This window comes from Bombus pascuorum, chromosome 13, assembly GCF_905332965.1.
Source record: "Bombus pascuorum chromosome 13, iyBomPasc1.1, whole genome shotgun sequence".
NCBI lineage: Eukaryota > Metazoa > Arthropoda > Insecta > Hymenoptera > Apidae > Bombus > Bombus pascuorum.
In genome coordinates, this window is record NC_083500.1 from 5,943,078 (window position 1) to 6,935,588 (window position 992,511).

At 33.9% G+C, this 992,511-nt stretch overlaps 94 protein-coding genes, 15 long non-coding RNA genes and 1 pseudogene across 204 annotated transcripts; 54 read left to right on the forward strand and 56 right to left on the reverse strand.

Annotated features, from left to right (window-relative positions):
* Positions 1–1,567: 1,567 nt before the first annotated feature.
* LOC132913604 (endoplasmic reticulum mannosyl-oligosaccharide 1,2-alpha-mannosidase) lies at positions 1,568–5,128 on the reverse strand. The gene is made up of 11 exons (XM_060972037.1): positions 4,659–5,128; positions 4,384–4,551; positions 4,152–4,308; positions 3,895–4,080; positions 3,667–3,815; positions 3,392–3,580; positions 3,124–3,311; positions 2,895–3,021; positions 2,658–2,822; positions 2,440–2,589; positions 1,568–2,361 (listed from the first exon to the last, which is right to left on the reverse strand). The coding sequence occupies exons 1-11, from the start codon at positions 4,755–4,757 to the stop codon at positions 2,143–2,145; spliced, it is 1,797 nt and encodes a 598-aa protein (XP_060828020.1). The 5' UTR covers positions 4,758–5,128; the 3' UTR covers positions 1,568–2,142.
* A 3,789-nt stretch (positions 5,129–8,917) lies between these two features.
* Positions 8,918–9,908, forward strand: LOC132913601 (uncharacterized). Its single transcript, XR_009659412.1, has 3 exons — positions 8,918–9,171; positions 9,481–9,549; positions 9,814–9,908. It is a non-coding gene; the product is annotated as an uncharacterized LOC132913601 (long non-coding RNA).
* A 5,948-nt stretch (positions 9,909–15,856) lies between these two features.
* On the reverse strand, positions 15,857–32,476 carry LOC132913801 (sodium-dependent nutrient amino acid transporter 1-like). 3 transcript variants are annotated; one of them, XM_060972365.1, is made up of 12 exons: positions 32,403–32,476; positions 32,229–32,326; positions 24,094–24,177; positions 23,680–23,766; positions 22,228–22,477; positions 20,955–21,192; positions 20,194–20,568; positions 19,185–19,374; positions 18,161–18,337; positions 17,795–18,071; positions 17,299–17,393; positions 15,857–16,977 (listed from the first exon to the last, which is right to left on the reverse strand). In XM_060972365.1, exons 2-12 carry the CDS (start codon positions 32,235–32,237, stop codon positions 16,804–16,806), a joined length of 1,956 nt encoding a protein of 651 aa, XP_060828348.1. In that variant the 5' UTR covers positions 32,238–32,326; positions 32,403–32,476; the 3' UTR covers positions 15,857–16,803. The 3 variants fall into 3 exon arrangements, with proteins under 3 accessions (XP_060828348.1, XP_060828347.1, XP_060828349.1); XM_060972364.1 differs by having other exon boundaries at positions 32,229–32,444; XM_060972366.1 differs by lacking the exon at positions 23,680–23,766 and having other exon boundaries at positions 32,229–32,444.
* Positions 32,477–70,049: 37,573 nt separating this feature from the next.
* On the forward strand, positions 70,050–80,637 carry LOC132913508 (sodium-dependent nutrient amino acid transporter 1-like). The gene is made up of 9 exons (XM_060971910.1): positions 70,050–70,351; positions 71,654–72,014; positions 73,530–73,779; positions 73,892–74,266; positions 75,086–75,275; positions 76,700–76,876; positions 77,229–77,328; positions 79,011–79,282; positions 79,833–80,637. Exons 1-9 carry the CDS (start codon positions 70,349–70,351, stop codon positions 80,004–80,006), a joined length of 1,902 nt encoding a protein of 633 aa, XP_060827893.1. The 5' UTR covers positions 70,050–70,348; the 3' UTR covers positions 80,007–80,637.
* LOC132913507 (sodium-dependent nutrient amino acid transporter 1-like) lies at positions 80,309–89,946 on the reverse strand. Its single transcript, XM_060971908.1, has 10 exons — positions 89,825–89,946; positions 88,438–88,524; positions 86,780–87,056; positions 86,440–86,662; positions 85,562–85,933; positions 84,603–84,969; positions 83,046–83,145; positions 82,773–82,949; positions 81,622–81,716; positions 80,309–80,590 (listed from the first exon to the last, which is right to left on the reverse strand). The coding sequence occupies exons 1-10, from the start codon at positions 89,837–89,839 to the stop codon at positions 80,444–80,446; spliced, it is 1,860 nt and encodes a 619-aa protein (XP_060827891.1). The 5' UTR covers positions 89,840–89,946; the 3' UTR covers positions 80,309–80,443.
* Positions 89,947–91,714: 1,768 nt separating this feature from the next.
* Positions 91,715–100,545, reverse strand: LOC132913493 (sodium-dependent nutrient amino acid transporter 1-like). 2 transcript variants are annotated; one of them, XM_060971892.1, is made up of 9 exons: positions 100,385–100,545; positions 99,553–99,678; positions 98,694–98,934; positions 96,187–96,424; positions 94,349–94,723; positions 93,382–93,748; positions 92,723–92,999; positions 92,073–92,167; positions 91,715–91,875 (listed from the first exon to the last, which is right to left on the reverse strand). In XM_060971892.1, exons 1-9 carry the CDS (start codon positions 100,394–100,396, stop codon positions 91,738–91,740), a joined length of 1,869 nt encoding a protein of 622 aa, XP_060827875.1. In that variant the 5' UTR covers positions 100,397–100,545; the 3' UTR covers positions 91,715–91,737. The 2 variants fall into 2 exon arrangements, with proteins under 2 accessions (XP_060827875.1, XP_060827874.1); XM_060971891.1 differs by lacking the exon at positions 100,385–100,545 and adding an exon at positions 99,766–99,878.
* On the forward strand, positions 92,993–93,745 carry LOC132913502 (uncharacterized). Its single transcript, XR_009659394.1, has 2 exons — positions 92,993–93,228; positions 93,278–93,745. It is a non-coding gene; the product is annotated as an uncharacterized LOC132913502 (long non-coding RNA).
* On the forward strand, positions 98,038–105,316 carry LOC132913497 (uncharacterized). Of its 2 annotated transcripts, XR_009659386.1 has the most exons (5): positions 98,038–98,606; positions 98,703–98,777; positions 98,843–100,146; positions 103,468–103,699; positions 104,250–104,374. XR_009659386.1 is itself a non-coding variant. In XM_060971898.1 (3 exons), the coding sequence occupies exons 1-3, from the start codon at positions 102,489–102,491 to the stop codon at positions 104,578–104,580; spliced, it is 630 nt and encodes a 209-aa protein (XP_060827881.1). In that variant the 5' UTR covers positions 102,450–102,488; the 3' UTR covers positions 104,581–105,316. The 2 variants fall into 2 exon arrangements, 1 of the variants encoding a protein (XP_060827881.1); XM_060971898.1 differs by lacking the exons at positions 98,038–98,606; positions 98,703–98,777; positions 98,843–100,146 and adding an exon at positions 102,450–102,581 and having other exon boundaries at positions 103,468–103,673; positions 104,250–105,316.
* On the reverse strand, positions 102,119–106,700 carry LOC132913501 (uncharacterized). The gene is made up of 3 exons (XR_009659393.1): positions 106,615–106,700; positions 102,580–103,657; positions 102,119–102,471 (listed from the first exon to the last, which is right to left on the reverse strand). It is a non-coding gene; the product is annotated as an uncharacterized LOC132913501 (long non-coding RNA).
* LOC132913496 (intraflagellar transport protein 46 homolog) lies at positions 104,700–107,478 on the forward strand. Of its 2 annotated transcripts, none has more exons than XM_060971897.1 (4): positions 104,700–104,819; positions 105,827–106,065; positions 106,232–106,423; positions 106,574–107,478. In XM_060971897.1, exons 2-4 carry the CDS (start codon positions 105,851–105,853, stop codon positions 107,148–107,150), a joined length of 984 nt encoding a protein of 327 aa, XP_060827880.1. In that variant the 5' UTR covers positions 104,700–104,819; positions 105,827–105,850; the 3' UTR covers positions 107,151–107,478. The 2 variants fall into 2 exon arrangements, with proteins under 2 accessions (XP_060827880.1, XP_060827879.1); XM_060971896.1 differs by having other exon boundaries at positions 104,734–104,819; positions 105,499–106,065.
* Positions 107,479–108,101: 623 nt separating this feature from the next.
* On the forward strand, positions 108,102–112,399 carry LOC132913492 (H(+)/Cl(-) exchange transporter 7). The gene is made up of 12 exons (XM_060971890.1): positions 108,102–108,538; positions 108,803–108,910; positions 109,097–109,295; positions 109,370–109,623; positions 109,711–109,888; positions 109,953–110,477; positions 110,544–110,713; positions 110,782–110,961; positions 111,064–111,273; positions 111,348–111,593; positions 111,678–111,758; positions 111,830–112,399. The coding sequence occupies exons 1-12, from the start codon at positions 108,383–108,385 to the stop codon at positions 111,929–111,931; spliced, it is 2,409 nt and encodes an 802-aa protein (XP_060827873.1). The 5' UTR covers positions 108,102–108,382; the 3' UTR covers positions 111,932–112,399.
* On the reverse strand, positions 111,920–113,118 carry LOC132913499 (uncharacterized). Its single transcript, XR_009659387.1, has 2 exons — positions 112,912–113,118; positions 111,920–112,286 (listed from the first exon to the last, which is right to left on the reverse strand). It is a non-coding gene; the product is annotated as an uncharacterized LOC132913499 (long non-coding RNA).
* LOC132913498 (uncharacterized) lies at positions 113,020–113,888 on the forward strand. The gene is made up of 2 exons (XM_060971899.1): positions 113,020–113,156; positions 113,237–113,888. The coding sequence occupies exon 2, from the start codon at positions 113,263–113,265 to the stop codon at positions 113,773–113,775; it is 513 nt and encodes a 170-aa protein (XP_060827882.1). The 5' UTR covers positions 113,020–113,156; positions 113,237–113,262; the 3' UTR covers positions 113,776–113,888.
* Positions 113,889–114,569: 681 nt separating this feature from the next.
* Positions 114,570–117,890, forward strand: LOC132913494 (uncharacterized). The gene is made up of 2 exons (XM_060971894.1): positions 114,570–115,245; positions 115,701–117,890. Exon 2 carries the CDS (start codon positions 115,896–115,898, stop codon positions 117,162–117,164), a length of 1,269 nt encoding a protein of 422 aa, XP_060827877.1. The 5' UTR covers positions 114,570–115,245; positions 115,701–115,895; the 3' UTR covers positions 117,165–117,890.
* Positions 117,891–117,988: 98 nt separating this feature from the next.
* LOC132913495 (diphthine methyltransferase) lies at positions 117,989–121,458 on the forward strand. The gene is made up of 4 exons (XM_060971895.1): positions 117,989–118,170; positions 120,040–120,639; positions 120,698–120,827; positions 121,063–121,458. Exons 2-4 carry the CDS (start codon positions 120,057–120,059, stop codon positions 121,424–121,426), a joined length of 1,077 nt encoding a protein of 358 aa, XP_060827878.1. The 5' UTR covers positions 117,989–118,170; positions 120,040–120,056; the 3' UTR covers positions 121,427–121,458.
* Positions 121,459–122,181: 723 nt separating this feature from the next.
* Positions 122,182–163,419, forward strand: LOC132913490 (uncharacterized). Of its 2 annotated transcripts, XM_060971888.1 has the most exons (16): positions 122,182–122,343; positions 151,614–151,832; positions 153,251–153,555; positions 154,597–154,668; positions 155,453–155,676; positions 155,768–155,865; positions 156,020–156,331; positions 156,413–156,799; positions 156,870–157,108; positions 157,211–157,491; positions 157,593–157,749; positions 157,831–158,033; positions 158,120–158,268; positions 158,332–158,643; positions 158,717–159,126; positions 159,236–163,419. In XM_060971888.1, exons 2-16 carry the CDS (start codon positions 151,719–151,721, stop codon positions 159,795–159,797), a joined length of 3,825 nt encoding a protein of 1,274 aa, XP_060827871.1. In that variant the 5' UTR covers positions 122,182–122,343; positions 151,614–151,718; the 3' UTR covers positions 159,798–163,419. The 2 variants fall into 2 exon arrangements, with proteins under 2 accessions (XP_060827871.1, XP_060827872.1); XM_060971889.1 differs by lacking the exon at positions 154,597–154,668.
* LOC132913500 (uncharacterized) lies at positions 142,599–150,522 on the reverse strand. Of its 5 annotated transcripts, none has more exons than XR_009659389.1 (5): positions 150,353–150,522; positions 149,539–150,233; positions 146,295–146,548; positions 145,900–146,228; positions 142,599–143,466 (listed from the first exon to the last, which is right to left on the reverse strand). It is a non-coding gene; the product is annotated as an uncharacterized LOC132913500 (long non-coding RNA). The 5 variants fall into 5 exon arrangements; XR_009659390.1 differs by lacking the exon at positions 142,599–143,466 and adding an exon at positions 144,897–145,679; XR_009659388.1 differs by lacking the exon at positions 142,599–143,466 and having other exon boundaries at positions 144,897–146,228.
* Positions 163,420–163,884: 465 nt separating the features above from the next.
* Positions 163,885–183,655, forward strand: LOC132913504 (RING finger protein unkempt). 5 transcript variants are annotated; one of them, XM_060971902.1, is made up of 12 exons: positions 163,890–165,490; positions 165,875–166,084; positions 170,712–171,134; positions 171,215–171,438; positions 171,797–171,939; positions 172,024–172,200; positions 172,291–172,483; positions 172,561–172,832; positions 172,926–173,135; positions 173,229–173,384; positions 173,453–173,614; positions 173,878–183,655. In XM_060971902.1, exons 1-12 carry the CDS (start codon positions 165,432–165,434, stop codon positions 174,034–174,036), a joined length of 2,388 nt encoding a protein of 795 aa, XP_060827885.1. In that variant the 5' UTR covers positions 163,890–165,431; the 3' UTR covers positions 174,037–183,655. The 5 variants fall into 5 exon arrangements, with proteins under 5 accessions (XP_060827889.1, XP_060827885.1, XP_060827886.1 ...); XM_060971903.1 differs by having other exon boundaries at positions 171,809–171,939; XM_060971905.1 differs by having other exon boundaries at positions 163,890–164,141.
* On the forward strand, positions 166,091–167,283 carry LOC132913509 (uncharacterized). The gene is made up of 2 exons (XR_009659395.1): positions 166,091–166,257; positions 166,373–167,283. It is a non-coding gene; the product is annotated as an uncharacterized LOC132913509 (long non-coding RNA).
* A 1,032-nt stretch (positions 183,656–184,687) lies between the features above and the next one.
* Positions 184,688–186,591, forward strand: LOC132913549 (histone H3.3A). The gene is made up of 3 exons (XM_060971972.1): positions 184,688–184,818; positions 185,250–185,383; positions 185,468–186,591. The coding sequence occupies exons 2-3, from the start codon at positions 185,256–185,258 to the stop codon at positions 185,748–185,750; spliced, it is 411 nt and encodes a 136-aa protein (XP_060827955.1). The 5' UTR covers positions 184,688–184,818; positions 185,250–185,255; the 3' UTR covers positions 185,751–186,591.
* A 294-nt stretch (positions 186,592–186,885) lies between these two features.
* LOC132913551 (uncharacterized) lies at positions 186,886–188,298 on the reverse strand. The gene is made up of 2 exons (XR_009659410.1): positions 187,997–188,298; positions 186,886–187,508 (listed from the first exon to the last, which is right to left on the reverse strand). It is a non-coding gene; the product is annotated as an uncharacterized LOC132913551 (long non-coding RNA).
* On the forward strand, positions 187,634–190,229 carry LOC132913550 (histone H3.3A). Its single transcript, XM_060971973.1, has 3 exons — positions 187,634–187,870; positions 189,033–189,168; positions 189,253–190,229. Exons 2-3 carry the CDS (start codon positions 189,041–189,043, stop codon positions 189,533–189,535), a joined length of 411 nt encoding a protein of 136 aa, XP_060827956.1. The 5' UTR covers positions 187,634–187,870; positions 189,033–189,040; the 3' UTR covers positions 189,536–190,229.
* An 84-nt stretch (positions 190,230–190,313) lies between these two features.
* Positions 190,314–197,989, reverse strand: LOC132913548 (nuclear distribution protein nudE-like 1). Of its 5 annotated transcripts, none has more exons than XR_009659408.1 (9): positions 197,594–197,989; positions 196,741–196,922; positions 196,007–196,297; positions 195,779–195,915; positions 195,528–195,713; positions 194,853–194,995; positions 194,390–194,564; positions 194,112–194,182; positions 191,711–191,823 (listed from the first exon to the last, which is right to left on the reverse strand). XR_009659408.1 is itself a non-coding variant. In XM_060971970.1 (8 exons), exons 2-8 carry the CDS (start codon positions 196,824–196,826, stop codon positions 191,766–191,768), a joined length of 972 nt encoding a protein of 323 aa, XP_060827953.1. In that variant the 5' UTR covers positions 196,827–196,922; positions 197,336–197,988; the 3' UTR covers positions 190,314–191,765. The 5 variants fall into 5 exon arrangements, 1 of the variants encoding a protein (XP_060827953.1); XR_009659407.1 differs by having other exon boundaries at positions 197,530–197,989; XR_009659406.1 differs by having other exon boundaries at positions 197,336–197,989.
* Positions 197,990–202,720: 4,731 nt separating this feature from the next.
* LOC132913315 (abscission/NoCut checkpoint regulator) lies at positions 202,721–204,994 on the forward strand. The gene is made up of 6 exons (XM_060971568.1): positions 202,721–203,058; positions 203,233–203,429; positions 203,725–203,953; positions 204,035–204,190; positions 204,261–204,398; positions 204,466–204,994. The coding sequence occupies exons 1-6, from the start codon at positions 203,011–203,013 to the stop codon at positions 204,652–204,654; spliced, it is 957 nt and encodes a 318-aa protein (XP_060827551.1). The 5' UTR covers positions 202,721–203,010; the 3' UTR covers positions 204,655–204,994.
* A 2,427-nt stretch (positions 204,995–207,421) lies between these two features.
* Positions 207,422–233,311, reverse strand: LOC132913314 (BAG domain-containing protein Samui-like). 4 transcript variants are annotated; one of them, XR_009659360.1, is made up of 4 exons: positions 222,365–222,888; positions 218,998–221,162; positions 216,828–216,969; positions 211,458–211,568 (listed from the first exon to the last, which is right to left on the reverse strand). XR_009659360.1 is itself a non-coding variant. In XM_060971566.1 (2 exons), exons 1-2 carry the CDS (start codon positions 233,140–233,142, stop codon positions 209,460–209,462), a joined length of 2,283 nt encoding a protein of 760 aa, XP_060827549.1. In that variant the 5' UTR covers positions 233,143–233,311; the 3' UTR covers positions 207,422–209,459. The 4 variants fall into 4 exon arrangements, 2 of the variants coding, with proteins under 2 accessions (XP_060827549.1, XP_060827550.1); XR_009659361.1 differs by lacking the exon at positions 216,828–216,969 and having other exon boundaries at positions 211,431–211,568; positions 219,411–221,162; positions 222,365–223,054; XM_060971566.1 differs by lacking the exons at positions 216,828–216,969; positions 218,998–221,162; positions 222,365–222,888 and adding an exon at positions 232,969–233,311 and having other exon boundaries at positions 207,422–211,568.
* A 981-nt stretch (positions 233,312–234,292) lies between these two features.
* On the forward strand, positions 234,293–235,727 carry LOC132913316 (uncharacterized). The gene is made up of 2 exons (XM_060971569.1): positions 234,293–234,627; positions 234,703–235,727. Exon 2 carries the CDS (start codon positions 234,784–234,786, stop codon positions 235,633–235,635), a length of 852 nt encoding a protein of 283 aa, XP_060827552.1. The 5' UTR covers positions 234,293–234,627; positions 234,703–234,783; the 3' UTR covers positions 235,636–235,727.
* A 423-nt stretch (positions 235,728–236,150) lies between these two features.
* Positions 236,151–240,099, reverse strand: LOC132913313 (uncharacterized). The gene is made up of 10 exons (XM_060971565.1): positions 239,676–240,099; positions 239,218–239,523; positions 238,512–239,152; positions 238,235–238,447; positions 237,787–238,110; positions 237,514–237,712; positions 237,282–237,454; positions 237,114–237,211; positions 236,785–237,046; positions 236,151–236,723 (listed from the first exon to the last, which is right to left on the reverse strand). The coding sequence occupies exons 1-10, from the start codon at positions 239,803–239,805 to the stop codon at positions 236,208–236,210; spliced, it is 2,862 nt and encodes a 953-aa protein (XP_060827548.1). The 5' UTR covers positions 239,806–240,099; the 3' UTR covers positions 236,151–236,207.
* A 723-nt stretch (positions 240,100–240,822) lies between these two features.
* Positions 240,823–245,202, forward strand: LOC132913321 (solute carrier family 35 member F6). 2 transcript variants are annotated; one of them, XM_060971577.1, is made up of 8 exons: positions 240,823–240,970; positions 242,060–242,157; positions 242,219–242,366; positions 242,441–242,788; positions 242,890–242,974; positions 243,054–243,212; positions 243,279–243,433; positions 243,531–245,202. In XM_060971577.1, the coding sequence occupies exons 1-8, from the start codon at positions 240,926–240,928 to the stop codon at positions 243,696–243,698; spliced, it is 1,206 nt and encodes a 401-aa protein (XP_060827560.1). In that variant the 5' UTR covers positions 240,823–240,925; the 3' UTR covers positions 243,699–245,202. The 2 variants fall into 2 exon arrangements, with proteins under 2 accessions (XP_060827560.1, XP_060827561.1); XM_060971578.1 differs by lacking the exon at positions 240,823–240,970 and adding an exon at positions 240,977–241,116.
* On the reverse strand, positions 244,398–254,702 carry LOC132913318 (ATP-citrate synthase). Of its 2 annotated transcripts, none has more exons than XM_060971574.1 (11): positions 254,563–254,702; positions 248,837–249,191; positions 248,567–248,760; positions 248,178–248,488; positions 247,713–248,031; positions 247,199–247,631; positions 246,794–247,119; positions 246,198–246,717; positions 245,800–246,105; positions 245,283–245,700; positions 244,398–245,201 (listed from the first exon to the last, which is right to left on the reverse strand). In XM_060971574.1, exons 2-11 carry the CDS (start codon positions 249,176–249,178, stop codon positions 245,110–245,112), a joined length of 3,261 nt encoding a protein of 1,086 aa, XP_060827557.1. In that variant the 5' UTR covers positions 249,179–249,191; positions 254,563–254,702; the 3' UTR covers positions 244,398–245,109. The 2 variants fall into 2 exon arrangements, with proteins under 2 accessions (XP_060827557.1, XP_060827556.1); XM_060971573.1 differs by lacking the exon at positions 254,563–254,702 and adding an exon at positions 251,615–251,773.
* Positions 254,703–254,786: 84 nt separating this feature from the next.
* On the reverse strand, positions 254,787–257,435 carry LOC132913322 (serine/threonine-protein kinase 16). Of its 2 annotated transcripts, XM_060971580.1 has the most exons (7): positions 257,170–257,286; positions 257,041–257,098; positions 256,652–256,886; positions 256,359–256,563; positions 256,137–256,291; positions 255,927–256,061; positions 254,787–255,857 (listed from the first exon to the last, which is right to left on the reverse strand). In XM_060971580.1, the coding sequence occupies exons 2-7, from the start codon at positions 257,055–257,057 to the stop codon at positions 255,741–255,743; spliced, it is 864 nt and encodes a 287-aa protein (XP_060827563.1). In that variant the 5' UTR covers positions 257,058–257,098; positions 257,170–257,286; the 3' UTR covers positions 254,787–255,740. The 2 variants fall into 2 exon arrangements, with proteins under 2 accessions (XP_060827563.1, XP_060827562.1); XM_060971579.1 differs by lacking the exon at positions 257,041–257,098 and having other exon boundaries at positions 257,170–257,435.
* LOC132913324 (uncharacterized) lies at positions 257,420–258,052 on the forward strand. Its single transcript, XR_009659362.1, has 2 exons — positions 257,420–257,658; positions 257,798–258,052. It is a non-coding gene; the product is annotated as an uncharacterized LOC132913324 (long non-coding RNA).
* Positions 257,754–262,674, reverse strand: LOC132913319 (ATP-binding cassette sub-family B member 6). Its single transcript, XM_060971575.1, has 12 exons — positions 262,536–262,674; positions 262,397–262,434; positions 261,527–261,998; positions 261,253–261,452; positions 260,979–261,141; positions 260,566–260,774; positions 260,341–260,487; positions 260,047–260,270; positions 259,688–259,968; positions 259,511–259,611; positions 258,926–259,427; positions 257,754–258,850 (listed from the first exon to the last, which is right to left on the reverse strand). The coding sequence occupies exons 3-12, from the start codon at positions 261,833–261,835 to the stop codon at positions 258,461–258,463; spliced, it is 2,526 nt and encodes an 841-aa protein (XP_060827558.1). The 5' UTR covers positions 261,836–261,998; positions 262,397–262,434; positions 262,536–262,674; the 3' UTR covers positions 257,754–258,460.
* Positions 262,675–262,995: 321 nt separating this feature from the next.
* Positions 262,996–265,303, forward strand: LOC132913320 (testis-expressed protein 10 homolog). The gene is made up of 5 exons (XM_060971576.1): positions 262,996–263,196; positions 263,255–264,434; positions 264,508–264,745; positions 264,815–264,969; positions 265,090–265,303. The coding sequence occupies exons 1-5, from the start codon at positions 262,996–262,998 to the stop codon at positions 265,191–265,193; spliced, it is 1,878 nt and encodes a 625-aa protein (XP_060827559.1). The 3' UTR covers positions 265,194–265,303.
* A 25-nt stretch (positions 265,304–265,328) lies between these two features.
* Positions 265,329–277,111, reverse strand: LOC132913317 (polyamine-transporting ATPase 13A3-like). Of its 2 annotated transcripts, none has more exons than XM_060971572.1 (18): positions 276,516–277,111; positions 272,969–273,085; positions 271,507–271,574; positions 271,264–271,431; positions 270,995–271,065; positions 270,659–270,925; positions 270,247–270,451; positions 269,623–269,821; positions 269,196–269,307; positions 268,919–269,108; positions 268,635–268,835; positions 268,355–268,540; positions 267,878–268,252; positions 267,645–267,786; positions 267,399–267,547; positions 267,085–267,313; positions 266,917–266,998; positions 265,329–266,594 (listed from the first exon to the last, which is right to left on the reverse strand). In XM_060971572.1, exons 2-18 carry the CDS (start codon positions 272,982–272,984, stop codon positions 265,547–265,549), a joined length of 3,708 nt encoding a protein of 1,235 aa, XP_060827555.1. In that variant the 5' UTR covers positions 272,985–273,085; positions 276,516–277,111; the 3' UTR covers positions 265,329–265,546. The 2 variants fall into 2 exon arrangements, with proteins under 2 accessions (XP_060827555.1, XP_060827553.1); XM_060971570.1 differs by lacking the exon at positions 276,516–277,111 and adding an exon at positions 273,185–273,292.
* A 6,701-nt stretch (positions 277,112–283,812) lies between these two features.
* Positions 283,813–286,523, reverse strand: LOC132913506 (uncharacterized). Its single transcript, XM_060971907.1, has 2 exons — positions 286,359–286,523; positions 283,813–286,196 (listed from the first exon to the last, which is right to left on the reverse strand). The coding sequence occupies exons 1-2, from the start codon at positions 286,389–286,391 to the stop codon at positions 284,031–284,033; spliced, it is 2,199 nt and encodes a 732-aa protein (XP_060827890.1). The 5' UTR covers positions 286,392–286,523; the 3' UTR covers positions 283,813–284,030.
* Positions 286,524–286,648: 125 nt separating this feature from the next.
* Positions 286,649–287,786, reverse strand: LOC132913510 (protein dj-1beta-like). The gene is made up of 4 exons (XM_060971911.1): positions 287,579–287,786; positions 287,214–287,372; positions 286,962–287,151; positions 286,649–286,897 (listed from the first exon to the last, which is right to left on the reverse strand). The coding sequence occupies exons 1-4, from the start codon at positions 287,759–287,761 to the stop codon at positions 286,776–286,778; spliced, it is 654 nt and encodes a 217-aa protein (XP_060827894.1). The 5' UTR covers positions 287,762–287,786; the 3' UTR covers positions 286,649–286,775.
* A 1,007-nt stretch (positions 287,787–288,793) lies between these two features.
* On the forward strand, positions 288,794–300,860 carry LOC132913376 (arginine-glutamic acid dipeptide repeats protein). 7 transcript variants are annotated; one of them, XM_060971665.1, is made up of 8 exons: positions 288,795–289,036; positions 290,072–290,213; positions 291,966–292,325; positions 292,454–292,534; positions 292,611–296,016; positions 296,821–297,099; positions 298,793–298,991; positions 299,087–300,860. In XM_060971665.1, the coding sequence occupies exons 2-8, from the start codon at positions 290,166–290,168 to the stop codon at positions 299,151–299,153; spliced, it is 4,440 nt and encodes a 1,479-aa protein (XP_060827648.1). In that variant the 5' UTR covers positions 288,795–289,036; positions 290,072–290,165; the 3' UTR covers positions 299,154–300,860. The 7 variants fall into 7 exon arrangements, with proteins under 7 accessions (XP_060827655.1, XP_060827648.1, XP_060827650.1 ...); XM_060971667.1 differs by having other exon boundaries at positions 291,984–292,325; XM_060971670.1 differs by lacking the exon at positions 290,072–290,213 and adding an exon at positions 291,826–291,900 and having other exon boundaries at positions 291,984–292,325.
* A 143-nt stretch (positions 300,861–301,003) lies between these two features.
* Positions 301,004–303,022, forward strand: LOC132913385 (transcription factor 15-like). Its single transcript, XM_060971691.1, has 3 exons — positions 301,004–301,900; positions 302,236–302,584; positions 302,831–303,022. The coding sequence occupies exons 1-3, from the start codon at positions 301,824–301,826 to the stop codon at positions 302,867–302,869; spliced, it is 465 nt and encodes a 154-aa protein (XP_060827674.1). The 5' UTR covers positions 301,004–301,823; the 3' UTR covers positions 302,870–303,022.
* Positions 303,023–305,098: 2,076 nt separating this feature from the next.
* Positions 305,099–314,372, forward strand: LOC132913378 (atrophin-1-like). 2 transcript variants are annotated; one of them, XM_060971674.1, is made up of 7 exons: positions 305,099–305,298; positions 306,136–306,433; positions 306,516–306,651; positions 306,749–306,868; positions 306,953–307,053; positions 308,010–308,423; positions 308,991–314,372. In XM_060971674.1, exons 2-7 carry the CDS (start codon positions 306,221–306,223, stop codon positions 310,443–310,445), a joined length of 2,439 nt encoding a protein of 812 aa, XP_060827657.1. In that variant the 5' UTR covers positions 305,099–305,298; positions 306,136–306,220; the 3' UTR covers positions 310,446–314,372. The 2 variants fall into 2 exon arrangements, with proteins under 2 accessions (XP_060827657.1, XP_060827656.1); XM_060971673.1 differs by having other exon boundaries at positions 306,149–306,433.
* A 105-nt stretch (positions 314,373–314,477) lies between these two features.
* On the reverse strand, positions 314,478–318,145 carry LOC132913380 (lipoma-preferred partner homolog). Of its 3 annotated transcripts, none has more exons than XM_060971684.1 (6): positions 317,634–318,145; positions 317,214–317,352; positions 316,545–317,004; positions 316,134–316,471; positions 315,645–316,060; positions 314,478–315,570 (listed from the first exon to the last, which is right to left on the reverse strand). In XM_060971684.1, exons 2-6 carry the CDS (start codon positions 317,346–317,348, stop codon positions 315,318–315,320), a joined length of 1,602 nt encoding a protein of 533 aa, XP_060827667.1. In that variant the 5' UTR covers positions 317,349–317,352; positions 317,634–318,145; the 3' UTR covers positions 314,478–315,317. The 3 variants fall into 3 exon arrangements, with proteins under 3 accessions (XP_060827667.1, XP_060827666.1, XP_060827668.1); XM_060971683.1 differs by having other exon boundaries at positions 316,545–317,028; XM_060971685.1 differs by lacking the exons at positions 317,214–317,352; positions 317,634–318,145 and adding an exon at positions 317,102–317,200 and having other exon boundaries at positions 316,545–317,028.
* On the forward strand, positions 317,511–327,361 carry LOC132913379 (protein Malvolio). Of its 8 annotated transcripts, XR_009659370.1 has the most exons (13): positions 317,511–317,636; positions 322,703–322,899; positions 322,996–323,118; positions 323,212–323,438; positions 323,539–323,677; positions 323,753–323,908; positions 324,030–324,188; positions 324,278–324,328; positions 324,411–324,793; positions 324,870–325,077; positions 325,151–325,221; positions 326,101–326,223; positions 326,593–327,361. XR_009659370.1 is itself a non-coding variant. In XM_060971675.1 (12 exons), the coding sequence occupies exons 1-12, from the start codon at positions 317,600–317,602 to the stop codon at positions 326,657–326,659; spliced, it is 1,818 nt and encodes a 605-aa protein (XP_060827658.1). In that variant the 5' UTR covers positions 317,511–317,599; the 3' UTR covers positions 326,660–327,361. The 8 variants fall into 8 exon arrangements, 7 of the variants coding, with proteins under 7 accessions (XP_060827658.1, XP_060827665.1, XP_060827664.1 ...); XM_060971675.1 differs by lacking the exon at positions 326,101–326,223; XM_060971682.1 differs by lacking the exons at positions 317,511–317,636; positions 326,101–326,223 and adding an exon at positions 322,052–322,076.
* LOC132913382 (prostatic acid phosphatase-like) lies at positions 327,355–330,659 on the reverse strand. Its single transcript, XM_060971689.1, has 7 exons — positions 330,186–330,659; positions 329,866–329,964; positions 329,275–329,697; positions 329,068–329,191; positions 328,788–328,999; positions 328,537–328,717; positions 327,355–328,453 (listed from the first exon to the last, which is right to left on the reverse strand). The coding sequence occupies exons 1-7, from the start codon at positions 330,273–330,275 to the stop codon at positions 328,329–328,331; spliced, it is 1,254 nt and encodes a 417-aa protein (XP_060827672.1). The 5' UTR covers positions 330,276–330,659; the 3' UTR covers positions 327,355–328,328.
* A 309-nt stretch (positions 330,660–330,968) lies between these two features.
* LOC132913383 (acyl-CoA-binding domain-containing protein 5) lies at positions 330,969–334,848 on the reverse strand. The gene is made up of 6 exons (XM_060971690.1): positions 334,530–334,848; positions 333,023–333,216; positions 332,782–332,944; positions 332,502–332,641; positions 332,063–332,413; positions 330,969–331,990 (listed from the first exon to the last, which is right to left on the reverse strand). Exons 1-6 carry the CDS (start codon positions 334,588–334,590, stop codon positions 331,847–331,849), a joined length of 1,053 nt encoding a protein of 350 aa, XP_060827673.1. The 5' UTR covers positions 334,591–334,848; the 3' UTR covers positions 330,969–331,846.
* Positions 334,849–337,013: 2,165 nt separating this feature from the next.
* Positions 337,014–339,531, forward strand: LOC132913384 (uncharacterized; annotated as a pseudogene).
* Positions 339,532–340,004: 473 nt separating this feature from the next.
* LOC132913381 (odorant receptor 4-like) lies at positions 340,005–343,674 on the forward strand. 2 transcript variants are annotated; one of them, XM_060971688.1, is made up of 5 exons: positions 340,005–341,492; positions 341,586–341,892; positions 342,069–342,329; positions 342,471–342,834; positions 342,961–343,674. In XM_060971688.1, the coding sequence occupies exons 1-5, from the start codon at positions 341,276–341,278 to the stop codon at positions 343,015–343,017; spliced, it is 1,206 nt and encodes a 401-aa protein (XP_060827671.1). In that variant the 5' UTR covers positions 340,005–341,275; the 3' UTR covers positions 343,018–343,674. The 2 variants fall into 2 exon arrangements, with proteins under 2 accessions (XP_060827671.1, XP_060827670.1); XM_060971687.1 differs by having other exon boundaries at positions 342,471–343,674.
* Positions 343,675–345,502: 1,828 nt separating this feature from the next.
* LOC132913386 (uncharacterized) lies at positions 345,503–345,746 on the reverse strand. The gene is made up of 2 exons (XR_009659371.1): positions 345,675–345,746; positions 345,503–345,604 (listed from the first exon to the last, which is right to left on the reverse strand). It is a non-coding gene; the product is annotated as an uncharacterized LOC132913386 (long non-coding RNA).
* A 2,861-nt stretch (positions 345,747–348,607) lies between these two features.
* LOC132913764 (zinc finger protein 423 homolog) lies at positions 348,608–480,693 on the reverse strand. 2 transcript variants are annotated; one of them, XM_060972296.1, is made up of 11 exons: positions 480,160–480,693; positions 458,872–458,952; positions 458,587–458,649; positions 428,591–428,662; positions 363,814–364,052; positions 360,374–360,448; positions 359,900–360,042; positions 352,204–353,926; positions 351,060–351,998; positions 350,617–350,841; positions 348,608–350,422 (listed from the first exon to the last, which is right to left on the reverse strand). In XM_060972296.1, exons 1-11 carry the CDS (start codon positions 480,197–480,199, stop codon positions 350,045–350,047), a joined length of 3,978 nt encoding a protein of 1,325 aa, XP_060828279.1. In that variant the 5' UTR covers positions 480,200–480,693; the 3' UTR covers positions 348,608–350,044. The 2 variants fall into 2 exon arrangements, with proteins under 2 accessions (XP_060828279.1, XP_060828280.1); XM_060972297.1 differs by lacking the exons at positions 428,591–428,662; positions 458,587–458,649; positions 458,872–458,952; positions 480,160–480,693 and adding an exon at positions 370,655–371,751.
* Positions 480,694–482,716: 2,023 nt separating this feature from the next.
* On the forward strand, positions 482,717–483,601 carry LOC132913769 (ragulator complex protein LAMTOR4 homolog). Of its 3 annotated transcripts, none has more exons than XM_060972302.1 (3): positions 482,717–482,809; positions 483,073–483,152; positions 483,246–483,601. In XM_060972302.1, the coding sequence occupies exons 2-3, from the start codon at positions 483,081–483,083 to the stop codon at positions 483,483–483,485; spliced, it is 312 nt and encodes a 103-aa protein (XP_060828285.1). In that variant the 5' UTR covers positions 482,717–482,809; positions 483,073–483,080; the 3' UTR covers positions 483,486–483,601. The 3 variants fall into 3 exon arrangements, with proteins under 3 accessions (XP_060828285.1, XP_060828286.1, XP_060828284.1); XM_060972303.1 differs by lacking the exon at positions 482,717–482,809 and adding an exon at positions 482,816–482,981; XM_060972301.1 differs by lacking the exon at positions 482,717–482,809 and having other exon boundaries at positions 482,816–483,152.
* Positions 483,602–483,607: 6 nt separating this feature from the next.
* On the reverse strand, positions 483,608–485,221 carry LOC132913768 (coiled-coil domain-containing protein 130 homolog). Its single transcript, XM_060972300.1, has 5 exons — positions 485,032–485,221; positions 484,619–484,934; positions 484,271–484,531; positions 484,049–484,181; positions 483,608–483,962 (listed from the first exon to the last, which is right to left on the reverse strand). The coding sequence occupies exons 2-5, from the start codon at positions 484,928–484,930 to the stop codon at positions 483,724–483,726; spliced, it is 945 nt and encodes a 314-aa protein (XP_060828283.1). The 5' UTR covers positions 484,931–484,934; positions 485,032–485,221; the 3' UTR covers positions 483,608–483,723.
* Positions 485,222–487,141: 1,920 nt separating this feature from the next.
* Positions 487,142–490,890, reverse strand: LOC132913554 (piwi-like protein Siwi). Its single transcript, XM_060971981.1, has 7 exons — positions 490,739–490,890; positions 490,456–490,664; positions 490,179–490,361; positions 489,912–490,082; positions 489,544–489,823; positions 489,112–489,467; positions 487,142–489,032 (listed from the first exon to the last, which is right to left on the reverse strand). Exons 1-7 carry the CDS (start codon positions 490,803–490,805, stop codon positions 487,977–487,979), a joined length of 2,322 nt encoding a protein of 773 aa, XP_060827964.1. The 5' UTR covers positions 490,806–490,890; the 3' UTR covers positions 487,142–487,976.
* Positions 490,891–491,007: 117 nt separating this feature from the next.
* On the reverse strand, positions 491,008–494,254 carry LOC132913557 (uncharacterized). Its single transcript, XM_060971984.1, has 3 exons — positions 494,050–494,254; positions 493,012–493,049; positions 491,008–492,951 (listed from the first exon to the last, which is right to left on the reverse strand). The coding sequence occupies exons 2-3, from the start codon at positions 493,034–493,036 to the stop codon at positions 492,443–492,445; spliced, it is 534 nt and encodes a 177-aa protein (XP_060827967.1). The 5' UTR covers positions 493,037–493,049; positions 494,050–494,254; the 3' UTR covers positions 491,008–492,442.
* A 215-nt stretch (positions 494,255–494,469) lies between these two features.
* Positions 494,470–497,195, forward strand: LOC132913555 (HEAT repeat-containing protein 3). Its single transcript, XM_060971982.1, has 6 exons — positions 494,470–494,911; positions 494,986–495,246; positions 495,328–496,265; positions 496,348–496,630; positions 496,695–496,868; positions 496,955–497,195. Exons 1-6 carry the CDS (start codon positions 494,768–494,770, stop codon positions 497,063–497,065), a joined length of 1,911 nt encoding a protein of 636 aa, XP_060827965.1. The 5' UTR covers positions 494,470–494,767; the 3' UTR covers positions 497,066–497,195.
* LOC132913556 (uncharacterized) lies at positions 497,058–514,884 on the reverse strand. Its single transcript, XM_060971983.1, has 7 exons — positions 514,648–514,884; positions 504,715–505,031; positions 500,305–500,375; positions 499,807–500,065; positions 499,204–499,332; positions 498,838–499,114; positions 497,058–498,743 (listed from the first exon to the last, which is right to left on the reverse strand). Exons 2-7 carry the CDS (start codon positions 504,906–504,908, stop codon positions 497,766–497,768), a joined length of 1,908 nt encoding a protein of 635 aa, XP_060827966.1. The 5' UTR covers positions 504,909–505,031; positions 514,648–514,884; the 3' UTR covers positions 497,058–497,765.
* LOC132913558 (uncharacterized) lies at positions 505,030–508,107 on the forward strand. Its single transcript, XR_009659411.1, has 2 exons — positions 505,030–505,720; positions 506,128–508,107. It is a non-coding gene; the product is annotated as an uncharacterized LOC132913558 (long non-coding RNA).
* A 3,579-nt stretch (positions 514,885–518,463) lies between the features above and the next one.
* Positions 518,464–521,162, forward strand: LOC132913653 (activating signal cointegrator 1). Of its 2 annotated transcripts, none has more exons than XM_060972145.1 (10): positions 518,464–518,963; positions 519,038–519,150; positions 519,223–519,341; positions 519,420–519,519; positions 519,595–519,862; positions 519,933–520,239; positions 520,326–520,489; positions 520,592–520,713; positions 520,779–521,000; positions 521,075–521,162. In XM_060972145.1, exons 1-10 carry the CDS (start codon positions 518,896–518,898, stop codon positions 521,143–521,145), a joined length of 1,554 nt encoding a protein of 517 aa, XP_060828128.1. In that variant the 5' UTR covers positions 518,464–518,895; the 3' UTR covers positions 521,146–521,162. The 2 variants fall into 2 exon arrangements, with proteins under 2 accessions (XP_060828128.1, XP_060828129.1); XM_060972146.1 differs by having other exon boundaries at positions 520,809–521,000.
* Positions 521,163–523,033: 1,871 nt separating this feature from the next.
* Positions 523,034–526,217, reverse strand: LOC132913652 (uncharacterized). Of its 3 annotated transcripts, none has more exons than XM_060972144.1 (5): positions 526,004–526,217; positions 525,549–525,689; positions 525,276–525,475; positions 525,016–525,195; positions 523,034–524,932 (listed from the first exon to the last, which is right to left on the reverse strand). In XM_060972144.1, exons 2-5 carry the CDS (start codon positions 525,679–525,681, stop codon positions 523,589–523,591), a joined length of 1,857 nt encoding a protein of 618 aa, XP_060828127.1. In that variant the 5' UTR covers positions 525,682–525,689; positions 526,004–526,217; the 3' UTR covers positions 523,034–523,588. The 3 variants fall into 3 exon arrangements, with proteins under 3 accessions (XP_060828127.1, XP_060828125.1, XP_060828126.1); XM_060972142.1 differs by having other exon boundaries at positions 525,935–526,216; XM_060972143.1 differs by lacking the exon at positions 526,004–526,217 and adding an exon at positions 525,802–525,928.
* A 90-nt stretch (positions 526,218–526,307) lies between these two features.
* LOC132913667 (biogenesis of lysosome-related organelles complex 1 subunit 6-like) lies at positions 526,308–527,454 on the forward strand. The gene is made up of 5 exons (XM_060972167.1): positions 526,308–526,501; positions 526,659–526,769; positions 526,832–526,919; positions 527,022–527,108; positions 527,191–527,454. Exons 1-5 carry the CDS (start codon positions 526,437–526,439, stop codon positions 527,305–527,307), a joined length of 468 nt encoding a protein of 155 aa, XP_060828150.1. The 5' UTR covers positions 526,308–526,436; the 3' UTR covers positions 527,308–527,454.
* On the reverse strand, positions 527,394–529,412 carry LOC132913656 (GDP-fucose protein O-fucosyltransferase 2). The gene is made up of 8 exons (XM_060972149.1): positions 529,143–529,412; positions 528,923–529,059; positions 528,738–528,863; positions 528,411–528,678; positions 528,137–528,329; positions 527,892–528,069; positions 527,691–527,820; positions 527,394–527,615 (listed from the first exon to the last, which is right to left on the reverse strand). Exons 1-8 carry the CDS (start codon positions 529,289–529,291, stop codon positions 527,465–527,467), a joined length of 1,332 nt encoding a protein of 443 aa, XP_060828132.1. The 5' UTR covers positions 529,292–529,412; the 3' UTR covers positions 527,394–527,464.
* A 206-nt stretch (positions 529,413–529,618) lies between these two features.
* Positions 529,619–574,633, reverse strand: LOC132913640 (liprin-alpha-1). 14 transcript variants are annotated; one of them, XM_060972112.1, is made up of 23 exons: positions 573,213–574,633; positions 571,751–572,155; positions 544,425–544,526; positions 544,165–544,329; positions 543,801–543,875; positions 543,601–543,696; positions 542,618–542,815; positions 541,360–541,647; positions 541,136–541,279; positions 540,341–540,497; positions 539,892–540,253; positions 539,564–539,806; positions 539,314–539,496; positions 539,151–539,243; positions 538,911–539,071; positions 538,519–538,566; positions 536,743–536,998; positions 536,510–536,655; positions 536,199–536,429; positions 535,825–536,088; positions 535,582–535,738; positions 535,387–535,503; positions 529,619–535,291 (listed from the first exon to the last, which is right to left on the reverse strand). In XM_060972112.1, exons 2-23 carry the CDS (start codon positions 571,997–571,999, stop codon positions 535,202–535,204), a joined length of 3,825 nt encoding a protein of 1,274 aa, XP_060828095.1. In that variant the 5' UTR covers positions 572,000–572,155; positions 573,213–574,633; the 3' UTR covers positions 529,619–535,201. The 14 variants fall into 14 exon arrangements, with proteins under 14 accessions (XP_060828095.1, XP_060828093.1, XP_060828098.1 ...); XM_060972110.1 differs by having other exon boundaries at positions 540,341–540,500; positions 571,751–572,046; positions 573,213–574,632; XM_060972115.1 differs by having other exon boundaries at positions 541,154–541,279; positions 573,213–574,632.
* Positions 574,634–575,226: 593 nt separating this feature from the next.
* On the forward strand, positions 575,227–576,059 carry LOC132913668 (uncharacterized). The gene is made up of 2 exons (XM_060972168.1): positions 575,227–575,429; positions 575,762–576,059. The coding sequence occupies exons 1-2, from the start codon at positions 575,288–575,290 to the stop codon at positions 576,049–576,051; spliced, it is 432 nt and encodes a 143-aa protein (XP_060828151.1). The 5' UTR covers positions 575,227–575,287; the 3' UTR covers positions 576,052–576,059.
* Positions 576,060–576,329: 270 nt separating this feature from the next.
* Positions 576,330–578,789, reverse strand: LOC132913664 (uncharacterized). Of its 7 annotated transcripts, XM_060972161.1 has the most exons (9): positions 578,638–578,789; positions 578,536–578,568; positions 578,417–578,461; positions 577,988–578,053; positions 577,773–577,910; positions 577,634–577,705; positions 577,491–577,560; positions 577,382–577,413; positions 576,330–577,300 (listed from the first exon to the last, which is right to left on the reverse strand). In XM_060972161.1, the coding sequence occupies exons 1-9, from the start codon at positions 578,728–578,730 to the stop codon at positions 577,283–577,285; spliced, it is 567 nt and encodes a 188-aa protein (XP_060828144.1). In that variant the 5' UTR covers positions 578,731–578,789; the 3' UTR covers positions 576,330–577,282. The 7 variants fall into 7 exon arrangements, 5 of the variants coding, with proteins under 5 accessions (XP_060828144.1, XP_060828143.1, XP_060828142.1 ...); XM_060972160.1 differs by having other exon boundaries at positions 576,330–577,413; XM_060972159.1 differs by having other exon boundaries at positions 577,382–577,560.
* A 142-nt stretch (positions 578,790–578,931) lies between these two features.
* On the reverse strand, positions 578,932–585,575 carry LOC132913659 (charged multivesicular body protein 4b). Of its 2 annotated transcripts, none has more exons than XM_060972154.1 (5): positions 585,243–585,575; positions 584,554–584,731; positions 584,227–584,477; positions 584,090–584,147; positions 578,932–579,641 (listed from the first exon to the last, which is right to left on the reverse strand). In XM_060972154.1, the coding sequence occupies exons 1-4, from the start codon at positions 585,421–585,423 to the stop codon at positions 584,092–584,094; spliced, it is 666 nt and encodes a 221-aa protein (XP_060828137.1). In that variant the 5' UTR covers positions 585,424–585,575; the 3' UTR covers positions 578,932–579,641; positions 584,090–584,091. The 2 variants fall into 2 exon arrangements, with proteins under 2 accessions (XP_060828137.1, XP_060828136.1); XM_060972153.1 differs by lacking the exon at positions 578,932–579,641 and adding an exon at positions 582,337–582,407.
* LOC132913643 (pyruvate dehydrogenase phosphatase regulatory subunit, mitochondrial-like) lies at positions 579,357–583,161 on the forward strand. Its single transcript, XM_060972126.1, has 12 exons — positions 579,357–579,655; positions 579,861–580,092; positions 580,163–580,426; positions 580,491–580,653; positions 580,728–581,009; positions 581,066–581,368; positions 581,464–581,603; positions 581,657–581,862; positions 581,934–582,075; positions 582,167–582,436; positions 582,572–582,744; positions 582,817–583,161. Exons 1-12 carry the CDS (start codon positions 579,357–579,359, stop codon positions 583,058–583,060), a joined length of 2,718 nt encoding a protein of 905 aa, XP_060828109.1. The 3' UTR covers positions 583,061–583,161.
* Positions 585,576–585,821: 246 nt separating the features above from the next.
* Positions 585,822–587,599, forward strand: LOC132913662 (dual specificity protein phosphatase 3). The gene is made up of 4 exons (XM_060972157.1): positions 585,822–586,184; positions 586,505–586,683; positions 586,750–586,973; positions 587,054–587,599. The coding sequence occupies exons 1-4, from the start codon at positions 586,164–586,166 to the stop codon at positions 587,248–587,250; spliced, it is 621 nt and encodes a 206-aa protein (XP_060828140.1). The 5' UTR covers positions 585,822–586,163; the 3' UTR covers positions 587,251–587,599.
* Positions 587,192–592,315, reverse strand: LOC132913646 (kinesin-like protein KIF23). Of its 2 annotated transcripts, none has more exons than XM_060972130.1 (15): positions 591,908–592,315; positions 590,668–591,243; positions 590,426–590,596; positions 590,151–590,349; positions 589,941–590,079; positions 589,669–589,868; positions 589,496–589,600; positions 589,335–589,420; positions 589,143–589,273; positions 588,963–589,066; positions 588,801–588,905; positions 588,586–588,732; positions 588,375–588,524; positions 588,074–588,310; positions 587,192–588,003 (listed from the first exon to the last, which is right to left on the reverse strand). In XM_060972130.1, the coding sequence occupies exons 2-15, from the start codon at positions 591,183–591,185 to the stop codon at positions 587,815–587,817; spliced, it is 2,481 nt and encodes an 826-aa protein (XP_060828113.1). In that variant the 5' UTR covers positions 591,186–591,243; positions 591,908–592,315; the 3' UTR covers positions 587,192–587,814. The 2 variants fall into 2 exon arrangements, with proteins under 2 accessions (XP_060828113.1, XP_060828112.1); XM_060972129.1 differs by lacking the exon at positions 591,908–592,315 and adding an exon at positions 591,443–591,568.
* Positions 592,316–592,578: 263 nt separating this feature from the next.
* Positions 592,579–593,987, reverse strand: LOC132913660 (large ribosomal subunit protein eL13). The gene is made up of 4 exons (XM_060972155.1): positions 593,884–593,987; positions 593,308–593,457; positions 592,974–593,223; positions 592,579–592,904 (listed from the first exon to the last, which is right to left on the reverse strand). The coding sequence occupies exons 2-4, from the start codon at positions 593,448–593,450 to the stop codon at positions 592,638–592,640; spliced, it is 660 nt and encodes a 219-aa protein (XP_060828138.1). The 5' UTR covers positions 593,451–593,457; positions 593,884–593,987; the 3' UTR covers positions 592,579–592,637.
* Positions 593,988–594,075: 88 nt separating this feature from the next.
* Positions 594,076–597,702, forward strand: LOC132913645 (leucine--tRNA ligase, mitochondrial). The gene is made up of 8 exons (XM_060972128.1): positions 594,076–594,307; positions 594,394–594,601; positions 594,690–595,083; positions 595,180–596,063; positions 596,143–596,499; positions 596,573–596,813; positions 596,894–597,131; positions 597,319–597,702. Exons 1-8 carry the CDS (start codon positions 594,209–594,211, stop codon positions 597,532–597,534), a joined length of 2,637 nt encoding a protein of 878 aa, XP_060828111.1. The 5' UTR covers positions 594,076–594,208; the 3' UTR covers positions 597,535–597,702.
* LOC132913665 (gamma-glutamylcyclotransferase-like) lies at positions 594,582–598,547 on the reverse strand. Of its 2 annotated transcripts, none has more exons than XM_060972165.1 (4): positions 598,372–598,547; positions 597,927–598,225; positions 597,753–597,857; positions 594,582–594,746 (listed from the first exon to the last, which is right to left on the reverse strand). In XM_060972165.1, exons 1-4 carry the CDS (start codon positions 598,474–598,476, stop codon positions 594,731–594,733), a joined length of 525 nt encoding a protein of 174 aa, XP_060828148.1. In that variant the 5' UTR covers positions 598,477–598,547; the 3' UTR covers positions 594,582–594,730. The 2 variants fall into 2 exon arrangements, with proteins under 2 accessions (XP_060828148.1, XP_060828147.1); XM_060972164.1 differs by lacking the exon at positions 594,582–594,746 and adding an exon at positions 597,231–597,476.
* A 207-nt stretch (positions 598,548–598,754) lies between these two features.
* Positions 598,755–602,175, reverse strand: LOC132913650 (atypical kinase COQ8B, mitochondrial). Of its 6 annotated transcripts, XM_060972135.1 has the most exons (12): positions 602,046–602,175; positions 601,872–601,922; positions 601,484–601,718; positions 600,790–601,326; positions 600,480–600,699; positions 600,197–600,406; positions 599,975–600,090; positions 599,745–599,907; positions 599,483–599,685; positions 599,255–599,407; positions 599,065–599,165; positions 598,755–599,002 (listed from the first exon to the last, which is right to left on the reverse strand). In XM_060972135.1, the coding sequence occupies exons 3-12, from the start codon at positions 601,673–601,675 to the stop codon at positions 598,828–598,830; spliced, it is 2,070 nt and encodes a 689-aa protein (XP_060828118.1). In that variant the 5' UTR covers positions 601,676–601,718; positions 601,872–601,922; positions 602,046–602,175; the 3' UTR covers positions 598,755–598,827. The 6 variants fall into 6 exon arrangements, with proteins under 6 accessions (XP_060828118.1, XP_060828120.1, XP_060828117.1 ...); XM_060972137.1 differs by lacking the exon at positions 601,872–601,922 and having other exon boundaries at positions 602,046–602,159; XM_060972134.1 differs by having other exon boundaries at positions 601,872–602,148.
* A 973-nt stretch (positions 602,176–603,148) lies between these two features.
* On the reverse strand, positions 603,149–605,735 carry LOC132913657 (homocysteine-responsive endoplasmic reticulum-resident ubiquitin-like domain member 2 protein). Its single transcript, XM_060972151.1, has 4 exons — positions 605,268–605,735; positions 604,528–604,919; positions 604,074–604,448; positions 603,149–603,998 (listed from the first exon to the last, which is right to left on the reverse strand). Exons 1-4 carry the CDS (start codon positions 605,400–605,402, stop codon positions 603,716–603,718), a joined length of 1,185 nt encoding a protein of 394 aa, XP_060828134.1. The 5' UTR covers positions 605,403–605,735; the 3' UTR covers positions 603,149–603,715.
* Positions 605,736–605,859: 124 nt separating this feature from the next.
* Positions 605,860–610,708, forward strand: LOC132913642 (putative uncharacterized protein DDB_G0277255). Its single transcript, XM_060972125.1, has 8 exons — positions 605,860–605,964; positions 606,269–606,311; positions 606,545–606,675; positions 606,764–609,637; positions 609,713–609,876; positions 609,959–610,163; positions 610,231–610,353; positions 610,421–610,708. Coding segments are annotated over exons 1-8 (3,657 nt in total). The 5' UTR covers positions 605,860–605,962; the 3' UTR covers positions 610,536–610,708.
* A 183-nt stretch (positions 610,709–610,891) lies between these two features.
* LOC132913649 (slit homolog 1 protein-like) lies at positions 610,892–623,349 on the forward strand. Of its 2 annotated transcripts, XM_060972132.1 has the most exons (5): positions 610,892–612,997; positions 619,385–619,745; positions 620,374–620,688; positions 620,817–621,149; positions 621,229–623,349. In XM_060972132.1, the coding sequence occupies exons 2-5, from the start codon at positions 619,386–619,388 to the stop codon at positions 622,606–622,608; spliced, it is 2,388 nt and encodes a 795-aa protein (XP_060828115.1). In that variant the 5' UTR covers positions 610,892–612,997; position 619,385; the 3' UTR covers positions 622,609–623,349. The 2 variants fall into 2 exon arrangements, with proteins under 2 accessions (XP_060828115.1, XP_060828116.1); XM_060972133.1 differs by lacking the exon at positions 610,892–612,997 and having other exon boundaries at positions 618,843–619,745.
* On the reverse strand, positions 613,236–619,075 carry LOC132913647 (IQ and AAA domain-containing protein 1-like). Its single transcript, XM_060972131.1, has 9 exons — positions 618,916–619,075; positions 618,693–618,845; positions 618,483–618,616; positions 617,762–618,022; positions 617,392–617,693; positions 616,334–616,838; positions 615,663–616,006; positions 615,314–615,562; positions 613,236–614,488 (listed from the first exon to the last, which is right to left on the reverse strand). The coding sequence occupies exons 1-9, from the start codon at positions 619,059–619,061 to the stop codon at positions 614,039–614,041; spliced, it is 2,544 nt and encodes an 847-aa protein (XP_060828114.1). The 5' UTR covers positions 619,062–619,075; the 3' UTR covers positions 613,236–614,038.
* A 119-nt stretch (positions 623,350–623,468) lies between the features above and the next one.
* On the forward strand, positions 623,469–624,825 carry LOC132913666 (adenine phosphoribosyltransferase). Its single transcript, XM_060972166.1, has 5 exons — positions 623,469–623,610; positions 623,684–623,784; positions 623,933–624,164; positions 624,262–624,340; positions 624,426–624,825. Exons 2-5 carry the CDS (start codon positions 623,702–623,704, stop codon positions 624,563–624,565), a joined length of 534 nt encoding a protein of 177 aa, XP_060828149.1. The 5' UTR covers positions 623,469–623,610; positions 623,684–623,701; the 3' UTR covers positions 624,566–624,825.
* A 26-nt stretch (positions 624,826–624,851) lies between these two features.
* LOC132913672 (uncharacterized) lies at positions 624,852–635,620 on the reverse strand. Its single transcript, XM_060972171.1, has 11 exons — positions 635,544–635,620; positions 634,699–634,904; positions 633,994–634,201; positions 633,419–633,576; positions 633,139–633,279; positions 632,897–633,059; positions 632,599–632,832; positions 632,403–632,517; positions 625,615–627,022; positions 625,306–625,535; positions 624,852–625,231 (listed from the first exon to the last, which is right to left on the reverse strand). Exons 2-11 carry the CDS (start codon positions 634,803–634,805, stop codon positions 624,939–624,941), a joined length of 3,057 nt encoding a protein of 1,018 aa, XP_060828154.1. The 5' UTR covers positions 634,806–634,904; positions 635,544–635,620; the 3' UTR covers positions 624,852–624,938.
* On the forward strand, positions 627,458–629,562 carry LOC132913671 (DET1- and DDB1-associated protein 1). Its single transcript, XM_060972170.1, has 5 exons — positions 627,458–627,472; positions 627,971–628,134; positions 628,511–628,649; positions 628,734–628,795; positions 628,878–629,562. Exons 2-5 carry the CDS (start codon positions 628,114–628,116, stop codon positions 628,983–628,985), a joined length of 330 nt encoding a protein of 109 aa, XP_060828153.1. The 5' UTR covers positions 627,458–627,472; positions 627,971–628,113; the 3' UTR covers positions 628,986–629,562.
* Positions 630,030–631,422, forward strand: LOC132913658 (protein KTI12 homolog). Its single transcript, XM_060972152.1, has 5 exons — positions 630,030–630,388; positions 630,466–630,727; positions 630,806–630,944; positions 631,021–631,083; positions 631,217–631,422. Exons 1-5 carry the CDS (start codon positions 630,229–630,231, stop codon positions 631,412–631,414), a joined length of 822 nt encoding a protein of 273 aa, XP_060828135.1. The 5' UTR covers positions 630,030–630,228; the 3' UTR covers positions 631,415–631,422.
* A 3-nt stretch (positions 635,621–635,623) lies between the features above and the next one.
* LOC132913655 (phosphatidylinositol 5-phosphate 4-kinase type-2 alpha) lies at positions 635,624–642,544 on the forward strand. Of its 2 annotated transcripts, XM_060972147.1 has the most exons (9): positions 635,624–635,996; positions 636,811–636,908; positions 637,355–637,465; positions 638,299–638,487; positions 638,989–639,127; positions 639,219–639,518; positions 639,592–639,767; positions 639,844–639,986; positions 640,051–642,544. In XM_060972147.1, exons 1-9 carry the CDS (start codon positions 635,859–635,861, stop codon positions 640,236–640,238), a joined length of 1,482 nt encoding a protein of 493 aa, XP_060828130.1. In that variant the 5' UTR covers positions 635,624–635,858; the 3' UTR covers positions 640,239–642,544. The 2 variants fall into 2 exon arrangements, with proteins under 2 accessions (XP_060828130.1, XP_060828131.1); XM_060972148.1 differs by lacking the exon at positions 638,299–638,487 and having other exon boundaries at positions 635,631–635,996.
* On the reverse strand, positions 642,532–646,955 carry LOC132913644 (kinesin-like protein KIF23). The gene is made up of 15 exons (XM_060972127.1): positions 646,673–646,955; positions 645,939–646,508; positions 645,683–645,853; positions 645,414–645,612; positions 645,214–645,352; positions 644,952–645,151; positions 644,769–644,873; positions 644,601–644,686; positions 644,337–644,467; positions 644,159–644,262; positions 643,997–644,101; positions 643,765–643,911; positions 643,429–643,698; positions 643,116–643,355; positions 642,532–643,044 (listed from the first exon to the last, which is right to left on the reverse strand). The coding sequence occupies exons 1-15, from the start codon at positions 646,681–646,683 to the stop codon at positions 642,859–642,861; spliced, it is 2,664 nt and encodes an 887-aa protein (XP_060828110.1). The 5' UTR covers positions 646,684–646,955; the 3' UTR covers positions 642,532–642,858.
* A 396-nt stretch (positions 646,956–647,351) lies between these two features.
* On the reverse strand, positions 647,352–648,142 carry LOC132913669 (CDGSH iron-sulfur domain-containing protein 3, mitochondrial). Its single transcript, XM_060972169.1, has 2 exons — positions 647,998–648,142; positions 647,352–647,744 (listed from the first exon to the last, which is right to left on the reverse strand). The coding sequence occupies exons 1-2, from the start codon at positions 648,058–648,060 to the stop codon at positions 647,391–647,393; spliced, it is 417 nt and encodes a 138-aa protein (XP_060828152.1). The 5' UTR covers positions 648,061–648,142; the 3' UTR covers positions 647,352–647,390.
* Positions 648,143–654,083: 5,941 nt separating this feature from the next.
* On the reverse strand, positions 654,084–659,195 carry LOC132913673 (uncharacterized). Its single transcript, XR_009659421.1, has 5 exons — positions 659,108–659,195; positions 658,619–659,034; positions 654,899–658,546; positions 654,378–654,741; positions 654,084–654,289 (listed from the first exon to the last, which is right to left on the reverse strand). It is a non-coding gene; the product is annotated as an uncharacterized LOC132913673 (long non-coding RNA).
* LOC132913651 (uncharacterized) lies at positions 655,532–660,440 on the forward strand. The gene is made up of 7 exons (XM_060972141.1): positions 655,532–655,632; positions 656,080–656,287; positions 656,793–657,050; positions 657,528–657,891; positions 658,323–658,552; positions 658,870–659,193; positions 659,835–660,440. Exons 1-7 carry the CDS (start codon positions 655,532–655,534, stop codon positions 660,216–660,218), a joined length of 1,869 nt encoding a protein of 622 aa, XP_060828124.1. The 3' UTR covers positions 660,219–660,440.
* A 14,368-nt stretch (positions 660,441–674,808) lies between these two features.
* On the reverse strand, positions 674,809–727,898 carry LOC132913661 (ADP-ribosylation factor-like protein 4C). The gene is made up of 4 exons (XM_060972156.1): positions 727,555–727,898; positions 686,350–687,234; positions 684,460–684,675; positions 674,809–682,507 (listed from the first exon to the last, which is right to left on the reverse strand). The coding sequence occupies exons 2-4, from the start codon at positions 686,558–686,560 to the stop codon at positions 682,311–682,313; spliced, it is 624 nt and encodes a 207-aa protein (XP_060828139.1). The 5' UTR covers positions 686,561–687,234; positions 727,555–727,898; the 3' UTR covers positions 674,809–682,310.
* Positions 727,899–729,785: 1,887 nt separating this feature from the next.
* LOC132913686 (28 kDa heat- and acid-stable phosphoprotein) lies at positions 729,786–731,407 on the forward strand. Its single transcript, XM_060972193.1, has 5 exons — positions 729,786–729,980; positions 730,133–730,230; positions 730,596–730,724; positions 730,794–730,924; positions 730,999–731,407. The coding sequence occupies exons 1-5, from the start codon at positions 729,971–729,973 to the stop codon at positions 731,213–731,215; spliced, it is 585 nt and encodes a 194-aa protein (XP_060828176.1). The 5' UTR covers positions 729,786–729,970; the 3' UTR covers positions 731,216–731,407.
* Positions 731,408–731,637: 230 nt separating this feature from the next.
* Positions 731,638–734,530, forward strand: LOC132913682 (lysophospholipid acyltransferase 7). Of its 2 annotated transcripts, XM_060972187.1 has the most exons (7): positions 731,638–731,743; positions 731,841–732,120; positions 732,622–732,893; positions 732,971–733,122; positions 733,196–733,404; positions 733,475–733,796; positions 733,870–734,530. In XM_060972187.1, the coding sequence occupies exons 2-7, from the start codon at positions 731,912–731,914 to the stop codon at positions 734,089–734,091; spliced, it is 1,386 nt and encodes a 461-aa protein (XP_060828170.1). In that variant the 5' UTR covers positions 731,638–731,743; positions 731,841–731,911; the 3' UTR covers positions 734,092–734,530. The 2 variants fall into 2 exon arrangements, with proteins under 2 accessions (XP_060828170.1, XP_060828169.1); XM_060972186.1 differs by having other exon boundaries at positions 731,655–732,120.
* LOC132913688 (serine/arginine-rich splicing factor 2) lies at positions 734,511–738,718 on the reverse strand. Of its 2 annotated transcripts, XR_009659422.1 has the most exons (5): positions 738,469–738,718; positions 738,113–738,256; positions 737,326–737,523; positions 737,103–737,192; positions 734,511–735,515 (listed from the first exon to the last, which is right to left on the reverse strand). XR_009659422.1 is itself a non-coding variant. In XM_060972194.1 (4 exons), exons 1-4 carry the CDS (start codon positions 738,648–738,650, stop codon positions 737,186–737,188), a joined length of 531 nt encoding a protein of 176 aa, XP_060828177.1. In that variant the 5' UTR covers positions 738,651–738,718; the 3' UTR covers positions 736,018–737,185. The 2 variants fall into 2 exon arrangements, 1 of the variants encoding a protein (XP_060828177.1); XM_060972194.1 differs by lacking the exon at positions 734,511–735,515 and having other exon boundaries at positions 736,018–737,192.
* Positions 738,719–739,375: 657 nt separating this feature from the next.
* LOC132913677 (transcription factor stalky-like) lies at positions 739,376–751,420 on the reverse strand. 2 transcript variants are annotated; one of them, XM_060972179.1, is made up of 8 exons: positions 751,283–751,420; positions 750,242–750,397; positions 749,110–749,561; positions 748,449–748,695; positions 747,352–747,537; positions 747,010–747,259; positions 746,719–746,918; positions 739,376–746,636 (listed from the first exon to the last, which is right to left on the reverse strand). In XM_060972179.1, the coding sequence occupies exons 1-8, from the start codon at positions 751,418–751,420 to the stop codon at positions 746,502–746,504; spliced, it is 1,764 nt and encodes a 587-aa protein (XP_060828162.1). In that variant the 3' UTR covers positions 739,376–746,501. The 2 variants fall into 2 exon arrangements, with proteins under 2 accessions (XP_060828162.1, XP_060828161.1); XM_060972178.1 differs by having other exon boundaries at positions 749,110–749,564.
* Positions 751,421–751,783: 363 nt separating this feature from the next.
* LOC132913691 (uncharacterized) lies at positions 751,784–753,299 on the forward strand. Its single transcript, XR_009659423.1, has 2 exons — positions 751,784–752,140; positions 752,435–753,299. It is a non-coding gene; the product is annotated as an uncharacterized LOC132913691 (long non-coding RNA).
* A 152-nt stretch (positions 753,300–753,451) lies between these two features.
* LOC132913675 (thioredoxin domain-containing protein 11) lies at positions 753,452–757,477 on the reverse strand. Of its 2 annotated transcripts, XM_060972176.1 has the most exons (11): positions 756,967–757,477; positions 756,514–756,724; positions 756,207–756,437; positions 755,913–756,119; positions 755,599–755,796; positions 755,286–755,529; positions 755,090–755,201; positions 754,723–755,020; positions 754,428–754,658; positions 754,150–754,343; positions 753,452–754,086 (listed from the first exon to the last, which is right to left on the reverse strand). In XM_060972176.1, the coding sequence occupies exons 1-11, from the start codon at positions 757,176–757,178 to the stop codon at positions 753,588–753,590; spliced, it is 2,637 nt and encodes an 878-aa protein (XP_060828159.1). In that variant the 5' UTR covers positions 757,179–757,477; the 3' UTR covers positions 753,452–753,587. The 2 variants fall into 2 exon arrangements, with proteins under 2 accessions (XP_060828159.1, XP_060828158.1); XM_060972175.1 differs by having other exon boundaries at positions 755,090–755,529.
* A 21-nt stretch (positions 757,478–757,498) lies between these two features.
* On the forward strand, positions 757,499–762,583 carry LOC132913676 (uncharacterized). The gene is made up of 10 exons (XM_060972177.1): positions 757,499–758,523; positions 758,595–758,875; positions 758,959–759,151; positions 759,218–759,332; positions 759,425–759,592; positions 760,782–761,031; positions 761,114–761,302; positions 761,385–761,573; positions 761,656–761,833; positions 761,919–762,583. The coding sequence occupies exons 1-10, from the start codon at positions 757,729–757,731 to the stop codon at positions 762,189–762,191; spliced, it is 2,631 nt and encodes an 876-aa protein (XP_060828160.1). The 5' UTR covers positions 757,499–757,728; the 3' UTR covers positions 762,192–762,583.
* LOC132913690 (uncharacterized) lies at positions 759,363–760,680 on the reverse strand. Its single transcript, XM_060972196.1, has 2 exons — positions 760,164–760,680; positions 759,363–760,041 (listed from the first exon to the last, which is right to left on the reverse strand). Exons 1-2 carry the CDS (start codon positions 760,229–760,231, stop codon positions 759,735–759,737), a joined length of 375 nt encoding a protein of 124 aa, XP_060828179.1. The 5' UTR covers positions 760,232–760,680; the 3' UTR covers positions 759,363–759,734.
* LOC132913689 (thioredoxin, mitochondrial-like) lies at positions 762,452–763,910 on the reverse strand. The gene is made up of 4 exons (XM_060972195.1): positions 763,808–763,910; positions 762,942–763,074; positions 762,746–762,869; positions 762,452–762,673 (listed from the first exon to the last, which is right to left on the reverse strand). Exons 1-4 carry the CDS (start codon positions 763,893–763,895, stop codon positions 762,560–762,562), a joined length of 459 nt encoding a protein of 152 aa, XP_060828178.1. The 5' UTR covers positions 763,896–763,910; the 3' UTR covers positions 762,452–762,559.
* Positions 763,911–770,555: 6,645 nt separating this feature from the next.
* Positions 770,556–772,819, forward strand: LOC132913692 (uncharacterized). The gene is made up of 2 exons (XR_009659424.1): positions 770,556–772,479; positions 772,574–772,819. It is a non-coding gene; the product is annotated as an uncharacterized LOC132913692 (long non-coding RNA).
* Positions 772,820–774,928: 2,109 nt separating this feature from the next.
* On the forward strand, positions 774,929–779,299 carry LOC132913683 (protein yellow-like). Its single transcript, XM_060972188.1, has one exon. It carries the CDS (start codon positions 775,298–775,300, stop codon positions 776,585–776,587), a length of 1,290 nt encoding a protein of 429 aa, XP_060828171.1. The 5' UTR covers positions 774,929–775,297; the 3' UTR covers positions 776,588–779,299.
* Positions 779,300–783,158: 3,859 nt separating this feature from the next.
* On the reverse strand, positions 783,159–783,404 carry LOC132913693 (uncharacterized). The gene is made up of 2 exons (XR_009659425.1): positions 783,266–783,404; positions 783,159–783,188 (listed from the first exon to the last, which is right to left on the reverse strand). It is a non-coding gene; the product is annotated as an uncharacterized LOC132913693 (long non-coding RNA).
* A 64-nt stretch (positions 783,405–783,468) lies between these two features.
* LOC132913678 (ubiquitin carboxyl-terminal hydrolase 22) lies at positions 783,469–788,970 on the forward strand. 2 transcript variants are annotated; one of them, XM_060972180.1, is made up of 7 exons: positions 783,469–783,764; positions 783,894–784,507; positions 785,596–785,728; positions 785,822–786,037; positions 786,098–786,512; positions 786,589–787,155; positions 787,238–788,970. In XM_060972180.1, exons 2-7 carry the CDS (start codon positions 784,388–784,390, stop codon positions 787,293–787,295), a joined length of 1,509 nt encoding a protein of 502 aa, XP_060828163.1. In that variant the 5' UTR covers positions 783,469–783,764; positions 783,894–784,387; the 3' UTR covers positions 787,296–788,970. The 2 variants fall into 2 exon arrangements, with proteins under 2 accessions (XP_060828163.1, XP_060828164.1); XM_060972181.1 differs by having other exon boundaries at positions 783,692–783,780.
* Positions 788,971–789,111: 141 nt separating this feature from the next.
* Positions 789,112–792,645, forward strand: LOC132913680 (hexosaminidase D-like). Its single transcript, XM_060972182.1, has 9 exons — positions 789,112–789,470; positions 789,559–789,613; positions 789,972–790,187; positions 790,256–790,604; positions 790,677–790,751; positions 790,820–791,015; positions 791,072–791,347; positions 791,437–791,523; positions 791,590–792,645. The coding sequence occupies exons 1-9, from the start codon at positions 789,442–789,444 to the stop codon at positions 791,762–791,764; spliced, it is 1,458 nt and encodes a 485-aa protein (XP_060828165.1). The 5' UTR covers positions 789,112–789,441; the 3' UTR covers positions 791,765–792,645.
* A 417-nt stretch (positions 792,646–793,062) lies between these two features.
* Positions 793,063–794,791, forward strand: LOC132913685 (uncharacterized). Its single transcript, XM_060972192.1, has 4 exons — positions 793,063–793,464; positions 793,531–793,726; positions 794,094–794,306; positions 794,368–794,791. The coding sequence occupies exons 2-4, from the start codon at positions 793,541–793,543 to the stop codon at positions 794,581–794,583; spliced, it is 615 nt and encodes a 204-aa protein (XP_060828175.1). The 5' UTR covers positions 793,063–793,464; positions 793,531–793,540; the 3' UTR covers positions 794,584–794,791.
* Positions 794,792–795,072: 281 nt separating this feature from the next.
* On the forward strand, positions 795,073–799,989 carry LOC132913674 (intraflagellar transport protein 140 homolog). Of its 2 annotated transcripts, none has more exons than XM_060972173.1 (6): positions 795,073–795,405; positions 795,484–795,731; positions 795,784–796,120; positions 796,196–796,412; positions 796,489–799,459; positions 799,533–799,989. In XM_060972173.1, the coding sequence occupies exons 1-6, from the start codon at positions 795,142–795,144 to the stop codon at positions 799,843–799,845; spliced, it is 4,350 nt and encodes a 1,449-aa protein (XP_060828156.1). In that variant the 5' UTR covers positions 795,073–795,141; the 3' UTR covers positions 799,846–799,989. The 2 variants fall into 2 exon arrangements, with proteins under 2 accessions (XP_060828156.1, XP_060828157.1); XM_060972174.1 differs by having other exon boundaries at positions 795,802–796,120.
* Positions 799,990–800,022: 33 nt separating this feature from the next.
* On the reverse strand, positions 800,023–814,275 carry LOC132913681 (nuclear autoantigenic sperm protein). 2 transcript variants are annotated; one of them, XM_060972184.1, is made up of 3 exons: positions 814,030–814,275; positions 801,388–802,113; positions 800,023–801,156 (listed from the first exon to the last, which is right to left on the reverse strand). In XM_060972184.1, the coding sequence occupies exons 2-3, from the start codon at positions 802,111–802,113 to the stop codon at positions 800,500–800,502; spliced, it is 1,383 nt and encodes a 460-aa protein (XP_060828167.1). In that variant the 5' UTR covers positions 814,030–814,275; the 3' UTR covers positions 800,023–800,499. The 2 variants fall into 2 exon arrangements, with proteins under 2 accessions (XP_060828167.1, XP_060828166.1); XM_060972183.1 differs by lacking the exon at positions 814,030–814,275 and adding an exon at positions 804,446–804,831.
* Positions 803,631–813,499, forward strand: LOC132913684 (uncharacterized). 3 transcript variants are annotated; one of them, XM_060972189.1, is made up of 5 exons: positions 803,631–803,775; positions 805,572–805,796; positions 810,238–810,345; positions 810,741–810,878; positions 811,615–813,499. In XM_060972189.1, the coding sequence occupies exons 1-5, from the start codon at positions 803,697–803,699 to the stop codon at positions 811,872–811,874; spliced, it is 810 nt and encodes a 269-aa protein (XP_060828172.1). In that variant the 5' UTR covers positions 803,631–803,696; the 3' UTR covers positions 811,875–813,499. The 3 variants fall into 3 exon arrangements, with proteins under 3 accessions (XP_060828172.1, XP_060828173.1, XP_060828174.1); XM_060972190.1 differs by lacking the exon at positions 803,631–803,775 and adding an exon at positions 805,204–805,298; XM_060972191.1 differs by lacking the exon at positions 803,631–803,775 and adding an exon at positions 805,474–805,492.
* Positions 814,276–815,399: 1,124 nt separating the features above from the next.
* On the forward strand, positions 815,400–821,835 carry LOC132913114 (uncharacterized). 2 transcript variants are annotated; one of them, XM_060971091.1, is made up of 5 exons: positions 815,400–815,517; positions 816,330–816,394; positions 820,726–821,058; positions 821,428–821,581; positions 821,659–821,835. In XM_060971091.1, exons 1-5 carry the CDS (start codon positions 815,493–815,495, stop codon positions 821,718–821,720), a joined length of 639 nt encoding a protein of 212 aa, XP_060827074.1. In that variant the 5' UTR covers positions 815,400–815,492; the 3' UTR covers positions 821,721–821,835. The 2 variants fall into 2 exon arrangements, with proteins under 2 accessions (XP_060827074.1, XP_060827073.1); XM_060971090.1 differs by having other exon boundaries at positions 821,428–821,834.
* Positions 817,993–818,444, reverse strand: LOC132913161 (uncharacterized; the record flags this gene model as incomplete). Its single annotated transcript, XM_060971190.1, has 2 exons — positions 817,993–818,277; positions 818,343–818,444. Coding segments are annotated over 2 exons (300 nt in total), but the record flags the coding sequence as incomplete, so codon positions are not given.
* LOC132913113 (uncharacterized) lies at positions 821,780–824,964 on the reverse strand. The gene is made up of 7 exons (XM_060971089.1): positions 824,824–824,964; positions 824,046–824,280; positions 823,128–823,257; positions 822,835–823,046; positions 822,629–822,775; positions 822,030–822,203; positions 821,780–821,952 (listed from the first exon to the last, which is right to left on the reverse strand). Exons 1-7 carry the CDS (start codon positions 824,837–824,839, stop codon positions 821,844–821,846), a joined length of 1,023 nt encoding a protein of 340 aa, XP_060827072.1. The 5' UTR covers positions 824,840–824,964; the 3' UTR covers positions 821,780–821,843.
* Positions 824,965–825,411: 447 nt separating this feature from the next.
* On the reverse strand, positions 825,412–849,143 carry LOC132913153 (uncharacterized). 4 transcript variants are annotated; one of them, XM_060971168.1, is made up of 4 exons: positions 848,827–849,143; positions 834,678–834,764; positions 831,959–833,016; positions 825,412–828,758 (listed from the first exon to the last, which is right to left on the reverse strand). In XM_060971168.1, exons 1-4 carry the CDS (start codon positions 849,075–849,077, stop codon positions 827,566–827,568), a joined length of 2,589 nt encoding a protein of 862 aa, XP_060827151.1. In that variant the 5' UTR covers positions 849,078–849,143; the 3' UTR covers positions 825,412–827,565. The 4 variants fall into 4 exon arrangements, with proteins under 4 accessions (XP_060827151.1, XP_060827153.1, XP_060827152.1 ...); XM_060971170.1 differs by lacking the exon at positions 848,827–849,143 and adding an exon at positions 837,698–838,248; XM_060971169.1 differs by lacking the exon at positions 834,678–834,764.
* A 140-nt stretch (positions 849,144–849,283) lies between these two features.
* Positions 849,284–893,463, reverse strand: LOC132913155 (ATP-sensitive inward rectifier potassium channel 12-like). 5 transcript variants are annotated; one of them, XM_060971178.1, is made up of 11 exons: positions 885,714–887,118; positions 885,230–885,289; positions 877,614–877,728; positions 875,573–875,811; positions 874,106–874,379; positions 873,677–873,869; positions 872,934–873,155; positions 867,914–868,155; positions 866,424–866,713; positions 865,632–865,887; positions 849,284–849,530 (listed from the first exon to the last, which is right to left on the reverse strand). In XM_060971178.1, exons 1-10 carry the CDS (start codon positions 885,914–885,916, stop codon positions 865,632–865,634), a joined length of 2,094 nt encoding a protein of 697 aa, XP_060827161.1. In that variant the 5' UTR covers positions 885,917–887,118; the 3' UTR covers positions 849,284–849,530. The 5 variants fall into 5 exon arrangements, with proteins under 5 accessions (XP_060827161.1, XP_060827162.1, XP_060827160.1 ...); XM_060971179.1 differs by having other exon boundaries at positions 885,744–887,116; XM_060971177.1 differs by lacking the exons at positions 885,230–885,289; positions 885,714–887,118 and adding an exon at positions 891,876–893,463.
* Positions 893,464–895,256: 1,793 nt separating this feature from the next.
* Positions 895,257–921,625, forward strand: LOC132913157 (coiled-coil domain-containing protein 137). Of its 2 annotated transcripts, XM_060971184.1 has the most exons (5): positions 895,257–898,074; positions 899,559–899,712; positions 899,781–900,426; positions 900,497–900,707; positions 921,472–921,625. In XM_060971184.1, the coding sequence occupies exons 2-4, from the start codon at positions 899,636–899,638 to the stop codon at positions 900,704–900,706; spliced, it is 933 nt and encodes a 310-aa protein (XP_060827167.1). In that variant the 5' UTR covers positions 895,257–898,074; positions 899,559–899,635; the 3' UTR covers position 900,707; positions 921,472–921,625. The 2 variants fall into 2 exon arrangements, with proteins under 2 accessions (XP_060827167.1, XP_060827168.1); XM_060971185.1 differs by lacking the exons at positions 895,257–898,074; positions 921,472–921,625 and having other exon boundaries at positions 899,407–899,712; positions 900,497–900,854.
* On the reverse strand, positions 898,195–898,930 carry LOC132913159 (uncharacterized). The gene is made up of 2 exons (XM_060971187.1): positions 898,835–898,930; positions 898,195–898,663 (listed from the first exon to the last, which is right to left on the reverse strand). Exons 1-2 carry the CDS (start codon positions 898,853–898,855, stop codon positions 898,277–898,279), a joined length of 408 nt encoding a protein of 135 aa, XP_060827170.1. The 5' UTR covers positions 898,856–898,930; the 3' UTR covers positions 898,195–898,276.
* Positions 900,844–902,637, reverse strand: LOC132913158 (BLOC-1-related complex subunit 5). The gene is made up of 2 exons (XM_060971186.1): positions 901,742–902,637; positions 900,844–901,664 (listed from the first exon to the last, which is right to left on the reverse strand). Exons 1-2 carry the CDS (start codon positions 902,053–902,055, stop codon positions 901,169–901,171), a joined length of 810 nt encoding a protein of 269 aa, XP_060827169.1. The 5' UTR covers positions 902,056–902,637; the 3' UTR covers positions 900,844–901,168.
* A 42,891-nt stretch (positions 921,626–964,516) lies between the features above and the next one.
* Positions 964,517–968,132, reverse strand: LOC132913164 (uncharacterized). Its single transcript, XR_009659338.1, has 2 exons — positions 966,661–968,132; positions 964,517–964,853 (listed from the first exon to the last, which is right to left on the reverse strand). It is a non-coding gene; the product is annotated as an uncharacterized LOC132913164 (long non-coding RNA).
* Positions 968,133–992,511: the final 24,379 nt, after the last annotated feature.

Here is a 992,511-nt window from a genome sequence, read left to right on the forward strand (position 1 = left end):
AAATTTAACTATTATAAAATTTCCAAATTCTACTTTTTATAATAACAAATTATATTTCATTAATATATAACATTGAGGTACATAGATATAATGAAATTATTTGACAAATTATATATAATTGTATTTTATATAAGAAATGTATATTCATACAGTTTACTTTTCAATGGCATTAAAATTTTGTAAACATTACTAAAAATATGAATACATATTGTCGATTGTCTTGCAAGTAGAACATATTTAAATAATAAAAAGTAACATAAAGTGCAATTTAATAATCCACAATAGTGTAACATATGTAACTGACTTAATTAGTTTTATTACTATTATTACTACTACCACTACTATTACTACTACTACTATTTATATTTTCCCTGTGAAATGAATTATGCTTGTTGTAAAGTGGAATAAACATTGTATTGTACAACATAATCGAAAATATGTACACTTGAAAAATGAAACCGCCAAACAAATATATATATATATGTATTAGAAGGATAAAATTTATGTTCATTACTACTTTTAGATAATTTTATCGAATGCTTAGTAACATTGAAGTTACCTAAATTTGTATACTGCATGGACAAGTATGCATGTCTAAAAATAACATCCTAACTTGATTCTAAAAATTGAATCAAGTTTTTAAATGGAAAAATTGAAAACTTTATTTTTCTTAAAAAAATTTCTTCTGGAGGATACCATATTTTGCATAACATTCTATATACAAGTAAAAATGAATCATTAACAAATCCAGTTTAGTTTACATAATTTACATAATTTCAAAAATCATGTGAGATGTATACATGTGAATAGTTTAAATTTTTATACCATAATGTTTCGTAATTTTTTGTAATTTAGAAATAGAATTGAAAGTTTCATCTCTTTAATGTAAAATAATTATGCTGATAATACGCAATTAAATCTACAATGATATCTTCACTAAATGTTGATAGTCCAGTACTATTTCAATAACTTTTTCATAAATAAAGCAGCTATATATTTTGTGATATATTTTCATGATATATCTCTTAGTATCTTAATTTATTGATTGCTCTTGTTTATTTCAATAATATCTATAACAGTGATGTAAAATTTTTTGTTAATATTTTATACAAAAAATGTGCAATAAATAAGGCTTAAATTATGATGAAAAATAATGAGTTGAGATTATTATAAATTTTTAGTTACAATTGAAATTGTTCAGTACATAATATACATGTATTACGTATAGAATATTTTATTATAAAGATATTTCTATAATAAATTCTAAAAAGTAATAGAAAGCCCTAATCATCAATTTATATCACTTAGTAATAAATTAATCTTTGTTTTCAAGTATCATACATATTTATGAATGAATTACTTTAACTAGAAGAACTAAATATTAGATTATGCAAAAAAATAGAATATTGCACATTTGTTAACAAGAAAAAGAAGAAAAAAAGAGAAGGAGAAAGAAAAAATTTGACTAGGATTTTTAGGAGTAAAGTATAAGTAACTTTTCTTATTTGGAGGTTGTATCATTTTAAAAATTTTTGTTTCATTAAATATTGTAACAGAAATTCCTGTCTTTTCTCTTTTTTTAACTAAATAATGTAGATGATTTGTATTATTATGTTGCAGTTAAATGATTCTGTAAATATATGAAGTAATTCTACTTGTCTTAAAAAAAGAAGGATTTGGTATATCAGGCTAGGTAAGAGAACAATTATTTTCAACTTTTTTTTTTAAATATTGTACTCAACAATTCTTATACACTATCAAAAGTGTGATTTGGAATATGTTCTGTATTGTTTTTATTAAGTTACTTGTCATGAAATAGATTATAACGATTAATTCGAAAATACACCTTTGAATTGGGAAATCAGTAAAAAATTGAGTAGAAACAGTTAATCACTAGCAGATGCATAAGTTCTGTGAATAACGGACAAAAAATGCTTTTATGAAAATGTAAAATGTTTAAGAACTATCCCTAGAAGATTCTGTAGCTTAAAGTGAAGAGCTATTTCGTATTTTAAAGTACATTAATTCGACTAATTTCTTATCTGTGTATGACATCAGGATATCTATTCACTGGCCTCAAAAGGTATTTAAGATTTCTCTAATGGTGCAAATTTATACATGAAATTTTGTGACCAAACTTGATTATGATTCGTATATGGGTAGTGGATGTCCTTCAGAATTGAATACCCATCTATCCAAATCTATTAATTGCCTTGTATCATCAAACAACAAGTATAAGTATTTCAAAGTTTCAGCAAACCAAAAACTTTCTGTCATATCCTTTTGTGGTGTATTATAAATGATCCTTACATTACCAATGCTGGTGTACCCCTTTTCCACTTTCGTATAATTTTCAAAAGCCTATTAAATTATACATATATATGTATGACTGAGAACACAATAAAAGTTTCATATTTAAGTTTTTACATAATTACTTACTTGGAATATTTGCCACCCCCAGTCTTGAAATGTTTTATTTCCAGTAAAATACCACATGTAGAAAAGACTTTCAATAAACTCTGGTCTGAGTAAATTATGTGCATCATTCATCTTCACATACATATCCATTGATTTTTCTCCATTTGAGTTCTAAAATTATAATATCCTCGTATCCTTTTATGATAACCTTTATTCAAGTAAATAACTATTATAATTACCTCCGTATTGAAGTACGTGATTTCTGGAGCGAGAAACGTGGGTTGAATCGCGTACGTTTGATAACAAGTTCTTACAATTTCATTAGCTAAATCCATATGATCAGACGATAAACCATGATGTACTCCTAAAGCTAATGTACCTCCCAAGTAACATGTAAGGTGATCCTATAAATACAGCCATTATCAATAACATACGACATATTAAATTGTTAAAAACGCTTTTATTTAAAATTTTACCATTTTTGGTGTTATTTCTTTATGTGCTCCAACTAGCTCCGCTATGAAAAGATACTTATTAATTGCTGTACGTTTTACTAAGTGTTTTTGAGTTCCAGCAATACCTAACAGATAATCATCTCGTAGGCTAAAAGCATTTACAAATTTAAATGATTATCATAAATTCATGAGACAAGTTCAAGAACAAGAAAAACAAATTCCCAATGAATAATAATAATGAAATACTAACTAATTAATAGTCTTCCCAGTTTGAAGCCACTGTTTCAATAAATACTCATAATAACTATCACCACGAGCGCCAAGCGTAATTGTTGCATGATCTCTAAATTGCCCAGTATTAGCGTTAATGAAAATGGGTACTAAACCATCGTATTTTTCTAACTGGTGTACATGTTCCGAAACTTTTGCTACTGCTTCCTGAAGGATAACAATCGCATACTTTCTTATGTATAATGCAAATAATAAAGCATTCAAAGCTAATATTTATCCGTAATTACCTCGAATTTAGGGTCTCCTGTACTACGACTTAAATCACGAAATTCCAATTGAATGGAAGTAACTTCGCTTGTACTGCTATCAGGACCCCATTTAGGACCATGCGCAGTTTTAGTACCAAGATTTACGTCGGAATAAGGAACACCAGATGAAGTAGAAAACGCTGGCATCATACGTTCCCCTAACGCTGTCTACGATTTATAGTACGTAAATTTTTATAGCTAAATTTCTTTCAGTAATATATCATTATAACTTTAAAAAATCAGGGACAACTTACAGCCTTACTTAAGAAAATCTTGTCACCTGAAAGATGATATGCGGATAATAGACCTCCTAATACTCTAATCGTAACTTCAAATAAATTAACATCTCTGTTTGAAGTAAACACTAAATTTTTCTCAACCCATAGTTTGGCTTCTAAAAATTCTGTAGATAAAAGGTAAATATTATTAGTTTTATGGATGTTTCTTAAATCTATATAGAATATAGATAACATGAATATTACCATTATTTAAGCCCATTATGTACATAGTATCAAGAGAATCAACTATAGTAAGCCCTAAGCCAAACCATTCATAATACTTTCTTGATATTGGTTTCACATTATCATATCCCCAAGCATATTCTTTATATCCATTCCATGAATGTTTAAATGCTGCAACTACAGCTTTTTGTCTATTATTTTGTGGTCCTAAAAATAAATAATTATAATGTTATTAACAAAATCAGCTTAACAATTATGTTACAAAGATATAAAGTTACCATTAAATTTGAGTGTGTTCGGCTTAGGTTGAGGTGGTTCTCCAATTTGATCATCATCCACCTGGTTTATTTCTGGTTGGAATTCAGGTTCCTCAATGACCTCCCCACCTCCCTTATGTTCCTGATTTACATTATCTACTACAATATCTTCTACTGGCTAGAAATTATATTTTTTGAGAATATAAAAAGACATTCTCCTAAACAACAGTAGTATTTATTGAAATAAACATACCTTTTCATATTTAGGAGTATCTTGCACTACCTCTATGTTATTGTAATCACTTTCATCTAAAACTCCATTTTTGTTATCGCCAGGTAACAGATAAAATATAACTAATATGATCGTAATGACTATAAAGTAAAGAATATTTCTCTGAAACCTTGACAATTGATTCCATTGCTGAAGAAACAAAAGATTTTTAGTTTTACACTGAGAACAATTTTTTAATAAAAATTTTAAAGAAATCTATAGTATTTGTATAGGTAAAGAATACTTTAATGACTTACCCTCCAGAGACTACGTGATGATCCTCGCGAGAATGTTGCACTATCCTGGATATTTAAACTGATATAATCCGATTTTCCTAGATCCTTCGACGGAAACATATTTCGTTAGAGGTTATGTTGTTCTGGCGAACGCAATGATAATAAGAGCCAGAACACTTTAAAAAATAACGATCCCACGACTGTTCACTAATTATAAAGGTCTTCATTTATATTGTTCGTGTTAAACATAGTTGATAATTATTCATCCGGTAAACCGTAGCAAGATAAACTCACCGTGCGAACACCGCGAATCATTGATGCCGTGATGTCAAACTCTGTTATATTACGATTACGATTACAAATATTGATAATTGTAAGCTGTAATTTTAGCAATACCGTATTATATACGCATTATCGTATTTTATACGTGTACGGTGGTTTAATCAAATTTTATTGTATTATAATCTAATCAGTAGATTTAATAAATTAGTAATGTGATACTTAGTTATACGAGTAATGAATGATTGACATTACATTGTAGTATTAAATCATATTAAATACTAATGATTTATGAATGATTTATAGCTTAATATGAATTTACAAATGTTTAATATTAAGTAATTATAGCTATATGTTTGTAAACAGTGTTCTATTTTTTAAGATAAAGGAATGTATATTGTAAATGACACAAAATAAAGTAAAAGAAAGTCTATACTTAATATTGATTAATCATTGTTAACGTTCTTGTCAGATTGATATTCCCACTTGATTTTAATTTTCTAATTAAAATCAATAATAAATTCTAATAAATCATTAATAAAGTAAGGAATAACTTATTGATAACAGTTAATATTACATTAACAATATACTGGTACCCGGGCATTCCTTTACAGTGCAATCGCTGATTTAATTCAAGGTAAGTATTTTATTTGTTATCAATCATTATTAGAATAAGTATTCGTATTTCATATATAGTGCTCTGGCTAAAAATCGAGAAATGTTAACAAGAATATAGAATGAGCAAGGAGATATCTCAGACGGTGTTAGGTAAGGAGAGTAATAGTGTGTGACAAGGACAGACATACTTTTCCGCCTAATTTATTGAATATTCGTTAATTACTAATTACTTTTTTCTGGGAAAAATTCGTCTATTCGTCTCTGATGCACTGATATATATTCTATCTATATTCGATAGTTTAGTGCTCTGATGATACGTAGCTGAGCCATCTGCGCCCTGGTGGCAGAAATAGGAATTCAAATTTGAAATTAGACCATTTCACGTGGTATCATATTGAAAGCTGACAGGAACTGCAGAGAACTCGTCATGAATGTGAAAAATTTCATATACAATATAGAGTTATTGCTTCAAAATAGTAAATATCTCAATTCCGTTTATTTTATATTTATAATCTAATACAATTTAGTAGCAATCTGTCGTTTTTCAATATGAATAGACGCGATTACTAGTTCTCAATGAAAGTTGTCTACATCGAGAAGTACAAATCACATATTATTAGAATGAAATTCTTGACTTTTTTCCTTCACTTCGTGTGATTCTCTGTGTAACAGTTGAATAAAGTCGAATAGGAAACAAGTTTGGAAGAACTTGTAGAATTGTTCCGTCTTCTTCGATTTCGATGATTTTGCAACATATCGTAAAGCCTAACATTTTGAACTATCTTTCCCTATACATGTAACCGTCAGCTGGCCTTAGTTTTCAAGGTATTCATTATAGTCGTAAAATAAAATGTATTTTTTTTAAATATTGAAGTCCTCAAGATACTGTCGTTTATCTTTTTCTAATAAACGTCGCGATTAGAGACTTGTTTGGATAGTTCTGCTCGTCACATTATTAGAACATTGTGCAGCTTTGTTTAACTGACAAAAATAGTTATGTTATATTAACACGAAAATATACTTGAAATTGTAATGACGGCCATCCAAAGTATCAATTTTAAAAATCAGTTTTATTACAAAATATTCATAAATATTTTCATATTTCATTACTATTAATGTCATATTTTTTGACCTGTGACAAGTAAATAATGGTTAGCTGTAGTTTTGAAATAGCAGTATTTTCCAAACAAATGCTCGATAGAAAGAAGAAGAAAAATATGATATAGAATATTTTACTTCCTTTTTTGTATTGCCTTCCTTTAATAAAGTTTTTCTTTCAGAAAATTTTTGCGGTCGCGCACGATGCGATCGGTAAAGTCAATAGAGTTTGATTTTTAGAGTACAATAGCTCTCATTTAATTTAATTATAATAATCAAACGCGATATTCAAGTCAATATATTTTCACAAGTTTGTTACCAAAATGAACGCGTTAACAGCTTGTTTTATTTCTTTTTTGTATCTTTTTGTTTTAAACATTCGCTTTCGGTATTAAAGTCGCAAGTTTCGCAAGAATATAAAACCTCTTCTGAATCTCCTGGGTTTGTGCATATTATACTTCAATTTATTTTATTATTCATATTTTACTTGAATTACTTTTAATTTCAATTAAAATAAAAGATTTTTAATATCGAAATGCACAATAAAAATGTTGAATATATATATATTCCAGCTTTCTATCTATTAATCAATTTTGTTTAATCAAGTGACAATGTTAAATGCAGATATCTTCGTTTCAGATTCATTTTTGTTCGTCAAAATGATATCAAATCATTTGTGTTTACCTTTTATACCTTTTACGTTCATCTCACTGTTCAGCCTAACGTATTGTTTTCTGTTTTGAAACATAATATGTCTATTACTGAAAACATATCCTTAAGTGTAGGTGTTCCAGGAATTTGACGAATCCTATTCGTGTGTGCACGGATAGTCAACAACTCCATCTCACTCCTCTCCAACCGAAACTCGTTGGTTAATTCGCGGTACGGGGTGTCAGTTTAGCGTGGACAATCAGAGGAATTAGACGTATGTGCACCCGTGTCACTTCGTGATAGGTGGCTTTGGCACTTCGGTAGACATTTTTCTACCGTTCAAATTCCCACTATCATTACTTTCATTTAATTGTACGTTTTTCTTCAATATTTCGTTATAATTTATTATTTAATTATCTTTGTTTCTACGATTGTCTTTTTGGTTGCCCCATTTGCCGGTAGCTCATACAATGAGTTTTCGAAACACAATTTGATCATTGTTTTATTTTCAAATAATTTATTCTTTTTATATATTTGTTTTAATATTTTGCTCTATTTCTGTGCATTACAATTATTACAATTATTACAGATTACAATTATTTGATTCCGAGGAAAGCTTTGATGTATCAGAGGGATGCTGCGAAATTTGAAAGGACGGGATGAAAGTCAAAAGGACTCCATGGTAATTAACGATAAATTTGATAACTTCTCGTCGAAATGAGGTAATATTTCATTTATTTTAATAAAGGCAAACGTATTTATATGTTTGTTTTCTTTTATTAGTTAGGTAATTGATAATATTTATTCACTATGCGATTAACTCCATTTATTATAAATATTTTGTGGTATTAACTTAATTAATATCTAATAAAACAAATTCTATATTTACGGTTTATTAAGAATACCAAGATGAAAAATCAAAATTAACGAAATTACTTTTTTCTTTCGAATATATTAAATTATGTTTCCGAGGAAATTGAAAAGATTATTTAATATAAATTTGACATAGATTTTCTCGATTCTGTTTCATTTGAGTAAAAAATTCAAATAACTTTTTCATTTTGTTTCATTACTCGAAAATTGTCTGTAATATAATATTGACTATTAACTTTGTCATTTTCAATAACTTCTATTACATTCGAGAAAGTACGCTATCACAGACAAGTTTGAACAGGTTCTGCGCATCGCGTTTTTTTTCGTATTGCGCAGGTTTGTTTAACGGTTAGAAAAAGTACGCCATGTTACATTAGAAGGAAGTCACGTAATGCATAAAGTATTTGTAGCTGTAATGGCGGACATTCGATTTGGCGGGTAATTTTTACAAATTAATCGTATTATGAAATATTCATATATATACATATTTGACAATAACGCTTTGAAAAATATTGTAAATAAACTAACGATATATTTTCTTTCGTATTCTTGGTATGATATTTCTATGTATATTTTCGTTTTCTTGATAAGATATATGATTCTACCTATTGTAAATAAATAATAATTAATTTGTAGTTCTAAACAAGCAGTATTTTCGTAAACAAACACTCGACAGAAAAAAGAAATAAATTTCTTTTCCCTATCCCCTACCTCTTATAAAGTTTTTCTTTCAGAATATTTTTGTGACCGTGCGCAATGCGGTTGGTAGAATCAGTGCTTGCTGCGTTAAATCACATTTAATATTGACTTAGAGCATAACAACTTTCATTAAATTTAATTATAATAATCAGACGCGAAATTAGAGTCAGTGTGTTCGTCGATTGTCATTTGACTTAAACAGACGCGTCAATAGTCTATTATTCTTTTTCTTTTTTTTTTTTTGTTACACATTCGTTTTCGGTAGTAGAGTCGCAGGTCTCGCAAGAGGATAAAGCCTTTCCTGGAGCTCAAGAATGTAAGTTTTTCGCACACTGCATTTTGATTTATTTATCGAACTAAAATCTTAAAATTTTGCTATTGAAATACACAACAAAAATGTTTGGTATCGTTCAGAAATTGGTAGAGACTCAATTTCTAAGTCTGTTATTATTGTGTTAAAGTTCCACTTTTTATATAGTAATTAAACTTTATTAGAATTTCAAATCTTTTTATTATTAAAATTTCACGTTTAAATAGAGTTTTATTTTTCATTGTTTTAAGTTTTCTAACAATCACAAGTACGTTTTCAAGAACAACTTATAATATTTAACATGTTTTGTTACAGGTTTTTCATAACTTCCATCTTTTTTCCTCATCTTTGGGAAGGATGTAGCGGTGTTTTAAATTTATACATGTAAGAATCTTTGCACATTGTATTTTATTAATTTTATTCCTTGTATTTCGCTGTAATTATTATTAATTAAAAACTAAAATCTGGTTTTAAATTTTTATATTAGAATTTGTATTTTTATTCTAATTATAGTTTATTAGAATTTTAATTTCTTTTGCTATTAAAGTTAAGTCTTCATAGAATTTCATATTTTGTTGCGTTAAATTTTTTGATCAACCTTTGCTGTATTTCTCAAAATAAGTTATAATAATTCATATTTTGTTAAAGGTATGCCACTTCTTCCCCTTCTTCCTGTTCCCTGGAAAATACTTAGTGGTATTTCAAAAGCCAAAAATGTAAGTAACTATCTATTTTGTATTTTATTTAAGCCGATTTACGAGTAAATTAAAATATTCTATGCTTTGTTACAGTTTTCGTCCATTGAATTCGACAATTCCAATTTGATGATGGCTTGAGGACGAACTTCCTTGGATCAAAACAACATCCAAGGCAATATTCTTCACATCTAACCGTGAGTCGCATGTATTTGTGTTCCTCCGGTCACTCAATCATGTCGAAGGATGAAAGGTCCGAATCGACACGGGTGATTGGTTGTATACGTAGAATTTTTGACGAGCATAGTGACCGCGGGTGTTTATACCCGTGAGTAGTAACATTTTTTGTCTATATTTTATTTAGTTCAGGATAGGTTTTCTTGCACACCGCGTTTTTAAATGTTGATGATAATATATATAATATATATAAGTATGGTATTTACATATTGCAATATAAAGTATTTTGCATAAGTAATATAATGTTGATAATAATATAATAATATATTATGTTATGAGATATAATTAGTATATATATGCATATGATTGAAAATTTGACAATATATTCATTATAATTATTTATAAAATCAAAGTATTTTGTAGTGAAGAAGTCTGATACTCTCAGACTTCGTTAATATGGAAATTCAATTATGATTAAAGTTATTATAATGCTGATAAAGACTATAAATGATATTTATTCTAATCTTTTACTTTACGATGGTACGGAGCAGTTTTATTATTTGGGTATACACAGTATAATTTCAGTAAAATTCGGAATATGAAATACGAAAGTATATGGTAAAGTATAACTTTGACTGTCCGTTATGTCGGATGTTATCAAATTTCACGTGCAAGAAAACACTTCGCGGCAGGCTGATATCAGCATCAAAACAAATTTCGAACGTTTCTTTATGTTTTCAAAGATGTGTTTTGATAAAAATATCGCCTGAGGATATTTAGAGTAATAGAGTTCATTTAGAGTCATTCATTCATTGATATAAATATTACTTGCATTGAATCTTAATTTGTATTTAATAAATATCTGTATTCTTCATTAATTTCCTTCATTTTAGTTTAATTGTTTATCAAAATAATAAAGTAAAATACAATATAGAATTATTAACATTTGAAATGAAATTAGATTGCAAAATCAAAGAATATTAGCCCGTTAGACAGAAAATATAATAGATAGGCTAATCATATTTTTAGCATAGGATTTTCAGATTTAACCCCTTCCATGTTCCTTGTCAGAATCTCATTCACGTGCCCAAGTGCTTCTTGGGTGGGAGGAAGGCAATGGGCATGATGAGTAGTCTATAAGCTTAACAATTTTTTCAGCGACTGACGTTGCGTTAGCGTATCGTGCACGACGTATTTTCCACTGTGTGTGTATGTGGTTAGGCTGTGGAATTGCGTCGTTGTTGCTATTCATTATAATTTTGAAATATTTATGGATTTAGAAATATGAATCCAATTACCAATTACCAATTGGAAATAGCAGTGTTAATAAATAGGTATAGTGGATTACAAATAGTGATATTACTAATTTCAGTATTTTATTAAACTGCAATGATAATTACATTGATTAAAATACGATGTTCTGTTCTAGTAAAATTATTTCTTTATATGACATACATATACATGATTATATACGATTATGGATATTTAATTAAAGTTGAAATTTAAATATATTTGGATAATTAAAGTTGAAATATATAGAATATTTTTACGCAATGGTCACTAGCCATCGTCAGTCGATTTCAGGAAAATGGTACGTACATTAGAGTGTGAAAGTTGTATGCGAAACTCGGGTGTCGGAGGCGTCCCGGGACGTCTCTCTAGTGTAGGCCTTTGCGCCCGGGTTATGTGTGAGAACCGTGGAGTGAATGTGTTGGTGTGCTTGTTTTGCCATTTTTTTCAGTTTTAAGTAGAGGTTTCCGGGTAGGATAGGTAGCATATTTTCTGGTATGAATGTTAACTATAAGTAGGTAGGGCCGGGCAGGTGGGCACAGTCTTTCATCGGGTAGGCGCGTTTTCGCGTGCCCAACCTGTTTCAGGAAATTTGATTTGAAAAATTGACGGTGAAGCTAGCATCACGAATGGAGCATACCATTTGTCTTGAGCCTTGCCTATCGATTTTTCGAATATCGCGGTCGTGGTCGCGAATGGGTTCCGAAACGAACGTTTATTGCTCGAGCTTGCACATGCGAACGGACAGCGGTCGCTATGATCGTTGGTCGTCCATGTGCACTGGGAATAGCATCCGCGATTTATCTTTTTATTTTACCTTTATAAGTTATTTTTTATTTTGCGATTAGAAAGACTCGAGCCTAGATTTAAGTTACAGCGGGCATTGCGCCCGAAGAAAGAAGAGGCTATGAGCGGAAGAGGCCCGACAAACTGTCATTCAAGAGGGCAACTACCAATGGTTCTCCATCCTCTGGGTCATCCAGAGCATGGAAAGTCATTCTCGTTACTACTTTGTCACTATGCTCGCTTTTAGTATTTGTAGTAGTAGTAGTAGTAGTAATAGTTCTTTTTTTTTCTTTTTTGGCCGATGTATATATCGGTCCACCATCACATTGGGCAAATCGCGGTTTTTCTTATTAGTGTCGCGAGAAATTAATTACGGGTTGAATTAGAGTTGCGAAATAACATCGCGGCTTTTTATTAGTGTTGCGAGAGAATGATTACGGTTTGAATTAGAGTTGCGAATTACAATATCGCGATTGTTTTTTGCAATTTTTATTATGAACTTTTGGAACTTTTTAGAGAATTATACGTATTAGAATTTATCCTGCTTTCTATTGTTTAAAATTATAGTATAAAAATATTAGTTTTTAATTAATTTTAATTTAATTAATCAGAATATTTGAAGTAGCTTTTTCATATAGTAAATGATAAGTTTCATTGAGTTCACTTTAAGAGTTAGCGTTGCGATATTATTCCATCGCGATTTCTAATTATTTTTCCTTTTAGCGTTGCGATAATGAATGATCGCGTTTTGTTAAGTAGAGTTGCGTTTACAAAATACCCAAAACCCTTCGACTGTATTTGTCGAAGACTGTTCCTGAATCACTCGATACAGCTACAAGAGTTGTACGAATGTGATCGTTCTTCAGCAACCTCCTAAATAGTTGCACTGGAATATGTCAGCCTTCCACTACATTGGGCAAATCGCGATTTTTTTTATTAATGTCGCGAGAGAATGATTACGGTTTGAATTAGAGTTGCGATAAAATGATAATCGTGTTTGCTTTAGAGTTGCGAATTACGATATCGCGATTTTTTTTGCAATTTTGAAAAAAGAGAGTAATACATATTAGTTTTCTTGTGTCCTTTAAAATTTTTCCTTCATTTAATATGACATTTAAAATTATTAACGTTTCATTAACTTTATAATATTGCAATTTGTACTAGCAAAGTATAATATTTGAACAACCTTTTTCTTCATATATGGATACTAATTTTATTTTTGTCTTAAAAATTAGTGTTGCGACTTTCTATCGCGATTTTTTTAATTAGTTTTCTAGTTAGAGTTGCGTCAATGACTTATCGCGTTATTTAAAGTAGCGTTGCGCTTATATTATGCCCAATCTTCTTCCACTGGACTGTGGAAGCATGTTCCTGCTCCTGGATCATCAGATGCAGTTTCACCAGTAGCCTCTTGTGTGGCTACGCTGGACCGTTATTAGTGTTGCGAACATTTAAATCTGAGTGCATAGATTAATAGGTATTAGTGTTACGCAAATAATTCACACGGAAATATTTTTTCTCTTTTTTTGCCAATAATGAATTAATGAATATTGCAAATATGATGAAGCACTCATCGCGATTTGATTTTGAGAATTTTCTATTTCATAATTACATATAGTAAATTAAAGTTTGCGGAATAGAATGAATATTCCATTCATGGTTTATTTTCGGGGATTGTATTGAGTGGATACTTTGACGGCCCTTCTGGCTTTTAGAGTCATTTCTTTTTCAGCTCCTTTTATTACTAGAGTGTTTGTAATTGAAAATACTGCTAAGATATGTTTGCTTAATAATAATGAATATTTTTGCGGAGGAATACTATTATTCTTGAACGATATTATTACATATAAAGTGAAATAGATGTAGTGAAATATTTGAATATCATTTCCGTATACTAATGCATTATTAATCTATTTAAAAGACATATATAAGTAAGAACTTCCAGTTTATCTTTCTAAAACTAATAGCAGTGAATGTTCGTTATTATAGCCTTATTTTGTAACAACTGATATGAATTTATTAATTTGGTTAAAAAAATTATTGTTGTCTTGGTTAAATGAAAGGTCATTTGATGGTTTAGAAGTAAATAATATGGTTCTAATCGCGTTTTTTTCATCTTAGTATTTCAATTCAATCTAAGTTCAATTTTTTCAATTCAAATTTAAATCCAAATTTTTAAGTTCAAATTGAGGTTTTGACGATTTGATATTTCTTGTGCCTAATGTGTCCTTCTTTCAGCTGCTTTTTTAAAAGTACTAATCCAATAATTAAGTATGTTCCAGATTTATTAACTCGTAGAAAGTGTAAATTATATATGGAATTTTAATCATTATTGAGAGATACATATGAACAAACGACTCAAATACGGAATAATAGGTATTAAAAGAGAAGAAACAAATATGAAGAAATGTTTAATCATTGGTAGTTAATTACATATATCTCATAAAATTGAAATAACTTTTTTGTGGTTTGTATCTGTTTCAGGATTCATCGTGAGATCGACTGAAGAACAATTATATCATGTATCCCACACAATGCTCCAAACAATTTCTCGTTCCTTCCCTTTATGACATTTAAATTTTTGTGTAGATAGGTTTCTTTTATATGGGATCCCTATAAATAGGCTTCCAAATTTTTCTAGTCAGGACTCGTAGAAAAACTGTTGAGAATTCTGATACGTAGGATAAATAAAAGGACCTCTAGATTTCTAATGAGTAGGGTTTAAAGAGATCTCTAGGTTGGTGGTAGGAAGGTTTCTACATATAAAGACCCTCCTAGGTAGAGCTTATACAAAATTTTTTATTTTATTTTAATCGATTTAAATTCAAGTTTGTTTCAGAAATGTCTACAGGTACAGTGGGAAGAGGAAGTAACAAGAGTATTTCAAGCTACAAATAGGATACGCTTTGGAGGAATCATTTCATAAAATACCCCTTCTTCCAGCCCCTTTATTATATTAAGATATTTGTGTAGTTAGAACTCATGAGAGCTTTGGGTTTTTATTAGGCAAATTAAATTAGATTATCAATTAAGTAAGGGTTTTCTTGAAATTAACAAATAGGATGCTTTCAATGCTTTTAAGTTGCTTTTAATGCTTTCAGTGCTTGCGGTTAGTTTTGGGTTAAATGCATGCATAATTAAAGTACTATTTAGTAATATTAGTAGTAGTAAATAGTGCTAGTAGTAGTAGTAGTAATAGTATTTAAGTTTTATATTTTTTACTGTCAGATTTAACTGTTCGCGTCGGTTTTATAAACGTTTCTTTTGATGTTCCTTTTGCACGACGATCAGAGGTTTGAATGTTTTGCAAACGCACATCAAAAGAAGAATTTCCTTAAACTTTCGAATACAAAATTAGTCAAATTTTGCGTAAAAGGAAGGGTGGATGGGATCGTGGATAGGGAGGGTCTCCACTCGCAGCAACCTCCACGCGGTGAGACCTGGGTAATCGGCATTATTTCATATATAATTACTAATCGCATTATTATATGACATTAAATGGAACTTCGTGTATCAAGTTCTGAAATATTGATCTGGAAAAAGATCGGCATTTCTTACTCCATCGTGGAATATTAATTAATTATTGAATTTATGGTGTATTTTCGGAATCGAATAGTAGAGATTATATCACAAACAGCTTTTACTAGTAATAATTTTCACCAGTAATTTGTTTCAAATTAAGTATTTTTACGAAACGTCTAAATGCACACCTAGAAGAGCAATGATATTTTATTAATTACAGATTTTATTGTTGCTAATCTCTATTTATTTGTAAAATACATTGTGATTAAAACCTATTCGAATGTTAATAAATAAAACTATGTTCGCTTAAATATTTCCTAAATGCAGTTTATAGCACAAGTCCTATATCTCTTGTAATTAATACTGTATTTATATATATGACACCAAAAGGAAACTATGTTTCGTTCGAGAACGACAAATGTATGTATATTATTTGTAAGTGTGCATTTAATTTATTAAATTGTCATTATATACTTCTATATTTGTTTGACCGTTGTTTTAACCCTTTCAGCCGCAAATACTTTCTATGAGAAAGATTTAATTTTTCTTCAGTTTCAAGTCCTTCAGGTTAATTGTGTCAATTGTTAAAGTAAACCGTGTCAAAAAAAAGAAAAAGACATGTAATACATACGTATTTCTTTAACAAAATTTATAACACATATTAACAGATTCAAGGAAATACTATGAAATAATACTTGTTGCTTTGGCAGCAGTGAAAGAGTTAAATATTCGTCAATTCTCGTTTATCTGTGATAAAAATAAGCTTTCTTACTAACAAAGAGTGTCCATACTTTACAGAAAGAAAAAACTCAATCGTGTTTTGTTCTATAAGTCTACAACCTAATTACAGCGAAAAAATACGCAGGTACGAATTATTTCTAAGACGGCAAGGTTGAATCGAAAGAAATTCTTCGAAAATGAACGTATCTATTGTGTTTTAGCGATTTCGTCATGTTTTTTGTATTAAACGGTTTCTCGAAATCGATTTATACAAAAGATGTGTATGATTTTTGTAGTTGTATATTATCTTCTTCGTTTTCAACAAAATCTATCGTGTGTCAAGTTTATGTCAGACAATTTCATTTTCGAAGCTGCTCCTTCGTGACAAATATTTTAGCAGTCGTTGGAAGGAAGATTGTTAATTATCGTGGAAGGTTTTTCTTCTTCTTTACACGAGCTTATCTTCCCAGCAGAGTATTACATAAACGAACTGTTTGATTCTGGAACATTCACGTTTCTCTCGAATTTTCCTTTTGGTCTCCTTAAATTCGTTCCAAGAATCCAGTTCTTTGGAATTTTTCGGTCCCCAATCTGACGAAGGTTCAAACGCCGACTTGATCATCTGTGAGATTTAGAAATTTGGTAATTATTTAATGAAACTGATATTTAAATGATTTTCCTATGAAACTTTAAATTAAACCAAATAATTTCCTAGGGTGTTCCGATGAAATTTAAATATAATAATTTTCTATATTATAAAGTTGTTAATTGAAATATTATAATTTCCTGTTGTGTAATTTTAATTGAAATATAAATATGATAATTTTCTATGTTATAAAATTTTGATTCAAATATAACAATCTTCTATGGAATTCTGATAGAAATAATTTTCCATGGGATTTGAATTTCTACTTAAACGTAATCATCTTCTTTTGATACAAACCTCTAGTGGAGATAAATTTTTTTTCGAGATTATAGCGTAAATCATCCAGAAAGGAACTTGCAGTATGCCAAACGTGCAAATTGTCCAGCCTGCAGCTGTAATTAGAATTGTAAATATAACATAATTGAAAAATAAAAAATTGCAATATAATAGAAAATTATGAGTTATATTTGTTTGCAGAACATTGTAAGATTTCATTAGTGATAATAATGGCAAAAAGGTAATGATAACAAACTCGTATTAATCCTCTGCAGGAAAACTGGGTCTCAACGATTAATAATAGCGGTAACTGAATTAATTGAGTTAATTTATTCTTGTAACTTAGTTCATAAAATATATTTTGTATTATGCAGACAATATTAGTCATATTAGACAATATAAAGATACATTTCAATTTAAAAGAGCTTTTTAAATGGTTTGTTAACCACGTTATTGACCATGTACTAATTAAAATTAAATGTTAATAATAACTAATAATAATAAAGCAAATACAAACCATGAGCACTATCAGGATAAGAGATACCACTATAAGTCAAAGGTTTCAGATTGATTATGGTATACACTAGGATCACAGCCAATAATATTGGAACAATAAGAGTCCAGCAAAGTCTCCAATAAACCGATGGCCTTCTTTTTAACATGTACTCCACGTCGTCCAAAAAATTCTCCAAGCCATATATCCAGAAAATTCCAATTATCTCAAGAGTAGCCAAAATAAACACGATAAAGGATCCAGCATAGTAATCAACCAATTCCAGTATAAACTGACCACCCTGTACGTATTTAAAAGAAAAAAAAAACTATGCACATTCATTATGTTTATTTTGACGATAATGTAAATGATCATTGATATATTGCTTACAGGCGTGCAATAAATAATTCCAGCGCAAAATCCAAAGGTGCATGTACCGGTCACTATGTATATGTACCTCCAATTTGGGAATTGATCGCTGATAATTGTGATAAGAGCACCGGCCAATGCGATGGCACTTCCGATTCCGAGGACGTAGAGCATCAAGAAAAAGAGTACCGAGAAGAGCTGAAAATTGTGAAAAGTAAAAGTTATGTATAAAACTTGTATATGTGAAAATTATAGTATATATCATTGGATATGACTACAATGGTTTAAAATTTTGTTTCGTTTTTCTTTTAATTTAATTAAATTTCTATGTAATTTAATTTGCTGACAGAGAAGTAAATAATAAGATTTCAACATAACAATAATAACAGGAAGTTAATAATAATACAATTCAATATAATATAAGAGGCTTATTTGATTTATATATCAACATAGAAATATATAAATAAACACTCTGTCTTCAAATTTACCCTCATCATTAATCTCATTGTCAGCGGATTATAAGCAGTCCATAGAGATATATGTGTACATGTATCTATATATATATATACTACATTAAACTATGTTGACATACCATATTAGCCTAATATAATACATATAACAACATAGTAATTATTAATTAGTAGTAAGTAAGAGTAATGTAATATAATACAACAAAATAGTGACATAATATAGTGTACGAAATTAAGAATAAGAACGCAGCAACTTTCTATTGTAATAGACTATAGAACAGAAGTACAAATAAGTTATTATTATCATAAATATACTAAAATACACGTAACAAGTAATAGCTAAGTAATAATTAAATATTTCACTTTTTTCAGTGAATTACAACCTAACAAATAAAAAAGAAATATAAACCATCTACTGGAGAAACAGAAATAATGAAATAAATCACTAAAAGTGATTAAGGAGAACTCTTTTACGTTTGAACACATCCTTTTATCTCTTTACTTGAAATCACGTTTATCGTGCAAAGGGAAAAATAGTGGTTACATAGCAACTAAACGTGTACTAGATTCCTTACTTGCGGTAGAACATTAAACTTTGCAATGGCATCTGGATAAGAGACGAAAGCAAGACCAGTTCCGCCACGAACAACGTTGCTGATGTCTTCGGTACCTAGTTCGTGAGCTAAATTTCCAAGGATACCAAAAATGGTGAAGCCAGCTATTAAACTTGTGAACGTATCCAACGTCGTTACAACTAAGACATCTCTGGAGCAAAAAGAAAAAAGGAAAAAAATGTCATTCACTCTGAGTTTCTACGATGAACTTTAAACGTGAGAGTTAGATCGAGTTATTCTGATAAAAAATGTAGTAGCGTTCATAAAAAAGAATTGTTGATTTTGAAAGATAATGATTTGAAAAGAAATCTACGCGATGATGTCCTTTTTCAATTAAATTATTAAATTTTATAGTTTTAATGGAAGAACTTTAAAAATATCACTGTAATTGAAAAGCAAATCTTGATTCAAGACTACTTTTTTGAAATTGATTTACATATATATATACACTATTTTAGTGCTGTGTTTTATCTTTTTAGAATAATAGATGCATGTTTAAGAAATTTGAACGAGCAAAAGTGCACAGAATATTAAATATCTAAAATAAAATATTCGTTATAATATTTAATTGGTAAAACAAATGGTTATTTACGACATATTGTTTACAAAAAGTATTTATTAAGAAAATTAGAGAAGAAATACGGATTTGTAACCTGTTATCCTTTAAGTAAAACAATATCTTAGAGCTAGAGTAAAAAAAAAATAGTGAAAGGAACTAAAAGCAGATCAAAATTGAAGATCATTAATTGAAAGAATAATAAAATATGAATAAAATAGAAAAAATTTTAGTTGTTTTAGTGAATTATTATTTTATAAAAAAACAAAAGTCAACAAATAAAACCTGTACTACATATCTGAAGTAATTAATGTATGAATTGTTAGTTATTCTGTTGAATTACCTATTTGGTTAAATACCTGAACTTTCTAGAAAAAGATAAAATAATTTAAAAAAATAAAAGTAATAAGTAACCTGTATATGTTATGTCTGAAGTCATTGTACGACGAGTACATGACGACACCGCCGAAGCAGACCGACAGTGAAAAGAAACACTGTGTAACAGCCGCGTACCAGACGTGTGCATCGAACAGCTTCTCCCAGTTCGGTTTTATAAAGAAAATGATCCCGTTCACAGCACCGTCTAAGGTAACCGCTCTGACCAGCAAGCTTATCATGATGATGTAAGGAAAGATCGCGAGGAAATAGGCCGCTTTCCCTGAGCTCTTCACGCCACGTGCCAAGACAGCAAATATGCAGCCCCACGCAATAAACAAGCAAATCGTTAGACTCCAATCTGGCAATCCGATGCCATCCTGGATAGTATGTTTTTCTTTCAGCACAGTTTTTCTGATGGTAAGAGAAAAAGGAAGAATGATTTGTTATTATAATATGAAGTGATGTCATCTTAATGGAATTATTATTTTTTAATGTTATTTTATAATTTTATAGTTGGGAATAAAGATTGGAGCGATAGATTGTTTGTTTAATGGAATCATGTTTGCGACTAGGAATGGTGGAAATATTGTAGATATTGTATTTTAAACATTCCATATACTTACTCCAAATATTCCAAGTACTTGATATATTCACAATTTCAAATTCAAACAAGTTATATTTGCGATATTAGAATATTTCAATTTTTATCCCAATTTCCAACTATACCAAACTCTAAATATTTCAAATATTCAATAAATATATTTACTTTCGAGTTGTTAAGATTAAAAAGGTTTTACCTGAAGAAAAATTCAGCAGAACTGGTCATATTTGTACTATTTCGTTTGGTGACGTTATAAGAGTTTCCCGAATCGGCGCAAGAATTTCCCCATTCTTCCAAACACGTGGACCAAGGCAGTGATGATTGGAAGCTTGCAATGAGGTAAAAAAGGGTTATCGACATCAGAAAACAATAGTATGTTCCTACCGCGAGCATCGAGAACATTTGTGCCCAGCCAACACCTCGAAATCCAGGTACTGAAATTAAATGTTCAAATTATAAAATTAAAATCAACAATGTTTCAAAATTAATTGATATCATTGTAATTGAATGAAATCGAATTTATTTTCCAGTCGACGCATTTTGTATTCGGAATAATTATAATCGATTCTTCGATAAAACCAAATTTAGATTTCAAGAATTCAATTTTTTGGAAATAACTATCGAATTTCAGAGTCAATCTTTAATTAGACCTAATATTGAAAAAGACTAATTCCAAGTAAAAATGTTAAAATTAATGAACATCTTTTCTTTTGAAATTATACGAATTCTCCTATTTAAATTCTTAGAGTGACCCATATTCTAAAATTTATGTATATTTAAATAAAGACTGATTTCTTTATCTTTCGACAACAATTGACGTGTCGTAAGAATGCGAGAATTCTGGATCAGTATACTCGAGTGGAAACAATAATGACTTATGGAACATAATTTAACCCATAATTTAAACCTGTTACACGAAGCATACACCGGTATACGATCCATATAACAAACGACTTTAACTTGCGAAACCGGTCCTCAATGTTGCACTTCCTGCTAAAATTTTTACATTCTTGGTTCATCATGTATCAATTCCCGTCGTGAAATGGGATCGAGAGTTTGAAAGATCTAATTAACTTTTTCAGAATTCTTTTGATATTGTGGGGAAAACTCGTTTTACGTATTAACTATTAACAACCGAAACACATTCTTCTGTTGATTGTGTAAAGAAGATATAATGTATCAAAATTGAACAGCAGTTTGAGAAAAGCACATGTATCATTTAGTTAGTAAATAGCCTGTTAAAATATAAAGGGTATGAAAGTGTTAGATTATGAGTAATCTAAAACACTTTGAATAGTTGTTTCCATAAGTATTATAAAAAATACTTTTTTTATAGGTATAACTACACTTTTAATATTATTTATCAAAGAAGAAATTGAATATTAATTTGAATTAATTTTTGTAGCAGAAAGTGTATCAAATAATAATAATAGATAAAATATTTATAAAATATTGGTTTGATATCACACCTGCTGACCACATTTTCACCGAAGACCTACTGCTGAATTGTCCCATGATCATCTCCAAATAGTAAAATGGTTTCCCAACGAGGAACAAAACGATAATGTAAGGTATTAGAAATACCCCACCGCCATTTTCGTAAGCTGTGAATGGAAATCGCCAAACGTTGCCCAGACCTATGGACATGGCGATGCAGGACATTAGAAATTCTAATCCATTGCCCCAGGTATCTCTCTTAATTTCATTTTCCGTTGTAATCTATGAAAATTTGAAAAAAAGGGGGATTTAAGGAAAGAAGAAAAGAGACTCGGTATTTGTAAAACATTTTGATTAATGTTTATGTTAAATATCAAATTACGATAATAATATTAAGTTAAATATGTTATAAATTATAATTTTATTAAATTATTTTTTAGGATCAACGAAACCGACCAATGTTTGATTTGCAATGATCTGGAGTTGAAAATTGGGGAACATTTTCTGCTCAGCTGTATCCAGCACCGAGCTTACAGACGCCATATCTGAAGACTATACTCAAGGATTTTAGAAAATGTAGATGAAGAACAAGTCAAATCAATTTACTATAGTCTATATATATTCTATATATTATAATTATTATATTAAATTATTATAATTCGCATGATAATAATGTTATAAAAGCTGAATCACCTAGCTACGTGTCAATTACGGCAATTTAGGTACGAAAATACCAACTGATTGTACGACATAGAAGACATAACAAATCATAGTAGAAAATATATATAAAAGCTATGGAAAAATGACAAAAACAGAGCAACAATCTCCATATGCAGTGAAACATAAAAAGCATTAAGGATATGTAGCAGCAATAGAAGCAATAAACTATCTGTATTTAAGTGTATCACTGTTAATAAGAAGAATTATTGCACAGGTAAGATTGGCTGGCAAACTAGGTTGGGCAACGACAATATGACAAGGTCTGAAATATAAAATAGATGAGAACTTATTATATGTTAACTATACAACACCGGAAAAATAGAGAATAGAAAACACATACTAAGTGACTGCACAATATTTACATCAGATCAATTACACAAGGAAGTAAGAAATGGATAGAAATAGTAACAATAATAACAGAAAAACAAATCTGAGAACTGGCAAACTTCATAAAAGGAAGCATGAAGTTTAGAGCTTTCTGCATCAACGAATAGAGAAATAGCAAAGACTGACACAGAAGATGTATATATAGTAATCTACATAGTAAATAAGATAGAGATATATTTAAATAAGTAATGAATTAAGATTTAGCTTTAAAGAATAAACTAAGAGGGAAAAAATGTGCCAAGTGTGCACATGCGCAGAAACATTGTAATAGGTATAAGCCTCTATGCAATAAAGGAATATAATGTTAATATTAATGTTATAAAAATTAGTATTTTTAATTTACTAGGTTAAATTTCTAATCGCTTTGATCAACGTACTGTTTCATCAGAAAGTATCAAAGAGAGTGGCAATTTGCGATCTTCCTCTAATTCATAGGAGAAGCTGTAGGAACTGTTATCTTGAAACTGAAATCAGAATGAAACTCTATTTTGATATTCTTTATTTTTCTCTTCTTCATCTCTGTAGATTGTCATTCTTGGTATTTCAATTTTTTCTATTTCTAGTACAGAAATTTCAAGTTAAAGATAGAAACTAAAATCAGAATTATGCAATTGTTATTCTGTGATTATCTAGAACTTTGTATAGTTTCAGAAAGACTATTTAAACTGGGCTATTGGAAAATTATTATCAATGCTTAATAGTTTTCTTATTTTCATATTGTGCAATAATTAAGTTGTAATTTAGTAAGAGTATAATTATTGGAAATATTAAAATTATTAATATTTATTTACCTTTCCATTGTCACCTGTCATGGCACGTTGAAAATTGGTAGTTGTGTGTCCATCATCTCCAATGAAAGCAACATTCTGTCGTCCCTGGTACGAAAACATTATTAAATGATTACACTTACTCTTTGAAACGCTCACTTAAATCTTTAGTATCAGTCGAAAAATATTTACAAAATTCACAATCCCAAAAAGATTCGCAAAGCATTTGATCGATTATTTTTTAAACAAACTGCATACGATAGAGTTAAAAGTAACTTGAGAGAACCATGACACAAAAGAACTGTGTAATATCCCTGTATAGACATTTCCATTTACCTCGCAAGGACACTTTCCACAATCTGAAATACTACACACGACGCAAGTTGCAGTTTAAATATCTTTCAACGTGTATACAGTGAAGTAAATTGTTGTTATCTTACAAGAATAATGACAATAAATATAATAATAGTATAATAATATTTCATAAAATGTATGTATATTTCCTACAAAAAAATTTTCGTCTCTTCAATGAAACAATTTGTTGAGCATTATTATATGCTGTGAATATTTGTAAGACATAGTTTTAGTCAAATAACTTAGTTAACTTCTTTTTTGTTTCGCATTTTTGTTAACAAATAGGAGAACGTAACAAATTCGCTAATAAAATGTGAGATATTGTAAAACATATCGACAAAGCCGAGTATAAATGATATTCATATATTAATCTTAAATAATATAATAATAATAATAATAATAATAATACATTTATATTTGAAACGAACATCTATTTCAAGCGATCAATTTAAAAAAAGAATTTAAAAATAATTCTATTAGCAATACATTTTATGCCGAATACACAAGGCCAATGATAAAAGACTTCTTTTAGTTTTTATTATCGAAAGATAAAATTAAAAGCGTAAGTGTCAACTTTAAATTAGATCATTTACCGCTTCAGGTCGTCCATTACAAAAAGAATCGTCGAAAGTGAAAAGCTTTGAATGCGACGCATAACATCGTACAATTACTCCCATAATTGCCACTCGGCATTGTGCGCACGCAATACCACGACATCATACCGATAAACATAATTGTGGTCGGAACTGCATACCTCTACAACGCTCGATCAGCGTGGAATACGTGACGTTCTATACGTTTTATGCACTTCGGAAATCATCCAACAGTATTTTGAAACATTAGCTAGCTGTGAAACTATAGAATAGAAATCATCCTTCGAAGGAAACAATGTATGCAATCAATCGGTGCAGTTACGATCATATATTGCATATAAAGTGTATCACACGTTATGATCTATTTAATAAAGTTAAAAAAAAATATCGCAATATAATATGACGAACCGATTTCTAATGATTGTTGCCACACATTTGTCTATGAAAGGAATATGTGCTGAGAAAATTATGAATAATAATTAATAGAAAATTTGACGAAATCCGTATTGAAAAATTGTATTACTCTAATTAACAATGTTTGGCTTTATTGATTAAATTTTCATTTAAATAATTATTTAAGTAGAGAGTAATTTGTTATTTGAAAATTATGATAGAAAAGAGAAGTAAATTATTTAGTATTTGAACAAGCCTAAATACGTTATTTAAAATGATGAAATTAATTGTTATTTATAAATACAATCTTATTTTTCATTCGTCATTTATCGACCAATTGAACAAGTTTGTTTTTACACGAATATAATTGTTCAGTGAGAGAGATTACCGTAAATTGCAAGTAGTAATTTCTAATAATGTTTATTAGCTGAGGCGAGTAGTTTTAAAAGCAAGTGTAAACTATAACCATATTAATTACATAACTATAATAATTGTATTAATTGCACGGCTTTTTCATTGAACAAAATGAGATAGATAAGACAAGCCCAAAAGCTATTTATTTTATATTATGTATTTATGGGAAATTTGAAAATGTAAAAATACTCTGCCATCTAAAGTCCCAGCTTTTTCATCATTTTTATAAAAATACAAATTTGCATAGATATTTGCAGTCTGACAATAATCTAGCTATATAATGATATTTAATATAATTAAACTTCCTGATAGGAATCAACGAAATTTAAAACATCAAAAACACATTCCTTGAACACAATTCTAATACACATCTTTTATATCAACAATAACATTACATAAAATCTCACAGAGATTAAAAACGTAATTTGTAAGATATTATTTTACTATTTTCTTGTTTCGGTATAGCAAGCCGTGAAATCATTACTTTCAAGAGAAAATTCGTTCTTAGCAAGATTCATTTTTTTTGTATTCTTATTTTATGGGATTTCGCAGCTCATTATGAAAATAACTGGTCAAACAACTTTTTACAGTCGTAGCATAATGTCAAAGCTAATACTACGTATTATTGGACCTTCTAAATAATTACAACTTCCGGATGTCGCGTTATTGTCATTGGCATACTTTCATTCATGCTTTTAACACATTATATTTAAAACTTTATATAGAGTAAGAATCAGAGACTTTTTATATATCAATCAAATGATTACGTATATCTTGAAATAATGGAAGAGAAAAGAAATTTCGTTACGAAAGTAACAAAGAAACTCACGATCTACATATTTAAGACATTTTTCTCTGGCTAACGTATTATGACATCATGAAAGCGATTGTGCCTTTGCTTTCGTATTTACTCGTAGTTCTAGTAATGTTTCGCATAGGAATTGATAACGACGCGGTAGAAACGGAGAGAAAGATGATTATTTATTCTCAAACTCGTAAGCACATGGATAATGACAAATATTTTTATACATCGATGAGACGAGATTGACGAGATATTTTTATCATTCTCTTTTTAAACCTTCGGCAGTGTGATAAAATGACGAAGAATTTGGAATGAACGATTTAGAAGATAACTACCTTGAGTCTCAAAGATCACTGAATCATTCGATTCATTATTCTCTATGTAAATTCGCGATTAAAACTGTTAGGATAATTACCTATTTATATATATATTGAAAAAATTAATATAAGAAAAAAAAAATATATATATATATATATAGCTTCAAACCTGGGAAAAAAGACACGATAGATTATCAGTGAACTTGTTATTTTATGTAACGAAGAAAGTAGTTATTGTGTTAAAAATTTCATTGGAAAATAGATAAACCATATCGGATATTCAAGTTCGATTGAAAGTGAAAGGTGCCCTAAAACTTTTAAGCAGGCATTCTCGAGCAACTGCTGCAAAAAGTCGATCTTCCGTGGTTTACATAAATTAGAAATACATTTCAAAAACACGTTCCTAAAATTTTAAAGGTGAATTCGAGAAAATAACAAAGTTAGAGCTCGTTTGGCAAGACGTGTCAGTGGCCGGCGATAGGTGGTTATACAGACTGTATCATAATATGTGGGACCCACTTCAAAAGCGGACAGGAGAGCACAGAAGCAGTGAAAAAAAGTTCATACGAAAATGTGTTCCGCCTGAGCTTCTTTTAAAGTCATAGCCATTTTAGTGTTCCAATGATGCGCAATTGATTACCTTCGTATAAGATGCTTGATACAGCTACCCTTGGTCTGCATGCAAGCGTGCAGTCGTCTTATCAAAGAATTTAGCGATCTTTCAAAAATTCCAGTCATTCGTTGAATCTGTAATCTGGTTTACTCAAAAGTTTCTTTCGTTTTATGAGGAAATAGTAGATGCACAACATTTTTTGTTTTATACTATTTTATTAAATTATATTTCGTAGTAATCGAACAAAATGGATCATACATAATTCAGTAAAATAATATAAAACAAAATATGTTGCGCATCTGTTATTTCCTCATAAAACGAAAGAAACTTTTGGGACAACTTAATACTTCAATACGGGCAATACGTGTCGAGTGCACGATTATTTTCAAGTTGACGCAGAAATGAAAATCGAATGGATTTAAATTTGGGGAACGAGCAAGCCAGACAACAGGTCCTGCACGATCTCTCGAGGAAATGGCGAAGCTAAGTAGTTGAAGACTATTGAAAATTGAAACATAAAAATGATCGTAGCTTTGGAACAAGATCAAATAGAATGTTCATATGAAATTTGTTCACTGTTTTTGTGTCTCCTGCTCATTCATGAAATGGGTCACACATGTTATGATACATCCTGTAGAGTGTGTAATATGCGCACGAAATGCAATATTGAGATGGATAGATAATCTGCACAGACTATACGTATGGGAGCGTTATTTGACTTCAAAGACAGCGCGATAGTCTTCATAAGACGGTTTAGTTACCGAATTTAAGACCTTAAGCGGTAGATACATTAAAACTTCATTAAAACGCATTTTTCAACGAAAACATGTTTTTGAATTTGCTGTTATTAGTAGCTTGATAATTCATTAACTAATCTATTTTTATCTTTTATTATATCTTTGACATTTATTTCATTTCTTATTTATAATATTCTTTTAATCAATATAAGCTTAATTTATGTATCTAGTGGTTGTTTTACCAACTCAATGACTAATTGACTAATCAACTTCAAACGAGGCTTATCTTATTCGTTATATATTTTTCTAGGGGTTATATCTTTGATTTTTATTTCATTTCTCATTTTTAATATTCTTCTAATCGATATAGATTCAATTTATCTACAACTTAGAAAAGTTAATGTTTGTTTGAAGCTGTACAACTTGTCTAATTTTTTATAATCTTTAATCTATTTTCTCACCACAAACTTCCGTGTAACTAATTATAACAAACTTTTTGCATTTTTAGATTCTGATGATCGTACCAAGTGCTACATCGTATGCCAATAATAATTACATCGTCGGTATTAAACTACTTCAAATATGTACTTCAAAATAAGTGTCTATGACAAGTGATAAATAAAGAGGTATGGAAAGATAGCAAATCTCAATGAAGAAGCTAACACAACACTAATTATAGATTAGAATAATCTGCATTTTACATTCGCAATCCGCAAATCTGCATCTGCGATTTACAATCTGCATAATTATTTTACACCAAAAAATTAAAGAATGAAGATGAGTTACTTGAAAGAATAGGTAATATTAGATTTAGCAACGTATCGTCTAGATTAAAACATAAAATACCATATGAAAAATCATAAATATTCTATGAAATTAATGAATAACAACAATTCAAACTAATATATACATATTATTATTTGATATACATCAAACAATAGGTGTATGTGTGTGTGTATGAGTGTGCACGAATAGAAGAAGACGACGAAATTTGTTGGGAGGAATACAAAATTTAACTCGAATGTCTAGGATGCACCCAGGAAGGAAAGCTTTGGCTTTAGTTTCGTCTTTGCAGGATCTGTCACGTACTGCGTTGACTTTTCTTTCCATAGAAAAAGAAAGGTGATTTTGATGCGATTGTTTCGTCTTTGGAATTTCGATATGGAACTAAAAATTTTTCAAATTTAAATTATGATGTAATTTTTCAAAATTATGAAAAACAGAAAGGACAGTGCGTTTCCGGTTTGACGCAGGAAATAAAAAGATTGGCGCAGTCTGGATTTTGCGACTGTTCCAGTAGAGATTTGGGATAAGCTTCTCAGTCTAAGCTTCGTCGTTTCAGTTCTTTTCCCCTGCAGTCGATGAGAAAGTAAGCAGGCTCGCCACAAAATGAGGTAATTCTTGCCACGTTATTTTTAAAATAAAATTAATAACCACGTATATTTCTTAAGTAACGAGATCTTCCTGTTGATTTGAAGAAAAAGAAAGATAATTGAATTTCACCTTGGTTATTAGACTTATTAATCAGTATGACCGTTAAATGGCTACGTCATCGACTGCAACTTGTTCACCTTCAAACTAGGAATTGCAAAAACATTTGCGTGGATGGTGCCAGAGAATGGGTTACACATGAAGAAAAGTAATGGTATTAATATGTTGTAGTACTATCAATTACATTGAGGAAATTTCAACTCTTTACAGACCAGCCGTAAATGTCGTAAATGTTGGAAATGTTAAACTGAATAGAATCATAATCCACGAGTCATTGATATATTAAATTGATATACTAACTATCATTGATATAGAATATAATATTTGAAATTATAACACGAGGTAATAGTTGCAAATATTGCATTGTAAGAAAACTTTCACTTTAAAAGTAACAAATATTCTCAGACATTTTCTTTCATTTTACCGAAAAGATTGATACAAATTCATCTAAAAAATTCATAGAAATAAAATTGAAGAAATGGAATCTAAATGGTAATTTTGTTTCGTTTATTAAATATTCTAATGGATACTTTACTTTGGCTATTTTATATATTTCTGCAGATATGTTTTCATCCTTTAAAACATTATCGTTTTCTCTATTTTTCTAGAAATCTTCATATGACGAACAGAATTCATACAATGAGAACTAAACAGAGGTTTAAATCGTCTTTTTATCGTCCATTAAATATTGAACAACGCTGATATATTCCTTACATTCGTCCAAATTATATACATTCTGGCTATCTTTATATCTTCGAATTTCCCATGAACATATGCAAATTTGCCTCGTATAGTGCAACAAATACTGCAAATACTACACAAATACAAACAAAATCTACACATCGTAAAATCTTGAAAATATGAACTCTATCTCTAGCTGCTCAATTTTTTGGCTCGAAAACCTACATTTACCGACATTACATATCGAATAGAGTTCAACGATACTAATTTTAAGCTTAGGAATCTTCTCATTCAAAAATTATTACGCGAGAAAGATTGCAAAATTCCGTATACCTTCCCTCGTCTTATGCGTACTAGATCTTTCGTCATTGTTGACACTGAGTATAACTGGATACTGTCTCTGAATAGAAAAAGTAATACGAATAGTATTATTATTGGTTACACTATACCGCGTGGTCCGTAACTGTTGGTACGATTGGATACAGAATGATTGTATAAAAAAAAATAAGGAAAAAATATAGACTAAAGGTTTTTCATATCATATTTTTTCGTTTTAGAAAAATGATCGATTTTGTAAATATAACAATTATACTTAAACTTTGCTAATTACAGATCAGACAAGAATAAATAATCGACAGAAGATTAAACTACACGCGAAAGTAAGTGAAAACTGTAAGATAAAATTTTGTCATAAGATAGTTTTTTTGGGGGGGGGGGAAATAAATTTGAAAATATATCACATTAGTATCTGGCAAATGTTTGCTATTGTGTCCAAAAATTATTAGAGATGGACATTTTCCTTATTTTACTAAAAAAACATACTCGTATGAAACAAACAAACAATAACAAATCTAAACAAGTGGGATTCAAACAAAGATTTAAATCGTCTTTGTATCGTTTATTAAATATTAGACAACGAAGATATTCCTTACAGTCATTGCAAATGACATTCAAATATATATTCTGCCTATCTTTACCTTTTTCAAATTTCCCATCAACATATGAAAATTTGCAACCTACGACAGAACTACACGTTGCAAAATCACGAGTTCAGCGAGTGTTTAGCAGACTATCCTTTAATTAACTTTATTTTCATGAAAATGTTCAAACTTTATTTCCTTGAGAATAAGAGCTCGAAAGGAAAAATTTTATTTCACAATTTTCACTTGTTCTCATACGTATAATATCAGCTCGTGTTGGATAGTTTACTCACAGCTAGTCTGCACTTCGCCAAGTTTAAGTATAGTTGATCAATTTTCGAACTCGATTTTCTCAGAAAATGTCATACGTACAGATTTTACTCCACATTTTCGACTTATTTTTTCACTTTGAAAGATCACTCTGTACCAAATTGTACCATCAGTTACGGACCGCTCTATACGTTTTTCCGGCATTAACACTAGCTTAGAGATGTTGCTTGACAAATCAATTGATATATCAATAATAAAACGATATTCCGCTAATTTGAGCACGGTACGTGTTTAAATCAATAATAAAATCTGTCTTTTAAATTTATCACGTTAAAGTAAGACACACAATCAAGAGTACCAAACTTTAGAATCACATAACTTTTGAATCAATTTATTCGCAAAACTCAAAACAGTCATATTTCGCCTCTATTCATCTAGTATTGTCAAAAACTGCAAAAGAAGCGTAAGAAATAGAACAGTTACCAGACGAAAGGTTTGCCCTCGCGAGAAACCAAAGTTTCGCTATTTTATCAAAAAAAAAAAAAAAAAAAAAAAAAAGAGAGAAATACGATACCTTCCTCATCTTGATTGATTCAGCAGGTAAATTGCGACACGACAGCCGAGAAAAACGCCGAATATCCAATGAGGAGGTTGACAATGATTCTCGTTGAACTGAAACGCGCGAAGGATCTCGAGTTTATAACATTGTGACATCTATAGCAACGATCACACCAGGTATATACATCACCTTCACGAGCATCGAACTTCTACTGACCCGTGATATGCCGCAGCACGCTGACAGAAAAATAAGCGAGGTAGGGATCGCAAACCTAAACTCGATCGGAATGGGGGAATCTCGGCCCCTACTCCTCTCTATCCCTCCTCTTTCTGCTCTCCTTTGTGTAAAATTTTGTCATCAGGAGTATCCTGACCTTGATCGATCTTGATGAAATGATTGATGGTCGTTGAATTCATATATTGATATATTAGTGTTATCGATATATTATAATGCATATCGAGCTCGGAGAGTTTGCAACGAAATAGGAAAAGGCGATATGTGTTAGATCAGGGATATTGATGCATTTTTGGGGGAATTTTAAAAGGGTGATCTTTGCGTGACAACGATAAAAGCAAGTGATTTCTATGAATTTTTTTTTAGATTTAGTCCCATGCAACCTGTAGTTAGTCTAAAACAAAATTCAGGGAGATCACCTGTTTTTATTGTTGTCACACAAGAATCCTACCTTAAGGTTTCAAGAATTTACGAAATGTATATAACATGTAAAAATATATAAAATGTCTAAAGTAGAGCACTTGTTGTAATATTTAACGATAGATATAAATTTTATCCAGATAATATGAAGAAAAGTATACGTATTTCTTCTTATGTTATACATATATTCTTTCATATACCATACATTTGGAATGAATGAAGGAATGCATGAATGGATGAATGAACTTTAACGGGGAGAATGTTTGCATAAAGAGAAAGCATGTAGTGGACAAAGAGGAGGGATAAACAAAGAACTGATATATGTTTGTTATGTCATTGTAGTTATTGGTAAGTTTAGTTTTAGTTTTGTTTTATGTTTATAAACTATGTAAAACTAATTTGTAGATCATCAGATTGATATAAATGAATACAATATTATCCATTTTATATTACGCTTATTGACAGTTTTCTAGTGCTATGTCTTTGTAAGATTCCCAAATATCCTGAGATGCGAGGGTCATTGAAACAGAGGAGTGAAGTCCACGGACCAAGGAAGGTTTATAACGAACCTTGTTTGATTATAGACTTTCTTGCATCAAGGATGAATGTAAATTACATTGGTTGCCATAGTTGGACACGAAAGAATACTGGAAGAGGAAGTCGAAATAAATGAAACTCGTAACGAAGGCTAAGGTTTCTCTACTTTTTTCGTGGATTAATTGTCACAACGTCTTAAAGATCTTGTACTTTCTCCTTTCGAATATTTCTTGGAAATTTATTATAAACAATATTAAGTGCAAGAATTAACGGATATAAAAAGGAATCCTATTTGAAAGAAGGTGATTAACGAAATAAACGAAAGGTACAGAATGGACATGGAGGCTTTGTTTTTCTAAAAGTCAAATTTGCAAATTCTTTTTCAGTAGTTAAGTAGTTTTAGAGTATGATGAATTAAAAGGATGTAATGCATACAGTTATAATATGAGTAGAATATTCGAAATAGAAATTTCAGAATTTCCCACGAATATCATGGGATTCGATGCAATATGCAGAAATTCGCGTGCTAAACGTCCTTCACAGGTAGTTAAGGGATAAGAAGATCTATGCAGGTGAAAGTGAACGGCGAACCAGTTATATCTGCCGGAAACTGGTTAACTCCGATTGTAATTGCCTACTAAAAAAATTCGTTTGCACCGTTTATATATGTACCAGATTTTAAATTCATAAGTTTCATATGATTGCGTAAACGAGGAAAGGAAGGTCGGTAACCGAATGGTGATTTGAAGACGATTAAACGTAATTTGATAAAGTTAAATTAATATACGGAGTAATCATAATTGATGGGAGAATTGTTTTTTGATCGTCGATAACCATTATCGATTATGCAATTTTTGTTTTCCTTTCAATAATAATTATATGTGAGAGAATTTCTTTGTGGCTGTTTATAACTATTATAGATGAAAGAAATTCATTTTGGTTACCGATAATCACGTTATCGGTGAGAGTATTCCTTTTTGATTATTTTCGACCATCGTCAATTTCCGTTAACGTTACTAACAATCAGCATCCAGACGAAAGTCATCAAAGACGGGCTCTCTACTTGTTTGTTACACAGGGTGAAGCATTTAAAGTGGAATATGCAAATATCTCGTTTATTATTGATAGTGTGAAGAAACTCTATAGATCAACGAAGTTATACTGATTAAACCAGCATGTGTAATGATGGAATTTTCTTCAAGTCATTTTTTAAGGTAGTCTTTTTAGCTAGCCATTTTGAGCACCTTCTATGATGGTGAGCAGTTGCGGATTATTGAAATACAAAAATGACTATAACTTTGAAACAAAATCAAATAGAACACGTGTTCGTATGAACTTTCTCGTTAATTTTGTGCCTTCCGTTGATTTCTCAAGCACGTTACAAACGTTACGAGAAAGGCTGTATATTTCAGCACAACAATACGATCAAAAAGTCATCGACTCTTTAGAAATAGTTTAGGCGATTAACGATTGGTTCTAGACAAGGAAAACCTGGTGCAGAATTGTTTGGGAAATGGTACATCTTTTGTTCCTCAAACTCGGTGCGCTTTATTATTTTATTTCCTGTGAATCATTAGTTGGTCGGTCACTCGGGCTTCTTGCGCGGTCACCTTAGGGTTTGTCGCTACCTCATGCGGCTGGTATTAAGGGTATTAAGGGTATTAAGGGTATTAAGGGTTGCACTTTCTCCTTCTTCGGAACATGCCTTACTATTCTCTCCATTTTCCTTCATCTCGAGAAAATGCCAAGTCAGTAAATTCGAATGTCCATCCCCAGCAATTTGCCTAAAGGTTGGTTTAACGCGTACAAGAACACCTTGAACGCGTTCTTGAGTATTTAACCCTTATCCATCTCTGATTTTCGCAAATCTATGTGTCTCTCGTGCGTCAAATTGACACAATGACAAAACATCGGTGAAACGAAAAGATAAATAATTCATTTCGTTCCTATGGATTCTCTTTCGTTGAATTTCATTCGCACGTCGAAGTCAGAAAGTTTCAAAAAAGTTACTCTGCCTTTGAAGGCGCCAGTTTTTATTACTTTAAAATTAAGTTTCTTATTCTTTAAATATTCACATAGAATATTTTTTTACATACATATATCAAATTTAATGACTTCAATATATACTTTGTTTACAGTACAATACATACGGGCGTGACTGTAACTATGGACAGCTCTTTGTTTCCTGATGTATTGCAGATATCAAAGAATTTTCATATGTCTTGAATTTTGCGAAGATCATAAAGAAAGGACATTTTTGACAAAGAACATTTTTTATACGTAATTATTTTTCGAGAGATGAAGGTAAAGTTTCCTTCTTTTTTTTTTTTACATAAAGCTATATATTTTTCTTCGCATGATTTGATAGTTTTTTCCAAGTACTCAGATACATCTTTTTCGTTTGTTTTTAGTTTCAAGTTTATCTTCCTTTGGTGAATATTCACAAAACAAGCCTCAATTCATCACAGCAACAAAGATATCTTCCTAAAGGCTAAATATCAGAAGATCGATATCAGATGCTTTTTCCAATGACCAGTTTTTGCAATCTTAAATCACCGATTCTCAGACGATGCTCAAACCTGAACAAAGCTCCTATAAAACATACAAGAAATTTGTGAAAGTTGGTACTTATCACAACAATTAAATATGTCTTAATAAATATGGATCTAAATGTCATTAGCAGACTGCGCATATTTATGCAAATTCACGTTTTACCATCCGCAATATAACTTCAACAAACAAATACGCATTTCTCTTACAAGTTTACGCGCCGATCCTCTCAACCTCAAAGAGACTCGATTAGAGACATGTCGTAATAGTGTATACTTCAAGAATTTTCCGTACAAATTTGCGTAACACGGTCCATTCCACTGGTGAGGAATCATTGCCTTGTACCTTACGCAATTAACGCAACGATAAATCAAATTGATGAATTTTATCTGGTATCATGATGGATGAATTCTTTTTTATTACAGGATACCGAGTTTATCACCATCATTACATAGATAAAGTGGTCATATTCTGACTATATTTTGGGCATTTACCACAATACGATTGCGGTAGGAAAGGAAATCTAAATCAGACATCATTCAATTCACCAACGTCTCTTATTTCTACATCTTCATGGTACGTTAATTTCCTATAATGAATTGATTTAAAGAGCCAGTAAATTTCCCGGATCTCATATTCCTCCATTGTTTGTAATTATTGGACTGGTGCCTATAAAATGTCGCTTCTTTTTTTAAATAACACTTTAATTTTATTGTTAGACACTTGGGACTAGGATGTTTAGATAAGGAAATTTTCGAATAACGGAACAATTACTATCCTAATGTTCATCTGCATGTGTGTATTTTAAAAGAAAGTCTAAACGAAGAGTGCTTGTAGAAAACACTGTAAGTGCCAAGAAACACGTTTTTCAGGAGAAAAGAAAACTTATCCACTAATGTAGTTGAAGTTCGCGAAAAAGGAAAGTGCATCTATAGAAAATGTGCCACCTTGTAAAGAAAATTCAATGTTCCATTCATATAGATTGATAGCATACGCAAAAGCTAAAAACCAATTGATTAATGTTTATTGGTACTTATACCTTTTTTTATAGAGGCGGCGTGACACTATTATTTAACATTATTAATAACTATTTAAAAATGGAAATTACATTTAGATTCTACATTACAATATTCTCATTTTCCAAAATGGAAGTAGAATATTTCCCAATGAAAAATCACAATTTTCCAATTTTATTATATACAATAAATATTAATAAGAGCATACAAATAACGAAATTAAATATGATTTGATTAAAGACTTATAGGTGGAAAATCTTTTTAGCTGCTTTATCTTTTTTGCCAGATTTAATTCAGTAAAGTTACGTTCCTTCTATGCCTCTTTTACCATCTTCATTCTATTCCTAAGGCTTCGAATACTTCAGAACGTTGAGGAATATCATCATTGCCATTATATTCGTGTTTCAATTCGTTATTCGAAGCGCTCACTAGATTAGTATTATGACCAACTGAAGAAGATTCATTACACTGAAACCATTCTATCACGTCAGCGTTATCACAATCACGGAATTCTGGTATTGTATTCAATGCAGAAACAGTTTCGTTTACATCAATATTATCGTTCGCTTCTTCCTATATCTTCAATGTAGTTCATTAACGTTTGTTAATTACATGCTCCTTTTAGTGCCACACGTTTAATGTCCAGTTAAGCATATGGGACCATACAATTCTTAAAAATAACAGCATTCCTTTAAATCTAATTGCTTGCGAAATTGTACCATACTTTCGCCAGAATAGAATAGGATAAAATATTTTATTTTCGCCTATCTGCTAGCTTTGCGGTGTCTTCCAATTATACGAACACATAAACAGGAACACTTACACGCTAGATCAGATTAATACGTTTTCGCCAGCAGTATCGTTGATCGTTAACAAAAATTTTTGTAAAGAATGTAACTTTTTACATGCGAAACGTGTTCGGATAATAAAGAATTCAAGAAACAGGGGATTTATTGTTCTTTAAAACATCATGTTCAATTAAAGTAATTTCTACATGATTCAACACATGTTCACGCTAACTAATTTGTTTCATTATACAAGATTTATGTAACAGGCCACCACGTCCTCATATTCGAATGAATATTTTATGACCTCCTTCACGTAAGACTCGATTATAGATTGGAAAATCCGAGTAATGGGAAAGAGATTGGAAACTATCAGCACCTGACTATATAAATACGATATAACTCACTCACAAACCAGAAGAGACAAAACCGCTGTTACTCGCATCAACCAAAGCCACCAAAGAAAATCTTCCATTTGAATCTATCGAGAAAAAAAGACTCGGGAACGATTTGAAGGGAGAAGTTCCTCCTATAAGAAGAATGCAACGTGTCAGTCGCAGTGGACTATGTTATTTTATTCTGACGTATAACGCACATAGGAGGCACAAACTGAAACCATGTATTGCACAAGGAATGTTAAAACTGTATATACAGTATGTTCGTTTCAAATGTTTATACGCGACTATTTCTATAAGTATAAAAAATATAGAAAAATGTGTTGGACAAAAGTTGTATTGTATCAAAGGGGACATAATCTGGTGTGATTGATTGTATTGTAGATGGTCAAGTAGAGTCGTACGACAATGATAGACCTTTTTTTTTAATGGAATCATACAACTTCAAATATAGTAATCGATTCGTCTCGATTACCTCCCCTACAAAGAAGTATTAACTTATTTATGTTGAAAAATTATTAGTTTATATGATATTTTAACTTTAATTTGTGAAACTTAACGTATGAAAGAGAAGGAAAGACACGTGGCGGTATTGTTGTGTTTACGTTGACTTTGTCCTTCATACATTAAATTTTACAAATTTGTATTTAAAGTTATATAATTCCATTTAAAAAAATGTATATTATCTTCATATGACCTCTACCTGTCTATTTACAGAAAAGCTAATTATACTAATTATGTCCTCTTTGATACTATACAACTCGTATTCGAAACATCTTTTCGTATCTTTGATACTTACAGAAATAGTCGCATGTATGCACCTAAAATATTGACATACTGTATAAAAGAAAGATTTACGTAAATTATCAATCGTATCTCCAATTAAAAAATTCATGAAAATTTCTTCATTTCTTCTCGAATAACTTATACGTATTTAAATTGTCTAGATGTGACAAAGGAAGTCTTCAACATTCCTAAATTATTAAATTCACATCAACAACTTTTATGGCAATTTTTCCAAATTTGAGCTCGTATAAGAAACTCTCACTAATATTTTCACTATTCATAACAGCGAATAATTAGATTTTGATATTTTTGCTACAAATAATTGACTATTGGACAACATTTAATGCTTAGTATGTCATCGAATTCCTAAATTTACGAATTTAATCCTCTTGGAATTTTCTAAAGTTGATTCGAATAATTTAGAATCACTCCAAAAGAATGTAATTTCTGTGGAATTTGAATAATTTGGGAAGAATAAAAGAAATAAAGAATGAAATTCCAAGAATATTTCTTTCCTAGCTGAATGATTCAACATCAGTCATAATATTTATGTTTGAGTAACGCAGGTTATTCGTACTTCCCATTGAAATGTTTCCGTGCTAGACTAACCGGAATTCCGCGCGCGTTATGCCATGAATCGAAGAGTTGTCAACCGGAGAATGATGGAATGAATGGTCAAGGATTTCCCAATTTCCCGGTCAAGGCAGTCTTCGTGCTTCTGAACCTTGGAAACGAAGACCAATAAAATTGAAGACTTGGAAATGAAATTCTATGGAATTTATTAATACATTCTATCCATATTAAATCAACGCAACAATGTCTAGGCAACACAAGAAAAGAAGCAAACGAAGAGTACTCTTTTCTCACAGACGAATCAGAGACACAGACGAGGTGCAGGATATATTAGGTGTATACAATAGTTTTAGTCTGCTCCTTTTTCAATTTTCTTTTATTTATACATAATATATGCACTACAAATTAATGTTTAAAATATTTTCCCCTATTTCGAATAACTAGCTTGCAATTTATGTTCAATTCAAACGGCTAAATTTCGACCAATAGAAAGGACTATTATAAAAAAAAAGGTAGACGAAAAGAACAGAAGGACTAAGGAGAAGAGCAAAAGTGTGTTTTCGTCCAGTCGCGGGGAGACGCGTTCGCTTTGAGACGCGTCAACGGGAGTCGTAAATTCCCGTTACGATGTACGAATCGACACCGCGAGCAGGGCGATCCCCTGATTTCAGTTACGATAATAGGGGTGGTTGTGTTGGAATAACTGTAGTCTACAGTTATCTAATATATATTTATTTATCACCTTTAACAACACGTGGAACTTACAGATATTATTTTGAGGTTTTACCCGAGGGTTGAGATGTTAGCGCGTTATAGCCCGAGATCCTGACTCAAATTAGTAAACGTGACTACCCGATGAGCGAAAGAACCGTCCGAAGTATGTTGACTGTCCGCGGAGTATAAGAACAGTGTACTTGACTGTCTCTACTTAGTATAAGAACAGTGAGTGACCCACCTCGTCCTATTTAGGAAGAAAGCTCGGTGTGGGTGTACCCTTGCTGAACTAAGGACGCGGATTCGTTATTCACACTTTTCGGTAGAATAGTGAGGGTAACGATCCGCGATGCCCATTGGTTTTGGCCAATATTAATAAACTCAATACGAGGAGAAAGTCTCCTGCAGATATGGCTCATGGGTGTCCTTGTTCTTGGGGAAAACCCAGCAGTTTCGCAGGGCACATCTGCTTTCCTCGTAATTAGCGAGAGTGCGCAATAAACTTACGGATTTTGGGACCCTCCATAAACCGATGATGTTTATATGACCATAGTTTAATTAACAGATGTGGTTTATGGGGGTTCCTTGGGCCTAATGCGGGTCATTGTGACGATGGGTAGGCCTAGGCGGCCTGACCAGGAGGGATGTCGCGCGGACCATCTCACGCGACGTAACAAAAAGGATCACCGTAAACTTACATCTTACTTTTTTTTTTTTTTATTTTATTTTGGTTATTTTACAATTTGTCCTTGCGGACATTTGGTAAAGTGTTATATCTTGTTGGTGAAGAAAAAAAATATAAATAAAAAAATAATATAGCATGTGGGCGGCTACCCCCAGCGGGGTGCCAGCTTCGTTTTTTTTCTAAGTTATATCTTTTATGATACATCTTACTTGTATGGATAAATATATCGATCAGGTACATCGATCATTATAAATACCCCATCAGTGATCAGGCCCCAACAGCACAGTGGGGTCCACCCCCACGGGTTCGATCAGAATTACGGAGGACGTGAAATGCAGGTCCCTGTTCAAGTACCGAAGTACCAATCGGACAGCATTGCGGACCCGCGACTCAATCGTCGACAGATTTACAGGTATCACCAGCGTGATCACGGTCGATGGCACTTAACGATGATACCAATGACCAGCAAATGGGCCTGCGATTTAACACACTCCAACGGAACATGATGAACTCGGGGAGGGACCGCTGAACCGTATTACAAAGGCAAGGCCCCAACAGCACAGTGGGGTCCACCCCCACGGGTTCGATCAGAATTACGGAGGACGTGAAATGCAGGTCCCTGTTCAAGTACCGAAGTACCAATCGGACAGCATTGCGGACCCGCGACTCAATCTTCAACAGATTTACAGGTATCACCAGCGTGATCACGGTCGATGGCACTTAACGATGATACCAGTGACCAGCAAATAGGCCTGCGATTTAACACACTCCAACGGAACATGATGAACTCGGGGAGGGACCGCTGAACCGTATTACAAAGGCAAGGCCCCAACAGCACAGTGGGGTCCACCCCCACGGGTTCGATCAGAATTACGGAGGACGTGAAATGCAGGTCCCTGTTCAAGTACCGAAGTACCAATCGGACAACATTGCGGACTCGCGACTCAATCGTCAACAGATTCACAAGTATCACCAGCGTGATGACAACGCCCGCGATTCGAGGCAAACAACGAGCAGTCGTCGAGACAAAAGGTGTGTTTGGGCAAGCTATGAATCCAAAGAGTTGTCCAGTGCACGTTGACCCGCACGTACCCGGGATACGCTCGAGCGTGTACGCCACGCCGCAGTTTGAAAGAACTGAGCGATCGCGAACCGATAAATCGCGGGAACAATTCTTCCAATGTGGTAAGCGAGGGGATCAAGGGAGACGAGATTTATATTTTTCGTTCCAAGATGGATAAGTATCTTTGTACGGAATGAGCTTACAATGCACATAACATAGGTATCTATCTTACGATTAATTAAGGCTAAAACGCACGCATCCCACGATGTCCCATGGTGTCCCTCGATGTCCCACGTTGTCCCACGATGTCCCTCGGTGCCCCCGCGGGGGGGCCTTAGTCCAGTCTAGATCACCCAAACTATTTTGGATGATCAAGACCAGACTATATTCAAGTAGTTTTTAGCTTGATATCGTTTTTCAAATAATAATACTAATATTTAAGATAGTAGTTGGTGTATTATTATTTGGAAAACGATACCAATTACCGGGACCCACCACGAGGAGGTAACTACGCTCGGGTCCCATTTACATAAACAGTTTTTAAGCATTGGTAGCAGAGATGTCAAATTATTTTATAACAAAGATGTAGCGTGTATTGAAATTTATTAAGTAGAATGGTTGTAGTACGTGGATTTGCATAATCATACTTGAATATTGAACTTATCATCGAAGAAACGAAACCATGCAAGATACCAATTGTAGTGCGTATGGATGAATGGTGAGTTGTCGCTGCTTTCGATTAAATTGCACTTGCTTCCTTCATTCCACGAATACGGTGCTGTTTCCTTGATTTTGAGCAGACATGGAAAATTACATCCCATCCATAGACACTCAATAGGTACACTCTGCGTTACCATTGTTTTTATATGAAATAGTGAAATGAGAAATTAAATACTATATTTAAAATTAAAAAATAATGCTGTATAGAAATAAAATAGCACTTCAGGGACTTGAAAGATTTCGTAAATATTAAATAAAACGAAATATATCATTAATTTACTCACAACGAATTGATGGTATTCATTTAAATCAATGAATATAGAGTTGCTTCCAATTAATGGTACAACTGTTATAAATTAAGAGCATAATTACTTTGAATTAATGGGAGGATATGGTTATAAATTATTCGTATAATAGTTAAGAATTAATGGAGTAATTGTTTTAGATTAATGGCTTAAATGTTAGAAATTCATGGCTTACCTGTATAAAATAACAATTTAAATGCTTTAAATTAATAGTTTAAATGTTGTAAATTAATAGCTTAAATGCATAAAATAACAGATTAAATGTTGTAAATAATAGCTTAGATGTTGTAAATTAATAGCTTAAATGTAGTAAATTAATAGCATAAATGATATATATTAGTAGCTTAAATGTTATAAATTAATGGTTTAAATGCTATAAATTAATGTCTTAAATGCTATAAATTAATGGCTTAAATGTTATAACATAATTATTTAAGTGTTGTAAATTAATGGCATAGACGTTATAAATTACTAGTTGCAATGTTATTGTTTGGCTTTTTTTTTATTTACCTTATATTCAAATTCTTCTTCGACGTTCACTCTTCGGGAGCTCAAGCAGGAAAGAACTCGCGCGCGACTTGCGTGCTCCTTATATAACTTGACAAGGTGTGGGGGGGGGATATTAATCAAACGATGTTAATCACGAGGGACGAGATTTATATTTTTCGTTCCAAGATGGATATGTATCTTTGTACGGAATGAGCTTACAATGCACCTAACATAAGTATCTATCTTATGATTAATTAAGGCTAAAACGCACGCATCCCACGTTGTCCCACGTTGTCCCACGTTGTCCCACGTTGTCCCACGTCGTCCAACGACGTCCCACGGTGTCCCACGGTGCAGTCCGGTCTAAATCATCCAAAATTCTGTTGGCGGCTTTTGGTGACCCAAACTGGACTGGTGCGTAGTTCTTAGCTTGGTATCGTTTTCCAAAGGTTAATCAACAGATTAATTTTTGGAAAACGATGCCAATTACCAGGTCTCACCACGTGGAGGTGACTACGCACGAGACCCGCCCATGATTTATTTAACATTATGCATCGGTCTCGACGTTCAACCTGTTGGCAGGAATGTCGAGTTCTGACTCTACGTGATCATGGGCCTGCGTAAAGAGATAGCTGTTTCGTAGCCTAAATGCGAAACATATATCTCCAACGCAGCGGTTACACGAATCTCTACAAACGTAAAACAAAGCTTACACGACGCAATATCTATCTCACACACAACGATTACATCGATCAGTACAAACATCATACAATAATTCGCAACCCTATAGGAAACATTCCGTATCAAAGATACATTAGTCTAACTTGGAACAAAAGAAAAGAAATGAGGCTACTATGGAAAAGGAGATCCAACAATCAGATTATGAAAGAAAACGCGATCTCTCGAAAGAACTAACAAACCTACGCAACGTACCCCCGTGCACCAGATAACCCTAAGATTCAGCCTAACCCAAGCATTGACCTTCGCCCGATTCCTGTCACGTCGTTTGGATCTTATCACGGTCGATGGCACTTACCGATGATACCAGTGACCAGCAAATGGGCCTGCGATTTAACACACTCCAACGGAACATGATGAACTCGGGGAGGGACCGCTGAACCGTATTACAAAGGCAAGGCCCCAACAGCACAGTGGGGTCCACCCCCACGGGTTCGATCAGAATTACGGAGGACGTGAAATGCAGGTCCCTGTTCAAGTACCGAAGTACCAATCGGACAGCATTGCGGACCCGCGACTCAATCTTCAACAGATTTACAGGTATCACCAGCGTGATCACGGTCGATGGCACTTAACGATGATACCAGTGACCAGCAAATAGGCCTGCGATTTAACACACTCCAACGGAACATGATGAACTCGGGGAGGGACCGCTGAACCGTATTACAAAGGCAAGGCCCCAACAGCACAGTGGGGTCCACCCCCACGGGTTCGATCAGAATTACGGAGGACGTGAAATGCAGGTCCCTGTTCAAGTACCGAAGTACCAATCGGACAGCATTGCGGACCCGCGACTCAATCTTCAACAGATTTACAGGTATCACCAGCGTGATCACGGTCGATGGCACTTAACGATGATACCAGTGACCAGCAAATAGGCCTGCGATTTAACACACTCCAACGGAACATGATGAACTCGGGGAGGGACCGCTGAACCGTATTACAAAGGCAAGGCCCCAACAGCACAGTGGGGTCCACCCCCACGGGTTCGATCAGAATTACGGAGGACGTGAAATGCAGGTCCCTGTTCAAGTACCGAAGTACCAATCGGACAACATTGCGGACTCGCGACTCAATCGTCAACAGATTCACAAGTATCACCAGCGTGATGACAACGCCCGCGATTCGAGGCAAACAACGAGCAGTCGTCGAGACAAAAGGTGTGTTTGGGCAAGCTATGAATCCAAAGAGTTGTCCAGTGCACGTTGACCCGCACGTACCCGGGATACGCTCGAGCGTGTACGCCACGCCGCAGTTTGAAAGAACTGAGCGATCGCGAACCGATAAATCGCGGGAACAATTCTTCCAATGTGGTAAGCGAGGGGATCAAGGGAGACGAGATTTATATTTTTCGTTCCAAGATGGATAAGTATCTTTGTACGGAATGAGCTTACAATGCACATAACATAGGTATCTATCTTACGATTAATTAAGGCTAAAACGCACGCATCCCACGATGTCCCATGGTGTCCCTCGATGTCCCACGTTGTCCCACGATGTCCCTCGGTGCCCCCGCGGGGGGGCCTTAGTCCAGTCTAGATCACCCAAACTATTTTGGATGATCAAGACCAGACTATATTCAAGTAGTTTTTAGCTTGATATCGTTTTTCAAATAATAATACTAATATTTAAGATAGTAGTTGGTGTATTATTATTTGGAAAACGATACCAATTACCGGGACCCACCACGAGGAGGTAACTACGCTCGGGTCCCATTTACATAAACAGTTTTTAAGCATTGGTAGCAGAGATGTCAAATTATTTTATAACAAAGATGTAGCGTGTATTGAAATTTATTAAGTAGAATGGTTGTAGTACGTGGATTTGCATAATCATACTTGAATATTGAACTTATCATCGAAGAAACGAAACCATGCAAGATACCAATTGTAGTGCGTATGGATGAATGGTGAGTTGTCGCTGCTTTCGATTAAATTGCACTTGCTTCCTTCATTCCACGAATACGGTGCTGTTTCCTTGATTTTGAGCAGACATGGAAAATTACATCCCATCCATAGACACTCAATAGGTACACTCTGCGTTACCATTGTTTTTATATGAAATAGTGAAATGAGAAATTAAATACTATATTTAAAATTAAAAAATAATGCTGTATAGAAATAAAATAGCACTTCAGGGACTTGAAAGATTTCGTAAATATTAAATAAAACGAAATATATCATTAATTTACTCACAACGAATTGATGGTATTCATTTAAATCAATGAATATAGAGTTGCTTCCAATTAATGGTACAACTGTTATAAATTAAGAGCATAATTACTTTGAATTAATGGGAGGATATGGTTATAAATTATTCGTATAATAGTTAAGAATTAATGGAGTAATTGTTTTAGATTAATGGCTTAAATGTTAGAAATTCATGGCTTACCTGTATAAAATAACAATTTAAATGCTTTAAATTAATAGTTTAAATGTTGTAAATTAATAGCTTAAATGCATAAAATAACAGATTAAATGTTGTAAATAATAGCTTAGATGTTGTAAATTAATAGCTTAAATGTAGTAAATTAATAGCATAAATGATATATATTAGTAGCTTAAATGTTATAAATTAATGGTTTAAATGCTATAAATTAATGTCTTAAATGCTATAAATTAATGGCTTAAATGTTATAACATAATTATTTAAGTGTTGTAAATTAATGGCATAGACGTTATAAATTACTAGTTGCAATGTTATTGTTTGGCTTTTTTTTTATTTACCTTATATTCAAATTCTTCTTCGACGTTCACTCTTCGGGAGCTCAAGCAGGAAAGAACTCGCGCGCGACTTGCGTGCTCCTTATATAACTTGACAAGGTGTGGGGGGGGGGATATTAATCAAACGATGTTAATCACGAGGGACGAGATTTATATTTTTCGTTCCAAGATGGATATGTATCTTTGTACGGAATGAGCTTACAATGCACCTAACATAAGTATCTATCTTATGATTAATTAAGGCTAAAACGCACGCATCCCACGTTGTCCCACGTTGTCCCACGTTGTCCCACGTTGTCCCACGTCGTCCAACGACGTCCCACGGTGTCCCACGGTGCAGTCCGGTCTAAATCATCCAAAATTCTGTTGGCGGCTTTTGGTGACCCAAACTGGACTGGTGCGTAGTTCTTAGCTTGGTATCGTTTTCCAAAGGTTAATCAACAGATTAATTTTTGGAAAACGATGCCAATTACCAGGTCTCACCACGTGGAGGTGACTACGCACGAGACCCGCCCATGATTTATTTAACATTATGCATCGGTCTCGACGTTCAACCTGTTGGCAGGAATGTCGAGTTCTGACTCTACGTGATCATGGGCCTGCGTAAAGAGATAGCTGTTTCGTAGCCTAAATGCGAAACATATATCTCCAACGCAGCGGTTACACGAATCTCTACAAACGTAAAACAAAGCTTACACGACGCAATATCTATCTCACACACAACGATTACATCGATCAGTACAAACATCATACAATAATTCGCAACCCTATAGGAAACATTCCGTATCAAAGATACATTTGTCTAACTTGGAACGAAAGAAAAGAAATGAGGCTACTATGGAAAAGGAGATCCAACAATCAGACTATGAAAGAAAACGCGATCTCTCGAAAGAACTAACAAACCTACGCGACGTACCCCCGTGCACCAGATAACCCTAAGGTTCAGCCTAACCGAAGCATTGACCTTCGCCCGATTCCTGTCACGTCGTTTGGATCTTATCACGGTCGATGGCACTTACCGATGATACCAGTGACCAGCAAATGGGCCTGCGATTTAACACACTCCAACAGAACATGTTGAACTCGGGGAGGGACCGCTGAACAGTATTGCAAAGGCAAGGCCCTAACAGCACAGTGGGGTCCACCCCCACGGGTTCGATCAGAATTACGGAGGACGTGAAATGCAGGTCCCTGTTCAAGTACCGAAGTACCAATCGGACAGCATTGCGGACCCGCGATTCAATCGTCAACAGATTTACAGGTATCACCAGCGTGATCACGGTCGATGGCACCTAACGATGATACCAGTGACCAGCAAATGGGCCTGCGATTTAACACACTCCAACGGAACATGATGAACTCTGGGAGGGACCGCTGAACAGTATTACAAAGGCAAAGCCCCAACAGCACAGTGGGGTCCACCCCCACGGGTTCGATCAGAATTACGGAGGACGTGAAATGCAGGTCCCTGTCCAAGTACCGAAGTACCAATCGGACAGCATTGCGGAGCCGCGACTCAATCGTCGACAGATTCACAAGTATCACCAGCGTGATGACAACGACCGCGATTCGAGGCAAACAACGAGCAGTCGTCGAGACCAAAGGTGTAATTGGGCAAGCTATGAATCCAAAGAGTTGTCCAGTGCACGTTGACCCGCACGTACCCGGGATACGCTCGAGCGAGTACGCCACGCCGCAGTTTGAAAGAACTGAGCGATCGCGAACCGATAAATCGCGGGAACAATTCTTCCAATGTGGTAAGCGAGGGGATCAAGGGAGACGAGATTTATATTTTTCGTTCCAAGATGGATAAGTATCTTTGTACGGAATGAGCTTACAATGCACATAACATAGGTATCTATCTTACGATTAATTACGGCTAAAACGCACGCATCCCACGATGTCCCACGTTGTCCCACGATGTCCCTCGGTGCCCCCGCGGGGGGGCCTTAGTCCAGTCTAGATCACCCAAACTATTTTGGATGATCAAGACCAGACTATATTCAAGTAGTTTTTAGCTTGATATCGTTTTTCAAATAATAATACTAATATTTAAGATAGTAGTTGGTGTATTATTATTTGGAAAACGATACCAATTACCGGGACCCACCACGAGGAGGTAACTACGCTCGGGTCCCATTTACATAAACAGTTTTTAAGCAGTATTCATTTAAATCAATGAATGTAGAGTTGCTTTCGATTAGTTGTACAAGTGTTATAAATTAAGAGCATAATTACTTAGAATTAATGGGAGGATATGGTTATAAATTATTGCTACAATTGTTAAGAATTAATGGAGTAATTGTTTTAGATCAATGGCTTGAATGTTATAAATTAAAGGTTTGAATGTATAAAATAACAGTTTAAATGCTATAAATTAATAGTTTAAATGTTGTAAATTAATAGCTTGAATGCATAAAATAACAGATTAAATGTTGTAAATAATAGCTTAGATGTTGTAAATTAATGGCTTAAATGCTATAAATTAATGGCTTAAATGTTATAAATTAATTATTTAAGTGTTGTAAATTAATGGCATAGACGTTATAAATTACTAGTTGCAATGTTATTGTTTGGCTTTTTTTTTATTTACCTAATATTCAAATTCTTCTTCGACGTTCACTCTTCGGGAGTTCAAGCAGGAAAGAACTCGCGCGCGACTTGCGTGTTGCTTATATAACTTGACAAGGTGTAGGGGGGATGTTAATCAAACGATGTTAATCAAGAGCGACGAGATTTATATTTTTCGTTCCAAGATGGATATGTATCTTTGTACGGAATGAGCTTACAATGGACCTAACATCGGCATCTATCTTATGATTAATTAAGGCTAAAACGCACGCATCCCACGTTGTCCCACGTTGTCCCACGTCGTCCAACGACGTCCCACGGTGTCCCACGGTGCAGTCCAGTCTAAATCATACAAAATTCTTTTCGCGGCTTTTGGTGATCCAAACTGGACTGGTGCGTAGTTCTTAGCTTGGTATCGTTTTCCAAAGGTTAATCAACAGATTAATTTTTGGAAAACGATGCCAATTACCAGGTCTCACCACGTGGAGGTGACTACGCACGAGACCCGCCCATGATTTATTTAACATTATGCATCGGTCTCGACGTTCAACCTGTTGGCAGGAATGTCGAGTTCTGACTCTACGTGATCATGGGCCTGCGTAAAGAGATAGCTGTTTCGTAGCCTAAATGCGAAACATATATCTCCAACGCAGCGGTTACACGAATCTCTACAAACGTAAAACAAAGCTTACACGACGCAATATCTATCTCACACACAACGCAACATGTATCTCACACACAACGATTACATCGATCAGTACAAACATCATACAATAATTCGCAACCCTATAGGAAACATTCCGTATCAAAGATACATTTGTCTAACTTGGAACGAATGAAAAGAAATGAGGCTACTGTGGAAAAGGACCTCCTACAATCAGACTATGAAAGACAACGCGATCTCTCGAAGGAAGTAACAAACCTACGCGACGTACCCCCGTGCACCAGATAACCCTAAGGTTCAGAATAACCCAAGCATTGACCTTCGCCCGATTCCTGTCACGTCGTTTGGATCTTATCACGGTCGATGGCACTTAACGATGATACCAGTGACCAGCAAATAGGCCTGCGATTTAACACACTCCAACGGAACATGATGAACTCGGGGAGGGACCGCTGAACCGTATTACAAAGGCAAGGCCCCAACAGCACAGTGGGGTCCACCCCCACGGGTTCGATCAGAATTACGGAGGACATGAAATGCAGGTCCCTGTTCAAGTACCGAAGTACCAATCGGACAGCATTGCGGACCCGCGACTCAATCTTCAACAGATTTACAGGTATCACCAGCGTGATCACGGTCGATGGCACTTAACGATGATACCAGTGACCAGCAAATAGGCCTGCGATTTAACACACTCCAACGGAACATGATGAACTCGGGGAGGGACCGCTGAACCGTATTACAAAGGCAAGGCCCCAACAGCACAGTGGGGTCCACCCCCACGGGTTCGATCAGAATTACGGAGGACGTGAAATGCAGGTCCCTGTTCAAGTACCGAAGTACCAATCGGACAACATTGCGGACTCGCGACTCAATCGTCAACAGATTCACAAGTATCACCAGCGTGATGACAACGCCCGCGATTCGAGGCAAACAACGAGCAGTCGTCGAGACAAAAGGTGTGTTTGGGCAAGCTATGAATCCAAAGAGTTGTCCAGTGCACGTTGACCCGCACGTACCCGGGATACGCTCGAGCGAGTACGCCACGCCGCAGTTTGAAAGAACTGTGCGATCGCGAACCGATAAATCGCGGGAACAATTCTTCCAATGTGGTAAGCGAGGGGATCAAGGGAGACGAGATTTATATTTTTCGTTCCAAGATGGATAAGTATCTTTGTACGGAATGAGCTTATAATGTACATAACATAGGTATCTATCTTATGATTAATTAAGGCTAATACGCACGCATCCCACGGTGTCCCACGGTGTCCCGCGATGTCCCACGTTGTCCCACGTTGTCCCACGTTGTCCCACGTTGTACCACGTTGTCCCACGTCGTCCCACGTCGTCCCACTTAGTCCCACGTCGTCCCACGTAGTCCCACGTAGTCCCACGTCGTCCAACGTAGTCCCACGTCGTCCCACGTCGTCCCACGTTGCAGTCTAGTTTAGATTATCCAAAATTCTTTTCGCGGCTTTTGGTGACCCACACTGGGCCGATGTTGTCCAGCGTTGTCCAGCGTTGTCCAGCGTTGTCCAGCGTTGTCCAGCGTTGTCCAGCGTTGTCCAGCGTTGTCCACCGCTGTCCACCGCTGTCCACCGTTGTCCACCGTTGTCCACCGCTGTCCACCGTTGTCCACCGTTGTCCAGCGTAGTCCAGCGTTGTCCAGCGTAGTCCAGCGTTGTCCAGCGTAGTCCAGCGTTGTCCACCGTTGTCCAGCGTTGTCCAGCGTTGTCCACCGCTGTCCACCGCTGTCCACCGTTGTCCACCGCTGTCCACCGTTGTCCACCGTTGTCCAGCGTAGTCCAGCGTAGTGCAGCGTTGTCCAGCGTAGTCCAGCGTTGTCCACCGTTGTCCAACGATGTCCACCGTTGTCCAACGATGTCCAACGATGTCCAGCGGTGTCCTACGGTGTCTGATGGTGTCCCACGGCGCAGTCCAGATTAGATTACCCAATATTCTCTTCGTAGCTTTTGGTGATCCAAACTGCACTGTATTAGCGTAGTTCTTAGCTTGGTATCGATTTATTGTACAATGTTTGTGCTGATCGATGTAATCGTTTCCCAAAAATTAATCAATTGATTAATCTGCATAAATTATTACATCGATTAGTACAAATATTGTACAATAATTCGCAACCATACTGGCAGCATTCGGTAACAAAGATACATTTGTCTAACTTGGATCGAGAGAAGGAAAATGAAAATACCGATACTGCATATACAATTTAGAATCTTGCAAAATGGACATACAACTCGTTGTGCTAAACTTTTGAAGATATCGAAAGTTATAAATTGTGACGATGCCGTAATATACTTCTCTTAATAATGTGATATCAAGAACAATCAGACTATGAAAGAAAAATCATTTGGACCTCTAGCATATATATTTAATATGCTATAAAACGTTGAAATATGTAACTGAAATGTATTTTCTGTAAATTAATAAATCTGAAACAAACTCATTTACTGAATTTGATACATATAAAAGAAACAGGCATCTTTAAAACGAGAACATTTTATATATGAAAAATAAACTACTAATAATGGTCAATTATAGATCAAATTACTATTGATTAAATTTTAGCTAATATAGAGAATCATTTGTGTCTTTTTAAACGAAAGTAGGGTTACGTCGAGAACAAGAATTTTAAGTAATTGAATTTAAACTGAATTAAAACTTGAAAATTTCATATGCAATAACTAAGATGAGAGAAAATCCGATTATTATAAAATCACTTATTTTGTCTTTTAACTTTCAACGGTATCTGTTATTTCCTACAACAACATAGTGACTTGCAACATAGTGAACCGAAAGATATGCGCATAAATCATATTTTGCAGAATTTTTGCTACAAACGTGACGATAATCGCGAATGAACTTTTGTTTCATGCAAATGAAATTCGAATATTTATAAAAATACTGTTACTCTTATGTTACTGTGAAAAGATAGAAAATATCGCGGCCGAAAGGATTCTAACAGCTATGGTTCTAAGAACGAACAATCATCAGCATTAATTCTAATAGCAATGTATTAAATTTTTTAAAATATTTCAAGCCTTCGTAGCAATATTAAGATATTTCATTATAATACTTTGTTACGTGTTGAAATCGTTCACAATTTCATACATGTATATATATATTACATTCGTAATAAAGTACTATATTTTAACAGTCATGGTAACGTTAACGCTGATACAGAAATAAGTCTTTTAGCAGTATTTTCAGTAATAAACGTACTAATAAGGGGCGCTGAAAAAAAAAACAAAGCAGTAGCCAGAAGGGCTACAAAGATTCGATCGTCTTCCACTCTATATAAACCCGATCAACACGCCGAGAGTGGAACTGAATATTCTTGTTTCGCAACGCTAATTTACCATTAATATTTATGAAGCAGAAAGTTCTCAAAATCAAACGCGAAGAGTGCTTTGTTATATCTGCAATATCAATTAATCTATCATTAAAATAAAAAAAAAAAAGAAAAGTTTGAAAATTCCCGAACCTTGAGACGCAACGCTAATAAATTTAAATCTACGCACTCGTATTTAAACAATACGCAACACTAATAGCGAGGGATCGTACTGCAACCATTTAGGAGGTTGCTGATGAACGATCACACTTGCACAGCTCTTGCAGCTGTATCATGTGATCCAGGAACAGTGTCCGACAAATACAGTCGGAGGGTTTGGGTATTTTGTAAACGCAACTCTACTTAACAAAACGCGTCCATTCGTTGTCGCAACGCTAAAGGGAAAAATAAGTAGAACTCGCGATGGAACAATATTGCAACGCTAACTCTTAAAGTGAATTTAATGAAAATAATTATTTACTATATGAAAAAGCTATTTTAAATATTCTGGTATTGCTACTTGCAATACTATAAAATAAAGTGAACACTTTTATAATCTAATTTTAAACAATAGAAAACAGGAAAAGTTCTAAAAATTGCAAAAGGCAATCGCGATATCGTAATTCGCAACTCTAAAGCAAACGCGATTATCATTTTATCGCAACTCTAATTCAAACCGTAATCATTTTCTCGCCACACTAATGCAAAGCCGCGATATTATTTCGCAATTCTAATACAACCCGTAATTACTTTATCGCAACACTAATAAGAAAAATCACGAGTGGAGGGCTGACATATCGCAGTGCAACCATTTAGGAGGTTGCCGATGAACGATCACACTTGCACAGCTCTTGCAGCTGTATCGTGTGATCCAGGAACAGTGTCCGACAAATGCAGTCGGAGGGTTTGGGCATTTTATAAACGCAACTCTACTTAAGAAAACGCGATCATTCGTTATCGCAACGCTAACAGGAAAAATTAGTAGAACTCGCGATGAAACAATATCGCAACGCTAACTTTTAAAATGAATTTAATGAAAATTACTACTTAAAATATGAAAAATATTCTGGTATTGCTACTTGCAATATTATAAAAATAATTGAAAAATAAGATTTTTATAATCTCATTCTAAACAATAGAAAACAGGATAAATTCTGATACGTATACTTCTATAGGAAATTCTAAAAATTCATAATAAAAATTGCAAAAGGCAATCGCGATATCGTAATTCGCAACTCTAAAGCAAACGCGATTATCATTTTATCGCAACTCTAATTCAAACCGTAATCATTCTCTCGCGACACTAATAAAAAGCCGCGATGTAATTTCGCTACTCTAATACAACCCGTAATTAATCTGTCGCGACACTAATAAGAGAAATCGCGATTTGCCCAATAGGACGATGGACCGATATATACATCGGTCAAAAAAACAAAAACTACTACTACGACTAAAAATACTAAAAGCGAGCATAGTGGCAAAGTAGTAACAATAATGACTTCCCATGCTCTGGATGACCCAGAGGATGGGGAGCCATTAGTAGTTGCCCTCTTGAGTGGCAGTTTACCGGGCCTCTTCGGCTTATAGCCTCTTCTTTCTTCGGGCGCAATGCCCGCTGAAACTTAAATCTAAGCTCGAGACTTCTAAATCGCAAACAAAAAAAAAAAAATTTGAAAATAAAAATATAAACCGCAGAAGCTGATTGAAGTGCACATGGACTGACCAACGATCACAGCGGTGATCGTTGCTCACTCGCACGTGCGTGCTCGAGCGATAAACGTTCGTTTCGAGCCCACTCGCGACCGCGACCGCGAAATTCGAAAAATCGAAAGGCAAAACCAGAGACGAGAGCATGCTCTACTCGTGCCAGTTTCACCGTCGATTTTTCAAATAAATTTCCAGAAACAGGTTGGTCACACGAAAACGTGCCTACCCGACCAGAGACTGTGCCAACCTGCCCGGCCCTACCTACTTATAATTAACAGACATACCAGAAAGTATACTACCTATCCTACCTAGCGCTATATTTAAAAAATGGCAAAACAGGCACACCAACACACCCGCTCCACGGTTCTCACACAAACGCCCGGGTGCAAAGGTCCTACACTAGAGAGGACGTCCCGGGACGCCTCCGACACCCGAGCTTAACACAACATGCATACTCTAAGGTACGTACCGTTTTCCTGAAATCGACCGACGAAGGCTAGTGACCATTGCGTAAAACGTGATAAACACGTCTGAGGAAATGATATCGTTAAAATAAATGTAAGTAAACTTGGAATTATAATTGTAATTTATGGCAATATTAAAAGCGTGGTTGCAGTTAATCGCGTGGATGATATTATCAGAAATTATGATTGTATCGAGACGTAAATTGAATCGATATATGTCTCGACATTTTTAGTATTTGAGATTGTAACGAATGAGAAAAAACGACGCAATTCCACGGCCTAACAACACATATACATAATGTGGAAAATACGTCGTGCACGATACACTAACGCGTCGTCAGTCGCTGAGAAATTATTACATTACTTAATTCGAGATCATCGTGCCCAATGTCTTTCTCCCATTCAAGTAGCACCTGGGCACGTGAATGAGATCCTGACAATGGGCACGGAAGGGATTAAACCTGAAAATCCTGATCTAAAAAGATGATTAGTTTGTGTAATTTTTTTTTAACGGACTAACGTTCTTTGATTTTATATTTTACTACTTCGTTTCTGATTAAATCTACTTTATTAATTTAATAGTAACTAAGTAACTCTACTTTATTAATTTAACAAATTAGAGCAAAATTTTAATATTGCAAAAAAGGTAGCGTTAATTGAAAAGGATTGAGGCTCGATCAAATGGAATTATTAACTCTAAATATATTATTAAAAAAGAAATAATCTCAGGCGATCTTTTTATCAAAGCATATATTCGAAAGTGCAGAAGCAGTATTCAAAATTATTGCTTTGATTCAAAAATCTGCCTGTCGCGAAGTGCCTTCTTGCACGTAAAATATTACACATTCTTGTACGGAAAAAATGAATTTTAACTTATTCTAGCCAAAGTGAAATAAACGAACGTGACTTAATATTGTCACGATCGATTCATAGCTAAAAATCAAGTATATTTATGTCATACAGGTATATTCGTGTAGATATTTGCCATTTGCAAATATTCATACGGAATATTAACATGCGTATTTATAAGTAACACGAATATATTTTCAAGTGCATATGTTGAACCTAATTATTGAAAAACTAATTATTATAATCGCGATGTGCAAGAAGACCTATCCTAAACTAATAAATTTGAAAAAGGAGTGTTACTACTCACTGGTATGAAGAATACCCGCGGTCACTATGCTCGCAAAAAATTCTACGTAATACAACCAGTCACTCGTGCCGATTCGGACCTTTCGTCCTACGACATGATTGAGTGACCGGAGGAACAGAAACGCATGCGACTCACCGTTCGAAGCGGAGAAACAGAGGACGAATATCATCAGGAACTGCGTAGGGTCCAGTGGTGGAAATGGAGGTTGCGAAGAATCTGCTACAGAACAAAACACGATGAGTGATTGCTGATTATTTAAAAAGTTGGAGATAATGAAAAATGAAAGTTTATTAACTGTAGTAGTAACTTTAGTAATAATAAAGATTGAAATACTAATAAATTTTGGTAAGTATAAAAACTGAAACTCTAATATGAAAGTAAAAAATCTAGATATTAAGAATCTAATGATTTCTGAAATACGTTAGTCATTTGTTTCATAATTCGGTACTAAGACTTTAACACTTATTTTATTTTAATGAAAGAATTACCCCAGAAGATTCTAATCTGCCAAATTTTCAATCAAATTGTATTTCTTAATTAATAGTGATCAAAGAAAAATATACAGAATAGACATAATCGAAGTACGATATGTAAAGATACTTACATTCCTGGCCTAAAAAATTCCCAAAGAAGGTAAAGAAGTTGAAGCAGTGGTATGTCTATCACAAAACATAAGATATCGTTAATATCGTTAATACATAATAACAAACTCGAAACATTACCAATAATAAAGAATATACTCTAATAAGTATGTAAATTGGAACTCTAATATAAAGGTTTGAGAACAAAATATTCAATGATTTTTTATGTGTATCAGATAGTTTTATTGTATTTTAATGTTAAGACTTTAAGACATTATTTTAATTAAAAAGGATATTTACAGCTTTCTAAATTATTCATCATTTTTATTTCATAATTAACAATATTTCAAACAAAATATACTAAATAGAACAAATTGAAATACAATATATAAAACTACTTACATTCTTGAGCTCCTGGAGAGGCTTTATCCTCTTGAGGGAGGCACTGACTCTAATACCGAAAGCGAATATTCAAAAGAATAAATATATAAAAAAAGAAAAATAAAAGACTACGTTACCGCGACCGCTTAAATTATTATCGGCGAACAAGAACTCTAATATCGCGTACAAATTTGATTGATCAAATTTTATTTCTTTCGCGTGTGATTATTCGATCGAATTTAATCAAAACTATCGTGATTTTTAAATATTGAAAAGAAACTGTTGCGTAGCAAACACTGACTCTACAAACCGCATTGCGCGCGGTCACAAATGTTCCCTGAAAATAAAGCAGTTTTGGGGCGGGGTTGAGGGGGTGGAAAAGAAGCGAAACGTCGTTTCGACAATTTTCTTCTTTTTCCTATCGAACATTTATTTAGAAAATACTGCTATTTCTTTATACTTAAAAATTATTATTAAGAAATTGGAACAAGTATGAAAATGTAAGTTGAAAATTGTGAGATATTTCTCGATAGCGAAGAAATGCTTACGAATATCGTGAATGCAATGCAATCGCTTGCAAGAATTATACTGTTCGCAATTAGAATATATACTGTGAATTTTCGTTATTAGAATACGAAATATACATACCACTAATACACTATACTCGCGAGTTATAAATATTGGAAAATATTTGTAAGAATTCAAAAGTTCGCCACTAAATATACTTAAGGAATACTTGACAAACGCACGCGAAATCTTGTTTCGAAATATTTAAATCTAACTGTTACCAAGTTGCAAGTTTATGACGTTAGAGTAGCAAATTCACATAATACAACAAAAGAAATTGAATTTCATAAGTGATTTATTGAGATATAACTCAATTTGAAATAATAAGACAATTCGTTAAAAATTTGTTTGAAATAAGAGAATGATTTCATAAATCGGAAATAGAACAATAATTTATTTAATCGAAGCTATTGACACAGCATATACAATTTCGCGTCTTGCGAAAGGAACATTTGAGTCATTGCACTAAACTGTTTAATATTCTCCAACATCACCACAATAATCTTCCCTTAAAAATGGGAAAATAAAAAGAAGCTCGGACATGCAGACAATGAAAGACAAATCGCGGCGCGAACTCGTTCGTTCGCGATATTTTGAAAGAATCAATGGATTCTCGCGACGCACTCCCGTGCACAAAATAATCGCAAGATTCAGTGGCAAAGAAGAATCGAATTATATATTTCATTCCAAGTCAGATAAGTATCATTGTACAGAATGAACTCAGAATGGATTTGAGAGTCAAGACATATTCCACGTTGCCCCACGTTGTTCCACGTTGTCCCACGTTGTCCCACGTTGTCCCACGTTGTCCCACGTTGTCCCACGTTGTCCAACGACGTCCCACGGTGTCCCACGGTGCAGTCCAGTTCAGATTAACATTATGCATCGGTCTCGACGATCAACCTGTTGGCAGGAATGTCGAGTTCTGACTCTACGTGATCATGGGCCTGCGTAAAGAGATAGCTGTTTCGTAGCCTAACTGCGAAACATATATCTCCAACGCAGCGGTTACACGAATCTCTACAAACGTAAAACAAAGTTTACACGACGCAATATCTATCTCCCACACAACGCAACATGTATCTCACACACAACGATTACATCGATCAGTACAAACATCATACAATAATTCGCAACCCTATAGGCAAAATTCCGTATCAAAGATACATTTGTCTATCTTGGTACGAAAGAAAAGAAATGAGGCTACTATGGAAAAGGAGATCCAACAATCAGACTATGAAAGAAAACGCGATCTCTCGAAAGAACTAACAAACCTACGCGACGTACCCCCGTGCACCAGATAACCCTAAGGTTCAGCCTAACCGAAGCATTGACCTTCGCCCGATTCCTGTCACGTCGTTTGGATCTTATCACGGTCGATGGCACTTACCGATGATACCAGTGACCAGCAAATGGGCCTGCGATTTAACACACTCCAACGGAACATGTTGAACTCGGGGAGGTACCGCTGAACAGTATTGCAAAGGCAAGGCCCTAACAGCACAGTGGGGTCCACCCCCACGGGTTCGATCAGAATTACGGAGGACGTGAAATGCAGGTCCCTGTTCAAGTACCGAAGTACCAATCGGACAGCATTGCGGACCCGCGATTCAATCGTCAACAGATTTACAGGTATCACCAGCGTGATCACGGTCGATGGCACCTAACGATGATACCAGTGACCAGCAAATGGGCCTGCGATTTAACACACTCCAACGGAACATGATGAACTCTGGGAGGGACCGCTGAACAGTATTACAAAGGCAAAGCCCCAACAGCACAGTGGGGTCCACCCCCACGGGTTCGATCAGAATTACGGAGGACGTGAAATGCAGGTCCCTGTCCAAGTACCGAAGTACCAATCGGACAGCATTGCGGAGCCGCGACTCAATCGTCGACAGATTCACAAGTATCACCAGCGTGATGACAACGACCGCGATTCGAGGCAAACAACGAGCAGTCGTCGAGACCAAAGGTGTAATTGGGCAAGCTATGAATCCAAAGAGTTGTCCAGTGCACGTTGACCCGCACGTACCCGGGATACGCTCGAGCGAGTACGCCACGCCGCAGTTTGAAAGAACTGAGCGATCGCGAACCGATAAATCGCGGGAACAATTCTTCCAATGTGGTAAGCGAGGGGATCAAGGGAGACGAGATTTATATTTTTCGTTCCAAGATGGATAAGTATCTTTGTACGGAATAAGCTTACAATGTACATAACATAGGTATCTATCTTATGATTAATTAAGGCTAAATCGCACGCATCCCACGGTGTCCCACGATGTCCCACGATGTCCCCCGGTGCCCCCGCGGGGGGGTATTAGTCCAGTCTAGATCACCCAAACTATTTTGGATGATCAAGACCAGACTATATTCAAGTAGTTTTTAGCTTGATATCGTTTTTCAAATAATAATACTAATATTTAAGATAGTAGTTGGTGTATTATTATTTGGAAAACGATACCAATTACCAGGACCCACCACGAGGAGGTAACTACGCTCGGGTCCCATTTACATAAACAGTTTTTAAGCATTGGAAGCAGAGATGTCAAATTATTTTATAACAATGAAGTAGCGTGTATTGAAATTTATTAAGTAGAATGGTTGTAGTACGTGGATTTGCATAATCATACTTGAATATTGAACTTATCATCGAAGAAACGAAACCATGCAAGATACCAATTGTAGTGCGTATGGATGAATGGTGAGTTGTCGCTGCTTTCGATTAAATTGCACTTGTTTCCTTCATTCCACGAATACGGTGCTGTTTCCTTGATTTTGAGCAGACATGGAAAATTACATCCCATCCATAGACACTCAATAGGTACACTCTGCGTTATCATTGTTTTTATATGAAATAATGAAATGAGAAATTAAATACTATATTTAAAATTAAAAAATAATGCTGTATAGAAATAAAATAGCACTTCAGGGTCTTGAAGGATTTCGTAAATATTAAATAAAACGAAATATATCATTAATTTACTCACAACGAATTGATGGTATTCATTTAAATCAATGAATATAGAGTTGCTTCCAATTAATGGTACAACTGTTATAAATTAAGAGCATAATTACTTTGAATTAATCGGAGGATATGGTTATAAATTATTGGTATAATTATTTAGAATTAATGGAGTAATTGTTTTAGATTAATGGCTTAAATTTTATAATTTAATAGCTTAAATGTTAAAAATTAATTGCTTAAATGTTATAATTTAATAGATTAAGTGTTCTAAACTATCGGTTTAGACGTTGTAAATTACTAATTCAATGTTATTGTTAATATTTTTTGTTTATTTACCTTATATTTAAGTTCTTCTTCGATGTTCACTCTCCCGTAGTTCAGGCACTAAAGAACTCGCGCGCGATTTCCGGGTTCCTTATATACCTTTACAAAGTATCGAAATGTCAATCAAAGGGTAACGATCTTTTGACAAAGCAAAAGACTGTTTTTCAATTATAACAAAATCAAATTGTCCAATTTCTTAATTTTTATCGTAAATTGGCGCCTTCAACGATTTCATACGATATCCATTTTTATCGTTTTAATAGTTTCCACAAGCTAAGACTAAATTCCCACTTCTTTGATACTAGTTTTCGGCTATCAATTAGTTTGAACAAAAAGGAACAAAAAGCCTAACGGCAGTCGATGACATTACTGTGAAATAAGTTAAGGTATTAAATAATCAGACAGATAAACTTCGTATTAAACATTATATTATATTATCGATATTGGTTCATTTACTCGTGCTAATTACAAAATAAAATGTTCTTTTTTCTTGAATAACACCTACATCACTGTGTCCGATATTTAAAATTCTTATTTAATGCTTACTTAAAAGTCAGGTACCTTTCTAATTCCTCTCAAATTAAACGATTAAATTTACTCGTTATTGTTGTAACATAAAATGACTCTTTTATCTTCAATAACGCATCGATGTACGTGATACAGTTTTATTTATTATAGTGATTATGTAGCAAATAATATGAACTAATTGGCTGTAATCGCCGTTAGGTATTTCTTCGTTAGATCTATCAAAGGATCTATTAGGCTGTTAGCGAGAGACTTATTGATTACTTGAAGAACGGTTTGGTTGTTATAAATTAATGTTTTAAATGTTGTTAATTAATGTTTCCATTGCTATAAATTAATAGTTTAATTGTTATTAATTAATTGTTTAAATGTTTTTTATTATTGGTTGGATTGTTACAAATTAATGGTTTAAAAGTTGTTAATTAATTGTGTGCTTGTTATAAATTAATGGTATAACTGTTATTAAGTAATGGCTTAAATATTACAAATTAATGCTTTAATTGTTCTTAAGTAATGGTTTAAATGTTGTTAATTAACGGTTTGAATGTTCTAAATTAATGGCTTAAATGTCATACATTAATAGCTTAAATGTTATGTTCTTGTTTCGCAACGCTAACTTACTATTAATATTTATGAAGCAGAAAATTTTCAAAAGCAAACGCGAAGAGTGCTTCGTTATATCTGCAGTTTCAATTAACCTACCGCCAAAAAAGGAAATTCCGAAAATTCCCGAAATTTGAGACGCAGTGCTAATAAGTATAAATCTATGCACTCGTATTTAAGCAATAGGCAACACTAATAACGAAAGATCGCAGTGCAACTATTTAGGAGGTTGCCGATGAATGATCACGCTTGTACAGCTCTTGTGGCTGTACGTGTGATCCAGGAACAGTGTCCGACAAATGCAGTCGGAGGGTTTGGGCAGTTTGTGAACGCAACTCAACTTGACAAAACGCGATCATTCGTTGTCGCCACGCTAAAGGGAAAAATAAGTAGAACTCGCGATGGAACAATATCGCAACGCTAATTCGTATAGTGAATTTAGTGAAAATTACTATATAAAAAAGCTACTTCAAATATTCTGATATTGAAACTTTTATAATCTAATTTTAAACAATAAAAAATGGGATAAATTCTGATACGTATAGTTCTATAAGAAATTCTAAAAATTCATAATAAAAATTGCAAAACACAATCGCGATATCGTAATTCGCAACTGTAAAGCAAACGCGATTATCATTTTATCGCGACTCTAATTCAAACCGTAATCATTGTGTCGCCATACTAATGAAAAGCCGCGATGTTATTTCGCAATTCTAATACAACCCGTAATTAATTTGTCGCAACACTAATAAGAAAAATCGCAATTTGCCCAATGGGACGATGGACCGATATATACATCCGCCAAAAAAGCAAAGATTACTACTATTACTACTACTACTATTACTACTATTACAAATACTAATAGCGAACATAGTGACAAAGTAGTAACAATAATGACTTCCCATACTCTGGATGACCCAGAGGATGGGGAGCCATTAGTAGTTGCCCTCTTGAGTGGCAGTTTGCCGGGCCTCTTCGGCTTATAGCCTCTTCTTTCTTCGGGCGCAATGCCCGCTGAAACTTAAATCTAAGCTCGAGACTTCTAAATCGCAAACAAAAAAAAAAAATTTGAAAATAAAAATATAAACCGCGGAAGCTGATTGAAGTGCACATGGACTGACCAACGATCACAGCGGTGATCGTTGCTCACTCGCATGTGCGTGCTCGAGCAATAAACGTTCGTTCGCCCACTCGCGACCGCGACCGCGAAATTCGAAAAATCGAAAAGCAAACCAGAGACGAAAGCATGCTCTACTCGTGTCGGTTTCACCTTCGATTTTTCAAATAAATTTCCAGAAACAGGTTGGTCACACGAAAAAACGCGCCTACCCGACCAGAGACTGTGCCAACGTGCCCGGCCCTACCTATGTACTTATAATTAGCAGACACACCAGAAAGTATACTACCTATCCTACCTAACCCTATATTTAAAAAACGGCAAAATGGGCACACCAACACATTCGCTCCACGGTTCTCACACAAACGCCCGGGCGCAAGGTCTTACGCTAGAGAGGACGTCCCGGGACTCCTCCGACACCCGAGCTTAACATAGCATACATACTCTAAGGTACGTACCTTTTTCCTGAAATCGACTGACGAAGGCTAGTGACTATTGCGTAAAACGTGATAAAACACGTCTAAAGAAATTATATTTTTAAAATAAATATAAGCAAACTTGGAATTATAATTGCAATTGATAACAATATTAAGACTGTGATTACACTTAATCTTGTAGATGATATTATCACAAATTGTGATTGTATCGAGACGTAAACTGAATTAATATATATCTCGACATTTTTAACATTTGAAATTTTAACGAATGAGAAAATGCGACGCAATTCCACGGCCTAATAACACACATACATAATGTGGAAAATACGTCGTGCACGATACACTAACGCGTCGTCAGTCGCTGAGAAATTATTACATTACTTAATTCTAGATCATCGTGTCCAATGTCTTTCTCCCATTCAAGTAGCACCTGGGCACGTGAATGAGGTCCTGATAATGGACACGGAAAGGGTTAAATCTGAAAATCCTGATCTAAAAGTATGATTAGTTTGTGTAATTTTTTTTTAACGGACTAACGCTCTTTGATTTTATATTTTACTACCTCGTTTCTGATTAACTCTACTTTATTAATTTCATAGTAACTAAGTAATTCTACTTTATTAATTTAATAAATCAAAACAAATTTTTGATATTGCAAAAAGGGAATGGAATAATTGACTAAATATATTTCTAAGAAAGAAATAATTTCAGGCGATCTCTTTATCAAAGCACATACTCGAGAATATAGAAGCAGTGTTCAAAATTATTGCTTTGATTAAAAAATCTGCCTGTCGCGAAGTGTCTTCTTGCACGTAAAATATCACACATTCTTGTACGGAAAAAATGAATTTTAACTCATATTTTAAATTCTAGCCAAAGTGAAATAAACGAACGTGATTTAATATTGTCACGATCGATTCATTGCTAAAAATCAAGTATATTTATGTCATACAAGTATATTCGTGTAGATATTTGCCATTTGCAAATATTCATACGGAATATTAACATGCATATTTATAAATAACACGAATATATTCTCGAGTGTATATGTTTAATCTAATTATTAAAAAACTAATTATTATAATCGCGCTGTGCAAGAAGACCTATCCTAAATTAATAAATTTGAAAAAATAATGTTACTACTCACGGGTATGAAGAATACCCGCGGTCACTATGCTCGCAAAAAATTCTACGTAATACAACCAGTCACTCGTGCCGATTCGGACCTTTCATCCTAGGACATGATTGAGTGACCGGAGGAACAGAAACGCATGCGACTCACCGTTCGAAGCGGAGAAACAGAGGACGAATATCATCAGGAACTGTGTAGGGTCCAGTGGTGGAAATGGAGGTTGCGAAGAATCTGTTACAGAACAAAACACGATGAGTGATTGCTGATTATTTAAAAGGTTGGAGATAATGAAAAATGAAAGTTTATTAACTGTAGTAACTTTTGTAATAATAAAGATTGAAATACTAATAAACTTTGGTAAGTATAAAAACTGAAACTCTAATATGAAAGTAAAAAATCTAGAAATTAAGAATCTAATGATTTCTGAAATACGTTAGTCATTTGTTTCATAATTCGGTATTAAGACTTCAACACTTATTTTATTTTAATCAAAGAATAACCTCAGAAGATTCTAATCTGCCAAATTTTCAATCAAATTGTATTTCTTAATTAATAGTGATCAAAGAAAAATATACAGAATAGACATAATTGAAGTTCGATATGTAAAGATACTTACATTCCTGGCTTTTGAGTCACTGTTAGAAGATTCCCAAAGAAAGTGAAGAAGTTAAAGCAGTGGTATGTCTATAACAAAACATAAAATATCATTAATATCGTTAATACATAATAACAAACTCAAAACTTTACCAATAATTAAGAATATACTCTAATAAGTATGTAAATTGGAACTCTAATATAAAAGTTTGAGAACAAAATATTCAGTGATTTTTTATACGTATCAGACAGTTTTATTGTACTTTAATGCTAAGACTTTAAGACTTTATTTCAATTAAAAAGGACATTTACAGCTTTTTGAATTATCAATCATTTTTATTTTATAATTAACAGTATTTCGAACAAAATATACTAAATAGAACAAATTGAAATGCAATATATAAAACTAGTTACATTCTTGAGCTCCTGGAGAGGCTTTATCCTCTTGAGGGAGGCACTGACTCTAATACCGAAAACGAATATTCAACAAAATAAATATATAAAAAAAGAAAAATAAAAGACTACGTTAACGCGACCGCTTAAATTATGATCGACGAACAAGAACTCTAATAGCGCGTACAAATTTCTTTGATAAAATTTTATTATTCTCGCGTATGATTATTTGATCGAATTTGATCAAAACTATCGTGATTTTAAAATGATACTGTCTTCTTTATTGAGAAGACAGTATTGCATAGCAAACACTGACTCTACAACCGCATTGCGCGCGGTCACAAATATTCCCTGAAAATAAAGCAGTTTAGTGGCGCGGGTGGGGGGTGGAAAAGAAGCGAAACGTCGTTTCGATTATTTTCTTCTTTTTCCTATCGAACGTTTATTTAGAAAATACTGCTATTATTTTACACTTAAAAAATTATTGTTAAAAAGTTGAAATAAGTATGAAAAATATTAATTAAGAATTGTGAGATATTTCTTGATAGGGAACAAATGCTTACGAATACCGTGAATGCATTACAGTCATTTGCGGGAATTATACTCTTCGCTATTAGAATACATACTGTGAATGTTCGTTATTAGAATAAGACAATGTTATAAATTAATGGCTTAAATGTTGTTAATTACTAACTTGAATGTTGTTCATTACTAGCTTGAATGTTGTTAATTAATGGTTTATATGTAATAAATTAGTGGTTTGAACGTTATAAATTAATGGCTTAAATGTTGTTAATTAATAATTTAAATTTTAGAAGTCAATGGCTTAAATATTGTTGATTAATTGTTTAAATGTTGCTGATTAATCGTTTAAATGTTGTTTATTAATGGCTTAAATGTTGTTAATTAATGGTTTAATTGTTATAAGTTAATGGTTCAAATGTTATAAGTTGATGATTTATTGTTATAAATTAATAGCTTAAATTTTGTTAATTAACAGTTTAAATGTTGTTAATTTATAGCTTAAATGTTGTTAATTAATAGTTTAAATGTAATAAATTAATGGTTTAAATGTTATAAATTAATAATTGAATTGTTTATAAGAAGAAGTTTTCTTTCGATCTTTACCGTTTCGGGATTGCAACGAGGAATGACTCCTGCGCGGTAAGATTTTCTTTTTATAGGTCACGTTTATATTTGTCAACATTGCGCATGATTGGTTGCATAGTAACGATCATTGTTCATGTTATAAGTGATGTTTTTATTACAATGCAACTGAATTTAATAATTTTCCAATTTTTATTGTAAATTTAAGCTATTAATAATTTATTACAGTCATGATAATTATAATTTTTCTATTTTTCATTAGCTGAAACAAAATTTACGCTTTTATGGTATTAGTTTTTAACTTATAACTGTCTTAAATGTATATAGCAAGTGCCACTTTATCACAAGAATATTCATTTTATATCAAAAACTGAAGCAGCCCAATATTCTTGATTAGAAATAACGACAGTATATACATATATACATGTATAGATTTTGATTAGTGTAAAGTAATTAAAACTTGATTTTAGGAAATTTCTAATTCTTAATCGTTTATAAAGCTCCAATCGTCGAAAAATCCTTCTTCTTCCTCTTCACTCTGCGACAACACTGGTACTTTCTCTTCCTCGTCCTTCTTTAAATCAATTTTTGAAAACGTACATAGAACAATTTTTATGAAAATACAAGAATTGTACATTACACTCACCTGTAGCTTGGTTTGTTCTCTTTCGATCATTAATTTCAATTCGAATTCTTTCTTTCTGATCTCCCTTTCTTCACAGATCTAAAATTTATATTAATAAACTTTTCCAGAGATGCATTTATTACGAATCTTAGAATTTCTTAGCTTTTGTGTTTCAAAGTATTTAACTTTATAATTCAAGAGCCAGTGTCCAAGATATTCGACAGGATCGAAAGGTTTCCTTGTAATTACATCACGAAGAGCATATGCCAAGGGTTTGCTAAGCAAGTGTTTCAAGTAAAGACTGTCCGACGATAAATATTCGTTGGATGAAGATGGTAAAGACGCGAAAGAATCGATTTCATGTGGACATTCTGTTTCCGATTCCCACAATTTCCGTAATTCTTCTGTTTCTTCAAAAGTAAAGCCCATCGCGTTTAGAAGCCTACATAGAAAATTGTAGTTTTCTTAAAACGAGGTAAGAACACTATAAATTAACATAAACAGTTCCCGGCTTCATGGAATTAGTCCATGTTTAAATAAATTAAAGCTAATTCGCAACCGATGTTAGAAATGATATAGAACAGTTAATATTGTGTTGAATTAAATTTGAGTTAGGTTACCTAGTTTTAAACTATTTAATTTTAATTTAATTTTAGCTTATCATATATGTAAAGTTCTGTTTTATTATACTCTAGTCTATTTCGTTCTATTGATTGTATAAAATATAAAGTACAAAACGAATAAAACAAATGTTTGTGCCCCGCTTTAAAAACGAACGATATCACTTGAAGGTTAATATGTAAATTTATTCAACCTTCGAAATTCCTCGGTATAGCCAAGTTTTAAAAAAGTATTAATGAAGCTCTGACTCATCGATCTTTCACGCAAGAATTTCACGATTTCTTCTCGTGGAGCTAAAGTTTCTTCCTGTGCTTCCTCTGGATCATCTTGTGCAAGTCTCTTCGATATTTTCTTCGATGTTTCAATTATTTTCGCACGTTCTTTGTGGCTAATTTCTCCAAAGAAAGTCTCTTTCGTTTCTTTCGTAGTAATTCCCACATTTTTCAATATTTCATCCGCCTCTTCGCTAATCTCGTCGAATTTTCCTTCTTTCAATTTCTCCAAGTCAGATCGATTCAAACCATGTTCCTCTAGAATTTTTTTCGGCTGATCGCATTGAATTTCAAATAATTAATAACCTAATAAATTTTTATATATGTATATAGATAGATATATAATACGTCGTTTAGTTTTGATTGCTTTTCATCTTCATCCGATTCCATCATTCTGTTCTTCTCAAGGTTATGATTATTTTGCAAAACTATTTTATTTCTTTATACCAACTTCATGGCGCGAGAGGATTAATTCATTTGACTATATATATATATATATATATGTATATGTATATATGTATATGTATAATATAAAATTCAAAATTTACTTTTTCCATTTTTCTAACAAAAGATTTTTCTTTATTTCTTTGCGATTTGATCGCTTCATTTATCTTAAAACGAACTACACCTAATTTACAAAACAGATTATCGCTTTCTTACTTATATTTGTTACCTGTTCGTTACCTAAGACTGTAATCGGCGAAAACCTAACACAAGAATAACAATAACAATAATAATAAATATTAATTCAGAAAAAAGGAAGATCGATTTAAAAAGTTTCATCAACCATGCTAGAAGATTGATTTATTATATTGGTTTAAAATTACATACATTCTTGTTTTATGCAATTGCGATAAGCTGTATCTTTCAAACGGTTAGAAGGAAAAGGAAACTTTTCCTTGAAAAGTTTTGACACAATTTCACATTCCTGTTGGATCAGTCGTTATCAGAACCGCGAGTACGAAACTGCAACGTAATCTATCTGTTTGGATCACAACTGTTTTATCAATCAAGGTTTCCTGAGGTGTTCGTCGGGGGTATAATATCGATATACGTACAATACTGCGATATAAGAGGATACGCGTGATGTCGATTGCGGAGAAAGTTGAGATCACATTGCTAGCATCTTATTGTCAATTCTCTTTCGTTTCGTTGATTTCAAGTTGACATTTTCATTTCGATATCGTTCCTTGTTTCTTTATGATATTTCATTCTAATATTGTGCAGTGAACAGAAAGAACAAAATGGTGAGTGATCGAAGTGTAGTTGTTTCCTATTGTCGATATTTATGGGAAATACAATGGTTGCGAATATTAGATGAATACAACCTTATTTAGTGGTAATTAGGTACTTTATGTGATAAATAGAAACAGAACGAAATAGTAAGTGATCACATCATGTTTCTTTCCTATTGTCGATATTTATGGGAATTGTAACGGTTGTGAATAGCACATGGGTAGAATTTTAGTTATTGGTAATTAGGTACATTTTTATGTGATAAATGGAAAAAGAACAAAATAATGTGTGATCAATGGTCGTATTTTCTTCCTATTGTTGATATTTGTGGGGAATATAATAATGATCGTTAAAAATTGAAAATATAAGTTTTAGATAAGTGCAGGTCTGTCACTTGTATTCATCTGATGAATAAGAAAAATTAAAATGGGGAAGAAAATTATGATCCAGATATCAGTAAAAAAATCTGTATTCTAGAAATTACTTTATCTCTTTCCACGTAATTCCTTCAATTTATTGTTAGTTTTATCTTTGACATTTCGTGGCTTACTACATTTATCGATTGAAAGCTGCCGATTATTCAAGTTGAGGTAGCAAGAAATCCAGCATACTTATAATTTACCTCATCAGACGTGAACGAAGAATTGCAAGCAAACGATAAACATCTTCGCCTATGTTTTTACCAGGGCAACACCGGCGATAGCGAGATTTTGCTCACGCGATAACGATCGTTCGACGGCCCTAAAGAGCTTAAAATTTAATTCATCGCTATCTATCGACGGCACAGTTTTATTGCGACCGATTTGCAATTTTACACGATATTTGTTCTTCTATTTGTATATTTGTAGAAGCTTTTCGCGAATACGCTACGCGTGCTATACGAAACATTTTGAAGTTTCATTAGCACTATAACGAGACTCGACTATCGTGACTATATTGATCAAATTAGAAAGCAATCTGAAAATGTATATAGAATTTTCAACGCACAATTTTCTTGAAGAACAATGTTCAATGTTGTGATAATAATTCCTTATTTTCGTGATAATACAAATATTTATTATCGACTATTAAGTAGAGATAAATATCGTTCCTCTAAATTCTCGTGCTTCTGCACGAATAATTCTATTGTTACAGCATATACGTTAACTACATAAAAATATTCTCTACACTTTCTTCACTATACCCACATTCTTTGATTAATTATTTTAATATATAGACGCTTAATACCATACTGCATAGAATACACTGTAATAGAATACAATAGAGCAACAGTAACTTACACAACGACAACAGTAATTTGTAAATCTTTATAGAATAACGAAGGCCATCGAAATCCAGCATTCGCCATGGACGAAACGGGGAAAACGAAATCACACGACGGCTCAAGGGAATCAATCGTTAGATGTCCGGAAACTGTGAAAGAAACGGAAGCAAGAAGCACATGGGACAACCAAATAGAGTTCTTAATGTCCTGTATCGCGATATCGATAGGTTTCGGTAATATTTGGAGGTTCCCTTTCACTGCCTATGAAAATGGCGGTGGTGTTTTCTTAATACCTTACATCATCGTTCTTTTCGTCGTTGGCAAACCATTTTATTACCTGGAGGTGATCCTTGGACAGTTCTCTTCGTCCTCGTCGATCAAAGTTTGGAATATTTCGCCTGCGTTTGCTGGTAACTAGATAATTTTAATGATCCGTTATAAATAATTTATTTTTGTTAAGATTATTCAGTGGATGGAATTAAAGAAATGCGTGAGCAAACTGCAAGGTATTGAAAGTGTATATATTGCGAATAGTAAATTACAAAATATGTGGTACTATGTAAGCCGATCCAGATCCTCTCGCTAGCAACGTTACCCTGAGACTAAAGACAACTGCCTCAACCAACATCGGACGTGTACCGCTTATGGCCTTTCCTAAACGCATTCTTTTGTCTATGCGCCTTCGAAGACCTTAGGCGGTTGAGAAACCGAAGACCAGATGTTGAGTTTTCTCAGAAGTGACGATCACTTCAACAATTTTCAACGATCATATTTTATTAATATCAAACTAAAGTTATTTTGATTCTCGGCAATCATATTTTATTTATTTTATTATCAGTACGAAGTAATTGAAAAGTATCGAGACGGACTGATCTTTCTTTTAAAGTCCTTTTCTTTAAATGAATTTAGAAACGATACGATTCTGTATTTTGGAATCGTTAATTTCATAAAACACAGCGCAATTAAAAATTTTTACAAATTACAATAGAGCCTCCCTTATTCGAACTGATAGGAAGACGAAATTGTTCGAATAATAGAATTTTTGGATAATAGAACGATCGCTTTTCTAATATGAAATTTCATTTATTCAAATACAGATTAAGGTGAATTGATAGTTTCTATAAATATTTATAGATCTCGTATCTTTCAAATCATAGAATTTTTTCAACGCAAGTAACTGCATAGAGTTACATTCTTTTTATACTTGGAACCATCGAATACCCCTTTCGTGTGTCACGGATGCTTCGTCACGTGAGAACACCTTTTCGTTACCACCTCCTTTTGCAATTTTCATTCGTGTAAAATCATCATTGTTATCAATAAAATTATTTCGTTACGTCAGTATATTTAATGTTTCTCTTCTGCTGCCAGCATTAGAGGAATCTACGCGCTTTAGATAATTTTCAATATGTCTTTTTTTGTTTTTTAACATTTGTCATTCTGGCTTTTCCAACATGTATTTTTGCTAATTCCGTTGCACCTACAGCAATTTCGAATTTTCCAATCATGTCGTATTTTGTCTCCATAATTGCAACGCTATTAGTTTCATACCAAGTTCTCATAATCAGCATTCACTGAATCGAATAAAGAAAAAGAATACATTGTATATGAACATTGATAAAATGTGTACATATTTGAAACGAAAAAAGGCATCCGCTACTGAGAAATATCCTTTTCCGATAATAAAACGTCCAGGTATTATGATATTCGGTTAATTGGTATTCGGATAAGAGCGGCTCTACTGTAATTGAAATTTCTTACCGTAAGATTTTTCTCAATAATTTTTAAATTTTATTGCTTGTCTCCCAAGACGGTGTTTATTACGTCTAGAAGAAAAAATTCAGGTCATAAAATAATAACATTATCAATCGAATAAGTAAATAATGTTATCATCAAATGACTGTACCAAAGAATTATTGTCTTAGGTGTTGGATGGTCGCAATTCTGCTCGAACGTGGCAGTGATGACATATTACAGCTCATTGATGGCTCTTACGCTCTTCTTTTTAATTGCGTCATTCTCAGCTGAATTACCCTGGGCGAGGTGCAGAGAAGAATGGGCTGATTATTGCGTCGATTCCAGCCAAAAGATCGATAGTGAATCGGTCAATGTTAGCATGCTTACTAAATTATTATATGAGAAGGAACGCAGAAGTTCCGCGGAACTCTACTTTCTGTAAGTAACATTACAAAAAGCAGAAAAAAGAATAAATTGAAAAATAAAAAAAGAAAGTTCCTGATTTCTATATTTTTCTATTTTCAATTTTTGTTATCTGTAATAATTCCAGGAAAGTGGTTCTCCAAGAGAAGGATAGTATCGACGATGGAGTTGGACTGCCGGATTGGAAATTAACGTTATGTCTGCTTTTTAGCTGGCTTTGTGTTATCCTAATAACGTTCCAGGGTGTGAAAAGTTCAGGAAAAGCTTCGTATTTTCTAGCTATTTTCCCATATATTATCTTATTGAGCCTTATGATCAGAGCAGTGACCCTGGAAGGCGCTGGAACTGGGATTCTTTTCTTTCTTACTCCGAAATGGTCGAAACTTTTAGAGCCAAGCGTTTGGTATGCGGCTGTGACACAATGTTTCTTCTCTCTTTCCGTCTGCTTCGGTGCTATTATTACCTATTCGTCGCACAACGACTTCAAACATAACGTATACAGGTACACGAAGTAATTCATTGTTATTTATTAACCATTTGCACGCGGCTTCTGAGAGGACATTGTAAATCTAGCAAACAACTTGGATATTTCCGTCTAAGGGGACACGAAGGGATTGCTGATGATTGTACAAGTTTTCTACTATGTTTTTTAGTTATTTACAATTAAAAATCGGTCAAAATACCCCTGCACACGAGCAAATTTTCTTACAGGAACGAAAGAATGCGGAGTGCACAGTATAGCATAAAATTACACAAGTTCCAACTTTCTAAAAATATATGTTTTCTTAGAGTTCTGTCTTCACATTATATGAAAAAAGAAATAAAGAAATGAAATATATGAAAATATGCCGAAATATGCCGAGTGCAAAGGGTTAATTATACCGAAAAATGTTTCAGGTAAAAGTTGAATGACTTCAAGGGAATCATGTTTCGATGATGTATAAAATAACCACCGAAATAATAACTTTTCGATACAAGTAGATAAATCAATTTTTATACAGAATCTGTATCTCTGTTCTATTAGAATCTATTATATTCGAGCTACATCGATTAATGCATTAGAAAACGTACAATTACATTTATAAAAAAGAAAAAAAATGGAAACAAAATTTGCCTTCTCCTACAGAAAAACTACAATCAGAAAAGAACATGAAAATGTGTTGCCCTTGAAACTATTCAACTTCTATCTGAAATTTATTCACATTTCTCAATATGATTAATAGCGTGAAAAATATTTCAGCTTCAACTCTTAGGCGACTCACTATAGTAAACACTATAATAAAATCAAAAGAAGAAGAAAATTGTTTTCCTCGTGTTTCAGAGACGCACTCATAGTAACTAGTCTCGACACTTTAACGAGTTTTATAGCGGGGTGCACGATCTTTGGGATTTTGGGAAATCTGGCTCATGAAATGGGTATGGAGGATATCGACAATGTAGTGAAATCTGGAGCTGGCCTGGCGTTCATCTCTTACCCTGATGCCATTGCAAAATTCACCTTTGTACCTCAAGTAAACATAAATGAATATATACAGGGTGCGCCGTTAGAATTCGGACAGAATTCAATTTGTAGTTCCCACCATATTAGAATTCAGATGTTTGTGCTGATTGACTCTGAAGTTAGTTAAATATGTCAATAAGTCTTCTATAACCTCAAAATGACAGAACTCGTTAAGCAAAACCCGGAATACGATAGAAGAGCGGCGATTATAGAAAGTCTTCGCGCCGGGAGAACGCCGGTCGAAATTATAAAATTCTTTAGCTACCCAAGATCGACGGTAATTTAATTTTGTTGTGGGCAAAACCAAATTTCCAGCAAGTGTTCACGTTTTGAGCGTTGTCTCAAGTGAGGGCGACGTCATGCCTCCGCACTTCTTCCAAAAAGGCGAAAGAATCACAAAGGAGGTTTATTTGGAGGTCCTGAAGACAGTAATAAAGCCGTGGATGGAAATTACGGCTTCTGGAAGGCCGTATTTATTTCAACAAGATGGCGCACCTGCTCACACAAGTCATCTTGTTCAAAATTGGCTCTCTGACAATGTGGACATGTTTTGGTCGAAAGATTTCTGGCCTCCTAACAGTCCCGACCTAAACCCATTGGACTATTACGTGTGGGGCGTTATCGAGAGACAAACTAATAAATGCAGGCACCCCAACGTCAACTCCCTACGAGCTGCTATCGAGTCAGAATTCGCGACAATTAAACGCGACCAGTTGAAGTCAGCGTGCTCGCGCTTTAGAGCAAGAATAGAGCAGGTCATAGAGGCAGAGGGTGGTTACATAGAATAAAAGTTCTCAGCAAGGACCCTTTAAATGAGATATAACAACATTTTCATGTGTTTTTGTGTATTGACTTAAATAAACAACTTTCTGCACAAAACTTCTTTTGTCCGGATTCTAACGGCGCACCCTGTAGTAAAACGAATATTAAGAAATAAATATATTCTACAGTTAGTTAGAACATGTATAGATCTTGAAACAACTAAAAATCTTTCCTTTCGTTCGTTCTATTTCCTTGTAGTATTTTTTAATTCTTTACCGTTTGATGTCTTCGATTAAACAAAATTCTTTTCCAAGTATTTCATGTGTTACTTTAGTCCTTCTTAATCTTGTGTATGTCGAAATTGAATGAGAATGTGTACGAAACATCTGTGGTAATCAATCTCATTTTGTAATGGACAGGCAAACACTAATTATATATATTTTTTGATATAAAATTCTCGTAAACTAACTCGAGAATAAGAAAGTTTTATTCTATACCTTTTTCTTTTTTTTTTTTCTACAAGGAATCATGTCCTACACGCTTTCACACGCTATTCGGCCAAACCCTGTATATAAAGCTTATTAATACTATTATATAATTATATATCTTATTATTATATATTAAGTATATATAACCCTTAATATTTACAAAAAATACATTTATCTGTTACAGTTCTTCGCGGTTCTGTTTTTCGTGATGATGTTTGTCCTCGGCGTGGGAAGTATCGTAGGGATGGTGTCAGGAGTAGTAACTTGCTTGAAAGAAAAGCTTCCAAACATGGAGATCTGGAAAATCGTGCTTTCCGTCTGTTCAATGGGATTCGCTGTTAGCACAGTTTACGTTACTCCGGCACGTAATTTACAAATATTGAAGCTTCTACCGTTCTACCATCTGCCTGTTTCTTTCTTCTTGTTCGAAGATAATCTGGGTATTAAAATAGTAATACAATAAAATTGAAATAATCTTCAAGCATTTTGTTATTCAACCACACTTGAAAGATATCAATTATCAAAATACAATTACGCATACAAGTAGATACATTGTACAATATCTAGTTAACTTTCGTGATTTCGAATTATTTGTTTTTTCGTCGATGAATAATAAGGAATAAGAAGATAAGGTTGATTTTCACGGCAGATTGTAGAATCGTATTTCTCTTTTGACACTAATCGATCAATGATAATTCATTAATTCTACACAGGGTGGACAGTTTGTATTGACTTTGGTCGATTACTATGGTACATCGTTCGTCGTGTTCATCTTGGCTTCTTTTGAAATCACTGCCGTAACATGGGTATACGGTTTGTACATATGTTGTATTTCACGTTGTGTTCTACATTGTTGTATTTTATATCGATCTTACATTTCTACTGTCCATATTCATTCGAAAGTTAAATCGAAATTTTGTTATATATCCATTTAACACTAAACCTACCAGCGGCGGTCAAATTGACCGCTCTCGAACTTCTACACAAATTTAAACCATATTTAAACTTTTTCATATCGCTTTATAATTTCTCACTTTTCCTAAAACATACATACAATACATTTTTCGGTATTTACTTTTAGTTTGCTGTTTTATTTTCTGAGAAAAATTTCTATCCTGCCTTGCCTACTGTGAGCGGTCATTTTGACCGGCCGCAAAATATTTTCGTTATTCTTAAAATAAAGGCAATCAGTACAAAGAAAAGGCAATCTCAAGGTCAAATGACAAACAAAATCAGTAATAACAAATAATAACAGCTGTTACACCCATCATCTTGTCATAAAACAATCCATCCCTCGATCAAGATGGCCACCAGCTATCAAGACATATCAATTCAGGCGCATAATAATCCTAAGGAACCGCCATAAAATTTAGCATTTTTCACAGTCCATTGTTACAAACATTTTAAAAATCGAGAAGTTTCTCAGGGTTATTGGTCATTGCGATAAAACACGAAAAAAGCTTTCCCAACTCTACCCTCGAGTAACCATTGGTGGATAAAGACCAATACTCATCAATATTTTTGTATAAATAGATGCAAGTCCCAAACCTAACAGGACATCAGTTCATAATATTTTTAGGGATATGCTGAACGGCATATTATGAAAGTACAAGTAAAGACGGCATTTTATCTTATCATTAATCACCGTACAAGGGATCATATAATAAAATGTAAGTTAGAAGAAGCATTTGAAGTATTGGGGACTAAGAGGGGGCTAGATGCAACAAAACTAAATGCATTTATTGCTCTGCTATATGCTATATACTATATACAAAATTTAGATGTCTCATATTTGTGGAATAAAATTTGGAGACCTGCATTTTTTTCAAAAACAATGAGCAGGAATGACTTTGCTGAAATTATGAAGTTTATACGATTTGATAAGAAGAGCGAAAGAAGGCAACGTTTACGAACCAATAAATTTGCAATGGTATCTACAGTATGGGGCCAATTTACAGAGAATTCACGAAATTGTTATAAATCTGGTGCATACATTACTTTCATATAAAGAATCCCGGGAGAAAAGCCATGCAATAAAACTTTCAATAAGTTCAGATTCATTACTACAAAAAACTTGTCAAGTATAAAATTGTAAAGGTTACAAAATTACGAAAATTTGTTTAAGACGCGGGAAATATTTATGCGGCAAATGTATATTTGATAATAAGATAATTTAATTTCTATTTAAGTCTATAATTGAAATTGAACAAAAGTAAATTTGGACGAAATTTGATAAAAGTTCATTATTTTATATACATTTAGTTATAAATTAACCATTATCTAAATTAAATTATAAAAACTATTACTTTTTTAATCACCGGTCATTTTGATCGCACACTGTAGGAATAGGTATACACGAAGTGTCGGTAGGTTTAGTGTTAAGGTTTGAAGTAAAGTTTCGTAAAATGGAAATCTCACAAATTAAGAAATAATGAATTTAAAAATAAGGCAAATTAACAGAGTAATCAAGCAAATATCGTGTCTTTTTAAAACAGGTATTGAAAATTTCCTAGACGACATCGAATTTATGCTGGACAGAAAAACAAGTAGTTACTGGAGGATTTGCTGGTTCCTCTTGACACCATTAATTTTGATACTGATTTTTTTTTACACTGTCGTCACTCTTTCTCCCTTGACTTACGGCGGCACAGGATATCCTGCTACGGCTCACGCGGCTGGTATAGTCATATTTTGCTTCAGCATTCTTCAAATACCATTCTGGATGATCGTGGAGATACTGAAGAACAGAAACTTGCCATTATCAAAGGTACCGCATTAAATTCTCTTTCACCATCCATATAATTTTCTTCTTTAATCCATCCTTTTTATTACATGTACATATAATATTGTTTTTATAATATGTTTCAGTCATGATTTATGTTTATAATTTATGTATTAGGTTGTCTCAAAAGTTTCTTTCATTTTATAAGGAAATAATAGATGCACAACATTTTTTGTTTTATATTATTTTAGTGAATTATATACGATCCATTTTGTTCCAACAGATTCATACATAAGTTCCAATAGGATCATATATAATTCAATAAAATAATATTAAACAAAAAATATCGTACATCTATGATTTCCTTATAAAACGACAGAAACTTTTGGGGCAACCTAATAAAGCCAAGACCAATTTCTCTAAGTTATCAGGCTAACATAAATAAATACATGCATACATATACATATATACATAAAATTTAGTACAAGCTTAGATAAATGTTGTTTGAGATGTCAACTTCAGATAATGAATCATTTCGGCCACTGCGATCACTTTTAATAAGTTTTTACTTTGGCGCGTTGTCTTTCTTTCGTAGAATTTAAGGAAATCTTTTCTGTCAACATCGAAATGGGGACCGATAGAAACCAATTACAGGAAAGCTTGGCTTCGCTTCAAAGAAGAGAAACTAAAAGAGAGAAACGCCAGGACAGAGCCAAGATGGCTTCAATTGATATACACTTTAATTTGTAAGAACGACAGAAAAGATTAGGTAGTGATACGAGATCTCCATAGAAACTCCACTGAGTACAATTTTATACTTGCGACGTGTTTCCGCGTTTATATAAGAAATTTCAATATGCAACAATGTAAAGAATGTAAAAAAATTATATAAGTTATCCAGGGTTGAGTGTTCGTTATAAGATTTAATAAACGGACAAGAATTTCTTTAGTTATGCTAGTTCATAGGAATGTAAATTTGCATGAACATCTACAGTCTAATTGTTATATATATTTTATGCTATTTCTCTGCTTCTTTTGACTCTTAAGTCTGCAAGGATTACTGAAGCAAGATAAAAATTTAGTATTTATTTGTATAAGAACTTAATATTTATAATACATAATGTGTTCGTTGAACCAACGAGATCTCGTTATTTTCATCGATACGATCGTTAACAAAGAAGATACGGAGAAATCGTGTGCTGACTATTAATCCTCTCCGACCAACAAAGCTACGATTCTCCACCTTTTCTTCTCCAAATTCATCCTCGCTATCCTCTTTGAGTCCTTGAATTCCTTCCATTCCTTGAATTTTACAGGATCCTTAGGTCCCCAATCGGCGCTCGGTTTAAATATCTACGAGGAGAATATAGAAATAAAAGAAATATTCCAATTTTTCGTAATGCGATAGAGCATTCCTTATCCGAACACTCGTTATCCAAATATCATAATTTCCCAACGTTTTATTAGATATGATAATGTTATATAAGATAATATCAGAAAATAATATTTCCCAGTAGCGGATGCATTTTTCCATTTCTATAAATATGTACACATTTTTTAAATCTTCATATATGATTTAGATATGTACACATTTTATTAATGTTCATGTATAACTCATGTATGTTCACATTTTATTAATGTTCATACATACCGTATTCTTTCCTTTATTAGATTCGGTGCATTCCGATTATAAGAATTTAGTATAATAAACTAATAGCGTTGTAAATATCGAAACGAAATACAAGACGTAATTAGAAGACTCAAAAGCCGTTAAGTACAACGAAATTAGTAAGAATACGCGATGTTGGAAAAGCCGCAATCGCAGACAATAAAAAGCAAAAACATGATATTGAAAATTATCTGAAGCACGTACAGTGGCTTAAATTTCCACAAAGCCATATATTTCTTGAACAAATATTATAATTATTCTATTCTAACGACAGATTTGTATATGATAACATTTGGCGAAAACTAGAAAAGGAACCTGTGCGTAAAAGTGGTTTCAATACCATTCACAAAAAGAATTGAAGATAATAATTTTATTTGTAAACACGACCATGGTCCGGTGATTTACACATCGAGACAGACAAAACTGTAACTACAACGAAAGGAATATCAAGGTTTTAACATGGCCACCTTGTTTCTCAGTGAATTATTATATTTTAAAGAGCGCCTGACTTTATATAAATTTCACTTTTTTTTCTTCTATTAAATTATATTCTTAAGTTTTTTTCTATTTTTACAAACGAAGTTGTATATGTTCCTTTTCTATTTTTCTAAAAATGATATCATAAACAAACTTGTCATCAGAATGGGACGATTATAAGATTTTAACAAAAGATACAGTGGCTTTATGGAGGTTTCGAGTTTCTCTTAATGCTTACATCCAAATAAGATTTCCCTTCGTTCTTGATCTTACTAACGAACATCCAGATAGGAAGTTGAATCACTCCTAGTCCCAAAATTAACCATCCAGCGACTGGAAAGAGAATTAGAATTTTTATGAAACGAGATCAAACGAGGTTTAATTGAAATATGCTAGAAATATATGTTTGCCATAAACGATACACAGAATTTCTATATTTTCATAAGCGAATTTCCAAGCTTCTATAATATACAGTGCCGTGAATAATTATACACTCAATTCTGTTTTTGGATTTTTCATAATGTTAAAACAACAGTCGACAAAACCATCTGTATAATTTCATATTACGATATAAAACGAAATTGACGATACAACAAACAAAAATTCTTTCAAAGTTTGGAAATAAATAAAATTTTCTCTCAAAATTGTGTTTTTCGCTATGAAACAATATAAACTCGATATTAATTTTCTTATATCTTCATTCAATATTTACTGCGTTTTTCTTTATTTTGGATCACTTCTATTAATCTGTTAGGTACGGATTTAATTCATTTCTTAAGTTCAACGATATTTTCTGTACAGGTGGTGTTTCTCCTAATCGTAAACTTTTCTTTTTAAAATTCCCCATAGGTTCTCGATCAGATCCAGATCAATACTCAATGCTGATCATGGTAATAGTTTTATTCCGAAATTTTAAAAGCACTTTTTCGTAGTGACGTCTGTCTGAATAAGAGCATTGCCTTATTGAAAAATTGTCTTCTTGTCTTCTATTTCAATTATGAAAGGCAATAATTTACTATGTAACATCTCCTGATATCCTATATCGTTCAATTTGCTCTTTACAAAAACAATTTCACTTAACATATCCAAGCATGATCACTGTTTTTTTTTTTTTTTTTTTTTTTTTTTTTTGAAATATCGAAGAGATTATACCGAAAATGTGTTCGAGTCTATAATTGTTCACAGCACTGTATGCTTTGAAAATAAAGATTTTTCTATGCAAGCTCAACTTGAGCTAAAGCTTGTTGAAGCTAAAAATTCATAGTCACTTGTTGCATCTTTCTTCCGATAGCAGGCGAATCAAGCAGCGATATTCTAAATTTCGATCGACATAAAATAAAAAAATGTTAGCGTCAAAGATGTTCTACCGTGTAGAGGAATTTATCGTACCATAGGCAGAAGTCGGATAATATTCGCCGTTGTACATGATCGGCGTCAATTCAGAAAGGAAATAAATAAGAATCGAAAGAAGCGTCAATGGAGTTAGGTAATACCAGCAGAATCTCCAGTAAAACGAAGGTCTGCTTCCCACCATAAATTCTATATCGTCTAGAAAATTGTCGACGCCTGTAAGAAAAGTAATACTAATAAGTGAAATAACCGGTGATTGCTCGAAGTGTTTCTTATAAAGTGAAAAAGATTATAAAAGAGACAAAGAATTACCGTAGACCCAAGAAATAGCGATAAGCTCGAAACAAGCGAGAAACACTATGATGAACGTGCCTCCGAAGTAGTCTACCAAGTTCAAAACGTATTGACCACCCTGGAAAGAAATTCGATTAAATCAAATTAAATGTTCTAACAAGTTCTTCCTCAGAATCAAGTCGTTCAAAACAGACCTGCTTCTATTTGATATTGGAGAAATATATTCGATGAAAATGACAATATAGTTGAAAGAAGAATATTTTCTCAGAACTGAAAATATTCAAAACGTCTTAAAATTTACGAACATATTTTAGCTTTCACTAAAATCGCAGTTTTGTATATAAACAGCAAATTATAACTACTTTTTACGCATGACGAGTATACTCGTCAAAAGTAGCTAACTGGTTAATGGCCAGCGTTTTACTTACAAATAGCACGTACAATAGAGAAAGAAATCAAAGAGGGAAAAGTTTTATAGCTTTCTATGACCAATATAATGGCGTATAACATTTTCTTTATATTTGCAATATTTTTCAAGAAACAAAGGTTCCCTTCGACTTTTTCAATAGAGTGTTTTTATAGAATTTAATGCTGAATGTTTTTATGTATTTCATCCATGTGACGTACAATGACAGTCAACGTTAATAATGAAAGAATTATTTCGAGTATTACGTGCCAATGTGTGTTTGAACGTACATTGTTTTTTCACGAGTGCTACGCTAAATGTTCAATATGATCTTATTGCACGTGAATGCACATCTCAATTCGATGAATAATATTTTTCATAGCTATTGCTAATATTTACCGAGATGTTAATGTACAGGCTTGAATATCATGATCCAATTGTGAATAACAACAGAAGATTAGTCAGAAACAACGTGCTTGGTCGTATCAATAAAAAACACTTGTAAACACATTGACACGTAATACTCGAAATAATTCTTTCGTTATTGATCTTGTGTGACATGGATAAAATGATCGAGATACGCGCTTTCATCCAATTGTTGTGCAAATCATAATTGTGCCAAACAAATCATACTGATACATCATTTTTTAACATCCTCCTTCGTTATGTGTCTCCAATCTGTTGGAATAATGATTGTATTTTGACAAGTAGGATTTAAATTCATAGCGACAAATTATATACTTTCTGTCGTTGATTATGATATAAAAGTAATGAATATCAAAAGGTCAACGAATGAAATATCGAAAGAAGCAGATTAAAATTCCAGTTTAATCACAGACCAGTGTAATTTTATCTGATAATGATAATATTTTGTATAGGATGTGCCGATGTGAGCCCAGTTTGAGTTACCCTTATCAGACAGATACGTTGTGAGAAAGTATTCTTCTTTTCGGCTGCATATTTATGAAATGTATGCTCGCGAAATGGAAACATAGGAAAGACCTAATTGACTGCACTGCGACGATGAAATGTCGTTAGTAGAATCGAGGAATTTGTAATTGTGGAGCCAAAAGAAATTTCGTATACGTCGCCGATCTGCTTGAACAATGATATGGACCTATATTATAAATCGCTGAAATTTAAATAAATACTTTGCACGAGACACTTACTCTCGTGCAATAAACGATTCCAACGAGGAAACCGGCGGATGAAACCCCAGCAGCGATCTTCCAGTTTTTGATATTTGGATATCTGTCCTTGATAACGCTGTTGATGACTGCAGTGAATGCCACGGTAGTACCAATTCCCAAGATAAATAGCATCAAGAAGAAAAGCACGGCAAATAATTGTGGGACCACGGTAAATTTCGCCAGAGCTTCCGGATAAGAGATGAAAGCTAAGCCTGTTCCGGCACGAACCACGGTGCTTATGTCTTTTTTGCCAGATTCGTGGGCGAGATTGCCTAGAATCCCGAAAATAGTACATCCTGCGATCAGGCTCGTGCCAAAGTCCATGATCGTAACCACTGTACAATCTCTGAAAAAATATTTCCTTTTTAAATCTCTGGAGCGGAAAACTCGCGGCCTACGAGCCGCAACTTTCATCTTTTTAAACCTCTTTCATCATCAATTAGAAAAGAATCTTCGGAATTTTTAAACTTTAATATTTCGCGATTGTGTAAATTTGTGAAATTCGTGGCGATCTGTTTATTTTTGTAAATTTTTAAATTTTCCAATTTCACAGGTCTCGAGTTCCTGAATTTTAAAATTTTCAAGCTTCTTTCACATTTGACAAATTTTTGCATTGCCAACTCCTTTAATTTCCAAACTTTCGAATTTCCTATAATTTTGCGAACTCTCCATTTTCCTAATTTCTAAACATTTCTATTTCCGAATTTCCAATGTTTCGAATGTTCATGTTCTTAAATTATTGACTTCTTGAATGTACGAATTCGTCCACTTCATCGATCAATCAATATCCAATTGAAAATGAACTCTGTATTAATCAATCGCAGGATCAGAAAAATATTTCGGAATATCGTATGTATCGACAAAAAGTTAACGCGTTATTTTACATCAATGTAAATATTATCTGGGATCAGATAAAATGTTGAACGATTTGGAATTACCTCAATACGTTATGGTCGAAGCGATTGTAGGAGGAATACATAATAACAGCCCCGAAACAAACTCCAAGAGAGAAAAAGGATTGGGTCACGGCTGCGTACCATACCGATGGATCGAAGATCTTTTCCCAGGTTGGTTTGAAGAGGAATATTATTCCATCTACAGCTCCTTCCAAGGTAACTGCTCTTATTAAAAGACTTATCATGATCACGTATGGAAATAAGGCGAGGAAATACGCTGCTTTTCCGCTACTCTTCACACCGTTGCTCAGCACTATGAAAACGAACATCCAACTGGCGAACAGAGATAGAACCAACTTCCAAGATGGATATCCCAGTCCTTCTAGTATTCCAACTTCGTTAAGAACCACTTTCCTAGGTGAACGAAGAAGTGGAGAATTGATTTTAATAGTAGAAGTTTAATAGAATTAATTCTAATTTTTAAATTTAATAAAATGAATTTGTATTTATAGTATTTTTTAATAATGTTTTGCCTGCCAGCTTCATTACGGAGTACCTTATTACGTAATTAAGGGGAAGAAAACTTTGTTTTTTAATAGTATAAGTTTAGTAGAATTTTAGAAGAAATGATTCGAATTTTTAAATTTTAATTAGATTAATTTCTATAGTATTTTGTAATAATATTTTTCATCACAGCTTCGTTAATGACTACTTCATTAGGTGATTAAAGGGAAGAAATGATTCTTTCGATAGAATTAATTCTAATTTTTTAATCTAATAAAATTAAATCTTGCTGTTGATGATATTAATTTAATAATATGACCATCTTGTAGTACTCGTTATGGAGGAATAATTAGTGGGAGATTAAATTATTCAAAGTGAAAATTTATTAAAAGATACGATGTTCCTTGATCACTCACCGAAAGTATAAATCAGCAGAGCTGCTTTTGCTGCTAATATTTGTCACTATTTCCCTGTCAGTTGGAGCGCTGTCGAAGCAGATATCTTTCCATTCTTCCCAGCAAAAGGACCAAGGAAGAACTGATTGAAAACTAGCCAGTAAATAATATATCGCCAGTGCCATCAGAGAACAATAATACGTGACTACTAAGAAAACGGAAATCGTCACACCATAACCGATGCCTGAAAACACCAAATTAAACATCACTGCAACTCTAGACTTATTATTAGAATTGTAACTGAAGCAAAATGCTCTCAAGTTGTTCGCATTCGAATAATTCGATTTATCTGAGGATGTACCTCTGAAAGCAGGTGAAATGGACCAAACTTGTACACAAGACCTGCTGCTAAATTGCCCTAACGTCATCTCCAGGTAATAGATTGGTTTCCCGATAATAAATAGAACTATGATATATGGCACGAGGAATGCACCACCACCATTTTGATAGGCAGTGTAAGGAAACCTCCAAACATTTCCCAGACCAACCGAAAATGCCACACAGGACATTAAAAATTCGATTTTGTTATCCCATTGAGCTCTCTCAGTTTCTCCCGCTTCGACTGTCACTGTCGTTGACTGAAAAGGTATATGTGATCGGATTAAAGCTTTCTGGAAGTTTGTAGAAAAAATTTATAGAACAAGTGTACAGAATTCTTAATAGACAGCACTAATAATGATTAAATAAGAATTCTTCTAGAAATATAAAATAATATTATCTTGTATTGTATATCTCGATTTTGTACAATGTACGATTGTAAAGATAATTGTAAGGCGTAATTCTTCTGATTTCTATTAAGTTACTATTATTATTATTATCAGTGCTTGAATGCTAGAATTGGATTAAAGTCTTCCTGAATGCTTACTAATAGATCTCTTAATTAATAACTATAATATTATGATATAATATAATGTTATTCTGTATTATTATTTAACAATATTAGTCAGTCAAGATTGTCAATCAAATAGTACATAGTAGTATAATTTATTTTTATCCTTCCGGTCATAAAAGGAACTCGATTCTCAATTATTTTCCTTATTGCCTTGCATTCTCATTTATTCATAGTACACGCGTATCCATCCACTCGCACACACACACAGCCTTATTTTGCCCTTATTTTTCTATCACGTATATCTGCTGTTTATCATGGAACTAACTATTAACTATTATATATGTCTACTATCTTCAAATAGTAATAAATAATTCTAAGCCAACCACTTTCTTTTTTCAAAGCTATTGAGCCGAACAATAAAAATCAAATAAATAGATAGTAGAAAATAATAATAATAATAAATCGGAATTCTCCTGAAAGCATAAATGAAATATTTTATATTTGGATAATAATATTCGTTATTGTTATCAAATATTCTAACAAATGAAGTATTATTTTTAAAAAATTGGAATTCTTCAATCCCTACTAACATCAGATACACATCGGTCGCTCAATTTACATCTGACACTTCTTTTACACGCGAACTTAATTAATACGTGGCCAGAAAATATATTCTCCTAGAAGTCCAAACAATCAACGAACCTGAAAATTTCAACAAGATTTAATAAGAATATCAGAAAATTTATGAGAGCTTAATAAAGAAAAAGATCAGCAATGAAAATGATGTGGATCTTGCAAATTATTCAAGCGGCGAAGATAATACGCTTGTGCCAATTAAAAAGAAAACGTTGAATGTTTTGAATTACAGTAGCGATAGTGACATTGAATACAATTTACTTTCGTTTTTGAGATGTCGTTATTGCTTTTTTGTTGTTGAGCTATTTGAAATAAATATATATTTCTAAAACTTATTTGTACTAGCTCTTATTTCCAATATTCTTCTTTTATACTGACAGATTTTATTTGCGCGATTTTCATTCGCGTAAAACGAATGCACGTGCAACGGATACTCCGTGTAACTTGAGGGACGAGTGTACGATACCAAAGAACGTGAAAGCAAAGCTTACCCCATTCTCCAGCGGTTTCTCGCTTCCAGATATCATAGAAAGCCTATAGGAACCTTCCACGCCATCGTTGTTGTCGATGAAGTGATTCTACAAACAACAGGCAATCTCAATCATCTTTCCGTCATTATTTTACAATTTTCAACGATTGCAATTAAAGTCTACAGAATTTTCAATTACTCTGCCTGTTTATGTAACCCCGTAACCGCAATATATCAACGAATATTTCTCTCTATTTCGACTATTCTCTATTTCGACTTCACGGGAACGTTCCGTGACTAACGAATAATTACAGTCAGATATAAATCCGATAGCGGAGAGGATCCCGAATAAAACGCCGCGTTTCGTCAACAATTCTATCGAATAATGATAAAAGTAAACAAGAATTTCATTTCTGATCTTCGGAATGATTTCGTTCCTTTGTTTTCCCTTACAGATTAACGAAAGTGTAATAACTGTTTTAAATATAAAATATACACAGTGAGGTAGTTATAAATAGATATTTCTAACAATTCAGCTGATACTATTTTTTTGTTTACACAGATTTCAGATACGTTATTGAAGAAATAGAATTCTAGGAATATTACTGTTTCGCCAAAATATTTGATTCGATGGCACGATAATATTAATTTAGAAATAGTACAGTACTTATGTAAATGATTACATACCTAAGTGAGTCGTGGAAACAAAATCTCCTCATTTACAAAAATTGTTGAATATTTATTTAATATTTGGCAGAAAAAGTATATTTTATACGTATCTTTTATGTCATGTCTTTCACAAACAAATAGAATCGCAAGGAACATAAAAAGATAGAAACTAAGCAGAGATTAGTTTGGCGAAAGGAAGTTTTATATGATTTCGAAATTTTTATAGACTTCTAATATATTTTAAGCTTAAATCGAGATAATTCAAAGTTGAATAGCATAGTTGTGCGTATGAACCAGTTAAGACGTATAATAGAAAGATTTACAACTGCAATTTAGATTAGACTGCTATGAGCTATACCTATGTTTCCAATAACGAATTATAGAATATTGTGCGCATTCATCGAGCTTCAACTTTCTGTGTATCAATAACAATAATAATATCAAAGTCAACGGTAATGAAACATATAAAATCGAAATCATCTCCTTCAAAAGATTGGCAATCGATACTATTTCTTTTCTTACTTCTCTGCAAAACATTTCTTATTTTATAAAATAAAGTTCGTAAAATAATTCTATAAAGGCAAAGTCTACGTAAATCTTAAATCTTAAATTGCGTGAAATAAAATCTGTGCGAATTTTTCTGTTAAGTCTATCTAATAACAAACTTTCCTCCTCCCCTTTTTTTTTGGTTTTGATTTGTATCACATTCACGTAATCACGATCAAATGAAAATTACGAACCTTTGTGCAACGCATAATCACTCCTGCACGCGGTTAGACTGCACGAATCGTTGCCAAGTGATCTAAGCGCGATCTTTGCGAGGCAAGAGCATTTGGAAGACTGATCGACGACTGTGTTCACTCTCATAAAAGTATGTCGTGAGAAATCTTGAAAAACACAGCCATATAACATTGTAGCAGCATTTTTCCAAGTTCGAGCCATTGCACATGGATTTTCTTTTCTTTCCCTTTCCGGACTATCTTTTTAATACTGTTGTTTTAATACTAAAAAAAAATTTCACTCTATGATTCTAGTTTTTTATAAATTCATAAAGAGGAGAAGAAAAATTTCACTCTTAGCTTTTTATTCCTACTACGATTATGTAACAATCTGTGATCAAAAAATTTACCATTTTCTATCGTTCTACGATTTCATTTATTCCCACGTGCAGCTCACCGTACGAAATTTCCACATAAATAAACATTTCTTACTAACTCGTGTTGTCCACGTTTAATCAAACGGTAGATGACCAGGATCTCGTAATTTTAGCGCGTATAACTCAAAATTGAGATCTCCACGTAATTAAAAAGTTCCATTAAACTCTTACTTTTGAAATTTAATCAAACGAGCGAACGTTCAGGATTTTGTAATCTTAGTACACGTAGCTTATCATGCGGCATTATATCAAAACTATACTTTCCACCTAAATACAAAACTCTATCAAACCATTGTTTCTTAAATTTAATCGAATTGAAAATCTAATGAAATTTTTCAAATTTAGTCAATGGGTGTCTAGAAGCCAAAAGATCTGGCTTCCATAGAACCCATGCAATCAACAGAAAGTGATTAATGATTACGAGTGCACGTCATATCTCATACACAGACATATACAAATAAAAATGGACACGTTTGTTGAGTAAAATTAGAAGTACGTTTATATTCACAATTAACAACACCTCGCTAAGGACTGTACACAATCTGAAAATCATGTTAGAAAAATCTGTTTCGCGTGATGTACAGTGTTTTTTAAATCGAACACGTCAAACGATCCATGACATAAGCTAGACTGTTAGACTATTACACGATACAGTCAACTGGTTTTCATTGGCAATTTTAAAAGGAATTCTTCTCTGTATAATGCCATATAGTTGTAAAGAGAGCAAGAAAAAAAACCACCGACGAATGAAAAGTCACAGTGTTCCGATTTTTACTGTCCACGCTCGAGTGAGTTTAAACACGTTCCTTGCAGGCTGACTCGTTATTTATGGTAATTATATGAGTGCTTTCGCGTACGACCTTTATGGAGATTAATTATAAGCCTACCAATCATTTTTGCGAAATTTCTCGTAAGAAATTAGATTCCACTGTTTACCTTGTAATTTTTTACACGATTACACGATAAATGTGGCTTCTTTTCGCTTGCATCGATTATTTTAAAGTCATGGAACGTTTGATTATGGAGAATGAACAATTGAACGTGCTATATGACGTAATTTACAAGGAATTTATGGGAGGGAAAATCGTGCTGAAGGTATTGAATGAAGTTTCGATTATTTAAACTTTTATTATTGAGAATGGACAACTGATATGACAAACGATGTACGTTTCAAGAACTTTGTTATTAATTTATTGTAAGAAAAATTACACAAAAGATATTAAATTCTCAGTATTTAAAAATCATGAAATGTTTTATTATTGAGGATGAACATAACTGAAATGATAAACGATGAGTGTTTTAGGAAACTTGTTGTTAACTTATTGCAGAAAAAATTGCACACTAGATATTAAATTCTGATTATTCGAAAATCGTGAAACATTTTCTTATTGAGAACGAACAATTAAAATGAGAAATGATGAAAGTCTTAGGGAATTTATGAAAAAAAGTTATGAACGAAAGAGATAAAATCATATAGACGTGCGAATCGTTTTATTTCTACTTTAAAAAAGCTTCAACACAACCACCACGATGCCGGAACTTTTTTTCAGCTACGAATTCTTTCCATTCTAGTCGAGTCTTAGGATCCAGAGGTCCCCATTTCTCTTCGCAGGGCCTGAATGCTGCTTTCACGGTCTGCAAAGGAAATGTACCAATTATTAACAAAGTTCAGAGGGTTCAACCTTTTTTCTATCTTTCAAGAATCTTTCCGATTTAACCGAAATCGACTTAATCAAATTTTGCTTGATTTCCATTCGATATAATCTAAGAACAACAAATGTTGATAGTATATAGGATGAATGAAAATTTATTTACTTATAACAGACACTTACTTCGATCAATGATGATGATCTTAGTTCCACTAGTTTCTGCAAAATGCAGCCAACAATCGCGACGACTCCTAAAAATAGCAGAAACCAGCCGATTCCTACCAAAAATTCGATTAATTATAAATTAATATAAAGTGTATTATATATATTCAAAAATTATTAAATACCAATTGATAAAGTATAATAATTATATTAATTAATAAAGTATATATTCATTTATTCAAGATGTATCATAATATATGTGTCATATTTTTTGTATATATGTGTATCATAATACATGTATAATAATATCGTATATGTAGAACTTGACGAATGGACAGGAGACACAATAACGATGGAAAAAGTTTAATAGCCACTGTAATGTTTCAATAATCCGCAACTGTTTAACTTCGTAAAAGACGCTAAAAATCGCCACCCTTCGTATTTATACTGTGACCTATACTATAACTGAATACCGAGTTTATTTCATTTTTGTAAAAATATGACACAATATGACGATATGATAAATATTGTTCTTTGAACAGCTAACTGCGTTCGATTTGTATACATGTCGATCCAAAACTTTATTTTGGCGCGGTTAAATAATTATTTTCTAAAAATCTTATTTCAGACTGAATGTGAAAAAAGCAAGAAAGAGAGAACATTTTGCTGACCATAAGCATAATTCGGAAATGGTACGCCGTCGTAAGTGGGTGATTCGTAAGTGATGATCGTGCAGATCAAAATAAAGATCATCAATAGCGGTGCGATCACAGCCCAACAAAGTCTCCAATAAAATGACGGTCTTGAACCGAGCATGAACTCAGCATCATTGAGGAAATTCGACAGACCGTAGATCCAGAATATCGTTACTATTTCCAAAACAGCGACGATGATCGCCACGAATGTGCCACCATAATAATCCACCAGTGTTATAAACCATTGGCCACCCTTGAATCATTAAACTTTCTTTAACATTTAAAACTCTATTACACAAAATTTGTAAAAATTCTCCTTTTTCTCTCCTTCAAAATTAAAAGAAAATACATTGTTTGTCGTAGTAATTATGCTTTCTCTATTCTTCGATTCTTAATTAATAATAATTCAGCTGATTAATAATTAAGCTCCTCTAAGTTCTGGCAAATTTCTTTATCTATTTTTCTGAAGAAACACCCGTATAGTAAATTAAAGACTGTAATAAAGTTTTTGTAGATTCTTTTTAAGCTCAGAACGATAAGAAATCAGGCCAGAGACCTACAACGCTTTACTAAAAGACTAGTATTGCCGGCGGACGGTTGATATTGATATTTTCAAGTATGTAAAATATTCTTACAGGGGTGATATAGACGAGGCTAATAAAGTATCCAAAAATTGAAACGATCAGCACCAGCTTCCAGTTTTTCACGTTCGGAAAATGATCGCAGAGGATGTTAAAAACAGCGCTGCAAAGGGCCACGGCGCTTCCGATGCCAAGAACAAACATCATCACGAAAAACAAGACGGCAAAAAGTTGAGGAACCACCTGGAACTGGGACAGTGCTTCGGGATAGGAGATGAAAGCCAGTCCTGTACCACCGCGGACCACTTTCGATATATCCGTGGTGCCCATTTCGTGAGCTAGATTTCCAAGAATGCCGAAAATCGTGCATCCTGCTATTAGACTGGTGAAGGTGTCCAAAGTCGTCACTATCATCACGTCTCTGTCGAATGAAATAAAATATAGAATTAGAATTTAGGTAAAAATTAGAGTCGTCAAGTTATTTATGTATTGTTATTAGTCAATTTTGCGGATTTTTATGCGTGTATGGTAAATTTAAAAGTACAAAGATATGGAGAATATACGTAATATGGAAAAATGTATAAAATATACAAAATAGAGTACTCTACCCGTTATAACATTTAACGGGTGAATTAAATCTATTTCGGTTCTATTTCTTCAGTTATGAGCTGCGTTCATAAAAATACGAAATTGCATAAACATCTGCAGCCTAACAATCAATATATTAAAGTCAATAAAATAATAATAATATATAATAATAATAATATAATAAATAGTATAATAATAAATAAAATAATCAGTATATAAAAGTTTCTTTCGTTTTGTAAGGAAATAATAAATGCACAACATATTTCGCTCTAGATTATTTTATTGAATTATGTACGATCCATTTTGTTCTATTGAAACAAAAAGAAAATGTACAAAATGTTGTGCTTCTATTATTTCCTTATAAAATGAAAGAAACTTTTAGGCAATCCAATATTATGCACATAAATCAGAATAATTGTTTTGGGAATTTTACCTGCGAATGTTGTGTCCGAAGTTGTTATAAGAAGAATACGTGAGGATTGGACCGAAACAAATTGACAGAGAAAAGAAGCATTGGGTGATGGCAGCGTACCAAACACTTGATTGCCATAGTTTGTTCCAATCCGGAGTAATAAAAAAAAGAATTCCATCGGCTGCGCCTTCCAATGTTACCGCTCTAACTAACAAAGCTATCATAACGAAATAGGGGAAAATGGCAAGAAAATATGCTGCTTTCCCTGTACTTTTCACTCCACGACATAGGATACAGAAAATCGTTGCCCAGGTTACGAAAAGACCCAGACAGAGCTCCCACGAGGGTGTTCCAATTCCATCTTCGATGGAGTCATATTCGTTCAGGACAATTTTTCTGGAAAAACATCAAATCATGTGTTAACGAAGATGTACGTACATATATATACACTATTATTCATTAATTACTAATTCATTTAACTTTCTTGAATTTATCAATTGATTAACTTGGAAATTTATTATTAAACATAATTTCATTATTAACACTTAATTACATATTGAAGGAGGAAGATTGGAAGAAGAAAAATAGAAAGATATAAATTGAGTCTCGTGGAAGACAAATTGGATAACTCCACTTTTCGTTAATTTCTTAATTTCATCGTATATGAGTTTATTTGTCGTAAGAAGATGCCACAAGCATGTAACGGTGAATTCTAAATGTGTGTTTTCGGGGTTGAAGTGTTAGTCGTCACGTCTGGCGGTAAGTTACGTTCAACTTTTCCATGGAAACGTTAAAGTAAATTACACAGAAACGTGGAAGGAAAGATTAAAAGGTTCAAGAAGAATTAAACGGACCAAGGCTCGGATTGGGCATTGGTCAGTAAGCAATGACAAGGATGCGAATGAACTAAAAAATCTCGAGCGAGTTGACTGTATGCGCATTAGATTGATGGTAAAACAGAAGATGAATCAAAAGGATTTGAGCGCCTTGTCGTCTATTTTCGAAAATTAGTAAGTTCTTTTTTTAAATATATTGTAGATATACTTTGTAAATTCCTTTAATACCAACATATTATGTTTTCTTTGATAATAATAACAAATAAATTTCTTATTACTTTCATTCATTATAGTAGTACTGCATATTTGTACAACTTGCAAACTGAAAATACTCGAAACGAAAGAAATTGCTGAATAATTTCTCGAAAACAAATTTTCGAAATTCTTTATTATAAAATTTATTATAAAATTTCTCGAAATCCTTTTACAGCTGTTTTATCATCAACCTGAAACATCGAATACCATCTTATTGTGAGCATTTAGCATCGAACATTAGGCATTGAGCATTGACTATTGGGCATTGGCCCTGGAGTAGCAATTAGACACGGATTAGCTACAGATTAAGAAACTGCCGTCTGAAGCAGACGTTGTTTTTTCGTAAGGAGTAGACAGATACATACTTCTTAACGACAATGAATGGTTTTGACGATTTTACGACAAACAACCTGCTGTTACTTAGCCTTACCTTCATTCGGTAATTCATAAAGTACAGTAAGGCTAAATAACGGCAAGGATTTCAGAACTTGGTAGGAACATCGGCAAGGTGCTTGAGTGAACGTTTGGAAAGTAGATAATAAACCGGCGATTCGAAATCGCCGAGCTACGACGCGTCGATGACATAACTGTTCAAAGGATGTATGAGATAGTCTATCAGTGGCAAACATATTGAGTATTGAGTTTTGAGCGTTGAGTATTTTGCTTCGAGTATTGAGCATTGAGCATTGGACTTCTCATGAAAATGTTTTAATCACGTTAGTGATATAATTAGTAATTAAAATCTGTGATTAAGAATGGTTGACGAACCTAAAATATAGTTCTGCAGAGCTGCGAAGAGTTCTATCATCGTCGTGCAACAAACGTGTACTCCTATTTACATCCTTCGGAACTGTGTCAATGCATTGATCCTTCCATTCTTCCCGGCAAAAAGACCAAGGTAGTTCAGATTGAAAACTAGCCACCAGATAGTAAAGTGTTAAACTCATTAAACCGCCGTAGCAAGTGACAACGGAAAATGCTGCGATTGCCTGGCCGTATCCCAAACCTAAGACAGCATTTATATCAACAATATCCGACTTTTATTCTAAGAATCATTAAGAGATATTTGTCAGTTGTGTAAGAAATCGTTGGAATAATTGTAAGTGAACTCTCACATATTTTTTTGTAACCTTAAATAACTTTTCGTAAAGAAATTTTTAATAATTCCGGTGAAAACTCGGTCAAATTTATAGAAATATGGAAATTAATTATATCGATTACATTAATAGAATGTGCAAGCAGCGATATTCTGATACAGCATAATGCTCGTCAAGGACAGAAATACTTCCTTGTCCAACTTTATGTATTTTCATTAATTACCCTTTTCCTGAAATAAATTAATACAGTTTTGGAATTGTAAAATAAAGATCAGATTGCAAGTAATATTCCCATACAATTTTAGAACGGGATATTTATTTAATCAGTCACTAATTATTGTTACAGTTGCAGATTACTGTATATCTGCATGTTTTTTTGCAGAATCTCTATAAGAAAGAATAGAACTTTTATATATATTCATTGATCTGTAACAAACGAATGAAACAAAAGTAAATAATTAATTAGCTATTAAAAATTATCGTAACAAGTGGCATGACTACTGCGATACATATCTCCGATTTCTTATCAATATTAATATTAATATTAAACTTGTATGCGAAGATTAATTTACATTCCGTGGAAGCTTCTTTAGAACTTGTACTTCATTCTTCATACATAAGAGTTCATGCATAAATTAATTACGTATAACGTGAATTCTGTGAAAATGCATGGCGTCACTCTTATGCAACGACTCCATACGATAATTGTTAACGAATATTTGAACAAACATACCGCTACAAAATTCTGTGTAAGAATTCGTTGCGTTGAGATCTTTATTACACGACTTTATTATACAATTCCAAAAGTGGACGAATTCTTTCCTGACAGAAAAGCAGTTAATGAATATTCAATAAATTAGATGGAGAATTTCCTTATATCTGCCCCTGTTGCACAGTAATGCGCTTCTTGTCTTACACACGGCATAAGTCTGTCCTTGTCGAATAGTAGCGTGCTCCTTAGCTAACACCTGCTTAGATACCACCTTGCACATTCCATTTACCTACATACATATATTCGTGTTGCTTTTACGCAATTCAAACCAACTCCGATAGATGGCAGCACCGAAGTGACCATAGAAAAAGAGGACAGTATTGTGCGACAAGGACAGACATACAGTGGCGGTCACAAGAAAGTTTTAAATTGAGACACTTTGAATTGTGTAGACTGTGTAACTTTTATGCTAACAATTTTTTACCATATTGATAACAGTCATCTATTCTATCGTATACGTTACGGTAGATTCTCGATTATTCAAAGCAATGCGGATTGGATCCACCTTGAATAATCAGAAATTTTGATAATACGGAAAAGTCTATCAATGTTCGTAAACCACATAATAAAATCAGAAAAAACATCTTGATAATGCAACGTTGCAGATGTGTATAGATTTAATTAATTATTTAATCGGTTAAAAGTTTGTTAAGATGCTTACACAATACCAAACTATTTACGCTTTCGTACTCTTCGTGTTAAAATTTCGAAAAGAAAAAAGTTATGATAAAATTCAAAGCACCTCAGATAATACGGAACTTCGGATAATAACCGAGACCCCACTGCATATTTATTTATTGCTCTTATTAAATATAATTCCATTCTGTAAAATTATGGTGTATTTTTACATTTCTTATGGTATAAATTTCTTTTCCGCAACTGTATGTACTCGCGTCAGACAAAGAGAGCGATAATGAGTAATAAGGATAGCAATAATGTTTAGTTCGGTTTTTCACCACTACGTGGCGATAGTGTTTCAATGTTCTATACATAAATCAAACAAATTTTCGTTAGTGAAAAAGATTAATTAAGAGCATTAGTTTGCGAACTTCTGCAATTGTATTTGGATAATTGGACCCTCGACTTTCCTTTTTATATAATTTGAACTTCGATATACATTTATAAGAAGGTATACATTTTTTACGCAAATATTCTGAGACGATACAATGAACTTACGCATTATTTACGTTATATCAAATTGATTCATACATTTTTTCGGATGCAGTACAAGCACAATTTAAGTTTCTATAATTACGTAGAGTTAAACTACACAAATTTTTATACGTATAGTACGTAGACGGAACAAATGTTTATATTATGTAAGTATATATTTCATTTCTCCAATTATATTTGTAAAGATTTGCAAAGTTTAATGAAAATCCTCAGTCTACTCATTAATACATTACCTTTCATAGCCGGTACCATGGCCCAGGTTTTCGCGCATGATTTGCTGGTAAATTGACCGAGGAATCCTTCCAAAAAGTAAAAAGGTTTGCCGACAAAGAATAGCACGATTATATAAGGTATTAGAAATGCACCACCTCCGTTTTCATAGGCAGTGAAAGGAAATCTCCATACATTTCCTAGACCAACGGAAGCAGCGATACAAGCCATTAGAAATTCTAGACCACCTCCCCATTCTGCTCTCTGAGAAAAAGAAGTGATGTGCAAATTGGTTTTACCATCATCCAGTGGCGTAATATTGAGATAAGTAGTTAGCAAGTATATGTTAATCAGAATAATGGTAGAAAGAGACCTCGAATGAAAATCTCAATAATTATAGATAAATACTATTAAAAATATTCTACTTCGCGAAAGGTTCAATGTTTTATATTAGACTGTAAATGTTTATTTATTTGTGAGAATTGAAATTAATACAGGATTTAATTTCAGAGTGAGTCGCTGTAAAAAAGTTTAGATTAGAAAATTTGAAGAGGCAAAAATTTATAAGTTCAGAAATTCTATAGTTAATATAACTTTAATGTGAAAGTTACAAAACTCGAAAATTCCAAACTACAGAAGTTTAAAAATTCCAAAAATCAAAACTTTCTACCGTTCAACAATTCGAAAATTTTGCACCCCAAAAAGTTACAAGATTCGATAGTATCAAAATTCAGAGATTTAAAAATTTCAAGCTACAGAGGAAAAGAATGAGAAAAAAATATATTAACCAAGTCAAGTTAATTTGTTTCACGAACGCAATGTTAAGAAGCAAAATCCCATCGTTTAAATCGATCGGAAAAGTAGTAAAAATTGATCACATACAGAAGGATTGTTTTCCGATGTTACTTGTTGCACGTCAGGTTCTCCTTTCGATTTTTCGCCATTCCCTTTTCCTTCCAAGTAAATATTTTCCATCTGGAATGCCTCATTAGCATAGCCATTTTTCTTCTGAAAATATTCTACTCGTTAATTGAAAATTTCAACTCGTAATCGGACGGATTACTCAAAAATCCTAGTCGCTATAAAATCTCTCACATAAGTTCCATTTTCGATCTTCTCCATCTTCATCGAGTATTCCCAAGAATCTCCAAATTTCTTATCCTACAAATATTCTATTCCACCACTAATAATCTTAAAGGAGGATCACTACTTTCCTAGCAGTTCATAAAAATTATTTACCAATCATCACATGTAACGAAATCACGATATCATTTCAGAAAAAATCGATGAATTCCAAAACATAGAACTTATCACGAATTTTTCAAGAATTCACTTCACTTCACTTCATTATGAAAATAAACATTTCACTGAGATTGGAAAGGATAATAAAATACATAGTAAGTTTAATGGTAAAAGGATAATAAACGATATAAAAATTGAATTTGGACACTGGATTGGGAGAAAGATAATAAAATAGTAAGTTTAGTAATACAAGAATAATAGATGATATAAGAATTAAATTTGAATACTCGTAACTTAATTAGAAGAATACTAAAATAGAATATTAAGAATAGCAAAGATAAATAAATCCTTCTTCCAGATCGACGAAATAAAAAAAGAAGACAGAAAATCGAAAAATTATTAATAAAATGATTAATCAAAACTAAAGTAAACTTAAGTTAAAGAACCTATTTTTTCGAATACAGTTTCTTACTTTTAATGACATTTGTCATAAGGATACTTTTAAATGGGATTGTTGAAGGATACTCGATCAGCTAGCTCGAACAAGACTGATGCAAAAGTGACTCGTGCAAAGTAAAACTGAGTTTTAGCGCGCGAGTAGATTAGATACGTACGATCGTTAGTAGACGCTCTCTTTCGTAGCACGAACTTCATCTTAGTTTTGTCAAGGTGTTTTATGCACGATACCGATGTAGTACGTATCGCACGTTGTTGAGTATATTCACGTTCAAGCCATAAAAATTGTATCATGTACTTCTCGAAACAAAAAATCAATGTTTAAGATTTGTTGAGTTTTCTAGCTTCAAATTCTTTCTCAGTAACTATAACAACTTCTGATTTCTCTGAAAAGTACTTTTTTCTTTTTATAGAATTCTTTGAATGGAAAGAGTAGTAGCTTTTTAAATCTTTATTCTCTCTACTTGAAATACTAATTTTGTGATAAAGTATGTTTGAGTAAACAGTGCTTTATTTTTCCTTATTTTGATAATATTATATTAATATTAATATTAAAAGTTATTAATATTAAAAGAATATTAATGTTTTATATATTTATTTAACTTTTTGTCTCTGTTTGATCAATGTAATGGAACTTTTATAACAAAGAATGAAGTGGTCTTGCGAAACAAGTGTAAGATAAATTAATTAAGAATTTCCTTATTTTTATAGTTCTTGTCAATATTAACAATTTATTATATCTTTTCATTTCTTTTTAGGTACCATTTTCATAATACTGAGTTTATTCTGAAGAAGCAAAGCCTCCATAAATAACACGTCATTTTCACGTTGAAGTAATTTTTAAATAAAAACATTCCCTTTATTTGAAGTTTACTAAATAATGTCACTTTATCGATAAATTTTATTGATCTGATATTGCGGTTCATAATGAATTCAGGACAATAAAATCGGGTAATCCAACAATCATTCCTCGAACGTGTAAGCCTCAAAGCTTCATTCAACGATAAAGAATCGTAATCAGCTTGTTCCTTTATCAGCGTAGATAGATCAGCATAGAATAGGCCAAAAAAACGGTGCAACCATAAAACGCACGCAACACTGTCTGCTCTGTCGGATATTCAAAATTTTTCCTTTAGCTTTTTAATTTATCTCAAATAATTTAATATTGAAAAAAGACAAGAAAGGAAGAAATGAAATCTATTTATGAAAGTGAAAATGATACCTCTAAAAAGTTAAAATAGAGAAGAAAGTAAAAAATAAAAGTTAAGAAGCTATAAAGAAGTTATGGAAGCATAGATTCTTGTTAACAAAAATCTTGAATATGGTGTGCTTCGTGGAAGATGCTAACGAAATATACCTGCCACGTGCTTGTCTGCTCACTCATATGCAATAAACGTGAATTGATAATTTAGATTAGTGGGAATTGCTGAGATATTTTTTGATTACGCGGAAGATTCTCTCGGCGTGTTTGAAATTTCATAACTTTGTCTCATCAATTTCACTTTCAATCATAAATTACAAATTTTAGTTATAAAGTTAAAAATTCTTTCTTCATAAATTATATTTGTCAGATACGAAGTATATATAATACTCACATATTCTTTCTTCCAAATTTTTAGGTGGATCTGTCAAGATAGCTGCAATTCGATATCCGTTTAACGATATATTTTAGAACACCGTCTATACAGAGACGTAAAACGGGACGTCTGACAAACGAGGTTGCTTTATATGCAAAAGTATAAATCAACGATCAATAATAAGATTTCAATATTTTTATTATAAATCTTCTTAAAATAATATATACATAATTCACATCAAATTTTGTTTTCTCTAATATAATTCTTTTATTTCATTTATTTGAAGTCACATGCACCTTTATGGGTTAGGTTTAGTTTATACAATGCTGTTTTAGATTTACTATATATACAAATATCTCTTGAATATTATAATATTTTCTATATCGATTTCTATAACAAACGACAGTGTAATCTTGAATCGCGAAGCTTTTGTCAAATTCTGGGCAGTAGGTAGAGCAATGTGAGATTTTTGTGGCAAAAGATAGTCGGACAAATTTCCACTGTATCCACGAGAAGACGAGGGAACCTACGATCGAATTTATAATGATCAATCAGTGGCAATCGATGATGGACAACCTGAGTGACATTTATTATCTCGTGCGGTTGATAATCCATCAAGTTTCCATATACTTACGAGTAAGATCGCGTGATTAACCTCCTTATTACAAGAACAACGGAACATCCAGATGTCAATCAGTATGATAGAAAAATTACTTAAATTAAGAAAGCTATTTTTCTGTAGTATTTATTAAGAAGAAAATAACGTCGCGCTTGTATGGGACTCTTTTTTATCATATCATGAGTGGAATCCAAAAATCCCAGTTTCAAGGCGCGGAGATCATCATTTTACAACTTATGCGTATATAAAGTTTGTGTATATTGCACAGTTTATTTGGATACCATATTGACTTTTATCGATAAAGTCATCAACAACAAATGATACTAACCTCTCTTGCGCGTCTAATCTTTCGCTGATTTACTTACATCTGACATCAATATGATTCTTAATAATATTGATGAAACCTAACCCAAATCAATATCAATTCATTCTGTTGTTCTCTCATTGATATTGTTGTGTTATAAGTAGTCACAAAGGTTAGTTTTAAGATTCGTTATATCTAGTTCATCTATCTGTCTTTGATTTATATTTTATGTTTTATTTTATATATTCTCGATAAATGTCATTGATGGCTACTTTGCGATGTAGACTATGTAACAGAAATTAAAGTAAATTGTTCTAAAATTATCTGAAAGTCTCATAGGTCAACTTCAACAAAATGACACCAATTGATGGTTATCGATCGAGCTCTTGATGATGTAATAAATCATGTATGTCTCCAAGTAAACACTGCAATATGCATAAACTTTGCATACGCATAATTCTTAAAATAATGAACTCCGTGCTTTAAAACCAGTACATATGTAAATACTTTCCAATCTTATTTGTCAAAAAGTGTGAAGTATATGTTATACAAAAGAAAAATCACAAATTCGGTGTGTGTCCCAAAACAAAATGTTTTAGGATGTGATTCTCTATAAAGTCTTCTGGATGGCAACAAACGACAACTTCGATTCTTCGGATACGAAACTTCGTATCACGTTGAGGAATATTACGACAGATGTCGTAGCTTTTTCGGTCATCTGTGCCGTTCTTTTTCTCCTCGTGGTTCTCGCGTCCAAGTATGAAAAGGATGAAAACCAACTTTTTACACCTGTGGGAATAGAAACGTTAGTTTATGCAATGAATTATTATGGTAATTATCATAGTGATTGATGCAACAGGAAAAGGAAATGGATAATCGCGAAATTGTCATTTTAATTTGAAATGTTTGCTAGTCTAGTGGGAATAGAGTCATTTGATTAATTAAATGGCAGATTAGGGTACAAGGATGCGTAAGAAATAATCCTACTGTTCTGCTTACTTATTCTTCACGTTTCATATTCTGTGAAATATCTTCTTTTCAATTTCTGAAATACTTAATTCATGAAGAGTATGAAATACACAGAAGATAGTAAATACATATATCAAATACTAATTCGAAATATTTAAATACTATTTATATCTCAGTAATATTTATTTAAATGTAATTTTCATTTCGGGTCATAAATCTAAATATAATGATTTTTAATTTTTTTAATTTTTAGAAATTAAATAGGCATTCTTCTTAGCCATCTATATGTATAATCAACTCTACTTAACAAAAAGAGAAACTAATGGAGTTGCTCTATCCTACATAACCTCAATTAAAAGAAAATCAAAAGCTTTCCAGTGTACAAGTATTAATTTTTCCAATTTATTTGTAGAGTCACAGTAGATCATCCACAGGATCCATTCTGCGTTTCAAACACGAATTCCAATACGACAAACTGTTCCCACGCTTGCGGCGATTCGATATTACCGCGCAGACGAATTTCAAAGAGAAATTTCTCCGAGGAAGACATAATCAGGGTTCGTTCCTGTAGCGAGAAAAGAACCACAAGGATTCCAAAGAAATCGATTTTCGGCCTAACCATGAGCCAACCACAAAATTGTCAAAGTACCCAAACCACTCGTGAAATATTCCATAAAAACAACCAAAAATGGTTGATTAGACGGACAAGAAGCGGCCATATTTATGGAAAATATCCTGTATAGCGAGAATTATGATAATTTTTGAAATTTTGATTCATTTACCTCAAGAATGCACAGAAAACTTGAACAACGTGAAAAAAAATCAAATGAATTGAATTATTCATAAAAATTTGCATCCAAACGTTGAAACCAAATGCACAACTAATCATAAAGATAGTGAACATCGATGTTACTATTATGTGCCTCGACTGTTGAACATTCCAGACAATTAACGATGGTTTAAGATTATCAGAAGAGCGCAGGTAATGAATCATTTCTCAAGAATCAATTTTCGACGTGAGCTTCGAAACAAATGATTAAGCATGAATACCTCTATGTTTATTAATACCCATCGCAGATCACTGTTTGCCATTTTTATTTCTCTCTCGCTCTTCTTTCTGTTTCTTTCTTCTTTTTTTTTTTAATTTATTTAAGCAGCGTTAATTGATTTATCTCACGAGACAATTTTCATTTTTTCAGAGATATATCATTTTACAAAAATTTTTGAAATTTTATTTTTAAGATGTTAATATTGTCTAAGTGTACAAGTTTGTAAAACGTATTTTATTCTGAGGAAACTTCAGTAATTGGTTTTTGTAAGAATGAATTGTTATTTACATGAATTTTATACATTGCTTCGTATAAAATTTTATTTACATTCTTGAGATTTTATTTCTTTCATCGTTTAATTTGTTACTATTGTATAACGTGACGTTTGTATATGCAGTGTTTGTTTTACGAATAAATATCGTTTGATTTTTCATGTCTGTTCGATTGATTTCGTCAAAGATGAAATATTAATTTTTATTGGATGCGTTATCGATGAAGAAATACAGTTGTATCTGATAAAAAGCGTCAAGTGTCACTAAGCTTTTTATATTACCGGTTATAAAAATTACATACTAATGTGATGTCGCAGGATTAAACTGATTTCGTTTCTAGGAAATATTGATCGCGCATCCGTTTCGATAATCTGTCGATTATTTTTATTTCTGTCTAACATATTGTACTGATATAGAAGAACATAAGCCGCATATTGTTATTATAGATGATTAATTATATAAACAAACAAATCTCGCTTGCGCGCAAAATACGAATATTCATAAGAATATGTTTGATGAGAATAATCAAGCCTGCGCTCATCGATCCACGACGAAACCATGGAAACAGCCAAGGCACAGAAATCAAAACAATCTTCGTTTGAAACACCGATTCCTACCAACGATTTCACATAATTGTTTCCTCGGGAAATCGTTCTGAATTTTTCAAGGAAACGGATATTCATTTTCGAACAATGGATATCAAAGATAGCAGCGACGAAGAAGAGATACATGATATATCAGCGTTCACGAAATTCGACGAGAGTATCGAGGTACGAAACGCTGAGGAGATACAAAGTCCAGTGAATCGTAGACCTACCAGTTCGAGGAGACCCAGACAACATCCGATGAACGAAAGCCGAAGTGATATAGGAATAAATTCACCTCGCGAAAAATTCAATTTTCGAAGGTAATTCAATCAAGGATTAATTGGTACGATTCTTTAATAATTACATTAATAGTATTATAGATGTTAATTCTCTACTATAATCGTAATTTTGTTGTTTTGATCGTAAGATTACAAATGAAATGAAAATTATATTTTCTTTAAAACACTTGCAATAAAATATTTACAGATACTCGGATCATGATAACAGCTTTGGGAAATCCATGGGAATCCATAGTGATCCATCAGACAGTGAAGAAAGCGATGATGATGATATTCAAGGAACGAGCAACGCTCAGCCCATTGAAATTTATAACCCTAAGGATTTTGAGGATTTAGAAGTGTCTACTGAGATGAAGGAATTATTTCAAAACATAATGAGGTATCGTCGATCACGCCTTCTTAATTCGTCGATCTTTTATTATCTCTTAGAGATTCTCCTATCTACTGCAAAATACCTTGTATACCATTCAGTTCTTTTATAGTAATAGTAAATAACGTAATGATAATTGTGTTATTTATTTTTCATCAGGTATACTCCGCAAAAGATCGAATTAAATTACAAACTCATACCATTCATCCCCGATTACATCCCAGCAGTGGGTGACATAGACGCTTTCATCAAAATCCCGCGACCAGACGGCGTAGAAGACAAAATCGGCTTAACAGTTTTGGATGAGCCTTGCACCAATCAATCTGATCCAGCTGTCCTTCATCTTCAACTTCGTAATCATTTACGAAGCGGAGGAGGAGCGAGACAAACGGTGGTTAAAAGAATCGAAGATGCAGAAAAAAATGGAAAGTCAATCGAAAAGTGGATCGAGGATATAAATCAGCTTCACAGAAGCAAACATGCTCCCGCAGTTAACTTAACGAAACCGATGCCAGACATCGACTCGTTGCTTCAACAATGGCCACCGGAAGTTGAGGACAAACTTAACGAAGTAGAATTGAATTTCACGCAATTGGACTGTCAACTACCAGAACTTATCGATCTTATATGCAATCTTTTGGATATACCATCGGAAGAGGGCATGAGATTGGAGGCATTACATATGCTCTTTACGCTTTATTTGGAAGTTCGAAATGTCAGAGCGCAGAAATATTAATTGTAAGGAAGGTTTAAATGTACTGTGATGAAGATATAAATAGGGAAATTTTAAACTAAATTTAATTTGATTTAGTTCGTAATTATTACCTGAGATAAGAATTTGATAGCTATTTTGTATCTAGAATAGCTCAAAGTACGAGAAATGTATTTTAAACTTGTATATATGTATATGATAGAAAACAAATAGGAATAACATTTTTCCCTATTTATATACTGTTATCTATAATGGAGATTTGATTATCAATTTTATTTTATGAAGAATAATAATTTCTATCAATTGTAAAGGATTATACATAATTAACAATAATAACGAACGTAAGAGTTTACTTTCATATAATCTGAATACCATGTTTCCACTCAATGGAAAGAATTTACATCCGATTTACGCAACTACCATTTTAGATAATATAATCAGAGACCACTGATTTACAATTAATTACATATAAAAGGAAAAGTATTTCGATTATGACAACATCATTTACACAACATATTAAACAATGTCAAGTACATAATACATTATGATCAAAGAGAAATGTTTGACAAGTGAAAGGAAAATAAGAATTTATCTCAATTTTCCTTGTTGCTCAATCTAAAACCGGAAATTTTATAATATCATATATCTTTTCCTTATTACTACTTTCCTTACATTTACTATATAATCACACTTTTTATCTTACAGAGTGCATTCTTTTCTATTCCAACTTCCAATAATTTTAACACATACTATGAAATTTCAAATATTTTGACTTTCCTCGTAAGAAGCGCTTGTGCATTTTCTTATCCAAATAACAAACTTCCGGTTTCACGAAATAATAAATCGAGGGTTTCCCAATTATTTTACAATTTTTACATTCCTACAAATTTCTTTCTTAAAGAATTTAATCTTTTCAAACCAAGTTTTTCGAAGATACGAATATGACATCTATTACAATATGACACATACTATGTGTGCATATTTAAGAAAATGTACATAACCTTTGATCAAATAAGTATGACAAATTCTGTAACAATGAAAGTGTAATCATAAGTTGAGCACCGCTTTCACTGAACGTGAATCATAGTATTAATCACGTGATTGACAATATGTATACATAATACATATCTCTTTTCTTTGGATAAGTTTAGCGTGCAGTAACAGTGCGTAACGACGAAGTTGTATCTGTACTTAGGCGATGATTTTTCTTTTTGTACTTTTTAAAATTTGATTACAGTGACAGTGGTTGAAAGATTATGGACGCTTCGACGCATATAAACGTGATGATAAACAGCAACATCGATGACAGTGTTGACAATTGCGTGAATGATGAAAATGACACAGAAAAGCTACTGAAACCAAGAAATAATTTTGCGTCATATTCAAACGATAACATTAACATTCGATTTCGGGTATGAAATATACAATAATCTGATAATGACAATAATCTAACGGCAAAGTGTATCTCTTCAAAATTTCTTTCTTACTTTTTATTTGACACTATGAAATAACCTAGCTGACACCTGTCTGCTTTCACACTATTATGTATAAACACAAACTCTTATCTTTTATAATGTTGATAAGATAAAAAAGATTCTTTCATATGAAAATGAAGTATTGTATAAGTTTAGAATCTTATAATTATTGTTTATGTTTTAATCTTGTATTTTTGACAGAATGTAGCATCACTGAGTATTGGGGAAACACTTTCCAATAATCCAAGGAGACTTAATACAGAAGAAATTCCTCCCGGTGCTACTAATTTCCTATCAACTAATTACGAGGTACTTTGTCTTCGTTACATATACTTTGTATATAATTTTCTTATTAATGCTTATAATTATAGTTATCTTTAATTTTGATGAATTTTCTGCATCAATCATTACCAATATCTTATCTTAAAAGTAATTAAGTTTCAAGGAAATATCATATGTAAAATACATCTGCAATTTTTATTTTTCTTCTTTCAGAGTTTAGATTATGATCCCTGTGAGAATTATCTTCTTCAAGATGAAGAAAGAAAAAAAGGCTACAAGTTTATAGTTAAGAAGAACTTTGCCAGATGGTTTATTTTCTTATTGATAGGTATCTGCACAGCACTTATAGCTGGTTTTGTAGATATTTCTATAGAGGAATTATCAAACCTAAAGTATGGTTATTTAAAATTGTGTATCCTTACTACTGTATACAAATAGAAAAGGTATATATATATAAATTTGATTGTTCCTTATAATTAATAACAGATGTAGATCAATGTGTAACAACAAACTGTCTATGGCTGCCATATCTACTATGGTTAGCCTTAAATTTTGCACCTGTTTTAATAGGCGCTATTTTAGTATCCTATATAGAACCTGTTGCGGCAGGTAGTGGTATTCCACAGGTAAAATGTTATTTAAATGGAGTTAAAATGCCTCGAGTTGTTCGTATAAAAACATTAGCAGTAAAAACAGTAGGAGTAATTTGTACAGTAGTTGGAGGACTTGCTGGTGGAAAAGTAAATATTTTTTATTACTATCTCTGTAGTATAATTTATTATAAAAATACAAAAGTCTTTCAATACAGAATAAAAATTATATTCTAGGAAGGACCTATGATACATTCTGGAGCTGTGGTAGCAGCAGGAATATCACAAGGCAAAAGTACTACATTTAGGAAAGATTTTAAGGTATTTCAATATTTTAGAGAGGATCATGAAAAACGAGATTTTGTATCAGGAGGTGCAGCTTCTGGTGTATCTGCTGCATTTGGTGCGCCAATTGGTAAGTGTCAAAAAACATAGTATACATAATACAAACATTAATTACTTGATTAAAAATAATTTAGGAGGAGTATTATTCAGTATCGAAGAAGGAACCAGTTTCTTTAATCAAAGTCTCACATGGAGAACATTTTTTGCTAGTATGATTACAACATTTACGCTAAACATCATCCTTAGTACGTATCACGGACGACCTGGTGACCTTTCTTATCCAGGCTTACTAAACCTTGGAAAATTTGAGACAATTCCCTATCAGATTTACGAAATTCCTCTATTCATGATAATGGGAACAATTGGTGGATTTTTGGGCGCTTGTTGGAATCATTTAAATTATAAAATCACCTGTTTCCGTTTGAAATATGTAAAACAGAAATGGTTAAAAGTAATAGAAGCTCTTGCAGTTGCTGCACTAAGTGCAACAGTGGGTTTTAGTATGATTTATTTTCTGGACGACTGCAAACCATTAGGGCGAGATCCTACAAAATTTCCCATTCAAATGTATTGCAAGGAAGGTGAATATAGCGCAGTTGCAGCTTTATGGTTCCAAACTCCAGAAAGTAGTGTACGATCTTTGTTTCATGATCCTAAAGGTATGCTGATAATGTGTACATATATAGAACAACATAAGATGTATTTAATCAATTTTTTGTTTGTAGGTTCCCATAATGATATTACTTTAGCTATCTTTGTTGTCCTCTACTTTTTTCTGGCTGTTGCTACCTTTGGTCTGTCCATGTCTAGTGGACTATTCATTCCATCCCTGCTGATTGGCTCTGCATGGGGTAGACTAATTGGATCAGGCCTTGCAAAAATTTTTCCAAATTGCGTAAGAAACGATTATGTAAATAAACTCAAAATATTACAGAAAATATGAATTACCATAAATTATTGCAGGTCGTTTTAGATCCTGGGAAATATGCTTTATTAGGTGCAGCTGCTCAATTAGGAGGAGTAGTTAGAATGACAATAAGTTTAACCGTTATACTAATAGAAGCCACTCAAGGAATATCCTTTGGCTTGCCACTTATAGTAGTTCTTATTATGGCTAAATGGGTTGGAGACTTTTTCAATGAGGCATGAAAATATATTATATTACTCTGTATTTTATGTTTTAAAACGTCTATGTATTACTCTATTATGTCTATGACACAATTTTTATTATTTTTTATTCTATAGGGTATATATGATATTCATACACAAATGGCTGGAATTCCTATATTACCATGGGAAGCCCCACCGTTATCAAACAATATATACGCCAGTGAAATAATGAGCCACCCAATAGTAACACTAAAAACTGTAGAAAATGTAGGGCATATAGTAGAACTTCTTAAATGTGTAACATTTAATGGGTTCCCTGTAGTTGATCCTCCTAATAGTGATGAGGTACTGAACATTATATTATGAAAAATATATCAAAAAATGTATCATTTTGTTATATCTATCTTTTTTTATTCCAGACTGAAATACATTCGTATGGACGATTTCGGGGACTAATTTTACGTTCCCAATTAATAGTATTACTACAAAATAAAATTTTTAACAGAAACTTAGAATATTGGGAAAAGTCATTAAGTGTTAAATTGTTCAGAAAAGAATATCCGAGATATCCAACAATTGATCAAGTGACCATAAGTGAAGAAGAAAAGACATATATGATAGATTTAAGACCTTTTATGAATCCTTCTCCTTATACACTACAGCATGTTAGTATTTTGTTAATATTTTATCTATAGATTATTATATGACAGATCAAAAGAATGTTCTTTTATTAATTATTTCATTTTCAGTCTGCGACACTGCCACGAGCATTTAGGCTCTTTAGAGCTTTAGGTCTTAGACATTTACCTGTAGTCAATGATACAAATGAGGTACTAACAATTAATGTATTCCGTAAAAAATGTCTACTATAGAAAAATTGTGATTTTGAATCTTTTTGTAGGTAATTGGGATTATTACAAGAAAAGATGTTGCCAGATTTAGGATATGGGAACATAGAGGAAGAATGGGTCTAGATGAACTTCTAATTACTAATAAAATTTAATATTTAATTTATGGAAAACAGTTTATAATGATATTATGTACAAACATTATGTTTTTATATAAACATAGAAGAATTTTTATATTTAACTTTTCAGTAAAGAAAATCTAGGTATTATAAAAAGAAAGTAAAGAGGCAAAATCAACCAAAGACACAATGCACATAATATTAATTATTTATAAATAATTGCCAACCTAGCCATGACCATAATTTGAAAAACAAATACACTGGGATAATGATCAACGATAAAAGAAAATAATATTCACATGTTGAAATATACATTGGAATTAATATCCTGTTATAATCACCTCTACAGATTATAATTCATGTGATCGAGTATTCAAGACCTATGTACAACCTGCAACAAGAAAAGGTTTATTTTGTAGAAGTTTTCACTTCTTTTACCAGTATAATTAAGTCTCTTAAAATGATGGATTAGATTCTAGAATAAATTATCTAACATTTACTATTTATTATGTTCAAATTTATACACAATATTTATATATTGTAGAGTATCTACAAAATACAAATATTTTAGAAAAAGTAAAGAACTGAAAAAACAGTTTGTATCCTAAATAGTTATGCTTTATATATACATATACATACATTATACAATGTCTTATCAAGAACTTTTTGCTAAATTAATAATAATTTTTATTTTCTCTAGTATATGTCTATATCTTAATATAAACTAACTTGATAAAATATCTTGGCAAATAAGATTGGCAAAGATTACTAAATACTATCAGGTATTAGTAAAATTATATTTTGCGCACTTCCCGCATAAACGATATCAATATCTATAAAAATTAAAGATGTAAGAATTGTCGCCAATTAATTCCGAGTTCCTATTTCGGGAATAAATCACCTTGAGATAATAATATGTACACGGCAGGAGAATACTATCTCTGTCTAATCTGCTATAAATCGTGGCTTAAAAGTTTTTTCGCGAACAATAAAAAAGATTCTTAGTCAGATCTTACGTGCAACTATGACGATATCTTCCTCCTCATAAGTGTTCATAATAATTGCAAATATTTGAGAATGATAAACGAGTGAAAGGCATTAGAATGCATTAACGCAAGTGTTAATACGGAATTAATTATAATTTATAGTCGAAATGCACGTAATTCGAATATTTAACAACGGTATCCACGACGGTTCGCCATTTCAATGATTGGTTTCTGAATTATCCACGCTTGCGCGTACATCAATAAGAATAAGAGAGGTAAATTCAAATAATTTTACGGGTGATTTTTTTTTCTCTAAACTGTATACCATTATATAAATATATATTGTTATTGGAAGACGGCGTTGTATGTAAATTGAACGAAATGAACAATTACAAGTGGAGTAGAAAAAAAGGTACTTCGCAATTAAATAAACAGGGTAATCCAATAAAAGAGAGGAAAAAGGATAGACACAGACTATTAACAAAACCTCACGAAACAGAAGAAGAAGCTATAATTCGGAGATTTCACGATGCACAAAGAATGGCAAGATTTCGAGCTAGAAAGAAGAAAGCTTTAGAGGATGTGGAGGCACTTAAGACAGAATTAAACAGAAGAAATATTACTTTTGAAACTATTGATTCTATTGTCTCCATAGCAAAAATGAAACAACTTCAAACATATTTCCCTATACAAAATCCATCAATTGTACATTCAGCTTGTGAACAAAGTAAATATTCCGAATTATTGAAAGTCATTGAGGAATTAGGAAGGAACATAAAATTAACATATGCTGGTAGTAGAATTTCAGTAGAGAGATTAAAACTAGGTATCATAAAAGCCAGGATGCTGGTAAAAGAATGCTTAATGGAAACAGAAATAAATTCACAGCAATAACTAGCAACATATAAGTAGACATAATATAACCTATTGTTATGATTCTATTAGAATGTATAAATATCTTATTTAAATTTTGTATAGAGATAAATATAGCAATATTACGAGAGTAATACTCAGAGATCATTTACTGTTTAAACAATAGCAATAATTGTGAGTGTTATGCTCATAGACGCTTCTCTTCCATTAACAAATGATAAAACACGAAAAGAATTACCTTCACCACTGAGAAGGATATAAATGCTATGCAATACATGATCATTAAAAATAAAAAGAATTCGTTGATATAGTAACAATAATACTCCATATAGGTTATGAAAAAAACACGTGTGAATAATAACCCTTTTACATACGAAAAATAAAATTTAATAAAATTCGACTACGATTAACAATGGTATCCCAATTAACAATAATGTCCCATATAATTAATATATGAAAACTTACTTCCGATATAAAAAATAATAATTTACTTGCTTAAATTGAACAAACTAACTCTTCACAAATAAAACACGTCAGCTAATTTATCTAAATTCATATTGGCAAATACAGAAACGATAGAATTCGAAATAATGCCAATTGTCTCGTAAGTTAATCTGTATCATTATATTCAATTATCACGTAATATTTGAAAAGCGTTTCGCAATAAAACTTCATTGAAAATGTATCTTCCCGGCAAGTTGACCGTTAAGTCTCACCTTGTCGTCTGAAAGAACCGAAAAGAAAGCACGTCAACATTTTCTCATTCTCTTAAAGGAAACCGGTCTTCTGAATCGTGAAAGAAAGACTTACCGTGAGTCGAATATATTCCTTTTTCAAGAAAACATTTAGGTGTATTTTTGTTAATCGATGGAAAAAAGAGGAGTCATATCGTATCGCCATTCGCAGAGACGATAGAAACGGTCGAGCATTCCAAGCATCTTTGTAGATTCTTTGGAGACAATGTCGTATATTTTAAGACGCGGCCGGTTTTGGTCAATTGTTTTGCGGTCTCTCAGGTCGTACACCTGTCCGTCGTGAAGTTGCAGACGGGAGTAGGAAGGGGTTATGGTCAATAAACGCAACCACGTCACACGCAGCCTATCGGCGACCCCGCTTGGCCCCTTAAAGTGGCTCCGAACGAAAATCTTACATGTCGGCCGATATTGCTTTTGTGCGTTTGTCTGCGATATATCTTAAGAAAAACCGTATCAATTCCCCTAGAAACAATAACAACGTATGTGTTTCACCATAAAGAAGATGCTATTATAAAATGGCAACGGTCCAGGACGTGATTTAGCCTCGCACCGGGTTAATCGTGCGTTTCAGTGAACTGACCGAATTGGATCCGCCATTGTTGTGATTGGTGAATGTTTCAGAGAAGACGGCGTTCTTAGATTGACGCGCATGCGCGTTGCGTGCTACTTGACGACGCTCTTCTTTCGAATTTTGGGGAGACACACGCACACACACGAAATCGACGCGGGGGCACAGGTAGCAGAGCACGCACACGCACAATATAACACCTACATACATACGTATTTCGAAAACAGTATTCGCCGCTCGATTTTTGCGCACGTGCTATGAAATTTTTTCGAGCTTGTTACCCGCGTCTTTTTTAGACATACCAATTAATATTCACGTTATTCGCTTTTTATACGTTAAATAAAAACAGTTCGAGTGTTTCTTAAGAGAGAGTACAGGTTGATGTCCTTTCTTTTCCTGGTGAAAACAAAATTTTTAAACGTTATTGTCGTTAATCTTGTTTAAACGAAAATTTTCGTAGGTTCGTAATCACAACATTCTAAAATTTAATCGCGCCTAAACAAAACGAGCGATAACAATGTTTATTGTGCTTGATATTATGTAAATGAAGCATTCTTATCTTTTATGGAAATGTCTGATCAGATGTATTCTAACCAATTTTATGATTTTCTTTTTTATTACAGATAATAAGGATCACTTTATATATGAAGAAACATGTAAGAACAATTAGTAGAAATAGCAAAAGAAAAGAAAAGTTACTTACGCTTAACCAATAACGCATGCACAAAGTATATTTTCTGAAAGGTTTGGTATTTGAAATTGACAAAAATGAGAGTCCATATAGATGATGATATCCATACAGTGCTTAATTGCATGTTATGCCTAAGGCTAAGAAAAAATCTTACCTTAAAAAGGTAAGAGAAATGCGTGAATATAGAAGACAAAAATTGAAAGAAGAAACATTAGAGGAACGTGCTATTAGATTATATACTGCTGCTGAGAGAATGAAGAACGCTAGAGCTAAAGAGACAGAAGAGCAGGCAGCAATAAGAAGAATGCAGGAAGCTCAGCGCATGGCCAGGCATCGTGCTAAAAAGAAGCGCTGCTTAGATGAAAACTTAGCAAGGGAAATTTCGAAAATTGCAGAGTTGTCTAAAATGCCAGATGCAGCTACGATAGCTCAAATGTCAGAGATGAACATGAATAAAATCTCTGCAGAATTGAAACAAATGATGGAAAGAGGAAAAGTACCAGAACATATAGTTCAAATGGCTCAACTTGCAGAGTTCAGCAAAATGACTGAATTGAATAAAATGTCTCAGGATATGGCTAAAAGATATGAGATGGAAAAGATGGCAGAGTATGCCAAGACAACAGAATACATGAAGATGCAAGAAATTGCAAAGATGTCTGAGATTGCCAAGATGAACGAGATGGTAAAACTCTCAGAAATTGCTAAATACAATGATATCACAAAAATTAACGAAATTGCGAAGATGAATGAAATGATGAAAATGTCTCAAATGGCAAAAATCAATGAAGTTCAAAGAATGAATGAGATAGCCAAACTTAACGAAATGGTAAAGATGACGGAAATGGCGAAATATAATAATGATATAACAAAATTAAATGAAATTGCGCAAATTAACGAGATGGCTAAAGAAATTGCAAAGATGAATGAAAAAACAAAAATGACCGAGATGATTAAAATAGCAAATATGCAAAATGACATTACAAAGATGCCTGAATATTCGAAAATGGCAGAAATGGCAAAATTGACCGAGTTGGCTAAATTAAATGAAATAACGATAACGAAATTAAATGATCCACCACCGCCACCAAAGGTACCAGAAATTCCTCGAATCCCTGAACCTGTGATTACTGTGCCAAATCCAAGAAATTTGCAAAATGTTCAAACTGTTCAAGTAGCGCAAGCTAGCCCATCCAGTACAATAAACTTTCCTACTGTGCCTGGTCAGGGTAAATATGCTCAGTTACTGGTTATTATCGAGGAGCTTGGAAGAGACATTCGCCTTTCTTATGCTGGAAGTCGCAGCGCAGCTGAACGTCTGAAGATGGGTATTCAGCATGCTCGAATTCTTGTACGAGAATGTCTGCTAGAAACAGAACATAACGCACGGCAATGATCTGCCGATATACTTAGCGATTAGATTTTTAGTCGATTATTTTACAAAGTAATAATATGTACATTGTATGCAGTACAACAGTATATTTTAAAGGGAGTGTCTTAGCATCCACAAAAACGTGTATAGAATATATAACAATTATTATTTCCTATTATATGATCTTACTAGTTTGTATGTTTAATAAAAGAAAGTATGAGCAGCTAGTTGTTTTAAATAATGGAAAGATTAAGAAAGTAATAGCTGTATAACTTAATATCACTTTCAATAATCAATAAAAAGATTTAAAATATGCACTTTTGTGGATGCCTAAAGAAAATTAATCAATCAATAGCGCATAATATTGGATATAAATTAAATGATATGAAAAAGATTCGTTTTTCACTTTAGTTGATTATTTTTATTAGAAAGAATGTAAAGACGACCATTTTCTATGCAAAGATTCAAATTATGAAGGTATTATTCCTTCACATTAAGTTCTCGATTAGTGAGTAGGAAACATAATATTAGGCAGGGAGAATTTATACACTGTGAAGAGCCTTCATTTATATTTTCTAAGGAAAGTTTATTACTGCATTTTTTGGTTGATATATGGGTACCTAGTAATTACCTACAATATACATGCAAGAAAAAGAAATTGATCAAACAAAATGTACCTACGAAAAGTATAATCCTTGAATATTACCGATTGCAAGGTATAACTAAATAAAAAAAAACAGTTTTGTACAATATTGTCTATTAATTTTATACCCCTAAATCAAATTTGTATACGTATTTGTAGTAAAATATGTAATTTGAATTTGGCGCTACATGTAACGGAATGTAGTTTCTAGCCTTTCCGTAAAGCGCTGTTAAAATTTCAGGTACGTGTACATATGTATGCAATAGTATGTACAATAACGGTGGAGGATAGAAGTCAATAGATTTAAGAATTTTTTGAACATTGCGCTTAATTTTTATTTGTACTTATTTATTTACCGCGTAAAATTTTACTAACGTATTCATTAAGGTGAGTTTCATATAAAATGTAAAATATAATTACATATTTAATTGAAGGTTATATTTATGTTTATTTTAATTTCACTGATCATACTAAAATCTTCTCGCATGATTTTCTTCAATTCTAAAAATTGTATTTTTTATATAAACTACATTTGCTTTCCGTATATTAAAAATTAATATATTTGTGAGATATAAGTAGTACATTGATGAAATTGTAACAGTCGTCTTGTGATATCTAGCTTATTATAACTTAGATTCTCTTCATAAATTATTTGTTAGGATATTTATTTAAAAAAAAGACAGTTAGAGAAGATGGAAGAGGAACGAGGAAATGTAGAAGTTTCAGCAAAGGTTACAGAGCCATTACTCAATGTACCAAATCCAAGAGCTCTTCAACAAACTGTTCCTTCTCTACCTGGTCAATCAAAGTATATACAGCTGCTTAATGTCATAGAAGAACTTGGTCACGAGGTTAGACCTACCTATGCTGGCAGTCGTACTTCTATAGAAAAAATTAAGCGTGGTATTGTACATGCACGTATCTTAGTTAGGGAATGTTTAATTGAAACTGAAAAAAGCGCTCGTCAATAGGGCAAAAATTTAAATTAATTTTTAAACATAATAATCTGTAACTGACCAAGTACTCGAGAAGTATTTAACTAGAACGTAAAATATCTTATATATTTTTTGCCAAAGATGATACTGCATATGCATTTTAAAAGATGAAAGAATCAGATAACAATTTATCTACCTCAAACTTCAAATTTTAATTGCACAAAAAGATCATTAGTGTGAATAATAGTCATTAATTAAACATAGGAAGTAATTTTAATTATTTTTTAAAAACTCGTTTAAAAAATTATGCATCATTATATATCTATTTTATAAAGTAACAAATTATTTATTCTTTTTTATATTATCAAAGAGAGTACAATGGAAGTAGCCATTAGATTCTATAGTTTATTAGTTATAAGGTAATTAATTTTATGTGAATAACAAATACATAGCATATTCCATAGCCAAAATTATTCTTTTATATATAGCTCCTGATAATAATGACTGATTATTGAAATGTATCTGATAGTGCATTTTATATTAAGAATGAAGAATATATGTATCAATTCTACATAATAATTTTAAAGTAAAATTTTTAATTAAGTTATTGATAGTACAAATATATTACTCAAATGCAATGAAGGTAAATAGAAACTTATGAAATCAAGTTACAAAGAACCAATATAGTATTAAATCTTAACAGTATATATTTAGAATAAGATTTGTATGAGTATACTGTGACGTACTTAAATAACTATGTGTTATGAAAATATTTAAAGTGAGAAGATGAAAAGTTCCTATAACACGTAAATGATCTTTGCTCAGAAATGTATGAATTTACTATATATAAGAAATGATGATCATGTCTCGTTCCTAAAAATTAATTATGATATGATCTCAATCATAATAACACACTCAGACCAAAAAGTACAAGTTATATGTATGTCAAGTTTTCAATGCAAATAAATAGATCAAATAGGTTTTTTATAAATATTTATCACAATTTTTTAAACGTTTATTAATAATATTTAACAGAAACCAACTTCATATCAAATGTTTTCAAACAAATTTTTATCTTTAATAAGAATAGTAAACATAATTGGAAATAGCAATACTACATTATATACAAATGTAATTGCGTGCAACCTTAAAAATTTTGAATTTGTAATAATTTAAATATTGTATGACGTATTTATATTATTCATTAATTGTAATATTTATACAAATAAAGATTTTTGCGTGTGAATCCCATAATATCTCCCTTAAAATAATTTTAATGTTTTTAGCTTAGAACCTTCAAATTTATCGTTTCGTGTTACAGATTACAGAAAATCAAGCATGTTCCGTACTTTGGATACTTTCGATACAGAATTTTCCGCTGATTCAGTTGAATGGTGTCCAATAGATTCCTTCAAAGATGTATTTGTTTGTGGAACGTATCAATTAATGAAAGACGAGAATTTACCATCCAATGTGTCATCAAAACGTTTAGGAAGAATTTATCTATTTCAAATTGTACAAAATGGACGCTTAATAATATTGCAAAAATTAGAAGTACCCGCTGTATTGGATATGAAATGGGCGCATGTTACATTACAAAATAAAATTTTACTCGGTGTTGTAAACTCTTTAGGGCACTTACAAATTTATCAACTTAAAAATGACAACGAAAAGATAACTCTAGAATTATTAGTGCAAAAGAGAGTTGGCGATGAAGTACTTGCATTATCTTTAGATTGGTGTACCGGAAGATTGACAAATGAAGTCAGTTTAAAAATAGTAGTTAGCGACTCAAAAGGTTTCGTCTCATTGTTTGAGTTAAACGAAAATGAACTTGATAAAATTAATTCATGGTCAGCACATGGATTTGAAGCATGGATTGCAGCTTTTAATTATTGGGACACAAACATTATATATAGCGGTATGGAAGTAAATGAAATCAAAATTTATTTAAAAAATTAACAATAATTATATTTAAGGTGGCGATGACTGTAAATTTCAATGTATTGATACGAGGATAAAGACTCGGGTTTCAAATAATGTTCACGGTGCAGGCGTTACAAGTATTCATAGTAATGCAGCGAGAGAATTTTTATTATCATCTGGAAGGTGCTGTAAAGCTTAAAGTACACTAGAACTCCATTTATCTGAACTCTTTGAAAGATGCAATAATAATTCATCGATTCTCTCCGCTATTTATGATTTTCCGTTCATATAATAATTTATATTCAAATAAATAGATTCAATTAGCAGAAATTCATTTAGTTCAATAAATGAAGTTCTATTATAGAATAGTAATATTAATAAGATAACAATTTTGAATAAAACTCTCATAATGTTTTAGTTATGATGAAATATTGAGATTATGGGATACGAGAAACTTGAAGCAGCCAATTTCAAATACGAATCTAGGTGGCGGCATTTGGCGTTTAAAATGGGATCCCTTTAAACGAAAATATTTGTTGGCTGCTTGCATGTATAGCGGATTTAGAATAGTCGACTGCGAAAACACTGAAATACCGTCTGTTATTGGCGAGTATAATGAACACGAAAGTATAGCATATGGGTGCGATTGGAGTTACTTAAATAGCGAAGAAATATCAGGACAAATACTCGAAAAAGAAACACAATATGCATTTCTAATGACTACTTGTTCTTTTTATGATCATGTTTTAAAATTATCCGCATTATATTTAAAGAATAACTAAAGAATTTTCAATAAAGAAGAATCGAAAATTTATATATCTACAACAGGTAATTTTTATTGTAATGTATAAAATTCTTCTTTTATTCTCTATAATACTAATCATTTTTTATTGTATTATTTGTTATGCACAGATAAGAGAAAGTTAACCTATTAATCGGTACTTTAATTTGTGAGATACAATATTTTCTTTATTTATAAACCTCGTATCATTTCTGTTAATAAGTTATCTCATATTTGCATTTGCAAAAATTAAGATTGATTAAATTGGAATTAATTTCTCTTTATCAACTCTTAGTTTCATAATTATACTAGTTTTTTGTTAAGAAATGTTCCGTGAGATTAATAAGTTAACGAAAACAAGTCAATATTAGTTAAATTGGTTTCAATCTTTAGAAATATACACTAATGTGATATAATTTATTTCCAACAGAAATGAAATGAGACAAAAATGTAATTATTATGTCCAAAAGATTGACAATTTAAGTGACGATTCAACTCTTTCCCAGTTAACAGGTGAATTAAGACAAAATAGATTTAGGTGGGTTTTAATCTTTGAAAATATAAGTACGACATAATTTATCTTTGAAGTGAGGCGTAGGAATAATTATTATATGCAAAATATTGGTCATTTAAATATTTAGTAATCTCTTCCCTGGTTAACAGGTTAAATTTGAAGAGTTACGAAGCATGCGCAAGAAAAATTAAAGGATCTCGGCATCGCGTCGCTATTCGATGAACGTGGAATGGTTTAGAGAGTCGCTGGAAGATGGCAATGTGGCAGTGCGAGCTGCATTTCGCCGCGGCCAGTTCGATAAAAATCAGTCGTTCACAGGGGCTGTTTTGGCGTGGTGTCAGTGCTGTGATTTCTGTGACGAGTTCGCGTTCAGTTCCGCGGTAAATTATCAGTGATTAGTTTTGGTAAGTAAATTTTTATTTCGTCGAAAATTTCAATTTCTACATTCATTACCATGATCCATGGCATTGTGAATTTTTCTTGGCTCGATCAGTAAAATCAGCTGTGGAACTGTGCACGTCCTGTCCCTGTGGAATGACCTAGAAAAGATTTGGCGCGTATCCTTGCAAAATTTTCGGCCCCCTTCTCGAGAATCCTATTGCGTGACAAATATCCAACATGCTCATTGAATCAAGGTTAGAATATAACGTTTGACGGGATAAACTTGCAGGGAAAGTAGAGCGACAGTTTGATTCCCCAGTCGTTAGGGACAGGCCGCTTTAGGAGAATTTAATCGAGTTTCGAGACCGTCGTTGGTCCATCGATTCATTAGCGAATTCATCTGAAAACCGTGGCCATTCAACGAGCTCTTCATTCTTTAACACAGTTACGTTTTTTCGATCATTTTACCGAACCGAAATTGTAGTTTTCTAACGTTGAAAACTACCTGCAATTTGGAAAATATTTGAAAAATCCATTGATGTGTGAGATAAGAGATAGATTAAAATATAAAAATTGAAGAATCGTAGCAGAATTCAGGCTTCTTATTCGAAAGAATTGTTTCTAGAATGCATCACGCTGCAGTAACAATTGTTTAAACAATAATTAGATCTTTTACAAACATATAAATATTTATCTCTTTGACAAATTTTATGACTTTAAACAAATTTCATATTCTGTTGTATTAATAGAAATTTTCGAACAGATAGAAATTAAAACAATCTTTATTGTTTTTATTTGTAATATTTCGAATGACTGTTAAAATTCTACAAGAAATATTCATGATGCCATCGTGATTTAACCAATTGTTTTTGGGTGGGGTGAATATACGAATTGAAGCCAACCATTACTGACAAATTACGAAACAATTTCGATTATTCGTATACATCAAATTTAGTTTCATATTTCGACCCTTTCAAGTTTGTTTAATTAAACGGAAAAACGATACATTGGTGTCATTTTCTTTTTCTTTTTTTTTTGCGAACACACAAGTGTCTCAAGCTTGAATCTCACTTGACAGCTACGGTTCTTGTTGGATACGGTGAAGGTTACTGAACAGCATATTAATTATTCTCCACAGCTTTTCATCGTTAATTTAGATGCAATCTAACGGTCCCTTGGTTCTGTACCACTATTTACCCATTCTTTAATTCTTTTACACTCGACGAATAATTCTATCAGGTAAACTGTTCTCATTTCTCACATTAGGGGTCGAGATTATGATCTGATATTGTTATTTTTCTTCATCATCTGCTTCATTGTTCCAAAACGTCGGTACTCTTAATCTTATGTGTGTAATTATTTTTAAAATTTATTCGAATTGTACAAGGACTGAATTTATCGTGATGGCCATTAAATCACATGAATTGTAGAATATCTTTGTAGATTGATCTGACAGATTCAGAAATATTCCTATCTTTCTTGTGATATTTTTTATAATGGTAGAACTTTTTCTTTACTTTGACTCTATATTACAATATATCGATTAGCTTTGTTATTATCGTTAGTTGATTTTCTAAACGATGGCTATTCTTTCAAAAGGATATTGGTCAGGGTGAAATAAAAATAAAATCTTTGCAATCATTGTTTTCAAGGTACGAAAGATATACTAGAAATATTAGAATAATTGAAATGATCAATTCGTAATTTTCCATACAGATTCTATAGATTACATTGTTTATTTATATTTTTGAGTTATTTTTTGAAGATTTTCTGTAATACTTTTTAAGTGAAATTTGTTTTACATTATATATTTTTTCATATATCTTTCATTTTGATTTCTTCATTATAAATTTATTTGCTATTAATCCTGAGATCCATTCGAATTGACCGCGTAAGAAGGTGGCGTAACAGGACTATTAAATTCTGCCTTTTTTTCCCTATCAGTTATTAGTATGTTTGCAGGTTATGAGATCAAGGACGAGCGAGATATTGACACCGACCAGAAATTATATCCTTTATGGTGGTCAAAGCCTATCAATCTTTCTTTCCGGCTAAAAAAGGGGCGTTGCCTTTTAGGATATTTTGGATGAAATCGCATTCGAAAATTTCGCTACTTCTTTCTGATGGAGATAAAACAGTTTCATTCTTTTGCATGTCCGCGATGACGTATCTACGTGCCCATCATGTATATAGTGTATGTAGTTATATATATATATATAGACAAACGTGCGTGTATATGTGTGTAGGATACTGTTTAATCGATTTTGTCTTGTACCAACGTTATCGCATGAAAACGGAATGGTGTGTCGAGAAACCGACATGGAAATAAAAGAATATGCTGTATTTATGTATTATGCAAAAGTATTTATCATTCGTGCATTATATCATTTTAGAAGAGATATATGAATGTTCGACGATTATTCTATGCAAATAGATGTAAAATAGAATTAATTATGCATGTTACGGATATGTATCTTGCATCTACAGCTTACTATCGATAAAATTATCGATAAATATCGGTAATTCGACGTATAGATAATAACTTTACCTTAAAGATAGTAATTATACTGTAATATATTGTACATTGTAGTTCAGGCATCTAATGTTCGATTTATCGATATTGTAGCGATAACTAATTGATAGTTGCACATATACTTATCGTTCTGATATCGATAAATGGAACAGAGATGACTGAAGTGATTTGTTTTGTATCCTTCTTCAAGTTAAGATATTATTGATATGTCGATAGCATTTTGCTAGCTTCATTCATATTTTCTTATAAAGATCAATTAGTGTATAAATAATTACATTAGGAAAATCTGTGGAACGATTTAATTGAATACATCTGGATAACGATAAATTATCTTATTATACATATTCCGTTTCTCGCGTTATTGAATTTTTCCTCTTTAATATCTTTCATTGTAACGAGGATTTTAAAAAATCCTTCGCGCTGAAACACATTTTTTAATCAAAATGTTTGGGAAGTATCTCTATTGAATCTGTTATATTAATTTATTGTTCGTTACTCGTACACTAAGTTTCTTGAATTTCTCTCCTATGATTGCATGATGTTTTTTTTTTTTTTTCATATTTCGTGCGTATACGAGTAGAGACATGGTCCACAGTATGGGAAGGAAATGACGACGGAAGGGGGCTTCTTGTCTAAGATTCCTCGGTATGCGGAGCTCATTAAAATCGAAATTTTTCAATCGACGAACGCCTCGTTAATTAACGAATCGTTGGGTACGCGATTGAAAGAGCACACGCTAATATAATAATTATCAGGGAATTTTAAGTCCCTAGACATTAATACTGCGGTACTTATTTTCGTAAAAATTAACCGACGTTATTGTTGAACATCATAGGGGTGATTTGAAAGTTAATAAACGACTGAACGGATATTTATTAGAAAATTAAAATCTAGTGAGAGAAATCTATTGAGGGAATAGCGATGTCTGCCTTCATAAATTAAAGAAATTTATTTTTAATTGAATATTGTGTATAACAGAGTTTTAATTAAAAATTATGTATCATAGAGTATAGAATGGAATAATTAAGAGATATACAGGATAAAGAGAGTTTAGAAAATTAGAAATCTAGTAACTGTATGTGGCATTAAATTATTGTGTGTTATTTAATTTCAACTTTCGAAAGATTCGCGTTCGGAATTAATAATTTTTGTATCTACCCACCGTGTCCTTAATGTTTTTTAAATGCGAATATATGACGTTTAAGAATCATCAACTTCGCATTAAGTTGTGACGTAGATATCAAATCGAATCTCAGACTTGCAGAATTTATCACGAACGGCGAAGGGAGGGGGGGGGGCAGATCGAATTAGGAAACTTACTAGGTTTATTACTGGGGCGACGACTAACGGAAAATCAGAAGCTCGCGAGATTTACCGCTGACGCACACGATCCGATCTCTCCTACGTTATAAATTAAATTCCCCGTTTATGGAGAAATATCGTGGATACATTTTTATTCCGCTGCTCTATATGATCGTAACAAGTACGAAAATAAATTTATCCGACATATCCAACGAAGTCTAACAAACATTTATTAAAGAACATTTATTCGTTTAAAACAAATTAGGTGAATAATCGTAACTATAAGATTAATGTTATTAAGAATATACAGTGACTGATAAAAGAAAGTTAAGAATTAATGAACATAAGCAACTGGTGTTTTAAAAATTGTTTAGCATACTATGTCTATTTATTTGTTGCTCTTATTAAATGTAAATGCATCTTGTAAAATTATAGTGTCTTTTTATACTTCTTGTTCTATAAACTTTCTTCTATCGCTACTGTATTTATTACAAAGTAAGGTTAGGATTCAACAACATTTTTAGTTTATGCTACCGCAAGAAATCTATATTACAAATGTTATTATTAGAAGAGTACGATTGATCAAAATTTTTTCGATTATCTATATTCAACATAGAATGTATTTGATTATATTCGAATAATTATACGCAATCATTCAGTTAATATTTTAATATATTGTTTCTTAGGGCCTCGACTATTTGTTCAAAACGAATAAGAAGAGGAAATAGATGAAACAAGCGTTTGTACGATCGCGACGAATTGTTCAGGAAACCAAATCGCTCGCTGGAATTGCACGTTCGTTCGTTGCATCCTGCTCTGCATCCTTCACGCGTCACAGCGATTCGTTTTTTCGCTTTCTGCGTCGTTGCATTCTCGTGGACGATCCGTCGGTTTGCCATGCGTGTGCGTCAATGAACACACGTGTGACCTCCGGACGATTCTTTTCCGGCATTGCCTCCTGGAGATTTTGCTACGATCAGACTTTCTTGCAGTTTACAATTTTATTCCCTGATGAGCAGGCAAAAGAGTATAAGTCAAATTATGGTCACAACAGCATAAGTACGCTAATATATTCTACATTACTGTTTTTTACTTTATTCGAATTATTATTACGAAACGTCTTATTTTCATTTCAATTTTTCATTCTTTTCATATCTTTGTTGAAACTTTAGCACTCAAAGCCGTCTCATTCACTTCTTTCGTACATCTTAGGCGTTGACGTCTTCTAGACGCAAAGAATTATACGTAATTTTATTTTGAACTATTGGGTTGGCAACTAAGTTTGTAATTTTGTCATTACCGGTCACTTAATGACAAAATCCGCAATCACTTAGTTGCCAACCCAATATATGGAATGGTATTTTTAGTGCGTATCGAGTTCCATTTCATTTGTATCTCAAGCGGTTAAAACAATCAAAGTAACGCTTAACAATATTCTAGAAACTTGGAAGAACATTCAAGAATTTTTTGGGATTTCCTAAAACACGAAGACCTAGAAGAGACTGCATGGGATAAAAGACCCAGTGTGCAGACGACAGTAAAAATAAAGTTGCAGGCGGAGGGTTAATTGTCATAAGCACTGTTTGGTCAAATAAATATAAGTCAAGTTGGGATTAATATAAGAGGCAACGTTTTTAAAGAAAAGAAGAAGGTTTCTGAAGCGAGTATGATGTACATATAGTCTTGTGTAAATGCAATAAGACGAGGTATACAGTGAAGGACAGAATAAAATTTAAAGGATAAGCGATACGAAAAATCACCATAATTTTGGAAAGCAGAGTTACAATCGATAAGGACAATTAGATTATAAATAAATATAATACACATAACTGTCTTTAACACGACAAAAATGCTTAACTTAGTACAACAAAGGTACCAATAATGTAGTGTATGTGATTATTATACATAAATATGAATTTTAAACTTTCTTCTTGTCTGTCACTGTATGTTACCAGTTTTTACGTTCAAAATCTAACATCTTATCTTACACTTCACTGTAAATGTTATGGGTGCTTCTCTACAAAGCTAGTAATTCTGACTTATACTCTTTCGTCCATCAATCAGATGTGTACATATTTGAATCTAGTGTGGCTTCCAAGGTGAAATATATATAAATTCGCATGGCAGTCTACGTGTTAACCGCAATGACTGTATAGAATTTTCCTGTGATTTCGTATCCTGACTTTCCATCGTCACTAAAACTCTAAACTACTTTGTGATGCTACTGTTCTTCATTTTTCCAGCCGCGTGCGATTCAGGTCAATCGACGTTCACCCCGCGAAAACGCCTTAAAAGTTTGCGGAAGAAATAGGAGGAAAAATGATGGGGTCCGCGGTAAATCCTTCGAATCTAGGTCGAAGCATATTGTCGCCAAGATGGTGCGATTCCGTTACGCAATTTTTAACCGGCAACAACAGCAGAAAATTCTAAGGAAGATTTATTTATGAAGCACATCCGAAACTGGGCCATTGATCTTTCTCGTGGAAAAATGAAATCACTAGAAAATATAAAACAGATTTATTATTCCGAGTTTACGGTTTTCTTCCACTTAGAGTTAGACTAATCGGGTTACTTTAACTGGTATTCCTCTGCTTTCCGGGTTTCTTTTCGCTTCTACTCCGCTATGAGATACATAATGCATCGGGTTATTAACTGTTATGCTAATATATCTTCTTATTTCTGTCGTGGAACTCTAAATATGCTATAATTTTCAATACATAGGTCGTATGTGTTTAATAAGTTTGTTTTTCTTTCGATTATACATTCCATATATATACATGGAATTATATTCCGCTTATGTTAGCTGGAGTGTTAGCTGTAGCAGAAGTTTTTATAGTTTTTGTATCATCTACTGATGATGCTTCTGTGATTTTGATCTGAATGGGGATTAGTCGGCTCAGTGATAAATAATAGATGACGAATTACTTAGTAAAGATCACGGATAACTATTCGCTTTGCGTTGTATTGAATAGTGGAGAACGTATAACGAAGCATATTTCATATCCACCTACTGTACATTTTATTTTAGAAATTTTTAAATTGTTAAAACTCGAGGAGAATGTCTACATATGTGTAAGCACGTACTAGATACATTTCATCAAACATTAAAGAAATCTTGCAAAACAATGATTTCTTAAAAAAAGATTTCTATTTAATTTTCTGAGAAACGAAATCTCATATAGGAAACATAGTTGCATGTTCTGAACTTATTTTTCCACGTAAAATCATCCTCTTTTCTGCTGGACTTTTGGTTGCGAGATTTGGACGAGTTTTACAGTCAGATAAGGGAAATCGACACAGTCAGAAATGAATGGATCAACCACGAAGTGAAAGCATCCAGTGCATTCTGCAAGGCTCTTGTTCCATGAATCCTCCTGACTTTCTTCTTTTTTTTTTTTCTTTTCTTTTTCCGGAATATCACGTGGTTGCGTTTGCTACCGGGACAATCGACGACCCCGTTGTGACCGAGGAAGAGCAGAAGGGAAAAAAGCAGAAGAAAATATCGGTTTTTTCACCACTGGCGCAGTCGCTGCGCTCGCGTTTCGCGGTTCTTCGTCTTTGTCAGGGAACTTTTCCCCGAGGCGGACAGAAAATTCCTGAAGTCCATTTGAAATCGAGAATAACGAGAGATTTAATCGGAGAAAAATTATCTTTAGTAGTAATGGCCTCTATACGCGTTGAAACATGTTGCGATGCATACATCGACACTTAGGTTTCATGATACATTATACGTGTTACAGTGTATGTATCAGCAACTTGTAGTGGCATAATATACGTATTTATTAAGTTCAGCCGGTCGGCCTTGAAATGGACTTGGCTACGTTGCTTCTTATGTCACTCATACTACATTCTTCCAAGATTCTTCACCAAACAAAGATCTAAAAAACCCATAACTCTTTTTTGAAGGATGTGCGAACGAAAGATGTCTGGTTGGACAAATGTGGACAAGCAAATGTGGCTGTTTGGTTTATCGTAGAAATTCGCATCTGGGGCTGTCAACTTCATTCAGTTCACGATCTCATCTCCGCGTAAAACGGGCCTTAGAGGGACTTTATCCGATAGACGTTGAAAAGCAGAATCGTACACACGTAAATACTGTTCATAATCACTCGATACATCCGTTCTTAGCTCTTTTAATAACGTGAAATTAGAGAATACGTTTCTGTTGATTAACCATACTTTTGTTCGTTTCTTTTTAGCTTTTAATTTTCTTATCTAGTATTTAGTGGAAGACTGCACAGCAGTAGAAGGAATGAACGCAAGTGAGCAAAAGATTCTAAGGGATGAATGATGGGAATGAGTGGAGAAATGATTAAGGAAGATGGAAAGAATAAGGGAAAAAGTGATGGAAGAAATACCAAAGATTAGAAGGTGCAATAAGCAGTCTGTTAACAATAGAGGTGGCTTGTGGAAACAATAGTTTTAGAATAGGAAGAACATCTAGCGCAGATTTTTAATATGTGTATCTAGATTAAGGATAGCATAAGAATAATGTATGGAAGGACGAGTGAGAAGATCAGATGAATCAGCGTGTGGTTAGAAAAATTGTAATCAAATTCTTGTTCAAATGACCGGTTTCAAAATTTAACTTAAAATTCTATATTCATCGTTATTTCTTTTGTTCATCTAACTTTATGTAAATTCGTATATTAGCAAAAATTGAGAAATTGATTAATCACATAATATAAGAATTTACATAAAGTTAGATGAACAAAAGAAATAACAATGAATGTGCAGTTTTAAATTAAATTTTGAAATCAGTCATTTGACCGGGTCTGGTAAGGTTAGTGTTAATGAAATTACGTTTCCCCATTTCTTTTTTAATTTGCCACAGTCATTATGAAACAACAGAAATTCATTTCATCTTGTAGTATGCAAATACTCAATACAATTCCTCGTTTTCCACCATGGAGCCGACATAATTGCAAACCTCCCCTTTCTTCCTTCTTTTTCCTACTTGAAGGGATGGAAGATAATTGTTATCGCGGTCAAGCTGCGCAGACCGCATTGAAATTTTTTTAGAAAAAAAAAAAGAAAAAACAGAAAGGAACGAGAAACTAATTGTGCAGTCGAGCTTTTTAATATTACAGTACAAGTTAAACCATTTTTTAAAGTAGGAACTTCATTCAAGCTTCAGAGTGGTCTGGCTGTAAAGTTCGTTCGATAAAATGAAACCATTGGCTTGCTATTAATTATACGAATATATTTATTACGTAATCGTATTACACTCGACCACTTTACGTCAAAGATTCTCTTCTTTATATGTATAGTGGTCTTGAATATATATATATATAATTGTTAATATATCTTACTCTATACATATATTATACTGGATGAATCAATAAGAAGTACTATCTAAAATAACTCGTTAGCTATCTGTTTCATCGAAGAACGTCTTGAATGAATTACGTTACATTTCAAGAGACTCGTTGGATGGATGCTATTTTATTTTCCAATATCTTATCTCTTCTGATATATCAACCTTGAGTCTTTTAAACGACATCATATATTTTTTAGATTATATTTTCATACATTAGACTATTATAAGAATATTATTAGAATATTATGAGATTTGTTCGCTCTTTGTCGTAATTGATTTCTCGTAGGCTTCTATCTGCACTCTGTGACTCACAAAATGATACTGCATTTAGATTTCGTTTTAGCTATAGAGAACTCATTGTAGAGGCAGTATATTTTTGAAAAGTATTTCTTGAGAGTCTTCGACAAGACTCCGTTGTGTTTATGCGTTACCTGACATGTACTCTGTCAGATTATTCAAGCGCTTACGACCAAGCCAAACACATACCGCATTTAGATGTATGCAACTATAGGTGGTTAGATCTTACTTGAGTTCAGAGCTAAGGTCCCAGGCAGAGAACATTAGAAAAAGATGTAAATTTGTCGACCAGTCAAATGATCGGTCGCGATAAATAAGCCAGGCGATGAATTTTTCTTAATAAAAGAAGGAAGCGAAGGAGAAAGTTAAGAAATTGATTAATCAGATAATATAAGAATTTATATAAAGTTGAACAACAGAAATAACAATGAATGTATAATTTTAAATTAAATTTTGAAACCGGGCCTTGTAAGGTTAGTGTTAGAGGGTTCGCAAAGATGAATTGGAATGTAACCGCTTATGGATCGTCCGTAAATGGATAGATTAGGATTAGAAATTGGGATTAGGTCGTACAATGCTGGTATATATATTTCGTTGGACAGAAACAAATGATACTTTTCTTTTTAGCAGCGTTCCTTCGATAAAACGGAGGTAGTTGTTTCTTTAATAAAACTCGACGGGAAAAAGAAAAACGGACAAATATCTCTGTTGTGTCTAAACCATACGGTGAAGCCTTGGCAAAGGCTTTCTTAGAGAGATAGCTAGGAACAAGTGGAGGAAAGCGGAAGATTCGTGTACCGTCACTTTGCCATTCTCCTTCGACTTAAAGCAGTTAAATAATTTAAAAAAGAAATTAATTATTAATCAGTTGTCTTAAACCTAACTTAAATCTTAAACCAAAAATGTAAAAGGACCCATAGTCTACAATGCATTAGGGTAATATACAGGGCAATACGAAGACGATTTCCTCGAAAATGAAGCCACAAATGAAAAAAATTTTTTCCATATTTTCGACTTATTTTCTCATGTATAATCACCCCCTCCAGGTTGTGCCATCAATACTGAGACATTCTGTGTACAGATATTGACCCTCTATATAATGATTGAGCATTTGCATAAGAAAGTAGGAAGTATAGTATAATGCTTTTCATATGCAATAAAATTTATGTATGTTTCAATGGTCCGGATATATTTCTTCCGAATACGATCATATTTTATTATAATCTACATATTATATATATAAATAAATCGGAAATAACACGCGGTATTCGATTTTATACGAGCAATGTAACTTGATCCAAAAATCATAACGCAGTAGGCTGTGATTTTTGCATGTTGTCAATTAATAGGAACTTGTAACAGGTCATATAATCATTACATACGTATAAAATATCATCCAAGCTTTGCAAGAGAAGTTATTTCACTCAAAAGTGTCTATATCTTTAAATTATTACGTATATCCTTTCTTGCAAAAGCATCGGAAAAGATTATATTATTATCTATGTACATAGTAGTAGTAAGAGTGAAATTTTTATTTCAAGTTTCGCCAAAAAATGAACCCAGCTTTGCAAAAATGAAATAAGAATTGTACTGTTGCTACTACTGTGTACATAGATAGTAATATAATCTTTTCCGTTGCTTTTATAAGAAAAGATATAGATATATTTAAAAATACACAATGATATTCGACAAAACATGAACTTGGCTATACAAAAATATTGTATATTCTTATAATTTATTCTAAATTTACATAATTATCCATGTACGTAATTTATACAATTTACGTTTATTTCTATTAATATTCTATTAATTTCTATTATCAACAGTTAGGTGAGACACCCTGTATACGATTGGTCACACTGGGAGAAGCTCGATATCAAAAGAAAAGACATGAAAAGTTCAGAGAGACACCCTATAGGAACCTGAGACTAGTTGTCACCCCAGCTGATTTCCCGAGCCCGTACAATCTAGCGTAATTCAAAAGTGGATGGCGACCCCTCGCCATTCGAGGGTGTACCATTCTCACCCCTGGGGGTGACATTGTTACGCGGACTGGTGCATGCGAGTCTCGAGAATGCAAAATCCATCCTAATATTTCATGCAGTCTGCTGACTGCATCTCCCTTTCTATACAGGGTGTTTCGAAATGTTAGATTTTGCACGATGATTAGTCGACGCATTTGTAATTCTTCGGGCTTCTATTGTATTTTTAATAATAATACGTTGCACTAGCTTCCGACGTTTCGATTCTTCCTCACTTCTTCGAGTTTGCCCTGTCTGTTTGCACGCAAATATGTACAATATCCATTCTGTGTAAAACTCTAATGCTAAATGTATTGGAAATACTAGTTTGTAGAATTTATACTTAGAAGGCAAAGTTAATATTTACTTAAGATATTAAGGTATTGAGTTAAGTAATTAGTAAGATAAGAGTTTAGAATGTACAATACAAATGTAAATATGTTGTAAGTAACCCGAGGAAAGACAAGCGTTATAGTAAATAATAAAATAGAAGATAAAAAATATATTTAGAATGTAAAACAAATCCTGGAGGTTTGTTCCTCCCTAAGGGATCTACAAATGAAATCTTCAACGTTTGTTTTCCTTACTAAATACTTTATATATTCTATAAATATAGAAGGTAGAACAAATCTTTGAGATTTGGTTTCTTCGCAAAGGATTTTCAAATGAAATCTACAAGATTTGTTTTAGCTTGTATATATATTATATATTCTATAGATATGGAAGGTAAAGCAAATGTCGAAGATTTATTTCCTTCATAAAGGATCTTCAAATCAAGTCTTCAAGATTTCTTTCACCTTCTACATATAAACTCTAGATATTTCGTACACGCAAGAGTTTTATACAAAATGCATGTCCATATTTTCAGTTAATAAGTGATTAATTCATAGCATGAAAATGACGTAGCTTCATCTGATTGAGATATTTTTCAGAAATAATTAAACCTAAAATGAGATGAAAATATTCCATTACAATATTAAGTATTTATTATATAGTACGTTTCTATTATGTATTCTAGTTATGTATATTATTGTATACGTTATATTGCTGATTAGGTACCTTCTATCTCTCAACAATGTTATTCTATAGGATATCTCAGGTAAAAACCTCGAATCTGGGAAATAATAGCGTGGAAAAGTAGCGATGTTCTTGGAACTTCTAAGTAAGAAGGGAGGGTAAATGTTGATATCCACGTCGACGACACCATGGGAGTGGTGCAGGTGCACATATACTATGTATCTTGCAACAGATTGGATAATGGGCTTCTTAACAACGTAACGGAACGCGGTGTGTGCAGTGTTAACAGAACGACAGTGAAAAAGAGCGAAAGAAAGAGAGAGAGAGAGAGAGGGAGGGAGAGACATGCGAAAGGTTTCACGATGAGAAGAGATAGAACTGTGTTGTATGTGTGTGTGTATGTTAACGACACACATTGAACGGATTGAAAGAGCAGACTGGATTTAAGTGTCGTTTCCAACGAGCTGATCCTGTTTGGAAGAACCGAAAGACATCGTCGAGACACTCTTTCTTGGTAATAGTGAAATCACTGTTATATGCATGTACCATGTTACGTGTACTATGAAGGCCTGTTATTTAACTCCTCCGCGATGCAAATGAGCGTTTAGATTCTCCAGAGGCTTTCTTAACCCTCTCTTTATTCATTCTCCACTCTATTCTTCTCCCTTGGAATAAAAGTATGGTGTTTTAGAAATATTACGAGACATACAGGTATAAAGGGTTTTTGTCAGATAGATCTTTCATTTTATATTACACTAAGATCTACACTGTATCTGCAAGAATTTTATCTAATACATGTCGATTATAGTAATATTGTATTCCTGTATTTATTGCAGTCTGATGGCCTAGAGACTGGACCTGGTTTTACATACATGTTTTGTAGACATAAAACAAAATGTTAAACTACATTTACAGATAGCTACAACAGTACATATTGGTCATAGTTTGGGCTGTAAAAATTATACAGTTTTAATCTTATTCAGATTTTATCTTTCTCCTTTTTCTAAGTAGGAATATTATTGAAATATAATTTCATTCTAAGGTACAATACAAATATACAGTTTAATTCAATACAGGGTGGACAATATATAACTAACTTATTATTTCCAGTAGTTTTTAAACAAAATACAAAACAGCAGTCCTTTTAATGTAAATCATTTATTAAGATAATAGTGTCCGGATATATATGGCCAGAAATTTATCCTGCTATATGGCCAGAAGTTATCTCTAGTAATTTCTGGAACTGCAGGATCAAGGCAGACCTCGGCGTTATCTGTGATCCATATCGATGTAATTTAATCTGGTATCGAATGACCAAAGTAAGAAAATATATTTCTCTTATTCTCTATTATATCGTTACGAGACGTAACAAGTTCTAGTCGAATTATCGAGAATCGTACGATCGAAATAATATCAAACGCGAATATACATTTTCGACTAACAATTTTTAATTAAACTAAAGAAATATGTAATATGTTATTAGAAGCAAGAAATGACCTGACTACTTTTCACTCTTATCTTTGATGTATCCATGGCAATGTGAACAAGAAGTGGAATAACAATGAATGGATTAACAATTGAAAAGGCTGTTATAGATATTAAAGAGACAGCTCCATTTTCCAGTAATTTGAGTAAAACAGTTCAAACGAACTGGAAATCAATTAAAATCGAATCACTTATTGAAACTATAAGTTGATGCTATAAATTTAAACTAGAAATTCATAGTCAACTGATGGTAATAAACTTTTATACTTTTGAATGTAAATCATATACCTTTCTTTCTCTGTAATGAATAACTAGGATGGAATATTCGAATTGCGTGAAAGATGGAGAAAGATTGTGGAACAAAATCGCACCTACGTAATTCAATAAATGTAGATCGAATCGAAATGTAAATCAGAACGAACTTTCCGACCGACCTTTTGAATCTTTTCAGTCGTTCCAAAAATACGCGGCAATTCAGATTGTACGCTTGTCAAATACATACGGTCGTCAAAGCGATACTTCGTATAATTTCGTATTTCACCAGCTTCTCTTCTCGTTGCAGTATCGCAACGAACAGCGTTGCCGGCGTTCGTAAAATTTTTACTCGTGAAACATATACGAATTTAAATGAACCCGATCCTTCCGCGTTCCGCTAGATCGTTTCGAATTAAGCGAGCGTTTCCGCGGAAACCCGTTATCGTGTTACGGACACGAAAAATCCACTGACCAGGAAATACAAGTCGAGCAACGGTGGTAGAGTCGTGCATCATCGAATTTGAATAAACTCGATCCTTCCGCGTTGCGTTCATGTTGGTCGCAGCGGTCCTCGTAATTTGCATGCGAACGCATCGATTCTGTCCACCTACACGCACGCGTTTTCATCCACGCGTGCGCAGTGTATACGATATTATCGTGTCTTTTTTTTTTTTTTATCTTATATGTGTGCTGTGATGAAATCGTGAAATCGGTTAAAAATCGATTTACAATTTTATAGTTTCATATGATTGGTTAAGTGATTTGTAAAAGTTAGAAGGTTTTATCGTAATTTGCTTGATTCATAGAACGTTGCGAATTGTTTCGTTGGTATTGCTACGGATTATACGAGGCACACAAACCACACTGATCGATATGAATGGAGTTATTATCTTTTGAACTGATATTTTTGTAATATTTTACAGTGGTTTAATATATTCTAAATTGAAATTTTTGAAATGTTTTAGATTGAACTAACGTCTGTTAGATTTTAATTTTTCAAACGTTCCCAATCACGTTAATATCTTTTAAATGTAAATTTTTAAAACCTTTTGGATCGGATTAGTATTTATAGGATTTACATTCAAAAGAGTACAGTTGATTCGCAGTGCAAGGCAAATCAAAATACATGTAACATATAACAATTATAAATCGAGTCTCTTTTCATAACCAGGGAGACTGAAAAATAAATTATTATTATTATTATTATCTTCTAGATTTAAATTTCTTAAACGGTTTAAACCTAAGTTAAAATTTTGAATCGAAACGCGATCGTCTCGTAACAACGCGAGAAATTCGCTAGGTCATTAAAGTCATCGAACTCGATCGTTTATGAGCGTTTGAAACGACTTGCATTCACGCAAAAGATCGAAATTACTTTCTGAAAAACTCGATAAAACGTACGTGTTTTATATTTGTTGAGATTTGCTCGGATCTGCAGAAGTCGCGCCTAAAATATTGCCTATTTATTCTGGGACACCCTGTATAGTATAGCTGTTTCCATACATCCGTATCTTTGTTTCAGTCTGTATTAAAAGATACTGATAGATAGAAATTCCCTCGGTACATTATAGAACATACAGCTTTCTTTTCGAAATCAATTAAGAACCACCAAGGTGTAGGAAATAGAAGAAACATCACTTTTTAATAGAAGAAAATATATCGATTTCCCAGAGGGGAATCCCTTTTTGCTTTCGTTGGATACGGCGGCTTGCTTACACCACCCCTGGGGATATGTTCGAGGGTCGATACGACGGAATCGAGTTTAGGCACGCATACTCAAACACGTTCTCTGGTACTTGCTCGAGAGAAAGCGTGTGAACAGGTTTTGCAGGAAGCTTTTCGATAGACTTTGAAACACTTTGCAAGTAAATCTTTTTTTGGATATCCAGTCGACTGGGATGAAAGTGCTCTTCCTTCGTTTTAATATTGAATTTTTATTCCATTTCTAACACGCTCACCAAAGCCTATTTATTCCTGTGCTATTTAGCATTATATCTAATTTAAAATAAATTTTCTCATAAAATTAATAACAGTGGATAATTGTGTATCTTTCGTTGGATGTAATTTAAGTTTATCACACGCATAGAAAAATTGATTCAATTATGAGAGGAGAAAAGATTCTCGTTAGTAATCTTTCTTCGTTTCTTAATCTGAACAAATTTCTTCCTTAATTTATGCCAAATATAATAATCAGATACCATGAAATTTATTTGTGAAATTCCATTTTCTCTTATTAGCAAATTTGTTACCCTCGTGTAAGAGCATTTATCAGTGTCTTGTAAATTACAGCTTTTAATTTGTAAAATTTTACTAACGATTTATTAGTTGTCAATGACGGAAAGATACTGAATTCGTACGAATGTTCATTGTCGTTAGTTATCCGTGTCTATCCTCCGATACGGTAAACCGCAGATAAAAAAGCAAATTGGCTAAAGAATCTGAGTACCGAGGTTGTACATTTTTCTTTCAGTATCCAGATATCTTTCCACGCGTCGGTCTCGTTCTCCTTGGACGTTTAAATTACGTCATCTTTGACACAGGAATGAATTGAACGACTTAAATCTTCTAATAGGACACTATTTATTCCATTATGAAATGTATCAAGTCAGAAATTTCGTAATACTTCCGCCTTGCAGTTACGATTTCCAATTTTTAATCCTCTTCTCGTGAAATTTCTCTTCAAAGTTATTTCGATTGTTAATGGGTAAAATATAGTTTCGGTTTGGGCCAGGTTTTCGGACCCTGAACCGCGAAATACAACATTTAGTTCAAGTTACCAACGATTAATATCAAATTCAAACAGGGTTCTCTCTTCGGATCTATTTAATATCTTTAATAATACGACGAATGTTTAATTCAATTTCTTTTATTATTACATTTCTTCGCCTATATTCGCAGACGTACGTATTATATAAATATGCATAAAAGTCCGCAATCTATTTACCATTATTAGCTCTGCGATAGAATGTGCATGAAAATCCACCGTCTATACCTACGATTATTAGCCTCGGACAATTATAAGAAGCTTCCTGGAACCGGAAATATCTGCCTCACAATTGATGTCGACTTCGGTTTCCATTCCAAGCCCATAATGCATCGATAAAGTCCCTCGTTTCTCATGCTTTTTAATAAGTCTGATAACAAGTCCCTTTCGACCGATGCAAATTGAATAGACATTCACTAAAAACCGATAGATCGATCGAACCGGGTCTACCAATGTACCTGATGCAACCTGAATCGTAAAAAAAAAGAGAGAGAAAAAGAAAAAAAAGAGGAGAGAGGAAAAATTACGGTCGCATCAGGTTTGCCCGTTACGGGGCATTGTTGCGTGTTTCGCTATTATTAAAAACCCTCCTCGGGGATAACCGAACGTATCCAGGTTGTATAGGCCTTGTTCCTTTGGTAAAGTCGAGTATAATCGGCGTCGATAACGAGCCACCCGGTGCTCCAGATAGAGCCGAATCGTTATTGGAAATATCCAGGGCTTTCTTCCATCGTTGCATATCCTCTCGAGTGTGACCCGTATTTCACGGAAGAGGATCTCCCGCATTCCTCTTCCTCTTCCGTTTCTCTTCCGAGTCTTCGCCCTTTGCAGGCTCGTGTACAGGGTCGAAAATGCTCTTTCCTTTGTTCGATTGAATTTTCTGCTTTGACATGCAAAGGATAAGGCAGTTTAGGGAAATTTAACTCTAAAATGACACCGTTGTATGTATTTTCATGCGTATACTATTGAATACTTTGGAAAGATTCTGTTTCTATTCTTCTTCTTCTCTGTTAGGTTAGATTATTCGAAAGCTTAACGTTGTTGAGCCCAATAAAATTTAAAATTATAACGTTGTATTATTAAAAAAAAGAAAGGAGGTAATTGGTGGTGAAATTGCAGTGAAAAGGAAGTTTGAGTATTTTTTGATATTTGGTTGTTTTGATCAATTCTAAAAAAGAAAAATATGACGAGACAAGAGATGAAAAGAAGAGATTCTGCGACAAACGAACTCGGTGGTTACGCGTGGCTTAGCCAGCTTCTAGAGAAAATCGTTCTTCTTTCTCGTAACCGACCTACATTTATGAAACAACCGTCTCCTCTCAGCCCAAATTTCTCGTTGGTCCTCCAGTTTTCCCTTTGATTCCGCTCATAGCAAAAAATATTTTCCTCGACGTTTTCTGAAAAAATCCCCGTTAGACAACCAGGAATCCAGTACTAGAATTTATGATCAAAAAGAAGAGAAAAATTTTTTGGGAGAAGTTGGAACAGATATGTATAAAAATTTCAGGGATAGTAAAAATAAAATAAGAACGTTTAATATTTATTATTCACTAAATTTAAAAAGTATATATTTATTTATATGTTCAAATATTCATTTACGGATATTTAAAGCTCAAGAAACATTGAATATTTTAGATGTTAATCTAATTGAAAATATGCAATATTTTAGAAATTCGTAATATTTGAAATTCACCAAATTCCAAATACTCTGTATACCTAAAATCCCAAATATTTAGCCATTTATCAAATTTCGAATGTCCCATATTCGCCAAATTCCAAATACTCGATATGCCCAAAGTGCCAAATATTTTACATCCATCAAATTCCAAGTACTCGATATTCCCAAAATTTCGATTAGTTCACATAACCAAATATTCGAATTCTCATCATTCAATTACTCAGCTATAAATGCAAATCTGTCATAGTTTCCCAATCAAATGAACGCGCAAGGCATGAATATCGAGATATACTCCAACACTTTGACGAACGTTTCGCCAGCTTGTCGGAGATTTATCGTCGATCGAATATTAAATACGTGGAACTGGCTTAAAAGCAATGTACGTCGGCTACACGGCTATACACAAGAGTAATGAGACGACCGAGGCACCCCTTTATGTATCGTCTACCAGTACAATGTATACGAGTCATTGTATATATACTCTCGTGTGTTACGCCATGGTTCGTGTAATTTTACACGGCGTAACATTCGTCTCCGATTTAATGGAAAACAAAAGAACAACATGGATATTCCTGTTTGTCTGGAGAGCAAAAAAGTCATGCTTTTTAAGTAAAAAAGGTTATGAGAACAAGAAAAGAACGAATAACTAGACTCAAGATACGTCACTACTTCAACATTAATATCTTATCAAAAGACTTGGTTATATTAATTAAATGAATTTTACCATATATGAGCTTTTTAAAAGAATAATGCATTAATTTTTAATCCATTTATTTGCCAATTTAATTAATTATTTACCAAACATATTAGCAATTTAATTTGAAGTATTTTAATTCGTTAATGTTCAAATGATCTTTCCTGTGATAACCTTGTTATTGTGCATTAATAATCTAGTAAATTTGGTTTTCTAGTAATAATCTAGTGATAATTTCTTTAAAATCGTCTCAGTATATTGGAACATCTCTGTTATAGCGTATAAATATATTCAGAAATAATATAAAAATAACGTATAATAAGGAGTGATAAAATAAATACGCAAATGATTATAAAATCGCCAAATTTTGTAAGCAAAAATCTTTAATACTATGACAGGGATGGAACATTTTGAACAGAATAAGTGGGGAGGCAGTTTCTCCAAGATGATTGTAACTTTCACGACGAAGATTGCACGCCTCGTTGTCTGTTACGAATCTATGAATGGGCTCCATTCATTCCATTTGCATTTTTACTGACCGATCGCATGTAGCTTGCTTCTGTTCTCGAATGCAACGCCACAACCTTAATCACGACTGTATCATATCGAATTAAAATAACTGAATTTTTATGTGAACTAATTAGACGATAATTTTTCTTCAAGATTCTATTTGATGATTCCATTTAAAGATTTTATTTGAAGATATTTCGTAGAAGATTTATTCGTACTCTTTTTATCGATAATTTTTCATCTTTACATGAATTTTTTACATGATAATATGTTCCAAACGAATATCTCAATTTTTCTTATGGTCTTTGGGATGATAGAGAAATTTTCTTTTATTCAGAGAAAGGCGAAAGTAATGATTTGTATTTCTTTGTGTTGTACTAAACAACGAGTGAATGTTTACCCACATGATAATTTTAGTGATTATTTCTTTAACTTGTAGAACTGGAAATATAGAAGGAAGTATATTTTCTGGAAAATACATAAAGAGAGTACAAAATGAAGAAGTAGAAAAAAGTTTTACTATTGAAATGGTAGAATAGGTACGTTGTATGCAATGTTGGGCATTATTGAATAAATTTTATTTGTTATTTCAAAGTCTAAATGAAAAACAGGAATAAATTATTTGTTATTTGGGTAAGCCTAAATACATTATTCAAGATAATGAAATTAACTGTTAGTTACAAGTACGATTGTATCTTTCATTTATTATACATGTTATTCTCTACATGTTACATTCATATTGCAGGTATATGGTGATTATTATCTGATTGCATAACCTGCAAATTGGAGATTCTGTCTTTTTTTAGGAGGTATTCGTATGGGATTTTCGTGTGTCTGATTCTGAATCTTGTCGTAATTGACTTTTCTTTCCTGTGCAAGTTGATGCTCGGGATAGAAGTTCATAAAAGTCTCCTATGAAGTTATAATATGAATTTCCATAGAAGTCCGTAGTCCAATAAAGACAGTCTTCGTTGGAAATTTTGTCAATTGAAAAATTCACACGTGTGACGTGACTTTTGGTCCATTCTATATAAATTAAAGACCAATAAGAACAATATTTTATTTTTCTTTTATTTTATTTTATTTTATTTTTCTTAGTTGTAATCGAAAATTATTCGTTTACGATCTTCTAAAAATACCTGCCATGTTTCATTCCCTGCTCCAGTTACCTTGAAGCAAACTTTTTCCCTTCAAGTGTCCGTGATATACACGCGAAAACCAAGTGGCCCGGAAATAGTTCTCGCCATAGCACGAGGAGCCAATTACGAACCTGAATGAACACGAAGAACTTCGTTTATTGCTCCAGCTCTCTATCGATTTGATTTATTAATTCTTCTTTAAAGAAAAATTCGCGCTCCTTCTTGGAAAACGAAACTGAAGCTCGTATTCAAATTTGCTACTATATATATTTGGTCCATGATCGGTACGAGCAAATAATTCCGCGTTTGAAGTTGTGCTGTATTTGAAATTGTATATCGTATTATATCGTAATGCATCTATATATCGTATCGATTATTATGTATTATATATAATCTCTTTGTATATGTGTACGCTTTATGCATTTTGTTTTTATCGTAATTTATTCTTTGAAGCTAAATTTTAATTCAACGCCTATCTAAACATATCTATATCTTCATTTACTATACAGATATGTACTATAATTAAAAATTATTAAAACAAACATATTTCTCTAGAATATAAAATATCAAAATCCACATTCTACGTCACGATAATCATTAACTTGGTTCACCATAGCATAGCTTCATGCCAGATAATTATGATTTTCTAAGGAGCACATGGAAACGTAGAATAGCTTTGAACTTGGCTTTTGCTAATAATCAAAGAAAACTCAGGAAATTTTGCCATGAATCTTGGCCAGTTATGTTTAAATATTGAATTTTTCCACAAAAGAGATGAACTTGCGAACAGATTCTTTCCACCATCATATGCCCCTTGAAATAGTGTAATTTTACTCTAAGAAGCTTAGGTGATCCCATTTAGCTAAGATACACCCTGTATATATACCTTGCCTTATCCTGTCACCCTTAATTACCCTTATTTGAAACAAAAAAATGTGTCAGAAAAGAACTGTATGATATCGGGGATGAGGTACCGTGCTTTCATCCATTTCACCTTGCGACGATCTTGAAACATCCAACAGAGCTGACATTAAGATTTTTAAAACAGATGCCTCCATTTCTCGTTACGTACTCCTTTAGTTGACGTTCAAGCGTTTTCAAAACATTGGAAACTCTTGCTCTTTGCTGCATTCGCTGCCGAGATGTAAACTTTCAAATTCGATAGAACAATACAAGGTATAATTGCCCAAAAGTGACTACTTGGAAACGACCGACTATTTTGGACACGCCAGAAATTTCATAGTAGCATTATGAAGAACATCTTTATGTGTCGCGTCGTGGTGTATATCGGGTAATTCTACTGCCGGCGGCATATCGGATTTTAAAGTTCATATCTCGATTACGGATATTTCAAAAGGCACGAGTTTATAGCATTTCGAAGACGTCTAAATGTCAGCTACAAGGATATGTAACAAAAATATGGGGTTATTCATTTAAAAATAAAAAGTAAAAACACAATATGTCACCTTCTATATCATACAACTTTTGTCTCAAACATTTTTTGTATCGTCACAAATAGCAAAGTAAGTAAGGCTGGAAAAAATAGGAGCAACATTCCGTATATATATGTATGTATGTATGTATGTATACATATGTGCATGTTTATTAGACTATAGTTTATACAATTGCAGTTATCAATTCATAACCTAATCTGTAACTTAGCTATATCTTCTTCGCCTAAGGTTTCAAATCCAAGAATTTATAATGTATTGGAATCATGATCGATTTAGAGGCCTTGTTCCAGCAGCCTTTGGACTATTACAGGCCGAAAGAACCTCGTTATTCAATCGAAAAGTTAGTTCTATCGAAAATGATGATCGAAGAGAATTAAAACTTCCTCCTTAGTAATTTGACAGGCCTCGCATGCAGCATGCTGAAACTGCAGTCAAGTAACATGTAACGTATTAGAAGCAGTATAGACTGGAATAGCAGTGCTTGTTTTAAGGTTAGGAGAGCTTGCGAAGCTCAAAGTGGGTCAAAAGCCAGCGTGCCCCGGTACACTTGCCAACCTACTTGGAACGCATTCGAGCAGAGTCGGAAATGTTCTTTTGCATCGCCTCTGTTACCACATACACCAACATAATTGTTCTAATCCAAATCAATTTGCATGTAATAAGTTACTAAGGTAATAAAATGGTATAAAATACTCTCTTTACTAAGTACATATAAGATTTTAAAAGGCAATTTCACAAAGCAGCTTGTCTAGAATACAGTCAGTGTTGTGGCACAGAAATAGAGTAGGTTTGTGCGACTGTGCGGTAACATTCTACTTAAAGTAGCTTATTCGAGTGTCCGACCTCAGACAAACCATTGTCGGTGATCATAAATCATTTCCAGAAACTTACTGAAAACGAAAACGTCTTTATAAAATTCAAGGAAAATATTCTCAATAAAAAAAATATTAAAATATAATAAATTCCAAAAAAGGAACGCTGCAAAGACTCGTTTTAACATCGACTGCACATATTACATTGCTATTTTATTCTGTTACATCACGTTATTTAACTTCTCCTTCGTAATTAGCATGTACCTAGCTATCTATCCTGTTTTAAAATAAAACTTACTTCTGTAAAGGCTCGATGGATCAGTGAAGAGTAGTTAGAACCGATACCGTTCCTCAACGATACTGTAGAAGTAACGTTTCAACGAGGAAAGAAATAGAAAACTACCGGTAGATCCCCTGTGCATACTCCATTATTCTTTTTCCTATATCTCCCTCTGTTCCCTGTAATACCTTCGTATTGACTGTCTTCTTGTAAAGCGCCAGACAGAATTTTAAATCTTGATACGAAGACAGATCTTCCTGCTCTGTTTTCCCCGTCCTCTGAAAGCCCGGAAGTGGATGGGAACACAAAGCGGAACGGTGAAACTCGTCGATCACTCGAACCGTGAACTAGAAGCATTTGGATAATTAACACGTCGCAGCCATTGCGATAGACGATTTTTCTTTTTCTTTTACCTTTGCCTTCCTCCTTCTTCTTTCTTTCTTTCAATTATTTTTAATTCGTTCCTTTCTTTCTTTCTGTTCCGTTATCGAAGCGTTGAAGTTGATCGCCGCGAAAATACGAATGTCTACAAAGTCGTTTTTCTAATGTACAGGGTGTGTAAATATTGTCGATAAAAGTCATCATAAGTCTGACAGTCTGACGACTTTACCACCTTCGGTTTGACGGAGATTTCACCCGAAAGGTCCGCGCAACGTTGTCCTTGAACCTGAAAAACAAAGGCCAAAAGATCAGTTTTCTTTACTCTATCATATTAACATCGCGGGCATCAACTTTGAAAAAAGAATCATGAGTCGTAACTAAACCGTTCTCCTGCAAAATGAATGTACGGTTCCATTGGCCCTTGCATCGATATTATTTACTATGTGTTCATATTTCACAGGCAAATATATAGAAGGTAAATAGCGTGGCATTAACAAGGAAACAGGAAATTATTTCTTAGCAAGTGAAGTAACCGACTCTAAGTAGCACGAAGCTGACCAACTTCATGATTTCTAAATATTACAAAATTACTCGCTCTGTGAAGAAACCTTTCTAATAAGAGTTAAATGACGTCAAAGAGATTAAGATTTGGTACTACATATTAGTTATTTTGTAAGTGAATACGTAAAGGACATACAAAGATCAACTACTAGACAACGTCAGTAGAAATAATGTTGTAGATGGAGAGTTAAGTTTGGGACACTCTGTATAAGTAACAATCTTTCTTGTACGTAGTCTTATTTTGTACTATCCCTCTGAGTCTTATTACTATCCTTATTGCTAGTAATTAATATCACATTGCCCTAAATGAAACTGTGCTATCTTAGTGTTCTAGACAAATTACTTTAATTCTCATTGCACACTCTGTATGAAGCAGCTCAATCTTTTTACATTCACTTCGACGTTTGCTTTCACAATTTGCCTGCTGTTTTTTATTATTTAAATTTGTCTATATGACAATCGCTCTAAGATCTCAAAAGTAGAAAAGAAGAACAGATTAGAATATTTCTTTGCACTGGGACGTTTTAATTAGACTAGAACATACAGAAGATCGAGAGTCGTTAATTATTTTGCAACGAGTTTCTAAGAGAAATTTTCATTTATTTTTATCATATCGGTTTCCTTTCTCACTCTTTCTCTCGATTGAATTTCAACAGCCATTTGAATCCGATTAATAGAAAATCCATTACTAATCATATCAGATCATAGGCTTTGACGCTGGAATTGAATAAAATAATAGTATACTCCAGGCGAACCGGAGTCAATTAACACAATTAACGAGGAAATGATACAATATCGCAATTAATAACGTGCTCCTAATGCCAGGAATAATGGCAGCCATGGGAAAAGAGGCATGAAGATTAATGAGGATGAGTCGCGAACAAACGAGATGCCATAATCGTTAAATTACGTATTACAGGCATTGCGATTTTCAGTAACAATTAAAAGATACTTGAAAACGTGTGTACCATTAATATTCCTTTTTAATTCTTTTAATAAGAATTACAAATTGAAATGGTACAGAGGAATTTCAGCACAATGCAATAAGTAAAAAACTCTGTTTAATAACCTGCTACGTATTTACCTTAGAAAAATCTTTCGTCAAAAGTCTATCGAAATAAAGGAAGTTACTTTTCATAATTGATATTAATTTCTCTATCATATCTGTTCTTAATTAATTCGAAATTTCGATTCAGTTTTTAGTTCGTCTATCAAATCTAAGTATCCATTACTGGGAAATATTATGTTCAGATAATAAACCGTTCGGATATTAGGGTATTCGGCTAATAGGTGTTCGAATGAATGGGGCTCTATTTTGTGTACAAGCAGGAGTGTACGTACTTATTTTGAACATGTTCTGTAAACTAGATAGACAAGACCCGAGTGAAAAGATACAGTAAATCGTTTTAAAGCGACAGGAAGCAGTAGATGCGTATTATTTCCAGATATGAGGTATCGTTGTGTCCCAGTGGGAAACACGAGACGATGTTGGTATTCTGCCAGTTTGGAACAATGTGTAGGTCCCTTGTAAGGATAGGAAAAGCCGAACAGTGCGGCGAGGTCGGTCTCTTCTTGACACGAAAGAATGATACTCCGCGATAATTACGACCTGTAACTACAGCGTGCGCTTATTTATCATGCATGCGACACGGGGTCGGATTAAATGTTAGCTGCACGCTGAAAGGAGTCGCATTTGCATAAAAATGATGGAGAAATCTGCCAGCTTAAAACTATCATTAATCTGTTAACCGAGAATGAGAGATTAAGTTATCGTAAATCGAACATTATATATTTATTATAATTACATATATACAGAGATAATAGACAGAGAACTAACAAACAGAGAATATATACAGAGATAATCTAATGAGATTATAAAAATAAGAGGGTAAACTGTAGTGATGAAACAACAGATGTTAATAGAATTCAATATTATAGGATAAGACAAATTATTAAGGAGGATAAAATATAACTAACAATCTGATAAGATATTAATAACTACAATGTATTTTATTTATATAATTTATATATATATATAAGATACATGTCATTGTAGTCACTAATATCTTACCGGGTGATATGACGAGAAGCAATGAAAAAAGTTCATATAAATATATGCTCTATCTGCCTTCGCCTATGAGACATAACGAATTTTCATAAATGCAAAACTTATTGAAGATGTTGAATAAGCTTCCCAACAAATTCGGCAAACATCAGGAACCATTCAGAGTGTAACCGGGTCTATAATAAGACGTCTACAGGTTTGCCTTAAAACGCAAGGTGGTTATCTTCTTCTCCATCTTCTGTAAAGATAATTAGATAACGCAAAATCAAGAGAGAAAAGTTCGTCGTATCTCGTAAACGAAAACGGATAGAATATATGTCTAGAAGAAGGTTTTCTATCCTTTCTATTATATGTTCTGTTGCACCCTATATATAAGAATAGGCTCAGTTTTACAAACTTGATACGAGTACTATATACGAGTTTTCAAAAATATTATAAAATCAAGTCCATTTTCCGGCCGTGAAGCCGAAATTACATAAAATATATAAATATATACTTGGGACTAATTAATCAGTGTGAATGCTATAATAAATACAATGTTGTGCAGATATTCTTCACAGCCACCATCACCACAGCCAATAATCACCTATTGTATACATATAACGATATCTCGCTTTCCAACTTGTTTCATAATAGTCTTAATAATTCACCTTTAACGACAAGCTAATCTTTATTGTCGTGATGAAAAATGAAGTCGCACGAGGGGTCGAAACGCGATCATCCGGCTTGTATGGAAGGCTTCGGTTGAATGCAGACTCCCATTAACCGATTATATCCCATTAAACGATTAACATTCTGAGCATTCCAGTTCTTTGCCCGTCTCTTTTGCCCGGCATGTACATTGAGTAAAATCTACTTTTACGCAGAATACACACGATTCGTGTTACGACGACTTCCTTCGAGGAATTTCGCATTCCTTTGCCTCTGCCTATTTCTATCTAGGTTTGCAATTTCCTAAAGAAATAGCGTACTTCGCAGGATTTACTGTAATTAATCGCCTTATACAGCAGCTCACGTGATACCTAACGTTAATCTCGATTCGACATAACCTAAAACTCTATCTTTTTATGTACTATACACTTCCATTCACGATCTGTGTCACGATATTACTACATTACCAGTATCAGCATAACGTGCTAAAAAGTTCGATTCCCTATTTCTCTTTATTTTCCTGGACGGTATTACGTCGTATTGTAGATTGAAGGTTATATCGCTGTCATTTTTAATCTTTTCGTTGTGGTGCCGTTGGTGAAAATTCCTTTAACGTAGGTGTGTCAATAGTTTTTAATGAAGTACTGCTATTTTAATTCTATGTCATACATACAATATTTGTCATTTTATGTACCTAAAATAATCGTATTGATACGATAATGTTATTACAGTAAAGTTAATACGATAGAGTAAACCAATTTTTACTACATGTAATAAAGCAAACACGCTACCTTATTCTTCTTCGATACTTACATCCAAAATCAATTTGTTACACGTACCTGCGTTTATATATACTCCCGGCTATAAGAGGACACCTACTGTCTCTAACAAAGTATGATGTTTAGCAGAAATTGATTGCATCACGATGATTTTATTCCCTCATCGTCCTATTATAAATAAAAAAGATATAGCGATATAAATATATATTTCTAAATACAATTATAAAAATAATGATCAATATAATAATAAAATATTAAGTATAATTAAGTATAATTTTCACGATTGCTTAATTATATAGAGACATTATAATTGTTATTAAAACAAATTTTAAAAGTTATGGTATGAGGTCTCATTCGAATGAGATTAATATCTTTAATTAAAAAATTTTAATTTAGAATAATCATTATTGATAAAGGAAACTTAATTCTGTTTACCAATAATCAATATAAATGATTAGTTACTAGTAATTATTATCGATGAACCGCATTTTACTTTAGTTACCGATAACTATTATCGGCGGTAAAAAATTTCTCTCGTTACAATTACAGTTATTGTTAATTGTTATTAACATTACTTACAATTAGTACCTATTCACTGAGAATATAGAAAGATTAATTGTAGATATTATGTATTTTATTAGGCAAAGAAAAGATATGAAAGTATATGAAACGAGGAATAATCTAAAAGATATTGTAGTACAATGTGCATTATCAATGCATGTGTTAATAAAAATATCTAAACAATATCTTTTATACTATTCTTTGTTTCATATATTTTCATGCAGTTTCTTCGTTGTATAAGATGCATAAGTTCCATAATTTAGGCATTTTATCAGTTATGTTAATAACAACTGACAATAATCAAATGTAACCAGAGATAATGTTGTCGTCAATATTAATTGACGGTAACCAAAAGCATTTGTTGCCACCGATAATAGCTATCGGCAACCAAAACAAAATGCACACTATCGATAGTATGTTGCTGGTTACCAAAAGAAATTGCAGTCATTTATATTGGTTACTGGTATCCAAAATTGAAATGCATTCGTTGACAATGGTCGTTCCTAACCAAAAAGAAATTTTAATCATTTGTAATGGTTATTCGTAATCAGAACAATTAAAAACTAATATTTTTCAATCATATTGTGTTTTGAATAATTTCTTTCACATTTATTCATAGCTTTTATTTAAATAAAAATTGATTTTTACTCAATGAGTTTTCCCAAAAAAATGCTTAGAATAACCCTTATCTTGGATCTTTGATTATACATATGTAATTATAATTGATATTTCAGGGCGTGGAATGATAAATGGTTGCTACCAGCAGCATGGTGTATGAGGAGATAGTCGGTATACGGGGTAGCTGACCCCAACCGCCGCGCACGCTTTTCACGCGCGAGATGCCCCACAATTTGAATTCCGCTTCCGTCAACTCCGCCAACACGGCACCAAATCACCAGGCCTACAACCAACAACCTTGTCACCGACAGAATGGAGATGGACTTCAGCCCGAGGTACATTAATCCCATTGAACAGAAAATGATATTATGAAGAATCCCATTTAACAGAAAATAGACTTAGATCCTTTATTTGCTAAAAATGCCAGGTACTATCCTATTTGCGTTTAATACTATATTATCTTCAAATTATCTTTAAATAATGTTTTAGATGTATGTATTTGTCTGTTAGATTTCTGTTGCACAACGAAGGAACCACATTGGACATTTAATCTGACGTTAATTACTCGCTTAATGGTTATGCACATTACGCGTGGAAAGAGTATAATGTTTCTGGAGCAGAAAAAATAGTTTTAGTTTAGTAACATCAACCCGGAAAAAGCATCTCGTTATTCGTTTAATTTAAACGATGAACTTGATGTTATTATATTTTATAATAAAAGTAGTGTAATATTTGTATTCAGCTATAATCATACAGTATGGAATATGTAATTCTTGTCTCCTATTGTATTTGCATGTAACAAGACATATTATGGAAATAAGAATTTTCAGTGATAACGAAAAAAGACGTTATACAATCTTAGTATTCGGATATATTAATTAAAATATGTAAATTCGATATTGCACAATGTAAAATGTATTAACGATAATAACACTGCAGCACACTGCAAAAAATTATTCATATTTAGATTATAACATTTTAGAATTGTATCTCAGTGCGGTTGGGAACTAGTTATTGTTTACTGTCCAACTGAATTAAGTAATAGTTAAGAGACTAAGCGCTTCATTTTTAAAGCAGTCACGAATTTGCCCTTGAATTTTATTACTATAATACACAAGTTCATCCAAAGAAAAATATCCAATGAGGAATACTGTCGTGATTTTTAACGACTATACGGTTAATTAATAATTGCATAATATCCATCCAAGGAGTGCTCCAAATTAATAAGTACGTCTGATGGTAAACAGAATAATGCAATATATAAAGATAAGAAACCTATTTTAATGAAAATGTATGTATATGTAGCATTCTTTGTTACAAAAATTGGAAATGCAAAAATTGGTACAGGATAACATAGAGAAAACTTTCTTAAATATTAATTTGCTATATTAGCTTCAGTTAACACATATTTATTCGTTACTTCAGAAACATTATTTTATTCTATATGAATAAAATAGTAGAATATAACCGTAACATCTATCCGGAAAAGGCGTCTCGTTACTCGTTTAATTTAAATAATCGAATGTTCATGCATATCTCTAAATGCCACAATAATCATAGATCAAAAATCCTGTTTTCAAAAATTTTAAGGTTTCACTTACTTTAATCACATTTTATATTCATCCCGTCTATTGTAAAAAGCAAATAGTTAAATAACAATGAATTATTTAAAGTGTATATATAATTGATATTAATTGATATTAAATTATATACAATTGATATTTTACGAAGAAACCTATTTACTCTTTATTAGAAAGAGCCGGTGGAGTTCGATACGTCTCATTTGCGTGGTGCGCCAGCCGAAGTCGAGGCACTGGTGCACAACATCAAAGAAGTTGCGCAACAGTTCCTCTATCACTGGAGAACATTCCCTATCATCCTTCCACCGGCACTGTCCACGTGTACGGAGGGCGAAGACACGCTTGCGAGAAAGAAACACCACCTGAAGGATCTGTTCGTCGCGCCCAGCTTCGACGAATTAGACTCAGTCGCCGTAGACAGCAAGGGTGAACCAAGGAGATTGACCAAAAAGCAGCTGGAAAGCATCAGCAAACGAGGGTAGGTCTTCCTATAATAACGAGATATCCATTTAAATATTTATCTTTATCTTTGTAGGTAGCAGTAGTGTCAGATTCGTAAGCTCTCACGTTAGGGACGTCTTTAAACCTGCAGTTGCGATACTCGTCGACCAAGTGCGAATTGGATTCAGTTTTTTCAAGCAGTACTATCCAAGACTTGTAGTCACTAGTGAAATTGGAGTTGTAACTTAGAAAATGATTTAATTTAAGATTTATGGTTTCACGTGTTTTCTGCTTAGATTTTGTATTTAGATTTAGTCAGGGAACGTATTGTAAATAAAAGAGTAAATAAGGCATATTATGCGTAAAAAAACACAAAAGATTTCCAGTCTTTTATGAATCACATAGTAGATAAAATAATATTTAAGAAATAAAAATAATCAACTACACCCCTAGTATTGGACAGTACTGATTTAAAAAATCAAATGATAAAGATTAAAAATAGGGCTAAGAATATAGGCTAAGAATTTTTGGAATCTTTAACGAATCTTATTGCAACTTAAGGATTAATGACGTTTATACTTAAATTGAATATGCTTCGAAACACAATATCGTAGCGATTGTATCCCCTAGAATTAGATATTAGCGACTTTTCTGCGCACAGTATAAACATCGCGAGTACTTACTAACAGATATTTGTTTTTAAGGCTTGAATGAAGCTCTCACTGATGCTAGTTTTTTCTAGGATGCAAGGAATATACGTATATAACATATATAATTTCAGGAAATACGTAAATGTTTAGAAAACATCATGTGTATAAATGTCATATGAGTTTATCGCTTACGCAAATTTGAAAAAGAACAAAAGAGGAATTTGTGATAATTGAATTCCCTTGCAAAACCTTAGAGGAATCTTATTTTTTAACTATTCAAATAGTCAGCCTTAATGTATATCACTTCGTTTTGATAATATAAGAATAGTGAGCGAACCAAACCCAAATGGTGCCTCGTTTTCGTAAGGATGTGTAAAACCAAACAGCCACTCGTTTGTGTCTGATATTTTCTAACAATTTTTGTAAAGCTTTCAGAAGGAGAAGTACGGAAAACCGAAGAAGCTGAATGCCACTCAATTGGAGAGCATTCGAAGATGCGGGTATGTCATACACCAGCGTCACACAATATTCAAAGTTGACCAAAACAATGATCGTTACCCTGTGCAATGATTTTGGAGACTGGGATCACTCATCTCTCACGATCATCTTTTTTTTTTTCTTTTTTAACGAGGAAGTTATATCTCTAAAAACCCAAAATCTGTGTAAATGATACCACAAAACAGCATGGTCTTCTCATCTTCATCCGAAATTCACCCTGACAACAATTGGCGATTAATTAATTGATCGATTTCCATCGGACAGAGATCAAATATATAAAACGAGGGATTGCCAAGTGCACGAATTCACTGAAAAAAAAAGATTTATATCTGGTCTATGTGTGAAGGGATTTCGTAGAGATAACACAGCTTATAACAAATAATACTTAGGCAATCACGGCATGATGTAAATCCTAGCTGTTAAAACACAATTAATATACGGTGTAGGTTGTGTTTTTTTTATTTTTAAAGCGTTTAAAGTGTGCTTGTACTATAGCGAACAATTCTTATCACTAGCTTTAGCTCCACAAATAGGGAGTGGAGAGTGTAAGGTTCTTCTGTTTTGGTTATTCACTAATTAGAAACGCTGCAACAGTGTAAAAATTTTGTACATATTCCAGGATATGTTTGTTCTCTATGTACGTATATATGTTAAATGTATTTTTTCTTTTTTATATATATACATATATTCACAATGTAGACGTAACATTCTGTTTTTGGATTTTCTCCATATTTTTTTTCCTTTTATCCCAAAGTCGATAGTGTTAATAAACAATTTGTCTTTCAGGGAATTCGAGGTAGACTCGATCAATTTCGCTGGGCAGACGCACCGATGGAGATTGAGCGGACTTCTTCAGCGTGGACGAGACAGAAGACGAGATGCATTGCTTCGGGATCTCGCTTTGGCAACTAGATTCCTTGTAGTTACGGCAAAAGCCAGACTGGTCTCCCATTGCTTCAGTGTTTCGCAATCTCTGAAAGCTTTACTAACAGGACTGTTACGGCTTCTTGGTATGAATTCATTAAGAAAGTCCTTTCTATCTCGAATGAATTCGCAAGAGGCAATATTATTTAAGTACAATTGGACGTTATTACGTTTTAGATATTATAATTGGCGTACCATCGCTTCAAGCACATAATTTGGATGCTAAAATCAGGGAGGAGAGATGTCGGTACTTGGTTGCCGAATTAGTGTGCAGGGTAAATTGAATAAGTCCTCTAAAATATTTATTTCAGTTACATTGGATTGCTACTTTAAACAAAGGCTATGTCAATAGAAATTATAAATAAATATATTAATATGATGAAAAGCATTGCTTTCTAAGATCTTCATAAATTTCACTACAAATTGCAGCCTGAGTATGAAGATTCTCTGGAACTTCTATGTGGTTTCGTACGAAAACAGCTTCGACGAGCGACGATGGAGAAATTCGAAGTGGAAAGAGAATTATCACAACTATTACCTATCCCGGTTCCTTTCGTATTTGGAACACCCGCCGGAGCAGTGGTTGATCTTAGATTATTTAGCAGAGACATCATCAGAAAAGCTTTACCGATTTTAGTTGCTATTTTGGAGAGAGAGACACGAGGCTGGTTTCTTCATTTCAGAGAAAGACTGATTTCTGAGTTGAGAGCGCGGAAAAAACCGGATGAAGAGATAGAAAGAGTACGATTACTTCTATATCAATCACTATGAAGTTGTCATAAATATGTGCGATGTATTCTTATTGATAGTGATCACCTTTAGGAAGTCAACGAAGCTGTTATGCGAGAATATTTGCAACGAGTGTTCTCTAACATCTTATCGCATCCAGACATACTCGATCTCGGTAACGGAATAGCTCAACTGTTGGTTCAGCAAGCACAGTCGGTCGTATTAATGCATCGAGCCGTGAAAAATGTGCAGCGTAAACTGTTGCAAACGAAAGAAGCGTTGAAATGCCATATAGAGAACGAACATCCAGTTTTGTCGCGAATAGAACCATGGATGCGCGATAGAATGAGAGAAGTTGAGGAGAAATTTATCGAAGAGTGCGAATGGAGCGCACACGAAGAAGCTCTCACATTATGCACTCATCAAAATTTACAGCAGACAGTTTACTTTCTTAATCGTGATTTAACATTTATGAAAGAGGTACGTAGAACTGCAGATATTGTCATAAACACTTATTCGCATATGAATACAATGTGTTCGTTTCTCTCAGCGTGAACCAGTCCTGTTGAAAGAATTGCGCAAAGTTAAAACACCCACGAGGAGCTTCCAATGGCCGACACAGATATGGCTTCCAAAAAACTGGATTATCAGACGCAATTTTCAAGGCCAGTCTGAAATCATACCAACGGTGCTGAGCAATACTCCGACATCTATCACAACACCTCGCGCAGATCCGAGTCAGCCTGTCTTTTTAGTTGAAAGGGAGATTGTACACACAACTACAACAAGGTATATTGTAACAATGAAGTAATCATTCTTTAACATTAGTAGATCATTGTCTTCCTGTTGTAAATGTATGAAGAATTAATTGGTTCTAAAATTTATAAACAGATGGCCTATGTGGCGTTGGATTAATTACGTAGCCAGAACATGGTGTTGGACTTGGAATGCAATGTTTCTACTAGGTGTGGCAGTGCCGTGGTGTAGTCCAGTCTCCATACGAGCTTTGCTACTCGTACAACCCTTTACTCCCGATCTAGAATTGAGTCAATTGAATGGAACCTTGTTTCCTAGAAAGTCGTCTCAAATGCCCACTCTTTGTTCTCGGTTGATAGCACTTTGGAGACATATTAGTAAAAGTCGGACACATTTTGAAACAGAACCGGACACTGGTAAATTCAATAAACTAATAGTTCTATGTTTTCCTTTTTATTGTTGAATTTATTGAATGATTATTTGATCATTAATTAAATAACTTTGTTTTTAATCGTAGGATTTATTGGAAAAGGAATGACAAGGCATTTAAATAGATTATGGAATTATGGTGTTAAAGGTCTTCTAGGAACACTTATTATATTATTTGTTTTTCCTGTCGTCTGTATAGTCACGAGTTTAGGATCGCTTCTTATTGCACTTACTGCAGTTTTATGGTCCGTTGATTATACTATTACATACATCATAATATTTTTTAATTATAAAACGGTAACAGTTTCTCTTTTTTGTTAATTTAGGATGCCTTTAATTACTTTAGCGTTGCATGCATTCATGGCACTCATAATGGATTTGGATAGCCCAGAACCAAGTAGAAATCGATATTTGGTCATCATGGAAGCATTAGTTTGGAATATCGGTACACAAGGCTGTCTACAACCAATCGCGGCGTTAATTGTAGCTCTTGTTTTGTGTCCTATTATTTCTTTTGTGATACTTACAGGTAAAATATAATATTCTTATTATAAATTAAAAAAGCAATCTAACTATGAAGGATTCGATTATTTAAAATATATCACTATCTCATAGTTGCTGTGATACGTTACTGGATTAGAGTGGTCTGGGACACGACTATGTTCCATTTAGTAATAAAGAACAGGGGTCGTATACCGGCCAGTGATAGTTTTGTGGTTAAAAGAATAGCTGGACCAGGACTAACTTCTGATTATTATTATCAAGTAGGTATTACAAATTAATCACTGAAATAACTACAACGTTAATTGTTCCATTCTTATTTGTAGATTAGACCTGAACAAGCTTTAGCTGCATTCGAGGCAAAACTAGAGTTAGACGAATTGTTAGCTTTCCAACAAGAGACAGAACGATTAATTACACAACCCCAAAGGGATTTCACTCAATTTGTAGAAGCCTGTTTTGGCCCGTTCGCTGCTAGCCTTGCCAAAACAAAAGATCCGTACAAATCGTTAGAAAAGGAAGCCAAAGATCTGATCGCCGTATTACACGAAAAATTAGACAGACGTAGAAAAAATTTGCAAACTGGTCTTGGAATGGTCGTAAGAAGTAAAATAAAACTTACTACCTTTGATCTAAAGGTAATTATCGGCCAAAGCATCTTTGATCCCAAAAATTATTTTACAATTTTATACATTTAATTCCATCTTTAAGGTGGTAATACAACAAGGGGCACTTATGTTAGAACGCCTTTATCCCAGTCACGTGTTCGCGAGATTATCAGGGAACGAAGAAGATTTCTGGGAGAACAAAGGTTTAAGCGTCGGTGACTGGGCTGGTTTAGCTGGCCTCATGTACGCAGATATTTTCAGTTTAAATTTCCTTCAACCTCTCGATGACGCAGATACGAAATTCAGGCTAGAACCTCATCCTGGAGTCGATTTATCGCGTTACACAGATATGGTCCATAGCACTGAAATCGGCGGAACTAATGGGCCAGATTTGCTCGGCGCAGTTTATGCACCACGTGGAAATATACAAGTGTATAGTCCGTACCTAGAAGTCTCAGCTTTTAACCCACGCGCTAAACAGACTAGTAATAGCAGGAAATCAGATAAGCGATGGTAAAAAATATTTTGAATTTTGGATATTACTAAATATTAAATATTAAAATTTTAAGTATTATACGATCAGTATGTAGAGTCAAATTAAAGAAGTTGTTCTCATTTACAGTGATACTGGAGGACTTTTAACATCGACAAAAATTAGAAGACGCACAACGTCCACGAATGGTACAACAGAGGCACGCTGGCAGCCGTGGAAGCGACAAATTCGTCCTTACAGTGCAGAAAAGTTGCTTATTCCACTTCCTATTCCGCATCCAGCACACATAGCTGTTACCATTCATAATCGCGATTCTGAAAATCCGATTCCCCTCGATTCGGAACTTTGTCAGAATATATTGAAAGCAATCGAAGAGTCACCCGGTGAAATGTCCACCGAATATGTTAGTCGTTACAGAGGGGCTGCAGATTCTAGTTTCGATTCGGTAGCTTCACATTCTTCGGTTTCTATTGAAACTGGCTTAGACAAAGATAACGATACTCAGGGAACGACGAACACCGATAAAGAGGGCGAAACTTATCATTGGACGCTGTCGAATTGGGGTGGTGGTATGACTAGGAGAAGAAACAATTCTGGATCTATAAAGGTCGATCTTGCATCTCCCGAAGACGTTACTCTGGACACAGATACCACCAGAGTGATGTTCAGTACGTACGGAACAACTGTTTGAACTGAGTTTACTGTTACGCCAAGTAAATATACTATATATAATAGGTGCAAGTAGAGACAAATAAGTGTAACTATGCAAAAGTCAGTTTAGACATAGATCTTTTGTTTATACAATTTTTTGAAGAACCCTGCATTTACTCATTTCATTTTTACTACACTGAGGTTGATTAAATAAAATTGTTCTTCGTCGAAAAAAGACAAATTTTAATTAAAATGTACGAAATGAACTTTATTTAAAAAAAGACGAACGTCGGAAACCGCTAATTCGAAAGATTATTATTATAGATTCAGTTGCATTTGAATATGTAATTCGAGAGCCAAGACTAGAAAACATTTTTTTAATTAGAATAATGTCTTATAATTCCAATAAGCCTCGTTTTAAAATCACATCAAGATGTGTATAAAAATACATACAAAATTTCAGAAATGGTATATATACGTGCCTGTTGTAGCACATTATCAAAATCATTTTATCTTAATATTTCGCAGATCAAAATCAAACATAGGAAAAATAAACGTTCTAAACATTCGAGATAAATGTTTTGTAGAATTTACATTAAAATATACATATTATTATGTATAATTATCAACATACCAATATCACTTTCATTGCAACAACAGAACATCATCTTCTGTGCCTAATCAGATGTCTTATAAATCCATCTAAATTAGTACTCGATTAATTTAATTAATCAGTGGTAACTATTAAAAGTATTAATTTCTATTAAAACTTAAGTGAACCATCATGGTTGATAATATAATAATTATATAGAATGTGCTCATCTGCAAAGTCTGGGATGTCATTACAGATTCATAATTTTTATGTATACAGATTATAAGCAAAGTCAGATAATTAGAATATTAGCGTATGAATGGCCAGTGCCGTTAAAAAGAAAATCTCTTTAAATCTATGTTAAAGAAGTTATACAACATTCTTATTGACATATTGTATATAGATAGTTAATTGTATAAATAAACTTGTTAATGTAATAATAATTCAAATACATTTTCTTGTTATTCATGCTAAAGGCCATTCAAAGGAATACATAAAAGTTTGCTCTCTTTCGATATTTACATAATTCATGTGAGATAATATCATAGGATTATTTCATTATAAACTGTTTATAAAATATCAAGCTGCCAGTATATCGCTTAATCTGACAGTAAAACAGTTCGAAACAGTTACAATTTATTTACACTATTCTCTCCTAAGAATATACAAGCACAATTTAAAGAATTCTGTATTTTTTAATTAGTATTATTCAGAATTACAAATTACTAATTGAATCTTACATATGATAACTAATGATGTATATTTATTTATTTTGAACAAATCTTATAATACCTGTAAACTTTTTTAAATATCTTCTTTTACTATACCTTTTTTTTTTTTTTTTGTTGATTTTAATAATAATGTGTACATAAGTTCATTTTATTATATTTTATAATAAATGATACTAGTGTAATATTTGTATTCAACTATAATCATACAATATGGAATATGTAATTCTTGTCTTCTATTGTATTTGAGTGTATCAAGACATATTATGGAAATCAGAATTTTCAGTGATAATGAAGAAAGATATTATACAATCTTAATATTCAGATATATTAATTAAAATATGTAAATTCGATATCGCACAATGTAAAATGTATTAACCATAATAACACTGCAACACACTGCAACACTGCAAAAAATTGTTCATATTTAGATTATAACATTTTAGGATTGTATCTTAATGAGATTGGATGAAGGAAGCATAGAATTTTAAATATTTCATTTTACTGATATTCGAATATATTTAAATATTGTCTGTGTTAAAGAAAAAGAATGCATTTTACAAAATGCAATTGATTAGAACCTTAAAGAATACTCACTAAAATCCGATAAAGATACTTATAATAGATATTTATCTGTAGATGTTGTAAACCATAGAAATATTAAGAAATAACGATTATACAATCTTTTGACCAGTTTTTGTTTGTTGTCAAACTGAATTAAGTAATAGTTAAGAGACTAAGCGCTCCATTTTTAAAGAAGGCACGTTTTTAAGATTGCCTTGAATTTTAGTACTATAATGCGCAAGTCCATCCAAAGAAAAACATCCAATGAGGAATACTGTCATGGTTTTTAACGACTATACAGTTAATTAATAATTGCATAATATCCATCCAAGCAGTGTTCAAAATTAGTAAGAACCTAAATACGTCTGATGGCAAACAGAATAATGCAATATATAAAAATAAGGAACCTATTTTAATGAATATGTGTATGTAACATTCTTTGTTGCAAAAATTGATACAGCATAACATGGAGAAAACTTCCTTGAATATTAATTTGCTATATTAGCTTTAGTTAATTATACATATTTATTTGTTACTTCAGAAACATTATTTTATACAATATGAATAAAATTGTACAACACAATGATTAAACTAGCCAATTCTCTGAAACACAATTTCTAGGGAAACTAGTAATAATTTCTTCTATCAAATGCACTTATCAATAGCAATACAAAACTAAATCTGTTGTACATTATGAAAATTCTAATTTGAATGTTTCAAAGAATTATTCAGGGATAATTTCAAAGAAGGAAATCAGAATAGAATACTCAAATAATTATTTCTTATTGGAAGGGAAATAAGAAATGCGTAAACGAATGAAAATCGGTAGTACTACGTATTATAATAGATTTAAAAAAGAATTGTAGGAAACGTTGTATCATGAATGTAGCATTAATCAAACATGCGTACGTACAAACCAAATGTGTATTATTTTCATATATTGTAAAGGTATTATATTTTTATCAGTCTAACAAATGGTTCACATTTAGTTTGTGTCTAGGTATGTTAGTGTACTACAAGACTTTATTTAAGTATGTAGCGGACAAGAACGTAATTGTACAAAGCCAAATACGTTATGAACGATAAATTAAAAAAAAGAAAATACATTTGCAATATTATATCGGAACCAATAACGAAACTTGAAATCGTATCTAAGTATAATAAATTTACGTAGAAATTAAAAATTTTACGTAGGTAGATTATAACTGCGAAACATTTACTATTTATAGTTATTATTATACTATTGCTCGTGTTTGCTATATATATATATATATATATATATATATATATTTTCATTTTGAATTCCTATTCGAATGTAAAGTTGTACAAAACTATGATTGCGTATATCATAATTGCATAATGTAACATATTAGCAATATTTCTTGACGATTTATTAAAAAATTTTACTTATGACGGTTCTTTTTTATCACGAATAATTATTTATATTAATCGTCATGACATTAAAAAAAAAAATGATTCCCTTTTAATACACGCTTTAAATCATTGTACGTATGTTTCTTCTTAATACTCTCTTTACGTACTTCTTTACGTTTTTGTATACATCAAACGTAAGTGTGATAAAAAGAATGCTTATATTTTAATGCCATTATCTTTTTTAAATTAAAGACATAATAAATTTTGTCAAAACATAAGCATGCTTCAAAGAAGAATCATAGGAGTTTATGAAGTTGGAAATATTGCATTATATCTACTGTGTTAATGCAACAAAAAATGAATTACATCATACAATAAAATACAATAAATATAATACAATATAACAGTATATTAATTATATTAATACAATCTTATATTAAATATTTGAGTAAAAGGGGAGATTAAAAATTAATTCGACAATTATTTAATATATTCAGAAAATGTCGATTTTTATATTTCAAATATATATATGTGTGTAATACTTATATATATATATATATTTTTTTTTTCTTATCAATGACGTATTCGTTCTACATTTTACTCAAAATGCAACAGAAGGGAACTATTTCATTCAAAAAAGAAATATCCATGCACGAAACAAATCATTACAAATTATTCACATATTACGAACAAAATTTGTTGCGTATCTGCCCTCTGATTGGTCGAAATTACGTATTTCGTTCGTAACACATATTCGCTCAATTACGCATGCTCAGAAAACTGGTATTTCCTCATATGTGTGACGTTTAAGCGGAAATTGTAAATTTGAGAAATTTATTATAAATGCAGCGACAATTATGAAAAAATGAAGAATTGTAAATCAAAAATAGAATTGGTCTTGTAAAATCACTTTGTAAGAAAAGTTGAAACTTTTGCTCACAATGAAATGGAAGCTTTTAATACATTTTATTCATGAAAGAGGGGGAAAATAGACGAATTCTTGGTGATGCGAAAGGTGATGTTAAACGTTGCATATCACAGATACAAGTCACGAAGCGTGGTCGAGACAAGTTTAGACGATCATCGTCGAAGAAAAACCGATGAAGCTTGACCGTACTCAACACAGGTATCTAAATATGTATCGAAATTGTTCTAAAGAACCGATAAGAAATGATGATTCATACGCGTAACCTTTACGATAACGAGTTACGTTAGCGAGCAGCTGAAAACGTGCCTGTGATATACATTTTAAGTATTGTGTGTTAAAAGCCCAGGGAGTTGTGAAATGTATTAGATCAGTGACCAAAGAAGTAACATAGTATACAAAATCCAGTATGATGTAGAAAGTGAAAGTGAGAGTGTGAACAAAACTGAGGCATTTCAATCGAATCGATATACCGAATCACATACCGACATGCAACTACGATGAACAAAATAAATAGGCCGGACATTTTCACGCGTGTCATTTATGATTTTATATTTCGCAACGCAACGCGTATTAGAACAAGCATTTACTGATTTATTCTCAATTTATTCTATTACTATTTTTATCAGAACTTATATACATTTATTTTTCAAGAAGTATTAAATATCAATGTAAGCCACATTTGAATAACAGTAAAAAATTAAGCAAGGGAATAAGCGAATCTATTACAAGAAAAGGAAGATATCGATAGTACTTTATATATAATTCACACGAAGCATGTATCGAAAGTATATTCGGACCTAAAGAAAAGGAAAGAATTTTCATTAACACGAATCAACGTACAAACTACATGTATAATTGATATATTTATTAACAGAATATCAAAAATAAGACGCAATCGGTATTTACAGAAGACTTTGTTACACGATGTTGACTCAACTTCGGTGAGAACGTAGCATAGAATCGGAACTCGATCGAGGTCGAGCTTTAGTAATCGATTGTTGCATTTTCGGCGTCCTTCTCTTTTCCACACACAAGAGAACCCTAGAATCACATACAAAAATAATTAAATCAGTCTGAAATAGGACCTGATACAGAATCGATAAAGTGTAGAAAAATCAAATTCTTATTGTAAGAGGCCGAGCATTGAGCACGGGTGCGTGTTTACGATACGGAGTGAACCAAAACATCAATGACCTTGAAAGAGGAGCAGTCACGTGACTGGGAGAGAGCACAAGGATTGGATAGTTTCGGCGCATATAATGTGTATTGCGCCGTGCGCACCCTATGTCCCGCATTCCGTGTCCGATAGATGGTTAAGAGTTTAGCGGGGGGAGAAGGGGCGAAAGACAGACTACGCGACGGCTTACGACGACGACGACGACGGGTACGACGACGACGAGGACGACGAGAAAAAACGGGAGAGGAGAGAGAGTGTGACTCGGCCCTCGTTTGTGTGTGCGCGCGCGTTGCTCGGTTGTGTTGTCCAAGATGAAGTCCGACTCTAAACCTTTGTTGACAGCTCAGGCGGAAAAGGCGAATCATTACACGTAAGTAAGCGCCGGTCGCGCGTGCTACGTGAAAGAAAAAAGTGTTGGATAAAAAAGAAATTTCGGAGAGTACTGAGAGAAAGAAAGAGTGCGTGATTCGGATAAAAATTAAATATAATAATAATGATAAAAAAGTGAAGTGCTTAACAAAAAAAAAAGAGAATTCTAATGAGAATATAATATAACAAAAAAATACACGTAATGATAATACGTATATGCCTATGTCCATATGCAAATAAAATAAAATAAAAACGAAAAGAGAAAAGAAAACGAAAGAGAACGGAATAAAAGAGGGAGGGCCGCGCGAGCACAGCAGCGCGGCATCGACGCGCGCGTCAAAATACGCCACGAAATAATGTGTAGCTCTGTGGATTCGCATTCCAGATACTTGAAGGAATTTCGCGTCGAACAATGTCCCCTCTTTATACAGCGCAAATGCACACAGCACCGACCCTTCACGTGCTTCAACTGGCACTTTATGAACCAGCGGAGGCGAAGACCGGTGAGAAAGAGGGACCGCACCTTCAACTATAGCGCTGATAATTATTGCACCAAGTATGACGAGACTACCGGCATATGTCCAGATGGAGACGAGTAAGTTTATCTATCAGTTAGCATTGTGTATACATTATATACCATTTTTACCGTGGGGCTACGTTATCGGTGGATTACTCGTACGTCGGTAGAGGGTATTATGAGTGATACAGTTGTGTGTTTCGTTAATTGGCCACCGAGATCAAAGCTTATCTGGCCAGTTATCGAGAGAGGTATGTTTCTGAGAAATCTCCAGTATCTATCTCTTTATTGGATAAGACCTGAGATATCGATACATCGATATGTTTGTTTATTTTACATATATAATATTAAAAAGACTCACTTCAGGAAATCAGTTTGACAAAGGGGTGGAAGTAGAGGCGGTCAGTTAGCGAAGCAAAATTCTGGCCAGTTAACGCGACATTACTGTATCTCTTATGTCAGATACATCGATTTGTCGCAATCAGCCGACGGCATCAAAACTCACGTAGTATTTAACATTTAATCTTTCCGTATTAAAAGATTCTTATTATCATCCTTTCACTTTGAAACACCTACGAATTTTATAGAGAAAAAGAGACATGGTTATCTATTATTCTTTGTTCGCTATATACGCGCGCGCGCGCGCATATGTATGCATGTATGTATGTATGTATAAGCAGATTAACATTGTTCTCTGTTTATAAAGCATGCAACTCAAGTTTGGAAACCGTAAATGAGTTTTAAAGTATGAATGAAAATGTTTCTTCGTGATCGAGTCTGGTATCGATGTGAAAGAATAACAGAGGGGTCTATCGGATTTCTTTGTGTCGTTGACACGCGCGTGTTGTAACATGCATCTGCGTGGTAATGCGTAACAACATAACATCTCTTTGAGAATAACCTATGTAACGAAGAGGAGGCCAATTTCGACGTAACTTTCGAGAGCACGCGTATGTGTTATATATATAATATATAACATATATATATATATATATGTACGTAGCGAGCAAAAATGATCGAAACATTACTGCGCTTTCATATCGGATTCGTGTACGACAGAAAAGCAGTATGGACGTGTATAGTAGACATAATAGTTTCATTTATTTACACACATCTTATGGCTAGATTACAGATATTACAGATATAGTAAATTTATAGATGCAATAATGTAGTTAATATTATATGAAAAGAAATTAGGTGGATAATTTAATATTAAAAATGAAGAAATTATGCAAAAAGTATTCATTATAATGTTTAATAAATGAAATACATCTTAATTTAGGTTTCATTTGTTTATAAGAATATGATTTTATATAAACATCCGTAGTAATTATTTTATTTTATTTGTTATTTTGACTTCTACCTTAATGAAATAGTGCAATGTATATGTAGATATTATTTGCAGATATATTAATGACAATAAAAAATTAATAAACATAATATTGCATATATGTAAACCGTGATTTATTTATTGCATACATTTGTATGTTCGTATTATATTTAATGCATATACAAACACGCAGAAAAAACAGATTTTTCTAATAAATTGTTTTATATTTCTAAATAAGAAACTAAAAGAGGACAATATATAGGAAATTGGTACAATTTATATTTCTAAAAAATAATAAGTATAAACATTCGGCTATCACTATCGATTATAGATTTCTATAGATTTTAATAATTTTTGCATTCTTACTCAAAAAGTAAAACATATTTTTCATAAATTTCTTCAGTGAAAAAAATGATCAACTCCATTTTTTTAGCACTGGAACTATCAAAGAAGTCAAGATGTCAAATCCATAATGTTTCTTGTAATTCTATACATTTACAATATTATATTTTTTGGAATTTAAATAATTTTTGCAATATTTGTTCTTTTCACTTTTACTTAAGTTATCGGTGGTTCTATTGTTAAAATAAATAAATTTTATAAATTTTTTTCATAATACAGTATGTTTTTAATTAAAGTATTTATTCAAAAGAGTTCAAAGATTCAACGGTTATATGTTTCGATTGTCTCATAGAATACGTATGTTGAAAATTTGACCTAAATTCTACAGGCAAGGAAGAAAAAGAATCAACTGTTAATAGGTATATTCATTGATTCTGACTAGTTTTTGCGGTTCAATCGCGAGTCATTATTTTCAAACTAATTAACGCAACGTGTTTTTGGATTAATTCAATCGAATCGAAGCGAGCAAATTAAGACATCGCGAGTCATGTTCCTCTTGTTATGAATGTATGCTTACACGCTTCCAGTCGCCATTGCTGATAGAATATAGCTACCGTCGGCTGTTAACCTGTTGTCATCCATTGTAGATAACCCAACGAAACTAAGCAGAAATTTCTCCATGCTTTCAGGCGTATAACTACACTTTCTTCCGCGGCCATCTTTTTTTCGAGGTTATCATTTCCTCTATTACACTTTCGTCCCTTTGCTTCTTAATTTGTATTATAATATTGTAACACTTTCGATATGAAATATTCTGAAATCGATATTAAATATTTGAAGTATATAAATGGTGTCTAACTGTTCACTGTGAAATATGAAAAAGGAAATATATAAGTATATTTGCATAATATTGAGGCTATTAACTCGAATTTGTTTAATTCTAGATATCCATGCAGGATATGATATTGAGACATAGATTTAGGTCATTGTTTTAAATTATCTTGTCGATTCCTTGCTTGATAAAAATTTATCGTTGATTTATTATTCTCAGAATATTATTTTTAAAAAGAGTATTGTTATAATCATTTCTTATTTGTTAATTAATATTGTAGAACTCATATGTGTATAAAATAAACAAATAAGAAGTACAGACGAATAAGTAGACGTTGATGAATGTTCTTTTAGGACGAACGAATAAAATTACGAGAATTATCACCAAGAACATTAAAACCTATTATCTGTTAATAAAAACAAACGAAACTAGTTTCTTTTAAGACTCTTGTGAAACCGTTAATAGACGAGGTTCAGTGTAAAAGCTTATTAAAAAATGTGCCAGTAATAATGTGAAAAATGTTTATGAATTATTTTTATGCTTAACTCTCTGACATCGTTAGATGGATTAGATGAATGAAAAAGTTTTCGTTATACTTGCTACAATTTGCATTATTTGTGCATTACAAACAAATTGTGCATTATTTGTTATTATTTATTACCTGTTACTATTAATTTTATAGTATTTTATTAACTTTTGCTATTACATTATATACTTATTAAGACATACCACAAAGATTTTTATATTAGAACTATTAAAAAAATCAACACAATCCTTTCTAAATTAATTTATTAACATAAATATTTGAAACATGTTTTAAAAATTTAAGTAATAAAAATTATCATTATTTTTATTAGTATATTAATATTTATATCCCTTTTTACAAACAATGTACGCTAAAATAGATTTGAATATTCTATTGAGTTTGGAGAAAAATATAAACACAAAGTAGCTACATTAACGTATTTAAGAAAGAAAAATTAAATATTTATTTATTCAGGAATGAACTTTTTTTCTATTTACGTGAAAATTACATGTTTTGTTCAATATAATTTACAATAATTATCACATCAACTTTCCCTCTGAAAAACACAAGATTGTGAGCGGTTTTTTAATTGATAACTAATTCGTACACGGATATATTTGTCGTATTATTAATTATGATAAGGGTGTGCTGAATATTCGTTGTTTGCAACGTTATATTTTTAGTTGATTTTCTTCATTCATAAATCATCATAAGTTTGCGATAATGGTTACTGTAATCATTTATTATTCTATTTTTATCTGAAATAAAAATTCGAAAGAATTGAATTGAAATCAGTCGTGATAAATTAATCTTTTTTTAAATGTTTTTAACATTAATCTTATGGAAGATTATAATGTATTGTTAAATAAGATTTTATATTTTTATTTCCACAATACAAAAACAATTAGCTAAAAAATTATTTTATTTTAGATATTTCTATATACATTTTATGCAAAAAATAAATGAAAATATCTGTGATCAGTTTTCCCTCCAAAATATCCAGCGCCTCGAGTTTTCAAACAAAGGAGCCTACTGATATTGATTTTCTCTTACGTGGCATGGTGGCAACAAAGAATTTTATGTGGTAATCCTTGTTGCTGCACCGTAAAATGTTCCGAAACCATTATGGCACAATTATAGCTCAGAAAATAAAACTATCTATCGAAAGTCCAAGGTCGTATTTGTTTTTCTGATAACTATTGTAAATTTTTTAATGTTTACCGCACTATATTGCATTCTTTTCTAATTTAAGTTAAATTTTAAAAGATACAATAACTCGCGTAAAGTACGAATGCGCGAACCATATTAAGTTGTAGTTCTTATTAGAAAAATCAGTGCCTTGTAATGTCCAAAAATTATTAAATTCAATTTGTATAGTCTCTTATATAATCATTACACAATTTATCATGTATTATAAGACCTACATTGAATATGTTGTTATCAAACCATATTTAATAGTTTTTGGTTGATATTTAGTCTAATATTGAGTAGTATTAAAATTCAATTCTTTTGAATTAATGTATTTGTATATCCTAATTAACATTAATTTAGTAAAATTCTATTAGTTTATAATAGTTAATTATTCAATAAGTTATCTTCATTTTTATGGTACATTTCTTATATACATTATGGTGCTGTTCTTCAATTAATTTACATAAATTTTATTGTTAAACAGGTGTCCGTTTCTTCACCGTACTGCTGGCGACACAGAAAGACGTTACCACCTACGTTATTATAAAACCTGCATGTGTGTCCATGATACAGACACACGTGGGTTCTGTGTCAAGAATGGCCCTCATTGTGCCTTTGCACATGGTAATCATGATCTTCGTCCACCTGTCTATGACATTAAGGAGATACAGGCGCTGGAGAACCCTGATTCTGATCCTAATTCATCTTCTAATGGACCAAACATACTTGACAAAGAAAGGAACTTAATGAATGAAGATCCAAAATGGCAGGATACGAATTATGTACTCAGTAATTACAAAACAGAACCTTGCAAACGTCCACCAAGACTTTGTCGTCAGGGCTATGCCTGTCCACAATATCACAACAGTAAAGATAAAAGACGTAGTCCACGCAAGTACAAGTACAGGTAAGTAATTGTCCCTACATTTGAGAAAAACTTTAAAAGTAACTATTTACAAATGTATCTAACTTGAAACTTCATTCCAGATCAACACCATGTCCTAATGTAAAACATGGAGAAGAATGGGGTGAACCAGGCAATTGCGAACAAGGAGATGCTTGTACATATTGTCATACACGTACGGAACAACAATTCCATCCTGAGATATACAAATCCACAAAGTGTAACGATGTACAACAAGCTGGATATTGTCCACGCGGAGTCTTCTGTGCTTTTGCACATGTTGACCGTGAGTGTACCCTCATAAACCGTACGTAAAACAGTTACTACTACTTTAGTAAGTTTCGTGCAACTTTTTTTTTTTTAAATAATATTTTATTGGCTTCATTTACAATACTTAATCGCTTGATATGCAATTGATTAAAATAAATTCATGTAACGCGCAAAGTTTAGTAATGTATAAAAGCGCTTGTAATTGCTTCTATATTGAAATTATTTAACATTTTATATTTGCTTTTGAGAATTCTTTCTCTTTTTTTCTCCTTCTTTTTCTTTCTTTCTCTCTATTTGGTAAACATAGGCCTTTTGTAAATGATTAAACTTAGTATTCAAAATTGCTTCTCAAAATTGATATATTGGGACGTTGGTATGGTGTGCTGATGGAGCAGTGTTGCCAACAGAAGAAATGAGCCTGGCGAGGGACATGGCGGTACCTATAGATTGTGGCACCAATCTGGCAGATATTCTAAGCAATGCGCTTCCACCCGATAAGCGCAGTCATGAGAAGGATAAACAACTTAGTGATAGTAGTGTAAGTCTACTGTGTATCTAAAAATAATGAATTTCTTTTAGGTAATACTTAATTTAGCGATATCATTAAATATTTGAATTACAGAATGGAAGCGGTGAAGTATCAGAATCAGCAAGTACTAGTAGCGTTGGCAGTAACAGTTCACACAGTAAAGCTCCTGGTGCTCAACTCCATAACTCCAATTCTAATAGCACCGTAAACACTTCCAATCAGCAAAAGTTAACAAGCATACTTTATAATCCCAGTTCTCTTTTGCAAGTTGTAAGTTTGACGACCATTTGATTGTGGAATCAATCAAATATCTATACATTTAATAAAGGTCCAGCAAATAATTCTACGAATATTAAACAGGGTGAAATACGAAAACAAGTGGTTGCAATAGACAGTGATCCTTTATTAACGAAAGCAGAGAAAGCTCAACAGAAACAAAGCCTATATATTGCATATAGTTTGAATGGAACCTTAGGGAATCATTCATTAGCAACTACCGTCTCACCACTTTCAAGTTCATTTTACCCAAATGATACTGTGGAATCTGTAGTAGGTAAGGTAAAGTTAAGGAAAAATAAAGGAAAAAGAATATTTTTACCCAGTTTTAATCATGATTTCTTTCCTTTTCAGGAAATGCATTAGATGAGTTACATCTAGATGACCCCTTAAATTTAGTAGAATCAATTCATAGGGATACTAATTCACCAATTAGCAATTCAATATCAGCAGGCCTAGCAAGTTCTGGACTATTAGGTAGCTCAGCACCAGTTAATATTCCTGGAATGAATGAACGTTCAGTTCTTACGAATTTTTCGCCATCAACTTCCAGTCCACTGCAGCATCTACATTCGACTGGTTTTCTTACTGGATCTAGATTTTCTCACCAGGATTCAATAGAATCGGTAAATGAAGTATTTTATTCTGTTCTCTCGTCTGTTGCAGAAAAGAATGTCTTGGCACTATTTTAATATTTTATTTTGTTTGGTTGATTTCAGACTATGCCATTTATGAATCAAGTATCAGATCCATTTAGCAATCATATTTCACAGCTTAGCAGTTCAGCTTCTAAGCTTAGCGGATTTAATAGTAGCTTATTTGATTTTACGAATCAAGGAATGTCTCCATCTCGTACTCAACCTCTCCCAGCATCTCCATTGGTTAATGCATTTTCCATTAGTCCAAGTAACACAGGATCTTTATCTGAGGTTAGAACTCCCCCACTTTTTATTTCAGCATTATTATTCATGAAGTAAAATAAAGTTTAAAGGAGACATGTCGTTTGCATTAATCTGTCTTAGGTACAAAGGCTCAGGGAGGAATTAACGTCAAGTCGTGCGCAACTAGCAACGTGGGACGAACGTATTAATCAAGCTAGAGCTGCTTGCGCTGCATGGCAATTAGAAAGTGAGGAGGCTAAAAGAAAAGCAAGTATCGCTGAACAGCAGAGAGATGAGGTAAATAGTAGTTATATTCGTTTTTTCCGTGAAATATATAAAGTTTGCGATATAAAAATTGTTAACAGGCCTTGTTGCAAGTGAAAGCATTAAGGGTAGAAAATGAAGCGTCTGGTGGTGGACCATACCTTCACACATTGAGAAGAACAAGTGAGCTCAGATCGTTATCGATAGCCGCATTAAAATCAATTCAATCACAGCTTCGTTCGGATCTCGAAGAAGTAGAAAAGGTAAAACAAAGTTGTTATGCCGGCTTGAACAGTTGGTATATCAAGCGTTTCGCGAATAATGATTAATTTATCTGAAGAGGATGCGAAAGAATTAGATTCTACAGCTACCTCATCTTCATCAAACAGAATTTTCTTCTATTATCAATTAAACACGTTCCAATTGGCAATCAAGAGTATCTCTGATAAAATTGTAAAGTCTAATCTATTTGCGATCGATCTTATTAATGGAAACACTATAGGTAGCTCAGTTGTTGCCGTTCCAGGTGCTGTACAGAGAAACGGCAACAAAGTGCATGGTTTGCGAAGAACAAAATCGCACTGTTACCCTCTCACCCTGTAACCACTACGTGGTCTGCTCGACGTGCGCTCCAAATCAACGAGAGTGCCCGTACTGCCAGACTCCGGTTGTCTCCACAAGTTAGGTCCGAATATTTTGTTAGAACGCCCGTTGTTATAATCTCCATTCTTTCTTAATAACCAGGACAAATATCCTTATAATTCTAATGTGAGTAGTACTAGGATTTTCAACGTAAATTCCCGGTACTTTAATTGCGATGGTATATAAAATGAACAATTAAAAGAATTTGTATTGCGATACATGTACAACCGCAATAGAAAAAAGAAAAAAAAAAACGATGAACAAATTTATTCAAATATATAATTTGACTGTCGCCAAAGTGAATATGGATGTGATAAGACTTCGTTTCCGTAGTCTCTATTTGTCATACATTTTTGTGTCAACAGTCATGCTACTATATAGCTATTCATCAAGATTCAGATATCACATCCTTTATATTAAGGACACATATTAATGATCTTGGAATGGAAAACTAATTAATATATAATACAAGATACATTTACTAGCAGGGTGCTAGCTAAATAGTTAGCATTTAATAACACGCATGTGTGCCACTTACACAAACAATGTAGCGTGAAGGAAAAGATAAACAATATAATCATAAATGATGGACAAAATTTTGGGACCTCTAAAGTATATATTTGTTTAAAAAATCGTAATACCATAATTAAACGCAACAAAAGATTAATGTCCCACAATATAATAGTTATAGAATAATTTCACTCAATTGTTGAGCTGTTAAACGTATGTCACAAGAGATGATATTTCTATTGTATTTAAAGATATATATTTAAATAGGATTTTTCAATTGACCCGTACTGATGGTAATAATACAAGTATTAACAAATTTTATAACCTTGGTTGAAAATGTAGTATCGATACCTATATTATATAAGGAATATATATATATATATGATTTCTAGATTTTTATACAAAATAATAAAATTGCTCATATTTATAACAAATAACGAATTGGAATTCGTGAAAGAAAAGTATGTAAGAAAATAATACATTTGACAATTTCATTGTTAAAAGAAAAGGTATATGTATTATTTCAAACTTACATTGTTCTTGACATTATTTTCTTTGTTTTCCTTAGATATATATGTACACATATATTTTTTGTTTTTCATCTTTTATAATTTCTATAAAATATACTTAAATTATAATTCATTAAAAAAATGTTTTTATACTTTGGATACATCGAAAAACAGTGATAGTTGGTAGTTAAGATTTTTATACAAATACGATTTCTTTATTCTCTTTTCTTTTTTCCTCTCTTAATAGCTGATAATATATCAATTAGTAGGTAGTTATTTGTATATGTTTCACTATGCTTCTCTTCTGTATATGGTATGTAGTATGTTACATTTTAAACTTTAAGTATGCTTAATATACATATAAATGAATATATATATGCATATATATGTATATGAATACATTATATACTTACTATTGAAATTAAATAGTGTGTGATAGTAATAAAGAAATGTAATTTTGCAACAAAAGTACATTACTAAATTAATTAAACTCAATTTTTGTGTTATAAGTTTTTACATTTTTAGGTGTAAGAAATATTATGAATATTTAGGATTTTTCAATTTAATCAAAAGATGAAGGAGTAACTTATATTTATGATACCAGCGATAATTATGTGACATACGTATTACAGCTCGATATAAATGACATGCAACTAAAAAAGCATGCCAACTAGCTTTTTTCAATGAAACGCGTGAATACTGCGTTTTGTACACCGGCTCTATGAAACATTTTCATTTTAAATATGTAGCTGGTAATCATTACATTATAAAGCGACTATACATTCATGGTAAAGAAAGAAAGAAGGTAAAATATTGCCTAAAGTATAAATGAATAGTATAGATAGGACAACATTATCAAATTTTTTCCTGATAGACATAAAACATTACTATAACCAATTTTAAAGACTATTATTTAATATTTACGATATAATTAAAATTATTTTAAATGTATAATACCCTGCACAAATTGACATTTTCTCAAAGGACAAGTATATTTTTGCAGATTATTAGAGCTTTTTCATATAAGTCATGAATCTTGTTTAAAACAAACACAATATTACCAAATGAGAATACAAGGTATAAAAAAGTACACAAATTTCATTAAAACAGAAAAAAGGGTATTATAACAAACTTTACTTAATTATTTAAATATTTAATAACTCGACAATGAAGCTGATTGTTGTTTCTCCTTTCTTCAATTATCTTCATAGTTTAGTATCAAAAAGTGAGGCCAAAAAAGAAATAAATGTTTTTATTAGGTCCGTTTTTATTACAAATTATTAATATTAAAATATAATAGATGTTACTAAAAACATACAATTTTGCGTATCATGGTATAAACGATCCATCAAAGGATTATGTTTGTAAAGAAAGGAATGAAATGGAATGAAAATGGTAAAAAAACAAAGTGTGTAACAAAGAAAATGTCAACATAAAGTGAAGATGATATTGTTACAAATACCAACTATGTATTATATTTCATCAAGTATGATGAATAGATGAATATTTTAATTTCTCCCGCGAGATCGTATATATCATGATATAATTTTCAAAGTACTATTTAGAATTTAATCAATTTAGCACTATAATAATGCATTTTTCAATTGTGTTTTTAAATGCATTCTTTATAAGTACTACAATCACAGCAGGTATGATAAAAAGAAAACGAGGTATTTATCTCTTCGCATTCTTAGAATATATTTTATCTTAAAAATACTATTCTTAAATGCGATTCCTTTTTAAATCGTCAATATTTTTTATGGCTGTTATTATTGTTATTTTTGCTTTCATAAAAAAAGAAATGTTCACACACTATCATCTTATAGAAATAGTAGGAGATTAACCAATTAAGATACTAGTTTGCCATTGAAAACTGTACTTATAAAGAATGCTTATTTCATCGACTTCTCATAATTATAATGTTCCCTCCAATGGGTTATATAATTAAATATAATAGTAGCTATTGAAGATTAATTATCTCATGCTTTAAAATCAAATAAGAGTTTAAGCAAAAAAATAGCGTAATATAATCAAGATCAAATGTAATAGCAAGTTTTTTTTATTTTTAATTCTTTTTTCTTTTATTTTATATAATAATGAGGTGCATTATGATTGTGGCAAGTCGTATGAAAACCTAGGAAAGATATTCCTGAATGATATAATATTAAATATTATAAACAATTATAATATATATATATATATATATATATATATATATACATATATATATATGTATGTATGTATGTATGTATGTATGTATGTATGTATGTATGTACGTATATGTACTATTTTACTTATAACAATAACACAATTAAAATATTAATTACTAAGAGCATAAATTATTGTGAAAGCAACAAATTTAGCTACAAAATAGGTTAATAGGAGATTAACAAATAAAAAAATTAGTTAATATCGTGTACTAAAGAAAAAGCATACAGTTGAATATTTATATAATACACTGCCCCAATTGTTGGTTTTAATGATTATTTTCCTTCATGTTTTTGGTATACAATATGTAACTCGTTATGAGATAGAGACTCTTCTAGATACTGACACGTTGTCTTTATATACTTATAAATGTATAATAATTTTTTTCTTACTATAATTGAAATATTATATGTTTAATATATTGAATCTCTTAAATGTCAAAAAGCTATATTTGTATAAATGAATCTTTATAAAGTTAATGGTAATTACTAAAATATTAACAATATAGTTTGTATTCATCTAACACTGCACAAAGAAAACCAACAATAGGGCAGATCAAATTGAACAATATATTTTTGACAAGTTACAATAATACAAATACAAAACGTTACATGCTCTGTTTTGTGCGAATGATTCTTCTCTTGTGTTAAACATTACTAGAGCCAGAAGAGCCATATTGTGACCGCTTGTTTATGCACTAGTTGAACGTTACAGAGATTGCCAGTTGTTTCATTTTCTTTTTAAAAGGGGAAGTATTCGTGATCAAAGAATAGGCAGATGATGGTTCCCTAATGTTGAGAAAGAATTATCTGCACACTCCAGGCGGCAAAGGCTACACATAATCATTAGATTATTGTACAATAATGAATTTCGTAAAATAGTAATATATAATATCTAAACAAAAAAAAAAAAAACAAATTTGCTGAACATTTATATTACAATTTATAACTAAAGATACTTGCTATAAACCTGTATTACCTTTAATCACTTGTAATTTTGATATATGACTAATGCATTTGTTATTTAGATTATAGCAGTATGAATTCCGATAAATCAAGAGTACTCTGACTAAAACTAAAATTGATTTCTATCAATCGTAGAATGTGTTCTTGTTTGCAAAAATAACTGCTCAATATTTTGACAAAGAAAAAACAAACTAATAGTAGATACATTCTTTTTCTCATTCAATTACTATTTACTACTGTTTATCACTATATATTTCGTATTCATCTTTTAGCTACTGTTTAAATCTATCTTCTCTCACATTGTTTTATTTTCTTCATTCTGCAAATGTGGACACATTGTTAATAATAATACAATTTTACCGTGTCTGGTGTTATTACGATTATTATGGAAACGTATGCTCTTTAAAATATTTATATTATTATCAGTTAATATAATACTGCAAAACTGCTTAGATTGTAAACTCGTGTGTATTTTGGTTGTGCAGGCTTTTAATTGGCAACTTTCTCCTAATTAAATGGTAGAGTTTCTTTTTTTCATTTTATGGTATGCAATATGCAAACATTCTTAATCAGACTGAAATTAACATGAATCTGAACAACACACAGACACACATACACATAAAAGAAAAAGAAATCGAGTTCTACAATACTGATATCTAAGCATTTTTGTATTAAATACGAGGTAGCAAATGGCTGTACAACTGTGATTATGTAATAACAATTTCTCTACTTAGATCTTATCGTTCGGTATGTCGGTATTTATGAAGATATAAGTATTTTACATACAAAAACAAAAAAAGAAGAGAGAAGGCTGTAAAACTTTCAACTGTGCTCATTGACGCACTCATTGACGAATCCTCGGCGTGCATTATTTATGATCCAATTATTAAAGGTATTGACAATTAAGAAGAAAGGAACTTGTACATTCGAGCATAAGATACAGCAAGCCCATAAAACTTTTGAAATCACTCTGATTGAAGCGATGTTGTATTCTCAAATTATGTAAGAATCGTGAAGATGTTTCAATGACAAACAGGAGTCGTTTCATTCTGCATTATTTTGACATGTGTTCTCTTTCTATCTACTCCGCATTTTTAAATTATTATGCATTTTTTATTCTTTGCTGTCAATTACTAAATGAAAATAATATTACAATTTTTGCTAGTGACTGAACATTGAAAAGTTATAATAGTACATTAAAGGAAAAAAGAGTCACAACGCAAAAATTGAGCTAATCATTTTTAATAAGATTTTTGTAACGATTACTACCTATTCATTCTTTTGAAGAAAATGTATCAGTCATTTGCATCCTCATATTACAATATTTCATGTCTCGTGTCAAAATAATGTTAACAAAATTGCGTCACGAGCTCTTACTATATCACAGAAAAAATAAAAGAATCATTGGTTATTTATTATTCAACAGTTAATGGTCTGTTCTATATTTAAATTCAAGTATCGATGAAAATAAAGGAACTATACAAAAACAAATGGTAAAACCAAAAGAACAGTTAGTAAAGTGCACAAGGTACAATCTGTAAACAGTGCCATTTTCAACAGATTTATGAAAGTAATAAAGTTACGTTCTGCGAGAAACAAATGTGATCTGTTAATGTTTCTAATTTCTATGGATAATTCTGCATTTCTGATGTGACGGAGATTCAAACGCTGATATTATTTATTCTATCTCTTGTTAAAGCTTCAATGTCCAAAGCTTGTATAACTATTAACACTAATTTGTTAATTTATAATGAATAATGTTAGTGGCAAGTTAAAAAACACACCTTTGAAGAGAAACACAAGAAAACAAAAATAAAATATGATAACAAGATTTATTTTTCGTGTATTCAATAATAAATTGATGAAGCTGTTATTTTTAATTTGCAATTGACATTATTCGCTGAAATGTACCTTAATACTTTAAGTTGAAATTAGATAGTGTGACAATTAAATTCAGTTAAATTATGAATAACTTAATTCTCAAGGTTTACTGGTAGTTAACTCGATTTCCGCCCCCTTAGGTATGCAGGATTGTGTAGAAATATGTCCGTTAAAATATTTTAATATTTTTGCAATATTACAACACCGTCTTCCGGCACAATAATATTTGCATATAGCCTAAAGCGCAGTAATAAATAATTTGAAATATTGCGGAAGGAGAGGAAATATTTATTACTAAGCTAGCTTGTCGTGTATAGACGTTGTTCTCTTACAGTGCAAAGAAACAAATTTAGAAACATTTAACATAGATGAAGAAAAAGTATATTCGTGCTATAATGAAGCATGTATCTATATTGCGATAATAAATATTTTACTGAAACTGTTGTACGAACGAGAAGATATTTTCTGAAACACGATTGATCCATTTTCTTAAAATATAGAACTGGAAAGCAGCAAAGAAGATATATAACTTTTTAATATTTAAGAGAAAAATGAATACGCCGCTCGTACAATAAACATTTTGTGAGGTGACCACAATTATTAAAAACATAGTGTAATACGTTTATTGTAACATATTTATTTCATAATCTCATAAGAATGAAATATTAATACCAGTTATTGAAATGCAGATATAACTATAAAAGTGTGTAACAGAATTCTGGGGTTTTACGTTTTCGTCATATTTTAATCTGCAACACATTATAGCAGTATTACAAAATCTATATATTGCAATCATAACATTACAATATACTGAATAATATATTATAGGAAAGAAGCTGCTGTTAACTTTATAAAAATTGTACATGAAAATTCACTTCTATAAAAAGATGGAATATTGTATTCTAACAACTATAATTATTTGGATGATAATCTTTGAAGAATGTAGAAAATATTTTATGTACAATTTTTTATGGTTCGACTTTTCTTATGCTATTATTTGTACAGAACATTATTTTAAATCAAAGAAATGTAAGATTGAGAAACAATGCCTCTGTAAACCATTGATAATGGTCACCCTCATAAAAAGGATATAGTAGACATAATTGAAACAGCATTTGCAAGATAATAATGATAGATTATAAAAAATTCATGGATATATACGATTGTTCTGGTTGTGGTTACTTCTGTATGTGCATTTTTATACAATGATTGTGAATCTGTATAGGCTAAACGCATATCATTGCTAATTTTTCTATAAATTCAAAAATTATATGTATTGAAGAGTTATCTTAATCAAGGTGTGCAAAATTTTGCAACTTTTAGCAGAGGCGGGCAAAATTCTATAATACATAAAGGAAAACAATTTAAATAACGTTTTTAAATAAATAAATGTTTAACACATAAGATCTGTAAATGTGTCCATGAAAGATGAAAAATAATACTGTTTAAACATTTATAAATTTATTCATAATCATAGTAGACTTATATCGATACAATTTTCATTTATTCTTCTAACTAGTAAATTTTGAAAACAATTATTTTATTTAATGAATACCTTATTTTTGAATGGAGTAAAGACAAATGTGTAGCATACAGTTTTATTAAACAGTTTAAATGTGTGTAACTATGTAATGTATAATATTTCTACATAAATAATAATAAAGTATTCATTTAATTATGAATACTTATTTTAATAGAATATCAAGAACAAATATTTAGTAATAATAAATTTTTTATATAATAAATAAGAAAACTTAAAATACGAAATATTAAAAAATGAGGTAATGCCCGTTTCTGTACAAAGTATTGCAATATTTCAATTATATTAAATCGACGTTAGTTAAAGGTGCTGCCAATAAGAAAAGAAAAACAAACACATACACTATCAATTAGTCGAAGTATAAAAGCAACCAGAAAAATATTATTTTAAGATGACTGTATAGTATTATTGTCGTATACCAAGCATCTCGTACAACAAAATGTTAATATATAGTGTTTCGTATTATAACAATTTTTATAAATAAACTTTTCTATTCGACTTGAGAGATGAAACGTTAATTATGGAAATTTATGATTTCATTTACAAATTTAATATCAGTGAAATCAAAAATGTTTTATCTTTTATTAGAATGTTAATCTACAATTGTTTTACATTTTTAGTTGATTTAATATAATCATTCAAATTAAAAGCAGAAGAATACTGAACTCTTAATTAACAAACAATTGTATAACCGTTTTTCGCAATCAAGTCGAATGGTAAACATTATATCATAACAGTTAACAATATTTGGTATTTAATTATTAATTATGAAAGAAGTGGTTGGTGTTATAGATCTTATATGTCGTTTAGAATGTCAGGCAGTACCTTGTAGTTACTAAAGAACAAAGTATTTTGTATATTTATCGATACTTTTTATTATGCATTAAAATTGCATTTATTATGTGCAGCGGTTAATACACAAATGTGAAGTTGCTGGATCGGTTATTCATATCACCTTTTCTATTCTTTCTTCTTGCGATTGAACAAAAGAACCCAACGAAAGGAAACAATGAAATATTTATGTGATTATCATATATAATTCTGATATGTTCTATAAGTATGTAGTATTTTCATATAAAAATTGTATATATATTTAATCGTATTTTCAAGTAATCTTCTTTTTTATATCAAAATTCAAGCTTGCAATTACTGAAGATTGTCCACATATTCTATTTTGTATGACAAAATCAATTTTGTGAATTTATATATATAAGTTTAAATTTTTAAATTTTACAGTAAGACTATGTTTCATTCATGTAGAAGGTAACAAAAAATGTTGGACAAATTGTAATTATTGTTTTTATTTATAGTATTAACGAGACTTCGTAAAGTAGAATATAATTTTCACATTCCACGTGAAGATTTGTTATAGAAGTACAAAAGTAATATGGGCTTGCATTTTTGATGTTCGTGTCCTGCCAAAACAGATGCAATTATTCACAAACCAATAATATACTAGCATCTGCACGATAATTGAATAAGATTTCATATCTGGTCGCATACCGAAAGAAAGACTACTTGAAATGTAAAGAAATAAAATGCAGTAAAAAGTTTTCGTTGTCGGTTAATCAATTAACGGTTGTAGGCGAATTCTAATAAATGTCAGTACAAATTGAATGATGAAGAAAAAAAAGTGAAGCATCATTTGTGTGCAAATGACAAAAAAAAAAAAGAAATAAGAAGTTGATATTGACGACACGTATTTTTGGCAATACAGTTTTAAATAACATATTTAAATTAACAATATAGCTGTAGTTGGAATGTTAGTAAATAAATTTTGTTCTAATATTTTCTTGATGACTGAAAGTTTATACATATATGTATGTGTGTGTATATATAAATATATATATATATATTATGCATATATTTATATGAATAACATTGATTTTGACGAAGATATAAGGATAATGATTATCTCATGGCGTAATTTGTAGAACAAATGTTTATTATTGCTTCTTATGCTATTATTAGGTAGTGAACTATAAAGAAGAATATTGTACATCAATAAAATTGATCATTTGAAAATAAAATATATTGATAACTTCTGTACCATGATGTTAGCAAACTATTATTTCTATTATTAACAGTAAATAAATACAAAAGCAATTATATATTAAATAATTATTGAACTTTTTAATTTATCATTTTCTAATTTTCACAAATTTATTAATAAAGTTTAGTTTATAGTACTTCATTATTTAAAAATATGCCTAAATATGTAGTTACCATCTATATATAATTAATCTCATTTTTAGATAGTGTAGTCATCTTCTTTCATTTATTATAGAATATTAAATATAATTATATTATCAATATATATAAATCATAATTGTTAGAATCAACATATTCAAGAAGTCCATACGTTCATATATATCTATTTATAACATGTATTTTGGAACTTTCTTTATTAAATATTATATTACGTTGTGAAATACTAACCCTTAAAGGTTATCATGAATGGAATTTCACCTTATGTAAATTTTGTTTTAATATAATCCCATAAAGGTACCATCGAAATTATTTGTAACTACTGCAAATAATAATTTTTTTACTCTTCATCTAATATCAAATAACGATAACAATAATTAATTACATTTATTTGACTTCATTGATTTCTAATGTAAAAAATCTAGGGTACAATTTCATCTACGATAAGATTAAGATCATTTCCTTCCATGATAGATGATATCTTGCAAAGATTTACTTATGCATACATATAAATATGTACTAAAAAAATAAATAGTGCATATGTATGTATTCGTATGGATCAATGCACTAAATTGCAAGTAGGTAAATATAGTCATGTGTGTCATGTGAGTACCTATATGTATATGCAGATACATGACGCACGTAATTACATATGTGTTTCATATATACATATATGTATACATATGTTTCTGAAAAATATATGATTCATACATTATGATATTACACATTGGAAATACTAAAAATTATCGTATAATGCTATTAAAATAATTATGAAGTTATAAATTCCATAACAAATACGTTTATTCGTCAGATGCTGACCAATCGCGAACGGCGTTACGAAATAACAGTCAATTCTGTGTTATGTATCTGAATACGGTGCTGCCGCCTATCTTATACAAAACCAAACTACGTTTCTGAAAAAGCATTAACCGACACATTAGTCTAATACCGTCGAACGAAAGAGTTTGGTGGAGGTCCTGTATAATAAACCGATTGTGTAGCAGGTACATTTCTTTGATTTTGTATTGAAGAAACGTAATAAATTAAATATTCATTTTCTTGCTTATATGCATTGTTTATAAGTAATTCTTTTTGTTGTGAGAAAGGTTATAGCAGTTCATGGTGTACAAATTTCTTATGTATTACATATCAGTGCTACATGCAGGCTTATCGCCATTTTGTTTATTGTGTCTGCTTTTGGAGGGAAACCGGATCTCAATTTATTTTTATTAACTCATTCTTTTTGAAAACTTGATTTTGTAATACAATTTGATATATTTTCTAGCTAACTTGTAGTAATTAAAAGAAATTTGGTATTTTTATAAAAGAGAATTACACATTGATCTTTTTTCCAGCAGATTTGTAATTTATTTTATTCTTTATTTTTTATTCATGATTTATAATAAATACTAACTAGTTTTGTATTACTTCAAAGTGAACAATGGCACGTACCAAGCAGACGGCACGTAAGTCAACAGGAGGTAAAGCTCCCAGGAAGCAACTTGCAACTAAAGCTGCACGTAAAAGTGCACCATCTACGGGAGGTGTAAAAAAGCCACATCGTTACAGGTAAAAAGTGTTATATGAAATTTTCGCTTGTAATGCCATAATCAACAGTGGATTGTAATTCTAATTATGCATTTTATTTACTAGGCCTGGTACTGTAGCTCTCAGAGAAATCAGAAGATACCAGAAATCGACTGAGCTGTTGATCAGAAAATTACCATTTCAACGTTTAGTTCGTGAAATTGCACAGGATTTCAAGACAGATTTGCGATTCCAGAGTGCTGCAATTGGAGCATTGCAAGAAGCTTCTGAAGCATATTTAGTTGGGTTGTTTGAAGACACAAACTTGTGTGCAATTCACGCCAAACGCGTTACGATAATGCCTAAAGATATTCAGTTGGCCAGACGAATTCGCGGTGAACGCGCTTAAACTGTTCACATTTCAGATTCTTTGAAGTCTTTCTTTTTTCAAATTCATATTGTTTTCATATTTGAATGTTCTTAAAATCAAATTCATTGTAGCTTAGTTTCTTTCTTATAAGTCATTATAATAACTATAAGTAAGTTCACTGCCAAGTTCTATAAGCTCTGATATGCAGAGATTAAGGATATGTAACCATCATCATATCAAATAGTTTAGCCGAAAACATATATCATTTAAATATAAACGATATACGGAAAGCACAAAGCGGAGTATGTAGCTCATAACAAATAGTAATAGTACTTTGCATAATTCATATTTTATTATTACATATAACAATAAGTAACGTACGCGATGTATAAGCAATACAACAATATGTAGATTTAATATTTTACAGAAAAAGTCAGTTATATTCGCTTCCGTATTTACTTCGTGGTTAATATACTTTCTAAATACAATTTTCTATATTGATATTAAGTTAGATCATAGATTAGATTAAATTTATAATATATAAGATAGTTCGTATGTGCAAGTAAATATACATAGTAACATTTCACAAAGGAAAGTCAAGTGCTATTGGATTATGTATGAGAAGTGTCATGTTATCTACATGTTGTTAATTGTATTTACATGATTGGGTTATCAAAATTGATTTGCACGTATATATTTCATTTTTATAAATTAACAAATCTATCACCATAAAATTATATTTCATTATTAATTAGGTTATTATTTTAATAATTATAATGATAGTAATAAAAAAATGCAATTCATAACACTAAATTAATGTAAATGATCTATAAAATTTTTTAATAAACTTAACTTTAATTGTTTTCCTGACAAAATGAAATCATTATTTTTTAAATATATTTTCCCGATTAGAATTAAAATCTATAACCACAATTATTTGTCAAGAAAGTATTTTTTAAACAAATTTGTTTCACAAAAAATTCGTAAACGTAAATCTTTTTATTGCTATTGTTATCAATTATCGAATACATGACATTAGTATGATCGGTAATTATAAGGATTACGTCATCAATGTAAATAACATTTTATATTTGTATCAGTATTTTATTATTTTTTGAAATGAATATTAGTATAACATATGTTTTATAAACGTACAATGAAAATGCAAAAGACATCAGAAATTCATCGATGTATATCATTAATAACAATTAATATCTGATATTCTGTTTATATTTACAAAATATTTTTGTTACAATAAAAATGTAATTCAGATCATGATACCACAAAAAATCAAGAAACTTATTAATATAATCGACTTTAGTACAGTTCAATTTCCGCCGTTAAGTTCAATTGACAAAAGCGCCAAAATTCAATAATTTCACCAGCTCGACATCGCTCTACATCGCTCGATATCGCTCGACATTGTTCGAACATTATTTACGTTTAGACACACAATGGCGTCTATTTTTTCCGAACAGAAAACGTAGAAGAAGCTTCCAATGGCCAGAATAATCACACAACGTCCATTCCAAGAACATGCATCTGGAAAAGCGATAAAAAATTACTATCTTGATAACTACTCTAATATCAAGATGACGTGTCCTTATACGTATCCTCTACAGATTTTCCATATCTTTCTGGAGGTTTCCACGAAATGACTGATTTCATTGTAGCTAGAATTACATGACAAAAGTCGCGAAACGACTCTGCCCAGCTCTATAAATTTCAACTCGGTTTTTGCAATCTATTACAGGATAACACCTCTCAATACTCTACAATGCTCATGCAAATTCTTCCCTAAAACAAAAAAACATATTGATTTACTTAATTTGTACAAAGAATAGGATGACAATTATTATTCGCAAAAACGAGGTTGCTGCTGTGAGTAGTATCATGTATATTACAATTGACAGGGTTCTTCACAGTTCGCACTCTAGGCGTAGGAGGCTGAGCCAATCGCATGTGTTACACTATGAAGCTCAGCTGCTATCCGACATCCGATTGGATGCAGTGCACCGCGGGCTTACGTGCCTCTCGCAATTTAATTTCTAGGGGTAGGGACAAGGGAGTCGTGACTTGGGAGAGCGTCCACTGCCATCGAAGTGCAAGGAAACGGATAGTGCTAGCTGTCGATTCTCGTAGAAGTTTTCCCTTAATTGGTATGTAAATCTGTCGAAAATCCATTTCATTTATGATCGTGTGTGATTACCGGTATCAAGAAGTGTATAGACGTAACAACGTGTTTTAAAAAGGTGTGAAAAGTGCTGGGAAACTCGAGTTATTACCTCCGAACGCGACGTACTGTCGTATTGCCTCCATTTTGCAATTGACGTTCCGTGGAGGGAATCGTTTCACGAGCCTTTCTTACAAGCGACGCTTTCAATTCGCCTCGAGTTCACCAGTGTCATTCGTTTCGTTTTATTTCATAGACTGTGATAATGTTTACCATGAAGATGAATAGGAGATTAGGGAAACAGTTGATTGTTAAGATGATACATTTTTCTGGTTAGCATGGGTTTCAATCGCGTCGGTGCAAGAAGAACGAAAGTTTGTGCATTGCGCAATGCGCAGCGTTCCTCGGTGCGCGGTTCCTCCGCACGAACAGCAACGGAACGTACCCCCACCCTTTCCACCCCACCATCCTTTTAAGTCCCACTCCGAAACTTAAGTTTACTTCAGTTATTATCAAGCGTACCCTTTAACCCTCCAGTTCCCATAGACACCTGCAGGTGCTACTTTTTAGTTATTTTATAACATATGTGAATTGATAATTTGTAGATTCTGTTGCATTCTAGTGACTTGTTTAGTATCTATTTTAATATTTTAATTTATAATATAATTCCTTTTTAGCAGTCTCAGAAAAGATGTTTTGTGTTATCACAATGTTAAGGAAAAAGTTTGAATCTATATTATTAAAGTCTGTAAGATCACAAACTAAGATTTGTAAGATCTATATAATAGTATTTAGTAATATTTTTCTGATGTTTGAATTTTTATATGTATTTGAAATTTAATAGCACCAGGTGTTATCTTTGAGTATCGTGAATATTTTTTCGTTATTCAATATTTCGTCATTACATATGTCAAAATGAACTTATAAACAATCAATTGTTTTGTATCGAAAAACATAAGAATTAACAGAATTCCCTTTATTGCATTACAATCTGAGCTATGGGAATTGGAGCGTTGAAATTATTTTTTTCCACTTTTATATATGATCAATTACAACTTTCTGTTTTGGAAAGATTATATGATTAAAACAGTATTTTCAAAATTTCTATTTAAAAGAAATTTTTGTTAATCAAGCTTGTACTGTTTTAGAATAAATAATGGCACGTACCAAGCAGACGGCACGTAAGTCAACAGGAGGTAAAGCTCCCAGGAAGCAACTTGCAACTAAAGCTGCACGTAAAAGTGCACCATCTACGGGAGGTGTAAAAAAGCCACATCGTTACAGGTAAAAAGTGTTATATGAAATTTTCGCTTGTAATGCCATAATCAACAGTGGATTGTAATTCTAATTATGCATTTTATTTACTAGGCCTGGTACTGTAGCTCTCAGAGAAATCAGAAGATACCAGAAATCGACTGAGCTGTTGATCAGAAAATTACCATTTCAACGTTTAGTTCGTGAAATTGCACAGGATTTCAAGACAGATTTGCGATTCCAGAGTGCTGCAATTGGAGCATTGCAAGAAGCATCGGAAGCATACTTGGTTGGTTTATTTGAAGACACAAATTTGTGCGCTATCCACGCGAAACGTGTTACAATCATGCCCAAGGATATTCAGCTGGCTCGACGAATTCGCGGCGAGCGTGCTTAAACAATATGTAATTCCCATACATACCATTTACTACTATTATTATTATCATTCGTAACAGTCGTGAATGAAACATTTTCATTCCAAACTACATATTATGTTGTACCCTATAAGTGTACAAGTTATGATATGATCATCCTTTATAATATGTATCTAAACTTCAGATTTCTGGAAAACTAGATACAAAGATTGGTATAATCTGTTTTTAATATGTAGGTAGTTTTCATCCTTTGGTATTACTGTACAAACGTAGAAAGTATGTTATTTCTTCAAGAAGTTATCAGCTACAAATCCTTTAATTTCATTCACATCTCTTTTGTCATTTTGCACTTTACAATGTAAGAATACTTATACAAAGAGCGATAAAAAAAGTCTAAACCGGAAGGTAAATGATCGTGATAAAAGACAAGTGAAATTGTTAATTCTTCTAAAAGTACTCTTAAGATTGAGTAAGATCGAAAATGTTTAGTTTCTCATTACAGTTTTATTATATTCGTCATCATTATCATTATTGATAAAACACTTAGTGAAATATGCATTAGAGAGTAAGGCAGTTTCTTTGTAGGAATTCAACGTAGTGTTTACCATTCTAGAACTCTGGTTGTATGAAAATTACATAAGGTATTTCAATCAGTCAACTATTCATTGTTCGTGTAAAGATAAACGTTTCATAAATAAATCTTCAAAATAATACTAACTTACCTTTTTTTATCTTGTTAAGAAATATGCACTGTTACTTAAGATAGAAGATTAGGTTTTAGGAACATTAATCCTACGTCAATTGAGAGATAGTTCACAATATTTTTATTTTACAAATATTTCATTTTATACTTTTACAAATTTATGTTACAAATATTGCGTAATTTGTTACAATTTCTCATTCGAAAGTTCACTTCCCAGTTAATTAGCGCAAATTGGTAATATTTGTTGTATTTCAATATAATTTTCCATTTTTCAATTTTTATTTTATATATTAAGCGAAACCTACAAATTAATAATTTTCGATTCACCCGATAGTATAATCGAATGCGTTAAATTTTTAGTTGTATTAGTATGATTCTACTTCATACAAATATCTTAGAACTTGAAGCTATTTATAATTATACAGTGGCTTAAAGCACACAATTATACAGAAATAAATAATTAAATAGCTTTTACACATTTTAAAGTATAAAATTGAATTATTTTACGACATAAGAGGATATCTTTTTGTTATTAAAAAATAGACATATGTATATAAGTACCTAAATATATATATATATATAAATATCTAACTTCCTATAAAAGCTAAATTTTGCACTAGTGTTATAATATCATTTCTAACATAGCTGAAGTTTTAATTGTGCTAGAAACTATACATTCAAAACTAGAGCTCACAAATTGTTTATTTAAAGGAAAATACTTAGGCAAAATTTGATTGCCAGTTATTTTTCAGATAAAATTTTATAAATATAATCTTTTTTCAATAACTAGAACATTATTTTTATGATAAAAGGAACAAATTACATTTAAGAAAGTTGCATAATTGGAAAATTTAAATATTTTCATAAAAAACACATATTCAGACATAAGTTGAAGGCATTGGCAGAATACAAATATGTAAACATAATAATACAAAATACATAATAACAAAAATAATGGATCTTCTAAAAATACACAATATACAGAGCAGGTAGTTTCTTCTGGTTACTGTTATGATGAAATGTTAGTAATTCTGACAAAAAGAATTTTTCAAACTAAAATTTCTTATAGTCTGTTTGTGAAGTAATAAAAAAACAAATATAAATTTTACGATATGATAATCTTTTGATAAAAATCTTTTCCAAATTGCAAAATTTTATCTGAAAGATAACTGGTGTTCTCCCTTAATATTATTTGTGAATATCTACACAACGTAATGGTAATAATTATCTAGAATTATCACTTATCACAATGATGAATTTTATTAAATTATGATATTAATACTTACAATCTCGAATGTTTATTTACGAATTTCCTCTATAAAATATTACCAAGTATACTTCTGAACCGTGATGAAAAAGAGACAAGTAATCCTCAAAAATTGCAAACTTCATGTAAAAGGCAATTAAATAATTAAATTAAATAGTTTTCCTTGTATCTTATAGAAATTTGTAATAAATTAACGAGTGAGATTTTTTAAAATTAAAATAACACGAATTAGTAGTCATACGAATATAATGCATAAATTTATTATTGGAATATTATCCGTTGTTTATAATCGAATGTGGTTGCTGTTGCCAGAGGCAAAACCTCGAACTTGCCGTCTAGTCCTAATTACAAAAAATCCAATATACTTTTGTTATCTCTTTACGGTTGGAAACATTGTTTATAAACATTTAAGTATAATAAACAAATATGTTTATTTAAACCAGCATTTCCCAATCTTATTCTAAAAGTATTTCATGCAATATAATACTTAGATACTTTAGAATTATTTCTTTTTTGTTTTAAATTGCTTATGTTATACCTAATATTCTTTGATTATTTTGTTTAATAAATTAAATTATACACAACTAGTAGTGAGAGAAGAAGCAGAGCAAATGATTGAGAAATGCTGCACACGTTTATGAATTGTGCATAAACTGTACAACATGCGTATGAAAGATACCTTGAATAATAATTCAATAAGGCTCGCTTTCTTTTTTTCAAGATGTTTCTTATTTACATTAATTATTTGATGTTAATGCATAACTTGAATGAAACAAAGACGAGATGTAAGTTCTATATTGTGCAGATTTAATATAATGTAAGCAGTTTGGTATAAAAAATATTCTGGTCAATTTTATTGTATACAATTTGTGAACATTACTAACAAGAAATACAAGAAAATGATACATAAATATCATGCAGGGCAACATGTTATGAATGCAAAAATTAATAATGCGATTAATGACGAGTTCCTTCATAGAAAAAGTTTGTTAATTGAAATTTCTTTGTTTTACATTACAGAGAATAAATTATAGACATCAATTTAAAAGTTGAATTTTCAAAGAGTACTATTCCATTCAACATTAAAATTTTAGTAGATTTTAGAGCCATGAATTTTTTTTACTTATCACACAATTTTTTTACTAACTCTCTTTTTCAGAAACAAAATATTTTAGTAACAAATTAGTCATTATAATTGATGTTACATACTTTGCATCAGTTCGTCTTATAATCTACAAAAATATTTTAATTTCATTGCACAAATCATTACTTTCAAGAAGTATATACAGTTACTATATACAACTATATATATACTATGGAATATTTAAGTTTTTTAACTTATTTCCACATTAGTGATACATAAAATTCAGTAATTACTTCTATTAAAATCTAGTAGCTTTTGAAAAGATTTTTTTCTGAAAGAACTTAATAATATCAGGGATACTTAAATTACGTTTATTTTATAATGTACGAAAAAATTAAAAATAGAAGATCTTCTTTACTAAAATTCACATTCATTTCAATTTAGAAAGATAGACTTTAATTTTAGAAGCTAAATTCTGTAATGCAATTAATTCGAAAATCTTGGTCTTTAAAAATTATTTTTGGTATATCTATAACATGTATGTATACAATAGTAAGTGCTTCTATTGGTCTTACATATCAATCATACTAATATTCTACATACATTTAATACATACGTGGACTATACTATTTGAAGTAGACATTAATTTGATTGAAGATCTTAATAACCATGTTGAAATTTTTCATAATTTGTTATAAAAAACTACAGGATTAAATAAAGAAGCATACTTTAAATTAACTTAATGTATTTTACAAATACATTACATGTACTTTAAAATGCTCTAAAATTATTTGAACCTTTTTTTTAAAATCTGATTATTAAGATCTTAACAGATTACAATAAAAGTATATTGTACTTTTTAAATCACAAAGAAAAGCTAGACAGTTAATTGTAAGCCTGTTATATTAGACATACATTTAAATTAACATATAATAAACGATAATGTTGAGTTATGGAATCAGAAAGAATTATTAAATGATATCAGAGGAAATGAAATTAATATGAAAGCTCTTGAAATTTAGCTTACTTTCTAATATCATATTCATTAATTTTGATCGCTTTATCTGAGGATATTACTAACAACTAGAACATACAGAACAATTTACACATACAGACATAAAAACAAGATGCTCCATTTTAATTAGTAGCATAAGCAATAAAACGAGCTGTTCGAAGTGTGATGCAGTCTTCTTAATAACTTGAACATTTATAACAATTAAAAAGCTACAGAACTGGGATCATGAAAAGCTATCATTATCTATAAATTCGTAAATTAAATGTTCACAAGAAGCACTACGTAACTAAAAGTAGACATAAAACTAATAATAAGTACAGTTGATTTAGTACGACTATCATGTATCATTTTAAACAGTATTATTTTAAATCCCTTCATTAAAGAAAATATTTATACAAAAAACTTATTAACTTTTCTCAACATTCATTCTCGGATGTTTGATACATGATATTTCTTGCTTTGAATACACGCAGTGCATAACATTATAAAAACAATGACATTTTAAAATTATAATATTGTTCTAATGTTACCTGTAAAGATCACGAACGGCTTGATCCTCTCGAGATGGATTTTGACATGTATTTAACTTATTCTCCAACGCCTATATGATCAAACATTTATTGTTAAATGAAATACTATCATTCTTCTTAAAAATATTATCATTATTTACCCTTATTCGAAATATTAAGGGTTCTTTAGAGTTGGTGATACTAGTTACATGGAAGACAATTAAAGCAGGAAGCAAGGAACCGTGTGTGATGTGTACAGAAAAAAACATAATAGAAAGCAAAAGAAATCAAATAAAGACCTGTACACATAAAACTTGATCAGCACTTGGTTGATCTAGGTTGTTGCCGTATACAATGAGTAGGTATGTGAACCTGGACGGATGGTAAATCAGTAGGTGTAGTGGAAATTGTTTTTTTCCCACCCGGACAAGTGCACTTTACCCTTCTACAGTCCATGCAGATCCACCTGTCAAGCTACCAAAACACCAGCTACATCACACTACCAGTATCATCAACTGATGATTAAAAAGTCTTATAAGTATTTCATATAAAATAAATCTGGTGCTTAGACAAAATCAAAAGGGAAATAAACCATACAAATTAAAACAGTTGCCAGTGCAAAACACAATATTTACGGCAACTAAAATATAATGTTTAAAACTCAGAGATACACAAGCCATGCTTCAAGCTATTCTTGTACATCAAAAACGCTTTTGAAACAAAAGCACTGTAATATATATAGAAAATAATGACTATACTTACACCAACTTTTCTCATAAGGTCACCAATCATATTCATTGCTAATATTCTTGTGCAGGGTGCCAATGGCGAATTCACGTTATTATTATTATTATTATTATTATTATTGTTGTTTCCAGTTACACCACCTACAACTCTGTTTCCAACTAATTGCAAACAGGAAAAAAGATACAAATTACTACAGACAATCACTGATAAGATATCAAAATAAGAAGTAAAGATACTATACTATGATAATTCAGTACAAAAAAAAGTATGTATTTGAAGTATAATATTTAAAAACTAAAATAAAGAACAAGTTTGTTAAAATAATTTTTATTTCATTGATAACAATATCATATATATAGATATATATACAGAAAGATGAAATTAATTAAAGCGTATAAAGATATATTAATCAAGCACAAATGTTAGACCAATCTTTTGTTTAGTCAACCTTAAATACCGATAAACAAGCAAATTCAGTTATCATAAAAGAAAAAAATGTCAAGTAGTTACAAAAAATATACATTACATTAAAAAGTTAATTAGATTAAAACTTTTTGTCTGTTATCCATTTAATGTGTTAGAGATAAGTACTTTTTTTGCTGATTATTATCCTTAATAATGATAAGGATCAGCTTTTAGGCCCAAAGCAAAACATGCGCTTAGTTTTACGAAGAGTATTATGGATCTTACTTTTTAATGGCGAAGTTGCTGTATTATTTGAAGGTATAGATTGTGGTACTATTGGGCTACTAGGCGACATATGTGTTTCCAATTCGACTTGAAGTTTATTACTATCAACATGATTACGAACTCTATCAGCTGACTTATCATTGTCTGGTTGATGCCTTTCTTGAACTTGGATTTCCTGTTTTAAATCTGTAATGAATGAATTATTAGAAATGATTTAATCATCAATTATACAAATCAATTAGTTATTCGACCTCTAATTTCATCCATTAATCTCTGTACTATAACTTTTAGAGCTTCCTTTTCGTCAAGTTCTGATTCTAACAAAGCATTCTTTTCAATGGCAGAATTAAGTTTGGCTTCTATCTCCTCCTCTGTTACCCTATTTATTCTACAAAATTAAGATGGATAGAATACATATTATATTAAATATTCTACATTTACTTAGCAGATGTAAAAATAACAATCTAATTTTCAATTACCTATGAGCTCTTTCCAAGTCGTCATTTTTTTGTTCTAATTCCCTTATGTACTTTAATAAATGGTCATGTTGAGTCTGTAAGTCCTGAGCTTTCCCTTGAAACATTGCACAGTCTGCTGTTTGTTGATCTAATCTTGTTCTTAATTGTTCAACTTCAGTGGCTAGTCTTGTGTTTCGTTGTCGTAATTCCCTGTTATTCTTTTCTGCTTGTTCTAAGGATGCTTCCAGTTCTTTCTCCAAGAGCTGTGAATTTTCTTGAAATTCCTCCAACTCTCTTTCTATATCTTCTTTCCTGTAATATTACAATAAGATTTATTGAACGCATTGACCAAAGACTAATTACGAGACTAATTTTTTTATAAGATTAATATTTATGAAGAAGCATTTGTGAAGAAGCATATGAGTCTCTGAGAAGTCAAACTAATTTACTGTTTATTAATTTCTTAATAACTGTTTAACTTTTAAAAAACAAATTACTTATCTTCATAAATTTATTTGTTCTAAAAATAATATAAATAATAGTGAATTGTGAGGTAAATAGTGAAAAACGATATTTGTGACATCATCACTTTTTTATACTTTTAAATTCATGGAGTTTTAAATGTATCTTCTGAGCAACTCATCATATATAATACATATAAACATACATACATATATAATTTTATTCTATAGTTTGCAATGAATATATAATAATACACTACATTTTTAATACACAGAAATGTAAAAATAATTCACCTTCTATGTATCTGGTGAGCAAGTTCCATCCAATATTGAACTTCATCATCTTTAGACACAAACTGTGGTGGATCAATGTCCATCATTTTAACAATATTCTGATTTTGTCCAATATCTTAATTAACCTTGAATGTTAAACACAGCTCTAAATCCTTCTATTTCATTAACGAGACGATAGCATCCTATACAATAAAACAAATTTACATTACACATACATAGGCTTAAAGTACCAAAAATCCATATACTAAAAATATTACAGTCAAAAATACAAATCACAAAATAAATTAAACTTTTGAATAACGTACAAGAATTACAGTGACAATGTCGGTGAAAGTTGCATTCGCTCGAGAAAAAATATTTTATTACTACGCGTATCTTACGTATCTATACACTTCGAACGCGATGTCAAACTAACCTATTATTACCAAGTAGATAACGATCACGAGACGACAAAGAACAGCTATATGCAATTCTACGATGCGCATAATAATCAAAAAAGAGTTCAGAAGATTAAACAGCGGGTCATGTTACGCATAATAAGAACGAGATTGAAATTAATGTGTGAGAAATGGAAAATCGTAGTAGGGACACTTACGTGTATCGTTGGGAGAGGGATAAAGCGAATGAAAATGGTCCAGTCCAGTGTAAATAAAGCTGTGATGCGATCGAATTGAATCTAGTGAACGAGATATTCTCTAAGGAACTGAATGAAGAAATGTACAACCATCGATAATGTGTAGGCGCATTAAATGAAGTTGTCTCAAGATGCATACATATAAATACAGGGACCTTGAGAAAGCGTTTAGCAGGTGTAATGTAGAGTGTATGCCGCGTGTGACACAAATGTCATTACCACAATTATGACTCACGAAGTCGAGACGATAAGGTAGAGAGAAATAATAATTGATCTTGTCACGGTTCTTCGTTGCTCACTGTGAATAGATTGTGTCAAAATCATCTGATAGATCGATCGTTGATCGATCATTAACACTTTAGTCACCATTTACATTTACAATTGAATTTATAGTTCCATTAACTATTTATATTTATGACCGAATTTATGTTTCCAGTGAATCGGAGATTTTTTAAATGAAGAAAACGTGGAAAAGTTTACATCGACAATCACAAAATGAAGATAGTGGATAGAAAAAGAAACAATTGTGGTTGTATATCTACTTTCCACCATGGGTTCGATGCGTTCAATTCGTTCGATCACACTCACACGACTACGACGTAGTGAGGTGGCGTTCGCGAGGTAACAGGTTACGAGATACGAATGTATTCGATATAATGGCGCAGAAAAAATATAGAGTGGTAGTTTTTAAAAAAAGTGGTATGTTTTAAATCTAAAATGAGATAAAAAGAAAATTTGAAATTAGTATTTTGTAAAAAAGGTTGGAAAAGAAGAATAGAAATAAAAGAATGAGGAGAAACTCGCTGCACCTATTCTAAAGGTTCTATTTTTGTTTAATATTAAAGTTTATGAAGTCTAAAGTCACGCATAAAAACGAACGTTATTTGAAAAATCGTTTTAGATAATAGAAGTTCTTTAAATTTAACTTTTTTACGCGTTCGAATTTATTTTGACTTTTCTAAAAAGAATAATATACAAATATAAAGCTATTACATACGACGAAAAAATTAAATTTTATTCAATATTTATAAATGCAGCTCTAATAATTTTTACGAATTACATAATAAAATTACATATACAATAATATTTTATTTAATAACATTTTATTATCCTCCGTAAAAAATTTGCATCTTTTTCTATTTCAAATATAGTTACATTTTATTTTGCAAATTCTCGTATGCTTAAGTATTTTAAAAATATTAACGTTTATAATTTAATATGACATAACAATACGAAATTCTCTGAAGAATTGAAGCAATGTTATAAAATAAATTAGTATTTATGTATTTATTTATTAAAATTCTAGACAACATTCGCATGTGCTTGTAGTGATTTCACACACTATTTTCTTACTAAATAATTAATTATTAACAATTATTGCATGTAGTATATGAACAGAAGCATCCTCCCATAATTTTTATATTATATTTATCCTTGTCGTATCTCCTTCTTGCGATGTAGGTTTTACGTGGTTGCACAATATTGAGTTCTTTGTCTATGGGTACACCATGTATATCTATCTTGTGCTGTAAGTTGCGATCCTCCCGTCTTCTCTAAGTGGCAGTACATGGATTGTCTGTAGACAAGGAACGCAATATTGTGCGACAAAGTCAGATATATTTAGCGTGTGGGACAAGGAAGAAAATAATGCGGAACAGCAAAGACGGATATATACATATAAACATGTCGGGGGGTAACGTTATAAGTCAGGGCGTGTAATGAATCTTTCTGCGAGATGTCCATCGTTGTTGTATACCAGATAATATTTATTGAAGCGAATGTATTGCAAAGGTGAACAAGTGATATCTGTGAGCGAATAATTGAGATGTAGGTGACGATGAGTTTTGGTTCGATGAGGAATACACGGTCAACGGGATGACCATTGCGATTAGGAACTCGATGTACGTGTTCACTGGGCTAGTCGAACTTATCGGATTAAGAGCCAGTCCAAGTGAAACTGCCCTTATATACTCCTCTCCGTATCTCTCTGTATCCCAAAAGTCAATCTTTGTTTTTAAGGAAAGGTATTTAATTACTTTATACCTCTGTTAGGTACACGTCCCTGCCGTGATCGTGGCTACGTTCAGTGACTCGTTATGTCACTTCGAGCCCAAGCCCATTGTCATAAATCTCGGACAATCATAATTGACAACTCCTATACAGTTATTTCTCAGTTTCGTTGTTTAAGTACAGCTATAATAAGAAGTCTGGACTAAAGTATTGGGAACCTTTCCAAACATTCCAAAAGAAAAGCCCCGGTGTCCTTTCATCTCCGACAAATATGTGTGTGTGTGCGCGCGCGCACATGTATATATGTATATATACACACACCACTTAGGCAAAGGGGGTGATAATATGCGACAAGGATGATGAGACATGGTCAGACGATACCGAACGCCATTTCTTGGGAACAATGCAGAAATAAATCTTTTATGTATATACTATATATTTGATAATTAATATATATTAAATAATTGCAGAAAGTCCTTTACCTTCTTATTGCCTTTGATGAGAAGCTGTTGATTAATGCCCTAATGATCCTTTCTGCTAATCTTCTTAAGTAATAATTATCCAAATTAGTTACCAAATGTTAAAAACCAATGGTTAACCAAAAAGTATTCCAAGAATAGTCTTTCTATGGCCTCTAAGTGCGTCCTATTTCAACACAATTAGTTATGCTTTACTGATAACATCTTTAAAAATAAAAATAGCTTTTTATATTGTCATGAATTTTATTAAGAAATTCTTCAATTGAAGTTACGAATGGCTATAAATCTTCTTGTTATTCTGAAATAAAAATAATGATGAATTTAACAAATTTTAGACAAACTAAAAGTTACTTACATTATAAAAGATAATCATCTTATTTTAAAGTCTTAAAGAAAAGCTAATAAGTTTCCCTTGAAACATCTTAAGAATTGGTAATAAATAATTATATAATAACAGTATACATAATAATATAATACTATTTTAAAAGAAAATATGTAACAATTAGTTCAAAGATCATTAACCATAATGCGAAGGGGGAAACAGCGCTGTTTATTTAGAATAATAATTTATTCTGTTTCATCAAATTTTCATCAAATTACACGAATTTCTTGTCAAAGACAAAAAGACGAAAAACGTGCCGCAAATTGTTTCATATATTTTATACACTCTTAAAATAAATGTTATACATATACATACATATCTTAATATATTATAAAACACATTGTTGGTATTATATTATCATGTAAAAATTAAATATAAAAAAATAAATTAAAGTTTATATAAATAGGTTATAAGGATCAGTTAACAAATATATTGTATTACACATTTATAACATTAGTTAAGTAAGACAGATAAATAATCGCGAAGATATTGTTAAATTTTAACTTTTATATAGTATGTATATTATAAAAAGACTTTAATACGCGTTTAATGAAAGTTAATCAAGTGATTAATTATTTAATAGCCTGCCCAGCATTTCTAAAACTACCAACTCCAATCCTTTAATGAGGCGTATCGCACGGGGGACTTTAACATAAAATTTGGAAAGGAGAAACATAAAAAATAGTTCCGCCTTAAAAAATAGCCTTAAATTAGTTGTAAGTTTGAATAATTCATCTGCTTTAGTCTCACGCTTTCTATCTCTCCTATTGTTGTTCATATCATCCGTCCTTGTCGCGCATTGTCATTTGTTCTTCCAGTTGTCGTCTGTATCGTCTGTAAAAACATACGAATATATACCTGTCCTTGTTGCACACTAATGCTTTCCTTGTCTACGAATATGTAATGTGTCGCCATCTACTATCCGTTGCGCCAAGTTGCGGTTCCTATCCCTGCCACCAGATGGCGAAAAACATACGAGTATATACCTGTCCTTGTTGCACATTGATGTCTTCCTTGTTCCACTCACGTCCTACTCTGTCCTTCTTGCACATTGATGCTTTCCTTGTCCATTAACAATTCATGTGCTGCCATCTAGCACGAGTGGTAGGAATCGTAACTTGGTGTATCCGGCAGTAGATGGCGACATATTACATATTCGTAGGAAGGAAAGCATTAATGTGCAACAAGGACAGGTATATACTCGTATGTTTTTCGCCATCTGGTGGCAGGGATAGGAACCGCAACTTGGCGCAACAGATAGTAGATGGCGATATATTACATGTTCGTAAACAAGGAAACCATTATTTTGCGACAAGGACAGAGTAAGGCTCGAATAAGAAAGGCATGAATGTGCGACGAGGACAGATGATATGAACGACAATAGGAGAGATAGACAGTGCGGGACTAGGGCAGATGAATTATTTAAACTTACAATTAATTTTATCTTAAACAGGTATAATAGATTGCGTTATAGTTCCTCGCGCGATACTCCTCATTAAAGGATCGGTATCGGTAATTCTAGAAATGCTGGGCGGGCTATTAATTAATTAATCATTTGATTAACTTTTATTGAACGTTTATTGAGATCTTTTTATAATATACCAGTAACAAGAGTATTGCGATTCTACAATGTTTTCGCGATTACTGGCTTTTCTAATTTTCTTAAATGATTATTATTCAAATGTTAAAGTCCGATAATTAACAAACAAGTATTCCATAAAGTTGGGAATACTTATAAATCTTCTCCTTTTCTTATCCAGAGAAGAAGACGCAGCTGACTTAGTTAACAAATTTTAAAGGAACTAGAAATTACTTACATTATAAGATAATTACGTTAAAGATAAAGTCATCTTCTTCTTATCTTTAAGGAAAGTTGTTAAGTTTTACCTGTCATATATCTGAAAAAGGATAGTTAATAATTATATAATAATAGTATAAGTAATAGTATAACACTATTTTAAAAGATATCGTTTGATAATTAATTTAGGTATCGTTAACTAAAATGGGAAAGGAAAAGTAGTAAGAGCTACTGAGCTACAACAATAATTTATTTTGTAAAGAACTATCTTATCGACTAACTGAGCCTAGTGAACAGATTATTGTATTTGCTGCCTTTAAATAATAATAGCAGCTTATAATATCCATCAAAGTCAGTTAAACAATAGTTAATCGTTGAAAATTAAACAAAATTAGAACATGGAAAAGAAAATGAAAATGATGATAAACAATGTACTCAGTATAATACATTAGTTATATATTGTTATAAGTATTTTCGAATTCTATACGTCAAATATTTCAAGGCTGCAGAAATAATGTCAATAATTTTTGGTTTCCTAAAGTTTAACCCTAAGAACAATAATGAAATGTAGATTTAAACACTTTGGTGGTTTTCATTTATTTAATATGATTGAAGTTAGGCATTAACATGATACAACTTGAAAAACTGTAAGATAGTGACAAAATATTTCTCAAACACAAATTTCTTTTCCTATGTTCATTATTTCAAAAATTTATTTCTTTATCTATTACTTTTATTGTTTAGCAATATAACGTATAATTAATTGAAATAAAATACTTGACAATAATTTTGTTTAAAATGAAGCATATATTCTCTTTCTCTTATCTAGTTTCGAATTTGGTACTGTAGTCGATTTCTATTAACTCGAACGTTTGTACGTCAGAAATTTTCAAAGATAAAATATGTTGAATAATTTTCTGTTACATTTGTGATGACATCGTATTAAAGTTTGAAAAGTAGATTCAGCATGTCTTGTAATATTTGTCAAACGAAATTTTCCTTTTTCACAAGAGAAGTAAGTTATCATTTTTGTTAATAGAGTCGCTTGCAATTTATAGGTTAAGTTGTAGCATAGCATCACATCATTTCTTGCATATAGCTTTTTTAGTTAGTTTAATCTGACTATCAGAAACTAGAATAGCTTTTAACTTTTCTTTCCATTGTGTTTCATTGTTCTGATATTACTTAGGTTGCTTGCCCCGGCTGTGGTTTTTCATGTTGCAGTAAGTGCCTCAAATATAAATGTAATATTCCAGATAAAGGGGTGAAAAAGGTCTGTGGACGTTGCTTTAATAAATATAATTTTACAAGTACCTCAAGCTTTAATAATAATATCGAAATGAATGGCCACGAAGAACCAATGGCTCCAGTGGACATTACAAAAAAGTAATATATTCTTCAAAGATAAGCATAAAAATATTTATAATTACAGTCACCACAGAAAACTTTTATGTATATATTGTATATGTTAGATAAAACATTTTAAAATTCCATTATAATTGTAACAAGACACTATTGTCATGATTATATTGGTCAAATATATATAATTAAATACATAATAAATATACATAACCAATATATATAAGATGTATAATATATATATTTATAAATTTCTGCAAGTATTCAAATACTTTTGTGAATAATTATAAGTAAAATAATTTAATATGCTTGATTTATATAGACTGGACTTGTTAGAGAACCCTGTGAAGCCTCCTATTGTAATGTACAAACATACAAATCATTGGGATAGATTTAAAACTGGATTAGAACCAGCTGATCAAGAGATAGTTGAAAGATTAAGAAAATTGAAGGAGGAAGACAAAACTACAGCTTTAAGTGTAGATGAGATAAAACGGAGATTAGCATTACTAAAGGATGAAGACCCAGATGTTAGGCAGCACAGAATAAATGTATGTTAATATGTAATAAAAGAATACCGTCAAATTATTGTGTTTTAAGTATGATCTAAACAAGTATATTATTCTTTGTAGATGCAGCAAGTAGATACCAGAACAGACCAACAGAAAACAGACGATTTAATACAGGAATATTTGAATCAATTGGAACTATCCTCGGGAAGCGATTCGGTTAGCGAAATTCAAGCAAGGCTAAGATCACTACAAGGCATTAGTGAAAAACCTATAGAAGTATAAAATCAATAATAAGCAATAAGTTTTTACGATGAACAATAGTATAACCAAATTTCTGTTGTTTTAGCATTCAGCTAATGATGACAATGATGATGAGAAACACGTAACAAAGAAATTAATTGGGAAAGCTTTGGCAGAAGCAGAATTGGAGAAAAAATATGAGAAAGACTTAGAAGAGGATGAATTGGAAGAAATGGAACTCGAGGTATGTGAAATCGATTTTTATGGATAATTATGTACATACAGTGTTCTGATTAAAATTTAACAAACAGGAGGCAAAACATACTGATGATGAAGATGAAAAACCTAGCTGTGTAATGTGTGAACAAACTGAAGATTTACAGCGATGTTTAGGTTGTCACGGCGATCTATATTGTCCTGTATGCTTTGAAGATAATCACGACGATTTGGAGTTGAAAATGCACAAAAGAGAACCAGCAACAAGACGCAATCAATTTTAATGGCTAAAAATTTTAGAGAAACGCTTCGCAATGACTCACATACAGTTTCATTGCTAAAAACACTTTCTGTATAATTTTTACGAACAATACCTATAACCAGCATCGCGATTTTGATATCAGAATACTGTCATTTAAATAGAAGCATTCCTCGCAAAGTACACATACACATAAAATAAATAATACATAATTATAGTAAGCTGTAAGTTTAAAGTCAAGATTGTGATTGTATTAATACGTGTCATTGAAAATTATTGTCGCATTATATCTACTTTCATAGTAAATAATTTTGTAACAATCTCAGTTTAACAGATTTAATAACAGATATTCACGCTTTTGCTAAGAAATAAATTAATCTTCAAGAACAACAAATTATTTGTTCATATAGCGAACTCTTCCTTTATTAATTTCACCACAAACAAAGTTGTTGAGCAAATAAATACATGGACTTCAATTAAATTTATAGCTTGCTATCGATATTTAAATTCATTAATTCTCAATATTATACATATTAATCGATCTTGATATTTAAAAATGTTTGAACTTTCTATATAGGATAGTGATTCATTCTAGATTGGAATTTGTTTTAGTAGCTTGTTACAATTCTTTCTGCTCATTCTAAGAATATTATCTTTTTGATTTAAATACCAAAGTGAACTCATCGATCCAGACTAGATGTCAGTAAAGACGCTTACTGACATCCTCACGGGGATTTCCCGAAGGTGGTCTGTGTTGCGGCGCAAAAACCTTCTTTTCTCAAAGTCTAAGCAGGCTTGCTATTTTTAGATGACATGTACGCATCTATCGTGCCAAGATTTCAACCACGTTTGGTTACTAACGAAGAAACCATTTGTTCTTCTTTCCGTCCAGTTTGTTTAACAGTGTAATCTATCTTTAAATATTTTTTCTTTAAATTCTTATTATTTAAAAATTGTCATGAATAATTAATTAAAACGGCTTGATATTTTTAAGTCAAATAAACTTAATTGTATAATTGTAAGAAATTGATATGAACAATGTTTTTTAAAATTTATATATGTATGCAGCTTTATAAAAATTGGTAATTTTTTGCTATTTGTAATTCATGCTCTTTTTTTATAATATTGAATACTTCATTTTATTAAGAATAAAAAATGATTTAAAGTAGATACAGAGTCTTTTTATATATTATTTTATATTATCTTTTTAAGTGTACTGAAGAATTTTAATAAAAATAAAAGGAAATCATTAAAGTGATCGTTATTTTTTATTCATGTTATACTTAAACATTGATTTAATAAATTGACAAATTTGAAAATCCATCTGTCATTTTTTAACAAATAAAAAATAACCTAACCTATAATTTTAAATTTCCTAAGTCGTAAAAAGCTATCCCATTTGTTATAACTTCCCTTATTATTTCTTTTATGATTTTTGCAATTATAAAAAGTACTATGTACCAATTTTTCCTTAACAATTTCCCTTTTTAGCTTGCGGCTAAATTGGTTATGGTTGCAATATTTTAAGGAAATTTTACAACTTTAAACAATTCTCAGGAATTTGGCAATGAAAAAGCGTATACATGTAGCGGGTGTTGTTGTTAGCAGGTCGTTGGTACTCAGAATTTTCGCTACAAGAGCTGCGTTCTTTGAAAAAAATATTTCATTTTAAATAATTTTTTACCTTTGTTTAGGTTGAGCATATATATTCACATTTTTCAGACACATCGTCATTTTTATATGAGTTTTGTGAATATGTACATATATAGATAGTAAATGACTTCTTTTTATGTAAGAGACAATACGGATTCTTCAATTTAGAATTTCTTTGTCGTCGATTTGGTTGTCCAAGTGAACATTTTATCTTTGCCCCTATATAGTAATAAAAAGGGGATTAAAAGCGTTTTAAGTATTTCCAAAATATTTCGAGAATGATCTTTTACGTAGTGACATTTTTGCTTCGGTTTATTACACTGGACGCGAGCCAAACACTATTCCGAATTCGATATTTACCAGTTCTCTTGCAAAACCTTTAGCAAAATCATTTTATAAATCAATATTGTCAACTTACATTTACATTTTAGTTTTTGTTCATTATATCTCTAATATTTTTCATTAATTCTATTATTTCGTTTGTATTTAATTATTATAATATTAAATATTTTGTTTGGTAACTAACTGATTTATTCGTATTGTAACTATAACAAATTTTCTAAAATTATTTTATACAAACTTTTATAGAGAAACTGGTTTTTCATTCTTTCTTTAATGGTAGAAGTTCATTTTTTCTTGTATTGAGATACATAATACATATTTAAATATTTCTAAAAGCAAAGCTACAAAAATTGCATTTGCAATACAAAAATTAATGTTATCAATGATATTCTTACTTATAGTAAGTACTACTGTAGGTAGTAAATATTAAGGTACTAAGTATTTTTTACTTGTAATTACTTGTAATAATCTATTATACATGTATACGTTAAATCTAAAATCATTTATGCAATTTTTTTTTAACCAATATATCTTTAATAATTTTTGGAAATACTAATATGTCTCTAATTATATACCATTAGAATATAACATTAGAACACATCAGTCTATCATGAAGCTAATGGTATAATTTACAAGTCAAAATCGGACTTATACGACTTTAAAAAAATAGACTACACAAATGACGTAATTCATGGACGCAGAAGAACTTGGTTATTAACACAGGAGACAGGAACATTTTAATATGATTTAATATGATCTGATTAGGTTAGGATCAATGTATGATTCAAACGAGCAGATTGTATTTTCAATCGAATGCGTTTGTTCATAAAATAGTTACATTTTCGTCGCACTTATACTGATGTTCTACTGATAGTTAGATCATTTATTCATTCACTCTTTCTCACATATCTTTCTTTTGTATAATACATTTATTCTTTCTTATCACACACACACCACACACGTGCGCACTTCTCACACGTCAGAAAAAAATACAAAATTTCTGCTTGAGAGCAAGTGATTTCTACAGATTCATATGTACGTAAATATCATACAGAAAAAAAAAAAAAAAAAAAAAAGAAGAAAAACTGAGAAGAAACAAAAAAGGAAGAATAATGATGAGTAACACCCTGAACAAGGAACCATAGAATAATGCACTTTATACATTATTGTTATCGACAATTTTTCTTTTTTTCAAAAGATAAGAATCAAGTTTCTTAATATTGTTAAAAATCGAACAATGATTTAAGGTAACTGTGAACGGGCTACATCATTTTTCATAAAACGAACACATACGATCTTAATATGTACATACATGGTTCGTATATCACACACAATGGTTTCGTGATAATAGATTTGCACATGGGATTGAAATAAAGTGGCTCAGAAATTCACAGATTTCATACTACACAGTAAATCAAATAAAAGAAAAAAAACGTAATTGATTTACCTAGAAATTGATTGTTTCAGGCTAAATTGTATGTAATTTGATTTTTATACAACATACATAACTATGTTATGAATTATATGTGCTTGGAGTAAAAATGTTGCATAGTAAAAATAATTTTATTATCTTATAAATACTATAAAATTAGTCAATCACTTCCACATTTCATATTAAACTGATGTTCTTCCTCTTTAGTATATCAAGGAAAAAGCTTACAGAGATATTTCACAACTATGTGAAGCTGTATAAAGTTTTTTGTTCATTCTCTTTATTATTGAGAATCTATAAATTCCTGAACCATCCTCTTTTAATAACCTATTATATTAGGGGCACGAAAATCGTGCTCGAATCGTTCAGCAGACGCACAATAAATTATAAATAGAAATAATAATAATAATAATAATAATAATAAAGTTAGTTTTATCATGCTTCAGGCCGTGCGCTGTAATACTAATAGTAAGAAACGGATGCGTTCCATTCTTGAACGTTCGACTCCGACATCCTCAACGCGTTTCCTTGTGGATAATCGTTATCATTTTCATTATACAACACGTTTAAACATTTTCGTAATCGTGTCAAATTCCTCCCACTAATCTTATTATCAATACTGACTACATGCCAGTCTCGATAATATATAGAACACTAAATATCGGTTCCTAAAAAATGCTTTTCATTCCTTTGCTTTTACTCAGTCATTATCTAACCAATTAACTAGTCAATCAATGTCTCAATAAAAGAAAAAATATATCTAATAAATAATGTGACTAATTTAAATAAGAAGAAATAGTAATAATAAAAACAGAGAAAAGAATTGTTCCTAAAAGGAGACCGATATTTCAGTTTCTTTGAGTGCAATCAAACTTTGCACTGAACATTATCAAAACGTGTAATACAATTCCTTGAGTATTCTATGTTCTTTCTCATATGACTTCCCATGAAATCAGCACGGGTGAAGAGTAGAAATCAGGAGGGACAGTTTCGTCCAAATGCAACGCAACAGCGTGATAGCCTTTTTGTGCTGGATATTCGTTGTACGATTCTATATGCTATAAGGTTGTCTGAACATATATACTCTTCTCCTGTTTGAACCTGACTGCAACCACTTGAACGAAGGAGCAACGAAACAGAACAGAAGAACGTTTCCGGCCGGCGTGGTTTCCATGCTGACGATTGTACGATTTTCACGTCGATCCACGCGACGTTCCTATCGATCTGGCACCAAGAATGATCGCAAAACAGAGAAGAAATAACGACCATCAAAAGGCTTCTCTTCGCTTGTTCTCCAAAATAATGATATTCTGCTCTGGCGACAACCGACAGAATAACTTGCTCGATGCATCCTTTGGTCCAATTAGAATCGTGACACTTTATGTTTCTTCCTGCCAGCTATTCTAATTTGCACTAGCCTCAGTGTTCTCCGGAGCTGGCAATGGTATAGGTTTATCAGACACTGGAGCAGCCTGTTTCTTTGTCTTCCTTCCTTTTTTTGACCTGGGAGACTGCTTTACCTCACTACTTTCTATCTCCATTTTCTCCTCTGTTTTCTGCTGTTGTTCTTGGCCAGGCCGTTTGATATCAGTTTTCTCAGTTTTCTTTTCCTTGGAAGTGTTTTCTACTTTCTTATCCTCAGAAACATTCTCTATTTTTTTTTCTTCTAGAGAATTTACTTCCTTATTCCCCTCAGAGGGAATGTTCTCAGTAGTCTTTTCAGCAGAAATATCTGTTTCCTTTACTTCAGTAGTGTTTTCCTGTTCTTTTTCTCCGGGAGCGTTCTCTACTTCCTTCTGTTCAGTTACAACAGCTTCGTCTGAAATTTGCTGAACTTCCATGGACGTCATTTCCGGCTTCTTCGCTGGAGTCGTTTCAATAGGCTCGCTGGAAAGCTGCCGAGCATCCTGTTGTTGACTCGTGGTGTGATAAGTATCAGAGTTTTTTACTTTTTCTGTAGAAGGTTCGGTAGCTTTTTCAGATTTCTTTGTTGGAGATGATGGTGCAGGAGGCAGTGGGATTGCTTCCTTATTCTGAGACTGATCCTCTCCTTTATGATGCATGCCCAGTGTTCCAGTCTGTTCAGTCTCTTTGGTTACATTAGAAACTTCTTGTTTCTCCTGTTCCTCTGACAATACTTGCTGCGATGGAAGCGGTGCCTTCAACTCCAGTAAACTAATCGTTTCCTGTATAGTCTTTATCGCGTTCTTGCGCGCCTGTCGAACATTGTCTCTACCCTCTGTCTCTATATCGTCCAATTTAATCAGTTCCCTAGTAAGCATTTCATCTAGATAAATATATTCTTTATCTGTCCTCGAATTACCACTATACTGTTTAACTTGTTCAGCGAGAGAGTCTACTTCCTTCTGTACAAGAGCTACTTTTTCTAAAGGATCCTTTGGAACGGTAGGTTTTGGTGGTTCCTGTTGCTGAGGTTGCTGTTGTTGTTGAGGTGGAGCCTGCTGTTGAGACTTCTGTTGCTTGGATTGTTCATAATGCTGCTGCTGTGGTTGTCTCTCAGTATAATATTGTTGTTGAGGCTGTCTTTCGCAATACTGTTGCTGCTGAGGTTGTCTAGGCTGCTGGAAAGTGTGTGTCTGTTGTTGTCTCCTGGAAGGATGCTCAAAGCCGCTTGGTGGCTGATAGAAAGATTCTTGGAAGTGTGGAGGCCGTTGATGGGGTCTTCCACCAAAGTGCTGACCAAATGTTCTTTGAAAGTGTGGTGGTGCATGAAACTGTGGAGGGGAAGGTTCTCTTCTGAAAGGAGAAGGTGCTCTTCTGAAGGAAGACGGGTCGTCGAAACTTCTTGGTAGCACAGGTTCGTCTCTACCTTCAACAAAAATTGGAATATGCCTAACGTTACTTTGCTGCTGAGGTTTCTGCTGTTGTTGCTGAGTTTGTTGTTGTGGCTGCGACTGTTGCTGCTGTGATTTCTGCTGCTGAGGCTGGTTATGCTGTGGCGTTATGTCTATCCTAGAAACGTATCTCTGACCCTGTGGCTGCTGCTGTGGCTGTTGCTCTTGCTGTTGAGGTTGTTGTTGATTAGAAGACTGTCTATTCTCCGGAGGAGCGGACATTGAACGTTGTCCACGATTTCCTCTGTCAAGATTTTCCATGTTGTGATGGTGCTGACCTATATCCACAGTATTACGTAATCCGTATTGCGGAATTTGACTTTTCTTATGAGATTCTTCGAAATTGGAGGATTTATTTTTCTGATTCTGGTTAATGTCCGCTTCACCGTGCGAACTGGATGCACTGATTCCGCTGGCAGCGCTACTTCCGCTTGCTTGGCTTCGTGCGTCCTCGTCAGAGTAACCTTGTTGATGATTATTACGATCTCTGTTTCCAGAGTCGCGATTTCGGTTACGGAAAGAGCCGTGGAAGGGGATGTCACCCCAAGGTGGGCCTAACAGATGGTCAGCGAATTCTGGGTGGCGGGCTGCTAGATCGTCCAGATGCGCACGAATATCACTGCGTCGTCCGAAATTGTCGTCGTCGAATGGAAACCCCTGGTAACAGGTAATAGAAGTCGAAGTAAGGAATTTGTGTTCTTTTTTTCGGTTTTCTTTAGTAAGTCTAAAGTGCGACTTCTGAGGTCTGTATATGTGGAATACGGAATTTTATTTTAATTTATTTATGTATTAATCCATTAAAAACCAAGGGAAAAATGAAGAGCAAAAATTAAGTAGTAAGCAAATATTTTTTTATCAAGCTAAAAGGAATTAGAAATATTCGTATTAATTTAAGGTATTAGAATAATAAATACTTATAATTCTCAAACTTCATAAAATAGCAAGATCTTGATGAAAGAAGAAATATCAAAAGTGATATAATCATGAACGAAATGTTAAAGTAATGCAACATTGGTTCTTAATGAATTCTTATTATTTCGATATTCAAAGTTCAAATTTTGTTTTTAATATTCGTGAAATGTTTTCATTTTTCTATGGCTATTAGAATGTTCTTTTTTAATTTTTTCTTTAAAATTTTAAAAGACCTCAAAAGACGTCTCTATCGACTAATATAACGATGTAAGTTAAAGTTTATTTACTTAAGTTCTGCCGCTTAAGCTGTGAAATAAGCCGTGTTTCAACATTTCTTTGCGCGTTAAAGCGATTTCTTTCTCTGTAAGTCACAGAAAGCCTGATACCGAACACAATATAAAAAATATAACAAATAGGAGGTAGACATTCGAATAAATGGTATTAAAAGAAAAACGAAGCGTAAAGTGCAACGCTTTGGTAAATCTGTATCAAACTTCTAAAAAGATCTATGATTCCAACAATGTTACAAGATCTCACAATGATGTATTATTAAAATTAAAAGCCATGCACAAAGAGATTAGAATGTTGTATACATTTACAATATTTTACATACGTGAATATTAGAAAAATACTTAGAAGATTGGTTTTTACGATATCGAAAGAGTAACCATTAACGTTACGATCTGGGGATTAGTAGTATGATAATTGACGCCATTTCGAGAAATGCGTGATTTCGCGTGGATGTTCCACTCGTGACGACGTGTATTACGACCTTTACGTCATTGAATAACTATATACAGTGGCTACATGATGTACACACGTATGTATATACATACGTGACTGTTGCATTGTATTTCGTAGTTTCACCCACAGAAAATAATTCGGTCGAAGGAAACCGTGACTTCCTTAGCAAATAGAAATGATTGTTTAAACTTTCCTTTTCTTCCTTTAAGAAAGTATATACTTATGTCTAAACGCAAATATATAAGAATCATAGAAAATTATAAAAAATTATTAATATATAATATTTTCTATTATTTGTTTGACTTTAAATTTCTATCTTTTTGTTTGATATTTTTTATTTCAAATATAAAATTACTGACAACTATTATAAGCATTATATACAAATTTCACAACTAAAAGCTAACATTACTACTTTAGCAATTATTTGCTAGTAAAAAGTAAAATTTAATAGTAAAAAGTAATGTTTCACAAATATAGATCAATCAAAAGCAGAAGCAGATAGTGCTGTTTAATATTTTTGTTTAATAAACATATATCTAATATCGCCTTGATTTTTTGACGAAAAGCTTTAAAAGTGCAATGATTGGCCACCTGCAGGCGAGCAATTCATCCTACACAAACTATTTTCTTAGAGTCTGAGTGAATTTTTGTTTTGTTTGAGTGACTTCTCAATATGGAAAAATGGTGCTCCGAAATATTAACCAATTCATTTTTTAATAAACAGCAGTCTTTTAATATGTATTATTTTATTCGGTTCTAACAATACCTAGAAAATACCACAAAAAGCATTTTTATTCTTGTGAATTTATGTGCAATTCAAGTCATAGGACCTAAGCTTACATTTTTCTTTCTCGAGTTCATATATTAATTTCCAGTATTCTTTGCATATCTTTGACTAAAATATATAGAAAGTCTTTCATTCGTATGTCGATGCCTTTTAAAGGTGCACCACTTGATTCCGCTTATGAATCATGCACACCCGTTAAACGTTAGGTCTGTCTGAACTTTTCTTTCGCTTCTATCGGTTGCTTCTTTTCTTCATTATCGACTGTAATCTAATTCCTATATATTAAATATTATAAATTAAATAAAAAACGGAGAACCGAATAAAAATAACTTTTAGATATTTTCTGACCAGCAAAATCCATAAATTAACCTTTATACGCAGGTTTTCTCCGTCTATTGTGTGTGATCGAGTGTAATTGTTATTAGAAACACAGAATTCAAAAAAAGATAGACAGATCTAGCTATACGTATAAGGGCAATAAAATAGTGACAAAGGGTTGTACATAAACTTTTACAATTTCGTTGTAAAGAGAAGTCTTCAATTTTCAAATTCATAGTAATTTATATCTTTAAAAAATTCATTAAGCTCCATAAAACCGTTTGACTCTGTGAAATTTTCGAGAATTCTCACGTCGTATAGAAGATGCGCGCGCAGCGTAAACATTAAAAGCGCAAAGGCACGAGATATTTAATTAAAGAATTAGTCTATTGTCTAATTCATTATATTTAGAATTGCTACATCTGAATCAGCTATCATCTTTTTTCTTTGTGTTTCTTTATTTTTATCTTCAATTCATCATTGTGTGTATAGTTGCTAAATTAGGTTAGACCACAATTAAACTCTGTCATTAATGGCTATTAATAGTCCTTTGAAAATTTATTTTGCCTTAAATGAAATTTCCTAAGCAGAACCATTATACTAATCACCGTTCCAGTTACATTAAGGAAAGTTAATTTTTGAGCAATGTTTTTAACATTAGCAAGTTTAATAATGTGGAGTGATATATAATAATAACAATAATACTAAACTATTTTGACAAATTATAATTTTGTAATTGTCTTTCATTTCAGAGATATTTGTACCTAACTCTCTATATTTTATATGTATTCTTAAATTTTTTCTTTCCTTTGTTATTGTATTTTAATAGTATATGATTATTGTAGTGGGTTAGAATGTATTCGAAAAGAAGTTTAAAAATCATTAAAGAAGGTACTAGATCACGTTCATGCAACACTTCCGATCTGAAAATTATGAAACTTGTTAATTATTATGAGATGCAGTTCCAGGAACTGTGACTGAACTACTCTGCATTGAATATTCATTCGCATGCTGCATTCCGCGCGTTCCTTGCCTTTTATGCGACTTTTTAGGATTTCATTGTTGTGTTTTCCTTGTGTATATGTATGTGTTCATACACTGTAAGTGTAAATTACATGTAACTGACTAACAATAACCTAAACTATAACGAAAAATCTATTAAACCAAGTCAATACAAAATTTTTAATTAAATTAATGATCTATCCACTATATTTATTTTACAATTTACATTTTAATAGTTTTAAAATAACAAATATCATAAATAATATAATTATATTTATATTCTTATATTTATATTATATAATTATTGTCATTATTATATATATTATAGTAATAATTATTACATAATATAATAAATAATTATAAAATAAATAAAATAATTTCTGATACATTTTTGAGGTTAACTATAATTAAAAAGAAAAATTCTTATATTGTTATAAACAATTTTAAATTATTAAGAAACAATGTATTTTCCATTATAGTATGCTAGAATGGTAATTTTACACACATTTTGTATGAGCAAAACGCACATGTAAGAACACAAGGGAATCAAAGATAAAGAAAAGTTCACGCCGCTATGGTTATCCATAAAACGACAAACTGGGTGAATGTCAGCGCCGGCTCGATATAAACGAAGAACTGTGTCACGGTTCTTTGAATCAAGCCCACGACAGACGACGATTTATAGTTATTTCCTGATTTCCTCATGGTATTCTTCAGAATATACAGTTCATTTGCTTTTAATTAACATAGAAATATTCTTCGAGAGAAGTAATAGAGAAATAACAATCAAAAGAATAGTTATTTTCGTATGATTTATAATTAAAAAATGAAAGTAGAAGAAAATGCAAGATAAATTATTCTATCTTCTAAATATTTTTATTTTCAGCTTGTATTAGTAAGAAAAAATAATTAAATTGGATTATGTTCTCCTTTAGAGAGAATGAGGAATTTTGAAAGTCTGGGCGACATTCACTATTAAAATTTTATGATTTTGGAATAAACAAATTAAAAGCATTCTCGAATCTGGAAAGGTACTGAAAAAGAATGAACAAGAGTGTTAGAATTTTGGAAAAATCTAATTATAGAAGTCATGAATATTCACAGCAAAAATGTTTAGTTTCTGAAAAGTACTAAGATGATAGCAAAGTAAAAGAAAAAAGCTCAATTGAAGGAATAAGTTTCTAAGATCGTTAACAATACAAAATTATTAAAACTCAAAAATATAATGAGGGAATATGAGAAAGATTTACATTATTTCTTCTCGAGAAATAGAAATTATTAAAATTTGTAATGTAAAAGATCCTATAAATCTTATACTGCGAAGATTTTTATGAAATACCGGAAATATGTCGTATAATGGATGAGTGAAAGAGAAGGAATACCAATTTGGTTTTACTTCCGTTCTCCAATGGATGGATAACGCCTACGCGACATATGTCAAGGCATCATCATCGATAGTATTAAAAATAATGTTTATCGAAACCGGTTTCTTTTTTACGTGAAAAGGGGCAGCCGGTTAGATCACAGGTAAAAATACTCTGTTATCGTCTTTTCGAGAAGCTAGGTACGCCGTAAATGATATTAAGAAGACAATTTCCTATAATTAATGGCGGAAACGATATAGCGAAGCTCTCGTGCAGTTGACCAATGTGGACAAATATAAACATTATAAATGACTGATTACAATTTTCCTTTCGTTTTAATAGTTACTTTGGGTTATTTTGTAATAACCTACATATATAAGGTATTTAGAATTAGCAGAATTATTACAATATAAAAATAGCGATAAAAACCATAGATATGTAGAAAAATAAAATATGAAAAATAAAAAAGAAAAATAAAACGCATTTTGCTCTTCATATAGAAATAGGAAATTTTTAAGAAAATGTCTTCATTTCTGTTCTTTAATCTGTAGTTAACGTTAGGTTAAGATTACTTTTAGGTCTTATTCCCCAAAAAATTAGTGTTCGTAAATATATAAATAAACGTTATAAGAATACACAAAAGGTAGATTTGTTCTTTTCAAAGATCAGAAATCAAACTATGAGTATTAAAATACTAAATATTTATACCACAATCTATGATTAAGCTACAGTTACAAAAAGCATAGCATGCAGCTATCCAAATAACTGTTATTTCTCCTTTTATTATACCTTTTAATATATGAATTGAACTTTTACTGCACGAGATCTTATAGATCAAGATTCCTAATCTTCCTAAGTAATATTCGCTTCGATTCTAACCTCAAAGATCCTTCCAGTATCGGCAGTATACTCCAAACAATTGTGTAATAAACTGAAACAATTAATCTTTGTGCTATTATTTTGATTGAGAAAATTCTTTGGAGAACAATGAACATTATCGATGATCAGTGTTGAATTTCAAGAGAAAAGACCATTTATGGCCGCAAGATATTCAAGCAAGCCTAATACGGCCGAGTGGTCGGACATAAACGAGAGGAAATAAAGCGCGTAGTCAGCGAATGGACCGCGATTATGTTACGTTTTTTGTCTTTTTTTCCTCTTGCTTCTTTCTTTCTCTATCTGATTCCTTTTGGTCGCAGACAGAGCTACGGAGGAGAAACGTCTCCGTTAGTTTATTATTAGCGTCAACACGCTTATGTTTTGGAGGAATGGACCTTGTTCTAGAAGAACACGTTAGAAAGATTCAGGACCGGCTTGGGGCTTGATCAGACAAGAAGACGCCAGTCAAATCGAATATTTGTACGAGTGCTATTGCACTGATAACTTCTGGTTGGCATACCATGAAAATGATAATATAATAAAATGATCTGTGAGATGATTTTTCTGGAAGATCTTGATGATGAAAATTTTATCTACAGACTTAAAGTAGAAGTATAGACTTCAATTTACGGTAAAACGAGCAATGGTTCTTATAGCAAACAGATAGTAAAAGAGTAAAGTATTACAAACTAATAGTCAAACAATTAAAAGTTATGGAAAAATAATATACTAATAAGTGAGTGTAATGAAGTCATAAGAAGATTTCATATTACATAACATTAAGATTCTATAGAGAGCCTACGGAAATTCCAGTCAAGGTGTCAAAAAACCTATATTTCATTTTAGCAAGTAAACTATAAAAAAATGTATAGGGGTACCTGGAATATATCATTATATGTAGCTAGTAAATGGAAATTTTTATACTATATTTTGTACTTAACTGTACATGATTGAATTATACTGATTTTATAAAGTAAATCAATATTTTTTCATATCTAGTTTTCAGCCGAGTTTTGCAAATAGATATTTATACCTATATATCCCTATATATGTGAATTGTAAATCGTCATTATAAAATTATCATGGCACTTACGAAATAGTTCCAAAATTGCATTCCCTGTCAATTTAGGAAACTCTTGAATAATCGAACAAAAAAGTGTTGTAATTTTAAGAATCCTAAATTTTATTTTGATTGAAATCAGTAACATGAGTACATAAATTGTATTATAGTAACATCAAGTTAGCGAGGAATTTGTTCATCTATCCTGTTCGTCCGGAGAAAGTGTGAAATCCACGGGTCGACAAGTCGACGTTTTCGAGACGGTAAAACCTACGTCATTCCTCGCGAATTCTATTTCTAACTTCCACGCGATCCCGCAGAACGCAAGAGAGAAGGTCGAAAGCGACGTTAAACGCAAGAATCGAGAACATCAATAGGCGTGCGTATACCTTCCCCACGTTCCCTATCAACTAGACAACTCCCAAATTTCCCATGGGATAGGGTAACATCGATTATACTATCCGTTCAACAAATTCATCAATAAAAAGAAAAATAATACAGATAGTAAAACAATAAAAAGTAAATAAATAAATAAATAAATAAAAGTTCATTATATTAAATAGAGACGAATCATATAATAATTCAAATATGTAAATTATATCGAAAAATCGATGATAACTTATACATGTAGAAAGAAGTAAAACAAATCAAAAGGTGCGCAATACCACTTTAGAACGATCTGGAAAAGTCTTGGCATAAACGTCACGAGTCGACTATATCAACGTTTAGATCGCATGATTCGACATACAGGCTTGGAGCAACGTCATAAGCCGATTAACACAACTTCTTTACATTATTCTTGTCTGATACTTAAGTGTACGTTCGAGTAACGAACGAGTTATATTGTAATATCAAGACATCGAAATATAGACGAATAAAAATAACGTATACCGTCCAGTACTCTCAACTGTAACACGTTAAAAAATCGTATATTCGTTCCGGTTGTAACAAATACATACGTATTATGTACTGCGGAATATACGATGGGAATGGCAAAAAAAAAAAGATGGCACCACTTACGGGAAACGGACGATCCAAATCAATCGGTTCTCCGAATTCGGATGCTTTGTCCACGATGACAGGCGAGTCCATTTTTTGGACCCTTTGATCCGTGCCTGATTTCGAATACGTGGTGTTCCTTTTTTCCTTCTTTTTTCTCAGGAGATGCGATTTTTTTTTAATATGCTGGTATTTTTTGTCTCACACACTAAGAGGTTAAGTTCGTACCTCTTTTACCGTTAAGAGCTCGCTCTGCAGGTTAAGTTTTTTTTTATGTATATATTTGTTTATACGTTTTCAAAAGATCAGCCAAGAAGCTCACTAAACAACAGTGACGGCGTGTTAACAAAAAAGGCGAAACGAAAAAATAAACGTTTGGAAAAAACACACTTTCGTTCTCTTTCTCTTTTTGCTTAAAGATCTTGCAAAGTTACCCGAGTCAATTACGTGCGACAGTTGTCTTTAGCCTCTCTCCCTTCGATCTTCTCTAGGTAGCACTCTAGCTTTCTGTCTTCTCTTCCTTTTGCTTTCAGATTATGTAATTGGACCACTATCGGCGTTACTCCATCTATTTTACACTTGTATCACTCACTCGCAAATAAAAGATTCTGCATTAGAAGAAGGAAATGTTCTCTTGAGAAAATCCTCAAGATGCACGCGTTACGGAACACACTCGTTTCAGGTCAATAACGAAACTGTCAGCGCGCTCCCGGAGCAACTTAAATATATTTGTTGTGTGGGCTGTATTAAAAGCCACGTGACTACCACCGAGCGCAGCCGAACCCTCACGGAAGTTATCGAACGAACACACCAGACGCTACTAGAACGTTCCTCTCTGTTTGGCTCTTTCGAGAAATCATTTGGTTTTCGCGCACTTAAACGGCACGCGACATTCAAAGCGAAGAATGACAGAGAACGCTCTTACTGTACTTTTTTCAGACATTCATAGATAAAGACGATTGAAGTTGAGATCGACCTTATCACTGATTGTCTAAAATAAAAAATACGTTTTGTCGAAAAATATATATATTGGAAACATCATAAAATTCGTATTATTTTATGTTCATATATAATCTAGTAAGTTTTTCTTGTTTTGTGAATTTTTAAATTTCTAATAAATAAACAGAGTTTTTAAATTACGTAGAGTGTTAGGATATTTATGATTTCGAAAATATTTATTTTTTTCACGTTGAAATCGGTTTGAAATATTCTTTCAGCATGATTTATCGTCTGTGCCAATTGTGGGTTGGTATTGTCAAGTTTTTCCATTTTTCGTTTTACAATCAACCTACCGAGCAAGGCTGTACTCTGGACTTGTTTACCTATATCCTTTTATAGTAAGCATGAATTCCCTTCACATGTTTGTATTCCCATCCGAAAAGTTGGTCAACTCGTTTTCCTTCCTCGCAACCGATAATCGCACTATATAAATAGATCATCATTAATCGAGTAGAATTTTCGATCGTACTATAGCCTCAAAATTTGACTTATTTTTTTTTTTAAATGTAATATTAACCATGAATCACTCGATGTAAGTATAAATAGACCGTGTCTGATTCAAAGGCACTGTTTCAGCGTAAAATATATATAGACTACATATTGTTCCCAATAAGAACTAAATTAGGCGGTTAATAAATAAAACCCATATGTATTAACGAGATATATTTTTAGAACTCATCGAGCTTTAAATAGGATCGTTACTGTAATTCTGATAAGATTCTTCTGACACTATATGTAACGTTAAGAGCCACTAGCAATTTTAAATGGTAACTAAAGAACTCTCCATGACCGAAGGAGAAATTTCGTCGAAAAATTCCAATGAAAATTCAACACTCACCTCGATCCAATAATTATTTCGTAATTAATGAGAATTCTATACATCGTGTTTGTTGCATAAGCGTTTGGGGGAATGTTTTATCACGTAATGTCAACTGATTATATGTCAACTTGGCTTTACGATTTCAGATGTATTATACCGCTGAAGTACTAAAAGTCAGCCATTGAAAATTAGTCATACGATCGCAGTATTTGGCCCCGATCCAAACCTCTTCTGCTGGACGTGAAAATACGTGTGCAGGTCGTGTGGCCAGGTATCATGTAATATAGGTGCTTTATAATCAAGATATTGCATCGTGACGCAACAGCAAACCGAGACCTTGCTCGTCGTGACCTAACTTTATCATCACCTAATGATAAAATTTCATCTTATCTATATTTGCAATAATATAGTAGTATTAGTGAAATAAATGAATTCTATTTGAGTTATGTAATTATAGATTTGTTTAAATTTCAAAATTAATTAAATATATACACTTATCTTTTTTTTTGAGAATAATCGTTCTATATGGAAGAATTCAAAATAATATTTACATTAAATTGATATATATAATATTAAATTGGTATATATAATATTCTAATGTGTCTAATGCGCCAGTAAATAATTCAGAAGAATTCTATTTAAAGCTACATGTTTAAAGTACCGTTTTGCATCGTGTTGATCAATATGATAAAATTTGATGATAATTTTTTTAAATATCCAAGGATGACGATAGAATAATTAATACTATGATTTCAACCGTGAGAACACTATATTTAAAGGCGACTGCAAGTGACATAATAGTACGTAGAGTACATAGAGTATGTCTATACAGTCGGTTATGCCATTGAGATGTAATTAATGGTACATAGAAACCTTTGAAATGATGCTTGATTGGATAAAGGCCAAGCAAAGTAGGGATAAAATTTCATAATATAATGCGCGATTTTCAATTACCCTTCGGAAACTTCCATAATTCATTAAGTAACTTTATATAAGTTTTTTTTTTATCTAAAAATAAATGTTTTGTATCATATTCATTCATATTCATTCATATTCATTTAAGATATTTTGTAATTGATATTTATTTAAGTCCGCAATATACAATATCTTAACATTACCTGGAAACGTTTCACGAAAATATATTTCTACTTATTTTTATGTCTGCTAGCGAAAAAAAAGCGTTCACTATATTAAGCATGATCCATAATAATGTTAGAATGTAATTTATAATATTTAATGGTAACGCGCCAATGCTGCAATCATAAAAAGCAAAGAAAAAGATTGACGTAATGATGTAAAAAATGTAAATTCTCGATCTTCATTTATGAAAGAGCGTTATTCTTAGAATGATTATTTATAATAATATAGTGAATTACTTTTGCTACAAATATAATTATTTTTACGAAAAATACTATCTTTTTATCAAAATAATAAGGTTATGCAATCCATTTGGATATCTTTAATTAAAAAAAAACAATATAAATTAAATTTCATCTTACAAAATTAAATGTGGCTTAAAATATCAACAAAAAAGTATCAAAAATGGTTTATTACTCGCGCTATACGTACATTTAATAAAAGCGTGAGCAAGCACGTGGTACAGAGTCGCGAAACATCAAATTATAATTCCTTTACGATCACCAAGGTGCAATTTTGTCTATGCATAGTGGAAATCGTGGAATCAGTTTCCTGTGGAATATTTTCGAAACGTAGTAGAATCAGATTGAAACTTTCAATAGTGTCGAATGTTTATACCACGCTTGACAATAAGCAGGAAACACAGATCGAATCGTACACTTCGACGAACATGTCGATTTGCACATGCATGAGTACACAACGGCAATTCGCTCGACAGATGACTCACTTCGTGTTCCCCTACAATCTACAAGATAGAGATTATGTAATCGATTGCTTGGCAATACATCAGCGAACTGCCATCTGCGGATTCTGTAGAATTCTATACGCGAATATTGCACTTCGGTGATCTTGCACGTGTGAGACAATACCAAGAATAAATTGTACGTGTGGTAGTCCTCCATGGTTTTCGAACGCTTTATGCTTTCATGTACAACTTATTATCACGCACGATCTTCATCTCTGACTTTCAGATGTTTCGAATTATTCGTTTCGAATCACCATTCAAGGATTCTTATAAGATTGCAGAAGTGTGATATACATAAATGCCATTGGTATTTCTACCTTTCGAAAACGTTTCGGTTTTAACCTCTTAATGCTTAAATTATGAAAATGAAGTTTTACAATAGGGGTAGAAAATAGCGGTTTGTTATATATATATATATATGTATGTATGTATAAATTGCGGATATTTATGCAGATCCAAATTTTTATGAATACAACTAAAGAAATAAAATTTAAATAGAGATTTGCTTCATTCTTTATTAACAGATGTTTTACTTTGAATACTTCATATATTTTGGTATGTCATCATGTTATTATGTATATACTTACATTGTGTGCATCTTCGTGCTTTTAAATTTTATAGAATTACATAACAATCCGCAATGTAATTATGGATATGTATCACACGATAAATATTAGTATAATTTTATAAAAATGATATATAAATTTGTTACGAATATAATAAGTACACCGACCAATTAGAATTACAAATCTCTCATTTAATCTTCTAATTTATAATGATAATCATATTGGTGGTAACGAGACGGAATTTCTTTTATAGCGAGATTAATCCACGAATAAACCTATATACACGTCTTGTGTAATATGTGAAACAAATCGTAAAACTGCTGGTTTCACTCATCATGCAGAATGATTGAAAAGATTAATGCCTAATAAGAGCCAAGTTTTAAGGTTAGGAGCAGACTTTTAACAGAGATGGACATTGAATAATTTAACGATAAGATCAATGAGAATAATTTTCATATTCTTTTAAATTTGATAATTTACTGTAACTGAACGTAATGAAACTTTGACTTTCTTTGAATATCGATAGTTCAAAGCTGCGTGTCAGAGTCATGGCAATAGAAGGGAATGAAATTTGTTTCGATTCATTAAAACGATGATACGATGTTTAAAAGAGAAGATCATCCTTATATATTCTGTACGAGTCAAGTCAGGAGAGATAAATAAAATTATATATTTAATAGCTCAATTTAAATGTTTTTTATAATGATACAAATATTATAAATTATTAGCAAAGGTGAATACCATAACAGGAGTTCGAAAAAATGTTTTATTACTTGTCGTGTTTCCGTTACGATCACAAATTACAAATTAGTACATTCACACTTCATACAACAATGAATATTAAAATATTTTTATCTGGAATTTTTATTTATACAACATATTATTTATATTATATTCAAAAAATACTTTCATCTATGAAATTGATACACAGTCAAAACCGAAATGGTATACATATATCTTAATAATTTTTGTGAAGAGTGTTGCCATCTAACGGTTCAATAACTAAGTTGTAAATATATAAATTACACCTTTCTTATGATATAAACGATTTTGTAGTTTTTGAAGAAAAAGACGTAAATTGCAATTTGTAATTTGTAAATTGTCACGTAACAAATATGTATGTATTAATGAAATATTATCCAGTTAATAATTCCATCTTTTCATCTCTTTACAAAACTCGAACTAGATCAAACGTTTCTCACGGAGACATAAAAGTAAGTATAATCGTTAATATTCAAAATCGATCGAACAAATCGTGGATCATGTTATTCGATATGAAAACTTATTGCAGTCTCGTCTTCGATTTTGTTTCTCGATCTCATTCACGCGTTTCGATCACTCGCACGATCATCGATAATGATGATCGATGATCTACGGTGATCGATGGCGCAGCCAGGAAACTATGAAGCTTGAGGAAGTGCTCGATCGCCATTCCTTAGCAGACTGAAGTTTCGTGACGTCATAGAGATGACCGTAGAGTGTAGAGAAGTAAAGACTGATTTCCTTACGGGCTTACGGGTATCAGCATATCTCTACTATATATACTATGCTATATATGCATGCATTCTTGCACGCATTAGGCCCGCGTGTAAACACATACTACATACTTACTTCTAAAATTCTTACTGCGAATTTTTATGCAATTTCATATTGTTATTAACATAACTAAAGAAATGGAACCTATATAAGAATTTATTTCATCCATTACATCTAAGGTTCTATCATGATACTTACATATATAATTTATTAAAAATAAATTTGATAACGTAATCTAAAATCACTGATCTATGAATTTGATTTGAATACGATTACGATCTGTTATGCATTTTTGTATTAAATTATTACTATGAGAAGTGAAAATAAGAATGATCAATGTGTACACTTTCACACGGAACTGCGCCGTGTTTCACGCGCAACAAAGCATGATGTGCACGTGTATCGAACGATCAAAGAGTGAAAGGAAAAGTGGAGATTACTACTACAGGTCGAACGCATACACTCGTAATGCTCCATTGATGCAACGAGTATACTAGTCTCAACACGTCGGTCAACGCCACGTTCTCTTATTTTTTTACTCCGATCTTTGAGATTTTAAAATTGATATAAGCCGCCATTAAATAATTTTGAATCACTATTTTACCTCACAATCATAATAGTCTCGGTGAAATATTTTGAAATTAGAGAATCGGAAATTTTTACGAACTAGACTAACAACAGAAACATTTTAGATATATTTCTCCTTTGTTCTATAAATCATAGTAGAGTTCTCGCGAATTTAATAATTAACTTAGTTATTATATTAAGTAGATATTGTATAATGTACAATATATTTAAATATCGTAGCATTATATTTAATGTATACAAAATAATATATATTATATAATGATATTAAATACATAATGTTTAGTTATTAATTACTATGTATTAGTAATCAGTTGTTTCTTTTTCTCAAATGCCGTATATGCCTTATATGAAATAGTAAACAATGTAAAACTTTTGGACATTGGTATAAAAGATACTAAAAGTTTGTTAATAGATGAGAATCAATATTGTACGTTTGAAATACTTCAGCCAATTGTAATTGATATAGGGCGTGGCGATAAAAGCTAAAAGCTCGCTAAAAGCATCGAAGGTCGAGGACACCATAATATCAATCTTCATGCACAAGGACTATGTAATTTTCGGAGATCTTTGAAAAAACATTAGACATACCTCTTAGGAAGCGTGTAAAGAATTTGATCGTTCGTGCAGTAATATTATAGCAGCATTGTCATACTCGATGTATACGAACAGAAATGATCTTCGAGATAAGACACACAACAACCTACTACAATCATGTCTTTACTTTTATTACTTCTTTCTTTGTGTTTGCAATGAGAAAATATCTTCAAGAATGTACTTCGTATAATTAAGAATGTTCTATAAATTCGTTATTTTTTTAAGAACCATATTCTCGGGAATTATTTCAAAATTCAAAATATATCTTGTATTATTCCTGAAACATATAAAATAATATAAAAACCTCTAAAGCTTTTGCGTTATATTTAGTATATAATATGTATAGAAAGAATTTGTGAAATTTTATGTTGTTATAACATGTTTAAGAGGTTTGATAGGTTTATTTATTTCCTTAGAAAGTCCATTTTATTCCATCCTATTATTAATAATTATCTACGTATTGAGAATAGGATTCAGAGTTTTTACTCTGTATAATGTCCTAATTTTAATTGTCTTGATTTTCTATAACTAGAATTTCTCTACTTATAAGAAAAAATATTGTAACTTCTTCCTTCTGACTATTTTTTAATTTAATTTTAAATTTCAAAATTGATAATTGCTATCAATAAATCCTTTAAATACCAACATTATGATACCAAATACTTTTCTCATGAATAAAGGAAATTCCACGATTATAGAAGGTTAAATAATATGTCAATTCCCAAAATTTGCAGCAGGAAGACACGATATGACCCTTTCCCTTCGAATAATTCGCAGAACTGGCCATAAAGCGGATAGGAATGCCGCTTCATGAATGACGTTCACCAAGGAAAGTAGGAGGGATAATCAAGGGTCCGCGACGTGGTTCTTAGAACGGAGAAAGAGAGCACATTTCAAGACGTCCCTTTCCACGCACGATGAATCCCAATGACTTCGTGAGTCATCGCATGAAAATTGCAGTGGGTGTAACGAGGTGTCTTATCTTGCAGTTAGCACCAAACTTTGCCTGGTTCAATCGGAGACGAGTCACCATTGATGCATTACCACGAAACATCATGCACTATTACAAGTCATAGGAAAGCTCCACTATTAAAAAATTATAGGAATAGTATCATCTAATTCTGGATTATTACGATGGAGTACCACATTCTCCACTTCTTCCATTTTCTTCTTCCTTTTTCAAAATATAAAATTAGAAATTTTTAACATTTAATTGATCTCATTTTCTTAAATCTTTAAGGAGAGAATGGTGTGTTGTATTATATTATTCTTTTCCTTTACGAATTTAAATACTTGTTTGTCTTATCTTTCTTCTAGTTATCTTTAAGAGAGATCATATAGCGCTTGTTTATAGATGTTACTTCTATTTCAGGACTGGTAATTCTTTATTATCTGTACTTTTTAGTATTTTTCTGATATGAGGAGACATATCCAGTAATAGATCTGAGTTCTAGCCAGAATCAATAAAATATTCCCTTGATATACTTTTACCCTCTCCAAGCATATTTGTCTCCATAACATTTTCCACGTCAATATCCAGGACGGAGAAGTGAATGGGAACCGCAAAAAATGAAAGAAAATCGGCTAGTGACGGCAGCAATCTTACTAGAGTAAATATTGATGCAGGGGTCCAGACGGATGACTACGTTCTATACCAGAAATGATCATTTCTATCGCACTTTCAAGACTTCATCTAGAAAAGAACTTCATAAAAAAATTTGTATATCTTTGCTGAAGATGAATCAATATCGGCAACATTATAAAACAGAATACTTTGTCGTTTCTTTAAAAAAAATTATGAAAAAACAGTATTTTTTGTCCAAGTTAGAGGAAATGTTCTTTTAAGAATACAGACTGATATAAAGAAGAAAATGTATATGTTAAATACACGTAAAAATACTTTTGACCAGCATTTGCTGGTTCTTTCTCGTATGAGAAAGATATTTCTGAAAATAAAAAGTGATATAAAAAAAGAAGTAAAAAAAAAAAAAGAAAATAAAGGTAATAATAATAATCTGTATCTCAAGTTAGATAGAATTATTCTTTTAAGAATAAAAAAATATATTCTCATTGAATTGAGATACTCTTCCTTTTTCCCAAAGTCGGTATAAAAAGGATTTTGACAACTATGAAGTAATGTTGCTTTTTTTCTCTCGTAAGAGATGCATATCATGACGCAATGTTCACAATTTTCAAACACCATCGGCATGTTCGAAGACCTAGGAACGTTCTGGACGACGAAGTCGTCGCCGACGCCAGAGCCTCTGAAAATAGCTGCCATTGATTCCCTCTCGCCATTCCAAACCAAGAACCGTTCGATCCAGAATAATCTGTCCATTTGATCCGTGACACTTTCCACGTACACGTTAAATTTCTTGCAAACCATCAGAAATTTTACATTTGCAGAATTTTTTAGATTTACTGGAAGATACCATCTTGATCATGCGGCTAAGACGTTTATCCTTTCTTCTATCTTGTTTCTTTATGTTGTTAGTATTAAATATACTTTTATGGTAGTAATTAAGAAATTATCTTTCTTCTCTTTTGTCCTCGTTTCTTCTTTGAATTTCCCCCTTTCTGAGAAATTTTGCGTACCATATTTTCATGCACATAACTAAAGAAGTGTAAAAACAGAAAATTGTTCATCCATTTTTCACAAATCTTATAATGAGTTTGGATACTTTATACATTTCTCCTCTAGAATTTTCCTTGAAATTTCTCATAAATAAAATTGAATATCTCGCATTAATTCCATTAACCCTGACTTATCTTCTAATTCCAAAAAAGAAAAAAGATATTTTCAATTCAATCCTCTATTTTTAAAACATAATATATTTTCCAAATAATTCCAAGTCCACTGAGCTATCAACCGATTGAAGAAGTTCGAAAATCAAGAAAGTCCACCCTAACTAATATTCTTCCAAAGAAGATTGCAACGAAGCAATGCATTCTGGCTTCGTATCATTACTTTAAAAGGAACGCACCCTCCATCAGAACGATCTTATCGATTGATCAATGAAACATTTTATTGTTGAAAACAGAGAAGGGTCTATGGCGAGGCGAATAAGTGGTAAGTCATCTCCCTGGCGGGCGTTTGGCAACAAACACGTTATTTCTGGGTCCTTTGCCGGAGTCTGTCTGTGCTTCTGAAAAGCCAACGATATCAGCCCGATGTAGAGCGACTGCTCTCGATGGTAGAATTGCGAAACTTACCGCACGTATACCATATTGATCTCATTTCGTACTCGTGTACCGGTACGTCGTCACCCTCTTTCTCTCAGAAGGGACGTTTAATGCAATTGGGGTGGTTTTAATAGCCCACTAGCTTTATATACTTCAATGAATAGAACAGAACCCTCTACAGGGATACAAGTAAGCTCGAGTAGGTCCTTTATAGATAATATACTCTGTGAATTCCTTTGTTGCACACTTGCTAGACTACTGGTTTTGTATTAACATATTAATAACATTTTATTTGTAATTCATTCCGGTCGATTTACATTGCTCAATTCTGTTTCTTAATATTGAAGTTAAGCAAAGAAAATTACAAGGACCAGCTTAATATTCTTTCGATAGTATTTCTTCTTTCATTTTGATTCTACAGTTTGATGAAATTTGATGAAACAGAAGTATTTATCAATATAATAAATTACTTATTCAGTTCGGTTTCTTAATAACATAGTTGTGAAATTCCAAGGACTTGATTAATATTTTTCGAGTAGTATTACTTCTTTCAGCTTGATATTATAATTTAACGAAATTTGATAACATTGAAGTATTTGTGACAGTATGTTAAACTAATTTTTTCTGAAATTATAAACAGTTTTTGTGTATCTTTGATTTATATAGTGAACTTTTGCAAAGTATTTATTATTTTAAAATATTTTTGGTATTTTAAGAAAACAACATGTAAGTTACATTTTTTATGTTTCCTAATAATGTGCAACTATTATAATTGGTTCTTAATGGGCTGAAATTATAGTGATTCTTCTTCATAATATTTATAGTATCAAAAAATCTAAGAATTTTTATATTTCTAACCAGTTCTATATAAACAATGTCTCGTCCAATTTATTGCTCCTTTCTTAAAAAATTTCTTAGATTTTTAAAAATATTTTATTCTCAAATATCTTGTACAATTCCGTTTGAGAACTCGCGAATAGATTAAAACCAGCAATTGTTTACCGCATGTAACTGGTGGGAATCTTTGTTTTTCGATAAAGGTATGATTTAGGTGCAATTAAATTTTTCCACGAATACAAAGATATTGTTGTATCGATAAGCAAAATACCAAAATTATATTTTTTATAACAAGAATCATATATCACATTTCTTGAAAACCTTATGCTTCTATATTTTTGTATATAAAATCAGAAATTCCATAAAGACGCTTCTATTACGGGCTATTATCGTAACAAGGAAGGTTAAATATAACTAGGGAAAAGACATTGTGTTTCTTGCAAGAAAATTATCATTATATGGTTAATGTATTTCAGAATTGGATAAAGACCCTTTTATGACGACCAGAAACAGCAATTTCCGCCATTCTCATAAATCGACGGTCATTTGAACGCTTTTTCCCCTCAGAAAACGTTTAGATTAATCGATTTTGTTTCGTTCATTATGCACCAAGATGGCGATCGAAGTTGAACGAAACGAGGACATACGAAAAAGGAGGGAAACCCATGGCCTCCGTTTGAATCATCAATCGTTTTCCTTTTACTATATGAACAATTTTAATTCCATATTCACCCTACAGTAGCATACTATCTTTTTGAACATGATGCCCGCATATTTAATCTATATAGAAAGTACTAAAAAAAAAAGTTTCTTAAGTAACTTTCAGACATTTAGCTCAGAGCTATAAGATTATATGTTAAAACAATTTTATATTTGCAATTATTTTACTTAGACTTTTTCAATCGAATGAAAAAATCCCATTTTCAAAAAAAAACTCTTCATAAATTTGTTGAATTTGAAATAAAAAGCAAATGATGGCTGATACTAAGCTACTTGTTTCTTAAGGCTCTCTTTACATTCGCATAGGTAGATCGATATCGACGGTAGATGAGTCTACCTACTGTCTATATGAACCGATTAGTGCATTTTTAATCTTTATATATACATACTTTATGTATACATACAAAGTGACACTGAGGTAAAGTAATCGTAATTTTAAAACTATCTTATCATTATATTATGAAGTTATCGTATTATTATATTTCCCTTCTATATATATCGAAATATTAGTTTATTTTCACAACAATACTCTAAAGTTCGTCGATAAAAAAAATAATACAGGTGGATATTTTATTGTGGTATTCATTGGGACAATCTCGATTATCACAAGATTACCGAAATATTTGATCGTTAAATTGTCTTGTTTACATGAGTCTAAGGTCACAGTTCGAATTGAGTAATATTACAAGGGATACTGTATCCAATATATTGAAAATTTTTCGTTATTCTTTTTAATGATAATTAAACAATTATTGCAAGGAACACATAATACGTAGAGCGTTGAGACGATTACGATAAAATAATTGAAAAATTTTCACGGTACCCGATACAGCTGTAACGGTCACGCAACCGCCATGAACTATGACAATTGGCTCGTTGACAACGCGGAACAGGTGATTCGGCATAATGAATACCAAATTTTTGCAACGTTCACATAGTGTGGAAGAATAAAATAATAAAATCCTATATATGCATATATATATATATATATATATATATATATATATATACACGTATATAAGTACGTATGTAAATATTAAAATATAAATTATATAATACCATTAACCTCATTTTAACGCTACGCTATCAAATTAGTTAAAATGACTGGTATCAGATTTTTTGTTTTTGCAAGTATATTTGATGATGTCAATATTTACTTTTATTGTAATAGAAACACACTTATTTGGTTTGGTCATTAACTATAAACTATGACATATTTAAGCATAATACATTTAAGTACATACATATTAAGAGCTAGTAGTTCTTGTGTTAAAACTAAAATACTTGTCATAATTAATTTGTAACAACACGATTTCGACAATACTATACTCAGTGCAAGAAACATCACCCTATATGAAAAATATTGCACTTATCACACATTTATATATTTTCGAATCTTTATACATCAGGGTACTTGAAAAATACCGATCACCAATAAACACGAGTTTTTTCACTTTTTGTCTTCTGAAAATATCGGCATTGTGACAAGAATAACCGACAAGCAGAGAAAACTAAATACATGCTGGTGAAACGACGTAGAAATTGGGCCACTCTATAAATAAAGAATTTTCGTACAACACATTCAAATCATGCAAGAAGGAACACATTTTTTCAACATACCAAAGTGACTCTAATGAGGGTATAAAGAGATAATAATTTAAGAAGTTGTTCGACGAAAAATTACCCGTTAACTTTTTGATATTTGGTTTTAAGTTTTGATGTTTTGAGTTTGTATCATTATATGTATAGATCCATATAGTATTTAGTAATATCTTTTTAATATTAAAATTTTTAGTTGCATTTGAAATCTAGTGTTATTGGTGAGTATTTCTGGGCGTATTTCAAACTTAAACTGATAGAGTATTGATATTGCAATTCTACCATGTTGTTACTTATATTATCATTATGTTGAATTAAACTATTTAAACTAAACTAATAGTGAAAATTACTATTTAAATTATTAAATAAAATGAACAAAATATCGTAATTTATAATAAATACATTTTACATGAACTTGAAAATAAACTTTTGTATCAACAGAAACAAAAATTAACGCTGTTCTATCATAATTTAACACTGAAATATAAAAATCTGAAGGTTAACAAATAAAGTACAATTAACTCTTAAAACCGTGATGAGAAAACAACACTTACGCTTAGACATAAAAATCATTCCAGAAACTTAATTTTAACAATAAATATTATGTTCCACTAATTTGCACGATTTGATTTTAAACGGAGATTTACGTAAAGAAGAGGCAAACTCACCCTTGAGAAAGTGGAATGTCGTTCAAAGGGATCCCGTTGCGATCTATTTGTAGGCTCGAAGAAAGACTTGCTGTCTTCGTCGAACTGTTGTTTAATCTCTTGCAGAAGTTCGTCGCCGGATTTACCACGTAGTCTGTCGCCGAATTTCGGCCGGTCGCGAAAGTAGAAAGACATAGTTGGGTCTACACGCGCACAACTGTTTCATGCACGATCAGTGAACGTTACACTTGTTGCCTTTTAGCCAACACGCTGTACCAAATTTAACTTGAAATAGTTTCCTTTTTTTCACGATGGTCACGAAACGAGTCCTTCGTACAATTCCCCTACGAAGCGTTGCGCGTGACTGAAAGCTCGCGCCGAATCATGGCGAGAATAATCAAAGAGCGCGCATGCTCACACCGGCCTGTGTAATCATATCTTTTCGGCGCGAAACGTGCGCTTATTGGCCCGTTTTCAATTGTCGACCAATCACAGCGCGCATATCGTCACCGATTTATCTCGAACTACTCCGATATTCGCGATGCACGTTCTGATGCACACAAACAGTACGCATCTTACGATCTAAATTTAATCGTCAGCTATTTAAGTTTTGCATTTTTTTATTTATAACACCAACGCCGAAATGTCCCGTGTAATACTTTCATTTATCGCAACGTAATCGACCGTCACACTACAAGAAATTACGTGCCGCCTTATATAACAACCGGTGAATAAACGAAAATCGGAAAATAAATAATACGATCTTTTGCTGTTAACCTTTCTTTAAAAAACTACAATCTGTTGTATTATGTTGTATTATGTAAATAAAAATTTTCGATTTATATCTCGACGGCTTTTTGCACAAATATTGCATGTCCATTTTTTGTGAAATTTGAGTTTTCATATGCAATAAATAGTTCTAGCTTGCTTTTTTATGTATAAAAATCATATTTGTATCTACTTCATAAATTCGTAAAAAATTATATTTTCTTAATTTTTTTTTAATACATACATATAAAAAGATATGTTCAAGAACCATGATTCGCCTTTGTCACTTTATGTTCTTAAAAAGGATAAATGCACAATTTGCAACCAATTTTATAATAGCATTGATAAAGATAAATACAGCGCAAGAAGTATTTATTTAACTATAAAGCATCATTGAATTTTTTAAACTGTTTTTCTCGAAAATACTAAAATAAAAATTAATCTCTTGAAATTGTTTTTCTTGAAGATGCTAAAAGCGAATATTTTTTGTGCAGTAAGCCATCGATTTGTTGATCTATTGTACGGTTTGATATTATATAAAACATAGTTTCGTTTGCACTAAAGAAAATTGTTAATTTTTTTAATTTAAACATTTTATATTATATATTATGATAACATTTTACGCATTTGCATGTATTTTATTTCACATATTACATGTCGTTATACATATGTAGACACATATATAGTTATATTGACATAGTATCATAGATCTTCACGTGGATGTATGACATTATTGTCCAATAGACAATATCATGTAAAATATAATAAATTTATTTAATCTTTATATGATCTACATAAAATTTTATTGCGCGATAAGTGTTATGTTCATTTATAATCAAATATTGTGGTCTATAATTCTTTCGATCTCCCTATTGGATATTTATATAACCTCATAAGTACGATCTTTTGAAGGTAAATCTCTAACTGTATTATTTTTTTTTAATTATCGTATTTAGAAATATATGAAATATTGATTTTTATTAATAGGTAGTCAAGAAGATAGATATATTATTCTTAACATTTTATATATTGTTTGCTTTATGAAGATAGAATTGCAATAGTTACAGAATGTCTGTGTTCTACCAGTGCATTATTTGTCAGCATCCAAATGCTACTGTCATAGATTTACATAATCATCATATCCAACATCACAATCCAATAGAGTTATCGCAAACTATTATTAATCTTCAAGGCTTCAAAGTTGTGAATGATATGAAATGTACAAAAAAAAAATATTTGCAACCTATAAATTTAGGTGATAACAATAACAATGAAAATATATACAATCATGTTTTTATTAAACCTGAACCAAAATATAAATATAAAAATGAAGCAATTAATTCACCAAAAAAATTCACCCATGATAATTGTTCGATAAACTGTAGTCAATTTATTGCTTGGGAACGTGAATTGTATCAAAGAAAAGAAATAACTGATGAAGAATTTTTTAATATCACTGAAAGTCTTTGCACTGATCTAAATAAGAAGAAGCATAGAGGAAGGAAGAAAAAAGATAAAACAGGTGTAGAAGAGACAAATATAAGAAATATGTTACAGCAAATCAATACAATTATAGGAATAGAGAATACAACTGTGAAACAAGTAAAGACTGAGCCTTGTGAAACAGCAACAACTTCATTTTGGAATAATATAGATTCCACCGTTAATACAACTATTAATGAAGAATTTCTTGTACCAAAGATAACAAATCCAATAGAAAATACTGAAAAAAAACAGTTTACAGCTTTGGAAGTAGTTAGCACTAATACAGATACAGATGTTTTGACATATCATTCATCATGTAATAACTTTCCTTGGAATTCTATTATTACTGTGAATGCTGATGAACAAGAAATGTCTGTTGATGGCAAAAATATTTACTCTCAGCCAGAGCAAATTGACATTGCAAATTTTCTTTAAACATAATATATGTGTTTTAGTTATATGGAAAATTATAAAGACTGAATGAAGTACAAATAATACAAACAATGTCTTTTTATATTATTATGAAATCTGATTAGTTTGTAAGTTTGTTACCTTCCAGATTTATGTTTGTGTGTAATATGAATATAGATGAAAAAATTTTTTATTTTCTTTTTATTAATAAAAACAATGTTTTATATAAATGAGCATAAACAATTTATATAATAATTTTAATATGTTTCTTTATATGTTAAATACATAAGTATTCATTCATTTTATTCTATATCAGCTGCATAAATAAGCACTGTATGAAAATTTCGTTTTATTTTTATTATTCAAATTCTATGAGAAAAAATCCTATTATAAATGTTTCTATGTAATATATAAATGTACTTATAATAAAATCTTATTTTTATTATAAAATTTATAACATGATCTTATTTTAACTGTGGTGTGATGTCATAAAATTATAAATTTAAAAGTAATGTAAGAACAAAAGGTGCATACCATACTTATGTAGAAGATCTGAGTTTTTATTTTGTGCAATCTATAAGGGACATTATTCATGATTAATAGCAATCCATTGAATTAACATCTCCTTTTTTGTACATTGTTAATATATCATCCAACGTTGAATCAAAACTAGTGGAGTACGTGGTCAACCATCGCTCTTTCTCTTCAATATATGCAGCGATGTCCATATAAAAAATTGTTTGGAGAAAAACTTGCCTAGTCACACACGGAATATATTGAAATGTTTTCTCCTCTGATTTTTGCGTTTTACTATCGGCTTCTATTGAATGTTTGTATATAGAAGCAAGTAGATTTGCATCATTAACATCTAGAATTTCTTCTATCACATTATTAGAATTACTGAGCATCTCACAATTGGAACTTGCAACGTTATCCGGTGGTTCGTACTTAACATAAGAGGTATCCAAAGTGGCACTATCTTTGGGTAGAGGCAATGCTGGTAAAGGTTCATTAAGTTTGTACTTCAAAAGGAATGCTTTTAATTTGTTTATTATAGCTGCTGATGTTTTGCATACTTCAAGATCACTGTCTTCTAGAGTAACTAAAAGGACCTAAAATGCAATGTAAGATGTGACTTATTGGTTAAGAATTATGTTATGTAAATCTACTTACTCTCAAGCAATTTTGTTTCGCTAATTCATCTAATGCTTTATTAAGTCTCCGTTTTATCTCAGTTTCATTTAAAGATACGATTTTCCTGTGTTCTTTTGAAAACGTTACTTTTGGAAAATGACCATCGAGTACACCTTGATCGGACAAATGCGATGTTATAACGTGATTCCAGTATTCGAGAGCACTTATCTTTACTTCCCAATGAAGATCAAGCACAGCAGTTTTTGCCATTGTCAATATCATTGAATCGATAATATTTTTCCTAAAAAATAATTACTTTATCAATGAGATTGATATGACTGACAGCAGTGCTGCACAACATTACTCACGGCCATTTACGATGTACATATAATTCCTTCAATAGAATTACTGCTTCCTTTCTGACTATGGCCTCGCTTTCATTGTTGAGTAGCATTATTGCAGTATTCTGAAGTAAAAGAATATAGTTTTATTATCAAATATTAATCGAAAATTATATACTTTTTAACGACACATACAGGTAAATCAAATTGCGATAATTTTTCTTTCCATAATTTATTTATACGAACAGTAGTTGAAAGAAAAACTAAAGCAGATGCTCGAACATAGCTTTCACTGTCTGTCTTGCTAATTTCAACTGCTAGCTGTAGAAACTCATTTGCCAATAAATATTCTTGAAACGCCGGATATTCTACAAATATTTACGTATATTACATATAAAAATAACATTTTTCATAAATGATTACTTACTGTCTTCTGAAATTATAGCTATAGTATTTAAAACTTCCAGTACACTATCCCTTACTTCCCAGTTGACATCATGTAATCTTTTAAACAATGTTGGCCCAATTTCGTTCATGTGACTATCTGTTTCTATTAACAATACCAAATCAGGTGGCATAAAATTCTGAATTGCTAACTTACATACTTTTAAAGCTTTCACGCAAATCTGAAAACAAAATTCAAGCATATTTATAATGCACGAATTATAAACCATCTTATAATGAATAGATCTAAACTTACTATAGGCAATGTTCCAGGGTGATTTAAAATTTCTTGAGCCAATGATAATAAACATATGGTTTCTACACATTCTTGCCATTTTAGCTTAAACTTCTCTGTCATGACTGCTAAACCATTTAGAAGTGATGATAATAATGTAGGATGATCAACTATGGGATCCCCTTCTAAGGGAAACTTATATACTTGTTTCCTTGGACTATTTTCCAAATGTGTTGCATTAGTCATACTATCTAAAGTTTTACTGCATGCAGTTTTACTGCATGCATCTGGCACACAATTTTTTAGGACATGACACATTGCTTGAAAGACAATAACTGCAATATCCTGATATGAGAATACATACATATATATATACATATACACATATGTAGAATTATTAGATATAACTATAAACAACATATTGGTAATAATTTATAACATTATTATCAAAAATTTTTCTTGTACATACCCTATCCATGATATCCATTATTTCTAAAAGCATGTCAATATCAACTTTGGCAATCTGTGCTAAAGGTACATCATTTTTAAGTACAGCATCTCTTACATTGTATCCCAATCTTTGTACAGCTGTACACGTTACATCAAACAGTTTGGTAACAAACATATCAAAAATATCAGAATCTTTATATGTATGTTTAATGCATAAAGCCAAAGGCATAATCTATTTATAAAAAAAATATTTAAATTATTTACCATTATGAAAGTATAAAAAGTAAAGTACTCACCATTATAGATATAGCTTGATGTTCAAACTTATGTTCCTGACTGAAAGAAAATTCATGCAATGATTGTAACTTTTTCCAAAATATCATTAAAAATTTGTTTGTCTTTACTAATTCTACCACATATGCTTTGGAGAGAAGCATTATAGATATATAATTCAATTCAGTGTAAAACTTCAGTGCTGTTTCAGTTTCTGTTTTTTTCCCTCCTCTAATGAATTGTTTAATTGGAATGAACAAACATAGAATGAATAGTTTATGAATATGTGATAAAAGTTTTGTACTAATACATGCTTCAAACAGTGCTTTTACCCTCATTTCTAAATCAATGAGTTCTTGGCATAATTCAGGTATTGTATTATCCATATTTGCAAACAATGTATTCTCAATGATACTGGTTAACAGATCTAGCGTAGTACACAATAGCTTATTTTCTTCCAAATAATTATCTTGCAGCACTTGACATGTTTGAATGTCAAAAGCATTTGTTATCAATGGTGCTGCCATTGCTAAAATAACTTCTTTACAAAAATTAACATTTTGTTGTTCATGTGAGAGCAAAAGCCACAAAAATTTATGGCTTTCGCGAGTAACATATAGCGTGTGATTCCAATGTGCATATTTTACAACATCTTTCCAAGCATCTATAAAATACAAATTTTATCATCTTATAATTCTATATACACATTAAAAAACACATATTACTTACCAGAATCTATAATCCATTGTCTACCACTTCTATGTTTGATTAAATTAGATAACATTGTAATATAAGCCATTTTAATAGATACTGGTAAATCATCTTTACGTAGGTTAAATATGTCACACAATCTGTTGTACACATCTTTAAACTGCCAATAATGAAATCTTAATTCATTACGTGAAACTAATCCTATGAGTTTTAAAGTAAATATAGTTATAGGTTGGGAAGGAAGGCACTCAGAATTCCATGTGTGCAGTGCTTTTAATACCCATTTTTGAAGCAATTCATAATTCTCATAATTATTTGTGTCACCTGGAATTAAATGATAAAATATATGATGAAATATAAATTATATATGAATACAATGAATAAAAATGGAATAAACATAACAAAGATTAAAAAACGAATTCTTTATAATAATTTTACTATACATTATGATATGATTTATAAAATAGTTTTCTTACACTCTTTAATATCTTCGGAAATGTGTGATAATAGAAGATCAAGATAGGTAGTAGACACAATATTATAATTAGGCAACAGAAATAGCTCCAAAACTTCGGTTAATCTTTTATTGCTATTTAGCGATGACATTATGTTTTGATATGAAATTTTTGTATATTTGTGCGATACAAAATGTTTTTTTTAGTTTCTTTACTTTCTGTTCATGCTTTTTTGTCCGCTGATAATTTCAAAATACGCACATAATATTATCATCCATTGCTTTGAACAGCAAACTACTATTTCTACCACTCACATATTTTCTGCGTTTTATAACTCAAAAATCAGGTATGTAAATAAAAACTTGATTCCTTAATTAAACGATTTACAGATAACTGAACACTTGCATGACCCGAAATAAAGAACTATTTTCAACAAACTTATAGGGCAATCATTTAGTGATCTTGTTTATTTTTGGCGGGCTTTTCAAATTATCAGTAATTGTATCTCTGATGTATCACAAAATAATAATATATCTTTTTTTTTTTCAAAGAAACAAAACTATACATAAATTTTAATCATTATAGGAATATATTTTATTTCTTAGGCTTATAAAAGTATATAAGTAGAATATATTTCTTTTTCCTTTAATATTTTATTCTTGTAAAAATACGTACATAGGTATTCATATACTTTTTATGAACACATTACGTGTGCTATACTTGGTTATACGAAATATTTTAAAATTTCATTCGCGTCATAATGACACTCAATTATCATAATTATATTGGTAAACTATTAAACAAATGTGAAAGTGTTTAGAAGTTGCAAAATATTTACTCTAAATTAATAATCTTATATTATATATGTTACAATATATTATATTATATAACCTTACAATAGTATAATCTTATACTTAATAAAAAATTAATATACAGTATGAATAGTCATCATAAGCATATAATAAGTATTAAAATGATCCCACTAAATACTGAAACTTGTTAATATTGTGGATGGTTACCTGTTTAAATATTTTTATGATTTCTGCAAAATATATAATATATCAATGCATCTGTATGCATCTGTATGCATATGTATGTATATGTATGTATACAAAATATATATATTGCGTCAAATATCTTGCAACTTCTAAATATTTTCAGAATTGTTTATTATTCCGCAGTCTAATTATAACAGAATGAAATATTTACAAATGTATCATTGCGCGCTTAACATACAAAATATAGAAAATTGTTGGAATTGAGAACCTTTAATGCTGAGATTGGTATGTTCAGATTATTCCTTCAGTAACGTGAATGTGAGTAACAGTTAACAGTGCTACATTCACCATTTCTGTGGTGATGTCTATTTATCGTGCCTTTGTCATTTCCGTGCAATGAACTCGAATTTGTTGCTTTATTTTTTATAAATTACAATAGTGGTTTATTATAATTTATAATAGTGGTAATACCATTTTAAAAATTCAAAATATTATTCACTAATTCTATTCTAACGACAAATGCACTTAATTTTACAGTGCACTTAATTTACTGTAACTTAAAAATTTTGAAAATTATCATTTTTATCGTATTTACTATCATATATTTAGGAATCTATATTATAAAAGTTATTTATATCTTAATCATTTGGGTAATAACTATATTTCAATATTATAATAATCTCTTGTTTGTTGAAAGATATAATCTGACGTTTATGAGCTTCTCGTTATTTATTTTCGGAAAATCTCAATATTTTCAATTTTTACTTATTTGAAATAAATTATATGATTTTGATTGATCTTTAAATTATTGTACGATGTGAGCTGTGCTGTAGTAATAAAAATATTTGCTCGTCTTTCGTTTGACAATTATAAATTTTTATCTTCGTGCAATGAGTCGTGAATCATTTATTTCCTATTAGTACACGTACCTTAAATTTTCAAGTAATCATTGTATTATAGAATTTAAAAGAATTTGATTTTATAATATTGTTTATGAATATGAAGATATGAAATTTCTATAATTGTTAATCAATATCAATATATAAATATATATCTTTTTTTAAATATGAAAGTTATCTCTAATTATATTGTTACATTAAAATAAATTCTTTTCTGATGCCCTAATTAAAAGTACTAAGTTTATAGGAAACATATTTCATAATTATATTCATGAAAGCATTTAATCATTACTGAGAATAAGCATTTACATTCTTTTATTGTTTGAAAGCATACTATCACATTACCTTATTTTTATTGAGTTAATAATCACAGATATAAATTTAACATTGTATACACTATCATTATTAAAAATATCTTTGAATTATCATTATAATTTTAATGTATAACTGTTTCTTATAAATATATCTTATAAATAAATTCTTATAAATTTATAAATTTTGCTTTTAGAGATTGCAGAACTATTTAAAAATGGCATGGACACGCTATCAATGTACTTTAGCAGCACTTATGGTTGTTACTGGATCTTTCAATACTTTATTTGTAAAGTATGTAAATAAATTAATTGTCAAACTATTAAATTATGAGTAATTAAATTTATATTTTTAGATATGCAGATCAACAAGTTGTACCAGATGAAAATGGTCAACCTAGGCATTTTAATCATCCTTTTATGCAATCATCTTTCATGTTTATTGGAGAGATGATGTGTCTTTTAGTATTTAAAATCCTTTATCATTATTATAGTCGCAGAGGAGTAAGCATCTTTCATTGCATATACATATATTTATTAAATATGGAATATCTAAAATTGAATTTATCATATTAAAGGATAATTCTGTGGACAGCAATCCGTTAACTAAAGGCTCACATGTATTTAATCCTTTTATTCTACTGATTCCTGCTTTATGTGATACATGTGCTACTTCTATTATGTATGTCGGCTTGAATATGACATATGCTAGTAGTTTTCAAATGTTTCGTGGTGCTGTTATAATATTCACTGCTGTGCTCTCAATGGGTTTTCTTAATAAAAAACTAGTTAGTAGGGAATGGTTAGGTATAATAATGGTTATAATTGGTTTAGCTCTTGTTGGGCTCAGTGACATAACTATGAAAAAATCCGATGTCAGCACAAATTCTATTTTAACTGGAGATTTACTTATCATATGTGCACAGGTAGAACTTCATTTTATATGTTTTATATATTTTGTATATTTGTATATTTTATATTTTATAGTTGAAAATTGCTTTAATTTGCGTAATAATTATTATCATAGGTTATAATAGCTGTACAAATGGTAATAGAAGAAAAGTTCATAGCAGGACAGAATATACCAGCGTTGCAAGCAGTTGGCTGGGAAGGTTTATGAAGTTTCTGAAATACAAGTTTCTGAAATATCTAGTACATAAAAATATATTCTAACAAACATATTTTATTTAGGTATATTTGGATTCATTACTATATGCATTATAATGATTCCGCTTAACTTTATACATGTTCCACCTCCTTTTGCTGACAATTCGCAAGGAACCCTTGAAGCTACTAAAGATGCATTCATCCAGATTGGAAATAGTGGTTATTTACTGATGGCTATAGTTGGTTAGTATATATAGACATATTTATTCTTATTTATTAAAATTTATTTTTTAAATGATCTTCTTACAGGTATATCATTCAGCATAGCTTTTTTTAACTTTGCTGGTATTAGTATTACTAAAGAAATTGGTGCTACAACAAGGATGATATTAGATAGTGTTCGAACAATTATCATATGGGCTTTCTCTTTAGCATTTAGGTGGCAAGCCTTCCATTATTTACAGGTAAATTTTATAATTGATTTTTTCTGTTCATAATGAAATTGTATCATCTAAAATTAAAATTAAGTCACATATAAACGTGTACCTATTTAATTTTTAGCTCATTGGCTTCATTGTTCTACTCATTGGAATGTGTTGTTATAACAACGTTATTATTCCTCAACTAGTAAGAAAATGTAGATATCGTTTAGGCCGTCATAAACCACCACTAACTGATCGTGAGCGAATTATTAATACAGCAGCAGATGATATTCCAGAAACTCAATAAAGATATATTTCTCTTTAAGTGTACTTGAATGTCCACTATTTTGTAATGTTGAGAACTATTATATAGTTTCGCTAAAGTCTGCAATCACAATAATATGTAAAATGCTTTCAATTTGTTTCATTTGCAAAATTCATCAAATTTATCAAAATTAGTACCTTTGCAAAGTTAATTAATTAGCACAATTCTTGTAAAATGTATATTATAGTTAGAAAAATTCGAATTTTTTATTTATCTTTTAAGTTGAATGTGAAAAATAAGTATTTTCCCAATTTTTATACAAATTTTTTAAAAAATTGCATTAATTAAAACAAAATTCTCATTGTATAGCAGAATCTTGTAGCAGAATCTCAAGGTTCTACCTATAGGTGGTATTTTGAATGAAATGAGGGTATTTTATACATATACGTAAATATATTTTACTACTGTAAAAAAAATGTGTTAAAAGATGTATTATTGCAAGGAAATATTAAGTTATTTCTTCATGGTATATTTCTGCTCTCCTTATTTTGTAGTATTCATAAATAGTTGAACTGAAATTTCTACCTATGAAGTCTAATTAAATAGGTTTTATTACTCTACCTACTTTGCTTTTTTATAAGTTTCATACTTATTAACAAATATACGCGTGTAGAACACTTATTTTCTATATTCTATGTATAGTTAAGATATTAAATTTTGTAAGATATTAAAACAGAGGGATAGTATTTAGAGTCACATGTATTTATTATTTCCTACAGACTTTATATATACGTGATAAACTAATTTGTGCAGAAAATTGTTAACGTAGCATATACACATATTACATATGTGTATACAGCACATGTTTATATATACATACATATATACATATGTATGTAATAATGATATACAAGTACGCATGTTTAAGCACGCACGTATACCTAATAACATTCTCTAAATAAAATAATATTGACATTTTTATAAACCAGAAAAGATTATGTGAATTATAATCTTCCGTGAATTATAATTATGAAAAAGAAAATAATAATGTACTGCACATTAATCAGCGATTATAAAATATTTTCAATTCAAGTTCTGTTTTCTGACCACATTACAAATGCTTTATGGAATGTTTTTTTGTAAGACTAATTTTTTCTGTTTCACGTATTCATATCTAAGTTCTGGTCGCCGCCAACTTAAGTTTAAAATCGCATTTATATCGAATATAACCCACTAGCGACAAGGAAAACTAATTTATCATACAAGAGGTTTCACTTATGCATTGATATTATAGCATTTAATATCAAACCAAACATACGTGATACTTTTTCTAATTTCTCACAATTATGAGCAAAACATGTAAGACATAACCATCAGAACTATCTAAATTTCTTAAATGAATACGCAACATTTATTATGCTTTTACGACAAATAATGTAAATGGAAGATGAATTCAATTATATTGTTCTGGCAATACATAAGAAATATCATCCCACGGATGTCGATATAAACCTTGTTTCAACCTTTTTTGATCCATGTAATGGCCTGCAATAATAAAATAATTATATTGTTTGAGTATCGTGCGTACTTTTTTATACATCATTGCACTGAACCAGGAATACTTACCAATAAAACCTATACTTCTACCAAGAACAAATAAACTATTTATAGCACCAATTTCGATATATTCTTGTGCTTCTTCTCTTGTGAAGCTTCCGCTGTTCCTCAACATATCAACAAAAGCACAAGCAATTATACCATCCACATTCAAGATTAAATTAGGCTTCTTACTCGTGGTTATTTTTTCAACTTCCAGTGCATATTCTACCAACGGTCTGGCAGGGAAATGCTCCATTACATATTCTTTAATGAGTTTTACCCGCATGTCTGGATTATTTATAGACTTTATACGATGACCAATACCCATTATGAGTTTGCCCTTCTTACGTGTATTATTTACAAACTCTTGTGGATGTAATCCAGCATCATATGCTTCAGAGAACATACGAGCCGCACCATCCAATGCACCACCGAAACGATCACCCTATGATTAAAATTTTTGTCAAATATTAATATTATTTCTTACATGAAAGTAATACACAAAAATAAATAACATAGTATAAAATTTCTTTTTTTTACTTACGATAGTCAAAAGACCAGATACTAAAGAGCTAACTAAATCTTTACCAGCTCTTGCACAAACAATAGTGTTATGTGCCCCTGACACGGCAGGCCCGTGATCAGCTGTTAACATTAAAGACATTTCAAGAAATTTACAATACATTGGCGCCAAGCACCGTTGGAACCACAATAATGAAACTACACCACCAATTCCTACGTTCTGTTTAAGAACTTCTGTTACAGGCATTCCAGCATATAATAATTCTTGGCCACGTTCATCACATATCGAAGTCATGAATGAAGCTGGTTTTCGTATCAGACCGAGTTCCTAAAAAAGAATTAAGTTGAGGATGCTCTTCATGATGCTTACATATGTATACACATCAATATGTAATTTAATAATGCAATAGTTGAACATACCCTAGCCCAACTGTAATCCATAGGAACAGTGGGAGGAGGAACTTCCGGTGCAGGTACTATCACTCCCTCTTTCACAAGATTATTGTAAACAGTCTGCATTAAGTCACCTAAGCTATCAAAACTGTCAGGAACAAAAGCACCAGCTTCTTTTAATGCAGCATTTTTGGCAGAAGCTGTTTCTAAATTGCTATGAGCAATAGATCCAGCATGACCAAACTGTACTTCAGAATTGAACATGCTGGCACAGGTACCAATGCACCAAGCGATCAATGGCTTTGTAATTCTCTTTGTTTTCAGTGCTTGACATACTTCATACTCTTCCACACCACCAACTTCACCAAGAAGTACTATAAGTTTCACTTCCGGATTTTCTTGATAACGTATAATGTGATCCATAAATGTTGTTCCTGGATAACGATCTCCGCCAATTGCGACACCTTCCAATACTCCATTAGAAGCTTTGGAAATTATATTATTTAGTTCGTTAGACATACCTCCAGAACGAGAGACATATGCAACACTAAAAATAACAATTTCTTAGTATAAAGCAAGATTTGAGAAAAAGTATATTATAATATAACGAACAATGGTGGTACCTGCCAGGCCTGTAAAGTTTACTATGAAGAATATTGTCCATCATTCCACCGGTATTACCAATTTTGAAACAACCAGGTTTGAGACCTCCAACAGTGGCTGGACCGATGATAGTAACGCCTTTATGTTGCGCCATTAAAATTAACTTTCTCGTCATATTCTCAGGTATTCCCTCAGCAATAATAGCAATTGTTCGAATTTGAGGGAATTGCATGGTTTCCACAGCGCTTTCGTATGCGGATCTTAAGGACGCAAACGTGACCATAACGTCAGCATCTGTGTGTTTAGTCATAGCGTCTTTCATTTGTTTATAGACAGGAATGAGTACCTATCATTAAAAAAAGAAATTGTATTATACTTTCAACAAATTTCATTCAATAAAATGAAAACAATTATTTAAATTATACCTCTTTGTGACCCCAGTAAAATTTTTGTTTATGGTCACCCGTGAAAGGATATACAATGGCAGCTACGGATGGTTCGGATCTACGACAAACGAAGTCAAAGTCTAACATACTCTGAACAGCTCTATTTTGCATTCCCCAGATAATGGATCTGGTTTTACAACTGAAGAGCTGTTTGTGTGATGATCCGTCAACAGAGTCGCTTGCTTTTAGTTTGGACTGTTTAGTGGGTGAAGAGGAAGCACTAGCAGAGGGAGCTGAAGGACCTACATCTTGTCCCGAGGGTAGCAAAAAATTTGCAGTTGAAAATTCCTGCGCTTCAGGATCTGGAATTGGCTTTTTGCCTAAGGCCATTGCGCATATAGCTGTCATGTGAGTTTCTGGACCGAATACATAAACGGGAATACCGAGTCTTTTACCAACTTCACGTATAATTCTAGAATTCGACATATAAATCATTTGTTAAATATTTGCTAAATATGATAATTAGAATTACATTATTTAAATGTATTTATACCTTAGACCTTCTTGATAATTAGGCCCCGCTCTTCTTACGAATATTTTTACATTATGATCTACGAGTTTAGGCTGGTACTCTTGTAGTGCTTTTACAATACCTTTGAAAGTGGCAGCCACATTTGTAAAGTTAGCGATACCACCACCAATGATCAATACTTTCCCCTCTTGCCGTTTTTCTTTTGTCATCAAGCTCAGAATGGTTTTTGCGTACTCGTAAGTTTGTTGTTCGCTAGGTGCACCAGAATATTCTCCATAATTAGCTAATTCATTCGCGGCTCCCAAATCGCAAATAGTGTCCGAGTATATCACGGATGCTCCTGGAAGAAAGGTGATTAGAAAATGAAACATACAACCGAAAGCGATAAACCTTTGTTGAAATAAAACAAACGATTTGACAATCACAATTTTGTTAGAATAAACTCGATTAATCACGTAAATGATACTGCTGTGCGCTTCTACTGACCACCGCCAGCAACCATTGTCCATATCCGACCAGCTGGATTAAGAATAGTCAATTTCAAACTAGCTCCAGATTTAGAATCTAAATCGGCGATGTAGGCCTCTTCTGGATAAGCATCCCTTCCAAATGGTGGTGGATAATCAATATCTCCCCAGTCAGGTCTGCAGATGAAGTCCGCGGTTGTGTCCAACTTTGCAGCGAGATCAAGTATATAAATTCCATTTTTTGTTACCACCAATGGGTTTATCTCTAAGTAAGTGAAATATAAGTTAACATAAAGCTTATATAGAGATTCTACAAATTTGCCAATCACTCTGAAAAAAAAATATGAACATTCATTACCAAGAAGTGTATGCAAAATGAGAAGATAATATACTTGGACATATTTTTACTCTTTTTTGTCATCTGCTACGTGTATTAATAATTTATTGATTATAGTAGACCGATCTGGTGCTTCTTCTCCAACAGGTACATCTAATTTCAAGGCCTTTGCATCAACATCTCCAATGTCAACACCACCTTCATGATGGAATAAAATGGTATCAGCATTTCTGTGAGAATAGATACAAACATAGGCTTCTTCTTCCTACAAATGAAAGCTCTATTAATATCTATTCCATTAGTTTATATAATATATATATAGTCTAGTCCTATTAGTTTACTTGTTTGTGAGGAACAAAAGGCTCGATGATGAATGTTCTCAGTTTTCCAGTTGTATTCCCCACTTGTTGATCTTTGTTCATTCTTTCTGCAATCCATTGTTTTACCGTAGCCAAATCAGCATTCACTTTAATTAACCCAAGCTTTCCTCGCCGTTTGATCAATTGATCTGGTTTTACCACTAATTTTTCAGTTTGGACCCATGGATGCTCATTCACAATGTCTGTCCAATTTGTGTCTTCTGTAATGGTCACAAACCGACATTTCACTGCATTTGTGCCAGAAGGAAGTTTGCGATTAATGAGATCTTTTCCAGTTGCTTCACGAATTGCTTTCGCTGACATCTTTTAAGAGTTCCTAAAAATAAATACAAAGCGTGTTAATAGAAACCTATTATAAAACATAAAAAATTTAAGCTTTTATTTCGAATAGCTTTTTGTTCTCAATGCTTAAAGAAAAATATTTTATTATTCAAAATTCAAAACTCAGGAAAATTATAGTATACGTTTCCAAAAAAAAAATATATGAAATAATATTTGGTTTTATAAGGCTTCGAGAATTTAAATTGGACGATTGTAAGAAAAAGTCGGCTGACTGCATTACAGAGACCATAAAAAGGGATTTATTGAGATAGTATAACTACTATTTAACTTTATCGTAAACCAACCTCTTTTTCACGAAAAAATTTACAAAAAATGATTCTAATATTTTTCCTTAATTTAGGAAGAATTAGTAAAAGTTCTTAAAATATCGGCAGATTCAATGTAATAAACAATTATAAAATAAAGTTTGAGGTCATATTCTTTTCCCGAAACGTTCTCTATTTTACGTCATATACTTTGAATAATATATGCGTTTTTGTCAATAACCATTCGAAGTTACACAATCATCGAAGTATATTATCTGCAATGTATTCACATCTTGGCATGTATAATAAGACACATGGTATAATCCATCAGACTGTAATGTAAAAATTACGAATAATAAATAACTTATTACTTTAATACCTAACAATGATATAATAATGATAATAATACCTAACAATATAGATAAAAGTAAAAGATTTTAATATATGTAATAACTCGAATGTAACAAATATTTAGTGAACTTTTCCAATCTATGAAATATACAGATAATTATCAATTATAAACTATAATTTATTCTAGAAGATCGTAATTATAAAGTTTATATATAGAACGTTACATAGAACGTTCTAAACAAAATCTAAAATGCTGATGTAAAGTATGAGCAAGATAGACACTATCCGTCAGGAACAACTAGAAAAATTATAATTTCAAATGAGATTTGCAAAAGAGAAAATATATTAGTGTCTTGTTAACTGACCGCCGCTAATCATACCACAAACATTTTATTTGAATTATTATTTATTTGATACATTATACTAAATTATGTATACAAAAACGATATTATAATTTAAAATAAGTTCTATTAATTCGTTATTTTAATAGTAAGCAATGCAATAGAATGGCTTACACTACAGAAATCTTTTATCTATAATATATAAAAGTTACAAAATATTTAATGCAAACTTATTTACAAATTTATTTAATAAAAAATTAGTACATAGTATGAATACAGGTATCTTAAATATATAATAAATGTTACAGATGGTTCCACTGAATATTTCAGCTCATTAATGTAACGAATAATTTAAAATTTAAATACTTGTATGATCTTTACGAATTATGTATTTCCACTAAATATACTATGACCTATATGTACATTTTCAAATTCGTTTCAGACTTTAACATGATCATGATAGTCGAATCTCATTACTATAATTATAAATTACGGATATTTGTGCAAATTTATATTTTTATAAATATAATTTAAAAAATGAAATCTACGTAAAAAATTGTTCCACCTACTAAAAACTATAGCATTACACAATCGACATTTTATATACTTGTTCATATTGTATATTATCTATGCATTTTTGTACCATCAAATTTCTCATAAATGCATAAAAATTTACAGTCTATTCACTACAACGTTAACAAAACTTCAGGATATTTCGTATAACACATATAATATATTCGTAAAAGATTTCTATAAGTATTCGAATAGCAAGCTAAAAACTATTCATTTTTATTTTAAAAGAAAAAATTAATATGATTAATAATTTTCTATTACAAATTCTCTCAATTAAACAAATTTTAAAAAAAATTTACGTTTTTTATTTATATTACTCTTCCAGTGAAGGAACAATCTATTGAGTTTAGAAACTTGGTATCTCGGGAAGGTTATCGAGTATCACTGTCTGTACCTATCTATCTATTTCATGCCGTGGCGGAATTCCTGATATATATCTTCCCTTGCTAACTAACCAAATTCGGTCCCGACTAGCAGTCACTTAGCAAGGCAATACTGAACATAATGACTTCAATATTTCATTAATCCAATCATGAAAATCTAATTAAGACCATCATCCATGTCACAAGAAGTCCATGTCTGAACGATCGCATAAAAATATAGGAGAGTAAGAGAAACTCGAAGAAACACTTTCACTTTGACACTAGCGACTACATGGTATTTCACGTCATCATATTTTATTTTTTCATTTTCTATATTGCAATAGTCTATATTATTTTATTGATAAGTCTACATTAAGTGAAATTATATAAATACTACAAAATGTTTCTGTTCATCAAAATGATGAACTGAAATTTGAATATATTCCTATTGCCTAGTGTATTATTGATGAAATCACAGAAAAATAAATATATAATAAAAGAACTACAAAATGAAACTACACTCACTTTTATGCTCCACCTATTAAACAAACGTTATGTAGACTAAAAAATTGATATTTTGTAGCACTAAATTTTGTAACCTATTCAAAGGATAACATAGAACGTCTGCCACGCAAAACCGCTGGCAGTTGACTGAATGTTCAAAGTGACACTGCGCGCATATGTAAGACCAAAAGCTGACGATATCTCAAGATATCGTACGATTCTGCTGTTTTTTTCTCCCACGGATCGTATTAACCCATTTTCGTCTTTTTTCTCTTCTTGGTGTCATGCGTTATATTCTTTACAATTTAAAGATTAGAATATAAAAGTGCTCCCTTACTTGGAATTATGTAATCATGGGGACAAGTTCTTTTGGTTCTTATTTAAAATTAAGCGAATTAGATTCATTTGTAAGTTTGAATAAAAAATTGTACAAAATTTATCTAAACATTTAGTTCAAGATAACCTTGTAAGTTCTGAAGTTCCTAAATTTTTTTCCAATTAACAAAATTTCTAATATTTAATCTGTTTATTTAATTGACAATTTTTCATATACGTTTTGGTCATATTTTATCATTTAGTTAATAATTAGAATACTTCTCTCTTGTGCAAACATAATCAGAAAGGAAAAAATTTGTATATGTAGTTTTTTTTAATTTATCGATATATCATATCTGTTAATTTGTTATTACCTAATAAGAGAAAATTTTTAGTTTTTCTTTTTTCATATATATTTAAATTTAAAAGCGTTACGTGTCATATATTCACGGTTATAAAATATAATGAAGATCTTGTGAGTGTATCTACGAGATGATAACGCAATATTTATTAGAGAATTGAATACATTTCATTTGACTCCGTTTTACATATATTGCGGCTCGAATTATAATGTTCAAATTCAAGAATCATACGAGAATTAACTATTCATCACGTGACTTATAACGCGATCAGTGGTCTCCACGTGGACAGATAATAAAGGTTCTTAGACTCTTTTGATTATTATATAATTAATCCACGATTTAATCATTCGAGAAATTACTGTACAATATATAACTGTATAATGTACTTAAAAATACATTAAAAATATTATATACTTAATAGATATGTATATATACTTAAGAAGATTTGACCATAACTAATGAATTTATATATAAAAATATTAATCTTTGAATGTTAGTATAGTACACAAGAAAATTATTAAATTTAAAACTTAAGGGCGAATTGAATGAGTTAATGCTTTAATTAATAATTATGATTTAATTACAAAGTTTAGTTGTATATTAAAACAAAAAACGAATAGTTGATTGAATTTACGAATTAATATCTAGGAACTCATATCAATTATTTATTATATGATGAATTTTTTTCTTACAATCAGACCTTGGCATCGCTTTATTAGCGATTATTTCATGATAATCACGCTTCCATTTATTTAAGTTACCGGCTTAGAAAAAATAATAGAAAATCACTATCTATTGACTTTTTAAATAATTTATCATCAGATAAATCTACTATACAATTTGATATCTAGTAGTTTATATTAACTTTATTGAATACAAAGTCTGACTGGAAAGTCTGATTTGAATCTTATATAGTCGTAAATTTCTCTTACAAAATATCAAACGTTGATACGTAATTTCATAACTACAGGTTGGGGTTAGGTTATATGTAGTATAGTACTTATGTACACTAGTTATTTATACAAATTAATATCTTTATTTCTAATTCTTACTATTAAAAGAAAGAAAATCTAATTTGAAAAAACCTATTTTGATTTTATTTCTACAGTTATGTCCATAAAAATATTAATTCTTATGAACATCTACATTTCTAAGAATATCTGTAGTCTATAGGGTGCTAAGAAAGTTAACAAATTATTCCTAACCATGAAAAGCGGACCGAATTTAACTAATAATAGCTTCATGAAAGTTTCGTGCTTATCTTTCTACTTGTGATCGTCGCCTACATTGAACTGAAATTTAACCTTGACCTTTTCAAGTTGCCGACTCTTGAAAATAATACTTAACGACAATTCTTGAAAAAAAAAGAACGAGAAAAAAGATAAGGAAATTGGAAAAAATGTATATAAAGATGTATATATACAAACATGAGAATTGCTAATGTTAAATCTAATAAACAAATTGTAGGATAATTCCTTTATGATAAATTTATGCCGCTTTTTACTTGAAATTCATAATACCAGATAATGGCAGCATAATAGCACCACACAAGATTTCTTGCGTAAATCATCAGCATTTGCTACGTCACGATAAGACTAAAATTTGAATATATCATATCCTTACAATAATTTGATTTAACAAAAGGAAGCACACAAAAATCGTACTTAGAACCTCTGAAATATTAGATTGTTTAAATATTTATGTAAATTATACATTTCACTACAAAGTAACATCTTTTAAAATGATTTTAATAGATGAAGAAATTGTACTATTTTCAAAATTATAAAAAACTAAGGTTATGTTATCCTAGTGTTTGATACAAATTATACTTTGCATAACAAATTTAACATCGAATAAAAAAGAAAAAGAATCACTTCTATTATTTCTAGTGTCAATTCAATAATCCATTTTCGATTTTAATATTGTAAATACGTTAATGTCAAAGATTGTTAAATTGCTAAATATTTGTTACCGGAAATGTTTCTTATGAAATTACCTTCACATAAGATTAGTTTGTTATTACAAAAAGTAATTGGAAACCTATTTGAATGAATTATTAAATTTGTAACGATATAATTGTTAGATTCTTAGATCTTTTATTGATACAAATTAAAAATTCCTTACTTTGACCTCTATGTAAGGTTAGTTTGTTACTATGAAAAGTAATAAAAATTTTATTTCGGTATATATGTATATATACATATATAATATGTGTGTATCCATATATAATATGCGCGCGCGCGCACACACAGAGGCACGCCCACAGACACACACACACACAAAATTACTTACTAATTGCAATCTGTGCACAGATGATGATATTAAAAATAATTTGAGAAGCTTTCACTATTTGGAAAACAAGTGAGAGATGTCTACTTAAAGTACAAACTCATGAAAAAAAACTACTTTAAATTACTGTAGCGATATTACTGGTGTGAAGTATGGTTCAAAATTATCGATGCATCCTTACGATCAAAATCACACTGTTCACGCTCCCGTATTAATCACTCTCTTGATAAATTAATAAAACACAAATTTTATTTTACGATAAAGTTACATAAAATTAATGGAAAATATTATTAACGATATACAAATATATTCAAACTTTATCTGATTATTATGACGTATTCGTGACGTAGCACTAATACGTCATATCGTACGATTCTTCTAACCACTATCTGTAGATAAATCTTAGATTAAATATTATCGAGTTTTGCATACAATAAGCTTAGTTATATGAATTTTGAAAACGTCCAACAAGAAATACAAAGACGTTAATAATTATTTATAGCACTAAATACATAGCAATGATAGCTTTTATTTTGATCAAATTTCAAGAAATTTTCATTCAATATGCATAATTAAAAAAAAAATTCATTGCATTATATATATAAAAATATATACAGTTATGAACATTTTTGCATTACGTGATTGTTGCTTTGAGAACAATGTTTTATCTCTGAATTTAAATAATGTATGGCCCCTAGTATTTTTACAATAAATGCTTGATTCGCAGCAGTGTATAAAGTAATACATATTTAAGTCAACTTATATGTAAAAGTTGGTAGCTAATTAGATAGCTAACAATATTCTTTATATATATTAACATATATTATCGTATTTGTGTTTTCAATAATACTATATAAATGTGTTATAAATCTGGAGCATTATTTAAAATTTAAAATGATGATATTTACATATTTAAAATGTATATAAATCGCTTGCTTGAAAAAGTTATTCTCTTATTTCATAAATATCTTGCTTCTTTTTTTCAGGAATGAAATATATCAAAGTGATATATCGAAGTAATACAATTATTTTCAGTTGTTCAATTTAAAACTTTCATTTTGTGTTATTGCATTACAATATTGCATTTCTCTTTTTGCAGGACAATAAACATTACGTATGTATAAAAAATTGCCTGTACATAAATGTTTGAATAAATATTAAAATTATTGCTTTTTACATGATTATACTTTGTTTTCTAACTTCGAGATATAATCTTGTACGTTTTCTATAACACTGTATATATAAGGACGTTCCATAGGATTTACCTTTAACATTGATAAAATCACATTTTGCATTTCCTATAAAATAAAAGGAATTAAACGTTAAACTTTTGAAAGTCTAATAATTGTAGTTAAGTATTATTGTACCTCCGTATATGGAGCATCTTCTGGAAATGTAATATTTGCGCTCATTACAGCTAAAGCAACACTATCTCCTCTTTCATATACCGCGTCAAATGGCGATTTAAAATAACACAATGCATAAAGAATGCATCCTAATGACTGAAACAATATATATATTTCAATATATATTAGAATTAAGAATAAATATTTAGAATTATGAATTATTGATCTTACCCAAATATCTGTTCGTTCATCTACCATACAATAACTTTCAACATTGAATAATTCTGGTGCTTTATATGGCATTGAACATCTTTCAGCTGCTAAGTCCTGTAAAGTTTGTGCTGCTTGTGAACCACATATCTTAACTCTGGCTGGAGCTACAGAACCTACAGAAGTCAATCTTGATTTAATAATCATTGTTTCTTATTGAATATTATAATAAATTAAAAATACCTAGATCCATTAAAATGGGAGTATTTCCATCATCAAGGACAATATTTGCAGTCTTTAAATCTCTGTGAGCAAGAGGTTCTGGAGTTGTTTCGTGAAATGCTTTTACACCTTCACATATTTGTAAAAAAATATTTAAAATATCTAGTGCACTCATGTAATCCTTATTTTTAGCACGTCTTTCCAATTCATTTGCAAGGGTACCTCTCTAAGAACAAAAATATTTATATTTTAATTCATTCAAAGTTAATAAACATATTACTTGATATATATATTTTATTGTAAGAATAACTTACATGATAATAAGGTAAAACAATCAGTACTTCACTTGTTGCATTAGCAATAGGATCTGCTGTTCCTTTATAGGTAGAATCAATACATTCTATAATATTTGGATGTTTTACAAGATTATAGTATTCTATTTCTTTTGCTGCTAATCTCTGATCTTCTAATCCATGACAAATGATCTTTTTAATAGCATACTTCTTGCGAGTCATTGTATCTTCTACCAAGAGCACAGTGCTAAATCCACTAAAATTGCATTAAAATCATATTATAAACAACGAAAATATCTTATGATATTCATTATTAAATTCAATGCATCTACATATAACTTAGGAAAATTAATTTTCATACAGCACAAATGTGACATGAATTAGGTTAAATGAGATATAACAAAACTTACTTTAACAATGCAAGCATAATATATTATATAAAGTATTTTAAAATAAAGGGCACAGGCTCTATATAAAATTTGCATAAATAGATAAGCTTTAGAATAATATATAACATTTGATTTCATGGTTAGACTTACCCTTCTCCAAGATGTTCACGAACCGTGTATTTTCTTGAATTTATCGTTATTATTTCCTTTGAGCATATACAGCCCATTTTTAAAATCAAACTTAAACCAAGGCTATTCATTCTTAGTTATTCATAATAAAAGAAAGATTCTACTTGATGTATTATCTTTATTCATATGCAAACATCTTGACACACATCACATACGTTACCATTGAGATTAGTGATCAGTTTAAGTTAGATCATTGTACGTCAGTTGTTTATAAATAATTTTTGGTGGATACGTTCTTTAAAATTGATCGTGTTCGAGTTTTATAAAAAATTTACAAATGTAAAACTTGGTATAAATTTTACAATCGATATTGAATCTTCCTCAATTATTCTTTTATAACAAAAGAAAAAAATATTGTGAAAATTCTACCATCAAAATTGGATAGAAATGAATAAACTCCATTTGTGATTTCTCAATATGGTTACACAAGAAACGAAAATCGCCTTCAAAGTAATTCTTTTCATCTCAAGTAAATTTTACCTGTAACATTATTAAAAATTTAAGACGAGTGGTTTAAGAAAGCTGAAATGTACATTTACTACAAATTTAATATAAAGATAATGCTTTTATTAATTGTTTATATTACTAGGTAGTGTACGCTCTAGTATGGTTATTTTTTACAAGTTATTATTTTTGGGGTGCACAAGAAGTAACTATAACAACTTCAATTGATGAATCTGGTTGGGTACCAGATGGAGCATTTGCATCTGAAATTATGCAAACTGGAGCACAGCCTGAGGAGCAAAGCGCTTAACGTTATTAAACTTGCATAAAGAAATTAACTGTGATAAATTTTAATTATCTGTCTCTGATACAATAAATGGTGTCAAATAAATATAAACAATTGAGTAAAAATGTTTATTTACAACTAAGTATGGAACTGATGACGAACTCTAGTTATCATAAACATTAGTTTATTCATTCTTTTAAAAAATGAGACTTCAATGACATTTGCAAAAAACATCTACAATAATTAGACCATTTTCAAGAATAACTCTATACATACATACGTATCATGCTCTGATCATAGTAATCTACAGAGCTAAGAAGTTACTATCACAAATTCTTCATATAAATTTAAAATAGATATTAAATTAAAATGTATACGTTTGTTTAAATTTATATCTTTTTAGTAAGTTACCCATGTAAGTAACTTGATACAAATAGATTTCTGTCAGTTTTCACAAATAGATAAGTAATATACATTTTTAAAAAATCAATTATTAAATTTAAAGAATAAAATCAAACGTAATTATGATTTTAATGTTTTGCTTTCTGAAGCGTCATCGTTTGAATCTTTGGTAGCCTCCTGATCATTTTGCAATTGTGCTTGCCACATGGAATGATACTTTCCATTATAAGAAATCAATTCTTCGTGTTTGCCTCTCTCTACAATTTCTCCGTCTTGCAAAACAAGAATTTGGTCGGCATGTATTATCGTAGATAATCTGTGTGCTATAATGATAGTCGTTCGATTAGCACAAACTTTATTTAACGCTGCTTGAATGTTACGTTCTGTTTGCGTATCAAGTGCACTTGTTGCTTCATCTAAAAGTACAATCGCTGGTTCTTTCAGTATCGTACGGGCGATAGCAACGCGTTGTTTTTCTCCGCCACTTAAACGGAGACCTCTTTCACCGACCTATGCATAAACCAAATAAAATAAGTATGACGAGACATGAACAAATTAAGAATAATTTTATTATTAAACCCATACCTGTGTATCATAACCATTTGGAAATGAAAGAATTCTCTCATGAATGTCCGCGTTTCGAGCTGCTGATATCACATCCGCATCTATAGCTTCGATATGTCCATACTGAATATTGTACTTTATGGTATTATTAAACAATACTGTATCTTGAGGTACAACACCTATAGCTCGTCTCACGGAATCCTGAGTGACGGTTTTAATATTTTGACCGTCAATCAAAATTGCACCCTGTTCCACATCATAAAATCTGAATAATAGTCGTATAATAGTAGATTTCCCTGCTCCAGATGGTCCAACCAATGCAACAGTCTTTCCTGCTGGTACAACGAAGCTAACATTTTTTAATATAACTTTTTCAGGTGTGTAACTAAATGTTACATTCAAAAATTCTAGTAAGCCACGTTTTACTATTAATGGACCAGCACCTGGAGCATCAATAATTTCTTGATCTTCTCTCAGAAGATCAAACATATTTTCCATGTCAACAAAATTTTTTTGTATTGCACTGTATTTAAAATAAAGAAATATAATTATTTTAAAATAGGTAATATAATTTGATGCTTAAGTAATATTGGCATAAATACTGACCGATAATATGTTCCAAACCAATTTAGTGGCACGTAAAGCTGAGTGATATAACTCGCAAATAAAACATAATCACCAATGGTTAAACCTTGTTTGGTTATAACCTATAATCATAAGTGAATTATATGTATTTGTTAAATATTTAAATTTTAAACAATTGGAATAACTTTTTGTACTAACCATATGTAAGCAAAGTAATGAACCAGCAAGTAAACCGCTGCAAACAATTATATTTTGTAAAGTATTTAAAATATTTAATGTTATCATTGATTTCCATTCTGCAGCTTGGAATTCCAATATTGCTTTTCTATAACTATCGACTTCATATGATTCTGCCCCATAATATTTAACAGTTTCAAAATTAAGTAAACTGTCTACACTTCGTGCTTTTTGAGCATTATCTGCTAAGTTCATGCGTCTCTGGAACTTAGTACGCCACTCAGTAACCAAGATTGTAGCAGCTAATATACAAAAATATTGAAATTCAATAAAAATTCTGTGATTTTAATAATGGATAATGTTAAAGATGTAGTATTTACCTATATAAAGGCTCATAGTCAGAAATACAATTAAGCCAAACCACTTGTTGAAAGCAACAACAAAGAATGCAATAGCTACAATGATATCAACGATTGTTGGAACAATTGAAAATAAGATGTAATTGAGAAGATTGTTTACAGAGTCTGTCCCGCGATCCATAACTCTTAAGACCTCTCCAGTTTTTCTTCCTAGATGCCAACGTAAACTTAAGCTGTGTAAGTGTCTAAAAAAATGTTTAAATATAAAGGTTAAATATAAAAGTATAAAAGATTTTACAAAAAAAGATTATTTACCTAAACAATTCTACTTCTATTTCTCGAGTTGTATACTGTTGTATACGAATCCACAGAAATGACCTAAGATTATTTAGTAATCCCATACCACCTGTACCACCACCTTGTAAGAATTTGAATGCTACATATATTAATATAAGATCCCACCTGTTATTAAAGTTAAACATTTTATGAAATACACCTATTTATTTATATTTGTAAAATCTTAATGAAAACTTTGTATACCTAAATAATACAGGAATGTCAGTGACACTATCCACAATTTTTTTATTATAAATTGGGACATATAAGTTTATTAAACGTCCCAATATAAGTAATCCAAAACAAAAAGTAACACGGAGTTGGAGCATGAAAGATTTTGGCCATAAGAATGGTGCCAAAATTTTTATCTTATACCATGCATTCTTCCACGTAGAACTGGTATCCTCGGGTCTCTAAAAATATTGTCAAAGCTATATTATCATGAAATACAAAATTTAATAAATAATTAATGTTTAACAGATAACTATTTATATATTGATATAACAAATTTCATTTTCTTTATATATTCAAAACTTTTATTTAATCCAATAGCAATTACAAAACCTTTCTTCAATTAAATTCAAATCATCCACTAAGATTATATTTCAATGACTTACACCTTGATAATATCTTGACCGGGGAGTTGGATCATTATTTAAAGTATGATATTCAGAATCTGTATTGCCAGTTATTCCTGGAGCTTTGAGACCTAGAGCAAAGATAATAAGGTTGCTGACATAACGTAGAATGAACAGTGCCATCTCAATCTGGTCTGTTAATCTGTAAATACCACACACATACATAAGAACCATCTCACCAGATGTAATAAACAAATATAGATAGTTCCTTAATCATTTGAGTATTTAGGAAGCTTATTGCTCTAAAACTTACGTGTTTAAATGAAACCACCATTCAACTTTACCAATATTAACAAACACAACATTTTCTGCAACAAATGCTAAAGTCCAAAAGCCCAATAATACAAGTCCATGTCCTTGTGGTGGCACACTTGGTAACAGTTTATGCCTTTCTACCTTTAGTATGTATATTGAATATGGATACACAATTATTGTTAATACTGTTGTGAGAATCTAAAAATTAAAATTCATTATATTCTAAAATTAAAGAATATTATCAAGAATAAAAATTGCACATAATCCGTTACCATGTAACCATATATTTTATTGTCATTCAAAACTGTTCCTTGTAGAATTATTCTTACTACACTAAGTATTGGAACAAAATAAAGGAAGAATTTTTGAACATTGTACAATTTATTTCTAGGTAATAAAGTTGCAGCAGTTTCTGTTCCATATTTCCGATACATCCAAAGTTGAATTGTACCAAAAATTAATAAATATGAAGAAATAATTGCAATACTGATAGTGTCCATGAAGCATTTGGACATTCCATGGTCCACCCAAATATCGGAAAAGGTAATATTTGGAGGACAGTAAGTCATTGTATTATTCATCTTTGACTCTTTCAAACTTAAATTTGCCACTAGAAGGTCATAAAAGTAACCCTTCAATGGTAATGTTTGTTATTAATTACAAGTTTACACTATTAATCAGCGTATTATTTAATTCATTCACAATTATTTTAATTCATTGTAACTTTTAGTTTATTGATAACATCTGAAAAAGTATATAAGGTACATTATATGTGTATTAAAAACTTATATTTAGATAAAATACTGTATCATAATGAGATTATATAAGTTTTATTATGTTTAGAATTAAAAAATTCTAAATATCACTAGATACTCCAATGCCACATAAAATTCATATATTTTTATATAGGTTTACAAATTAACATTGACATTAACTAAAATATATCATAATCAAAAATATCATACTTATAAACATAAGATAAATCATAACATTATATTTTTATAATACAAATTAATTTCATATTACATCATTTCGCATTAAAGAATAATTACAAAAAAAGCTGCAACAGTAAACAATTTTTTCTAGAAATTTATGATGTCATTCTATTTCAATGTAAAACATGAAATGATTAAACTACTTACCTTTTTTTTCTAAACACATTTGCTTTGTCACGATAAACCTATAATCGAATTAATGTTTTGTAAGACTGAAGATGCAAATATTTTTCTAAAACGACCTAACCTAATATATATAGTCGTAGAGCTTAATGAATCTACTCACAATAATACTGTTACATGAGGATAAGACATCGATTTCACGAAGTAAGAAATCTTTTTAAAGACATTTACAAATTATTTTCTCTAAATTAAAGAAATTTACATTATATCCAACGTCAGAGTAGAGAAATGCACTTCTACATGTCACTTCAATGTAATGTATATATGTATATTTAAAAGCACATGATATGACTAAGTAGTTATGCCTATACCTCGTGGGTATATAATATATAACTACGTTTTTATAAGACAATTTTGAAAATACGAGGTGTTTCTTATTACTTTTGCGATATTGTATGCACTTTTTTAAACCAACCTACTATATAGTAAGTAATGACTTACATAAAGTATATTTTTTGTACTAAACTAAAAGTTATATGAACATAACCTAAAACAAATATACACACAACAACTTTTATTAACCAAAATTTGACAGAAATTTATTTCGTTTATACTAATTAGTCATGGCTAAGGGTCATAAACATTTGAAACGCCTAAAGTCTGAAAAAGCAAAGGTAAAACTGAAAGCAAAGAAAACGAAACATTTACCAAAAGGATTAAATGTCACAGATCCTTCATTTAAAGTTAAAAAGATACTTATACGAGAACAGTTGAAGCAGCATGATGAGACGGACATACTTAGCAAGAGGAAGCTTAATATTAAGGTATTACTCTGTATTTATAATTCTATATTAAGATTCAAAATAAGAATTTGATTTTTAGGAGTTATTGTCACGTTTACAACATCATAATTCAACAGTTCGACAAGATGCTGTAAAAGAATTAAAAGAAATTTTGTCAGAACATTCTTTAAAATTATTAAGTTCACAATTTGAACCACTTTTGCAAGGTATTTGTGCATTGTCCCTTGATAAAGAGAGAGACATTAGACGTAACTCTTTGAAAGTTTTGAGTCTAATCCTTGGACCAGTTTCTTATGATCAACTTAATCCATATTGTGATGTATTGATTTCCTATTTGGGATGTGCTATGACACATATCGATCCTTATATCAAAGAAGATGCTTTACTTTTCTTGGATGTACTTGTACAAAACTGTAGCAATATAATAGCAAGAAACAGTTACAAAGTATTGCCAAATTTTTTAGATATGATTTCCAGATTGCATACAGAAATGAAACCTGGAAGACAATTAGTAACAACCTTAAATTCTAAAAACACTAATGTTAAATGGAGGATAAAAGTATTAGAAAGACTTGCTACTATGTTTAATTCTATTGTTACCTTTTTTAAATCTCAACAGATTATCAGTTCAGATGAAAATGCAAAAGTTGTAACTGTGAATAAAAATACTAGATATATTCCTATTTATACAAATATAAATTCTCAGAATTGTGAAGTTAATTTTGAAAGAATTGACAGTGAAGGAAGAAATAACAGTAATAATACTTTAAATGCAGATGAACTTATGAGTTATATAGAATTACTCATGCCACTTATATTTGACAGCTGGATTGAAGTATGTCCAAATGAGAAAAATATTGACTACTCTGCACTTTTGATTTCTACAGAAGCATTGGAATTATTAAAAAGTACTGTAGAAATAATACAATTAATAATTGAATGTATAGATATATTATACGCAGAATGTGATGTAAATATGAAATTTTGGTTCAAAAGTAATTTCCAGGATTCTTACACAAAGAATTTTGTTTCAAAGTTTCCATACAATAAATTAGGCGTTACAGGATGTTTCCTTCCTTCAATAAGAAATAGAAAACGTCAACAAGATTTTGCTATAGATAATTCATATGACATTTGTTTAGGATATAACTTAGCAATTTGTCAAATTTATGTATGGTTTACATCGATCCAAAGTGATGATAAAATGATGTCTAAATTAATGAAAAATTATTGCACATCTGTAATTAAGTATTTAAATGGTATAGTAGAACCTATTTCTAGCATTTTCAATTAAATTGATAAAACATATGTTAATGCCTTTTTCGTTAATAGGGAAACTTGAAATCTGGTCTGACATAAATAATACTGTATTACCACAATTGACTAAGCTTCTGAGAACATTATTTTTAAAAGCAAGTAAAGTTTGGTACAAAAATCACATTGATTTAAGTGAAACTTCACGATTAGTTGTAAATGCATGTTGTAATCAGTCAAAAAACGAAATGCAGTTACAATTATTTTCTATGATTAGCGAGATAATGTTAGATCATACTTTACATGAATTGCACAGGTAAATAATTCTACAATCTCTTCTAAACCTGTCTCTGATGCTTTTACAATAATGTCTAATTTATTATAGGGAAAGTGCATTTAAAGAATTTATCTCAACTTTGCCAAATCTCTTGTTAAAGTCAAAAATACATGAAAATACAATACAAACAATAAATAAAATTGTGCTCCGTTATAGAGATTGGATTCAAAAAGAACTTGTGGCAAATTACAAAGATATTATAGGTAAATATAACCTTTTAAAAATATTAAAAATATTATATTTATCATTACATATGGTTAAAAATATTATATTTATCATTGCATATACGCTTATGAATAATGATATTATTATTCGTATTACAGAAAACTCTAAAAAGATTGAAATTATCGGATCCGAAGACAACAAACAGTCTCGTCTTATGATATGTAATTTGTTTTACTTCTTAGATAACCAGATTTTCTACTAAGCAAAATAAATATATATTTCACATACATTTTTGTTACAAATTCCTACGAAAACTGTATTTTTCATGTTTTAATAAATTACTAATAAATTACTATTAAAATTTAAAAAATATTATTCGACATTGAAACATTACTAGTAATATGCAATCGTTAATTTTATTAAATTATTAATAATTACTTGATAGTTATTACAAACATACACTATACATGTACAACAATTACAAGCATTATCTTGAAAATGTTTGTACCGTTTTACAGCACCACTCTTAAAGTTTCGAAAATACTTCGTAATATTTACGTACATATATTAGTACTAAAAATTGTAAAATCGGGTAAAGTATTTTCAAGGTACGACTTAAACTCTAGTTACCATATTTGTATTTCGTGGTGATTCATCATCAACGAATGAGTAGTTATCAAATGCGTGTAATCCATCATTATTTTTAGACTCTATTGTCCTATTGTTTTGTAAATTTGTTTTAGTCTCATTATTATAAGAGTTTTCCTCTGGATACGTTACGTTAATGATATTTTCTACGCTCGGAGTTAATGGTAACGTTGGTAATTCTTTACTGAGCGTTGGCCAACTTAAGTTGTTCTTTAGCTCGTGTTCTACTCTCAAATATTCCTTCTTAGATTTCTCAGGTTTGTAAAATTTCGATTTGGATTTTTTCTCAATTAAATACTCTATAACAAACGTTTCAACGAAGAAACAAACTACAAAGTTCGCAAAAGCGAGTGCTAAAATAATAATCCTCCAGTCGTACACTGGAGGCAAGAGTAGTTGAAGCATATTTACTATCCAATTTGCTGGATAAACCGTGATATAAGCGCAAACGATGGTCAATAATATTATGGAAGATGTAAATGCAATATTCGTATAAATGGCTTTTCGATATGGCTTCCCACGTGAAAATATTATAGCCATCGTTATATACTGGAACATAGAAACGCAATAAACGGAATAATTCTCATAACACATATATCCAGTGTCAGTGTTGTAAATGAATGGTCTAAACCATGGAAAAGTGCGAACCGCATGATAAGCGATAGTTTGAAAAATCGTCATTATCAACATATGTACAGACAAAGAGAAGATCGATGTGAAACTTAGCAAACTAGTCATAGGAGGTTTTTTTACTAACTGCTTTTCGTACGCTCGAGTTTTTCCGAAAAATGAAGCAAAGTTAACGATAAGACAGATATCGATGAACAGAAACTCCAAATCTGTCAGATCCGAGTCGATCGAGTAGAGAATAATGACAGATAAAAATTCTGTCAACGAATAGGTGACCATAAATTTGAAAATTCCAAATGACGTAACTAATGCAGCACGACCTTCCTTTATAACCTTTGGTACGCAGGTTATATCCGGTACTTTGGATGTGAAGGGGCTCGCAACGCTAAAAACGATATTTCGCTGAATGTTACTACACAAATATTCAGAATAATTCTAGAAATTTAAGCTAACTCTCCTTGTAAATAGAAAGTTGTTTCTTGTCTCCAAGTGTATAATTAAAAAATAAACTGAGAGCAAGCGTTGGCTAAATTTTTAGAATCACTATATAGCATAAAAAATATATGATAAATCACATAAAATAAAATAAAATAAAATAAAAATAAAATACATAATCATGTATGATAAACTTGTTATATATGAAAGTTAAATCGTCCGTGGCTGTTATGTAAAAAAAATGATGTAATTCTTTAGCATTGAGATATTACCTAGATTCTGCTTCGGATAAGGATATGCCTGCGTGTGCAGCTCTCAGAGCACCGCAATCATTAGCACCATCTCCACACATAGCTAGAATGATTGTAAAACATTTTGAAATGGCTATTGTACAGGGTAATGAAATTAATGTACGGTAAATGTTAAATGGCGATGCATACCCACATAATAACCAAGTTGCATTAATTCCAACACTAATTGTTGCTTCTGATCGCTGGTCATCCGGGCAAATATTGCACCACGGACGCAAATTTTTGCTATGATGTCTGGATAATGCTCACGCAATAATTGCCATGACTGGCCTGTTAATGCGAATCGATAATTAGTGTTGCCTATATTTCGTTCTATATCTTTCAATTCCAGTATGTTAAGTTTTTTATTATGAAGACTCTGGAAAAATGAAATAGTCAGCTGTTCTCTTCAATTTTTTTGAATATCAATTTTAAAAATTTGCATTGGAATTTAAGGAATTTACCAATTTTGAAGACATTTCTTGAGCATTGAAATAAATCTCAGGCTGTGATTTATTTTCTTTCATAACTACCGTCACATCTATCACAGATTCTTGCGGCGACAAAATGCCACATTCTTTCGCAACGCTCACTGCAGTCTGAATGTTATCTCCTGTGAGTGTGAAAAGTGACTAAGTCATTTTGCTATCCAACAACTAATACTGATATGTTGAAATGCCATCGTACGGAAATTGCTAAACTCTAATTACCCGTAATCATTAAAACATGTATGTTAGCTGTTCTTAGCTCTTTGATCACTGGTATAGTTGGTGCCTTCAACCTGTTTTCCATAATAACTAAACCTAAGAATTCAAGGTTCTGTTCGACCGCGTCTCGAGGTAATTTCATTATCTGTGCAGGATATAGGAAATGTAATCGAAAATCTAATTGAATATAGAAAATTGGAAGTTTATAAAAAGAAATATCAAATCAATTATTTTACCTTATTACTATTTTCGGGTAATTTCGTTTGTCCCATAGCTATCACTCGATAACCCTGTTCTGTGTAACGTTTTAAACAGATCATTATATCTTTCGGTATGGTTTCGGGTTTGCTTAAACTAAGTATCATTTCGGGTGATCCTTTCGTGTAAGCTTTGTACGTATCGGAACCCAGTACGCGTACTATCACAGACATTCGTTGAAGAGAGCTCGAGAATTGATATTGTTGCACTATTCCAATTTCCGATATTTCGTTCATATTTTGCGTGTAACTATTGTTTTTCGGCGGTTTCACGATTGTTGGTGCTACGAAATCGTATTTATTTGAATGTTCGTTATTGAACTCTTCTAATATCCATCCTGTACTTTCGAACATCTAAAACAATAATTAATCTAAATCAATAATTAATAATTTTTTCAATGATATTTCGATTCAAGGATGATTTCTGTATAATTGTAATTTATTGTAGTAGATTACCTTAACGTCTAAAGGATCTCCGCAGAGTGTACCATTTATTAATGTTAAGCCATGACAAGTTAACATTCCCTCAAAAAGAAGATGATTGTTTAATTTGGGAATAGATCTTTCTGCTTCACCGAGAACACCATTTGTGCAAGGCACAATACCCCACATATCTAAACCATCTTCTGTTAAAGTACCAGTCTATACATAGAAATATACAAAAGATAATTAACTAATATTATATAATATTCTCAGATATAAATTATATAAGTTATGCAGACTACATTCTTCTAACCTTATCGAAACAGATGCAATTTATACTGCCAGATACGTTAATAACTCTATTATTAATACAGTATATTTGTGCTCGTTTCAATCGTACTTGAGCATATAGCTTTCCTACGGTCATTGCTGCAGGTAATGCTGGTGGAATTACTATTGTTATTATATCCAAAGCTTTTATCACTATATCTCCCGCTGTGATTCCCCTGGAAACCTAGAGAAAAGAATATTTGTGCAATATCTTATTCAAGAAATGCATTAAGCGTTTATTCTTGGAAATGAAAATATAAAATGTACCTTGGTTACAATAGTGTAAATGAAACCGCATGTTGCGATAAGTGCTAGTATGCCAATAAACTTGTAAGAATCTTGATCGAACTTAAAATCTGCAGGGGGTGGGTACAAGATAGCAGCGACCAAAGAACCTTTATTCGTATGGAATCCTGTTCGAATAACTCGAGCTAGAACTGGTCGGTCGTTGTAACTTCTAATGACGAATGCGAATTAACAGTTAAAAATAGTTTACAATTTATAACGTATGCAGCAATTATGCACAGTTCGAACAAGGTATTACCTTGTTTGGATAATAGTGGTACCGCTATACATCGTATGATGAGAGCATTCTTTAGAGTCGTACAAAACGTGACGTGATGGTAGTGGGGTTTTCGTTACGGGTACAGATTCCCCTAAAATTTTATTCAGTAAGTGAAAACTAATTAATGCAGTAATCCATAAAAGTATTCGAACACTTGTACAAACTCTTTACGAATGTTATTATTTGTGTTAATACGAAACATTTTGAAAACTACAATGAGACTATCATGATTGATAGTATCATTATCAGTATTGATAAAATTTGAAACAAATATGTATTTAATACAAGTTTTATATAAGTTTTATATAATACAAATAATATGTAAATAAAAATGTTTTAGGTAGCTGTTCAAAAAATTTCGTGAAACATTTACAATTAGTTACAATTAGTTTATGACTAATCATACCTGTCAGCATCGATTCGTTTAAAATGCATTGTCCTGTTAAAAGTACCGCATCGCAAACGACAGTGGCCTGATGCTTGGGTAATTCTATGATATCACCTGGTACTAAATCACTGCTCGGTATATTTTCTGCCACTTTAGAGTTCCTGTACACGCGAACTGTTTCCGTGGATGTGACTGTACCGTGAAGATTGATTTGATTCTGCAAAACGTTTCTCGTTTCAACATGAATATAGGATTCAAAGAGGTCTATGGAAAATTTACATTCACGCTTTGGGCTTTAGACATTTATAAATGGACTCTGGATTGCTGTAAAATTTCTAAGAAGAAATTACCTTACATACACTGTTCCAGTACATATTATAGAATAAATATAGCGAGGTTGTAAGAACTAGGAAACAAATAACTAGGAAAGGCCTTCAGTTTAATTATTCAGGAACAAATGTGAACTAGTCTTTTCTACGCATTAGCCTAATCTAGATTAGTAAAATATGACATTATAAAGACTTTTGATAAAGCTAATAAGCTGCTCGGTTAACTTTACTTCAAAATAAAATTCTTTTACGACGTTTTACTTAAATAATGCCTGTTTCAGAACGCAATAAGGTTTTAGAATAGCGTTTTTACCTTACGAGTTTGTATTATAGAGCTGATAATTCCAAACAATGACATACATATGATTGCTGCGGTATAGTATAAATAGCCTTCTGCAAACCACACACACAGAGTAAATACTTGAAAAATGTAAAATGGATTCAAGACTTCTAACAATAGTAATACGCCTATATTTTGCACAGGAACGCCGATTTCATTGCTTCCGTATACGATCCGTCTATAAAGTAAGAAGAGATATCAGAATAATAATCATTAATTTCGAATAATACTCTGAATGTTAAATAAAAAATGTATGTAACGAATTAAATATGTATAATGTAATACGGCGTTTTACTTGTTAAAGTAATTGCTTAATTATTCCGAATCTTTTAAAATCATGATGTGAACGCATAAATTATCACTTATTAGATTACTTTATCATTACCTAAGGCATTGTTCTTCCTTAGAGAGTCCATGATTATTATTAAGATTAAGATCCGAACACAGTGTGTACTTGTCTAGGCCTACCAATCTAGAAAATGTATTTTGTGTAACGTCCCAGATGTAACATTGTTTTTTGCACCAGAAAGCTTTGACCTCGTACATTTCACACTGTGTACCATTCTCTAAATTAATCTTCAACTTTTTACATCTGATTTTCTCGACGAACTCCTTGTCATTGCTACCCAAATCTCTGAATAAATCCTGGGTACTAATAAAAAAGAAAATCTATTTGTATCTGTGAAGATTATATTGACAGGAAGTTCAGAACTGAACCAACCTGATATTCTTCGCCGAGATAGTCTTCACATCTTTCACGAAATATGATTTATATTTTCCTTGATAGTTATCCTAGATACGAAATTATATCCATAACTATTAATTAAATAATTTATGTTAATCCGAAAGATTAGTTTCTTGGTGGATATTTTAAATAAATATGTTTTGAAGGATGAAATGGTCGAAATTTTGAATATTCGATACAATTAATATTTATATTTTTAAAAATTGATAAAAAATTTCTAATGATGCATAGTTCAAAATTCTTACAGTTATAAGCAATTTCGTGGCACAACTCAAAGAGCACTTGTTGTGAGTAGCATAGAGATGTAATTGGGGATACCAGTGGAACAAGAGTCTGATCCACCCGATGGTTAATACGTAAGAAACATAAGTTAGGATACTTTTTGATCTGCTCTTTTCGAATCCATAAACACGCTAAAAGCAATATATCAAATTTAATCAAGATATCTGTGAAATTGTACTATAGAATAAATTATTATAGATACTCACCATGTCTTCATCCTGACCAGTATGAATCTTCTGCCACTGCACTCTCGACGTTTGGTCATCCTTTATCCCTAAACAGAGAAAATCATAAAAATATAATGATTTCGCTTTTATTTAAAATGTTAAACTGTGAAATATTTCTCAATATTCGATACATAGAATGTGTATTAATGAGAACAATTTTTCGAATAAAACTTTGCTATTATATGTTTTGTAGAAGATTACGTAACAAATAACTTTCATTTGAGACACTTTTCTCTTATATTTTTACTTCTGCAAATATTCAAGGTGACAACTTTTATTGAACCACCTTATACATGTGTACGAATACTTCAGTGAAAGCTTTTGCTTCTGATAATTATACACTATGAAACATTAGTGACCTACATGGTGTGGAACGTATTAAACATGTAACTAAGTCGTGCAGTTTATCGATACGTATCATTTTTGATATAATTTTTTTTATTCAGGCAATAATAATCGAATCGATATCAATTAATAGCAAGTTATTTGTAGTTGTAAAAATGTCAGTGTTTTCTTTTTTTTTTTTTTAGATTTAATGGTAGAACTCAAGTGCAGATTTCTGACGTCTTACGTTATCGTTGCGATGAATCAAAGCTGTTCGCACGAATCACTCGAAGGAAACGTTTTCCCGTTAGAAACGATAATTCCTTGGCAAACACTATCCGGTTATGTCGCGATAGTGTTCGCTAGTTATCAGGTCATCAGACGTGATTGCATCTTAGATAAAAAAAAAATATATTTATAAGGATTCTGCGGAAATTTGTCATTAGCGATAACTGAGAAACGTGCAACAGCGAATTTTCTTATCACTCGCAAATAAAAATTCTTTGGTTATACGTATTTGAAGGTTCGTGAATCTCGGTTGTTGACGTTATTGTCAGTTCGAAAGATTAGCGAACACATGGATTGATGTCGTTTACAAACAATTGCTTATTTTATCAACGTATCATTGTTTTATTTACTTTCTTATTTTATCATTAAAATAATATTTTATTTGCTTCAATATCTCCTTCCGTTTCAGGATGTGTTTACAATGACTAAGTTGTGGATGTTTATAAAATATGAAATTTATTTTTTTATGAGCACAAAAGTGAAAGAAATGAAATCTACGTAGAGATTTGTTTCATCCGCTAAATATCATAAATATCAGTAGTATACTCTGAATATTGTACATATTCTTGAGTAATAAATCCTTGAATTTTTCACAGATACATAAGTAAATCTGAAATCTATATAGTTTAATTTCTTCTTTATTTGATAAAATATATAGATCTCTAAATTCATGGCGGTATCATAGAGATTCTTGTCATAACTATTTTTGAAAGCGATATCTTCGATTCGGCCTTTCCAGCGAGAATTTATACGTGAGAAGACTCAAAAATCAATAGCAGCAGAAATATAATCAGAAGATGTTTTCGAATATATGTCACACGTGACTTACCATTGGATGTTGTCATAACTTTAAACTTTTGTTGCTGATGGTCCTTTCGAGTCCTCAAGTTCTTTCCTTGAACTTGAGACGCCGTCAAATACGGATTTCCGCTTGTACAAGCCGCAGCTAGAATAAAATGTAAAATTTTCACATAAATGAAGAATACTTTCTATTAAATAATTTTAGAAAATCAATGATCTTTCGCTTATAAATAAATAATCAGACGCAAAAGAGATGAAGAGATCGTGTTTAAATCCATTGTAAATGAAGAACAGGTGACCATGTTTTTCGCGAGGAATTAAACGGCGTACGGAAGGAATACTAATGCGACTATTTCGTGAAAGAAGACACTGCTAGAACAGACGTCAAATAGGTAGTTCGACACTGAACATGATTACAGTGACCGTGCACTTGAATTACGACATAATAAGTTGTTGGCGAGTCAAGTGGCGAAATTACAGCCAGCCACGTGTACTGACTAATTTATGCAATCTTATTCAAGTTTTCGATCAAGTATAACCAAATGCAAGTGGAACAACAAGACAATTGATGTTCATCTATGTACACCGGTGAACAGAACAATTAAACTATTCTACCTTTTAGACAGTACTTTTTTATTGTTAGCAAGACAGCTTTTTTCTTCACACTGCCTTCATCGCTATTTTTAACACTGAGTCGACAAATTAAAAAATGTACAATATCATATAGCAAGGATAAACATGTTTCTGCAAAAAGTACACTCCACGCATAAATCATTCCAATGCAACGATAATTCGATTTTGGGTACCATAGAATTTCTAAATAATCTTCAGAGAGTCTATGTCATAAAGACGAATGATCCATCATTTATAAAACTATCGTACAATTATCTGTAATTAAAGGAAAAAGAGTTGAAATATTTATTCAAAGGAGTGATTAATAGACTATGAATGAGTAATGGTAAAAAAAATTTTGATAGCTATTTTTGAAACAACTTTTATGCACAGAACTGTTCTTTAAAGACTTATCCTTCTTTTGATTGACGTTTATCTTAAAAGAACAGGCAGCATACAAGCGATCTAATCTGGCTTTTACTGCATAAATTGAAGTTCTTAGCACGTTCAGTCTCGCCACCTTTCATTTCCTCATTTCTGATTTAAGATCTCCGTAGACCTTGCAGAATTCTTTTTTTTTTCGTTCAGCTCCTTCGATCAATGACGATATAAACGTGTTCGTAGTTAATTTTTTCGTATCAAAGCTTCGTATAGCAAGAACAAATTTCACAATCAGTAATATCAAACAGAGTTGTGGACATTTTTTCAACAACTGTCCAAGGTTTGATTGTATCGGAAATCAAATTGCGATACATTTGAGAGCTGCATCATGGACATATATTTTTTTCTCTGTGATATCATTCTAGCGTGAACCGGTTGAAGAATAAGATAAAATAGGATTGAAAGCACGTGTCCTGTTATTTCACTGTTATCTTACAATAATCATGCTTGCTAAAGTATTCTTAGATGATTGGTTCTTTTATTTACCATCTGTTACACACGCGTTCATAGTATGCTATTCATTCATTGCAGAAAAAGATTCTAAGGTGTAGGCTGTCGCAATATCTTTCGCTTGAACGTGATCGTCATTTTTAACATAAAATGCGGTTAATAACGATAATTTGTTTTTACATTTTTCTAACGTCATTTAGATCTTGATATAATCGAGAAATAATTACGATCCTGACTTATACGTGAACGCATTTTTATTTAATGGCATTCTAGGTACACTAATAGCTCTAATTAACGCGATAAACTTCATCTGACTTCGTAGTAAAAATTGTATAGAACGATAAACATTGCTTTTAAATGACAATTCGTGTTAGTTCTGTATTAGAGATTTCCAAGTTTCTATCAACGGATTAAAACTTTATAAAAGAATAGCAGAAAATATCTGCAACATATTTCAGATGTATTAAAATTTACTACAACAAAGGTAATACATTTGATGGTAATTTCAGGCACTTCTTCTAATATAGAACAATATATGGCCGACATTTTGTCAAATAAAAGATATTATTAATATATTGACTTAGAAAAAGATAAAAGAACGCAAAGCTTATATGTAATAGCACATTTAATTGATTCTTCGGAAAAAAAGACAATTTGTACATTTGAATACGGTATGTAAGTACTTTCTTCAACATTCTATTGTAGTACTTAAGTGTATTGTAGTTAAATAGTTTTTTCGACATTTAATTACAAGAAACCCAATAATTTATCGACTTTATTCTTCCATCTTATAAAAAAAGTTATAAAAAACATTAATTTATTCATTACTCTGAATGAAATTTATGTTAGGGCACAACGTATAGGCATTGACAAATGAGTGTAAAGATAATAATTTGTTTTTTATTTATGTTGAAGTACATTCTAGTGATAACAAAAGTAATACATTTAGACTTAATTTATCAGTAATCAGTACATATATTTCAAGATAAAAGAGACACAATAGTATCGTGGAAATAAGATATTTGTATCGCTATTACTCCATTCTATTATGTATAAACATTATCTACTCCATGCAATGCCCATTTTATTGTGAAATGTGTGTCACGAAAGGCTTTTATGTGAACGGTGTTATTTACCATATCATTAGAAATGCAACTCGCGCTTCTATACTTTTAGGTACAAGTCATTGCATAACGCAATACCCGCAACTTTAGTAACTTGTTCTTTCGCAAAGATCAGTGATCTGTGAATGAGAAATGGAAAAGAGAAACAGAAGTAACGCAAAAATTGATGTCTCATAGAAAAATTCGCGATTGCGTGTATCGATTATAAAAAACTACTTTTCCTTTTCATTCGTGCTGATTTAAATGTTCAAACTCTACTGATTGATGAATTAAACTGTTACTTTCACTATGGTTGCTTGTTTCCGGTTCATTTTTATCGATAACTAGAATAAATCGGGGAATATATGTATATCGTTACGTTATTTGGAACAATCGGGAATTATATTTTGATGATAAAATTAATCAAGATTCTATAAAACAAAAACAAATGAAAGATTAGTTCGTGAAGTGTGATGGTACAATTAAGTAGTTGGCGATAAATAAATAGATACTAAAAAATATTTTTACTTACTGATTTGCTTATCGAAATAAGTACAAAATTGTGTGCAGTTTACGTTGTAAAAAGAGTACAAGAAATAGTCTTCTATTCTTCATTTATTATCGAAGAATGCAATTATCGCGACATAAGTTGATAAATAATATCGCAAATTTTATGTTGTTTATGCTATAGTGAATACACCCTAGAATGAGTGTTGAAAACGTATGAAATATTTACAGTGGCTACAAAAGGAATTTGTACATATTCTTATTTTGTAATGAAGCATATTGTCATCAGCATCTATACATTCCATATTCATAGTGTTAATTTTTTGTAGTCGCATGAAAGTACTATAACAAGATAAGAAATTTATCATACTTGAATCTAATTAATTAATATGTGAGTATTATAGCGAATGCAATATTGTGCAAATAGCTTTTGTAGCTGTTGTATAAATAGAAGAAACATACTCGAATTTTTAGTAATCCTTCCCTTGGTCCAATCCCTTTATTTTCACGGGGACGTAGTCCAAGGCTTGTGCACGGGTACGTGCATTCCCAACGAACTTTTAATCGAGCAATTTTCACCGCTACTATATCTTTACAAAAAACGCAAAAGATTTACAAGTAAAGTTCTTGGCTATAATTTTTTTCTCGCTTCTGTGTTCGATAGTACCAATACTAAATCGTAAGCTCACTATGATTACGACCTATTGATGCACGCGATAAAGACCGAGGAAAATTTTACTTCTTTACTTCAAGGATCATTAAAAGGAAATATCGAAGTCAAAATCAACAGTGATATATAGCGAATCGTGTATGGTATCAATATATCGAATTGTAGCAGGAAGTGCCACAAGGCCAACGTTTTAATCGTGATCGAATCGAAAATTGATAATGTACACTCTACGAAGATCGATCGGGAATATCAAACGTTTTGTTAAAATGGTTTCGTGATAGTACAGAGAAATTCTAGATAGATTCGATCAATCGAAGTAACCTATCATTTCAACGAATGCACCACTCTATCTGTTTCGCGCCACGCACCCGGCTATACTGTGCCATTCTGTACCTCTCCTGTAACTCTGGTGTACGAATTTATCCCCTCTCGGTCGAGCTATCGACAATCGCTCACTTTTCTCGCGGCAGAACTTACCGATAGATCGCACACCGATACATATTTAACTCTTTTTCCTGTGGCGACACGTGACTTACGTCAAATCGACGAACTAATTCCGCAAATGGGAGCAGGTGAAAACACGATTATTTGAACAAATCAAGAGCACGTACAGTAACTTACGAAAGTATTCGAACACTTGTAGAAACCTTTAACCACTATATTTTGTGTGTTATACGAAACATCTTGAAATTTCAGTAACAGTGTAATGAGACCGGTTATCACGGTTATATTGGTACAGCTTGAAATAAATCTGAAAATGTACATGGAAGCTACAATGTATTTAGTGGAAGTACGTATTTTGTAAAAATCACAAAAGTATTTAGATTAGTATTAATAGAAATTTGTTTTATCTAATAAATATCATAATAAATACTCTACTTTGAATATCTCATATATTTTTGCATATTATATGCATTATGTGCATTCTTGTACCTTCAAATTTCCTATAAATACAGTGGCTACTAAAAATATTTACATATAATCGTATTCATTGCAACATTTATGTAGTGTTTAACTAGATCAAAATATATTAAATAGCATATCATTTACTAATATTTTCATACAATTACAAAAATTTGATACTACGAAAATGAAATATAGGATCTGATAAAAAAATGGCTTGATTGAAAAATAAGGCTATGTACAAATACTTTTTGTAACCACTGTCTATAAAGCTGCAATTTATTAATAAGTCTAAATATCCAGTACGATCATCTTTAACACTTATTACATGTTTTAAATGGCTATTTTTGTGTTATATTAATATTTTACTAAATATGTTTGTAGTAACTATTTTGTAACTTCTATATATATTTTCAAATCAGTTTCAGATTTAACAAAAACAATGAGTAATAACGTAGTAATGAGTATAATATAATAAGTTCCCATTAGAGTAATAACGAAATTTCAAAATGTTTTATATAACACCTATAATGTATACATAAAAATTTTCTATAGTAAGTGTACAAATATTTTCGTCAGTTTTAATTTTGTTTGGATTTTGCTGATATCACTTCATTGACGTCAATAAGTCTGCGAGATGGAAATTCATTCACTCGATCGTTTCGTGCATCATATAGCACGCGAGATACTGTTCGATAAAGAAATGCCTTTCACTTACATATATCCGGAAGTATGGCAATGATATTTTATTAATACACTACTTATTGATTTTACTGATACATTGTATGTTTCATTGAAATAATTTGTTATCTTGTAATATCTTGTAATCTCGTGATAAAAGAAGATAAGGATAATAATCGAAATTTACATATTATTAATTAAAATTAACTGTTGGTATAAATCATATATTGATATTTCGGAAATATAAGAAAGATGAAAGCTTTTACTTATAAAAAGCATAAAATAGTTCTTAAACTATTTACCTCATTATTGTACAGAATTATATATATCATCAAAATAATTTGTTGCTTTATAATGAGAGGAAAAAATAATGTAATAGAAGAAAGTTATATATGATTAATTATAAAAGAGAGAAAAATCGTTGATGTAAATCATATACCGGTGAAAAACTTATATTTAGAGATTATTATTTATTTTCTAGTTTCACAACGTTCCACGTAAAAGATGAATTACGATAGCAACTGCAAATTATGAGTAGCTGCAATGCGTTGACAAGTACTCGGAGAAGCAAGTTAACATCTACTCGTTAATGAAAATTTCGCATAGTTGTTCATATACGATGAGATTATTTCGCGTTTTTCAATAACAGAGGTAATGCATTTAGCTTATTATAAAACTTGTTTTTTTCTTTTATTCTGTGAAACATTTTATTTTGTCTCGACAAAAATAAATGTCAATCGACAATGTTCACAGACGATTTGTTAAATTAAACATGTAATTGATTTAGTGCTTAATCACTTAAATCACTTTGTGTTATTCTGAAATCCGACTTTATCTTAATGTCGTTTTTATATAATTGTGTTGAAATAATTATATAATTTATAAAATTATTTTACTTTAATACATATTTGATATAAGTTCTTTTTAATATTTTTTTATTTCCATCATTTTCTATATTGAAATATATTGTTTTACGTCTTTCCTCGTGCATTATTATTTAGGACACACATTAATTTCTTACAGACAAGACAGTAGCGCGTGGTTTGAAGGCCTAATTCTATTTTGGCACTTAAATATCTAAGCTTAGCGTTTAATATTCACAATATTTTCCTTGTCAACTTTCAAATATTAATGGCGATTTAATAATGATAAGGGATTGTCAATACGGATTAGTTTTGCACGTGATGGCAATTAACACAAAACGCTCAAATAATAATAATAATAAGAATAGATACTAAAAGTGTTTATTGCTACAAAATTTTAAATTGACGCAACTTGAACGCTCAAAAATTTTGTGTAAACTTGGTCTAGACAAAAAAGGAGCCTATCTAAAAGATTTAAAATATTTCGGGTTTTACTTCTTTTTATGAACGTCGAATTTTAGTTTCTACTATTTGACGAATAAATAGGCCGAATATATGATATGTAAATAATCATATATTTTCCATTTAGAAATGGGTGTAATAAAATAGAGCAAGCATACAGTCTGAGATATATTTATCAAACAGCGATATTTCAGATAAAAAGATGTGCGAATAATATCACGAAAATGCCTGATAATAACATTGTTACGTGTCACGCTCATTAGCAAAGACATCCTCAACATGATCGCTTATCTCGAGACACACAGTCTAACATGAGCCACTGTCATTTGCGGTAATCTTACCGGTTGCTGATTTTAATTTCGAAAATTATTGATCATAATATGTTATTTTACGACATCCGTGTTATTATATCATGTCGTAAAATCTTGCCGGAACTAATGGTCAATAATTCTTGAAAATCAAAAAGTGAAGGAAGGATAAATATTTATTTATTGCTATTTCATTAATCCTTACGATTAATAAATAATGTAATGGCGCTAAAGATGTAGTTACTTTACAGGCTAGTGAACTTAAAATAGCGAAAGAATCATAATTTATGAAACTAATAATTTGTATAAAGTTCATTTTTTCTGCTTTTAGATAAAAAATGAGAATGGGAGAAATATTTTGAAAGTATGGGTTTTGAATTGTATAATGTACAATATAATATAAAAATAAAACTTTTAATCAATCAAATGAAGGTATTTATAAAGATTACAATCAATCGAGAGAAGATTACGACAGTGCTCCGATCTTAAACGTTTTCTAAACAAAAATAAATATTTTTTGACAAATGTGTCATCGTAATATCTGCATTGCATACCCTTATAAGATTACTGTCTCGTTTGCACCTTAATCAGTCAAGCTTATCGAATGTCTCTTTAAATTTATATATGGCGCAATCTATATTTGCAGGTATAAGAAAACAGTGAACTAAATGAGCTCCAAGCAATAATAAAGCACATATACACATACTTTAGACATTTGTTTTATTAGAACAAATATAAGGTTCATAAATTACCACATTGAAAATATTCTTAAAAATCATCAGTATATGTCTGAAAAGCTACAAATTACTCTCTAATTAGAAAATGCTGCAAAAAACTCTGTAATTTCAAATTCTTATGATTCTATTTGAAATCTTACATAAATTATATGGAATTTTTTGCCACGCTGAGGACGAGATTAAAGATTCAAAATTTATCGATGGAATGGAATATGAATTATTGGAAAATCTATCTACAGAAAAACACTTTTCAGATCAGTTATAAGATTAAAAATTTTATTTTCTTTAGAAATTTTTAAATCAATCATGAAAAAAGGAAGCGAAAAAGTAATTTATCACAATTCAAAGTACAATGAATAGGAATTAGCTCTGAAATCATTATTTCCACTCTTTGCGTCGATGATGTTTGTTCGTTTCTTATCATAAGATCAGATATCTGCATTACTTTCTGGTTTAACTAGCGGATCGTGCAATCGCAAATTAATTTTCATTTACGTGTTTTCACCCGCATGCTCATATACTGTATGATTTTATTGTAACGCAGGTATCTGTCTCACGAAACTAATGTGAGTAAATTGCACTTCATAATCACACGATCGTACGCCTAGATGCCTACCATCGGATAATCAGGGCATATCAAGGTTGATCCAATAGATCCCCATTGGCGTACATGCGGGTTGTATTATAAAGATCTCACTTATGAAGATTCTGCATCATCAGTCCTACGCTTATGATCGGCGAGGGCTGATATCCAGGCTAATGTCAGTGAAATTAAGATCATTGCTGATGCAAGTCTGCACCTTCAAGTGTCCTCGAAGTATTCAATCGCCTATATTATTTCCAAATTTCACTAGTTATCTCTCTTTCAACGTAATTTGCATTAAATAAATAATATTTAGATAGTTCCATTGAAAAATATTTAATCTAATATCGCAAAATACATCCTCGACAGTATTTTTTAAATAACAAATTTTTTGCAAAAAAACAACATATTATCCACTTCTAAATGCGCTAAAAAGTATGAAATAATTTCTTTTTTATTTATATTATATTCGGACACATATACAATAATGGTTCAGGTCACCCACTTACTTACAACACAACATATTCAATATATTGCAATTTTTTCGAAGACGGCGCAAAATGCCGTGAAATGTTTCTAGTTTAGCAATACTTGAGGTCTATATTAATAAATCTCAACCTGTTTATCTTTATATGATTTAAATTTCAACAAATGTAAATTTTATTGCATTAAATTGCGTAATATTATAGCACAATGTCACCAAGAACATGTTTTAATAATGGCCAAATTGGTAAGCGCCGCTTGTATCGGATATTGTATTTGTAGCGGATACAAATTGGAATGTATTAATAGTGGACAGATTAAGAAAATTATGTGTACATCAAGCTAGTCACTAACTTAAGATACAATCATTACAATTATCGATATTGTATAATTACAAATAGAAATAGACTATATATTAGTAGCATTTTTAATTTTGTATTGCCTTCGAAAGGGTTGCAATATACGTTTAATATGCTGTTTAGTAAGCGAATGAATGACCTTAACCGTTGTTGCATATGTGTTGAAATAGAATATAAATAAAATAGAAATTATTTCATACTTTCTAGCGAATTTCGAAGTCGGTAACATTCTTTTTAGAAAAATGTTTATCTCACATTTGTTAGCATAGCGATCAATATTACAAAGCCAACGTAGAATGATCTTCATTATCGTTAAGAAGATGGTAATTTATTTTTATCTATTTATTATTTATTTCAATTTTTAATCCTTTTAAACGAATCCGGAGAATAATGTTTTTTATGGCGGAAACACGAGTTGAAGCCTATATTGAAAATCACAACTGTTGAACAATTTCTTCATGCAGAGTAAATTATTGAAATAGCGCTCGCAGGCTGCTGCTTTGAATGCAGTACACGAAGAAGGAGTAATTCTAGAGGACCGTTGCATACAATAAAATCAGCCAAGGAATCACGAGTTATGTTGGGACGAAACATATCAATTTCTGATGGTTTGATAAACGACGCAATGAAAATCGTAAATGAATTTACATGGCCAGCACTTCGAAGAAATCAACTAGAAGTGGAAAAATTGCCGGAGTATCAGTACTTACATAATTTGACGGGGAATTCATTGCAAGCAGATTCAAAGATACTGATAGCTACATTTCAATACCTCCAGTAGTAACAACGAAGGTTATGGAGAAGTTGAGCGAAGAATATTACCCTTAATTCTAAGTTGGATAGTAACAGTATATAAATTACAAGAGACTACACTAAATAGAGTACTTGATCTTGGCAAAAAGATCTACGTTGCTCTTAGTCGTATAAAAAATTTGGACAACCGCCCAATCTTATCGCTTCCAGCGACGAGTTTATGAAGAAACTATCAGACACAATGAAATAAAATGGGTGAATAATAATAGGTCATTTGCAATAACAATAGTTCACAGTAAACAAATTGGACAAATTTTGTAAATGGGACCAATCGATGAATTAGTCCTACAAGATACAGGCTTCATCTCGATAATTCAATCCAGAGAATAATCGACGAACATTAAAATTAGATTTTTGCAAAAAAGGTAGTTTACAATAAACAAACCCAAACATTTTTTGGCGGGACCAGTGGGAGAACATGTCCTACGAGATACAAAAGGAATCATCCCGATTGGTCAAATCGTTTCGTAGAAATCGGTGAACATACATGAAAAAGAAAAAGAGGAAGAAGATTACTTATCAAATTAAGATACCTCCCTTTTTTTTCGAAGTCGGTATAAAAATAATGCTGATCATTGCCGATCGACCGATTTATGATTGAAGATTGTAATGATATTCAGTAGTAGATAACAGGAATGAGAATTCTCTTGGTCAAAGCTATCATTTATGTCAGTAAAACAACGTTTATCTGGAAGTTAATGAATAGAGAATCTTGAACTATAAGATAAGAATGCATGGAATATTTAATGCTACAATGATACAACAGTTAATTTTAGTATCTTGTTTCTAATTGTCTGTTTCGTAATAGTGAAATATACTTGAATATGTAAATTCATACTCATGATTTTATTAACATGCTTTATATTATTATATTGAAGAATTTCTGCATTTGCAATATTCCGTTTAAAGTAAAAAAATATATTTATTCTTTTATGTACAAAAATTGAAGTATGTAGTATTTACAAGTATCTTATTTCTGCAATAGCATGTAAGTAACACAATGTAAATGTATGTAAATATAAAATTTTTCAAAACTTTTCGGTTTAACAATATTTATTATTTTAACCGATTTTCAACGAACTGTTAAATTGCTCGCGAGATTGTGTCAACGATGTTTAATTTTTATTACTGTAATTACTGAAAATGATGTCCATATCTAACTGAGATAACATTTCGTCGTCAGAGTCATTTTCGGTATCGCGAGGTTTATCACACATAGATTTTGAAGTTCCGAGAAGCTCTTTTTCTGTCAACTTATCAGGTATTTTTGGTGAATCTAATGTAGCTGTAGATGCAGAATTTTCTGGAAGTATCGGTGTATCAGCATTTTTAAACTGCAGTAATTTAGATCGTATAAAAGGAGGAGAACGTTCCACTTCTTTATGACAAGCTGAAGAAACAGTTTTTTCTGGGCATTTATCAATACCTATTTTTTCAAACAACATATCATTTAATTTGTCAGACTCAATTCGTTTAAGAGAGATATTTGCTGCTGTTGAATGCTCAGCATTTGTTTGTAAAATTTTTAAATTACGAGAAAAGAATTTTTTCTCATTTGTATCTGGAGTAGATCTTTTCAAAGATCTTAATAAATCTTTAGCTCTTTCTATATCATCATTCTGTACGTTATCCTTTTGTTTTGTTAGTGGCAGTTTAGATTTTTGTTTCTTACTTTCTTCCTTTGCATGCTCTAAATTCTTAGACATTGAAGTATTAAAATTTTTTTCAATCTGTGTGTCTGTAATTTTATTGAAAGACACTGAAAAAGATACATCAGTGTCAAAATCCATTGGTTCGTCTGTATTTTCGTCTATTTCGTTCGAATTTGTAGAGAAACTTGAATCTTTTTTAGTAACACTTTCTATATTCTTTCTGAAATATATTGGCTTTTTATTATTACTATTGTTTTTCTCAATAAACTGACTATCACCTTTTGATGAGTGTGCCTCCAAAGCTGTTGCAGAAATGCAAGCTGCTTTCTCGTTTCCTTCTGTCTTCATTCTACCATCTAAAATATTTCCAAAAATTGCTTTCATATATTCTGTACGTTCTATTGTGCCTTCACTAGTATAAATTGCTAACAAACTGGAGGGTGAAATTAGAATTTGATATTTATTCAAAACAAAAGTTCCAGAAGTTCTTAAAAGACCTACATCATGTAATAGTATAACAACATTAGGTTCTAACAAATCAGGATATTTAAGTGGTATATCTTTGTGTATAATTCCATGAATTTTATCCGTGAAATCTTTCAAAACAATAGGGGGATTATCATGACTATAGTCTATGTGTTCTATTATTCCTGCCAAAAATTCAACTTTTGTACTATTGAAACCATTCATATTTGCTGTTTGTTTAGTAGTAGCAATATCATAACCTTTCAGAAAATTATCTGGTAAATCACCCAACATTAATTGCCAAGGACCTTCTGTAAATAGATTTTTTGTATTTTGAGAACAATATTCAGATAGATTACTTGAATCAGTCTCTTTTGTTGTCATCTCACTTTCTTCCAAACTATTTAAATATGAAATACATGATATATTACTGTCTATATCATCTGGTAATAACCCAGCTGGACCAGGAAATTTTCTGATTAATGTCATCTTCTTATTTGACTCTATTTGTGGTTTAAATATAGGTAAATAGTTCTTTGTAATATCATTTTTGGCTTGTATATTGTCTATAGGGTTCTGCTTTAACACATTACATAATAACTGTTTTTTTGAATTCTCAAACAAAGATGATTTAGAATTATCATTATTTGACCTATTTTCAATTTTAGAAGTAGTCTTGAAGATTTGACATTTTCTTTCATTATTGAGTACTGTATTTTCTAACTTTTCATTAATTTTTGGTACACCTTTTTTTAACTCTAAATTCTTTGTATTATTTTCTATCACTTTATCCTGTATATTTTTGTTTTTGAGTATTCCAAGTACTAAATTTTTCCTAGGTAATTGATTATTTTTACAGCTTTGTACTTGATTCACAGAGGTGTTCGATGAAGTATTATCACATAAATTTTTCAAATCACTGAACGCATTTTTAAATTCATTCTTATTAAATATTTCAAGAATTAAATTCTTCCTTGAGTCTTTATTTTCATCACATGTCTCTGTACTTTTGTTTGTGGTACTTTCTTTCCATGATACATCACGGTCAAATGAAAAAATTGAATCATCATTTATATCTATTTTACGTCTTTTAGGTTCACTTTCTTGGTTGTCCTTTTGAGAATAATAATTATTTACTTTCTCATCTACGTCATTCAAGAAATCCTAAAAATATACATTAAAAGATTATTTGTGTAATTACTTTGTTATTTTATGGTCTATCTGATATGGTATCTCATAAGGACAAATAATATTTTATTTAGAATATTTTCTACAATTATTTCACAAAACTTATAAAATTTGAAACAAAAAAAGCTTTTAATTTACCTGATCAAGATCCCAATCATCACTCTCAAACATTTTTCTCAAACATCAGTTTTGTTTTAATATATTTTTAATTTATAGAACATTTGTCTTTTCAATAATTAGTAACATACATACATTGGTTTGTATCGACACGTGTAAAATGTCAAATATTTTAATCATTGACTATGTAATAATGAAGATGTTAAATTTTCGATAAATTTGGTTAAAATGGCAACCGTATGGGCGGGAATTTTGAATGGAAATACATTTAGTTACTGAATTTATGCAAAATGGAAAATAATATACGATAATTACAATATATATTAATTTATTATTAAATTCAAATTCATAGTTTTAATACATAAACACAATCATCCATTATGAATAACATATGCATATAATATACATAACATGCTTGTGCAAGGGTTAAATTGATTTTTACTCTGTATACAACATAGCTTTTGCTACATTATCTGCTGTCTGTTTGTCAATCAATTTTTCAGCAATAACTAAGCCAAAAGCAAATGCAGTTGCTGGGCCTCTACTAGTAATCAAATTACCTAAAATGTATATAAATAAAATATTTGTTGCATAGCAAATAGAATTTTATGAATAGATGCATACCATCGATTACAACTTTATCTTCCAAATATTTATAATAATCTGCCAATTGATCTTTCATTGCAGGATATGATGTGACTTGTTTTCCTTTTGCAATGCCATGAGCCTTTAGTGCAGTTGGTGCAGCACAAATAGCAGCAATAAGTCTGTTTTCTTGTTCTTGCTGTTGTAGTAACTTTCCTACTTCTGCAGACTAAACAAGGCAAAGAAAAGATGATTAATATATGTTCAAACATAAGCATTAATTTTACTTACATCTGCAAATGCCTTTGAACCACCTAAACCACCAGGCAATATTACAACATCATATTTCTGATTAACCGCATCTTGAAGTTTTGCATCAACACATATTTTCACATCACGGCTGCATTTGACACATGAGCTCTCAGTAAGACCAGCAACAGTAACATCAATCTAAAAATACAATTTTTAGTAACAAAAGATTGCATAGAGCTTTTTTTCACAAATAATGATCTATAAATTAAATTAATATTTCGTGTACTGACATTAATGAGAAAGATGTTATTTTTTGTTAAGTAGTACATTTAACAAAAAATTTGCGTGTTAAAATCTAAAACGCAAATATGTAGTTTAAGGTTATATGCAATAAAAAAACATACTCCAGCTCGACGTAAGACATCCGTTGTTATTACGGCTTCCATTTCTTCAGAGCCATCAGCTATTAACAAAAGTGCTGATTTCTTACCCATGTTTACAGTATATTTTATTTTATTCAATAGAATTATCGGAAATTTGCAATTCGATTGTACAAAATGTGAAAGAGCACAGCACAATACTGACATGCGTAACTAGATATTGATAATAAGAGATCATTGGCGCTATTGATACTCTATTGCTAAATATAATAGTCTAATTTTAAATAAACTTTCTCATTATTATATTTTTTCTATTTTAAAGGTAGTAAAAAGATAGTACAAAATAAAAATTCGAAGATCATTTCTGTAAATAATTTCTTTATATTTAAATTTCTATAACTAAATGATAATTTGTTTCATAAAATGTAGGAAAGTATTGTTTTATTTTTATTAATAATGTTACACAGGAAAGAAGATGCAACAGTCAGTTCAGCTAATTAGATATTTATCTATTTTATAAGTAGTGAAAAGATACTACAAAATTAAACTTAAAAAGAAGCATTTCTTTATTTTGAAATATTTAGAAGTAAATTATTATTTGTTTTATAAACTTTGCAAATCATAAGTCAATATTAATACATTTTTGTATATACCAATAACAAATATGGTGATGAAATAAATAATAAACTTAAAAAATTGCAAGTCATAATTATCTTATGTAACAATAATAAAATCCTAGAATTATAAAATAGAAATTCTAAGAGAACATATAATATAATATATAATATATAACATATAATATATAAATACTCTACTTTGAGTAGAGTAGAGAGTATTTTCCATATTATATGCATTTTTTCGTCATCAAATTTCCCATAAATACATAAAAATGCGCAGTCTACTTATAACCCATAACCTGTAACATTAAATTCTTTAATATTATTAATTATCAAATAATTATATAAGACGTAAGAGGCCTAAGGTCATACTTAAAAAAATCTACATCTAACATTTGTAATTTTTAACATTAAAAAAATTCGTACGAAATTATCTTCGAAAGATTTCAAATCGTACATTCAAATTGGGTTATCTTCTTTACATATATTAAATATTCTTTCAATTTTTTTTATGATATAATTCTCTACTCTCTGTGATAGAACAGAATACAATAATTTTTCAAATTTTTAAATTGCCACCGAAAAAGTATTGTGAAAAGGAAACGAAGGAATACGCGGAATCGGAACGCACCCCCACAGAAGAAAAACGAAACAAAATGCAGTACAAGATGGCTGCGTTTGGGTGTTGTGGCTACTGATTTGTGTAAGATTATTCTGTAGTGCTCGATGGTTAATTAGTAGTGAATCTTAAAATATTTATCGATTATTCATTGGTGTGAATCGCAGTTGTGTATAACGCTTATGTGTGGAAGGAAGTTGCGTTAGGGGGAACAATGCAAGCACGTCGTTGAAACATTAATCACGGGTGAGTTTGCCTTGAAATTTTATGGCTTTTCACTTTATTTTAACGATTCTCCCGGAAGTCCGGCAGGACGAGGTGCGATGTGACGAAAAATTCTATCACGTAACCTATAATCTATGGAAACGGGATTCGATAATTAACTTATCGCTCGAACACGGTGTTCCTGTTCTTTTTTCGTATTTTCTGCATATATGACGAAATTGTGTAAATAGTTGGTTTTTTTCTCTCTATATTCTCACATTGCACGTCGATGAGTCAATGAAAAATTTTACAATGTCCATCGCTCCTTGGCACGCTTTAATCGCGTTACAATGACGATAAAGCGTCTCGATTTTATATGTAAAACTCATTTATGCCAACTATACCGCTTTCACCGTGACTCAAGACCACTTAAAGAAAGTAGAGATATATATTGTAATTGCTAGTGTGTTAAGATGGGTTATTGAAAGAGGATTTGGTTTCCTTTTTGTAAATCATGACATTGTGAACATACGACTTTTTTTCACTATTGTATACATGAGACGGTTGATTTTTTCAGGATTTTGTTCATGTATACACACACACACACACACACACACATATGTATATGTACTTTCATTAATTTCAATTGTGTTGTATAAATTTATACTTTGTTCAGGTGTTGATGAAACAAGTCGTTGGATGTAATTTTTCAAATAAACATTTGATAGTTATATTTTATTCCTTTTGTAGGGTACTTTCCATATTGATATCTTGTAGTTCAGAAATATTTTAGTTGTATTTGAGACAAGAAATGATAGAGCCATTAGGGAGCAGAACATACATAGGAAAAGGTGCTTCAAAAGAAAATGACAAATGACGTTATAAAAACTTACTTGTATCTTTAAGGTATTATTTGCATAATGTAGCTATTACTTTGAGGAAAATAAAACATAATGCCATAATAACTGACATCATAATAGAAAAAGGGGTCATTAATTAAAAAAAAAAGAGGAAGCATGTTAGCAGTACTTTTTCTTAAACAGTTATTATAAATATACTGATAGAATAACTATATAGTTCAGGGGGTGGATGATAGGAATTTACTGAAAATCCAAGATAGAAGCCACTTGAAACGCTGGAGAAAGACGGTGGAGCTTCGGAGGAGGAGGAGATGTCTGCCGGCACCCAGGGCGAGATTCGGGTTGGCCCTTCGCACCAGGTTTGCCATATACCTTGAAAACCTTTTTTGCTACTTAGCTATATTGCACAATGTACCTAACTCAAGGCTTGTTCTCCTGAAATGTGTATTCTGAATGTATAGATAAGGCAGAGTTCATCATTGAAGCACCAGGTAATTGTGACACCATTCTTTTCACAATACCTAATATGTTCAATGGTAATTGCTCCTCATTTATGTATTTCACTCTTCCCTTATATGTAACTAAAATTAGGGTGATATTCAAGTTATTTGTTACCTACATTGTTAAGTATATGTATATTTAAGAGTTGTTGAAGGACTTATAGTTTTAAACAACTTTGTATGGAACAGAGATGTTTGAAACTGCGTTATTAGTAACAATATGTACGTATTAATTGATAATATGTGTGAATTAAATAAGCAAAACAAGTAATTTTTAAGCTAATAGTTTTTCGTGAATGTAAGAAATGCTTACTTTATACATTGAAAATTTTGTTTTTAAAATAGATTATCATATGTATATCAGATGTCATTAATAATTCATAAACACTGTTTATCCATACTATAAATATTTTAGTACCCAATTAGTTTACATATCTTTAGAAAAACCAAAAATGAAGATATACTTGCGTAGTTCTTATAAGAATGTATAATTATTTTGCAATGCTATTCAGTGTAGTCATCATATTATTTTCAAGAATTATTAAAGTGCATGGCGTGTACTTAGTTACAGGTTTAGAATAATTGAAACACCAGTGTTTTCTTAGTGCTTGAAATTCATATTCATAGGAAAGATTTTCATTCAGAAGTTGCAGTCTTAATATCTATCTTATATTTATACATATTGAAAGAAAAAATTGTAGAGTTGAACATTATATGGCACAAATACCTACCTATTCCTTATACAGCTTTGTTGTATGCCGATGGTTCAAATAACAATGATAGTTATTCTTTAAGTCACAATTATAATTTTTTACTTGCTTAACAGTACAGCCACAACACTTAAATCACATCGCAAGTACTATCCCTGAGTTTGCTACTGTTGTTGGAAGACCCTAAATATGATGAAAGTTATTATGACAGAGTATTCTAACAATAATATTATAGGATAATATTGTATAAGCGTAAGATTAACTTTATATTTATAGTGGTTTTCAGTCACGGTGAAATTATGAAATATTTCATTTTTATGTAATAACCCATTGGTTACTTGAACCATCTACGAAATATTAAAGTTAGGAACTTTATGAAGAAGTATTTAGTCGCAGAATAATCATTTTATCACAATTTCTTCTCATCTTGTAAATGTCATCTTGTTACATTTGTTTGTGAAATAATTGTCTTTCATTCGTTAGCTATGATTTTCTTAATTCATGTTCATCTGCTCACATTAGAAGATATGTTACAGTGAATGTGTTTTTTGTTCAAGTGGAGATTAACTTGTAGCTTTAATTTATATACACATGAATATGACTAATTATTGTTAAATGGTACCAAGTCTCAACGCGTGTATATAATAATTATATGTTATCTTTTTAACTTGTCTTGTTTCTCATGCTTATATATATACGTATATTTATAATCATTAGTTTGTACACAAATATAAAAGTACTCACGCTACTTCTCGTACCAGTATTGTAACAAACGGAACAGAATGGAAAAAAATTATACTGGCTCGTGTAGTTTCGAAAAGCAAGCCGGAGTATAGGTGCGTACAACTAACTCGCTTTGGCATTGGTGCTAACCACGCACAATCCCGAATTTTGGGTACAGGAATTGGTTTCTTGTCAGGCCCGTTTGCCTGAGTATCGGCCGGGTATACCTCCTGGAGAGCTGCTTCCTGATCCAGAGTTTTCTAAAGAACGAGAGGAGCTAAGATGGATTCCAGCTATGGCATTGGACGGGGATCTTCTGATGTACTTAAGGGCAGCTCGATCTATGGCTGCGTTTGCTGGTATGTGTGATGGAGGATCCCCGGATGACGGTTGTGTGGCTGCTTCCCGTGACGACACGACTATCAATGCTCTGGATATCTTGCACGACTCTGGCTATGATCCAGGAAGAGCATTGCAAGCTTTGGTTAAATGTCCTGTACCTAAAGGCATCGATAAAAAGTGGTCTGAGGAGGAAACTGTAAGTAAAAGTGACAAAATCTGGAAAATTGATTAAGTAGTTTCTTTATCGTGATTGTACATATGTGATCTCATAATTGGCAAGGAAAGATCAGACTTCCATTTAATTGGTCATCGATCTGTCTATAGAAACGCTTCGTCAAAGGACTTCGGCAATTTGGAAAAAATTTCTCAAGAATCAGAAAGGATCTCTTACCTCATAAAGACACGGTAATGAAATTTGGGAGAAAGTAAAGTGAGACTTGAGAGAATAGGTAGCAAAGCTTCTTTTTTCCTTTACTTTTAGCCGGAATTGGTTGAATTCTACTATTTATGGAAGAAAACGCCAGGAGCGAATAATAACCGACCTCATCGAAGAAGGCGGCAGGGTTCGCTTAGGAGAATTCGTAACACGCGAAACTCGCGTGCTGGCACTCCCAAAGAAGAGGTGCCAACTCCACCCAAAGATACTCCACCAGCTAACGTCAATCAGAAGGAGCCTGTCTCAGAACCGGAAACTGTACCTGTTGGGACACCTGCGAGCAATAATCCTGGTGGAGAAATTAGTTCCGTAACAGAAGACGATAACTCGGAAGAGGATAGTGATTCCAGAGACACAAACACTAACGGAGCAACGCATTCTTGTCAACATTGTTTTTCAACTAATTCGAAGGATTATCAGGTAGCTGGCAAGGACAGGTTATTGCTTTGTACGGAATGCAGGACACATTTGAAGAAGACCGGAGAACTACCGCCTGCGCCACCATATCTGTTCCGCCCTGTGCCTGCGGAATCACCAGATAGCCCAGGGAGAATGCGTACAAGAAATAAGGCCAAGGAAACGCCTAGACCTGCAAGACCACGACGTACAGGAGGAACGGATACTCCTGATCAGGAAAAGCAACAGCAACAACAACAGACGCCAGATAAGAATAAGAAAAAATCTAGTAAACCAGAGACGCCGAAGAAAGGTCAAAAACGACCTCAGACGGATGAAGTGGACGAGGACAAGGAGTCTCAGAAGCGAAAACGTCCTGGTGAACGTCCTGAGAGTCCTTCGGAGTCTCTCACGACCGATAGCAACTCTCTCATGGATGAACCTGAAAGGGAAGGAGAAGGTGATACGAACGAAAATCAACCTACTCCTGTTACAGTGCCAACTGAAGAGCCTGTTAGTCCAGCAGTAACCACACCGGAAGAGCCTTCTGAACCAACTCCAGTTTCTACCCCCGTACCAACGCCTATACAGACTTTACCAATTTCTGTTCCTGTTATCCACACCTTGGAAAAGAAACCGTTATTGGAAGAATCAGTAGAAACAAAGGATCAAATAGAAGATGTTCCTTTAGCTATGAATCAGCCATTAAAGTTGGAACCTATGCCAATAGAACCAGCCATGTCACCATCTAACGAAGATATGAAGGAGCCCGAACAGCAGCTGAATTTGACCACGTCGCAGTCGTTAAATATAAACGATATGAGTCAAAATATGCCACGTAATTTGTCACAGTCGATGCAGAACAGTGGTATTTGTGCTTCGACTGGTTCGCAGGGCATGCAGAATACGCAGATCATGTCTCCAACGCACCAAGGACTGCCACTTAATATGCAGTACACACCCAATGTTCCTCCTGTTCAAAATGTGCCGCAAAACTTATCACAGAGTATGCAGATGCCGCCGAACATACCGCAGAATATGTCAAATGCGCAAAACATGGGACCAACGCAAAACCTTCGAGCACACGGTGAGAACTTGTCAAGTACTCAAAATATGCCTCAAAGCATACCGGGACCACCATTGAACCTCAATATTTCGCAAAGCATACCAACGAACATGACGCAGATGCCTCAGTTGCCGAGTTCGCCGCAACCACTTGGCTTAACCGTCATGTCTTCTGAAAACAGAATGTCCGAACGAATTTCCGACGACAGACTACCTCCGGAACGGATTAGAGATAGTAGGATACCTGATAGAATACCAGAGAGGATACCAGAAAGACCAGAAAATAACGAGCCTGAGAGGAATGAATCAAATAATCTGTTCCAACCCATTCAGTCAAGTGGAATGTTATCCATGGAGAAACCGTCACCGATGTACAATTTAGCTGGAACGCCACCGATGGAGCCTCAAAATTTGAAGATCAAGCAAGAGATTATTCCTCCTGAGCCAGATCCGCTTCAAAGTTTAAAGGAAGTCAAAGTTCCTGGTTTTCAGTCTGGTTTTCCTGGTCCGAGTTTGGAGAATATTAAAAAAGATCCAGATAGTTCCAGCAAACCACCAACACCTAGCAAGCACTCCATACCAACCAGTCAACCTGTTCCTCAAATACAATCTGTGGCAGCTTCCCCAACGCCGACTCTTCCACCACCACCTACATCTATTCCACAGCCTGTGATGCATCCAGCTCAGCAACCAAGTCCTCATATGGCTCATCCATTCCACCCACACCATCCCTTGATGCATCATTCATTATTTACCGCCATGCATCCATATCATCCTCATGCTTACCCAGGTTATGCTCCAGTTGGTGCTTATCCCTCGTTTCCACCATATCCTTACGGTGTTCCCCACGCAATCCCTCCTCCATCCCCACAAAGAAGTCAAGAAAGTACAACTATGATGACGGCACATCATTCAAGCACGAGTTCCAGTGTGACAACGAGAGAAGAAGGAGAGAATCTCATCGCGACGCATCATCACTCTTCTACAATGCATCAAGCCACGGCTCTGCATCACGACAAACTGTTGACCATCTCCTCTCACAGTTCTCATAGTCACTCTTCGTCGCACAGTTCACATAATACTCAACGTAAGCCATCGCTAGTTCCAACCACATGTCTGACATCCAGTAGCTCAGCGCATCATCACCATAGACCGCCGCAATCTCAGCCTCCAGTCGCTCCTGAACCTAAAATAGAACCTGACCTCGTAGAACAAGAACAAGAAGAACCACCAAGCCCACGAGGCCCATCTCCAGAGCCTCGAATTGAAGATTCTGAATGTCATAGATCACAATCCGCCATATTTTTACGACATTGGAACCGAGGCGAGAACAACTCTTGCACCAGAACAGATCTAATGTTCAAACCTGTCCCAGATTCAAAGTTAGCAAGGAAGAGAGAGGAAAGGTCGAGGAAGCAGGCCGAGAGGGAAAGAGAAGAACGTGATAGAGCTGCGGCGCAACAAGCTAGGAAAATGACCACGCCTGAGAAGCAGCCAGAAACGTGTAAGCCGCCTAGTCGTGGTCCTCTTGAGCCTGTCGTGTCTCCGTATGACAGATATGCCGCAAGACCGGGATCCTACGCTGATACTCCTGCTTTGAGACAGTTGTCCGAGTACGCTCGGCCACACGCTGCATTTTCACCTGCTAGGCATCCTGCGCCACCAGATCCGATGTTACATTACATGTATAGTCCTGCTGCCCGAGAACGCTTAGAACTAGAACATTTAGAACGTGAGAAGAGAGAACGAGAGATAAGAGAATTACGCGAACGAGAATTAAACGATCGACTAAAAGAGGAGCTTCTGAAGGGAACGCCTAGACCTATGCCAGCGCCAGTGGATCCACATTGGTTGGAAATTCATCGACGTTACGCGGCCGCTGGACTCGCTCCTGGACCGTCAGGACCTCCTCAGGCTCTTCACCAATTCAGTCTTTATGGAGCACCGCCTGGGCCCAGTCAGTTGGAAAGAGAACGTTTAGAAAGACTAGGTAACGTTAACTCTCTACCAGTAAGGGTCTACCATTCCCCTCGAAATGCGTATCTTTCTTCTCGCATATTGGACTGAACGCAAAATTAACTATGGATGAGTGATTTTAGGCTTTCATGGCCCGGGTTGCTGCTGATTAGGATTTCAGATGTAAGCTGTAACTTTTCAAAACGTTGTTCCAGTACTCTTAGCTGCATTGCAGCTGGCTTTATCATGTCAAGTACAAACTTGAGTAGATGATTACAAATTAGAGTTTGTAATCATTTACCATATTAAGGCTATGGTGTTAAATTTCTGATGCAATTAGCTACAATACGGACAAGAAGTCAGAACAACTTTTCAAAAGAATACATTTTATATCCGAGAACCTCGAACAGCGATTATGATTTTGATTTGATTGAGAAAATTGGCGAGATTCGACCGAGTTTAGAATCTAAATCAGCGTTGTCCAAATTACAATCCCAAAACTCATGGAGCTTATATTCTAATACCATAAATATATGATTATTCTGTTGTCAAAGCGAAACAAAATTATTAAAGTGACTTCATTTGGTGGACAACGTTAATTTAGGGATAAAGCGAGATAATGATTGTTTTCGAATGTTAGCTGCTTCTTGTGTTCGTCATATAATTACCAAATGATCAAGTAATGATGTAAGACGCAGCTATCGGTCGAAGATCTGACAGAAGAGTGCCGCAAAAAAAATCAAAAAAGAATTCATTGTCGGGAGAACTACTACGTAGCTGGTTAGAATTAAGAGTACGACTGGGACAGTATGTTTGATCGAGGCGCTGTCGGGTTTAGGGATACCGACTGCAGCCGGCGGGGGGCCAGCGGGTGCAGGGGCTGGCCATCCCGTAGCGGCTCATCACCACGGCCAGCTGGACGAGCGACTGGCTCTAGCTGCTGACCCGATGGTCCGGTTGCAGATGGCTGGCATTTCGCCCGAGTATCATGCTCACACTCACGCGCATACGCATGCGCATACGCACTTACACTTACATCCGGGACAGCAGCAGGCCCAGCAACAGGCTCAGCAACAGCAGGAAGCGGCTGCGGCTGCAGCTGGATTCCCCCTGCCTGGTAGGTCCTATAAATCAGGATGTTTGAGTACGCTCCCGCACGATGATCGCTCCTTTCACCGACTATCTCTATAATCTTAGAAGCAATAAGGATTTCTTTTATATATACATGTGTATAAGTATATCACGATTTTACTTTTGCTCATAAGAGCATAGATATTAGACTTTTTTGATCATGATTAAATTTGATAAGTAGATTGCGGATATTTATGCATTTATAGAGAATTTAAAGATGTACAGACTTAATATAGAGATATGTATAAAGAATATCCATATTTATATTTATATCATATATTCTATTTCACTTTATATTTTATATATATTATATTTAGAAAGTGGAATAAATCTTTGCATAGGTTCCATTTTTTTAGTTGTGTTTATAACAATATGAATTTGTATAAACATCTCCAGTCTACTGAGAGCATTTCTATAATTTGAAAACGTTTACGAGCGATTAGTTCTACAATTGTAATTTAATTTTGTATTGATACAATTGAAAATGTAAAATCAAGCGTAAATTAACATATAAGAATCACATATATTCAATTTTTAAAGTAAAATCGTAAAGTTAGGAGATGATCTTATAAGATTTTTTGAGTAGTAAGATTTCTCTGAATCTTTATTTTTCTTTTTTGTAAGATAACGAGTCCGTGATCGGTAAAGCGGTCAATTGCGTGTAAGCGTACTGTAACGTGCTTTTCACCTAATCAATTTAATATCAGTCACTCTAACTTAAATGGAAAGCATTCTAACTGCCACCAACAGCTTACCTTTTTCATAAAGAAAAAGACAACAAAAATATAGAGAGAAATATAAATTTTTCTCTGCGGCAAAAATTTTTTTTGCATTTTTCTGTCGCTTTTCTCGCTATGCCATATTATATTAACTTGAAACCAGAGCTTATCGATCATCGAGCGCAGTTTCTGGGTGAAGGTACGATTCATCAATAAAGATTCTATGAGTTTTTAATAGCGTGAATTACCTTTAAGTAAACTGCAATGATTGTGTGTGTGGTACGTGCGTGAATGGGAATGACACAATGTGTCTGTACTGCACAAACATTTATGATATTTAATATCCATTTATGACAATACTCTTTTAAAAACTGCACATTACTTGTATAATTTATCAACATTACAGCAACATAACGTCTATATGTTTTTATTATCATATCATCCTATTATAACATCTTATTAATGTCATATAAATCTATCCAAAATCAACTGATTGTTCAGGATCGTTTAAAAGTAATCATGCAAGTGTAGTATTTGTATTAGTCCCTGCAGTATGAAATGTGATATTTAGATCTTACAAAATAATTTTGTATTAAATTTGTTTTTATTATATATTACCTGGAAATTAATTTTTAAATTTACTAATTAATTTACTTCTTATTGGTATTTTCATCTATGCTAGATAGTAAAGGTATTTCTGTGTATATTGCAAGGATTGAATGCGAGATGAAGAAATAAGAGTTAATCCTGTTTTGGGCGACCAGTTAATTTTGGACAGGGAATAGAGAAAGAAGAAAGTTGTTACAGTGCAGCGGCATACGAAACCAAAAATATCGTCCAACAAATCTCACGCTTCATCATGCATGCCCGTCTATCTATAAGTTTTCTCAAGGCTTTATTTATCTTATGAAGGCAACACGATCGTCTTTTACAATTTACTAATGTTTTCTATCTCTACAGCGGCAGCTGGTGCAAATTATCCTCGACCAGGCTTAATGCCCCGTGACCCAGCACTGGCTCTTCATCCCGCGGAACTTCTTGGAAGACCGTACGCAGATATGGCGGCGCATCACGAGCAATTACAACGTCATCTAATGATGGAACGCGATCGATTCCCTCCTCATGCATCGCTTGTTGCACACCACGAGGAATATCTAAGGTTCGTCCTTTGAAATCCATAACAAAGCTATACAATTATACGTATGCTTGATTTAGACGACCAGTGGTATCGGACTAACAAAGGGTGTTTTTTAGACAACAGCGCGAGCGTGAGCTTAAAGTTCGCGCACTGGAAGAAGCTGCACGTGGATCACGCCCTTAAGTGTAATTGTATTTATATATTCTAATGATTATCCTTTACAATTAGGGACGCGACGGTCCTCGTTAGAAACAATTAACGAGTACTCGTCAAACGGTGATCGAGCACAAGACGTCATGCTTTGCAATTGAAAAAAAAAAAGATATAAGAAAAAAGGTGCAAGGAAAAAAAAAAAAAAAAAAAAAAAATAGAAACGACCTTACGTTTATGATCAAAAATTATTTTTACGGTTTTTCTTTAAAGTTAAGTAATTAACGAGAATATAAAAACGTAAGGACTGTTACGACGTGTAACTTTTTAGTGTAAATATGACATGATTCAAAGGATAGAGCTAGATTTATCTAGCACTATGGAGGATTGAAATTTATATATATATATAAATATGTGTATGTGTATATATATAAATAAATATATATATATTTATATATATATATATTTATATATATATATATATAGCGACCGCTTGACGTGTAAATTTGTTTGAAATTTATATATATATTATATATATTATCGAAACCACGATATTACCATATGCTCAAACGAGATTCATTTCCGTTTGATTTCATTTCTCACAGCGGTGATAATGCCAAAGTGTTCAGAAGAGAAGTGGTTCACCGTGTTTCTTCTTTTTTTGTTTTTTAATTCTTTCGTGCTTACGTGCAGGAAAGTAAATCGTTGTCCGTTTATTTTACAGTTTACAACACTCAATTATGTACCGACGAACACAAATCGTGTTTTTGAGACGAATAATAATTTTATAATCTTTAGAATAGCTTCCCGAACATGTTAACTGTCTGTGCATAATGAAGCAATTCATAAATGATTTTCTCGCAGACTTTTCGTGTTTTAGCGTATTATAAGATGTAACTTAAGTTTTAAATAATTATTGTAATTTCTGTGTCGGACAATTTGTATATTTTCTATATGTATCCTTTTAAGATTTTACTCTGAAGACCACGAGCGTTTGATACTACTTTGATCGAGCGGCTGATTAGTAATTAAAGAACAAAACACAAAAAAATGGTAAAAAAGCAAACTTTGTAACGAAGTGACCAAAGTTAAAAAAAGTTTGTAGAAAAATGATGTGAGCGAACGCATAATCTTTCATCGTGTGTAATGTTCACAAAAATATGCAAAAGTTCTGTATGCACTGTGCAGGCACTGGAAATTAATGCGTGTTTTCAATGAAAGAGAAAAGAGTAAATGCTTAAGAAAAATGATACTTTATTCTGACGACGATTCGAACATATAAATTTTCTGCTATATAATTAATTCAGTGTAATGTAATTATTTAATTAAGTAAAATATTTCATAGGAACATCCAGTTTTATCGTATCTTTTTTTCTCTAATTTCTTCACAAAGAAATATTCGATATCATTTTCAGAATGAAAAAGTATGATTCAGATGTGGAATGATCATTGTACTGTCAATGTCTGCTTGCACTTATGAGACTATAATATATTTTTCCTATGTCACCATAAAACTATCTGTGGGAGAATTATATACATTTGCGTTAATACAACGTAATCTCAAGCAGACAGTTTTTTCTTCATTAATCTGTTACCAGAGAAAATAGGAAAAGTGAATACGTCAAATGGAAAATTTTATGTGATCAGAAGATCAAATCATTGTATAATTTCTTATTACCAGTTTGCCTGTCACTGGATTCCCTGGACAGAAAATAAATGCCTGTCTTATAAAATACACTATTTTTTCGTGTCACGGTAATTTATATCCAACGCTATAATATTCTACGAATTTATAAAAAGGCCAGTCATGAATCAGTCAGAAACTAACATCAGACCTAGCCTAATTAATTTTACACATGGTATTTGTTTTCCTCGCTCTTTCTACCGGTCGTCGGTTGGTTTTTATTGACCGTAATGTGAAACCCAGCCTCCGACCACTTTACGTGGGAGTCATCACATCTATGTATGTTTCTATGTTATGTCTGTAGAAGGAAACAAGTGTCACGTTGACCATTCCGAAACTATTTCCTATGTTACAAAAGCGCAAACTGTTGAAAGAATATTAGAAAAAATTATTTTCAAGATACCTCTATATATTAATAAGAAGGTAATCATCAAGAGAATTATTGCTAGTACTTAATAGTTTTGGGGGACGCTTTTAGGATACTTTTCCAATTTCTTTATATTAATATAGCTATTAGTTACCCAAACTACTCATTTCTGTATTTTTAACTAGTTAATCAATTCTAATTCTGTAATTTATTTAGTTAACAATTTCTTTTTTTGGCTGCTATGCATGATTTGACAAAAATATTTAATTTCATGTATTTCAATTTTTTAAAAATTGAATACGACTTCAGTAAATGTTACTTTCTATTATTTATATATACATACTTATTTTGTTATGTTTATATATATTTTCAAAATTATTATTAACGTATTCTGTTTTTACTAGCCAAACATGGTGCAAGTGGCTCGTTCGCCCCTAATCGGATGCACGTGTATTTCACATGTGTATTCTAGTAAAGGGAAGGGGTAGGGTGGGGGTTAACAGCAACACACATCGGGGAAGAGGGAATCCTGGAGGAAACGAAGGAAGCCACAGCGGCTTAGTCATTCATAAACGAACCGCTAGTGTGGTCGGACGCCTCTTTTGAGTTACTGTAGTTATTTAACGATTAACTGATAACGGCACAGTGCAGCATGGCTGCACGAAAGAAAGAGGAATCATCAAAGCAACGTTATCAAGCGAACGCACGTGAAAGGGATCGCACTCATAGGTGAAAATATATCTTTAATCATAAAATGATCATCTTTTTTTCTAAGATATTAAAAATATACTTTTTAAAACATAATAATAAAACAATTAAAATAATGCTTAAAATGTTTATATACTCTGTAAAGACACAATAATACAAACTTAAAAGTTAAATTACAGAGAATGGGATACTGTACTGTTCAAAGTAATTAGAGGAATATTTATTTGAATAACTTGTTAATGACAAATTAATAAGATAATTAAATTATTATATATGTATTGAATTATAATTGTAAAACAGAGCTTCTCTAATTACTTTGAGTAGTGTGTAAACGAGATGTTCGTCTTTTGGTTCAGGAGAATATTCAGTTATGAAAAATTCGCGAATACTCTAAGCGAGGGTAAGGAATCCAAACGCGAAATTCAAGAAATCCAATCTTCGCTCTGCAGTGTGAACACGGCTTTCAGTACCTTGAGAACTTTAATACCAACGGAACCTGCGGATAGGAAATTATCAAAAATAGAGACATTGAGATTAGCGAGCAGTTACATCAGCCATTTGGGTGCTGTTCTTGTTGCTGGTCCTATAGATCAACCGTGTTTACGCGTTGAGGATAGCAGCGGACTTTACGGAACAAATTATTGGACTGATTCACAAACAAGGCCGCAAGTCTGCACTTTTTGCCTTGCTATGCACAAAAAATATGTAAGTTAATGATAAATGGTAATATAACAATAATATTATTAATTATCGAGTTACTTTTTATTTACTTAACAAAACTATATATATATAGTAAAATTCATTCTTTGTTATAATTTACTATATTATTTCGTAGATGAAAAAAATTATATATTTCGAAAGCTATATATATATTTTTTTTTTTTATTTTCATAAAAATAAAATGTGGATCTTGTCAAAAGGATTATAACCTATGATTTTTGTAAATTTCAGAACTTAAATATTACTTCAGGAGCAATTTCAAATTATTGAAAGGAGAACATATGTATACTGTTTTTGAGAAGTCAACATCTATCGACCTAAGCAATGTATAAAGATTAAGATATATATAAATAATTTACTGTACATTTCTTGTATATATACGAGTATTATTAAGTTTAATAAAGTTTATATTGTATCTATTAACTCTATCGCGTTTGTTACCCCAGATTTATATTAAATATTAAATAAGATATAAAATTAAAGCTATGACTAATAAATAATATTTCGTAGCTTGTATTCATATACAGGGAAATAAATGTGAATTCTTTAACCTATGTATTCAAACATCATTTATTTTTTCATAACATTTGAACATCGTATATCCGTATAATTACCAGTGCTACTGGAGTCAAACTAATGTTGTGATATTTCATAGAATATATTATTTGACAAAATACCTGCTTTTTTTAAAGTAAAAATTCATCATAAAAGTTACTGAATATATTTCTAGTAGTAATAAATGTGTAAAAAATTTATTTATTGGGATATTAATGAAGTTACAGATGACATAATGATGAGAGCGGTACGGCGGCGAATGTTTCAGTCTTTCGAAGTCAACAATGCTGTGAGGAAGCACATTTTAGTTTTTCTCTCCGTTCTCGTTTCTCGTTTCAATTTCAGTGTTCTTATTCGGTTATTCATCGCGGGCTAGTCCATAGGTAATCATGTTCGCTACTGAGAAGCAATCCTTTGAATGTCTACGCATCAAAAATTAGGTAAGCTTCGTGAATAAAGGAAAACCAACATGAACCATAGTAACCGCAATCAATCACCGCCATTGTGATAAAATTGAATTCATCCACAACTTCGGTAATTTTAAACAATATAGATTTAAAGTTAAAAAAACACGAATGCTTATGTAACAATAATTTACTATTATATTAACTTTACTGTTGGGTGTAACTTTTTATATGAAAGAATGCTCCAATCTTGTTGAAAAATGTACTCCAAATTTCATAGTGTATCTTCAAAATTGACGAAAATATGGTAAATTTTGTAAACCAATGTAAATGGATAAAAATTATTATTTAAAAAATTTAAAAAATGAAAATTCTTATTTTTCTCAGTGCTATACAGTTAAAATATTGTATATTAAATAAATAATGAAAGAAAATGATAATAAACAGCGATGTTTATTATATTTTTCATTTTATATAAAAAGGATCTGAAAAGGCTATAACTTAAATTAATTTATTATATAACATATCTTATATGAGAAATATTGAACTTTTTAATATCGTAAACTGTCTTGAAGAAACGGAAACTTGATATATCTTCTTCAATATTTCTTTCATCCAACACTTCAATTTTACTATACGACTACGTATGACAATTCCACTATATACTACTTATTAATAGTTATATGTTCCTAAACTACGGCGTTAAAAATGAATTTTCTGAATATAACTACAATTTTCACCAAACATGAGCGAATGTAATTTAGAAAATTTGTATCACGTGAGACAAACGTCATACATAATGTACTGCAATATATGATACTTTATGAAATTTCTAAGATTTATTTCTCTTTCCTTTTATAGCAATATAAATTTTCTAAATATATAACCACAATTTTTATCGAAGAGCGATCGTAAATTAGAAAATTCAAATCGGGCGTGATAAACACATTTTACTACATACTTCAATACATTATACTTTAAGAAATGTCTAAGATTCATTTTTCTTTGCTTTTATAACAATATAAATTTCGTAACTACGTGTATAAATTACAATTTTCTGCCAAACAAGGGCAAACGTAATATAAAAAATTCAAATCGTATTGTTCAAAAACATGATGTTACATATTTTAATACATTATATTCCAAGAAGTTTTTAAATTCATTTCCCTTTCCTTTTATAGTAATATCAATTTTTTAACTATATAAGTACAATTTTCCATAAAACGAGAGTATTTATACTATATGAAATTAAAATCCTACCTCTATTATTCAAATCAAATGTAACAAATATATCATATTATGTATTTTATATATATATATATATATATATATATATATATATATATAAAATATCTATATATATATAGATTCTATTAAGTTTTAAGAAATTAAAAACATTTATTTCTGTATTTCGGAACGTGCACGAACACGTATCGACGAGGCGGAGGATCTCGACCGTCGCGTCAGTCTGACGAAATCGAGAATTTAAAATCTGGAATATTAGCGCCCTGAACGGCGCGTATGACCGCCATCTTGTAAAAGTGTCTGTAGTGTTTGGAGGTTTAGCGAGAAGGAACAGCAGCTTCGCCGGAGGCTGGAAGTCCTTTTGAAGTGGTTGCAACGGTCCTTGGCAGTCCCTGGGCACCCAGGTGACCTCGTGCGAGGCCAGGGTACCTTCAAGCTGCTAGGACAACCTCACGGCCGACAAACTCATTTACACGCCCGACTGTCGCGAAGATGGTGAGCATTCATACGCGAAGATTTTGCATCTAACCCTGTGACAAAATTCATTTTTCATACCGTGAGTACGTTCTCATTAACCAAGGTGACGTTACCATTGCTTGAGACAGTGGCGTATTAGCCTCGTTCTCCTTGTCAAATAATCCCCTATTAATTCATTGTTATCGATGCTTCGAATCTCACCTATTAGACGAACAGTTCTGTCGCTTGTCAATATTTTTAGGTAGCGTTCGAGTTAATGCCGTCGCATCGACGATTTCGATGCGTATTATCGGCACGCTTCTTCACGTTCGTCCCTGATGCTTTCGTATAGTGAAACGATCTAGCATAACCTACGTTTATTTATCGTCATAGAAAAAAGAACGATAATAATGTACGGATTGACGAACCAATTGTTTTTGTTTGAATGCAGGCTTTCAGATCACTGACAGTCCGATTGGTTTTATATTGATATTTGAATGTCTTGTATATGTGTACAAATGATCGTGGAAATTGTAGTTTTCATAATTACTTCGGGATCGTGCCTATTTCCTTAATGAGTAACATGTACGCGGAAAATGTGACATTTACATAGTAACTTAATTAAGCACATGACTTATAACGAAATATAAAGTTTTATTGCCTAAATTTATTTTTACATTATTTATTATTATTACTTTACCCTTTATTATTTTATCACTTAGTAACTTTTTGGTGTGTGTATAATCGAATGTGTTTGATATAAAATTTTTGTATACTACAACTATGTTCTAACATAGATATTCTATATTTATTTCATTATTTTTAATTATATTCTTGCATTCTACATATATATTAGCTGCGTTGTTTTAATATTAGTCATGTTATTTAGAGTTCGGCATCAACGGGTGGTACTGAGGGGTCTAGTCCAGCCTCTAGCCCTGCCTCAGCAACAAGTCTCACAATGGCTGCTCCAAAATATGGTACCTTGGTTCCAAATCGCATCTTTGTAGGCGGTATTTCAGCTAATACCAGTGTAGAAGAACTTGCTGAACTTTTTTCCTCTTATGGCAATGTAAAGGCTACAAAAATAATTGCTGACCGAGCTGGTGTTTCCAAAGGTTATGGATTTGTTACATTTGAAACTGAGGAAGAAGCTAAAAGACTTCAGCAAGAGGTTTGTAGTACATATGTTTAATATATTTAGTAGTTAAAGATATAACAACCATGGTAGTAATGTGAAATTATTTTATTTATAGTCTGAATGCATTGTATTAAGGGAAAGAAAATTAAATATAGCACCTGCAATTAAAAAACAACCTTTCAATAGATCTTTGGATGGTGGTTCTGGCTCGCCACCCTCTGTGCCTACTAGTACTTACTATTACCCAAATGGTTAGTGTAATTATATTTTGTAATGTCATAAATTTAACTTATTAATTAATTACAGTACGTAAATATTTTATTATATGAAATTTTTTATTTTTACCAGGTATGGGGTTGACATACCAAAATGGCATGACATTTTATAACACAACAGCTCCAACACCAACAACACCAATTGCTCCACCGACCGATCCAGCAACTATTTATCAAGCTACCGGAGTGTTCGGTAAATTTCACAAAAAGCCATAATCGTAATTTTTAGAAAATCGAAATGTTTATGTTGATCGAACGATTTGATTTCGATAATTAGGACCACAAGCTGCTGGTCATCAAACTTTCACGCCTGTGATGTACCCGTGTCCTGCTCCATCTCTTTACATGCCACAACAATATCAGTATTCGCCTATGCCGGTAGGTAACGTAACAGATAATAGACTATGCCGACTTCTTTCTCTGAACTCCTTTTTAATCTTGGGTCCTTTGTTCACACCCTATCATATGAATTGTCTATGGGTATAGCTTGTATTTATATTAAACGATAAATCGGTTGCGGTTTGACAGACAAATGGTTTGATGGGAGAAGCCATACCACCGGCGTTTCTACCCAACCCTCAGCAAATGCCTACTTACGTCCTTCTCGACGCTATACAGTATTGAGGTCTAAAGGTACATGGTCTATGCTAAGTGACTAGCATGCAGCGCATTATCTTTGTGCGTTTTCTTTGTTGGACTTCTGCATGGCCTATCAGAATGCATGCACCACTTATCTTTTTTTCACATAATTAACGATTTGTATTAATAATCTCATATACGAGTTGCGCGTATGAATGAATGTAAATTTCCCATTTAGTCTATAAGTACACATTTATTGTGCTTATGTTGCAATAAAAAGAATTTTATTATCGTACAAAATGTCACAAATATGTTGTTTTTCGTATAATGTGTTGTATTACAGCATAACGTTATTGATGATTTCACATTCACTTTTTTAAGTGCGCATTTATTTATTTTTATATTGCGCAGAAAATATGGAAAGAGACATGTATGCCATTCATTGCCTACTATGTAGTAATCTTCTATTTAAAAGACGAAAAAAGATACAAAGTATAAAATGTATAATTTAAATTATAGGCATGCACAAAATATTAAGGTAAAGTATTTGGTACTTGAGTGTCCTGAAAACATCATTTGACAGCAGATTTCATCTTGTAACCTGTATATTGATCTTAGTACTTCCAAATGAGATCAACGTACAAGATGATTATATAATGTACGATATTTTCTTCTTTCTTTTATTCTAAAGATAGATCATCCCAGTATATTCTTTGAATAATTAACTGATCGATGATATTTTTCTTTCTGTGCAGTACGAGTGTTATGCAGGGGCAGTCGCCGCCGGAGCTCATCAGTACTTGTATCCAACGAATAACTCGCAGAACAGCACGAGTGGCGGTAACAGTAATTCCGGAAGTGGTAACAATGGCACAGGGGCGACCAGTCCACCAACGGGTCCTCCACAGCCAATTCCATCTTTACCCCCTCCGCCACCGACGCATTTCTATCCTCCTGCCGCTCCACCACCGCATCATCATCCACCGGTGCCTGCAGGTCCTGCACCTCCCCAGATGGACCACATTTATTATCCGTTCGCAGCTGGGCCCCATCCACCTCCTCCATCGCATGCCTCCATGGGATTGACCGATCAGCAGCTATTACTTCTCCCTACTGATGCCTCATGTCAACAAACGTCTTCATCTGATGGTCAGGTTGCTCCTCAGGAGGTAAGTCACTATCTTTACTTCTCTTTTTTTTAGTAATATATAATAGTTTTCCATAGAATATAGTACATAAATTTTAATGATTATCAGACTATAAGGAAGCCTTTTATAAGGTAGATCAATAGTCACAATATTTTATTAATTAATGCTAATAATAATTCTAAGCGATAATTGTAAAATCATAATACGAAATTATGTAAATAATTATAATAGTTTTCTCCTTTAATTTTGATTTATTCTTTCCTGTAGTAAATTTTTAAAGGTTGCATTATATCTGAAAACAAAAGAGAACCGTAACCTTTTTTCCAACCACTGTTGTGACTATTGGTTCATCCTACATTCACGCGATTATTTTTTAAACTGCTAAAGATATAAGAAAACATCTCTTTGAAAAGGGAATCTTAATACTGAGATGACTTAATTGTTTCGTGCTAGTGTAAATGCAACATCATTAGCGTGTATAGAGATGTATCCATGATACATATCATGTAAATCGATCGATCATATTGACTAATTAAGAAAAAAACCAAGCAATGGACGGAAAACTACCATCTGTGAAATAAATCGTAGGATTCTCGTTCGACATCAAGCCACTCGGAGCAAGCACATGGTGAAACACAGGCTGCTTCAGGGTCAGCCACACCCTTGGTGTCCTTAATGCCCGTGAAATTTCCCATGTCCGGTCGTTACACCAATTATCATCCAATCGCGATACACACCGCTAACTTGTACAGTTCCCAGACATGTTTAAATGAAACTGACGATTGCAGTGGCAATCAGATGCATTGCAGGGCAATCGTGTATCATCCGGCAGCCGTTTACATTCCTCACACACATACATCTCCATTTCATAACGCATCCGGTGGTACCAGCCTGTTGCCGACACCTCCGTCAATATCACAACAGTTATTCGATTCTTCGAACAAGAATCAGTGTTTCAATTCCAGAGATTACACGAAATCCGGGAACGTGAACGGCCAAAATAACTATTCAAAATCGCAGAATCACGGGATCGCGTTGTCTCATCAGAATCCGTTCTTTCGAGCTCAAAATATAGGGAATTCTCAACCGTACAAGCATAGTAATATAGATGGAAGCTATAAGTACACCACGCCGGCGATGAGCTCGCGATTCTCCATGCAGTATAGCAAAAAGGCGGTTGGCTCGAACGTGGGCTCCCCGGCTTCCTTCGTAGCACAAAAGTCATCGGAGAATTACAACCAAAAATCGTTTGGTTCGAATACAACCAGCGGTCAGCCATATAGTTGCACGAATACACAGAAAATGTTTAATCCAGCGGCGAATTTCGATTACGCGAACGGCCGTAAGACTAATAGCGGCGGTGATCAGTATTTCGAGAACGCAACAAAACCGAGTAACTATCCCAGCCGTAAAAATACGACGAACTATAGAAACAACGGGGTGATCGCCGGACAAACCGATGGAGGTAATAATTCCAATAGTCAGTCAAATGATAAATACGTGACTAATATCGAAAACGAGAATAGTAATTCGCAGGGTGTCCAAGGGACGGAGAATAGTAGTTCGGAGAAGCCGGTGAGCCCACCGCCAGCGCCCTATTCGCCCATGACAAGACCCCTTCCAACTTTGTCACCACCCACCTCCCAGGTCCAGTTCTACAATCCGGCGCAAAACCGCTATCAGCCATCCTTAGCCCCGTCCCAGCATCAGCAGCAGCCACAACAGTCGAACACTCAACGTCGGTACACCATCGCTCCTGCGTTGACCGCGAGCAGAAAACCGACGGAGAAGTACGCGAATTCCAATTCCCAGGCAGCTACCACAACGATGTTACGGCAGAACAAGTACAAGGTTAATGGAATAATACAGGCCGGTAACAAAGTAGCGGACGATAGTCTTGGAGGAGCTGGTGATGCTCCACCAGGAGTTGGAAGAATGCCGATAACACCACCCGGAACGCCAAGGACTCATCCGGGTCATCCTGCTGGCGACCAAGGTCAGCTGAGCGACGCGTGCCATCAGATGCAAGCTCTGACCCTTTAAAATTCGTTCTCTCGATATACATTAGTAACAACACGTATGCGTACACAGGCTCGATTCGTTTTTCCTCCCTTTCTTCTTCTTTCGGTCCTAACAGTACGTGTAATAACGGTACGTACGTGTTTAATATAATAGGTTAGTGACAGGTAGATAAAGATATAGTTAGGTAGGTAGATAGAAGCATCCCGATTTCGAAGCCGTATGAAAGAGAGAAAATAATAAATTAAAGAAACGTGATTCACGAACGATCCCAATAATTAATATATTTTGAAAAAAAAACCTGCATAAACAGCACGAATGCGAATGAACTTGAACACATTCGAAAATACACATTTGCTCTATTCTCTTGTGATCTCAATCCCAAATCTATAGAAAAAAGTAAGAAAAGGAAACGGAAACAAAGGAAAGAACGAGGAAAATATGCAGACTAGATAAAAAACTCCATAAATGTAAATGTAAATTATTGCTCTTCGGTAAATTATTAAATGTACTAAATTGTTAAGCATTTATAAAAGAATATATTATATATTATATATATTATATATATATAAGATAAAAAAATATATACGATATTTAAAGATTATTATATTAGTTATGAAAAGAAAACAATATATACGATTAATATATATTATATATATGTAAATACATATATACGTATACTCAGGTGGATGTGTATATGTACCTACATATATATATATATATATATGTACGTATCTATCGAAGAGAGCAGATATAATTATAGTAACGTGAAACAAAGGAAATAAGAGAAAATTCGAAGTCAAGCTATATTATTATATATATCTCTTTAAATAAAAAACCGAAATGTTTAACGAAAGAGACGAAGAAGAAAAAATGATAACAATTCTATCATAATAGATAATACAGATATGCTACACATTATTTAAAATCTATATATGTTATATATGCAGTATTTAACGTTTATGCGCGATAGGCTCGATAAACCATTGAATCTCACGAGCAAGGCTAGAGTAGGATAGATGGATTACAAACAGATGATAGGACAGAAGAAAACATACAAAAAAAAGGAAGTAATATGGTAACAACAAATAATATGTTATTATCGTACAAAGACGAGCGATTTGTTATGTGTTCAAAGAAAAAAAAATGGTAGTGATGTCGATAAACGAGATAACGATGAAGCGGAGGGTAATAGGGAGGCAGAAATAGAGTTGATTTCATAAAAAAAAAGACGGTTGCTCAAGGCACTGCCACATCTCTCAGTTTTGATTTTCTACCTGATGGTAAAACCAGTACTTATAGTTTAATTAGAGTAACCGTGAACAAAACAACTCATTCTCACGCAATTTCGAGACGCCACAGTAGAAAAAGAAATAATACACTGATTTACATTTCTTCTTTTTTTTTCGACAAATTATCCGCGCAAGAAAGACGCAGGAGGAAATATTTAAAACTTAACAAACAAAAAAACAGAAAAAAGAAGAAAAAGACAGATGGTCATAAAAATAGCTGTTACAAAAAAAAAACGATGAAAAAAGAGAAAAAGAGATGCCCTAAATACCCGAAAAACGAATACGGTAAAAAGATATACCTTTAAAAGAACAAAAAAAAAAAAAAAAATAACAAGTATGTAATAATGAATTAAATAAATGTGTCGGCTGTGAGCTTCCAAGCAAATAACAATAATTAAATTATTATAATATAAAAGGTTAAATAATATTCTACCTAATTGTTATGAACGTATAAATTTCTTTTATCTATAACGAGAAATTTGTTATCTCATATCTCGCATATTGTAGCTATTATTGTCTATTTAAATGAGGAAAACGAAGAATGATAACGAACCGAAGGTTTGTGCGGCGCTGTGATTTAGACGTCGCGGCGAAATATATAGCGGTTTATGTAAAAGAGAGAGAAGGGAAAGAATAAACAGAACGGAAGAGTAAGAAATAAAAAAAGGGAGAAATATAATTCGAGGGACACGTAGATGAGACGACAAAGGCCTAGGACGCATATAGATTACCCGTGAGTCGTTACGAAAAGAAATTAATTTGTTGATAAAAAAAATGTAAGAGTGCCTTCTATTTGTTTTCGTGATTGTATTGTTGAACATTTGTTGCGTTACGTTCCAAGAGCCTCTAATGTTGTTATAAGAAAAAAAAAGATGTTTGAAGAATGTTGTTCCTCTATTTATTTATTGATTTACGGGCCCCAGCACGGCCCAAAACCAGCACCCAGCGAATTTGAAAGTGTGAAAGTATGCTGTTAGGAGAATGGAATTCGGGAAAGGGAATTTAATTAGAAACAAGGACGATTTTAAGGAGATATACAAAAAAAGGAATGGTAAAAACGAAAACGAAGTTTAGTAAGTGCGAATAAAAAATAAAACAAAATATGGAAACATCGCATACGGCATTCGAGTCGCATGTCCCCCTTTTTTCTTATTCATTAATTATTATGATCGTACAAGAAAATAAATAAAAAAAGAACGATATTATACATATGTAATCGAAATGGAAAAATGATAAAAGAAAAAAAAAGGAACAGAGCAGCTCGTTTCGGCACCTATTTCTATGTATAATACACAAGAAGATATCTCAGCAATATACAAATATAAATATATACATATAGATATATATATATATATATATATATATATTATAAATATTAACGAACGAAAATAAATAAAAAACGTATACCGAAGGTATATGGAATGCGAGTGCGATAGGTGCGTATTTGGGTGTGCGTGAGCGCGTATCTGGATAGGTGGCTGTGATTATTGCGTGCAAGTTAAAAAGAAAACAAGATGAAAACACAGAGAACATGAGAAAAGAAGACAGTTTACGTGTGTAAGCATCCGTGTGTAAGTGCATTAATGTTGTCTCTCTCACACACATATACACACTACACACGCATATTTCATACACGTATACATACCTAATTAAATAAATAAATAAAATAAATATATATATATAAAAATATATACGTCTATAACGAGAGGTAATACAAAAGCAAAAAAAGAGGTACAATTCTATGTTTAGTTTGGTACTGATTTAACAAGCGAAACGAGACGTGTTTAAAAACAAGACGAGTCGTTTAATTGCAATTATTATACATGTACTAAATTCAACGTAGAATGGTGCTGATACGATATAAAATATAATATATACTTCGCAAAGTATATTATAATATAAAAGGAAATCTAAGATAGATATTAGCGGGTATGCGTAGTTGAACATAGGAATATAATTGATGTATATTACATACACGGTGTACGCGGTGTGCTTTCTACGATTGTGGATTATTATACGTTCACAATATGTTGCGTGAAATAGGTTTTGCCTACGCATGATGAAAGGTTTTTTGTTATTTTACATGAGCAGCTATTTATTTTTTTATTAATTCGATACTTTAGCCAAATTTTTATTGCTGGTGTAAGACTGGCAATGATTCGGTATTGTTAAACCTACTTCTAAGATAAATGAACTTGTGCAATCTCAAGAAACATACGGACTAGATTTTTTGTTTTGTTTGCCAATCAGCGATTGCACTATTATATTTTATTGTAATTTGGAAATTATGTATATGGAATTCATTTGAGTTCATTTTTTTGTAAAGTGATCAAATCATATTCCACAATCTATAAAGCATGCCTCCTAAAACACAGAAATTGATGTATTAAGAAAAATAAAAAACATAAATTATACATAAATGATATGTAGGTTGTACAACAACAAAAAAACTAAGTACTCGATGATAATAAAAAAATATATTACGTATAAGAGATGCATATATTTAAAAACAAAATAAAGACATCTGTGCATGAACATTATATAGATGGAAGAGCCATAGCAAAGAAAAGGTATAGACTAAAATAAGTGTGTCTCTCCTGCAAATATATAATAATAAAATCTCATTAAAAATATGAAATATACAATGCTCCAATACATATATATTGTATTTGTGTATTTACCTTTCTCTTTAGTTCGTTTACTTTTTCATTCTTTCTAAAATAAGAAATAATTGAACTAATGAAGAATAATTAAAGAGCACGCGTTGTTTTTAAATATAATCGATATTTTATTCAATATTCATTACAAATACATTTTACAATTAATTTCTATTTGCTTTCTTAGTCTTTTCACTTGCTAAATAGATAATATAATTTAAGGTATTTGCACTAATACATTGTATTAATTCTATCGTATCACATGATTTATCGTAAAGCGGAAATCTAAATACATAACGGATCCAATACATTGGACTAAACATTTTGTATATTCTAGATCAATAGAAAGAAGCATATAAATTGCATAATCTCTATTTCGCATTGACGTTATGAGGATATAGTCACACATAAATCTAACATTGCTCTTAATATTAGGAATTGAATACCTTGTCTTAATAATATATGCAATACATGACTAAATCACATTATAGTCAATAATTATACTTATTACAGGAAATCAATCCTGACTACAACATACGTGCTCATAGTTTAGAATTTTTTGTTAAATATTATTTGACATAATTCTTAGATATTTTTGAAATTTCATATATGGCAGTGTAAAGGCAGTAACATTAACCCAGTTCTGAAATTTTTTCAAACTTATCCAATCTGAGTCAATAATACATACGGATATATACTATTTCTAAAATATAAATCTTTTAAAAAGGTATAGAAATATTATGAATATTTAACGTAATTCATCTCGAAGTATCAAATAATGAAAAACCTACTCATATTCAATTATCAAAATGGCTTTAATAAAAAGGTTCCTCAAAAACATATTAAATGTCGGATGTTTTATAGAAACTTATCTCTAAGTATAAAAATTCATAAAACGGCAACTGTAAATATAACAATCTAATAAACCGTTTCAACGATCATGCCATTTATAATTCAGTCGTCATATGTGACGTTAATGCTTGCACACGAGTAGCATTACAGCTTTTGCATAACACATGGTCATCCAAAGGATAGCATCCACGTCCCTCGGAATCAGAGGATAAAACCAACCCACAATCCTCGCATTTGTAACACTGAATATGAAAACTACGATCTAACGCTACAACGCGCACAGTTTCCTCTTGTCCTGGTTCTGGCATAATCGGTAACTTACAAACGCAACAACGAGGTGCAAATTTTCTGCAATATAAAAACATTCATTTTTATACTTTGTAAAATTAATTGTTTTATTTGGTCAACCAAATGCTACTTACTTGTGGAAACATTCTATGCAATGAATCTGATTTGTAGCGTCTACCGTAAATGGTATACCATCCAAACTTTGCCCGCAAACAACACACGTAAAACAGGATGGATGATAAGGTTTACCTGTGGCTCTTAATATTCTATCGAGTATTGGTCTAGTACAAACGCAGCACTTTTCCAAAGTATTCAAATAATCTTCCTCGCAATAGGGTTTGTTTTCCAGTGAATAGAAGGGTTTACCTTGTAGGTTAACCTTACAAACATAACAACAGAAGCAGTCAATATGGAAAACCTTATCCATCGCGGAACAACCGGTACCTTCGCCTTCAACTTTGCGACCACACTGGGCACAAATCCCATATATATCACTGTCTTCAGCGTTATCTTCCATTCCTTGAACTAACAGATCAGTCAAAACGTCTACCTGAAACAAAAATAAATTTTTTGGAGAAATATTTTTTCACAATGAAGGAATTAATATAATAATTTTGACATACTTCCTTAACTGGAGAGACTTTTCCTTGGGGCTGAGTAGATGTAGCAGATCCATAACCAGAGTACATGGAATAATTGCAAGATAATTGTGACGGTGGTCTAGGATTAATTGGTTCGTATATAGATTCATATGTAGAACTGGATTGTGAACTTGGACCATAAATATCATTTGGGTAATTGTCAGGTGGAAAATCAGTTTGATAAGTAGCGCGTCTAAGTTCGCTATAACTAGATGACACAGGACTTGGCGGAGGCGGTAATTCTTCCGGTGGTGGCGGGAAGGAACTACCCGGCACACATGGTACATATTCTGAAGGTTCTGGTGGTGGTGGTAAGTCATCTGTAATATAATAATTACTTGATTTAATAAACTAATAAAAATGACTTTTGATTACATTTTCCATATATCTGACCATTATTGAGTGCAGAAGGAATGTTACAATATGTATTTTCTGGTTTAGAATTCCATTGAATATTGCTGTAGATAATGTCTTTTTCAGTTTTAACTGTCTTATTAACTGGTATAGATATTGGAGGATCTATATTACTATATACGATATTTCTTGTTGATCTTGAGTGATCTTCAACTGGAACTTGAGGAGCAGGCATATTACCAATATTTGAATAATGATTTTTTTCATCATATCCATATTTTGGTTCAAATTTTTCATCTGATTGGTGCACATAAAAATTCTCATTGTTCTGGTAGTTTTTAGGAACATCTTTTCCATTCGCAGTGGATGGTAATGAAAAGTCATTTTTCTCTATATTTAGTGGCACATATGGTGAAGGAGAATTCACGTATAAATTTGATGATTTTTCATTTTGACCAGAATTATTAAGTACTGTACTATATGATGGCACTGATGCAGCCTTTATAGTATAACTTTGTGGTATCTGGAAAATATTTTACCCCATTAAATTCTGTATAACAAGATGATTTAAATAAATTTTATTTTGTTAATTTTACCATTGATGTTTCCATATAATAATGGAACAGTCATGGAAAGGGAGTTATAGTTATGAAATATTGTTAGTGAAAAAATTACATATTTATTATTATATTCATATGATCTACTGACCTGTGGTTGTGATTTTTTTGGTTTCGGAGGTACAGCTGGTCCCACTTTTTTTCCAGACTTGATGGTTTTAATGCCATCGCCATGATTAATTTGTAAATTTGCAATTTGCTGTTCTAAATTACTAACGTTAGACATTTTCCTGAAAATATCAACAGCATATAAATTTTTAACTTTTTTTGTTTCTATATTATAGAATATGGATTCTATACTAAACATTTACAAATTCGATAAGAATCAAATGAAAGGAAAAACAATATATTTAAAAAATACATATTGTATCTATGTTCAAGCTAGTGAAATAATACTACCGAAGGACGTTATCGTAAAAAATTATCAGTTGGAAAATATATCTGTCAAGTAGAAGTATAATATTACCTGTCTACAAAATGGAGCTTATACCATTAAAAAAGTCATTATTACCTGGTAAGTTAATGAATCGTATACTCCCTCCAAATTCGTCGTTTTAAGTGTTCTTCTGATACCAAAATCGTACAATTTTTGGATTTTACGGAGTTACCAGATATATTTTGTGCTCAACCGTAACACAACTGAATGGCTGACTCATAAATCCCTTATCTTATTGCTTTAAAAATTCCTTTACGATGACTTTTCCATACATATAGTCTTAACCATAGTTCTCTTTCACTCTTATGGCACGACATTCAACCAATAATCAGGATTCAGTTGAGATGATTACTGTTTAAACAAGAAAGGAATCGTCGGCAATTTTCTATATGTACGAACCAGCTAGCCAATAATTTTTTATGCAATTATTACTTTCTGAACGAATCTGAACGTTTAAAGTACCAACATTACTTCCAAAAAATCTTACCACGCCCTAAATCATATGTCACAATACTGCACATTGTCACATAGACTAATTAAATTAAAAAAAATATATATTGAGTATTATTATCATAAATGCATATGATGACGCATATTTAGCACTAGGGATTTTGACTTTAAGTATTCGATATTTATGACTAAGAATTTAAATATTTTGTAGAACTATGTATATCATTTCTATTTGTCATTTGCGATATGAATAATTTCCTGTTTAATTTGGCATGATTAATTGAGATTAAGGTCATTCTTCTTTTTGGTTTCATTTGATTTTTTATATTAATTTTTTTCAAATGAAAATAGCTCAATTACATAGATTAGTATTGCGCGCCACTTTTGAAAGTATATTTTCGATACGATACAATTTCTTTCTTTAATTGTATGATGGTAACAAAGTAATCGAAATGCAATTTTTGGTTTATTTAATTTTCTAATATACTACTATGCTAGAATTTTTAATGTTAACTTAAAATTGTTATTCTTGGCTCATAGATAACCGCAATAATTTACATTAGAATACGTTGTATTAAAACATATATATATACACACTTTATTTTATATATATATATAATATATATAATATATATATATACATATATATGTATATATATATATACTTTATTTTTATTTAATATTGCATACTTTACGTGATAGAAAGAATCATTAATAATTTTTATTGTGTCAAATATAAAACATTAAACAAGAGTAAAATACTTTAAAAATTAATATTTTACTTCAACAATGTCAGTTGAAGCTTAAATTTGATTTTGCAATCCTTTTGTTCAACATTGTGCGTTTTATAAGCTAACAATTCCACAGTTGAAAACGCGAAAACCGGAAAGAATATAATGAAATTTTGCAACACACGTGGAAAATCTAAAGAAACAGTTGAAAAATTTATCTTAATTACCACAATGAGCTAATAGACTGTAAAAACAGTTGAGTATCGTGCCCTTAAATATTACTGCTCTAGTTTCCCGTTTTTACCACTTTTTTCACGGAACATTAAAATAGTTGTGACATTGCATAAGGTAGAACAAAAGGTTGTCTACCATTGTTATGATCATTTCAATTTACAATTGGGTCAAGGGAATGGCGTTATTTTTTTAACAAGCTAACACGTGGTAGCAAAAGATATTGTTCTCAGAGATTACGATTCTTAATGATCACGTATACTAATAATGTCGATAATTTAATGAATAGATATTGAGAAAATAATGTTTACATCAATGTATATCGTTTACATTAAATTGAGATTAATAAGTGTACAATCATTATTGTGTTTTAAATACTAATTCACGATATTGTGATGTACATTTTTTGAAATTTGCTTAGTATCTCTTATCTGTCTATCTTCAACGTGTGTTATGTTCATTGATATATTTATTACCTTCATCCATAATATTGTGATCTTATTGAAATTTTCGTAGAATCTCTTATATGTTTATCATTTGTTATTATTTTGATTAAAACAAATCAGAATTGCGAATTCACAATTGCTAGGACTTTTGTGGTGACTTGATGAATAGTCAGAAGAGTTAATTATAGATTACAAGTGTTAGATAATTACAGCAGTAACTGTTAGAAAACGTTCATCGCGTACCAGTGACGTTAGTCAAGTTAAAAAATGTTAAGAGAAAGAAAAAAAGAAGAATTTAGAAATCAGAATTCTTGTAAGAAATTATTCTAATTTTACCAAAGGAAGTGATTTACATTTATATGTATACAGATATCAAACATTTATTTCAAAACGGATTTACCTCGTTGCTCAATCGAAATAATATTTACTACAGTAATTTCCTATCTAATAGGACAGATAATATTGCAGTTAATCGTAATATGAAATTACGTAGGATCAGAAAATATAAATAAAGCAAAACTTTTCTATTCGTTTGATATTAAATTTTCCTTGTTCGTTGGGCTTACCATGGTGATTCACGTAGGAATAGGAAATATTGACGGATTGTTTCCGATAATTTATGCGTTGCTCATTGTCTACGGCTATTCTTATTTTAGTAAATAGGAAATACGATCGAAGATGTACACTGAATTTATTCATTAAAAGACCTTCATCGCTTTTATACGTAACTACCTGACAATCGAGAAATTACAATTCGGTAAGATATTTCATTAAATGGGTTTATATGTATATTTCATATAATTCTTGTTTACTACTGATTGACCGCTATCTGATATCTAACACAAACATTTGCTTGATATTCCAAATTAAATATTTGGATTGAAATGTCCTCAATATATGCCGCAGCCAATCTTACGTATAACAATCTTATGTAATGTTAATATCTCACATTCTTGCGAAATTTGGATATCATTAAGAAATACGATTGTTTAAAGAAATGTTTTCGCCTACCGATTTTCACAATAAAAGAAACGCGTTCTGGAAGCGAGCAAGAAACTCTTAGCTTATCTAATCGTGCTTAATTAAATTTCGATATCAAGTTACGTGAGAAGTTACAGGAACATATAAATTACATTGTTTTTATTAGAGTATCAATTAAAAAAGTTAATATACACTAATCACATCACCTAACCAGGATTTTCTTCTTTTTTTTGTCGAAGAAAACAATTTTCATTTTCTCGATCTTTGTCGTCGATTTATTTACTTATAATGGCTACGAAAAATATTGGCAGATAGCTAGATTTTCCAGGCAATTTTGATCAGGTTTTATATGTTTCATTTTTATAATATCAAATTTTTGTATTCATATAAAAGTATTATTATTATTATTCTTTTTTTTTGTCAGCCCAACGGCCTTAAAAATAAAAATTGGTTTGTTGAAAGTATTACTAAATGACATGATATTTAATATTCTTGGATTTAATTAATTAGTATGTGAATGCTATAATAAATATTACTCCAAACGATGGTAATAATTGTATATTTATAAATATTTTATACAATGAATACTTTTAGGAATCAATATAGATCCACATTATCGTAGATTAGTACGTATTGTAATCGATAAAGATTTACCAAAAGAACTTAGATACTAATCAAATCTCCAATACAAAAGAAATGTATCCATCTTCTCTTATCAGAGAAGCGATGAAATAAATCGAAACTAAGGCTATGATTACAATAGATACGTGTTTTGATGCCCTATCATTTTAACAAATAAATCATAGAGAATTCTTGAGTATAATATACATCTCGGTTACCAAATGTTTTACTTACTAGAATGATGAATCTATTGCAACCATAGCTTAATACAGATCCAATCTCTATCCAATCTTATAGACTTCCTTCCCAACAAATGCTTTCGATTTGATTTAACAATTATCAAATTAATCCAATAAAGATTTACTGTAATAATATAATTAAATGCAATAAGCACTCCTCAGTAAGGTTGATTAAAGGATTAAAGTTATCTGTGATTGAAATGATCACTTAGCTGACTTAGAAACTGGATTAAATTTTAGTCGAACAAAGCAAGTGATAAAAAACATTCTTCTCCAGTTGATAGTCGAAAGAATAGAATCTGTTTTTCTTCGAGCTTCTACAATTCGAAAAATATTAACTTATATACAAAATTTTTAATTTTTGTTTGTTAAAACTTTGATAAGAGGAAACCTTCATAATCCGAATTTTATCTTTTTCCTCAAGTGATCGCTCAAATACAAGTGCTTTTTAAAGATAGGAAGACAATGCATATAGTAAATGAAGATAGAGGAATGAAAAGATGAAGAAAGTATCGAGAAAATGAGTGACTTTAATGGCGTAAATACGAATTCATAGAAGTTTGGAGTTGCTTAAATACTCATTACATATTAATGATAACGAAAGATATCATGTAAGAGTTATAATAATTAACTCTTATGATATATCTCCTGGGGAAATCCTATAATTTTATACGACTACATGTATTTCTTTGTATTGTGGCAGTAATAAATTCTCTGTGCATACATATATGTATTCCTATTGTTAGTCACTGACACTCATGTTTCGGGCATCCCCGCTAACATCATATTTGTAATATTTTATGCAGAGAAGGGGAACATGTAAGAAAGATGGCTGCATGTTGTATGTCTCGTTCTCGGTACTCTCGTTGCTGCAATATTCTCAAATCTCGCAATAGTTAGTGACTGTCGGGCTGTAGGTGAATAGTGATCACTAGTGGCTATTGTAGTGATCTCACTTGGCTAATATTTTCGTGCTTGGTGTACTATATACTGTGCGTTTTTACTTCAGTTATGTTTCTGTTTTAGTTATACGGAAGCGTACTTTCTTTCTTTTTTTAATTTTATAAGAATGTAACGTTCTATCTGTTTTTATATTTATCCAAATATTTTGTCGGTAGTGATAAAAAAGATTTATGTTTATTTCTATATTTCATTAATTTGTCTTATGTTATACTTAATTCCTATATTTCTGTATTTAACATATTTCATTAAAATATTTCATTCGTATTTGATCAAGTTTGAATACGTATTGCATTCAATAAGACACTATTTCAATCTTTTATTGCATTGATCATCACGGTAATTAAATTATTCAATTTAGACGATCATTGAAGTTAATTTTTATATAATCCGGTTTACTTTAATACTATAATATTGAATACTTTTAAATATATGTTTAAATATATGAATGTTAAAATATGTAACAAATTAGTAACTTTTTTCAGAGGGATCTTATCAATATACCATGCAGAATAGTTACATTATCGAGCCTCAGAATGATCCAATATTCGCAACAGCATCTCATGTGCATCAGGAGGAAATGCAGAATAATAAGAGAGCAAATGAAAACACCTGTTTGACACCCAATAACAATCAGACGTACTTTGCTGATGAAAAAGTTCACATACCAGAAACAGAAAATGTAGTATATATTGGTACCAATGGAACTTAAAATAATTAATTTTTTATGTTAATATGTGGATTTTTAACTGTATCTATTCTAATTTGGTTTTTGCAGGGTTTCTTTAGTTTTAGAAAATTATGGGCTTTCACAGGTCCTGGATTCTTAATGTCCATAGCTTATTTAGATCCTGGAAATATTGAATCTGATTTGCAATCTGGCGTAGCTGCCAAATATAAGGTATTTTTTTAGTTATTCCATTCATTGCTTATTTCCATGTATGGTTTACATTTCTTTTTATTTTTTAAATTTATTTATGTTCTTTTTTGTTAGTTATTATGGGTATTGTTAAGTGCAACCATTCTTGGCCTTATTATGCAAAGATTAAGTGCAAGGCTTGGTGTGGTAACAGGTTTGCATTTGGCAGAAATGTGTTACAGACAATATAAAAAGGTACCCAGAATGATTTTATGGATAATGATAGAAATAGCCATAATTGGCAGTGACATGCAAGAAGTAATAGGGACAGCTATTGCTTTATCTTTATTAACAAATAAAGCGTAAGTTACGAAATTCTCTTAATTTTTTAATGTCATCTATTCTTGTTCCTCTTATGTAAGCTGTTATTCATAAATAATGTATGTATCTAATTTGATTTAGGATTCCTATATGGGGTGGTGTTCTTATTACGATAATTGACACTTTTACATTTTTATTATTGGACAAATATGGCTTAAGGAAATTAGAACTCTTTTTTGGATTTCTTATTACAGTAATGGCTGTCACATTTGGATATGAGGTAAAATAAATAAATAAATACATATATGTGTGTGTATATGTGAATGAAAATTATTTTATTATTTCTATATTTTAGTACGTTGTTTCTGCCCCACCTCAAAATGAAGTGATAAGTGGAATATTTATACCTTGGTATAAAGATTATGATAGAAATATGTTGTTACAAGCTGTAGGAATTGTTGGTGCAGTTATCATGCCACATAACTTATATCTTCACAGTGCTCTTGTTAAAGTAAGGAAAGAACAAAGAGTATAAGTAATCTTTTTTATGAAATTGAAGAAGTAGGCATTCTGATGTATTAAATATTTGCCAGGTGTTAAATAAAAACTATAATATAATCTGTAATTTCTAGTCAAGAGACATTGACCGTAAAGAATCCAAAAAAGTGAATGAGGCAAATATGTATTACTTCATTGAGGCATGCATTGCACTTCTGGTATCTTTTATAATTAACGTATTTGTTGTCGCGGTGTTTGCGGATGGTCTTTTTAACAAGACTAATTTAGAAGTTGTGAGTATAATAATTAAGAATTCTAAATGATATTTTGTAGTGTAATTATCTTTTACAATATATTTCATACTTGTTTCTTTATATTTTAGTACAATCTGTGTGAGGCTAACAATTATACAGTAGGAATGGATACATTTGAGGTAAAAACAAAATTAGATTAATACGAATTTGTTTACCTAAAAATTTTAGCTTTCTTATTATATCTTATTTTATTAATTACAGAAAGATAATACAACCATCTCAGTAGACCTTAACAAAGGTGGCATATTTTTGGGCTGTGCCTTTGGTGCAGCAGCAATGTATATTTGGGCTGTCGGTATTTTTGCTGCTGGCCAATCTTCCACGATGACAGGAACGTATGCCGGACAATTTGCAATGGAAGGATTTTTAAATCTTCAGTGGGCTCGTTGGAAGCGAGTACTTTTCACGCGAATGATCGCTATCATTCCAACCTTCCTTGTCGCATTCTTTAGTGACATTGATAATTTAACTGACATGAATAATATTTTGAACGCAATTATGACTCTTCAGTTACCTTTTGCAACACTGCCAACGATAGCATTTACTAGTAGTCCTAAAATTATGGGTACATTTCGAAATGGATTGTATGTTTCATGTTTTTAATTTTATAGTTGGAATTTTTTAGGTTCATACGACTTTATACATACTTTTATATTTCAGAACTAGTAAAATTGTGACGACAACATTATCTGCTGTTGTAATAGCTATAAATATATATTTTGTAATAGATACTGTCCAAGATTTGCCACATCACTGGGCGGTAATAGTTGCAATTACAATATATTCTATTTTATATCTTCTATTTTGTCTTTATTTAACCATTCATATGGCTGTGAGTATGGGCGCAACTTCTCTTGGTAACCATTGGGTATGTATGCTATTAAGTAGGGTGATTGATTTTTAACTATTACTGATTATTTTATTATTAACTTTTGTTATAGTTCGTAAAAAGATATATTGGAAGTCCTGTAAGTACAACACTTGGATTATCAAACCCTGCAATATATGCAAGGTAAGAATTGTATAGATTTTATGTATAACAAGATTTCGTTAGTTAATTTAGTTAATTGTTTTGTAATACTTACTACCTAAATATGAAAAAATTGCTATTTCTATTTATATGATTTACATATATTGTAATTAGCAAAATAATATAACAAAGTACGCATTTTGTGTCGAATTATATAGTAAATAACAAGAAATGTACTGATAAATTATTTTTATAAAAATTGTGAAAATAATTGTTAGTCGATTTAATGCGCATTTAAATAGTAAAAAGATCCAAGTAATATTCATAATATGATATTTTAATCTTACGTTTTTTTAATGGATTATAATAATTTGCATGTATGTCATGAATTGCTCTCATGCTTAAGAATAGTTTGCTCATTAGTACATCACAATAGTCATAAAGTTTATTAAAGTAACAAATATTAAGCCACAAAATCTATTCAATATAGTATATTTGAAACTTTAATACGTTTATGTAATGTTATCTGTAACTAACTGCTACATCAAATTAATCATATTGTTCACGAAATTATGGTTATGGTTACACACTGAACAGAAAACGTTTTATTTGCAGACATGTATGCTTTATTAACATTGTATACATTTTGTAATAAATACTAACAAACGTGTAACGCAAATTGTGTGCTTGTGTGTTTTTATTGCATCTCTTTGTATTTTTTAATAGGATATTTAAATACATTTTTTACATTTTTGATATATCAAATATGAAATCAATTTGTATCTCATAGCCAGAAGAAGGAAAAATTTGTTTTAATATTTGCACAAAACGTACTTTTCTTATATTCATCACAATCTTCTAAATATTCAATATATTATATATAGTTAAGATCTCGAAAATTATTCCTTTTTACATTCATAGCTTCTTCAATACGTCAGAAACATCATTAAGACCATAATCGAGTTTACATCATGAATCTGCATCTAACTACTTAAAACCATATTTCAAAAGTTGCGTCTTCATCTGTCTTCAACTTTATACATGGTATGTACTTTATATTAGATCTATTTTTTTAATATACAAAGTTTTTATAACCAGGGTAAAAGTTAAAAATAGAATTAATATGATAATATAGAAGACTTCTTTCAAATACTTTTATATTCAGGGTTTTGCACTATCATTGTAATCGTATTTGTTGTAATTCTGTTAATAATCCGTTTTATCACGTGAATGATTAACTTATTTTTGCATGCGCATTTTTAACCAATGCAAATGCGAGCTTATAATAGTAAGGTTTTCAAAATTTCTTAATAAAAGGTAAGAAATTTTTATAAGTTTTTATTTCAATTAAGTAAAATTTTTAAGTTACTTTGTTGACTTTTATTAAATAGATAAAACTATGTGATGTTTTAGGTCTAATCCGGCATTTAACATCCAAGAAAATTGGTCTGGAAGCTTTAACTCGATACCGGAATACTGATAAAAATCTGACGCAAATAAAACATGGTAAATAGTATTCAATACTCATGGGTTGCATTCTCATAGAGTTAGCATCATAGATTTTAAGATTTTATAGAATTGAAAATGATAACTTCCTATAAAATATACTCCCCCAATTTTTTTGTAAAGTTAGGGCTTTAACATGTAAAATAAGCAAAGCGCGTTAATAACAGAAAAATACGTGATGATCGTATATTTGTATATATATATATATATATATATATGTATATAAATTTTATTAAATAAATTAAAGTCATATAAATTGTATATAAAAGAGGCTTGTACAAAATATAATAAAAATTTAAAATTATATTATGTAAATGATATGTAAACTATAGGGATTATGTTATCTAAAATAGAGAATTAATAAAAGTGGTAAACTGATGATTAAAATATGTAAATATGTAAAGTCCACTGATGCTGTTTATATTTTATGTGTATTTGTACTACTATTTAAGGACAGTCATTTATATGTGTGTTTTGCAATTGTATCTGTTTAATACTTACACGTATACGACATTGATACGAGAATCAGTTGTTAAATATCCGCTGTTGAGAACGGGCAACACGCGCTATGTAAAAGCAAGTATGAGATATTCTTATATTTCATGTTATGACCTACAAATTATCTAGAGGAAGATATGTATTCGTTTAAAATACTAGTAAACGATCGTGTTTGTTTACAATACTTGATTTATTCACATTTAAATCTCACAACATTAATTTTAATAGGACACAATTCATATTTGTAAAATAGTTCAGTTTAAGAAAATCAAATTTTTGGATTACTACCAAGTAAAATGTTTCTTTTTCGCCCTAAATATTATCCTTTCTCTATTTTGGAAAAGTTTAATTTGTCTTGTAATTTCTCATTTAAAAAATACGTTTCAAATATACTTCTATATAAACGATATTACAAAAATGTAATAATGATGTAGTTGAATATACTTTTTCTGTTTATAAGTAGTTTTAATTGTTGCAACTTAATGGAATATGACTAGATATTTTTTCAAATACCGCAGAGAAATATCCCTATATTTTACACCCAATTGTTTAGCATTAAATAAAAACTAAGGTACCCTAAGTTAATAAACCGTATTCCAGAATTTATTACTTTCTAATCGTCATTTATTAATAAAAGGTATTTTTAATATCTCAATTTTTTCCGAATTAATTCGTAGTCCATTTACGGTCATTACAGATAATTTTTTTATTCATATTATGCATAAAACTCAATTTAAATAAAAGTTATTGAGAATCTTATACCCTTTTATCAAACTATTAAAAATCATTATAACAGTCTTTGTTTTGAACAATTCATACATATAAATAATAATGTTTTTTCATCGATCAAATCAAACGATTATATTTGCATTGAATCTGTCTGATTATAAACTGAAATATTTTATCATCAATAAATTTAAAAATTATCACTAATAAAACATTATAAAATATAGAACATTTTTTCATAAATATTTTACGCAAACGCATATCAGACTTATTTTTCAATGTATGTAAAATCAAATAAGAATTTACCATTTATCTTATTTTTTGTTAATTATCAAATTATTGAATATCATTAAATATCATGAAAACATTGAATATCATGACGAAAGCAATACGTCATTTTTTCGTAGTATTATATTCAATTATATAGGTACCGTTTTCAATCGAAGATAATATTGCTTATGTTCCGGTTTATAATGCCGATAAATAAAGGCAAATACAGATAAAATGAATAAAACTAACATCAATATAGAAGATGTCAGTATTGCTGGAACGAAACAAGGATTAAATGAGAAAGTAATATATAAAGTAGTATATAAAAAATACATTTATATTGTAGTAAAAATTTACCAATAATTGCTGTCGTATTCGTATTATATCCAAATGGTCCCCACTCTATTGCACATTCTTTTTCCCAATCTGTGGGTACAACATCTTTTGTTAGTGCAATAAATTGATTTAAGGGACACATTGTAATACAACCGGGAAGTGTTAAAAGTTGTGGTTCTTCACTAGTATTTTTATATGATATCTGAAACAATATATTTAATCAACAATCTTATATCATGATTTTCAGTCTAATTATTATTTTAAGCACTTACCGTTACAAAATATTGATCTTTTAAATTTACTCTTAATTCTATTAAAATTGTAGCAGTATATGGTGGGCAATGTGGTTCAAAAACATTCAGAGTCATGAGCAAATTGGCTATAGTTTCATCATGAGCACTATACATCCATACTTTTCTATCAGGTACTAATGCATTTTTCGACTTTTTTTCCATGTGGTCTATCATTTCTCCAAGTAATGTTCCTATGTTTTATATTTCCCAAATTATACATGGCCTAAATTTTTTACATAACAAAATGAATATTACTTACCCGATTTTAGTCTCTGAAGTATTTTATTATAGGCGTTAATTGTAAAACTTTTTACAACAATTGGCATAAGTTTATCTGGATATACTGACTTTGTCCATTCTGGCAATGTTTTGTTATAAAGACTCTATAATAAGTTTAGAGTATATGAGATATATAAAAATACTTATTATCAAGTGAGAAGTACAGAATGACAGTAACATAGTTTACCTCAATAAATAATGTATCATAAAGTTGTTTAACAGATAAAAGAGATGAAATTTTATTTCCTGTTTTCTCTGTAAGGTATACATACAATCTCTTATTTTCTTTATTAATTTTTTGGATTTCTGGAGAATTAAAAACTTTTCTCAGCTCGTAATTATATCTAGGACAATATTTCTTTGCAGCTAAAACATTATCTTTGTCTTCAGGAATAGTATGCACTGGAATAGGCATCCATTTGATATTACTCCATACTTGTTTACTAACTGGAGGATAAAGTCCAGCAAGATGTGATTCAGCTGACATTAAGGTACGATCTACATCTGTACTTTGAATATAAATATCATATGGAGAATATAGGTCACTTAGTAGATGTGAATAGCGTTTGCGGATCCAATGACCAAGTAGTAAATGCTGATATTTTCCAATCTGATATAACAGACATATATGAGTGAGGACTTAAATATTTTGAAATTAAAAAGATTTTAAAATCAAACAAAAATTTGCAATAACATTAAATGCAACAAAAGTAATACAATAAAGAAGAGATCATTAAATAATTAAGCTATATATATATAACAATTAAGAATTACATACGTTTGTTAATTGGCCATATGGGACTTGCCACAAACTTTCATTGTTATAAGGATCATTTGGATATGGTCTTATGGGTGTTCTATCTCCATGTCTGTATAACTGCAAAATAGATTGTAATATTTTTAATAAACAACGGCAATAATTATTATTATAATTAAGATGATTATAATATCTAATTCATATTGCTTTATGAAAAAATAAATTTCATATACATAAATAATAAATTAATTTCATACAAAATACATTTCAATAATACGAATAATCAAAATATAAAATATAAACATTATTCTCATTTTTTGAAAAAGCATACTTTAACTTACAACATTTGCGAAAACGATAGTTCCAAAATCTGTATTTTCAGCATGTGACAAATCCATAACAAAAAGAGCCAGAATTATTGAAACAAACATATTCCTTTTAATATTTTCAATATGATTCAATATGATTCACACTTTTAAACCTCTAATAAGAGGCTTCGCGGAGAAAATTGTATATGACAACAATTTATCGATTACTGCAACCTGTGGAATACTCTAAACAATATACGTTCCAACGTCTGTTATTACGACTCATACGTTACTTCCGTCAGAAGTTATATGAGTATAAAACATATATAAAATGCAAATCAAGTGATTTATCGTTGCTACCAATATCGGTTCCTAACCCAACCCAAAATTCTTTGTTCGCATTGTAGTGTAATAAGAACAAGGTTATTTATACAGCGGTACTCATATTAGAGAATGTTTAAACTTATTCTATTTCATTTTACTCATTTAAGATATCGATGTCCATCAAAATTTTAGATTTTTGATATGTAAAGCATGAAACAAAATTCTAATGACATAACGATGAAAATTGAACAAAACAACAATTGGACAAGATAATTTGTAATTACGAATACTCATTAATTATGCTTTATCTCCTGATATTTCGAAAGAAAGTTATATAATCGAAACATAAAGTAATTACAAGCAATTTGTATTAACGATTATCTGTTATAATATGCTCATTCCAAACTAAAATTTTATATGACATTTTACTTTGAAAGACAAACTTATTTAAGAATTATAATCTACAAAGGTATACTGTCAAAGACAAACATCTTCTTTTAACAAAATTTATTTTAAATCAATGAATTAGGTACAACTGAAAAAATGTAAAATACGGATTATAGTACCTTAATTGTTTTACTAAAATTGTACAAAATGAAAAATATTACAAAAAGACAATTGTTATTATGATAATTGCATTGGTTAATAAAATATTTTTAAAAAATAATTACAAATAATAATTATTACAAATACAAGTAAAAATTATACATTTTTATACAATATTTGTACACGATTTCGTGATATATCTATCCTCAATTTAAAATTAATTAAAAAGAGCAAAAAGAGTACTTTATAATATTATGTAGAAAGTGATACTATCCTAAGTAAATTATAATTTCTGTTAAAAAAGCTGTAAGTTTCAATAAATTCTAATTTTTTTTTTCTTTTAATCTGAATGTACAATATAAAATTTGTATATAATCTTTCTTTCTATATTACAATATATGAATACACATTACTATTTATGATACATATAAATTATCTTAAGTAAATATATATAATATGTATATTCAATTAATCCACTGATTTTTAACATATAAACATACAGAGAGCAATCAAACTCTCTTCAATTCTCTCATGTTTAAAATAAATAAACTTTTCTGTATAATCACTGTACATACATTTATATGTGAACAGTTGAGAGAATAAATTTTTAAAGTTTTGCCCAACTGATTACATCTTCAAATGTAATCTATATGAATCAAAAATCACATAGCAGTTTTGGCCATATACATATTTAGATTGTAGAAATATACTTGAACTGTCTTAAAATATGTCTATATTACTTGAATTCAACACTGATTTGAATTCATCATCTAACAGTAAATAGTGGAATATATTTCGAGTGATGTAATATGGTAATGTTTAAATCACAGCCTTCGCTGACGATAACGTTGTGTTAAAGAAATCAAAAATTGCGCTATGAACGGCCATACGATTAAGATAGTGAATAATCTTGGTGAACACTCTGGTAAAGGCCACCATTTTGGGCATGAAGTTGCTGCAGGCTGCTTCTACAAAAATGATATACCATTGAAAGAAATAGAAATATGATAAAAATGTCGTTTTATTGTATTTACACATACTATTGAAGGCGCCAATGCCTGTAATGTTTGACCTTCTAAACTGCGCACTCTGGCCGTTATTCTGTCTAAATCTCTTTGTAAGTTTTGCATAGTTATAGCTATTTGATTGAAAAATTCGTCGTTAGATTTTTCATCTTTTTTAACACGTTGTTTACTTTTTTCTTGCTTATTTTCTATTAGTGGTTCTGTATAGCCATTTGTATTAGTGTATCCATTAATTAATTCTGAAGAGTTCTCTCTTTGAGCAACTAACTCATTAACTTTATCAGTAGAAACATTTAAACCATTAACCATTTTTTGAGTAACATTAGTGGTTTTTGTTATGTCTTTTGGTATTCGTTCTGGAGCTGACTATGAATAAGAAGAAATAATTTCAGTTATAAGTTGGAAATAAAAGTATGTCCAATACTGTGTACTGTTTATAATACCAGTATCTTACTTCAACAGTATCTATAAATTCGTCTTCACCGTCGGTATCTAGTGGACTTGCACTATGGCTAGTAGCTGGGCTGGTTTCTAAACTACTTGCAATGTGCCGAGTCATGTTACAACCTCTATGTGGTGATGTTTCTCTTGATGCTGTAGAAGAAAAACTTATTAATAGAATTAATTTGTTTTAAACTTCTCCATTCTTTAATTGTTAGCATCAAATATGTTCATTTTTAATAAATTGTCAGATCAACAAATGAAAAATAAAATATATATTTACAAATACAAACCTAGGGGAGAACCAGATAATGGCATTCCAGGTTGTGAGCGCATACGTTCTAACACAGGACCGAGAAGTAATTCTAAATCTTCAGGTGGGACACTTTCACAAAATGAATCTAAACTGTCTAGAAAATTAGCCACTTTGTCTGTATAAGACATTGTTTCTACAATCTATTAAATTATAAATAAGCATTAAATTACTGTTACTTTATGACATTCAGTAAAATTATAATAGTTTCTACAATCAACCTTTTTTAATTCTTCTACATAGTTATTCATAGCTTCTGTTCTACTCATATTGCCCAAGCGTGTCCAAGCTTCCCATTTTGCTTTTTTAACCACTTCCCAGAATGCTGGCTTTGGTTGTTGACATGATCCTTCTGTTGCTTGTTTGTAATATGCATAAAAACGTAGCATAACTTCATTGCTAGGTTGATATGCACCTGAAACATAATACATTATCAACAATACAATTATTAATATAACTTTATTAGTTTATAATTTTAGTTTCATATAAAATTATAATATTCATACTTTCCGCATTTAATGCAAAAAAGTTTGTTTCTTCATTGTTATTCAAATTAATTGCAAGGTCAACGACTTGATAACATTTTTATTGTATGACCTTTGGTCATAAAATTAAGAGATAATGTGGAAATGTACTCATGAATTAATTATCATTAATCATAAAAAAATATAGAGGTATTAAATAAATCCTTGTAACATTATACATTATTAAGTTCAATTAATAAAGGATTAAATATTTAATTTTTTAAATAAATATTTACTACTTTTTTAACACAAAATTTGTCACTAATAAATGAAAAAAGTTGATGATACAGCTTTGAAGAATTATAAGTATATTTGTAATTTATTCCTGAAGGATATTCCAGTTTCAAACATAAACTGCAATTTATCCATTCTACTCTGTTAGAAAGTGAAATGAGAACACTCACACATGCACTTGTAATAAATGGAAAGTATATATACATATTTATGAATTTAATCATAAATATTTATGATTTAATGATAAAAATGTAGGTTCGAGATAATATCAAAATCTAATCTTGTACTTGCATAAAAGTAAAGAAAATTTCTTTTTTTACAAAGCTTATATTTATAAATTATGTGCAAAAAAAAGATTCAAATTTATTCTTTTAACAATTATAAAAATTTATGTGACATACTTAATGCAATTTTTACCAGTCAATAAATGTAAACATACTGTTTGTTATATAATGTAAATCACATATAAATAAAAAACGCTTATTATTATTCTATTTTGTATCTAATTACAAATACTCGGGAGTATAAAATTAACGAGAACACACTTCAATAATTCTGAAATTTAATATATTAGAACATTATTAATAATCTGAATACATCGAAGAACGGTATGAAACGATGTTTTCGTTTTCAGTCTCATCAAAATAGATATGTAAATACTTTACATGATTGCACGAACTTTGTACGACTCCTTCACGTTTTCGCATAAAAACTAAATCTCATAAATGTATTTGCTGCTAATTAAAAAAACCAGTTTAACAAGTACAACTGAAAAAAATACTGAGAAAGAAAAAAAGAGTATAACATATAACAAGTTTCATATCAATGTCATAAAACGCTTTGCATTAAATATAATAAAACAATTATGTACGAGACGATGATACGATTAAGTACATCACTTAAAAGCATCGACAACTCGAAGAATGATATTAATTATCATAATTCATTTTGAATGTCTTGGAAAATTTACCATTCTTTGGTAAATTCCTGATCACATTAACAGCCGCCTGAAACTGTTCTTCCGTCGTCATGGCAAGATCCGCAGTCTTTGAACGGATAGATATTCACACTCACTTTGTTATAACCTTATTTTGTTTGTTAATTATTGACCACCTTTCAATGACTCGAAGTATTTGTTTTCGATGTAACAAGCTAAAAAACGAACTTGATGTTCTTTAAATTAAATGAACAATTAAGTTAAAAACGAAGCATACAACGAATGACAGATCACCGATTGATGACTGGCGATCGTCCGGTGATCATATACGCATGATGGCGCATGCGCGTTAAATGATCGTCGACCAAAGTTTAACCCCTTCCTTTTCGCTGTTTGCCACTGCCAATCGTCACTACCAGACCACCACCAATGTACCAATTGCCTTTGGGATGTCATGAAGATAGGTTGTATGTGATTTTCCAACGTGGTGACATCAAAGTAACGTGTAAAATATCCTAAAAGTTCTTACTTTCATTTAACTTTGCATAACTTTTGAACTAGTGAATCGTCTTAAAAATTTACATTTTTGGATTCTACACATTGGAAAGTAAAAGATCCAGAAGGAAGGCAATAATATTTTGTCTCCTACAGTAAAGTTCATCCCCTAATAATAAATTTTCACTGTAGAGATAAATTGCCGTAAAACAAATTGTTTAAATAATTTATAAAATAAGTTATTTATTTGTAATGTGCATGATAATTTCAGATTTAGATGTTAGTTCTCATCTATCTTTAATTAATAAGAATTTCTCTTTTTTCATATATGTATTTCTTATCAATTGCAAATAAAATAAATATTTGTACTTGAATATTTCTTGAAATGGTTTTGTTTACCTTTAAGTATATTAATCTGTAGATGCTACAAACATCAATGCTAAAACACACGTATTTACTACTATAACTAGAATTATAGCTAAGTGTAGAATAATAATAAATTAATAGTGGATTGTTGTATGAATATATTATATATAATTATGTGCAAATGGGGACATAAAAATATATGTTTGTAGTATATGTAATAAATTTTGCTAGTAAATACATAAAACATTTATTGCTATAAAATTGTTAGAAAAATATATCACTAACATGGAATAAAGCTATTTTACAGTATAAGAATAAATTAAAACTAAATACATTTCTGTTTATCTTTTGCAAAGATAAGTCTACGCAAGTGCTTATTTCTGTACAGATATATCACATATTATCCATTTTATATACACATAATGAAACTATTCATATGTGTATGAATGTATACTATTATATTTTATGTAGTTATTAGAATGGGATTATAGGATTATACAATGTATAAATAACCAAAAAGTATCGAATAATGTGTAGGTGGTGCAATAAATACAAATACAAATACAAATATATAAATGGATACCATGTTTCATATACAACTATTGTCTTAAATATAATACAAACTTTTAAAGTTCCCATAAAAAATCAACAATTAAAAATGTATACAATAATCTTTTGCAAACATTTAATTTTATTACTATGTAACAAAAAATAATATTCTTTTTGGCTATTATATCTTTTTACATTATATATTTTATATTTTTATAAATTAGTAAATTGCTTTGTAATTTTAAAATAAAAAATCACAATTTTATATGCTTATTACACCAAAATACCTTATACTTTAAAGTCTTTAAAAAATCTAAAAACTCTATAATTTGATTCTTAGCAACTTCTTTATATCAATAAGTACTGTAGAAAAAAATATACAAATCATGCTTTCGATATTTGTATGTTTAAATAAAAACCAATATTGTTAATCTGTTTAGGATAAAGACCGTTTTCACTGAAGCTGAACATGTAAGGATACCACTAAATAGTTCCATTTCCATTAGATACACAAAGAATTCTACTAAATACTGGCAACATTTCTATGTTGTATAAATGTTGTCTAGAGGAAGTACGGTAATTATATTAAGAAAAATATATATCATTATTTGGTAATTATATTAATAAAAACATATATCATTGTTATCTTGGAATATCCTTATATTAACATTAGGTACTTTATCTGCTATTTGTAGTACAAGGTACTAATAATGTATGATCATACAGAGGAGGTTCTTCCTACAGGATAACTAACAGTATTTGTAGAATTGAGGCAGAACATTGTTCTCTACAAGAATTATAATCTAACAAATAATCAATATCATTAACTAAATTGTGAACAATATATACCATCGAATATGTAAAAACAAGGATTATTATTAATTATATTATAGTTAGGAAATATTCATTTTGTACTTATTTTTTGTATTTCAAAATGTTTTGCAGATTTTGACAAACCAAATATATTTTCTACTGTACATACATTGACAAAGGAAAAATCGGTACTTTTAACTATTTGAGTCGCAAGTCCTGTTTTCCTACTATGTTGTAGGCATAATAAGCCCACTGTAGAGGGACATATACATAAAACAATCACAGCGTGAGGTTTGTAGGTAAATGCGTTTGGGTTAATATTTATTTTCCGGCCGCCGTCAGGAATTACGTTAATACGAGCTAATTTATGGTAAATTTAACTACAGCTAGGGATAGTATGGTAAAATAGAATTAAATTGGCGGCCAGCAAAGGATTAAGTCCGAGGGGAGGGTCACTTCTATGATGATATATTCACCGATCCTCTGCGCAAATTTTTGTGGCGACGTTTTTTGCATCATAATGACATGGATTTGATGACATCGTTGACGAAGCGATCCAGAGACAATACATTTTTGAACAAGGTAAGTGGATGCTGAGAGCATGTGAATGTTGATCTGTGCGGACCAATCAGATGATGGATAGAAGTAATATGGCATCAAAATAAAGTGAGGTTTTACCAGAAGTTTTACATAGTCACTGCGATAATTATAACTTTTGAACCAGTAGACTTTTCGCCTGAAAACTTGCATTGTCGGAACTTATATATAGGAAGCTATAAGATTGCAAAGAAGGGTCAATAATTTATTGGTCTCTGAAGTAAATTTTAATCTCTATATAAATGAATATTGAGAAATTTATATTTTATACATGAATTTGTCGTAAAGAATACCTGTTTTTAAGCAAACTCGTAATTTTTACTGTTAATATATGTTCTGCGAAAGGTATCATTCGTATTTTATTTTATAGATTGAACTTTCCTAAGGTATAGAAATGGTTTCAATCAGTTGCGGATGGGCTTTAAATGATAAGAACTCATTATCAAAACCAGGAGGATCGTTATATGCTGATGATACGATTTATACGAATCTTCTTAATCGTATAAACCTTGCGAATAATGAAAACTTAACACAAATAATTGAAGATATTGCGAAACTGATTAATGAGAATAAGGAAAACCTAAAGTAATATTGCAAGATAGAATGTTTTGTTTATATATATATATATATATGAATATATATCTGCAAAGTATTTATTTTAAGTAATTTATGTTACTTGATCATTTTAATTTTAACTGGTTGCAGGGAGATACTCAATAAACTTTACTCATATGCATTAGACAATACTGACTTTGTGATAAAATTGCTACTTGTATGCCATAATTCTAAAATTAGAAATATATGTGATTCCAAAGGTGGATATTTATAGCGGTATTTAGTGAACCAATATCAGGAAGATTATGAAAGTAGATATCACTACGCATATTTTAAATTAAAAGCTTGTAAAGGTTAAATTATATGCTTCCTAATGTCATTTTTAATTTTTAGGGAGAAAAGATTTGAAGCAAGAAAATGCAGCTCAATTTCATAACCGTATTATCTTATTTTCTAAATACTTAAGTTATATTCGACGTTCATCGATGTTTGAGTATCGTACATTTCATAATGCAATTATAGATTATTTGGAAATGCTGCTAGAAACAGCTTCACTGGATGATGTCCAATTTTTTACAGAACAAGTATGTATTTAAAGTCTATTGTTTTAATATTTTATCCTTTAATTTTATATTTCTATTTAATGGTTTAATTATTATGATATTATGTTTTTAGCTTATTGTACATGGACAAGTCCTCAATGCCATTTGTCACAACAAATTGAAAGATTTAATGATCTTTGTAAGACAAGTCTTACTCAAAGAAAATCTACCTCTCACGTCTCGACAATTTTTATTGTATGCAGCAGATTTAGAGAATGGGAATTTTGGTTAATTGCCTACAAATTTGCAGAAATTTTATATGTCGCAATTTGGTGAAAATTTTATAGAAAAGGATAAATATATTGTTGATTTCCTAACAAATATGAATTTAAAAGATGATAACTGCAAATGTAAAAAAGAGTATAAATATAAAAATAATAATAAGTATAAAAATAAAAGTATATGTAAAAAGCTAATGTAAAAGTTAATAAATATAAGCTAACAGAGACTGAGATAATAAGACTGGTTATATATGGTTTTTATTTCAATTAGCTTTTAAATGTACTAAACATTTATTTGAAGAATAGTTGCATAATATTATTGATGAAACTTTGACGTTTCAAAATTTTACTGATGAAGACTATACGTATTTCTTTTTATATTATATTATTTTTTTATATTAGATTATTAGATTATATTATTTTTTATATTATATTAGATTATAGATTATAGATAACAAACATTAAACAACCAATACTATCTTCGTGTTGTAAATTAATTACAGTGTAAGCATAAAATTCCCAACAATATAATTTTTGTGATTAGTTAGAGTAAAATAATCGAACAAAATACATGTAAGGTTTATATGATATTTACTAGTAAAAAGAAGTATTTCACTACATATTAGATGTTTTATACTTAAAATATGTTATATGAATGTATGTAATATTGAATTAATGTATTATTACTGTGATAGTCAATTAGGATTGTAATTTATACATAAAATGAAAACCTAATTTATGTAATCATTGCGAATATTTTTTTCATTTCAAGTAAATAATATACGATATAATTTTCAATAAAATGGAAGCATTTTTTATTCTTAGTTGTTTTCGAAAAGTAAGTTTTATATTACTGTAATTTGTTGTGAATTATTGTATATTTTTCTATATTTTTTAAAGAAAATTTATCAGTTTTGTAAGTGTTAGAGATTTTTAGTAATGACGTCCTTAATAAATCGAGTACGAAAAATTAATAAACTTTTATAATTGTTGTACAAAGCTGAAAATATCCCAAGAACCTTCACATACAACTTTTAATGGAGCTCTTTTTTAACAATTTTGCGGAGTGCCTGAATGAAAATGATGATTTTTCAATCAATTTTGTTTTTTCGCATAATCAGTCTGCATTCTATGCGTACATACTTGAAAGTTTATACTTTCAACTACGTATACATACAATTTTGAAGTTTCTGTTTGCACATTCTTGGTCAGTATAATGGGTCCTTATCTGTCTTGATATGATTCTCGAATCTTTCTCTATTTTATTTCAGGTAATTTAAAGAAATCTTTCATCATAATTGGTATCTATGTGTCCCCCTACGTGAATGAACACAGCGCATTGAGCACTCGTACGGAAATAATTTTAATAAAAAGCAGGATTCCAGTAAAACCAAGCTTAACGGTGACGATTCTTGTATTCTCTACGGTTGTAGGTGGTTTCATATGTATGTTTCTAGATGACAAATTGGGTAGAAAATAGCTTGACGTGCTTACCGATAGTCGCGCTATTAACTTTTAAACTCCGTGTTTTATGGGTTACAATGACACTCCAATCATCCTTTTCTCTTCATTCTAATCACATTTTTGGGTGAAATGTTTACTGCAAATATGAAAAATATGACTTCATTATTTGTAAGTTCGCGTAACGCTTTGCTTCCTTTCGCGATTGCAAAATCTTATCATTCTCTCTTAGATTTTCTTAAATATAATCGGTAAAAAATTTGTGTATCTATCGAATTCATACTATTTGCATGTTATTTCCGGCAAAGAGAAATTCAACGATCGATAAAAATGCGATAGTGCATTGAGTTTCTTTTTTCAATTTTACAAGAGCTTTACTTTGCCTAGGAAGAAAAGATTGTTGTAAGGTGAATAAACCTCATAAAACTATAATATATATTATGTATAAAACGTAAATTAGTTATAAGCTATTGTATAGTTACTTTAAGATTCATTCATTCTTTGTAATTATTCATTCTATTATTTCATTATATATTTTCATCGTGTTTAAAAAAACTAGTATTCATAAATGAACTAAGTTTATTCAAATATGTTATTTTTATGTATTAACTATTTTATCTTTCGTACGTCGATAAAATAAAGTCTCATTTTTTGGACGATATCAGAGAGACGTGCAAATACAGACTACCTTTTTCATACTAACTCTCCTAAACAATCTATTACCATTCAACGTATGCTACCTATGATTAAAGTTTCAACGTCGGAAGAAAATTGTATCAACTTACATGTCGTTCCTACTACTTACTACATCAATTATTAATCAGATCATAAATCGAAAATAGACGAAATGAAAAGGAATATATATGAAATGACATCAATAGAAGGAATGCTTTATTTTCTCTTCGGAATTACAAAGCTCTGTTTCTGATATAACAGTTCTTATCCTGATAACATTAATGTTGAAAACTTCGGCTGAAGAGGGAAAGCGAATAAAACCTTATGTTTTAGTATTTAACCTATAATATTGGCATAAAGAATTCCCTATTGGGGAACTTTATTAAGACATATACGAGAAAGGGTTTTAGTCGTAGACATATCCAATTTCATATGTGCAGAGAAGATGAAAGAGCTATCAAATACATTCGATTATTACATACAACCGAACAAAATCCTTTGTAGTATAATTGGAATGTGGCCCATCGAACAGAAAAGTTCGACGTGTAGCAAAATATTTTCATATGTCCGTTTAACATTCACACTAATATCACTCATTAGTGTTTTTGTGCCCGAAATTATGTTGATAGTAGTGAAATGGGGGGACATAGAGATTCTAGCAGGTAAGTCTCAGTAGAATCGACTTATATCTGACATTTTTTGAGCGACCTTCTATTTTCTGGGAGAATAATAAATTAAATCCCTTCTTGAATTAGGGGCAGGAAGCATTGTAATCACGCTCGGACAAACGTTGTTCAAAATGTTTTATCTAATAGCAAGAAGAGAAAGATCATATATGCTTTACCACGAAATGAAAAGTTTGTGGGATACTGCCAACGATTCGAAAGAAATACAATCTTACATACAGTTCGCTTATTGGGCACGTATTTGTACGATAGTTTTTTATTCATCCTGCGTGTGCAATGTGATCACTTTTTCCAGCGCTGCAGCTGTTGATTATTTTAGATTTGACTACAAAGCCAGTAATACAAGTAACAATCGACATTTACCTTTTATCGTCTGGTAAATATAATATTTTCTACTTTGATTTTCTTCGTCGTTGATCACAAAGCGAAACTAATAAAAATATATTTACTGAAATGTTTAGATCATAAAATACTTGTTATCGATGTTTATCTTATTTTATTTAGACCTAAAATTTATTATTCCTCATTTACTATGCTTAGTCTCGTTACTAGGTACGGCACAGACATTTCAGCATCTCCCAAGTTCGAAATCGCTTTTATTTGTCAATTTTTATCAGCCGTGTTATCTATCACTTCAATCGCTGGTTTGGATTGCTCATTTATGACCACGATGTTACATGTGTCTGCTCAATTTAAATTAATCAATATCTGGATCAGTAATATAGGAACTGAAATAAGTTGCAATCCAAATTACACGCAAAAGATAAAGTTAGATCTAACGAGATGCATTCGCCATCATCAGCGAATAATACAGTAAATATTTTTCTACTTCCAATCCTGTCTTATTTCTGATTTTATTAATAAATTTTTTGTTATTAATATTTTCTATCACTATTAAATCGTATCGATTTCTCTTCAATTCGTATATTTGACGATACTACTACTTCTATACAGTGTGGTGAACGAGGTGAATAATTTATTAACACCCATCGTTTTCCTGCAAATCCTTACTAGCGGAATAGAAGTTTGTTTAAGTGGGTATGCAATTCTCGATACCGGGAAAGCAGAAGCCGATCTAGTGAAATTTATATCCTATTTCATTTCCATGGCGGTACACCTCTTATTATGGTGTTGGCCTGGTGAAATCCTCGTTCAAGAAAGCCAAGAAATAGGTCATGCAGTCTATTTCAATGTACCGTGGTACGATTTACCGCCAATTTATCAGCGATACCTTTGCCTTATGATTGTTAGGGCGCAACAATATTCCAGTATTTCAGCATTAACTTTCCAAACGTTGTCTATCCATACATTAACAGCCGTGAGTAATTTGAACGAAGTATTAAACCGTGTTGAATTTAAAAATCTAATATCTTTACGTCGAAAAAAATCAATTCTTACGAGATTAGGAAGTAAAGCAATGAAGATTTAAAAAGTTTTATTTCAGGTATTCAACACAGCTGCATCGTATTTTACCTTATTACAACAGATACAACAAACGTAAACTTCAAAGAGATGAGGAAGGCTATCTATAATTTCGCTCATATTAAAAACAATTCCTATCGAAAATAGTCGGATGTATATCCGTAAACGTATAGCATCTTCATGCAATTATCCTGTAGTTAATTAAAAGAGTAAATGTTCACTCCTATCTAACATTATTCTTCGATTGAATGTAGATTTTTTTTTATTTAACCAATGTAATCTCCATCGTTATTTACATTACATAAAGTTTACACACATAGACTTGGCCATAATATTCATATCTTGTTATGGATCTAGATCAATAGGTTGAAGCTTTCCAGGAACAAGTGTGTGACTATGCAAATTGCTATTGTGGGATTATGTCGCATTACATTACATGATAATGGCAGATAGTAATTCAATTTCTGGAGTTTTATAATCAAGCTTTGTTCCAGTTTGTGGAATACTGGTATTGCAACAATAGATGATTTATGTCCTGCCTCTCATAACCACATTGACACAGGGTCGCTTATTTTACCTGCTCGGTCTAATTAGAAGGCCAGGTTGTAATGGCTTGACCAGTATTGTTGATTGTCTTTGTAATTTCTTATTTTAGATTTTTCCCCAATATACCATCGTTTGGACTTTTAGTTCTGAAAATATGAAGGTAATTGAGATTCCTTTGGTTATACCTTGCTTGATGATGATGTCATACATGTTTCAAGTTGCTATTTGATTCGCCTTTTCTTTTAGGTTCGTAAAGGAAATTTTGGAGGGATTCATCGGTTCATTCAGAGAGATTCATTGACTTGGGTGCAAGTTTTTCCAGTATCCTATTTTTAGCATTCATAATTTAGGATTGAACGCGTGAGACTCTTTTATGTTATTGTGAGTACCTTTTTTATATTTGGTCAATTTCGTACGTCGATGAAACAAAACCTTATTTTTTGGATATTCCAAAATGAAAGATATGTGCGATATGAGAGATATGTGCAAATATAGACTACCTTTTTCATACTAACTCTCCTAAACAATCTATTACCATTCAACGTATGCTACCTATGATTAAAGTTTCAACGTCGGAAGAAAATTGTATCAACTTACATGTCGTTCCTACTACTTACTACATCAATTATTAATCAGGACACAAGTCGAAAATAAACGTAATAAAAAGGAATACGTCCAAAATAATGACACCAATATTGAAAATACTTCGATTGAAGATTGAAAGGGTCTTAGCCGCCCTCGATAGAAAGTTGCTAGTGGGAAGCATCATACGCGAGAAAAACTAACTTTCCCGTGTCTTCCGGTAATAAACAATAAATTTTAGAAAATGATTTAGTAAAAAGATCTTTGTTCGGTCTGAAGGACCGTAGCTAGAAAATTCCTGAGATTTATGGTAGATTCATAAGGCTATTGAGGGTACGCAGTAAGGATGTGTAGACATCTGGTTGCCATCTTGCCAATATAATAAACGCAATTCGTTTGTCCACTCCTATTAAGGGTTTTGTCAATAAACATGAATACACCCATTACATAATAATAAAAATCGCAGAAAAACGCAGACTTAGAAGAGTATGGCAAAGTCATAGAACACTTGAAGACAAGTGTAAGCTAAATAACGTAACAAGAAAATTAATCAATATTCTTAAAAATTACAAAAATGACTGTTTTCAAAAATATCTTGCTAATCTGTTTCCCACAGCTGACCTCAACTACTCACTATGGAAGGCATCCACGAAACTCACTCGTCCTCCGCAAATAATCCCTCTAATTCGTTGAATCGCAAGATGGATGGGCGCGTAGCCCTATACAAAAAGTCAACTTGTTTGCAAGTCACCTAACTAATGTCTTTAAACCGTATTCCTCCACTATTGCTGCCGAAATAACTTCCAGATGTCTTCTCCTATTGAAGCTTTCTCATTTCTGGAAGTTATTGAATTAATATGTCGCCTAAACCCCAGGAAGACATCGGGTCATGATCAGATAACTAACAAAGCTATCAAGGAGTTTCCCAAAAAAGGAAATGCTCTCATTACCTCTATTTTTAATGCAATTCTTCACCATGAATATTATCCTAGTCCTGGAAAATATCATTAATTATCCTTATCCCTAAACCTGGATAACCAATACACGAAACTAGCTCTTATCGCCCAATTAGTCTTCTACCCACTTTGTCCAAACTATTTGAGAAGATGCTAACGAAACAACTCCTTCCATTCTTAGAGGAGTTGAAAACAATGCCGAATCATCAATTCGGCTTTCGGAAGCAACATTCTACGATAGAGCAAATTCACGTCTAACACATAAAATTATCCAAGACTTAGAAAAGAAAAAATATTGCACTGTGGTATTTCTAGACATTCAATAGGCATTCGATAAAGTATGGCATGAAGGACTTTTGTTCAAACTAAAGAAAATCCTACCATACACCTACTACTCCATCCTAAACTCCTACATAACCAATAGACAATTCATAGTAAAATACTTAGAGGTTATAATCGCAACATTCCTAATAGAAGCTGATGTTACGTTCTATTTAGTTGCCGCGTTCGGTAGCGTTAACTGACGTTTAATGCAACTGGCAATAAGCTCCACTTTCGGCTAACCTGCTATGTGCGGGAACACTGGCACGGGAGAGGATTAAAGTTGTTCGAAAGTAAATTAACAATATGTAATGATTTATTCAAATCTTACTCGATTTCGATATTGACAATTGACTGACAAACTGACGGATATAAAATTCTCCGGTTGACGAAATGATTCTTCGGTTGACAAATGATAACTAACTCTTCGATAGACAAAATGATAACTATTCGGTTGACGAACGGTATTTAATCAATAAGATTCGATAGACGAACGGTAATTAATATATTGACTTCTATGAGTCGCTACATTTATTTATATCTGTCGGAGATGAAAAAACGTCGGAGTCTTTCTTTTGAAAATGTTTTGGAAGATTCCCAACGTTTGTTCAACTGCCGACTTTGTTTACAATTTAAATTGTTTTAATATTGTTATAAAAATATAATTAGGTAAATATAAAAACGTAGTTAGATGAGTTTTTTGCAAGATATAGCTTTTAACGGCTTTAACTGCCTTTCACTTTAAATACTGTAAACATGGTCACAAATAAACATTTTAAATTACCTTGATTTGAAAAAAATCAATTTTACTTTCGTGCTACGGATTGTGCGGGGTGCGGGACGTGACAGTTGGCATACCTCAATGCACTGTCCTCGGACCTCTGCTGTTTACCATCTACACTATCGATTTACTAACCTTAACAGAGATAAACACAACGACATTTGCTGACGATACAGCTTTATTAGCATTCCACTCAGACCCGATAATAATTGTCTCCTCAATTCTCCAGCGAGGCCTCGACTCTGTGGAAGAATGGTTTCACAAATGGCGCTTCAAAATAAATGAAAATAAATCCAGTTATGCAACTTTTACGCTGCGAAAATAACCCTGCCCACAGGTGACCATAAATAATATTCCAATTCCAAACAAAGATACAGTCAGATATGTGGGCATGATTCTAGACAGAAGAATAACATGGAAACGGCACTTCGTAAATAAATCGAAGTACTGAAAACAAAACTAAAAAAAATTCTACTGGCTCATTGGCAGACGCTCCAATCTAAACATGCAGAGTAAAATAATGTTATATAAAGCCATATTAAAACCTGTTTGGACCTATGGGATCCAACTATGGGGAACAACGAGTAATTCCAACATAGAAATTCTCCAACGATTCCAATCAAAAACTCTAAGATTCTTAATAGATGCACATTGGTATGTTACCAACGAAACAATACATCACGACATTAAGATTCCCACAGTTAAAGAAGAAATATCCAAGTTCAAAAACAGATATAATATAAAAGTTAACAGCCACCAAAACCCATTAGTTACCCAATTATTTCACACAATCCGCAGACTAAAAAGACTATACCCTTTAGATTGAAGCGTTAGATTCAACTAGAATCAAACATACTATAAACTCTTATAATCCAAGTTACAGTACCACGCCAAAATAATTTACTTATAATTCTCTATGAGAATTGATTGTAAATAGTCTGCGAAATAAAAAAAGAAAAGAAATCTTGCCCGCGGTTTGTGGCCTGGTCTAGCTAGAGTGTCGCCAGACGTAACATATACACTCTTAAAATAAATGTTATAGATATACATACATATCATAAATATATTATAAAATATATTGTTGGTATTATATTATCATGTAAAAATTAAATATAAAAGAATAAATTAAAGTTTATATAAATAGTTTATAAAGGTCAGTTAACAAATATATTGTATTACACGCTTATAACATTAGTTAGGTAAGATAGATTAATAATCGCGAAGATATTGTTAAATTTTAACTTTTATATAGTATGTATATTATTATAAGACTTTAATACAAGTTCAATGAAAGTTAATCAAATGATTAATTATTTAATAGCCTGTCCAGCATTTCTGAAACTACCAATTCCAATCCTTTAATGAGGCGTATCGCAAGAGGGATAAAAAGTAGCCTTAAATTAGTTGTAAGTTTGAATAATTCAGCTGCCCTAGTCTCACACTATTTATCTCTCCTATTGTCGTTCATATCATCCGTCCTTGTCGCACATTGTCATTTGTTCTTCCAGTTGTCCTCTGTTCGTCTGTATCGTCTGTTAAAACATACGAATGTATACCTATCCTTGTTGTACACTAATGCTTTCCTTGTCTACGAACATGTAATGTGTCGCCATCTATTATCTGTTGCACCAAGTTGCAATTCCTACCTTTGTTGTCACCAGATGGCAAGAAACATACGAATATAGACCTGTCCTTGTTGCACATTGATGCTTTCCTTGTCTACGATCGCATAATATGTCGCCATCTACTGTCGGATACACCAAGTTACGGTTCCTACCGCTCGTGCTAGATGGCATCACATGGATTATTACTAGACAAGGAAAGCATCAGTGTGCAACCAGGACAGGAATATTCGTATATTTTTCGCCATCTGGTGGCAGAGGTAGGAACCGCAACTTGGCGCAACGGATAGTAGATGGCGACACATTATATGCTCGTAGACAAGGAAAGCATCAGTGTGCAACAAGGACAGACATATACCCATATGTTTTTCGCCATCTGGTGGCAGAGGTAGGAACCGCAACTTAGCGCAACGGATAGTAGATGGCGACACATTATATGCTCGTAGACAAGGAAAGCACCAGTGTGCAACAAGGACAGGTATATACCCATATGTTTTTCGCCATCTGGTGGCAGAGGTAGAAACCGCAACTTGGCGCAACAGATAGTAGATGGCGATATATTACATGTTCGTAAACAAGGAAACCATTATTTTGCGACAAGGACAGAGTAAGGCTCGAATAAGAAAGGCATGAATGTGCGACGAGGACAGATGATATGAACGACAATAGGAGAGATAGACAGTGCGGGACTAGGGCAGATGAATTATTTAAACTTACAATTAATTTTATCTTAAACAGGTATAATAGATTGCGTTATAGTTCCTCGCGCGATACTCCTCATTAAAGGATTGGTATCGGTAATTCTAGAAATGCTGGGCGGGCTATTAATTAATTAATCATTTGATTAACTTTTATTGAACGTTTATTGAGATCTTTTTATAATATACCAGTAACAAGGGTATTGCGATTCTACAATGTTTCCGCGATTACTGGCTTTTCTAATTTTCTTAAATGGTTATTATTCAAATGTTAAAGTCCGATAATTAACAAACAAGTATTCCATAAAGTTGGGAATACTTATAAATCTTCTCCTTTTCTTATCCAGAGAAGAAGACGCAGCTGAATTAATTAACAAATTTTAAAGGAACTAGAAATTACTTACATTATAAAAGATAAGGTCATCTTCTTCTTATATTTAAGGAAAGTTATTAAGTTTTACCTGTCGTATATCTGAAAAAGGATAGTTAATAATTATATAATAATAATATAAGCAATAGTATAACACTTTTATCATTTAATAATTAATTTAGGTATCGTTAACTAAAATGGGAAAGGAAAAGCGGTAAGAACTGTTGATTTAGAACAATAATTTATTTTGTAAAGAACTATCTTATAGACTAACTAAGCCTAGTGGACAATTTATTGCATTCTGCTTACTTTAAACAATAATCGTCGCTTATGGTATCGACCAAAGTCAATAAAACGCTGACTAACAATACATTCTAATATTATTCAACGTATTTACAAGTTGCATCTGCAAATAGACGCTCTTTAATAAGAAATAACATTGCCTTTATGTTACAAAGTTTGTCCAAGTTGATTGTAGAATATATACTTCCCATATAAGGAGTATCATATTATGCAATATCAACTCCAACACTTGTTAGACGATGAAATTCAACGCTGCGACTTATAGTAAAAATTTAACACAAAATAAAATTACATATTGACAACGTAAAATTCACGAATATCTAAAGTCTAGAATAACAAAATATAATGTAAAATATTATTCACATTCCAAATTTTTTAAAGCTATTATATAAATTATTTAATTATATAATAATATATTAATTATATAATAATAAATTGGATTGCAAAGTATACTGTACCATAAAATTAGGCTTACAATCTTATTCTAACGCATAAAATAATCTTACAGCAATAACAATCTTCCATAATCTATAATTATCCTGAAGATCAATTATTGATACAATAAAAATTTACATGAACTATGTAAATATAGAACATTCTTTCAAAAATATGTTGATTAAAAATAATCCCATATGTAATATTCCTTGCAGTAATTTTTCATACAGCATCGGAATGAAATTTTATTAAGTACTAACTACTAACTAGTAACTCTAAATTAATAAAATTTAACTGTATAATAAAAGAAATAATAAATTATTCAAAAAGATAAATCAACATCTTATCACTCTGCCTATTAAAAGTAAAATTAATACAAAATCTGATTTAGTCCAAGAGTACGTCGGTAATCTCGTCGTTGTTTATCTTCGTCGTGGACTAATTTCAAGATAATTATTTAAATGTTTTACTTTCTCGATTACCGAATAACGATCACGATTTCATCTTTTCTGGAACAGATTCCTCCACAAGTTCAGTTTTTAATTTCGTCTCAATTTCTGTTTGCTTGTTCGCCTTTTGATCGTTCTCTTCCACTTGTTCATCCACATTGATTTCTTCTTCTTCGTCTGCAACTATTTCTGAAACTATTTCTTCCTTTACGGTTATTTCTTCGCCGCAGTTCCTTTCTTCAGAGTCTCTTGCTTTCGTTTCTCCAGTATTTTCTGCCTTGTCATCCGGTGAACACGCATCTCCAGGTCGATGAAATGTTAGCATGTGATGGTCCAATTCTGCTCTGAAGAAGAACTTGAGCGTGCACTGAGAACAATCGTAGGGACGAGCACCCAGGCCATGCTCTTGAAGCATATGGCTCTAAAAATGAAAGATTAAGGTTATTTGGGCTTTTCTATAAGTATAATTTTACATTAATAAATTAAAGTTGTAGGAAATTAAAAAATAAGAGTAAAGTTTCAGAAGAAATGAAATAAAAGTTTTTATCAAAATAAAATTAATATTTTTCAAAATAATGATAGTAATCGGACGAAGAATGATGCTTCTTATCATACCTGGAGGCCGATAGGAGCAGTGAAGAGAGACTGGCAAATGTAACAGCTGAGAGCGGCACATCCTGCAAAAGTGTGCTCTATCAAATGGCTTTGCAATTGTAAGGGACTGCTAGCTTCAAAAAGACACAGGTGACATCGTAACGCCTCTATGGAAGTCTTTCCCGACATCTCCAGCTGTTCCTTCTTTACATGCTGTTGAATTTTTGCTTCTGTTGGCAATGACATCTGAGAAAAGAAACAAATGTTTCCGTTATTAAATTCCTAATGCAAAATTTTATTATTATGGTCTATTTATTATTATCTCTGTTACCTGATACTCTATACACGTATACGTGTTCGGCATAGATCCAGGTTTCTCGTATTCTACTAAACGATGTTTTTCCACCTCTTTAAAAGTCTCAAACTTCACCCCACAACCCTAACAATCTTTTGTTACCACTTACCTCGTTTCTGTCTTCCTTAAATCTGTTTTCTGACTCCCATGTATCCCTTGATCCATCCCATTGCCCATCTTTGTTATTGGATGTCCAAGTACCGTCACATTTAGATCTAGCAGGCTCATAAGGTGAATTCAAGATAGGTAAACCCTGAGAGTGACGAATGTAGCATGACTTGCAGACCCTTAAAGACTGTCCTCCACCGCTTATATGACTTGGAGGCAAATTGACAAAGTCATCAGCTAAATAATCTCTTAAACAAAGGCAACAACTAGGATTCTGGTTCTTTTGGTTGGGACTGGGGCTGGATGTTACACTGTGAGAACCAGTAGAAGCTCTCAAGTGGTGTCTGGCGTGAAGACGACACTCCAAATCACTGATCAATGTCTGTCTACAAACTACGCAAGCTGCAGGGAGATGGGGAAGAGAACCATCTAATCTTTGCTGAGGATCCACGTTCTCCAGGCTATGTCTTTGCACATGTTCCAGAAACTGTGACTCTGAAGCTAGATTTCCTCGACAAACGATGCATGTGTCACTTAATTGAATCTTGCAGTGTTTCTGCAATTTATGTTCTGCAAGAGTTGCCCCTGATGGACAGACTTCGTCGCATATGTTACACTTGTGCCGACCACCAGGTTCGTTCGATGCATGTTGGATCCTTGTGTGGGACTCCAGGTCAGTTCTAGAACGACATACTTCCCCGCAATATGCGCAAGACATGCTGAGATTTGATATGGATTTGTTTGGAAGCTTGGATGGAGTGTGAGCAAGTTTCTTGTGGGCTTGCAGTTCCGCCTCGTTGGAAAACTCTCCCCTTTCACAGAGATCACACTGCTGAGCAGATGGATTTGAGTAATGTGGACGTTTATTATTGTTATCGCGTTGGTTCAGAGAATTGTTGTTACTGGAGGCTGGAGAGCGGCCTCTCTTTTGAGATTTGCCCTGTAATTGGAAAAAATCAGTTAAAGTTTGAGAAGATGAGAAGATTAACTAGATTAGAATCTGAAGAATCGACTTTATTAATTAGATATACACTTGCTGTTTTCTTAGAAGATATTGAATTAATATTCGGTAATAATAATATTCAATGTTCTAATCTAGATCAAAAAGCATTCTTTTCTTTACTCTTTACTTAAACATTACGTACTTCTTCCTGTAATCTGGGTAATCTATCAATCCTTCCATTCTCCCGAGAATTATTCCTTATCGCACCTTGATGATCACTAGAATGATGCACTTGAGCAATATGCCTGTCTAGTAAAAATTCCACAGCAAATCCCTCTCTACAAATTGGGCACCTGTATAAATTAGCAGAGTGGGTAGCCAAGTGGAGCTGTAGTTCCAGCTCAGAACTGCAGTAAGTTCCACAGAAAACGCATCTTGGTCCTGAATTTCCAGTTATTCCCGGAGTGGAGGCCGGGCTTGTAACGATAGGATTGTTGTTAGACACTGTAGGAGGTGCATGAACATTTCTCACATGGCTTGCCATTTCGGATTCACTTCTGAAGAAGCTTTTACCCTCCCCTGGCGCATTTCCTGGCGAATTTTCATTATTAGACACTGTGCAAGCATTGCACCTATAAATACTGCATTCTTGACTGTGTTTTACAGCGAAATGGACTTGTATTGCCACTCTAGAATCAAAAGTGTCCCTGCACAGGGCGCATCTATAGAGATGATGAGCATGGCTGTCAAGTAAATGTCTTTGGAGAAGATCCGGATGGGGATATAGTTTCTTGCAAGCACCGCAAGCATATTCTTTACTAATCTGATTCAAATAGTGCTTCGTCAAGTGTACCAACATGTTCTCCCTATCTTGAAAAGTAGCTTCACACTTTGGACAAGGATGTCTAATAACATCATTTCTATGATCAGCCTGAAGATGTCTAGCTAGGTGTTCTCTGAATGACTCGAAGTCTTTCAATGCAGCTCTACATTGTCCACAAAATAGCGTACCAGCTGTATAATTGCTGACTGTACTGGTGGAATGCTTGTTGGTCAAATCAGCTGGCCCAGAAGAAGTTTCCTCCCTATATTTCTGATTCCTGGAACTCTTAGTTTCGTTGCTTCCATTTATCTTGGAATCTATATAACTTTTAACCTCCAATGGATCTACTCTTCGATTCTCACAATGTTGAAGGACATAGTGCTCCGCGTAGGCTGCTGCAGAAGCACAAGGAATGCCGCAGAGAGGGCACATCATTAGAGTAGAACTAAAACCATCGGTTCTATGAATTGAGATCAGATGATCCCTCAAAGAGTCTAACGTAGAGAACTTCATAGTACACTGATTGCATGTAAATGTATTTTCATAGTGATCTTTCTCTATAGATCTCTCTGAATCATCCTGATACTTTCTTTCCTGTTCTTTAGATGATCCTTCTGGTCTATCCAGAGTCTTCTCACGTTGATAACTCATCTGTTCGTTGGTTCTATTTATTGATGGGGATACCGCAACAGTTTCTCCACTAAGGATAGCCTGATGCATAGTATGCACGTGCATTTGCAGCTGTTGCATGCAACTAAAGGAATCTCTGGTACAGTACATGCAAGCTAATTTTAATGGTGAACTCAAAATTGGAGTCGTTGAAGTACTTCCTTGGGAACTTTTTAAGCCAGCCTTTGGATTCAATAAAAGGTTTAAAGATGGCGATGGGGAGCTTGGTACTGGTGGAGATGATGTACTATGAGAAGATACGCTTCTTCTACCATAATCAATGTCTTGAAGCCTGGAAGTTCCTTGGGATTGTTTTTTGTGAGACTGCATGTGGGATGTTAGAGCGGCTGCTGTGTTGTAGCCTCTGGAACATGCTGTGCACTGATACGGCTTCTGGGTGTCATGAGTCTTCATGTGGATCTTCAGATGATCGCTGGAAATTGAACATATACTTTTCTAAAAAGATGACTATTATACTAGACATCGATTAGGAGAATTTCAGAAATTTAATAATCTAAGAATTTAAGGCGAAGATTATGAAAATTTATACCTTATCCACGGCAAAATTGTCCCTTATTCGAACCACCACAAAGACATCGAAAAATCTATAATGAATAAATTCAAAGAAAAAGACCTTTCTGTGAAAATGAAGAAAATGTGGAATAAATTAATGCGAAATAACAAAGAACGAATGCCACAAAAATGTATGATAAAAATCTACGAAAATCTACGTTTTACCCCTAACAATTTCTTCTTCGTTTAAACCAGAAATATACATTGAGAGCTTCTAATAATATTGAGAAAAGCTGAAGATGAAAAACGTTACTCTCCAGCCATAAACCACGACGAATAACGACGGAACGATCATTGCTGACATCAAAATCCTCGTATCGCGAATTTCCGGAGAATATCGCTTCTCGTCTATGACACGTTGACAAAAATAAAGAGACGCGGATGGATAGGTCAACGATTTCCCCCTGTGCATGTGTCGCTGGACAAATGAATAATTCATCGAGTCGGTGGAAAACTAAATCCGTTATAAGGTGAGGTCACCGATTCGGTCCAACCGGTCAGTGTCTCGGTTCGTTCAGAAACGAAGACAGACGGCAAATTCGCTCTTGCACTTTGCGTTTGAATAATTCATGTGTGTGCCAGGATTATCGACTGGTTACGCTCTGGTCGTCCTATTATCGCGTGTATCGCCTCTCATGTGACTTTGCTTTGGCGAAATTTCGGTAAAAAATCGAGAACGCAGATCGATATTGACGAGGATGATTATTTTCTTACGTTTTCAGGTAGATGTTCCGAGACTTCGGGTTTCTTCGAAATGTTTATTATGCAGGATGGCTTAAGCCACGATAACGACGTGCATTTAGAAATTATGTGCATATTCATGCAGCTATATACCGATGTTTCAGAAGAATTATGAAAAAGGAGTGTATGAATATTAGTATGGAGATAGATGAGTTAGAAAAGCTTTAGAAGTCTCTTTCACGAATCGATCTGATATTCTAGTTTAGAGTTGACTGTCTGGAGAACTGAGAAGAACATATTCATCGCGTTGCTCTTCGTGGAACGTGCAACTATTCGTGAATACCGAAAGTAAGGTACTTTGGAGCGAAAGATTATTATTATTATTACTACACAGGTATTATTACAAATATATTAATTACTGCTTTCTTATATAGTAGAGTTTCCTTTGTACGAACATTTATTGCCCAAATAACCTAATATTCGTATATAATATTTCACGGTAATATATAATGGTAAATCATCAATGCCTTTTTACGTTTTAAATATGCATATATTTTACTAGTGTTCGTATGCAATGTATTCTTTCTGTTATTCGATCGAGTGAATTTTGACTATAAGAATTTAGTACGAAATTAATAGTCTTATAACTATCGAAATGAAATACGACGTGATTAGAAAGCTGGAAAGTAGTGTAAGTGGAATAGAATTAGCAAGAATACACGATGTTGGAAAAGTCACAATTGCAGACATTGAAAAACAAAAATATGATATTGAAAATAATCCATTATCTGATGTAATGATTGGGATGAGATTGACTTCAGATGAGATTATTATGATAAAGACGATAACAATGACGATTCTATAAAAATGGAAATAGTAAACGAAAGTGGCAATGAAGAGGTGCCTTCTTATGTTGAAATATTCGCCGCATTTGAAAAAAGAATCTAACTCTACTTAGTTACTCGTGTTGGAAGAATTATGTGACTCAAATTGAAAAGTTATATAAAAAAATTGAAACGTTGCAAAATAATATATAAGGAAAGATAATTCAATATGAAGGCATTATAAATGTAATATAAATCTAGTATTACTGGAATAGATTCAATTAAGAACAGGATTTTTACTAATACGCAGTCAACTATTTGATATGATCAGAATTTAAAAACATTGTATTGAAACTAAAACCAATCATGATGATAATCGTATGATCAGAATTCCGTTATTAATGGTCCAGAACAGTGAAATTTTTTATTCAAAATTTTAATGGTAAATTTAATATTCCGCGATACACACATAAAATTTGTATTTTCTTTAAAAAGACATCGAATTAATTGACATATATTAATATATTTAGAGTACTTGAATATTAGACGTCAGCATAATTTTCGTCAAATTAGAAGAGAGAAGATTGATTTTATTTTCCTCTTACGACAGATGATCTAGCGATAAGAGCTGGTCAGGCGTGTATATCGATCGATCTCGATGGCGTATTCAGATCTCTCGTGGCTGCGGCATCTATGTAAGAACCACAGGGGTTTTCACCCTTTTGTTGGGTCACCCAAGCCGACCGTCGAGTCGGAGAACGAATAGAGATGTGGCGTAAAGATCCAGCAATGCGATTGTAATAATGGCTGACAGGCTAAGTCTCTGTTACGACTTTTTATTTTCATCCCTTGTCAGATTAAAGAAAAACGCTATAATAACCCTTGTAAAATATTGGTATCCGAACACTGCGAATTTAAAACACAAAATATCCCTCTTTTTTCTGGAAATTGTAACTTCTGTACTTGTAAATCAGATTTTGTTAATATATCGAATTACTTTAAATTAATTGTAAGTACTTTCATTGTAATACCATAGTTTCAAATTAATTTTAAAATAAGAATTGATTTTAAAATCAGGAGGCTTCTTATCGTTACTTTCACCGTAATCTTCTTTTTTCAGCGTTACGACTTACAATGTTGCTCATATTATTTATAACAAATTTTTCATCTGACATATGCAGGTGCCGTGAATAATTATGAATACAACTCTATTTTTAGGTTTGTCATAATATTAAAATAAAACTGAATATACAATAAGTAAAATATTTCTCCTTTCGAATGGAAAAAATTGGAGTTTGGAAAAAATTAAATTTCCTCTTAAAATTGTGTTTTTTTGGCTATGAAGAAATAGAAACACGATGTTGATTTTCTTATTATATTAATATTTCTATTTAATAAATCAATAAGTAATCCAATAAATGTTCTAAGATGTCTGAATCGCCAATCTTGTGCTTCAAAATTGCATTGATTGTAATTCGCAACTGTATTTCAATCTTGTTCTAGGTTTAACAAATGGAAAGAATCTGTAATGCCGTATATATCTTTTTTACATAAGAGTGAAATGAGAAATTGTACATACTAATAAGACTTTCTTCTTTCGTATTTCGTCCAAACTGAAGATATTTTTTAACGTTAACAAACAATATAAACAGATTTAAGTTTAAGTGAAATTATTATTATTAATTGCTAGAGCATGACAATAATAAAGTTCAAGATGTACCATTGTAATTAAATTTCGACAATAAACGCCTAATAGGAAAAGGAAAGGTCAAACATCTGCTATATACTTCTCGTTTTGAATATACCTATGTTATCACCAGATTGTCAGATTTAGAAAACTTCTTTGACGACTCTATATCTTCTTTTAAACTAAATCTACAGAAAATTCTCTGAAGCGGTTCAAATATTTAGACAATCGTTACGTTAGCATTAATTTCGTAGCTTGTGACATTTCGCTTATGTGTAGCAAAAAATAATGAAGTTATCGCAAAAATGGCGAGAAATCATTGAACGCAATGATACACAGATTAAAAATAATACATGTAAAAGAAAAAATACATTTTTCAACTTTGACTTTTGAACTTCCTGTTCAATCCGATATATTTTGTAAAAAATCAAGTCTCATTCTGTGATTCCTAAATAAATAAATAAATAATAATAATGATAATAACTAGCTCAAGAATGAGTTAGAAAGAACGTAACAGGATTAACTCCGAAGAAGAAGCTTATCTAACCGATTCATGACCACGGCATAATTGCACAAAGTGCATCGGTGAATGGACAGCATCGAGGCACTTGATTACATGTTAATAAATAAACAATAACAATAATTGACTGGAAAATATCTAGGGGAGAAACCTAGTAGGATTAACTCCTAGGAAAAAGCCTACTTGACAGAAGTCGTGACCGCGACATAAGTGTACGAAGCGCGTCGGTGGACGAGCAGCAACCAGGCACTTGACTAATGTTCTACCTGTTGTCCCGTAACACCTATGCGCCTACCTGTCCACTCACCTGGTGGAGACGCACAGAGAAACAGGGGGGCCCTTCTCTTCTTGTATTCACCATTCGTTCGTTCTATGTATATGTATATGATCACGACCATGTATTCGAAAGAGAAAGAGAGAGAGAGAGAGAGAGAGAGAGAGAGAGAGAGAGAGAGAGCATGTGGACGACACTTAAAGGACAAAAAGGTGCGTGTGCTCGCCACCCTTGCGGGTCTCCAGTCGGGTTATACCAGCTTAGCATTTCAATAACCTCGCGAGTGAACGCGAGAGAAAAGGGAGAAATAAAGATAGAGGAAAAGAGGTCGTTTGGGGCGGCACGAAACGAACGAGGGAGGCGGGCAGGGGAGAGAAAAGGGGGTGGAACAGAAAGAGTCACGTAAGAGAGTAAGCTTGACTAATGCCAGCCGGGGCCGCGGTCGTCGCTTGATCATTATTCATTTGTCAAACGATGGATCGGTCCCCCGGAATATCGGCCTTCGCACGACTTTCGTTTCCACTTGCCTTTCCGGTTTTCTGTCTCTTTTGGATTAGATTAACGAGGATACGTATCGTTGTTTAGCGTTGCGTACATCCATTTATCTTTAGGAATTTTATCAACCCTTGGAATTAGGAGTCACATATTCTTGAAACTTTCTTACGAATTTGAATCATGTGTAAAAGCCTACTAACTCTCCATAATCTGAGATCGAGTAGATTTAGTTTGAAGATTGACAGTATATCGAATGAAGCATAAAAAGTAAGGTACAGAAAATAAGGTACGAAAGAAGTGCGACAGAAATACAAAAGAGGTATGAAAAGACTGTAAAACGAATAAATGGTATAGCTTATTATAAAGAAGAAGGGTACTCCCAGAAAAATAGAAAGATAGAGTTATTAATAGTTTATAGTTTATGGTCAGTAGTTTGTTGAGAAAATAGGAGTCTCTTCTTTCAGGGGCGTAATAAAATGCTTATGCTTAAAAGGAATAAACTTATTTTTAATGTGCGAAGACTTTTAGTTTCGAAAAACACAAAGCTTCATTTCTATTGGCTATACTTTATCTCTTCTTGCTTTCACACAATGTTTATCAATGGTTTATCATAATTCTTGAAACTCAAGGGTGCCACTGTTTCAATGGAAAGAACTTTTCAGTTTTCTGTTCTTTATATTTGTTTGTGTTACATTGCCCATCGATTGTTAGGGTCATTCGTTAATTTGACAGTTTATAGCATCTTGACAAAGAAAAAAAAGCCAGCCGTAATTATGCCACTTATTCTTGCAACAGACTATTTCGTATTACTGAATAAAAATAAGCAATCAGTTTTTGACAATTTTGAACAGGTTGTTCTTTAGTTAGTTAGACTAACGTATATATTTAATACATCAAGCTAAAAGGTTTCTTCTGATATTAACAAAAATAAATACCGTAACAAGATCTAAAAATATACGCAAGTCTAAACGATAAACTGCTTCTGAATCTAGCAAATTGAAACATGAATCAGTTCGCGAATAATTAGAATGAAGAATGATAAAGCCTTTTAAGGACGAATCAATTGCTCGGAGATCGTAAATTATCCTTGAGAGATGATCGTTGTTAGACAGCGGATGTTTATGCAAATTCATATTTTCGGCCCTATAGCCAAAGGAATGGAATCTAATCAAGAACTTATTTTGATCGTTAAATATTATAACGTACAGTATACTTTGGGTATCTTGTATATTACCGCATATCATACGCGTTTTGTGCATTTTTACACCTTCGAATTTTCCATAAAAGCATAAAGATCCGTAGTCTACTTACCGTCGAAATTAAATACTGCAGAGACTTCTATGCGCACTTACCTTCTGGAGAAAGCAGCGTCGCAGTGCGTGCATCGATATCTTCGGTCTCCTGTATGAAGTTTCACGTGTCGATCTCTACTGCGTTTATGTTTGAATAATCTGGCACACCAGTTGCATTTGTATGGCATTTGATCTCCGTGGCTCTGCGACATCAAAAGAGGGAATCGAAAGTTTTAATATTACCCGTGAGACAATGACGAAACATGTTTCAAATTTTCCCCTTTTTCAATTGAACTTCTACTAACTTATTTTATATGAGACTTTTCTAATCAAACATTGCTAACGTATCTGTGAACTTTTTCTCATTTAAAATCAGATCAAACACGACGTAGTTTAAACAACGTTTAGGAACATTGGACTTATGTGCAAAAAGATCTTTGTCCAGCAACCGAACCTACTAAAATAAAATCATTGTCCAGGCAGAGTGGACATTGGACTTACCAGAATAGCAGTTAGACTGGACATTGAGCTTACCAGAATAGAAATTACACTGGACATCGAACCGTGAAGAGCTAATATCAATCCTCGATGAAGTTGATCAAAGTGACGCTGTAAATTAAATTGGCAATATGATAGAAAATAATAACACGACTCATCAGAGATTCTTTGCTGACGGTTCGAAGAGCAAAAGAATTGACGGACAAGAAAGTTGCTCGTCGAGGAATTCCCCGCGGTGGTTGTCACCCAGGTAGATCGGTGTGACCGATATGATCGCGAACGGGCCGGGTCATTCTCTTTGTACAGTTCTTTTTATGCTCTCCTTTTCTTTTCTCCCTATCTTTTTGTCCTTTTTTTTCTCGAGTCGGTCTTCGTCCAACGAAATAACCTCGGCACGTACGACTTTCGAGCCGTCGGCTCCTTTGAAGAGACAATTCCGGACGGAAGGGCGAAGCGATCGCCTTCTTCTTGAAGACCTCTGTATCGTGACGTTCACGAGGTTCTTGGATGCGAGGAAGGAAATATAAGGGATTTGAGTAAAATTTGAAAGTTCGTATTACGAGGTGTGTGTAAAAAGTAATGAGATAGATCTCGGTTCTCGGGAATCCGTAACATTGTATTAATGTCGGCATGCTATTTCAGAGTAACTGCGTCTAACATGGAACACCTAATGTGGATTTAAGAAGTTCCCCAAAAAGAGAAACGTGGCTTTTTTATGATAAAACTAATTTTGAAATACGACGAGATTAATAGATGTTTGTATGTTAACAGTGCAACTGTGCAAAGATTTAAATGTTTTCAAGTCACATAAAAAATGTGAAAAATATAGAAGATATAAAAAATGTCACATGCGGCAAATTACAACGTTCTGGCCCCAAAACTGCTGTGTTAGCTTTACGAAATTTGGAAATACAATTCTTCAGTAACAAAATAATCTGTAACATTATTGAAATGAATGTGATATTGAAACGTGCGAAGAAAGAAGTTTTGTATTTCTGAATGCCATCATCATCTTGTGTTTCTGTCGAAAGTAATGAAGAAATCGACTCAACAGCGAAGCTGGTTCCATTGCATGTACAATAAATCGTGAATCTATGTTCTGCAAAGATCTACAAGAATATCGTATCAATGTGACGAGAGAATCACGAAATGAAGAATGGAAAAATTCACGATCCACCAAGCTACGCAGATTCTGTAAAAGTATAAATGACGCAAATCCGGCCTTACAGAAAAGATCGAGTTACTCGATTAAGAATAGGCCATACAAATTGGACATACTCCTACCACATCAACATATTGATCCAAATATCTGCGACTTTTGCGCTATTTTAAACTCCATTTAACATATTCCGATCACCTGTTTGCTTGTTTCTTGGCACTTACGGTGTTTTTTACGTGTAGTCTTCAGTTATACTAAGAAGAAACCAAAAATTCGTTGGACTCCGTAGAACTCGTTCGGATTTGCAAAAATTTGAGAAGAAAGAGAGCAACTTCAGTTTTTCGCTCCGTTTCGCAAAAGAAGGGGCCATCGAGAAACGGAAAACAGCCGTTGCAAAGTATATTGAAGCAGAGGCTTCGCTCTTTGAAACGAGACTGTGTAGACTGTTGTACGATTTCTTTTTCACGAAACTACGGTTGTTCAAGCTTCGACAATTTTTCGCTCGAAATTTAGCAATCCTTCAACCTTACTACGTACTGTATATCAAACCACTCGTACATTAACAAAGAAAAGAATAAAAATTGCGAAAATTTAAACATTCCTAGCGGTATGCCGCGCGATTGTAAAATTTTTCTAATCCGACTAATCGTACGATTTCCGTGGTATCGTAGAAATGAGAGACAAAGAGAAAGAATGCCGGAGGCAACGGAGGAAGATTTCATAGCCGCTGAACGAAATTTATCTCCGCTATCCGGCTCGTATCTGTGCTGGAAGCGAAGCGCGATTCAGCTCGCGTATGTGGAAGCGGCTTTTATCGAGGCTTGAAAAGCGTAGAGGAGAAGCCGAAGCATGGAGAACCACCTGAACGGAGCAAACCTGACCGGTACAACCTGTTATGGGCCATGGAACAGATTTTGACCCGACGATGACCCGCCGACGTCGTCTCAGATGCGGAAGAGTCGCGCTACTCCTAATACCACCGCTATGCAAAACAGAAAAATTCGAAGAGGCCACGCGTCTTACACGCCTGGAACGTCCGCAGGCGAACGTTCAGTTACTTCCGGTTTCCAAGATGCTCTCAACTTAGCAGTTAATCTTTTCGAGATAGATTTTTCTTTTAAGAATGAACGTTAGAATTTATTTTATTTGTTTTTAATTAATTTTTAATCAATTATTTATTTTTTACGAGTAACGTACTCTTTGAGAAGGTTAATAGAGAAATAAGAAACGGGTGAATATAATACGCACAGAACGTGAACACATAAAAAGGAAAGAATGCCTGACAAAGACCTTAAATGGTTTCAAAACGAGGGGAAAGAACAATCGAAAAAGGTCGAGTTGGTGGGTATGCAAATTGGCCTGTATAAGTAAATAGTTATACTGCCTGTTTATAAATGCGATTCATGCAATCGTTGGTGGCAACATGGGTTCGACACAGAAAACAACGGATCTTAAATTGAGAGCAAAGCTGTTGGGACAATTAAGACGATAATTTAAAATTTGTAAAATAATATCCGATGAGTCGGATAGAAGCCCCTGCATTGTTCAAGTAGCAAATCCAAGCGAGTTTAGAATCTTAGAATCGTATTGTAATTATGGCAAGTTCCCGGCATTATAAATTTTATAGAGAACTAAAACCACGAATTTCTTTCCATTTTTTAAATTATGCAATAACCAACTCTGTATTTAATTGTATTCCCGCATCGTATTACACTTGTACCTTATAGATAGGTTGTGCTACACGTATATCTGAGATTTGTCAGTCCTTTATTCGTTAATCATTTAATTTTAATTACATTAAATTCTGATAATTAGTCGACGCTGAAGTTTATCTTTCAGAAATAATATGAGAGTGATCAGCCACTGCAATTACATCAGATCTGAACGTGATGAAACCAACAATAAAACAACTACAATGAAATGTAATACAACACGTAAAGGGATTAGCTAGGGCTACATTAGGAGTAGGTATATTTAAATCTTCATACTTAAAATCTCTTGGAATAGTTAAATTGGCAAATACCTCAAGTTTTAACAAATAATAACATTATACTGATGCGACCGTTGGCTCGACGCCAGTCGAGGAACAAGTAAATGCCTATTCATAATCGAAAGCATTATGAAAAATTCTAAAGTGAAAAGAAAAGAAAAAAAAAGAATGAATAATCATCCTTATTGATATTCGTGTTTCCTGAATAATGTGAAATTTTATAAAGAATGTAAAATTCATTGATCGATCAATCCGGTTTCTAAGATGCTCAAATATACCTACTCATAGACGAAGAAGTCTTGAAAATGAAAAAAAAATTCAAGGTACCTGTTCGTGCTTCTTCAGGTAGCTAAGTCGAGGAAATGTGCGGTCACAGAATTGACAAGGATAAGGTGCGGTAGCGTTGGTTCCGTCGGCGTTCACACCAACGTCGGCGTCGACCTCGGGCTCCGACGGGAAGCTCGCCGATGTCGGCGTCGCACAAGAAGACGGCGTCTCTCCGCCACGTCGCGAGTTTGCACCGCCATCCTCGCTTTGCCATGACGAACTTCCGGTGCCCAAGGCCTCTGCAATTCAAAGCAAAATTTCTTTCCAAAAACCGTTCAAGTTTAATCGAAGAAAATAATTTCTCAAGAATATAAGAGAATATGACGTATTTTTTTATATTTTTTCGATTTATTTGGTGGATATAGGAAATGAGAAGAAATTGTGATATATAAGAGATATAAATGCTTGCTCGTTTTATGGTAGACGGACGGGGATAGCCATTTGTATCAATATAGTAAGGAAGAGGAGGAAATAGTATAATATTAAATCAGCATAGAAAATGGAAAAAGAATTTTAGTGTTTGTTTTATTTCTTATTTTGTTGTTAAAATAGCGTGCTAAAATTCGTATAGATAAATATATTCTTCTTATGAATATAATCATATATAAGATGATGTTCCATTTTTCTAGACAAGTCATAGTTAAAAGATGAAACTTTATAAATTTGCAGATTTATTATCAATTAACAAATAACATTAAGTTACTAATTAAACGATAAATAGATCTGCTTTTGATAAAACTGGTCTTCTGACATTGGTACATTATACTCTTTTTTTACAGAAATATCACTAACCAACTATGCTTATATTACTAATAATCGATAAAACGTTCGGTTCTCAAAAGGATTGATTTTAAATTAGCAACCAAATTCGCAGCAGTGATGTCAATCTTTTGACGTTGTAAATGCCAAAAGTTAAGAAACCGAGGAACGAAGATCAAGAAAGGAAGAAGCCAAGGTTTAAGAATCAGGAAGCTAAGACTTAAGAGTCAAGCAACATCAATCCAAAAACAAAACAACCAAAATCTAAGAACCAAGATACCGAGACAAAAGGACCAAAGAACTTTCCGGTTTTCAGTCAACAAAGTGTCAATCAAGGAACAACGTCGATCTTTCATGCACACGGAACAGCAGTAGCAAACATTCGTATAAAGCGATCCTTTTCGGGGAACAGGTTTATAAATGTCGTAAAACGGACCTGTCCCATAAATGACCTTACGAACTCGAACGCACGTAGGAATATTACAAGAGGTCTGGCTGACCTTAGCTCGCCCGTTACGTGTCTCTTTATATCGTTTTCGTAACGAGTATGCGGTGAAACTGGTACCATTAACCCGTGAACGTCGTCAAGAAGCTTCGTCGTTCATCCTCCGCGAGAAGACTGGTCCTCTTGTCCTTTTGATAGAAGAAAAGCACATTCCTCGCGGGAATTCTCTACTCGGGCTTTGCCTCCTTTCTTCTTTATCCCTGTATCACCCTATTATCCAATGTTCATATTGCTCATGCAGGTACACGCTTGTTCAAGTTGCTTCGCGAGGACAGAGATCGTCTTCTTGAGACAATTTGTCGGTAACTATGTATTTGGCTTTATTTCATACCCTTATCTATTCGATTCTTTCGAAAAATATTTCGAGAATATAAATTATAAATAAAAGAATGCAAGAGATAATTTAATTGATATAATTTGTATAATTATCGTAATTAGTATAGTTTAATTAATCTCGAATAGGTGAACATTCCAAGGAATTCTAAATTATAGAAATTTATATAATATGGATATTGGGAAATTATATATATAGCGCTTCTAACCTATATATATATTCCTTGATACCATATAACTTTCGTTTGAAACAATTTTTTTGTATCATGACGATTAAGAGAGTAATTAAGAGCGGCAGAGTTAGATGTGACACCACTGTATATTTGGATGCATATAATAAATTCGTAGCTTTAAATAATGTAATTAAAACGTTTGATTACCCATACATCTGTTTTCGAATTATCATTGGCAAAATTAGACTCTAAAGGTGGGTTCAGGCCGTTCAATATTTATCATCAATATTTCTCAACATTATCATACGTAAAAATTACGTAAACTAACGTAAAAAAATATATATAATCGTCAACACATTGTTATCATTAAGTCACACACTGTTGATATCATCGAGAACGTTTCAAAACCTCGAAATATTGACGATAAATATTGATAGTTCGTATTACGCGCCTTCAGATCATGGAATAATCATTTTCAAAGGAAGAATTCTCGATAAAATAGAGCGTAAAGAAGTAAAAAAAAAAAAAAAAAAAAGAAAGAAACGCGTCGTAGAAGGAGAAAACCGGTGACAAAGGAGACATCCGGACGAGGCGAATCGAATAATTAATAATTGCCAGGAATGAAGAAGACTCCCACCGGGTCGGATAGAGCAAAGTGGCCCTGGTAAACGGTGGAAATGACTCGGCTAGTTGGCCGTTTCCTCATTTGCCCAGTCCACACGCTGGATCCGACACCCACCACTGGATTTAAGAGATTTTGCGGAATCCCGCCGTCTCTTGCTCGCTTTGAAACACGAACGCGAGAAGACACCCAACGAGATCGGATCACGGACGTGGATTCGTTTAAATGGGTCGCATCCTCCACCCACGCGGCCTTCACGTTTTTCCCCCTTTCTAGGCTTCTGCGATCGCGTAGAAACTTACGCGATGTTGGATGATTGCTTAAACGATGATCAGGAAGATTTTTACATGAATTATCTAAAATCTAGAAGATTCTTGGAAGAATTAGAAGGAAGCGTAAAGGGCGTTGAGGGATTTGAAAGTTAGGCTGATAACGAGGAGGAGCGGTTGTAGTGATTGAAGTTTGTGTTTTTAATTGTTGAATCGCAGATTTGGTGGATTGTGTAGTTCTTGAGTATTTTTAAGCTCTCACTTTCTGTTTTGCGAAATTTCTGAAATAAATGTTGATATTGCTGTCTTTTTTATTCTGGAAATTCCATATTTTTGCCAAATATCTATGTTTTCAGATTTTTGTATCTACAAATTTTTATGTTACTCTACTATATATGTATATATTATTAAGTTTTGCTTTACGGCTACAAAATGAGATTGATGTACATAGATTTCTTATTTACATTCTCATTTGACCTTAACATATACTAAATTATTACATGTATATTTAAACATACTCTTAATTATGCTCTATTTAATCTACGCTTAATTGTTTCAATTTAATCTTTGTTACTCTGCTATATTCATAATTTTCCAAATATTTCTCCTAAAATTATTTTATTCTCGTCAGCCTATTCGTGACAATTCACAATGTAAGTACTTATTGCAGTAGGGTTTTTCTTTGGAGTTTCACAGTAATGTCGATGATTTCTCAGTAAGACCGGTCGATTGCAATCGTGGATCTCGTGAAAAATCAGGTGTTCCTGCAATTGTGCAACATGGGTATGGGACCGAGGCACTCGCCCAATTGGCGGCATCCAGCATGACTCACGCGCGCCTCTTCTTGCAGAAAAAGAGACGCGGCAGATCGGGTGAGCACGCAATAAATATAAACCGAGCTGCCGATCGAGCGTACGAAAGCACCCAGCTGACCCCGTCGTCGTCAACAATTTGGCTTCGATTGCCAACAAATCAGGATCAAGCCTTTCGTCAGCCCATTCATGGAAAGCTCCGATCGTTCTTCAAAATCTTTCAAAGACCCATCTTTCAAAAGGGTGAATTCTAATGTGTATCACCTTTTCAATGTCTCTAAAAGTTGTTACTGATGCAGAAACGTTCACGATTTTTACCCTTGTTGCAGTTTGTGCGTTTTACGTATTTTATAAATTCTGAAAATTATGTTTTTATTAAGTTGAAAATCCTATTAACGTCTACTATTAAAATAATTCATTAATCAATAGTTCAAAATTCACTAAAAATCTGTTAAAATTCACAGAGAATCATATTTAAAAGACGAAGTGAGTCCTTCTTTCAAATCGAGAAATTTGGAAAATATTCGAAGAACATCGTTTTCTTTTGAACATCCCTAATTTCTAAAAGAGCGTGAAACGAAGTCGGGGGTTATAATGCAAAAATTACATTTCATAACAATACATAGATTTTCTGATTTTTACGAAAAAGGTACAGGTAACGTTAATCTAAAAAGAATGAAAATTCCAAATTTACTTTGGCCATCATTATCCTCTGGAGAAGTGTCTAACGTTTGTATAGAACATACATCTCGGAAATGTATTTAACACAAAGATTGTTGTATTAGAGATCAGAACTGCATTTATTGCAATGAAATCTTAGAAAGTATCGGACCAATGGAACTCTTGTCGTCTAAATTTATTCGTTCAAACGAGAACTTCTATCATGAACGAAAACTGACCTACATAATAAGGATAACCATTGTACGAACTGTTTGTCCCCCAGTCGGTTCTACCGTATGCTCTTTCATCCACGAGCTCGCACCGAAGGGTTGAAAACATTTTTCAAGTTGAAGGGTTGAAAACATATTTCAAGTTGAAGGGTTGAAATTATATCTTATATCTTCGAATCTTTCTTTGCCTCCCATTAAATGAGGAATCCATTGGGATATAAAATTAAAACAAAAGTCACTTGTCTGAACGATAAATTAAAAACTTCAATTCTTTGAAGTAATTTTTTTCCCTAAGTTTAAGCTCCGATGAAACTGGCGACGAAATTGAACGAATACACGTTCGAATTCAATTGAAAGAGTAATGTTGAAAAAATGTGAAAACAGCGTTTCTCAAAGCTCACGATGAACGCTCTAAAAAAGATCGCGGGTCGATGAGTGATCGAGAAGATGTGAGAGTTGACGAATTTCGGTGGAAAATGGGGGACGATAACGTGAAAACGAGTAGAAGCAAGGACGCGAAGGCTTGTTGGAGGATTCGAAGGGGGTTTTATTTAGAATCTCGATTCCGTCCAATCAGCGGCGATGTGTCATCGACGCGAAAATAGTCGCACTTAACACTGGCAGCTCTTTTCTGCGACCTGCCGATGCCAGCCGTATTGCATTGTGTTTTTATCTTATCCAAGTGTTAGTGCGAGCCCATACAGCCTCCCTTGTGGTCGCATGTGGCCGCGTATAATGTTGTCACCTCGTGCTCGTCGCTATTTATAGGATGCTTCGACCACGCTTATTAATAGGGGGCCGACTTAACGCCTTTGTTAATTGTGACTTATGTTAGCACGCGAACCTCTGACAGCCCTCCTCTCGTCAGACCAGTGCCAGTGGTTTGCGCGGATTTTTTCATTGACGTTCGTTGTACGTTTGATCGTCGATCATAGATAGGTTCCAATAACTGGTTCATTAGGATTTTGGTAATTTGAATCTATTATTCGACATGAAACTTTAACGATTCGTTATCGTGGAGATTGGGTTATTTACGAATTGATGTTAGTGAGGAGTCGCCGATTCGAGGATCGAGTATTTTATTAGGGTGATTGATAATCGGAAATTTTTTTGCTAGGGTGCTTCAATTTCATAGATAGAGATTAATTTGATTTCTAATGAAGAAATTTTAGCGATGGATTATTTGAGATTCAAAATTTCGGTATCGATTTATTAATTTCGATTTTGGTAGTAAATTAATTCAACACCTAGTTAGAAACTAGTTTACTGATCGGTTATTCCAATTATGATTTTTTCGAATATTATATTCTCATCGTTCTTACAAATGATCGTGTCGAAACATTGAATCCTTTCAATATATTGAGATTTCAATAGTTTATTGATTGGAAATACATACACATACTTAATTAGAAATTCGATAATCGTTTACTGCGACTGGCTGCTACAGAATATTTGGACTTTGACAGTTGATTGTTCGAAGTTCAATTAGAAATTTGATAATCAATTATTGCGCCTGAATATTGGAATTTTTCAAAATTCAGGAGTAATGGAATTTTGCCAATACGTAGTATGCAATACTAATTAAAAATTTGAAGATCGATTATTGTTCATGAATGATCTTACTGAACTCGTTAAGTAAATTACTATGATTTATATAGATCCTGCTAGACCGTTAAGATATTTATACCTCATACTACCGAACTCTTTTAAAATTTGAGAGTTTGATAATCTATTATTTCAGCCCCTAATTGAAAGTTTAATGCATCCGATTATGGTATTTGATTAGTCTAAAAGCTTAAAGTTCTGATAATCTAATTACTCTAATTATTACAATTTGCCACCAAAATTCCGAAAATTCTCTAAATAAACCATCCTCTTTTTATATATTCAAAATTGTATAGTACAATAAAAGTAAATAGTGCCCTAAAATTCAATACAAATAAGAAAATCTATGGAAGAAGAGTTGTTGTAATTTCGATACTAAATCTTGGTGTAATCTAGAGATTTATTAGAAGAGTGACACGAGGCAACGAATATATAATGGCAAATGTCAACTTTCCTAATTGTGATCTATGATGCCCATTCTCTAAGATCTAAATTGAACAGCGTCAAATTGATATTACGTATGCCTTCTTCAACAGCGAGGCTTTCAGAAAATTCTATCAGGCAGTCGATGATGCGTTCTCATCGTGAGATGCTCTTAATAACGTAGAAGTTAACAATCAATTACCGGATCAGATTGAAATTGAGAAGACGCGTGAAACGAAGGGGAACTGATTGAAGCGCGCTTGTGCGAAACGCAAAAAAAGTTGCTCGTAAAGAATATTTCTCGTTTATTTTTAATATTTAGATTTTTGTTAAATTGATTCGAAACTGCTTGTCAACGAACGCCATTGTTTCATATTTTTATCTTTATTTGAGAAACGATATGGAACTTTCATGGCATAATTTAATAAAATATAACGCGAAGAGTCCTACCTTTCGACTTGGCTTGTTCATCCCGAGAAGGTTCCTTGTGGGCCTGAATTTTTCCTATCAATAGCTCTAATCTCGAACTGTTTCCCTTAAACAACATCCTGGTGTCTTTCCTGTTCAGTCATCCCTCGTGTACTCGAGTTTATTCGCCATCATCTTAGCACCTTTGATCAATTTGACGATCAATTTTCCCAATTCTTATTAGCGTACTCTTTATCACACTTCTTTATCTCTATTACCAATGCTCCAAAAATAATCAAACGTGCTCTTCTTTTGAGTTCTCTCGATAACTGGTTAATAAATCAATGAGAACTGATTATAACCAATGTACGAGTCAATAGGAAACTTCCGAAGATTCAAAAACATTGATTAAGTCTTCAGTCACACTAAATTTTCACTACACTTTCTCTTGCGCTTCTCTTCTCAACTGTTCCAGAGTTGACCAAGGATTTTCAACAGCTTCTACGATTTTCCCTCTTTCTGGCCTGTTCAGTCTGACAGCAATATAAAACCAAAGCAAAGCCAAATAGCGATCAAGGGGACGGTCGATATTAACAACATTGATCGGTTCTTCGGTCCGTACAAGTCCGCCAACTCTTCTTCACTCTGTCAACGTTATTGAAACACGCTTCCAGCCAATTCTCTAGTTGTCCTCCATCTCTGACTTTTCAATATCAAATTACGATTACTAATTATAATGTATGAACGAATCAAAGTCGACGACAATCCCCGCGAAAGTCAATGCTAAAAATATCGATGGATCGTTAACTTACTTTCAGAAATTTTCCAATGTCGTTGGTAAATTGCGAAAAATCCTGCAAACTCGAACGTAAGTGGAAAATCCACGGTAGCAGAACGGGACACGCTAGCGAATAAGCTGTCAGGCGTGAAGTATCGGAACGCGAAAGACGATCCTTGACTGGAAGGAAGGAATCGATCCGATCACGACTGTTCGATTGGAAAGACTGACTGACTATCGGCTCTTGGTCTCGCACGACCGGCCGCTCGAGGAACACGGTTGAGTGTATAAACGCGTACTAACTGGTGAACCCACGGTGGTGACTATTATCGCGCACGATGCAAAAGCGACGCACCAACGTCCTCCTCCTGAAGGCGAAAGAGTGCTGGCTGTACGTGGAAGGAGAGAAGGGACAACGACGACGACAAAAGCCGGCTGTGAGAGGCTAGGGAGTCCCCAGGGAAACCAGCCACCGCATTGGACGGTAGGCGGGATCGCACACTAACGAGTACACCCACCTTCCGGCTATCTATCGCACCTATTTAACCTTTCATTCATTTTCTGCACAGGCTAATATACCTGAGACCTCTTGCGAGGACAATCGGTAACTTGGTCATTAAGTATTTGCGGTTCGAGGTAGTGGAGGGGTCGTTGATGGGTTTGCCGATGGGATGGTTGGCTTCCGAGAATCGAATTTTTATACCGAGATTTGTGAATTTTTTGATGAACCAATCGAAGCTAGTCATAATACGTATATCTGCATCCTTATTTATATCCTGGTCCGTATATATACTGCTAATATCGATATTCTTTGTCACATCATTGATACTTTGCAATTTTTATGCTGCCAGGATCCAGCATTTCCAAGCATACTCCAAACTTCTGGGTTTTATATTAAACCTTTTATCTACCTTCTAGGTTGATTAATACATTTTTCAGTTCTCTTATGAGGCAGTTTCGTGACTTTGTTATTAGGAATTTCCTGTTTGAGTCGGTGGAGGGGTTGTTGATGGATTTGCCAATGGAGTGGTTGGTTTCCGAGGATCGTATTTTTATTTGTAAATTTGCAGATTGTTTGATGAGTCAATCGAAGCTAGTCGTAATATGCATATCTGCATCTTTATTTATATCCTGGTTAGTATGTATGTTGCGAATATCGATATCCTGTTACATCATTGATACTTTTACGCTTCTAATTTCTATTCTTCGATATTCCATACTCCCAAACTTCTGTCTCACCTGTTCTACCCATCACACAGTAAGTAGCACGAGTTGCAAGTTTCTTTCACTTGTCTTTTACGGACGAATTGGCGATTTGCCCGAGAAGTCCCGGTTTTAATAAACAGATTCATAATGGAAGTATAGTGTGTGTTAATGGCTTCAGCGATAGAAGAATCATTGGTTGTTCGGGAGCCTTGGGCGTATATGTTTGAAATTGTAATTGAGAGGATTTTGAAGTGGCAGAAGCTTAGAGAGATAGTAGTGGAGAGGAGATTTGAGGATATAAAATTTGCTGAAGATTTACTGGAAATTTAGACGTATTATATGGTGTACTTTCATATTGAATATGTTTCAGTAATCTGGTCCTCTCGATTAGTCAAACATAGTAGCCTACTTGAAGGAATCCAGCATCTATTTCTGTGCTACCTATCTTACACAACTGGACAACCATTAAGTATAAAAGATTATCGCTATAAACCAATAATGATTAAATTTAATTTTCGATCATTCGCTATCAGAAGATCCCTAGGAGCTGCAACTTTTCTATGTAGAGTTTTATATGGTAGCATTAACTGCATCGAGTTCCTCACTTAACTTTCTTTAACTTCTATGTATCACCGCTTTCTACCAGATCATCAAAGCTCTTTTATAATTTAATTATAATATACTCTTTTATGATATTATTTTTTATAAAGACTCTCGACCTTAGACCTCTACCTTTCGGCAGAACACTGACTAATTATATAGTTTGTGCAATTAGTAAGATTTGAAATTTCCACAGTTATATTTGCTCTCTTCCATTTTTTGATATATTTCCTGTATCTTGTTGCATCTTCTTGTATTTTTTCGTATGCTATATTAACCTTTTGCGCTTTGCGGCATATTTTCCGTTTTCTCATTTGTTTCTTTTCGTACAGTGGGAAGGCGAAATTTCAAGGGAACTTATATTTTTAAAAAATTCGAAGTTTGCGTAATTTCGTGCTATATAATTAACAGTAATCTCTTTGTGTCCATTTAGAGAGAACGTCCGTGTTGTTTACCAGATCTAGCGCTAAGTTTCTGCGCATATCTACACATATTTTTGCATAATTTTACTGTCAAAGTGATTTCTCCGTTGATTTATTCGTACTTTGAACTTTAGCATAATTTCACTCTGTTCGAAATTTGAACACGGACAGCACGAAAGCGTAAATGATCGGATATTGTGAAAGCAGTTAATCAAACTTTTCATCGATTAAATAATTAATTAAATCTAAATACACGTAGAGAATTAGAAATTATCAAAATGTTTTCTATGATTTCGTTATACGATTTATAAACGCTAGTAGAGTTTTCCTATTAGTTTCCGTATTATCCGAGGTAGATCCGACTCACGTTATCTGCGATAATCGAGGTTCTACCGTAGATTTAAGTAATTATAACTCGAAATTGTAAATTATGTTTTGCAGTAACGAATACCGCAAGATAGAGAATAAAATAAATATCATCTTGACACAGGAGATTGAGATTTAAAAATACGAAATTGCTTTCGAGAAATATTTCCAAGAGATTTAAGAAGAACGTTGTACTTAATTTAAAGTTCTGCAAATTGCGAATCGTAATACGATTTTGCAGTAATGAAAGATAGAATTCGACCTGAAAACGCCAAAAGAAATCAGAAAATATTTAGTATCTAAAAATTTTGGGGAAATTTCTTGACGTTATGAAAAACGTTTAAGTGCGTTACGAAATATCTTGTACATTCCATTCATTGAAAATTAACTGAATATTTAACGAAAGTAAACACATTTTACTTCCTCGAAGCGGTATCCAACGACAGTTAACGAACTGATAACTTCGCCGTCTAATCGAACAAGCAGTACGACGAATAGTTCTTGTGAAATCTATTTTCAAGGTTGACCAATGAGGTGAACCCTGAAATCGGGAATCCTGATCGGACCTTTCCAACCGAATCGTGTTTAACTATACACAGGGTAGTACAATTACACACAATAAATCAACGTAAAATCCTTTCTATATTTGAACGTGGATTTGTATCTCGTATTTGAAGAGAAGAGACAGAAGATATTCACAACAAGATTATTTCTACATCGGTAAACACGAATCTCGAGCAAGAGATATTTTATTCTTTTATTCTTTGTATGTTATAACGTGCCTAGTACTTATAGTATTGTGAATTATTATAGACGCAAGCACATTTTCTGCGTTATGCGTTCGATATTTCTAAGAAATCGCTGATCATGCCTGGATATGTTAAGCGAGATTGTTTTTGTAAAAGGTAAATTGAACGCTACAAAATATCAGCGGATATTGCGTAGCGAATTATTGCTTTTCATGACTGAAATGGAAGACGAGAACAGAATTTCTCGACAAGACGATGCTCCTATTCGTACATCTGCCACTATGAAAAAGTGGTTTCAAGATTTCGGAATAGAATTATTATTAGCATCGAGTCCTGATCTGAACCTGATCCATCTGAATCCGAGAACCAGAGAGAAATTCTAGCAAGCAAAGCTCACGATCAGGAGAAGTTACATATACAAAATATTTGTGGACTTAGGAAAAGAATAAAATTCACGTGGACAGATACTGAAAACGAAACTCTAAATAGGTGCAGCGGCACATGAGTCAAAGAACGATGCGAATCGAGAGCGACTCATGTTGTGTTGCGCCTCGGGACACGGACGTCGCCTTGACGCACGAAACATAACGATAAATGAATTCCGGGTAAAACAATGTCGCCGTTATGGACAACCGTCGATCTAAAATGAATTCAAATTTTCCGACTTCTCCCCCTGACCAATATAAATAAACGGACACGATCACGAGCGAGTCAGTTATTATCCGAATTATTATCTGAGTGCTTATCCAAGTTATTGTTCGAGTCATCATACGAGTTATCAACAGCGATTAACGGAGTATACGTGTTATCGAGTTATTCGCGAGCGATCATTCTCTATCTTCGTGAATATGTTTGTACGAGCGTTACTCGGTATATTCATTTAATTTATTCTAAATATATTTGACGGGTTGTAGCAGCAATCTATCGTTCTTATTATTCTACATTATTGATCCTCACGCTATTCACTACATGAGATAGTGGATAGTGTGTCTAATAGATTAACAGAAGCAATGAAAAAGAAAGGAAAATCCATCGAGTATTGGATGGAAATATCAACACAATAAGAACTTAAATTTTTCCCAGACTTTGAAAGAAAAGAATTTTTCTTCGTCCCCTGTCTATATTGTAAGACGAAATCATACAAACGATTTTGTCGATCTTTATTTTGATACTATGAATAATCTACAAATAGCTTTCAGTTTATAATTGTCTACTGTATTCTTTCCATGTAAATTCGTCACCCTTCTTATTATTATACTTTAGTATATAAATTCAGAAACACCTTGTATGCGCATGGAGACTTTCAAAAACGCGTTGGTATTGGAAACAGAAGAGGAAAAGAAGAAAGAAAGAAAGAAAGAAGAAGAAGAAGGAGAGAGAGAAAGAAAGAAGTAGAAGAGGCCACCGGGGAAAAAGAGGGCGAAGAAAAGAAAGCGAAATTCGAAGTGGAGAGAGAAGAGGCCCCCTACAACCCCTGTGAAATCGACTGGAATGGATTCTCACACACGGCTGGAGCTCTGTACCACCTTATGGGAGCAACAGAGGAGATCGACTCCCTACGGGGACCCATAAGGTGTGCTTGTAACCCGTAGCCCGTGCATGGAAAGGCGCGAGGCGCCCACCCATCGCGATTATTTATCTCGTTGCGATCGTGACATTAGGTGGTCTTCGTTTCCAACGACGTCATACGCACGTAAATGCATGTATGTTGCTGTCAATGCTCCCTCGTGAGACTGGTTACCTCTCAATTTTGTCGTTTATATCGACTTCTTTCAATGTGCACTATAGTTCTCTTGCGTGATAATTGACCAACTAATAACATTGGGTTGGCTCGTATAAATTGGGGCAGTTTTGTTCAATGTGAACAGTTTCCCTTCTTTTTTCCTTTTTTTTTTTTTTTTTTTTCAAATATTTAGTAGGAAATTCGATCAAATATTAACCGGATCGCGTATGGTACATTGCGTCTACACAATGTCACTTATCCAGATGGGACTGCGTGGGAGTTCAGGTAGGCGTGTCTTGAAGATCTTCCACTCCACGTGGACTCTATTTACTGTTTCTTCAGAAGCTAACACAATGAGGGAGAAAGCAGTATCGTAATCAGTTGTATAACGCGTAATTATATTGTTTTTAAGCTTGTGTACTAATCTTTGTTCTAAGCTTGGGCGACACAAAAGTCTTTGAAATTTTGCGTGGATTACGACTATAGTTTGGGGATGAAACATTATCGAGAGGCCAAGCGTTTACGTGGCACGAATCGTTTTCTAGCTGCACACTAATAAATTCGAGACAAGCGTAACGCCAGCAAACATCGAAGCTGTTTGGGAACTGATGAAGCATGGTGGACGCGTAACGATCGGAGAAATCTGCTCGAAAGTTAATATTAGTGATGGAAGCGTGGTTTCCATTATTCGGAAGGAGTTGAAGTCGCGCAAAATCACGACCGTCTGAAAAGGCGTAAGGAGGACAACGTCCGTTGCAAACAGCATCGAAGAAGAGCAATTCGCGTGCAATTGACTTGCGAAGCAGCCCTCTAGTTTCGTAGAAAGTGTAACGAGAAAATTGCCAATATGATGGCAGAAGTGTGCGAAGAAAAACGGAATACACATAGAAAAATACCTGGTTTTTGTCCTTTTTGAAACATTTTACTGAAACGTAAAGTTTAGTAATAGCAATGGACTGTAGTAATAAAATCAAAGAATAAAACAGTCATTTCATTACAACTTCATTCTATATTGTAACAGCCACGTGTAGGCTATGTTGGACAAGTATATTCGTCGTCGCTTACTTTTCGCGGCACGTTTTAGGTGCACACTTTTCAAAGAGGTCGCAACAACTAACTGGTCAAGGATCGCTATAGTATATGTATCTACTGAAAAGAACTAATTGACAGAAATAACGAATTTATTACGAATTTTAATAATTCATAATAAATTAATTCAATGCAATAAATGAATTTTAACAACTAACAATGAATACGTTATTTCTATTAACCCGTTTAATTTGCTGTTAACATGATTGCGATAAATCTAGATAATTAAGAGCGACCACAGAATATATATCTGGTCGAAAGAAGCGATTCAAGACAACTTGAAGAAAAACGAAGAAATTGCGATTTCTTCCTCTTGACTTGAGAAATCTCGTACTAAATAAAGAATGGCGATGATCTTTCGAAGCAATGCAGGTTCTAATTGCCTCGAATGTTTCCACGAGCTATCAAGTTTTCATTGTGCAGAGTTTTTGCCGGATGCTTTTATCGATCGCGCAACTGGACCGAATCGTGCAGGCGGCTACTCTATTCGACATCGAAACGGAAACAGTACGACTGGCAGCGATGCGAAACAGTTTGGGCAAAAAGATGTTCTGCCATTAAAGATCGCCTTAGGCACGCACGTCCGATCGTTCCTGGATCCTTTCGACGCTGTAATATATAGTAACACTATCATGAAATCATTGCAACTCCAAGCGCCACTGACTTCGCCACTTTATGATAAATTTAAGCTCCCTTTGGACAACTGATAGTTTTATGTATTTTCCGATATTTGGAAGTGGATATTTTTAATTATTATTTGATGTTCATTTAGAGATGCAATTATTATTCTACATTGGAATATTTTGATGAGAAAATTTGGAATATCATAGTTGCGGAGTGTAAGAAAAATTTGCATGTTTTCTGTTATTATCGAAGCATTTCTTATTTGAAATGAAAATAAATTGAAGTATGCAATCGTTTCTGGAAAAACTTATTGGCTTGGACAGGTATATTTTTTTAATGCCACTTGGTACACGGAATGGTTGAACTTCTTTATTAGACAAATTTGAAACATCGTAGCTGAGCAATGTAAGATTAATTTGTATATCAAGGACGAGACGAATTGTAGTTTAGTATTTGCTTTTATATTCGGAACGAATCTATCTGGACCGTGTTGTAACTGGAATATTGTTTAATTATGAAAAAAGAAATTCTAATTGATTACATAGCTTTTTATTGCTGTGTATTAAATCTTGGAGATCGATACAACGATAAAATGATAAATCGTTTACATTGAAAGAAGAATGTTACTGTTTTATTTTATTTAAGATATTTCAATATTTAATCAAAGGAAACTTATTTAACTTTCGCGAGTATTTACTTACACTACACTATTTTCGAAGGAAGATTCGAAGCAACAAGTGACTTGAAGGTGTAGTAGTTAACTGTTACACGTGTGACACAAAGGCTGTAATACACGCGTTACTCGTATGTTACATACGTGACACAAAGACGCAAGGTTGCAGTCTATTCTGATGTCAAAAGTTTCGAAACTTTAATGGTGAACAAGTAGTTTAAAGTCATGCTACTAGATCCAGCTACATTGCGCAACTTCGCTGAAACTATGTGAAACTGCCTGCCGAATAATCTACGGGATTTCCATAGTCTGCAGACCTGTGACTATGACGATCGAATTGGTTCGACAAACACAATTATCTATATAATCCAAAACTCGGGTAGATAATATGATTAGAGTACTCTAAAACATCCGAAAACATCAAAACTACATCACAGACAATACTGTATCAATTAAATTTTAAAATGTACACGATCCCAAATTTTCGTATCTGTAATTAAACCTCCGTATTGGGTCGACTTTTCGACCAGTAATTTTAAGCAATTTTTATCAAAAATCATATAAAAATTATATTTCCTTAAAAAGATACATATTGTCAATATATAATATTGACGATACCTCAAGTGTCTTTCGAAACACGTGCTACTCGTGCGAAAAGAATCTTGCGAATCTTTTGTAACACTAAATATTCGAATCTAATTGAAGGAATTTATATGCGAAGATGTATCTCCTCTTAACCAGTTAGCTGCTGCGACCTCTTTGAAAAGCGTGCCGCAAAAAGTAAACGATGACGACTATATTCGTCATAACACAATACATTGCAATTTCTTATATTCGTATATTCGTCAGAAACAGCTGACGGATTAAAAGTCACTGCCTAGCCCTTTCCTTTCCTTATTATCTTCCCTTTATACCGCTAAAACGATGTCTACACGAGCTTTCTTTTTGCTCGAACACCATCGAACGAACGCTAACTCTCAAAGCTAATCGTAATGTCAATGAACATCGAATGCGTATGAGGAAAATGTGGCTTGTTAAGAAATATTGACGATACATATATATTGTCAATATTTGCCGGCAAATCGCAACATTATACGTTGAGAGCCTTGAAATACCGACGATATTGTTGATCGTCCGGGGGATCGTCTTAGGAAAATTTCCTACAAATCTCAAAATCAACATATCTTCAAATGCAAATAAGATCAAGAAAAAAAAAAAAGAAAAGAAAAGAAAAAGAAAATCTTTTAGGATTGGCAGCGTGACAGGATCTCGTCGTGAACGCACGTTGTGGGTGGCTCCTTAATAAGGCGCATGTGCGGGTTTCAACGTTTTCGTTTGGATCGACTCCGCCTACGCTGGACCAGCGATGCACGCGTTTCCCCTTTTGGCTGGTTCACACGCGCACGCGATGCTTCCGTCCGCCCCGGAGGTGAATCGCGTCGGATCGCTGCCTAGCAAACCACCCACACTTAGGCCGCATCCACACGTTCCGCTTTACTCCCACCACACGGCCACCGGCGTCACGCAACCCGTGGAAGCGGCACGCGCGATTTCATTCATGCTTTCGAGCTGCAGTCCTGCTGAACTACGTGCTCTTTCGGAATGTAGAAGAGACGGGGGTGAAAAAGTAAGAACTTGATTTTGGACAACGGTTGTGCGACAGTGTTTCATTTAACAAGAAAAATTTGCATACCAAGACCCTACATACTATTTGCGTTATTGAGCTTATCGAGTACGCTTTGTGTATAATGTACAAGTTATCAATCAGTTATCTGTTTTTGACGAGTATGCTCGTCACGAAGGAACGGCGATATTTTGTGCTATGACGAGCTCTGTCAGTAATAAAAATAAAAAAATAGAACAGTCATTTCGTTGCAACTTAATTCTATATTACAACAGCCACTTTGCGTTTGACGAGTATACTCGTCATCGCTTACTTTTTGCGACACGTTTTTGGTACACACTTTTCAAAGAGGTCGCTAACTGGTCAATGAAAAACGGAGATCGAAGAAGGTGTTTCGATTGAGTAAATTCACAGTCAAAGGCTTAGTAATTGAGTGACCAACATTTCAAAAGGAAAAGCAAGAACGTAATATTCGAAAATAACCTCAAAACGGTACTAAGTAAAAACGAATGAATAAAACGTGTCTTACAGTTTCTAAAAGACAGAAATCTTTTCCAAGTAATGTAGTCGCAGAGAAGTAACGGCATTCGCAACAACTGATACGTGTTATGAATACATAAATATGTACACTGATATAATGAAAAGCTTGTACGTACAGTGCTGTTCGCTTGAATAGCCTCGAATAATCCAAATTCGTTTCGTTCTCCCTTTATAATTTTGTCCATAATTCTCAGAGTCATTACAGAAATTATTAATTACTTTAGCGTTTCTATTAATTCATTTTTCAATTTCTCGGTTTGAATACCCTTCTTCTTTTGAAACTTCAATTTTTTCCAATTTTTTCGACAGTCAATGAACTTTCGCCACCCATATTAACACAACGATAACAACGACAAAAAATAATGCGCATAATACTTAACATAGTGAAATGTAGAGTTGTTGCGGATATTTCCTGTCTGATCTATCGCAAACTAACTAATCGTGGCTAGATATTTGACCTCTTACATCTCTCTTCATTATTTTACACATACTTGTAACTACTTTCAATGTAGCGAAGATCGTCCAAAATCATTCTTTCAATCTTACGCTGTATTTTACTACAAGTAAACAATTTACCTTTTATGGTGTCATTCTATTCCATATTAGAAATAAAGCTTACCTGTCACTGAGTTCATAAAATTTTCGTAAAAGGCACGAGTTTATTACAAGTAGCTGTTCAGTTGCGTGCAACTGTAGCGTGTCGTAAATAGCCCGCAGATAAATCCGATTCGAAATGAGTAAATCAAAGAAAGAAAGAAAGAAAGAAAATAAAGTGGAAGTTGAGCTCAGAAGAATATCTACAACGCCTATTGTATTTTCCCGCAGTTAATCACTGTACGTATTTAACCGAAGACCGATTCGTACAAGAATAGAATGGAACGTAATGAGTTTATATGCGAATAGTATCGTCCAAATTTCACCGAGCAGGATAGAACCGTGAAAGCGTCTCCGATTGGCCAGGTAGAAATTGGTTCCGTGGCTTGTAAAGCGCCAGGATGCTTGCGTGAGATCGTCTCAATCTAATAAATTCATGGAGGAACGCCGTCCGCGTTCTCACAGGCTCCCGTGGAATATCCAAGTGAATTCCTACCGCTTCCGTGTGATCTCTCGACCGCAAATCAACTATACTAGAACGCCATTGTCACTCCATCCATCACGCGAACGTTTTTCCCCTTGTCCTTCGCTTCCGTAGAATCATCCACTTCAATTTTTTCATTTAAAAGATTCCTCGTGAAAGCGACGTCGTGTTAATTGCCGATCGTCGCTCTGTATTCACGCTTTCCAAGTTTTCAAATCATTCGAGTCATTCGAAGATCTTCCACTTGTCGATAGCATCGATTTTAATTAGATAATTAATAAGAGTGGTACAAAAGGAATTTTTGTAAGTTTCATCACGACGGTCTGTCATATACAAATGGACCTCTTTGTTTTTTTGTCATTAAGGCGTTCGCGCTGCTACGCAGCAAATAAAATGTTTTTATTATGAAAAAAAAAAAAAAGAAATTGGAAAAGTTTAAAGAGGATTCTATACATACGGTGGTACAAGAAAGTTTTTACAACTTTGCTTTGTGTTGCAATAGGTAAAGAAATATACCTAGTACATGTACGAGGAACTGTAGATTTTTTCGACTATTGGCTTTTGTTTGAAGAAATGATTATTGCGAGGAATTAATGTGTAGAACGACTATTAATATTCCTGCCTGTTCCGACTTTCTTCGTGTTAAATATATTTTGTATTTTTTCAACACCATACGTAAGGATAAGAGTGATTTGCACTGCATAGTTGAGAATTAGACTATATGCCAATATACCAATATGTCAATATAACGTCAAGTCCGAATTTCCGAAAACATTTTCATACTTTGTTAACAAAGAATTACTCTTTATTCGATACCTTTCTTCAAGTATAGAATGCTTCTTCAAGAATAGAATGCTTCTTATTATGAGATACATTTCATACTTAATAATTAACAGCATCATGGAAAGAAGAGCTGTCTGTATGTCTAAATGTTTTTCATTTATAAAGTAATTTTATCAGTTACGTAAATTGTATGGTACAATTAATATAATAATATATAAATTAATTAAAATATAAATTAATTTCTAAACTAATTAAATGAAAGAAGGCAAAACGCTTGTTGATGAATTTAATCTTTTTATGGATAAAGTTAATCGTTCTTTAATTAATCTTTCTATTGGACGAAGTCCGTTTCTATCGATGAAGAAATCCTTCATCTATTTCGATCATGAATCACGATTCGATATTCATTAGTAAACGAACGAAGAACCTTTCTTCAGTTTCTACGAATGTAATTATTTAACCAACCGAGTTATCTTTACCAGTTTCAGAGTGACTTGACAACGATAAAGAAACAGAAACAGAAAATATTTGCCAGAAGCTGGTCGTCCCGCAGTCTAGGAATTTGTACTTTGAGTGTGCACAAGTTGTAAATCATTTCATTCACAAACACGTTCATTGAGCAAAGTCGAGGTATCGAGTCGATTAGAACCAGCAACCTTATTTGTTCTATCTATTTGTCGAGGGACAAGACAGTTCTGGTAAAATTGAAAGGATAATTCAGAAAGTTGTGTTTTCCTCTCGATCAGATTTACGGACCATTTGGTTTGACAATTAGCTTTTGATTAGATAACGTTCCTATTCTCTGATTCTTTATAAAATTGTCTGGAATTTTCTGACTTTAACAGAAACTAATTAACATTAGAATCACTGAAGAGTTTTTCGTAGATTTTCTTATCACTCGTGAGATATGAAGAAAGAAAAGTTATTATACTATAAATAAATTCACAGATATCTGTAATCTTCTTCTGTTCGAAATAAAATTTTTGGTTTGGCTGGAATGGAAAAAATAGAAGGAAAAACAACGAAACGTGTATGTGAAAGTACTGTGCTGTACTATACCAGGAGAGTTCATTCTGATAATTTCATAAAAAACCAAAAAATTTAGTAATTTAAGGCTGATACATTTGTGTTGTAACAGCGTCATTTTTAAGAGAATAGAATGTAAACGTGTTCAGTTAAGAATTGGTCTAGCACACGAGTCTGATAAATTTCCAAATTTATTTTTCCCATAAACGAAGCGTCTTGCAAAATAATGTTATTTTACATTTTCGATCTATTTTCACACGCAGAGTAACGTCCTGTCGCTTATCTCTTCCTGCCCAGCCCGAAATTAGCCACGTACGACTATACTTGATAAATTTTCCAACTCAATTTTCTCGAAAACGAAGCGTCATATGAAAAAATGTTCCACATTTCACCCTTATTTTTTCACAAAGAATCAGTTCGTATCACCGCTTGTACACGTTACTCGGTAAACTACACCCTGTATAACAAGGTGGGCTCGTACTCGAAGCAGTAACTTTTGAATAAAACACGTGTTATGCCTAATTAAACGTAAAAATGACCAAGTTTCGTAGAATTTTAGGTTACTTGAAAAGTTGATGCGCGTTCTAGGGAGCGAAATGTAAATTGCAGTAACAAGTAGCGAGCAGCCTTTGCCATGACAAGAACGAGCTTCCGGTCAAGGAACATAAACTCCTCGAAACTGTCTTAACAACCGCGAGAAACAGCTCCAACCGGTAGCTGTTACTCTCTTAGGATACTTCCGTTTCAACTTCTCTAACCGTACCAACGTAATCGTTCTCATAATAACCCCATAGAAACGTACCATCGCAAAACTAATGAATTCAACCGATTCAACCTACTTCCAATGTATTTCTGCTCTACGTTTCAATAAAAACTAAATTTCGTTCGTTGCCATTATTTGAAGCTGCCACGATATTTACCAATAGGTGGCCGTTGCAGGACAAATCAATTTAAACGATTCCAATTTACTTGCGAGGTGTCCGCATTGTATCGTTAAACCGAATAGATTTAGTTCATTTTTGTGTCATAATTTATAGCTACGACGATATTCATACGCGATACTGATATACATCGGATAATGTATAGTACGAATTAAGAGCTATTCGTTGCGCTTATTTTATCGATTCAGTTATTATAAATTTGTTATCCCATTCGTATTGTACAGTGGGTATAGAAAGTGTTCGTACATCCTTTGAAACAGGATAACTTTTTTAAAATTGCACCGAAAGACTGGAATTCTTTTGGGAAAATTCATTTTTCTGGTAGACGTGCGAAAAAAATTTTTTTTCAAAAATTGCGATTCGTTGAAGTCGCACAGAAAGTAGTAAAAGTCTCTTTTTACAACATTTTTATCTGCCCATTTAAAACGGCAGGAGATTTTAAAGTCACCTCTATTCTTTTAAATGGAACTATTCATCTTTTTATACACCATTCGATGAATTTTTTAATTTTGTGCAAAAAATGATATTAAGATACTTGGATTGGCAAATGATCGATTTAAAAGATATTTTAACTTTGATGCTGTAACATTTGTGGGGAATAAAAATACTATACTATATAGTCGTATACTGTTTAGACTAATGATCCTTCGTGGCTGAAGATAAAGATGCTTTAACTATTGCAGTCGAAAGACAGCGGTTAAGACAAACCGCGTGGAGGGTCCAACATCTAGAAGGGTAGTGGCTTCCGGTCAGAAAGGTTACTTCCTGACCTCTGTGGACTTACCCTGGGATTAACCGGAAACTACCTAATCTTAGCTAAGAGCTATTCAAGTCTAAATTTATACCCGTGGAAATATTTTTCTTACGTATTAAACTCTTTAAACGATAGGGAAATAGACAGATAATATTAATCCATAGTATATTACTGTTTTCTTCAATCGTATTATACGTATTTGTTAACTTTTTCAGAGCTAAATACTTATCAGCTTTCCAGTGAAATTTATTTGTATTTATTAGTAACAGTAGAAATAATTATACAAACATCGATAGAGATTAATAGAAATATAAATTATAATTCTATAGCTTGGTGGAAGAAGTAGCGTGTCAGTATTTATAAAGTCGAGATGTTGGCACTTAAAGATATAGTAGAAAATTCATGTTCGAATAATTTCTGATGCAGAAGATAATCTATTTTTTATTTCATTCTTACTTTTATCTCGTCCTATCCTTTTTATGACCCCTTAAGGAAATTTGTAAATACCACAAATGTAACAAAATGTAAACCGTTGCCAATTAGTCACTGGATGAGTCGTGGAATATCGTATCTTAAGAAAACCGTTATTTCCTGTGGCATCCTCGGAGGGTGGTCTACCATCCCCTTCCTCTGGGGATCGCCAGCGAAATTTCAACGCGACGAAACGGCCGGAAAACTAATTTGTCCGCTAACAAAGTCATTCGATACCCAGGAGATCGCCGTGAATTGCCCCGTTAGATCTGAGTCATTTGAAAGCTGCCGGTCACTTTCGAACCATCGTTGTTTCCGCTGATGGCATCGACGACGTGTTAATACTTTCCAATTTCGTGTCCTCTCGACCATACGAAGTGATCTTACGATATTAGTCGACACCGATTTGGGTCGTAGGAAACACGGATTATCGAAAGCAATTATCTTAATAGCTTTTCAAATTTCACGATCCATTATGAAATTTTCTTCGACTATCTTTTCGAGGTCCTAGGGTGTCGTTAGTAGTCAAAATGTCATTACTGATCGGAATATCAGGAAGAGTAGCTGTAGTAATTATGTGAATAAAATACGCTTTCCAATTATGCTGACTAGCATACAGACCCCTTTGGGAATACCGCCTTTCAATGACTCTACGATTCTTCGTTCATTATTGGTGAACGCGTTTCGAAAGGATGTCAGTTTTCAAGGATTTTGTGATCTTTTATGGCTGTATAGTGAACCGTTGCAAGCGAATTACTTGCCAAGGATTTATATTCGCGCAAGTTTCTATTTGAAAGGGCAAAATAATTAAGTGGAGGTTCACCTAGTTGTGGGTAATTTTGCTGATTAAACTGATTTCTTTGAATCGCGAACTGTTATTATGCAAATGACAAGTAGTTTTGGTACAATTTATAAGCTGGCTGTCGCGTTGGTCTTCTTATAACTGTTTATCTCAATCGATTCAGACAAACAAAGATCTGCTTTATGCGAGAATGGCCCATTCATAAAATTGAACATTTTTTAACTGCCCTTTATATTGTAGAATCTTAGATTATTAGAGGACAGACAATATTGTAAGTGGAATATTTAAAAACATGCTTCTTTATCGTATAACGTTCTACGTGCCAATGGAAATACTGCGCTTTTGGAATATTACAATTTCCATTTGTAAATAATTACCGCATGTACTATCGTACGTGCTATTTGTGAATAAAGTATATTGCCAGTGTATAAAATAACGCAAGTACATTAGTGACGATGATCAAATTTTATATATCTATACCTGGTGATCTCAAATTATTGCAGTACATAATCAGAATGTTCTGAAAAGGTTGATAAGCCAGTTACGGGCTAACTTGCGGTATGTATAATTGAAAAGTTGTACTGACAGAGTGAAAAGGAAGGTTTGTTATTCCCGCAACGTCGAGGTTGATGCAGAAGGAATAAAAGTGAACGGTTCGGTGGCCCTTAATGGCGGTTTCGTTGAATTCTCCGGAGGATCCTGGCGGTCCTCTTTGATATCTTGGCCTCCGACGAATTAACGTTCACCTGGCTGACCTCTTCGTGGTCGGGACGCGTTCTTTCGAATTCGACCGGCAAAAAACTTGGCGCGGGGTGCTGCTCATCGCAGGGGAGAACGCGTAAAAAATAAATGAGCTCGGTCTCGCGTCTGTATTAAGGGTGGATTCGCTCGCCGGAGGAAATCACTGGCGCGAATCACTTTCCAAGTGAAACTTTCATCTTTGTATCGTTCGATAGATGGTCAAACTTGGACCGGCTATATCTTTTTTTTTGTGAAACTTCTCTTTTATGTGGATTGACCTTGATGTAATATTGTCAGGTTGAAAACCTTATACCTTATGTTCAGGTTATAAAAATTCGTATAGTTTGTTAGGTTAGGAACTACGAGTAAGGAAGAGAATATAATATGATGTTCAAAAGACATTGCTTAAATTTAATTAATAAAATTAGTACAGTTAATTCACGTTTTTTAGGGAAAATATGGTTTGTGAATTTAGAGAAGCTCAACATGTTACGTTTAGACTAAAACCTTGTATAGTTTGTTAGGTTAGGAACTATGAGTAAGGAAGAGAATATAATATGATGTTCAAAAGACGTTGCTTAAATTTAATTAATAAAATTGGTCTTACGTTGATTTTAAAACTTGTGTTGATTTCGTTACTATCTTTGTCGAATTAATTCTAATATAAAGTCAATGTTACATGCATCACTGACAATTTTTTTTGTCCACATAGATTTTTTACCAAAGAATGGTGGGAAAGACAATTTCACAAAAGAATTCTAAAGTAACAAAATATCAAACAACAAATATCAAACTCTTCGAGATCTCATCTCTCGAATAAAAGAAACAGTATTGGATAATATTAGATTCATCTATCCTGTCAGTATCTATTAAGCTTTTTTACTTTTCTATTAAAAAGTCTATTTAAAAAAAGGCTGGCACCAAAACCACGCAATCATCGTTGACCCATCTCACAGTGTGAAAAACGAACAAATTATATCAAAGAAACAGGTTTATAGCTACCGAACTCGCAGAATGATCCTCGTAGGTGTTCCGATGGTTCTAAATGTTCAAGAGGACGAAAAAGTTCTGTAGGAAAACGATTACTGGGTTCTGGTCTAGCGGAGTTAAATCGAGGGAGCAGGTGTCTGAGCGTACGCATGAGGCAGATCCGCTTTCGTCAGGTAGCTGTTACCTGAGGCTTCTTCATTTGTTTTCTCACTGGAAACTGTTCTCGTACCGAGACGACCAAAGACAGGTGATCAAGGATTACGACATAGTTGGATGATTCCGAGGCGAGGCGTGACGAAAGGGCACGCGACTTAATCACGAAACCCTAAAGAGGTTACGAGCCTCCTGTGTTTTTAAAGTATTTCTTTTACCATTTTGCTCGAGCTAAAGGGTGTGATTAAATTTACGTGAAAGTGTATCCTCATATGCAAGATAACCGCGACGGGTAAAATACATAGTCTTTGAGGTAGAAAGGAATTGAAATATGAACTACGTTGTCGAATGACAATGTTAGCTGCGAAATTTAGTTTGAAAAATCCTAAATAAATTTTTGCATTGATGCGTATACACATCGAACGCAGTTAACTGGTTGAGTGCGTGAGTCGTCGTGTTCCTTTATCGGCACATTACTGCGATTGGTGAAATATGTTGATTTTGAGGTGGAAGGGGCCAAAAATACGAGTTTTTTGTCAAATGATAGCGAGTAATCATGTTCTTGCAAAACCTTTGCGAAATAATTGCAATGGATAAAATATTGCGTGTGGACTTTGAAACTAAAAGGGTTTCTTCTTTCTTTTCCCTGTTTGGTAATTATTGAGATAAAAAGACTAATAAGAAAAGAGCGAAGAAAATAAAGACGGACCATGAAAGTTGGGCGGGTTACTTGCGATAGTCGAATTGTAATTCATTTGTGAGATACACATGATGTTTTATGAAAATTCGATTTACTCTATTTACCTGTGTCTAAATGAAAAGATTTGAAAAAATAAAATACGTTGATTTGTTCAGTGAATATCGGTGGGAGCTTGTAATAGTACTTTCACCCAAGTCAAGAAAGTGTAAAAGAATAATGATCGTTGGCTTTCGGGTTATTTCATGGACATCAGTTTATCCGGAGGAAAACTAACCGCAACAGTGTTGCAAACCAAGGAGAGCAAAAGTGATATCGAGACCTAAAAGGAAACATTCGATAGGATTCAAAGTAGACCACAAAGCATTTCCATTTTATATCTTAAAAATTAAAATAAAATGAAAATTATGATATATATGTATAAATAATAATAATATTATTATTACATATACACAATTAGAATGGCTTCAGCTTTTATATATACATATAAAAATCTCTCTAGAATCGTAGAAACATTGTGAGAAATATCGACCTGCAATTATTGCAAAGAGCGTAGTCGGAGATGTGAAGAGGTGGAAGGTTAACAAGACGACTTTATCGAATTAAATGTCGTGGGTGGAGTGGTCCGATACTACTTGTTGCTTCTGGCTGTATAAGTATATAGGGTGCACACGAATTCCGCGTATTACATAATTCCCTTTACCAGGTCTCGCAGTATCGACTGAGTCATCTCGAAATATTCTGTTGTAAAATACCCAAATCCACTTTGTGAAATTTATCGTTCTAAAACACGGCTGAAGAGTGGTTGCAGAAAGCACTGCGAGTGCCAAGAACTTACGCATTAATGTAGTCCAAATTCATGAAAAGATAAAGTGTATCTGTAGAACACCCTGTATGCGGTTTAGTCGTAAAGAAATCTCAATGTTCCATTCTGTTAGATACACGGCATAGTCAAAAGCCAAGAAACGATCGATGAATGTTTATTGTCGCTTGTATCATTATTCTTAAGCATTCTTAATCAAATTAATATTACAGTATCGTAATGATACAAAGTATAGATATTAATAGTATAATATATAAATTAACATTTAGCAAATTAATATTAAAGTGGAATCTAAATAAGGAAATTGCATGTAAATTTTATAGAATTATATAATACATACATATATATAGTATAATACATAAATATACATTCTATCCTACTACAGTACTCACATTGGTACGTAGAACATTGTCCAATAAGAGATCGAAGTTTCTCAATCTTGCCACTTAAAAAGTGTCGTGTACGAACACTCTTCTCCAATTGTTTCCAAAAGATTAAATACTCCACGTATTAAGAATTAACTTGAGGCCTTACATGACACAATTTTGAATTTCCGTGGGATCGAAAAAACCAAACAGAGAATTCCCTCGTTGTTTGCAAAGGGCATGTGTTAATTATATTTACGCGTCGAACGAGAAGAAGCTGAAAAAGCAGCAGGGGCATGGATCTCGTTAGGTGGCACGAAAACAGTGTCTCGTGGGTGCCCACCATAGGAAACTTAAATCTCAGATTACAATCTCCCTGGGCAACGGTGCCAAGATTAAGGGCCTCTGTACCCTTGGTTCGTGTATACCGGGGTACACGCGCGAAACGAGCGAACAAAGGTGGCAGCAACCGAGGAATATAAAAAGAGACGCGAAGAAAAAGAGGAGAATCGGTCGTGCATCTAAGGAGATAATACGCGAAAAAAGAAATTAGCATTATATGAGCGGAATTATGTTCGGTTATGAGAATTATGATTATGATTAGAAAGATTTATCATTCGACGAAGGGAACAGTGATAGCGGATACGATGCGTAACGAAATATCAGTTTGGATCTAAGAAAAAGGGAATTTTCTTCGTTTATTCGCAGATGCAAAGAATAGACGATCGAACCGATGATTTTCAAATTTTCAGATTTTAAAAAATCACAAAACTTGAATTCTCTCAAAGACCAAGTCTTCCAAAGGTTCTGAATTCTAAAAATTGCAAAGTTTAAATTATCAAATTTTCGCAGCTTTCGACTCGGCGATTTTCCAAAATTAAATTCCCAAATTTTCAGATCTTCCAATCTTTAAGTTTCCAAAGTCTACATCTTCTCATTTCCGAACTTTCGAATATTAAAACTCTCAAACTACGATCGAGCCAAATTCCTAAACCTTCGAATTCCAAAATTTCCCAAGTTTTCGGGATTAAATTAGCCGACTTAAACTTCCAGAATTGCTTCACACACACAAAAAAAGAAAAAAGAAAGAAGAAAGAAACAGATCAATAGAATGAACAGAACCAACGACAGTAAGAAAACGTAAACAAAGTATCGAAGAAGATCCCCAAAAATCTCTATCCACTCTTCCTTTCTTCCTTCTTCACTGAAATTACTAAATCGAACGACTAAAAACCGGTGAATCCGCGTTCTATCTTTCCCGATCTGGCACCTCCCGGTGAACTGAACCGAAGAATCCATCCAGCTCGGCATTTGGAAAAAGAAGAAGCAAAAGCGTGTAGCCACAGCACGAAAGGAAGAAGCAAGAGCGTGTATACACAGCACGAAAAGAAAGCAACGAGATAATCATCAATAAAGGTGAACAAAGGTGGAAGAAAAGTGGGAGAGACGTAGATGAAAAGAGATAAAGGGGAAACGGGCGATAAATAAGAAAAAGAACAGTCAAAAGGGATGGAAGTAGATGAACGGATACAGAGGAGAAAGAGAGAGAGAGAGAGAAAGACTGGGAAGAGATTAAGATGTCACGTGCACACCAAAGGGACAAATATGCTCCGGTAGGAACGTGAACACCCGTGCAACTCGCTCGTGCCACCTCTGACTCGTTTCACGAGATCCTTCTCCGGGTGTGCAACGTGCTCTCGCTCCGTTCCATTCGAGATCTCGAATTCCTAGCCGTGGAAGCTGCTCAGGGGTTACAGATAAGCTCTTAACCTCCGTGTAAGTTCAATGTTAAATTTTAAGTTACACGTGCTGATGGAAATTTTATGTTATAACAGATACGTGTATAGTATAGAATCGTATTAATTAATTAATTAATATAAATCGCATATATATTAAATTCGTTAATTAAACAAATATATAAATTAAAGAAATTAGACAAACAATGATCTCTATTTGCAAATATAGTGAAAAGAAAATAATTTTCCTAATCAGGTGTCATTGAGTAATTGAATGTAATAATAATGTACCCAGTAGTCGCATAATAGAATATCACTTAATTGTCAAACTCGTATTATTGAAAATAAAAACCTAAAATTACTGTATCTCTCTTAATTTCTCATCCGATGCCTGAAGAAGTTTCTAGGTGACAAATGATCCGGTTAATGGATTCGAAAAGGTAGTATATAATATTGTAAATCGCTGGAAAATGGGGTCATGATATGGAAAGTGAAGCTCCAGTTGGAGTAATCGAGTGTGACTAACACGGAGCAAGCGAATCCGTCGTTCTTGAACGAATGTCCCCGCAGTGTGGCTCGTGACAATGACAGGGCAGTTAGCATGGTACCAAGGATCAGCGGGGATTCTACGTTAATCCTAGAGGGGGGTCTGGCATGAGGTTAAACCAGAGGTGCATCGACTCTCGTATGCCCCTTTCCTTCAACTCTCCATAACGAGAAAGCAGCCAACTTGTACATACGTGGCTTATTAAAACCTATCGATATATTAAATCATACTTGTAGAATCATACTTTATAGAAAATCATACTTGTTCATTTACTTCATAATGAAAACCTTTCTCTTAATGTGTATTTTTCTACCATTTGTTCTTTGTCAATTTTATTTCTTTTGTTTGACATTTTACAGATTCTACCATCCCTACATTCCTTATTTAACATGTCCTTTTTTGCTACTTGTTTTTTGTCATTTTTGTTCTTTGTTCGATACTCTCCATATTTTACCATTTCTGCTGAGATTCCTTGTTTAACGTGCCTGTCTTCGCGACCTGTTCTTTATCATTTTTATTATTTTTCTACTCTCACGCTCTCCTTTCCTTCAACTCTCCATAACGAGAAATCAACGAAATTATAAATATGTGACTTATCAAAATCTATTGATAAATTTCTGGTAAAAAATCATGTTTGTTCATTTCTTTCGTAATAAAATTAATTAATAAGCAGATTTCGATTTTTTAATAGCTTATATTTTGTTGAGATATTAAGATGATTTTCAGCTTCTTAATAGTAACCATATATTTTTTATAACATTAATAGATTCAGCTAGGTATGTTTTACAAAAGATTATTAACCTATTTATACCGCAAAACCATTAGTTTAGGAGGTAATTTAACTTCAATTTTTATTTGTGATATTAAGTCATCTTAACACTTAAAAAAGAAAAAAAAGGTACAAGGTACTGAAAAATCAAAATGCATCTAAGCAAGCTAAATTTAACTTCAAATATCTTTCAACGAAAGGCAATAAGTTAATTATAATAAGTTAATTACAATATACTACAAGTTATAAATTAAATGAAAATTGATCCATGACATCGAAGTATGAAATGTCTAATCTTCTTTTTACAGTTTCGTTCACCCATAATTAAAATTTTCTCCTCCTCGTGTAAATTTCTTAAAAAATAAATAAATATCGAAAAGAAAATCTTGAAATGGATTCGTGCGTTGGATTAAGTCGCAAGTATACAGCTTTCTACTTGGTGGAAAAAGTGCTTTTTTTTCACCTCTAATAAAATCTGAACCGTGGCGTGGAACACTGTGCATACACATGACACAGGTTCTTTCTGATAAAGTCGAAAAGGTTGAGGAATCAGGGACCTCCTGTCGCGTGACACGGGGAACAGTGTCGCCTGCTTGGTGTTTCCCAACACCCACGCGATCCCCATAGCCCTTCTGCACGGAAATAAAGCCGAGGTTTCATGAATATGAATAAGACAACGAATGATGCCGCAAAACCACTCGAGTAACTTCTTTAAATTCAAATCCTTATTATTGGCATTAACAACATTTTCAACGATAATTCATCCCAATGTTGCAAACATTAAACGTAGAATTGGTGGAATCTTTCCGTACAAACGTGTCAAATAGATTTAACGAAATTAGCCCATTAAAAAAAAAAACTCTTTCGAAATGAAACGAAAGTTAAAAATTGAAATAAAATGAATTTAAGGAAATGACGATGAGGTCGACAGGAAGCGGCGGTGAAGGTGAATCGAGGCGTCCAAGTGTTAAATCTCGGGGAGCTTAAAGTCACGTTTTCCGTGGGAGCAGAGCGAATCGTACGGAAGGAGAACGGGGTGACAAGACAAAAGATATAAGAAAAGTTGCGCACGCTGAGGTCGTCCAACGGAGTGTGGGAATAATTCTGGCTTGGCTATTTACCTCGATAAACCTCCTATTTCTTACTGTTCGTACAAATCTTTTTACGCGTCGAACGTTGTCGCGTCCGTAAAATTGCTCGTTGTTCGCTTTTTATTTTAACCTAGCAGATTAAAGACCGAAAGTAATCAGCTCCGAAGGCTAGCTCAGTTTCGTGACAGAAACCAAGCCGAAATTAGCCTGAAATTAGCGTGATCACTAATTACGGTCAATTTTTTATTCGTATATTATTATGTATTTATTCTACTCAGATTTTCTGCTTAATGTGGTTTTTTCTACTTGTTCTTTATCAATTTTACTTTTTGTTTGATATTTTCCATATTCTACCGAGATTCCTTGTTTAATGCGCTTCTCTCTGCTACTTGTTCCTTATTGTCTTCATTTCTGCTCGATACTTTTTACGTATTAAATATTTGTCAAATATCATGTACTTTTTAATAGGAGCCTAAATTTTCATAATATTTCAGAACTGAAAAATTTCAATATTCGAGAATGAAAAACTGTAAAAAATAAACTTATTTATTAAATGAAAGCAAACGGCGAGAGACTAAGAGATTTATCAAAAATTTATTTATTCGGGGAATAAAATGATCAAATAATCCGAGAGACTAGATATCTATGATAAATGCAAAAATACCTATCTACAAATGAAATTGCCAAATCTGCCAAATGAAATGTTTGGGAAATTTTATGCAATTCACGAATTTGTTTTCCTTTTCCAGCTATAAACAGAAAAATTGATGGTGATGATGAAAATTGAATTATATGTTCAGACAAGGTACGATTATCTCGAACAATTCGTGTAAATCAGTCTGAACCAATAGGTATAAATCAGTCCGAAAAAATAGTTTGCAATAAACGATTATCGCTAAAAGTTGAATAGTTTGAACGAGTCTGATTACGTGTAATTTATACTACTTTCTCTTTCGTATTTCGAAAACGAAGACGGATCGGCCCATTGTGTATGTAACAAAACTTTGCTTAAAACCACCTAACTCTCAAATGTGTTGGCAAAGTTGGTCGATTGACATCTGCGACACCGTTTATACGACTATCTCTAAAGTGTCGTAAATATTGTATTATCTATGCCAGATAATACAATACGTATAATAAAAAGATAATACAGATACGTATAATAAACTCTTCGCGGGTAATATGGGTGGCTGAGTTATACGCGAAACTTTGATTGTTTAATTTTTCCAGAACGGAAATAGACAGATCGCGTAATAAATACTCCGCTCAAAAGCGCCGAAGATAATTCTGTTTTCCAAAAGTTGGCAGAGTTTTCTCTATATCTTTTTGAAAGATCACAGCCTTGCAATTAAAAAAACTTTAAATACTTGTCCATTACAAAACGACTAAATTCCCATTTCTCGGTAACTTCTCGTCAAATTTTCACTTCTCTCCCAGCGAAGATGTTTGAACATTTGGCTGAAGTATCTCCGCTATAGCAAGTTAGATATCGTAACGAGCATCTCAAAATTTCCTCGGAATTTTTTACAAGCCCGAAGCGATAAGAAATGGGGCAATGAAAGACCGATACGACACGTTGGCGAAGGACCATGGAAGGTTAATTTGGTGAAGGGTTAATTTTGATCTTGAAATCGAAACGAAGATCGAACTAGCGAAAGGGAAATGGCGAGTCCCGCGAAGGAATAAAATTAATTTTCCTGTATGTTGGAAGGAAGGGGCAGGAATGTCGGTTATCGATGCGAGAGAGGAGGAATCACGGAAGACTCGGAGAACGGCGAGGACGTGGAACGACGAGGGCCAGGATGGCGCATATCATCTTAAAGTTTAATTGAGTCTCAGTCCCAGGAGAAGTCAACACCGGAGCCAATCTTACTCGACGCGGGCCCTTGGGAACCGGGCTACGTCTCTGCACCCTTCTGCACGCCATTCCTACTTCCTCCACGTTTCATCCGTTTCCCAATGGATCGTCTGAATATCTCCTGACACGACCTCTTTTCAGAGAAATATATATATATATATTCTCTTCAATGGTCATCGAAAATAAAAAATTGTTGACGCTTCTCCTTTCTTTTGGTCTTTTCGCTATTAACGATATATAAATTTTGAGAAAATATATTGTCAGTAGAGCGAGGACAGCTCCATTTATCGTTATGTGTTCTCTAAGTTGGCATTGTTGTAAATTTCAAAAATTGAACGTTCGTTCGTTTTAGGAAGCAGGCTCGTAAAATGTTTCTAAGTACAACACCACGCCAATTATCTCCTAAAACGAACGAATTTTGAGAAAATACAGTCCGTGGATTAAGAACAACCCCGTTTTATGGGTATGTGGGTGTTTATGGGGAAGTTGATATTAGAGCGAATTGATATTGTATGGTCCATAAATTGGCATTTTTGTAAATTTCAAACGTGAGATCGTCAATCGATTCGTTTTGAAAGTGAGATTCGTAAAACGTTTCCATATACGGGGCGTCCCATTTGAACGATCCTTGCCCCATGCGCGTGGAGAAATTATCAGCTTAGTAAATGTTTCAGCTTCTGTTTTGTAAAAGCTATCCTACGAAGGACAAGGAAAAGAAGTATAAAAGTACCTTGTGTCTTTTCTTGTCTTTCATACTCTTTCATAAGTTTCACAAAACGAAGGTTGAAATATCTACTAAATTAATAATTCTTCGATATATACAGGTTAGTACTTCTTTTTTTACAGAGAATGTCGAGTTGCACAAAAAAAAGTAAAAATCTCCGAAACTCCTCCAGCTATAAAGAAATTATCTCTGCCATGCTATAATCTCCTTTGCACACTGAACAATTTTTATCAACATCTCCAAGAATAAGGGAGATGTTTAAGTGATAACTCTCATTGGACCACCCTGTATTTGTCGTTTGATAAATTTCGCTCGCACGATTCATTATTTCCCAAATTGTTCCAAAAACCTAAAGGGGCTCGATACGAAACGATACGTGAACTTAGAAAGGAGAATTCCGAAGAAATATAGGTGAAGGAAGAGAATATAAAAAGTATCGAGGGGTATTAATGTAAAAGTATCGCGGGGTTAAGATGAAATTTTCAAGGATGAAGATGGTGCTGGTTTTCGAGGCAGCGAACGAGGGCCGGCCCGAAGAAGTTTAAACATTTACAAGTAATTCGGCATCCCGACCTTACTCGCTTCGACTCTCTGTATTTCGCCACGAGGCTGGCAAGGGGTCGAGGACGAAGAAACCTCTTGCGATGAATTACAGGATGTCCCAGGAGAGAAACGCGGAGAATCAACCCCCGTCGTGCTTCGTCTTGCGTTAATTTCGACTTCAGACGCGTATCTTATTCGCTCTTATCCTCGGGCCAAGGTTAACTCTCGTAGCGAGTTTTAGTCAAACTTCAAGATACACCGTTTTAGTAACAATAATATAAAATATTTTTCCAGAAATGGTGGAGAACTAGAGATATACTTATTATTATAACCCTATAACACCCTTACCTAAACTTAATCGAAACTCAAAAATTCCCATTTCCACACCGATATATATATTATCCATAAACTATCAAAAGTTTCCCTATCCTCGATTATTTCTTAAGATCCATCCTTAGCCGCAATATAATTCAAAACCTTAGCTTCCAAATGCTTAATCTCTCAACTCGCTTAATCCGCTCTTTTCATTATTATTGTTTCCTATTTACCACTGTATAATCAGAACGAACAAAAATAATACTTAACGCCAAAGACTCATGCTTAACCTCAAAATCCTCTTACATCGTCGACTGGTCGTTAATAAAAGTGCGGAAGGTGCTAGCGATTAATCTAATTGACCGTAACCCATGTACCCTGTGTTGGCAAACGTAGTCGAAAAGGAAAGAAAAGATCGGACGGAATCGATGATTCCGGCGGATGTTCTAAAGTTTCCAGGAAGGGTAGATGGCCTCCGATCGGTCGGTTTCGCTTCATTTCGCGTGCTCGTTCCGTCCGTTGGTATTACAGCAACTCGAAGGGGGTCCCTGGTATCGGATGTCCTCGGTGGTCTAACGAACGACAATGGGGCCTTGAAACCAACAAAATCAGCACCGCCCTTTCTTCGTGCCCCATCCCCTGCGCACCCCTTTTTCGTCGAACGTTGGAACCAACAGGAGCAGAGAAAAGAAAAAGAAAACAAACGAGGCCCACGATTTAATATAATATAGAATGGATATCCTGCCCTCTTGGACCAGGGAGAAGGAGAGGGAACGATATATGGGGCACCGTGTGGACCCTCTTTTTTTTCATGGTATTAGGTGGTGCCGTAATCGGATACCATCGCGGCCAACGGGGTATAAAACAAAGTATGGCGGGTTCTAAGGGCGCGTGTTCCTCCTACGAGTCCTTCCTTGGATTCATTTCACTGATCGTTTGATTCGTCAAAGAGGTTCCGGTTGTGGGAAAGCGCGGTTGCTGCATTTCCTTCTGCATTTTCTTCTTTCATTCGTTACTTCATTCGTCGGGCACTGTTTTGACCGGTTAACCGCGCCTGACGTGTATACACGTCAGTCCAAAAGTTCATTTCGCCGTCATGGACGTGTATACTCGTTGTGTGAAATAAAAAATTATCATTTTCTATAGGAACCCAAAATTTTAGTAAGAAGTAATATAAAGGACATTTAGCGATATGTTTCCTTTATGCTTTCAATAAATCTATTGCGTATTTTGTAAAAAATCATTCGATTATTTGATTATTCTCTTTGGCGCGTATATCCGCTGTTCCTCGAATTGTTGTGCGTATATTGTTTTATTTATACATGAGGATGGAAGATTTGAAAAGATTGCAAAGAAGTAATAGATCTCGCAATCACTAGAGAAGCAACTGTTATTTTTACTTTGCTTTTCTTGGAGATTGTTGGGTGTATAGTATTTTGTATATGTATGAGAGTGGAAGGTTTGAGAAAGTTGGGGAAAAGTCATAGATTTCATAATTGTGGGACAAAGAAAGGTGTCCTACAAACTATTTTACTTAATCTTTAGTTAGGTCAAGTATTACTTCTCTGCAGGATTACTGTGTGTACTCTTTGATGTTCAAGGAAAGAAATTCATTTTTAAGGGTTGTAAAAGTGAAATAAGTTTTACAATAATTAGAGGAAGGAAGGTATTTATATTAAATCAGCTCATCTAACTTTTATAGTAGATTTGTTATTACATTGTTTGAGCATTATTCTCTTCATTTAATCTTATTTTTTTTTAAGTTTGTTATGTATGTATTATTTGATACATGGGAATATAGACTTTCCTTCTTTTTAAGTTTCAAAGTGTCAATAGGAATAAGACATCTTTAAAATTATTGGCGAGAGATGGGTAAGCCTGGTATTTAAGTCACTTAACTAAAAATTATTATAAAGATAAAGGTATAGTATCTATCATAATTAGGTTGTTCCAAAACTTTCTTTCCTTTCACAGCCAAATAATAGAGAAGCATTATAGTTTTTGTTTCATACTATTTTATTGAATTATATACGATCCATTTTGCTCTATTAAGATAAAGTCCACAACAATTCACAGATTAGGTTTCATGTTTGTATAAAGATGAGTTGTTGTACACGACATGTTTGTAAAAGAAAGACACTTCTGGCACAACCTAATACTTAACAAATATAATATTATTTATGGGATTTTTCTACGATTCCAAGATCCGATTTAAGGGAGCAGCGAATTACCGACAAAGGTGTTCGGGCTATTTCACCCGATTGTCGTTCAGACAGCGAACACGATCTCTTGCTCCATAGTTGGACGCGATAATTGCCGCAAAAAAGAAATCGACGTTATATGGCCGATGTTTTTTCAAAGTTCGAAGCACGGTGCACATATTCACCTGCGAGAAACGAAACCAGATACCCCAATCATCTTGTCACGGGTTATAGAAACGTGTACAAAGGGTGGGCCACAATAAACCGCCCCTGCAAGACACCAAGGTCCATCCGCCCCCGAAACGAATACCAGAGGAGATGGACCTACTCTCTCACGAAAGAGATTCGTCTCTCTTTTATCCCGAAATCGTAGATTTATTTTACTATTTCTCCTGCAAATGCTTAGTTTATCTCTATTTATTGATAACGAATAATAAACGTCGAATCTTGTAGATTCACTGAATTCTTATTGATTTTTCACCGTATTTCGAATGTATTTCGGATGTAGAAAAATAACAAATCTATTAGATCAAGAGCAGTGAGTTCGTTCACAATTTTTTTGTTCTTCATTTTCATCTTATTTTATCCTCAAGAAACATCTCTTAAATATATCTTTACACCTGTAGCCGAACACCCTATGTATATAGTTTCGAAGAGTGATTCCATTCCAATTAATTAATTTCAATCTTCTCGATTAATTTCCATTGCCGTTTTACTCGAGTCACCGTCAAATCGAAGTTATCTTGTAACCAGTTCCTTCGGTTCCACGATCACGAACAGAATGATTTAAAGAGGACGATGTAACGTTACTCTGAAATCTAAGTCATTCATACGTGAACCAATCATGGTCTGGTGGAATTGGGTTTTGTGGAAGCAACCGGTAAGCCATGACAGTGGCCATCAGCGTCACTAGGAAATCCTGCCCGAGTGGAATCAGAAAATATTTGATCTCGCACGTAACGGAAGCTCGAGGAAACGTTTACCAAAGAGATAGTGTGTGTGAGTGTGTGTGTTTGAGAGAGAAAGAGAGACAGCAGGGGGTGGTTAGCCAGTGGCGTTGGTGGGTGTACGGGGAGGTATAATGCATTGAATTAGACGCAAATGCACCCTGGACACCAATTGAACCGGCTTCCTGTGCTTCGTGCTCCATCTCTCCCCCGGGAACCACCGCCTTTCCTCGATATAACACGCGTGTATACCGCAGCATGCCTGGACGGCGATGCCAAGATCTCCGTATTATAGTTTCACCCTCCCCACTCCTCATCCTCTTCTCGAAATATTATAATTAAGCGACCAGAATGAAGAGTTGAGAATTCATTCGCTGTTTTGCTGCAGCGCGATGGTTTGCATTCTATTTCGGTTACTTTGGATTATAATTGGTCGAGGTGTAGTTGCCTCGGGATCATACAGAGTTTAACACGTTCGCCGCGGATCCGATTTTCATTTCGTACAATGATGTGCCGTGTGATTTTAACTGAGAGATTTTTATACGACACCTGCCTTCGCATCGTGAAATTTTACGTGTTACGTGTTCAACATGGACAACTCAGGCAAAGGTTTCGTTATCCGCCAGCACGTTCTTCGGTCGATTCAGACGACAGTGATCGTTGTAAGAAACGTTATTTACGCAGAAGCGACTGGAACTGTCATTTCATTGAATCTGTCTGCATGGCAAGCGTATCTTTCGTTATATCTTGACAGATATATTTTATTAATCTGTAGATTGATAGTTGAAGCAGGTACGCTAGAAGTATCGTTGTATAAGTCTTTTGGTATAGCAAGTGTATTTCTTGATACATTTTAATATTGTCATTTTTTATTAACTTGAATTAATATTTAGGTCGGGTATGATAATCTTGAAAAGATTTTCAGGCATGAAGCGGAACGCAGCAAGAAGTGCACGTGAAAGCTGTTGAACTTCTTTTTCGTTTTGCACTACATAGTTTCAGGTTCTTCGAGAATTTGCTATTCTTCTCTCTTACATTAAGAGATATTTTTTTTTATAATTTCACTGTTCTTCGTTCACGTACAACATTCGAGTCAATTCTAATGAGCGAAATAAAAATGACGAAATATAATGCGGTTTATTCTTCATGGGGATTTCATTAAGGTAGTTTTAAAGTAGAGTTACTCACGGTTAAAAGGAACTCACAATTGTTCGCGACGCTCTTTTTCAATAATATTTTTCTTCTTTAAATGGTCCTTTTCGATATATCAAAACTCGATTAATATTTCTATTAATTAAAAACCTCGATAAATGAATGCAATCTAGTTATTATACACATCCATCGAATACTACAAAATATGAATAAATTTTCGAATTTAATCAGATTCTACTTTATATGCCTCAGATATATTATAAAATCTGAATAAATCAGAACAATCTGATTATTCTATATGTTCATAAAATATACCATAAATCGAAGTTGATTAATGAAAGTTTGCATACGAAGTTTACCGCAGTACTCTTATTAAAGAATTAAAAAATCTCCGACGTCGTTGTTTCATTTTTCATTTCTGTCTCATTTAAATAAGATAACAGCCTCCTGAAGGCTTTCGAGGTACAATGAAAGGATTCTAGACGAGGCAACGAGTAATTTCTTTAACCACGATTGCGCAATTCTATCCACGACAGGTGTACCCAGAGAAAAGGAGAATATGACGAGTAGACACGTCGTTCAGAATCGCATTAGGTCAAGGTAAATCGCCTTGTAATGTTAAGTATACTGTCAGCATACTTCTATTAGCAAGTATGACTTCAACATATTATGCAGCTTACCTTCCTCGAAATCGTCCCACTTCGATCAGTTTTTGTTGCAATTCTTATCGCAGTTCCGTTACAATTGGTACTCGAGTTCTTCAACACAAATTTTCACTCTTTCGACCGTAATCTAGGAAACTACCTTTTCCCAAAAGCTATCTTCTTTTCTCTAATCTACGTCTTTCCTTGCAAGAAAATGTGCACGGATAATCATTTTTTAAAAGTGGAATCTTCTCTGTCAATCCACATTTTAAGTTGCTGTGACTTAATCATAGATCTAGGATAATATTCTTAATATTCCTTAATATTACTATGAATATTTCGAGGTTCTCAACGGAGATAAATATGGACAATAAATATTGACAATATTGTATCGACGATACGTATTGATCCTTTTAATTGAGGACCTGTGCGATAGTGCGAAGGCAGTTTAAGAAGCTCTCCTTCCTAAAATGAAATCCTTCCCTCCAATTTGTATCCGAAAGCATCCACGTATTACTCAAAATATCGCAAGATTGCAACCGTTTTTCTTCTAATCCACAACCTCGAAGTCTGCTCTTTTCGAAATAATTTTCCTCTGATTCGCATCTGAAATCATTTACTTCGTCAGAATCCACATTCAGTTCACCAAAGAGAATGTTTTTCAGTATCCATATTTTAAACATCGATCCTCTCCCAATGCGCATTTACAATTTTTGAACTTTGATCATAGATCACGCGCATCTGAAACGATTCTTCTACAAAAACAAAAAAAAAAAAAAAAAACAAAAACTCTTCTAAAACGAATCCTTCTTCCAACCTGTATCCAAAACCTATATCTTATCTCTGCACATTATATTGTATCCTCGCATCTTTTACCCAAAACACTGTAAGATTGCAATCTCATATTTCCCTCGAATCCGCAACCTAAAAATATATCAACCTTTCTCGAAGCAATTTTTCTCCGATCTACGCTAAAAGCAATTCGCTGGCTGGAGGAGCAAGCTTTTTGAAAACGAACTTTCGCTCTTGCAATTGCGACCTGAAAAACCTGGCCTTTTCAAAGGCAATCTCTTCTCTTCTCGAAGGAGAACGTGTCTCAACGTCGAACTTGGGAAGACGACGTCGATGAAGAAGAATAAGACGAACTGGAAAGGAAACGCGTACAAGACTGTTCCTCTCTCTCTCTCTCTCTTTCTCTTTCTCTTATCCGCGTATACCGTAAGGTGCAGAGGATCGGGCGTGGAGCGATAAGAAGGCACCCGCAGGTGTAATTATGATTACCGCAGTGCAGAGAAAGACGGAGTATTGCGGGGCTCGTATGGCAGCGATGGGATCGTGGGAAATAGGAATCCTCGAACGGCACTTTCGCGTCTCTGGCTCTTGCTACCAACCAGCGCCGACCACCAACAATGCTGTTTTCCGATTGTTGGTCCCCTGGCCTTTCGTCGGCGGCTTCTCTCTACGAAGCTCGCAGCCTCCAGACACGCCTCCTACCTGCCCTAATCAAATATTTGCCGAGTCTCGTAATTTCAAACTGTTCGATCGGTTTAACTCGACCGATCGTCGAATCTTTTTGAAATATTCTTCAGAATAATTCCGTTCTTTTATCGAACCGGTCGTGCAAACGGTGTAACATTCTCAGCGTTTAAGCTGAAAGGTCGTAAAACAGAACAGAAACATCAAAATATAAGATTATGGATAGCGAGTAGTATTTCAAAAAGAAAGAAACTTTGTTTTGTCACAACTACATTGGAGCAATGTAGAATTTATCATTGTATTTTTTAACGTATATTGTTTTGTTAGAAATGTTTGTATTTGTCTCTGTATATTTTTATTAAGTATATTAAGGATCAATGGAAGTGTTGCACGTTATGTTGTAATTTATACAGGGTGTCCTGGTATCGATGGTACAGATAAGGCGGGGGTGGTTTTACATGAAGAGACAAGTTTTTTTTTTTTTTTAAATAGTTTATTTAGCCAATATTTGATTTTTTGTACATTTTTGAGATTCACAATAAACAATGAATTGAGTATAGTGTGTTTAGGCAAAAGTACCGATACGCGTCGGTACGACGTAGCCATGGTCTAATATGTGTCGTGGATTTTCGGTTTTTGCGTTTATTTTTTTGTTTTTTTGGGTTTAAGTCGCATTGGTGCGTGATTTTTGTGTATTCTTGTGTGTGTTGTATTTTGTCCTGAAACTTGGCCGCAAAACAGGACTCCTCGGTGTATTACTTTTATGCGTTGTGGGATTTTGGGGGGGGGGATGAGAGGGAAGGGGAGGGGGGTGTTAAATTATATTATTTACAATGATTATAGTATTTACATATTTACAGTACTTACATCTAGGTTACACGGTGGTAGGAATGGTTTTTTTGTCGAATTGGTAGTTTTCACTTATATTTTCTTATGGGTTTGGAATCCACCAATATTTTTTTGTGTTTCTTCTGTGTTTGTCTTTAGTGTCTTTTTGGGGGAGGGCCATGTTGTACCTCCACCTGGTGTCTGCAGTCAGTCCGTTTAAGTTTTCTTCGTAGAGTATTGTTTTTATCCCTATTTTTCTTTTTATGTGGAAAATTATCGGGATATTGTTTTGGTCTTGGAGGTAATGAAGAGACAAGTCGAAGGTGTGGGATGATTCTTTTCTCATTTGACGCTCCGTTTTCGAGAAGAAACAAGTTTAAAAGCGGGCTTAGACTTAATTAGGTGCGGACTGGACAAAGATGAATAACTCAAAAGAGGTCAGTGTTGCGGTGAAAGTAAGTCGAAAGAGGTAGAATAGAAGATTTTGTAGGACGCTTCGTTTACGAAGAAAATGAAATTAAAAAATTGATTGGATAAGATTCTGTATCAATTATTCACTGAACGCGTTCAAACTCCATTTTCTTGAAAATGAGACCTCAAACGGCCTGTAGAAAGTGAATTCGTGAAATAGTGTATACGTCAAGGAACAATTAAAAGGCTAAAACGTTTAAATTAGAAGAAATTAATTAAATTAAAAAAGATGTTTGAAAGAAGAATGAGAATCACAAAATTCCTATAGATACATAAATATCCATAGTCTACTTATGAACGCTTTAAACGCGAAATTGAAATTTTCCAAATTTTAATTCGCACTCCTACGACAAATAAACTATTTTTGGCTAATAGAAAATAAAATACCCGAAGAGTGTGGAAAATTCTGTCCCTTGCAAACGAACGAAATTGTAATTTTCCAAAGAATCAGAACAAAAAAGAAAAGAAAAGGAAACTGAAGTTACAGAGAAAGAAACGATGAAAAACGCTAATAAATACGAGTTGTTCGATTTTCAATTTCCGCGCGATCGAAGGCAGATAAAGCCGTGCCATGACATCTAGGCAATCGTTTCATGGCAACGGGAAGCGTAGGACGAACGTGAAAACACCCAGGTGGCCGTGTCTCCTAAAGAATCGTAGAGAAAGAGAGAGGAAGAGAGAAAGAGGAAAAAACAGAAGAACTTCTATCCGCCGCGGATAATACGCGGCTCGCTGGTTCGGCTCTCGGTCGGAGCAGTTAACAGGCGAGTTTTTCCAGCATGGACCCCATGGGTAGGCGCCATGGTACCCAGAGGTCTCGTTTCCAGCTATGCTTTATACCACGATCCACCCTCGCAACGCCGTGAACTGCGAACAACCCCATAAAGGTGGCCGAACCGCGAAGAATGCTCTTACGAACTGGAACTGGCCTCGATCAATCGTCTAATCTCGATCCAGCAAAATATATAGCACGTTCTATTTCTATCCTGCCAAACGGCGTCAGCATATTCTATGATTAGCAATAAATGAACAATGTTATATAAACGTAGGGTCGTAGACTACGTTTTATCACAGATAGGAGAAAAATAACAAAATTATGTTAATTATTATATTACATAAAATTGTGAAAAAAACAATGTGCAACAACAACGACGATAAAGGTAATAAAAGCACATTGAAATTGTTAATCCTTTCAGGGTATCTTTAGCTAACAGTGGTTCACCAAGCTAGCAAGATTTATGGAATATTTGCTATAATTAAAATTTCTATATTGATTATATCCTTCCTTCTTATCCTGGTCGTAAAACTTGTCTTTTATTATTATTTATCTTATTGTTCTAACAGATTTTACGTTCTGCTGCTTTTGTTATTTTCAGCCTGAAAATTTCAAGTGGTTCGTCCAAGGATGTAAAAAAGAAATTCAACAGATCGATTTGTATATGGGGGAAAGATAGAAGTTCGGAATTATGTTCAGCATTACGGTTAATAAAATGAAAAGCCATATATGGATGGTAAAATGATAATACAAGTGGACAGAAAATATAAGATAGCGATCGATCGACGTTGAAAATACATTCGAGATATCTCAATTAGTGTGAAGTATGATACATCGAAGAGAATGAGAGGAATGTTTCATGGAAACTTGGGTGTCACTGCATCGATCTCGATACTCGAATCTAAAGCTTCACTATGCCAACAAGTCTATTATATTAAAATTCATGTCTTCAATTATGTTGTAAATGCAAATGCGACCCTCGAATGGTACATTGTCGTTAAGCGACTCGATGTAACTTGTACAAGGTCTTCGAAAGAGATTTCAAGAACGAAGGGAAATAAGGAGAAAAAAGTGGCATTATACGGGCACCTAATTGATCGATCTGCATTGGAGAATAATTCTTTTTTTTCTCTTCCTGACAGCTCTACAACATTGTGTAACTTGTCTCGAATTGCAACTGTGGTTCTTCGATTAAAGCTCCATTCACAGTTGAGGATCTACGATCATTGTACAGGAATTTTCATTTTCTCTGGATTAATGTAAAAAACGAACATTGCTCGTTTCTTTCACGTTAGACTATAGTCTATTTATAATTTATTTATATTACATTTATTTATGTTATATTATATGCATTTATAATCAGACTTATAATTAGATATTTTATCTATTCAAATTACCGACCATGAATTTGCCATTATTTTCAATTACAAACGTATGGTTTCATAGAAAAACCTGTCTTTTCATCAGGAATATTTTCCTCTATATTTATAGATGGATTTATCATTCGTACATTTCGTGTGGATGGAGCTGCACGAACGCGTATTGGCGGTGTGTCCTTTCTCCGATCTTATCGTCCTTATTTCGACTCGGAGCCCTTATCCATCATCTTCTCCTTCGATTACGATCCACGACATCGAAGACCAGAGAGTCGCGATGGCCTCGAGACCTCGATAGTGTCGACGAGAGCGAGAGAAGAAGAAAAGGAAAGAGAAAAAGGGAAAAACGACGAGGGGGAAATAAAACGGAAGAAGAAAATATGGGAAAAATGAAACGGGTTGGTGGTTGTCGACGTAAAGAAGGAATAATAGAGACCTCTTTTTATCTCTCTCCCTCTCTCCCTCTCTCTTTTTCAGTTATCAAAATAAGTCGTATTCCCGGAAAATTAGAGAGTTCGATGAAAACGTGAGAATAAAAGTTCTAGGAATCAAATTACTTGCTTTCAATGAGATAATTCAGTGTTTATTTAATGTAATGCAACTGACGAAGAAAATTTCAACGATACTTGCAGTTCACGAGGGTCGAGTTCTAATATTATATTGCTGTAGAGGTTTAAGAACAACAATTGTGAAATGCCACGTGTAGGTTTATAGAATTATACCATACAGTGGAATGAATAATTAAGTTTCCAGTGAACGTATCATTTAAAGAATATTTTCAATTCATGAGATTCGAAGAAGTAAGTTATTTCGGCCGGAAAAATTGCGAGAATAGAAATCACACGAGAGCTAGCAAAAATAAATTTCCTTCAATTATTCACGTTCCATGTGATGCGACTGAAAATATCGTTTATTAGCGGACGTCGTAAAATTATGATATTAAAACGTAACATATTGCAGGTTGAATAACGTTATAAATATTAATAGCGAAATATTAATTAAGAAATAATATCTGGAAGAACGAAAGAAGAAGAGCTGAGAAGCGTTATAAAAAATTTAAAGTAACAAGATAAAAATAAAATTGTGTCCATCTAATCCGTTGCAAATGGTAGGATTGAAACATTAAATACAGAATAAGACGTGGAAAAAATTGAAGAATAAAAGTTGCGAGGCGTTGTACGAAATTTTATAAAAGTAAAATTATTTTTATTATATAAATTTATAAAAGTAAAATTTCTTTCCAGGAGTATCATTTAATTTCCGTACGATGAAATTGACAAAAAAGAATCGAACGGATGCTTTCGGTATACGGGGGATGAAAAGTGAAATGCTAAAAGGTGAACGAACAAATACAGGAAAGAGAAACTGGTGAAAAGCGAAGCAAAATTGGGTGAATGAGAATGGTAGGGGGAAAAAGAGAAAGAGAGCGGCAAACCACACGTATGCAAACTTTTAATAACGCGAACATCCTCTTTTTACTGGTACAAGGTGTTCGTTAGCAGTTTACGAGCGGATAATTATAGGACGATACGGCAATATCCGCGCTAACTTTTTCAACCCCTCTCGTGCGTTATTTTTCACCACGATTAAAGTACTTCACGACCGTTTTTACGGACTAACGGTGAACAATTGCCTCTTTTTTAAACTTTTGTTGCGTCACGACATTGTTTGTCTGTTAAATTCTTCTTTACGATTTTCTTTTTGTCTCTTACTCTTGCTCCCTAGTTCATCTTAAAATTCTCCAATGAGTGATAAACGAATCGTGTTTATTAAATTGTAGATATTAGATCAAATGGTAATTAAATATTAAATTAATAATTGTAGAAATTAAATTAATAAGGAAAATTAGATTAATAATAATAATAGAACATTAGATTAAATAGTATCTATTTCTTTAATTATAAAAATTTCTTTGGAGTTTCACGTGGATTCCAGAATAAATTTTCATTTGTTACCATAAGACCTTTCTTCTAAACTACACGGAAATGTTCACTCGATCGTTAAACTCGTTTACTAAATGTTCTACAAAAGTTCCTGAAAAAGTTCCATTCACCTAGAACTTACCCCTTTCAACATCAACAAATTTCTTCCAGCTAGAAAAATCCAACTCACCTAAAAATCATCCCTTTCAGCAGCTACAAATATACAAATTTTTCCAGTCGCGAAAGTTTCTTGAAAAATCCTCTCCATTCAAAAATTCCCCTTTCAACGTCCCCGTATACGTATCTAGTCGTCTTTCATCGCGCAAGTTCCTCAAAAAAGTCCTATATTCCTAAAAATTACCTATCAAGTTATCATCTTCCAATTTATGTAATCTACTTTAGCAAATCTCTTCCGTACAAAATCCATTTTGCATTCGCAAAATCCTACCTTTCAGCTTTACATCCATTTTGCAACATTCATTCGTGGAGAAATCCTGTCTGAAAAATTCTTTCCCTGAAAATTTACCCTATCCATCGCTACTGCGTTTTCTTTTTCGCTACATTCACAAATTAATATATCCACCGTTGTGCCTATTTTTGTTAATTTATTTGAAACGTCCAATTAACTTTATCGATTCGTAGAACGAACAATACGAAACTCCATAGACGAAAGATCTCTCGAGCCTGTAACGCGAATTCAATTAAGCGTAAGCGTTTCTCTGCGGTTAACACGTGGGCGTACAAAGTCGATTATCGCGATGCACGCATGACACGCGTGTGCATCGGAGCCGCCATTGCACGCGAGACGTTTTCTTTTCATCTTACTCTTCATCTCTGTACGTCGTCCGGTGCTCGTGGAACACGACGGCGAAAGGGCAAATTGCCTCGATCCTTGTCTCAACTGGCCTGAAACCGCAATTGCTTAAGACCCGGACAATTAAACGGCGCGCGCCACGACGAGATTCGCTCCCTCGGGGGAGATGCTCGTCCACCGTTGTAAATCCGCAGGACGAGCTCAAGGATTCGCGTGCCACCGATTCTTAATACGAATTTTAGACGAAGACCTCGTTTGACTCTTTGGTGTCGAATGTTTTGGTATTTTTTGGTATTTAATAATTTCTTAGTATTTAGATATTTAGATGGATACGAATTCAAATAAATAAATTAAAAGGAGAAAAAATACAAATTCATTTCCCGACATTCTCATTTACATTGCGTACGAATGCCCCCCAACTAAAAATTCTATCGGGTCATTCAGAGCAAAACGTCCACAGGGATACCAGCGTCCAGATGAGAATGCGAAGAGTCAGCGTTGGTAATAGATCTATCGTCGAGGTGGATTCCTGGTCGGTGATGATCACGTCGTAGAAGGTGATCCCGTTCTCGTGATCGTCGAACACGAAGATTTTATCTGGTGCCGAACCGGTGGCCAAATACTAATTGGACACGGCTTTATTTATACCCGACGTTACGCTTCGGGGCAGCTCCCACAGTAGCCCACGTGGCATTCCTTCTACTTGGGCTTCTCTCATCGTGTCTAGTATGCTTGTTCCCCTTAAAATCGAATGGGTGCCATCGGCCATTCCTTTCCCGCTGTTGTCTGCCGATGCCCGTTTCGAATTGCTTTTTTCTCTTTTCGACTCGAGCCACAGACAGGTCGAAGCCAGGGCTTTTTAAAACGAGCGAGAACTCGATCGTTGAATGACAGCAGAAGGTTTCACGATGCTCTACGCGGATAATACTTTTCTCGACAATGTGCGCGCATCGAGATGGATTTTCATTATAACACAGTATTAATGTAACACGAGTAGTACATTTTTAAATCTAATTCTATGACAAAGAAATATATATATATAATATTTAATATTTTATTCTACGCGTAGAAACGACGTTCAAAATTTTTCCCAAGATCCCCAAAGGAATGTATATTCCCGGTGACTATTTCAAATTAAAATTCCGCGAAGTTAATGCCCGGTGCGTATTGCAAAGCGTTTAAGGGGCCATTCGTATAGGTGCAATATAACCTCTCGAGCATTGTACGGTTGAACGTTAGGTGTATACGTATACCCCTTTACTATTATCGTGAAGGAAACCGCAAATCTCGCCTCAACGGCAATCCTTTCTCTCCGCCAAGAGAATTGCATAGTGTGGGACAGTGTCCTCCTCTTTCCCTTGGCCAACTCACTTCCGCACGATTACGTGCAATCTTTCATCCACCGGTTTAGCCATTTTCTACTATTTTTACCTTTCCCTGTCGTGTAACGCGTCCCTGTCTCTTTATTCATCCTACATATATCCTTTATACATCCTACGTTACATTCGTATGGTTTAACCAGTCAGCTGCTTTTGACGAGTATACTCGTCATGAGGAAATGACAACATTTCGTGTTACGACGAGTATACTCGTCATTAGTAGGAAAAGATAGAACAGGCATTCCGGTACAACTTAATTCTATATTATAACAACCGCACACGCTCTGTACTTGACGAGTATACTCGTCATCGCTTACATTTTGTCACGATTTTAGGTACACAGTTTTCAAACAGACCGCAGCAGCTAACTGGTTAAGGGTAACGTAATAGATAAAAAGCTTCTTCCCGTATCTACAACGACACAATTTTTCAGCGACCGGCAACCTAGCGACTGGCAACCTGGCGACCCTGCGACATTACAAAATCCACGATAGTCCTAGCGACGTTACTCTCGATCTATCTCGATCGAAATTCCGGACTCCCCTGTCCATGCGAGCTGGATCCGCTGAAGTTGAACTCGCGGCAGAATTCTTAATTTCAGCGTATGATGGCGTCATTGAAGGCTGACGAGCCGGCGTTGTACGCGACGCATGTCGCGGCAAGTGAAATACAAAACGGACTCGCGGAGAGACGGACGCGGACGGACGTACCGCGTACAGGAATCTCTTGTGCGATAAAATCTGCCGACCTACACCTCGGCTCCTTCAGAGAGAAGGACGCCGCTTACGGGAACGCTATATACATAGGCGAAGACTGTGTGCGCCACGAGTTTCGTGATATGCTGGCTTTGCCTTCGCTCGATCCCGATTGCTTGCATCGATCCACGATCGACGTCGTTGATAACGAACGAAATTAGAACGCTTTCAGCCAGAGTGAACAGAGGGTGGTCAGCGGTTCGATCGTTCATTGCAGGGAAATGCGGAGTAAAATACTATAGTAGAACACCTCGTTACTCGAATATCCTAATAAACTTTATGTTATTCGAAATATTATAATATTCCCCAGGCATATTTTACTAGCGTCCGTATACAACGTACTCTTTCCTATATTCGATCAAGCGAATTCTCATCGTAGGAATTTGTAGGTATGAAACTAGCAGAGGTGCGAGTATCGAGAGAAAACTTGAAAGTGTAAACGCGACAGAATTAGCAAGAACACGCGATGTCAGAAAAGCCACGATAGCAGACGTTGAAAAACAAGAACATGATATCGAATGATTACCTGAAGCAGGTATGATGTTTCCGTAAACACGACCACATTCCTGTGCATGGCCATGCAAGTGTATACACATTGTTTGGTAAAATCTTTCAGTTGCACGAAGTGATTTCTTGTGAAAAAAATAAGAAGAAAATATGGAATCAAATTTTATCGTCCGAGGCTGAGTTGTCGAGAAAACTGACTTTGGAAGTTTGTTTGATATCCATGGCTAGATTCGAGCAAACAGTAAGAAGAACATTAGTCTACGCGCCAGAAGGTTCTTCATTTTCAAGAAAATAGAGTCTGCTCGCACTCTATTCGGCCGAGTCCTCTGTGTTTGAGAGAACAGACTACTGCGATCACTGAAAATTTAGGAAAAGTAATAAAATTCGAAGGAATTAATTACGTAATTATTTAAATTAACTTAAGAAAAATATAGAATCGTGAGATGTAAATGGAGATAGGTCGAAACTGAACGTTGTTACGCTACCCTTCATGACGCGAAGAATCCACGAGATTGGGGGTTGAGGACTACACGATCGAACAAATATATTATATTAATCGAACGTTTGAAAAAAATATAGAATTTCAAGACACGAAGCTTTGAACGAGCGTTTGCTCGAACTCTCAAGTCGAAAAACTGGGGCAAGGTTTATACGATTTTGTCTAAGCGTATCTAAACAAGATACCAATGCGCAAGGTGATATGTTTAACATGCGTGGCGTGTAAAATTCCATTTCGTCTAAAATTCTGTGAAACAGAGATCGTAGAATCTATTGCAACATAAAATTTTTCTAAGATGAAACAAAAATTTGTTCATCAAGGAAAAACGAAAGTAAACATTACTTTCGCTTATAAAATGAAAGTCTAATTTCCAATAATAGTAATATCCAGTTTCTGTTCTGTTGTTCGTTTCTTTTCTTGCGAAACTCTCAGCCGGGATTCCTTCGTCTATGCTTCCTCTGGATTTATACGAAAAGACGTGCTTCTGCCAGAAATTATTCCTCTCTTATCGTCGTTCGTACGAAATATTTGTCTTCCAACTGTTCATCAGCAGTCAATTGTTTGGGTGTATCGTTGCTCGCCTTTAATTCCTTCAACCAAACAATTTTCCTTCGTTTTCAAACTCTTCCATCACACGTCTCATTAGCTCCTTGCTATTCGTTAATCTCATTATTTGTTCTTATTTTAATATCGTAATTAACTCTTTCGAACATTCTAACTTGCCTCGTTCGTTCGAAAAGTGTTCACCATATAGAAACATAGTGCAATTACGAGAAGTATCCCGCGAAGTATCAAAGATCGAAGGCTATAACTTCCGATAATGGTTTCATCGAGGGTTTCCTCTCCTTCGATCGTGTATTACGATCGGGCAGAACGGGCAGAATTTCCGAGACTGGAAACGCGCAGCTCCGGGAAAACAATAATCCCGGCTAATGATGATTACCTAGCACTCAGCTCCGGCTAGGATTAATTTAGCCCATTTGCATTCGTAAGCGAGCCGTTACCTGTTATACCGTGCTACCTTGTCGCAATCGCGGCCGTGCAAATAACGCGTGCTCCATTCCCGAAAGACAGACCCCTATGTCGTTTAATAAACACGCCGCTAAAATACATTATACACACTCGTTGCTTCTAAGCTTTTTCTACGCCAGATCCTATTTTTTTCTTTCTTTTTTTTTCTTCTTTTTTTTCTTTTTTGTTTTTGATTTAATCTCTTTAGGTATAGTCCAAGACTTTTACTATTTAATACTAACCATCTGACTTTATGTAAATTCTTATGTTATCTGGTTAATAAATTTCTCAATTTTTGTTAATAGAAGAACTTGCAGAAAGTTAGACGAGCAAAAGAAATAACGACGAACGTGCAATTTTGAATTAAATTTTGAAACCGATCATTTGACCGGGCCTGGTAAGTTTAGTGTTAAGCTGAAATGTTTTGTAGCTGAAAAATAATATTTTCTAGCTGCGTATTCTCTTGATATTTTAGAGTCGTAAAATAATATTTTAAGTTTACTCTATATATATTTGTGTGTGTGTTAAAAGATCGACCAAAATCATTTTTGTGTCACGTTTGTATGCAACGGCTTTTTTTAAACGTGTAATTGTTGATTATTTTCCAAACTTATCCGTGTTTAATGGAAAAACGTTGATTTTCGAAGATCTGTCTCGTCCTAGACGTGTAAAGTAAGACGTCGCGGAACTTGGTGTTTTCTAATTTTATTTCGTTTAGCCTTTTCAAGCTTTGACAGCTTCTGGCTCGCTCGATTTTCCTCATAGCTTCGTAACGTCATTTTCCTTGATAATCGATCGAGTCACCTTATGGGGAAGTAGGCCAAGTAGTTGGTAATGAAATATCATTGTTTTTTCGTGCGACGAATTCGATCGTTCCAAATGTTCGTATCGAAACTTAAGAAAAATTTGAGGCTGTATTTTTGTGCGATTAAAATTTTATCCACAAACTCCTCTGGAAACATTTCCAAATTTTTTCTCGAGGAATCACGTCATGTCCGCCTTTACGCGTTATTCGACCACAACCTGTATATTCCTGAAAGCACTGTTTAACTCACCGGAAGCAAAAGGTAGAAAAAAAAGGTAGAAATTCAAGGGTGAAGTTAAGTAGAATTAATTAAGTAGAATCCAATTTTCTTAATTTTCGCTGTTAATACATATCTTTGCAATTTCTTGAAAGAAATTAAAATATAGCAAATGGAAAGGTATTTTTGCCGTAGCTTTTGTCACAGGAAGTACAGTTGGTAATAGCGAAAGGGTTGACCACGTTGCTCTGACGATGCAACAAAGTGCACCGACTGTATTTTGAGCCACGAGAAGAAGAAAGTCGGCTGAGTAATCGAATATAAATGGGTCAATCGGCTCGATGCGACGCCGTGAACAACACACGAGTTCGAAACGATGTTCATTGAACGTTTGGGCCGCTTTCCAAATCGAGATACCACGCGAAAAGCTGGCTATTGTGAGTCAACTGACTCAAACGATCGTCTTTTGTACCTTTCGTCGAAATTGGCACTCTGAAGCACTCGGATCCCTTTCACTCTCTGTTGCAAAATTATCTCTGTTCATAAATACTTGAATAAATACCTCGGTATTTCAATTTGAAATACTTCAACCCTCTATTATCATTATTATTATTATCGTAAACTGGTTGAAAAATTGTTAAAATAATCGAACAAAAAAATACAAAATTCCAATACTGGAAGTAGAATAAAATTTTGAGCAGACTTTTCAGAAGATGCAAAGTTAAAAAAAAAAGGGACAAAAAATTCGTGTTCTAAAAGAATAAAAATTCTGAAGCTAAAAAATATTATTTGTAAAATATTACGTAGAGTATGTTATCTGTAAAATATTATTAAATCTTGCGAACTTTGGACAGCAAGATAAAAAGCTTCTAGGTATACGATTCTAAACGATGCAATATTTTTTCCTACCAAAAGGTAATATATTCTACAAACTTTATAAAACAAACTTCTTTAACTTTAAGAAGAACCTTCTATTCTTACGAGCAATTTCTATAATATTTTCTATCCATAAAATATCGAATATAAATTATAGGAAAATTTCTGTAGTGGGAAATTTATAATGATAATAAATAATATAGGAAAATTTCTAACGTGGTAAGAAAAATGTTGTAGGTTTGTGTTGTCAGAGGGGAAGAAAAGAGATGGAAGTGAAATCAAACGATCAAATACAGGATTAAACAGCGTATCGATTCGACACGATGCAACGGGTGGAATGATCGCAATAAGACACAGGATTTCAACATCGATTCGCATTAAAATTACTGAGGCAGCAGAATCCTGGCTCCCTTTAACGCATCGTCGACTGTATAGTATATATGCTACAAGATTACGAATGAACCGCTACATACTACCAATGAAAAACATTAATGGATCGTGACTGGCTCCTGCATCCAAGTAACTTCCATTGCACCTTTTTGGAATTCATCTGGTTTCTCAAGCTGATGAGTAGATACAAAGTTGCACGACTAGTTCGCGAATGTTCAGAGTTCGAATAATAATTAAATCAGAAGCAGAAGATTGTTTAGAGGACGTCGTATGAAAGCGATGGAAGTATTTTCTGAAAATTTTACCTTTCTAAGTATCAATTATCGCGTTGTAAAATACGACAGATAAACGGAATATATAATCAACGATTGCTTGCAAATTTTAAATGTCAATTATCGAAGTTCAAAATGTGATGGGTAAACCGAATAGCAATTATTGAATTTCAAATTCTAGATATCAATCGTTGAAAAATAATAAAAAATATAACAGATAAGCAAATTACTAAATTTCAAATTTTGCTTATCAATTATTGCATTTCAGAAATATAATAGATAAGCAAAGTATCTTCAGATTTCTGTATTCTATCAACTAAATATAAAAAAGAGATTAATTCAGATGAACATCTACCTTTAATCAATTTTCTTACTTAAATAAATAAGAAACAAACTTTTCGCGAGATCAATTTCCTAAATTCTATCAAATAAGAAAAAGGAAATATTTCTTTTCTAGTTGGCTGTATAAATTTCTCGCTAAACTAGTTTTACGTTTTCGAGTCCTATCGAACATAAAAAATCAACCATTACTATACATATGTATCGAATTCTTAAATAGAATACTTCCTTTACTCCCTCTATATTTCTACCAAAGCGAAGAATATTTTAAAAAAGCAACATTCCAACTAAAGTATATGGGTTTTAAATGAATTAAAAATAAAGAGAACGAATTTCTGTGGTATATTATTTTTCTGTGTTACCATTATCCTACTAATATTTAAAGACCACTAGAAAGATCCTTTTTGCTCAATCTTATCAAATATCAAAATGAAAATATTCCCTATATAAATTTCCTACCTATGTATATGTATCTGTATATACAAACTTTCTGCCCATACAAACAAACTACTCTTGCATCTTCGACTCTTATCAAACACCAAAAATCACCCATCCCAACTATTACGTGTATCGAATTTTATAATAATATACCTTCGTTGCTTTCGTTATATTTCCAACAAATTATTCCTAGAAAACATTGCGAGCAGAAAGGAAGAGATCGGAAAAATTAGAAAAGAAAAGCCGTAAAATTCTACCAAAGCAAAGAATATTAAAAAAAGAAAAAAAAGAAAAATTGTAAATAAAATATACGAATTCCTGATTCTAAATGGATTAACAATAGAAAGAAGGAAATTATTATAAAGTCAATTATTTCCCTGCACTATTATTAAATATTTTATTATTCTATTTCTGTCGTTTTATTTTTCTATGTTAGTATCCATATATTATTCTATCGATGTACTACTTTTTCTCCGTTATTACTATTCCATTATTCTGTTATTGTATTATTTCTCTGGATGCTATTATTTGACGATTGTTTGTCGGTTGTTTTATTTGACGCGGAGATGGTGACTGGTAGCAGGACGTTTTGCACTTCAGGGGCGTTGTACTCTTCCCGACGATGGTGGGACTGATGCTTTCTCATGGCACCCGGGGGAATTTAGGCGAAAAGTTTCACCCTGGCCGGCCCGAGGCGTGCGATCCTTATGGCGCCGGAAACTTTTCGCTGGTCCAGACCTCGTCGCCGATTTCGCGTTATCGCGTCGTCTTCGAGGATCCTGGTTATCGTTTCATCCAGCCTATATCGTAGTCGTAGAAAGATCGTGTGCTTTACGGAATAACTCCGAAAATCATGGCTCAGTCGCGAACGTGGTATCGTGAATCTTTTTACGATTATTAAAGTTTTCTTAACGAACGTATATTATTGCGTATGAAAAATACCGTGCGACAGACTATACTTTCATTTCATAAGAAAATTTAGAACCAGTTAAGAATTCAATCTAGAAATTCGAGGGATAACTTGAAAACGCGCAACCGTTTGAACGTTCAATGAAAAAGTTCAGGAAACAATTTAAGGCGATATAGAAATGCATATTCAAAAGTTCAAAAGGAATTTACAAACTCCGAATAAAATAAAGAAATTGCAATTTCACTGCGTTACTAAATTACTGCGTGACTATATTAGTAGAGTTTCAATAACGAAAGATCGTTAAATCGCGTTAAATGTTACGATAAACGAAGCTCGGTAAATTAAATTCCCGATTAATTTGTGCCAGTATAGAAAGGTTGAACGAATATTTTCAATATAAGAAAGATACGACGCAACGTACAATATTCGTATCGATCCAGAGAATCTTTATTATAAATTTCTAATTTCCAAATTTCCCCGATCAATTAGACAAATTTCGTTCCTCTGACATTTAACGTTAACAACGATCGTTAAATATATTCGTTTCTCTAGCGAGAACTTGAGATAGCGTAGAACAGAAGTAACAAGCATGTAAATCAATTTGCCTCTCGGTTACACGAAGATTGCTGCCAAAAAGGAAAGAAAAAGTCTGGCCGCTCATAAAACACCACGTAATCGCATAGTTCTATAGAAACTAATCTGCAGAACGAAAAAAATACCGTAAAATCGGTATTCCGTTTAGCCGATAATTTTAGCAGGTGGGAAAAAGAGGTAGAACTTACCAGAGAAATTTCCGCGTGGTCTAACGCTAAAACGTTGGTGTGTGCGCGCGTGTTACCTTGCTGTGCGTGGTTTCGCGGTATTCACGCGAGAAAACTCCCCGGAGAAATAACCGGCTTGTATGTAATGTACGCCGAGGCATTGTAAGGGGGTGTAAAGTCAGCGCTACGGCCCTGATGGGGGGTTAGTTGAGTAAAAAAAGAAGAAGGAAAACAAGGCGAAAAAATAATAAAAGAGGAAGAAGGCATCGATCTAGCTAGCAGGTGTGAAACACCATCGACCCCAGTGCGCGCCGTGTATTTATTATTTTATTAGCACCAGGGACCGGAAGCTGTGAAACAAGGAGCTCCTCCAAGCGAAAGGAAACGAGTGCAACGGAGGCTGTCAATTTGCTCGATGAAGATTAGAGGACTGGCGTGTTGGATACGTAATGGGTGCATGGCGCTTGTGGCTCATATTTTATGGAGTTTCTTTTCCTTCGTTTTCTCTTTCAGAGACTTCCCAAAAAAAAAAAAAAAAAAAAAAAAAGGAATAAAAAGATCGGAGATTATTAGGTCAAAGATATCGTAAGCCATATTATGCTCTTCTCTTGTATGCTTCGTCATATGCTGATATCTCTTGCATCTTCTACAGAGAAGCAATTCTTTAATTTCCTTTCTTTAAATTTGTGTTTAACGTCACGCCGAATGTGGGGTTATCACATATTTATTTTTCCCAGGAAATCTTAATATTTCTGTCTTTGTGTTTCTGTATATCTGCATTCGTATAGGATGCGGGCGGCCATTAATTATCGATTACGATATAGGTTATAGGAAGGTGGCACTACCTTTTTTAAATTAGTCATTTTTTAAGAATTTGTTTAAAATCGAAGGCCACAGGTCAACAACATGGTAAATCATATGTTCTATTGTTTATAGAGCAATGATTTTTAAATTCAATATATTGGTAATTAATTTCTTACGAAAACAACCTTTTTTTAAAAGGAGTTTGTTTAAAATTGAAGGTTATACGTGAAGAACATAGTAAGTCATATTTCTTACCTTAGAAGAAGCCTGTTTTAGAAAAGTAATTTCAAAATTCAATGTATTGTTAGCCAATTCCATTTGTATCAAAGTTGTCTCTCCATTTGACAATGGGAATTCTAAAAAGTAGAATTTCTTTTCTTTTTAATTCTTGAATTTGAATACTTATGTAAGCGAAATGACGATTAGTGGAATACAGCGCTATGGAAAACGAATAAACTACAAGTCTGATTACACGGTTACCGTTGGCCGGTAAATCAGAGAGCTACTAAAACTGCTCTAAAAGAGGGAATTACAAATGCATATCGAGAATGTAGAAGTTTCAGTGTAATTATAAACAATATTCAACGATCGTGCAAAATAAAACCAATTTAAATAATAAAAAAATTTATACAGATACAAACGATATAAATTGGAATATATTACTGTGATATACGTAGCTATAATACATCCCCAGAAACTAATCAATAAATATAACCACGTAATTTGTTCACTTTTAATTAGTCGTACTCCGTACAAAAACACCTACTCCTAATTTCCTTCCAAAATAACACGTGGGTTTACCACTCTCGGCAATATTCCATTATATTCAGCCTTACAATTATACCTTCAAGCTAAATTCTAACGTCTTATTGGAGTACCAGCAAATTTTACGTTTCCACCTCGCGCCGCCTCGATTAAAAAACTTAATTTTCTCTCTAGATTTATGTTTTAACCACCGACAACTAAGACAAAGATACAACCAAACGAAAAGATCAACATTTGCACTGCACATAATTTCTACAAAATAATTTCCAATCGACGACCTCGCTCATTCACGTAACTCCATACTAATCATTTTTAATAAAATATCTCAAAGAAGAGACTGAACAATTTTCCACTTGGCGTCACATATTATTATTTTTACAAAAAATTACCATCATCGTTTCGCATCGTTTCTACGAAAAATGACCAACTAATAATTTTACTCAGCCTCGTAACTCTATGCCAATTATTCTCATTAAAATACCTCGAAGCGGACACTTGGTAAATTACCATTCCGCATGATATCAATTAAACAGCTTAACGAAGATAATAAAAAGGAGAGGAAGGGTATTTATTTAACATATCAGAATTGGTTAAAACGTGCGTCAACCCGACAATCAAGAAGCGAAGAGGGGTTAAATAAAGAGAATGCGATAGAGGAAGTGGAGCTTCGTCAAGCTTTCGCCAGCATGAGATGTTGATCAGGCAGGTAAGCTTGGTGACACCGGTCCAGCCGGCTGTCAGAACTTTATCGAATAATAAACGAATTAAACAGCGGGAAGGACGATGGGCTGGCGGACATTTAAAGTGCTCGTCCATGTCCACGTCCGTCCTGGCTAATTACCGTCGACTTTAACCGCGATCCGGAACACCAAATTTCATCCTCGACAAAACAATTTCCGCCCAGCAACTCTGTCTCACCGATTATTTCTCAGCCAATTCTCTGTTGCTTCCGTTTCCATACTTTTTATACGCGCTACGATTTTCTACCGAATTTCAGACGAATTGCAGCGAATTTTGGTGTTTACGTGGCCGATGAAAACACCAGTTTCCTGTTTTTATTTCCGAGTTTTGGGAAGATCGACGATTGACGCGAGCTCACACTCCACGTCAATTAGATTTTGGATGAAAGCTTCGAAGACAAGGAAGTGCCGGTTCCCCCTAAGAATTTTACGTTTCGGAGAAATTTGTGGTTTCCAACTATTCTCAACTCTGTTGTTAATATCTTGCTGGCTTTAATACTTAATGGAATTTTTTCCTGGGATTTCAATGGTTTTCCAAATATAATTTTCCCTTTTCATCGTGTGTCAATCAAGATGGAAAATAAGAAAATGTAGATCTTCGTTAGGATCTTTTTATTCATTTTTATAAGGGTTTTGTGTTAACGATTTACAAGAATAGCGAAGAATGCATGATCGTATTAACGATAGATTATTATTTATTTGGTTATTTAGTTGCTTGAGTGGTTTACGATGCAGAAGACGCATTACAAAGTAATAATGAATAAGCAAGTTGAAGGCTTCTTGGTGTCCAAAGACAGACCAGCTTTAAATTTTCAACATGTCTATCGAGGCTGTTGTAGCTTAGTTAATCTACAAACATGGGCAAGACTAGACGGACAAAATTCTATGCGACACATCTACAGAGACCAAACTCGAACTTCGTCCCTGAAGGGACGAATTTTTTAATTTAACTGATTTTGTTATTAATTTGATAGCTAAAGAATGCAATCACTGTACACATTCTCGTATCTGTTTCAAATTGTATCAACCTAATCGCGATGTAATCGTGTCTCGTTACGATGATAATCAAATTTCAAAATGTTTTGTATGATATATACATAAGAAGTTCCCGAGAGTATTCGGAGTATTATCGCGAGCCACTGTATATATTTTCCGGCATGCCACAGAATGTTAGTTATCAGTATCATTTCTGAGAATATAATTAAAAAAATGGAACCTAGAAAACAGTATATTTCGAATATTTTATCAATTTCCTCGTATTAACGTTTTATCAGGCTTCGATAATAATTAACATTTTATCCATCTCTGATAGTAATTAATATTGTCTACATCTTCCCATATTAATCTCTCATCAATTTTTAATAGTAATCATTATTTTATCAATTTCTGAGAATAATTCAATTCTGTATACATTCTTCCATATTAATCGTCCATCAGGTTTTTACAATGATTGCTATCGTTTCAATCTTCTCATATTAATTTCCTACTGCACTTTCTCGCAATGATTGATATTTCCTGCATTTTTCTTTTTCATCGTCTGAGACTAATGCCGTGGCAAACTCTGCGCTTTCTAATTTCCCGTAAACGCATAGAAATCCACGTTGCAGCGCTATGAAAGTAATATGAAACATAACGAGGCAATGAAGCTGGTAAAAAGAAGAAAGAAGGATAGAAATGGCACGAACGAGACACGTTCACGCTAAAACCCCGTAGCAAAGTGTAAACCGAGCAACACACGGAGGTCGATTAATCACGAGCAACTAACCCTTTTTGTTGTCGATCCAACCCCTTCGCCTTAGACATCCCCAAAATGCTCGAATTGCAATCGGAGTAAGTTAATCCGACGATCGTGAGGATCGACTGTCCATCCGGGGCGCGGATAAACATCCGAAATGAATTCCAAGGGGCGGTTTCCAGGACAAGAGTGGAAGGGGGTGGGTTACTACCAACAGGAGGGTTAAATTAAGAGTGGAAAGAAGGGAGCAGCTTGGAGCGATACGCTGAACCAAGAGAAACCGAGTCGAACGCTCGTAATGCGACCAGCTTAAACTTGCAATGGGTCTCTGGGGTATAAAAGGAAAGAGAAAGAAAAAAATTGAGAGGAGGTGGAGGGTTGGATTGGGTGACTGACTGGCCGGACGTTCGGCAAGATGCGGCATATCTATGGGATTAGGAGTTGCTTACGAGTTTGAAGATGGTCGGTTGGATTTAGGATTAATTTTTGTTTCGAGCGGAAAATTAGAAAATTCAAAATTATCGAAGTCTGAGAAGGTAAATCAAAGAACGTTTTCTATCAAACGTAAAAATCGTAGTGATCTTTCTCATCTTTCACTTTCTATTTTTGTATCATCCGTTAAGAAAATAACTGTCCGCTCAAACAAGAAGACCAACGTGTCGAAGCAAACCATTATCTCAAAACTATTGAAAATCTTGTTGATTTGTCCAAGTTCGAGATACCAGATCGAAGAATTGTCTTCTTAAATGACCGCGTCGAGCTTGAACCATATTCTCAAAATCATTTCACGAAGCTCAAATCACGTCAAACCAGTCTGCGAAGCTCGGATCATTCTCCGTATTTACTTACAATCTGCGAATACCAATTTTCCTACCATTTGTTTTGTATCTCGTTCGTAATCTATATTTTGCATCTGTGTAGACAGAGAATCAATTTCTCATAGAAAACCACGAGTCTGAAGAAACCACCCTCGGAATCTAAATGGCTATCTTGTTAAACGTGAGAGGCAGATCAACGAAACGTGGAGCAATTCTGAACAATTCCACGCAACGTTTCAACCCTCAAGTATCTTCTATTTCCATTAAAACGTTGAAAAAGGAATCATTTTTCTCCTATACAGGGTGTTAATTTTAACTCGAGCACCTAAATTATTTCTGTTACTAATTGAAAGTAAGAAAAACGACTAAATAGGACGTACATAATTTTAAGACGTGCATTTGGTGGTAAAAAAGGTGATTTTAAAGTGAAGATCATTCTAACAGTTCCTTCAACGTCATCGTATTTTTCTGCCTATTAACTCTAACCTTGCCAGTCCCGGTTAAACAACCTGTTTCAAAATTTAATTGAAAATTGTACATTCGTCGTTATTTCTTTCGTTCCTCTAACTGTACACCGTCCGATTAATCAATTTCTTAATTTTCGTTGATATAAAAATTTACATAAAGTCGGCCAAACAAAAACGAAACAACGATGAACAATTTTGAATTAAACTTCGAAACGTTAGTAACGTTAATATCAACGTGTATTTTACATAAAGAATGATTGATAGAAACTAACTCCTAGAGCTAAAGCTACTAAACGCAAAATTAAACCACTGTGTCCTCGAATCGTCTTATCGATCTTCCAACCTTGAAACTCCAAATCCTGTATCATCCTCCACCTCCTCATCCTCATCCTCCTTCAAAAAGAAAGAGACAGAGAAAAAAAAATAGAAATGGAGCCCCGTAAAATGGAAACGTGGACGGTGATGATAGATCGAACGCGGAGCAATTCTGGACAAAATTGGACGCGTTTTTAATGGAAGAAGCGGCGGCGATGGCGGCGGAAAACGGTGCAGTTGTTTGCCGGGCGAGCAAACACGACGGCACTTCTCGAGGGCGTAATCGAAATTGCGGGTTCGACGTCGACGAACGAGTTTCCGCGGAATCGTGATGCGACCACGGTGATTCGATTACCGTCCAGAGCAACACACAGAGATTCCGGCTTTAGTTTCGTTGGTTTGAAGAGGAAGTTGCTGCGGGATAGAGGAGAGACAGAGAGTGCTGGCCCGTGAATAAGGCTCGAAGAGGAGGCAAGGGGATGGTTTTGCCTTTGGCCGGCGGCGGCTATCCCCGGCTAGCTAACGCACTCCTGGGAAGACATAAATGTGTCCCTTTAGTAGCGCACAGCCTCTCGTTTCGCGTGTCCTCGCCGAAAAGCTGCGGATTCTGCCACCCTCTGCATCAAACTTTCCTCTGTGCGTCGTAGAAACGCGTCCAAAAATTTGATTCACCTTCTTCCAATCTTTCTTTTTACGCTTTTTTACGCGAATCGTTTGCCCGCTAACTCCTTTGCTGCGATTCTCGTCCCTTTATCTTGGTTTTCGTAGGACGAGTTTCACATCGGAACATTCGTTTTACTTCTTCTTTCCAGGTTTTTTTGAAGACAATTGTTTTTGGCAAATTCGTCCGCGCGCTGCAAACGGCGTTCTTTATTCCAGTTTGCGTGGGATTAATTTAAGATTAGAGTGTTTCTTGTACTACTTGTTTTGAAAATTTTGAACAGAATAATTTGGTACTATAAAAAGCGCTTTAGACCATTCGTTGCAATTGTCAGAGCGAATTTGTTAAATATAACGTGAAGTGTGTTGAGAAATGTTCTGTTTATTTCTTCTCCAGGGAAATTATTTGATATGCTCATTTGAGCGGTGTACAGGGTGTTTTAATCCTTATTACGGAGATACTCGTTCCTGTACGTTAATGTTTTATTTGACGATTGGATAAGTTGAAACCTGACAAACAATTTTTGCCTCCTCCTTCTCTTTCTTTTTCTGGCGGTAGATGATTTAACGAGTTTGTTTAAAAAGGTATTTATCAAATAAGTATTTTATTCTCTCATAAGAAACTTTCATTCGCGTTCGTGATTTTTCACCACTTGACACCTTTTCGTAGCCAAAGTAACTTTCTAAAGAAAAATCGATCTACCAACAATTTGTCTACTAACAACCCGATTCACACGCAAAGTATTAAATACTTAAATATGAATATAAGTTCCATCATAAATAGAAGATCAAACCTATCAATTACGTGTTACTCACAGAGATAGAAAAAATCGTTAAAAAATTTTTAAAATCGTAAATATAATTATTATCTGCAAGTAACATTAAATCAGACTTAATTTGTACACTGGTAACAATTAAACAATTTGAATTGCTATTACAATGTCACGTATTCCGGCGTTTATAAATCACTGTTCCAAATCAATCAGACGAAATAGTTAATTGTGTCTGTGACAATATTCCTGCAAGCTGGTAATGGACTTGGGAGATTGGTCGAGTAAAACCGAGTCAAACCGAACTGGGTCCTCTGTTACTCTCCATGTAATCGAATTACGTAAGCGTATGCACGTCGAATTCGTGGAAACTCGTGCCAGTATAAACCAAATCTGCAGGAAATTTTGCAGTTAGTCCCTCGAGTCTGATAAAAACCCTTACACCTGCTATCAGAAGATCGCATTCAACGTTTACACCATTCGATTGATATTACGCGCAAGGAGCAACATTGAAACGCGGGAGAATAAAAGCGAAAGTTCAAGGTTAGAGCTGGTGAAAGTCGGATAGTAGCAAAGTACAAAACTTGTGAATTAGAATGTGTAGGGTGTCAGCAATACGTTCAACGATAACATATTACAGATTCGTTCCACTTGATTTTCTAGATCGAGAAATTGCAACGTCGATTATAAAACTCGAATAAGTACAAACCGCGTAATCTGAAATTGAAAATTTCGAGTCTATTCGAGTTGGGGATTTTAAATTTGGAATACTTTAGTGTTGGGATAATTTTAAAAATTCTAAGTATACTAGTAAATCTCGTACGACGATGTTGAATGTTAATACGTTAAAATTCCTATAATTACGAGTAAAAAGATTTGAATATTCCATAAATAACACTAAAAAAAAAGGACAAAAATCACAGAATTGTCAGCTAAAAGATTCAAAATTGCACAATTAATTCAGAAATAATTTTAGATTCTAATTTCCTTTAAATTCTCAATCCCTATATTCCACTTAACAAAATACCTATTAATTGCACAAAAAATTCTATTGAATGCCAAACTTACAATTTCTTATCTTGTTTTTCATTTTACCTACGTTATTTAATTTTTGAAATCTACATTGTGACGATAAACAAAGAGAGATACGACTTCCATGAAATTTAAAACGGTTCACATCGTTTCATCGTGTCACCAGTTTAACCCTAATTTTCGTTTGAAATCGTAGGGCGAAAGAATGCAAGGGGAATCTACGAGCCGATGTCCGTCTAAAAAATTCACCCCCTCGACCCGAGAAAAACGAAAGCGAGAAACAGAAAAGGGAGACTACCCTCTTTATCGCCGTAGCTTTCTGCTTGTTAGAATCTCCTCGAGTTTTCCGAGATTTTTATGGGTCACGAGACTGTTTAAGAATCTCTGCATTGCCCTCTCTTTCGTCCTATATTTCATCAACCGTCGATCTCGTCAAAATTTTACGTAAAAAAGCATATACGTTTGATAAAAGTGAAAACAATTATTCGTGAAACTTTAAGACTCACCGCTATCGAGGCTGTTCTGATTCTCCAGATCTAGTCCTTGAACTGACGATGGCCTTCCTTCTTGTGCATACTCTGAAACAGAATGTTACCTTTTTAACGATTTTTACTTTCAACTCTATATTTTTCAAAGAATTCAATTTCTCAAACGCGTGAGATTTGTAGACAATATTTTACGATGAATTTGGTTCATCAGAATCGGAAGCTTACACAATAAAACATTAAAATGTTGTACAGGTAATTCATAGACTAATTCATAAACATCAAATGCCCACAAAAATTGTAAAGGTAATTCACCTAACTAGTCCACAAACTTCAAGTGTCTAAGAAAATTATGAAGATAGTTGACAAACTAATTCACAAATTCCTGAGGCCCACAAAAATTATAATGGTAATTCACAAATTAATGCACAAGTGCCCGTGAAAATAATGAAGATAATTGACAAACTAATTCACAAATTCCAGAGGTCCATAAAAATTATACAGTTAGTCCATAAACTAGATAATCTATAAATTACGAAGATCCATAAAAATTATATAGTTAGTTCATAAACTAGGTAATTCACAAATTCCAAATGTCCATAAAAATTATACAGTTAGTTCATAAACTAGGTAATTCACAAATTCCAAATGTCCATAAAAATTATACAGTTAGTTCACAAACTACGTAATTCACACATTTCACATGTCCATACAAATTACGAAGCTAATTCATAAATTGATTCACGAATTCCAAATGTCCAAACGTTTAAAAGAATTGCTGTAAATTCCATAGTCCAATTTACCTAAAAAGTACGTAAATTACAAACTCGCAATTTCTATTACGTCTACGCCTTCCCATACCTGATAAATTAGATTCTTTGAAAAGTACTGACGTCGAATTAAAAGTAAAACAATATCAGCGGTATAATAAAATTTACTCCAAAGATCTTCGACCATTGTTCATCCCCGATTCTCAGGATTTTTGTACAATACGCATATTTACAAAATCCTCTCGCCTATCCATATAATCTCAACTGGATAAAAATCTTTCAAATCGTCCTTTAGCCCTGCCATTTTGCTCTAACTATGATCGATACACGGTGTAACACAGAGAAAAGAAAATGGAAAAAAAGGAATAAAAAATAAAAGTATCCGATCGCGAATGCAGAGAAGAAAAGAAGGGCGTGGGGATATCGGTGGTTGTTTCGTACAAGTTACGCTTAAAGTTGCGCATACTCCGGTGGGAAATTTGAATTTTGGCCAGTTTTCCTCGACCAGCTGGCCCAAGGTGGTTCGGTCTCCTATGCGCAGGAATGGGCTATGGGAGCCAATATCACCGGGGTATGGCTCCCATGGGACCGTCGCGGCTCTTTTCCACCCTTTCTCGTATTATATCCATCCGTGTAGCAGAAAGGGTCGAAAGCACGCTTACCGTGCCACCGTCGTGTATCTAAGTTCGTTCCGCTCGATCGCCCGAAATCCCATGAAATTTCAATGTGCACCTCCATTAGCCTCTGTATTGGCTGGAATTACGCCACTAGATTTTCGGGACTATAATAAAAGAAAGGAGCTGTAGAAAAACTTGGATCACCTGGATGCGAGTAGCCAAATTGGTCGAGTCTAAGTTTCAATCATTTCTACGCTGTGATTTCGGGCTATGTATCTAATTTTATGATTATGTATCCAGTATATATGAATTTTCAATCTAATATTTGTCGTTAAAATATTCTTTCGTTGCAGCAATCGACGAGACGGTAACGAGGCAAGAAGAGATGCGAAAAGAAATTGGAAATCAAAGAATTTCTTTATGCAGGCTGTCGAGGAACTCTGTTGGAGGAATTAAATAAATTTAATTACATTAAAGTAATTAATAGAAATTAATTAAATTTCATTACAGCAAAGCTGAACGAATTTCGGAATCTGTTTCCTGGAATTTTTGTATTCTTTGTGGATGAGTGAAGAGTTGTTCGAAGTTGAGATAATAATTGTATTAGAGAGGGCGGAGTTGAAATGTCAAATCGAGGGTTCAAAGGTTTTGTAGATCGGTAATTAATTGATTGAAGCGTTTTTTTTTTTAAGAAAAGGGATTATCGAAAATAAAGGAAATATTGAAAGGAGAAATTAAACGAATTAAAACAACTTAAAACAATATTAAAATAAGGCCTAAGTATTTCCCCTATTACTCAATATTGCTAATTGTAATGTGCGTAAAAATGCACTCGATAATATATGACTCTAAGCTCGTATTACGTTAACAAAGAAGAATCACAGAGAGAAAGGAACCGAAAGCTGCAGAAACTTGAAGATCCAATATCCGCGTCACAGACTCGTGCATATGCCAAACAACAGACCAATTATCATCCTAAGCTGTTCCAAAATTCAAAAGCGTTCGCAATTCGCGAATATCGATAAACTATCCGGCCAAAAAGCTAATAAAGGAAAGTTGCACAACTGAAAACTAAAGCTCCAGAAACTTGAAAACATCTACTACCATCCACGCTACAGATCCGTTCCTACGGGCCAATCATCGTCCAAAACTACTTCTTTCGATTGTAAAAGCATTCGCAATTCGCGAATATCAACTTTATCCTCGGTGGGACGAGAAAAAAGAAAAGAGATATCCACGAGGACGCTGGCGACTGCGTTTCAACGTAGAAAAGTTGGTTCGAAAGTTAATTGTTTATTCGAAAGTGAGAATAATTCATTGATAAGGGAACAAAGGAGAATCGCAGGGGCAAAAGTAGCAAGGAGAAGGTGTGCATTCAAGCTTGTGGAATTATCATCGCTCATAAGTCATGGGCGGCGCGAAACGTTGCAGCAAACGCAGTTCGTGGTTTCAGAGAAGAGATAACTCGTATAAATAACCCGGAAGTCCGCGGTGTACAATAGTCTTTTTTTACGAGTATGACTTTTGGGAGTTCCAAGGCCGCGCTTGGGACACTGTTGGTAATCAGTTTGTCGTTGCCACCGAAATATACTACGTGAACGACCAGAGAGAACAGAAAACATAAAAAACAAAAAAAAAAAAAAAAACATTTCACTTGGTGGAATTTTAGATTTCTCATTACGTTATAACGCTGGATACGCGCTCGCGGTTCCGCTGAAAAACTTTTCGATTTTTCGAGCCATATTTCTTGCTATCCTTTTACTTTCTTTCATATAATCAATATACCATACGATATAGTTATATAGCGTCATGATACATATACACATAAGTATACAGTACATCATACAGTAGATATAAGTACATCATAAGTATTAAGACACTTATTCTGTCAAAGTTATCGAAGAACTCTATCGAATCCTGCCTCGTTCAATATTTTATATTATAACCGGTTAGCTACGCTATTTAGTTTTAGAAATCTCTCATGGGGTTAGGTCACGGAGCGCGTGGATAAATACAAGCGACAACGAGTATACACGTCAAACGCACCGAAATGAAGTTTTTGTTCGACGTGTATACTCGTCAAACGCAGTTGACCGGACAAAGAATACACGACTCGACTGAAATAAAAGATTCGTAATAAAATAACTAAAATCATCGGTGGACGATAAATTTTTGTATAATTCTATATTGCGATAAGAAGTTCCTTATCAGTACGCCATATTGAGAGTGGCAACAACTGTCTTAGAACCCTACTGATCTCTCCACTAAACCTTCCGTCCCTGCCCTACCATTTGTTTTCTCAAATTACAAATATTAGCAAATTTTCTTCAAACTCCCAAATAATTTGCAAAAAAAAAAAAAAAAAAAAGAGAAATTCGTCAAAGACGAAGCCTTGTCAACAAGATTAAAAAATAAGTTTCTTTAAGCCGTCAAAAGAAGACTGAAAAGGACTAAGGTACGCACGATCGACACAGTTACGATTGTCTTTGCACCAACACGTATAAATTTCGGCGGCGCTCGAAGCTGTTGGGAACCGGTTTTGGTTTTGTATTAGCATGTAACTCCGGCAGGAGTTGAAGTTGCGATGGCTTGTGGGTGGCTGGGCGAACGTAGGGAGGGTAATTACCTCCTTGGGGAGTCCCCCTCCGTTCGCGTAGCCGGCAATAGCCCCAGCACGGGTACAGAGGCTTCCCACTGCTCCCAGTGGTCCCGCGGGAACGTCCCAGTGACTCTCATACTGCTGGTTCTCATTCGACCTAAATTGGATTTTACCAGAGCGCGCGCGCGAGCCAGCTCACCCTCGGTTTTCTTTCTTTTGCCGTTTTGGTCGATCGTTTTAAGTGTTGACAGGACTTGATAATGAAGATCAGATTAGATTTTATCGGAGATTTTTCGTCTTTTTTTTTTTTGAAAATTATTTTTCTCTTTAATATCGAAGTTAAGCTCGATTTTTTAGGACAATTCCTTTGAAGGTCAAGGGATTGGATGTCGGATTGGACTTTTTGCAATTTTATGGAACTTCTGTAAAGATTAAAGATAAAGGTAGATTGGATATTACAGATTGCATTGTATGAAATTTTATGGAATTTCTTTGAAGATTAGAAGATCGAAGGTTCGATTGGATTTTTACGAGCTTTCATTTTTCTGTAAAGGTTAGAGAGTTGACAGTTCTATCGGATTTTTTCCTCGAATTTCTTTGAGGACTCCAGCGTGGAAAATCAGACTGGATTTCATGGAATTTCTTTGACGATTAAACTGTATCGTTTCGGGAATGATCGAGATGCTCGCGAATATGCGCGGAGAATTTCAAAATTTCTATGTGGAAGGATGAAAGATTTGTTTTCTGAGGTGACGGAGGTAACTGTGACAACGATGTTAACAGCGAATAATATAATGATGACAGTAAAGATCATGATAATGACGACGATGGTAATACTCTAACTTGATGATAATACGACTGTTAATACTCTAATAATTATTGCAATAACGATAATATGGAAGTTGGTGATGATGATGTTAACAACGAATATTGAAAATAACGATGATGGTAATGACGATGACAATGGTAATTACACTGCTACTGGATGCTAATAGCAATGGTGATTCTGATGATAATAGTACTGAAGCTAATTGATGATAATTCTAATGACAATAGCCATGGTGATTGCTATGTTAATAGTAAATATTGAAGATAATAATAGTTGCCGTATAATGATTATGATTATTCACGTAGAGTAACGCGACGATCGATCAAATTGAAGACTCAATCGCGTTTTTGGCTTAATACAGACGATAGGAACTCCTGAAACAGCTGTACGAACTCTCGATCGCTATCTAGGTGATATAATTAAACAGATATAATAAATTAGAACTCACGATTAGAGTTCACGATTCGAGGTACGGTTTATGATATCGCGAGACAGTTTCGTGCTTTCCATTCGAGCCTTGTCAGAGAGTTTAATTGCCGGGACGTCTCGTGACGGACATTAAATTCGAATTACTTAAGTCTGGTTAGCTGGTTTTATTAATCCTCGTCGTGACCCTATGATTATTCCAAACGAGATATTTTATTAATTATACTATGTCCAATTTCTAATTTGTCACAGTCGATTTTTCTATAAATGATTAACGTTGCTTTCATTTTGAAAACCAGGCTCAGATCACCATTTGCCTGAATCTACTGAACAGTTCGAATATAAACAGTGTAAATGAAGTTCATAATAGAAGACATTCTTTGATATTCCTTATTATCCATAATTTTTTGTTCGTATAATAAAAGTACATTTTGATTGAATTAGACAAGTAGATTCACTGGATACTACCGTTATCATTGAATTTTTTGTTTTTGAAACTTGCTTCCCAGCTTCGTAATTTGTGCGAACCAGTTTGCCAGGAATAAGTGAGTACACCAACTAACAATTGCTACGAAGATCGCTAACGATCATTAGATGAGGATAAGATCGCCCAAGTCGGGTCAGCGAAATTGTTGAAACAGCCGAAGGGACGCGCCATATGCGTCAGTAGAATCAGACATCTTAGCGAGACACTAACTAAAGTTCCCTTCCAGTAGATAAAGTTTATATAACCCTCAAATGATAAATACCGGGACAATTTGGACTGGACATTTCACATTTACGCTTTCTAAGCTACATTTATTATTATGAGTACAATTCTACTTTTTAAATGAATTTCGTTATTACGTATCTCCTCATATCATAAATTTACGATAAATTTGAAATTATTTAAATCCAATAAACAATCTGAAATACATGTATTACGAAATATATTATTGTAACGATAATAATAATAATATATATTTTCAGCCTCGTGGCCATGAAAAGATCTACAATTGTTATTCTTATTTATCTTACGCTCTAAACAATACATCCTTCTCATAAGTAAATTCACATTTTAGATATATATTAGATATATATATATATATTTACATTTCCTCTTATCAGACTATTTAACTAGTAACTTAGCTATCAACCTAACTATTGCCTACATATCCAATTATACTCGTCTAACTCTTATTGCCTAGCTCTTACCTGACTATTTACTATTAACCTGGTTATTAGTCACATATTTACCTGACTATAATTACTTACTCCTTATATAACTCGTGACTCTAATTCCTTTCCTTCCTTTTTGCTCTCCAGTTTTCTCAACCAGGCCAAAGCTTTCTCTTTTTCTTACTAACGATTAACTATCTCCTCTGTACTAACTACCTTCCCTCTCTGGTTCCCCGCGCTCTCCTCACGTGTGCTCTAAATTTCCAAATTCGTCAAAATTCCCATTGCTCCATCCTAACGTCTATTCCATCTCTCCAACGAGACCATACTTCGCTGCACTGATAATCGCTGGCTCCCACCTTTCCCTCTATTCTTAAATATTCAGCTGTTCCGTCTTTAAGTATTTGTACTTTTGATTATATGGATAATGTGTTGTAATTTTCTATCTAAAGAAATATGTATATATGTATAGTATGAAAATTACCTTATACAAACATATGTATAGTATGAGAATTGCAATGCATTTTACATATATACATGCACATATCAAAAAAATATTCGGATTAATGTTCAATGAGCATTCTGAACTAGCTTGCGTAAGATGATGGATAATGAATATGATACGACTGAAGGATAATGGTACACTCAAGCTAAAAATTATAAAAATCATAGCCAACGGAAACTGGAGAGCTAACCGAGAGATGCTAACTCTTATCTGTAAAGCCTTAATATAGTCCAAAATGGATGATGTGTTTTGTCGCATATAATTCAGTATCGTCAAGCACACCTAACATTTCAAACGCTATGCATAAGGCAGTAGCTAGAATAATAACAGAAACATAGCGAACGAGTCGAGTGTACGGCATTCTTGCCGCAGGAAACCTAGGGCGACTGGAATTCCGAAGAAAACAGCTCTCCTACACGGCGACCATATTCGCAACACCCAATAACCTGGTGCATAAAATATTACTAAAAGAGTCCACCAGTTCCCGTTACGCCGAAAAACCACCTGCAGCCAACCCATTTCACGTGAGAACTCGGAAATTCTTGAAAGAAAGCAACACCACACTCCAACAACCAACTAGTGCAGTAGAGCATCGATTAGCCGAGCCTCGATTATCTGAATCAGCGTTGCATCGTCGCTATCACATCCAATTCTTCGAAGCGGAATGATTATTACTTTAAAAAATAAACTTTCGTCACATTCACCAAGTAATTACTATGTACTGTACATGTATTTTGTATACATGTTCGGCATACATGCAACTGTTTTTATTTTTTTTTTTTATTTTTTTTGTTGTAAAAGAATATACATATCTCCATATGTATGTAATAACTGTACATATATTGTTACTTCGAAGTTTTTTGTCAGAAATGAATTTTACCTTATTATGTACATTACGTTTGAAAGTACATCAGTAATGCTATCGCGTTTAATAAATAATTTTGGGGCAAATTCCTGTATTTATCAACTGGATAAGTACATGCATGTTCGATTATCCAAACAATTCGATTTTCCGGACCACCTCGATCCTAATTGCTTCGGATAATTGACGCTTTGCTGTAACGAAGACGTAAAAGACAAACACCTTACAAGAACAACGATAACAGACGGATGGAATAACTTGTGGCAAAAGCACGACGCAATAATACAAATAACCAGGCTCAGTGTAGTTCGCTACGATGTTACACAGTTGCAGCTTAGCAAAGAACAGAACCCGCAACCCCGTGAATACTGCAACACCCACGGCACCTTCGAACATCTACTTTGCTATTACATCAAAACTGTAAGTTTCCTAAAAGAAATAGATCTTTAACACCTACTAAGATGTTTTGCCTGTGGAAGTGTACAAAACGCTAACTAACTAATAGCTAATTAGAGAATAGCAAATTAAGCACGTAAATACCATCTAAACATTCATACATCTATAGAATACATGTAATCGTATACTGTAAAAAATCGTACCATGTAAAAAAACAACAAAAGAAACAATGCATACTATACTTGTGACATTCCTAATACGAATGAATATCGTGTCAAAACCGAGATCGCCGTGTAATTTTTCAAACCATCAAAAGACCACGGGACGATAAGAAATTCATCGATCCAATTTATTATCCAGCAATCCTTTGATAGAAATCCTACAATATCACGAAGACACCCGGTGTACAGTGTGAACTGTACATGTCACTGTTAAGGGCCAGGCCAGTTCCCCAGGGAATGAGGCAAACAATAGCAATAGGCTGGCCAGAGCCACCCTTCGGCATCCTACGAGGACGTCCTGCGTGCCTGGTGTGTTTCCTTCGACCTTCGTGACCTTAACAGCTCGCGATAGAGAGAAAGGAGTGCAGGCCAAGGGAGCAACGAAGGAGAGAAGAGGAGAAAGTATACCTTGGGGAAAAGTTTAATTTCTTTCTGAGAAAGATGGCTGTTCCTTGTACTTCGCCACCGCACAAGGATCGCCTGTTTTTCTCGTCTGTGTGCAACCGGACGAGATTGTAGTGGCGTGTCTGTATATCAAGAGGAAGACGCGCGAGTGTATACGTGTGCGAGTGGATACTGTGTGTGTGTGTGTTACACAGATATAGATACCGGTGGCTTCCGTAGGAATTAATTTGGCCGGATGTCCCTGCTGGGACGTCTCCGTAGACCCGAACCGTTTGCCCGCGACGACTTTTCGAAACCAAGCAGCTCTCTCTCTCTCTCTCTCTTTCTTTCTCTTTCTTTCTTTTTTACGCGCCAAAAACGAATGATCCCGCGGATCGTTTGGGAGGGAACATCGTCAAGTATATTAGGTAGCAGAACGTGGGGTTAAACGGGTAACGGGGCGATACAGGTTTTCGCAGAATTTAACGTCACATCCTTCGAATACAATTTTGTAACCAGATAACTGCGTCTGACAAGTATACTCGTCATACAAAATAAAAAATTACCGTTTGCATTATGCGTCGTAAACTTTAAGAAACGAACTACTGTAGTTCCTCATTCCTCAGCGCCAGAAATGAATAAGTCGTGGGTCGTTTGAGACGGAAGGGTGAAGTTAAGTGCATCAAGTAAGTTTTCAAAACGAATGACGTGTCTCTTGATAAATGAATCGTCGCTAGATTCGATAAGGAAGAGTGGTAAGAATGTCAGGTGAGTTCTGGAAGACTGACAGGGAATGTTAGAAGATCTTGTGATACGATTTTAACGAGGGTAAATAGAGAAAAAATGTGTGACGTTAGAAGAAACGAAATCTACCAATCACCTCCTTGAAACTTCCCAAAGTAACCAACAAATGCTCGTATATTTATTTAGAAAACATAACAAGATCGATCCTGGCGAAATTTCTGACGGTCGAATGTATCGCGTGTATCGATCGAGGTCATAGTTCACGAGAAGATACGAACCATAAAGCGGCGCACACACCTGCGTATCGTAAACATAACGTCGCGAAACCGTAAGTTCTCCCTCGATCTGGCCGTAGGTTGGCTCGACGTAGCCGATTAGTCGAGGAATTAGCGCGAGATAGCTCTCGAAATTATTACACCGAGCAGTGCCTTCCGATGTGCCGCTCATCCAACGGAAGGGTGCTCCAGAGGGTGCTGCGCGACCCCTCGCCTCTCTCCATTCTATCTATCGCGGCGTGGGGTGCGCCGTGCGAGGGTGATTTTTCGCGAAATCGAATTGCACCGTCGATTCAATAACGCCACGGCCGTTTCCTGTTTGTTTCGAGCAAACAAAATCGGGCCCTGGTGAAATTTGTGCAATTGACTGAGCGATCATTTAGAAACCAACCTATGTTCGGCCGATGTAGTTGGTTTTTTGGTGCGGACTTTAATTTCTGTTTTAATCTCTGTTTGGCTGTTTCATCGACTGTGACATATCGAACGTGAGATTTTTCGTATTAGATCGAGTTCTAATACGATATGGAATGCCGTGATACGAAGGTCAGTCAGATATAAGCTAGAATTTCTTCGTAACTTTATATTTCAGTAAAACGCTCGGCTTCTCTATAAACTATGGTCGCAATATGTCAAAATTTCAAAGACTTTTGTGCCGCCCAGGGTTAAAAACTTAATATAATTACGCGTTATGCAACGAATGACGATACTGCTTTTTCACTCATTGTGCTAGCTACGGAAGAAATGATAAATAGAGCGCCATGTGGAGTGCAAAGTCTTTAAGACAGGCCTATTTCAACTTTCACACAGTTCTGACGAGTATACTCGTCACGAAGAAGTGGCGATGTTTGGTGTTACGACGAGCCCTGTCGGTAATAAAATTAAAAAATAAAACGGTCCTTTCGTTACTACTTAAGTCTATATTATAACAGCTACACATACTCTGTGTTTGACAAGTATACTCGTCATCGCTTACTTTTTGCTATTACCTTACACATTTTAGCTACATGTTTTTCAAAGTGTTCGCGACAGCTAACCGATTAAAGAACCCTGACATTGCCATTTAGTGAATAATTGGTAAGTAGCATCGATTACGTTTTGTTATTTGTTTCAACTAACGAGCACATGCGAAGATTATATAGTAGCCGTTCTTGAAGAAGATTTAAAAAAAGAAAGTAGGAACAGAAAGAATATCTCGTCTATGAATGCGTGTTACATCTCCAAAAAAAGAAAGTAGCAAACAGAGGAAGAAAATTGTGTAGCAATTTCTCTTTGGTCTTCTTAATTATCACAACATAAGGAGGATGAAATACGATGGAAAGACACGAAGAGGATCCTACGTAATGTACTACTCGCTTGAAACGCGTAGCAGCCGAAGGAGAGAAAGATTAGCATAAAGTTAGCAAAGCACCTGATACGTATATGTTCACGCGAAAGTTAAGTTGGCTCGTGCTACCGGCCTTCAAGTCCCCAGATACTCCGTTCTAGCTTCGTCACATTTCGATAGCAGCTTAATACCGTATTCCGGAACATCATCGACACCGCCGTACAGTTTCTCACTCTTCACGAATTTCACGGATATTATTCTAAATTCACGAGAATTAATCTTTCACGTCTGAAGTTATTTTTCCTGAAAGGAGTTTCTTATTTTTATGTCTAAATTTATGAAAATTTCACGGGGATCGTTACATTTAAATTTATGGAAACTACTTCTACAGCGCAGAAGATTAACATCATCCACGCTACATTTTCTTTGTCATGATACATTTCCGGATTTGTCAAATATATCAAATTTCGAATATTATTTAAAATTCGTTATCTTTGACTGGAAAGATACTCTTGGTGAAGAGTATCTTTGATTTATTCTAAGTTCATGATGTTCTTTAGAAATATTTTTCATTTATGATACTTAGTTTCATAAGCAGAGGGAAATCATCGACGCTGGAATAGATTTTCTTGCCTTATGCCCTGATATATTTTGCAAATGTTACTTCGAATTTATTAAAATCAATTTTCAACTTAATAGTTGTTGCAAAGGAATTCTTATTCTGTGGAATTTCGTATGAAAATTATTACTGCAATACGGACCGTTTATTTCGAAAAGACTGTAAGACTCCATTTTTTTAAAAAATCGGGAAAGCAATTAACGTGGAATTTGTATTTGTGAATAATCTGTAACTTAAGTCTTAAAATACTGGTTTACCATAATCAATTGAAATTTTGTTGGTAAATGTAATCGCATGATCATCAATTTTGGAAGTGATGTATATCCATTTCCTGCAATCTGTAACCTGTCCAAACAATCGAGGAGCCAATATAATCAAAAACGAATAATAGCGAATATAATCCTAATCTCTGTATCAGACATAATATTGCATGTAGCAATATAAACAAGTTGTTCAAACACAATTCGGTAATGTACTTGTAAATTATTATTACATTTATTAAATAATCATCACTATTATAATTTAATTAAATCCTTTAAAACTTATTTATCAACTGAATAACAGTATTGTAGTTTTATATTATAGTATTAGAATATTTATATCGTACAGAAGTGCAAGCCTAAGATTAAATGGATAATCTCTTATTGTGGTTACAGTTTGATAACGAGGTAGGCATGTTCACTGCGGTTTAACATAAAAATATAATAATTTCAATTCATTTAGTTTCATTCGATTTATTTTCAAATATCGTATAGATATTTATAAACAAAAATAGACCAAAACACAAAACAGAGATTTTAAGTAATTAAAATTCAACGAACCATGTAACTCAATAATTTCTAAAATGTAAGTTCATTCGTGATCCTGAAAAACCAACATTGATCTAATTGATTCTCAAAAAAGAAAACCATTTGTATAATGAATTTACATCTACTTAAACACATAGAAACGTGGACAGACTAATTATAGATCTTATCGGGATTTTCCAATCGATGGAAACGCAAACATTTCGATATTTCGAAAAAAAACTTACACTTTGAAAATAAACGATCCAATATAACACCTACAATAAATTAAAATCAAACCAAAATCAAACCATGAAAAATGTCGTTTAAAATTTACAAAAAACTCTTGTTTAGCCCTTGGCTTCGGGATTATGTTTCATTAGAGAAATGAATTTCTTCCTAATCGATACATTTTACGTTCGTGAAAATTAGTTCCTATAACAAAGCAAATTGATCTTTTGTTGAAAGTGCACGTATATGCAATTTGCCATGCGACAACACGAATGCTGGTATTATTAATTGAAGACTTAGAATTTCGCGTGGGCTTCGATACTCCCACATGTTCGCCCTATCAAATACCCACGCGTCAACCCTCTCGAATGAAGTTTAAATTCGCCGATCAGGGGAGACGCGACGCTTTGAAATCCGATATATAGCGTGCATGTGTTAATTAGCCTGTGCTACTACAGGATTTCTGAAATTTAATGTACACCATCGGTGATAATTGATACACGTAATTCATCGTGAATTCTATTGCCACTTAGAAATTTCCGATTTTAAATTGAAAAAAGAGAAAAAAACCTCGAAATCACTGGAATATTTATGCCTCGAAATTTAATACACAACACTGGTAATTAGACTTGCCATAGAATGTACAGTTCCTTCTTTTTTTTTTTTTTTTTTTTTAATAGAAGACATTATCTATTTATTTATTTATTTACGGGAAGAATGTAGCCATTATAAAAGACATAACAGCATATCGTTACATTTCCTTGATCTCTTACTTAGAAAGTTAATATTAAAGAAACGAATTTTACCCGCAGGGGTCACTTTTGTCCCGAGGATCTTAAGCGCGTAGTTGAATCGGGCATCGTAGCTGGGTTAAATCATCAAATTTTAACCTAACTTTCTAACCTAACCTAAATCAAGGATAAAGGGACAATTTCCATCAAGAAACGGCTGACAAAACTCGCTGACTAGCTGGAAGACGAGATGTTGGAGCAAAAGATGAAACGATGAGATACGAACACGATCTAGAAGGAGGATCGTTAGTATGGCCTCGGGACACTGACTCGTTCTAACCTTTATCTCCTCGAGTTACCAAGTTTTACCGCGGAAACTAAAGCGGCTCGACAACGGGCACCAGTACCTTGAAGTTATTAGCGAGCCTGGGAAACTTCCTCCAGGCTTTCTCATTCGTTTACGCCCGCGAATAACAGGTGGTAGTCCATCTCCCTTCCCTCTGTAACTTTTCACCGAATCGACTGGCTTCTTTCTACTCTTAAAAACTGCTTATCTCCTATAATTAGATTTGTCTTCCGTTTGATTTATTTATCTGGATTAGAAGAATTAATCGCGAGTTGGAACATTATTATCGTAACGAAATTCGAGTGCCTGGTTTATCCTTGAACCTTCTCAAAATTTTCATTCTGGCAATCTCAGCCTTTCCGACTCTTGAATCGCTTATCTGCTACAATTGGATTCTTCTTTCATTTTGAAGAAAATTGTGATTTGAATTACGATTTCATATTTGAAATTATGATTACGATTTTCTTATTTGCATTAGAAGGATTAATTCTGAGCTGAAATATTGTTACTCTAACAAACTCGAGTACCTTGTTACTTGTAACTAATTTTACGACTACAAGCACTTTTCGTGAAGAATGCGTACGTGTCAACTCGAATCCACAAGTAACGAATAGACTTTCGTGCATCGACGGTAAATTCAAAAGTGCGAAAGTTCGAAATACCTCGTCAGTATCCTCGTATTTACGTTGTCTTTGTTCTCCGACTCGTCAAGCACGGAATATGTATGGCTGTCGTGATATAGAATTAAGTTACAGCGAAATGTCTGTCTTCTGAATTCTCGTCATAACGCGAAATTTTTTCTCGACGAGTATACTCGTCGAAAACAGCTAGTCGGTTAATACTTCTATACTAGCAGACGGCAGGAAACCCATCAGTAAAACAACCGATTCCTTTAATCAGCGCGCATCAATCTGATAGAAACGATACCTTCGGAACCGTCGACGTGCTCTATCGAATTGCAATTGCAATTGCGGCTACCACGAGTTTACCACCGTGAGTACAATCGCATTAGATATGAACAGGAAGCACCGGTGCCGGGAGAGCGAGTTTATAATGATAGAATGGGAAGGTCTGGTCGCTCGAGACCGTATCATACTTTACCACTATAGCGGGCTAGCTGTTTCACACACGGTGTGTCGCGGCACACGCATCGAAACGCAAATGGGAAAAGCGGGGAAGGGGGGAAGGAGAAAAGGGTGGCGACGGGGGTGACAAAGTGCATTAGAAATCAGAGATCAAACAGTCAATTTAACTTTGATCGTACCGCTGCCCCACTGAAAATATTCTACTTTTGCGTTTGCTTTTAAGGTTTTTTCACTCGCAGATGTTATACTTTAACACAATTCCAGGTGTCAGAGGTCGTGAGAGCGCTTGAACAAATATAGAACATTTTTGCGGATACGTGACGCTTAATGAGAAACAACTGCCACGATTATATCGATGATACATAACACATATGGACATTTTCTATGAATACGTGACACATAATGAGAAACGACTCTGTCATGATTATATCGATATAATATGATACTTGAAATTTTTTATGAATAAATTTGAAACGATTGTCACGATTATACCGATAAAATATAATGCTTGTAGAAGCTCGTTACGAATATGTCGTAAAATACGTAATAAGCAGCGACTATCGACGATTATATTGATAAAATTTTTAACGAATCGGAAAATGTATATAGGAATTGCAAGATGTTTATTGCAGGAGAATAAAAAAATATTCTAACGCCTTTTTAAAGGAAATATGCGTTATATTAAGTAACTGTTATAAGTGCATCTGCAATTATCACAGAAAAAGAACTACATCTAACTGAATCACAAAGTTGTGGATAGGATTGTTTAATTTTTTAATGGCAATAGGTCAATGTATAAATCGCTTTTTATAACGTTGATTGCATTAATTGGTTATAAGCCTAGCTTCGGACTAATTAGAACATATTGGTATCTAAAACATCCACAATTTTGACATAAGAAAAATGAGGCATGTCTTTCATGACTCTATCGGTAAACTTTGAAAAAACATACATACAAAAGATTTCTCGCAAATATAGAAAAATATTGCAATTCATTCCATGAACCCCACTCATTGAACTGTTCATTTATATCAATGAATTATTCGTTCTATTAATAAGCTTCATTATCTTTAATGAGCTACCTTTTGCACTAACTATATACTCGAAACTTTACTATGCTGATTACTAATATTTTAACGAATTTGAATGGTTGCAACAAGAAATGTCTTGCAACATTTATATACATTTTCATACTTGTTCAAACTTTACCAATATAACACTAACGACATTTCCAAAAATGTGATATAAAATACGTAACAGATTTGCAAATATTTTGTAGAATAATTATTGGAAAGCTTTCGAGATTCGCTTCACGCGTATATTTCAACAAACTGTTTAACTTTCATTCGATCCAACATCGACGTAGCTTTCCATCCTCTAAAAACGATATTCGGATGGAACAAAAATAATGTTTAGAATGCTACCTATCGTATTAAGTTGGAAAATAACAAACGTCCTGAATAGAAATTGGTTTGAGATGTGAAGGAAGAAGAAAAAATGTTGCAAGTTGGAGAACGTAACGTGACAGGGAACCCGTAAAAAGGGAATATCAACGTTCGTTGCCACTGGTAAGGGTGTAATTACGAAAGCGAAATACGCGCCTGACGATGAAGAAAATAATTACGCCGGGATGCGGAGATTAAAAAACCATGCAATTTTTGCGCCAGGCATTTTTACACGCTTGTACGCGGAAAGCTGGTCGAATAACGCGAGAGTTGATTTACAACTGGCACCAGAATGTTTTTCGTAGCCGCGTATTTTACGCGGCTGCACTTGTATTTATGCACGGCCGTTCGTTTCGAATTTCGTTTCGTTGCTATCTCTGTTTATCGAGAAACAATTTGATAATGAACAGTTTGATAACGAACGGTTTGACAGTGATCATCGCGAAGTTAAGTGTTATCAATAAAGGACGTTCAGAGGGAGGTAAATTGTGGTAAGAAACGAAAATTATTGGCAAACTATGGATTTGAAGAAAATCAACTTATTCTATAAGAGCGTTAGAAAGGTGTTGTTTTGTTATGGAAGGATTTAATCTTATTATAAAGAGAGAAACTCTTCTTCGTTAACGTACTCGTCACTGCATAATAAACATTGATGCACACAGACGATAAAACTAATTGGAAGAATTTAATTTCTCTGTACAATACTACGTAATATTCTGTATAATAATACAGAAAAAAGATTTTTGTCCAGAAGTATCTCCAGCGAGTAGAAATACCGATTGTTGCTCAGACAATATTCTAATTTTACAATCCTACAAATTTTGGGAAATTACAAACAAAAAGAAACAGATTAAAAATTTATAAGAGGAGAAACAGCATAACTTTCCGAAGAATAAGTACTTTTTCGATTGAAAGTATCCAAAGAGAAGGGGGATGCTGGTCTTTAACTGGAGAAAAAAATTATTAGGAATTTGTATATTATAAAGAAATCGATATATAGACAAAGATTATTAGAAAATTGATTTTATGCTGTCTGTAATAAAATCATCTATGACTCTAATTAATATCCATGATTTAATAAGAGTTCAAGCTAGCACACATATGTGAAACAACGTCACGCTTCTATACGTAATATCGTTTACCATTGTTGAACAGCTAGGTGTTGCTGCAAGCGAAAATTTATGATCATTATTCCAACTCTGGACAGATATGATCATGCACGTGCACGAATTTAGGTTTGTATAATGTCCCGCTGTGTAATTTGGAATGTATCATGATATCACAGATACAGTGTCGTGTTTATGTAACGTCACAACTATGATTTCGAGCCTGTGAAATTAATTCACAAAAGCATTCGCCACGTTTCTCTATGTGCTCACTGTGATTCTATTCTTTGCTCAGCCTTTTTACATATGCGTTTGTATATAGCAGCGCAGACTGCGGTAGGACGAGAAAGTCAAAATTAGGCTCGTAAGAGATTCGCTATAAAATAATTGACAATAAACAAAATTGCGTAAAATTTGATTTTCTTCCATCCAGCATTTTTAAAATATTTAATATTCAATACTAGTTAAAGATAAATATTATCTTTCTTGAATCCTAACATCTACTGTAGACGACTGCACATTTCTTTTTGGAATTTTCTATCAAATTTATTGGAAATCTTCCCATTCAGGTTCAGATTAAGGAATAATGTCTATCCAATATCGATATCTTACTTTGAAACCAGGTTCCAATACAACAGTTACCTTAAACATTTTTTGGAAAAATGTTATTGAGTGAAAATTAATTTTTATTTCAATGCAGGCCAGTTATCAATAAATTTCAAAGAAGTCTAGCAAAAACTGAAATAATTATAAGTTTTTATTCTAATTACGAATAATCATTACGAATGATCAACATTTTTTTCAGCTACCAGTTACCATTATCGATGACGGAAATTTAATTTTGATTAACAGTAACCGATACAAATGACCGGAGTTGTTCTTGTTCAACAGTAACCAGTATCGATGTCCCGAATTTTATTTTAGTTATCGATAACTGTTAGAAAATTTTTTCCTCGTTACATTCGAGTATTGTCGACTGTTATTGATAATTAGTATTCATTTAGGTGACATAAAGAAATTTAATTATAAAACTCATTTATTAGGCTAAAAAACGATATGAGAATATTTGAAACAAAGAACAGGATGAAACTATATTGTGTTACAATATTTTTATTAATAATTGTATTACTGTTCTACTACGATATCTTCTATTCTATTCTTTGTTTTATATATTTTCATACCGATTTTCATTTTGCTTAACAAAATACATCAATTTTATCTCATTAATTTTATTCATATTGCCAATGAATATGCACTAATCATAAATAACGTTAATAACAATTGACAATAGCCGGATGTAGCCAGGAAAAATTTTCCTCGTCGATAATGGTTATCGGTAAGCAAAATAAAATTCTTGCCATCGATGAAAGTTTACTGATAACTAGAAAAGAAAACATTTCATTGATCATTTATATCGGTTACTAGTAATCAAAATTAAATTTCCTTCGTCGATAATGGTTGTTCATAAATAAAATAAAATTGCCGTCACCGACGATGATTACCGGTAATCAAGAAAATCCTAATCATTCAGAATCCGCAATATATAATAATCATTGTTATCCGCAACAAAAATTTTCTCATTAAAGATATCAGCTCCTACACCGTAACTTCTACAATCTATAACACCTATAACGTCTGTTTAGAACATTAAAGAACTACATTATATCGTTACAAAAATACTCCTCTACCACTCTCCCATTAAATCTCTCGCATAATATAATCATATAGAATATGTACGATTCCCAAAACGAATGATCATTCGATGTTCACCAACGGAGATTCAAGGAATTTGATTCAAGGTTCAACGTCTTCCGCTTGGACTGCCATCGATAACGTTTAATTTCAGCCAATCTACGTAGTAACTTAAAAAATTCACCGCGCTAGCGAGCGATTGCAAGCGTTTTCAGCCCATCGGCTGGCACAGGTGCATCCGTATCGCGCGTGTAAAACGCGCATGTATCTTCCGGTTTCTTCTCCGTGTATGCGTCTATCCGTGCATGTTCACCAAGCTCTCCTCTTCTCTCTTACGATGCAAGAGTAAGAAAAGGAGAGTCGAAGAGAAGGGAGGGGGGATAAGGAAGAGGAACGATAGAAAGGGAGAGAAAAGGAGAAACCTAGAGTCGGTCCCAAGGGATACGTAGCGCTGTGCCATGGCCCGAGGCAGCTCGTCACCTGGGACAACCTTATATCGGCGAGTACAGTCGCACCGAGAAAGTGCCATTGTACCTAAAGCCGTTTTCCTTGCTCTTGATCAAGAGCCATTCGAGAACAAGCGCGATTCGCGACTCGAAACGATTCGTGGCTCTTTCTCGTAAGCGATCGACGAACTCATAGACAATTTGTAACTGCCATTAACTAGCATAGTTGGCCTCTCTATCGGTTGACATTTTTCGAGTACCATTTTACGCGTATATTGGGAATTATTGAATGGACCGTTTAAAGAAGTGGAGCGAAGTACGGCTGAATTCTGGAATTATGCAACGAGTTGTTATATAGTTTTACACAAAAGTGGTAACTCGAAATTACCATCGATAACAAGTACTGTTTCTCGGAAAGGAGCCAGGAACTGATAGATAATTTTTTTTCTAGAAATGAAATATTTTTCCCGTTTCTCTTATGTATTGAAAATATATCATAAATGTATACATGGCGGATTATTAAAAGAAGCATTAAACGAGGTACGGCTGAATTTCCAAGTTACAGAATGAATTACCAAGGTCCTGGTACATCGGATGTATGTATAATACTATTAGCGAAAGTTTCCAAGCGATACGTTACAAATTACCAGCGAAAACACACGTCCTCCCATCTCCATAAACTAAGCTTCCTAAAGATCTCAAAAATTCACAACGCGACATTGAAAGCTCCTCCAGCGAAACTCCGCGACCGCGTTAACGTTCCACCAAAAACTTCCACCCAAGCTCGCACAAATGGAGTACAAAAGCGAAAAACAAAAACAGGAATGATACAACGAAAAGAAAAGAAGAATACGATATAACGGAAGAGAGAGAAAGAAAGAGAAAGAGAGAGAGACAGAGGAAAAACGTAAACGAGATGAAGAGGAACGAAGAGTAACGTTGAAGTAAAGGTTGAAGAAGGATGAAGCAACTGGCGAAGGGATGGTCGAAAGGGGGGTGGTGGTAGAAGGGTGGAAAGTGCGAAGAGGCAGCGGGGCCAGATCCCATGGGACTCCGTGCTCTCCTCTGGCGCTGCCAGCACTCCGGGAACGCGAAAGAGTGGCGAAGGGGTGAACGGGAGGGACGCAGAGGGTTGGCGGGAGTGGGTGGCGAATGGAGGGGGAAGAGGGAGAACTAATCAGCTCGACGCATGCGCACTGGGCTGCCCCGTTGGTCTCCAGGGATTCCCCTGGCATTCCCCATAATATACCCTCTCGCCCAACTCCCCTCGCGTGTGCTCTCCCGTCTCTCCACCCACCACCCCTTCCATCCACCTTCTTCCTCATCCCTGAGCGCCCTCTTTACCTCCGTGTCCTGCTCCTCCTGCACCTCTTGGATCTCTCACGTCGTGCGGCTATACCAGCTACAGGACTTTCCAACGTCCCGCGGGAAAACGGAGAACTCTTCTTCTCCCTTCTTCCTTTCTCTTGGTCGTTTACCGTCTCGTTTCGGCAAACTTTCTTCCGTAAGTTTTGCTTTTGTTGCTTTCGGTTTTGAGACTCACCGGTGTATTTGGCTCGATAAATTCGTCTATTTATTTGTTTCTTTTTCTTTTTTTTTTCTTTCTTTAATTTATTTATCCGGAGCCTCATTTGCACCATCAAAGGTTATTCAACGACCACGGTTGTAGGTAGACGAATTTTGTTTGTTACACTCGACAGGCAAACTCGTTATAATCCTCTTACTATAATCGTTATATTATACGTATTTCTTATTATATAACTGTCATTATAATTCCTCTTTTAGAGGAAATATAGACGCAAGTAATCGAGTGGTTGATTACCAATTAGAATCGCTAGGAACATGGTAGCTACGAACAGTTGCGGCTAGTACGTGATTAACAAGAAGTGACTAAGTACTTAAATAGAATTTAAATACCAAGAATTACTAACTGGTAAAATAAGAATAAAGACAATGCGACAGGCAAGATCCAAGGCGATATAAGAGGACGTTGGTGTGTTCAAAGTAAGAGAGATGGTTGCAGAAAGAGTTCGGTAGATGTATTGGCGTGTAATATCACACGGTTGAAGCAGCTAAAATAACCATACAATGCACGATGATGTTCTACTCGTGATAGTTCAGCATGATGTTTTTGGATGCAACACTAAGTTTAACTTTCTCTATAAATGTTTTGATTGGAAGAATCGAAGCTGCAGGCACGACGTTAGTTCGGCTTCTTTTCGTTGAAATTTGGATTTTTACGAAGATCTGGTTTCACGACGCTGGGCTTTCCAACTTTGTACGACGAAACGAAGAACTCTCGCTCTATTTCGCTCTCCTTTTTTTCCCACTTGATCGTTTACCGTCTCATTTTAGCCAGCTTCCTCCTCAAGCTTTTGCTTTCGTTGGTTTCAATTTTAAGACACGTTATATTTGGATTGGCGAATTTATCTATTTACGCGTTTATCTGTCGATTGGAGAAGTCGAAGTCAGAAACACGACGCTAGCATTGACTTCTTTCCATTGAAATTTGGATTTTCACGAAGAGATCATTTTACAGTGCGGAGCTTTCCAACTTCATACAACGAAATGAAAAACTTTCTTTCCTTTTGACTCTCCTTTTCTTCCCCCGATCGTTTACTGTCTCGTTTTAGCAAACTTCCTTTTTAAACCATTGCTTCCGTTGTTTTTGCTTTTCAAACGCGTTGCTGTATCGTATTTGCACTGACAAATTTACCAATTTATATATTTACTTGCCGAAGAGTTCAAGCTGCAAGCACGATGTTCTGACCTGGCTTCCTTTTGTTGAAATTTGGATCTCCGTTTTACCGTATGCGACTTTCCAACTTCCTACGAGGAAACGCAGAACTCTCTTTCCCTTTGGCTCTTCTTTTTTTTCTCTCGATCGTTTACCGTCCCCTTTTAGCAAGCTTCCTTTTTTCACTTTTGGCTTCGAGACTCGATAGCGTGTTTGAAGTAGTGAATTTAGTTATCGATTAGAAACGTGGAAGTTACAAGCACTATGTTGGTTTGGCTCCTTTTTGTTGAAATTTGGATTTCCATGAAGAGAGTTTTTTGTGGTACATGACTTTCCAACTTCCCAGGGGAAGATGGAGAACTCCGTTTCTCTGTTCTCTCTCGCTCGTTTACCGTCTCGTTCTGGCAAGCTTCCCGTATTTTAAGTTTTCGTTTTGTTGATTTTCGTCTCGAAGCTTATTGGCGCGTTTAGACGGATAAATTTATTTATCCATTGCTTCGGCTCCTTTTTTTATCCAAACAATTTGCATTCCCATACGGGGCAAGCTACGTATCGAGGGTACATCATTTTCTTGGATCATGTTAATTTGTATTATCACGTTGGTGTATTATAGGCTTTTTGGCGGGTTATTGGGAGATTTGTTGGTTAAAAAATGAAGCAATTGATATGAAATTCAAGATGATTTAATATTGAAAAATTCGATAAAATGAAATTCGAGAAGAATGGGTGCGCGAAGATGTCACAGTTTTAAGAGTTAATAGCGTGAGGTAAGAGTGATCCTTTAAAAATCGTCCAACAAAAACGTCGTCGGGTCGGTGTTCGTGACGAATTGAAATCTCTGACATTAAGAAAATGGGGGATCTCGGTTCTCCCAATGGGAGAGGTTGGCAGGTCCTCCAACCTGATGGTGGGCGACGAAAAATGAGAGGGCGGTAGGAAGATTATGCGAAAGCTGTTCGGGAAGCCGTGTCTCTCTTGTCTGTTAAATAATACTGATAAATACGGATACATTCGTTCCCTGGATGAAGTCCCAGTTTCTTCAAGAACATCCAGCGAAATGGAAACCGGTATTACGTACATTAATTAAGGAAAATTTTCATCGGGAACGTGAAGAATATTATTAACTGGAATAAATTTTTCGAGCCACGTTTACTCTTCCAGTTTCTCCTTCAAATTTAATAACGCCGACGTATCAATTAATTTATCGCTTATTTACGAACTTGCCCGTACTCCTATAATTTATTATTATATAAACGTATTTAATTTAGTTTTAGGAAAAGTGCAACGATGCTTTAAAGAAATACAAAAAATAAAGATAAAAATAAGGAATTCCCGAATGAAAAAAAATGAAAATGAAGCTTCATGCTTCAATATCTACGTGCTAATTAATCAGATCCGAACATATTAAATTTCGTATTATTTAGTTGTATTTCGACACGGCTAGAAAAATTTCATACTGTGAAAGCGAAATATAGAAGCTCGTTAAAAAGCGCTTTATTGGAAAATGAGTATCTACTTTTTGCAACCACTGCAATCCTTTTGCAATCCTCTTTAAATATATCTCCATGAGCTTGTTAATATAACGCAATATAACTGATAATCGCATTGATATAATTGATAATTCCAATTCGAACGCAGATTGTTTTATATCCCAAACGAGATAAACGATGAAAAAAGAAATTGCCAGACACGGCGGGTTATATCAACAACGACTGAAGAATCAGTCCAACGACCATAAAATTACCGGACGCCATGCGTTAAAGAGACGTCACTTTTTACATCTACCACCATATAGTGATACATCACTTGGTGTACTCGCATTCGCGTCAATTTAAGTCACCACAATCCCTGCCTATTCTCATTGTACGATAGATTGTTCATACACAGATTGCATTTGAAAAATCGATAATTCTTTTAATCTAAATACGTCCACAAGTGACCAAGTATGTTCGTTAATAAGTCAAACGAGTAACTTCAGATCGACAGACAGCAGCCCTCCGTTTCCAACGATTCGTGAATCGTTTCCAAGAGCGACGATTCCCTTTCTATAAATCAAATCCTCAAAAAAAAAAAAAATCCAACGCCTACGCGACGCGTGTCCCTTTGTTAAGCAATAACGTACGCGCCTGATTAATTCGTAATTGGCTGCATCTGGCCTGACGGAAAAAGATTCGAAATAAAGGAGGATCGATAAAGAAGGACGGATGTGAACGTGTTGTTCGAATAATCGAGACCCAGCGGGTTTCAGTCGCAACAGAAACCACCCTTCCATGGATAGCAAAAAAAAAAACGGAAAAGAGAAAGGAAGAAAGAAACTAACAGAAACCACCCTCGGAATTCTTTTGCTGGTCGTTGGTGCAAGGCGTTAACCTACCTCACCTCGACTACCAACGATCTTCAGGATGAAATCGAGTCAATATTCCCAGGATAATCGTAATATGCGGACGATGCGCATCCCGATGTATCCTACGGAAAGATTCATCATTTTATCTTTACACTCTATTGATCATCGGCATAGAAAAAATAAATTTTTGATCCTGAGAATTCTTTTTGTTTAAACGTTTAATTTTGTGCGTTTGTAATTCTTTGTTAGAATATTCTCGGATATTGCGAATTTTTAATTCGAGCATTAATAGGAATTTGTAATTGGGAGTTTAATGACAACGAACAATTTTTCTTGATATCTGTCACTGATCTCGTTTGTATCATATCTCTTCGCTATCAGTTAACAATTCGTCGTTTTTTATTTTTCTTTTAATACGAGTTCAAGCTTCAGTACCACCCCCACTGTAAGTGACTTTTAGTCGAAATAACAGAATTTTTTTAAACTAGATAAATTCATGGAGACTTCAGCAATTTTCCTGAATTTTTCACTATAAGACAAATTTAATCCATCACTCGTTACTCTCAAATTCTACTATGAATATAGAATACCTCTATTACCCTTGATCTTTGAACGAAATAATAAAGTTTCTCTAAATTAAACAAATCCATAGGAGAATGACTCGTTCTTTTTCTCTCCAATTTTTCACTAAAAGGCAAGTTTCATTCATTGCTCTTAAGCTCTACCGATGAGCACGTGATTCTCTCTCTTTTTATCTTCGACTTCCAAAGGAAACGATACAAATTCTTCCAATTTGAATAAACAGAAAATATTGCCATTTCTTCGTGACGAGTATACTCGTCAGAAACGTCTAATTGGTTACTTTCTAAGATCTCGGCAATCGAAGGAGCCTACATTCAATAACGTGCGGACTTTATGAAGTGAGTTTGAACTTAGTTTCTCAAAATGTAATTCCAAATATTTCCAGAATAATATTCATTTTTATTTTATCTTATTTACTAGAAATGCACGATATTAACCATATCCAAGGAACGACAATTACAAATGTCTTAACGTGGCTGCAACAGTTCCAACGCCACTTTCGTGCGCAATAAAACTCTATGAAATTTAGTCTCGTTCAGATTTAACTTTAAGCTTGAGTAGGAAGATAGTGGATATGTTCGTGTCATTAAGATTTCATGATTTCACGTTTGACAAGCAAGGGCTGTTCGACTGCAAGTCCATATTTCGCATAATCTAAAGCTACTGTGCGATGCTTAGGGTTTGCCCTAAACTTACGAATGTAAGAAGCTTGACAAAAGCACATTTAAGCAAACTGATAAATATCGATCTAGATTGCGACTGTCAATTTCGAAAATCTGACTTCTATCAAATCTAGCCTCGTTGTCAGCAATCGGCGTAAGCTCTGAGAACAATTTTTCCAATGACTTGACCATGACAAAAAAGTCCGCTCGTCGGAGCGTACAAACTGACAAGTTGATGAATATAAGTTTCTTTCTCTTCTTGTATCTCGTAAACTAATTATCAGCCCAACTTAAAAACTTGCTTCACAAGCTTGATTGATCTTTTATCTCGTCACAAGCCATAATTCGCTAGCAAATTCGATTTCAAAATCGAAGGTTCAAAAACGAACGGAGGACGTGAGGCACATTTCTGTGTCATTCTTTCACCCAGCAACCACGTTATACTACCAGCATATACTAACAATTTAATTTCGTTATACACAACCCGTTAAACAAGGACATCGTCCTTCGCGTCTATACAGGAAGATGAAGGAGCCTCGTATAATCTCGCCTAACGATTCCGCTTACAATCCTCGAGACCCCATAAAATTTCGTTGCCTGTTCTTACGCAAGCCAAACCAAGCCACGCTGGCAATAGTAACAGCAGCAGTGGAGAAGCAACAACCACTCGCAACGAAAGATTCGTTCCTTTTCCGCGTAGCCGAGACAGATCTTGCTCTTCCTCCCCGAGGAGAAGCGAGATCCGACTTTTATCCGTTCCTCCCTGTACCAGCCGATTATTATTTCAGCTTACCTTTCGCCAAGTGTACTTGCGTCCGCTTTATACTCCAAGGTAAAACCGGCTTGGAGGAGCTCGGAACGAGGTTGTATCCCCGAGGAGGCCACCGACTCCCAAGGGAGATGCCTCGGTGGTTCTCTCTCTCTCTCTCTCTCTCTTTCTCTCCCCTTTCCGACTCTTTGCCCCTCTTCCTCTCTGTCTATAGTTTCCCTCTTGTTCGCTCTTTCGTTCCTACAGAACGGTATAGCGCGGCTGTCGTTGCTACTCGAGAGTGAAAACATCGAGGCACCTCTGTTTCTTTAATACACGGTTTCTACGTTTCTGTCTCTTTCTCTCTGTCTTTGTCTCTGTCTTTCTATCTAGAAACCATCGCCGCTCATTACAGAGGAACAAAATGACGCAACGTTAGCGACACGAGTTTTCCAGCTGCTTCTATTAAACTGGTCGTTGCTCGTTGTTGGAAGATAGTGTAACAAGGAATCGGGTGGCAGGAGGATCATGGTTTATTTGGCTTAGCGTTAGCTAATGGAGTATCGATTTCAGGATCTCGGAATTTTTAGGCTACGACCGAGCTTGAGGTTAGCTGCGGTTGCGCTGCAACTTTTGGGCTCCGAGCTTTCGCAGTATTAGTCTGCGGATTTTTAGATTATCACTCCCGAAGATCGGAGGATCTTCCAATTCTTAGTTCAGTTTTAAAGGAACTCGCGTTGATTCGTGAGCGTTGCTGGAACTTTACGGTACTCCCTAATTGATGTGGAGAATTTGTTGATTGAAGAATTTCTAACTTAGGTTTCAGAAGACCTGGTTCAGTTTGTCAAAGTTGTTAAAGTTGTTGGCTATGCAATTTTGAAAATTGCTGAATCTTAGAAGTTAGAAGAATCTTGTCCAAGGTTTATGAAGAAGAAACTGTGCTTTGAAATATCCACAATTAGCATGCGTTTACTGGTAATCAAAGGGTTGAGGAATTTTTAGCTCAGGTTTGTGAAAGACTTGAATCAGTTTGTCAAAGTCGTCAAAATTGACTACACAATTTTGAAGATTAGAGGATTACAGAATTTTTCTTGGAAACTTATCGACTTTGAATCTCGTTACGGGTTTAGAAAAAAAAATACTGCACTTTGAAATATCCCAATTTTCTGCAGAAAATTCATTCGTTCATTTCGGTGCGGTGTGACTCGATATAATTCGCGTAATCGAAATTTATCGCGTAGCTTCGACGTTTCGACGTTACAAATGGACAATTTTTCGGTTAATATCCCATTCATTGTCAAGCATAATGGCTTTCGCATAGCTTTTTTTCCAGTGCTTACGGTAGCAGTACAGTATTACTAACTGTGTAGCAAAAAGAAAAAGACAGAATGACGTATCGAAAAAACAATCCAGGTCTATATCGCTTAAGATACTATTGTTTCCTAGCTATACTGTGGAGAGGACATATCGACATAATAAGCACGGCAGGATCACTTTCGCCACCTGAGCCCCTATTACAATTCTGAAAGGAATTGCCCTAGCTAACACTTCTTCTACACCCCATATGCTATATACCATATGCATGAAGTAAATAGAAACTCCCCTTGTGGGATCACTTAATGATTTTAATGACATTACTATGTATAATGTAATTTCGATAATTTCTATAATTATGACCATATTAATTATTCTCACTATAATTGTCTATATTAATTTCTAAATATGATGAATAGATTATTCATTACTGGACTGCGGATTTTTATGTATTTTTACATTTTTATGAACACAGCTAAAGAAATATAAAATTTGTTTCGTTCTAATAAATAGCCTATCTTAAATATTTTGTATATTTTTACATTTTATATGCGCGGTGTACATTTTTACACCTTCAAATTTCGAACATTCTAAATGCATAAAAATTCACAATTTAATTATTATATAATATACTCAAATGTTGTTACATATTGTAGTACTTGTATACTACTATTATGCAGTATATACAAATTACTTTATTTAGGAAATTTAAACAAACTTAAACTTAAGAAATTTAATAATAAAAAAACACGACTGGGCCTAAAACGATTCAACGAATGTAACAGGGTTAAACAATCCCCTAGCTCAAATTTTTCGGGTCATTTATCAACGCGATATTTTGTAATTAACTTGCGGCTGTTTATACATTTGTGAGAAATTTAAAAATGTATAAATACGCTAACTGGAACAGGTCTGTACAAACAATTTTTCTTCTTGCGATCATAGAAATATAAGTGGAAATAAACATAAATAAATGAAGATTCTATTAACCAGTTACCTGTTGCGATCTCTTTCAAAATTTGGAAAAGTGCGTACCTAAAAAGCATGTCTCAAAATGTAAGCGATGACGAGTATACTCGTCAAAAACAGCTAATCGGTTAAAACGATCCAATTTCGCCGCTCTCTCGCCATTTATCCTCCTTTTGTTACGCGTGCGTCGCGGATAAATTTCGAACGATCGAGATGAAAACGAGCGAATGAAACGATCTGGTTGGGAAAGGAAAAAGGCGTGCATCGACGAGGCACACGCGACACGCGAAAGGATCCAGAGGGGACAAAGGAATCCCATATTCATAGGGTCTAAGGTGGGTGGTACGTTTCTTGAACGGCGACTACGAACAATGACGACGTGTCTGAACGCATTGTTGCGTCGCGAGGCAATGTCCCGCGAGGACTGATAAAAGTAATGCACCAGAATGCGGCAGAATGCACCGACCGCGCCTCCCTCAATTCCTGGCCCATTGTTATATCTGCATAACGATAGTCGTCTGCCGGCAGTGCTTCATTGTACCGAGTATATTCGATGCTCCAGAGAAGAAGATGCTCGCGGAAACCGATTCTTCCTTCTCACTGGGTTAACACGTAGCTGTATACCCAAAATTAAAGCTAATCCACCACCCAACGACACTAAAATGATGAATTTCTTGACTTTTCTGGCTTTGCAGAATAATACATCTTCTGGCCTAGTCCTGTATAAGTTCTTGTTTTGGCTTCTTCATCTAATTTGTTGGTAAAATATATGATTTACGCCCTGATTTGATCATTGAGCGGAGATCAAGCAATTATCAAAAATCTAACAAATAGCAAAGAAAATTTGAAATCTATAGAAAAGTTGATCTATAGGAAATCTATAGGAATTCTGTCTAATCTTTTTGAAACGTGTATGATGTATACCGTGGTTTATCGTCGAGTGGCCATTAAGTAATTGGCCAAAAATCGAACAAACGGCGAACAAAATCTGAGATCTACAGAAAAGTGCGAGCAATGGAGAAATTAAAAATCTACAGAATCTATTGGTATAAGTTCTCGACTCACCCTCCGAATGTTGGCTGAACGCTCTCTGCAGCTCCTCTTCTTCCTCTTCCTCTTCGTCATCTTCTGTAAAAGAAATGCCAAATTATAAGCGATATAATAATAATAATTTATAATTAACAATAACCATATATATATAGTAATCATATATAATTAATAAATAATCCACGAGTATTTCTACTTAAAAAAGAGTTACAAACAAAAGTGGAATATAACGAAAATCCAGTTAACTGTCTGGATTTAACGTAAACGTTGGCTAACGACGAGAAAGTATTTAGTAACACTCACGTTTAATTCCCGTTGTCTCATTATCCTGCTCGGTTACCTCCAGGACATTTTGCTCGTTCCCGTCGTCCCACTCTTCGTCTCCTGCGGAGAGACAAGCAACCATTAATTCCGTTTCATTTGCATATCAGCCACGAAGAATAAAATCTGTATTTGCGAAGGAAAAAAGGAAAGGGGTAAAAAAAAAGAAAAGAAAAAGAAGAAGAGGGGAAGAAAAGAGCAGCAACGAGCTACGAAATTGTAATTCTTCTCCCTTTCGACCATGTGAACATTGCATACCATAAAATACATATACAGGGTGCCTCAAGCAACGTGGCGCTAAAATAAAGATAGCGAAAGTTGATGTTACGTGGTTTAGGATTTTTTCATTTGATGGTGTTTAACAATGAAAATCGATTTATTTATTTCATTTATTAACGGTACTTGGTTTATTTATCGGTGAGTTTATCTATTTAATTAGGTCGGTTTATTATCATATATTTGCTTATTTATTATTATTTATTGGTTTATATATTGAAATATTTATTTGTTAATCGCGCCAACCGATGCGCTTTATTGAATTATTTAATGGTGATAATTCGTTCAGTTAGGTCTATTTTTAGATAAAAATAAGTTGATAAGTTCACGCTTTGTAATTGTAAATATGTTGCCAATGTTTATGTATCTATGAAGTATACAAATAATGCAGAAATGTCTAGAATACAAAACACGTGACATGCAAAGATGTATATCAAATATTCAAAGCAAAGCACTCGTCATAATATTTAAAGGGCGGAGCGAATTTCTAATCAACGTTCAGTTCGTTAATTGTTTAATTATATTTTACAATTTATATCAAATATCTATTCTATAATTTATATTTATTGTATAATTTATTCTTTCTATTATTCTACAATTTATACTCCTTGAATTGTAAAAATAGAACACAAGAATTCCATTTATAGCTCAAAATAAAATTTAATTTTTTTACAAAATTAGGTTATACTGCAATTTTATGAGAAATATCGTGACTAATCGACTGCAACCAAACTTCGCAAATACACTTTAATCATCTGAATTATAACGATACCTTTAAAACGATTCTACATACGAATATAAAAATATCTTGTAAGGCAAAACTGCATCCAATACCTCTGCATGTACTAAACGATGCTTCCCATCATTTTTTTTTTTTCACAAAAAAATATTCAAACGTATTTGTGTTTTAAATCATTATACTTCTAGTATAAATAATTATAATTCTAGTTCTAGCGGGACACCCTGTACATATATATGTGTTGTGTATATGAATATGAATTCCAAGTAACACGGCGAGAAACGATTAATAATACGCTTTTTGCAGACCGTCCAGCGGCGGATGAACAAGATTTGTGCGCCGAATGTAACGACGCGAATAAGTTTAACTTTAACGAACTACGTTTCATCGTGAAATACCGGGTGAATTTGCGAGGTGCGAGTAAAATGTTTGATAACAAATTCGTCACATAGAACTGATTAAAATGGATTATCATTTTAATCAAAATTATTCGCAACGGTATTAAATTAATATAACAATGAACTTTCCTTATTCGCGAACGAGCAATTGTAGTTTCTTCTCTCGTAAAACATAGCGAAAGAAATTCTACTGGTAGACAGCGAAATTAATTCATGATGTTCCTCGTCCTCTTAAAAATATGTGTTCAAGACAATTAATCATTTAACTGTTCGAAAACTGTGTTCCTAAAATGTATCGCGTAAGATAAGCGACGACGAGTATACTCGTCAAGCACAGAGTATGTGTGGCTGTTATAACATGAAATTAAGTTGTAATGAAACGACTGCTTTATTTTGTAATCTTATTACTATAATTTGTAGCAGCAAATTGTAGCTATTCTTTACACGTGACGAGTATACTCGTCGCAACATAAAATATTACCATTGCTTCGTGACGAGTATATTCGTGGAAAACACTAACTGATTAATCAGAAAATAAATCCGGCTCTTCTCAATACATTACGAATTCGTTTACGCTAACGAGAAAGGCACAAATAATCATAAACTCCATAATGTATTTTCGAAAATAATGCTGAAAATATCATCTAATTCCTAATTCATACGATTTTATCAGCACGTCGACTATGATTTGCAAATAATCACAACCACGAATACTTGCGTGCATACACGCACAGCATTGTCTTTTTCAATTTCTAAGTTATGTTTAGAACTGATCCGACCAACAATTCTCAACAGGTTCGATTTTCAAACAAACAAAATTGCTCAAACAGCAATTCAATTTTCTCGCCTGGTATCGTTTAATCTTTTCGAATCTGTAAACGATGATCACAATCCCAAATGCAAACGTATTGATCGACGTACTGGTTGTAACGAACGTTCTCGTTAAACGCTGAAATCAGTCTACTTTTTCCGTTCGAACAAAAAAAAAAAAAAAAAAAGAAAAATAAGCAAAAAGAGAGGAAAAATAGAAAAGCGAGAATAAAACAAATCCGCATTCGACACCTTGGAAAACAGTGGCAATCGGTCGGAGTGGCAAGTTTATCCTGTGAAAAGCTGGTTTGGGGGCGCGGAGAGAGAGTTTGAATGAGACCAATGTGAAAGAGGTAGAGGGCGGATGCAAAATAACAAACGACCTGTTGGCCACGTGGACAGGGGTGTAATTTTTTAAGTTTAATTTTGTGGTCCCACGTGACAAACGGATGGCTCTACTATACGGCAGCCCACGTCAGTACGGTGCGTGGGTATATTTCATGTTGAAAACACGGCTCGTCGTTTCGTGTTTGATGATATACAGGCAACGAGCTGTTGCGAGCCAACTTGCTCATCTACTCTATTACGCAACGATGAAATTCGACGACGATCCTTTAGCCTGGCCTCCTCCGCGTTACTGAATGAACGATGGTGATTCTATGTTTCGTCTTAAAATACATCGTACACCTGAATTCGACGTCGAGGGACGTCAGGGAGATTCTACGACTGGAAATAAGACGAAATTCAAGAATAACGAAATTCAAGAATAACGAAATTACGAAATTACGGTATCTTTCTCGAGAAAATCGAATTCCAATACTTGCCTGATATAAGCGTATTTGATTAATTCTCAGATTATTCTATGTACGGAAATAAGTCGAAAGTGAAGAGTACAACTTTCTCGTTTGAAGTCTCGTTTTCGAGAAGATCGAGTGTACGCTCTGTTATGATAATTCTCCATTAGCTTAGACAAAGATTAAACCAATGGAAAATCAAAGTAAACGCGGATAGAGGCAAACACATTACATCCACTCTAAGGAGTGGCGTTGTAGGCTACGATAGCTCTCAATAATACTACAAATATCTCAAACAACAACAGTTATCTACTTAGAAATGCACTTAGACTCTCGACTAACATGGAAACAACACGCACGCAGCAAGTTGACCAGATTAGAAATCGGAAGGAAGAATATGTATTGGCTTATCAGCACAAACGTGGAAAATTAAGTACAGATAACCAACTTCTCGTCTACGGAACAATCGTCAAACTCATTTAGACGTACGATATCGATCTGCGAGGCACGACTGCTGAGAGTCACATCGCTAAATTAGGAGCTTTACGATCTATCATGTCCAGGACCATGGTAAATGCAACGCGGTATGTGTGACATGGCGAACCCAGTAAAGATCTGAAGATCAGTTCAGTGGCTGAGGAAATTATACGCTTGTGTAGCAAATACAAAACCAGATTAGTCTATAGTGTTGAACTATTTACCATCGGAAGGTAATACTACATATGAAAGAGTGAACCAAAAAACTAATAGCATCCTCGATCAATTAAGTTGCACGAAGGCCACAAACAATGTATAACCAGTTAGCTGTCTCTGACGAGTATACTCGTCACGAAGAAATGGCGATATTTTTAAAATATATTTTAAATTAATATAAATTAAAATACATTTTTAAAAAATAGAAAAGTCATTTCATTACAACTTAATTCTATATTATAACAGCCACGTATACTCTGTACTTGACGAGTATACTTGTCGTCGCTTACCTTACGCGACATATTTTAGGAACACACTCTTCGAAGAGATCGCAACAGCTAACTGGATAAACAAAATCGTAAATCCACTGAATGGAACTCCATAATCGAATATAGTCGCTAACAGCCTCAACAGCTTATGCGACGTTAATTAGTAAATAAATTTAAAAAAAGGAGGAAAAGAATAGATTAGACAATGGTCGTAACAACCTAGCCGAGAAACTCTACACAAACAACTTACCTAAAAGACTGCACAGAAAGCATCCTAACAAACCACGATAATAAAACAACACTTTTGATCGCAAATCTACTACACTTAAAACTGTTATATGTTCAGATGATCCGTAACGAGAAAGCATATACGCGTAATATTTACGATTAACCGCTAAATATATTTGCCGAATTTCCTAACAGGACAAATTATAAAGTTCACTGAGGTAAAAGAAAAGAAAGATGTTTTGCATTAAACGCGTTCGAATTCGATTTTCTTGAAAAAGAGACTTTGAACGAAAAAATTGTATCCTACGTTTTCGACTCATTCTCGCGCGTAGAATAACCTGCTGCCAACTTTCCATTCCTATTTAATCGAGAATTAATCAAACGCGTGTATGCTTGACGAGTTACCAAATTTCTCGAACACGAAGTCTGCAACGCGATTTCATTATTCTTGATTTTCATCTCATTTTGGGTCTCAGAGTCCCTCCGATCGTCGCTATAACCGCGAATTTACACCAACCGTGGCATATTCTAGCCACTATCAATCAAAACCTAGTCTCTTGAAGCACAAGGAAGAACAGGACCGAGGTAAGAAGAAGCTCTACCTTCTTTTTAACACGCGATAATCGCGAAACTTTGATGAAGGGAGTTCCAGCGAGAGTCTTACGGCTTTCGACGAAGCTTGCACGTTGAGGAAAGAAAGCTTGTACGTCCATCGACTTTATTGGAAAGAGCCGCGGGAGAAAGAGAACATCTTCCTCTATGGATGGAGCATTAGCTTGGAGACGTGAAACAACGAAGAGCAGCAAGGGATGGAAGATACTGGGTCTTAAATATTCTACAAGACATCAAGCCAAGGCAGCACACTATGTCGAGCACCCTTGGATTGAACCTTTGCACCCTCCGCCCTGTCAGCTGTCAAGCTGCTTCTGTCGAGCAGCTCTCGCGTTTCATGCCACCTAGGATACCACGAGAGTTAATGCTTCATCCATCATCGAGGACTCCTACTAGCAACGACTTTTCCATCGGCTCTCTCAACCTTGTCTCCCTAATTGCTCCTACAAACTTCTACCTCTCATCCTCTGTTACTGCACTTAGAGGCTTGCATCAGTTATTCGTAGGAATCTCGCGGTTCGTTCTTCCTGCAATTGTTTAACCCCTTCGGTTGAAGAAACAGTACACAGAGCGTTCACGCTATTACTAGCGAGCGTTTTCCTCGTAAACGATAAATAATGCGAGGAAAAAGCGAAAGAGGAAGAAGATGAACGATTCGAAGTATTCGCGATAATATTTTTGCACAAGGGCAAAAATGCAGGTACGCTTCGCAGTTGTATTATTCTTTTAAATGGGAACTTACTTGTTTTTATCGTAAAACCCATCGTAAAACCAGCCATTTCATACTGGGCAACCTAATAGAATCCAGAAAATTGGAAGATCAAGTAATACATTTCAGGTAAAAAAATTCGAAATATTCATGGAACTAACCCTTTCGTATGCAACCCGGTAGACTGCAATCGCCGTAACTAGCTACGAAAATCAAATAAGAAAATTCTAAATCCTCGTAAAACCACCCATTTCATACGCGTAAAGCTAACAGAATCCAAAAAATTGGAAGATCAAGTAAAATAAATTTCAGGTGAAAAAATTGGAAATATTCATGGAACTACCCCCTTTCGTATGCAACCCGGTAGACTGCAATCGTCGTAACTAGCTACGAAAATCAAATAAGAAAATTTGAAACGCTCGTAAAACCACTCCTTTCATGCCCACCAACCTAATAAAACTGGAAAGATCGGCGGAGCAAGTAAAATATAGCGCTGATAAACCAGTTAGCTGCAAGTTTCACGCTGACTTCGGTCACGAATGTATCCGCACATCCGCGTTATCGAAAACAGCAACGTACTTGGAAGTTAAGCCGCAATATGCAGTTACCCTCGTACGAGACATCTACGTGGGTCATAATAATACATCCGTTTAACGTTAGACAGGGCCAACAATCTCGAAGGTAAAGAGGGGTTGAGATTGCGCGAGCTGTATTTTCCAGAGCTTAGATCGGAGAACGTCTTTGTCCTCCGGAAACGGTCTGCCTCCCAAACTGGATACCGATGCTACGTGCCTTCTTACCTATCTTCTTACGTGCTCATATCCGTAACGCACACGTGGTTCAAAGCCAATCCCCTTTACCTTTACGATTATTGCCCGGACCAAACTGTTTTACCTCGCAATTGTTTACTATATTTACGACAAATCAAATTTGAAAAGGAGATACATATACGAGGAAGGCGAATGAACAAAACTAGATGTGTGGAAATTTAATAGTCGAAATTTTATTAGATAGAAGAGCAGGAGAGCAGAGGAGTAATGAAAGTAAGGATGTTGTTGATTAAAATTCATCTTTTAGGATTATTTGTTCGCGATAAGTAACTTTATCGAGTTAATTTATTTGTTTGTTGAGAAATTGGTCGTTACAATTATGTACTTAGATAACAAAATTGAGAGATGCGTACGAAGAATGTAAAACGAATGAACGAAATTATGTATAATAGTCGAGATTCTATTATTATTAAATTAAAATTAATCTATTATTATAAAAGTAGAGAAGCAATGATGTACAAATATTATTCATGAAAATTTACCCTGAGATTTAAAATTATTTGTTAATAAATATATTCTTAATAATAAGTAGCCTTATGCAAGTAATTCAGTTCTATTTATTGAAATTTATTTAGTGAAGGACAAACCGTTCGTTAGTTATAAACGAATGAAGTTGAGAAGCGCAAAAAGTGGAGTTGATTAGTTTAGCATCTGGGAAGCTCGTTCGTTTCTTTAAGATGAAGAACATGAGTGAGATAAAGAGAAAGGAAACTGACTCGTTGACGAAGGAAATTGACAACAGCAGCTGCTAGTGTATTTCTAGCGTAAAATGAAATAATTATAATACGTGTAGCCGTAATCTGAAGGACCCTAACAAATTACATATTATAAAACCCGCATAATACGAATGTAAATAACAGATTTACAATGAGAATACAGAGAAAATAAAAACAATAAGAAGCATCCAATTTGTACTAAATATCGTTCTAACACTTACGTCCGGCAGTGTATGTATATCTCATCAACCAATTGCCACAAATTCCCAATTACCAAACACAAACCCACCCACGAACCCAATATCTATCCTCCGAACAGCCCAACGAATTAAGCTTGCCTAACCCACGGCTTAACCGGAAGCTGCAATTTCCCTCTACCTATATGGTTACCATCTTCGTCCTTGGCACACCCATGGAATACCAAAACATCTTTCTCTTCCCTTTAGTATGCATACCTGCTACAAATTCGATTTGTCGTAAATATGGTAAACAATTGGGCTGCAAGGTAAAACAGTCGAATCGTTGTTACCTGGACAATAATCGTAAAGGTAAAGGAGATTGCACTATCATCCAGGTGCGCATGCCGGTATGTGTGTTTCGCGTTAGAAACATAATGGGCACGTAAGAAGGCACGTAAGAAAAAGAAATTACGTGCACAGCGACGCAAAGATTTATCGTGGTTGTTCTCAAAGCTTGTAGATAATATTTTGTAGATATTTTGACATACAGCGTGTGGAAAGATGTAGACGTAATATACGTAGTTATTTAGACGTGAAGATAGCGAGGAAAGCTCGAGTAATTGAATTTCATAATTAACCTGTTTGAAAAGCGTATAGCTAAAATGTGTTGGAAAAAAGTAAGCGATGACGAGTATACCCGTTGTAGCACAAAATATTGCCGCTTCTTCGCGACGAGTATACTCGACAGGAACAGCTCACTGGTTAAGGGAAACACGCTGATGCTTTTGATGAATATGAGGAAATTACGTTTTCATTTTTTGATACAATAAAGAGCTTTAATTTTAGGTAAGAGAAAAAGGGATTTAAAATAGTAATAAGGATAGCTGAACGAAATGGAAGTTCTCTCGACGTAAAAATTATAAGTAACATCTAAAAGTTGAAGGAATTTTTGTATTTGCTGAATACAGCACAATGTAGCCAGAGAATGGGAAACTGTGTTCAAGTTAAAATCAAAGAAACGTATTATTATAAGCCGATCTATATGCACGAGGATGATAACTGCATATTGAGACTAAACCCTCCTGTAACAAGAATCTTGAGCAGAGATATTTTAGGACGCGATATACATGTAATATGCAAGGATGTTTCTTTCCTGTGCTTCGAATGTAAAATCTTGAGTTACGAGGATCCGGTTATTCTTAAATTTTTCTACTTATATTCTTCTCTATCTTTATTATTATCTATTTCACTATCTTCGTATTTTCTTCTTTTCTCTTTTCTTGTTTATATTATGCAACACAATAAGCAAACTACGGATATCCATAAAAATGTATTTTTTTATTTAAAAACGTAACTAAAGAAGCTTAACCCACATAGAAGTCCGTTTTCTCTATTAAATATTGAAACAATAACTTTACTTTCCATATTATTTTGTGTTATTTTCATATAAAATTTTATATTTTGCATAAAATACTATTTTATGGAATACATCCTTTATATTTCCATGCCTTTAAATTTCCCATAAAATGTACACATGTATCGCAGTCTACGTATAAAATATCAATATAACGGGCAGAATTTTTTTCTTTTTTTTTGCAAATTACGAAGGATTACTGCGTTACACGTTTTGGTTTCGAGCAATTAAATAACATATTCGCTATAGACAAATCCATCAACGTCCAGAGCAATTTAAACCTCCCAAAACCACTCGTTCTCCATCGATACGTTCCGACTGTAACCCTCCAAACTATACCTCACCCCTTTCGTTTCACCCTTGCTATGTTACGTATTACGATGTTATAGTATTGCCCAATAGATCGAGGTTATAAAACCAGGCAAGCGTCAAAATTTGCATGTCTCGAAACCTCTGGACGAATGAATAGACGGAAATCTGAGAAGATAACATCTGAAATTTCAGTCAGGGCCAGATGAAGTAGGAATACGTCTTTGCTATGCGTGATTCTTTGATTTCAATTTTTTTGCATTCAAATTTCTAATTTAAAACTCAAGTATCTAATTCGAACACCTAAATTCAAATTCACCTAAATTCAAATTTACAGTTCAAGTTTTTAATTAATAAAGAAAGAATAAATTTCTATTTATAATAAATAGTCATCGCGCTGTATTTAATTTTCCTTCTCTAGAAACTTTCGAGGCTTTATAATGTTTAAAACCTGCTCCTCGATAAGGAACCCTTCCTCGTAACTTTTCTCTGACGTCCTCCTCTGTCTCATGCTTTCTCTATTATCTACAGTGTGAGTATAAAAATCCACAACAAGGGAAACTATCAAATATTCGAGATTTATAATACAAAATATTGAAATACGTAGCAAGCAAAGTCCAAAGAACTCGATCACCTTACGCAACTATCCTCTAACGTTCTCTTCTTTTAACGTTCTCAACTTTCTCCCCTTTTCTTTACTGATAATAAAAAGAAATCCAAGCGTACTATAGCATAATGCAGTAAAAATAGCGCAGCATAAAATTACCAAAAAATGTGAAAATCTCGGATAATATTACACGACTGCCTCTAACATCTTCCTGCTTCATCTCCTCCTTATCGAAATCCAACTTAAGTAGCGCAGTGTACAGATTAATTCAAACATAAGGGTCATAATGAAAATCCGGGCAACCCTAACCGCCGGTCCCCTTCCAGCCCATCTTCCTCCTTTTCCTATCGATCAAAATAGCAAATAAAATCCAAGAGAAGGCCGAATCCACGGCACAACCCAAAACGTGTTATAAAATACACCTGGTAGAGTAAAGTTTGGATGAAGAACAGTAAGGAAAAAGGTGTAAGGTCTGACGATTACCCTCTGCTGGTTACGATAATCTGGCTAACGATATCTCGTGGGGATCACGGGGTCGCGTCGAGACGTCGGTCCCGGTAGCTGCAGGCGGGGACGGTTACGAAGCCAGCAGGGTTTCCCAGTCATTAATCGATATGCCGTGAATAAAGGAGAGACCGTCCTGCGGGTTATCCGGAGCGACTGCTATCTCTGCTCCCCGGTTGCAGCCCGCCGTACGTCTTGGACTCGTGACAGCCAGTCAGACAGCTGAGAGAGCAGCCATTGGGAAAGGCTCTGCTCTGCTCTGCTTCTGCTCTGCTCTGCTCTGCTCTGCTCTGCTCTGATCTGCTTTGCTCTGCTCTTGCTCTGGTGTGCTGTGCCGTAGATGGCTGGCTGGGTGGCTGGTACAAGGGAAGTCGAGCTAATTCCCGAGGGAACCTAACCCCGGCCAGCTCTGACGCGGGCTCAGACTCCCTCGGGAGTAGCGCATCCACCGACGAACACCCTCTGGCTCCGACACGCTACCTGGAGCAGCCGGGATATTGCGGGATAACTTTGGCCCCACCGTTGCCTACAGCCAGCCATGCTAAAACACTTATCCTTCTTGTCGTTCTTCCTCTTCGCCTGCTTTGTTTTGTCTTTGTCCTTGTGGCGGATAGCCTTTCCGATTATTGATCGACTCGGAATAATTATAATTATAATTGGTTTGGCAAGTTAGATGGAACAAGCAAGGTACCGTAGAATAATCACACACGCGTAACACACGATATGCTAAAGCATATAGGACTGATCGATTTAGGATTATAACTATAATTAGTTTGGAAAGTTATATAGAGCAATCGCGGCTACTGTGGTCTTGATATTAAGTGTTCTTCTTATTGCAGGTTGTTACGGTGTTTCTTCTCTTTTTCTTCTAGATTAAAAAGCACACTTTTTGCGCTTTTTGTGCGATTCCGCTAACACAGAAAGAATGCACACGATACGCAAAAACATAGGAAATTGATCAGCATGAAATTATAATTGAGCAACGATGTAGGACACTTGAGATATTCTGGAATAACATTAACGTCGAGATTTCCTGTTATGGGGAAATTAAGTTGTATACATTTCCCCTCTTCTTCTTCATCTGATCGTAGATTAAGAATCATTGATCGACTGGGAATTGTAATTGTTCTGGAAAGTTATACGGGATACGACTCGAGATATTGCACAGTGATTTTAACGTTAAGGTTCCTTGTCGCTAAACCTGTGTCATGAAATCCTTCCGAGAAGAATCACTTCGGATGACTAATGAACTATTATTACAATTATTCCAATAAATCGTCCGAAACGCTTGAAGTATTACAAGATCAACGTTGACCTACGAGTATATTCTGTTTAACTATAAAACTCAGCCTTTTATTTAAAAACAAAAAATTCTGTCAGATCGTGGAACAATTTCCTCCTTACTAATTACCATATCAATAATAAAAACAACTGTGATATCTTTGTAAAGAAGGTACGGTGTACTAAAATTCAGAGCAGTTTAAATCGAAACAAATACATCCACCACTTAATTGAACGCCAACTTATCAAAGCGTACGTAAAACAGTTAATCAGCGTCCAACTAAAAGCAGTACTCGTCGAGTAGCATTTTTCAAAACTGCACGATGATCATGATCGTCTTGAAATGTATAGAACGCAGGAGAAAATATTGCGACAGTTCGTAAACTAGCAACAACTTGTTTCCAACAAACCCGGCGCACCTTTCTCCACCCGTGCACGCAATTGCAGCTAGCGCAAAGGAAAATATAAAAGTATCAGAAGGAAGAAGAGTATAAAGTGGGCGGGCGTTTGAGAGACGCGGCAAAGAGTGTTATAAAAGCAGCGACCGGCATGCGGAAGCATCGGTCGGCAGAAGGAGAAGTGACATCGTGGAAGACATGCCCGGGACACGCGGTATTCCTTTGAGGCAAGGCCACGCAAGGCGTTCACGTCCGACGACTGACTTGTGGCCCTCCCTTTTGCGGCGAATTGTGCGTCGCGTGCTCGAGGAATTACACACGCGGCATATACACGCGGTCTAAGCTCGTTTCTGCACACGTTCCGTGCACAAGTTGCGTTCCTCCTTTAACTTTGCCGCTGATTTCGTCCTCGCGATGGAAAGGTCACCCGCATCGGTCGTGCGATCATTCGATCGCCTCATCTAACAACGTATGTACACTCGCGTTCAGGAATATTGACACAGCAAAGTCTAATTAACACAGAAGAACCTACCTTATGCGAACTTTGTCATCGGTTTTCTTCTCCTACGACACATTTCTGTTTTTATTCATTCAGCTTCCATTTCGTCGAGAATTTTTCTTTTAAAGTTAAAGCTTCTGATCTGTGATCTCAGAGTTTCGTTGCTTCAATGATATTTGGAAAAGAGACGCGCGAATAATCGAACATATGCTACCAATTTCTTACGTATATCTAAATATAGAAGAAAGAAAATATGGAATAACACTTGTTCATTCAAGGCTCTGTTTCCGAAAAACTAAATTTGAAAGTTTATCGTGCGCGTGTAACGAAAAAGTAAAAGTTACGATACTCGATTTTCTTGTGTCCTGCAAGATAGAGTAACTGCCCTCGTTTAATAGAAAATTGCATAGAAAAATCTTGATAGATACATCCATTTAATAATCTCTCTTTATTTCGTTTTAATTAGTTAATTAAATAATTAATCTAGTGATCGTACAGAGTGAAATATATTGCTAATCTTAAAAGATATTTAATAGGAAATTCCAAATACAGATTCTGGCAGCCCACAATCTTTCATCCTATAGAATAAGATGAGCTGCCTGAAGGGACACGTCGTGGAAAATTCTGTGTTACGTAATGAAAAATTCCAAATAAAAACAGTAGAGTTTCCTTTTTTCCCTTTTTTCTTTTTTTTTTTTTTTTTTGACACCACGGAATAGAATAACTACCCTTAAGAGATATTTAATGGAATAGAGAGGCTGGACGCAATGGTAGAATGTAAATTTCCAGCTTACCCTTTTAATCCCTTTAATCGTGGCTGGTCTAAAACTTAATCCGCTATTAGTTTTTGCAGTGACAGCCCTAATTCCGGCCCCGTGGTTATAGTGATTATAATGCAACTTCTAAATAGGATTAAGTTATCGGCTTTTCGGTGAATTATTGTATATAAAGTATACGTTTCCGTGACATGGTAAACGTAACCACTATTCTGCACGATGGATATGGTAATTAAATGACTATCTATGTGATGATTATAATGCTATTTAATTGTCCATCGATAGTGGACTCGAGTGTGCAACATACACTTGGTCTCTCGGACCTTTAGTATAGGAGATGTTTAATTAAGAGATTAATCTTGCTACATTCTTTGGATCATTTTCCACAGAATCGTACTTTTCTCTCTCTCTCTCTCTCTCTCTCTCTCTCTCTCTCTCTCTCTCTGCCGCAACAATGACAGAGATAAGGAAAAATGTATTCACTTATTTATTCATTTATTTACTTATTCGTTCGTTTATTTATTCGTTTAGATTAACGATTAAAAACTCTTTAAAGTACAGAGAAAAAAATTCTAAATAATACTAATACAGTACCAATACAGTAAATACGTTCCGCCTAAAATCAACGTTTGAACAAAAAAAATTAGGAAATTACTGACATTAATAAATATACGATTGAAACAGTTAAACTGGCCATAAAGAGTACCGTTTTTCACGTAGTAGATAAACGTATCTTTTAAAGCTGGTCAAGACGTGATTAAAGATTGTTATTGATATGCACGTACATGATACATTCCAATTTTATGCGAAAGATTCTTTTAGTATCTAAAGACATTTTTTTTAGTTGAAACGACATTGAGATGGAGATAGAAAAATTTTGACAATCATGAAAGGTTTAAACTAGGAAATTAACTAAACCTAATGCCGATCTTCAATTTTCAAAGACCGGTTTATTCCTTTAGACTTATTTGAATTATTACATTAATGAGAATCAATACTCTTCAAAGGTGGAAAATAATTTTCGATTTTTTAATATTTTTATTTCAATGACTCGATACATGCCAAGATAATTTAGTTCCTCTACATCCAAAATCGTCATTTAAAGTGAGAACTTAACCATCAGAACTTTTATTCGAATTTTCCTATTAAATGTTTGTTAAACAGGATTATTTACCCTTTGCGTGGAAAGATAGAAAAAGTTTGTTTATCAGAATTTTTATTTGAAATTTTCTATTAAACATGCCCGAAGAGGAGAACGAAATCACCGAAATTATCGAGATATCTTAAATCTTGTTTATGAAATTACGTTCTTATTCGATGACTGGAAAGTTTAAAAGATACGTTTTCGAATATGTTTCATCAAAATTCGAAAGATTGACGAAACCAAAGTGAAACGCATTAATAATTGTAATATCGCGTGCGTTAATTAAGAGATTATTATTACGCATTTAGGCGCGAGACGCAAATTACAATCACGACCCTGAAGCATAATGCGCTGTGATTCGGGTCGTTGCGTTCTGATTCCCGATCATAATGTTTACGATTATACGATCACAGGCTCGCGAATATTCCTATGTAATGGCGAATATTAATGGAGAATCGTGATTGTAAATTTCACGATGGTTGCATCGTGAAGAATTTCTACTCAACGTTAATACGCGCGATAATCAATTGCGAGCATTCGATGTATCAAATTACATGAAATTCGTATTAAATATTTCTTTCGATGCTTGTCGTTTAACGAAGTTAAATTAACAATTCCCTTTACTCTAACTGAAAAACTGTAATTAAAAAATTTAATTATACTCGATAAATCTCATATTTTTTATCCTTTTTCTGTATCAACAAATTTTCTCGAATAACTTTTATTCCAAAGACTTTTAATTATATTGTTTGAATTATATTTCTCGTAGCTCAAATTTTCGCAAAATTCCCAGAACAAAAATAATATCGCAACAATTAACCCTGTCGTAAAATGTTTCTTGAATTGTATAGCAGAAATTTTTTTGTCAATTATTAAAATACATCGTTTCTTATATTCTTATAGTTTGACTGAAAATAAATAAACAATACAGATGATAACAATAAATTAATGAATAAAATTTTGAAGCACAGTTGAGAAACGGTTAAAATATTTTCTCATGGTAGTTCGAGTTTTCTTAATCGTATACTTTATCGTAATGATGGCTCAATTTCTTCGCATTTCACAAACTTGTAGAACGTACAACGTAGTACAACTTGTACAAACGTAGTCACGAAGATAGAATATAAAATGCTCGCGGATAACTCGAAGACTCGTATACTCCGTTAATTCGCAAATAATGATAACTCGATAATATCTCGGTAATAGCTCGATGATAATAATTGCCTGCTCGCGATCATGTCCGTTTATTTATACTGGTCGGGGAGGGGGGGAGTCGTAAGATTCAAATTTGTCAAACTTGGCAAAAAATTTGCTTTTGCCTAGAGATAAACGCTAAACATCGAGGCGGTGTCCGTGTTCCGAGGCACAACAATACGAGTCACCCTCGCTTCGCCTCGTCTTATGACTCATGTGTCGCTACAATATTAACGAAAAAAAAAATATTGAGCAAATTGCTAAAGTATGTTTTCGTAATCTCAATGTGAAATCAATAAAATTCGATGATGTAGATCGACCAAGAAGAAATTACAAATGAATGAGACATTGAGTTAACTGTGATCCTCGATGACTTTAACATCAAGATAATCGACGATACAAGGATAGTCGACAACTCAGTTACAGCCAAGATATGATTGAAAATTTTCACGAAACAGTTGATAAAATCAACTGTTGATTAAATCGTACGAAATTTCGTGAATTTCGAAGGGACGACAAGCACAGATGGGTCAACTATTCACCGTTAGATGATTATTTGCTGGACAAGTGACGAGCATAAGTAGCCCAAAAGCCGACAGCGTAAACAGATGGGCCTCCATTAACGCAATTACGTATGGTTCCAATGCACCTACGGATCGTCCATGTTATGACGGGCATTGGAATCCATTAATACAGCTTCGGTTGCGCCCAGGTTCATTATCGTGCATTAATTAGCAACACCCTATATCACCGATGCTCGCAATGCTATCGGCCAGGCTTGCTATTTCGTGGCTAACCGCGTGTTCGTAATGTTCCACCACGATCGCAGTGGTGGTGGTACCCCTGGCTAATCCGATAGGACGACATCGAATTGCTTTTGCCAGAAACCGGCGATTTCTATCCGCTCCCCCCCTCCCTTCCACTCCCTTCCCTCCCTTACTCTCAGCTCTTCTCGATATTACTTAATCAAAAATTTCAATCTTTTACCATTTTTAGGAATATAGATTAAGATATGTATATGTACCTAGGTTAAATAGAGACTTCTTACATAGTGACTTTTTCTGTATAGGGATTTTTATATAGATCTTATCTTCGATGTATATTTTGAGACTGAGATGGTCGGGATGAGTGTTATATTGGATAGGGAAATTTTTATTGTCTGTGTATTTGAAATTGAGATTTTTGAAATAGAGCTTTCATTTGATAAGGAAATTTTTATATGGTTTATTGATGGTTTTATGCTCAGCGAGGAAATTTTTATTTTCAGTATATTTGAGTCAGATATTTGTGAAACAAAGGAAATATTTGTATTTGATATATTTTTGAGATTGAGATTTTTGAAATAAATATTTCTGAGATATTTCAGATTTTTCGGATAGGTTTTATGTTTGATAGGGAAATTTTTGTATCTGATATATTTTTGAGATTGAGATTTTTTGGATAAGTTTCATGTTCGAGGGGAAAATTTTTATTTTCAGTATATTTGAGATAGGAATTTCTACAACAGAGGTTTTATTTGATAGGAAATTTTTTTTCGATATCTTGTTAGTATAGAGATTTGAGAATAAATTTCGCGCCATCGGAAAATTTTCATTTCTCGTATATTTGAGATAGAGATTTGTGGAATACGTTTCAAACCAATCGTCGACATTCCTGCAATATATTGCCAGTTAATTTTAAGGGTAATGACTCTTGATAATTTCGCCGTATCACTGATGCTGAACAAAGTTTCACGAGAGTGTTTCGCGTGGAAATTTGAACAAGTTGGAAAAGTAGTTGAGGGAATACGAGACGCGTATAATACAAGAATACTTGAAAGAAAAACGATGGTAATGCGTGTGTTTGTACGCCAGAGATACGGTGTAAGAAAGTGTAAAAGAGTGTAGAAAATTCGACTAGTATGATTATAAAGAAATTATAAGTACCACGAGACTATACCGTTGGCTTGCACTACTTATTTCAGCTGTACCTTGACCTATACTACTGAATGGTATTTTTACTCCGAATCGATGTTTCAGTTTATCTAAAATTCATCTGAAATTTATACAATATATTCGTATTATTCTAAAGCCTTCTCCTTATTCCTTTACTTCCTCGCATCTATTCAAAAAACTATCGTTAAACAAAATAATCGGACAAATTATGAAATTTGTGAAATTTGTAAAATTTACTCGTAAAGATGCATCTGTGCAAGATCTGTGTGCATTTGTTAGAAAATTGACAACTTGTAACTTGCAAACTTTAGTTAATGATATTTAAATGTACAAGACAACTTTGAATGGCGGTACTGTTCTCCAAGTGGCTGTCTCGGTCCGCCTGTTTCTACTTACCAACACGAGAAAGTGGAAACAGGCTACGATAAACTACTTTGCTGCAATCATGGATTAATTAATTATCGTAAGCTGCACCAAACATAATCGTTTCAGAATTTTCAACTACATATATTCACGACATATTCCAAAATACTATTCCAGACGAATAACATCGAAAGATATACTTCTGGAAAATAATTGTTTAGCACTCGTGCTTGAATTATAGGGAAACGAATATACCAATGATTCACAAAAGAACAAAGGTTATAGTATTAAGGCAAAATTATACTATTTGCGATCCTTTCGATTACATTATAGCACACAAAGAAAGATTTCAATCGTCCCGCTAACTAAAGAACAATCTAAAACGAATTCATTACATGTTCCACTTTTTCACGAATCTAGAAAACAAACTTAAATCCACCGAATACGGAACCTTCGCATGGAAATGAACTGCATCTCTAAAATCCTGCGTCTCTCAGCGCTAATCACCGAAGAGTACCGCGCGATAACACCTAGCCATGCTCTAGGAATGCCACGACATCGAAGAAACCGAACACCTTGGAAACTTTCTACACACCAGGCTAACTCGTTCAAAGAAAATCAACTCACGTAGAGGGCAAGGAAAACGAGCATGAGTAAAGCCCAGAAATAGAGTGAAACAGATAAAACGAGAGCCAGACGGAGATAGAAAGACGAGGAAAATAAAATGTGGAAAGAACGATGCGCCAAAGGGAGTAACTGAGATAGAAATATGGAGGAAATAGGGAAGCCGAGAGAGAGGGTGGAAGCAGTGCGACCAGAATTGGATAGGATAGGAGAACTGGTGATTACAGAGGCCGGGAATTCCGCAGGGAGAGGCAGCAGTCCCGCGGGTTTCCACCTAATTCCATCCTGGCTGACTACTGACTCTGTCTCCCTCTCCCATCTCCCTTTCTCCTCTTCCATCTCTCTTTCTCTACTCTAGATAGCTCACTTCGCGTGTCTCCATCGCTATTTCCCTCACTGACAACGTTCCAAGCCTCTCCTTTCATCGTTCGCCATATCCAACCCCTCTCCATTCCATCCTGTTACGTTCGTTTTCCCTTGGTTTTCTCTCTCTTAGCCTGTTATCCATAGTTCCCTCTCTGTCAGTCGAAACGGCTGACCGGTCACTCTGTTCCTGTCGTTATCCCGATTACCCGGGAACACATACGCCCTGATCATTCCGGGTGAGAGCAAGCTGTTCGTACGATCTTCCTCCATTCTGAGGAAAACCTTGCCACCTTCTCCTTCATTCATCCAACAGGCAGATCTTCTTCTCTCTCTTTTTCGTTTAGTTCTTCTCTTCTTTCTTGTCTTATGGTTCTGCTTACGGACGAGCACCTGTGCGCTCGGCTGATCGCTCGCCGAGTGCAGTTTAGATTTAAGGGAATTGACGATCGAGATTTAGGAGGGGATAACAGGTATCGGAGACTTTTGGAAATTTTTCAGTTGTCTCTTCTGGATTGACTCTTCTGTTTTACTTGTAAGCGCTTATTAGTCTTCGTTCTTCCTTTTGTAGGTTTATGAATTTTCTTCGTTCCTTTTGTGGGTTCAGAGGTTTTCCTTCTTCCAATGCAGTGGCCTCTGATGCAACAGGACTTGTGGTATGGTGAACGAACATTACGAAGAACAGGTGTTATGGATGAAGTTATAACATTGTTATATATATAAAATGAAGCGGAGATATCCTGATTATCTTATTTTGCTCTCATTAGTATGGTAGAGTAGATATGGAGCGACGATGCGAATCGATTACTTTCTTTCTAAATTAATTATATATTTTTTAATTTAGAATTCTTATAAAATTTCCTAGCTTGATTTACGATCGCTATATAATTTCTTGCACATCTGTATATCTTCTTAGAATCCTAGATATTCCTAGATAAGTCCCCTATATATTTTTGTAGTATAAAAATTCGAATATACTCTTCGAATTAACTCTGCTAAAATATTTTTAACGTTGTGCCCTGATGCTTGTTTACGTAGGATAGTCAAAAAAATCAGACTACCTCCAAAACAAAATCAAAAATATAGAAAGTTGTACTTATACAACTTTCAAATTCAACTTCGAACTCAGACCTATATTCAGTTCCAAATCTCATACATTTGTGTATTTTGACATAAATCTAAGACTTAAACTGATGCAATTAACCTGTACAAAGTTTCCAGTTAAAAAATTCTGAGCAATATAAAAATTAAAATTTGCAGTAATAAGGAAGCAGCTCGAATATTTAAACTATATTTAATGGAAGAGAAAGAAAGGTATAGGTTCCGTACTGAAAAATAAAAAAACTTCTATTACGAATATTACTATGAATTCGTAGTATGTTTTAAGAAATGATTTCATTTCATCTAATTTCGATTTGATTTCTGTTAATTCACTCAGATTACTGGAAACTGAAACTATATTCTTCTCTTCAAATTCTAATTACAAATTTCAGGCTTCGAATCCCATATTCAATTTCAGAACTCCTACATTAGCCCTTGCGACCTCGAGTCAAATTCCCTTCCATAATTCATTCCAACAATTAGCACGCACGCTTTCATACGAAAAACAATATTTTCCCAAGAAAACCGCTTCTCTGCGCGATTTTCCAATTTTTTGTTGTCCATGCAAGCTCAAGGCCTCGACAAGTACTTGGAGCAATCACGTGTCGCAATAGTATGCCACGGATTCGTAAACATTGCCGAAAGCAAAAAAGAAGAAAGCAAGAAAAAGAAACATCCTCGGAACGAGTCGTGTCGTTTCAACGCTTACACGTTATATTTAACGCGAAGTTTCCAAAAGCTGACTCATGAAATTCCTATATATGTATCTGATAACCAACAAGAACGGAAAATATGATAAAATAATTATATGATTTATCCTAATATTTAATATTTGTTCCTCCTTTTTTACGAAACAAGAAAATTTCGTTAAATTGAACGTCTTTCTAATTTAATACACTTGATGTTCGAAATTTATGAAGATGATTAGGTTAAGTTTTAGGTACTTTCAGGGACGACAAATAATTATTTAAACAATGGTAGTACTTTCGTTTATTCAAACGTGGTTAGATAAATTTATCGAAATCTAACCCTAATCTAATTTACTGATAAATTTCCTAATGTCAACTGAATTAAAATAAAAGAATATTATATTCCTATTTATTATTGCGAAAGAAACATTTTTTAATTTGACGCTTTCTTAATAAAATAATAAAAAGTATGTTAGTTTGAGATCCATCAAGTGATTTCTCTTTTCAGTGATAAAATGAAGCTATTAGACACATGACTGAGTTAAATAATCAAAATTGAGAAAAGTCAATAAACTATGTAATTATAAGACTGCGGATTTCTATGCATTTATAGGAAATTTAAAAGTATAAAGATGCACATAATACATATAATATGGAAAAACACATATATCAAATATTCAGTGTATTTATTATGATATTTAGTAGATGATATTTAGCAATTCTACTTACATTCCGCATCTTTCCATTTTGTGTATATAATAATATAAAAGTCCATAAAAATCAATCTAGTAATTACATGTGAAAGTAAGACACTCACGTTTTAGAGATCGAGGCTTCGCCTGCTTCCTCCTGGACATAGCAGCGTGACACCTCTCGACTAGCAGATCAGTAACGATTCAGTCACATTTCGGAACACTTCTCAAAACTCGATCCATTCGTGCACAAATCTAACCCAAATCAACCACACTATGTCCAGTCGTCGACAGTTTTGTTTGAATCCCTGATCGTAGACAGAAACCGTGATACGGACGACAATTTCGAATAACGAACGACAATCTCGCGTGAATTCGAATGAACGATTACCCGCGCACAGTAACCATGGCGACGGATAGTAACATCTTCGAGAATCGAAAAAGATCGAGTCGAACAAATGATCGATCAATTTATTTACGATAATTTCCTATATCTTCCATAAGGACACGAAATAATAAGTTAGAATGATTTATCACTGAAGATATCTGATTATTTTTTGGAAGAATTTGAGTACCGGAAACCACGTGGCCTCACGTGATGACATTAAGGAAGATTTCAACAGAACACAACACAAACACAGAACAAACGCGCTCGGAAGACGCGCTCGGAAGACGCGCAACGAATGACACTGTACTTGATACCGCAAAGTCGCTGGTGCAGAGAACCACTGAGATCCTCACTGCACATGCGCACCATATCTTACTGATAGTGGCCTGCGCAATTCTACCTTTAATGCGGCTGAAATAAATTTATATAGAAAATACAACACGATATTATTAACGCGTTCATCACTTTCACAGCCCTATATTCGCCGTTGTTTAACGCTTTGGAATATGCTATAGCCAGCGATAAATATAAGTGGATACATAGTCAGTATAGATATCAACGAAGTTTAATTAAGTATAGCTTGTTCGTATAAAAATGTAAATATTAATTTAAATTATTTGATAAGTAATCTGTATGCTATAAGGATATAATAATTAAAATAGAAGTACATAACACTAGGAGTGGTTCGATTAAACATCATTGCTATCTACATCCACTACTTGTCCACTTACTTTCGTCCACGACTGTATGTTCGAAAATTACATACAATGAAAAACAAAAGTATTTGTGCAACTGGAATATAAGAGATATAAACAGAGGAATATTTTCTACATTATTAAATATATTTAAATATGTGTAATTATGTATTATACAGAAACACTTGCAGTAATTAATGGACATAAACAAAAGTTAATTCGTAGATACTACTACACATATATGTGTAATATCAATCTTAAAGGTTTGCATGATATAGAAGTGCAGATTTCGCTAAAACTCTAGTATTATCCATGCTCAATAGATCGCAGGCAATTATTTATCAAAAAGTTCATAAAATATTAACTGTAATACGAACATATTAATTAATAATATTGTATAAATACTTTCGTTTCAATAATCGAATAATTTAATTAACATTTGTCTGTGTACATTTGTTACTGTAAGTACTTAAATATAAAGAGATACGTATTAAAATATATTTAATAGGATAGAATATGTATTTTTTAATTTTACATTCAAACTGTACAAATACTTTTGTCTTTGACTGTATGCACATTTGTTATAATACATTAATAATAATAATAACAATAACAATAATAGTAATAGTAATAATAATAATAATAGTAATAATAATAATAATAATAATAATAATAATAATAATAATAATAATAATAATAATAATAATAATAATAATAATAATAATAATAATAATAATAATAATAATAATAATAATAATAATAATAATAATAATAATAGTAATAATAATAATATTGCAAAAATCGTAATCGCAAACTATATGAGCAGATCATGGTTTTTTATATAAAAATATAAATGTAGAAATAGAGATTCTTTAATGAAATTGTATTTCAATTTTCTTTTCAATATTATCTATAACGCATATTACACATTTTCGTACTTTCTAACCAATTGGTAAAGTATAGGTTAATAAAAGTAAATTTTTCAGAAATAGAAAATTATTAATTATTCAACTATATAACTATGAAAGTATTGTGTTTCTTTTATAGTTAATAGTTTTTAGATTTAAATGGTTCTCTAATAAAATATTACATTTACTATATTAGAAAAAGGCTTATGCCCCTATTTTGAATTATAATATTGTTCTTATTAAATAATATATTTATAACGTACCCATCCTAATAAATAGCTCCTGTTTCAAATTAATTAAATTATAGATAAGTGAATTTTTAGAAATATCACACTTCTAGGAAATTAACAACATAAAAATAGTCAAATATTACAATGTAGTATAAACAAAATGAAACACATACATACATATGCATAACACACTTAGTACTTCCAGAAAATTAACAAAGCAATACTGTGTAAATGTAAAGAAATTTTATGGAAGAGATTTGATAATAAACCGAAATAGTATGGAAAAGATATTATGAAACGCTCAATATTTGTGTCATGCTACACTTGCTTTATATCTATGCAATTTCGAAAAATTGAAGAAATATAATTAAGATGTAGCTATCTGGGATGTTCTTCTATTTTGTTTGTTTCCAATTTGTTTATTGAAGTTTTCCAGGTAATATATATTTATCTTAATTTACTTTCCAACATGTTGAAATTGTGTTGAACGGAAGAAATTCTGCATTACCGACGAAGAAGAATCAGCAGAGATATAGCAAATAAAAAATACACAGGTTGATATCTTTGACAGCTCATTGATTTCATAGTTTTGTAAAATTGCCTAAGAATTTTGATCGACGTATTCCATTTTTTGTTTTATTTTTTTTTTTGGTAACTTGTTAAATATAAATGATTTCTTGGTACAGTTAATACCTTGAGACCGTTAAGACATAATAATATAAATAGGTTAGAAATTGAATGTTTAAAGAAAAAGAACGAATAAAACAGTTCCGTCTGTAAATTTAATATTAAAGATTAAGTTAATATTTGAATTCAGGAAAAAATATGCTTTCACTGGAACGTATCCCAGATCAAATTGGGCATCTAATTTTGACAGAGGATGGAGCTGTATTAACGGTAATATTCTTTTACTCATTAATTATATAGAAACTGCTATACAATTGTAAATTAATTTTCTATAAAATCTGAACATTGTATACTTCATTTTAGTCTGGAGGTGAACTGGAAAATGATGAGAGATTTGCAAACATTGTTATAGGATTAGTCACGCTAACCAATAAAGTTGATCCCAAAGCATTTCCTAATAACGAGACTTTTGATAAAATATCAATAACATATCCAGATCATTGTTATATTATTTGTCTCTCAAACAAAAAGATCCACGTAGTGAAAAAAAAATTGACATCCTCAACAACTGCAGCTGTAGAACAACCTCTTATTGATGTATAAATGAGTGTCATCTATTCATGGAAAAATAAAACTGGAATGAAACTGAGATATGCAAATTTTTTCAATATTACTAATATTAATAAAAATATGATGATAATAAATTTGTGTTTGTATTACTTGTTAATGTCTCATTTTTTATCCCATTTTTATAAATATTTTTATAAATATTGTATATACTAAATAACATTATAAATTATATTTGTTACATATATACATATTTTTATTACAAATATCTGCGCTATGAATCATTATCTGTATCAGAACTATCATAAGTAACTAACGATCTACTTAACGTACTAATAGTTGTTTTCGAACTCGAAGGTTCTTGTTGAGTAAGCTTAGGAAGTTTATGTGTTTGATCTGTTTGATTTTTAGTGTTATTGCTTAATACAGAATGTGACGAATGTTTTAGTTTATCTTTAGACCTTACAATAGTAATCAATCGTTTCAAGGGGTTGCGACCATTCTTTTTTGTATCTGAAACAAAGAAAACAAATACTAAATACTATGTTACAAAAGCATGCTACAAAAACATATTTTTTATATATACTCTAAATCATTACCTCTTTTATGCATCAGTAATTTGGCTAACTTTATATCATCTTCGTGTTCATTAACTAAATCAATATTCAATCCACTTTTTTTAAGCAACACTTGATCCAAATTTTGTTTCTTCTGTAACTCGTTTTTTCGTGTCTACAATATAAAATACTTATCAGCAACCAATTCTCAAAATATTTATAACATAAAAGTGGCTATATAAATAATTATATACATAAACATACTCTAAATGCAGAGCGTAATGCACAATTTGAAGAGTAATCATCCTTCCATGTAGCATTATTTAATGCTATTGCACTTTCCAAGGAAGAATCTTTTGATTTTGCTATTTTCTTATCTTCTATACCATGTTCCAACTTGTACATAGCATCATCATATAGTCTGCAAGATACTTCTTTTGTTTCTGGTACCACCTGTTCATTTTCTTTGGGATCCCAGCGATTTTCTTGGCGTTTTGCACCACTCACAATTACATAATCTAAATTCTGTGCAGAAAGATATTTTTTTAAAATCCGAGTGACCAAATGTGATAAACAAGCTAGCAAAGGTGACACAAAGATTATGATACTCACTGCTGGATCAGTCTTTATTTCAAAATGATTGTCACAGAGATGACATTTCATACGAAATTGATACAATGGTGTACTGTAATACATTCCAATTTTTTTTTTCTCTGCATTGTAACGAACACCCATTCCTATATGATTGCCACAACCATCACACCATATATTATATGGCATTTCAAATCTGACAATAAGGATACCCATGTGTAATTTGCGTGCTCTTTCACGTAGTGCATGAGTACCAAGAAATTTGTTAAGACCACCAACACGGGGATCGTAATCAGGTGGGTAGTATAAATTTGTTCCCTTACGTTCTCCCATTGTTCTACAAAATTCAAACAATTATATAAAAACTTATGTTACAAAGTATTTTGAGGTGTTATTTTTATATTATATTTAAGATATAACAGTATTACAAGTACCTTGATTTCTAATGTGTTTTCAGCACAAAAATAAAACGAATTATTTATTTAACTTTTGTTTATTTATATAACACTTTTGCCTGAAGAAAAATTCTGACATGAAAGTACCTCACATTCTTACGTTACACTGAACTTGAGAACAATTTACGATAAAGCAGGTTAGGCAACTTAATAACACATTTAGACACATTCTAGTGTAACTACCTTTACATTGATATTTTCGTGTCACAATACTGCCATGCTAACTGACCGAAATTCTATTTTATTATTAATTGGTCACTGCGAAATTTGAAGAAACTAAACATATTACATACAGTGCTGGACAAAAGTATTGGCACAGCAAGATTGTTATGATACAAATGCTTATAACTATTAAACAAATTGATTTAAACAAAAAACTTTTTGACGTATTTATTTATTATCTATCCTAGTTTATTACATAACAAGAGCAACAATATAAATAAAATAATACGCAAAATAATAACAAAAATATATTTTTTGAACATTTTATGGGTGGACAAAAGTATTGGCACAGTAGAATATTTACGCTTATAACTAATTACATAATAAACTTCTAATATTTTGTTGGCAGTCCTTTTCTTTTAAGGACTTCCTTTAATCTTCTGGGCATCGAGTGGACTAATTTTTTAGTGAATTCAGGTACAATATTGCTCCATTCCTGCAGAAGAACTTTCTTCAGTTCAGACTTGCTTGTGATATTATGTTTCCTAATTCTTTTTTCCAATTCGTTCCACACGTGCTCAATGGGATTCATATCGGGACTTTGAGGTGGTGTGTTTAAATTGCACAAATCATAAACAGAAGTCGTTTTACTGTGCGTTCAGTCATAAAACGCTTTAAAAGTGAAGAAAATCTAGAGAATCAAATTAGGAATGGTCGCCCTTCTAAGGTAACAATTCGAGAAAAAAGGAAAATCGTAAATATTGTAAAGAAGGATCCAAAAACTAATTCGACTGAAATTGCTTCGATGTTAAAAGCTGAGTGTGAAAAAGAAGTAAGTACCAAAACTGTACGTAGGGTATTGAAGGATGCCGGTTATTCTGCCCGTGCAGCACGAAGAAAGCCCTACATCAGTAAAATAAACCAAAAGAAAAGAGTGGAATTCGCGAAAGAGTTTGTTACGAAAGATACTGATTTTTGGGAAAAGATCATGTTTTCAGATGAAAGTAAGTTTAATATTTTTAAATCTGACGGCAGAATATTAGTATGGCGAAAACCCAACACAGAGATGGACGAACTGAATCTGCAAGCCACCATGAAACATGGGGGTGGTGGTTTAATGGTGTGGGGATGTATGGCATCATCGGGTGTAGGAGAACTTATATTCATTGATGAGATAAAGGATAAATATGTATATTTAAATATACTCAAGCAAAATCTTTTGAAAAGTACTCAAAAATTAAACCTCCCCAGGGATTTCTATTTTCAGCAGGATCGAGATCCTAAACATATGGCGTATATTGTTCGTCAGTGGATAATATATAATACTGCCCACACATTAAACACACCACCTCAAAGTCCCGATATGAATCCCATTGAGCACGTGTGGAACGAATTGGAAAAAAGAATTAGGAAACATAATATCACAAGCAAGTCTGAACTGAAGAAAGTTCTTCTGCAGGAATGGAGCAATATTGTACCTGAATTCACTAAAAAATTAGTCCACTCGATGCCCAGAAGATTAAAGGAAGTCCTTAAAAGAAAAGGACTGCCAACAAAATATTAGAAGTTTATTATGTAATTAGTTATAAGCGTAAATATTCTACTGTGCCAATACTTTTGTCCACCCATAAAATGTTCAAAAAATATATTTTTGTTATTATTTTGCGTATTATTTTATTTATATTGTTGCTCTTGTTATGTAATAAACTAGGATAGATAATAAATAAATACGTCAAAAAGTTTTTTGTTTAAATCAATTTGTTTAATAGTTATAAGCATTTGTATCATAACAATCTTGCTGTGCCAATACTTTTGTCCAGCACTGTATCTGTAAAATAGAAAAGATGCTAAAAATTTTTTATAAAAATACTTTTTTCAAGAAATGATCAGATATAAGAACACTACTGCAATAGTAACAGAATTAATGTAGAAACGGAAAATGTATCTTCTTTATTTTTTGTATAAAAATAGTTTTACATAATACCATTATGTATATTGTAGCCTCCACAATACAAAGCACCGTGTCGATTGGTAACATTATAAGTTTTCTTATACGAACTGAATCAAGACAAAAATATAGTTCAAAGCTCTGACTGAAACAGACCTTATTCTATCTCAGACTTCTATTCACTCATCCAATTCGTGGACACGTAATTATACCGTGAAGACTATTATAACAGTTATATGATATTCTACTAAATGATAATACATCCTTAAAAAATACATAATTCCATTTATATAAAAGAAAATATAACTTCTTAGCAAATCTTAATCATATATGATGTATGAAATATGCAATGTTACTTTATTCCTAATTTAACTTTTATTTGTATCTGTAGATTTAAAATATAACCTAAATAACGTAAGTAAATAAAATTATAAACGTAACTATTTTTTGTACTTTACGTTACAACGTCCTGCGTAATATAACACAAAACCAGGAGTACATTATTTCTTTATCGTTTCTCAGATGTTTTCATTTCATAATCAAATCAATGTGAAGCAAATACTAATTAGTTTTAATAAACAGTAATGATAAAATATTACTTAACAATATTATATTCATGTATCATAAACTATTATCATTTGAGGACCTTCAGATACCTTCGAAAAACCAAATAATAACTAATCTGTCACAATAGAAAAAATTTAGAAACATAATTCTATAGTTACTTCACGTATACGATAAGTCTTATAGTGTAATTCATGTATCTTAGTTTGCACAGTAAGAGAATGGTATAATAATGTATACCGGTAAAAATTTACAAATAGTACAATATTTCTTCCATGTGATAACTAGGATCATGACGTAAGAACTGAGCCACCAAAAAGGCAAGTTTGTGAGCATATTGACAAGGTGCTGGTACCCTTACGGTACCAGACCAATTATAATACATATGACATAACTTATATGTCAATCTTTGCATTTTATCAGCTGGCCAACCTGTGGTGTCTGCAACCACATGGTATGCGCACGGTGTCACCGTACCTTGTCGCACACTTTGAGATACAATGAAAAAGTCATATCTTAACGGATTGGTTACAACATCATCAATGACTGTCCCCGGGGGTGGATTGTTCTTTTCGCGAAAGATTCGAGTATTAATTCGTTTCGTCACTATCACGAAGGCAAATTTCACGAGTACACCCGATGCCTTATATAAAGCGTTTAATTTGTCTCTTATTTGTCCTACTTCGTGATCTAATACGTACGGCACTTGGCCCTCGCCAACGCCGTCACGATAAAACACAATAAACGATGGGAATTTTGCATTAGCTTTTCTATAAGCCAGCAATGCGCTTTCGAGATTTAATGCGAACTTATTTGAAAGTTCTTGGCCTACATTATGAGCACTCGTCACGCTAAAGTACCGTGTCAAACCTTTATCTAACGAAGCCACCATCGCACCATAATCACGACTTTTATTACTAGTATCGTGACATACGTCAAAACCGATCACCATCAGATTGATTTCTGGCAGTTCAACAGACCACGGAGAACCACCTAATTTGCAATTCATTTGAATAGCTACTTTCGTAGCTATTGTTCTTACATTCTTGTTTGTAAGATTCTTTTCAAGGAATACTTGCGAAGGAGTATGTCGATCCACAATACACTTTTTCTTAATAGCGCTATAGCGGTCGCTTCTGTTATTCGGTACAATACAGAGGACTAACTCTGGTTTAGTTTTACCCAGAACAAATTCCAAAAATTCGGCGTAAGCATTAGAACGTTCATCACTTATTTCGTAAAACCTTGGTAAATTTATATTACAACCCATTCCCGAAGCAGCACCTTTAACCAAATGAACAAAATTCTGTAAAATAAAAGTACTATTGTAGCAACAAATCGATAACGACGAAGAAGTATAATTCTAGAAAATTTTGTTATCTTACTTGAACTTCGCCCTTTACTTTACTCCCGTGGATTGTCACCCAAAGCTTTAATCTCCTTGGATTGTATAATCGTTTATTATGTAATTGTCTTGTCCAATCTGCTCCTTTACCCGCGGAAATTACGCAGTTATTACCTAATAAAATTAATTCTGCATCCAAAACACGCGCCGGTACATCAAGCAATCGGTCAGCAAGTGTCAAATTCCATTGACTTAGCTCGGCTACGATTGCCGGTTCCGAGCGGAGTCTATTATTGAAATCCATTAATTTCTTCATACGTGAATCTGGACTTACGCGTGTATATTCTGCCAATGAACGCATTAAACCGAAATTTTCTCTCATCTTATCGGTTAAACCTGCATAGAAATGACTTATCGTAAGATAAAAACATAAAATGAATTATACGAATGCAGAATGAAGTGAAAAAAACACCTGTTGCACGGCATAGTTCAGGAACAAGATATATTAGTTCACATTGGCCAGAGCGACGATCTCTTGGTCTTGCTCTTGTTATAAGCAGTGGTTGACGCTTTTCACGAATCGTAATTCGATATTTATTTTTGTAATAATCTCTATACGTTATCTTACCACCGTTTTTCAGCAGGAATGTTGAATCAGGACCTACATCATAATCTATATCCGATATACGATATGTGTGGTTATTGTAATCAGTAAGTACGACTAAACCAAGAACTAGGCTTTCAAATTCTTTCTAAAGATATGAACCGTTTGATATAAATATATAATGAAATAAAAATATATAATTAGATCAAGAATATGTTAATAATCAATATTCTTACCTTATAATTAACATTGTCTTTATGGAAACACTCGTTTAATATATCTAATACAGTTTGCTGACGCATAACTTTATGTATAATCTCAGCACACATAAGAATATCGTTTTCGTGTTGTCTTATAGACGTGAGATAGCCGGGCCAAAGTTCCATTCTATGACCCTGTACGTTTATCTATTTGAATTATAATTATGTTAAACAATTCGTGGGTAATAATATAAATATGTAATATAAATATCAAATAATTATAACAATTATTTCTTTACTTACTTTGTCATTTGCGTCGTAGTAATCGCGCCCCACAATCTGGAGTTTCAATAGTTCTAGGCATCTTCGCATAATTATATTAAAGAATTGAAGATAACTGTGATCGCCCCTTTGCATATCTCCAACATAGCGCAAAACAATTTTGACATCGAGTCCATCCGATATTCGCTTAGACCAAATCTCCAACTTTAGAATTAAATTTATGTTATACACATTTGTTCATATCTCATCAAAGATGTAGCATACAACGTATAATTTAATTCACTGAAAAATATCTTACTTGATCCACATATTTATTGCTATATAGAACAGTTCCATCGAAAACATATGGTCCTAAAGCATCTTTATGAGATTTGAGCAATCCTTTACGGACAGGAGTTCGATCTTCCTCTGGATAAAAATCAACTCGGTATTGGTATAAACACCAATCAGTTGTTGTCACCAACTTAAAATAATTCGTCTGCATCAGTATTTCAGTTCCAGTTGTGCCTAAAAATTTTAATGTTTATATTATATGTATTTTATGTTTTTCACATAAATATGAAAATACTAAATGTATTAACCTTTTTTGGTAATTAAATGTTCTGGTCTTGTGACTAATTCTGAGGCGAACACACGTCTGCCTCGCATGGCTCCTCTTCCTAACTGGCTTCCAGCTGTATCTTCTCCACTAGTGGATGGAGGCACTATAATGTATGTAAAATCACAATATCATGTATGTAAATTCATAAAAAAAAATTTTTCTATATATTTCTCTGTGCTACCAAATAATATAAAGACGGTTTGAAAAATTTGCAGCCTGATAATGTACCTCTGGCTGTAAACATTTCAAATCGTCTTCAATATATTTGAAAGTAATGTATAAAACACCATAGAAAATTTATTAATTGCACCTTCCATTTTTTTAGGATTATCTGCTTGAGACCGTTCGGTAATGGGCTTTTCGGTAATGGGCTTTTCGATAATGGGCCTTTTTGTGATATCCTAAAATAAGATAAAAACACATCTTTGATAACAAAATAACAGTTTAGATCTTTATTATAATGTAAAAATAAAATGAAACAGAATACAACAAATGTCATATTGTTGGGATAATTTGTCTGAAAAAGAATACAATATAAAAATAACATCATGACAAAAAACGTTTACTAAACAATAATACACACTACTAATCTTTTCTATACTTTTTACCTTTGGATAAATCTTGCTCTACACAAACAAAAAACAAATGAAATTCGAATTTCATTTATATGTACTTTTAAAAAGTATACATGTACTATATCTATACAGTACATACACATACTTCCTATATATATTCTTTAAAAATGCACATATTTAAAAGTTCTTGAGAAACAAATTATAAATTAACAATATATTACTTTCAACATGCGATTGAACTTTACTGCACATATTATATGTCATTCTACTTGTTTTGACATGCTGGATGTGAATATCGCAAACATTTCTAATAGAAGTGAGTTTCTCCCCAATTTACTATAATTACTATATGCTATATACATTAATATTATATATACCAATAACATATACTAATAAAAATAATACAATACATATAGAAAATATAACAGAAATTATTTTGTAATCACAAAGACTGCTTTTCTGTTCACATTAGATATATGTATGGGAATGAATCTCCTGCATGTGCCATCAACACTTCTTGAAGCATCTTTGTTTCTTGTTTGTAGGATAGCATCTTGATTCTAATAACGATTCTAAGAATCAGTGAGAATTTTCTTCAAAAGCATTAGCATCATCTTTCTTTCAGCACGTATGCTCGACTTGATTTTAAAGATCAGTAAAGTAGAGAACTGGAAAATGGTATTGTTATAGATTATATAAATGCCCAGTCAACAATACTTATTGCTTAGAAATAACTCACAAAAATTAATATTTCTTCATAAAAAGTTGTTGTGGAAACCAAGCAGGATACTATATCATTTATTGAAGTACATGTTCTCAAAGAACTAAAAACCAATTGTAAGGTTGAGTTCCTGTCTTATCTCCTTACGTTTAAAATTTAATATGTGAATTATATAAACATATCTCGACATAAACATGTAATGTAGTTAATTTCATACCTAAAACTAATTCACATCAAGGTAGAAAGTATCAAAAAATTTTATGAATATTTCAAAAATATGTAATTTCTACCAAAAACAAAGTAGGATGACATAAAACATGTGCCAAAAGCATAGGGTACCAATGGGTAATCTCTTACCCAGCATGCTGAGATTAATAAATTTATAGTCTCATGTTTCATAAATTACCACTGGTGGATCTTGTGGTACTGATAGTGGTCTTTCCTTAAATGTCCCTGGTGAAAACTTAACTTTCCTCGAAGGACCATCACTTGGATGTCCAGGTTGATATGAAGATGGATACTGAGATTGAGGTTGAGATTGACGTGGATATGGATACTGAGGTTGAGGTTGAGATTGAGGTTGTGATCTAGATCCATGTCGAGATTCAAATTCAGATTCAGTTTCAGATTCAGGTTGAGAACTACATGGAGGTCTATAGTTAGGATCTTCATCAAAGAACATTTTCAGAGGAGATTGAGTTCGGGGGTCAACATCAGGATTTATATTCTTTAACATAATATCACTTCTAGTTAGGGGTCTCTGGTATTCTAGAGGTCTTAAGTTTAGTGCTTCTTGAGCTGTAAATTTAGCTTTCTCTTTCGGAAACATTTGATACAACGGTGTCTCAGAACGTCTGCGTCTTTCATCTTGATCTGTTCCTTGTACAGGACTATCACCTTTAGGACCCTTATCACCTTTACGACCCGTATCGCCTTTACGACCCTTATCGCCTTTACGACCCCTATCACCTTTATCAGCCATGATTGAATTTAACCTTTAAACATTTTTTTAAATTTTCTCCTTTATAATAAGAAAATAGAAATTTATTTAAAAAAAAAACAGAATAAGTCTGTATCATTGTAATAAAAAAGTCTATCTTTTATTAATATTGTGATGAATAAAAAAGACGCTTATTTTATATATATCACAAATGCAGTATAAATAAAAACAAATTAATTTTTCAATTATTAATATTAATGAGATAAATATTTTTATTAATAATCTACAACTTTTCTCTGAATAAATGTTCATTTCCAAATTATGAAAACGATATTGTCGTCTCAAAAGTTCAAAAAACGCACTTAGAAAAATAAGTCAGCTATACATGTTTAAGTTTATACAGCCGATAGTACTTCAAGGTTAAATAAAAACCGAAACCAAAACTTCTGATACTTGACCAAAATAATAATAAAAAAAAAGCGATATATCAATTTCGCTGAATATAATCAATATAGAACTTACGTAAACATAGAGTATTTTGCAATAAAGATAAGTAAAAAATGTTACAAACAAAAGCCGCAACAAAGCAACACCGGCATATTGGCAATGTGGTCGCGTAAATCTATACATAAAAAATATCTTCTAATTCAAAACAAATGATACATTGCAATTAAATTATTATAAAATGATAGCAAATTGGCAATAAACAATTAAACGAACTAATGAGAAATTGTTTAACTTTAATATTGTATCAATATATAAATGATACTAAATCTACTAACTAAATCTTGTAATTAAATCTACTAATTAAATCTTGTAACTAAATATCGTAATAATTATGATCGTATAATTGTAATCTTGTAAAATATTTTTGTCATATGATTTCTCTAAATTTATTTAAATAAATACGCTAAATTATATTCAGAAAACTGAAAATATTTGCATAACGTCGGTATTGTAACTATTAAGTCTTTATAAACTAACGTTTAGGAAGTTGGTAATTTCAGCAAAAAATATTAATGAAGCGTTGAATTAATCATAAAAAAATATCTTACGGTATACGACGAATTTAGAAAAAAAAATCGGCTACCGGATAATTTAATTAACACGCAATTAAATCGAAAACTGTAGACTCGATGTTGGAAAACACACAAAATATACGAACTTGACCTAACGAAACTAAATTGTAAGTAACGCATGCGTGCTAAGACAGAAATTGAAATCCTAAATCTGTACAGTACTGTAACAAGTAGAACATTTTTTGGATATTCTCTTATTTTTTTACATTACTATAAGAATTGAATGTCATAGAAATTTAAAGACGGTGGTTACGAAAGAACAATTCTAGTATGTATTTTTTATTAAAGATACTATATAGACATTTATTTTATGATAATATAACCTTTTAAAAAATTTGTTCTTATTTGCATATATTGATACGTGAATGTAACTGCTCAATGCGCATGCTTCGCATAAAAGCCAAAAGAATTATGGGTAATTTCTTGCTACTTCACTTTAAAAACATCGACATAAATATGTGTTAAAAAAAGTATAGATATTCTATTCATTCATGAAATTCACTATACCAATGAGACATATTGATAACATAATCAATCATAAGAAACAAAATAATTAAAATTTTTTTTCGTTTCTGGTGAAATTATTGAATGAAAGGAGAGATAAAAATAGAACTAAAATACGTTCATTTTTAACAAACTTAACCTATAAATAATTTGTATCATTTGTATATTAATAAGAATAAATTAGTAAAAAATGGGAAAACAAAAGAGACAAAGAAGTAGACCCCATAAGCAGAATCCTACAGGACTTGTGTCTGTCAAAGATTTTGAAAATGAAGAGATTGAAAATGTTACGAACGAAGATCGGGAACGTGCTCTACAGAGAGTATACGAAGAGGTTATCTTACATAAGATATTACTGCTCCATTTTTTTTATATATAAAATTAACTGTGAATTTATTAATGTTACAGATAAAGTCTGTTAATCTGGAGCAAAAATTATCCGGATTGCAAGCAATTGAATTAATGTCATGCAATTCAGCACTTGCTGTGCAGATTGCAAAAAGTGAAATTGCTAAATTAGTTGGTCCACTACTTGTTGATAAGAATGTAGTTATAAGAGCTTGTAGTGCGAGTGCTTTAAGATATGTAGCAGATAATGGAAAAACAGAAGCACATACAAGTTTATTGAAAGATGATATTATGACTCCACTGTGTACTTTGTTGACGCAAGTAAGTTTAAAAGAATGTTTATTTCTTTCTATTCTATTCTATTCTATAATACAGACTAATGTTATTTTATATAATTTGTAGTATTATACAAATTGGCAACCAAAAGTTGATCATAATGGGAAAGGCAAGACAACTGATGAAAGAGAAGCTTTTATCCAAGCAGTCACATTACTGTGGACGCTATGCGAACACAGTGAATTTGCTATAAAATGTTGTAACGAAGAGGATATTGTTCCTATTCTGATAAAATTTTTTGATATCACTTCCTATGGCATAGAAATTGCAACAGTTACAATGCAATGTTTATTATCTTTATCAGAAAATAATCCTATTGCTGCTAGAAAGCTTCAGAGCTGTGAAAATATGCTTATTCAGCTGTTAAATGCAGAAATAAAGGATACTACTATTTCTGAAGTAGTATGTTTTAAAACTGCCCTAAGTGGCTTATTGATTAATCTGACTAATTATACGGAAAATAATTCTATAACTGTAGTGTGTGAAGTGATAAATGTACTTTCTAATGTACTTTCTATTGACTGTAAACAGTTATTATCCAATTTAACTTCAATTTTACCTCATGAAAAAAATGCTTTTTCAAGCAGTGCAAAGAAGAAGGTACAAGAAAACCGAAGGATTTTTGATGCACAGCAACAAGCACTAGAGATTTTAGCTAACTTATGTTCAGAAGATCAAGAAAATGAGAATGAATCTGATCTGGAAGATTCAGATTGTGAGACTGGAGGTATAGATGATGTTTGTATGGATAATAAATTGTACAAAATCTTCTCTCTCCCACTAGAAGTAGTGGAAGTATTTAATACTTGTAACATAGTAAGTAAAGTATGGGATAAAACTAGATTTGTGGATGAAGATACAATAGAAATATTACAACAAAATAAGGAAGGAAAGGACATCTTAAAACAAGTTCATAAACTAAAATGTACAGCTTATTTATGTTTAAATAACTTGATGTCAATTTTAGAAGCCGATGTACTTGGTGGCATGGAAAATATATATGGGTACAATACTCAAAATTTAATAACAAATAATATCCAAATTGTTGGAATAAAATTATTTAATTTGTGCTCTTTTTAAGATTAGAATGTGGATGGACATTGGAACAGTTGTCTTCAAAGATACAAGCCCAAACGATATTGAATTATTAGAGTCTGCTACAGCAGCTATGAGAGCAGCTATTCAAAGGTTATCAAAAGAAAAAGCAAACATTTTTAATCGGTTAACACTGGCTGACGTTCAACCAATGCTAAACGGAGAGCGTCAATGTCCAAATATGAACGTCCGCGTGAATTTGATACGAACATTAGGTACTTTAGCTTTGATTTTAATGAACAATGATACTCCCGAAGCTCACGAGTTAATTAAGGTAAGATTAATAGATTTCTATTGGGCTAAACAATAAATGATCTCTTACATTAATATTTTTTCAGCACGTGTCTACGTTTTTATTAGACATTTGTAAGACGGAGTTGTCGGTTTGGATCATGGCAGAATCCTTAGATACAATAATGGATATATATGCAGAAGACGATAGCGATCAGTTAGCAAGTGAAATTAAATTAGTAGAAAAGTTACACGTCCTGGCACCACTTTTTAAGAACAAGGTGCGATTCTGCCTTCAACTTGAATATTTAAAACTATAGGATTCATATATCCTGAATTCGTTGTTATAATTATATTTTATTTATAGATGAGACAACAAAGGAAAAATTTAGGAGACAATGTTGCAATAGTGTCTACAGTGAATACAAATATCATGAGGTTCATAAGGTACAAAGAAAAAAGAATCCGAGATCTTTAGAAGCCTTTTTGTTTTGTTCTGTTTTTTTTTTTATACATTAACATTGTTTTGTAAATTATATATACTAGTACATTAATGTACTAAATTAATATTTACAATTTGTAACAATAAAAGCTTTCTCTATCTCGAATCAACTAGTGATTAAATTTCATCGTCCTTGAGAAAAATTAATCATACAAATAGAGGCAAAAAATTCTGAATCCTTTTAAATAAAATTATCAACATGCGTTTCTCATAGAGAAGGAATAGCACAGACCTAGTATAGTTTTCAGACTTTATTCATCAATAAATCATCAATAAATAACAAAAGTGTTAAATAAACAAGAAATAGCTATGATCACATAATTTATCAAGGCTTCTTCTCTGTAGTAATAAGGCTCCAAATATGTGTAACCTTTTGAAGTATCTCGAAGAATAACATATTCCGTTCAAGAAACATTTCAAAAATAACCCTATCCTATAGCTATCTAGAAACCAGATTTCATGTGACAATTACACCTAAGACATACCTAAAGATACTTCAAACAGTCAGAAAATATTTTAAAGCATTAAATAAAGGCACATGTGTACACAATGTTTATACAGTCTTTGAAAATATATATCGACTAAGATCAACAGAGATACATATTCTTCTGTTTAATTTAGAGACCGAAAAGATTGTACAATTCCCTACAAGAATTTACCGTTAAAAATACAAACTTTAAAACGACTTCCCTCTGGTCGGTTCGAGGTACCTTCTAGTTTCATTTGAAGTTATGGTAGGTTGAGAATCGTTCCGAGTCAAAGCACTGTGCCTTCTGGGTTTTGGAATCGGATTCACATCTTCAAGAATCTCCGGTTTTTGTCTTATGGGCTCAGAAATGTGAAGCTCAATAACTTTTACTGGCTCTCTAGGCGCTATTGTAGGAACAGGCGAGCCGTTTAGTCTTACCACGTGAATGTCTTTCTGTTCCCTTGGCAATTCTTTAAACTCTATCTTAATTGCACCTTTGTCATTCTCGTTATCTACCATATTTTGAAAGAAATGCCTACGGTTCTCCTGGATCGAGTGTCTCACATTTTCTTGCAAATTATTCTTCTCATCCGACGAGTCCTTAGAAGCATTTCTCGTTTCTAATGCCTTTATTTGCTTTTCGATTTTCTCTATCTCATCTTTCACAGAGAAACTGCTGCTTCTGGACAACGAACTAGAAGAACTTTTCCTTTGCAGACAGACATTATCTAACTCTGACAATGAATTCACTTGGTCGATGTCTTTAATTATTTCTATATTTCCCTGAGAAGCTCTACGATACTCGACCTGAATTTCTTCCCCATCCTTCTTAACAGGTTTCTTAAAGTCTTCTTTCTGGGCAATCCTTTGATCCTCCGAAGTCGGGCTTTTTCGTTCTGCTATCTCTATTCCTACATCTTTTGGTTCTTTCTCAGTGCAAGTGTTCTCTTTATTTAGTATCTCTGTATTAATTTCCACAACTTCTGTCGAACTATTTTTTATTGCAGCTTCTTCGGATGGTTGTACGCCTTTCGGAATTGACACTTGCGATTTTTCTTTCACTTCGCTAAGTTTCTCGTCTAAATCCTTACTCTTTTTTGTCAGATCATCTATGTTTTCAGTAGCCCTCGCTATGTCCATCGGTTCCACTATCTGTAGTTCTATGTTAGCTTCTTCAGGAACCTTCTACAAAACATGCAACGAAAGATAAGGATTTTAATAATGTTCTAATTAATTCTTCTCTAAATGATTCCCTTCTTTGAAAGATTTACTGGCTTACTTCGTTTGTTTCCATATTCTCTGGTCGCCGTGGTGGTTGAGGCGCTCTCCGTTTTTTACGACCGTGCGTGCTCATCGTACTTCCGACAGAAACGCAGCTGTTTATCGAAAGATTCGACTTTCTAACCGCATCCTGAGAATATCTTTTAAACATGTAATCCCCGGGTACGTTCTCATTCTCGTCGCAAATCGTTACATCGCCCGATCGACTCGCTTCTTCCTCTGAATCCAAAGTATTCGCGTTCACCCTTTGTGACGACCTATTACCGAATCTTCGCCTAACAAAATTAAATACATTTAATGTAATAAATCATTTTCATCAGTTCAATAATTATAATGTAATATAGTATTAGATTTATATTCTTACAAAGGGGGAACAGGTGTTCTTTCCTGCACTTTTTCGCGGAGAGTCACACTTCCGTTTTCCCTTGGACTTTCGTTCTCGAAATTTAACGCTGGTAGTTTGTCTGTCGGCTTTGGACTTGTCTGACCAAACCTACGTCCAAAAATTTGATTAATATGTATGCTAATGTCATGTAGTCAACTTTTATCAATATCAATCACATATCCTGAAATTATTCCAAATTAAGAATTTAAAAAGTGAGACAATAATTACTTCTTCCACCCAATAAAGATAGATTAAATTTAACAAAGATCTATCAGTTATAGAATATTCCCGATAAATATACAACATTTTAACTTCATTCAACTTCAATCAGTTATTAATTACAAACAATGGCTATCAGAAAGTGGAACAGTTTTTATTTTTGAAGCCGATAGAACTTCCTCGTTTCTGTTCATTTAGTTGACGCAACAGAAGCGAGAGTCATAGTAGCGGTATTCTAATTTATTTTAAGCAATGTATACATATAATAAATATAACATTTAGCTCAAAGAAAGTTTCTACAAAATGACAATGGAATTTAGAAGCATATTAAAAATAGTATATGACAACGTAAAACATGTTCACCTTCGAGCTGGTGGTTTCGGTGTGAGATCACCCATAATGGATGTGGTGGTTTCCTGCGGACTCCCATCATAGAGTCTCGCAGGATCACCGTTAACAGTCAAGCTCGAACTGTATCTCGATGAAGAATTATCTAAAGTGTATTTTCTTCTTCTGGCTAAAGTACCAAGAGCTTCATCGAATTCCTGCTGATCTTTTGTCGGTACACGCTGCGGTACAGGTATCGGTTTGATACATGGTTCTCTTTTATAAGTGGACGAAACTGTTAAAAATCGAGTATTAAAATTAGGAAAGTATATTTTAAGCAAAAATAAAAATAATATTTCATTGAAATTACAATGACAATCTTGTATAAACCTCTTAAGACGCTATAATACCATTCATGAAGTCGTTTTTCAGAAATTTGTTATGGGTTAACATTTTTATTACAGCATTTTAATTTATAATTTGTTAATTTTATTTTGCATTTTCTTCTTTAATGATATGAGTTTTGATAGCAACCTGTGGTAATCGTGGACCTCTTTTCCTGAGCTTCTAACTTGTCGTCTTTCCGCTTGCCAAATAGCCCGTTCCTGAAAGCAAACAATGCAGACTAATGTAATGAAATAAACAGATTTACAACCATTAGTATTCGCGGTGCGTATTGTACTTTATATTCAAACGTATTAAGAGATCTATGTCACATTTTTATACTGTCAATTTTCTAAAACAGCGCCTTTTTGTGATTTTTTTAGAAGGGAAAGAAAGAAATGAAGTTATTGAATTTTGAGGTATGGTTTTATATATATTTAACGAATACAACAAAATTTTTTTTAAAGTAAAAAAAATTGTTACAGATTTCTAAGCCTATTTCATGGACTGCAGTTTTCAATCGGTGGGAAAGATCCATGTCGTAATTCTTGACCGAAACAAAAAACCAAAAAAGGATTAAATTATTATATATTTTTCTTCTCGATGAACTACAAAAAACGCAGAAAATAGTGTGAAATTAAAAATTTTGGCGGGTTTAAAGAAAAAATGTGTTTTATAAAAAATAAACTTTAGGGTGCTACAACAATTATTTAAATAAACTTTTTGACGAAGTTTTTTAGTTCATTCAGGACACCCCCTTAAACTACACATCTCGCAATTACTCTCAATTAAAAATTTCAAGACTGAGACCGCAATTATCCTTTTCGCTTAATAAGGATGGATTAAATTTAACGAAGATCTACCAGTTCTAGCAATTTTTCCTCCATTTACCTCCATATAATTTCGATTACATATTAATTACAAACGATAGCTACCAGGAGGTTGGACAGTTTCTAATCTCTGCTAATATTCTCATACTTAGCAAACAACGTTGATAACAAGATTTTCAATGAAAAAAATGTCGACAAATTATCTTAATATTTTAAATTAATCTTATAACATCCTGATTTGCTTTTGTATCTACTTCCTCAGAAGATAGATTTCTTCTGTAATAACTATCATTATTATATATTATGAATCACAATTTCTACGATCTCTAATTACAAATCCTCGATCTGACATACGTGAACCAATTTCGCAATAAATATATTTGTACAATAATCGCAATCAAACTAGTACAAGGATAGTTATAAAGTAAGGCATAAAATAGACTAGCATCATCAACTTGTCAATCAACGTCTCGAGTCCACGACGAATAGTAAACTATCGAGTTAAAGCGTTGTCATACGTATAATGAGCTGACGTCAAGAATATCATTTTCTTATTTTATTCAACGCTGAGAATATCAGTGTCGTAAGTGTTAAGAGGTGTGTACATTCACTACGACGATGACGAACAACAAATTTAAGTGCCGTTTCTTGATCTTTTCTTCTTGTACTTCCTGTGTCTATAACAGCAACGTCATATCTTTTAGCGATTTCAACACTCAGGTATTGTAGCTATGAACTGAAAATCATAGTATTGCAAGTGAATATTTTGAAAATTTGAATTCAGTCACGTATTTCAAATCTTAAATATATTATTTCTTCAATTTCATAACTTATTAAATTATATCCTTATTTATTGTTTGGTTCTTAATGGGATAACGTAATCTAAATCTTTGCTGGCTCCCACAGATGAATTTTAAGACGAACATCAAATCGAATATTTTGTTTCAGATTCTCCTTCAGTTATAATTTGAATATGATATATCAGAAAGAAATTGTTATGTAGGTATATAAAGATATTCATTCTCTATGCTTTGTTCCTTCGCTAAGATAAATTCAAAGACTGATTCATGGTCAAAGAAACGCTTCAGCAACTTTGGTATGACAGATTACGAAAGTCGACGGATAAGATTTTCTTTCCGTTCCTATATCTAGAGTATGCGAGGAATTTCTGTTTATTACACAGTAACGTTCAATTCGAACGAATAAGATCTTAATTGATATAGATTTATATGAGACTGTGTATAAATGTATATAAAAGTATAAATCATTTTTCTGAAACTTCAAATATTCCTTGTATTTGACTCCAGCATGAAACCACAAGAATCAAGGACATTAATATAAAGCAACTTTTCTCGTGAATGAAAAAGAGAAAGAAATGAGTGTATCTATTAAAGCAAAAGGTATTGAAACTTTGAAGATCCCAATGTTAATGATCAACAACGCTGATATTTAAAATTTCAGCTGATTTTAATCAGCAATCAGACCGGAACTCTTTCTTTCTAACGAAAATAGGAGGAGGCACCGCTTCGCAAATTAAAGACGGGTTTTTATTCAAAATATTCCATGCAAAATTCCAAGCGAACAAGCCTATAAAGAAAAGCATTGAATGTATCGAAGGAAAAATTAATATGCCATTGGAAGAAAGTAGAAAAATCGATATTATAACTGACAGCGTTTCATGGTTCATTACTTGAGCATAATTGCTGACTCCTGTCCGCTAAATGATTAATAGCTTACATACAAAAGCTGATCCATGCCATTATCTAAGTTTCTGTGGGTCACCAGCAGACTATCCTTTGGATGATTTATAGGTTTTCTGACACATCTTTCCTCGACCTTTTCATGGAAATAAATTGACCAAATATCGACATGTAATATCCAATATGTGTGTTTAATAACGTCCTAACTTTATTTAGAAAATTATGTCAGTTGTTTGCTTTTGAATGAAACGGAAGTTGTGATCAAAAATGATGTATGTTAATTTTAATTCTTCGATGATGAACCGAACTCCACTTTGGTCTTCTGATAATAAAAAATTCTAATCAGGATTTTAAAAAAATGACAATTTTGATCTTTTAGTAACATAAGCTTTTTGATTTTGAATTTTCAATAAGAAAAATTTCCGAGTGAATTTTCTCACATATGATATTTATAGGAATAACTCGATCTCCTCCTGAAAAAGAAATTTATATCTAAATATAGTTCAAATTAATTTTAAAAAGCGTACTAATTTTTCTTTAGGCTGTAGCCTGGGTCATAAAATTAGATTAGATCAAGAATAGAGATTAATAAAGTCCAGAAAAAGCACACTAGATCGATATCTAATGCTGTAGTGGATTTCATAAAAGTGAAATTAAGATAATAACGCTGGGTAATATTGGCTTAATTTAAGAAAAATTGCAGGAGATCGATGGCCTCGATAGGCTACTGAATTTTCCACGCGATGTCGTAAACTACATTATATATGAAACGCGTAAGAAAAATTGAACTTTCTATTCCTTTCTATCAAGCTTTGAAATAAATTTGCACTTCAAAGTTCAACGTACTATTATTTTAAGCTTCAGTTAGATTATCCTGCATCTGATAAAAGTAACAAGTCATTGATACGTATTTATAACATTGATACTAAAATAATATCAATTACATGTACCAAAGAGTCTTCCTATGGAAAATTTCATTTCATTTAAACTGACAATATAAATCTCTAAATTATAAAATCACTTTATAATTATCCATACTTCCTTTGTGATAATTTAGATAAAATTGCCTTGCTAATTAAATTTAACATTTCAGTTTCCACGAACTATAAAGAGAAATTATAAAAACTCATAAAGACTACAGAATGTTTTTCAAGCAAAGGAAAGCTGTTGTAAACGAGGAAAAACTTAATGAACAATTTGTGAGCATCTAATTACGCAGTAAATGTGCGTCGATTGTAGCCTCAAATAGAAATTGTAAAGACCTTTTGGACGGGAAACAACCTGACGTCGATTGTCTAGTCTACTACGTTAGATTCCTTCTTATTTATGTTCTTTGGATGACAGCCAAATGCAGATATCTAACCGCATACGATTCACGCGTGCATTTCGTTTGCGATGCTAAGTTCAAGTTCAATAAACTTCTGGCCGAACCTTTCCCAATTTATATTTGAATTCCACGCACTATTTCAAAAGTAGAGTTCTAATAAATAACGCAGGATCGTTTAAATTCTACTGGAATTTTGTTTTTTGACGAGTCCCCACTTCACTAAAAATCTGCAACATATGATGTAACTTTCGAATTAAACAGATATCTCGTCATATTGAAAATGATATTATTATATGTAATGTCTAGAAATAGAATCTTATTCTTAGGAAAGAGTCACCAGTTCTACTTTTGCATCACTTTTCTCTTCCAAAAGTTCATTCTATTCTATATCTTCCATATAAATGCAGATTTTTTATATTTTATTAACAATAAATTTTGTTAATTTATTCTTAGAAACGAAAGTAACTTAGCAGAAAAACCAGCCGGATCATTTTGAGCTTCCATGAATTTAAAAAATGAAGATTCAAGCACAATAATGATACAACATTGTTTGTTTCAAATAATAGAAGATTATTTTTCAGCTATTCTTTTCAAGATATAATAAAGAAATATGAAGAAAAGAATATGGATAGCCAGATATTTCTAGTGTTTCAAGCAAAGAATTTTTTAAGCATGCTATGGTAGAAGTAAAACGTAATAGTACCATGTGCCTTTGATGGAGAAGCTATTCGACCTTTTCTTCCTGCTTCTACCAAATGTCCAGAACTTGTGTTTTGAGTCCTTGGTCTTCCCATCGTGATAAAAGTAAGGCTGCGCATTGGTGATGTCATCGCTGAACGGATTCAAATGTTCCGGATAATCGTGGATGGAAACGCTAGGACGTCTCGATTGCGACATGATTCACCGCGTTTCCCTTTGCAGGCTTTCGGGTTTTGTCTCGATTGATAGCGTGAAATTGTCGCGACGTCGCAACGGGATTTACCGATTTCTCGTCATCCTCTCGTTCGCGACTTCGTCCGCCTAAAAATATAAGACAAACCTGGTTATTTTTATTTGAACGCCGTGTGCACTTCTCCAAGACTGAAAATGAGATACTGTACGGACAAAATTATGGTTCTATTTCTTTGGTACAGTGAATATTTTTGGGAAATAATTTGTAGGAAGTAAAGAAAAATTATCTAGGGAAATGAAAGAGATAATAGTGGCTAATTTCAATCACTTTAAAATCTTTGTCAATGGAATGTGAAGTGAAACAAAAAAAAAAAAATTGATACGAATAAATTTTAAAAAATATAAAGAACAATAGTGAGCATTTTAGTTACTTCAAAAATTTTCGATGAATTACGAATGGAGGTTGAAGGGAATTAAGATGGTAGAAAAACAGATAAACGTTCCAGAATTACTTAATTATCAGAATGTTTGTGTTTTTCAGATAAAACCAATCGAGATAATAAAAAGTTAACTAAGAGTGAGTAATATTCTTCTTGGAAAGTCAATGATCTTATCGAGCGATCTCTGCCAGAATAGGTGGTAACTGCATTAGTATATTAAACGATACAGTTATAATTATGGAGAGAGTAACTGTCAAACAGCGGGAGCAATTTAATCTAGTAACAGCACCGAAAACATCGCGCATCGTGAATAAAGTCCAGATTTATTTTTAACATATTACGCAGACCTGATTCCGGGAATATGTATAAACGGCCACAGTAAGTTGAACTTATTTTACGCAAACTTCCATTACAGATCGACTTATCAACAATTGAATTCTCATTATTCTTCAAAATGAAAATATCCATAATTCTTTGAAGAGTGATGTTTTCTTCACGACTATTCTTGATTATTTGAAGGAAATTATCGAACCTCTTCTTCCTATTATTCATTTTATAAGATTCTAGTAAAAATATCTTCCCTCTTCTATAGTTTATCTGGAAAAATTATTGCATAAAGATTATCATTCTTTATATTAAAGAAATCTTCGCTTCCTCGCGGCCTTAATTTAAAATACCTTAGGAGGAAATTTGTATTTTTATTTATCTTGTTATATAAACATCTTCTATCTTGACACCATTGCTCTGTTATCACTGTATTATCTACTGAAAATAACAAATTCCAGCATGCTACCAAGTAAAATGTGAATTCGATGGATTTCGATGTTGAACTGAAAAAGACAACCTGAAGAGACTAAGACATCTGTCAACGAAGATGAATAAGAGGGAAATGATTTAGAGACCGAGTTGCTCGGGTATGCCAATTGTCGATTTAAATCGAACCAATTGACCACTATTGAGTAGTAATGGTTACAGAAACAAGTCCTGGGTTAATTACTATTGAACTGGGATATCCACACATCTGTCGTTTATTCGGTTAACGGAAGGAAAAACAAGATTTGTAATGCTAAAAAGAATTAACATCTGTTTCGATTTATTAAAGTACACCACTAAAGGAATTAGAATATGAAATTAGTTTCAATGGAGAATAGGAATTTTTGAAAATGTTAAAAGTGTGTTAAACTATTATGGAATGCGTTTACCTAAAAGATCCATTATATTTATACTTATGCATTCTGAAAATATAGTAAAACACGAGCCACCGATGATCACGTGTTAAAAACAAAAGAAAAACGCAAATGAACTTATTACTTGGTCTAATACTATTTACGTGGCAGAATAAATAAGCATTTCGCTCTGTGAAAATTTCTCTATTCGAGACATTCTTATTAATTTGGATAATATACAGAATGTGTTACGTTAACCCAGTTAACCAGCCGTCTAATCCTACATTACGAAAATAGAGAATGTAGTAAAGTTTACGTAATCCGCCCTGCTCGATGATGCATCTTAATTACCACGAGGCGAGCATAATTTCATTATTCGCGTGTTCTTTCTTTACTTTGCGTCGAATTACGTGACTTACTACCCTGGGATCGTTTGTTCTTCGCTTATGTCGACGAAACGATATTCCTAGCTTTTCTATTCTGCGAATTTAATGGCGTGAGAAATAAAAGAACTTTCGAAAAGAAAGGTAGGAAACAGATGTTGAAACAACATTGGAAACATCACTCAAAGACAACTAACGAGTTGCGAAGCCTTAAGTCTTTTTTCGTTTTTGTAACTGTCATTTAAATTGAATTTTTTCTACTATACTGTTTTTCTACTTTACTACTAATCAAATAGGTAGACTACGGATGTTTGTGCACTTATGGGAGATTTAAAAATGTACAAATATTTATACGAAATGCAAACACGTAGTATACAAAAGTACGTAAAATATGCAAAGTAAAGCGTTCACTGTTATACTTGGTGGATAGAACAAATTTCTATATAGGTTCCATTTGTTTAGTTACATTCAAAGCAATATCAAAATGCATAAACATCCGTTGTCTAATAATAATACATACTATACCAAAATAATCTAAATTTTCTTTAATTCTATATTTCAATTTCCTCCAGTCCTAAAAAAATATTCCAACTTTTTTCAGAAATATTGAAAGATCGTCATTCGTCTCTCCATACGACCTAAAATTTTACTTCTTTAGCAAATCGAAATATTCTTCAAATAAATAGATGAATTTAGTTAAATAAAATTTCTTTAATAGAACTAGAGGAGTTCGTAGAAAAAGAAACATAAATAAATGAATTAAAGTATGATAGACATATTGTATAACGAGATACAATTATATTTCATTTGCAGTCTGGTTACCTTCTCGGCATCAAATAAAAACTTTTCCATCATGAATAATCATTCGGTTCATACGGTTTCCCAAGCAGAGGCAGACCTGCGCCACAAATCGCGCATCCTTGTCGGGTAATATCGGTAAGTAACGATTTCAGAAGAAGATACGGGGTAAATATCACGTGAACACTCACGAACAACGACTAACGAACGCAATTAGTTCAATTAGCTCATTGCAGTCGCTGTTCATTTCTGATCTGGAGCTCGTTGATGGACTTGCGTCAGAAACGTGGTCAAACAATCTCCAACGAAGAATTATGGCATTCACTTTCAAGTAATCTGAATTTATTGCAACCTATTTTTTAATTTAAATACAAACTAACGGTGCAAGTGTAAGATTAATAAAGATTCTCCCGTCAAATGTTGAACTCTTTTTAAACTGTGACACAATAACAGTTTCTCTGTTTTCATAGAAAATTTTTTTTCACACATATAATACTAATTGCACCGAAGGACGGTGCAGTTTGCTAATTGAACAAACTGTTTCACACGAGAGAATGACTATGATAAAACACAGAAAATATTTTCATTTTTTAAACAGCCTTAATGATAAATGATACGCTGGTGTAAATGTCCCTTCTCTGATATATATTGTTTCAGAATTTGAATTTATTATATTTATAATTTAGAAATTTACGACCTATAGATTTAAGGTTTTGAAGTTTCGAGTTTGTAAATGCTGGATTTAAAAGTATGGCAAAACTATAAGTATAGTATTTTTAATTTTAAGTTACTATGTATCTAAAAACAAATATCAATTATAAAATATCAGGGATATATTTTGTCATATGTGACATGTTTCATTATTCATCGATTTCTTGTTTATCATAATATGCGTACCACATGTAGATGCTGTCATGTCGACATTCACAAGTATCACACACAGAAGCAGTCGCGACGACATTTGAATTTTGTATGTGTATAGTTAATTATTTGTCTCCATTATCGTTTGAAGAAACAGTGTTGGTATCATTTAAATCATCAATCTATTTTTAGCTTTAAAAAAGCTTATTTACCTTGTCAGGTCTAGCCAGCTATTCTTAAAATATAAAACAAAGTGACAAGAGTGTAGAAAATATCTTTAAATAACTTTAATATTTTTTAACTCCAAATCTCTCAATTTCAAACCTATAAAGGTTTCATTTTTTTTTTTTTTTTTTTTTTTGTATTCTTCTAATAAACCTAAACTTTGAGTTTCCAAATCTCTAGATTGTAAATTATTCAAAATATGTGATTTCCAAGATTCTCATCCCTAAATTTTCAAGTCTGAGACTTACAAATCCCAATATTTTTAATTCTAAAGATACATTGAGCACTTTAAACTCTTCAAGCTTATATAATACACAAAAGAAACCATGGACGATCTTATACAGTCAGTTCATTTGCACCTTCACGCATTATCTACGACTCAAATGCCACCAGTACAAAAATATCATGCACTTCCCAGTAAGAAACTCGCGGAACATCACCTTGTAGGCGAATTAGCAACTCCATTCTCTTTACTGCTTACAGTATACAGTATCTATCAACAGGAAAAATACTAAAACCCAACCAAGAATCTTAAATATAAGAAATAAGAAAATTCTGAAGAGTGAACGTAACTTCATGAATTTTTCAGACTGCAACATTTTCAGATCAAAATATTCCACTGATTCAAAAGTGGACAATAATTTCAGAATCGTACACAGAGGTGGAAAATAATTTCAGAATCATTCTTAATTTATCTCGTTAACTCATTTACTGTATTTATTAAAATATATGACTCTTTATTATTATATACGACTTTTTCACCAAAAGTAATAATAACTAAACAGCGGATACCTATGCAATCATGGAAAATATAAAAACTAAAAATGTATAAAGTATTCATACAGGGCTTCCTTTCTTCGATCACACTCGAAAAATATAAATCTTCATGAATATTCACAGTCTGACGATGACTATTCTAACGTGCAGCCCAATGCTTTATTTAACTGTCTGATAAATTTTGTTAAAAAGAGAAAAATCCAACTATCATGTACGTCAATAACGAACGTGTTAAGGAATGAGACGTAAAAAACGAGGAAAAGAGATCGGTTTTGTAGGATTTTGTGGTATCACAGAAGAGGAGACGGTACTCTGACTTTCTCCGCGCAGCACAGACACTATAAAACTCAGCCAAGTATTTTTGGAATCTCGGACGATCGGTCGAAACCATTTAATAAATGGTACACCTAAGAGAACTGTGCTTTTAAAAATTTTAAATTGCTCTGAGGGATGAAACGATCTTTTTCTTTCAAATTCAATCATGGTGAATATTATTAGTAATACCGATATAAGAAACGGCACGTTATATTACTCATGAAACTTAATGACTAGTATAAATATAGTGGGTTAACTACGGTCGAGATTTATCGATCAGAATTTCAGCTTCGCGTGTCACGTAACTGGAACAGCGTTTTGTCAATGTCTGATCGTACACTGATTCCATGTAAATTTCTGAGGTGTGCAGAAGGTATTTCTACCGAATGCGTTCTGCTTTCATAATAAATCCTATTCAGATCCACGTGAATTACACTGAAATAGATAATTCCATAAAATGAACTTCATAAAAAGGCATTGCTTTTCTTAAATTAAATAGATCCCTTCTTTTATATACCCTAAATAATCTAAGAAATAATTGTAGATACAAGGAAAATATAGAAATATATTTCTTTCCTGAAAAAATATATTTCTATATTAGTTTTAATAATTTAAAAGCTAATCAGATATAAACAAATACAAAAAAGTCCACTAACAAAACTAGAGTAAAATGTCTATTGAATAACTTGATCTAGAAGAATCAAAGAATTCGATACATTTCAAATTCCACCAAAAATAATTTTATATCTTACATGCTTAAGAAGTATGTATACATATAAAAACAATATAGAACTATCAAAATGAGCGAACTTACAAGTACTGGAAGTAAAGCTCGTCCTTAGAATTAAAGTTTGATTGGATTTTCAATATTACAAAGAATAACTGCGAATGTAGATCGAAAAATGAGATTGAGCGTAGAGAGCAGTGTCGAGAATGTGAGAGCGTAAGATGAGTTAGCGTTAAGATTCGATGTAAATTAGTCACAAATTAACTTGACTTTGTCCAAGTTGCCCTTCCGCTTAAAACGGGGGAACTCTTGAAATGATCGCGAATTAAACTGTCAGATACGGCTATTAGTAGATCTAGAAAAAGCATCTCCATTTTAAATCGCCACAAACGAATCGCGAAACGTGCAATACTACGATTTCCACAGTTCGCTATCACGAAGATCTAACCATCAGAGGAAACTTGCACTCTCTAAAGAAAATTCATCAGATCGTTTTTCTTTTTTATATCTTTCGTCGCTACTTTCTGTTACAAATTATAGCTCACAGCTATAGGTTTTAAGATCTGAGATTATTTCTTCGAGATCCGAAAGAATGTTTATATAGGTGTTCACAGTAAATGTATTAATCTATTTTTATTATCTGTATATGATATATAAAATGACTATATAATCGAGAAATACAGAGATAACAGAGTTCTGAATAAGAAAGTAAGATGAGAGTTGAAAGTAAAAAAATAATTGAGCAGCTTTTTAGAAAAAGGGCTCATAAGATAAGATTGTTTAGATATTTTAAAATTCGAAATTCTTCTAACTTATACTAAATAGAAAGCTCGGTTAATGGTAGATTTGTCCTATCTGTAGCTCTCTTCATAGCGTAAAATTATTATAGAAGAATCTTAATATTTTATAATAACATTTCAATACGCTTATATATACATGCATACAACACATTAACTTGACTCGAGCGTTTTTTATCATTTATCATTTAAAAATACTTCGATGTAGTTACAATATCAATATTGCGAAAACAATTCTGTAGAATCTGATCGAAAAACCTTTCACTGAAAAAGGATAGAAATCTACGTCATATCTTTTATCTAAATCAACACAGAGAAGCTACATACGAAGAAAGGACCTTGAACATTTTTGAAAGAAAAAACTTATCTCCATGTCTTACGAAATTAAGCTTCTGTTTCTGATCGAAACCTTGAATGCTCTTTTGCATTTTTACTGACTCTAAAATCGAGTCACGTGGCCTTCCCCATTTACGAATGTAAGTTGCTACTGGAATCGATAAAATATGTTTTTAAGAAGATTGTTTGGACGTTCTAAACCTTGTTCACGACCTCCTTCCAACAGATCTATTAGGTTCCTATTTTTACATGTGAACAAGGTCCTCATTTCCCAAGGAATCAAACTTCTAATGTTCTTAAAATAAACTGAGTTCTCTCCATATTATTTTTCTTTAGGAACATTCGAATTTCTTAATCTCTTCCACACAACCATTCTGTTCTTTGCCTAAAAATGAAGATAATATTAGCGTCTCAATATGTTACATAATAATTTTAGAAAATTGAATATACGGAATTGATTTGATTGTTTTTATAGTATCAAACATTACATAGGAGGAAAAAGAAAGTAATCGTTGATAGTTGAGAATCTCTGGCATCCGTGACTCGAGCTCATGGCACCGGTTACCACGAAATACTGCAAGGAACACGTTTAAGGATAGCATAACCCGTAGATTTTACGATTCCACCTTCCAAGTAATGCACGGAAGTACCAATCGATACTTCCATAATTACTGACAAACACGAACGAGTACTATAAAACTGGCGAAAAAGGAAAGAAAAACTATATCTGGATCGTCTTTCGAGGAATAAGTTGTCGTTCAATGAATCGCGATATTTAACGCAGAATCATTTTCAAGTAATAAAGATACGCCGTTCAGGTGTAAAAATTGTTCACAATTTGCAAATTCTTTGTCTTTAGCGCCGAATAGTCAATTAATTTGCACTGATTTTTTATGATATTTATAATGCATAACAAAAATACTCCTCGCAAATACAAAGATTAAGAAAAATTGAAAGAGAATTAATTAATTCTGCTAATGTTTATAATGAGCTATTATAATATATATAATTACTGTAAATAATTAAGTACTTTTTGTTATATACTTAGATCTCTATTGTAAATCTTTTTTCTATTTTATGTGATTCTCACTATATCTATTTGTAAAAATAAAAATAATGTTGTAGACTTTTTGAAAGATATGTGCGATTGTGTATGAAAAATAATTTTTTAAAAGTCATCGTTTTTGTGTGATAAAAAAAAGGCGGATACAATTAGTAGCGTCTTGTTTCATATTATATTACATGGTACTTTATTTTTCCAGTCATTCATTGAATAATCTTCTGTCATGCTATATTGTGCGATTTTTTAAGGTTAGTTTCCAATATTTTCCAAAATTTATATGATTGCTGCTCAGATATCCTCTACAAATGAAAATTAGAACAATTTAGAACACTATACGGGTTGCCTAAACAAGAATTTTATATTTTTATACACATATTTTTTAAACCCTAAATTAATAATATTACGTTGATGGGTAAATTTTGAAATAAAATAAGAACTAGAACTAAAACGCACATTTACGAATATATAAACATCAAATAAAAGAATTAATTTAAATTTTCAACTCGTAATACCAACTAAAGATTAAATTAAAAAACAAACGCTAAAATGGAAGTAAAAAAATGTTTAATGGTCACCACAAACGAGTTTTAAGCGTTTATGTTATATGCGTTTCCGGTTGACAGTAGTAATCGCAAAAAATACAGCAATAATCATCAAGATAAAAATAACGCTTACCGAGCGGTGTTTGCGCGCGAGCCAATCGAACATAATGTCAGAAATCGATCACTCGAACGAAAAAGGTCGTAAGATCAACGGAACCCGAAATCTGGCCAGCTAAATTACATACGTCATGTAGGTCAGTGAATCGTAACTCGAAATAATCGTGCATAAGTTACACATTATGCTATAGTGGTCACGTATTATGCATGCATAACGAAAAAAAAAAAAAAAGAAAAAAGCGGTTAAGACATCGTATATCTTTGTCTACTTAAAACGTTCAAACATCAACCTTGTAGTATTCATTCCTAATAAAAATTCGTTAATTGTTACTATTATTATTTTATTTATTATTTATTAACCCATTATAAGTAGACTACGGATTTTGATGCATTTATAAGAAATTTAAGATTGCAAAAATGCACATAATATCTAAAGCAGATATACATAGTATTCATTGTAATATTCAGTACAGTATTTATTACAGATACGATAGTTATTATAATGTTATAATATTCAGCATTTCTATTAAAATTTCATTTATTCAATTAAGTTTATGGAAGTATTAATTTTTACAAAAATAGGTAGTCTAGTTATACAAAGACAAAAGAAAATCATTCCTGAAATACATAAATCTTATTGCGTACTTTATAATTTCGTCATGATTGTTCAAAAGTTTTTTCTATTATCTTTATGATATTCGATATCGTCTACAGATTCGAAGCGTGAAGATTTACATACCGAGATTAAAGAGCGACGCCATGATAAGCGTTTTTATCGCGAAACGTATCCACTTGGAGAAATACATATGTCGTGACACATCAACGCAACAATCAAATCCTTTACGCTAGCTGCGCTTCATTGATTCGTTGAATTTCTTCTTGTCTTTACACTATCGCTATATACATGTATAATAATATTAATTTTGCTTTAACTTCGACTTACTTACATTCGATAACATTTAAGAAAGAATGAATGAGTAAGTACGAACTGTCACACTGAACACGAGTCTCTATTGCGATTAAAAACAATTCGATCGAACTATCGATTGTAACGCAGCGCGCAAATAACGGTTCGATCATCGATACTTGTTTCTTGAATTTTTGCAGACAATAAGAAATTCCTTTAAATAACAATATCTCAAAAGATGTAACAATTATTATATGATACTTAAGATATGATCATAGTTAAAGGACTTACGTAAGTAGGTTTAGGTGGCGAGGTGTTGAAGTGAGACAGGTGTTCTTAGTTTCGACTCAGCTGGTCCAGGTTCTATATGGAATTAATACACACTGTTTTAGACACTGATTTGGGCAACTAAAATGAGAGTACACACAAATAGCACCACAGCGTGGAACACAATTCACAAGGAACACAAAACCATCATATCACGTTGGAGTTCGCCGGGCGACTGTGACGAACTGCAACGCGGTCGGAGTTGTTCGACAAACTTCGCGCACTTTCGAACCGCGCGGCAAACTTCGCGCCTTTCCGCGTATTCTGCATCCTACACGTATGATTGGTCAGCATATTCGCGGCTAATTTAAACGTAAACAATGCAAAAACAGTAATTGTATTAGTTTGCATTTGCATTTTGCAAATACAATTTTATTAATTTTAATATTATATTTCGGACTAGTCTAAACACTATATATGTGTGATGTATGGCATTTCATAATAGTTCTTTAATAACAAAAAGAAACCTAATTAAATAATGCAGATTTTATAAAATTGAAATTTTTCCTTCAATTTTTGCTATTGTTTAAGAGATATATTGCTTCATATCATAAATCATTGTAATAATAAATACGTATGCTGACTAATGCTAATTGAATGCATGTATTACTATTACAGGCTTACTGTTTACGTAGGCGTTAATGGAACGTGCATAGAAAGTCGTAGGAGAAAAAATGCGGTACGTAGGCAAAGCTCATTCTAAAGTTCCTATCTTTTTTTGGAGAAATTGCTTTACTAATGCAATAAGATTTCCTTATATCAGTCACTGATTAATTTCAAATTACTTAATGAGTTATTTTAACAAAACTAGATATGCAATTATAGTAATATAACAAGAACTTTTTAAAATACACGTCCGTGTTTCTTTATATGCATTTCCTTTAATCAAGCGACTGCATTATTTAGAAAATATGTAAACTACTTTTAAATGAAATTTCAACTGAGAATCTAGTTTATCATAGCAGAGGTTTCATTCGCAATTGCAATGTTAACATTGATAGCACAGAAGCCAAGGATCGAGCTAATCTTTCTCAGTCATCGGTTATCGTGTCGATGAATAGGAAAAAAGGAAAGTATACTAACGCAAATAAATATGATATCGTGTTTCGCTGGACAACCAGCGTATATATTTTCATCAATGACGATAACGTAACATCTCTGATTCTACGTAATAAAAGATTGCATCGCTAATAATAAGAAGGCAAATAAGAAAATGTACCTTGTAAGAGAGAAGCTGTTTGCAGCCAGTAGCAACAGCATAAAATATTTCAAAACCTTCCATCTTTTTTTGCCGGCGAGGACTTATTACGACGCTCAACAAGACGATAATAATGTTCTATCACCATTACTTTTAATAGCAAATTCACTCTGGGCAAAGGAGTAATAAAGATATACATCCCAAACAACGTTCTTTGTCCTATCATAATTTAAAGGATAGAGGAAACACTAGCTTTATCTCTTGTACTCTACCTCGATTGAATTCTCCACGGATGATATCGAATCAATGTGATAAGATACACTTTATCAAAAAGTAGTTTGCTTTTGACGCAATATTTACGATGACCCGATTGCAGATAAATAATAGCATGTCGCGAAAAATGAGATAGATTGATTTTTGTCGTACTAGAATCGTCCATTAAAAAGCGGGAGTATCTATAAAGTAATTTTTACATTAGAATCGTTCGAATATAATCTTATTCTTAATTTGACAATAAAGCAAATATTAAAGAATATGATCGTACTTTTTAATATAGTAAGACAGATAATAGAAGCAAGGTGCAACCGTGAATCTGTTGAAACCATTCGGACTCTATTATAGTATAATTCGTGCATTGTACGTGCGAATAATGAAGACGCCTTTCAACAGCAACCGACCAAATGAAACCGTCGATTGAAAGTAATTATCAAATGATCCCGATGCGGAATGATATAGAAAGTTCATTGTACAGGAACCTTTTATCATCTAACAAGCCAATCGACCTAATAACGTGACTCGAATAACCAATTGATAATCGTAATATACGTTATTTATTTGTCAACTGTTTCGTATTTTATAGAGAGAAACATTGTTATAAATTTACATGTAAATCTATGTTTCCTTCCTTTTTTTAAATTAATAATTTGGTAGATTGTTAAAAGGCGTCTTAGTATATTTTTTATCTCGTTGACACATATAGCGAATGTTTTTGATGCATCCTAGTTGAAATCGAATTACAATGTGTCGTGATCCATCTTAATAGAACAATTCGCGATGCGACCTATTTACATTGTCTTGGCTCAAGTACACGCAGCTGCGCTAAACTGCAATTTCTATTGTTGCTTACACCTCGAAAGATACCATAGTAACTGAAAAAACAAAAGAAAAAATATAACATATTAATGGATAATTACAAATTGAATTATTTATTGCGAGCTTCAAACTTTTGAAGAAAGAAAGAATTCGATAATAGTAATCGATCAACGAAATTTTAAGGCTTTCTTCTTTAATAACGGACATTTTCTTTACAAAAAAGTTCATTTTTTTATATGGTAATTGAATAATTATACTAAATAACGTGCCTTAATAAATACCAACACTTGGATAAATTTTAATGGATGCATGAAACACAATGATATCGGTCGTGGTGCAGTAATTGTTATGTAACACCGGTAGAAATTGACACTCAACTCGTGTGTGCATGAATACGTGACTGTGTCGACGCATGAACGACTGGCTATGCAAATTTAACTGCAGGAAGATCCGTTTGTTAAATGTTCCGAAGGTCTTACGTTAACCTACGCAAATTTTTTAACCTCCATGGCATGAACATCTGGAAAAGACGCAACTTTCGTGTAACAATTCTAATTTCAAATTAAAGTAATAAATATTTGTTTTTCTGATTGTTATACTATATATAGTTTATGTTTATTTATTTTGAATCCTTCTTTTTTTACTTACCTTATATTAAAACTCAAAATGATGAACTTTTCTAAAATAATTGCCTTTGATATAATTTAAAATTTTTAATTCGAAATTAGGTATAAAACTTACCTGTAGATGTCACTGTAGTTTGGTACCGAACCTCATAAAATAAGAAATCATTAACATATTTGCTAAAAACATTTAAAAATTTGGAAAAATCTATAATATTTCAATTATTGCTTAATGTTGAAAAAATCATCAAAATCATTTCAATCTACTAGTTAGTTAAATCAAAATAGTTCTTAAGAGAATTCTATATTCCATCGCATTTTCAAAAAGTCAGGTCCAAACGAATAATATCCTATCAATTTACTAAATTCGATTTATTAATTATAATCCATAAATTTGATTATTGCGTTATTATTAGATGTTTTATTTAAAATTTATAAGAGAACTTTGTCTTTTGAGAGAATCTTTTACAAAATTATAGTCAATATTTCTTTTCCAAGGATGAGATTTAAATAAACCAGTGTAACCAACATAACGAATCTAAAAAAATTTTTGGAGTGAGAGGGAATTTCATCACACAGATAAATCATGTCCCTGTTAGACATGCATGTACATATAAATGATTAAAATTTTCTAAACTTAAAACAATATTATGATAGAGGAGAAGAAAAGGTCTCATTTTGTAAAACAGACAGAGTTATGCATATGTAAAGTTGAGCAGTTTTAGCATATTTATATAATTAGTGCAGTCACTGGCTGTAACAAATGCACGTAGGTGACGGATAGTTAAGCGGGGTAATTCAAATGTTTTTCCAGGGATATGTCAGTAAAACAGTAAATCACAGCATAGAATTTGTAGGTGAGTACTAAGTTAATGTTAATTTTCGCCAAAGTTCATCTACATTATGGGTCAATACTTTAATTACAGCCAGAGACGGTATCCACACTCAGAAAATAGAAGCAAATTTACAAATCTTCAAATGAGAAACATTTGAATACTCATTTGTGCAAGCCAGTCAGGTGATCGAAACAATATAGTGTCAAAGTAACCTGTTAAATATGCTAACAATGTTTAAGTTTACATACGTATAATTTTTGAATTGCTGGATTTCTAAAATTAAGACTTGCATTTTCAGATTCTGCGTATTGAAAACTATTAAATAGCAATAAAAAAAGCAATCATTCTGTGTCCATTAAGACTAACATTAACGTTTAATTTTGAATGTTAACCTTATACATATTTGTACACAAATAATTTTATTCTAATATTTCGAGAATATTATTTTAACAATTTTGCAAAGATGGAGAACTGGATAAACGAAAATTTATCAAAAATTTTAGATTTTCCAGTACCAAAGGAGATGGCCGAGTAAGAAAATTATAACAAAATAAAATGATATTCACTTGATGTGAATAATGATAATTTTGACATATTTTTTTCAGATTCCTAATGAAAATAGAAAACGAAAGGGATTTGGATGATTACTTGCAGTCTTTTTTAGATTATACTAATGGAAAGCACAGGCAATTTATTTCAGACTTCAAAAAACGACAAGGTTTATATTTTTATCATTCATGTAAATTATTGAATTGTTGAATGCCTTTATCATTTTGGAACATTATTTCAGCTTCAAGCAAAGATCAAGCCAAATATAAGAAAGAAAATGATATGAATAATGGAAAGAAAAAGCAAAATGAAAAAAAGAAAGGAAAAGTGAAAGGAAAAGATACCAAAGAAAATAAACAGGTATATGTCAACAATATCGTTTGAAATTTTTATTTCAGATTTATAATACTACATTAATACTACATGTTATTTATTTAGGTGCAAGAAACTATAAAGGTAGATAAAGTGGAAAGAAAGAAAACTAAATTTGTCAATTTATATTCTCAGAATGGCAAAGAGAGAGAAATTTTATTAAAAGGTATTTTATTCATTGAGAAATTATTAACTATTAAGGAACTATAATATTGAAATTGACATAAAAATATTTTGTTAGGTAGATACAAGTGTAATTGCGAAGCAAAGAGACATGCATTGATTAGTAACTGCCTCAATTGTGGTAGAATAGTCTGTGCTCAAGAAGGAGCTGGTCCTTGCTTTTTCTGTGAAGAACTTGTATGTTCTCAGAAAGAGCTAACTATTCTTTCTAGTAATACTAAACAAGCTGATCAGTTATACAATAAATTGATGAATCAAAAAGCTAACAAAAATCTGGAAGAATCAATAAAACAAAGAGACAGACTTCTCGAATATGATCGTGATGGGTATGCATTATATGTAATCTTGTATAATTTTTTCATGCAAGAATAAACATATAGCTGTACTAATTTACAGAATACAATACACGAAAGTAATTGATGATGAATGTGACTATTATCAATCAAACAATACATGGTTAACAGAGAAGCAACGAGAAAAATTACAGAAGTTGGAAGAAGAAATGCATGAAAGGAAGCATATGTCTCATTTAAAGAGAAAAATCTATGCAACTATTGATTTCACAGGAAGAGAGATAATTGAAGAGAAACAAACTGAGAATTTTGAAGAATTTAATGAAGACCATTTGCAAGATGTATCTGAATCATTCAGTGAAATAGAAAATAGCAATAGTTGCCCAAATATAGAATTTACTCGCCCCAAGGTAAAAATATTGTTTTAACAAATAATTAAATATATTCATATCGTTGTTATATGAAAGAAACATAATGTTGAATTCCAATTGTACAGTATGTGGAATCACATGAATTGGAACTACGAACATCAAGAGCGAACATTTCTTCTAACACACGTAATATTATTCAAGACAAAGAGTATTTAGAAATGTCTGATCCTGGCTTATGTTTGAGCATGCATCAACCTTATGCATCTTTATTAGTGGCTGGAATAAAAGTGTAAGTTTATAATATTTCAAACAGATTAATTCCAATATGAATATTTATATAAGAAAATTATATGATTCTATAAGAATACCTAACACTTTATTACTATTATAGTCATGAAGGTCGTACATGGTACTCATCACATAGAGGAAGATTATGGATTGCTGCAGCATCTAAAATACCAACTAAGGAAGAAATTTCAACTGTAGAACAATATTACCGTGTTTTAAAAAATGGTTAGTATAAATTAAATTTATGAATAAAAAGTAAAATTTCACCTTAATTATATTGTAGTTTACAGATTATCACAAATTAGGTTGTTGTTTTACAGAAAAAATAATGTTTCCTGAAGTTTATTCAACTGGTTGTCTATTAGGATGTGTAACAGTTACTGATGTTTTACCACAAGAGGAATATAAGAAATCTTACCCAGATGGAGAAAGTGATAGTCCTTATGTTTTTATATGCGAAAATTTTGTTGCATTACCAATTAAATTTCCGATACAAGGAAAGCATAAAATTTGTAAGTATTTCTTTGTTTTTAGTGGTGCACTTTTTATTAAAAATAATTCTTATGATCCTTATTATAATTTATAGATAAATTAGACCAGAAAATCCATCATGCTGCTTTAAAGATGCTAGATAAATGTACAAAAAATATACGTTAAATATACAAAGTAGTATATCTGTTATTGTTCCAGATGTAGCTCTTTTTTAAAGAATTCCTCTGCTTCATTACTTTTGCACTTCGCTTCCAACCTCAATCCCTTTATTATTACGTTATTTCTTCTTTCTCTCTTTTTCTGTACTTTCAGAACCTTTTTTATTTTATCTCTCATTTTTATTTCTCTTTTTTCTTATTTCTCCTCTCTTCTCATCGAAAGTTACCTGAATTTTCTTCTACATTTCTACTAGCCTTTGCTTCATTCTACATCTGTTATTGTTAGAGACAAGCAGTGCAATATTCATATTTGTTTTAATATTAAGTTTATATACATATATAATATGAATATTACATACTTTTAACATTTTAGTACTAAAAAATAAAGTACATATTTTGCATAATCTATATTAAATATTATTTATTATCTGTACATAATAGAATATATTACAATGTACACAGCTTGCAATATATTACAATAACTATTACAAGACATACATATATCCTTTTTACATTAACTGTTTATTTTATTATTCACTTATTTCTTTTACGTGCATTCAATGAAAAAATATTAGCCGTTTTCTCTTATTTCCGTTAAAATATCAGACTTTCGTAAACGTTAAAAGTAGATTTCAGTAAAGTTATTTTTACATTTAAACAGTTTATATATTTGAAGTACAAAGAGAACATCTTTTATCGAAACGTGACGTTATAAAGTTTATTGTTCTGTTATAAATTTTGGAATTTATAGTAAAAAATATTTTGAAGATAATAACAAGGAATTTCTCTTTTATAAATCCTGGAAAAGCGTTTATAATTAAAATTAAGAAAATTACAAATTAAATGATTAAAAGTTTTAAAACATCTGTAATATCATCTTGCAATAATTACTATGCTAAAAAGACTCTAGAATATGTAATTTATGTTTTGTAACAACTTCAACAAATTAAAGGTATCGAAAACAAAACTTTGTACTTACAAACTAATCCAAAGTTAAATAAAGCTATAACAACATATATGCAATGAAAGAGCACTCACATTATCATAAATAGATTGATATGTAAAGACCATAATATATATGGGTTAAACTAAATTTGTATTGTTTCAAATAAGGTACAAATAAAATTTAAAAAAAAATGTATATTTAATATTACATATTTTATGAATAGCATTGCTGCATTGGGAATGTATAAATAAATATCAAACTACGAAAACTAGATTCCAGTATAAAATTAACAATTGCACAATACGATTTTTAAATTGAAATAATCAAAATGTATCAACAAGATATATAGATTCAAATTACATGTTTATTAATCTGTATACTGTGCGATCTATCAATTATCATTTAATTTGCATTTGTTTTCTAAAGGTAAACAAATATTATAATTTGACAACAATATTGTCCAGTTAAAACAAAAGGTGATGTAAACAATAAATAACATTACCATTATAAAATGGAAGATGTTATTAATATTTCTCCTTTTCTCAATTTAGATAATACAACAACATGCAATATCTCTAATTGCTTCTCAATCAAAAAATAACTTTTACAATTACGTTTAATAATATTCTTAATTTTGTGATATCAATTTCAATAAAAATTAATAAAGAAGAACAATGCATTATGTATAAAATATAATTTGATGCCGTATATATCTGTGCGTGTACACATGTATTGTACAATACACGTTAATATTTCTTTTTTAAATAACAATCCAATATATTCAACAGATAATTTTTTGTTAAAATACGAGTTTTTGCTATGGATATAATATATGTATGTATACGCTATAGAATAAATAGTTTTTACTTGATTTTAATAGTTTTTACTACACAAATTGATAATAATTTTTTACTAGATTAATTTTTAATATCAAAAATCAAGTCAAATGTATACATAAATAGATTTTTAATAAAAGTGATTTAATCGAATAGATAAAATTTTATAAAATAAAGTCGTATATTAAAATAAAACGAATAAAAGAAATAATTTTATACAGCAAATAAGAGAAAGTCCAGAAAAGCAAATTTTGTTTAATTTAAATTAACAGAAAATAATCTCTACAAACAAATTAATGATAGGCCACCAGTGTATGTACTATCGTAATACTAATGTACCCATATCACAAATCTATTCAAACAATTTTAAATAAATAATTTCATATTTCCCCCCTCCCATGTTATACGCTTTATGAAATTCTAAATTCGATTAATATAATAATACCCTTTAAAATTCGTTCTCTAAATAAAGCAATCAAGAAAAATTGTTACTACTTATATCAGCTATTTTCAGCATTATAAGTACTAACATCTTTTTCAAACATTTCAAATATTCTTCTTAGAATAATATCGAGCATCCAGGAAATGTATACTTACCACTTCCTTTTTTAAATTTCAGACACATGGAAAACAATGGAATATGATATTTGTTTCGAACAGTTAAATATCTAAATATAAGTAGGTGAATCTTTTAAACTGATACCACAAGCATCACAGACCGAGACATTTTTCTCGTTTACTAATGTACATCGTGGGCATTCTTTTCCACCACTTGCTAATGGTTTATCCTCATTTCCTTTGTGCCTAGATTTTCCACACATCTCACAAATTTCTTTCGATGAAGAATTAAGATAGGTGCAAGTAGCACAATTCCAATTCACAACTTTATCTTCTATTTCATTTCCTTTTTCCGAGTGAGAAAGCTCTAAGTTTTTTAACGTATCCGCGATTTTTACAATTTGATCCGCCGATCGATGTGAACGTTGAATTGGAAGCGTCTGACTACCATGTCTTTTTTCATTACTATGAGGAGATGATTGACTTTCTGAAGATGCATCGTGATATCTATTCGAGTCCATTAAATCGAAGGAAGAAGACTTCTTTTTGAAGGGTAATGTATCGTGATGATGATGTCGGCCATTTGTCATAGACGAATCGATGTCATTCACATCGGTTCTTCCACTCCTCCTTTTTTCAGAGCGATGTATACTACGTTTCTCATCGTTATCATTTTGTTTAAAAGATTTTTGTTTACTCAATCGAGACTCACATTCCCGTTTGTGTAAAATATCTTCTCGATTACCAAGATCTTTAGAATAGCCTAAACTTTCTAAATTCCTATACACAAAGTCCCAAGAGTCATAATTGTTCCTTTCACCGACCGATCTTGCCGATTTTCTATCGATTTTTCCGTAATCGCAATGGTTTCCATCACTAGATTGTCTTCTATAAAAATCTACTTCCTCCAAATCTGATATTCTATGAGATATCTTTCGATTATGTAATTTATCATAATTTGCAACCGAAACCGGCATATCAACCTCAATTAGTCTACCCGTTGGTACTCTTGTATATCCCGGCATTGTAGTATAATACGGATTGACTCCACTCATATATTTATTACCATGTGGTAAACATCCATAGGCACTACATCGATTTCCAAAACTGTGATCTACTGGTTGAAAGTATTTGTAAGTTCCAGGTATCGAATTCGTATCTTCGATATATCTGTATTCTGAATGACAAGCAGGCATTGATGTATTGTAACTGGGAGGCATAATATGATAAGGAATCGACGATGATACCGCATCCACACATGTGGTTTGCGGATAATGATAATCCCTATAATTCTCCGCTTTTGTTCGAGTTTGATGCATTTTCTCAAGAAAACGATAGTTCAATGCCCTGATTGCTTGTTCTGGTGTACCAACGTGATTTTCCCGAAATTCTAATACTTCTAACCACGAGATACTATAATTCTGTGAAACATTCTCCCATATTTGCTTCAAGATCTACGTTCAAAATTGTAACTCTTTTATTTAAGTGTATCTTTATAGAAAAAGTACTATAAAAGTATCATAATAAATATTCTTACCTGACATTCAACAAAAGCAACTATTGCATCTCTGCTTACACAAGATACTTTGTCAGGGTCAATAGGACCCTCCAAAGCAAGCACTCCTAACCCTGTATGTTTGTATCCCATTTGTTCAAACATTAATTCTGCTCCTATTAAATTTGCTTCTACTTCATGCTTATAATATCCACTATAAGTCTAATATAAAGAAAAGATTAATTAATTAAACATTTTTATAGCTTGAAAAAAACAATGTAAAAGATTACAAAAATATTAACCTTTAATGTTCTATATTCTCTTCTCCAAGGCTGAGCCAAAAGATTGGCAGCATATAAAGAAATAGCACTCCAGGCAGTTGCAGCTCTATATCCACTAAAATCTTGCAATGTGGCTGCTGATCTGTGTAATATATCTGCGGTTTCTTGAAATACATATTTATTTTCATTTGGAACAAGACAAAGATTCTCTTTAATAAAACCTAAAATACAGAAAATAGTTAAAAATTAAGCATTCAATATTGTTACCTATTTATATATTTATTATATATTTACCTTCAAGTTTATGACGCTGTTGTAATTTTAAAGGGCTGTCGTCTGTTTGTAGATAAACCAAATGGCTTTGCTCTAATTTCATGCTAATTTCTTGTAATCTATCCTTGCTTCTTATTATTAAGTCATTTGCCATTTTTATCACTGCAACAATATACATTTTTGATCACTTGTATTTTCTATATGTCTAAAATTGTCCAAGTTATTTCACAGAAACAAAACATTTAGAAAAAAAAAAAAAAAAAACAGTATTTACATGTTTAATGTAGGATACTTAAAAATTTGAATAGTTAAATGGTAATATTATTCAAAATGAAACACAAATAAAATATCAGTGAAAAACAGAAGCGAGCTTAAAGATGTCATTCAGAAATAAACATCTTTCACACCTATTACAAAACCGTCTAGAAATGCAGTTTTAGATCAAATTCTTGATTCAAACTATGGCTAGCTCCAACCTAAAAATAAATCCTATATTTAGAAGCACCGCTACAGTGTTTACTCCAGGAGCTACCATAATATATTCTCTATTTGGAAAATGCTCCATCTCATGTAGAAACGTTCATCGAGCTTTTCATTATATTTCAAAAACATATTATTCCACTTCATAAACAATAAATATTTTTCTTTACAACTTTTTTCTTGGTTATGTTCAAGTTATATCAAGAGCATGAAACAAACATATGCTAGAAAGATAATCGTCGATACGAAATATGCGTATAGAGTTATCACATAGTTATCACCACGATTCATGTTCATTTCGAACAGTTATAGTTGATCTCACAGATGTCAAAGTCATAGTTAATGTTATTGTTTACATTAAATTTACATCCAAATTTTTTTATACTATAATTTAGTGGATAATTATAATAACAATAAAAAACATAAAAAATGATGACAGATATGGAAGAGGCAGAAGCAAGAGAACTTCAATTACAAATTGAGAAACGCGATAGGTAACTTTCTGCATTTCACGTTATTTATTTATTTTACAATTGTTTGTAAACATAATCGCTGTCACACTTTACAATTACATATAAAATTCATTTATTTATAATTGTACACAACTAAAAGTATCGATAATATACATCACATTTTCCCAAAATTTTATAGTAAAGAAGTTGAATTTGACTTCAAAGTAGCTGTGAAGAAATTAGCAGAAGGATTTTTAAATCAATATCAGGAACAGTGGGAACAAACTGAGAAAAAACTTGATGAAGTAAAGTAAGTAGAAGTAAAAAATATAAGTATTTCCTGATTTTATGTTTCTTGCTATTTTTGTTTAGAAATAAGCAAGAGACTTTGCTCGATCAGATGCAAACTGAGAACAAAAAACTTCAAGATGTTTTTGATGATGTTAAGCTAAATGAAACGGTAAGTATATTGATAGTGAAATATAAATTTCATTTTACAGAAATTGTTGATATAGAAGAATGGCCCAAAATATAAAATATATAAGAGGAACATGTATTACAGTTTCAGATGATTAAAGTTAGTCAAGGTAAATTAATATTAATGAAAAAAGAAATGGCTTCCATTCATGAAAGGACATTCAAATTAAAAGTGAGTTATAATATTTATATACTATACATATATATTTCTAATTTACTATTATTTATGTAATGTACAAATTATTTTTGTTTAGAAACGAGCATCAAGATTGCAGCAGATAATACAGAAGGAGGCCTTAAATAGAGAGCAACAACGAGAGCAAGAACTTCGTCGGGAACAAGAATTAATTGGTAAACCAGTGATAAGTTAAGGAAAATCATTATCTAGGGAGATAATTAATATCGGCAAAGACACATAGGCATGTAAGGACAGATTGTACTTATACACACATCATGCTAAAATGTGTGTCTAAATTTAGTCATTGATTTTATTGTGTAATATAACTTATACATACATATTTTTATACATTACCAAACAATTTCCCATTGTCCATTAGAGTCACATTTCTCAGTACCTTTACATAAATAATTAAATGTTGTTCTAGTAGGAAAACCAATGATTTCCCTATCTTCTTGTATTCTAAATGTGTATGTTGATTCATATGTTCCTATAAAATATCTACAAAAGGATGCAAACAATACATTATTCCTATTCATAATATAAAACATGAGATATATTATTGTTAATTCTTACCTAGCATGGGAACTAATTATTTGGTCAATAATTGCAACCCCGCCGTCTTTAAATTTACTTAATACGTAATCTGATGAAATAAATCTAAGAACTGTATAATTAGATAGGTACTGTTTGAGTTCACTGAATTCTAAACAAATTGATATGATTAATAGATATGCCCGTTTATTAATCTCTTAAGGAAGTTTTGGTATGATTTACCTTCTTGTGTTGCATCTGTAGCAACAAACAAAGATTTTAATTGGAGTTCGTCTAATTTATTTTTTAACTGAGAAGCAGCAGACTGTATTGTTGGCACTGTTGAAGGGCGACCAATTAAAAAATCGCGTCTTCTTAAATGGACTGATAAATAAGGTCCTCCAACTGCATTCCTTATACCCTATAATTAGAAAAAGGTTGTATTTTATAATTTAAATCTTTTTATTAATCTAAGTGAAATTAGATACTTTTTCTTTAGTCCAGTCATCTGGTCGTTCAGTCTTATCATGCTCATTTGTTGAATTAAGGAAAGTTTTTCTATATTCATTAGCAATATTATATAGTTCAGAATTATATCGCATACTACGTCTAGCTTTCCAATATTCTTTTGTACCATAAAAGTCATGTAATGCAATCTCCATGTGATCAAACATTATAGACCTATCATAATAATTAAATTAGTTGTAAAAGATATTGTACGTAAAATTTGAGTATTGTTAAACAAATTATATATTTTCTTACCTATAAACATTAGGTTTAAGATTTTGTTTAAGATCAGACATCATACCATGAAATTTAATACACTTAACAACTTTAGAAGTTATATTATGATATCCCCAAAAATATCCTATATATTTTTCTGATTCTACTTTATGAAATTGTAATGATTTATCATTACATTCTATTATTTCATTTTTATCTTCAAATTTACCTGTTTTGAACATTTCTTCGTCGTTTTGTAAAATATATACAACATCAAGATGCGTTTCATTATTTTCTGAAGGATATTCTGAAAATGCATATCTCTATTGATTTTATTGTTCACAATAAATAAATGAAATTTTATACCTTGTAAAAACTGACATATTTCAATAACTGGTATATATTTTTGTAAACTTGAAATGTCAAAGAACAGACTCCAAGGCAATTGCGTTTGATATCCTATGTGTTTACTACGCCAATGATACAAATTACCTGTAGAAATAGAATAAAAATAAAATGATGCAAAAACTACTTGTACATTATAAAATTACCCCATGGTGGCAAAACTAATTGCCATTTAAAATCTTTTTCTTGCTTGATTAAATTTTTTATAAAAACTGCAATACGAATAAAAACGTCCCTTCTTAAGTTAAATCCTTCCGGAGGATTAACATCGTAGAGTATATAACTGAAAAATCATTATCTATGTAAAAAATATTAATTTTAAGGCGATTATATATATATATATATAATAAAGGAGTAAGCTCAGACCGATTTTGCGAGTAACGTGATTGAACGCTGCATTTATTGTTAGTTTCTCCATGTTCATCTGGTATATCACAAAATTCATTTTCAACGATATTTTGTGTAAAATTAATCAAAAGTAATATAAAATACAATACTCTTAAAAGTAACAACATATTTTACATTTTGAGGTTATATTTTACATGTTACGATAGGTCAAGAATACTTCGAACATTTCCGGAGTAATATAAGAAATATTTTGTATTGTATAATGAGCTTCAATAAAATATATAATAAATAAATTTGTATTCAATTTTTATCTTTTTTCAAAAAAACATTTGCTTCTTAAAGAATGAGATTAAGGATAGTAAAAAAACAACAGCAATAACAACAACATTGTACAGCTTGATTTTTGTTATACACGAATTACAGACTTAAATCTCCCTTATTCCAAAATGGTTGTTGATGGGTAGATTACAATTTGCTAATTCAATTGATAATAATTATAATAATGATAATAATAATTATTATTTATCGTCTTATACAATATTTATAATTCATAGTTCAGTTAACATAGTTTCTGCCCCCTTATACAAGCAGGGCTGTTATGTTACATTTACTGTGACTCATTTCCCATACTTTCTCATTTATCCTATTAAAGTATATACTTAGCATATAAAAATTACAAGGACAATTTATATTGGTAATGGTAGGTAGTAGCTGTAGTTGTAGTAATAGTTATGATAGTGGTAGCAGTAATGGTATTTGTAGTAATAGTAATAATTATAGTAGTAGCACTAGCAGCAGTAATGGTAGCAATAATAATATTATCGTTATAATTATTTATGCGATAACTATGCTCTGTTATCGTCCCCATTTTCCATGATTTTTTTTAGTACTTTTCACACGCGCGTATACTTGTATTATGAAATCTCAGATCCAATTCTTGGTTGCTTAAGACTCCAAGTGTACTGTGGGCACAGAAAGTTATCCACTGTCCCTGTCAAAATTTGTGCCTCGTTGTGATTCTTTTTAAATGTGTGCTGTTTTATAGTTTCTTGTCACATTCTGTTAGCAATGACATTAACTGGTAGTAGAATTCTTAGTCTGCAAACATTGGTACATATCATAATACTGAATTGTCATTATAATAAATATAACACGAAATTCATTTCTATTATACTAATTCCCCTCCTGTTTTGCATCTCTATATGAATTCTCTATTGTTAACATCACAGCTAAAAAGTTGCTTTATGTTAACAGGAAACACACTATTTTACATTCGATATAAGAAACGTGAAGTAGTATATGACATTTAAAACTTTTAAAAAGAAAAAAAAGGCAAATGATTTATGCATTAATCGCACAGTGCACTCATTCAGATATATGATATTATTTGAATAGTCCATCACTTTTCTCACACGCACACTTCATTTTCATATTTGCCACAGTTTTATATATATATGTATATATACACACGTATATACATGTGTGTTATGTATATAGATGTATATTTATATTTGAAATGATATTTAAATTTCTAACAAACATTTTAAGTTTAATCATTTGCAATAATGGAATAACATAATGTCTAATATTTGTTTTCTATTTATTCTTAAAAAAAAATTAAAAATATCTTAAAGAAATAAATAATCATGTAAAATGATTTGCAAATGCTAGAAGCAATATTCCTTTATATTTTTCAAGTATAAAATTATTCTGAATCTGGAATATATAATTTAAGTAAATAAAAATTCCACGATAAACGAATAAGTACAAATTTCATAAAAAACTGATTTATAAGAACAATATAAAGTTTAACTAATCATTTTAACAACCATATTCTGATAATAATTAAAAAATTTATTTCTTTGTGCACTATGTACCATACTATACATACATATATATAAAACACACACAAATATATGTATGTATAGTTTTATACTACTTCACATTTAGAAATATTTCTGACGATTACCCGCTTACTAGCACAATTGAAAATTTTTATGCTGGCACAATTACCTGAGAGTCCAGGTAAAATAGTCAGATATAAATAAAAATCAGTATAATTACATACTGATGATTTATGCACTTGTACAGAATCATCGCATACGAGACAAACATTTTTAAACGATCTACAAATCTCTTGGATTTTGATTTATCTTGTAGTTGATGCTTCTGACAAAAATTTTACATAAACCAAATATTTTCTTTTCATTTAAAATGGGCCCAATCCATGCACTTGTTGCACACACAATTTTTTACTTTGATCGATTTCCTTTGCTTCTGAATAAATTTATTTGAAATATTTGTTGCATATTTACCACTGGGTTGGCAACTAAATGATTGCGAACTTTGTCATTAGGTGGTATTGACAAAATCCGCAATTACTTAATTGCCAACCCAATATTATTCTTTCCGGATTACTGCAGCAATCTAATCTAAAAATTCCATCATATAGATATATTCCAACAAAATTTGCTATAATATTCATTCAGAAGTAAAGTAATTGGATATTTAATAGCGATTTAACATTTGTTATTATTAGGATTGTAGTATATTTACCTGCATTGGGCTTTGCAATGAAATGTTAAAAAAATTACAGGGATGTTAATAAATAATTCGTATATACACAGAGAAAGATATATACACATACACACTCACACACGTACGCACGCGCATACATATGTACAATAACTAGCATTAACACACACAAACATATGTCATACAAAAATCCAGAATAACGTTAAACTTGTTCTTCCGGCAGTTCGGTCGAATTGAGCATACAAAAAGATTGTACGAAAGAAAAGATACATTGTGAAATAACACATAATACAGACTGTTACATTACAATATTACATATGTTTTACGTGCATGTTTTTACCATGTATTAGCATGTATATTTCTTCTAAGAACCGAAAATGAATTATATAGAAGAACAATATTTCATTTAATGTAATTTCATTTCCTCTATACTTTTTACAATCTTATGATATGTGTAAACTGATAATAAAGAAACTTAAATATTATAAGTGTCTTTCTTTAGGTATTGATAATTTGCTATACAACACATAAAGCTGTTACATTTAAACAAAACAGTTTGCTCAGCATTGCTGAAGACAATATTTAATATTCATTGTTTTGCTTCTTCATCAGCATGTACACTCTAAAAGGGTATAATACATATCCTTTTATGGGCATAAATTTGTACAGAATTGAAGAAAATCGAAAGCAAAACAAATTCTAAGTTTAAGCACTTGTTCATTATTTTTTGGTAAAAACATTACGTATATAGTAGATGCTATTAGTTTTGCTTATTCAAGCTCTATTCGATACCGAGCAGTCGGAGGCTGGATTCAGGCGAAATTTTTTCGTATCTATGTATATATTTATAGTTAAATACATAGAAGGCGGCAAAGCTGCTACATATCGAGTCATGATTTACATATATGCGATTATGAATGTGGCTGCTTTTTGGAAGGTTTGCTTTTATTTCTTTTCCTTGGAATGTCCATTGACACTATTAACTAGCGTACATTAAAAATAAGTTCAGTCATTTACACATACTGCAGACACTTCCGAAAGGGAGAGACGGCCATTCTGTTTCACAAAGTGACTCAGTTTTGTATATCTATTCATTTGTACAAATTAGTTCTGTACAATCGTGTAGCATTACATTAGGATTAAAAAAGGATATACATTGTAATACTATTGTAGAAATGTTTTACCTCAAATAAACTTTTCTACTAGTATTTTGAAGATTGTTCGGTGTAACTAAAATAACTAAACGCGCGTGCAGTTCCGAATTATTAATCGTTGTTTTTTTTTTTCTATATCTTGATAATCAGCTTTCTTTAATAACTAAATAATATAATTTGCATGTGCAAACGTTTTTACTACGACGACTTATCTTTCAACACAATATCAACAAGAAATTCGGACTTAACATCCCCCGAAGGGAATTAACCGACGATTAAAAATCATAGGACCAGTTATTAAAACATTTATATAAAGAAACAAGAGCGTACCACCTTGTCTCAGTATTGAGGTAGCGTAACGTTGCTTTGGCTTAGCGAGTCTTTCTGATTATCTAGAAATATTTCAACTGATCGGTGGTACTTAGAAAAGAAAAAGATTTCTACACGCCGAAGAATGAGACTGTACATTATGATCTTTACAGATAAGACATATTTTGATCTTCCTACTGCGTACATATATGTCAAGTGTCAACGTTACATTCTTGTACACACGTGTACGACTGTGCAATCATCGTACTGCATTGTAATTTCTTTGGTAGAAACTATTTGGTACGTATGCGCCCATTCGGAAGGTCGTGCAGAGCAATGGAGTTACAACGAATTGATAACTTGCAGGGGGTAGTTCACAGGGAAACAAACATCAACAACGATTCCTCAAGTATCAACAACATTAACAACATCCCATTATAACTTATCATCATTATTGTGATCGTCTCTATCATGACCAGTTTTATCATTACAGTCACTGTCGTAATCTCAGTCTTTCGCCACACCTTCAGCCTGATAACATTTTGTAATGAGTAATTATAATTATCATCGTAATCATTGTCTTCAGCAACATCGTCATTACTGTTAAATAATATTTATGGCCATTGTTAGTGTATTTTTTTGCTGTTCTTGTTATGGCCATTTCTTTTTTATTTCATTTTTTCTTTCTTTTACTTCGTGACTTTTTATTATATTTATAACGCTCTTCATCTTCGTGAATTCTTTCTCACTATCGATCGAGTCTACTAATAATCATTCCTGGAACTTTGAAACAAGATGTTAAGAAAACATGCAAATGAACTATCCACATGAAATTCTTTTCTTTGAATGAATAAAAAATGCTAGAGAGCCGAATGAGACATGATTTCCTTATGATTAAACAAAATAAAGATAGTATAACGATATACGTGACTGATCGATAGAGTTCAATTATCAATTAGAATTACAAAGTTCCTTAATTTTATAACACCTACTAACTTTGCGTACATGTACTTATACATTGCGCGATTATTTTGGTATAAAATGTCCGTTCCTTAGTTCACAATAAATAAAAAGCAGTTCTTTTAAACACGTCCATGCAACCAGTTGTTTGATAATTTTCTAATTACGATAGTTGCTTCGGTGTAATTCTTTAATATATTACGTGTTTATATGTGATCTACAAACATTTAAAATTCATCGAAATAACAGAGGAGGACAAGTATTCCAGCGCTCCTTCTGTATGAAGTAATATGTGTGTGTGTGTGTGTGGGTATATACATATACATATATATATATATATATATATGTATATGTATATGTATATATGTATATATTGTTTTATATATATATGGCTTATTAGGTCACCGTCTTATAGATGCAGAAATATAGAATGCAGTCTTTTCCTTGTATATAAATAGTTTCCTCGAGAGCAATGGCACTAATACAATTTTGGGGATTTTTATTTTGTGCGGTATGTGGTATTATCAAAATAGACAGTTGTTTTATAACTATTTGTTACATAGTATAAGTACATAATATACTATAAGAAATATGCAATTACGTCCTGAAAATGTTTACGAACTACCATGATATTGATTATTCCAAAAGCTACAAGTCTTGCTATTCTTAAGAAATCGAGGTGAAATTAGACAGAATTATTGTCGTAATTACCTATAACTGATTCTTTGGGCTTTCGAGGAAAAATATATTTCACGATTCCCTGACCGCTCACTACATTTCAGTATCTATATGAGAGTAATTGATTCAGAATTATTATTTTTTATCCGAAATCCGTAACAAGCGGTTTATGAAACATACGCGACATAAAAATTGATAAAACGTTTTAAATTTTCTTCTTGAACATACAATAAATCACCATTTTCTTTTAACAGATTATGTCCGATCGTGTTTTCATATCACCGTGTGTTACAGCTCTTAACAGTATGAAGATACCCTTAGAATGATACTTAAAGCTCTTACACTTTTACAACACACTTGCATACAGAGAGTAGTAATAGCTGGGGTTTTGGACTAGACGTGATGTGGTTGAAGATGAGGCAGCCTGCTAGACGAGTTGGATCAGGATTTCATATTATTCGCTTCATCGAGTCGCCTTTCTGTTCCTACTGTTAATAAATTTGCGAACTCCATCTCTAACAACTGCCGAGCCTGTTGAAGTACAGAAAAATGGTAAAGATAGTAAAGATTATATATAATTTCTAATCTCTGATAACTATATAGCAATACATTAAACTAAAACCTACTTGTGTGTTTTGCGTTGGAATTTGCAAAGCTAGAGCGAAACTATTGGCGTCGAAACTTTCATCGAGGGCTATAAGAGCTCCATGTACCCCAGATTCTAAGAGGTGGTTACCGTATTCCTGAAAATACGAAATTGTGTTTTATCATCACTACAGTATGAATGATTTATAAAATGGAAAGTAGTAAAATGGAGTTACTTTCAGGCCGATAGATTGCACCCATCTTATAACACGATCATTACTCCATACAAGAACATCGACGTTTGCACCTTCCGCCATTCGTCTCCTTTCTTCTAATTGTTGCCTATCATAATTTAATCGTTTTAAACACAAAATGCCATATTGCAAGCTTGTTCTGTAAAAATAAATAAATTTCGGATTAGATCAAGGAATCTAAAAATCACTATTAAACATGAATTTTTGTTTTTAATGATTTATCACCTGTGAAAACTATCAACCATTCTAAGTTGACCACGAAGGTCCTTTTTGTTAAGGTGATCCAACATTCTGGCATCAACAAGGCACTCCATGAAAGTGGATCGATACTGTGGCAAACCAAGACTTGGAAGCCAGACATTACCAATCCATTCGTGGTTCATATCTCCAAATGCTAAGGTTGTGCGAGAAGTTGTTGGTGCTGATGGACTTGTAAGTGACACCATTTCTTGAATAGCTAACCGTAGTTTCAATCGATGTAGAGGATTACTAAGAATAAAAATTATTACATTAAATGTTAGTGGTTTTATATTGTATGGAACTCCATCATGCTTGTCATCCAAAATGTGCAGAATGTGTTAAATAACTCAATTTCATACCTTATACCAATTTCACGTTGAATTTCAGTATCACTAAGAGCACTCATTATGGCACCACTTTTGACATTTGCCCGGCAAGCTGCAACATACCACGTTGGCATTCCCACCCACAGCTCAAGCCAAGCCACTACAGTTGGTCCATTCCATAGAGCAAAAGGTGTTCCAGCTTTCATTGCCTCCGCCAGAAGTTCGTGTCGTGAAGAATCTAACATACTTCCAAACATACTTGGACTGAAAGAAAATTAGTGCTATAACAATTATATTCATTAATTATTTAAATTACGAATATATTTTTAGTTACATATATGTACCTTTTCTTTTTTCTACGATCAAAATCGCTTTTACTACCCATAGTACCAGCAACAGAAACATTATCTCCATAATCAGGATCTGCAGGTGTATTTGCTCCTCCCATACCTGGTATATCTCCAGGCATTGGCGTATCTTTCCCCTTGATCTGTAACCAAAATTCTCTCTCTGACTTTCCTCATTTTTCTTATTTAGTTATTTGGTTATTATCTTATATAATTAAAATCTGCATTACCTTTTCTTTCTTGCTGAAAAATCTACCAAGACTGCTCTTAATGCCTTTCTTCTTTTGAGCTGCAGCTACTGCTGCTGCGGTTGCTGGACTCATGGTAGATTGCATGTGCAAATGCGAACTAGACAATTGTCCAATTGGCAATCCAACACCAGACAAGTTGTTCTTATGCAAACTGTCCTGGCTGCTATGACGTGAGGACAATGGGGAAGGGGGAGTCCCAGAATTGAGTGCGCCGTTGTTATGTTGCCCATGCCTGCTGCATGGAGCGCTAATCTAGTTTCTATTTCTACTCTAAATAATGCATTCTAGCCCACAAACTATCCGACTTATATTTTTTTTTCTATGTTGTATGTACCTTCTATATCATGTTTGTGATCTGAATTTATACAAATTATTTTCAGATCTTTTTCAAGATACATCATCGCACTAGACAATCAAACAGCCAAATTAATAACAGGATTCTCTAAACCATCTAATGTTCTGTACTCTTCAATATTTAAAGCATAAAGAGATCAATGTTTTAAATTACGTGAGATAAGATATGATCAGGGAACTTACTGAGCCAAGTGAATTGCATTACTTAAAAGACTTTTAGCAGTGATATATGATTGTGCTTATACATGATAGTACATGGGCATAAGCACAAATACTATTTAGCTTCGAATAATATATGTGATATGATTTTTTATTCCAAATTGCGTATTTTCAATGAAAATGATATTCCTAATTGAGTCAGATTAAAGCATTCAAGTTTTAATTTTGTACTATTCAAGATATCTACAACTGACAATTGCTACAAACAAATAACTAGTAAACTAAAGAAGAAATGAAACAATATCAATATCAGTTTTGGAAATTCGTGAAAAAATCATTATATCACAATCCAATATCTTATACATATAAAAACAATATAGTATCATATGAAAGAATAAAAAATATTTCTTTCCAAGAACATCCAAAATGATAAATTATGTTTGACAAAATAGTGAAAAAACAGTTGTAATACCTACTCAGTATTACAGGGAAGGCATAGAAACCTGAAAATACAGCTGATCACTGCTTATGAGATGGGATTGCCATAATAAGTACCGTTTAAAGACAAAGATATAGAAAAACCGCCTTATCTATGAATTCTATTGAAACAATTATAATCTTTTATTGAGATAATGAAACTGTTAATTGCATCTATTGGATCCATCTATATCTTTGCACCTATTTCTTAGAAAACAACCTTATTCGCGCAGGAGATTCAGACGCGACGTTAACTCGATGCAATTCTCTTGGCTGCCTAAATTCCCTTGTTTGTTTGAGACAGCGATGTCTGTCGTGAACTGGGCAGGCTTGAATGTATGATGGATGGAAGAAACTAATATCAGTTTCTTCCAGGGACTCATTTCTATCAGATCTATCTGTCGGTTCGTCCGTACCACTGTGCTCGAAAATTGGGGCTGTAGGCATAAATATGTGACATCTTGCATACTATTCATTGATCTTGTAATAAGAAATTATAGTTAAAAAATGGAAATATCCATAATGAATTTTGTAATACAAAAGTATCTATAATTATCAATCCCTACAACAATTTTTTTGAAAAACCTAAGATCATCTTAGTAAATCCCTTTTTCCAAAAAAAGGTATAAAAAGGATCTGTTACCATCGATGTCACTTAGGTCGACCTCTAAGTTGTTCATTTCATGCCCACATGGGCCACTCAAATATGTCGTGCACAGCGGCATATGTTGCGGATTACATGCAGTACTACAATCTTTAATTAACCTGTGAGCAGGAAAACCACTGCTGGGAAATCCGGCTTGTCCAGTGCGTCTGGCAGCATAAACAACGCACAATGCTAACTACTTACAAAATAATTACTGAATTTTTGGCAATCCACCTCTATGTATGCAAGGACTTTGACAATTTATGTATTATTATCTAGGCATTAATCAGTTGAATGAAATAGCATATTTACGATATTCAATACACATAAAAGACATCTTGTTTCCCAACAAAAAACTTAGAGTCCTCATTGTGAGAGATGTGATTGCAAAAATTTTGTTTATAATACATTATCATCGCTTTCTCAGATAGTGCTCGTGTAGTTCAAGCATTGGCTCCACAAAGAAATCCGATGTTTGTTAATATCGACAAATTGAAAATTAAACACATACCTTCTGAGTTCCTCTTGACTGTGAGCAAGTGCCTGTGCTACCCGTTCTAGTCTGATCGATCGAGCAGTCAACGGTGAAGCTGCATCGCTACCACCACTTCCTGCACCACCAGTGCTGTCTCTTTCACTCACTGAATGCAATTCTTCGCCTGATAACTGCAACTATAATATGATATAAAAAATTACACATATGTCAATGCTACTACCTTACACATGTTGAATTGTGATCACAGTTATTTACCTGGCTTGCAGGAAGGGATTCCGAAAGTTGACCCGGACTAGCTAAAGAGGCAGCATATTGATGGAGATGCGCTGGGGACATTGATGCTGGTGCCTTCAAAATGATAAAAATATTGAAAATATATTTTAGAATGATTAAGGATTATAAAGTAAACGGTACTTACCGTATGATATTTATGTAAATAATCTCTATTTGGACTATGATGCGATTTTGGAGTGGATCGTCCACTTAATGGCGGAGATGCCCGTTCGAGACTTCGTCCTCTGGCTAACAAATTCATATGTTCAAGACTACCAACCCGGGACTCCAACTCCTCGGCACGCGCTTCGGTACTTTGCTTTTCTTCCTTCATCAAAAATGCACTTTGACATATTGATATATAAAATATGGTATAATAAATAACGTCTGATTACCTGGATTAATCTAATTTCATTGTTAATTGCATCTAATTGTTCTTGTAACATTAATGCTAGTGTTTGAGCATCCGTATGTCCTGTAGGACTAATTACATCAGCTGCACAACTGAATAAACTTTCGTTATCTCCGTCACCTTCTGCATCACTAGAAACATCAAATGCTTGTTGTACATTTGCAAGGACATGAGCTTGCTGTAATTTTTCCCATTCTTGCTCTGCTAAAGTGCGCGCTACATAATTCTAAAAAATTAAGAGCGTGTTATTCAGAGTTTTTTATTATATATTTAATTTTTCATATACTAAAGTCTAATCTTTTATGTGCTACCTTTGCTGGGTCATCTTCGATTGCAGGTCGTTTACCCGTTCTTCTTGGTAAAGAATGAGTATCAAAACTACTATGACTTGCACTCCTAGAAAAGGAACCTGGATCCACTGCATTGGGGGACAAACTTCGAGTTAGAGCATCTGTTTGTTGAATATTGAATGCAATTTCTTGCTGAAGCATTTGCCTTTTTACATTATCGATTTCAAGGCGAGCTTTCCCTAATTCCTTAACTATTTCGGCCTTCTCATTTTGAAGATCTTCCGCAATCTTTCTAGTCTTTTCCAGTTCTTGCGTGAGTGCATTTTTCTCTTCTAATGCGTGCATCCTTTCTTTTAAATGTACTTGCAATCTTTCGTTAGATTCTGAAGAAATAAATCAAAGCTAATAAGCACAAGAACGTATTTGTTATCAATAGTGTAATTACTTTACACAATATACATATAGATTACCCGACAAAAGTTTATCAACAGTTGTACTAAGCCGCGTATTATGCTCCTCATTCATCTTGAGTCGTTGATTGACACGCATCACTTCTGCATTCTTTTCTTCAAGTTGCGTTTCCAACCTCTGTATTCTATCCTCTGCGCTGCCGTGTCTTTCTTGAGCCTGCTTATTAAATATTTCACACAATTAAAATCAATGCCTGCAGATATTAAATTTAATTAGAGGTGAATTCATGAAGATATATCTATATATATTAGATTGTTCTTTATTCTAAATATAATCTTCCAGTAGAGCTAACATGTAAAGCTAATGAATTGAATTGAAGAAAAAAATACGTGCCTAATACAAATATGTCTACAGAAATGTGATAATAGCACTAAACTACAAGTTATTAACAAGCTCTGAAAATAATCACATTGATTGCTATGTTCGGTATATTTAGTGAGTAGAAAGTAAGTAAATTATTTTACAACAACATTCACCTTTGTAAGTGACGCGATTATCATATTATATTCATTAACTTCATAATCTTAGAAGAAAATTAAAAAAATCTGAAGTATGTTTATTGTTTGTGTGATATGTGAGTAGCCATGGCCAATGATGAAGAATGTAACAGGGAAAACATTGCAAAAAATTTAATATGTAAACTGAAGTAGAATGAAGACTGTTTTCAAGAAAAGACATTAAAGGGGCAAGCATTCTCGACATAGGTACATTTGGAGGCAGGGAGTATCGATAGAAGTGCAGAGGAATAAGAAAAGAAGAAATTGATGATACGACGACTTAATTCCTCTGCGTACCTGGTTGGGCCTCCTCACCTGCGTCAGAGCCTCCATCCTCTGCTTTAATTGCTCTTCCATTTCTGGTAACTTAGCATATTGGGCTAATTTTTGTTCTGCGAGTTCTAGTTTCTCCTGTATCGCCGCTATTTTTTCTTCTTGGAGCTAAACATGAATTATATAGAGGTTTAAAAAAGAAAATTAAATTGACATAAACTGTAAATTTAATATAGAAGAGCGATTACCTTTAATTGAGCTTTCTTGTGCTGCAGCTCTTGCTCCAGCTTTTCATTGAGATCATGTAAACTAGTGGACTCTCGTTGAGCATTAAGATAACGTTTTTCAAGAGTCGCTATCCTCTCTTCTTGGTCCTCTTTTTGGGCAACATTTTCACGTAGATCTCTCTGCAGTTTGACATTCGTTTCTTGGGTTTTCAGAAGGTCTTTCTGAGTCTTGGACAAAGTTTCTTCCAACTCTGCTACTCGGCCACTTAATTCGGCTACCCGCCGCTGCCATGTGCTCAACTCTGAGCTCTAGAATAATTGTTATAATACAATGTTAATAAAAGTCGATGTGTATCTAATATTCTACTTGTATGTGTACAGAAAGAGTATTAAAAATTGTGTTTCTCATATGCACTATGTAAATATGTACATCTACACAAATATGTTTTAACAAGGCATTATCTCTCTTGTTCTGCTCTTATCTCTGAGATACTATACTAGATCTAATTGAAATATATACTATAATTGAAGTTGTAAATGTGTTTTTATATTACATGGGATGTTTTGTGTCAGTATATATATACGTCACATTAATGATTAAGCCGTTTATAAAGTTTGCTTGGGAAAAAATTCATTCTTATTCATTAGATCATGCGAATATGGAACACACATTATTAATATATATATATTCATTCTACAACATGCCATAGGCGCCAATGATAATATGGCACATTTAATGAAAGGTAAATTCAAGTTGTGCAACATAGTATTATAAAATCGATCTATTTTTTCTGTTAATATTTCTTAAAAAATCTCATTACAATATGAAAACAAAACACAATATTTCAGTAATTGCTTCACGATTATCATACTCTATAACATTTAATGAACATAGTCTAAAGTTGATTTAGAAGATCTCTTAGTGTCGTGTATAAATGAAAGCGCTTAATGATATTATCAAAGATAACAATTTGTTATTGTATTTCAACACCATGCAGTTTAACGGAGACACTCTAAGTCTCTATGTTTTTAATTCAAGAATGGCAATAAAAAATGTTTTTCTGAACTTATGTAAATTTGCAAATCGCTTGAGGTGCATGCAGAAGAAAAAAGGGGGGAGAACGAAGAAGAGTATATTCGTTCTGCATCTCAAAAATATCAACAGTCAGGGATGCGTTTTATCGCACGAAACGTTCCACGATCCATCTACCTGACTGTTCCTAAATCATTGAGAGAATCATACATACGCTAAGTAGTTCGTCGTGATACTTTTTCATACCTGCTTGTCGAGAGTAGCTTGCAAATCTATTACGCGCGCCGCAGAATCCTGGTCCACAGGATCGAGACTGCCATTGCTCAGTCTACTTTCGATCTCTGTTGACTTCTCCGTACCTAGTTTTTGTACTGACTGCTGCAGTTGTTGTTGTTGCGGTTGTTGTTGCTGTTCCTGCTGTCCTGCTGCCTGCTCAGTCTCATTCTGCCCGATCATAACACTACATTCAGAATGCCTCGCTCGCATTGCCTGTCCTGCATCGCCGCGCAATTCCCAACAACTACGTATCTATGCAGCTATGCGACTAAACCACTACCGTGCACGCTATTGCGAATGCATTTTTATTATGGATGCAACGATCGAGATGAATGACAAACAGATGGTCAGTTTATCGGTACAGATTTGAACTCTGTTCAAGGATGACGTTGCATGATTTCCTCTGATCGACGCATAGAGTGTCATAATTTGAAACGAATTGGAAATTCTGATAGAAAAGGGAAATTGAATGAAACGTGGAATAATATGATTGACAGTAACTATTGTAATTCTCATTGTGACATATGAAAATCACTAATGATCAAATGCTTCTAAGATGACACAGAATATACTCTTTAATCGTTAAACACGAGCCAAGGGCTAAAATCTGTGACCAATAACTTCGAAATCAATCAATATCTAACGCCGAGATTAGAAGCGTATCACAGATAGAGAGAAAGAGAACAAGAGGATCCGATGACGCAGAAAACGAACTTTATCACTCTATATAAAACGGTGTGGCTAGGTGAAATACTGAATTATATCAAAACCATGAACATGCAAAGTGAAAAGATCGCATAAATACAATTCACGACGCTTAAACATGTTGAACACATTTTTCATGTATTCATGATAAATATGACTGTGAAGTATGAAGGAGCAGTGTTATGTGAAATATTTGTGGAGTGCATTATGCATGGGTGTGCAACAACGTAAAGATATTTCTCAGCTACCTTGTTCTGTTGCTGCCCATCTTCCGCCTGTCCGTTCTCCTTGGGCCTATCTTCTATATTTTTAGGCGCATGTCCACTTAATTTATATTGCTGGAGCTACGAATTTTTATTCAAATTACAAATATTATATTTGTTACACGATTATTAAACACTTCAGTAATTAAGTATTAAAGAATATACAAAATTAGTTGAAACGGTACCTCTTCTTTGGTAATAGCTAGCTCTTCTTCCAAGCTTGTATTCCTTTCTAATGCAACTCGTAATCGTTCACGCACCTGAAAATTAGTTGCTATTAAAATATCTTATAATTGATATTATAATTATTATATTTTTCATTAATGCATTTCCAACTACATTATATTAATATTATATTCTCTTCAACTGGTGAATCGCTGCATTTGGTAATTTTATAGAAATTTTGCAATTCATCATTCTTGTATCTAGTTCACAAAAAATGCAACGAGCACCAGTTTCAGGGCTGAACGGGAATCGTGATTCTCCGTATCTCCCCTCAAGGTTGCCAATGTGTCAATGTCGTCAAACAATGGATCAGAAAGTTCTTACTTTCTCGTCTAAAGCCTTGTGGTGCTCGAACAGACTTTTTAGAGCTTTGAGCACTTCAACTTCGGACGATACTCCAGATTGCGCGGCGGCTTGCCTCTTCACTACAGTCATCCTAAGCGATCGTTCATGTCGGGAAACCAGGCATTCCAAATGCTCGAGCAGAAGCTGCGGAAGGCAATAGAATCGTCTTGGTGAGCAATGTCGTAGAGACAAGTACCGGCTTCAATCTATAAGATGCATTAGTAGTCTGTTCTACGTACACGAGTATTATTCCTTTCTGCTTTTAACTCCGATATCTCTTCTTCTCTTTCTAGGATACTTTCACGCGCCGCTGCGAGCTCCTTCGTCAACTGAGAAAAATCCTGTAATTAAAAAATGCATTTTATTTACATAAAAAGCTACGGACACCAGTGAAACGATGCTAAATAATAAAGTATAATAGTAGTTTTGGTTTGTTTGTAATAAATAGTTTAAGAAATCAATAATAGTTAATAAGAATAAAATTAAAACATCGGTAAGTAAATGTAAATCCATCGTAGAGAACATATGTATAGAATTATAATTGTAAATAAATTGGTTTAGTATTCGCCGGAGTTCATTTCGAATAATACTATTTTAGGAATGATATTGCATTCCCCTAATATCTTTTTACCACGGCGCTTTGTATAGAGATTAAAAAGAATAATGGATACTGTATCCTTGAACCATAGTCCACTGTTTTTTATCATTTTTACACGATATAGTATACCAGATACTTCTATATCCATATAATAATAGAAGTGCATTAAATACCCTTCACTGATCAAAATCGGTTTTAACCGTAACGTCATACAATATGATAAAAAGAAATTTTCAAGATTATTTTTAATAATTCAATAAGATGAAAACAAGGAGAAATGAACATCTGATTATTTGTAACAAAACGATATGAATTGAAGAGAAGTGTAGTGTAATGTAAGAAGATCTTAGATCGTTTCAAGTTTTTCAGAAATGATGATCAAAGTGGTCCGGAGTCAGTCTCAGCGGGATGCTTGATAGGGAAACCGCACTTTCACCTTTTTCATTCAAGCGCGTTTTATTCACGCCTTCGAACGTGTTACTTCCGCTCGACACTCCAGCACAATGTTAAATCTTTATTTATAAATGCTACCTCGATCGATATGGCCTTCCCCGTTGAAACAACATCGACAGCTGCTTTGCACTTTAAAGGAGCAAACAGCCTCATCTAAATTTATGTCGCTCCTGCTTGCCCTCGCTCCTGTCCCTCATTGTGCGAAACTTGGGAAAACTTGACACTTACAACCATTATTTTTGGTATCAGAACAACAATCTCGAAAAGAAAGAGAAAATTCTAAAACTGAGTATAAAACCCGTGGTGCACTTCTTGTATCACATTTAACATAGTATATTATAAATTTATGAAATACATTGTGACAAAAAGAGATAATTTAACAAAACGAAGCTCGTTTTTCTAAATTTCTTTCTCGCTTAACAATTTGAAATTTCAGATATCTATAATTTTAAAATCTCTTCAAGTCTTCCGAAAAAAGAATACCCTGAAGAATTTATATATCTTCTCTTGAATGTTCCAATTTCCGTTACAAAACCCTGCAGTAAGTAACTTCTTTCAAGTTTATTGGAATGATGAAAATTTGGAATTTCAGAATCCAAAAAAACTAGAAACTAAAGAATACAAAAAAAGATACAAAAAAAGAAGAAAGAAATAAAGAAAGAAATAGATATCCAAGTAATCTATATGATACAAAGGAGAGAAGATATGAAGATATAAAGATATAAAAGAAGGAAGGTATCTAAAACACGCCTGTAACTCGAATATCGTATCCATGAGAGTAAAAATTGAGCTACTAACACAGATTACATAAAAGCTGTTCGGTAACGAGCAATAGTTTCACGTTAAAACGGAGCAGAATAGACAAGGCTGGCCGTTCAAGTGGTTAGATATTGTCTTTGAATGAAGAGATATCGATGGATTCGTAAAGAACTCATTAGCCAGACGATGGCTGATTAATTACAGCCGACTAGAGAATCCTATTAACACATCGAATGTGTGCCGAACGAAATCACCGGGAAATACGACAGAGTGAAAAGCGGCTACACAGAGAAGGGATCCAATTTGCATACTGAAGTTCAGAACCTGAATTATTCCTATGGGATCTTGAAATCACGCTTGTCTGCAATTAAGCGAAAATACTGTGCATTATACACACACAATATTTGCTATAGTTCTGAAATCAAATATTGAATTATAATAGATTTAGAAGCTTTTGTATAATTACGGTAATTACTTAAGACTTCTATATCTATAAGTTCCTTATCCTTTTGCCTGCAGATACATTTTAGAAGTTCGACGCGGTGATATCAAATATGAGAGTAAATTAATGATCTGTTGGTGTTTACCGGTGAGACATTTAAGACCGAGACAATTAATCATTACGAATGGTAATGAGAAACTAATACTCAAGGATTGAGGAAGGATGATCTAATTACAGGTATATTCTCATGAATAAATAGCAACGATAAAAGATAGGCTAATGCTTAGTATTGTTCGATTTAAGCTAAATTAATGACGCTCTCTGTCCATTTATACTAAACATTCGATGCTCGGTATCTTCCCATTCCAACAACCCTTACTTAAATTATTCAATAACAATTTCAACGAATCAATATTTCTTTTAAATTAAATTATATTATATCAAGTTAAAATCAACAACCAAAATCCATAAATTAACATGTTCCACACATTTAAACAACGTGAGTAAATATTGTACGAGAACAAATACTGAATCTTTAATTTAATGGATACTCATCAATTACTTCGAATTGACATAACAAGCAGCGAAACTTCTGACCTTTCTAGACACCCGATACCTGTATTTAAACGTAATTGATCGATACATTTGCCAGCAAGGCCGAATCGATTCATTAACAGCTCCGTTCCATAGACAGAAAGAAAAAGAAGTCGGAACTTTTTTTCTACAATTTCATCGTGCAACAAGTAGGTGAAAGAAAGAAATTTTCAATGCATAATTTGTGCCAGCAATTAAAACGAATTTTTCTTCGTTTTTTGCGCTAGAAACGCGTATAGCTTTTCATACATTCAAATATAAAGTCTCATCCGGAAGAATAATTAACGATATAGTATCGTTATCTATGTTTCTCACAATTTCTCCGGTATTTATAGCGGAACAACTTTTAATTTAGATGATAATTAAGACTGGCATATGGAAGTATAAATTTCTTCGCGATTTTCAGATTGACCGTTTCTGTTTAATATTGTTTCTTAAAATTTTTAACAACTCAATCGCAACGTCTTTCATTAGAATAGACATTCCAGCAAACATCAACATAATTTTAGTAATTATCATCATACACTGTTCGAACCCATAGCTCTTCAAGTTTAGCGTGACTTGGCTTATATGACTGCAAACTTCAATTTAAATGGCTTAACGAATTTAAACAAAACTTGAGATTAAGGAATCTTTCACTTTGAGTATCTGTAGCGGCACACGAGTTAGAGCACAAGAGTGTATCAAGATCATTAGGATACACGTAATGTAAGAATTAATAAACTCGGAGCAAAACAATGTCGCCGCTACGTACAACCATTGAACAAAGACGAATTTGAATTTTCTGACTGTCCCCCCACCAGTATAAATAAGCGGACGCGATTGCAAGGAAATGAGTTACAGTCAGTTGTCGATCAGTTATCAACCAGTTATCAACGAATTATCAGTGATTTAATTTACAAGTCATTAGCGATCCGATTTTATTTATATACTGTCTTAGCGAATCGGTTAGTACGAGCGCGTCTTTGCGAACATTATCTGTATACTAATTTATCATTTTAAATATATTCGACGGTTTCAACAATCCTCTACACATAAACCTCTACAAATTGATACCTCGATGTGAGTTGAACACGACTAAACAACCTCTACATTGATGACACCGACGTGCGAAAAGTGAACATTCACAATGACGAATAGCAACAGACAACTTCGTACAGAATTCACAGACTCAAACGGTTCAAGACTGCACTGGGAGTTCGAGAACGAAGAAATGGGCGATAGAACGCCGTCTTAATTCTATACGGATCTGAGGAAGCTTGCCCCCTCGTCAGCCTTCGACGATTTAGTGCTGGCGACCTGGAAGGAACACCTCCCAGCGAATACTCAACATGTACTAACTGCACTGAGGATAACGGAAACGAACGCCCTGATCAAGGTGGCCGACAACATCCACGGAAAGCAGCCGGAAGCATCCGAATCGCAACAGCCCGACCTCTGTTACTTCCATTCCAGATCCGCGCGAAGAAGTGCCGTTCCCCAGACACCTGGAATCAGAAACGGGACCTACCACCACGACGAACACGAAACGGCGTTTCACGGTGGCGGACATTAGCACACCTTTCATCAGCGTGGACTTCCTAAGCCACTACGGGTTACTGGTCGACTCTCGAAATCTACACCACAGCAACAAGATCAGCAACCTATCGATAACAGGATACACGGACACGACAGAGGCTGTATCGAGCAAAGCAATCGTCAGTGAGTCGACGTATCACCGACTTCTCGTTGAATTTTCGGACGCGACTCGTCCACTCGTTCGGTAGCGACAAAATACGACACAGTGCGGTACTTCATATCGAAAACCACGCCAGGCCCTTCCGTCTTCAACGAACCTCGCCTCTGCTTGACGCGAGCAATTGAAGGCGAGATTTGAAACGATGACCGAGCAAGGAGTGATGCGGCCAGTGAAAAGTCCATGGGCATCACCTCTGCATGTCTACGATACCGCGGCGACCGTGTGTTGAACGCCTGCATCGTATCAATAGGTATCCACCTCCGCATATCGAAGATGTCGCGCAATATCTGCACGGATTTGACAACAAGGAGCCGACGCTTTACCCCGCATCGAAACGACAAACCCGCAGATGTCGAACTTTCGCAACCGCACACGAAAACGGCGAGTGAAGTCGTACAACGGTATGTACAACAAAAGAAAGACTTTATAAACCAATCTCAACAAATATAAAAACGTTATCACTGGTAGGGGGGTGATGTAGCGGCACACGAGTTAGAGGACAATTCAAATAATGTTGTTGTTTTGCCTTGGAGTATCAAGATCGTTAGGATACACGAAATAAACTCCGAGCAAAACAATGTCGCAGCTACGTGCAACCGTTGAATAAAGACGAATTTGAATTATAGTATAAATAATAATAATAGTACAAATAAGCGTACGCGATCGCAAGGAAATGAGTTACAGTCAGTTGTCGATCAGTTATCAACTAGTTATCAACGAATTATCAGCGATTTAATTAACGAGTCATTGGCGATTCTATTTTACTACTTATACACTGTCTTAGCAAATCGGTTAGTACGAGCGTCTTTGCGAACATTATCTGTATACTACTTTATCATTTTAAATATATTCGACGGTTTCAACAACGAGCAATCTCGTCCATTAAACCTCACCAACCATCCTCTACACATAAACCTCTACATATCTGTCATCATCTCTCAATTTATAGACCCACCATGAACTATCTCAACATTCTACACTCTCATATTGATACAAGGTGTCTTACTATCAAGAATTACTTAAAAATTATCTAGTTTCAACTGCTGTCCAACATATATATTTCATATAATAAAAGAGATATCGCGTTTCTTATCTATTTCTCTTGATAAACATGTAAATTATAATATCTGAATCAGTGCTCCGGAGAGGTTCATGCACTTCTAACAAACTGCAGCTGCATAACTCTTGGAGTCCGTTGTGCCGTAGGCGTAAACTGTATGTCCGCACGCGAATTTAAATCTCATCTTACGTACGCATCGCGTTACGCGATCGATATCGCTTGGAAATTATCGCTGTTCCGATAGTGTGTTCCCGGCGACATCGTGACGCAACCATGGAATCGATAGATACACCGACCGGCGAAATTCTATTCGCCACGATTCCTCCTTTTTCCCCATCACTTTTTTTCGTCTTTTGCATTTTTCACGAGGCAATTTGCGTGAGATCGTGTTCAACTGGCTGAATCTTTCTCCGGAAACGATTCGTTGAACCTGTGATAAAGAGAATATAGATTTGATTTTAATTCTGGAACTTAATGTTGGTTCAGAGACCTCGTTGGTTTAAGTACTAAAATATAACAAATATAAGAAACCAGTTATAATTAAACTCAGGTAATACATCTTGAATGTAATTGCATTTTATTTTAAATGTAATTTGCTAAACTTAGGAATTCTTGTGTGATGTATAATAATATTTTAATGTTTGTACTACTGAAAATTGTACATCCAAGATACAAGAATCTGCTTTTTCAGTAGTCATAAAACACGTCAGGCACGATTGCAGTAGAAACTTCAGTGATTAATTTTTCTGAGTACCGAAACGAAGGAGAATATTAGTTCTAAATGTATGAGTCTCGTAGATGGTATAATCGTACAACTTTTCCTAGGAGTTTAATTTCTATTAATTAATTTCTTTATCTCCCAAGAATTCAAAAGTTCTGATTGTTCTTGCACCTGTTAACAGGTTGCTTGAGAAACCTACGGACAGCGATGGAACATTTCCCTTGGTGAAGAAATAACACTTGAAACCCGCTATAAGACACTTTCTACTGTCAATTGTAAATAGCACAAGTTCCGCCTCTGCAAATTACAGAAGCGAATTAAATTAATGCGCAACAGCATTCGAGTGTACGATTTATTTCTATAAAACTACGTGCATGTTCTTTCTTTGAAATTGTTCCCTATAATTATACCTGAAAACATCACTCTCTGTATCTAATATTTTATTGATCATCAAAATTATAAATTTATGATACTATTATGTGTCATTAATAATTAACTAACACGGCGATTTTAAATGGAAACACATTGAAACTGATCGGTATTTATAATATTTGGCCTTGCATTATGCAATTTTGCAAGACTGAAAAGTAAATACCACATTGCTAAATTAATGATTTTCTAATTAGTAGTTACACACAATAAAAATGTTTAGTAAGTATAAGAAAATGAATAGCCAACTATAATGTGCAATTACAGCTTGTTAGAAAGAAAGAAGCACAAAATTGGTGTAGCCAGAATTCTCAACAATTTTAGTACGACATCTGGTTCACGCAGAAACTCTTACTGGCCAACAATTACTCTGATTATCCAGTTAGCTATGTTTTCTAAAGATTCCCGAAGAAACGTAACGGGATGGTTCCGCTTAATTTCTTGCCATTCAACCATGGAAAATAATTAGACCTATCCGTAGCAAGTAATAATTAAGCATTTATTTGACTAAATGATCTACTTTCGCCTAAACTATAATTACCCGAATTTGTTCGTTCATTTCTTCGGATATCTAGATATGCGATCATCGGTTTATTTATATCCACTGCACGTTCCATTTTCCAACATTCTCCTAACGGTTGTTCGAGAAATGACAGGCCTAGTGGGAAATCGCGAGTTCGTCGCTAGGAATCGCGCAGACTCTCGTCCCGCTTGATTATTATTATCAGTTCGAGACTGTTAGGCGATATAGGTCGATTCAAAAACGATGTATTTTCTTCCAGTCGCGGGGAGATGCGATCGCGATGAAGCGCGTCAACGGGAGTCGTAAATTCCCGTTACGATTATAACAAAAGACACCGCGAACAGGTCGATCCCCTTATTTCTTGTGGGATAACAGGGGTGTTTGTTGTGTAATAAAACTGTAATCAACAGTTTTGTAAGATTTATATTTTCAACAACTTATTACACTTAATATTGCGCCGTGTCGGAAGATATATTTGATATAAACAATTGATAGTGGTGGACTTGTTAGTTGCTTCGTATAAGCAGAGAGTAGATTAAATTAATGTCGCGTAAACCGTAGTGAGGATTAAGTTTGCAGCAACAGGATATGACTACGTCGAAATTGAAAGAACAATAGATTTGTCTGATCTAAGTGTGTAGTAATAGTAGATGACTGCGCTAAGATTGAAAGAATAGTAGATGAGTGCTCTAAGGATAAGACCGTTGACTTGACTACACAAAGACTGGAAGAATAGTAGATGACTGCTCTGAGGACAGAAATTTCTGCAATTCTGCCGTTCAAATAATTCTGAAACATTGAAATATATTTGTAAATTCTAGGAAATTTTATAAACTCGGCAAAGAAGCAATTATGCGGATCGATATACGAATTTAGACATTTAAGAAATTTGGTGAATAGATAAGATATAGGAGAATATACTCTCTTCTTTGTAGACTGAATGTGAATTAATTAAAAAATCATGAGAAAAAATATCACGTTTAAAAAGTAAACGACGTCTAGATAATGTCAGAAGTCGATCCTCTTCTTGATCCAAAATTAAAATTTGACTCATTTCTTCAAGATCAAATGCTAATGAGATACTTTTCAGGCCTTTTATGCGCTCAATGTTCATATTTTATATTGTATTTATGGTGAAAGGTTCACGAGAAATTCTCGAACAGAGGGTACAGATTGCACTCGTAAATCTCACGACACCATGTTCCCATCAAGCTGAGGAGCCTTTTAATTCAAAAAACCACCAACTCTCCACTAACAACTTGCCGATTATTTTTAGCCGGAGAACGTTGCACTGTAAAGCGTATTCATACAAAGAAACTTTGTCTTCATTATCAAAGAACATTCAAATTTTTTAACATGAATAAAAAAGTCATACCATATATCCTTATTCTAAGCCAAGAACAAAAGTTTTCTAATAAAAAATTTAATAAAAATTCCAATAGTCAATATCACTGACAATTTTTTTATCACTGAAGAGACGAAATTCTTCTCATTTTCATTAACTGTACTGAACACAACTATCGAGTTCTAAGCAAAGAAAAACGACGTCGTGAACTAAGGAACGGGGACAAGCTGAACGTGCCAGATACAGACGAAAGCCAAACTCGATTATTGCTCGAGTTGCAATGGGAACCTATAAATAGTGGAATCCAAGACAACGTCGGGGATGTTATCGACTCATGAAAGCTTGACGAACGTGAAACCGTGCCTAAAGTTTTATTGGGCAGGTAAAATTTTTGTAACATCGACGTACGGGGGATTAAACTCGCTCTGAAGAAATGGAAAGAAGGAAATACGGATCAGTGGATCGCAGAGATGCGACCAATGTGAATAAAATGCATCTCGATCGGTATTATGTACTCGTTAATGGGGACTTGCAGAGAAAGAAAACCCGGACAGTTGGAAAATAATCTACAAAGATGCAATATCTCCGACTAGCTTGAAAACTGAAGACAAAAGAAGCGAAATCTGACGTCTCGGCAGTGGAGATACCTTGTGACACGAAAATATAGGACACTCAACTAAAACAAAAAATAAAAAAAATTCCGTATGTTAATATGAAAATGATGGTACAGTAACTTTAATATCGTCCTTTCTGACAAATTTTGTCTCGTTAGATTATTAAATTTTATTTAGAGTTCAAATTCATTAGATTTTTAAGACTATAAATATTTTCTTATATCCTATTGTTACAATTCTAATCAAAAATTTATTAATCCAACACAATTACTAATTAATTGTGAGCGTTTTTAATAAAGAATATTTTTCATTTCTGAATAAATATTGTTCTTCGAAATGAAAGAATTAGGTATGATCCAAAAAACATCATTTCCTCATCTCCATACAGGTTTTTCTCTAAATAGCTAATTAAGTATAATTGGAGTAGTCGACAACGGTATGATACCGAAACACGACAAAGTAGGGAATAGAATCGTCCGTGAGGAAACATTATTCTCTCGAGAGCGAGATATTTAGCACAGCCGAGGAATCTCTCTACCTATAACGTCGCATTACTATTTTAATAGTATGAGCTGGAAGTATGTAATGCGCAATACCTGCGTAATAATGAGCGACCGTCACTTTATTCCGTGACTTGATAATAATCTCGTGTCTCGAGATAAAGAATTATTGTTTCACTATTAGTAGTCTCACGATGTTCCTCCAATTTATTTTCAATTATTTTTACGTAATAATCCAACTGTCCCTTTTTAACAAACAATTTTACTTCATAGATAAGAATATGCATTGCATTGTTTATGTTCGTCATCGATTTGTATTTGCTTCTTCAATGTCTAGAAACAAGAAACAGTGATTCAGCGTAAATGTAATTTGTTACATATCCTATATCATGGTTACTTGATATGGTAAACAGATAAGTAAGTGAATAATAAATAAGTGAATAGAAGAAAAGGCCAATAAGAAAAAGATATCGAACTATTACAAGTCCAAAGAACACCAGAATTTTTTTCACAGAAATTTAAGTTTTAAGCTTCTCTAATGGTTATTAAAGTAGAATCTACTGATTTAAAAACAATAGAGAAAAATAAGAAGATTAGTGAAACATAAAATATTAATGTAATTCTAAATAGACTCTTGATTACAACATCAATATCTCCAAGAATAAGAGTAGGCAGAGAAAGCTATAATATAGCTATACACGTTTAAGTATGAACATATACATAGTTCAATAATGTTGACTGAAGAGTTACGCGTTGATTGCAGCAATGACTACAACTTTATTGTTTAATTGTGAGAAAGAAGAAGTAATATCCTCGTACAACATTCTTAAAGACTTAAAATCACCTACGTCAATGTTAATGAATTAAAACTACTGCACTAAAATACCGAATTAATTACCATAAATCAAGATTCATCAATTAACCAAATCTTTCATCAGTTAGTATTTATCAGCCTATATGCTTCTCTGTTTTTATTTTAAAGCATAATTTCTCTTCAGTGACCGTTCAAGTACAGCGTAAGCTCCAATTAAACGAAGCACGAACTAGCCATACTGAGATTATCAGGATCTCGAACTTTCAGAGCAGCCATTTCAAAGTTTATGCCAGATCGAGTACACGGAGAACCCGAAATCTGAAAAAGCAAGTAGATACACGCGATGATAGAGTTGCATAAGTATGTAAATACAAGTCGGCTGCATAGTTATACGTATGTTTGCGATTGAATGGCCTTTTGGTATCGTGCAATTTGCATTCTTAACACTTGCACGCCGTCAATTATACGTGCACAATAGCACCTCGATAACGTTAAAGGAACAGCCAAAGGTGTCTCGCAACAATTATAATTTTCTGCATTTTCGTTAAATATTCGATCAACTTTTAACTTCCTTTAAATCTTCTTACAGATAGATATCTTCGACTCGATACAATTATCTAAAAAATAATTATAATAAGAAAATAATAAAATAATAAACTTATACTCTGTAACGATATTCTAATAACGAGATGCAAGGACAACGAGCGCGAAGAGTATACGTATCCAAATTGGATTCAGCATTTTTTGCCAGAACTACTGAAAACTTCATGTGAAATGAAGAAAGGTAAAAAGCTGAAGAAGAAGGCAGCGCGTTCTGGTAGACGAACAAAAACAAATAGTCGGATAAAAGCGTTACAAAGAAGGAGAAAGAAATGTGAAGAGGGCGTGACGAGAAGGGGTGGAACACGTTGGCCCCATCTGAATCATCACTGCACGCGAATGGCTTCATTCATACGCAAATTTAAAGTACATTCACGTGAGGCGGTATTACGATCTATACCCTTCGTTAGATCGATCATTCTTTACAACCGACGACTCCTCTTCCCGTTCGAGTCAACTTCTGTCGACAGTGGTAAATTCAAATTACTTACACGGATTTTGGCTAGAGCATTCTACATTTTAATATTTAATTATTATAAAAATTAGATATGATTAATATAAAAGTTAGAAAGTAAGAAATTGGAAGAGTAGAAAAACAAGGAAATACGAAACTTGGAAACTCGAAAATTTAACGTAAAACTAGAAACCCAAGGAAGTTAATATAGTGCGAGAAACCTAGGAAGCTAGGAAAATTAATATAAACTGAGGAACTAGAAACCCCAAGGAAACCACCTCAAATATTTCCTTTTCCAAACTACCACTACAATCCGTTTCAAAAAATTTATGTATCCTATATCCTTACTACTACAGAAATTCAGAATTCAATCTTAAAAGCGCTTCATTAAAGTTTATAACAGCCATAATATTTGATTAAATTTTCACAAGCTCATAATATTTTATAAGTTAAATATTCTATAGTTAATATTCCATAGCTCCATAAGATAAAATATGACAATTAATTAGTTCCACAGTACCATAGAACTGTTGGACGTGTAACAGCTTTTTTAAAATAGTTGACCATTTAATCGTCAGATATGCGGCATGAGGTGTGGTAGAAAATCATGTTCGGCCAGGTATACGATCGAAATGATGGACGACAGCGGCGCGGTTTGTTTAATGGCACCTACGAAAAGGAAAGTGCTCACCCACGCATCCTATCTGACGGACATTACGACGGCAGGTTACAAGTATCGGTCTCGTGTTTCTTGCTAATTAAACGTGAACGCGAACGGATGTAAAACATAAAATGTGGCAGATAAGACCAGATAATCTTTCAAAATCGTGGTTTCAAAAGGTACAAAGCTAGTGAATCTATTCTACTCGACTGTTGAACTTTTTATAGATGTCATTGATGTCACCACTTTCTTGTTACAAAAAGCATACTGAATACGAGATTATTAATTGCTACAGAGGATGGTAAACGGAAGTTAAATTTTCATTAAAGAAGTCTAAAAATTAAAGAATTAAGTGAGTCAAAAAAAAATTGGAAAACATATTATAAAGATATTATAAACAAAATTAATTTGGAATTTAAAAAACAAGGTAAATATGATAAATTTAATGAGAAATTAAGAAATTAGAAAAGTTAATTAGATATTTAAAAGAATAATTCCTATCCTATTTTATCATAATTATTTGACCCAGTCTCAAGCTTAATCAAAACTTTAATTTTCTCGCAGAACAAACGTGTTAATGACTACTATCCACAATGGGCTCTCAGCTCAGCAATGCAATTTAATCGCCGACATTTTCATCGATGATAGCCATCAATCGTAATTAACTTTGTAACTCTCTATCTCCCTAACGCATTATCAAAAGAATCGATTGTGTTTTTAGCAGCTATGTTCTGTATGAAATAATTTGTAATTAGTTACACTGACAAGTCACGGCGATGACTAATCGAAACCTTCTCTTCTCATCTGTGGTTTTTTGACGCTGCTTCAGGAGTATATCAGTGTTGCCCTTAAAGGCTGCAGTTCTATTTGCTCGGCAACTTACGACGAACAGTTACCAGAGGAGCATAATATGTACCAGATGTTTACCGTTTGGCTTAGCTACTATGCAAATACCAAGCTCCTTCATCCAACTTCCAGATAACATATCGCTTGCTTATCCAAAGAAATTTGTACCACTAGCTATCTTCTGAGAGAAACTGGAATTTTCAAAGAAATATACACAGTTAAAATGAAGTAGGTAATAGATCAAAGATTTTGTGATTTTCATTAATTTTCTAAGAAGTGCAAGTTCATTTGTAAAGATATTATTTTGGAAATCTTAAGATTGTTTCCTCATAAAAGATCAACCTCCATTAATTGGAATATGAATATGATTATCTTCAGTTTTTAATAACAAAGAAAAATATTGACTAATAAGAAATGTCAATCTTTTCTTCCTTAACTTTAAGATTCTTGTCCCTGAAGGGATGAAATTGCGAGAAGGTAAATGGAGAAATAGATACCAGGCGAATCGTCAATGCCAATACGCGGACAGATTCGAGGAATGTGAAGGGAAATCAATATAGCTCAAACTTCTCTGACTCAGTGACACAGAATATCAGTTCTACCGGTTTACGTGGAAAATGGCTAACGAGCACAAGCTAGTGTAAGGAAATAAAATAAAATATGAAAATTTATACTAAAATATCATTCGATCTGAGAATCTCTATATTTTTAGAGTTCGTTCTTTATAACAATCAATCTCCTAGATTACACTAAAAGAAAGCTCCAAGTTTCACCAAGAATATTTAAGTTCCATGTAAGTGCATTATCAAATCCACAAGTTTCAATGTTCTAATTTTAAAATACATTGTATGTATTACATTAAATGTTACATATAATTTATATCATAAAGGGTTGAACTTTAAAGTTCTTCATCGATGAAGAAAGCCGTAGTTTATCTAAAAGAAAGGAATGAGAGATGCAGGATTGCATGTACCAATTGCAACTTTTAAAAGTTCCTCGAGAAGGATGATCTTCGAGTTCGCACAATCGCGCGCGATGAATTCAGTTCGCACATTAAGCGTATAACTGGGAGTCGTCGGTAATAACGTGGTGGGTGGATATGAGGCTAACGTTCCAACTATGTACGGCGCTGTGTGTCTTGCAAGTGCACTCTAAACAGATGGTTCTCAACCTGTATCTTTGTGGAATGCGTCAATTCCATACTAATTACGGTCAATCTAAAAATTATAAAAATAAAGGAATATTTCAAATAATGTTTTTTAATATTGCAGAATTAATGTACCTAGGCTTTTTCATTATTTCTACATATATTAAAATTCCTTTTGCCAGTGGAGAGTGAAATGTTAGAGGAATAAATGGAAGGAACTGATCGGTCACGTGACGAAGCAAATAAAAAAAGATAGGTCAGCTATGTGGCACCGATTATCGGGGATCTGAAAAATTGGGCCATGTTTTGTTCGAGCTACGTATAAAAAGCTCGAATGAATGTTCGAACGAGTTCATCCGACTTTGTATCAGGACCGATTTCCATTCTTTTCTTTCTTTGTTCATTTTAAACCAAACCATTGAATAATTAATTAAATTTATATAAATTAAGAGTGGTTCGTGCAATTTAGTTGAACAAACAGATATTTTTACCCATTACGGAAACCCGTAATGTAGTGCCTTTCTACAACCACCATCAAGTTATTAGTACTCATAAACAGGTCATTCGGCAGCCGCATAACGATACACAACGAGAAATAATGTATGTATAAAAGAAATTATGATAATTTCATTCATATCAAGCTTTAGATTGCTTATAATTAGTTATAATACTTCACCTACATTTTTACCAATATCTAATTCCAATACCTACAATCCCCAAGAAGGATCATTAAACTTTTGTTCGCTTCCAAATTCAACAGCTACGTAATTCTATATTGATCTCACATTAAATTTCATCCATATCTAACACGAAATTCCATTTACATACATCTTCAATATCTTCAACAATATCATTATTTCAAAATAGAATATGTAATTCTAACACCTGCAGCTACGAAGAAAAATCCTTTGGCAAAGGCTTTCAAAGGCAAGTCAAACACAAGATTTTATATTCTGTTTCACTTATACACATCTTGAATATCTTCGATAGAGGTATCATTTTCAAATGGAACATCCAACTTTAACACCTACAAAGACAAAAATAAAAGTTGTTAAATTCATCAACTTTCCAGCTAACATTCGATTGGTGTTAATTACCACGTCGATTAAATTTCATCTAGATCCGGACAAAGCGAAGAGAGGAGCATTGAAAACCGCTGCACACGGCCGAAGGCAGCGGCGTTGCAGCTCGTTGGCGGCGCGCGCGAGTAGAGAGAGCTACTACTACCGAGTAGTGTGTAAAAGGCGAGGTTCATTCATGCGCCGCCGGCTGAGTAAGGTGGGGTGGCTATTGATCGTCGAGCGTATATCGCGTATACCGGTGCATTGCACCCGTTCGCCTCGTTCTAGAAATTTTTACCCCAAACTCTCTTCTGTGCCTCCTCTCTCCATACCGCGCCTACCCCGATATCGTCGCTACGTTCTTCGTCCTTTCGCCGATTTTCAACCGGATCCTCGTATACGCCGATTCCTACCAACCTTCTGAAACCGAATAATCAGCCCTATTCGGCTGGGGATCGATAAACTTCCCGGGGGCTCTTTCCAGGCTTTCCACTACCTCCAAGAGAGCTCATTTTTACATGGTGCATGACAGGAATGCTAACTTTTGGTTGATGATGAATAGTATTTGGAAAGGGTAGATGTGTATTGTAAGTTAATATTTTGATAGTTTTAGTTGATGCATCACTTTGTAGCTAATTGTTAGTATTTTGTAATACTGTTCTTGTACTTATCAACTATTAATATTTTTAAGTAAATGTAACCAAATGTGACTTCAATATAAAGTTGATACTACAAAGATTGATAATATAGATAAATATAAAATTAATGCATTCTGGCTTAACTGGATTAGTATCTTTTCATTTGCATTCTATTATATCTTTCCAGATATTCATTTGTAATATATAGAAAAAAAAATCAGAGTACCTAATTATAGTTAATTCCAATAAAGATTACAAGAATTGAGAATAAAAAAAATGTATCAACTTACAAGTATCTATAACTTTAATTTTATATAACGTGAGCATCACTGAAATTATTACCGTGTGTTCATCATACCGTGTAATCATACCTTGAATCACACCTTTCAGTAAATAGTTAATTTAAGTAACATCTGATCCAATCAAGTCATAGTCTACAGTATACATACTTCGCAGAAAGCAACATTAGTACACATAGTATAGCCTGCGATAGTATCCAGTAATAAAATCTAACAGAATCATAATAGTTTGAGCACGTTCCACTAGAAAACCAAACAAACGAGTTGAAGAAAAAAGCAGCAACTCGGAAAAGGGGTGAGAATTTCGAGAGATCCCAAAACTATTTCACCCCGATCTGAATTTTTTCTCGACGGAGGGTTGAGGCGACCTAATCGCCTTTTTCGCCTCGCTTCCACTCTCTTCCCTCTCTTTCTCACCCTTTGCTCCCTTTTGCACTCCTTTCCCTCCCACACTTCCGCTACACGCGCCTGCAGCTTTTTGCAACCCCTGGCCGGCATTACGTGCCGAAACTGCGAGCAGGTCAGTTTTTTCATTGCTCGATCGTCAAGTATATACTTGTATCTGTATGCATGTGTGTATGTGCATTTGTATAAGTATGGTAGTAAGTACGGGAGGGGGGAGAAGAAACAAGAAGAAAATGGAAAAAGAGAAGAGGGGAAGAGAGAGAGAGAGAGAGAGAGAGAGAAAAGAGGTTCCACTCTCAAAAGTTTCCCACCCTTGCTTCTCTCTAGCCCTTTCTGCGCTAGACAGGACGAAACTTTCCGCAGCATTACAAATGAAACGGTCTTTGTGTCGCGTTGCCACAGCTTCGAGATCGCTCCAAGCATGCTTGGCAGCGAACCCTTTCTTCCGGACAACGTTCCGCTAGGATTGTTCGAAAGAATGCCAGAATATTCCGGCGAAACTGGCGGTGATTTATGGAGAAACGCGCCGATGCTAATTCAATCCCGTTCAAGATTATTTAGGGTGAAGATTCGATTAACCTTTTGTTCATAATTGTTCCTTTAGCAGGTATTGGTTCCATCTTTCCACTTGTTGGACTTTAGTCAAAGATAGTTTAAGTAATCTGTATGAGGAAACGATGCTAATTGCTATTTCACTCTGAATTAATTAACTTGACAGTTCAAACTATTTCGATAATTAGACTTTCACTTTCTTCATGATTCTGTAGTTTTCCTGTTTAAAGAATTATTTGATATTATTTAGTGCAAGAATAGTACCTTTCTAGCCATGCTTGACTCAATTAATTAAGCAATTCATAAACACCAGTAATTAATGTAATTTATGAATACAACTAAATAAATGGATCTCAAATAGAGATTTGTTTCATCCTCGAAATATCGTAATGCTATATTCTGGACATGTACTCATGTGCATTCTGTACATTTTTGCATATTCAAATTTCCCATAAATGGATAAACATCTGCGATCTATCTATGTAGAAATTGGATATTTTTTTCATTTCCACATCCTCAATTTTCATTTTTTTTTTATTTATCTTTTTAATTATTTTCTATACATTCATCCCAAATATTTCAATTGCAAGACTATCGATTTTCTTATGTTTGATGGAACAAGTACAAGTAAAATCATGCTTGCCTTTCAAAATCTAATATAGAAAGGTTTTCACAGTTTGATCGGTCATCGTGATTAACTGATCCCCATGGACCAAACCTAACGATATAAGAAATAGGTTCAACCATAATAAAGAAGACGTTCGGATGTCGAGTTTAAAAACTTAGGGGAAAGAATCGGTAAAAAAATCGCGGAAGGACAAAAACAGAAATCACGTAATACGAGCCGCTCGAGTGACTGCCCTTCGTACTCCAATTGCTCTGAGACAGCCTGTAATCCAGCATACATTACATCAGAGATCCACACCCAATCTCCATATGCGTGGAACGCAATATATCGTCGATAAATACAGGATGTGTTTCCTAACAAAATATATACACTGTACGAGAAGTTGTTTCTAAAATAATAATCTGAAAGCACTTTTTGTTAAAAATTGATCTTTCAAAGTAGAGACTAAAGATGAAATTTAATTTTTTAAGATGGAAGAAGAAGAACATAAGGAAGGACTTATTACTTATTATAGATATCAATTATGGAATAATACGAGAAGGATTCAGCATAGTAATATATTTCTTAGAAAATTGAACATGCAGATTCTTATTTTCTCAAACTAAATTTTCACAGGTATGAAGAAAATTAATGAAAATTTGAATTTTTAAATGAACTTTAAGATTTATACCAAATGAAGAGAGAAATTATTAATTATTAGAATTTTCAATTACTGAAAAATTACAAAATATAAAAATTCATTTATTTCTGACAATTCTGCTTTCTATTAAAATATATGTTACACATACATTCTACGCCCATCACGATGAAAATTTCCGAATTGTAACAAAAGCCTCAACAAGCTTGTAATAAGCTTTTAAGAGATTAAAAGGGAAAATAATATTCTTATTTCTGTGAAGAAATTTAGGTTGGAAGACAATTCAGGGAGGTCTGAAATACATACGAATCAATTAGCAAACAGATGTTTCGCGACGATGCAGGTGGAGACGTTCGATTTTCTCTTGCTAATCAACTGGAAGCAACGAAGCCGAAGAATTCGAGTTGTTAGCTACCACTTAACAACCTGACACTCAACACCTTTCGATCCCTAAATGAAAAAGAAGGGAAAATCGATGGCTGATACAGGTTTTCAATCATTACTCTGATCGTCCCCGTTTAAGCGATTTAATCGATACAAAGAACCGATTGCTTCTTGGAAATATTGTACAATGAGAGAAACCATGTAGAATTTACATCTCATCGTTGCTTTTTATCTCATAATGATAATTAAATGGTAATTTCACTTATATCAAAGTACATACGCTTTATGAAAGAATCTTCCTTTGAAGTTACTTGTTTTCACAGAAAAAAGACAATAATATTACATCACATCTCGAGGAAGAGGAGGGGACGTAATTTTAAAAGTTCAATTTAATTCAATCGCTCTGATTCACATTAAGAGTCTGAATTAACTGAAATTGGTATTAAAACTGTCCGTGTAGTGTGATCTGAATTAAAGTGACGGGCGCTCAGATACTGCCAAGCACTTACAAATAGCGTTGACTCACTTGGTAATTCCAGTATTAACAAAAATATTATGTTATTCCTTGATGAATTCAGTTACGATAATTGTTTTCACTTTTCTTCACTTGCATATTGTTGTATAAATTCGTGAATTAAATAATTGAAACACAGTATGGTCTACCTAAAATACAATTTTTAATTATGAATATGAGTAACCAGTATAGAAGACAATTGTAATGAAAGAAAGTGATATCAATTTACCAACTAACGTAAGACAGAAATTGTTGAAAGAAAATTTCATTAAAAATGTACGTTTTCAGGATATTTTGAAACTCTGTTTGCTACTATGCTTGTAGGTATGTATGTTTCGATGCCATTTGCTGTGCACGATGAAAGAATCGATAATCCATTCGAACGTGCACTCGATACAAGCATGCCGAGGCAGTAACACGAAATTAATGACGAGACGAGTCAGCGGCCGCAGCTACAGTACGCACGAGGAACGATTTCCCTTCAAGAGAAGAGAGTTCTGTGCTTTTACGTACGCCTTGTCCAAAAATTAAACGAAGCTTCGACCCATCTTCGAATTATATTTCAAATTTCCTCCTGAACCAAATAATTCATCGCCTATCAATCTCCTAGCTGATTTCCTTTCTCATATTTTTTCATGTATTTTCCTTCGTTCTTTATCCTTATTTATAGAAGTTCATCTAAAAAAGAAATTAAGTGCTAAAATAGATACAGTAGGATAGCAGACGTTGAGAGACCAGGCTGATAAAAATACATTACACTTTAACCTATTAGGATGCAATAAGAATAGAGACATGACGAATTTTCAGAGAAAGAACATATCTAACATGAGAAAAAGATCTAATACGTAATACTAACAGAGAAATCTGCGGAGACTAAAATACGAACGAATCGATGGATCTAACAGTCTAGCTCAGATAACGGCAAGATAGCAAAATTTTAATATTAAATGTATTACACTGGTTTTCGATCGTTTCAATGATCATGTTTGATCTTATTATTCTAGGTCAGTGTATCAGGCACCGTGTCGGTAAATTGCGATGATTGAAATTAACCCATGGCCACCAGTGGCACTGTTAATTTATCGGCGCCGTTTCGCTGTTTCATTGCTAATCGCAATTAATTACAAGCCCTGAGAGGCTTCACTGAACTATGACCGGTTAGTTACGAGATTTCATTATGATCATCAGTAACCCTATTAGTCTTTAGTACACGGCCGCAAATGCTAGTTTAATATCGTTCATAATCGAAGTCACTTCTTTCCAGCCGCCTCCTCTCCCTCTAGCGTCTCTCTTTTTTCTCTTCCTCTCTCACGAATTTACTTGTAAATGAGAATAGTTAATGAAACTATAACGAAACTGGGTCGCCGGTTCGTTTCTCTCTCCAGCTGCCATTTATTATCCGTTCTCGTTTCATTTTTACCCTTTGTCTCGGGAATACGTGCCATTGGGTCGCGCAGGAAACGAAATCCTGCAGTGAAAAAATGCGAAGGGATTTTCAGAGGGCTTGACAACGCCGAAGTGCCGCATGCAAATATATATAATACGATCACCATAAATTCGTCGAGGATCCCTGCACTTTTCATCCCCTTTTCCTGCCTGGAAACGTTACTGCGACATTTTCCTTGTTTTACTTCATTCCAAAATTAAATTTTTCTCTCGTAGAAAATTAGTGAGTCCTTCAATTCTCTCGTTATCTTCATATCGTAGACAATTAAAGTATCTATAAATTTAATTTATAACGTTAATTTTATCAGACTATGTAAATAAGAAGAAGAAGCTTAAAATGTAAGGGTCGCGAGAGAAAACATAATGTATATACGTTTCTTCTACTGTAATCTTCATTTATATTTATAACGATGTAATCATTTGATACTTGTAACAATCCAATATAATAATAGTCTGACAGCAAGTTATGGAATAAAAGTGTAATGGCATTTAATTAATAACAAAATTGTATTTTGCAAGAAGAATCCTAAGAATCATATTGAATTTACTGAAGAATAAGTTGTTACTATTGTTCCCTATTTATTAGTGTGAAATTATATGATTTCCAATTGTGATGTTTACTAGAGACACCCCGTATAACATGCCGGCGCGTACATAAAAGCCAATCGGGCGACGGTTGGATCGATATGGTCGTCGGTTTCTCTCCCTTATTCCACGAATATATCGATGCTCCACATTGTGTTTCTTTCCCTTACGTACACTGCCTTCTCTCTTAAGGTCTTCGTACCTTACAATGACTTTCAAGTCACAGTAAGGAAAGATAAAGATAAAAAGGATTAGAAAAGCGCGCACTCCGCGATCAAATACTCATTCTTCCTAGAAACTGTTGAAGAAGAATAACAGAGAACCCTGCAAAATGTCTTAATTTACCGGAGTTTCCATTTAAAATAGCTTAGGTTTCCTAGAACCTAAAATTCAATCGAAGAATCAAATGTAAATCAAGATAAAGTTTATCTAAAATACAATTTTTCGATATTAGGGTACTCCACGATGTAAAGATGTGTCAGTACCCAATTGTGAGTCACAGTCTTTATGCAAAGTTATATAAATAACACTTCAGGCGATAATTCCGAAAAACCGATAACTGAACAATATTATACGACATCGTTGTTGACTTAAGACCAACAAAATTTCCGTATTATCTCGTGGGAGAACATGCAGTAACTTAATAAATCACAGATTAATGTATGACGATATCTGGAGGTTCATGATATAATGCAAACCGAAAATTTCGACAGGCGCTACATATGTGGCGTTCTGAATGCAATGCCATCGCCTCAATGAACATTTATCGAGATACGTAACAGAGAAATTACCGGTGATAAGGAACTTTTATACATCATTATCTGCGTTCTCTGTCGCAGGCATCTAAATGATACCCTTCTCCTCGTTCACATTTATAATTTATAAATAACAGAATACATTATGAAATGCAAATGTCATGCAACGAGCAAAGGTTAAATTGAACGATAAAGCCGGTGTGTATTTTCGAAGCTGCTCCTGGCAAGATAAGACACTATCGAAGCCAGTACAGCTTATAGATTTTCATTGGAACTTGCCAAACTCTGCAGAAAGTTGTCACGTTTCAGCCGCAGCGAAAGCTTAATAAATAATTGCCAGGAAATTCTTTTTCTGGGACCTGTGCCTTGAGAAACAATCTCTTCATCTATCCCATATGCATAAAATTATAGGTTTGGTAAATACGTTATAGTAAAAGGTGTTTTTTAAAGTAAGATAGCTATTACATTGTATACTATAACGAGTTATTTCAGGTATTTTCAGTTTCTTTACTGTCCGTTTAGAGAAAAGCCAGCGTGGCAATATTTTTATCCGTAAATTCATTCCACGGATATAGGGGAGATTTCACGGGAGAAATAGGTGAATAAGACGCCGCGTTACGAGCACATATATACACCACCTACGAGTTTGCATCGAGATCTATGTGCATTTCCGGCGGTTTACCGTTATGTGCATATATAGCTAGGAATTGGACCACAAAGTAGATAATATTGCTCCTCCAGACTGTGCGCATCACGTTTCGCTTCAGACCACACAAAAATCATCCTTTTTGATGAATTTTACAATGCAAATACTCATCGACAATCTCTTCATTATACCTACAAAAAGCAACGTATCATGAGAGAGAAAATTGCGTAGAGAAGAGACAAAAATAAATTACAACTACAAAACTATTATATTCTCTTGTATCCTTGCAATTATACGATCTGATTCGTTGATAAATAACAAAATTACAATACTATTGCAATATAACTTATAGAAGAGTTGATTTCTTATTTTTAGAGTTGTATTCTAACAATAAGAATATTAATTATTCTAACTTCTATCTCCTCCGGCCTTCCCAGCTGTGCAGAATTGAATAGATAGTTTCTGTAATACGTACACCGGTCAAGGAAATAAGTATTGCAATCAGTAAATACGTAACATAGCGTTGCGTCCTTAATAGGTTTCCAAGAAGCGTGAAATTCCCGCGCGTTGGCCTTTTACTTAAACGACTATCTCATTTTTCCTCTTTTTACACATAATTGCCTATTTTTTTGCTTTCAGACGTCCACCGATGCGTTTTTTTCTAATGTCAAGAACATTTTTCAATGCACAATTTCCTTTCTAGATTATTTCATGCTTTACAAAATCTTTCAAAGATTTTTCTAGAGGCTTCACGGATAACGAAGAATGTTACGTGCAATTACGTCATATACTAATATACTAATAAATAGGAGTCATTCTCCTATGGGAAAGAAAACCGATGATATGAGACAAAAGGAATGAGCAATTTGCACGATTCACGGTATCGTGACATAATCGAATAGACTAATATAATAAATAAAGTTGAACTAATCATAACACAATGTTACATTATACTAAATATATAATATTTCTTTGATATCTGATACATGATTCATTCTCTGAACACTTTCACAAAAACATAAGAAAAAATTGTCGTTATTCATAACAAATATCCTACAGAAGAGTGACACATCAAAACTAAAGTGAACTCGTAATTATATTTCGAACAATGAAATTCAACTCGGTCAGAATTTCCTCAGCTCTTGTCAAAGGTTCAAGATTTGTCATCTGACGGACAATTTAAACATTCCTACACAAACTCGTACTCTCATGGTGGCAATAATAAAACAAAGCATTGTTTGGTCGAGCCGTGGCCGATATAACGTTGTATTCTCTTGTCTCCTCTCTCTCTCTCTTGAAAAGTGGAACACTACGAAGATAACGTGTCGGTTGAAACGTTTCTACCGTAATCATTACGTAAACGCATCGGCAATTACAGATCCATAGTCGGCCACATATCGTGCAATTAAAAAAGCCAGTGGTACTCTTTCATATATACTTCGTGATAGTAAATATACATATATTGGCTTATAAAGTATTTGAACAGCTATACAAACTTTTGATGAATATATTATGCACGTTGTACAAACAATGAATATATTGGTGAGGTTTGAAATGTACAGAAGGTACAATGTATTTAATGCAAGTATATATTTCGCAGAAGTCATACAAATATTTAAATAATCTCATTCATATCCAGTATCATAATAAGCCTCAATATACAGTGAAAATTTTTAATACTCGGTATAATTTATAAGACGACTGTATTTTCTTCCAATCGCGGGGAGATGCGATCGCGATGAAGCGCGTCAACGGGAGTCGTAAATTCCCGTTACGATTATAACAATCGACACCGCGAACAGGTCGATCCCCTTATTTTTTGTGAGATAATAGGGATGTTTGTTGTGTAATAAAACTGTAATCAACAGTTTTGTAAGATTTATATTTTCAACAACTTATTACACTTAATATTGCGCCGTGTCGGAAGATATATGTGATATAAACAATTGATAGTGGTGGACTTGTTAGTTGCTTCGTATAAGCAGAGAGTAGATTAAATTAATGTCGCGTAAACCGTAGTGAGGATTAAGTTTGCAGCAACAGTAGATGACTACGTCGAAATTGAAAAAACAATAGATTTGACTGATCTAAGTGTGTAGTAGATGACTGCGCTGAGATTGAAAGAATAGTAGATGACTGCTCTAAGGATAAGACCGTTGACTTGACTACACAAAGACTGGAAGAATAATAGATGACTGCTCTAAGGTTAGGCCTCTTAATGTGACTATACGAAGATTAGAAAAACAATAGTAGACCCATCTCGTACTATTAAGGAGGAAAGCTCGGTGCGGGTGTGCCTTTTTGAACTAAGAACATGGATTCGTTGTTTACACTTTTCGGTAGCAAAGTGAGGGTGCCCACTGGTTATAGCCGACGTTAATAAGTAAAAATATGAGAAGGTCACCTACCGACATGGCTCATGGGTGTCTTTGTTTATAAGAAAAACCTGCTTTTCCGCTAGACAAACATCCGCTTTCTCCGTAATTTGTAAGAGTGTGAAATAAAGTTAAGGACTGTTTGAAGGACCATTCATAAATCACAAATACGTACATGAATAAAGATTAAGGTGAAAAGATTCGGTTTATGGTGGTTCCTTAGGTTTACTGCAGGTCAGTGTAACAATGTGTAAGCCTTGGCGGCTTATGGATTATGGATTATTATGACGATCATGAGGAACATCGCACGGACCATCTCGCTAGACGTAACAACTATTCATGCTGTGTATACTAGTTTTTGTTACTAAACATATACTTGCAATAAATATTCAAAATTTTACCTATTTTTCAACAGTATAATCATGATATAATCACTTGTGTCTCATTACAGAGTTAATGAAATTTCAAAATGTTCTATATGACACACATAATATATTAGTAATTCTGCCTGAAGAAAATTTACAATTACTTTAATGAAAGAAATATATGTAATGATTGAGTTGAATACTAGTTAGTCGAGCGGATAATTTTTCTAACCAACTTTCACGATAAAAGGGAACCGTTTGACAGCTTTATCTTCAGGCAAATATTGATCTGTGCCTTCCCGTTAATCGAGCACGTTAACGCGTGCTGATCCAGCTCCGTCGAATCGGCTTAAATCGAATAACCCGTTCTAACATCGCGGTCAACTCTTCTTCAACGTTATTCGCTAAAAGTAAACAGTTTCATTAATATATTACGATTCGAGTCGTAGTTTTTGTTCGATAATATAATTGAAATATAGAATTATATGTGAACCTGTAATTAACATATTCAGCTACGTACAATTACTATTTGTCTTCTTTTATAGCATCATTAAATTCTTCTTTATCTAGGTTGAGCAATAGGACGAGAAGAAATAGAAATAGGCAATAAAAGTTTGTGTACACGTTCAGGATGAAGAAATTTGAACAACTACGTGATATAGGTTACAATATAAGCGATAACGCCAACGTACATCGTTGCAAATAGCAAAAATTGTTATCTTTCTCGGAGTAGAGAAGAAACTGAGAATTCGTCTCAAATGAAATATTCAATTATATTGAATTCTTCACTGAAACATTGAACGAGGAAACCTATTTCATTTTTTTAAATTCTTCACAAACAGATATCTATCTAGCTAATAAAAAATAAATCTATCTAAGAAACACCTCTTACAATAAAGTAATAATAGCTAAATATAGGATATTCTCAAAGATAGGTATAAGACCAACAGATTGTTATCGTCGATTCAAACTCTAAGAAATTGAGAGAAATAGTCTCTATACGTTAACAAAAGCATAGAGGAAACGAATCTTTCACATTTATTAGATCTTCGATACCTTCTTTTACGATCATATACAATGGAGTATTTCTCGTATCAATATAGCGAGTATAATTTTTCTTATTCCACTCACAGAACACATTGGCACGCGTTGATCGTTTATTCTGGCGCACCCTGTGTATGCTACGGAATAAATAAGTCGTCATCCGTATGTAACAATTCGTAGATCAAACGCACCAACTACGACTAATCATTTTCCAACCGCTTAATTTCTGTCGAAGATAATTAAAATATAGAAAATTATGGACGTTTACACTAGAGAAGACTGGTGCCAATATAAAAATCTGCTGGTATATGACGCCTTCAGATATTTTTGTTAAATTTAGAGATTTTCTATTCTGGACATCAATACTATGAATAGTCCATTTGTTTAAAGTAGCTAAAAAGCATATTGTTATAAGAAGATTTTTATTATACAAGTTTTTTTAATTATTTATAAATACAAATAGATATTTGTAACCTTATTTTGTTGATTATTATGGAACCATTTAAATACATACATACTTATATAGGAAGATAATATGGAATTAGGTTCTAATTATAGTATATGGTCCAAATGGAAACAGATCCAGTATCAAAAGCGTGAATTATGGACTTTGCAACGAATACTCTGATTCTGAGAATGAGTATTATATTTGTAACTTCTACGATCATTCTTTTAATTAAATCTTGTTAATTTATTAACCAAAAAACAATTTATATTATCGTGTACAATACAACCAATAAGAATAAAGAAATGAAGAATACCAAACTGTAAGTACATCATAAAATTAAAACTTTGAAAAGTATACTTTTTAATTCAAATTTTCCACGTCTGAATTAGGCACAAATTAGGGGGGTTAAAAACAACTTGAGATTCTATATGATCATCTTCTCCTTTATAAATAAGAAAATTATATAAACGAACGTTACAACATACCTGAGGGATATTGGCGTTCAGTTGACGATTCAATGAATCCCGTTCCTTCTCGACCTCCTGCAAACGCGCTTCCGTTTCTTGCAACCGTTCCTGGTTCTCGCGCAGTGACTCCACCAGCTTGTCCCTCTCGTCGAGCATCGAGACCATTAATTGCTCGAAGTTCGCATCCTCACCGGAATATTGCGAACTTCTCTGGCTAATGCTGTCCTCCGCGATAGTTGGCATCACGTCGCACATCATATTCCACATTTTGCGTATCCTACTACTCTCTCTCACCCTCCGGCACTGAAACTCCACTTCAAATATACACGCAAATGAGAAACAGACGAAACACGCGCGCCGGATATAATATGGACACTCGCGTGCGCGCCAATGGCAACGAAAGCCGCCTTCCGCTTCCGATATCTATGTACACATATAGATATATGTATATATATAAGCACTTATGTATGTATACATATATACAGTGGTTCACGGAAGTATTTGAACAGCTATTATATAGAAAACTTTTAAGTCTATATTGCATGTGTTATGTAAAACAGGTTGAAATTTAGTTAGCACTGTAATGAGACTGCCATGATCAAACTACGGATGTTTATGCAAAATCATATTTTTATCAAAATGACAAAAAAAATAACACCTGCAAAGAGATGTGTTTCACATACTAAATATTATAACTTGCTCTTTACTTTTCATATTTTATATATTTTTTCATGTTACATTCATTCTGTACACTTTTATATCTTTAAATTTTCCATAAATGCATAAACATCTAGTCGTGATTATCCCTTTGCGGACGGGACGGTTCGAAGTTAACTGTACTATGGGGCCGAGCTGTTGCCGCGATAGTCATTTAAAATTGCCAGTGCACATTTTTGCATAGACGCGATTTTCGTTCATAGCACTCCAAGATGTCAAATTTTAGACATATGTACATACATAGATTCTCCACAGGATAAATAAGATGACACACATATAAGTCTTTTGGTTCTATCAATTGTTTTCGCCAAGCACATATATGAGTTCCTCGGCCAAATTGATAGTTCATGCATATATCCAGCGGTAGTCCGCAAAGGATAATATTGATCAAAGTTGGAATCAATCTGAAAATGTACGTAGAAGTTACCAGATACTTAATCGAAAATTAGTACATAGCATGATTAGCTATCTTAAGTATATATAATGTTAAAGATAGACTCAGTAACTGTTTAAACATATCCATGATCTGTATGAAACACGTACTTGCAGTACATGTCTTGTAACTTCTATGTATATATAATACATTTTCAAATTCGTTACAAACTTTATCAATAAAACCACGATAGTCGAATCTTGTAACAGTGTTAATAAAATCTCAAAATGCAGAAGTATAATACATATAATCTATTCATAAAAAGTGTCCAGAAGTATTCGAATATGCCCATGAGCCACTGTATATCTATATCTATATGTACATATGTACCTTTTAGTTCGTTTCAAGCTTTTCAGTTAGTCATTTTCGCGACGCGATTTTCTTCGCTTGACCGCGCTTTCTCTTTCTTCCTCTTTGATTTTCCTCGTCTTATCAGGTCAAACTCCTATCTGATGTTTTTCTTTCTTCCTACTCTTCTGTTTCACTCGATAGAAATCCGTATTTCTCTACTATTTTTTTTTTTTTATTTGTTTGTTTCTTTAACTAGAAGCTACCGGCGAAATCATCGCTCGAATAATTTATTCAGTCCCAAGTTCAACATCACTCTAGCCACGAGCCTGTTCACTGTCATTCAAACTCGTATCCCGTTTCCACCGTCGGATGATACATGTTAGCAACTGGATATTGTTTACGGAAGGGGATCAATCAATGTGCGAAAATATACACACACAGTCGAGATAAAAGTCGTAGGCGAGTAGAATATTTTTCCCTTGAGAAAAATCGATCGGCTCGTATCGTTATAGGAAGGATGATTCGGTGCAGACACTCGATTTAGTTTCACCATAAATACGATATAAATACGTGTACGACGTGTTGGTTCAGTTGATTCAATTTTGACAGATCGTAAATTAGATCCCACTGTGGAACTGTACGTTGAGCATACTTATCCTTTATATGTTCTACGTGCACGCGTCTTTCTTTTCCATTTCACTCATTTCCAAGATACGTGAACTAATTTTCGATTGAACAGAGTCGACAAGGAGCTGACACCCACGATGCACGCTCGACTCTCTCCTGGAGCCGGGCAAATCAGTCTGACACCCGCAAAATATCCGTAAAGAACACGAGAACGATCACTGGACAGAACAAGGTTTACTTTCCACTTCGATCTCATTCAGACACAGTTTCAGCCTATTCAGATATTTAAATGTATATATTTATGTATATAGATCACTGATGGATTAAGAACAGAAGAAATTTCGTTTTACGGGATAAAGAGATATATGTACATATATCGTGGAGTTCGGGTTGCACCGCTTAATTTGACTCGCCGACTATTTCACCATTTATTATCACCATCCGAGACTCGCGGAACGATCCCGATCGTACGTAAGAGTTGTGCGCGAGGCACGAGTCAACGTGCAACAATCGGCATTTCGATGGCATTATCACGGAGAAGCCGAGTACTGACACACCTACAGTTCGTTCCTACCGCCCAGCCTCTACGCTACTCCATTTCCGATATCGGCAGCCATTTTGCGCCGTGACGTCAGCCTTCGTCCTCGAAAGTGCACCCGACTCCGCCCGAATGTCGTACGACTTTCTTTCGCCGCGTTTACAAACTGCGATGAAATTGCAGATTGCTTATGGCACCACTGTTACGGAATACTGCCACATGAGAAACGCGGGACATCCAAATGACCTTTTAAATTAAGCAATTTTCAAATGATATCTGTAATTTGTATTAACCTGTAATTAAATTTCTTCTTATGTCTGTAATTATACTCATTGTCAACTCCAATTCCCTCTCTATAAATGTAATATAGTGCCTATAAAATGTAATGGCGCACAACAGAATTCAAAGGATATATTTGTCAATTTTGTGTTGTTAAATTCTCTATGTTGAATGTCATCATACTTCAGACAAATATTAAATTATATAATATATTTTTACTTTTAGGCATATTGTGCAAGCTACTTAAATTTTAGAATGATAATAGAAAAAAAAAAATATATATATAAATCTATATACGTATGTACATATTGTACATAGTCGAGCCCAATTCGCACGGTTGACAATGCATTAAATCAAAAATATATATCTTAATTAGTCAATCAAATCATAAATATATATTTTAATTAATATTTAAAACAATAAAAAATATAAATTATTTTGAGAAATTGTAAATATTAAATTAAAGCATTTTATGTAACGCAATAAATATTCAAAGAAAGCTTCTTCCTTCTTTAACACTTGAACTAATTAACTCCCAAAACTCGAATCTTCAATCAAGAGGAATGTTTATTTTCGAAGTTCGAAGAGAAGATTTATCGTTACTGAACGCGATAATTTTGATCAAGTCAAAAGAGAGGGAAAAAATCTAGAGGGTTTAACTTCCCGAAAGATGGAGACTGTGCTACACCGTGGGATGCTGGATGATCAATACCGACCTCTGAGTCGTATTTTGGACCAAGTTATACAGTCAAGAAAGCTAAAGACGAGTATCATGAAAACAGTAACGCACACTTGCACGCCAGGAACTACGGGTAAGTAGCCCTAGCTTCGATTAAAAATATCCTTCAAAAAAAGTACAACTTAAATCATCTAACAAAATGTTCCAAAACTCTCTGCACTCTTCTCTCAAAAGAAAAAAAACATTTTACCTTAAATGTTTTCATTTTCTTCATTCTATTGTTTTGTGAATTACCATAAATAAAATTAATATCCTTTTAATCATTGATAATGAATAATTTCCTTTTAAATTACCTTTTAAATTACCTCCAAAAAGAAAAATTTCTGTGACAGTGTTTTGGAGTAAATTATTTAATTATTGTGTTTGAACGTCCATATTTCCCGATTTATACTTTATTCGTCCAAGTTTTAGATTTACCGGAATGTGATTCGATCGAGGACATCGCTGAATCAGTAGACGAACTACGAGCGAAATTGGCGAACATGAAGAGATTGATGGAAGAGCGGCGGGGTACCACCCTGGGTGAGATTAGCGCAAGAAAGAGAAAGGAGACCTCGGATATTATAGATGGCTACTTTTTATCTTGGATATTTGGCTCGGCACTCGTTGTCATCTTGAGTATCAGTTTCTACGCCTTTTATAATCTCTATCATGCAGTCCTGAAAAAATTTCCACCATCTCATACGGAATTATAAACAGACGGTAATCTTCATTTTCTAAAACCATATCTTTGGTTGTTTCTTTTTTCAGTAATGTGATATAAACTACCGTAATAATTTGCAGGATAAAAATGGAAAAATTTTTACACTCTGGCGAATTTGTGCTGACAAACTATTCAATTTGGATATATTCTTTTACGATCAATAGATGACAAGCAAAAAGATGTGTCCAAAGATCTCAAACTTCTTGCCCAATTCTCAAGAAGCATACCGGATGGTGATTTCGTTTGATATTAAAAATATCATGTAATATCTGGGATATAATAATGAAACGTCTAGAATAAGAGAACAAGGTAGAAAGAATTTAAGGAACGGACAGAATGGCAGGAAAGTTCCTTTCATGTGCACTTAACAAGCTCAACGAATATTTTATAGCGTTCATTCAAATCGAAAAATACTTCCTTCTCTGTTCACTACACATTTATCAAGGAACTGTACTTTCATAAAGAAAATTCAGTTACTGAAAAATTATCACAGTATGCATCGGGAAAGAAACAAATGCCTTAAAACATCTCTCAGCACTATTCGTTTTGGAGAGTTCGTATGAACATGTAATTCCATGGTTATGAAGAATAAGGCACTTAAAATGGAACAATTTTGAGATAGAAAGGAATACTTTAAAAAATCTATGTGACCTCCTTATTTTTATTCTCATTTCAATAAATTGAGTTTATATAAAATATGTTTTTTTATCTCCAAACAATATGAAGTAAAGAGGTCTGTTTTACTGTATGTAAAAATTACTTTTATGATTCTTGATTCTTGCTTTATTTTCTTATCATATAATACGCTCTATATTATTTAATGTTTAAACTTTAGTACAGTGTCCTGGTTATCTTTGAAAATTATCTACTTCATCGAAAATATCTACAATCATCGGCAATCAATACGTTAATTGATAAAATAGATGTAATCTATTTGGCATTTTTTGTCTCAATCCGAAAAGTATAATTAATACGCGTAATCGAAATCCATTTGTCACTCGAATTAAATTTTAATTTCTCAATGTTAATTTGTACCATGCGATTGAACGCAAAGGAACTTCCATACTGATCATTTACTCAAATGTATATATTGTGATTATTAAATAAAAATTATGATTCGATTGAAAAAAAAAACTCTTTTCTTAATCATTCGATACTACGACGATTTTCGACAAAGCAACATTTAGTAGCACTTTTTAATTACTCACTCTAATTTTTGTTCTTCAATATGAAAGGCAATACTGCGAACATTTGATTAAAAATAATTATTATATATACAGAAAAGTCGATGAAATTTTTCATGGTAAACTGAAACAACTCACGCGATGGTGTCTTGATTTCTCGATACCCGAAGCTATAGATATTGAAAGCGCCAATTAAAATAATGAAAATCTATTTTTAAACAAAATAGAATATTTCGTAATAACGTACAGAATAATGTTTTTTTACTTTCCAATTCCTTGGAAAAACCACTCAGCATTTTCTGATAATCTTCTTGTTGCTACAATTGCATTAAAAATTATGACTTTTATTATTTTTATGTGTTACTAATTTTAACGAGATAGAAACACTACCTTTAATACCTCGCTCCTAAGAGCTTCTCGTCGAATCGATAAATTCGATATTTGATTTTGCAGCGTTCTCACCTATCAAATGTAATTATAATTATATAAAACTAAATTGTCATTCTTTTTAATTATATGTTACTCGAACCTCATCCTCAGTTTCTCGAATGTCCTTTTTCAATTCAATCATCAACGAGCGATATCGATCTCGGCAGGACGATGTTTTATTTTCCAAATCAGTTAACGCCTTTTCTGCATTTTTTATTTCACATTGCGATTTCTGTAACTATGAGTATTACAAAACTAATAATATTTCTTTCATAAAAAATTGAATTAAAGCAAAATGACGAATTATTTTCTCACCACGCGTTCTTTTTCTGTAAGCTTTTCCGTTAACACTTCCAATTTATCATCTACGCTCTCGCGACTCTAATAAAATAAGCAATCGTCAACATTTTTAGAGGTTGAAGTTACGAGTTATGAAAAATTAAAAAATATGATAAAGAAATACGATATAATGTAGTATGATAGTAGATAATATATATGGATGTTTATGTATTTATGGATAATTCGAAAAAGTCAATATGTGTTCGGAATGCACATAATATAGAAAATATACATACGTATATGTATGTAATTCAAAGCAATGCGCTCACTATAATATTTATAATGAATAGAAGAAATTTCTATTGAGGTTCCATCGTTTTAGTTACATACATAAAGATATGAGATTGCATAAACATCCGCAGTCTAGTATTAACTTTTTATTAAGAAAAGCTTCCTTTAACTAACTTCAGTCGGAAATTCCACATCCAAGTTTGTATCTTGGAGTACGATCTAAAAGACACCATTTATGTTATAACAATAGAATATTTTGAAGATGTAAGAGAAAATTGCATTAATAAACTTACACATCTTCGCAATTCCTCTGTTTGAGCATTGTACTTTGTTACAAATAACATTATTAGTTAGCATAAAATACCGTCAATCAGAGCAAATAAAAAAATTCTTACCATAACCAGAAGAAAAGTGACAACGCAATAGATGACAAAGATAAAAATGCACATTAGTTTAAAGGTAAAAACTGCGAATAATATGAACCACATTATGAGCAATTTTGTATTAATAGCTGTTCCTAATAAAAATAATTATCAAAAGCACACGAATAACAATTAGAAACGCTTAAATTTATAGAAGAAATCATGTTGATAAAAACCGAAGATCTAACGTTGCTCCCATTTTGAATTTTATCGAACTGTATCGAAGAGGTTCGAGAATATCAATATATCTATGGAGAATAGTCGAGATTGAAATATTTCGATTTATCGATCAAGTACATCTAGGCGGGAAATTTATTAAAAACTTAAATGTCTTTACAAATAAGTACAATAACATTTTAAAACAAAAAATTATAAGTAAATCAATCTTATGTAATTATTTCATATTAAAATGACTAAAAAATCTGTATGAAAAATAATTTTATCTACAGGCTTCCAAAATATTATAATTTTAATAAATGAAAATCTTAACATATCAAGCTATTATACGAATGTACGGCGCCACTTATTTTCCTTTGAAAGGATAATTTATATTTTTGAAAGAACACCATTATGACACAATATTCCCAACTTTAATAATAGAACCAACGTTCTAGTAGTGGAGACATTTTGGAACTTTGTTTTTTGCATGTTATGTGAACAAGTGACGCAGTTATTACTTTCCACGTAATTTAATGCTGCAACACGCAAGTTCAAAATGTATTTATGTTACATTACTACAGAAAGTAGTCTCGAAAGGTTGCAGAAATTATTCAATTGATATAACCTTCAAAAATGGAATATTTAAACTTAATCAAAGAGACAGAAGCAAACGTCGTAGGAAATTTCATCAAAATTTTCAATTTCAACCCCATACAACGTTACCCTCGCAATCGCAAATTGTCATTGCGGGTGCAGGAACAGTGGCTAATTCTGTTGCTTATCATCTTGTCAATAATGGGTGGAATGATGTACTTGTTCTGGAACAGAACAGGTATATGTACATTTACATCAAATGAAACAATTAATGAATGCTAGAACAGTGAATAACAAATCTTTAGTTTTTAAAATAACACTATAAACTTTCTTGTTTACATTACATATTTGTATCACTAAAATTAAAAAGGCTATTGATTTAATAAACTATTAAAGTTATCAATATCTATAATGTACAATAATTAAAAAATGTTATGTCACAGGATTGGAAGCGGAACATCCTATTTTGGTTCCGGCACACTTGGTCTTTTCAAACCAATATCACATAGGAATCTAATATCCTACAGCATTAAGTTGTATCAACAATTACAAGAAATGGGATATGACATAGGTTTAAAGCAATGTGGCAGTATATACCTAGCTCAAACCAAAGACAGAATGATAGCTTTAAAGAGAAGAATGGCTTATAATATACCTACAGGTTTAAATTGTGAAGTAAGATTTCTCAACCAAATTTTGAAATTGAAACATGAAAGCAACTTTTAATAAGCTATAAATTCATTAGATTTTAGGAAAAGATCAATTAAAACGATTATATCCATATTTGCATACTGAAGACCTTGAAGGTGCACTTTGGGTTCCTGAAGATGCAGTAGCTAATTGTAGTGCAATTTGTGATGTTCTAGCCAAATTGGCAAAGATTGGAGGAGCAAAGTATATTGAAAATTGTTATATACAAGAAGTTCACACTGAAAATCGAGCTATAAAAAGTGTAAAAACTGACCATGGAGTAGTTTCTTGTGAATATTTTGTTAATTGTGCAGGAATGGTAATATCACTAGAGATGTGAAATAATTTTCATGTTATTTCTTATACAAGTTTTCAAATTATAGTGGGCACGAGAATTAGGATTAAAATGTAATCCACCAGTTAGAATTCCAGCATATCCTGCAGAACATTTTTATGCAATTATTCCTCCGTTTCCACTTAATACAAACACGGCTTTACCATGCATACGTGATTTCGATTCATACTCATATATGAGGGAGTGGCAAAGTCTTTAACATATTAGCGCATTACATGAGGTTTAATAAACTATAGAATAAATAACTGAATGGGTAAATTTGCAGGAGGTTTATTAATTGGATGGTTTGAACCAGAATCAAAGCCTGCATTCGAGAATGGTGTTGTTCCAATAAAGGATTGGAAAAACCATCTTACAGTTAATACTTCATACTGGAAACCTTTATGGGATAAAGTAGTACATAGATTACCACTCTTGAAAGGTATACAACCAAATGTATATAATTGTCCTGATAATTTTACACCAGATGGTAAATGGATACTAGGAGAGAGTCCAGAAGTAAAGAATTATTTTGTTGCTGTTGGCATGAATGGAAGTTCATTACAAGGTAAAAAATAAAAAAGATGTTAAATCATTGATACTACTAAAGTTATATTTCTTTAGGGGCAGGAGGAATAGGCAAAGAAGTTGCTGAATGCCTAATAAATGGTGAATCTACACAAGAAATACTTCCTTTTAATGTACAAAGATTTCTAGATTTACATAGCAGTAAAAGATATTTACAACAAAGAACAAAGGAAATTGTTGGGAGAAATTATGCAATTTTGTATCCTCATCAGTGTGAGTATAAATATGCTCGAAACCTACGTTGTTCACCTCTGTATTCTGTACTTGAAGAAAGAGGTGCAATTTTTGGCGTCAAAATGGCTTATGAACGTCCACTTTACTTTGATTCAACTTATAAAAGTAAGCAATTAATTACTTAATTCTTATTTACATCTTGTCATATTTAATCACACAATCACATTCGCAAATAAAAAGTAAGTAATTTTTATTAATAGAAGGGCAAAAAAAACCAGTTATGCCACCAGGCAGTTTTTATAAACCAAAGTTTTTTGATTTTATGACGGAGGAATTTCTAGCATGCAAAGAAGGAGTGGGAATAATAGATATGAGTTCATTTTCGAAAATCGAAATTAAAGTAAGTATTTAAAATATAAAATATTTTGCATATAATCATTTACATATTTGCAGTCTAGTCGTTGGGAAGTTGTTAACTATCTTCAGCAATTATGTTCTAATGATGCAAATATACCAGTTGGTAGCATAGTGCATACAGGAATGCAAAATGAAAGAGGAGGGTATGAAAATGATTGTATCTTAGTAAGACAAGCTGAAAATAGTTATTTTATGGTTTCACCTACGTCACAACAAACACGTATCTACCAACGGATGTCTAGGTAACAAAAGTAATAGAAATTAAAAATAATGTTTACTGTAATCATATAAAAGTTATCTGTTTATTGCGCAGACATTTACCAGCTGATCATTCAGTGGGTCTTAATGATGTAACGTCAAAATATACTGTTATTAATTTAGTAGGACCTAAAGCAACAGGACTACTTTCAGAACTTTCCAATTCTGACATTAATCTATCTCCTTTTACATATAAGGTAATCAGCTTATATCGATTTCTGATAAATATTTCAGTGGCGATAGATAGATTTATAACGTTCATGTATATTAATTTTATATTCTTAATAGAATGTAAATGTAGCCTATGCTTCTGATGTAATGGTAATGTCATTTACGCATACTGGTGAATCTGGTTATTGCTTATATATACCATCAGAATACGCACTTCACGTATACTCCAGATTAATGGAAGTAGGTAAAGATTATGGAGTACGAGATGTAGGTGTACTCACACAACGTTTCATGCGAATAGAAAGATTTATTCCATTTTGGGCCGAAGAATTGACACCGTTTGTTACACCATATGAAGCTGGAAGTGGATACAATGTAAGATTAGATGTAAGTAGGTATATGGTAATAGAATTTATTCATTCCAAGACTATTAATGTTAAATCTGAATTTCTGAGGATTTCTATCATACAAAGGCACAACAGTTTAAACATGCTGATTAATTATAATAACTTGTTGTAACAGAAGGAATATTTTATTGGCAAATTTGCTTTGCAACGTCAAAAAGAACAAGGCGTATCAAAACGACTAGTATTATTTATTGTTAATGAATTAGATATTAATAAGGATGTATGGCCATGGGGTGGCGAGCCTATTTATCGAAATAATGAATTTGTAGGAACTGTTACATCAGCCGGGTAAATACCTCATACGATTAAAGATAAAATATATTTTACTATATCAAATTATTAATAATAATGACTTTATAGATACGGTTTCGCTACAGAGAAACATATATGTCTTGGTTTTATCAGTTATCCAAAATCAGAACATATACAAATTAATGCAAATACTGTTACAACAGACTTTATAATGGATCCTAAAGCTCGTTACGAAATTGATATCGCTGGTACTAGATTTCCTATTAAACCACACATTCGTCCACTACCCATACCGGCACTGAGTAGTAAATTGAACAAGAAATATATTCCTACGCCTATTGTATCATATTAAAGCGACGTTCTTGTGATATTTTATTTCCTCCTATTATGTGATTGAGACTTTAGTCATTATAATTGTAAATTATAAAATAAATCTTGATTTTTTAAAGACTATTTTCCCTAGGAGTTTAAGCATATTCATGATTGTAAAAAAATTTAAACTATGTAATGTATATTGCATTTTAATTAAATATCTATCATTATATAAGCCATTTTTTTAAATTGTCCTATATATATTCATATTTTGTAAAAATATAAATATTTTATATATACTATTGGCATATTAATTCGATGCAATTTGGATATTTGCAATTTAATAATTATTAATTAATAAAACATTAATAATAGTGCAAAAATTACTATGATTTGTAGTGTAAAAATATGCATACAACACTGTATCTGCTGTATTTACAGTAGTACTAAATTAATATACATTTAAATGAATTTACTTATAGCAGATACATTTATACAAAGTTTAAAAGGCCATTTAACAATTTGAACTGCGCTACTTTTCAAATATGTTATACATATATACATGAAAATAACAACCAAATTTTATGAAGCAATTGTAATATCTTACAATTTAATCTTTTGAACAAAAAGTTTATACAATAAGTGTTCTCATATGTATTTCTCACTGTTAGTAGAAATTATATGTATATAATTTACCAGCATTTATAACTATGTATGTATATCATATACTTGTCCAATATAATTTATTTTTTACTGTAACAGTAGAGTATATTGGCTAGTATAAATGCAAGTATTTAAGATACTTGCTATTACTTATGATTCTTCTTTTTATATTGATAAAAAAAGATCTTTATATTGTAATAAGGAAAATGACTACTATGAACTTCATCATCATGTTAATCATTTTAACAGTGCATAAAAATACCACAGTATTAACATTAAAATAGTTGTATGATATTGAATCTGAAAAATGTATTCATATACACTGTTATCTCTTTCAACAATACATACTTCATTTTAGCTATCAGTTTCTTACAAAAATTCATTTTTACAAATATATTGTTACCACCTTTATGATGCCCATGCTTCTAACTCTTTCAAATCTTCATCCTCTTCTGGTTTGGCTTCTATAAATATTAACAATATTTTTAGTTTGAAAATAAATTATTTTCTAATAATAAACCAGAAAAATATTAAAATTATTACTTGTACGAGTCCTAGTTGGGGCTATTGGAATAGCAGTAGCTGGAACACTTGGTAGTTCATCAGTAGATTCAATACCAAGCAATTCTTTATCAAGTTGTTCTTGTTCAAGCTCTTCCAATTCTTTTTCTAGTTCTTCATCATCTACATCATTTCCAAATGCTACAGGATTGGAAATTGCATCAGAAATCTCTCTTGCTACATCTTGCTGTTCAGCTATGTCATCCATCATATCATGTACTTGATCAACATCCCTAAACAAAGAAAATAGCATTTAAATAATGTGCATGAATCATCTAACTAATGATATCACAAAATTGTATTTCTTACATATGTTGATGGACAGATTTTAATGCATCTGCTGCATTTTTCATTGTAGTAAGTACAGCAGTATTAGTATTTGCACATTCTAGTGCTTCCCTTTGACTTTCAATTGTGGTAAGTGTACCATCAATTTGTTGTAACTGTTTTTCATAACGTTTCTTTCTTTTAAGGGCTTGGATTGCAGCTGTAAATTATGTTTCCTTGTTAACATATTCATCCTAGAGTTACTAGCTAGTACATGGATGTGGATGTTGATGCAAATTTATAAATATTTTTACAGCTGTAATTAACGAAATACACAAACAAAAATTTGTTTCGTATAGTAAATATTATAATGAATACTATATTTTTAATATGTACTTTATATATTTTTGTATATTACTTGCATTCTGTACACTTTTACATCTCACAATTTCTCATAAATGCATGAACATTCACAGTCTAATTATTAGTTACTGACTGTGGATGTCTTGTACAATGTTATCATTGTTTAATGCTTGAAAAGCTATATTCTTAGTGTAACAAATTTATAGATAATGTAGTATTTTTAAAGCACTGATTAATAGTTACAACATCCAACCATAAGTTAACGCACAGTCAACACACAGCAGAGAAACGTCACAATGACAAACGACCTTTATTATTGAAAGCTGTTTGCAAGTGGTTATCAAATAAAGAATATTATTCGTCAATACCTCGTTTGTTTTTCGTTCCATTCTTCTTAGCAGTTTGAATTTCAAGCTCTATTTTACTTTCGAGGAAATCCTGCTTTTTTATCAACATATCCTCCGTCTCGCGCAATTTTTGTATCGCCTCGGCTGTCGACATAGACACCGGTTCCTTTTTACCACCAAATACTTTACTAAAGAAACTCATTGTCTTAATAAGTTCTACTCCGAATTTAAATTATAATTACAATCTTGACCACGATAAATACACCAAACACCTTCTATAAAATTATCAGAACAGGACACTAACTAAATACCATCGCCATATTTTCTTTAGGCATTGATATACATACGTCATGACTCATCGCTCATCTAGTTACTATGAAATTGGATTTCGTTCAATTTATCGAAACTCAGGAATATTCAAATATTTTATTTCTAGAATTTATTTTTACACTTATAATAATAATTATAAAAGAACTGATTAAATATTGTTACATATATTAATATATCTAAAATATATATATATATATATATCTAGACGATGAAGATTTGAGTTGAAATTTTTAAAAAATTATACATCAAATTCTTGGTACAAATATAAGATTTCAAATATTCCACTAATTTAAAAAATATACAAAATTATTCATTATATACAAAAATTAATGGAATTAATGGATGTATTTACATGACACTTTGTCAGTATAATTATCGCAGTGTAACAGAGATCCAAAAGAGAAATAACTAACTATAATTATCGCGATTTTAATATTGTGTACGCGACTATATTTGTTTTATATATATATGTAAAAGCTTAGAATTAGTCATACCTAACCGTAACATACTTGATTAGTAAAATACAAAATATTTTGTAATATTTTGCTGCCTTTCTTATTTGTCATATCTAGTATAACTTATAAATTATTAATCTATAAATAATCTTTTCAAATGGACGACAGTCTGAGAAATGTAAGTATACATTATAAAGAATAGTATTGCTATCATTTACGTATATTTTGAAAATTACAGATGCTTCGAAATTGTTTCTTCGCATTTGAGTTGCCTGTCATTTCATAAGAACATGTAATTGATATTTTTTCAAATTCTTTTTAATTCTAAACGTCTTTTTATAATGAGAAATACATGAACAAATAAATATCATCTAATTTTTTCAAATGACATTCAATTAATATTGAAAATTTATCATCTTTCAAATCAAATTATTAAAAATTATATAATATTGTAAAGTTACTTTTCGTAGTAAAAACTTTTATCTCATGAATTTTCAGAAACGTTTAACTGGTGAGGAAACCACCCAGTATCACTTAGCAGCAGTTTTGTATACAACACAAACTGAGAATAAAATGCTACCAGGATTTGATCCTAATCGAGATGATGTTGAATATTACCGTGTTCAACAGGATATCGATTGTGATGAAGTATATCCAGGAATATATATTGGTGATGCGTGAGTATTTCAATGTTTTATGTCTTCATGTTTATCAAAAATTAATTTATGTTCAATACTTTATAGTGCCACAGCAAAAAATAAGAAATACCTTAAAATATTGGGTATAACACATTTGCTTAATGCTGCTGAAGGAAAAAGATTTGGATGTGTAGACACCGATAAGAATTATTATTCTGATACAACAATAAAGTATCTTGGCTTACCACTTATTGATTTGTGCACAACAGACATTAGCAAGTACTTTTACATTATTGCAGATTTTATCGATGAAGCTGTTTCGATTGGAGGTAATGAAATAATAATTTAATAATGAAAGAAACAGAAAAATTACAATACATCGTTTAAAATTGGGCTTTCTTCCTATTAGGTAAAGCTTTTGTTCATTGTGTGTTAGGAATCTCACGTAGCGCAACGTGCGTATTAGCATATTTAATGATTAAAAAAGGAATGCTAGCCGCAGATGCAATTCGAACAGTTCGCAAAAATCGTTTAATTCAACCAAATAGTGGTTTTCTTCACCAATTAGCGGAGTTAGATAATCAATTACGAAGACAACGATCTTAAGTGAATACAGCTTTGATAAAACTATAAGGTTCACTAACAATATATACTGCAGTGAATTTGATAGATATATGTATATTGTATATAAATAATTGTATATAAAAACTGAGTAAACATGATCAAAATGTATGATTAGATTAGATTGATACATTGTTAGTCAACATTAGGCGCAAAATTCACTATTATCTCAAAATCAAATATTACGAATATATACATATTATGAGATAGCAATCATATAACTCATATTACGCTTCACGATATAAAGTATTATATATACAATATAATCGCTTCTCACAATTTATTGTTGGTAAATTGTATTATTTAATAAATTATAATACTGATATTGTAAAAACTTTGGTTGTAAAAATTTTTACTAAAAATAGTAACGATAAAGGAAAATATTAACATCTTGACTTCATATCATTGTTTTTAACTATTATTAGTATTTTTCTTTACCATTAGTATTTTTAGTAGAAGTTTTTAGATATTTATATGTATATCGTATTATTATATTATATATCGTATAAAAATTATTATTACTATGCTAATATTATATTAATAAAACTGTTAATTTACTACACGTGGACGTTTGGAATGAGACTCAGCAAGTGTAGACGAATGTCTCGAAGAGCCTATTTCATTTTCTGTATCCTGTGGACCACTACGTTTCCTTGCCTTTGGAGATAATTGTTTTAAGCATTCCATATCATTAAATACAACTTGTGCGCCTCCTCCACTAGTGGGTATTATATCTCCCTAATATAATAATAATACATTTGAGTGTATAACTACATAATTCTTTTCGATTCCTTTTAAGTGTAATTACCTTGAATAACTTTGTCTCAAGTTCACCATCAGTATCGTGTTCTTGCGCGATAAGACAATACCTAGATGCACCGTCTGTAATTTCTTTTGGATCTGTAAGTTGCGTAACGCTACGTCTTCTACGCATTAAAGGTTGAAGAACAGTTCCAACAGGAACAAGCGCTCCGGGTCTGTGATCAATCCACTTATCCGCGCTTTGTGAACGCCTGTACCTTGGATTTGCAACACCCGCTTTATCCTATGAGCACATATCATTAAACTATATTTTCAAAAGTAAATTACGTAATGTAAGATAAACTGACCCTTCGTGATCGACCCTCTGTTGTTTTTGGAGTTGCTTCTGCACAGTTAATAGTAGGTACAACGCAATCTCTAGAAACACTAGGTACGTTGTCATCAACTAAAATTTGTTTTACTAATCTTAATTTATCCTCTTTTTCTTTCATTTGATTCTAAGAAGAGAAAAAAAAATTAAACAATGAATTTATATATATATTATATTTACTTCATTACCTGTAAGTGTTCACGTTGTTGACGTAACTTTATTTCCAATTCTTTATTCATTTTATCAGTTTCTACCTGCATTTTAGTGTTGTACTTTTGTTTCACCCTTTGCTTATCTATTAAACGTTGATTTAGTGCCATGTTTCTATCTTTTAACTATAAAATAATTGTAGTAAAATATATGTCGTCATTTAAATAAAAAAAGAAATGCAATCGTTAACTACCTCTTGCTGTAAACTGCGGATTGTATCATTTGCATTGTTCAATTTTCGGAGCAAGCTATCAATTTGTTCTTCAGTCTTACATAAATGACCCTCTAATGCAGAAACCTACAGCAAAAGCAAATTATTTTATATGTACTTCCGTAATCAATAAAATGCTATTACCTTCTTTTTTTGTTGTGAATTAGCAGCTTTCAGAGATGCATTTTCAATCTTTAAATTCATGTATTCTTGTTCCATTGCCATTATCTTCTTCCTAAGATCGTTTTCTGTAACAATCATGTAACAGTTATGAAAATATTACGCATAATTTAAGTTTGGTTAAAAATTAAGTTATATTCTTACGTTTTTGCTGTAAATCAGTACGTAGTAAATTCCGTTTGTTAATACGCTGTTCTAAAAAATGCATCAAATTATTAATTATTTGATCATTGCGTGGAGAAGTAATTTCCAATTCCGGAAATGGACCACCTAAACTGAATTAAAATAAAATTATATAAGTTTGAAGAAAGAATAAAGAAAACATATAATACTTACCTATACACTAAACCCACATCAACTTCTAAATCTTCAGCTTCCGGATGGCCTTCTTTTTGCAACTTACTACGTGCCTCCTTAAATAACTATTAAAAATAGTTTTTATTATGCACGAAATTTTCAAATTATTTTCATTGTTATCCTTTTATTACTCATCTCACCTTATTTGCCTGTCTTCTTCCAGGTGTAAAACCAAGATCTATTTTCGTAATTGTTGGTTTAGCTACTTGGACCTCTTGAGTCATTTCGGCAAATTTCATTACTTGCTGTAAAACATGAATAAATTAATTTATTTTCTTTCATATATTTACATTTTATATTATTGATTTCTTACAATTGTTTCATCATAATCATCTGTTCTTGGATTAACACAAACTATCATTCTAACTTGTCCTTCTCCATCAAAATAATTTTTAAATAAATGAGTGAGTTTTGAATCTCTGTAGGGTACTATTTTATTTGTACCCTGAAGTTGATTTTCTCTTAAAATTTCCAAACATGATCGTAGTGTCATCAAAGAATTATTAATATTTCCTAAATTAAAATGAATGGATATGAAAATATATTATAATATAATTACAAGATTCACATCTAAAGTATAATAACCTGCTTCTCTTAATCGTTGACCTGTGTTTTTAGTCCTATTAGTTCTTTCGCTACCAGCTAAATCTACTAGGGATAGCTGAGTGATGCATACCACCCGTTTATCTTGTATAATTTGTTCACCTTCACCATCTAAGGGTGCCTAGGAGAAGAAAATACTGTATTGTTTGTGAATTTTAACTAGACGAGATGCAAAGTAATTAGAAACATTACTTGTACAAGACGAATAGTGAAGACACTATGTGATCTACTTGATTCTGCATTAAGCGCAGTGTGTGCAACTCTTCGTCTCCTCTGTCCACGCTGAAATACCTCAAATGCTTCTTCTGAACTTTTTACTTCAATTTCTGTTACAGCATGCACATACATATTCTTATTACCATCTTCTCTAACTATTTTACTCTGTAATACCCTAAAAGTTATTTCTTAGTATTAAAATATTATTTGAAATTAAGAATATTTGAATTGTGCAAGTAATGATACTATACTTGTTTCTAATATCCTCATCCTCTAATAAATCATATACACTGTTATTATAAATTTCAACATATGTAACAAATACAGCATATACATTGTCTTGATCCACTTGTACTGTTTGTGATTCATTTATGTCACGAACAATCATTGGATTACTCTCACTATCACTCTCTACTCTTCTCCTGTGAAAACCATCAGTTATTAATAAAGCCATTTACATTATATAAAGCATATCACATATTCTTATACTTACACTTTGCCTGATTTTCCATTTCTCTGTAACATAAGTCCAGCATGAAGTTCATTTTGTCTATCAAGCATTGCATCAGCTTCACCTTGTATATCAAAACCGTTTAATTTATCTGGTTTAAAAATAAATTTTTTGGTCTGATAATTAGCAATACTGTTAAACAGAACATCAAGACAACGAGGCATTATGCCCGCATCCTGTGTTTCACCAGTCATAGTATATGTTTTACCACTTCCTGTTACTCCATAGGTGAATAAAAGGCTATTTCTACCTCGAATAACATTTTCAACTAATGGGAGAGCAACTATATTAAAAATCTCTTTTTGCGTTGCATCTGGTGAAAATACACGACTAAATGTTGTTTGAATTTCCTTGTTGCTAGAGTTACGAAAATTCATTGCTGATTCTGGTGGTGTAATAACTACAGTTGTATCAGATATAAGCTTCATACAAGAAACATCAGCTGGATGTTGCATTGGCTTTAAACGACAATAAACTTGAACAGGATCCTTGGATACCATATTATTACCTCTTGGACGGTTTGGTGGCTTACGAGCTGAACCTGGTGGTTTCACACGTCTAAAATATTAACATGTCATGAATAGCTTCAATTATTCTACACTACGAAATAACTTTAATAATACCAAACAATTAATTAATAACAAATAATTAAATTTTACACTAAAAGATTATAGAAAGTAATAGTTATAAAATATTGAAAATAGCTAAATTTTATTTGATTTCACTTATAAACTGATTAAGAAATAATAAAACTTACGCGGATTTCATTTTTTGTAACTATAAATTTTGCTTGATATTTACTTATTCTAAAACTTATGACAAATCGCGTGAAAAATATATATCAAAGATAATATTTGATAAATGCCATGAATCGAAAACCGTTGTTCTGATTCGGAGTTTAAAATTCAAATCTAGTTACAAAATGAACTAAAGTAATGAAGTGCTACCAATATTTATAACAAAAAGGAACTATAAATAATAGTACTACTTTAAGTACAACTTAACTCGTTAAAGTATAAAAACAGGGAAAAGAACTATGAAAATTTTTTTATTTCGTGATTAAGTAGATTAGAGAGTATCATAGACATAGGACCGATATATATATAAAGACTGAGCATAAACCTTTATGGTCTGTTCAACAAGACAAAACAGAAAACATTAAAAAAATTTCATTGCTACAACTGCAACTATTAGTTGCCGACTAATAAAACTCGAATAATACTTCTGTTTTCTGCCTCATCTCATTGGGGAGATTATACTTCCACCGGGAGGTGTAAAATCATTTCCGGGGAGCGGAGAACACGGGCAAGTGGTACTTTGGGGTCAGATCGATGATCGGTTGTAATTGCGTAAGCGCAATCTTATTTTCATTGAGTAAGAGCAGTAAGAAAATTTCCTCTCTAGTGAAAAGTAAATTAGTGTAATGGGTACGTTTACACATGACACTAAATCGTTGCTTTATAGTCATGATACCGAATGTTAGAAGTTGAAATAGTACTTTCTATTACTGCGTTTCTCCCTCTTAGAGAAAAAAGCCAGAACTTTTGTTGTCCTGAAACTAAATGCAATAGGTGAACTGGTTTACTTTCTCTTTTTGACATACATTACTAAGTCAAGTTTGATATGACCATGATCCCCGCACCCTGGAAGTGGCTTCGCGCCACACGCCTGCCCATGAAATTCATGCTAGACCAGTAGTACTCAAATGTCACTAGTCAGAAGTCACAAAGAAAAATTTCCTCTTTGATAATGTCATATACATACAATAAATGCATTATATTATTATATAAATACTAATGGCAAATAAAATGTCCATTATATAATATATATATATATATATATATATATATATATATATTCAATAAATAGTATAAAATAAAAACAAATAGAAAATTTGATTTATCATTAGACAATTTATTTGTTATATTTATACAAAGACATTAAGTTCCACATTATTTCTTAGCTTTCTTGTCTTTAGCAACTTTAGTTACTTCATCTGGATTTTCTGCTGCATCCTTCACACGTTTTGCGCGAATTCCTACTAGTCTGGCATCAGCCCTAGCTTTACGGAGAGTTACGTATGCAGAGAACTTTCTTTCTTCCTCAGAAATGACACGGGCCTTAGCTTTAGCAGGTGCTTGGTGTCTCACTGGCATGATTTCTCCTTTAACTTGAGTGGCAAGTTTCATTTCTTCTTCAGTAGCATCACCTACCTTAGGCTATTTTCATAAATAACATTAGAATGTAGTTTTTCTTTAATAGTTTTAAATTTACTATATTCTACTTACTCTCTTTTCATTCAGTGGGAAGAGAATCAATTTGGATTTATATTCTTTCAGTCTTTGAGCATTTGTTTGTAAAGACTCAACTGATTTGTTACGCCTTCTAGGATCTACAGCAATTCCAATAGTCCTAGCAAATCTTTTATTTAAACCACTAGCCTTCAGTTCTGCTAAGGTAAAACCTTTGCCTGCCCTAACTTTTGTGTGGTAACGGAATGTTGGGCAATGAACAATAGGCCTCAGAAGTTTCACAGGTCTTAAATTTAAATAAAATACTATTGAAGTTAATTTACATAAATGGACAACAGAAATAAAAATGAAATAAACATATTCTATTTACCTTGGTGCAACAGCACGAGCTTTCTTTATACGACTTTGTTTACGACGAAATTTTCTAGCTGGTTGGTTAAACCAAGTTTTAACAAATCTTTGCCAATCTTTATGGAAATGCCCATTAGGGATCATATTATTTCTCTTACCCATGGTTAAACTGAAACAAAAATACTAAATTATATACAATTTGTTTCTTAAAAGATTTGTAAAAATACACTTTATAAACTTAAGATTAGTATAATAGGTTAGAAACAGTATTATTACTAAGTATAAACAAAACATTAATTTTCCTTCACAAATAAATTTTTTATAACCTTAATATTACTTTATAATACTCATATAATTATTATGGTTACATCCTACTATTAGAAAAGGTATATCATTAATTGAAATTAAAACTTATGAGGCAAAGATAACCTGATTAATGTCAAAATATTTCTTTACTTGTTATATTATAAATTTACAATCATATTATTTAATTACACTTAAAAACATAAATAACAACAATTTTCTATTACTTTGAGAAATACTATTTCCAGATGTTCAGATTTTAATTGGATTTCGAACTTGAAAGATTACTCACGGACTTGTTTACAAGGCATAGACCGGAAAAAGAATCAGCATCACAAAGCGGAAGTTTTAGTTTCCAGCAAAGCAAAATTTACTAAATGAAGATTCAAATTGCATTATTTTATGATAAAATGATATTTTAAAAATATTATTTGTTTACAAATATCGCTTCGCTTTACATATAATTTTATTAAAATAATTTAAATGTAAAATGAAGTTTCTTTAAAGTAGTTAATAAATATGGCAACTTGCTATAAGACCGTGTACTAACCACGAATTACATGTTTCATGTTTAATTGTAGAATATTTAAATACGTATTTAAATAATTTAATTAAAAATGAAGATTAGAGAATCATTTGTATCATATTATAAAAGTAATATATTCTTTAAAAATGTCATTTACCGATACGCTTCAACCGGCATAAACCAATTTTCGGTTTGTTCTCTAATTTTTAAAAAAATATACATGATTATAAATTAGTATTGTTACTATAATGCATAAAGCATTGATCATATTTTTAGAATGCAGAAGTTACATATGAAATAAAAAAGGATATAGAAAAATATTGGAAAGATAAAATTAACTTACGTCAATATGATGATGCAGATAGTACAAGAAGGAAGTTTTATGTATTATCAATGTTCCCATATCCTTCTGGAACACTTCATATGGGTCATGTAAGGGTTTATACAATAAGTGATACAGTTGCTCATTTTTATAGAATGAAAGGTAAATTCTTTAATTTAAGTGTAATTATATATATTGTTTGGTTTATTTATATAATTTTTTATTGACTAGCTTTTTTCTTTTATTTCAGGATATAATGTTCTTCATCCAATGGGTTGGGATGCATTTGGATTACCTGCTGAGAATGCTGCAATTGAAAAACAAGTTGATCCTGTTGTATGGACATATGATAACATTAAAAAGATGAAAAATCAATTAAAATCATTGAATTATTCTTTTGATTGGAAGAGAGAATTTGCTACATGTGATCATGAATATTATAAGTGGACGCAGGAATTATTTTTAAAACTTTTCGACAAAGATTTGGTTTATAGGAAAGAATCATTTGTTAATTGGGACCCTGTTGATGAAACTGTATTAGCAGAGGAACAAGTTGATGCAAATAATTGTTCTTGGAGATCAGGTGCAAAAGTAGAAAAAAGGTTACTAAGTCAGTGGTTTGTTAGGACTACATCATTTGCTAAGTAGGTATATTAGAATTTAACAATCTCTAAAGAGCATTGAAATATATAATAAGAATTACTAATAGTATTTAACTAATTTATTTTGTATCATATCAGATCATTGTCTCAAGGTTTAGATGATCCAACATTGACAGAATGGAAAGATGTCAAAAAAATCCAACGAAATTGGATAGGTGACTGTAGTGGTACTAGTTTTGAATTACAGTTGATAGGAACTATCCCAAATTATCCCAAAACAATAAATGTTTGGACTAATTATCCAGAATTTATTGAATATGCAATGTTTATTGCAATATCTCCAAAAAGCTTATTAAATAGACCAGAATATTGTATAGATGTGGCAGAAGGAATTCAAATCATAGATGTTAAAGTAGTAAACCCATTCAATGGAAATGAATTGCCAGTATTTGTAACAGATAAAGTTGCATTTCCAGCTCATAGAGATACTTATCTTGGTATACCGTCTGCTTCAATGGATGATTATCAGTTTTCTGAAATAGTTGGGATTGAATTTGTACGGCATTCGATAAGAAATGATGAAGAACAAGAAAACAAAAGATTAGAAATATTATCTAAAGCAAGAAAGTGGAAAATTGGTGGATACCCTGTTGGTTCAAGATTGCAAGATTGGTTAATATCTAGACAGAGGTATTGGGGTACACCAATTCCAATTATTTATTGTTTAAATTGTGGTATTCAACCAGTACCACGCAATGATCTTCCTGTAGTTTTACCAAATATAACATTTTCATCTTCAAATAAAATGTCTATATTATGTGAAACTAAGGATTGGTTAAATACTTCTTGTCCTAAATGTGGAGCTCAAGCAGTTAGAGAATCAGATACAATGGACACATTTGTAGATAGTTCATGGTATTATCTGAGATACATCGACTCACAAAATATGAAAAAGATGTTTGCTGTTGATAAAGCAAAAGAAATGTTTCCTATTGATCTGTATATAGGTGGAAAAGAACATGGTAAGTATCTAATATTTAAATTCTTTGTAGATATAAAATATATGTATTTAAAGATCTCAAATTAATAACATAATTACAGCTGTGCTGCACTTATATTATGCCAGATTTATAAGTCATTTTCTACATTCAGAAGGACTCTTACCCACTCCAGAACCATTTAAACAATTGCTTGTGCAGGGTATGGTACTTAGTAAAACATATCAGCTAAAAAAGACAGAGAAATATTTAAAAGCGGATGAAGTGGAAGAACACGCAGGAAAATATGTAGAAAAGAATACCAAAGAACCAGTCATTGTCTCATGGGAAAAAATGTCTAAATCAAAACATAATGGCATTGATCCACTTGAATTCTTAGATAAATATGGAATTGATACAACTAGATTATTTATATTAGCTGATCAAGCACCAACTTCAGATAAACGTTGTGACCATAACAGTAAGCTCTTTGTAATAAAAATTTTAACTAATTATTATATATATCGAATAATGTATATATTAATAATATTCAGCCATGCCGGGAATATTAAATTGGCAAAATCGTTTATGGAAGATCGTAAAAGCTTTTAACGATTATCGCAATAGCGTAACTTTAGAAGAGCTTCAGGCAGAACCTACTGATCCTAAATTTGCAGAACATGATGAATACATGTTTGATAGTCGAAATTATTTTTTAAAGTCTGTAACTTATAATATAATCGGATCTCAACAACTTAGTATTGCAATATCAAGAATGCAAGGACTTACAAATAGGTATATATTACAATTTTACCGTACATCAATGATTCTAATAACTTTAGAAACAGTAATCGTCTTTTTCTTTTAATATTAAGTATACGCAAAGTGTGTGTGGAATGCACGAAAAAAAGTCGTGAATATGAACGTGCATTAGCAGTTCAAATTATAATGCTTGCACCATTTGCTCCACATTTCGCTTCGGAATTGTGGTCCGCATTTTCTGAGGTAAAACATCATTTAATAGATAAGAATGAAGTGGACTTAGATAGAGATGTTATGGAACAAAAATGGCCAGAAATAGATATGAATTATAAAATGACAGTGTCGATCATAGTAAGTACAAAGTATTTAAAGTATTTATTACTTCATTATCATTATATAAATTTACATTATATTATTTATTATATAACTATATAAATAATAACAGTGTGATTCTTAGAAATCGAAGTACTTTATTTAATACTATGTATAATTTTATATAAACACATTATTAATGCTACACCATTTTGTATACTATTAGATAAATAATGCACTTTGCACAAGGATTAGAATACCCAAGTATGAAACAGATAAATTATCACTTGAGGCAGCTCTTGATTTAATAGAGAACGAGCCAGCTGTCCAGAAACGTTTAAAGAAGCATAAGATCGTTAAGTCCAGATTTCTTTCAAGGGAAGGCTGCGATCCACAAATATTAATTTCAACAAAAAAATCGGTAGACAATGTTCAAACGTAATACATCAGGTGAGAAAAATAGAAACAGAAAAAGAATTATAGATATATACATAATTTTTTATCAAATATACTTTTTGTATGAAAACTAAGTTATTTAAATGTAAAGAGTCTGTACATAATGAAACTAACTGTATACGCCTATACATAAATAAAAATTTTGTTTACTGTTGCAATGAGTTAATGAATAATAAAAATAATAAAATGAATAATTATTCTTACCCAATATCATATTCTCCTACATATTCATTATGCGGTATTTTTTGTAACACCTTAATATAATCAAGTGGTAATTGACTTTCATGTGCACCTTTTAATATTGTTTCTCTGTAAGAGAATAATTAGTAATTATATAAGAAACCTTAAACAAATTGAATAGAATTAAGTATAACATACAAATACAACGGTGAAGGTCTCCTGTGTTTTGGTAGCAAACACAATTTTACATTTTTATTAGGATTGTTACATTGCTGATACACTCTGCATTTAAATATTTTACCAGTAAGTGTTTCTATGTCAACCATTAAAGGGAAATATAATTTATCTGCTACACCTTCTTGATTATCTAATGTACACATATTACATTCATCTAATTCCCAAATTGCACCCCATACAATATAATTTTCTGTAGGAACAATTGTTGCTGAACATCCACCCCATCTCTTTGAGTGTGTTATAAAATCTAATCTGAAATTCTGATATAATTCAATATTTGCATAAATAATAAAGAAAATAATGAAATTTTATAAAGCATAATATAAATCTTACTGTTTTCAATTATTCAAAATAAAAATAGATTTACTAACCGCATAGGAAATTTCCTTTAACCATGTATATTTACCTTTAAAAATCCGATATCTTTTCGTACTGCAGTTGGATTATTAATATGTATTCTTTTTGTTAACATATTACTTCCGTATGCAAAATATAAGAATTTATTAGACATTTCGCCAGTTAATTTATGAAATTTATTGAAGATAACTTATTAATGGGAACAAAGAGATGAATAGGTTAAGGTATCATTCGTTATCAATATTAAATATGTATTTATGATGTTTTTTGATACAGATATAATTGTACTTTATATAATTACCCAGATTTTATTTAAATGAAAACGTGTTACAATAAATAAACTGCTATCAGAATACAACTTAAAATTAGAAGATATACGAATTTAATGCTTGAAGTATATGAATAAATTAGAGGTCTAAATAATAGAAGGTATTAATTGAAAAAATGCTTATATTGATTTAACTATACATGTTTAAAGTATAAAGCATTAATTTATATTGCATTATTATTCAAATTCATAATTTGCATAAACCTCGCGAAACATATCGCGACAATTTATTTTAACTTGAAGCTTGGCACACAATAAGAAAACTCCTGATAATTTTCTATGTAGACTATATATTTCTTCAGGTGGAGGGCAAAGCCTGTGATCCAATATTGTTGGGACTAATGATTGAATCCTGTAATCAATGTTATATAATTTATTAATAATTTAATTTAAATGATATCATATTGCTCTCACCGTTTAGTTACATCTTGTCCACCAAAGTCATAATATTTAGAGTTTTTATCAAATACTTGACCCAAGACCATTACTGCATCTACGTGAGCTTCTTCCATAAGCTGGAATTAATACAATGTAATAAATGTATAAATGTTAATACACTAACCTTTTCTAAAGCTAAAACTATTAAAAAATATACATATCGTACTTTAGACTCGTATCCTGTAAGGAATCCCATTTCTCTAGATAAATTTAAAATTTTATTACGATCACCTTCACTTGCAGCATAAATTATTTCAATGTATTTATCCATAAATGATTTCTCATATCCTCGACATGCACCAAAATCTAACAATATTAACTGAAAATTATATATAATTAATAATATCAAAGATAGTGTGCACTTATTGATAATAATAATATCTTATATACAAACTTGTCTTGTATTGGTGTTATAAAAGAAATTGGACCAATTTGGATCAGTTTGCATGTATCGAAAAACAAACAATTCTTTAAGGCACAAACTCATTATTAATTTGCAGATATGTTCTCTTGTTTCCATATCCATACTTGTACATTTATCTACTGGAATTCCTTCTACCATTTCAGTTGTAAAAATTTGACTCGTTGATAGTTCATCTAAATATAAAATTAAGTTAATTTTACATTTAAATTGCTAATTTTTTAATTCAATTTACCTATTACAGCTGGAACATAATAATCTAAATAAGGTTCCATAAGTTGTTTATATCTTCTTGTACATTCTGCTTCTCTTACATAATCCACTTCCCATGCAAGTTCACGTTTTGCAACTTCCACTAAATTATCTATAAACATGCCTTTTGGGAAAATGTTCCAAACCTGTAAAAATTTCTAGATATATTTTTGCATAATCTTAAATAAAATAGAAATCAAAGTATTTTCATACCTTCATTATGCCTACTAAATTCTCAACATCACTTTGAATACCCATAGCTACACCAGGATATTGAATTTTAATTGCAACATCTTGCCCATTTAACAAGGTACCATGATGTACCTGGCCTGTAATATTTTTTCTGATATGAAGAATGATCTTTAAAATGTTTTTATATTACTTTGGCCTTCCAAAAAAAGGTAATTTAAAAGAATAAAAATAAATGGTAACTACCAATGGAAGCTGCAGCAAATGGTCTATCTTCAAAGGTTGCTAATTTATTTTTCCAGTCATGTCCAAGTTCAGTTGCTAATACTTTCTCAACTTGCCATTTTGGCATGAAGTCAGCACTTTGTCTAACTCGTTCAAATACTTTTTGTAGTTCAGGATTTATAATGGTTTCATCTTGTATACTTAAAATTTGTCCAATTTTTAAAGCTGCACCTATTATAAACATATGTAAGGCACGCAACTATTAGTTAACAAAAAATCCAGTAAATGTATTAAGGATACTTACCTCTCACTTTACATAATGTAGAAACTATTCTTTCTGCATTTGCTTTAGTAAGAAACAGGCTATCAAATGTGTCTCCAAGACTTTGCTTTTTTAGTCCAAGTGTTCTGCGTGTGTATTCTGCAACTGTACCAACACCAAGACCAACTCCTAATGTTCCAAAGCTTATCATTCTTTGTAATCTGGTAGATGGAACTTTTTGTGCTTTTGCACTAGGTGAAAGCTTTGAAAGAAAAATTTATTTATTAATGTATTTAAATAAAATGCATCATACCATTTAACATAATTTATATAAAAATGTAAAAAGACTCACAGTTTGCTTTGGTTTAACAGATGGTTTTGGTTTAACTTGAGAGTTTTCTGAAGCTACTTTCATATTTTCTGTTGCCATATTTTTTAATATCTCGAAATCAGTTTTTATTGTATTTGATACATCTTGTTTCATGTTCTGACTCCTTATGTTTTTTTCATGCTCTAATTCCAATTTCTTCAAAATTGCTTTATCTTTCTCAGAAAGTTCAATCTTAGGTATTTCATGTTCTAGTTTGGAAATTGTTTCAATTTTTTCTTTTACAGTTGAGTACTTTTTTAGTGGTTTATCCTGTTTACTTCGTATATCATTTTCGTTATCAGGTTTTACATTTGGAATATCCATCTCTATTATTATCTCTTTTGGATCTTTAGCAGGATTATAAACATGTAATTTAGTTCTGGTAGATTTTCTAGGTTTATCTGGGTCAACTGGCATTCCTGCCATTTCTTTAGTTCTTAATTTCAAAAATTCTATTATACCCTTTTCAACAACATTTATTCGTTCTGTCACTTCTTTAAATTCTTTCGTTATTTGAACCTGTATACATGTTATACTGTACAGGAAATTATAATATTCATTTATAAAATTAATCTATATTAGTAGTCACCATATAAGATAATTATTGTTATATTACAAGAACGTTTGCCACATTAGAAAAAAGTATTAATAATCTATATTTATTTTTGAAACTTACAGGAACCTTACTTGGTTTTATATTATTCAATGTTTTTAAATTATCTGTCAGGCATTTCTCTGCAGTAGTCTTCAAACTTGAAGTCTTTACTACGTGTTTAACTGTCTCTTCTTGATGCTTAATCACAGCTTCAGCTACTACCTTAGCTCCTCTAAGTATACCAATGACATCAGACATCCGATGTTGAGACATTTTTTTAATGTGATTGATGTAGAAATTGATTGTTAAATATTGCCTATTGAGATATAAATTTAAGTCATGATGTTATTTCTCTATTATATATACACACATACACACACATATTACTTTTGTTTTTTAATAACAATGTATTAGGTTATTCTATGTAATTTACTTATAAGGAGTGTTGCGACTTCAAAAAATTACGTACTTGAATATTAATATACCGCTTGTAGTACATGTGTTTAATATATATGCAAACCTTGAAACGTATGAATAGGGTTATAGTACAATGTGCCGGGACTTTTATTACTATAGATACTTTTTGTATATCAATTAGATATAATTTTTAAATAAAAATAGTCTCTTAAATTAAATACCCAACCTTTTATTTGATGTAAATAATTTAATTGCTAATATTTTAGAAACATATATGCAAAGGAATTTTTACTCTTCGCACAATTAATACACAGTACATAGTACGTAAAAAAGATTAATATAATGCAATCTTTTTCTTAGAATTCTTAGAGTATGTATATTATTTGCCTTATTTATTCTATTTTATATTCTTGCTTTATATTTTATTTCCATTATTATTTATTAAAAATATTAACTAACTACATGATCAATTAGGTTATGAAAGTTATAAGAATTTCCTTTTCATATTTTTGATTTATTAATAACAGTTTATTAATTATAAATAAATAAATTACAGAAATTCTATAATTTATTGAGAATATCTTTATTTAATGGTTTGTTTACGAATTATACATATGTAAATAATATACATATATGTATGTAGAATATACAAAAAGAGTTGGGGACAAACAAAAAACAAACACAAAAGTCTTAATAAACATGAGTTAAAAACTCATTATTTTCAGAGTTACGAAATGTTTAATGTATAAAAGTATCATGTGTAAGCTAGCGAAGGGGAAACATATTGAATGTATGCTGTGAAGGCAATGTCTTACTGACAAAAACAGCTCGTGACTCAGAAATAAATAGTTTTCTACAACCTGCAAGAGTAACTTGCGTTTCGAATAGGTTTTCAAAAATTCAAAATATAGTAAAATCATTCTAAAAACGTTTGATTTTCTCATTTCCATACTAACTACTTCCTTGCTATTCTTCCCAATCTACCAATTTCGCTACAATTATATTTTATGAAAAATTTCATACTTCTTCTCCATGTAATTTATAAGAGGGATTTATAAGAATTAGTAAGGAGTGTTAAGCTTTGTATTAAGTCTTGCTGCAAAATGCAAAAAATGCTTTTACTATATTTTGAATTTTTGGAAATCTAATCAAAACCCAAATTATGCATGCGGATTGTAATATATGTATATATCTTATAGAACAAGGTTTAAACATGTATCTAGTAAATTAAAAAGCGAATTTTTTAAATTCGCTCATAATAAAAATTACAGTAAATCAATTGATAACAGGATTGTTGTTTTAATAACTTTTGTGAACAAAAACTCATAATTTGTTTTTGGTATCTATATTTATCAACACCTTATAAGCTCTACAATAATTTTATTTATATACACAGTATATACTTTTCTCGTTGTACCTTTATAGAACTAGAAAAACAGAAAATTTATTATACAACAAATTCTAAACGATTTGGGATGATTTACTTTTTCAATAAATTCAAGCTAAATAAATTTATTTTGTTTATAGACCCTGAGGTGGTCTCGACGAAATTAAAGTAATACATGCATAAAATTATTAGAAGTATATGAATAACAGTATTTATAAAAAATGCTATTTAGTTTATGTGTACATTTAATATGTATATCTATATATACTTATTATTGTATACAAGATTTTTATACTTGAAAAATTTGTAAAATCTTTTTGAAATTCTTTTTTTCAAAAATGTCCTTTTTAGGATTCTTACTAACGCTTCTCTTGATATCAATATTTATTAAGTATATATGTAAAGAGACCACCTCATTAGGTTTAATGTCTTGCTTTAAAAACATATGTAAAACAAAGAAAATTAATTTTATAACAAAGTTAAGTGTAAGAAACTGACATTTGTTAAAATTAAATAACATTTGGTTGATCTGGAAAAAGCGAAGCAAAAAATGTACTGAAAAATGTCCAGGTAAAAGCAAGTGCACCAGGTCTTTCCTCTTCGTGTTCTTCATTTGCATTTGTTCTTGCTTCTGCTTGTACAGCTGGCACTTGACCATTTTGTTGCTGTGCAGGTTGCGGACCTATTGCTTCATTTTGTAATATTTGGTTATTGTTATCCACCCGATCTCCTCTACCATTATTATTTTCAGGTAATAGAATAGGTTGTACCCGGAAAAAACCACCTTGATATCTGTGAAATATTCACTTCATTATACATATTTGCATGTAAAAGATGTAAACACAATATTTATATATATTAACTTACAGATACATTGCAAAGCCAAGAAACGTAACAATAAGAAATCTTAGAGGGGACGAGTAAAAATATACTAAAGTGAAAAAAAGAGTTATTCTGGACAGCATATAAAAAACATCTAGCCAATCTCTGTTAAATGCACCATCTTCTCCAGCACCATTATTTCCTCCATTAACATCAGCTTCTTGAGCAGCAGGTTGTTGTTGCTCATCACCTACATTATTATTATTATTATTATTATTATTATTATTATTATTATTATTATTATTATTATTGTTATTTGTGTTATTTGTATATGGATTTTGAACATTATCATTTGTATTGACATTCATTTGCTGAACATATGGAATGCTAGTCTGTAATTGTATTCCTTGTGCTGCCATCCTATAATAAAATATTCCTTTTCACTATAAATTATATATAATTTCCAAACATTAAAATAAGTTATAAGAATGCCATTTACAGTTGCATATATTGTGTCAAATAATAGGTATATGCTTGTTGCATCCAAGCCATTTGTTGACTATTTCGTGGATCAAAATATTGTAGTGTAGAATACAATTGTGCTGGAGTATGTTGCGTAGCAATATTAGTAATATCTTGACTTTGATTCTGTATATTATTTGTATTATTTAATCTCATATTTTCCATTGTACTTCTTGCAGTAGAAATTGTCTTTGTATTTTCTACAACTTGTTCAGTTATTTTATTTGTTGATGTTTTTTGCGAAGCACAGACTAAGTGAACTATATAGGTTTGATCTTCTTGCCCATTACAGTGTCTTAACACATCTTTTAAACACGTGGAATCATTTAATAATTGCCCTGAATATATAAGTTTCTGACTTGCTCGTTCCTACAAATATATTCAATTCATTATCATCTTATTTCTTACACAATATTTTTACTATTTCTTGATTTCGAATAAACAATTAATTATTACAGACAAGTAATAAGATAAAGTCATTTTATTGTTGATAATTAAATTATCATCATTAAACTCATAAAAATATCAATGTATTATCTCTAATAGATAACGCACTATAGCTTTCTAAGAATACTTAAAGGGAAACGTCTGCAATATATTTTGTTTTTCTTTTGTGTCATGTAGTGATGCTAATGATACATTGCTTTCACTAAGAATACAACTTTCACAAAATTTCATATGACGTGAGATTCATAAAATAGACGAAACAAAACTCACTGGTTTACTAGGATAAACATCGGACAAATGTTCTTTTAATTGGCGAACGGTCCACCCAATATCACAATTTACGATTTGATCTTTAATCTGCTGATTCGGTGCTTTTATTATTACTTTGACAGCGACTTCTTCCATTGTTAATAAATCCTGGCTTTTTATATCCCGTTTGATCAGCTGTTCTTACTGTCAATCACTCAGCAAAATTAATTAACAGTGCTACCGAGGCAGATTGATGTTTGCGTTTGAGAGATTTTTATACACTGCGTTATCTCCGTTGTTGAAACCTGCCGATTTACATAAAATACCTCGTACTATTTATTTGGATATTGACTAAAATAGATTCATAGTTAATGTATTATGACTTTGTAACTCAAACGGATATTTAATCGTAAATATATTTTTGTAAGCGTCACTAAATGGAATCACGTATTTGGCGATTTATCATTGGTCGTAGGTCGTAATCGTAGATTAAAATATATTTATGCTTTGATAAGAGCCGATCCTCAAGTTCATTTCAATGCTTTATAGCGATATCGTAATCTGCGAAAGTTACCAACAGTTCATGGAAACTGCATCGCACTAGTAAGTGCAGTATGCCATTGATAAAGTTGGTAATCGTTACCGTTATTAAAGAGTCAAAGCCTTCGAAATTTCTGAGTTTAAATTTGAATTAAACAAAATTTGGATATAATGAAATGTGAGCATTATTTCATTTGTTATTAAATATTTTCCCTATCGATGTACTTTACTGTTTATCTTTTACGAAAAGATTGGTATACTATGAATATTAAACGTTATAAAGTAGTATTGACATAATTTAGGCTTCATACTATTTAACCTTGCAATTTTTCAATTATTTGTTTGTCAGTATTATTCAAAATGGGTACTTCATTTAATTATTGCATTCTGAATTATTTTATAAAATACTGATGCATGAGTTATAATTTATCAATAAAAATCTTTTTGAAGATATTCTTTTAATATATTCTTTTATGTTGCAGGGTTCCCTCCAAATCTACTACAAACAGTTCAAGGCGATCTTCTGTAAGTATACTGATATTCAAAAAATATTTGTAGGACACGTAAATAATATTAATGTTAATTCTGTAGTATATTGTTATTGCGGCTTTGTGTATATTATGCCATAAGTTGTGTACTAAGGTTGTTTGGATTTCACACACTATTTAATTAATTAATATTTTGAAGTTTGATTATAAGTTTATCCTGTTATCTTGAAACTTTGTTAAATATTACTGTTATTTTTGTAACACACTTAGATACTTAAGCCTCCCAAACCACGCCATCCTCTGCAGAACTTAAACTTTAATAGTTCATCCAATGAAAGTAGTCCTACTGCAACGGCAAAGATTAAAAGACGTGTTAGTTTTGCAGAAAAAAAACATGTCAAGTGAGTTACTTACTGCTTATAATTTTTTTTAATGAACTTCCATAATGTAGTTGATTTGTTAATTCATGGTATAAAATTCATTGTACAGAGAATTTTGCAATTCCTTGGAGCAAGGAACTGTATGGGATAATACATATGAAGAGCATGATTTAAGTAATCTCAAAGTACCATGTTCTTCTAATCAAAAAGAATGTGAGACTGAAAGTGTATATAAAGAAAATATTTTTGATAATATTCATGAAAATAATGTGCAGTTTGTTTGTAATAAAGTAACAAATGAAAATGTTGATGTTAAAGAATGTAGTTCACACATTGCAAATACAATTGAAGATGTAAATTGTCAAAATGAAATGTTACTGACTGAACCGTTAGTTACACTTCATGATGTAGTTGTTCAAGAAACTGAGTCTACTTTTTTGACTGATTTACAGTTGAAAAATGATAACCACATATCAAAGAGTATTATCGTGTATGAAGATCCCGATAGAAACTTAACTGAAAAAGTGTTAGACTTATCAGAATCAAATGTAAATAATTTTCATAATCATCATAATGAATTAAATACATCTACATCTACATCTGTTCAGAATATATATATGGATTTGACTGAAGTTGTTCCCAGTAACATGTATATTGGTGCACATTATAGTAAGAATACTGAAGAGACTAAAGATATATCAATGGAATTAACAACACTTGTTTTACCATCAAGTGCACAAAACTTTCTGCAATTTAACAAACCCAATGTAACAGAGAATCTAATAAATCAAGATATGCCAATGGAATTAACTGGAGCCTTACCATCTGTTATTAAACTTAATGATAATATTAGTAATCCACAGGCAGTTATGTGTAGTGAAGATGATAAAACAAAAAGATTTCATAATGTTTCAATGGAAATGACTACAGCAGTACCACCTTCTATATATAATTTACAACCAAGTAGTAATAGTATAAATTATTGTGTTTCAAATGATAAAGAGAATAGAACAATTACTTTTCATGATGTATCAATGGATATTACTAAAGTTGTAGAAAGAACTGTTTATAAATCTCCTGACAGATTACCAATGATACAAGAACCATTGCAATGTAAATATAATATTACAAGACAGGATGAAAGAACTGAATTATTAAATACATCTTTAGAAATGACTAATGTAGTCCCAGTTAATATACATTCTGGGAAAAAAAATCGTAGACAACATGCAACTAATCTTGGTAGTTCAGAAAGTAGTATTAAAAAATTAAGAATTAATTCAGATGTTTATGAAACACAAACAAATGATAGTAAAACTAGAATTTGTAATAATGAGTCAATGGAATTTACCACAGCTATAACAACTTTACCTAGAATATACCAGAACAATTTACAAATAGCTATACAAAATGTACCTATCACCCAATCAAATTCTTCTGCTTCAATATTTGACAATAGTAGAAGTCATTTACTATCAAACAAAACTATTATTTTTCATAATAATTCTGTGACATTTACAGACATATTACCATCACTTAATAAAAGGGATAATATGGAAGGAAAGATAATTGTATATTCTGAATCAAATGTAAATGATAATGAAGATGTAACAACAACACAATCTCAAGCTGAAGATTTTGACACAGATTTTACTAAAGATAGACAATCAGCATTACCTGATAGTGTTCAAAATAGAAATCTTCCAGATTTCTCAACCTGTACGGATAATGTCTTAAAAGATATTACTGCTACTGTAGCAATTCCTTGTTTATTAAACTCAGATATAACCTTGAATAAAGAAAACTATGTAGATAAGGAAAACAATTTTCCAAAAAGTGTAGAAAATAATGTTCTGGAAAAGTATACTCCAATTAAAGTTCAGAGTTCTGCAAATATTATACCTAGCATGCCCTTGCATGAGTCAGTGCAACAAGATACTTTTGCTTCAGCTTTAAGAGAAAATAACACAGAAATAGCTTGTGCTACATTTAACTCTGTATCAAATGATGCTTCTGCTGTAAATTCTGAGTTCAATAAAGATAAACACTCACCAGTTAAATACACACAAATAATTACATCACATCCAAGAAGAACATATACAATTCAACCATCAAATAGTAATCACACTTTTACAATCAGCAAAAAAGAAAATAATAACATTTCAGAAATTAATAATGATGTTCTTGATATAAATAACAAAGAAAATAATGTATGTAACGTTTCGAATAATACAAAATGTTTACAAAATAGAGATTATAATAGGGAATACTTAATGGATAAAAGCGATATGTTTTTCAATGAAAATGTGGAAGTATTAGAATCAATTCCATCATTACCATCATTTAATTGTTTGGATGATTTGACAGATACAGATATGAATGTTAATTGCAATAAGGAAGTTAAGATAGAAGAAAATTGCCTTTCAAAAAATGGGAATAGTAAAGTTACTTTAAATCTTGAGGATTGTGAAGGAATTGTATTAGAAGAAAATGTGCGGAAATCTTGCACATTTCTGATAAAACGTACATCTCTAAATGATGCACCAGAGAATTCAAAGCTTGAACAAGAGGATCAAGTACAAACAGCTGAAATCCAGAAGTTGGAATTTCTGGATGTAAGAGATAACAGTACAGAGTCACAAATTTTACACCTTTCGTCTTCAACAGTAAATGATAGTGAAAAATTACCTTCGACGCCCGTTAACGAAGAAAATGATCAAGATTTACGTTTGAACAATTCCAATTTAGAAAATCAAAGCATAGAATGTTCTTTATCAAATATAAGAGCTATTCATGAAAGTACTCCAAAAGCTGATTATGATAAGTTAATTGATACACACAGAATGGAAGTAAATAATGAATCTTATTCAAACGATAAATTGCAATTAAGTTTGGAACCTCATACTTCCTGCAAAGAAGATGTTGCAATTGAATTGGATCCTTTTTCTGCGTTAATGAACGAGTTGAAAGATTGTGCGAAAAGGTATTTCAAAGAATTTAATATTTTCTAATATTTCATCGATATTGCATCATATAATTCTTGAAATGCCCTTTCTAGTAACGAGATTATTTGGGAAGTATACCACGAAAATATTGAAAAAAGTATGTTTGTTGTTGGTTTCATATCGTGTTCACTGTTAGTAGTAATATTTATACGGGATCCTTGTGATGTAATAAATAATGAATTTATTAAAGAGATTAAATTAATTTCTCGATTAGCAGGTGAGTCCAAAAAATCGAATTAATGAAAAGAGTATTAATTTATATTTAATGCAATTTGTTTAAAAATATCTTCGTTTATTAGATGATGCGGATGCATTAATAAGTATAGTTCATAGAATGATTTTAGAAAAGTTAGACATAACAAAATTATTGGACTTATATAAAAATCGTAAGGATATTTTACCGATGTTAGATTACATTTCGGAGGAAGTAAAGTTAGCAATGGATTTTATGTTCGATTTGAAGCGCTTGAACGACCTAAATTTGATGGAAATAACTCATGATAGGTAAAAATGATTCAAACTGTATCATTTTTATGTTTGATGCAGTATATACATTTTTTTCTTATTTTAGCGTATCTTTCGTATCACAAACTAAAACGGGAAGCATTGTACTGGAGATTACGATAGACATCAAACCGTTCGATAAGATTGAATCTCAAAATATCTCCGTCCATTGTCTTATAGGTTCCGTGAGGTCAGTTCTAAAAGTATCTAATAGACGATATAAGAGATGGTTTTACTATAACTTAACTGTTTTACAGAGAGAAAGATATTAAAAAGTTGATAATGAATGTAAAAAGGGATTATAAATTTCTGCGGAGATATATAAACGATGTGAAAGACTATATATATTTAATGGATGAGTCTACTGTATAACTTAAAAATTATATTAGCATATTCTCCATGAAGATAAACCAATTAAGATGCAATAATTAACTAATAGAAATTATTACGAAATAATCAAGAATTAATTTTATTGTATTGTAATAATTTTATATGTGACTATACGAGAATGCATAATAAAATGTTTAATATTTCTTTTACTAAAATATTGTATAGGTAACTAAATTGCATGATGAAATTATTCCAGTATATTATTCCAAGTTAAATATTCTTTTATTTAAGAATGTTTTTTAAGAATGATTCAGAACTGTTCTTTTTTCCTGTATCTGGACATAAAAGTACAGAAACGTAAAGTTACAAGAAAAGGTCGATCAACTAGTTCTCCGATGTAGCCGGTTCAGTCGATGCAGTTTTTTGTACAAGTATTTGCGGTCCTTTCAGTAGTATCGTGTGAATAGCCGGCTTTCGTAGAATTGTATTACTTTCCGCTTTACTCTTCAGAAGTAACCATTGTTGGTAATTATTGTAATAATATTATTTTTTCTTCTAACATTATAATTTTTATTAAAGTTACGCAAGAATCTTTTGAACATCTGTGACATTTTATTTCAGTTTATCTTTTTAATTATCTTTTATTTTTAGATTCTTTGATTGAACAAAAATGATAATTTTTCTAGTCTAGCACCATTATACTTTTATAGTATTTATACCGGAAATTTCCGTTTATTTTATTTAAAAAAATCTAGCAACATTAAAATATAATCGCAAATAATATGCAATGGAGAATTGGAATTCAAGAATCTCGCTGAATAGAGACGAAGAAATTAGCGGAGCAAAGAGAAAAAGACCTTAATGGAACATGTATAACATTATACGGACTATTCAGTACTCATCTTCGTAAAAAATATCGTTTTTCATCACAAGTACGTATCACATAAATATTATCTTTACAGGATTATCTTCAAGCAATCTTATATTACACAAAAATGCGTTTATTAGCATTAAAAAAGATATTAACGTTGTCCGTATATAGTACCCAATTCTACTTTCCAGTTGATACATTATAAACATATGGCTCGTTAAAGAAATCGAACTTTCTTTCACCGCAACTACGCTAGTCCTACATGCGTGGGCGTAAAGGCCCGGTTTTACGTGATTTCGTAACAGCGACAGACCGATTTCCAGTATCAAAAAGCATTTCATGAAGATCCCGCAGACCTTCGGAGTCTTGTTCCCTCCTTATCCTCTCTCCGTCTTCCAGAACGCCTTGTATAAACAGACGAAGCATGGTCGCACGTGAATATCGCTTGTGAAATTGCTAGTGGTTATGCTAAACAGCTAAGAATGACAAACAAACTACTTTAAAGATGTACAATAAATCCAATACTATAGAACATTGAATAAAGAAGGTCTAGATTTGGTAAGCCAGAATATCATATTCATAAATCTAATCATTAATATTATATTTTTCTTTCTGCATTCCTACTTCTTCTTGAGCCTGTATCCTATTAAATCAACACAGAGAATAAATCATAAATTGTAAAATCATAGAAGATTTCGCTTGCCGCGTGTTCTTCGAGTATGCGCGCCGGATTCGAAAATGCCGCGACACGCTGTCTTCGATTTTGCTTTGTGAGTGATCTCGGTATCAGGCCCCTAGTCTGAGTATCCAGTGGACGAGAAAGACAAGGTTGACGGGCAACGTCAAAGAAGCGGGCAACCTGTAACAGTGACGATTCGACGATACCTGTCCTGGACTATGAGAACGAGGCGGATAGCTACGGGAGCAACAGCGGCAGCGGTGCAAGTGGGCGTAAGGGCCGGGAGAGAGAACGTCGTCCCGTGTTCCATACATGGCTATGCTATGTGGAAACCGAGAGACACAGAGAAACGGACGCACCGGCGGAGTCCCCACCGTGTGGACACGGCGGAGGCGACGTTTTCTCGGCACGAGTGCCCACCGCATGTTTCGTGCACAGTGTGTGCTAGCACGACGTCGTTGTATGATCGTTCTTCTTTTTCGTTTACGACAATACTATTGATCGTTTAATTCGAGATCTCTTTGTAAGAGACGATACGGCGTAAGTACGTTGGTATAATTACAAAAGGGCTAAACGCGAAACTTCGAACCAGCCCGCATCAGAAGATGCACTCGCGAACACGTCACTGGCGTGGGTGTTGCCGTTCCTTTCGTCTATTTTGAATAAAAAAGTGGCAGACAGCGTGGTCCAGAGCAGAGACAGTTTCGAAGTTGAAGCGGGTCCGCGCCTATGGCCGAGTGACAGCTCTCTCAGTTTGGCGAGCGTGCGATTGGTCCGCCTGTGCTTACTCTCGGCGTTACGTGTGTTGCCTGCGTGCAACAGGCAACGTGGGTTGGATGCGTGAGTGCGCCTGCGTGAGTGCTACGACGTACCAGCCGCGTGTGCGTGTGCCGCGCGCGAAGAGAAGCCGCAGGGGCCGCAAAACCCGGATCAAAGGGACACATATTGCCATAGGTACGTGTATATATGTAGAAACCCCTGACAATGAATTTCGGAGGTGCTTCTAATCCCTAGCATCCCTGTCCTGCGGCAAGCAATTACGTCTTCTTTACGCTTTTATTAATCCTTAGTGTATTATTTCTAGGATTTTCATTTATCCATTGATGAATTAAATTAAATTATGAATTAGTACAAATGAATTAATGTTGGAGATTAAGAAAAAAAGCGTTTCAATAATTAATGTTATCTCTAATTAAAGCTTTAATTAGTTTTTTAATTTTATTTAATACTCTACATCTGTGAAGAGTATTCCAGTAAAGTTGATTGAATATACATAATACATCCAGCGACTATTAAATTCATTCAATTTATGGTACGTTAATTTTATTTTTGACTCGACCAAGCTGTATCCTGAAAGTTCTATAAAACTTGTGTGAAGGTTCAATTTTAAATTAGGATACCCTTAGTGATATATGTATATGTATATCCTTTAAAAATTCATGAACGGAAGCTATAATATAAGCGAATTTATAAAGTCTTTTACGATATTCGTCGCTATATCTGTCTCCTGTTTTTCGATGATCGTTTTTAGCATCCCACGAAGACGAAAACCAGTTTCACGTCCGGACACGAACGTTGGCGAATCGTGATACGAAAGAAAGAACGAATCGCTCAATCGATGATCATGCTTCTTCGACGTTTCTCCCGGAAAGGTCACTGTCTTGGAACATTATATGTACAGGGATACTTACATCCAGTATGTCCATTTCGGATCATTCTCCTTCTAATTTATCTTAAACTTTAACTTTTCTCGATTGTGCAACAGCTACCAACCAATGCAGTATTTTCATCGTAAAAAAAAAAGGATACTCGTTAAAAGTGCTACAACAGCCTTGTCTCTTAATGCGCCTACATCCCACGTTTTACCTGGCAAGTTTCTATCATTTCCATTCCTTTCCTCTCTGAGTGAAGGGTTCTTTGCAGAATAGAAAATTATTATCATGATCTTTCGTGTTTAATATCATATTTTATGCTCGTTCTCTTTTAACAGTTCTTTCATCTACGAGCTTTCTGTAATTTTTGAACACGCTCGCGTGCTGCTTTCTCCATAGCCAACAACCTGGCCCTCTTCTTACCAAGCGGCGTACGATTTTCAAATTTCGTTAATTCAGACAACGTTTTCGCTTGAGGAGGCTCATACTTCAACACTTCCTCCATAATCTCCGACACGGTTAATGGTTTGATCTTCAACGTAATCCTTCGATGAAGATTTAGGACATTTTTCACCGCGTCTCTTATAAATTCCAACGGAATGCCCACGGACATCTTAGCCATTGAGGAGACATCGATGTTGCGATCAACTCCGTGATACTTCATCAGCAGATCTTTATAAAACATATACAACGTGTTGTAGTCCGTGAGAGGAATCGTTATGAACTTGTCGTGGATCTTGATGAAGGGTCTTGTTGCTTTATATGGCTCCGAGGAGGTCGTGAGAAATAGGATCTGAAAAATATATTGCGTTCCGATGTATTGAACGGCCGGCAAAAATTCATTTAGTAGTCTTACGAAAGCAATTAATAAACTGCGGATTCTTATGCAAATGCATATCTCTATAAACACAATTAAAAGAATAGGTCAGAAATTTGTCTCATTTGCTAGATATTTCAATATAGTATTGAACTTTGGATATTTGATATATTTTTACATATTTGTGTATTCTATTTGTTTACGCATTTTGAAATTTTCTATAAATGTATAAAAATCCGCAGTTTAGCAATCAGACTTGTGTTGCGCGAAACAATAATCCCACGCAATTTTGTCTTTTTTCTTTCGTTCTAATTGCCAACATAATTATAGCGTATATCAGTTTTGTGTCGTGGAATATTCTACGCCAATGAGTAACAGTATCTATCCGGAACCACCGACACTCTAAATCCTACGTTAACTCGGTACCACCTACGTTCCGGTCGTTCGGTAGGAGGTGTTTCATTGATGACCAGGTTCGAACGATCGAGACGTTTGGGAAAGAGAAAGAGGGGAACCACCTGGCCGGCATATTGAGGTGGTTCATTCATATCGGAGAAAGAGTCGAAACAGGAATATCAAGAATTTCATAAAGTGGGCGCTACCAGATCACCAACTTTAACATTCCTTGCCAGTTTAGGTGAGGCACTGTGTGTAAGCTCGTTTGGTTGCGAAACCAAAGTATTCTTTTTTTCTTTCTTTCTTTTTTCTCCCAGGTAACGACGGGTAAAATACGGGAAATGTATTATGACATTTGAAAAACACCTACACTCTATCGAGATAATTTTCTATTAAATTGCTTACCTGATCGCCACGCTTGATACTTTTCACCAATTTAGGGTAGTATATAGCAAATCGTTTTGGGTTCAGATATTTGTCTTCCTGAGGTACTTGTTTCAACCAAGGTCTTTCACCGTTCTCGATGAAAATTACAGAAGGGGCGTACGCTCGAGCTATACTCGAGATCATATTGATTAATTTGCGTTCGTTCTTTCGTCCCGTGTACTTGTCTACCAATACCGTGGGCGACATATCGAATAGCAATGCTCCAACCTTTATTTGAAATTCATTAGCTTATTAATTTTAAATTGTGGATTTACTAACATCGATCTTGAAACGTTTTAGACACTATTGAGCTAAAAATGATGGAAACCTCGGAACAGATTGCGTTCACCAGAAAGTTCTTCCCATGTCGAGCGAGACCATAGATACAAACAGATCGGATTAAAGGCGCGACTTGATGAATCTCTTTCGAACTGAGGGGAAGCACGCAGTATTCCATGATTACTTGTCTAATTTCACCCATTCGATGCTTATAATCGTGTAGTTCACGAGCTGCTTCATAATTTTGATAGGAAAGATCACCTATCCAATCCTTGAGGGATGTTCTGGTATAATCTCTAATGATGTTAGCTCTGACCAACTCTTTGAAATTATCTTCCACTGTTTCATCATTCACTGGGGTTTTTTGTTTCTTGTCTTTTCTAGCTCTTCTTTCTATTTATTGATTACAATGAGAATTCGATGGTGTAAAAGAAGAATTGATTTTAAATATGTTGGTTTTTAGCGGCAGAATTGGATGTCTTTTCCAAGTTGTTGCTTATCCTCAGTTCAGGATTACTAAAGCTATAGAGTCTACATGCCTATTGTCAGGACTATAAAAGGGTTAGTTTAATGCGTGATAATGTCTATGTTAATTAGTAGTTCTACCTTGATTAGTACCCTATATGTAAAGCGTTTTCTCATTGTACAGTTTATATATTTATATTAATTAATATTAATTTTTTATTTCATATTATATTAAATTTAATTGAAGTAACTTACTTTTGTCAGTAGGTATATCAAGTTTCCGTTTATCAGCCGCATAATCTTTTTTCAGTGCTGCATTTAATTTTTGCAACTCCAGTCTCATCAACTCATCGACTATTTTCCTCATTTCTAATTGAAGTTCGTAACAAAGTTCTTCCTTGATCAAATCGTGGTATATCTTCTCTCGATAATCATCCGAACGATATCGAAAGCTCCAGTTATTAATAAAGTATTGATTGGCTTCGTGAAGAAGAGAGAATGTCTTCGTTTGTGGTATCAAAGGCTGGTATTTCTTAGGTTTAGCCTTCGTAGCCGGTGTTTCTTTCGCTCCTTTGGACATTTTCTCCACTAGGTATTCCTGAGGTGTTAAAGTTTGTCCGGTTGCGATTAGCACGCTGCCGCCTAAATTTGCAGCTGGGTACACGTAGAAGTGTCCTAGTTCATCGTACCATAATATGAACCATTCTCGAATCTCGTCAGTTATATCCTCCACCAAACCAGGACCTCTGATTTTCCATAACTTGTAATATTGAAACAAATATCAAAATTGAAAGTATCGGGGATTATTATTAGTGAATTTTGAATATTAGTGTTACGATCTCTTCATCATTAATCCCTGGACGAAAGCTGGATCAGTTCTAATTCATGTAAATATTTTTTATTATTAGTTTCTAAGTTACGTATTTTTATCGCATAGTGTTATTCCATCAAACATGATTGATTTCATTCTTCAATCCCGATGTGTCCTCTGCGTCATTCTTTATTGTTAGGAAATGTCCTAAGTTTAAAGAAAATACGGAAGAACCGTGATTGATATGTGTAATTTCATAATTTAATTTTTTACAAAAGATTTTCTTCGACTCTTGAAAGTCTTTCTGTATATCGAACAATATTAAGACAAAAATTTAAAAACCGCGGTAAGATTAAACAAATTTAACTGTACTATAAATAAAAAAGCTCTTCAGAAGACCTTTCACTTTATCGCAATAAAATAAAATATTGGTCACTTGTGATCCAATGATCCAACATTCGCTGGGTGAAGAAGTTAAAATACTAATTTAAAAGAAGATTACTCTTGTTCGCTCCTTCTCTGACTCTTTCGTGATTCTATCAGCAAACACCGGCATTAACGTCAATTTCTTCTGAAAATTTTTTTTATCTTTCTCAAAAACTTCTTGTGACTTCCAGCTAGGCATCGTCATACCTAACAATTCTTCCGTACGCGCGATCCGATTTCTCATCTTCTTCCTCGCTGCGTATATTCTCCAGACTCGTTGTATGGTTTTCGCAGCATTCTCGTACGTACTTTTGTGCAATTTTTTCGACACGATCGTTCCCGCCTGTACTTTCCTACCATAATCGTACATTCGTTGCGCTACGATATTATAACACTTTTATTAAAATTATTAATCGTAAACAATAATTTATTCATAGAATCTTCACCGTCTATTCCAGCACAACGAGCCATTCTTGCTCTTTCGTGAGATTGAATGAGCAATATCGCTGCCAGCATGGTTCGTTCAGCAGCTTCTCGAGCTTCTTGAGCTTTTCGAGCCGCTATTCTTTCTGGTGATTCTTGGATAGGCGACGGTGCTGAGGTTTTCTCTTTGACTCTTCTTCTCCGCAATTTTGGCGCGTCTTCCTGATATTCGATCGTTTCTACATACTCCTCAGGAAGTACTTCGCTCTCAAGTTCTTCGGGTGCTATTTGAAATAAAGTAATGTAAAAGTTGCGTGCTTTTTCTAGTCTATGAAATTGAATAGAAGATTTACCCTCCAAGTATTATAACAAGAAGTTTACATTAGAAATTATATATAAAGACCAAATTTTTATTGATTTTCTGATTTTTATATCACTTGGTGATTAAAAAGAAATTTTAATGTGAAATAGTTGAAGAAGAGAATGATCTGATTCAAGATATAAACTTTTTGAAAATAGATGATGTTATGTTAGTTCAACTTTTTTATTAATCTGCATAATTAATGTTAGTAATACTTTTTAAATGTTCAAGAGTTGATAAAGACATATATATCTTAAATCACTCGTATAAAAGACGGGAAATGTGGCGGGAAAAGTTCTTTAAATGCCTCATAAATGAATAAAAATCCACAGTATACTTATTTCATTAAAAAGTATCGTAGTAAGATCGAGTAATTTTATAACTTTTGTAAGCATCTTCCATCAGTTTCTGAATACGTTCTCTACGTTGTTCCACGATGTCTTTACCCGACGCGGACACAAGAATTTCCACATCGTCTGGCGTATATTTAAATTGGTTCATAAAGTCATCAGGCCATCTGAACGGTTAGTGTTAATATACACATATACATATCTTCTATTACATATAAACGATATAAAATGAAATTACTAAACTGATAATCGTTATAGTCCAAGTTAACGATCTCTCGCTTGTATTCTAACATTCGGCCGACTGTACAATCCAGAACCCGTTTTATCAGGTCTCGTTTCTGCGTCTGAACCATTTGATCATGACAAACTATCAGTCTCTTGACTAAATTGCGATATCTGAAAACGTACTCCATCAACCCCTGCGATTTGCAAATAGTAAAATTACATCTGACAATTAGACCAATACCTGAGATACATTGGAAGTAGTAGATTCAATACATGATGTCTATTTTTTGTATTTGTTTGCTGTTGCAGTCTTCGATCCAACTCTATCAACTTGTCTAAATCGTTTCGTGCGACGAGCCATAATTCAGTGTAATAAGCATGGGACATTGATTTCAGATGGTTTTACTAATAATTTTATTACATGAATTTATTATTAGATTATTGGTTGTTCATGTTGGAAGTTAGACTGTAAATTTTGAGGCGAAAGATAAAGAGTTGGGTTAATTGAAGCGGATGATTGTATTGGAATGACAAGACGGAAAGTTATAGGACGAAATTCAGTCGACACTCGTTGCGCCATTATTCATGTTCATTTCTTTCCTATATAATATCATGTAAATATATTAAGTGCATTTACCGTGATCAGATCCCTCTGATATTGTTATTTTGTTCTACGGTTACATGAATTTTTAGAAATAATTATATTTCAGAATGCTGTGGACGTCTCGATGCTCCCTAATCTTATTGTTAACAACGATAGCGTCTTGCATGGACGCAACGATAGATGGTTTCTTGGAAGATGAAACGACCACCAACGCAATCTCTACGACCACCTCGGCACCAGTGGACACAACCATATCTAGTTTAAATAAAGTCGAGAAGGCGATGGTTAATTCGTCAAATGCGGTAAAAAGCCAGGATGAAGAAAATATTCAAGACCCGTCCCACGCATCCTCCTCGCCTTCTTCTGACATGGTTTGGGAGTGTCCAAATATTACAAAAGCGGGCGTTGAGTGTTCTTGCGACTTACCACACACGTTGAGATGCACCGGTGATAGAACAACACTGCAGGTAATTTTTATACACGCGAAATACTTTATTTTATATGCATATATGTGTATAATATGAGTCAATGAGTTGTTTATTTAGTAATAATTGCATGTATGTTTTACTAAATCACGCAAAAGTTAAGTATGGAAGTGCAGTTTTTTCGTTAAAATTTATAGTTTTATATGTCTCACAATTATAATATAAAAAATCTTCTTTATATCTAAGAACATCTGTTGCGGCGTGATAATCAAATCCATCATCACAGATTTATTATTTTTCTATATTATCGAGGTCAGCTGTTTTTTCACCACCCGCCAAGCAAGCGTGGGTGTATATACTGCCAATGAAATACAAGCCGTGTATTGTCCAAGAAACCATTGTGTAGCCTCTCTTCTGTCTCGTACAAGTTCGTTGCTTTGCGTTGAATGTCCCGTTACTACTAGTTACCTCGAGGAATATCCTGTCTCACAATACCTTCACGAATCAAATGACTCTTGTTATGCAATACAGAATGACTAATTAAATTTGTCACGAGATTAACTCGTTTGAATAATTTGTATCCATGTTACGAACCATAATAGAATTATATTATACGTTCGTAACGTAAATTAAATATCTAATTATTTAATTGGAATATTTTTTTACGCAGATTATCAGCAAACATTTGAGATTCAGTCGTCCAGGAACGATCTCCTTATTGGATGTAACAGTGACAGGAATCTCTTTGCTACCAGCGCGCTTTCTGGAAGATGTTGCTTTGCACGGACTCGTTGTTTCTACTGGAGAATTGAGACGCGTCCATGAAAACGCTTTTATTGGTCTTGTAACACCTCTTCAAGCCCTTGGACTTCCGAACAATTTATTAGATTCTGTACCTACTACGGCTTTGTCGCATTTGGTCGGCTTGGAAAGGTTGGATCTATCTCAGAATAAACTAAAGATGCTAGAAGCTGAGTCTTTTAAGGTAATTAAAATTCTTTAAAATGATATATATTTTAAATATGTATTTTAAATAATTATAAAAAAAAAGATGTTAAATGTGAATTTTGGACTAATCAATAGAGTTAATAGAAATATACATAAATATTTCAGGGATTGTCAAACCTGACATATTTAGATCTATGCGACAATTTATTGTCACAATTATCGCCTCAAGCTTTCGCTGCAGTACCTTTGCTACGCTCATTGAGGATGCGTGGTAATCGTTTAAGCGTATCTGCTCTCTCGGCACTTAGAGGGCTTAAAAGTTTGGAGGAGCTTGATCTGTCTAACAATCTATTATTGGGTCCAATGGGTCCAAATCTTCTTCCTCAAATGCCACGATTACATTTTCTTACCGTATCCGAAAACGAACTAATAAATGTACAGCAAGGAGCCCTTGGGGGTTTAAGGAATTTAACTTATCTGAGCTTAAGCCATAATCAGGTAATTCATGTCCGTGAATATTAAATACGCTAGAAAGTATATATCTCGAGGGAATGTTTCATTTTTGCATTTTATATAGATTGATGTACTGGAAGATCATTCGTTTAAATATTTGTCGACTCTTACCAGACTGGATTTAGCAAATAATCGAATCGTTGCGGTATCCAGTGCTTCTTTGGCACACTTGGAAAGACTAACAACACTGGATTTGACTCATAATTTTCTGCGATCTCTGACTGCTGACCTAGTCGTACCGCTAAAAAGTCTTCAAGATCTACGTCTCGATGATAATGATATCACAATGGTGGCCAGCGATGTACCAACGTCCAAATTACGACTCACAAAACTTTCTTTGGCCGATAATCCTTTGAATTGTGACTGTACGCTTTTAGAATTCGCCAACTGGTTAAGCAACTCCAGCTTGAACGAGGAAGATAAATCTTCGGCGGTCTGCGCAACTCCACCCGCATTGGAAAATGGTATACTGACACAAGTCTCTCCCGGTAGTCTCCTTTGTGGAGAGCCGACACCACCAATCATGACCAGACTACCTTTAGCTGGTGCTCAATTAACATTGAAAGAATTTCACTATGATAAATCAACTGGTATCAATCTCTTATGGCATGTGGAACCATGCGCAGAACAGTATACATGTGATAATTTAATTGTCTATGAAACTATAGGTGACAGTGAAGTTCAAACAGATTCTAGTTCTCTTCATTGCGATTCTCGTATGATGAGAGATCCTTGTTCACTCCCGGTTGCCATACCTGCCTCATTACATTTACAACCAGGCCATAAATATCGCTATTGTGTAGTACTTCTAGTACCAAATAGTTATGATGATGTTTCTTTAGGTTTGGGTTGCAGTGATGTGATTACATTAGAAGAATCTAAACGAGAGTTACAGCAAGACCAAGAAACTACAGTATCAGAGTTTTCTTCGTCATTAGATACTAGAATAACTGCAGTACATGTAAACGTATCTGATCAAGGCTTCTTGCACGTCGATGTTAGTTTATCAATCTCAAAAAAATCGAATCTGCCTGAATGCGAACTCTCTGTTATCGTTTTTGACGCTGAATCTGCGGTGCATAAACAAAAACTGAATTGCAGTTTAACGTTTGTAACATTAGGGGTATTGTTGCCTGGTCACTATAAAGTTTGCGCAAGTCTTGATGATGTCAATGAAGAAGATGTTATTGCAAACTTTGTAGATAACCAAGATAGATTACGCTGCGTCGAAGTGCAAGGGTTCAAACAAAATACAGAGCTAATTGTTCTAGCGATAATCGGAGCTAGTTGCGTTCTTTTAATCACAATTGCAGTAATTGGTAGAAGCGTTCTGAGAAGGGTAAGACATCCTAGGATACAGACACAATGTTTCCTGCCAGCACAGGAATTTGAAATAACTCATAAAGCACATTACATTAAATTACTAGCCACAACAAAAGTTTAATTCATTTCCACCGAGTATATAATTCCGTTTCTCATTTTGTAAATAATTACAACTTATTTGTTGTTGACTATTTAAAAATGTTGAAATCGAATTTTTTTGGTTGAAATGAAGAATGTTGTATTTGATCTTATTGTATAAGATTGTTTCTATGAGCTACTAGTCATAAAATCGATAATTTTAAATAGATTAATAAATAATAAATTGTAAGAATTTTAAGGATAAATAAAAATACAATTAAATAGATCAGAAAAGTGGTATGAACAGATGATTATGGTATAGTCTAAGAGTATTTAAAACACCCAGTTTCTACACTGCCATAATAATTTATACTAGTTAATAATATATGATCAAAAAGAAATTGTATGAAATTAACATCTTAAATAAGGAAATATGATATATAATAACACAGTTAGTTCATACAGTTTTCTAATGTTTTTATGGCTCGATGCTTGCATACATATATAAAAATGTAAATATCTTTTGTAAGTTTCAAGGAATAAATTTATAACATTTTTGTATTGTACAGCATTGTCACTGAATGCTTTTCGTTGTAATATATTAATTTTAAAATATATTACATTCTGTAAATAGTTTAGTAAAATTAAAATGTGCAAAAATAATGTGTGACTTCATTGTAAAATATTACATAACTATTATTATCAATTCCGTAAAAAGTTGAGTGAATTTTGTATGAAATAAATTTTAATTTTACACGAGCCCATATTTTTACTTATATTTGCAACTGAAATTTTTTCAATTATTAACGATGGAAGTTAAAAATTCAAAACAAATTATTTATCAAAAATTATGTAATCTCAATATGATAACTTCGAATTAAAAAGTAAATCATAGTTTGTATTTTGTAACGCAAGATGACGTTTATGTTAATTTTTAACGCAATAATGCAAGTGTAACCATAGAGATCACATGATCTCTTAAATTAAAATACGTGTATATAAATTTTTCTTTTTATAATTTCAGTTCCTATAATTTCTTGTTACGGTATGTATATAATTACTTGTTCAGTTAAATGTTATTTCATTACAATACAATGAAAATCGTTTATTGTTTTCAGTATCGTTATCCACTCAATATGAATAAAGACGAAAAAATTCAATTGTTACGAGATGCAATCGATGTTTATCCCAATTTTCCAAAGCCTGGCATTATATATCGGTAAATAATAAAATTATATTATTTAATTAATATTATATTTTTTGATTTATTAGGGTTATATAGTTAATGTTAAATACTATCATGTGAAAAATTGCATGTGTTCATAAAGTAATGTTATTGTACTTTGAGCTTTATTATATATTTTCAGAGATATATTTGGAGTATTTCGCAACATTGTAGCATTGAGAGCAATGAAAGATTTAATAGTGGAACACATTTTATTTTTGGAAGTTGATTTGGTTGTAGGTTTGGATTCAAGAGGTTTTCTTTTTGGTCCAATCATATGCATGGAATTGGGAAAACCTTTTTTACCAGTTAGGAAGAAAGGAAAACTCCCAGGAAACGTTGTGCAACATACTTTTACTCTTGAATATGGACAGGTTCATATATAAAACAAAATTTATAGAATATTGTAATTATAGGTATATTTTACTTTAATGTTACTTTCAATATTATTTCCGGGTTTCATTTGTACAGGATACTTTTGAAATACAAACAAAACACATAAAAAAAGGTACAAGAGTACTTATCGTAGATGATTTACTAGCAACAGGAGGTAATTAATATATAATAACAGAAAAATAAATATCCTTAGTATTTTACAAGTAGAAAAATGAGTTTTAATAATAATATGTCCATAGGTTCTATGCTAGCTGCAATAAGTTTAATAAAATCAACTGGTGCTGAAGTGATTGAATGTTTAACAATAATTGAATTAACTGGATTAAAGGGAAGAGAAAGGCTTGGTGTACCTGTTCACTCATTTGTTCAATATGATTAATCTTCCTGAAGTAACATAAAATGCACAATTTTTTATTTAAAGGCTTTAGACAATATAAAGTGCAATATTAACATTCTCAAACCAAGCATTTAAATAAAAGAACATTTTTATAACAACAAAACAATATTTTTGTAAAATAAATATATATATATATAAATGTTTTATTATTTTGTAATTCAATTTATGAAGATACTTCATAATACTTACAAATTATAAATATTGTATAAAAATTTTAGTAAATATAAATTAGTAAATCTCAACAGAGTTTTAAATATTGTATAACATCTTTTTACATTAAAATCTTTATTTCCGCAAGCATGATACAAAAGAAATATTAATTCCTTTATTATAATCTTGTAATATACAAAACATGTTAACTATTAACTACTTTTGATTTTTGAGATCTTAAAGAACTCAAAAAGCTTTGTACTTCATATTCTAATTTGTTCACATCTTCTTGTAATTGAAAATAACGTTTTGTTTTACCATTTTTCGAACATGCAATATCTTTATCACTTGTAGTATCTAAATTTAAATGCAAGCTATCATGAAATTGATCACAAATACATTCGCAACTAACTTTATATGTTTCTGTTGGTCCTTGTTCTGTTGTTCTTATTTCCCAATTTGTATCAAACAATTGTTGTTTGAAACATTTGTGTGCCTCTAAAAGAAACAAATTTGAATTCCTACAATTTATATTTTTATTGCTGTAATGTTTCAAGAATATACAATCTTACCCTTTAATCTTGTTTGATTGATTTGATCCATAAAAGCTTTAGCTTCGTGTTCCAGTCTATTTATTTCTGCAATTTCTATAACTTTTTGATTGCATTGACGCATTATTCTTTGTTTTTTCTTCAACTTTTCTAATTCGAGAACAGAGATTTCATCTGTTAAAAATTTGGGAAAATCATCTAACATAAATGGTGGATATGGCCCTTTGGAAGGTAATGTAATTACTTCATCCCTAGAAAACATATTGTGTAATATAGTTCTTAATATAACAATACAAAAATATTGTTACAATCAAAAGAAAATTGCTTTACCTAAGGTAATGGCTAGGATGTATTCTTAATGGTAAATTATTATCAAGTTGTTGAGCAACTTTCAGTAATTCATGTGCACCAATATGACCTTGTTTAGTAAAATATCTTTTAATATTTTCTTGTGCTTGTAATGAAGAAATGATAATTTCACGGGAACATATACTGTATGCAACAATACTCATCAATAGAAGTGAAGGTTTTTTACAGGATATTAGATTATCCCATAAAATTAACCACTCAGGACCAGATAAGACTTCACTCATACCAGTCTTTAAAAGAGGCCATGCATATTCACTAGATGTTATTCCTCGTTCACAAAAAACATTTAACAAGGACGGATCTGCTTGTAGAAGAATATTTTCTATTATACCTAACACATTTAATGGTGGTAAAGGATGATATTCAAACCACTTTTGACAATAATTCAATAATATAGTTAAAATGAGTTCAAAGCCAAGTAGTAGATCTTTCTGTAATAAAAATAAAGCAATTAATTTTTCTTGATGTGTCATCTGTTTCAATATATTATGAATATATATTATATATTTTATTACCTGAAATATAATAAGAAATGGAAAAACTAAATTTGGTAAAAATGAACATTGTACTAATAAAGGACACCATTGTATTAAGCAATGAACAGTAGTCATTAATAATATATGTTTACTTCTACTTGCTAATGGATAGTTTTTTAATATGTCTGAAGTGAAATTTATATTAGCAGCTTTATTAGCCAAGGCATTATATGAACATTTATTAGCTGGCAAATTTAGAATAGTCGACCATATTAATACTCGATATTTTCCAGGATATTCTCCATATTCTTTTAAAATAAGTATTAATCTTTCTAAGCGTAATTCGTGTTTAATGTTTTGTCTAACACATTGTAAGTGATCATATATTCCATGTGCATGTGGTCTACATGGTTCTGTTAACTTTTGCAAAGATTCACATTTTTTTGAAAATAATTTCTCATTAATTATTAATTTTAGATGACCCTCCTTTTCTATATATGCTATATACCTGCCAGTGGAAGAAACTGCAATTTTTTTTATTGGTTTGGTAACTTGTAGAATATCAATGACACAAGACTGATTTAGATCAAAGAAGTAAAGATTAGAGCTTGATAAAATACATGCCATTATACTAATTGCTCCATTATCCAAAGATGGTACAAGTGATAAATATTTCACTGCAATAAAATTTTCTGGCAAACTTAAAGTTTTCATTAAAGTCCAGTTACACGTATTCAGAATGGCAATTTTATTTTGAGTGCCAACTATAATCATTGCTCTTCCATTTTGTGTAAAGACAAAGTCTTTAATATTTCGTATTCCAAATATCTTTGCATCGATTTTAACATTGTTTTCTAATTGATTGAAATTCCATACTTGGAGAGTATCATTGCAATAAAGTACAACAATATGTCCTAAGTTTGAAAAACTTGTCTTTTTTATTATAAAATTTTTTGGACAAGCTCTTAACTGTTGAGCTTTGTTACAGGAGTTTAAACACCATATTATAACTTCTTTATGTGAAGAAGTTAAACAATAATTTTTGTAAAAAGAAACATATACTGGGGGTACCTTATGAGCAATTAACAAGCAAAATTGAGAAACATCTGCATTTATTCTCAATATTTTTATGTCACCTGTAGCAAGACCAACTAATATTTCAAGTTTATTTATGGGATTAAATGCCACGAATGTTGCTCGTCCGACGTTTCCTAATTTTTGATAGGAAGGACAATTATTCATTAGATCGGTGTAATATAAATATCCTGCTGTATCACTTGCAATAAAATGTTCTTCAGTCCAATCAAATGCTACATGCGAAAAATTAACTCTTGACGGACATTGTATCCTTTTAATTGCTTCTGGTTCAAGTTCATAATTATTACTATCGAGTTTTCTTAAATTCTGCCATTTTCTCTTATACATTATATTAATTTTTAAACAATAGATAGTTTCATTTCAGTATCAATGATCTTTAGGTTATGTTTACGTTGAGAAACGTCAAACATGACATTATTTACATCATCCCGGTTTTGCTTGTTTGAAACTTTTACTTGACATAAAGAATTAAGAAAAAAAAGAAAATTGGTGATAAAACTATATAATCATATAATCATATTAAATTATTTAAAAATTAGGCTTCTTGCATTGGATTATTTTCTATTGTCACGTGTATATTATAGATTAACTACTAACTAAATAATAATTATAATTGCGAAATGAAATATTGCTTAATTCTAAAATATGTCATTACAGCATATTATATGGTTTTTGAATTTTCTATTTTGCCGCTTTGAATTTGTGAAATATTTTTGTTATTTCTTACGTCATTAACTACGTAGTGAGTGAAATAAGATCTAGACAGTTTGGGTTCTGTGGCTGTTTATTGAAATGATGACAGTTGATTCTATATCAATTAAAGAGTTTTAAAGATTAATTTCTCGCTAAAGAGATTATTAATATTTCGGGTGATTGACAACGTGATATGTCAGATAACTGCAAAATGGTAATATATATTTTTTATTTTTATTTTATAGAAGTTGTTTCTCGTTGTAATCTGATTTTTAGGTTATACACAACTTGTGTTGAGGTGTTATGAAAGCAAATAATCATCTCCCACATTTCAGTTGTCAAAAATAATTATTTTTTTATATATATCCTCGATGTAATTCTTTTATTAGTAATTGAATAAAATTATTTTAAAATATTTAATTTCTCGTATAATGATACATATAATAAATATAACAGTAATTTGAAAATATTTCCTTTAATGAATGTTATGTTATTTAAGAGAGGCAGTAATTTTAGGTTAATTTATATTAAAAAATTAAATTAATAATTTTTTCTAATTCAATTTTAATCTAACTTATTCTTATTTCTAGTCTGTCGCTGAATTCTTAAAGGGTTTGCCTTCGCACAATGAAAATAATTTTGCTAATTTTCATACGGATAGTGGAAATAGAACTTGTGTAAAAAAACCTTCAGTTTATCTTCCTACAAAGGACCATCCTTCAGAACAAAGTAAGATAATTTCAGTATATATTTATGTATTTCTACAATGAATATTAAAAAATAAATGATTATAAATATAATTATTATTTTCAGTTATAGTGACAGAGAAAACAACCATATTGTTAAGGTACCTTCATCAACATTGGGATAAAAATGTAAAAATTATATATATTTTTGTAAAAGTATTTTTTATTAGTATTTTAGATGTGCAGTTTATTTATCAATTATATTTTTCAGCATGCTGATAGAAAACGTGATATTTTATCTGCTAATGGTGACTCAGAAGATGATGTTGCTACAATCCATAACAAAAGGCCACGTCTTGATATAAACCATACCATGTAAAATATACCTCGGATATAATTTTCATTATTTACTAAACCACATTTCCATTATCTGCTAAACTAATTTTCATTGTCTATTAAACTATGTGATTCTTGAATGTTACAAACATATCTACAGTTCAGAAAAATTATTTCAAAACGTTGCTCTTTTAGTTTTTAAATGTATAATTTGGATCAAACATTATGTGAAATATCAAAAATATAGGAAAAAACGTTTTCAAGTAATATTTCCTTAGATATGTAAAGTCATTATAATTTTATGTGATTATTTCATACTACTTTGTATTCTTGAAATTCGATTGGAAAAATTCGTATTAGCACATTAAATAATGCTCTACATTGCACAATATGTATAATTAAATGTGTTCATTATTACTGGTAAAACGTAAAACTGTAACTAATACAACATATATGTACATCACAATTCAGGAAACTACTAAAATTTCTTTAATTCAGGTCGTAATGGACCATTTATCTCGAAATAATTTTATAAATTTATGTTACAAATGCTCATTTTAAATATGTATTGCATATTTAGTGGTATAAGTTTTCAATATATATCTAATTTAAGAAAAATATATGTGATGTTTTATTTTATAAATGTCAGGTTATTTTGTTAAATTTTTTTCTTGTAACCATGTCAATATGTAGACAAGAATTTAACTAAATAAAAACCTTGGTAATAAGTATACGATTAGAAAAGTATGGCAATAAATTTTCGTTTTCGAAAAATAAGCAGTATTTTATGTAGATTTTATATTTTTATACTGTATAAAGTACAATTAAAACATAATTTTTTTAGAAACAGGCAGAGTTTTACTCTTCAATGTCTTTTTATTTACAAAATTTCTGTCATTAGTTTTATTTGATTTTATCTTAAATTTAAAATCTTTTTAAATCTAATGTATAATTCTTAGATTGGTATCTCTGGCGACAGAATAAATTTCCTCTCTGAAATTAAACACGATTGTAAAGTAAATATACGATCAAGTCTGTAAATAATACAATACCTGGTAATACTATATCTTGATTATTGTCTTTCTATTTTTATTATATGTTCTTATATTATTTTATTTTAAATTTATGTAATTATTCAGCCTTTTGTTCTTCATTTTTTAAAGAATGTATAAGAAACACGTTGTATAGATGCATCGTGAATCTGCATTTAACGATGGTTACGCCTATGATTTATGATAGGTTAAAGTGTTTATGTTGATTCGTTAATACTAAAAGAATATTTTACTATGCCACTTATTATTATTACTGGTATACCGTGTAGTAGTAAAACAACACGAACTTTTGAATTAAAGGAATATTTTATGAACAAAGGAAAGAATGTAAAAGTTATAAGTGAAATTGATGTTGTTACTAAAAGAGGTTTCGATCGAAATAAATTTTATGCTGGTTAGATACTACTTTATTTTAATTTTATTATTAACGAAAAACATTCAGATTTATTTTGATTTTATTATTTGCTGTAGATTCTAAAAACGAAAAAAGTGTGAGAAGTGACATAAAGTCAGCAGCTCAGCGAATATTAAACACAAATGATATATTAATTATCGACGGTAGTAATTATATTAAAGGATATCGTTATGAGATATATTGTATGACAAAACTATACAAAACTCCTCAGTGTACAATATTTTGTGATATACCAGTTGAGCATGCTTGGTTGTGGAATGAGAAAAGACCAAAATATGAACAATATAGCAGAGAAATTTTTGATGCACTTGTAATGAGGTAATCAAAAGTATCATGGATTAAATGTGACACTTTTTTTAATGAAATAAAATCAGAGATTTATAATATAATTCATAGATATGAAACACCGGACAATAAAAACCGTTGGGATATACCGTTATTTGCTGTATCAGCAGAAGATGATTTAAAATTTGATGAAATTTATAAATCGTTGTATGAAATAAAAGCACCAAAACCAAATTTAAGTACACAATGTGTTAGTATTGTCATATATATGACTTAAAATTTAAATTGATCAATATAATTTTTAATTTGATTATATCATATTTCAGCCACCATTGTCACCTACTAATTATTTATATGAATTGGATACTATAACTCAAGAAGTAGCTAATGTAAGTTGCTTAAAAATTGTTACTTATTAGCCAAGTATAATAAAATTTGTAGTAAATATTATAAGAAATATTAAACATCATAAACAACATTATTATGACAAATCATAAACACATATTTTCTATTTTGGCAAAGGCAATATTATCAGCTAAGCAATTGGGTATTGAAAGTGAATTTAAGATACCAGGATATAATTTAACAGTACAGAATCCATGTACTGCAGCACAGCTTATGAGGCTACGAAGACAATTTTTAACTTATAGTAAAATGCAACAAATTGAAATTAACCAAATTGCATTATTATTTGTACAATATCTTAATAAAAGTTTGTAAATAAAGAAGGTATTGATACATTTTATCATTATTTTTTACAAGGCAATACAAATCTGTTAATTAAATTTTCAGAAATGTACTTTTTTAATAAAAAATTACATTAGAGAGTACATCATTAGGCCTATTTTATTTTATAGTAATTTTGGCCTGCATATATTTTGCATTTCAAGATAAACTTTGGTTGCACAATATTACTGACTGTTTGGTTTGTAATAACATAATATCAAGTACATATTGTAAACAATTTTGAAACAGATATTGACATTTGTGCGATTTGAATATTATATATCTTTGAAAAAATTGATAAAATAACGAATACTACAATAAAAAATACCAGAGTTGTGGAATTGCACTCTCTTTATGATATTAATATAACTCACAGAATTAGACAAGGCAACATTGGTTTGTAAGAGAAATTTGACAAATAAAATGAAATTTGTCTTCAAACCAGTTGGAAAAAATATTGCGTAACATGCAACCAAATCGAGTTCCTTTTATTTCATATTATGACGCTATTTAGTAAATATCTCAAACAATAAACATTAATGATATGCTAAATCACAAATATTGAACTCAAAAGAAAAATTGCAAAACTGTTATTAGTACTAAAGAAGAGTCTCTTTGAACTTGTATCAACTTTTGTCGATATCTAAAACAATAACTGCATAATTTTATTATCCAATTTGTTAACAATAGAGCTGTCATGTTTGGCAGTTACTTACAGTGAAATGAAATTCTTGATAAAAAAATATTAGTTCAACTTTTAACAATATTTAAAGATTTTTGTTACTTTTTCTAGACTTAAATTACCTAATATTGACTTGTTTCATAAAGTATAACAGCTTTGCTTTTGTAATAATGAACCTATTACATAATGCATTTACAATTACATCAATTTTTCTTACAAGTGAAACACAGGAAGTCGTCAATAGTTAGTTTTCATGTTCTTGCATACCATTACTTTCAGTGCCATTTCTATAATTCACATTATTATCTATGTGTCTTTTAGGTTTTCGACAAACAAAATATACACTATTATATTCACATTGCAACATACTGTTAACGTTTTGTGCATATCGCGTTTTTACGCGCGTTTCTTCCTTCTAAAAATATTCTAAGTTGTAAAATTCGATTAAGTTTATAGTATTATCTAACAGTCAATGTCCTCTTATGAAGTTAATTACCTCTAATTGAAATCCAAATCCGTGAATCACATCGCGAACTACATCGTAACTTGGTTCTATAGAATCTTCCATTGGCATATCACTAAAATGATACAATAGTGGACCAAGATTTATCCATATACCTCCTGGCTTTAAAATTTTATAAATAGTCTCAATAAATTGTACAACATTATTTGCGCAATCTATAAAAAAACACGTGGCTACACAATCCCAGTGATTGTCTTCTGTATAAACCTGAGGTACAAAAATAGAAATTTTTAAGATATTTATTTATTTTTTAATATGTCCTGATATTTACCTCCAGAAAATCCCCAGCTGCCATGGAGAATTGCGCATTTTCTGGAAGATCACTAGGATTTACATCTGGGAAGAACACAGCTTGAGTTTGATGTTCCGGTTTTAAATTATTCATATATTGATGTACCCACGGATGTACTTGATATGAATTTACTCCTCTACATCTATAATGTATTAAATATGAATAGTAAAAGTCACCTTAAAAGGAATACTGTTTGCTAAAAACATTTAACTTTTACCTACTTATTTAATACAAAATGAGAAGCAAAGAGCATAAAAAGGGAAAATTCATTTCCTTGGCAAGTATATCCACGTCTCGCAATTTCATATGCTAGTCTTCCCAAACCTGCTCCAGGTACTAGAATTTGCACGTCTGATGGTGTACTGGAAATTTACCTATCATTTCATACTTTTCTGAACTATGTTTTACTACACCACTGTAGCTATTTTAGATGTCTGAATATATTTTGATGGAACATTTTATTCATGTGTAATGTGTTCAGAAAGTTTGAAGGGATCATACCAATAATCTACAGGAAATTGATTCATAATTTCATCTATAATAGGCTGATAACACGCCATTCGCTCTTCGGTACCTTCCACGCTCCAATCACGAACCAGTTGTTTAATGGTTGCTTGAACCTTTTCTTGATCAGCCATTACTGGACGAGGATTTAATGTCTGCAATTAGACCTACCTATATTTTGTACAATAGAATATACTTTTATAAAAAAAGAAGCTTGTTAAAATGATAAAAAAAATCCAAGCTTGAATGAGAGAAATAGGTAAAATATTTCTTCCTAGGCAATTAGTGTTATAGTAACAAAACTTTATATATAAGACACAGAAAGTTTTCTTCAAGAGTGTTAATGGTTAAATTAACCAACAATTAATGATAAGCTATATTGGTATAATTTTAAGATTTCTATTTTGAATAAAATAAAATAAAATAAAATAAAATAAAATATCATGTGACAGCATGAACACAATTGTGTTTATGTTTAATAAGGTTAATAGAATTAATTAGTCACAATTTTAAAAACATATCATATTGTACAACAGAATATACATGCCACACACCAGGTGAACTTTTCTTACACTGTCAGTCTGTGCAGTAGCTGGGCTCACATTTTCAAAAATATGTGCTACATCCTTTATGATAAGCTTAATTATCTCATCATTATTTTCAATACATCTTTTAACTTCTTGCAGATGTTCTCTATATTTTGACAAAAGCTTCTGATGATGAGCTGGAAGTGATAGCAAATATGATTCTGTTTTCTTAACCCTTAATAGTGAATGATTTCTGTAAAAAGAAAATTATGATATAAGTAATATTTATAATATTATTATATTCGTAAATTTTTAGCTTCATGCTTTACACAATTATAGTTATACAATCATGAATATTGAACTAATCTAAGTAGGACAGCAATTGAAAAACATAGCCATATCATAATTGAAAATCTATACATTTTTCTTGCTAAATACTCAAATTATGATACCTTTATTTTTAAAAACTATATTACAGTAATGTAATGTAAAAAATTATTCCTATAATTGTAGGATAACTATGAAAACTGCAAATAAAATATAACTCAATGCCATATCGTTGAAGGTTAAGCGGTGATATTAAGAAGTTTTGACGATAATCGAAAAATTTTGAACGATATCATATAAAGTTATCCAGAGTACTATGTTCGATGAAAAAAGCAAAAGAATAAGAGCAATAAAGATAAGAACGAAACATCGATTCGAGGATTAGAGTCAATCAAACAAAACGATTTTTCATGATATACTTACTTGTAATATTTAAAAGCTGAAACAATACGTTGAAAGTGTTTCCTCTCTTCTTCATCCTCGTAAGTGTCGTGCATTTTTTTTGGATAAGGATTCGACATTGTTTCCATTTTTATATTCGAACGTGGAGCTTAGTATTTTAATGAGTTTTTTAGCACGACGTTCAGTGGCGGCTTTCTTGGTGCACGCGTTATGACGCGTTCGTAGTACTACGATAAATTATTCTTTAAGGCTGAATCGTCAGCAGATTTGAATTTATTAACAAATACGCATTGAGATAAATATCATTTCATTTCTTTTAATATGTCAAAAATATATTTTGTATATAAAGAAATAACATTGTTCGGTTACATATGATATCAAGCTTTTTGTAATTTTAATCGCAAATACAAAGAAATATAAAATACTTGTAGTATTTAAAATATGTATATGTATGTATAGGCTCTAGTATAACCTAATATAATTTATATAAAAACTCACATTTGTCTCTTAATAAGAGAAAATATTTTATGTTTAAACAGAAAAAGGCAAAATAAGATTTTGTCGACTTCATTTCTTAATTTTACACTAGAATGGGTTATGTGGTGTAATTTTTCTATATGATTCATTACAATTAGCAAGAAATATATTACTTAAAAAAGTGGAGAGAGAAAAAAAAAAAAGAAAAAACTGTAAGAGTAACTATTATCGTTTAATTCCTTATGATACAATGTTCTATAATCTACACAATAATTAAAGCTACTTCAAAAATTCAAATTTTGTTAAGAGTCAAATAAAATTTGATTAATACTTGTTTCAATAATTTGGTATTATTGTAACGCAGGAAATCTATAAAATTTCTCGTTTACCACAATTGGAAACTGTGCCAAGGCACAGCTTGCATATCCGCAGAGTTTCTATAGCTGTTGCAAGTTGCAGGTAGCACTCTGTCGTTCACGCCATTTTTAAAAGGAGCTCAGTCGCTAATCAACCGCGGTAGGGTACACTTGGAACCTCTCCGCGAATATTGTATCAAGCTTGCGACTTTTTTCCGCGTTTAGTGTTGCCGTATCAGGCATTTCGCAATGACAGCAGTGTAAGGAGTTTGTTTTAAACTCTTCGTTGAGTGTATAAACGGGGGTGTTTATTAGAAATATTCAATAGGAAGCACCAGCACGAGAAACATGTCTAGTGCACCACAAATGTCCAGTGGGCTTAGCAAGCTCAAAAAGAAACATTTTCGAGTTAAACATCAAAAGGTTAAGCTGTTCCGTGCGAACGAACCTCTTCTTAGTGTTTTTATGTGGGGTGTCAATCACACGGTGAGTATTAACATAACTGCGTGACAGCGTCGTACGTCATCGAAATGCCATTTTCTTCTTTCACTCTCTTCAAGCTGGATAGAATCGGAAATTTATGAAAAACGCTGCGTTATTCTACGTCACGTTTTACATTAATGTAATTTTCTCCTATAATATTCTTGGAAGTTAAGAAAATATGTATTTAAAACGCGTGCTGCGCTATTTTTCTATTGTACTATATATTTGCAAAGTGTTGTCGGGTTTTATATTTGCGTTTATAAGATTTTATGAAATCTTTTTATTAGTAATCAGGAGTAATGAAGGATTTATATCACTATAGTAAAGTTTTTGATACAACATTGTAATTTTATCTAAATTTAAAATCATGTTATGTTTCCTATAGTTACCGCATGTTTATTTGTATATGAAATAAAAATTTAGTTTCTTAAGAAGTATTATACATTTGAAACAGCTGAAGCTTAAAAAATTACTTAATTATATAATTAAATCAGTTTTTTTCCATTTTAATATGTAGTTGTTCTTTTAGTTCAATAAATAGTAGTATAAATGTACAATTATAATTGTTTGCATATATACAATTATTTCCACATTCACATTTGTGGATGATGACATCTATGTACACAAATATATAATCCCAATATGTAAAAATTATGTGATAAATTTGTGCAATAAATATATAAATACATATCTTGATGTAATTTGTATTTTTTGTATATAATCTTTTATAGTAACTTTTGCAGTAGTGTTCATAATAACAACTTATTTAGGAAATTATGTTTACATAAATGTTACATGTAACATACACGTATTACAGATAAATGAGCTTAGTCATGTTAATATACCAGTAGTGCTCCTGCCAGACGATTTCAGAGCTTATAGCAAGTTAAAAGTGGATAACCATCTTTTTAACAAGTAAGTTGTATTACATTATATGCCAAAATATGTGTTAATTCAATATTAAAGGAAATGACAAACGTTAAAGGAAAAATTTTAAACTTAAACGTAGTTAATAGTGAGTTGAGTCATAAGGGTAATGCTCTGTTTGATACTAGGAAGAATTTATTAATGTAAATGTAAAGCAAGTAACTCTCTGAGGTGGTCTATTCTAAATATATCGCTAAATACTAAATTGCTAGGTTGGTCACTGCTTTTAATAATAGAATCAATGAAGGTCCTCCTGATGTGAAATTATAGTTAATGATAAAGATATTCATAGCTTTATTCTTTAACTTAAAAAATGTTTGTATTCTTAGTTGATATATGTGGAACCTATATATATGAAATCTGTATGTTATATATGTTAAAAATTTATACTTTCCAAGCAGAAAGTTACTCATATATTCAACTTTTTGTTTTAGGGAAAATATGCCCTCGCACTTTAAGTTTAAAGAATATTGTCCGTTGGTATTCAGAAATTTACGGGAAAGATTTGGTATAGATGATTTGGACTATAAGGAATCGATGACAAGGTAAAAAATAATTTATTTTATAAATCATATTTCTCAAATACACTAAGTTCATTTCAGAAAATAATTGAAAAATATTATTAAAGTAATTATAATATATAGTACTTGTTTAAGATGTACTATATGAATAAGAAGTAAAGCATAATTTATTTTTTTTAAATTTTAGTCTTAGTTTATTGCACTGCATGTCAAAGATATGTTTTATTCTGTGACTGCTTTCTGCATATGTTATTATAACTGTAATACACATATAAAGTATCTGTATGTATTATTATAACTTGGTAAATATTTCTTTACTTATTTTCCTATACAGCACATTCACTTATTTATAGAGTATTGCAGATTTAGGGGCTTTACTTGATACAACCTTGAAGGAAGATAATCTACCCAGTGACTCATACGCAAATCATTGTAATTAAAAGTTTTATCATGATATTTGAAATTAATTTTGTATTGAAATATCATAAGAAACATATTTTGTTACAATATTAAATTTTGTAGAAATAATTATATCATTTTGAGATACATCTATCATATTATATCAAATATAAATTTAAAGAAATAAGGAAAAGAAATATTTTTAATTTCAGCATAAATTCAACTATAACGAAAAAGAAAGAGAATGCATTAACAGGCAACATAATGTTATTGTTACTAACATATTTCAGTATATAAAATTTAGTGTATTATATTGCAGTTACATAAATGTGTATAACTATACATGGAAACAATAAATTTCCTTCATTTCTTTACAAACAGAAAGTATTACTTTTCATTTTCATGTAATACATAAGGATTGTTGATAGTAAATTGTAATACAAGAATTTTGATGCTAGATGTCGGGCATTTAATCCTTCCCTATCAGAGAGGCATTGGAATTTGGCTAGGAATGGGAAGACTCATAAATTGGTTCAGCATTGTGCTACTGCTCCTTCAATAACTTTTTCTCCTTCTCCTGTTCTTTCACAAATTCCAGTCCTAAATAAACCACTACGTTCCTACAGTTTTAAACCAAAGCGTCTGAGGTTAGCCAGACTTGATTTTTCACTTTGTGCGTGTTGCTTGTGGCTAACACGTTTTTATGAGATTTTCATTAAATATAAGGAATCAGCTCAAAGGAACACAGTTGATTGTATACAATTCTTTTATAGTATTATATTACCGTAGTTAGACTATATGTTCATAATTAAACGTTTGTAGAACATTAGAAGAATTAGAGTTAGTGTTAAAGCATGAACTTATCTTCATTTAGTTTAGTTTATGTATTTATTGGATATATTACATTTATGTATATATTGATCATTTTAGTTGTAATAGTATAGTATGTGAATAACAGTATCATTATTGGTTAGTTATTATGCTTAATAACCATTGTTTTCTTTAAATGCATGCTAATATATGTGGTAGAGGTATACTAATAGTGTTTCAGAAATTCAGAGAAAGAAAAACGTTTTTATTGCTGGAAATAAATAATTTACTATACCATTATGCTAAACTAATATTAATATTGTTTTTATCATTTCCAGATCACAACCAATATTAGAGGACTCATCTGGAAAAAGTGGTGCAAAATTTTACCAGTCTTATGATAAACTGTTTATTATCAAAACCCTCACAAAGGAAGAGGTAGAAAGGATGTATTCGTTTCTAAAACACTATCATCCAGTATGTAGAATTGTTATTTATACATATAAACTATTATATATATTTGTTTTTTCTTAAATAAAACTAATAATTTTCCTTTTGTATATATTAGTATATTGTGGAAAGGCACGGAAAAACTTTGTTACCCCAATATCTTGGCATGTATCGTTTAACAGTAGATGGAGTTGAACATTATGTCGTTGCTATAAGAAATGTATTTTCAAATCATTTAACTACTCATAAAAAATTCGATCTAAAAGGCTCGACAGTAGATCGTGAAGCATCTGACAAAGAAAAGGAAAAAGATTTGCCTACTTATAAAGATAATGATTTCGTTAAAGAGGGAACGAAAATTTATATCGGCGAAGAGGCAAAAGCTAAACTTATAGAGACGTTAACCGCTGATGTCGACGTGAGTTCATTTCTTATTTATTGCATTTACGTAACTATACATTTTATATTTATTGACAAATTGATTATTATAGTTTTTAACAAAATTGCATTTGATGGATTATTCTCTATTACTTGGATTGCACGATTGTGCGCGGGCTGAACAAGAAAACAGAGAACGTGCAGAAAGAGAGGAGGAGGAGGATAATCATGAAGAAGAAGATGATAGCGAATCTGGAAGTGGGCTTGATTCACGAGGCCCAATGGGAGAGTATGCATTTTTACGATATAGTGAAATATTTCATAGAATTTTACTTTCGAAATTTGTAACGTAAAATTTTTATTAGCCGTCTATGGAGTTGGAGCGGTGTTGCAGGTATGGCAACGCCTCCTGAATCACCACATGCCACGTTGTTGCGCGACACGAGTTTACAATATGAAGATGCCATAATTCCTGAATTAGACATTTATGCGATTCCTAGTAAAGAAGGTAATATTGGTTACCATTAACACATAAATATTTAAATTAACATCCAAATTTTGTTTTATTTCAGGTGCACCTACAAAAGAAATTTATTTTTTAGCCATAATTGATGTGCTAACTCATTATGGTGTGCGTAAGCAGGCAGCAAAGGCAGCTAAAACAGTGAAGTATGGTGCTAATGTCGATGGTATATCCACCTGTGATCCGGAACAATACGGCAAGCGATTTATAGAGTTCATGAGCAAAGCTATAGAATAAGCTCGTTGTTCGTTGTTGTTAAGCTTTGTAAATTTGGATCGCTTGTTCGAAAGTCGTGATGACACTATCGTTTTTTACTGCGTTTATGTTAAGTGCGTCGAACATTCGTTACTCGCACTTTGATGTTTGACCATAAAGATCTTTATTTGGTATGTACTGTTATTTGGTCAGTACCGTTGATTACATATTTCAGTATTCCTTATAACATTTACAATGGAGTTAGAAGCATAACACAATTTCGTGGATTACAAACTCTTAGAAGATCTGTCAACAAATTTTTTCCAGGGAATATTTTAGTAATTTTTATAACCAGTGACATATTTTCTCAGTATTTAATTACAATTTTTCTATAAAGACAATTGTCAAATACTGTAGTTTTCTTGTGTTCTTTATTTTTCTTTCATTTTATGTATATTTCCAAAACGTGAGATTTACATTAGTTTTTCGTACATTATGTGTACAATCAGGAACACATAAAAATTCTGTTAGAAAAGTTTATTGTAGATTATTTTTGTTTTGTGAGGTGATACTCAATATTATACTCAAAGAAATAGTTTTTACGCATATTTGTTTAATGTCTATTATTTCGTTGTATGAATTATTGATATATAAATAATGCTAACAGAAGTGTGTATTGTATATTGTTTTTGGTACACATAATGTGCTATAAAAGCTGCGTTAATTACCGTCATTTGACAGTAAATGATATGTAATATTAGTTTATTGGAAAATATTAAAATTAATGTTGATGTTACATATGATAATCAGAATTATAGGGACATGATTAAGTGTTTCACGAAGGAAGCCTACATTTATCATAAAGAGTCTCTCAATTTCGTCAAGACGAATTATAATGCTTCTGATCTAGTGTCTGTGGTGTTGTCTGGAATGTTTAAATATTCGAGGTATAACGTAATGGCTTTTACAGCGAGAACTTTCGTTTTTGGTAGGTCTAAAAAAAGAGGAGAGAAGTAATATATTATATGCGCAGAAGGTACTATAGTGTAAGAGCTTGAAACTTTAAAAAAATTATTAGTAAATGTTAAAGTCTGTAAATGTCACCTCTTTGATTATTTCAGTTACCGCGAATTGGTGTTAAGACCATCGATTCGTTTAGTTTGTGAAGTTACATTTACAGGGAACAAGAAGAACTGTGCGTATTATGCGCGATATATGTCTCCTTTAATTTGTAAAGTGCTCAAACTTAGCCGATGATTCCATTAGAGAAATTAAGTAAAGAAGTATGAAATATATTTTTTTGGCGCATTGCGAATGGAATGCTAATTTATAATATTCATAAAGAAAACTATTTAATCAAAGTATGTTTGTTTTATTTCCTCTTTTATGTAAAAATTATCTAGAATCAATTTGCTGAAAATGTGTTCAGTTTTGAACAGCATATGAAGTGATACGTTCCTTTGTAGCATTCGATTCATAATGCGTCAAACTTCGGCGTAATTAGTAGCACAAGATCTCGCTTAATATTTTTAATGCAAGATAATTTAATGCAGCTTCAGTTTTTTATTCGATAAACTTTATATTAAAAAATTGCTTCTTATTAATTATATTTTAAGACCGTATATCATTACATCATGCAAAAACAAAAAGGAGAATGTATCGTTGCATGATACACTACCTTTAAATAATCTATTGTAATAATCAATTTTTTATAATTTGTTAAAACTGATCATAATATAACGACTAATTACTTTACTAATTAAGGTATTCATCTAGTCTTGATACTTTATATGATTTTATACATTGCCAGTACATTGGAAAAACCACAAAAGTAAATGAAAATGCATATTGCCAACAAAGGTGTATTATAAAAAAACAGTTATTACAGTTATAAAAATACGCTCAATTTCTGTAATGTTATAGATTCTGTAAGAGAAAATATAAATTTTTTGTCAACTACGATTTACTGTTACATAGTAACAATCTTTCAAACGTATGTTTCTTTTTTTCTATTATTATATATTCATTGACTTACAAATCTCGAAAGAGTTTAAAATATGCAACAACTTTAGTCTATTATAGACTTTGAAACATATAGATTTATAAACGGTTTGCTTAATTAAATTGCAAGAAAAATTTTGTTTATTTTTCAATTTAGATTTTCGCAATTCGCACCATGTAGAAACGATGTATATATTCACTATTTTACTGTTGGCAGTATATATCCAGGCTTCTGTTATCCTAACATTTGTATTATTCACAGAGTCTGTATTGTATAAGCCACGGGAAATAAATGGACATTTAACACAATAAGGAATTATAAATAAAAAAAATATTAGGAAAGAGAATGTTGAATTTTATTTTATAATACGCTCTAGATAATAAAATATATTTGTTGTAATAATATAATTATATAGTTTAAACTAAAAACAATTATTTTTTATGTATAAAGTAAATTACTAACGAATGATAGGTACTTTATCATCAAATGAAACAAAAATATACTAGTTAATTATATACTTAAAATTAATTTGTACTTTAGTTATTGCATCCAAAATTGGAGAAAATTTAATTTCTTCGCGTCTTTGGCTTTTATATTAGTTATGGCGTCTATCATGTTTCAAGATTAAACTAATAATACGTCAAAAACTTCCTTAATAAATTATATACGGAGCTTCTTTGAGTTATTTTGTTCTGAACCACAGTAATCTTTTTGAGAAGTGGAATTCTCTGCTGGGCTCAAATAACCGCTGCGTTTCCTTCTTGAAATAGGTGAAACTTGTTTTAAATGCTCCATATCATTAAATACTACTTGTGCACCTCCTCCACTAGTTGGTAATATGTCTCCCTATCATCCAAGAATTGTATCATTATTCTATCTAAATATATCTATATTTTGAAAACATTAATAATACAAACTTTGTATAATTTAGTTTCAAGTTCACCGTCTGTGTCTTGTTCTTGAGCAACAAGACAGTATCTGGATGCTTTATTTGTTATATCTTTCGGATCTGTCAGTTGCTTGACGCTTATTCGTTTATTTCGAATTACGGGTTGAAGGATAGTACCAACCGGAACTAATCCAGGAGGTCGATGATCAAGCCATCTATCTGCACTTTGTGACCGTCTATAGCGCGGATTCACTACTGGAATTCTGTCCTACAAATGATTAAAGATAATATAATTTTATTTTTAATATATAACTTAAAATCATAACAGTTATTGTATTTACTTTTCTACTTGGTCGGGTATCATTGCAATCTTCAAATTTAATCGTAGGAACAGTTTTCGTAGTAGTTTTTGGTGTAGTTGTAATAAGTATAGATTCCGAGACAGTGCTCGGAACAGTTGTAGTAATTTTCGATGTAATCGGCATTTCAATATCGTTCCGTACTTGAATTGTTTCTTTGGATTCTGATCTATCATTTTTATTCATCTCATCATCGCTTATTAATATTTGTTTCACTAATTTCAGTTTATCTTCTTTTTCTTTCATTTGATTCTAAAGAAATGAGAGATATAGATAAATTAGTAATTATATAAAGTATGTACAATTAATACAATATACCTGAAGAAGTTCACGTTGCCGACGAAGTTTGCTTTCTAGTTCTTTACTCATTTTATCAGTTTCTGCTTGAATTTTACTATTATATTTTTCTTTTACCCTCTGCTTGTCTATTGCACGTTGATTCAGTAACATGCTCTTGTTCTGTAACTGCAAAGGTTTTGTTTGATTATTAGAAGAATGTTTTATTTGACAAAAAGAAATGCAGATAGATTAATATAAAATAAAGAGTTACATCTTGTTTCATATGCCTGATTATATCGTTTGCATTATTTAATCTGGATAGTAGAGTATCAATTTGAGCTTCTGTTTTACAAATATGAGCTTCCAAAGCAGAAATCTGAAAAAATTTTATAGCAATAATTATAACAGTTAAATCTTCAGCATAAAGACTTACCTTTTTTTGCTGTTGATCGTTTGATGCTTTCAATGTAGAGTTTTCAATTTTTAAAGATACATTTTCCCGTTCGATTTTTACTATCATGTTTCTAAAATTCGTTTCTAAAAAAAATGAACAAATTTGACATAAATTTTCGGAAAATGTTTTCAATCAATTTAAAACGTTTAAAAATTACGTTTCTGTTTCAGGTCTTCTTGTAAAATATTCCGCTTCTGAATACGCAATTCTAAGAAACGTGTAAGTGTAGTAATTATTTCGTCATTATGTGGACTTGTTATTTCCATTTTTGGGAATGGTCCTCCAAGACTAGAAAAAAATGTATCACATAACAAAATAATTTCTTTATTATTAATGATTAATCTAATCATTAATTTAATAATTTATTTTTACTGATTAATTATTACTAGTGTTTGATTTAGTCATTAATTTAATAATTTACCTATATACTAAACCCAAATCAACTTCCAAATCAGCAGCAGCTGGATTACCAGCATTTTCTAATCTGTTTCTTGCTTCTTTAAATATCTATCAAAAAGTAATGTCAATAATTAAATATGTACAAAAAATTATTTTAATATATTACTATATATATGTATTTTTTCCTTACTTTATTAGCTTGTCTTCTACCAGGTATGTATCCTAAATCTAATTTTGAAGTTGTGGAATTTGTAATTTGTACTTCTTGACTAACTTCAGCAAACTTTAAGACATGCTATATAGAAAAAGAAAAATTTTATTATATCGAATTTATATTCCAAATATTACTTGCCTCCAAAACATAAATACTTACAATAGTTTCATCATAATCATTAATACTAGGATTCACACAAGTGATCATTCTAACATTTCCCTCGCCATCGAAGTAATTCTTAAACAACTGTGTTATTTTAGAATCTCTATAAGGGACTATTTTATTTGTACCTTGGGTTTGATTTTCGCGTAGTATTTCCAAGCACGTGCGTAATGTCATTAATGAATTATTTATATTTCCTATTTTAACAAATATAAGTCACATAAATATAAAAGAACAATGATATATTTTGATAAATTACCTGCTTCTCTAAGTCTTTGTCCAGTGTTTTTTGAACGGTTTGTACGCTCACTTCCTGCTAAATCTACTAAAGACAACTGACTAACACAAATCACTCGTTTATTTTGGACAATTTGTTCACCTTCCTTATCTAATGGTGCCTGGTAAGGTATTAACATTGTAGGTATAATACAGTTATACAGTATAATTAGATTACTTTACCTGGACAAGTCTTATAGTGAAAACACTGTGAGATCTGCTTGATTCTGCATTAAGATTAGTATGTGCAATATGTCTTTTACATTGTCCACGTTGGAATACTTCAAATGCTTCTTCTGAACTCTTTACTTCTACTTCTGTACATCCATGAACATACATATTTCTATTTCCATCTTCACGAATAATTTTACTTTGCAAAGTTCTAAATTGTTTTAGAATTTTTTTAATAAATTCCATAAAATGTTGATTGCATTTTCAAAATGTATACTCACTTAGTTTTTCCATCATTTTCTTCCAATAAATCATATACATTATTATTATAAACTTCTATGTATGTTACAAAAACTGAATATGCATTATCTTCATCAACATCTAATATTTCTGATTCATTACTTGAATTTAAGACATTTTCATTGTCATCGTTATTACCATCTCCTTTAAATCTTTGAATAATATATAAAACATTAAAATTTTACATAAACATGGTAGAAAATATTTAATCTCAAAAAATTTAAAACAAAACTTTACTGTCTAAAAGCTTTTCCATTGTAAGAAGTAACAAGTTTTTGAAGTTCGTTCTGCCTATCCAATAGCGCATCAACTTCACTTTGTATATCAAAGCCATTTAGTTTATCAGGTTTAAAGACAAATTTTTTTGTTTGATAGTTTGCTATGCTATTAAAAATAACATCTAAACTACGAGGCATGATGCCTGCATCATGCAGATTACCAGACATAGTGTAAGTTTTGCCACTTCCAGTTACTCCATATGTGAAAAGTAAACTATTTTTACCATTAATAAGATTTCGAACAAGTGGCAATGCTACTACATAAAATACTTCTCCTTGAGAAGAATTTGGACCAAAAATGTGACTAAAAGATGTTTGAATAGCTTTATTTACATTACGACCATTTGTTACTGATTCTGAAGGTGTAATAACGAAGCTTTTGTTAGAAATAATTTTTATACAAGATTCATCATTGGGATGAACCATTGGCCTTATGCGACAAAAGACTTTAACAGGTTCCTTAATAGCATCGTTATCACATTTCGGTCGGTTTCCGTGCTTTCGTATTGCAACAAGTGGTTTTGAATTCCTAGTGAAAGTGAATAAGAATTACTGATTAGACGTTACTATTATTTATTCTAAATAGGTAATTTAATTTATAAAAAAATATAATAATATGATATAATAATATCTATGAAAGTTGTAAAATAAATATCGTTATTATCATAAAAATAAAATAAAATATAAACTTACACAGATTTCATGGTAGAACCAATTATCAAGTACAACACTAATAAAAATTATCTCATACAATTGTTTAAGAACCTTATGTAGATAGGTTATCTCTATTATTTTCTATTTGTTATAAAAGTCGTTATATTTAATAATTTAAAAATTCGAACATCTATGAACTGAAGTAAGCCTCTAGATCACTTATGGCGAGTTTCTATTTCACGAAAGAAACGTTGAAAATTACGTTAAAAGCAGAGAGGATACTCTCTGAAGATGTAAACCTTTTATGAATTGTCTGTAGCACTATCATGTAAACAGGTGCCGACACTTATCTACCGAAGTTTAGGGTAAACTGTCTGAAAATGGAGTTGTGAAAAATCAACATGGAAGGGAATAAGTTTTTCATTCTGCGCATGCGTGACGTGCTATGAATGTCAAAGACAGAAAAGTTGTTGTTTTTCATGTTAATTTCTTATGTCTAGTCACAATCCTCGGACGGTTTTCCGTAGTAAATGTTGAGACTTGTTTGTATGATCGTGGTTCATATGTTGAAAAATTTTTTGTCGATCGATTTTCCGATAATTGATCGTTCTGTTGATTGTATTAGGATCTTACGAAAGAAAGATTAGAACTTATCCCAAAACTTAATCAAGTGGGGTATTATATCTTTTATAACTAAAATTATATCAAGCAAAAGGCATTTTCAATAAAAATTGATTTATTGTTATGTACATGTATACTATTTCTTTGCTTGAATATCTTCTCTTAGATGTGTACCATCACAGAATGGCCGATTTGATGTTTGTTTGCAATTACACAGCCAATAATCTTTGGTTTCTTCAACTGTAAAACGTATAGGCTTCTGTTTGATTTGAAGAAATTGATTTCTATGGGTGCCATCGCAGAATGGTTGTTTATTACTTTTACCACATAAGCACCATACATATATTTTACCAGCTATGCACTTATATTTAAAAGGTTTATTATCATATATAACACCATTAATAGTTTGGTGATTTGCACTATAGACCTCTTTCAATGGATTTGAAGGAATCTTCATATCATATTCCACTTTTTTACAATAAAATCTAACCTGAAATATAGTTAGCATTCATATATTAGGAAGACAGCTTGGAATTGTATTAGAACATTAATAACTTCGATTCAACAACTTTTCTTTTTTGTTCTCGATATAATTTAATAACTTATTTTACTGTAAAGGATGGTAATTCTAAAATAGGTTAAGAGAAGGAGTTAGGTTATTATAACTATAAACAAATAAAAATATAAAAACTATATTACGATATTTGAAATTTCATTGCAATTTTCATTCACTTTTAACTTACATTTTGGTATTTTAAAATATTTGAATGAACAAAGAATGAAATTTTCTTTAAAGTCAAATGCATGATTAAAACTCGGTGATATTCGATACACTGTACTTCTGTCTTTGTCAATTCTCATAGATGTCAGTGCAACCTGCTCGTACCCGGCTAGAGGCCTCTGCAATAGTCGTTTGCGCATGGCAGTTGTGTATTGCGTCAGAGTGAGAACAGTTTAAATTGAAGTGGAAGATTGCATCAAAGAAGAGAGAGAGAGATTGATAAAAATATGGAAAAACTCACGTTTCCCTATTTTTTACCGTAAGGAACATCTTGACTCGAAAGTGCTTTATACCACTTAACGGTCAAATCGAAATTCTTAGTTCTACGACAGTTCCTTATGATTATTACGGTCCATCTAATTATATTGACGTAGCGAGTGACCGCCTCGACCGAGGGATGGATTCCGGGCTACGCAGAGTCACCGGACGAAACAAATAATATCGAAAATATTTCAGCTTATATTTTTAGCTGTCTCACGCTGTATATAATATTTCATTATATATGTCGGAGATGAAAGGATACCGGAGCCTTTCTTTCGGAATGTTTGGAAAAGTCCCCAATACTTTAGTCCAGACTTTTTATTATAGCCGTACTTTAATAATAAAACTGAGAAATAGCTGTTTATGAGTTGTCAATTATGATTATCCGAGATTTATAACAGTGGGCTTGGGCTCGAAGTAACATAATGGGTCATTGAACGTAGCCACAGTCACGGGAGGGACGTGTACCTAACAGAGGTATAAAGTAATTAAATAACTGTCCTTAAAAACAGGGATTGACCTGAGGGATACAGAGAAATACGGAGAGGAGTATATAAGGGCAGCTGTGCAAACATACTTGCTCGGACGCGCGATAATCCCAAGGAACCGTTAATTGCCGTCATAAGATTTAGTACCTTTCCCTTTACTGTCCAGGCCTTTAATTGTCACAGTACATCACTCAAGTTGAGACACTGCTTAGGGTTATTGTGCCACTTCTATCAGCGAGCGACCGTTGGTAAGGAACGGCCAGCATCCGTTACTAGTTTTCCTTCTCGAAGGAACACACTTCAATTTGCTATCCATTCTTTGGTGAAAACTCCGACATATATCACACGCAACATTCGTAGACATTTGTAGTATCCAAAAGTTGCTGGAAATAGTGATATTATAATCGTTAACTCAGTGTTAACATTATTCAAACCATCTCTACTATCTTAACCGAAATAGGGGGTCGATCAATTCGTGGCGTCGATTATTGTATCGAGACAAGAACTTATGACTCTCGTTGTTGTGTTATACTGCGTACGCGTCTCCTTGCTAATTACGGTCAAACAAATACAATAGTTTGTAAGCAATATATTATATTACATTATAAAATTGAATTTAATGTAAATTGGTACATATTTGTCCAATTTTATTGAATAAATTAATATTTTAACGTTAGAAACGAGGACATACGGAAAGACCTGGGAATACCAACGGTCAAGGAAGAGATTACCAGATTCGCAACAAGATACAGAGTAAGAATAGAAACACACCCGAACCAGCTGGCAGCTGAAACGTGCAACACAACAAACATCGCAAGAAGACTAAAAAGGAAACACCCAATAGATCTCATAAAAGATATAACTTAGAAAAAACGAAGCTGGCACCCCGCTGGGGGTATCCACCCACATGCTATATTTATTTTTATTTTATTTTTTTTTTTTTTCTTCACCAACAAGATATAACACTTTACCAAATGTCCATAAGGACAAATTGTAAAATAACCAAAATAAAATAAAAAAAAAAACACTCATAAATTACAATAAGGGAACACGGAAAATTTTTCAAAATTTTAGTTAGCTTACATTTTAGATGTAAACAAATACTGAAACTGTAAATAAACAAACCGAAAATGTAAATAAACATTAAAAGTGCAAATAAACAAGTCAATGTTTGCAAACAAAGTGACAATTTCAGAAAATCGGAAAAATTTCCAAAAACTTTTGTAAATGAACATTGAAAACGTAAATAAACAAAGCTAGAATGTAAACAAATAAACCTAGAATGTAAACAAACAAACCGAGAATGTAATTAAACATTGAAAAATGTAAACAAACAAACCGAGAATATAAATAAACATTGAAAACGTAAATAATCAAACCTAGAATGTAAACAAACAAACCGAGAATGTAATTAAACATTGAAAAATGTAAACAAACAAACCAAGTATGTAAATAAACATTGAAGAAGGAAATAAACAAACCGAGAATGTAAACAAACAAATTGAGAGTATAAATAAACATTGAAAACGTAAATAAACAAACCGAAAATGTAAACAAACAAACCGAGAATGTAAACAAACAAACCCAGAATGTAAATAAACATTGAAAACGTAAATAAACATTGAAGAAGGAAATAAACAAACCGAGAATGTAAACAAACAAACCGAGAATATAAATAAACATTGAAAATGTAAATAAACAGAACACAATCAAAATAAAGGAAAAATGTAAACATTTAAAACTTCCCAGAATGGTGACGTTACTTTGAAGAATTTTTGCGACTTCTGGAATAGGACGTCTTTTTCATACAATTTTCGCGATTCTAAAAATATGACGTAATTTCCTGGAATATCTCGAATAAACAAGTGATTTAATTGTTAGCTGGGTGATTTTTCCACTTTCGCGTTTCAGAACTTCGTTTTAAAGACTCTCAACTTATTCTTATCGTCTTTTACGTACTTCTTTCTCGTTACAGGATTGGGATGTCTAATATCGCTGGTTATGCGAATGATTATTAAATTGAATGAATAAACGGTTGATTAACTTTAATTATACGTTCATTCAAAGCTTTTAATTAATGTACAAGTTACGTAAATTATATAAATTCTAAAATTCTACTATTTGTATTAGGATAACTTAATTAAATGACGTTACGCGTTTTATAATATTCTGATAGATCAATGATTTATACAATTCTAGCTAAAAATGACTGATACACGTGAAAATACAATATTTGTGTATCTATCTGTCCTTGTCGCACACTAATGCGTTCCTTGTCTTTCACACGGTAAAAGTCTGTCCTTGTTGCATAGTAATGCGTTCCTTGTCTACGACTATCCGAGTGCTGCTATCTATAGGATCTGGTTAAAAACACGAAAAAGTAACAGGAATATAGAACGTGCAAGGAGGTATCCCAGAAGATACTAGACAAGGACAACACTACTGTGCGACAATGACAGACTTATGCCGTGTGAAAGACAAGGAACGCACTAGTGTGTGACAAGGATAGACATACCTCTCCCTCTAATTTATCGAATGTTCGTTAATTATTCTTTTTCGGAGAAAAATTCTTACACTTTTGGAATTGCGGAATGAAGCACGCACTCCAAGCAATATTAACATACAGTTTTGGAGCAGAATTTTTGTCGATATAAGAAGTTATTAGCAATTAGCAATTATCGTAACCAGCGTCATAGTTGCTGCCTCTATTAGTACCGAACTTGTATTTTCAATTTCACAGAATTTTGTGGTTTATTCTAATTCCATGAGATCGCGAAAGCTTCCGCAGATCCAGTACTCTATTCTTCATGCATAAAAGTTCATAAATTAATTACGTATGACGCGAATTACGCGAAAAACCACCGTGTCCCTCTTCTTGTATAACAACGTGTACGTCGTGCAAACATTGTTAATTACTAATTGTCTGGTCAAAAATTCCGTTCCAAAACTGTATATGAATATTCCTCGAGATGCGCTCTTTATTCCGCAATTCCAAAAGTGCATGAATTTTTCCCCGAGAAAGAGTAATTAACGAACATTCGATAGATTGGAGGGAGTGGTATGTCTATCCTTGTCGCACACTAGTGCGTTCCTTGTCTTTCACACGGCATAAGTCTGTCCTTGTCGCATAGTAGTGTTGTCCTTGTCTAGTATCTTCTGGGATACCTCCTTGCACGTTCTATATTCCTGTTACTTTTTCGTGTTTTTAACCAGATCCTATAGATGTCAGCACTCGGATAGTCGCAGACAAGGAACGCATTACTGTGCGACAAGGATATATACATATCTTGTGTTAGACGAAGAGGACGGTAGTGTGCGAGCAGGATAGAGATGTACCCTGTGTTAGACAGAGGGCGACACTGTGCGACAAGGACAGATCTCAGTGCACTCTGCAGATGTTAAAGAAAGAGGGCGACGTTGTACAACAAGGACAGCAATAGCGATTAGTTCCAATTCGTTCTATCTTTTCCAAAAAAAAGGGAAGCCTAATTGGGAGCATTAATTTTTGCTGTTTCGCTATTTTAATTACTTCTCCCTTTCACTGTTTTGTTTACTCCATTTAAGTGAACCCGCAATTGTCTTTTTGTATAGCATCTGAACTTCAAAACGCGTATACAGAGTTCGAGTTCTTAACAAACCTGCTGATCGTATATATGTATATGAATTAAATTAGGCTTGCCTAATTTGGATCTATAAATTAGATAATAATTTTTATAAATAAAATTTGGGTAATAATTTTGAGAAACTACGCTTATATTGTTTTTAGTATTGTTTTTAATTTTCACTTTTCAGTTTACATCATATTTACATTTAATATTTCAAGCTCTTATCTTACTAATTACTTAACACAATACATTTTATCATTACCTTATGTTATAGTATGCTCTCTTATCTATACATCTAACTTATCTATATCTGTATAATGGAATGCACTTACAATTACACTTATATAATCAACAATTTTTAGAATGATCTCACAATTAGGCGTGTACAATGATAGACTGTAGAAATGCACGATTTGCATGATATATCTTATAAACGTATAACTTTATATGCAGATATAAAGGAATTTTATATACATATCAATTTACAAATTAATCCTATAGACACGAAATACAGTGACTATAAAAGGTACTTGCGCATATCCTTACTTTCCAATAGAACTATTGTTTTTAAGCAGATTCTCCATTTCATGTTTATAGTATGAAATTGTTATAGTAATATGCAAGTATCACTGAATGATATGACGTGATATGAAAATTAATATACTTAGATCTAATTAATTAGCTTGTAAATGCTACAATAAATACAATCTTACAATAAATACTTTTTATAGCTAGCTATATCAGACATACACAACCCTGAATGTATTAAGGACAATCTTTACCATCCTTTAAAGCTTTTTAACTAAACCCTTGTCTTACAACATCATGAAAGATTATCACCTGATATATTTTGCATCGTTTCAAACATTAGAAACGCCAATTAGAGTCGTCACATGTTTTGAGGTATAAACACATGCAAAGAAGAAGAAAAAAGAAAATACATACAAGTTTTGTCACTGACTATTTTCTTTTTTATTTTTTTTATTTTGTTTTTTTACAATTTGTCCTGAAGGACATTTGGTAAAGTGTTATATCTTATTGGTGAGAAAAAAAAATAAAATAAAAATAAATATAGCATGTGGGTGGCTACCCCCAGCGGGGTGCCAGCTTTGTTTTTTCTAAGTTATATCTTTTATGTATCACTGACTATGGCACGGGCTGTAGTGAATTAATCCTTCAATTTAATTGACATGTTTTAAGTGACTTAATCGACGTATGAAGTACAATTAGCTCGTCGTCGTTTGCCTTGTATATACAGAGTATACTATAAAGTGTTTTTCGATTTTTACACATTTGTGGGAAATGTTAAGTTTAAAAAATACACAAATCGTGTATAATCATGCAAAGATATATAAAATATTTACAATACACTTTTTAAATTATATATGTAAAGATATGAATCTGTATAAATATCCGCGGCTCTATAAATAATTATTGTAGCATATTAACATGAGGAGTCATACTCCTAGTTAGTTCATAAGACAAAGGTTTAGTCAAAGTTTTAACCAATTATATTACATCTCTTACGACAATGATACTTTTCGAAATACAACGCGCATGCCAAACAATTCCACTTGGCAACCGCTTATCCACGAAACGTCTTACTGACAGCGTGGTGACATTTGGTAAAGAGGAGGTTGCTGTCAGGTTATCGAACTCTTTCTCATTTTTTTCTGCCGTTTTTTCAACGTCCAGATGGATAGCAGTTTTATCGCTGGAAAAGGCAGGAGATTCGGGCTTTTGTTTTAGAAAGTAAGTAGCTTTTTCAAGCTTTGAATCGGAGCTCGTTGCTTCCGGGCGTGCCCGGATCTTTAAGGGATCAACTTTTCACTGGATCGCTAGAGGATGCATCCGATTCCTTGTTCCATTTCAACACTGCCTCGCAGTCAGAGATAGGGATCTGCAATTTATTCATTTCTATAGAACATGCTGTTACGTTTATAACATTATAACAGACTGTACAGAGTAAAATCAGATTACATATTTACTTTGATGTCTTAACGTTATATCTCTTGTTGAGAACTTGTTGCCTTGGCAAAAATTCTATACATAGAAGGATATAGAAGTTGTCTTAGAAGGCAGAAATTGTTATATAGGATTATATTGTTTTATATAGTTGCTTTCTTGAAAGAATTATTATACACAGTGTTATAGTGATCAATCCCCATGTCTGGTATGTGATACTTTGAAGGTTTTAGATATGAGAAGATTTAAGCAGTCCATGAAAAGACACTTTGATGAATAGAATGCGTTCCTTTATTCCTCGTGATAAATTTGTCTTTTTTAAATGTAGACTTCCTTCGTCGACGCTCTCAGAGGAATTTTAGCAGAAATTTCGAAACTCATGAGTATCTGAAAAAATGACAAAAGTATTAATATATTAAATATATTATATAATATTTGCATTATTTAATTTGAGTTTTTAAATTGCGTGTAATGATTGTAGTATCCTTATCAATTATTGATTAACAATTCACATTAATAATTCAAATCAATTATAATTCCTTACCAATTAAGTTTGCTCTCAAGTGTATCTCGAGAATCTTCAGCTTTAGCGTAGTTCGATAATAGGAGATTATTTTATATTTCAACTTGCATTTTCGATACATTCGTGAAATTGTCATTGTCGATTCATTTATGTTCTATGTTATTCCTGCACCTGTTCAAGCGAAATAATCAATACAATGTTTCTTTCACCAATCCCATATATTTTCATATTAATTAAATCAACGATAAAATTGCAACAACGAGTTCTCTTTCTTTTCAAATGAATAGAATAAAATTCGTGATAGAAATTTCTTAATGAAACAGATAAAAATAAAACGTAAATCGACGAAACAACGAAAATAAAAAATAGAAAAATTACACTAGGAAGAGGCGAACAATTTAATTCTACTAATTAAAAAAGCTCCTCGATAATCTTGTTCTTTGGTAGATTCAAAGTTCAATGTTTCAATTCTTCTTGAGGCATTTGAGAAGAGAAAAGTTTTATGCAAATGCGAGCCATCTCTGTTGGTGCTTGCCTTTGACCATAGCGATCAGATGAAAAGCGGAGTTTTTTCTACAGCGACGCAGGTGAACGGCCGGCCAGGTGAAAAGCTGACAGTTTGAATAAAGCACGCTGAGCTGAATTACGGGAGACATGACCGATCTAACGTCGACGTCTTCTAGACGACGCCAGATCAGCCAGAAGACCCGAAAGAAATCAGCGTTCACCAGAAAGTCTCGGAAAGGCTTCTTCAGGTAAGAGCGCCCCTGTGAAATGATAAACACTTTACAGCTTTATATTTGGAGAATTTTGAAATCTTTATACAGGGTGTCTTGTACAGAAGATTTCAAAATGTATCGAATATTGTATGTGAAAGTATAGGGGGTACAATTCAACGCTTTTTTATATGCAATATTATACTTTTAACGTATATTACTACATACTTTTGAATTAATTTATTAAAAAATAAATGTATTGGTAATGTTTGTGCAGTTTTATATTTTATACACACATAATTGAAAAAATGGAACGTGATTAAAAATTTATTTTATCTACTGTATGACGTAGCGAGTACATTATTTTAGATATTTTGCTTATTATGTGGATTCTATGCATGTTCGCGTCTTAAATAAAAATCGGCGGTATAGTTATTATGCAGAGTGATCTTTTAAATTACGATCATTGAAATCTGTACTTTTTAGATCACAGAATTATTTTACCAAGGGCCATGAACACTTGGGAGAAGCTAGAAATGTCCTGGAGGAGCAATCTCCATTCGTCTATCCTCCTTGTTCGCTCATGTTCTCTTATTTTCAATATTGGAAGGCGAAAAAACGTACCACAGATAAAGAACGAAGAATGGATGTCTTCAAAGCAAAAGACTCGCACGATCTTCTACGGAGACTTCGTGTAAGGAATTACAATTTTGATGTGTGATCTTAATACATGTAGACTATGCAGGGAATCATACTCTTATAATTATTGAATTCGACAATTTGTTTAAAAAATGTTCACGTACTTATATTACGAATATTTGCTATTTTGCGATAAACGATATATCAATCAGAGACTTAATTATTGCACCATACATTCCTATCAATATACATTGCAGAATATATTAAAAGATATTAATCATTCGTATTCAATATTTGCGAGAGTATAAATATTTCTATGATTTGTCGTAGAATTCAATCGAATCGTTTACTATAGTTAGGAAGAAAAATATTCTAAAATATAGAAATTTATAAAATTAATAATAAGTTTTAAATTAGAAAATTAAAAATCACAAGTAAATTTAATCAATTTATTATAAAGATTTTTGAGTCTGTGAACGTTTAATTACTGATTGAACTTTGATTGTTCGATTTCAGAAGAATTTCCTTACTTGATACGAGTTGTACGATTATGTTGCAAGGTGGACGTGGACATCGAGGCTCTAGAGGCGAAGACACACAAAGATTTGGAAGAAGCTATAGCCATAACCGACGTAGATCCGCAGTATTTCTCGGAATTGGATGGAAGACTAGTCAGAGAAAAATTTTCTGTGCGCAACTATGTAGAAGACATTCGTGAGATTTTAAAGGTTCGGCTGCTAGCTGGACAAGAAATGGATGATTGTATTCGTATAGACCAACAGTTCGTCGAGGAGCAGAAACGACTCGATGAGATCAAGGTCTGTCTTTGCATATCTAAAACCATAAATTTGTTATTAATATATAACAAGAAAAAAGATAATAAGTACCAAAATAATGTTTCTATGATAAATCTCATATTGATACATACCAAATTCCTACGTCTTGTATTAGAATATCTAGAATATTACAAATAGGATATGCTTTCTTAATTTATTTTTTCCAGTAATTCAAATAATGATGATTTATTTCCTGGCAATAAAATAATTTTTTTCCTCATTATTCTTACTTATTTCCTTAGCTAGAATATAAAGTCTCTAAACATAGCGCTAAATTGTAGACAGATATATATTTTATATATTATAATCTCGTTTCCATAATTCAATCATCATTGAAAGATTAAATAGGAAAAATTGCAAATTCCCTCCAATATCTCTAAATTTCTAATAATTATTTTTTCATTCAAATCTCTAGTATCTATTCCTCATCAATACTATATGCTTCATCTATTCTATCAGCGACGATATCGTCGATACGTGAGCGGTTTCGAGGAGTTCCTTTCGAAGGATCACGAGGAGAGCATGAAGATTCTACAGTTGGCTGAAAACGAGATAAAGAAGACTAGGCAGATCACAGACAGGAGGAACAAGCTTTCCGCAGAGTACGGTAAGGTCAGACTGGACGTGTATCATTGGGAGGAGAGCTGGAGGACAGTGAAGATGTGTCAAAGATTCCTCTATCAGGTGTCTCCGCTCGCTTGGCGGGCGGAACACGACTGGATTCATCGCACTGATTCTGGAGAAAGCATCCTTCACAGAGCTGATGATTTATTCGGTCGATACAGAATGGTTGACGAAGTTGCTTCGCTTGACGATCTCATAGGTAATTCGTGTTATTCTACATTTGTATGTTTTCTTCACCTTGGAAAAGATTCTATGTTAGAAGATATTTCGTTAATGTCTTGCATGGAGACTTTATTAATTATTTCATACCTTTATACTTACCTTTTTCCTTTCGAGATTTATTTTTCATTCATCGTTGCGAAAGGAGTCTTGGAATAATTTTCAAGAACGTTTCTTAGCTTTGACTAGAATTATAGAATTCTAAACAACACGAAATTCTAATAATATAGAAAAATGCGATACAATATGCAAAGATGTGTAATATAATATCCAAAATACTAGTTGTAATTTTGTAGTGAGAAACATTTAGTAGTAATATTTAACAAACGATATAATATTTAGCGAACAAATCGTTAGAATATTTGTATTCTTCGCGTCGAAGTGTTGAAAATTATTGCTTCGTATTTTTAGACTTATTCGAGCAAGACATTAACAAGGCAGGTCCGACAAATATGTACTTCGAAGATCCATTTGAACTGATCTACGTGTTCAGAGCGATAGAAACGCAAAATCTGAACGCGTTGATTCACTTGGAGTCTCTGGCAAAGCCGATGTCTGAATTGATGGTGACGATTCAGTCCGCTGAAGAACAGATCCAGGCGGAAGTTACGGAAATAACCAACACAATAAACGAGCTACAAGTAAGAATTCGATTAATCAACTCGTTAAGGACCAATCGATAGTTTATCATACTGTTATAAACTTACAAACATTTCTTCTTCTTTAGAATCTTTAGAATTCTCCTTCATATAGCCACATTGTACGAAAATAGAATTCGTTATCGCAAGTTGATTGAAAAGAATCGCGGTTGAAACGTTGCGTTAATCCAACGTTGGCTTTTAATGGGTTGAGAATTATAAATACAAAATACAAAATACCAGAAATAAATAAAATAAAATAATTACAAGTAAATCAATTTTAAGAATCATGGCACACATACTTACGATGATAAATTCAGGAGACCATTCGCAAACTCGAAGCTAGAGCCGTGGAATTGGAAAGTTACGCGAACGAGCTTCTAGAAACGTTGTTCCGCGATTCCGTTTGTTCCGAGGAAGTGCTCCGTCTTCAAGTATTCGTCGAGGACACGTATGAAAACTGCGTGGCGCCGAACGATGCGAACCTGGACAGTTTCTCCATGATGAAATGGATCGAGAAGACGCACGAGGAGTTGAATTTGAAGCTGGATACTCTACCACCGGAAGTGGTCCAAGCTTGCGAGAAGGAAGGCTTCAAGCAGGAGCTGAGGGCTATGAAGGAGACAGAGGAAGCTGCCAAAAAGGTCAGATAACTCAGAATTATAAGAATTACTCGTTATTGTTTAATATCCTCCATTCCCCGCTTTCTCAATGCACCATGACATAAACTGCGGATGTTTATGCATTTGTGGAAATAGTGCACAGAAGAACTTATGGAAAGTTTCAAAAGGCAAAGGCACGCTTAGGAAGATTTAAATAGTGGAAAGATACATTTGTTAGAAACTGAAAGTTACAAAAATGCATTTATGGGAAATTTAAATGGGCAAAGATGCGCTTATGTGATATTTAAGGGTGCAAGGATGCATTTATGAGAAACCTAAAGTTGCAAAGACGCGTTCATGGAAAATTTAAAAGGGCAGAAATACACTCGTTGGAAGTCTGAACGCGCGAAGATGTATTTGCGGGAAACTTAAAAGTGCGATTATTCGCTTATAGGAAATTTAAGCGTGCCAAAATATATGTATAAAATTGTACAAATTATTTAAAGTATAAAATTGGTTATAGTACTCAATAGGCGAGACGAATCATTGCTTAAATTTCGCTTCTTTAGTTATATCTCTAAAAATCTGCATAAATATCCGCAGGATGCTTATGGTAGGTAATTGAAATATACATTGATGGTTTCACGCGCTTGAAATGTCAAATGTCAATTTCTCGGTTATAGTTTGAGCTTATGCAGCGATTGCTGGCATCTCTGCAACGTGCTATAGAGCCGCCTCCGATAAAAAGGCGGCCTGCAATGCGGCGATCGACTCCAAAAACTCAAAGGTTGAAATCGATACCACCCCCGCCGAAACCAACCGAGCAGGAGATGCAATATTTGATCTTTTTCACCAACTATTGCAAACAGGAGGACTTCACCGCCTATCGCGATCAATTTCCGGACGACTTTGACCTGACGTTCCAGGATAAATCTTCGGAATCGATCAAAAGTGCAGAATCCGAGAATCACAAGGGAGAAGAAGATAACAGTCAACAAGATTTGAAGAGTCAAAGAGAATCGGAAGAGACTCTAGAAGATTTTAATATTACTGAAAATGTCGACTGATCGGACGACTTTACACAAATTAACGTATTATAAAATATTATGAAATATGCGAAAGTGTAAACTATTGCGTTTAAACTTACAACTTGCTGTTAAAATACAATACGATATGTATTGTACGCAGGAAGCGTATGACGCTGATTTTTATCATGTAAAAGTAATTTTATAGATTAAAAATTATGAAAGCAATTCATCACGGAGAAGATTAAATCTTGTTACTTAATATTTAATTGAGTTTTTACATTTTTTGTACAATCTCGGATTTCACTCTAGTACGAGTAAAAAAAGAATTCTTTTTTACTTTTTGATCAAGATTCTAGCGAAGTTCACAGGAACCATCTCTGTTCACTTTTACATATTAAAGTTTCGAGCTTACTTTCTCCCGATCGATCATTTTTGCCATTTCAATTTGTGGAACTGTTCCAAAGTAAAAACATAATCGTTTATCATTATCAAGGCTGTGATACTTTAAAACTCTCTAATGAAATCGCGGAGTAAAACGTGGCAAACGATCATGGAATAAATTTCCTGCTAAACGAACATGATAGCTACAAAGAAATTATTATACACGATAGCGCGTCTGTATCCGCGCAATATGCAAAAAGGGTAACCATTACGTGGCTACGTATAACGCTTGAAAGGAACGATAGTTGTTTCTTAATCCTGGTTCACCAGGTTAAAACAGCAATGGAAAGAAGCTACAGCATAGCGAATAACTGAAACAAATTATTGTTTTAGCCAGAGAGTTCACCGCGGCTCTCCAATTATTCATAGTGTTCCATGATTTCGATATTACTTTCGCGGACGAGCTGGTGAATAATTCACGAGGCTTTCCGAATCGAAAATCTTCGTCGTCCGATTAAGTAATTGAATTAATCAGGCAACGCAGCAGATGAACAGATGGCTTCCGCGTGTTCCTTCCTTCTCCCTTCCTTTCGCTTCCTCTTTCTTTTAATTGAAACACTTGCACGATTTACGCAGCGCGAAACACCGATCAAACGTAACGTCGAGGACGCCTCGCAGCGCGAAGATTAATTCGAGACGCGGAATCGTCTGTGCAATAATCTTTTCTCTATCTTCTTTTTTCTTTTTTATCTTTAACGGAGGAGTTGGTGCGTGCATTCTCTGCTTTATGGCCGAAAGCCACGCGTTCGAGTCATGGCATTTTCAATTTTTACGGGAACAGCTGCGCGCTTCCATAGTACACGAACGATCCGTTGGTTTGAAGATGAAAATTTTACGCGATTCTCACGAGAACCCTACGAGAGGATAAACTTGTCAGGGATTTTTCGTGCTTGAGTTCAAACCGTGTGCATTAACATTGCAAATCATTCTTCTTACGTCCCGCTGTTTTAGAAGTCGTGCGAGCACCATGAGCGAGATTTTAGTTGATTTTAGACTAAATTAATCATTTGTAGATTCTATTGATAGAATTTGATGTCTCATGTCTTTATTAATAAGATTAAGAAGATAGTTTTAAAAGTTGTCTATGATTGAAGATCACAGATGAAAAATGATAGGTCATATTTTTTGTCCTTTTAGTAGAACAATTTAAAGATTCGAAATGTTAATCAATTATTTAATTTTCAATTACGTACAACGTATATCTTTTCGTTTAATTTTGGGATTAAATGGGCGTCTCTGTCGCTTTTTTGATCATTAAAAAAATATCAATTATGCAGATTGATATTAATCGAGCACAATAAATCGTACAGTAAATTAAATTAATATTTTTCGTCTTTTACAAAGCAGCAGTGTGGATTTGTTACCTGTTTCTGAAAGATCTTTATCTTCCAACTTATCAGATTACTCCCTTCTTCCATTGTTCCATCTTAAAACATTCCTTTTCAGTGATTAAATGACGTAAAAGCCAGTAAATTAAGAAAAATCGGTATTGTCACATTTGTCTCGTGTAATCTTCAATTAGAATGTATTTTTATTTTCATACGTTTGCAATTAACGAAGGGCATGTATTAAGTAAATTGAAACTCTGGGAAATCTTTTACTTCCAGATCTCATTTTCGAGAAGAGCAAGTTTGAAAACTTGCTAGGTAACTCGACATGTGCAAACTCAATTTCCTCGAAAACGAAGATACGTTTTTGAACTTGGTTTTCTAGAAAGCAATGTTCTGAACGAACAAATTTAGTTTCTAATTTTTAACTTATATTTGTACGTAGAATCAGCTTTCTTCTTTGCTTGCACGATTGCTAGTACAGTCTGCGTGTTAAAATAATTCTTATATAAATATTTAGAATATTAAAGAAAAATATTAGAAAAGTTTAGAAGAAAATTGTCAGAAATCGAATGAAACATATGTAATTGCCAAGTTCCACGGGCACCTATTCCTCATATAAATATCACAATTTCAAAGATTATAATCCGAAAGTAGCTTCTGAAACTATTTTGAACGATCAAGAAAATCCACGTTCGAACCTTTATTTTATATTTCCTAATTTCACTCCGATATGATTGCCAAATTCTATAGCCACCCAATCCTCGTACAACTATAGTTTCAGATTATAATCCGGAGGCTTTGAAACCGTTGCAAACAATTAAGAAAAGTCAGGTTCGGACCATCGCGACTTCAATAATCCCCTCGAAACTCGATCCTCCATTCGTTTCATAAAATTCAAAGCACAGTGAAATCGTTGCTCGCTCTAATTGCACCAAACAGTCGTTCAGTTCATTGAATCACCGTGAAGCAGGGGAGATGGAATAAAATTAAAAGAGAGTCAGAGTAACGGTGTAATTGAAGAGGAGATGAATTCAGGGAAGGAGAAGCGATTCTGAAATTCTTATGCAATGAAAAAGTAGCGGGTTTCGGATTACTTTCGCGGAGTGGTTGCTTGAAGAATGTTCTCATAGGTTTCTCCTTTGCATCCCCGTTTCCCAAAGGACTCCGGGCTAAGAACAAGAGGATCCGGATGAGAAAGGGAGAGAAAAAGCGCACACGTGTTTAGCCGGGAACGAAAGAAATCGGCGGAAATGGAAAAAGTGGGAGGTGTGTGCACGTAAAGGAAGTAATTTCTCCAATGGCATGATAAAAAATAGAGAGGAAAACCAAGAAACAAGGATAAAAAATCGTACGGTGTTTCGTCTTCGTTGGACATCGATGAAAATCGATGAAAATCGATGAAAACGCGTGGACGTTTGCGCGGAGTAAGCGAGTTGATGTTTGTTATCAATTTGCGAATTAATATTTACCTATCTTGATTCATCCAGTATGTATGTGGCCTACTTTCGCGCAGATGCGAAGGAATTTTACATTTGTCGATTGTTTAAGAATTATTTCTATCGTAGAGCGTTTTAATTATCGTGTGATAAATGGGTGCATATAAAGAAATTATGTACCACATTTTAGATACCTAATTTTCCAGGTACAATCATTCCCTTGCCTGTTACATTATAATTATCCAGACATCCTGCATGTTCTTTTACAATTTCTTCTCCTAAGGAGAATAATTTCGACAAATACATTATATTTAATTCTGATAAGAACAAAGAAGATCCTTCCTCGGTAAGATCATTCCTTTTTGTTCTTATGACTTGTATATTTTAGGATACACGAGTCCCCTCACATACATAATTTCTATACCACACGTATACAACCATATACAGCAAGATACGAGATGATGTTTTATAGCAGGCTATTATGGTGTTCGGTGGGGAAGATTCGCAACGACACGGAATCGATACAAGGGTCCGACGAAGTCGATGTTGGAACGTCTCGGATAAATGAGAATTTTGGCCCTGACATGTTGTCTGCAGACTGTCATCTCGACGCGAAAGAGCTACAAAGGGACCTGGGAAGGTGAGGGCGACTGTAGCAAGTCGAGTGCCACGTGTCTGCCATCGATTCCACTTGTAGGGTAAAGGTGGCGAGGGTTGGTGGCTAGTTAGGTATCGTTGCAAATGATCCTCGCCATCTCTCTTTCAATTCCTACCAAGTGGTGACACTTGTGTGTGCTCGCGGTAACAACAGTTCGTCGTGCTCGAAAGGGAGAAATTTGCATAGAGCGTCCTCTCTAAAAATAACGAAGACAAAAATCATACTGGAGGTAACCTATTCAGCATAATATAGAGGAATAATACCGTATATTCTCGGAAGACAGATTAATCAACCGCATTTTCTGTCATTTTCTCAATCGCGTGACATAAGTACGTACGTGATTAATATTCAATTCTTGAAAAGTAAATTTCAGTATGTTGGAACTCTTCAATTCTACTTTTGCCATTTCACGATTCATTACACAGGCGAATCTCATCCATACAATTCTTATTACGCAATTCGTTTCGTAAATAAAAAAGTGGCAGACCTAGTTAGATAGAGCTATTAAATATTCCAAAAATTAGAGACCTACAACCTTAAGCACACGGAATTTCCAGAGATTAAGAGGAGTCTGGATAATTACACAGAGAAAATCTCACAGGAAAGTGAAAGAAGATTACGACTAACTCGAAAGAAAACGGATTATTTTTTCTATCATGGTAAAAGCACCAGCTGTGTACGAGGTTTTGGAAGAATAGCCGGCGTTTCAGTGGAAATCGCCGAGGGAAAGGCCGGATTTTGCGTACTTCGAGGAGGCCTTTCGAGATTATCCCCATAGCAACGAGAATTGCTCGATAGCAGACTGGCTAGGGGGCTCTTCAACCAAGTCAGCCCCTCTCTCCTCTTCCTCTTCCTCCTCGTTCCTGTTTATCGTTCGTCTGTTTTCAACCCTTGCACGCCACCCCGTAACTTCTCCCGTTTTTTTAACACAGCCGATGCGGCGAAACTGAGAAGACAGAGAGAAACACACGGTATATAGAGTATTTTGCCCTATACCGTTGGTTCCTCTTGGTCCTCCTGCGCTATATTATTCACCATTCAGCTGTCCGTGAACTCTCCTCAGAGCAGAGAGGGCCTTTTGTCTCGCGCGCCACTCATCCTCGCGTTCGAACGCGCGCGGTCCGCTTTGGATTACACCGACGAGTCTTTGCAGCTTCTTTTCTTACCGCTCGTCTTCATCTTCTTCCTCGTTTGGATATAGCAACGACTTAGATATTGGCCGACACTACACCTTGTTATGAATCCAATAAGGATGGATCGTGGGTAGAATTGAATTTCAGATGCGTACAGTTCTAACTGGCTGCAATTTTATTTCTACTTACGGTTTATGGTCGCGTAATTTTTATGTACTTTTCATCGTCTGTCCGGAAGATTTTCTTCAGGAGTAATAGTAAAATTTATTTCCTATATTGCCTCGTTTAGATCCTTTATTTATGGATACGAATTTATCGAGTTCTGCGCAATAAGACGTCTCTACGATTTCGAAGATTTTTCTATACTGCTATCTGTGCAAGGTTTTCTTTTTATATTAGGAAAAAAAACAGCTGACTTTTCCCTTGTAGCCGTTATCAACGTGTAGAAGAATAGATGGTTAATCTTGCTGATATTTCTTGTGAAAGAAAATGGAAAGTACGACGGTCATGCGTTGTATTTGTTTAAGGATAAGTATTAGAATAATGTCGTACATGAAAGCTCTTATATATATGAGTAGAATCTTGATTATTAAAATATCGATCAACGATCGATTAATTAGAGATTAGAGAATGGTTCATTAAAAATCACAAAGACAGAAACTGGAAGAAGTTGCTACATTTTTGTTGAAAAGTTCTCGTTTCTATTCTTTATCAATATATCTTTCATACATATGTATTTCATAAATATTTCGGGTAATTAAATTCCTACTACATTTCAAGGCTAAGCTGCAAGCTAGAAGATAAAACGCAAGTTATCTCATCTCCTGTTGATGCCACGGATTCTGCCGGTGCGCTGAATCTACGAAAGTCGAAGTTGAATTTAAAGTTTATAAAACAGCGTGATACATATAACGAAATATTTTCGCGAGTTAATCTAAATGTAGAATTATCGTACCACATAAAGAAGAAACAGTAAATCAACATTGGAGGTTCTCTTAACAAAGGAGTCTTTTGTCCAAAGTGGCACATTTTCGCATATTTGAGGACGCAACGAGAGCTTACATTCAGTTTCCATTTAATATAAATGCAGCAGAGGTAAAAAACTGATAATTTTTTCCATCAATTTAACAAACGCCGCGTCACTTAGTTGTTTATTTTTAATTAAAGAAATGGTTATTCACGTGTACATTTTTAGAAATCTCAGTCACGTGCGCGCGGATGATTCACATTCATCCCCTCTGACTTTCTTGATGGGAATAAAAAGAAGAGAAGAAGGAGGAATCTGTTAATCCAGCAGCAGCCGGACAATTTTAACAATGGACCTCCATAGTCCTGCTGAACTACTTTATTCGCTATTCAGCCGTCCGTGAACTCTGGGATAAAAGAGGCCTTTGTCTCGAGTGCTACTCATCCATGCGTTTGAATATGTGTTCGCTTCTGCCACGAGCTACAACTGTTTACAGTATTCGGCTGAATATCGTTAAGAGCGAGATGACACCAAAAATAGATCAGCAGAAATCACAGAGAGCTTGTTTCTCAATGAAATTACGGAATTAGGGGAATTAAGAATAGTGAAATTAAAAATTAGAGAATCTGGGAGAATAAGGGTTGGAGAGCTAAACGAATTAAAGATTAGAGAATTAGAGAAATTAAGAATTGAAAGAATTAAAAAAGAAACATTAAAAGTAATTAAAAGAATTAAATTTCAGAGAGTTGGAGAATTAGGGAAAATTACAAATTACAGAGTTAGAGAATGCAGAAATTAACTATTAGAAAAAAATTAAGAACTACAGCGTTAGCGTTAATTAAAAAATTAAAAATTGGAAGTTGGAGAAATCAAGAATTAAAGAAATTAAGAGTTACAGGGTTGGAGAAATAGAGAGATTAAGACTTGGAGAATTTCAATTCTTTAGAATTCGATAAAGGATCGAAGTGGTGTTATTGAGTTTTAAGAGCACGATAAACGACTTTGCAAAGTGGAATTATTAAATTACAAGAGCACGATAAGAGGCTTCAGAATGTTTCTAATGAAAATGTTCAACGCTGTTTCTGCATGGGACTCAATTTGTACACATGGTGGTCAACTAAAAGGCGTGCAAATGATTGCGAACTTTCTCACGAGGGAAGCTTGGACAAGCGCGTTAGCCTTGTTGTTAATGGCAAGAATAATTAACGACCGTCTACAGCAGCTGTTCTGTCTATTTTCTTCTTTAACTGACTTATTTTCCCCCAGAGAATTGAACAATAACCCCGCGCAGTAAATTGTACAGAGTAAGGCGCGTAATCGGTTGCCAAGATATTTGAGTTCGTTTAAAGAAAAGGTGGTTCAACAAATTAAAAAATCTAAGGGGATAAGAAACTATAAAGAATACCTTCTTTCCATAAATAACTGACGAGGGAAGATACCCAACCCGCAAATTCAAAAATTTATGAAACGTTAGGGATATGTAGGGGATATGCAGATATGTATTATGCAATTTTTTTACTGCCCAAATCCATTCTAAAGGAGTGAAAACGATCCCTGGAAATGTGGCTATTTTCGGATTTTCCAAATGATAGTCCTAAAAGAAGAGGCTGTAAAGTTAGTACACTCTATTTTGTTTCTAAATCGTTATTTTCCTTCCACTTTAAGAATGTGAAATGAGAAATGTACAATGTTATTTAAGAAAAAAGAGACGACCTCGGTTCTTCTGTTTTAAAAAGGTTCCTTGTATATAATAATGGACGTTAATGTTGATTAGCTTTCATTTGAAACAATTCTGATCACACTATCAATTCGTAGTAATCGATCTGTTACTATTAAATTATATCCTTCATCTTATATCAGCAATTAGCTTTCGTCTCTAAAAATGTCTCCACCTTTGAAGATTTTCATTGATCCAAAGGAACTGCTTGAAAATCTCGTTTGAACTGAACGATAGCCATTAATTTCTTCCGCGAACCAGCGATCGTCTGTTTTCGACCGAACAAAGTTAAATTGGATGCTGTTAATCTCCCCAATTTTGGGTCGTCGACTCAAGCAGCGAAACTAATGCCATCTTGTCCCCCCATGGTTACACATTCGGGTTAATTAGCTTCATTAAAGTGGACGGCAAACGGGGCCTGTTAGCGTTTTCTTACTTAGAACGACGTCCTCAACGGGGACATCAAGGAAAATTTTTACAGCGTCGAACTTTAACTGTTTTTGTGTCTTTAGCCTTTCCAATGAATAATTCCAGTATACTCTTGGTAGCCGTCACCCTCTTCTAGAATATAATGATAGATATCTTTAAAATCTACCAAAGTATACGAGCTAGATTATGTTAGGGGAGAATTTATCTTCGAGGGGATATTTTGCTTCAATTTTACCTTCAAACGTGCAAAAGTTTTTTTATAATTCATTTTTTTTTTAAATTTTCAATTCGTTGAACGCTTCGAGTATGAGTCAGATCTAGAGCTTAGAACGTTTAAGTCTAGAATGTTTGAATTTCCAAATATCGAGTTTCATTCGTAACATCCTTTTAATTATCGGATTATCGAGTATTATTCGTACTTTCTATTAAAACTTGTTTTTCTCATTTACTTATTTAAGGTCAGATCCACTCTGTCGGTTACCACAAATGAGCCACGACCGCAATGAGAACACACTATGCTATTAAAATTTACAAGCTTCCGGAGCAGAGAGTGTTCTAACCGAAATAAACTTTCGAGGAATGATCATAAAGAGTTATTCTTAATAAAACAATTACATGAAAACTTGGCTATTCGAAAATCGTGCTAATCTTGTGCGGAATATCAATAAAATCTTTTCTAATTTGATGATTAAGCTGTCTAGAAGGAACGTAATCTCTACCATTTGAAGCATTTCATGATTTACGAGCTAGTGAGCTTTACAACTTCCCACAAATCGTTTTATTTCGGAGCGTTATCGTCACGGAGCTATTGCGACAAATTACAAGAAACGCGATTCCTTTATTTGGATTGCTTCCAGGAAGGGAAACTGCTTTGATGCGGCGCCATGCCAGTCGGCGCGTTCGAAGATGTCGAACGAAAGATTAATTTGAGAAAACAGTGCGTAGCCTTATACGTACGTACGTACGTGCAATCTTGTTCCATCGAGGAATACGCCGCCCTTTTCTATCGTCGTTTCTATACATGGAGCGAACTATAACGTGGCACGCCCACGAATCGGCGCCCACACTGATTTTCAGTACTTTTGATTCCGGACGTATGCACGAAAACGACAGTATTCTCCTGTACCTACACTCTCGTTCCTCTTTTACATCTGTATGCTACGATAAAAGAGACCCTTCATCCCCATTCTCCAGTTTCACAAGAGATTTTTTTAGTAATTAAGATGAGAGGCTGTCAGCAAGAATGTCGGAGAATGGGGCATTTTTTTTATTATTTTAAGAAAAACTAGAGAGTAACTACACTTGATATAAATTGCTACAGTCAATTATAATCTATTATAATTGTTTACTCTAATCAATTTACCATAATTGGTTACAATTTCCTCTAATTTTATATAGTTCGCTATAATTTGCTACAATGTCTTTTTCTGAAATGTAGAAGCGTTCATAGAGAAGAAAATCACGAGCTTTCGCATGCTTTCTCTGAAATTTCTATTCATTCGTTCAATTCGTTCAATTCGTTTAACCCTTATAGAATCGAATATTTTTCTACGCCTGTAGAAGACATTGTTTTAGTCGATAATAATAAAAATTGCTTTTCTAAGAGCAATTTTGCAAAGAACACAGAATGCACTATAATTTGAGACTGGACTTAGCGGGCATAAGGAAGTTTACTGTGTTTCGTTAACTGATAATTTATCAAAGTAGAATGTAGAAGAAGCTAATTATTTTCAAACTTTTCCACGAATATGAAACAATATTTTCTAGCAGAGACACGATTTTCAATTTCAGCTTAACTATAAGAAGTTGACGGCGCGCCGATATTTTCTCGTCGCAACGGATACAGTTCCCATTCTTTCTGGTTTTTCCCCGTGAACGTACGCACATGTGCATCTAAATATACGAAACACATACATACTGAACCGCCCACAGCTCGAACCGGTATATCGTACACTCGTATCCGACGATGATCCGAGAAAAGCACTCGTGTCTGAAGAACACGCGGTGAAAAAAAGTTTTCTAGAAAAAGCAATTTGTCTTTTTCTCGCGGTGGCGCGCATTTCTGTCGCGTTCAAGTTAAAAGGGGCGAGGGGAAGAAACACGGTTGACCTCGAGAAATGATTAAAAATGCCAGATTTCAGACTTAGGCGGTACAGTTCGCCGTGTAAGTTGCCGACAGTGCAATTTCTCGTTGATGCTGACAAAGATTCAATTTTAAAACTGTCTCTAGTCAAAAGATTAAAGCGAAATACTGTAGTGGCTTTGGAGTATTTTTCTTTTTTTGTTTTTCATTAATATCACGAGGAGTAATTTTCTCAGGAATTGAATTTTCTAGCGTAACTATTTCTCGTAAAGGCATTTTAATACGACCCAAGAATTTCATTTTACAATTGTTTTTATCACTAAAAGAAATATAAAAAATAACAGAACGGACTTCGAGTATTTGTTTCATTTAATATAATAACAAGTCGTTCTTTTAAGCGATTGAATCGTTCGGTGCGATATATGCATGAAAAATAAGAGTCGGTCAACGCCTGTTAGATCGTACGAATTCTGAACACGGGTGTCTGACGCGAGGAGTCTCGATCTACTTAACCGCCTTATGAGAGTGCTGCAAAATTTACATAAAGTGTTTTATAATTCCACTGAGAATGAACTTTCCGTGTAGCAAAATTTTTCTATTAACCAGGTTACCCCTTAATCAAGAACTTGTATAATCACGAAGTAAAAAGTAGTGCTGTGCATCTATCAACTTTAACTGGGTCAAATGCAAATACGATATAATTGATTTTTAACCGAGATGAAACGATACGTAAAAAGATGATATTACGTTCGAGAAATCGACGATTCACCCGACGAGTTAACTCGTTTTTATCGGTTAACGAATTAAAAGTAAAACGATATCGTAATCGTATAAATCTTCTGGCAGAGAATTAAAATAAAAGGATCTAACGAATAAGACTTTCTCTAACACTTAGACGACACGTGCTAAATTACTTAGTCTCTACTTATTCGCAAGCTCAACGCACTCTTCCCTATTTCGAATGCAAAGAGACTGCTTTGATCGTTCTCTTCCGGCAATTATGCTTACCACTTGTTCTGCTAGATGCTAATAGAGGAACTAGTGTATGCAGATTTCAAGCAGATCCGCGTGAAACTCGAATTTCTCGTACGAATCGAACGACTGACGAGCGAAAAGGAGAGTTGCCAAATTGCATTAGTAATTTTTCAAAGGAGAACAATGCGGGATCAGAGATTTAATCTGGAATTTATGGCTAACGAAACGTGAAAGGCGTTCAATCGCCGGTGTATTCCGAGTAGAGATATTCCTGAGATGCTATCTAATATTTCCGTGGTACAATAAACGCGTTCTGTCGTTCGAATGCACATTGTTCCCATTGTAACGACACGAACTTTCTATCATTGTTTCCGTGCTCGTTCGTAGACTTCCTCTAACGAGCCAATGTTTTACAGCTTCTAAACATAAACGCTTTCCATCCTGACAGCATGTTATCGACGTTTCCACGTAATAAAACTGAACCCATGAATTCTCGTTATTTCAGAAATTTCTCTTTTTTGTTATACTCTGCTTCTGACAGACAAAATGTAACAATGCGGTCATTGTGTTAAACGCATTACCACTGGATCTTTGTAAGGACGATTAATTCGCCAACTTTCGATACACAGTAGAGGGAACTGTTTCACGAGATGTTTTAGGTATTTTATATTTCGTTCGCTCCGATTTTACGATATCCATATAACGATCCTGTTAACGTTTAATGAATCGTTACGTATAAATGTTTAAAAAATATATACTTGTCAGCGTAACGAGTTCAGACTTATGATCGAATAGCCTGGTTCTTTCAATCGCAGATAATTATCAGAAAACATAAACAATAAAAAGCAATCGTAATTAAAACAAAAATGAACGAAGTTCTTTAATGTTCTGTTATAATATTCCAAAGATTAACGAATTCGATCTCCTTACAAGACGACAGAGCCACAATGTCTTAGACACCCGGTAGAAAATTAACGAAGAACGAAACGTTCCACCGTGATACTTCAAGGTTAAAAAAATGATTAAATTCAATTCTGCTACGAAACTACAGTTTTGACGGTTCACATTTGTTTCGCTAATAGATTCAAAGGCAAGAAAGAGAGAAATAGTCAAATTGCACCCGGAAATAAAAGCACTTCTTAACGATGGAAATTTCTCAACGTCGAGCGTAATGACGGCGTTTCCAGCAGCAACCTCGTTTATACCATTCTTCATCACAGCTCGCGGTGTACAGACGTCTCGGTACACTTTTTGTCAATGCATGTAGCTTTCCGCGTTCCATATTACATTGCTACGACACAATGTTCATGCATCGGGAGCATCGCGACGCCGTTGTCCGACGAGCCTTCCGGTAATTATGTCGCGCCGTACAAGCTTTCTACGATGAGCTTGTACGAGCACAACGCCGTCAATGTCCAACTGAACGCGCGCGTTCTGTCACATTTTTCCAATTAACTGCCTATCACGATACCATCGTGTTTGCGCCAAATGAATTTCTGCAAGAACCATCATTTACCAAGCGTAAAGGTCAAATATGTTTCATCGACGCAAATTAGTATTTAAATGACTATTTTTTCGAATCCAGTTTTAATCCTTATATGTTGGAAATTGTGTATTTTTCTATACTTTTTTAAATTGTCCAAGTTTAAAATTGTTGTAATAAGCATACGCTAAGTATCGACATTTTCTTAGAATGTGTGAATTTTCGTTTAATAACTTTAATAAATATTTTCAGCCTGATTAAAAGAGTCCGTACGAAAAATTATGAATTGATTGTTTTAACCCCTCTAATCATTCTGATATTAAATTTCCCACAAATGGATAAGCATCCGCAATTTAATTAGAAAAACTCAGGCAAATTGAAGGAACCACGGCGCATAAAATCCTTTTGCGAAAAACTATGAATCGATTATTTTGATTGTTCTAATCATTCTCCTAGAAATAAATAAACATCCCCAGCCAAATTAAAAGGACCGCAGTCCACAAGAAACCCTTATAAAAAATTATACGAACTGGTGATTTTTAATCTCACCAATCGTTCTAATATCAAATTTCCCATAAGCGAATGAACATGCGCGGTCTAATTAAAAAGGGCACAAAATAATTTCAAGACGCGTACTCTCCATCCGTCTTCGTTTCGTATATTATCAGCCAGTGACGGGCAGTTCCATAGAGCTCCGCAAATCCTTCGTACAGGATCCTGAAAACGGTGGGGTTCCTTTGATGCCGCGGCCGTGTTCATCGTGCGTGCGCGGCGTAAATGGCCGCATCCGCGCGCCACGTGCCGTGTATCCTATCCAAAGAGAACAATAACCGCGGTACACTCTCCTTTCCCTGTTTTTTCCCTTCGCCAGCCTGTTTCCCCCCTTGTCGCCTCGTGCTGGGGGCTGATCCGCATGAATAAGTAGCCACGACGACCACGAAGTACGAAGACAGGCCTGTAGGAGGAAACATTCGACGAAACACGCTCCGTACAACGCACACAGCCGATCGTTATTGACCGGATGAAAGTAATTTCAAGGTTCGAGGAGAGTTACTCCCTCGCTTCGGCGAAAATACCACGTAGACGAATGAAAACTTTTCTCTCTTTAGTCGCGAGCAATTGGCCGAGGCTAATGTCGCAGCTTCCTCTTTCGAATTTCTATTTTTGCGCCGCGGACGTCGGGGGATCGAACTTGCTTCGCTTCAAGAATACTTGTGCGAAAACTAGATAATCGAACGTTAGGTTCCTTCGTCGTTGGTTGGGCGGAAACGAAGCTTTCTTGGGATTTTCGAACGACGAATCTTCGAGTATCTTCGAGATTATGAGTTGACAAGTTGTACACCGATATTTGGTATTTGAGCAGCAATTTTTCCGAATTTTCGGTTAGCGTGGTATCGTTAAAATACGTGGAAGTTATGCGCGCCGCTTACTTCGAGTTATTACAGCGGTATGTGTATCAAACGCGGTTTCTCCGCAGTTTTAATTTGAAGCGGCACTCGTTCGATTTAATCAAAAGTTTGACTCGGTTATGTTAGATTTTTTCCCGCTGTCGATAGAACTTGCTATAAATTACCTGCATTCAACGATCGATTTATGATCAAAATTTCGACAATCTCGTTACATCGATGCCATGAATAATAAGAATATTGGTTTCCTCGTATGAATGTAAATTTGGGAAAGATGTCACGAAAGTTTCCGGAGGCATAAATTTAGTATTCCAGAGAAGATCGAAGACATCCTTTATCCCACCTGGACAATTTTCTAATGTGTAAATTATTCTGAATCGGCATTACGAATAAAACAACTATAACAGTTTCAAAGAATTTTCAAACTCTACGATAATTCTGATAAATGAATTAATTAACAAAAACTAAAATTAATTGAATCACGAACGAGGTTATCTCAATAAAAAGCGATTACCAGGTTTTCTTGAACCACTTGAAGTTTGAGGGGCTGAATAAATGAACGACGCATGATTAAAACATAACGGAATTAGCTGATTTATTTGGAAAAATCCTCGCTCACAGTCGGAAAGGATCCATTCAGTCTGACGGGACGAGCTGCGTGTCCCAGAGTACAATCAACATTCACCTGGTGCATCTACTGCACGCACACGAGAGAAGAGTGGCGAGTCTACTATATAAATATACGAATATTCAAGCGGCGCGAGGACGAATGACGATATAATAATCGTTCTCGTTACAGTAAAAACACGATCTGCTCCCCTCTTTTGCTTCCTTTTTACATTAACTTTTTTTTTCTTCTCTTCTCTTTTCACACGCTTGTTATTACAATTCTGCGCACGGTTTACCATTTGCAGAATTCCCTTTCTCTCTTTGAGTTTAACTCGATCGTTCGCTATGGTTAGCCGTTACGTGTTTAATTATACATAAATACTGCGATCTATCGTTCGAAGCACGATAATAAAATATCGAATGGTAATAAAACACAACAAGGGGCAAGTATTAGTATACAATAGAATTTGTTGAACGACAGTCGATATAAAAAACAACAATCATACTCGACAGACATTGGTCGATTTCCTCTCTAAGCGTGGAACTGCGTGGTCGTTGATCGGAAAATCAAGTGTAAATTATTATCAATTCGATTGTTACCGATATGTCGATCAGTCGTTTAACCATCGCGTTGGTTAAGTGTATTTTAACCAATTACTATGCCCATCGATTATACATTTAACAAAATTAAATATAACTACTCTTATAGATTCCCAATTGTTCAAGATACCTAACTAACACTAAAACTATCAATCGAATTATTCCGTTTCGGAAATTGTTACTTTTACTTTAACGAATATAATAACTTGTAAATTTTGCATTTAAGAAACATGTACGTATATTACATTTTATTTAAAATAATAAGAGATTATTCTTCAATATTGTTTTTAAGGTATAACAAAAACACATTTGGTATTTCTAGTATTAAACCGTAACCGTTTCAACAAAACTTCCATGTTATACTTATATTATATATAAGATCGTTGCCTAATTTTTCTAATCTTATCTCCATTCTTTCTTCGAACATTGCTCGGAGCATCGATCATGTACAAAAACTCAAAGAATCCAAACAACCACCGCGTATCTCGATAATTCGCTACTTTTAATTCCTACCTCCGAAATCGCTTCATTTCGCGACAATCGCCATACATTTCCAACGAAACAACATCGAAATAAACTATTATTATCAACAGAATCATCGCTTTTATTTATCATAAATTACAGATCAACCCTGTAAAATAACCAGCAAACCCGACGAAGCCGAGCAGCGATTGTACTTGAGCTTTCCGATGCAACGCAAAAGTTTCCACGCTGTAAGGAAATCCTACGAAAACTTACAGCCTGCTGTTGCCTATGTACAATGTTCTTACAAGTAATTAAACGTTTCATTTCGTATTCATTTTTTTTTTTTTTTGCGTACGCTACACGTACTCGTTACCGTCCACACTCTCTTGGTTCCTCGAAATGATTCTCCACTCGACTAGCATCGACACTCGTTACACTCGTCTTCTACGATTTTCCATTTCCTTTATGTCCCTTCCGCTTCCTTTTTCTTCCTTCCTCTATTTCCGTTCGTCTCGCCTTTCTACACTCACACACATATATACATACACACACATACACAGAGAGAGAGAGAGAAAAGCGGAACGTGTGCTCTCGTCGCGACGCCCTTCTAAGTCGCCGAGGACCAGGAGGACACGCTAATTAGAGACCGTGGTAATTAAGTTGTCGGTCGCGGCGATCGGTGCCACCGGAAGTTCGCTGTAAACTGGGTTAAGGCGACACCGCGAGTGCCACGCGAGCGAAGAGGAAAGTCCTGACTGTTATAAGGAACTTGGAAAGACGAGAATCTTCCAAGTATTCTCGTTTCTTAGTCTTTCGCGAAATTTCGGGATTGCAGGAATTGGATTGGGGGAAACGTGTTGGCATAGCACGAGAAGGTTTCTCGTAAACTCGATGACTTACGGAGACAGAGCGGAAGTGGCGTAAAGGCTGGCCCAGACTGGACGAGTTGCTCGACGGCAATGCGAGCCTGTTATTTGGTTGATTTCGTATATCCTTTCGTGTTCGTACGCCCGCTCTGATTAACGAGAACTAGCGACTCGATCGAACGAAGGCGCTTGACATCGCTTCATTAACGCTAGGATTACCGACGGCTAAAAGGTGAAACTTGTATGAATGAAATTAAAGCGCTGGGAATAGGACGAAGATCACGGCGCAAGCTCTTTTATCCGTACGTATTGCGAGAAATTAATCGAATCCCCGAAAAGTCGGCCGTTGTATATGTGCAAGATTGAACGAGGCTTATGGGAGAAATGGCAGAGAAGTCGAACATGAGTCGTCGCAAAATAGCGGAAGAGAAAGAACCCCAAGAAGATGCAAGGTGGTTCGACATCCATCGATGCATTTTCAACGCATTCCAGCACACGTGAGTTGTAGGAAGCGTATCTAAAGGGGTCGTTAGACGTACCGAGCAACAAAGTGTGAAGAAACTGGTTCCATTCCGTGCAGTTCGTCTTCCTTTCCACGCGAAACAGTTCCATCAAAGTCCTTGACTGTTACAATCCATTAAAAAAATCGTCGTTACCGTGAAATATTTTCTAACTGCAAGATTCTTTGAAGGCTCTCAACGACGAAAATTTATGTTTCCTTATCTCCCTTACGACGCTGGTGCACAACAAAAGTAATACAAATGTTCATATAATTTTACATTGATATCTTCGATGTATCCAACCGACGATTAGGAAACTCGTCGAGTTTTCTAAGGAAAATAATCTACAAGAAAACGGAATCAGGAACAAGTTTCGTCCATTTTACGTGAAATATCACCTTGTGGATATCTGATACCACGCGTCATCGATCGACATCGTTTTACCTATTTCCTCACGACGTGGTTTTCCAGTCTCATGCATCCATGATGCATCTTCTCGTTCTCTTCAAACGCGTTTTTCTTATTCTTACGTGCCTTCTTCAGTGACACGGACTCCGTTGCCATCTTCTTCCAGCCGCCGAGCATCGATGGCAAGATGCAGCACACATTCGCAACATTCTTTACCACGACAATTTTCGTAAATATTAAAAAATCGCGTGACCAGTATGACTTTTTCGCGTTTTCTCCAACAATAAATCGCGTGGCGCCATGTCTGGCCGTGACTCATTGCACCTTTATCGATTCTCAACTGCTTCGAGGTGACAACCTGCTTCCCTCGAGTCTCTTCTCTCGATATTTTCCTCGGAACGAAGAAAATGTTTCTGCGTGTTTCTTTGTGCGACTGATTTGAGAACTGAAAATTTTCTTTTTCATCAATTTACGTTCTTTTAGTATTTGAAGCAGGTAAAGACTCGAGAAGAGCTTTTAAAGAAACGTATATATATATACAATGATCAAACTAACAAATTGTTTTTAGAGTAAAATAGGCTTCTTAGATTGTGAATAATCATTAAAGAAACATATATAGAAGATATACATTTTAATTTGTAAGTATTAGGAAACACGTTTCGTACCAAGTGTGATGAACGACTGATATTAACAGGAAAGCGATTCATCTTTTAGAATTTTAGATTCGTGCGAGATAATGATTTGAAACGTTCAATGAAAATTGCAATCGGATTAATCGCGAGTATTACGGGAAAACAGCGACTTATCCAAAGACTTAACTAAGAAATTATTTGGTTTAAAAATAACATTATCTTGTCGTTTCTACAACAAAATTAATCGAGCAATTGAGATAATCCATTTTATTCTCTGCTTAATGCGTTCTAAAAAAAAAAAAAAAAATAATAAATAACAAAATTAATAAATCAACAGACAATTCCGTATATCAAATCAATATTTTCCATTTTTACTTCAAAGAGAATTACCCTAAAGTTACTTTATAATTGAAGACGACTTCGAATGAAATAGTGATTCTCCAAACTTTGAACAATTTCTCGGTAATCGTTCGTGTTTCGAATTTCCCGCCAGTGTCCTGTTACTCGAACGAGAATCTACTTAGAAAGAAAACTGTAGCTTTTCTAAGAAATCGCTTATCGCGAATCAGTTCCTCCACTTTGATATCCAATTTATGTAGGAAGGATATATTCGTTTCCTGATGTCCTTCCTTTTTACTTTTTCCCATCTTGTGGCTCGCTTCCGATTTCACGGCTACTTCCGTCACAGCAGGTCGTTGTTCCGGATAACGCCCTTGTATATCGTTCGCCGCAAACCACGATTTCCGGTCTCGTGTTGCCCTCTGTCTCCCAGCTTAATATCGATCCGTGCGCCGCAATAAATAACCAGTCAAATTACGTCGTCCGACTTTCGTGTGCTCGATTCCCATTCCTAGCCTCGTCGGTCCGGAAACAAAGCGCTACATTTTGCTAGAGGAGGCTGCGTTCTTTCTTCTTTTTAATTTTCTTTTTTTCGATCCTCCTTCCTGCGCTAGTTCGCCAGTAAATACACCGCAAGTACCTGCTTCAACTTCTTGCTTCGATTCGGAACTGTTTTGCATGCTGCTCGTTCTCCACAAAAATATTGTCTCCTGTAAACTTGTTGGAGCTCGTTAAATATGATCGTAATTGTTTGGTAGTGCCGCGATTCCAGAAGAAGGAAGCGCTTCTCGTTGAAGGTAAATGCAAAGTATCGCCGTTGTAGTTTCACGTAACGAGTTTCCCCACGAGTTAAAACGGTATATAGACTTCTTTGGCGAAAAGATGAAACTTTACGGAAGAACTGTTTCCCAGGTAAGATAGATGAAAAATGGAAGTTTCATGCGGAGTTTGGAAAATCACGAGGAAACGTAGAAGGGACGGCCACGAGAACACCAAACGAAATCAGAACTTTGCGCTCTCCGAGACACGAAAACCGAATATGCAACTTGTTAGCGGCAAACATATATATACTTCTAATTGGAGCAGGCAATTCTTCCTCGACGAACCGATATAATATAGTTTCGCACGATATTTTCCATAAATAGGAACCACCTTTAAAAGATATTCAACGTTTGATATTAAATTTGATATTGTTGCAACCGTATCATAGATATGAAAGAAACTGTAACAATTGATCTATAATATTCACGAATGTTCATAATGTTCGAATTGTTGAACAAAAGGAAAATTTCATGATGATATGTTTCCCACGGAATATCATTAACGCCATAGAAAATATCGTCTCGCATTGGTGTTGGTCGATAAGAATTGCATATACCGGAAGTCCACATGTCAAAGGGCCGTTAAGAATAAAGTACACTGGCAAGAAACACGAGCACCCACCGTTTTGAGCTCTAACCATCGCTCAAAATGTTCATACGAAAATCGATCAATTTCCTAATGAACAATTCACAAAAACTAACTCTCAAACTTTCATAACTTTCGCTGTAAACGTTCGACGTATAAATTCGCGGAATACGTAACGTGTAATCGGTCATGATCCAACGAATCATATTCAGGAATAATCGAGCAGCTTTCTGAAAAATGTAGGTCTGCTTTTGAAATTTTTATGCATTTTATAAAAACATAAAAAAAAGGAAAGAAAGGAACAAAGTTGAAACATAGTTAATATTAAATAAGAAAGAATTGGAAAGTTTCCAACACGATTTATTCGACTCGCCATGTTATTTAATGGACTCTCTTTTTCCCAGAAAATCTCTCAATTCCGATTTGAACAAAAGGAATAACACGCTGAATCATTTATTAGAGTTAGGAGGAGGGGACGCGATATGTATCGATTTTAATTAAGCTCAAAACGATCGGTTTGCTTTCCTACTCCCCTACATAGCACGATACAACGAATACAATATTTGATTCACGTGTACATACGTACGATACAGGTTAATTGAACGGGGAAAGATAAAGGGTTGAGGATGGTTGTTATCACATCATTTTACAAAAATTCCACTCGTCGGGAAGAAGCAACGATATTCTATTACGTCTGATCGTTTTTTCTCTCTTTTACTCTCGTTACATGGTATAAAGGTGCAAAAAATTGGAGAGGCACGATCATCGTCTGAATACCTAAGGTCGACGATTCACCTGGAGCTCTATAAACGCGTACTACGACTCGACTAACACGACCAATTCACGACAAAGGATAACTCAAGAGCTCGAGGATCTTCCACGTAGCGAAAGATCATCTAGCAAAATTTTCTTCTACTCGTTGCAATGGCCACTCATCTAGCGTATCCATTGATCAAATAACAAATCTCCGGTGCTATATCCACTCTGATCTAAAATCGTAGCCAGATGTTCCGTTCCTCCATCGCGATCGATTTCTTTTAATTAATCCCGATCGTTTCGCGAGCTTACACTCATAGTTATTAATATACAGGTTTTATCTTGGCCTTCTTGATCCGGGCCCACGTCAGCATTATTAATACGATTCGACGTCATCTTTATCAGCAACGAAGTCGTCGATGAAGCCTCGTTATAGCGAAAGTCCTGACCTCTTCTTTCGAGCGAAATATTTCTGCCTTCTCAATTCCATTTTTATCAGCGAAATGTACGACTTTAAGCGGCTGCCGAGCTCGTTATCGATAACAAGCGGAGGCAATCGGCAGGGATCGTTGAAAAGTTTCCCAAGGAACGATGCAAAATTTGGCAAAATAGAGCTTCTGTGTACGGCGGAGAAGCACTTGTTTCGTTGTCATCACGGACATCCACGATTCACCTAAAATATCGGCGAGTGATTCACCATTACCTCGAAAATTTTCTACGTCCTCCCGATCTTCTTTTGAAAAAGCGAAGACACGTCTGTGCACCATTTAGGATCGGCAAAAATAGCCGGTGATCGGTGAGTAAAACAACCCCAGTCAGAGCATCCGATCGGAAAAATATTCAGAACGATGTCATTGTCCGTCATAATCGTTTAGCTTCTTACAAGGACCGCTGTCCTCTCTTCGTGTTCTTTTCTAGAGTATGTTGCGTCAGCCACGCAGCTTTAGTGGCAGTTTTTCATCGTCTCGTATATCCCTCGTTCGTTAAATACGCATTGTTAAACTAAATTAAAACGAATCAATCGACAAAGGAATACGTTCAAGTATAGCTCTGACCTCTTCCTTCGTCAGAGGCTGTCCAGTTCTCTTGTATCAGAAAAATTAAGCATCTCCGTCGAAGAACGTAGAACCACGACTCCGTGTACGATACCATGAGATCTGTTTCGATCTCTGTTGCACGAATCCACCGTTCAGTTTGCACCATTAAGAACACACATCCGGTCGGCCAGCGTCTCGAGAGCAACGCTGGTCCGAGAAACAATCGTCGGGAACAAAAAATCGAGGGTGTTCTACGACGAGAACAATTGTCCGCGTGAACGGCAGGTTTGTGTACACGTGCATTCACTCGAGCACCTCGTGGATGTCGTCATTGCAGCATGACGAAGAAGACGAGGAAGAAGACACCGTGGAAGGCGTGGCTGTATCCAAAGGAGAGACTGTCCGCGACTTACAAAATCAGAAGACGCACGTGCAGTCCTCCGAGGCCCTGGCCTACCTGGCCCGCTTCCTGTTCAGCTTCGCGAGCTTACGTCGCTTCAATATCAGCTGATACAACGTGTCCAATCCCTCGTGGAGGCCTTCGCCGGTGATCGCGCAAGCTGGCTGCACTCTGATGCATGCGCTGCCTGGCATTCCAGCTAGTTCCAGGACGCCTAAGTGCTTTTCCAACTCGCCCACTTCTTTGGCACCTGTGGACATCAGGCGGAACGGTTTGGTCAGTTATTAGGTGTATTGAGAGCAAAGAGTGGTAACAGGATGAGGTGTTTTGTTCAAAGGAGGATTTCCTTCTCTGGTTGCTCAGGATCGTGAAAAATAAATACTCTTTCGTTGATGATATGTATTAATGATGAATCGAGGATAAAAGTTGTTTAAGTCTTGTGCGATGGAACTTGCATCTTTGTAGTGTTCCATGATAATCTTTTTTTCTGATAGTTTAGGATCGCGTAAAATCTTAATTTAGACTTTTTTTTTGTCAAAAGTGAAGAGATAGTTTTGATCTTGCGATGGAATTCTCGTGATGAAATATATCTTCGGTATCGTAGAATTTTTCCATCTAGAGTTTTAGTCGATGATGAAGGTAGTTTAGGTTTTGCGATGGATTTTGGATTTCAGGAACATTTTCTTTTCTCGATAGTTCAGGATCATGAGGAATATTTCTTATTTGGAATTTAAAAGGACGAAGATAACTCAGGTCTTGTGGTGGAATTCTTGTTACGGCGACGATTTTCTTTTTTGGTAAGTAGTTCAGGATCGTTGGATCTTGTAATTTAGGATTGTAGTTGAAGACGGGTATAGTTCGAGTCTTTCGACTCGATTAGTTTAATTTAAGTCTCTGACTGAATTAGTAAAGTCGTAGAGAAATATTTTTAGGATACTAGAAACTGGATCAAGTTCGATAAAAGACTATATGTGTCTGGTTAATCGCAGAAGACAGATTACATACTTTTTGTTTCTAAACGATTATCCTTGCCGAATCAATGGTCTGTAGACGTTGAACTTCACGAATGGCAAGTGTTATTCAATGGTCTACATTCAGTTACATAATAAAAGGCGTAAAAGGATAACATATAGAAGCTGAAAACGATAATCTTACGAATGACGCAACTGTCTTCTATCAAATTTTTTTTCAAGACCATTAAAAGCAATGTGTTTGTGAAATCAAGTGCTGCTGCTTCATAGATATACAATCTATAATCTAATCATGCTCCAATATAGATTGCGGTCAAGTGCATTTATAGTCCTCGTAGCGAAGCCATAAGCTTAAACCGATACGCGGCTGTCTTCTCAGCCACTTGTTCATACTCTTAAAGTCTTTGAAAGCAATTTGATCTTGTTTCTGAACACGGAAACCATTTGCTACAGCTAACGTCCAAATGAAGTCTCGCGGATAACGAAACTTTTAATTTAGAATAAAAGAAAAATCTACTTTTGTATAACAGTGTATTAATAATACTGAGCATGCGTTGGGAATAGAAAATGGTTCTCATTCTTTTTAATTATTATTACACGAAGAAGATACAAAAACGTCTGCGTTTTCTAATATCTCCTTACAAAGGAATATATCTTAGACGAACAAGGGAACACATCTAAATACTACATAGATCATTTTAAACGATCGAGCAAAGTCCCACGCGAATAATTAAACACATAACATCAAACATAAGATCGTTTTCCTTCGCTTTCTTTTCTTGTTATCTCTACGTTATTACTAAACAAACATCGAAATAAACGAGGGAGACAGAAACCTTGGCATTTTCGCTAACACTTGCTTATAAAAGACAGCTTACAGAATAGACACGAAGAGATGTTTAATACCACGTTCTCTCAAGCAATTAAGCAAAGTCTCGGAAATAATTAAACGCTTAGTCCGAGTTTCAATTAAGTTTCTTTCATTTTCCATTCCAATTATATCTTCTGTTATCGTTAGACATATACTGAAATAAACGAATGAAGCACGGAAACGTTTACGTTTTCCAGTATATCCTCGTAAAAGACGATAGATAGGATAAGCAGGAGAACGCGTTTTTAATACTCTGCGTCACCGTGAGCAGTTTACTTTACAAAAGAGGCCACGGTTCCTCTTATAATCGAGGCGAAACGCCAATTTAGCACATGCATACATGCACGAGTACTATGTTACCTGGCAGATCCTGCTTGTTGGCCAGGATCAGAATGGGAACACCAGCGTTATCCGGGCTCCTGGCTGTTCTGGTCAGCTCCATTTTTGCCTCCTCGAGCCGTTCCGCGTCGCAAGAGTCAACCACGAAGATAATACCGTCTGTGCACCGGGTATAAGACTTCCATAATGGTCGCAATTTCTCTTGCCCTCCCACGTCCCATACGAGAAAATTCACACCTGCGACAAACCATCATGGCAACCCATTTTACTTGTCTTCCTCTTTTTCTATAGCATTTTCTTTTTCCTTAAACGAAAGCTCTAAAGGGGATGAAACTGGTGAAACTATCGTTTAGGGTGGAAAGATGCGACTACATTGTTGGATTTGGGCTTTTGTATAATAAATTTATGAAAATAAATAATATTAATGAATCGATAAATTACAACTGGTAGCTTATAAATTTTTCGTTTACAATTTTATATCGGAATGGAACAAGTATCGGATTTAATAATAATTAGACCACGGATGTTTACGCGAATGATTGGCTTTGTAAAGGTAATTTAAAAAGATGCAAGCTAGGTAGAAATTTTGTTTCGCCGATTGAATGTGACGCGTGGGCTAGCTTTGGATATTTTACGTATGTCTCGAACAATAATTTCGAACGTAATTCTGCAAATTTATGCACTTTTGAATTTCACATAAATCTAATATGAAATAATATATATTCTACATTTTATTTTTATAATCTAATATAAAGGATCTAATAACGATAAAATCTAAAAATCTATAAAATTAGCTTGTGGAACTTTAGTATCGGATTTCAAATTATCAATAAGTTGTCATTTGCAAAATCTGTATTAATTAATACAAAAGAATCATTTATTCCAGAAATTGTTCGTGTTTCCATCACGGAAATGATCGATCTTTACACGATTTGCTTTTTAAAGATATTAAAAACCCTACCAAGGGGAATGTGAAAATTTGCCCTGCACAGTGTTTATCCTTTTTTTGTCCATGGAAAACGCTATGAAAATGCTATGTAAAATAACTGGCAGAACGTGGAAGGTAATATTTTTTATCCTGACGTTATTATCTCGAGTATAGCCCACGGTATGCGCATTTTAGTTGCTTTCACATCCTGTTTTAATTCAAAGAAATGGAACTCGTAGGACGCTTCTCTAATGCTTAGGAAACGATCGTGATTTCTTTTCACTGTGAACTGTACTTTCTCTAAAGCAGACACACCGGCATGCGAAGTGCAAAGGGACAAAAGAGGAAGAGGTTCTTTAACGCGATTTCCATCTCTCGACGCGATCGTTGCTACCAGGTTTCTGGGACAACGAGACCTAGTCGTACGAAGAAACATCGATATCGACATTGACTTATTACGTTGCCACGTACACGGTAACTGTAATAAATGTCCGTGTTAAGCGTTATCCTGACCACGTAATGGTTACGTGTTCAGTTACGATAGTTGCGCGTTCCAGCTATAGACGCTGCATTGAGAAAAATCATCGCCGCGTGACTTGTTTCGGTTTGTTACAAGATGACGAGAGTAACTCTAGAAAATTTTAAAGAATAGCATCGCTAGTAACATCATCGCTTTCCCGCGTTTCTCAATTTATGGCCTACGCTCGACACGACTTTCGAATGGCTCGCGCGCTGTGACAATTCCAGCCAACAAAAATTCGCCTGCTCTTCAAGATTAGTACGATAAGAAGCACGCGATGCATTTTCATTAAAAAATTTCCAACCAATTTCTATAGCCGGAAATTAAATAACAAGATAACCCGTGAATTGGTGTATGCAGCGCTAAAGAGCGCAAGCTAAAACCGCGGTAAACTCGTGTCTCAACGTTGATCGTCGTCGCAAGTATAGTATACTAAGAAACGTTAAGAATGATTCGACTTTACCTTTCGCTTTTCCGATGCCACCACGGATTCTCTCGCAGTTGAAGCCAATGGTGGGCACGGTGTTTAGGTACTGGTCGAACTTAAGTCGATACAACGCGGTGGTTTTCCCAGCACTGTCGAGACCGAGCATGGCCACGTGGAGCGGCGTTCCCGTGGGAAGTGCCTCGAGGAAGCCGCCGCTCGTGCCGCTCCTGCCCATGCCGGCACCCATTCCTCTCCTTCACCAGCTTCCTCCTAACTCGACCACCGTTTCCTCCCCTCTAACCCTCCTTCTTCGCCTTCTTCCCTTTTCTTTTATCTATCATTTAGATTTCTCCGTCTTTTTCCTTCAAAATCAATCCTCGATATCCGATCGGTCTCCTCTCGCACCTCTGCCGCTCTCTTCTATCCACCACTTTCTCTTCCTTCGATATCTCGGATCAATAATCCTCCGTTCTTCGTCTCAACGACCGCGTTCTTACTCTTGAAAATTCTCTTCTTCTACTTCATGCTGGATTTAACTGACACTCAGGAGGACCACCAGTGTTCCCTTGTCCGGCAGCTGCTTTTTCTTCCCCCGAATTTCTCTCTCTCCCTTTCTCCCTTGTGCACGATCCACCGCGTCGCTGCACCGCCTTTATTCCATGCTAGCTCGGTAACCTGGCCGTCTAGTTTCCAGCCTTTCGTTTTATCTCTCTTGAACCAGCCCGGTTCTTCTCGTTCCTGCCTTCTTCGTCCCTTATATCCTTCGCGTGGATGATGCTGGTTTGACTCGCGTCTCTGGGCCAACGTGGACGATCGGGGAGAGAAAGAGAAAGACAGAGAGAGGGAGGCTCTCCTCCGCTTTCGATGCTCGTCCCCGCCGTAAAAGGACTCGCTTCGAGGCCACGATCACTACCGCACCGGCTGAAAATGAAAGGAGAAACGTGTTAGCGATGCCTGCTGGCTACATCAGCCGCGCTTTTCACATCTCGTCTCTTTGCCCGTTTTTTTTTTTTTTCTTTTTCTTCCCTTTTTTCATTGCCCTGTCTCGATAGATCTCGAGTGTGCCCCGGGTATTTTGCTCGACTACGGAGATACAGGAATTTTAACAGCGGAATTATCGTCGATTAGACCGTACTCCTGTTTGTACGGTGAAACCTCGATAACTTGGGAACCTCGAGAACTTCCACGCGTATCGAGATTTCGTTCGTTTTCTTTGGATCCGCTGTGAAAACCTCTATAAATCGAGATGCCAGGCTCGCTTTGTCTCGATTTATTCGTCACGCGCTTAGGCGCGTCGCTTTACAAGCAGCTCGATCTCTGCATGTTTGAGTTTATCTCCATGGGGAAACTTAACACTAATCTTATCAGGCTCGGTCGAATGACCGGTTTCAAATTTCATTTAAAATTGTACAATCATTGAGATTTCTTTTACGAGGTTCATTTACGCAAATTCTTCTGTTAATAAAAATCGAGAAATTGATTAATCAGATGATATCAGAATGTATGTGAAACTGATATCAAATTGATGTCGAATCGATACAATTAAACAAACTTAACACGAGCAGAAGACATTTATGTTCGTAATTCTTGTAAAACCAAGTGCAATTTCTAGGCCGCCAGGCTAAAATAAATAAATATATATACATATGTACAATTAAAAGACGATTGGATTTATGCAAATTCTGCAAGCATTTAAGCCTTCGATTTTCCAACCTAATCTGTCTCTTTTTGAGGAAACATCGATATAGTAAGGAGAATGAAATTCCCGGAAATTCTTCTCGATCTCTCGATTTCCAACAAGCCGGATTAGGTTTGCGAATATAAGTTTCTTGAAGATAGAAGATAGATCTATGAAGCTTCACGAACAGTTAAATAAAGAATCATGTTCGAAATACCACAATTAATAAAAATAAATTCCACGATCAATTAAAAGGACAATCTCGATAACATGGAGTCGACCGCGTTTCAAAGTTGCTTCTCGCGATTTCTGCCTGTGATCGTCAGTATCGCGCGCTAATTTTTCTTTTCCACGCTAATCGCACCGTGTCAAATTGCCGTAAGCATGGAACGAGGGCTAACGAGCGAGAGACGAAGAAGGATCGAGATACGATTCGCGCTATTCCTCGCAACGATCGATCAAATTGTTAAATGATTGGCATAATTGCGGAGTATAGCACGGACTAACTATGCGAGATAAGAGTCAATTAATAGCGCGATTTAAGAAGGGCGCCGTTCGCTAGCAGTACGCTGTTGGCAAAAGAAAAAGAAAAAGAAAGCGAAAGAAGAAAAAAGAAAAAAGGTTCGCGAGAACGCGACTAACCTTGGCAATAAGGAATACAAATCTAACCACTCGACATGCAAATCCGCCGGCTGAATATTCCAGTTCCACGAGGCGTGATTAATCTCCGTCCACCAGGCGGCAAACTTTATGGATAACACTACGGTTACGGTTGCAGGCTACAGAGAATTCTGGGACCAAGCCATTAAACGTGTAATGTGCATATTGCGCGCCTTGTGACACACAGTAGAAATTTCGCTATGGCGGCGCGACGCTCTAAAACCCGAAGACGCGCATTCTCATTGCTTGTAAAATGTCGGCTAACCGTTCTAAACTTTATTTAGCTTAACCCTTAACCAGTTAGCTGTTGCGACCTCAAAGAAAAGCGTGTATCTAAAATGTGTCGCAGAAAGTAGACGACGACGAGTATACTCGTCAAATACATAGTATATTGTAATATAGAATTAAGTTGTAACGAGATGACTGTTTTTTATTTTTTCATTTTATTATCGCAATTTACTGCAATTAGTAAATTGCAATTCGAGCAGCAAATTGTACTACTTTTCGCGAGTGACGAGTATACTCGACATAAGACAGAATATTGCCAATTCTTGGTGACGAGTATACTCGTCAAACGCATAGTATGTACGGCTGTTATAATATAAAATTAAGTCGTAATGAAACGACTGTTTTATCCTTTCATTTTATTACCATTTCTTCGTGACGTGTATGCTCGTCAAAAACAACTAATTGGTTAAACCTACCAATCGGCTTCTTCCGATCCCGTGTCCGAGGATCAAATTAACCGCTTAAAGAGGATCGTAAAATAAGAATGGAAAAAAGTCAGCGCTTCGATCAGAAGCAGAAAAGTCCGCGGGAAAATTCGATATGTGCTTGTATCAACAGATGTTAATAATACGTAATAACCGTGTGTAATAATATGAGCAGAAAGGAAAGGAACGTAATGTCTCGCCTAAGGACTGCGCGCACCAAAATAACCCACGAATAATTACCTGGCTAATTAAAAGAGCATAGCAGCCTTACTGTAATATATGCCGTAACCAGCAATTAACGTCCACATACTCTACGGATGTAGATATAGAGAAATAGACGAACACAGAGACACGGAATAGAACCTGATACAACCCTAACATCGCGAAACTACACATCGAACGCATTAAGCTTCCTCAAAGAAATAAATGTGTACACTAAAATCTAATCGGTCTAAGTCTAATATCGTCGCTAATGATCCTGTAGTTGATACGAAGGTTAAACGTGTAATAAAAAGAAAAGAATGTAGGGATCCAGTTATTTCAAGTTACCGCTCTTAATATAGAAAACGGTGTTGCTAATAGAGAAATGGATGGACGGATGGCAATACCTGCAGAAATATATTTGAAAATATCATGTTTGCAAATACATATATGTATTACAAAATAATTGTATAATTCTAAATTATACAGATTGTAAGCGAAGAGTATTTCTTTTTAAATAATAGAAGTTTAAATTTAGGATGGTACGAAATTAGGTTCGAAAAATACGTGTATGTATATTTCTTTTTTTCGATGATAGAAATGTAAGTTTTTAACGATGCTTGCTTACCCACTTCCGGAAAGCCTTCATTTCCTATGGGCAAAATAATTTTTTCGAAGAAGAACGCTAGCGGTGTACAAAGTTCTTTTTGCCATACAATTTTTACTAGCAAATGTAAAGATGCATTAGCCACACGTTAAATTTCTTCCACAAATTTTCGTGGTTTGATGCTTCAATGCACATAACAGAACCTATTATCTGTCGTTTTAATAGCATTCCTTTTTTTTAAACAGTAGAAGATAAAATTTTGCATAACATAAATTAACAATTATTTCCATTATGAAAGGAAACGAAGAATGAATGTAAAGTTTAAAAATGCACGTTAATCTTGACAAAAAGCACTTCCTTTGTTTTTTTCTCAAATACTTTTCACAATTTAGCTCAGTAAAGACTATTAGATTTTAACGTTTTTTCTTTCAGTTGAAGAAATGTATTACCGAAAGAAGACGAAACGATTCGTTTATCAATTAAATCTTCCTCAATTTTCATCGCAAATTTTTCCAACAACCTAGTAGCTTTGCCGTGAGGCGCAATTTCCCGCCAAAAATTGCAACGCGCCACGCTGTTCATAGTCTCGTGCGGGAGAACTCGTCCCTTTATCGAGCCAGGCGACTGTAACCTCGTTAAATTCTTTTTGGCCGAAGCAGAAACAGGGGAAACGAGACGGCGAGGCAACTTAGAGTTTTAATTCTCGTCGGACGCCGGTTATTGCACGCTTTATTCCGCTTAAAAATAGCCTATGCTGCTCGGCTGTTTAAGCAGCAGATAAAACGAGAACATCATCGCTAGCCTCCGTGATTCCATGGTGGGCGAACATGGAGAACAGGCTCGTGCCGTGATCCTCCCTTTTGATTGTTTCTATTACCGTAATTTACGATTACCATTATTCTCGGCACCGTTTCGTCGACGCTGCGTTTTGCTCTGGATCGACTTAATACAACGTCGAAACAGCGTCGTCCACGATTTATCGAAACGCTCTGTATATCAAGTTCTTCACGCTCGTTGGGAATTTAATATAAAACTCGCTGCGACATACGTATAATATAATAATACTATTATAAGTATTAGGGTTGCTCTTCATTGCTTATAGAGAGATAAGCTTGGAAAATTGTTGGAAAATTATTGAAAGAATCACTGGCAAGAATTATTAAGATACAATTAGGAGGTAATTATTAGAAATTATTGGAAGAATTATTGAAAAGAAGATCTTGAGCTATGAGCAATCTACGTATTCAACGTTGTGATAAAAATCTCATCAATCGTATATGTAACAAAAATAATAATATCAGAATCTTCCTTTGATCAACGCTTAATTTTATCATTCGTTTTATCGATTCTTTTCTTGCTACATATTCGTTAATTCCGCAAGATGGATTTTTTTACATTACCCGTCTGAGTTGTCTTCTTGATGCAATTCAAATCTCTGAATGGTGTCTAGATGAGAGAATTATATCGTAGAAATTTTATTATCGTAGAATAATTTATTACTGTTCTATAAAACCTTACTATTTCTGTTACAACTTTCTCATAAAATATTTATCACATTACATTTACGTAATATTTTCTCTTCGATTTTGTTTTGTGGAATTAAATAAGAATGCAAGATTCAAATAAGATGAAGACCTAGGAGTACAATTAACAATACTCACACTCCCATACATATTTAATAATCTTCAAAGAATTAATTTTTTTATTAGATAGGTTAAAACTTGCTCGATAAATCGCAATTATATTCGATCGTTGAAAACAAAGAAATAATAAGCTATACGTGAATTGCTGCTCGTTCTGTCAGTCTCTTCCGGTCTATTGTTCCGGTTTTCCGGTGCCTAGTATGGCTTTTTTCGTCAAGTTAGGTGAATCCTTTATTCTTATTTCCGTCACGATCGAATCCACGGCTCGACTTCCGTGTTCACCACGATTCGATCGTTCGATTTCCGTACATATACGTGTGGACAATAGAACCGTCGACTGCAGGCGAATAAAAATATTTGTCGATAGCTGATCCCGCCTTATAATAGGCGCAATCATCGACTACCTTCTATGAATCATTTTCCACTTCTCTTTCCTTTTCCTTCCTTTCTCCTTTCCTTTCGTTCATCCTCGCGATTATTATTGTTTCCCAGATTCACCATTTTCTCTAATCACGCAACTGGTCACTTTTGTTCTCACCCCTTTTTAACGAGCTCGCCGCAATCACGATCTCCTTCCTCGGTTATTTACCTATTTAATTGTACGCGACTCCGAGACGTGTAATTTTGCAGCTGAGTACACGCTTCCTATAATAACAGCCGAGAGATCGTTCTGATAAAAAGCGCGAGTTTATGTGAGGATGATCCTCGTAAATCGTTGAGAAGAATATCGTGTGCGTGACTGATTGAAATGATTTCCTGTGGCATAAATAGTTGCTACCGAATATATGCTAATTTCATTTTAAACAGCGCTGTATAATTCGGATATTTTTAATTTTTAGACAGGCTTCTCCTATGAATTGTTTCTTTGAGATATTCCAATTTCTTCTCTTCTCTTTTCTTTTTTTTTTTTTTTAAAGTATAGGACGATTTTTCTTTGATTATTTATTATGTATTTTTAAAACGATACAAGAAATGATTTTCACGTTACCTATCGGTAGAACAAAGTCGACAGAATAAAAATTCGCTGCTTAAATCGATCTCGATTGCAGACCTAGAAATAGTTATTTCAATATTTTTCTTTTTTTTTCGATCTCCCGCGAATCAGAGCTTCTTCTTCGAGTTGTTCTTTTCTGCTTCTTGTTTCCTTTTGCAAGTGGCACGAAAGACGTAAACGACGCTCGTATCAGTCGATACTCTCACCAGCCGCTCTTAAATTCTGCGCGTGGTCAAGTCCAGGCTAGACGAAACTCGTAATCCGAACGTGCTGAAGTGAATTTAAGGCTTCTCGGTAAGAGGTGAGGCCTTAAAGAACACGAGTCACAGATAACTAAGCCAGTAAACCGCAAGGCAAACACTTGATACTCGTTTTGTCTGTTTGCTTGTAACTTCGATCGTCTTTGATTCGTTTTCAACCTGAACTATCGTTTCGCGTTAACACACTTGGTTAACAACTGGTGTTTCTACCGAATTACGCAACAACCATCGTCTATCATTTGCATATGAGAGAGAAAAAAATTATTTGCAAAAATATTTTATACTTTGAAAGTCGATACGCCCATCGTAATCGTGTTATAAATAAAAAAATGTGGAGAAATTATGCAGATTGTGCGACAGGCACAAAGAGGAGAACGTAAAACGCGTATTATTGTTAGAATTTCCTTTGTACGAGACAGTTAAGGACCTGAAGAAAAAGAAACAACGGAGGAATCGCTGATAAGGAGAATTGAAAATGAAGCACGAAAACTATTCTACCATATAATTAGAATGCATATGCAACAGGCAATGAAGCTAAGTTACGGTCATTTCGCAGGAACAAATAAAACGAACTCGAAGATTCAAGATCTCATTGCACGCATCTCCTCCTAAACACTCGAATAGTACAGCAAATAGGCGTAGCAGTAAATGTAGTAATGGGCTGATAAAGCTAGATATAAGAGCATTAGGTAAAATTAAATATAAATAAAAGTTAATTAAAATACAAATGTATATGTTTCCTTATAAAACTGAGTCGGATAGTTTTAAAATATAAATGAGCAAATAGAAGGAGGGGAGAAACAAATGTAAAGCATTCAACTTTCCAGCGTACGTGTAAGTGGCAAATTGTGATGGAAGATAATCTGAATTATACGGTAAAGAGTACATACAAATATTAGAATTTCTTTAAATTTCATCAAATCGTAGAATCTAAATGGAAGAAACAACGACAAGGAAAGATACCAGGTGAATATCAGAAATTCTTTTTCACAGTTAAAATGTTTAGAAATAAAATTCATTAACTCGTAAATTGGTCGAAAAAAAGGAAAAAGGAAATATACGAAACGTTAGTCCTTCGCGAGTAAAATGTATCTTAAAACGTACACTTTACAAAAATACTAAATTTCTTAGCACGTGTTTTCATCGTGCAAAGATGAATCAGTAAAAAGTTTTTATTGCGTGCAGCGTCTAATAACGTTGTGTTATACGAAAGAGGATTCGGTAGCAAAAGAGCAAGTTCAAAAAATAAAAAAAAAAGAAAGAAACGGGTGAAAAAGGAAAGAATAATAGAGGCGTAAAAGGAAGGCGACGAGTGCTAACGAGTTTCGCGTCGATGGAGAGGAACACTCTGTTTTCGAAAAGGAAAAAATATGAAAGGACGTAGAGAACGTGTGTTCAAAAATGTTCCTGCTGGCAGGTGCGGCCGACTGGTCCAGAAAAAAGGAGATAAAAGTGGGCCGGGATGCAAGCCAATGCAGATGCACATGCACCAGATGCAGTTTACAGATATTGCTGCCAATACTTTTGCTCGCGTTTTTTTCTTTTTTTTCATCTGTATTTCCCCTGTTTAGCTTTCCAGCTTTCCATCGAATAAAACATTCATTTATCGACACCATAGTGGCGATTAACTTTCTCTCGCTGTTCGGCTGGTACGTTTCAGAAGGTTTATCGCGTATGGTTAAAATAACAAGAAATACGACGAGTACACAAAAAATGGAATCGCTACGTGTCTCGAGAAATATAAAAATTTAAAGAAAAGTCAGTAGGAATTTCGTTAGGAGTTAGAAAATTCTTTTGTCGAATATTTATTTACTGGAGGCAACGAAAAATATCATTGATATCTGCGGCGTCAATTTCCAATTAAACGTTAGGAGAACGTTCAGTAAAAAAACTGAGAAAGCGATTCCAATTTTTCATGTATAACGCGCGACAGCGATCGGAGTTTTACGATAAAAATATATCTAAAAAATCTTGACAAAATTAAACGACAAAAGAGTGGAATATATTTCGTGGTATTAGTGAGAGGGCGAAATATTGAAACAGGGGGAGGAACGGCAGAAAGATGTACAATGAGAATAACGGAAATACGAGATTAAAAATTCCTGTAAAAATTCATGGAACAGAATTTACGATAAAAGTACCGGTTGTAATCCCGATGGAATACTCTCTACAGCTCGCTGTACGATTTTTAGGAACACGATTATTAATTTATCGAAACTACTACGGTTTCAAGTTTTATAGATTCGACAATGAAACTTGAAGCATTAAACGTTTCCATTTTTATATCCTGAAGATGCTTTTTCTATAAAAAAGGGCTCAATTTTATCACAGGATGATCGTAATTAAAAGCAACAGAAAATTTTCATTGCTACATATTCTGGTTATTTTCTATATTATACATTCTCTTTCGAGCGAATATTTTCTGAAAAATTTACTTTCCCTAGTTCTGAAACCATGTGATCGTATCTCTAAATGATTACAATGCAAATTAATGAATTTCCCAATATTGAATGTTTGTCTTCGATATCGATCGTTACACGGATGAAACTGCAAATCCATTAAATTTATTAAACGTTTCCTTATTTCACAAAAGAAGAAACTCAAGTCGCATAGTAAAAATCGCTAAAACCGCACAATCAGCGAAAACTATTCTCCCAATTAAGCAGATCGCGAAACGAAGTGGTATTTAATTCCTACGTCCTGGCGTAATTAAATTTAATACTACTTAATGGTATTTAATTTCTATTTCCTAACACCACAAGCGGCATAAATTCCCGAATAATATATCGTGGCGTGCATTAAACGCATGATCGAGTCATGAATAATTCACGCGGTTCGCGAGCATAAATTTCCGCGAGTTCCATGATTCCAAAAACGATCCCCGAAAATTCCGGTGTCGAGCCTTCCAATTTGTATTCATCGTGTACAGACAGACGTAGCTCGGTTGAAACTTTGATCCTCAATTATGAGCAACGTCGTTAACGAACGTTCAATATAATTACAAGGCAACGCTCCAGGAAAAGCTGTACACGGGGTTCAATGTAACATTAACGAGACGCCGTGCTCTCTTTTTCTCTTTCAGCGAAACGTTTACACGTGTAAACAGCGACGATTCAAAAGAGGGGTTGAAAGAGCACAAACACACCCTTGGCGAACCGCCACTAATTTCCAGTCGCCCCCTACTTTCTCTTCCTTTTTCTCTCCTTCCTCCTCTCGCCTATTTCCTTTTTCCATCTTTTGTTCCTTTTTTTTTTTTTTTTTGTTTGCACCTTTCCTTCCTCTACTCTAGGGTTTCATAGTTTGAATCTCGAGCACGCAGGAAAACACGGCCTGAAAGCGCGATAGATCGACGCGATTCTTTCGATTCCTGAAGAGAGATACGACTCGACAAGCGCGTTATTTTGCAATCGTGTATTTTTATCTCGGTGTTTGAAGGGAAACGCATAGAAAGAGAAAGAGAAAGAGAGAGAGAGAGAGAGAGAATGTTCAGAAAACAAGAACGTTGTGATTCTTTCCTTTCTTTTTTTTTTTTTTCTTTTCTAAAAACAGCGGAGATTCGTTTTTAATTACTGGTGTTTCCCTTGATTTTTTTCTTGATACTTTTGAGAAATTGAAATCTTGTCGATTCTTTGTTTAATTATTATTATTAGATTTAGAAGCTTCTGATTTCTTTGCTTCGACAATGATTGTCAGAGACACGTGGGTATTTTTTACCAAATTGATATTAACAAAATTGATGTTTACCAAATGAGGTCGCTTCTATTAGTTGCTAAAGCATTTTAATTATAATTGTTTAGGTGTATTGTACAGTATATTACAAGTTGATAGTTGTACCGTAGAAAATCTTTCGAAATGAACGAATACGACGTGCCAGTGACACGTTTGAAACCCTCGAAGAATCACAGATATGTCATCTGATCATTGTGAAAGTTTAAAATGCAAAATAAGTTTTGTTGATATTAAGACTATCTTCTGTTTGTCCAGAAATGAATACATTCGTATGTTAAACCACCCTGTATATAGAAATATATAGAAAATCTGGACCAAAGTATACATCATATTGGAACAAACAAATTTCTATTTAAATTTAATTTGTTTAGTTAGGACTATAAAAATACAAATTTACGCAAACACGCAATTTATATCTAATTGCTAGCGATGTTGGTTTCAAGTACAACTATTCAAGTAAAAAAAATACATGTCATAATATCTATATAGCGGATGAAATAAATTTCTATTTGAATTCAATTTGTTTAACCAGTTAGCTGTTTCTAACGAGTATACTCGTCATGAACAAATGGCACTGTTTTGTGTTACGACGAGTATACTCGTCACGCGTAGGAAGTAGTTACAATTTGCTGTTCGAATCGCAATTTATTGCAGTAATAAAATTAAAAAATAAAACAGTCATCTCGTTACAACTTAATTCTATATTACAACAGCTGCACGTACTCCGTCTTTGTCGAGTATACTCGTCGCCGCTTACTTTTTGCGACACATTTTAAGTAGGCAATTTTCAAAGACGTTGCAACAGCTAAGTGACTAATTACGATCATAAAAATATGAATTCACGCAAACATACAATTCATATCTAACTACATACTAAAGGAATGTTGATTTCAAGTACAGCTATTCGAGAACAAAATACACCTTACAGAATGTCTATGTAGTAGATGAAATAAATTTCTATGTAGATTCGATTTGTTTGTGTGCACAGAAATATGAATTTACAGGAATATGCAAATTACGTTCGATTATAAAGGTTATCGGTTTCAAGTACAGGGTTAAGGGATCGAAACTAAAACAAGCGTCACAGATAGAAGCTGAACGATGACCCAGAACACCAGATTTCTCTGGCGCTCTGTATATATTTCCTCTCGTCTCTCCCGGTTTAAATTTGATTTACCTACTTTTGCACGTGCATGCTAACCTGTATACCTGTCTTCTTGGCCCGTCAGTGCATTCGAGGTCACATAAATTATCGCCCGTAACACGTACACCTCCTGAATATTTATAGAAAACATCACACGTCCCCATACCCTGCACGATCTTGCATAATCGTTAAATAACATTCATCGTCGTAACCGTCGCGTCACGTGAAAACGAAAAACGACGCGTGTCCAACTATAGAAACAATCGTCGATTTCGTGTTTAATCTCGTTCAATTTCGCGCCGGTAAATATCTCACCGAGGGACTATCACTCGCTCGAGTTGTATTTTTATGTCTCTGTGAAATTATCGTGCGACAGAAAATTGGGGCAGATATATAAATTGCAGGGGAAAACGGCCACGTATCACCTCATCGAATTTTTATGCGTTTTAAAATTATAATACGCGGGGAAATTGGAGCAGATATGAATATCAGAGGATACGATTGTTTATTGTGCTTCTGCTATACGAGGGAGAGCGACGATTTTTTTTTAGAAAAATTATCGTTTTAAATATTGTACGAATTTTACGAAAGCTCGTGGAATTTTTACACTTTTTAAATTATGATCCCTAAAGAAATTGGAGTAGAATGTAAATTTTATGTTATAAATAGCTTTCTTTACAGGTGGTGGGAGAAAGTTTGATCTTTTTATCGCGCTTCTGAGATACAAAGAAGACGAGTAAGTTTCAGCAAAGCTAACGCACTTTAGCTACTCTCCGAATGTCAGGAAAATCTGTCGTACGTCGATTCGTCGAATTTTGATGTACTCGCGAAATTAGTACCTTGGGTATTACTCAAATTCCACGAATACACGACATAAATCAACGAATCGCGAAATCATTGTTTTTCTGTGAAATTATCTCGTTCCAAGGAATTACAGCAGAGATAATCTCAGAAAATAAGATTATCATAATTTTCGGATATAAGAAAGATCGACGCAAAAATTTTAGATATTTCGAGTACAGTCAAATTCCTACGTTTTTAAAATTATGATTCAGGAAAAAAAAGAGAAAGAGAGGAAGTTTTTCGTAAAATTAACATCTTGAATAATCCTCAAATTCCACGAACGATGTACATCGTTAGGAAACGAGTAATAATTTCAGCAGAATGGGGAAACCATTAAGGAAAATGGAGAGCGTTATTCAATCGCGATAGCCGAGTGAACAGGATCGATAACAGGATCGTGCATTCCAAATCTTTCGGCGTTTATGGACGTGGCAAACGGTAAATGGAAATGTCGAGATTCTATTTATGGTGAAGTTTATGGTAAATAAATTCGATCGGGGTTACGCGAAACACCGATCACCGATCCGACTAAACGTACCGCGAGTTTTAAGGCGATCACTGTACGGATAAAATGATTGCATGTGATAGCGCAAAGTGACAATTATACTTGCAATTTTCCTTTTTCCATCGTACAGAACGACATCATACGCCGTGACAACTAATTGTGTGATTTGTTCGATGCCGTAAATCAAATGCGATAGAGATCATGAAAACGATAGAATTTTCTTTTTTCTTCTCTTCGAGAATTCTTCCAACGATTCGTCCTTTTTCTTTCTACTCTGTTTCCTTGAAAATGATGCCTTAGACGGACCAATTTTACTCTATATTTGTTGCCTACTTTCTCTTCTACGATAACATCCTAATTTTCTTAGAAGGTGTCACGGATACGGCATTATCGCGTTAGAGACGAACGAAAACGCGGCCTGAGGTTCTTATTTCGGCGGCACGAAATACCGCTCGAATCGTTCGCGTGCCGTGACGTTACGTGAGCCCGAGAATCGGTCTGTAATTTGCAGCAAAGGCGAGGTAATTAAGATTTGCTGCTTGATCGTTTCAGTGATTCGCGTGGAACGCCTTGGATACCGATTTAAGCAGACGTACGAAAAGAACTCCATAACATAGGAATTTCACTTAACGATATTGTTAATTGGTTCGTCTAAAATGGAAATCGTAGCTTAAGTTTATGACCTTTTTCATTAACTTGTCAGATAAGTTAAGTATTCTGAAATGGTTTCCCGACTTGATCTACACGCTTGGAAAATTCTTGGCAACGAAGGGAGCTTTCGTTATCTCATGGGCCTCGGGCTACAGTTTCATGTTAAACGTGTTTATTTCCAACTTTTTGCGACCTACATTACGAAAGAAAATGGAACACGAAGATTGGAGGAAAGGATATCTTAAATCACATTCTCTGTCCTTTATGAGACAATAGTTTTCAAATTGAAAGTGAATTGCTTTCGTGTTATCAAAACTGCTCTCTCATTTGACTTTGAAACTAAACATGTATTTTATTTATTATTATATTGCTGATCGTAACATTAAACCATTGGAAAACATAAAAATATTAAGAATATTAACCACAAACATACCGACACCTTAATGTTCAGTATCTTTATATATTGTATAGTATTATATTGTTTAGTCTATATATGTATATATCTATATAGTATATACTATATATAAATTGCAATGAGTCAGACTAAAGTATAATTGTTAGAAGACTGCCAACAAGTCAGGACTGACAAAATTAATTGTCAAAGTAATTAAATAAATAATTATATATAGCTCAAATGGTGATAAGTAAAGAGTAAGACTGGACTAAGTAAATGTAAGGAAAACAGTTGTAGAGAACTTGCGAAGAGTCATGCGTAAGACCGGAAGCTCCTCGAAGCCGAAAGACAAGAGACGATAAAAATACAAAAAAGAAAAAAAAAAGAGAAAAAGGGAAGATAATAACTTTGATTAGACCTAGTAGGTTTTTTTCCACTATCAGCTATTTCATGTTAAGATACCCTTTTACGTTAAAATCAAAGATAAAAAGAAATACACTCATCGTGTCCTCTTCCTGTGCTCTTCGCGTCTAACAGATTTATATAGGCGATAAATCAAGTGAGAGAAGGGCTGAACGAATAAATTCTTCCTGTTGCAACAACTATGAGCTGGATGTAGCACATGTAGGCAATCGAAACTAATAATAGACTCTACTGGGTCTATAGTCGATCGTCTACAGTTTATGTACGAGGCTTCGTATCCTCACATGGAGAACTTTGGAGTTCAACTCCACCCAAGCAGAACCTGCGATTCTCAGATTTCTAATATATAATTATCCTAGATATCCATACAAGGCGTCCTAAATATTTAGAAATCCTTTCCGCGCACAAGTACGTGTTCTTTTATCCTCCTGGTAACGCTGTTTGTTGTTTTTACCGCAGGTGAGTCTTCTGGCACTTCGTGCGATTTTTTTATTACTGGACTTTGCTTTCCCTACTTCCTCGTATAGCTTTTTTATTCTTCTCATTTGCCTTTTTTATTACTGCAGCTGCATTTTTAATGGCATTGCACTCCGTTTTTCGTAGCCATGGATTCTCTCCCTCGAAGCTTCTGTGTTGTTTCGTTCGTTTTATTATTGTAATTCTCTCTTTTTTTTTTAGCATTCTCGCACTGCTTTTTTTATTACTCAAAATTTCTCTTTTATATCCCTACGTTGCTGTTTCTTTATTGCTGCAACTCCTTTCTTGGTATCTTTACGCTGCTTCAAACGTGATACAAAAACATACAACCACTATTCTCGAAAGAGTGAAAAATCGATGTTACACGCGTACTTTTGGAAGAGACAGAAAGACACAGTTCCAAGGTAACTGCGCTGCTATAAACGAATCTTCAAGTCCTTGTGTCCTGAAACTGGCGCAGATTGCTTCTTTCAGCCCTCGAAACGCATGTACTTTAGCTCTTGACCCATTTTACGACCTTTAAATTGCTTAATCGAGCGAAAATGAAATCCCTAACGTACATGATCAAGTAGAACAAAATTGTCGTCCAAGTGGTCGACACTTTTTATCTCAAAGCAGCTCTTCTTAACTATACAATGTTGTATTAAACTACATATTTTTAGCAACAAAATGACATAAAATTCAGAAAATCAACAACACTATGCTTATCGTATTTTCAAATTTATTTTCCTCGGGAGCAAAGCGTCTTACGAAAAAATTTGTTCTCTCTCGCAGATTATTTAGTTCTATACAGTCCAGGATCGGACATGTTCGAGTATACCCGACCAAATTTTCAAGCTCGATTTTCTCGAAAACTAAGCCGTGAATAAGAAAATTGTATCCTATAGCTTTTTCTTATTTTTCCACCAGAAATCCCGTGGCACCCGCTTTTACGCGTTACTCTGTGTATTTAATTATCCTGACGTATACGTAATAACGTTGCTCTGCCAGGAAACGCATTCCCTGCAACCATAGTTTGATCCAAATGACTTTCGCCGGTCGAACGGCATATTTCTTCCACTAACTGTACTTGACTCTAGTCTAGTTTCCATTAAAAAATGTGTAACGCTACATGTAGCCCTGGGTGTCATTGCACGAATTGATGGCACTACGTGATGCTTCAATTTAAAGGCGCGCTATATCGTGGACGCTCCTGTATCAGTAGGAAGCTGGTTACATCGACTAGTTAAAAGTTATTCCTCTGCATTAGGCGTCGGTGTAGTATCTAGAACGCGGGACTGTGCGAAGGGGAATCAGTCTATCGAGCAAGTGGGCCTCGTAACTCACGATCTCTGCTGATAACCCTCGCTTAACGATCCGCCGACATCGTTGCTCGTCCCCTTATCGAGATGCTAATAATGGTGCTACACGGTCAAACCTTGCGATTTCTAGATAAATCACGCGGTGCAACGTACTTGAAAAATACCGGCTTGCGCATCTGCGATCCTCAAAGACACGGAGGAAACAATGTTGATGCAGCTAACTGTGGAAAACGACGGTAATTATGAGAAAAAAGTAATTACGTAAGACAAACCCCTTTGTGCCATCCAATAGCTTTTAATATCGAAAGTCTTGTTTCGATGCAACAAGAATAATAAAACATACGGATGATAAGAGGTTGAGAATTGAATGTTTATGCGAGGGTATCGGTCATGGTTTAGGTATGATTCAAAATTCAAAGAACAAGAGACGTGGTATTTGATTGCACGTAACAAAAATGTGTATCGTTATAGTATCTTTAGAAGTACGATTTGATTAAGAATTCTTGGTAAATTCCACTGACAATACGCATAAGATACAAATGAGGATGAAGCGCGAGTTGATACTCGCTCAAGAAACTGAAGAAAATAACACGAAAGAAAGGAAAAGGATTCTACGTGCTTCGTAGGAAATTTGGGAGAGACATTTGAGAATGGAAGAGAGAAATAAGAATTATCGTGATTCCATAATTCAATATTAAATATTTTATTGCTTTGTTTTATATTTTATAACGATGGAATTGCAGTATGTAGCCCAACCCAACATTCCAACAAATATATATGTAATATTCTGCTAAATAGAGTAAATATGTAATATCCTTATTGCCTAGTAACTTGTAAAGTCTCACATAAACTTTCAAAAAATTATTTATTTAACAGATATCGCTTTCCTTCGCGGTCGGACGCTGCTAGCACATAGAAAAAATGTATTTATCGCAGAACGAAAGAACCGGAACTGATACGACTGAAATAAAAAATTCCCTGGCAACAGAAATATGCCAAGTCACGTAGAAAATTGATTTGTTTATTCAAACCGCGCGATAAGATACGAAGGAAAACCTCTGGAATCGAAAGCTGCGCAACAATCGCAAAAAAAGAAGCGGAATTTCAGAGTCGATCCCATTTGGGCCAGACGCAGTTTTCCAAACTGTGCCATGGAATATTTATGTACCTCTACTTCCTGTTACTTTATGGAAAGCATAAACCTCCGTGAAACCCATGAAACCAAGGAAAATGGCCGATCCATCTCTGGGAATCGAGCACGAATATTAATAGCCCAACGATCGGCTGAAAATTGTCGGTCAGAACGAAATTAAACCGGCGATTTGGCAACATTCACGGGGATCGAGGAACAATTCCATATGGTGTCAAGGCTAATAGCATTTAATAATAGAAAATGGGTGAAGGAGTGAATCGTGAACAGCCGCGTAGATCTAAAGAGGCTGACGCGTGATCACTAAATGTTGTCAAAAATGGCAAAACTATACGATTGCTGACGAAAGAATTGGAATTCCTTACAAGTACCTTTTACGAATGTATCATGTGCGTTATACAAAACGTTTTGAAATTTTGTTAGAAACGCTATGAGTGCCAACTGTCGTGATTACATTCATAAAATTGTATTGTAAAGTGTATGTATCGTAAATTGCATTAAAAAGTGTGGTACTAAAGGTAAATCTGAAAATGTACATGTATTAGATTGTCCCAAAAGTTTCTGCCGTTTCATAAGGAAATAACAGATGCTTAGAGCATTTTTACACCTCAATTTTTACATTTCATTACATGTTCCATTAGTTCAAAGCGATCGTGTAACGTTAGGTATCTTAACAGCTGCGTCTTGTGTCTTCGAATTTGGTGCAGCATCCAAGTGATTCAGTTTTCTGATAAGATGAGAATATGATAAGACGAGTCTGGATTGTTTGAATCTTCTCTGTCCTCGCGATCATAGCTTATTTCACGTGTGCGTTTCTTCTTCTGATTTATGTAAAAAAGTGTTAACAGTTTCCTACTATACAGTACATGGTGTATATATTTAAGAATATCGATCACGTGCAGTTTTTAAAAGAACAAGCCGCCAAAATGTCGTCGAATCTGCATTGACAATATTATCGTGAACGTTATTGATCGTACGTGGGCCGCTCCACGGAAACGTTCGTGTGTGGCACGCAAGTATGTGGTGAAACCGCTGCCATACGTGAGAAACTGGGTGTTAATTAGACGAATGACTGAATTAGCGGCGTTTATCCATGGGAAAGATTGTGTGTTCACTTTCGTACCATGAAAGTAGATCCGCCATTCAGTTTCACCGCGATTGAATTTAAATTCCTCGTGTAACGTCATTCGGAGTGTGCTGTGTCTTGGCAAATCAGATTAACAGTTCCTCTTCTAGGATTCTCAAGCTACGGTTTAATAAGTCAATTGCATGCTAATTAGCCAAATTTGTAGGATCGTTTTAAGCGGATAACACGTGGAGTTAACGGATTTCTAATTACTGTAATTTATTGGCTCATACCGCTAAATAGATTTCGCCATAAAAAGATTCGTTAAACTAAAAGCTTTTTGTATTTAGAAAAGACAGACTTCGATGACGGTCAAATTTGGGGACACGCATTAATATTACTAATTTATGTTTTGATAAGGTTTATGACGTGATGTGATATCGGATCCGTTGAAATATACATTTCCTTGATAAAATAAATCACTTCGTGAAATTTATGATTTAGAGAACGTACGACTAATTCATGTTTTTGATCAGACTTTTGATATGATATCAGATTCGTTGAAGTTGACGCGTCCTTCATAAAATAAATAGCCTTATCTAGGATCTGTTTTAGTACAGACCATATGGACAATAATTAATACCTTCGTAATTAATGTAATTTATCGATGTATATCGCCAGGTCTGTTCACAAAGAGCCATGCTATGGTCACGCGTTTCTACGCTCAAAGAGGATTAATTTCGATAATACTCACTGATGCAAACATATGCATCGCTATGTACGTGATACTAATCCAGATTATTAGTATTCGATAGTGGCATCGGATCAACTATCGATAGCTACACTTAACTTCAATCCTTAATAATTTCCCAAGTTCGTCGTCCACATACGATAAGTTATTCGTATGAAGCTTCTCAAAGTAAATGATTTTTTTCTATAATTTTATTTATTTTTAAAAAGTGGAGTAGTGACAGCAAATTGCAAAGAAAAGTTCTAAATACGATATTTACAAGCTTAGACTTACGAATGCAAAAGATATGCAAGCTTATTAATATTTATAATCTTATCTTAATATTTTCTTAATATCGTGCCACTGAAAATTCGAAACAAAATACATCAAAGTCTATTCTTTCGAGATAAAACCAAAGACGTAGCCAGTTTTCATCGTCGAGCAATATTCTCTCTCTCTCTCTCTCTCTCTCTCTCTCTCTCTCTCTCTCTCTCTCTCTCTCTCTCTCTCTCTCTCTCTCTCTCTCTCGACATACAAAAGACAAAAATGATCCGACTAACCGAGCGCGATAAAAAGAAAACAACCGTGAGTTTTCATCGTTTGAACGATTTCGACAGAAGGGACAGACCTGTCGGTGTCCTGGTTCTATTTGCGATAAAAGAAAAAAAAGGGGAGTAAATACACGCGCGAAAAATGCCCGGCATCTTTGCTGAAACGTGGCGTAATCTGTAACAAGTTTGTAATAACGTTCTTGCGGGAAAGAACGTTCGACGATTACCAACCCACGTTCACGACCCACTTCGTCATCTAGCCGCTGGCTAAATACGACAAACATCTCATCTAAAGCTTTCTAACTCTTTTGGAGATAATTAAAAACGAAAATATATTAGATCGGTGCACGTGAAGCGTAATTCTGTTCTCGATGTTTGAATTTTGCGGCCCAATATCATCCGTCAAATTTTCTTCTATTGGAAATTATCGATTATATCAAAGAAGAAATTTTCTACTCGTTTAGAAAACGATTGCATTAACGCACGAGTTATTTGAAAGAAAACTACGAACGAAGAACTTGTGACAGCTTAGTTCTAAAAAATATTCCGATCGCAGAACCTGCAGTTCTTACAAATTTGAAACGATCAAACTAATTAGCTACGGTAGAAAGACTGCATTGTATTATATGGAAATTACTTCGACTAAACACGTGACAAGATACGTGCAGTCGAAATTTTATTTTAGAAAAGAACGTTTCGCATGCATGAGCCTAATACAAAATGCTACGAAGGAGTTCTGATAAAAAATTCTAAAAAAGTTGTGAAAAAGTTCGAAGGAACGAACACAGGAATATGAACGAAAGAGGAAGAGAACAAGGAAAAAGGCTTGGCTGATTTCTCTAACAATAGTTTCATCGCAAAAATGCGAAAGATTGAACTAACTTCCGTGCAATTTGCTCGTGACGAATAGTGTTGCACGCAACGCTATTTAAAGGAGAAAACAAAAAGAAAAATTCCAGCGATTCACAGCAGCGAATTGCATACGCTATACGAGAATATGTTAAATAATTTCCACGAAGGTAGTCAGGATAGATAATAAGTGTTCCGAGTTTTCGTTGGACGAATAACGGGCAACAAGCGAACTCAGGCTATTGCACTTTATGTCTCTGGCTGCAATCTGTACGCACAGTCCGTAATAATTACGCTTCCCGCGTGCGTCTTACGCATTCGTAATTATGATTTTTCCGGTAAACTGGGCTCATTTCCGTTATGTTCGCTATATTTTTCTCAGATAATGATTTTAAAACAATTTTTTTAATCAATGGACCAAACATTCGCTGAGAGCGAACAGATGAATCTCACGGCCGTTGGGAACGCTCGGAAAATTCAATAATTTCTTGTCGGAATAATTATGAGAAGTGTCGGATGGTTTAAAATACATGGAAAAATTGCTACAACTATAAACGTGCTCATCGCTCAGAACAGTTGAAATATTCGATAATTTTTAGTCGTAATAACTCAGAGAAACGTCGGATGGCTTAAAATGAATGAAAGAATTACTACAGCCATAAATGTCGTGATCGCTCATAACATTTGAAATTCCAATAATTTCGAGTCAATAATAAGTCAGAGAAACGTCAGAAATAAATCAAAAAATGACCAAAGCTATAGACGTCGCAATAACTCGGAATACTTCAAATTTCAATAATTTCGAGACGTAAAAGCTAAGAGAACCGTCAAATTGTTTAAAATAAATCAAAGATATCACGATCATTCGGAACACTCGAGATATTCAATGATCTCTAGTCATTATGACTAAAGGGAGCATCAGATTGTCTAAGATAAACGAAAGCAACACTAAAGAAAAAAATCATAGACGTCGTAATCCTTTAGAACACCTAAAATTTCATTTTAATTTCTAGTCAGAAATAACGAAGAGAAGCGTCAGATTATCCAAAATAAATTACGAATGGACCGCATTATAACGTTCTTTAAGATAGTCCGTCAACAAGCTTGACAAGCAAAACGGAACAAAAGAGGACGCGCAAGCTTGTGAAAAGTATGAAAATGTTTGGAGATGCTGGCGGTGGTGTGAAATTTGCGAACATTTCAGCCGGAGATTATTCAATGCACCTATACAATGCAGCTGTGCTGCAATCACGATGCACACAACGCCGCGCCACGTTTCAGCGGTGGCAAAAAGAAAAAAAAAACAAAAACAGGAAGGAAAAAATACCGAAGGAGGCTTTCACTTCACGCCCGATGAGCAGACGGAACCGTCTCGAGGACTTTTCGTTTCGATTCCGTGGCATGTGCCGTTTTAATGACCTCTGAAATCTGAAGAAAAGCCAACGTAGTAGTTACTATTTAAGGAACGTTAATTAAACTTCAATTAATCGAATCCGTATTCCGTGAATTAAATATCACCTTAGAAGAATAACACGCATCTTTAACATTCGACGAATAAAATTAGATATAGCAGAATTTTCGAACACACCCTTAGGATTTGCACGAAGATGAGCGCAAGTTTGAAGTTCTTTCAAAAGTACGTCCAAGATCGATGATAAATGAAAAAAGAATGTGAAGTTGAATTGGTGGAGACTGAATCTCAGATTAAATTAACGGCAAGTTTAAAGTTAAGTCAATGATAAGTTCAAATTTAAGTTAAAGAAGTTCATAATCAACCGAAACGACGAGTCGTCAAAATCAAGTCAAAGACAAGTAAGAATAAATCTAAAACTAAATGAAAAGTATAGATCCGGAACAAAGTTCAACACGTTCAACTCGTTACGTTCAATGAAGTTAAACCAAGTTAATTTAGATGAAAGGTTTGGTCAAAAGAAGTCTAAGATTAAATAGAGAATAAGTGTGAAGTTAAGTTTAAAGCGAAACTCGAATTTAAAGCTATCATTGAGTCGATGATAAGTCTAAGAAATATTCGAACTTGAGCCAAGATCAAAGTATACTCGTATGAAAATGTAAATTTAAATCGACGAAGAAATATTTCGTGCTTAAATTTCTAAACTATCGCGTATCCAACCAGAATTTATTCTTTCACGATTCAACCATGAACACGTTGCAGCACGACTGTACAACAAAACTACGATTTCAGCAATTGGAAGCCCGCCACCTATCGTGTCGCTGTTCCATCATCTCCCGCGGATAAAAACGATCGACTCGGTTGAAATTAATACCAGAAGGGGAAAAAAGTGGAGGATCACAGTGGAGTTCTGTAGCAGTACAAGTTGTTCACCCGGAGAACTCATGACGCAGTGAACCGGGATGATGCTCGATAACATACCGTTACACTGATGTAACAGACCTGTCGGCCCGTAAACTTACTCTTGCGTACAAATACACGGAGAAAAAGAAGGTACAGCCTTGAAGATCGCGGAGACCAGATGATCGTTACTTCAAGGATCACCGATCTTCGCCAATTAAACCCGTCGAAGAACTCTTTTTTCACACTTCTAAGTTTCTAGCTATCCAGACTACTGTAGGAAACTATAAATACCTTGCCTGAACTATATCCATAGCGGCCGAAGGATTTGCAGCAACGAGACGAAGCGGCTGCAATATTTAAATCACGTTGGATCCTTAAGAAGGTTCGTTTTCGAGATTGGTAAATGATTATTTATTCGAAATTTGTACGAAATAATAAGAAAATATCGAATTCGGTGAAAAAACGGTTGATAGGAAAGATTTCAGTTCGGTTAATAGAGAAGATGTTTATTAAGGAGATAATGTTTGATTCTCTTGGAATTTCTTTGTCGAAGAAATGATCCGATTCCCACTGGTTTTTGTTAGTTTTCAATTAAATTTTAGCTGAAGGTGGACTTTTCATTTCGAATTCAGCGCGAATTTGTTCAAACCATAATAGGAATTATAACGAAAATTATCTTCCACGTTTAATTTCACGGCTAGTGGTCTGTGACTTTGCATTTTTCGCCGAGATTATCGATGTAGCTTATCAATCTTTTAATAAATACACGCTTGCGCTAAGCATCTTGTAACTTCTATAATATATATTTGCAGATGTTTAAAATTCGTTTGGAATTTCCATCGCCATAACTATGACAGTCTCGTTTACACTGCTAATCGAATCTCAAAATATTTTCTATAGCACGCAAGACTAATAACTGTAATAATAGCCAACCAGCTGTAATAAGCTCGTAAAACTTTTCCACATGTAGTATTCAAATACTGAGACGGATCACTGTACACACAGATAACAAAACCTATTAAGATCTTGAAAATAGAGAAAGACCAAACAATTTATCTAACTGTTTAATTTTGCACGATTTATCAAACGCACCCAGGAATCTCGTTCTCCGGAGTATAACCATCGCGCATACTCTGAACTACAGCGGGGCTTTAATTTAAGAATCCACCAGTCCCGTGCAGTTTCCTAACGACGTCCATTATTATTAATAACGCTGTTGGGCATGCAGCTCGTCGTATGCAACTGTTGAAGTTATGGAGGTTTTATTCTTCGACGCGGATGCTGTCCAACGCGAGAAAATTACGTGAAATCGCTCGGCTCAGCTTTTCACGCATCCATGCGCATAATGAACTGGGTAAATGGGCCACGAGCCGAAGACGTATCGCTTCTAACACGAACACGTCTGAGGAAAGCGGGTCGGCTGCTCTTCCTTATCAATTGAGTGATCGGCTTATCAATGGGACCGTGTCCGATATTGTTGCCTGGTTTTAGTCCAGGAAATTCCAAACGTTCCAGAAAATTGTTAAATCCGCTGTAATCGTCCTTAAGCGCTCTCCTCTTTCCTTTTCTTAAGGGGAGTTTCTCGCGTAACCAGTTAAGAAGAAAAATCGAGAAAATATCTTCCACGTGAATCAAAGGTAAAACATTTCAAAAATATACTTCCAAACTTTGAAAGCCGAATTCCAAGGAATGCTGCCTCCTGTTTTGTCAGATGCGTCACGGTTCAAGAATCGTTGACGGGAGCACGTACGTCGCTTCTAAACGCGTGTTTCTCCAAGCTGTGTTAACACGATTTAACATGTTTAAACGTGACGCACACGATAACTGAAAAGTTAATTGTTCATCGATCGTCGATCAATTGCGTGTAAAAATTATTCGCTTTATTACAAATTTCTCCAGGCTCTCCAAATATCAAAGGCTACGATCGAGCCTAAGGTATTCGTCCGATTTTTTATTTATAAGATTTATTTATTTCTTTTTTTATTTGTTTATTTATGGCAGTTTATATACGCCTCGATGAAAGTGAATACACTCACACTGGTGTACCACGTTGTCATTCATTTTGTCATTAGCTTGCGTTGATCGGATGTGTCCAGGAGATTCGCTGCAAGACTGTCGAGACGAGTGTGTAGTCGCGATTGGTACCCTTTGCTAAATTGGATGATTACTTCCCTTACTGTCGGAATGCCGGTTTTCTTGTTGATTTAGCGGTTCGGAATATACAATCTACATTCGTAATGGCTCTTAGCTTTTTGTCTTGCCATCTTCCTATAATTTTTAAGTTAGAGCCAGAGGCTGTGGCGCATGGTTGGTTGGCGTGTGGCCAAATTGGCTTTCGTATTGTCTTGTATATTCATAATTTGTTTATGTTTGACAATTGGTATTTTGGGCCGATCAGATACCAAAGATCTCTTGGTATTTTGCGTCCAAATGTTCTCTCTTTTCGACAGTATACATTTTCCATAGCCTGTCTAAATATACACCAAGATGCTTTACTATTTCCTGCTGGGATAATTGTTAACTTTTGCTCGTTTTATTGCTCCAACTGACAACTGAGATTATGTGTTTTTCCTCGTGGCGAACGTTACGTGGGAGGATTTTGTGATATTCACATTAAGTATTCTTTCTTTCCTCTTTTTTTTCTTTTTTCTCAAGGATTGAATTTTACAATTTTACTTTCGGATAGAACTTTATTTATGATGGAACGACAACGTATAGAAACATCCATAAACTTCTTATTAGTCGGAAATTTCTATTCAAATTAATGTAACCAAAAGAAATCGAGACAGATTTTACTCCTCTTTTTACACCTCGGTTTACAACTTCATTAGCCTGTACTGTATAGAGGCTTGCTCTTTCTTTATTAACCGAATGAAATACGTTTTTTCGAACCGCAAAGTTTCACCCATAAGTCCATTGGCAATTTCTTTCCCAAAAAAGAGAAAGAAGACAAAACGAAGAATTTATTATCGATCGTAAAACTCGCGAATTAGCTTGAAAAGTTTCACGTTCAGCCGTTTGCGGACGAGTGTCGGACAAAGTCGTGAAAGCCGATGGAAATATTTTTCGAGCAAGTTGAATCGATCGAAGAACGAAGACACCGAATACATACATCTCAGTTTCAAAATCCATCGTGACTGTGAATCCCTGCTGTTCGAATCAACAATCGCGATTTATCGTTCGACGCCGGGTTTATATAATAAAGGAGTCTCGTTTCCAACGCGTTACCTCGCTTTCACTTCTTCCCCTGTATCAGTTTATTGATGCGTATACGTGGTTACACTTGCTGAAAAATTCACACGTGACACGCGGTCATTCATCCTATGTGTTTTCTACGAGCTCTGTTCCGGATCTATTCTCCACTTGTTACCTAACGTTATACAGGAAGAAACCAGGATACTGTAATTTGTTCTTATCAAACAGGTACTCGGAAATGGGAGAAATTTGACAAGAATTCTCGATACGACTGCGAATCAACGTTTTATTTGCAGGTTTCTCAGTTTTATAGATCTTTAACTAGTTAGCTGTTTTTGACGAGTATACTAGTCATGAAGAAATAGCGACATTTCGTGTTACGACGAGTATACTCGTCGTGCGTAAAAGGTAATCACAATTTGCTGTTTAAACTGCAATTTTATTAGAAACTGAAATATGTTCGTAAATTTTCAAATGTTTTGAATATTTTGAGGCTAAGACGAAATAAAACGAACAAATAAAAAGATATAAATAATTGTTATAAAAAAACTGTACATATTTAAACAAAGTAATTGCTCTCTCCTTTGTCCCCTGCGACATATTTTAGGTACACATTGTTCAAAGAGGTTGTTGCAACAGCAAACTGGTTAATGAAACTTTAAAGAGGAATGAAAATACCATGGATGTTTGATGTAGAAAAACTATGCAGATAATGGAGAAAATTAATGAGATTCGAAGGATTTTTCGTCTTAAAAATTATTAACAATAATACAATAATTTGTTTTTGTAAAAAATTAAAAAATCGGAGAAAAGGAATAAAAATCTCGATACAATATTAACTGAAAATTTTATTTCTAAGATTCTCAACTTTATCGATCCTTAATGAGATTAAACAGGAGACCAATGTACGATAGTTTCCTATCATAGAGGAAGTATCAAAAAGATGAGGAAAATGTATAAATTTCCAGAATTTTCAATCTTAATGATTCCTAAACGGAGAAAACAACAATTTGCTATTATAAAAAAAGTAACAATCGGCGAAAATTAATAAAATAATTGATACGAGTGAAAGGCATAGATTTTATATTCAAATTTCATGTTTGTCAATTGTCTATGAATTTATGGCGCATTCTAAAATAAGTGACCTTTAATTTTAATTGCTTTTGACCGGTTTTAATATAAAATGTGCCAGCAATTTAATGTGATTTTATAGAAAAAAATTTGCAAAAAATCAATGAAACTTTGTATTAATAAAAACCTCGATACGACTCCCTCAATTTTAATGATTCTTAAATTTTATCTTTATTATTGTCTGGTAAGCCGATATCACGTTAAAACAATGCACCAATGATCTCAATCTTCCTTTACCCGCGTTTCCTTATCAATGTCCCGCATAAACAGGACAAAGCCTAACTATAATCTACCCAGTACCTACTTGAATGTTAATATGGTGTAATGGAAAAACACGGAGCTCTAAATAAGAAGTAAAGAGGGGAGCCATTGTTAGTCGTTAGAGGTTACCTTTAGCGTATAGAAGAGCTTAACGAGCTCAATTCACCGGCAAGAAATGCTAATAACGAATTAAGCTTGCCAGCAGATGAATTGTCAACGCAGGCAATCAATGCAATAGCGACTGTACATATGCAAAGGACACCGTTGTCTCGCAATCTGTTGCTCCGTATAAGTCTTTATCGTGAGATCCAATGTGATTATACCTTTTTTAATCTTCTACGTTCCACTCGTCCTAATCGAGAATAATTGTTGCGATTCTTAGCGAAAGATACCATGGTTCTTGGTGAAAAGTATCACGTTCCTTCGTTGAAGAATAGTACAATTTCTCTTTAGATATTTTTGGACTAATCCTTTAAACTGAAAGTTCGATCAATGGCGATGTGTAAATTATAGAAGCTATCGCGTTAGAAAATTTCTTATATCCGAATGATTTCCTCTTGATACTGAACTTCTTTGCGTTTCTTCTACTTCCCATCTTTTTTATCTGCAATAGCCTCTTTCTTTCTTTGTTCCTGTCGTTTTATCAACGAAGACATGAAAACGTCTAGATATTCGATTTTCACCGATTAATATCTTATTTGGAAAATAATTTTCCAAATAATCGGTCAAATGAACGGAACACGCGAAATGTATACAATATTCGAAAATATAGAAAAGTAACCAAAGATAAAGTTATCATAATAATATTTAGTAATATTAAGGAAATCCTTGAACTGAAGAGTGTTTGTGGAGAGCGCTGTAAGCGCCAGTAAGAAACAAGTTTTTCAGAGGGGAAAAGGAACCTTACGTATTAACGTAGTCCAAATTCGTGAAAAAGGAAAGTGTATCCGTAGAAGAGTCTGCGTATGCCGCCTCTTAGTTGTAAAGAAAACTCGATGTTTCATTCGTTTAGACAGATGGCACAGACAAAAGCCAAGAAACGATTAACTAACGTTTATTCGCACCTATACTTTTCTCTGCAAAGACGACACTGTAACACTATTTTCCAACGTTATTAACCAGTTAGCTGCAGTTCTCTGAAAAGTGTGTACGTAAAACATGTCGCAAAAAGCAAGCGATGATGAGTATACTCGTCAAACACAGGGTATGCATGGCTGTTATAACATAGAGTTAAATTACAATGAAACGACTGTTTTAGTTTTTAATTTCACTATTGACAGGGCTCGTCGTAACACAAAATATTGCCACTTCCTCGTGACGAGTATGCTCGTCAAAGACAGCTAACTGATTAATAACTATTTAGAAAGGGAAATTACATTTAAATTCTGTATTATAGCATTCTCATTGCCACGTAAAACATTTCCCAATAAGAAAATTATGATTTTTCAATTTTTTGGCGATTACAGCGTTTTTTACAATGACTCTTCGATTAATCTCGTAACATTGTGAAATTACATAAATACCCGGAGACTACTAATAGCACAGCGATTTGTGAAAGGGAATGGTCGAGAGGATGAAGACGACGCCCGACGAGGTCTCGTCGAAGGCGTTTAATAAATCTCGAAGAAGAGAAAGGGTCCTCCCGGCGGTAAATTTTAGGCACACGTGGCTCGATCACACGCCGTGTATCGGCGTTTACCTTGTTAAGCTTAATCTAGGTAACGAACGAGAGAAACGAGTTGTCCTTTCTCCGAAAGGACCGTTAGCCCGATTTCCACCTCGTTTCGGATATGTCAGAAACGAAACAGGTGCCTGTTTGACGAGGCCATCCAAAACTCGACTCTCGTCGTAATCCTTCATCCGCTAGAAACGCTTATTTCCGATCAAAAATCGATCTTGCTCGACCTACTTAACCAGTTAGTTGTTTTCGACGAGTATACTCGTCACAAAGAAATGGCAATATTCTATCTTACGTCATGCGTGAAAAGTAGTTACAATTTGCTGTTTGAATTGCAATTTAGCAATTGCAGTAAATTGCAGTAATAAAATTAAAAGATAGAACAGTCATTTCTCACTTACTCTGTGTTTGACGAGTATACTCGTCATCCCTTACTTGTTGCGACGTATTTTACGTACACACTTTTCAAACAGCTCGCAACAGCTAACTGGTTAATCCAACTTGTCGAACGAAAGTATACTATGTACGACGTGTTAATTTATTTTCCTCACATTTCACGCGCTCGAAACATTCGCACCGCCTTACCGAAGCATTAGAACACTCAAATTTGTTTAGTAATTTTTTCCTGTAGTATTCTCTTTATTAATATTAATATTAATTATGAAGACTGAAATTGATTATTAGTTCGCGAATTTTTTATGCAAACTTGTTTCTTTGAAAACATAGTCGGAGAAGCAGAGAAGCATTTTCCAATATTATGTGCATTTTGTGCAATTTTTCATTAATTCCGATATTTCTCTTGCACAAGAATTTGACAGGAGAGATCTACAATTTTATTTTTATTTCATTGAGAATATTCTTATTGTTCGATGGATTCTAAAACTATGATGCTATAAAAATAAGGGATAAAAATATGCGACAACTATTTATATTTATACCACTTTCATCGCACTAATATAATTTACTTCTGTTAGAACAAAGTCAACGACCGAGTGAGAATTTTGAAATATAAAGCAACCGTGGAACTCTGAAAAACGCTTTGAGCCGGATTGGTAAAGTTAAAAACGGCGGCGTTTCCTGTGATTCAGTGTGTTCAAAGTTCGACGACACCGCCGGTCTAATTCGAGCAATTCTGATCGACTCACGGGGAAATTGCACCACTGGCGCCTGACAGTGTCCCTGAAATGTGCACGGCACTACGCTTCAACCGAATAAGCTTCACCCGAATTAGAATCCTTTGCATGGATAATTTATCGAATGCACATGTTAGAGAAAAATGTCTAAAGGGAAACATTCCTTTACTGTGTAGGAGTTTGATATTCTGATTCTTTGTCGATGGAACTTCAGATGTAACTTCAAGATACGTTAGAACAAAACAAAAAAGAAAGAAAGAAATATAAATAGCTGAAAAAGTAAACTAGTAACCGAAGATTCCAAGATACCAGTCTTATTTAAGATTTCCTTAAACATCAAACTATTGAAAGAAACTGTGGCAAAACGAATTCTCAGCCACCCTTAGCTCCTAAAGATTCCAAAATACTACGCCTGCCTAAAATTATCCCAAGGGCCAAATAGCGAAACGAAACTGAACCCTTAGTCATCGATTCTCCATCATCCCCCCAAGACCAACCCTCAGTCACCAATTCTCACTTTATCAACCAAAGATTCCAAAATAGCAGCGCTATTTAAAGATCTGCCTAACATCGAATATACGGTTAAAACAAGTTCAACTGAGACAAGAAGCCACCCCTACCAATGAAAGACACCAAAATGCATCTCTACCGAAGGTTACATTAACTAAAATATCAAATAGTTGAAGAAAGATATCGAAACCTCTGTTGTCCCTACAAAGTAAAAATTCCAAAATACGCCTCTGTGTAAAACTCGCCTAATTATCAAACAATTAAGAGAAAATAGTAGCAAGAAAAATCTCGAACCACCGCTCTCAACCAAAGATTCCTGAGTTATCCCAACAGACGTTTCAAAATGCGCCTCTGCCTAAAACTCGCCTAACTATCGAACAGTTAACAGTCAAAGGGTTAAATGAAAATTATAGTAGGAAGAATCCGGAACCACCGTTATCAAACAAAGATTCCTAAGTTATTCCTAAGTCATCCTTGCGAACTAAAGGCTCCAAAACACGCTCCTGTTTTAAATCTCCTCTAACTATCAAATAGTTAAAAAACAAAAGAAGAAAAAGAACTGTAGGAGGACAAATCTTGAGCCACCGCTACTAGTCAAAGGTTCCTAAGTAGCTCATAAATCCAGAGAAAGAGAGAGAGAGAGAGAGAGAGAGAGAGAGGCCGCAGCTGTTTCTAAGCATATCGAAGTGGTCGTTGGCCAAGAGTTAACAGGATGACACCGAGATTAGCAAAGTGGATCGCTGTGTCAATGTTGCAGCTGGCAACGCGGTTGGTTGCCTCGGTGCTGCTATGTCGTATCGGTGGTGTTATCGACTGGCAAAGGGGCGCATGCGTGCCAACCAGCCCCCGTCCTTACAACGGCACATCGACGAGGACGTGGTCGTTTCTAGGAGACCGAACAGTCTAAACAAATGGTATCCGAATCCTTCCACATCCTGACACTATCGTACCATCTTTTTAACGCTCTTCCTTTCGCAACACTCTGTCATCGTCGACTTTGTTCTCGATTAGAAGCGTGAAGTTAAACTCGTTCCTCGAGCTGCCTCGTCTCACGAGCATCTTCTTTTTTCCGATGAGCATTCACAGGACCAACGAAGAAGGAACGACCGTGAATAACGTCTTCCGGCTGATGATCTTTATTGACGAAAGAATCAGCCTCAAATAGCCTGAAACGCCCACTGAATAAGCTCGAGCAATTATCTGATCAGATTGCGTTTATTGCTGGCTGCATCGGTGCTGTCGTAACGCAGCTCGTCGCCTGAAAATATTGATTTCCTATACATTCGCGCCGTGAAAATTGGAATAAACGCTGCAAGTATCTGTATACGCTCCAACTGACGCTCTTCTGTGTTCCATCTTCCTTGACTCGAATGATTTTGGTGAAACTTCGTTTCCATGTACAAGTTTCGATACGCGAAAGTTTCGAAATAATGATCTCCGTGCGATAAAATTAGTATTCGATTATTCAGTTATAGTGATACTCAAATATTTAAAACATCTTAAAATTTACGAATATATTTTAGTTCCCACTAAAATTCCAACTTAAACAGCAAATTGTAACTAGTTTTTACGCATGGCGTCGTAACATAGAATATCGCCATTCCTTCGTGACGAGTATACTCGTCGAAAACAGCTAAGTGGATAAAGATCAGAAATATCGGTGCGCTCGAAAATGAAATTTCACCCATGATTTTCTACATATATGTGTATACTTGGTTATTCGACGAGGATCCTGAAGATAAGAAATTTTCTCATGTAAAGTCGCACGTGTTTGTCTTCGCATAAATTATTTTTCTGATTAACATAACGTCGAGACGTTCTCCGTAAATAGAGCATCGTGTAAGTAAGACGTGCCTCGAGCCACGTTCTCCACCTTCCACCGTCTGAAAATCTTCCTCGGGGCTGATAAACTGATCAAACAAATTTATCACTTGTTCCGGAACACGACAAGAGACCTTCGTACGTGTTTAACCAATCTGGATCGACGTATAAATCAACAGAAGTCGTGCTAAATTCGTCTTATCGACGCGGAAGCAACTTGGTTTCATTCAATCGTGTTACGCGTTGCACTTTTGCGCCAACGTGTTTCGTCAACGTTACAATTCGCTTCTTCGGGGCAGAGCTGAAACTTCTTCGCTGAGATTCAAAGTACGAACAACCGTGGAAAGTAGAAAAATCGCTTTACTCGCGCTAACACGCTCGGATAGTCCGCAATTGCAAGTCGATGCGATACGTTTGCAAAGATCGATCATGCTGCACACGCGAGAGCCTCTTCGATTCGTAGATGACGCAGTCTCTTTCGTCGTGCTTTGTTCCTTGTTCTACGTTTCTGTATATTTCTGTACATGCGAAAGTACACATTCGGCACGCTTCGAAAACCATAAATACGCGGACAGATATCATCGATTCCGAGGAATATCTTATACACAAGTTAGACGTACTTACAGTCATTCGGATTTAGCAATTTGAAATTCCAAGAATCGAACGAGTACGGTGGTGATCAAGAAACGCGCGAATCATGAAACTTGCAGTGGATCGATGGCCGGATGGCGGTCGTGTTTACGGAGGAAAAGCAGTCTGGAAACTCTTTACCCGGTCAACGAGAGTTCGTAATCGAGAATCGCAACTCCGCACTGGGTTCTGTCGACCATGCAAGCGGAGACGCCGAGCCAGCGAATAATCCGCCTCTCCCTTTCCGCTCCTCGTTCGCTGTGCCGCGACCAGAAAGGGGTTCGATCGTTGCAGAACTATCCACAAAACGATTTCTGATAATATTCTTTGTGGAAGCGAAGCTTATTATGTTCTTCGAGTTCCGTGAAAATACCGCCGTTTATCTTGTTTCTTAAAGCTTTATTCGTTAGACCGTTTTATAAAACTGCTATCTATAGTGAAAGATCTATGACGACGAGGAGAACGTGTTTGGTAAGTTTCTACCAATAATCTTTGAGTAAATAATGAAAAGAATTGAAATAGCCCAAACGTTTCCTTCTTGCATCTTCTCTTTCATAAGAATTTATGAAACTACTAACCAGTTAGCTGTTGCGACCTGTTTGAAAACTTTGAAAAGCGCGTGCCTAGAATTTGTAAAAAGTAAGCGATGACGAGTATACTCGTCGTAACACGGACTATTGCCATTTCTTCGTGACGAGTATACTCGTCAGAGACAGCCAACTGGTTAAACGAAAACTCTCTAGTTCGTTGTTTTATCTGGTGACTTTGGTGAATACTTTGCAATATCTAAGGCTTGGAAAAATGTTACCTTCCGATATTTTTCGAACAATGTTTCACGATATTCTGAGACTTGCAAGAATATTAGCTCGTAGTATTCCTTGATGAAAATTTTACAAGGTATATATACAATTTTCGACATGGATTCTTGCAATTTTAAGCGATCATCAACTTATTACATAAATTCCGTGAGAATTTTCTTAATTACCTTCTATCTATCTACAAATTAATGTCAAGATCAACTTTCGTTCGAAGCTAATGATACTTCAGAAAGTAAACTCTGCGATTTGACTGTCTGATTTTCAGGATGATCTTCGGTCCACGACATCCACAGGCAGGGACCCTCTTTTATTGAATTATTCGACTCATTCGCATCGTTTCCCTGCAATCTAAAGGGTGTTCCTTTGATTGTCCTATTTGTTTAACGGAACGACGTAGTCGTGTCGCTTTAAATTCCCTCACAAAAAGAATCCTGGCTTTAATTGGTCACTCGATTATGCTCAATTGCTCGCAGAAATCTAGTCGACCAACGAAAAAGAGAAAAAGTACGTGCCATGATTTCACAAATCTGTTTTATCAGGCAAAAGAACGTTCCTCCTTCTTGGTCTCTCGTTCTTTTCGTCTTCGCTCGTGTTGTAAAAATCCTACGAAAACAAAATATTACTAAACGCTTTACTTGTGTATATACATTCCAAGAGAAAAATACCGTAGAAATAAAATTTCATAGTAGAAATTCCCAAAGTAAGAATCTCAGAGTCCGGAAGAAAATTCTAAAATAGGAATGGTATATCTAAGAAGCAAAAAAGAGAAGATTTCGGAAGAGGGAGAGTATCCCTAGATTTATCTCAAACAACAAAAAACTAACACTCGTAGCAGAGAGCTAAATAAACCTTTGAGCACCCTCTTGGTTCTCACCCTCGCGTCAAAGACAACTCACTTTCTTCACTTTCTTCACACTTGCCCTGACCTTAACCCATGCGGGGTTCTCAAATAATAATTAAACAATCACTCGCTAACTAAGACGACTCGGAAAATATACAACACTTACTTCGTTATTTATCTCTCCACTGTTCAGAAAGTTGAAATTTGGCCTCTAAATGTACATTCACGTGTTTAATTCTTCAATATGTACAACTGCTTGCTATCTTATTCAAGAGAACAGTAAATAGGATTTTATTTTAAGAATACTAAACTTACGTTTAGCGTTGTACAAATTCGCGTTTTATCGACGAAACGTTATTGGCCTTTAACCAGTCAGCTGTTTCTGACGAGTATACTCGTCACAAAGGAATTGCGTGAAGTTACAAAATAAAACAGTCGTTTCGTGACGACTCGATTCCATTATTATAACAGTCACGCACACTCTGTCTTTGACGAGTATACTCGTCATCGCTTACTTTTCGCCACGCGTTTTAGCTACACGCTTTTCAAAGAGGTCGCAACAGCTGACTGATCAATGTATAACGTAGAGCGATCAACAAATGGACCGATGTATTCTCCAAACAAAGTTCAGAGTTGAATTTTAAAATATGGAAGTTCAGCTGTCCTGAATAAAGTCTACCAAGCTTGTGTTTCAACCAAGAAAATGCGAAATATATCGTCCTGAAGAGCCATAGATGCAAAGCAGTTAAGAACTAGTTTTCGCAATAATCTACGCGACGAACTTTAAATGGAATCGCAGGATTGCTATCACAATCGGTAACGTGACCGGTAACGAAATACATCGATACACGGTGTAATTAAATTAACTCGACAAAGAAGCAGTCGAGTGAGAAACTCTGAGCACTTGTTTGAATATGCATGTCGTTTTGCTCGTGGAGAGTTTCGAGAAAGGCTGCTTCGAAATAAATAACCCACAGTCTTATCGCAGCTAATCTAATCTAGCACATCGGCATCGTATTCCGCGATGGTTACCCTCCGCACGATTTATCGTCGATTTACATTCAACGTCTCTCTCCCTCATAAACGAAAAACCAATCCCTGGGATCGCTACCTGCACTTTCGAGCGTGACGAATGTTGGAAATTATTCGTTCGACTACTGTTCCAGGAAATGGATAACTTAGAGTCAGCCAGTGATCAGGTAAAAATCTATTTTTCCAAGTGGAAAGTCGAACTTTTCGTACGTAAAAAGGAAGAAAACATTTCTCCATTTTAAGAGGACTATCTGCAGCAATTGAAAATGAGAATCGATAATGTATTAAAGAAAATAATTAGCTGCGTTATGAAGCGTAGAACCATGGTGATTAATTTCACATTTCCTACGACCTTCGCTATATAATTTGTCTGTAAATAAAACTCGTCCGAAACTCGTATCCTTCTGTTACGTGGAAGATCTGAATCTCAACTTCGATTTCGATCTCCGAAGAATCCACGATGAATTCGTTGATTATCCAAACACCATCAATACCCACGATTTTCCGAGTATTTTCACGAAAGTGGAATAGAAAAAGTACAGTAACGAGCAGAAGCATGAACATAATTTTAGTCTTATGCTAGTTTCATCAGAAGGCGATAATACGAGTCATTTATAATCACCTTATTGCTACTTTATGAAATAATTATTTAATTTTGTATAATTACAAGATGAATCTGATCAACAAAACGTAACACGTTATTTTCATTAATATCAACGATACGCAGAATATTTCTCGAAAATAGAGACGGAAATGAAATACCGGTGGCGTTCGCGAGTACCTCGTCACGTGCTAACGTCGTCGTGTCGAGATTGTTCAACAGAAACAAACGATCATAAAGCGGCGAAACATAGAATGCATCGTCGCAGCTGTGAAAACACTACCTTCTGCATTTGGTCGTCGTCTATTTTCCAGATGAAATCGAGCGACTCGTGTTGAACACGAGTCGGATTCGCCTACTTCTCGGGACGGAGCGTCGAAACAAGCCGCTTTCGCGAGGGAACGGCAACCAGGAATGCCGTTACTAGCTGCACGTGCCGATTATAATCGCGCCATCGATGCGCGAGCGAACCGATTTTCACAACGAAAGTGATTTCACGCGCGATCTTCCGAGCCCGTTACGTCCCTCCGTGTTTTTGCCACTCGCTCGTTTCTTCTTCCACCTTTTTTTCGTTACAAGGTTTTTCATACGTTTGACAAGTAACGGATGTTTGATGGAAGGTCGAGACGAAGAACGATTCTTTGGTGTAGAATCGAGAGAGAGGAACGAGTGTTCGACGTACGTTGGATGCAAGAAGGAGCACGACCGCTTGAGATAAAATCGAAAAGAGGAGGAACGAAATTTTCGCGTTAAACGATTACGATGAATGAAAATCGGAGGAACTTCGGAGAGTTTAACGGGAGAGTGGAAAAATCTTTGGACTGCGAATTCGAGATGGGAAGAAATGGTTGTTTCGTACGAACTAGAGAGAGAAAGATTGATTCAGCGCGGGAAAGATTGAAACAAAGAAAAATGATTCTTTGGTATGGGATGAATTTTTGGTATAGAACGATTATTGTGATTAACGAGTCGGAGAAGCTTCGCAGAGATTAATGGCCAAGTGGCAAAGTTTGTGATTTAAGGAAACTGAATGTAAAGTTCGACTTTAGTAGAAAAATCTCTACTTTCAAATATTGTTGTACGTACTCATAAATTGACAAACGTATTCTCCACATAAATGCAGATTTTACACACTGTTTCCTGTACTTATCTCCGTTCTGGAAAAATTCCAATCGTGGGTACAACGGATCTACCACCATGAACATCATTTTCAACGCATCTTGCGTATATAACGTTACATACAACTCTATATAAATTGATATCGCGCTAACATTACGAGAATAATCGATGTAGTATGATTCAGTACATAACGGAGGAGGAACTTGTGAAGAGAATAACTTCGACACAAACAGTGGAGGAAATTCTAAATAAGTATAAAATCTTCTACAAGTCTGTCCCGTAAGAGTAACCAAACTGATGTTAAGAAGCTACTTAGCGGATAACGCAAATAACTTTTTCTTTCTCTTACGCTTCAAAGTTTGGATGAAAAATTCTAATTCCGAGGTATTGATGATATGACAGAGAATGGAGCATAAACTGAGCATAAATTAAGGATACGAGGAATAAAGCAAAAACCCTTGGACGATAAAGGGATCAAAGTTAACGTTTAACGCGTCATCCGTCAATCCACGAGCCTTCAATATCGTCGAGGTAGAAAAAAGAAAAAATGTCCGAGCTACCCGACTCTTAACCCTGTGCTCGTGCATGTATGCGATACTCTTTGACTGGTGGTTTTAGTTGTGAGCGTAAATTATTGGAAATCCATTACTTCTGAATGAAAAGACTTGCACGAGCCCTCGTGCCCGTGTCTTGCCTTAGCCGATAATGCCGAACCGACGAGCATATAATATATTTATTTCCGACGAGATCACTGCGTGTTTCGTCAGGATGAAATTCTTAACACAATCGTGTCTTTCCATTAACCGCTTTGTCATTAGAGGCTTGAATCTCTTCTTGTGAAATAAACCTTGAGGAATTTCATGAAATCGATCGCTGGGAAACGAAGAATTGGGAACCTGGAATTTTCAAGAAGCGAGCACACGTAAGAAATTGTGAGGATTCGAGAGCCAGCACGTTTCAAGAAGAAGAAAAGGAGAATTGCTTACGGATGATACCAATTTTCCCAGAGACGTATGATCTTCCATTACAATGGTGAACCCCTGCTGCAAAATTGATCGCATTTCTACGATGATTTGGTGGCAAGCCTTTCTCCAAATCAAATGCCTGCAAGATAAACTATTGAAATTACCGTTCTATGATTTTACGATAAATAAACTGTACATTTTGGAAAATTGTCGATTTAACGCTGCATAAATAATCCTGTTCGTATACGAATTTCGTAAACAGCTAAAGAAACTGTGACCTGAAACATAGAAAATTAACAAGGCAGCAAATGTTAAGGATATTCTGATCTACGCAACGATATTTTAATATTCTAATTTAAAATGCAAAGAAACAAGCGTGACGCCATTTGCGTCTCTTGTAATGTTAAACATTCTCGAGCATAGTATATATAATTTCATAAGCAATGAAATAAGACCAATGTGCGATACCGGTGCTCATAAGATATTCAGTATATCGTGAAACTGACCATTCGTCACCGTAACACGGAGACGATGCGCTCGTTACATTTATGAGAACAATTAAGGGCAGGCAGGAACGTGAAGCAATTAGTGCGACGCGTATGCAGATGCAACGCAACGATCAAAACATCGTAGCGGTGGCGAGACACGCACTGGCGCGAGAGGAAACGCCGTATCGACGACGAGAATGCATCATATGTGTCGGTGGTAAGAAAACGCGACGAGAAGCGGTGCACGTGATACGACGCTTACCCGTCGCGTTTATAGAACGGTTGAATATTTATAAAGCGTGGCAATGACTCCAACCGAATGTTAAAAGTATCCACGTAAGTGCATCTCTCCCGTAAATACGCCAGGGGATGCTCTTACTGCTTACAAACTGAACTGTCGTTGTACAGAGTTATTAGTTTTTGAGAATTTGTATTTTCGACGCGATCTTGCGTAAAATACTTGGAAAAACATAGTATTTGAGTATATGATGTATGTATTATAGGTTTAATAGCGTGTTCGATAAAATTGAGAAATACAGTGGCTGCAAAGGCTACTTTTACACCGTTGTATTATTATAATATACCTTGTTATATTATATGTATATCTTGGCATATCAAGTTTCATATCATTTAGTAGTACTTGCATATAACTACAAAAATTTAATACTATGAAATTGATACATGGAAAGGAGGTGATACAAAAAGTGCTTAAATAAGGTTACGTGCGATACTTTCTGTAGTCACAATGGAACATTTAATCTTAAATATAATATTGGTAAGAGCAATAGTTCATAATATTGTAAATGGAAAGATATAAGATAAAATAGGATAAATTGTTCTGACACTTGTGTCTCTATCCGTCATAAAGTTTATATCCTCTTCAATTTAAAAAATCAGTCTTCGTTCGTCACTTACATTCATTTCAAATTCTCAATTATGGAATATTCCATCTACGAGGCTGCTTGATTTATAGGGATGCCCATAAAATAACGTTTAGATTAGTATAAAAGTGTGTATACGTGAGATTTTCCATCGAGTATACCATCTGATGGTATTTCTAGGATTTTTTACGGTTATTAAAGGGCAAAGAGAACAGGTATCCATTCATAAGGCACAGTGAGAGAAATGAAATAACCTTGACTACTCTACGAAGCTGTCATCATCGATGCACAGCTCCGTCCAAGATTCATTCACACGCCATACGAGCTCTGCGACGATTCGATCGAATTAACCTCTTGCCTTATCAATTTTTCCCTAACCATATACGTCAACGTTAGCTATTTACTTCTTCGATCTAATGTGAAACATTTACATATATGTTATACGTAATTTATATCAATGATTCGTAAACTGGAGGTAAAGGATAAACTATAACTAACTAGTTAACTAATTTATAATCTTTTAATTTTGAAGTAAAGTTAAAATCAAAATTGAATTTTTTAATACCAGTAAAATATCTTTCGAACAATGTGATTGGTTCTTCTCAAACAATATATCTCGTGATTGGTCCTTGTTGAACTGAAATATTACTTTAATACCTACATATGTACAAATAGAATCTGCTGTCGTTGTAATTGGTCCTTTTTAGACAATATATCGTGTGATTGGTCCATCCATATATCGTCTAAGACGAAACATTGAAATATTGTATTTACGTAATTCGTATTCAGTAATCCATTCAATAATCTTGTAATGTTGAATTAAAGTTAGGATTAAAATTAAATTTATTATATTTAACTTCATTCCACATAACGAATAACATAACGAATACGATATTATATTTCTTTGATTTTTTAATTAAAGAAATGAAATCTGAATAAACATTTGTCTTATCTACTAAATATCATAATAATTGATCTACTTTGAATATTCTATACATTTATACATTATATTTTTGCATGTTATATGCATTCTGTAGATTTTTGAAGTCTTAAATATCTCAAAAATGCTTTACTAATTCCATACCACAAGGCAAGTGGTTAATCGAGATTTTATCGACACCCAAATATTTTGACAATACTGACGAAGATATAATCACAACGACAATCATAATGATTTTCTCTATCGAGTTACTTTCCTCGCGATTACATAATTTGTAACGTCAATATTATGAAATGATACTTTCGGTGACTTACCATTTTTTATTGGAATATGGGAATCGTATCCGAAGCCCGGAGACACTTACAGCTACGGTTGACTATGGACGCACAGAAACACGTTACATCGACTTTGACACACTTCTCGCGAATCTCGAAAGAGCAATCGAATTATCGGTTTCGAAAGCGACAGAAGTTCGAATGATGTATTCCACGATTATAGAACAGCGAGCACTCGCGAACAAATAGAGTTCGATTTCACGACTTGTTCAAGTGAATGACATTAGAGCACATCAAAACAGTCAGTCACCGGCTAACATTTAAGAGCACGATCTGTATACATCCGACCAGTCCAAATACCCGAAACAGACTGGCTGCTTCCTTTTCGAATCGTAATCTACTTTCGGAAAGCGCCGTTAGATGGCAGCAGGATACAAAAGCCCGCCATATTGGACCGTCAATAAAAGCGCTTTCGTTCGAACGCTATTTGGATCAAAACAAAGCAATTAATATTTATTTAAAAAGTTGATTTAATCTTGAAATATTATTGGAAACTTTATAAACATCGCAAAAGGAATTTTAATAAGATTTTCATTGTTATTTCATGAAAGATTGTTGCTTCATTGATTAATATTTATTTAAAGAATGGCTTTTATCTTATAATATTATCCAACAACCCATAAATATTCTAATCAACAAAATAACAATCTTTTAAAAATAGTAAGGAAAATTTAATACAAAATAATTGGTATTTGTAACAATTCGAATCTCTAAAATTATGCGATACCAATATTATATTCTACGACTAAAATATCATTCTATGAATAACTATGAATAGAATGAACAATTTATACTGGGACAGAAATTTATTGCAAGTTACATAAAGTATTATATATATGACTCTTTTAATATTATGGACGGTCGGAACTCTCAGATTGGTCCCCCTAAAAAGCAACCGGCCGACCAAGTCAATTGTTCTTAAATAATATAAATTGAAGACTAAAAGAACGTGGCCAATAGTAACCAAGCACGAACAAGCAACCGCCACTTACGCATAACATGATAAACGAGAGAAAAAAGAACAGTGTGAATCACCAGTACCAGTCGTTAAATAATTTCTTACGCTTCTACGAGACTATTCTTGTCGTAGTGAGACTTAAGCCCTGATATTCTCAACATTTTTTACTCAATAATCATATTTTGTTTTCCAATTTAAAGAAAAACACGCAAAAAAGAAATGCATATCCCATAATTCAAAATAATAATAATCAGAATTTTACAATTTAAATTCAATGGTAAAAATCCAACAAACGTTTCGGTTCAAATTTCAATAATGATCTGATACTAAATAATTAACTGTAATTATAACTATAACATTTTTTAAATAAGGAATTAAATTTCTATAGCAATAGAAACGGTTAAATTGAAAATAAAAAATTTCACTACCTGTAAGTTGGAATTGCAGACAGATGCATGATAAATTCTACGTTAGGTGTTTTGACGAGAAATTTCATGCACGGAGTGACTTGCACTTGCTACTCAATACTGATCGATTATTAGCCAATTGGCACTCAATACAACCGTGTCAGATGCATCCAATTACTTCACGATTTCGTGTTTGTAAACAAACTAAAAAATTCATAAATACCCTATGAACACATGTTATTTTATACCGCGAAATGAGATTAGTTTGAAAAACGTGTCTCTCATGATAACTTTACTATCTATAATTCTTATTAAAAAATGAAATTAGCTGGAATATGAAAAACAAGATAAACTGAATAATTTTATAAGATTCTTGAGAAAATAAATTTAGTTTGCTCAAGTTATCTGGCAATTGATACGTTAACATGTTGCATGCATATATTAGTCATTAAAGCATGAACTACGTTGTTCAAGAGCAGAAACCACGATAGAGTTCAAGTTTACAGCACGCTAATTATTGTTTCGCGAAAATTATATAATCAAATTTACATATTTTAAATTGAAAATTGTAATCGGAATGACATTGAAATATAAACATTAATATTTATAGTAAACGAATAAATAACTATGAAACTTACATTCGTACGTAGAGACGAGTATTCAATTCTAACCAAGTCATTAAATATTTAATCGAGTTTACGTGTTGCTACGATGTAAAAATCAATTTATCAACATATCTGTAACATACAAAAATTGTAAAATAAAAATTTTTTATTTCTGCCCTTGAATTGTTTCAATAAACCTACGAACCATGCAGGTTGCCAACCATGCAGGTTACCAATCATGCAGGCAAATATTCTATGCAATAGTTCATGCCGCTAGAGCTCGTGGTTGACGACCAAATAAGCAGCAGTGCAGTATTAATCTGGCATTAAACGTAATTCCTCTCTCTCACAGCGGAGAAAAGTTATTTTCCTTCAAATTTCCGTACAATAATCATTAAATTGACGTGATCAATTGGTTCGAGAAAATGCCACGCGGTAAGCACGGACAAATTATTATTTATTTCACACTCGACACACACAGTTATCATCATTTCTTCCCCACCACATTTCTTGGCAAGAAAAACGCAATTTCGTATATTATGACCTCGACGAACGAATTTGGATCTAAAAAGACGGTTTTCCTTTAGGTAAATATGTTAGTTACAAAGGCCGGAGTCGTCACTTCACTAACCCCGAGGAACTGGAGGAGCAACGACGCCAGGAGGAAAAAAAGCTCCAGTGGAGAGTCAGTATTTTTAAGTTAACCAACAGCACGACGACTTAGATATTATTATTAAGTACGTAAGGTCGAATTATCCTTTGACGGTTGAGCGTAATTGTGCGCATCATTACTGAGATTTTTCATGGAGCATGATACTCCATGTTAGTGCAACCGTTTGAGAGAACCGGGCACAAAGCTTCAGAAAATTCTTAAGACTCAAAAACGATGGATAGATCCTTAGATGATTTGTTTCATCTGTTCTTTCCACTTGCATTTGTTCTTTCGAAAAATGTTACATAAATTTTACTTAGGGGGCTGATAAATAAAAATTCATTAATGTAAACGAAACCCTTCATATTTAAAAGTTATAATGATATTGTTTTTTTTAGAAGAACAAAGGGAAGGATAGTTCAAGTGATGAGGAAGATGAACCCAAAGCACACGGTGATTCAGTAAAAAATAATAGTTCCTCGGGGTCAGATACCAACAGCGAATCAGAATCAGAATCAGAAACTGAGGTAAATTAATCGATAGAGATTTATAATAATCGATAAATGATAATTTTCCTTTCTTCTTTTAATTTGCAGGGAAAGACAAAGGGTGTAGAAAATTTAATTCAAGTTGAAAATCCAAATAGGGTACAAAAGAAAGCAAAAAAATTATCTCAATTAAATCAATCTTTAGACACAGCGAAACCAGATTTATCTCGTAGAGAACGGTAAAAATCAATGAAATATACAGAAATTCGTAACGTGTAAAGATTGGAGAACTCATTTTTCTCGTCTTTTTTAGGGAACAACTAGAAAGACAGAGAGCATATGCAAACTATCAGAAATTACACGCGGCAGGTAAAACGGAAGAAGCACGTGCGGATCTAGCACGATTAGCTATAGTTAAACAACAACGGGAGGAAGCGGCTAAAAAACGAGAAGCTGAAAAGAAACAAAAAGAACTCGCTCTTCAGAGGAAAACGGAACTTAGGCAAAAAGCTCTTGGCAAAAAATCCTAGAACGTTTTAACTTGAGTCAATTAAAATATATTTGATGTCACAACTACTATTACATTAACAATAATGAACAGTTAAAAAATCTACTTTCATATTGATACTAATTAAATGGATCAATTCGCGCATTTACAGAATGCGTTTGATGAAAATATCCTTGTTTAATTATACATAAATATAATTATTACAATAACTAAACTATACCTGTATTATTATTCAATATCTCCCACCTGACATATAATTTTATTTTACTAAATTGACAATTCAACAAAATAATCAATAAAACATTATGTTTACTTGCAATCTGCAAACAAAGATGTCCCTAATATTTAAATTTCAAATTATGCATAATTATTATTTAAATTACTTTGGTAAATATTACTTCGCTTTACTAAATTGTTGACTCAGCAAAAAATCAATGATATATTGCATTTGTCTGTAATTTACAAGAGAAGCAAAAATATACGGTCGAATGTTTCTATCACTTAAATTACAAATTATCGAAACTTAAATAAAAGAAGCTTGTGAATAAATGTAAATCACCAAAATTTTCTAGTAGTTGTATAGTAATAATATCTGATTTATTAACGTACAAAGTTCACAGATTTGATTACGTGTAACTTAACTGCAGTCGATGGGACGGAGGAAATGGGATAGGGTAGAAAGAAGACACAGTAAAGTTTCTGCAACCGAGCTGATACGATGTGGACGGATGTAGTTTACGTCACACTGTTGTTGTTTTGTGTATTCGTCGGGTTTTATTATCGAAAAATAGAAGATCCAGAGGTGAAGAAATGGACCGGCACGTTTATTGGCATTCTATTAACAGGAGTTGTCTCAGGAAGTTATATACTTTTCCCTTTGATTTTTTCTCTGATCAACGCTATTATTATAACCAACATCTCACCAAAGTATGATATATTAATTCGTTAATTATATTTATTTATCAATTTAAGCAAAGAGCGTTTTACCTTATCAATTATGTGTCATAATGTGTCAAAATTATTAACTCAATTTTAAATGAAATATTTTTAAAATTATTTTTGATAATGTCATCGTATCTACTTACTTTGCACGATATGATTTTCTTATATTTCGATCTTATCTAAAATTATAAATGTACAGATCAAATTAACTGTCTGTCATTCTTAGATATATATATCTCAATATTGCACTGTTCTTAAAAGACATAATTAGCACTTGTTAAGTATCAAATTACCACCAATTGTAACTTGATTGCTGAATGGAAATATTAATATAATGAAAATTTATTATTACTTTCTATTTAATATTGTGTAACATAAAATATAGAAATTATTTTAATAATAAACGCTCCTTATATATTTTTTGTTCATATTCCATTCTTTTATAAAACTAATTAATGTCATTTCTCAATTTGTTGTTATTTGCAGGAAATCTCATATTGTCAGCTTTATTTTTTCATTCTTCTTTCTACTTGTTATATCTCGATTAGGGGATTATATTGGTTTACCAGTACCATCAACTCATACAAATCTCATACTGATGATATTAACACTAAAATTATCTGGACTAGCGTTTGAACTAAATGCAGCTACTAATCCTCCAGCTGATGATCCAGAAGGAGTAGATAATGAAGCAATAAAAAATGTTGGATTTTTAGATGTTTTTCATTATGGTTTTGGCTATATGGGACTTTTGACTGGTAATTCTATTATACTTTAAGTAACTATGATTAATCTAATTTTGATATTATATTAAATATAATATTTCTCTCTATAGGACCATACTATCGATATAGAACATATTGGGACCATCTATATAGGCCATTCTCTAAAGTAGTAGATCCATGGCCTGTCACGCTACACAAACTGAAACAAACTACATTCTTTATTGTGCTATTCTTCATAATGAATTACTGCTATCCCGTCAGAGTAATATCAGTTTCTATTTTACCAACAAATATAGGCAGAACTATAAATGATTAAGTTTCACTTTGTATTTCAGTATATTTTAACAGAAGAATATGCAGAAAGATCTTTTCTTTATAGACACTTTTATATGTATCCTACATTCGTCCTTTTTCGAGTAAGAATGTACATTGGAATGGGTTTAGCAGAATGTGGGTGTCAAATGGCTGGACTAGGAGCATATCCTACTAGATGTAAACCTATACAAGGACTAGGTCCCAAAGATTATAAAACAACAGAAACATTGTAAGAGCATCCTTTTCCCCGTAATGAAATTCATTATTTGAAACAAAAATATAGCAACCAAATGTTACAGAGCTAAAACACCTGAGAAACTGGAGAACGAGGAATTGGATTTTGAAACTGTATATAATATGAATGTTTGGAAATTAGAAAAATGCAATTCGACAAGAACAGCTATGAAAACATGGAACAATTGTGTTCAATATTGGTTTGGTGTCTATATCTATAAACGACTGCCAATGAAAAATATTCGAGCTCTTTTAACCCTATTACTTTCTGCTGTTTGGCATGGTTGGTCAGCTGGCTATGCTGTTTGCTTCTGTCAGATTCCTCTTTTTCTGTTATCAGAGGACATATTCTACAAATTTTATCAGCAAGCCGCTGAAAACAGTATCGTAAGTTCTATTATCGATATCTATTCATAACTATTAATTGAAATTTTAATTTATGCAACTTTCCCTTTTTTAGGCCAGAAAATTGTGGTATTTGCTAGGATGGTATGAGAAAACAACTTGCATGGCGTATTTGGGAATATCATTCTTAGTATTAGATTTCAAAGAAACTCTAGCTTACTACAAACTTGTATATTTCTCTGGTCATATCATAGCACTCACGTTATACATCGCAGCTCTTTACTGTAAATTGTATATTTTCAAGAAGCCTACAGGAGATAAGGATAAAGATAAATAGTCTGTAAATCTTTCGCATTATATATAAATTTTCGTGTCTTTCATACTCGAGTTGATATAGAAATATCTAAATGACACGTGTATTATAATACGCTTCGCATAACTATACGCATCAAACCATTTAACGATCATTAGCATAGTGTAATATTAAAATATTTTTTAGAATATTACATCTTTTTCCTTTAATGTAAATGATAGAAATATTTATTGATGATCATAATTAAGAATGATCATGTATGATTACAATTGAAATGCTTGTCAAAAAAATGTAATATATTTTTTGTTACTATTGTTATATCATTCGACTTGTAGGATAACGAAGATTTTAGATTTACACTATTTAGAAAAAAGAACGAAAAATTATCTTTGGATAATTAGAAGGTTTTAAATCTTCCATTGATACAAGTGAGGAATAAAAAGTTCTATTTCTTCGACAAGAATTCTTTATTGATCAAACCCTTCACATCTCTACAAAGATTTATATTCTTCTTCTTAAAAAATGTTTATTTACTGCAACATTGCCTTACCTCTAAAATACTTACTACTCTATCGACGTTCGGTGACACCTGAAAAAAGAACACAGAAAAAACGAAAGGATCCCACTGCCCACCCTCGAAACTTTCCCAATTATTTGTAATGTGGCGGCAAGTGTTTCAAGCGATGATCATATAAAAATTGGAATCGTTATAGGTTATATCGAAAACGACATTAACGATAGATACGTTTTCAATTTCATTAACTATTTTAAAAAAAGTGAAAGTCAAAATTAAAAGATCTGTTTTTAAAATTGGGCGTAGATTAGTATCTTGGAAGAAACTAATTTGAAAATTGTATAAAATGAACCATTGAAGCGAAATGAAATACATCTTGATACGCCGACGTTAAGAAATTTGTGAAAAGGATATTCGTACTTAGAAAATCGACATTTAAACTCGTTCAACTTACGAATCAGACCTACACAGCTGGAAATAAGATAGTACATAGTTGATTTCGAACGGACCATTGCTGGAGAAATGATTTGTTTCAAGAAACACGCAAAGCAATTGGTAGACATAATAGTTGAAATGTCGAGTTGCTGCTTGCGAGGTCTGGTGATGCTCACGTGCTACCTGCAAACCGGACGATGGTCGAGACCAGCAACCGCGTGTGGCTTTTCGTCGTGCTCTCTGCATATTTCTCTGCACTCTCGAGACCGTACCCTCTGCGATTTCTGCACGCCGACCCCCCACAGAGAGAGAGAGAAGCAGCTTTCGCTCACACACTTTCTCTCTTTTTCTCGCCCTGATCGACTAGCGCGAACCTGCTTTCACCAGACCACCAACCGCTCGCTACTGCAAACTGCTTACAGCCCTGCTACTCGGCTTACTGCTTACTCTCAGCTACCCCATCATCAGCTACACTCGCCACGCCACTCCTTTCCACCGCCTGTGGCACCATAAAATTACAACTTAGTTATAAGGAATAAACGTGTTACATCCGTGTGTGAGGAATTTTATCTTTTTTTTTTCTTTTGTTGAAAGATGTTTGACGATTGATTAATTATAATATTAAAGATAAGACCAATGGTTATATGCTAAATTATCTTAAATTCTAGAATTTGACCTATCTAAGATTAATGCCAGCGTTGTTTTATACAAGATTTGAGAAAGTTAATAACATTCAGAAGTGAACGGCAATATGTAAGTAATAAGTAAATATGAAAGATTGTACCACTGTTAATTTCTTAAGCTTATGATCTTAATTGGGACATTGATTTTAGTCTCATTGTACTCGATACAAGAAAATCCATAATTACGATATCGAAATTTTTTCGTAGACGAATATAAATGATATAAAATTTTCGAGTAATTTATTTTTCTGACAGCATTACCTACATCTATATATGTAGTTTTTAAACACTGTCTAAAACTATGTGAATAGTTCCGTCTTCTGCATTTTATTACACTTTATTATAAATGGCAATCTTACATAAATAAACCTGTATATTGTTACAGAAACGCAGAACTTATGTCTATAATCTATATAGATTACGACTTTTAATTTTTCTTATTTGTTTTTTTCCTTTTTCTGACTAATCGAGTCGTAATCATAATTTGTTGATCGAGTTGTAATCACAAACAATGAAAAATTATTCCACGTTATTACGACTTAGGAAATTAGCTTAAATTTTGTACAGAAATTGGACTCAAGTCGACCACATACAGTTTACATTACCTGCTAATTACCATATTAACACCCTCATGTATTTCCAGGAATATTTAATCCACCTTGCTTGATTCAAATCATTTTTAATATTGAAAAACAATTTCACAATTGATATTTTATCGAAACAGTTGGTTTCTTCTTATTACTTATATGTACTATATAGAGATTAAAATATTCATAATGACTCAAGAAATGAAAGAAAAAGAATAAACTGTAATCATTTATAACTCATTTATATCGAAATGTACTGAGAATTGTGCACACTACATTTTAACATAAGATGAAAACATTTTGTGATCGAACTAATAACAATTTCTTTTATTTACTTATTCATAGAGTGTAAACTTGAATATTATCCGCTCCATTATCAAGATGTGAAATTCCTGCCATAGTTCCAGAGCAGAATAAAAGATCATTCATGTAAGTGCTACAGCACATTATTTCGAAGCTCTTAATAGGATAATAACGAATGTTAATTTACTGATCAAAACAAGCTGTTTCGCTACAACAACGTCCATACACGCGAAATCAGGAAAACACATTTACTTTCTTCTGATCAGAAATAAGCATTGCTTGAGACAATATATCACTTAACAGAATACGAATAATAATGAAAACTTGCAAATGAAAATCCTCACGAGTCTATTAAACTCACAATCTAAATACATTACATTAAAATTAGTATTGGGTTCGTTTTTCTTTTCTTTTGGTAACCCAAGTAGTGCGTCATCATAATTAATATGTAAGTGACAGAAGAAATGTGAACGTGCGACAGTGTTGCTCTAGATATAGAGGGTAATAGAATACCTTTTTGTTCTCAAGAAACGATTATTCTGCACTCGCAGCACGTGCATCAGTTCACAGTTGTACTCGTATATGGTTCAATTACTTCAGTCCCTGCATGGAAAAAAAAATCATGTTATATGAATATATATTATCAATGATACACTTAACATTATAACTGAATTTTGTAGAGCGAATGTATACTGATAAGAGTAAATTAAGTTTCATCTATTATTATAAAACGTACCTTGATTTGGAGCGACTGTCTTTTTGCCTATCTGGAGACTTGCTGCGAGAACGGGACTTTCCACGCGAGCTCTTACTGTCGGAACGTGAGCGGCTGCGGCTTCGACTATATGAACGCCTGCGATCCCTATCTCGGCTTCTTGATCTACTGCGGGATCTAGAACGCGAGCGTCTTCGATCCCTGCTTCTACTACGTGATCTATAAACAAATATGTTATTGATACAAAGCTACATAGTATTACATGTTAAGTGTTTTACTTAACCTTTATGTCACTCAATTAATTTCCTCAATTATTTTTGAGAAGTTTCAATTTTATATAAAAAAAATACAAATTGTTCGCATCTTTTGCACTGGCTGTACTTTACTTTAGGGAACAAAATTATTGACATTTTTATATATAATTATATTATTATATACTATATATTATTATTACTAGTATATACAATGCAGTGCAAAAACATTCAAGCAAGTATAGAAATTTTTCATGAATACTTTGACAATTTGTACAAAGTATATGTGTGTAATAAATATATATAATTTCAAAATGTTTTATACGATATATATAATATGGATATCAGAACTTTTTATAGTACACGTCCAAATACTTTGGCAAGCCACAGTATCATTATCAGTGATCTTCACAATGAGAAAAGATATTTTAACAATATGTAGACTAAATTCAAATCATACAGTGAGTATACATATAAGTGTTGGACTATGAAATAAATATCCCAACATAAAGGTATATAGATTTTCTATATAATAAAAATGTTTTGATAACAATTACCTTCCTCGTCGTCGGCTACCACGGCTTCGGTGTGGTGAAGTTGGTCGTCCATATCGGGCCATTTGAACTCTAAGTTCCCTACCATCTAACAGTCTTCCGTCCATAGCATCTAATGCATCTTCTGCATCACGCTTATCATAGAATCTAAAACAATGATTCACAACAAAAAAAATGTTATTTTAGACATATATAATATATATATGTTATTAGACAATACATATTGTTTGGCCATAATATTTGTTGCTATATATAAGCTTCGTTATCTGAATACTACAATGACGTCATATTGATAAATCGTAATCAACAGAATACGCACAAAAATCGATAAACACTAAGAGAAATAGATCTTTATATACCTAACGAACGCAAATCCGCGACTTTCTCGAGTAAAACGGTCCCTGGGTATGTAAATGTCGCCGACTTCGCCACATCTTTCGAACACGCGTCTCAGATCCTCCGGCGTCGTTCTGTACGTGAGATTGTCCACTTTTAAGGACACCATCCCATCAATTCGAGGTGGCGGCCTACCGTAACTCATCCTTCTCAAATCCTGGAGAACTTCGATTTGAATAAAACAATACTTCAATCGACAAACTCAGTTATAGATCAAGCACTTCGAGTGCATGCACGTTCAACACAAAATGGCGAGGAGCGGAAGAACGAATTCTACGCGCAATATGGTAGGAAATGACGTAAATAAAATATCGCACTACGCACGTCAAATTCTTTTTTATACGAAATACACATATTTTTCTTTCATTCGTAAAATTGATTTTATTAATGTACCGATAAAACAAGGATATTTTGGTAAAAAGATTATGATTTCTTTATTGAAATGAGTTGCAGTAAAAATTTGAAAAAAAGCACGAACAACTGTTTTTGATGGAAGTGAAAATTATCTATAAAAACTATTCCTTTTATTAAATATGCTCCAATATTTCATATAGATTAAGTATTTCAATAATTTTCTTTTATTCCTGAATGTAATTTATGAAAATGTAAAATGTATTTTCATATTCTTTTTAATACTACATAGGAGTGAAATGACTTACGTTGCTCACTTCCGATCAATTTCAAATTTAAACGGGCAACAATTTTTATCGAAAAATAAATGAAAACGTTTGAATTTGCTTTTGTTTTATCGAAAGCAAAAGAAAGTACACAAAGGTTTTAATGGGACAACGTTGCTCTACATAAGAAAATATCATGGGAACTAACGTAGAATGACATAGATAACTTCGGTGAAGGAAATATCGACTCGTCTTTTATGTTTCATTTCTAAACAGATTTTTATATAAAAAAATTAAATTCCACGTACAATATCAGACACACGCGGTCAATGGTGGTGCACATTGATCGCAACAAATCGTTAACGCATTATTTTTTATTTAAGTTTCAATGAAGCTGCATCTGTGGTATCACAACAATGCCCTTGCAATAAGATGCCCCACAAAATAATCTGTCAACATCGCTTAAAAATTCACCGATACAATTACAGCTTCGATCTCTATTTTGCACGTTTATAAAAACGAATCATACCAACCGTAAGAAAGGGCAAACGCAATTGTTGTACATTTTGGTCCTTTACCCGCCGATCTCCTGTGTCTGTTGCATCGACATGTTTGCATGTTACGAGACGATCTTTCGTTTGCTTAAGAAAATGTAGGTAGAAAACAAAACGTTAATTTTTAACGTATTTTAAAAAAGATCGAGTGAAAAGAGAATTTAAAAGAAACGAACCAGATGACAAACGTGTTAACAACAAACACAGTACTCACAATACTTCATTGACTTAGCTAGGCGGTAGGCGCAAAAATAAGAGACGTCGAGTGATCGCAATTCTCGCTCTATTCCTTTTTTACTTTTCTATCTTCCTTTTTCTCTGAAGATTCGTGAACCATTGGCAGAGCCACGAGTATGTATGCGAAGCGTGGTCTCGAAATAAAAGGAAGTAATACGTGCAGGATAAAGGTCGTCGAAAGAATTTCTAACAAACCACATAGCGATATTCGATTCAATAAATAGCTTAGAAATGTTTAACAGGTATCTTATTATTACAAAATACAAACGAGGAAAAAAGAGAGAAAGAAAAAAAGGAGATTCGAAGAAGAGATTCTGATTGCAAGAGAAATGGAAATGAGATGATTTTGAAATCAGAGACATTACATAGAGAGCGTATAATGAAAGAGATGAGGGTTGAAAAATTAGACCCGTAAGTTAATCGAAGATTATTATGTTATCACCTGTCATGTGTAATAGATGTGCTTCGCGATAATTATAAATTAAAAAAGGGTCCCAACGATTCCATACGTGGGATACACGACTTGTTACAATTAAGATTATTAAAAAATATATATATATATAACATATATGTATATGTATTTTATATAAAACACAGGCGAAGTAATGTCAGTAAAATCGATCTGTACGGGGCGAAACTTTCAAATATCTTGGATGACGGAGGGAAAAAATGTATATCTGACAATTGTTGAAATACTTGAGACCGAACTTGGACGACGCGACGTCTCTTCGTGCATTCCGTGGGCGTGGGACGTCGCCCCGTTCAAGCCTCCGCTTACACTAATTACTATTCAACAATTCAAAATACTTATATGATACACACAACCATGAATAATCTCAACAGCTGCTGGCCTTAGCCCGAACTAACTTATTATCGTAGATAACCGTGAATACAAAAGTAATTCATTTTCTCTTTTCACATTTCTTTTTATCGTCATTTATCTATTGCTACGTCGCATATGTAATAAACGCACAATACGATATTATTACATATCGAGTTTTCCTTTTCTCTTCTTGTTATAAGTTAGTTTCTGGCCGATCAAAGCTCCGCAACGCTCCTACGAAAAAAAAAAGACGCTGGTTCATCAGATCTTGCTTTACAATCTTTCGTCGTTAATTAATTATCTCTCCCTCCATTTCTTTGTCATTTCTCTCGTTCGTAATTGTTTTTTTGCTCCGCTCAGTTCGCATTGTGGTTGTATACAAAATATTGTAATCAGGGCATTCACAATCATCAGTCGCATGCCTTTCCCTTTTCTCCTTTTCTTTCTTAATTTCGTTTCTTCGCTTGTCGCGTTCAGATGTCATACTCTTTCAACTCTAAATCGAAATTCGAAAAAGAAAAGAAGAAAAAGAGAACGCATCTCTCATCCGCTGCCTTTACAATAGTTCTCTCTCGGCTTCACGTACAATTTAATCCATCATTCTCTGTCTCACGTTTTAATTTATATCCGTTTATTAATATTATTACGCTCGATATAAAAATAATACTCAGTCGATTAGTACAGATTTAATACTCGGTGTAAGAACTGGGGAAGAGGTCTTAGCGCTTCCAGTTTCTTACAGTGTGTATTTTTATTCCTTTTTTTTTTTTTTTTTTTTTTTTTTTTTTAAACCTTTTTCACTGTGTTTTACGATTTACGCCTCTATTATCGCTTCTTCTCTTCACCGTTTATATACTTATCGTGTGTACGTAAGTTTCTCTTATGCATTAATGTAAATTGTGTATGTTTAATGCGCGCCTCTACGCGTGTAACGTGTATATGTATATATATACGTGTGTGTGTGTGTGTACGTGTGTCATAGGTGTATTTATGTGACAGGACTTCGACCGAGGAAATCTCGGTGAAATCAAAAGATTCACGACGGTCGCGCAGACGGACGGAACAGTGCTGCGAGTTAATAATTAATTATTTTCCAACGCAAGCCGCAGAGAGGTATCGACGATTCACCCCTTATTTATTTTACATTTTCCATCTTCCTGCGTAAACCCCTTCTCTCTCTCTATCTTTCTCTCTCTCTCTCTCTCTATCTATCTATCTTTCTCTCTCTCTCTCTCTCTCTATCTCTCTCTCTATATATATATTTGTCATGTACAATTATGCATTTCTTTGTCTCATATCATTTTTTTTTCTTATCCTCGAGACTTTCGTATACATTTGTTCATCGTGGACACGAGATGCTCCGTAGCCGCGATTTTCTTTCTAAAAAAACGGCCTCCTATGATTATCGAAGATTAACAACGAAGATGTGCACGTGGTGACGAAGCACCTCGGTGTGATCTCGCCTACTCTTGATCCATCGCTTTGATCTCACTACAGTTCACCATTTCGGTAATTAATTACATACATATACCGTATATAATCAGACAGTCATTGACTATTTTTCTCTTTCTTTCTTCCTTTTTTCGTATTTTTTTTTTCTTTTTTCTCGTACCCGTTAATAAACGACTCGAATTTGAAGAAATATTAATAGTTCGTAGAGGCACACGTGTTTCGCGAGGGTGAGAAGAGAAGCGGATGGATCGAGAGTAGAAATCATTACAATAAGTGGCGTTTTTGACGCGTCAGTAACGTGCACGTGAGCATCTGTATTCAACGAAATCTCCAGGTGAAGGCACCTAAAGCATTGACCGTCCGCATCTCGTACCGCATAAAACCGAGTGTGTCTCGCAGAAAAGGTGGGAATGACCACACGCGCAGTGCCTGATCATTACTAGCTAACGCGTGTAATTGTTCTGTTTCTCATTTTACAAAAGATAAAAGAAAGAATGCAAAGGAAAGAAAAGAGAAAGAAAGAAAGGAAGGAAGAAGAAAAAAGAGAGAGCGAAACTCGTACAAAGTACAATGTAGAAACAATAAATTAAGCCAGTCGTTGCCAAAAAAAAAAAAAAAAAAAAAAAAGAAAAAAAAAGAGAATGTCTTACGTTAACGTCGGTGCAAAAAACGGTGAATACAATAAATTATAGTTTAAATAATTATTTAGGGAAGGGTCACTTATGTAAAAATAGACGTACAAAACAAGGACGAAGGAAAAGGATGGGGAAAAATAGGAGTAGAAGGACACGGGAAGGACTCAAGAGGGAAAATAACTAAATAATTTAATAATTAAGTAAGACAAATCTCGCCATCGGGGATTCTTTTAAGTAGTTGGTTAAAACTCTTAACAGCTAAAATCAAACGCGTAGAATACTGATACATAAAAAAAAATTCTATAAGCCTCAGCTATTTTTTTATTTCGTTCATTATTGTTAAAAAAAAAAAAAAAAAAAAAAAAAAACGAGCCGTGACGAGTGGCGGTCTTGCAACTAAACCTTATTTAAAAGGGATCGTTATATCCTTAACGTTTGATGAAATCGATATATCGATAATATTAATATATATATATATATATATATATAATAGCAATACTCGATTTCTCGATTCTAATAATTATAAAAAATATCCTCTAGTTTCAGAATTAGTAGAGAGCTCAAATCTAATTCTACTTACGCATCTACAATGGTAATAATAATAATAATAATAATAATAATAATAATAATAATAATAATAGTAATTAAAAAAAATATAAGGATAATAATAGTTATGCTTTTCTTGTTATTTAACAAGCTACGTCGAGCCAAATATTTATAACTGAGAGAAAGAAAAATGCCTAACAAAATAACTGTCCATTACTTTCACTTCTTTCTATCAATGTTATTTCATAAATAAGTTCATTCTCTTCACGTATGGTACACTTAAAAAAATGGTATTCTAAAATGTTCTATCAACAGAATTTAAAAAAAAACTGGCGATCTATAGCTTGACTAAGAAAAGTCAAGGCCCTATGTACTTTAGTAACTGATTACTTTCATCCCTTAGTAAGATGTTTAAGCCTAAATGTGTATCACGTATCTTTTAAATAAGTAGTATATACCGCTTAAAAATAGAAAAGCTTTTTACTTATATGAAAGTCACAGTTCACACAACTGGCGTCTGTAAAAAAGACACTGAAATTTTGACAGATATTTACAAATTCGTTTTACAATAAAAGTAAATAAAATACGTAGAATATACACTTGTTAAGACTTATTTAAAAGATATGTTACCTCTCAACCTGCTTATAAAACAGGAAGTGTATCTAATACGTACTAAATGGAAGGATCATTTCGACGTACAAGAGAAAAGTTTAGCAATCTGTTATTTGGATCGCAACTATTGTGAAACTTCATCATAGTTTATGCCTCTTCCTCCAATACTCGTGTTATCAATGTAAAGATACCACATCTCCAATGCCATTCATATTTAAAAAATATGTATAAAAGAATATTATATATATTAAAAATATAAAGAATATAAATTAGCTTTTGTTATGCATTAAACCGTAATCGTCCGGAGATTTGATTGAAAATTCTAAAAAATATGAAATAAAATACGAATGTATTATTTATTTTCATAATCTTAGTATAAGTTAAAAGCTTAAAGACTCAAAAGTTTAAAAAAGGAAAGCAATAGCACTGATTTGTGGTATCATTCATACTCGTATAATAGCATAGAACACTGTATCTATGCATATAGTACTTGTGTGAGTGTATGTGTAATATGCGTGTATCATTTGTGTCTGTATATATATATATATATATATTTATACGAGTGTATCCATAAGGCTCCTTTGATAACGACTAAAACTAAGTTGCTCCACTAATCACTGTAAGTGAATTTAAAAGCTCTGTAAAGCAGTGTATGCCAAGAGGTATCACTGATAAGAAGAGCTGTAAGAAGAGGGAGAAAAATAAAGGAGAAATATGTAAATGCTGTGTATGAGGTTGTAAAAGAGAAAGATAAAACGTTAATTTTTATCATATGCCCTTAACTATACTCTATGTTACATAGACTAAATCTATTTTTGGCAAAGTTGTTTAGGTATACAATGTTAGATATAACAATACATGAGTAGATGCACTGGCCATCGTATTAAATGGTATTTAGGGTTGCTTAATACCTGTTTATTAATGTGTGATCTGTACATTCTGGAAAATATAGATCAGTGATAACCCTTAGAAAAATGAACAATTTTGTTTATCTACATCAAAATATCCATTGTTTTCTTGGCTTTTTTACAATATGAAAATAAAATTAAACAGAGTTAAGGAAGAAATTTAAAGGGAGACTGTGAAATATGTGAAACATACCTACAGCAATTGTGGAGCAATAAAATTTGTTATTTTTAACGTCTGGCATATAAATGAATGTTATCTAAGTATTAGTTCCTGAAATTTATGTATGCCGTCGAGAGAGCACGCAAACGAGTATTGTATGACGACAATCTATTCTACGTACCATCGCGTTTTTATTGCTTTCGGAGTCTTAGCTTATATGGTGGTATGCTGCCTTGTCTATTAAGTACAAATTATCGGCGACTGAACAGTCGACAAGCTTTTTCAATACATAGAGAAGAAGGGAGGGGGAAAAATACGTAAATGGTAGAAAGAGTATTTAAATGTGTTTACACCGGCAGTCTCGTGCTCATGTAAAAAAGTATCTACATCATCTAAATTAAGATCGTATCTGTAATTAAATTATCTGCATTTACTGCAATAAGAGCTAAAAAGGGGAAGAGAAAAGAGATGAATCGTTGAAAGGCCACTAGAATATAATCTTTAAAAATGATACTGGCAAAACTGTAATGTGGCAAAGCTCAAGTTACAAAATATGTATCGAATATTTGTTTCTTTAGTAAATATTTGCCACATTGCAACCGTTTTTCTGTTCCATTTCTTTAGTTTGGATTAATAAGATTTCACTCGTTATTAAATCCAATTAAAAATAGATTTCGTTTACTAGTTGAGTTCAGTTGAGGGACGTTCGTTTTTTATCTTGAATATTATGCAAAACGAGACAATTATGATTGTAACATCACTGACAGCTAAAAGCCCGTGGAACAAAACGGTTAAATTTTGTTCAGTGACAAATCTTCATTTTTTACTTCTTCTTCTTTATTTCTAAGCTTTCCCAAACAGTAATCTAGCACCGTTCTAAAAACTTTCACTGGTGCCTGAATTTCTTACGTCACTAAGAAAACAGACAACGACCACCATTCCTTTTTAATGCGTAAAATACGTGCGACACCGAAAGAACAATTTGCGCGTGTATGTACAACGATCGCCCGTCGCTCTCTATAGCTGCAAGCGTAGAAAATTTTGTATAAAAATATTCTTCATATTCGTATATATCGTGTATATATATGTACATATTTTGAATAAACACGTAATTAATACTGCGTATTTAATATCATCGTTCCTTCGTGCGCTCTGCACCACGGGCTTGGTAGCTCAAGGGACAAATACACATCCCAATTATTCTACCACTTCAAATTTCTCGAGACCGTGGAAAAGAGGAAAAGAGGAAAAGAGAGAAAAGGAGAGTCCAAAAAAGAGAATCATGGACGAGAATCAGTGACAGAAAGGAGAAGGAGAACAATCTCGTCTTTTACACCCTGTGTATCACCGGACAGACTATTCTGCCTAGAGATTCTTTGTTATATATATGTATATATATGTATGTATATATATACCTATAACGAAGTCGTTCTGAAGCTGGTCGAAGTGTTTTCAGTGTGCTTCTTCGGATAACGACGTCGCAACTAAATTCAATGGTACGTCCGAGACATTTTCTTCATCTCCTCCTTCAGTTTCTTCTGCTTCCGTTGATAGATGACATTGTTCTCGCCCTTCTGCCTTTACATGCTATTATGATATATAGATATTAAAAAATTTAAACCTATTAGCCTATCAATTAATGATCATCGAATTGTTTTATGATACTTACATGCATCATATAACTAGGTAAGGGAAGAGAGTAATTAAGTTGAGCGGTAGGGGTTGGTGGATGGGCACCAGGTATACGTGGTGGCGTTAATGCAGCCATCATCAAATGGGGTTGAATTTGTCGACGAAGAGCTGCCAACATGTCCGCACTTTCTGCATCCATTTGCTCTGATTGTGGTGCCAAAATTGAGTCACCTTTTTCTGAATAAAAAAAGAAGAAAATATATATATAAAAAAAAAGAACAAAATATTGGCAAAACTTATTAAATTATCAAGTATATCTAATGCCTACTTCTATGCCTTGTCGGTTTCTCGCCTTTGGGTCTGCGTCTACGTGTATGTATTGTGTCCCTTCTCATGGTAACTGGACGATTTACTCCATGCAGTTTGTAATAGAGCCCACAAGCGTTACAAACCATTTCCCCCTTCATATTCCTTCTCCAAATGGTTGTGGTCATGGTGCCGCAATTTGTACAGGACATATCTACCTTTTTCGCCATATTACCACTGTGTTGATCAAATTGTTGTTTCTGGTCCTCCACCTAAAAAAAAAAAAAAGAAAAAAAAAAAAAAAAAAGAAAAATGACAACATTTCGTTCTACCATAATATATTTCGTCATCATTCCTGTCGTACTTTTCCCTTCATTTTATTTGACCATGCTGTAAAGTCTTGTGCTTGCTCTTCATTAGATTCATGTTGATAATTAACAACGTCTGGACTCATTGGAGCTTTACTAGGATAACTTTGTTTTCTACGACACTTGGTCTCCTTCCGACCGATACTGGCAGGGCTCGACGGATTACTGTCCACGGATGTACCCTACAAATTAACAGATATTTTAGAAAACCATTGCATATTTATTATTGTTACATTTAAAACTATTCGGTAATTATTGTAACATTAGTTTATAATCGTGATAAATCGAAACGCAGGGAAAATTTATAATTCGAAATTTCTTGAATATACGTAATCTCCCGAAGGCTAAAAGTAATTTCTTGCAGGTATCCGTTATCAAGATAAAAGGGCAATAGAACGGAAAATAGTACAAAGGATATTACAATCCTGTTTCTTATTATAGAATAAATCGAAGAATTTCTCATGCGGAACAAAACGCGTTTAAAAATCTATAGAAACCGAACTTATCTGAACATCTGTTAACAGTGAGTTGACATGGTGGACTTAGCGCTTATGGCCTATCACAAAGGGCTTCTCAGTTATCTATTATCTACAAGGCCTACCACGTTTCTTACCTGCGAGCAGATGGGACCTGAATAATCCTAAAGGGATCCCCCTTGACACCCAAGGGTCACCTGACCTGTCCTCTTTTCTATACCTGCAGTTCTTTCCTGATATTTGCATTGAACAAACTACAAGGACTTCATATGGAAGAACCTTTATTTGCACGAAGATGGGGGTCAAAAAGTATGAACATAAAAGAAAATAAAGATTTTCCGTGTTTCCATAAATCTCGGGATTTTCTTAAAGTATAATTTTCTTTTCTTTAAGGTATATTTTCGGAAAAATAGTTATCTTTTACTGCTTCTATAATAACATCATATATTTTATCAATACCCGATCGCGATTTATAGTTTGTAAATACATATATTTGGAAAATCCTAAAGGTAAATTGAGAAAAATTCCCAATGACACTTTAAAATATCCCCGATTCAAATACAGTAACAAAGATTTATATTATTGAATTAAAATATCATATCTTAAAGTGTACAAACCTTGTTTTCTATACACGAAACATTAGTACGATTGCCGAGTACAGAACAGTCGGGTACGGTACGTTCGATCGTTGTCCCCTGGGTGTCTCTGTAAAACCTAATTTGCGGAGATATTCTGCCCGAATCAACGGCAGTAATACCGATTTGTCTGTTGTTGATCAGGGAACGCAGTAAATTAGTCGCTTCACCAGTAAACCCATTATTTAGTTTGTCACCATTTGTCCTAGTAATCTCTAAACTCCTGTTGCTATATGAGAAGTAAAAACAAAGAATACATTCTTCCAATTCTAAAAAAAGTCTAATAATGTAATAATAAGAATGCAGGTACAATATGAAATCTATAATTAATTAAGTTTTATCTTTAAAGAAACTCTTATCTCTAGAGGAACAGCCTGTTACAAACAGTAGTTACATTGATAATCCTAAGGTAAATATGTAGTAAGCACACAAGATTATATTTGGATAGTCTTAATAAAAGATAATATAATCTGTCAATAAAAATCTATGTTTGAACTTTGAGACTGCATACATATAGTTATATTAAATAAACAAGAACATATAAACAGAAACTAGATTTATACACTACAATTTAGCTTTATGGTTTTATCAATATTGTATGATACAAACTACCCTGCTACCAAATTTTAAATTCTGTACTCACTTTGCTAATGCTTGCCACAACTTTGTTGTTTCTTGATCAATATTTGTATCTGAACAATTACTTTCTGGTGTATCCATTCTATTTACTGGACTGCGATTAGGGGTACTTGCTTTTGATTCATCGTAATTCGTTTCTACTTTCATTCTTTTGTTAATGGTCATATCATAACCATTTTCTTCCCCCTCAGTATCTTGTTCATCTCGATCTTCTATTTCTAATCTGTCTGGATCAGAACTATTTGAACACGTATCATCTTCTGGTTCACACTTAATATTATCATGCTCAGGCATGTCATTGGTGCACAACTCCAAATGATGTGTTTGAGTCTGAGGTATAACGTTTTGATTAATGCTGGCCGGAGAGTTAGGCTCCTCATTGAACAATGTTTTGTTCAATTGGAGAAATGACTGTAGAGGACTTAAGCCTGCTACTTTGGCAGTGGAGAAAGATTTCTTCTGAAAAAAAGTAAATTACTATTTACACTACAGGTTTATTTAACTAAAACATATGAAATACTTAAAACCACATATAAAAGAGGATAGAAAAATAACAATTTAATTTTAAATTATCACATTCATTTCATTCAATGCATCACTTTTATTAAAATTCTAGTAAGCAAATATTTTATTGATTTCTGCATAAATTCTCATCTATCAGAACAAATTATAAATACTATTTTAACATTTGCACTTTGTACTTAATTATACTTAATTACAATACATTTATAAGAAAATAATTAGTTACGCACATATATTTTTCTGTTCTGCAATTATTATCAAATTGATAAGGTTAAAGTAGACTGCATTAAAGGAAACCTTGAAGTGTCTTACATAATTACTGATATATCAGGGCAGAGAAGCAAATAAACAGCAGGTTGTATGTGTTAAATGTGTGTTTACAATATATGGAATATACATGTGCTAAAGCACATCCTTATCTACAATCACATATTGCACATTTCCAGTTGCATCATTACTTAGAATGGAATGACTGCTCACTGATGCTACTGTGTTAAATTAAGTCTTACTCTTTTAACCAGAAAATAATATGATTCATATCATTTAATGACCCATGTCCCTATGTTCCAATATTCCTCTATCCATGGCATTTAAAAAAGATATTTGTTGACTACCTGATCATCATGTGATGATAACTGCTTGGCATAATCCAGGTACTGTTTGAGTATGACATCAGATTTGTGTGACACTTCACGGAAGTTGTGCAGTACATCCAACTTGTATACGCACCGGTGACAAATGATTGGTGGCAAAGAATCTCCATCTTTTACCTGAATAAAATGCAATTACATCATTGCTTTTCTGATCAACCAATACATACTCAGTACCTATGATAATAATCTTATTAGAATAACTCTAATTCATTCCCATAGTATTTCCTATAGAAGATCAAGTAACAGTTACACATTGAAGTCAGTATGGAATGCAATGCTAATAATTACTATATCTTAAATCAAATCTCCTTAATCTTAATCATATAAACACAACTATCAATATAAAAACAATGGAAGTAATTTTATTTAATACAAATGCGTAAAATACAGAATCGAAAATACAGAATCGCAGAAAGTGTCCTAATTTCAGGCAAAAATTTGAGATAAATATCAAAGAGGAATATAAATATAAAAACAGGCGATTTTTTTCTAAGTAGGTTGAACGGAAGCAGAGCTTTTCTCCAGAGGAAGAGAGTGTTCATATATACGAGTGCGAATCACAAATAACGAAGATAAAGGAGAAATATAGGATAGAGTGAAATGTGACAGCGACTCGTGGAATCCGCGTGTGAAACCTGATAACAGGCCGTCTAAATAAGGAGCTGCTCCCCTCTCCGTGAGGTCCGCAGAAGCGAGCAGTACAGAGCTTATCACTGCCATTTTAAATCCCCCGTGAGTCGGCTTATCTCGCGGACACATCTCTTGCCAAACTTTCTCCCGTGGCACGCGCACACACACACGCACCCTTGAGATAGTAAGGTGAATAGAGATAGAAGACGACGGTGGAGAGAGAGCAGGCGTGATCGAGACGAGGTAAGAGCGATAGGAGCGCGCGTAAGAGAGAGGGAGACACGATGACGAGTGCGAGAACCACAGATGGTCGCGTCTGATTTATCTTCGTCTCGGCACGAGGACCCGGTGAAAACTCTTGACGAAACTCACCGTAATCGAGAGGCACGTCAGTATCTTATCGGCGAAGTTCCGCTGGGCGCCTTCCTCTTCGAATATGGACAATTTGACACCGTCCGACGATAAACAAAGGCGACACAGCTCGTAGAACTTGGGCGGTACATCGAACATAATTGTGAGCTCCGGCTACGTTGCGCCTTGCGTAAAGCGCGAGTCATCAAGAGGTAGACTCTTTCCTTGGCCGACGTACTATCTTTCTCCACTGCCACTACGCGTTTAGCGACGAGGAAGGGTATACGATCACTTATCACAGTCACCGCCGCGGCTCATTGTCAGCGGCACAGTACACACGATCATACGGCTATGCTACCACATAGAGAGGAGACCACGAAGAAACAGAATGTTTCTCCGACTTCCTTTTTATGATTTTGCTCGCTAGGAGGCGCTGACGTTTATTTCCATCTTTGAAGTTACTGAGTTTCACTGGAATCATCGGACTCGACCGATCAAATGCTACACCATCTCCAGGCTTCTTCGATCTTTCTCCACCGTGTCATCTTTTTTATGTATCGTTTATTAAGTAATTAATCGATCTTACGAATAGTAAGAAACATAGTTAATACTTCCGAATGTATAATTCGAATTCAGAAGTTTATTATTTGAATTATACGATTCGTTAGTCTTGTCACTCCTTTGTAAATTTGTCAAGCCTTCTCTTCTTGGCAACTGAGAAAGAGATGCATGTTCTAATTTTTAGATTACGACGTTTATCTTATTCGCGTAACAGATACTTCTTTCGCGTGTCTATGCACCTTGTAAAACATAACTGTACTTTCATATCGTGAATTATGAATTTAGGATACGGAAAATGAAGACAGATGCGTATCTATGGTACGTATTCAGGGAAATGATTTAAATACATTTATTAAATTAAATGTCGATCTATCCTTTATACCTACACACGAAGGATTGGAAAATTTATATCTTATACAAAATGTATACGTTATTATTAATAGAATTGTATAAATGCTTAAATACAATAAGATTGCTAAGATTATTTTATTCTCGTAAGATCGTGGAAATGATCAAAATAATGATTCTTTAACTCAATGCCATATACTGATCAGAGATCAGCAATTAAATCGATAGAAGAAACGAGTTTCTTATCACGCGTCATTTTACTAGGAATTTCATTACATCGAATAAGTAGCCCAACCCATAAATAAATCAGGCAAACGGGGAGAATGACTAACGCAAGATTACGCGACCCATCGACCACTTTCGGCCCACGCTATTTTATCACATTTTTAATTCGATCTTCGTACATATAAGGTTGTGATACGATAAACATAAATTTTTAGTTTTTGTATAAATTCATCGTGTTATCAACAAATCTTGTACGATTAAAATATACAAAAATTTGTTTACCTTTTCTGACGATCACGATATTTGCAAGACGACATGAATTAATATTTTAATCGCTCGTTGCAATCATTATGTAATTATAATTAATTTGTCTACTCTTTGTTTTATCTTTTTATAAATAAATAATATATTAATTTATCATAATATCATTATATATACCAACATATAGTATTTATTCTTATAATGTATAACAATATTTACACAAATGTACAAGTTACACACATTTTTAAGAAATGTATGCACAAATCACACAATACCAGATGAAGAATTAAATTGATATCCCACATTAGAGAGCTAGAGCTTACTTAATTTTGCCTAAACATATTACATTTTTAAACACAAATTTTGAAAGTTAAAGTTTACTGCATATGTAATTTTCTTACTATTGCATATCTGCAGTAGTATGTTTTATTTCTCAGTTCTAACATTAAACGTCATGAATATTAATCAAAGGTGACTAATTCTAATGTACGTACACTCCCTGTATAGAATTATAATGTACTGGAAAAAATAGTCTTATCAATGTCTTACTATCTTCATTTGGACGACAGTTACAAATATCTTTTTCTTGCAAAATTGTTATAAAAGTTTAAATAAAAAATTATGAATATACATTTTTTACAAGTGTGTGAAAAAAATTGTATATACAATTTTTTGCACCATTCAGTAGGGAATGTTTTGTATCAAAGTAATAAAGAAATATTTTTCTAAAACATATCCATAAAAACAATGCAAAGATATTTAAATAAGTTATGATACTCATTTGCGCGCGATATATATAATTCAGTTGGACATATTTTACATTCATAACATAAAATGATTTGTGAGGTATATACTGTACATTTAGTACAAATTCATAAAAGGACTTAAGTAAAATAACATTCATTGTAATATATCTATCTGTAAATCGATATCACAATTCGCTTTTAATCATTCTCCTTTCAAGAACATTTTGTTCCTGATGTAACTCTTCCACTTGAGTACTATTTACTTTGCTATCTAACTCAAGTGACCTGATATTTTTATAATATCTCCTATATTTTTGTCTGATAAGCTTTACTTTGTGTTGATCTTCTCTGAGATCGATAGTGGAACCTAATATTAAGTGTATATCTTTAATGTGTGCCAACTTCAGTAAAATGACTTTTCTTTTATTTCTAGCACTTAATCTCCCTAGTAGAGTAATATGTCTTATTAATTTTCGATAATCTCGAAGCAGTTGTTGAATAATATCTAGACACAGCCAACGAGTTCGAGCGATGCATGCATCTGGAACTATACCGGCTCCAGACTGGCAAATATTTACAAGCGCTTCAACATGCGAATCCCCATCCAAATTCGCTAAGATAAAATTCACAAGATTCGGTATTGTAACTGACAGAGAAAACGGGTACACCGTGCTATCCTCTTTTCTGTAACGAAGAAGATTAAAGAACTGTTATAGAATACAATCACGAATGATCCATTATAATTACCTTTCGGCAGGAAAAAAAAGAATAGATGGGAATCGATTCATATTATATTCCCATGGTAAATCATTATTATCACCGTCTACTTTTACGAATAAAAGATGATCCATTTCGCGTAAATAATGAGCTACTGTTAAGTACACATAAAATATTGCGCTACAAAATGCACAATAAGGAGAGTGGTACATTACGACCACATCCTAAAAAAGATCATTAAATTTAATATTTTCTTTATGGTATTATCTTATAACATTATAATATATTCATTACTCTTCCCAATTTACCTTTGTCGGATCTAAAATAGTATCTAAGAAAGTTTCAGTTGTCAATTCTGGTATGCACACACTTTTTACGTCCTTTGTTTTACAATTAACTTTAGTCTTAAATTTATGCACAAAACGTCTTGAATTATTAGAACGTAATGTGCGTTGTAAAAAGCCTTGGGTATAATTATTTATAAATTGTATAAGTGTATATCGACTAAAATCCTCCTGCATCACATATTGACTCTCATGCTAAAAAAAAAAAAGTTACAAATTAAATATATGTGAAAATATAAAAATACACTCAAATACTTACAGCAACATCTAATATCACAACAGCGGTCTTATCTTTCTTATTTAAAAGGTCTATGCCCAGGCCTTCCGCGAAGTAAAAATAATGTAAACTATCGATCGCTATTAATGTCAAGGTTTTGTTAATTTTACACACTGACTTTGTTAAATTTACATTCGGATGTTCAAGATTATCTCGTGGAAATACAGGTTGATGATATCTGTTTCCTGTTATCCATCTTTTACATTCAGATTTTAAATATGCTTGTTTTACTACGTCTGCAGATCGTACATCCTCTTCATTTGCAGAAGACGCCGATGTTCTATATTTTTTAATAAAAAAGTAAAAATATTAACTAATAAAGGAAGTACAGAAACAATTCCTTTCATACCTCCTGGATTTAAAGTTATCTTCGTAATTTATTATAGTAGGATCTTCGTTACAACAGATTTCATATGTCTGCTGTGGATTATGTACAACTGGAACTTTGAAAATATCTGCACCTTTACAGACGGGATAAAATTTATTAGTATTAAGTTTACAAACAGGCATTTCTCTTTTTGCATTATTTAATATGTTCTTTTTACATAAAGAACATTTGTTCATTACAACATTGACACAGCAACTATCGTTAATCCATTTTTGAATCGAGATGCTCGTAGTGAAATCATTTGTTTGATTTTTGGTTTCCTTCAAAAGTTTTGTACAAAATGTATTTCGCTCCGAATGCCTCGCAATAGCATTGCGACGTTTGAAACTGAGACGCTCAATTATCTCCTTAGGTAAGACATTATCTGCACAATTATAGTATTGGAGTCCAATCTCTCTGATCTAAAAAATCAATGTAATTCTTATTAGATATCCTTTGAATATCGCGATTAGGTTTACAATGCTACGTACTAAATTGAAATTGTAATTTTCAGGATGCAAGGGATTACGAGGTGTGAAAAGAAAAAGTACAGGCCCTTTTTTTAAATATGGTGCTAATGTTAATGCTTTTACTCCGGGAGGTTGCAGCCATAGAACTGGTTGATGAATAGAACTGCTAATCCAATTTAATATGTTTTTGGAAGTCCATTTAGAGTCTTCTGGATACCTCTATATATTTGAATTCTCAAACTCATTTAATCGTGTTATATATGCAAATGTTTCTACTTTATGTATCCAATGTATTTACGACTACCCAAATATAAAAACTTTTTTCATGTACTTACTAAAGACCTGCTCCACATAAATAAACTTGCAGATGGAAATTTGTAGATATTATATTCCGTTTCACTAGATAACGCACTAGTCACAACAGCAAAAGCCAATTCTCTATTAGAGTCCTCTTCCAATGTTTTTATAGCAGCTTTATAAAATTCTTTGTAGCCAGGAGTTTTATCTAACCGAGTAAAATTAAAATAACCTACTACCACAGCCTGCAATTACAGTAACAAATAACTCACTGTTTTATAAATAAATATGTACACTAAGATCCAACATGTAAATTATTTATTTATACTTACATCATAATTCACACGTAAATCTGTTAATTGTTCTTTATGTGTTATCCTAACAATTGGATTCATGACTGTATTAAGAAATTTTATCATATATGACCATGTACGTATACCTCTGTATTCTATACCAGAATCCCTTGAAGGATAAAGCATCAGTACTGGGTAGCTTTGTACTTTGTTATAATGAGCTCTACATTCTGAGCTTGGATGCCAGCAATTAATAGCAGCAAAAAATATCTGAGGATCACAAAAATATGTTAGTCTTATCATTGTATGATTATAAAACAATTAACTATATACACATATTTGATACCTGTGAACGATAATATTGAGCAGCTATTTCAAATTCTTGACGCACAGCTTGGCTTTCTGCATCCCATGGAGCATAATACATAACAAAACTAAAATCTGCTTCTGTCACTCTCTCTACCATAGCACTTAAATGTCCTTTATAAAAATCTAAGACAATTGAACTTTGATTAAAAAATGGTTTAGCTAATGGAGGCTTTGATACCTTGGGAGCACTGCAATGAAAATAATCACCATATAATACAACATATACAATAATAACACATATAATACTATCAGATAAAAACAAGCATGACTTGTTGCTACTGTATTTGTACAGTATTGATACCATACTTTCAAGTTACGAAATATCTATTGCATAGTATCAAAATATAAAACCATGTTTAAAGTGAGATAACAGTATCACACTAAAGTTAATGAATTTTTAACTAGAAAATCGTTATAACCTAAAACTTACGAACTATGGAGTGCAGCTAAGGTCACGATAATTGCAAGGAAAAAATGAATAATTTTTCTAGCGTATAAGAACATCTTGCTGGTTAGTCTCTCTTTTATCACGACCTTCTGATGCGACTCTTTGGCCACGTCGTTACTTTTTGAATCCGGTATAGTCGTGTGCGAGTTATCACCATTTCTCGGCGTGCTTGTTTCAACTTCTTCTTTCAACATTATCCGTTAAACCAAAAGGAAATTAAAGGGAGGAGAATATCGTGCACTAAAGCCTCATCACACACTCGTTGTTTACTCTAGTACTGTCAGTCCAACTATCGCTTATTTAATTAAAACTAATTAGCCGGGGTTTTCACGGATTTCTATCGAGCCATCTGTATTTTTGCAAACCGGAAACAGCTGAGCGCTTGTCAACATATCATCAATGCACGAACAAGATTTAATATTCATATAGTTTTTTTCAACTAAAATTGAAGTGGTTGTTTGCGATATTCTCTCGTATCTATCGAAAGCAATAAGTATTATGGAAGATTAACTGATATTAAACTGATATATATATATATATATATATATACACACACACACATATATATATTATAAATAAATATATTTGAAAAATAAAAATAGAGCTTTGAGAAATTAGAAGTGTTTTATGATGTTTAATGCTTTTTACAAGAATTTATGTCCAGATAAGGAGCGATATATAAATACAATGTTTTCATTATGTGATTGTATTACATACTAATGAAAAATTACAGAAAAAATTACAATGAAAAGTTTATTAATTTTTTTACCAAACAGGCTTTACGAAGAAAAACCTGGATACATGTTTGGTAAAATAGTGTATGATGATAATACAGGAGTAAAAAAATTTTATGTCATTGGTGTATGTAACGTAGATAATTTAGAAACAATGAAATGTGCCAGTATAATTGGATATTATTCTGGCAGCGAACACCGAAAAGGATATGTAGATAAAAGATATTTAGACTGGATTAATATATGCTTGAATTCTACATTTTACTCTAAGTGTGATATATATGACTACAGTCTGAAAGGTATTATTGTGAACAATAAAAAAGTTTCTACTTTACACTGTCATACAGCCATTATAGTATATGATCGATCAGCATTTAGAGAAACAGAATTATTTGCTCAAAAAGCAGTATCTGGAGACCACTTTTATGAGTTAATGAAAATCATACAAAACAAGCAAGTTGAGAGAGAAATACAGAAGAAAGGAAAATGTACTTATATAAAAGAAACACTGCTTGTGTATCATATGTTCTTATACTTTTATCCAGTTCTTTTTCTTGCTAAAATAACCAACAAGTTATTACCAGTTTTAAAATTTTCTTTTCTTGGTTTGCATGTTAATGGATGGTTGGAGAATGTCAAATGGATGTTAATCACTGTAATAAAGAACAAAAAATTTAATTTAAAAACTGGTAACTATGTTTTTGCATTAATAATAGATATGTTATTGGGAATTTTAATATTACAGTTGTTATTGCATTACTTTGAGTACATATCTCCATCTCAGATACTTTTGGATAATGCAGAGGTAATTTTAAAATGTACATTGAAAATAATATTAAATTAATGGTAATATTTTAATATATAAATATTTTACAGAAGGCTGTCACATTTTTGAAGGACTTAATTAACTGGCTAATGGGTGTACCAGCTGGTTTAAAATTAAATCATGCCTTAAACAATATGCTTGGGAAATTTTTTTTATACCACATACATATGTGGTGGACATTCTTAATATTTATGAAACCTGTAATGGATTTTACATTCGAAGTATTGGTATTATTTGGAAAGCTTGGAATTACATTTCAAATAGCAATAGCAGCTGATCTTTTAGCACTTGTCAGTTTTCATGCTTATTGTATCTATGTATACGCTGCAAGGTACTAAATATATAAGTTATTAAATATATAAGTTATAGAAACTGCAAAAATGCAAACTGAATAATAATTCAATTTTTTATCAGGCTTTTCAATATTCAATTAAAGGGTATTACTGCTTTGTTTCGACTATTTTTGGGTAAAAAGAAGAATCCATTGAGAGAAAGAATTGATTCTTGCCAATATCAACCTGACCAACTGTTTGTAGGAACTCTGTTGTTTACTATTCTATTGTTCCTCATGCCAACAACTTGGGTTTATTATGTAGTTTTTACCATGGTACCTTATAAATAATTAAACTGTGATTATGATTATGGTTGAAAAATTCATAAGTTCATTTTACAGCTCAGATTAGCACTAATCAGCTTTGGAGGTTTGTTGACAAGAATGAAGTTTTATCTTCAAGTTATGCCTGTATATACATTTTTTAAGTGGTTATTTCATTCTTATAGCACATGCAGTAAGTGAAATACTTTTAATCAATTGTCAATTAATTGTAAATGCTGTCAATTTATTGGATTACTTACAAATTACACGATTTGTATGTTCTAGGTATTGTTAATATTAAAGTATATTCAGATAGAACAGAAGGTCCAATAATATTAATAATGACAATGGTAGTAGCATCATGGCATTATACATGGGACAAGTGTATACCAGACACAATTAATCGTCATCCACCCATAGAATGGAATAAGATAATAAACAATATAATATGGGGTGAATTGCTCTATCCATTATAGATTCCTATTTGTAGATTCCTTTATTTAATAAAGAACATATATGTGTATATATCTTACTTAATTCTAAAATAAACACTGTTAACTAAATTGGATTCTATTGTATTAATCAATTTCATGTTTTATTCTTTTTTTTTTCCATATATTCGTGCAACAAGTTCTGGGTCCAGATTTCTCGTCATAATTTCATCAATATCATTTTCTTCCCTCAAGATGCCAAAGTATATGAAAAAGACAGTACTGCTTAAGGCTATAACTAGTTTTTCATAAACTGGTCGACTTCTACCGTCAATTGTATATCTAGCAGGATATGTTGCTGCTTTAGATGTTGAGAATTTATAAGGCTCGTCATAATCATCGTCATCTCCGTATTTTTTCTTTGACTTGGCATTATATTTTAAGGTGGACCATGATTGAAGAAGAGATTGCCTAAAACAATATGTCACTGTTTATCATAGTTTCAAAATGCTTAAAGAACCTAACCTCGTTTTTCATACGAATAATTTAAAAATCTAATACAAGAAAAGAGAGTGTCATGTATTCAAATATACCTCTTCTCTAAGAATGATTTGCTACTTTTAAGATGTAAAATATTTTTGATCAATTTTAAATGCATCATTTTTACAAATAAGAATTGCTTAACGTCTAATTTGGAAATTCATTAATTTTAGCAAATATTATATATATATTATATTTGGTATTATTTATCTTTTTCTACGTTTTATTTTGTAAATAATAAATATCAGTTAGATATTTATAGAGTACTAGTGTACTTTTGATGTCCTTTTATCGTTCAATGTTGCTTAATGTTACGAACAGACGTGTCCACAGTCCATACACATGTTCAACGATAACTAACTGTAGAAACAGTTATTTTCTTATATTTGTTGCTTAATTTTTATTTAGTATCAGCTACAAAAATATTATCAATACTTTAAATGTTGCAACTTTATAGATTCAGAATTATATTCATGCATAAAACACTGAAGTGATATATACGATGGGATTGGAAAATACGTCAAAATTTAAGGTTACAAGTTCAAAATCGAGAAAACGAACGAAAAGAAACTATAAATCGGAAGGTGGATATTTAATAAATTTTACTCATGTAACTTTATTCAAGATTTTGTATAACGCGAGTTAATAGATTTTGAATTTATCATTTACAGAAATTAAAGATAAAATAGATAACAATGTTAATATCTCTGAATGTGATACTAATCAAGTAGAAAACGTGAATAAGCAGGACATGAAACGTAAAAGACAAAATGAAAAAAGAAAATCAAACAACATTAATGACAACATTGATAAAAATATAATTAAAGATGACAAAGAGGAGAATGTTTATACTGAGATAAAAGAGAATCAGGATGTAGAAGACACGAACGATGAAGAATCATCACCAAACAAGAAAGCAAAGTAAAAATTACTATATATTCATATTTAGATTTTAATTATTTTTTATATTAAATTATATATATGACAATTGTTTTGTTTATAGTATACATACAACAAATGGTTTAAATGATACAGAAGAGATTTACAAAACTAACTTGGAAACTCCAAAACAGCCTTCTAAAAGACAATTAAAAAGAGAAAAAGCTGAGAATGTTTATACTGGGATAAAAGAGAATCAGGATATAGAAGACACGAAGAACGATGAAGAATCATCACCAAACAAGAAAGCAAAGTAAAAATTACTATATATTCATATTTAGATTTTAATTATTTTTTATATTAAATTATATATATGAAAATTGTTTTGTCTATAGTATACATACAACAAATGGTTTAAATGATACAGAAGAGATTTACAAAACTAACTTGGAAACTCCAAAACAGCCTTCTAAAAGACAATTAAAAAGAGAAAAAGCTGAGAATGTTTATACTGGGATAAAAGAGAATCAGGATATAGAAGACACGAAGAACGATGAAGAATCATCACCAAACAAGAAAGCAAAGTAAAAATTACTATATATTCATATTTAGATTTTAATTATTTTTTATATTAAATTATATATATGAAAATTGTTTTGTCTATAGTATACATACAACAAATGGTTTAAATGATACAGAAGAGATTTACAAAAATAACTCGAAAACTTCAAAACAGCCTTCTAAAAGACAATTAAAAAAATTGAAAGCTGAGAAAAGAAAGAATGAAAGAAGGATGGCCAATAGAATTGAAGCAATGACGAAAGGACTTAATTATGTTTCAAAGGTTTCTTTTATGATTTTATTTTTTAAAATGGTAATATACAAAATGAAACAATTTTTAATTCTTCCTATAATAACTTCATTTATAGTGGAAATATGCACGAAGTGAATGGAAGTTTGAAAAGATAAGGCAAATTTGGTTAATTGACAATTTGCTAGATGAAACTTATATTCCAGATGACATTTTTCCAATAGTTTTAGAATATTTTGAAGGATGTAAAGGAATGGCTCGAGAACTACTTTTAAGGAAAGGCTTGGATGTTGTAAGGAAAGTAGAAAATGAAGAAAATAAAGACGAGATAGAATCTATTGCTTATCAAAGGGCAAGAAAACTTCTACAAGCTTTACCTACCGAAACCTAAATAATCTGAAGTTATACTTAAAACCTATAGACTAGTTCATGCTTTTAGTAAAATTTATTTTATGTTTTGAAATTTATTTTACATTTTTTCTATACATTATCCCAATTATTTGTTTCTTTATTTACGAGATAGATATATCAAATTTTTGTAAATAATTAAACAATTAAATTTTATCTGTTTATTATATTAAAAACAATTTATTTCACAATTTCCTATATATATATGAGAAGCTTACAATGGGTTTATTCTGGAGATATATATAAATAAAAAGTTATACTGTATTATACACTTATTACCATACAATATTATACAAGTACTTTAGTAACCATAAGGTTACTCCAACAAAATTACAGTTAAACTAGATTACATTATTCTGAATACTTATCTACAAATTGTTTAAGTTTATCTACATCCTGGAGACCAACAATTCTGTCTAAAACTTTTCCATCCTTCATTGCGATCAGGACTGGAACAGAGCCAACCTACATATATAAAATTTCTATTATTTTCATTATTTCAAGATAGGTGACAAATTTATAAAAATAAGAAATAACCTCGTAATCTAAGGCAAGATCGCTATTCTCGTCGATATCAACCTTTGCCAGTAAAACTTTTCCTTGTTTCTCTGCGATTACCGATTCTATACGAGGAGTGAGCATACGACATGGATTGCACCATCTATAAATCAAATTAAATTCATTATGACAAATTCATTATTAAAATCATTATGGCAGTCCAATTTTTACATACGTTGCGAAAAAATCAACGATCACAGGCACTTTGGAGTTTTTAACGCGATCGTTGAAATCTTTTGGATCTTGAACTTTGAAAGCAGTCGAAATCGCTTGTTCTTGAGCCGGTGCATTTGCAAAGGCTCTTGTTCCTAGAGCAATACGTACAGTTCTCAACCCAGTTCGGAACATTTTAATGTTTCGTTGATATAGAATAACCTACGACGTGTAGTAGATGCGTTGCAACTACGAATAAATTCTAAAACGTAATAACGATTTGACCAGTTCTAACCTAAACTCTTGTTCGAAAGATTGTATCGTACTGTTGATTGGGATTGAATGAGGTTAGGTATAAAATAACCAACAACGTAAAAATAAATTCTCCACGTGGTATCGTTTGTATAGGTTTCATTTTCGTCGAATCAGCTATGAGAACTTTTCATTCGGTAAACAATAAATACAGATTTATGCTGCACATGTTTGTTATTTCATAGAACTGTGTATATTTAATAATGATACAAATTATATAACTTTTAAATACAAACATGATTAAACGATTGAAAATAATATTTATATGTGTTTATCCTTATAAAGAATCACTAAAGAAAATAAAAAATAGAAAAAACGAATTGATTGGTGTATAAAAGGAATAGAGAATCCTATTTAAAAAAATACTGATGATCGTTTTATTACAAGCATCTTTCAAAACAGTGTAAGATTGTTGTAACAAGTGTTTTCATACAGTTAAAACACTCTGTATAAATTGTTTAAACTCTATCTGATTATTTATAATTGAACTTGATGGAGTAATCAAATTATAATTTTCAAGCTTTTTACATCACAACTTTTCAAGGATTAAGATCAATTTATTTTATAAACACCTACCTATGTGAAGAAACGATGTAAAATATTTGTGTTGTAGCCATGACTTTGATCGAGGATAAAGCTTTGGAAACCCTATCTTAGAAATCATTTATTGAGAGAGTTCTCATTTCGTTTAATATTGTTTCTTCACCTTTGAATGTATAGAAGATATAACCACGAGATAAATAATGAATCAATTTGTCATAAATTTTGCCATCGTCAATATTTTATTCCATTTTATTTTATTCATTAATACTTTCCTAAAGAAATTGTCCATGCTATTAGATCCTTTATTTAACCGCTGACCATTTAATTCGTTGATCTTGGTATCTTGAACTGACGAGTCATTTTGCCAATGACCTACTCTCGTTTTGCGGCCTCGAACGTTTGGACCTCGGTCATGTCCTAATCCTTTAAGCATATGTTATGACATTGAAACATCTAATGACTAAATTCCTTCTATGAAGTGGACTAAAATTATTCAATTGGAAGAGAAGAATTTACTCTACTGTGTTGGCTATTATCGACAGAGTCGACAGCCATGACTTCTTTACTGATTATTTACAATTTTTTAGATTTTATATTTATGAATTTAAAAATTCATTTTAATACATCTATTGAAAAAATACAGCTGATGACTATCATTACAGCCTTCCTAGAAGTTTATATTATGAATAGAATTTGAATAATAATATATCCTCCGAAGTTTCCTTTTCCGAATGCTACGATTCTTCGACGAATATCAGAGGAATCAATTTTTCCAGCTTATTTTCATACACGACAATTGTCAAAGTAATTAGTTTGCAATATTGATGATCATTCACCTTGTCCAATAACATTAAATGTTTTCTATTCATTACTATTTTATTCCCGACTAATGATATAATACGAATAAATTAGGAGATATCCTGTGCTTTCACCTGATGAAAGAAGCATTGACTTAATTATTGAATTTCACGCCTAGAGTGATGTAACGAGCACGAATGCTAGGTGCAAAAGCTTCTATTGTATAGAATGGTCCTAAATTAAAGCATTATATGGCGGCACCGATTGATATCATGACACTCAGGGTCGATTCGCAATATATTCTTCTATGTTCTTGAATAGCGATTGAATCAAGGCTGAATTGCACTTTATGCAGTTCTAGTCAAGATTTCGGTTCCTTATTGTACACTTTGAATTTTAATCATTAAAATTGTCTGAACATTTGCTATTCTATTAAGAATAAAAAAGATAGCATACCATGTAAAGAAAAGGAGCTTCTTTGTTGTGATCAATAGGAGTTGCTTTCTCAATATTTGTAAATGACGATCATTTGAGGACTGTGGACATTTCTGGAAGCTCTGTTTTGATTCGCAACTTTTTCCGAGTACAGTGTTTGGCGATGCCTTCTTGATATATATGTATGTATGTAAGTCGTGCGAATAAGAAATAAAATATTAACGACCAAGGAAAAGGAGTTTCAGCAATAGAAAAATGAAAGATATAAAAACAGGAATTCCAGTAATAAAGAAATAGTAAGAATACTTGTAAAGGAGTTGCAGGAATGAAAAAGGAGTACAGAGATAGCAAAGAAAGGATTTCAGCAATAAGGATTCATAGAAAGGATCGTTTGAAACAATAGAAAATACAAAACAAGGACATAAACCTGTAAATTAAGTTATTTTACTTAAGTACTGCTGAAAATTACTAGAGTTTAGATTTACCAGAGATCGTACTTTGCTCCTTTGCGATATATATCCGACAGGAGAAACTAGATCAGACTGATCTCTGACTTTGACTGGAAGATGACTCATGCTTACAGTTTTGTAATGGTTGTTACGTAAAATGAAAATACATTACGTAATCCGTTTCTTCGCGCGCTCTGAGAGGGCGTACTTATAAAAATAATAGATTTTCTCCATGGGAAAGCCTCTATTCATGGATCAGCACGACACGACAAGAAGCAGACAATCGTTCCCTCCTTTCACGTCGAAACAAAGTCGCGACACACTTTCAATTGCCTCGTTATTAATTTCAATAAACACGATGTTTCATCAGCCACATCTTTATAGCGCAACGATGTGTATGATAATAAAAATGAAAGTTTCTCGTATGAAATCACTGGATTTTTCATACGGTTAATAAATTCTGGATCCTTATCAAAACCTGTTGATATGATTTCCAAATAAGTCAGCGATGAAAATGAAAGAAGGAGGAGGAGATGTTAGAATTTACTCGATGTAACTTTGTAGGTTTAAAATGAAGGATGTTGCGCAAGATAGAGCATCGTTGAGATATGACGTGAACCATTACATTCAAGACAGATGGTTTCTTTGAAGCAAACTAGTCAGCTTTAGTCTTCAAGGTCTTGGCTACCTTGGTCACCGGACCATTTTTCTACGTGACCATGTTGATGTTTTTAATCGTAGAAATTTTTTCTTGTAACCAACAACACACATATTATCTGGCCAAGAAACAACACGTTCGTGTGTCTACTTATTGCGTAAAAGCACCAAGCTGTTTCCTTATACAGCAACGACGCCGCAACGACTGCTGCAGCGAAAATACACTATATCATGGTAGAGCGACCTCCTTTAAAATGCACTCACGCAAAGCAAGGCTATGAGAGGATTTTTCTGCGTTCTTTTTTGTATCTTGTTTGATATCTAGAATTCTTGATATTCATGTGCAATTGTGGACAATATGGACAATATGGACTTATAATAATCGTATTATCTTAAGTTAAATATCTGAGGCTTTTAATACATTCAGTAATTATTTCTTTTATATATAAAAAGTGTAAAAACAATGCTTTTGAAATAAATAGAAAAGAAATTACTGCACTTATTACAGCCGTCAATGGTTCTCTTTGAAAGTTCATTATTTTAAATAAACTACCCATACCTTTCATCTTGTTCCTGTAATCGAGGGTTGAAAATGGATTTTCGGGGATGAAATCAGTTACGAATATGGATTGAAATATTATTACCAGTTCATTCGACGTTGGTACGTTTTCCTCGTCACTCGGTTGAAATTAAATCTACTGCTGAATTGCCAGGAGCAATAGGCAGGATAGAAAACTCTGAAAAAAGAAATAGAACGCCGGGGGTTTTGAATGGAGGAACTGAGTTCGTAATCGCAGAGAACAGAGGGGCCAGGGATCTAGCCAGAATACTATGACATTGGGGTAGGAAAATAAAGGGAGAACCGTTTGTCGTTATGGTAACCGTCGATTTACGATTTCATCTGACCGACAGCATGCTGACTAGAATAGGTGACCCACTGCTCCCCAGAAAATGTGTTTTGGGTACCATGTAGACTCCCTTACGTACCAAGTATTTCAATTTCCGACTCTTTCATTAAGTTATCTTGATTAATAGGTACGTTGATTTCAAGTTCGTTGAACCTTCTGTCAATTTTAAGTTAATACAATGTCCGATAGAAATACATTTCAGGGAACAGCAATTAAGTTTCATTATGTACGTCGTTCAAGTGATAAATATTCTACTACAGTCACTAAGATTTTATTCCATTTCGTTGATCGAAAATCTCGTTTATCAAAATACGTTCTCCTGGGATAAATTCTAAATTGGAATACCATTCGATTTTGAAGAAATGAAATTAACTACTAAGATTTTTTTATTCGTTTGCTGTTAATCAGGGCCACCGAGCTGCCTCGGCATTGGAGTTCATTGAATATTTCCCGTGGATTACGTAGTCTCCCACGAAACGTCGCTCAATTTAATTAAACGGTCTGCGTTCCCCGATGGAGCGTAAAAATCTCTGGAAGCGTCGAAACATTTCTCCCGCTTTGGGCTTCGAAGCGGTAATGATCCAATCGGAGAGTTAACACGTCCAATGTTTGCAGACGTGTTCGTTTATCGTATTATCACCAGCTAACTGGTTGGTAATTCTCGACTAGTATCTTTGTTACATGACGGAGAAACGAACGTTTCGATAATCAACTTCCTTCAAGGATAAAATAATAATACTGTATAAAGCAACATATAACTTTAAGTTTTATAAGAAACTGAGAAAAAAACGCGAGAGATCTCCTGATCTGTTCACAGTAAATTAAAGATGATTTAGAACATAACCATCTATGAAGAGCTTCCATACAGAGAGTTAATACTCGTGATCGCTAATTGAGTGCGAAATGAGTTGAATTGTAAGTGAAAACGATGCTACCCGAAGGCATCCAACGTCCCAGTTTTGCTTTCTTCTTTTCTAATCTCGCTTAGACGTACCCTTTATGATCCATGGAAATAACAATTGCGAATCGAATGTCATGAAACTCTTTATCACATGTTCCCTGCATCGTCATTGTACTAATTTTTCGTAACGCTCGCGCTAACAGCATTACTGCGAAACATTCGTTTCATTTTTCGGGACGTGTGACACCACGACCTAAATTAGCATCCACTGGGAATGTGGGAGATATGTTCAGCGCTCTTCTCCTGGCCGTAGAATCAAAAACTGTAACAGTGGGAATATATATCAATTTAGTTGAAAAGTCCAAGTATTCTTCTAATAAAGTCTATAATTTTCATATTTTATTATCTTAAGATATTATAGACATAGGTTGTAATTATAAATTATAAGACCTTTATAAGAATATAAGAGATGTAGCTTTCATTGATGATATGCCTCGCGTGATTGAGGAATCGCTACACGTCGACATACTTTCATCGCTGTAAATTCTATAATTTAATTCTAATATAATTTAATTCTATAATAGTTTGCGATGGATGTCATATCCGCGGTTGTTGCTTCGTCCCTTCATCTCTTTTAAACTAATGAAATTACTCACCTACGATACAGAATAAAATCGACGCGAACTCGAACAGGTCTGCCAGCCTCCGGTCGATACTTGGAAGACATTTGAGAAGCTCAGCAGCTCGAAAACTCCGGAAGCACAATTCCAGCGTATTACTTTCAGTTCAGTACGAATCGTTGCCCTAGTGAAAATCACTGACCAACGATTTCACGGTTTTGACTGCTTAAAATCAAAGGTAATCCGGTGTAAGCCTGAAAGCAAAGTTTGTGTCAAAGAGGGAACTTTTAACTCGATTAGATAATTATATGTATAGCACGATTACGAGGTACATTAACTTCGTCGTTTTCAATCTTCTAACGTGAAAAATTTAATATTGAGTTTCATAAAGAAGAAAAATTACAATATATACTAATCATAAATCAAAGCCAATGCTTTCATTAAAATTGGTGAATTGGAAACGATCGTGACGTGTGTAATTTTTGGATTATCACTTCTACTGATAGACACGCGATGCCTATAACTCGCACAATATCCATTAGGTAAAGATAAAAAGCTGATCATCCAAAGTTCAGTCGATTTCAATCGAATATATTTCTTTCCCTTGGTTTGACTTATTGATAGGAGCGCTATCATTCCTTCGACTCAGCTCCCTCTTCACGTTTCTAATCCGTAAACCAGCTAGCTTGCCTTCCTGCTTTGATGGTGTTATTTTCATCCACGACGTACAGACATGAAGAGAATGAGAGAGAGAAAGAGAGAGAGAAGGAGAACGTTGATTTTAGTAGGCCATTGGGAAACGGATGCGCAAGGCGCGGCCTTTGCCGATATACTATTTCGCACATTTATGATCGTTAAATCAGAACTGACTTATTTCCAACGCCACTTCTCATTTCTTCCGTTTATGGGCTTGCATACTAACCGTGGCAGAATCAGGTCCAATACCTGGACAATTTGTGGAATATTATTCATCGTCCTTGGAATCCGATTCCTGTGTTTCTAATATGAAATAAGGCATAATAGTGCCTTCGTCCGGCGGAAAGTTAGCACAGGAAGGTTGACCGAGGAACCGATATTGATCTGAGAAGTATTAAAGCGATCCTTGACAAAATAGAACTATGATGATTTCATCATTTACGTCCTTCATTTTAAGTTAAAAACGATTGTTATGGAAAGAGCGTAAGAGGATTGTGAAATAAAAATATCATAGACAGGAAAAGGTATTCTGTCAGCGGATTTTAACAGGGAGACTTCCCTACGATTTACGACTGCAATCTGATGCTCAACGAGGGTGAATTGTCCTGTTTCGAGCTCATCGAACTTTTAGTTTTGACACAGTGGGAGAGTCACGAGTTGAGTTGGAAAAGAATCGGTCGATTTGCGACGAACGAAAGGAGGAGGCGTCGGTGGAAAAGAAATGTCCAAATAAATGATAGGTTGTCGATTCTAACAGCAAGTTACCAATGGACAGATTCGAATAATCTCTTGTCGATATCACGTATAGCAAAATTTATCTTTATTGTGCCCAAGCAATTCATCTTCTGTTCGCATGCACGGCGTCACATTAGCCATCTGCGCTGTTTACGATTTACAGCGTCGAACCTTTCATGTAACTTTATTTCTAGCGCGTTGCATAAGACTGTTTGTCGATACACTAGATCAAGTTCGAATTTTTATTACGTTCCCTTCTTATGATTATTATTTCCTTCTTATGATCCTCGCAGAAAAAACTTATCGCTTCATTGATGCGACTTGAAGTGAAAGCTTGTCCCGACGAAGGCTGCAGTTGATTGTGACCGTGAATATTTCGTGCCTGGAATTAGCAAAGAGATGAGTAAAGAGGATATGAAACGAGCAATGAGTAAGAGGGATTAACGAATTGTGGGATGCACCGTGTCACTACGATTCAATGGAAAAACAAAGCGAGAGTGGTCAGTTAATAATAAAGTGGCCAATAAAAATAAAGGAATAAAGTGGGCCGTGACACGGAATTTTCAACTGCGAACGCGACCAACGTTTTACAGAGGATGTAAAACTGCGTCGGCATAAAAGAACGACAAGGACATTGATTATATTATTTTCAAGCCTACGGACATTTACTATTGAGCATATCTCTCTACGGTTCTAGATAATTAGCGTAGTTAATTTGCGGTGTTGTTCGACGATCGAGATATACGTATTAACATATCGTATCTGGTAATTTTCCAGAAAGTTCTTATTACTTGGTATACCAGTATAAAATACTATAAGTTCGTCACGTATCCACTATATAAAAAATCATCAAGTTAACTACTCGCTCATCGATATTCTCGAGACGTTAATTTACAACTTCCAGAGAGACGATAAAAACGTTGGAAAAAGTTGCATCACAAAGTGACTCATAGTGATTCACTTTATATATTTCTGTAATGACTGGTGCCAGTCGATATATGATAACATCGATTTCACGTACCTCAGCGAGTTATAACGTTCGCACGAATCGCTACACGAAGAAAGAAAACTGATGTAACTGCGGATATCACGGATGCAAAAAGGTCACGAGATCGTGACGTTTCGGTGAAAGGTTCATGCGTTAAATTCACGGACGCAACGATTAAGATCTAAGTACCACGGCCACAGATCTCGAGAAAAGGACCTACGAAAGTTTTGCGGTTTGCATCTTTCGAAGGTTACGGAGATGCAATATTTACTCTAAGATGAAGACAGACGTTGTGAAACACGTCGGAAGGAAAATAACACGACGATTCTTAGCGCGTCTCCACTTGTTATTTAGATTCCTCGGATGTCTTGAATTATCGTTTCGCAATGTGCTAATCATCGACACAAGCAGGAAAACGGAAAAATTTCGATCTGAAAAAAGATATGAATTTCTCACTGTATTCTAAATATTCATAACGACAATTCTACTTATCGAAGAAACCGTTAACTGATAAGTAAACAGCGAACGTGCCATTATAATGGCTAACTAATAAATAGGAACTCGATTATACGTAATACTTGGGAAGGGATGAGCGTTAATTAAAATAACATTCTTGCACGTCCGTTAAATGCTTCTAAGCGCTGAAAATGGCGCAGTACCCGCTGGTCAACTGCGAGTAAATGATACCAGTAATATTAATAAGTTACTAATTAGCATAAATCTGTAATTCTGACCCTCTTCTTAGTCTAGTTGTCTGCATGCCAATGTAACGTCCGGTTACCTGAGACACATTTGATTCTTCCCAATCATTATTTCTCCCTTTGATTAACGTTTCAATATTACAATTTGAAACGAACATCACGTATGACTGTGTTCGGTTATACCTGTAATATTCGCAAATATTTGCACATTAGAATACTTAGTGGAGTGAGAATAATGTTATCGCTAAGATACTAATAAGCAAGTCGAGTTATGCAAATTCGAAACGTAAAACAGAAAGCGAACGTAACGAGTAAATAATACATACTTTGGAAATTGTCCTTAGTTTTTGATATTTAAACTAGTACCTCGAAGAAATTTTCAAGGATCAAAGTAAAAATAGTCTTCTGAAATATTCGTCAAAGCGGCTATGTACTGTTAGTCTGATTTCGAGTTGGGATCAATGGACGATGAAGCGAAAAAAATTACTGATCGCTGGGCATGTCGACGTCGTTGAAATAACGAGCACGCCAATAATATCTAGTTCGCTGGTGGCTCGTGAAAGATTATTTAGTTTACCTTGGATAGTTGCCTAGAAAATAAACTGTACAGTGAATGGTATCAAAATATGTTGGAATGTAATGCAAATAAGATCGTGATATATTTCTCAGTAATAATCCACGATGACCTATTCCAACGATGTTTACGCGAATTAGATATGCTATACGGAAGATTTGGGATATTAAAAATATCTAGACGTGTTTTACGTCAAATAGAGTCTTAGAATGATTTAATTCTGTGATTGTGAAACTTTCCTCGGTAACCAGCTGACGTCTGATCAATAACATTCCTGTGATGACTCGCATTGATGAATTATAAAGAACGAATTATATAGTATATTATATAATTGCAGAAACATGCTGAGCATCTCAAGTTTCTGTAACGGATGAAAACAATGAATAAGAATAATCCTACGGACGTCTGAAAGTATCTGAATGACCATGATGTTGAAATGGCCAACACCTATTACAGATATACTACCAGTGCACACGCACTTTATTACTGTTATAACATTACGTTATACACATTACATGATCATTCGTCGACAGTTATGCCTCGCCCGTCATCGTTTTAATGCTCGATAAAACTCTTCTCTATGAATCATTGTTATAGGTGACCTTCGAAATTCTTCTAATATGTATTTGTTCTCTTACAGATTAGAGTCTTCCTTCCCCAAAGTTACAGGAATCTAATTCCTTTGCAACTTTAATTCACAATTCTAGCTCGATGTAACGTTTAACCGATCGTTTCTCTTTTCTCGATCATTCTCCGCTTCGTCATACTTATAACATAAAATATAAGTTGGAAAGATATTGGCTTCGTGATAGACGATTCTTGTTGCGAGTTGTACACGTGTTCACGAATTCTATGTTCTTGATGAATTTTTATAAATACTTGAACGATTGCCAAACCATTATTCTACTCTTTTCACGTGCCGTTTCACCTTCAAAAATACGATACGCATCACCCATTCATGGACTCGTAAAACCGTCCATCAAACACCAGTAACCGATGGCAACTATTTTTAACAATTTCATCAAGCCATCAGTGATTGAATACTTTTTTTTAGCTCCAATCATGGTGCCTGCTCAAGCGCATTAGAGAAAATGTAATTAGTAACTAACCATACATAAATGTCCAATACATTATGTTTTCCATTGAATACACCATTGAATAGAAAATTTTGGATTTATGTGGAATATTAGGAAGTAGATTAAACTCAATCAATTTGAAATAATTAACTTGATGGATTCTGTTTCCTAAGGAACTGCGGAGGAATTTTAGGAGCTCTGGAGGATTTGACGATAAAGTGTCACACCGTAGGATAATTATTGATCGTAACCGTTATCCGATGCATTCATTACTATATTCCATTTGATCGAGATCAATGGATCATGCACCGAGGAAATTGATCTGCATGCGGTCACTTGGGCAACACTATCGATGAAATATTAACACTATGACCAATATTTCCGGTTGACGGCTGGTTTGAGGTAGATAACACTGATCGTAAAGTACACTGTAACAGGAGTATAAATTTCTTTTATTATTGTTCTTCATTTACTTACGATGAATTGTAAATTCTATCTAACTCTTTTTTTTTATCACGTTCCCCTTTGATAAAATGACCTACCTTTACCAAGAAAAAAAACAAGTCCAACGGGATTCCGAGCAACGCGGTTGTACAAGGGTGCGATTCGAAGAAATAACCGTTGAATCGATTTTTTGGGATCATCCTGGGCAAGATAAAGCAGAGCATAACAGCCTTTTCTAAGCTCACCCTTTTCAGCGTTTCCTTTTCAAACGGATCCGGCCTTACAACTCTGAGCCGACTACCATTTTATTCTCAACCGTCTTTCGTTTAGCGTAACAATGAACGTACGCAGTAACTATCGTAGGATACTGAGAAGAGTATTAACTTAATTACCAGCTGAAAATTGATTAAAAATCACCGGCCAATAAATTGTGAATGAATAAATAAAGAAGAAAATAATAAATTAAACGAAATAATATTTTCAACAAGTTTCTAAGAACAAACTAATGGCTCTCTTTCTTTTCCTAATCTAATTGTGAAATATGTTTTTCCATATATATTCAATGTAGAATCGTTTATAATATTTTTTACTGGATATTGACACTGTAGTATAAAGATCACGTAATCTGTTTTCAATGTCAAGATGAAGGTAAACAAATGTAGATTGGATTTAGCTGTGTTAAGGATAATAGAGATTCAAAGGTCAATTGAAATAAATAATATGAAGCATAAATATGAAGCATAATTTTGTGTTATCTGAGAAATGACTGGTACACGAAACTGATTTTATGACTCTTAACCAGATAGATATTGAGCAGAAAATTAATATTGTCATCAGCATTTTGGTGAATCATTGTAAACGTGCAACGCAATTAATTGTTTCGATCAATAAAAAAATTAACTTAAGGTACAATACGAACGACGTTCGCAATCACGAATACTGATTCAAACCAGGAATGTTAACAATGCATCCTCGGCACGGTTAAGTAGCCAAGCTACGTTTTGCGTGGAAATTATGGTGGGGATACCTTGCTGGGTGTTCCTGTTGCACATACAATATCCACATGCATCCCTATCCACGTACGATCGCACGTGTAGTGTGTACACGTGCACAGATGATCTTAGTGTGTAAATACAACGACGTCGGGTGGGGAGACGACGCTTCTCTAAGCGACGCTCCGCGTCTTCGTCAGTCAAACCGCGATCGTCTCCGCGTGATGGGCCATGGTTCAGAACGCTTAGTAGAATAGGTAGCAATGGTCGGTGGACAGTGTTGAATCATTTAGTTGACAAAAGCAGGCCAGCCAACATAGTTGGTACGCACGGAATATTCTTCACGCCGTTCCGTCGACGAGAATAGACGCTCTTCCGGATCTCTGGCGACACTTGCCGGACCACGAACACTCTTGTTCCGGGTATCAGTTTTCAACTGGTTCGTCCACTGGTCTTTGTATCTTTCCGCCACGTGATTGGACTAAAAAAAAGTGAGAGCATACTGTGATAGATTGTAGAACGTAAAGTGGTCGAATAAAGTGTAAAAAAATGAAGAGCTTAGCATTCTTGCTGCTCCTTGTTACCATGACCACGTGTCACGAACCATTCCAAGTGGTCTTCCAATGGAATACGATCGACGTGATATGGCCGTCAGAAGAGAAACAAAACTATGCGACTGAACACGGTGATTACATTCCAGCTAACAATTTCATAGCTGGTATCAAATTTTGGAAGGGTAACATGTATCTGACGGTACCAAGGTGGAAAAGCGGGGTACCAGTGACGCTGGGAGTCACTTCTGCAACCGTGGTGAACGGCAATACCGCCCCTAAGCTGGCAGCTTTCCCTAACTGGGACATGCAGGAAGTTGGAGACTGCAAGGCCTTCCAGTTGGTCCAAAGTATGGAGATCGATCCAAAAGGACGTATGTGGGTACTTGATTCTGGGACGATGTCACCTCTCTCTGTAGAAGTGAAGACCACCTGCCCACCAAGGCTGGTGATCCTGGATCTCGAGAACAACGGTGAGATTTTACGAATCTACGAGTTCCCTCCACAAGTGGCTCGTCATGGTACAGCCCATCTAAATGACATTGTCTTGGATCACGAGGATGGTGGCATGGCGTATATCACAGACAGTGATCGCGAAGATCCAGGCATAATCGTCTACTCCCTCGGTAACAATACTTCATGGAAGGTCAGGCATGATTCTATGAAAGCTAAACCCGAAGCAGTAAGATTCATGGTCTCTAAGAATCTCATTAATATGCCTATATCTGTCGATGGGATTGCTCTGTCTCCGGCAAGTGTTGAAGACAGACAAGTATACTATTCACCATTGTCTTCCTTCCATTTGTACTCTATACCAACATCGGTGTTGAAGAGCAACCTAAGCAACGTAGATGAGTACGTTAAGGAATTGGGAAAGAAAATTTCTCAAACCGATGGAATGATGATGTCAGCCAAGGGAGCGTTGTACTTTGGACTGCTGGCTGACGATGCTGTAGCTATGTGGGACACTAAACAGTCGTTCACTACTGGCAAAAGGGTGATCTCCAGAGATCATGAAAGGATGCAGTGGCCGGATACATTTGCGTTCGATGAGGATGGTAACTTTTACTGTGTCACCAATTCCTTGCAAAATATATTGACCAACCGAGTAAACACCAGCGTGCCGAACTATCGAATAGTCAGAGCGAAAACTGCAGTCAAGAGTTATCAGTATTTGGAGGACGGAACCGCACCAGAGCAGCCGGAGATACCCACTTCAATTGCAAACAGGATTAGTCTCGCCGTTGCTACTGTATCAACCATTCTACTTGCTATCGTCATAGTGTAGTAACATCTTTCTCCCTTACTTGTTCCCCCGTTCTTTTTTCTTCGAACACAGTCGGGTATACCAAAGACATTCGTTTTATCCTTTCAGTTAAGTAATGCACAGATGCCCCGTCCAGTGTTTTTGGTGACCTTGAACATTTAGAGTAATGATCCTAGGTGGTTTGGAGTCATGATAAAAAGGACAGAGACCTAAGATTACTTGACCATTCGGGACTGCCATAAGTACTTGCTCATTTTTCTTGTTTTACTTATTACCTTCATATTTTAATTCCATAGGCACTTGTATTTGAAGTATCTCTCTTTTTAAATATATCTGGAAAAATTATTATTCCAGAAGATCGTTAAATTTTTATGGATACAATACCTATGGTGAAGGAAATGGCCTTGAATGATCAATTAATTTTGGATGAAGCAAAAGTTTTAATTCACAACTAAGTATTATTTGCGATGGGACATGTAAATCGGTGTTGTCGAAACGAAGCCTAAGAATCCTTCTAACCAACGAATAATTGGATCATAAGATCAAACTGCTTGTTTGCATAAAAATCTTGTAAAATGTTTTGTAGTGGCTATCGAAAGTATTGACATGCCATTTGGTATAGAGTGTACATTTTAATCAGCTAAGATACAAATACATTAAATTATACATCATTTAATAGCATTTCTATATGATTACTAAAATATTTATTTATTTATATATAATATGGTACTATAAAAATCAAATGCGAAATTGGATAAAAAAACATCTCATTGGGAAATAAGGCTATGTGTAAATACTTTTTGTAGTCACTGTAGAATTAGTAGATTTCACAAGTTTTAAAGCCATCGAGAAAGTCAATGTCACTTTTGATTACAATTGCCATTTCTGAAATTTTCATCGAGCTAAATTGATCTCCTGCAATTCAGTTACCAACAAACGTTTTTGCATTGTGGCCTCTGTTGCGAAGAAGAGTAACAAATCTATTTTTTTTTCCAATGTCGGTAACGACTTAATATTCTTACTTTTTTATACAATATGTTATATCAATCCTCTCAATGATAAAAAAAGAGGAAGAGAGAAAATGTTTTCCAAAATTTTTCAAAACGAGGATAACTCACTGATGTTTCTCCTGCAAGAAGAGGAAGACATTAAATGAAATACTCTAACTCCAAAGTAGCAGAACTTTCACTACGTACAAACGTGGTATATTAATGATTTCATCATTATTCGTTTTCTATCTTCATTAATTCAGTAGTTAATCGGGTCATTTAATTGAATTGCTGATCGTTAACTCGGGCCACAATAGCCGAACAAAAAGAATTACATTTTTATATGGAGCGAAACTTTCGCCGCGACACCATCGCATTCACACATAATTGACCTCGAATTAACATCATCAATGGAGACTATTAAATCTGCCAGTGAAATTAAGACGCTTCCAGTCCGATTGCATGACTTCAAAGGGAAATTGGAAGAAGTTAGCCACGTTGCGCTTGTAGGGTGTCGTGTACAGTGTTAAAAGGAAGATGAGGCATTTGTCAAGACCACGATGAAAGCCATTATCGATGAAAGTTCCGGCCATCGAGGACTTGTCACTTGAAAAAGAACGAAATATCAACGAGCATGAGTTTAATGGGATCATAGCTCAACGAGATAAAAATGACAACTCGGGAACGAACAGTAGGGCAGCGATAATGAATGATCTTTTCTAGTTCAAGAAATCGATCCTCTGTAACGCAATACCGACAACATTCCACGCCTTGGCTTTTGATTTTAAGTCTCAAAGCGAATTGTGATCTAATACGACGTGTATTACATTTATAGTTTCTATTTTTTTTAACTAAATTGTTGCTGAAACAATTGCGAAGCACATTTTGATTTTCAGACTAAACATCTTGACAGTCCATACTGCTTGATCTAATTAGAGCACCGTCAATGCGTACAATCGTTAAAAAGGGCATTCGACCATACAGAAAGTTAAATATTTAGTCAAATATTTGTCGATCCTCTAATTACTTCAATCAGTTTGCGAATACGAAAGTATTAATCCTATTTAGACATATATGAACACAGAGGATTCATTTCAAGGGAAACAACCATTGATTATCAGCCCGTTACCATATTACCTTGTGTTAGTAACACGACGATAACTGCTACTAATTGTATATCTATTATTTATATCCGTGACATAATCGTTTTAGTTGCGACAAAATTACGTACGATGGATCCTCGTATGATCTTATGTAATAGAGATGTCTATTTTTTTGATCATTTTCTTCTTTGTTTTTTCATTAGTCGATCACGGAAATGGGAGAAAGCCGAAGATTAATGAATTTATTATAGTACTTTAGTGTCATCGCCTTATGAATCAAACTGTGAATACGTATACTATATATAAATGTATGTATGTATGTATAATTAGTGTGTACATTACACATGTAACATGTACGAGTAGCTTTAATACATATGGCCTTATTTGCGACGATGAATTGAAACCGTGTACTACGTTCCGTTGGAAAATGTGACGTTATGACTCATTTGTCTGTAATCGTTGGTGAATGCAACTTTCCACCATTGTACGGCATATATTGCTTACAATTATTGCTCCTTTTCACGCCGTATAGGTTCCAGTATCTTGTTGAAAATTCAGATTGATTCCTCCTTTGCACGAGTATCTTTAGCGCGTGAACCCGTGTACTATAAGTTAATGAATAAATAGAATAGCCCGTCGAATCGTATACATATACTACTGATCACAAGTCTCGGACCATCTCCTTCATTATCACATTTTAAACACACAATAAAATAAACGACACTATAGAAAATGTCTGTCTATATTCAATATTTTTAAGCTTTTGTGCATTCTATAAAATGTTGCAAGAAGAATTTTTACAAAGGCTGAATTTCTATATATTTTAATATTTTAAGGCTGAATTTTTACCAAATGACACTATCTATCAAATGATGGCCTCGAACTTCTGTTCAGTAGCTAGAGCTAGAGGCCGATTATTAAACAGATACAGAGCCAGTGTGAAATGAATCGTTCATGCGGCATAATACGCGTCTGAGATTTACGTTTTCACGTGCATTTATTAACGAAAAAGAGAAAAAGAGAATATCCAATCTATCGGTGAGTATCATCGATTTAAAGTTCAACATGGTCTTTCGAAAAAAAGAAACTCGAAGACGTTCGGCAAAGGAGCATCGCGGTAATCTCACTTTCAACCTCTCTTCCCACAATTGTTTCTTCTTTCAGCACGCAGCGTCCCAGTTTTGCGGCAAAGTGAACCGCACGCACATTATTACATGCCACGAACGGAGTTGGGATCTAGCCCTGAACCACGAGTCAACGAACGCCCAGGGAGAGGCTCAGAAGATTACAAAACTGTGCTGAGAATACTCGTTGCACCTGAGATTAATCACTTTAATCTGCTCGAACCATCGGGAGCACCTGTTTTTAGCTTCTTTCCGCGGATCGCATCTATTTTTCAATCAGCCTAAATCAGTCCAAGATGGAGATCACGAAGACTATAAGGAACAAAAGTTTCAGCAATTTTCAAGTTGTTGATGATGACCTTTATCTTTCTAAAACGTGGAAAAACAAATTAATATATTCAAAGTTACATGGAAAATTTTAAAGAGATATCATTATTAATTCTTATGTTTTGTGTTTATGTTTATAATATTTTTGAAATGTGTGTAAAATAGAGGTTGGAGATAATACCAGTAGAAAATCTATAGAATGAATCATGAAAGGAACGTAAAAATACCGAATGGGTGGCTTTGAAAAGATGTCACGACATTCAATTGCGTTTACAACAAATGATGTCATCACACTATGAAAAGAATATTAAGTGTCTTTCGACTCGTAGACAGAGTTCGATGTTCAAAGTTGTTGAAGATGGTTTCCATTCGCTCGTCGGATGATTAAGTGCTAACCGAGATGTTCAGAAAGACTGGTCGACGAAAAATTTGGCTAAAATTAAAAGCATTAGGTACCGCGCCATACGGACTACCCATACTTAAATGTCGATCATACATTCCCTCCTCGCCAGCTACAACAGTTAAACCATTAAATTGAATCAAACAATTCTGAATGATGGACGAATATTACACATTAAGAACTCAAGAAATATTGTATATTTAACAAGTGATCGAAGAATTCAAACAAACGTTGTCTTCGTTTGTTTAAAAAGCCACGCTTATAAAACATATCCGATAGGGCTATACACTTATCGTGGTGTTGTTCTTAGACAAGTAATCGGTAACCAGTACTGAACGATATTAAAAAATATTATAAAAGATCTGTTAACGATCGTAAGGTTTCGATGATCGACCAGTCTTCCGGAATTTTAATCAATAGCGGCCTTTGCGTCTCTTTTTAACTGCGGAAACGGGTATCGACAGTACACGGCAAGGTTCTATCGTATAGTAGATTGTAGATTTATAAGTATGCTTTCTATTACGAGAGAAGCTGGTTGAAGTTTCGTTTTGTTTCGTCGAGAGTCTCGCTCAGTTGAGCCCGATTACAGCTGACTTTCAGGCTGGAACGCTTTACGTGTGATTGTAGAATCGTTTCCTGTTTAGTCCATTCTCTTAAACCTACAACGGAAAATTTCACATTAGATAATCAGTAGCATGATGACAATTACGTTGATGATAATGCTCGGCTAAATGATTTTCGAGAAACGAAACGGAATGGAACAAAAGTACGTTAATTACATTATTTCGACGTCGTTCTACATATTAGTAAATCTCTGTATACTAAGAAGATTAATATATTTTCTATAGCAGTGATAGTTCTTTAATAAATAATACGAATAATAATTGTACGTGAAAACACAGAAGAACGAAATTGTTTCGCACGAATTTTGAAAATTCCTGGAATGTGTATACGGTAGCATTTATAGCAGAAAATGCTATTTTTACCAATGGAAACAATGATTGTCTCTATCCGGGTCATGGACTTTTTCAAAATCGCATGAGAGATTCATGCGAAGGAATTTCATCTTACATCTTTCATCGATCATTACAGTTGATCATTTTTGATGGAACATCCTATACATTATGTAGAATAGCAGTACAGATTCAAATAGAAAATGCACTGCTATTCATATCGATAATGATTTTATTACTGTGTGTTTTAGAAGAATGTAGTACTGCTATTGTATAGTGCTTATGTAAATTATGCCTTATTAATAAAGAGATAGATGTTAACAGTTGTTATTCTCAGCCATTCTCCATTATGCGTTATATAATTAACTCATAAATAATTTCCGAATACATCATCATATTTTTGCTGCCTCCTCTTATAATAGTATTTCTAATTTTAGCTGTTAATTATAATAAAGTTCCATTCATGTCAATGTCTCAGGAAATAGAAAACTCTAGAAAATATGTCTGATGCCAGATATTAGCAATAAAATTTCAAATGAAATTATGACGTAAACGAAATTTTGGGCATATAGATGATGTTACATCATAAGGTATTGTATCGCTTTTATGTTACTTTTAGCCTGAAACGGAAGTTATATTTGATAGATACCTGATTGATTACACATTAGTTTATAAATAAATATAAATATATATATATAGTACATATGTACTTAAAAATATAGAACAATTTCAAACTTCAGTTCTGTTCTGTCGAACGAGCGCTAGATGTTTTCTAAGTACCTTAATAGATGACTCTGAGTACTCTGTTTTATCTGACTCAGTACAGTCGATAATAGCAGATTCAATTTGTAAAATCGGATTAATGAAATCTTCAATAGTTCGCGAAAACATACATATAAGCATAGATAAATGTAGAAAAAAATAGAATAAATAAATACCTAGTACTAAACTGATTTATTTATTATGCAAATCTTCTTCTAAAAATTTTTACATGTTACTCTAGTGACATGTTTAGTGACAAATTTTGCAAAAAAACATGATGCAAAATCTTTATATACATATATATTGAAATGAAATTATATTCTTTGAAGAAGTAATCACAAGAGTGTACAGAATCATTGATCCTTGTTGAGGTTAGGAGATTAAAGTCTAATCGGAATCGAATCTGACTGATACAATGTTGTTGATAGACAATGAAGCTGTAGAATAGCATTAAGTCTGGATGGGTCACGCAACGAAGGAATTATCAGTTAGCGGTCTTGCTTTTGCGAGCTACCGGGAATGCGATTCCAAAGGGATGTATGTATGTAATGTATGTATACCATGCGCAGCTGTTACTTTAGGGCAAGAGGGGTTAGGAAAGCAGGGACTTCAGGGACGTATACAGTTTCTTGCAGTCCCTCCAAAAAGAATTACAAGAACACAAAAGGATTTCCTACAAATCCTTATTCTCATATAAATATTCAAATTAAATTAGATCTAAGAAATATGCAAAGTTTAAGAAAAACATAGCAGGAAATGGTGATTTTACAATTTTTTTTTAGATTCCATTTTTTTATTTATCTTGATGAAAATATGAATTTATATAAATATCCTACTTATAAATAAAATCGTACCTTTTATAAACTTTAAGGTCTAGCAAGCCCTTGTCATCAAAAGTACTGAAGAATAGAATTCTATACAACTCTCATCTAAATGTCATCTAAATGTTTACATATATTATTATCTACAATAAAAAATACATAATGGATTTACACGATATTCGTTTACTTACATCTAGTCTATATTTACTTCATTTATTACCAAATCTCTGCACATCAATCTCTGCTTCGCGAAACACGTAATGAAAACAATTGTTTAAACTTGCGAATGATTCAATTTGAAAAAGGAGATGCCAATAGCCAATCACAAATTACTACGTAAATCCACATGAACCGTTTCTTGGCAGAAGTCTGTTATTCCCATATCTGACCGTTCTTGATTTCGAGAATCGAAATCACGCGCGATCCACCAATTACATACTGCGTTATAAATCAGCCAACCTCATCACGAAATCTCATTCGACATCCCCATAAATTTCCGATTTAACCTTTAACAAATATTTGTAACACATTCCATTTTCTCGTGATTCCTTTATTAAACACTAGAAAATGACAGAAAAATTAAAGAACCCGTGGCACCCAGAAGAAATTCGTCCCTGACAAGGTTCTATGACTGGCGGTGGGGGTAAAGAGGGGCTGGCTTGTACCGGCGGCGCCTGCAGTGACCGGCTGGTGTTTGTGAGCACCCGGGTGTCAAAAACGTGGATACGGAGACTCGTAAGATTCTAAGTGTTACTTTTTCTATAAAAAAAAAGTCTCAACGTTTCAATATCAGTGATTCGCCTGTTTTTCGGTATTATAAAGAATTATCGTGTTTATTTCGATTTCAGTCGGTGGCACGCGTTTGTATCTCGATCCTTGACTTTGCTCTTCTCCTGGGCCGTCTGCCTCTAGCAAGATCAGGGGACAGATCGGTGTCGTAGTGTGACAGCGATCGACTGGCTACGATACTGCTACACGAGCAACCCTTGCGCTCTTTTTTTCCAAGGCTCACGCGGTTTTCCATGTCAACGACACGCGCGCTCCTGCCAAGGCCAGCGTGCTACGCCCCGCACAGAGTAGGCTCCGTCGTCTTCGTCGTCATCGTCGTCGCCGCTGCTGCTGCCGCCGTCAATCGACAGCTCCACGTAGTTCTGTCCGTCCTCGACGGCCTGCTGCTGTCTGCTGCGCCGCGTCAGTGGTTAGACTTCTTTAGTTCATCGTCGTGGTCGCCGTCCCGGTGGTGGTTAGCTTGGAAAAAGGCCGGCGAACTAGCGAGTTTCTGTACGCTTATCACCAGGGTGAAGAAAAGGAGACACTGCAGCGTCGCTCACGCCAGCCTGAGATGAGCGACCATGGCTGCATACACTTGAATAATTTCAAAGCAGCCAAGGGTATCCAGCCATACAAAGTGATACACTCCTATTTTGTGACCAGCACGTCGACCGAGGCACGCGTAAGAAAGGTGCGACTATCTTTTTCTTACGTGATTCGTGGTCAAGGTTCTGTCTTTGTTTTCCTTACTCTCTTTCTGTCTTTCGTTTTCACCTATGCTTTCTATGTTTTGTAACGTTTTTCATCTGTTTCTCATTTTCCATCATTAATCTATAGTTCAGCGTTAATCTATAGTTTGTTTATTTGATACGTGATCAAAAAATGACGTGGAAAATGAGAAATTAGTGGGACCTTTGCGATGTTGCGAAGAGCGACAGCATTCTCTTTCTTTGTCGCTTGCAATGCCACTCGCGATCTTAAGTCACGGACTATACAAATTCTAAACAGAGTGACAACCCAATGTGCAAATCCGTGCATATTGTTTTTATTGAATTTCGAAAACGATGTTTCTATTTTCAAGCATTTGCAGATATGGGATGTCTGTTCACCAATTTGATATTTTATTATAACTTTTGTTTGAAAATTATTCTTGAGCTTCTATTTTGAGTATATCATTTTTTATTTGTTTCTTGTTAATCAACTTATCAAGTATATAATAATAATTATTTGAAAATTCCTTTCTTCTTTCCTTTCTTTCTCTTCCCTTTAAATAGTTTTTTATTATCATTTTTTATAAGATAGTTTTGTATTCCAAAGCGAAATAGTTTGTTTGGAAAATGACTGTCAATATAAAATAATTTTTGGAAAAATAGTGTATTAGAAAAACTAAATGAAATTGTATAAGTTTGTGTAAACGAAGATAGAAAACGTAGTATTTGTATTATGTTACTCTCATGGACGGTTTCTGTGAAGATGGATTTAAAAATGGCCGCCGTATAGAATTACTCTGTCGGTATAAAGCTCTAGCACATTTGCTACTCACGTAAAGTAACGGTACATAGATTTATGATTGTACTGGTACCGTAGGGTCAATGAATATTTGCATCGGTTTGTAGCCAGATGTAATCATAATGATGTTTTATTAAATAAACTTTAGCATCCTATCTGATATTTCTTTCCTGGAACAATACTTTATCTAATCTGCTATAAGAAGCTTGAGTAATATATTTTTCATCTTTCTTGTCTGATACAGTAAATAAATGATTTCTATATTTTTAGGCTGTTAGTTGTTTATGTCACACATGTAAGACATATAAAGATCGCCTACATTCTTGTCTTCATTGTATATTCTTTGGCTGCTATGTAAAAGGTCATATACAAGAACATGCAAAGACGAAAAAGCATTTTTTAGGTAATTATACATATATTGTATAGATAATTGTATATATAATAGGGTAATCTGTTCAACAAATATTTTTATTATATATTTTACTTTATGTTGCAGCTGTTGATCTTTGTTATGGAAATATCTTGTGCTTCCAATGTGGGGATTATGTATATGATAGGGAGCTATTAGCGGTTGCTAAAGCACAATGGAGTGAATCTGCAAAGTCACTGAGTTTTGGAGAATTTTATAGATCATGGGAACCAACACAGATAGAGGCAGAATTATTGAGAAAACATCCACGCAGAAGGCGCGTGGTCGAAAATTCTACCATAGGTAAGATGTGCAAATATACATCAAATGTAACGTATATTAATTAATACTGTACGTTTGTAGGTTTAAGAGGACTTATAAATCTTGGAAGTACATGTTTCATGAACTGCATAGTACAAGCTCTCATACACACACCACTATTGAGAGATTACTTTCTTGCTGACCGACATCACTGTCCACAGCCAACACGTTGCCTGGTCTGTGAAGTATCCCATCTTTTTCAGGAATTTTACTCGGGTAGCAAAGCACCGCTGACGCTTCATAAGCTTCTCCATTTGATCTGGACACATGCTAGACATTTAGCAGGTTATGAACAGCAGGATGCCCATGAATTCTTTATAGCCACGCTCGATGTTCTACATAGGCATTGTGAAGCAGCACCCATCTTAGTAAAAGATAATCCACATCACTGTAACTGTATCATTGATCAAATCTTTACTGGTGGACTTCAGAGTGATGTGGTTTGTCAGGCGTGCAAGTACGATCGAAATGCACAGTACAATTTTAATGTCTTGCATTGTGTAAGAATCTGTATTGATGTAATAATTTTTTAGTGGAGTGTCTACTACGATAGATCCATTCTGGGATATATCTTTGGATTTGGGTCCAGCGGCTAGCGCATCAGGTTCCGATAGTTCTGGTCCTCCTACCTCGTTATTAGATTGTTTGGAAAGGTTCACGCGGGCCGAACACTTGGGATCTAGCGCAAAAATAAAGTGTAGCAATTGTCAGACGTATCAAGAGAGTACCAAGCAATTGACTATGAAACAACTCCCTATCGTGGCTAGCTTTCATTTAAAAAGATTCGAGCACTCTAGTATACAGGACAAGAAGATCTGTACGTTCATCTCGTTTCCAGAACAATTAGATATGACTCCATTCATGTCGCATAGACGGAACGGCAACAATAACAGTGCAATGATAGATGGACTGCCAAAGAATGGGGAAGATATGGCGTTCAGCGACAATAGATATTCTCTATTCGCGGTAATAAATCATGAAGGATCTTTGGAGACTGGACATTACACTGCCTTCATACGGCAGCAGAGAGATCAATGGTTTAAATGTGATGATCATTTGATCACAAGAGCAAGGTTAAAAGACGTCTTGACTAGCGAAGGGTGAGTTCATGGCATTGGTTACTGGTTACAGTGCCATCAGTATCATTACCAAGGATCCAGTGAAAAAAGCTTTCCTTTTCAGGTATCTCCTTTTTTATCATAAACAAATTTTGGAGTATGGTCGAAACACCAAGGTGTAAAACTTTAGATTATATAATTAATTTATTTATCACGATGAATTACGAAAAATAGATTTAAGTTTTCTTTAGCATTTTAAAAAAGGGAACTTTATGAGCAGCTTATTCCCTTCTGGAAACTGCTTCATGAGTCCGACTCACGCGAACTCGCTTGTCGGTCGAGTGTGCATAATCTATGCAACAGGAAATAAGAATAGTGAAACAAAGGCCTCAAAAATGGAATTTCGAACTTTCGTTTGAAGTGATGCCGTTAGGAAGTGGTTATGAATGGAGATACTTTCAATGAAATTAGAGAAGAGAATTTTGATGAATGATTATATTATTATGTTTTGGTTGCATGATTGAAAAATCAAGAATAAACTAGAAACTAATGACTGTTAAAGAAATAGTCAAGATCGGCGGGATGTCGCTCTGTTAGCATAGATATTTGTTATGTTAATCTTTAATTATCAACTTTCGAAATGCGAAAAATGTAAAAGAATTGTGTTCGTTCTATTATGCTCTATTTTCTCTTTCCACCGTTGTCTTAGTTGTGTTTGACGAAATCTAGGCTAGCGCACACGGTGATCGATTTCTCTATTCGTGTCCTAAAGTAATATAAGTGTAATTTTAAGATTAGCTCAATTTTTTTAAACAACCGATCGCATTTTTGTATATCGCTGACTGTTATTATATTCCTGTCCTGACACTTGTATACATGAGACACCAAGGATGGGTCACACGATTCGAGAGTATTCTAATTAATAAGTTTGATCTTTAGTGAAGATTAAATTAAGAAGCCACCATTTTATTCACATGATTCCTCGTGTAAGTCATCCCTTGGTGATTCAATTTTGTACAAACGAAATAACATATAGCAAGAAAGAGGGATAATAATATTATCCATATACAAGCGAATTATTTCGCACGACTGTGTATAATAAAACAAAAATCACTACTTGACAAATTTCTTTCTGGTTGGCCGTTTTTCTTTTTTTTAAGAACAAAAGATAGACTAATTTAGAACTTAATGAATTTCGAGCGAAAGAAAGAAACTGTTAAAAAGAATCGTGCATAGAGCTTTCAATAATATTATGTTAATTTCCTGTACGACAGATCCTGCAAAAAGTGCCAAGTGTTCATTGCACTTGTAGTTCATAATTGCGTGCTTATAGTTGTAGTAGTTCCCTATTTTGTGATGGATTTCTATTATTGTGTTCATTAATGAAATGTTTGATAATATTTCCACAAACACACGTAAATTAGAATAACTATTGATGACAATGTCCGAACAGCATCCGTGGGATGAGATCGTAGACATATGCATATTGTATTGTGTCGATCTAATAACGATGTTTTACTCAAGAACAATTTACCTATATGTATGTACGTAACAAGAATATACGATATTCTGTTGAATTATTAAGTCCGCAAAAGAGGTTTCAATGTGTAATTAAGTACGAAAACAACAAAATGCTTAACTTTATTTAATAAACTACGAGGGGAATGTATGAAGAAAAATGTCGTAAAATTACATCATTGTATGCGTCGTAATAACTGCACTTGGGCGTCAACTCTCATGATGTATCATGACCAATACTACTATACGTTTGGAAGTTCATATTGCGCGTGCAGTTCTAACATTTTGTATAAGGCTGAATTAAATGTATACAGAAATAAAGATATATTTCGTCGAAAACTTTTCTTTTTTATTCATTCCAACTTTTTCTAATTTTTTATACACTGCTGCGTGTTTCAATTAAAAGTTAAACATTGCTATCAATTGTATCAAATACTAAACACAGAGATAACAGATAAGTTTATCACACATGATACAATCTTATTATGATTTCGAAGCAATCTATATATAATATGACTATAGTAAAATCTATTTTCTGCTATATTGAATTATAATTACGTATTAGACTACTAAACAAGATTTTCGGGTAAATTGTTATCTATATCGTTCGAGATAATCAAAGTTCAAACTGAAATCCTGACCCGCGCATAGTAGATTAAAGAAATACGTAATACATATCGAAACAATAAGAGTATTGGATGGATGATTGAAAGAATAAAAAAATATTTCTTAAAATCTGTTTAAGTCAAAATGTTAATTAGAATTTAATATCATATTCTCTTCAATTAACGTTGTAGTAATGGAGGAAAGATGGACGCCTTGACGTTCGGCTCTCACAGGTAAACGGCCGATCGGTTCGCATAAATATTCAAAAAACTTTCAATTAAGTAAGTGTCGCATCACAGAATTTTATTCTTTCTTTTGTAGGCTAGTTCACTTAGATCTCAAGGGTGCTCCGCCGCGAGTCTGTTATTTCGAAAAGGTCTGTTACCCGAATAAACAAATCGTATTGTTTACACTCTGTATTTCTTCTCTGTTAAAAGTGTCATTTAAAAACAATTATAATGGTGTTCCACTTTTTTCCACAGCTTTCCAAATGTTATTGGCATTTGGTTTTTCCATATGATCGATGCTTTTTTCATATATGATAAACATCTGCATTCTAAATGAGTTCGTATGCGTAACACGGCACAGTTTTCATATATGCATACCGTCATATATATATATACGTAGTTATCACTCTATATAATATCTTATCGGCATATCGTTTGGATATTTTGATTTTTGGTAAAACAATCAGTAATAGCCTAATTATTAAAAATTCGTAATTAATATTGCAGTTATTCCCATTATTAAGGACATGGGGTGCCACTGGACTTTTATTGGAATGGGAAGACACATTTCCATACAATCGGGAGCTTTCTCATATAGGAAGCAATGGATTAAGCAGTTTAATCAGTGGATATACAGTTCAAGAGGCCAGACATATCCTACAAATTGCAGGAGACTGTGGTTTAGCAGTTGTTCCATTAGTACAAACATTTGGTCATATGGAGGTATCTAAAATTAGACTGAAATTGTAAGATTTATAAATATTTGAAAATTAATATTAAAATGATTGCAGTTTGTTTTGAAACATGATGAATGGAGGTCCTTGAGAGAAGTGGAGCACTTTCCAAGCTCAATTTGTCCATCTAATCCAAGAACATTGTCTTTGGTAAAGACTTTGATTCGTCAAATAGTTAGTTTTCATCCAGACATACAGTATTTGCACATAGGTGCAGATGAAGTTTGGCATTTAGGTCTTTGCTCAGTTTGTATAAAACGTGCTGCATCTAGCAAATATGGAAAACCATCTCTGTACCTGGAACATATTTTGGCTATTGCACAATATGTACAAGAAACATATCCCTACTTAAAGATTATCATATGGGATGATATGTTAAGAACGATAGATTTACAGGTTTTGAACGGTATCTTGATAATTTATTCATATTATTTCGTGCCACGTATTATTTCATAAAAGCATTTCCTACAAATTTCAGATCATTACATCGGGAAGTATGTGGAACCTATGATCTGGCACTATAATCCCAGAGATAATTTTGCTCTACCTCATGGTAAGGCTTCTATTATTTAATTTTACCATATTTTGTTATTGTAAGACTGCATAAGTAATATTTATTAGAACTGTGGGATAAGTATACTGCAGTTTTTCCCCATATTTGGGCGGCTACTGCATTTAAAGGTGCTACTGGATCTTCCCAACATGTACCAATTATAAGACACCATATAAGTAATCATGAAAAATGGTTAGAAGAATTAGGTATACATGTGAATAAGGTTCATGAATTTCGAGGAACGGTATTCACTGGGTGGTCAAGGTAATTCTTTTTTTCAAATTCACGATTAAATGAATTTTATCGACTTTCGATTTTAGGTATGATCATTATGCAACATTATGTGAATTATTGCCTACTGCAATACCATCATTAGCATTATGCTTGAAAGTCTGGCTCCATGGTTATTCTGAACAAATTCACAATCAAGTGGCTAAGAATTTAGGATATATAGATCATCCTTTGCACATAACACCACAACCAAGACCTGCTCCAATACCTAACAATTTACTTTTCCCTGGATGGCAAGTTGCAGTAGGAGTAGAATGGTTTTTAAATTTTCGAACTAAATTTCATAATATTATTTCCAGTGAGCAGTAAGTATAAGTTGAGTTGTAAGAAATGCTATTATGATATTTCATTTCTCATATTCCACAGTACTTAGTGTCGTATATTAAATTTGTAGAATATCCACATGGATGAATCCGTGGCAAGTCGCAAATAATTACACAAACCCTATGCAGTTAGAAAATCTAGTGCCCGCTTTTACAGAGTAAGTTAATTTATTTTCAGAGTAATTTGAACAAAAATGATATAAAATCGAAAATATTTTTTACAGACTACTATTAGAATTATCTTCTTTAGAAGGATATTTAAGATTTCAGATGGAAAGCATTTTCTTTCCATCAATGATCGATGAATGGATAGGTACAAATATTCAGCCCATTAAAGGGAAGCTTATGGAATTAAAACAAACCACGGAGAATCAAATCAAGATAAATAGTCGAGTTTAGTATTTTAAATAAGTATTTGCAGATTTCTGCTTTAGATCTCAATGACCAACTTCAATACAGGAGACGAATACGGAACGATAGGCTGATGAAAAGTACGAAACTATTTAGTAAATTGTAAAATTTTATCTTGTAAGTAGGTGTAGCGAAGTAAAAGTAGATATTAAAAAGTGATACTCCGTGCGATATGCATCGGATATAATTTTATAAGAGAAGGAATGATTATTTTAATACTTGGCTTAAGGACGAATGAACTTGTGACAATGATTGTCACTGAGCTTTGTCATTTTGTGAGCTGTTCTGTGATACTTGGCTATGAAAGGATTATTGTAATGTAATTAAGCTCAATGACCATATTTATGGCTATTGTGCTTATCACATATGCTTCTAACTAGCTGCGTTTCTTATTATATCCATAGTATGTGCAAATATTTTTTGTACTCGATTTAGAGATATCTCTTTGAAAATTTTTCAAAACTTATATTGATCAGCTATAAAAAAATTGTATGCAATACCTAATATATCTCATAGATTCTTTTTTATTACTAAACTTTTAAACTAGTCTGATAGTTCGGAACATACTCATCACTCTAATACACTATTTAATAAATATAGTGACAGATTGAACTTAGATAAATTATAAATAAAAATAATAATAACTAATAATGGATGTGAATAAATACTTATCTGTGTGTACGTAATAATCACGTAACATGTGATCTTGTTTTGTACGACTCAAATTACTTTTAAAATAATCTCAATTATGAAAAAGAAAAAAAATATTTTGCGTTCATTTTTCACCTTTTTGTACGATCCATGGCCACTGCGGATCTGTATCCGTAATCTAGTTAAAAAACAAAAGCGGCGTTTAGTTAAAAGGCAAAGACTTGTCAAAAAATGTCTTGCTCTAATTTTTATGAAATATTACCTTTGGCCAAGCAAGTAAAATAGTGGCAGATATAAAAGAACATGCCAAAAATTAGAGAGTATAATGAGGAAGAAGCTATGAAATTGGACGAATGTTTCAAAGAAACCCTAGCACGTGTTAGACCTTTTGTTTTAGCATTAACAACTGCTGAAAGTGCGAAATTATGCAAAGTTTGGCTTAATAAATTAAATGCTGTTACTTCGCAACGTCGTTTAAGAAACGAATATCTCACGGAATTATTCAGGCAATTAAAGACAGGACATGTTGGAGGAGTTTTCAGTAGACCTCCACCTAATGGATTTCTTCTACCATTACCTAAGTCGTATCATATGGTACCTATATTACGATTTATAAAATTTATTGTAATTAAAGAATAATTAACATGTAATACAGGTCTGTATTAGCTCATCTGTAAGTAACTTATCAGACTATACCATGAGATCTCACCATAGTTATTTAAAGCCACATGCAAAATGTACTCAACACCAGCGAAGTAAAGCGTCATTAAAACACCGTATGATGGACGTCACGAGAGTGAATCAATGTTTGCGTGCTATGAATCATGATCAAAGTACAGTAAAACAAAAAATCGATTAAAAACCTATGAGCGGCGTATTGATACACTGAGAACCATTATTGCAGAATTACAGGCTCAAAATGAATATCTAAGGAATCAATTGTTAAAATACCCAGAAAATCGCAACAGAAACGTGAATGATTACTTATCTTCAAGTATTAGTCAATTAACTACTGATGTCACTACTTTAAAAGCTAAGTTAGTATGCCATTAAATGTAATTTTGATGAAGCAATAAGTCTTAAATGTTTATAAATTGTTAAAGGCTGAAAGAGATGGAACAATTGAAAAATTCTATGGATGAAAGTTACAAACAGGCTGTTCAAGAATATCATTTCATAGTAGTGAAACAACTTACTGATTTAAAACAACAGTTGGAGGAGTCTCGATTGAGAAATGAGGCTCTGGACCATACTGTAGCTGTAATAGCTAAAAAGTTGGAACAAATCAACTATGGTAAGGTAAGAAGTAGAACCTTTATTTGTAAAATGAGAACTGTAAGATATATTTTAAAGGATGAGCAAAGTAAAGCAGTGGAACAACAATGGTTAGATAAAATAAAGATGATATGTGAACGATTTGATTCATTTACAAAAGAGAAGAATAAGGAATTACAACTAAAACAGGATTTACTTGAAAAAAGAGATATAGAATCATCAAAGAAGGATGCAGGAAGAAAGGAAGAAATTGAATTACTGACTAATAAAATACAAAATTTAGAAATGAAATTAGAAATGAAGTTTAGAGATGTATTTCTTTGTAAATCATAGAATATTTCAATACGTTTATACTTAAATATATTATTGACTAGCATTGTATTCCTCTCAGGAAGATAAATCACAGAAAATGATAGTTGAGCAATATACAATGATGAAAGGAGAATTAAATAAAATGAGAATAGAAATGGATCATGAAACTCAGAAACAAAATCAAAATTTAATGTCTGAAGTTTCTACTTTGAAGAAGGCTGTTGTAAAACTAGAAAAATCGAAGGAGAGACTCGAGTACGATTATGAAAAGAAACTGTCACATATCATCAAGGTAAATTAATTAAGATATTATATTACTAGGAATTAGTTCTACTTCATGTATTATATCATAGAATAAAGATATGGAAATAAAAGCCTTGCATTTACAACTGCAAAAACAAAAAAATGAATTGTACACATCTCTGAGTATAAAGAAGCAAAATGAAGTGGATAATATAGTTTCTATATTAGAGGAGCGATATAAAACGCTTTTGGCAGAAACAGAAGCAATGTCGGAATCTAAAATTCAGGAGTATCTCATGGTACTGAGCGCCGTAAATTTTATTTAAAAGTAATCTAAAAATATACGCAATAAGATAATAATAATGGTTATTACAAATTTTAGAGAATAGCTATTCTTGAAGATCAAGTACTTAATATGAAGAAATTTGAGTCGAGCTTATAGGGTAGTGATTTCGTAATAGTTTATAGGAGAATATAATTATATAATTGTATATTATATATATGTTTGTTCTTAATAAAGGGTACAAGAAGCGATGTGTACTTTTTTAAATGTTCCCGGTACTTCTATCAATTCCTAACAGATGGTAGTAAGTGCTTAAATTGATAACATAAGAGATGGCGTTAGGCTTTCATATTGCTATGGCAACACTTTGTAAACTAGTTCCGAGTTGTCAAATGTGACAGGTGACAGTAAACTTCATGTTAATCAACATTTTTATCAAGCTATTATTTAACATTTATAAGTCTCTCTTTCAAAGTTCTCAGTAACATGAATAAAATATTTTTTACAAAAATAAGCATTAGGAAGAATTAATGAATTTAGAAACAGCTATGTCAGTTTAGGTATTACTTATGACATCAATACTGATAGTAAGAATAAAATAATGTCGCTCTACTTCGATACGCGCGTACAAAATCCGGAAACAGCTTCTATCAGTACTCACGCAATTTGGCATACAAATTATCCACTACTGGCTGTCGCAGCGTATTCTCAGGATAAGGGTGGTTTCGTGACAATTTATGACGATCAGGGAGAACCTACTCAGGATGTAGAATCACCTAGACATTCAGTAGCTCAAGTGACTGGTCTTGGATGGCATCCAGAAAAGCGATGGCTTGCAGCAGGATGGGAAAGCGGAGAATTACGGGTTAGTAATCATTTAAATTTAATAAAAATGCTCCAGAATGATGGAAGTGAAAATATATTACTATAAATTATCATTTAGATATGGCCAGGTGATACTGGTAGCACAGAATTTAATTTGGTAGTCACACCACATCGTGATCCTATTACAATTCTGCAATGGAGTCAACATGGGGGAAGATTGGTGTCAGCAGATTCAGCTGGATCTATAGTTGGATGGAAAATTGACTCAAGAGGTCAATTGTTAATGATGTTTCACCATGAACTGAAAGATTCTTTTGCACAAATAGTATTCAAAACTATTCCACCAAAATCAATGATAGATATAAGGTGGATATAAAACTAATATATCTTGCATTTCTATTTACAAAATTAATTATAGAATTTACACTGCTTTCAGTGGTCTAGCAAAAGCTGCAGTTGCAGGAGATGAAAGAGCATTAGATATGTTCAGCTCTTGGCGTCCTAGGACAGCTGCACCCACAACAGTTATAACGCAAAAAGAAAACCATGCCTTTTATATTGGAACCACTAGTGGTTTGATATACTTTGTTGATAACCAAGGACAGTGCACAGAAATCCTGAATACAAATGGTGCTGCATTACAGTTCCTATTGCACCATCCAACTAGAGATTCTCTAGTTGTTATGACAGAAGGTTTAAATATAGCACATTTTCAGACAGATCCTATTACTGGCCGACTGACCGAATTAACAAAAGTAACTACACTTTTTCTTATTTATTATTTTGCTATAATCTAATATGTAAACTTCATGAAACTGTTCTTTGTTGAGGTGAGACTTAGCAGTAGATACGACATATTGAGAACTGGTCCAGCAATGTGTTGGGCTGGAGCAAATACTTTAGCGATTCTTACAGGAGAATTGGGTGTTCGTTGTTGGGATCTTCACACTAGTGATAGTTACGTATTATCTCCGCCAGATTCATCCACTGGGAACATGGCTACACCACAGGAAATGTGCACAAGCATAGCTTTTTGTAAAAATAACGGTAACATAAACATTTTTCTTACAATGTAACTTATATAGGAATACATTATTCAATTGTTAACTTCAATATTGTACAGGTACTTTGGCTGCTGGAACAAACTTGGGAACGATTTATTTATGGAGACGTAAAATTGAAACGGACTGCGATGAAAACGGTTGGCCCAATGTTCCAGAATCTTGTAGCATACATGGAACAGTAAAACAGCTTACATGGGGTGCTTTTTTCTTAAGGAGTCCACTTCTTGCCGTAAATTGTATTACTAACGTTTTTATATTATATCAACAACCAATGTGCGCTACATATAACGATGGTGTTTGTGCTAGTCAACTCAGTCCCTGTCAAATATTAATAGAATTTGATGAGCAGAATTACACTTTGAAAACTGATATTCAAGTGCAACTTGTTGCTGTTAATAAAGAATACATCGCTGTATCTTCTGGTAGACTGGTTGTGGTCTATAAAATTCACAATGATTCATCTTTGTATACTACCGCAATCGCCAATTTCAGCTGTGACACTGAGAAATTATTGATTTACGATCATACTTTGATCGTTTTAACTCCTGTAGTCATACAATTACGGTCAATGGAGGGTAATGTCATTCAAACGTTACCCACGTTATCAGAAGAGGGCGAACCAATTACTATGGATCTCACTGGACAATATTTAACAGTCGCATCTTTAAATGGTATCTTAAAAATTTGGGATTTAAGTAAACGAGAAGCTAAGCTGCATACCAGAGCAATGGCAACTTACGAAGCGATCAGTGATTTTGCTGAGATCATCGAGGCACGGTGCAATGCTGATTGCCGTTGCGTGTCTATCACTGTTGCAATGGCTAACTTGATGCCCAGTTCTATTTTGTACGTCTGGGATATAGAAAGTGATCAGATACATGAGTTTGACTTTGCCGAGTCTAACGATATAGATGAAGACGATAGTGCTTTATCTGTAAAATGTAGAGGAAGACTGGTTACTGCTCATTGTTGGGACGTAGAAGATCCTAGATTATTAGTATGTCGAGCTCAAAAATTGGAGACACGTGACTCCAAGTACTCCCCAAAACAAGACAATGAAGACGATTACGACGTTTCAAAGGCTACTGTGGTTTTGGTATCAATGTTTGCTACATCGGATCATGGAATTGTCGTTCAAGATATTAAACCAATTAAAGATGAAAATTGTAGAGTTCTAGGTGTTCATTCTCCACATATTATTATTTTAAATTCTGAGAAAACAGCAGAGAAGACCAGTAAAGTAACGAAATTGCTCATGAGAGATTTTGAGGAACTAGGTTTATGTGATCCTGTTACAAAGAAAGCTGTATTAGATTTCAGTTTTCATATCAGCGTTGCTAATATGGAGGAGGCTTTCAAGTCGATTAAATCCATTAAAAATGAAGGTATTTGGAAAAGTTTAGCAAGAATGTGCGTGAAAACGAAGCAATTGAACATGGCGCTTTTGTGCTTGGGTCACATGAAACAAGCCAGAGCAGCCAGGGCTCTTAGAGAAGCTATGCAAGATGATAGTTTAAACTTGGAAGCCAAAGTAGGTACATTAGCGGTGGAATTAGGATTATATAATGATGCTGAACGACTTTTTCGCGAAGCGAAAAGATTGGATCTACTAGGCAAGCTTTTCGAAGCGCGTAATAAATTTAAAGAAGCTATAGAGTTGGCAAAAAATGAGAATAAAATTTGCGAAAAAACTAGTTATTACAACTATGCAAAGGCTCTCGAACAAGAAGGTAAAATAGTGGAAGCTATAGAGATGTATACTAAAGCAGAATGCCACCGATTTGAAGTACCAAGGATGTTGCTTGTGAGACCCAGGGAACTATTAACATATCTTAATAATTCTGAGGACCCAGAAATAAAGAATTGGCATGCACAATATATAGAATCAACCGGAGACATGGAAGGAGCATTGAAATTGTATGAACAAGCTAAAAATACACTAGCAATGACCAGATTACTCTGTTATTTTGGTAGAGAAGACGAAGTTAGTGAATTGGTATCGCGAACTAATCATGCTGCCTCCGCGTATCACTTAGCTGCGCACTATGAATCAAAAAACAATGTGATTCAAGCTATTCATTTCTATACCATTGCTAAAGCCTATACAAATGCAATTCGACTGTGCAAGGAACACGATATGTTTGAAGAACTATGGCCCTTAGCTGTATTAGCTCCAAGGCACTCACAGATAGATGTTGCCAAGTACTATGAAGAAAACGATCAGTCGGATAAAGCAGTTTTGTTATATCACAAAGCTGGTTTATTGCACAAAGCGCTGGACATTGCTTTCAAGACGAAACAATATAGTGCTTTGCAATTGATTATTATGGATGTCAATGCAGATTCTGATCCTGCTTTGATAGAAAAATGCGCTGATTATTTCGTTCAAAATGATCAGATTGAAAAAGCAGTAGATCTACTTGCAACCGGAAGAAAATACTTAGAAGCTTTGGAATTGATACAAAAACATAATATTTTACTGAGTGAAGATTTAGCCGAGAAGATGACATTAGACAAAGTTGACAACGACGTAGATCATGAAAAAATACGAATCTCTATATTAGAAAGGATAGGTGAAATAGCTTTTGAGCAAGGGAACTATCATTTAGCAACCAAAAAGTTCACTCAAGCTGGTAATAAACTGAGAGCTATGAAGGCTTTGCTAAAATCTGGTGATACAGAAAAAATTTGTTTCTTTGCTCAAGTTTCTAGACAAAGAGAGATCTATATCATGGCTGGGAATTATTTGCAATCATTAGATTGGCAGAATCAACCAGAAGTATTGAAGAATATAATTAACTTTTATTCCAAGGGGAAAGCAATGGATCTATTGGCCAATTTCTATGTTGCTTGTGCGCAAGTAGAAATTGATGAATTCCAAAATTATGAAAAAGCTCTCGATGCTCTGAATCAAGCAAGTAGATGCTTAGCTAAAGTATCTACTCCAAGAGACCATGATATCCACAAAAGAGCAGTGGATTTGGTGAACAATAGAATAGCAACGGTTAAGCGTTACCTCGATATTAAGAAGTATATTTACTTTATATATACATAGTAGAGAAAATTAAGGAGCATATCAATGAAATATTAATTATTATTACAGGTTATTTGATAGAGGAGAAACTAGTCCAGCAATGCAACAGGTGCGTCAGTTACTTGAATCTCAAGGAGGAAATTTGGAACAATCAGTTCGCCGTGGTGACTTATTTGCAACTATTACTCAGCATTATATCAACATTGGTGATACTGATAAAGCACGCGCTAGTATAGAGGAATTGAAACGTTTAGTACCTGGAATTAATCTCACTTATTATTACAATATGGGTGTATTGGAAGCGCTTGGTTATAAGATGAAAATACAACGACAAGAAAGTTCTGATAAAGAGGATGATATTGAGGAACTGCTAGGAGAATAGTTAAATATAATGAACATGCAATGGAGTTAACGGAATCCGTCCAAAAGTGTGATCGTAGATGTTAAATACATGAAACAGTTGATTATTATAAAATATTTGTATTATATTATAATTGGAAAAATATAGTCTAGGTTTTATTTAAAATGTGATGTATAAACGTTCCATAGCTATAACACATTTAGAAAAATCAGCATTTAACGTTTATTAATTTGACTTATACATAAACAGCCTTATGTTCTAATGTTTTTAGCATGTCCTAGAAAATAAGAGGTAAAAAATTATGATAATTTGGATGTAATAATCAACTTATTTGATACAAATTCCTTATTAGGTACAGAATAAATACATGAATTACAGAAATAGCGAGAAAAAGAAAGAAATAAGATACATAGATTTTCAAACAATACATGAACTGTAATTATTGAACGAAAAAAAAAAAAAAAAAAAAAATAGAATCAATTTAGTATATTCTACCCATTCCTATTAAAACATCCTTTCTGGTATACAAAGTCTTTCCACGGGGATAGCCAATTTTTATCTGATTTTGGTCCAACGCTAAAAATTCCATCTTCGATAAAAATTTTTCCCTCAAATTTTCATCCCGCTTAACGAAGCAACAAGGTACCAAAAACATTTCAGATGCACCAAACTCATTCAAACAGCTTTTTCCGGCGTCGGCTTTTTGTATGGCGACATAATTTCTGTCTCTGATTCATCGGCTTTCCGTTTCTTACGCACCAAATGAGATATATCACTAGCAGGTTTTTGAACTTTAGGTGCAGAACTTTCGTTGCTACCACTTGGTCCGGCACCATTCGAACAGCCACCAGCTACTTTGTTTTTGATACCTTCTATGACGAGTTTGCAAGCTTCCTGCTTAAAGTCTTTCATATCTGAGATTTTCTCTTGAATCTCTGGGAGCAACTCTTTCAATTCTTGAATCTCCCCTTCTACCGTATAGAAGGAATCGTCCGTTTTGGGAGGTTCTTTCATTTCTTCCAAATATTTGATACGCGAATCCAGCAATTCCGTAGCTTTGTTAAATTCTTCGATACTGGCGTCAAAATCGTTGCCCAAGGAATGAGCTAATGCAAGCTGATAATGGATTTCGGCCATCGCCCTTGACTCTCGCGGCTCAATCTGCTGCAGAAGTTCCAGACATCGATGTAGATCGTTCAAAGCACCCTGAAAGTTCCCCCCTTCCATGGCCACTTCTCCTAGGAGTCGATATGCATCAGTCAGTAACTTCCAACCGGATTGACCACGTTTTAACAGCACTAGTTTCGCTAGTTCTAACACTTCCCAGGCAACCTTTAATTTAAGGGCAAATGTTTGTTGTTCATTAGAGGTTTTATAAGATAGAAGACATTTCTAAACGAGGATCTAACACAATTGCTTAAATTTCTTTTGAAATTACGCAATGAGCAATAATAAACAACAAAGGAAGGTAAGTTTCTTTACAAGATGTGTTGCAATGTAATAATTTAATATAATCATATACGAACAATGAAAGAAGAAAATTAAATTAAACAATCTTCATACCTGTAGATTGTTGACTTCATCCTCTTCATCTTCCTTTTCTATATCCTCACCATCATTTTCTCCATTTTCCTTGACAACCCCATTCTGTTCAGTTGAACAAGAAGGTCCATTAGCGTTACTTGTATCTTTACTGGAGTCAGCCGCAGGCTCCTCATCCTCATCTTCTTTTGGCTTTTCGACCGTCTGTTTCGCTGTCTTACTATCTTCAGTCTTATCAGAGTCTGATTTTTCTGTTTCGTTTTTTTCACTGCTCGTTTCTACCTTCTCTTCTTTTTCGTCAACTTCCGGTTTCTTGAGTTCTTGCTCAACTTCCGATTCTTCAGTTTTGTTTTCGGTGGCAGTTTTCTCTTTTGCTTCGTTGACTGCCCCATTGTCCGTGTGCTCTTCACTCTCCTCTTCTTCCTTCTCGTCAACGTTGCTCAATTTCTCGTCTTCAGCCTCCTCCTCGTCCTCTTCATCGTCTTCTTCAGTTTCTTCTGAGCCCGGCACTCCGCCACCCAACACTCCAGCCTCCTCTCTCGCTAAACCAAGAAGAGCCCGACCGTAAAGCAAATAAGGCTCGCCAAGTTCGTCAGCGGTGTCTCCGTGTTTTTCGACAAGCAGTTGACATGCCTGTGCCAATGCGGTTACAGCCATGGTATAGTCCCGAACTAAGAGATGCCGTTTACCATGGGAGATCGCGGTCGCTGGGTCAGTGAAGGCTGCGTTTTCGGCGACGTCGGCCATCTGCAACGCCAGACGCATTGTTACTTATTTAATTATGGCTATCGCATAATATGATTATACCTGATAAATTAAATGTTTTGTTGATCTTTTCCCGTTGCTGTTTTCCAAGTGGATTACGATTTTTATGCATTTATGAAAAATTTAAATACGCAAAAAATAAATCTTTCAGATTAAATATTTAGAGGATTAAATGCAAATTTGCCTTTGGATCTTTTAAAAATATGAATTTGCATAAAATTTACTCTTTGTTTAAAGAAACATAACACAAAAAATGCGTTCCTATAAAATGTGATTTCTCCAACATTCGATCCACATCGATGATCAAGACTTTGATAAAAGAATATTCTTCGATTATTCGCCCACGAGAATGGTCCGATATAAGTAATGCAATTAAAACGTGTTCAGAATATTCCACCTACGCGCGATACGTGTCGCGTTTTTTACGCAAATGATATCTACCGTCACAGCAATATATTCCTAGTTAATATCAACGTTGACTAAATAAATAGGTGAATCTCGTAGAACGTCGCACGAATTCGACTTGACAGTAAGCAAGTTGTAACTGAGTGGCGCGTGAGCAACTCGAACATGTTTCAGATAAGAGTAAGGCATTTAAATATCGAATACTGTACTACTAACGTTAGAACAATGGTAGGCAAGCAGCTCGTTAAGCGACAATCGCAGTTTCCTAATTCTCTTGCAAACAACCTGCTAATGAGCAAAGATCCACTTTTATAACAGAATTCCGTGAAATGATGCAATGTCGATGCTAATGACTTCTTGCGACCTACTAGCTCCACAACCTGCGGTCACGCAATTTTTGTTCCTAGTTCAAAGTTTGTATAATCCGTGCTTAGTAATAGATATTACTGAAGTTTCTGTATCACATAATTCTAGAAGAAAGTTAGGTATCCCAATTATATCCAGCTTCGCAAGAAGCTTAATTTAACATTAAAACTCCCAAGGAGACATCCGATATCAAGCGCGTCATTAAACCTTTAACAACTACAATCTTACTATGAAAGCATCCTTTCTCAAAAGAGTTATCTTAGAAAGACTGTTTCAAGCATCACACTTAAAAGAAAGAGTTCTTCACAGTTCAAAGAAACAGTAGTAAAAAACGACACTGCGGCGAACCATCATCGTCTTTAACAAACTTTGTCAAGAGTAGTACCACCTAGAAGGAGAACAATAATTCAGAAAAGAGTGCATCGAATCAAAGAACGAGCAAAGGGGAAGAAGAAGAAGAAGAAGAAGAGGAAGAAGAAGAAGAAGAAGAATAGAATAATGAAAGGAAACAAGAGAAGAAGGGAGAGGAACAAGGGAGAGAGTCACCAGAGTGGGTTGTCCGCAGCATCCGGGTGGGGTGGTTGGTTGGATGGCACGTCGGTCGATTTTCGTGCGCTTCGACGCAGAACGGAGAGGGCGTGCTGATCGTTTGCCCTCTCATAGCGGTGGAGAGTCACCGAAAACACCACGAGCTCCGGGGGTGTCGATTGGTCAGTGCGTAACTGGCAACTGTCGGTACGGTTGTGCGGCTTTCAGTGGGCTGCCAGCGGTCGCCCTGGGCACCACCTGCATGGATGGAGCCTACCCGTGTACCCAGGGCCCCAGCTCCACGTCTTATTTTCCTCGTTGCAACGTTGGCTCTCACTTTCGCAGGTAATTGATACGATTCCTCGTGCTCGACTCTCCTTTCCTTCGCTCGACGTGTTTTTGTTTGGGCCGTCCGAACGATCCTTTAAACCGGCTCAATTGACAAAATCCATCTTACGTAATGAATAATCTAATAAGTTGGCTCGCTTCCGCGGTTGGTTTCCTAGACGCACGTTGCACGATGTAGAACGTGTTGTGCAGACCTATTTGTTAACCATCAGCTGATCCGGAGAAGCGTGTCTGCGGGCCATTATGGGGCATGATTTAAACGCTATGATAATCGAGAACATGTTTTTGTCGTGTCCTTAGTCTGTGTGATAAACGAAGATGTGTAAAAATATACTGTGACTGATGGAGAAGTTTCAACGAATATGTAGATTCATCCTCGTTCTATCGCGTTAATTGATACCGGTGTACGTTTTCAATGGTGCATCGATTAATTCGATATTTAAAGTGTATATTAAGAGGGCGGATGTTAAGTGGTAAAGCACGTGGATAATGATGCTCTATCGTTCCCGATCTAATAACATCTATTCTTGGCAATTTTAGTCGCATGTTTCCGTATAATCGTAACATTAAGACGCACCAAACAGTGTAATCTAACAAAAATATGTATATGTATGAATATGTAGACTGTTTTACGTATATCGTATATTGTACTACATCATCGTCGTACCATGTGACTTGCTTCCATAAACACTTCATCCAGGCCTATTTAATCATCTCTCGCGTATTCGTATACTTTATTAATGTTCCTTCTTGTTCGCCTAAAAGCTTCCTTAATAGAAGGGTCAACAACCACCGGTTGAATTCATTGTATCGTACATTTTTTTTTCAGAAGAGAGGAATGGTCACTCCAGAGAAGTGCTCCTATGCTCTAGTATACTCGAGGGCTCTTGCTCACGCCAGTTTTCTTATGCAATGAAATATCCTATAGCATGCAATTTTGCCATGGCGCGAAAACGACGCTCCTCTCAAGGCTCCTCGTTAAACGCGAAGCTTACTGCCGTCAATCCTGACGAACGTCGTAGAATCTTCTTGTATCTCCCTAAATATAGGAGATTCACTTTTTATGACAGAAACTGTTGCAACAATATTGTAGTTATTACCGCTTGATGGTCTACGATTACAGTGGATGCGTGTTCTGACAAATTGCTGTTCCGACAAATGAGTCGTTTAAAGACCAAAATGAATACACTCGTACGAATCTATAAATATATTTCACTGTTTCGATATATTCGTCAGAATACGGTATCTACTATAACTACAGACTAAGCCTAACCGCATCCAATAGGAAAATTATTCCGGCGTTTTACCAGCATTGCAGTTAGCCTCTTCGGAAGGTCAAATGACACGCAGAAACTATCATACTGTGGTAATTGGCTATCCTATACACTGATTGTGTTTTTGTTACGAAACAATCATCACCAATCAAGTTTATTCTTTATAGTAATATCATCCAGTACATAGTCGCACGCTTGAGATATCAACCCGTATAAAAAATCTTCACTCAGATGTTCCATTACAAAGTAAATATCTGAAAGAATTTAGAACACATTACTTGCGAGTATCTTCGAGATCACAAAGGTTTTACAAGCATTAAGAGGATTTTGAGAATTCGCGAAAACATTGGAAATGATAGCTGCTGTTAAAATTCATTAGTTTTCCTTCTATCAATATGCACATTGCCGAGAGGTTGATCGTAGAATCGAGGAGATTTAAAGTAACGAGGGCATTCTTGCGCAGAGGAACGTCGATATACAACGTTGAATATAGAGAGTCGTGTTTCGTATCTGTTCCAGCGACCGGATTATTGTGTGGTGCCATAATGTCGGATCACTGGGAGGAAGTTGGCTGGGACAAGGAGGCTTTGACCCACGCGAATGTTACACTTAAATGGTACTTGGATGGACAGGTGGCGATGCTAGAGCAAACTCCCGGTCACAGAAATCATCATCCTAGCAGACGAGCTACCTTCCTTGTACCAATGTACGGCGGAATTTGGATCATGTGCGTCTCCCTCACTGGTGAGTACCGGCTGATTTGTTGGATTTTGATTATCCCTCGACTATAGATTTTTCCTGAGAGAAAACTCAATTTTTATTTTATCATCACAGTCTAGTGAGAATTTTGGAACGTTTAACGAACAGACATACGTCATTAAAGAAAATAATTATAATATTAGATCGACTTTCATAACACAGTGATTTAATAAATAAAATTCAAAGTAAAGCAGTGAGTTCATTCCTGATTAACAGGTATTTTCTTACAACGCAGAAAATAGTTTGACGTTATAAAAAAATTCCACAGATATTTTAGACTACGCCTACTATTAGATCTTTTAATTTAGTCTTAGCTTCTGAATAAGTTTCGTTCACGAATCTCGTTCGAAAAATTCGTCACCGATAAAACAATTATATTACTATGTTTTTAAAAATATCTTCAAGTTTTCGCAGATCAAAATTCAAATACATAGTTCTTTAAAACAGCTTTATTTCGAACGTTCTGAGATCGACCGTGAATTTTCAATGATACAGTGATGTACACACACCTTTTCACATACATGTGTAATCGTCCCGACGTATCTCCGATGATGCGGTTCTGTATGAACGACGTTCTATAGGTGGAAACCACCTTGACTCTGACCAAGGTATCGACCAGTCGATTATGATCTGAAACAGCGTGTTGTCTGACTAGGAATACCGTGACCATGAACATCTTGAACGTTCCTTCGCCAAAGTTTATGCCAATCACTTTCACTATGCTAAATCTTACATCCAAAAGAAACGAAAAATGATAGGTCGATGTGGTAATAAAATAATTAAGAAATGTGACGGTTCGATGCCTCTTTCTCACTTTTAATTCGTCCCATAATAAGAGAATAGAATAGTGGATACAGCAAATGTAAAATAACAAGCATAGATAATTTTGGAAATATCTGAAAAAGTTCTAGTTCTGGAAATAGCTATCTTTTCAATGCAAAGTGGCTCGATTTATTGTAATTTAGATAAAAATGTAAATGTGTTAGAGTGAATGTATTTGTTGTTATTTTATCAGAGGAACCATTTCAATGTTGATACCGTATGCTACAGTAGCTTTCATGATATAACGAGATTTCAAATTAAAGAATTTCAGTAATGACACTGATTGATACTAACCAAGGGTAATATGTGCAACATTCTTTTTCGTTGGAGATTACTATAACACTAATACGTATATACATCATGCAGTCCTAACTGAGATATAGAATTCTCACTGCAGCATGTGTTCGACAAATAGAAATTCCAAATATCCTAACAGACAGAAATTAATTTATTAAATATTTCCTAATTAAGATACAGTATCTACAACGATTGGTACGCATCATATGTATATAGGGTAAAAATATAAAATAAATCAGAAATATATTATTGCATATTCTCATGTACGTTACTAAAAATTACTTGCAAACATTCGTCGGCAATCAAGTGCTACTTCACGTTAAATGCTGCTGGTCTAGGTTCACGAACACTTTTGTGAAACTTTTTCAAGGAAGATTAACTTTATGTGGCTGCAAAAGTATTCAAACGTACTCCTTGCTATCAACTACCACTTTATAAAAAGTCTTTTATCAGAAAGAAGAGAGTGGACAAATTTTAACAACTGAACTCTCCAAGGAAGAAATTTCAACAGTGGAAAGACAGTACAAAGACATTGAAAAGGAATTTCGAGTAAGAAATAACGCGAGAGCATTAGGAAAGTAAATTATAGCAGTAAAAAGAAAGTAGCACGAGCATATTAAAAAGGAAAGCTAGCGAGAAAAAAAAAACAGCGCAAGAATAAAAAACTAAAAAAACTGTAGCACAGAAACGTCGATATTACAAAAATAAGATACCAGGAGTGAATATAGGATGGTTAGATTTTTTCAAGCTGTCAGTATTTTTCCTGACCACCTGTAGTATACGTGTCCTTATTCTCTCTAATTCTGCAAAAAGCAGAGAAATACAGTAGTAGTTTGATAAAATCCAAAGGAAAATATTAGACCCAGAGACAGAAATTCGGTCGTTTTCTGGAGGAAGATGGACGAACTGTTCTGGAAAAAGTCAATTGTGGCAAAGTACGAAAGGGTGTGACGCAGACAACGAACCAAATATGATATTATGGAAGCTCCAGCACGGGTTATAACTCAAATTAAATCGGATTTCTGTGTCCTTTGATTAAATAAAATTCTATTTCATAAAAGAAGTAATCAAGGAAATATTCTACGAAGCGCAGGAAATATTATACATGGAATATATTTGCAAAATGCAAAATACATTATCACGAAGTACAATTACTCACAATAAACATTAAAATCGATAGCTGTTAGTATCGACTTGTTTTGCTTTCGTTTAGCTCGGAAAGTATAGCTACAATCGCGAGACAGTTATCGTAAAATACGATAAGATCCGTCTGCCTATCTTTACGGTATAATCTTATCACGAGAAAGTGTATAACGTTGCCAGAAAAAAGCTTATAAAAAGAACCACCTATGCACTTGACTCAATTTATGAAAAATCGTTCTACCATTCTCTGACATGCATAGTTGCTCGTCTTCGATGACAAAAGAGATAATTGGTCTTTCGCTTATCGGTACAGCTCGTGAAATCAATAATTTTATTATTAATTTCTACGTCTGCATTCCATAATGAGCGATGCAATTATTTTATGTTTTAGCGAGCAATCTCATTAAACAAAAAATTCCATACACTCTTTTCTTCCCACGACGATTCATCGCAGTACCGAAAATTGCAACGCAGCATAACGAAATCGGTTCTCCTTGTTTCTCGATGTTTCATCGACTCGTCGTCAGGTCTTTGTTGCCGTCGAAAAGGTTTAATTGAGAAGAAAGTCCAACATCAGAATTGAAATTCCAACATTTCTCTGCTCCTGACGGCCGTGTTTCTTTTTGCCCGCGTGGATAGACCTTCATTGTCGATTGTATGATTTGAACGTTTAATTTTCTCGCCACATCGGGGACAAGGGAAAATTGGAAAGGCTGCGATTACTATTTCGATCGTCTACTCCAAGTCGAAGCAGCTTTACGGTATGAAGTATTTGAATTCATGGATCGTCGGTTCTTTGCGCTACAAGCTTTTGTATGTGAGAAGATGGAAACATTAAAAGGAGAAAAAAAGATTATTTTGAAAAATATTAATTTCATAAAACAAAATTAGTAAGTCTTTTACGATTAATGAGATGGCTTTTTATTATTAAATGAACTTGACCTTCGGAAATGTATGCCTATGTAATTTGTTCCTTCAGATTTCTTTTTCTTTCTCTTGGAGAACTTCCTCTGATGGTTTCTGGTCACGCCAAGCACGGAACGTTGCTGTTTAAATCAGGCGACGCACTGGTTCTGCTTTATACACTGGGTCTTTATGAAAATCAATCTAATATTCTTGACCTGCGTATTCTGAAATTATTCTATACTTCTAGAAATTGTTTGGTAAATATAGTAATCTTTGAAATCCAATAGAGTAACCCTTGAAATGTTTTTGTTAAAAGAATGCATATACTGAAATTCATTAATGATATTTCATCTGTTGTCTGTCTTATCACGTGTTAAATCTCCGTTATCAAATTTATGTTGGAACCCTTTTGCTAGTTTATCAAATGAAAGAGGAGACACGAGAAGGCACAGCCAACCTAGACCCGCTGAACTTGGATCGATCTATTTCTGCTTCAGGATTTATTATTGCTCAATTCTCCAAGTTTCCACGACCTTCTATACCCCCCGTCTTCCTGACATTTCACGGAAATCCACGTTCAGGTTCATCCTCTCCAACGAGCCGATAGTATTCGGCATCTGATATCGAATCTCACGCTCCAACTATTCAGCGCTCCTGACCCCGAGACTTAATTCGACTACTCATTTCCAGTATCGAGTTAACCGATCACACGTAAATCTGTGTAAACTGACTCTCTCCACATGGGAATACAAAATTTTATTGTTTCTATTTGAATTAAGGTCAGTGCGTGTACCTAATTGCAGCACCAACTCTGTATTTTCATTTTTTTTTCCAAATGATCGATTCCAGTTTATTACAAGTTATTTTGTTACTGTCGACTCGTGAAATCAGCAAGTTTCCAATTAAATCTTAGGGCATACATAAAAAATTAATAAAGGTTCTTTCAAATTAAATAATTAAGTTTTCGCATACACAAAAATGTATAATAAACATAGAGCTACAAAAATTCAGTGAAATTTTCTCCAATTTGATACTCTTTAAGCTAAAATACGGGATTTAATGTTTCCAAGCTTTTTCATCAAAATTTCACCACACGGAGGAAAGCTTTTAAAGATCGTTTAATTAAAAATCGAGCCGAGTAGAGTAAGGATAAAAGTGAAAACCAGCGGAATCCACCCCGTTCACAATTTTGTTCCACGTCGCGCAAGGAACAGCGTGAAAACGACGTCATTTCTTTTTTTCACTTCTCGTGTTTCAGAGGAGGAAATACGACTACTGGGTCAGGTAGGTTTTCCGCAAGGGAGGTGCATTAACTACTTGACGCCTGACGAAGTACACGAGGAGATCCGCGCCGCCTGGCAGAATCGTGAGTATAGTTGTTTCGCTTTTATTCTCTCTCCTTTACCTCCACGATTATTGTGACGTGATCACCCTCGTTAAATTGATTTCTATTTACGGCGACTGAAAATTAAATCGATACAGTGTAGCTTCCAATGTTTTGCAGAGAAGAAAGAATAGCTGCGACATTTGGGTCGAGATTACTTGCCGTCGAGACGTTACAATTTTTCAATTGATTTCATTCAAAAGAGAGAGAATTTCTTCCTTTTGAATTATTTACTCCTCAAAAATTCTAATAACTGACGAATATTTTTGATGATACTAGTAAAGTGCATCGAAGATTCTATAGATTTTATATTTAACACGATTCATAGAATAATTTCAATATTTTTCTAAATGATAGAAATTCATGTTCTTTCATAGGGATGCAGAATTTGAGTATCTCCTGTTCTCTAGTCTGTCTGATTATCTTGGGCACAGCAGTTCTCATTGGATTTTTTGGACTCTGCAGACACCAAATATCGGCCGTCCTCATTACCGGTGTGATGTATCTTTTAGCAGGTGAGTTTGTTGCCAAGAAAGCTTTTAAAGCGACATTAAAGTGTTAATCGCCATTAACCGAATAAATTTGATCGATGTGGAGCATCGTGGTTGCGGGAAACCTGGTAACCGCAAAAGGATTTCTGCATACTTAGGAAGTCGACCGCAAAATAAGCTGTTTTAAGAGAGGAGTACATTGTTAAAAAGTTTTCAAGCTCTTTATTCGACGATGGTAAACGCGAAAAATTGCTTTTGGAAAGTAATAGGTGTGAGAAATGAGATTACAAACTGATAATCACAAGCAATTCAATTTACATTTCCTTGTTGAACTATGTATTCGATTGTGCCACGAAATCAACTCATTTTTATCGGGAGTTCAATAACTTTTCATGAATAATTAAGATATTTTCTTATTCAACGAAAGAGCTTCCCTCTTGGTATTAGTGGTCGCCGTTGAGTACGATAAAAGGCAAATACCTCTCACCTCCGATAAGACGTTTCCAAACACTCCAGAATCTATTTTTCTTTGTACTCCTTTGCTTCAATTAAATCTTTTGTAACCAGAATTTCCTTTTAAAAAATTCAAAACTGCTTGCTACAGAATTTCATCACCCATATAAAGATAAATATCTTTTTTTTTTTTAACTTATTCAAAATTTCCTAAAATTATTCATTTATATATTTATTTCATGTTAATGATAATCATCTGCTTTAAATTAAGGAGAAGTTTCCTTTTAATATGAAACAATTGTTTTAGCCACGTTCGCGTTGTTCACCCTGACGATAATTCACTTCAAGAGAGCTCAGGATCGGGGAACTCGAATACCCGACGGCCCTGAGGATGGTGTAATTGGTGGACCGGTTCCCCGTAATGTTCTCAAGGCCAGACGATTCACCAGCTCCTGGAGCATGGACTTCGGATGGGGTGGCGTTACAATTTGCGCCCTTGCCTCGGTTGCATGGATCTTGCTCAGCAAAATAATGCGTTTCAGCCCTATTGCTGCTATGATAGCGTAGCAGTGGGAAGCCTTCGAGGTCTAAAGTCGTTTCCAAAAGTTACAATATAGCGTTTCGATGTCGTCGCCTCTTTAAGCGTGTTTCAAATCAAAGGTGATTGCATTCATCCATGATGGGAAGTGGGTCACAGGAGTTGATTGTGTAGTTTCTGATTTATTCTGACTAGAAAGTGAGTCAGCTTGATGGGCAGCTCAATACCATGAACTATTTTGTGAGCTATGGAATTTTCATTGTGTGGAGTAACCAATTTGTGTCAAGTTGTTATTCACAGTCTGTAAAGTAAGAAGGCTTTAGCATATAGGTGGAAGTTTGACATTTGGGAGTAATGGAAACAGGGTACACGACATTGAGACAATTTTGAGAGTATTTTTTCAGAAACGATATCAGAGTCAAAAATGACCACCTCGAAGGCAGTTTGTTTTATCAACAGGTAATGCGTGTTGCATAGTGTTTGTCAAATTTATGGGACTAACTTGGACCGGTCTAAAGTATGGCAAGGTATGGAAGGAGCCTAATTTTTGGCAAACCTTCTATATGCAACATTTTGTACAATTTATCTAACAATCTCTAGTCTTTGACAAAGAAAATATACACGGATGAGTGAAGAACTATATGTTCAAGAGGGATGTACAAGCTTTAAAGTAATACCTCTTGTATCTTTGAGTTTCCAAATCTTTAAAGTTTTGCACAAATTTATTGCCCTATCGAGATAATTCAAAGATCCCCTTTTCATATAGATCTTTACTATAAAGTAAAATATTTACAGGTACATGAGTAATGAGATAATGTGTGTGGGAGGAGAGTAAGGTGTCTGAACTGAAGAAGTATTATTCATTGATAAGTAGAACAGAGTACACGTTTACCTCAGTTTTGATTTGCAGTCAGATTAGTCAATTACTGTACGAGTAAAGAAACCTTACTGTTTCTAGTCTGTCTTTTTAGACATATTTTTAATATACTTCTAATATGGTCTTATTTTTGTACAGTTACAATTAATATGATTAAATTTATGTGAGAGTTGATTTGAAGTAAGAATATTTTTGTGTGTTGTAGAAGCTGAGACAATATTTGTTGATCTTTGCTTAAATATTTCAATACAGATTGTAATGTAATATAGTTGCCTATAGCATAATTCGATCGCCTTATAATTAGAAAGATAAGCATGTTTGTAATATGCATAGCATAGCAGTAAACTTGTTCGAGCCAATACAAGCAACGATATGCGTGTTTGCAAGAATTTAGCTTTTGCTACGACTTGTTATAGCAAACAAAAGAGGAATTATGCCAACAAAATGTATCATATACAGAGGATTGTGAATTGCAATTCGTCCATTAAGATTTAAGAAACAAAATAAAGATGCTTTAAATGAAAGCATCTCCTACATACCCGGAGACTAAGTTTTGCTAGTTCAATGATAAAATGATTTAAAAAGGAAAAAAAGACGAATATATACGCTTGCAAAACTATTCTCCGAGTGTTTATTTAAACGAAACGCATTTTTCTGATAATATTTTCTTGATTGTCATATTTTTTACCTGATCCTTGTTATTTGTTACATTGAAATTAATGTATCATACATGCAATAAAAGAATAAGCTATGTATAAATAAAGGATATCCTTGTTCTTTAGGTTTTTATCATTTATAACCTCTACAATATTGCACAACTTAAAGAATTACGCTTTTACATCGTGGACTGGCAGGTTATGTTTCGCAAAAACGATGCTTGCATAAACGTGACTCACGATGAGACAAATACAAGTAGATAGAATGTCAGTTTCCGTATATATGAGCTATTTGAATACGAAAACACGTGACCAGACATTACAGGTATATGTAACGCGGGACATGGTTGCATTACAACCTATACATACATACATGTTTGTACGTAGATTTAACATATTATAATTTTGTGCCGCGGTAAACAACAAAAGTAGTACAACTGTGAGCTCATTGTACTAAGAATGTACGTATAAAAATAAACTATGCGTTACGTTACTATTTCCTTCGATAAATCTGTTTAACAGTATCTTATTTTCTCGAGTATACGAAATATCTCGTTTTTTAACGTGGTTATTCATACGAACGTTTGCCAATTTATAGGAAAAGAGAAAAATATGGTTAATGCACGTAGAACACAAAGAAAATATACATACCTTGATTCAGTTCGAATTACTGGACGTTTGACGGTTTTTTAACGATGGACACGCTTTCACTATGTTCCTTGTGGGTTGCACGCGATCCTCCGAGTATCACGAACTTTACTTAAACAGTTACAAGTAAATTTATGTACAAAGACGCAAAGATTTAACGGAATGACCGTTATACCAAACAACGGTTTATTACCGGCACGCGCACAACTTGTACAAGCGTCAAGCACATCGTGAGCACAACGATTTATCCTGCACTAATGTGAACAGAACTTTCGACTACGCATGTGTACTTATTTTACCGCCATTTGGTCTTTTAGGCGGGAACGATTGATTTAGATAATGTAATATTTTGATTTCATCAAACATATAGATCATATATACACACTTCAACTATATTATTTAATATAATTATTTATTTATTATATTATTATATTTAAATTATTATATTATTTAATATAACATTTCTTATTTTTAATATATTCTAAGCAACTATTGAGATAAATCTATAATATATCGAATGAGATTATTAATAATAGAAAGTTAACAATTAATTTTCATATTTTTTTATCGTGAAAAGAACAAAATTTACTGTAGAATATTTAATGTTGAAAATAAAGAATGCACAATTTTATATTCTAAAAATCTAAGAAAAATAATATGAGTAGTGTATATAGAAGAGGTTGCAATCGATCTGGATATATCGATATTCCTACACTGCGCAATGAAAGTTTTTCAAATTAATGCGCAGCTTCCATCGTTTCGTGCAGTTCTGTTGAGTGGTGTGTTAGTCGTTCCATAAATTTTCAAAGAAACTTATTAAATTTGTTGAATACAAATTGGTAAGTGCACACAAAACGATAATTACGCAATGATATTTCAAGTTACATAATAATTGGCATAAAAATATATAGATACTGAGAAATATCTCATACAGAAGCCAAGGCACCGTTTGTTGCTTGCTACGACTTTTTAACATTGTTGAATATATTTTTAATCAAATATCTGATGTTAATCTTAATTAGTATGATCTCTTATCATATCCAAATACACACATACAATACATTTACGTAAATTCACATTTTAGTGAATATAATACGAATATTATATCTAGTCATATATTTCAAATATTTTATACCTTTAAATCTATAATTCAAATATTTTCTATCTTTGAATTTACATGTCTAAATTTCCTATAAATATATAAAATTTGGCTTAGCATATTTATCAAATAATTATTAAGAGACATGCAATTCGTGATAATTTACTATAGAATACTGATTTATAGTTTGGCAGTTACGTACTACAAAATATTGATTTTCAATAGATCGATATTCAACAATTCAAATTGCTTGCGATTCTCGATCGCCATCTTGGATAATGTAACAATGTGTATTGTCACGTAAGATTTCGGTTTCGTTTTTCAGGTGCAAAAAAACTGTGATGAAATTGTACATTCTTCGAATTCAATGGTTTTGAAGGTAATCGTTATTGGTAAGTAAGAGCCTGATATTATTATTTGATAAATTTTCTCAGAATTACTGTGAGATATTTAATAGAAATAATATATATGTTGGGTTCTTATTATGATTAGGATTAGGGGCGCGTAATGAATCTTCACTGGAATTAGCCATCGTTATTATACAACCGAGGTAATGTTTATTTGCACGAGTGTGGATATTAAAGAATTGACAAGTAACAGCATTGATTAGACACTGATGACAATGGTCTTAGGTTTGATAACGAATCCGCGGTCAACGGCCATCCTGACTATCACACGTCCTTGGGTGGTCGATTTACACCTGGGTTTCGTGTATTCTTTTGTGTCTCGAATTTTGTTCTCTTACGGCACCCCGCTATTTTATGTCCGGGGGTACTACAGTAGAGGCACTTAATCCGGAAGTCAGATGGCCTATGTCTTTTAGCTTCAAGGCCCGCTGATGGATTATCTGACGAAGGCGTCGGCCTCTTCTTCACGAAAGAGAAAACTCATTTCACTTAGAAATTGCTCCTCGGTCTTGATATCATTCACAAGTGCAATTTGTTCAATGCGCTGATCTTGTAAACTCACTTGACAAAGAATGATGGCGTTGATTACTTCAGTCATAGTTAAATTTTTCCATTAATATTAACAAATGCTACTTATAAATCGGAATAACTACCAAAAAATTAAAGTAATATAAGATATTGATTTGTTTAATCAATCGATATTCAATAAGTACAAATTTTTTCCGATTCTCGATCGCCATATTAGATAACATATAACAATGTTTGGTGTCACATAAAATTACAGTCTCATCTTTCAGGTGCAAGAAAGTGTGCTGAAACTGTGCATTCTTCGAATTCAATGGCTGTGGAGTCGTCTTCAGTGGTAAGTAATGTTTGATTTTATTATCAGAAAAATTTTTACAAAATTGCTGCGAGATATGTAATGAAGATAATTTATAAAACTCCAAAGTAACGAAGCAGAGAAAAATTATAGTTATAAAATGTAAATTATTGTATATACGAATTAAAATTAATTATATTGCCTATGAATTGGATTTGAAAGAATTATTTAAAAATGAATTATCCAGTTATATCGATTAGTTGGTTCCGAATAGAGTTACTATTATCTTCAATCGTACTTTTAATCGGTCTTAAACGCGTTTCGACAGAAACTTGATCATTGATGTTATTACAAAATTCGATAGGTTTTTTATCAGATTTCAATCTTTCAACACCAATGTTTAATTCGTTCTTAACATTATTCTGGCCTATTAATTTTTTATTACGTTTAACAAATAATTTTTCTTTAGCTTTTTCCATGGCAGAATGTTTTTCGTTGTGATAATTTTTCCAGCAATGTTGAAACCTTATGAACACTTCATTCCAAATGCAAAGTTCCTCAACTGAAATGCATTTATATTAAAATTTAATATAAAATTTAAACAATTAGAATAATCAATGTTTGCGTAATGTTATTTGATAATATACGGATGTGTGTGATTTTTGTACCGTATAAAAAGAAAGTCGTAAGTATAAATATTGCAGTAGGAAGAGTAATGTTAGATAGAAGTTCATTGGCTAAGTTTAGAAGCGCTGGTCCTTCACATAAAGTCATTCCTTTCATGGTATCCACCAACCATGGTAAATATAAGTAAGGAATATCATATATATCAGCAAGGGTCATCATTAGAGTAGTTATCAGTCCAGAGATTATATTTGTTACCAGTATTATAATCTTCAAATCTGAGAATAAAGATTTAATTTCTTTAGACGAGTTAGATCTCAAATATAAAATTTTCAAATTCTCGAATTTTTAAATTTCAAATATTAAAATAAAAAATTTTTTAATTGTACTAAAATTTTAAATTGAAAAATATAAATTTCATATCTCTTATATTCAAGCATGTTTTCCTCGAAGATGTAAAACAAGGATGAAGATCTTTAATAAAATAAGTTATATTTAAACTTTGTTACTGTAATTTCGCCGAAAAAGAGCATTAAATGCGGCCGATTTTGTCACTGGATTCCCGTGAGGGTAACGGCCTCCTGCTTCTAAAGTGATACAACTTAAACAATATATTGCGAAACACATCAATGCCATGTACAGTGCTTCTACCTAACATTGTATAATACAATATTAATAATAACAAGAAACGCAGGATATACTTTATTACATGCTAGTTTAAATTTTTAACATTTTTTCGTACCTTTGACAAATTTTTTACATGCCGATCTTTTCCATTTTCTTTCCTATTCTCTGTGCGTGTGTAAATAACATTTTTTTCTAATTTTAATGACATTATAACAGGATTTTATCAACTTATTCGTACATGATAGAACCATTAGGTTATGAGCAAACCGCAATCCACGTGTTTTTTAAAATTATATATATATTAACAACAAACGCGAAATTGGTACAATACATAAGTAGTCTGCAATTTCAAATATATATGTCGTACGGTTATCCTTTATTATATCAAAGCATTGTGTACAAAGTTTTACAATAATTTTAATAATTCAAATTGCATAAATATTTTCTGTTATCAAATTTCTTTTAGAACTGAAGATTTAACGAGACTGCCGAGCTTGTCTATGGAACAAACAAAACACTTGAAGCCAATTATGTACGGTCAGGACGGATAATAAAATTTCGTCGCGTTTTATGTGAAGTCCATCCAAAAATACTTTCACGCAGAATACAGTGACCTCCACGATGATCACGCACAATTGCATTAAGAGCCAGGGTGTATGTAACATTGGATATTCCTAGAAAAAAATATCGTTTCGTTTTAATATGTTGAACTTAAGGGAGATTTCTTCGAATCACTCACTGTAATTGCTCCCAGCATGATTAAGGTGTAGTGCTCTATACCCAGAATCGACGTCATTAGCTTTAGATCTCTTTCCACATCCAAAGGTACTAATAATAGAACGATTAATTGTTATTAAATTCTATTCTAAGACTGTCAGGGGAATTGAATAAATTACCGGTTTCATTGTTTCTGGTTTGCGAGGGTGATCTGACTGGCAATTTGCAATTTATTATGCGGATGATATCAAACGCTGTAATCACCTAGGTCATTAATTAGGCAGTGTATTTGTAAAATTTTCTTTCGTATACAGTATTGCGCAAAAGGCTTAATTTCATGATGGTAATTTGTCATGATTTTAGGAGATATTTTCACATAGTGTTGCATAGAAACGAATCTTTTATTATTTCCTTAGCTTATATGGTATATTCTTTAAGAATATTTCGGTACACAATTGTACATTACATTTTGTAAAATACGTGTAAAATGATTTAAAGTATATCTTAAGAATATAGAAAGTGAGAGGCGTATAAATAAATTATTTGAAGTACTAAAGATAGAATGGAAGATAGTAGGAAATGAGTTTATTGAAAAGTTACCTAACGGCATCGCTAAAATAATTCTTTAATAAAAGATTCTTTTCTAATAAATTACCAATAATTCCTGAAAAAGATAACACTTTTTGGGAATCAACGATAAATTTAAAATAATATCAAGTATCTTTTCACTCATTCATAGAAACAAACTCTTTTTGTTTCGGTAGGTGGCCGAGGACTGTTGCACAATACTGTACTTTAAGATATTTCAAATAAAGTTAGATTGAACATTTGGTGAATCGAATTTAAAAGTTCACGAACCACTATCTTCGTTCAGACGAAAGATTCGTGAACTCTTGTGTTTTATTATGCGGAAATAATTAAGGAGTATTACGATCGACTAACGGTCCCAATGAGGCCGAGTATGATCACGTAGATTGAATTTCCCATGATGTAATGGTCGCACAGGGTGCACGCTAATTGTCCAAGTCGCTAGAAAATTGTTACATAAATTATCTACCTGTTTCTCATCGTAATGTCACGAACATTACCAAAGCTACTAACTAAATATCCACTACGTTCGTTAATTTTTCGTCTACATCGAAATCTCATGATTATTCTCGTCAAACTTTACCAAAATGATTCCAAGCTTGACCCGGAAACGAGAAAAATAATTCGAATTTTTATTACTCTTTTCTGGAATCGTGCCAATTATTAACTCAGAGAATTGTTCTATCCTAATTTCGACAATTCGTAATTATTCCAACCAAGTTTTACGATTCAACGATCTATTGCCAATCAATTAACCGGTTTGCATAACGATGAATGCAACGTTAACGACGTTATCTACACACGCGCACGTGAGTTCATGTACTCACCGTATTTTTGTTTCCAATCAGCGCTTTCAGATTGGAAAGCACAGAACGTTTGCAACGACGTGCCATTCTCTAAGTTCTTTTCTGCTTCTCATAGCCGAAACGCTCGAGCAATTTTCTGCAAGTGAAAAATAATTCACCGAAATTTCCTCCGAAGGTTATACACGGCTTATCATCTTATAATTTTGATTCAATAATCTTCCCTCTCTGAACAATTTGAATAACGTTGCATAATGCGTTTCACTTCAAGGAGCCTGGGTCTGTAATTTTCGATTCCCATTGAAAAGAGGAAGAAAAAAAAAGGAAAGGAAAATTCTCACGATGAATATGTATTCTGGTAAAATTCAATCGATACGCGACGAAGTGAGTCCTTCGAAATTATTTCATTGTTCCTAGTTAGGTGGAATTTTTTGGGAGAACGAAGGTTTCATCTGAATGGTTATGTTACCTCTTCGATTCCTTGACGGGTTACAAAAGTTCCATTTCCAATCTCTTACTGTTCTTGTATTTCAACTTAACTTCATATAATAATAATAAAATAGATACAAGGATAAATAAAATAACACTTTACTGATACTTTAATATTTTACCATGGTATAACAAAAATATCTTATAAATTAACATATCGCCTATTTTATCTATGGGTGCTTCATTTTTTTTTCAATAATTGACCTAAAATTTCAGTGAAAGTGGGGGTGTATGTGTTAAATACAAAATTTATTCTCTTGGTCTATGAACATAAAAGGTTCAGAGGGAAAGTGGTAGGATAAAAAAATCTTTGACTTGTGGAGACTATGGATAAAGTTATATTTTAATGGAGAAGGTTGTATGCTTTTAAACATTTAAATTATTCCGCTTATTACAGTGCTGTATGGCTCATATAAAACCTTGACCTATTACTATTGAAGAATGGAAGCGAGAGCGAATGAAAAATTAGAACTAAATCTAGAAGCGATTAATCCGAATAATTGGTTACTAATGGTTTTCTTTTAGGCAATCGATCATGGATTTTCCCCGCGAAAATTTAAAACTACTTGTCCTTCTGCAAATGAGATAAACATAAAGGAAGAGAAACTTGATCCTACCGAGACTTCTGAAAATGAAATATTAAGAATTTTTCAAGCTTTGTTGCTGTCTACCTGTATGTTACTTCTGAATTATCATAGCGTCCGTTATGGTCGGACAGAGTATAGTATCTTGGAAAATGGTGAAATTGCTTCAGGTTATGCTCATAAAGCTGTGATCACTTTAACCTTAGGCTACTCTATGCCTTATACGATCGTTTCTTTCTTCGCCATTGGCATGCTTGCTTATTCTTTGATCTCGGTGAGAACATTTCATTAATTTTGTTATTTATATAGAACACTATTTGCAATAATAGAATATGTTATTTAGAATAATTTCATTGCTGAACTTTGTTCAAATAGTTAACGGTTTGCTTTTGTTGAGAGAAATTGTACTATAGTAGGATAAGAGGGACATAAAAATTTTTCTAAAATTATGAACTTTTGTTGCACGCTATTACTATAAGATATATAAAATTATGTATACTATTGGTTAAAAATTTCGAATCATTTGTATCTACCTTGAATCACATAATTTTATTATCAATTTAAAATTAGTACTACAAACATATCTTTAAATCTCAAATTTTTGCCTGGTAGCGTATATCTCTAATAATTGTAAATGTTGTAGAAAAATCCACGTTGGAGTCTCCCATCGATAGTTCTCTATCTGGCTGATTTGGTTTGCGGTATCAGCGAGGCCATTGTCGCTATTTGGTTATTTTTCTCCTATTTCCCATTATCGACCGCTCTGTCTTACACGTTAGGAACAATTTTACTGATATGTATGTTTCAGTCACTTAACACGTATATATTTGCTTTTCGATCATACAGTACTCGAATGGTAAATTTTGCCATTTAGTCGGAGAAATTTGGATGTGGCTGGGCGTCCTTCGACTGTACGAACATAGAACCTTCAAATGAAGCGTAGGATCGACATTCACGAGGAAAGGAGAAAACTCGAACGAAAGAGCGAATACATAATTTCTCTAAAATTATATTTTATAAGCTACAACGTGTACAGTTTGTAATAAAATATATCAGTCGTCACGTGATATGCATTAGTATACTCGAGTAAACGATAGGGCAGTTTAAAGCATTCGTTGGACACTTTGGGCTCGAGTTTAGAATCCGAATTTCTGGGCAGTAATACAATCTACAAGGAAATATAATTATTTATGCGTGCGGATATACCAAGATTTTTATGTCCGACTTTCATCGACCTAATTTTACCTTGGACAATATTTTTCTACCGCTTCCTTCAATGTGTATTTTCCATTATGGTTGTTCTTTGATATTTCTTGGACGATGAAGCCCATGAAAGCTTGACATGGTACTCCTGTTAGCTGAATATCGTTTTCTGGCTCAATAGTTGCCAGCTTGTCTGGTAAACACTCGTCTTTATTGCTGTTCGAAGAATTGACCTGAATTATTATTAGAGTACCGATGTTTATGCAGATTCATATTTTTGAGAAGAAGCAGAATCTAATTAAAAAAATGCAACTTACGCAGATATCCGTACATTACCAGTCAACTGTACCAAATTCTACAATTTATATAAATATAAACGAAATAACAGATTTATAGTAAGTTAGCTAGAAAATAAAATTACCGAAAAATATGTAATTTATACTAAATATTGATAAATGTCCTAATACATAATAATTATAGCTGGCAGTGTACTTTGGATAGTTTACAAATCTTCGCACATTAAATGCGTTGTGTTTTGCGCAAACCTAAATTAACTTTAGATTTTATAGACGTGTAAACATCCGTCTAATTATTTAGAACAACGTAAAGAAATGTTGCGCAGATAAAAATGTTCTGCTTACTTGCAAAGGTAACTTTTCACCGAGTCTAGATTGCAAAACATATTCGGTTTGAGGACGACACCAGGAACGCTCCAAAGCAACTGTGCTTTGGCTGCCATTTCCAGAACTTGGTCGTCCAATTCTTTCGCAATTTTCCACAGTTTCGAGCTGCAAACAAAATCGTTTAAACCGTCTCGAATAATGTACAAGTTTATAGTCGATCTCACCCTTTGAAGAATTTATCGATCGACACATTGACGTTCCTTATATTTCCATTTGCAAGTACCAATTGTTGCCTAAGCTTATCCTCTCGACTCGATATCGAGGAATGATAGTTATTTGAATCGTTCAATTTAGATTCCAGCCTTGTTCCATTAATACTCGGCTGATTCAATCTTTCCTTATTAGGCTCCTCCTTTATTAAATTTATCAGGTACACCTACGATAAAAACTCGCGTCACCGGCGTTCTGGAATTTGGGCAAACGCTAAAATTTCAAAGATTTCTCTCGAAGGTTTTACGTTAAAGTCTGGATGTCTTCTGGCCGCAGTTTCTATATAGCAATAATCCGTCGTTGACCAGTTCTGATTATCCAGTTTGAAGAAGTACGCATTGGATGCTCCGACTTGTAGGTTCGAGATTCCTCCCATTCTAAAATATCGAATGATTTACGGAACAAAGTCGATATCAAAATTTCTGCCTTGTGTACGGAAATCATTGAAGCGATCGATATAGCGCTCCTGGTGGAAAAAATATAGCGAGACTGGAAGAATTCTTTTGTAACTGCGGACTGATTTTTATTAACATGGTAATCGCCAAGTGGGAAATTTAAAAGTGCAAAATCGTACAGAATGCGCATAATGTATGAAAATACGCAAAATACCCGAAATAAAGTATTGATATAATAATATTTGGTAGAATCTGGAATTTCTATTCATTCTATTCAAGTTCCACCTTTTGATAATTGAGTTATAAAAATAATAATTTACAAGTAAAAATTACGAGTTATTGTAAACATGAATTTACATAAACATCCGTAGTTTAGTAATTACTATAGCGTGTAGACGATGACACGAGGGTTGGTACAGCGAGATTTGAATGAAAGTTGGTAAACACATTAAACTTTCCTGCGAATATTTGTTTAGCATTATGCATTACCATATCTCTTTGCGATAAACCAACCTATGGACACGAGATGTTCATTCTTTGGTAACTTTCATATTTTTTGGTATCCGAGTAGTGAAACTAGAAATTTGCGAAAAGTAGCGCTGATCAGCTTGGCTTTCAAAAAGTTCGAATAAGAGTTTGGCTTTCGAACAATTCGAGTAACAAGGCAATCAGAAATTCGATAGACCGATTATTAGGCCTATTTAATACTTTGATTTATGATCTCACTGTATCCTTTCCATCAAGAGTATAATAAAGAAACAGCTAGACACCTGTTACCGGCAACGGTGGGCGCACAAATAGCCACCGTGAGGAAGATCAAGAAAACCAGACTTCCTATGATTAGACAGGCTGCCAGGAATGCGAACATTACATCCGCTGGCCATTTTCGTAATTGATTTACTACGCCTTTGATTATCGGCGTTTCACAGGGTGTCTCTGTAAACTTGGTGAACTTATCGCTGTGATTGTCCGGATAAAGGAGCGACACATCCTCTCCAAAGGGATCTATTGTTTTTGACAGAAATATGCAGAACGTTTGATACAAACATGTAGAATATTCGTAGATTCGTGGAACTTGTTTCTTAAATTTTTAGTAAGAGGAACAAGGCATCGTTCATAGGTAAATATCTTTATCACGTTTCTATGTTCAAATATCGCGAAACGAGAAAGAACGAGGTGAAAATTTCTTTCTTAAAAATTCTTTTTAACATCTTACTAATTCTAATTACTCTAAGAAACGTAAAATTTATGATTTGGAATCGTTTCCTAAGGTTAAGGATTAAAAGAACATAATACATGCGATGAAAATAGTATCAAATAATGATACACACGAAACAAATTTGCTCTTCGTTGTTTCAGTTCGTCGATTATTATTATTATTTCCGATTTAATTTTAACTTCAAACTGGCCTTGCCAAAAAAAAATTACCACGCGGTAAATTCAATTCAGTTCTCGGCAGCGAAAAATTTCCGAAATTCAAACGAAAATATTAAGAGCGTAAACGATGATAGTAATGGTTTTTGAAGCGGCTTTTCTTCGATCACTTACCCTTCGTGCTCGGCATAATGTCGATACTTTCACACTGCTAATGTTGTTCTCCTCTCTGGCCGTTTATGCAGTTAATTTCGTTCGCCAAGTCAGCATTTCGTAATAATTGGCCGTATTTAAATTGAGTGACGACGATTTGCCAGACTACGGAGGTGGACTGCGTTGCGCTGTTGGCATAATGTTCAAAGTGGAGCATCGAAAACGCGTTCCGGCCGACGAAAGCACGCGATATGAGAATCTTCGTGCGATAAAATCGCGTACGTAGGTTATTCGGCGATCATTGCTTGTTTCTCGATATATTAATTTCGATGGTCACGCGATACTATCATTCTCACGTCCTTTCGCTTATCAGACGCGTTTTCAAATTAATTGGTACGTAGAACGCGATACACGAAGGATATCTTAACCCGTGAACTTTAGTTTAAAAAATCGTTTACGAGATGCGTAGTTAAACTCAAGCAACGACGAGTATACACGTCGAACTGAGGGCAAATGCTCGCGTTATAAATTTTTTCGAAAAAAGGTAAAGCGAAACGAGGAAGGATTTTAACGACGAAATTCAGAGGAAGGAAAAAATTAAATTTCCCGTAGATTTCGAATGGTCTTTATTACAAATAAGAGTTTCACAATTTATGCTAGAAGTCACGATGGCAGGTATCCATGTCCCGGAGGAACACTCGGAGCTCTACCATTTCAGGTTCCTCTGCACACTCCGTCTAAATAATATCAGAATAATTCGATCTGGTTCGCTGTGCCGATCGAATCACATAGCTGAGAAGCTCTCGAAGCGGCTGTCGATTTCGTGCAAACCTATCCTCGCGATCGATAGTGTCTTTTTAACTGGGAACGTTTCTATATACAAACGTCGACCTAGTGCTTAGGATACCCTGCAAGCAATAAATATTAAACGAGGCTAATTTGTTTTGGCGGTGAGAACGTTCGTTACCCTCACTCTCGTGGAAATAGAAAGTTAAAACAAGGCACTTTTTTATCTTCGCTATGGTGGCTATCTTTCTTCTACCATAATTAGAAGTATAGTACGTGGAATTGTTTAATCAACACAGTTCCTTTCGCCATAAATTGTCAAATTAACCCACTAAAGACTATTCGTTTGAAATATGTATATATATATATATTTTGTTGTTTGTTTTTGATCGAAGTAAATCATTGAATTCCATTTTTTTAATATCGCGGTTACAAAATGAAATTCCAAAGACTCGTTCGATTTTTCTTCTTCATCTGCCTATATTCGGCAAATTGGTCTTTAATGGGTGAATTTGCGGGAGAATTAACAGGAATTAAATGGCATCGCTAAATCTATGAAGTTTCGTTCGAACACTGATGCTTTGCCAGGCATGACTTCAGTCAGAATATCGTTAATTTAATACCTTAGCGTTTGTGCGTGCTAAATTGTAAAAATATACCTTTCGATAGTTTGCTAGGTACTTTTGTTACATCTAGTCGATCTTTATACCTAAATCTATCGAATATGCTGACTTTAGATAACTTAATCTTAAATTCGCCGGTTCCTCCTGATTTGTTTGATAATTTTCATTAATGAAATCCCCAAGATCTTCGATATTTCAGTTCCCGAGTTTTAATTAAAACGACGGTTAATTATGTAATTAATGGTTAGAGCGTCGTATGCTTCGTTTCTGAAACTACCTCGTGAAGCGTTTTCAGCCAAGTTCTCGAAAGCCTCGTCGTTCGAACAAAAACGATTATATCCACGTTTCGTTTCTAGAAGATTAATTTTACTAAATTGAACGAGCAATTTGACTGGCTCTTTTAATTATTACACATGGAAGCTTCTAACCGACCTGCGGTTTAGTGTAATTTACAATTATCGTAAAATAGCAAAAATAATTGTCCGCATATCTTCTACTTAATTTATAGAATATAAATTCACAGATACTTATAATATATAGTTGGAAAAGTTACGCGTTTTAAGCCGTGACTATACAGAAGAGTGATAAACGCTAAGCGGTGAGCGATAAGAAGCACAGCGATGAAATACGTGACGGCTGAATGATAGAAAATAAATGAGAATAATTTTGATTTATTTTCTACCCCTTAGTCGTCGCTTGTTTGTTGTAGCTCTGTTGTTTATCACTTTTCTGTATAATCACTGCCATACACGAAGAATGTCTGTACGGGAATACATTGATTACTTTCTCAACCCTCAGAACACAATGAACTACGTGAAACTAATTGAAAATTCTTATTCCACGAACTTGTTGAATTCTTCAGAAATTTGTCAAAATTTATTTCGTACATCTATTTTTTATAAAGAGTTGCACGATAATTTACCAATTAACAATATTAATTCTTAGATTCTTAAAATTACGTGCGTTCAGCTTCACGTCGAACGAAATAGTCGGACGACTTGTAATTTGTAAAATTCAGTTGCAAAATTTCATTTATTCTATAAGCAAGCTCGTTATCGTTACTTGTAGAATTTTACTAATAATATTGGTTCGATCGTAAATAAAGGGAGAGTGCGGACAAGAGGATTTCGTCCGAAAGAACGAAACAAACTGATCCATGGAACCGAAGAATAAATGTTCCGATTCTCGTGTCCAGCCGCAGCTGTGTCCAACATCATTGATGTTCGAGGGTTGAATAAGACCAATAACGACTCCGATGCCGCTTTGGAAATACGTAAAACGCAATATTCTGTACAACACAATTGAACTGGCACTTGGAAGCGATACGTTACACTAAGAGAAAGGCACACTTTGCTCAGACGCTCGTGTAAGGGACCGTCTGCTTCGCGGCAATATTCTTCTCGCCAAATTTACGAGAACCATTCTCACTAACTAAATTCTTGGACTCCTCGCTATCCAACGAGCTATTATCACTGTTAGGTCTCGATAAAACCTCGTTCACGTCCTGAAGCTGCGCATTCTCGTAACTCCTTCTATTTCTTGCGATCACAGGTTCGTTTGGAATTTTTAGATCCTTTCTAACGCACTCCGGGCTGCAGTTCCACTGCGTTCCATCGTAGAAGCCGGATTCCGGCGACACTTCGGATACTGAAGAGATTGGCAACAAAGTCGATGGAACTGGTGACTTTGTAGCAGGAACGTAGTCGTTCGGCGATAGATTAGGATCCGACAGCGAAGTGCTCTTATCTTTAGCTAATATCTCCTGTGGCTGACACGATTTCGAAGGTTTTTCTATTTCTATCATCAACCTGTCGTCGTTGGAGTTCAATCTTCCTCTAGTGTCCACTTCATGGGGCTCCCTGCATCCTTTTACGTAGATAGCCTTCCTCGTCGCGTTTAAATACTCTCTGCTGCCCGTGTGTTTTCTATTGACGATGAAATTCTCCCTGTATCCGGACTCCATCGCGTTCTTGTTATCCAAGGGAATTAATAAATACTTCCTGGACCCATTCAAATTTCTTCTGGACCCATCCAGAGATCTTTTATCTTCCTCCAAGCCTCGAAGAATATTTCTATGATAGAGACTCCTCTTGGAACTGTACAAAGATCTCTTCTCCTCGTCCGGAACACCGTGTCTCGTGTTCTTCCGATTAGTCGATTTTAGTAACAACGGACTCCCTTCTCTCGATGTTTCTGGCTCTTCGAAGATGATCTCGCGGCTGTTCTTCAGGATCTCCCTGTTCACCGCTTCCGGCAAGTGTTGTAGATCGACATCACCCATCACCTGGATCCCATCACCGTCTAAATCGAGAATCTTATAGTGGCTATGGTCTCGATTTGGAAACGGTGGTCCGTGATACGTCGAGTCTCTGTAAGAATTTCGACAGGTGGTCGCCTCGTCGGCGCTGGTTTCGCTTCTGCCGCTGTCCACGTAGTTTAAATTGTGGTTTGGATGATGATGAGGATGATTTAGGTGTGGACGATGACCGTAGTGGTATTGGCTGTCCTGACAGGACTCCATTAGGAAATCCTCGTCTACTATCATACCTGCAAAATAGTCTTCTACTTAGAGGAGTTTCAGATTTGATCTTTCGAACTTAGCGAGTAGAAATGTTTGTATAAATTTCGATGGATAATCGATATGACGCATACTTCGATATGCATGTGTTTGCCTTAGAATTATTTTACAAATTATCTTACGACAACCAACAAATACCACTTTGGTTAACCCTTCGTTTACAAACGTATTAGTTTCGCCCTCCATAGGTAAGTGGTTTGTATCTGGAGTTGAAGCTTTTCGCTCTTCTAACTTTGTAAAACAGATGCCTGGGTATTAGTGTAACGTCTTGGTTACATATGAAATGATTAAATGAAATTTTTGTCGAGTTAAATGTCTGAAATATCTTTCGATAATAACGATGATGAGAAAAGCAGGATTTGGAGGAATTTCGATTCAATTTGCTTACGAACGCTTTGCTAAACCTTTTGCTGTCCAGACACTCGACACTTTATCCTAATCGATCTACACTTAATAAACGACTTTCAAAGGTGTTCGTAATTTTGGCTGTGTTCTCGTATTTTCATAAGCAATAACCACATCTGTTTTAACATATTTTTATTAAAAGAAAAGAATGAAATAGAAGGTGAAACTCAACTTGACGTAGAATTGCAAAGGGTTAAAGATGATTTAGTAAATGCGTGGCTCAGCGATAGTTTTGTACGTACACTGAGACTCAAAAGTGTGTGTATGCTGAAAGAAATTTATTTCAGATCTTCTACGCGCATAAATTGGAAACTAGTTAAGAAGAGACAAAGTATACAGGATTACAAATCAATGATAATCTCACGTTTGACTCTCAATGCGTATGATAGCCCTTTACCAACAACCTCTCGATCGGATCGCATCGCGCAACAATGTTCGACAGGACCTCACGCGATTGGGACAATATGAGAAACAGACACAAGCGTAAGACGGACAAACCAGGACCTCTTATCGAACATCTGAAACTCATCAGCCGCGGAAAATCCATAGAAAAAATTGCTCGATACGCACTTTGAGACGAGTCGTAGCTTTTTGTGGAATCTTTGGTTTGCCTTAAATTACAGCGTGTGATGCTTCGCTAACTGGTCACGAGTTGAGTTCTTATTTGGCCAATTATCGAGAGACGCCAAATAAGCATTTTAACTTGAAAGCATTTTAACCCTACAGCCGCGGACGACGCGAAAATCGCGTTTTACTTATTTTAACGTCTTAAAGGTAAGCAATAAAGGTATATGAGATTCGCATGGCAGTCATCGTGTTAACAGTAGAACTACTGAAACCGTCAAACTGACGTTTATCAAACTTTCTGAAGACATACTGGTATTTTTGCCACGATTAATATTGATTTTTATTTCGGTACAGAAATTTACAGATATAATTATATAGATCAATTCTTTAAAGGAATATCGTTTGAATTCGACTGATTCGTACGTGAAATATTTAGGTACATCGTGGACCCTCGTAGTTCTAGTATTAATTTCAGCAAAATTTTCGGCCACGTTATTACGGCGTCGTTTTTTCTATTGCACTGAGAATCTCCTTATGATAGAGCTGTACAAGGTATAAATAGACGGCGGAATTTTACGCACTCAAGAGAAGTTTAAGGGTGCAAAAATTCACAGAATGAACGTGGTATGCCAAAATATATAAAATGTCCAACAATATGATACCTGTTACAAACATTCGACGAAACGAAACAAATCCCCAAATTCTACTCTTTCAGTCGTATTCGGAAAGTTATTAAAAATCTGCAGAAATATCCGCAGTCTATCTATCAATTTCGTCTGCGATTTTCTGTACGAAAAAAGAAAAAAAAGAAAAAGATATGGAAATCGCCCGCGGCTCAAGGGTTAAGAAGAAGAAAATATTCGTCGCATGCGACTTTGGCTCCGCAGTCGATGTGTTAAACACCCGAGCTCTCGTCGATCCATGGAATGTCAATGTGATGTTTCGGTGATCCGTGAGAAGAGTGTCCTTGAGAGGCAAGGAACTCCGGGGCGTCCGCTTGGTTGCTGGTCAATATCACCGGCGCGGATTTTGGCTCGCTAGGAATTTTCCGCAGGCCTCCATCTACGATATACACCAGCACCAACAGAGTCAGAGAGACATCGAACGAGACCCGTTCACAGAGTCGTCAACACGTGCATACGTACATACAGAAGCTCAAAGCATTTCGAAGCTTAAAGCACGCGAGTCTGAGAGAACAAACAATGGAGGCAAGCATGAGGCAAGCAGGTGGTTTGATATCGATTAGTTTGATTTGCGCGTGCATGCCAATTAACGCAGACCGACCTTGTTGCGTCGTTAGTGGTTGTTTTGCAACGTGTTATATTGGCCGACGCATCGCGGAAACTTTTAATTACACCGGACATTCCGCTCTAGTAAATAAAAATTGAATAGGCCGTGTGACAGGACGAACCTGGTGCCGTTGACGCGTGTCGTAAAAAGAATGCGTGGTTTTACGTTGAATTCCAAGTATGCAATTCTAATATATTCTAGATAGTATTAGACGTGAGAGGTGTGTACGGTGGAAGAGTAGCGAGACTAATAAGAATACTCGACAGGACAATGTGGAAGATAAGTCTTTCTTTCGTTTATTTCTTGCAAAACGATTTTTAAAGAACAGCTTCAGATAGAAAGATAATTCATCGTTCGAAGATACGCGGCTACTTCTGATATTCGCCATAAGAAAAAGTCGCAAAGCGGAAAGGACGCAAGATGAAAAATAATGTTATTCGCTATTTCTTGTTTTTAGTAACTCTGTGAGTTCATTATATTCTCATGCCCGACTTTTCTCTTTAAGGAAAGTAATGTTTCATTTAATTCGTGAATTCCGTGTACGTTTGTGAATTGTAGAATGTTCCAGTTCGAAACTATTCAGTACGCTATATAATGCTTCGTTTCCTTGTTGGACAACATTGGTAATCGTACTTTTAAATGTACAATGTGTGCCAACAGAGATTCAGTCTCATTACTCTTACGACACCGTGTGATACAAAATGAAGGGAAGATCTAGTTATCCAAAAATGTAGTCTACCGCTGAATCTAGATACAAATATTCGATCCTTTCTTTTCACGTCAAACTCATTTCGGAAGAGAAGAGAACTATAAAAGAAGGCTGAACAGATAACATAGGTAACACACAGAAACTACGTTCTATTCAATGCCAAGTGTATCCATTCTCTAGAAACCTGCAACCACTTACCGTTCCCATGACGAAGTTCTTCCTGTATCTTGTAAAACTCCGCCAGCTCTCTACTAGAACACAGAGGCGTTCCGACCTGCGTGGTATTGTTGAACAAGGAGTAATCCACTTCGTAGCCCTGTCTCTCTTTTGAGTACGTGACCATGGGCTCGAACCTGTGTCCCCAGAGGATCTCTTGTGGCAAATAACTGGATCTGGCCTGAGTGGTTTGTCCTGTCGATTCTATCGTTCCCTCGAGGATGGCTACAATCTCGAACCTCTCCGTCAGCATGTCCTCGGCGGACATGTTGTAAAACGGCGACTCCGCGTTGATTTTGTGAACGATCGTAGTGGGCCAGATGAAGAACAGGTTACCATTCTGACCGTCTGTGCCTACGGCCAGTTCCTGTTGGTTCTGCGACAGCACTTCGCCCTCCTTGGTGGTCCTGGTCCTTATTAATTGGGCCCTAATGGCGGCTCCTATTATGTGACTTTTCCTCATATCGCCGACTCGGAACATCAAACAGAGCTCGCCGTCTCTCTGACAGATAACAGCGTTCCGCGAGAACAGCAACGTTTGAGTTCTCTGCTTGGGCCTGCTCATCTTTGCGAACACTATGCCCACCATAAATGCCTGGATCATCACACCGACGATGCTCTGGATGCACATAACGAAGATCGCCTCAGGACATTCCTCGGTCGTGACACGACTTCCGTAACCGATCGTGTGCTGCGTCTCGATACTGAACAGAAAACAGCTCGTGAACGAGAAGATATTGTTGATGCAAGGTGTCCAGTTGTTGTCTATTTGATAAGGAGGCAGGTGGTCCTTTTCAAAGTCACCGTGGCTGAACGCGATGAGCCACCAGATGACCGCGAAACCTAGCCAGGAGAGCACGAAGCTCAGGGTGAAGCACAGCAACATCCATCGCCATTGAGTGTCGACCAGGGTCGTGAATATGTCCCGGAGGAAGCGCAGGGAACGCCTGGAGATTCGCGACTGAAGGACGTTGCACTCGCCGTTTTTTAACACGGCACGACGACGTAGCTTCCGCGTTGGCCATGCTCTGTACCGGCTCCTGGAAATTACAATTCTGGCGGTTGGTACTTGGAAGAAGGAACTTTGATTTCATTTGTTCGCAGATTTGTCTTTTATAGGTTCTTATCGCGCGTAGAATTCTTCTAATTTTTAGCGAATTATTTCGACTTTCGTCGAACAGAGAAGAGATAAATTTTGCAAATTTAACAAAAATTCTATCTCAGATTTCTTTCAAATTTTCATTTTATCGGACCGTTCGGCCATGCTGGATCAGGGAAAGATAAATTTTGGAAATACGTCGAAAATTTCAAAGTTGGTCTTATGTCCTAAAATTATATGGATTCCTGTCGCGAGCACGAGAGGAACAGAGGCGATTTTCAGCGTAACCGGTATCAGAACTTGGAACAGATTCCTTGTAATGGTCGTTGATTTCACTGGATTATTCTTACGATAGCCATTTGACACGATAAAAGTTCGTGACGAGGCCGTTTGACAAGGTGATTGTACTCTTTATAAGGACGAACACGTTTTTGATTGAGAAATTTGATCCTATACGTCGCTATGTATTGACCCACTTAAAGATAGAAGTCAGGTATATTCCTGAAACTTGATAGCTTTTTAATTAATCTTAAGCAATCAGACAGGCATCAATCGATTTTTATGCTACGTCGTACCATTCCTTTAACGATTATCGGCTTCGAGATTCAGCAAAATAACGATTACGTTTGCGCATCGATTATTTAACAATGACGTTGCTTTCCGCGAAAGCTACTTGACGATAGAGATCGTAAATCATTCGCGCAGAACTGAATCTCGGTTTCGATTATCTCAACACGTGGTAACACGTGTAGCGTACTATTATTTTTTTTTTTTCTAGCAAAATAACCGCGAGGGAATAAATTATTTCTTCGAGCACTCAGTCAAAGACGCGAGGTGCTCTACGAAATTCTCACTAAGGCCTCGTCGACATTTGTACACGCGCCGTAATATATTCTCCGCGGAGATCTTGCCGGATTTGAATAGCAAATTTCAGCTGATCATATTGTTCTTCTGGTGTCAATAGATCGCTACGCACCCATCGCTTTCCTTATTCGAATCTTTATGAAAATTCTAGCCGAGATTCGCGCGCGATAGACGATTTGCAAATCGTGATTTTTGCGACGTATTTTGCGCGATGTATACATCTAGCGGGATTTAGACACGTATTTTTATTATGCTAAGCGGATGATCGTCTGTAGCGGAGATGGCGAACGATGGAAAATTTTATCGCCAAGTTTGTCTCCAAGGTATGATATTTCCCGTATTGTTAACGCGACAATTTTGCCCGCAATGCTCGAGATTTTATTTTTTATTCGTGTAACAATTTTATTTGATCGAGAATTTTCGCACGAAAGATCGCACGAGTTTTCATTTCCCTTTTTTCGTTCCGAATGCCCGAGATTTTATCTTCTGTCTGTGTGAAAATTTCTCTCCACCGTACGATGTTTTATTCTTTAGTTGCGCGAATATTTCTCTTAATTGTCCTAATTTTTATTTCTCTGTCGTTCCTTGAAAAATACCCACGATGAATCTGTTCGTGTTTCGTGTTATCGTTCGCAGATTTTGACGAAAGTTGTTCGATGATGGATAGATGACACATGTTTGATCGCATTCCACTATTTAATACTTTCTCACATTTAACGTTTCAAGAAGAATACTCACGATGGATTTCTTCGCATTTTACGTGATCCTTCCTGAACCTTTCCATGACAAACTGTCAATCGTTGCAAAAGTTCACCAACTATTTCTCTTCAACAGACGAAACACACGACAATTTTGATCACAAACTCGACACATTTATCATAAATCATTTACACCGTTTTAAAACTTCACTCTGAAATTATCATATCCCGAAACAGACAGGCAGTCGTTCTCATTAGTGGCAACAGTTTATAAATCAACTGAATCTTCATCGAAAAAGAGGAAGAGAAAGGAAAAGAAAAACAATTAATTTTGACAATCCCTAGACAGCTCGACCAATTACTTTAACGCTGTCGATAAATGATACGCTTGCCACTTGCCTCTGGTGCTTCTGTCTATTTAAAGCGCGTCGAAGAAGCGTGTTTAAGGAACTTCTTAATCAGTCAGCGATAACTCGAACGAACTGCGATGCTTGCACGATTCGAGATGCAAAGTCGACAGGAGCGATTTCATCATTCGTCGCTGTGAAAACGCGCGAAAATCGTACGAAAAGCGGTCACAGCTGCACAGAACCAACAGCAGAATATATCGACGCGACCAGTTCGATGATCTGTCTGAGACCTTCGCGCTCGCCACCCTTTCATATGGCCAAAAGGAAGTCGCCATTTTGACTCCGTACGATAACCGAGCAACTGTTATCTACCAATTTATTTATTGCCACGCGTAAATCAATCGCCGACACACGCGGTGAACTCTGCGGTCCGCGTTTGTTCACCGTTGTGTTGATTTATCGCTCAGATCGATGGCATTTACTAATATTAATTATAAGATCGATAATTTAATCGATTAATCTTCTGATATCATTATGAAATTATTGATATCATTAAGATAAACTGTTCGATGGTTAAAGAAGGCGTGAAACAATAACAAAAGCGACAGGAAAAATGAGAAAAGGAGATACAGGCGATAGTGTGCTGGAAGAGAAAGAAAGTCATGAAACATTCAAAATCGACGTGTTAAGGATCAAACGATAATAGTTTATTACAACGTTATACATTTCATTGTTATACATTTGTTTAAGTTTTATAAAACTGTGAGATTTAGGTGGAAAGATAGCGAAAGAAAAGATGTTAGGGGAATGGAATAGAAATTGAAAATTAATCTGTTGATTGGATAGCCCGTCAATAAGGAGATTTTCGATTAATTAGAGAATTAAAAACTAACGAAGATAAATCAAATTTAATTAGGTCGGCTTTAATTCTTGCAAACGTAAATGAAGATTAATGAGTCAATGTTTGTTGATTCTCTGACTTTTATACCGCTTGATGACTAAAAGAGAATATTTTAAATTTAGAAACGAATGATCTACCCGAGAAATATTTTATAGAATCACGGAATAATTATTACTTTTTAACTATAATAGCCATAAATATAGTTCAAAATATATTGGACTTTAAAATCCCCTTTCCATGAAGAATAATTTATCACGTTTCAGCCGTAGAGTCTTCAACTGTACGATGTATGTAGCAGTGATTTATTTTGAATAAAAATCAGACGACGCGTAAAAATATAGAAAATCTATAAATAAAAAAATTATTATGACAAAAGAATTAGCAATTCGTATGACGAGTTAACTCGTCTTCCTTGCTTAACAGGACAAGAGTGATCGAATCTTATCCAAGCTTTGGATACTTGACAAGGTTAGATCATCGTAAATACGATATTGCACGACCTCGAATAATTCGTCGAGATATCGTTGATTGCTCTAAGTTCTATCGTTATCGGGAATAGACGATAAGGAATAGTTTACAACAAAGAAATTTCTATAATTTTATGCTGCAGAGAAGGTACGAAGTAAAATCATCGAAGTAGTTTGATCATTCAAATCGAAGCTTGACGATGAATTTCAAGGTTATTTGCCAGTTATCTTTCGAAATATTCAACGACTAGCAAATAAATATGCGTTGAATTAACACCTGCGTGTATGGTAGCATACTGTTTCGTAAAATATTAATTATTTAGAATCGATAAATATTTGCTCAGCAAATTATTAATAATTTTCAAACCGACCGTACATCTTAGCAACGCAGCTTTAACATTGTCGTTCTGTCTACTGCACAACCGATTGAATTTTGGAAATCTTATATTGATTGAATCTTAATTTTTAATCTTATCGACTCGCAGCTTGCCGATTTATTAATATCATTGCTTACTAAATGCTAATTATTATCATACTGCTGTCAATAGTTATGGAACAGGATCAAAGTATTTGGACATTAATTCACCAGCTAATCGTGGAATTTAGTTTTAGAAATCTCTCGTGGGCTTAGGTCGTTGAGTGCGTAAACAAATGCAAGCGATGTACTCGTCAAATGCAGTTAACTGGCTTACAAAAATGAACGGATTAATTACACGGATGGCCCGAGACTTATACACAGTTTCGTAGAGTTTTGGCAGTCCGAAAATCGCGCTGTTGTAATAAAAATTTCGAGAATTTGGACTTTGAATTTGAATTCCAACTCCCAAATAGCACCGCTGCATTATTTTCACAATAAATCAATTTATATCTTCATTCTCCGTCTGCATACGTTTTCGTTTGATTAGAAAAAGTGCAACGAATCTTTCATGACGATAAACAAACGACGTTGTTTCTATGAAAGACGATAGCGGGCTGATCTACGCCACTACTACTTTTTAGCTTACTACACAGTAGCATCTCGTTTGCGAAAAATTCAGCGAGCAATGTCTGCACACAAGAATGTATTAGGTGTTTTCGTAATTGTGTCCTCGTTATTCGAATAATTGGGACGGTTGGGGTGACCGGTTGGAATATAATCGTTTATCGAATTAACTTGTCAGTCGTAAATAACAGCGCAGAGACAGAAGTGGACGAGAAAGACCGCGTTCGTCGATGCGTTATTAATTCACCGGTCATTAATGAATAGCCAATCCCACGATTCTAGTTGTTAACTGGGAAGCCAACTACGCAGCTCGATAACTCGTCACATCGAATAAATTCAGATTGAAGTGTGTCATTTTACCTGCTTTTGAGCGATGGAGTCTTGGACATTTTTACTATAACAGGTGTTGTTTGTTCCGACGATGGCAACAGATTTTGTTTCTCGTCTCTGTCCGGCGAGGATGATTTCACGCTCGAAATTGGATCTTTTGGAACGTCTCCGTTCATTTTTGCTTCTTCCTCTCCTTTTTTTCCTTTGATACACACGCGTCAGTTCGCGTATTCGGACAATACTCTACCTCGAAGAATGTTTTCCATTCGAGGATAATAGCGTACGACGTTGTTCCCGTTTTATTCGAAAGATTTATTAGTTTGACGAAGAAGTTTTAGACACATGGATAATCAAATTTGTGACATGATTGCACGCGCACCTGATATTAAACGACACGCTTCGACGTAGCTGCAATTTTTCATTTCTTATCGCGAACGAAGAAGGATCAGTGGCGGAAGGATTTTTTCACATTGTACAAACATTTCTCTGTGTCACGATCTTAAGGTTTCTTGCGCGATTGTAGATAACACACACGTACAACTTATCGATACGCGCAGAAATTTCTACGTGTACGCTCGGTTTAATATAATTTGCAGAAACTCCAAATGTCAACTTCGAACTTGAAAGTTAATTTTAAAAAACTCGATTTTCCTGTTTCTTTGCACGGCCCTTGGAAAATTTGACGATCTTTAAATCAGTATTAATTTCTATGCTCGCAGCAATAATTTCAACAATCTTCCGTTTCTTTACTAAGCTAAGTTTCAACAAATTCAACGATTGTAAAATTCCCTTTGATTTTGACGAAAACGATAGTAGGAATGAATTCACAGTGATTGCAGCGATAATTCTAACAAGTTACTATCTTGTCAAATAGTTCAGCGATCGCGAAAAGTTCTCTCACGTCGCAGAATGAAGCTTCGATGATCGTTGCAAATGCGAAGTGTTGAAATTAATCAAAGGAAAGGCAATTATTTGCTGTCCCGATTATCGTTCTACGTAAGTCTTTTACTTATCGTCTTAGATCTCGCAGTTACTTGTTTCGTTAACCACAATCAGACTAAAAAGAGTTTATCTTTTATAGACTTCCTTTATCGTACACTATTTGACAACTGTGAACACAGCTGAGAAAACTCATTAGCAATCGCATCTGCTCTTCAACCGTTGTTTTTAAAATTGATTCTCAAAAACCAAACACACGTCATCGATCAATTTCTCTTTGATTACCCAATGGTAATTCCATTAAATCTTTCTAATCCACTTTCAAGCCCTGCAGGATCTGTCTGTCTTAATAGAGTTGAAGATTTCTTCAAGAAAGTGAAATTGTATTTTCTCTTGGATAATCAAGTTGTTCTTTTCGTTTCGTTTTATGGCCTGTTATCGTTCGAACGGAAGACACGCGATGTACGCGGAAGAACCGAATGGTTGGGTGAATAGGTGTCGAGTTTGATGATGGAGAATCTACTGATGTACGAGCAACGATGTAGGACGTTTTATACGAGCCAACACCTGGCCAGTGGTCTCCACTTATCAACTACTAACAATAACGTTTGCTCTTTTCATTTGCGAGAAAATGGCCTGATTACGTCACGCGGAATATTTCCCTTGTTTCCTGCCTTTTTTTCTTTTTTTTTTTTATCAACGATATCACGATTCTTCGCAACGACGCCTTCCTTCTCAAACTTCTCTTTCTTCGATCACGATTACTTTTGAAAATTCTACGAATTCTTAAGCAACACTGTCTCTGTATTTTACACTTCTTTTCATATTTACTTCAATTTCGATCCAACACTGGAGTAAGCGCACTTTTTCTACCGTTCTCGTAGATTTATCCAGCAAAGAGATGGAGAATTTCTCTTGCAATAAAAAATTTGTTTAAGCTTCGAATCAACATCAGCCTACGAACAATTCCACCTTCTCGATATCATTGAAAACTTACGGAGCAAATAACTTTTCCTACAAATACTCGTCGCGACCAGCGCTCGATACAAAATCACAGCCCTCGAATTTCAGACTTTTGATGGAAAGTTGATCCACCGCCTTTTATGCGCGTTCGAGCATCGTTCACGATTCGCAAAAGGCAGCTAAACTCTACTTTCGTCGATTGTTATTGGCACGACGAAAGCGCGAATCTCATCGCCAAACTCAAAACGACGTTCAAGACTGGATGTCTTCTTCAATTGGCACTATCTGTTTCCCGTTTATAGCGTGATGCACTCGGTTCACCGATAACGTTTTCGACGAGGCCGACATCGCGAAGCGTTGGTCTACAACGCCAGCAAATCAAGATTTGTTCCACTGACTTCGTTTGACTGACTCGAAAAGTCCGGGAGCATGTCTTATCACCGAGCAGCCATCTCCTTATCGGCGCCGCGTCGTTCTTAGCGAACCATCGCGAAATCGCTGATCGCACGCAAACGCCCGAGCTCGAGCTTGTGAACCGAAAGAGTACGCGTTACTTGCGAAAGCAAACTTTTCCGCGAATTATCGAACATCTCAGATCAGATTTGTCGAGCCGATATCCCGAGTCGAAAATCCATGACTCAGATTTATCAAGCCGCGTTGGAACAAGTCGGTGTTTGTCGACGTACGAGGAAGTTGTCCCATACGGAGATTGTGTGGACGTTTGTTACGGAAAAACTGCAACTCGTTGGACATTCCTTTTTACGAGCTTGATACTTTGAATTTATGAGTTTGACGCCTCTTCGCTGTTGATGTTAATGTTTTTTATTAATTTCTTATTCATTTGCACATTAATCATTGTTTTTTCCACTCCATTCGATAAGCTATTTTTAAGAGACTTTTCGAGTTTCATACTCTTTCACCGTTGATTAATATTGGAACGATATTGGTTTTCTTTCTATTAATTTTTGTTATTAATTTGAAGATTAATGCTTGATTTTTCGACTCCAATCGACAAGCTATTTTTAAGAGGCTTTCCATATTTCATACTCTTTCACTGTTCATTAATATTAGGAAGATATTGGCTTTGTTTTCATTGTTATTAATTTTGAGGTTAACGATTGATTCTCCCATTACTCAATCGATTGTTTATATTGCTAATGAGCACACTTCTGATAAAATTAATGTTGCTTTTTATTGAGGTCAAAATATGATTATATATAATATAACACTTTGATGGACATTTTGACACGCTTATTTTTTTAATAGTAACTATCATCGAGGCATTTAGAATGAATTGAAACGTAGAAAGAAATTATTTTTGAAAATTTACTTTCGAATTTGCTGATTATTTATGCTATCTTCTGGTGATAAATAAAATTAGGAAAATAAGTCGCATTTGTTTTGAGATATTGAATACTAATTACATATATCTTCGAATAATAAGATTGAGATATTCACAAGAAGTGGAGTTGATCGGTTTGGCCTCTAAGATTTGTTCTTCTCTTTGTGCAGTGCAGAAACAATAAATGAACGATAAACACGAACAAAGAGAATTTCATTAATACGTCGAATTGAAATTTAAAATAGGAAAATAATATACATACATGCGTAAATATTACATGGGAAAGAAATTCGGGTGGTATCTAGGTTAATTAAAATCCAATATCAATGACGTTTTATTGGCACTGATAAGGGAAATGTCATGAGGACCGAGAAAATTATAGGTCAGAATTTTTAGCGTATGATATAAAAATAATGGAACTAATTTACGTAATTTAGAGAACATCCAGATCGTCCAAAGTTTCGTCCTCGTATGTTTGCCAAGATATCAATCACGATTCAGATTTATCTTCAAATCAGATCGAGTTATCTCTTTAGCTAATTTATCAGCTTCGTCTGCCGCCGTACAAATATTCCGAAAGATATAAAATGGCAAAAAGATTAATCTTAAACGTGATTTGAGTATATGCTTTTTATCTAACATCTAATCGTATCTTTCATTTTTTATTTACGGTATTATTGGTAAAAATATTTCTGCAGATCAATGTACAGATTTTTTCCTCGATTCTCCTGTGATTTTTATACGAATCGAAGCTTCCATGAAAACAATTTGGCAGTAGTCGTTGTAAGAAATACGAACCGGAAGGGCTCGATCAACACCGGCAACGTTGAATCGCCATTAGCTGTTAGTAATTTATTCGGTGCGCATTATAATGGTGCTATCCCATAGCAGAAGAGGTCGTATCGTTTGTAGGCGTCAATTGAGAACGGTACTAATTCCGGAGTACGACAGCTCGAAAGCATGCCCCCACGTGTGTTTGTCCAACTTTACCAGCGAAATATTCGATCGAACTCCTCCAAAAAATATTAATCCCACGAATACACAAAATATTTCAAATATTCTTTTTTTTCTGTAAACAACGGAATTTAATTCTCTATATGGAGTGAGTCAGTAGAGGTTCTGACTCATTTCGAATTACGTGTACACGACTTGTTGGATAAAAAAATAACACCAACAGTTAGTTTTTTTTTTTTTTTCTTTTTGTTAATTTATATTTCTATATAGATACGAGGGTTGTTCTGTAAGTGCAACGCGAAACCCTTTGATCGAGTAATTCAAAGGAGATAATAAATACAATTCGTTTACAAATAATTTAAGGTGGCAGAATCGGCAATTTACCTTATGTCACCATATGTCGTTTATCCAAATTAGTCGTGACATATTCACAGGGTATCAGATACAGAACTTCGTTTCATGAATTTAAATGAACGCTGAAAAATATTCATTAAGCTGCCAGAACATCCTGGTGACGACTAATTGCATGCAAATCGAGTCTCCGAACAGGTTTCGCGAATCAAACGGAAAATCTCGTTCTACTCGATAGTTGGTTCCATCATAGTTGACTAATTACTTACAACGTAGTACACGACAGTCGCGACTATCAATCGACAGATACAATTTCAGAATGAGAAAAAAAAAAAACGAATCAGTCTTGTAGATATCGGCATCCGCATCCATTATTTTTTTTCTTTTTTCATTTTCACGTTTTTCTTTCGACACATCGGGTTAGGTTCAATTAATCAAGTTATTTTACAATACAGTATCGAGCATTAATCGACAAATACAATTAGAAATAGGAAAGAAAACAGAAGCAATAATAGCAACAGACGAGGAAATTCCGTAAAAGGACACGATTTTAGGTTATTTCAATTTGATATTTTTCTTTCCAGATATATATCAGATATTCGACCAAGTCGCTTTATTGAAAGAATAACACGTACTCTACAGAGACATGTAGTATTTCACGAAAGTATCTGAAAGTGCCTATAAAAACCTTTTACGAACGTGTTATGTGTTTTACTTGAAACATTTTGAAATTTTATCACCCTGCAACGACATCTTCTCTTTTAAATTTCGAATTTAAGAAGCTAAATAAATAGGAATCTCTATCGAAAACTCGGTTTCGTTTCAAATTTTTCAAATATAATCACATCTAGACTGCGGATTTTTATGCAATTTCGTATTTTTACGAAGAAATGGAACTTACGTATTAATTTCTTTCGTCTACTACAAATTACGACAAGTATTTTATTTTGCATCTTGTACATATATATATTTGTATATCATATGCATTGATATTTTTATGGTATCGTAATTATCTGTAGATCGTATTTTATCTCATATTCATAAACTATGCGAAACTGAGTCCAATTTCTAGACCATCAAGCTGGAATAAATAAATAGAATACAATACCATGCGCATTCTCCGCGATTTACCATCCGCAAATTTCCAATAAGTCCGTAAAAATTCGCAGTCGGATAACAAACCTCTCTCGCTACGGTATAGCAATAAGCCTTTAAAAATTCGTTTCATGTAACACCCATAATGCGATACATTCGTGAAATTCTGGACGACAAATCTGGAAATATTTTCGCCAGTCACCGTGTAAAGTACAGAATGAAGCCACTCGACGAAAAGAATAATACGTATTCTACCTCCTTCGAACAAAACCAACCAACTGTCTCGTTTCTCGCGACGTTTGCTCGAGCGAGACGCGACGAATCTCGTTCTTCTTCCGACAGAAACGCTCGATCTTGCCGGACTCGACATGACGAAGCTGGCCAGCTTCCGGTACACAATTTTCGAGGCGTTTCCCGACGCGGATTAAAACCAGCGCGTTAATATCATCGGGTGTACGCACACTGCGGGTCGAGCTCTTATTGCGAGCTGTCCAACCGCACTGTCCACGGCTTCGATAACGAGCTTTTAATTAAACTAACGAGATCGGACGAGTTGCGAGCTTCGGCCTCGCGAAGATTTTCATTTTCGATCGCGGCTACCTCGAGCGTGGAATTTTTTTCCGAATTTTCACACGACGATTATCGTAGTAGCAGGATTTCCTCGCTTCAGAAACGGCGCGCCGGTTTTAACATGTGACCGAATTATTTTTCCAGCAAACATTGATTATGTTAACGAGGCTGGTTAACGCTAGAAGTATGTACATATCGCTGAAGTACAACTGAATCTTGTACGGAAAAAGTTAAAGTAGATATAACAAAGATGTAACAAGGAATTTCTGATTATAAATTTGAAAGTACTATAGCGTGCTTTATAAAAGTTGAGGATTTAAAGGAAGTCAACTTTTCAAGAAAATTGTCGTGCATGTCCGTTAGATTAATTTCGAGTCGAGAATAAAACTGTTAAAATATAAGTAGTTAATTATAAGATTAATATAGTATAATATAGAATTAATTAATAATTCCAGATTGCCGAATAATACTGTATATCTTAAAAACGTATTAAAATGTCTATAATTATCTATAAAATATCTGTGATTGGAATTGCTGATTTTTAGAAACGAAATGCGTGTCGAGACTGGCCTTGGGAATTCGAGTAATCTCTTAACAATTCCATGTAATTCGTCCTGTCGCAAGGAATGATTTTTTAAACAGAAATTCTAATTGAACGAGAAAACAGGATAAACTTTCTACGACGCGCAATATTCTAAAATCGGTTTACTTAGAAATTCTTTTTTATTTAGAACAAGAAAATATTCTCACTGCCATCGGATTGTATAATAATAGAGATTCTAATTGAACGAAACAACAGGTTAGATAAATAGGTCTAAAGATAGAGATTTCTTAATGGATTTTCCCAGATGTACAATGTTGTAAAGTTATAAATTTTTTCTTATCTAAAATACTTTGGACAGATTAATGATGTTTCTCTATTGCACATCGTATCGATCGCAAGATATCTGTTGCGCGTATAATCCATGCGAATAAATACGGATTAGTTGAGCAGTAATAATTGGATTACTAGTTTCTATCAGTTTAATACGTGTTTTCTAGCATCTTAGATAATACTCGTCTCCTCACACTTGGTAAATACTCGCAAGAAGCTTAACCGTATCACGTTCGAATAAAATAATAATCCTAAAAATCTTCGATAAAGTAATAGTGATCGTTGTCATACGTTTAAGTTGTTACGTATAGTTTCGAACAAGAGAGAAATGAAATTCTCTTTTACTCGTCGATGGCATCAAATTTATTTTTGTTACGCGTAACAAGTGGCGCGTTAAAAATCTCAAATATGATAATATTTTCATTCGATTAAACACAAAATACCGTAACGTTATCTCGAATCAAAAGAATCTGGAAATTTTCTACTACACGTTGTGCGTTGTTATTCGTTGGCTCGTGAAAAAACCTGAAATTTGTAATTCGTTGCGCACGATGAGACGGAAGTATTTTCGAGAAAATCACGAGCACCCACACAGTCTGGATTGTCTTTCGTCCAGGAAACGGGAAATCCGATACAGCTTGAGAAATCGTTAAGAGTTTCCGCGATTAACTCTCGTTCCGCGATCACCGATTAATTCGTCACTACGGCGACCTTTCGAGATTTCACAAGGTGAATCGCCACGCTCGTTTAACATTTGCCATCTCTTCTTGAAATTAATCGCCGAGCAGGCAATCTCTCGAGCCAGTCAACGAGCAGGTATCGAGTTTTAATACCGACAAGTACACCTTACCACTATTCTAATTAAAGAAAGGAACGCCGTTCGATTAAAGCGATCTTGGCACAGAATTTCTGTTCTAAAGAAAGAATTGCGAGAGAATCGGAGGATTAAAATTCCATTGAACCGTAGAAATTCTCCACGAAACGAATACCTTTTCATCTACCAAGTAATATAGAATTTTATAAAGCACGATCCATTCTCGATTTATTAAGTTATTTACGGCTTGTCGGTTTTCTACGTTCACGTTTTCCAATTCATTTATTTTGGAGATATTTTTCGTTGACGTCGCACGTGAAATTTTACCCATGTAATTACGATAATTATCGTTTTCTACGTTCAAATTTCGTAATTTATAATTTTGAAGATATCTTTCGTCGACGTCCCACGTGAAATTTTATCGATACAACATGAAAGTTTTTAAATATCTTCGTTGGTTACTACCGTGTACGTTTAGCGAAGAATTTTCGAAAGTGTTGCAAATTTAATTATCAAGATAGAACGGATATTCTGTCGATATTTTGTCTATTATCTTTGCCCGACTACTTAACACGTCGACTGCCACGCGAATTTCATGCACCTCGTCCCGAGAGTCCGCGATATATTCACATACGCTACGCTATAACGTTTAATTTTCGCAAAATATTACGTTGCATCTATGCGCTTTCCTCCAACAACGTTATCTAAGGCGCTCACGTCGTCGACAATTTTTTAGTCTCTAAAATTTATCGCACGTTAGTCTTTCTGAAAAATTTATTCGAGAAAACGTGAGTCACGAAACGGCGGCGGTAGCAATCGACACGTTAAACAATGAAAATTCCATCGATCTGTTCCACAAACTACTATTATTACGATATAATAATTGTCGCTAAAAGTTAATATAAAAATCTCTAGTGAAACGCATCTAGTCGTCGATATGCTTAATATAGCCACACTTTGTCATTCTTCTTACGTTCGCGTCTCGTAACTTGACAATTTCCAAGACATATTTCTCAAAAGCATTCCGCGTTAAAACGTAATGAGGCGAACGTAAGTAAATTAGCAGCGAAGGTCAGCCGCGTGTTCTTGAATTTTACAATTGTCGCACGTGTAATATGTTTTCAAGTTCTTGATAAATGGGTAGGACGATAGGCTTCGCGATAGGTGAATTAGAGCCAGAAGGGTAAACAGTGGTGCAGCATAGACGCAGTGGATACGGACGTCGTTAGTTAGCCTCGCGATGCCACGCGAAATATATTGCATCCCGTTTACGTTAATAGACCTCTGCCTCGATAAATTCTATCAAAGTCGATGATAGGCACAGGGCAAATATCCCGGCGTAATAATTATGATGACACTAACGACGATCCAACGTTCTTGTTAACTGCTACTGTTACGGTGGCGGATTAAGGGAAAAACTCGTTCGATGCACGATTACGGAAGATTACAGACTATTAGCAGCATTCAGCTCGCAGCAATCTTATCGAGTTTCTCTATTCTCGTTTTTGTCGATTCTGCTCGATCATTGGGTGCAACGCTCCGCGTATAAAATCGTTCGTAACCGAGCAGCTTTCTGGAAAAACGTCCGTAAGATGAAACGCGTGAATCGCGTAATTACTCAGCCGCCGTACATCGCATAACACAGACATGAAGCTTCTTTTTTTGGCGAAGTTTCTCGATTACGATATCTCGGAAGGCTGGATGAACGATTTTTCCTTCGAACATTAGAACGAATAAGTTAGAATAGATAAGATAAAATCAGTGAAGCTACTTGAAAGCAGATGATAAAGCGGCAGCGACGGGACATGCAAAGATTCTATCGAAGATTTTGTCGACAAATTACGCTATAAAAATCGAGCAAGCTTCCTTTGCTGCTCTTAACGCATTAACGATTTCCTATGCAAACGACGAACGCTGGTTTCGATCATAATCGATATGGTTGCGATAATTACAAGATGTAGCGTACGTAATGTAATTTGTCATTGGACGAAGAATCTCTGGGAAAATTACGCGTTAAGATGTTGTCGGTCCGAGTACAGGGTGATCGATATTTTCTCAGCATTTTTGTCCAATTATTTAATATCCTGTACACAGCATCTGGCGCCAGAAAACGTCGAGAATGGCTTCCTCAAACAAAACGCAACTGGCTTTTGCTCGAGGATGATCCAGCAGAGATAGGCTGCCTTGGGAACCGGCCACGTGATTCGCCAACCACCGATGTTTTGTTCGGTAATTGTCGCGTGATTATACTATTTTTTTACGGTCACCGATACATTCGCTCTTTTGTATGTAAAACAGACGTTTCCGGTTTTACACGAGAATGAAATAGCTTTTGGGCAGAGATATGAATATCCTTAGGATCGTTGCAAGTAATAGCTAAAAGTATCTTTAAAGTTGTCCTTGATTTTAATGACTCGCAGTTATCAGTTATTGGCAAATTTCTACAGCGACGATTTTTGAAAAGGAAGATTGTCTGTGGGTAAAAATAGAATGAAATAACAGTTTCGTTGGAAAATATTATTCTTTCTATGAATTCTGCCGAGTCGATAATTATGATCTTATGTGAAGAAGATTTAGTACGTTTCCTTATGACAATTTCACGTTCAAAGTTTGTTTCTTTCAAGGGTAAGTTACAAATTAATAAATTACATTCATTCGAACCAATTTGGCTCATGTATGCACATTAATCTACGTACTGTAGTAATTGGTACGTATAAGTATCCATTTTCTACCAAATATAGGAATGAAGTCAAATTTCGATACGTTAATAAGTTAATTGATATCAGGTAACTTGATAAATCCGGACAACGTTTGATAACAACAATACGATTAAAAAAAGGGAAGAATACATAAAGAATATATTATTATATACAAATCATATACAAATATATAAAAAATGTTATCTCCAGTTGGCTGTTTTTTACGAATCACAGAAATGACAGTATCTTGTGCTATGACGAGTATACTCGTTATGCTTAAAAAGCAATTACAGTTTGCTGTTTAAATTGCAATTTTAACGAAAGCTAAAACATATTCGTAAATTTGAAGATAATTTGAATACTTGAAAACCTAACGAACGAATAAAAAGATATAAATAATTATTATGAAAGAAATTGTATGTAGTACACATAACGACACATTTTAGGTACGCACTTTACGAACACATCGCAACAGCTAACTGGATATATAAATTATATACAAATATATAAAAATATACCGGTAAAAGAAATATATATAAATACGTGTAAAGAACTCACCTGGTAGAATCTTGCCGACCGACACCACCACCGATGCTGCTGCTCTGGGTGCTGACCCTGACCAGGGTGACGTACCTAGGCAGACTGGACAAGGTTGCCGTGTTCCTTTGTCCTAGTAAGGGTGAGTCGACTGTGTTCGGGTTGTCCGGGAGTTGCTGGTGGCTTCGAATCTCGTTATCCTTTTCCTCCTCCTCCTCCTCGATGGTACCCGGGAGGCGAAACAGCTTCTGTGGCTCCTCTATGCCACTCATTTCCGCGCTTCACGTGTTACGAATAAACCCCCATTGAGAATGTCAAACTCATCTTCCTACTCACTCTTTCTCTCCCTTTCTACTTCACCTTTTCTCCCTCCCTCTCTCCTTTCTTTCTCTCTTTCTGTCTTTTTCTTTTTTCAATCTTTTTTTATCTCACCGATCCGCCTCGTCGACACTCGCTTCTCCGCTTTCCTTCTCGTCACTTTGTCTTTTATCGCTCCCTCTCTTCTTAAGTTCCTTGTACCAAGTTAAATTGGAATCAGGAACGGCGACGAGTTTTTTCGTCCCGTGTCCAGGATGAATGAAGTCGCTGGAAGTGTCCACGCGACGATGACTGACGGCCGTTGAAGAGCAAAGTTCCGTTTTCTGCCATCGTTTCTTCGTTTCCTCTCACTTTCCACCGGCATTCACACCGCCCTTCCGTTCGCGGAATCCCACCATACCTCGTCCCTACGGTGCGCAATCGATTTTGTGCGTTACGTTATTAAAATGGGGAGCAATGTACACGAGCGTTGTGACAAAATAACTTTTAACACACAGGATCCGGCGGAATAACTTGTGACAGCGTGCAGAACATGATTCCTTGTAGAAAAACAAGAAAAATATATAGAATGAAAGCTTTTCATTCTCGGGTTCGTTTACGAGAAAATCGAGTTTGAAAACTGATCGAGCATACTGAAACTTTATACGGAATCACGTCGTGTCTGCTTTTACGTGTTATTCGACCGGATCCTCCATATCTTTTTCCGTTTATGTAATCAAATATAGAAACAAAAGGAATTTACGTTACAACTATAAACGACAATATTCTTATGTATCATCAGAGCTGTCTTCCATAATCTCATAATTGATGAAATTGGTCAGTAATGACAAATTATTAGTACCAGTAAGTACTGTACTTCAGGTTCTATAAATTTACGCATTGTTCTGTTTGACGTAAAATTGTAAAATTATAAAAGAGAAATCTATAATGTACGATCAGTAATTACATTAATAAAAACAAACGTTGATATCGTTAGTTAATAAATTACTGTGCAGAAAGGTCCAGATCGTTCGTTTCACAAGTAATGTCTCGTACTTTGCGTTTTGAATTTCTAAAGTAAAATGTAACTCGCTTGAAATTTATAATCAATGACCAGCAGAGTTAGAAATTTGTAATATTTGGCGAGTGAAATAAATCTTTCCTTCGGATTCCATTTCTTTCGTCGTGTTAATAAAAATATGAATTTTCATAAACAGTCCACTAATAGTTAACACGATGATACTTATGAAAGGACTTAATATATAAATTATACTCGTTTGCGCGAGCGTGTTGTCAATTTTATCGCGTGAAATACGTCGTCGGTATTTTCCCATAGAATTGACTGGAGGAGGCCGTTGAAAAGCGCGACAGAACTCCGTCGTTTGCATCGGGCCTCAGACAACAAGTTTTGCGACATTTCTTTTTCTTTTTTTCTTTTCGTCTGGGGTATCTCGATTGTTCGATTAAAGGAAGGATAGGAGGGAAGGAGGTGTAGAGGATGCCGATGAATTTACATCACGCTGACGAGAAGGTTCCGGAGATCGAGACAATGTGTCGATGACGTGTTCCTTGTTTCCGGTTTCGATAGAATTTTAGGGAATTATCGATGGTATGTTTTTTTTGGAATTTTGATTGAACGCTGCCAGCCACTTCCTGATAAAAATAAGCGCAGGTATTATCTTTTTTTTATGAATAATACTCAAATCAAGTGATTCATTAAATTAGTTTGAATGTATCAAACTCTAATCTATACTTAATACCGGAGCCAAAGAAAGAGCAGAATTGTTTCTAAAATTTCTAAAAATACGTGCAAGTATCTTTCATCATATTAATTAATTTGACGTTTAGTTTTATCGAGCAAGAAACATGATACATGTACTTACTCGTTTTCTTTGTGTCGCTTTAATTCCACGTAATTATGCACCACGTATTAACGTGTATACTAGACAAGATTGTAAATAAAGAAATATATTCAAAATAGACAAGTACGCATAATCGTATTTCTGTCTTGGTAAAGTGAAAGTCAATTCGTCAGAAAATTCGTTTCGCGCTTCCAGCGATCGAAGAAATTCAGAATGAAAATCACTCGTGGAAAAACCTCTAAACCGGACTCAAACACGATGATAATACCTTCACTTACTTTCGAGTGAAAATTAACTTGTCCTATAAGAAGTTTCGTTATAAAGTCGACAACTTGGTGACTTAATTGGTTATAGTTCTCCTGCGATATAATTATAGATACATTTATAAGAAAATCCTCTGATTTCACAATATAAAAATATCTTCCACCATATGCATTAACAAGGTCAAATTTTCCATTTTGTTCTTCATTGTCGAGGAATGTGGAAAACTGTGCGAAGAATGTGTGCAGGAAAGCGACAAGAAGTCGAGATTCCCGCGATTCCTGCGATTGTTTTAGACTAGGGAGAGAGAGAGATAGAGAGAGAGAAAAAACAAGATAATGACGGAAAACGAGTATGAAAGAGTGGTGGGAAGGACGAGGTTGGCCAGATTAGACCATCGATGAGCCATTACATAATTATTATTTTGCAGATTTTGCCGATTAAGCTGCGTTGTAATCTCTGAATCATAATAAAGAGAAACACGTAACAGCACGGAACTGAATTTTCGCGGGCGATTAACGAAGAATCGTTTCGTTGGGAACTACTTCCTCCTCGTCGACGCGTTTTTTAAGCCGTCACGATTATATGTTTTTCTTTTTTTGTGTTATCGAACCGAACGATCGTAGCTTTATCGCGCAGAAAATAATATTATCAACGCGCTGTGACAAAATACGTATGTATCTCGACAGGGACGAAAAATGTCGCGGCAAACAAACGGTGAAAAATTGTAAATACTGCATAAATACCGCTTATCTGGCACGATGACATAAATTATATTCTCCCTGGTTCGTGATTCACTGAATTTCCCTGGCCAATGCGTTATTATCGCGCGCTTGTCAGCTCGTAAATGGCTTAAACCGTAAAAGTAAGAAAAAACGGTGAGTACGTTTTACGAGCTGATGATAAAACGTTCGAGCGAAAACGCAACCGTTACACCTCGCAGGAACAGCGAAAGTTTGGACCGTTATATTTGAGACGAAGAAAAAGAAAAACGGGTCGTTAGATTGTGTTTTTTTAAAAACACGAAACCAGTTTACGCGAACGGAAACGCGATTAATTACGGACGTAATTTCCTTGTTTACCTCTCGCTCGTCGTTTTCTTCCATTCGTTCGATGGTTTCTCTGAATCGATGCGTTCTATAGTCGAATTCCTCGTTGCCTTTTAAAACATATTTTGTACGAAGTTTACTCGAAACTTTGATACAAAAATATCGCAAAATTTATTTAATGAGAAAGGGGCAAGAAACGACCGTACTTTGTATATACTTTCGAGAATTTTCTCTCCGAATTTTCAAATACTCTGTAATACTTCGTTCCTTCGGGATACGTTATGTTTACGATATATTCATCGACGATAGAAACACATCTCTGCAAGGAACAAGAGTCGGTAGAGTCTACGTGAAACTTTAGCAAATCGATCTCGAATTTTAATTCTCCGACTCAAAAGTATCTTCTAAAGTAATAACAGAAAAAGAAAAGATTTCAAAGTGAACGTAAGCGAATTTCCAGATAAAACCAACATAGTCGACTCTCGTCGAGATTGACGATTAATCTCGCGAATTTTCTTTCGGGATAATAAAAATAGGAAAAGATACAAAGTATATATATATAAAGATTCTCACTAAGATTAAGACTGCTCTCATTCAAAGAGCGAACGTTTCCCCGCGTTTTGCAGCTGGAGCAGCGCACGTAAGCGCGTCGCACTCGCAACTGTTTCAGATTCCCGGCCGTTGCACGAGATTGTGCCAACGGATGCCATGGCGTTTACCTCTTATGGCGGGGATAATGCTGACACGGTGGCACATACGCGTGAACACGCGTGGCACGTGTACGAAACGCGTTGATTATTCGCGAATTGAATTTCGCCGGATGCGAAACGCAAAAACTCGCTGCGTTCACATTTTTCACCTCACCTTCCAACCGTGTCACTTTAGAATCCTATTTTTCACGGAATACGCGATACGCGATAGGATAACAATACCGAAAGTCACAAATTTCTTTTCTCTTTTAATATCTGGTTGTCTGAAAATTTCTTACTGTTTCTGACAATGGAGGTATATTCTGCATTACATTTAACAGGATCGGAGGAGTCACGAATCTTTGCCAAATATTTGAACGCTAAGTTTGAGAGGAATATCGTTTCTAGTTCGAGTAAGAAACCGAAATTGACCGATTGATGAGATTGAAAAGATTAAAAAGATTCCTTGAATATAATACAATATGACGATCGTACATGCCAGTTTCTCAATTTTTTAACATAATCTTTTCGATGAAACGTCAACGGAACAGTTGATTTAATAGAAGTCGAAAAAGATGGGTCGATAGGAAGAATTCTAAGAGGCAATCTTGTTAAAATTCCTTCCCGAAATACGTAACAGGGTATCTCGTTAACGAGGCTCTTTCGATGACACTTGTAGTTTTTCGAAAGAAAAGATTGAATGATTAATTGGGCTGTTCCGGAGTGACGTCTATTCTAAAATAAAGAGGAGCGACAATGTTATAAATATAATATTTTAAGGTTGTTCTTTGCGGCATCTTGTGGCCGTAATAAATTTATGGAAGTAACACATATACTTTTCGAGCAGATGAACACTGGACATTTTGTATTGACAAATTCCAATTTTTCTATCTTTGACAGTTTCGTTAACAATCTGATAATTAGAAATTCCAAGGTAAACTTTGAAAAGAGATTGCTTCTACCAAGCGATCGAATTGACCTTTTAAAAAATGGTGAAACTGTCATTGAAAATCCTCCGGCCACTCGACTCAAGTTCCAGCAGATGTACATTAGCCTTCGATTATTGAATTGCCATCATTGAATTTGAATTTCTTATAACGATCAACTTCTTCCACCTTCTGCAACGTTAACAATATCTTTCGTGAAAAGGCTCGTTCGTGAAACGTGCAATTTAAAAGTCATCCAAGCCAGTCTCGAGTCGTTTGTTAACGAACAACTGAACCATCCCATCGAGGAATCTGCCGTTTTACCTGTTTTTAATGATCGCGTCGATCCTTCCAGTTTGACGACGAAAAGCAAAAAAAAAAAAAAAAAAAAAAAAAAAAAAATAAAAGAAAGAAAAAAAAAGGGTATTTATCGACAAATATCACGAATCTGTTGATGGCGAGGGTTAAATAATTGCGGTGGGGTTTAATCGCGTGCGTGATCGTCGCCACGGGAGCAGAAGAGGGACGTTTCCGGTAGGGAGAGTGCAGAAACTTGCGCACGTAAGCATTCGAACCGCGATGATTAGGTTTGGTCGGTCGTTACGATGCGATTCTTGCGGTTGAATTCGCACGATCGGCAGATCTGCGCCAACAGATGATCCGTATCCGTCTTACCGAATAATTGGGTAATCGTGTTACACACTGGGCTTGTCATTGCAGAAATTTGCTGTTTAACAGACGTTCAAATTTCCGTCGTGGCAAACGTGTGCTTCCAGCAGAATTTACGAGTTCTAACGGTGAACGATGCGTGTAAGCGGTAGATAGCGCGAAATAATGACAAATTATTTCTTTAGCGGGCAAGAATAATGAATTATATTATTAACGTTTTGTTTTATTAGCATCTAACGCACGAGATGTTTGAATTTAGCGTATGAATTTTCTATGAATTTTCTATAAATTCTTTCCCTTTGTGGATCATTTTCTGCGTTCTGTTCTCAGATTCTGAATTTCTTCTCTTTAATTAAATTTAATTTTTTTACTTGCACGTACAAAATCTCTTGTTATGTTACAACCTAAAAATAGCTTCTAGCGCTATCGCGAAACAGAAATATCGTAAAATAGAAGTAAAATTGTAAACGTTAAGTTTACACCAATGTTTCGTGCGATACCGAAAATTTGTATTTATGAATTTGCATAGAGCTTACGCTGTCAACTTGATTAAATTTGCTCGTATTAGTAGTTTCTTTTTTGGGACAAATTGGTAGTCTTGAAATTGCATTCTTGAATTCGAAGGAACAAGAAATATATTTTGAGCTGAAGTAAAAGGTAAAAGATCCAGCTTAATTTCTATATAATTGACGAAGAAGAAGAAATTGACATCTTGAGAAATATTTTTATTAATATACCCTATGTGTTAGTATATTTGATTGCACTATACGTGTATGCTAAATATATCTATATCATAAATATCATATACCATATATACCATATATGATATATCTGATTCCACGTGTATCGTAAAAGCAATTAATAAAAAGCGTGGAATTTTCTGTTCGAGAACTTGAAAACCGTTAGTACAACAAATCGTTAATTAAATGGATGTCAAGTTTGGAATCGAAGTTTTTCAATTTTGGAGTATTTAAGAATGAATCTAAAGATTTTAAAATTTAAATTATTCAATCACTCGGATAATTAATTCGCGCGTTTCGAAAGAGAAAACGATAGAAGCGCCTTGGCCGTTGTACTTTTTCCTCATAGGAGAAGTCCAAACGACTTTTTTATCGACCGATTTTATTGACACTTTTGTTACACGTTGATTCCCATTGAAGCTGAATACAAATGTCAACGTAGCAACATGTATCCTATTGAAGAAACCACTCATTCACCTGCGTTATATACAGTTACGTTCATTGTCATTCGAACTACGGAGAATAAAGAAGCCGGCGATGTTTATCGATGATATCTCGAATAAAATAGAAAGGAGGCTGTTCTACTTTTTGCGTCAACGTGTACCAAAATTAAACAACCTTGAGAAAATCTCTGTTATCTCCTGTCACAGTAACGCGGTGTCGCAAATTTCTTCATACAAACGAATCAGACTTGTGGAACATTCAAAATCGACAAACTCGTAGAAACAGCTGTCGAGTAGCAGCTTCGAAACTAATACAACGCGCTCTGTCTATTCGGCTTCGAATGATAAACATTATTGTTAAGATGAACGGAAAACGGCTGACATGAGGAACAAGATCGAGATTCGAAATAATTACGAAACTACGTAGAAATTGCACAATGGAAAAGATTTCTTGGAAAAAACTCATCGTGTTTTAGAAGATCGAAGCTTTCGTGACCACCGGCATCGTGCACGACAGCAGGTTTGATTTCGTGTCGAGTAGGAAGGAGGTTGACACGCGATCGGATGTCGGAAAATTCGCGTACTGCCGGCCATTAATTATCGATCATCTGACCGGCCGTTTCGTTGTCTTTCCGCCGTAGATCACGTGAACGAAACGATCGTCGTGCCGATCAATTAACGCATTCCCTCACGTCATCGACGTTTACCTTTCAAACGAACCAGTGATGCCAACAGCAGCCACAAAAATCCATCCGATTTTCGTCTTATTCCACTTGCCTCGACCTGCGGATTTGTCGCCAGGCTTAGTCGATTACTTCACGAAATTTAAATCGAAAAGGGAGAAAACAGGCGCGAAATTTCCACTCACAACGTTGAAATTCAAGTTCGAGTCATCGACACGGTTGGCCACGTGATCTTCGCCGCTTCACAGATGTCGTTCGATCGACTGCGTCACTTTTTGAATTACGAATTTCCCGCCACTGCAACGACGCGCCGTTTCGCGATACCCGAACGGTTTTGCGGCGACTTTTCGCGCACGGATCGTCGAGATTTTTCTGCTCGACGATCGAAAAGACCGGAGTGCGGCGAGGTCGACGTTGAAACCTGGTGAAACTGCGATCGCGTTGCCAACGAGCGTACCGAGCAGCGAGCTTGCCCAGTGACGTCAACGCACCTTCCTCGTCCGCCTTTATCCCTTCCATTTTCTCTCTTACCTAGCCTTTTCCTCCTACTTCTCAACGAGATCGAGGATCGTCGATCAGCATTGAGTCACGTACACATTCGCAACGACGTCTTGCCTGACGACCTATGGCGTTGTCTCGTCTTCTTGTGTAGCGAGCCTTTATCTTCCTTTCTGCTTGTCGCGGTTTTTTCTTTCATAAATTAGGGTTATTTCGTATTGCGAATATTGGAAGGTTTATCGTCTATCGTTTGGCAAATGAAGTAATTTTTGTTTAATTTCAACTTTAATCGAGTATCGCAGCTCTCTTGCTCTGTAATTTACTGTAATATTAGTGAATCGTGTGTGTGTGGTAAGTAACATGTTCTAGGTTACAGAATTCTGTATAATTGTATAACTCTACGTGGAATAGCATAATTATGCAGCTTGTAACCTGTAAATCCGTTTGGAAAATTTTCTTTCTCTTACTAGCAAAATAATCGTAAGTAAGTTTCAACGACTTCCAAAGTTTCTCATTCGCTAATAATATTATAGCTGAATCGTGCAAAAGGGCTGAAATATTCGTTTATTAAATATTAGTAGGAATAATATTTGCATCACTAATTTCCCTCGTCCATCGATCTAAATCTTTCTCTTATCTATTAATGAAAAATTATTCAAATTTCTTATTTCGTCTTTTCTTAGAAACCTACCGTTTGTATGACTCGCGTATAAATCAGTTTATGCTTATTCGTTAGTTTATCGTTGAATCATTCGGAGATAAAGTACCGTAATTTCTGAAATAAAGCAACAACAATTACTTGAAAGAATTCTCATAATATGATTGATCGAATCGTCAATTTACAATTGCTATTGTCTCACTGAAATTCGATCGGAAGTTTCCAACAAAAATAGCGTTAAGTTAATCTAAATTTCACAAAATCTGCGCTCGATCAACGTCACCAATGGCTGAAGCAGAGTTATCGATTCATTAGTCAGACTTGATTCATAAGCCTTGAAGAATTTATGAGAATTCATAGAAGCAGTATGTCGGAGATGCTACGCATATTTGATGAGATTTAAACACGCGAACCATGAATGTTGATTTTGGCATTGGGTTTTTTGGCTATACTAATCGAGTAGTTCTCAATTACTCTGTTGCTCAAGGTATAGAAAGTCGTCACAACTGTTAGACGTCTTCTCTTTCGCTTGAAATTGTTTTCTTAGGTCTCGTTTAAATCAACCAATCTATCCGAATTCAAGCAATTAAGGACGAAGCCGATGATCCATCGGAAACTTCTAAATAAATACTTCCCCGAAATTAACCTTTTCTCAAGTTCAGGAAATCGTAGAATCTACTAAGCAGGTAGAAAGAAAAAAAAATAGGAATTTTTTAAATATTTATAGTGGCGATGTACGAAAACATAATTCAACGAGGCAAATCTATCGAAGAAAAGATTTGGGTTGAGACGTGTCAACGGAACGTTGATTCTCAGTGGGCTAAATAAAGCAACGAGACAATATCGTTCAGTGAATCAACAATTTGCAATGATGATTGGCCCACTAAAATTCGATCGTGTAGGCTGGTTTTCAACAATGCTTCCAATCTATTATTTCATTCGCATAACGCTGCTCGTTAGATAATTTTTCGTTGATCGCGAGATCGTTTCTCGAGCAGAGCACGTGCGTTCACGGTGCATCGGCTTGTGTGCACACCGTACACGCTAATGTGCACTAACATGGGCCAGTGTGTACACTGGTATCCTCTAATGGGGGACACACTTCGCCGTGATAATAACCAATTACGTCAACGAGGCCGGAGGGCACGACCGTGACGTTTCGATGAGTGCCGTCAGTACTTTGACAAGCAACCATCATCATCTGGCCTGATCCGTCCAAATCTTCCTTCTATGGGCCATCAATTTTCTACCATAACAGATACTCGATTCTATGCAACCAAGGTCATTGATATTTTAAACTTTCATCAATGTTAGAATTATCGTACAAGTGGAAGTTACCAGTCTGTTACCAGTTACCACGGATTCGCAACGTTGTTTATGGACTTGAACGACTCTTTCTAATTTTTCATGGAAGATTTCTATATTTGCAACAGCGCATTTTTGTGCAATCGATCGTTTCAGGTTCTTTGCTTTAAATCGAACGTATACTCGTTGAAATTTTTAATTGAATGCGTAGAGATACAAGGGTATGATATTGCATAGTCAATGAACGAGAAATATCGTCGTCCGTATTTAAGAATATTCAGAATTTTCAGCATTTGTCAAATAAATCGTATCGAAGATGTTTGAAATAATTCGTAAAATTGAAAATCAAAGAGTCGGAATTCCATTAATTAAGAGAGGAAAGAATAAATCAAGTTGGGATATACACAGAATATGTTTGAAGTAATTTGCAGAAATTTGAGAAATTTGAATCATTTGCATACTCGCCTCCGTGCATGATTCACGCCTTAACGAATTTCCTGGACAGCTGATTCACTATTGAATGAAATCCACGTGAGAGCCGGTAATTAATGATAACCGTAACGTCATTCATTCGTACGTATGTATGTTTTCATGGAAGATTCGTAACTTTTCTCGTAAATTCCACGAGAAAAAGCGTGCAGTACGCGCATTGCTATCGAAATGCACGAGCTGAATCGGTTTCAAAAGTGTGACGACCTTCGAGTACGGCTATCTTAGTCACGATTGCTGCGAAAACGAGGCAAACGAGCGCGTAATAAAACTCTTTTTCAAGTAATCATTCTTTTTCTCGCCCTCCAACATTGACAATGATTTTATCGCGAGAAAGTATCCGTGTCTTCGTCGTGGCTCGTCGAGGTTATCATTTCTCACTTTGTGACACTCATCCTCGCCTTTTATTGCTGCGTCGTGATACTAAAACGTCTCGTGATACTCCTCCGCTTTGGTTCTTTGACCTTTTGTTCGCGAAAATTTACGATCGAATTCGCGATGTATTCTTCAGTTTTTGAACTACGAATCGTGTAATTGTAAATTTTAAAAACTGTAAATTTTACTTTAACTAACCCTTATTTACTTCTTTTCTTGTTTAAAATTAAATTCGAAAAATGTACCCTTCGGTTGCATTGAAGAATTTCCTTTACGATAAATACCGCGAATCCGTCAATTACTTCTCCGTTACGTGCGTACTCCTCTGTTCTTCTGAAATAAAATCTGCAAGCAGATCCCTCCTGTACGATTGAATTCAGTATTATCGATAGAATTTTATCACGAGTTAGAAATGATCAGTATCGATAGAGTTTCTTTGATAATTTTAACGACAATACAATTTTAATAATTTTGCAAATTACGAAAGATGAGTTTACGATCTGCAACTTGTCGCTTGTCTATTTCCTAACATCATAAATAAATAAATACAATAATAAATATTATTAGCAGAAAATTATCGCGCAAGAGGGCTCACAGACACGAAGAAATCTACACGTAATTTTACAGCACTAAAAATTCCCAATTAGATCTTTTAATTAAACTTGTTCCATGATCTAGAAAGTAGCCGTGGCGTCAATGACCACAATAACCGAGGTTTACCAGGTGTAATTGCTATTGTCACGTTTTGCAATCGCGTTATCGCGAATCTCTCAGTTTCTTATTCAAAACAGGCATTGTCTGGGCGACAATGAGCAGCGCCTAGAATGACAGCACGAAGCACGAGAATAGAGAAACGGCGAAGCGTATTACCTTGCAACGCGAATTGCGACATCCTTCTCTGGGACTGTCCTCGGTCTGATATACCGATTATGCGTTTGCACTAGGTTGCGAACACCGATTTGCATGTTTCTATTCACACCTCCAATTGTAATCGAGCTAGCTCTTCCTTCAATTAACACCGATCACGATCTTCCATCTGTCATGTGGTTTAAAGTCGTATTATCTTCAAGCAACTAATTACTAAGTTTAAGTTAAGTTATCTTCGAGTGGTTAATTATTCGGCTGATATCTTTTTTGTGAAATGTAAGCTGAGCGGGATATCCGTCGATCAAATACGTAAAGTGGAATATCGCTATGGTCGTTTATCATACATGTTAAAGAAGAATAAATTTTGCAGGGATCATGCTCGTATATTGAATATTAAAAAAGTTATGAAATGTTATGAAAGTATCAAACTTGTGTTAATTATTGTCACGTATAATTAAGATACTCGTGCGTTTCTTCTTTTTACGTGTGTTTGAATTCGAAGATAGCGACGTGGAAATTGTTGAAAATATCTTTGCATTCGTGTGAGATTACAGACCTCTGTTCTACCTGGACAGTGTTTCAATACGTGAATAATTATTTCAACCAGTTAGCTGTCTTCGACGAGTATGCTCGTCATGCGTAAAAAGTATTTACGATTTGCTGTTCGAATTGCAATGTTGGTGAAAACCAAAATATATTCGTAAATTTTAAGCTGTTTTGAATATTTGCACGGCAGGACGATATAAAACGAACAAATGGAAAGATGTAAATAATTATTACGAAAGAAGTGTGTATAGTGCGAACAATGCGACACATTTTAGGTACACACTTTTCAAACAGGTCGCGATAGCTGACTGGTTAAAAGAAATCAGACCAAATTGAAATTTCATGCTAGGGTGACTATGAGACAGATCTGCGATATAAAATATATTCAAAGCGGAAGATACAAAGGCGAATTATTATTTTGCGTGGGCAATGTGACTCATCTACTTTCGATCTCTCATTTATTCAAGACACAAAGAAGGCATACAATTCGAAAGTTTTCCATTTCCGGAATTTCATATCCTACTACCTATAGGAAATTACGATTTCATAGAAAAACCTATCGAAACTAGAAAATAGAATATCAGGAAATATATTCGAAGCAAAACATATAAAAATTTCATCTAAACAGCGTGACTCGTTCGTGATTTCCGATTTCTAGATTTTTGTGCAAGGGTGTTTCGAAACTGTCGTTTCCCGAATTTCCTACTCTGCTTGAACGACACAAAAATGTACATTTCACGGTAGAAGAATGTGCGAAGAGCGACCGTATGTGGAAAGCAACGTATTTTCAGTATAAAGTATACGAAGATAAGTAGTCGTTTTATTCGAGCAACGTGACTCGTCCACTTTCGATCTCAGTTGCCTCGAGACACAGAAGAGTACATAGCTTGGAAGCATCGCGAGCTTGCGAGGCAGGTGAAATGTGTCTGGAGAACAAGGACACATGGCGATGTACTTGCACGAAGCTACGTGCTCGAGGAACTTGATAGCTGGTTTAGCGTGTTTCGCGTGGTGTCATGGCACGTATGTGTGGAAACTTGGCATAAGAAGTAGGGGCGAGGAGGGAAGAGGTTAGGCCGAGATTAAACAATTGACTGGCGTGATAACGAGGGCACTTCCCGCCACTAAACTCATCCTGTCGTGTCGTGTCGTCTAACCTACGTGGCTCTCTGGATCCACTTAATCCTCTGCTCATCCAACTGCCCTTCAGGCCATCGCGTGTTGCATCATAACGTGGAAATGCCTCCTCGTACACCTCGCTACGAATTACCTTCGTTCCAAGCGTCGTGGAAATGTAGCTGAACAGCTTCTTGCACGCGACAATCTGGCTGTTGCTAATGCTTTGTATTTTATTAGACGTGCCTCGATTAATTCGGCGTCATCGCGTTGAATTTTAACCAGTTAGCTGTTTTCGACGAGTTTCGAGTGCGCAAGAAATAGTTACAATTTACTGTTTAAATTGTAATTTAATAATTGCATTAAATTGCAGTAATATAATTAACAAATAAAACAGTCGTTTCTTCGTAACTTAATTCTTGAGAAGACTTATTAGATATCCTACTCTTATTGATTTTCAATTAAAGAAAAATGATACTGAAGCCAAGGAAACGAGAGATTTTGAAATGGTAATTTGGGTGTTTTCAATTAAGAACGCCCGGGGAAACCATACAAATTTAGGGACGCAGAATTTGAGCGATTGTTAAGTGAAAGCTGTATCAGATTCGAAATGCCGAAATAGTTTACATACGTAATTTAGGTTCGATGATCCTTATCGAACAAGTGAAACTTAAACTATAGTTGTAGTTTGTCTTGGCTGAATTTTTGTTGGACACTTGTACCACAGGGTTTCCTATTTTATTATTTCGATAAACGTGTTACGCGTGTACAGGACGCGAAAGTTTGAAATTAGTTTCTCTACAGATTCGTTTTATGCGAAACAGATAACAAAGCCGGTGTCAGCTGATTCAGAGATACGATCAGTAAATGTCGATTAAATTTCACAGCGAACAATAGGAACGACAGTCTCCGTAAAAAGGTCAGACAGTGTCTGGCCTTTAAAAAATCATTCAGTGATCGCGGTTAAATTCCACTGACTTACTTCGTACGATATCCTTCCGAATGATCAAAGGGCTCGTACAAATTCGTTCTTTTTCTCCAGAAAAAAGCGAAAGAATAATCTCTAATTTTCACAATGATCTTCTAAATTGCATCTTTCCTTCCAATAAAATATCATCATATCACGCAATTAAATATCACAAATGCGAAACACGACAACTCACTTTTCCTGTCTTTTAAATTTCCAAACTCAATGAAAGCAAAATTGGACTCATCTTTTCAAACGATTGTAAATTTCATGTGTACATCACTTTTCGTATTATTTGATACACCGAGTCATACACTTCTGGCTACTACTACATCAAAGTTGAAAAATTTGGTAATTCGATTCTTATTATAGCCGTATTACTATACCGTATGTTGTTACGGGGGACAAAGTTTCTGGCGAATTACGATCAGTGCGCGACTCGTTGATGCGAACGTGTACCAGAGAGATAAGGTTAAACGAGCCCGGAAATCGTCAGTTAAGTGACACGGTAGAACGATCTTAATGGCGATAAGGTAAAAGAAATTGTCCCTTTCATTCAATTTAATCCCGCGATTCTCATCGAGAGAACAGCACCGTGCGTCCGAATGAATCGGATGCTTTGCATTCCAAAACAAGTCCACGAGCAGCCTCGCGATTTCTTCCCTTCTGCGTGATATCGTAACGTAAACCTCCGAATATTCTTTTAAACAGCAGATATCGGCAGGCGATACCGAAGAAAAAGAAGAATAAGAAGCCTTCTACAGCTTTGCGTGTGAATTTCGCATTCGTTGTAACCGAATCGAAGAAGACGAGTTAACTCGTCGCTCGGATTTCCCAATCTCTTACGTATTAACGTTTTTACCGTTCGATGAAAATGAGCCAACCAACTCAGGTCTGTCGTCGCTTGTCCACGAGTCGTTCGTGTCCTCGTGATGCGACCCATCGATAGCTTAATTCGCGTCGATGAGGATGACCGGTTAAAATGGAGAGCGAAGACGATGGAACAAGAGAAACGATAAGCGTAAAGAAGCGAAAAAGAGAAAGCGAAAGACGGAGTTCGTACTACTTCGATCGTTGGAATCGTGCAGGATGCTGGCCAGTTAGTCGAACTTAAACGGCGCGTATGTATGAAAACTACGCGGCATGACGTCTTTATGTCCCAGTTAGAACAATTTAGAGGCCCAGTTGTACGGCGAAGGCAAGTTGTTTTAAGAGGGCACGATCGTTGCAAATCGCCCGCCGAGTAATTGATCCTCCTCCGAGGCAATTTAGCCTCTAGAAATCTAAAGCTTCTAGCTCGTTTTGGTCCCGTGGTTCATCGATAGCGGAACGGAAATCCAGTCAATTAGAAGATGTCCGAGATTTTCTGCTCTTTTTACTTCCCCCTGGGCCTGCTGACGTAAATGCTACGTGTGTGCATAGAATGGTTAACGAACGAGGGGGGTCGTTGATGATTTAATACAATCTCGTTTCAGGTCGTTCAAGGGGGTACTCTAATTTCGAATTTTCAAGAAAACCATCTCTTTTCGCCTGTTTTACGAAGATGTAGGTTCTTGAAATTACACCTGCAAAAGCATTTTTGCGAATTCGTAAAATCAATTCTTTCGCAGATTCAAGAAAGACGGCGCGCAACAATTCGAAACGATATTTTCAGTTCCAGCAACCATCGTCGAATGATTATTTCTTATCTTTCGTGCCGCGAGATACGAAAGAAGTCGACAAAATCTGACTGTGTAATTTCAGAATGTCACTGTTTTTTTTTTTTTTAAATTCTTCTTTTTTAAATATTTCTTTCGCAGTTTAGTTCATATCCTAATTACATTTATAATATTTGAAAGATTTTGGTATTTTCGATTCATATAAGCGAAACGTACGAGAGTCTGTATAATTCAGCTATATTCATTTGAAGAAAATTCTTTATCAATATATACGAGGAAGCTAATATCAAACCTCTTGCGGTTCTTCTAGAAAAGAAATCCTCTAGACTAAAATAAGTCTTCTCATAAGTCTTCTACTTGACTCCTTAACCCCTTAACGCACAGATTGTTCCTTTATTTATTAATGGAAATTTATTACAATATAGTGGAAAACAAGCGAGAATGCAATTATATACATAACATGTTTCTTTATGACATATATGGATATCTTTAATAATTCATATAAATTATCGTATAAATTAAATATATAAGATACTATAGTTTGAATGCATAAAATAATCGCTCAAACTAGAACCAATATGGATATCTTTATTTATAAGATACTATAGTTTTTCAATCCACATCGATGCCAAAAACAATTAATTCAGTAAAAGCCAATCTATCTTCAGATACACATATCACGTTAAATACGTGCGTTAAGTGGTTAACGATGGTCCACGTTTGCTCACCTACACTTGTTCCTGATAGAAAACAGCGTGCCTAGGAAGATGATTCGTTTTCGATGAATCGCCCTCCAACGCGTTCCGAGCGGGAAACTCCTTCATAGGCTCCATATCTATCACGTGTTGTTCGACGTCGCCTAAGATGAAGCTGGTCTTTTTCTGCGGGCCCTTGTGATTCTCTCCCAGGCTGGACCTCGAGGAGGTGAGAGGATGAGGCGAAGGTTCGCGATACGCTTCCGAGGATTCCGCGAACTTGGTATGTCTGAATGGATGAAACACAGATTAGCATCGTTTCTGTAATTAAACGCGGTCTTTGGATTTTCATTGAACATTCGAACAGAAGGAAATGGAAGGCCAGATTCTAAGATTTCTAAGAATTCCCGATGATTTATCGTTGTGCCACGCTTTTGGTTTCTCTCGAGATGATCGCGTTGTCAGCAGATCGCGGATTTTTATGTATTTCTAAGAAAATCTCAAAGCTAAAAATCTTGAAATTTTAAAATAGAAAAATCGCACAGGATGCAACATTTTATGAGAAAATATATAAAAATATCCAAAGCGTAGAGATTTCCATGTATACCTGGTAGGCGAAGCTATTTTCTATCTAAGAAGAAGACTACGTTTCGGTTCTATCCTTCTAATATTATTTTGTAAAATACAAATTTGCATAAAAATCCGCTGTCACGTGTGTCACATTTTGCGTCAATGTCGTAGGTTCTGAAACGTTGACGCAAAAGTTGTAACTCGTAACGTTGTTGCCTCTGGAGAAACATCGAAAGAAGAGACAGATTTGGATACCTGGGATCTAAATGCTGTCGCGATGGTGATTTCGATAGGGAGCTGGTAATTGGAACTTGATCCATCGTCGTCCTAGAACTGGATCTCTTTATCGTGTCTCTCGACTCGCTTTTCCTAGAGTCTAAGGTACACTTGGACGGTTCTCTGTGTATTCTTCTGTCTTCCTTACTCGGTGCCCGATTTTTCCTTAAGGTCGCGTTTATGTCTTCCAATACACGATCATAATCCTCTTGGTTTCTTAATTCCTCGTGGGAATAATGATTTAAAACGTGCGGATCACTGTCCAGGAACTAGACACAGAATGAAAATATTTGCATTTCTATTAGTATATCATAACTATTATCAGACTGCAGATTTTTTTGTATTTATAGGAAACGTGAAAGCGTGAAATCGATACGAGGAAATATATAAAATGTTCAAAGTACAGTGATTTTCATGATACATTTTATGATACTACCAATGTTCTACTTTCTTAATTATATTTCAAGGAACGTGAATTTGTATGAAAATCCGCAGTCTATCTATTATAGGTATCCAGTATATCTATACAATAACATTTTTCTAATAATTTTATTTTTAAATCATTTTCAAGTACCATAGACTGTACGTATGTACATGTCGAGAAATGAAGCTACTTGTATCTTCCTTGGATTTAGATGAAATCTAACCCTCGTAACAATATTTTGAAGAAACTACGTGCAGTTGAAGCTTTATTTAATCCTGCTACAGTCTTCGGTTCGCTTTTGTCCTCACTTGTTCCTTCAGAACTCTACTATTTCTTAAAAATATTGAGCAAGATTTTCTCGAATATAACCTTGAGAATATATTAGAATCTTAGTGTCCCTGTTCAAGTGACATTTTAGAAATAAAAATAGTTACGTATAACACAGATATTAAGACACGCTTTAACGACGCAGATCAATCATCAAAGTGAGATACTTGGAAATACAAAATAACGCTGTCATAGTTTTATTCTTACCCAAAATTATAACGATTGGCCGATAATAGTTTCTTTCGAATATGTTGGACGTATCAACATTGAACGCTTATATTCCATATCCGTAGAAAATTTAAGAATTTACTTTAATTTATCAATTTAATTTAACGCGTTAATAAGAAATTATATTACACAGAAAAACAGATTTCACAGATTTATCAAAGAAAAAAAAGGGCCAGGTTCTACACACGATTTTAAAACAGAAAAGTGCAAAAAGTTTACAAAAGCCACTATTACCTATAGCTTGTCGTAAATAAATAACTTCGATAGAATGTACTGGCTTTTTCGACATAACGATATATTATACTACTGCGTTTCCTTGATTCTCCAAGTATAGTTAGAAAATAAAATCAGAGAAGCTGATTTCACACGTAAGAATCACTTTTATCTCTAAGATCTTAAACGTGTACTTGAAGTGGAGAACCGCAGCAGGATTAAAGAGACGACGTTCGTGTTCTAATAAAAAGAAAAATAGTAGCTACATGTTTAGTACCTCGTTGTGCGTGTAAAATATGGACTGCTTCAAGTCAGTTTGCGCGCTTTGCATGCTCTCGCGTCTAAGAGAACCGTCAGGGCCGGTGATCATAACTGGAATCGGAGTGAGCGTCATCGGCACGTTCATGTGCAATCCGCCTGTTGACGACGCTAAGCTGGAACCGGATCCGGTGGTCAAAGAACTGCTCGACGCATCGCGATAATGAGCGAATCCAATGTTGCTCGCACGTTCTGAAATACCTAATGATGCATAGAAATTCAAAATTAATTTCAGAAAAAGAATTCCATTTTACATACGGCATAGCAGGACCGTTTGGTTCATCGAGAGTCAGTCGAGTCTCGCTGAAGCCAGTTTATTTAACGACCACCTTTGCGAGAAAAACATTCGCAAGTTTGTAGTAAATACTCTTTTAAGATAAGAATTTCGAATATTTCACAGGCTATATAGTCCCGTTTGTGGATAGCAAGTTTTTCTGTAATTTTCTTCCTCTTTTCTGTTTTCTTACTTTTTTTGGTAGAAACGCTCGGCAAATGGTCAGCTTTCGCGTTCAAAGTTTTCTATTCTTTCTAGTTAGTTGTTCGTTGGCCGTTATTCAGATTCATCGTGCCCAGCGAATTTACGAAATACAATTACAACGTGCATCGATTTTTGTCTTATTCGAAAAGCGTTTTCCCTTCGAATAAAAGCCAAGAGTTCGCGGAACCAGCGCGCTACCGCGTTATTGTATTTGCTCGAGCATAGTGCGCCAGCTTTGTCTTTTTTCCAATTTGCTCGCTTTTGTATCGGTAGAATCGAACGAACGTTTTCCTTGACTGTAACGACACATGAGGAAACGTTGAAGCAAACTAGACGGCAAGGAGTTCGCTCTACGGAGATATGACGTGTCGTTGTTGAGTACGTTGACGAGAAAAACTGTAAATTTAAATAATTCGGTATAATTCGGTAAAACTGTAAATTTAAAAGAAGAAAGAAAAAGAGAGAGTGGAAGAGACGCCAGTGATTCTTCAGAAGCGTTCAGAGTAAATCAGTTAAATCGTTACACGTAGATTTGATAAATTGTACGAAGCGAAAGGTGGATTTCCAAGAAAGTACACGCATTGTTATGGCGACACGAGCGAACACGCGAAACAATGACGAGAAGCTCGTTTGCGACGCAGATAGAAAACTTCGAAACGATCCGCGAGAAACTGTACGATACGAATGAGCAGCTTTCCGACGTCGCGATGATGTGAAATCATTGCTGAGCATTCTTTGTCCTCGAAATTCCTCAAACTTCTCTATAGCGTGGGAGTTTAGCAGGGAAGAAGAGAACAGCACAAGGAAATTAATTGCGGAATTCATTCGCACGGATGATTGTTGGAAGTTGAAGAAGAGGCCATTTCGTCGCTTGCACCGCGTGTTGGAAATCACCGAGTGAAACCTGGAAATAAGAGAAAGAAGTGGAGAACTCGAGGAGGGTCGAACCACTTAAAAGAGAAAAAGTAGTTGCAATTACAGTCACGAGACGTGCCATCGGTACGACAAGTGCAAAAAGCGAATCCTTGACGGAGAGTACAAAAATAGAAAAACGGATAATGCGTCCTAAACGGTACACGTGTGCGACGTCAGTGCATTTTTCTCGGAAACAACGGACGTTGATGATTCTGTGTGATTGGCGAGTATGCGTATGACTTATAATCACGAACGTTTCCGTGAACCTGAGCCACCGAAGATGGCATGTTTTCCTCAGATAGCTAGTGATATATTACTCAAAGTCGCTAAAGTGTCGGTAAGACAGATGCTGGAGCTTTAACGAACGATAAACTGATAGATCAACCGCTGAAAGAAGTAGTCTTGTCTGCGCAGTTGAAGAGGAATTTGTTTCAGTGAGAGCGTTGACGGACGAGGATTTTTCGTTTCACGTTTACAGCGATCGCCGTGAAGTTCGAAATAGCGAAGACGCTCTATCCGCGCAGGAAACACGCTACGCTCCGCTGTTCCGACGTGTGTTTTTCGATAAGGAGAGACCGACAGGACGTAACGTGTCTCGCGAGTACCTGCTAAGATGATAAGAATGAAAGGCTGGGTCGCGTTGATGTTAAAACGATGAAAGACACCGAAGAGACCGGTGCGATGCAAAGTCTAAAATCCAAGCGTTGAAATGCTTTTTTTTTTTTTGAAGCCTGTACAGTAGAGACGAGTGAGCAAAGATGAAAGATGAATATTCCAAGTAAACAAGAAAGAATTTCGTGAATGTGGGTTTAAGATATTTTGTCGAATTACGACAGTACTAGTATTCGGGCTGTCTGTTTTATACGTCACGAAGCAGAGGCTTTTGAAACATTTCAAGAATACGAGAGTATTGCGTTTAGGCAAACTCGTGATAAAATAAAAGCTTTACAAAAAGCTAATGGGACGGAATATACGCGAGGCAAGTTTCACGATTTTCTGGAAAATGGGGAATCACTCACGAAACATCAGCACCATGTGTTCTGCAGTAAAATGGACAGACGGAGCGTGAAATAGGTACCCTGGTGGAGAGCGCTAGATCGATGTTGATTACCAAGGCTGTGTCAAGTACGTTGCAGGCCAAAGCTGTCAAGACAGCTGCGTATGTTCTGAACAGAACCCTTTGGAAACAAGTACTCAGGGCATGATGGCGTACGAAAAATTGATCACCGGTCGCCAGCCGGAAATTAAACACGCGCGCGTATTCGGATGGACAAAACGTCCCGAAAGTAGAAACGAAGAAATTGAATCCGAAAAGCAAGAAAATGGTATTTGTTGGCTACGGGGAGAAGTCGACAAACTATCGACCGTGGGATGTAAAGCGTAAAATTCACGTGAATTACGACGGTGTTTTTAATGAGAGTTGCGTGAAGTCAGAGCCAACTGCAGAGACCTGAAAGAAGACACAAATCCGGTTGGTTTCCGCTAAACTACAATGTCAATGCAGAGGATGAGGACGCTTGAAAGATGAAGAGGTAGTATTGGTACAGCCAAATGACGTGAGAGTTGGTTTTCAATTGCGACAAAATTCCTATGTACGTGGAAAATCAAGATCGATGAATGAACCAACGAGCGAGTGAATGAGTCATGATCGATGATTCAACGAAGTTCGCTAGCAATCCGGAATGTCATAAACGGACAAAATATATCGATGCTCGCTTTCATTTTATTGAGCGACGTTCGTGAGATTGATGTACTGATACGTAGAGACTAAGCAGTAACAGCAGGTGACAGATATATTTACTAAACCGGTAGTGAGATAATTTGAATATCTGTAAGATAGGCATATCAAACGAAACTATATAAATGAGAGAGTTAAGATAAGATTGTCAAATATACCACAGGCTATATAGTCCCGTTTATAGGTAGCAAGTTCTTATGTAGTTCTTTTTTGGTTGACGCTCGAACACTCGGCAAACGGCGAAGGCTTTCGCCTTCGACATTTCTTTTTCTTTCCATTTAGTCCTTTCTAACTATTCTTCGTTTAGATTTGCCGTATCGAACGAATGCACGAAACACGTCAATTTTTGTTTTGCTGTCAAATAAAATCCAACAGATATTTGTTTATACGTAGTGTATCTTCTGGTCAAACGGTTAAATTGTCCTATGAAATTTGTATGAATTTTGTAGATATCAAAGAGAATAAAGTCATTATAACTAGAATAGTAATAGGTTCTAATAAGTTATGTCAAGTTACGGGGCATAATTACCAATGTAAACGTAGTTAATATTAAAAGACTAGAACCAAAACTGTAGGTTTATGGGTATTTTCGTAGGTCTGTTTCATGGTTTCTGAAAGTGTTTCATGGGTTTTTTGCCAGAAAGTTTCTTCTCTAATATTACCATTTTTTTTCTAAATGTGATGTAATATGGAACAGTCACGGAATTTATCCTCATATACTGTAAGCTTGAAGTTATTAGTAGAAGCCAAGAATTCGAAGAAAAGCCAGCTTAGAAATGTATTGATACGAAGGAAATGACTACATTCGTTTCAAATTAATAATAAAATTAACAGAAGCGTTCTATCCAACTACAAGTAAGAAGATGAGTTAGAAAATGATCTAAAATTCTTAGCCGCTATTGTGTGTATTTTGTAAAGAAAAAACCACTTAAATTCCCAAAATTGCATCGTCCTAAATGTACAAAATTTCTATGAAAATCTTTTAAGAATCGATGGTCCTAACTACCTTGATAATTTTGGCGTTAACAATTTAGTAATTTCCCTTTTTAAAAAATATGTTCCATCCGAATGATTTACTATTTAACAATGGTTTTAATTATGGAATTAATCGGTAATTAATAGGCTCGAGCACACGTACAATGCAATTACAGTTTGATTCTTTTCTTGGTCCAAGGTTCGGACATATTGGCAGTGGTCGGAAGGTGGAGTGCCAGATTTTCGACTCGAGGTAAAAGCTACAACGTATAGGGCGGCTAAAAGATAGTTTGTGTCGCGGAATGCGTCTCATATCGCGGACAATATCGCCTGTGACAGTACAGATTCAATAAGCTTGATTCATGTTAATCGAGGTCAATCACATTTCACCGACAGCGTACAGTGATCGATAAAATAGAGTTCTCCATCGATTATTATCAGATGACTGCGGATACTTATGCAAATTCGTATTTTTATGAATTGCTTATAACTTGTAACTTGTGAACTTGTTTCGCCTGCTAAATATTATAACGTATACTACGCTTTGCATATTTCACGCGTATCCTCGCGTATTATGCGAGTTCAATAGATTTTTGCATTTTCGACCTGTCAGTCTGGTCTTTTAAACTAAAAACATTCGATTACGAAATTAAAGACGAATAAGGACAAAGCAAATGCGATTTTCAAACCGAAATGAATTTCTAAACGAAGCACTTGGTACGTCTAGGAGATTTAGGATTCAAACGACGAATTAACTCGTCTTTCCGGATTAATGCATAAAAATCCGCAGTCCGATATTGTCACGACAATTCTTTGAAGAATTTTAACAAAGTTGGGAATTCATGCTTGTTAGAATTTTTTCTTTGCTCGTACCTCCTTTCGATCGTTGCATCGTCCTAAGTTTGTCCAAATCAGCCGCTGAACATAATGGCGTGTCAACCTCGTAGGTATTGTTGAACAAGGAATAGTTCACTTCGTATTCCCCAGTCTCCTTTTTGAACGTGATTATGTGTTCAAATCTGTGTCCCCATAAAATTTCAGACGGCAGGTACGAGCTTCTGGCTTGAGTCGTCATGCCAGTTGATTCGATGACACCTGGAATTGATGAGGAATTTTAGAAACTTTGCTTGTCTTCTTGATTCATTAAATACATAAGCTTTCCTGGAATTCGGTCCAACGATAGCTGAAATCAATGCGAAATTATAGAAATTTGTCTTCCTCATTCATCGAGTGTGTTATGCAACTGATGTTTCAATTACTCATCACGCAGTCTGATTCGACGTGGAAGCATAAGTCATACGAAGCTTCTCTTTGTCGAGAAAATAGATGTCGATCGATTGAAAATGATTCTGTAAAAGTTTATCAAGTAATAATAATTACTTAATAAAAACGAAAGATTGTTTCGATAAATTTTCGAAAAAGTTTGAACGAAGTTAAAACGAAGTTAAGAGTTTGAATGTCTTTTGTTTTAGATTTTGAACTAATTCTCGCACGTGAGATAATCTATCACCGATAATTTACTCGTATTTAATCCGAAAGTGGTTTGTTTCACGCGATCGAACGAGAAGCTTTTGCTTCGTATTTTCGACTTTCACGGGACCTGCGTATTAAATTACCTTCCAACATGACGATAATCTCGAATCGTTCCCTGAGCATATCGCTGGCTGATATATGATAAAGAGGCGACTTTTCGTCGATCTTATGAACGATCGTCGTTGGCCAAATAAAGAATATCTTGTCCTCCTCGCCATCGCCGCCCACTTTCAATTCTGTTTGGAAGAACGGCAGCAGTTCTCCTTCTCTGGTAACCTGAAAGTATAGTTGACGCCATCAAATCATTATTCTATTGATCCCGGATGAAAGCAATAAAGAAGAACCTCGTAGAAATTGGCACGGAACGAAGTTTCTTCGATCGAATCGAGACAACTTTGTAGAGGAGAATTTAAGCGCATGAATGACAAAAACAAAGTTTCTCTTCGGGATTCTTCAGGCGTTACGTAACGTCGTCGTTTTGCACGTTCAACCCGAAGGAAATAGAAACTCACCTTCCTTTTGATCATCTGGGCTCTGACGTGAGCCTCGATGATGTGACTCTTCCTCATGTCACCGACACGGAACATCAAACAGGGTTGTCCATCCCTCTGACAGATCACAGCGTTCCTTGAAAACAGCAACGTCTGCGTTCTCTTCTTTGGCCGGGACAGTTTCGCGAAAACTATGCCGACCATGAAGGCCTGCAGGATCACACCTGTCATTGACTGGATGCATATCACGAATACTGCCTCTGGACACTCGTCTGTTGGGTGTTTCGACCCGTACCTACGATATTTGTCCTTGTTAGAATGGCTTCGTATTGAGACACAGGGAGAAAGTGAAAAACGGAATCGTAGAAGATCTTGTGGAGTCGAATTAATTAAACCGAAGCTTAGGGAACACAGTAGCACAGAATCTGTAGAACGGTCATGGGGCAATCGGAGGTCGTGGTAGAACCTCAAAGTTATGTAGAGATCGTGGAATCATTTTAGACTGACGAAGATTTTGGGACGTTAGGGAACTGTAGGTTTGAATTTTCGAGATTTTTGAAATTTTCGATCTTCGACCAACTTACGAGAGGAATTTAAAGCTTCCCTCGGAGAATTTTAACATTTCGGAGCTGTAAGAACTCGCAAAAGTTCGTAAAGTTTCCTGAATCTTTGCAGTTCCTAAGACCACGCGATCGCGGGAATTTGCAAAGTACGAGATTTTGAGAATCTTGAGACTTTGAAAACTGAATGGTTTCAAGGATTCATTTGGTGCTACCCAAATCTCTGGATTACTACGACCTACGAATTACGAATCCCAGGATTTTCAGGCGACTGTCTCGAGTAGCTACAAAAAGAAAATCACCACTTTTAGGTATCTAATGAACGAATTCGAAACTTCCGAGTGATCCACGTGAATTGACAAGTTGCACTTAACCCATAGAAAACTTCGTTTATCTTATCGTTTAGTCGATTGCAAAGTGCGGCTCAAGTTCTCCTGATTATCTATATCTATCATCTACAATCTCTAGATGACGTAAAGTGGTACTAAAATCTGTACGCGACCTAAGATTAATTGCCTCTGTACCGAGGCAATTAATCTCAAATTAATTTCACTAGTTTGCTGGGTTACTCTAGGTCAGAGTTCTCCAATCTTGCCAATCGCAATGCTTGCAAGGTAACTCAACTATTGTACCTCGAATGAAAGTTACGAATACCTCGTCTGTACGATTTTAAATAAGAAGAATAGCTTCCATGAGTTCGACGTGTCGCCTAGTTTCCTCTCGTTCGCTAGATTTCTAAAAAAAGTCACCGACGATCGCAGTGAGCTCCAAGGTTATCGCACGACCGGTTAACTCAACTAATTAATCAGGGCAGGGAGGGTATAGTTCTTTCAAATCGGCCGTATTGTTAATAGCGTGTGAAATTCGTTCGAGTCACTGATCCAATATAAATTACGCTTGATGATAATAGAAGATAATTAGTAATCACCCGATCGTGTGCTGCGTCTCGATGGAAAATAGAAAGGAACTGGTGAATCCACGAATCTCCCTGATGCACGGGGTGAACGTTATGTTTGGATTGTTCTGATTTTCTAGGTCGAGGTCGCCGTGGCTGTACGCTATCAGCCACCATATCAGGGCGAAACCGAGCCATGACAGTAGGAAGTTCATGGAGAACACCAACAGAGTCCAACGCCATTGTGCGTCCACCAGCGTCGTGAAAATATCCTGAAAAGGTTACATAAAAATATAGTTTCGATGAAAATTTGAAATTGTCAGATTATACAGGTTGCGGCCGAATAACACGTACAAGCAGGCACGCGGTGATTCCTTGATGAAAAAATAAGAAGAAAATATGCGATAAAATTTGTTCATTTAAGGTTTAGTTTTGGAGAAAATCGAGCTTGCAAATTTATCGAATATACTTGAACATGGTTAACTACCGACTGGATATGAGTAAGCGATCGATAAGACGTTATCGTAGAGGCGAAAGTAAATAAAAAATATAAAATAAAATTTTTCTCTTTAAGGCTTCATTTTCAAGAAAATAGAGCTCGAATATGTTTAGTTAAGAATCGATCTGCTAGTTAGATAAGATAAATATGAAAATTTATTTTTTCGCAAACGAAGCGAATTTCTTGAGAACAAATATTACTACGCATTTTCCACTTATTTTCACACGTAGAACGACCTGCTGTTGATTATTTAGCCCTGTCTAGTCCAAAATTAACCACGTTTGAGTATATCTGATAAATTTTCAAACTCGATTTTCTCGTAAACTAAGTGAAAACATTTTATTACACATTTTGTTCTTATTTTTTCATAAGGAATAACCTCGTACCCGCTCGTACATGTTATGAGTTCCTTTGACGTGGATATTAAATTGACGTATAAAATATTATTACGTGCTAATATTAATACGTATAAAATATTATTTCTGGGAAAGTTGAATTTAACAAGTGTTTCAATTTAACAGTCATTGAACTGTCTATCACTTTATACTTGTTTAAAGTATAGTATGTTAGTTTTCTTCTGTTTGAAGCGTAGATTGAAAGTATCGATTAAATTTTTATATTGTTGTTAGATAGTTTTCATAAAATTGCCATCCACGTCAAAGGATGTATCGCATAGTGGTGGAAAAATTCCTTTAAAATGACGATAGACATATCTGGGTCGAAAAGGAAGCAGCTTGCGCTACAAATTATTTATATCGAATGTCAGGTTGATTTATAACAAAGATATTGTGACCTCGTGATATCGGCTATCGTGAATAATTCCTACGATTCTTTTACGAAGCTTTCAATTTAGAAAAAGTGACATGGAAATTATTGGAAACATCTTGGTATAACGAGAATTTCATGTAGACGATTTTTCAATACATACGTTCTTTTAACAGAAACCGACAAAGCAAAGAATCGTCCGTTTAAAAATGAAAAAAGAAAGGCTGCCAAATTTATAAGTCTGGAACTGAAAATTTGTATAAATCTAGAATAATTAAAGTACATGGTTAACCGTTGAGAAAGCGCATCGAATAAGAAAAGAGAATTACTTTTGTCGATTAAACTCGATATTTTAAAGGAACCGTGTACGATAGAAAATCTTATTCGAGACCACAACGATTCATCAACCTAACGTAAGCTTTCAATAAAACGATATTATTATCGACTTAAGAGTAAATGGACCGTTAAGAACACCGAGAAAGTATAACAATTGCGCTAATTTTAACACGTTCGAGAAATAAACGTTTCTAGAGAACCGGAATATAGAAATTACACGAAAACATCGACTATAGAGAAGGACGACAATTTGGCAAGTAATTGTACTCGAAAAATAGATGGAGATAAATCAAGTTCGTGTTTTTACGCTAAATAAGGTTCGTACGATTCCGTATAAAAAGGAAGCGTACAACTTGTAGCGTGATCGCTAAGTGTTGCTGGCGGAAATTCGTGACATCGCCTTGGAACGTTGTATATATGTTCTTAAAACGAAACTGCTACAGTCGTACGCTTTTAGAAATACTTTAAAATTACCTGAAGGTAACGGCGCCGTCTCTTGGCGACATTTCCTTGTACGACATTGCAATCGCCGTGCTTGAAAACCACTCTTTTGCGTATCCGTCGCGAGCTGAATCTTGTTTGCCGGTATCTGAAAGCAGAAAGCAGCGTTGAGTACTTTGCGTGCATTTAAAAGTCGAATTGCGATGTTAGTTAATTATTTCGCTACTTCGATCTTACGAACATGCTTCTATAAACTACTAGATAATTATATAAAATGTTATATAACGTGCTAGAAAACTCGAAACAATTAGGATGGATTAAACTATCTTTATTTTATTTTCGGATATGTACTTTGCTTCGTTTCTCGAGCTTGTCTTATCAGGGACCAAGTCCTTGTAGAACGTTAGATGATTACGTAAAGTATTATATAAAATATTCGAAAACTCGAGATAATCGGAACGTGGTACTTTATCTGTATTCTATTTTCAGATACGTACTTTGTTTCAGCAGAATCGAATTTATTAGGGACCAGGTCCTTGTAAAATATTAGACGATTGTATAAAGTATTATATAAAATGTTGGATAAACTCATAATAGTCAAAACAAGCTGCTTCATCTCTATTGTATTTGCAGATATATACTTTGTTTTATTGGAATGTAACATATCGCGGACCAAGTATTGAAACGACGCCTAAAAGTATAAACGCAATAACGTTGAAAACTGCAAAATAATTTGCATATTATTTTATCAAAGTACAAGAAAAATTATTAGAATACCTAACAAGTAGATGTTTCTCAGAACTTTGTTATATAAATCAGAGACACAAACAGGCTTCTATTAAATTCATCCTCAAGATTTCATAAAATTGTCAGGTGAAAATGAAAGAAAGAAATATCGAATTCTAGGATTCTGTTTTACAACCCCGATATCGGCAAAAGACACAATTCGACGATACGAGACAAACTAAAAAAAGACTCGCAAATGAAAAGCTGACCCTGGATCAAGTTGGACAATTAGAAATTCGAACAGCGCGCTATTTCTGTTCTCCAAATTTCTCGCCAGAGACCGAGAACCTCTGTTCTATATCAGGCGCCGGTTTTCGAAGAAGGTCACTGACATCCTTCGTTCTTTTTTCGTCTACGTCGGATCGTTTCTACGCACACCTGATGGAAAGAAATCGCGACCTAGAGGGTTGTGTTCCGCGTGAGACGGAAAACGAGACGTCCAGCTAAAAACCTCCCACGGCTTCTCTAAAGGCCGTTTAAAATGGTCGTACGGTCTGCTTCGAAATACACTGAGGCTAATGCCAAAGGACATAATTTACCGTTGAACGCGTTTCCTACGCGCCGAGATGGCCCGATTTAGAGCAATCTGCCAGAAAATCGACAGACAAACGAGTCCTGATAGTCTTCCGTCTCTACATGATTCACTACCTTCGTCCCTAATTGCGAGCAACTTCTAAAAGCATCGTCTTCTAACCAATAATTCGTACGTGATTACTATGAATCACAGCTTCGAAGAACTACGCTTCTACTTAGATCTGTCGCACTTGTTGAATTTTTAGTTCCTCTTTGCGTTTCGACGAAAACAATTTTCATATCTTTGACGTCAGAACTTCGATCTCAAACAATTAAGATTGTACCGTAGGTAGAAGTTCACCCGTGTCTTCGCTATATTATTAGCGCAACATCAATATGTTGACCGCTATGCAGTGAATTTTGTAAGCGGGTTTTCCCCTGAGAGTCACGACAGATTGAAATATAATACCGTAAAGTTTAATTTTTCTGAAATATTTGATATTGTATTTGCTAACTGTTACTGTTACTGTTCGTGTTACCTCAGTTATCGGCATCGTTGAACGTTTCTTAGTTTGTGAAATTTATCGAATTTTAATCATTGTCAAATATTTGATAATGTGGGATAAGGTTTATTCGTAAAACAGCGAAGATATTTATTCGTTCACAATTTTTCTACAAATCGCATAACGTAACGAAATCGTTTGTTGCGTTGAATATTATTTCACGCTCACGTTCTTCTTCAGCCAACGAATTACTCAGCTAATTACTGCATCGAGGTAATCCAATTTTTGCTCTTAATAGCTTCGTTAATTATGCATCCTTCGATAATCGTACTTTCTTATCAGTTAACAAATTTCTTCAAACTCGAAGATACAGTTTAATTTTCATTTAAAGATTCTCCTTCTTTTCTTCTATTCTTTAAACATTGGAAATTTTGTTCTACGTTAGAATTAAAGAGATCGAAACATAATAAATTTGAGCAGGATGATAATACCTAGAATTGCATACAATAATCATCGGAGATTGAATTTTCAAAATCTAAATACGATTTGGTTATTCAGTTTCTCGGATTGCTTCGTCGAACAGAAGACAGCAAAGACTCCAAGAATATCGAATATTTTCAGCGACGCATAGTTTTCATATTTTCATGGTTGTTTAGAAAATTCGCGTGTCCTTCCTTGGAATATCTGTTTCGTATTCGAATCGATACTTCGTCGTAGAAAATGAAATGCTTGAAGAAGCGTTTATCGAATATCGTTTTACCGAATTCAATAATCTTACAGCAGCTGTTGTCATCTCGCAAACATCGGTAAATTCGATTGCTCCCTAAGTGGTCCTGGCCCCATAGGCTTTTTCGCCAACGTGAAAATAGGTATTACGAAATCTGATATTCAAATATTTGCTTGATCTTGTTTTATCCGAGTCACTGACGTTACTGTAAATATTTTATCGAAATGTTCATAGTGAACTACAATCTTAACAATAGATATTATTATATATTTTCTTTTTTCTTTTCACGCTGGAGTTCGTTCTACAATCAGACTCTTCCACTAGCTATAGTTTCTATCTGATTATTGTATTATTATTTAATTGCTAAATTCGTAGTACTGTTGATCGTTTTAGTACTGGACTTTTAATTATTGTGATTAAATAATGGGAGAATTTATATGAACATAACTTCTGTAAAAATTTATGATATGATATATGAGAGATCCCCTAAATTTGTTACAAATCTTCTTAATTTGATACATCTTTAAAACTTGTCTTCCATCCGGAGAACATGCAGAGCGATTTCGTTAAAACTTTAAAGACATTTCGAATAAGAAAAAGCGATATAAAGATAAGTAGAGATCTAATACGCTGATTGACTATTATCGAATATTTAAACAGGATGTTCCCCAAGCCAAATATTTCAGAAAATCGGTTATCCCCTTTTAACTATTCAAATTCTACTAAAAGAAATGTATTAAAAAACGCAGAGTATTTTCCATGCAAAGATTTGTAATGCAAATTCGCGCATACTCTTTTGCCACTTGGATTGAAGCTACAACGTAACTTGCGAATATCATAATATAATAATATCTCTCGATAATATAATTATAATTCTCAGCTGTGCATCGTTAAAACGGACCAAGAGCAGTCTGAACAAGGCAAACTAATCGGTTGATCCTTCCTAAAGTTAACTTCAAGCATTTTGCTAAAAATACATCGATTCCGATTCTATCTCCGTGAAAAATCATCTTTGCTCACGGTACAAGCCTATTCTATTCGCAGATTTCGTTCGTCGAACGTCAATAACATTCGTATTGCGAAGAAATCGATAGGTTTCAGACATATTAAAATCGATTGTAATGCGAATGATAAAGATTCATTTGATTTTGACCGATGAGACACGATCGATGAAGGAACGATCATCGAGAGATGTCATTCTAAGAAGAAGATTTATAGCAAGTTTTGGCAGAGAATTGGACGATCGGAGACAAAGTGGATGTTTCAAGTGGATATCAAAGTTAAGCTAGATACATTAAAATTCTGACGTTAGCTGAAATACAGCGTAGAGTACGCAATTTGGCAACTGATAGCGTCTCGGTATAAACGAATGCTCCCTGTGACGAACGAAGAACACGGTTCGCTATAACGTTCGATGATGCCGTAGAAAAGAAATAGAAGATCTCAGAATATCGAGGTGATACTAGATTTTATAATTAGAGCGATATTTCGGTGTTATAAATACTAACACGGAACCCTACCGATACTGATCAAATCAAGACATCTCCAATGCTGGTCTCGGTAGCTTTTAGATCTTAATTCTGGTCGGGTTTGAAAGTTTCAAGCCTGTATTTAGGCCGATCAGAAATGTACTACTTTGAACTGGTAACGTTCACAGATTCTTAAATATTAATATTAAGCGTTAAAATTTTCAACAGTCGGGAATGTTTAAAAGTTTAAGAAACTTCAATTGAGAACGTTTGAAAATTAAACAATTCTAACTTCAGAACGTTGGGAAATTTAAAAGTTTGAATTCAAGGTGTTCAGAACTGAAAAATCTTGTGTTTAAAGCGTTCGGAAATTAGAATATTCGAAATTGAAACGCTCAAAAACTCCGAAATGTGGATTCAAAACACTTAAAAAATTCCAAGATTTTTGGTTCAAAGCGCTCGGAGAAATAAAAATTTTGATTCGAAGCGTACGAAAATTGGCAAAGTTGTACCGCAAACCGCTCAGAAACTCCAAAACGTAGAGTCAAAAAGCTTAAGAATCGAAAACTTTGTTATTCAAAGCGCCGGATACTTCGCAACGTAAAATTCAAAGCGCCCAAAAATTCGCACAGTTGAATTCAAAGCGAAAACGCAAAAAATTCTCATTCGTAGCGTCAGAAAATTGGCAAATTTCAATTCAAGTCGTCGAAAACGACTTAAAATTCCTACGAATGTTGCTCGAATTCTCCACATTCTGTCCATTCTTCGGTATATTTACCAAAAATGGATCTTGCAACGTTCCCAAATCCGAGCTAACTGTCGCCAGTCACGGAGAGCCGCGAGTTCCTCGAACTTGCAAATCCAAACTAATTTTAAGCTACTCGACGTAATTAAGCAACTTTCGCGACTGTGTAACGCGAATGGGGAAAGTCTCGCGTCCACGGCTATCCAGAGTTTCCGGGGTGATGTTGTGAATTCCAGGGACAGTAGCCAGACGACAGGCGCGTGTATTTCTGATCGAATCAGCCAGAAATAAGCATACGATGGTGCGGAACTCGGAAAATTCGTTCAGCCAGACAGAATCGGAATTTAGGAGCAGTGTTTACATAGACGTGTTGCGTAGCCACGGATTATTGAAATCTAGAAGCTCGTACGAAAAGCGTTAAGGTTGTTGGCAATGTCCACATGATCTCTTTGAACTTGTCTCTTTTCCCTCGCCCCTGATAGACTTCACCACGAGTCAGACGATTTTCTTCGTCGAACCGACGCATCGCATCGCGTCGCGTCCGCCCGACGTCAGAGTTGATACTTGGACGTGGACGCCGAGTGGTAGACAGGATGTTTGTCTTTCGGATGTAGGAAGATGATGGGAGAACTTCGTTTGCTTTGTTATCGTACATTAATAGAGGTGTCTCTAATGTTAAGAATATCACACTTCAGCGTCTTTCTTAACGCTGGAACTACTGATGATTAAATGTGAATAGAAATTCAATTATTCAAATATGGAAATTTAATGTGTCGAAGAAATATTAAGATGGAAAACGCAAGGAAAAAATGGGAGCCTTTACCCAGATACTTAGTCGAAAATAAAAGATACAATTTTATGCGAAATATTCTTCCTGAAGCGAATTGAAAATTTCCGAATTGCATTGAAAAATGACGGACCGGTTATTTTGACCATTTCCAATCCATTCCTCTTCATCCATTTAATACATGTATTTGTCTTATGTATATTTGAAAACAATCGTTGAAAAATCATTTACCATTATTTAATTATACTTTTTAATGGAAACTGCTCCTTTGTTAATGGTTCAAAATAACATGACTATTAAAAAAGGCTTAACATAACAAACTTTTCGTTATCCGCCAATTTCTGATGAAGATTTTCATAGAATGAACTTTCGGAGGATTCTTTATATTTCTTTTTCTCAGTTCATTTTTCTCTTTTGAAGATTTCTTCGACCAGTAGAAATATCTTCATGGATGAGAGATCGGAACCAAGAATTATGGTTCATCGGCTAGTTTAAGTGGTTAGCTGAATCTTGCAACTTCCGCAGATCAACGAGAAAGCGTATAACCCGATAGATTCGGACTTTTGGTACTGGTTTTCTCGAAGAGACCTAGACCGCGGTTCGATTTGGCTTGGTCCGTTCGTCTGGCAAACGACGTTCTAAATTCGTGTGCTTCGGTTCAGTTTCAACCCTGACATATTGACCCGAGATGAAAATAGATTAAGACTTCCACACCTGTTTGGGCTACTGTTGCTGACGAAGCTGGAAAGTCGGAGAGATTTTTTCCCTTCGAGAGAAACGTGTCCACTTTAACGAATTGCAGGGAGAACCTGATAACTTGAAACTCCATAACCTTTGACTCTGACGCTCGTGGAGCATTCGCGAGATAATTACTCGGAGGCAATTGTGTGAGTTCGTTTACTTAATTTCTGGATACTTTCTTCCCTTAGCTTTTTCAACAAAAACCTTCTAGAATTTAGTAGCAATTTAGTAGAAGTTTACTAGCCGAAGAAAACTTGACACGAGGTGTTTTGTAATTGGCGATACAATTGGCAGTGACCCTGCGTGAAAAAGTATTTCAAAAACTGTTGAAGGTATTTTAAGTATTTTAAAGTACTCTATGCTTTATTTTACTGAATTTTACACCTGATGAAATTTCTTTTGTCAGAAGGTAATATATAAACTGTCATATATAAACATTCCGTTTAATTCCTATGCTCTCGATCGTGAAATGCGATAAGTGAAATTGTTGTTAAATTGTTGATTAAACGCAGAGGTAAATTAGAAATGTCAACCTGAAGGAACGACGATTATCAGAGACAGTAACTAAATGCAGACGAAGCGGGCAAATATTTCGAGTAAACTTGATTAAACACGAATCCTCCTCGAATGAGAAAATTTTATCCTATATTCTCGACGTATTTATTCGCATAAAGTCGCCTTTCTGCCCGACTGAATCAACAGTTACACCCTATATTAAATACTTCATAACTTGGAAAACGAATGTCGTTAGGTAGTGGGATGTTTGCGTCCAATTTTCTACGAGTCTATTAATATTAAGGGTTTATAAAAGAGGATATGAACATTTCACAGGTAATTGATTGGTAAAACGATCGATTAGGAAATAGAGAGTTTGCAACGACGTTTCGAAAGGCCGACCCACGCGGTTCGTAAAACGGAACGATTTAGAGCAGACGAGAAAGTGCCTGTGATTATGATAACTAGCCGCAATAAACCTAATGATATAAACCGTTCAGAGAGATTGTTGTTTAAAGAACGTTACTGACGAGATGGTACGAGCCTTAACTCGACTATTGGAAGTCGTCCTTGATTCAGACTCTTTCATCTTGGTCCGAAACGCTACATCAGACGATGACGATCGTTGTACCGATACTGTTTTCAACGTTATCCGATATTTTATGCATTGCAGCCATTTAGCGTATTTATGCTAAGTGCAGTTTGTGCTTAGATGCAGGAAAGCAACGTTTGCCACCACGGAAGAGTAGATTAGAAGTTTTGCGTTCAATTTGCATCGACATAGTTACTGTTCAGCTACTTTTTTTATGAAACAGTCCACAAATTAATATCGAAATACGATCTTACGAAGACCGATGACTTATGAACGTGTGATGTTACTTACGCGGTGTTCTTGTAACTCTTTGTTGGAAATACAGTCAATCTCGAAGGTGCTTCGTGCATACTACAAAAATACGTGTTTTCATTAGAACAAATCGTATGCTCGTTGCAATAACTGTTTTATAACGAAACATACGTTATTTCATAAAAATATTTCAAAACAGATCTGAAGGAAAAGAATTGCATTCGAACGATCTTATTATCTCGATTGGTAGGTTTCAATATTTCGTGGAGATTTTGCTTTGTGCTTGAAAGTAGCTCTGAAGTTAGTCTTCCTGACAAAAAATAATTTGCGCCTTACGGTGAAACTTGAAATTTTATTCCGGTCGATTTAACGTTGTTATATTACGACGCAGACGAAGACTTTCATGATTGACCATATTTTTGAACTTTTCTCAACAGATTCTTTGATATCATAAGATCATTATAATAAGAAAATAGCCTTTTTTAATGTATCCAGTGTTCTCAATGAAAATGGTCACTCTTACGTAATAAAACGTGCAGTAGAAGCGACATACTTCTGCAATTCTTCCCTCCAAGCAGCTTCCCCTGACGTGGTCGCCTTAACGACCAGCATCGACACTTGAGACAACGCTCTCCGTAGGCCGGATAACGCCATTCCCTCGCCCAAGTGGATCTTTCCGGATCCCGAGGAACTCGGTGAAAGTGTTTTCAACGTCGATCCATCCATTCTTTCTCTCCTTCCGCTTTTGTCTCTTCAAAGGACACACCGGATTTTTATCTCTCACGCGATTCGTGCTGATGATTATTTTAACTGGTCATCATCGATCGATCGATCGGGATAAATATCATCCTTCTCTCTTTTTCCCTCTCTTTCTCTGTTTTACAACGTGACAACGAAAGGTCGGTGATCGGTAAAAATAAATGCTTGTAGATCTAGCCACACGCGTGGACTTCGCTATCTTATTTAGTGCCAGCTACTCGCGATATGTGTTATAAATAAAAAAAAAAAAAAAAAAAAGAAGAAAGGGAAGAATATGAAGAAACAGAAAAAAAGCTGTGTTTCTCGAACAACGACTCGGTGTTGTGCACGCTTAGAATCCAACTCGTATTTCGACCAGAGTTGCAGCGGAATTTCGGCGTCTAAGTTTAAGCCACCTTCGAGCGGGGGGCCGAGAACCGCACCAGCGGATGCTCTTAAGGCACAACGAATAAAGAACTCATCGTCAGAGCCAAATATCGCAGCCTGTCCAGAGCCATTGGAAAATCCAGATCAATCGTTTGCACCACATCCGTTTCTCGATCTTGCCGCGTCTTCTTTGTCCTGCGACCCCTTCGGATCACATCCTCCGATCTTTTCGATCTTCCCGCGCACACTCGCTTCTATGTTCACTTCACTATGTCACTTTCACTCGAAATAAAATCTCCAAATCGTTCACCTCACATCGATTTTCCTTATATTTTATCCTAACGTTTCTTGAACAAATTTGCCACTGTTCGTTCTCATCTTTTATCGCGAGAAGGGAGGAACTCGTTTTCTGGTCGGAAAATGAAAAAGAAAAGAAATTTCTGGAGTAACTTTCACGAGGCAACGGGGCACTGATTTACGCACTTTGCCGGACTATTTATAAGAACGTCGCGTCACCGGGTGAAATCATTGAAAAAAATCCAAGGTAGCGCGGAAGAAGAAGAAAGAGGAAAGGGGCGCTGGCGATCGTCGACTAAAGTTGCTGAGGGTGCTCGTCCAATTATCGAGTACGTTAACGAACCGAGGCTCAGCCGACACTGAAGCGATCCTACTTCGACCCTTGCTGTTGGCGATTTCCCTTTTGTCTTCGCACTAGCCAATTTGGCAACGTACGGAGAATCCGTAAGATTCGTTCCATTCGCTAGAGATGGAGCCTCGATGACAAGAGACACCGCCCCGAAACAAGTCGTTGCACCGGTGCATCATTTCTATTTATCGAAACGTCTCTTCATCAAGCTTTCGGACACGCCGTTCGTGATTCTGATACGTTTTCATGACCGTGCAGATTTGAGGCTTCTGTTTAATTGAAATGGACTGGGAATATTTATGCATTTATGACAAGTTTAATTGATGCACGAGTTCAGTACTTTAACGAGTAGTAAATTAAAGTAGTAGATAACAAGCAGTAGATTTAATCAGTTAGCTGTTGCGACCTGTTTGAAAAGTGTATGCCTAAATATTATTAGACTAATATTATCCATATAGACTAAAAATTATTAAACTAAATATCGTATTGTTCACACTATATACAATTTTTTTAATAATAATAGGTATAATAAGTAACAAGTAGTAAATTGATTTTGATAAAATTCAGCTTGTGCATCATACAGTAATAAATGCAAATAATAAACAACACGTACTAAATACAAATAATAAATATAATAAATAACAAATATAAGTAATAAATTGATTTTGATAAAATTGATCGTGTGCGTTGTACAGTGATAAGTACAAATACTAAGCAGTAAGTACTAAATACAAATAACGAGTAACAAATAATAAATACAATTGGTAAATTGATTTTGTATGTAATTGATTGGTAAATGGTAAATTGATTCTGACAAAATTGATCCTGTGCGTTAATAAGTACAAATACTAGGCAACAACTACTAAATAAAAATAACGAGTAACAAATAATAAATACAATTAGTAAATTAATTTTGACAAAATTGATCTTGTGCGTTGCACAGTGATAAGTACAAATATTAACTAACCATTAGTTAATACAAATAACGAATAATAAGTAATAAACTGATTTTGTGCTTTGTGTGTAATATAGGCATCGATAAACAAGTAATAAATACAAGTAACAAATAATAAATCGGTTTTGATCAAATTCATTTTGTAGATTGTATCCTCCTTATAAAAATATAAGAAGAGATGTGTTTTCAACTATCGATAATTGACCTGCTTAAACAGATCCGCTTCGTAAATCGGTATAAATGAAATGCAACAGGAGGAACAGAAATTGTTCTACTAAAGGATTAGCCGAGAGTAAATGTATTAGATTTTTCAGGTTCTAGGTAAGAACCAGTTGAACTCGAGACATTTACCACACCTCATCTGTTTCTCTAAGATAGTAGTTCCGTTAGAAAGAAGGAATTCAAAGGCAGTAAAATATGGACAGAAGCTATGGACTTAAGTATGGAAACTTTCACACATTAATTAAAACGGATGCTAATTCTGCGCAATAAATTCTTGTAAATAGATCTGTCACTATAGTGAAGAACGTTAGATAGACCTAAGTTAACCATCGATACATGCTGTTATGTACGTGACCTATTGTATACCAAAATCCATCCCTCGCTTAGGATCAAGGTCACCAACTATACAAATGTCTTTGAACTTGTGATAATGCAAAGCAATTAGCAGAAAATTTAGCATTGACTTTACTGTTAAGGCCCTTAATTGCTACAAACATCTTTCCGGTGGAAAAGTTCTTTACTAGTATTATTATTCATTCAGACGAAGCATGAGAATCGGGATTTCCTATGTTAATTCAGTGTTATAATCTTAAACGAAATAGAGAATCGACTGATTCGTGGGGTCGATCATCGTATCGTAACGGGAATTTATAGACGTAACGGGAATAGATGCTTATTCATTTTTTGAAATTTAAAGAAGCGCTTATATATCTTATAAAAGAGTTATTTTACTTATACGATGCGATAGTTCGTACGATATGATATAATAAGCCATGATATACATATAAAAAGAGATCTCCTGCTGTAGCATGGAACATAGTATCTCTTTAATCAAATTTCGTAGCCTCTTCGATCTAATTATATTCAATCGAAGAGGGAATTTTTTTTATCACGAGGCCAACTACATTGAATGTGTATTATACTTTTCACGTTATATAAATTATCCATTTCTGAAGATTTACATTTCTCATAAATACACAAACATTTTAGTCTAATAATTCCTCTGCCATCATAAAGGAGTGAACAATCAACATTTCTGACCAACAAAAACAAACTGACTCTTTGTATGCAACACAGTGCGATTAATCTTCAAAGATCGAACAAAACCATTCGTAGGACGCGAGGGCGGAGGAAGAAACCGTATGGTACCGATACGTTGCTTAACAAACATCTCGATTAACCTCAAGCGAAACGTCATGGTTTTTATGGTGCGCGCGTACACGGCCAACGACGCCGGCGTCAGGATTATCTGTTTGAGGCGTCTTCCGCAATTAGACGGTTCTATTCTCGTCCCGAAAAGCAGGATTTCTACCGATCGTGGCAGGGAAACGGGAACGACGCTATTTTCGCGGGGTCGCGAGCCACGTATTGTGATCCAGTTTTCACGACGAACGACGACGCGTCGCGTCGCGTGTATTTTCGACGGCGCCGCCGAAAATCGCGTTGCGTCTTCCACACGCAATTATCGCTATTCTCCGATGGATCCTCGGAAGATCGGTTCCAGATGGATTCCCCGCTGCCTTCGATGGCCGTGTGAATTATTTTTGTTTTTGCCACGTTCGAGTTTCGTGACGTTAAAGGCGGAACGTTTCTAATGTGCAATAAGTTATCCGTGCTTTGGAGGATTCAACGAGAAGATTATCGTAAAGCATACGGTTCAATAGAATTTGTATAGTTTTATCTATACCAGGTGTAACAGGTCTATGTCTAATAGTTTTCAAATTATCCCTTTATGGAGATGTTCTTACAAGTTTTCGAGAAAATATGCATTTCAGGATTTTTTGGAGGGGGCAGGGGGGATTCCGAATTTCCTAGCTGCTAAATTGTAAATTTTATGGTGCGGACCTCATCGAGAGGTTAATTAACAATACCCCAAGTGCTGAATGATTTCGCTCTAAAATAAACATCTGGTATCAGTCAGCAACACCAGAAGATATGCGCCCACGAGGGTACACAATTACAAGATTAGAAAGAATAGATTGCCCGCCCATAAAATCCATAGAAAGAAGGTAAACCCCGGTTCAACCAACCAGTTGTAACCTGACTTATTATTGATCTGAAATTTAAGGGCTACTTGTATTCTCTCCTACTGTCGATGAAAAGACGTAACGGCCAAATATTTTCAAAATACGTTTTTGGAAAATTTCATCGAAATGTTTAGTAGAAAAATATTTCTTGTTAGTACGTGCATTCTCTGAGTGACCTTTGAATGATTTCTACGTTTTACTCGACGCTAGGACTAGGGACAACCAACGTGTAAAATTTGTATCGTTCGAATCAAATCGAAAAGTGTACGAACGAAATCTATAATATGAAAAAAAGAACAAGCTTCGTTTACAGTTATACACTGTTATAAACCTGTAGAATTTTTATGAAATATTACGAATTAGTTATTTAGACCGCTTCAGACTTTGCATTGTTACATAAGTTTTTTCGCTATTCAAATCCGTAAAAGGAATCCACTTAAAATGTGTAAAACGTCTATGAAGAATTATGGACTGATTATTTCTATTATTCTAGTGGTTCTAGCTTTTTATCAGTTTTTAGTTCCCCTTTTGTTTGACGATCTTTTTGATATCTTCCAAAAATTTCTTTTGCGTCGAATCGCTCAAGCAGTTTGGTTTCTCTGAATATTTCGCGATTCCAACAGAGGAAGGACGAAATTATCGTAAAGAGAGCTCGCTAACTGCATCGTTGAAAGTTACGATATTGCTCGCCAAGCTCTCATCCACCTATATCTCTCGTGAAGATAGTAAAGGTATACTTACAGAAAATGGAGAAAAACGGGAATTCTGGCTTTTCTTAAAGAATCCTGCGTTTCCATATTTCGAGTTTGACCAGGAATGTTTTCCTTCCTTTGAGACACTTGCGATTTTACATTTTTACTGTCAACGCGAGTGGTTAGACGTGGTTACGAGTATAACGAACACTGACCAATCGTCGGTAAGTTTTGCAATTTTTCGTTAAATTAAGTAATTAAGATAAATATCGTTATTTCTATTTCGCTTAAATAGCTCGTAGAGAATAGTTTAAGTATGTAGGCCCAAGTTCAGTGCCGGATGTATAGATATGTACAAATCTCCGCATATATACGAAAAGATATTTTTAACGTTCTTCATACTCTTGCAACAATTTCGTGCAACGTTATTTTTCAATTATATCACTCGAAGCAGAACGTAGATACACGTACAGGGAAGAAAAATTAGAAAATTCGTTTGTTCGAGGAAGGATCTCCTCTTCGAAGCTAATTCAAATTATGAATTAATTTCCTACAAAATTATACGTCAACCATAAATAAATACATATTATCGAAACATTTTAAAACACTAGCGTGCGATCCCATGAGCGATACAAAAGTTAAAAAATCCATCTGACCAGTAGAGGATCAATTTGTGTCTTCGGGCCGATCCAAGCTATAAATTTCGTTCTGTATTATTTAAAAAATCTCATAAACTAGAATATATACATGGAAAGAAGTTAAGAAGTCCACCTGCTCAGTGGAGCACTACTATTTTCCTTGGAAGTGATCCAAGTTACCAACTAATTTCATACATAATATTATCCTTCAGTCGCATAATTTAAATATTCTTACGATATATACACGTTTAACATATATAATAATAAAATGTATAATATAATATAATATAATATAATAATAATAATAACAATAATGATAATATAATATATCTGTATATCACCGAATAAGAGATGAATAAAAAAGAAATATAGAAAATGACCTGCTCAGTAAAGGGCCGGTCTCTCCCTTGAAGCTGATCCTGCTGAATGTCCTTCTCTGAAAGTTGCTGAGAATGCCGCGTTTCTGCTTCTCGTTGTTGCCTCTTCCGGCCTCGTCCGCGGAGTCATCGCACACTTTTATTGCAACCGCGGTCGTAGGAACCGTCGAGTTCACCAATAACTCGTCCAATGGCACTGTGTTGTTGTCGGTGGCGATCGTATGCTCGTCCGATTCCTCGTTGGTTCCTTCTTTCGTCAGAGAACCCTTTTCAGTCATGAGCATTTCGTTCAACGATCTCGATTTCCCTCCCGTGTCTCTTTTCTTCTCCTATTCAGAGTTTCTTCGCCAAATGCACCGACGCGATACAAAGAAGAATTTCATGCCGCGTTCGAACAGAATCTCTAGAAACCGTCGGTTCCTCTGTCTAAGCAGTGGTTTCCACGATATTCAAAGAGGCCGCAGAAATCTTCGGCGGCTCTGTTGAAACGCCGTATCACCCCAGAAAAAGTCAAAGAGGCTCTAGAAAGCATCGATCCTTTCGTTAAAGCGCCGAATCTCACAAAGCTCAATGAGGGTGATAGAAATTTCCGATTAAACACTGATTCTGCGATGTTCAAAGGTGCTGCATGGATCTTTGAATTCTCTGTTGGAACGCTCTGTGTAAATTCAAGGAGAATCTAGAAATCATCGATCTTTCCGTGAAGAGAAATTAAAAATTCAAATCTAGAAATTTCCGACTCTTTTAATTATCGATTCCACGATATTCGAAGTTTAGAAATCGACGATCCTTTGGTCAAGGCGCTGACTGATCGGCGATCGTGTCGTATCAACGGCGACGAGAATCTTCTTTTTAGAATTTGGAAATCTGTCGAATCACTGGACCCGACCACGTCCGAAGAGAAGCCAGAAACGGGCAATTCGTCTTACCAATTAATTTTGTCTCCTTTGCAAACGTTTCTCGCTTATCTTCTGCCAAATCATCGTACGAGAACCTCATGGAAGATTTAGAGTGACAGATTTTTGAATACCATTGAACGACGAGATACGAGACAGTTGCTATCCGTGATCATGAAGTTTCTACGATGATTTTTGTCGCCAGCGTGACTGATTCATAGATTGTAAATCGAACGATAATCTGAAACACGTTTCTCAACGACTAGCACCATCGCGTTGTACGTCAATTGAATTTACGATTCACCACGAACACCACTCACCTCTTCCCAGCGAAATCATTTCCAGTCATTTTTCTATTTCATAACCATATTTCCTGAGTACGGCGTGTATATACAATTTTCTATCGTCAAACCGGTCAGCACCGTCAATTATATTTGTTGGATATAGAATAGAACCGTCGATAACACCATCGTACTGTCGCACAGGTTCGTTGTACAATTACGTTTTAAAGAAACGTTCTTTCATTTGCAATGCAAAACGAACACTTTTTAGATTCACAGTAGTGTCCCGGGTTTCACGGCCACGTTAAAACGTCGTACGATTTCTCGTACAACCGCGACCGTATATATATACGCTATCATTTATTCTCGTCCCGTTTCGTCATCCTTATCACTGTTCCGCATCCGTCGACCACGATCACCATGATAATAAAGTTGCTATTCACATTTGCGTGGCAATATTTTGACGAATAAAAAAGGGAAATTAATTTCCGTTATCGATTCTGTACAATTAAATTTCTCTGTGGATACTTCCATGTACTGTTCGTCGCAAGTGAACGATAGCACGTCGATGGAACACAGGGAACAAGAACCGTTCCTCGACACGGCGATTCTCAGATCGACAAAGAAAGAGAAATTTAATTAACTTGCGTACATCGATTAATGTATCGAGTTCCGATGATAATGTGTGTAATTGAAGTTTCTTCGGTGAAGATAGCACCTTGGCTCGCAACTAACAAAGCAAGTAACAAAAGCACTTGCGTGACAATCCTCGGCTTGATAAAAGAAAAAGCCTCTAATTTTACTAATTCACTGTCCTACAATGTATTAAGTTTCACTTTGAATAGTTATACAACCGGTCCGAGGTACCTCTTCGTCACGACTCAACGATAGCACGTTGGTGTAGAGCAAACGAAGCGAGCAACAAGCGTATTTGTCCAGTTGTCGGCGTTTCCGTGCGCAGATTGCACGCTATTTCCAGCAACCGGGTACACGGGGCCGGCTCGCGATCATCCTCGTTCCGAGGATCATTCATAATTCTTCGCGACGGGTTCTCCTCTCCTTCTCTGCTCTGACGTTCGCCTAAGCACCGGCAAAGTGTGCACCACGTCCTGCACGCGTTGCATAAGAATTTCCTCGCGAGTCACGCGGTTTCGTATCGACGAACGCGATCTTTTCTCCTTCCTGACGGGTTTTATGATGTTCCAAATGGATCTAGAAATCCTCCTCGATCACTGGATTACGCGATATTTCAACAAGATATAGAAACGAACAATTTTTCCAACCACTGGATTTTCTATCCGCTAGTCGTATGTTCTAAGTGAACCTGCGAATTGTCCAAGTTTCCGTCAAAATATCGGACAGTCGGATCTTGCTTCTTGATAATGACGATCATTCTTCCAGTTCTGCTGAATTTCACGTTGAGAATAATTTAGAAACAGTACCTCGATGATATTCAAGAATCATCTAGACATCTGTGATCTCTTTTTAGAAGCACCACGATGTTGGAAGAAGATCTAGAAATCAATGATCCCTTTCTCCAAGCGCTGCACTTCACTAGTCTTCGGAAAGAATTTAGAACTCGATAATTCGTCTATCCGAGCGACGTTCTAATCGAAAGAGGATTTAGAGATGGACGATTCGTTCTTTTAGACGTGGGATTCCAGGATATTGGAAAAGCATCCAGAGATCGAAAATCCCATCTTCGAAGCGCTGGATTCCGCGATGTCCGACGCGAGTCCAAAAAGTTTTCAGCCTACTATCCAAGTCCAAAGTGGATCGAAAAATCGTCGAGGCGCTGAATTCAGGATCCACGAACTCGTCGATCAATTCCACAAAGTTCCAAGAACGTTCTCTCCTCTTCGATTCTCCTGTCTGGGTTCCACGATATTCGACAAGCATACAAAAATCGTCGATCTGCCTGCCAAAGCGTCGAATTGCACAAAGTCGAAGGAGGATCTAGAAATCATCGATCCGTTCTCTGTCGAAGCACCGAGTTCCAAAAGGTTTCAAGAGCATCCAAGAGTCGTCGATCTTTGCGTCGAGGCGCGTTGGATTCCACGACGTTCGAACGAACCGGAAAATCGTTCGAAGCGCGAAAGTTAGACGAGGTACGAGGAGGATCTAGAAATCGTGGATCCTCTGTTCGAAGCACTGACCGATCGGTGGCTCGTGGTCGGCGAAAACTCGCTCGGAACCTGTCAACGCGAGAACCACTTCTGAGATTGCGTGCGCCGCGGTATAAGCGAAAATAATCCACGCACACGCGCGCGCGCGGGCGCGCGCGTTTGCACACCCACACTAGCCAAGTAGAATGTGTTTTAAGACGGTGTGGTCGAACGTGTACGCTACTTTACGAGCATTGTTCAATGTGTCACGTGGACGTGTGGAAAGGTAGGCGCGAGCGCGCCTATCAAACGGTGAATGTATATATTTAGATGTGTTTATGCGTGTGTATGTGAGAAAATACGTCACACTGATACGCGTGCCGCATGGAAATAGAGCCGTGTGCGAATGTACTGCTAGTAAAAGAACTTGACATGTGGGCAGAGCTACAGATAAGATTATATGAAGCCGCTCTAGCCAACGTTTTCGACCTGAATTTTTATTGCAATTTTTATATTATTCGCATTGCGTGTAGGTTCGCTTTTCCAAGTTTCGTCGGTGTTTTCGTCGTTACGTACAACGATGTGAGATTGAATTCTATTTTGTCGTGCAATAGATACACTCTGCCAGTCAAAATACGACGAAAATCGAGAAAATTTCACCCTGGAGGTTGAAAATTTGCTGAGTATATACGAATCTACCTAATTCCCAAATAGACGGAGTATAATTGACAAGGAGGTTGTTCTATATCTAAAAATAAGTCGGAAACGTGTAGTACAATTTTTTCGTAGTAAGCTTCGTTTCCGAGAAAATCAAATTTTCAAACGGTATATACCGGTGTTTTCTTTAAAACGAGGCCACAAGTGAAAAAATTGCACTCTACATTTTTATATTTAGAGTAACCTTCGACCAATCGTCCACCTCTTATCGGTCTACAATCAACAAAGGATACATAGATATACTTAACAAAGTATACTTAATATGTTTTTCAAATGTAATCACCTAATACATGAAGCCTCGAACGTAATTTTGTTATTCTTCGTTTTATTTCGTTTCATAGAATCGCCTCTGAACTTCTCTTACGCCGCAAACGTTAAAAATATACACAACGAAGCATCATCAACAACGATACAAAAATTGCGAAAAAAGAAAATTGCGATGAAGATCCACGTAAAAGACTTAATTCTAGCAGAATATCTTCGACTTTTATCAGGAATTTAGGTCCACGATGTATACGAATTTCGAGGTTCACGACAGCTTCAGATTGTAGGTTTCTACGTATAAGAGGCGATCCTGGTAGTCGGTGCGTGGGTATTGCTGGCAAGAACAATTGGATTGTTGTAAGAGGATATTTTTATAGCTTTATGCATGGCATTTTTAATACAGATGAATAGGAAATGGGAAGTGACGGTGAGGGTCGGTAGTGGGAATTCTGGAAAATGGCTTCTATACGCGCAACTCTGAGATTGGCCTTTGTTTGATGACCGGGGAAAATCGGTGGCTGTGAAACCGTTTTGCTTGTTACAACAAGCAACTTTGCGCGCTCCTATACGCCTCTAGTTAACACGTGCGCTCTCAGAGCTACGGGCTTTGTTGATCCGCTACGTTTTCTTGGTAAACAGCTCTAGAAGGAAAGCGTATCGGCGGGAAATTTTTAAATAATATCATGGAAATATAACGCATATTTCGCAAAGAGATCATTCACAGGCTCGATTGTATTTAGTTTCTCGCCACTAGCTATTTTCCCCGCTCGTTTACATAATTACTCGCTCACGCTAGCAATGACCCATATCGTTTCCGCTCTATGAACAGTTTCCTCAGTTTCGTTCATTTCTACGATAAAGAGAAATCTCTAGAAATAGATTGGAAATTTTCAGATCGCGATAATATAAATAGTTAATTATAGGAGAAATCGAATGCTGCGTTTGTCAAAGTTCTTCGCTAATTTCTATGCGATATGGCGGCAAAAATAGAAAAAGAAGCGCTATATATGACTTCTTGTTCGCCAACACGTCAGTACGTGTCACACTACATTCTCTTGACTGGCGTAAGCGGCACAAGTGGCTTTATACATACATATGTATGCAATGTAAATAAGCGTGCACGTAATGTAAGCGGCGCGCAAAAATACCCGTAATACTAAATTATCGGTACAAGCAGTAGCGAACTGCGTTGCCGATAAATCTGCACTTATTTTAATTAATCCCGTTAAAGAACGTGAAAGTCTTGCCACATTGCCAATACCGCGTACCCAGTCGAAGCGTCTTAGGTGCCGATTGGAATTTAATTCAGACGAAAATACAAAGTTATTCGTCTGTGTAACCGTGTTCTGTTCCCTTTTTAACAAACAGTCCAAACAGAATTTATTATCGACGTTGTATCGCTGCTCCTATTATTTCTTTTCTCCTACCTGTTAAATTCGTAAGCGTTATTATATCTTGAATTTTAATCTACGATTTCGAACGGTTGTATAAGTCTTGTATAAGGTTGTCTAAGGTTGTATGAGTCTCTTTTATTTTTTAATGGGGAAACTGGTTACACGTCCTGGAATCTCATAAACGGAACGAGTTGGATAAATAGCAATAGAAGGCACGAGTCCTCGAGCGAAGATCCATGACTCGAGATGTTCGTTATTTTTGTTGCAATTATAAAGATAAATATTCATCAAGCCGCTTTCATACACGTGCCGCCATCTGGGGAAATGCAATAAACATTCGCAGATGGCGCTGCGGTAGCTTGTAGAATTTGAAGCAGTTCGAATTCACGGTTTCATAGTCGGAATAAAGCTTCTTGCGAAAAAAGCGCGAGTTATTACGAAACATTAACGAAATGGTTTGCAATTGTGACAAATTGTTAATCTATAGATAGAAGAAACACATAAGTAACTTTGAAACAACGAAAATTTCCAGGAATAATACATAGGTGTGTAACACTTACATATATATATATATATATGTACATTTATCTTCGTTGTAGCCTATTTCGATTATATAGTAATTGGAAGAGATTCAAAATTGCAAGACGAGATTAATGAATAGCCGATTAAATTAACATAAGGATTTATTGTCTAAAATTTCATCATTTTATATGTACATACATATATACAGTATTTTATACAGTATTCTTAGTCTTTAGTGATATTTCTAAATCTGAGTTCCATAGAGAGAAACGCTTTCATGTTAGGATCTTGTACTTTGTCGATGATTAATTTTTGCACGTCCACTTCGCTTTTTTCAAGTACCGCGCTTAATTTTTCTGCGTATTGAATCCACACGCAATTTGCGCATCCAGACATACAACAATTTGTGGGTTCTGTCAAGTCGTCTATCGATGAGACACTATTATCTTCGTTCCTTTCTTTTTCTTCAGATGATAACACTGATGGTGTTCCATTGATATATTTTTTGGATATGGAATATATTTGTTGACAATTACATTTTTGGTTTCTGGCAATTGATCGAAAAGATCGAGCTAGGTTCATTCCTGTTAAGATTCTACCTTGTAGATATAACTAGTTGTAAAAAGAAGGAATACGTAATAAGTATTTAATGATAGGATCGATGTTAGTTGTGTGGTTAGCATAACGATGTACAATAAAATGTTTTAATGCGATAAATTATTAAATAAATTTGTAAATGGTTGATCGAAATGTTTAATAAAACGTTGGACATTATCTCCTAACCTCGATGGCTACTGCAACCATAGGCAACACATAACATAGACTAAAACTTAATGAATTTTTCGTGTCGCACGTTTAAGAGCCCTCTTACAATTTTAATGTGACTTTTAACATTACCGACTTGGTCACGAAACGCATCCGCTAAATAAAGAATTCTGTACCTCGTTCGTGTTACAAAATATTATATAAATTTAAATTGTGACGAGCCAGATGATAGGGGTAGATCATACATTTTATTTCAAACTATAATTTTATAGATTTAATATTCAAAGTAGCTTATTCGCATTAACTTTTCGAGAATCATCGTAGTAATATTCATTCGATACAACGATGCAACGTCTGAATAATAATTACAGTGGAACCGTGTTTCGACTCGTATATACTTACATACAACATCCGTTATTATTTAGTACATCACGTCGTGAAATATATTTGCTGTTTCTATCATAATTATGTAATAACTTTCCTCCTATAATCCTCCAATAATTTTTCTTCAATTTAATAATTCGTTGTTCAAGTTTTCACTAGATTAACATATTAAAATTATTAAAATATTCTCGTTAATTCGTTAGTATTAAAATAATCAAAACTTAAATTGATCACATTTAGTATAACTGCAACAATGTTATTTTATCTTTATCTATAAATTTTTTTGTTTTGAGTTACATTCTATAATTGAAAATCAAATACATATTTTTGTGATCAACATTCTAAATCAAACATAAAGTCGCGCGTTCAAGCAGACGACGTGACGCTAGTGTAACGACCACGTGTAAGCTGTGTCTCGTTGTTTATCGCAGAAAAATGGGTCGGAAAATCCCAGGAAAAAAACACAGAGGCGTAAAAGATCCTCTTAAGCAACAGGCAAAACGACTGGCAGAGTGAGTTGTGTGTTAAATATGCTTTATTCTCGAATTATTTACATAGGTTAGTGAACTGCCTATTATAGGTTAGAAACAAAAATAAATGCACCACCAAAAGATGCGGACGAACAAGCTATACCGAAAAGTTTAGAAAGAGTAGTGAAATTGAAAGAGGCAGTGAAGTCAGGGAAGATAACCAAAGTCAAGAAAAAGAAAAAGAAGAAAAATGCCCTCATATCTGTTGGCGGTAGGTTGTGCTCTAAGCCTTTACATCCAAAGGCTAGACCAGATAAAGTTGTTCCTGTATTTCAACAGAGGCCTGGCGAAAGTGAGAGTAGATTTTTGCACAGAGTTAACAGGGATACTCACGCCTTTATTAATGAAACTGCCTTTGAGAAGAAATACAGTGTTCAAGTCAATCGAAATCCAGATACAGGAAAGATAGAGGGGCTTTCGAAATGTGAAAAAACTGAGATAGATGAAATTGAAATGTTGAGGGGAAAGCATAAAAATATTAAAAAAAAGAAGAAGGAGAAAGATACTGATAAACCTAAAATGAGTAAGTCAGAGAAAAGGAGAGAGAAATTGAAATCCAAGAAACAAAAACAAATGGAAGAAAAAGTAGATGAATTTGATAGTTTTAAAGATCAAGTTAAATTTGGAGAAGTTGTTCATGAACCACCTCAATTAAAAGTCAGGCCAAAACATGCTGACAATATAAGTACCTTTAAGGTAAGTTTTTAAATGCAACGTTCTTTTTAGTTATATAATGCTAATAACATTCACTTATTTTTTATTACAGCCAGGAAAAAAGAAACTGCTTCTTCATTCAATACTTAAAAAGAATGAGAAGACAAAAATGGGGACTAAGAAAACAACAGCCATAGATAGGTCAGGAAAACGCAAGAATTTACCAGTTGGAGAAAGGAGACAGTTAGAAAAACAGCAAACTGATATCATAGCAGCATACAGAATGTTAAAAGCACAACGATCGGCTGGTGTTAACAACTAGGGTATGTAAATTGTTAAAAATTATGAAATATTGTGTTTCTATGTATAAGTTCTTTATATCGATGTATGAGTAGGATGCTATGAATCATTTTGTTGTAATCGCGAATTTGTTTATTTTTATTTTAATAAAATGTACAATTCTTTCATAATATATGTATTTTTGAACTTAAACATCACATTCTTTTTATACAATTATACAATTATTAGGGTTAACATGAAAATAGATGTATATATGTATATATATATATATTCTCATAGTCAAGATTTCTGTGCAACACATTTATAGGTACTAGAAATTTTTACATAGGGACTATTAATAAAGATTCATTGTTATTAACAAAAGAAACAGAACAAATTTCTAACAGTTCTTGCATTGAGTCAATTCAGATCATCTTTTAGCACCAGTGCAGTGTACTTATAAATTTTCTTAAACTACCATTCAATATACTCTTTAACATTGATTTTATCCAGTAGTCCATACAAATGGTTCTAATCTATCCTCTACTGGTAAAAGATTGTTCAAAGTTTCAAGGCTTTCCAGAGTTTGATTCAGAAGAGAATGACATTTGGTTAGTTGTTTACTAAGCTCGTGTACTTTGTTCAGTTGTTCAGCAAACTTGGCAAACTTCTTTTGCCTTTCTGTTGCTAAATTAAGTATTTTTGTCACTTCTGGTTCGATGTTGATACATAGAGTAGATTGTTCAGCTGCGATCATTTGAGCATTAGTATTAAGATGGTGTTGATACCTAGCACACAGGTTAAACAAACCAATGGGATTGAGTCTTTCCAGCACCTCTGGATCTCTGACACCTGGGGGCAAATTGAGAGTGCCACGCATGATAGGTAGGAACATGGGAATACTTTGTAATTTAACCAGATCAGGATCTTTGTCAGCTGTTGGATCTTGCATAGCTGGTTTCACTACTACTATGTTATGGATTTTATCAGAGGTAGTTTTTCTGTAATTAGAAATTACAAATTTATTATTCAAATAAAATATATTACTGAAAAATAAATTTTTAAGATAATACGTTACCTGTAGCTACTGGAACTTAAACTATTTTTACGTCTAGATATATCTTGCCCACCAAAACTTTTGCCTCTATATAGCTGTGACTGTTTATTTGTCATCTTTGGTGAATCTCCAATAGGTCTATTCACAGTGTAAGATATATATGGTAGATCAGAATCCGAACAAATGCTTGCACCAGGACTGGTACATCTCGGTGGTGTGTCTTCTGGTACTCTTTCACGATTTGGTACACTTTTTCCACGTCTCAATGGTATATTTCTTGTCCTATTAGCGTTAGCGTTGTGCGTACCACCTTGAGAGCTCTGTTCCGATCCCATCCTATCTGGTTCTTTTAAAACTTTCCTCTAATTCTTTCGTAAGAATCACATTAAATATATACACACTTCTTTAACAATTTACATTAATTTCGCTCTACAATGAAAATTTCATACGGTTATTTTGTCATTAACGATACAGACAATTGATGTCAGGAATAATTATATCAATAATCGTCATGTTATATTTAAGGCCATTTGACGTTGCTCGTTCTTGTATGATGTTTTAATTAACGCCGCGTTCGAAGTGTACATTTTTGTTCATTTCACAATTAAAGAAGTTCATAATAATCAACAACGGTAAAGACAATTTTTTCGATGCATAATAAATCTTTGACCCTGCCTTGATTACGTTGTAAAATATTACGTAAATAGTAACAGTATCGAATGTCGCGATAATACAGTCACTCCGAAATCAGTTTTCCGCTCCTATTGTCAAAAAGTCATTTACTTTTAGTCATTGATTGTTCATGCTGCTAGACTTCACGTGTCGTGCCTGTTCTTACGACGAGAGCGCCATCTGTCGAAATCGTTCTCAAAGTTGAAAGCACGACAATTGTTTTTGCTCGATAACGTAATTTCCTGATATAATTTTCACGGAAAGAATATATAGAAGAATGTATGTATTATATGTTTCTCTTTTTCTTTTATTTTTGAACGAATCTGTTTAATTTTAGCAAAATAGTATTTATATATCAAAAGACTGATATCTTAAAGAATAAAAGCTGCAGCACATCGAGCACACGATTTTGTTTTCATTGTATATTTCGAAACTTTATTTAACGTTTATTTTATTCTCTGGAAGTTAGTAAGAGCTGTTAACACAAACATACGTTTTATTATCGCTCGGGCAACGATATATAAATCGCTGCGCCGCTGACACGGTTGATCATCGATTTTATCGGTTCCATTTTTGTATTTCCGACAAGTGTTGCCTAAATCTTTGATAACAGCCAAACACGTTGCAGCTGCCTCATGAATAGATAATAATCCTTTTTTTTCATACCTATTTCTTTTCTCACACAAAAAATAGATAAGAGTATTCATTTTCTCTTCGTGAAATATGTAAAAAAAAGATACCCCATTAATATTTCCACGAACCGCAAAATTTATCCTTATCCAAACCAAAGAAATCTTCTAAAAAGAAAAAATTATCTTCTTATCCTTTAACAAAATCTCCATGAAATAATTTAAATATATTGAAAGATTCCATTCATGGTTTTATTAAACCGTAATATTGCTCGGTATTGCGCAACATGGAAATTTTCACATTCTACTATGGGTGCAACGATCCTTATATGCCAGGTTTGGATTTTATCCAGACTTTCCTCGCCTCGTGTAAGTTCGCCAAAGATATCAACATTAAATTTACATTGATTCTCGGCGTGACGCCGTGCATACCGTTAGGCTTCATTTTTCCCTAAGCCTGACACCAGAAGTTCGCGTTGCTGAAGCGAATTCTTGTGCAATCGCGTTTATATGTCAACGAACGACATTTTCTTCGCCGCTGAATCGCAGAGTTATCGGCCATTCGGTGTTATGCCCCGTACGACTATTACGTATTCGTGAAGATTCACGATTTACATTCTCTTTGTTGTCTTCCGTCTATTTCGTAACGTTTTTTCGTTCATAAGATTTATTTTATAATGAAATTATTAGTAACGCAGTTATCGATATTTGCTTCGTACAAAAAGTTACAAGTATGTACATTTTCTATGTGATATCAGAAAAGTGAGAAATCTCGAGGATAAGGAAATAAAATTCTGTCCTGCTTGCAAGAAAAAGTCGCCAACTTTGGTCCACATTTGGATCAACTTTCGTGTTGTTATTTCTGTATTTAGTGATAGGGTCAGAATAGCTATTATTTTATTCTTTGGATAAATCTATCACACCGTTCTGAACCGAAAAACCTTTATTGCACTTCCTTGCAGGTCCTTTGGATTCGTAAACCTCCTTTAATTTATTTCATGTGAAGGTTTGCAATGCTTCACATGATATAGTTCACTCGAACTCATGGTAAAAATAATATCGGCTCTGGCTTTACCATCCTTTTTATTCCATCCACTGCTTCAGGTTTAATTATTGAACCATTCGCATATTCCCACAAGTCATCTTTAATGAGTATTGCCTCCATTTGCAATTTCCATGTGTCGTAATTTTCTTTATTTAGCTTTTCAATACTTAACCTCGCCTCGCTCGACATTTTTATATTCTTTTGATAACTGTATTATCACGTAAGCAATTATTGTATATTCGATAAAGCGCCCTTATGATATTTAACACTGAATCATCGATCACGCACGTTTCTCTTTTTTTGTTTTTTAGGTTATCTTCTGCGCTCCTCAATATCATTACTATTAATAATATTTCCAATAAAATAATAACTAATTATTGAACCTGGGCCCATAACCTGTTGTTATTTTTGTATTTAGAGATAGGATCACAATAGCTATTATTTTATTCTTTGGATAAATCTATCACACCGTTCTGAACCGAAAAACCTTCATTGCACTTTCTTACATAAAGGACATCTTAAACCTATCGATTAAATCTATCGATTGTATCTAGAATTATCTTCTAGTTACTATTTATTGTAACTAGCGCATCTACATATGGATGACGAGCGTGAATTCACGTTGTCACTTTCAACATTTCGTAGACTCGTAGAATAGGGAAAAATAGTAGATGCGTAGTTCATCTTCGTGCAAATTTTCACCCGAACCTCCTTTGAAATCTTCACAATAACCTTAACATTGGGCTAGGATTTGGGCGAAGCAGATCTAGGTAGAGGTTTCGCTGAGAAAAGTACGTATGTATCTATTTTTGGCTGTTCTTCAAGTCTGCGGAGCTTCATCCAAGCGGGAGCCGGACCTTCCGCGATCCTCCCTTGTTACTTACAATGCCCTACCTGGCATTCTTCCATTTTTCAAGATACATCGAAATACTTGAAGTTGCTCGTTTTATATCTCCAGTAAAGTTATATTCTACAGGCTGTTACGAAGCAAGGTGTAAATATTTTTAATTAAACGAAGAAACACGAAGGTGGTACGAACAAGGTTTCTGGTTCTTTTCAGTTTCCAATCGAGGGGTGGGGGGTAGAATTATTTTATAAACGAATTCCGAATCCTTCGTTTCATTGTATCGTTAAAACGTTCAGTTTCACAGAGAAACAGGCAGCATGAAAAAAGGTAGGCATAGATTCTCCGATAAAATGTTGGAATTTAGTGGATGATGATGGACAGCTGATACGTTTATTTTCGACTTTCGATCATTCGTTTTCCACTTTCGTCGCGATTCGTGGTCGCTATTTTCGATATTAACAGCGATCGGTCGGAAGTCATTTAGAAAGCACCGCGGCTTTTAGAGAGAAAAAAAGAGTACGAATCCAGTGATTTTGTATTCGACTAGCGTATCAACTAAGCGTCCGGTTGATATAACGATTCCTATGTATCGAATAGAAAAGCGATCGGAAACGCAGTTACAACAGATATACAGAAATTTCTATGAAACGCGCGACACGCTTCACGTTTCATCGCGGCGCTTCCTCTTCGTCGCTTCCCGTGATTTTTAACGAGCACTCGTTACCGAACACTTTCTAACTTATTGACGTATCCGAGCATTATCTTCACGGACCACGACACAAACATGGAAACGGATGGTCGGTCGTGTTTCTTATCGACGTAAAATGAGTGTGCACGAATTCGAAACGCTGGACCATGATTCTTTAAATACGGGCCCCGCAGCCAAACTTTCCACGTTGTTGCTCCCTGGTAGCGTAAAAATTCGGTAATTTGCAAATACACTGTAAAACAATACATTTGTAAATATTCATTTGGAATGTCAATTTGAAAAGACGAGAAGATCGTTTCTTCCTGTTTGATATTCCGAAGTTCTAGGATACTTGGCTTCCTGAAATAGTTTTCCCCATCTGTGAATCGCTTTCTATGATTTTGATGTTATTTGATTGAGATAGAAATTAATAGTTATTGGGTGTTTTTTTAAGATTCTATAACAGACAGTTTGCCGAAAATTGAATGGCTGGAAGGACAGAGAAAACGAAAATGCAAGATTGAATTTTAACACTAGAGCTACCGCAGTCAGTCAAAATGACGGTTCTTTAAAAAATAAATAATAATAGAATATTTTTATATTTTTCGTTTTATTATTTTTTTACAGAAGGAATTCCATGTTATGTAATACACTTTTGATATTATTAATTCATCCGCGACCATGATCGACCTAAACGAGGGTTGACACATTTATAAAATTGTAGAACCAATCATCTTGTCTTGTGTGATATCTCTAGTGTTAGCATCTAGCGACCCAGCGATATTTTCCTGATAAGTTGTAGAAAACGAGGAAACTGGTTAATTGAGATTCGATAAACAGATTGCAGGACCTTTTTACATTTTGGCAAGTATCAGTCATTTTGACTTGTATTGGTATAAGTAGCTTTGATACAAAGTTATTTTGAGCTTGAATACATAAAAAAACAAAATAAAATTCATTATACTATTCTTTTAGTTATCGTTGCGAAAGTCATTACATCATTGCGGAAAAAGATGTAATATGAAGTAAGAATTTAAAAATAAAATTGTAAAACCAGTCGATTTGACTGGCGTGGTAGTTCTAGTGTTAAGAGATCTTATTTACAGATATCTATTTCGAAAAGCTTTTAGCCGATTTTTATTTTTAGGCTAGACAGTTATTAGATCGATAAAGATTGTTGCAATTTGCCATGCATGTTGATTATACTTGAAGAAAATACAGGGTAACCCTGATGCAACGATATTTACTATTAAATTATATATTTCCTACCATGTGTCATTTTTAATGGCTGCCAGATGACTTGCGTTGTTCTATTTACCTCAAAACAGAAAAATCAAAGGTAATTTCAACTTACATAAATGTACGTACTATCCATACTAGAATAAAACAAATGTGTTTTATTATGTTAAAAAAAAAAAAAAAAAAAAAGGAATAGCAACGACGATATAAAAGCTTCAGCTTGTTCAGACGATAGAAAAATAGATACTATCACAGATATTGAAGTAACTTTACTACAGACGATAGAAAGACATCAATTTTATAGCGTAACGTGATACAACGCAAGACCTGTTCCAAAGGCACGATTTAGAAGAAATCTGTTGACTCATTATTAAGATATCATGGCAGCGAGTATTGCGCGCAAACTTACGCCAAGAGGTACGAGAGCAAATGGAATATGCATGCATAAGGCGGTGATGTCTGGTGCAAGCTGTTTCAGATTCCAATATTCCTCTCGAGTGTTGCTACAGTTACGGCCAGACGCGGTACAAGCCTGAATTCTCGAAAATTTCGAACTTCTTGACGCGTTCTAGCTCGTGGTCCGGTTTTTTAATTTCACGTTTCTGGCAAAGGAAAGAGAAAAAAATATACTTGACCGGTGTTTTCGTGGCCGGGATATTCCTCGTGAATAATTCATCGCGGAATTTCGTTCTGCTTCGGAACAATCTCGCGATATATACATACAGCAAGGAAGGGGGAGGGGGCAGGGGGAGAATCTGAAAAATTGTTATTTTCCTCGACTGTCGCAAGCTTTTCTTTTCTGTCTCGTATCGTTGCCATTTTTCCTCCGATTATAACTATCTAATCTTTGTTCCCGTGCTCACAAATGTTCACAAACACTTGCAGAAACTTCTTACAAACATATTACGCGTTCTGTATGAAACATTTGCAGATGTTTCATTTTTGTACAATTTCGAATCAATCTGAAACCGTGTACGAAAGTTATATGATATTTAACGTGATTATACATTTCGCACGGATCATCCAGATATTTGCATAGTTAATTATTCATTGTATTAGCGAGCTTTAATATTTAATCGGACTATCTTTAGCGATAATCGAGTCGTTTAGAAGCCGTTCAGAAGGCACAGCCACTACGTAACTCTGTAAATTGAAGCAGAAAAAGTGGCAAACAATCGTTCAAGCTCTCCCTGTACTTTGCTATTATCCGTGTTATCTTCTCGTTATAAATGAATTTTCAAATTGAATATTAATTGTGTACCTATACAACGAATAATGCATTTGAAAAATTTTTAAAATAAAAATAAATTTTTTAATGAAAACTTCAGATCAACTGAGAGGCTCATATTCTACATATACATACGTATATTCCACATATACATTGACTTTTTATCAAGCGTACGTTTACAATGGATCTCCTGCAACTTTTAGATGTATAGATTTTTAAATTGGCTTTAAACTTTATTATTATTAATCGTGATAGCCGTAGCTCGTTACGATAAAAATAAAATTTCAAAATGTCTCGTACATACTTATACATGCTTATGCATGAAAATTTTCTCTTTCGTGACTGACCAAGTAGCTGTTGGTTTATCAAATTGAAAACAGATAGTATCTTTTCAAGCAGCGTCAACCTTCTCCTGCAGGCTAATGGTACAACGAAGAAAAATTTTATCGGAATAAACGGCTCGTTGAGTGGTTAAACACTGTACGTGTAACAACAGTGTTTGGCATCGTAGGAAGGTAAATTGCACGTTATTACATCGTCCACGATTCTAGTAACATTTTTTGCACGAAAACGGTGCTTGCGTTGATTACTGAAATTACGCGTGTACTCGTAATCGCGATACGTAATTTTCATGCTTTTAGTTTGTTCTATGATTTTCGTTATTCCCTTTGCTTCTTTTCGCTTTTTGTTTCTTCTACTGTTCACTCCGATGTTTTATCATACCATTTTTTGTTTTTCAAATATTTCACAACAATTTTTCGTTGGGAAAGGTGAAATTCAATTATTAACGAAATGATTTTGAATTTCAATGAAACGCGCGCAATCTCTTGCGATTGTTTGAAACGGCCAGCGTATAATTTGATAATATTTTCCACGTATAAGGGCCTCTTATTCCTTTTGTAAGCAATGATAAACTGTTAATTCATCGTTTAATCGTTTATCCTCCTCTTTCTTCTTTTTTATTCTTACGTCAACTTTTATCTTAAGTTGATTAGCGCGTTATTGTTTGTTGGCACGTGCATGTTATTTTTATAAAACGCGACTTCTTGGACGCGTTTCACGTGTCGGCGGGCAGTTTCACAGAGTTATTCGCAATCAGGGAGAATAGAGGCAGTTCCCGCGGCCATTTCTCGCGCGATCGTTTTTCTTTTCTATGGGCAACGATACGCGCTACCTTCTCTCGCCAGTTATTTATTAATCGCGCGCACGGTAACGCGAATTTCAAGAAAGGAGCGTTTCGTTCCTCGTTCCGGCTTCTCCGGCACGGGGACACGTTTGAATAAACAATCTCGTTTCCCGACGAATTTTTCTTCCTCCGGAACTTGCCACGTCGGGCCGAATTCTTTCTCTGTGACAAACGTTCTGCAACATTTCTTCTAGTCTCGGTCAATTTCGTCGACACGCGTTCCTTGAAACGTTGAACACCTTGGACTGTTTAACTAACTTTGAATTATCGTTGTCGACGACAGCTTATCTGAAATATCGTCGAACGAAACTAGACTACGAGCAACATAAACGTAAGTCAAACAAAAATTATAGTTTCCGCAGTCGATAATAGCAATGATTATTGTTAGGTTAGAAGCTTTTATGTTCTATTACGTTAACCAGCTAAGAAATTATCATCAACTTTTTGCAGTCGAAATGAGACGAAATTTAACATTCTCTAAGTTAATTAATCAATACGTAGCTTTCCGTAGCCACTAGATTTACCGTTCATTGAATATTCACAACCTCGAATTTTCTGAACGTTCTTTCCGATCTTCTCGAATCTGAGAAGCAACATCCGCCTCGAAACTCGTCAAAACGACGAATAATCCAATAAACCCTAAAATCACCGAAACACCGTAATCTCGAAGAGCATCGTCACGCTTCATAGCATCCGCCCGAGGTCTCTCAGAGACGATTTCCGTGTTGAAATCTCACGTAGGATGCCATATCGTTTGCCCACGATGCCGGTGCACGTGCGTTGGGAAGGCAGGTTGGAATAAAAATGAAAATTTCGGGTCAAGGCGAGTGTTTGTCGGACAGAGTTGACACAGCGATATCTAGGTGGATCGACGACGGCTACCGGCAAAGTCTCTTCTTTTAAAAACCTAAAGAGCGGTCGTGGTTGCTCCCTTGGAAGTCGCAATCTCCGGATAAAGATCGTCAGGAGAGAACGCATCGACGTTGGACGTAGAGGATGAGAGAGCGTGAAAGAGAGAGACGATCAGCGAATATGGGGTTGAGAGAGGAATGAGAAAGAGAGGGTGTGTGAAGGGTTGCGCGTGGCATAGGGGGGGTATAAAAGGCGGCATTAAATTTAAATTGCTCGTATCCCTGCGCGTCTAGCGCGAAACTTCAAGAGGTAGCGTCATCAAAAAAAAAAAAAAAAAAAAAAAGAAGAAAGAAGAAAAAGGATGGGCAGACGACGACGTTTCGTCATAAAAAGACAGTCGCGATGTGTATCCACCTGTCTCATCCACGAGAGATTACAGCTCGAAACGCGATACCGCTATCGAACAGTCAGATCGGAATCACGATTTTATTCCGTTTGCTCGAAGGATTCCTTCCTCTTCGTTTTCCTTTTTCTCCAGCAAACGGACAATGGTCTCCATCCTTTCATTGGGAATTCTTCCTGGTTGTCTCTGGAGGATCTCTGTATAGTGGGAGTAAATTTAAAAATTGAAGGCGGGAATATTTTTATTTATTTGTTTGGTGGTCGACGGGTGAAGAATTTGGACATTTAAGTCGTTATGTTCGATTTAGAGCGTAAATATGAATTGCTATGGAGATATAAGGACGATGATGTTGCATAGTCTGATTCATTAACACGAGCGTTTTTATCGATTCTTTATGAATTTGCTCTTTTAGTAATTTTCGTGTCAGGTCAACATACAATGGCTGCAAAGAATATTTACACGTATCCCCGTGTTTTGATAAAGCGGTTTTTATCAGCTTCTATATTTCGTTTTTGTAATGTCTTGCGCAATCGTACGAAAATACTACGAAACGATACGAAATTTAGTATCCTTGAACGTAATTAATTAATACGTTAATGCTGTAACAAATACAGCGATGCGTAAATATTTTGTCTAGCAATTGTATTTATCGTTGGTCGAATTTTCATTATATCTTCTGTTGTATACTATCAAATAATTTCCCTGTTAAATGTGTATGCTATATGTGTACGAAATAATAATTTACAAAATCCATTTCCATATGCAAATACTAACGTAAAGCTTGTCACGTCTGCTTTACACCGAACGACTATGAAAATTTCTTTTTTCAAATTTTCACATCTTTTACTTTCGTGCAATGTGGCATATGGAAAAACGTGTAGGTACAACTTGCACGGGATGTTCGTGAGCGCCAGGACAATGAAAAAAGCTTACGTACAAAAATGTCGGTTTTAACTTTCACACCCTATACATATATGGATCGATATTATACAAATATTATAAAAGCAGACATACATTTACGTGTCGACTCGGTTTTAAGATGTCAGGTATGAAGAATTAAGCGATTTCTCTTGAAATGTTCCTCGATCTAAATGCTTATCATCGATTCGCGGAAATTTACACGCACGGTAGGATTCCGTGGTAATTCCTACCCGTGTCATAATGGCAAATAATCATAATCGAACGATTGTTTGCGAATACCAATGAAAGGACGCATGCCCCCCGCTACTTACAATTTTTATCTCCATGATCTATCGAACGATACTCTCCTTCTTGTCCTTTTCTTGTTCTCCTTCCTATTACATTTCCCGGTTTAGTGAGATTAAACTTCTTTTCATTTTTTCCACAGCGTTATCAGTGTGTCAATTTTTATAACGGATCGTTCCAGAAAATATTTTAACGAGCGTAAACACGGTATTTATTCACGTGACGAAACCTACCTGGAAAAATTTTTATCCATTGGTACCTTTCTCTTTTAATTGCGGTTCCCATTATCTTCTTCCTTTCTTTCGGTATACACCATGATTTTTATATTTTGTTCTCAAAAGACAACAAGAATTCATATTGGGATTTTTGTTGGAAAAATTTCATACAGCGCTCCGGTACACGCACAGACTCACGAAACTACTCCAACACTTGCGAACGTCTGTAACGAATGTATCATGTGTGTTGTACGCGACATTTTGAAATTTCATTAGCGCTGATACGAGACTCGATTATCACGGTTATTTCGGTACAGTTTGCAACAAATCTGAAAATATATATAGAAATTAAGAAATATTAACCCTTTGAATCTTAGTGACGCATATGTACGTTCGATATAATTTTATCGAATTCAGCGACTGTTTATTCGCGGTTTTGTTGGGTAATTATTTATTTTAATCATTTATCTATAAAATGTAGGGAGGAACTCGGCCTTGCTCCCGATACTGTGGTTGCGCGTTGATTGGCGGCTTCTGAATGATATCAAATTAATAAATATTTGTTTGGAAATTTTTACTTTCGTCGAAATTCTCCGGATTCAAAGGGTTGATAAGCCTCGGTATTCAGCGGGACCATTTTTAACACCTATTATATAGTTAAAATGGCTGTCGATGCTGCTTAGTATACATACTAATTTCTGCTACGTAGTATACTAATTTTTTTATTAAATACGTGTCTGCGATAAATATTTCGTAACTTCTGTATAGCATCTCCAAATTAGTTTCGAAGCTGACCGATGTAATTATCACAGTCGTGTCTCGTTACAGCGCTAATGAAATTCCGAAATGTTTTCTATGGCACAGGCAATAATTGTCGAGATACTTTCGGGAGCTGGTGTAAGTTACAAATGTTTCAAAGTGGAATATCTCAAAGAGATTACCGTTAATTGGAATCTCAAGCAACGTGAAATACTTTTATTGGAGCGGAATAATGTTGGTAAGATTAGATCGCGGTAAAATTCGCAAAGTTTATGCGCAGTGCGCGTTCGAACGTCTGTAGGGAATCTTGATCGCTGCTTGGTATGCAGACTAGTTTGAGCAAACATTAAAATTTCGTCGAACCGGTCAAAAATTTGGCCGCTTAGGGCTGTTTGCCTGGCAGATCAGCATAAGAATCTGTCGTTCGTGCATCTTCTACTCCTTTCTTCCTTCTATCTCTATTATACTGCTTGAAACGGTGCCTAAATGCTGACTCATAATTTATGGAGTTGGTACAGCCGATGTAATGAAATTCTTCTCTCGAGGAACATAATTCAGTCATTCAGTTGGAAAATGTTGACGTCTGTAATAAAAAATAATCATGCGTCAGATCGAATAATAAATTCATTCGCGGTTTCTTAGAAGCGCGCATTAAGCGCTATTAGTAGTTTGCGGATGTTTATATTTCACACTTTCACGAACGTAATTAAGGAAATGGAATCTAAGTGGAAACTTGTTTCATCACCTATATATCGTAATAAGTGATCTACATTAAATATTTTATAGATTTTCATACGTTTCAATCTTTCTTCCAATTATCATAATTATTAATTATCGTTTTAAAAATGCATAGAAATCTACGGTCCAGTTATTAGCTTCGTTTAAATCTACATCACAATCAAGTAGTTCTTCATCTCCCTATTTCTCTATATAAATACATGTGTCGTAGCTTTTGTACGAGTATTTTTTTTTAATTCGTGCGAGTAATTTTTACGATATTCTTGGAAACGTGTACCGTGATAAAATGACAAGGAACTGATTACTCGAGTGAATATCAACAGTACGAAACATAGTCGAATCACTTTGGTAGGAATCCCCTTTTGAAAAGCGTTCTTTCCCCTCGAAAGGCTGTCCTTTGTCCGATTTCAACCGTCGAAAAAGACACGAACCCGGTGTAACTCGCACGTAACGATCATGAATCGTCGAGCAGAAGAACAAAGGAATAACACACGAAGAATCGAGAAAGAAGAGAAGAAACGCGAAGAGCGCAAGACGTCTCGATCGCATGGCACTTAATGGCCAGCTGGTAATTGAATTTGCAACCGTGCAGGGAGCTCGATCTTGCACGTTCCTTTGTACGGCTCTTGCACTCTTGCACCGGCTCCTGCTCGAGTAGACATTCCGTTTAAGAAGGTTTGTCCGAGAGAGAGGCAGACACGACGAGCAGGCTACGTGTCTTGTCTCGATTCGATCTTCGTCGTTCGGGTCAAGCCGTTTGCATTTACTACCAGCTCTCGCCGTTCGAGTCGCGTTTCGATCGGCTAGAATCGTCATCCGGGCTCGAGTTATTCCTTCCATTTCATCGTCGGTACTGCTGGTCGACTAGAACAACCGCTCCGGTATTAATTACGCGACCGAATCATCAGCTCCGTGCCTCTTCGTCGATCGAGATTGCGAGCTTAAATTGATTAACGACTTGCGACTGGATATACCGACGGAGATTGTCTCGGTTCACTCGGGAGTTGAGCAGGATTGCCGAGTTAGGGGATGCAGCTGATATTGTTTGCACGAATATGCCAGCGAAGATTGCAAGAAGAATCTGAAAGGGTGAAGAAAATCCTTGATTTCTTGCAGAGTTTTAATTGTTCATGGCGAGGAGTGTTTGTATGGTTTCGTTGTAGGTTTTGAAGAAATTATTCTGAAAATATTCCGAGACGCTTGTCGAGGTGTTCGCTATATCTCACAGTCAAACGCCTAAGAGTTTTCCAGGAGAAATACAAATTCATTTCGAGGAAGTCGTCATCTGTGTAGGAAGATGCGTATTGACGAACGTTATGTTAGGAGAATCAATCCTTTCGATCAAATGATCAATACGGATCTTGTAATATTCTTTTCTGTACTTACCTTCCTTACATATTAGCAGCAATATCAGAGTATATTATATATGTGTACTAGTGGTATTAGAAAGAAATATATTAACGATAACTGTCTCACTGAACTACTCGTACATATAAAAAAATTCATTTCAAGCTCGTGCACGTTCAGCGAGGGTTGTAATTATTTTCTTTGATCGAAAACATGGATTTCAGGTGAACCATCCTTGAAATTGGAGAATTAAATATTCTTTCGCAAATTAATGAATTTATACCGTTTGTGACGTACACTTTTGTTAATTTTTGCATCGCTCGTTCATTAACCACGAGCTTTTGTATTCATATGTAACATGAAAAATATGCATATCAAAGGGGATAACGATATAACTTATAGAATATATGTTCTATATATATACATATTTCTATCTTGAATGATAATTTGTTGATCAAGATTAGAAATTTTCTGAAATGGAAATCGTATGGAATTTATACATAAAATTTCAAACCCTAATCAACAAATTGTCATTCAAGATAGAGATAGAAACTGTAAGCCGCATTTAAACATTTCTCCAATGTTCAATAATAACCAGACTATGAATATTTATGCAAATTCACAATCTTCTAAATAGAACGAAAGAAATGGAATAGAACTAAAAAGCTGAAACCTGGATAGAGGATTATAATAGGTATGATACTTTGAATACTTTATTGCCATGAACGTTAGCATGCATTTTCTGTGCATTCTATATATTTTCGAACCTTCAAATTTTCCCTCCTTCCTTATGGACGAATAAAAATCCGCAGTCTAACAATCGACGCAATAATTTGATAACTTTCATTATAAAGTATCGAGCATGTCCGATAAATCCAATTCTAAATCTAAATTATCAATAGCCAGGCCTGCCTTTCATCCATTTCTTTCTACCATAAATCGCGGCGTTTAACAACGAAAAATACACTACGTCTTCCTCCCACTCCTGCAACTAATAAAACCGAGAAGTAAAACAGAAAAAGGAAGAAGGGTGAAAAATATTCCCAATAGATCCCGATTTATTCGAACAATTCGAAGCCATCGTTGGCGATGAGTTATTCTACGCGGACTGGCTGCTGGAGTGGGGGATCGGAGGTGTGGGTTGGCGGGGAGGGGGGAGTAAGGGCGCCTTGCTCGGCGTCGCGGCGTCAGTGAGCAGCGAGCTCTCGTCGCGTCAACATTATCTTGCTACGGGTCTCCCGAAAACACTGCTGCCACGTGCTTCCTCGCGCCGCGTTACTTTCACCGATTATAGTTCGCGCGAATCCAAGTTCTCGCATCGATTCGTTACCGCGCCGAAATATCGTGAACAGGTGCATCGACGCGTCCACCGAGTCGCGTGCTCCGGTGATCCCTGGAAAAACCGGATCCAACCTTTCGTCCAAGTTTACGAATCGAGCCGAATTTACATCGAATCACGGTTCGTACTTGTCTTCTTTTTCGTTATCTTCATTTCTTTCGATTTTCCTATGTATCGTGCTAATATGATTAAGCATCAGTCTTCTTTCTCGTGCTGTTGCATTGGCGCGATTAAATTGCGCGCATTTATTGCTAATTGGAGGTTTTACGAGCGCGAATTAAGAAGCAGTCCGAGGAGAGATTGGTATTTTGTTATTATTTAATACTCGTCGTTTAGTGGTAATTAATGGTAATGAAGATTGATAAAGTAATATAGAAGCGCATATAAAGTTAAAAATTGATGTCTGTATATATTACGCGTCTTTCACCACGATGTCTGTCATGTGCTCCAGGTTATATGTCATAGATTATATTTTCATTCGTTGCTGTCGCGAAATACAATTTTATTTTCTGAAAGATTTGAAACCTTCGGTCGCTACTATAATTTGTAAAGATATGTAAAGTATTCAAAGTATGTATAGTCGACGTACGTATAGCTCCACAAATATTTTACATATCTTTGAAAATTTATACATTATTTCATTCATGTATTAAAATGTCCACAAACATACAAACATTCTCAGTGTCTACGCGGTTTACGTCAACGCAGAACATTCAAATAAAGCAAACAAAAAGTAAACACTTGGCGTTATTGCGCTCTGTTACGACGAACGATGATCGTTAAGTGGAACAATATAAATACCTATCTGAAGTGTTTTCATTTTTTGCGTTGGTTCATTGTTACGATCGTTCGGGAAGTAATATTCGTGATAACGCTTATCTGAGCGATAGTCTGAGTGAAAATAATAGGCGGTCGCGTGTCCGTTTGTGCCAGTAGTTTCATGACTTTTCCTCTAGTTTCAATCCAGATCGACGTTTGCTTCTACCTGTTTATCGTTTCGTGTTAATTCACGATCGTTTTCTGCGCCTTAGCTTTAGAAGTTATTCGTGACGTAACAGTTTCACGGACTCTTATTAGTCCGATAACACGATGGATTACATAAATCTGCGAAATGTCCACTAACGATGTTCGTAACGAGCGTTCAAGAAGCAGCGATTTGTAAGGAAAACAAATTTCAAACGTAATTTGAAACAACCTTGATACCGGGCGCTTTTATCTCGTTTATCTTGTACGTCATTTACGAATATTTCCGTTCGTTGCAATCAGATGTTTAGAACAGCGTAATAGACAAGTATTTCCATGAAAGGGACATTAGATCGACCAGAAGCTGCTCGCGGATTCTCGATGCAAGAGTTGCCGGCAACTCTAGCGCGCATCTAGTTCTAACACAGTAATTGGACTCGCAGGTTTGAGAAAGAAAATAGTACATGTTCGTTAGATACTAATTTGAACAATTTATAGCGAGATTTAAGAAAGATTCTAGGATTGTGTATTTTTATAGATTTATCGATTAACAGATACCTATTATAGTTGTAATAAAGTAATCAGAGCTACAGAGTTGTTTCAGAAAGCAAAAGATTTTCATTAGATACTAATGTAGAAAATTCGTAATGAAATTTAAAGAAAAACTCAAGTACCATGTACAATGTCTTTATGTAAAACGTAGATGCATCGGATATTAGATACATACTGTGTACTGTGATTGGGAAAAATATTAGCTTGTTGAAGAATTTGCTGTGAAATGTGAGAAAAATTTACAGACAATGTAAGTTTATAAAATAGCCATTTTATTAATCAGTCGATGTTGCTACTCTGTTTCCTTTGCTTTCTGTCTTTCTCGGCGACGAATAATTTCAAGTGGACTTTGCAGGACTGTAATTTGTTTTTTGTCATTTAAGAAGGTCTTGCGAAGACTGGCGTATGATGTGATAGATATATGTATGTATGCTGTATATGATAAACGAGACAGGTAGAGTTCTAACATTTTTTTTGTGTGATTTTCGTTGATATACGAGGCTTTTAACGGCGCCTTGTTTAATCTAGAACTAATTTAGAGTTTTCCTCGTTAACGTTCAGCTGGAGGTACTTGGTTGTTTCAGAAGAAGTTTGTAATAAAATAATAATCATGTTCCTGAAAATGTTACGAACTTTCCAAACAAGCTAATAATTGTTGCGTGCGTTCTGTTCCGAACTTTACCAATATGATCACGATAGTCCGTGTCTTATTATAGTGCTAATGAAATTTCAAAATGTTTCGCATAACATACGTAACATATGTAACATAACGTTGCACGTTCTTGCCGTACCAAATTTCTAAATCTTTTTCTGTATAAATATCTTTATGTTTACGGATGCAAAAGTATCACTTAGACAAATATGTGGAGACTATGATCAGCGAAACTTCCTATTTTCACCGGGAAGCGGCATGAAAATTTGTCACGTTGCACCAATATCATCTTTGTAATTTAATTTTCCAGTTAAACGTGCATTGTTTCATATTCCTATGAAATTGTATAAATATTGCTTGTCTTAACGATGATCACACCCTTTTAACCTAACAGTTTCTCTTCGCTCTCGGTTATGTCATTAAAATTCTCCTCTGTAATCATAAATTACCATTAAAATCAGAAATATACTCGTCACGTATTTCTCCTTTGATCTTCGTATATCATAGACACGCATATATTTTACAATGTTTGAAATATATTTCACAAGCATTTTAATACCGAGATTCGGCAAATTTATGAATCCTTAAGACTTTCATACGTTTCGTATGTTACAGCCTAACATTTAAATATATTTTCACGTGGCGGTCGCACGTTGTTATGTAATTCGAATGTATTTGACAAATTCAACCTTTTGGCAAGGAAAATACCTTGCTGCATAATTCTCGCAAGAAATTATAGAGTAGTCTTATTCGTTGATTCGATAGTTCTCGTGCTAACACTGTCGTAAAGTAACGGAGCGCTTGGTTGCGTAATGACGGTAATTTTCACAGCATTTGCGTGATGATAAGACAAGACGTTGCCGAGATGCGCTCGGACGTTTCAAAAATAGAGACAACAGACAACTAACGTGCTTGCGTCCCGCTAGAGTCTTCGAAAACGATGCGCTATGATGCGCACGTTAACGAAGGTCCTGGGAAACCTTCTAGACCACGAGGAACACGACGAACAGGTCTCGAGTTTCGGAAAAGTATCTCGTCGGTAAATCGAACCTCGTAAATCGTCGAATCTCTCTCTGGCGAGAACTTTCTGACCGGTCGCGTTGTAAACGACCTGATTTACGCTACTTTTTTAACTCCGTGCTCCGAATGCTTCTTTACACCCTATACTTTCGCAACTTCTCGCCCCCTGCGTCCCTCGATATTTTTTTTTTATTACACGATATTTTATTTAGACGATGGTATTTCTTTTAATTGGAACGTTGGATGCAAAGTTTGAGCTAATCTGAAAATTTTATCGCAAGGCACTTGCTTGAAACGATGATATTTCTTTTAAGTGGAATGTCGGACGTGAAGTTGTGGGGGCTAGTCGAATTGGAAAATTTTCCAACTTTGTTAGGCGATACTTTTTTCAAAAATAGTATTTTTTTAAATTCGATGGTTGGGTGAAGTTTGGGCTAGTTGGATCCAAGTGTTGGCTTGCTACGAGAGTAATATAGTTTTGTGGATTTTGTTGAACACAAGAAATCGCTGGCAGAATTTCTAAGTTGTTGTTTAATTACAAAAGTGATTTATATAGTAGTATAAATGGAACTTATTAAAAGAGAGAAAGTGGTTTCCCTGAAATCTAATAATTTACAATTCATAAATTCTTTTCAATTACAAAGTCCTATAAAATTCAATATTCTCATTGCCATTCTGCTGAATTATTTATTTAAATCTCCAATCGAGACTTTTAGCAAGGAACAGACGAGCGTAATTTTTATAACGAGATGACAATTTTTGTTGAATAATAATTTGTATTCAATAAATGTGCTTTCTTCATTTCTACAATCATATTTATATTTAACGATCGTATGCGTTGATATTTGATTTAAAGATTAAAGAAGGATGTATGGAATTCGAATTTGTCATAAATAATTACGCGAGTAATTTGAGATGATTTATCTCTTTCAAAAATCTTGATTACATTCCCAGCAATCCAATGCCACATTCCACCGGTGCAAGAGCTTAATATAGAAACTTAATATCAATTTTTCTAAAGATCGCGCGATTGAATGGGTGTCCGGTTTCCATGTAGTGAAATGCAACGTGAAACAGCTTCGTCATTCGCTCGTAGCCACGTATAGTTAGTTGCATAATGATGCGATTAACGTCAGATGGTGGCGCGCACCATTGTAAGAGTTCGTGAAAGTCGCATCTCTGCTCTAGCACGCGACTATTCTATCTGGTGGAAAAGCGAAAAGTTCTAAAGGTCGCATTAGCTCGGGTTATTTAGTCGAGCGTTGTTTAAATGCTAGCCATTGAACCATTATCTTGCACGAGTTATCGGAAAAACGTTTTCCTCGCCATGCTTCGAACCTTCGAACGGCTTTCAATCTGACTTGGAAAACCTGCGTTTGAAAATACCACTTGCTAACGCTTGCTGGTCAATTAAAATTTTATGAAACCTCCTTTTATAAAACGGTTATGATGCAGATGTTAAGTTAGAAAATTCTGTTCTGTCGACGAAGTTATATAAAATAATCTAAATGCCACCGAGGAAATCTTCTACCATTTATTTATTTCACTCTATTATTCTGTGATATATTAATTATTCTATAACGTCGAATAACTGACATATCATTATATTTATAGTTATTGTTATACTGTCATATATATCGTACGTATTGTTTGTTTAATTATTGCGTATATTAACGTCATATGAACTAACGTCGTGTATAGTAGTGAAAATACTAATACTATTACTATGCAATTAATGTCTTACATAACATGTGTTGACAACCATTTACACAATATGTCAACACATGTTATGTAAACTAACATTATATATTAATTATGTCTACTATCCTATCGCATACAATATCTTAACCAGTTAGCTGTTTTCGACGAGTACACTCGTCATGCGTGAAAAAAGATAAAATAGTCATTTCGTTACAATTTAGTTCCATGTTATAACAGCCACGCATACTCTGTGTTTGACGAGTATACTCGTCATCGCTTATATTTTACGAAACATTTTAGCTACACACTCGTCAAAAACGTCGCAACAACCAACTGGTTAAAACATTGTAGTCATTGTATTCTAACATTTTCTAACATTTCAGTAATCGTAAAAACTTTGCGAAAAATAGTATTCTCACACATAAAATGATTTTCCATATATTCAAGATCATTCTCGTCTTCTTTTGCAGGAAGGAAATGCGGTAAACGTTCGTGAAAATCGGAATAAAAGGAAACGCTTGAAAACGAGCTCGTCTGGTAGAAGTCCCGATCTTCGAACGATCGACGTCTTCCGTGATCGAATAATCTACGTGACTGGCCACGTGACTGCCGCTCTGCAAACAGGTACGTGAATGAACATTCTCTCTGGTTTTTCTTTTTACTTGTTGTTGTTGTCGTCGTCGTTGGTATTTTACCAAGTTTTACGAAGAGAGAAGAACGATGTTTCGCGCGATAAAAGTGAAAGCAACGCAGCGGGCAACCGTGAATTTGACCGATCGATTGGTTTTTGCAATTTGTCGCGCTCGATGGTTTTCATTCTTTCCTTTTTTTTTCTTTCTGTCCGAGTGATTTTGCTTCTAATTCATCGAATCTCCTTTTTTGCCACGATTCGATGCTTCACAATGATCGAGATACCAACGAGGAGCATCGAATCGAATTCTAGTTTGATTAACTTTTTGATTCGAGGCTTTGTTGTTTCTATAACAAATTTGCCATGGATTTGTCACGATTAATATGATTTAACACGTTTGTCTGATTGTTTGACAAGTTGATTTCGATCGACATTGATAAGTTAAAATGGCAAACAATTTCCAGTGCCAATAAGCAAAGATGTTCGATAGAAACAAGCGTATTTCTATTAATTTTATCACACGAATGCTATGGATTTTCGACGTTTGGTATCTTCAGGTTTGATTTGGGGAAAGAATGGACTATAGAAAACCTATTGGATTATTTAAATCCGTTTGTTCGTATATTACGTTTTGATCTTTTTAAATCATAAATTCGCTCTTGCAGTCAATCTTTTGCCATCTTCCTATCGCATATAACCTTAGTATTATATTAGAATAATCAATCCTTAATGTGTATTTAAATATACTCTTAGATGGCTATAATTAAAGTAGTATAACGATAACGTGAAATAGGTACTATATAAATAAGTACAGTAATTTTTCTAAAAACTCATATGTACGTAATTTTGAGTAATTGTAAAAAAGAGGAAAGAAACTGAACTTCGTCGTTCTAATATTAGAAACTAAAATAAATTACTCGTGAATTTTTAACTCTTTTCATCGTATCTCGTATAGAATTTACATTATCTCTTACTAAAAAAAAAAAAAAAAAAAAAAAAAAAATCAGTTCATTCTTTATTTTTTCCTTTCTTTTCTTACAATCTCATCGTCTACCATCTCAATTTCAGAAGATTAAATCAATTTAAATTTCGCGTAAATACATAAAAATGCCTAGTCTACTTATGATATTTAACGAACGTATTGAAGATAGAGGCAATTTTTCTAATGGCTGCTTCAAGCTCGATGTCAAGTTAGAACGATCAAAGATAATCGACGCTCGAGAGAGAGTTTAACTCGGTTTCATTAGACCCCTTTGTCGTTCGAATGGCGCATCACGAACAGTCGACGATTATTCGCCACGTTAATTACCAGCTATTAACAAGTTTCAAGTACAGCCAGCAAATCAAGGTCTTTCGTTCTACTTCGCTCAATTTCCCTCCCACCTTTCTTTTTATCATCCTTCCTCTCTTTATTTTGTCCAACGTTCTTCTTTTCACACGTTTCGTACCGTTTCGTACACGTGTCTTCGATGTTCGATAAATTGGATTTGCAGCGACCACTTATCCAGCCCACCTGTCGAACTCTCACCTTGAATGTTTCACACTTTGCGAAATTGACGTTGCTCTTCATCTTTTTTCTTCTTTTTCTCCTTTTTCCGTTTTTGTGAAACGATTCTATCGATCATCCGTATTTCCATTAAGCTTAAATATGTATTTTGCAGATTGTTGTATTTCATACGTTGTCGTACGTGTACCCTCTTTTTGTTCGAAAAATTATTTACTTTACCTTTGTTTCCCTTTAACGGGTTAGCTGTTTTTGACGAATATACTCGTCACGAAGAAATGACAATATTTTGTGTTACGACGAGTATACTCGTCATCGCTTACTTTTGGCAACGCCTTTCAGATACATACCTTTCTAAGAGGTCGCAACAGCTGATTGGTTAATCGATTTAAACATTCGACGAAACACTTGACGATCCAAGGTTTCGTATATTGCACGATCAACTGGTCGAAATGAGTACGTTCGTGCTAGACACGCGTAGAAGATCGTAAGGTATTTTTATCAGCGATCTGTTTGTTCTAATGGTTGAAGTAAGCAATAAAACATAGGTGATATTTTGGGATAGGACAGTCATTCGTTAATCCTTCTGCTACGAAGCTTCACAAATCGTCGAATCTTCTTCTGGGTTCTTCTAGGTGAATTATATACGTTAATGATTGCACAGTAGTTTTACTCAAACACAGGAAGCTAATTATGTTTCGGAGAGACATGTAATTATTAAGAGCTTAAGAAACAGTTTCGCTCAAGAAGATGAAATTAATTACGCTTGGAATGTTAGTGAGAAGAAAATGTGATTGTTAAAGGGCTGAAGGAATGATCCATTTACAGAAACAAGGTTAATTATTTTGTTATCCGAAGCTTTGCATGTTAGAAAAAGACCAGTTGACGTTGCGACGTGTTTGAGAAGTAAGCGATGACGAGTATACTCGTCAAGCAGAGAGTATACGTGGCTCTTACAATATAGAATTAAGTTGTAATGAAACGACTGTTTTAGTTTTGTATTCTATTACTGTCAGGGCTCTTTATAACACAAAGTATTGTCATTACTTCGTGACGAGTATACTCGTCAAAAACAGCTAACTGGTTAATGGGTTGAAGAAACAATCCACTTAATAAAACACGATGGATCGTATTTTGAAGCGTAGAAAGGGAAAAATATGAGTATCAGGGGGTCGAAGAAACAATTCACTTAAAGAAACAATATTGATCGTGTTTCGAAGCGTAGATAGAGAAAAATGTGATTATTAAGGGATCGAAGAGACAATCCACTTAAAGAAACAAGATAAATTATGTTTCCAGTGTTCTTGGAAGAAAAAAATGTAATTACTAAGGGATTGAAGAAACGATCCGCTTAAATAAACAAAATCGATGATGCTTTGAAACTCAGGAGGAGAAAAATTGTGATTATTAAAGCGTCGAAGAAATGGTCTCTACTCATAGAAACAAGATAAATCACGTTTTGAATGTTAGAAAGAGAGAAACGTAGTTATCATGGGACTGAAATTACAGTTCGCTGGAGAAACAAAATTGATGGTGTTTTGAAGAGTAGATCAAGGAAAATGTAACTACAGATGAAGCATTTATCAGACTTTGGTAAATTACAAGGAACAGATAGGAAGAAGTTTTATTGTGATTCCATAGTTTTATCATCGTTACAGGCTGCTGACGCCACCGTGAGCGTGTATCTTCTTTTCTCTATTTTCCTCTAGCATTTTCTTTAATCTCGCAACCCCCAGCGCGGCCACGCGTATCGTCTTTATTATCGCAATATCGGGAAATTTCTTTGGACCGACGATAATCGAAGCGACACGCTCCGAGTAAAATTTTTATCGTCCCTACCCTCGTCGCTTGCCTCTACCAGAATCTGTTAACGCGTTCTGCAGATCGCGCGAAAATTTTACCGACGTTCGACGTTTCGTTGTCAGTCACCTCTTGTTACACTTACGATCGTTTTCTTCCTCTTTCCTGTCCTTTCCTTTCTTTTTCTTGTCGCTCGTCGCTGGACAAAATTCTTGCAGGTTTGCCAAACACCTGTAACGACTAAAAAGTAATCGCGAAGAGTTAAAATTGTTAGAAGACAAAACGATGGATTTTAGACACCTTTTGGCTTTTGCAATGATTAATAGTATGCGTTAGAAATAAATTATCAACCAGTTAACTGTTTGAAAACTTCGAAAAATGTGCACCTTAAATGCACCTTAAACGATGACGAGTATACTCGTCAAAGCAGCTACTGGTTAAAAGCTGTCATCGGTTGATCGACAAAATTGATCGAGCTTCTCGGAAGATATATCGATTAACTACACTTTTCATCGTTACTTTCTATTTCGATTCTTGAGAATATCAATCGTGTTGTACTTGTACAGCGAAATTAAGTACAGAAATAAATGTACCGAGGAAAATTCTCAATTTCAAGTAAGTTCAGTGACGAAAAGAAGGTGACGTTAGAAAAGAACTTTATGTTTTTAACACACTTTCTTCTACTTTTCAGCTTATCATTTTGATCGATGTAGCTTCTGAAATGAAAATGTAATTTTATACGTAACTTTATACAGCTATTCGTTTTCGTTATATCGCTTTAATTAGAGTCATTTTATTAGACAGATTGTTTGGACAATATATTACGGGATCGTAATTCTAGTGTCGAGCCAACCTAACGTTTCGACTTACAATTAGTACAAGCGTTGTATATATCAACGCGTTCTCTGACAAATTTTTGGCCACGTTACTAGAGATTAGAACCAGAGAATTAACGTTTCGAGTACACTTACAAATTTCTTACGATAAGTTCGACCTTAACAATTTCGATACACCTCTACGCTGAAAAATCGTATATTTTGTTTCGATAAGAAAATGAGCTATGTATGTTGGAAAATTACCGATAAGAATAACGCAAGACACATTTTATTTTTAAATTAACGAAGTACAAAGATCAAGGTAAATGTAAAAATTCTCCAACTCCTCTTGCACGTTGTTTTTCTTTACTATCGTTTTCGTCAAACGTATTGGTCGAATATTTTCATCGTTGTTAATCGTTTTTTCATTAATCTAGCCATTCGATAAGAAGAATAACGTTAAACGTGCTTGAAATTCAATCATAGAATAAATACCTAAATTATCTTGTAATCATTTTTTAGTGAGAAATTTCCAGACTCTCGTAAACGTTTGTTTCGACGAATGAAACAAAGTAAATTAATGAAAAGGAAAGAAGACGAATCATTAGATAAATTGAGAAGGAAAATTCGGTGATCGTATCTCGGTAAATTGAAGGAAGATCCGTTACGTGGTATTGAATATTCGCCGGTAGATGCACGTGTTCGGCGTGTTCGTCTTAATATCGACGGCGTGGGTAGACGAGATAAAGTACAATCAAGAGGATACGTGTCTTACAGGGTCGAAAGTGAGACATATTGCTCCTCTTACATAAACGTAATCGAGACGTAAATACGTGTGTCGCTGATGCAATCGTACAAACGTGCAAACATGCTCGTAAAGTCGGCTGACAACTTTTTTTCAATCAGTTGTTCGTCCACTGTCATTACGCTTTTATCACCGGATACTTTTAATAAAAAGTTATCTGTCATTGGTAACGAGCAGACTGCGAGCATCTATGCAAATTCATAAATTTACAAAGGCGAGTGAAAAGAATAGAATGGAATCTAAGCGGGATTTTCTTTCCCTCGTTAAATATTACAATAGACGCTGAAGTTGGAGTATTGTGCGGATTCTGTGCTTTCTTGCGCCTTTAAATTTCCCATAATTCTGGTAATTCCCATAAATGCACGGAGATCCGCGTTCTAACAACAAGATACGTCTCGATTCAAAGTTTATCATTTAGATGGCAAACAAACAACGCTACTTAGTAACGTAACGACTTATATTTTCTAATGTAATAGATTTCCTAATGCTACGCTTAATGCATTATGCATGCGAATATATTCATGCTATTACGTATGTAGTATCGACGTAAGTAAATGGATAGGACGTCTGTCATAAATGAACTACCTCTTCGTTTTCTAATCTTCCCGTGCTATTTCAAATTTTTAATGTTATTCGCATTTGTTACGTTTCTTCCTTTTTTTTTTTTGTTTATATTTAGGGTATTGCAAAATTAAAGTACCATAGAAATTGCGCTGTACAATGGAAGAAACGCAATTTCGTGTAGTACTGGAGCGATAATTAACGTATTGCGGTATAATGAATATACCTACGTATAATGAAGCAATTAAACCTTCAACTGAAACGTCGTTTATTGAAAAAAAAATACGATTTCGTCGTGACACAATGTAAATGGAAGTTTGAAGAAACCTTGGAATCGAATTCGACAATTACCACGTACGAATACTTGTACGATTATTGAAAAAAAAAAAAAAAAAAAACAAATGCTAGCGATGTAACAGCGATTTTTCGGCTTACAAAGATATTTTTTTGACTGGCAGGAATTTTTCCAAGGAAAAACCGGTAAATTTTTCCTCCGGAAAAACGTGAAAAACGCGAAAAACGCAACGTTCAAAAATTCGATCAATCTGTACGAAGAATTTGAAAATTCCAAGAATTTCCTCTGGAATATTTCACAAAGGTAGAAATATTTGAACGTTGAGAGAGAGAGAGAGAGAGAGAGAGAGAGAGAGAGAGAGAGAGAGGGCTGGTTCCGTGGGAACGGTTGGATGATCGAGGGAACAGTTTCGCCAGCGAGCAAAGTTGCTCTGTTATTCTTCTTATCACAACGAGCCGGCCACTGCTTAGTCTCCCCTTCCGTTTTCCTTCCATCTTCGTCGCCAAGTTTATCCACCGCCGGTCGCATATTTCGGCGGTTGCAGATGTATTAAGGCTGTTCATCTCAATATTGGAAAACTTGCCCGAATAAATGAAGTTCTGGCGCGAAACAGGAATTCTCTCGTCAAATTGCGAGTAGCTGAGGGCAGAGTTTCTTTCCACACCGAAACTTCCACGCTATCGTTTCTTCTCCTCCTTTCTTTCCCTTTCTTTTCTTTTTTTTCTTTCGCTTTCCTTTTTTTCTTCCTCAACGCGTGACCCCGGTATTTCGATGAGTTCACCGGCTAACAATCCCACTGTGCACTCTGCTTTGTCCTCCTTCGGCTTCCTCCTTCGCCAAGATAAAAATCTGATCGAGGAAACGTGTTCCCATTCGCGAATTAATTGCGAAACGCGTCTCTTTGCAACGCGTCTCTGTGGTAATCCATTTGGAAAATGTATTCCCGTCTCTGAATCTTCGTATTAGTCGTTTGTTGCGAGTCGGTTCATTTTGATTTTGTTGCTTTAACCAGTTACCTGTTTGTGACGAGTATACTCGTCGTAAAGGAACGAGAATCTTGTCAGTGATAGAACTCAAAAACGAAACAGTTTCGTTGCAACTTGATTTTGTATTATAACAGCAACACGTACCGTGTTTCACGAGTATACTCGTCATCGTTTAATTTTTCCGACATATTTTAGCTACACAAAGTTTCAAAGTTTTCGAAGAAGTCGGAACAACTAACTGGTTAAACGTGGTTTATTTGTAGTATAGTTTAAGTATCATACTGTTACATCAGTACAAGTACGTAATTGAATATTTTCTCGTTCCTTCGTCAGTATCAGACTGCGGATTTTTATGCCATCGTGGTGAATTTAAAGATGCAAAGATTCAGAGAATACATTGATACACAAAGGTTACATTAAAAGTATAAAATACGCAAAGTGGTACGCTGGTCATAACTTTGAGCAGGCGAAACAAGTTACCGTGCATGTTCCGTTTCTTTAGTTCTCAAAACATGAAATTGTACAAAATTTCACAGTTTAACAATAACTATATATATCTAATTGTATCAAAGATTATAAAAGCGTCTCGTAATACATACAACAAGTGCGTCTATAACATTAGTCATATTACAAGTGTATTAGCATAACGAGTATAACTGCGGAATTTAATTTCAAAAATTCCTTACGGTGCATCAAGCAACGACGAGTATATACGTCGAACGCATTGCAAGTACTGTTATTATAAATTGTACGAAAAAAGTAAAAGTAAAGTTTATTCGATAAGAAATTAACAATTCGTTATTAAAAATTCAATTAATTTCAGCGTGGTATTTCTCGAAACAAGGTACCACATAAAGTGGCACCTTCGCAGGTCGAACACCAGAAACGTGACTCCTTACGGATTCCATTTTTTCAGTAGACTGCAAATGATCGAAGTGGATTTGCTTTTGATGGTATAGCTGGTGTAAAGTTACATAAACTGGTATAAAAGAAAACAATTCGGAGAATAGCCAACATATGTAGCAAAGAGAATAATCAAACAATCAAATGTTATTTTTATAAAATACGTAATAGGTTTACTAGAAGTATAAAGGAAACAAACTACTAAATGTCATTTATATACTTTTTACTAAAATTGTGAGTTCTTATAGTAAATGGTCATTTTTTATTTCACACGACAAGTATACCGTCAGACGCGGTGAAATAAAGTTTTGGATCGACGTATATATTCGTCGAACGCAGTTAACTGATTAATACTGTTACGACCGTTCGCGGAGAGACGCGATCGCGAGAAAAACGCGTCAGCGAGAGGCGTAAATTCTCGCTACGATTCGGATAATCGACGTCGCGAATTAGTCGTTTTCCTGTTTCGATCAAGATAACAGAGGTAGTTTAACACTAAATTAACAGGGTTAATATTGTATATTTAACAATAATTAATATAATAATAAAAACGCCACAAATTATTTAGTGATACAGTTAATGTGTTACAGAAATTCGACCTGGAATGTGATATCTCTCGATATATTCGTTAGACTTAGCGACTTTAATTTTATTCGTCAGACCTCTCCATGTAAGCTGTTAGAATCTTCAAATGAGACTGATTGCCCTTCGATCTTTTCTTTATCTCCTCAGAGAGATGATCCCCACTACGCTCAGGTCACGCCACCGTTCGCGCCTATGATTATGTCACGTAAAATAAAAAAGAGAAATCGAAGACGAAAAATAAAGAAATAAAAAGAGAGAATTTATTTCTTAGCATTTGGTTTACACTAGCTACAATTCACTTCTGAACTCCAGACGCGATTTTTCAAGACTGAAGCTCTTACAACTACTTTCGGCGGAATCTGATTCTTTTTCTTTGTCATCCCTCAATATCCCCATTACTCACGTGTTTGTTAGGCGTTTTCGAACATTCAGCGAAAGGACCGTTGGGATATCGAGGGTTCATTAGGCACTTCGCTTCGGCGACATACATCGTTGCCGAATGCCGCCACATCTTTATTTCCGTCATAAGCCCATCGGTTCCGAAGCGCATGGTCCCCGATGTAGACTGAGATGTGGTTGATGTTACAATTACGTATGCCACCTTCTTTGCGTGGATAAAATAACGGACCAAAATCGACGTTTCTAGAACTCGAGGCTTGATGACAAATATGCGCTTGCCGCTACATTGTATACGTTTCGACGGTCCTATCAGACGATCTGTCTGCGACACTGTAGTACCGCGCATGACGGTTAGGAATATGGGCTATAGTAAGCCTCGTGGCGTAACAAATACGCGACAAGTATATACATTGATTATTTTATACAAAGTTGAAAATTCAATTGCCAGAGGTCTACTATCTAATTCTTAGGCAACCGGAACAAGCGTTACTATACTTTTTTTATGCCGGTGTGGCGAACAAGAAGGAAGTTGCGGGAAGTTGCTAAACTTCCGTGGACGACCACGGCGGTTTAAATCAATTCGAAAAGTTTTCGCCCGACGTCGAAAGAAATTTACAGAGCTTCCGGACGTGGTTCAAAAAATTCTCGAGTCGCGCGTACAGACGCGAAAATACCGCTCCACCACGGGGAAAACAAGCGAGATTAATATCCATTCTACGTAGAAAAATTCCGTCGAAATTTCTTTTGCATTCTCCGCGTTGAATACGACAGTTTTCTTACTTGTCTTATTTTCTTTTCCACCGAAAAAAAAGAAGGAAGGAAAATAGAGAAGGAAATACAAAACCATGCACGATAAGGCAAGCGATTCTGTTCCGTAATGAAACTTATATCTTTCCCGTTTCCCTCCGCGAGATGGAAAAAGGAAGGGATGCACGTTAATCTAAGAATTTGTTTCTTCGTTCGCTCCACCCCCATCTAAATTGTTGCGCGTTGCTTTTTAATGGCTGGAAAACCGGCGAAACTTTTTCCATGCTCACACGAGCCGCGATTTATTAGGCGATGAACGGTTTAATAAGATTCAGATAAAAAGAGGCTTATGAGACGTCTGGCTAGTTGCACGAGGAATCCGCGCCTCTCGTCGCCTCCTTTTTACGTTTCTTCTTTTCTTCCTGTCCGTATCGCTTTCTACGTGGATTACATACGGAAGTCGGCTTTATTAACATCGCTGCCAGGTGGACGAGATAAGAGTTAATCGGTGGAACGTGGCTTTATCCACGCCGAACGGAGACGCAACTAGTTATCCAGATAGACGTTACATTGTCACGTAAAGCAGCCCTTGATCCTCCTGCTCTTTTTTCAATCATGCGTTGAACCTTGGAATTATCAGCTAAAATATCGAGCAATTTGCCTTGTAATTTAATTTAATTATTTCATCGATTAAATAGTCTTCGGCATAGAAAGAGAGAGAGAAGCTTAGAGCAATTAGCAATTAGTAATTATTTAATGGATTAAATAATTCTTAGGATAGAGAATTATATAAATACAGCATAATGTTACGATAAATGTAAGATATGTCTGACACTTAATACTAAATAGTAAATTATTTAACAAATGATAATCTTCGCGTGGATATGCGCTGTATAGGAAAAAATGTATAGGCACTTCTCGGTCTGGATTGTTCTTCCATGTTCTTACATCAACTCCATTAGATTTCACTGAATTTTGTATTGTATCGTAGTACAGCGAAGGTGAAAGAGAAGCGAAGAATGTCGAGAGGAAACCGCGTTTGCGAAGGTAATTTTGCTTCGTGTAAAATTAACGTCTTGCAACTCGTTTTTTAACCCTCGCACTACCGACGCGCAGTCCTATAATGGATCATTCTGGATCCAGATGCTGGATCCACTCCTCGTTCTTGTACCACTTTTGTACGTGGACGTTGTCCGCTTTCGTAGTCCATTATTTTCAACTTTAATAATGTTTTCTTCTTTTGTTTTTTTGAAAGACGTACAGAAATAGAAATCGATATCCTTTTACAGTATTTTTCAACGAATCATAGATACGAATATATCAGGGCGAAATACAAATAAACACTATTTATGCCACACAGTTGCAACGTAACGTGGTCGTGGAATTGAAATAAATATTAGATTGTTTCTTTGTTAGATTGAAAAGTTTCTTTTCTTTTATAAGGAAATAATAGACACGCGAAATTTTTTATTTAATATTATTTCATTGAATTATGTATGATCCATTTTGTAGTAATAAAATATAATTCAATAAAATAATATAAAACAAAAAGTGTTGTGCATCTACTTATTATTTTCTTATAAAACGAAAGAAACTTCGGGGACAACCAACGGTCGCCCGAGGGATAAGGAAATATCAAATATTTATTACTCGATAAATAATTTCCGACTTATTTCTTCCGTAAACTAATCGGCGAATCAATCGGTCGAGACTACAGGGGATAAAAAACAAAATGGATAAAAAATATTTTTTGCACAGTTGAAGGGTTAATCGAGTCGGTTACGGGTTGAAAGAGAATTCTCGATGGACCATCCTCGAGCCGCTATGCGAGAAACAATCTCGGTGTTGAAACGGAAAGCGCAACGTCATTTGCCGCCGGGGTCAAGGGTTGAGAAACTCTCGAGGAAATGGTTTTCAGGGAACATCGACGACGACCACGGGCAAAATAAATTTATTTAGCTTTACCACTCGGAGGGAAATAACGCCCGCTGTGTCTACCACGTATTCTCCTCGCACGATTATATCGTCGAATGTCACGTGTATCTCCATTCGCCGAGGATAACAACACCCTGTTCAATCGTATCTTTAGTCGTCCACTCATGCGGTTGATATTAAGACAAACGGTCATGGGAATCGAAAGAAAGACAAGAATCGCGCTTAAAAACATTACGAATGAAGCGAAACGACGTGTAATGAATTCGAGACGCGTGGCAAGTTGATGGAAATTTGCGCAATAGACAGAAACAGACATGGACTTGTATAGACATTGAAGTTTACTTCGCCTATTTTACATAAAATCAATTGCATCGGCCTATTATTTCAAATAAACTCGCTGTCTTTTCTGGCCAAATGATCGAAAATAAAATAATAATCTGAAATAATTGTATGATCATTCTACGGATTTTCGAATCTTATTGCATCGAGCTTCTGGATGAAAAGGCAACGATTTTATTAGCCACATGGCGATTCCACTGCGAAACTTTGAACTAAGTTTTGGACATTTAACGAGTACGCACTATACGCTGACTATTAGTTGTTTTTCACAGATCTTTAAGTCGCGCCGCTTATCATAGTCGTTCAACGAAATACTAGTTTCAAGATTATTTTGTTCGTTCATTTTTATGATTCGATTAACCAGTCAACTGTTATTGACGAGTATACTCGTCGTCGCTTGAACCCCATGAGAACTAAATGCCGTTGTTAACTGATCCAAATAAAACAGAAGAATTGTACAAAACTAGGGAGAAGGAGAGTAGTGAGATGCGTTAACACACGTTTGTTAGCTGTTGTTTGAAATAACGTTTCACAGAGTTTGATCGTGATTGAATTTCTAATCCCAAGATGTTAAATTGATCCTTGGCAAGCGAACACCGATATCTAAAGATTAAATATGATAAAAATTATCAAGTCGCCGCAGAAACGGCGTTGTTTCCTAATCGCGGTAACAGTCTCACCGTCAACATTCGAACTCCTCCAAAGGTATAAAACTTTCCGTGTAATATTTTTTCACGATTAGAAGATTAAACGCAGACGCTGCTATCAGAATCTCCGGACCTTCTGAGAAATTCGGCTCGAAATGCAGTAGTGACACGGTATTAACAACGTGATTCAAAGCTTGTGTCGCATTAAGTCGCGAGTAGATTCGTAAATCTTACGAACTGCCGGCAAGCGAGCCAGTAGATAACGAGGCAAATATTCCAAATACCGGAGACGCGTAATTTAATCTTCGTAGATTCGGGCAGCGCAAAGTCTGCAGCGCGGAACGCATTCCCGACAGACGTTTTCGCTGTTGCTTTTAAAGAGCACCGTAGAACCAGCTGCTCCGGCCGAACGATGTTCTTGCGAAAAAAAAAGAAGAGTTTGCTTAGGAACTGGATAACTCGAAACGGAGCAGGTGAATTTCATACAATTCCGCGTCCGCCATGTGTAACTGTATAGAGCAGGAAATTGTATACACAGGCGAATTAAGCAGATGTCGGATAGTTTGTTTTGAAGGATTCATTAAATGCGAAAGACTGTCTGAATCGAAGACAAACGCCGAGCGACGAACAGAATTATCGGCGTAAGACAGATGTTTCTATAAAAGATTAGGTAACTTTGTAAAATTTCTAATTGTTCGTTCAACTTTTTTGGCAAAATGTAACTTCCGCGTCTCGAGTTTAAACGTGTCGCATGTTACGATGATTGCAGATGTTTGTGCAAATTTATCTTTTCAGGAACGTAATTGAGGAAGAAAATTTAAACAGAGATTTGTTGCGCGTTTTAAATAATAGGTCGAATATTTTAATTTACATATTTGACGTATTTTTGCACGTTATGTGCTTTTTGTATGTCACGATTCATTGAGATACATACGTAGTCATAGTTGACCATAATTAAAAATAATTGTATAATAACACCGAGTTTCATTTTGATCGGCTACCAGCATCATTCGGAAGTACATTTTAAAGTACTAAAACTCTCAAACAACTATATTTTCAAGCTTCGAGAAACTCTTCAGCTGATTCGATTGGAAATTAGGATATTAAATAAATAATCGGAATTTATCATTTGTTAAAAAGAAAAAATGATAACGCATTTGCTCGTTGAATACATTAAGCGAGACGCGTATCTGTATATTAGCGATATTCTTTTAACCAATTAGCTGTTTTTGACGAGTATACTCGTCATGAAGAAACGGCGATATTTTGTGTTAAGACGAGTATGCGATAGATAATATATAATATAGAAAGTAAGCGATGACGAGTATACTCGTCATGACACAAAATATTGTCCTTTCTTTACGACGAGTATACTCGTCGGCGCTTACTTTTTGCGATACATTTTAGGTACACACTTTTATAACTTTTACAACAGTTAACTGGTTAAACGATCATATTTTCTACGTAATCACACATCGTTTTAGAAGAAAATCTAATTGCCAATATTTTCGTTTGTCGCTGTATATGCATCAAAAGATCGTTTCGAATTGCCTCGATCGGCGGTTGTTCGATCACGTCTGTTGATTTTGGTTTCTGCAATTCTGTTTGGACAGATCCTAGCTCGCCACTGTCTTTTCCGTGCTGCTTGTTGACTTGTTTTATCTTATCTCGCGGAGGATGCTTAAACTTAATTCCGACACGATGATGCCTGGATGGCAATAAAATTGTGCGTGAACGTCGATCGACCGTGTTTTATCGGTCTGGCTTTATCAGCTTGGCTGGCAAGAAACTCGTTACCTTTTTCTCGATTACCTTTCACTTCGTCGGCGGATCGGAAAATCTCGTTCGCCTCTCGAAACTGTCGCTAAAAGCTGTGTAACCTGGTTACTCGACGGCAGAAGGAAAAGGAATATCGTTTAAGTCGAACGACACCGCCCAAACGATCACAAATTTTCCTGTTTCTCCCCTGTCAAAGCGTTTGGTGAGACGCGACTCGTCCCGTATCTTTCGGTCGCGATAATTTTTTAATAACCACAATCTTCCTTATCTACGAAGAAAGAAAATTGTAAGTCGTGTCACAATTTCTACGATTCAATCGGGGACTTGGAAGCTAACGATCAGGCTGTGAATTTTTCAGCATTTATGGGATATTTAAACAGCACAGAATAATGCATATAACACGAAACAATGGAAAGTACGATGCTCGTTGATAATATTTAGTGGGTAAGCCAGTTATCTGCTCAGGTTCTATTTTATTGCTATTTGTGAAAATATGAATTTGCATAAACATTTATATAGATAATAATTAATGCGACATAAAAATAATAATGAAACCACTTTTTAATATATCAATAACAGTGTTTAATTAATAACCTGGAAGATACAATTCGAACAGAATCATTATTCTATAATTATTATGAAATATATAATATTTTATAGCCATATGAATTAGTTTCTTTAATTGACGAGTAGAAAAAATGACGACGTTGCAAAATATCGTTTTTTAAATTCTCCACGGAATTTACTATCATTTTCTATTATCTATATCATCTCGCGATAGATCAGCTTACCAGAAGCAAGTAACTTTTTTCTCGAAAATTGCAGATTAATCGCGTACTTGCGTAACGAAACCGAGAAGTCGAAAAATCGTGTTGATTAGAATCAACATGGTCTAACATATAATGCTCCATTTACCTGTTGGAAACCGAAAAACGATAAAGTTTTACACGCACGCCTGTTATTTCCCCTGGTGACTAATCAGCGAAAGGTAAATCGTTGTACCGCAGGTCTTTTAAAAAGGAAAGAATCAGAAAGATTTCAAAGGATCGGCGGACTTTACGACTTTCTCCTAATTACTTTCTATTAAAATTCACATAAAAATATATAAGGGCGAGTGGAACGACAAAGAAATTTACGATTCGCTGGCGGCACGCAACTCCCATCCGCCGGGCCAATGAAATTTTAAGGCCAGACACGGAATTAATTAAACGACACTGCGTACGACAGTGTACGCACGACACCAATCAAAAAATTTCCCCGCTGTAATACGGTGTGTCCATGTTCCATGCGACAAGTGATCGATGACACCCTGAGCAACGGTACTTCCACAATTTCTGATTGTTAACAGTATCTACCTAACGATTCCAAATGAGCTTGGACGCATTGATTTATCCTCAGAACGTAGAATTCGCAACGCGACCTTATACAAATTTTACACGGCCCGCTGTAAACCTAGGAAATCTTATTATTTAACGGCGATTAACGGAGATTAATTTTATTTTATTCAATTAGTATCCTTCGTTACAAAGCATGCGTGTGTGTATGGCATACAGGTTCGTAACGAAGTCACCGGAAAATAAAAGCAGTAGAAGCCATCGAAATTGTATCGAATATCGGCAGGTGTCTTAATACTTGCGGCCAGCGGTATATCTGGAACAAATTTTAAGAGTTTCAGCTTAGACCAGCGCTTCTTAAAGTTTCTCCATTCGCGACCCAATTTTCCCCTGGTGAATTTTATGCAACTCTGGTTACATGCATAAAGAGCTGCAGAAAATAAATATGTACAAGTAAAACATTAATCGGTGATAAATCAGAGAAGTTTCGGTTCAAATTAATCTTCGTCAATCAATGTTTTATAATTTTATCACCTATTCCCAGTTATTTAAATTTGCATATTGTTTAGGCAGTAATTGATCGTTTGCTTCTGAATATTCCATATAACAGGCTATCATTCGAGCTTTTTCAGAGTTAGTCGATGTTCTGATTTTACAGTCGTCAATGATGGAAAATGTCGTTTAGCAGCGGACATGCGATATTGATCATTGTAAGCGTGTTTTAAGCCAATTTTAAGAGATCGTTGGAAATTTTATTCTAATTCCAAGAAAATCCATTTTAAGGACTTTTTTAAAAATTGCTGTTTTATACATAAGTCGATTCCTGATCCTTCAGCCAATTAGCTGTTGCGACCTCTTTGAAAGACGATGACGAGTATACTCGTCAAAAACAACTGACTGGTTAATGACAGATGATGAATGTTTTTTTATTTCATCGGTCTGTGTTAGTTGTAGAAATTTTCACGACACCATAATTCCTTTACGCGATCCCATACAGGCTCCAAGAAACCCAAACGAGTTTCGTATCACGAGGAATTCTAAAAATAAATCTTACCATTGGACAAGCTCCATTGACAAATTTCCGGCTTCAACTGTGACATGGTATGAGTCACACAGAAATAAAACTGATAATTTCCGTTATAACGAATTATTCAATTCTCGAAAAGCTACGCGCTAATTACATTCCCTGTTAATCTTCTTTATTTAGCATCAAATTTGCTCGATCCAGCAATCTAATTCATTGACATGAAAAATTACAGAAAGCCACAGCAGATTGAAAGATAGCGAGCAGAAACCATAATGTAATTTTCTCATTTCCATTCAATTCTTTCGCTATCCTCGTCTGTACATCTGCGCAGTATGTTTTCCTCGTTCTAAGTGTTTCTTTATATCGTCGTCTGGGAAGGCTTGTAAGCGGTCGTAAATCGAAGAACGGTCGGTTAAATAGCTTTTGTCTAATACTCGCCGCTAGTTGCAACAAAGGACAGCGAAACGATATTCTCGTTGAAATCCAAGCGCGATGATAAAACAGCTTGTTTGCCAGTCGCAGCTTCCGATGTATCTTACTATTTTATGCAGTGACGAGTCGTGCCGTATTCGGCCGAGTCGTTCATGAAAATAGTCGGTTTGAGTCATGAAATCGGCGATCGTCACGAGCGGCTTGGATTCCGCTTTTGCAACTAAACGATGCGTCGTTCTTGGCACGTATCGCGTGAATGTTTAACAAGGATAAGTATTATCGCGGTACGCCTTGGTTTTTCCATCCAAACCGTCGATAAAACTGCCTCGTGAAATATATATTTTTTCTTCGGATAATTACAGACATTTTTACAGAAATAATTAGCAAATAATATTATAATATAATATAGCAATATAATAGCAAATATAGAATATAATTAGCAAATATTTTACAGAAATAATTAGTGCTGTTAACTTAATTTAATTAGGAAATAATCATTTCGATATTTTTATTATTTATATATTTACTGTTAACTTTGTACTTTATATTTTATATGTTAACTTTAATTATATTTTACTATTCTTTTTATTATTTATTATATATATTACTATTAACTTAAATTTTAATTACTCGTATTGTATTTAGAACATGGTTTCGTATATTTTCGTATTTTTCAATTATTCTCTGTCGCGTATTCTATATTCTCTTGAGAAAACTTCAACAAGTTTTGCGGAGCAAGAGCGAAAGACTATTTGACGGCTCACAAAAATTATTTACTAAATTATTTGCTAATAATAGATTCTAGGAAACAATAGTTAAGCGTTTAACTTCGTAATTTTTCATGCTCTTAGGTTGGTATGTTTTTTTTTAACGCAAGGCCGAATTATTTTGGGTTGTAACATTCTTGAAATAAATATGCAAATATCGAAGATGCACGAATTTACGGCCAGTTTATTACATAAAGTCGAAGCTTCGTTGCGAGTAGAACGAAGAGTATAATTGAACTACTAACCGCAGTTTTCGTATGAATCATTTTTTATTGTCATTGAGACTAATAAATTCGCTGCTATTGACGCATACGTTGTATCTATGACATTCTATGAAATTATCCAAGTACTGCAGCTCATGCAACTGGTGTATTTTTATTCTTGTACGTTTCGATAAAATTATTTATTTACGATACCCGGGTTTAACTTTGTTCAATTAAAACAATTTCTCTTTTCCTTGAAACTTAACCAAGTTTAAGTTGTAGTAAGTAACATCCTCAATCAGTCAGCTGTTTTTGACGAGTATACTCGTTGTCGCTTACTTTTCGCAACACATTTTACACAAACATTTTTCAAAGTTTTCAAAGAGGTCGCAACAGTTAATTGATTAATAGAACTGGAATTAAGACAATAAATTGAAATAATCGAGACAATAAATACAGTCGAGATAACAGACAATACAAGTACGTATCCATGTTAGAAATATTCGATTAGTTCAATTACGCTCTTCACGTCTTGTTACAAGCACATAACAAAAATACTTTCAATTAATGAAAAAGCCGATTCAACTTTGCGACAATGACATTAATAAATGGTATACCGAGTTCTCGTGTTAGTTCAGTTTACTCTGCAAATTACAATTCTATTCCACCTCATCCTCGTTCGCTATAAATCTGAAGAAAAGATCTCTCTTCCTCAGGAAGTCATCGATTAATTCCATATTCCCATAGAACGGAGTCGATAGACTCCGAACAAAGAGACTTTCATCGAAATCACAGAGTGGTTCGTCAGTTTTTCGGAATTTACTGTGTTCTCTACTCCGCTTCTCTTTTTAATTCTTCTTCTTCTTCTTTCTTTTTTTTTCTCCTTCTTAGGAGGGAAGAGTCCTCGTGTTGACATCGAGTAAACTTTCTTGGCTCTCGGCTCCGGTTCTGAAAGCGATCGGCCAGCACTCGATGCCGAGTAAATAAACGCCACGCGCCTCCGACACTCCGCGAACCATTATTAGCAGCGGAGAATTTGAAAGTGATCGATATTCCGTCGTCACACTGGGCCCGGCCCCTTTTATCGGATTAATGAAAGTCAAATTATCCACCCTTTCTTGCCCCGATGTTTACCAGCCCTTCTTTCAACGATCAATTTCGATTTAAGAGGAAAATGGAGCCGCGAGAGATTCCTCGTAACTCGCTATTTCTCCCACGCTCCAGGGCTCAATAATTATTTTATTACACAGTCATAGCTTTAGAACGTTGTTTTGCTCGTGTTCCACAGCCTCTGTATTTTTAATTGTTCGCGAATAAAAAGCTTCTTTCAGGAAGCGAGAACAGCGTAGAAAACATCCTTTGTTATTCGCCATTTGCTCCACGAGATGATCGAATGTCAGTTAATCGTTTTACCATATAGTTGCTTCCATATGACGATATAACGTTTGCTCGTCTCTGGATTCTTACTTTATCATCTTTGGACGATAGGAATTTCTTTTATCTGTATGGAATTCATCACGTGTTTGCTGTTACCTACGTTTCTCGATTCTGTACTGAAGTTTCATCACGTATATGTACTATTATCGTATCACCATGACTAAACCACATTTCTCGACGTTGGTATTATCTCGAGTAATCGTAAAAATTAATTATCTCACATTTTTACGCCATCGTGCGTAACTGCATGCTCGCCTACCAGGTTGACACGCGAGAAATCAACGCGCATTTATCTGAACTTATCGGAAGGCAAATATAATGGGAGTCGGCGTTTAGATTATTGAATTTAATCGCCAGGCGCCAAGTATTAATCCAGTCGACGATACAAATTTTCTGCTAATACACAAAGTTTAGATAACTTTGTACGAACGTATTAGATGATCAATTTGTATTGCAAATACGGGCCACTTCGGCCAATGACAATTCCATTTACTTTTTACGATTGTCTCGCGAAATATTATGTCCTATTACGTTACAAAGAGTAAAAAAATGACTATAAAACCGAGAAGAAAGGTACCAGCGTTTCTTGCATTAGCCGACTTTCCAATAGAGTAATTAAAGTGGACTTTCGGCCATCTGCGTCCTGTTTAACCAAAGTTTCGTATTATCCGAGGTGCTTTGAACATTACCATAACTTCATCTTTTTTGTCTGACACGAAATGTTCACACGAACAGTACAAACGTGTGAATAGTCGGGCATTGGAAAGCAGGTGATCAAATTTTCAGTCGATAAATACTTAAATAAAAAGGATGAAATAGTTAATTAGAGCTAAATACAGGCACAATATTATCAAAATGTTTCCTATGGTTTTATCATACGATTTACGAACACTGATCGATCTTTCCGTATTATCTGAATTTTCTATTATCCGAAAGACATTTGTCTGAAATTTCCATTGCAATCTGAACTCGTTTTCTAATTATCTCAGCACGTGACACAAGATTATATGAGAAAGGATGGATAGCAAAGAGAGAAAAAATTAGTGGAAGCTTCTTTGCAGCGAAACGATGTTACAATCGCGTTATCAATGTTTTATATGATTGCGGAAGATAACAAATTTGAAATGCACCAGCGTTTTTAACTGGCGCATCGGGCGAAACGAGTCTCAGCACGTGCGATGGAGAGAACTGTAAAACACGTGGCTGAATACGGCGATCGTTTAGAACGTGGATGGTGCTCGTAAATCGACGATCGTGTTTAAGACGGATGCAAGTTGCTTGCAAACTGTCCATATATGGTCGCGAAAGTGAAACGAGCCTGTACAAAATTCGTTACACAATTTTCCTATCTACAGACGTCACATATGCAAGTCAAGGTTTGACATAATTAAAGACAAGATATTGTATGTGCACATCTGTTCATATGGAACGTTAAAACAGTTTATTTTTCGTATAAGACGTAATAGTTGGTTTAAATGACGAAGCAAACAATCGATAAATTGATGTTGCACGGTAACTGTGCGGAAGTAATTTAATTCTGCGAAAATTGTTTTGTAAGAGTGGCGAAAGAAACACGATGAATATGAATTCAGAATAATTGAAGAAATTCTGTAGTTTAACATTAACATTACCAGGCCCCATTAAACGACCAGTTTCAAAATTTGATTTAAAATGGTATAATATAATGGGAGTACGGTCGTTGTTTTATTCCCTTCTAACTTTATGTAAATTCTTATATTAGCAAAAATTGAGAAACTGATTAATCGGATGATACAAGAATTTGCATGAAGTTAGACGAACGAAAGTTTTAAATCGAATTTTGAATAATAACCTGATAAGGTTAGCGTTAACAAATGAGACACCAACAGAGCCAAAAAGAGATTTCGATAGTGTCAAGCGTAACCGTTTTTTTACGTTCCAAGTATTACGCTTTAATTTCGACAATTAGAAACGCATGGAAAAGAAAGATTTCCGCGATCGAACGAGTAAATGCGCCGATAAGAAAGTAGCTAGCAACCCTCTCGAGACGATTTCATCGCGTTCTACGGGAATCGCGATAGTTTTTGTGCATCTGTGACTTGAGATACACGAAATTGAATTTGTTGGTAGTAAAACGTTGAGGAAAGGAATCTCTGGAGGACGGTGGAATCGGTGCCGACGACGATTACGAATTTCGCGCGACGTAAGAATGCTGGCCATCGGATTCCAGCATTTTTCAGCGATCACAGGCCGGAAAACCGGTGCCCATTTAATTCCTATCCGAACGCGGCGAGCTTGGGAATGGAGAGTTGTACGCGCTGGATCGCCTGTTGGACTTGATCGCGTTTACTTTCGTCGTTTTCTTGGTAAAGCCTATGTGCCACGGGTGATTAGAGATTTGCAGTGAAAGGAAAAAAGAAGAGCGACCTTTCCGCAAGTTCTAAGAGAATATTATTTGCTCCGTTTCCAAGAATATTTTAACACTAAGCTCACCAGGTCCGGTCGAACGACCGGTTTCAATTTAAAATTGTACACTTATTGTTATTTCTTTTATTGATCTAACTTTATGTAAATTCTTATATTATCTGATTGATCAGTTTCTCAATTTCTGTTAATATAAGAATTAGCTCAATTAGGTTATTTATATTCTGTTTTAATCGCGTACGATCGTAACGTGTTTAATTATTAAAGGTACGTAAACACAGGGGTAATTAACATAATGACGCAGCAAAAAGCGATCCAATTTCGAAAAAAGCTTTTCATCGAACCGATACCCTCATTGTAATGAGTTTCATCGTGTGATTAAAGGTTGGTTGAATTTCCATGTTCTCCTCAGGTATTATTAATATGTACAATGATATTATACTTCGATTTTTATTCGTTTTTCCTTTTAAATACTTAATTGGCTCCGTACAGTTTGGAAATACCTGGAATGTTAGAAATTTATTGTCATAATTTCACTCTCAATTAACACTAACGATAATTTACAAGTAGACTTTTCTCAACTTTTTTGTTAATATACGAATTTACATAAAGTTAGATGGACAGAAGAAATAACAATAAATGTAAAATTTTAAAGTAAATTTTGAAACTGGTCGTTTGACTGGGTCTGGTAATTTTATTGTTAATCGTAAATCATTGGATCAGGGTGGTCTTTTTAACGAAAAAAGTAGACATAAAGATTATTCGAAGAATATAAAACTACGTATTTGAATCTTTTTATGGAAGATATATATGTTCATAGAGAAATTGGATCGATATGATCGGACAGATTTTAGATGACAATAATTATACATACTTTACGCGGTCTTTTAGGACAATGTGAATGGAGTTTAGTATTCAATTTAACATAACATTTACGTTAATTACAATACAAAAATATTCGTACAGATGAAAGGCTACGTAATCTTGACAATATATTAATTAATAATCGTTTCAGTTTCATTATTTTAACTGTATTATTTCAAATTATATAATTGGAACAGTACAGTCTTATTGCTGAAATTTCTAGGTGATGGTAATTAATACAAACTATAGATTATACTAATATGTTCTGGGAATCTTATATTGTCTTCGTAATAGCTGCTAATTACCCTTCTTCATATGAAATGTACTAATTTCGTTAGTGATGTTAATTAATTCAAATCGTAGATTGTAGTAATATTTTCTCGGAATCTTCTATTATCCTCAAAATAGTTCCTAATTGGCTTTCTTCATAAGGAATGTACTAATTTTGTTGGAAACATTAATTCATTCAAACTGTAGATTATACTAACATTTTGTAAAAATGTTATACTTTTCCTTGAAACAGCTTCTAGTTGGCCTTCTTGATATAAAATAATTTCATTAATATATTATAATTTTATTGATGATGCTGATTAATTCAAGCCATAAATTATATTAATATTTTGTGGCTATATTATACATAAGTATCCTTGAAATAGCTTCTTGCAAATATAGAATACTGTTGGTAGAATACTTGGTAGAATCTTATGTTGCTAAAAATATCCTTTGTCATAACAGGGTGTACGAAGTCTTTCGTGACTGGCTGAGTGTACCATTAACTTTTCATCGCATAATTTGGTCAAAGACATCTCTCTTTTCGTCCGCAAGCGGTTGTGTTGTCGCTGATCACGATCAACTGGAATTAAATTCTTGGAAGGACTTAAACACGTCGTTGACAGAGACGTGGGTGTTGTTTCAAATTCCTCGTGTCTCGCCGATTACCAAATTTCTCTTATTTGTTTCACATAACCGGAAAAAAGGACAGAAATTTAATCGTGCATTAACATTTATTGCAATTCGTTTTCCGCAACACGATTGAAACCAGCATCCATTAGCCCAATTAAATTATTTATATCCTGTTTTAATCGCGTACGATCGCAACGCGTTTAATTATTAAAGGATACGTAAACACAAGGGTAATTAACATAATGACGGAGCAAAAAGCGATCCAATTTCGAAAAAAGCTTTTCATCGAACCGATACCCTGATTGTAGTGTGTTTCATCGTGTGATTAAAGGTACGTTGAATTTCCATATTCTCCTCGGATATTATTAATACCTGTAACGATATTACACTTCGATTTTTATTCGTTTTTCTTTACAAATATCGATAAATCTCACAAAAGAAATTAATATTATATAATTATATCTTTAATCCTTAATTGGTCCTGTAGAGTTCGGAAATACCTCTATGTTATAAATATATTATAATTATAATTTACAAATGTGCACGTTTACGTAAATTCATTTTTTTATGAGTACATTTAAAGCAATGCAACTTGAAGATTTTGTTTCATTAGATAAATGTTATTGACCATCGCATTACATGGATATTATATATATTTTCCCATATTATTTGTATTCTGTAGATTTTTCAAATTTCCCAACTCCCCCAATCTATTATACTTATAATATAATTTTATACTTATAAGCATACTTTTAAACCTTTTATTAGAATGTCACAGGTATCGTCACACTCTTAGAAATCTAATCTAAAACTTGTAGATTAATCATCAAACAAGTTGTCTGACCACTGGAGGCGTGTCCAGTCACGAGAGAATTTATTTCCTTTGCACTATCCATTACTCATCGGCAATTAATCCAAGGATCAATCTATTCTTCCATTCGATGTCTTCTATAATCAGGGTCGTCGTACCATCTTTGAATAGCTTCTATATTTTACTCTGGAAGCTCTTAAATAATCTTCGATAATTGTCAGACGTAACGACGAGTTGAATTATCGACGACTCACGATCAGATAATTTCCCTCAACACGCTGCTACTTTATCGCAGCTCGCAGCACGGCAGAAGGACTTTAGCGCGATTCTCACTCGCAACCGCAACTTTCTTCCTCGTTGCCCGACTTGCAATTGATGGCTCGTTCGTTATGCTTTCTTTATCCCTAGTCGCGCGTTTAACAAGACAATTCGCGTTTCGAGTTCTCGACGTGCAACGCAACGCAACGCCTCGGCGATTTTTCTTTTCGCTTCGATCGTGTTTCGCCTCGATGGAACAACTGTTCTCTCGAAACTTTCGACGAAGAAAGTGCAGCGGGATATTTGCATCTTTGAGTCGCGGAAGTGGACTGTTCACATCGCTGACACGAAATCAGCATAAAGAATTATATCAGATCATCGAACAAAATGCGCGAATAAAGTTTTGTACCCGCGTATATAGCTAATGCCTTTTTATAGTATCGACGTTTCGTTGCATGATTTTTTGCCATTCATTGGGGGAGCCTCGTGAATAGCTTTTCCAAGGAAACTAATTTGTTTTATCGAGACATTCTTTCAAGTAGCTTTTTCTGTATCTGCCATGAGAAATACGAGAAACCTTAAAAATAAAGGGGCAATTACGTTCTCCTATTGGAAATACAAGCAACAATGGAAATAATACGTTCCGTCTCTCGATAATTTCTCAAACTCGAATTTCTCAGAAACTAAACCTTAAACGAACAAACTTTATTCCACGTCTTGTTCTTATGTTTCTCATAAAGAGTCACCTCGTGCCCGTTTCTGTGTATTGTTTGGTCGCACCACCTGTATATAAATATACAACCACATACTTTGTCGCGCGCTATACGTCTCGCGTAATTTACTCAAAACCCGCACAATTTCGCCATTTGATCCATTCGATCCACTAATTCCATAGAATCATATAGAATCGCCTGAATGATCCGTTTTATTCTCCCTGTAAATTCGTAAACGAACGATCAGAATTTCCTTGGTCGACGCACGGCTGCAGGAAAACCCGGAGGCAATTTGGCTGGCTGCGGAACAGCATGGTGGATGGTTTTTCGCACAACTATGGGCGCGATAAAATCAGGGCTAACAACGATGACAACGAACGCCGGTAGAATGAGAGGCCATCGTCTATGGCAACGGTCGCTGTCCGATTAATCAGAAATTAATAGGGCACAAGTAACGCGGCAAATTTACAGGCAAATGTTTTCACTGGTGATTAATATTCGCTGGCGTGAAAGGGGAGATCAGGGCCGTATAATCTGGCCGATCGCATCGCACCGATGTTAAATTATTTCCACTATGTTTCCATTACGTTCCATCGATTAAACCATCGTCGTTTTCCATCCTTTAACGGTGTCGTTTTTATTTCACGGTTAAACCGTTGATATCCCACGTTCCTCTCCTCTTCTCTTCCTCTTCCTCTCGTTCCATTCAGTTTCGTACGCGTACGCCTGTGTAAGAGCGTGTATGTGTGTGTGCTGCGTTGTATCACACAATAGGGGAACAAACGATGGTCCATTGCGGCAGCGGAAATTAGGTGGACAAAATTCGAATTGTTTGACAAACGAAAGGGAAATAAAATATCGTTTTCATCGAGGTAACGCCTTGTTTCAGGGCTCCAGCGATTACAGTTTGTTATGCAAGTTGAGATGAACTTGCTACGCTTGTCTTTTTCTCCTCGGCAAGATTAATCGAATAGGCGATGTGAGTTCTATTTTGATTGTCTCAAATTTGAGCTGTACTCGTGGGTTCAAGATAGATCGAATCAGTGAGGTGACAAGCGTTCTAATTATCTCGGTTGGGTCAGATCGAAGTTTTGTGAATTCGATGTCTTTTTCTTTTGACAAGATCAATGGAATCGGTGAGACGAGGAACGGTGCACGTTCCGTGTGCTTTTATTTGAATTATTTGAAATTTTGTCAACAGCTCTTAAATAATATTTCTCTGGCAAGATTAATCGAATTGGTTTTTTTTATTTGGTAGACTTTTTACAATCAATTCTCATTGAGGATAATAAGTAAATTATTTTGGCGTGGTACTGTAACTTGAATTAGAAGAGTTTATAGTATGTTTGATTCTAGTTGAATCTAATGCTTCAATCTAAAGGGTATTGTTTTTTTAGTCGGATCTGATCCATCAGTGTCAAGTAATTGGGTAACTAATGGGTTTTGGTGGTTGTTAACTGTTATGTTATATCTGTTACTGAATTTGAATATTTCTTCTTTAACTGTGGGCATCTTAAGATCGCGATGTATTTCGTTGGTAACATACCAAGGTGCATCTATTAAGGATCTTAGGGATTTTGATCGGAATCGTTGGAGAATTTCTGTGTTGGAATTACTCGCTGTTTCCCATAGTTGGATCCCATAGGTCCAAACAGGTTTTAAGCCATTTGCATCCAAGCGCGGATTATTACGCGCGCTGCGACTGCTTTTTTTTATTTCCATTTTAATCTAAATAATTTTTTTTTAATAAATAATTTTTACTTTTTTCCTCTGTTATAAAGAATGTAAAATGCGATGTTTGCGAAGTAGCATTGTCTACCAATCGTTTTGAACAGTAAATTTTCGATAAAGTCCATGAAGAATTCGGATGTCATTTACTGCATCTACGAGCGACTGCGCGCGGTAATAGGGACCAGTCCTCTTAAGTAGAGCCATGATGCAAATGGATAATATGGCTTTATATAGCATTATTTTACTCTGCATGTTTAAGTTGGAGCGTCTGCCAATGAGCCAGTAGAATTTTTTTATTTTTGATTTCAGTAATCGAATTGGTAAACTGAGAAACGGTTAAGGTTTTATCTCGTAATAGAAAGAGAGGAAATGCGTGGATGAATGTATAATAGAAAATATATTTAAGCAAGTTTAAGTATAATTACAATGTGTATGCTAGTCTAGGTCCGCACATTAGCCTCGAAGCCATGGGTCTGTGGCTATATATACAATTACGAAAACTGGCCTGTCTGTATCTCGTTGTATCACTTGTGCAAGGCATGTTCCTAGAAAAACACTATGAGGCTGAGAGACCCTTCAAATTGATTTAACGCTAAACAATACTCAATGACTTCGAGGGTTAAGAAAACTAAACTTTAGAAAAGGTGTGAAGCTTTCCTAGAAGTGGGATCCACTTCAACAGAGACGGCGCAAGACTGAAAGTTTATGCAACAATCGTAATTGTAATTGTCGATCAGTGTACGTTCCATCTGTCGTGTGTCTCATAAAGACCCGTACTTATGTAAGTATATGTGTATAACGTAAACGTTTTCAAGATCGCTTTTTAGAATTGATACCGTAGCTTAAACCACTTTACATCCATACTTATCAGCTACTCCGTGTTATCAATTGGAACGGCATATTTATTTTCTTGATCAACATCTTCTGGACCTTCTCGCGCACGATTTACAACTGCATATCATATATCATGGTGTTTCAATCACATCATGTTTTATTCGATATATACGTTTGCAATAAATATCTTGTGCCTTCTATATACATTTCTATATTTGTTTCAAGTTTTATCAACCAAAATAGCGATAGTCGAGTATCATTGCAGTAATTCTGTAATCGAGAGGTTGATGGTTCTGTGCGAACAAATGAATTGAAAAGTATCGAATGAAATTTCGAGAAAATCGAATTTCCAGTTACGATTAAACTACCTTCAATTTGGAAAAATACAATTTCAAAACGCTTACGAACAATGGCGTGAATTTATACATCGAACCATTACCACTATTAACGTAAAATAAAACTTTAATTAATAATTAAATAATAATTAGCATAAAATTTAACGGTGTATTAAATTGGTATATTTGTACTTTCGATCAGCGTATCTAATCAGTTGAATCTTTCTATAAAGCTATTTGCAAAAAAAAAATAACTTTCCCAGAAAAGACAGACATCGTACGATTTTTCATCGCACGCTGTAAATTATGAATCGATTTCGTAATTTCTATAATATTATGTAGTCCTGTAAGACGAATCATCTTATATATTTCCATGATATTAGAACGATGAAAGTGGCGCTAAAGGAACCGAAGAAAAACAGTAAATTATAGATCGTCCCCTCGTGTTTCTGTATAACGATGCATTTCTAAAGTGAGATTATTTCCTGTGAAATTAATCGAAAGAAACGAACAAAATATTCGTTAAAGACTATGCTTGTGTAAATAGCGAGGTAAACCACGACGAGGAACGTCGAAATAGTGGTCAGAATATATACGAGCTAATACGTATAGCGTAATCATTCTTTATCACCGCGGCTCGAATCGTTTGTGTTTCCACTGTAATATTTCTAGGTGGTTAGCGACAAAGGACACGGATAATCTTCTTTCGTGCAATATTCGGAAAAATACGTTGCCGGTTAATGCGTTTCTGGATATGTATCGTGGCAATAAACGTTGTAGAAGCTCGTTTCTTCATTCGCTACTTATCTTTTGCACCTGTTTATCTACGGCCATATTTCTGTTCCTTATGAGAATCCTCTTTTTCCCTTGTGCTATTTAACTTTGTTATCGACAACCTCGATTTACCTAGCGCTAATTGAAAATAGTTCACCTTGTTGTCTCCGTTTGTCTCCGTTTGAACGAAATTCCAGATTTAGATTTCGAATTAGGAAAAAAATTGGCCCCCATTGCACGATAATTCACCAATTAACAATAACAGCGAGCGATAAATTCCGAGCTATCGCGTTCACTGCCACGCGAATTTTCTATATTTTGACATGGTAGCTGCAACAGATTGAAACATACTACGCGTGATATTTAATCTTCGCCAAAATACCACGTTGTATTTGCGTACGTTTTTCTGACAATGTCATCTAAATGATTCATATCGTTGGAAGTTTTTAATCCATGAAATTTGTCTTACTTTAGTTATTCTGAATGATTTACAAGTTTATGGTCATTACGGCTCACCGATAACCACCGTGATAGTCGACACGTTATAGACTTGTTTCTTTTGTACAAAGTTTTTACAATTTTATAACCGTATATCGAATAGTTGTAATCTGTAAACTTTCCTTCTAGAACTTTATTCTTTTTCTTTTTTTTTTACGGCTAGATTTATTACTGTTATACAGAGGAATTTCTTAGTATTTGTAATTTGCGGTTCGCAACTCGTATAACTTTCACGGTGGTGCTAGTCCATGAAAAATTTACGTTTAATATTATCTTAAAATTCTTTACAAGAGATTTATTCTAGATTGGATTGCGAGTTGGAAGATTTATCACAAAAATCAATATATCTATATGTCGGAGATGAAAGGATATCAGGGCCTTTCTTTTAGAATGTTTGGGAAGGTCTCCAATACTTTAGTCCAGACTTTTTATTATAGCTGTATTTAAATAATAGAACTGAGAAATAGTTATTTATGATTTAATCCGAGTATGGGTGCCTGAGATTTATGACAGTGGGCTTGGACTCGAAGTGACATAACGGGTCGCTGAACGTAGCCACGGTCACGGGAGGGACGTGTACCTAACAGAGGTATGGAGTAATTAAATAGCTCTCCTTAAAAACAAAGATTGACCCAAGGGTTACAGAGAGGTACGGAGAGGAGTATATAAGGGCAGTTTCACTTGGACTGAGATTCAGTCAGATAAGTTCTACTTGTGCTGTGAACAAGTACGTTGAGTCACACCCGAATCGTGGATCAGTAAGTTGGGTTCGACTTAGACTGTGGCAGAAATCGCATTCGTCATCCCGTTGACCGTGGATTCGTTATCGAGTCTAAGATCATTGCCATTCACATCCCGAGTATCTAATTACCACGGTTACTTGTCAAATTCGGTCATAATCATAATTGTACTAGTAAATATCTTCGTTCTTGCGTAACAACAATGTCTAATCCGAAGAAAGATTCGTTACACGCCCCTAACTCTAACGATAATCCGATATATGTATATGATGTGTGCGTATAGCGACGAGGATACGAATAAGTAGGTTTTGTCCCCATCACATTATTCGTGCGACCTTCGTCCAGGGCATCTTCACTGAAATAATTACATACAAATTAAGCAACGAGGTTTCAATTACATCTCGTATGTCGTTGTTTTGTACATAAATTCGTAGCAAGGAACGACGTAGAAAAAAAAGAAGCAAAGGTCTAGAGGATGACTAACCGCTCACGTACAAAACATTTAGAAAAGTGACTCGTTGACTATCATTTACGATAGATAAGTTAGTATTCGTATCGCTGTTAGCAGAATACTTGTGTCTAGCATAAATTTACATTCAATTATCTTCGTTTTCAAGATTTAAATTTAGTTACAAGTTACTATGTTACGTTCGTGGTCGTTTCGATCCCTCTGTCACAGACAAATACTTTACTTCCGCGCTTCGCTAATATTTCATTTAAAAAATTCACATCCTAAAGCGTGTAAAAGTCATTTGTTCACGGAACTTTCATCTGCGCTTCTTCTTTCGAACGAGTATGGCAAACAGCAGTCTTCTATCGCTGTTTTTATTCGAAAGACGTAGCGAATCGTTTAGTGATCGATGGCAATCGTTTTGTATCCGTAAAAAGCGTTCGCGAAGCGGTCGAGACTGCCGATTTTTCACCTTTGTTCATTTATTCCGTCGATTTTTTTCCATCGGCTACTGGGAAAAATCGATCGATTTCGCGTTATCGTGCAAGTTTCAGCCGCGTTTCCATTTTAATTCGCCGCTGTTGCACGGCCTATTTTTCACAGCGACGATTGCTCGATTAATCCCGCCGACCAGTTTTGTTTCTGCGTATTTCATCGATCTCCCGGAACCTCGATCCTTTTAAGTTCGTTTGGTCCAGTCGTGAATATGCCTATCGGATGAAAATGGCGCAATTAGTGGAGGCAGTAAACAGAGTAAATTGCGTTGTGAACGCTTTGCAAAGGTGCTGCTCGTAGCTGGTCGAAAGTCGAGCGTATCTTTCGCCGAACAGAAAATTTCGTCGAGCTTACCCAGTTAACCGCGGAATTTAGTTTCGGAAATATGTCATGGGGCTAGGTCATGAAGTGCGTAGCTAAGTGCGAGCGAGTATACAACGAAGCAAAGTTTTTCTTTCAGTGTATATGTCAAACGCAGTTAACTAGTTCGTGCGAATACAATTTTAAAATAGTATGAACGAGACGAACACGAGTTAGTCTGAATTTCGATTTAGAGGATCTAAAGTGATAACTAACAATTTTAAAGTAGCGATGCAAATAGATGATTTCTCATTTTTGGTTTATATACGTTGCTTCGAGACCTTTTCGAGATTTTCTAAATATTTTTAGAAAATGTTAAATTTTAAATATTAAATTATAATTTAAAAAATCATGATAAAGTAAAAGAAGCCGAGAAATTACAAACTTTGCGCGAGAGTAGTAATTAACAAATTTGCAAAATAGCCGTGTGAGGTCATTTCGCAGCGATTTCTCACATTTGATTGAAATATCTTGCTTCGAGATTTTCTTGGGTCTTAAATTAAATTTTAAATATTAAATTACAATATTAAATTTTACAAATTTATAATATTAAAATTACAAAATTAGATTTTAAATATTAAATTAAAATATCATGCTAAAGTAAAAAGAAGCCGAGAAATTACAGAAATTTAACGCGAGAGTAGCTAATTCGAAAAATTACAAAATAGCACTGTGAGATCAATCATTTCGAAGAGAATATTATCCTTTTCGATATCCTTTATATCTTTCTCCTTCGTGTTTGCAATATATCAGTACGCAGGATCAGAAAGACAAGTGGATTTTACTTGCAAATTTAAGGATGACAATTTAACACGACAGTCGTAATGCAAATCTCGAAAGTACCGCTGCGAAATATATTTTAATCGGCAATTCCGATGAGAATACGCGTACGCCTAAACGTCCTCATCCTCATAGGGACTCTTGAAATTTTTCAGATGGAAAAGAAGGAAAAAAAGACTAATTGCCAAGTGGAGATGATTCCCTACTAACAGAGTGTGGAGATTAACCGAGTGTTGAAGTGAGAGACGCATTAACGTGTTATTAACGTCATGAAATAACGCCACGAAAGTAATCATGGAGAAGGTCTACCGGTCGACTTGGAGCAATCCAAGAGCCACCAAGGGTAAGTCGATTTTGATTTTTACGAGTTGTTTCGCCATTTTATTTCTCGATTAACCGCATGCACTTGTTCTGTAATCTTTTCGCCACGGAAAAATAAAGTTTCATCGGTAGAAAAACGAAACGATTAAAGAGAATGCTGTCCAGTGTGGATACCTTTGACGCGCATAATTTAAGGTCGTTTCACAAGATTCAGATAATTACGAGGTTTTAATTAACTCAGCCACGTTTCCTATGTTACCATTAGCCTGGCTGTACTTTTTTTTCTTGTCATTAAACAGTTTTCTTTTTCCAATTCGAGGAAAATATATAGAAATACTTATCGATAATTTGAGGATGTTTATATATTTGTGGGAAATTTGGTAGTGGAAAATATAAATGGAATATAATAAAAATGCAAGAATATATGTAACAAAGTATTCGTCACGATATTTAGCAAATAAAACAAGTTTCTATTTATCGTAGAATTTGTTAAACTTCCTTCGTAGGAACGTGAATCTGTTAAAAATATTTATTTATTGTTACTATCGTTTAAAAACGCGAAACATCTTTTTCATGTTGCCTGATCTGTCGTTCCAATTCTACGCTAAAATTAACAGACTTTTTTTTGTAATTCCTACTTAAATCAAAATCGTAGGATCGCAAATAGGATGCAAATTCCATATTCGATCAAATATACAAAACTTGAATTAGATATTAGAATCGAGAATTGAATCTGCCGTGGATTGAAATTTCACATTTCAAATCGGATGGGATGGAGCGTGTCGAGTTAAAATCGTGACCATGTTCGAGTCAAATAGAGAATTAAACATTACCTGGATGAAAATAAAATTAATCGTAAAATTATCGAATCCTGGCCTACTTAATTTAATTCAACTAATTTAAACGCGACCAAATGGAAACTCCATTCCCTTCAATTACCCGTTTAATCGAATCGCGCGATACTTAGCGACGCAACACGGCTTATGAAACGTTCAATTTCTTCTTTTCGTTTCGAGAATTATATCGTCGATGTTTAAGCCGAAGAACAGGTTCTGCCTTTAATTCACATTCTCATCATTCATTCTTTAATTCACATAAATGTCATTAATTGAATTCACATTTTTTATAAAATGTCGAAAATATTTGTGAAAAATGTTGGAAGACTATCGTGAGCCTGTTTACACTTTCAGTTTCGGTGGAATATTGCAAGGGTCGCTTTTTGTTCGAGAAAGAGATCATAAAGCAAATGGTTGCGGACAGACGAACCACTTTCTTCGGTTTCTGTCGTAGATCGGCAGCATTCGTAGATATAATTCCATCTGGAAACCGCAATAACGGGAAACGATGGACTTTCTCGGCTCGTCTCTGATCGAAAGTTGCAACGACTTAAGAATGAAACCTTTCGTTCATCGTAGACTCGATTAATTTCTACGTTTTAAACCGACGGTTTCCAATTAATCCAGAGAAACGAATCCTCTACCCGTTTCGATAAAATAAACCACAATTACGACAAAGTCGTTTGAAAAGAAACTACGTGCTTCGTTATTACCGTTGCGTCAGAGTTTATTAGTAGACTGCGGGCCTTTACGCAAATTGAGATTTTTCCGAATATAAATGAAGAAACAGAGAATTAATCGAAGGGGTACCAGAATATAATATGATCGAAAAGGTAGAAAATCGTGTTTCACCTGTCAAGTTTTAATATAAAAATAGGAAAGCAATTGGATATTTTGCGTGTTCTTCGTATTATGTGCGTTCTATCTATATGCAGTTTTCCTTATGAATGCATAAAAGTGCACGGCTTAATCACAGCGCAAATATTATATCACGAATATGTTGGATATTTCTATATGTTACGTGTATTCCCATACGTTCTTGGACATTTAAATTTCTCATATATTTCTGTTAGTCTATTTATAAACTACGTTGCGTAATAAATTGGAACCAGATTCCTGAAAGTTTACCAGCAGTTTAATATTCGTGGCTTCGAACGATTATGAGTGATCAGCCGGACGATGATTCACGATGTTTTTATAGCTAATTTTTCGACTTATATATTTTCGAGGCTGAAAAAAAGGAGATACACGCTCGTAGTCGAACGACAAAAAGAGAGTGAAGTCACTTAAAACGGAACAATGATTAATAAATGTTTCACGGACTGATCGAATCTATGACAGCGTCGTATCTCTTCCATAACTGTACATTGGTACATACACAAATGTAGCTGTAAATTCATTAATCAACCGGCTACAGTTTGTTAGTTTATCAGCATTTGCCATTTAACAAGTTCTGGTTGGGTGTCGTTCCGACAACTCCGCACGCGTGTGCGACCTGATTCATCAATCAGCCGGACATTTTCCATCAATTTGCTAGAGGATGTTCTCGAGGAATCTCCATTGAACGTAGAAATCTCCATTGAACGTAGAAATCAACAAATTTGTTGTAAAGCACCGATAACGATGTAGCGGATATACAAAGTATTTTCACGTTGCATTTATCTTTGAGATCTACGATAGACTCTGTCCTATCTGGTTCCGTTTTAACCGGTGTTTGGTTTATCAACCATATCTTCGTTTTAGGAGCAGAAAATCAATTAGTTAGAAAGCAATCGGTACACTTTTTTTCTTTAGTTCGTTCTTTATTCAATAATATTGATTACAAGAATTTTTTTCAATTTAACGAAAGTGTGGAGCCATGTCGAAAAATATAATACGGTCTTCTCTTGTCACTCGTGTTTGGAAATCAGTTTTCTTTCATTTTCCAAATGGTCTACCAAATCTTCTTTTTGCCAAGAAAGTTATGGATGCTAGTGATCTTCTATAGAAACCGAGTTGGTATCAATTTAAGTATATAGTTAGTATATATACAATTTTATTAAAAATTCAAGGATCTATTTACGAGAAAATTAATTGTATTGAATTATATCTTTTCTTTTGTTCAGCTCGAAATATTCCTCACCAAACGTTATTTCGTTACTCGAGTCGAGTAATGTACATTATGCCAATTATGTGTCTTACGCACATACATTAGCGCTCATGATTATTCAAATGGTTTCAAAAGTCGGTAGGCATCGTTTGAATAATTTACATTCCAGATAAATATAGTTGCAAACTTTGATACAGCAAAAATAATGTTCGTTGCTTCAATAAAGAATCACGTGCGTAGACAATATCGGACGACTTTTAAATATTTACGAGTCGCCGTATATATTTTTCATTTTGTTTGCAGCTAAATCAACGAACCAAGTAATATTTGGTATATAGTTTTGCAACGTATCGATCGATTATTCATCTGTCCCAGAGTCTGTCCATATAGTACTGTATCTACTTTCCTATCCTCAACCAGAAGTCCGATCACATGCCACTGAATCTACTTCCCCATTATTTGAGGTATACTTTTATTTGTTTATTAGCCGTCTATTCATTCGTCTAACTGGAATTCTGCTTACATACTACTACAGGATTTACTTCCCCATTATTTCCACCAGAAGTCTGACCACATACTACCTGATCTACTGGACATTGTTTCTACCAGACGTCTGATTACGTACCGCTGAATCTACTTTCTATTATTTCACTTTTTACGCGAGAACTTCGACAGAAAACGATCAGTGAAAATTTACTTTTGCTCGCAGCGTATAAATAATATTCATTCGTCTATTCATCATCTATCCATTCGTGTAACTGGAGGTCTGATCGCGTACCACCAAATCCACTTGCTTACTCTTACCTCGTGTTCGACGCGTAAAAGTTTGACGGAAAAGGAACGACGGGTGAGAATCGAGCGAAAATATACTTAATTCGAAAATCTGCTTAAAGTCTTCTTTTTAAAGCGACTAGAACGTCCATACACGTGATTGGTTGGAACGTAGTATCGACTGCGAACTCAATGACGCAAACAAGCATCGGTTTTCGTTTGGTTGGCAGTTTCGCCAGCGAAGGCTTATAGCTTTTCCATCATTCGGATATTTTTTCCACGTTGCTGTCTAACTTGTCGATGCTTCTTCGGCCGTCCTCTCACGTCGTGGCCGTGTGTTTGCACGTTTCTACGGTTTTCACCTCGACCAAACGTTGCTCGTTTCCTTCCTCGCTTTTTTTTCTTTTTCTTTTCCTCCATCGGCTAACGAGCGAGCGCGCTTCCTCCGTCGAAATTGAATACCACCACGGCGAAGAGTTATCTATCGGTTTATTCGTTTGTTGGAAAGGAAAGACAATAGCCAGAGCTGTTTCCGAGACGAACAGTCGACCACGGTGAAACGATGCTACGGTAAAGTGGATAGAGTGCTTTAGTTTGACGATAAACCGCGACTAAAGTAATTTATGCAGATTCGTTCGGTTATGAGTGTTTGCAATTTACATGCGATGCATGGCTCGCTAATCACCTTACCACGATTATCGTGGATAAAACTCCCATCAGAAGCGTCGAAAGCTTTGCTAAAATAATTAAATCTTTATTCTCCTATGACACAGAACGTGTTAATTTTTATCTCTTCTCATTTATCTTTTTGTGTTATCGATAGGCTTAACGAGTTTCCAGAAGAAGAGCTGACTGTCAGCTTTTGTAAAATAATTAAGAAAGATAGACTTCGTGGACGTAAACGATATTCAACGGTGTTGATGACTTAGATGACATTGTTAGAAAAAGGTGCGCAAATACAAGGCAATATTTCGCAAAACTTTAACGCTACGATGTATATCACATTTCAATCTGTCGCGCCTTCCAGGCGAATATATATAAAATATTGCGTGGTAATCATCGTGTTAAAGATTGGTGAGTAATCTACATTATAAATTAAAACGTCCAGCAAGGTGATGATGATACGCTAGTTTTTACGTTTACCATAGAATCAATGTCACTCTGTAATAAATGAATTGAAATTAAAGTAAATAATTATTTTCTTCAAAATGGATCATTAATCGTGATCCTGTACTTTTTTCATTTTACATACACTGTCCTTGCGATTTATCTGAGCAGACATTTGGCTGATTAACGTAATTGAACAGTTAGAATTGACAGCATGCGAATAGTTGCGTCCATCTGCGGATTACGTGTGTCTAAGTTTCGATATAATAATAAGAACAATAACTGTATGTTAAAAACGATAGGATAGAAATGTATATAAAGATGACAGTTCTTACAGTTCGGGATGAAATTTAATTTCGTTAAGAAAAAGCGGATTTGATATTAATTTAGCTTCTGAGAGACATAAATATCGCTGTACTAGTTTCATCGTACAGATATCGTCCTGTACTTTTGCAATGAAATTGCCCGGTTGCGACTTCTTCGAAAAGTGTGCACGTAAAATGTGTCGCCAGAAGTAAGCGACGACGAGTACACTCGTCGTGACACAAAACATTGTCATTTCTTCATGACGAGTATACTCGTCAAAAACAGGTAACTGGTTAAAGAGTTCGTCAGACACCGTAGTTGACACCGAACATGACTTCTGAGAGCCACAAGTATCGCTGTATCTGATAGCCAACGATAGAACCACGAACCTAATGAAAAATAAAAGGCAGAAAGAAAAGTGAATGGAGAAGATGTTGTAGATTGGTCACAGAGATCTGGGAATTATCCTATGAAAATTTAATGACACCGCGGAAGTGTCGTCTGTGACAGGCTTTCGCGCGGCTTCTCTTTATTTTGATCGTGATCAAGAGCGGCGAAGGTAACCCGGCTCGTTCGCGGCTGGCATTTTAAACAGCGATCGGCACGAGGCTATATACTCGTCTTGCATAATCCACGATGCACGTGCCTGTGCATAAGAACGCATAATTTTCAGGCCTGCACGCAGAATGCATCCAACCTTCGAGCCTTGTCAGTCGACGATGCCTCAATGGTATCCCTTGTTTCGATCAACGTTGCACGCGTTTACGACAGCCGCGCATAGTCATTTTCATGTGGCACACATTTCGTTTCTCTATTTCTTTTCTTTTTCTTCCTGTCTGTTGTTCTATATCGTTTGGCAATAGGAGGAAAATGGTGAGAAACGATTCATTCCGTAGGATCATTGAGTTACAGACAGGTCCTACAGAAATGGTAAAAGGAGATTAATTTTATTAAACTGATATTTCGTTTCTTCCTTTTCTTTTTATCGCTATATCAATTTTTTAATAGGACATATAAATGATGAAAGAAGATTCGTTGCGTTGGAACGTTGAGTTACAAACAGGTTTTTACAGAAATGACAGGAAGAAATAATACGTGGAAATAACTCTAACTTCTTGCGTTAAGCGATACTGAATTTTATCAAACTCGTATTTCCTTTCTATCTTCCCTCTTTTTCTTTTCATCGTTGTGCAATTTTTTAATGAGATATGCAAACGATGAAAAATGTGTAGGAATGTTGATTTACAGGTTTTTATAAGAGTAATAGAATTAGTTGTATATCCGTAACTCTGACTTCCATCCAGTAAGACTCAATTTTCTTCAACTCACATCTTGTATTATCCTTTTTCCTCGTGTCTACTTTTTCAAAATTCAGCGGAACAATGAACTGACGATCAATCGATGTTTGTTAAATATTTATAAAACTTGTGGTAAAAATATATCACCTACAAACTAAAACAGATCCTAAAAACAGGTTCTCGTTATTCAGTAATCGAGTGAAGAGATATTGAATTTAAAAATTTCTTTACTAATGCAGGATATGAATGCTTTTATTTGTAATATTGATCTGCATATTAAGAATAGAATTATCAAAAATGTAATTTACATCTCACTATTTCAAGATGAAAAGTTGTTTGATTGGCATAGCATGAATTCTTGTTTAGAGTTACTTTATGGAATGTTATACTTCGGTATTTTACATAAATTATGTTACAAGGTTTCGAGATTGTGAATACAGATCGGCACGAACTATTTAAAAGTCACGCGTGAAAGGAGACAGGTATTTTGTTTATTCTATAGTATAATCGAATTGATAATAAGTAGTTCATAACATCTGATACATTCCAATGACGAGTTTCATACGAATTTCAATATGTCAATTCATGATATTGCAATGTCAAAAAAAAAAAAAAAGATAATTATGTTATATTCCATTTAATATAACTTCAACATTTAATGGTTTTTTTTTCACATTTGAGTTTTTAAACATACTCGAACCTTTAGACATGACGTGAATACATCGCATATTGATTCTACCATGGCATACTATGTGCGTTCGACTTTATACCGAAGAATCATAGTTTATAGCCGTTCAGTAAAGGAATTAAATACGATAAGAAATTATAATTTGTAACAAAAATAAGAAACTAAGTGGAATATTCTACATACAGCAGGAAGGAAACTCTCGAACCTTTTATCGTTTCTTATCAGTAGTGATAGAAATTATTCAAATTTCCCAGGTTGCGCCATGATCATCTTAACTGTGAGAAACAGTGAAGGCGTTATATTTATAACGAAGCTATAACAAATATTCGATAATTGCAAATCAGCGAGGATAAAAATGAATAAAAGTGAAACGATGAAGAAATTGAAAAGCTATTTATAATAAGAATGTACGAGATATTTTACATGTTATTCGCTGGAAGTAGACACAGAAATTAATAAAATTTCTCGGCTTGCGTCACAATGCAGGCTACGACGATTCAAACGTATATCCTTTGTAACATTTTTCATTTAGCCTCTTCTCAATATTTCTATAGAAATCTGTGAAAGTATAGCTGGCGTGGAAGCTCGAAGCGCTGAAAATTTCATTTTTCGCGCGTCAAACGAACGCGCGTCACGGCTTTCGAGCTGGTTAATTAGTCGTTGCCGGTATTTAACAGCGGACTTCCGTGCCTCTTCGACATTACGTTTTCCCGTCTCGTCTTTGATCGAGTCACGCTTTATGACCGTCAGCTATCCATAGAGTTCGACTTTTCTCAGAATTCAAGGATGCAGATCCGAGAGATTTGCGTATCCTCGGTCTATTTGTTACGCAGTCACGTACCGTGTAATGACTTCTCCTTCGACAGTATCTGCCCGTTACGAGAGACGTCCCGTGAAATTTTTTCCCATTGGTACTGGATCGTGAACAGGGGCAACTTTTTATTCGATTAACTACACTGTAACTGTCATGTTTCTTTTGGCCGCGTCAAATGGCGTTACGATTAATTCGTAACGTCGTTCGTCGTCGCTTTGTCTTCCTTTACGGGCAAATGAATGAACCTGTCCGGCATTTAAACACGATTTTCCGTTACGTCGCAGCTCTAGCCAAGAATCAAAGTTCCAACAGCTTGACCTTCCTCGTTTGCCTAGGAGTTTTCGTTATTTTTCGAAAAAGTTGTAAAATTTGGGAATTTTATATATATAATATATATAATTAATAAATTAATTATATCGTATTAATATGTTTATATTATATATATTATACATATTATATAAAATATGTCTTTTATCTTTATAAACGACATTTATCGTCGTTCCTATCAATTTCAATTTTCACCAAATTTCCATTGCACATCATTTTCGCGAGCTGATCTCTCCAAAAATCGCACAAGTCCAATTCTTAAAAAGTTATTCCGTGTACGAATATCTTTGCGACTGACTGTACACGCGACAGTAGTATTTAAAGAATCAAGCTTCGTGATTCTTGCCTTCTTGTCTTCCCTAAAAATTCCTATCGCTGGTCTAACAAGAGTCGTCCAATTCTTCTTTCGGGAATCTCATGGCTGTGATGCGCATATTTGCAGCTCGGTCCACGGCGTTATTTCCCGCGGGCGCCGAAAGTCAGGCTGGTTCGTCGTTGCGACGTCGCCGACAGCCAGAAGAAACTCGTCGACGTCGTTGGCTCTCTCGGCTCCTCACAGCCTTCCGCTTCTGTTGTTTCACGGGCTCGCAAGGGGAATTCTATCAGCCGTGCCGGAAAAGCTGACTGGAGCCGAAAGATCCTCGGGAATTTAACCCAGATGCTGTTTTTCTTACAAACTCCTCGGCATTTCAATGAAACCCGCTCCCGATGGGATTGTATCGCGCCTTTTTTCCGCTGCCTCTCGGCTCTTCGGCCCTTCGTTCGCTACGCTCTTAAGGGATTAGCGAGCAGCTCGTGCCTGTTTCTTCATCCTCTTCGCACGCTTTTTTTCCCGCTCTCCGGTCAGAGAATCAAGGATAAATGAAAATCATCTCTGCCCCCTGTTTCGCCCGTGAAAAATGTCGCTCTTCCATCATTCGTTCTTTTATCGTTCGTTCTTTGCTATCGCCAGCTGTGCAGTCGACTGAGATACTTCGAAGATGAATACTTTAGCCCGGATGGGTGTTTTTCTGAGAATCTCTCACAGAGTTGGCGAGACTCTGGATGGAAGAATGGCACTTTGACAGACCTTTGTATTAACATCTTGACGACCGGTAGTTTCGCTGGAGCGATAGGAAGTTTGGGACAAAATCAAAACGCGTGGGAAAGCAATCCTGGTTAGTCGCTTGATTGTAGATATATTTATAATGAATGTGCGCGAACTTGGAGCGTGAAGATCGCCTATATGCGGTAGCATTAAATCTTTCTTGCATAGAAATATCTATAGAGGAATAAACACTTTGCTATTCTGAAGCTTGGCCAAAGGACCATAAAGAACGAGCTACGCTCGATCGCGGAAAGTCACCAGAAACAAGAACAACAGAGGCTTGTTCGCCTCTTTTCAATCCTCCTTTAATGGTTACGGGAAGGAGAAGAAAAAGCAAAATAATAACTTGATCTCTGCCATATATAATACATACACAGTCAGAAAGGAAAATACGATAACCGTGGCGTAGTCAGGTTTTCCATTGCATCGAGACGCGGTTGGCTGAAGCTTCGTTTGTAAATTTCTTGTAGTCACCGGAGAATTCACCGCCGGTGCAGTATGCAACGCGTCGAATAATAAATTCTCTCCTTGAATCGTCGCTCTCGACGTTCTCACGTTTCTCGCGGCGCGGCGTCGCGTCGCTGCGGTTTATTAAGGAAAACCGAGTTATACACGCGCGCGTGCACCTTCACCGATACCCGCGTCCCGTGGACGTTGGTTTTAAAAGATCGCGCGGCACGCACGCCGACAGGTTGTTCCAGAAGGGAAACGAGACAGAACACACCGTCGTAGCCTGTAGCGATCCGAAAGCTGGTTCTTCGTCTTTCTCCAGCTAGAACCAGGGAGGAAGTGAAAAGGTTCGGTTGCTCGAAAAATCGAAGACCAGTTCTGCTGGTTGTGTTACGCGTTTTAATTAAAGGGCGAAGTTAGAAGGCGGTGTAATTAACGTCTTACGTAAAGCGTAGCTCGTCTACTTGTGCAGTTGCTTGGCACAGGTTTACCGGGCGATTACGTTTGGTGGCGTGGGCGGTTAAGAAAGTGGTAATCTCGTTGCACCAACGAATAGAAGCTGATTTATTTCACTGTGTTCGTAATTTACGCCTGGCGATATTTAGAATGGCCGAGCGTTGATTCGGTGGATATAGGAATTGCGAATTCCGATATTTACTGTGGCTTCGTGATTCATAATACTCTGCGTTTTATGGTTTATGGCACTGTGCGTCGTAGTTCTGTGCTCTGTCCCGTTGTGCGATGCTCCATGGTATTACACTTCGAGGCACTAAGATTCATAATATTACAGCTTGTACATCGCCGGTCACCGGTGTAGCATCAGCGACGCCTACTCGTTGCAATTACTGCGAGTCAATTCGTTAGGATTATCGCAAAGCTGTAACAAATTTTAGGAATTTTTTTTTCACTTAGCAATCTGCCTTGTTACGATACGAACGAATTATGAGATTTGTAACGAGATGACTCGAAGGGAACAAATTGTCCAAATTCTTACGATCGGGATGTTCTTATTATTAGTACGCTATCGTTAGTCGTTATTTCGCAACAGTCTGTGTAGTATAATTTCGCTGAAAGGGTAAAAGATACGGAGAACTTGAAATGTTTCAATGTAGTAGTAGACGTTAGCATTTAATTTTAATTTCGTTATGTGGTATTTTGAAAATGTTGAAGTGATTGCCACTTCTGAGAAAACTCTACATCTGGTCTTCGGTTTTCTCAAGCGCTGAGGCCATCGATAGCGCATAGACAAAAGAATGCGTCGAGGACAGACCATAAGCGGTACATGTGCGACGTTGGCTTCAGGGTTCTTTTAGTCTCAGGGTAACGTTGCTAGCGAGAGGATCTGGATCGGCTTACATTGTATTTCACATTTTGTACTTTATTATTCACAATATATATACTTTCAATACCTTACAATTTACCCACGCATTTCTTTAATTCCACATACACCGAATAACCTTAACAGAAAACACCCTTTCCATTTTTCCAGAAGACGATATAATCAATAGATGATATTATCCTACCACGCGTAGGCAGTGGAGAATTGTTTTGCCAAAACAACAGGGCGATTACTCGTACGAATGATATTTCGCAAATAATTCGCGCGAAACTGAAGGGAAACGAATCTAATCGCGATGCAATTGATAAAAAGGAAAAAGAGAAAAAAATAAAACGAAAATAAAGATGGAAATACGAAGAGCGAGGATTGCATTTGCATGATGCATGTTTAATGTCTGGCTGAATGAATTCTTGGAAAATCCGTGTTCGGGGAATTGTAGTGCATTTTTCTCGGAATTTCAGCGTGAACGCTGCGGAACGCGGCTGTAAAATTCGCGTTACACGAGCGAATTTCGTCGGCGCGTTAGGCAATTTGCATGAGTTTTATCTTCTCGTCGACGACGCAAGCACATCGTTATCAAGTTATCGTAGATCTACAAGAAACCCGTAAACACGAACGCTACTCTCGAAAAACCTCGTGAAAATCTCGACAAGTAAATTTTCATTATTCGTCTAATGCTCCGACGAATTATGAAGCTTGTGGAACAAAAGCTGGATCGGTCTGCGATACAGGGGATACAAAGTTTATGGAAAATTTACCACGATGCAATAAACGAATTGGAATGGAAAGAAATAGAAGGGAACAGAGGGGGTAGTAAGGGAATCGAGGAGGAATGGTACAATGGAAGGAAAAAATGGGAAGGTTGGGAAAGGAAAAGAACGAATGAAAGAAAGAAAGAGAAAGAGGAAGAGAGGAAAAATAAGAGGGGAAGAATAAAAAGGAAAAGACCACGGAGAAGAGGGAAAAAAGAAGGTAGAAAGAAACGAGAAAAGTTAAAGTCAAGTAAGGAAAGGCATTAGTACCTACTTTTGCTGCTACAGATTTCAGTATTTCAGGAATGAAAGTGGGAATGATTTAAACAGCCGTTGTACCTTCGTCTTGCCTGTTAGTAAATTTTTAGCTGTTAAAACGTTCTAACTGTTACTGCAAATATTAACTAAAAATATCTCCGCCCGTTTCACCAACCTGCCCGCGTAAATACCGGCAAAAGCTAAAATAATCGAAGCGAGCGTAAAACTGCATATTCAACATCGCGCCCAACCTATCGAGCAAATTTGTACGAACGAATCGAAAGATCCAAAAACGCTCGATTATCTCCTCCTCGATTATCTGCAGCGTTAATTACTTCTTTCTCGTACCAGTTCGATAATCCTCGGATTTAATGGATTAATTATCACCAGGCAGCATCGATCCTCGTCCTCCTCGTATAAATCGCACGACGAGATTTATTCGACTGTAGATTCATCTTCGAACAACGACGTCTTCCAGCGTTTTTCCGGTTGCAGAACGAAGATTCACGGGAATTTTACGGTGGATGCAGTTACAGAGGGCGTCGGTTTTTCCATAGGGGCCCGTGTTTAAACGACACTCGTTTCCAGCTTGTCGCCGACGCAATTAGACTTCTACGGCCGATGGAATTAAGTGGAGAAAATTTGTATCTGTTGCCGGCGAACGCGAAACGAGCCCCTATCTTACTGGAACAGGGCGAACATAGCCAGCCGGCCTGCAATTTAGGACTCGCGACACCCTTTAATGTCACTCGAACCACCCCTCGATTGCTCCAGGTTTCTCTCGTTTCCCTCTTCCGGTGACAGTAACGTTGTATCGCGACACTATCTCGCCGTGTCTCCCTCAATATGCCGGGGAATTTTCGAAACGTTGCACGCTACGTTCGCGACTCTGAATTTTCATTCGATTGGACTCGGTCCCGTCGCGATCCTCCAATTTCCACGGACGAATTTCACTCTCGCCTCGGCACAATGAAAGGAGCGTTTTAATATCTTGAGAGAAGACTTTAATACGCGGTATCGTTACTCGCTGTCTCGCTATGTTAACGTGGAATATCGCACGCTTCGATGGCGACTTTGAACTTCGATGAGATTTAATTCTGCCGCGATTCTTCAGTTTTCATGGCTGTATCTCGCTCTTGTTTCGACAAACAAAAAGAAAAAGTATTTTAATATCTGGAGGAAAAACTTTTAACACAATTCGCCGTATTGTTACGCTATTTCGCTATGTTAGTCGTAAAATATCGCACGCTTCGGTGGCGACTTTGAACGTCGATGGATTTAATTCTGTGCTGCGATTCTTCAGTTTTCATGGCTGAATCTCGCTGCTTTCTGTTTCGGTGAGCAAAAGGTTCGTTAATATCTTGAGGAAAAACTTGAATACAATACGCAGCCTTGTTACGCTATTTCGCTATGTCAATTATAAAATATTGCACGCTTCGATGGCAACTTTGATTTTACATGGATTTCAAATTACCGGAGAATTCTATTCTACGAAACCATATCTTTTGGTATTCTACAGAAATAGCGCTAGACTGGATATGGTTAAATATTGGCACACGTTTCTCTTGGGACAGTGTGTTGTCGAATCTTGTATTCAGGGACGGAGATAGCTGAATCTGTTATCCTTGAAAGCAGTTGTTGCGATGGAAATACAGACATTTGTAGTCATTCCTTAATCTACTGCTAGCTTAACTTGTCTTTTAATTTCCAACAGATTAGATATTTTTGTTTAATTGTCTAATAGCATAGACATGGACCTATCGCTTTATCCTACTTTATCTTTCATATTATGATTGTAATGTACACATTTTACGTATCAAGCCAAACATCGTTATACGCGAGTTTCCAATTCCTTTTATCCATTTTCTATATCCAACGATAATTTATCAACCTCTTTAACTGCATTCCGTGAAGAAATATATTGTATAACAGTCTCTTGTACCTTGTCTGACGCAATTACGACTGATTCCACCGCAATTGTCAGTAATTACCACTTAAATGTTTTCTTTCTACACGAAATAGAAATTCCTTGCATAATTCTTGAGAGTTTCTTACGATATTCTCGTTTCACGTAAAATTTCGTCGAGTTTTTCCCATTAGTCTTCCGCTTTTCCTTTTCCCTCTAACCAGGTATCTACCTATTTATTTCTATATTTAATTATTTATTTTCTTAGTTTTTCACAAGCCAACCGTTTTAATCCTCCGTTAGTTACGCGTAACGAGTTTCAGCAGAAAAAGTTGCTGGAATCAGAGCACGCTGATCTTGCTAAACTAATTCACGGCGACACGAGACGACGAGATTTCACTGGATTCTCTTGGTTCTCGGGCAATCACAGCTGAACGCAGCCAAGCCTCTGTTTAATAAGTGGCTGCAGAGTAATTGTATCATTGCTTCCTGTCATTAATTCGATTGTGCAAGGGCAGGCTTCGCAGCGAGTTTCCGCCGAGCTCGAATCAAGTGTAGCTTGTGCCACTATCTTTTGCATACAGCGCGCTCTTTATCACGAAATTTCGCCACCGACGCATCGTGTTCTCACGAAATTCCTTCGAATCAAAATATTCAAATGTTTCTGTTACGTATCGTATCGCTTTCATCAATACGCGTTACATATTTCTCTCCTTAATTGATTATTTATAATCGCGTCAACCTGTATAATGGATCAGTGGGGCCACTTATCGTCGGTCGAAATTATCGATTATGTTTTATAATTCATGGAAAAGGTAGATTTCCACTGACGACTTACCGAATTAATTCTACGTCAGCTGTTTAGCGAAAGGTTTCCGATGCATTGCCATAGCGTACACCGCCATGGAAACAGCATGATTTTTCAAAAAGAAAGGAAACCTAGCGTAAACGAAATATCGAGCAGATGGAAAAATGTATCAAGCGACTGAACTAGCGAGCAAAGTTGAACGTCACTGCGTAAAACATATTTATGGCAGTCTTAAAGCGAACCTGCGAATCTTTCGCGTTCCACGTATTTTTTAGCGAACAACAGCTTTCGAAGAAAAATCTGAAGAAATTCGTGTAACGTAGTCAGGCATTCTACATTCAGATTGTAATAAAATTCTGTGTTTCAATCGCGATGAAATTCTGTTGAAATTCTTTACGTAAAAATGTTTGAAACATTCGTGTAACGTGTTCAAACGTTCTCTGTTAGTACTGTGTTATAAAATTTGCAAGAAAATCTAGAAAAAGCCCTACAACGTCGTCGAACATTCTAAATTAGGATCGTTATGAAATTTCTGCCAAGTAATTCGACTAGGTTACGTTACATACGCGAATACACGCGTCCTCTGCTACGAAGCGATACAAAACGTAGCGTTATTTTCGAACGCGAAAGAAACAGGTTGACGCGGCGAGGGTTCAAAATTTCGTTGCAACTATGCCACGCCACAACTTCTTCGAAACTCTGGAAAAATCGTTATTATCGAGCGGAAGGCGTAGTCCCCCGGTAGGTCGGCCTTGAATTATGCCAAATCGATACGGTTAAAAAGCAATATCGTCTAATGGAGAACTTTGGGTTAGGTCGTGCAGGACGAACTGTTGTAATCGCTCCTGTTCTAAAAATAACGATGTATCTACGTTATCGTCAATTATCTGTAGGAAGCACCACTGTAGGTGCACTTTACAAACGACGACGACATCATCGTGATTCCACCAGCAATACTCGATTACGTGTATACGCTCACACGTATGAAACTATCAAGAGAAACATGAGAGAGAGAGAGGAGGTAAATGCTCTGGTTCGTCGGGATGCACTTTGAACCGATACGATGAAAAGTTGGCTGAAAAGCGAAGCAACAGTTGATGCCCCGTTTAATTACTCTCTCTTTCTCTCTCTCTCTCTCTCTTTCTCTCCGCGTCGAACTTCCCACGTGACTTTAGAAACGCTTCTCTTTGTGATGTACAGCTTTTTCATTTACGACGTGTTTCTGTTGAGTTTCAACAGATTTTTGGAAATAAATGCCAAGAACGAATGGCTCGTAAATTACGTTTAATACACGGTGGGAAATAAAAGAAAGTTTGAAGGGTAAGGAGTATAAAAAGACATTGTAGTTCGGTGAAACGGAATTACGTTTGATCGAAGCAATGGATATGCGATATATAAAACAGATGTAGAATATAGAGTAACCTTACAACACATGTATTAAGAGGAAATTTTACCAGACCTTTGTTAATAAATGTTAGCCATAAAAGGCTCGTAAATTATGTTTGATATACGGCGGACGGTAAAAGAAAGTTGAAAAAGAAACGAGCACGAAGGGGAACATATCGTAATTTTGTGAGATGAAATTATGTTTCATAAAATCATTGGACAAATATACAGTTGAGCAAAAGTTTTACAACGTCTATCAAACGAGAATTTTAATAGGTTTTTGTTAATAAATATCGGAAACAAGAGCTTCGTAAATTATGTACAGTGGTGAATAAAGAAGAACGTTTTAACACTAATCGTTTTATCACACCCGGTCAAGCGACCGCTTGCAAAATTTAATTTAAAATTGTGCATTCGTTGTTATTTCTTTCGTTCGTCTAACTTTATGTAAATTCTTATGTCATTTGATAAATCAATTTTTCACATTTTTCTTCATATAAGAACTTACATAAAGTTGCACGAACGAAAGAAAGGACAGGGAATGTACTGTTTTAAATTAAATTTTGCTACTGGTAAGCTTAGTGTTAAATGTAACGCATTGGAAGAAAGGATAAGAGCAACAAAGGAAGCATCGTGTAAACGTAACACGGACCATCTACCGAAGAGAAGTTTCACTTCTGAAAATTCTGAAAAGCTTTCTTTCATAATTTGTAGCGGTGTTTCGTTCGCAACGAATCGAAAATTTGGCGGGTTCGTTCGAAGTGGTAAAATGGTCACGCGTGGCATTCGAGCGCGATTTGGCACTTGCTTGTGTCACTTGCGTCAGAACGATCATACACGAGGGCATGGAACAATTTTAGACAGTGAAATTCACTCGGTTTAAGATGCAAGTGACCGCGAAACGTGGCTGACGTCAGTGCGCGATTCGCGCCGTTGTCCACGATTTCTTGCTAAACTTTTCCCTTTTATTTTGGGAGTTCGAAGAAAAAGAAGAAAAAGAAGAAGAACGAGGAAAATCACAGGAAACGTTCTGACGACTGTTTAAATACGTTATTCCCTTGAAGAATATTTCCTCTATGGAAAAGGTTAATTGATACCCGAAATTCTCGTTATCTCTTGGGATTGTCTTCTGTAAAATCCACTCTTCAATCTGCAAATTCAATCTTGAAAATTCTCGAGAAAATCGACCGTTGTAGGTAGCCATCGACGAAAAGTTCAACGCGAACTTTGAATCACTCGAGTTGAATTCGACTGATATTTTATCTTACAATACTTACATGTAGAATTATTCTTTTATTATCTGTTATCCTAAATTTTGCATTATTAGAATCAGTCGAGGAAACAGAGAACGAAAGAATCTTACAACGCGGATCTACAAGTTCCTTTTTCTCAAAGTTTCGATTTCGATTCAATTGTAATTTATGAATCTATCGATAAGCATATTTTATCGAGGAAAAATTTGGAATTTTTTAAATTCGAGAATTTCCAAGGAATTTCATTTAAGATTCCGTGTTCTTTAAAATCGAACTAGACAAACTGTATTATAATACTCGTGACATCGACTTCAAATTATTGACGTAATTAAGAACAAATTTTATTTGGATATAACTAAAAAGCGATTCGAAATTTTAATAAACCACGAACACGCGAACTTTTTCCTTTTGTCAATTTTTCATTAGACATCCACTTATAATCAACTTTTTCGATCTGAAACGACTTAAGGACAAGTAGCTTGTCTAATATACGATGTTTTTAGAAACTTGGTCCATTTTACTGTGTTAGTATCTTGAAAAGTGTGTCGCCGTGGCTCGCGTGTTTTCCGAACATTAAGTATCGCCGTTTCAGGTCGCATGTGACAATTTATTGACACAGTTTAATCGACTGGACTGGAAACTCGGCGAAACTTTCCACGGTTACCTGAACAACTTTGCTCTAGTCGACTAGACCGAGAAACTGACGCATATACACGAGCTCGATTGACCAGTGAATAATTAATGCATGCATTACTCGCTTGTTTTGTTACGATTACAGGGCAAGGTGGCCGCGAAACGAAAACACCAACGATATATTTAGAGGTGGTGGATAGAGCGTTTATTATAGCAGTCGCATGGGCTAAAATTAAATCGGAAGCGCAACGTAGAGAAAAAGCAATTCGTGTATCTATGTTATAAGATCTTCTTTCCGTCTTCTTCTTTTCCATCGATTTTCTTTTCACTTTCTTCGTACTTAATATTGCTTGAAGTTTGGCGCTGCTGTATTTGTTTTCCATTAAACAAATTTGAAACTCGGAATTTAGGTTTTAGGGTTTAGGGTTTGGAGATTAGAGTTTAGGGTTCTGAGTTTACAGTTTAAAATTCAGAATTCAGATTTCATAGTTTCAATGCAGAGTTTATAGTTTAAAGTTGGATATTCAGAATTGAGAGTTTAGAGTTCAGAGTTCGGAGCTGAGAGTTCAAAGTTAAGAATTCGTAGTCCAGAATTCAAGAATTACGATTTTAAGAGGCATTTAGTTGGGAATGTTGAGTTCATAATAAGTTTATAATTAGTTTAGAATTTTCTATTAGCTACGAAACTTTTTTATTAAAAATGTATCAAACCAAGGGAAGTTGTCATTGATCGGACATTAATATGCCATTAGTGCGCGTTAAATTTATAACGTGTAGATACAATCGAAAGGGATAGGTTCAATTACACTGAATACGAAGAGATACAATTGAACTTAATTTGAATCTTTCGATCAGTAGAGACGATAGATCTTTTTTTATATTTTCTCCAAATTCTAATTATAAGATTAATAAGGAGATAATCTACATTTACTTTCACCTAATCGTTTCATCTATTGAAATCTCATTCGCGTGTTTAGAATGTTGATAGGAATGCGGTAGGTGCAATTTTTTCTAAAATAAAGTACAGTGTGCTATTTTGCTAGATCGTGCAGCAGTATATTTTGGATTATTACGCTGTTGCTGCACAGTACCTTCTTGTATTATGTTATGTAACGTAATATTCAGTAATATTATACTTTGCGTATGAAACTTGGTATTACGTGACATGGTTTGCGTATTATCGTTTAGATAAAGTGCGAGTGATTGGAGCTTGAAACGCGTCGATTTGCCGATCGACTTCTTTCACGGACACTGCTTTCACCCACAGTCGAACATTTACACCTATTCTCTTTGTTCTGCTCTATTCTACATTTTAACCGTATAATTATGACATAGAAGGAGCGCAGAATTTGCAACGAAATACAAGAAAGACTATGAAAAAGAAAAATCGTAGAATCCTTTAAAGAACTGAAACACAATCCACCACGGTATAACAGTTTCTCTATTGCACATAATTTTATCTCGACGAATCAGATTTTCAACTAAAAAGGACATTCGCGCAAGAATAACCTCAGGGTGTCCTCTAATTTGTTATATGATACGCCATTTAGTCCAAGGATATCGCGTTTCAAGCAAGATTCACACGAACTACGATACTTGTTGCTACGTATACGCGCATTCCTAGATCAATTTGATCGATCGCAGCGGAGAAGATGCAGAGTTCTCTTTGATCCGATGGCGTTTAATCAGCGTCGCCGGAACGCCAGAAAATAGGAAGCAGTTTTCAGCCGCGCCAGTTGTACGTTTCTTGTTAACGAGATGTTCAAAGACGACACGTATTCCTGGACAAGTTAACGAGCGTGTTTATCGTGCCTGGAAAGTTCTCGCCGATGGAAGTCTCGTCGAAGGTTAATTACAGCTGTCGGCAACTGTAAACGGTCGCTGCCTGTCTCTATCGTGTGTAATAAAAGCTTTATCGACGCTTTCGTTGGCTGCAACACGCGCAAACAGAGACGCATCTTGTTTTATCTGCACAGTTAAATATTTATAAGAACTGCTTAGTCCACTTTCATCAGGGTTGCGACCGCTGTCGATTTTTATCTATACAGGTCGCTGCTAATTTCCATAGCTGTCTCGTTCGAACGTGGTACGGAAAAAGGATGCATTAGGATTGCGTTAACTCCAACATTTACTGTATCGGTGTAAATCAGATAATTTGATAAATAGATAACCTTTTATAGATACTTTATAGAATTTTTAGAGCGGCGGGCTTCTCGAGGCTTTAAATTATTCGGTCGAGGCAGTCAATTTGTGAGCGGTTATAGAAATTTTATACTGCCATAACGGATCTCTGAATTATTTTATCTAAAAATTAATCGAGAAATATCGCATCATATGAGATGGTCAATCCGCGGTGAATTTTTTTGTAGGAATTTAAGACTTGACAATTTAAGACATTTTTGGGGTTTTCAATTATTTCTAATTCTGTATTAATCAAAACTAATACCAATTCGTAACTTTTCCTAAAAAATTTTGTAGAGTTACAATAGTAGTAGTTTCAAGAATATGGATAATTTCTTTCGTGAATTATATGGGCGACAGCTTGTTCTTTTCAGTATTTCAATATTGTTATACAAGTATACATGTATGTGTAGCCGAAGAAATTAATTATAGAACACAAAACTTCATTATGCATTTTGACGCGTTGATAAGATCTCTTTCAACGATTGCACGTTTTTCTTAATGTTTCTTAACTTTTAACCCTCGATAATAACCATTAATAACTAGATTATTCATTCCACAAATACAAACATCTACCCCTCGATTTCTTAACGGCTAAATTACTTGTTCTGGAACTTGTACACTTTTTCACATCTTTGTACACTTCTCCTAATGGACGTTAGACTATCAGATTCTAACCCGGGACTTATAATAGCTAAATTATTTATTCTGTGAATTGACAACGTTTTTCTGAATGCAAATTCTTAACAGCTAAATTTCTTGTTCCATAAATTGCACATTAACATCTAAAAGAAAGAGCAGCCGAGATAGGAGATAGCGAAAGACTTGAAGAAATGTTGAAACACTTTAAAGAGCTAAGAAGGAGTAGAGCGATTATGGGACAGGGGGATGGAAACAGAGGAGACTCTGAGAAAGGGGAAAGAAGGCGTACAAGGACAGAAACATTAGAACAGAATATAAGGATCTGGATACGATAGGAGATACCCGATGGTGAAGAAAGTTTACCAAAATACTTGAGGAGAAAGGAGGGGGAGGGGGGAGAAGCTACTGGCAAGAGCAAGGTGGCAAACTACGCGTGTAGTTTTTCAGTGAGTAAAGGGGAAAAAAACGTGCTTATTTTATAAAAGCAGCAGTGGGACATTTGAAACACTTGGAAGGTACGTAAAGAAGTTGATAGAACAAACCTGAAAGTGGAAGAAATACTAGCTGAGAAAGGAAAAACGGAAGCAGTCGAATGGCTAGAGAATGTAGGAAAGACGTAAAAGAGGGAAGAGACGGAGGGGTGAGTTGAGCAAAGGGGGCTGTGCAAAGTGCAAAGTGTAAACCGTAGGCAATGAAATAGTTTAAGCTAGTTTCCAGGAACAGAAATGCCTTATAGCAGACTTAAGACAGTTGTAGAATAGAAACGAAGGAAGCAATCATGTAACGCAGATTCAACAATTAATGGTAATGTGTATATTTTGTAACCAAGTCGAATTTCTAGGCTAAGAAGCTGAAATAAACACACTGCCGCTGTAAATCGCGCAGTTTTCTTAACGAAAATTAGATTTCCAACTTGCAACGCAAGAGTTTTAATAGCTAAATTACTTATTCCATAAATTACGCATTAATGCAAGTTATAGACTTCCAACTTGTAAGCCAAGACTCTTAATAGTTAAATTACTTATTCTATAAGTTGGACATTTTTCTTAGCGCGAGTCAAACTTCCAGCCTCTAACTCGAGGCTCTTAACAGCTAAATTACATATTCTATAAATTATACATTTTTCTTAATGGACGTTAGGCTTCGAGTTTCTAATTCATTTCAAGATTGCAACTCGTAATCGTAGATTTTTAATTGTTAAATTATTTATGGGGACGAGTCATGGATAGGAAAGTTTATTAGAATGCGTAAATTGTAGGAGGGTTGGTTAATGGAGTCGACCTCGGTGTTCGCGTCAATCAGCCTCCTGGTTCCATTTCGTTTCTCGTTGAATTGTGATAGAACATCCGTTCGCATGGCATAATTTGATACATGGCGCGGCACATTAACAATCATAAACATTGTGCGTTAACGGACGTTTAATTAATGTAGTCCGGTATAATGATGTCGATCCGATCGAATTTCACGCACGTTAGAAATGTTTTACTCCTCGATTAATAATGTTCGCCCGGTTTCATTGTTTTCAACCGCCGTCCAATTTGCATTTCGTCCGCAATCTCCTCGTTATCTTGATCATAAATATGAATTTTCTGGAATTTTCCCTGCATCAAAACAGAGCATGGTATTACCGAAATTGTTCTTGCACGCGGCAGATGAAAACGGTATGTAACATTGAAATTAACAGATATAATTGCGAATATTTGCACGATACGATCGGAAACTTATCAAACTGCTCATTTCTAAGAGCAAAAATCGATTTTATTATGTAGATCGTTCAGAATGTTTCTCGTCCTCTTTCTTTTCTTTCTTTTCGTTCGATAAACTTATGGCTCGATTGTTCGATGGAGCGGGAAGAGTCTGATCGAAGCGTTAAAGCAAATAAACACCGATGAAAATTACTGCGTATGTAAATCAAATGCTCACTCGATTATTTATTTCAATGGTAGAATGAAATCCAAGAAGGTAGGAGGAATAACATACTTGTCTCTCTAATATTAGATTTTTAATGTATTTCTTATTTTAATAGGAAGATGAAAATAAGTAAGACGTTTGTTAGGTTGTCATCATTGCTATAGTATTTGATATTCTTCGTACTAACTTCTTTGTTCTCATTGGTTACGTAGTATTGGATATAATAATTCGCCTTTGAATTGATAAATTCACAAGATTTAATAAGAAAATTATTACAAACGTCTCGTGTAATGTTTTCTCCTTTCCTCTACATTAAATTAAATTACATTAATTAAATTTTAAATCCACATATTGTTTTTTAACAAAGTTTAAGAATACAGTAGCTTTGTGATATATCATTATTGCTGATTGCTAGATGTACAAGATTTAACAAGGCAATTATTACAAATGTCTCGTGCAACGTTTCTACCTGTCTTTTTCTCTAAGCTGAATCGATTAAATTTTAAATCCATAAAGTGAATATTTTAGCGAAGTTTAAGAATACAGTAGCTTCGTGATATACCATCATTGTTGATTGCTTAATGGACAAGATTTAGCAAGGCAATTATTACAAATGTCTCGTGCAACGTTTCTACTTGTCTTTTTCTCTAAGCTGAATCGATCAAATTTTAAATCCATAAGATGAATATTGTTTATTTTTTAATAAAGTCTAAGAATACAGGTAAATAAATAAAAATAAATACAGCAGAATATCCGAATACTTTTAAAATTGTACCTATCGATATGTAAATAGTGTGTCTGTAAAATGGGAGAGAAATTCATGAGGACACTCGATCATATCGCATTCGAATGCCAAGATCGGACACGATGATCGGTGTTTAATGCGCGTTGCGTGGCTTTCCGCATCGTCTTCGGAATTATTTTCGGATGGGAACGGGAGGACCGGTGCCAAGAATACTCGGCACGCTAATAGCGGGTTGACAAGTACACCGTTTGAAAATGAGAACGTTTGTGACGTGAAGCGAATCCGCCTGTGGCGGACCACGCTCGTGCGGAGGAGCCTCTCGTAAATGTCCAATAAATATAAATAACATCGGTAGAACGGTCCGGTGAAAAGCCGCCCACGACAACCAAAATATGCCTCGTCCACCCCCATAAAAACCAATTCTAACGCACACCGTTTACAAAATTCATGTTTTCCTTTCCGATTTTTTTCTTCTTCCGTCTAATTGTCGTTGATATTCGATTTTTTAAAAAACTGGTGAATTATATCGATATAGGTGAACTTATGCTAAATAATAGAAGACCAATGTATTTTACGAATGGAATTCAAACTTCGATATGTTGCGAACCAATTCCACGTGAAAATCATGTTCGCACTTGGCTTTGAACGTTTGAATATCCGAGAAACATTAGTAACGTTTTTAATCTCTGCGCTTCTTATTTCTCTCTCGCAAAATATTCTGCATTCGCCATCTACTTCCAAAAGCCTTATATCCGCGAATCTATCAGTGCATGCACTTCTGTCAGCTGTTTCGTAGTAAAGTATTTACTTAGCTTGAATTAGCAGATTAATAAAGTATAACTCGACTTAAAATAATACTCGCTAAACAGTTTTGTAAGGTGAACCTATCATATCCTCTTTTTAAATATTTTCTTCTGAATTCTTCTTTTAATCGTCAATTCTGAAGAAAATTTAAAGAACGTACGCTTGTAGTAATATTCTTATTCCATGGGAAATGAGACATACTTTTCCTAATGTACGTAGCGATGCTTGTTCGAATGTGGAACATCGATTAGAATTCGCGACAGAAAAAAGGAAAGTAAAATACGTACATAAAGTTTCGCGTTGTAGAAAATTATTCATCGGCGTACGGCATAAAGAAAATTCGATTAGCGCTACGTTGGTAAGTTGGTAAATGTTTCTTCGAAAATGTGGCCGACAGACATCTGTTTCCTCGTCGGTCTACCAAAGAACGATGATCGTCACGTACAATTATCTGCGCATATGTACTTCTGCCTTGTATCGACAAAATCATAGACACCATTGAATTCGAAAATTGCCTTGAAATCTGTGCTCGAGCGCAATATTTTCGAGGGCGTAATTTTTTCCCCCGGCGAGTTTATTTCGCGGTGGTTTTAATTAAAATCGCGTAGTCTCGAACTTTGTAACCGAATTGCAAAATATTTCTGTACGCGGGGAATATTACGCGAGAGACGTGGGTGAAATTGAATCGGTAGCAAGTCCGAGCTACGATTCAGTCTGCCGGCTCGGTTTTCCACCGAGTCGCTAATTTAGCGAAATCGGATAATCAAATTGAATTCGCGACTGAATAAGATTACCACCAATCAACGAAAGCTTAATCGAATGGAGATGTTGGCTAGATAACATTTGGCCGAAACGTGTACGTCTTTCTCTTGGAAGGGCTTTGTCACGAAAAGGGGATGTGGATGACGTTTAATCAAAAATTTTACCGCGGAGAAACAGAAGAGCGAGAGAGCGAGAGAGAGAGAGAGAGAGAGAGAGAGCGAGAGAGAGAGAGAGCGAGCGAGAGAGGGAGAGAGAGGGGGGAAGGGGGAAGAGAATAAGCACCGTGTAAATTTGTTGGAACAGAAAATTGTATTTGCAATTGCACGCAACAAAACGTAACTTTGAAACAGTTTCACTCGACGCTCGGTTTCACCAACTTTAATTTTGCGATGAATGCTCTTTCGTCGTGTCACTTGTTCTATTTACCAAACATGTATGTATCTCTTGGTTTCCTCGTTTTTTAGGCAAAATCGTTACTCCGTGACAAATTGTACAATGATATTATAATTTGCGTGTAAGTTGCTCCAGGGAACATACAGTACACGGGTTGCTTTTAATTAAAGCTGTAAATCACTTTTAATTAAATTTTGACTGACAATGAATATCGTATTAATAGTACTGAATAGATCTACTATACGACTTCCTTATAAATTCTCGTGTAGTATTTTATGGGTTATTTTTATGCTTTCTTTAAAAGTACAATTTGACGATGGAGAGAAGTTAGTGTTTAGAAGTTAGTGAACGATGGTTTCGTTTTTCTCTCGCGTGGCCATTATTTTTTAATTGCCTAATTTGTTAGGGATCACTGTATAAAAGGTTTTATGAGAAAGAATGAAACAGAGATTTACGCATAGTTAATCTATTTTATAATGAAATTTAATTTTCGATGTAAAGAAATTCTCTAACTGCACCGTCGACAGTTTAACAGAGAAATTATTACGTAAAGAAGGTACTGAACGAATGCTCGAAATTATCTTTCGTAGCTGCAACGTTAAGAAATAGAATCGAAGATCGTGAATTGATCGAAAAAGATATCACGTTTAGGAATCATTGGTCCTTGAAACATTTGGACCATTAAATGCAAAAGTAGCTCATTTGGACGACGTGGAACATTTCCGAGACGAAGTCAAAGAAATCGCGGATCCTCGGTAAGCGAATCGAAATTTCCGTAAAGATGTCGCATTTTTATGCGACGTTTTATTCAGCATACGTCGCTTTCGCGTCGACGATACGCGAGAATTCGTCTCGAGACAATTTTCACGTTGTTGCTGTACGCTTTACGACCCAGTGAAATTACGTTGATAGTTTCGTTACGCACGCTAAAAATCGCGCGATATTTCCATTTTCGCCAGCCGTGCGGCAAATTTTACGTGAAATTCAATGAGTCTTCCGTTTTGATCACAAACAACAGGAATCGACTCTTCGTTCGTTTTGTCTTCTCATCTTTCTTTTTTGTTAATTACCTTTATTCAATCATTTTCTATCTTAGAATGTTCAATTTGTCCACGTAATTAAAATTTTGTCAGGAGATTACAGAGAAGCTTAATGGATTCGTCAATGTCGTGTTCTCCCTTCTTATTAGGAAATTTTAGGGATTTTTCCATTCACAACATGAAAAATCTCCGAGGTATAAAGTCCGATGAAAATTCTCCATGTAAAAAGCTTTCGAAAACCATCGTTGTTTTACGCTTTGCACGCAGAGCTCGCGAATGAATCTTGAACGATCGTGTCGTTGGTAAATGTATCTTCCCAAACATAAAACTTCTAGTCGTCGCTGCTGCTTTATCTTCTGCTTCGCGAAATTCGCAAATATTCTACATTTGGTCTTTTGGCTGGCATTCTTTCATCGCTCTGGAAATCTCCTTGAAACTTGCACCTCTCTTAGGTACCAATTAACCTGTACAATGCTTGCAGAACTTACGAGGTAATTCAATAAAAATCCTCTTATCAATTTCTAATATCTTACCTCGAATACTTTTTTATTCTTGAAATTTCTTCATCGTCGAACCCTTGTCTTTGATCTTAATTTAAGACGATTTAATTTTAATTTAATCAGTGAAAGAGGAGCTCGATACTGTTGGCCTGATATTTTCCAACCTTTTCACCTCTTGATATTTTTTTAATCCTACTGCTACTGGTATTTTTAATATCACGTTCCTAACATTTTTTTCTTTTTTTTGATAAAAATGTTGGTCGAGGCAGGGAGACGCAACCACGGGGTTTCAGTAATTTTACAAATTGAAAATTGCTCTCCCTCAAAGATACACAAAAATATTACTATTCCGAGGAATGGCAGCGAGAACATATTCCCTCGTTAATTCACCATTCACGATTCATCTGCGATACATTCAGCCAATCTGGCTTCGTTTGCCGACCATGTCGATCCTTTAATATGTGGTTCGCGGCTAATTAATTGAACAAAAGTGTGCCTCTCTGTGACCAGACACGCTGATTACGATATATGTATGTATACGTGTGGAATTTGAGCGGAACAAGATGGATGCTTAATTATAATCGACAAGGAGGTTAATTGCCGCGATACGACCGACAAAGATATTTGATACGAGAATGATTGTGTCGTTGGTAATTGCCTGGAACCAGGAAAAAGTCGTTGATTACGATAAGTAGAATATACTGGGTGACCGTCAGGCTAGTTAAAATAATTGTTTGATCGTTTTGTTCTTTTCTTCGTCTTCTTCTTCAAGTTTGTATATCTTTAATTCTTCAGCACTTTATTTACAAAGAACATGGAATGCACGAAAGATGGTAAAATTGTATTATTATGCACAATGAAATCAGATATTAAGAAGCTAGCTATTTTTTAATTATATTTGTTGGAATGTAACATCCAATTTAGATTATAATATGGATATAGTAAATTATTATTTTGTTGTAGATTATATTATATATATTATAAAATTTATTATATTATATAATGTTTACTATAGATATAATATAGATGCGAGAACAACTGAGATAATCAATGCATGATTTTTCTAAATGATAGAAACGTGATTCATTTCCTATAATAATAAAAATAAACGTAGCAGGTGTCAGTGTAGGAGCAAACAAATTATAGAATATAATTTACATATTCAAATCTCATTTTTCGTATTTTTTGTTTATCTGGAAGATGCTCTAGTTGTAAAATATAATATATAGTATAGAAGTTAATATAATGATATAATAAAATTATTATGAATTTATTGTGCATTGGATCACGTATATTGGACTACGTATTACAAACAGGTTCGTTGTCTGGCGTCTGGCAATACACAGTTCCTCTGATGTTATGTAAATTTACGCTTACAGCATATCTATATCGATGGTTGTTCACATAAAAATTAGTGCCGTTTTCTTAATTCGAGCTTACGCTGGTCCAATTCAAAATATAATAATAAATTTTTATAGATAGAACGTCAACATAAATCTATCTTTGAATCCTAGTCATGCCAGCAAGACGATACTTAAACTATTGTAGAACATAATATAGAACATACGAATATATAAATTCGAAACTCAATTATCATAACAGTGGAATAATTTCCAAAACATGTTAACGTAATAATTGCTCCAAATATAAAAAAGTCGACGATGTTGAGCGCATTGAAAACACAAAATAGAAATAATTTTCCAGAAAGTCTTGTCCTCGTCATCCTCGAGTTATCCAATTCTTCGCTCGCTCGGTGACTATGTTTACTACGAACATTAAATAGTGAGCGAATCTCCTATTCCTTAAAACGTTAAGTTTCGTCGAAATGGAAGCAACGATAATAGAAAAGATCTTTATGCTCGATTTATTTTCTCTTTTTGTTTTTGCGGAATGTTTAAACCCATTTACGGGACATCTTTGCGCGAGTTTTGTCTCTGTGCATCTCTAATTACGTCTCTCTTTGAGAAATGTTAGTAGAGCGTAGTCCGAGTGAAAAAGGGACGTTGGATGGATCGTTAATTATGTCGTTAATTAGGTGCGCCGAAGTTGCTCGGCCAGAATTAAAGCTTGCGGCGATAATATGGATTCAGTCAGTGTCGAATGGTACCGCGGCGTCTAAGAAAATTCCCATTCATAAGCGTAAAGATCGAGTTATTAATTAAGTTGATAATTAGAGATGAGGCACCCGTGGGGCCAATGTAAACTCGGCTGGCACACGCGTGAGAACGGCCGGCAATTAATTAGCGAGCTTAACGTGGCTCAGTTTTAGGGGTTGGATAGTTCAGAGGTGAATAGTTTGCTTGCAGAAGTGCGAAAAAATTCCAAGTATCACTTCTCCTATGTTCCAGTACCATTTTCATTCTTTGGAAAATTAATTCCCGCTGATTATTTTACTTTTCTTTAAATAAATGAATCACATATACGTTGATTCAATGAAAGCGTATTTTTCTTAATTACTTTTACTCCCTTCTTCTTAGAATTTCTTCCACTCTATAGTCATCCAGTATATTCTTTTCGTTATCCATTGCAAGCTGCGATTAATATTTCGATCAACCGAATGTTCATCCATAAATTGAACATTGAAGTTGTGAAAAGGTTCTCGAAAGGGTGGAATCTCTGTTCAAGTCTTATTTCGCGAATCGTATTCGCGAAAAGCCGAATTTCCATGAACATATCTACAGTTTCATTATAAGCTGTCTTACTATTTTCATACTATGTTATACTTCCATACTATAGGTCATAACGTTGTATAATTTATGAATTTCCTTAGTTTAATTCCCTAAAGCAATAGCTGCGTCATTACCGCGATTTCTAATACACTACGTGCGATTAATTGTATAATCGCCATTTGAATACTCTCTTTCCTCACCCCTTCATTCCGATTTTATTTCCTTTCGTCGCAAAAACATGAATCTACATGAAAATCGTTGACCTGTTTGTCGGTCGTACAATTAACCAGCTACCTGTTTTTGACGAGTGTACTCGTCATGCAGAAATGGGAATACTTTGTGTTATGACGAGTATACTCGTCATCGCTTACTTTTTGCGATACATTTTAGTAGTACACGCTTCACAAAGAAGTGGCAACAGCTAACTGATCGAACGATTATTTCAGCAGATTTTCGACGATCGAACGGAAATACGAATGCCTGTTTGGGTCTCGGGTTGCCAGGGAATTTTCTAATTATTTCTGACATCGCAGGCGATCGCTTTGATCTCGTTTTCTTTGTCGTAATCGCCTTTAATAATTCCGTGGGTAAAAGTGGGGGTAGTAGGGCAATGGAGAACGAAAGAAGAGAGAGAGGTGTTTTAACGTCCATAGAGCTTTTTAACGTGCCATTCTTCCGGCGCGTGGTGTAAGGTCTCGTTTCGCGAGAACGGATTGCAATTAATTGAGGCTTTTAAGCGGCCTGTGTGTATAAAGAGAAAGCAGCGAAAAGAAAATGGAAAAAGCAGGTGAAGGAAAAGTGAGAATCCGCGGGGCGGAAAAAGGAACGCGATTTCATTTTTGCCTTTTACAACCGTATTATAAAAAGGTTCCTGATGCGACGTATTTTTAAACCGACCTCGCCCGCGGTTTCAACGAAATGCATCTCTCATTCCTTGAATAGAATCGAGTAACCAGGACGTGTACAACGTGTGGACAGCGCTTAATCTTTCTTCTTGTTAGTAGATTTTTCGTCAGTATTCCTTCTTCTTCCTTTTTCTTTTCTCTCTCTCTTTTTTTTGTTTTTTAAGTAAAATAACACATGACACGACTCGTCAACGAAATCTTGAATACGCTCGATTAGATCTTCTGGATCCATTGTATTGTTTGCTATTGATTCAGTTCGAGTTGAATTACTGATACAGTCATCTCCATAAGTATTTCCTCGTTTGTGTATAAAATTGAATGAAAAACTGAGAAGGAACAGCGTTTCGTACATTTTGCCAGGAAGAAATAAATTTTTTATTACCTGCTAAAGACGTTTGAGGGAGCCACTTTTGTTAAACGAATTATATGATTTTAATATTACGAGACAAATGTATTTGGAATTTTAATATTATATGTTTAATCTTTACTTCATCAAAAAGGATAATTTCTATTGGAATAGAAAATAGGGTAATTTTTATTTCAATAAGCTTACACGAGACGTCGTGTAATAGTAACACTTATTTCTTAACATGCAAAGCAATGATAAAAGAATTCTTAATCTTGACACAGAACACGCAAACGTTATATTAATATTCTGTTGCATTTTATTTCAATAAAACAATTTTCGTGGACGATTGTAGGTATCAGAGAATAGGATCGATTACACCGCGGCGAAATAAATCTTCGTGTTTAAATTCTCGGCTTTTTAATCTGCCTTGTACGAGATTTTTCAGGAGTCTAGCTGCCGACTCATAAAATTTCACGCCGCCTTTAGCGTGAACCACGCTAAAATTCGAATTACTTTTTATCGAGACTGGAACAAAGGATTTTTATCGTGCATGAATTACAGGCAAAACGAAGCACGTTTTACGACCAGGCTGAAATGTAATTTCCATTTTAACTGCATTCTATTCGTTTAGATGTCTCAATCAGAGTGTGACACGGAGAACGGAAGTTTGAACAAAAGGGGCGATCAATGAATGCGTGAAATCAAAGAAACTATTAGTCGTTAATGAGCGGCGAAACTGGTAAAACAACTTTGATAATATACAAAGTACACTCGTTTGCTCGTCATTCGTTCTTTTATCGTTCCCTCAGTTTTTACTTTGACACGCGGATTTGGTCAAAAATTACGAAAATCTTCCTGATAATATCCATATTGTACGGATTATTTGAATTTTATTCCACTTCCTCCACGAAAAAAACTATTGCACCGAAGAAAATTTTCGTCGTCGCAATTCCTTTAATTTTTCTCAGACACGGTTATTAATCGCAACTTGTTAATCTTCTAGCGAAGGAAAGAGCAAAATTTTCTTAAAATTCACGATGCAGGAATTATTGAAATTCTACGTTACCTTCGCTTCTCCGGACATGAAGTTTCCTCTTCGCTTTTCTCTTTTCAGCAACGGTGGAACGAAAGAAAAAGTTTACGTAAGAATCGTCATACCAATTGTTGTAATTCTGCGTAATAATCCATAAAATATAACGAGCAAAATTTTATTAAAACTTTCAACTTTGCCACGGTTACTCGAATTCTCTGTACTCCTTTCGCCAACGGAAAAATTGCGCAGATTTCGATATAGAGATGATCGTCTCGATTCTTCTTGTAATTCTGCACACGACTATTCGAATTTCTCTTTACGTCTTCTACCAACCGCAGGATTAAACGAAAGAAGATTTCAATATAAAGATCATCGTGCCAATTCTTGTAATTCCGTGCACGATTATTCGAATCTTTCTTTGCTCCTCCTACCAACGAAAGAATTAAACGCAAGACGATTTCGATTTAGAGATCATCGTCCTGTTTCTCACAGTTCTATACAGCAATTTGTTAAAAAGAAACGATGACATATCGTGTTAAAATTCACAGCGTAGGAATTATGGGAACTTGACGTTTCCTTTACTTTTCTCCATTTCCTTTTTAGCAACGGACGAACGAAAGAAAAAATTTTCAAGATAGAGAACTTGGTTAAAATTTACAATTGCTAGGTTTTTTTCCATTTTCTTTTTTTTTCTGACCCCTCGTCTACTAAAAGAAAAACAAAATAGGGAGCATCGTGCCGGTTCTTGTAATTCCCAATAAACAGAGGGCCATAGAGCGAAGATCGAAGCACGTTTATGACTAGCGGAACGTGAGGCATTTTGATAAAACCGGGATGGACTTTTCGGTCATTCCTACATAAAGCAAAAAGAAGAGGGAAACTGATTCGAGATTCCGAGCATACGTTCGACCTTCTACTTTATTTAGTCATTCGCCGTGCAATATTTAAATGATCCATGAGCGTAGTTTCGAGCACCTATAGAACTCTGTTGTTGCTACTGTAGCCACCCTAGTGGCTCTCGTTGGCCCGTTGCATCTCTCCATTTTACATATTCCTCTTCCTTGTCAAGCTTCCAGGATCACCAGGGAGCACTCGTCCGACTCTAAGCTGTCGTCATAATTTTTTCACCCTTCAATATTTCATGAGACCTATCGCGCCAATGTCTATCCCCTTCGCCACGCTTTTCGTCATTTATTTTTCATTTCTCCGTGGACGCGTGCGAATTTTCACGCCTATAACTGTTAGTCTCTTTCATTGCCCGCTTAAGTTAGGAAATTTACTAAAAAATAGCAATTTTATATAGAACACCATACGTAGAGCTTCGTTCGTCTGAGTCTGTCGATGGATGAACAGTTTATTGTTTAAATGAAAAATTTCATTTCACATGTTTCACTCATTTTCGTATTTATAACAATCACCTGCTCATATCTAGTCGCTACTTGGTTAAATTTGAGCATATTCGATAAATTTTCAAACTGGATTTTCTCACAAACGAAGCTTCAATATTTTTTTTTATTTGGTGGACTTTTTACAATAAATTCTCATTCAGAATTATAAGTAAATTATTTTGGCGTGGTACTGTAACTTGGATTAGAAGAGTTTATAGTATGTTTTTGATTCTAGTTGAATCTAATGCTTCAATCTAAAGGGTACTGTCTTTTTAGTTTGCGGATCTGATCCGTCGTGTCAAGTAATTGAGTAATTAATGGGTTATGGTGGCTGTTAACTCTTATATTATACCTGTTTCTGAACTTGGATATTTCTTCTTTAACTGTGGATATTTTAAGGTCGCGATGTATCGTTTCGTTGGTAACATACCACGGTGCATCTATTAAGGATCTTAGAGTTTTTGATTGGAATTGTTGGAGAATTTTTATGTTGGAATTAGTCGCTGTTCCCCATAGTTTAGCTTCAGCATGGACAAATTTTATTCTACATTTTCAACTTGTCTTCCCATCTTGCACTCGATTGTAGCACCTGTACAATTAGAGTTCCTTATTGTAACACAGGTTCATCAATTTTCCCTGCTACGTGTTATTCTATTATCACGAATACGTAATAGAGGCTCGCGTTCAGATAAACGACTTTGACCAGCAAAAGTTGAGTTAATCGTCCTGCATGAAAAATGACGAGCTGACGATTTAAATTGCCGCGGTTGTTCTGTATGTCGAGTCTTGTCTACCGCTAACGCGCTTGGCAGATATGTTTATTTTTTCAACAAGCCGATCTAATTTTCAAGAGGATATAGACCAAGAAGATGAAGGAGTTTAACGTAATTCAATCGTTTGCAGAATATGAATTTTGGATCAACGTGCCACTTGGTAACGTTTATTTCTTCAGCATATGCTCTGCTCTGATTTTCAAGATGACGAAGACGTACGGCCTAAACTCTACACTTCATATAAATCTCATTCGTTCTTTCTTGAGGTTATGGTTACGAGAGATTTAATATATTTTGATAGGTGGAGCTGTGTTTTTCTATTTATAAATTATAATTGTACGATGAAGAAAATAGATAATTTCCTTATGAACATGGCGAAAAATACGTATCTTTATTAATACGAGGGTAATTTATTAGGCAAGTGAGCGCCACGAGGAACGAATTTAGCACGTCTGATGGCTAATCTTTGCTACGATATTATTCTATCTCGTTTGCTGGAAGAGTATGTTTACGTGACCTGGAAATAACATTGTTGGAAATAGAAGCATAGTGCATCCGTATAACACTGCAATCTTGCAATTCTTTATTGTATCCTCTTTATCGACAAGCATCTAACATACATTTAACGATGTAACACATATCAAATAACGATATATAAACAAATTGTCGTCTCATTCGGCAAAACTTCAAATAAATTAGAGGATAGTATACCTAACGGATTAACAAAAGCAATTAAAAATAGAGAAAGATTCAGTAAACATTGATTGGGAAGGTAAGAAAATTAAGATTGAGTTTATATTTTTTTCCAACCAGAAACACAGTTTTAAGAGAAAATTTAATTTTATCCAGACATTTGAAAGAAGAAAATTTCTCTTCGCTTGTATCTTCGGTTTTGTTTTACGTTGCAATATCAAATTACACGAACGATTTTGTCAATTTTCCTTTCAGTATCATGAAAATCTTAATAAACTGGCTTGAGCTTACAATTATTTACGGTATTCATAAATTTACATAAAATGTTCGGGTGCGAAAGTTGACACTCAAAATAGCAAGCTTCAATTTTATAATCGAACGATATTCGGCCACGAACGTGGACAGACGATGGAGTCATTGTCCCAGGAACTTGGAAGGAACAACAGCAAGGCAAAGTTCTAAGTAAAAAGACGCTATTCCATCCATTCTCGAAACTTTCACGAGGCTCTGTGCCTCGAAGGAAGTTGTCACACCCCCAGGGCGAATTGCAGTTTTCCCTCGCAGGACCCATGGATAATGTCAGAGAATCTCGAGATGTACTTTTTATTTTCCATCAGACGCCGGACGAATAATAAACGCGGATGTTTCGAGTGTTACTGCTGGCAACAATCACGAGCAGATTCTATTTCGAGCAAACAAAACGGCCGCGAATTCGTTTTCAAGCTTAGCGACCTGCAGTTACCTCGTTCCGCGCGAAAATTATTACGTCTTTTCCCTATCTTTCATTTGTCTGCATCCCGACTTGATATAAAACTCTGCTCTGTGTAGTATCGCGAAATTAATCAAAGTACGTTCGTTTTTTGTATCTGTTTAAATACGAGTGAGTATCTGGCACTTAAGATATATAGCTGCGAGCCTATTATATACGGAGTACGGCCAAATAACAAGAAATAATAAAAATAATAAAGGAAAATCTTTGTTCAAGTTTGTTCGGTTTGTAATTATCGCTTAATAACCGCGAAATAAAAACTTGGAAGTCTTTGTATATTTGTAGCGTTTTGAGATACAGGCGATTTATTATATTTACGATTCTTATATTATAGGGAAGGGAATATTAACTAATAGTATTAGCAAATTGACAAGCGACAGGTTGCAGGTTTTTAAAATTTATTTAATGTTATAATTTTACGTCGAACGAGATAATCAACTTGTAATTTGCGAAATTCATTTACGGTACTTTTACCGTTATCCGGGGCAACTTGTCAGAACTGGTAGCTTTTATACAATTTTGTAAGTAACGTTGTTTCAATTACGCGAGGGACAAATATATTTTATTATATAAATATTTTTTATGAACATTTAGCGCGCCTCCTCAAAGACAACGATATGTCTCTTTATTTGTAAAACAGAGAAAAGTATGACTGAGATTAAAAAAAATGCAATTCCAATGGCGTGTTATCGAGGAATGAGATTCTTCCGATTTCAGATGGTCGCACGTGTGCCTTTCCCGAATATAAATACACCGGCTAATTGCCAGTCGGCGCCGATTTCCTGCGATAGCGTTAAAAGCTCGCGTGCTTCCTTCTAATTAAAAATTTCGATTATTAAGCCGAATACACGGTCCCGCGGTAAACCCGATATTCCAGGGCATAATTAGAAACTATTTGATTAGAAGCTATAACTATTCGCGTCGTTGAAACAGTTTCCGAAATTCGAACACATTTTAACACCGTTAATTTTCTTCTTCTTCTTGCGTCGCTCGCAAGTAACAAACAGCGGCGCGGATTCGTGAAGTCTGTTTATAAGATGACATGATTTGCGGCGCACCAGTTTGTTTGCACAAATGCTGCTCCATCGTCTAACAGAGACGTTAAAGACGTCTCGTCTAACAGAGATGTTAAAGACGTCTCGTCTAACAGAGATGTTAATGACGTCTCGTCTAACAGAGAATTATAACGCTATGTGACAACACACTCTATCACTTTATAAAGCAGATGTTAGACAAAGTATCGCCAGTCGAAGACAATTGTTTCCTGATTTCCTTCGAAATAATTTCGCGTTTCTTTTAATCCAAGTTAAACGTATATTTCAATCTTCCAATCTCTGTCGGCTAATTTTCCGAAACATATCGTACAATACGATCAACGTTGTAAAAATCGCTGTAAAACGTAACGAAAGTATTTTACAAGATTAATCGGGAGGTTGATAGACGTACACGAAATGGACCTATATTTCCCTACAGATAAAGGATTGACGTAGGTGCGCCTTAAAAAAGAGGAAAAAAAAGAAGAAAAATTTTATGTATTAAAAATCCTCCGCAAGGATGTACAAAGTAGATAGAACAGAATATCGAGCAATTTTATTTGCGATTGTATATGCATAACTAAAAGCAACGAGGGCACGTGGCGTGTTACAGGGGGTCAGGTTTTATGGAGGCGCTCTTTCATCCCGACAGAAACGTCAATGGGTTCGGCTATCTTTATTATCGTGCAAGGACACGCGGAATTTCAATGGCGCATTGATTCGCCAGCTGCATCGACCGAGCAAAGAATTACTGCAGGACGTTTTCCTTACGTTTCGTTCTTACGGATGCAAGAGGCTATTCAGATCAAAGATTCGAAAGAAACGACACCGTTTTCCAATCGTTTCGAGGAAGCACAGATAGACGATAAATCTTTGGCCGGCAATCTCCTTTTTCCAGACATTAACACGAGCAGTTTCAAAGAAAATGTGATAGTTCTGTAGCTAAGTTGCTGTTCGAGCAGCAATTTTCCATTTTATCTGTGAACGATTCACGGTAATGCGTTTGCGTGAGCGTTAGGCCAGTATATTTTAGGGAAATGAATAGTTCGGAGCATCGTTGTGTGGAATTTGTAATGGATGAGATTTTTCTGTTTTACACGGGTATTTTAATCGGTACTTTACACTGTGTTGAACGTTTGACGGTAGAAGATGATTTAATAAAGGAAGATTTAAAGGACGAGCGACGTTACAATTTTAGAAAAGAATTATAATCGATAAGATACGGTCGATAAGATAAAATACGAATAACGTACTTGACTCAGCCATATGGTAAAAGATGTTTAGTACAACAAAGTTATTATTAATATATAACGTAGTTATTATACACAGGTATGAATTTTAAACTTTCTTTCGTGCCCCGTTGTACATGGCAAGTCATCAAAATTTCCAAGTTTCCAGAAACTTTAATCTCTCTTAGGGTACGAAGGCAAACGCTTAATACCAAACTTGCTATTAATTAGAACTTCTTGTCTCGAATTTCTCTTCTAATCGTGTAAAGTATCAATTTATCATGGAACTCGTAATAGATGAAATTTTTCTTTTCTCTTCTTTTTCTTTTCTTCAAAACTTCTTCAACTAGCACTTTACCTAGATCCCATGAATTTCTAAA

What these genes read in the sequence shown, in the direction of transcription:
- LOC132913490 (XM_060971888.1), top strand. Translation starts at nt 151,719, where the DNA reads ATGCCCCACAATTTGAATTCCGCTTCCGTCAACTCCGCCAACACGGCA. An exon ending in ATTTAACATTTATGAAAGAG is followed by an intron (nt 156,800 to 156,869) that starts GTACGTAGAACT and finishes CGTTTCTCTCAG; the next exon opens with CGTGAACCAGTCCTGTTGAA. An exon ending in GTACACACAACTACAACAAG is followed by an intron (nt 157,109 to 157,210) that starts GTATATTGTAAC and finishes ATTTATAAACAG; the next exon opens with ATGGCCTATGTGGCGTTGGA.
- LOC132913660 (XM_060972155.1), bottom strand. Translation starts at nt 593,450, where the DNA reads ATGGGTAAGAGAAATAATATGATCCCTAATGGGCATTTCCATAAAGAT. An exon ending in GCTCGTGCTGTTGCACCAAG is followed by an intron (nt 593,224 to 593,307) that starts GTAAATAGAATA and finishes TTTAAATTTAAG; the next exon opens with ACCTGTGAAACTTCTGAGGC. An exon ending in TCCCACTGAATGAAAAGAGA is followed by an intron (nt 592,905 to 592,973) that starts GTAAGTAGAATA and finishes TTATGAAAATAG; the next exon opens with CCTAAGGTAGGTGATGCTAC.
- LOC132913381 (XM_060971687.1), top strand. Translation starts at nt 341,276, where the DNA reads ATGAAAGAGCTATCAAATACATTCGATTATTACATACAACCGAACAAA. An exon ending in CATTTACCTTTTATCGTCTG is followed by an intron (nt 341,893 to 342,068) that starts GTAAATATAATA and finishes TCTCGTTACTAG; the next exon opens with GTACGGCACAGACATTTCAG. An exon ending in CATCATCAGCGAATAATACA is followed by an intron (nt 342,330 to 342,470) that starts GTAAATATTTTT and finishes ACTTCTATACAG; the next exon opens with TGTGGTGAACGAGGTGAATA.
- LOC132913690 (XM_060972196.1), bottom strand. Translation starts at nt 760,231, where the DNA reads ATGATGCATTTAAAATTGATCAAAAATATTTTACATCTTAAAAGTAGC. An exon ending in AAATCATTCTTAGAGAAGAG is followed by an intron (nt 760,042 to 760,163) that starts GTATATTTGAAT and finishes ATATTGTTTTAG; the next exon opens with GCAATCTCTTCTTCAATCAT.
- LOC132913677 (XM_060972178.1), bottom strand. Translation starts at nt 751,420, where the DNA reads ATGTTCGATGTACCGCCCAAGTTCTACGAGCTGTGTCGCCTTTGTTTA. An exon ending in CAAATAAAATGAAGGGAAAA is followed by an intron (nt 747,260 to 747,351) that starts GTACGACAGGAA and finishes TTTTTTTTTTAG; the next exon opens with GTGGAGGACCAGAAACAACA. An exon ending in GAAACCGACAAGGCATAGAA is followed by an intron (nt 746,919 to 747,009) that starts GTAGGCATTAGA and finishes TTTTTTATTCAG; the next exon opens with AAAAAGGTGACTCAATTTTG.
- LOC132913320 (XM_060971576.1), top strand. Translation starts at nt 262,996, where the DNA reads ATGGCTAAGGGTCATAAACATTTGAAACGCCTAAAGTCTGAAAAAGCA. An exon ending in AGAGGAAGCTTAATATTAAG is followed by an intron (nt 263,197 to 263,254) that starts GTATTACTCTGT and finishes TTTGATTTTTAG; the next exon opens with GAGTTATTGTCACGTTTACA. An exon ending in AAATTACAAAGATATTATAG is followed by an intron (nt 264,970 to 265,089) that starts GTAAATATAACC and finishes TTCGTATTACAG; the next exon opens with AAAACTCTAAAAAGATTGAA.
- LOC132913548 (XM_060971970.1), bottom strand. Translation starts at nt 196,826, where the DNA reads ATGATGGACATTGATCCACCACAGTTTGTGTCTAAAGATGATGAAGTT. An exon ending in GCTCACCAGATACATAGAAG is followed by an intron (nt 196,298 to 196,740) that starts GTGAATTATTTT and finishes GTAATATTACAG; the next exon opens with GAAAGAAGATATAGAAAGAG. An exon ending in ACCTTATGAGAAAAGTTGGT is followed by an intron (nt 194,183 to 194,852) that starts GTAAGTATAGTC and finishes TTGATCATATAG; the next exon opens with GCGTTGGAGAATAAGTTAAA.
- LOC132913504 (XM_060971902.1), top strand. Translation starts at nt 165,432, where the DNA reads ATGAAGTCCGACTCTAAACCTTTGTTGACAGCTCAGGCGGAAAAGGCG. An exon ending in CCACGCAAGTACAAGTACAG is followed by an intron (nt 171,135 to 171,214) that starts GTAAGTAATTGT and finishes ACTTCATTCCAG; the next exon opens with ATCAACACCATGTCCTAATG. An exon ending in ACACAGGATCTTTATCTGAG is followed by an intron (nt 173,136 to 173,228) that starts GTTAGAACTCCC and finishes AATCTGTCTTAG; the next exon opens with GTACAAAGGCTCAGGGAGGA.
- LOC132913652 (XM_060972144.1), bottom strand. Translation starts at nt 525,681, where the DNA reads ATGGCAAATGACTTAATAATAAGAAGCAAGGATAGATTACAAGAAATT. An exon ending in GAGAATATAGAACATTAAAG is followed by an intron (nt 525,196 to 525,275) that starts GTTAATATTTTT and finishes TCTTTATATTAG; the next exon opens with ACTTATAGTGGATATTATAA. An exon ending in TTGCTTTTGTTGAATGTCAG is followed by an intron (nt 524,933 to 525,015) that starts GTAAGAATATTT and finishes TTTTGAACGTAG; the next exon opens with ATCTTGAAGCAAATATGGGA.
- LOC132913158 (XM_060971186.1), bottom strand. Translation starts at nt 902,055, where the DNA reads ATGGGATCGGAACAGAGCTCTCAAGGTGGTACGCACAACGCTAACGCT. An exon ending in TTAAGTTCCAGTAGCTACAG is followed by an intron (nt 901,665 to 901,741) that starts GTAACGTATTAT and finishes TTCTAATTACAG; the next exon opens with AAAAACTACCTCTGATAAAA.
- LOC132913494 (XM_060971894.1), top strand. Translation starts at nt 115,896, where the DNA reads ATGCCTAAGGCTAAGAAAAAATCTTACCTTAAAAAGGTAAGAGAAATG.
- LOC132913656 (XM_060972149.1), bottom strand. Translation starts at nt 529,291, where the DNA reads ATGTTGTTACTTTTAAGAGTATTGTATTTTATATTACTTTTGATTAAT. An exon ending in CTTAAACCTAATGTTTATAG is followed by an intron (nt 528,330 to 528,410) that starts GTAAGAAAATAT and finishes TTATTATGATAG; the next exon opens with GTCTATAATGTTTGATCACA. An exon ending in TACAGATGCAACACAAGAAG is followed by an intron (nt 527,821 to 527,891) that starts GTAAATCATACC and finishes CAATTTGTTTAG; the next exon opens with AATTCAGTGAACTCAAACAG.
- LOC132913657 (XM_060972151.1), bottom strand. Translation starts at nt 605,402, where the DNA reads ATGGAAGAAGTCGCTGTCAAAGTAATAATAAAAGCACCGAATCAGCAG. An exon ending in ATGTTTATCCTAGTAAACCA is followed by an intron (nt 604,920 to 605,267) that starts GTGAGTTTTGTT and finishes ATATATTTGTAG; the next exon opens with GAACGAGCAAGTCAGAAACT. An exon ending in CTTGGCTTTGCAATGTATCT is followed by an intron (nt 603,999 to 604,073) that starts GTAAGTTAATAT and finishes AATATTTCACAG; the next exon opens with ATATCAAGGTGGTTTTTTCC.
- LOC132913644 (XM_060972127.1), bottom strand. An exon ending in ACAAAGACTTAGAGAAGCAG is followed by an intron (nt 645,152 to 645,213) that starts GTAATTTATCAA and finishes TTGTTAAAATAG; the next exon opens with GAAATATAAATAATTCATTA. An exon ending in GATTTGGGTTTAGTATATAG is followed by an intron (nt 644,468 to 644,600) that starts GTAAATTATTAA and finishes ATTTTTTTCTAG; the next exon opens with TCTTGGAGGACCATTCCCAA.
- LOC132913801 (XM_060972365.1), bottom strand. An exon ending in AGTTTAATGTTCTACCGCAA is followed by an intron (nt 18,338 to 19,184) that starts GTAAGGAATCTA and finishes CACAATTTTCAG; the next exon opens with CTCTTCTCGGTACTCTTTTT. An exon ending in TTATCCTGATAGTGCTCATG is followed by an intron (nt 17,394 to 17,794) that starts GTTTGTATTTGC and finishes TTCTAATTACAG; the next exon opens with CTGCAGGCTGGACAATTTGC.
- LOC132913675 (XM_060972175.1), bottom strand. Translation starts at nt 757,178, where the DNA reads ATGTTGAAAGAAGAAGTTGAAACAAGCACGCCGAGAAATGGTGATAAC. An exon ending in TTGTGATATTAGATGTTGCT is followed by an intron (nt 754,659 to 754,722) that starts GTAAGTATTTGA and finishes TTTTTTTTTTAG; the next exon opens with CATGAGAGTCAATATGTGAT. An exon ending in CTATTTTAGATCCGACAAAG is followed by an intron (nt 754,344 to 754,427) that starts GTAAATTGGGAA and finishes GATCTTTTTTAG; the next exon opens with GATGTGGTCGTAATGTACCA.
- LOC132913667 (XM_060972167.1), top strand. Translation starts at nt 526,437, where the DNA reads ATGATGACAGATATGGAAGAGGCAGAAGCAAGAGAACTTCAATTACAA. An exon ending in ATGTTAAGCTAAATGAAACG is followed by an intron (nt 526,920 to 527,021) that starts GTAAGTATATTG and finishes CATGTATTACAG; the next exon opens with TTTCAGATGATTAAAGTTAG. An exon ending in AAAGGACATTCAAATTAAAA is followed by an intron (nt 527,109 to 527,190) that starts GTGAGTTATAAT and finishes ATTTTTGTTTAG; the next exon opens with AAACGAGCATCAAGATTGCA.
- LOC132913113 (XM_060971089.1), bottom strand. An exon ending in ATCGATAAATTCTTCAAAGG is followed by an intron (nt 822,776 to 822,834) that starts GTGAGATCGACT and finishes TTTTGTTTGCAG; the next exon opens with CTCGAAACTGTGGAAAATTG. An exon ending in GTAGAAAAATATTGTCCAAG is followed by an intron (nt 821,953 to 822,029) that starts GTAAAATTAGGT and finishes ATTTCCTTGTAG; the next exon opens with ATTGTATTACTGCCCAGAAA.
- LOC132913378 (XM_060971673.1), top strand. An exon ending in ATCAGTATTCGCCTATGCCG is followed by an intron (nt 307,054 to 308,009) that starts GTAGGTAACGTA and finishes CTTTCTGTGCAG; the next exon opens with TACGAGTGTTATGCAGGGGC. An exon ending in GTCAGGTTGCTCCTCAGGAG is followed by an intron (nt 308,424 to 308,990) that starts GTAAGTCACTAT and finishes AATAAATCGTAG; the next exon opens with GATTCTCGTTCGACATCAAG.
- LOC132913689 (XM_060972195.1), bottom strand. Translation starts at nt 763,895, where the DNA reads ATGATTTCTAAGATAGGGTTTCCAAAGCTTTATCCTCGATCAAAGTCA. An exon ending in TACATCGTTTCTTCACATAG is followed by an intron (nt 763,075 to 763,807) that starts GTAGGTGTTTAT and finishes GTATTGCTCTAG; the next exon opens with GAACAAGAGCCTTTGCAAAT. An exon ending in ATCGTTGATTTTTTCGCAAC is followed by an intron (nt 762,870 to 762,941) that starts GTATGTAAAAAT and finishes TTTGATTTATAG; the next exon opens with ATGGTGCAATCCATGTCGTA.
- LOC132913382 (XM_060971689.1), bottom strand. Translation starts at nt 330,275, where the DNA reads ATGTTTGTTTCAATAATTCTGGCTCTTTTTGTTATGGATTTGTCACAT. An exon ending in CTATCGTTTTCGCAAATGTT is followed by an intron (nt 329,965 to 330,185) that starts GTAAGTTAAAGT and finishes TCTATTTTGCAG; the next exon opens with TTATACAGACATGGAGATAG. An exon ending in ACTTCAGAGACTAAAATCGG is followed by an intron (nt 329,000 to 329,067) that starts GTAAGTAATATT and finishes TATAAAACATAG; the next exon opens with GAACATTACTTGGAGAAATG.
- LOC132913319 (XM_060971575.1), bottom strand. Translation starts at nt 261,835, where the DNA reads ATGAATAATACAATGACTTACTGTCCTCCAAATATTACCTTTTCCGAT. An exon ending in GACTATGAGCCTTTATATAG is followed by an intron (nt 259,969 to 260,046) that starts GTAAATACTACA and finishes TTTGTATATTAG; the next exon opens with CTGCTACAATCTTGGTTACT. An exon ending in CATTACTTTGCTTACATATG is followed by an intron (nt 259,612 to 259,687) that starts GTTAGTACAAAA and finishes TTATGATTATAG; the next exon opens with GTTATAACCAAACAAGGTTT.
- LOC132913383 (XM_060971690.1), bottom strand. Translation starts at nt 334,590, where the DNA reads ATGACGACGGAAGAACAGTTTCAGGCGGCTGTTAATGTGATCAGGAAT. An exon ending in CAGGAATTTACCAAAGAATG is followed by an intron (nt 333,217 to 334,529) that starts GTAAATTTTCCA and finishes ATTATGTTTCAG; the next exon opens with GTGCATATCAACCTAGCAAT. An exon ending in AGGCATTGGCGCCTTCAATA is followed by an intron (nt 331,991 to 332,062) that starts GTATGTGTAAAT and finishes TCATTTTTGTAG; the next exon opens with AAGCAGCCTGCAGCAACTTC.
- LOC132913683 (XM_060972188.1), top strand. Translation starts at nt 775,298, where the DNA reads ATGAAGAGCTTAGCATTCTTGCTGCTCCTTGTTACCATGACCACGTGT.
- LOC132913655 (XM_060972147.1), top strand. Translation starts at nt 635,859, where the DNA reads ATGTCTAGTGCACCACAAATGTCCAGTGGGCTTAGCAAGCTCAAAAAG. An exon ending in TATAAGGAATCGATGACAAG is followed by an intron (nt 637,466 to 638,298) that starts GTAAAAAATAAT and finishes TTTTGATGCTAG; the next exon opens with ATGTCGGGCATTTAATCCTT. An exon ending in TGCGATTCCTAGTAAAGAAG is followed by an intron (nt 639,987 to 640,050) that starts GTAATATTGGTT and finishes GTTTTATTTCAG; the next exon opens with GTGCACCTACAAAAGAAATT.
- LOC132913661 (XM_060972156.1), bottom strand. Translation starts at nt 686,560, where the DNA reads ATGGGTGCCGGCATGGGCAGGAGCGGCACGAGCGGCGGCTTCCTCGAG. An exon ending in TGGCATCGGAAAAGCGAAAG is followed by an intron (nt 684,676 to 686,349) that starts GTAAAGTCGAAT and finishes GGTTTGTCGCAG; the next exon opens with GTGTGAATTTTCTCGTATGG. An exon ending in CAACAAGCAGGATCTGCCAG is followed by an intron (nt 682,508 to 684,459) that starts GTAACATAGTAC and finishes TGATGTCCACAG; the next exon opens with GTGCCAAAGAAGTGGGCGAG.
- LOC132913680 (XM_060972182.1), top strand. Translation starts at nt 789,442, where the DNA reads ATGGACGCCTTGACGTTCGGCTCTCACAG. An exon ending in GTATTCACTGGGTGGTCAAG is followed by an intron (nt 791,016 to 791,071) that starts GTAATTCTTTTT and finishes TTTCGATTTTAG; the next exon opens with GTATGATCATTATGCAACAT. An exon ending in AATATTATTTCCAGTGAGCA is followed by an intron (nt 791,348 to 791,436) that starts GTAAGTATAAGT and finishes TTAAATTTGTAG; the next exon opens with AATATCCACATGGATGAATC.
- LOC132913556 (XM_060971983.1), bottom strand. Translation starts at nt 504,908, where the DNA reads ATGTCGCAATCGAGACGTCCTAGCGTTTCCATCCACGATTATCCGGAA. An exon ending in GAGGTCCACGATTACCACAG is followed by an intron (nt 500,066 to 500,304) that starts GTTGCTATCAAA and finishes GATTTTTAACAG; the next exon opens with TTTCGTCCACTTATAAAAGA. An exon ending in AGAACACCTGTTCCCCCTTT is followed by an intron (nt 499,115 to 499,203) that starts GTAAGAATATAA and finishes TAATTTTGTTAG; the next exon opens with GCGAAGATTCGGTAATAGGT.
- LOC132913507 (XM_060971908.1), bottom strand. An exon ending in CATTTCACCTGCTTTCAGAG is followed by an intron (nt 86,663 to 86,779) that starts GTACATCCTCAG and finishes TGGTGTTTTCAG; the next exon opens with GCATCGGTTATGGTGTGACG. An exon ending in TTATCCGACTTCTGCCTATG is followed by an intron (nt 81,717 to 82,772) that starts GTACGATAAATT and finishes TTCTCTTTCCAG; the next exon opens with TCGCTGGATGGTTAATTTTG.
- LOC132913647 (XM_060972131.1), bottom strand. Translation starts at nt 619,061, where the DNA reads ATGTCCCATGCTTATTACACTGAATTATGGCTCGTCGCACGAAACGAT. An exon ending in TCGTTGTGCTGGAATAGACG is followed by an intron (nt 617,694 to 617,761) that starts GTGAAGATTCTA and finishes ATAATATCGTAG; the next exon opens with CGCAACGAATGTACGATTAT. An exon ending in GTATCAAGCGTGGCGATCAG is followed by an intron (nt 614,489 to 615,313) that starts GTAAGCAATTTA and finishes TATATTTTTCAG; the next exon opens with ATCCTATTTCTCACGACCTC.
- LOC132913321 (XM_060971577.1), top strand. Translation starts at nt 240,926, where the DNA reads ATGCTGAGATTGGTATGTTCAGATTATTCCTTCAGTAACGTGAAT. An exon ending in ATTATTATAGTCGCAGAGGA is followed by an intron (nt 242,367 to 242,440) that starts GTAAGCATCTTT and finishes ATCATATTAAAG; the next exon opens with GATAATTCTGTGGACAGCAA. An exon ending in AAGCCTTCCATTATTTACAG is followed by an intron (nt 243,434 to 243,530) that starts GTAAATTTTATA and finishes TTTAATTTTTAG; the next exon opens with CTCATTGGCTTCATTGTTCT.
- LOC132913114 (XM_060971090.1), top strand. Translation starts at nt 815,493, where the DNA reads ATGGTTTTGAAGGTAATCGTTATTG. An exon ending in TTTGAAGGTAATCGTTATTG is followed by an intron (nt 815,518 to 816,329) that starts GTAAGTAAGAGC and finishes CTCATCTTTCAG; the next exon opens with GTGCAAGAAAGTGTGCTGAA. An exon ending in TTGCTTATTCTTTGATCTCG is followed by an intron (nt 821,059 to 821,427) that starts GTGAGAACATTT and finishes TAAATGTTGTAG; the next exon opens with AAAAATCCACGTTGGAGTCT.
- LOC132913764 (XM_060972296.1), bottom strand. Translation starts at nt 480,199, where the DNA reads ATGTCCAGGAGGAAGCAGGCGAAGCCTCGATCTCTAAAAC. An exon ending in GAAGCCTCGATCTCTAAAAC is followed by an intron (nt 458,953 to 480,159) that starts GTGAGTGTCTTA and finishes GTCTCTCCGCAG; the next exon opens with GAGACGAAGAGTGGGACGAC. An exon ending in GTTCAGCCAACATTCGGAGG is followed by an intron (nt 428,663 to 458,586) that starts GTGAGTCGAGAA and finishes ATTCTGTTTCAG; the next exon opens with AGTATGCACAAGAAGGAAGG.
- LOC132913649 (XM_060972132.1), top strand. Translation starts at nt 619,386, where the DNA reads ATGCTGTGGACGTCTCGATGCTCCCTAATCTTATTGTTAACAACGATA. An exon ending in GTGATAGAACAACACTGCAG is followed by an intron (nt 619,746 to 620,373) that starts GTAATTTTTATA and finishes TTTTTTACGCAG; the next exon opens with ATTATCAGCAAACATTTGAG. An exon ending in TGAGCTTAAGCCATAATCAG is followed by an intron (nt 621,150 to 621,228) that starts GTAATTCATGTC and finishes CATTTTATATAG; the next exon opens with ATTGATGTACTGGAAGATCA.
- LOC132913497 (XM_060971898.1), top strand. Translation starts at nt 102,489, where the DNA reads ATGATCAATCAGTGGCAATCGATGATGGACAACCTGAGTGACATTTAT. An exon ending in AAGTTTCCATATACTTACGA is followed by an intron (nt 102,582 to 103,467) that starts GTAAGATCGCGT and finishes AAAATGTTTTAG; the next exon opens with GATGTGATTCTCTATAAAGT. An exon ending in ACACCTGTGGGAATAGAAAC is followed by an intron (nt 103,674 to 104,249) that starts GTTAGTTTATGC and finishes ATTTATTTGTAG; the next exon opens with AGTCACAGTAGATCATCCAC.
- LOC132913153 (XM_060971168.1), bottom strand. Translation starts at nt 849,077, where the DNA reads ATGAGTGGCATAGAGGAGCCACAGAAGCTGTTTCGCCTCCCGGGTACC. An exon ending in GGTCGGCAAGATTCTACCAG is followed by an intron (nt 834,765 to 848,826) that starts GTGAGTTCTTTA and finishes CGTCTGTTGAAG; the next exon opens with AGAAATAGTTGGTGAACTTT. An exon ending in AAAATGCGAAGAAATCCATC is followed by an intron (nt 833,017 to 834,677) that starts GTGAGTATTCTT and finishes TGTAATTTCCAG; the next exon opens with GAGCCGGTACAGAGCATGGC.
- LOC132913651 (XM_060972141.1), top strand. Translation starts at nt 655,532, where the DNA reads ATGACCGATCTAACGTCGACGTCTTCTAGACGACGCCAGATCAGCCAG. An exon ending in ACACAATAAACGAGCTACAA is followed by an intron (nt 658,553 to 658,869) that starts GTAAGAATTCGA and finishes TGATAAATTCAG; the next exon opens with GAGACCATTCGCAAACTCGA. An exon ending in CAGAGGAAGCTGCCAAAAAG is followed by an intron (nt 659,194 to 659,834) that starts GTCAGATAACTC and finishes TCTCGGTTATAG; the next exon opens with TTTGAGCTTATGCAGCGATT.
- LOC132913550 (XM_060971973.1), top strand. Translation starts at nt 189,041, where the DNA reads ATGGCACGTACCAAGCAGACGGCACGTAAGTCAACAGGAGGTAAAGCT. An exon ending in AAAAAGCCACATCGTTACAG is followed by an intron (nt 189,169 to 189,252) that starts GTAAAAAGTGTT and finishes TTTATTTACTAG; the next exon opens with GCCTGGTACTGTAGCTCTCA.
- LOC132913769 (XM_060972302.1), top strand. Translation starts at nt 483,081, where the DNA reads ATGCTTTCACTGGAACGTATCCCAGATCAAATTGGGCATCTAATTTTG. An exon ending in AGGATGGAGCTGTATTAACG is followed by an intron (nt 483,153 to 483,245) that starts GTAATATTCTTT and finishes ACTTCATTTTAG; the next exon opens with TCTGGAGGTGAACTGGAAAA.
- LOC132913157 (XM_060971184.1), top strand. Translation starts at nt 899,636, where the DNA reads ATGGGTCGGAAAATCCCAGGAAAAAAACACAGAGGCGTAAAAGATCCT. An exon ending in CAGGCAAAACGACTGGCAGA is followed by an intron (nt 899,713 to 899,780) that starts GTGAGTTGTGTG and finishes TGCCTATTATAG; the next exon opens with GTTAGAAACAAAAATAAATG. An exon ending in ACAATATAAGTACCTTTAAG is followed by an intron (nt 900,427 to 900,496) that starts GTAAGTTTTTAA and finishes TTTTTATTACAG; the next exon opens with CCAGGAAAAAAGAAACTGCT.
- LOC132913674 (XM_060972173.1), top strand. Translation starts at nt 795,142, where the DNA reads ATGTCGCTCTACTTCGATACGCGCGTACAAAATCCGGAAACAGCTTCT. An exon ending in AAATCAATGATAGATATAAG is followed by an intron (nt 795,732 to 795,783) that starts GTGGATATAAAA and finishes AATTAATTATAG; the next exon opens with AATTTACACTGCTTTCAGTG. An exon ending in GACTGACCGAATTAACAAAA is followed by an intron (nt 796,121 to 796,195) that starts GTAACTACACTT and finishes TTCTTTGTTGAG; the next exon opens with GTGAGACTTAGCAGTAGATA.
- LOC132913314 (XM_060971566.1), bottom strand. Translation starts at nt 233,142, where the DNA reads ATGTCTTTCTACTTTCGCGACCGGCCGAAATTCGGCGACAGACTACGT. An exon ending in GACATTCCACTTTCTCAAGG is followed by an intron (nt 211,569 to 232,968) that starts GTGAGTTTGCCT and finishes ACCTGTTACCAG; the next exon opens with GGGTTTCCATTCGACGACGA.
- LOC132913316 (XM_060971569.1), top strand. Translation starts at nt 234,784, where the DNA reads ATGTCTGTGTTCTACCAGTGCATTATTTGTCAGCATCCAAATGCTACT.
- LOC132913645 (XM_060972128.1), top strand. Translation starts at nt 594,209, where the DNA reads ATGAAGATTAGAGAATCATTTGTATCATATTATAAAAGTAATATATTC. An exon ending in TAAACGTTGTGACCATAACA is followed by an intron (nt 596,500 to 596,572) that starts GTAAGCTCTTTG and finishes AATAATATTCAG; the next exon opens with CCATGCCGGGAATATTAAAT. An exon ending in AAATGACAGTGTCGATCATA is followed by an intron (nt 597,132 to 597,318) that starts GTAAGTACAAAG and finishes GTATACTATTAG; the next exon opens with ATAAATAATGCACTTTGCAC.
- LOC132913768 (XM_060972300.1), bottom strand. Translation starts at nt 484,930, where the DNA reads ATGGGAGAACGTAAGGGAACAAATTTATACTACCCACCTGATTACGAT. An exon ending in AAATAAAGACTGATCCAGCA is followed by an intron (nt 484,532 to 484,618) that starts GTGAGTATCATA and finishes CTTTCTGCACAG; the next exon opens with AATTTAGATTATGTAATTGT. An exon ending in ATTACTGATGCATAAAAGAG is followed by an intron (nt 483,963 to 484,048) that starts GTAATGATTTAG and finishes TCTTTGTTTCAG; the next exon opens with ATACAAAAAAGAATGGTCGC.
- LOC132913549 (XM_060971972.1), top strand. Translation starts at nt 185,256, where the DNA reads ATGGCACGTACCAAGCAGACGGCACGTAAGTCAACAGGAGGTAAAGCT. An exon ending in AAAAAGCCACATCGTTACAG is followed by an intron (nt 185,384 to 185,467) that starts GTAAAAAGTGTT and finishes TTTATTTACTAG; the next exon opens with GCCTGGTACTGTAGCTCTCA.
- LOC132913506 (XM_060971907.1), bottom strand. Translation starts at nt 286,391, where the DNA reads ATGTTTGAGAGTGATGATTGGGATCTTGATCAG. An exon ending in ATGATTGGGATCTTGATCAG is followed by an intron (nt 286,197 to 286,358) that starts GTAAATTAAAAG and finishes GTATATTTTTAG; the next exon opens with GATTTCTTGAATGACGTAGA.
- LOC132913650 (XM_060972135.1), bottom strand. Translation starts at nt 601,675, where the DNA reads ATGTCTCAACATCGGATGTCTGATGTCATTGGTATACTTAGAGGAGCT. An exon ending in TACATTATGTAAAGTGAGAG is followed by an intron (nt 600,407 to 600,479) that starts GTAAGTATCCTT and finishes TGTTTATAATAG; the next exon opens with GTGCAGCTTTAAAAATTGGA. An exon ending in ATTTAGTAGGCATAATGAAG is followed by an intron (nt 599,908 to 599,974) that starts GTATGAAAATAC and finishes AAATTTTTACAG; the next exon opens with GTTTGGAACATTTTCCCAAA.
- LOC132913380 (XM_060971683.1), bottom strand. Translation starts at nt 317,348, where the DNA reads ATGTCTAACGTTAGTAATTTAGAACAGCAAATTGCAAATTTACAAATT. An exon ending in CAAAAAAATCACAACCACAG is followed by an intron (nt 317,029 to 317,213) that starts GTCAGTAGATCA and finishes AATATTTTCCAG; the next exon opens with ATACCACAAAGTTATACTAT. An exon ending in TCCTTCTGCACTCAATAATG is followed by an intron (nt 316,472 to 316,544) that starts GTCAGATATATG and finishes ATTATATTACAG; the next exon opens with ATGACTTACCACCACCACCA.
- LOC132913318 (XM_060971574.1), bottom strand. Translation starts at nt 249,178, where the DNA reads ATGTCAGCGAAAGCAATTCGTGAAGCAACTGGAAAAGATCTCATTAAT. An exon ending in AAACTTTACAGGCCTGGCAG is followed by an intron (nt 246,718 to 246,793) that starts GTACCACCATTG and finishes TGTTATTTTTAG; the next exon opens with TGTTGCATATGTCTCTCGTT. An exon ending in TGGATTACAGTTGGGCTAGG is followed by an intron (nt 246,106 to 246,197) that starts GTATGTTCAACT and finishes ATTCTTTTTTAG; the next exon opens with GAACTCGGTCTGATACGAAA.
- LOC132913672 (XM_060972171.1), bottom strand. Translation starts at nt 634,805, where the DNA reads ATGGAAACAATGTCGAATCCTTATCCAAAAAAAATGCACGACACTTAC. An exon ending in CAATTTCCTGTAGATTATTG is followed by an intron (nt 633,280 to 633,418) that starts GTATGATCCCTT and finishes GTAAATTTCCAG; the next exon opens with TACACCATCAGACGTGCAAA. An exon ending in TCTCATTTTGTATTAAATAA is followed by an intron (nt 633,060 to 633,138) that starts GTAGGTAAAAGT and finishes AATACATTATAG; the next exon opens with ATGTAGAGGAGTAAATTCAT.
- LOC132913666 (XM_060972166.1), top strand. Translation starts at nt 623,702, where the DNA reads ATGAATAAAGACGAAAAAATTCAATTGTTACGAGATGCAATCGATGTT. An exon ending in TTACTCTTGAATATGGACAG is followed by an intron (nt 624,165 to 624,261) that starts GTTCATATATAA and finishes TCATTTGTACAG; the next exon opens with GATACTTTTGAAATACAAAC. An exon ending in TGATTTACTAGCAACAGGAG is followed by an intron (nt 624,341 to 624,425) that starts GTAATTAATATA and finishes ATATGTCCATAG; the next exon opens with GTTCTATGCTAGCTGCAATA.
- LOC132913317 (XM_060971570.1), bottom strand. Translation starts at nt 273,242, where the DNA reads ATGGTCACCTGTTCTTCATTTACAATGGATTTAAACACGATCTCTTCA. An exon ending in ATCTCGGCGAAGAATATCAG is followed by an intron (nt 270,926 to 270,994) that starts GTTGGTTCAGTT and finishes CTTTTTTATTAG; the next exon opens with TACCCAGGATTTATTCAGAG. An exon ending in GCAACTTGGTTATTATGTGG is followed by an intron (nt 266,999 to 267,084) that starts GTATGCATCGCC and finishes CAATCATTCTAG; the next exon opens with CTATGTGTGGAGATGGTGCT.
- LOC132913313 (XM_060971565.1), bottom strand. Translation starts at nt 239,805, where the DNA reads ATGTCATCGCTAAATAGCAATAAAAGATTAACCGAAGTTTTGGAGCTA. An exon ending in ATCAAGCTATATCTATAATG is followed by an intron (nt 238,448 to 238,511) that starts GTGAGTACTTTA and finishes TTTTATAAATAG; the next exon opens with ATTATGCCTTTGGCTTTATG. An exon ending in TAATGGATATCATGGATAGG is followed by an intron (nt 238,111 to 238,234) that starts GTATGTACAAGA and finishes TTCTCATATCAG; the next exon opens with GATATTGCAGTTATTGTCTT.
- LOC132913671 (XM_060972170.1), top strand. Translation starts at nt 628,114, where the DNA reads ATGTCAGATAACTGCAAAATG. An exon ending in GGACCATCCTTCAGAACAAA is followed by an intron (nt 628,650 to 628,733) that starts GTAAGATAATTT and finishes TATTATTTTCAG; the next exon opens with TTATAGTGACAGAGAAAACA. An exon ending in ATCAACATTGGGATAAAAAT is followed by an intron (nt 628,796 to 628,877) that starts GTAAAAATTATA and finishes TATATTTTTCAG; the next exon opens with CATGCTGATAGAAAACGTGA.
- LOC132913659 (XM_060972154.1), bottom strand. Translation starts at nt 585,423, where the DNA reads ATGAGTTTCTTTAGTAAAGTATTTGGTGGTAAAAAGGAACCGGTGTCT. An exon ending in AAATCTGTCCATCAACATAT is followed by an intron (nt 584,478 to 584,553) that starts GTAAGAAATACA and finishes TTCTTTGTTTAG; the next exon opens with GGATGTTGATCAAGTACATG. An exon ending in CCCAACTAGGACTCGTACAA is followed by an intron (nt 584,148 to 584,226) that starts GTAATAATTTTA and finishes TAATATTTATAG; the next exon opens with AAGCCAAACCAGAAGAGGAT.
- LOC132913498 (XM_060971899.1), top strand. Translation starts at nt 113,263, where the DNA reads ATGAACAATTACAAGTGGAGTAGAAAAAAAGGTACTTCGCAATTAAAT.
- LOC132913653 (XM_060972145.1), top strand. Translation starts at nt 518,896, where the DNA reads ATGGAGAACTGGATAAACGAAAATTTATCAAAAATTTTAGATTTTCCA. An exon ending in GTACCAAAGGAGATGGCCGA is followed by an intron (nt 518,964 to 519,037) that starts GTAAGAAAATTA and finishes TATTTTTTTCAG; the next exon opens with ATTCCTAATGAAAATAGAAA. An exon ending in AGACTTCAAAAAACGACAAG is followed by an intron (nt 519,151 to 519,222) that starts GTTTATATTTTT and finishes ACATTATTTCAG; the next exon opens with CTTCAAGCAAAGATCAAGCC.
- LOC132913684 (XM_060972189.1), top strand. Translation starts at nt 803,697, where the DNA reads ATGGAGCCTACCCGTGTACCCAGGGCCCCAGCTCCACGTCTTATTTTC. An exon ending in CATGTGCGTCTCCCTCACTG is followed by an intron (nt 805,797 to 810,237) that starts GTGAGTACCGGC and finishes CTCGTGTTTCAG; the next exon opens with AGGAGGAAATACGACTACTG. An exon ending in CCGCGCCGCCTGGCAGAATC is followed by an intron (nt 810,346 to 810,740) that starts GTGAGTATAGTT and finishes GTTCTTTCATAG; the next exon opens with GGATGCAGAATTTGAGTATC.
- LOC132913495 (XM_060971895.1), top strand. Translation starts at nt 120,057, where the DNA reads ATGTTCCGTACTTTGGATACTTTCGATACAGAATTTTCCGCTGATTCA. An exon ending in CACAAACATTATATATAGCG is followed by an intron (nt 120,640 to 120,697) that starts GTATGGAAGTAA and finishes ATTATATTTAAG; the next exon opens with GTGGCGATGACTGTAAATTT. An exon ending in TTTTTATTATCATCTGGAAG is followed by an intron (nt 120,828 to 121,062) that starts GTGCTGTAAAGC and finishes ATAATGTTTTAG; the next exon opens with TTATGATGAAATATTGAGAT.
- LOC132913493 (XM_060971891.1), bottom strand. Translation starts at nt 99,798, where the DNA reads ATGAAGATGGAGAAGATCGAAAATGGAACTTAT. An exon ending in TTCGGACACAACATTCGCAG is followed by an intron (nt 93,749 to 94,348) that starts GTAAAATTCCCA and finishes TTCATTCGACAG; the next exon opens with AGACGTGATGATAGTGACGA. An exon ending in ATTTCCGAATTATGCTTATG is followed by an intron (nt 92,168 to 92,722) that starts GTCAGCAAAATG and finishes AATTTTTGGTAG; the next exon opens with GAATCGGCTGGTTTCTGCTA.
- LOC132913554 (XM_060971981.1), bottom strand. Translation starts at nt 490,805, where the DNA reads ATGCGAGGCAGACGTGTGTTCGCCTCAGAATTAGTCACAAGACCAGAA. An exon ending in ACATTTAATTACCAAAAAAG is followed by an intron (nt 490,665 to 490,738) that starts GTTAATACATTT and finishes TAAAATTTTTAG; the next exon opens with GCACAACTGGAACTGAAATA. An exon ending in TGAACTATGCCGTGCAACAG is followed by an intron (nt 489,468 to 489,543) that starts GTGTTTTTTTCA and finishes ATTTCTATGCAG; the next exon opens with GTTTAACCGATAAGATGAGA.
- LOC132913376 (XM_060971665.1), top strand. Translation starts at nt 290,166, where the DNA reads ATGTCTGCCGGCACCCAGGGCGAGATTCGGGTTGGCCCTTCGCACCAG. An exon ending in AGCTGGATTCCCCCTGCCTG is followed by an intron (nt 297,100 to 298,792) that starts GTAGGTCCTATA and finishes CTATCTCTACAG; the next exon opens with CGGCAGCTGGTGCAAATTAT. An exon ending in CACCACGAGGAATATCTAAG is followed by an intron (nt 298,992 to 299,086) that starts GTTCGTCCTTTG and finishes GGTGTTTTTTAG; the next exon opens with ACAACAGCGCGAGCGTGAGC.
- LOC132913510 (XM_060971911.1), bottom strand. Translation starts at nt 287,761, where the DNA reads ATGTCAGTATTGTGCTGTGCTCTTTCACATTTTGTACAATCGAATTGC. An exon ending in ATGTCTTACGTCGAGCTGGA is followed by an intron (nt 287,373 to 287,578) that starts GTATGTTTTTTT and finishes TTGTATTTTTAG; the next exon opens with ATTGATGTTACTGTTGCTGG. An exon ending in GTTCAAAGGCATTTGCAGAT is followed by an intron (nt 287,152 to 287,213) that starts GTAAGTAAAATT and finishes TGCCTTGTTTAG; the next exon opens with TCTGCAGAAGTAGGAAAGTT.
- LOC132913379 (XM_060971675.1), top strand. Translation starts at nt 317,600, where the DNA reads ATGGAGCTTATACCATTAAAAAAGTCATTATTACCTG. An exon ending in AAAAAAGTCATTATTACCTG is followed by an intron (nt 317,637 to 322,702) that starts GTAAGTTAATGA and finishes AACTTTTTTCAG; the next exon opens with AGGGATCTTATCAATATACC. An exon ending in TCTTTATTAACAAATAAAGC is followed by an intron (nt 323,439 to 323,538) that starts GTAAGTTACGAA and finishes AATTTGATTTAG; the next exon opens with GATTCCTATATGGGGTGGTG.
- LOC132913642 (XM_060972125.1), top strand. An exon ending in ACAGTTCAAGGCGATCTTCT is followed by an intron (nt 606,312 to 606,544) that starts GTAAGTATACTG and finishes TAACACACTTAG; the next exon opens with ATACTTAAGCCTCCCAAACC. An exon ending in ATGGAAATAACTCATGATAG is followed by an intron (nt 610,164 to 610,230) that starts GTAAAAATGATT and finishes TTCTTATTTTAG; the next exon opens with CGTATCTTTCGTATCACAAA.
- LOC132913646 (XM_060972129.1), bottom strand. An exon ending in GATGAGGATATTAGAAACAA is followed by an intron (nt 590,350 to 590,425) that starts GTATAGTATCAT and finishes AATAACTTTTAG; the next exon opens with GGTATTACAGAGTAAAATAG. An exon ending in GAAGAAGACAGGCAAATAAG is followed by an intron (nt 589,421 to 589,495) that starts GTGAGATGAGTA and finishes TATTTTTAATAG; the next exon opens with TTATTTAAGGAGGCACGTAG.
- LOC132913640 (XM_060972110.1), bottom strand. Translation starts at nt 571,999, where the DNA reads ATGTGGAATATGATGTGCGACGTGATGCCAACTATCGCGGAGGACAGC. An exon ending in ATTTACATAAATATCATACG is followed by an intron (nt 539,244 to 539,313) that starts GTAAGTACCGTT and finishes ATCATTTTGAAG; the next exon opens with GCACCAGCATCAATGTCCCC. An exon ending in CAACGTGAAATTGGTATAAG is followed by an intron (nt 536,089 to 536,198) that starts GTATGAAATTGA and finishes TTTTATTCTTAG; the next exon opens with TAATCCTCTACATCGATTGA.
- LOC132913557 (XM_060971984.1), bottom strand. Translation starts at nt 493,036, where the DNA reads ATGGCTGATAAAGGTGATAGGGGTC. An exon ending in TGATAAAGGTGATAGGGGTC is followed by an intron (nt 492,952 to 493,011) that starts GTAAAGGCGATA and finishes AGGGTCCTAAAG; the next exon opens with GTGATAGTCCTGTACAAGGA.
- LOC132913604 (XM_060972037.1), bottom strand. Translation starts at nt 4,757, where the DNA reads ATGTTTCCGTCGAAGGATCTAGGAAAATCGGATTATATCAGTTTAAAT. An exon ending in AGATTTTCTTAAGTAAGGCT is followed by an intron (nt 3,581 to 3,666) that starts GTAAGTTGTCCC and finishes TATAAATCGTAG; the next exon opens with ACAGCGTTAGGGGAACGTAT. An exon ending in CAGGAGACCCTAAATTCGAG is followed by an intron (nt 3,312 to 3,391) that starts GTAATTACGGAT and finishes GTTATCCTTCAG; the next exon opens with GAAGCAGTAGCAAAAGTTTC.
- LOC132913688 (XM_060972194.1), bottom strand. Translation starts at nt 738,650, where the DNA reads ATGAGTTACGGTAGGCCGCCACCTCGAATTGATGGGATGGTGTCCTTA. An exon ending in CGCGGATTTGCGTTCGTTAG is followed by an intron (nt 738,257 to 738,468) that starts GTATATAAAGAT and finishes TCATTGTTTTAG; the next exon opens with ATTCTATGATAAGCGTGATG. An exon ending in GGTAGCCGACGACGAGGAAG is followed by an intron (nt 737,524 to 738,112) that starts GTAATTGTTATC and finishes ATTTGTTTATAG; the next exon opens with ATCACGTAGTAGAAGCAGGG.
- LOC132913669 (XM_060972169.1), bottom strand. Translation starts at nt 648,060, where the DNA reads ATGCATTTGACTTTAAAGAAAATTTCATTCTTTGTTCATTCAAATATT. An exon ending in ATATTTTAAAATACCAAAAT is followed by an intron (nt 647,745 to 647,997) that starts GTAAGTTAAAAG and finishes ACTATATTTCAG; the next exon opens with GTTAGATTTTATTGTAAAAA.
- LOC132913668 (XM_060972168.1), top strand. Translation starts at nt 575,288, where the DNA reads ATGGAGACTGTGCTACACCGTGGGATGCTGGATGATCAATACCGACCT. An exon ending in TTGCACGCCAGGAACTACGG is followed by an intron (nt 575,430 to 575,761) that starts GTAAGTAGCCCT and finishes TATTCGTCCAAG; the next exon opens with TTTTAGATTTACCGGAATGT.
- LOC132913676 (XM_060972177.1), top strand. Translation starts at nt 757,729, where the DNA reads ATGAAAAGTTTATTAATTTTTTTACCAAACAGGCTTTACGAAGAAAAA. An exon ending in ATTATGTAGTTTTTACCATG is followed by an intron (nt 759,152 to 759,217) that starts GTACCTTATAAA and finishes TTCATTTTACAG; the next exon opens with CTCAGATTAGCACTAATCAG. An exon ending in TCACCAAACAAGAAAGCAAA is followed by an intron (nt 761,303 to 761,384) that starts GTAAAAATTACT and finishes TTTTGTCTATAG; the next exon opens with TATACATACAACAAATGGTT.
- LOC132913665 (XM_060972164.1), bottom strand. Translation starts at nt 598,476, where the DNA reads ATGTCTAATAAATTCTTATATTTTGCATACGGAAGTAATATGTTAACA. An exon ending in AAGATATCGGATTTTTAAAG is followed by an intron (nt 598,226 to 598,371) that starts GTAAATATACAT and finishes GAATTATATCAG; the next exon opens with AATTTCAGATTAGATTTTAT. An exon ending in AGACCTTCACCGTTGTATTT is followed by an intron (nt 597,858 to 597,926) that starts GTATGTTATACT and finishes ATTCTCTTACAG; the next exon opens with AGAAACAATATTAAAAGGTG.
- LOC132913385 (XM_060971691.1), top strand. Translation starts at nt 301,824, where the DNA reads ATGGCTGCACGAAAGAAAGAGGAATCATCAAAGCAACGTTATCAAGCG. An exon ending in GAAAGGGATCGCACTCATAG is followed by an intron (nt 301,901 to 302,235) that starts GTGAAAATATAT and finishes CTTTTGGTTCAG; the next exon opens with GAGAATATTCAGTTATGAAA. An exon ending in TTGCTATGCACAAAAAATAT is followed by an intron (nt 302,585 to 302,830) that starts GTAAGTTAATGA and finishes TGTAAATTTCAG; the next exon opens with AACTTAAATATTACTTCAGG.
- LOC132913682 (XM_060972187.1), top strand. Translation starts at nt 731,912, where the DNA reads ATGTGGACGGATGTAGTTTACGTCACACTGTTGTTGTTTTGTGTATTC. An exon ending in CTATATGGGACTTTTGACTG is followed by an intron (nt 732,894 to 732,970) that starts GTAATTCTATTA and finishes TTCTCTCTATAG; the next exon opens with GACCATACTATCGATATAGA. An exon ending in AAGCCGCTGAAAACAGTATC is followed by an intron (nt 733,797 to 733,869) that starts GTAAGTTCTATT and finishes TCCCTTTTTTAG; the next exon opens with GCCAGAAAATTGTGGTATTT.
- LOC132913681 (XM_060972183.1), bottom strand. An exon ending in ATGAAGTCAACAATCTACAG is followed by an intron (nt 801,157 to 801,387) that starts GTATGAAGATTG and finishes CTTAAATTAAAG; the next exon opens with GTTGCCTGGGAAGTGTTAGA.
- LOC132913155 (XM_060971177.1), bottom strand. Translation starts at nt 892,156, where the DNA reads ATGCTCATGACTGAAAAGGGTTCTCTGACGAAAGAAGGAACCAACGAG. An exon ending in GACGGCGCCGTTACCTTCAG is followed by an intron (nt 875,812 to 877,613) that starts GTAATTTTAAAG and finishes TAACCTTTTCAG; the next exon opens with GATATTTTCACGACGCTGGT. An exon ending in GATTATCGTCATGTTGGAAG is followed by an intron (nt 873,156 to 873,676) that starts GTAATTTAATAC and finishes CATCAATTCCAG; the next exon opens with GTGTCATCGAATCAACTGGC.
- LOC132913322 (XM_060971579.1), bottom strand. Translation starts at nt 257,279, where the DNA reads ATGAATAGCCTTGGTTTAAGTTTGATTTTAAAAATGGGCTGTATATGC. An exon ending in ATGAACGAACAGATATTTGG is followed by an intron (nt 256,062 to 256,136) that starts GTAAGATCAATA and finishes ATATTGTTTCAG; the next exon opens with TCATTAGGATGCATTCTTTA. An exon ending in AAGATGCTCCATATACGGAG is followed by an intron (nt 255,858 to 255,926) that starts GTACAATAATAC and finishes TTTATTTTATAG; the next exon opens with GAAATGCAAAATGTGATTTT.
- LOC132913159 (XM_060971187.1), bottom strand. Translation starts at nt 898,855, where the DNA reads ATGGTTGCAGTAGCCATCGAG. An exon ending in TGGTTGCAGTAGCCATCGAG is followed by an intron (nt 898,664 to 898,834) that starts GTTAGGAGATAA and finishes TTTTACAACTAG; the next exon opens with TTATATCTACAAGGTAGAAT.
- LOC132913658 (XM_060972152.1), top strand. Translation starts at nt 630,229, where the DNA reads ATGCCACTTATTATTATTACTGGTATACCGTGTAGTAGTAAAACAACA. An exon ending in CAAATTTAAGTACACAATGT is followed by an intron (nt 630,945 to 631,020) that starts GTTAGTATTGTC and finishes ATCATATTTCAG; the next exon opens with CCACCATTGTCACCTACTAA. An exon ending in TAACTCAAGAAGTAGCTAAT is followed by an intron (nt 631,084 to 631,216) that starts GTAAGTTGCTTA and finishes ATTTTGGCAAAG; the next exon opens with GCAATATTATCAGCTAAGCA.
- LOC132913555 (XM_060971982.1), top strand. Translation starts at nt 494,768, where the DNA reads ATGGGAAAACAAAAGAGACAAAGAAGTAGACCCCATAAGCAGAATCCT. An exon ending in TGTGTACTTTGTTGACGCAA is followed by an intron (nt 495,247 to 495,327) that starts GTAAGTTTAAAA and finishes TATAATTTGTAG; the next exon opens with TATTATACAAATTGGCAACC. An exon ending in AAGCTCACGAGTTAATTAAG is followed by an intron (nt 496,631 to 496,694) that starts GTAAGATTAATA and finishes ATATTTTTTCAG; the next exon opens with CACGTGTCTACGTTTTTATT.
- LOC132913315 (XM_060971568.1), top strand. Translation starts at nt 203,011, where the DNA reads ATGTCTTGTAATATTTGTCAAACGAAATTTTCCTTTTTCACAAGAGAA. An exon ending in CCAGTGGACATTACAAAAAA is followed by an intron (nt 203,430 to 203,724) that starts GTAATATATTCT and finishes TGATTTATATAG; the next exon opens with ACTGGACTTGTTAGAGAACC. An exon ending in TTAGTGAAAAACCTATAGAA is followed by an intron (nt 204,191 to 204,260) that starts GTATAAAATCAA and finishes CTGTTGTTTTAG; the next exon opens with CATTCAGCTAATGATGACAA.
- LOC132913496 (XM_060971897.1), top strand. Translation starts at nt 105,851, where the DNA reads ATGGATATCAAAGATAGCAGCGACGAAGAAGAGATACATGATATATCA. An exon ending in GAAAAATTCAATTTTCGAAG is followed by an intron (nt 106,066 to 106,231) that starts GTAATTCAATCA and finishes AAATATTTACAG; the next exon opens with ATACTCGGATCATGATAACA. An exon ending in TTATTTCAAAACATAATGAG is followed by an intron (nt 106,424 to 106,573) that starts GTATCGTCGATC and finishes ATTTTTCATCAG; the next exon opens with GTATACTCCGCAAAAGATCG.
- LOC132913643 (XM_060972126.1), top strand. Translation starts at nt 579,357, where the DNA reads ATGCTGCAACACGCAAGTTCAAAATGTATTTATGTTACATTACTACAG. An exon ending in ATCTACCAACGGATGTCTAG is followed by an intron (nt 581,863 to 581,933) that starts GTAACAAAAGTA and finishes TTTATTGCGCAG; the next exon opens with ACATTTACCAGCTGATCATT. An exon ending in GATACAATGTAAGATTAGAT is followed by an intron (nt 582,437 to 582,571) that starts GTAAGTAGGTAT and finishes TTGTTGTAACAG; the next exon opens with AAGGAATATTTTATTGGCAA.
- LOC132913662 (XM_060972157.1), top strand. Translation starts at nt 586,164, where the DNA reads ATGGACGACAGTCTGAGAAAT. An exon ending in GGAATATATATTGGTGATGC is followed by an intron (nt 586,684 to 586,749) that starts GTGAGTATTTCA and finishes AATACTTTATAG; the next exon opens with TGCCACAGCAAAAAATAAGA. An exon ending in TGAAGCTGTTTCGATTGGAG is followed by an intron (nt 586,974 to 587,053) that starts GTAATGAAATAA and finishes TCTTCCTATTAG; the next exon opens with GTAAAGCTTTTGTTCATTGT.
- LOC132913678 (XM_060972180.1), top strand. Translation starts at nt 784,388, where the DNA reads ATGAGCGACCATGGCTGCATACACTTGAATAATTTCAAAGCAGCCAAG. An exon ending in GACGAAAAAGCATTTTTTAG is followed by an intron (nt 785,729 to 785,821) that starts GTAATTATACAT and finishes TTTATGTTGCAG; the next exon opens with CTGTTGATCTTTGTTATGGA. An exon ending in GACGTCTTGACTAGCGAAGG is followed by an intron (nt 787,156 to 787,237) that starts GTGAGTTCATGG and finishes TTTCCTTTTCAG; the next exon opens with GTATCTCCTTTTTTATCATA.
- LOC132913685 (XM_060972192.1), top strand. Translation starts at nt 793,541, where the DNA reads ATGGAACAATTGAAAAATTCTATGGATGAAAGTTACAAACAGGCTGTT. An exon ending in AACAAATCAACTATGGTAAG is followed by an intron (nt 793,727 to 794,093) that starts GTAAGAAGTAGA and finishes TATTCCTCTCAG; the next exon opens with GAAGATAAATCACAGAAAAT. An exon ending in AACTGTCACATATCATCAAG is followed by an intron (nt 794,307 to 794,367) that starts GTAAATTAATTA and finishes ATTATATCATAG; the next exon opens with AATAAAGATATGGAAATAAA.
- LOC132913508 (XM_060971910.1), top strand. An exon ending in TGCCGTAACATGGGTATACG is followed by an intron (nt 77,329 to 79,010) that starts GTTTGTACATAT and finishes TTTTTAAAACAG; the next exon opens with GTATTGAAAATTTCCTAGAC. An exon ending in GAAACTTGCCATTATCAAAG is followed by an intron (nt 79,283 to 79,832) that starts GTACCGCATTAA and finishes TTTCTTTCGTAG; the next exon opens with AATTTAAGGAAATCTTTTCT.
- LOC132913664 (XM_060972159.1), bottom strand. Translation starts at nt 578,730, where the DNA reads ATGTGGTTCATATTATTCGCAGTTTTTACCTTTAAACTAATGTGCATT. An exon ending in CAGAGGAATTGCGAAGATGT is followed by an intron (nt 578,462 to 578,535) that starts GTAAGTTTATTA and finishes GGTGTCTTTTAG; the next exon opens with ATCGTACTCCAAGATACAAA. An exon ending in TTAGGAGCGAGGTATTAAAG is followed by an intron (nt 577,561 to 577,633) that starts GTAGTGTTTCTA and finishes ATGCAATTGTAG; the next exon opens with CAACAAGAAGATTATCAGAA.
- LOC132913492 (XM_060971890.1), top strand. Translation starts at nt 108,383, where the DNA reads ATGGACGCTTCGACGCATATAAACGTGATGATAAACAGCAACATCGAT. An exon ending in ACATTAACATTCGATTTCGG is followed by an intron (nt 108,539 to 108,802) that starts GTATGAAATATA and finishes TATTTTTGACAG; the next exon opens with AATGTAGCATCACTGAGTAT. An exon ending in TAGTCAATGATACAAATGAG is followed by an intron (nt 111,759 to 111,829) that starts GTACTAACAATT and finishes ATCTTTTTGTAG; the next exon opens with GTAATTGGGATTATTACAAG.
- LOC132913686 (XM_060972193.1), top strand. An exon ending in AATCAGAATCAGAAACTGAG is followed by an intron (nt 730,725 to 730,793) that starts GTAAATTAATCG and finishes TTTAATTTGCAG; the next exon opens with GGAAAGACAAAGGGTGTAGA. An exon ending in GATTTATCTCGTAGAGAACG is followed by an intron (nt 730,925 to 730,998) that starts GTAAAAATCAAT and finishes CGTCTTTTTTAG; the next exon opens with GGAACAACTAGAAAGACAGA.